General features: G+C 44.0%; 5 protein-coding genes, 1 non-coding gene and 1 pseudogene across 18 annotated transcripts in view; 4 read left to right on the top strand and 3 right to left on the bottom strand.

The window, feature by feature from the left end:
• The first annotated feature begins 91,809 nt into the window (after nt 1-91,809).
• On the top strand, nt 91,810-91,881 carry trnac-gca. The gene has a single exon. It is a non-coding gene; the product is annotated as a tRNA-Cys (tRNA).
• Nucleotides 91,882-167,811: 75,930 nt separating this feature from the next.
• On the top strand, nt 167,812-218,142 carry top2a (DNA topoisomerase II alpha). 2 transcript variants are annotated; one of them, XM_033035036.1, is made up of 38 exons: nt 167,839-168,016; nt 172,738-172,887; nt 173,684-173,774; nt 173,864-173,927; nt 174,387-174,532; nt 175,381-175,478; nt 176,696-176,908; nt 177,442-177,615; nt 178,112-178,213; nt 178,833-178,970; nt 179,328-179,466; nt 180,119-180,276; nt 181,847-181,972; nt 183,614-183,724; nt 183,851-183,956; nt 184,400-184,509; nt 184,595-184,687; nt 185,612-185,726; nt 186,086-186,207; nt 187,195-187,343; nt 188,872-189,103; nt 193,427-193,561; nt 195,368-195,568; nt 197,627-197,822; nt 198,919-199,010; nt 203,941-204,084; nt 204,465-204,548; nt 205,373-205,567; nt 207,602-207,707; nt 208,576-208,734; nt 209,285-209,417; nt 209,535-209,617; nt 212,197-212,460; nt 212,766-212,898; nt 213,016-213,098; nt 214,564-214,827; nt 215,826-216,049; nt 217,551-218,142. In XM_033035036.1, exons 1-38 carry the CDS (start codon nt 167,990-167,992, stop codon nt 217,695-217,697), a joined length of 5,307 nt encoding a protein of 1,768 aa, XP_032890927.1. In that variant the 5' UTR covers nt 167,839-167,989; the 3' UTR covers nt 217,698-218,142. The 2 variants fall into 2 exon arrangements, with proteins under 2 accessions (XP_032890928.1, XP_032890927.1); XM_033035037.1 differs by lacking the exon at nt 214,564-214,827 and having other exon boundaries at nt 167,812-168,016; nt 217,551-218,091.
• Nucleotides 218,143-219,472: 1,330 nt separating this feature from the next.
• Nucleotides 219,473-270,150, top strand: gjd3 (gap junction protein delta 3). 3 transcript variants are annotated; one of them, XM_033035040.1, is made up of 3 exons: nt 219,473-219,825; nt 223,009-223,112; nt 268,382-270,150. In XM_033035040.1, exon 3 carries the CDS (start codon nt 268,439-268,441, stop codon nt 269,297-269,299), a length of 861 nt encoding a protein of 286 aa, XP_032890931.1. In that variant the 5' UTR covers nt 219,473-219,825; nt 223,009-223,112; nt 268,382-268,438; the 3' UTR covers nt 269,300-270,150. The 3 variants fall into 3 exon arrangements, with proteins under 3 accessions (XP_032890931.1, XP_032890930.1, XP_032890932.1); XM_033035039.1 differs by lacking the exons at nt 219,473-219,825; nt 223,009-223,112 and adding an exon at nt 242,524-242,772; XM_033035041.1 differs by lacking the exons at nt 219,473-219,825; nt 223,009-223,112 and adding an exon at nt 261,920-262,106.
• A 21,943-nt stretch (nt 270,151-292,093) lies between these two features.
• On the bottom strand, nt 292,094-834,013 carry rara (retinoic acid receptor alpha). Of its 9 annotated transcripts, none has more exons than XM_033035043.1 (13): nt 833,901-834,013; nt 815,238-815,413; nt 812,598-812,654; nt 733,790-733,831; nt 597,197-597,257; nt 486,277-486,796; nt 368,536-368,684; nt 335,469-335,610; nt 313,089-313,249; nt 304,872-305,048; nt 303,827-304,031; nt 294,780-294,938; nt 292,094-293,350 (listed from the first exon to the last, which is right to left on the bottom strand). In XM_033035043.1, the coding sequence occupies exons 6-13, from the start codon at nt 486,449-486,451 to the stop codon at nt 293,151-293,153; spliced, it is 1,368 nt and encodes a 455-aa protein (XP_032890934.1). In that variant the 5' UTR covers nt 486,452-486,796; nt 597,197-597,257; nt 733,790-733,831; nt 812,598-812,654; nt 815,238-815,413; nt 833,901-834,013; the 3' UTR covers nt 292,094-293,150. The 9 variants fall into 9 exon arrangements, with proteins under 9 accessions (XP_032890934.1, XP_032890935.1, XP_032890936.1 ...); XM_033035044.1 differs by lacking the exon at nt 833,901-834,013 and adding an exon at nt 818,256-818,291; XM_033035045.1 differs by lacking the exon at nt 733,790-733,831.
• Nucleotides 834,014-842,838: 8,825 nt separating this feature from the next.
• cdc6 (cell division cycle 6) lies at nt 842,839-866,385 on the bottom strand. Of its 2 annotated transcripts, none has more exons than XM_033035052.1 (12): nt 866,187-866,385; nt 865,272-865,438; nt 862,282-862,542; nt 860,804-861,003; nt 859,535-859,707; nt 857,094-857,200; nt 853,137-853,276; nt 852,433-852,533; nt 851,158-851,210; nt 850,093-850,298; nt 846,237-846,377; nt 842,839-843,856 (listed from the first exon to the last, which is right to left on the bottom strand). In XM_033035052.1, exons 2-12 carry the CDS (start codon nt 865,411-865,413, stop codon nt 843,761-843,763), a joined length of 1,620 nt encoding a protein of 539 aa, XP_032890943.1. In that variant the 5' UTR covers nt 865,414-865,438; nt 866,187-866,385; the 3' UTR covers nt 842,839-843,760. The 2 variants fall into 2 exon arrangements, with proteins under 2 accessions (XP_032890943.1, XP_032890944.1); XM_033035053.1 differs by having other exon boundaries at nt 865,272-865,441; nt 866,201-866,354.
• A 180,968-nt stretch (nt 866,386-1,047,353) lies between these two features.
• LOC116982360 lies at nt 1,047,354-1,047,465 on the bottom strand (annotated as a pseudogene).
• Nucleotides 1,047,466-1,103,608: 56,143 nt separating this feature from the next.
• The window catches only part of thra (thyroid hormone receptor alpha), a 403,335-nt gene continuing 353,510 nt past the window's right edge, over nt 1,103,609-1,153,433 (top strand). The window contains exon 1 of the mRNA XM_033035055.1: nt 1,103,609-1,103,811. The gene's annotated coding sequence lies outside the window, so the exon portion shown is untranslated. The remainder of the gene's footprint in view (nt 1,103,812-1,153,433) is intronic.

Consider the following 1,153,433-nt stretch of genomic DNA (forward strand, 5'->3'; position numbering starts at 1 on the left):
AGAGAAGATAAGCCACAGTGCTAAAACAAACGACAATGGCAGAGGAAATGAAACATTTCTGCAACTGATAACATTCTGAGACATGTGGCATTGCATATTGTATTTAAGTCCTACAATTCATTTATGTGTGACAGACTGGCACAGTTAGTAGTGTCGCTGGCTCACGGCACCGGACATCGGGTGTTGTCTGTGCGGAGTTAGCACTTATTCCCAGGGACGTGGTGGGTTTCCTCCGGGTGCTCCGGTTTCCTCCCAGCTTCTAAAGAAGTACAGGTTTGTAAGTTAATTGGCTACGGTAATAAAGTGTAAATTGTCCCTAGTGTGTAGGATAGTGCTAGTGTACGGGGAATCATGGGTCGGCGCGGACTCGGTGGGCCGAAGGGCCTGTTTCCGAGCTGTATCTCAAAACTAAATAAACTAAACATGCTAGTTGGGAGATCACTGTACTTACAGAGATAGAATTAAAAGACGTTCTTTAGGAAGGAGATGAGGAGAAATTTCTTTAGTCACAGGGTGGTGAATCTGTGGAATTCATTGCCACAGATGGCTGTGGAGGCCAAGTCAGTGGATATTTTTAAGGCAGAGATAGATAGATTCTTGATTAGTACGGGTGTCAAAGGTTATAGGGAGAAGGCAGGAGAATGGGCTTGAGGGGGAGAGATAGATCAGCCATGATTGAATGGCAGAGTTGGATGGGCCGAATGGCCTAATTCTGCTCCTATCATTTATGAACATTAATAAGCCACTATAATTTTTCTTCAATGTGTAATTGCATGGCAGGGAGTTGGGAGGGAGTCAATGGGAATGTTGGGAGAATAAAATGGGTGTTTGATATTCGGTGTGGACTCAGTGGGCCGCAGCCTTTGTTTCAGCGCTGCCTGAATAAGAGTTTATGCCACCCGTTCATACTAGTTCCACTTTCTCATCCACTCCCTACACATTCGAGGCATTCTTTTTTCACAGAGGCTAATTAACCTACAAACCCGCACCACTTTGGAATGTGGAAGGAAACCGGAGCACGCATACAGTCATAGTGAGAACGTGCAAACTCCACACAAACTGCAGCCAGGGTCAGGGTCGAACCTAGGCCTCAGGCACTGGGAGGCAGCAGCTCTACCAGCTTAACCTTACATCCATTTCAGAACCGAGACTGCTACATTTTATTTTCAGGCGGACTATCGTTTATTGGTTATGTAGTTAAAACTGAGACCACCCTTGGACTCATTGGATAGCTTAGGAAGGAATTGCAGATGCTGGTTTAAACCAATGATGGACACAAAAAGCTGGAGTAACTCAGCGGGACAGGCAGCAGAGAGAAGGAACGGGTGACGTTTCGTGACGAGACACTTCTTTAGACCCAAAACGTCACCTATTCCTTCTCCCCAGGGACGCTGCCTGTCCCGCTGAGTTACCCAGCTTTTTGTGAGTATATCTCAGATTGGATAGTACCAGTTCTTGGGGCTGAATGGCCTACCACAGCTCCTGTGTCCCCATAAACATTCATTATGACCTCTGCCTTGATCTCCTGCTGCATTGTGGTGTTTCACCGGCCTTGCATGAAGCCGCACTCTGACATTCCAGCCTCGTGGTGACTCATCCACGCCACACCGTTAACTGTGAGATGACTGAAATGAGAATGAACTGTTTTCCTTCCTCGGGGCTGTGAGATTTATCCACATTAGCGCAACAGCTGCATTCTGGCACGAGAGATTTATCACCAGCTGTTCAATTAGTTTAGTGTTGTACACAACACCATCCCTCAGAAAAGGAATGGCGTGAAAATGTTGTTAGATTGAGTAGCAAGTGACGCAAAGTTCTGAGCAAAGTCGAGATATGGAAACATTATTCATCTTATTATATTACCATGTTTAGTTCATCCGCTCTGAAGCCGGTAACCTTTCTTTGAAAAATGGTTGAATTCTCCATAGTTTTGAGCACTATCTTTTTTTTTAAATATTGCTGCATAGGTTTCTTTCAACATGAGGGTGTAGATGTGAACTATGTAAAACTTCCCTGCATCCAGAACCCAGAACCATGCTGATTGATTGAAAAAAGGAGCATGGAAACAGGCCCGTTAGGGCCCACCGCCGATCACCCACTTACACTAGCTCGACTTTAAGCCACTTTCACATCCACTCCCAACATACCAGGGGCAATTTACAGAGTCCAGTGAGCCTACAAACCTGCATGTCTTTGGGAGCACCCGGAGAAAACCCACGTGGTCTCAGGAACTATATGTGTTAATTTATTGTGTATATATGGTCTATGGTCTATGGGGGGGAGATTGCAACCTTCACGTGGTCCGCCCTGTTCCCAAGACAATCCCAAGGGGTGGCATGGTGGCGCAGGGAGAGAGTTAGTTCTTCAGTCTGAAGAACGGTCTTGACCCAAAACGTCACCCATTCCTTCTCTCCAGAGATGCTGCCTGTCCCGCTGAGTTACTCCAGCATTTTGTGTCTATCCACAGGTTTAGAGCATAGGATCCAAGAAGAGTTGGGAGTTTATGGTCATGCAATTGGTCGTACCACATTTGGAGTATTACGTGCAAATCTAGTGACCACAACGTAGGAAGCTTGTGATAGTACTGGAGAGACTGCAGGGGCAAATTCACCAGCGTGGTTCTTGGATTAAAGAGGTTTATTTTGTTAGGAAGAGCATTTGGAAAGGCTGGGCTTGTTTACCCTGGCATGGAGGAGGCCGAGGGGCTTTAATATAGAGGTATATAAACTTATAAGGGGCACAGACAGGGTAGAAACTTTCCCACTGGTGGTTGGGCTATCAATAACAAGAGGGTAGAGGTTTAAGATGAGAGGAAGGAGTTTCAAAGGGGACTTTAGGAAGGATTTGACTGAGATCTAAAACTCACTTCCAGCAGAGTAAGTGGTGTCAGATACAATCACTACATTTTAAGAGATATTTAGACAGACAATTAAATAGACAAGGCACAGAAGATATAGAACTAATGTAGGCAAGTGTAGATAGTGTAGATAGGGAAAAAAGGATAACATGGACATAGTAAGCCGAAGGTCCCGTTTCTGTGCTATAAAACTCTTTGACAGAATAACTCAATAGACAATAGACAATAGACAATAGGTGCAGGAGTAGGCCATTTGGCCCTTCGAGCCAGCACCGCCATTCAATGTGATCATGGCTGATCATCCCCAATCAGAACCCCGTTCCTGCCTCCTCCTCATATCCCCTGACTCCGCTATTTTTAAGAGCCCTATCTAGTTCTCTCTTGAAAGCATCCAGAGAACCGGCCCCCACCGCCCTCTCGAAGAATTAATCAGTGATGTTGAGAGCAAAAAATAATCCAGATCCTCTAAATCTGAAATGAAATTGCATAAGTAAGATATGTTTTTAGTTCTTGTCAATGAGCTTTGATTGATGGAAAAATACTTAGTCAAATGGTGCCAACCATCAATATCATGGGAAGCACCAGCTCCTTTCTGTTTTTTTCAGTCTTTTTATATCACTTCTTTTTTTAAGTGTAGCATTTCAACGTGAAGCAGCAACACTTGTGTTTTCAGTGCCAAATATATCACCAAACTATGGAGCTGTAACCCCAGTATTTTTGCCTGATTTACTCCAGTACTTTGGGCTGTGGGTAATAATCAGGCTACAGTTGCTTTCTTTACTTTTCTTTAGTCACAGGCAAATCACAGTAGCGGGCAAAGATCATATAGTGAAGCAAGATAGACCACTCCTAAATGCAATGGGCTGACGTGTAGTACGCAACGGAGCCTTTTTTTCATCCATTTCAGTAACCCCACGCGACCTGACCCGACTCGCAGTCTAATCATCGTTGCGGGGGAACAGTTTGTGTTAATAAATTATAATTCTGAAAATGAGGAGAAGATTTTTACCAAAGAACTTTTATTTTTACGAGGATGTTTCCGTAACCGGCTTCCGTCTCCGCACTGGTATCTTTGCTCCGCTACGGGATCTTTGGTGCGGAGACGGAAGCCGGTTACGGAAATGGGGCCGAAAATTACCCATGAATCTGCCCATGACCGTACTACGTCTTTTTCGTCGAGTGATCTATCTTGCTCGCTATAGGATCTTTGGTAGCGGGTAACTCAGCACGTGTCCCCCAGGGGACTTTCTGCACGACACCAAATAAGTTCCCACTACAACAATTGCCAGTAGGAACCAAAATTAAGTTGGGACCAGACTGACTGACCAGCATCCCACATAATAATAATACCAATACCATTAGTTATATAACAATAACTATAGTCACAATAATACCAATATTACTGTACAATGAATAACAAAAATGCAATACAATAAACTATAATGCAATACAATAAATTACAAAACCATCAGGATTCACAATGCGGTTGTTCGGCCCATTGTGTTGATGCTGGCCCAAAATGGAGCTGTTTTGGTTACTGCCATTTCCCAGCTCTCAGCCCATAGAGTTAATGATTTATTTTTCCAGTGATGTCAACATCACAGGCAACGTCTATATTTATTGCTCATCCCTCATCGCCACTGAACAAAGAAAATTGTTATGATTTAATCACATTGGATCGTCTGGAGTCATGTGTCACATAGAAACATAGAAAATATAGAAAAATAGGTGCAGGAGTAGACCATTCGGCCCTTCGAGCCGTTCAATATGATCATTCGAGCCATTCAATATGATCATGGCAGATCATCTAAAATCTGCATCTTCCAGCATCTTAAATCAGTAACCCGTTACTGGTTTTTTCCCCATATCCCTTGATTCCGTTAGCCCGAAGAGCTAAATCTAACTCTCTCTTGAAAACATCCAGTGAATTGTCCTCCACTGCCTTCTGTGGCAGAGAATTCCACAGATTCACAACTCTCTGGTGATGAAACTCTCTCTAACAATGAAAAGAGATGGATTCATACTATAATTAAATAATTTCATGGTTAACCTTACCCTTTCCCTACATTTCAATTTATTAAATAACCTGAATTAAAATTTCCAGCTGAGGGTCAGGATCATAACTCATGTTTCCAGATCAGATTCTGATGATCCACTGGTCTGGCTGCCAGTAACTCATCCATTGTATCCACAACTAGGCATCTTGTAATTATGAAGAGGGTGGCACGGTGGCGCAGCGGTAGAGTTGCTGCCTTATAGTGCCAGAGACCCGGGTTCGAACCTGACTACGGATGCTGTCTGTACGGAGTTTGCACGTTCTCCCTGTGACCACGTGGGTTTTCTCCGGCTATGGGTGCGCCGGTTTCCTCTCACACTCCAAGGACGTGCAGCTTTGTAGTTTGATTGGCTTCTGTAAATTGTCATTAGTGCGTAGAGTGTGAAACTGGGACAACACAGAACTAGTGTTGGAACTAGTACAGAATGGATGATCGAGGTAGGTGCGGACTCGGTGGGCCGAAGGGCCTATTTTCATGCTGTATCCTTCAATCAATCAAGTGGATAGTATGAAGACAGAGGAAGTCTTCAGAGGGAATGGTGTTATGGCTGTTGGAATGTTGTCTACAAGACACCAGGGTGACAAGGAAAAGGTCAAGCCTCATGAACCGGTAGCTGCATTAGAAAAGACAATCCAAAATCTGCAGATGCTGTAAATCTGAAATGAAAACAGAGAACTAAACTAAAGTAAATGTCTGTCTTAGCAACCTTTCAGACAGTGGGTACAAAAATCACAGCAGTCACCTTGCCTCAGGACCAGAAGCTTTTCCAAGCTCACATGCATAACACTGCAGATACATTTTTTTTTTAAAGTCAGCTATTTGTGCAAAGTTTGCGTTTACTGAGTTAGTGAATGCACTCAGTGAAGTCCAGGAAGACAAAAGGACATGGGAATCATCCACAAATTAGACAAGGGGGTATGTTGAGCCATGACTGTAATGAATGTCAGGGCAAGCCTGAAGAACCTTTTCCTGCAAGTAGGTACTGCTCCTATTTCACACATTCTTACTCGTCCACATTTAAGATCAGCCCAAGTCATTTACTGTTTCCCAAATCTCTCATCCTTCTGCAGGTTTATGTCCTCAACTTATGTCCTTATTTCAGTCTTCCTCCAGATCACTAATGAAAATGATAACCGCGCAGAGACCAGCGAGGAAGTCTGGTTGTAAATGAATCCCGATCAGATAAATCCCATCAATAATCCTATTCTCCCTGAAATGTCGACCTGTAATCTCATAAACTCAGGCGAGCACTTCTTGTCTTCTTCAATAACCGCAGGCACGGTGCTTTGTTAACAATATTTTTGAGACATTATTTGGGCGCAGGGGTAGAGTTGCTGCCTTACAGCGCCAGAGACCCGGGTTCGATCCTGACTACAGGTGCTGTCTGTTCCCCCCGTGACCGCGTGGGTTTTCTCTGGGAGCTCCGGTTTCCTCCCACACTCCCAAGACGGACAGGTTTGTCGGCTGATTAGCTTGGTGAAATTGTAAATTGTCTCTCGTGTGTAAGATGGACACAAAACGCTGAGGTATCTCAGCGGGACAGGCAGCATCTCATGATGGAAGGAATGGGTGACATTTTCGGGGTCGAGACCTTCTTCAGACTGAGAGTCGGGGGAGAGGGAGACACAGAGATAGAGGCTTTTGCGGGACTCTCATCAGAAAGAGGAGGAGAACTTCTTCAAAGTAGACATGCCTTGAGGAGATTTTACAGTGGAGCAGACAAAATGTTGCAGGAAGGAACTATCTGCTTTTTCGAGGCAGCATGAAGTGTAGATGGAGGCAGTGGTGGGGAGTCGGGTCTGTGTGATGGACTGGGCTGCATCCACAACCCTCACACATTCACAATCACACATTACAGCTGGTTTGAGAATACAATTTGGGGAAAGTCCGACCTCCCCATTGTCTCCCAGCTGGTATCAGCCACTAAGTGCTGCAAAGGCCAAATTATTAAATGGTCGATTACCACTGATGTCTACATCCCAGGATATATCTCGGAAAATGGTGCACTCATCATAACTAAAGCCACATCTACAAAAGGTTTCTGAATTTGGCTGGAGATATCCATACTGGGACCACAATGGCACATGGTCTCATCTTCAGAAGTGACGCTTCATCTTCATTATCATATGTATCCTGACTAATCTCTCAGAGGAACACAAAGCCTTTCAAAGCTGTAAACAATACAGTAAATCCTTGCCAATGATTGAAGCTGCCCACTGTCTTATTCATGAAGCAGTTTTTTAGCACTGCCAATAAAGCTTTTAGTCATCCTCGGCAATTCATTTCTACCCATCCCTGTCCTGTTGACATTATGAGTTGTTTATTTTAAATCTTTATTTCCATACCAGCACTCTACTTGGCTAACTACTGGTTAGCTGAACTCTTTAGCTGCTGGGGACGGAGTAGGCTTTGCTGACCTTAAACATGCAATTAAAATTAATACATTTTTCTACAAAATGATAACCGCTTATTAGACACCGCTGCACTCCACTGCTTCCTAATCAGAGAAACTTAATTTTCCTATATTGAAATAGGATTGATTTAATAGTAGTACCAGTTTGCAATTAAAATCTAACAGTTCCGTAATAATTTTTGCAGTAAGCATCGCGTCGAAGAGATCTAGTGTTGTTTCTGGCTCACTCTCAGCCACTCTAAGTATAGAAAGTTTTTAACACACTGGGCTGCCAAATTAATCTTCACACATTCTTTACACAATCTTTAGATGGTGGGAGTGTCTAGGACTTGAGGTCCTAGACAGGTCATAGCCTCAGAATTAAACGACGTTCCTTTAGGAAGGAGATGAGGAGGAATTTCTTTACATAGAAACATAGAAAATAGGTGCAGAAGTAGGCCATTCGGCCCTTCGAGCCTGCACCGCCATTCAATATGATCATGGCTGATCATCCAACTCAGTAACCTGTACCTGCTTTCTCTCCATACCCCCTGATCCCTTTAGCCACAAGGGCCACATCTAACTCCCTCTTAAATATAGCCAATGACATGGCCTCAACTACATTCTATGGCAGAGAATTCCAGAGATTCACCACTCTCTGTGTAAAAAATGTTTTTCTCATTTCAGTTCTAAAAGATTTCCCCTTTATCCGTAAATTGTGACCCCTTGTTCTGGACTTCCCCAACATCGGGAACAATCTTCCTGCATCTAGCCTATCCAACCCCTTAAGAATTTTGTAAGTTTCTATAAAATCCCCCCTCAATCTTCTAAATTCTAGCGAGTACAAGCCAAGTTTATCCAGTCTTTCTTCATATGAAAGCCCTGACATCCCAGGAATCAGTCTGGTGAACCTTCCCTGTATTCCCTCTATGGCAAGAATGTCCTTCCTCAGATTAGTCAGAGGGCGGTGAATCTGCGGAATTCTTTGGCAGTGGAGGCCAAGTCGATGAATGTTTTTAAGGCAGAGATAGATAGATTCTTGATTAATATGGGTGTCAGGGGTTATGGGGAGAAGGCACGAGAATTGGGTTAAGCGGGAGAGACATATCCGCCATTATTGAATGGTGGAGTAGACTTGACGGGCCGAATGGCCTAATTCTGCTCCTATCACATGAACATGAACTAATGAGCATTCTGCATCCTGACAGCTCAATATCACAACCCTTGATAGAAATATAAAAATAATAATAATAATAATAATAATAACACAGTATTATTTTGCACTATCATATCATTTTCTATTCTCGTCAACAATTGTCCCAGAGGTCAGTGGCATGTGTTAAGGTTTAGGTTCTGAACAACCCTAAGATCTAATGGCATAAATGTTCTATTAGTCTCTCCCTGTTCTCAATTATTCTCCTCCTCGACTGCATTTGCAGTATCCTACATACTGTGGATAAAGCTTTCTTTGGAACCTAAGATAGGCACAAAATGCCGTAGTAACTCAGCGGGACAGGCAGCATCTCTGGAGAGAAGGAACGGGTGATGTTTCGGGTCGAGACCCTTCTTCAGACTGATGTCTGGAAGTGTATAGATAAGGAAGTATAAGGTGTGAAAACAGGACAACGGGAATGGGGATCGAGGAAAATGTAGAACAGATCATTGTTAGCTGGGAGAGGGTAACGACAGTTCTTTGTAACCGGACATTCATTGACGGAATAAAGTAGCAATTGTCAGCTGTACCTTTGACCCGTTCAGCACAGAGAACACAGAAGACCACAGCCTGGGAACAGACACTTTGGCCCACAATGTCTGTGCCGAACATGATGCCAAGATCAATGAATTTCCTCAGCCTGCCCATAATATCAGAAATACCAATTACTTTGTAAATCTCGGAGGAAGTAGATGTCTTTTTGGCTGGCATACTATTTACTTTTTTCTACGTTAGTAGAAAATAATTCCCTTCCTGTCTTATGTAAGTTCACCTTACATAAACATAGAAACATAGAAACATAGAAAATAGGTGCAGGAGTAGGCCATTCAGCCCTTCGAGCCTGCACCGCCATTCAATATGATCGTGGCTGATCATCCAACTCAGTATCCTGTACCTGCCTTCTCTCCATACCCCCTGATCCCTTTAGCCACAAGAGCCACATCTAACTCCCTCTTAAATATAGCCAATGAACTGGCCTCAACTACCTTCTGTGGCAGAGAATTCCAGAGATTCACCACTCTCTGTGTGAAAAATGTTTTTCTCATCTCGGTCCTAAAAGATTCCCCTTATCCTTAAACTGTGACCCCTTGTTCTGGACTTCCCCAACATTGGGAACAATCTTCCTGCATCTAGCCTGTCCAACCCCTTAAGAATTTTGTAAGTTTCTATAAGATCCCCCCTCAATCTTCTAAATTCTAGCGAGTACAAGCCGAGTCTATCCAGTCTTTCTTCATATGAAAGTCCTGACATCCCAACTTGATTTCTCTAAAATAAATTAAGTTGTTACTTTCCTGTAGACACAAAATGCTGGAGAAACTCAGCAGGTGAGGCAGAATCTATGGAGCAAAGGAAATAGGCAACGTTTCAGGTCTGAAGAAGGGTCTCGACCCGAAACGTTGCCTATTTCCTTCGCTCCATAGATGCTGCCTCACCTGCTGAGTTTCTCCAGCATTTTTGTCTACCTTCGATTTTCCAGCATCTGCAGTTCCTTCTTAAGCAATTTAGCTAATTGTTTTATTTTTCCTTTGATAAAGTCTGTCTGCCAACTTTGGCACAAAATATTTAATACTTTAAAATGATAACTATATTTTCACTTTATCCCCGGGTAACTAATTTAAATATGGAATTCAAAATACAATTAGAACCACAGTTACGGTAATTGGTCCCTGAACAGTCGTCAAATTGCAGCAATTTATCTCTGTTCTTCAAAATTTAAACGTGAATCCAATGATTTGATGCTTTGCCAAATACACGATTTAATAGGAGGTTTAAAAACCATAATTTGGTATAAAGTCAAACTAGCTATTTATAACCAGAGCAAAAAAAAAACCTACTTTGAAGAAAATAGACACAAAATGCTGGAGTAACTCAGCGGGACAGGCAGCATCTCTGCCTGTCCCGCTGAGTGATCAATAACAATGATCATCTCCGCTGATCATTGTTCGATGTGCTTCTATCAACTCAGTTTTCTCTCCTCCCTAGAAACCAGTTCCGGCCTTTCCAACCTCTCCCTGAACCTGTGGTCCATTGTCCCAGGAAATATTCCCCAAAATCATTTCTGGACGTCCCTTGTGTTATACCCTATGTCCAGAATTGTGTTTGCCTTCTGTACTGTTTTCACAATCAGCCCTGCTATTTTCACTGTTGTTTCCTGCCCCTTATCGCTTGTTCATCACCCCACCTCTTTATAATGGCTACTCCACTCTACACTTTCAGTCTAGATAGTTGGTTTCGATCGACTGTCCATTTCCCTCCACGGATGCTGCCCGACCCACCAAGTTCCCCAAGCAGCTCTCCTTTTCCAGAACTCAGTGCTTCAAGGAAGCACAATAAACAGTATGTTTAAAAGGAATGAGGGATTAAGGACCCCAGTGAGTTTAAAGGGTGTGGGAGTTTGGAGAAACAGCACGGAAACAGGCCCTTCGTCCCACCGAGTCTGTGCCAACCAGCAATCCTTGCACACTGGCATTATCTTACACACACCCGTAGCACAATTTACAATTACACCAAGCCAATTAACTTACAAGCCTGTACGGCTTCGGAGTGTGGGAGGAAACCGGAGGAATCTGAGAATTTATGATTTAGAACATCAAAAATATGTTTTTTGCTGACACGATTTTGCTGAAAATCTTTTAAAACCATTGATGATATTTAATAGCGGCAATTATTTAGATATTCACCCTTGGGTTTTTCATGTGGTGCTTTACGAAAGCAATCCATTCAATGATTCCAGCTTGTCTTTTCTATTACAATATTCCAATCAATTATACCAGGGGAAATACATTACCTCCCTCAGAGTTAAATTATATTTATTGGTTCATTAGAGTGATAAGTCTGCGTACCTGACTTAAATCACATCCACTGGTGAGTTATGAAGTAGGATCCATTGAACGGAATGTGAAAGCCTCTCACAAACAGGGTTTGTTGGTCATTAGCCCATGAAAAATGCTTCTTTCGAGCTGCAGTATAGTTTTCTGATGTGATCCAACCTTCGGTGTTTTGAGGATTAATTTACCATTGTATTCCTTTCCAGGATCTGCATCCTAGTTGTTCGTGAGTCTGGGATTTGTCCGTACACTGACACTATCGTTCACACTAGGGATCATTTCTAATTTTACCGAAGCCTGCAAACCTACAAACCTGTGCGTCTTTGGAGTGTGGGGAGAAACCGGAGCAAATGGAGAAAACTCACATGGTCACAGGGAGAATGTACAAACTCCATACAGACAGCACCCATAGTCAGGATTGAACCTGGGTCCCTGGCGCTGTAATGCCCCTGTCCCACTTAGGAAACCTGAACGGAAACCTCTGGAGACTTTGCGCCCCACCCAAGGTTCCCGTACGGTTCCCGGAGGTTGCAGGTGGTTGCCGGAGGTTGCAGGTAGTGGAAGCAGGTAGGGAGACTGACAAAAACCTCCGGGAACCGCACGGAAACCTTGGGTGGGTCGCAAAGTCTCCAGAGGTTTCCGTTCAGCTTTCCTAAGTGGAACAGGGCCATTAGGCAGCTACTCTACCGCAGCGCCACCATGCCACACTTTGTTGACCATCCCTGTCGCCTTTGAGAGGGTGGTACCTACTGCAGTCCTTCTAAAGAAGGTCCCCCCACAGTAGTATTGGATGCAGAGGTGCAGTATTTATATCATGTTGATTAAGGATTTTAATTTAGAATTTAGAGTTTAGAGATACAGCCTAGAAACAGGCTCTCGCCCCACTGAGTCCACGCTGACCAAAGATCACCCCACGCACTAACACCTTCGCGTTTGGGACAATTTACAATTTTACCAAAGCCAATTGACCTACAAACCTGTTCCTCTTTGGAGTGTGGGAGGAAACCGGAGCGCCCAGAGAAAACCCACGTGGTCACGGGGAGAACGTACAAACTCCGTACTGACAGCGCCCGTAGTCATGATCTATCGCTCGTCGCTGGCGCTGTGAAGCAACAACTATACTGGGGCTGTAAGGCAGCAACTACACTTGCGCTGTGCGGCAGATGCACTACCTGCTGCACCCCCTTCTGCCGCTATATCTGTTCTTTCCTGTGTTCCGGGCACTTGCACTAGCAGCAATAATTATTGAATAACCATTAAAAATGAGAACCTCATCCGATTTTACTCAAGGGTGAATGTGATGTAGTGCTTTGGAATTTGGGATTCAATCAGGAAGGCTGAGAAATCCAATTAGTAAATAGACATTCAACACAGTTTACAAGATTAAGCACAGTCTTAAATACGAGAGCCATTTTTCAGGCAAAGACAAATAAAATGAAAATGTATAATAGTCATTTGTAACCACTGCTGAAACAAAGAATATATCGCGGAGCACAATATTTTTGATCAATTCAGCAAAAAGCGCAAGGGAAATCACTCTAATTATCATTTTATCAGTCCCTGTTCACTTGTCCAGTGTAGATTTAATATTTAAAAACAGACCAGCCAAATTCAGAAACAGAAACATAGAAAATAGGTGCAGGAATAGGGCATTTGGTCCTTCGAGCCAACCAATGGCTGATCATCCAAAATCAGTACCCCGTTCCTGCTTTTTCCCCATATCCCTTGATTCCGTTAGCCCTAAGCGCTATATCTAACTCTCTCTTGAAAACATCCAGTGAATTGGCCTACACTAATTGGCAAGTAATCAATGGGAATTACATGTACTGGAGAGCCAAGCTTTCTTGCATGTAGACAAAAATGCTGGAGAAACTCAGCGGGTGAGGCGGCATCTATGGAGTGAAGGAATTCTTCTTCAGTCTGAAGAAGGGTCTCGACCCGAAACGTCACCCGCTGAGTTTCTCCAGCTTTTTGTCCACCTTCGATTTTTCCAGCGTCTGCAATTCTTTCTGGAGCTTTCTTGCATGGCAATTATACTCAAAAATGAAAAGATAGGCAAGCGGAGATAAAATCAAACTAAGCAAATGTATAAATTTGGATTCTCCAATTTCATGTAACTTCCTACTAACCCCACCAACCCCAGCTCTTCCTTTTCTCCCTCGTCCCCCCCCCCACTTTTCTTTCCCTTCCCCGCCCCGCCCCTCTCCTCCCCTGTGCCCCACCTAGACTCCCACCAAATCTCCCCCCCCCCCCCCCCCCCACTCATTTCCTCCCTCTAGCTTGGCAATTCGCAACTCTTTAGCCCTGTCTCACACCTTCTGCTCTTATCTCTGGGCCTTTGTTCCAACCATCTGCCAATCAACCATGTAGACCATGTAGGACCATGTAGAACCATCTTGACCTGAAACATCGCCCATTCATGTTCTCCAGGGATAGACACAAAGTGATGGAGTAACTCGGCAAGTCAGGCAGCATCTCTGGAGAAAAGGTATTAGTGACGTTTCGGGTCTAGACCCTTACTGCCAGACCTGCTGCTTTACTCCAGCACTATGTGTTCTTTTGTATAAGGTTTGAACATGTCCTATAGTTTCCACAATGTTTTTTAATGCCAGGTTTCCCTGTTTATTTCATGAAGGCACAGGCTTAGAAATTATTGATTGTCAATTTTTCAAAGTAGCATCCACCTACCCTCCTGATATCAGTTCATTGATGGAATGGAATACTTTATTGTCACATGCGACTAGGCACAGTGAGATTCTTTGCTTGCTTACCCAATGTATACAAAGAGCTGCCACCTACTGCGCTGACAATGTTACCAAGCACGCGGGCTGCTCCTTTTGTTCTCCCCCCCCCCCCCCCAGCGGTTCCCCCACGCCGGGTCCCCATTGTCCTATATTCTCCCCCCACTCCCCAATTGTCCATTGCTCTCCCCCCTCCCCCTCACAGCAGTCCCCTCATGGGGGTCCTCCACGCTCTCATCGACCGTCGACCCGCGAGGCTTCACCACCGCCGAGGCTCCTTCCCCGCCGAGGCTCCTTCGCCGCCGAGGCTCCTTCGCCACCGAGACCACATTGCTGTTGACGCCCCCACTTCACGCCTCCGTGGAGTCGAGCCGACCCCCAGCCACCTCCGTCGGCCACTCCGCCGACCCGGACTCCGACCTGCGAGGCCCCGGCCTGGCCCCCGATCCGGGCTTCTACACGGCGATCCGGGATGCACCGAGACCGCGGCGCCTCGATAAAGGCCTCTGGCCCCATTCCCAGTCCACAGCCGCGACCCGTCGGGAAGCTTTTGAGAGGTCCAGTAAAGAGCAGAGGGTCTTCAGAGAAGTGAATCTGGTTGGGAATGGGAAAGGAGGGAATATGAGGTACTTTGAAATTATGGATATAGAAGCACAAATATTGTCAGCCAGGAGATCATTGACTTCAGCTTTGTCAGCAAATTATTGGAATGCTGCTCATGGGCTTCAATCCCCATCTGCCCAATGCATATTTCCAGGTCTAATGTAAAGAACCAGGTACTGCTTTTAATCATAATAATCATAATCATACTTTATTAGCCAGAATACGAGGAATTTGATTTGCCGTACAGTCATACCAATAAAAAGCAACAAAACACACAGAATACATTTTAACATGAACATCCACCACAGTGACTCCTCCACATTCCTCACTGTGATGGAAGGAGAAAAAATGTTCAATCTCTTCCCTTCTTTGTCCTCCAGAGGTCGGGGGCCTCGAGTCTTCCGTTGATGGGACGATCTTGACTCCCGTAGCCGTGGGTCGGGCCCTCACATCAAGGCAATCAAGCTCCCGCATCGGGGGGGGGGGGGGGTTCTCAGCTCCCCCGTGCCGGGCAATCGGACCCCGGGTCGGGGCTGATCAAAACCTTCTGTGTGGTTTGGAGCTCCTGACATGGGACTTCGCTGTCTGGGACTTCAATTTCACTGAATTGGTATTCAATTTCTTGCCCCAATCTTCACAAAGGCCAATTTAAATGAGGAAATGGAGGAGGACCGCTGGAAGAAATTGGCAAAGAATTAAGATGGGGTTGGAGAGGAGAGTGCAATTTTGTGATTGGAAACTGCAAGGAAGAGAATGGATCACAATTCAAGCCATTATCTTCCTTTACTTTTGGACTTTAGAGATACAGCGTGGAAACAGGCCCTTCGGCCCACCGAGTCCCCGCTGACCAGCGATCACCCCATGCACTAACACTATCCTACACATTAGGGAAACATTTTAAATGTTACCGAAAGTTGTAGGTCTTTGTAGTGTGGGATGAAGTCGGAGCACTCGGAGAAAACCCGTGCGGTCACAGAGAGAACGTACAAACTCCATACAGACAGCGCCTCATAGTTAGGATGGAACCTGGGTCTCTGGCGCTGTAAGGCCGCAACTCTACCGCTGCACCACCGTGCTGCCCTACTGACCTTACCCACAGAAGCTGCCAGACTGTAAACTCCTATCTCACCAGGGACTAACTTTACGGGACCACTCTACTGCTTTTTTTTGTTAATCGCTGTTTTTTTCCATTTTTCCTTCCGCCCACAATATTTAATATGTGATTCTGTTCCATTCTGTTTGTTTGTTTGTTTGACTTTTTGCACAAAGTCCACGAGCATTGCCACTTTTCATTTCACTGCACATCTCGTATGTGTATGTGACGAATAGACTTGAGAGAGAAGAGAGAGATCTACAGAAACTCGTACGCACGGAACTAGAATCCTGTTTCCTGGCATAATGAAGAAGTGGGAAAAAGTTTCCTGTGGTTTAAAATGAATGTTCATTTCATCTCACTTGGTCAGTTCCATATTGTGATGGAACCTTGATCACAATATGACCCTTACTACAGATCCAGAACCTTGATATCAAGGTGGCCAAGAAATGTGTATTCTCCATGTCATGATAGAAAAAATTGATTACGGTTAGCTGGAGCAAGAATAAAACCATGTTAACCCAGCGTGGAATACCATAGGAACGTTTATTTTTTGCAGATTGTAAGATTTGCACTGCCTGGCATGTTTACAGTGCTCTCACGTTGTTTATAGAATACTCCGTAACCACTTGGACAGAATAAAGGCCTGAACAAGTCACACATCCTTACCAACCACACGTTCTAAATGTATTAAATTGGACTGGACGGAAAAAAATAACAACATTTAAGGGCAAACAGAAAGAAAAAGACAGGACGGAGCTGGATGGAGGAATCAAAATAAGTTAAACCTTTTCCCTTTTCATAGTACTATAGTCAGTCATACAGTGTGGAAACAGGCCCTTCAGCCCAACCTGCCAACACCAACCAACGTGTCCCATCCACACCTGCGTTTGGCCCATATCCCATAAACTTATCCCATCCATGTACCTGTCTAAATGTTTCGTAAACGTTGAGATAGTACCAGCCTCAACTACCTCCTCCAGCAGCTCATTCCATACACCCACCACCCGTTGTGTAAAAACGTTATATCCCTCGGGTTCCTATTAAATCTTTCCCCCCTCACCTTGACCTCGGTCCTCTGGTTCCCGATCCCGCCAGTCTGAGCAAAAGCCTGTGCATTTACTCCATCTATTCCTCTCATGATTTTGTGCACCTCTATACGACCATCCCTCAGCCTCCTACACTCCAAGGAGTATTAGCCTGCTCAACTTCTTCTACTTCTTCTTGCATATGGCGTGCACAACCTACAGTTGTAGGACAACTCGTTCTATTTGATCTTATTTGATCGTGCACACCAGGTTGATTGCATTCGTCGGATCAGGGAGAACCATGTGAAGGTTGCAATCTCCCACCCCAGCCTGCTCAACATCTATCTCCCTGTAGCTCAGGCCCTCGAGCTCTGGCAACATCCGCGTAAATCTTCTCTGTGCCCTTTCCACCATTCCATTTGTGTAGGAAGGAACTGCAGATGCTGGTTTATACCGAAGATAGACGCAAAGTGCTGGAGAAACTCACTTGGCAGCATTTCTGGAGAAAAGGAACAGGTGACGTTTCCAGTCTGAACCCTTCTTCAGACACCTTTCCTTTCATTGTGTTGATAAAGGCTCATTGTGTAACATTTTATAAACTTCCTCAAGAATACCTTTCCATGGCAAATTTCACCCTGGATATGTTTTTCCCCATTTCCCTGCTTGGATATCAGCGGCAACTGCTTCTCCTCCTCCATTCCACATGGAAGTAGCAATTTAGAAGGATGAGAGGCGACCTTACAGAAACATATAAAATTCTTAAGGGATTGGACAGGGTAGACGCAGGAAAAATGTTCTCGATGTTGGGGGAGTCCTGAACCAGGGATCACAGTGTAAGAATAAGGGGTAGGCCACTTAGGACTGAGATGAGGAAAAACATTTTTCACCCAGAGAGTTGAGAATCTGCGGATTTTGCTGCCACAGAAGGCAGTGGAGGCCAATTCGCTGGATGTGTTCAAGAGAGAGTCGGATTTAGCTCTTAGGGCTAATGGAATCGAGGGATATGGGGAGAAAGCAGGAACGGGGTACTGATTGGAGATGATCAGCCATGATTATATTTAATGGCGGTGCTGGGTTGAAGGGCAGAATGGCCGACTCCTGCACCTATTTTCTATGTTTCTAAGTATGTTTCCTGTACAAATGTTGCTTCCAACCTTAAACACAAAGTCATTCCTGATTTTAGTTTTGAGCAGCAGCTGTCTCTCAGCTTCCTTTCTGCAGTCTCACCAAACATTTTCTTTTATTTAGCTGAAGAAGATTCAGTGGCATTTCTTATTTCCACATCGGCCTTTCCCCGACTTGGATTCAGCATGTGAAGCCCAGTTCCTCTTCTTATCTGTCACGCCATTTACCGCATGAATTGTTATCGTGAAATGAATGAGAACGAAGAAACCTCCAGCGAAATAATTATTAACTGTTCCGTTAGGAAAAAAACGTTGCTAAGAGACAATAAAGCGCCACATTTGTTCAAGTTCAAGTTCAAGTGAGTTTATTGCCATGTGTCCCTGATAGGACAATGAAATTCTTGCTTTGCTTCAGTTGGGACTGCTGTGTGTGATCTGTATTCAGTTCCATCAACCCATTGGCTCCAAATAACTGGCAGGTGACAGGGAAGTCAGACAAAGCAATCCCACCTACAGCACACGCTTGCAGAAGATAAGTCTCTGTTCCTGTGAACCATTAGTGAGACAGGATTGAATGAACTCAACACATTCGCTTCAATTATTGTGAAAACAACAGTAAATTTTACTTTGGAGTCACGTGAGTGACTACGTGAAGAGCCCGCTCAGCACGCATGCGCGGCAATGCGTTCACAGCGGCCGCATCGGGAGTCAGGCGCTCCCGCTACAGGGTGAAAGAACGGACCGTTAGGTAAGTACACTGAGGTCGGTTTTCTTTCACAGGAGAGCCTTCTGCTTTGTTTCACAGGCAGAGAACACAGGCTCTTGAACAAACCTGTCCCCCACTCGACACCAACGGAGGAGCGTTCCATCTGGGGGGGCAGCAACAGGCGGTAGGACCGCTTACCGGGCGCTCCGCTATCCCCGACACCGTGCCGAGCCCAGTCCCGCTAGCGCCTGAGTAGCGGGCTGGATGTAAATCTACCGAAGAAGCGTCCAGCCGGTGGCTTCCGACTTGTCGGACGGGGACGTCTCTCCACCCGCACGGGGGAGAGACAGCCGCCTGAGCCGCATGGAGCGGCTCCTGGAGCAGGTGCTCCAGCGAGACGCGCTGCGTGAGGGGCGCTCTCGCAGGGGGAGTTCAGGCACTCCCTCCACAGTGCCTTGTGCACTGGCCATCGCTTCCTCCTTACCCGATGGTAGCTTTGGTGACCATGACTGGGCTGGTCAGGAAGAGGGGACGCTGGCTGAAGAAATCGGGAGTATGCAAGGGGTGCAGGACCAGGAAGAGCTGCTGGGTGTGGTGGACCGCTACGTGGCAACCCCACGTGCAGGAAGGCCATTAGAGCCTAAACTAGCGGCCAGCATCAACCACCTCTCCAACAGGCCCCTACCGGAGCAGGTGGTTAATGAGGCCTTAAAAATGTACACAGCTCCAGGAAATTGTGAGTCCCTCAAAGTGCCGGCTGTCAACAGCCAAATATGGGGGCACGTCGGGACAAATATTCAGAACCAGGAGCTGATACTGCAGCGGATCCTCAGGCTCCTGACGTCAGCCATCACATCATTGCTCGTTCTGTGGACAATACGGAGATGACCACAAACCAACAAGACACTCTCGCACTTTTGTACAAACACAAAGTTCGAGATAAATAACCTCCGTAAATAAATCATAAGACCTGCCCTAAATCCAAAATTCGCGGGGTTGTGCAAAACCCCAGCCACTGAGCCAGACATACTGTTCTTTGGCAAAAACCTCACGAAAAAAGTCAAAAATATGGAAGATGCCTCTAAAACTTTTGGTCTCATGAGGGCAGGCCCCGGGACGAGCAAACCCAAAACAACAATACCCAAGCGGCAGCACCCCATCGCATCCACCAGTCGACGTCTACCATATGGGACTGGTGAAAGCTCGGGGTCCGCATTTTATCACCCGAAGTCTTTTTTAGACCAAGGCCCAGAGCGGACCCCATGGAAAATGCGCCACCCCCCAACATCACCGACACGTGAGACAACGCGCAAGACTCGCTGGTCTGGGAAGAGACAGAAGAAACACCCATAACCATGGAGGTAGGTGGGTCTGGTACCTGCCAGCATATAGAAAATAGGGGCACAATACTAACAGGGGGGAAGTTACACCTGTTTAAGGAACCATGGGAGTCTATCACGAGTGACAAGTATATACTCAATAGCATTAGTGAATACAAAATACAATTTATACTAGAAAAATTGCCACCAGTTCAACGATCACCCCAGAGGGTCTTTTCCCTCTCAGTTAAAGAGAAACAAGAGGGACAAGCTGAACTGGTGAGACTAATCACTAAGGGTATCATGGGAAAAAATAAAACATGAACCCTTGGAATTTGTGTCAAATATATTCACTAAAACTAAAAAAGATGGTGGGTGTCGCATCATCATTGACTTAACTTCACTAAATATGTTTTGTTAAGTATGTACACTTCAAAATGGAAACGTTTGTTACTGCCAAACAACTGATTTCCAAAGGATACTTCATGGCAAGCATTGACCTCAAAGATGCTTACTATTCAGTACCCATTCACAAGGATCATCGCAGATACCTGAAATTTACCTGGATGGGGCAGCAATGGCAGTTTAAAGTATTACCCGATGGGTTAACATCAGCCCCAAGATTATTCACCAAGATACTAAAACCAGCCCTGGCAATATTAATAAGACGAAAACATATGGTCATGGCATATCTTGATGATATCTTAATAGTAGGCAAGACCATGGAATTGGCATGTCAGCTGTGTCAGCTACCAAACAGTTGTTCGAAACCTTGTGATTTGTCTTACATCCAGATAAATCTAACTTGAAGCCATCCACAACCATGGACTACTTGGGCTTCACAATTAACTTAGCCCACATGTCTGTGACTTTGCCAAATGACAAAACAACTGAATTGGCACAATCATGCAACAATTTAATGGTCAACGAGCGACCAACTATTCGACAAGTAGCAAGAGTAATTGGGGAAATGGTAGCAGCATTTCCGGCTACACAATTTGGACCTTTGCACTATCAAAACTTACAAAGAGCAAAGGTAAAACGACATGCAGGTCATGACCGGATCATGAAATTACCCACTGAAGCAATATCAGAACTACAGTGGTGGGCAGAAAACGTTTGGCATAGTTTCAGCCCTATCATCATCATTAACCCTACTTTAGCTATCCAAACAGATGCCAGTACTCAAGGCTGGGGAGCGACTAACTCCATATCCAGCACAGGTGGTAGATGGACTAACCCAGAATCATCATCACTACTTACACTGGGCATTAACTATCTCGAGATGTTGGGTGCCTTTTATGGTTTTAAAAGCATATGCATCGAATATGCATCACTTGCATGTACGGTTACAAATAGACAATACTACGGTGGTGGCCTACATTAACCATATGGGTGGCATAAAATCGATATCATGCAACAAATTGGTCAACACAATTTGGCAATGGTGTGTCGAAAGACATATTTGGCTATCAGCAACTTACCTGCCAGGTAAGCTAAATACAGTGGCAGACACCAGGTCACGCAAATTTAATGACAACACCGAATGGATGTTAAACCCCAAAGTGTTTGCAAAGATTAATAAAAAAATTAAAATAAAAATGGCACGCCAGATATCAACTTATTTGCATTAAGGCTAAATCACCAGGTACCTATGTATGTCGCTTGGGAACCAGACCCTGAGGCAGCAGCGGTAGATGCGTTCGCGCTGGATTGGGGAAATTTCTTCTTCTATGCATTTCTTCCCTTCTGCCTCATCAGCCGTGTACTACGCACAATACAAATGGACTCTGCTTCAGGTATTTTGATAGTACCCGACTGGTCTACACAGCCATGGTTCCCAATGCTCCACGACATCCCTCCGAACATCCACAAGAAAACAGTACTTGTCCAGCATCAAAAAATGGGAGAAGTACTGCTTGGATACAGGGACCACCTACTCAACCGCTACAATTACCAACGTACTGGAATTCCTGGCGAACCTTCACCACGATGAAGGACTCAGCTACAGTGCCATCAACACAGCTAGAAGTGCCCTGTCTGTCTATTTAAAACAAGCTCCAGGACAACAGACCATGGGGTCCCACCCACTGGTGGTCAAACTAATGAAGGGTATTTACCACTCTAACCCTCTAGACCAAGGTACACCCATATATGGGATGTCAGTGTGGTCCTGACATACCTCAGGGGATGGCCACCAGCCAGATCCCTCAACCTGGAACAATCTATGCTCAAAACACTCATGTTGATGGCACTTGTATCTGCACAGAGGGTCCAGTCACTACACCTATTGCGACTGGACAGCATGCTCACAGCTCCAGACCAGATCTCTGTCATTATCCAGGGACTGATCAAATAGAACAGACAAGGAACACCTAATCCAGTCGTGGAATTCCGGGCTTACCCGCCAGAACCACGGTTATGTGCCATGACCCACCTACTGTCCTACATAGACACAACCAAAAATATTCGAGGGAGTGAAAAAGCCTTATGGGTCAGTCATAAAAAACCTTATGGTCGGGTGACGAGCCAAACCATTTCGAGATGGCTCAAGCAGGTGCTAAAAGCTGCTGGGATAAACACGAACATGTACAAATCTCACTCCACCAGGGCAGCATCCACGTCGACGGCCAAAAGAATGGACGTGCCTATAGACCACATCCTGGCTACAGCAGGATGGTCGGGGGAAAGAACGTTCAGAACTTTTTATAATAAGCCGTTGGCAAAACCTGCTTTATTTGCAGAAATTTTTTTACAGACTGCAAATATTTAATTTAAGCCCAGGGGAGCAATTTAATTTCTTTGTTGTTATTGTTAAAAAATACCATTGTGTTTTTCTACAAACAGATTCATTGGTTGATTACGATAACACACTTCCTCCCTCAAGGACTTCGGCAGTGAGTGAAGTAATAACTGTTACACGGTTTGAAATCACAGAGCTTTAAAATCTTCACGTAGTCACTCACGTGACTCCGAAGTAAAATAGTAATATTAAACGAGAACTTACCAGTTTGAAGTTTGATCTGTATTTTATGAGGAGTTACGATGAGGGATTACGTGCCCTCCGCTCCCACCATCAATAATATGGGTCAAACTGATAACTGATGTCTCCTTTTCTTTACTATGGTTATTTCAATAACTGTGTCTATCTGTGATTCCACACCGCTGCTTTGAAGTATGCCGCGCGTGCGTGCTGAGCGGGCTCTTCACGTAATCCCTCATCGTAACTCCTCATAAAATACAGATCAAACTTCAAACTGGTAAGTTCTCGTTTAATCTTACTATCATTTGTCACAAAAAGCTGGATTAACTCAGCGGGACAGGCAGCATCTCCGGATAGAAGGAATGGGAGACATTTCGGGTCGACACCCTCCTTCAGGCTGAAGGCAGGGAGAGGGAGATACAGCGATAAGGAAGCGCAAGGTGTGAAAAAGAGACAATGGGGATGGAGAGTTACTGCCTTACAGCGCCAGAGGCCCGGGTTCAATCCTGATCACTGGTGCTGTCTGTACAGAGTTTGTGCGTTCTCCCCGTGACCTGCGTGTTTTATCTCCGGGTGCTCCTGTTTCCTCCCACACTCAAAAGATGTCCAGACATAAAGATGTAAAAATCAAATCCTTTGCTTCTGGATTATTGAATTGGCACCTTGTGAAAGGATACGAAAAGATGCTCGCCACAAGAAGAGTTTACTGCTTTTAGAAATCTTAATTATTCGGAAACTGTAATGCAAGAATGTTTTGTGCTCCAAGATGTAGGCTTCCCCCATTTGACAACACTTATTGGAGACTATCATTTACAATCGTCAGCCCCCACTACAGCTGCTGCTTGTAACGTTGGAACATTGCACGCAGGGATGATCTATTTAGACTGACAAATGCAGGTTCTCTGCATCCAGTTCCAAATCTTTACTCTTGCCAAAGTCAAGGGGGGGGAGTCAGTGAGCACTAGGGAAATGTTGTACTGTACCGAAAGCTCAGCGTTGCAGCCGGCGCTGGATGTTTAGTTCAGTTTAGAGATACAACGCAGACACAGGCCCTTCGGCCCACCAAGACCGGACCGACCAGTGATCCCCGCATATTAACGCTACCCTACACACACCAGGGACAATGTACATTTATACCAAGACAATTAATCTACAAACCTGTATGTCTTCGGAGTGTGGGAGGAAACTGAAGATCTCGGGGGAAAATCCACGCAGGTCAGGGGGGAGAACGTACAAATTCCGTACAGACAGCGCCCGTAGTCAGGATGGAACCCGGGTCTCTGGCGCAGTAAGTGCTGTAAGGCAGCAACTCAGCCATCTGTGTCGTACTGCAGGTACTGATGGCCCATCATCTCAGATGAAATGGCTATAGGTGTCAACAGTTAGAGGAATAATTGCTGGAGTCATTTTGCAAGATCTGTCGCAATCTTACATTCTGAAAGAATATGAATCAAATGTACTTTCCTCAGTCTTTTGCATTCCGACCATCAGTCATTCCATGACATACCATCTACCACACCGGAGACCCTCGGACTATCTTGTATAAGGCTTTACTGGGCTTTATCCTGCACTAAACCTTATCCTGGATCTGTACACTATGGACGGCTTGAGGTGCCCAAGAAGAGTAAGGTGACGTGCCTCAATGACTATCGACCAGTGGCACTAACGCCGGTGGTGATGAAGTGCTTTGAGAGGTTGATCATGGAGCAAATCAACTCCTACATCGACAAAAACCTGGACCCACTGCAGTTCGCGTACCGCCACAACAGATCAACGGTGGATGCGATCTCGCTGGCCCTCCACTCCGCACTGGACCACTTGGACAACAAAAACTCATATGTCAGGCTGTTATTCATTGATTACAGCTCGGCATTTAACACAATCATCCCCTCCAAACTGGTTACCAAACTCGCAGAACTGGGTCTCTGCGCATCCCTCTGCAACTGGATCCTTGACTTCCTCGTCCACAGACCACAGTCTGTTCGTATTGGTGGAAATGTGTCAGCCTCAATAACAATCAGCACGGGAGCACCTCAAGGCTGCGTGCTCAGCCCCCTGCTGTACTCACTCTATACCCATGACTGCGTAGCGAACCACAGTACGAACTCCATCATCAAGTTCGCTGACGACACCACTATTGTGGGGCGTATCACTGATGGGGATGAGTCAGAGTACAGAAGAGAGATCGAGCAACTGTCCATATGGTGCCAGCGCAATAACCTGGCCCTCAACATCAGCAAAACCAAGGAACTGATTGTGGACTTTGGAAGGAGTAGGAGGGGGACCCACATCCCCATTTATATCAACGGGTCGATGGTTGAAAGGGTCAAGAGCTTAAAATTCCTGGGCGTGCACATCTCTGAAGATCTTTCCTGGTCCGAGAACACTAATGCAATCATCAAAAAAGCACATCAGCGCCTCTACTTCCTGAGAAGATTACGGAGAGTCGGATTGTCAAGGAAGACTCTCTCTAACTTCTACAGGTGCACAGTCGAGAGCATGCTGACCGGTTGCATCGTGGCTTGGTTTGGCAATTTGAGCGCCCTGGAAAGGAAAGGACTACAAAAAGTAGTAAACACTGCCCAGTCCATCATCGGCTCTGACCTTCCTTCCATCGAGGGGATTTATTGCAGTCGCTGCCTCAAAAAGGCTGGCAGTATCATCAAAGACCCACACCATCCTGGCCACACACTCATCTCCCTGCTACCTTCAGGTAGAAGGTACAGGAGCCTGAAGACTGCAACAACCAGGTTCAGGAATAGTTACTTCCCCTCAGCCATCAGGCTATTAAACCTGGTTCGGACAAAACTCTGATTATTACCAACCACTTTCTGTTATTTGCACTATCAGTTTATTTATTCATGTGTGTATATATTTATATCATGGTATGTGGACACATTTATCTGTTTTGTAGTAAATGCCTACTATTTTCTGTGTGCTTAAGCAAAGCAAGAATTTCATTGTCCTATACAGGGACACATGACAATAAACTCACTTGAACTTGAACTTGAACTTGAACTTGATTGTAATCATGCATAGTCTTTTTTGTAGCACACAACAAAAAAGCTTCTCACTGTACCTCGGTACACGTGGCAATAAACTAAACTCAAAACAAACTAAACTAAACTTATATGATAGCAATATCTTACATATTATAGGTTGACAATAACAACAATATCCTACATGTGATATGATAACAATAAAAACTTTATTTATAGAATAACAATATGAGATAAGAATTAATCTCAGATTGGAAATTTGTTCTTCATCGGGCATGTGCCAGTTACTACACATTTCATTAAGCCTTCAGTCTACATTGGCACCTGAAGTGGCATAAACTCCACATGACTTTTCTCATTGTGATTCTGCGGATGAGAATATTTGATCCTTGACGTATTATGCTCCAATTATAAAATGTTTTTTCAGAGAAGCGACGATGCTCTTGGGCTCTTTTTCAAAAATAACCTTAATGTTTTACCCATCTTTCCATAAGCTAGGGTACTGTTCGATTCAAGTCAGGAGTCAATAGTCAAGAGTGTTTTATTGTTATACTAGACCAAGTGCAGACCCGTTGGGTCTGTTCCCCCAACGTGCGGTTGTGGGGGGGGAGGTGGCATGCAGCATCACACACCAACTACCCCCCTCCCCCTCCCGCACTCACGCTAATGGAGGGGAGGAGGGGGGGAGAGAGAGAGAGAGAGAGAGGGGTGGGAGGAGAGAGGGGGGAGGAGAGAGGGGGGAGGAGAGGGAGGGGGGGAGGAGGGGGAGGGGGGGAGGAGAGGGGGGAGGCGGGGGGGATTGGAGGAGAGGGGGGATTGGAGGAGGGGAGGGGAGGAGGAGGGGGAGGGGGGAGAGGAGGGGATGGGGGGGAGAGGAGGGGATGGGGGGAGAGGAGAGGGGGAGAGGAGAGGGGAGAGGAGAGGGGGAGAGGAGAGGGGGGAGAGGAGAGGGGGAGAGGAGAATGGGGGGACAGGAGGGGGGCGAATAGGAGAGGGGAAGAGGAGAGGAGGGTGAGAGGGGGGAGAGGAGAGGGGGGAGATGAGAGGGGGGGCGATGAGGGGGGGAGAGGAGAGGGGGGGGAGAGGAGAGGAGGAGAGGGGGGGGAGAGGAGAGGGGAGGAGAGGGGGGGGGAGGGGGGGGGAGGGGGGGGAGAGGAGAGGGAGGAGGGGAGAGGAGAGGGAGGGGGGTTGGGGGGGGGGGAGAGGAGATGGAGGGGGGGGGAGGAGAGGAGAGGGAGTAGAGAGAGTGCCTGTTTACTTTAACCCAAACCCAAACAACCATTTGCAGGCAGTGCTTTTTTACCTCTAACCATATTTTCATTTTCAAACCAAATTAAGGGTACTCACAGTGCTGTAGACATTTGTCAGTGTCATTCAAAGCTCTGATTGAGGCACACCACTTGCGGAGACTGATTGAGGCACACCACTTGCAGAGACTGATCGAGGCACACCACTTCCTGGTTTTATAGTCCCTCCCCCTCCCTCCAGCAGAGGCAGCAGAGAGAATGGGGAATGTTGTAAAAACATTAATATCTCCGTCAATTTTCATCGACGGGAAAAATCCTCGGCACACATGCGGCGGAGGGGGGCTCTGAGCGAGGTGGCCAAAAATGACGGCCTTAGGTGGCGGCGTACTCTCCGAAACCGCAGCACAGAAAGCCAAAACCGGTCAAGAACAGAGTTTTAGTAATATAGATGTCGCAAGATGGAACAGTTAAATTTGTACTTCCAACAGCACGACAGATACGGAAGCAAAGTACTCTGTAAACAGCATAATAAACAACAAAATAGTTCCGTTCTTTCACCTCTACCCCATTGAGGTAATTGGACTGTCTTAGGAACTGACGCATTACAGTGCGTTACAATGCTGAGAAGTGTATCATGCACTATGCATCTTTCCCTTTGATCTACCTATTGTACTCGAGTTTGAACTGATTGAACTATATGCCTGATATATATCTGATCTGTTTGGATAACATGCAAAACAAAGCTTTTCACTGAACTTCAGTACATGTGGCAATAATAATTACCCCAGCCCTTAACTTAAACCCGAGCGTTCCTTCTCTGCTTCGGAAGCCGCAGTCTCCGGTAGCTAGCGTCCGTTTCGGAACTCCAAGCCGCTGAAGAGCGTTCTTCCGACGCCGGAGTTCCATAATTCCGGCGAGAGGGCCTGAAACATCGGGCCGCTGTAGCGGCGACTGCGGAGGCCTCAATAGGCCCTGACCACAGGTGAACATAGAGGAAGTGGAATGAACTTTGCTGCCTTCCCTCACAGTGGGAACCATCGTGGGGAGATGTTTTTATGTCTAATGTTAAATTCTTTAATGTTGTGTTTATTTTATTGGTGTGCTGCAAATGGCAACTCAAATTTAACTGCACCAATTAGTGTAAGTGACAATAAATGTCCTTTGTCCTTTGTCCTTTGCTACTGGAACCTAATTTCTTTCCTTTGCAATTCATATCAAGATACTCGGACCAAAAACTAACTCTGTTTCACTTTCCACAGATGCGGGCTGATCAGCGAAGTGTTTTGGGCAATATTTTGTTTTTTAGTACCGAGGGAGAGCTGCATTGCCATAAATGTCATCTTCCAAACGAGACATTAAATCAAGGTCTGAAGAAGGGTCTCAACCCGAAACGTCACCCATTCCTTCTCTCCAGAGATGCTGCCTGAGCCGCTGAGTTACTCCAGCTTTTTGTGTCTATCTTCAGTTTAAACCAGCATCTGCAGTTCCTTCTTACACTTACTGGGTGGACACAAATGACACCACGCTGCCATTTCAAATCGATGTGGAGTTAAACTGGTGTCCTTGTGAGGACTGGTCTTTTTGTCAATGTCACAAAGGATGTGGCTATTAGTATTCTGCTGCTGTGGGCCGGTGCTACTCACAGATTTCTGCTGCTACTTACAATGCCGTGTGTGGATACCATCACCTGCACCACATACTGAGGTGACAGGAAGCCCCGCATAAATCAACCACGTCCCTCTCTTAAAATAGCCCAGGTCATTTGTTGGCAGTCTAAAAAAAGAATATATTGAAAAGGGGTTAAAAGCTGTGGGCTATAGATAACAAGGCTGAAGAAAAGGAACGGCAAAGGAGAACAAGAATAACATAAATCTCAAGATAGAATTGTGTCTCACTGCATGACACTCATTCTATCACATAATCAGTTATTGTTCATGCAACAGGGGAAGAAACTTTACATCCGAGGGTTTAAGATTATCTCAATTTTTTTTTTTTAAATCAGAGTTTTAAGGATTTTTAATTGGAATCGCAAAAGGTTTGCAATTACATTTAATCCTGACCTTGGGAGAGCTTTACTTCCACCATGTTTCGTGCAATGTTTTACACACTGGGTTTCAATTCAGAAAAATAAGCCCAGTCGCATGCAATTCTTTGGATCCGTTTACAGTTTAAAAGGTTAAGAATAAAAAAGATAAGAATGATCCGAAAGCATGCCTGAAGGAAGCAAATCCATCTTGTTAAATTGAATTTAATCCAGAGAAAAACTGACTACATTGTTGTGATTAGATTTTACAGGTTATGTATTGGTAAAAGGCTAAGAATAGGAATAATAAAACAGGCCAAATCAGCTTATTATGAATGTATTAATTATCCAGCCAGTCTGTATGCAATCAAAGCAAGCCTGACAGGAGAATGAATGAAATATTATAGTATTCTGTAATGTGCGTAATAATCGGAGCCATTCATGCTAACTTGCTGTTTTGGGATATGAATTAATTTCCTGTGATCTCAGTCGCAGTTAGTTGGAGGAGAAAGTGTGAGTTTTTATCTTTGTGGTAATAAATGCAGGAATTATTTACTGTTTTGTGGTGCAGCTGCCCTTCGACCCACCACAAATCAGCGGTCCACGCACACTTACACTATCCTACACACACTAGGGACAATTTTTTACATTTACACCAAGCCAATTAAACTACAAACATGTACCTCTTTGGAATGTGGGAGGGAACCGAAGATCCCAGAAAAAAACCCACGCGGTCACGGAGAGAAGGTACAAACTCGGTGCAGACAGCACCCGTAGTCGGGATCGAACCAGGGTCTCTGGCGCTGCAGTCCCTCTAGGGCAGCACCTCTACCGCTGCGCCACTGTGCCGCCCATAGTTGAAGAGCCATCATCATTCCTATATTACCCATGGATTTTCATGGATTATAAGGATTGACTTGAGCACATCATGAGTAAACGGGTCATAATTGGATCACAGCAAAAAAACTACTGATGCTGGACCATTTGAAATAAAAGCAGAATATATTGTAAATCCCCAGTAGGTCAGGTAACATCAGGGGGAGTGAGAAACAATGTTAATGTTTCACATGGTTGACCTCTTTGTGACAGAATATCTACAGGTTCGATATTTGTCTCAACATAATAATACAGAATTATTCATAATACAAAACATAGGATATAGATCAGTACAGCACAGGAATGGCCCCTTTGTTACACAATATTTGAGCCAAACATTGTGCCAAGTTAAACTGATCTCATTTGCTAATATGATCCATATCCCTCTATTCCCTGCACTTCCTGGACTATGAGTCTATCTCAAAGCCTCTTAAAAGTCACTATTCTACCTGCCTCCACCAACGCGTCCAGGCTACAACCACTCTCTGCGTTAAAACACTTGCCCCACACATCTCCATCAAACTTTCTCTTATAGCTAAGTGTTGGACATTTCCACCCTTACCATGAACCTTATCTATGCCTCCGATACTTTATATATTTTTATATACTTCTATCCCTCAACCTCTGACATTCCAGAGAAAACAATCCAAGTCTATCAAACTGTCCCTGTAGCTGGGACCTTTCTGGTAGCAGGCAGCATTCTGGTAAACCTCCTCTGCACCCTCTCCAAAGCCTCCACATCTTTGCTGAAATGGGGCGACCAGATCTGCACGCAATACTTCAAATGTGGTCTGACCAACGTCCTATAGAGTTGCATCATGACTTCCTGACATCATCTGCTCACCCCCCTCCATGACACACTGGATAACCTGAGGAGCACCTTCAGCAACAGACTGGTTCCACCAAGATGCAGTACAGAACGCCACAGGAGATCCTTTTTCCCTGTGGCTATCAAACTGTACAACTTCTCCCCCCTCTGTCGTGGGATGGGCTGACTCCCACCCGCCCCCCCTTCCCCAATCCTTGCACCCCCCAAACTTTTCCACATCACTTTAATTTCATGTTCCATGTATCTTGTTGTGTTTTATGACTGTTGGTAGACCAATTTTCCTCCTGGGTTACATAATGGTCTTTCGTATCGTATCGTAAACTCAATGCCCCAGGCTAAATTAACTGGAAATCACAAAGTTGCTGTCAGTTTCACATCGAATGATATTTAACACTGGTAATTTCGCCGCCATTTCTACCACAGAAGTCCAGGCAAAGCACTATTCAACTTATCGGAGAACAATATAATGCAATTGCAACACCAATATCACATTATAATCTATCGAATGGTGAAGCAGTCTTATGTGGCCAAGAGAATGCGTCTGAAGCCATTTCTTATAGTCTAAGTGCACTTTTCAATGTTATGAATCAGATGAAAGTAGTCTATCATATTTATATTATTTTTGAAGCATTTTATAACATACAATAAAATTGATGAACTGCTCTCACAGATAAGTCAGGAGTTCTGTTAATTTAACAGTGTCATCCGTGGCTAAGATAGGATAGTGTAAACATTTTACGTGGTGCCTATAATGGCTTCAGAGAAATGGCTTCATTAGGTGAGAATATTTCATTGACTAATGGATAGGCCTGTAAATTGGTGTGCTCGGGTTATCCACCAACATCCTTCACAAGAAGGGTCTCGACCCGAAACGTCACCCATTCCTTCTCTCCAGAGATGCTGCCTGTACTGCTGAGTTACTCCAGCATTTTGTGTCTCTCTTCATTTTAAACCAGCATCTGTATTTCTTTCCTAAATATCCATCACAATGTAGAAAATGCAGATGCTGGATTATACCAAAGAAAAACACAAAGTGCTGGAGTAACTCAGTGGGTCAGGCCCAGTATCTCTGAAGATAAATGATGAGTGATGTTTCGGGTCGGGATCCTTCTTCAGGCTGAAGAAGGGTCTCGACCCGAAACGTCACCCATATTTGTTCACCAGAGATGCTGCCTGACTCCAGCACTTTGTGTCCATCTTTGAACATCCTTCACAAATATCCTGGATAAAGTTAAAGTGGAGGAGATGTTTCCACTAGTGGGAGAGTCTAGGACTAGAGGCCACAGCTTCAGAATAAAAGGACGTACCTTTAAGGGGCTGTCCCACTTGGGCGACCTAATTGGTGAGTTTAGAAGAGTTTGAAAAAATAACATGTTGAAGACCTCCTTCGACTATGTTGAAGACCAGCTTCGACTAGCTACGACTAACTTCGGGAGAATTGGACACCGAATAGTGGAGAGTGAAGACGACCTCCTTCGACCTCCCTTCGACTGCGATGAAGACTATCTATGACTACCCTCGACTATCCTCGATTACCTACGACTAACATGCCGACCTACTACGACCTACTATGACTAATCCTACGAGTAAAAAAAAGTATTGATTTTTTCCATGGCGACCTTTTTTTACTCGCGGGCATTTTTTAACATATTGAAAAAAACGCCGCGACCTAACTGAGGCCTCGAGTACGCGGAGACCACTCCCGAGCATGAAGGAGAGTTACAAAGACCTCCTATGACCTTGGGTCGACCATGCTGCGAGTATGAGTCGAGGGCAAACTCGCCAGAACTCGCGGATTAGGTCGCCCAAATGGGACAGCCCCTTTAGAAAGGAGATGAGGGGGAATTTCTTTAGTCAGAGGGTGATGAATCTGTGGAATTCATTGCCACAGAAGGCTGTGGAGGCCAAGTCAAATGGATTTTTTTAAGGTAGAGATTGACAAATTCCCGATTAAAACTGGTGTCAGGGGTTATGCAGGATAGGAGGCAGGATAATGGGATTGAGAGGGATAGATAGATCAGCCATGATTGAATAGCGTAGACTTGATGGGCCGAATGGCCTAATCCTGCTCCTAGAATTTATGCATTTATGAAATTGACCTCAGCATTGAATGGTTGAGTTTCATCTTTTAAATACTTTCTACATTTTGAATTGACAGATAAAGCAATTTTGCATTTAGGAGACATGTAAAAATGTGTTTATTTCAGAATAAATAGGAACAGACAGAAATAAATATATCTGAAATGCCAAAACTTTAGACAGGGTGAAAAATGAGGCTAATTCGCCAGTGCCATCTCTCTATGGTGAATGATCACATGGCTTGACATTTTCAAATTCAGTCACTGGAATTAACATCTGTACCAGAACAGTTTTTGCTGTTGTATGTTTAACAAAATGAAGTCAGCCTTCAAAATATAGATCCGAAGCATGATAAAGGAATGAAGAAAATGCATGTGACGGCTGAGATGAGCAATGAGATATGGAGATAGGACAAAAATAGCTGCATTACAGAGTTTCTGACTGGATGAGTTTTGGACGGTGAAAGATGGCTGAAAAATGTGCGAAATGGGCTTTGAAAGAAAGAGTTATGGGCTGCACATTTGCGTAGCGGCAAAACTGCAGCCTTACAACCTTACCATCTTGACTACGGGTGCTGTCTGTGTGGAGTTTGTACGTTCTCCCTGTGACCTGCGTGGGTTTTCTCCGAGATCTTCGGTTTCCTCTCACACTCCGGAGACGTTCAGCTTTGTAGGTTAATTGGATTGGTGTCAAAAATCATAAAACTATCCCTAGTGTGCGTAGCATAGTGTTAATGCGCGGGGATCGCTGGTCGGTGGGCCAAAGGGTCTGTTTCTGCGCTGTATCTCAAAACTAAACTAAATATGCAGCCTATAAAATTCTAAAGTAGAGTAGGCAGCAAAGCAAGTAGACCCCCAGTATACAGTATAGTGAAAAACATAAATACAGGCAGTACTGTCGTTCGAATATCACAAAGCCATTTATATGTCAAGCCCTGAGCTGAGTGGCCAAGTGGATTTGTCATTCCTAGTTTACTATGTAATCTCTCACTTATCTTTCTAGTGCATTGTCTGCATCTGACAGGATGTTTCTAAACCTTCAATCAGCTGACCCTAGTAATCTCTTGCTCATGTGTGTTTGTAACTTTACACTAATCTCCCCGAGCCTGGATCTGGTCAGAATCAATTGCAAACCGACCAGTAGTTTATTATCAAACTCCATGAGCACATACCTACATTTCCATTATCATCTTCATTGATCTAAATCTTGTATTTTATTTCAGCCTGGGATCTTCTTATTGCGTATGACGTGCGCAGCCTAAAGTTGTAGGACAACTTGTTCTATTTGATCTTATTTGATTGTGCACGCCGGGTTGATTGCATTCGTTGGAACAGGGCGGACCACGTGAAGGTTGCAATCTCCCACCCCAGCCTGGGATGAGACGGTTCAATTGTTCTTGCTTGTTTTCTAACCAGGATTTTATACTGATGAAAATCAAAAAAAAAAGTGCAGATGTTGGAAATCTGAAATAAAAACAGAAAATGGCGGAAATACACAGCACGTCTGGTTGCATCTTTACTTGACTTTATTTTAGACTTTCGGGATACAACGCGGAAACATGCCCTTCGTCCAACCGAGCCCGCGCCGACCAGCGATCACCCCCCGTACACTAGCACTATCCTGCACACTAGGGACAATTTACAGTTTTACCAATGCCAATTAACCTACAAACCTGTCCGCTTTTGAAGTGTGTGGGGGGAAACCAGAGCACCCGGAGAAAACCCACACGGTCACAGGGAGAATGTACAAACTCCATACAGGCAGCACCCGTAGTTTAGATCAAACTTGGGTCAATGGCACTGTAAGGCAGCAACTTTATCGCTGCACCATATGTACTTATGGTTTATGTGGAATAAATAAAAGGTATAAGTGATGCAACAGGGCAATATTTCCCCTTAGAGTCTGAAGAAGGATCTCAATCCGAAACGTCACCTATTAAATTTCTCTAGAGGTGCTGCCTGACCCAGCAGAGTTACTCCAGTATTCTGTGTCTATCTTTGGTGTAAACCAGCATCTGCAGTTCCTCCCTACACAATATTTCACCTCCGACTGTGGGCAAGTCTCTATTTATTGGCTCTGATCTTACGGAATTACTGCCCTTTCACAAACCCAGAATCTCCAACTCCTCACAGTATGCCTGCTTTGAAGAGGTTCTGTGTAGGAAGGGACTGCAGGTGCTGGTTTAAAGCGAAGATGAGACACAAATGCTGGAGTAACTCAGCGGGACAGGCAGCATCTCTGGAGAGAAGGAATGGGTGACGTTTCGGAGTCTGAAGAAGGGTCTCGGTCCGACACGTCTCTGCAGAGATGCTGCCTATCCCGCTGAATTACTCCAGCATTTTGTGCCTATCCTGATTTGAAGAGGTTCTCCTCTCTCTGTCGGGAGTTCAGTGAGACCCTCTTCACAGCTCCCTGTCTGTGATTCCTGCCCCTCTCCTGCTCTCCGCCCATGTTCTGACAGCGCGTTGCGTTTTGCTCTGGCCCTGACTACATACTGCTTTTGACACAGTGGATCATGAAATATTGATCTCACGTTTGAAGCAGTGGGTGGGTATCAGGGGCATAGCATTAGAGTGGTTCAGGTCGTACCTGGCTGATCGAACTATCTGTGTCAGCCTTGGGGACTCTGTATCATCCTCTGCTCCTCTCTCGTGTGGGGTCCCACAGGGCTCAGTCCTTGGCCCTCTCCTCTTTTCTCTCTATTTGCTCCCACTTGGTTCCATACTTAGGAAGCACGGAATTTCATTCCACTTTTATGCAGACGACAGTCAGATTTATGTGCCTCTTAAAAAGAAGGATGAACACTCTGTCGGACTGTTACTTGAGTGTCTCAACGACATAAAGGCCTGGATGGCTCTGAACTTTTTAAAATTTAATGATAAAAAGACGGAAGTAATGGTTTTTGGTGGCACCACTGGGGCCCCCCCTGTAGATCTGGGCTCCCTGGCCCAGTATATCAAACCAAGCATCACAAACCTAGGGGTTAAAGCGGACCCTGAGCTTAAATTTGACAGTCAGATCAAGGCTGTTGTTAAATCATGCTTTTTCCATTTGAGGCAGCTGGCCAAAATAAAGCCTATTCTGTCAAGGCAGCACTTTAAGATGGTATTCCACGCCTTTGTTACCACTCGGCTGGATTACTGCAATGCACTGTATGTGGGGGTTAGTGGGTCCTCCATCGCCCGTCTCCAGATGGTACAGAATGCAGCTGTACGTCTTTTAACTGGCACACGTAAACATGAGCACATTTCGCACATTTTAGCCTCACTCCACTGGTTGCCTATTCAGTTTAGGATCCATTTTAAAATTATTTTATTTGCTTTTAAATCCCTGAATGGTCTTGCCCCGCCCTACCTATCTGAGCTTCTACACCCTTATACACCCGCCCGCTCTCTCAGGTCAGATAATCAGCTGCTCCTGAGTGGGCCTAAAACTAAGTGGAAGCTCAGAGGGGACCGTGCCTTTGCTATGTCGGCACCCAAATTATGGAACGATCTGCCTCTCCACATTAAACAGGCCTCTTCTCTGTCTGTTTTTAAATCACTTCTTAAAACCCCTCTTCTCCGTGGCCTTTGATACCCAGTAAGATGTCGACTTTATTTACTTGATTTAATTTCTTATTTTGATTGCTTTTATTGCGTGGCTATTATTTTTACTCATGTTTTATGTCTTTTAATTTATTGTTGTATTTCATATGTAATTTTTGCGCCTCATGTGAGCTGTTATGTTATGTTCTGTTATGTTGTCTGTTTATGATGTCTTGTTTATTCTTCTGTACAGCACTTTGGTCAACATTGGTTGTTTTAAAGTGTTTAACAAATAAAGTTGGATTGGATACCAACCTCAGAAGGCACTCTCCATACTCAGGGGGATTATCTGGCACTGGGCAGCCTTCATCTCCATAGTAACTGGAGCCAGAGAAGTACTGATGCAAGCCGACTATTTAACCCTGGCTGCGATCATACGAATAGAGTACGTGAGCATAAAATTAATAAGCCGAGTCCAGCTAGAGATGAAGTTCTCTTTTTTTCTCCCCTGCAGGACAGCAAAGGCTTGGAATAGAATTAATTCTGGCTGTGGGGAGCCATTGTCGATTAAATCCTTCAAAGAAGAAGCAGAATCAATAAATTGTTAAGTGCAAGATTGAAAGTTGTAAAAATCCTGAACAGTCAAAGATTTACTGTTGGAAACGTTGGTTTCTGGAGCTGCTGGGGCTGGGAAACCTGTCAGCTCCAACTCAATGACCAAGTAAATAAATGTTCCACTGCGAAAATGTGCGGCTCTCCTGGGAGTGTTTCACATAGACCAGCGGCAACTGCACGAATGCTCCAGTGTGGCGTGCGGCCCATTCTGCCCACACCCCGCCATGCTGTTATTCTGGGTCTTGCAATACTGCACAGAATTACAGCTAATGGCAACAAAGGTGGCACAGTGGCGCAGCGGTAGAATTGCTGCCTGACAGCTACTGCCCAGGGTGGAGGAATTCACAATGATACCAAGCCAATTACCCCACAAACCTTTACGACTGTGGAGCGTGGAGGGAATCAGGAGATCTCGGTGAAAACCCACACAGGTCACAGGGAGAATGTACAATGTCCATTACAGACAGCACCCGTGGTCAGGATCCAACCCTGGTCTCTGGCACTGTGATTGGTATCAACTTTACCACTGTGCCGAATGAGGGGAGACGATTTATTTGTATACCCAATAGAGGAGGTTAGGCAAAATGGATATCACATCACATAGACAAGAATCCCTTTGCATGGTCATCTCATGCATCAAAATTATCTTCAGGAAATTTGAGTCCCAGAGGGATAGTCATACGTCCTGGACATCGAACACACTGCCGGGTAATTAGATAAACTCTATAAGTTTGCTAAATATAGTTTTTATAGAACTGACATTTTTATTTTGGTGAAATTGGATTTGGCTATATCTATAGTTAGTTTTAGTTTAGAGATACAGTGGGGTGGGAGATTGCAACCTTCATGTGGTCCGCCCTGTTTCAACGAATGCAATCAACCTGGCGTGCACAATCAAATAAGATCAAATAGAACAAGTTGTCCTACAACTTTAGGCTGTGCACGACATAATAATAATAATAATAATAATGGATGGGATTTATATAGCGCCTTTCTAATACTCAAGGCGCTTTACATCGCATTATTCATTCACTCCTCAGTCACACTCGGTGGTGGTAAGCTACTTCTGTAGCCACAGCTGCCCTGGGGCAGACTGCCATTCTGCGCCTACTGCCCCTCCGACCACCACCAATCACTCACACACATTCACACACAGGCAAAGGTGGGTGAAGTGTCTTGCCCAAGGACACAACGACAGTATGCACTCCAAGCGGGATTCGAACCGGCTACCTTCCGGTCGCCAGCCGATTGCACCATCTGTCGTCCCATACACAAGAAGAAGAAGAGATACAGCTCTAGAAGCAAGCCCTTCGGCCCATCGAGTCCACGCCAATCATTGATTCCCCCCCGTTCACACAAGTTCTATGTTATCCCATTTTTGCATCCACCACCTACACACAAGGAACAATTTACAGAGGCCAATTAACCTACAAACCCGGCACATCCTTGGGATGTGAGAGGAAACTGAAGCACCCGGATGAAACCCACGTGGTCACAGGGAGAACGTGCAAACTCCACACAGACAGGATCGAACTCAGCACCATGAGGCAAAATGATAAATAAACAAAATCAAGGGATATGGGGGAAAAGGAACAGGCCACTGATTTTGGATGATCATATTGAATGGCGGTGCTGGCTCGAAGGGCCGAATGGCCTACTCATGAACCTCTTTTCTACGTTTCTATATTTTAATATGATTGTGCAGGCGCGTTTGCAGGAGTGGCGCATAGCAAACAAAAAAAATCATGTGTCCTTTGGTTATTAGTGATCATGAATGTGGCTCCAGTCACATAATCATGAGTACCATCGCAATAACGTTTATCGAAGAAAAGAAAGAAAACATATAAAAATTCATACTGAATTGTGGGTTTTAATGCTAGATATTATATTAATGATGAGCTGAAGCTGGTTAAAAAAAAACAAGGGGGGAGTTAAAAATATATGGGTAATAACTGAATAGGCAAGATTTGCAGCACAGGCTGGAGACCCCATTGCTACACAGAGGGCAGACTTTGCAGGACAGGACATGCCAAACATCCTGACTCTTACAAAGGCAAAAGATGACCGGGGACATAGGTTTAAGGTGAGGGAGGAAAGTTTTAAAAGGAGCCTGAGGGGTAACTTTTTTACCCCAAATGGTGGTAGGCAAATGGAACGAGCTGCCAGAGGAGTTAGTTGAGGCCAGTACTAACACAACATTTTAAAAACATTTGGACTGGTATATGGATAGGATAGATCTGGAGGGATATGGGCCAAACACAAGCAGGCGGGACTAGTGTAAATGGGGCATATTGGTTGGCGAGGGATAGTGGGCCGAAGGGCCTGTTTCCACGCTGGCCAGCATCCAAGGCAAATGCGCCCAAGGTTTGCCTGTGCTCTTTGGATAATGATCAGTGTGGACGATCGATGAATGGGGCTACCTAACATCAGCCCAAATGTAGGGTGCCTCATGCTCTCAGGGCAAGACAAGGAAATCATCTCCTATTTTCCACCCTATAATGTTGTATCTTTGGCCAACATTATCTGTGAGGAGGCGAGGGAGGGTGGAATCAATAATGAAGAACAGGGAAGTATTGGCAATTGCTCAATCCCACTTGTTGTTCACTTGCTGCCTTCTGACACTCAGGATAATTCTCTGTGTGTTTCATGAACTTTAATTTATTCCTTTGATTTCATTATATCAGGAGCAGGTGGCAACTTCTTCGCTTTCCCCACCATTTCCATATTTATTGGTTGTAAACTGCTGCTCTTATACAGAAAGCCAGCAGTTTAGCGCGCACTGCACTCCCCCCCCCAAATCTAGTTAGAAATGACTGCTGACAATATCTGACACCAAATCCATTAAAATGGTCAGAAGAAGAGTGGTTTGCAAACTGTTGACCATTACACTGCCAATGGATAACTATCCAACCTTACATGACCAAGACGTCCAAGGAAGGCGATGGCTGGAGGCCCACAGCAGCCTGGGGCTCGCCCGGATCGGGCGACGTTCATAACAGGCGGCCACGGTGGCACAGCGGTAGAGTCGCTGCCTTACAGCGCCGAAGACCGGGGTTCAATCCCGACTACAGGTTCTGCCTGTACGGAGTTTGTACGTTCTCCCCGTGACCCACGTGGGTTTTCTCCAAGATCTTCAGTTTCCTCCCACACTCCGAAGACGTACAGGTATGTAGGCTAATTGGCTTGGTGTATGTGTAAATTGTCCCTAGTGCGTGCAGGATAGTGTTAATGTGCAGGGCTCGCTGGTCGGTGCAGACTCGGTGGGCCGAAGGGCCTGTTTCCGTGCTGTATCTCTAAAGCTAAAACTAAAAATCTAAAACAAACGAGAGTGCAGACTGGACTTCGATAATGGTGCAAAAACATAGCACCTCTTGTGTGCAGGTTCAGTGGATTATTTCTGTCCTTTTGCTGATCGGGATTGCTTGCATATGACAATACTCTGCTGGACTGTTTGTAAGAAAAGAATTTCACTGTGCGTTTGCACTTCGCACTTCGCACTTCGCACATGTGACAATAAATGCATCATTGAAGCCTCCAGTTATTAAGTAAGTGTTTCCACTACAAAATATTCATCAAGGAAATATGTTCTTCATACCCATAGCTCACAGGAGAAGTTCATCAGGATTAGACCCAATGGTTGTACCACGCTTGACCTTGGCTTGGTCATCTCTCTTGACCAGTCAATAGATTGTGAGTTCAAGCCGCATATTAGGCACGTTTTGTGTGGTAATAGACATTGCTGCACACTCAATGTAGACAGCACCCGAGGTCAGGATCGAACCCGGTCTCTGGCACTATGAGGCAGCAACTCTACCAGATTCACCACTGTTCCGCGCCAAGGTGCCAAGGCAATTAGCGATTGTGGTAAAACAAAGTGCTGGTGCATCTGAGGGAGTGAAGCAGCATCTGTGGAGGGAATAGATAGGCAATGTTTCAGGTCAGGACCCTTCTTCAGAATCTTACCCGCCGAGTTACTCCAGCACTTTGTGTTTTAATCAAGTAAGTAGAATGAATGTCCTGAATATAGCTGTCATGATGTGGAACTGTTATACATGGTATAAAGGTTGAATTGACCACATATGAAGTCTATTCTGGATAGTCTGTCATTTTGAGGGCTGTCCAGTTTAATTTAACACACGTTTTTCCCATCTTACTTTAACAATCAGTTCTCTTCAAGAACATATAGAGTCATAGAGTGATACAGCGTAGAAATAGGCCCTTCGGCCCAACTTGCCCACACCGGCCAACGTGTCCCAGCTACACTAGTCCCACCTGCCAGCATTTGGTCCATATCCCTCCAAACCTGTCTTATCCATGTGTCTGTCTAACTGCTTCTTAAATGTTGGGATAGTCGCTGCCTCAACTACCTCCTCTGGCAGCTCGTTCCATACACCCACCACCGTCCACATCTCCAATTGTCTTTTGAAAGATCCAGTGGAAACAACATCCCCCACACTTTCAGATGCTGGGTTCTAGATCTTAACAAACCTTTACATGATAAAACAAAAAGATCTTCCTCAATGCCCTTAGAATATTTTTTAACACATTATATTAAAACTGTAATCTTTCATTATCCCACTTTCCATGGAAAACGGATCCCACTACCGAAGATGGACACAAAATGCTGGAGTAACTCAGCGGGCCAGGCAGCATCTCTGGAGAGAAGGAATGGGTGACGCTTTGGGTCGAGACCTTTATGTTTCTTGACTTTTGGGTGATGTTTTGGGTCGATACCCTCGACCCGAAACGTCACTCATTCCTTCTCTCCAGAGATGCTGCCTGCCCCGCTGAGTTACTCCAGCATTTTGTGTCCATCTTCGGTTTAAACCAGCATCTGCAGTTCCTTCCTACAGATCCCACTATCTGTTCCATCACTTTCCTTTATATATTTTTAAGTATGTTTTTATCCCTATTATTACAACTCTGTATTTCTTAAATGACTAATAGAGGAACTTTGAAATCTACTGGGTATAAGATTCTTGGCACCACCCGAAAGTCTGCCTTGAAATAACTAATAGGAAGGCACATATGCGTATTATATTATTCCTTAATGTTTCTTGACTTTTTTTGTATTCCAAGAATCTCTGAAGACCTTTCTTTAAAGCACTTTGAGAATAATAAAAATATTTTCAGAAGAACTAATTAATGTTTTAATGGCACAGTATAATGTTTGTGTTCCAGAAGCCAATAAATAAGAGCTCATTTTGGAAAGTGTTGCCAGAACTATTTGATCTCATAAAGCAGCTGGTGATAGGACATCTAGTTCATTAGGTGCCACCACACTTGGCTTGATGTTGTGTTGTATGAAAATTGCAATGAAGACCAAACTAAATCCATCTCTATATCCAAAGAATCACTGGTGCTATCAACTTTTCATCTACTTTATTTATCAAAGTCGCTGAGCAATGACACTAAGTGCTCCAGTACTGAATGTGCATATGATGTACAGGTCCACCACCGATTTTCCGGCAACTGGTGGTCCTGGTGGTCCGCACCTCTTTGAATCTGGACAACATCATGAGAGCACACTTGAAATCTGCCCCCGGACGCTCTGCGGAGAATGTGGCACCCAGGCCGGGTGAGGCGGCTGATCTCAACCTCATCGGGACTTCCGAGGCCGATCGGCGAGTCGAGTGTTCCCCTTGCGGCTGGGGCCCTGGTTCCACATTTCTTCTTTGGCACTTCCTTTCTCCGCAGAAGTTGGCTGACCTGACATAATCTGTCCAGGATTTCATGTTTCTGATCTGTGCCTATGATGATCCATCTGTGACTATGATGTGTCCACCATTTGCAGTATTTTGCTTATGGACCATTGCATTTACAGATGTTGGCAGCAAGCGATCAGATTGGTTGAGAACAGCCTGACAAAGCTAGGATTGAAGAAGAAGAAGTAGAAGAATAGCATGTGGATTTGGTAAAGGACTAGAGCATTCAAGAGAGAGTTAGATTTAGCTCTTAGGGCTAAAGGAATCAAGGGATATGGGGAAAAAGCTGAAACGGGGTACTGATTTTAGATGATCATCCATGATCACATTGAATGGCGGTGCTGGCTCGAAGGGCCGAATGGCCTAGTCCTGCACATATTTTTCTATGCTTCTATGTTTCTCTGTTTCTGCTTGTCTAACAAAGGCTGGTACTCCAGAGAGTAGTACAAAGGGATACAATTATGGACATTTTAATTCCTGAACTAACTGAATCCTTTTGTTTGCACAGTGACTGGGAGATTTAATGAGCGTTAAATGAGATTTGATTTACACTTCTTGATTCTGCTGAGGGGAAGCATTAGACACTAGAGTTTCAGAATTACAGGTTTTTGTTCTTATTGCAGTGAATCACATCAGACCTCGGTACTTATTTAACCAAAATTTTAATGATTTAATTAAATGGTTCCTGAATCCATCATTTGCTTTCCCTTTTCAACTGCAGGTAGGAATTTCATTGTTCCTTTGCAGTACCAATGACAATTAAACACTCTTGACTTTACTTTGCTCTGGGGATACAATGAGGCCCTTTGACCCACCGAGTCTACGGCAACCAGTGATTTCCCCTGTACATTAACACCATTCTACACACTTGCAACAATACTGAAGCCAACTGAACTCCAGACCTGAAGGTTTTTGGAGTGTTGGGAGCACCCGGAGAAAACCCTCACGGTCACAGGGAGAACGTACAGACAGCCCCCGTCTCCGGCGCTGTAAGGCAGCAACTCTGCCACTGCACCATCAGTCCTGCCCTCTTATTGTGATGCCACTGAAGGTATCAATCTTTTTCAATTCTGAAAAGAATCACGCAAGGCTGGTGCTGTTGATGTACTGGCATGAACGTCACCTATAAAAGCAGAAGGATAGAGCAGATTTTTCACTTTGCTATCTTCTTTATTGTCAAGGGGGTCTCTGATCCATGTAAGCAGCCCTATAATTAATTTTCCACATCAGCGCACGACCAACAGAAGCTCCACATTGTAATTCAGTAGCTTTTTGTCAACATGCTTTGAGTCACTTCTGCGTTGAGAACCGTTACATTATTAAGCTCTGGTGCTTTAATAAAAGTCCTCATACAGCATTGCTGAAGAACATCTCCGCATCCCGTTGCTGCTCTTTAACATAATGTATTAGAAACACAAGCTTCAGGCTTTTCATTTAATTTCGTAACTTTTACTCTGAGCATCCACGCAAAGCCTTGACATTTTTATGAACCGCAGTTTCTGCCGTCTGTTATTAATGACTTATTGCAATGTTTATGGAAATTGTCTGAATGGTTCCTTTGGCTCCTGACGTTTGTCAGATGGCTTGGAATGAAAAGCAAACATTCCCCCCAAGCAACCCATGTGATTCATTAATTAAGGCCCTGTCTCATCTTTGTTTCTATATTTTAGTTTACCGCTAGGTTTTCTGCTTGTGAAGAATGCATCACGCCAATGCCTTTGCAATGTAAAGCTCAGTTCTTGAGTTTTTTTACGAGGAAGGGGAATGGAAGGATACGGATCATATGCAAGCAGACGGGATTGGTTCCGCTTGGCATTGTGTTTGGCATGGACATTGTGGGCTGAAGGGCTGAACTGTTCTATGTTCTATGAAGTAGGTTATTGCATTTGTACTGTAAATCGGCCCGTCAAGTCTATGCCAGTTCACAAAAGCAACAATCCTCCTTACCACTAAACTTCCCTGTCACCTTTGGGATTCTACCACTCACACACACACTCTAGAGGCAATTTACAGAGGTCAATTAACCTACTAACCCGCATGCCTTTGGGATGTGGGATGGAAACCTGAGCACCCGGAGGAAAACCACTCGATCACAGGGAAAACCTACAATCTCCAAACAGACAGCACCCGAGGTCAGAATTGAACCTCCGTCACTGAAGCTGTGAAGCAGCAGCTCTTTTAGATGTGTCCACTAACTGAACATTTGTACCGTGATAATAGCTTCCCAAGCCTGCCTACTTTCTCCAGTCTCACTTCTCAACAGGTACTTGCATTTAGTCACCATTCCTCATTTCCTATTGCCCTTTAATAATCCCCTATGCTTGCATAAAGGAACCTGAGGCATTCAACTTATTGCGTGGAAATTGTTATCTTGATTAAAAATGCTGCAAACAGTTTGTTTCATTTTATGAAAACGATCAGGAGACTTCTGCTGAACAAAGCTGCCTCTCGACTTCACGGCGTCTCCCTAAGGTCTAACTCATCCCAGTCACGACGACAGAACCATTATTAGGCACGAGTTTCAATCTACCTTAATTGGCGCATGTGACAATAAACTGAACCTTTGAACCTTTTGAGCCTTTGAAAACGTATTCATTGTAGAAATCGGACAGGCTGTTGGGAAAAGCAGCAAATGGATATTGCTCTGAGGTGATGCAACGACATAATGCCTCAGCTCACACAGCGGCTGTTTCTGACAGGTTTTGTCCGAGATCCCAGTACAAAATCTTCCAGATTCAGGAAACAAACAAAGCATTTCACACGTGTGTTATTCAATTAAGAAATCAAAACCAAAAATAGGTTGTAGAGAGAAATAAAGTTAACGTTTCAAGTTGGAGACACAAGGAATTGCTGTTGTCAGGCAACTAAATCATCCTATCATCAACTAGAAAGTGGTCCTGACCTACCATCTATCTCCTTTGCACTAAACGTTATTCCCTTATCATGTATCTATACACTGTGGATGGCTCGATTGTAATCATGTATTGTCTTTCCGCCGACTGGTTAGCACGCAACAAAAGCTTTTCACTGTACCTCAGTGCACGTGACAATAAACTAAACTGTATAAACTAAACAGTATATAACTGTACTCTATGGGAGATGATCGGACTGTCTTTAATTGGACTGTATTGGATTTATCTTGCACTATTTCCTTTATCCTGTATTTGTACAGCATGCTAGCTTGCTAATAATCGTGTACAGTCTTTCCACTGACTGGATAGCACGCAACAACAACAAAATGTCACTTGGCATCCATCTTATCTCAATCCGGGGCATTGCTTGCTAAATCTCAATGCATTAGGATATCACAGGAGACATTTTACCTGCACTTCTCGGAGCAGAGGTCACATGGAATATTCCCATTCAGATAGTTGACAAAGCAACTTTTAGTTTTGTTTAGTCTTACAGCGTGGAAACAGGCCCCTTCGGCCCATCGAGTCCAGGCCGACCATCGTTCTATGTGTAGGAAGGAACTGCGGATGCTGGTTTAAACCGAAAATAGACACAAAAAGCTGGAGTAACTCAGCGGGACAGGCAGCATCTCTGGAGAGAATGAATGGGAGATGTTTCAGATCGAGATCCTTCTGTGTCTACACACAAGTCCTATGTTATCCTACTTTCTCATCCACTCCCTACACACTAGAGGCAATTTTAACAAATTAACCTACAAATTTACAAACTTTGATTGTGTTCTCTGCAACACCGGAAGTTGATGGGAGAACTGGTCGAAGTAAATAAATCTATGTAAATTGAAGTATATAGAGTCCCGGGATGGCGGGATTGTCATATGAGGAAAGATTGGAAAGACTGGGCTTGTATTCACTGGAATTTAGAAGGATGAGAGGTTATCGTATAGAAACATATAAAATTATAAAAGGACTGGACAAGCTTGATGCAGGAAAAATGTTCCCAATGTTGGGGGAGTCCAGAACCAGGGGCCACAATCTAAGAATAAAAGGGAGGCTATTTAAAACTGAGATGAGAAAAAACTTTTTCACCCAGAGTGTTGTGAATTTGTGGAATTATCTGCCACAGAAGGCAGCAGAGGCCAATTCACTGGATGAATTTAAAAGAGAGTTAGATGGAGCTCTAGGGGCTAATGGAATCCAGGGGTATTGGGAGAAGGCAGGCACGGGTTCCTGATTGTGGATGATCAGCCATGATCACAATGAATGGCGCTGCAGGCTCAAAGGGCCAAATGGCCTCCTCCTGCACCTAATTTCTATGATAGGCATTGATAGGGAAGACAGTCTGAAGCTTTTTCCCAGGGTAGAAATATCAAATACTGGTATATTAAATTCCTCTACACTATCCTACACACAAGGGACAATTTACAATCTTTACTGAAGCCAATTAACCAGAAAACCTGTACGTCTTTGAAGTGTGGGAGGAAACTGGAGCACCTGGGGAAAACCCACGCAGTCATGGGGAGAACGTACAAACTCCATACTGACAACACCCATAGTCAGCATCAAACCCGGGTCTCTGGCGCTGTACGGTAGCAACTCTACCGCAGCGCCACCGTGCCGCCTCTGTTAAGAGTTTGTTATGAGTTATTAGATGTTTATAGCCATTTGAATTGTGATTACATTAAAACCTGCAAAAAAAGCCCCTGTCCCACTTCAGAAACCTGAACGGAAACCTCTGGCGCCCCACCCAAGGTTTCCGTGCGGTTCCTGGAGTTTGCAGGTGGTTGCCGGAGGTTGCAGGTAGTGGAAGCAGGTAGGGAGACTGACAAAAACCTCCGGGAACTGAACGGAAACCTTGGGTGGGGCGCAAAGTCTCCAGAGGTTTCCGTTCAGGTTTCCTAAGTGGGACAGGGGCATAATTAGACATTCCCAAATTATACCAAGTGGATATTTTAAATATAGGGTTAATGAAGCATGGTTGAATTGGATTTTTTTTTTAATTGTCTCTGGCACAATTTCAGCGAGAGATTTGTCCTAAAACGCTAGTGGCGGCGCGGCTCTGGCTGCAGCGGCTCTCCGGCAGTCCTGTTTGTTTTGTGTTTTTTGGTTGTTTATTTTCGTTTTGGTTAGTCTAGTTTTTGGTTTTTAGTTTGTGTTTTGGGGGGGGGGGGGGGGGGTTGAAACGGGGCTTGCTGTCTCTCCCTGCGGGGGAATGCGACTTTTATGTCGTATTCCCCTTCTCTGCCTCCGTCTGCGCTGAGGCCTAATGGCGGAGCTGGCGACCTCGAGGCTCAGGAGGCAGAGCCCGCCGGGACTCGCACTGAGCTCGCTCCCGTGAGGACGGCCCGGCTCGGGGCTGGAACAGTGCTTCCGTGAGGGGCTGTGACGGCCGGCCCGAGGAAGGAACGGTGCTCCCGTCGGAGTAGCCGAGCTCGGGGAGGTACGGCGTTCCCAGCCTGAGGGAGGAGCGGCGCCCGGTCGGGGCGGCCTGGCGCGAGGAAGGAGCGGCGCCCGGTCGGGGCGGCCCAGCCCGAGGGAGGAGCGGCGGCCTGGCGCGAGGCTGAGACGGTGGCAGTACTCACGTGAGGGCGATCCGGCTCGGGGCTGGAACGATGCTCCGGGGGCTGGGACGGCAGTTCTGGTGGCGGTGGCCTGAGACCGGGGGTTCGGCCGCGGGCCAGCGGCTGCGTCAGCAGGTCTGGTGAGCGGCAGCTTCGACTACCCCGGGCCGCGGTGTTTGAGCCGCGAGGACAGGTTTTAACATCGCCCGGGGGGTATCGCCTCAGCGCAGAAGGAGAAGAGGAGGGAAGAGACTGCAGCCCTAAGACTTTTGCCTCCATCACAGTGAGGAGATGTTGGGTGGACTCACTGTGGTGGATGTTAATATGTGTTTATTGTTGTTTTTTATTGTATTGTATTATATTATATGTATGACTGCTTAAATTTCGTTCAGACTTCGGTCTGGATGACAATAAAAGGCTATTCTATTCTATATTCTATTCTATTCTATTCTAAAACGCATCTGCAGCTGTCCTAAGTGAGCAGAAATCAGGTTAGGATTCTGGATAAAGCACGAGACGTGAACACATCACAGACAGCCGAGTCTGCCGAGCAACAGACGACTGGGGATTTAAACACCCAGCCAGACAGCAAATATGATTGTTATTAAAATTGATCTGTCACTGAATTAACAAGATGGATGGCAGTAATTCTAAACTCGCTACAAAGCAGGGAAATAGCGGTTTCACTCCGGTCTAAGGAAGTCAGGGTTTTTATTTGTGAGTCAGGAAGGAAGACAAGAATTTGCCAAAATACGCAATGGAATATGTCAGCAATTAAACTTACTTTGGATAAAAATAGTAACTACAATATTTGGAGGAGGATTTCAGACTGAACCACATACCCAAATTAATGGGAGTAATGTCTGAGCAGGCTGTGTGAACCCCTCACTCCTGTCCCTGTACCTCCTCCCTCGACTCCATCCAAGGACCCCGATAATCCTTTCAGGTGAGGCAGATGTTCACTTCTTGCACCTCCTCCAACCTCATCTACTGTATCCGATGTTCTCAGAGTGGATTCCTATATATCGGTGAGACAGAGCGGAGACTGAACACCTCCGCTCAGTCCACCTTGGCCTACGCGATCTCCCAGTCGCCAAACACTTTAACTCCCCCACACTGACCTTTCTGTCCCGGGCCTCCTCCACTGTCAGGGTGAAGCCACACGCAAATTGGAGAAACAGCGCCTCATATTCCGCTTGTGCAGCTTACACCCCAGCGGTATGAATATTGATTTCTCTAACTTCAAGCAATCCTTGCATTCCCTCTCTCTCCATCCCTCCCCCACCCTAGACCTCGTGCTAATTTCACCGCTCGGATTCCTTCATTATCACCTCGTCCCTAGCCAACAATTGACCATTGTGGGCTCTATCTTTCCTGAACCTTCGGTGCCGGCTCCGCTTTGTTCTGTACCTTCCCGTACCTCCAGTGTTCTCCTCCCTGACTCTCAGTCTGAAGAAGGGTCTCGCCCCAAAACGTCACCTATTATTTTTCTCCTGAGATACAATACAATACAATTTATTTGTCATTTGAACCCCAATGAGGTTCAAACGAAATGTTGTTTCTGCAGTCATACACACAAGAAAGAACCAAGACACAACACAATTTACACAAACATCCATCACAGCGCATCTCCTCCTCGCTGTGATGGAAGGCAAAGACTTATCTCTCCCCTGCACTCTCCATTCCCCTCCCGATGTCAGAGTCAAAGTCAAAGCCCCCGGCGGGCGATGGTAATTGTCCCGCGGCCATTTACGCCGCGCCGGGTGATGCAAGGCCACGCTCCGGGTCTTGTTGTTGGAGCCCCCAGCGGGCTCTAGCAAAGTCCCGCAGCCATTCCAAGCCACGCGGTGCGATGATGTAAGGCCCCGCTCCAGGTACTCTTCAACCCCGCAACTCGGGCGGGTGAAGTCGCCGTTGCGGAAGCCCCGAAAAGCGGTCTCCCAGCAGGGACCCGCGGGCTCCCGATGTTCCTGTCTGCCAGACCTGCGGTTGGAGCCTCCGAATCCCCGGGGTCGGGTCGCAGCAGCGCGCCACCACCGCTCCTCCTGCTCCGAACTCGGCCAGCTCCGCGATGGTGAGTAGGTCCGCAGCTCCGTGACTGGAGCCCCAGGTCGCTCCTGCTGGAGGCCGCTCCACGGTGCTAGGCCCCAACGACAACGGAGACCCGACAGAGAAAAGGTCAGGTTCTCCGTGCAGGGGATAGATTTTTAAAAGTTTCCCCCACCCCCCGCCCCCCACACACATACCCACACCCATACACAAAAAAAAGAATAAAAACTACATTCAAACGAGACAAAAATAATAAAACGACAGACGGACTGCAGAGGCCGCTGCGACGTGAGTCGCGCCGCACACCGGAATACTGCCTGTGCCACTGAGTTGCTCCAGCATTTTGTTTCTATCCACGTTGCATAAGTTTTAGTGGTGGCTAGTAGGAAGGACCTGTGTGGCCTTAAAAGCTATTACTTTATCACCTAGTGCCATAATCATTCTGTATCCTGCTGCTGTAATGTACTCCCAGCAACTCCATGTCTGTTTATGGATTTTCAGCATAGATTTTTAGTCCGTTTCAGGTTCCTGTTGGGGCACAGTTTCATGGAATCAATCAATTGTTACAGCATAAATGAAGCGGTCCCAACTCTTCAAGCCTATGGCATCAAGTAAGGCAATTCCACCTCTCCTATTCCCCACTCTTTCTCCACAACCTGGCAAATTTTCCTTTCTCAGGTGTCACCGTAATTCCCAATAATCACCAATTGGATCAGTTTAGTTTAGTTCAGAGCTACAACATGGAAACAGGCCTTTCAGCCCATCGAGACCACACTGACTATCAATTACTCGTTCACATCAGTGCTATTTTATCCCACTTTCTCATCCACTCCCTACACAATACGTGGCAATTTCACAGAAGGCAACTAACCTACAAACCCACATGTCTTCGGGATGTGGGAGGAAACCGGAGCGCCCCGAGATCCCGTGATCGCTTGCATTTTCCCAGGGTTCTCCTGCCATATCCCAAAGACGTACAGGTTTGCAGGTTAATTGATTTTTGTAAAATTGTCCCTAGCGTGCATGATAGAACTAGTATACGGGGATCATTGGTCAGCGTGAACTCGCTGGGCCGAAGGGCCTGTTTCCACGCTGGGACCAATTGGGCATGGGCATGTCTTTCAAAAAGATAGTGTAGGAAGGAACTGCAGGTGCTGGTTTACACTGAAAAATACACAAAATACTGGAGTAACTCAGTATAACTGGCAGTATCTCTGGAGAGAAGGAATGGGTGATGTTTTGGGTCGAGACCCTTCTTCAGACTTCTCCAGACCTTTCTAAAAGATAGTACTGGCATGGGGGCTAAATGGCCTTCCTCTGCTCGGTATGATTCCAAGTAGAATTTTAGTACAAGTAGCTGTATTAAGACTTTAACTGTTGGCTCTCTTTAAAATTTCAAATCCATTTAATTATTGATACTGCTTTTACATTGCGCTTCCTTCAATGAAGGATGATACTGTAAGTATCACTTATTCAGCTGGAAGCCGCTTGCTTTCCCAATGGACTAAACACAGGCTCTAATGTTCAAAATCTCCAAGAAGTATCAGGGACCATTCCTCCCTCTTTCAGTAATTCATCTTCCTCAAGGACTATCTAAATATGACCACGTGACACAACCTCATGTTTCTTAAATGCACCCAACAGCAAAGACCGCCTGGCATTTAATTTAATTTTTGTAATTTAAGGCATGGTTGTAGAATAAGGTTACACCTGGCATCACAGCTGGTAACTGTCATGCTGTCTGCCTGACTGACAATGTCTGAGGTGCACTGGGTTTAAGTTGCACAGTACAATATAGATAACAAATGCAAATATGAGTTTGTGATTCCTCTGTGGTGTTAACAGATCATTTAGCTTAGCGAAGGTAGACAGAAATGCTGGGGAAACTCAGCGGGTGAGGCAGCATCAATGGAGCGAAGGAAATAGGCAACGTTTCGGGTCGAGACCCTTCTTCAGACTTCTCGACACGAAACGTTGCCTATTTCCTTTGCTCCATAGATGCTGCCTCACCCGCTGAGTTTATCCAGCATTTTTGTCTATGTTCGATTTTCCAGCAACTGCAGTTCCTTCTTAAACATTTAGTTTAGCGATACAACGCGGAAACAGGCCCTTCAGCCTACCGAGCCCGCCCCAACCAGCGATCCCCGCACACTAACACTATTCTACACACAACATGGACAATTTACACTTATACCAAGCCAATTAACCTACAAACCTGTATGTCTTTGTTATGTGGGAGGAAACCGAAGATTTTGGAGAAAATCCACGCAGGTCACGGGGAGAACGTACAAACTCCACACAGACAGCACCCTACACATGACTAAACGGTCTGAGCTATAGGGAGAGGTTGAGTAGGCTTGGACTATTCCCTGGAGTGCAGGAGGATGAGGGGTGATCTTATAGAGGTGTATAAAATCATGAGAGGAATGGATCGGGCAGATGCACAGAGTCTCTTGCCCAGTGTAGGTGAATCGAGGATCAGGGGACATAGGTTTAAGGTGAAGGGGAAAAGATTTAATAGGAATCTGAGGGTTCCCTTTTTCACACAAAGGGTGTAAGGCTCAAGCTGCCAGCATTTAAGAAACAGTTAGACAAGTACATGGATAGGACAGGTTTAGAGGGATATGGACCAAACGCAGGCAGCTAGGACAAGTATAGCTGGGACATGTTGGCCGATGTGGGCAAGGTGGGCCTGTTTCCACACTGTATCACTCTATGACTCTATGACACACATCCTTGGGACAATTTACACTTATACCAAGCCAATTAACCTACAAACCTGTACATTTTTGGAGTGATCGAGGAAACCAGAGCTCCCGGAGAAAATCCACGCAGGTCAGAATAGAACCCGGGTCTCTGACGCTGTAAGGCAGCTACTCTACCGCTGCGCCACCATGCCACCGTGTTAAAACTAATTTTGTTCCATTAGTGAGCAAATTAGTTTAATAAAATGCAATCAATATGCTTTGTAAAAATTATTAAAATTCATGATGCGATACAGATGAATCTACTTGTAGTTCATGATGGATGCAATCGACTTGATGTTCCTAGGTGGCGATGTAGTGCAACATCAGGCTCTTGTGACAAATTCCTAATTTCTGCAGAGTGATGGGAAGATGATTGTGGTCAGAAACCAGGGATTCCCAATAGTTCACAACCACTAAAATTGCAATGTGAAAGCAAAAGATGCACCAGAAAAAGCATCTTATCGGGATGCATCCCAGCATGGCTTGCGAACAGCTCTGTCCACAAGAAATTGCAGAGAATTGTCGACGCAGCCCAGACCATCACACAGGCCAACCTCCCTTCCATTGGCTCCATTAACACCTCAAGCTGCCTCGGCAAGGCCACCAACATATTCAAGGACGAGTCGCACCCTGGCCACTCCCTCTTCTCCCCTCTCCCATCGGGCAAAAGGTATAGAAGTGTGAAAGCGCACACCTCCAGATTCAGGAGGTAAAAGTCTGAAGAAGGGTCACGACCCGAAAAGTCACCCATTCCTTCTCTCCAGAGATGCTGCCTGTCCCGCTGAGATACACCAGCATTTTGTGTCTACCTCCAGATTCAGGGACAGTTTCAGGCAACTGAACCATCCTGCAAACAACTAGAGAGCAGTCCTGAACTACAATCTGTCTCATTGGAGACACTGAGACTATCTTTGATCAGGCTTTGCTGGCCTTATGTTGTACTTATTCACGTTATTCCTTTTATCATGTACCTGTACACTGCGAATGATCGATTGTAATCATGTATGGTCTTTCTGTTGACTGGTTAGCACACTACAAATGCTTTTCTCTGTATCTCGGTACACTTGGCGATAAACTAAACTGCAACTCAAAAGAATATGGGCTATTGCAAGATTAATTGTCACAATTTCCAATGCATTTATTGGAATGTGTAGGAAGGAATTATAGATGCTGGGTTAAACTGAAGATGGACACAAAAAGCTGGAGTAACTCAGTGAATCAGACAGCATCCCTGGAGAAAAGGAATAGGTGACGTTTCAGGTCGGGACATTTGTATCCATCATTAACTGATGTTAGTGCTGAACATTGAGTTCTTTATGCATTCTAAAATCCTGTTCATTTAATTTCTCCAGCACTACCCAAAGACATACTACTCCAGAGTATATTTAAACTCACTGGTACAACGACACATTGGAAAAGAACTTGAATTAAATCCAAAGCAAACAGCAATGCAGAAATTAGGAGCAGGAGTAGGCCATTCAGCCCTTGACCCTGTGCTACCACCCAACATGAACATGGCTGATGGTCCAAATGCAGAATTTTGCATCTGTTTTGTTTCTTGATCCCTTTATCCATCAGAATTATATCTAACTTCTATAATACACTTATGATATGGCCTTCCCTATCTTCTGTGGGTGAGAATTCCACAGGTTTGCCATTCTCTGGGTGAAAAAATATCTCCTCATTTTGATTCAACATGGCCTACCCAATATCCCAAGGTTGTGATCTCTGGTTCTGGACTTCCCATCATCACGAATATCTTTGCTGCTTCTGATTTATCTCGTCCGATGAGAATTTAATATCATTAACTAGACCAAGTGGGCCCCATTCCCCTAACGTAATATTCCACCACTCACCCGTTCCCCCAACGCAACCCGTTCCCCCAACGCAATATTCCACCACTCACCCATAGCCCCCAACTGCGCCGGCGCGTCTCATATCCCCTCAGCACTCCCACCCCCTCCTCCCTCTTCTTTTCCCTCTCCTCCTCCCCTCCCCCACTCCCTCCCTCACCTCTACCTCCCTCTCCTTTCCCCTACCCTCCCTCCCTAACCCCTCTCCCCCCCCCACCCCAAGTGGGACCCAAATCATTCTTTTAAAATTCAACAAATGAAAGCCTAATTGTCCCAATCTCTCTTCATATGTCAATCCTGCCAATCCAGGAATCATCTGGTGAACCTTCGCTGCATTCCCTGCAAGGCTAGGACATTGCAGAATTCATTGCCACAGACGGCAGTGGAGGCCAAGTCTTTGGGTATTTTTAAAGTGGAAATTGACAGGTACGTAATTAGTAAAGATGTCAAAGGTTACGGGGAGAAGCAGAAGATATGGGTTGAGAGGAAAAGATAGATCAGCCATGAATGAATGGCGGAGTAGACCCGATGGGCTGAATGACTTAATTCTGCTCCTATTAAGAACATTCTTCTCAGATATAGAGAGTAAAACTGCACACAGAACATAAGATGTAGTCAGTGAGAGGAGTAAGGCCCCATATAATTGCAGTAAATATCCTTTCTTTCTTCGCACTCTGAAGCTCAACATATAATTTTCCTTGTAGAAAGAAAGAACTGCAGATGCTGGTGTACAATCAAAAGTCACAAAGTTCTGGAGTAACTCAGCAGGTCAGGCAGCATCCCTGGAGAACATGGACACATCCACCCATTCCTTCTATCCAGAGATGCTGCCTGTCCCGCTGAGTTACTGCAGCATTTTGTATCTATCTTTGCTGTTACAGACAATAGACAATAGGTGTAGCAGTAGGAGTAGGCCATTCGGCCCTTCGAGCCAGCACCGCCATTCAATATGATCATGGCTGTTAAGGGGTTAGACAGGCTAGATGCAGGAAGATTGTTCCCGATGTTGGGGAAGTCCAGAACAAGGGGTCACAGTTTAAGGATAAGGGGGAAATCTTTTAGGACCGAGATGAGAAAAACATTTTTCACACAGAGAGTGGTGGATCTCTGGAATTCTCTGCCACAGAAGGTAGTTGAGGCCAGTTCATTGGCTATATTTAAGAGGGAGTTAGATGTGGCCCTTGTGGCTAAAGGGATCAGGGGGTATGGAGAGAAGGCAGGTACAGGATACTGAGTTGGATGATCAGCCATGATCATATTGAATGGCGGCGCAGGCTCGAAGGGCCGAATGGCCTACTCCTGCACCTATTTTCTATGTTTCTATGTTCATCCCCAATCAGTACCCCGTTCCTGCCTTCTCCCCATATCCCCTGACTCCGCTATTTTTAAGAGCCCTATCTAGCTCATAATACTGTTCCTAATACTTATTGTGCAGTCTTCTGAGAAAACAGATCAATCCACCATCTCAAGAGCAATTAGGGATTGGCAATGAAAGTTGCCCTTTCTGGTACTGCCCACAACCCTTAATGATTAAACCACAGGTTCCTGTGCAGTGTGGTGCAAGCACGGTTGAGATATTTGAGTCTAAGAAGAGGTTTGTGAAAAATAGACTATGTGGAGACCAGCATAGATAATGTCAGCAGCAACTCATTAACTCTGAGGAATCATGAAGCTAATGGAACATGCCACTCTTGTATTCATACTTTATAAATAAATCTATTCCAGCAGCTTGCATTAGTATTGATTCCATATATAGGACCTGCAAAAAGAGATATCTATTCAGGACAGGCAGTGTCACGTTGAACGAGTAATGAGCAATGTTGGAGTCCTGTCATCATTTCAGAGTTCATTCAATGTGGTGGTGAACCCACTTTATGAATATAGAGTCACATTTCAGTGTAAAAAATATGAACTATCAGTGTCTCTAACCCTAAACACCAACATCTGTCTACCTGTGTTTGCAACACGACAGAATTATTGAGGGCCTGGTACAAGGGCAGTTATTAAACATGGAAGATCAATTACTTTTCCTGATGCAGTAAAATAATAATGGGCAGCACGGTGGCTCAGCAGTAGAGTTGCCGCCTTGCCATGCCAAAGACCCAGGTTCAATCCTGACTATGGGCACTATCTGTGTGGAGTTTGTACGTTCTCTCCGTGGCCTGCATGGGTTTTCTCCGGGCGCTCCAGTTTCCTCCCCCACTCCAAAGTTGTAGAGGTTTGTAGGCTACTTGGCTTGGTAAAATTGTAAATTGTCCCTAAGATAGTGTTAGTGTGTAGGGATCGCTGGTCGAGGCAGAATCGGTGGGCTGAAGGGCCTGTTTCTGTGCTGTATCTCTAAACTGAATTAAACTAATAAGCAGGGCACACAAAGCTTCTTCCTCATCCAATGTTTTTCCAAATGATCCTGGTTTCTCACCAAATAGCACAAAGAGCTGGAGGAACTCAACGGGTCAGGCCACATCTCTGGAGAACATCGAGAGGTGACATTTAGGGTCGGGAGTCTTCTTCAGACTAATTGTAGGATTGAAGAAAGCTAGAAGAGAGGAGGACCAGACAAAACATGGCAGGTAATAGGTGTACTCAGCGGTGAGAGTTTTTGATAGGCAGATGGTTGGACAAAGGCCATAGATTATAAAAGAGGTGTGGGACATAATGATTGAGGAGTTGCGAACTGTGAAGCCAGAGAAAGGTAAATTGTGAGGAAACGGGAGGGGATAAATAGAAACATAGAAAATAGGTGCAGGAGTAGGCCATTCAGCCCTTCCGGCCAGCACTGCCATTCAATATGATCATGGCTGATCATCCTAAATCAGTACCCCGTTCCTGCTTTCTCCCCACATCCTTTGATTTCGTTAGCCCTAAGAACTAAATAGGTGCAAGTCTAGGGAGGGCAGCTGGTAGAAAAGGAGGTGTGGGGGAGATAGGGGAGGTTGCCTGACCTGCTGAGTTACTCCAGCTCTCTGTGTCTTTTCATTGTAAACTTGCAGTTCCTTGTTCCTACATTTTGGCTTCCCACTACATGGATAGGAAAGGTTTAGAGAGATATGGGCCAAACACGGGCCGGATGGGACTAGTGTAGATGGTGCATCTTGGGCTGCACGGGCAAGCTGGGCCGAAGGGCCTGTTTCCGTACTGTATGACACTATGACTGTGATATCATCCTGGCCGGGTAATTTCTTGTGTGTTCAACCACCTGCTCCAGCAAAAGTCAGAACATCAGGGATATTAGTCTGAAGAGCACAAGAGACCAGGATATGCAGTGAGCTCTGCTTTAAATTTTAAGAACAGCGAGAGAGAAAATTGTCTCAAATAATCCTTTCAATTCAAACACTCAGGCATCATATCAGTACTAGGAATAATAACACAGCATAAACTGTTTTGACTTCCATAATGCAAACCTATATTATCCAAAAGCCTCCTTTCCCTCAAACAAACCTATGATCTTCAAGTCGTATCGACTCAAAGGAAATTAGGCCTTGGTATCGGCTAGAGAAATGGTTGCCGTGGTGACCACCTTCCTATCAATGGAGTCTCCGTACTTCTGACGGCCTCTCCACTGTTGCTACTGCTACCACCAGAATCCTCTGCCCTTCTCGAGATGTGCCAGGAGCCCCACAAAGGGAAGAGTTCGACCAATAAAGAAACTGTACAACCATTTGTTAATTACTTAGGTCGCAGGGCACCAGCGAGGTGAGCTTTCCAACAGGAATTAATTTAGTTTAGTTTAGTTTAGAGATACAGCCAGGAAACAGGCCCTTCGGCCCACCGAGTCTGCACCGACCAGGGGTCACAGTTTAAGGATAAAGGGGAAATCTTTTAGGACTGAGATGAGAAAGAAAAAATTTACACAGAGAGTGGTGAATCTCTGGAATTCTCTGCCACAGAATGTAGTTGAGGCCAGTTCATTGGCTATATTTAAGAGGGAGTTAGATGTGGCCCTTGTGACTAAAGGGATCAGGGGGTATGGAGAGAAGGCAGGTACAGGATACTGAGTTGGATGGTCAGCCATGATCATATTGAATGGTGGTGCAGGCTCGAAGGGCCGAATGGCCTACTCCTGCACCTATTTTCTATGTTTCTATGATTCCTGCACTGCTTGCTATCCTACACACACTAAGGACAATTCACACATGCACCAAGTTAACTTACCTGCAAATCTGTACGTCTTTGGAGTGTGGGAGGAAACCGAAGATCTCGGAGAAAACCCACGCAGGTCACGGAGAGAATGTACAAACTCCGTACAGGCAGCACCCGTAGTCGGGATCGAACCCGGGACTCCGGCGCTGCAGGCGCAGTAAGGCAGCAACCGAAGATACTAGAGGAGCTATTTTTGGCAGCAACTCTGTGCCACTGTGCCGCCATGAAAAAACTGGCAACTGCAAAAAAAAAGAGATTCCGGGTTTAATGCCGTTAAGATTTCTGCCTGGAATTACAAACTAAAACTCTCCGATGCTTCAATGCTTTTTTGGCTAAATTTAAGCATACGATATAACTACCTCAGACAAATGATTAAAGTATTAATAATGGATAAGCCAATTTCTTGCCAATAAATTGCTGTGACAGTCGGAGAGGAAATGCACCTTCCCTCATTACAAATATCAGGAATAAACTATTTTTTTTCTCCATTGTCTTCTTCTACGAGAAGAAACACAGCTGAAATGCTTTGAAAGAGATTCAGCTCAACTTGTCAATTATGCTCTATGTTAGAACATGCATCCCTCAATTGTGTTTGAATGTTTCTCTGGAAGGAACTGAAATGTGGAATAGCTACCAGAATATTGTCATGCAACATCAAGCAAAATAAAATGTGAGGCAAATACTGAGCTTGTATATTTTCTGGCAAAAGACTCACCTTCTAACTGCCTGAAGCTTTTCCACTATAACCTCCAAGCACAAGGATATGCAGGCAATATGAGTTGTATGGATCACGTGCATGCAGGCAGAGGAGATCAGATTAACTTGGCATCATGTTCAGCATGGGCATAGAGTCATACAACAGGAAAGCAGGGCCTTCTGCCCAACCCACACATGCCGACCTAGATGCCCCATCTACGTTAGTCCCACTTGTCCTCAATAGCCCAGATCCCTCCAAACCTTTCCTATCCATGTACCTGTCCAAATGTCTTTGAAATGTTGTTATAGTACCTGCCTCAACTATCTCTTCTGGCTGGTACACAAAAAAGCTGGAGAAACTCAGCGGGTGCAGCAGCATCTATGGAGCGAAGGAAATGGGCAACGTTTCGGGCCGAAACCCTTCTTCTATCTCTTCTGGCTGATCATTGCAAATACCCACCACCCTCTGTGTGTAAAACTTTCCCCTCAGGTCCTATTAAAAATTTCCCTCTCACCTTAAACCCCTTATTCTTGATTCCCCCACGCTGGGTAAAAAATATATTCCTCCCAAGAGTAAAAGAGTGTTTTATTGTCATATGTCCCAAACAGATCAATGAAATTCTTACTTGCAGCAGCACAACAGAATATGTAAATATAGTACTCTGTAAACAATAGAATAAATTATTAAAAAGGTTATATATGTGTGTGTGTGTGTGTGTGTGTGTGTGTGTGTGTGTGTGTGTGTGTGTGTGTGTGTGTGTGTGTGTGTGTGTGTGTGTGTGTGTGTGTGTGTGTGTGTGTGTGTGTCTGCTTGTGCGTGTGTGTGTGTATATGTATATGTGTGTGTGTGCGTGTACGTGTGCGTGTGCATGTGTGTTTGTGTGTGTGTGTTTGTATGTCTGTATATATATATATATGTGTGTGTGTGTGTGTATGTGTGTATATATACAGTATGTGTGTGTGTGTGTGTGTGTATGTGTGTGTGTGTATGTGTGTGTATAAATATATATGTGTGTGTGTGTATAATTATAATCAGTGTATACTGTATATATTGAAGATTTACATGGAGATTGCAAAGGAATAGGACACAGAGGAGCCTCTGGTTTTTATTCAATAGTTCTTATTCTTATTCAATATATATAGATAGCAACTATATATATATAATCAGCATACACACATTGATTTTATATATAAAATCAGTGTGTGTATACTGATTATATATATATATAGTTGCTATCTTGCTTTACAAAACGACGATAACTTCATAGTTTATGGTAACTATCCTACTGGACTTTCCAGGAGCTTCCACCCTGTTTTCACTTGGAGACTACACTGTAGTTTGTTTCTTCTGCTTTTTAAGTAGCTTCAAAATCCAAGCAGATTGATTTTGTTTGTACAATAGACTACTGCGAGATATACACCAACTCACCTTCAAATAATTGGTTAGCTGTTTGGGCATTGCAATAAGGAGTACTGCACTTTAAAAGTTATATTCTGAGCCTTTATGGCATTTGTGTTCACCAATGTGGAACTCCATTACAGTCAAAGAGTCACACAGCATGGAAACTTGCCCTTTGGCCCAACGCATCCATGCCGACCAAGACACCCCATCTAAGCCAGCCTCATTTGCCCGCATTTGGTCCCTATCCTTCTAAATCTTTCCTATCCATGTACCAGTCCAAGTGGCATGTTGGCACAGTGGTATTGCTGCCTTACAGTGTTGCAGCTCCGGAGACCCGGGTTCGATCCCGACTACAGGTGATGTCTGTACGGAGTTTGTACATTCTCCCCGTGATCGCGTGTGGGATTTTCTCCGAGATCTTCGGTTTCCTCCCACACTCCAAAGACATACAAGTTTGTAGGTTAATTGGCTTGGCATATGTGTAAATAGTCCCTAGTGCGTGTAGCATAGCGTTAATGTGCAGGGATCACTGGTCGGTCTGGACTCGGTGGGACGAAGGGCCTGTTTCCGCGCTGTGTCTCTAAACTAAACTAAACTTCCTTAGCCTGCGTCTGCAGAATTTTACAAGATGATAGCTGTCTGTCTTTTACCCACTGTTATTTTCTAGCGAGTCAAAACCGTGTGGAAGGGGCAGTCCATATATCATTATCCACTTAAATTTGGAAATTGCAGCTCAGAAATTGGCCCACCTTCCATTTTAATATTTAACCATCATGTAAGAAGCAGACCTAATCTCAAGTGTCCATTTTGTTTCCATATCACTTAATCCTTCTCATTTCCAACCACCCATCTGACTTATTATTGATGTTGACGTGTTCTCTGCTTTAGCCATTAATTCCAGTAATGCACTCAAATACATGGCAATTCACTGCATTAAAAAACATGTTTCTCCTATTCTGCATACACATATTTAATTTTGTATTTATTTAAAGATGTTCCAGACAAGCACAATCACTAGAGACACTTCATTTCCCTCCATTGCTTTCTGAGCTCATATAATTTTAAACATCTCCAGCAAATCACCTCATTATCATCCGTCTTTCCATCAGTTTTTTTTTTTAAGACATCTTGCTCTATCCATAAGATGATACCAGTCAGAAGCTGTGCGCTGTATCTTTTCTATGGCCTGCCTATTCCAAGTTTTAAATAGGTTGCCATTTTCAATACCAAAAGCTATTTTTTCCTTGCTTTCAAAATGGATGTGACAGCCAGAATGAATGAAAATATAACGTTTTTATACCTCTATTAGGGAAAATAAATGACAGGAGAAATGAGAGATTAGTGGAAATCATATAGCCATCAACTTGATCCCATTCCCTTGTCGTTTCCACATATCCCATTGCATTCACATTTAAAACCCTTTCAAATTTTATTAAGGCTCTAAAGCTGCTTATAACAAGGCACCATTGGATAATTTATTTTAATGCCACTTCTTATTTTTATAAGAATGGTTCCAAATCTACTGGCCTTTGCGGGGACAACAGATATTTACAGCACAAAAAAAACGGTGTGATGCTCTGATGCTGTGCCAACTCTTGTTGAGGCGGTCCAGAACTAACTGCTCTCTGGAGAGACCTCAGTGTTTGGCACTGCAACAAGCATCCTTTTTAATTTCAAAAAGATAGCGGTAATCTCTACTCCATGTTTCAGTCTGCTATCGCACTCGGCACTCCGACAATTCCGTGCAGGAAGATGATCCTCCTAATTTAGCTCAAGTTTAGTTTGGGGATACGGCGCGGAAAAAGGCCCTTCGGCCCACCGAGTCCGCGCCGACCAGTGATCCCCCATCTGCCGGCACTATCCTACGCACACCAGGAAAAATGAACACATTTTACCCAAGCCAAATTAACCGAAAAACCTGTACGTCATTGGAGTGCGGGAGTGTAGGAGGAAACCGGAGCGCCCGGAGGAAACCCATGTGGTCACAGGGCAGGCTTCAATACTCTGGTTAAGGTCCACTACAGTGTATGAGGCCAGCGTATCTTTTGGGCAGCCCAAAATGAGGAGGATTATTTGTCATTTGACCTTACTGTGCTAATTTAATAGCCTCTGTGATTATGCATGCATGTATGTACAATGGAGGACTGCATCTGATTTATGGTGTGTCACAAGCATACAGAGTACCCAGTCACATTTAGCAATGGGAGTCATTTTAAAAATAACTTCATGCAATGTGCAATGCAGTCACTGGCTCTGAATACTTTGATCGCGATAAATTAATCCAAAGAGCAAGTCCAAATTTACACGTCAAGATCGTCAGTCCCAATCCACAAATAATCCCTGTAAGAAAAACAAAATAAATTGCTTTTCCCACTAGCAAAGTGATGTCTTCCACCAGACTGTTGAATAAGAACCTGAGGCTCCTCTGTGTCCCGTTCCTTTGAAATCTGCAGTGGATAGTTATGGCCACGTAAATCTTCAATTTAGAAACATAGAAACGTAGAAACATAGAAAATAGGTGCAGGAGGAGGCCATTCGGCCCTTCCAGCCAGCACCGCCATTCATTGTGATCATGGCTGATCGTCCCCTATCAATAACCCGTGCCTGCCTTCTCCCCATATCCCTTGATTCCACTAGCCCCTAGAGCTCTATCTAACTCTCTCTTAAATCCATCCAGTGACTTGGCCTCCACTGCCCTCTGTGGCAGGGAATTCCACAAATTCACAACTCTCTGGGTGAAAAAGTTTTTTCTCACCTCAGTCTTAAATGGCCTCCCCTTTATTCTAAGACTGTGGCCCCTGGTTCTGGACTCGCCCAACATTGGGAACATTTTTCCTGCATCTAGCTTGTCCAGTCCTTTTATAATTTTATATGTTTCGATAATTCACATACCTTAGTGGGTTATCAGCAATGGACCACTGAATGTACAGGTTGTAAACCCCAGTCAGGAAGGACATTGCGTTTAATATTGTCACCACATAGATCGACATAATGATCAGTGGCAACACCTCAAGGATTATATTACCTTTAATCAAACTTCACTGGAATTTATCTTGCACTAAATGCTATTCCCTTTACCACGTATCTGTACACTGTGGATGGCTCGATGGCAATCATGTATAGTCTTTCCGCTGACTGGTTAGCACACAACAAAAAACTATACCTATAATTATAACCTAGATTTTGCTTTAGATTTACTACTTTTTGAAACAGTGATCCCTTTCCATGATGGGTTTCCAATCGACGTGTTCATGCCCAGATGGATATATATGAAGAAATATCAATATTGATCCTCCGGAGACCACAGTGGCAGAGTATATCCCTTAAAGCCCTGTCCCACGGTACGAGTTCATTCCAAGAGTTCTCCCGAGTTTGCCCTGATTCGAACTCGGAGATTTACGGTAATGGCCACTCGTCGGTACTCGGGGCTCTCGTGGACATTTTTCATCATGTTGAAAAATCTTCAGGAGTCTTCCCGTACTTACCTGCCGTTAGCGAGTCTTCCCGAGTACCTGCCGTTAGCGCTAAGAGACGTCCCTGAGCTCCGACGTACCCGCTACGTTCATTCTCCGTGCTTACCACGAGATTTAGTTTTTTTAAACTCGGGAGAGCTCTTGGAATGAACTCGCACCGTGAGACAGGGCTTTTACAGCTCCAAAAGAATTGTTTATGAATAGTTTATTCAAGCTAAAAGAAGGAATATTTCCTATTGTGGAGATTTGAATACAACTTGCTGAAGAATTACCCTGATACTGCAAAAGACTATATTATTATTGCACAATATTAGTTATTTATTGAACTTTTTCTTTTTTCCTCTTCCCCCGATGTACTATATTTACATATTCCATTGTGCTGCAGCAAGTAATGGGGCTGTCCCACTGTACGAGTTAATTCAAGAGTTCTCCCGAGTTTCCCCTGATTCGAACTCGGAGAATTACGGTAATGTCCGCTCGTAGGTACTCGGGGCTCTCGTGGACATTTTTCAACATGTTGAAAAATCTTCACGAGTCTTCCCGAGCTTACCGCGTTTCCCCAGTACCTGCCGTTAGCGTTACGAGCAGCTAAGAGACGTCCCAAGCTCCGACGTACCCGCTACATAATTCTACGTGCTTCCACGACTTTGATTTTTTTTTTAACTCGGGAGAGCTCTTGGGTGAACCCGTACAATGGGACAGCCCCATAAGAATTTTATTGGCCCATCCGGGACATATGATAATAAAACACTCTTGACTTGACTCTTGACTTGATAGGTTCTCCTGACCAGAGAAGATTGATCCATGGGGCCATAACCACCAGGATATAGAGGAACAGATGTGTAGGCATGGATAGTAGACACAAAATGCTGGAGTAACTCAGTGGGTGAGGCAGCATCTCTGGAGAGAAGGAATGGGCGATGTTTCAGGTCTGATGTCAGGAGAGGGGGCGGAACAGAGGTAGAATGTAATCGGAGACAATAAAACTAGTGGGAGAACTGGGAAGGGGAAGGGGATGGAGAGAGAGGGAAACCAAGGGCTATCTAAAGTTAGAGAAGTCAATGTTCATACAGCTGGGGTGTAAACTACCCAAGCGAAATATGAGGTGCTGTTCTTACAATTTGCGCTGGGCCTCAATCTGACAATGGAGGAGGCCCAGGACAGAAAGGTTAGATTGGGAATGGGAGGGGGAGTTGAAGTGCTGAGCCACCGGGAGATCAGGTCGGTTAAGTCGGACTGAGCGGAGGCGTTCAATGAAATGATCGCCGGGCCTGCGCTTGTCCAATTTGCGCTGGGCCTTACTCTGACAATGGATGCAAAACCAACAGGGTTGCCATAGTGGGTGACTTTAAATTCCCACACATTGAACTGAAACTTCCTTATGAGCCTGTCCCACTTAGGCGACTTTTTAGGCAACTACAGGCGACTAGTTTGTCGCCACATGTTCACCGGTGGTCGCCGGGAGTCGTCTCCTCAGTCGCACAGAAAGTCGTAGCGTCTTTCTGGTCGCCGCTAAATTTTCAACATGTTGAAAATTTTTCGGCAACAGTGGGTTTGACGCCAATGAGCGTAGCTTGACGTCTCCTGACGTAGGTGCTGTCGTAGGTTTGTCGCCAGGATGACGTAGGTTGTCGCCGTTTTTTCGACGACCTGCTACGACTACGACTACGACAGTCGCCGACAGTGGCCTAAAAAAACTGCCAAGTAGGATAGGCCCATTAGTGCAAGGGGCGTAATGGTATTGATGTACAAATGGATCTTGAGGTCCAAGTCCATAGCACCCTGAACGTAGCAACGCAGGTCAATAAAGTGGTAAACAAGGTGTATGGTATGCTTGTCTTCATTAGCCAAGGCATTGAGTACAAAAAAGTCAGGACACAATTTTACAGCTTTATAAAACTTTGGTTTGACCAAGTCAAGTCAGGAACTGCAGATGCTGGTTTAAACCGAAGATAGGCACAAAATGCTGGAGTGTCTCAGCAGGACAGGCAGCATCTCTGGAGAGAAGGAATGGGTGACGTTTCGGGACGAGACCCTTCTTTTCTCTCTCTCTCTCGCAAAACAGTTAAAACGTGGGGAAACGTACACAGCCAAACACGTTGACACCATTGGATGAAGATGGATTGAGGATGTAATCAAATCTTTAAGATGATTACTGGGACGGATAATAAAGACACAAAGAAGATTGTTAACTCATAACCTTGGAGCACCAGGATGTGAATATAAAATAAATGGTTGGGAATCAGAAGAATATTTCCTTCCTGCGGAGACGTAGACATGGAGCTTCATCTTGTGAAACGTAGTTAGTGCTGAGTTGATGAGTTGGGTTCTAAAGAATAGCTGAACGTTATGTGAATTATCATAGACAGATGATCAATACTCCATAAAACTATGTAGCTCCAGTCCTGATGTGAACTCTGTTCACATAAAATACAGGCCAACTGGTTTACACTGCGTTGCATACACTGTTCAACCATAGATCTTTTAAGCTGCGACCTCTCTATTTGTTTATTTCCATTGCTGTGCAAGCAGTTCTGAAGCTGGATATGAGTCTAGGATAGAGTGAATGGGAAGAGGATGTTTCCACTAGTGGGAGAGTCTAGGACCAGAGGGCACAGCCTCAGGATAAAAGGACGCACCTTAAGAAAGGAGATAAGGAGGAATTTCTTTGGTCAGAGGGTGGTGAATCTGTGGACGTTATTGCCAGAGAAGGCTGTGGAGGACGTCAATGGATATTTTTAAGGCAGGGATAGGCCGATTCTGAAGAAGGTTCTCGACCTGAAACGTCGCCCATCCTTCTCTCCAAAGATGCTGCCTCACCCACTGAGTTACTCCAGCATTTGTGTCTACCTAGACATGGAGCTTCATGTTATGAATTGTAGTTAGTGCTGAGTTGATGAGGTGTGTTTTAAAGAGTAGCTTGAACGCTTATGTGAAATTAGTCATAGGACAGATGATCATATTCCATAAAATAGTGTAGTTCCAGTCCTATTTGTGACATTGAAGTAGCAAGTAAATACATGCTAACTGGTTTAAACTGTGTTGCACAGTCACTGTTCAACCATAGATCTTTTAATCGCCAACCTCTCAATTTGTTTATTTCCAGTGGGGCTGTAACAATACAAACAATACAATACCATACAATTTATTGTCATTTAAGCCCAGTGAGCTCAAACTAAAATTCTGTTCCACGCCATAAAACAAAGACAATTCCTAGACATACACACAATTTAATTCACACAAACATCCATCACAGTGAACCCCTGTGATGGGAAGGCAAAGGTCTTTTCTCTCCCCTGTTACCATGTCTCTCCCACGATGTCGAAGCCCCAGGGGCGATGCTAAAGTCCCACGTCCATTTTAGGCCGTGCCGGGTGATTTACGGCCCCAGCTCCGCGGTCTGAGTCACAAAGTTGGGCCCCGCGGGCGCTGGAATGTCCACGACATGAAGCCGTGATGGGCGATGGTACGTCACCGCTCCGGGTCGTTCCAACCCCGCGACACAGGCTGGAGAATCGCTTGCGGGAGCTCCGGGAGGTCTCTCTCTCCCCCCGGACCTGGCGAGCTACCCGATGTCCCAGTCCACCGACCTGCGGGCTGCGTTGCTGGCGCCTCCGAGCCCCAGGAGTCGAGTCCGCAGCACGAGTCACCACAGCTCACCACGCTCCGATGCGGCCACCCCACGATTGGTGGTATTCCTCAGCTCCGCAGGTCAGCAGTCTCCCCGAGCCCCCCGTGTCTTTCAGGTTGGAGGCCGATCCACGGTGCTTAAGGCCCCAACGACAACGGATACCCGCAGGGAAAAGGTCGGTTCTCCCGACAGGAAGAGATTTTAAATAGTTTCACTCCTCCCCTCCCCCCTCCGCACCCCCCATATACACATTTTAAAACAAGTATTAAAAAACCCAAACACTCAATTAACTAGAGCAAAAAATAAAAAAAAGACGACAGGCTGTGGCCGCTGCAACGGGTAGTCCCGCAGCAGTTTGAAGCTGGAATCTGAGGCTTGGATGAAATTATGGCCTGTCCCACTATGCAACTTTTTCAGTGACAGCCGCACCCGTCATAGGGCGTGAAGTCGCCGAAATTCAACATGTTAAAATCCAGGCTTGGATGAAATTATGGGCCTGTCCCACTTATGCAACTTTTTCAGTGACAGCCTGCACCCGTCATAGGTCGTGAAAAGTCGCCGAAAAATGTCAACATGTTGAAAATCCAGCGGCGACCAGAACAAGGTACGACTCTTTGGGCGGCTACTCACGACCATACAGGCTTCACCCTGCGACATGTTGCCATGGTATCGCCTGTATGATCGTGAGTCGTCGCCCAAAGAGTCGTAGTGTCTTTCTGGTCGCCACTGAATTTTCAACGTGTTGAAAAGTTTCGGCGACCTGCGATGGGTGCCGGCAGTCGCCGAAAAAGTCGCGTAAGTGGGACAGGCCCTAGAATGGGGAGAGAATGTTTCCACTAGTGGGAGAGTCTAGGACCAGAGACCATAGCCTCGGAATAAAAGGATATACCTTTAGAAAGGAGATTAGGAGGAATTTCTTTGGTCAGAGGGTGGCGAATCTGTGGAATTTATTGCCACAGAAGGCTGTGGAGGACGTCAATGGATATTTTTAAGGCAGAGATAGACAGATTCTGAAGAAGGGTCTCGACCCGAAACGTCACCCATTCCTTCTCTCCAGAGATGCTGCCTGGTCCGCTGAGTTACTCCAGCTTTTTGTGTCTATCTTCGATTTAAAACAGCATCTACAGTTCTTTATGAAACATGGGCAGATTCTTAATTAGTAGGGTAGTCAGGGGTTGTGGGGAGAAGGCAGGGGAATGGGGTTGAGATGGATAGATCAGCCATGATTGAATGGCAGAGTCAACGATGGGTCGAATGGCCTAATTGTACTCCTAGAACACATGAACTGTGTTGTCATTATATCACTGTTTCCCAGAATAAGTAACACTATTTTTTGGGAGTCAGGGAGATGATGAGTGGGAGACCTTTGCAGAGTTTATGGGTGGAGACCCTGGAACAATGTACATGCCTAGAAAACTATCAAAGCCGCTATTTAAACTTACCTGCCAACCTTTCATTTTTTGCTGCTAATTTTGTTGCACCATATCTAGTTGTTAAGGAAGTGTTGGTGAAGAGAAGATAATTGTTAGACCTAGATATACCTTGTTGCCTATTCTCTAACTGTGGAGAGGAGAGGAGATATTGGTGCGAAATCCACGTGCATAGGAGCGGCCACTTACAGGGTAAAGTCTTTGTCTGAAGAAGGGTCTCGACCCTAAACGTCACCAGTTCCTTCTCTCCAGAGATGCTGCCTGTCCCGCTGAGTTACTCCAGCTTTCCATGTCTATCGTCAGGGTTAATACTGATGCTTTCAAAGCACAACTCCAGTAGACCCTGTAAAACTTTTTACGTACTCTACAAACTACTGAGCCATTTTGGTTTTGGGCATGTTTGGGTACCGAGACTGAATATTTCGCAAAACACAAAGTATTGGTGGAACTCAGCGGATCAGGCAACATCTGCGGAGGGAATGGACAGGGGACATTTCAGATCGGGACCCTTCTTCAGTCTGAAACGTCGCCTGTTCATTCCCTCCACGAATGCTGCCTGACCTGCTGAGTTCACCCGACATTTTGTGTTGTGCTCAAGATTCCAGCATCTACAGTTTCTCGCGCCTGGAATATTTCCAGTACGCATCGCTACAGTGCAGCAGGTGGGTCGGAAAGAGAAGTGTCAGCAAAGTGTAACATCAGCGAGATGAGTGAGGTTATATTACAGGACAAATGACAATGACAGTGGCTTCCTACACTCCAGGGGTTAATCAGGTGTGTCAGAAAAGGGGGTGTAAACAAGACACTTGAAAATGAGCAGATGGGTGGAATGGATCAGAGGAAGAATTATGTGACTTTCAATATGATTGTGTTTCCCTTTTGATGACATGAAAGGCAGCACATCCTTCAGTTTCCCATACCGAATCGAGCCATGCCATTTGATATACAATTCCAGTAAATAATTCAGACTGCAGAGATCTTAGTGATATAACCTTTAATTACAGCTACAGGCTGTCAACCTTGACATAGCAGTGGAAGTAAAATATTCTGTCATTACTCATGGCATCCCCATTGAGAAGAACACATCTGAATATAGTCACCGGCTGGGCAAACCGTTCCTTATTTAAAAATAAGTTGTGTCTATCTCACTACCACCATCAGGCATCGAGTCATGATCACAGAGTCATACGGCATGTAAACAGGCCCTTCAGCCCATCTCCTCTCTGCTGACCAAGATACCCAATCTTAGATTGTTTCATCCCATTTGCCCACATTCGGCCCATATCTCTCTAAACCTTTCCTATCCTTGTGCCGATCCAAATATCTTTTAAATGTTATTATAGTAGCTGCCTCAGCTACCTCCTCTGGCAAATCATTCCACATACAAAATTCTTAAGGGGTTGGACAGGCTAGATGCAGGAAGATTGTTCCCGATGTTGGGGAAGTCCAGAACAAGGGGTCACAGTTTAAGGATAAGGGGGAAGTCTTTTAGGACCGAGATAAGAAAAACATTTTTCACACAGAGAGTTGGATGATCAGCCATGATCATATTGAATGGCGGTGCAGGCTCGAAGGGCCGAATGGCCTACTCCTGCACCTATTTTCTATGTTTCTATGTTTCTATACCCACCATCCTCTGAGTGAAAAAGTTGTCCCTCAGGTTCCTAATAAATCTTGCCCCTCTCATTAAAACGATGTAATCGTTCTTGATTCCCCTACCCTGGGTGAAAGGCTCTGCGCATTCACCCTATCTATTCCCCTCGTGATATTAATAAGATTATCCCCCATTTCCTGTGCTCCAAGGAATAGAACAATAGCCTGCCCAGACTTTCCCTATCGCTCAGGCCACCGATGCCTAGCAACTGAAGATAGACACAAAAAGCTGGAGTAACTCAGCGGGTCAGACAGCATCTCTGGAGAAAAGGAATAGGTGACGTTTCGGGTCGAGACCCTTCTTCAGACTGAGAGCCAGGTGAAAGGGGAGGGAGATATATAGGAGGGAGATGTATAGGATATAGGAGGATGATCCTAGCAACATCCTCATAAATCTTCTGTGCACTCTTTCCAACTTGAATTATTCAAAGATCAAATGTTAGTTTGTTCATGAGGATAATGGTATAGCTTTGGCTCAAGGAGACACCAAAGGAATTCGTCTTCCTCTGAGCCCTGCAAGTTTTCCACAGGTGCCTGCACAACTCTGGAGATGAGCCTGATATCTAATTTTAAAATTTCTACACTGAAATGTGTCAAAAGTTACACCACCTGTCCCTTCTGATAATTGGGTGGATAACATATCCGAAATTCATGGAGAAGTGATTTGTGATTAAGCTGTCATTAAAAACCTGAAGTGCTCGAATATTAATAAGGTAACAGGGCCAGGTGGAATCTATCCAAGAATATTTAATGAAAGAGATAAAGCTACGACATATATTTTATGCAGCTCGTTAAGAATAGCACAAATTAATTACCAAATAGCTGATTATGTTTAGTTTAGTTTAGTTTAGTTTAGAGATACAGCGCAGAAACAGGCACTTCGGCCCATCGGGTCCGTGCCGACCAGCGATCCCCGCACATTAACACTACCCTGTACATACTAGGGACAATTTTACATTTATACCAAGCCAATTAACCTACAAACCTGTACGTCTTTGGAGTGTGGGAGGAAACCGATGATCTCGGAGAAAACCCACGTGGGTCACGGGGAGAAGGTACAAACTCCACACAGACAGCACCCGTAGTTGGGATCGAGCCCGGGTCTCCGGTGCTGCATTCACTGTAAGGCAGCAACTCTACTGCTGCGACACAGTGCCACCATTTAAAATGAATGAGGAACCTGAGACAAATTAGGTATTAGCCGAGAATAAATATTCTGTAAGGGGAGCATCAGACATTGAGCAGAATTTTCACAAGTTGGCATCGAGAAATTGGACTGAAAAAGAGTTCTGCTGATCAAAAAAATATATTGTCTTATTATTATTGGGCAGTCTTTTATTTCAACACTTGCACTACCCTTTGTTTCCACATAGGGCAGCACGGTGGCGCAGCGCTAGAGTTGCCGCCTTACAGCGATTACAGCGCCAGATTGCCAGGTTCAATCCCGACTACAGGTGCTGTCTGTACGGAGTTCGAAACATAGAAACATAGAAACATAGAAAACAGGTGCAGGAGTAGGCCATTCGGCCCTTCGAGCCTGCACCGCCATTCAATATGATCATGGCTGATCATCCAACTCAGTATCCTGTACCTGCCTTCTCTCCATATCCCCTGATCCCTTTAGCCACAAGGGCCACATCTAACTCCCTCTTAAATATAGCCAATGAACTGGCCTCAACTACCTTCTGTGGCAGAGAATTCCAGAGATTCACCACTCTCTGTGTGAAAAATGTTTTCCTCATCTCGGTCCTAAAAGATTTCCCCTTTATCCTTAAACTGTGACCCTTTGTTCTGGACTTCCCCAACATCGGGAACAATCTTCCTGCATCTAGCCTGACCAACCCCTTAAGAATTTTGTAAGTTTCTATAAGATCCCCCCTCAATCTTCTAAGTTCTAGCGAGTACAAGCCGAGTCTATCCAGTCTTTCTTCATACGTTCATGAACGTTCTCCCCGTGACCGCGTGGGTTTTTCTCCGAGATCTTCGGTGTCCTCCCACACTCCAATTAGGTTAACTGGCGTGATATAAATGTAAAAATTGTCCCAAGCGTGTGTGTGGGAGGGTGTTAATGTACGGGGATCGATGTCGGTGCGGACTTGGTGGGCTGAAGGGCCTGTTTCCGTGCTGCATCTCTAAACCAAACTAAATCATAGTGTCCCTTCCATATTTGAGAGTAACTGGAATCAAAGCAGAAACAAGATGCTGGAGTAACTCAGCGGGTCAGGGCAGCATCTCTGGAGAAAAGGAATAGGTGACGTTTGGGGTCGGAACCTTCTTCCGACTGAAAGATAAAAAAGGAAAGAACAAAACATGACCGGCAAACAGATGACCTCAGGGAGGATGGAGTCCATAATGGCCCATTATTTGCTGGGGAATAGACAATCGCTTAGACAATAGACAATAGACAACAGGTGCAGGAGTAGGCCATTCGGCCCTTCGAGCCAGCACCGCCATTCAATGTGATCATGGCTGATCATCCCCAATCAGTACCCCATTCCTGCCTTCTCCCCATATCCCCTGACTCGGCTATCTTTAAGAGCCCTATCTAGCTCTCTCTTGAAAATATCCAGAGAACCGGCCTCCACCGCCCTCTGAGGCAGAGAATTTTACAGACTCACAACTCTCTGTGTGAAAAAGTGTTTCCTCATCTCCGTTCTAAATGGCTTACCCCTTATTCTTAAACTGTGGCTCCAGGTTCTGGACTCCCCCAACATTGGGGAACATGTTTCCTGCCTCTAGCATGTCAAAACCCTTAATAATCTTATATGTTTCAATAAGATTCCCTCTCATCTTTCTAAATTCCAGAGTGTACAAGCCCAGCCGCTCCATTCTCTCAGCATATGACAGTTATGCGTTAAGGCTAGAATCGTTATGGGAAGATGAGTTACAGCCAGAATCAAAGCAGGTTGAACGGAGCTATGGCCCATCAAATAACAAGTACAAAGCATGTTTTACAGGTAAATGGAAACTTGGGATGTAAGTTGGAGCAGCCCACATGACATATTGAGAGTTACAAATGTGACCCATGAATAGGTTGAGACCTTGTGGCGTTGGGCTATAGGAATTCCTCACATCTATTTCAAAAAAAAAAAACTTTCAGTAATCGCAAAGTTGAAATAAATAATTATTTATTTCACATCCCCAGAATTACTGCTGCACCAGCTCTAAAGCATACAATCTGGCGAAAAGCTATTGATCTAAAAAGTTTAAGAAAGAACTGCAGATGCTGGAAAAATCGAAGGTAGACAAAAAATGCTGGAGAAACTCGAATGATGCTGCCTCACCCGCTGAGTTTCTCCAGCATTTTTTGTCTACCTAGTGATCTAAAATGTTGACTGATTCTGCATTCTGTTGAACATGACGCAACCTGAAAAACCTGGATGACTTTATTTCCCTTTCCACACAGATGCTGCCTGACCTGTTGAGTATTTCTGGAATTTTCCGTCTCCATTACACTTACTCTTGCCTGCTGTCCAAAAGAAAATGGGTGTCATGGTTAAGATGACAAGTTGACAAGCCGTTGGTAAGGTCAGAGACCAGTAAAATGTCCAGTAGGAGGTAAGGTTCTGATTCTCATCCGTGACTGGAACAGTGAGGTCAAATGGGGAGGTCAAGTTAGCGGAGCAGGCCACTGGAGATTTCGAGTATTGTGAGCAGAAATAGTCAGAAGAACAATCACAGTCGTAAGTTCATAAGATCATAAGTGATAGGAGCAGAATTAGGCCATTCGGCCCATCATGTCTACTCCTCCATTCAATCATGGCTGATCTACCTCTCCCTCTCAACCCCATTCTCCTGCCTTCTCCCCATAACCCCTGACACTAGAGTCATAGAGACACAAGGCACGGAATCAGCCCAGCTTATCCATTCTCAATGAAAATGTCTCATCTCTGCCTGTCCCACCTGCCCACATTGAGGCCATATTCCGCTAAACCTTTCCTATCCATGTAAGCTACTCTGTGCATTTATTCACCCATCTGCATTTGCTTTTCCTGATGCTTCATGGTTGGAAATGGTAGAAATGGTTCTCTCACCGAAGGTGTATTGGGGGGGGGGGGGGGGGGGGGGGGGCCTGCATAGTGCACGAAAGGAGCTGAAAGTTCTGCCTGGCTATTGCAAATTGTTTTGTTTGCTTAGCTCTGCATTGTAGACTTTACTCAAGGCTTTGTAGGTCACCTTTTCATCTGTCAAGTTGCATGGACTTCAAATAGGTTGCTCATGGCAAGGTAAAACTATCAATAAAATTATCAGTAAAATTATCAGTACTTGCTTGTCAATCCATGGTGTGAGGATGTTGGTGTGATTTACCTCATACTGAGACATGTTATAGAGAGAGGAGTAAGTGATGTCAAGGTAAACCTTTTTCATGTTTTCATTAATAAGTTATAACCTCCAGTGCTATTGATATGTGACTTTGGGTGAAGGGTATAATTAGACAGTGAATAGGAATTAGATATTGATTATGATAATTATATCTAATCTCCAAGTCCAAAGTAGGCTAATTAAAAAAATGGACTTCCATTATAACTGAAACAGGAAGGCAATTAATATATCATAATTCCATTAGGGATAATGTATTTGGACAAGCCATGAAACATGCCTGACCTCAGCCACCAAAGTTAAAGGGACTTTAACTCAGAGTTTAACATTTTTGCTGGATTTATGAACCTTTTGAGGCAAAGGTAAACTTTAGGGATTATTCTCTCTCTCAGGTCTAACACATTGAGATATATTCCACAGAGTTCAAATTGCTGGGTGAGATTATATGTTCCCATTAATCTTGTGACTAAGCCCGAAATTCTACCTTTCTGATGCCTAAACTACATTAGAGTTGATGAAGTTTGGATCACCTGCTCACGGGGTTAAATTTAACACACATAATTTCAGAATACTGTTTGACAGCCAACCTTTATATTTATATTTAATGGTAACGTATGATGAGCGTTGGACAGCTCTGGACCTGTACCCTCTGGAGTTTAGAAGGATGAGGAGGGGGACCTCATTGAAATTTACCGAATAGTGAAAGGCCTGGATAGAGTGGATGTGTTTCCACTAGTGGGAGAGTCTAGGACCAGAGGGCACAGCCTCAGAATAAAGGGACGTACCTTTGGAAAGGACATAAGGATGAATTTCTTTAGTCAGAGGGTGGCGAATCGTGGGAATCATTGCCACAGACACCAGGGGAAGTCAAGCCAATGGATATTTTTAAGGTGGAGATTGATTAGTTCTTGATTAGTGCGGGTGCCGGGGGTTACGGGGAGAAGGCAGGAGATTGGGGTTGAGAGAGAAAGATAGATCAGCCATGATTGAATGACGGAGTAGACTTGATGGGTCGAATGGCCTCATTCTGCTCCTAGAACTTATGAATTTATGAGGGAAAGATAGATCAGCCATGAATGAATGGCCGAGCAGATTTAATGGTCTGAATGACATAATTCTGCTCCTGTGACTTTCTTATGAACTTATTCCTTACAACCCAGAGGAGGCCGTTTGGCCCATCGAGTCTCTGACAGCTCTTGGAGCTCTTCCATCAATCTTATTTGCCCCCCTATTTCCCTGAAATCAACTTTCTCACCTCCGGTTCTCCTGCCATCGAGGCAGATTTGGGGTTGTTTAACAAAAGCCAACTCACCCACCGACCAGCATGGTTAAAGTCAGCGGGGGGGAACCGGAGTGCCTGGCGGAAGCCCACATGATCAATGGGGAAATGTGCAAACTCCACACCGACAGTACCATAGTCAAGATCAAACTTAGGGCACTGGGACTGCAGGATAACTACACCACCCGCAACATTACCCCACCTCCCGTTAGACATCCCCAACACACTTGTGCAAAATGTTGACCCCAACTGACACATTTATAGGGTTAAAGTTACCCCAAATGTTTCAATGGCTTTGAATTCTGATGAAAGCTCATCAGTCTGAAACACTGGCTGTGATTCCCTCTCCACGTTTGCTGCCCGACCTGATGTGCTTTCCCAGCACGGTGCAACCATCTCTCTTCCATAATTTTGAAAGAAGGCGTGAACCTTTTCCTTTTCCAGCAGGGAAAAAAATTGCATAATTAAATAATCTCATAGGGGGCCTCTGGCAGCAGCCATGTCATGCAGCTCGTCAGTTTTTCAACTTTTTTTGTTTTTTTAGTATGTTTTAAAGTCTGTATTTGATGTTTCTTTGTGTGTTTTGTGTGGGGGGGGTGAGGGGGAACCGCTTCGGTCGCCTCCTCCACGGAGAGGCCAGTTTTTCCAGGTCGCCTCCCCCGTGGCCTAACATCAAGGATCGACGCGGCCTTTCCCGGAGACGCGCCCGGGGCTTCAGCGGCGGGCGCAGCGTGGACTCTCGGCGTGGAGCGGGTGAGCCCTCGCTGGAGGGGAGCGCTCCGTTTCGCTGGCCCGCAGCAGCCGGCAGCCTGAAGTCGCAGCCTGAAGCCGTGGTCTGCAGAGCTCCAGCTGGTGCGGCGTCTACAGCCTGGGATCTCACGTTGGGGACCCGGGGGAAGAAGAAACCATCACTGCCGGCCCGCGGCCGACTTCTACCGTGGGTCCGGCATGGACTTACCATCACCCCTGGAGGGGAGCTTCGACCGCCGGCCCTGCAGTCTACGGTGCTTCTGGCTGCGGCGGGGACTTTAAATCTTGACCGCCGGCCTGCGGCCTACAACAACTTAAAGCCGCGGTCTCCGGTGAGGAAGAGCCGATCCTGGACTGACTCTGGACTCTGGTCCTGACCACGGGGGGGAAATGGAGGAGGACTGGCCAAATGTTGTGCCAGTGATGAATGCTGTGGTGGATGTTTGTGTTACAGTTTTATTGTGGTTGTGTGTTCTGTATTATTGTATCGCTGCAGACAACCCAAATTTCCACCAACCTGGCTGTGTGGCAATAAATTATATCTAATCTAATCTAATCTAATCTAATCAATCAGTCAATCAATTGATTGATTGATTGATGAGCACTTTATTTTATTGATCCATGTGACAAGTCACAGGGAAATCCTGGAAGCCGAGCAGACGTTTTCTATCCATATCCCTGCAAAATGTTTTCTAAATGTTGTTTTGTTTAGTTTAGAGATACAGTGCGGAAACAGGCCCTTCGGCCCATCAATGCCGATCAGCAATCCCCGCACGCTAACTCTATCCGACACACACTAGGAACAGTGTATAATTATACCGTCAATTAACCCAAAAAACTTTGAAGTGTGGGAGGAAACAGGAGTTCCTGGAGAAAACCCATGCAGGTCATGGGGAGAAGGTACAAACTCAACACAGACAAGCACCGGTAGTCAGGATCGAACTCGGGTATCTAGCATTGTAATGCAGCAAATCTACTGCTGCGCCATCATCCACAGTTGTTATTAAACCTGCCTCGACCTCTTCCTCTGGCAGCTCGTTCCATGTACATATGACACACTGTGTGAAAACGTCGCATCTCAGGTTCCTATTAGATCTTTCCCCTCTCACCTTTAACCTAAGCCCTCCAGTTCTTGATTGCCCAACACTGGTACAGTATTCCCCCCCTAGCAATTCCAAAGTCTACCGAGTGTGTGGGAATTTGAGTCACAAGAATTGCAAAACGCAACCATCGTTAGAGTAGATTAGTACGGGTGTCAAGGGTCAAGGCTTGATGGGCCGAATGGCCTAATTCTGATCCTATCACTTATGACCTAAGACCTTATGGGATTGTTTCCACTGTTCAGTTTACTTCAGTACAGATGTGTCTTCCATCCAGTGCTGCAGTTCTGTTGGGATCAGTCACCGAGCACATCTAATTCGCACTGCTTCCATTTGTAAACGTGTTGTGATCTCATGTTGCTTCAAGCAGAGGGCGGTAAACAATTACACAGTCCCCTGCTGTTGGCTGTCGAATAGTAAATGAGAGATCGCTGCATCTTGGCAACATCGTACGACTCTGAACTAGAACTTGCATCAATCAAGTAACACGGGAATATGAGGGCAGAATCACCTTGCAGAGAGTACAGTGCTGCTGAGAAGTATGAAGGGCAACTCATTAATCCAAGCTGGGTCAACTCACCCCTACCATGGTGAAGAAAGTATAGGAGTCTGAAAAACCATGACCACCAGGTTCAAGAATAGCTTCTTCCCAACAACGATCAAGCTCTTGAACACTCTCTGATATTTATCTCAACTATGAACTTCTATGGACTGTCTCAGATTGCACTTTATGTCATTGGACTTTAGACTTTTAGAATTTAGAGATACAAGTGGAAACAAGCCATTCGGCCCATCGGGTCCATGCCGACCAGCATGAGCACTGACACTGGCACTATCCTACACGCAAGGGGCAATTTACAATTTTGCCGATGCCAATCAACCAGCAAACCTGTGGAGTGTAGGGGGAAAGCGGAGGACCCGGAGAAAACCCACGCGGTCACAGGGAGAACATACCAACTCCATACAGAGAGCATTCCTAGTCAGGATCCAACCCAGGTCTCTGGAGCTGTAAAACCCCTGTCCCACTGTACGAGTTCATTCCAAGAGCTCTCCCGAGTTTGCCCTGATTCGAACTCGGAGATTTACGGTAATGGCCACTCGTCGGTACTCGGGGCTCTCGTGGACATCTTTCATCATGTTGAAAAATCTTCACGAGTCTTCCCGTGCTTACCTGCCATTAGCGAGTCTTTCCGAGTACCTGCCGTTAGAGTTACAAGGCGCTAAGAAACGTCCCCGAGCTCCGACGTACCGGCTACGTTCATTCTCCGTGCTTACCACGAGTTTGATTTTTTTTTTAACTCGGGAGAGCTCTTGGAATGAACTCTTACCGTGGGACAGGGCTATAAAGCAGCAACTCTACCACTGAGCCAATACACCGCCCCTTTTTAATGGCTGGGTTCGAGTGGTTGGGTTCCTTTTCAATTGTATTGTGGTGACTAATTTATTGAATTTCTATTCATTATATATTATTGCATTCACAAGCCTGTTATGCTGCCGCAAGGAAGAATTTCATTGTTCCATTATCGGTGTGAATGACAATGAAGCACTCTTCATTCTTAACTTGACGTAAGCTGGGGCATGTTTGGTAATAATCACATCTGTGAATCCGAAGGCTATGAAGTCTCGGTTGTCCTGTAGAGGCTTGAAGATAATAGTCTAGGCTGACAATGCAGTACAGTGTATAGACATAGGAAACATAGAAAAAAGGTGCAGGAGGATGCCATTTGGCCCTTCGAGCCAGCACCGCCATTCATCGTGATCTTGGCTCATCATCCACGATCAGTAACCCGTGCCTGCCTTCTCCCCGTATCCCTTGATTCCGCTAGCCCCTAGAGCTCTATCTAACTCTCTTTTAAATCCATCCAGTGAATTGGCCTCCACTGCCTTCTGTGGCAGAGAATTCAACAAATTCAAGAGTCAAGAGAATCAAGTCAAGAGTGTTTTATTGTCATTTGTCCCAGGTAGAACAATGACATTCTTACTTGCTGCAGCACAACAGAATATGTAAACATATGATAAACGAGAGAGAGAATAGAAAACTTCAGTGTGTCGCTGGTTTCTGCAGTTTCATTTATACAGGTTAACTGAGAGCTACTATATTTGATGATTTTCTGTTGTGCTGACAACATGTCACCACAGACCGGTGAAAAATGTTTTTTTCTCATCTCAGTTTTAAATGGCCTCCCCTTTATTCTTAGACTGTGGCCCCTGGTTCTGGACTCCCCCAGCATTGGGAACATTTTTCCTGCATCTAGCTTGTCCAGTCCTTTTATACTGAGACAGTGTTGATACTGAGGCACTGCTGAAAATGTCATTATATACGAAAAATGATTAGACAAAGGGTAGTCTGGTCTCCTGTAGTTGTAAAAGACTGTGTGGCACTCCTTTGGAGAGGCGCAGTGAGCAATTATCCCTTGTACGTGTCTCTTATGCCAATATGTATCCTTCATTCCCATTGCCAAAACATTATTGCATTGAAGGTACACAAAATTGCTGGGGAAACTCAGCGGGTGCAGCAGCATCTATGGAGCGAAGGAAATAGGCGACGTTTCGGCATTGCATTGATGTTTGCAGAAGTTTACTGTCTGCACAATGGCCACATCATTTTCCAGTTCATAACTGTGAACATGGTATTTTGTGACCTATAAACTTTCCTGTACATCCTGAAATTGTAAAAAGCATTTTATAAATGATAGTTTTTTTTAGCTGTAGGCATATAAATGGAATCAAAAAGCAAAATGCTGAAGGAACTCAGCAGGTCAGAACGGTTTGCAGAGTCTTTCAGAAGGGTCCCGACCCGAATCGCTGTCTGTCCAATCCCTCCACAGATGCTATCCAATCCACTGAGTCCCTTTAGCATAGAGTCCTAGAGTCATACAGCATGGAAACAGGCCCTTCAGCACAACATGTCCCAGCTACACTAGTCCCACAACATGTCCCAGCTACACTGTCTGCATCTGGTCCATATCCCTCCAAACCTGTCCTATCCATGTACCTGTCTAAACGTTGTGATAGTCCCTGCCTCAACTACCTCCTCCGGCAGCTCGTTCCATACGCCACCACCCTTTGTGTGAACTTTGTATTGTATTCATGCTTCCAGTGTCTCCAATATACATCTCCAATGTCTCCAATATATGTTTTTCTTTGCGGGACAAATAGAGGAGAATATACAGAAATAAACATACTAAGTGCTGACAATATTAGATATTGATTATATAATGACTACAGATTTGGGAAATAGCATTGAGAATGATACAAGGAATTATAGCCCCTCTTAACATAGAATGAAATATACAAATATATAGATACATATATATATATACATAAATATATTAAATATATATATATACAATTCCAAATTGACAGACCTTTGAAAGCACTGCATCATTCTAACTCGTCTCCTGTGCATTCCCAGAATCTTCCCCCCACCCCCCCCCCCCCCCCCCCCCCCCCCCACACACACACACTATTTCAGCAAACTAGACCTTGCCTGAGATTCCTTCCCAATATCTGTCCAAACTTCAGATCTCCCACAAGGTTCCTGTTACCATTCTAAGTATTCCCTTTGTTTCAATATTGATCTTGTCTCAATAGACTCCTCATGCAGAAACCTTTGATGCTCTATGTAAAATGCACCTTGCTTATGTTGTGTAGTATGCACAAACATGATGGGCCTTCAGCACTGCGTCTATCTAAAATAACAGTTTGCATTTAATAAACAGCTTTGAGATGGTAAATCGGATTCACACATACCTGGTGCCAAAGAATATTGGGCAAATGGACCAAACACGCTTTGCATATTAATCAGGATTTCTAAAGGAAATTATTTGTTGGATTCATTTTTAGCACAGAATGTTGCCTTCTTATGCAACGCTGGACTAACCCTCAGAGATAGAGAGAAATAAAGTTAAATTCTGCAGTTCCAAATATTTACTTTCTGCCTATTAGTTTTGATTTCATGCACAGTAGTTGCCGTCTCTTCAAATAATTCTCTTTGGCCTAAATCCAAAACGAAACAATTAATTTTAATAACTATCTGTCGCTATTTACTGAAAGTGATCTCGTTGTACCTCTGCCCAGCAAACCTTACCGCTTACAGTTTCAGGTTGTTGCAGGGGGTTCTTAATATCCCACCAATTTAGGGGTTGGGGTCTTTGGACACTTACTCGTAATCGAGAATTCAATTTAAAGCAAGCACTTCAATTTCCATACACGGTGCGCGGATTATAGAGGCCAATCAGTGGGTTGGGTAAACAAAAATCTGAAAGCAATTTGTTTTGTGGAAATTTTGAATCACCGTGCAATGATTAGCACAGTAAAACTGTCACTGTCAAGTTTATTTATAGGGACTGAAAGAGCTGAATCTAAACCAGCAATGAGTTTTAGTTTAGGCTACGGTGGCAATTTATGCCTGTCCTTTGCCCTATTTTCTGCATGAATTGACAGACGGGAATTGTCCTGAAGGCTTTTGCAGAAGAACTTCAATAACCTGGCATGCGTGATTTTGGAGGTTTTCTGGACTATTTTGGCTGATACTTTTACAAACACCTAAACACTCTTTTAATTCAGAGGACGTGTCATGGAAACAGGCCCTTCAGCCCATCTCATCCATGCTGATTCATCCAATTCATCTAAAATGCCCGTCTAAGCTCATCCCATTTGCCCAGGGTGGCAGAGCTGCTGCCTTACAGCGCCAGAGACCCAGGGTCATTCCTGACTATGGATGCCTGTCTCTCCAGAGTTTGTACGTTCTCCCCGTGACCTGCGTGGGTTTTCTCCGAGATCTTCGGTTTCCTCCCACACTCCAAATCTTTACAGGTCTGCAGGTTAATTGGCTTCGATAAAAATGTATAAATGTAAAACTCTAGCGTGTGTAGGTTAGTGTTAATGTGTGAGGATCGCTGGTCAGAGCAGACTGTGTAGGCCGAAGGGCCTGTTTCCGCGCAGTACCTCTAGGCTAAACTAAACTAATTTGACCCATACCATTCTATACCTTTTCTATCCATGTATCTTAGTCCAATTTTTTTTTTAATGTTGTCATTGTAGCTGCTCTGGTTTCAACACACTAGGAACACGGAGAACCAGCTGGGAACAGACTTTGCGACCTACTCAATTCACTGTTGCACTGAACACCACAGCCCCACCCGGCTCCGATCTGCCCCGCAAGGAGTGGGTCGCCCTGAGCCGGTTCCGTACAGGGGTCGGCTGGTTCAACGCCAACATGCATCGCTGGGGGCTGCGTTCATCAGCAGCCTGCGTGTGTGGAGCAGACCAGCAAACAGTGCAGCAGCACTTCATTTTCGAGTGTGCTGTCCTCCGCCCCTCTGGTGGGGGGGTAGACACGACACGGCCCTCGACAACAGCACCTTGAGCTGGCTACAACGCCTGGAGGGCGTTACATAACCTCTGCTGTCTCAAGCGCAAGAAGAAGAAGATTGTTTAAGAAGGAACTGCAGATGCTGGAAAATCGAAGGTGGACAAAAATGCTGGAGAAACTCAGCGGGTGAGGCAGCATCGATGGAGCGAAGGAAATAATAATAATAATGGATGGGATTTATATAGCGCCTTTCTAATACTCAAGGCGCTTTACATCGCATTATTCATTCACTCCTCAGTCACACTCGGTGGTGGTAAGCTACTTCTGTAGCCACAGCTGCCCTGCGGCAGACTGACGGAAGCGTGGCTGCCAATCTGCGCCTACGGCCCCTCCGACCACCACCAATCACTCACACACATTCACACACAGGCAAAGGTGGGTGAAGTGTCTTGCCCAAGGACACAACGACAGTATGCACTCCAAGCGGGATTCGAACCGGCTACCTTCCAGTTGCCAGCCGAACACTTAGCCCATGCAATGTTTTGGGCCGAAACCCTTCTTCAGACTGATGTGAGGGTGGAGGAGGGGGGGCGGGAAGAAGAAATGAAGAGGAGGAGCCAGTTGACTGAGGGAGAGCTGAGAAGGGGAGGAGAAAATAAGGACTACCTGAAATTAGAAAAGTCAATGTTCATACTGCTGAGAATTAGAAATTCCTTAATTTCAGGTAGTCCTTACTTTCTCCTCCCCTTCTCAGCTCTCCCTCAGCCCACTGGCTCCTCCTCTTCCTTTCTCCTTCCCCCTCCCCACCCTCACATCAGTCTGAAGAAGAAGAAGATTGTACCTGCTTCAACGCTCTATCTGACAGCTTGTTCCATATATGCACCACCCTCTGTGTGAAAACATTGCCCATCAGGTTCCCTGTTAAATCTTTTCCCTCTTACATTAAACCTATTCCCTCTAGTTCTTGTTTCCTCTACACTGGGGATAGGACTGCGAGCATTCACCCTATCTGTGCCCTTCATAATTTTATACATTTCCATAAATTGTGAGGGATTATTGCCCTAAATCAGAGGCAAGAGGCCAAGCAACACATCAAATCCAGTTCTGGCTTTTGATAAACATTGCTGGGGTCTGACACCATGCCAGAGAAATGTTGTGCTGTTTCATCTTTCCCGTCCTCTCTCTCTACTTCTCTTTCATGTTCCTTCTCCTATCCTTCCTCCTCACTCTCTATCTCTCTTAGGGTTGACTGCTTTCTCACTCCCAAATAATGGTCAAAAGGGCAAAATACGGGACAAATTCCTGACGGCAATTCGTTGACCGACTCGGCCGTGGCTGGGTGAATGATGAGTTGGCCCCGGGTGCTGGACTGCACGCGAAGCCCAGCCGGCGGGCCAGCTGAGGAGTTTTAGCCCGGGCCGCGCAAAGTCCGGCGCCCCGTCCAACTCATGAACCGATGATCAGCCATGAGAAGGAGGGGTGGTGGTGGTGTCGGCGGTCAGCGAAGGTCGGACAGCTGGCCGGGCTGCCAACCAACGGGCGAGGCTCTGCTGCTGCACTCCATGGGCTGCACTACGTCGGTATGGGTGAGGCGGGGCTCACCCATCCTTGTTAACAGACATTATCCATTGATCATTGAGAACGACAACCCAAGCACATTGACATCAATTAAAGGGAACATTTTGAGGTCAATTAGAAAGCATTTTCTGTTGCTGGTGATGGTTTTTCTTCAAACTAATATAAAATTAATTGCCTTTCATTACGAAGTGCGAGGCTGAGATTTGCATCTGTGACAAATGATGTGGGATTGCTGTTTCTGGCATTGTGTGGCAGCTCGGTCTGCCTTGCCTGAGGAGTCACACTTTTCCATTGCACCTTTATTAATGCAATTTTACAGTGTCACATTTGCACTTAATTAGCACTAATGTCATGTTCCTCAGACAGAATGATAACTGGGAGAGCCAGGGAACTGATCAAACGCAAGGAAAGAGGACAAATTAAATTCCAAATTCTAATGGAGAAAAATATGAAATAAACATGTACGATGCAAGTTAGAGAAATCCACAGAGCAAAATTCAACTTCTTTACTTGCTCCCTTCAATTGTAAGTCATGTTTGTGCCATAACCCGGCATTGTGGCATATAGAATCATAATTCCCGAGGTTGGGGAAGTCCAGAACAAGAGGTCACAGTTTAAGGATAAAGGGGAAATCTTTTAGGACTGAGATGAGGAAAACATTTTTTACACAGGGAGTGGTGAATCTCTGGAATTCTCTGCCACAGAATGTAGTTGAGGCCAGTTCATTGACTATATTTAAGAGGGAGTTAGATGTGGCCCTTGTGGCTAAAGGGATCAGGGAGTATGGAGAGAAAGCAGGTGCTGGATACTGAGTTGGATGATCAGCCATGATCATATTTAATTTTGCAGGCTCGAAGGGCCGAATGACCTACTCCTGCACCTATTTTCTACGTTTCTATAAACATTCTGCAGACATACGACCCAAGGTCAATGAACAAGCGAGAAGATAGACACAAAAAAGCTGGAGTAACTCAGCAGGACAGGCAGCATCTCTGGAGAGAAGGAATGGGTGACGTTTCGGGTCGAGACCCTTCTTCAGCAATGAACAAGCACCTTGTTCCTGAGTTCAGCTTCGTATCCATGTATTAGAATCTGTAGTTTGCAAAACTCCTCCATGTAAATGCATCGCAATTACTCCTAGATTTCTTGGTGGAGTCATAGAGTCATAGAGCACGTAAACGGGGCCCTTATCCTGCCGACCAATGTGTTCCATCGACGCTAATCCCACCTGCCCGCATTTAACCCATATCCCTCTAAACCTTTCCTATCCATGTACCTCTCCAAATATCTTGTTATAGTAGGTACACAAAATTGCTGGGGAAACTCAGCGGGTGCAGCAGCATCTATGGAGCGAAGGAAATAGGCGACGTTTCGGGCCGAAACATCGCCTATTTCCTTTGCTCCATAGATGCTGCTGCACCCGCTGAGTTTCCCCAGCAATTTTGTGTACCTTCGATATTCCAGCATCTGCAGTTCCTTTTTGAACATCTTGTTATAGTACCTGCCTGAACTATCTGCTTTGGCAGCTCATTCCATATGTGTGAAAAAGTTGCCCCTCAGGTCCCTATTAAATCTTTTCCCTCTCAACTTAAACTTATGTGCTCTGGTTCTTGACTCCCCAACTCTGGGTAAAAGACTGTGCATTTGCCCTATATATTCCCCTCATGATTTTATACACCTCCATAAGATCATCCCTCAGCCTACTGCGCTTCAAGAAAAAAATTCCTCGCCTGCCCCAACCTCTCCCTATAGCTCAGGTGCTCAAGTCCTGGCAACACCCTGTTCTGCAAATCTATGTTAGTTGATGGCTCCTCACAATACGCCCATTCTCTTAGGCTTCAGTACTGTTCCCACACCCCAGTAACAAATTCCACCATCAATTTCCCCCCTGGGATAAAGAAAGTTCTGTCATATCGTATCGTATCGTATCGTACGGGAGTATTTGTGCGGATCATCCACATGGATAGCCATGATCAAATTATTTGTAATATCAAAGCAAACATCCAGGAGGTTTGTGTTTAAGAAGGAACTGCAGATGCTGGAAAATCGAAGGTAGACAAAAGTGCTGGAGAAACTCAGCGGGTGCAGCAGCATCTATGGAGCGAAGGAAATAGGCAACGTTTCGTCCCGAAACGTTGCCTATTTCCTTCGCCCCATAGATGCTGCTGCACCCGCTAAGTTTCTCCAGCACTTTTGTCTACATACAGGAGAATTGCACATGTCTCTGCTTGGAACCACTCCGTTGATTCGGATATGGAGGGTATTTTTGGAGGGCAACATTTTTTGGAGGGTAAACTACTTTCCAAGCATAATATAATGCTAAAGAATATCCAATAAAAGATGGTAATGGCAGGTCTGCCCTTATGGTTAAACTTAATCTCAAGCGAGACAGAAAAATGTTATAATCCATTGAATGTGTTGATCCATTTGTCCACCAGTTGTTAGAATAATATTAATTTATCCAACAATTACAGAATCAGTTTAGACAAGCAGATCTTGAAGATTAGTTCATGCTCCATGGTTAATATATCGTAGATGTACACAGCCAACAACTTGAAACAGATCTCTCATTTCAATTGCGTACAAGATCATGAGAGGAAATCACGAGTTAGATAGAGCTCTAGGGGCTAGTGGAATCAAGGGATATGGGGAGAAGGCAGGCACAGGTTATTGATTGGGGACGATCAGCCATGATCACAATGAATGGCGGTGCTGGCTCGAAGGGCCGAATGGCCTCCTCCTGCACTTATTTTCTATGTTTCTATGTTTCTATGAATATATAGGGTAAAATCACAGAATCTTTTACCCAGAGTAGGGGAATCATGAACCAGTGGACGTGGACTTAAGGTGAGAGGTAGAAACATAGTAGTACGTAGTAAATAGGTGCAGGAGGAGGCCCTTCGGCCCTTCGAGCCAGCACCGCCATTCAATGTGATCATGGCTGAAAGATTTAATAGGAACCTGATGGACAGCCTTTTTTACATACAAAGGGTGGTAGGTGTATGGGATGAGCTGCCGGATGAGGTGGTTGGCAGGTACTATCACAATGTTTAAGAAACATTTAGACCGGTACATGGATAGGATAGGTTTAAAGGGATATGGGTCAAACACAGGTAGGTGGGATTAGTGTTGATGGGGCTTGTTGGTCGGCATGGCGTAGTTGAGCCAAAGGGCATGTTTCCATGCTGTAGATTGGAGAAATCATTAGATTGGAGAAATCCAAAGCAGGCTGGACAATTAGAGTCACCGACAAAATTGTCAGAATACTGAGAAATATAAGATAAAAGGCTGATTCTTGAAAAAGCCATCGCATGTTTTTTTGTAGTTTACTAAATTTCACATTTCTCATGTTTTCTGACACTAACATTGCTTTACCAGTACGATATCAGATCTCAGGGTTTATACAAGGGGACATGACTTGAGAATTAAGGGACAGAAGTTTAGGGGTAACATGAGGGGGAACTTCTTTACTCAGAGAGTGGTGGCTGTGTGGAATGAGCTTCCAGTGAAGGTGGTGGAGTCAGGTTTGTTTTTATCATTTAAAAATAAATTGGATAGTTATATGGACGAGAAAGGAATGGAGGGTTATGGTCTGAGCGCAGGTATATGGGACTAGGGGAGAATACGTGTTCGGCACGGACTAGAAGGGTCGAGATGGCCTGTTTCCGTGCTATAATTGTTATATGGTTATATGGTTATATCTATCAAGAAAATCTTAATAGATTGATGCTCTTTATAAAAGTCGGTGACCTAAATAAGGTCGTTCAAAAATAATCTAGCAGGATAACTAGAGAAGATGCTTGCTGTCTGAGACAAGATAGCAACTAGGGACCTTAAATAAATGATGGCCACTAAAAAATCCAACAAGGACTTGAGGAATTTATTTCACAGACAGTGGTTAAAAGCTGGAACAAATATTTGGTTAAAACAAATAGTATCAATGCCTTTAAAAGGAAGCTGAACAACGGTGGCGCAGCGGTAGAGTTGCTGCCTACAAGCCCTGTCCCACTGTACGAGTTCATTCCAAGAGCTCTCCCGAGTCTAAAAAAAATCAAACTCGTGGTAAGCACGGAGAATGAACGTAGCGGGTACGTCGGAGCTCAGGGACGTCTCTTAGCGGCTTAGTGGCTTAATGCTAACGGCAGGTACTCGGGAAGACTCACTAATGGCAGGTAAGCACGGCTTGTGAATGCAATACACATAGATAATATATAATGAACAGAAATTCAATAAATTAGTCACCACAATACAATTGAAAAGGAACCCAACCACTCGAACCCAGCCATTAAAAAGGGGCGGTGTATTGGCTCAGTGGTAGAGTTGCTGCTTTAAAGCCCTGTCCCATGGTAAGAGTTCATTCCAAGAGCTCTCCCGAGTTTAAAAAAAAATCAAACTCGTGGTAAGCACGGAGAATTAACGTAGCGGGTACGTCGGAGCTCGGGGACGTTTCTTAGCGCCTTGTAACTCTAACGGCAGGTACTCGGGAAGACTCGCTAATGGCAGGTAAGCACGGGAAGACTCGTGAAGATTTTTCAACATGATGAAAAATGTCCACGAGAGCCCTGAGTACCGACGAGTGACCATTACCATAAATCTCCGAGTTCGAATCAGGGCAAACTTGGGAGACCTCTTGGAATTAACTTGTACCATGGGGCAGGCTTTTACAGCGCTGCCAGTGCGGGAGACACGGGTTCGATCCCGACTACGGGTGCTGTCCGTCCGGAGTTTGGACATTCTCCCTGTGACCTGCGTGGGTTTTCTCCAAGAACTTCAGTTTCCTCCCACACTCCAAAGACGTACAGGTTTGTTGGTTAATTGGGTTGGTATAAATGTGAAAATTACCCCTAGTGTGTGTAGGATAGTGTTAATGTGCAGGGGTTCGCTGGTCGGTACAGACCCGGTGGGCTGAAGGGCCTGTATCTCTAAACTAAACTATACTATGTAAGACAGGCACGAATAGAAGGCTATGTCAATAGAATTAGATGAACAGGAGTGAGAAATGTAGCTATGTAGAGCAAAGACATTGGCATTGGACTGAATAGCCTTTTTCTGCATTATAAATATGTTTCAATACTTTGATTGGAACCAATCCACAGAGAAACCAGCAAGCACATTTTTAACCCAAATTTGGTGAAAAGCTGGCTAATTTCAAACATGTGCAGGAATTAAAACAGATGTATTGCAAATGGATCATTATCATTTCATTTCATTTCAACATTATCATTATAGTGAATGATAAGCGAAAACATCCTTAAGAGATAATTCTAGACAGTAAGGACAAATAAATAAAGTTAAAAATGTGACCTTAACATGGGGTAAAAAGCAAATGAAAAACCTAGTCCAAATCTTACAAGGAAAAGGAATGGATGTAACATTACTCAGAAAGATATCAATAGATTTATTAGAATGATAAAGAGATATGGAGAAAAGTATAAATCAGAGTCAAAAGGTAGAATGGAAATAAATTGTTATGATGGAATGCAGTAAAGCATTCCAATTCTTCACTATTACTGCCTTGTTGCCTGGTTTCTTCCAGACTCTGTGCTACAGGTCTCTGAGATCCCTATGCTCCTTCACCTCTGACCTCATGCACTCTTCCAGAGGCTGGAGGCAGGAAACATGTTCCCGATGTTGGGGGAGTCCAGAACCAGGGGCCACAGTTTAAGAAGATGGGGTAAGGCATTTAGAACGGAGATGAGGAAACACTTTTTCCACAAAGAGGGTTGTGAGCCTGTGAAATTCTCTGCCTCAGAGGGCGGTGGAGGCCGGTTCTCTGGATATTTTCCAAGAGCGAGCTAGATAGGGCTCTTAAAGATAGTAGAGTCAGGGGATATGGGGAGAAGGCAGGAATGGGGTACTGATTGTGGATGATCAGCCATGATCACATTGAATGGCGGCGCTGGCTCGAAGGGCCGAATGGCCTACTCGTGCACCTATTGTCGATTGTCTATTCTGAATTTAGTTGTCCCACCGTTGGCATCTGTGTTCCCAAAATCTGGAATTTCTTTCCGAAATCTTTACAGATATCTGGCTCTCCCTCATTCAGTCACATCTGTTTACAAAGTTTGTGGTCATCTGGGGGTATAGCTCAGTGGTAGAGCATTTGACTGCAGATCAAGAGGTCCCTGGTTCAAATGCGGGTGCCCCCTTCAAAATTGATTTGATTAGTACGGGTGCAAGGGTTATGGGGAGAAGGTGGGAGAATAGGGTTAGGAGAAAGATTCCCATGATTGAATGGCGGAGTAGACTTGATGGGCCGAATGGCCCAATTCTGCTCTTATCACTTATGGCCTTCAGTTTTAATACCTCCTTCCAATGATTTACTGTTAATTTTATTTTGATCTAACTGCTATCATGCACCATTGGATACAAAAGGGGTAGATATAAAGTGCTGGAGTATCCCAGCGGGTCAGGCAGCAACTGTGGAGAAAAAGGATGGGTGATGTTTCTGGTTGGTATAGAAAAGGGGTAATATGAATCAGGTTAGTAGTTTAGAATGCCATATATGAAGTGCAGGATCTTAAAATGTAATTGTTGCCTTAAAGCTGCTATCATAAGGTCATAAGGAATAGGAGTAGAATTAGACCATTCGGCCCATCGTCTCCTGCTTTCTCCCCATAACCTCTAAGAATCTATCTATCTCTGCTTTAAATATATCCACTGACTTGGCCTCCACAGACTTCTGTGGCAAAGAATTCCATAGATGCATCACCCCCTGACTAAAGAAATTTCTCCTCATCTCCTTCCTAAAAGAATGTCCTTTAATTCTATCTTTGTAAGTACAGTGTCTGTTAGCAGTCTGAATGGCAAACTCTTTGCAAAGGCTTCTTGAATCCAGCTGGAGGACAAATTGTAATAAATAGTCACCTTCATCAAAGGTCCTGAGCTATGGTGAGCTTCCTTGGTACTATAGTCAAACATCGAGCCCTCTCAGCTACAGCTTGAGATCTGCACAGCAACAAGCTCCTGTCTACTCATCCATAAGAAGGATCCTCAGCTTTCACAGGGGACCTTCTCGGTGTATCAAACACCTATTAATTTCTCGTATCTTGGAGCCGACTGAGTTACATTGGAAAGTAAGGTCAAACTAGTGGCAGGTTTGTTCCCCGAAGCTCAGATCTTGTCTGACAGATTCTCTTCATCAGAGAACCTGTCGGCCGGGATCCAGCTTCGGGGAACCCCAGACAGGAATGCCCGACAATATTTCCTTTCCAGTTTTTCCAAAACAGAAAAACATTTTCCACAAAAAGTTGACAGTGTATTTTTATTAACGTGGTGCTCTAGAAGGAACTAGAGCTTCCCATTTAAAATATGGCTGGGAAATTGAAACACTTAAATAGGGAAGATATTCCACAATTACAAAGAAGTAGAGAATACGAGATTGTTTTCTCTGGTGGTAAATTGTTAATAAGGGAGCAAGATGCGTACCTAGAAGAATGAGTGGAGAGGTTCAAGATTTTTCCTCCTCACATACACTAATTAGAAGGGAGATTGCACTATTCCATCGTTTTTGAAGCAAGAATCATAACAGCATTGATACAGAAAGTAGACAAGGCCTAAAAGTGTTCTGAAGTATTCAGGTACATGGTGTAGATCAGTGCATGCTCCTTTAACATAGTGACCTCACCACTACTAACCACTCCCTATTATCTTCAGTATAACTGTAGCCTCCCCACGTCCCTCTCGCTCTCTAGCTCCAGTGACAGACCATGGACAGCTAGGGCACGGTGTGTGTTTTATACCAGTGTCTATAATAAAACATGTAGTGAAGACCACGCGTGTTTGGAAGTCATTACACATGGGACTCCCTTCAGTTTAGTTTATGGTCACGTGTATCAAGGTACATTGAAAAACGTTTGTTGCGTACTAAGCAGTCAGCAGAAAGACAATACATTATTACAATCAATGAATTTACAGTGTACAGATACATGACAAGGGAACAACGTTTAATGCAAGGTAGCCAGCCATGTCCGATCAAGGATAGTCCAAGGGTCATCAACGAGGTAGATAGTAGTTCAGCGCTGCTCTCTGGTTGTGGTAGGATGATTCAGTTGCCTGCTAACAGCTGGGAAGAAACTGTCCCTGAATCTGGAGGTGTCCGTTTTCACACTTCTATACCTTTTGCCTGATGGGAGAGGGGAGAAGAGGGAGTTGCCTTGATGTGACTCATCCTTGATTATGCTGCTGGCCTTGCCGAGGCAGCGTGAGGTATAAATGGAATCAATTGAAGCCTGAAGAAGGGTCTCGACCCGAAACGTCACCCATTCCTTCTCTCCAGAGATGCTGCCTGTCCCGCTGAGTTACTCCAGCTTTCTGTGTCTATCAATAGGTTGGTTAGTGTGATGGCCTGTGCTGCATCCACAATTCGCTGCAATTTCTTGCGGCCCTGGATGGGGTTGTTCCCAATCCAAGCTGTGATACATCCTGATAAAATGCTTTCTGTGCACCATGGAACAATGGTATGACTCCAGTCCAGTCGCTTAGTGGACTGTAGGCTCCTTCAGCAGGTTCCTAGAACTGTCAATCCGCGAGGACACCAGATATTTGTCTGGATTTTCCCTGACAGTTGTATGTTGCCATCTAGTGACGTCCCTCCATATTGCTGAACCTTTATATGTTCAGTGGAACTTTATTGACACATGTACCGAGGTACAGTGGAATTCTTTTTTGCATAGAGTTCAGTACAAGTATTACTATGCATAAGCACATCTTAAGTATAGTACAAGTGTATAGAAATAGTACAGTGAGGCAGTATACAAGAGTCATCAGGTTTGACGCCATTTCCAGTTGATGTTTAGAACAGAGACGAGGAAACACCTTTTTTCACAGAGAGTGGTGAGTCTGTAGAATTCTCTGCCTCAGAGGGCGGTGGAGGCAGGTTCTCTGGATGCTTTCAAGAGAGAGCTAGAGAGGGCTCTTAAAAATAGCAGGGTCAGGGGATATGGGGAGAAGGCAGGAACGGGGTACCGATTGGGGATGATCAGCCATGATCATATTGAATGGCGGTGCTGGCTCGAAGGGCCGAATGGCCTACTCCTGCACCTATTGTCTATTGTCTATTGTCTGTTGATGTGAGTGCAGAGTTCTTAACCTCACCATAAAGGCCCATTGTCCGGGTAGCGTGGCAGGGTCGGCGTGGCCAAAGGTGGCCGTTGGTGTCCTTCACTGCTGCTCCACCGCTCCATGCAGCTGCAGGTCATGCGCTCAGTCTCTTGGAGCGGCACCCAGTCCAGCCGAGCCCACCCGCTGCAGAGCCTCCGGCGGCCCGCCGCACCATCGAGGTGTACCGCACAACCTCCTGCGGGCTCTGCCTCATGGGGCACCGTCCAAACCAGCTGAGCCCCAGGCCGTAGCGGCCCACTCCGCTGCCGGGGTGGACCACGCTACATGTTTGGAGTTGTTCTGTTTTCCTGGCTCTCAGCCAGATGTAGAGTCTTGTCAAATCAAGCCAAGATTCTCGATTTATTGAGTGTAAGCGTTAATTATTGAGAACTTCTCCTGGAGGGACGAGGGACTGCAGATGCTGATATCCTGAGCAAAAAACAGACTGCGAAAGAAACTCAATAATAATAATAATAATGGATGGGATTTATATAGCGCCTTTCTAATACTCAAGGTGCTTTACATCGCATTATTCATTCACTCAGTGTAAGCTACTTCTGTAGCCACAGCTGCCCTGGGGCAGACTGACGGAAGCGTGGCTGCCAATCTGCGCCTACGGCCCCTCCGACCACCACCAATCACTCACACACATTCACACACATTCTCACACAGGCAAAGGTGGGTGAAGTGTCTTGCCCAAGGACACAACGACAGTATGCACTCCAAGCGGGATTCGAACCGGCTACCTTCCGGTTGCCAGCCGAACACTTAGCCCATTGTGCCATCTGTCGTCCCAATAGGTCAGGCGTTAATTATAGAGGGAAAGGGATGAATGACATTTTGGGTTTGGACCCTTCTTCAGATTGTTTTAATTTCCATCTTATGGACTTTCCCATTCCATTGGTATGCAACTGATTTACCCAAGGCCCAGGTATTTTAGTTGCAGGTTGCGCGTGCAGGTTTGAAGTATCTCAAACCTAACCATCTAAAATCATGGCATCTTCCCTCTTCCGAAACAACAACAGTGATATCTTTCAGGGCATTCAATGCAGGGTTACACAATGCAAAAGGACATTTCCCTAAATACCAAATTGGCTTACTGGCTGATGTGGGGTGAACTGGCCAAGCTTGCAATGGGCTTGCAACATTGTCACACAAGGCCAATTTGATTCTGGTTGTGTTGGAAAAGTCAGTTTTAGAGTCAACAATGGATATTTCCCCATGAGGAGAACCAGAAAGCATCCGCACTTCTAGAATTTGGAAAAGCAGGAAACTCCTGCTGAATGATATGGTGAGCCGAACAATCGGTGTAAGACATGCAGTTTCACCACACTCCAGATCACCTTTGAACTGCTCTACAAGATGATAATGTGAAAGTCCTACATCCATGAGTACAACTCTCTGATTTTAGCAACTGTGCTCCGTTGACCTCCGTTAATAGCAAGTTCAAGGAAAATATGTCATCTTCTTGGTTCAAGTTCATACGTTTTAGGAGCAGAATTAGGCCATTCGGCCCATCAAGTCTACCCTGCCATTCATGGCTGATCTATCTTTCCCTCACAACTCCATTCTCCTGCCTTCTCCCCATACCCCTGATGCCCGTACTAATCAAGAATCTGTCAATCTCTACCTTAAAGAAATAGAAACATAGAAATTAGGTGCAGGAGTAGGCCATTCGGCCCTTCGAGCCTGCACCGCCATTCAATATGATCATGGCTGATCATCCAACTCAGTATCCCGTACCTGCCTTCTCTCCATACCCTCTGATCCCCTTAGCCACAAGGGCCACATCTAACTCCCTCTTAAATATAGCCAATGAACTGGCCTCAACTACCCTCTGTGGCAGAGAGTTCCAGAGATTCACCACTCTCTGTGTGAAAAAAGTTTTTCTCATCTCGGTTTTAAAGGATTTCCCCCTTATCCTTAAGCTATGACCCCTTGTCCTGGACTTCCCCAACATCGGGAACAATCTTCCTGCATCTAACCTGTCCAACCCCTTAAGAATTATGTAAGTTTCTATAAGATCCCCTCTCACTCTCCTAAATTCTAGAGAGTATAAACCAAGTCTATCCAGTCTTTCTTCATAAGACAGTCCTGACATCCCAGGAATCAGTCTGGTGAACCTTCTCTGCACTCCCTCTATGGCAATAATGTCCTTCCTCAAATTTGGAGACCAAAACTGTACGCAATACTCCAGGTGTGGTCTCACCAAGACCCTGTACAACTGCAGTAGAGCCTCCCTGCTCCTATACTCAAATCCTTTTGCTATGAAAGCTAACATACCATTCGCTTTCTTCACTGCCTGCTGCACCTGCATGCCTACTTTCAATGACTGGTGTACCATGACACCCAGGTCTTGCTGCATCTCCCCTTTTCCTAATCGGCCACCATTTAGATAATAGTCTGCTTTCCTGTTTTTGCCACCAAAATGGATAACCTCACATTTATCCACATTATACTGCATCTGCCAAACATTTGCCCACTCACCCAGCCTATCCAAGTCACCTTGCAGTCTCCTAGCATCCTCCTCACAGCTAACACTGCCCCCCAGCTTAGTGTCATCCGCAAACTTGGAGATATTGCCTTCAATTCCATCATCCAGATCATTAATATATATTGTAAATAGCTGGGGTCCCAGCACTGAGCCTTGCGGTACCCCACCAGTCACTGCCTGCCATTGTGAAAAGGACCCGTTTACTCCTACTCTTTGCTTCCTGTTTGCCAACCAGTTCTCTATCCACATCAATACTGAACCCCCAATGCCGTGTGCTTTAAGTTTGTATACTAATCTCTTATGTGGGACCTTGTCGAAAGCCTTCTGGAAGTCTAGATACACCACATCCACTGGTTCTCCCCTATCCATGCTACTAGTTACATCCTCGAAAACTTCTATAAGATTCGTCAGACATGATTTACCTTTCGTAAATCCATGCTGACTTTGTCCAATTATTTCACCACTTTCCAAATGTGCTGCTATCCCATCTTTAATAACTGACTCTAGCAGTTTCCCCACTACCGATGTTAGACTAACTGGTCTGTAATTCCCCGTTTTCTCTCTCCCTCCCTTCTTAAAAAGTGGGGTTACGTTTGCTTCCCGCCAATCCTCAGGAACTACTCCAGAATCTAAAGAGTTTTGAAAGATTATTACTAATGCATCCACTATTTCTGGAGCTACTTCCTTAAGTACTCTGGGATGCAGCCTATCTGGCCCTGGGGATTTATCGGCCTTTAATCCATTCAATTTACCCAACACCACTTCCCGACTAACCTGGATTTCACTCAATTCCTCCAACTCCTTTGACCCGCGGTCCCCTGCTATTTCCGGCAGATTATTTATGTCTTCCTTAGTGAAGATGGAACCAAAGTAGTTATTCAATTGGTCCACCATATCCTTGTTCCCCATGATCAACTCACCTGTTTCTGACTGCAAGGGACCTACATTTGTTTTCACATATCTATAAAAACTTTTGCAGTCAGTTTTTATGTTCCCTGCCAGTTTTCTTTCATAATCTATTTTTCCTTTCCTAATTAAGCCCTTTGTCCTCCTCTGCTGGTCTCTGAATTTCTCCCAGTCCTCTGGTATGCTGCTTTTTCTGGCTAATTTGTACGCATCATCCTTCGCTTTGATACTATCCCTGATTTCCCTTGTTATCCACGGATGCACTACATTCCCTGATTTATTCTTTTGCCAAACTGGGATGAACAATTTTTGTAGTTCATCCATGCAGTCTTTAAATGTCTTCCATTGCATATCCATCGTCAACCCTTTTAGAATTAATTGCCAGTCAATCTTGGCCAATTCACGTCTCATACCCTCAAAGTTACCTTTCTTTAAGTTCAGAACCATTGTTTCTGAATTAACAATGTCACTCTCCATCCTAATTAAGAACTCAACCATATTATGGTCACTCTTGCCTAAGGGGGCACGTACAACAAGACTGCTAACTAACCCTTCCTCATTACTCAATACCCAGTCTAAAATAGCCTGCTCTCTCGTTGGTTCCTCTACATGTTGATTTAGATAACTATCCCGCATACATTCCAAAAAATCCTCTTCCTCAGCACCCCTGCCAATTTGATTCACCCAATCTATATGTAGATTGAAGTCACCCATTATAACTGTTTTGCCTTTGTCGCACGCATTTCTAATTTCCTGTTTGATACCATCTCCAACTTCACTACTACTGTTAGGTGGCCTGTATACAACACCCACCAGCGTTTTCTGCCCCTTAGTGTTTCGAAGCTCTACCCATACCGATTCCACATCCTCCAAACTAATGTCCTTCCTTTCCATTGCGTTAATCTCCTCTCTTACCAGCAACGCTACCCCACCTCCTTTTCCTTTCTCTCTATCCCTCCTGAATATTGAATATCCCTGGATGTTCAGCTCCCAGCCTTGGTCACCCTGGAGCCATGTCTCCGTGATCCCAACTATATCATAATCATTAATGGCTATCTGCACATTCAACTCATCCACCTTATTACGAATGCTCCTTGCATTGAGACACAAAGCCTTCAGGCTTGTTTTTACAACGCTCTTACCCCTTATACAATTATGTTGAAAAGTGGCCCTTTTTGATTTTTGCCCTGGTTTTGTCTGCCTGCCACTTTTACTTTTCACCTTGCTTCCTATTGCTTCTACCCTCATTTTACACCCCTCTGTCTCTCTGCTCTTGTACCCATCCCCCTGCCACATTAGTTTAAATCCTCCCCGACAGCACTAGCAAACACTCCCCCAAGGACATTGGTTCCATTCCAGCCCAGGTGCAGACCGTCCTGTTTGTACTGGTCCCACCTCCCCCAGAACTGGTTCCAATGCCCTAAAAATGTGAATCCCTCCCCCTTGCACCATTTTTCAAGCCACGTATTCATCTGCAATATCCTCCTATTTCTACTCTGACTGGCCCGTGGCACTGGTAGTAATCCAGAGATTATTACCTTTGAGGTCCTACTTTGAAGTTTATCTCCTAGCTCCCTAAATTCATCTTGTAGGGCTCATCCCTTTTTTTACCTATATCGTTGGTGCCAATATGCACCACGACAACTGGCTGTTCACCCTCCACCTCCAGAATGTTCTGCAGCCGTTCAGTGACATCCCTGACCCTTGCACCAGGGAGGCAACATACCATCCTGGAGTCTCGTTTGCGGCCGCAGAAACGCCTATTTATTCCCCTGACAATTGAATCCCCTATTACTATTGCCCTTCCACTCTTTTTCCCCCCCCTCATGTGCCGCAGAGCCACCCATGGTGCCATGAACATGAAATCCATTGACTTTGCAGCCTTCTGTGGCAATGAATTCCAAAGACTCACCACCCTTTCACGAAAGAAATTCCTCCTTGTCTCCTTTCCAAGGTACGTAGTTCTATTCTGAGGCTATGGTCTCTGGTCCTAGACCCTCCCACTCGTGGAAACATCCTCTCCGCATTCACTCAATCGAGGGCTTTCACTATTCAATCGGTTCCATTGTAGTCCCCCCTCATCCTTCTAAACCACCGAGTACAAGCCCAGTGCCTTCAAATGCACATCATATGTTCATGTCCATTGTCCTTTTATTTGCTCTCACCCAATCCTTGATACTGAGCTAATCTACCACTAACACTCAAATGGGGTTCCTTAACTTGGTGGTTACATTCCTGGACTTGTAATCCAAAAGTCTCCCAATCCCACCAAGACAGATGTGGAATGTAAATTTAATTAAGTAAAACTGGAATAAAATAGCAATCCCTAGATTAGATTGGATCCATTTAGATGCTCAATGGTATTGCTGTCTTCAGGTTCCCACCAAAAGAAAATCACCAAAATGGACAAAGAGCTCTTTGAACATGCTATTGTAGTTTCTGCCTCATCAGGAGTGATTCATCTCGAGTGGCACGTTCCCTGACAGGAATCGCATGAGAAGATCGTGATTATCCTGTCATTACCATGGTAAATGTTTGAGATGGGCATCAAACCTTAAAGTACCAATCACCATGGCAGCCTGAGTCTTGGGCATCTTGGGCATGGACTTTGTGGGCCAAAGGCTTTGTTCCTGTGCTGTATTGTTCCATGTTCTATGTTCTAAATTACTTATGCTTCACCACTATCCGCACGTTTCAATTGTTCTTTAGTGCTACAGTAGTTACATCACTCTCTCGGAATCAGAAGATTGTGAATACAAGTCCCATTCGTTAAAAAAAAGAGAGACACGAGGAGCTGGAGTGCCTTGCGTTCCCATTTGTTGAACTTGGTGCCATGTTTGGCATGGATACTGTGGGATAACGGGCCTGTTCCTGTTCTGTACTCTTCTGTGTTCCCCAGTGTGAGCTTTTTGTCACTTCAGACCCACATTAATTTCACCGCCCTCAGGAATGCCTGGCAAGTACAATGGCACTTAACCATTGATAGTAACTGCTGGCCTTACCAATACCTCAACATCACTGGAAACTGCACCTCTCTCACTGAAGAACTGTTATCTTACCATCAAAAAATGACCCACAGAAGCTCAACAATCAAACATGAATTAATGACCCACAATACCTCAACTCTGGTCAAGAAGGCTCACCAGCGTCTCTTCTTCCTGAGGAGACTGAAGAAGGTCCATCTGTCTCCTCAGATCCTGGTGAACGTCTACCGCTGCACCATCGAGAGCATCCTTACCAACTGTATCACAGTATGGTATGGCAACTGCTCTGTCTCCGACCGGAAAACACTGCAGAGGGTGGTGAAAATTGCCCAACGCATCACCGGCTCCTCACTCCCCTCCATTGAGTGTCCAAAGCAAGCGATGTCTGCGAAGGGCGCTCAGCATCGCCAAGGACTGCTCTCACCCCAGCCACAGACTGTTTACCCTCCTACCATCCGGGAGGCGCTACAGGTCTCTCCGTTGCCGGACCAGCAGGTCCAGGAACAGCTTCTTCCCTGCGACTGTTACATTACTCAACACTACCTCGGTGATTGCCAATCACCCCTCCCCCACCGGACACTCCATCCAGCAGGAAAAATTGCACTACGATGACTGTATGTACGTAAATATATTTATTGCTCATATTCTATGTTCGCTCTTCTGGGGAGATGCTAATTGCATTTTGTTGTCTCTGTACTGTACGCTGCACAATGACAATAAAGTTTGAATCTGAATCTGAATTTGAATGAGCTTTCTTTCTGACTTTAGACTTTAGACTTTAGAGAAACAGCCCAGAAACAGGCCCTTTGGCCCACTGAGTCCGCGTCGACCAGCAACCATCCCATACACTAGCACGATCCTACACACTAGGAACAATTTACAATCGTTTAACCAAATAGAATTAACCTACAAACCTGCATGTCTTTGGAGTGTGGGTGGAAACCGGAGCACCCGGAGAACGTACAAACTCTATACAGACAGCGCCCATAGTCAGGATCGAACCTGCAGCTCCAGCACTGTAAGGCAGTAACTCTACCGCTGTGCACCACCGTCACTGCCCACTGGCATCTATCTATTCTGCGAAACATCTGCCAGGATCATTTTGCAATGCTTGCGATAAATTGTCACGCTTCAAAATAATTCATATCTCTGACAAATCTAACCGGGAACTTTGTCTCATGAGGCTTGGTCCCTCTTTCAGTTAGACTTCAGGCTGCCTTCTGCTTCCACAGATGTTCTCCCTGTCACAAGATTAACTCACCATTTGGTTCCTAATCTCACAGTGGACCGATGGAAACCCATCTCTGCAAAATGCGTCAGTCATCCATAATCAGAATATATTTATTTGGAATTGGTGCAAGCATTTGATCTGACTTTAAATCCCTTTTTAATCAAAATCCTCCTGTTTGATCTAGTGTATTAGACACATACAACATTCAGCAAGTTATTTTTATTTTGTGTGTCAAGATAAAATATTGCCATTCTAAAATAAAAAAAATTCAAACCAAAGACCAAGTGAGATATCGTAAACAAATTTTGATTGCAAATTATCATAGCTGAATAGGCTTAGTAAATTACAAATAAATAATCATTTCAAAATTACCCAAGATGGCACTTCTCTTATCGAACCTTGTGGAGCATTCAACAAATGTTAGAACTACTCCATATGGAACCTATTAAAGTCTATGTGACAAGGGGCTGGATAGATTCCTTTGGGACCATCTTTACAGGCACATCATGAAAAGCAAAGTGGAAGATGGACCTGGTCTTTATATTTTAATTTTATGCTCATTTTTTCTTAATGAGAATCTGTCATATTTAATAAATGTCCAATGCCCTGACAACTCCTGCAGTACTCCATCTGACTAATGAATTCATAGCTGTACCGACACACATATTCCTCCTGATTTTAGTTCCATTCTGGCTGATAATGAAAGAACACTTTATCCCGAAGGACATGATCACTTGATACACAATCAGTCCTCACTGGGGAATGAAAGATCGATGGTTCCAATGCACCATTTTGTTCAGATTGATGGGTAACGAATCCTTCATTGTGCATTAGTGCTCTGTTCTGTTCTTCAGATCAAAATAGTTGATCAAACTAGGTTCGTAATGGAGAAAATTAAGTCTAACGCTTGCATGCTTTTTCTTCTTGACTTTAACAATTCCTCTTAGCTGCCATCAAGAAAAGGACATGCTCCTCCTCCAGACACTCCGAGCAACTTTGGACATCCACTTGGCCCATACTACGTGATACAATAGGAACCTCATGCAAAAGTTCCCATCAAAATTGCCAGGCTTTCACTTCAAGTGAAAAGGATGGCCCCCTTTGGACAGGGTCATCTCTGGTCAAAGTTGATGTGGTCATCTAATGTACCCCTGGAAAGTTAAAGGTACCTATTGCCTATAACAACATTGTCCACTTCTACGAAGAGGAGAATAGACAAAGAAACCTCAGGGATGTCATATTCAAGATATCCAGGAAAGGACAAAAAATAGTCAGCGTGGATTCTGTCTATCTATACACACAAGGGATGTGATCTTCACATTGTGGCAACACAAATAAGAATACAGGGACCAATACTGCCTACTATGGCCTCTTTCACACTCAGTAAAGCCTTTGACTCCATGAATCAGGAGGACCCTGGAACCATCCCCATCCTTACACCTCCCAAATTCATCTACACACTGAAATTCACTGTAATTTTATGTGTGTTTCATGATGGCATGAAGGCCATGATCCTAAACAATGGACCTGCAACAATGTCAAGACCAATGTCGAACTAGGCTGCACAGGTCATTGTCCCAGCACTTCCCCACAATCTTTCTCACTGTGATTTTGCACCTTATTTCGAATGGCTTTTCCACTGGACTGTAGCTAATCTTCAGATAGAGCCAGGCCCAGCACTCCGGAGCTCCAACACTGGCGTTCCCCGGCAAGGGATTGCCATGGTAATTCCGCGCTGTGCCTGCTGCTGAAGCTCTGGGCCAGTCTCCGGTAGGAAAGGCTACGCTAATCCAGTTGCTAATCCGGGGTAGGGGAGGGGGGAGGGGGCGAAGATGCGACATTGAGAAAAGACCGTCCAGGTAAGTGACTGAAAAACGGTTTCCCCCTATTCCCTGCCACCACCACACACATAAAACATACTAAGAAACATTAAAACATACATTTAGACACACTAAAAATAACATAAAGGGTGAAAGGACGAATGAGCTGCAGTCAGCATTATTAACTTTTTTTAGAAAATAGAGCAGAGTGCTCATTAATGTGAAGTTTAGTGAAGATCATGGAAGCAGGCTTTAAAATCCACACTTCTTGAGGATATGATTTCATTGCACAGCACCAATAAAGAAAGCAATCAATGTCCCTTCACATCCCTCAGGCGCAACGCAACTGGGATAAAAGTTGGAATGTTCTTCAGAGTGGCTGAAAATTCAAGACGCGAAAAGGGACGAAAATACAGGACGTGAAAAGTGATGAGAATTCAGGACGCAAAAAGCAATCAAGACGCGAAAAGCGACGAAAAATCAAGACGCTAAAGGCGACGAAAATTCAAGATGCAAACTTTCTCAATCTCAATCAAAGAAAGCGGTTGAATGCCAGTTTGATTTATCCTGAAATCACTCTCTGTCTGTACAGCATGGTAGCCCTCAGGGTTGCAGGACTTTGATGGATTTATTTTTGCACCTGCTCACTCACAAACATAACAGCACAATAAGACAATAAAACATACAAACAGAATTAGGCCATTCAGCCTTTCGAGTCAACTACGCCATTCAATCACGGGTAATCTATTGTTCCCTCTGAACCCCATTCTCCTGACCTCCCCGTAACCTTTATCCCCCTTCCTATTCTGACACAGGAGCCGTATGACTAAGTATAAGGAATTCTCAGAAGTTTCTTTGTCCCATGATGACAAACCTCTTCTCTTCTCATCACCCTTTGCCCAATGGTCCAGGTGAAGCTGCCATTTTCTCCAGGTGCACAGCAATTTGTTCACCCTTCCTGCTGGTCTTGCGTTTCGCAGTCAGGCTTCACAATTTGGTCTCTTTTATACTGGGGAAGTTGCAAAGCATCTGCATTTAGCCTGCGGGAGAATCCGATACGTGCCCAGTCTTACGTGGATAAATGCAATGATTAATCCCGTGTGGAACTTCAAGCAAACTCCAGTGAACACCCGGGGCAATGTTTTGATGCAGTTACTGTAGTAGGCCTAACCCAACCAAAATATCCTTTCCTCACACTTTCTCCTTTGAGGGCCTTTGAGAGAATTGTATTGGGAGCTTACTAAGGATCAATGAGAGAAAATTAAGCTATTAATATCTAATAATAGCTATTAATATGTTGAGATTTGTGAGATAAATGCTAACCTTCAGCGCCACTCTGCTAATCTATGGCTGATCACAGTCATGGTTTGTTACCTAACCTCACAGACCAGTGGTGTAATGATATGACAGTAGCTACATACACAGAGAACAGTGACAATGAGGAATTAATCTGTGCCCTGGAATCTTGGCTGCAGTTTCATAAGACTTCTTCACATCATCTGGAGTCAACAGATGTGCAGATGGATTAAACAGATTGAGCCTGGGATGTGAAATGTGTTTTTTTAATATATGGTGATGGATTGTGGCTTGTGTGTTACACTGGGCCAAAAATAGAGGCTTCCCACCTCAGCTGTATCAACTTCCCCTGCTGCAGAAAAACATGCTACCAAACAGGAAATAAGAAGCAACCTCTGAGTGCCAATTAACACTTCTATTCTAAACATTTTACACAGATGAGGCTTGAGCTGTGTGAGGGAAATCTGTGGCGGAATCCCAGTGAGTGGAAGACTATGAACAAGAGGCATTAGATGATGAAGCTGATTGTGAATGGCAATAGCTGGCACAGTGCACTAGATGGACAAGGAGGTGAATAGTGAAGGGTCTTCCATCGGAAACATTCACTGAATGTCCTTCCACAGATGCTGCCTGACCTGATGAGCTTTTCCAGAATTTCTGATTTTGTTTCAGATTTTCCATGTCTGCAATTTTGATTATTTTCATAAAATTATATTGACATTTGCAGAGTAAAGGTGGTTCATGATTCTTGTTTATGCAGAGATGGAGCGAGGAGATAGCCATCCGGAAAACCTTTACATCCATCGACTTTTTCTATCTATCTGTCTGAAGCTTTTCTGTCTGAAAACATCACCCATTCTTTCTCTCCAGAGATGCTGCCTGTCCCGCTGAGTTACTACAGCATTTTGTGTCTATCTTCAGTTTAAACCAGCATCTGCAGTTTCGTCCTACATCCATTCATTCATCTATCTATCTATCTATCTATCTATCTATCTATCTATCTATCTATCTATCTATCTATCTATCTATCTATCTATCTATCTATCTATCTATCTATCTACCTATCTATCTATCTATCTATCTATCTATCTATCTATCTATCTATTCATCTATCCATCTATCCATCTATCTATTCATCTATCCATCTATCCATCTATCCATCTATCCATCTATCCATCCATCCATCCATCCATCCATCCATCCATCCATCCATCCATCTATCCATCCATCCATCTATCTATCAAAATGCTGCAGTAACTCAGCAGGACAGACAGCATCTCTGGAGGGAAGGAATGGGTGACGTTTCGGGTCGATTCCCTTCTTTAGTTTGGTTTAGTTTATTGTCACGCAAACCAAGGTACAGTGAAAAGCTTTCCATCAGAACTTTGTCAGTTAACTCTGACCTGAAACGTTAACCTTGTTTCTCTTTCCACAGATGATGCCTGACTTGCTGAGTCTTTCCTGCATTTCCTGATTTTACTACAAATGATGGTGTGAGTTGGGCTGACATTTTTATTTCTCGGCTTAACTTCTTTCTACACTCATTGGCAAGTTGCTACCTTGCTCGTGACCCAGATCCCAGTCAATATTTCAAAATCTTGGATATCCCCAAAGAACAAATTAAGGACTTTTCACACAAAGTCACTCCATTGTAACATTGATGTAACACCCATTCAGTGTAAACTATACAAGGAGCTATTGCTTTCATCTCTTCTACCAACCCCGGCTTTATTCAAATCAGTAACAAAGCTAATTGTAGATGTAAGAGGATATTTGGCCCAATGGCACCACATAGTCCAACATCAAATAATCCACTGTGCTTCAGATGATCTAACGTTTCATCATTCACTGTGCATTTTAAAGAATGACATTAGTAAAAGCCTGAGAGGAGCTTACCTTTCACTGGTTACTATCCCCGGTCTAATGAACTCTTCAGGAGTGAGGTGCTGGACACCGCAGATAGACCTGGAAACGAGCTGAGAAGAATTGATCATTTGGTACAAAAGATCAATATTTTCTCTGCCGCTGGAGAGGGTAGCACGTCAACATGGCGAGTTATAGAGTGATGCAGCGTGGAAACAGACCCTTCGGCCCAACTTGCCCACACCAGCCAACATGTCCCAGTTACATTAGTCCCACCTGCCCGTGTTTGGTCCATATCCCTCCAAACCTGTCCTATCCATGTGCCTGAAGAAGGGTTTCGGCCCGAAACGTCGCCTATTTCCTTCGCTCCATAGATGCTGCTGCACCCGCTGAGTTTCCCCAGCAATTTTGTGTACCTATCCATGTGCCTCTCTGGCTGTTTCTTAAATGTTGGGATAGTCCCTGCCTCAACTGCCTCCTCTGGCAGCTCGTTCCATACACCCACCACCCTTTGTGTGAAAAAGTTACCCCTTAGATTACTATTAAATCTTTTCACCTTCACCTTAAACCTATGTCCTCTGGTCCTCAATATGCCTACTCTGGGCAAAAGTCATGAAGGTAAAGGCGGAGCTGTGCCAACAAGTTGTCCAGCCACACGTAGCATAAGACTAGGCACATTTTCCCAAGCTGAGCCTTTTGTAGTCTTAATCACGTTTGCTCGAGTAAACTGATGCAAAGTAGCAGTTGGTCAACTGATGCAAGTGAAAATCCATGCAGCTCCATCATCAATCCATCAGGTTCATGTGATTTTGGTGTGTTTCATCATTGTTAACTGGGTGAGGTCAGCCTAAATAGGAACGACCTAAACTTCCCTTCTGGGCTGTACACATTTGCTCACTTTAGACTTTAGAGATACAGCGCGGAAACAGGCCCTTTGGACCACTGAGACCGCCACGACCACTGATCATCCCATACACTAGCACTATCCTACACACTAAGGATATTTTACATTTTTACAGAAGCCAATTAACCAACAAACCTGTACGTCTTTGGACTGTGGGAAGAAACTGGAGCAGCCGGAGATTACTCACACGGTCACAGGGAGAACGTGCAAACTCCGTACAGACAGCGGCAGTAGTCAGGATGGAACCTAGGTCTCTGGCGCTGTGCGGCAGCAACTCTACCGCTATGCCACTGTGCTGCCCTCCTCTTGAAGAGCAGTATCGTTCTTCTGAATCCCACAGAGAAAGATAGATTTTGCCTTGAAGTAAACTTATGGAATCTTCTGGTCTTGAGTCCTTTTCCCCCACTGTGACCCGACACTATTTAACTGCAACTGGACTCATGCAGTGAAGAAGTGGTTTTCTGATTTGTAGCATGAGTCTCTGGCTTGTGTGAAGACCAGTTTAAAAGTGGAATTTGCAAGAAAAGAGTAGGACTTCAGTGAATGAGAGGAAGAAGAAATGAATGACTGTGTGGCCTCCCCAATCCAAGCTTAGACCGAGAAAGTAAGAGACAATAAAATACAATACAACACAATACAATAATACTTTATTAGCCAAGTATGTTTTGCAACATACCAGGAGTTTTATTTGCCAAGTCAGTCATACAAATAAAAAGCAACAGAACACACAAGATACATTTTAACGTAAACACCCACCACAGTGACTCCTCCACATTCCTCACTGTGATGGAAGGCAAAATAAAATGTTCAATCTCTTCCCTTCTTTGTCTTCCCGTAGTCGAGGGCCTCGAGCCTTCCGTTCACGGGACGATCTTGACTCCCATAGCCGGCGGCGGGCACTCCGCGTCGGGGCGATCAGCTCCCGCATCGGGGGGGATGTCAGCTCCACCGCGCCGGGCGACCGACCCCGAGTCGGGGCTTGTCGAACCTCTGCGTCGTTGGAGCCTCCCGACTCAGCCTCTACCGAGACTGCGAGCTCTCAATGTAAATTCCGCAGGCCGCAGGTCGAAGCGATCCTAGGCAAGGGATCGGCTCCGATGTAAGTCCACGCCCCGCGGTGGGGCTCAAAGTCAGTCCGAGGAGCGGCCGGAGATGCAACCCAAAAATTAATCTCCCCCGACCTCCTCCCCCTCCCCCCGCATAAAACAAGCCAGAGAACATTTACACAGACTTTTAAAATGCACTAAAAATAACAAAAAAAGTTTTAAAAACAGACAGACTGTTGGCAGCGCTGCCAATCGTGCGGCGCCCCTAGTGGTTAAATGTGTCAGTAAAATGAAGCGCGGGATCTTGAAGAACCAGTTACATGATTAGGATGGGAAAAACATGGGCAAGTTGGCAGAAAGAAGAGAAATAAATGTATTAAGCGGGTAATGAAAATACAAGTTAATTAATACTGAGAGAAAATATCCAGAGCCCAGAAAAGTTCCTAAACTGCTGAATGGAAAAATGGGAACAGACCTTCTGAGGCTGATGAAGCACAATGAAAAAGCAACCTGGTAACCTTGATGGAAAGGTTCATTTGCTTAGAAATATAGAGACAAATCCTGAACAATAACAGAACATGATGAAAATACTCAGCAGGTCAGGCTGCATCTATGGGAAAAGAAACCTTTCAGTGGTTTCAAAGGCGGCCAAGGTTATCATAGATGATCCACAGAATTATTCAAGGTTACAGTTCCAGAGACGTATAACAGGGAAAGTCTTACATTTTTATTGTGAACTGAGACCAAATCTTTGAGCTAATGGTAAAAGCTGGTTTACAAGACTTTAGTAGATGCTGATGTAAAATCAAAATGCCATTTAATAGTAAGATTAAACGAGAACTTACCAGTTCGAAGTTTGATCATTATTTTATGAGGAGTACGTTGAGGGAATACGTGAAGAACCCCACTAGGACGCATGCGTGTCATTCTTCAAAGCAGCGGTGTGAAATCACAGATAACTGTAATGACTAAACATAGTAAGATTTAGAGAAGAAATACCAGTTGAGTATATGATCATGGGTGGGAGCGGAGGGCACGTATTCCCTCAAAGTACTCCTCATAAAATAACGATCAAACTTCGAACTGGTAAGTTCTCGTTTAATCTTACTATTTTACTTCGGAGTCACGTGAGTGACTACGTGAAGACTTCAAAGCTCTGTGATTTCATGCCGTGGAAACGAGTCCATGCATCACAACTGCCTTAGTGACTGTAGGAGGAATTGTGTCAACATAATTTAGACATGAATCCGACATTGAAATCCATGAATTTGATCAACACAAAATTATAGCCCCTATTTATGGGGTAAATTAAATTACAGAACTTAAAATTGTTTCTGCAAATGTTCCAGGTTTAATGAATGGTTTATGAAAAACAAAAATAGTTGGAATGTTTTCCCCCCCCCTGACCATCCTGCTGTCTTGAGGATTTGGTCCATTGGTACATCCAACTGCATAGCTGCCGATGTAGCTGCAGCCCTGGTGGAATGAGATTTAAATATTAGTATCCACCCCAGCCTGTATTAGCACCTGTTTCAGCCATCTTGAGATGGTCTGGACCGTCACTCTTTTGTGTGGTTGCTTATGGCTGACTAAAAGTGCCTTCTCATAGCCTCTGATGATTTTTGTGTTCTCCATGTATAACAACAAATGTCTTACTATACAGAGACGTTCATCTGTTGGGTAAGACCTAAATTCTATATTGAGGCCTGCTGATCCCTGTCTGTTCTGCTTGACTAATTCATAATTATGAAACGTAATATTTCCAGATGAAGAAGTCATGTTGTCCAGTCTTAATTTATGAAATGACTGTACCCTTTGTGCCATGACCAAAGCCATTAGCATGACTGTTATTAATGTCAGTCTATGTAGGGACAGAGCTGTTGCTGGAGACCAATTCCTGAGCATCTTCAGGACAATGCTCACATCCCATATTTGGGAGTACCTGGTTCTTGGGGGATTGGTATTAAAATTCCCCTCATAAGTTTTGTTACCAGTGGGTGAGTCCCAACAGAGTGACGCTCTGTTCCTTACAATTGATAAGTTGATAGGGCACTTCTGGCGCAGTTGATGGCACTATTACTGAGCCCCTCATCATAATGGAGGCCTGCCAGGTATTCCAGAACAGACGGGATGTTCATATCTCTGTAGGTGATGCTGTTTTTGTGACAATACATCTCCCACTTCCTGATATAGACCAGATACTGTTTCTTGGTGGACTGTCTGTGGCCCGCCGAATCATGTTCACTGTTCGGTCCGTCAGTCCCAGCTGTAGTAGTGGTATTTTTGAACTCTACAAATTAATAAATTCAAATAGTTATGGCATGTGTGGCTATCCCTTGTTACGGGATGAACCAATAAGTCTGGTCTATTCGGGATGGTGATACATGGTTCTAATACCATGTTCAGTATCACTGGGAACCATGGTTGAGTAGGCCAATCAGGTACTACCAAAATACCAGACGCAGAGTCTTGCTGTATTTTCCTTAATACCCAACTGATGAGGCAGAAAGGAGGGAATGCATGAATAAACAATTCCCCCCCCCCCCCCCCCCCCCCCCCCCCCCCCCCCCCCCCCCCCCCCCCCCCCCAATGCAGTGAAATGCATCTGTCTCCGCTGCCCCAGGGTCTGGTTCCCACGAAACATAGTTTGATAACTGGTGATTAATCCTGGATGCGAATAGATCGATATCTGGTGTTCCATACCGTGCTGTAATATCAGCAAATACTATTTTATTCAACATCCATTCGGTGTTTTCATTAATTTTTATGTGACCTGGTGTCTGCCACTAAATTTAGTTTACCTGGTAGGTAAGTAGCTGATATTCAAATATCTTTCTGGATACACCACTGCCAAATTGTATTAGCCAGATTGTCACATGATGTCGATTTGTTTCCACCCATGTGGTTGATATATGCTACCACGGTGGTATTGTCAATCTGTAGTCAAACATGCTGGTGATATGACCCAGTACAATATGACTTAAGGCCATAGAATGCACCCAACATTTCCAGTTAGTTTATGCCCAGTGTTAGTAATAATGATGCCTCCTGAGCAGTCCATCTACCTCCACAGCTGGAGATGGAACTGGTGGCACCCCAACCAAGTGCACTGGCATCAGTTTGTAGCACCATAGAAGGGTTGCTGATAATGATTGGATTGAAAAGCCAAATGTTATCTATCCACCATTTTAGTTCCATTATAGCTTTGATTGGTAGCTTCATTGGTCTGTCAAAATAACCAGCATTGATTTTGAGTGCTTGTATTTTTGCTCTCTGTAAATTTTTTTTTTTTTTTTTTTTTTTTTTTTTGGTAATGTAAAGGTCCAAATTGTGTGGCTGGAAAAGCAGCCACCATGCCAATTACTTTTGCTACCAATCTGATGGACGGTTACTGATGTCAATGAGGTTATTGCAAGCCTCTATTAAGTCTATAGCCTTTCCCTTTGGCAAAGTCACCGACATGTGAACTGAGTCAATGGTGAACCCCAAATAGTCCATAGTAGTGGAAGGCGTTAATTTAGACTTAACTGGATGGATAATAAGCCCCAGTTTTTTAAATAACTGTTTTGTGGCTGTTACAGTTTGCTTGGCCAATTCCAAAGTTTACCCACAATAAGTATGTGTTTTCGTTTCCGTAGAAACGCTAGGGCTGGTTTCAAAATTTTGGTGAACAGCCTGGGGCTGATGTTAACCCATTTGGCAGCGCTCTATACTGCCAGGGCTGTCCCATCCAGTTGAATTTTAAGTAACATCTGTGGTCACCTCGTATAGGCACTGAATAGTAAGCATTTTTTAATCGATGCTAGCCATGAAGTAACCTTTGGAAATCAATTGTTTAGCAGTAACAAAGGTTTCCATTTTAAAATGAATATATTGTACAAATGTATTCAATTTGGTCAGATCTATGATGATGCGACAACCACCATCTTTTTTGTTTTTGGTAAAGATATTGGACAGGAGTTGCAACAGACTTATGGACTTCGAGGAAATGATTATTTCAGATATCTTCAACTTAGAGATTATGTAAAATCGAACTCTCAAAATTTTCGAATTAGAAATTCAGAAATTCTTGATGAATGTTGGAACAAACATCCTAATACAGAAAAATTAATATCTTATATATATAATATCTTATTAGACAGTGACATTCCTTCGACGGACTTACACAGACAAACATGGGAAAAAGAATTAAATCAAGTAATAACGAAAGATACTTGGGAAGAAAGTTTGCAACACATACATCAGTGTTCACTAAACGCCAGACATTCTCTAATACAATTTAAAGTAATACATAGGTTACATTATTCAAAAACAAAACTACATAAAATTTTTCAACATATCTCACCTATATGTGATAAATGTCAACATTTAGAAGCTACATTATCTCATATGTTTGCAAACTGTATAAAAATCAAAAAATTCTGGGTAAATATTTTCAGTATAATATCTAAAGTAACCAACACACAATTGGACCCAGATCCAAAATTAATAATACTCGGAATATTAGAATTAAATCAAACATTTAGAACAACACAAAGAAACTTTATTGATTATAGTTTAATAACAGGAAAAAAATTAATTCTAAAATTTTGGAAAGGCCACAATCAAAATGTGGATTATAGAAATGACGGAGACCTTAAACGTGGAAAGAATCAGATTTTCCCTGTTGGACAAACAGGAATTATTCGTTGGAACATGGTCTCCTTTTATTGATGACTTAAAGGGTCAGAATAGTTCAGCACAGGAACCTGACTAGCACTCGGGCTAAAGAATGGATGAAATGCTATACTCTGAAATGTACGAATATATCTCGAATGAAGTTTTTTATTTTAATAAATTTTTCCATTCTTCTTTAACTATCTCTTTCCTTTTTTTTTTTTTTTTTTTTTTATTTCTTTCTTTACTTCATCTATTTCTTTAGTTCTATCTAGTTTAAAAAAAAAAAAGGAAGAAAAAGGCAAACGGTATTGGAGACAATGTAATAATAATTGACAATATTATCAATTTAAAAATGTAAGACTGTAATGATGTAAATAGGTTATGTACCTATCTCCAATAAAAAATATTTTCAAAAAAAAAAAAAAAAAAAGATATTGGACACGAATTCTAGCGGTTCGTGTTGGGTTTTTCCAATTACCCCTTTTGTGTAACGCCGCTCCAGTACAGCATGCGCTTCTGATTTCTTTACCGGAAAGTATGAACATTCGGTTCGGTATATGTTGAACTGGAGGGCTGTACTTGTGTATAAATTTTATAGTATATCCCTGGATACTGCTTGAAATATAAGTATCGGTGGTTAACATACTCCATGCATCCAGAAAGGAGTGTAATCTCCCCCCCAACCTCCATGCTCCCTGCAATTTGTAGGGAACCAGACCCACCTACCTCCATAGTTACCAGTGGCAGGTTTACTTCTTTTTGTAAATCCTTCGTTGATATGAGGCGTCGGTGTCTGGGTTTGTGGTTTGGTTGATGTTGGAGGTTTGCGTATCTTCCAAGAAGGCCGGTCTGGGCCATGGCCTAAGAAAGACTCATGTTTGGTGTACCGGACCTTCGAGCTTTCACCAGTCGGTCTTGTTCTACTGGTGGGTGCGTAAGGGTGCTGTCTATGGTCGTGTGTTGCAAAGCAGTGCCAGTGCATCCTGTTGGTCCTGCGACATGTCCTTCTCATCCACTGTGCGGGTAAATGCTGTTATCCCCGCTGTTAGGAGTTTTGATACCTTTTGGAGTTTGATATCCATCCTCTAACTCCTACTCCAATATGTTTCCATATACAATTATTTATTACAGGAACATTCAGGGATATACAGTTACCCTGTGTCAGGTGTCCTCCAGGTTTTGGCCAGTCTGGTCTGGCTGTATGAAGTTGGACACCATGTCCAGTAGATTTTCACGTTCCTGCACCCCCTGCACACTTGATTTCTGTTCTGCAAACCCCTCTTCAGGATCAGCCCAGAACTGACCCCTCTGATGAGGGAGATGCACTGTGCAGCCCTACAAGAAGTGCTGCTGTGGGTTTTACATAGAGCCCACAGTGACTCGACTCCATCTCCCAGAGCCTGTCACGTTGAAGCAAATGCTCCACACACCCCTCCATCCGGCTCCAGCGCTCACGATCGCTGGCCGCCCGCGGCTGCTTAAAGTCGGACTCATCTGAGTCCACGACTTTGATGGTTTTTTGTGTTGCCTTACCGCCCGGCCGCGGAGTGGATCTGGCTGGTGCGGAGGCGAGATCGGGCACAGCTGATCCCATTATAGGTGATTCAAGTGCCGCTGGCTGCTGCTGTCCCACCAGCTTTGTCGCAGCCCTCGTTTGATTCGAATTTTCCATGCTCCTGTAATTAGCATGGGAAACACAAAAAGACCGCAGTACTCTCACCTGCAGGTCCTGGTTTGAATAGTCGCTACGGGGGAACGTCTTTCCACCCCGCCTCCTGACGTTTTCGACTTGTCAAAAGTCGGCGGCCCCATTCTGATAGTCTCCCGCCCGGCCGTGGTGTTCTGGCCGGCGCGGGACCAAAAGTCGGCACAGCTGATCCCACTTACGGGGCTTGAGCCTTCAGCTGCAGCTGGCTCCCGCAACTTTGCGGTCCTCCCCACTCGCAGCATTTGTGGACACTATTTTGTCCAGCTTCCCCCCTGTGAAAAAACAGCGCGGGGAACAAAACTACCGCAGAGTAAATTTCTTACCTGCAGGTCGCAGTTTCAAACTTACCGCTGCGGGGGAACGCTCCACCCCGCCTGTTGTTTCGCAAGCGTGAAATCGATATGACACGCATGCGTCCTAGCGGGGTTCTTCACGTAGTCACTCACGTGACTCCGAAGTAAAATCTTTTATAAAATGCCACAGTCTAAAATTATAGGATATAGGTTTAAGAGTGGAATTATTTAAAAGGGACCTAAGGGGTAACGTTTTCACACAGACGATGATATGTATATGGAACGAGTACATGAAAATTGGGGAGCTTAACGGTAAAAATCGGGAGTTTTAAATGAGCAAAGAAAAAAGTTCAAGGGCAAGTAAGAAAAACACTATTAGTCTTCAGCTCGAGAAAGTATTGGGTACTCTGCAAACGACAGAAGAAGGCTCAGAAGAAGAAGAATCTTACAGCCAAGGGTCTCTGCTTGAAACGGCTACAAAAGGAGACAAGAAGGAGAAGGAGGTAAAGCAAATGCTTTTAGATATGACTGCTACAATCAATATTACACTGGAAAAGATGCAGAGTATGGAGTCTCATATGGAGAGTAATAAGCAGAGTATGGAGACTAATATGGAGAGAATTTCTCAAAAAATTGATAATACTTGCAGTGAGTTAAAAGAACTGAAGAAGGAATTTGATTTAAAAAAAAACTAAAGTCAGAGTGTGTTAGAATCGAAAATGACTATAACAAGAAATTTAAAGATGTGAAGGATGATATCGGAAAACTGGATGAAATAATGGAAGAGATGGAGAATGAGATAAAAGAGATGGTCACGGAAATAATGAGTTTGAAAAAATCACAGAAAACTGAAGAGGAAAAACTTGGAAGAATGACTGACAAATGTCTGGACTTAGAGGCAAGATCTCGAAGACAAAATCTGAGGATTCTTGGAGTGGAAGAAGGACGAGAGGGACATGAATCTCAAGCATGTACTTTCGTTACTGATTTACTCAAAGATGTCTTTGAACTGTCGGAAGAACCAAGAATAGACGTCGCTCACCGAGTTGGGCGTGTTGCAAGAGGAACAAATTATTCAAGACAGATAATTGTGAAATTCCGTGATATCTCTTCAGTGGAATTTATATTGAGAAAGATTACCCATGGGAAGAAGCTGACATACCGTGGGGATAATATTCGAATTTTCCGTGATTACCCACCTCAGGTCGTCCGGAGAATGAAATTGTTCACACCGGCAAGACACACTCTGAAGGATGTCCCCGGAGATAGATATGGGGTCGTTTTTCCTGGGAGAATGAAGGTGTCTTATAACAGCACTGAACGCTCATTTACAGATCCCGGAAAAGCTTTTAAGTATGCAGAGGATATCGTAAAGAAAACATCGGAGGAAGCTGTCGACAAGGAAGAAGATTGAACTTTTTAATTCTTATGATAGAGTTTTGAACTGGTTAAAATGGCGGAGCTTTCCAGACAATTACAAAGCTTATCTCTCTGGAATGTGTTTTTGAGAGTGCTGGCCATATTTAACCTTGAACGAAAAGCTCAAAGTTTAACCCCTTGGTACCTGCTTGTATGGTAGTTAACCCTTTAGAGCTCTAACATACCCGCTACATACATTCTATGTGCTTACCACGAGTTTGATTTTTTTTTTTAACTCGGGAGAGCTCTTGGGTGAACTCGTACAGTGGGACAGCCCCATTAGGCAATTTGGTTGGACTGAAGGGCCTATTTCATGCAGTATGGATCTTTGACTTTGCAACTTTAGTTGCACCCCAGGTTTGGGCCTGACGCAAAGCAAAATACAGTAATTAAACTAATCGTGCTGCAATGTCCAGGTGGGATAGGAAATGTACTCCTTTAGAGCAGTGGCAACAATAAAGGAATTCATAATTTGATGGTGAGGTCCAAGTTTAAACAAGGCCACAAAATGCAATTGCTACAATTAGGATTTTATGAATGTGGCATCCAATGTAAAATATTTAGATGTTTCTGGTCCCAAGTCAGAAGAAACCAGAGAAGATGACTGCTTTTCTTTCTTACTGATTCTGGTCTGAAAATTATATTTGTGCACATTTACAAGCATATAATCTCAACATCCAAACAGTTAACTTAATCTGTAATGTTAAATTGAAACACGGTATTGAATTGAATACCTTTATTGTCATTCAGACCTTACGGTCTGAACGAAAACGGTAGTTTAGTTTACCGCACGGAAACAGGCCCTTCGGCCCACCAAGTCCGCGCCGACCAGTGGTCACCGCACACTAACAGTAACCTACACACACTAGGGACAATTTACATTTTTACCGAAGCCAATTAACATACAAACCTGCATGTCTTTGGAGTGTGGGAGGAAACCGGAGCACCCAGAGAAAACCCATGCAGGTCAGGGGAAAACGTACAAACTCCTTACTGACAAGCACCTGTGGTCAGGATCGAACCTGGGTCTCTGGTGACTCGACTGCTGTGCCCCATGGTAGGTTTCTGTTATTCAGTCTGTAATGCCATTTACCCTCCTCTCTCTGAAGATGTCTGAAATATTCTCTGGAGATATTGGACGTGTGGCTTCTTCTGTTAATAACTTTATATGACTGATATTTTAACTTGATCCAATTATAAATCACTTATTTCAAATTATGTAATGCAGAGGAGTAAACTGAGTCACCATGGATTATCACCTTATTTGCGAATTATAGAATTGTGATCAAAATGCTGTATTTATACCACAATAATACCACCCAGATCGCGGTGAATCTGTGGAATTCATTGCCACAGACAGCTGTGGAGGCCGTCATTGAGTATTTTTAAGGCAGAAGTTGACAGATTCTTGATTAATGCAGGTGTCAAGGGTTATAGGGAGAAGGCAGGAGAATGGGGTTGAGTTGGAGAGTTAGATCAGGAAATGGATTATTAAACTGAGCAGTAAGTCTTTTTTTCAGACCAGTTTTGGGGAGGCACAGTGGCGCAGCAGTACAGTTGCTGCCTTACAGCACCAGAGGCCAAGATTCTGTGGGTTGAATGGAAGACAGGTGAAATCTTCAAAGGTTCAAAGGTTCTTTATTAGTCACATACACCAATTGGTGTAGTGAAATGCTTATTGCCAATGCAGCACATAAAAATAAAATAATAAATAAAAATTAAAAAAATCTTCTCCTGCTTACGGGCTTGGGGTGAGCTCAGTAATGAATGAATAAGTTTATTGGCCAAGTATGTACACATACAAGGAATTTGCCTCGGTGCTCCGCTCGCAAGTAACAACACGACGTACAGTAAACAATTAAGAATAAAACATAAAACATTAAGAATAAAAATGAAATAAAATACCAGAGCAAAAGGAGGCAACAGACTTTTGGTTATTGAGTAGAGCTACTGCTCGTGGAAAAACATTGTTGTTATGTCTGGCTGTGGCGGCTTTAACAGTCCGGAGTCGCCTTCCAGAGGGAAGTGCTCCGTAATGCATTAACGGTGTTCTTTAAATGCCATGAGGTGTGATAGAAATCAGCAGCAGCCTGGAATGATGAAGTTGGCAAGCTGGCTGATACTGTGACTCCACAAACAAAGTGGTCCAAAGCACATGCGTTAGAATGCGTTTAAAGTCTGAGAGGGGTACAGATCTCATCATGGGCTAACAAGTGTTGGTCCTTTCAGTAATATAGTTTCAAAGGAAATGGATTATTAAACTGAGCAATGTCTTTTTTTTAGAGACCAGTTTTGGAGCGGCACGGTGGCGCAGCAGTAGAGTTGCTGCCTTGCAGCGCCAGAGACCCAGATTCAATCCTGACTGCGGGTGCTGTCTGCACGGAGTTTGTACATTCTCCCGTTGTCTTCCGGTGCTCCAGTTTCCTCCCACACTCCAAAGATATACAGATTCGTAGGTGAAATCTACAAAATTGTAGAAAATTGTAAAATATAGTCAATTGTCCCTAGTGTGTAGGATAGTGAGAATGGACGTTGGCGCTGGTTGGCGCGGAAACGGTGGGATGAAGAGCCTGTTTCTGCGCTGAAGCCCGAAGAAGGGTCTCGACTGCAGTCTGTAGAAGGGTCTCGACCCGAAACGTCACCCATCCCTTCTCTCCAGAGATGCCGACTCACCCGCTGAGTTACTCCAGCATTTTGTGTCTACCTTTGATTTAAACCAGCATCTGCAGTTCTTTCTTACACACTGATTCTGTGCTGCATCTTCTTCTTCTTGCGTCTGTCGTCCACAGCCTAAAGTTGCAGCACAACTTGTTCTATTTGATCTTATTTGATTGTGCACGCCGGGTTGATCGAAACAGGGTGGACCACGTGAAGGTTGCAATCTTCCACCCCCGCTGTATCTCTAAAGTATAAAGTAAAGTGAGTCTGTGCAATTTTTTAAGTACAGTGGAGTTATCCCTGGTGTCGTGGCTAATATTTATCCAGATCACAGAAACAGAGATCTTTTTTTTAAAATATTTTTATTTAGTAGAAGAAAATGTACAAGAGTAGAACAAACGGCATATAAAATTATACAGTTATTGTACAGCTTCAATTTTGACTTTTTAGTTTTGTAGAAGAAAAGAAAAGAAAAAGAACAAGAAAGAGAAAAGTGAGATGTGCAAAGATAGGACCCGTAGACCACCAAAGTAGTGTAGCCAAAGGTACACAAAAATGCTGGAGAAACTCAGCGGGTGCAGCAGCATCTATGGAGCGAAGGAAATAGGCAACGTTTCGGGCCGAAACCCTTCTTCAGACTGACTGTAGACTGAGACCCTTCTTCAGGCTGTAGCCAAAGAGTGGGTAAAAGAAAGAGAGAAGAGAGAAATAGAAAAAAAAAAGAACAAAAAGAAAAAGAGAGAGAAAAGTGGTGATATACCTGCCTCTCGTCCCTCCCCACCCACCTCACCCAACCCATAATTGGATTTAAGTCCAAAGTTGTGTCGCGCCATGTAAGAAATCAGTAAAGGGTGTCCATGTCTTGGAAAAATGATCTGGTTTTTCTGCCATGACAAGTCTAATATTTTCAAGATGTAGTGTCTTGGACATGTTTGTAATCCACATCTTAAGAGACAGAAATCTGTCCTCACTTCGTTTATTGGCGGTAAAACAATGTTGCGGTGGAGTCTAAAGCTGTCTGTGAAAACCACATCAAGAACAAGAAGCAAATCTCTGGGTTTATGGAAGACCATTTCCCACTGCATCATGTGAGCAAATAGGCAGCAGCACATCATTTTATTGTCTCCTGTGTAAAAGATCACAAGTGCTTCTGCATTACTGCATTTCAAAAGACCAACATGTTTTAATTTGTTGTTTATGTTTGTTGAATGCCAAACGCCTGGGTTTATTTTCTTAATCTTGAGTGGTCTGTTTCAGCTTGGGGACTGAACCATTCACCGGGGATGTTAATTAGCTCAAGTCTGCTGCTTGGCAATCATTGGTAATTGTTTTAAGAGTCGTTCATTCAATTCTAAAACGAAAACTATTCAGGATTAATGAGTATGCCCACAATATGCTCCGGTTTTAATGACCTCTTCATTGAAATATTCATTTGCCACAGATTTAAGAATGGCTTCACCATCCCAAACCACATGAAGACACAAAAAGAGCTGGAATGTACCGCAGACTGCTGTAAATTATTATTATTGTTAAAGCTTTATTTCAGACACAGGTCCATATAACACATCATACAGTATAAGGAGATACAAAAATACATTAAAAATTGCATATTAGCCTAAAAGATATACAAGCTATTGCACCAATGCTGTCTTAGCCTAGAAGTGAATCTATAGCAGCTTTTCAGAGGGCTGACTAGGGCTTCAATTATGTGGTTCTCTGACTTGTCCAGGCGACACATAAAACTAAACATCAGCTGTCTTAAGAGTGCCTCACAGGTTGGCACTCTAGTGGACACAAACAATTGACTGGCACTATGCCACCTAGGGACACGAAGCAGCAACCTCATTGCATCATTGTATGCTACCTTGAGCCTCTGCATACTCTTTTTCTTATAGTTAGACCACAATTGAGCAGTATATAACGGTGTGATGTAGGTTCTGAACAGGGAACACTTCACAGAGTCAGAGCACATAGAAAACTTCCGATCTCCTTGTGTAGAAGTCTCCGATCTCCTTGTGTAGGAAGAAACTGCAGATGCTGGTTTGAATCAAAGATAGACACAAAATGCTGGAGTAACTCAGCGGGACAGGCAGCATCTCTGGAGAGAAGGAATGGGTGACGTTTGAAGCGCCGCCCATTCCTTCTCTCCAGATATGCTGCCTGTCCCGCTGAGTTACTCCAGCATTTTGTGTGTCTCTCTCTGATCTCCTTGCTCAGCTTCCCAACATTCTTCAGCCAGAGGGTCAGCCAGACACGTCCCGACCTCCCACGTCTACCCTCAAGAATGGAGGACAAGAACTTAAACCTTGGATGCAGTTGAATTTTGATGCAGAGGGGAAACAATTAATATTTACTCTCTCCGTTTGCACACGCCTAGTTACATGCATGGTTTAGGGGTGCAATCAAACTTCCACACATGGATGTGTAAAAGCCCTGAAGTTCTATTTGTGGAATAAAGATGTCAAACATCACTAATTTTACCAACAATCTTGCCAAAAACTGAAAGAGCCAAGATAGTTTAGTTTAGTTTTTTATTGTTACGTGTACCGAAGTTCAGCGAAAAGCTTTTTTGCTGCGGGCTATCCAGCCAGCGAAAAGACTGTCTATAACTACAACCAAGCTGATACAGGATAAAGGGAATAACATTTAGTGCAAGATAAGGTCCAGTAAAGTCAGTTGAAAGATGGTTCAAAAGTCTCCAATGAGGTAGATGGGAGATCAAGACTGCTCTCCAGTTTGTAATAGGATGACAACCGTTTAATCCTGGCTGATCTACCTCTCCAACTCAACCCCATTCTCCCGTCTTCTCCCCATAACCCTTGACACCCATACTAATCAAGAACCTGCCAATCTCCGCCTTAAAATACTCAATGACTTGAGCCTCCACAGCTGTCTGTGGCAATGTATTCCATAGATTCACCAGCCTATAACTAAATAAATTCCTCCTCATCTCCTTTCTGTAGATACGCCCTTTTATTCCGAGGCTGTGCCCTCTAGTCCTAGACTCTCCCACTAATGAAATAAGCCTCTCCACATCCGCTCTATCTAGATCTTTCATTATTCTGTTAGTTTTAATGAGGTCCCCCCCTTACCCTTGTAAACTCCAGTGAGTAAAGGCACAGTGCCATTAAACGTTCATCCTACATTAACCCAATCTTCCCTGGGATAATTCTCCTAAACCTCTCTGGACCCTCTCAAACTGCTCACAATACTCCAAAAGATTTGAGGAAGGCCATTCTGGCTATTGAACGAATGCAACGTAGGCTCACCAGGTTAATTCCCGTGATAGCGGGATCGACTGGGCTTATAATCAGTGGAATTTAGAAGGATGAGAGAGGATCTTATAGAAACATATAAAATTGTTAAGGGATTGGGCAGGAAAGATGCAGGAAAAATGTTTCCGGTGTTGGGGGTGTCCAGAACCAGGGGGTCACAGATTAAGAATAAGGGATAGGTTATTTAAAATTGAGATCAGGGAAAACTTTTTTACCCAGAGAGTTGTGAATCTGTGGAATCAGAAGGCAGTGGAGGCCAATTCACTGGATGTATTCAAGAGAGAGTTAGAGATAGCTCTTTGGGCTAACAGAATCAAGAGTAGGAACGGGGTACTGATTTTGGATGATCAGCCATGTTCATATTGAATGGCGGTGCTGGCTCGAAGGGCTGAATGGCCTACTCCTGCACCTATTTTCTATGTTTCTAAATGCAGTCTCTTGGTCTGATTAGGTCTTAACACTGTCCATGCCTATATATTCTAGTCCTTTCAAAATAAATGCTAACATTGCTATCCTTACTACCGATTCAACTTGCAAATGAACGTTTTGGGAATCCTGCACCAGCACTCCCAAGTTCCTTTGAACCGCCGATTTCTGAATCCTCTCCCCAAATAGTCTACATCTTTATTCCTACAACCAAAGTGCCTGACTGCACACTTTGCTACACTATATTCCATCTGCCAACATTCCTATGACTGCAAGAGTGTTACTTTTGTCATTATATATCCATTTAAGACATAGCTGAAAAAGTCACACTTGCTGCGCGTTAAGAATTGCGAGAATATACACCCCATTAATAGGGAATAATGTTCTGTGAATCTTGCAATTGAGTTTATTGCACTTTAGGTGACTTTTACAAACAGCAAAAGGGCCCTCATACAACACTCTTCCACTGCCAAAAAATGATGAGGATCAAATGTTGTATTTGTGACCTTGATAAATATCAGGCACAGCGGTAGAGTTGCTGCCTTACAGCATTTGCAGCGCTGGACACCTGGGTTCGATCCCGACTACCGGTGTTGTCTGTACGGAATTTGTACGTTCCCCCCGTGATCGCGTGGGTTTTCTCCGAGATTTTCGGTTTCCTCCCACACTCCAAAGACGACAGGTTTGTAGGTTAATTGGCTTTGTAAAAATGTAAAAATTGTCCCTGGTGTGTGTAGGGTAGTGTTAAAGGTCAAAGGTTATTTATTAGTCACATACACCTAGGTGTAGTGAAATGCTTCTTGCCAGTGCAGCACATAAAGAAAGAATACAGACATAACATTAATAAGAGATTAAACATAAAGAACATCCCCCCACAATGGCTCCCACCATGAGGGAAGGCACAAAGTCCAGTCCCCAACCCCAGTTCACCCATAGTCGGGCCCATTGAGGCCTCCACAGTTGCCTCTACGGAGGCCCGATGTTCCTGGCCGTTCTCGCCGGGTGATGGTGCTCCGGCGTCGGGAGAATCCTCGCAGCGGCTTGGGACACCTGGAACGGCCGCTTCCGTACTGGAGGCCGCGGCTTCCGAAGCCAACAAGGCCGCGCCGGTTGGAGCTCCACAACTGGCGATCTCATCTAGAGATCCCAGGCTCCCGATGTAAAGTTCGGCGCCGCCGCCCGCAGCTGGCCGCTCCTCAAACCCGCAGCTCGCGATGTTTTCCTCAGCGGTCTTCAGCTCACCGGAGCTCCAGCGCGGCGACCCAGGCAAGGCATCGCCCGCTCCACGATAGCGCTCCAGCATTAATGTGCAGGGATCGCTGGTCGGCACAGACCCGGTGGGCCGAAGGGCCTGTTTCCACGCTGTATCTCTAAACTAAACTAAACTAAATCTGCCCCACTACTATGTCACCTTGCATTAGGTTGTGTTACCTACAAGGAGAGGATAGACAAACTTCAATTGTTTTCTCTGGAACACCGAAGGTTGAGAGGGGAGACCTGATAGAAGCATATCAAGTGATGAGAGGGAGAGGTATGGATAGGGTCCTCAGTTGAATCATCTTCCCAGGGTGGAAACGTCAAAGACTAGAGGACATAGCTTTAAGGTGATAGGGGCAGAGTTTAAGGAGATGTGCTGGGGAAGTTTTTTTACATGGATGGTGGTGGATGCGTGGAACGTGCTGCCAGGAATGGTGGTGGAGACAGATACAATAGGAGCGCATAAGAGGTTTTTAGATAGGCACCATTAACATGCAGCGAATGGAGGGACATGGAACAAGTGCAGGCAGAAGTTTATCTTGGTATCGTGAACAGCATGGACATTGTGGGCTGAAGGGCCTGGTTCTGTGCTCCTTTCAAAAACAGTGGGGTCTCCTTCGCCTCAGTGAGGTTGAAATACTCACTGCAGACAAATGTTGCTCATCACATCATCTGTAGAATCATTTAGGAGAGCTTTAACACAGGATGAAAATTTCCACCAAGCATTGTCAACAGGAACGTGAACAATATTGCTGTACTCCTGCATAAGCTAATTTTCAACAGCAAGGTATCAAAATATTTTAGTTCTATTTAATAAATAATTTTCTGGCCTGTGGTGACAAACACCCTACTGTATATGGGATTCTGGTGTGGACAATATGGCCACATTGCAACAGTGACTTTCGCCATTAGATGCTATTAGAGGCCATCTTAGGCCATTTGAGAATGAGAGTTAATTTGTTCTTATTCCTGAATTAATCTTACCTTGGCCCTCTGCAAAATGGTTTGGCAAATGCTTTGGCTTTATGTATTTTTTATGTATGGGATTTGTCCTGAAGTTCAGGCTCAAGGATCTGAGGGAATTGATAGCTACCCTACTATTTCTTTCACAAGCTCAGTTGGCCCAAAGAGGATGACTGAATATACTGCTCCCAAACTCATGTGAGGGGATTGTGTGCTTAGGCTGTTCAGTCTGGACTGTTCTTAGAGTTCTGCGCCTTTGAATAGAAAATGTGTGGGAATTAGAATTAGAAAGATGAATAGATGAAAAAAAATAACAGATTGAAAAAGAGAGAGAGAAAAGAGACAAAAATGAAAAGCAGATAAAACAGACATTTTTTAAAACTCTAAAATAATCAATTATCTGTAGGAAAGAATAAATTTGTATGAATTGTTCCCTTTTTGGATCAGAGATATTGAATCTTAATGCTGGAATATAAATCTTACTGTTAGGGCACAGTAAAGCACAAGCATTCATTTCTTACGACACAGGAAGCCATTTGCTCCATCTTGTCCATGCTGGCTCTGAAATCATGTCCGTCATTCCCATACCCTTTTTCCCCTCAGAGTTTTCCTGCATCTTATCGAGCTTATTGTCACATGCACAAGAATGGTGAGGTACAGGTACAATGAATCCTTACCTTACCTACACAGTTCCCGCTGCATCAAAAAATCCCGGAGTATTATAAAGGACATTTCCCACCCCGGACACTCCCTGTTTGAACTGTTACCGTCAGGCAGACGGTACAGATCTACAAGGACAAGGACAAACAGACTAAAAAACAGTTTTTACCCCACTGCTATAAAGGCACTAAATGTAGCCGCCAAGGAACGCAGGAGCGATACATACTAAGAGACTGTGAAATCGACAGAAGGATGTAGGGCTGGGTGTTTATGCGTGCTATTTTTATGATATTTATTTTAGTTGTTTATCTTTTTTAAATATTTTACCTTGTATGTATCGTTAGCTTTTAGAAATGTTTGAATGGTGCACTGACTGGCTGACATTTTACAATTTCGTTGTACATGGTTCATGTTACAATGACAATAAAGAAACTATTCTATTCTAAACTATTCTATTCTATTCTAAAATCTTGCTTGCAGAAGTTTCCTCATTTATTTCCCTGCAACCTATTCTTTCTCTAATGCAAAGTTGGACACAAGATGCTGGAGTAACTCAGCGGGACAGGTAGCATCTCTGGAGAGAAGGAATGGGTGACGTATTGGGTTGAGACCCTTCTTCTTTCTCTTATGTCCTGTTTTTCTGTCACCCATCTACACGATAAACCATTTTGCAATAGGCAATTAACATCTTTGAGACGATGAACTCGAGTTTACCTCAAATACCTGGAAAGAAACATCACTCAGTTGAGGGTGCTCATGGTTGACAAGTGCACAAGATGACTGACATTTTCTTCGCCAATAGAAGGGTTTCGGCCCGAAACGTTGCCTATTTCCTTCGCTCCATAGATGCTGCTGCACCCGCTGAGTTTCCCCAGCAATTTTGTGTACCTGCCATTATTCACATTGCTTTACCAAAAAAATAGTTAGTGATGAAAATAAATGTAACTCAAAATACTCTGGTGGGTTTTATAAAATGTTTTACTGAAAATATGCTAATAAAACCTGACTAATTAAATTGCATTGAATTTGGTCGCTAAGTGACCAACAGCTAATGCATGGCAGCAGCTTTGAGAAATTAGAATAGCTGGTTGATTTGAGGTAACATTAATCACTTGTGAAATGAATGAAGCCAGCTCATATTGTTCGCTGTCTCCTTCACAAATGGATCAGGTGTTCCATTTAAAACCAGGATTTTTTTTTTTAATGTAAGCCTGATTATAACTCACCTATTTTTGGAGCCAATCTCATCTATATAAAACTGATGTTTCAATAATGAGAAGTCTTGTAAAGTGCTTTCTGATGACTTCATCATAGGATGAACAGATCACAATGTAGCAGAGACTGATGTCAACGGGGAAGGGATAGAAAGAGACCAATTGCGCCATGTGATGTCCAGACTTTGAACTGTTGACCCAAGTCCGAATAAATATTCTAAATGAGAATGTCATATTTATACTGTAATACAGGAATATCCTTGATATCAACTTCCATGGCGTCTTCTCACTACTCACGGTCGCGGTGGCGCAGCGGTAGAGTTGCTGCCTTACAGCGAATGCAGCGCCGGGAACCCGGGTTCGATCCCGACTACGGGTGCTGTTTGTACGGAGTTTGGACCTTCTCCCCGTGACCTGCGTGGGTTTTCTCCGAGATCTTCGGTTTCTCTCCCACACTCCACAGACGTGCAGGTTTGTAGGTTAATTGGCTTGGTGTCCCTAGTGGGTGTAGGATAGTGTTAATGTTCGGGGATCGCTGGTCGGCTTGGAACCGGTGGGTCGAAGGGACTGTTTCCGCGCTGTATCTCTAAACTAAACTAAACTAAACTACCATTAGACAGGAGGTAGAGAAGCCTGAAGTCCCACACCATCTAGTTCAGGGACAGCTATTTTCCTACAACTAGGGTGGCATGGTGGCGCAGTGGTAGAGTTGCTGCCTTACGGCACAGAGACCCGGGTTTGATCCTGACTACAGGTGATGTCTGAACTGAGTTTATATGTTCTCCCAGTGACTACATGGGTTGTCCCCAGGTGCTCCGGTTTCCTCCCATATTCCAAAGACGTGCAGGTTTGTAGGTTAAGTGGGTTCCATAAATTGTCCCTGGCGTGTAGGATAGAACTAGTCTATGGATGATCATTGGTCAGGCGAACTCGTGGGCAGAAGGGCATATTGCTATTCTGTATCTCTAAACTAATCTAAACTGGTGACGACCCTGGTAGAAAAATCATTCTGAAGATTTGACTCGCTTATTAAAATGTTGCCCATGTGTTTTCCAATGGCAGCTATCTCAGTACTCCTACATTAATTGCCGAGAACAAATCAGGTCCTAAAAACTCTTCAAGGCGGCCATGAGAGCAAAGTAAAGGCGGCAGGGATACACGTTGTCCTGAAATATGTGTGTCCGGACAACATCACCCCCAAACCAATCCTTGCCTCACTGCAGCAAACCCACGCAGGTCACGGGGAGAATGTACAAACTCCGTACCGACAACACCCATAGTCAGGATCGAACCCGGGTCCCTGGCGTTGTGAGGCAGGCAGCAGCACCAACGTGCCACCCACTTAACATTGGTGCTACGGTGACTTCCTGAATGCAGCAGTGGGCAGCAAATTGTGGGATGTGGTAGAGAACAGCAACAACAGCCTGGAACTACACTGTTACCTTAGTAACCAGGAGTAACCATGACCCTGAACTGCAGAGACAAGGGAGTCCAGGCACACTTGTGAGGTTGTATTTGAGGTCTTAGGAGATCACGGATCTGACTGAAAATAAAGAATAGAGATAGAGCATTGACTGTTTAAGTTTCAGGAAGAATGGGTCTGGTTAAAGCTGGGTGTTATTGTTGTTGGGCCCTGTCATCACAGGGTGTTTATATAAACAAGGGTACTGTCTAATTCACCTCCACCCCATTGCGAACGTTGGACTATATCTATGTTCGGGCGGCACAGAGGTAGAGTTGCTGTCTTACTGCGCCAGAGAGCCGGGTTCGATCCCGACTATGGATGCTGTCTACACGGAGTTTGTACGTTCTCCCTGTGACCGCAAGGGTTTTCTCCGGATTCTCCAGATTCCTCCCACACTCCAAAGAAGTAAAGGTTTGTAAGTTAAGTGACTTTAATAAAATTGTAAATTGTCCCCATTGCGTGGGATAGTGTTGGTGCACAGGGTGCTCACTGGTCAACACAAACTCAGTACAATGAAGGGCCTGTTTCCACACTGTGTTTCTAGGCTCTTAGGTAAAGTGTTATAAGTAATAACTAGAGCCAGGATGTTTAGGCGCTAAAAATCTCTGAGATAGGCAGGCAAATAGGCAAAATAAAATTACAAAAAAGGCACGAAAAAGGCATTTATTGCCAAAAAAGGCATAAAAAGGCATGTATTTCCACCACCAAAATATGGTTAAAAATGATCATTATTAAGGTATACTACATTATTGCCTGGTTGCTCATAACTACTAGCATTTTTTTTTCAAATTATCTGGTGTTAAACTATGCTGGCTGTCAGACAGAATATGCTTCAGTTGTGGAAAAACGTATTTCTACCCCAGCTGAGGTCACTGATGCATACCTGAAACAAGCTACAAACTCTGCATTCATGTTGATATCTTGTGCATTACAACTACCTTTGAGAAATTTAGCTATGTTTTGCACTTCTTCAAGATCTTTGTTAGCTAAAATCCCCCTCTCACATTTTCCTTGTATGTCTTTACCTACATCACCAGGAACTTTAAGTACAAAGTACAGCAAGTGAAGATGTAAACAACTGAGCAATAGTTGTGCTTTTTGACTTCTCCAATACTTCCAATGTCAAGAAATACTCCTTTGATGGTTGACCTGCCCCCAGTTTACCTATGACAACATTGGCAACATATCTCCCCACAGCATTGGTTGTCTTGTCTATTGAGATCCATATTATGATGCATGCAACTTCATCTCTAATTTTCAGCACAACAATGTTGAAGTTGCTGTCAACATATTTTTTTTATAATGATGACTCGCTTGGTATAGGTTCCTTGTGTATTTCCTTAAAAAAAACACTGAGAGATTTGTTTTCCAATTTCCACAGTGAAATTCCAGCATCAATGAATGCTTTGCACAAATCACTCAAACTCAGATTTGCGACTGGAGCCAGCAGTAAATGTTGTGAGGAGACATGCTTGCGTATTTCCTACCTTCAGTTTCTCTGTCGTCGACTTGTGTTTAGCTGTCTGTACATGCTGGGAGACTAAATATTTCTTCTCATGATTCATTGCTTTCTCACATGCTTTGCAAAACTACACACAGTTGGCTGTAGAGAATATATCACTCCCGTACACTCTCAGCAAATCGTTCAGTTTTTTACAAGGCGTTGACTTGACTTTAGGCATTTTGACGCTTGCAGCTGTAGATCCTACAGGAGCAGGGATGCAGACCTCTACAGGCAGGCCAAGTACAAGTTGAGAAGAGGAATCAGAGCTGCCAAGGAAAGGTACTCTGAGAAGTTGAGGAGCAAGTTCTCAGCAAATTACTTCTTCAGTGTGGAAGGGCTTGCAAGAAATCACAAGCTACAAGAGGAAAATCCCCGCTCCTTGGGCAATCGTCAGCTGACCAATGACCTGAACGAGTTCTAACTGCAAGTTCGATAAACAGAAACTTAACCGTGGTACCCCACACCCCATCCCCAATCACCACTTCACACCTACTCACAGCTTGACTCCCACTCGCTGTTTGAAAAGACTAGATCCTTCTCCACCTACTCCCCAATCACCATTTCACACCTACTTAAAGCAGCTTGCAAAGGCTGGACCCTTTCCCACGCACCCCTCTCCAATCACCACAACACCCATTTACAGCCAGGTTTCGCCTGGTGCTGTTAGTTTTCTTGTAAATTACATTAAAATGGCAAAAAAAAAGGCTGATTTAGGCACTCAATCGTGAAGAAAGGCATTATCTTCCTGAATTCATCAAAAAAAACATGAAAAGGCAAAATCCGGGCTCTAGTAATAACTATCCAAATACCAGAGAGGTTGAAAAGCTCATAGCAGGTAAATGTTGTTGGTTTTACTACCCATTACACACTTTAGAGCAAAGATTACAATGGACAAAAAGTACAACAGCAAACAAAAGGAAGGAGATAAATTTCCCAATAGGTGCTAAGAGCACATAAAGATGTGTAAAGTTCAACTGTTCCTGTTTAACCCTGCTCTCGACTGCAGAACACTCTTGGTTTGGAGATGTTTTCCTGACTTTTAGCCTGTAATCTGGAGTACTGCAATGCAGTACCGTGAGAATGCTGCACAGATGGTGATTCCTTCTTTCACTGTGTTATCTTGGACAGATGCAAATTATCCACGCTACTGTTCAGAGTGGGGAAATCTGCCAGGACTTGGGCAAATATGTATTCCTCAAGTGACAAACCCAGCAGAATAACAATGCTGATGTCTGAAGAAGGATCCCAACCCGGAACCGTCAGCTTTCCATGTTCTGCAGAGATGCTGCCTGGCTCGCTGAGTTACTCCAACACTTTGTGCCTTTAATGAGATTATAATCCTGCTGCCAAGTACTGCAAATAGACACATAGTACTGGAGTAACTCAATGCTGCCTGATCTGCTGAGTTACTCCAGCACTTTGTCTCTATCTTCAGTATAAACCAGCATCGGCAGTTCCTTTCTACACATTTTGCCAAGTACTGCAACCTGGCGACCAGGAGTCAATAGACGTGCAGACAAGGTTCCTGACACCATCCATCTTTTCCTGTGCGCCTGAATAAAATCCAAACCTGCCAGTTTAAACTGGAACTGGGAGTTGATTCCTAAAAAGGCACAGGAACTGTGGTCATGGTTATTTGGGCCATTCGGGTGCTTCAGAAGGAGACGCAGGACACATTTGAGTTCAAATAAATGCCCGAGATTGGTTTATCAACAAAGTCATCTTTCACCAAAAACTAGTTACAAAGAATACTGTTCCTTAGTGTCTCTTTTTTTGCCATCAGTTCAGTGATCCAATATCTCTGTGTTCCTCACCTGCTCTTTGACTGTGAACCTGGAGAATGGGTGTGAATGGGTTAATTTCTAGTGAGAGAGTGTGTTTATCATTGAATTTAATCATCTCTTCAATCAACGTTCTCCAATTTTTGCTCCCTAATTACTACCCCTAATTAACGTTTGGTCAACCTCGATACTGCGTACTCTTTCCCATATACAGTAATGACCCTCTCACCTATCCTCACTGATCTACAATGCATTTAGTGTTAACATGTTTATCTTTGTCTTTCGATTTCTCCATATCCCTCATCCCTCCTCAGCTCCATTGCTGTATTCCATCTCTTTGAACCCTCCCTTCTTCATGTCCCTGACTCACCCCAACCTTCAATGCCATGTCAGTAACTGTACTAACAAGATCCAAAACTCCAAAGCTCCCTCAGTCTGGCTACCTTCCTCTCCATCCTACCCACATCTTGGACCAAACAATTATCATTTCCCTCCTACTTTGACCATAGGTTTACTGAACTGCTGCATCGATTCGAGGGTATTAGCTATAAGAGTTGGATTGTTTTCTCTGGAGTGGCGTAGGCTGAGGAGATACCTGATAAAGGTATATGAGAGACATATAGTCAGAACCTTTTCCCAGGGATATGGGCAACACGGTGGCGCAGCGGTAAAGTTGCTGCCTTGCAGCGAATGCAGCGCCGGAGACCCGGGTTCGATCCCGATTACAAGTGCTGTCTGTATGGAGTTTGTACGTTCTCCCCATGACCTGCATGGGTTTTCTCCGAGATCTTCGGTTTCCTCCCACACTTCAAAGACATACAGGTATGTAGGTTAATTGGCTTGGTAAATGTAAAAATTGTCTCTAGTGGGTATAGGATAATGTTAATGTGCATGGATCACTGGTCAATGTGGACCGAGTGGGCCGAATGGACCTGTTTCCATGCTGTATCTCTAAACTAAACTAAACAGGGTGGAAATGTCAAAGACAAGAGAGCATAGCTTTAAGGTGAGAGGGGCAAAGTCTAATGGAGATGTGCAAAGTAGGTTTCTTACAGACAGTGTGGTGAGTACCTAAGATGCGCTGCCAGGGATGGTGGTGGAGGGAGACACTATCGCAGCACAAGATCGTTTTTGGATAAGCACATGGATATGGAATGAATGGAAGGATACGGATAACTTGCAGACAGAGGAGATGAGTTCAACTTGGCATTGTGTCTGCCATAGTCATTGGGGGCGGTGAGCCTGTTCCTGTGCTGTTCTCTTTTATGAAAAACATTGACCCACTGTTCATTTTTTTCTCACCTCTGGAAAGTGCCTGTAAACACCTTTCCACATGTTACATGGCATATAAATACAAGTAATCCCACAACTGGTGTTCTCTATGACGTCATGCAGAGTGGTAAATTCTGGACAGCACTGTGGCAGGGCAGAGTTGCTGCCTTACAACGACAGAAACCCGGGTTTGATCCTGACCTAGGATGATGTCTTTACGGAGTTTGTACGTTCTCCCCGGGACTGTGCTGGTTTTCCCCGGGTGCTCTGGTTTCCTCCCACACGCCAAAGACGTACAAATTTGTAGGTTAATTGGCTTTGGTAAAGACTGTAAAATGTCCCTAGTGGGCAGGGTAGTGTTAGTGTAAGTGGATCGCTGGTCGACTCGGACTCTGTGGGCCAAAGGCCAGTTTCCTAGCTGTATTGTATCTCTGTGAACTAAAATTAAACTGAACTACTACTACCGAAGGGGCAAAATCATGGCAGTTCTCTAAAAGATCAACTATTACAATAATGAGAACAACTTCAAATCTCAGAGTTCAACAAAACACAAAATTGTAAGAAATGTTAGAAACCTATTCGAATCAACAGTTTAGTAGATTGTGGCTATTTATGAATTAGCAGAATATAAAGAAAAGCTTCAATGATCTGATAATGCATTTATTTCATCACAAGGCAAAGTGCACTAAGTCCTTGCTTGTTTTTATTACAATGTTGAGATCAGATTTAATGGTTTGTTCCAAAGATAGCCCAAAATACCATAAGAACCAGAACAAATCCTTGAAAAATCCATTGTAATGAAATCAGAATGTATTTAATCTGTTGCTACAAGCAAATCGAGTCACGAATTGACAAAACAAGTAAACACAATCCCCAAAACTACAGTAAAATCCAGGAGATCTCAACAAATTTATTTATTTTTATTTTTTTTAATTCTTTATTTCGAACAGAATAAAAGAATAAAAAGCAAGTGTGAAACAGCATACAAAAAATAAAACAAGAATATTTATAAAGTGTCATAAACAATATCTATAAATAAATGAAATCGTATGTGTCTATAAAGTAGCAATGTTACAAAATTTTGAGATTTTAAAAATCAAGTCTGCAATTTATCCCATCAGATAAAGCATAAAAATAAGTTTAATTTGACACCTAATTCACTTTCATATCTCAAGTATTTAAAAAGTTATGGCCATTTTCATACTGGGAAATGAGCATCTTGTTCCCTATTGATTTTCTATGGACATAACAAAAAAGCTGTGATCGTGAACAGTCAAAAACCCATAACTTTCTTAAAAATTAAGAGAACTGAATGAAATTTTCAGTTATCATAGATTGAAGCATTCTGAAACAAATATAAAATAATCTTACTTGGATGACCTGAAATTAAAGCATATAATTAGTTAGTTACCTAATTGTAGCTAATTTCAGACTTCAATTACTAGATCTAAACATCTATCCATTTCTTAATAAATGATTAACATTTTTAAATAACCTAAATGTCCAAATAATATTCACAAATAATTCACAATAAAACATGATTTTTAAATCTCATTTACATTAATTTATAGACCAAATGGAAGGAATTTAGTGTTCAATTGCTGTAAATAAATGCCCATTTTAAATCAGCTTTCCAGTGGGTTCCTGTGAACGCGCTGGTTTAGAACGTTCACATTGCGGTAGATTTGTGCCCCAAATGCCGAGAAAAATACTGCGGGATATAATGGGGCCCAAAATGAGCTACTCGCAATATTAAACTTTGTATAAAGGGATCTTTAGAAGCCCTTTTTAATGTAAAAATATACAGCATACCTTCTATTATTTGCTTTATGAGACCCTGCGGTTGCTGGTGGTCGCGGGTTTAGAGATTGATTTTTAAACTACTATAACTATTATACGAGGCCTTTAAAACTAATAATAGCTTTTGCGACGGGGTCTTTCAGCGATTTTTCGTTAATAATTAACTAGGCTGAACATCTTCGATTTGAACAGCCTAGAGAAAATCGCGTTTTAAACCCGCCCCCTCTAAACGGCGCCAAAATCGTGCACACCCGCAGCGACAGATTTTCAGCGACGCTTCAGGTAGGCTTTGCAACATACCTATGTAAAGGAGCAGGAAGAAGCCAAAGCTTATTAATTCCCACCCCTTATTCAACTGCTTATAATTATCTTATACAAATTTAGCAGCTATATGTACACCATATGTACACCAGCAGCTATATGTACACCAAATTATTTACATTTATACACTAACCAAATATTTACAAAGCCATACAAAAAAAGAGAGAAAAAAAGAAAAGAAAAAACCCTCATATACTATACAGTATCTCTTAGTCATATATACAACCCGTCACCCTATAATCACCCTTCCTAGCAATGTTACAAAATTTTGAGATTTAAAAATCAAGTCGGCAATGATAAAGCATAAAAAGAAGTTTAATTTGACACAGAATTCACTTTCATATCTTCAGTATTAAAAAAGTTATGGCCATTTTCATACTCGGAAATTAGCATCTTGTTCCCTATTGCATTTCCATTGACTTAACACAAAAGCTGTGATCAAGGACAGTCAAAAGCCCTTAACTTTCTTAAAAATTAAGAGAACTGATTGAAATTTTCAGTTATTATAGATTGAAGCATTCTGAAACAATAATGAAACAATCTTACTTGGATGACCTGAAATTAAAGCATATAATTAGTTTAATTAGTTACCTAATTGTAGCTAATTACAAAAGTCAATTACTAGATCTAAACATCTATTAATTTCTTAAGAAAAGATTTTAAATAGCCTAAGTGTCCAAATAACATTCACACACTAATTCACAATATAACATGATTTTTAAATCTCATTGTCATGAATTTATAGGCCAAATGGAAGGAATTTAGTGTTTAATTCCCGTAAATTAATGATCATTTAAATCATCTTGCGAGTGGGTTTTTGTGGAACGCGATCATTTGGAACGTTGCGGTTGCAGTGAATTTGAATCCCATATCAGCAGGAAAAATACTGCCGGTTTGGATGGGTCCCAAGTCACCTTCTCGCAACGTGAAATTTTGATTAAAGGCATCTTAAGAAGCACTTTTTTATGTAAAAATAAACAGCGTACCTTGCCTTGTCCCGTACGTGAGATCCGTCCCATTGTCGGCGTTCACGGCTTTAGAAGGTGATTTTTAATTTACTCTAGCAATTAAATTATCCAGTGCAGTTTAAAAATAACTCCAGAGAACGAATGTTGGAGCGATTTTTCTTGAGCAACTAAACAGGCTGACCAACATCGATTTGAACAGCCTGGAGAAAACAGCATTTTAAACCCGCCCCCCTCTCAAAGGCACCAAAGCCGCGCACACGGGCAGTGATAGAACTGCAGCGCCGCTGAAGGTAAGTTTTGTAACGTACCTATCCTTCCTAATACAATCAGTATAACAAATATCCCACTCACAATCATATATCCTCATCCCAATATCCTTTTAAAAAAGTGTTTTTGTACATCTTTTTAAACTGAATTATGTTTGTGCTAAGTTTTATCTCCTGTTCCAGACCATTCCACAAATTCACCCCACAGATTGCTATGCACATACTTTTAAGAGTTGTTCTGACATTGAGTTTTATAAAAGAGTAAAAAATTAAAACAGAATTTGAGAAATCAGTTTGTTGCTGTTCCAGTTTCTCAAATATAAAATAATCTGAATTCAATACTTTAACTCCTGCCTTATCGACTTTAATTGTACTAGTTAATAGGCAACAGAATATATTTATTTCTCCTTGCTGGAGACCCGGGTTCGATCCTGACCTGTCTGTGTGGAGTTTGCACATTCTCCCTGTGACCATGTAAATTTCCTTCGAATGCTCCGGTTTCCTCCCATCTCCCAAAGACGTGCAGGTTTGTAGAGTGGATGAGTAAGTGGGGTAACGTGGAACTAATGTGAACAGATGATTGGCATGGACTCAGTGGGCCTAAGGGCCTGTTTCACTGATGAATCTCGAAAGATCATGAGACATAGGAGCAGAATTAGGCCATTTGGCCCATCGAGTCTGTTCCTCCATTCAATCATGGCTGATTTATTTTTCCCTCTCAATCCCATTCTCCTGCCTTCTCCCTGTAACCCTTACTACTCAAAAACCCTTAAGGGCCAGTCCCACTTTGGCGACCTAATCCGCGAGTTCTGCCGAGCTTGCCCTCGACTCATACTCGCGGTATGGTCGACACGAGGTCGTAGGTCTTCGTAACTCTCCTTCACGCTCGAGAGTGGTCTCCGCGTACTCGAGGCCTCAGCTAGGTCGCGGCGTCTTTTTCAATATGTTAAAAAAATGCCCGTGAGTAAAAAAAGGTCACCATGGAAAAAAAAATCGATACTTTTTTTACTCGTAGGTTTAATCGTAGTAGGTCGGCATGTTAGTCGTAGATAATCGAGGGTAGTCGAAGGTAGTTGAAGATAGTCTTCATCATAGTCGAAGGGAGGTCGAAGGGAGGTCGAAGGAGATCGAAGGAGGTCGTCTTCACTCTCCATTATTCGGTGTCCAATTTTCCTGAAGTTAGTCGTAGCTAGTCGAATCTGGTCTTGAACATAGTCGAAGGAGGTCGAATCTGGTCTTCAACATAGTCGAACGAGGTCTTCAACATGTAATTTTTTCAAAGTCTTCTAAACTCGCCAATTAGGGCAGACCCTTTACTAATCAATCTCTGTTTTTAAAAATATCCAATGACCTGGCCTCCACAACCGTCGGTAGCCAACTCTAAACTAATTTACAACATTTAATCTGAACTATTAAACAGTGGATTTGTGTTTTATTCGAACAGTAGTTTTGCCACCATAAATCTGGCTTTGACTTTATTATTTTGTCTCATATACAGCATCTGTAATATGTTATTCAGACTCTAAGTTGGACTCTTACATGATTTAATCTTTTGCAGACATTTAAAATAAATTGTTTTTGGAAGAATGGGCGTGTTGTAAGCTGTCACACATGAAGATGGTTTGTAAATTACTTGAACCTGACATACTTGTGAATTTAATCATTTGTAAAACATCCTGAAATTATTGAGTCTCATGAATCGAAGACAAAAATAATGTCCCTTGGGATTGATGGAGAGACTGACTCACCAAGGAAGTTGTGAATGTTGGAATTATGAGGTCCTTTTAATTACATGTAAAATCATTCTCCTGTCTCCTTGGGGTCACCTTGACTAGATAATCCAGACAATGTATCTGAAAGTAATTACTGATACAGTAACAATCACTGCTCTCTATCTGCTTTCTCTAATGGAAAATGTACCCTGTGGTCACCTTCAGGATTTAGTTCTTAAAGGATAAATCTTAATAAGAATTTATTTTAAAGGAATTGATTTCCTGAAGCACTTTATACACAGGGTAAGTGAGTAAAGCAGATGATTCCTTTGATCGTGTCTGTAAATTTATACTGCTTTTGTAAAGCTAAAAGAATTTACTGGGAATTTTCATGTCATTAAAATGGCTCACTGATTCAAACTGTAATCAGCAGATCCCTAGAACCCAAACAACTCTGCAGAAGAATATTCCTCACCTAGACTGACTGCATTGAATCAAGGGGAAGATTCATCTCTATATTCTGATGAGCAATGGGAGATAAGTAATCGCAGTTGGCCTCGCTGGTACCATCCCAGCAATAATTTAACCTGGAAGATTAGACCAAATCCCTGTTATATTATGTGAAGGAAGGAAATCACTAAACAAGATAGGCACAAAAAGCTGGAGTAACTCAGTGGGACAGGCAGCATCTCTGGAGCGAAGGAATGGGTGACATTTCGGGTCGAGATCCTTCTTCAGATTGGTATAAGGGATAAGGGAAATGAGAGATGTAGATGATGATGTGGAGAGATAAAGAACAATGAATAAAAGATATGCAAAAAAGAAATGATGTATATCTTTTATCCATTGTTTGAGTCTTCTTTTTGCAGAGAGCTGTGCAGTACTCTCCTTATGACCACAGGGTAAATGTGTCTGACCCTTTAAACATAGCATTCAGTTCTAGCATTCAGCATTATTACCGTCTGGATTTCTGTGAGAATAAATTATTTCCAGTCAATATTGAGACCAAAATCTCAGCATAAACAAAGTCAAGGGCGTTACACCGTTACTAACATAATTTGGGCTATACGTATAGCACATAAACATTGCAAAGGCACACAAAAGTCTACCACCAAAATGTCAGCGAGTTACATGCAACATAGAATGGTACAGCACAGGAACAAGTCCTTCAGCCCACAATGTTTCTGATGAACATGATGCAGAGTTAAACTGATCTCATCTGCCTGTACAAGATCCATATCCCGCTATTCCCTGCACATCCACGTGCCTTTCTAAGAGCCTCATAAACACCACTATCATATCGCCTCCACCACCACCTCTGGCAGTGTGTTAATGATTTGGAAGAGGGAATTAGGAGCAACACTAGCAAGTTTGCGGATAACACAAAGCTGGGTGGCAGTGTGAACTGTGAAGAGGATGTTAGGAGGTTGCAGGGTGACTTGGACAGGTTGAGTGAGTGGGCAGATGCGTGGTCCATGCAGTATACTATAGATCAATGTGAGGTTATCCACTTTAGTGGCAAAAACAAGGGGGCGGATTATTATCTCAATGGGGTTAGGTTAGGTAAGGGGGAAGTACAGAGAGATCTGGGTGTCCTTGTACACCGGTCACTGAAAGTTGGCGTGCAGGTACAGCAGGCAGTGAAGAAAGCTAATAGAATGTTGGCTTTCATAACAAGAGGATTTCAGTATAGGAGTAGAGAGGTTCTTCTGCAGTTGTATAGGGCTCTGGTAAGTACACATCTGGAGTATTGTGTACAGTTTTGGTCTCCTAATTTGTGGAAGGAGATCCTTGTGATTGAGGCAGTGCAGCGAAGGTTCACAAGATTGATCCCTGGGATGGCGGGACTGTCATATGAGGAAAGATTGCAATGACTAGGCTTGTATTCACTGGGGTTTAGAAGGATGAGGGGATATCTTATAGAAACATATAAAATTATAAAAAGACCGGACAAGCTAGATGCAGGAAAAATGTTCCCAATGTTGGGCGAGTCCAGAACCAGGGGCCACAGTCTTAGAATAGATGGGAGGCCATTTAAGACTGAGGTGAGAAAAAACTTTTTCACCCAGAGAGTTGTGAATTTGTGGAATTCCCTGCCACAGAGGGCAGTGGAGGCCAAATCACTGGATGAATTTAAGAAAGAGTTAGATAGAGCTCTAGGGGCTAGTGGAATCAAGGGATATGGGGAGAAGGCAGGCACGGGTTATTGATTGGGGACGATCAGCCATGATCACAATGAATGGCGGTGCTGGCTCGAAGGGCCGAATGGCCTCCTCCTGCATCTATTTTCTATGTTTCTATGTTCCAGGCCCCCACTCCTCTCTGTGTAAACAACTTGCCCAACATATTTCGAGTAAACTTTCCCTCTCTCACTTTAGAGCTATTCCCTCTAGTGTTGGAAAAGGTCCTTTTTTTCTACAGTGTCTGTATTTCTAGCATCACACAGAATAATTCCAGGGCTCAATTATCCCTCTGTGTATCTCTTCACACAGATGGTTCAATGGTTTCTTTATTATCACGTACAGCAAGGTACAGTGAAATACTTTTCTTGCATACAGCTCAGCAAGACAATCAGCATACATATGCACAATATCCTGGTTAATACAGAATGCACAGAACAGCCCACTGAGTGTATATGTAAGAGGCCCCATTTTACAGTCCCAGGTGCAGCTGGCCACAAAGGCCTGTTGCAATCGCAGGGCTGCCAACTCTCACGCTTTGAGCGTGAGAATCACGCCCTCAGGCAAACTCTCACGCCCTCACGCTGATCAGACATTTCTCACGCTCTGTGGTGAGAAATTCTGTGATCAACAAAAATGTCAAAACTCGGATGAATCGTCACCTCCATTCCAGTCGTCCCGCGAACCACCGTCCCACTCCTTGCACAGCCCGTGTCAATGAGTTAACACTCACATCGGTACAGTTAAACAAAACAGTCGGTTTTGCTTACGTTTTGGTGCAATCTTTAATCAGGCATTTTGTGTGTAGAACATTAAAAAGACAAGTGGCTCCATTACAAAGTGTAATTCAGCAATGTGCATTCCAGATTTCCAAAGGCACAAGAGACACTTCCCTCTGCTTTGCAAGATTGGCTCTTATGCTAATTAAGTTAAAATAAAAAAAAGCCTGATGCGGTTTTGCAATTTTGCTTATCAACACTTTAGCTGTGAGGCGATTAACCAGACTATTAAATAAGTCCTGACATCTCAGTAATCAGTCCTCGTCATTCTGAAGTTTATATTTGTTCAATAACTTCCTGGGTTATGAATAGAGTTCATTAATGAGCCTCTTATGTGCAAGGGGTCAATTAATTAACGGACACAGCTCACTGAAGGTGAACAAGTACAGTCAGAACAAGTTACAAACTAATGACGGAAAGGAATTATGCCGCTGAAAAATATCATAAATGAAGCATGTTTTGACATTAGGAAAACAGAAGGATATAAATCTCTGACATAATTCTCTTTAATACAGCAAAGATTGCAGAAAGATATCTGGAATAAAACTGAAATATCAATACAGAGTAGGACAGCGAGTTTCTTTCCTTAAACGACATTAGTGAATCAATGGGTTTTTTATGACAATCTGACAACTTCCAGGTCACTAGATGTAAGATACAGCTTTACACTGAAGATAGTCACAAAAACGCTGGAGTAACTCAGGCAGATCGGGTAGCATCTCTGGAGAAAAGGAATAGGTGATGTTTCGGGTCTAGACCCTTCATCACTCATTGAGTCTCGACCCAAAACATTACCGATTCCTTTTCTCCTGAGATGCTGCCTGACCCGCTGAGTTACTTCAGCAATTTGTGTCTATCTTCCAAGCTAAAATCAAAAATGTCAAATAGCCCTAGCAGGATATGGCTTCGATGTTTATCCAGTTAAAATATCATCCGTACCACCATGCCACGCTTCCAAATTTTATTGTAAATTTCTTTGCCTTTTCTCAAGAGCATTTCTCACCTTCATTCTGGAGACACAAGAGACTGCAGATGCTGGAATTCGGAGGAACAAACATTCAGTCGTGATACAGCATTTTGACTCCAGACATCGACAATTCCTTTTCCCCAACTAGGCACACAGAGTTCCTCCAACAGTCTTACTCTCTTCATACTATCTGTTTGGTTTTAAGTGTAACCCAGGCATCTCTTAGTAGTGTTCATTTCTTCTCAAATGGACTCTGACTGGCACTGGCTCAGTGCTTTATAACTTAGTTCTTCATTTCTTCCTTTCTTTTATGGAACATTATTTGCGGCTGATAGCTAAAGCCAAGTAGAACTGTGGGGTTCCTTTCTGATGACTGCTATCCGCAACTCTGGATCCTGGAGATTTTTCTTTTCACCTTTAAATCACCAATTAATAATTTTAATCTCCAGTTGTTCAGCTGCTCACTGTTTAATAATTTATACAAAGTGACAGCAATGGGCTCCAATGTGGTAAAAATCAATCAGGTTCCTTGGACACTTCCAGTCGTAAAAGACTCATTCATTTGCCCGAACGAGGTTTGGCATTGCACACTGGAAATAAATTGACATGAATATATATCCACTGTAGAGAAGTGGACAATGCCTTGTCTTGCAGCTATCAATGTGAATTCATTGGAGTATTTGCTCAATCTGTCATGTATCATTCTCTGTCCAAGTACTGACATGAAGGCTTTTCATAGGCAATCACTGTCTCATCTTGTGTTTCCTTTTGCATTGGCAGCCTTGAGTAAAATTCTCATTCCAATTCAGGCTGTTCATTCAAATCTCCCATTAGGCTCTTAAATGCATCGTCATGAATCATCATCATGGGTTACTCAGCAAAGTTTACTTTCGCTTTTGGGCCTTGGTTTAAACCGAACAGAACAAAAACAGAGATAATGGCCTTCTTTCTCGGATGGATCTCTCAGGTACCATAAATGTGGGTTTCCCCGTTTCTTTTGCCAGTGGAAAGATTTCATCCTTCCATAAAAACATCACACGTACCTGGCCTAACAGTGGAAGTAGCTGGGAATATTAACAGGCTGATAATATCCTAGTTAATAATTAACTATTTTATGATTAGAATGGGTTAAGTAAAATATTAGCTTAAGTCTAACCCAGCTTTTTCTGGGTGCTGAAATAAGCTGAAGTTTGCAGAAATGTGGGAATCGGGAAATTGGAGGCCAGCTTTCAAACTGCCGTTCAAGCTGGTTCCTGTTATGTGCCAAGTAGAACAACATTCACAATGGTGAGAGCGGATATACTTCCTGAGAAGGTTCAGGCTTCTGTAAACAGGATGAGCTTCTTGAGAGAGGATGAGCTTCAGTACAGGATACTGAGTTGGATGATCAGCCATGATCATATTGAATGGCGGTGCAGGCTCGAAGGGCCGAATGGCCTACTCCTGCACCTATTTTCTATGTTTGAGAAATTGGTATTCTCTGCTAACATGAATTTCTGTGGGTAGCTGACATTCAGAGAATGTATTGTTAAGACAGAATTGTAATAGTTGTGTTTCCTGATTAACTTCCTGCTTTCGAATGATTGGGTTCAACAGTATTATTATTGATAGAAGCACAGGATGGTAAGACTATTGTATCAGTGACAAGCATTCTTTGAATGGGTAGAGCTGTGATTGGTTTGTATTAAACATCATTGCTGCCATTCTGTATGAACATGTGACTATGTTTCCAAAATAGTATAAAAATGCTGTATGTCTTCATTCATTAGAGTGTTAGCCCAGGGAAAGCCAAGTATCGGCTGTATACTTGGCTTTGTATCTCCTAACACTTTAGCCGGCTCAATCATCAGTAAAGCTTGTTGGTTTTACCTAACTTATTGTGAGTTGTCTGTTTTAAGAAATGAACTTTAACAAGGCCTAATATTTTGCTTACTGTCTGCCTTCCCTCAACCTGTATATTGTAATTGTATTGGTATAGGTGACTGATGAAGACATTTTCAATCCCATCTTGGGATGGGATTATACTTTGGAGTCTGCAAGTTTAATTTCTTATTCACTCTAGTTCAGCTATTTTAGGTAGACTGCTGCCATCAGTGTGTAAAAGAACTGCCCATCAATTCTTGCTGTGTTTGGGTAGATGACAGGGGGTGTTGTTTGATTAAAGGATGGAAGCACCATTGTTGTGGTGCTTTGAAGGGCCCCAAATCACCACATAGTCACAGGAAGAATGTGTACGCTGTTCTGGTGGGTGGCCAAAGAGTTGTCAATATCTTCTCTAACAGTATTCAGCTCACTCTTCTCTCATGTAATAACTGTGCTTCTTTAACATTTCAACAAAGCACTTTCAACAAGATAGATGCGATCTTGGATATCAGAAACTGTACATCTCTGGGTTAAATTAGTAATGGCCCTGTCCCACGGTACGAGCTCATTCCAAGAGCTCTCCCGAGTTTGCCCTGATTCGAACTCGGAGATTTACGGTAATGGCCACTCGCCGGTACTCTGGGCTTACCACGAGTTTGATTTTTTTTAAACTCGGGAGAGCTCTTGGAATTGACTCGTACCGTGGGACAGGGCCATAACTTAGTATCAAGAGCGGGAGTAGGAATTCACAAACCCATTCTTTACATCCAATCTGAACAGTGCAGATTGCAATAAATGCCAATGCCAATTGAAACCAAATTCCAACATGTTTTTCCTTCCAAATATTGGCAGCCATCTTTAAACATCATAAAATTTGCACTGTATGGATTCCGTCTACAACAGTTTTGCTGCTACTACCCCGAAATATAATGGTTTAAGAATTTTTTTTAAACAACAAGGTGGGCCGAAGGGCCTGTTTCTGTGCCTTATAGTTTTATGACTATAACAATATACAAATGAGGGCTTTATCTCCCTGTAACATCCTCCTGCCCAACAACCCTGAATATCTCTGCATGATCTCCAATTCTACTCTGTTGTGCCATTTAATTGCTTCATCCTGCAGCACTAAGTGTAAGCCTCTCTTGGCCTCCTTCCTACTGGTGTTCTCAATCGAAAGTAAATATTCCTATCAAAATACCGGCCAAAAGTCAACATCACCCACCGCTCACACGGGATGCAGGGAGACACACTGCACAATCAATTGTAAGTGTCATGGTCACAAATCTTTACAATGGAATTAAGATGAATTTTATTTCAGCAAAACAACTTCAGGTCCTTTTCACAAGAACTGGACCTGGCTTAAATCACCCTTAAACAAAATTATGTTGCGCAAGTCTTTACTGCTGCAAAATGCTTGGGAATGGCAAGACTGTGGTATAAAACTAAGTAGAATTAGAAAGATGGGTGCAGTCATGGTTAAAACAAGGTAATTCAAGAGAATGGGACTTTATAGCTGAACGATATGAGGGGAGAAGAAATGCATGATATGTTTGTGCTGAAACAACAGAGGATGCAAGAATGGAAGAGACTGCAGGAAGGTGCTGGTAAAGACCTGAATTATATTAGTTTTCATTTTGAAGTAATTGATATGCATAAAATAAATTCCCTACAGAACCATGGTATATTGACAATCCTATAATGGTGGTCCATCTTATTTATTATAATCTCTCTCTCCACTTTTGTGCCATATGATAGGATTCCATATCTGCAAACTGTAATCTTCCTTTGAATTCTTCTCAATCTCATGTTTTTACATGAAAACATTTAAAAACTAGAATACTTGTTATTGGAGATGTTTGTCGAGGAGATGTTGGGCATCCTGAGACGTATGAAGGTAAATGAATCTCCAGGCCTGATCAGATATATCCAAGGAAGTGAATGGAGAAATTGTAGTAGTCCTTGCTGAGACATAGAAATCAACATTAGACACAGTGTGGTGCCAGAACACAGGGGGGTGACTAATATTGCACCTCTGTTTAAGAAGTATGGGGAAAGACGGGGATTGTCAGCATGATTTTGTGTTTAGGAGCTCATGTCTCATGAATTTGATTTGAGTTTGTTGTAGAAGTAACCATGAAGAATGAGGTCAGGACTATAGATGTGATCTATATGGACTTCAGCAAGGCCTTGATACGGTTCCACAAGATAGATTGTTCTGGAAGATTGGATGGTATAGGATTCAGGGAGAGCTAGCTAACTGGACACATGGTAGGAAGCAGAGGGTATTGGTAGAAGCTTGTTTTTCAGACTGGAAAAACTTATGGTATACAGTATCACCTGAAGACCACAGTTTGGTCTGATTTAGAACAAGGACCAGAAATTGTTACACTTCCAAACCATGCATCAAGCCTTTCTTCTTTTTACAGTTATTTTCTGACTTGCAGCATTTCCAATTTGTTGTCAATATTTAAGACTAAATCAGTGTCTACAGTGTGTATGGCTGCAGTGTACACTGAAATTCACCTAGGTTTTCTTCAACATATAGTCCAAACAAGTGCTCCAATCTAGAACAAGGACAAAGGTGCATATAATCACTTAAAATCATTTGGCACCCTTTCAGAATATGTATTGCCATTCCTTTGTTGCCACCAATGCTAGAACACTGCAGAGAGCACCTTTACCACATGGACTATACAGATCAAGGTGTTCACTATCACATTTCCTTTTGCAACTAGAGATGGTCACTAATTCCTATCCCTGCTGAAAACACCCCTAGCCCAAGAATTAAATATATTTCTGAATCTTTTTAACCATTATATGTATGTCACTTATCACTCTAACCTGGTAGTATGCCGACCTCTAGTGGATACCACTGGAATTATTCTCAACAGTTCCAAAGCACACCTGTCCAGGGTTACTGATCCATGGTTGAGCTCTCCCATGGAACTCGCTACAGGCCGATTGCCTTTCATCCTTTACCTGTCCCAATCGATGTTGAAAACAAGAATATGTCCCAATGGTATGTCACAGCTTCAAGTGATTCAATGCTAACTCTGACTGTAACCGTCTCATCATTGCAGAGTGATTAGAAAAGGGTTAAAAAAGTATTGAAACATCATTCTCTTTAAGGTTTTGATCACATTAATGCAATTAATTTGCACAACAGGTACAATAACAGGAAAATAATGATTTGTAATTAATGTTATCTTAAGTTAACGATTGTCCAATATAAATTAATGCAATGGTTTGTTTGGCCGTACCGCAAATCAAATCAGTTTTGTATGCAATCAAAAATCAAGGCAGTTCAAAGATTTCCAACACCAATGGATTCCACCAAGCATATTTTTTAATTGGGTACTTATTTTCAACTACCTCATGATTTACCCTCAAGGGTTTTTAAATTTAAAGAGAGAGGTTTGGATTTGAGTTCCAATTAACCTTATTGTGCATGTTAGATTGCAATCCAAAAAATGCCCCAAATAATATATCCAGCAAGTGTTGACTCTAATCAAATGGAATTGAAAGAGTAATTATTCAGAGAAGGGGCAGGATAAAACCTGACGAGTGTTAGGTGGATGCAGGTGAGGTGGTGTTGGCAGGCTGGTTAAAGGCCAGAGAAGCAAAGACAAAAGGTGTGAGATAAGGGTGGAAGAAGTAGTTTGTGGAAAAGGAGAGAGATTTTGACTTGTTCTTTTTTTAAATTTTATGGTAGATTACAAAAAAAAAGTTTTTCTTTCAAAAATGGATGGAAAACACCTGGATACAAGAGGTAAAAGCAACGTTTGTGAAATAAAGGCTGGGAAGTAAAACTATCAGTTGGTGGGCAGCAGTGGAGTTGCTGCCTAACAATGCCAGAGACCTGGGTTTGATCCTGACTACGGGTGCTGTCTGTACTGAGTTTATATATTCTCCCTGTGAACTGTGTGGGTTTCCTCTGGGATCTCTTGTGGATCGTCCCACTCTCTGAAAACGTACAGATTTGTAGCTTAATTAGCTTTGGTAAAATTGTAAATTGTTCCAAGTGCGTAGGGTAATGCTCATGTACGGGGTGATCGTTGGTTGGTGTGGACACGGTAGGCCAAAGGCCACGCTGTAAGTCTAAACTAAAAAAAAAAACAAGCTTCCTTCCTAATAATTGTTTGCAGCATTTTCCATTCTAATTTAAGCTCTGGGTGTTAGAATGGAATACATAAAGAAAGACCGAGGGGCAGTGGAATAAAAGTACATAAAAACTAATTCATGGTTTCACTAAACAATCACACTGGATAAATGACACTAATATTGTTAGTTCTCATTTGGAATACAGTGCATTGTTATCTTCCTTCAAAAGATATATGGATCCTGGAGAAATTCCAGTCACAGTCCAGTAATCAATGAGATAATGGCTTCCGACGCCAATGTATCTCAATTATATGTCTTGGAGATAAAGAGGCTACTGTAAATCAAAATTAGATTCTGTTTAAAATACTTAAACAAATTGACAGAGGAAAATGATGATAGGAAATAAAGTCTCACTAAATTTGTCTTTGAAAAAAATCTACGATGAGCCTGCAAAAATCAAATCCAGGCACAACTGGTGTTTTTCACATTGGAACAATGGTGAATCCAAATAGCTGAAATGCAAAATTAATTAACATTTAAAAAGGGATGGGTTTTAAAGTGAAAGGAAGGTTCCTTTCACAAAAGGGATGGGTTTTAAAGTGAAAGGAAGAAAAGGGGAAAGGAATGAGATTAAACATTAAACAAAAGATAGACCAAAAAAAAAAGCTGGAGTAATTCAGTGGGTCAGGCAGTATCTCTGGAGAAAAGGAACAGGTGATGTTTCAGGTTGAGACCGTTCTTCAGATACTAAATAGAATTGTTGTGGAATTGACCCAATTGGTTTCTTGCTCCATATGAAGCATGTGAAACCACAGAAAGAAAACTTAGGGTTAATTAGTATGGATGGATGTGGACATGGAAGATGGAAGTGACAACAGCAGAGAATGTAGAGTAATGACCCTGTCCCACTTAGGAAACCTGAACGGAAACCTCTGGAGACATTGCGCCCCACCCAAGGTTTCCGTGCAGTTCCCGGAGGTTGCAGGTGGTTGCCGGAGGTTGCAGGCAGTGGAAGCAGGTAGGGAGACTGACAAAAACCTCCAGGAACTGCATAGAAACCTTGGGTGGGGCGCAAAGGATGGTCTGCCCCAACAGCTGCTGACAACGTTCTACCGCTGCACCACAGAGAGCATACTAACGTATGGCATCTCTGTGTAGTATCTCAGCTGCACGGAGGCGGAGAGGAGAGCTCTTCAGCGCGTCGTCAACAGATTGCAGCGAATCATCGGGACAGAGCTACCAGCCTTGGAGGGCAACTACCACACGCGGTGCCTCAGGAAGGCCCTCAGCATCCATAAGGACTCATCACATCCCTGCCACGGTCTGTTTCAACTACTTCCCTCCGGCAGACGTTATAAGGCCTTCTACGCCCGAACCTCCAGACTCAGGAACAGTTTTATCCCAAGAGCTATAGCGGCTCTGAACCGGCTCTAATGAGTGCCCCCCCCACCCACCCCCTTTGGACAGTCTCCCTCAGATGGTCACGTTAATCAATTCAGCTTGCTTATTTATGTATTGTATTTATTTACCTTTCTTGTACATCAGTGGAGCTGCACACTAAATCTCGTTGCACTGACGTGCAATGACAATAAAAGATATTATTATTATTATTATTATTATTATTAAAGTCTCCCGAGGTTTCCGTTCAGGGACAGGGGCATAATACAGCTTCAAAATATGTGACAGAAAGGGCTAGAAAGTTTCTCCCTGAGTATTAACACCTGAGGGCACATTAGTACTGATACTGAACTTTTCTATCATCACATTTGATATTATTCTCTTGTACTAATAGCAAGAGAAAGAAAATAGGACTCGTTGTTCATCTGGTATAATACCAAGTTTACTACACATATGATTCCTAGGTAAACAGAAGCAATTCAGGGAAAGAGTTTCATGCTATTCTCTTCAACCTCATCTGTAATTATTTTACTGATAAGAGTTACCTTCTAGTTCAATTAATGCAGAATAATTTATTCCTCAAATTTATTTCAAAATAAGATGAATTTTATCCTGAGAAACACTCACAAATTTTGATTTACACTGGAGTCGTGTGAAATTTCACCCCATCTGGGTTTTCTATTCTGATGAGAGGTCTGTAATATTAACATTGTTTCTCTATCACACATCCTGACAATAGGTGCAGGAGTAGACCATTCGGCCCGTCGAGCCAGCACCGCCATTCAATGTGATCATGGCTGATCATCCCCAATCAGTATCCCGTTCCTGCCTTCTCCCCATATCCCCTGACTCTGCTATTTTTAAGAGCCCTATCTAGCTCTCTCTTGAAAGCATCCAGAGAACCCGCCTCCACCTCCCTCTGAGGCAGAGAATGCCACAGACTCACCACTCTCTGTGAGAAAAAGTGTTTCCTCGTCTCTGTTCTAATTGGCTTACTCCTTATTCTTAAACTGTGGCCCCTGGTTCTGGACTCCCCCAACATCAGGAACATGTTTCCTGCCTCCAGCGTGTCCAAACCCTTAACAATCTTATATGTTTCCATGAGATCCCCTCTCATCCTTCTAAACTCCAGAGTGTACAAGCCCAGCTGCTCCATTCTCTCAGCATATGACAGTCCCGCCATCCCGCGAATTAACCTTGTAAACCTACGCTGCACTCCCTCAATAGCAAGAATGGCCTTCCTCAAATTAGGGGACCAAAACTGCACACAATACTCCAGATGTGGTCTCACTAGGGCTCTGTACAACTGCAGAAGGAACTCTTTGCTCCTATATTCGATTCCTCTTGTTATAAAGGCCAACATGCCATTCGCTTTCTTCACTGCCTGCTGTACCTGCATGCTTACTTTCATAGACAGATGTACAATGACCCCCCCCCCCCCCGATCCCGTTGTACTTCCTCTTTTCCCAACTTGACGCAATTTAGATAGTAATCTGCCTTCCTGTTTTTCTACCAAAGTGGATAACCTCACATTTATCCGCATTAAACTACATCTGCCATGCATCTGCCCACTCCCCCAACCTGTCCAAGTCACCCTGCATTCTCATAGCATCCTCCTCACAGTTCACACTGCCACTCAGCTTTGTGTCATCTGCAAATTTGCTAATGTTACTTTGAATCCCTTCATCCAAATCATTGATGTATGTTGTAAATAGCTGCGGTCCCAGCACCGAGCCTTGCGGTACCCCACTAGTCACTGCCTGCCATTCTGAAAGGGACCCGTTAATCCCTACTCTTTGTTTCCTGTCTGCCAACCACTTCTCTATCCATGTCAGCACTCTACCTCCAAATTTTTGCCGACTAATCTCCTATGTGGGACCTTATCAAATGCTTTCTGAAAGTCCAGGTACACAACATCCACTGGCTCTCCCTTGTCCATTTTCCTAGTTATATCTTCAAAAAATTCCAGAAGATTAGTCAAGCATTTCGTAAATCCATGCTGACTCGGACCGATCCTGTTACTGCTATCCAAATGTTCGGCTATCTCATCTTTTATAATTGACTCCAGCATCTTCCCCACCACCGACGTCAGGATAACTGGTCTATAATTCCCTGTTTTCTCTCTCCTCCTTTCTTAAAAAGTGGGATATCATTAGCTACCCTCCAATCCACAGGAACTGATCCTGCGTCTATAGAACATTGGAAAATTATCACCAGCTGTGTATTTTCAGCATTTTGAAATTTAACTTTGCAGCCTATAGTTTGTAAAAGTCGAAATGATCTCCATAAACATCAGTCCAAAATGTTGCAGACGATCCTCTGAAACCCAAAATCTTTGATGGGAAAGATGGAAAATCTAATTAATCTATGATTAATAATTAACTTTGTTATGGCATTTGTTAGATCGGCTGCTTCATTGGACAAGGTTCAATGCGAGAAAGCATGACAGAAATTAATGTGAAAGGAAATCACTTGTGGACCAGACATCTATCAGAAGGTTACACCTTACACTGCCAGATATTGATCCCTCGAGTAACTCTAGTTTCCTTCCTATACTAATTGGTTGTTTGGTTGTATTCAATAATAAAAACCAAATCTATTTATAAATTGCAAATAAGTACATCTATTCTAAGAATGATCTGAGAGACTATATCGATGAGCAATACCAATTTGTAATGCAGCACACTTGCAGCTTGAGCAAAGCACAAAGTGCTGGAAGAACTCAGCAGGTCAGGCTGCATCTGGGGAAGGAATGGACAGATGTTTTGGGACAGGACCCTTCTTCAGACTGATTGAATCTTGTACCTTTGGTTCTCTTCAGACAATCTCAAGTTATTGCCACTTCAATTCATCAAGATCTAGGTTCGATCTCCCGATGTCCTCTTCCCAACTTACTTTCCTGCCTCTCCTTGTGTAATTTTTAAATTTAATAACAATTGTATCTTGGTGCCTTCAACCAAGTTCTTTAATCAACTGTGTTAGTAATGTCAACAATGATTATTAACAAAGTATAATTTTGTTTGTATTCCATTTGTTTTCATGATTTTTGTTACCCTCTCAAATAAGGTCCCAGGACAGCCAGGGGAATTTTGTGCTTCTTGAGTAAATTGCTTCCTGTTTTTCCCTTCTTATTTCCTACTTACAAATGTTAGCCAAATTCAGAAAAATGCTGTTTTTACACCCAATTCCCTGTCATTCTGACATGGACTCTTACTCTTTATTCTACCTTATACCTCTTTATTCTACACTAGATGCAGGAAGATTAGCTAGATGCAGGAAGATTATTCCCGATGTTGGGGAAGTCTAGAACTAGGGGTCACAGATTAAGGATAAGGGGGAAATCTTTTAGGACCGAGATGAGAAAATCATTTTTTACACAGAGAGTGGTGAATCTCTGGAATTCTCTGCCACAGAAGGTAGTTGAGGCCAGTTCATTGGCTATATTTAAGAGGGAGTTAGATGTGGCCCTTGTGGCTAAAGGGATCGGGGGGGTATGGAGAGAAGGCAGGGATGGGATACTGAGTTGGATGATCAGCCATGATCATATCGAATAGCGGTGCAGGCTCGAAGGGCCGAATGGCTTACTCCTGCACCTATTTTCTATGTTTCTATGTTTCTTATTCAGCTATTCCATTATTGTACTCCAATATTAATTTGCAATACTTTTAGTTTGCAGTACAATCTTGCGCCATTCTGCTGCTTTGCACTCTAAATAGTATTTATTGCAGTCATCATTACTGTATGTGCTGTTTACTCCGAGCTTCTAGTGAACAAGGAATTTCATTGCACCTTGGTTGCTAAGGAATATTCAGGAGTTATAGATTTATGTGGATAGATATGTATTAAAATAAGAACTAATCTTGAAAACAGCAAAGCAACGTATTCACAATTTAACTTGCAAGGATACTTTTAAGGCTATCAAAACGAGTCATTGGATGTAGCATTCTGATCAGAATCATTTAGAACAATAGATGAAGTCATATTAATTGGCCCTCATTGAAACCTCTGATGAGAACAGGAAAAGTCAAGAGTGTTTTATTGTCCCAGATAGAACAATGAAATTCTTACTTGCAGCAGCACTACAGAATATGTAAACATAGTACACTGTAAATAATATAATTAAAGGAGAAAAAGTTCAGTGTGTGTACTCACTCACACAATCGTACAATAATAGACTATGTAGGTCCAAGCTTATTAGGAGGTTGCAGTGTTTAATAGTCTGATGGCTGTAGGGAAGTAGCTGTTCCTGAACCTGGACGTTAGCTTTCAGGGTCCTGGACGTTCTTCCCGATGGCAGGGGTGAAATGAGTGTGTGGCCAGGGTGGTATAGGTCTCGGTGGCATGATGGAAATACGGTAAGTGGCCATCTCGTGTATTAGCATATAGTTAACGACATATCCCTGCCACTCATTGCACCACCCATCTGCCAATGACCCCCTCACCTGTATCTACCTGTCACTGGCCAGGCTTTGTCTTGCCCCCACCTCTCTTCCAACTTCCTTCCTCCTACTGCAAACAATCTGATAAAGAGAGAAACGAGGAGCTGCAGATGCTGGTTTACAACAAAAAAAGACAGTGCTGGAATAACTCAGTGGGTCAGGCATCATCTCTGGAGAACATGGTTTTGGGTTGGGAACCTTTTTTAGTCTGAAGAAGGGTCCCAATTCCAAAACACCTATCCATGTTTTCCAGAGATGCAGAGTTATTCCAGCAATTTGGATTTTTCACTCATTGCACAGTGGGTCTTGTCACTTAAATTTCTGCTGAAAATTAAGACCCATCCCTCATCACAGTAACAAGAGGCATATTTTGGGTGTCTGGTTTGTCCTCGAAAGCTTCTATTCTATCCATTAAGTTGTCCCAGCGAAGGTCTTTAAACATTCAGAAGTGTCGTAGCACTAACAGTGTACTCCCCTAGTAAATTTGCAAGGTTATCTTTCCATGCTCAAAATATATATAAGACATTGGTGAGACTGCATTTAGAATATTGTATTCAGTTCTGGGCACCATGTTATAGGAAAGATGTTTCTCAAGCTTGAAAAGGTTCAGAGAAGATTTACGAGGATGGTGCCAGGACTAGAGGGTGTGAGCTTTAGGGAGAGGTTGAATAGGCAGATTCTCTATTCCTTGGAGCGCAGGAGGATGAGAGGTGTTCTTGTAGAGGTGTATAGAAAATAGGTGCAGGAGTAGGCCATTCGGCCCTTCGAGCCTGCACCGCCATTCAATATGATCATGGCTGATCATCCAACTCGGTATCCTGTACCTGCCTTCTCTCCATACCCCCTGATCCCTTTAGCCACAAGGGCCACATCTAACTCCCTCTTAAATATAGCCAATGAACTGGCCTCAACTACCTTCTGTGGCAGAGAATTCCAGAGATTCACCACTCTCTGTGTGAAAAATGTTTTTCTCATCTCGGTCCTAAAAGATTTCCCCCTTATCCTTAAACTGTGACCCCTTGTTCTGGACTTCCCCAACATCGGGAACAATCTTCCTGCATCTAGCCTGTCCAACCCCTTAAGAATTTTGTAAGTTTCTATAAGATCCCCCTCAATCTTCTAAATTCTAGCAAGTACAAACCGAGTCTATCCAGTCTTTCAGGATAGACTCGGCTTGTCCTGACATCCCAAGAATCAGCCTGGTGAACCTTCTCTGTACCCCCTCTATGGCAAGAATGTCTTTCCTCCGATTAGGAGACCAAAACTGTACGCAATACTCCAGGTGTGGTCTCACCAAGACCCTGTACAACTGCAGTAGAACCTCCCTGCTCCTATACTCAAATCCTTTTGCTATGAATGCTAACATACCATTCGCTTTCTTCACTGCCTGCTGCACCTGCATGCCTACTTGGTGTATGACTGGTGTACCATGACACCCAGGTCTCGCTGCATCTCCCCCTTTCCTATCGGCCACCATTCAGATAATAGTCTACTTTCCTGTTTTTGCCACCAAAGTGGATAACCTCACATTTATCTACATTATACTGCATCTGCCATGCATTTGCCCACTCACCCAGCCTATCCAAGTCGCCTTTCAGCCTCCTAGCATCCTCCTCACAGCTAACACTGCCCCCCAGCTTCGTGCCATCCGCAAACTTGGAGATGTTGCATTCAATTCCCTCGTCCAAATCATTAATACATATTGTAAGTAGCTGGGGTCCCAGCACTGAGCCTTGCGGTACCCCACTAGTCACTGCCTGCCATTCTGAAAAGGACCCGTTTACTCCTACTCTTTGCTTCCTGTCTGCCAGCCAGTTCTCTATCCACATCAATACTGAACCCCCAATACCGTGTGTTTTAAGTTTGTATATTAATCTCTTATGTGGGACCTTGTCGAAAGCCTTCTGAAAGTCCAGATATAACACATCCACTGGTTCTCCCTTATCCACTTTACTAGTAACATCCTCGAAAAATTCTATAAGATTCGTCAGACATGATTTACCTTTCATAAATCCATGCTGACTTTGTCCAATGATTTCACCACTTTCCAAATGTGCTGCTATCCCATCTTTAATAATTGACTCTAGCAGTTTCCCCACTACCGATGTTAGACTAACTGGTCTGTAATTCCCCGTTTTCTCTCTCCCTCACTTTTTTTAAAGTGGGGTTACATTAGTTACCCTCCAATCCTCAGGAACTACTCCAGAATCTAAAGAGTTTTGAAAAATTATCACTAATGCATCCACAATTTCTGCAGCTACTTCCTTAAGTACTCTGGGATGCAGCCTATCTGGCCCTGGGGATTTATCATCCTTTAATCCATTCAATTTACCTAACACAACTTTCCGGCTAACCTGGATTTCACTCAGTTCCTCCATCTCATTCGACCCCCGGTCCCTTGCTATTTCCGGCAGATTATTTATGTCTTCCTTAGTGAAGACAGAACCAAAGTAGTTCTTCAATTAGTCTGCCATGTCTTTGTTCCCCATGATCAATTCACCTGTTTCTGACTGCAAGGGACCTACATTTGTTTATAACAAATCTTTTTCATGAGAGGAATAGATCGGGTATATGCAGAGTCTCTTGCCCAGAGTAGGGGAATCGAGGACCACAGAGGACATGGGTTCAAGGTGAAGTGGAAAAGATGTAATATGAATTCGAGGGGGAACTTTTTCACACACAGGGTGGTGGGTGTATGGACCAAGCTGCCAGATGAGATAGTTGAGGCTGGGACTATCCCAATGTTTAAGAAACAGTTAGACAGGTACATGGATAGGACAGGTTTGGAGGGATATGGATCAAGCACAGGCAGGTGGGACTAGTGTAGCTGGGACATGTTGGCCAGTGTGGGAAAGTTGGGCTGAAGAGCCTGTTTCCACACTGTATCACTCTAACTATGACTAAGCTGGTAATTATGGCCCTTGAAACAGTAGTTAATCGTTATTTGTTGTTTTAAAAATAGAAAAGCTCGATGTACTTTAAGATTTCATTGAGGAATGATGGGTCAAGATGGCTTCCAAGAGAATGTCCACTTCCCCTGATGATAAAGACTTTCATATGAACTAGAGTTGACTTGGTTCACGCTGAAGTGTATTCAATCCTTATGTGTTTTAGTGATGCTTCCAAAGCCTTTGACTGTGTTAATCACAGAAACCTGTTTGGTAAAATGAGTCAAAGAGGGGTGCCTAAACACATTGTGAGAATTCTGGCCTACTGGTATGCCCACCAGACTATGCAAATAAAATGGGGCAATAGGGTCTCAGCCCCATTTGGGGTTAGCAATGGTGTTAGACAAGGGGGGATTTTGTCACCAGTCCTTTTTAATTTATATATTGATGATCTGTCCAAACAATTGAAAGCCTGTAATACTGGGTGCGTGATCGGTAATATTTTAGTGAACCATATTATGTATGCAGATGATCTTGTGGTCTTTAGTCCATCTAGCACTGGTCTCCAGCAACTCCTTACTATATGTTCTGTGTATGGTGTGGAACATATTAAATATAATGCTAGTAAGAGTGCTGTTATGATCTGTAGAACCAAAGAGGATAAATGTCTAAAATTTCCTAATTTTAAATTGTCTGACAATAATCTTAGTGTCTGTAATAAGGTCAAATATCTAGGGCATTTTATTACAGAACAAATGACAGATGATGAGGATATTTATAGGCAACGATGCATGCTGTATATACAGGCGAAAATTCTCTTGCGTAAATTTGGTGCGTGTGCAGATGTAGTGAAGATGTCGCTGTTTAGAGCATACTGCACACCACTCTACACTGCGCACCTGTGGTCGAACTATGGAAAGACAAGTATGCAGAGACTAAAGGTGGCATATAACGATGCCATGAGAACACTGCTAAGGAAACCTAGATGGTGTAGTGCCAGTAATATGTTTGTAGCTGCAGGAGTCAGTACTTTAGAAGCTATCCTAAGAAATCACATGTATAAATTCATTTGCAGGATAAATGACTCTAAAAATGTAATTATTGTGGCCTTGTCAAACATAAGGGTTAGCACTACACGCTACGAATCCCAGCTGTGGAGACACTGGTATCGTTGTCTCGTTGTAGGACATTGATCATTCTTTTAATCTGGATTTTTAACTCGTGTATTGTGTTTTTTTAAATATATTTTATGATGCTTTTATAAGTGATATACTAAGATTTTATATGTACTTTATGATATTTCTTTAATATGCAATGCATTTTTAATGTAATGTTGCCCCTTGTCTGGACCTCGAGTCCATAATAAAGTTTATTATAACTATTATAGCAACAAACTAATCTGAATCGGAATAAATGACTTTACCCAGAGAATGGTTAGAAAGTGGAGCACGCTCCCATGAAGAGGTGAGGCAGAAATGTAATAAAGTTGAATGACAAAAGTACCGTAGGTGGTGGAGAAAGGGATAGGTGAATGTATTGATGTGGTTAACGGTGAGAAGAGCCTCAAATGGAACAAAAACACCAAGATGGCTCATTCGGTCTGAATGGCATTTATTCCTTAATGAAGCTAACTGTGTTACTCGTGTGGTTCAGGGATCACTGTTAGTCGGAGACACAAGGTGTGTTCTGATCATTATTACTTTTTTTCCCCAAAAATCTAAATGTAAATCTCAGCCATTCCTTCAAATAACAATTAGACTGCAGTGCATTGGGGAAACTCTTACACCGCAAAGCTGCCAGGTTGCACATATTCCTTGCTGTCTGGAAAAACTCCCACACAAGCTGTCTTGGTTACTTTCGTGAAACACAAAAAACAGAATTTCTGATGTTCCATCAGACCAAGCTTCCCAACGTCAACAGGAAAAAAATGAGTGCAGTTTAATTGAGTTTACTTTCATAAGGCATGCATTACAATTTATTACTCATTACACAGTTGCTAACAGGGAACCAATTTGCCCCAGGCTTTAGGTATTCGGCAAATCCTAAAATGAGAAGCAGAGATTTAAAAACTATACTGCAGATATATTTGGGGCAGCTTGCTCGTATAACTAAAGGGGGAAAAAAATCTAATGATCATAACAGAAGCCTGAGAGGCTCCTACCCAATTAATTAAAACAACAATTTGAACGTATCTTCTATTTAAGTCAGAAATGAAGACTTTTTAACATGTTCACAGAAGGCACCTATCACTGGCAAGTCTGGCATTTATTGTCAGTCCCGGGTGCTGAGGAGGCAGTTAGATGCTAGTCATCTTCATGGGTCTGGACCCAATAAAAATTAGATCAGGGAAGAATGGGAAATTTCCTTCCCCGGGGGCCATGAGTAAAGCAGATGATTATTATTTTGCAGTCATCTAGTAACACCCCAGTTGCTGCGATAGGATTTGAATTCAGCACTTTCGATTTTGAGCAATTAGCAGGAAAGCTAATGTCAAGAAAGTATGCAAAACCAGTGGAGATGTCAGTTGACTGAAGGGAAAAAAAGATATCTTTCATAGCTTTAAAATTGTAAAATTTACTAGCCAGGTCCTGCTTTCATTATGTTTTATTGCTCCTACTGCCTTTATTATTTATTATTTAAGTTTCTATATTGCAGAGGTTTTGTTGTGAAAGACCTGATAAATCAACCGGATAACAGGATGCATGGAGTTGAGCAGTAGAACAGTAAATTAATTGATTTATCAGTCCTCATTTCCTTCATCAATGCAATCAAGCGTGTACGCTGTTTCCAATCACTCATCCTATGCCAAGTTAGTAAAATATAACCCAACACATCATCAAATATTGCCAATTACACTAGTGTGTCAGCCATGAATTACTTGCTGGCAATCTCCTATCATTGATTCGGGCTCAATATCCTGCTCCAGGGTCAAAATCTAATAATACCACTGGAGTGCTATGCTACTGGAGATTCTGGCTTTCAGAAGGGATGTCATATTGAGGCCCTGACTGCTTTTTCAGGTGAACATAATAAATCATATGGTTCCACTTTGAGGAATGATGGGAATATTCTCTTTTGCACTCTGATCAATATAAACAAATTCAATCAACAGTACTAAAGAAACAAAAGATCTGCTTTGTATTACTTTGGAGAGTTTCTGTATACAAATTGGGCACAGAATGATCTGCCTTTTAACAGGGACTACACATCCAAACCTTTCATTGAAGTAGAGTGCTAATGTAATGTCCTATGGTTGTGTAAAATACCACACAACTGCCACATTTTCTTTAGAACCCAAACTTAATTGATGCTGAATACCAAATGTTTTATACGCTGAAAAACAAATTTCCTACCAACAAATGTGAATGGAGCATCTAGAATTAGAAATATGCTGTTTTTGCATCCCATTCCCAGAGGTGCTGCCATGTACTCTTACCTCATTCCGTTATTCCATTATTGTACTGTACTTCAATATTAATTGGCACTACTTGGATTTTGTTGTTTTGTGCTCATCATTTATATTTATCATTATTGCATAAATTCCACTTACTCTGAACTTCAAGTGGACCAGGAATTTCAAGTGGGTTAGAAATGTTTATTAAAATAAGAACCAAATTTCTAATTGGCAAAGCAACCTGTGCACCACTTAATTTAAGATACTTTAAAGCTATTGATACCAGTCATCTGGTGTGGCATTCTTATCAGTATCGATGGGGAGAATAGATGAATCTTTTGTGATGACCAGAAAGCTAAGTATCAAGGTCCTCTTAATATCATACCCGGGGGGGGGGGGGGGGGGAGAAATGGGTGCCTTTTTATTCCAGGGTGATCATGAGATCACGAAGATCAGATTGAGTCTGAAGAAGGATCTCGACCCAAAACGTCACCTATTTCCTTCGCTCCATAGATGCTGCCTCACCCGCTGAGTTTCTCCAGCATTCTTGCATACCTTTGATTTTCCCAGCATATGCAGTTCTTTCTTAAACATGAGAGAAAACCTTGTGCTTCTGTATCTCCTACCCTCTTTCCACTATTACTGTTGAGCAGAAAGCACAGAAGCCTATAGTCCCACATCACCAGATTCAGGAACAACTATTTTCTTACGGCTATTAAGGCAGTGCAGTGACGCACCTAGTAGAACCACCATCTCACAGTGTCAGGATATCCAGGTTCAATCCTGACCATGGGTTCTGTCTGTGTGGTGTTTGCACATTCTTTCTGTGAACACGTGGGTTTCCTCTGGATGCTCCAGTTTCCTCCCACATCCCAAAGACGTGCAGGTTTGTAGGTTTATTTGCTGTTCTAGCATGTAGGGAGTGGATGCGATAACATTGAACTAATGTGACTGGGTGATCGACAGTCGGCATGGTGGGCCAAAGGGCCCATTTCACTGCTATTTCTATCAATCAGTCAATCTGTCAACATAAGTTTCTTAGACCAACCTGCAAAACCCTAATGCTACTTCGGCAAGAAAACGCAATGGACTACCTCTTGCCCTACCAATGCTTTCCAATTGTGTATTTTTTGTATTACTGTCTTGTTTTCTTTCACCACAGTATTTTTCATTTCACGGACTTGTAGAATTTGTGTATTTTTATTTTATGTTGCCTTAACGCTGCTTAATGTCTGCAATGCTGCTGCAAGCAATATTTTACCTGTACCTAACCACACTTGTGCATGTGAAATAAACTCTACTTAAATTGCCCCTTTTTAAACTGTACATGATTATTTGCAAGCAAACAGTGCCCTCTACTGGTCATCTCTGCATTAATGGAAAGCCAACATCGCTTTTAATGCAGACAGAGATGAAATATCAATGACCTGAAATATTAATTGTTGAGTATTTCCTGCATTTTCTGGGGTGGGAGGACTTCATTTTCTCCCTTAGGTGCATAGGTGCAGGATCCAGCCCTTCGAACCAGCACTGCCATTCAATGTGATCATGGCTGATCATCCACAATCAGTACCCCATTCCTACCTTCTCCCCATATCCCCTGACTCTGCTATCTTTAAGAGCCCTATCTAGCTCTCTTGAAAGTATCCAGAGAACCGGCCTCCACTGCCCTCTGAGGCAGAGAATTCCACAGACTTACCAAAGGGCCCATTTCACTGCTATTTCTATCAATCAGTGTGAAAGTGTTTCCTCATCTCTGTTCTAAATGGCTTACCCTTTATTCTTAAACTGTGGCCCCTGGTTCTGGACTCTCCCAACATCGGGAACATGTTTCCTGCCTCTAGTGTGTCAAAAGACTTAATCTTACATGTTTCAATAAGAATCCCTCTCATCCTTCTAAATTCTAGAAGGATGAGAATCTTTCTCAACCGCCCAACCGCTCCATTCTCTCAGCATATAACTACAAAAAGACTACAAAAAGTAGTAAACACTGCCCAGTCCATCATCGGCTCTGACCTCCCTTCCATTGAGGGGATTTATCGCAGTCGCTGCCTCAAAAAGGCTGGCAGTATCATCAAAGACCCACACCATCCTGGCCACACACTCATCTCCCTGCTACCTTCAGGTAGAAGGTACAGGAGCCTGAAGACTGCAACAACCAGGTTCAGGAATAGCTACTTCCCCTCAGCCATCAGGCTATTAAACCTGGCTCGGACAAAACTCTGATTATTAGCAACCACTTTCTGCTATTTGAACTACCAGTTTATTTATTCATGTGTGTATATATTTATATCATGGTATATGGACACATTTATCTGTTTTGTAGTAAATGCCTACTATTTTCTGTGTGCTTAAGCAAAGCAAGAATTTCATTGTCCTATACAGGGACACATGACAATAAACTCACTTGAACTTGACTTGATATAACAGTCCCGCCATCCTGGGAATTAACCTTGTGAACCTACGGTGCACTCCCTCAATAGCAAGAATGTCCTTCCTCAAATTATGGGACCAAAATTGCACACAATATTCCAGGTATGGTCTCACTAGGGCCCTGTACAACTGCAGAAGTACCTATTAATCCTATACTCAACTCTTCTTGTTATCAAGGCCAATAGGCCATTCGCTTTCTTCACTGCCTGCTGTACCTGCATGCTTACTTTCATTGACTGATGAACAAGGACCCCCAGATCCCGTTGTGCTTCCCCTTTTCCCAATTTGACACCATTTGGATAATAATCTGCCTTCCTGTTTTTGCTACCAAAGTGGATAACCTCACATTTATCGACATTATACTGCATCTGCCATGCATCCGCCCACTCACCTGACCTGTCCAAGTCACCCTGCATTCTCATAGCATCCTCCTCACAGTCCACACTGCCACCCAGCTTTGCATTATCTGCAAATTTGCTAATATTACTTTGAATCCCTTCTTCTAAATCATTGATGTATATTGTAAATTGCTGCAGTCCCAGCACCGAGCATTGCGGTACTCCACTAGCCATTGCCTGCCATTCTGAAAGAGACCCGTTAATCCCTACTCTGTTTCTGTCTGCCAACCAATTTTCTATCCATGTCAGAACTCTACCTCCAATACCATGTTCCCTAACAGACTAAAAAAAAAACAAAAGTAGAAAGGAATGAGACATACTGTTGGCAAGGCTGCCATTGTATGGTGCCACCCGGTCCAATGAAAGCTTCCTGGACAGGACCAACAGTCAGTTTGTCACTCCAAGAGTGCAGGAGGTGCGATGGGTAGAGATGGAAAAGAAGGGGATGAAGCGAGTGCAGGAGACCTCTGTGGAAGTACCTCTTGTGAGCTGTCGGGGCAGATGATGCTTCCAATCCGAACGGCCGACAGGTCTGTAGCTCTAATTTCAATGCTGAGACTCGACCGGTGACATAGTGGTGGGTGACTCCATTGTCCGAGGTGCAGACAGGAGATTCTGTGGCGACAGGCGAGACTCGAGGATGGTGTGTTGTCTCCATGGGGCCTGGGTCCAAGATGTCTCAGACCGACTTCAGAACATCCTTGTGAGGAAAGTTGAGCAGCCGGAAGTAGTTGGGCACGTAGGAACAAATGACGTGGGTAAGAAGAGGATGGAGGTTCTGCAACGCGAGTACAGAGAACTAGGTAGAAGGCTGAAAAGCAGGACTTCTAGAATGGTTATCACTGGGTTGCTTCCAGTACCTCGTGCTAATGAGGATAAGGACAGGGAGATAGAGGATCTGAATGCGTGGCTGAGGAGTTGGTGCAGGGAACAGGGATTTAGATTTCTAGATCACTGGAATCACTTCTGGGGCAGGGGTGACCTGTACAAAAGGGACGGGTTGCACCTTAATTATGAGAGGACCGACATTCCTTGAGGTTGGGGATAGCTTCAAGCAGGAATTTAGGGATGTGTGTAGCAAAGGTACAGCGATTATCATGGGCGACTAATCTACATATAGATTGGGCCAACCAAATTGGTAGCAATGCTGAGGAGGAGGATTTCCTGGAATGTATACGGGATAGGTTGAAGATAGGCAGGAATTGGCTAGGATAGGTTTTTAAACCAATCTGTAGAGGAACGGACTAGAGGGCAGGACATCCTGGACTGGGTATTGTGTATTGAGGGATTAGTTAGTGGTCTTGTTGTGCAAGGCCCATTGAGGCCACAGTGACCATAATATGGTGGAATTCTGCATTTAAATGGAGAGTAACACAGTTAATTCAGAGACTAGGGTCCTGAGCTTGAATAGGGGAGACCTTGAAGATATGAGGCAGGAATTGGCTAGGATGGACGGGCAAATTATACTTAACAGGTTGACGATGGAGATGCAATGGCGAAGATTTAATGACCGCATGGATGAACTCCAGAAATTGTTCATCCCTGTCTGGAGAAAAAATAAAAGGCGGCTCAACTGTAGCTGACGAGGCAAACTCCACTTTTTAAGAAAAGGAGAGAGAAAACGAGGAATTATAGACCAGTTAACCTTATATTGGTAGTGGGGAAGCTGTTGGAGTGGATTATTAAAGATGTTATAGCAGCACATTTGGAAAGCAGTGATGGGATCGGTCAAAGCCAGCATGGATTTATGAAGGGGAATTTGTACTTGACTAATCTTTTGGAATTTTTTGAGGATGTAACAAGTAGAATGGATAAGGGAGAGCCAGTGGATGTGGTGTATCTGGACTTTCAAAAAGCCTTTGACAAGGTCCCACACAAGATTAGTGTGCACAAAATTAGAACACATGGTATTGGGGTATTGACATGGATGGAGAACTGGTTGGCAGACAGGAAGCAAAGAGTAGTAATTAACGGGTCCTTTTCAGAAGAGCAGGCAGTGACAAGTGGGGGGGGGGGGGGGTTATTTAGGACTGAGATGAGGAAAAACTTTTTCACCCAGAGAATTGTGAATCTGTGGAAATCTCTGCGACAGAAGGCAGTGGAAGCCAATTCATTGGATGTTTTCAAGAGAGTTAGATTTAGCTCTATTGGCTAACGGAATCGAGGGATATGGGAAGAAAGCACGAACTGTGTACCGGTTTTTGATGATCAGCCATGATCATATTGAATGGTGGTGCTGGTTCGAAGGGCCAAATGGCCTACTCCTGCACTTATTTTCTATGTTTCTATGCAGTTCTTTATTTGCACTTGTGTTTTTCCTTGGTAGACAAAAATGCTGGAGAAACTCAGCGGGTGCAGCAGCATCTATGGAGCGAAGGAAATAGGCAACGTTTCGGGCTGAAACCCTTCTTCAGACTGATGCATTTCCTTGCTTTGTCAGTTTAGTTTAGTTCCACTTCCAACTAAATCAAAAGTAGATCTGTTATTGTCGAAATTCTGTCTTTACTTTAGGCATGCAGCGTGGAAACGGGCCCTTCGGCCCTCCGAGTCCGTGCCAACCAGCAACCCCAGCACACCACCACTAACCTACACAGTAAAGTATGTATGTTGCAAAACTTACCTGCAGCAGCGCTGCAGATCTGTCGCAGCCCGTGTGCGCGATTTTGGCGCCTTTGAGGGGGGGGGGCGAGTTTAAAATGCAATTTTCTCTAGGCTATTGAAATCGAGGTTGTTCAGCCTACTTAGTTGCTGACGAAAAATCGCTGCAGCTATTTTTAAACTAAATTGGTTTATTTAATTGTTATAGTAGGTTAAAAATCATCCTCTAAACCCGCGACCGGGTTTAGCCAGCGGGACGGATCTCATGTAGGGGACAACGCAAGGTTGGCTGTTTATATTTACATTAAAAAGCGCTTTATACAAAATTTTATGTTGCGAGTAGCTGATTTGAGGGCCCATTAAATCCTGCAGTATTTTTCTGGGCATATGGGGTACAAATTCACCGCAATGGGAACGTTGCAAACCATCGCGTACCACAGGATCCCACTCGAAAGCTGATTCAAATGGCCATTAATTTACAGCAATTGAACACTAAATTCCTTCCATTTGGCCTATAAATGAATGAAAATGAGATTTAAAAATCATGTTTTATTGTGAATTATTGTGTGAATGTTTTTTGGACACTTGGGCTATTAAAAAATGTTAATCTTTCTTAAGAAATGGATAGATGTTTAGATGTAGTAATTGAAGTTTGGAATTAGCTACAATTGTGTAACTAACTAATTATATGCTTTAATTTCAGGTCATCCAAGTAAGATTGTTTAATATTTGTTTCAGAATGCTTCAATCTATATAACTGAATTTCTTTCAGTTCTCTTAATTTTTAATAAAGTTATGGCCATTTCACTGTCCTTGATCACAGCTTTTGTGTTAAGTCAATGGAAAATCAATAGGGAACAAGATGCTAATTTCCGAGTATGAAAATGGCCATAACTTTTTTTAATACTGAAGATATGAAAGTGAATTATGTGTCAAATTAAACTTATTGTTGTGCTTTATCTGATGGGATAAATTGCAGACTTGACTTTTAAAATGTCAAAATTTTGTAACATTGCTAAATAAAGGGTACAATTTATAATTTTACCGAAGCTAATTCGCCAACAAATCTGCACGCCTTTGGACTGTGGGAGGAAACCGGAGATCCCGGAGGAAGTCCACGCAGGTCAAGGGGTGAAGGTACAAACACCGTACAAGACAAGCGCCCGGGGCTAGGATCGAACCCGGGACCCCTGGCGCTGCGAGGCAGCTCAGCGACCCCACCGCCGCGCCTCCCAAGTTGCGTGAGGATAGGAGGACTACATCTCCCATCACCCACCTCGCATCCGCGGCCGCGGCGACCAATCAGATTCGAAGTCTGCGCCGTTGACAGCTCGTGGTGGGGGGGGAGGGGAGTGTAAGCGGTCCTGTGATTGGCTCCAGTTTTGGCGGGCTGGAGCTGGCGGCGCGACGATCGGCCGCTTTGAATTTTCATTGAGCGTTTGGGCGCGAGCGCGGATCGTTGGGGTTTGGAACCGTCCGCTGCGGCCGCACACACCTCGCGCACCGAATAAACACCCTCCAGCAGCTTTATTAAGCACTCTCCACTGCGACTATGGATCTGGCATCGAGCCCCCTGCGAGTAAGCGTGACTTCTTTTGTTTTAATGTATTGTATTGTCTTCAGATCGTCTTTGTTGAGATTACGGCCGGTAGCCTGTGTGGAAATCGGGGGGTTTTTTTTTTCCCGTGCGTCGATTGTAAAATGCAAAATGTGCGATTTTTTTCTCTTCCCCCCCCACCCAGTCAAAAATAAACTTCGTTTGCTGGATCAACGAACTATCTGCGGGAGGAACCCAGCGGGTCGAGTAGCGGCTGGAGCAGGGGGGGGGAGGGGAGAGCAAACCCTGCATCAACATTTGTTTTATTGCAAAACAAAAAATACGGATTAGAAAACGTTTTTTTTCTGAAGAGATCGGCGTTTAAATAAACGAATGCACACTTCTCTTTTTTTTTTTTTTGCATGGTTTTAAAACATTTATGTCTCTCCTGTTTCCGTTTGCTTCTTTGTCTGAAGAGGTAAACGGAAACTGAAGATCATGCCATAAACAACTTGACTTGACAGGATTCAAATGGTTTATTCCTTAACAATTACATCGGATTTTAGCTCGGGGTGGCACAAATTTGATAAGTGCACGCAAGTATCAATGCCAGTTGAGCATCGAAAGTGCTACAGTGCAAATGCTCTCATCACATTTGAATTCCACTTACCTGGAGTTGCCATGTTTTGGCTCTCTATGAGTGAAGTAAAATCAATGATTACAGATGAGAAAGAGAATCCGGCGGGATCACTATGGAACAAACAAGCAAGGAATTGGAGGAAGGAGTACAGGACGCAGAGGAAATTGAATGATGTGGAATAGCAATGATGTGAGGTTTACATTGCTCTTGCCCAGATCAAAGAGATAATAGAACTGTATAGCACAGAACAGGAATTGCAGTCCACAATGTCTGCCAAACATGATGCCAAGATAAACGAATCTCCTCTGCCTGCAGTGATCAATATCCCTCCGTTTCCTGCCTATTCATATGTCTATCTGAATAATTAATTAACACAATTATTCAGGTTTGACAATCAGCCATCAGAATTGGAATGTTTTGAACACAAGGGGATGAGAGAACAGGAGAAGGTCTGAGAAGATGGAAGGGAGTGAAATAAAAAATGAAAAGGAGCTGATGATAGGAAAGAGTGGGTAATTCTTGAGAAATATCTGAAATTAACAATGGAAAATGATATGCAAACTGCAGATCTGAAATTAAAATGGTAGCACTGGTGATTTCTTGAATGGAGTAGAAACTAAATTGCATAATTCTGCCTTTGTATTACATTTGAAAATAAACTTACTGTGCACAAAGAAAATCAAGGATTGCCTTCTCTAAGGAACACATTCAACCATTTCCTTACCTCCAAGACCTCTGTTAGAAAGAATGTGTGGCATTTTCAAACATCCTGATGCCTGCCACACAAACCATGTACCCTTGATCTTTTTCAACCTGCTGTCGGCCTATGTATCTGTTCTTTTTAAAGAAAGACATTTTTTTTTGTTAGCCTGGTCTGGATAAATGAACATGACATGCACAATTAAGAACAGACTGAATCAGTGCAGTTCTAGTTCATGTCTAGTCTATTTCACCCTGCCAACCTCCACATTCAAGACATAATCCTCAACTTTGCACCAGCTCCAATATGATCCTGCCACAAGTTATATCTCCTTCCCACCCTGCTGCTTTAGCCACTCTCTCTATGATTGCCCATTCTGCTCATCCCTCGATATTCACTTCTCCCTAACTATTGGTACTTCACCCAAAACGAAAGGTGTCCGCTGTCCTTTCACTCAGGAATTTAAACAGTTTAGCATTCAAAATGATTACCCCCTCCAAACACATCATTTAACTGAGAAAATGGGTTCTGCTCATCTCTATGTAACTGGATCCTCGACTTCCTCATCGGCAGACCACAATCAATATGAATTGATCAATGAATAAATGAAAAACTGATGTTTTACATTGTCCAACCAAACTCAAACCCTGCTTGGCATCAACGCATGTCATGACCTGGGGCTGGTTTATTTCGGGCGTGTTGTCCACAAACTCTGCCTAACAGAGGAACCAACACAGCAGATGCTATCCCAGTACCTGTTCGATGACAAACTTGGCAATCTACCCACGATATACAAGATCACTGTGGATCATGCAGTCACACCAATAGTTCGTGCACCCCACCGCGTTCCCCATGGCATGCAGAAGAAAATACACACCAAGCTTAAACGCATGGTCTCCATTGGAGTCATTGCGAAGGCCAGTGAACCCTCTGACTGGGTCTCCATGGTCATGACCACCAAGAAAAACAAGGAAGAGTTGCGAGCCTGCATCAACCCCAACGATTTAAACACAGCAATCAAACGCCCACACTACCCGATGAGAACCACCGAAGATGTAGCTGCGCAAATCGGAAATGCATCGGTCCTGGACGCCAAAAGCTGGCAAATACCACTGGACCAGGCATCGTCTGCCCTGACAACTTTTTCCACGCCATTTGGCCGCTACAGATTTTTAAGGATGCCTTTTGGCATAAACTTCCAGCGCGCAATGGAACAACTGTTCGCGGAACATCCATGTGCCATCATTGTTGACGACATCTTAGTCTACGGCCGTGATGTGGCCGAACATGATGCCAACCTAAAGAAGATACTAAAACATGCCAGAGACATTAACCTGAAACTCAACCCTCTGAAATGCAAATTACGGGTTTCGGAAGTCACCTACTTTAGGTTGGCATCATGTATTCACCAGCAACGGATTAAAATCTGATCTGTTAAAGACTGCAGCCATCAATGAGCTGCCAGTCCCAACCAACGTCACCAGCTTGCAACGGTTCCTCGGCATGGTTAACTACCTGGGTAAATTCATTCCCAACCTTAGCGAACTTTCTGCTCCTCTGCGACAACTGACCCACAAGGACAATGCATGGTCTTGGTACCCGCAGCACCAGAGAGCCTTCGAGACATTAAAGCTACAGCTAGCCAGCGCACCTACTCTGGCATACTTCAACCTTAACCTGCCAATTACCGTCACCTGTGATGCATCAACTACCGACGGCGATGTGATGCCCGTCTCTTATGCATCACACACCTTGACAGACACTGAACAACGTGAAGCACTCCGTTTGAAATACGACCCTTCTTCCTGGTCCGTGACGAGCTAGTGCTACAGGACGGAATAATTGTCAAAGGCCACAAAGTTGTCATCCCTCCACTCTGCGGAGTGGATACTACGAAGACGTCCAAGGAGGCCACCCCGGTACAGAGGCCACTCTAAAATGAGCCCAGAACATGATCTACTGGCCCGGGATGACCAGGTACAAACGCGATAAGACACGAATCATGTGCCATCTGCAACAGTTTAACACCACACCAACAGAAGCAGCCACTCTTGCCACAGCCAGCACCCTCCCTTCTGTGGTCGTCACTGGCCGCCGACATCTTTGAATGGGTTGGGAAGCACTACCTCGTCCTGGTTTGAAATCGACCTACTGCCCACGATAATCTCTGAAACCGTGATCCAGAAACTTTCAATCCATCTGTCCATGCATGGTGCCCCCGTTCGCCTTCAAACTGATAGCGGAACCCAATTCACCAGCCAAAAAGTTCAAGAACTTTGCCAAACGATGGAACTTTCAACATGTCACTAGCAGCCCTGAGTACCCACAGTCCAACGGACTTGCTGATCGCGCTGTTCGCAGTGCTAAACAACTCATGGAACGCTCCTTCCTAACGAAATCCGACGTCTACCTGGACTTGCTAAACTTACGGAACATTTCAAGAGACAACATTCTTGGCTGCCCCGCCCAACGACTAATGTCCCGCCAGACATTGTTGCCTGTCTCCCAGCAACAGATGCAGCCGCAAGTCCGCTCTCCCACTGTGATACAAAAACGAGTGCAGTTTAAATGCGACACACCGAAGCGTTTCTATGACAAGACCAGCAAACCACTTATACAAGGACAAGTGGTACGCCTACAAACTGACAAAGGACATACCAAATTGGGACATATTCATGGCCCATCGAAGGAACCACGCTCCTACCTGATCGAAGTCAAGGGTGTCCTCTACAGACGCAACCGCCAACACCTTCCCGTGAAGGAACGTCGTCCGGCGCCCCAGGGTCCTGATGCCCCACCGCTTGTGTTCAAACCAACGCCTGTTGCAGCCGTTCCATCACCTGTCGCTTCCAAGTCCGCCCACTCCCCGCGTCGGTCTGCTCCAGCGTCTCCTGTTGTAACCGGTATCCCGAGCACCCTGTGTCGGTCCACAACTGGTTCCCCCGCGGCGGTCTCTCCCCACAGTCCCATTGGGTCTCCCGTGGTATTACCAGCCCCCGTCTTTTCGGAAGGAAAGGGTGATGAGGCAGCCCCCTACCGCACGAGGACCGGGCGGGTCAGTGGGCCACCCAATGGATATGGCGATTTTGTTTAACCCTACTATTCCCTCAGCTTACCGTTTAACGTGCCCTAGTTGCTTTTTCATTTCTACAAGAAGAGATGTAGATTGGCTATTGCATATTAGCCACTAAGAATGCTTAGTAATTATAACTCCGTCTAACGCATGCTTTATAGTGTACGAACTCGCCTACTGTCTTCAGTAGCTGCAGTAGACTGAATGTATGATGTATTGCTTATATGAGGATGACCTGAACATTAAAGATGCTTATACCCCAACCAGTGAGAGTGAGGTACTTACACCATGTGTATAATTTTAATGTATATTTTGTCAATGTGTCTAATTTTATTTTCATCTTCATACAGCCTTTGTTTCCCAATCAACTCACTAAGGTGAAGAAAGGAGCTAATGATCCAAAATTGTCGGTCGAAAGAGTATACCAGAAGAAGACACAGTTGGAGCATATTTTGCTCCGTCCTGACAGTTATATTGGCTCTGTGGAACCTGTTACACAGGTAGAGATTATTATTTTTGCACAATAAATTTAAATACTGATGTAATATTTTTATATAGTATGAAACATACAAACACGTACTATATTTTGTTTATTTTTCACAAGATCGTTAATGCACCAAAATGAATTGGGTTACTTTAAAAGAATAATTCCAATTGTGATTTGGAACTATTTTGAATATCTTATTATTTTTTCTATTGCAAAAATCATGTTAGTATCAATAATTTGTTTTAGTTAGCATCACAACCTTGTAAATATAATTTAAGGGAGAATTGAGATTAAGTGGGGTATATGTGCAGGATTGTAAGAATAGCAAGTAATAGTGTTGACCTATCTCCTACTTTGTAGTCAACTAAAAATATTTGATTTTAGTGTATAATTTATTTTGTAAGCGTTTAAATTCTAAACACTTTAAAATGAGCACTATTTATTACTTCGTGGCCCTGGAATTTGTTTCCATGAGTTTGAGACTCGGTATGTGTACCTTTTTTAAATATCAAGATGGTGCAGTATGCTTTGCTGCCAGGTCCACTTGTCCATTGATGTAATGTCCACTTATACAAATTTTCTAATGCTGCACAGCGATAATAACAAGCAACAGGAATTTGCCTTTTTTTCCCACACTGGTTTGCCCCTAATCTAGCTTGCAATACATGTCAATTTTGAGACGCTTTTCTTCTAAGACACCAGCTTTTAATTCTCCTGAAATTTATTGAATATCTTTGAAAGTATAAATGAGAAAGAAACAATTTGGTTGAACAGTAATAAATTAAAATGATATTTAACTTCCTTTACAGCAAATGTGGGTGTACGATGAAGAAATTGGATTAAATTGCAGAGATGTAGCTTTTGTTCCTGGTTTGTACAAGATATTTGATGAAATTCTAGGTATGTAGGGTAAAGCTTTGTTATCTTTCTAAATTTTGAATTGTGCAGAAAAAGAATAATGCGAAATTAACCTAACTTATTTTAAATAGTGAATGCGGCTGATAACAAGCAGAGAGATAAAAACATGTCCTGCATCAAAGTCAACATTGACCCGTAAGTGCTTTAAAATTTATTTTTATTTTAGTCACGTTCAAAATAAAGTGTAATTGCATAACCATTAATCCTGAAACTTTGTTTCTTTACACAGCAACTTGCACTATTTACAGACAGTACTATGTAGTAGGTTTATTGCAGGAACATTGTGGAGGCATGTCCAATGAATAGGTTACCTGTCATAAATCATACATGCATAATAGAATGCTGCTGATATGTTAGGTTGACTATTTTCTCAAACATTAGAGTGAATTCTATTTAGCTTATTATCAATTCTCAATTATTTTTATGTCCTATAGTACTTGTGATGTGCAGGGGAAAAAACTGCTCCATCCTCTTGTACTTCAGTGATTTCCATTAAGCATTTTGCTGTTGATTACTGTACAAATATTCTTGAAAATAGTACTGTAGAACAGAATGGTCTGAAGCACACAAATAATTATGTTTTTCCATTCACAGTGAAAACAACACAATTACTGTATGGAATAATGGAAAGGGGATTCCTGTTGTGGAGCATAAAGTGGAGAAGGTTTTTGTTCCTCATCTCATTTTTGGGCAGCTGCTGACCTCCAGCAACTATAATGATGAACAGAAGAAAGTTACCGGTGAGTTTGTGCTTTTCACTGAGGGGGCTCTGATAGAAGTTTATAAATTCTGAGTGTCTTAGATTGGGTACATAATCTTTTTCCAACTGTAAAAATGTCAAGCACAAGAGATCTTAGCTGAGAGGTCAAAGTTCAAAAGAGACATGCAGGGAAAGTTTGCACTAGTAAATGCTTGGAGTGCACTGTTAGATAGAAGCAGACATGCTATATTGATGTTTTAGATAGGCACCTGAACATTTGGGCAATGGAGGGTTACATGTCACATACAGGCAGGTGGGATTAGTTTAAATTGGCACTGTAGTCAGCAGAGACATGGATCCCAGTTCCTATTCTATATTCACCATTACTTGGGAGTTTGCCTAATTTGAAATCTGATCTAGAAATTGTATCGATTCCAAAGGCAAAATATTTTGCTTTTAATTTTAAGGAAGAGCTAGTATGACCATAGTACCTAATAATTAAAAGTTAATCACTAGTCAGTGGATACATTACTATATGCTATGCAATCCAAGAGGGAAAATTCCTACTACGTTCTGTGATGCTTTGTTATTTAAGATACATGAGCCTGCAAGGTAGACATTGAGAACAGTTAATTTGGGATGAAAATCCATCACTAAATTGTAGCATGGTTCTGTGAGATAGAAATGTACAAACGTTGTGATTCATACTGATGTGATGATTTGTTTACACTTTGTACTTGGATCTCATGCTTACTGACATGGGGTATATGCAATTGTCCAAATAACATTTTTTAAAAAAAAATAATTTTGTAAGTTACTACTTTGACATCATCAACTTTCGCCTTTTTGAATAAACAAAATGAGAGAATACTTTTTTTTTTCTTTCAGGTGGTCGAAATGGATATGGTGCAAAACTGTGCAACATTTTCAGTTCAAAGTTTACTGTGGAAACAGCTTGTAGGGAATATAAGAAATGTTTCAAACAGGTAAATTAACCTCTTGATCATTTTAAATGAAATTGATTCCTTTTGGTTAAACTTTAATATTAGTTATGCTCAATACAATAATGTAGCGTTTGCAGCCATGAAGGTTCGTTGAGAACACACTATAAAAGTTTTCTCAATAGGGTGATTTCACGAAAGGTCACTGGATCATAGATCCTCACCCACGTGACCGCAAAATCCAACTGGGGTACAAACGTCACTTCCAGTACATGTTATTGATGCTGAAAATAAAGATCGTGCAGATATAAAGATCGAAAATATCGGGAATTATCGCGTTTGCTCACTGCATTTCATCAAAACATCAATAATGCCTTAGTTTTGATGAAATGCAGTGAGCAAACGCGATAAAATCTCGATATTTTCTATCTTTATATCTGCACGGCCAACAACTTCCGCTGTTATTTTCCCTTCAGCGCTCTCTTGTCTTTACCTTCGTTTTTCTTTATCTTCTGGACTCTAAAGTAAGATAGCTGTGTCTCACGGTCACCCCGACTGGCACAGTTATTTACAGCTCAAAAACGGGCCGTTTTCGCGGTTTTTAACAGGTTTGAAAGTTGGCGTTTTCAGCATCAATAACATGCACTGGAAGTGACGTTTGTACCCCAGTTGGATTTTGCGGTCACGTGGGTGAGGATCTATGATCCAGTGACCTTTTGTGAAATCACCCTATAGCACGACCATTTGAATTATGTTTGCTGTGGTATACAGAAAACATTAAAGAGTGAGTTATGATAAAACTGGAGGAAAGGTGGTTCAGATGGCCATCTAATCTGTTATGATCACGTAGCGGAGTCATTGCGCAACCTAAAATCCATCAAATTTCCTTAGCACTTGAAAATAAGATCCCTCTAGCACATTATGTAATTCTGTAAGATTATATCTTATCTGGGGTCCAAAGATCTAAAAACTTCTGTTTTAAATGTATTCAACAAATGAGCTCTTTATTAAAGAACTTTACTGATTCATAACATGTAAATAAATTTCTCCTTATCTCAGTTTAAAATAGTTGAGCTGTTGTCCTGAAAATATGACCCTAGTTCTGCACATTTGAAACAGTCTTTCACTGTCTACCTTTTTACTGAACATATTACATTTTAATTAGTCATATATTCTTCAGTTCATTACATTTTTATTTAAAACTATTATGTTATTCAATCAAGGGTTGAACTCTTCTAATTGTATTTTGCTTACCTCTGTAGACCTGGAAGGACAATATGGGAGATGCACAAGAAGCTAAAATCAAATACTTTGATGGTGATGACTACACTTGTATCACTTTTCAACCTGATCTCCCAAAATTCAAAATGCAATCTCTTGATAAGGACATTGTGGCAATTATGTCAAGAAGAGCATATGATATTGCTGGCACATGCAAAGGAGTGAAAGTTTTTCTAAATGGCAAGAAGTTACCTGTACGTTTCACATAATATAGCTGGGTGTTTCATCTGCAGTGTATTGATGCATCTATTTGATCAATTATCTTTTTTGAAGCCATATTGAGAGGATTTTAAGTGTTTATCTGTTTCCTAGTTAAATAATTTTGTAGGTTTTGTAATTCTTATGTTGATCTGCTCTAATTTTAATATTGGACATAAAGATAATTACTCGCATGAACTATCATTTACACTCTGTATGGCACACAAAAAAGAATGCATTTTTAATCGTTAATGCATTTTTGCTTGTTTAAAAAATTCATGTTTTCAGGACAGGTTAGTTTACGTACTTAGTTTCATTATTTTTTAACGTATCATTTATTGGATAAGAAGGAAAGTGGATAGTGTAAATATTAAGAACTTGGTTATATAGCATTCCCCTTTCTGCTCTAGAATTTCAGTGAGAGAATAAAAATCCTTTTGTAACATTTAAAATATTTAATTACATTATACAAAATTATCCCCAAATAGACAATAACTGAAATGGCAATATCCTGTTTTTCAACTTGTAGGTTTCTGGATTCCGTAGTTATGTGGATCTTTACTTGAGTGGCAAAGTGGATGAAACAGGTAGCCCACTCAAGATAATCCATGAAGTTGCTAACAATCGGTGGGAAATCTGTGTGACGATGAGTGAGAAAGGCTTCCAGCAGATAAGCTTTGCAAATAGCATTGCTACCACAAAGGTAAACTATAATTTAGTGCAATTGTCAAATAGAAAATATGACTTTAAGCGATTCTCCTGTTGGCTTAATGGGTTTAGTCAAAGAGGGGCTGAACAACACAGACCTTAGAAGTCTAAGGTTTTGGCTTCTATATTCAGTTAATTGACCTCATGCAGGCAGTAGTTTGAATAGGAGACTATCAATAGGCTCTTACTCAACAATTACAGTAACTTATTTATTACCTATGTTAAATGGGTGACGTTTCGGGTCAAGACCCTTCTTCAGTCTGAAGCAGGATCTCATCGCCCATTCCTTCTCTCCAGAGATTCTGCCTGTCCCGCTGAGTTACTCCAGCATGTTGTGTCTACTAGTACTTGCCTTTGTTATCCAGCTAAACTGGATAACATCTTCAAGATTTCAGTTGCATAATTTAGCAAAATGAATTTCAGAATTTGGTGCCAAATGATTGAGAACATTTCTGCCAAAGGTGAACTATTTGACTGTTTTGATTTTGCAGGGTGGTCGGCATGTTGACTATATTACTGACCAACTGGTTCACAAGTTAATTGAGGTTGTCAAGAAAAAAAACAAAGGAGGCGTGGCTATAAAACCATTTCAGGTAAGAATCGCCTAAAAGTGCTGAATAGCAATATCTTAGTCTTGAAATTAATTGCATCTTTTGGGCGTAACCAACAAAATGCTCTGATTTCCAATTGTCTGAGGGTAACCATAGGATTGATTCTCCACTAACACTTCACTCTGACAATCTTATAAATTTGCAATGTCCTTAAGCCCCCCATTTTAGAAATAATATACTAGTCTGCCAACTAAACTTTAGAAAATAGTGCTATCTTAGAACTAGCCGTGATACTTCTTGGCTAGGTTCCCAATCTCATCTGAATACCTTTTTTACAAAATATCTTTGGAATTGTTTATTACAGTAGGCAGTTTGTGATCTCTTTAGTAAGGCTTGACAGTATTCTATTTGATTTGCTTATTATATCCGTCTTATTCTAATTATATTAATGTACCTACGATAGACACAAAAAGCTGGAGTCTCGACCCAAAACATCACTCATTCCTTCTCTCCAGAGATGCTGTCTGTCCCGCTGAGTTACTCCAGCTTTTTGTGTCTATATCTTTGGTTTAAACATCTGCAGTTCCTTCTTATGTATTAATGTACCTGTTTTTTTATATTAAAGGGATTTTTTAAAGCTGTGAATTTGATTTTGTGACAGGTGAAGAATCATCTTTGGGTCTTTGTGAATAGTTCGATCGAAAACCCAACATTTGACTCCCAGACTAAAGAGAACATGACCCTTCAAGCAAAGAGTTTTGGCTCAACATGTGTGTTGACTGAGAAGTTCATCAAAGCGGTATGTTCAACTTTTGACTACATACAATTTCAAATTTAATACATACATTTTCAGAGATTTGATTGAAAAGTGTATAATATCTGAGTAATGTACATTAGCTTCATATTATTATAGAGGCTATAGCAAAAGGGACCCATTTACATCATTGCAACTGCGAATATTAGTCTCAATATTTGGCTCATTCACTGTACATCCATTTCCCTAAACCTGCTTGAACCTTACTGAAGCTGTATCGTCATTTAGAATATTTGTGCTTAATGGGAAATCAAGTTATTCTATCTTAATTGCTTGGATGAGAAGTATTAAAGCTACTGTCCTCGTATTGTGATTTCACCTAACAGAATAATTTTGTTGTAGGCATTGAACTGTGGTGTCATTGAAAGCATCATGAATTGGGTTCGGTTTAAGGCCCAGAATATGCTAAATAAGAAATGCTCAGGAGCGAAACAAACCAAGATCAAGGGTATTCCCAAGTTGGATGATGCTAACGATGCTGGTATAATATTTCATCTTATTCTGAGCATTTGGCATGATAAGTTTAATATTTAACCTGTTTAAAATTGTTGTATAAGTAACAAATTATTTAACGTGTGGAAGTAAATTTGTCTGAGAGCTTTTAACTGAGTTATGGTAACTTAAGATAGACACAAAATGCTAGAGTAACTCTGGTTTCGGGTCGAGACCCTTCTTCAGATGGTAACTTAATACGGATGTTTCTGAATTTAAATTCTAAATTCTAAAGTATCATTAGATGCTTGATTTGTTACCAAGATGTATAAACTTAATTTTATTAAATTCAACCGATTGCTCATGTGTCAGTGGAGATTTGAAGTGATTATGGTATTAGATTTCAGTTAATGTTTCAGCTGGCAGGACAGGACCAAGATACACAATTTTTGACCCTCTTCCCTTCAGGAAATTTGGGTGTTTGGTGGTGTAAAGCTGGAAGCTAGTGAGACCACCTGAACTAAATGTTACAATAATGCAAAAACACTTGATTAATAGAATATAACTACAAAATAGAAATGTTGATGCTTATTCCGTTGGAGGTGTATTGTATTTTTAGTTCCCCGTCATTCAATAAATTAAATTAATGTTTAGACGCAAGTCATTTTGTGATTGTAAAGATTAAATTTCCTTTTTCACAGGAACTAAGCATTCTCATGGTTGTACTCTCATCCTAACTGAGGGTGATTCAGCCAAGACCTTGGCTGTGTCTGGTCTGGGAGTGATTGGACGAGATAGATATGGCGTGTTTCCTCTTCGAGGAAAACTTCTCAATGTACGAGAAGCAACTCACAAACAGGTGGGTTTATAGACTTGCATTAAAAAGTCACAACAAATTTAATTAAGGCAAAAATGAAATTATGCAGCATCAGCTTTGTCACATTCATTTCCTGTTTGCTCTTTATCACTTACAGATAATTTTTTTTTTTTAAATCTCAATATCTGTTTAGTGGAAAGAATAATCAGCAGCTCGGCAGATGTTTAGGTGCTTTTGAGCTACAGGTGGTTGTTCATGATGTTGAATTTGGTGGTGACTAGTTGATGCATTGACTAGAATATATTGCAATATGTTTTTGAATACTGCTAATTTTAGAAAAAAACTTGTCATACAACCTTAATTTCCCACGATTGATTTTAGTTTAATTCTATATTTTCTGCAAAGTCGTTGAAAATGTGTTACCTGCTGTGAAGCTACAGTGGTTCTTCGTTAATTATCCATTTCAGGATTGTCCAATTCCTAATTAATTTATTTTAGCAGAGAACGAGGTTATCGTATTTACCTTTACTGTGGCTTCCAATGGCTATTAAAGGACCTATTATTCAGAAACATAGAAAATAGGTGCAGGAGTAGGCCATTCGGACATTTGAGCCTGAACCGCCATTCAATATGATCATGGCTGATCATCCAACTCAGTATCCTGTACCTGCCTTCTCTCCATACCCCCTGATCCTTTTAGCCACAAGGGCCACATCTAACTCCCTCTTAAATATAGCGAATGAACTGGCCTCAACTACCTTCTGTGGCAGAGAGTTCCAGAGACTCACCGCTCTGTGTGAAAAATGTTTTTCTCATCTCTCCTAAAGGATTTCCCCTTTATCCTTAAACTGTGACCCCCTTGTCCTGGACTTCCCCAACATCGGGAACAATCTTCCTGCATCTAGCCTGTCCAACCGCCTGAGAATTTTGTAAGTTTCTATAAGATCCCCCCTCAATCTTCTAAATTCTAGCGAGAAAGATGGACTAGCATTTTAATATTGTCTTTTCTGGCCTGTTCAAAATATCTCAAAGCACTTTGCTATTCAGACATTTTTTTTAAAGTAGCAACCCATTTGCGCATCTCAATCTACCTTTTTCTAATCATGTTGGTTAAGGGATAAACGTTGATGGGAATACCGGGGATATCTCCCCTGTTCAGTAAGAAAGAACGGCAGATGCTGGTTAAATCGGAAGGTGGACACAAAATTCTGAAGTAACTCAGCGGGACAGGCAGCATCTCTGGAGAGACGGAATGGGTGACGTTTCGGGTCTGAAGAAGGGTCTCGACCCGAAACGTCACCCATTCCTTCTCTCCAGAGATGCTGCCTGTCCCACTGAGTTACTCCAGCATTTTGTGTCTACCTCCCCTGCTCATATTTAGAATGATGTAACAGGGTCATAAAAGTCCCTCCCAAGACAACAAATGGGACCTTTGTTCACCTCACAACAATGATGCTTCCATCACTTAAGCACTGCACTGCAATGTTGCATAGATTCAAGACTGTGGAGTGGTCTTAATCCTGAAATGTTTCAGTGCAGCTGAACCACAGTTTATACTTCGGTTATATATCAGAAATAGTTGGGTGACAATTATTATATGTCTGCTTTCCAGATAATGGAAAACGTAGAGATCAACAACATGATAAAGATTCTTGGTCTGCAATACAAGAAGAACTATGATGATCAGGAATCTCTGAAGACTCTCCGTTATGGAAAATTAATGATTATGACGGATCAGGTATTTTAACTAAATTATGTCTTTGAAATGATTGTTCATTTTAACAGTGTGTAAAAGCTCAGCATGTATAAATATCAAAATACATTTGCCATACATTAGCCGCTACACCACAGCTATCTTTTCTCACAGAATCCCTGGTTTTGATCTAGAAAGTGAATCAAGTAGGATATTGTAGGCCAAAACAGGGATTACATTTTTATTGTGCTTTTAGAGGTATTTATTAAAATCTTGTCCCTGCTATCTCTGGTAGCTTTACAATACAATATAATACCATTTATTTGTCATTTGAACCTCATATGAGGTTCAAACGAAATTTGGTTTCTGCAGTCATGCAAGAAAAGAACCAAGACACACACCTACACAATTTACACAAACATCCATCACAGTGAATCTCCTCACTGTGATGGAAGGCAAAGTCTTGTCTCTCCCCTGCTCTCCATTCTTCTCCCGATGTCAAAGTCAAAGCCCCCGGCCATTTAAAGCCGCGCCGGGCGATGTAAGGCCCCGCTCCAGGTCACTTTCAACCCCGCAATTCGGGTGGGAGAAGCCGCCGTTGTCGGTGCCCCGCAAAGCAGTCTCCCACCGGGGACCCGCGAGCTCCCGGTGTCACCATCCACTGGAGTCAGGTCGCAGCCGCGCGCCACCGCAGCTCTCGACGCTCCGAAGCTGGCCAGCTCCACGATGGTAGCTCCGCAGGCTCCGTGACTTGAGCCCCCAGGTCGTTCCGGATGGAGGCCGCTCCACGGTGCTAGGCCCCAACGACTACGGAGACACGACAGGGAAAAGGTTGGGTCCCGTGCAGGGAAGAGATTTAAAAGTCCCCCCCCCCCCCACACACATACACATTTAAAAGCCCACTACAAACTATACCCTCAACGGGACAAAAAAAAAAAAGACAGACAGACAGACTGCAGAGGCCGCTGCGACGTCGGTCTCGCCGCCCACCCGAGACTGCTGCAAGTTAATGCTGGTAAAAACATAAGTAGCAACTATGAGAATAGTGCATGCTAAAGATAACTCAATAATTTGGCGTGGCACTTATTGCCAAATCAAATGCTGGAAGAATTGTTTGCTATAGTTACATCTCGAACTATTTTAATACTATGTCCATTGCATTGGAGCAGTTACAAAATCAAATTAATATTATGGTGAACCACATCTGTAGTTATGCAGATCTAGAGCAGGACCACACTGTTTCTATTGCAATTATTTTAGTGAATAAAACTTAATGATTGGAAGTCACATCTGTGACTTCTGTTGAATTTTTGCATAAGGTCTGGAATTTCAGTAAATCAACTTTTAAATTTGCAACCTACATATAATTAAGACGAAGTTATCAATTTATAGTTACGGTGTTTCCAAAAAAAAAATTTGAAAAGTTACCACAAATTGCAAGGGTAGTAGAGAGGCTGGTGAATCCAAGTGGAAGTAATTCTCATATTGTTCACATTACTTCCATTAAAAATGTTTTAAAACGTTTCTATAGTTCCTTATCATTTACTAGACCAGACCTGGAGGAGAGATCTGGGATCTTTTTATAATATTCTTCTTTCTTGGTGCATTACCATTTTGTAGCTTTGTGGGATAATGTCTTACACTGCCTTTTAACATGAATCTTAAATCTACTCAATTCATTTGCAGGATCAAGATGGTTCACATATCAAGGGCTTGTTGATCAATTTCATCCATCACAACTGGCCATCACTGCTCAGACATAAGTTTTTAGAGGAGTTTATTACACCAATTGTGAAGGTTTGTTCATATCTTTTCCGAAAAGTGTCAATTGAAGTACCAGTCCTTTGTTATAGATTATTAATGTGATTTAACTCAAAATTATTTCTGCTCCCATTGGGCTAATGCAACATTGTTTTTCTCCAGGTATCCAAAAACAAGCAGGAAATTGCATTTTACAGTCTCCCTGAATTTGATGAATGGAAACAGAACACTGACAATAACAAGACTTGGAAAACAAAGTACTACAAAGGTTTGTTATAAAAGCCCTGTGTGGTGGTATTCTCAACCATGTAAGAACCTATGGTTGACACAAAATGCTGGAGTAATTCTCTGGAGAGAAGGAATGGGTGGCGTTACGGGTCGAGACCCTTGTTCAGACCCGACCCGGTCACCATTGCTCTATTGGGACATTGTGGTTGTCCTGGGCTTGGCAAGTGAGAATTGGGAACAATGTTATCCATGTTCCACTGCAGTGCTCTCGTAATGCTTCCCAAGTGTGGAAATGGTCCTTATCGTGTATTACTTTCTGGTGGGAGTAATAAAACGTTCCAATCGTGCAACGCTGTGGAGAGTAAAATTGTACACTTGGGTTTCTTGTAATATTTTGTTAAAATGGGCATCAAATATAGCTAATCTAGAAGATCTATACTTGTGGGCCTGGTTAAATATTACTACCGATTCTAAATCATCCAGGTTTGGGTACGAGTACTGCCAAGGAAGCAAAGGAATACTTCACTGATATGGAGAAGCATCGTATCCCCTTTAAATATAATGGACCAGACGATGATGCTGCAATTACCTTGGTGAGGTCTAGTTCCTGCAGTACATCACCATAAGACACTGTTTTGGCGCTTTAATTCTTCATTAACTAATATCTTCGTTCTTCAGGCATTTAGCAGGAAAAAAATTGATGAACGTAAAGAATGGCTGACTAACTTCATGGTTAACAGACGACAGCGAAAATTACATGGATTGCCAGAGGTATTGACTTAAAATCATTTTAGCTGGAGATCACAGCAAATTTTTCAAAGCATATATGGTAAAACTAGAATCCCAAATGTGCATTTTAAATTGATATTTTTTCTTATTATGAAAGACAAACTCCCAGTTGGTGTAAAGTTCTGCAGTAATTAGTGTGCCACATTGGATTAGTTCTGGGCCTAAGTGTTTTACTATTTATCTTAATGCCTTGGAAAAAGAGAATGAAGTTATGGGTCTAAATTTGCTAATTAGGAAAATAAGGGCACCAACTTGTGAATAGTGAGTGGTTTGGTATTCTGTTTAAAACAGTGCTTCTTAAACTGGTGAATGGTTCACCCAAGGATGAATGAAATTATTTTGGGGTGAATGTCAATTTATATTTTTTGCTCATGTGACAAAATAAATTATATAAAATTATACACAATGGAGAATAAGATGAAAAACATAAGAAAATTTAGACAAGGGCAAATTACATTTTGTGATAAAGACTGGGGTGAATGACACTGAAATAGTTTTTAAAAGCACTGGTTTAAAAGTTAAATTCACAACAAAGGCTTATTGTCGCACCAGAATTGTTTAATGTTGCCCAGGTGCTTGCCTAATTTTCCAAAAACATGTTGCAACTTTATTTCTGCAGAGAGAAAAGAAGAATGTAAAACGTTTTTGGAAGTTCCTTCCTCAAAAGGGGATAGAGGCAGTCTTCAAATATTTTTTTAAGAAAGATTTTTAATAAGTATTAGGGATATGCAAGAAAGGTGTGTTAAGATTGAAATCATATTATCGAAGATCTTATTTAAATGACTGGAGGGGCATTGTGGCCTATTCATACTATTCAACAATGTATATAGGAGCCAAAGAAATGGTCATCTCTTTTCAGTACTGTTGGAATTGTATTCATCAACTGACTTTACTTTTTTTCTGCAGCAATACTTGTATGGAAAAGAAACAAAACATTTGACATACAATGAGTTCATAAATAAGGAGCTGGTGCTCTTCTCAAACGCTGACAATGAGCGATCAATTCCATCACTTGTGGATGGTGAGTCTTTTTTCTGTTTTAGTAAGAACAATTTATAACCAAAATTTAATTTCCCAACAGCATTGTTTAGCAATTAAAGTTGTCCAGGAGCTGGTAAATTATTACTATTCTTTGTTAATATTGACTGGCATTGTTATTTGTTATAGACATTGAAAGTATACATCTATTTTATTATAAATCTATATCTAAAAAAATATTTTTCAAATGGATCTTGGTAAAATACGGTATAGGGTTTTGGTAAAGTAAGTTATGGGATGTTAGAAGAAAGGAATAAATGATAAAGCAAGGAATGTTACTTTTGGAAAGCATATTAGTTTAAAAGTATTTGATTTTTTTCAATCATTTCTCTGTTAATCAAGGCCTGAAACCTGGTCAGCGCAAAGTTTTATTTACCTGCTTCAAGCGAAACGACAAACGTGAAGTCAAGGTTGCTCAGCTAGCTGGTTCTGTCGCTGAGATTTCAGCCTATCATCATGGTGAGGTAAGTCGTTATTGGTTTTCTGGTATGAACCTTTTTTTGTTTTTCTGTTCTTTGTAACAATTCAGACATGATTTGAAAAATCACATTTGAAGACTGAAAATGAATTACTTAAAAAAATATTCTGAGAGTTCCATTATTATAGCAGCTGCAACAATCATATAAGAAACTCCCATGGCAAACTGAGTGAATAATAAACATTATATGGTAGGTTTATGGGGCTGCTGGAAGCAAATAAATAGCTTTCTGATTTAAACACTCATTAACAAATAGTAAATTGTTGGTCCTTGAGGGAATGCTACAATTTCATAGTCAACATTTGTAAATCCCAAACTTGCCCAAAATCTAACTTTCAGAAATAAACATCTTTTCAACACTATGACAAATTGAATCTATTTTTCTTTTTTGTAAAATGAGGGACATGGTAGTCTGTTCTCAAGTCATTCTGATGCACAATTGCACACTGGGGAATTGTACAAAGTGCATGCTCAAATCAAACTAATGTGGCAAGATGTTGCAATGTTGTCAAATTTAAGTGAACCTCAGACCCCCAAGTGGTAGATGCTGAGTAGTGAAATCTTTAAGATTTAAAAAAAAAAATGAGTGTGTATTTGATATTTTTTTTATTTCATTTTTAATTTAAAAAATATATATATATAGGCAACAATGGTGAAAACAAGATAACTCCAAAGGGCATTTTGAGTACATTCAATTAGACTGACATTGCTTTGCAACCGCAGAAAAATGTATAGTTTCTGTGACTTCTAAAATATAGGTTTTATTAAAGTATCCTCTAGAGCTACTGTTCATAATGAAATTTAGTTACTGGATCCAATGTTAAGAATCATATCTTGTACAATTTGTGGTATGATTGTATCCTTCACTGGCAGCATTGACAAATTCATGATTTCATGTCGATTAATCAACATTTAACCAAGTCATTTGTTATGTTGAATTTTTGTTAATTAATGATTTGATTGATGTTTCCAGGTATCCCTCATGATGACAATTATTGGATTAGCTCAGAACTTCATAGGCAGCAATAATATCAATCTTCTGCAGCCAATTGGTCAGTTTGGTACACGACTTAACGGTGGCAAAGATGCTGCAAGCCCCCGATATATTTTCACAATGCTCAGGTTTGTACCATTACAATATTTTAGTTAGAATTCATTACAACTAGAAATTACTTTGGTTTTCATAAAGATATATCATACAGCAAGTTGTTCTTTTATTAAGCAAGATTTTATTTGGTATGGTTAAGTAGCAATAAACTTGCTTGAAACAGAGTACATTTTTGGAATAATCAGACGTTTTTTTAAAAGACAACTCCGGACCACTGGCTAAGGAGTTGAATCAAAATACCAAGGATATCTTACAGGAATGTGTCCCAAGGAATTTATAGAAGGGAAAAAGTAAATTGTAAGGCCCCAGTATCCTTAAAATGTATCATTTGAACCAAAAAAAGCTAATAAAGCTTGTTTTTTGGTAGGAAACACAGAAGCAAGAGTGTGGATGCCAGCCATCACAAAAGGTAGACACAAAATGCTGGAGTAACTCAGCGAGTGAGGCAGCAACTCTGGAGAGAAGGAATGGGCGACGTTTCGGGCCAAGACCCTTCTTCAGACCTGTCGCTTGAAGAAGGGTCTCGACCCGAAACGTCGCCCGTTCCTTCTCTCCTGAGATGCTGCCTCATCAGCTGAGTTACTCCAGCATTTTGTGCCTACCTTCGATTTAAAGCAGCATCTGCAGTTCTTTCTTACACCGCCATCACAAAATATGCGATTGTCTGACACTACGAGGCTAGATCCTAATTGTGTGCCACAGTGAAAAGAAGGTGAGGCCAGACAGAGTAAAGTGAGCATAGTTGGTGCGGAGATGTAAAGAACATAGTGGAATAAAGGTTAATGGCCTAGAACAGGGGTCGGCAACCTACGGGCCCCAGGGCCGAAAGCGACCCGAAATCATCCAGCCCACAGGCATTTTTTTATTTTTTTCCGTAGTCGTCCAGCCCACAGAGTTCCTTCATCTCAGGCACAGCACCACAAGGAGGCCTGCGCTGGCAGCCGCAATTGCGGACCGTGCGAGCTCTGGCTGTACCGCATCCTGCGCAGAGCCGTCAGCACGGTCGCGCACGCACCTTCTGTGTCAGGGCTTCACTGCCGGCATCGGGGTTGTCAATAGGCCAGGAACAAGTGAATTTCAGTATTTAAGCCTGCACAGCCTTCAGGACAGAGCCCAGGCAATGGACTGTAGGTACGCCATGTTCATGATCACCCTTAACTAGAGGCCAGTGCTCCGGGTGGGGTCCTCGAATGGGCGGGATCTATGTGAACACGTGATTTGATGCCTGCCATCCGGAGTGGGATCTATGTGAACACGTGATAGATGTGGCCCGCTATCCGCTCACAGACATGCGTCCTGGCCCCTATGCAGAACAAGGCTCCCGACCCCTGGCCTTGAAATTCATAGACCTGTCGCATGAAAATTCAGAAGCACCCACGACTCGAACCGCACATCTTTTTTTATCTTGTGCAAATTATTTTACGGGCTCAATTAAAGTTGCCATTTCATGGATTTCAGAGCGTATCGTTTAAAATTACATTTGCATTATTTTCATATTAGTTTTAATGGATTCTAGTTGTAATTATAAATTGTCTTCTTTAGCACTTTGTCCCGGCTATTGTACCCAGCAATGGATGATAATGTGCTGAAATATATCTATGATGACAACCAACGAGTCGAGCCAGAGTGGTACATTCCTATTATTCCTATGGTGCTGGTGAATGGTGCAGATGGTATTGGCACAGGATGGGCTTGCAAAATCCCCAACTATGATACAAGAGAAATTGTTAATAATATTAGGCGTTTGCTGGATGGTGATGATCCTGTACCTATGGTGGGTGAATACATTTTATTAACTTTGATTCTTCAAGGTCCACCAATTTCTATGTATGTGCATAGTTAAGCTATTTTTTTGACAACATTTTGCAATGGCTTTGTTTTAAACCTTCACAAATTAAATTAATGGATTTGTAGTATTGTAGAGGCACAAACGTCGTGAATAAATGGGTTCTTTATTCAGGCATTGTAGGTTGGAGATACATGGACGTTTAATAATAATAATATCTTTTATTATCATTGCACATAAGCGCAACAAGACTTGGTATGCAGCTTCCAACCGATGTCATAACATAAATCTATATTACTAAAAGTCTGTTCTTGACCTGTTTTGGCCATCTGTGCTGCGATTTCCGAGAGAACGCCGCCACCTACGGCCGTCATTTTTGGCCACCTTGCTCAGAGCCCCCCTCCGCCGCATGCGTGCCGAGGATTTTTCCCGTCGATTAAAAATGACAGATATTAATGTTTTTACAAAATTCCCCATTCTCTCTGCTGACCCGCTGGCGGCAGGGGGGAGGGACTATAAAACCAGGAAGTGGTGTGCCACACAGTCTCTTCAAGATGGAGGAAGGCAGAGGGTCACGTTTCTCTGAGCTGTGAATAACATTGAACACATGTCTACTCAAATGTAAGTGCCCTTAGTGGTTCTAAAATGCTTGCAGAATGTCTATTGGTTCTAAAGCTTGCAAAAAAAAGTGTATTGGTTCTAAAGCTTGCAAAAAAAGTGTCTATTGGTTCTAAAGCTTGCAAAAAAATGTCTATTGGCTCTAAAATGGTTCATACTAGCGCTCCAGAAAGCCCCTCCTCCCTTCCACCCCCTCCCTCCTCCCTTCCCCCCCCCCCTCCCTCCTCCCTCCCTTCCCCCCTCCTCCCCTGGTTGGCTTGGCTTGGGTGTGTCTTGAAATTGAAAGGCACTACTTACTGCAAATGGTGGCATGAAGTTGAAAGGCACTGCTTACTGCAAATGGGGGCTTGGGAGCTTTGGCTTGAAGTTGAAAGGCACTATTACTGCAAATGGTGGCTTGGTTGCTTTGGCTTGAAGTTGAAAGGCACTACTTACTGCAAATGGTGGCTTGGTTGCTTTGGCTTGAAGTTGAAAGGCACTACTTACTGCAAATGGTGGCTTGGGTGTGGCTTGAAGTTGAAACACCACTTACTGCAAATGGCATGAAGTTGAAAGGCACTACTTATAATAATAAACTTTATTACGGACTCAAGGTCCAGACAAGGGGCAACATTACATTAAAAATGCATTGCATATCAAATATCATAAATATATATAAAATCATGGTATATCACATAAAAACATCATAATTTATATTTAACAAAAACCCACAATACTTAAGTTAAAAATCCAGATTAAAAGATGATCAATGTCCTACAGCTATACCAGTGTCTGCACAACTGGGATTCGTAGCGTGTAGTGCTAACCCTTATGTTTGTCAAGGCCACAATAAGCACATTTACTACAAATGGTCGCTTGGTAGCTTTGGCTTGCAGTTGAAAGGCAGTACTTACTGCAAATGGTGGCTTGGGTGCAATGGCTTGAAGTTGAAAGGCATTACTTACTGCAAATGGTGGCATGGAGTTGAAAGGCACTACTTACTGCAAATGGTGGCTTGGGTGCTTTGGCTTGAAGTTGAAAGCACTACTTACTGCAAATGGTGGCTTGGGAGCTTTGGTTTGAAGTTGAAAGGCACTATTACTGCAAATGGTGGCTTGGTTGCTTTGGCTTGAAGTTGAAAGGCACTACTTACTGCAAATGGTGGCTTGGGTGTGGCTTGAAGTTGAAAGACACCACTTACTGCAAATGATGGCTTGGGTGTGGCTTGAAGTTGAAAGACACCACTTATTGCAAATGATGGCTTGGGTGTGGCTTGAAGTTGAAAGACACCACTTACTGCAAATGGTGGCATGAAGTTGAAAGGCACTACTTACTGCAAATGGTGGCTTGGGAGCTTTGGCTTGAAGTTGAAAGGCACTATTACTGCGAATAGTATAGTATATCTTTATTGTCATTTTCCTGAGTACTCACATACCCAGAGGAAACAAAAAAAACGTTGCTCAACCAGTGTCCATTCAGTGTGTAGTAAAAAATAAATAGAAATAAAAATACATATATCATGAACAAATTAAACACTCTACTCTCTACTAAACATCAACGGGCGTTCCGGTCGGCGGTTGGTGCGCGATACTTTGGCAGGGGGCAAAGTCCGTTTATCAGTCTTATAGCCTGCGGGAAGAAGCTGAGGAGCATCCTGCTGGTTTTGCAGCTAATGCTCCTGTACCTCTTCCCAGATGGCAGGATGGTGAATATGTGATGCGATGGGTGGTAGGGGTCTTTGATGATGGAGATGGCTCTGCTGATACATCTCTTCCTGTATGTGTCCAGCAGGAAAGGGAGTGGAGCACCAATAATCCTGCTGGCAGTCTTTACAATCCTGTCTAGTTGGTGCCGTTCGTACGCCTTGCAGCTCATGAACCAGGAAGTGATGCCGTAGGTTAATGTGCTCTCGATTGTCCCCCTATAAAAAGTTCGTAGGTGTGTAGTGGGGAGACCTGCTTTCCGTAGTATTCGGAGAGGGTGTAGTCGCTGCTGGGCTCTCTTGACCAGTGCTGTGGTGTTGGTCGTGGACGTCAGGTCATCTGACAGGTGGAGTCCTAGGAACTTCACGCTGCTGACCCTTTCCACATCAGCTCCATCGATGTGCAGAGGTGTATAGTGTTGTTTTCCCGCCCTCCTGAAGTCAACCACCATCTCCTTCGTTTTTCCCACGTTGAGAATGAGGTTGTGGGATTTGCACCATCCTGTGAGCAGCTCCACCTCCATCCTGTACGCCGACTCATCATTGTCACTGATGAGACCCACCACTATTGTGTCATCAGCGAACTTGTTGATGAAGTTGTTGTTGAGTCTAGCAGTACAGTCGTGTGTAAGCAGACTAAACAGCAGGGGGCTTAGGACACAGCCTTGGGGCGAGCCAGTGCTCACGGCTGTGGTTTTTGATGTCCTACTGCCCACCCTGACTGTCTGCTGCCGTTGCGATAGAAAGTTCAGTTCAGTTACATGTGCCAGCATCAACCCCCAATAGCTCCAACTTCTCCACCAGCTGCTGCGGAATGATTGTGTTAAAACAGAGCTGAAGTCTATGAAGAGGATCCTGGCATAAGTATATTTCCGATCAAGGTGTGATAGTACGAGGTTCAGTGTTGTTGAGACTGCGTCCTCTGTGGATCGGTTGGCTCTAGGCGAACTGCAGTGGGTCTAGGTCGGCAGGTAGACTATTTTTGTTATGCTGCATAACCAGTCGCTCAAAACACTTCATTACTATGGGTGTTAGAGCCACTGGTCGAAAGTCATTATGGCAGGCTGGGTTTGGTTTCTTCGGGACAGGGACGATGGTGGCACTCTTGAGACAGTTGGGCACTACTGCCTGGCTGAGTGAGGTGTTAAAAATGTCTGTGAAGACATCTTTCAGTTGCTCGGCGCAGTCTCTTAAAACGCATCCAGGAATGTTGTCCGGCCCTGCAGCTTTGCGTGGATTGATGCTGGCAAAGGCCTTTTTAACTCCGGCTGCGGACAGCCTGAGCGACTGGTCACTGGGAGATGGCAGTAGTGCACGTGTCTGGGTGCTGTTTTTAACCTCAAACCGTGCATAGAACTCGTTCAGTTCATCTGGTAGAGAGGGGTCGTTTTGGCATATCCGCAGCGGGGGGGGGGGGGGGGGGGGGGCTTGTAGTCAGTGATGGTATGAAATCCCTGCCACAAGCGACCAGGCATAGGCGGCAGGGCCCAAGGTGGCGTCCGGCTGCCATGCAGTGTTAATGGCTGCATACATAGCATTAATTACCACTGGGCTGTCGGCTGCAGACATCAGGTCACCACCAATTTGGAATCGAAAATATCTGTTTTGGAACGTCGGGTCACCAATGTAGAGGCACAAACGTCGTGAATAAATTGATTCTTTATTCAGGCATTGGAGGTTGGAAATACATGCACGTTTAGCACTCTAACACATTAGTCGTTGTTGAGAGGCGGTTGCCTCGTGAGCTCGGTTTAGCTCTTGCTGAGGTGGCAGGACACTCCTGAAATGAGAGGAAGCGGAAGAGCGAGAGAGGGAAGGTCAGGACTTGTATGGGGGTGCCCTAGTATATATATATCTCGTGACTCCTTCCCATGGCTGCCGAGGATTCGCATAGCAAGAAAGGCTGAACCACTAGGTGCCGCTACAGTATATTAAAGTTAAACCATAACATTCACTCTGCAGAGCCTCTGAATTATTTTTTCTAATGACTATATTGAATTGTTTCTCACTAGCTTCCTAATTACAAGAACTTCAAAGGAACAATTTTTGAGTTGGGTACCAATCAATATATAATTAATGGTGAAATCTCAGTGCTGAATGCCACCACGGTAGAAATTTCAGAGCTACCCATCAAGACCTGGACTCAGGTAACCATTTTGGTACTTTATTTGTTAAACAACAGCACGAGAGACATTAAACGAGCTTTGTGGTCTAATGTCTTTACTTTCTTCATCTGGGAAACAATTTTTTGTCACTGCCTTTGTACACAAGTAATACTTGAGATTCATAACCTATTTTGGCTTGTGAGAAAATATTAATACTTTGTCCACAATTACTATCGCCAGAGACTTGACCTCATCAACTTGTCTTTGAGACCCGATTTTCTGGTGAACTGAGATGTATACCACTTAACCCAAGGTTGATAAAGTAATAATAAATAATCTGACCCAGGAATCTCAATGGACCACTTCTTATTTTCTTGTTCCACTTACAGTGCCCTCCATATGTTTGGGACGAAGAACCGTCATTTATTTATTTGCCTCTGTGCTCCACAATTTCAGATTTGTAATAAAAAGAATCACATGTGGTTAAAGTGCACATTGTCAGATTTTAATACTTTTATACTTTTTGGTTTCACCATATAGAAATTACTGCAGTGTTTATACATAGTCCACTCATTTCAAGGCACCATAATGTTTGGGACACATCAATCTCATGTAAATAAAAGTTGCCGTGTTTAGTATTTTGTTGCATAGCCTTTGCATGCAATGACTGCTTGAGGTCTGCGATTCATGGACATCACCAGTTGCTGGGTGTCTTCTCTGGTGATGCTCTGCCAGGCCTGTATTGCAGCCATCTTTAGCTTATGCTTGTTTTGGGGGCTAATCCCCTTCAGTTTTCTCTTCAGCATATGAAAGCCATGCTCAATTGGGTTCAGATTGGGCGATTGACTTGGCCATTCAAGAATTTACTATTTTTTAGCTTTGAAAAACTCCTTTGTTGCATTAGCAGTATGTTTGGGATCATTGTCTTGCTGTAGAATGAACTGCCGGCCAATGAGCTTTGAGGCATTTGTTTGAACTTGAGCAGATAGGATGTGTCTATACACTTCAGAATTCATTATGCTACTACCATCAGCAGTTGTATCATCAATGAAGATAAGTGAGCCAGTACATGCCTAAGTCATAACACCCCCACCACCATGTTTCACAATAAGGTGGTATGCTTTGGATCTTGGGCAGTTCCTTCTTTCCTCCATACTTTGCTCTTGCCATCAATCTGATATAAGTTAATCTTCGTCTCATCTGTCCACAAGACCTTTTTCCAGAACTGTGGTTGCTCTTTTAAGTACTTCTTGGCAAACTGGAACCTGGCCATCCTATTTTTTGCAGCTAACCAGTGGTTTGCATCTTGCAGCGTAGCCTCTGTATTTCTGTTCATGAAGTCTTCTGCGGACAGTGGTCATTGACAAATCCTCCTGACTGCTGAAGAGTATTTCTGATCCGTCGGACTGGTGTTTGAGGATTTTTGTTTATTATAGAGATAATTCTTCTGTCGTCAGCTGTGGAGGTTTTCCTCGGCCTGCCAGTCCCTTTGCGATTAGTAAGCTCACCAGTGCTGAGAGCTCTCATATTCCTGCATGAAGAAGGCAATTAAACATACCTGAGCAATTACAAACACCTGTGAAGCCAAGTGTCCCAAACATTATGGTGCGTTGAAATGAGGGGACTATGTATAACCACAGCTCTAATTTCTACATGGTGATAACAAAATGTATGAAAATCCCCTATAATAAAATCTGACTGCATTTTAACCACATGTGATTTTTTTTTTTCTATTATGAATCTCAAATTGTGGAGTACAGAGGCAAATAAATAAATGATGGGTCTTTGTCCAAAACATGGAGGGCACTGTATTTCGCATTTAATGGTGGGTTTCTTTTGTGTCTGCAGGCATACAAAGAACAGGTACTGGAACCAATGATGAATGGAACCGAGAAGACTCCGCCACTGATCACCGATTATAAAGAGTATCACACCGATACCACTGTGCGCTTCACAGTAACACTGACTGAACAAAAACTGGCTGAAGCAGAAGCAGCAGGACTGCATAAAGTCTTCAAATTATATGTCCCTCTTACATGCAACTCAATGGTAGAGTATTTTACAATTTACAAATCTTCTATCTTTTTTATAATATATATATATATATATTACTAAAACTCTCATCTTGTTTGTTTCTCTGTCTGTCCGTGTGATCATGAAATTACGCCAAAACGGTACACAATAGCGCTACAATTTTTGACCCACCTTACTCAACATTTTCCAGTGGTGTGTTGTATCGCGTTTCGTTCAGATTTATGGTGTATTTTACAAGTTATTCACATTTTAAGCTTTAAAAATGTTGCAGTTGGGGCGGGTTGCTATGACTCGCGTCACAACAGGGATCTGGCCTCACAACGGGAACCCGTCAGCTGCGCCTGCGAAGCTGGGGGCTATGAGTGAATGGTGGAATATTGCATTGGGGGATGGGGACCAACGGGTGCGCACTTGGTCTAGTCAATTTATAAAGTTATGTTTGGTTACTATCGCACTACTTGTACCACTAGATGGAGTTTCAAAATCAACATGGCTTTGCACCTATAACTGATGCAGTACTTTTTCAACATGTCAGGTTTCTACAGGCATTCGCAATCTTCCTGCTGGATAACAATTATGTTTGAATAAATGGTTTTCAAAAGTTTTCATTCATAGATTCGCTTTGACTGTTTCTAGTTAAGTCATTTGAGTTTATTGCCATGTACAAGTACGGGTAGAAAGAAATTCTTGCAGCGGCATCATGGGCACAGACTTGACAAACACAGCAACAAATCATATAGAAATTATACATTACACATAAAATTTCTCAGAATAAAGTGCAAAGAAACAAGTCATTAGTACAACATAATTAGGAAAATAAGGCGACTTTAGCTGAGGATTATAATGCGGGTTATTTTTATCACAATGTTTCACCTTCAGGCGCACACATTTATAATTAGATGAATTCCAGAATCTGACAGCACACATCTACAGATTTACTGAGCAAAATTTGCTTTGTTCAAAATTCATGTGGGCGGTTCCACGATGTCCTGCTTAGTTACGAGCCCCTGATCTGGATAATTTGCACTTTTGGGTATGTGTATTAATACTGTTAATAGCAATAAACCTATTTCAGTGGATAGACCCAAAATGCTGGAGTAGCTCAGCAGGACATCAGCATCTCTGGAGAGAAGGAATGGGTGATGTTTCAGGTCAGGACCTTTCTTCATGGTCTGAAGTAGGGTCTCTACCCGAAACGTCACCCATTCCTTCTTTCCAGAGATGCTGCATGTCTCACTGAGTTACTCCAGCATTTTGGGTCTATCTTCAGTTTAAACTAGCATCTGCAGTTCCTTCATACACGTTATTTCAGTAAATCTTTCAAACATCAGAATAAACTTCAGGTTTTGTTACCACATCCTAAACAGTTCACTTCTGCTTGCTTTATTCCTAAATGATCATGATTTCATTTTTTAACTTTATTTTTGTTGTTCCTATCTCATATTTTACTTAACCCTCTCGTGGACATGAAAATACTGTTTCATGTTTTGTTTCTATTTTGATAGCTCCAGTCGAAATTGCTCCTCTGATCTCAGTGCCTCACGTGCTTCTTGAGCTTCCTTACGACACAAACATTTTGCAAGATCCATCTAATATAATTTGGGAGTTTCTATCAAAGCCAGTTAATACATTAACCATGTTGAGAATCAAATAGTTTTACTCATTTGTGTATATATCAATCTTGTAAAAACAAGTTGGAGATGCATATTAAAGAAGATCTAGCAGTTAATAGCATTTGGGCCTTTAGCTTCCCAACTTCGTTGGCTGCACTACCTTTGTGGGAAGTGTATATGATTATATAATTCTTCCCCTCAAATCGGAAGGACAACAAGCTGAGGGACAATATCCACAACATCATTAATGTTTATTGGGAAATGACCCTTGTTATGAAGTTAATAGAATATTCAGCTGGAAAGGAGGATTGCTGCACTAAATCAGAGGATGGGACATTTTTATTAAATCTAGGTATATTTCTAACTACAAAATAGATGATCCAGCAACTCAAAGCTGGTTTGCGTTCATTGTGTTTGCCAGTCATTTAAATTTGGTTTTCTGAATGCTTGTGTTTTGCAGGTGTTGTTTGATCATGTTGGCTGCCTGAAAAAGTATGATACTGTGCAAGAAATACTGAAAGATTTCTTCGAATTAAGATTGAAATATTATGCTTTAAGAAAGGATTGGCTTGAGGGATTTCTGGGAGCAGAATATGGAAAACTAAGCAATCAGGCTCGCTTCATCTTGGAGAAGATTGAAGGCACACTGGTCATTGGTATGTTTTAAAGTGTCCAAGCCTTTAATTTTAAGTTATTTTCCAAGATATTTGCAGGCAACTTTTATTTTCATTGTGTATGTGTTTAAATTGTGCTTAACTGAATACTTAAAACTTGGTGGATTTTAGTTTAAGTTCAAGAATATTCAATAAAGATCAGATACATTTATTTAGGAATCAATAACTTACTAACAGCATGTCATTATAGTATTGGTTATGCACTAGGACAGTGTTTCCATTGGCATCAAATTTGAAATTATGGCCATTGTTGAATTCATTAAATGCATTGACGTTATTCACAAATATTGAAATTATATGTGAATTCAGCATGGAAATTTATTCATTTGTCACATAATTTATGCATCTGAGAAGGATATACATCAGCCATGCATGTACAAATTCAGCTGCAAACATTATTTTCCTGACATTTGAGTACATCTCAAGATCATATAAACAAGTTGGAGGGAAAGTGAGTTCTCAGCTGGGAGGCATTTCTCCAGCCCTGCAATAATAATCATTTGCATTAGTCGGCATGACCGTTTCAGCATTCTAAGGCACTTAGCTAAAGCAGAGCCATATAAATATATTGAGTCCGAGCAAGGATAAATAGCTAAACTTTTGGTCAAAGATGTAAGCTTCATAGAGCATATGGAAGATGGAAAGAAGTTAATGGGTAGACTTTAGATATTAATTTAACCTGGGTGACAGCAAACCTTTGGGCAAAGATAATGCATGCAATTGGACAAGAATGGATTGTTTAAGGGAATTCTATATTTAAGCAATTTAATAGGTATTGATAAGGAGAATCAGTGATGGAAATGCAGTTGATTTGTTTACAGATTTTCAAAAGGCATCCTATAATGTGCTGGTAATAGATTTTTCATTGAGACTGAAAATATGGAATAAAATAAACAATCAAAAGGGAATTAGAAAAGTACTTGGGAGGAAAAATTCCAGGCCTCTAATATTTCCCTGTGGGAAAGAAGCTGGTTGGATTGATGTTGCATGGAAACAGTGGACTGAATGCCCCTCCATGCTGCAAACTTCCTCTGCTAGTCTTTTCCTTGAATATCCAATTTTATTTTTGCTTCTGCAGAAAACAAACCAAAACGGGAGCTGATACAATTATTGTTCGATCGAGGTTACGATTCAGATCCTGTGAAATGTTGGAAAGAATCTCAGGGAAAGGTAAATAAAACAGTGACAGGTTTGAACAGTTCAAATGTTGGTGATTTTATTGTTTGATAACGGTTTTTCTAATTTGAGGTATTTACAATAACTATAAAAACTTATTTTTACATATTGGTCTCATTTGACATAGAATATTGGAGAGAAACATAGAAAGCAGGTGCAGGAGTAGGAGTAGGCCATTCGGCCCTTCGAGCCTGCACCGCCATTCAATATGATCATGGCTGATCATCCAACTCAGTATCCTGTACCTGCCTTCTCTCCATACCCCCTGATCCCCTTAGCCACAAGGGCCACATCTAACTCCCTCTTAAATATAGCCAATGAACTGGCCTCAACTACATTCTGTGGCAGAGAATTCCAGAGATTCACCACTCTAAAAAATGTTTTTCTCTTCTCGGTCCTAAAAGATTTCCCCTTTATCCTTAAACTGTGACCCCTTGTTCTGGACTTCCCCAACATCGGGAACAATCTTCTTGCATCTAGCCTGTCCAACCCCTTAAGAATGTTGTAAGTTTCTATGAGATCCCCCCTCAATCTGCGATGTAAAGCGCCTTGAGTATTAGAAAGGCGCTATATAAATCCCATCCATTATTATTATTATTAATCTTCTAAATTCTAGCGAGTACATATAACCATATAACAATTACAGCACGGAAACAGGCCATCTCGGCCCTACAAGTCCGTGCCGAACAACTTTTTTCCCTTAGTCCCACCTGCCTGCACTCATACCATAACCCTCCATTCCCTTCTCATCCATATGCCTATCCAATTTATTTTTAAATTATACCAACGAACCTGCCGCTACCACTTCCACTGGAAGCTCATTCCACACCGCTACCACTCTCTGAGTAAAGAAGTTCCCCCTCATGTTACCCCTAAACTTCTGTCCCTTAATTCTGAAGTCATGTCCTCTTGTTTGAATCTTCCCTATTCTCAAACGGAAAAGCTTGATCACATCAACTCTGTCTATCCCTCTCATCATTTTAAAGACCTCTATCAAGTCCCCCCTTAACCTTCTGCGCTCCAGAGAATAAAGACCTAACTTATTCAACCTCTCTCTGTAACTTAGTTGTTGAAACCCAGGCAACATTCTAGTAAATCTCCTCTGTATTCTCTCTATTTTGTTGACATCCTTCCTATAATTGGGCGACCAAAATTGTACACCATACTCCAGATTTGGTCTCACCAATGCCTTGTACAATTTTAACATTACGTCCCAGCTTCTATACTCAATGCTCTGATTTATAAAGGCTAGCATACCAAAAGCTTTCTTTACCACCCTATCTATATGAGATTCCACCTTCAAGGAACTATGCACGGTTATTCCCAGATCCCTCTGTTCAACTGTATTCTTCAATTCCCTACCATTTATCATGTACGTCCTATTTTGATTTGTCCTGCCAAGGTGTAACACCTCACATTTATCAGCATTAAACTCCATCTGCCATCTTTCAGCCCATTTTTCCAAATGGCCTAAATCACTCTAGACTTTGGAAATCCTCTTCATTATCCACAACACCCCCTATCTTGGTATCATCTGCATACTTACTAATCCAATTTACCACCCCTTCATCCAGATCATTGATGTACATGACAAACAACAAAGGACCCAACACAGATCCCTGAGGCACCCCACTAGTCACCTGCCTCCAACCCGACAAACAGCCATCCACCATTACCCTCTGGCTTCTCCCATTCAGCCACTGCTGAATCCATCTTGCTATTCCTGCATTTATACCCAACAGTTTAACCTTCTTAACCAACCTTCCATGAGGAACCTTGTCAAAGGCCTTACTAAAGTCCATATAGACAACATTCACTGCTTTACCCTCGTCAATTTCCCTAGTAACCTCTTCAAAAAATTCAAGAAGATTAGTCAAACATGACCTTCCAGGCACAAATCCATGTTGACTGTTCCTAATCAGACCCTGTTTATCCAGATGCTTATATATATTATCTCTAAGTATCTTTTCCATTAATTTGCCCACCACTGAAGTCAAACTAACAGGTCTATAATTGCTAGGTTTACTCTTAGAACCCTTTTTAAACAATGGAACAACATGCGCAGTACGCCGATCCTCGGGGACTATTCCCGTTTCTAATGACATTTGAAATATTTCTGCCATAGCCCCGGCTATTTCTACACTAACTTCCCTCAATGTCCTAGGGAATATCCTGTCGACCTGGAGACTTATCCCCTTTTATATTTTTCAAAAGTGTCAGTACAAAATGTCCCAGTCCACTCCTTTTAAATCATCTCGCATCTCATCAAAGTTAGCCTTTCTCCAATCAAAAATCTCAACCCTAGGTCCAGTTCTGACCCTCTCCATAATTATATTGAAACTAATGGTATTGTGACCCGAAGTGCTCCCCAACGCATACCTCCACCACCTGTCCCGTCTCATTTCCTAACAGGAGGTCCAGCACTGCCCCTCCTCTAGTAGGTACCTCTATGTATTGCTGCAAAAAACTATCCTGCACACATTTTACAAACTCCAAACCATCCAGCCCATTTACAGAATGTGTTTCCCAGTCTATGTGTGGAAAGTTGAAATCTCCCACAATCACTACCTTGTGCTTACTACTAATATCTGCTATCTCCTTACATATTTGCTCTTCCAATTCTCGTTCCCCATTTGGCGGTCTATAATACACCCCTATAAGTGTTGCTACACCTTTCCCACTTCTCAGTTCCACCCAAATAGCCTCCCTAGATGAGCCCTCCAATCTATCCTGCCAAAGCACTGCTGTAATATCTTCCCTGACTAGCAATGCAACACCTCCACCTCTTGCCCCTCCAATTCTATCACACCTGAAGCAACGAAATCCTGGAATATTTAGTTTCCAATCACAGCCCTCCTGCAACCATGTTTCACTGATCGCCACAACATCATACTTCCAGGTGTCTATCCAGACTCTAAGTTCATCCACCTTTCTTACAATGCTCCTAGCATTAAAATATGCACATTTAAGAAATGTTTATTTCCTTTTTTTTCTTTCTCCTCTTGTGTCCGAGTGCTTCCCTTTTCTGCTTCCTGCCTCCCATTCTGTCTACTAGCTTTCTCTATTTGAGTCCCTCGCCCCAACCATTCTAGTTTAAAGTCTCCCCAGTGACCTTTGCAAATTTCCCCGCCAGGATATTGGTCCCCCTCGGGTTCAAGTGCAACCCATCCTTTCTGTACAGGTCCCACCTTCCCCAAAAGAAGTCCCAATGATCCAGAAACTTGAATCCCTGCCCTCTGCACCAGTCTTTCAGCCACGCATTTATCCTCCACCTCGCTCCATTCCTACTCTCACTGTCGCGTGGTACAGGCAGTAATCCTGAGATTGTTACCTTTTTGGTCCTATTCCTTAACTCTCCTCCCAACTCCCTAAATCCTCCCTTCAGGACCTCTTTCCAGCCGAGTCTATCCAGTCTCTCTTCATATGAAAGTCCTGACATCCCAGAAATCAGTCTTGTGAACCTTCTCTGTACTCTCTCTATGGCAAGAATGTACTTCCTCAGATTAGGAGACCAAAACTGCACGCAATACTCCAGGTGTGGTCTCAAGGGAAAGCATGATGTGTTTTTTAATGAACATTTTAACGGGTAAGGGTGAGATGGGGAAATTATGAAAGGGAGTCCAAAGATTGAAGCATGTGTATCAGTAGTAAAGTGATAAAATTCAAGGATGCTCAAGACGCGAGGACAGGCTGCAGGATATTATAGGGATGGAGTGTGAATTGAATGGAGTGTTTTAAATATAAGCCAGTGAACAAGGTCCAAGGGTAAAATTGGTCCGTGCAAATTGGGATCGAGGAAGCAGGTATTTGAATGATCTGGAGGTTATAAGCATTGCAAGGTGTGGGAGGCTGATCGGATTAGTATTAAAACCGTTGAACTGGAGATGAGATGAGTTGCTGAAAACTTTGGTGGCATGACCCGTGACGAGAATTGAGGTGATAGAATCATAGAGTGATACCGTGTGGAAATAGGCCCAACTTGCCCATACCGGCCATCATATCTCAAATCCTGTCATATCCATGTACCTGTCTTAACTGTTTCTTAAATGTTGCGATAGTTCCTGACTCCTCTGACACCCACCACCCTTGGTGTGGAAAACATTACCCTCAAATATCTATATAACTAAAAGACTTTGTCTTGTTATTGCCCACGATGTGTGTGTGTGTGGTCGTCTCTGTGTGTCAATCTGGTTAATTCCTATCTTCCAAACGCTCGATCACCGCCTTCCCATTTTCACACATCCTACTCACATTTTCCCCGTGGTGGCGATAAGCATCTTCCCGTCGCATTTCCACCTATATTTCCGGTTATTAATTGTTGAAATTCTTTTTTAAACTGCCCGATTTCTCCCATCTCTCTCCCTCAACCAGTCCCATCCCCCCCACCATGTCATGGGGTGACGCCTGTATGGTCGTGAGTAGTTGCCCTTATGGGCCTGTCCCACTTATTATGCCGGAACCCGTCATAGAGGCAGCAGGTCGCTGGAAATTTTCAAAATGATGAAAATCCAGCGGTGACCAGAAAAACGCTACAACTCTTTGGGCGACTGAGGAGACTACTACTCATGACCATACAGGCGCCACCGAAAAAGTCGCGTATGTGGGATAGGCTCATAAGAGTCGGACCTGTTTCTGGTCACCGCTGGATTTTCAACATTTTGAAAATTTCCGGCGACCTGCTGCCTCTATGACGGATGCCAGCAAGTCGCCGCAAGTGGGACAGGGCCTTAAAGAAATTGTCAGGAGATCGAATGCATTTGCAATGCTGTACAGGTTTGATTTTGAAAACGCAACCATCATCTATCTAAAGTAGCAGTTTATACTTCATCAAGACTTGAGGGGAAATCTTTTGCATATTAAACAAAGATAACTAGAATTGTTTTGTTTATTTCTGGAATAATGAATTTTAATTGTTTTGTAATAGGATCCAGAACCTGAGCTGGGGGATACTGAGGAAGAAGAAGCAACTGTGTCTTCTGGATCAGATTTCAACTATCTTTTGAATATGCCCATGTGGTACCTGACCAAAGAAAAGAAAGATGACCTGCTTAAGCAGAGAGATGTTAAAGTACGTTTCTCTAGGTTAAAAGTGAATTGGTGATAATTATTAAGATAGTGATTTTGTACTTGGAAATTATATTCTGTCTCAAAGTGGTATTTGCAACCTTCCAGTTTTTATTAGACTTTTACATTACATTTGTTTCTGATTTTCAATCATTCTAAATAATTATATCATTTGTGAAATAATTGATCCTAAATTAGCGGCAAGCATGATTCCATTTCCAGCCATTTTGAGTAAAGGTACATTAGAATGTGTTAAACGTTTTGTCTGCTGACCTCTAACAAGGAGAGCTTCCATTTAGGGAGTTCTGATCACTGATACTGCATCAGTTTGGGAAGGGAGAAAATGCAATTTCTTGGTCTGAAATTTCAATTTCTTTGCTTTAGGAAATTGAATTAAAAAACGTAACAAAGAAAACCACTTCAGACTTGTGGAAGGAAGACTTGGCAGCTTTTATTGAGGAGCTTGAGGTAATATTTCTGGTGAATTGGCAATGTATATTTTATTTTGGCTATTGGCCTGGTGCAACAATTTTCTCAATCCTGCTTTTTTGAGACCTACAAATGCAAACATGGTTTTACACGCACTCGCTCTACTGACCATCTGCCCACTGATCCTGATCGCAGCCTGATCTGATCAGTTCTCTACAACACAAAACTCTTACCTGTTTTCTTTCATGTGCTTTGCCCATGTGCAGCTGATTCTTCTCATAGTTGCCTGTTATACATTCCCAGCAAAATGATTTGCCTGTTCCTTTTCTAAAGTTTCTACCTTGATGGCATCATATGAATAGCTTTTCAGATCACCTTTCGATTCTGCCATAATGAACTCTGTCAACAATATTGCAATGCCATGTCCTCTTTTACATTCTCCATTGTGCCTAAAGATTCTTTAGCCTCGAATGTTGACATGCCAGACTACTCTTACATTTGTGTCTCTGTGATAAGAACAATATCATATTCTCATATGCTGATAAATGCTATAACTTCTTGTACTTGACAGTCAGACTCTTTGAATGAAAATAGATGCAATTTAGCAATCCAGTCCCCCCATCTGCATTTTCCTGCCCATGTCTACTGGAATGGCTTCCTTCGATATTCCCTCTCTCCCTTCCAAACAGTACATCTCTGTGTCCTCATCCTCGGCCAAATTAGTTTAAACTCAGACTGCTATGTTCTTAGACCATCTGTGAGATGAACCGAATAACCCACTTTTTACTGAATCAATTCACATGACATTATTTATCTGTCCGCCCACTTTTAAGTTAACTTTTTTTTTTCATGTTCCCATTCAGCGTGTGGAAATGGAAGAAAAAGAAAATGAGGTGGCTCACATTGGTAAGGCTCTTAAAGGAAAAGCTGGTAAGGGTAAAGCAAAGAGGCTGCATTTAGAAACCATGCCTACCCCCCAGGGCAGAAGGATTGTTCCCAGAGTTACTACTGCCATGAAGCTAGATGCCGGCAAAAAAATTATCAAGAAAAAAGGAAAGGTGAGCATATCTGTTTCTAGTGCAAATGTTAAGGCAAACTTAAACATTTAATCCAACTTTTAAAATCACGCAAATGAGAGCCGTAATTATCTATCTATACATAACTAAAACGTTTTTTTTTCTATTTGCGCAAAGACGGTACGCAATGGCGCTGTGATTTTTCACCACTTTACTCACCATTCTCCTGTGCAACGTTTTGTTCCCGATCGACGGTATATTTTATTATGGTTTAAAAATCTTTAAAAATGCGCATGCGCAGATTGGGTCTCCTCTCCTGTCAGTCGCCGGGACGGCAACGACTCTTCCTGCACCATTGCCGCACTGATTGGCTGGGTCCGCTGTCAGCCATGGGCTGTGCCCGGCGAGAAGAATATAAAGCTGAAGGAACAGAGTGAGCATCACTAATACTCCGCCGGCTGGAGCTGCATCTGCGAGCGCCTCTGGTGCCGAGCCCATTTCACTACCTCCATGGTGCGCAGCTGCGGGCGCCGTTGGCCGCTTCATCCAACCCGGGCTTCTACCCTCAGGGCCCCGGCTGGAGTTCCACGCTGCGATCCAGGATGCATTGAGACCACGGCGGTGAGGCAGTGCCGAATTTCAAAGTCCGTGGAGATATCTGTCTTCCTCTTTTTCCTTTTTTTTGTCTCATGTCTAGTGGGGGAGGGGGGGATAGAGGAAGGTAGGGAGTGGGGAATAGAGGGAGAGGAGGGCAGTGGGGGGGATAGAGGGATAGGAGGGGGGTAGGGAGGGGAGAGCAGTTATGGAGAAAGTGACTCGAGGTAGGGGAAAGGAGAGGGATTGAGGGAGGAGAGGGGAAAGATCCTGGGGAGATGAGGGATAGTGGGGGGGATTGAGGGAGAGGGGGGCAGTGGCAGGTGAGGAGATATAGTGGGGGAGAGGAGTTAGGGTTGGAAGGAGTGACTGAGGGTAGGGGAAAGAAGAAGGGAGGGGGAGGGAGTGCTGGGGGATTAGGGGAAATGAGCTGCACCTGCGCAGTTGGGGGTTATGCGTGCATGGTGGAATATTGCATTGGGGGAACGGGTGAGTGGTGGAATATTGCCTAACGTGTGCACTTAGTCTCGTTACTATTATAAATGGATCCTGGTCCTGAAAATGGTGTACCAAAAAATCATTAAATTTATGCGAAACAGAATAATTTTACAGTAATAGCAGTCAATAGACAATAGGTGCAGGAGTGGGCCATTTGGCCCTTCGAGCCATTCAATGTGATCATGGTTGATCATCCACAGTCAGTAGCCCGTTCCTGCCTTCTCCCCATATCCCCTGACTGAGCTATCTTTAAGAGCTCTCTCTTGAAAGTATCCAGAGAACCGGCTTCCATCGCCCTCTTAGGCAGAGAATTCCACAGACTCGTAACTCTGTTCCTCATCTCCGTTCTAAATGGCTTACCCCTTATTCTTAAATATTCCTTGCCTCCTATTTGTCCTCCTCCGTTTCCCAAAGCATGGTATCTGTCCCCTCCTTTCTGATCCCCAGAGAAAGGTGTCAGGTTCTAGTGACTGAATTTGCTATCTTAAATTTCAGTATTTATTCTCTTCCATACTCTTGACAATGTACTAATGCTGTTCTAATGATTTAGGTTAGCCTTCAGTACAAAAAAAATCAGCGTGATCGGCAAAGGGAAAATGATGTACAAAATGTTATGGAGTAAATGGGGTACAATTATTTTAACCTCCACATAGGATGTGCTTTTTAAATGCCATTCTCGTGTATTTTAAAATGAAAATTCTGAAGAGGAAACTGGATGCAAATTCAGAAATTTCCAGATGAGCCATAAGAGGTGTTCACACTTGTATTTCATAAACCATCTTGTTTTGAATGTGTGTTAAATATCTTGTTTGTTAGTTTGCTTATTGTTAAACAGACCTTGCAAACCAGATGGTGGTTAATGGGGGAAATGATCCCACATTCCATTTGCATTAGATCCATTATTTTATGGAACACTACTTCGATTGTTTAGTAACTTTTTTAATCAGTTTTATTGCAAATTTCATTTTAAACTTTGCTTCTTAGGATGACACAGATTCTCTTGTTGTTAAGATGGAATTTGATAATAAAGAGGAAAATTCTCTCGAACACGTAAGCCTTGCAGAACGACTCACCAAAAAAGCAGAACCAGGTAGGTGGCTAATTTGACCAAAATTGCTCAAATGTACTTAAACAAGAACTGCTATAGGGATACTATATACACAGGGATTCAAGTTTAATATCTCGGGGTCTGCAAAATGCTACATTGCAGCTCCTAATCAGAAATGGGAGAAAGAGATGATTGTGCACAATTTAAAAAGTTGTACAGCTTTTATATGTTGTAGTAGAGATAAATTGAGTAAATGGATAGTTTATCTTCCATCTCATTTTTAATTGTTGAACCAAGTAAAATTTATCGTAACTAACCAAAACATGTTTTTTTTTTCAATTTATTTTATGGGTATGTACATCCGTGACAATAGAAATATCCCTATTTGCCCTGCCTGCTGCTTTAGTGGCTATGAAATCACATAGGCTATATCGTGTTTCCTTCCCTGAAGAACATGAGTAAAACTAGATGGGTTGTTAATAACAGTCCAATAGTTTTGTGTTTGTTATTGATACTTTTAATTTAAGCTTTACAATTATTTAATAATTTGAATTTATGCTGCGGTGGGATTTGAATTTGTATCCTGATTAATGATTCAGAAGTCTGGCTGTTGGTACGGTAACTTAATCTCTACGCTATCATGGGATTTTTATGGACACAACCAATTCACGTTGCATTTTAGTTTGCAAATGAATGGTGGCCCTAATGTTTGGTACTTCCTTCCACACTTCTTTATTCTTTTTATGTTTTTCTTAAACATTGAGATGTTCTCCACCTCAGTCAGCGGCTTTTGTGGTGCTTTGCCAGAGATTCTGTATATTGTATATGTGGGGAATGTTGCTCTCTCAGATTGCATTAAAAATATTTTAATCCTGATGTGATTTCACTGAATAGTCTCCTCCTTATTTAGGGCACAAGACTAACAAAGCGTCACAGAAACAGACTACACTTCAGTTTAAACCTCTTGACAAAAAGAAAAGGAACCCTTGGTCTGACTCCGAATCAGAATCGGGCAGTGATGTGGAAGTTGTTGATCTTCCTCCCAGAGATAAACCACAAAGGACAACAGGTAGAGTTTTAAAATTTGCACTCGTGCCAGATATTTCAAATTGAGGAGCAGGCAATATTTTAAAAGATTTGCATTGGAGGATTTTAAACACAGGCCATGTCTTAAATGTCATGGATTGCTTGAATAGGTCAGCAAAATGAAAAGATAATTAGTCCGTAAGACATTTCCTGATGTGGAAGTGACAAGATGCGGGACAGGCAGCATCTCTGGATAGAATGAATGGGTGACGTTTCGGGTCAAGACCTTTCTTCAGTCTGAGAGTCAGGGTTGAGTTACTCCAGCATTTTGTGTTGAAGTGACAGATTGTGGAAAGTGATGCTGAGCTGTGTTTTTCTAGCAAATTGCTATTCAGTGATGATTGCTACATAATGCAGTTGCTGGAACAGATTTGAAATTTGATTTTCAAAGCTTGCATCACTGATGGATGGGTGCTCATTTCTTTGATCTTTTCAGTTCTTCCCAAATTTGTAACATTTTTGTCAATGTCATCTATCCAAAGATAGAAAATAGGGATAATTTTCTGTTATGTCCTTTTTCTACATTGTAACAGTTTCAAAGGCCAAATATGTGCTCTCGTCCTCTGAAGATGATGATGGTGGAATAAGTTCTGAGAGCGATGATGAATTTCATATTTCTGACAGTGATTCTGAGTTTTCGGCTCCAAAGGCAAAGCCTCCTGCAAAGTAAGTGTCAAGTATAAATTTCAGAAACTTCAATTTTGGAAATTGATGGATTTCATACTTAGAGACGATAATTTCTTTAAATTATTTAGTGGTGATTATAACTTGTATTGTACACAGGAAAGTTCAGTCAAAAGCCTCAGCGAAAACTGTACGCTCTGCAAGTGAAGTTTTACAATCTACAAAGTCATCTTCCAAACCATGTAAGTAAATTTCACTTAAAACATTTATCATTTTCATTTGAAGCATTATTACTGCCTCAGTGCTTATATTTTCAGGTGAGTTAATAAATTATATATAACATTGAACGTTGATCTTAAAACTGATATGTACCTTGGCAGATAAATACAATATTGACCTCTCCGTCCAGTGAATCACATGTTTGAATTATCTACATGAGTGAGATATGACAAGAAGAGAAAGCCATTCTGCGCCATGCATACTCTGCATTCATTATCATAGCTGATCTTTTATGTCAGTGCCACTTTCCTTGATTATCACAATATCTAAAATTCTTGCCAATTATTTTAAATATAATCGACTACTGAGGATGCACAGCTCTCTTGAATGGGGAATTTCAAAGAGTCGCCATGTTTGAGTGAAGAGATTTGCTCATCTCTCTTGTATTTCCAACCCTCATTTATCTCTCATGTTTGTTAAGCGATATAGCATGATGTAAAATATATTTATTAATAAATTGGGCTCTGCTACAATTTTCCTGTGCTAAAATAGCAATGAGATTTGGAACATGGTCAATACTGACTAAAACTGTTGGAAGTGCCACTGCAACAATGAAAGTGACGAAGAGTAGAAAATGAGATCCTCAGAAACATTTGCTTAATGCAGCTATTGCATTGTATAGAATGTCTGCCTTTCAAAAAAAGCAAGTTCAAACATTACAACAGAGAATGCTACGGTAAGGTAGCATCTGTGGGGGGGAAAAGACAAAGTTAACGTGAAGCAGTTTGTGATGTACATGTATTATGCCACGGGAATTGTTTGATTTTCAATTAAAATATAGCTGCAAACTTGGAATGTGAATATCAGTACTATCAGTGCTTGTATTTGTTGTTACTGATGTTTTTACAGATGTCATGCTTAAACCATTGTACAGCAGGCTGATTGATAATGGCTCCTTCATTCTTTGCATTGGCGTTCTTTAGTCAGGTTCACCATGGGCCTAATCATTTCATCTGCTCCCAGGCATACAATACAATACAATACAATATTGACCTACTGACTAGTCAAAGACCACTCAGAGTTTCATAGAATAAGCAGAGCCAAAAGATTTTTAAGTGTGTAATGAACCAAGGTTATCTTCAAACTAATTTTTAATGTGATGTAGAATATTGATTTGATATGCTAATCCTTGATTTGTAATAGTATGCACTGCATTCCTGAAACACTCACAGTGCTGCCCATTTGCCTTGTTAAATGTGACTGCAAAGATCAGTCCACCACATCATATCCACATGTGATGTGATACTGAAGAATTATTATTTTAAATGTATAAATATTCAAAAATGATTGAAGCATTTTTTTATGTTCATTTTGTTTTGAAGAAAATATTTGATATACTTATTTATTTCAGTATTGATGTGGATAGAGAACTGGCTGGAAGACAGGAAGCAAAGAGTAGGAGTAAACGGGTCCTTTTCAGAATGGCAGGCAGTGACTAGTGAGGTACCGCAAGGCTCAGTGCTCGGACCCCAGCTATTTACAACCTATATTAATGATCTGGATGAGGGAATTGAATGCAACATCTCCAAGTTTGCGGATGACACGAAGCTGGGGGGCAGTGTTAGCTGTGAGGAGGATGCTAGGAGGCTGCAAGGTGACTTGGATAGGTTGGGTGAGTGGGCAAATGCATGGCAGATGCAGTATAATGTGGATAAATGTGAGGTTATCCACTTTGGTGGCAAAAACAGGAAAGTAGACAATTATCTGAATAGAGGCCGATTAGGAAAAGGGGAGATGCAACGAGACCTGGGTGTCATGGTACACCAGTCATTGAAAGTAGGCATGCAGGTGCAGCAGGCAGTTAAGAAAGTGAATGGTATGTTAGCATTCATAGCAAAAGGATTTGAGTATAAGAGCAGGGAGGTTCTACTGCAGTTGTACAGGGTCTTGATGAGACCACACCTGGAGTATTGCGTACAGTTTTGGTCTAATCTGAGGAAAGACATTCTTGCCATAGAGGGAGTACAGAGAAGGTTCACCAGACTGATTCCTGAGATGGCCGGACTTTCATATGAAGAAAGACTGGATAGACTCGGCTTGTACTCGCTAGAATTTAGAAGATTGAGGGGGGATCTTATAGAAACTTACAAAATTCTTAAGGGGTTGGACAGGCTAGATGCAGGAAGATTGTTCCCGATGTTGGGGAAGTCCAGAACAAGGGGTCACAGTTTAAGGATAAGGGGGAATTCTTTTAGGACCGAGATGAGAAAAACATTTTTCACACAGAGAGTGGTGAATCTGTGGAATTCCCTGCCACAGAAGGTAGTTGAGGCCAGTTCATTGGCTATATTTAAGAGGGAGTTAGATGTGGCCCTTGTGGCTAAAGGGATCAGGGGGTGTGGAGAGAAGGCAGGTACAGGATACTGAGTTGGATGATCAGCCATGATCATATTGAATTGCGGTGCAGGCTCCAAGGGCCGAATGGCCTACTCCTGCACCTATTTTCTATGTTAGACAAATCGTTATTATATTGCATGTGATTTTTAAGATTCAAGACCTTTCTGCTAAAGTAAAGGTTAAAAACATACGATCTTTGTCATAGCTGGCGAAAGCATTCAGAACGATTCACTTCAAACAGTTGATGATTTGCAATCTTCTGGTTCTTTTAATGAACCTGCTGCAGTGATACCTCCGCAGAATGATTTAGCAGGTGAAAATGAAGTGGAAGGTGAACCTGAACCTTGCGAAAGCCAGTCCAACATCACCAAACCAGCAGCCAAGAAACAAGTAGCGAAACCACTTGGAGAAAAACCTGCACCAAAAAAACGTGCCCTTGGTAAAAAGCCCACTGCCGCTTCAAAAAAAGGCAAGTAACTCAAACCAGTAAATACCTGGTATAGCTTACAACTGCATTGTTGCTTAATCCCTGATACTAAATCTGCCCCGCATTTACAATCAATATCAAAAATTTGATGATTATTGCTACAAAATGCATTTGCTGGAACAGATTTGAAATTTGATTTTCAAAGCTCGCATCACTGATGGATGGGTGCTCATTTCTTTGATCTTTTCAGTTCTTCCCAAATTTGTAACATTGTTGCCAATGTCATCTATCCAAAGATAGAAAATAGAGATAATTTTCTGTTATGTCCTTTTTCTACATTGTAACAGTTTCAAAGGCCAAATATGTGCTCTCGTCCTCTGAAGATGATGATGGTGGAATAAGTTCTGAGAGCGATGATGAATTTCATATTTCTGACAGTGATTCTGAGTTTTTGGCTCCAAAGGCAAAGCCTCCTGCAAAGTAAGTGTCAAGTATAAATTTCAGAAACTTCAATTTTGGAAATTGATGGATTTCATACTTAGAGACGATAATTTCTTTAAATTATTTAGTGGTAATTATAACTTGTATTGTACACAGGAAAGTTCAGTCAAAAGCCACAGTGAAAACTGTACGCTCTGCAAGGGAAGTTTTACAATCTACAAAGTCATCTTCCAAACCATGTAAGTAAATTTCACTTAAAACATTTATCATTTTCATTTGAAGCATTATTACTGCCTCAGTGCTTATATTTTCAGGTGAGTTAATAAATTATATATAACATTGAACGTTGATCTTAAAACTGATATGTACCTTGGCAGATAAATACAATATTGACCTCTCCGTCCAGTGAATTACATGTTTGAATTATCTACATAAGAGTGAGATATGACGAGAAGAGAAAGCCATTCTGCGCCTCATGCTTACTCTGCATTCATTATCATAGCTGATCTTTTATGTCAGTACCACTTTCCTTGATTCTCACACTATCTAAAATTCTTGCCAATTATTTTTAAATATCATCGACTACTGAGGATGCACAGCTCTCTTGAATGGGGAATTTCAAAGAGTTACCCTGTTTGAGTGAAGAGATTTGCTCAGCTCTCTTGTATTTCCAATCCTCATTTATCTGTTTGTTAAGCGATATTGCATGATGTAAAATACATTTATTAATAAATTGGGCTCTGCTACAATTTCCCTATGCTAAAATAGCAATGAGATTTGGAACATGGTCAATACTGACTAAAACTGTTGGAAGTGCCACTGCAACAATGAAAGTGACGAAGAGTAGAAAATGGGATCCTCAGAAACATTTGCTTAATGCAGCTATTGCATTGTATAGAATGTCTGCCTTTCAAAAAAAGCAAGTTCAAACATTACAACAGAGAATGCTAAACACACACAGCAAGTAAGGTAGCATCTGTGGGGGAAAAAAGACAAAGTTAACCTGAAGCAGGTTTTGATGTACATGTATTATGCCTCGAGAATTGTTTGCTTTTCAATTAAATTATAGCTGCAAACTTGGAATGTGAATATCAGTATCATGTGCTTGTATTTGTTGCTACTGATGTTTTTACAGATGTCATACTTAAACCATTGTACAGCAGGCTGATTGATAAATGGCTCCTTCATTCTTTGCATTGGCTTTCTTTAGTCAGGTTCACCATGGGCCTAATCTGCTCCCAGGCATGGCCTACTGACTAGTCAAAGAGAACTCAGAGTTTCATAGAATAAGTAGAGCCAAAAGATTTTTAAGTGTAATGAATCAAGGTTATCTTCAAAATAATTTTTAATGTGAAGTATATTGATTTGATATGCTAATCTTTGATTTGTATTTTCTAATAGTAAGCACTGCATTCCTGAAACACTCACAATGCTGCCCATTTGCCTTGTTAAATGTCTTTGCAAAGATCAGTCCACATCATATCCACATGTGATGTGATACTGAAGAATTATTATTTTAAATGTATAAATATTCAAAAATGATCTAATGATTGAAGCATTTTTTTTTAGTGTTCTTTTTGGTTTGAAGAAAATATTTGCTATATTTAGACGAATAGTCAATATTGCCTGTGATTTTTAAGATTCAAGAGTTTTCTGCTAAAGTAAATGTGTCTTTTTAAAAAAAACATACAATCTTTGTCGTAGCTGGAGAAAGCATTCAGAACGGTTCACTTCAAACAGTTGATGAATTGCAGTCTTCTGGTTCTGTTAATGAACCTGCTGCAGTGATACCTCAGCAGAATGATTTAACAGGTGAAAATGAAGTGGAAGATGAACCTGAAGCTTGCGTAAGCCAGTCCAACATCACCAACCCAATAGCCAAGAAACAAGTGGCAAAACCACTTGGAGAAAAACCTGCACCAAAAAAACGTGCTCTTGGCAAAAAGCCCACTGCCGCTTCAAAAAAAGGCAAGTGACTCAAACCAGTAAATACCTGCATAGCTTACAACTGCATTGCTGCTTAATCCCTGATACTAAATCTGCCCCGCATTTACAATAAATATCAAAAATTTTGCCAATTATATCTTTTTAAATAAGTTTGACTGGGCAATACTTATTGCAAATCACATGTGCATTTGAGGCTTTTTTTGCATTAGGTGCACATAATTACTTCATTTCCCATACAATGCTCATTTCTTATTGAGGTCAAGTGGTCCATGGTGTCAAAGCACACCCATCATCTGACATTCTTTGCAATACGGTTTTATTAGTTCCACTTGTTCTGCAATAGCTAAAGAAATTTGAGCAAACTGGTAGATTTGCTTTAATTTATTTATTTCTCTTTTATCCCTTAGTACCCCACCTCTCAGTAGTTTTCCCTGTGGTACAGACTACAATGTCGATCCATTCCAAGCACACACCCTGTCAATTCCCACCTACCTCACAACCTGATGGCAGAATATGGCCTCAGCAGCCAACCAATGTGCCTTGTGTAGACACTATCACAGAGACTGGCAGCAGGCTCTTGCCTTAATGAACTCCATAGCCCATCTCCCCCAGTTCTGAATCTAACCTGTATTCTTTGGCAGAACCTTCACCATGCATAGGAAGCAACTTGCTCTTAAATCTAATTTGATTGACTTCATCCTCTTGATTCATCTGCTACTTAGTTCGTAAGCAACATGTTCAGGATCACAATGTCTTAATTACAGACAGGTGTCGGTGAATTTTCTGGCCTTTACTTTTCCTCCTCCAATAGTTGGGACAGGGAAAACAAAGTTTTCCTTTTAATCTGTTGCAAGCATTACCCGTCTGAACAGATCTTTCGGGGGAAATGGGACTTGCCCCAATTTGCAATCTAACTGCAAGTACTGTTCAAATTTCATGACAACATTGCCACAGTGTATTAACAGAGAGTAATAATAGGCTAAGAATTGGTCTATAACAAAATATAATTATATTTCTAGATGAGAAACAGCCTTCCATCTTTGATGCTCTTACCAAAAAAACAAATGCTCCAAAAACTTCTAAGTTGCCTGTCAGTAAAAAAATCACCGTATCCTCCGATGAAGACTGTCTTCCGAAGAAAGCTGCAACTGCTAAGGCTAAAATATCTAAAAGGAAGAAGGTCCTTGACTCGGATTCCGAAGATGACTTTGGAACCATACCTGTAAAATCCACTGCCGTCAAAGTGAGTGTTGATAAGTCAGACAATTTTTGTACTATCGTTGTTTAAAATTTTAGTTCTGGATCATGTCTTTTGATTATTACTTTTTTGAGTAGTATAAATTTCCTTCAATTCCTGTTTAATCCGTCGTGAACCAATAGAATTCAGGAACTCCAATAGTGTTTGGTAAAACAGTTGCCTGGTCTACACTTGGTCATGCTTATGTAAAGCAGACCAGATTGAGTGCCATCTGTCCTTTCATCGTTTTGGCTGGGTTCAAGGTCGTCAATGTGAAATTATTTTTTTTCTGCATATAAAAGTGTTGAATCTGCTGAACTTGATGGGTCTTCCTTGATTGGTAGATTGCAACCTTTGCTTTCCTTGTGGTTGATTATCAACGTCCAAATCTAATTGGGTAATGGGGCGAGGGAGAGGGGGGCTTTACATTTCGAGGGTATTTGTATAATGATTTGATCAACGAGGCCTGCAGGGATTGACATAGTTGTTTCATTTAGGTACCATTTTATTTATTTTCTCTGGTCAGTATTGTCCACTAGAAACTACTGACTGATCATGGGTATGGCTGAGGGGACATTTTAGGCACCTGCAGTAATTGTAATAGAAATTAGTGTGCAAACAAATTAATTTAAATCTACTTGATGTATATTTACTTAATGTTATCATTCAGCATTAAAGTTTGAATCTTGGAATGCTGATGTTAATTTATCAGGAAAAAGTTTTTGTCTGTCATTGCTGTGTTTTAATTTATAATTGATTGGAATAGCTATAGAAACATAGAAAATAGGTGCAGGAGTAGGCCATTCGGCCCTTCGAGCCTGCACCGCCATTCAATATGATCATGGCTGATCATCCAACTCAGTTATGTTACAATCAACAAGCAGAGAACATGATATAATAAAATCATGTACAGCTTTATCTTTTTTCATCAAATTCACAAAGGTTTTAGGTCATTTACACGCCATTTGGATGTAAATACCGAGATTATTTTCTCAGTCATTGATTATTTCAGAAGAAAAGCAATTCTATTGTAAGCACAACTTGAGGATTATGATCTACTTTTAGCTGGGTTGGCTTAGTTCAACTAAAACAGTATCAAGATCCCGTAATTAATTTAAATGCTCCAGATTAAAGAGCTCAAAATTACTCTGGATTCCTGGTCCTCATAATCAATCTAGCAATACCTGGAGCAAATGTATACATGTAAACATTGTGAAGAACCTGGGGTTCAGTGATTATTGTGCAATCATTCCATCTTATTGTGATGTCGTTGGTACTTTCATAATGGCCTTTTGATTGTAATATTAGTAGATAATGAGTATAGATATTTCACTTACATAATTAATGTATTTTCTGTTCAATTTGGAAAATGCATGTTGATTGCTGATTTTAAATTTACTTTTCATTTTTGCATGCTTGATCAATGAGTAATGCAAAAGCAACGTATTCATTTGATAAAACTTATCCAAGGTCTTATTATTTATTTTTAATCTTTATTTTACTTTAGAAATCCAAGATACAGGACGATGACAGTTTCCATATTGATAATGCTGAAGACTCCAACTTCACCGATTTGCACATTGCACCCAGAGCAGGCCGTGCAAAAAAGCCTGTCCAGTACCTGGAAGACTCTGATGATGATGATATGTTTTAAAATATCTGGATTTAATATATCTAGACACTGCTAACTTAATTCCAAACTTTGTAAAACATGAAGCTCAGATTCAGTACTGTCACAATATTACTATGTCACCAATGTCTTGGTTGGTGGTGGGTGGGCAAAATCACCTACTCTTGATCACTGCTGAAGGGGAAAGTGCGTGTGGTAAAGTTTGGATGTTTTTAAATGACTGATAGACTGAAAATAAGCATGAAATCATATCAACATTAGTTGCCCCCTTCAGAAGAATGGGGCTAACCATTGTTGAGAGGTTATTGGGTAATTTTAATTTGTCTGTTGTAAATATTTGCTGATTGCTTACTCTTACACTCTAACCTGTCTTCTGGCACTTTTTAAAAAGTTTCCTAAATAAAATTTGAAAAATGTTGTTCGTTCTTTCAGTAGAAATGTACTTTTAGCACAAATAAACACAATTCTCATAATTTGTTCTGTTTATTGTGCATTGTATTACTTTATGTGCACTTCCCAATGGAATATACTAAGAGTACTTAACAAATCTATTACTTGAGAATTCAACATCATCATCAACATAAAGTACTTGAGGGAATAAGTGAAGATGAAATAACCAGGCTAATTCGGAATTTAACCTGAGTATAATTTTAAATTGGAACTTTGTTGTTTACGGAACATGCTCTATCCTGTTGAAATAGGAAGATAAATTGAAAAACAGCAGAATGTTTGGCTAAGGAATATTGACGGATAAGGGACCAGGATTGGGAAATTATTTATGTTTATGCTCAGCTGTGATCCAACTAAATGATGGAAAGTCTCTGGGGAACTTTGCTAGAAAGGATGAATAAAAGTTTAGAATTATGTCTGCAACATTGATCCACTATTACAAAATTTTGACTAGATCCAAAAGACAGTGCTGGAATAACTCAGCAGATCAACCATCTCTGGAGAAAAAGACTGAAAACTGAATGCCAAAGACAGGCAGCATCCATGGGGAACAGGATAGAAGGGTTTCGGCCCGAAACGTCGCCTATTTCCTTCGCTCCATAGATGCTGCTGCACCCGCTGAGTTTCCCCAGCAATTTTGTGTACCTAGGATTTGTGACCTTTTAGGTTAGGGTGCTTTTTCAGACCAGGCATCTGCCTTGTTTCGCCATCTGGAAAAACATGAATAGGTGATATTTTGGGCCCGACACTTCTAGATCAGCATCTATGATTCCTTGTGTCTGCATTAACACTAAATTGAGATTCCCTTCATTTGTCCTGTCATTGCTGCATGTGACTTGAAGCTCTGGAATATTTAATTCGACCCTTCTACCGAGCCTTAAATCACACATTTCGTTGTAGGAAGGAAGATAGACACAAAATGCTGGAGTAACTAGCGGGGCAGGCAGCATTTCTGGAGAGAAGGAATGGGTGATGTTTCGGGTCGAGACCCTTCTTCAGTTTTCAGACATTTCGTTATTTGCCAGGGTGTACTTCAGGTCTTTCACCAACACTAAAGGCCACATGCAATTGCAATTTATAAACGGCCGATTTCGATATCAATACACTCCCGAAAAATAAAACCACTCATCTTGCCGACTGCTTATCAATTTACTTAGAAATATTTTTGGAGGGGCTGATTAGGAAGCGTTACTGAGCCCAAGGGAAAATGGCAGGGTATAAGCAAGCATGGCTTGCTGATATCGTCATTCGACTTAGTAATGCAGCTATCGCACACAGGACTTGGTATTCTTAAAAGACCCCCCCGCGCTATCTGCACTCCTTCCAAATTAGATGAGATGGTTTGACTCTAACGTAATCATGACTACATTTTCGTTAGAGATTACTTCGGTGGAAAATTTAGCACCGTCTGATGTTTCTCTCTTAAGGGTTTACCAAAAGAAAATATTTTGAAACGAAGGCATTTGTACCGCACTTGACATCTGCAAAAAAAAAAATGTGTTGACTTTTGCGGCAAGGGAAGTGAATGTTGCGAGATTCACTGACGGACGAGAGGCACTTTCCGAACTTGGCTCTGGAGTTTTCGGAATCGTCCATTACCCTCAACGGCAGTCGGATTGAGAACATGTAGGGGGATAGATAGAGGGGAAAAAAGGAAGCGTGATCCTACAAGCAGCCAGAAGGAGTGTCAAGACATTACAAGGTGGGTTCCGCGATGGAAAGTTTTGCCTTGCATTCAAAACCGAAGCCAGTTTCTCCTTCACTTTCTCTGCCTCTTTTGCTTCGTGTCTCCACTGAGCATTTCAATGCATGCGGTAATCACCGAGAAGGCACAGACTCTAATTGACACATTATAACTTCGTTCGATGTATCAAATTTTATTTTGGATGTACCTTGGCACGCCTCCGAAATGTAAACTTGTAACAAGACGAGCTGGCTAGAGTCTTGCTTGGCGTTGCTGGGAAAAAAACATCCAGAAACTTTAAAGTTTAATTTAACGGAGAAAACCCAACGCCAAAGTTAAAGTGAAAAATGTTCTGCTTACTACCTGCCGGCGGGAGAGGACAAATAAAATTAGTTTTGCACATCGTATCGATATAGCTTTTCACTGTACACATGGCAATAGACTAATGCTAAACTAACTTTAGAAAATCGCAAGTTTTCTGTAGTACTCAACAAGTCTAATACGCAGCAACGGATTCGAGGGATATGGGGAGAAAGCAGAAACGTGGTACTGATTTTGGATGATCAGCCGTGATCATATTGAATGACGGTGCTGGCTCGAAGGGCCGAATGGCCTACTCCCACAACTATTTTCTATGTTTTTTTACCTAGTGTGTTGCTAATAATTAAACTTGGCAGCTCATTAACACCTCTTAAAGTGACCACGCCGCGTGATACGTTCTGTTTGGACACAAGGAACTGCAGATGCTGGTCTCTGGTACAGTGCTGGAGCAACTCAACGGGTCAAGCAAGTAGCACCTTCTGGGGGAATAGGCAGATAACGTTATGTTCTTTATGGGTGCTAGTTCATGGGGTAAGGGAATTTGTTTGGATTGCATGAATATGATAAGATGGGGACCTACAGTGATCCCAAATTAACCAATATTAAAATAGCTACTATCTCCTTTCCCAGATGCTGGGCATCCTTAGTCTTCAAAGTGGTCAGTCAGTGTTTGTGCTTGTTCATAGACACATCCATTTAGTGGGAGTTGTTAGAATGAGAGTAAATGCATTTCTACTTTAAATGGAGCCACAAGCAACTGCAGAGGCTGGAATATTGAGCAAAGCACAAAGTGCTGCAGTAATTCAGCCAAGTAGCCAGCATCTATGGAGGATGCAGGTTGAAACTCCAGCACTTTGTGTTATTATCACACCTTTAAACTTGTCTTCGGCCAAAGGTACATTAATAATATCAAAAAAAGAGGCTGAAATTCTCTCAGATTATCTGCAGAGGGCACTGAAGGGGAATAACTATAGTGATCGCTAATGTTGGGTGCCTCAGTATGAAATCCAGGGTTTTTGTTGTTTACAGGTTCAACTTGATAGCCAATATAGGTGAGCCATACAGACAAGGTACAAAATGCTGGAGTAACTCAGCAGGTCAGGAATCATCTCTGGTGAACATGGATAGACACGTTTCAGGTCGAAACCCTTATTCAGACTCTAGTGTGAAGAAGGATCCCAGCCCAAAATGTCGTTCATCCATGTTCTCCAGACCTGACCTGCTGAGTTACTCCAGCACTTTGTGTGCAGGAAATTGACAGTCAAAAGGGGAATTTACTTACAAATAAATCAAAAGGCAGGCTTTTAATGTTGAAATTCTATCTTTACTTTAGACTTTAACGATACAGCATAGAAACAGGCCCTTTGGCCCACAGAGTTCATGCTGACCAGCGATCGCTCCGTACACAAACACTATCCTACACACTAGGGACAATTTACACACGCGGTCACAGGGAGAATACGTGATAGGGGTAGAATTAGGCCATTTGACCCATCAAGTCTACTCCACCAATCAATCATGGCTGATCTATCTCTCCCTTCTAACCCCATTCTCATGCCTTCTCCCCATAACCCCTGACACCCGTACTAACCAAGAATCTATCTATCTGTACCTTATTAATATCCATTGATGTCCTCCACAGCATTCTGTGGAGAATGTACTAACTCCATGCAGACAGCACCCATAGTCGGGATCAAACTCTGATCCCTGGCGCTGTAAGGCAGCACCTCTACTGTTAGATGTCTGTGCAACCATTAAATCTGGAAAACAGTTGAAACTTTCCAAGTCCCTATCTCTGCAGGTCATGCCTCTTTAAATATACTCGTAAGCACTTTTAAAATGTGATGAAGGCTTTGCCCCTCGACCACCTTTTTTCAAGGTAGTTACCGCCCTCTGGATAAAACACATTTTCCAAAGCTCTAATCCTTCTGCAAATTACTTTAGATGTGTGTTGCCTGATTTAGGATGCCTCTGCTAAGGGAAGTAATTTTCTAAAATGTATACTTAAATGTCCATTTAAATGTCCTCTTAGTCACCTCCGCACCAAGGAAAGTATCTCCCAGCCTGCTCAATCTTTTTGTATTAAAATCAGGATAGAAAAAGCCTGGCCCAGTTAGTCTGATAGCTTCTTCCCTTTTGAATAGCTAGCCATTGTTGACATTAACAGAAAAGATATTAATTCAACCCTCATATATAATCTCTTCACTCATCAACTGTCCAAAGATCTGATGATTGCTTTCCCGATCCAAGGAAAAGAATGCAGTGGAATCTCATTTGTAGACCACAAGTCCCAATGAATCCCAAGGTCTCAATGTTGCTCCACACCTATTGATATCTTCCCATTTATTGGATATTGCACATCCTTGTCACATATCAAATTTATTACTTCAACCATCTCTGGATTGGAATCCACTTTCCACTTTTTTCCTAAATGGCCAGGTGATCTACATCCAGCAGTCTAAAACTTTTCCCTTCATCGCATGGATTTGCATCATCTCCGGAAATCCTTTCAATGCCTTCTATGCCAAAATCACGTATGTACATCACAGAAACCTTCGTGTGCTTTGGAATGCTACTGTTTCCTATTGAATTGACGTTGGAATTCAACTGTCATGACAACTGAATCTGACGGTTCTTCTGACTCTTTCCTTAATCAAATAACATTGAGGTCAATTGTAATCCTGCACGTACTGTCCAAGATAACATCAGCTGAGGTTGCACCAAGCTGTAAAATTGATCTGAGAATTCCAACGCATTATCATTGAGTGTCAGAGCCAAATAGTTTATTGAACTCTGGAAGGAAAATAAGACCAGTAGAATAACTTAATTGAGAAGAGGTCACTGATACAGAGAGATATTGATCTCTTCTTTATGTTACAGGTATGAGCTGAAAGTAATGGAGTAGAGGCTTTGATAATCTGTTTGTGGGTTTGGCAAGTGATATCCAACAGATTAATTGCTGCAACAGGTCGACATTTAATAAGGTGAGTTAATAAGACAATATTCTCATTGTTTAACGAACAAGGGCTTGTTTTGTGCATTTGTTTTTTTTTATTCCTGTAATGGTGTGCACTTGAATTGCCATGAGAAGGAAGGGGCTACTTTAGTAGAATGTTATCTGATTTGCGTAATGAATAGAATAGAATATAGCAGTTTTAAGACCTGTACGTTGTCTGTGAAAGGTTTGGAGTGTATTGGTTCAAACCACACTCTAGAGAAAAGTACGTATCGCAGAGGAATGCTGCTATGTCAAGGCTGTGCTATATTCATGAGATGTTAAGTCAAAGCACCAATGACCAAGGAAGCTCTATTTAAAGTGCAAGAGTGTTGCCAGCAATGTCCTGATCATTAGTTTTCTTCCAAACAATATTATCAAAACAGATAATCCACAAATTGCTGGTCCTGACACCAAACTCTTTAATAATATGTCACAATTATCTCATGAAGTGATACAGCATGGAAACAGGCCCTTTGGCCCACCTTGCCCACACCGGCGAACATGTCCCAACTACACTGGTCCCACCTGCCCGCATTTGGTCCCTATCTCTCCAAACCTGTCCTATCCATGTACCTGTCTGACTATTTCTTAAACATTGGGATAGTCCCAGCCTCAGCAACCTCCTCTGGCAGCTTGTTCCATACACCCACCACCCTTTGCGTGAAAAAGTTACCCCTCAGATTCCTATTAAATCTTTTCCCCTTCACCTTAAACCTATGTCCTCTGATCCTCAATTCACCTACTCTGGGTAAGAGACTTTGTGCATCTACCCGATCTATTCCTCACATGAGTTGTGAAGTTGATGAGTTATGAGAATGGGCAAAGATCTGGGAAATGGAGTATAATATGGGAAAACATGAAAATGTTTATGTAGGCAGTAGATATAATACAAAGAAGCATATTATCTAAGCAGTAGGTGTTTGCAGAGCTCCAAGATGCATGGAAAATGATTTCCAAATGGCTAGTATGCAAGTAAACCAGAAATTGGGGAAGGTAATTGTAGAAGGTATGTGATGAGAATGAGAATGAGTGAGAATGAATAAGTTTATTGGCCAAGTATTCACATACAAGGAATTTGCCTTGGTGCTCCGCTCGCAAGAAACAACACAACATACGATGACAGTTAGGAATGAGACATAATACATTAAACATTAACAATAAAACATTATCAATTAAACATGTGAATTAAATAAAATACCAGAGCAAAAGGAGGCTACAGATTTTTGGTGATTGAGTAGAGCTACTACTCGTGGAAAAAAACAGTTTTTATGTCTGTCTGTGGCAGCTTTGACAGTCTCCGCGGAGTCGCCTGGAGGGGAATGATTCAAAGGGTTTGTGGCCATGGTGAGAGGGGTCAGAGATGATCTTGCCCGCTCGCTTCCTGGCCCTTGCAGTGTACAGTTATTGTACATCACCACGGTAAATGATCACAAAAGTAGGGAGGATGTGTTTTCGGGGATAGGGAGGGCTTTCGTGAGACCACGAGGGAATGTTTTCTTTTGTGGAATAATCTAGAAGCGAAGTTCACTGTTTTCATGTCAGCCGCTCTCGATTTAAGGTAGGACTGAAATTAACTTTATTCTCCGAGGGCTTTCAAAGTATTTCTTCAAAGGTCGATGAATATTTCTAAAGCAAGGTTGATAGATTCTTGACAAGGATGGGGGATGTAAGGTTATCGCAGGTGAGGTTACATCAGTCACCATCTTATCTAATGACATGGTGGGACCTCAGGACCTCCTCCTGCTCCTAACTTGCATTCACGTACTCCGTGGTTATTCAGCATGAACTAATTAAGTTCATAAGTTCGTAATCTATCATTTAAATATCCATTGACTTGGCCTCCGCAGTCTACTGTGGCGATGAATTCCACATTTTCATCACCCTCTGACTAAAGAAATGTATCTGTTGAGCAATGTTGGGCAAATGTAATATATGGGGTGCCAATTTTCATTGTAAGAGGGACTTTGAATCAGAACCAAGGGTTCTAGCACTGTTTTTATATTGCTAAGCTACAATTTCTGTGATTTATTGTGTTTACTGAACAAGAGTAGACCACAAGAATGAAGCCAGTCTGGCTTATGCTTGTCAGCAGAATGCTGGGACTTAGTAGTGTGAGGTAACTTATTAAATTAAATCTACCATTCTTCAGTCATTTTTCCAACAGCATTTACCCTCTTCTCTCCAGAATGTAACAATACTAACATTGCATGAACTTATTCAAAGTCACCCTTGTGGGGTTTTTGGTATTGATCCTGGTTATGATGGTGATTGTGTAGGAGGGAACTGCAAATGCTAGTTTACATCAAATATAGACACAAAATGCTGGAGTAACTCAGCGGGACAGGCAGCATCGCACACAGAGAGTTCTGAGTCTGTGGAATTCTCTGCCTCAGAGGGCGGTGGAGTATCCTGTTCTCTGGATACTTTCAAGAGAGAGCTAGAGAGGGCTCTTAAAGATAGCGGAGTCAGGGGATATGGGGAGAAGGCAGGAACGGGGTACTGATTGGGGATGATCAGCCATGATCACATTGAATGGCGGTGCTGGCTCGAATGGCCTACTCCTGCGCCTATTGTCTATTGTCTATTGTCATCCCTGGATAGAAGGAATGGGCAACGTTTCGGGTCGAGACCCTTCTTCAGACTCGGGGGAGAGGGAGGCACAGAGATGTGGAATGGTAAGGTGTGTAAATGAGAGATCACAGGGGATGAAGATCAAGGAAAATATAGAATCGATCACTGTTAGTGAGGGGAAGTTGACAATGAGGCAAACAAAGATAAAATTTAATCAGGAGGACAGTCAGACTAGTCAGAGAAGTAGGATGGGGGAGGGATGGAGACAGAGGGTAAGCAAGGGTTAGGTCATAAGGTCATAAGTGATAGGAGTAGAATTTGGTCATTCTGCCCATCAAGTCTACTCTGCTATCATGGCTGATCTATCTCTCCTTCCTAACCCCATTCTCCTGCCTTTTCCCCATAACCTCTGACACCTGTACTAATCAAAAATCTATCTATCTCTGCCTTAAAAATATCCGCTGACTTGGCCTCTACAGTCTTCTGTTACTTACTGAAGTTAGAGAAGTCAATGTTCATACCGATGGGTTGTAAGCTGCCCGAACGAAATATGAGGTGAAGCAGGTTTGATCTTCGCACACTGCTTGAGGTGTCCATGGTAGCAGTCAACTATTTGGTACAGTGATGATTGATCACTCTGCATGTATTGAGTCTCATTAAATTCATTGTTCTGCCTACATTTCTGAACCAAGAATAAATGTGATACTGCTGATGTATTTTGGAGCCATATCTGGAGATTCTCAAGATAGACACAAAATTCTGGAGTAATTCAGCGGGTCAGGCAGCACCGTTGGAGAGAAGGAATAGGTGACGTTTCGGGTTGGAACCCTTCTTCAGACTGGAGATTCTGAATTGTGTTATCTTAGTTGTGGGATAGAGAGTTAATTGTGAAGTTTGCAATTATAGCCAACCACAGCAAACAGGGAAACGTATCCCTATGCAGGGAAGGAGGTGCATGGAACTGCAGATGCTGGTTTGCAACAAAAAAAAAGACACAAAGTGCTGGAGTAACTCAGCAGGCCAGGCAGCATCTCTGGAGAAAGTGGATGAGTAATGTTTTGGATTGGGACCCTTCATTAGATTGAAGGGTCTGGATCCTTCTGACCCAAAACATCCCCAATCCATGTTCTCCAGCGATGCTGCGTGATCTACTGAGTTACTCCAGCGTTTTGTGTCTTTTTTTTCCGCAATGGAGGAAATCCTATTGGCCGAGTGAACTGTGTCAATAATTTTGCCTTGAGCAGATTGTCAACAGAAAGGAGATGGAATGACTTTTTCCTTCCTACTCTTGTAACTTTTGTCATGTATGTGTGCAGCTGAAGATCAAAGGCGGTTGCTTCTTGGTCAGTGTGCCTTATTAACCACATCTGTGGTTCTAACCAACGCTGCTATGGCACTGGTAGATCTGTCACTGGCCGTCCGTTTTTTCTATTGTTCAGCACTGGGACAAATAAGATTAGAGTGAGATCAGGGTCTATATGACTTGGATGAATGAGTAAGAATGCAGATGACACAAAATTTGATGGAGTCATCGAAAATGAAGAAGGTTGTTTAAAGGTTGTTTTAAAGGTTGTTTAAAGATACGGTGGGACATTGATCAGCCAGAACTTTGGGTGGAGCAGTGGAAGATGGAATTTAATCTAGATATGTCTGAAATTATGCACTTTGGAAGGTCATATAGAGATAAATGACAAGGACCTGAGGAATGTTGATAAACAGGATGCAAGCATCTATGTCCTCATATTTTCTTTCAACCTCTCAGTTCACCCCTGAGCCTCTTACACTCTGGGGAAACACATTTCCAGCCTATCCTGTGCAGGAAGGAACTGCAGATGCTGGTTTAAACCGAAGAAAGACACAAAATGCTGGAGTAACTCAGCGGGACAGGCAGCATCTCTGGAGAGAAGGGATAGGCGACGGGTCCCGAAACATCAGCCTTCCCTTCCCTCCAGAGATGCTGCCCCTCCCGCTGAGTTACACCGGCATCTTGTGTCTATCTCCAGCCTACCCTGTCTCTCCTCATAACGCAAGTCACAGCAACATTCCTTGTGAATCTTTTCTTCCCCTCCTCTTCCATATTGTATGGCGACCCAAACTACACACAACATTCTCAGCAACATCCTACACTGCCTTAACAGGAGGAGAGAGGCTGGCATGCATCTATGTCACACCTGAACAACATCGGAGCTTAGTAATTTGAAAATGAATAATCCCATAAATCTATTAATTTAAGGTACGTAAACCGATTTAATTCTTGTCTTTCACCATTAACATATTATGAATCTTTTGCCCTCTCCTTATCGTTGAGATAAAGATTCCTTTCATATCTGCAAAGCACTGTTACTCAGGAAATTTGCCAGGGCGTTACAGGGGTTGAGTAGTTATGTCTATTTCGATCTCCCCTTGTAATTGTTTCTTCCAGGGACCAAATGTTTCCAGGCAGTCAGCCATCCGGCAATAAAAGGCTAAAAATAAAATCAACTGATTGCTGGAGAAGTCTTCACCATGTTCTTCATGAACCCTGATTAACTTAAAGGGATGTTCTCCAGGGGAGAGTGGCTTTGCCCGACTATAGACAATAGACAATAGGTGCAGGAGTAGGCCATTCGGCCCTTTCAGCCAGCACCGCCATTCAATGTGATCATGGCCGATAATTGCACTCCTGTCTCCGAGGCAGAAACTGAAGGGTTAACATCGCACTACAGCCAATGGTTGGAGATCAGATTATGGCTTCCCAAATATTCCGATGTCATCCAGGGGGAGACTTGGATCTGGATGGAAGCTGTATCACCTTGGTGGTAGCCATTCTACCTTCTGGACAGAAGATATGAAATTGGGCTCTAACATTCTCGCCAGAGCTCTCAATATTAGTTTGTTGGCCAGTGGAGCTACATGAATCTTAGTTTAGTTTAGACCAGATCCTCGCACATTAACACTATCCTACACACACTGGGGACAATTTACATTTACTCCAAGCCAATTAACCTGCAAACCTGTGCATCTTTGGAGTGTGGGAGGAAACCGAAGATATCGGAGGTAACCTACGCAGGTCACGGGGAGAGCGTACAATCTCCGTACAGACAGCACACGTAGTCAGGATCGAACCCGGGTCTCCGGCGCTGTAAGGCAGCCACTCTACCGCTGCGCCACCGTGCTGCCAGAGTTAGTTCTGCTAGGTAGTTAAAAGACACAGGGACAGGTGCGTGGATAGGACAGGTTTTATGGGAGATGGGGCTAGCGTAGATGGAGCATCTTGGTTGGCATGAACACATTGGGCCAAAGGACATGTTTCTCTGCTGTATGACTCTATGGTCCTGATGGTCCATAATTTAGACCCAGGGATGATCTCGGAGTAGCAATGATGTCTGACCTGGAGATGAACCTGTACTTCCCACGTGCCTCATGTTTATGTCTTCCTCAGTCTCAATGGTGAGAGAAGCTGGAGCAGGAGCCTTTTTTGGTCAGTTGCTTTGCTGCAGAGACTACTGACTTGCCAGAAATCAAGGAATTATGATATTTTGCCAAGTCAGAAGATTTTATGACTTGGAACGGAAGTTGGGTTTTTGAAGTTTTGTTTTGGAGCTCTCCCTTATCATTTCTAACCATCCACTGAAATAACGTCAGGCAGTGGAATGGCCCCTGTGCCGAGAGTTCTTCATGCCAGCGTGTGGAGGAGATCTGGCACTCCCTGGGCTGTGTGCTAGACAGGTGGGGTTTCTGGACTATTGGAAGTTACTCCTATTAATACCCCACACACGTTTAAAGTTTTTTTTTGCATGGTAGCTAGCAATATCAAAAACTTGTTCAAGAAGGAACTGCAGATGCTGGAGAATCAAAGGTAGACAAAATTGCTGGAGAAACTCAGCGGGTGCAACTGCATCTATGGAGCGAGGGGAATAGGCAACGTTTCAGGCCGAAACCCTTCTTTGGAAACTTTTAGAAACTATCAAAAACTTTCCAGTTTAGAGGGAGTGCAGCAAACTGCGTCTCCATAACTGTAGAGGGGGCAGGGAAACAGGGTCTCTGTGAGTTTAGAGAGGGGCAGGGAAACAGCACCAAGCGCCAAACCATCAGGGTTTACTAACATGGAAACACAAGGAACTACAGATGATGGAATCCTGCGTGAAACACAAAGTGCAGGAATAACAACGGATCAGGCAGCATCTCTGGAGGACATGGTTAGGCGAAGTTTCAGGTCAGAGCCCTTCTTCAGATTGGCGAAGGGTCCCGACCCGAATCAACTCGTATCCATGTCCTCCAGCGATGCTGCCTGACCGGTTACTCCAGCACCTTGTGTTCCACACATGATTTACTAACAGCTGGAGAGTGAATGATGTAGAGTTTTATACTAGTTTGATGGTAATGTAGCAATTAGCAGGGCAAGTTACCAAGGTGTACTGAGCTGCGAGAGTGGATCCAACCTGCCTTGGAGTATTTATAAGACAGAGCCTTGGAGTATTGTAGTAAGGCAGAGCTTCCAGTTCCATGTAGCATCTTAAGGACGTGCTACAGGGATGACATGGTAGATTCTGTACGTATGCTGTGAGGTTGTAAGCATGCCGTATGCATGTGACAATAAATGTAATTGAACTTGAACTTGTTATGCAAGGGCCGTGTGGAATCAGTTTATATGCAACGTTTCATGACAGGTAATTTGAGATATGATATCTTCTTGGTAGATTGCTTCATTTGTATCAGCATAAAGGTGCAGCAAGTAGTGCTATTGCCTCATAGCTCTAACGAACCAGGTTCAATTCTGACTTTGGATGTTGTGATAAGTAAGGTGAATCTTACAGTACAAGGTTCCATAAATGATGCCATTGTCGTTTCTACACAGTAATGACATGGGCCACTATCTGATGCTTACTATCTATAATCTGCAAAACAAAAATCAAACGACTGGAGGAGCTCAGTGGGTCAGGCAGCATTGTGGAGGAAATGGACATTTCTGGTTAGGACACTTGGGGTTGTTGGGAGAAATCTGGAAAAAAAGAGTTGGATGGATCACTTTCATAGCTTTGCCCCTCCACGTCTCTCTTTTCCAGCTTTATTACCCCTCCCCCCCCCCACTCCACCAATCTGAGGAAGTGTCCTGATCCGAAAGGACGTCTGCCCATTCCCTCCACAGATGCGCTGACCCTCTGAGTTCCTTTTGTGTTTTCCTCAAGATTCCAGCATCTGCACTTCCTGTTGTATTGCTAATCTGGAAAGTACGTAAAGACAACAGCACACCTCTGTAGGCAGAGGCAGGGGGATGTACCATCCGTCAGGCAGGGCTAAACCACTGTGTAGGAAGGAACTGCAGATGGTGGTTTAAACGTTTCGGGTCAAGATCCTCCAGAGATGCTGCCTGACCCACTGAGTTCCTCCAGCATTTTGAGTCTATCCAGGGCTGTACCATTGTTTGACTCCATCATTTGCCTGCTGATTTAGTGTTGGCCCTTTGCAATGGATTTCCCATCATCTAGCTCTTTATCTTTCCAGACCTGTACCACATGTTAGTCTAATGGCCCTGTCCCACTTACGCGACTTTTTCAGTGACTGCCGGCACCCGTCAGAGGTCGTTGCAGGTCGCAGAAAATTTTCAACATGTTGAAAATCCAGCGGCAACCAGAACAAAGTACGACTCTTTGGGTGACTACTCACGACCATACAGGCGTCACCAGAGTCGTGAGTAGTCTCCTCTGTCACCCAAAGAGTCGTAGCGTCTTTCTGGTTGCCGCTGGAGTTTCAACATGTTGAAAATTTCCGGTGACCTGCAACGGCCTATGGCGGGTGCCAGCAGTCGCCGAAAAAGTTGCGTAAGTGGGACAGGCCCATAACATCAATGGCAGGGAATATGCTAAGAATTTGTAATGATAAATGTAGCAACAGAACACCTAGAAAAGAATAACAGGATTGGGGACAAACGCTGAACGGCCTGTCCCACTTACGCAATTTTTTTTTGGTGACTTGCCGGCATCCGTCATAGTCGCAGCAGGTGGCTGAAAATTCTCAACATGTTAAAAATACAGCGGCGATCAGAAAAGTCGCCGACAAAATCGCTTAAGTGGGACAGGCCCTTAAGGATTTATGAAAGAGAAATCATGCTTATTTAATCGCTAATCAACTAGTGGGTATCTAAAATAAAATAGAAATGCTGGAAATACTCAGTGGTCAGGCTGCATCTGTGTGAGTTAATGATTCAGATCAAAGACAAAGATCTGTGTTATCGGTATTTTCTGTGTTTGGTCATGTTTGTCGAATTTACTGGAGATTAATTGAGGCGGTGACGTGTGGAGTAGATTAGAAGGAATTAGCAAATACGTGCTATCAACTTTATTATTATAAGTATATGTACATTGGGGTGCAGGTACAATTAAAATCTTGCTTTCAGCAACATCACAGGCTCAAAGTTACAGACAGGACACTAAAACATAAATGATAAGGTCATAAGCAATAGGAGTAGAATTAGACCATTCGGCCCATCAAGTCTACTCCACCAGTCAATCATGACTGATCTATCTCTTCCTCCAAACCCCATTCTCCTGCCTTCTCCCCATAACCTCTGACACCCGCACTAATCAAGAATCTGTCTATCTCTGCCTTAGAAATATCCACAGACTTCTGTGGCAAAGCGTTCCACAGATTCACCCACCCCCTGACGAAAGAAATTCTTCCTCATCTCCGTCCTACAGGAACGCCTTTTAATTCTGAGCCTAATCATACACAAATTACTCAAATTTTCAAAAAGACTTTAAACAAAAAAGACAATTAGAAAAAAGTTCATGACAGAGCACAAGGAGTTCTGTTTCCACGATAGGATTAGGGTTGTGCGTGTTGTTTCATGATGATCCTGATAATTGTAGTAAAGTAGTTGTTCCTCAGTTTGATAGTGTGGGACTTCAGGCTTCTGTACCTGTGGCCTGATAGTGATCCCACACAGGAGGTAGATCAACGTGAATATGGATTAAACACAGGCAAATGAGACTAGCGTAGTTGGGCATCTTGGTCGGCATGGACAAGTTGGGCCAAAGGTCCTGTTTCCGTGTTGTATGATTGTATGACTGTAACAATGTTAGAGCACAAACCATTGGAATAATACAATGAAGATAGACACAAAATGCTGGAGTAACTCAGCGGGACAGGCAGCATCTCTGGAGAGAAGGAAGGGGTGACTTTCCGAGATCTGAGTCTAGTCTGGGGAAAGGGAAATGAGAGACATAGACGATGATGTAATGGTACAGATTAAGAATTGATCAATAGACAGGAAAAGCAAAGTAGGAATGTGGGTCTCTCCAGTTGCCTGGCTGCAAAACCGCAAAGGTATGATGCTTATCCCTCAGCTATTCTTAATTTGTGCCAACATCTTTGGCTAAGGGACCATTGATCACTTTTCTAAGTTAGCTGACGGTACAAAGGTAAGTGGAGATTGTGAGTTGGGAGGAAGTTGGGGAAAAAAAGCTTCAAGGGTTAAGGAGTTTTATTTATTGGTTTATTGTAGCGTGGGATGAGATACAGTAAAACTTTGTTCAGCAAGCTATCCAGGTACAAAACCCTCGTACACGATTACAATCAAAATGCAAGTGAGTACCACAGGTCGTGCAAAGAGCGAGGAAACCGAGTGCAGAATATAGTGCTACAGCAGCAGAGAAAGTGCAGATTAAAAAAAAGTACAAAGGCCACAACGAGATAGATTGATCAGTCAGAGGTCCGTTCAAGAGTCCGATAACAGCGGGAAAGAAGCTGTCCTTCAATCTGCTGGTACGTACATGCTTTCGAGTCAAGCCAAGTCAAGTCAAGTTTATTTGTCACATACGAGATGTGTAGTGAAATGACAAAGTGGCAATGCTCGCGGACTTTGTGCAAAATGACAAACAAACAAACAACCAAACAAACAAAGCTTTCAAACATTTGTATCTTCTGCCTGACGGGAGAGGTGAGAAGAGGGAGTGAGTCGTCCTTGGTTATGTTGGTTGCTTTTCATCAAGGCTGCCATTGAAGTGTGGATGGACCTGATAGGGTGGAGGTGGAAAGGGTAAGGAAACTGGTGTGTGTGATGTGCTTGGTTGCGTCCCAGATTCTCTTCAATTTGTTGCGGTCTTGTGTGGAGCTGAGGCCAGACCAAGCTGCGATGCACCCTGAAAGGATGGTTTCTGCGGTGTATCTGTAGAGATTGGCAAGAGTCATTTGAGACATAGTTTAGTTTAGAGATACAATACGGAAACAGGCCCTTCGGACCACCGACTACGCGCCGACCAGCGATCCCCGTACGCTAGCAATATCCGACACACTATGGACAATTGCTTTCCATTTTATGTCAGTATCACCATTGGAAGATGAACAGCCTAAACATTGGGTCGGAAAACAGTGGTCATCACAGCGGCACAGAGGTAGAGCCGCTGCCTTACAGCGCCAGAGATCCTGGATCATTCCTGACAACGGGTGCTGCCTGCAGGGAGTTTGTACGTTCTCCCTGTGACCCTATCCGGTTTTCTCCCACATTCCAAAGACGTGCAGGTTTGTAGGCTAATTGACTTCTGTAAATTGTCCCTAGTGCGTAGGATAGAACTAGTGTACGGGTGATTGTTGGTTGGCCTGGACTTGGTGGGCCAAAGTGCCAGTTTCCACGCTGTGTCTCTGAAACTATAGGGCCTGTCCCACGAACATGCGACTGCATACGGCAAGCGCGACCTAACGTGGTCGCTTGAGTCGTACAGCCTCGCGGGGCCGGTCCCACTTCGATCGCCGGAGCCGTATGGAATTGTGCGGAGCTGGTCCCAACATTGCGCGGGGCTCCGAAAAACTGACACTGTTCAAAAATTACGCGCGGCAACGGCCTGCCGGCCCGCAGCCGCATTGAGGCCGTATGCACCGTCTCAACGCCGTACGTACCGTCTCGACACCGTACGCAACGTCTTGACGGCGTATGCCTAGCGCGAACTTCCCGCGGACTTCGCTCGAAGTTCACGACAACTCGTACGGGATCACTCGACCTCCGCGCGGCCCCCGCTTCCGGTTTGGTCGCGCTCGCCGCATGCTGGTGGGACAGGCCTTTAACAGGCATTGTATCAGCCATGATCGCCCCCCATTCAGTTGCCCAGAGGTCAGATGTCCCTTTGTAGTTCAGGCACACAGATAACATCTAGTGTCAAGAGTTAAATATATGCATTGGATGAGAGACGAGTGTTGCAGCTTTACCGGCACAATTAGGATGTTCCAGTTCCAGTGTGATCTAGTACCATAACCAGAATGGAAAATGCAAGGAGGATTGAAAGGAGAAACGTGCCAAGTTCAGCTGGATGTCAGGCACATTTCCCCACAAATATTTGAATTATTTCAAGTATTTCATTAGATCGAGAGCATGCGACAAGGAAACTTATCGGACAATGTCAAGAATATTGATAAGATACTTTGTGAGTATTTCATGTTGGCTTTTTACCAATGCATCTGCAGATGACCAGGTCACATTTTGTGTCATGGCATTCATTTATCAGTCTTTAAGATCCTAATCGATTGAAATGTCTGCCTTTGGAGCGGGCCTTTAGCTTACCCAAGGTCAAGTTTAAATGGCGTTTGTATCGTGTCCAAAATGGACAGGAAGTTATAGAGTTATAGAATCTTATAGCGTGGAAACAGGCCCTTCAGCCCAACTTACCCATACTTGCCAACATGTCCCATCTACACTAGTCCCACCTGCCTGCATTTGGCCCATATCCCTCTAAACGTGTCCTATCTATGTACCTGTCTAAACGTTTCTTAAATGTTGCGATAGTACCTGCCTCAACTAGCCTCCTCCAGCTGCTCGTTCCATACACCTACCACGGTTTGCGTGAAAAGTTACCCCTCAGGTTCCTATTAAATCTTTCCCCCTTCGCCTTAGAGGCTCTGTGTGTCTACCTGATCTATTCCGCTCATGATTTTGTACACCTCTATAAGATCGCCCCTCACCCTCCTGGGTTCCAAGTAATAGAGTCCTTGCCTGCTCAACCTCTCCCCATAGCTCAGGCCCTATAGCCCTGGCAACATCCTCGTAAATCTTCTCTGTACCCTTTCCAGTTTGAAATTTGCTGAAGGCTTCTTGGATTGGGCTGGTACAGAATATTATTGATGTTAAAACAATAGGGTACAGCAGAGTGAGGAACTAATTGCTTCTGATGCTTCAATTGGCGACCCCATGCTTCATGTGATCTGATAACCACCCTCATCAATGAGGCTTTTCTCCTAACCTAGACCTCTAGTTATTTGTTGTCACCACAGAAACATAGAAAATAGGTGCAGGAGTAGGCCATTCGGCCCTTCGAGCCAGCACCGCCATTCAATATGATCATGGCTGATCATCCAAAATCTGTATCCCGTTCCTGCTTTTCTCCTTGATTCCTTTAGCCCTAAGAGCTAAATCTAACTCTCTCTTGAAAACATCCAGTGAATTGGCCTCCACTTCCTTCTGTGGCGGAGAATTCCACAGATTCACAACTCTCTGGGTGAAAACGTTTTTCCTCATCTCAGTCCTAAATGGCCTACCCCTTATTCTTAAACGGTGACCCCTGGTTCTGGACTCCCCCAACACCGGGAACATTTTTCCTTAAGAATTTAATATTTTTATAAGTGGCGCAGCGGCTGAGAGGTACGGATGGCAATTACCAAGCACAATAAGATGCTTGACTTGGAGATAGTCAGTCAACAATGAGTCATTGCTTGTGGAATTCCTGCCCGGGCTAACGGTATATATAGTAGATTGATAAATAGACCTCAAACATCGCATGGAAGTTGAGGATTTGGTGAGTGTGTGGCCATTTTGGTGAACAGGGTGCTGCTAAAAGGAAAAAGGTGACATTAAAAATAGATAGAAGTTTGTAATTCCAGTTAAGGTGACGGCTACAATGGGCCTTTGTGGGCAGCTGCAGCTCGGACTGTGGAAATGGCGCCAAAACTCTGGCGATTTGCATACGGACTCAGTGGTGTGTTCCTGTGCAAGATGTACTTAATCGGGGAATGTACTTATGTATGGTAATAATCTTACTGGACCGTATGCAAACAAATTATTGGTAGCGAGCGGGGTCGAGAGAAACACTTCTGCCAAAGACGAGATGGGACCTCAAGCAACTCTTGATGGAGACAGAAATGGAAAGGACTCTCGGAAGGATAGACACAAAATGCTGGAGTAATTCAGCGGGACAGGCAGCATCTCAGTGAGAGAAGGAATGGGTGACGTTTCGGGTTGAGATCCTTCTTCAGTCTGAAGAAATCAGGGTCTGAAGAAGGGTCTCGACCCATTCCTTCTCTCCTGAGATGCTGCCTGCCCCGCTGAGTTACTCCAGCATTTTGTGTCTATCTTCGGTTTAAACCAGCCTCTGCAGTTCCTTCCTGCACAGGCCCTCAGAAGGTACCTGTATAGGCCCTTGAAGGATGTAGTTTGAGACCCAAGATGACTCTGTGACTCTAAATGGGATTAACCTGAAATCCACATTTGGCTGGCATCGATTTGATGGGCTGAAGGGCCTCCTGTGCAGCCAGTTTTGTAGCTAATAAGAACTGTAAGGCTGTGGGGTGGGTAGTGTCTGCCTTCTGGGTATTCAGACAACTGATTTTCTAAGTTTGGGACTGGGTAACCCTGTTGATTATAGTGCTGAGCAACTGTGTGGGTGATTGGGGTGTTTATCATTCTAGTTCGACTGGTCTGAAGACCCACATTTGTGTTTCGGTCCCTCCTCAGGTTTTTTTTTTCTGCGAGGAGGTTCATAAATCTCATAAAGAGAGGAATATAAACGCGCAGGTTCAAAGGTATTCTGGGTCATTAGCCTTTCAATAGTTTTCATTTGGAAAGATTACGGAGCCGTAAATTTCAGACAACCGGCGTTAGAAAACCATAAAGAAACATTCCACACATCCTACTAAACTTTTACAGCCTGACTAAACAAAGTAAATCTTGCAAGTGATTGCAATCTGTGTCTCTAACTCACAGGACAGACCAGAAGGGGAAATTATTCACTGTGAAAAAAATCTATATTTCCCTGCGTTCAAGAAGGAACTGCAGATGCTGGAAAATCGAAGGTACACAAAAATGCTGGAGAAACTCAGCGGGTGCAGCAGCATCTATGGAGCGAAGGAAATAGGTGAAGTTTCGGGCCGAAACCCTTCTTCAGACTGATAGGGGGTGGGGGGGGGAGAAGGAATGAAAAGGGGGAGGAGGAGGAGCCCGAGGGCGGGGGGATGGGAGGAGACAGCTCGAGGGTTAAGGAAGGGGAGGAGACAGCAAGGGCTAGCAAAATTGGGAGAATTCAATGTTCATGCCCGCCGGCCGCAGGCTACCCAGGCGGAATATGAGATGCTGTTCCTCCAATTTCCGGTGTTGCTCACTCTGGCAATGGAGGAGACCCAGGACAGAGAGGTCGGATTGGGAATGGGAGGGGGAGTTGAAGTGCTGAGCCACCGGGAGTTCAGGTAGGTTCTTGCGGACTGAGCGGAGGTGTTCGGCGAAACGATCGCCCAACCTCCGCTTAGTCTCACCGATGTAAATCACCAATTTCACCCCACCAGCCGGCAAATACAACAAATCATCCTCCGCCATTTTCGCCACCTCCAACGTGACCCCACCACTCGCCACATCTTCCCATCTCCCCCCATGTCTGCCTTCCGCAAAGACCGCTCCTTCGGCAACTCCCTTGTCAATTCTTCCCTTCCCTCCCGTACCACCCCCTACCCGGGCACTTTCCGTTGCAACCGCAAGAAATGCAACACCTGTCCCTTTACCTCCCCCCTCGACTCCATTCAAGGACCCAAGCAGTCGTTCCAGGTGCGACAAAGGTTCACCTGTATCTCCTCCAACCTCATCTACTGCATCCGCTGCTCTAGATGCCAGCTGATTTACATCGGTGAGACTAAGCGGAGGTTGGGCGATCGTTTCGCCGAACACCTCCGCTCAGTCCGCAAGAACCTACCTGAACTCCCGGTGGCTCAGCACTTCAACTCCCCCTCCCATTCCCAATCCGACCTCTCTGTCCTGGGTCTCCTCCATTGCCAGAGTGAACAACACCGGAAATTGGAGGAACAGCACCTCATATTCCGCCTGGGTAGGCTGCGGCCAGCGGGCATGAACATTGAATTCTCCCAGTTTTGCTAGCCCTTGCTGTCTCCTCCCCTTCCTTAACCCTCGAGCTGTCTCCTCCCATCCCCCCGCCCTCGGGCTCCTCCTCCTCCCCCTTTTCATTCCTTCTCCCCCCCACCCCCTATCAGTCTGAAGAAGGGTTTCGGCCCGAAACGTCACCTATTTCCTTCGCTCCATAGATGCTGCTGCACCCGCTGAGTTTCTCCAGCATTTTTTTGTGTACCTTATATTTCCCTGCGTCTCTCAGCGTCCATGGATCTGTGTTCCAGAGACATACGACATAGCACTTAGAACGGTGCAGAACAGGAGTAGTCCCTTCGGCCCACCATGTCCATACTGAACGTGATGCCATCTCCTTTAGACTTGCACGCGATCCATGTCCCTCCGTTCCTGTATATCTGTGTGTCTATGTACAAGCGATTTATAGAAACATAGAAACATAGAAAATAGGTGCAGGAGTAGGCCATTAGGCCCTTCGAGCCTGCACCGCCATTCAATATGATCATGGCTGATCATCCAACTCAGTATCCCGTACCTGCCTTCTCTCCATACCCCCTGATCCCTTTAGCCACAAGTTCCACATCTAACTCCCTCTTAAATATAGCCAATGAACTGGCCTCAACTACCTTCTGTGGCAGAGAATTCCAGAGATTCACCACTCTCTGTGTGAAAAAAGTTTTTCTCATCTCGGTCCTAAAGGATTTCCCCTCTATCCTTAAGCTGTGACCCCTTGTCCTGGACTTCCCCAACATCGGGAACAATCTTCCTGCATCTAGCCTGTCCAACCCCTTAAGAATTTTGTAAGTTTCTATAAGATCCCCCCTCAATCTCCTAAATTCTAGCGAGTACAAGCCGAGTCTATCCAGTCTTTCTTCATATGAAAGTCCTGACATCCCAGGAATCAGTCTGGTGAACCTTCTCTGCACTCCCTCTATGGCAATAATGTCCTTCCTCAGATTTGGAGACCAAAACTGTACGCAATACTCCAGGTGTGGTCTCACCAAGACCCTGTACAACTGCAGTAGAACCTCCCTGTTCCTATACTCAAATCCTTTTGCTATGAATGCTAACATACCATTCGCTTTCTTCACTGCCTGCTGCACCTGCATGCCTACTTTCAATGACTGGTGTACCATGACACCCAGGTCTCGTTGCATCTCCCCTTTTCCTAATCGGCCACCATTTAGATAATAGTCTGCTTTCCTGTTTTGCCACCAAAGTGGATAACCTCACATTTATACACATTATACTGCATCTGCCATGCATTTGCCCACTCACCCAGCCTATCCAAGTCACCTTGCAGCCTCCTAGCATCCTCCTCACAGCTAACACTGCCCCCCAGCTTAGTGTCATCCGCAAACTTGGAGATGTTGCATTCAATACCCTCGTCCAAATCATTAATATATATTGTAAATAGCTGGGGTCCCAGCACTGAGCCTTGCGGTACCCCACTAGTCATTGCCTGCCATTCTGAAAAGGACCCGTTTACGCCTACTCTTTGCTTCCTGTTTTCCAGCCAGTTCTCTATCCACATCAATACTGAACCCCCAATACCATGTGCTTTAAGTTTGTATACTAATCTCTTATGTGGGACCTTGTCGAAAGCCTTCTGAAAGTCCAGATATAACACATCTACTGGTTCACCCCTATCCACTCTACTAGTTACATCCTCGAAAAATTCTATAAGATTCGTCAGACATGATTTACCTTTCGTAAATCCATGCTGACTTTGTCCAATGATTTCACCACTTTTCAAATGTGCTGCTATCCCATCTTTAATAACTGACTCTAGCAGTTTCCCCACTACCGATGTTAGACTAACTGGTCTGTAATTCCCCGTTTTCTCTCTCCCTCCCTTTTTAAAAAGTGAGGTTACATTAGCTACCCTCCAATCCTCAGGAACTACTCCAGAATCTAAAGAGTTTTGAAAAATTATCACTAATGCATCCACTATTTCTGGAGCTACTTCCTTAAGTACTCTGGGATGCAGCCTATCTGGCCCTGGGGATTTATCGGCCTTTAATCCATTCAATTTACCTAACACCACTTCCCGGCTAACCTGGATTTCACTCAGTTCCTCCATTTCCTTTGACCCGCGGTCCCCTGCTATTTCCGGCAGATTATTTATGTCTTCCTTAGTGAAGACGGAACCAAAGTAATTATTAAATTGGACCGCCATGTCCTTGTTCCCCATGATCAATTCACCTGTTTCTGACTGCAAGGGACCTACATTTGTTTTAACTAATCTCTTTCTCTTCACATATCTATAAAAACTTTTGCAGTCAGTTTTAATGTTCCCTGCCAGTTTTCTTTCATAATCTATTTTCCCTTTCCTAATTAAGCCCTTTGTCCTCCTCTGCTGGCCTCTGAATTTCTCCCAGTCCTCTGGTAGGCTGCTTTTTCTGGCTAATTTGTACGCCTCATCTTTTGCTTTGATACTATCCCTGATTTCCCTTGTTATCCACGGATGCACTACCTTCCCTGATTTATTCTTTTGCCAAACTGGGATGAACAATTTTTATAGTTCATCCATGCAGTCATTAAATGCCTTCCATTGCATATCCACCGTCAACCCTTTAAGAATCAATTGCCAGTCAATCTTGGCCAATTCACGTCTCATTCCATTGTCATAACTGCCTCCACCACACCTGGCTGATCTATCTTTCCCTCTCAACTCCATTCTCCTGCCCTCGCCCCATAACCCCTGACACCCTTACTAATCAAGAATCTGTCAATCTCCGTCTTATAACTAGCCATTGACTTTGTCCCCACAGCCGTCTGTTGCAATGTGCCCACGATCCACTTCCCTCCACTTCCATGTACCTCACTAAAAGCCTTTTAAACAGCACTGTTGTATCTGCCTGCAGCACCAGCCCTGGCAATGTGTTTCAGCCTCCCCCATGACTTTCTCCAGGGTGTTAGGGAGGATTCCCTATATGGAGGACGCCGGTGCGTGACTTTGTTTAACGTGGGGAGACTGGTGCAGAGACAGCCATCACACGGTTCTTGACAGATCTGGGTCAAGATCATGTGGCATGGAGTCCAAGACGACTGGAGACTCTTTTCTGCTGCAGCCTTCATCCGCCTTCCCAGCCATTGTGACGCTCCACTAAGGTCAGCCATCATCCTCGGCCTGTTCCACCGTTGAGGTCTTGGTTGGATTGTTCTTTGTCAGAGACCTCCCCCTCGACCTTACCGCCATGGGTGGCCCTACCAGGAGCACAGCTCCAGACGGCATCGCTCTCAGGATCTCAGATCCACACAAGGTCTGCACCACGACAAGGTGACAATCCACGGACAATCCACTCGCTCCACACACCGTCATTAAACTTACCCCCTCTCGCCTAATAGCTACGCCCTCTAGTGTTGGGCGTTTCCAGCCTGGGGAAAACGGGTCAGTCTGAAGAAGGGTCTCGACCTGAAACATCACACATTCCTTCCCTCCAGAGATGCTGGCTGTCCCGCTGAGTTACTCCAGCATTTCTATGGGAAGGAACTGCAGGTGCTGGTTTACACCGAAGATAGTTCTGGCTGTCTACCCTGTTGTGGTTAGAGAGAGGAAATTAGGTTGCATTAAAGAGTGAATTTGCGGTGGCATTAGCGGCTTTGACATTTTTCTATTTGGATGGATGTTTTATATCTTGCCTGCGTGTGTGTGTGTGTGTGCTGTTGGCAGCTTGGAAACATACTGTTATGTACTGGTTGAACAGGACTGACAACCCAGAATCATGCGTAGAAATCTTCCAAGGGTTAATCAGGTGTTGAATTGCTGTGTGCTCCACACCTGCGATTCCAGTCTTACAGTCCATGGCAGACGATCAGATTTACCATCAGGTCCCACGGGACCACCTTCCACGGGCAACTGTGGGTGGCATGGGCAGTAAATCCAGAACATATTTGAAGACTTGTGTAAAGGAGGAGGAATTTTCCAGGTCGATATTTCTAAAACCGCATTGACAGGCTGTACAGTCTGTGCTTGGATATTTGGGTAAGTGGTGTTAAGATCAAAGGTGGACAAAAATGCTGGGGAAACTCAGCGGGTGAGGCAGCATCTATGGAGCGAAGGAATAGGTAACGTTTCGGGTCGAGACCCTTCTTCAGACTGATGTGGAGTTGGGGGGGTGGGGTGGGCGGGAAGAAGAAAGGAAGAGACGGAGAGCTGGGAAGGGGCTGTGGGATAGCTGGGGAGGGGAAGGAGGGAGAAAGAAGGGGAAAGCAAGATCAAGATGAGTAATGACCAAAGTCAATGGCAGTGTGTAGGAAGGAACAGCAGATGCTGGTCTAAACCGAAGACAAACACAAAAAGGTGGAGTAACTCAGCGATTTAAGCAACATCTCTGGAGAAAAGGAATTGGTGACATTTCGGGTCAGACGGTCTGAAGAAGGGTGGGTCTCGGCCCAAAACGTCACCTATTGCTTTTCTCCAGAGATGCTGCCTGACACTCTGAGTTACTCCAGCGTTTTGTGTCCATCTTCAAATTAAATGATAGAACAGACTCAATGGACTGAATGGCTGACCACTTGTTGTTAAAACCATGTAGCAATGCTGCACCTATTTAGTGGAGAAGTTTTCTTGACCAATTCTCTACCGTGTGTTTGTACAATGTTTCTTGTGAAATGGTGCTTTTGACAAGCAACAGCTCCGCATTTAAAACCTGCACAAAGGAATTTGATTGGAATGGGTGTGATTCTAAAGCAGGTTCCCCCACTTTTCATTCCACTCTTCTGCAGTGTGAATGGGAGGTGCTGAGTGTCCAAGGAGTTCCTCTCCATGTATCAGTTCGGTTGCAGGTGACGGAAATCTTGTTTAGAATCTCACGTACCTTTGCTGCAGAATGAAAAGTACAATCAATTATCTTGTGTAGACTGAGTTTTGTTTGACGGTTGTTAAGGTTTTTTTTTTTCCCCACCCAGTATGAATGGACTTTGGATAACTTTCTCCAAAGACTCTGCATTAGATTTCTCGTGTATTTATCTGATGAACAGAAAGACTTGCATGATACGCACCACTAACTCTTCTCCTGCCAACGCACTGTCAGAGAATACAAAAATATTTATCGGACTTTAATCAAATCATTAGCAGGAATAATTGTGGTGGCAGGAAAGATACGGTCACGAAAGGTGGACGCTTTCTTCTAATGTATACCCATTTCTCCCTCCCGTAGCACACGCCTGACGTTCGCTTAGTATCAAAGGTCATGGGGAGAAGGCAGGAGAATGGGGTTGAGGGGGAAAAGATCGGTCGTGATTGAATGGCGGAGTAAACACGTTGGGCTGAAGGTCCTAATTCTGCCTCTGGAAGTTATGAACTTATGAACCAATGTGGCAACTTTCCGGGGCATCTACATGTATCTCTTCAATGCTACTGCAGCAATATCATTCCACAACAAAGGTTAGGGCAATGGACGTGCTGAGTCCGATCAAGGGCAACGGAGGGGACTGGGAGATAGACACAAAATGCTGGAGTAACTCAGCGGGACAGGCAGCATCTCTGGAGAGAAGGAATGGGTGACGTTTCAGGTTGAAATTCTTCTTCAGGAGCCCTATCCTGTAGAACGAACACACGGTAATCCGGACTTTATGAATGGGTGCCAAATATGGCAGAGCTGGCATTATATGCTAAATGCACTTCACTGTGTAATTTAATTGCATATGTGGCAATAAATATATATTGAGCCATTGGAAACACCAGAACCTGCAGGTTCCCCTCTGACTTGCATACGATCCTGAATTGGAAAAATGTTCCATCATTGATCTAAATCAAGGTACAGTTGGAGCTTTTTTTCTTTGGAACTAGTAGAAATGTAGGAAAACATAATAATAGACAATAAATAATAGGTGCAGGAGTAGAGGCCATTCGGCCCTTTGAGCCAGCACCGCCATTCACTGTGATCATGGCTGATCATCCCCAATCAGTACCCCGTTCCTGCCTTCTCCCCATATCCCCTGACTCCGCTATCTTTCAGAGCCCTATCTTGCTCTCTCTTGAAAGTATCCAGAGAACCGGCCTCCACCGCCCTCTGAGGGGTAGGCCATTTAGGACTAAGGTGAGGAAAAACCTTTTTCAAAACAGAGAGTTGTGAATCTGTGGAATTCTCTGTCACAGAAGGCAGTGGAGACCAATTCACTGGATGTATTCAAGAGAGAGTTGGATAGAGCTCTTAGGGCTAACGGAATCAAGTGATATGGGGAGAAAGCAGGAACGGGGTACTGATTCTGGATGATCAGCCATGATCATATTGAATGGCGGTGCTGGCTCCAAGGGCCGAATGGCCTCCTCCCGCACCTATTGTCTATATTTCTATGTTTCTCTAACGTAGTTGAGGCAATGGCTGAGCAATGTAATGAAAGAAAAACGTTGGAAAAGATGTGTTTAGTCTTCCATGGAAAATGCAGCACCAGATTTATGTAGTTTGTATTTAATCTAAGCTCGGACAGCAGATACCTCAAATATTTGTGTGTTGAGGGTGGTATAATTCTGATCAAGGGTGCTCTGAAGCCTTGCAAGATGATTTAGAAGAAAAGCCAGTGGAATTTTCCATTGGAAGTACCTCAACCAAAAGTACAGTGTACTGCAATAATGATGGATGAAGGTACATCATGTTAGGGTTGTCGTAAATCCTGGTCCATGACATGGCCAAATATGAATTGCCACTTATGAATATGTGAAGACTTAATAATCCTTTTATTGATAACTGCCTGTCGTTTGATCTTTTGGGTGGCTCAGTGGCCAAGAAAATGTACCGGCTTAGCCAAATTGAGGTGAGGCCAACTCTGACGATACCAGACAGGAACTTGCAAAAGTTGTTTGGAATAGGTTGTTTGAGGGCAAAGGGAGATGCGGAATGTGAGATGCTTCTACAAGTGTGATGGTGAGAGGTCAAGGTATGTGTACTCCTGTTGGAGTGAAGGGCAAGGCAGGTCGGAGTAAAAGAAACCTGGATGACAAGGCTCTGGTCAGGAAAAAGGAGGGATGGGTCAGGTTTCGGCAGCTGGTATCAAGCATATCCCAGGAGGAATATAGGGGATTGAGGAGCATACTTAACATGGAAATCAGGAGGACAAAGAGGGGGCATAATTTAACTCTGGCAGATAAGATGAAGAAAAATCCCAAGCGATTTTATTAATATGTTAAGGGTAAATAAGGTAACTAAAGAGAGAATAGTGTCCCTCAGAAACCAAAGTGGTCATCTATGTGTGGAGCTGCAGGTGAAGGCATGATCCTCGATGCCTTCTTATGTTTTTAACGTGGAGAAAGACTTGAAGAGTAGGGAATTTGGGAAAGTTAAGTTTAGTTTTTAGTTTAGAAATACAGCGGGGAAACAGGCCCTTCGGCCCACCGGGTCCGCGCCGACCAGCGATCCCCGCACATTAACACTATCCCACACCCACTAGGGACAATTTTTACATTTACCAAGTCAATTAACTTACAATTAAATTAAATATAGAAAATTGTCCAGCCTAATAATTTAAATAAAATAGGCATTGTGCTTTAGATTACAGTAATGTACCAAAGATTTTGACTTCCACTGATTATTTTTTTTATGCGCCATAACATACTGTAAATAAAAAAATGTTTGGAGTGTCGGTGGAAACCAAAGATCTCAGAGAAAACCCACGCAGGTCACGGGGAGAACGTACAAACTCCGTACAGACAGCACCCGTAGTCGTGTCTCCGGCGCTGCATTCGCTGTAAGGCAGCAACTCTACCGCTGCGCCACCGTAATGGAGATGTCTGGAGAATAGTCTGTGTTACAGTCGAGGAGTTGCTGTGTGTCCAAGACCAATGAAGGTAGATAAATCTCCTGGGCCTGATCAGATTATATCCATGGACACTGTGGGAAGCTGGAGAAGAATTTGCAGGAGTCCTGACTGAGATGTACGAATCATAGTTAGGCACTGGTGAGACGCTGGAAGTCAGGATGGTGATTAATGTGCCTCTATTTAAGAAAGGCTGCAAAGAAAAGCCTGGGAACTATAGACTAGTAAGCCTAACATCTGTAGTAGGAAAGTTGAAGGGTGAATGCACTGCGTCTTCTTCCAAGGGGCAGGGGTTGGGGAATCAAAGATCATGAGAGGAATAGATCGGGTGGACGCACAGAGTTTCTTGCCAAGAGTGGGGGAGTTGAGAACCGGAGGGCATAGGTTTAAGTGGAAGGGGGAAAGATTTTATAGGAATCTGAGAGGTAACCTTTTCACGCAAAGGTGTTGGGTGTGTGGAACGAGCTGCCGGAAGAGGATGTTGCAGTTCGCACCGTTTAAGAAGCAATCAGACAGGTACATGGATAGGACAGGTTTAGAGGGATATGGGCCAAAGGCAGATAAGTGGGACTAGTGTGGGTGGGACATGTTGGGCAGTGTGGGCAAGTTGGGCTGAAAGGCCTGTTTCCACACTGCATGTCCCTAAGACTCTAACTAGAGGGCATATGTTTAAGGAAAGAGGGGGGTTGGGAGGGGGGGCGAGGGGGCGTGTGCGGGGGTCAAGAGTCGAGAGTGTTTTGCTGTCATATGTCCCAGATAGGACAATTCAATTCTTGCTTGCTTGGCTGTGGGGAAGCGGCTGTTCCTGAACCTGGACGTTACAGTTTTCAGGCTCCTGTACCTTCTTCCCGATGGCAGTGGTGAAATGAGTGTGTGGCCTGGATGGTGTGGGTCTTTGAAGATGTTGGCTGCCTTTTTGAGGCAGCGGGAGGTGTGAATAACCCGGGGGGGGGGGGGGGGGGGGGGGGAATGTGGCACTCGGCAGCTTAAGTGCCCATTGTGATTGGTGCATTGAGAGTGGCATTGTGACACCATCATCGGAATCTGCTGGAAAAAGGCTGTCTGTGAGAAGCGGTTTTTGGCTTTTTAAACTTTAATCGTGAATAACGTGAAATATAGCACGAAATGTGAATGGAATCTGTTTATTGCGATGGCCGGGTTAATGTGAGTAATACGCTGGCAACAATTCAACTGTAGCACGTAGCGTTTTGATGAAGGTAGTAAAACACTTACGGAAACAGGCACACACACACACACACGTACACACACGTACAAGATGAGACTTTTATAAGTGTATAGATGAATCAAACATGAGCAAATGGGATTAGCTTACTTGGGGCATCTTGCTCAGCAAGGACGAGCTGGTCAAAAGAGCCTGTTTCCATGCTGTATTGCTATGATTCTATAAAGGAGAATATCTCAGGTGGAATTACTGAGATTGCAGAAGGCACTGAATACCAATCGATTGAGAGAGTGAAAACTGGCTGTTTACTAAAGTTAGAATCGGTCCACCGACTTTTGTATCGTTCCGGTTCTTATTGTTTGCACAGGCCCTTCCAATGAAGGGCCTTTTTATGATGATTTACATTGCTGAGGTCTGCAATGAATCATCATTGCACACCTGGTAAACATTTTTGATCACCTCAATTAGGAAGGGTGTCCAGTTACTCGAAGGGGCAGAAAAGATGACAGTTTTTTAGTTTAGTTTAGTTTAAAGATACAGCGTGGAAATAGGCCCAGCGGCCCACCAAGTCCACGCCGACCAGCGATCCCCCGCATACTATCACGGGTCCTACGCACCAGGGATAATTCGCAATTTTACCAAACCAATTAACCTACCGTCTTCGGAGGGCGGGACGGAACCGGCACTCCCAGTGAAAACCCACGCAGGTCACGGGGAGAACGGACAAACTCCACACAGACAGCAGCCGCAATCAGGATTGAACCCGGGTCCCTGGGGCTGTAAGGCAGCAACTTTCCCACTATACCACCCAAAATGTAACCATTTAAAAAAAAAAATGTGAATAGGAAGAGTCCGGTGCAGTTGGTCTGATAGGTTCTTCCCTTTTCAGGGAATAGCTATTGCTGACCAGAAAGATGTTAAAGATGGTCGCTATCATAAAGCTCACCACCATCTGTATCCTGAGCATTCACATTGACCAGAAACTCAAAGGTACACAAAAATGCTGGAGAAACTCAGCAGGGTGCAGCAGCATCTATGGAGTGAAGGAAATAGGCAACGTTTCGGAACGAAACGTTGCCTATTTCCTTCGCTCCATAGATGCTGCTGCACCCTGCTGAGTTTCTCCAGCATTTTTGTGCACCTTCGATTTTCCAGCATCTGCAGTTCCTTCTTAAACACTTTGACCAGAAACTCAACTGAACAAGCCACATAAATACCGTGATGCAGGAACGGTTCATAGATGCACCGCAATTACTTGTCCAGGCTACTCCAACAGCTATTCCCAGTCCCATGACTTCTGTTACCAAGAAGGCCAAAGGTTTTGGGTTCATGGGAAAGTTCCTCTCTTTGTCATCCACCATGCTGGTTTGGAATTATACCACTAGTCCGTCATTATGATGAAGCCAAACTCCTGGTGCTACTTCCACGATGGGCAGTGTGGGACTGCTTCACCAGAAAGACTGTAGTGGTTCAAGGCAGAAGTTTAGTTTAGAGATACTGCCTTGACGCAGGCCCTTTGGCCCACCGAGTTCACGCCCGTTCACATAAGTTCTGTATTATGCCCCTGTCCCACTTAGGAAACCTGAACGGAAACCTCTGGCGACTTTGTGCCCCACCCAAGGTTTCTGTGCGGTTCCCGGAGGTTCCCGGAGATTTTTGTCAGTCTCCCTACCTGCTTCCACTACCTGCAACCTCCGGCAACCACCTTCAACCTCCGGGAACCGCACGGAAACCTTGGGTGGGGCGCAAAGTCTCCAGAGGTTTCCGTTCAGGTTTCCTAAGTGGGACAGGGGCATAATTAAGTCTTACCTTCCACTACCTGCAACCTCCGGCAACCACCTGCAACCTCCGGCAACCACCTTCAACTGACATCGCAACCGGCTTCGACTAAAAAATTACCGATTTTTAAAACGGCAACCTATTTTTAGTCGCGGCCGCTGAATTTTTTGAAATAATTGAGGGAACATAGAAGAAGCGGAAACCACTTTCGACCATTAGGGAGACTGACAAGAACCTCCGGGAACCGCACAGAAACCTTGGGTGGGGCGCAAAGTCTCCAGAGGTTTCCGTTCAGGTTTCCTAAGTGGGACCAGGGGCATTATCTAACTATCTAATCCACTCCCTACATACCAGAGATAGTCACAAAATCCTGGAGTAACTCAGCAGGACAGACAGCATCTCTGGAGAGAAGAAATGCAAAACGTTTTGGGTTGAGACTCTTCTTCAGGCTGAGAGTCAAGGGAGAGGGAGACTAGAGATATGGATGGTTAAGGTGTCTAAAATAATAGATCAAAGCAGACGATGCTAAGAAACTGTAGAATGGTTCCTACTGCTCGGTTGTAAGCTCTGTGTCTATCTTTGGTGTGAACCAGCATCTGCAGTTTCTTTCTACATGTCAAGGCAATTTCACAGAAGCCTATTAACCTACAAATCCCCACGTCTTTGAGATGTGGGAGGAAATCCATGGGGAAATCACAGGGGGCACGTGCAAACTCCACACCCAGGTCTCTGGCACTGCGAGGCAGCAGCACTACCAGCTGTGCCACTGTGCTGCCCCACAGCTCACCACGGTTCCTCTTTTCACGGGCAATTGCAGATGGGTAACGAGTGCTGTTCTTGGTGGCAGTGCCCTTGAACAAAGAGGGAGACTAGAGATATGGGAGGTTAAGGTGTCTAAGGTTAAGGTGAATAAATACAGAAACACTTGGGCTAAGTTTTAGTTTGCCTAGCTTTTACTGTGGGCTTTTCTGATATTAGGCCATTCGGCCCATCAAGTGTACTCCGCCATTCAATCATGATTTGATCTCCCCCTCCTAACCCCATTCTCCTGCCTTCTCTGACACCCATATGAATCAAGACACTGAACTGTAGTTTCGATGGAAAATGAAATGTCCAGCTACATGTCCTGCTGGTGACCTCTGTCAACACTCTCTCCCACTGGCAGACTAAAGTACGTGAGCGAGAGGGCTCGCAGTGACAGTCTGCATACACAGCTTCCTCTGTAAAGCCACAACTGAAATGTAGCAACCATTCTGTCAGAGGTAGTGATCATAAACGGCCCTACAATGCTGCCCCATTCTTAATTACCCTCTCTGACACGCTGTCCCTTCCCCCCCTGATTCCAAACCCCTTCCCTCGGCCCTGCTCCAATGTTTAGTTTTAGACAATAGACAATAGGTGCAGGAGTAGGCCATTCGGCCCTTCGAGCCAGCACCGACATTTAATGTGATCATGGCTGATCATTCAACAAATTAGTATCCCGTTCCTGACTTCTCACCATATCCCCTGACTCCGCTATCTTTAAGAGCTCTATCTAGCTCTCGCTTGAAAGCATCCAGAGAATTGGCCTCCACTGCATTTCTGAGGCAGAGAATTCCACCGATTCACAAGCCCCTGGGTGAAAATGTTTTTCCTCATCTCCGTTCTAAATGGCCTACCCCTTACTCTTAAGGTTTTGTGGGAATAAAAACACGAATTCACAGAACATTTAGCTGTCTGGAACTTGCTCTCATGTGACTGGAATGCATTTGTTTTCATTTCGAAGTTGAGTAAATAACTTTTGCTAAATAAGGGAGAAAAAAAAATTTCTCTTGAAAGCTGCTCGCAACTGATGCATGTGAACCAGATTCTGCTCAACTGATATGTTGTGAGTTCTCCTAAAGTTATGCTCAGGGATACATCTCTGGGGAATTTGACTGCAAGTCAAAACAACTCATGCTAACATTATACAGGCCGGTGGTGAAGCAACTCATAAAAGGCTAGTGGAGGAGGAGCAGGGCCGATTAGCTGGGATAACGTCACAACTTGCGGGGAGCTTTGGGGGAGAAGAGACTTGTGGTTTAGTTCAGTTTAGAGATACAGCTCGGAAACTGCCCTTTCGGCCCACCGAGTCCACACCGACCAGCGGTCCCCGCGCATTAACACTACCCTACACACACCAGGGACAATTCACATTTATGCCAAGGCAATTAACCTACAAACCTATGCGTCTTTGGAGTGTGGGAGGAAACCAAAGATCTCGGAGAAAATCCACGCAGGTGGTCACAGGGAGAACGTAGAAACTCCGTACAGACAGCACATGTGTTCGGGATCGAACTAGGGTCTTTGGCACTGTGGCGCAGCGGTAGAGTTGCTGCCTTATGCCCCTGTCCCACTTAGGAAACCTGAACGGAAACTTCTGGAGACTTTGCGCCCCACCCAAGGTTTCCGTGCGGTTCCCGGAGGTTTTTGTCAGTCTTCCGCTACCACTACCTGCAACCTCCGGCAACCACCTGCAACCTCCGGGAACTGCACGGAAACCTTGGGTGGGGCGCAAAGTCTCCAGAGGTTTCCGTTCAGGTTTCCTAAGTGGGACAGGGGCATAAGGCAGCAACTCTACCGCTGCGCCACCGTGCCGCCCTTAAAGATCCTGACCTAGGGGCGCCGCATTGATGGCGATGGCTGCCTACAGTCTGTCTGTTTTCCATCTTTTTTATTTTTAGTCAGTTTTTAAAGTATGTTTTGGAGGTTTCTTTAGTTTTTCTATGTGGGGGAGGGGGGTAGGTTAAGGGGGAAACCGTTTCCCAGTCACTTCCTGGCGAGGATGGGACTATTCCCCGAGTCACGTCCTCGCCCCACCTCCTCGCGGCCTACCAACTGGATTGACGCGGCCTTTCCTGCCGGGGACCGTCCAAAGCTTCAGCGGCGGCGCAGCACTGGATTCACCGCGGAGCGGGCGATGCCTTACCTGGATCGCCGTTTGAAGCTCCGGAGTGTTGGGCCTGCTGCTTCAACATGGCGGAGCTCTGGTTCGTAGAGCTTCCAGCGCGGGCGGCGCTGACCAACATCGCGGAGTCCTGGGACCTTTTGCCGAGGGCCGCCAGCGTGAATCTCCGCATGTGGACTTCGGGAGCCGCGGACTCCGGTAGGAAGTGGCCGATTCGGAAGTCCAAGCCGCTGAGGTTGTTCTCCCGTTCCGACGTCGGAGTTCCATCATCCCGGCGAGCGGGCCTGAATGATGGAAGCGTAGCGGCGACAACGAGGGGTTCGGGAGCCCCCCGACCACGGGTGAACAACGGAGGACAACGGAGGAGGAGGACTGAACTTTGGTGCCTTCCCTCACAGTGGGAAACTTTGATTCCGCTGTGTGGGGATGTCTGTGTTAAAGACTATCGTGTTCTGTGCTCGTTTATTATTCGTATGGCTGTATGGCGACCACACAATCCACTGTAACAATTGGTACATGTGACAAATAAATGTCTCGTGCCTTGTCCCTTGTCCTGACAACATGACAACTTCCTTTCACTGGTGAAACTATGACTCAGATTTAAGGGATTGAAGAAAATGAAGAGTAGCTGTTGAGAAAGTTAATGTATTTTTGTCTTGTTTCACGTTTAACTTTTACTCTGGGGAACTGTGTGCACACATGTAGACTGGCATTCCACCGTCAAGGGTAGACACAACATGCTGGAGTCAAAACGTCCCCGAGCCTGACACGCTGAGTTACTCCAGCACTTGTGTCTATCTTTGGCATAAACCAGCATCAACAGTTCATCTTTATTACCACTGTCAAGGGTTTTGCCCTATCTGATCTCTCAGGCAGATTTAAGTAACAAATTACCCCATGCACCCATTTGAAGAAGAACAAGCGAAGAAGGACCCTGTGTCTTGGCTAATATTTGTCATTCATTACAAACTAAAAACAGATTATTTCATCATTGTGACTGTTTTTTGTGGGGACTTGCTGTGTTCAAATTGGCTGCTGGTACTGCACTTAAAACTATAACATTATTTCAGCTGTAAAGCCCAATGGAATATTTTGGGAAGGATATGAAAGTTGCTATATTAATGCAGATATTTACAGGTTGGAACCTGAAAGAACCATGTAAGAAGTGCCCAACACTTTGGGTGGTGTCAATGTGTGGGGATCTCTGGTCGGCACAGACTCTGTGGGCTGAAGGGTCTGTTTCCGCGCTGTATCTCTAAACTAAACTAAGATACTGTACCTACACACGTCCACCTATCCCCTGCTCCCTGTCAAAGCAGGCAAGGCAAACACAGTGCACATTGGACAGGAGCAGACAAACTACTCCAACTAATCATTCCTGCCTTTGTTTATACTTTCAAGTGCTGAATCCTATTCTTAAATTAACCATTTTCCAACACACCCTATTGGAGTTACCTAGTAACAGAACTACTTCTGCTCAAAGGCTGAACTCCAGAATGAGCTCATGTCTAATATTCCCAGCTAGCTCCCCGGTGCCTCCAAGTACCGATCATGTCACAGTCACGTCCAACGTCACGGCTGTGTTGATTAGCGGAGGGAGAGGGGGGGGGGGGAAGGGTGTCTATTTCCAGTCAGCCACTTGATTAGTCGAATATGCACAGACCCGCTGAAAGTGACACACAGACTGGAGCAGCATGCAATCCGACTTTCACCAACCCATCAAACAACAGAGTCCCACCCTGCCGGGTGTCATGGTGTTACATGAAACATAGAACAGTACAGCGCAGTAAGACAACAGGCCGTTCGGCCCTCAACGCCTGTGCTGACCGCGAAACCAAATTAAACTAAGGCGGTCACGGTGGCGGAGCGGTAGAGTTGCTGCCTTATAGCGAATACAGCGCCGGGTTCGATCCCGACTATGGGTGCTGTCTGTACAGAGTTAGTACCTTCTCTCTGTGACTTGCGTGGGTTTTCTCTGAGATCTTCGGTTTCCTCCCACACTCCAAAGACGTACAGGTTTGTAGGTTAATTGACTTGGTATAAGTGTAAAAATTGTCCCTAGTGGGTGTAGGATAGTGTTAATGTGCGGGGATCGCTGGTCGGCGCGGACCTGATGGGCCGAAGGGCCTGTTTCCGCACTGTATTTCTACACTGAACAATTTGCCTACACATGATCCATATCCTTGCATTCCCTGCCTGTTCGTGCGCCTGTCTAAATGACTCTTTAATTTCACTATCGTATCTGCTTCCACCACTTCCCCTGGCAGCGCGTTCAAGGCACCCGCCATTCTGTGCGTAAAGAGAAAGAGCTCCTCACCTAAGTCTCCTTTAAATTCTGTGGAATTGTCTGCCACAGAAGGCAGTGGTGGCCGATTCACTGGATGTTTTCATGAGAGAGTTAAGCCCCTGTCCCACTTAGGAAACCTGAACGGAAACCTCTGGAGACTTTGCGCCCCACCCAAGGTTTCCGTGCGGTTCCCGGAGGTTGCAGGTGGTTGCCGGAGGTTGCAGGTAGTGGAAGCAGGTAGGGAGACTGACAAAAACCTCCGGGAACCGCACGGAAACCTTGGGTGGGGCGCAAAGTCTCCAGAGGTTTCCGTTCAGGTTTCCTAAGTGAGACAGGGGCATTTAGATTTAGCTCTTTGGGCTAACGGAATCAAGGCATTTGGGGGGAAAAACAAGAACGCTGTACTGATTTTGGACGATGAGCCACGATCACATTGAATGGCGGTGCTGGCTCGAAGGGCCGAATGGCCTACTCCTGCACTATTTTCAATGTTTCTAAACCTATTCCCTGTTGTATTTAGATGCGAACTGGAGGATTGTACATCCGTATGATGATAGTCTTCCTGAGCTGTGTGTAAAATAAAGTGTAACACTGTACCTGGGTGCTTGTGATAATAAAGAAACTATTGACCATTGATGCCTTCTGGGAGTTAGATAGGGCGAACGCATGCAGTCATTTCCCCAGCGATGGGGAATCGAGAACGAAAGGGCACAGGTTTAATTATGAGGGGAAAGATTTAATAAATACCTGAGGGGCAACATTTTTACATTGGGTGGTTGGGAGATGGAACGAGCTACCTGACAAGGCACTATAACAAAGTTTGAAAGGTGTTTGGACTCTTTAGTCAGAGGGTGGTCTCTGGAGACCTATCAGAAGTCCCAATATTAGGTTTTAAAATTGTACCCAATCTTAGCTAACATGATCACTTACACTTTTGTTTAATTCCAAACCCCTCCTTCGTAAAAAGCTGGAGTTTAGAAAGAAATTGGATGAAAGATACAGCATGGAAAGAGGCCCTTCGGCCCGCCGAGACCACGCTGACCATCGATCACCTGTTCACACTAATTCTATGTTATCCCACTTTCACATCCACTCCTTACACTAGACGGGCAATGTGCAGAAGTCAATGAACCAACAAAGCTGCACGTCTTTGGGATGTGGCAGGAAGCTGGAGTACCTAGAGCAAACCCACATGGTCACAGGGAGAACGTGCAAATTCCGCACAGGCCGCATCTGAGGTTAGGACCAAACATGTCTCTGTCTCTCTCTCTCTCCCCATCTCCCCTCCCCCCTCTCCCTCTCCCACACACACACTACTGTGACTCCAGGCACTGAGCTGCAACTTGGTGCCCTGCTTCTGTCTGGATGAATTCCACATAAACGTTGCTTTTACTTGCCGTCTTCTCACAATTACTTTGATTTCTTTTGAATATTTCCAGAAAAACAATAGATATGAGCTTTCAAAGTCCAGGAGCCAGAACAATCATCTCTACCTGAACTGACACTTGGGTTAATGGAAAAATAAAAGTTTGAATGATGAAACCAATCCACTTTTCAGAGCAGGAAAGGAATTCAGTGGGAGGAAGCAATGAAGCAAAACCACCCTTTAGAATTTGTGACAATAGAGCTGCTCATTTATTTTACTCTAATAAAGTGAGTGCTGATGGTGAAATAGTCCTTTCCTGCTACAACTGGTGAGTTGCTAACTAATTACAGTTTGTCAGTGGCTGGTTGAAATCATGGTGCTTCAGCTACAATAGGAGGGAGAATTATTTTAGCACAATTTCACCCGCCATGTTTACAGATCCACTGAAGCAATGCCCAGGACTCAGAGTGAATGGGGCGGCACAGTGGCGCAGCGGTAGAGTTGCTGCCTTACATCGCCAGAGACCCGAGTTTGATCCTGACTATGGGCGCTGTCCGTACGGAATTTGTTCGTTCTCCCCATGACCTGCGTGGGTTTTCTCCAAGATCTTCGGTCTCCTCCCACACTCCAACGACGTGCAGGTTTGTAGGTTAATTGGCTCGGTACAAATGTAAAATTTTCCCTCGTGTGTCAATGTGCGGGGATCGCTGGTCGGCACGGACTCGGTGGGAAGGATAATTAGTAGGATAAAGCAGAAGGATAATGGGTCAGTCAGAGAAGTGGATGAAAAGTAGAGGGCACAGGACTTAACCAGAAAAATACTGGCAAAACTCAGCAAGTCAGAGAGCATCTGCGGAAAGGGAAACAGAGTTAACGTTTCAGGTGAGAGAAAAGTGTGATGAAGGGTCCTCACCTTGAAATGATAACTAATTCTTGTTTAGTTTAGAGACACAACGTGGAAACAGGCCCTTCGGCCCAATGAGTTCCCACACTAATACTATCCTACACACACTAGGGACAATTTACACTTATACCAAGCCAATTAACCAACAAACCTGTATGTCTTTGGAGTGTGGATGGAAACTGGAGATCCCGGAGAAAACCCACGCGGTCACGGGGAGAACGTACAAACTCCGTACAGACAGCACCCGTAGTTGGGATCGAACCCGGGCCTCCGGCGCTATTAGGCAGTAACTCTACCGGTGCACCACAGTTTCTCTTGTTTTACTTGTTTCACTTTCCACAGAAGTTACCTGACCAACATTTCCAGCAGTATTTCCAGCATCTCGTGTTCGGCATCTGCATTTTGTTTAACATTTTTCACGCTGTTTCTTTACCATTCTGGCCTGGTGCTGTTGCTCACCATTTTACGAATTTGACAGCTGATCCATGTCAAGTGTCTCGTTTTTCAGAAAAAGACACAAGTGCTGGAGTAACTCAGCAGGACGGGCAGCATATCTGGAGAATGTGGATAGGTGACGTTTCGGGTCGGGACCTTTCCTCAGTCTGAAGAAGGTGCCCTTCTTGGGTGGGGATGTCGGTACTTCAGGGGTGGGGAGGAACAGTCGGTTTGGAAGTGAGAAGGCAAGTGCGGGAACTAGCGCGAGCGATGTCCCCCAGTCCCTGGCCTGCGATTTATGTACCTGAGAACAGTGTGGGCCAATTTCACACGAAACACTCTGGAGGACACGACAGAAACATGTCCATTTATCTTGTGCTCTTAGTCTCAAGCACGTTCCTCCATCACAGAGTAAGCAACGCAAGAATCTGCATTTGACAGGATCAGAGTAATGATGCTCAGATTAAAGATTAGAGTAATGATGCTCAGATTACTACAAAAAGTAGTAAACACTGCCCAGTCCATCATCAGCTCTGACCTCCCTGCCATCGAGGGGATCTATCGCAGTCGCTGCCTCAAAAAGGCTGGCAGTATCATCAAGGACCCACACCATCCTGGCCACACACTCGTCTCCCCGCTACCTTCAGGTAGAAGGTACAGGAGCCTGAAGACTGCAACGACCAGGTTCAGGAATAGCTACTTCCCCACAGCCATCAGGCTATTAAACTTGGCTCGGACAAAACTCTGAACATGAATAGCCCATTATCTGTTTATTTGCACTTTATCAGTTTATTTATTCATGTGTGTATATATTTATATAATGGTATATGGACACACTAATCTGTTCTGTAGTCATGCCTACTATGTTCTGTTGTGCTGAAGCAAAGCAAGAATTTCATTGTCCTATCAGGGACACATGACAAAAAACTCTCTTGAATCTTGAAAGATACCACCATAATCCTCTTCACACACGAGTGGCCTTTGCTCCGTGAAACGTACAGAATAGTGAAAGGCTTGGATAGAGTGGATGTGGAGAGAATGTTTCCACTAGTGGAACAGCCTAGGACTAAAGGTCATAGCCTCAGAATTAAAGGACATTCTTTTAGGAAGGAGGTGAGGGGGAAATTCTTTAGTCAGAGGGTGGTGAATCTGTGGAACTCATTGCCGCAGAGGGCAGTGGAGACCAAGTCAGTGGATATTTTTGAGGAAGAGATAGACAAATTATTGATTAGAACGGGTGTCAAGGGTTATGGGGAGAAGGCAGGAAAATGGGATTCCGAGGCACAGATCAGCCGGGATTGTATGGCGGAGGGCCGAATGGCCTAATTCGATGGGCCGAATGGCCTAATTCTACTCCCATAACTTGTGAACTTGTGAACTCCAAATTCTATTTCTCCATTAGCCTGGGGTCAGAATCAGAAGCAGATTTTCTTCGCTGCCACTTTTTACAAGTTTCTGAAGTTAATCATTCATTGCACGAACCAGTTACGAGTGGTGATTATCACTCAACTAAATCAGTTGGAAGTAAGTCAAGCAGTAGTAATGAGGTTGGTCAGGAGAAGTGAAAAAGAGCCTTGGGCAAAACTAAGGAAGTAAGTCTTATTTTAAGATGCGGAATCTTATTAAAGAAAGATGAATCAGAGCTAAACCCTGACACAGGTGAGGCGCTGTGTAGGTAAAAAGGATGTTCAAGAAGGAACTGCAGATGCTGGAAAATCGAAGGTAGACAAAAATGCTGGAGAAACTCAGCGGGCGCGGCAGCATCTATGGAGCGAAGGAAATAGGCAGCGTTTCGGAACGAAACTTTGCCTATTTCCTTCGCTCCATAGATGCTGCCGCACCCGCTGAGTTTCTCCAGCATTTTCGTCTACCTTAGGTTAAAAGGAGCTGGCTACCAAGGAATATAAAGGTGGTACAGTGCCGCAGCTGGTAGAGCTGTTGCCTCTCTCTTCCAAGGGTTCGATCCTGACCTCGAGTGCTGCTTGTGTGGAGTTTGCACGCTGTCCCCGTGACCGCACGGCTTTCCTCCCACTTTTGAATGATGTGCAGGTTTGTAAGCCAAGTGGTCTCTGTAAAGTGGGATAACATAGAGACAGGTGATCGGTGGTCAGCATGGATTCAATGGGGCAAAGGCTCTATTTCCATGCTGTATTTCTCTGGAGTAAGTTAATGATGCCAGGACTAGAGGTTCTGATAATATCGGCAGAGGTTGAGTAGGCTGTGATTCTATTCCTTGGAGCGCAGGAGGATAAGGTGTATAAGTTCATGAGAGGAATAGATCAGGTAGACGCACGGAGTCTCTTGCCCAGAGTAGGTGAATCGAGGACCAGAGGACATCGGTCGGTTTAAGGTGAAGGGGAAAAAATTTAATAGGAATCTGAGGGGTAACTATTTCACACCAAGGGTGGGGGTTGTGTGGAACAAGCTGCCAGAGGAGGTAGTTGAGGCTGGGACTATGCCAACGTTTAAGAAACAGATAGACATGTACATGGATAGGACAGGTTTGGAGGGATATGGGGCAAACGCAGGCAGGTGGGACCAGTGTAGCTGGGACATGTTGGCCGGTGTGGGCAAGTTGGGCCGAAGGGCCTGTTTCCATGATGTATCACTCTATGACTCTCAATATACAAGGCAAGTGGAGTCACCGATTGTAGCCAGGTACTTGGCAGAGATTGTGGGCGGGCAGGCAGAGGTGAACTCCTTTGTAGCATTCAAAGAATTGTAACTTTCCACTGATTTAGTTTATGGAAATAAACTTTTTTTAGTTAAAAACTGTAGATAAACTTTTTATTTTAGATCCTTAATAGTTGCCATAAAATTCTTCAAGTAATGAGTGACCCATAGTCATGAAGCATGAAAATGGGCCCCTCAGCCCAACTTGCCCATGCTGAGAGTTAGATAGAGCTCTCAAAGGTAGCGGAGTCAGGGGATATGTGGAGAAAGCAGGAACGGGGTACTGATTGTGGATGATCAGCCATGATCACAGTGAATGGTGGTGCTGGCTCGAAGGGCCATTTCCTGCACCTATTGTCTATTGACCAAGAAGTCCCATCTAAGCTAAGCCCATTTGCTCCCATTTGGCCCATATCCCTCCAAACCATTCTTATTCATGTACCTGTCCAAGTGTCACTTAAATGTTGTTATAGCACCTGTCTCAATTACCTTCTCTAGTAGCTCGCTCCATATACCCACCACCCTATTTGTAGAAAAGTTGCCCCTCAGTATCTATTGCCCCAACCACCTTCAAACGATGTTCTCTGGTTCATGATTCCCCTGCTCTGGGTAAAAGACTGTGCATTTACTCTGTCTATTCCTCCTATGGTGTTTTAAACCTCTATAAGATCACCCTATCTATTCCCCACATCATTTATACACCTCTTAATTTGGAAAGTTAAGACAGTGGCCAGATCTCTGAGTGTACCTTACCTCCCCTTTTCTTCCCCAAACACCCAATCCTCCCTCCCTCCCCCCTCCCCGCCCCTCCTCCACTCCCTACCCTCACTACCCCATCCCCACCCCTCCCTCCTCCCCTCCCCCTCCTTCCTCACCCCTCTCCACTCTCTCCGCACCCCTCCCCCTCTCCCCTCCCCACCCATCCCATCCCATGCCCACCCCTCCCTTCCTCCTTCCTCACCCCTCTCCACTCTCTCCGCACCCCTCCCCACTCCCCTCCCCTCCCCACCCCTCCCCCACACCTGGACGTCACCTGTTCTCTGGGGATGCTGCCTGACCCACTGAGTTACTCCAGCATTTTATGTCCTCCATACCTCCGTGTGATTTACACGATCAAGAAACTAATCTCTTCTGTTCCTTACGTACACAAGTTAACTCTCTGGTGAAAATTTACGACCTGCACCAGAGGAATTCTGTTGGCTCCGATGATTCCTCCTTCGCTTATCCAGTTGTGGTCGAGCAGCTGTTGCTGCCAAAGTAACTGGAATGCCTCGCTGCTTAATCCAGCCACCAGCTGCTCGAAGGACCAAGGTCTAAAATCAGAGCACAGGGTGTGTCACCAGCTTCACTTACACTTGGTGACTGAACATCACAACTGAATGGAAATCAACCTGCATTCCGTCCTTGCTCCCTTACCCCTTCCCACCACCTCCCTGTGCCCTGAAGGCGGGTTTAATTAAGGACTGCTGTACTTCCCGTTAGATGGATTGAACATATTCCAGGGCCATGTAAGGATTTGCTCCCCACCACAGAAGTTCATTTAAACAACTCGCACCAGCTTGTAGGTAATAAATAGTTTGCAAAACAGGGAAAAGGGCACAGCCAGTAAAGCTGATAGGAAGATGCTTTCACCCAAAGGGGGTAGTGTTGGGAGGAGGACGTACTATTCAGATTACTAGGATTCTTGCCCATCCCCGTCACAACACAGAGACCCAACTGGTTGCAGCATTGACAGGTTTAAACCGCAGCACTTACGTTTGTATCGAGCCATTAAATTTCCAAAATGGAAAGTGATCTTGGCGACTGTGGAAACTGGATCCAGCGGGTGTGTATGTGTTGATGTGTTGCAGAGGGAGAGGAGGAGAGGCGGGTGTTCGGTTGGTGTCTGGTGATGCTTTTGACCAGTGGCATCAGAATGCCAATCTCTTCATTCCTTTGTTTCGGACGCCTCACGCTTTGGACAAGAAGGGAAACCAGGAACCACCGCAGCTCAAGGGGAGAGGAAAAGGTTGGTTCAAAGAAAAGGAGGTTTACAAAAAAGAGTTAGAATTACAGTTCAGTTTATTGTCAAGTGTACCGAGGTACAGTGAAAAGCTTTTGTTGCGTGCTATTTGGTCAGTGGAAAGACAATACATGATTACAATCGAGCCATTTGCAGCATATAGGTACATGATAAGGGAATAACGTTTAGTGCAAGGTAGAGCCAGCAGAGTTCGATCAAGGACAGTCCAAGGGTCAACAACGAGGTAGATAGTAGTTCAGGGCTGCTCTCTGGTTGTGAGAGATGGTGAGTAGAAACTTAGTAATTCCAAGTTCAATGTTGGCGGGTGGACGCTACCAAGATGAGAGGTACGTGTAGGAAGGAACTGCAGATGCTGATTTAAATCGAAGATAGACACAAAATGCTGGGGTAACCCAGCGGGTCAGGCAGCATCTCTGGAGAAAAGAAATAGGTGACGTTTCGTGTTGGAACCCTTGTACAGACTGAAGTTAGAGGTATGCGTAGGAAGGAACTGCAGATGCTGGTTTAAACCAATGATAGACACAAAAAGCTGGAGTAACTCAGCGTGAGAGGCAGCATCTCAACCTGAAACGTCACCTATTCCTCTCTAGAAATGCTGCCTGTCCCGCTGAGCTACTCCAGCTTTTTGTGTCTATCTTCGAAGTCAGAGGTATGTCAGATTAAGGGGTGAGATATGGATATTATGTTATGGATATAGATATTACCGGATAGAGAGGCGTGGAGAGAATCCAACAAGGAACAATTTTTTTTTTTTAATTCCTTTGTAGGAATTAAACCACCTTGACTGGTTTGGATCAGGTGGTTTGGGTAATACTGTTCCCATTAGGGTTGCCACCCGTCCTGTATTAGCCGGGACATCCCGTATATTGGATAATTGGTTTGTCCCATACGGGATCGCCTTTGTCCCGTATTTGACTGCTACTACTCGGGTGGAGGGGACTGTCGGGTCGGAGCGCCCCGTCCCGACGTAGTGCAGCCCATGGAGTGCAGCAGCAGCAGCAGCAGCTCCTCGCCCATGGCCCCGGGCAGCTGTCCGACCTTCGGACCTTCGCTTACCGCCGACACCACCACCCATCCTTCTCATGGCCGATCATCGGTTCAGGGGTTGGATGGGGTGCTGGACTTTGCGCGCGACGTCTCGCGGCCCGGGCCAAAACTCCTCAGCTGGCCCGCCGGCTGGGCTTTGTGTGCAGTCCAGCACCCGGGCCAACTCATCATTCTCCCAGCCACGGCCGAGTTGGTCAACAAATTTCCATTGGGAATTTGTCCCGTATTTTGACCTTTTGTCCCTTATTTGGGAGTGAGAAAGTTGGAAACTCTAGTTCCCATCAGCAGATGATTTGAGGAACCTGGGCCACTTGACTGGTGGGATGTAAAATGTTTTTATGTTCTGCAGTACATGATGGTCTGGAACTCAATACCTGCAATAGTGGTGGCATAATACAATAGTGGTGACAAAGTGTCAGGCTTTTCGCAAGGGCAATGCATCGGTACACAAGGGGAAATTATCTACCACACTAAAGGGAAGTAGATCCAAAGATATTGGGTGTGCAGAGAGCTGCCACAGATTAGATGGGATGAATGGCCTCCATCTGTACAGAGTCAAGAGAGTTTTATTGTCATATGTCCCAGACAGAACACTGAAATTCTTATTTGCAGCAGCACAACAGAATATGTAAACAAATTACTCTGTAAACAATACAATAAACAAAAAAATGTTCTATGTATACAATAATAGTGTTTAGTTTAGAGACTAAACTAAGTGGGACCCTTTGGATCCCAGCATCACACGGGAGGGTTGGTCACCAACGCAATATTCCACCTCTCCACCAATTCCAATATTGCTCGCCAGTGGGGGGGCTGTCTGTTGCGCTAGTATGGGTTTTGTGGGCCGAAGGTACTGATTTCCAGAGGGCTAGTATAGACATTGTGGGCCGAATGACTTCTTGGGCTGGCATCCAACTGATGCAACGATTTTAAAAGCCAAGCCAAGGCAAACAATTGGGCTGCAGCCACCTGGCAACCAAACTTCATTTTGTGAACACAAACATTTTAAAAAGGCGAGGCAAACAATTGGGCTGCAGCCACCTGACAACCAAAATTCATTTTGTGAACACAAATTTGTTAAAAAGGTGAGGCAACCAATTGGGCTGCAGCCACCTGACAATCAAAATTCATTTTGTGAAAACAAATTTAAAAAAAGGCGAGGCAAACAATTGGGCTGCAGCCACTTTACAGCCGCATCGAGGGGACTCACCGTGGAGTAGACGTGCGTTCTGTGTTATTCGCAGATCAGAGAGCTGTGACCCTCTCGCTTCCTGGGTCTGGCAGAGACTGAGTGAGGGACAACACTTCCGGGTTTTATAGTCCCTCCCCCTGCCGCCAGCGGGGGCAGCAGAGAGAATGGGGGATTTTTTAAAGACATTAATATCTCTCTGATTTTTCATCGATGGGAAAAATCCTCTGGTCCAGGAAGGCGGAGGGGGTCTCTGGGCGAGGTGGCCAAAAATGCCGGCCGTAGGTGGCGGCGTTCTCTCGGATATCGCACCAGTGGGCCAAAAGCAGTCAAGATCAGACTTTTAGTAATATAGATACAGCACGGAAACAGGCCATTTGGCCCACCGGGTCCGCGTCGACCAGCGATCCCCGCACACGAACACTACCTACACACACTAGGGACAATTTAAAATTATACCAAGCCAATTAACCTATAGACCCGTACGTTTTTGGAATGTGATTGGAAACCGGATATCCCGGGGAAAACCCACGCAAGTCACGGGGAGAACGTGCAAACTCCGTACAGCCAAGCACTCGTAGCCAGGATTGAACCCGGGTCTCTGGTGCTGTAAGGCAGCAACTCTGCAAGTTTTATTTTAGGCACTTTCACCTAATGGTGTGTTCAGAGGTCCTCTCAGGTGTGACTCAGCCCTACCCCAGTGGCAATCACCACACCTTCTGAATGCTGTTGGATCTGTTCTAAACACAATAAAAGTAGATTGGTATCCAGAGTTCAAGACTATTGAGTCGTCAGATGTACCAGGACCAGAACTATTACATTATTCTTACTCCAGCTTTACAGGCCCATTAAATTCACCGATTATTCTAGATAAATTCCAGCATGATAGTACACGTATGCAGTGCCACCTTGGTAGTGGAAAGTCCATAGTATTTTACTGAGATACTTGGGGTTAGGGCTGCACAGGGTAGTTCAAGAAACACCCTCTGAAGAAGGGTCCTGACCCGAAACATCACATAGTCATGTCCTCCAGAGATGCTTCCCAACCTGCTGAGTTGCTCCAGCACTTTATCCCCTTTTTCTTGCCAACCAGCGTCTGCAGTTCCTCGTGTCTCCGGCTCCAGAACCTGATGGTTGATGGGAAGAAGCTAGTCTTGAAGCTGAAGATAACGATACGCGGGTCCCTGCACCTTCTTCCCGGTGGTAGCAGGGAGGTGAGGCGACCAACATGCTCCCATCCACACTAGTTCCACCTGCCCACGTTTGGCCCGTGTCCCTCTCAACCTATCCAAGCCACGTGCAAAGTGAACGAGGCAAATTCCACAAAGACGGTACTTGACAGTACAGTGGGGTCACGGTGGCGCAGCGGTAGAGTTGCTGCCATACGGAGCCAGAGACGCAGGTTCGATCCGGACACAGGGAGTTTGTGCGTTCTCCCTGTGACCACGTGGGTTTTCCCTGAGTGCTCTGGTTTCCTCCCACACTCCAAAGACATACAGGTTTGTAAGTTAATTGGCTTTGGTAAAAAAGTTGTCAATTGTGACTCGTGTGTGGGATCGCTGGTTGGTACGAACTCAGTAGTGGAACCTCCGTCACTGGAAATATGATGCAAGAAAACTACTTGAGTCAGCATCTTTAGGGGGGGTGTGGACAGTCAGTCTAACTAATATGCCGCTGACAAGAACCATTCAACATAATGTCATTCATCCAGACTCATAATGATAGAGATGAGAAGTTTAACTGCATTCCTGTCCACTGCTTTCTTATGCTTATTTTGTACATACCTATTATCTTGGTTTCTCCAATGGCAGGCTTAAGTTAACCTGTTATAGAGGTTATTTTGTTTGTTTGACAGGACTGGTATTGGCATTCCTTAGCAACAGTTCGGAAGCTATTTGAAAGACTCATTGAACTAAACTCCGTGTCTCGCAGTTTCAATGATCCTGTTGGTAGAAAGTTAACAAAAGTTTCCTGGCAACTTTATCCCTCCCGCTCTCCCCACAGGAACCACCTCCATCACACGACATTTGGTGCAGTTTTGGTCGAAGTGTAGGAGTGACTGGGGCTGCATTTGCAGGAAGGAACTGCAGATGCTGGTTTAAACCGAAGATGGACACAAAAAACTGGAGTAACTCAGCGGGTCAGGGCAGCATCTCTGGAGAAGAGGAATAGGTGACGTTTCGGGTCGAGACCCTTCTTCAGACTGAGACTCAGGGGAAGACTACTGCACACGAGAGTCTGGTGTATCGTGCTTTCACTGACAGCTGTCTGAATCCTGTCTGGACAGCCACAATGGACCCCCTTATGCTGGTAATTTCAGCATAGGTTTCATCAAGGTCCTTGCATAAGGTCCAACATATTCATTCTGTGTTGATGGGGTTGGAGATGGTCTTTAGTAACTGCAATTCCCTCAGGCAAAACCACAATTTTGTTCTCTGGTCCAGTGAATGAGACTTGGAATTGAGTTTTTGTTGATTTAGTTCCAAATTGTTTTAAATGTATCTGTTCACAGGATTTAAATATTGCCGAAGAGAGCACTGTGGTAGCGGTATAGTTGCTGCCCTACAGCGCCAGGGACACGGGTTCAATCCTGACCTCAGGAGTTTGTACCTTCTCCCAGTGACCGCTAGGGTTTTCTCCGGGTGCTCCAGTTTCCTCCCACATTCTAAAGGTGTGCCGGTTTGTAGGTTAATTGGCTTTGGTTATTGTAAATTGTAAATTATCCCCAGTGTGTAGGATAGTGCTAGTGTACGGAGTGATCATTGGTCAGCGCGGACTGAGTTGGCCAAAGGTCTTGCTTCCTGTTTCCGCGCTGTATCTTTGAACTAAACTAAACAGTGTTCTGAATCACTGCAATAGTGAGGGTGGTTGAAGTCAAACAGGTTGGGGAGTTGTAGAGGAAGAATGGAACAGTTCCTTCCCTGAAGGTTGTTGGTGAACTAGGTGGGTATTTGAAGCAATCCAGAAAGTCTGTGTTGAAAGACCTGCAGTGGTTTGAGCTTGCACTTCCAGTCCGCAGCCCATTAACTTGTCTTCTCTTTTTCGCAGTTCTGATAAAAAGGTCTTCAACCTGAAACTTTTAACTTTCTGCGAGAGTCAGGAGTGTGATTAATTGATGTCTATACCGACATCAGATCAATGGAAATCTCACTTGTATTTTCCACAGATGCTACCTGACCTGCTCAGTGTTTCCAACATTTCCCATTTTAATTTCAGATTTCCAGCACCTGCAATTTTTGATTTTCACTCATCCTGTCATCCTCAGTTTTTAATGTGTCTCAAGCAGTAATTATCAGCAAGTATAATAATGCTCTTCAGATTTGTTCAAAGGGCGAAACGTTGGCGCAGCGGTAGAGTTGCTGCCCCACAGCGCCAGAGACCCGGGTTCAATCCCGACTACGGGTGCTGTCTGTATTGAGTCTGTACCTTCTCCCTGTGACTGCGTGGGTTTTCTCCAGGATCTCCGGTTTTCTCCCACGCTCCTGACGTACAGGTTTGTAGGCTAATTGGCTTGGTATAATTGTAAATTGTCCCTAGTGCGTATATAGAATACTGTTATGCCGCTGTCCCACTTAGGAAACCTGAACGGAAACCGCTGGAGACTTTGCGCCCCACCCAAGGTTTCCGTGCGGTTCCCGGAGGTTTTTGTCAGTCTCCCTACCTGCTTCCACTACCTGCAACCTCCGGCAACCACCTGCAACCTCCGGGAACCGCACGGAAACCTTGGGTGGGGCGCAAAGTCTCCAGAGGTTTCCGTTCAGGTTTCCTAAGTGGGACAGGGGCATTTACTGTGCAGGGATCGCTGGTCAGCACGGACTCGGTGGGCCGAAGGGCCTGTTTCCTTGCTGTATCTCTAACCTCAACTAATATACATGACGAGTGACTCCAGATTCTCACGAGGGTTCTTTGCCCTGAATCGTTACCTCTGTTTCCCTTTCCGCAGATGCTGCCCGACCTGCTAAGTGTTTCCAAGATTTTCTGTTTTTCCTTCAACGTTTTTTTTTCTCTTCATATTTTTCCGCAGATCGTGAAGAAATAGCATCGCCAAAAAGGAGGAGGCGGCGCGGGCGGCAGAGGTACGATGGGAGAATGGAGTTTCCTGAGCGACTGGCTGGACTCGATCAAGACGCACGCCCCCATGCTGGGGCGTGTGTGGCTGCTTCTCATGATGATATTCCGCATTCTTGTCCTGGCCACGGTGGGGAGCGACATCTTCGAAGACGAGCAGGAAGAGTTTGCCTGCAACACACTCCAGCCAGGTTGCAAGCAGGTCTGCTACAACAAGGCCTTTCCCATCTCGCCCTACAGGTTCTGGGTCTTCCACATAGTCTTTCTCTCAGTGCCGTCCTTGCTGTTTGTCGTCTACGCCGTCCACCTGTCCACGAAGGACGAGGAGACGCAAGAGAAGATTGGCATCATCCAAAGGAAGGAACCATTGGCCGGCGACGGAGTGCCAAGGATACAGCAGTGCTATATTGTCCACGTTATCCTTCGGCTTCTGGCTGAAGTTGGGCTGGTTGTGTCCCAGTATTTGATATTTGGCTTCACAATCGAGCCGCAGTTTATCTGCACGGGTTTCCCCTGCCCGCATACCGTGGACTGTTTCGTCTCCCGCCCAATGGAGAAGACGGTGTTTTTGATGTTTTATTTTGTGGTCAGCATCCTCTCCGCCCTGATCAGCTTCGTGGAGTTGGTGCACATATTTAAGAAGATATTCAGCCAACGGCAACTAAACCCGTTTGAGAAGCAGAACCGGTCAAACAGTGACTATGAGAAGGGTCGAGAACCACACACGGTCCAGTTACTGGACAAGATGGTCATGGTGAACCTTAACTCCAACCACTCTGACATCGATTCTACTCACAAGACCAAGTCCTTGGGCAGTAGTAACAGTCGAAGATCTTCCCAATCGAGTGCAAAGAAACCTCCTCTCTACATCTAAGAACTGCAACAGAACTGTGATGCAGCAATGACAAGGAACTGCAAACATTTCAGGTGCAAAAAGTCACGTACAAATCCTTATGCATATTGAGTCCAAATCAGAATCGATTGTCATTCATCCATTTCCAATTTCATTGAGCTTGTATATTTGGTTAATTGTTTACCCGTTATTTGACTGCTCGTTATCAAACAATGGAAGTTGGTAAGATGTTCTGGAAACTGACCTGATCACTTATTAATTGGAGATTAGGGTCAACAGGGTGATGCAGCTAGTGAAGCTGCCACATCAAGGCTCCTACGCCCTCTGGTGGTGTGGAGTTGGCATGCTCTCCCTGTGCCCGCAAAGGGGTTTCTCCTCCAGGTGCCCGGGTTTCCTTCCACATGCCCAAGACGTACGTGCGGGTTGATGGGCTAGTTGGCCACGGTAAATCGGCCCCTGTTGTGTGGGGCCGAGTGGTGGAGTCTGGGAAGGGTTTGTGAGAATAGATTAGTGATCAGTGCGGGAATAGTGCGCTTGTTGGCTGGCGTGGCCTCAGAGGGGCCAAAGGGCTTGTTTCTATGCTGCATGTATTTGATGGAGAACGGGCCTTGCTGATGGTGGGAGGTGTGGGTTCAGTGGGCTTCCGGGGGGTCCGTGACAGAGCAGAATTTGCAGGCCAAGTATCTGCCTGAAACAGTGGGCACAACCCATTCAGTCCCTCATGGGAGTGGAAGGTGAGTTATGAAACCATCTGGAAACGTTCCATTTTGTTCATGTTGACCTTTTCCTTCTAATTGTCCTTCACTTCAGTCTAGTTTATTCTCACGTACACCGAGGCACAGTGAAAAGCTTTTGTTGCGTTCTACCCAGTCAGCGGAAAGACAATACGTGATTACAATCGAGCCGTTTCACAGTGTACAGATACATGATAGGGGAATAACGTTTAGTGCAAGGTAAAGCCAGTAAAGTCCGATCAAAGATAGCCCGAGGGTCCCCAATGAGGTAGACGGTAGTTCAGGACTGCTCTCTAGTTGTGGTAGGATGATTCAGTTGCCTGACAACAGCTGGGAAGAAACTGCCCCTGAATCTGTTTATTTATTTATTCATTCATTTATTTATTTGTTGACAAGATGAGGATCGCACTGTCAATGCCTATCCCCAATTACCCATGAGTCAGAGGACCAAGTTAAGAACCATAGTTAACATCCAGTTTTGGTCTGGCCCTTTCTCACCTTGTGTGTCCCCCCCCCCCCCCCCCCCCCATCTTTCAATATGAAGAGGGTTCCCACCCGAAACGTCACCTATTCCTTTTCTCCAGAGATGCTGCCTGACCCGCTGAGTCACTCCATCACCCCAGTATAAGAATCGTTAAGAATCGACCACATTAGATTGGACAATTTGCTAATCAGGGATGTGCTTCGGTAAGGCAATACTGTAGCGGAGTGGTTGTGAGGAAAGAATTTCACTGCGGGCTTGCACTTTGCACACGCGACATTAAAAAGCATAATTGAAACAATGGTTTGTTTAACTAGAGATACAAGGAATTACAGGTGCTGGAGTCTTGAGACAAACACAAAGCGCCGGAGTAACGCAGCAGGTCAGGCAGCATCTGCGGCGGCGGCGTTTCGACACCAGTCTGAAGAAGTGAAGAAGACCAGGGAATATCACCTCGCCAGTGGAGGCCAAATCACTGGATGGATTCAAGAGCGAGTAATGCCCCTGTCCCACTTAGGAAACCTGAACGGAAACCTCTGGAGACTTTGTGCCCCACCCAAGGTTTCCGTGCGGTTCCCGGAGGTTGCAGGTGGTTCCCGGAGGTTGCAGTCAGTGGAAGCAGGTAGGGAGACTGACAAAAACCTCCGGGAACCGCACGGAAACCTTAGGTGGGGGGGCGCAAAGTCTCCAGAGGTTTCCGTTCAGGTTTCCTAAGTGGGACAGGGGCATTAGATAGAGCTCTAGGGGCTAGTGGAATCAAGGGATATGGGGAGAAGGCAGGCACGGGTTATTGATTGGGGACAATCAGCCATGATCACAATGAATGGCGGTGCAGGCTCGAAGGGCCGAATGTCCTCCTCTTGCACCTATTTTCTATGTTTCTATGTTTCTATCCCCTCCACAAATGCTGCTTGGCCCACTGAGTTGCTCCAGCACTTGGTGGTTTGTTTGCATAGATGGGCTGGTAAGCTGAATGTTGACCAGGTACTTGGGACAGGAACTAGGAAGGATCAACCGCATGTATAGAGGAGACAATTTAAAGCAATCATTGCTTTGGCGACCAGGGCAATCGGTTGCAATAACGTTTATTAATATATATCTATAAGACTGGCTGGTACCAGACTTGCACTAGAATGACATTACTGTATAAGAATTACAATCAGTATTTGTTGTGGATTTTCTTACTACTGTATATGGAGCTTTTGAATTTACACTCTTTGATTAAAATGAGTTTTTAAATTGAAGTGGTGGTACAGCATTTCTGAACTTCAAGTTGTGTCACAAAGACTTGAAGGGCCACGCATACACATTTCCCTCACACCATGCGTTAGTTCACTCCTGTGCTTTGGGGGCAAGTGTTTTTGAGGGGAACTCAGAGAGAAAGAACTACAAGAGATTACATGGTTACTCAAAGAACTTACCGAATAGTCAAGAGTGGATGTGGAGGGGATGTTTCCACCAGTGGGAGAGTCCAGGACCAGAGGCCACAGGCTCAGAATTAAAGGACGCGCCTTTAGGAAGGAGATGGGGAGGAATTTCTTTAGTCAGAGGGTGGTGAATCTGTGCAATCCATTGCCACAGAAGGCTGTGGAGGCCAAGTCAATGGCTATTTTTAAGGCAGAGATGGATAGATTCTTGATTAGTGCAGGTGTCAGGGGTAATCGGGAGAAGGCAGGAGAATGGGGTTAAGAAGGAGAGATAGATCAGCCACGATTGAATGGCGGAGGAGACTTGATGGGCCGAATGGCATAATTCTGCTCCTATCACTTATGAGAACAACCCCCTTCCCAAACCCTGTGACCTTTGCCATTCATTGGCCATTGGGAGTGACCCCATTTGAAGTATCCTCTCTGAGGCACACACCTTCCTGAGATAGCTGGAGATTCCTCATATGACCCTATGACTTGGTTTCTTACCCATCAGCCCTCTGGAAGAATCTTTGTCAACAAGACCACAGGAGAGATGTTCGCCACCTTCTCAGGGTCGGTTGGAGATGGTCAACAAACGCCGGCCTTTATCCAATAAAAAGGGGTCCACGGATTCACTTGTTTATGAAATCCTCTGGCTGGTTCTGTGAATATTGGGACAGAATTAAGAGGTCGTTTCACCAAGAAAGTACGTACTTCCCTCGTTTCAGAAACTAAATATTTACAACTATTCCTGCAATAACACAGCACTTAGACAGCGTATATCTTAGTTGATGGTGGAGTTTTAAACTCATTCCTCATTTTAATGTCCATAGACAGAAGATAAACAGAACTAACCCCGCACTATGACTAGAAGTGCAAGTCAGACTGGTATTTCAGGTAGAGTCCTTCACTGTGCGAAGGTACCTTGGAGCTTAAGTGTGTTTGTTCATTTACCCATTTGCTTTCACTGTTAACTGATTCAATTCAGAGCAATCTAATATCTGCCCGTTACCTTTACCTACTGGAGAATGTTTTCAATATAAAAACCACTGTTTGTTTCTTGAAAGAAAAGATAGAAAAATAAGTCTTATTTTGTAAGTTATTCCAGCACTTAGTGTCTTTTCTTGCACTCTGGAGATGCTGCCTGACCTGTTGAGTAAAGGGCCTGTCCCACGAGCATGCGACTGCATGCAGCGAGCGCGACCAAACCGGAAGCGGGGGCCGCGCGGAGGTCGAGTGATCCCGTACAAGTTGACGTGAAGTTCGAGTGAAGGCGTCCGGCGTCGAGACGCTGTGCACGCCACGCCTCAATGCGGCTGCGGGGCGGCAGGCCGTTGCCGCGCGTAATTTTTAAACACGGTCAGTTTGTCGGAGCCCCGTGCGATGTCGGGACCAGCCCCACACAACTCCATACAGCTCCGGCGATCGAAGTGGAACCGGCCCCGCGAGGCCGTACGGCTCAAGCGACCACGTTAGGTCGCGCTTGCCGCATGCAGTCGCATGCTCATCGGACAGGCCCTTTACTCCAGAACTTTGTGTCTATTTTTTGTAAACCAACATCTGCAGTTCTTTGTTTCGTCATTTGTTCCTTGCATGTGACCAACTGCAGTCCAATTGCAACCTTGATCTTAATATATAACGATATATTTTTTATCGAGCTAGCGGTTTAGATATTTGTTCCGTTGTGAGGGATTGCCTACACTCTAGGACCATCCTGGAGTCTTCAAGATTCGAAGCTCTCACACACTCTTGTGAGGTCGAGGACCAAAATCAGAAGGTATTAAAAAACTTGTTCCTACAAGATCACTTCAAACACTTTCTGCCTCAGTCATTATTGGGCAAAATAGGAAATAAAAATACAAAACCTCCAAGAATTAGAATTGGCAACTCTAGTTGTTGACATTGCCTGTTTTGCAATAACAAATTGGCTCCACTTTCTCCTCTGCCACCTCTATGACCTACAGTTGCTCCTGGTCTACGTTCCAATGGCACATTAACCTTCTTGAAAATCAATTGCCTCAATTTAAATTAAATAAAAACGTTGCCTTCGTGTTGAATTCCAATTGACACTCATTTCTCTCTTTGAGGGAGTAACAGAGTGAAAACTACTTGCTGGACACACAATGCTGGAGTAACTCAGCGGGACAGGCAGCATCTCTGGAGAGAAGGAATGGGTGACGTTTCGGGTCGAGACCCTTCTTCAGTCTGAGAGTCAGGAGAGAGGGAGATAGATAGATAAGGAAGTGTGAAGGTGTGAAAACAGGGAAAAGGGGATGAAGATCAAGGAAAATGTAGAACAGATCATTGTTAGCTGGGAGAAGGTAACAACAAAGCAAACAGGGATAAAATATAGTCAGAGACAGTAAGACAGGTCGGAGAACTGAGTAGGGGGAGGAATGGAGAGAGAGGGAAAGCAAGGGTTACTTAAAGTTAGAGAAGTCAATGTTCATACTGCTGGGGTGGAAGCATTCCATTTGCCCTATTTTCACACCTTCACACTTATATCCCCCCTCCCCCCAATGTCAGTCTGAAGAAGGGTCTCGATCCGAAACATCACCCGTTCCTTCTCTCCAGAGATGCAGCCTGTCCCGCTGAGTTACTCCAGCATTTTGTGTCTCTCTTTGGTTTAAACCAGCATCTGCAGTTCCTTCCTGCCCAAACTATTTGCTCCAGTTTTAGAAGAAAGCCATTTTCTAATCTGGGGAAGAATGCTATGACTCAGCAATCTCTGAGGGATTCACGGGAAGTTACTGCAAACGTTCAAATATGGAAAGGACTTGCATGTGAAATAGGGAAAGACTTAGTTGTTCCCTTAAAAGTTCAATGCGTCAGCCTTGCTTCAGGTTGGCGAAAGACCTTCATCAATTTCAGGATTAAGCACTGCGCAACTGGAAAATCTCCACTTTGTATTCAGATGTTAACAGAGTGATGTAATGTTCTCCCAGGAAACGGACTATTGTTTCGTGATATTGATCTGCCCTTGATTTATCTCGCTCTGATGAAAAGGAACCAGTTGAATCAAGAGCCCGGTCCCTTGTATCTGGATTTCAGCATTTTCCATTGTGTGAAGGGATAATGAAACAGTATTTCTCCCCGACATTTCAGCTCACATCCCCCCCCCGTCTCTTCCTCGGCCACTCAACTACCTGCACTGCCCCTGGAATATAAAAAAGCAAAACAGAACTGTAGATGTACATCTGAATAAAATTATTTAAAGTTTCTTAAATTGAAACATGAACTCTGTCCCTCCTTGAACGCTGCCCGGCCTGTTGAATATTTCCAATATCTTCTGCCTTTAATTCTTATTTTTCTACTCTTTTTACTTCAGCGAAGTATAAGGGATCTCATTTTGGTTATTCTCCAAGTGCATAATAGTCCTACGGCAGTACAGAGGTGCAGCGGTAGAGTTGCTACCCGACTGCGCCAGAGATATGGGTTCAATCCTGACCATGGGTGCTGTATGTATAGAGATTATACGTTCTCCCTGTGACGGCGTGGGTTTTGTCTGGGTGCTCTGGTTTCCTGCCACACTCAAAAGACGTACAGGTTTGTAGGTTAATTGGCTTCTGTAGATTGTCCCTAGCATGTAGGATAGAACTAGTGTACGGGTGATCGCTGGCCCGGGTGAACTCGGTGGGCCGAAGAGCCTCTTTCTCTAAAAAACAAACAAAAAGTTAGTTTGAGATCTTCTTTCCCTTAGGCAACTCAGTCAGTGTGATGAACACGCCCAGTGTTCAAACCTAGCTTTTGGGTTCGGTCACAAGTGTTGCCCTCAGGATCTGCTTCTTGCAAATTGTCCCTTGTGTGTAGCGAGTGGCTGAGAAAATATAGAAGCAGTGTGAACGGGTGATCAATGGTTGGCATGGACTCAGTGGGCTGAGGGGCCTGTTTCAATGTTGTATCTCTAAACTAAACGTTTCACGTCCAATCCCAGGGCACTGACTGTAACTGCGACACTGAATTAAACCTTTATTAATGCCCATGATATAGAAGCAGAATTAAATCATTCTGCTCATCGAGTCTGCTCTGCCATTCAATCACGTCTGATCTATCTTTCCCTCTCAACTCCATTCTCCTGCCTTCTCCCCGTAAACTTTGACATCCTTACTATTCAAGAACCTATCAATCTCCACTTTAAAAATACCGAATGACTTGGCCTCCACGGCTGTCTGTGGCAATGAATTCCACAGATTCGCCACACTCTGGCGAAAGGAATTCTTCCTCATCTCCATTCTAAAAGTATGTCCTATTATTCTGAAACTGTGTCCATAATCATAGAAACATAGAAATTAGGTGCAGGAGTAGGCCATTCGGCCCTTCGAGCCCGCACCGCCATTCAATATGATCACGGCTGATCATCCAACTCAGTATCCTGTACCTGCCTTCTCTCCATACCCCCTGATCCCTTTAGCCACAAGGGCCACATCTAACTCCCTCTTAAATATAGCTCCCTCTTAAATAATCACTATACCTGTTTCAACTTCCCAACATCACTTTGTGTCTGTAATGGTGATGTATATTTTAATGGTTTTATACGTTATATGTATTTTTATACAGAGAGTAATGTTTATATCAATTCCTTACACTAAAGTTGTCTGCCTTTAAAATTAAACTGATATTTGATAAATGATAGTTCTGTCATTGAGGTTAACGACCTGACACTTTAAAAAAAATATTTAAACAAATTGAATATAGTTCCAATATTACCAGAAATTCATTACTGAAAGATAAATAATTTAAAGGAAACAATATTCAAAGTAATTAGGATAATTTGCCATCAACATTTCCATTTCCACCAGTTCTACCTTCCCACAGTCTTGAGAACATCAGGGGCCAAGAGTTATCAATGATCTACTGGTTAAGAGTTTAAGAAGGGACTGCAGATGCTGGAAAATTGAAGGTAGACAAAAATGCTGGAGAAACTCAGCGGGTGAGGCAGCATCTATGGAGGGAAGGAAATAGACGACGTTTCGGGTCATATCCCTCTAAACATGTCCTATCCATGTCTGTCCAAATGTTATTTTAAGCGTTGTTCATAAGTTCCTACGTTATAGGAGCAGAATTAGACCATTCGGCCCATCGAAGCTTCTCCGCCGTTCTCCTGCCTTCTCCCCGTAACCCGACACCCGTACTAATCAAGAATCTGTCAAATTGCGCCTTAAAAATACCCAATGACTTGGCCTCCACAGCCGTCTGTGGCAATGAATTCCACACATTCACCACCCTCTGACTAATGAAAAGTTCTTCCTTTCTAAATTTCATTGTGATCGTGCCTGCCTCAACTACCTCCTCTGGTCCCTCGTTCAATATACCCATCACCCTTCGTGTAAAAAAACCAGAGGTTCCTTAAACCTCTGGTTCTTGTTTCCCCTACTCTGGGTAAAAGACTGTGCATTTACGCTATCTGTTCCTCTCATGATCTTGTGCACATTATACTCATTACTTTGCTGCTGTTGTGGGGGCTGACAGATTCCCGAGTCAGTCACTCTATTTTGGGGCTCCGTTACGTGAGGGGATTACCATGCAGAGAGACAGGGGAAGATTCAAGGGTATCCTCAAAACCTCCTTGAGGAAATTCAATACCTCCATTTACTCTGGGAATCTCTGGCTCATGACCTTTCACTTACTGACTTGCTCGTACGTGGAAGGAGACCAGTTGGTTCATCCCGACCTTTCTGTCTCTCAGCTGAACTATTTATTCCATTAGCCCCATCCGCCCTTTACCCATTTTCTTCTTGATTGATTATGAATTTTTGATTCTATTAGTGATCAACTATTTGAGAAAAGTTATCAACTTTTTGAGAAAAGTTATCAACTTTTGATTCTTTTTGTCATGAACCGAAACTAAGCAGCAATTTATAGGACATAGAACAGTCCAGCACAGGAACAGGCCCTTCGGCCCACAATGTCCGTGCCAAACAAGATATCAAGATAAACGAATCTCATCTGCCTGCATATGGTCCATATGCCACCATTGCCTGTATATCCATGTGCCTATCCAAAAGGTCTTGTAAAAGCCACTATCACACCTGTTTTTTTTCATTCCTGACTGCATGTTCCAAGTGCCTTCCATACTCAGTATTTTTTTTAAATTTGCCCCTTTGGTCTTCTTTATACCTTGCCCCATTCACCTTAAAGCTGTGCCCTCTAGTCCACGACATTTCCACCATGGGAATAAGGTTCTGACTGTCTTTCCTATCTACGCCTCTCAGAATTTTATCTATCAGGGACCAGATAACCTGCCTCACATCGCAAGAGCTGTGAACATAAACTCTAGCACCCGAAGAAAAGCCTCACATGGTCAGGAGGAGAACATGAGGGGAGAAGGCAGGAGAATGGAGTCGTGAGGGAAAGATAGATCAGCCATGATTGAATGGCGGAGTAGACTCGATGGGCCAAATGGCCTAATTCTGCTCCTATGACATGAACTTATTCCAACCCCAACAGCCAGCACTGAAGGTCAAGGTCAAAGCTATAACTCCTGCCTAACTAGCTCATAGCACAGGTATCAAAACAGAGAGAGTCTCTACTGCCGCCCTTCATAAATTCTCTTTGCAGGACATCAGCACTCTTCCTTCATCATTGCTACCAGTATAGACCATGACCACTGTCAGCTCACCCCGCCATCTCAGAATATCCTGTGCCATCTCAGAGACACTGTGGCCACAGAAGCATCCCCTTGGCCGTACCCCTGACTATGGAGTCCCCTATTACACTCACCTACCTAGAATGAGTTCTACCCTGTTGTTCAACAATACGGGCATGCTGTTACTGTTCTGGCTGCTGCTGTTAGTTGTTCGTGGGAAGCAATCTCCACCAACATTATCCAAATGGATTGTTTAATTTAGAGATATAATGCGGAAACATCCCCTCCAGCCCACCAGGCCCTCACCGACCAGCGATTCCCGCACATTAACACTATCTGACACACACTAGGGACAATTGACATTTTTTTTACCAATCCAATTAGCCTACAAACCTGCACGTCTTTGGAGTGTGGTAGGAAACCATAGATCTCAGAGATAATCCACGTGGTCACGGGGAGAACGTACAAACTCCGTACAGACAGCACCCGTAGTCGGGATTGAACCCGGGTGCCTGGCGCTGCGAGCACTGTAAGGCAGCAACTCTATTGCTGAGCCACTGTGGCTGACAACTCAGGGGGAAACTACCTGTACCACCTCTCCTGGTGGTCACCTGTCCACCCGGTTGAATCTTTGGTGCGGCCACACCACTCTGAAACCGCTCAACGGCCCTCTCTGCCTCTGTGTGTCCAGCTGCTGTTCAGATGTATTCAAGAGACAGTTAGATTTAGCTCTTCGGACTAACTAAATCACGGGATATGGGGAGAAAGCAGGAACGGGGTACTGATTCTGGATGATCAGCCATGATCATAATGAATGGCGGCGCTGGCTCAAAGGGCTAAATGGCCTACTCCTGAACCTATTGTCTATGTTTCTGACCGATCCATGCGGTCTGGGAGGAGCTGTGGCTTGACTCATTTCCCACACAGATGGTTCGTAGGGACTCTAGGCTGCTCCCTGATCTCCCACATCAGACAGGAGGACACCACTCCACCGACCGCCATAACGGCCCCTTCAATACTCAAAATAAATCTAGCGGACACAAGGAGATATCAATCTTAACCACCTTACGTTGCCCTTAACTTGATTCTTTCTACGCACCCTCCTCACCGAAGCTTAGTTATTCACCAAAGCCCACACTTTGTCCGGCCAGCAGTGCTTCCACCTCGAAATAGGCCCTCTCAAAATGGCCGCTCCAACGTAGCTGCTCCAACTTGACCTCAACAACATGGCTTCTCCAACATGACCTCTCCAATGTGGCCATGCCAATATGACCTTTCCAACATGGCTTCTCCAACATGACCTCTCCAATGTGGCCATGCCAACATGACCTTTCCAACATGGCCAGCGTACCAACATGACAGCTCTCTTTAACTTGCCACTGAGGCAGTCGGTCCTGAAAAGCAACAAGTCCTTACCTGTGCACAAACTTTTAAACTGCTCTGGTGGCTCTTCGCTGCTTCTAAGATGGTCAGGCCTGAAAAACCCATACAATGTTAACCTATCAATTGAAGGTTAAGGCCTGTAGCTAAAATAGTACTGACTAAAATTTGAAAGATGACAGTTAAAGATGAAATACCATATTCTGGTAGAAACAAGGAACTGCAGATGTGTGTTCAAGAAGGAACTGCAGATGCTGGAAGATCGAAGGTACACAAAAATGCTGGAGAAACTCAGTGGGTGCAGCAGCATCTATGGAGCGAAGGAAATAGGTGACGTTTCGGGCCGAAACCCTTCTTCAGACTGATGCTGCAGATGCTAGTTTACAAAATAGGACACAAAATAGTAACTCAGTATATCAGGCAGCATCAGGCAGACTGAAGAACCGTTACCTATCCATGTTCTCTAGAGAAGCTGCCTGACCTGCTGAGTTACTGCAGCACGAAGTGATATATATTTCTGTACGTTTATCACCTGATTCCAGGCACAAACTAATACTTGAGTCACTGCTGCTCCCTACTGTAGGAGAGAAGGGATTACAATTTTCATTGCGGAAAACAGTGAATGGCAGTGGGCACCCAAACGATGTTATTGAACTTAAAACCGCATGTCTTTCTACACAAGAGACCGCAGAGGCTGGTGCTGAAGTCAAAAAGGTGCAGAAACTCAGTGGGTCAAACAGCATTTCAGTTTAGTAAAAACAAATAACTGCAAATGTTGGTTTATACCAAAGACAGACGTCAATGGAAACATAGAAACATAGAAAATAGGTGCAGGAGTAGGCCATTCGGCCCTTCGAGCCAGCACCGCCATTCAATATGATCATGGCTGATCATCCACAATCAGTATCCTGTACCTGCCTTCTCTCCATACCACCTGATCCCTTTAGCCACAAGGGCCACATCTAACTCCCTCTTAAATATAGCCAATGAACTGGCCTCAACTACCTTCTGTGGCAGAGAATTCCACTGATTCACCACTCTCTGTGTGAAAAATGATTTTCTCATCTCAGTCCTAAAAGACTTCCCCCTTATCCTTGTAATTTGTAATTTATTTATTTAGGGACAGTGCATATTAATAAACATTTACATGTAATCCTTAAACTGTGACGCCTTGTTCTGGACTTCCCCAACATCGGGAATAATCTTCCTGCATCTAGCCTGTCCAACCCCTTAAGAATTTTGTAAGTTTCTATAAGATCCCCCCTCAATCTTCTAAATTCTAGCGAGTACAAACCGAGTCTATCCAGTCTTTCTTCATATGAAAGTCCTGCCATCCCAGGAATCAGTCAGGTGAACCTTCTCTGTACTCCCTCTATGGCAAGAATGTCTTTCCTCAGATTAGGAGACCAAAACTGTACGCAATACTCCAGGTGTGGTCTCACCAAGACCCTGTACAACTGCAGTAGAACCTCCCTGCTCTTATACTCAAATCCTTTTGGTATGAATGCTAACATACCATTCGCTTTCTTCACTGCCTGCTGCACCTGCATGCCTACCTTCAATGACTGGTGTACCATGACACCCAGGTCTCGTTACATCTCCCCTTTTCCTAATCGGCCACCATGGAGGTCAGAGTCAAACCGCTGGCGCTGTGGGGCAGCAGCTCCACCCGCTGCACCACTGCAAAGAGAAAGCCAATCTTTCGGGTCATAATCTGCATCAGGACGTCTTTGATATCGTTCATCATTCTGCAGAATGTTAAGTCTACATCAGCAAGCCTGCCGACAATGTTGAGTATGAGATGAGTTCATTGTCACGTGTAGCGAGGTACAATGAAAAGACACAAGGAACTGCAGATGCTGTAATCTTGAGCAAAACATGAAGTGCAGAAGGAACTCAGTGGATCAGTCAGCATCCGCGGTGGGAATAGACGCCAACATTTTGGATAGCATTGTAATCCCTCCAGCCAGTATGTCTTGTTTAAGACAATAAGGTGTCGGAAAGCACGGTTAATACATACGTGTCATGTGGCCTGGAAACAAAATATTCACGTTTAACTCTTACGCTGTACTGGTGCGTATTAGCGGTGGCACGGTGGCGCAGCAGTAGAGTCGCTACCTTACAGCGCTAGAGACCCAGGTTCGATCCTGACTATTGGGTAAGGAGTTTGTACGTTCTCCCACGTGACCTGTGTGGGTTTTCTCTGGGTGCTCCGGTTTCCTCCCACACTCCAAAGATGTGCAGGTTTGTAGGTTAATTGGTAAACTTGGACAAGGGTCCAATTGGTCCAGGACAAGGGTCACAGCTTAAGGATAAGGGGGAAATCCTTTAAAACCGAGATGAGAAGAACTTTTTTCACACAGAGAGTGGTGAATCACTGGAACTCCCTGCCACAGAGGGTAGTCGAGGCCAGTACATTGGCTATATTTAAGAGGGAGTTAGATGTGGCCCTTGTAGCTAAAGGGATCAGGGGGTATGGAGAGAAGGCAGGTACGGGATACTGAGTTGGATGATCAGCCATGATCATATTGAATGGCGGTGCAGGCTCGAAGGGCCGAATGGCCTACTCCTGCACCTAATTTCTATGTTTCTATGTTTCTAACTCCGATAAAGTTGTAACTTGTCCCTAGTGTGTAGGATAGTGCTAGTGTAGGGGGTGATCGCTGGTCAGCACGGACTCGGTGGGCGAAGAGCCTGGTTCTACGCTGCATCTTTAAAGTCTAAGTAAAATACCATCACAAAAAAATGCACTCTCTTCAGTCAAGCTTTAAAATCTGCTCTGAAAACTGGAAAACACAATTGATCGGGGTGAATATAAAATAGAAAAAGCAAGCTAACGTTTCTCACTCATTTTTGATGAAGAGTCCCAGTCAGGCACGAAGCAACTTGGGAGAGTATTAACAAAGATGGAGGCAGGGACTGGTGCTGAGCCTGTAGTAAGTGTACAAGAGGCAATCACTGCCTTCATTCACAGCCATTTTACTGTGTTAACAATGTGAATGAGGGGAAGGTGAACGCCCAAGATCAGAAAAATACACAAGGATTTTTGTTTTAATTTGCATCCAGAGTAAGGTCAAATGTAATGGGATAATATACAATTTATGACACGATACTGGACAACATTGACAGCAGAGGGATCTTGGAGTTTAAGTCCGTAGCTCCCTGAAAGTGGCCACACAAGTAGATAGAGTGGTAAGGAAGTCATATTTTTTAGTCCAGTTTAGTTTAGAGATACAGCACGGAAACAGGCCCTTCGGCCCACCGGGTCCGCGCCGACCAGCGATCCCCGCACACTAGGGACAAATTTTACATTGACCAAGCCAATTAACCTACAAACCTATACGCATACGTTACGCTTGCCTTCATAGGTCGGGGCAATGGGTACAAGAGTCAGGATGTCATGATGCAACGTTACAGGGCTTTGGTTACGCCACATTTGTAATATTACGTGCAGTTCTGGTCGCCCCATTACAGGAAGGATGTGGAGGCATTGGAGAGGGTGCAGAGGAGGTTTAGCAGAATGATGCCTGGATTATGTGGCATTAGCTACAGGGAAAAATTGGACAGAATTTGGACAGAATTGTTTTCTCTGGAACGCTGGAAGTTGATAGATGTATATACAAATATGAGAGGCATGGATCGAGTAGATAGTCAGTACCTTTGTCCAAGGATGGAAAAATCAAATACTAGAGGGCACAGCTTTAAGGTGAGAGAAGCAAAGTTTAAAGGAGATGTGCGGGGCAAGTTTTCTTTACACAGAGGGTGGTGAGTGTCTGGAACATGCTGCCAGGAGGTGGTGGTTGAGACAGATACAATAGTGGATAAGCACATGGGTATGCAGGGAATGGATGGATATGGATTACGCACAGGTAGATAAGGGATGGACACAAAATGCTGGAGTAACAGCGGGACAGGCAGCATCTCTGGAGAGAAGGAATGGGTGGCGTTTCGGGTCGAGACTCGAGACCCTTCTTCAGACTGATGTCTGATTCAGATTAGAGATGGACTTGGCATCACGTTCGGTACAAAGTGTGGGCCAAAGGGCCGGTTCTTGTGCTGCAATGTTCATAGAGTGATACAGCATTTTAAACAGGCACTTCGACCCAACTTGCCCATGCCGACCAACATGCCCCATCTACACTAGTTCCACCTGCCTGCGTTTGGGCCCTATCCTTCTACACCTATTGCTATCCATGTATCTGTCTAAATGTTTCTTGAACATTGTGGTAGCACCTGCCACAACTACCTCCTCCGGAAGCTCGTTCCATACGCCCACTGTTCTATGTTAATCCCCCAGCCAGTATGTGGGAGGACATCTAGACATGGCAGACAAGGTAAAGGAAAATCCAAAGAGATTGTTCAGGTAATTTAATAGTAATAGGTGGCTAATGAAAGAAAAGGTCCCCTTAAAGGTCCCCTGCCACAGAGGGTAGTTGAGGCCAGTTCATTGGCTATATTTAAGAGGGAGTTAGATGTGGCCCTTGTGGCTAAGGGGATCAGAGGGTATGGAGAGAAGGCAGGTACGGGATACTGAGTTGGATGATCAGCCATGATCATATTGAATGGCGGTGCAGGCTCGAAGGGCCGAATGGCCTACTCCTGCACCTAATTTCTATGTTTAAAGATCAGCACGGCTGTAGTTGTGTACAGCCACAAAAGATGGGAGAAATATTCATTTAATATCTCTCTTTTCACTGTAGGTCAAAGAAGTTATAAAAATTGAAGCAAATCGTTGAATGGGCTCGCCCCGCCTTACCTCTCTGAGCTGCTCCACCTATATGCTCCTGCCCGGTGCCTCAGGTCAGCTGATCAGCTGCTCCTTGAGGTACCAAGGTCTAAGCGGAAGCTCAGAGGGGATAGAGCCTTTTCTGTTGCTGCTCCGGCACTCTGGAACACCTTGCTGCTGCACATCAGACAGGCCCCCTCACTGTCCATCTTCAAATCCTCCCTAAAAACTCATTTTTATTCTCTGGCTTTCGACACTGGCTGAGACATTGCTCCTGTTCTTAGTGCTTTTAATGTCTTTTAATTTTTACTGTTTTTTAGTCCTTCGTTTTACGGTTTTTAATGGTTTGTAATAACTTTTTGTCCTTGAGTTCTCATGTACAGCACTTTGTGGCAACTGCGGTTGTTTAAAGTGCTTTATAAATAAAGTTATTATTATTATTATTATATGATACCCAGATCATATACAAATGACCAAAGAGGAGTTATTTGTGATTTTACAATTAAGGTGGAGGGATATTGGCCAAATACGAGAGAATGGGACTAGCCCAGAATGCCAACTTTGTGAGCATGGACAAGGTGGGCAAAAAGGGTCTGATTCCATGCTGTATTAGTCTCTGACTCTGTGACAACTAGGTGGTTATCATTATGGGGCCTTCTTCAGACCCTGACCCAAAGTGTCACCCATTCCTTCTTCTCCAGAGATGCTGCCTGACCCACTGAGTTACTCCAGAACTTTGCGTTCATCTAAAACCACACTATGTATAGCCTGTTGGCCAGTGACTCGTACAATAGCAACATGAATGTGATTACTTACCGTTCAAACCAAGGGTCACGATCGTTAATTCAGCAATGTGAACAATTTTTGACAACCCATTTTGCCGTTTTCCTGGTGTATTGTTCTTGATGGAATGTGACTGAGTGTATTGTCAGCAGTCTTCTCACCTGTCCTTTCCCAAGTACCTACTCATGTAGGTCAGCGGAGGAGAACACACTCCTGATCCCACTCAACTCAACTCCCAGTGGCCGGCCTGGAAGGAAAGCACTTTTCCCAACTTCTTGATCCATGGTAGACAAAAAATGCTGGAGAAACTCAGCGGGTGAGGCAGCATCTATGGAGCGAAGGTTTCCTTCGCTTCATAGATGCTGCCTCCCCCGCTGAGTTTCTCCAGCATTTTTGTCTACCTTCGATTTTCCAGGATCTGCAGTTCCTTCTTAAACTTCTTGATCCATGGATTTGCTTTGCAGTTGGCCCTCTCATCCAGGCTAGGCAACTAAAAGCAATACTTGGTGCTAAGAACCACACCTGGAAGCCCAGTAAGCTGGAAAAGGTGCAGAAAAGATCAACGAGAAAGTTACCGGGATTGGAGGGCTTGTGTTTATACAGGGAGCTTAGATAAGACTGGGACATTTTCCCCTGGAGCTTAGGAGGTTGAGAGGACACTTTTTTAAAGCGATATATAAAATCACGAGGAGCGTAGATATGCGTAGGTACAGCAGGCAGTGAAGAAAGCTAATGGAATGTTGGCCTTCATAACAAGAGGATTTCAGTATAGGAGTAGAGAGGTTCTTCTGCAGTTGTATAGGGCTCTGGTGAGACCACATCTGGAGTATTGTGCACAGTTTTGGTCTCCTAATTTGAGGAAGGACATCCTTGTGATTGAGGCAGTGCAGCGTAGGTTCACGAGATTGATCCCTGGGATGGCGGGACTGTCACATGAGGAAAGATTGAAAAGACTAGGCTTGTATTCACTGGAGTTTAGAAGGATGAGGGGGATCTTATAGAAACATATAAAATTATAAGGTGGATAGTCAGAGTTATTTTCTCCAGGGAGGGGAGTCTAAAACTAGAGGGTATTTTGGGCTGGTGAGGGGAAAGATTTAGAGGAATGAGGGGCAGGTTTTTCACACATGGGTTGGTGGGTAAATAGAACAAGCTGCCAGAGGAAGTGGTGTAGGCAAGTACAATTCTAACGTTTTAAAAACGTTCGGGTAGATATATGGAGAGAACGGAACATGGGCCAAACGCAAATTGGACTAACTTTTTCGACATCTAGGCCGGCATAGACGAGTTGGGCCGAAGGGCCTCGTGAAGCGACCAGGAGATTTGGATCATATCTGTGGGGACCGCTGGTCGGCACGGACCCGGTGGGCCGAAGGGCCAGTTACCACGCTGTATCTCTATGGTGCTTATATTATTGGTACGGGAGGGGAGATTGTGGGCTCCTGGTGAGTGGGAAGGAGTTAAAGGAAGTTTCCATCACACACTCCTGTGTCACTCCTACACCGGAGGGCCAGCCTCTTCGTCCAAACCAATTTATCATCCTTGAATTCACTGCAGTAGAAAACGAACATGCAATTTCAGGAAAATAAGATGCACGCACTGTCTCAGAAAAGACTATGCATAATTGTAGAATAAATATAACTTTATTCTTTTGCCAGTAGACTTCATGAAAAGTTTAACAGTAACATCTGCACAGGTAAAGCCTTGTTATAGGAGGTTTTACTGTACAGTCTCTCCCAGTACACTAACACATCCATGAACAGAACAAGAACTCATCGTTAACAGTGGAAGTGTCAGGGTAATGATTTTTGTTTTTTAACAAAACGTGTAACTGTACCTTTTAATTTGTGGCTGTTTCACGATAGAAAAGGATTGTGTAAAATAGGACACTGAATTTCATCCACATTGCTACTCACAGAGACAGGGATGGCCTGTCACTGGGCTGGGAAAAAGATGGCGGAAGGGGAAGGGTTTGCTAGGAGAAGTTCACTCACAAAAGAGAGCAGGATGATACATCTGTGAAGAGATGGGGAGGGGGGGTAAATACACTGCACCCCGAAGAGGAAAAGATTTGCATCATGACCTATAACTCACAACGACCCAAACACTTGTGCCCTATCAGCTCTGGATCACAAACGAGAATACAACGTCTCTCTCCTCTTATGCTCTTCAATGGCTGCAACTAGGCACCACCACCACCACTACCTTCCAAGTGGGCCTGTTTCAAGCAGTTGAAGGTGTTTTGTCCATTCCAGCCACGCTTTGAAAATTAACCTGTAGTAATAATAATGACCAGCGGGCGGCAGCATCTGCTCATTCTTGTCCCGGCCGTGTACTCTGCACAGCGTTTCAGACGGTGGGCAAAAAAATGGACTGCATCAGTCAAATTGACAGCTAAAATTCAAATAAATACTATATATATATATATTAAAAAATTATAATTTGCTGCAAATTCTCCTTTCATGAAAACTGGGGCAATGAGGGGGAGAATTTGCTCAAAGTTTAAAAAAAAAATATTTGCTGAGACTTTTAAACTGCTAAAGAGTTATTTATCCATGAACTTCCTTGAAAATAGCTTCCCAGAAAAGGCACAAAACTGGAAGGATCGATGGCCAGTTTGACCTGCTGCTGCTGCTGTGTTTCCCAGAGGTTATAGAATGTGTGAACTGTGGAATCGGTGTCGATTGAAGGTAGTTTTGAAGGTATCTTCACTGGGAAGCTGCAAGTAAGATTGTCCAAGTGATCGGGTCTAATGTGCATCAACATCAGGTTGTCATTCCTTTATTAACCTCTCCAAAGCCCATGGGTGGCACCAAGGCGTACCTCAACAGCAATGTGCTGGCCTTCATTGTAGCACGTGTAAGTATGGATTGAGCTGCATTTCAGGAGTTTAGAGGGACACAAGAGATCCAGCAGGGATATCAGGATTCCTGATTTGTACGGGCGTCAGGGATTAATGGGAGAAGGCAGGAGAATAGGATTGAGGGGGAAAGATAGATCAGCCATGATTGAATGGCGGAATAGACTTGGCTTGACGGGCCGAATGGCCTAATTCTACTCCTATCACTTATGAACTTATCTCTGGGATCCTGCCGTTTTGGACAGATCAGGCTGGGCTGTGTTGATCAGGGATGGCGAGAGTCTCACACGCACCACGAGGGAAGGTGTCTGATCCAAACAAATCTATCTGCTTGCTTCTCCCTGGGATGGTGGTCCCCAAAGAAAAGTGGTCTGAGGTGGAGGCTGGGACAGACTCGGACAACAGCGACCCAGGCTACAAGGGTACAAAACCAATCTAGTATCGAGCCAAAGCTGGTGGTATCTGTTGCTTCTGCCTCAGAAAGTTGTCCATCTGAAATGTTCCAAAAGTCTGAATCTGGGGTCGCATTCTTCCCCGTTTGGAAACATCGAAGACTAGAGGGCTTTAAGGCAAGAGGGGCAACGTTTAAAGGAGGTGTGTGGGGCAGGTTTTTATTGAATACAGAGTGGCGGGTGCTTGGGTCCTGCTACCAGTGGTGGTGGTGGAGGCAGATGCGACTGTGGCGTTTAAGAGGCATTTAGATAGTACGTGGAAGTGCAGGGAATGGAGGGGTGTGGATCACGTGTTGGCAGATGAGGGTAGTTTACATTATGTGCGGCACGGACATTGTGGGCCGAAGGGCCTGTTCCTGTGATGTACCTTTCTATGTTGTGCTTCAATGGCACTCAGGGTAGCTCAGGGGGCAGCTGCTCGCTGGCTACACAGATCTCAAGACCTCCCGTCGGATCAACTGCCTTTAGGGAACAGCATCTTCTGCAGGCTGGCAGATCCCTGGCCAAGTTACACCATTCCTGTGTAGGAACGGAACTGCAGATGCTGGTTTACACTGAAGATAAGCCACAAAACGCTGGAGTAGCTCGGCGTGAGGTCAGGCAGCATTCCTGGAGAAAAGGAATCGGCGACATTTCGGGTCGGGTCTGGAGAAGGGTCTCGATCTGAAACGTCACCCATTCCTTTTCTCCGGGGATGCTGCCAGACCCGCCAGAGATGCCCCGGGAATTTTGTGTCCATCTTGGGCAGACGCAGCTTTGTTCTGAAGCGTGCGCGACCTTTCGCGTCACCTCGGAGGTCATGGTCCAGCTAAACCTCAACCCAAACCGTGAGAGAATCCCGACAGCTATGGTCACCTTCACTTGCTGACAGGCGAAACCACCCCGGCTCCTCGCAGGCTTTCACTGTCAAGGTGATTTACATGCAGCCGACAAACAAGAACAACACCCGGTCAATAGCCGCTGAATGAAAGGCCTGTGATGCCGATGGAGCAGTGTGCAGGGTCTCGGAGTGGATTTCTAATTTTGACACGGGTTGAAGGTCAAAGTCATTGCCTCAAAGCTGATGTTATAAAAGCTATCAATAACATCCCCCCCCCCCCACCTCCCCCCAGTCCAATCTTCGCAGAGGAACCCAGATCGATTGAAAACCATTGCAGTTTGTCCTTTCCTTTCAATGTCACGCCTGCTTGAATCCTTGCCGGAATCGTTATTGATAATTTGCTTTTTAGAGTCGCATCAATTCTGCCCTTTTTGATTCAAACCTGAGGCCCGATTGTTCCTGTCACTCGACTGGTCTGGGAATTTGAACTCACCTTGTGGAATATAGAGTGGAAACGAACTGTTGGTGCCAATGAATGACTTTGTCAGGCCGCCGTGAAACCCAAGTTGGTTCATTCTGGGACGTAGAGCGTCTAGACCTTGCCTGGGTCATGGTTCTAATCCAACCCCCCCCCCCCCTCTGTTCTCTGGGCGTGTGGACAGCACAGTGGTACGACCAGCAGAGTCGTTGCCTCACAGGACCAGAGACCCAGGTTCAATCCTGACTCCTGGCACTGTCTGTGTGGAGTTTGCACATTTCCCCCCCCCCCCCCCCCCATACGGGATCTTATGCATTTCCTCTGCTTTCCTCACACATCCTGAAGGCATGTCGGTCGGTAAGTCCACGGGCCTCTGCAACTCGTCCCTTAGCGAAGGAAGTCGATGAGAATAAAAGGGGAAAACAAAAATGGGGAATAGTGTAAGGCTGGGGTGTGGGACTGATGGCTGGCATGGACTTGGTGGGCCGAAGGGCCTGTTTCTGTGCTGTGTTTTTCTATGACTCGCCGCCCACACAGTTGCATCAAACTGCTCGTTCCAGGGCATCGATCCCCTCACAGAGCCCTTATGGGTGATTAGTACGGGTGTCAGGGGTTATGGGGTGAAGGGAGAAGTAGACTTGATGGGTCGAAGAATGAGGGGAGGGACCTCATTGAAACTTACTGTACAGTGTAAAGCCTGGCTAGAGAGGATGATTCCACTAGTGGGAGAATCTAGGACCAGAGGCCATAGCCTCAAAATAAAAGGAATTACCTTTAGAAAAGAGATGAGGAGGGATTTCTTTAGTCAGAGGTTGGTGAATCTGTGGAATTCATTGCCACAGATGGCCGTGGAGGCCAAGCCGATGGATATTTTTAAGGTGGAGATTGACAGATTCTTGATTAGTACGGGTGTCGGGGGAGAAGGCAGGAGAACGGGGTTGAGAGGGAAAGATAGATCAGCCATGATTGAATGGCGGAGTAGACTTGATGGGATGGATGGTCTAATTCTGCTCCTATACTTTATGAACATGGTCAACAAAATGCCTTCCTTGCTGTGAGACGCACCTCCCCAGAATGGATATCAAGGGGTCCAGGTCTGGGCCTTCTAGGACGAGTGGCTCACCTTGCTTCAGCCGAGATTTGGCAGGGAGAGTGTAGGAAACAGAGTGTAGCGGAGTGATACAGAGCCCAGCCTGTGGCAGCACGCAAACCCCGTTATGCCGGCTTCACTCTCAGAAATGTGCGCAACATCAAACTCGGCAGTCTTAAAATATCCAAAAAAAAAAAAAAAACTCCAATGCAGTTTAAAGCTTTAACTATAACGATTTAACCGAGAGCCAAACCAGCGGAGGTGGAAAGGCGATTGACCGACCGACTGACCGCTGCTTTTGAACGAGCAGTCGGAGCATCCTGAGTACTGTGCAGGTCCACGTTCCACAGCTCACCCGGGTCACATCCCCGCCCACGCTCAAACCCTTTACAGAAACAAAATGCTGGCGTAACTCAGCTGGACAGGCGGCGGCATCTCTGGAGGGAGGGAATGGGCGACGTTTCGGGTCGAGACCCTTCTTCAGACCCTTTCGGAAAAAGCCTCAAAACCCTTTCCTCGTGTTTCTGCCAAGGACGCCACTCATGACCCACCCCGCCCCCCCCTTCCTGCGGTCACATTTAATCCGCTGATCGCTACCGAGGCTGGTACGCGGGGGGGGGAGGGGGGGGGGGGTGCGGGGGAGGGCTGCTTCGGCGAAGATTTCTACAAGGTTGGTTTAAAAATAAAACATAACTCCACCCTCCGGCTGACAAATGGTTAGCAACGGACAAGTTAATGATAGTCCTGGCTGGCACAAGAACTGGTCGCCCAGCCAAATAAGACTCGCGGATAGGGGGGTCTTTATACTGGACAGTGAGCATTGCAGACCCCCGACTAGGGACCGGCCACCAAACTGGGACCAGGGGCATGAGGTGCGGCTCTGCCTATGTGCCTTCGCTGCCTTCCCTTGTGGCACGGTGGCCTGCCTGGGACATTAGGGACCTACACAGTACTTCAGAACCATGCCCTCTCACGGAATAAATGTGCTTAAAATGAACATCCCACCAACAAAGGCATAAAAGAACTTCTTGTGAGTACATTAAACTGAACAGCATATTTACAGTCATCCCTAGTGTAACCTAGCTACCTTCATTATCGTCCAGTTTGTTTGCAACTCTTCTCAAAAATGTAGCAACTTCATCGTGTTTTTGCTTCTTCCTCCTCTGGTAAGTCCAATTTTTAAAACAGTTCCAACAAAAATAATCCATTAAATGTTTCATTTCATATAAACTTCTCTTTTGTTCAAATTCCTCATGTTTGGACACTACTTTGGATTTTGGGCTGGGGAATCCAGTCTATCAACTAGTATTATATCAGATTATGAAAGATAAACAAAAGGAGAGGAAAAATATTTTTAAAAAAAATAAACGCAATGGTCTTCATCGTTTCTCTCCTAGCAGTAAGTCATTCTAAACCCAGAAGCTGAAGGCTTACAACAGGAGGTGCAGTTTCGTTTGACAACTGCCGATTCCTATTTTGGATGGTGGGTATTTTTCTGTGTATGTGTGGCATGCACACGTCTTGTGGGTGCGTGCGTGCGCGGCACACGCACGTTTGTGTGCATGTGTGGCATGTGCATGTCGTGTGCGTGTCATCTTCACACTCTCCTAGTGTGTCTGTGTTTAGGTGTGTGTTGCTTGTGCACGTGTGTGCGTGTTTGGTTGTGTGTGTGTGCGTGTCACATGCGCACATCTTACGTGTCTGTTTAGCCGTGTGTTCCACGCGTATGCATTGTGTATGTCTGCGTTTAGGCGCGTGTTGTGCGTGCACACATGCATGCGTGCGTCTGTGTTTAGGTTCGCGTGCGTGAGTGCCGGTGTGTGCGTGCGTGTGCACACCGTATCTGGTGCCCAGCACAACCCTGAATTCGATGTCCACCATAGTTAAGCACGTGACTTCCAGCCCGGCTGAGGCGCAAGTTACGACCCAGTCTGGACGGCCTTCCACAAGCTGCAGAGTGCGTGGCAAACAATACTGTGGCCCATCCCGTGAACACTTCGTCTTTTTGCAAACACTTCAAACGTCCCCGTGAGCGGGAGTCCGGCCCGCTTGTTCCTCTGTGGCCTCGGGAAGCTACGATGACTGGGTGTTGGGACTGCTGCTGCTGGCTGAGCTGGGAGACAGGCTGGGGCTGCTGCAGGGCCGGGCAGCACTGCTCTTACTGCAGGGTGAGGAGGAAGGGTCAATGCCATCAGAATTCTCCAGCATCTCCTGAATGAGGGGCGGCATCGATCCGGGAATCTCCATCTTGAGGGTGATCACCCGCTCAGCTCCTGGAAACAAAAGGGACACGCACGTGGCCGTGAGAATCACGAGAACCGCTTTGATTCATGCTCAGATACTGAAGCCTGCAGCTAATCACTCCAGACAAATACACATTTACAGTTGTACAAGGCCTTGGTGAAGTACTGTGTTCAGTTTTGGTCAACCCTGCTGTACAAAGGATAAGCTGGGAAGGATGTCGAGGGTGGCGCAGCGGTAGAGTTGCTGCCTTACCGAGCCAGAGACCCGGGTTCGATCCTGACCGCGGGTGCTGTCTGCACAGAGTTTGCATGTTCTCCCCGTGACCTGCGTGGGTTTTCACCGGGATCCCCGGTTCCCTCCCACATTCCAAAGACATATACGGGTTTGTAGGCTAATTGGCTTCTGTAAATTGTAAATTGTCCCTAGTGTGTGTAGTAGAATGGCGGTTTTTGTGTGGGGATCGCTGGTCAGCGCAGACTCCGGTGGGCCGAAGGGCCTGTTTCCGCACTGCATCTCTGAACAGAATGATTTACGAGGATGTTTACAAAGAGCAGGAGTAATTCAGCGGGTCAGGCAGTGTCTCGAGAGAACATGGATAGGCATCGTTTCGGGTCAGGACCCTTCCCCGTTCTGACCCGCTGAGTTATTTCAGCACTTTGTGTCTTCTTTTAAGCCATGATCGAATGGCGGAACAGACACGATGGGCCGAACGTTGGGCCTCAAATCTGAGGAGGGATGTGTTGGCTTTGCAAAGGATCCAGAGAAGGTTTTGGAGAATGATCCCGGGGACGACTGGGTTAATGTAGGGTGTCATGTTTGGCGAGTCTGGGCCTGTACTCGCTGGAGTTTAGAAGGACGTGGGGGAACCTCAATGAAACTTACAAAACAGTGAATGGCCTGGTTAGAGTGGATGTGGAGATAATGTCTCCACTAGTGGGAGATCCACGGACCAGAGGGCACAAGCTCAGAATAAAAGGGCGTACCTCTGGAAAGGAGATGAGAAAGAATTTCTTTGGGTTGGTGAATCAATCTGTGGAATTCACTGCCACAGACGACTGTGGAGGCCAAGTTGTTGGGTATTTTTAAAGCAGAGATCAACAGGTACTTGATTAGTAAGGGTGTTAGGGGCATGGGGAATGGGGTTGAGGGGGAAAGATAGGATTAAATGGCAGAGTAGACTTGATGGGCCAAATGGCCTAATTCTGCTCCTATAACGTATGAACTTCTGAATGGCCTCATTTTTCTCCTATGTCTTAAGGTCTTTCTATTGAATGATTGGAAAGTATTCAGCTAAAGTCCATGAGTAAAATCTAAACTCATACGATTCCTCATCTGGAGATCAGCCATGATGTGAGCGGGGAGCTTGGTCGGTTACCATGTTTCAATGACCAGGACATGAGGAGATGTTACGGTGCTCTAGCCCCAGGCCTTGGCCGTGGTGGCCAGCCGCACACTCACCTTTGGCACTGATGCTGCGCAGATCTGTGATCTTCATCAGCATTTTGGGGAACATGTGTGGTTTGTTTGGCCGCCGCTTCCTCACGTAGATCTTCAGAGCTTCCAACAGCGGCTCCTGCAGCTTATCCACTTTCTCCGGCTCCTCCAAGTCCTGCCGGTCTGCAAAACAAAGAGTTTCATCACTTGCTTTCCTCCATTATTCCTGTGTGGCATACATACGTTGTGTGAGTGTGTGTGTGTGTATGTGTGTGTGTGTCATTGTGATTGTCTGTGTGTGTATGTGTGTGCCTCATTGTGTGTGTGTGTGTGTATGCGTATCGGTGTGTGTGTGTGGATGTGTGTGTGCGTTGATCTCTGCGTGTGCGCGCGTGTGCATCGGTCGGTGTGTGTGTGTGCGTGTGTGTGGATGTGTGTGTGCGTTGATCTCTGCGTGTGCGTCTGTGTGCGTCGGTCTGTGTGTGTGTGTGTGTTTGTGTATGTGCATGTGTGTGTCGGTGTGTGTGTCTGTACGCACGTGCGTGCAGGAACTGATATGCCATTCCATATAACCATATAACAATTACAGCATGGAAACAGGCCATATCGACCCTTCTAGTCCGTGCCGAACACGTATTCTCCCCTAGTCCCATATACCTGCGCTCAGACCATAACCCTCCATTCCTTTCCCGTCCATATAACTATCCAATTTATTTTTAAATGATAAAAACGAACCTGCCTCCACCACCTTTCCTGGAAGCTCATTCCACACAGCCACCACTCTCTGAGTAAAGAAGTTCCCCCTCATGTTACTCCTAAACCTCTGTCCCTTAATTCTCAAGTCATGTCCCCTTGTTTGAATCTTCCCTACTCTCAGTGGGAAAAGCTTATCCACGTCAACTCTGTCTATCCCTCTCATCATTTTAAAGACCTCTATCAAGTCCCCCCTTAACCTTCTGCGCTCCAAAGAATAAAGCCCTAACTTGTTCAACCTTTCTCTGTAACTTAGTTGCTGAAACCCAGGCAACATTCTAGTAAATCTCCTCTGTACTCTCTCTATTTTGTTGACATCCTTCCTATAATTAGGCGACCAAAATTGTGCCCCATACTCCAGAATTGGCCTCACCAATGCCTTGTACAATTTTAACATTACATCCCAACTTCTATACTCAATGCTCTGATTTATAAAGGCCAGCACACCAAAAGCTTTCTTTACCACCCTATCTACATGAGATTCCACTTTCAGGGAACTGTGCACAGCTATTCCCAGATCCCTCTGTTCACCTGCATTCTTCAATTCCCTACATGAACAGTGCATGTGTGTGTTTGTGTGCATCGGTCTGTGTGTGCGTGTGTGTGCATGTGTGTGTCGGTGTGTGTGTCTGTACGCACATGCGTGCAGGAACTGATATGCCATTCCCCAACATGAACAGTGCATGTGTGGGACTGACAGCCATTTAAACAGGCACAAGTCAGTGAGATCTCTGAAACATTGATGTAGCAATACTAATGCTCACAAATAGCAGCCGGTGACAATGCCCTTGCGGTGTCTGTGGCGAGGTCAGTCTCTGATGAAGAGACATGCCCACTGGGAATTGAATGGAGAATGTGCTGAAGCTCATTTCACTTATGACCCTAAATAGTCATCAGTCAGAAAGGACACCTTCCCCACATCCATCTGGAGGAAGTGAAGCCCAAATCCCAGGAGTTGAAAGGAGAGTGTTTAAAGCCTACGCTTCAGCAAATCCTCACCACAGGACTCAAAACCGCGCACAAGATAACTCAATTTACCCGACAATAATTAAATCCATGTAAGTTTGCATGCAGCAGAGGGAGGTGATAATCAAGTTCTGTACAAGTCTTACAATTAGGCGCAAGAGGAAGATTAAGATACACCTTCAATCTTCATGTGAGTATAACAGAGAGATCCAAACAAAAACTTGCACACCACACAATGGGCATCTTGAACCAAGATCCATTCCAACACAACAATCAAATTAACATTTAATTTGATTTTTTTCCATCCTCTATCTTTCTACTTTTCTTCCTTTCTGCATGGACCGGTGCTAGGGGGTGACTAACCTGTTTTTGACAAGATATGTTGAGGAGAGATTTTCTCAAGGCACTAGGATAAATCCTTTAAGAAAGAACTGCAGATGCTGGAAAAATCGAAGGTGGACAAAAATGCTGGAGAAACTCAGCGGGTGAGGCAGCATCTATCGAGCGAAGGAATAGGTGACGTTTCGGGTCGAGACCCTTTCGGGTTGCCTCATCCGCTGAGTTTCTCCAGCATTTTTGTCTCCCCAGGATAAATCCTGGTCTGTTCTTTAATTATATCTCTGGAATCCGTGAATCCAGATTAGTCACATAGGGAAGTCCTGACAGGAGTCACTTCCACTAATGTAGTAATCTCGGAAAATGTCAGGGAGGAACTGCAAGCGCTGGTTTAAACCGAAGATAGACACAAAAAGCTGGGGTAACTCAGCGGGACAGGCAGCATGTTTCATGATGTTTCACCCATTCCTTCTCTCCAGAGATGCTGCCTGTCCCGCTGAGTTACCCTAACTTTTTGTGTCTATCTTCGGGAAAGGTCACCTTAGATTACGTCCTGGGATCGTGGGCAGGATCTTGAACCCACACCGTTCTGTGAGAATGCAGGTTAAACCATCAGCACGGCAAGTGAGAGGAACAGATCCATGTGTGCCATTTAGTGCATTATTATTTCATCTGCCATTTGCTATGTACCACAGATTCTTGAAATTTCCAATCTAAAACAGTTCACATTATGAGAGCCTTGACAGGAAACACTAATTTGTGTTCTATCCAAGCAGAGGTCAGTTTAGTTTAGTTTAGAGATACAGCGTGGAAACAGGCCCATCGACTTACCGAGTCCACGCTGACCAGCGATCCCCGCACACTAAGGCCATCTACACCCACTAAGGACAATTTACAGGTACCGACCCAATTAGCTTACAAACCTGAAGGTACACAAAATTGCTGGGGAAACTCAGCGGGTGCAGCAGCATCTATGGAGCGAAGGAAATAGGCGACGTTTCGGGCCGAAACCCTTCTTCAGACTGATGGGGGGTGGGGAAAGAAAGAAGGAAAAAGGGAGGAGGAGGAGGAGCCCGAGGGCGGGCGGATGGGAGGGTGGGAGGAGACAGCTAGAGGGTTAAGGAAGGGGAGGAGACAGCACGGGCTAGCCAAATTGGGAGAATTCAATGTTGATGCCATAAGGACGCAAGGACCCCAGACGGAATATGAGGTGCTGTTCCTCCAATTTCCGCTGTTGCTCACTCTGGCAATGGAGGAGACCCAGGACAGAGAGGTCGGATTGGGAATGGGAGGGGGAGTTGAAGTGCTGAGCCACCGGGAGGTCAGGTAGGTTATTGCGGACTGAGCGGAGGTGTTCGGCGAAACGATCGCCCAACCTACGCTTGGTCTCACCGATGTAAATCATAGCTTACAAACCTGTATGTCTTTGGAGTGTGGGAGGAAACCGAGATCCCGGAGAAAATCCACGCGGGTCACGGGGAGAACGTACAAACTCCGTACAGACAGCGCCCGTAGTCGGGATCGAACCTGGGTCCCTGGTGCTGTAAGGCAGCAACTCTACTGCTGCGCCACTGAGCACATAGATGTACTGCAGATGAACACCAGAGGGTGCTATCAGCACATTATAACAACGAGAGGCACAACAAGCTGGAGTAACTCAACAGGAGGCAGCATATCTGGAGAGGCTCCGTCTGAAGAAGGGGTCTCGCCCTAAAACATCACCCATTCCTTCTCTCCAGAGATGCTGCCCGTCCCGCTGAGTTACTCCAGCTTTGTGTGCCTATCTTCAGTCGAAACCAGCATCTGCTGTTCCTTCCTACACGTTATTATACAACATTATAGCCTGGGTTTTCACAAGTAAATGTCCAAGATATTAGCCCACGTTACCACACCATCAAATAATGGATTCAAATGACCCGTGGCATCTTCTCATTGCTGACCACAAACAGGCCCAAACTGGGCAAAGAATAAGAATTAGCTGGCAGACCTTCCCTTTAACCAGGACATTCAAAATGCACTTTGGCAGTACTGTCTGTCGTGGTTGCTTCAGAAAGCAATTCAGGTGTAGTGAAGCAAATTTAACACAAAGCCCCAGGGATCAAATGAAAAACCAAGTCTGTTTTATTTTCATCAATGAAGTAGTTTTGCCAGTGACAGCAACGTACCATCTAACTCTGCCTTCCATAGAAACATAGGTGCAGGAGTAGGCCATTTGGCCCTTCGAGCCTGCACCGCCATTCAATATGATCATGGCTGATCGTCCAAAATCAGTACCCCGTTCCTGATTTCGCCCCATATCCTGTGATTCCGTTAGCCCAAAGAGCCTGTCTTAAGTACATCCTGCAGTGGTTGGTCTCTGCAAAGTGTTTGTACCTGATCTCCCAGTTGCCAAACACTAACTCCCCTAGCCATTCCCACGCTGACCTTTCTGTCCTGGGCCTCCTCCATTGCCAGAGCTAGGCCAAACGCAAATTGGAGGAACAGCATCTCGTATTTCGCTTGGACAGCTTACACCCCAGTGGTTGGGGTGGAAGATTGCAACCTTCACGTGGTCCACCCTGTTTCGACGAATGCAATCAACCCGGCGTGCACAATTAAATAAGATCAAATAGAACAAGTTATCCTACAACTGTGCACGCTATACGCAAGAAGAAGACCCCAGTGGTACCAATATTGATTTCTCTAACTTCAAGTAACTCATGCATCCCCTCTCTCCGTCCCTCCCCCACCCAAGTCGATCTACTAGTTTCACTGTTATCCCCTTGGGTTTCATTGTCTGTGTAACTCATTATCATCTGGCCCCACAGCCTTGATGGGTCGAATGGCCTAATTCTACTCCTATCACATGACCTTATGACTAATGAATATCTGGAGAAAGCAGTAGGTCTAAGTCCAAGTCAATGAGCATCCTGTGTCATCTGCTATTCACAACACTCGTCTTAACCTTAGTAAGGTTTGCCCAGTGATGGAATAAGAGCAAAGATTGAGACAAAAAGCTGAAGTAACTCAGCAGGTCACACAGGTCTTCAGAACCCTGTAGAAGGGTCTCGAACCAAAACGTCGCCTATTCCATTTCTCCAGGGATGCTGTCTGACCCGCTGAGTTACTCCAGCTTTTTTGTGTCTATCTTCAGTTTAAACCAGCATCTGCAGTTCCTTCCTACACATGGAGTAAGAGCAACTGGATGTGTGGGTGTTAATGGACTTGCAGTCAACAACAGCCTGTGGTTTTAACATGAAGGACTCTAGAGTTCAGAGATGCAGCATCAATTTCAGCCGGCTAACACTTTATTGGGAGTGCCTGCTGTAAACCACTGCTTAATATTGAACACAGGTGAAGCACTCAGCAACAAACCAAACACAGGTGAAGCACTCAGCGACAAACCAAACAGCCTAAAGGGCCTGGCCCACTTGGGCGTTATTTGCGCGTCATTTATGCGACATCATTTTTGCGTCACGACGCACGCACGGCGTGCATTACGCCCGCATGGCGCTTGGTGAGACGTGGTGGCGCAGGCAGTGACGCGCAGTAGCGCCCCAGGATTTTGGGACTCTCAAAATCCTCGCGCGCCACCTGCGTGACACGCAAATGACTTCCAAGTGGGACAGACATTGCTTTACTGGCATTGCTACAATTGTTAGGATGCCTGCTTGCTCTTTCTCAGGTACTATGAAAGGTCCCAGACCTGAAAGGTTAATGCAAAACGCAAAGTGCTGGTGGAACTCAACGGGTCAGGCAGCACCTGTGGAGGCCTGTGGGCAGCACAGCGGTAGAGTTGCTGCTGCACAGCGCCAGAGACCCGGGTTCGATCCCAACTATGGCTGCTGCCTGTACGGAGTTTGCATGTTCTCCCTGTGACCGCGTAGGTTTTCTCCGGGTGCTCCGGTTTCTTCCCCCCACTCCAAAGACGGACAGGTTGTAGGTTAATTGGCTTGATAAAACTGTCCCTGGTGTGTGTAGGATACTGTTAAGTGTGCGGGTATCGTTGGTCGGCGCGGACTCAGTGGGCTGAAGGACCTGTTTCCACGCTGTTTCTCTAAACTAAACTTAAGTTCACAGTAATAATAATAATAATAATGGATGGGATTTATATAGCGCCTTTCTAATACTCAAGGCGCTTTACATCGCATTATTCATTCACTCCTCAGTCACACTCGGTGGTGGTAAGCTACTTCTGTAGCCACAGCTGCCCTGGGGCAGACTGACGGAAGCGTGGCTGCCAATCTGCGCCTACGGCCCCTCCGACCACCACCAATCACTCACACACATTCACACACAGGCAAAGGTGGGTGAAGTGTCTTGCCCAAGGACACAACGACAGTATGCACTCCAAGCGGGATTCGAACCGGCTACCTTCCGGTGGCCAGCCGAACACTTAGCCCATTGTGCCATCTGGGCCAAAACAAACCAACATCACTGTCACAGCAGCTAAAAATGAGAACAACTGGTACAGCATGCATGGTGACAAACGCATTAATTAAATAAATATAACTGAAGTCAAATAAATATGACAAATTAAAATATTTAATCTCAAGATTAATTCTAATTATTTTTTAACTAGTTGAGCAATCCTAATTCTATGCGATCTTTCCAAACCTCCAGATGACTCAGTACAACACAGTGTTAGCTCTGTTGGCAAAATACTGATGAACTGTAACTACTATATTGAAGTTTAATTTCTTGAATGAAGGGAGATGACAAAACATTCCCTTTCTCGTCAGTGAAATGTTCAGCTAATTTTAATCCTGTCAGAGATGAGTATCTATAATGGGTTACGAGTTCAACAGCAACTTTCTATCATCTTATTCAAGTGAATAAATGGCGCAGAAGCAAAATGTTTAAATTTGGGGCGTACGGTGGCGCAGAGGTAGAGTTGCTGCCTCACAGTGTCAGAGGCCCGGGTTCGATCCTGACCATGGGTGCTGTCTGAACGGATTTTGTACACTCTCCCTGTGACCGCGGTGGGTTTTCCCCGCCCGGGTGCTCAGCTTTCCTCCCACACTACAAAGACGTACAGGTTAATCAGCTTTGGTAGAGATTATAAATTGTCCCTGGTGGGTAGGATAGTGTTACGTGTACGCGGCTCGCTGGTCGACGCGGACTCGATGCGTCAACATTACTGACTCAGACAGTAGAACATTTCTAGCTACTTTTCTTAGTGTCTAGCAAACCCAGTGAAAGATCTCAACATCAGTCACCCGCAGTAGAGTAAAAAAACAAAGTGCTGCAGTTACTCAGCAGGTCAGGCAGCATCTGTAGAGGGAATGGACAGATAACATTTTGCATTGGGACTATTCATCAGGCTTGGGGCGGGTGGAAGGAAGCTGAATGAGAGAAGTGGCGGTGGGTTAGAGTTTACACCTACAGTTTCATTGCACTCAATCTGCTGTAGCTACTCGGTCATTCAATGAAAGCTGGGGAATATGTCCCAAATTTCAGTATGGAATAATCCTTGGCACAGAAATTATAGTCCAGAGCAAAAAGTAGTTAGGAGAGGCACAGAATTCTGGAGTTACTCAGCGGGTCAGGCAAGATCTCCGGAGAAAAGGAATAGGTGACGTTTTGGGTCGAGACCCTTCTTCAGACTGCTGCTCCAGTCTGTATTGAATTGAATTGAATTGAATCCCTTTATTGTCATTCAGACCTTACAGTCTGAACGAAATTTCGTGCCTGCAGTCATACATACATCATACAATAATAAACAACAGTAAACACAAATTAACATCCACCACAGTGTATCCTCCAAGCACCTCCTCACTGTGGTGGAGGCAAAAAATCTTAGGGTTACTGTCTCTTCCCTCCTCTTCTCCCTCTGCGCTGAGGCGATTCCCCACCGGGCGATGGCACAAACAGTCCCGCGGCTCACCGAACCCCGCGAACGGGCCGGCTCAAACACCGCGGCCCGGGGGTGGTCGAAGCTGCCGCCCTCCAGTCCAGCATACGCAGCCGCTGGCCCGCGGCTGAAACCAGGACTCAGGTCGCCGCCGCCAGAACGCCGTCCCAGCCACCGGAGCACCGTTCCAGCCCCGAGCCGGATCGCCCTCACGTGAGTACCGTTCCACCTCGAGCTGGGCCGCTCCGACGGGAGTGCCGTTCTCCCTTGGGCTGGGCCACTCAGACGGGAGTGCCGTTCCTCCCTCGAGCTGGGCCACTCCGACGGGAGTGCCACAGCCCCTCACGGGAGAGTCTCGGCCCCTCGCCAGGCCGTCCTCACGGGAGCGCAGTTCCAGCCCCGAGCTGGGCCGCCCTCACGGGAGCGAGCCCAGGGCAAGTCCTGACAGGCTGCCTCCGGAGTCCCGAGGTCGCCAGCTCCGCCATTAGGCCTCAGCGCAGACGGAGGCCGAGAGGGGGGATACGACAAAAAAGTCGTATTCCCCCCAAGGGAGAGACAGCAAACCCCGTTTCAACCCCCCACCCACATAAACACAACCTAAAAACCAAAAACGCAGCTACACAAAACGAAAAAAAACAACACAAAAAAGTAAAGACAAACGGACTGCAGGTGAGCCGCAGCCGTTCCCAGCGCCGCCACTTCCGGTTGTAGAAGGGACTTGACCCAAAACATCACCCATTCCTTTTTATCCAGAGATGCTGCCTGACCCGCTGTGTTACTCCAGCATTTTGTGTCTATCTTCGGTGCAAACCAGCATCCGCAGTTCCTTCCTACGCCATAGTAGTCAACATTTATATAGAGCAATCCGAATCCTTGTCAATGGTATCAATAATCAATTAGGTGTGGAGTCTGGGGAGTTTTTTTTCCATTTCTATTCGGAAAACCTGCTACTGCTTTTAGTTGATAAAAGGTAAAGTATGTCCCTCATCTATTTTCCATGAACCCATTGGACAAGACAAGATGATCAGATCTTTCAACAAAAAAAACTTAGTGCAAACATCTTTTTTCTGTTCTACTCAGACCATTAGCTGTTCCTGTCCCTCGTGTGTCTAAATGACAGGGAAAGTTGTAACTCCATTCTCAAAGGTACCTGGGTAAAATGGCAGGCTTTCCCTTTGCTTACCTCCACAAATGAGGCAGATAGCGCTCAGGAGCCCAGTCTCCGCGTCATCCATCTCCAGTGGCAGCAATTGATTGGCAAATGCAAAAACCAGATCAGTAAGGGGACCAAAGCCTGCATTATGCATCTGTGTCCTGTTCAAGGTAAGGCCATCCGAAAACGTCATGGTGTCCTGATCCTGTGTGTATCTGGTACAGATTCGCAGAATCTGAGAAAACAAAGAAGCAATGTGAAAAGTTCTCTTCGGTATTACGACCAAGGCATACATTTGGTTTGCTTGGGGTCTCTCTTTCTCTCACACACACACACACTTGATCATGGGGGCTGTCTGCACGGAGATTGTACCCCCTCCGGGTGCTCCGGTTTCCTCCCACATGCCAAAGACATACGGGTTTGTAGGCTAATTGGCTTCAGTAAAATTGCAAAGTGCCCCGAGTGTGTGCGTGGGATAGTATTAGTGTTAGTGTGTGGGGATCACTGATCGCACAAATTGGTGGGCGGAAAGGGTCTGTTTCCGTGCTGCATGTCAAAGCTAAACTAAAAAACACACAAACACACACACACACACACACACACAGTACAAATAGCCAATTAATTTACTGGATAAACGTCTTAAACTATATTGACACTTAGTGAGGGAGTGACGGCTATGTTGATGCTAATATTCTCACTTCCTTTCCTAAAGATAGAAACAAGGATGCTGGTCTACAAAAGACACTGCACTGGAGAAGCTCAGCGGGTCAGGAACCTGGATGGGTAACGTTTTAAGTGGGGACATTTTCGGGACTGACGAAGGGTCTCGACACGAAACGTCGCCCATCCACGTTCTCCTGAGATGCTGCCTGACCCGCTCAGCTGCTCCACAACTCTGTGGCTTCTCTCCTTGCTAAAGATGTTGTCTCCTGAGAGAAAGAAGCATTGTTGAGGAGGAGCTATGTGTCCGTCTGGTTCCCTGCCCAAGTCTAGACCGTAGCAGTATCCGTGGCAGAGGAAAAGAAGAATACATTTGGAGGAAATAAATGATATGAAACAAAAATACAGCACTTACCAAGATGTCTAGACAGGCAGCTTTGAGGAGGGTGATTTGGTCAGCAATGGTTAGAGTGGTAAATCCAGGAAGATGTTTGGCAAACTCGACGGTCTTGATAATGCATTTAGTCGAGAGTTCGCTAAATTTGTCCCAGAGGTCGATGTCTAATGTTACTCGCTTCTCCGCGCTGTTATTCTGGAAAAGGAACAGTTTACATTAGAACAGGAAAGGTGGACAGTCCAAAAATAATTATTTCCAAAAATCACTTTTGTTTCATGTTCTGCACGGCAAAGTGATATAACCCGATTTTGAAATATGACATTGCCTGTTGGTGCTCGAGTGGATGCAGCGCTCCACTCATCTCACCTTCTCCCCCTTTGAATTATGCCGTGAGGCTCCAAATTATGCAGTGCCGGAGACCCGGGTTCGATATCGACTACGGGTTCCGTCTGTACGGCGTTTGTACGTTCTCCCCGTGACCTGTGTGGGTTTTCTCCGAGATCTTCGGTTTCCACCCACACTCCAAAGACGTACAGGTCTGTAGGTTAATTGACTTGGTAAATGTAAAAATTGTCCCTAGTGGGTATAGGATAGCGTTAATGTGCGGGGATCGCTGGTCGGCACGGACCCGGTGGGTCGAAAGGGCCTGTTTCCGCGCTGTATCTCTAAACTAAACTAAACTGGATACGGAAATCCATTTGCACACTGCTATTGTGCTATGCTCATTCCCACTGCCTCAGTTTATGCTGATACCTTTTCCTGTTTACTCAACAAAAAACAATGCGGTAGAGATTTCCCATCTACTTTCCTGGTGCTTTCCACACTTGGACTACGAAACAGCCAACTTTATGGGTGTAAATAATCGCCAGTTTCATGGTAATGGCTTAGTTATCTTCTTCTCTAAAGACAGACACAAAATGCTGGAGTAACTCAGCGGGACAGACTGTTCAGTCCGAAGTAGGGTCTCGACCCAAAACGTCACCCGTTCCTTCTCTCCAGAGATGCTGCTGGTTCTGCTGAGTAACTCCAGCTTTTTGTGCCTATCTTCGGTTTAAACCAGCACCTGCAGTTCCTTCCTACACATGTCTGGTCAAAGATAGTCCGAGGGTCCCGGAGGAGGTAGATAGGTAGTTGAGGAATGCGCTCTGGTTGAGGTAGGATGGTTCAGTTGCTTGATAACAGCTGGGAAGAAACTGTCCCAGAAGCAAACAGAGCTAATGCGGTGCAGGCTCGAAGGGCCGAATGGCCTACTCCTGCACCTAATTTCTATGTTAATATTAAATGACAGCTTTTCTGACAAGCAGTCCAGGAAACAGTCAATGGTACCGGTGACAATGACAACGGTGGGAATGGCAATGGCAGTCACTTTCCTTTAAAACCACTCACAGTTGACGAAAGCTTACAGCACATTGCTTTGCCAACAGCTCCCTCCATCACAGTTCGTTCTTCTTCCTCTAAAAACCCTTTGCTGTCACTTCTGCCCTTGTACATGCAATCAAGGACAGAAGAACCTAATAGTTGCCACATCGTTTAAGGATCAGGTTTAATGGAATGCTCCTGTCTGCTTGGTTTGGCCGTAACAGCGTGTGCGAGCAAGGGAATAAAGTGCTTCAAGCAGTTTCTCCCATGCGTAAGGCACGCTGACCTTCGCCAGGGATGACAGTCCAGGACAGGAGAATGGCAGGAGGAGTTGAAAGCTAAAGATTGCAGCATACGCTCACTTGACACAAAAGATTAAGAAATAAAAATAAATGGGCACAGCTGCTGCTAAAGCACAATGTAATAATTAAGGTTGAAGCACAGAAGATTACTCTGAATTAACCCGCCTCGTACACACACTAGACCATCTAGTGCATGGTCTTCCTTCCTTCCTTCCTTTTTAATTTTAGTTTAGAGATACAGCGCGGAAACAGGCCCTTCGGCCCACCGGGTCCGCGCCGACCAGCGATCCCCGCACATTAACACTATCCTACACCCACTAGGGACAATTTTTTTTTAACATTTACCAAGCCTATTAACCTACAAACCCGTAGGTCTTTGGAGTGTGGGAGGAAACCGAAGATCTCGGAGAAAACCCAATGCAGGTCATGGGGAGAGCGTACAAACTCCGTACAGACAGCACCCGCAGTCGGGATCGAACCCGGGTTTCCGGCGCTGCATTCGTGGTAAGGCAGCAACTCTATACCACTGCGCCACCTGACTGCCCAATTGCTTCTATTGATGAAAAAATACAGCATGGAAACAGGCCCTTCAGCCCACGGAGTCCATGTTGACTGGTCAGAGATTGTGCTGATGGCCTTGCCGAGGCAGCGTGAAGTACAGATAGGTGCCTCAACTATCTCCTCGGGCAGCTAGTTCCAAATACCCATCAGCCTCTGTGTGGAAAAAGGTTCCCCTCAGGTACCTTTTAAATCTTTCCCTTCTCACCTTAAACCTATGTCTTCTGTTTCTTGATTCCCCAACTCTGGATAAACATCAGTGTGTGTTCACCCTATTCCCCTCGTGATCTTTTTACACCACTATAAGATCACCCCTCAGCCTCTTGCACTGCAAGGAATAGAGTCCTAGCCTGCTCAATCTCTCCCTCTTAGCTTAGGCCATCAAGTCCTGGCAACATCATCGTAAGTCTTCTCTGCATTCTATCTAGCTTAACAACATCCTTCCCATAGCAGGGTGACCACAACTGTGCAGAATACATCAAATGTGGCCTCACTGTCTTGTACAGCTGTAATTTAACATCCCAACTTCTATACTTTATATGTGTAGGAAAGAACTGCAGATGCTGGTCTAAATCGAAGATAGACACAAAATGTGGAGTTACTCAGCGGGACAGGCAGCATCTTTGGGGAAAAGGAGTGGGTGACGTTTCAGGCCGAGACCCTTTTTCAGACTGGTGTTTATAACCTGACTGAAGAAGGCAATTTACCAAAAGCCTTTTTGACCACACTATCTACCTATGACGCCACTTGCAAGGAATTATGTACCTGCGCTCCAAGATCCCTCTGTTCCTCAATACTCCAGAGCCCTCCTATTCACAGTGAAGGTCCTGCCCTGGTTCAGCACCTCACACTTATCTGCATTAAACTCCATCAACCATTCCACAGCCCACTTGCCTGACTGATGGAGATCTTGGTGTCGTTTTTGATAACGATCTCTGCTATCTATGATACCACCCAGTTTACTGTCATCTGCAAATGTACTCATCATGCCTTCTGCATTCCCATCCAAATGGTTGATATAAACCACAAACAGCAATGGACCCAGCAACAACCCCAGAGGCACACCACTGATCACAGGCCTCCAGTCCGAAAATCAATCTTCCACCGTCACCCTCTGCTTCCTTCCAAGAAGCTAATTCTCTGTCCTAACAGTTGAAGCGGATCAATGGAGTTGTTGGATATTTTTAAGGCAGAGACAAACAGATTCCCGATTAGTACGGGTGTCTGGGGTTATGGGGAGAAGGCAGGAGAATGGGGTTGAGAGGGAGAGATAGATCAGTCATGTTTGAATGGCGGAGTAGACTTGATGGGCCGAATGGCCTAATTCTGCTCCTATCCCTTATGAACGTATCCCTGCCTGTGCTTGGAATCTCTACCCAGGTAAGTTGGTAAAGCTTAGAGCCGTCACCCCTCAAGCAAAACATCACACCCAAGATATGACAACTCATTACAATTAACAATATTTCGTCTAAATTTATACTGTCACGACTGCATCATAATATTTCGAACAATTGACAATTTAATAAAACTCCAATAATTACCAGTGTTTAAAATTAATTTGAGCTGCCACAATTCCCCATTAACATTCTGAGCGAAAATGGCCTTTGAGATTCTACCACAGGCCCTTTGTGGATGAATAATTAACATGCGGCTGATTCACAATTTCTCCAGAAGTAATTTCATTTCATTCAAATTTCCTTGGAATGGTGTAAATTCGCTAAAACAATTGGCGAGATAAATTTCAGATGACTGATTACATGGTGGAACATTGTATTCCAAGCCACAATTTTGGGGTGGATTTAAGAGAAAGTGCATCTTGCTGAAGCCTCCCAAAACTGGCACATTCAACGGGATCCTTCATTTATTGCAGAACACGGTGTACATTTTACGGCAAGCAAAATAGAGCATCAGTTTTAATCATAGGATCACACGACATAGGAGAAGAATTAGGCCATTCGGGCCATCGACTCTGCTCCGCCATTCCATCATGGCTGATCTATTTCTCCTCGCTCAACCCCATTCACCTGCCCTCTGCCCATAACCTTTCACGACCTTACTGAACAAGAACCCATCAATCTCTACTTTAAAAACACACAATGATTTGGCCCCCGCAGCCATCTGTGGCAATGAATTCCACAGATTCACCGCCCTCTGGCTAAAGAAATTCCTCCTCATCTCCATTCTAAAGGCACGTCCTTTTATTCTGAACTGTGCCCTTTGGTCCTACAGTCTCCTACTACTGGAAACATCCACTCCACATCCGCTCTCTCCAGGTCTTTCATGATTTGCTAAGTTTCAATGAGGTACCCCTTCATCCTTCTAATCTCCAGCAAGTACAGGCCCAGAGCCATCAAACGCTCCTCAGAAATTAACCTAATCATCCCTGGGATCATTCTAGTAAACTTCCTCTGGATCCTCACCAACGGCAGCGAATGCTTCCTCAGATATGGGGCCAATAATGGTATGTCTAGAGCAAAAAGTAAACTGCTGGAGAAATCTTTGAAGTTGTGGAACTGGACTGTAAGTGAAGATCAACTCGTTACCAAACTCGCAGAATTGGTTCTCTGCGCATCCCTCTGCAATTGGATCCTCATTCACAGTCTGTTCGTATTGGTGGAAATGTGTCAGCCTCCATAACAATCAGCACAGGAGCACCTCAAGGCTGCTTGCTCAGCTCCCTGCTGTACTCACTCTATACTCATGACTGCGTAGCCGGTCACAATGCGAACTCCATCATCAAGTTCGCTGACGACACCACTGTTGTGGGACGTATCGCTGATGGGGATGAGTCGGAGTATAGAAGAGAGATCGAGCAACTGTCCATATGGTGCCAGCGCAATAACCTGGCCCTCAACACCAGCAAAACCAAGGAACTGATTGTGGACTTTGGAAGGAGTAAGATGGGGACCCACAGCCCCGTTTATATCAAATGGTTGAAAGGGTCAAGAGCTTCAAATTCCTGGGAGTGCACATCTCTGAAGATCTTTCCTGGTCCGAGAACACTAATGCAATTATCAAGAAAGCTCATCAGCGCCTCTACTTCCTGAGAAGATTACGGAGAGTCAGTTTGTCAAGGAGGACTCTGTCTAACTTCTACAGGTGCACAGTAGAGAGCATGCTGACCGGTTGCATCGTGGCTTGGTTCGTCAACTTGAGCGCCCTGGAGAGGAAAAGACTACAAAACGTAGTAAACACTGCCCAGTCCATCATCGACTCCGACCTTCCTTCCATCGAGGGGATTTATCGCAGTCGCTGCCTCAAAAAGGCTGGCAGTATCATCAAAGACCCACACCATCCTGGCCACACACTCATCTCCCTGCTACCTTCAGGTAGAAGGTACAGGAGCCTGAAGACTGCAACAACCAGGTTCAGGAATAGCTACTTCCCCACAGCCATCAGGCTATTAAACCTGGCTCGGACAAAACTCTGATTATTAATAACCCATTATCTGTTATTTGCACTTTATCAGTTTATTTATTCATGTGTGTATATATTTATTTTATGGTATATGGACACACTGATCTGTTTTGTAGTAATGCCTACTATGTTCAGTGTGTGTGATGCAAAGCAAGAATTTCATTGTCCTATCAGGGACACATGACAATAAACTCACTTGAAGTTGAACTTGTACTTCACAAAGATCGCTCAAAGGACTCAGTTCCTGGCAGATTTAACTGTAAAATGTGCCGAATAAATTGATATCTAAAACAAAGTCCTCACATGAGCTTCTTCTGTTAAACTGCCTACTTGTTCTTTGTATGACCACACCTTTGTCTGTCTATTGCAATAGTTGCATTACAAGCCCATGGTTGGCAGATTGATCACAGCCTGCAATTTGTGTTTGCACAGGTGACTTTCTCATCTATACCTGCTGTCTTAAGTGCCTGTCCCATTTACGCATCACGCAGGTGAATCCCAAAATCCTGGGGTGCGTCATTGCCTACGCCACCACGCCTCGCCACGTGCGCGTCGTGACGCGTAAATGATGTCGCGTAAATGACACGCAAATGGGACAGGCCGTTCAGTTTCGTTTAGACATACAGCGTGGAAACAAGCCCTTTGTCCCTCCGAGTCCACGCCGACCAGTGCTCGCCGCACACTAACACTATCCTACACACACGAGGGACAATTTACAATTATACCCAAGCCAATTAACCTACAAACCTGCACGGCTTTGGAGTGCGGGAGGAAAGCGGAGATCTCGTAAAAAACTCACGCAGGTCACGGGGAGAATGTACAATCTCCGTACAGACAGCACCCGTAGTCAGGATCGAACCTGGCTCTCTGGTGCTGTAAAGCAGCAACTCTATCTCAACGCCGTCCATACATCGTCCAAATCAAACAGAAAACACTCACGGTAGTTACTTAATCCCCCATTCTAGAACTAATTCATTAGATTCTGATGTCTAATGTAGCGTGGATGGGCTGAGTTCTTATTAATTCGGCAGAACATTTTTTTTTGTGCTGTTCTTTTCATTAACCTCTTCTGCACCTGGCCACACAAAGGGGGGGCATCCAACAACGACAGAGTTGTTTTTTTCAGTTCAATACTGCCTCTGCATCTGCTGTGAATGGAACTCTATCAGGTGGAACAGCTGGAGATGGCCGCACTTCTTACTCACCTTCACCTTCACCTGCCGAGTCCCCCTCCCCTCTTCCAGGCAACGAACATAACGCTGTGTCTCTTCATGCCAAACCATCGTCTGTGCCGTGCACAGAGCATCCACTGTTCTCATGTGAATATGACACTGGGTGGCGGTACGCTCGGCTGAAAACCCACTGGGACCGTCTGCTTCAGATCACGGTCTCATTGGTCATAACATTGTGAAATTATTTAACTAATGCACTTGCTTTGCGCACACACACCATTATACCAACACAGGCACCCTCGCCACACGTTACCATTCGGGGATGGAGGGTGGAGAAGAGTTGCATTCATAGAAAATAATTCCTAAATGCGAAGCAACAAGCAGCAAGAAACGCAAGTTGAAGAAAAAAGACCCCATATTTATTTGCTTATTTTCACATAAATTCCACGAGGATTTTTTAAAATTCTGTATCTGACTTTTTGGTAGTTGCTTGTGAATTCTGTAAGGGCAGATTTTTGTACCCCATACTGCCATTATGCAGGAGACTGCCATTTATCTTGAAAGCAGAAGTTGTGCCTCTTTAAAGGGCCTGTCCCACTTGGGCCGTCATTTACGCAACAGGCCGGTAGTGACGGTCGCGCGCGTCCTCATGCGCCCGCACAGCCGCCTGGAGCATGTGACGACATTTGAAGATGGACACAAAATGCAGGAGTAACTCAGCGGGACCGGCAGCATCTCTGGAGAGAAGCAATGGATGATGTTTCGTGTCGAGACTCTTCTTCAGTCTGAAGAAGGGTCTTGACCCGAAACGTCACCCATTGCTTCTCTCCAGAGATGCTGCCGGTCCCACTGAGTTACTCCTGCATTTTGTGTCTATCTCCAATCGTCTTGGCCTCGCTCTGGGAGTAGGAGTGGGGGCGGATCCGGATCGGCAACGTTCATGAGCCCCAGGCCGAGTTCGGCGATCGTTTGCCCCGGCTTCTGCTGCTGTTGGAGGTGAGACGTTGCGTCGCGCCAGGGTCTTGGGCCTGTCCCACTTTGGCCGTCAGTTACGCGACAGGCCGGTGGCGCGCAAAGATTTAGTTCAGGACGAAGTCCACACTCCTCCACGCCACTCCATGTGCCCGTCCCGCGCTACCCACACGCTAGCAGGTCGCATAAATGGCGCGCGAATGGGACAGGCCCTTTAGTGACAATAATGCAGCATATTGTTGCACCACATTTGCGACTAAATCTAGTGTATACATCATCAATTGAACTAACATTCTATTGAAACTATGGCTAGTCATGCTTACAGTGAGAGCAGTACTGCTGCCCGACATAGCATGCTTAATATCGGTCCTTAGGTCACGGAAGTAAATAAAATCCGTTTAACGTTGATGCTCAGGTTAACGAGTTGGTGCTGTATGGTCAACACCAATACTTACAGTAGTGTATTTGCCAAGCTGACACAGCGCGGGGAAGGTTTCCTGATGGGCTTTGCGGACTTTCTCTATTAGATCCTCCGTCTCGGGTGTGATTGTGTAGCTTTCCGAACACTCTTGCTTGGGCGTCTCCTTCTTCTTCTTGTTCCTGTCGTTTCGCACAGCTGAAAAGTGACAGAAAGACAAATAGCTTGTTGGTTAAGGAGCCAAGATATCCTTGTTCAGGATTTTTCATTTCAAGTTGAGAAAGCCATACATTTTTACAGCGTGGAAACAGGCCCGTCGGCCCAACGTGCCCGCATCGCCCAACATGTCCCATCTACACTAGTCCCACCTGCCTGCATTTGGCCCATATATCCCTCTAAACCTGTCCGATCCATGTATCTGTCTAAACGTTTCTTAAACATTGCGATAGTACCTGCCTCAACTACCTCCTCCGGCAGCTCGTTCCATACACCTACCACCTTTTGTGTGAAAAAGTTACTCCTCGGGTTCCTATTCAATCTTTCCCCCTCATCTTAAACCTATGTCCTCTGGTTCTCGATTCCCCCACTCGATCTATTCCTCTCGTTATTTTGTTCACCTCTCATGAGTTAAAATGTGTAGGAAGGAACTGCAGATGCTGGTTTATACCGAATATAGACACGATCTACCTCGGCACCAAATCCCCCCACAACCCCCCCCCTCTCCCATATCAACTCCTGTTTGTCAGCTATAAAAACCTGGATGCAACATAATTTCCTCAAACTCAACAGCGATAAGACAGAATCCCTCCTCATAGGCTCTAAAGCCACACTCAGCAAAATCAATAACCCCACTCTCACCATCGACGGCACCACTGTCTCCCCATCTCCCCAGGCCCGCAACCTTGGCGTGCTCTTTGATTCCACCCTCTCCCTTGAGCCTCACATCCGCCATTTCATTAAAACCTCCTTCTTCCATCTCCGCAACATCGCCAAACTCAGACCCTCTCTCACACCTCCCGCTGCTGAAAGACTCATCCATGCCTTCATCTCCTCCCGACTGGACTACTGCAACTCACTTCTCCTTGGCATCAGCTCCACCTACATCAACCGACTCCAACTGGTCCAGAACGCAGCCGCCCGACTCATCACCCACACCAAATCCTGGCATCACATCACTCCAGTCCTCAAACAACTTCACTGGCTTCCCATCTCCCACCGGATCAACTACAAAATCCTGATCCTCACCTACAATGCCCTCCACCATCTGGTCCCCCCATATCTCATTGACCTCCTCTCCCCCTACCAACCCTCACGGTCCGTCAGATCCACATCAGCCGGTCTCCTCTCCATCCACAAGTCCAACCTCTGCAGTTTTGGGGACAGAGCCTTCTCCAGGGCAGCTCCCAGGCTCTGGAACTCCCTCCCCCAACTGATCCGCAATTCCGTGTCCCTCACCATCTTCCAGTCCCGCCTCAAGACCCATCTCTTCACCTCTGCCTATCCTTAGCCCCACGTCCCCCTCCCTTTTCATATGTGCATTAATTGCCTCATATTGTGTTTTGTTTTGAATTCTGTCTTTACTTTGTGTACTAGTCATGTCTCTACTATTTATTTCATTCCCCTTGCATGTTTTTCCTCTACCTGCTAAATTTTTGTAAGGTGTCGAGACTCTTGAAAGGCGCCCATAAATAAAATTTATTATTATTATTATTACAAAATGCTGGAGTATCTCAGCGGGTCAGGCAGCATCTCTGGAGAAAGGATGCCACCTATTCTTTTTCTCCAGAGATGCTGCCTGACCCGCTGAGTTACTCAGCATTTTGTGCCTATCTTTGATGCGTTAAAATGCTGGTTCCAGTTTTGTGAGACTCGCCATTAATTCAGATCTGAACATATCCTAGGCGTTGTAACATCCAAGGCTAATGAGAGCCGTGATGTGAGCCTAGAATTAGGTCACTCACCCGCCTCTTGCAAACGGAAAACTTATAGCTTAGAGATACAGCGTGGAAGCAGGCCCTTCGGCCTCCAAGTCCACGCCGACCATCGATCACCGGTACACTTGTTCTATGCCCCACACACCAGGGGCAATTTACAGAAGCCAATTAACCTACAAACCTGCACGTCTTTGGAATGTGGGAGGAAACCGGAGCACCCGACAAAAACCAAAGCGGTCACCGGGAGAATGTACAAGCTCTGTACAGGCAGCACCCGTGGTCAGAATCGAACCTGGGTCTCTGGTGTTGTGAGGCAGCAACTCTACCGCTGCACCACTGTGCAAGTGTATGATGGGACTCCAGGAAAAGGTGCAGGAGAGAGTGAAGAAATATTACGATTTAAAATATTTAATCAAGCTGGAAGCCACGCTGAATGCTGAATACAAAACGTGGTTTGAACACGTCAAAGTGAAGCACATTAGTTTGAAGGGCACAAGACAGCATTCATTGAGAGCCTTGGAGAAAGGCACAGGAAAATGGACAAGCACATAGAATTTAATTCCAAACTTACCAGAGGGAATTCTAATTAATAAAACCCAACTGACTTAGTTGTAAAACAGCGCCGCTGCCAAAGAACTGGGAGTACCCCTTTTTTTGGACGCTTGCCATCACAGGCTTATTGTAGACTTCAGCTGTGCATAGACCCCTGACTTACACTGACCTGGGACCCACAAAACGTTGAGTTCCGGCTGCCAAAGGCAGGCAGGGAGCTCGATTCCCCCACGGCTAAATATGCCTTTGGTGGCAGGAGCATCACCAGGAAGCCGCTGAGAAAATGGGGCTCAAGTGAAAGGACAATTAATCTCGAAGGGCGGTCAATGGGAGGTCCGGGAATGGGAAAACACAATGGAACGGGGAGGCAAACCTGCTGTAATGTCTCCGACATCTAATTATTATTGTAACTGAAAAACGACAGCCAGTACCCAAAGCTGTGCAGCGTGATTCACAAAGGAATGAGCTCATTACTAATCTATTAGACTGTGCGTATAATCACTCATGTCTGCTGTGTGAATTCAATAACAGGGTAGGGAAAGGGGGAAAAAAAAAAAATAGAACGGAAAATTTAGGAAGAGAAAATTGCAGCTGTACCATGTCGTCAATCATCGCAAAGATCAAATTAAATTGACCGATAATGAGCAGAGCCCGATCTTATATCTTTAAGGGTAAAACTCTACAGAGAGATCTATCATCTTGTACTAATACAGTAATTCCTCTTAAGCAAATAACCTTTTTGCCATTTCATTTTTTTTTAATATTCCGCAGAGGCTGAGTGTCAGTTGGTTTAAATTGTTACAGGCTTGTGGGGAGCTGAAGCCGGCTAGCCAAACGTCTCTGCTGTCTTGAGGAAGACACCGGAGGTTGTTAAGCCTGGATAAAAGGTCGGCCTGTAACGAAGTACATGCCAGACACCAGGTTATTGCTATTTCACTAATTTGGCAACTTGGAGGAATTAAATGGCAGAGGACATCGATCAAAAAGCAATATCCCTTTACTATCGGGAGGACTCATTTCACACTGGAAAAGAAAGCCATAAAGTGGCACCATCCTTTTTGCATAAAAATTATCCCGTTGAGCTACGATGCAGGCTGTGCCCAACATAATGTGAAAAAAAACCCCGCCGCGCTCCATGCCACTAATTCCCCCGACAATGAGGCACATCTTGTGTCGGGGCACTGTGAAGCTGCTGCATTTCCATCAGTCGTGCAGCCATTACTTCTCGTGCAGCACATAGACCAGCTTTTAAGCAGCAATACATCAGCTATAAACTATGCCAAGGGACACAAAGTGCTGGTTAACTCAGCGGGCCAGGCAGCATCCCTGGAGAACGTGGGTAGGTGACGTTTCCAGTCGGGACCCTTCTTCAGACTGGGGTAGGGACCCTTCTTCACCCTTCTTCAGAGGTGCTGTCTGCCCCGCTGAGTTGCCCCAGCACTTTGTGTCCTTTTGTATAAAAAACTTTTTCACCCAGAGAGTTGTGAATCTGTGGAATTCTCTGCCACAGAAGGCAGCGGAGGCCAATTCACTGGATGTTTTCAAGAGAGTTAGATATCGCTCCCAGGGCTAAAGGAATCAAGGGATATGGGGGAAAAGCCAGATCTGGGTACTAATTTTGGATGATCAGCCATGATCATTTTGAATGGTGGTGCTGACTCGAAGGGCCGAATGGCCTACTCCTGCACCTATTTTTCTCTGTTTCTATGTGTAAACCTACATCGGCAATTCCTTGTTGTGGCAAGTATTTTTGTTTCACATCCCAAAAGCTAGAGGCTGAGTTCAGGGCATGGTCAGGTTGTAGATTTGCGTTGAAGAAATTCTCGTAACCTGGATCAGTTGAGAGCTACCCTATCGGTTCGCTGGGAGAATGAAGGAATGTCTATTGTTAGGGAGTTAATACCTGACTTGGGAATTTAGCTTCAAGATTTGACTCAGTTGTATCGAAGGCTCAGGTTCCTTGTGCTTTTCACCAAAGAAGACAATGGAAGCAAGTCCACATTTCTGAAGGAGGGACATCCTGGCAGTTGTGAGAAGCAGTACATTTTGTCCTGGACCTGTTTGGTTTATGACCAGTTGTGCAAAACAGTTCCCTCCCCCTCCACCTTTTGTCTGAAGAAGGGTCCCTCCCCGAAACATCGCCCATTCCTTCTTTCCAGAGATGCTGAGTATCTCCAGCATTTTGCGTCTATCTAAAGTAGCTCTGATGTTTTTTGTGTCCTCTTGCTTCATTGAAATAGTGTAGTTGTACTTGTCCAATCCAGCAAACATTATATTCTGGTCCGATAGTGTCACCATGTCAGGATAGACTACTTGGTACCAAATACAAACACAGCGGGAACGCATAGATTAGAAGCAATATGACTAGAGTCGACAATGGATTGTTTACTCCAATGTTATAGTGAAGGTATTAACTGGCACCTACACCGTATTATTCAAATGAAAGTGCTTGTTCGTCAAAACTGCAAGAGTCATGTTGCAAGTTTAGGCGCTTATGGAATTATATACAACTAGTTAGTTTAATAATCGTCAACTTAGATCATAGGTGTTGCGTACGGTGATGTATTTATTCACTTCACGACCACATAAATATAGAACTAAGTGCCAATGTGTTTGATTCTGCACAAGGCTCCAGGCCAATTCTTGCACAGAAAGATATAGACCAGCTTTCATCCGCACTGCTCCAAAAGCACTCCAGTGTGAAAGCAGCTTGTTGCTCTTTGGTCAAAGGTCAATTAAGACTGACCCATATTCACAGGAGTTGAGGAAAAATGTGTGGGATATCTACGAGATGTGGATGATATGAGAGAGAAAGAGAACGAGAGAGAGAGAGGGGGAGAGAGGAGGAGAGAATAATAATAATAATAATGGATGGGATTTATATAGCGCCTTTCTAATACTCAAGGCGCTTTACATCGCATTATTCATTCACTCCTCAGTCACACTCGGTGGTGGTAAGCTACTTCTGTAGCCACAGCTGCCCTGGGGCAGACTGACGGAAGCGTGGCTGCCAATCTGCGCCTACGGCCCCTCCGACCACCACCAATCACTCACACACATTCACACACATTCACACACAGGCAAAGGTGGGTGAAGTGTCTTGCCCAAGGACACAACGACAGTATGCACTCCAAGCGGGATTCGAACCGGCTACCTTCCGGTTGCCAGCCGAACACTTAGCCCATTGCGCTATCTGTCGTCCCAAAGAGAAGGGATGAGAGAAGATGAGAGAGGGAGAGGGGGAGGGGGGAGAGAGAGAGATACACACACACACACAGGGCAGATATTGTGGTATGTTTTGGATCTTGGGCAGTTCCTTCTCTCCTCCATACTTTGTTCTTGCTATCAATTTGATAAGTTAATCTTCGTCTCATCTGTCCACAAGACCTTTTTCCAGAACTGTGGTTGCTCTTTTAAGTACTTCATGGCAAAATGTAACCGGGCCATCCTATTTTTGCGGCTAACCAGTGGTTTGCATCTTGCAGTGTGGCCTCCGTATTTCTGTTCATGAAGTCTTCTGCAGACAGTGGTCATTGACAAATCCACACCCGACTCCTGAAGAGTGTTTCTGATCTGTCGGACAGGTGTTTGGGGATTTTTCTTTATTATAGAGAGAATTCTTCCATCATCAGCTGTGGGGGTCTTCCTTGGCCTGCCAGTCCCTTTGCGATTAGTAAGCTCGCCAGTCCTCTCTTTCTTCTCAATGATGTTTCAAACAGTTGATTTTGGTAAGCCAAATTACAAATCTCGAATTGTGGTGTACAGAGGGAAATAATTAAATGATGTGTCTTTGCCCCAAACATTATGGAGGGCACTGTACATAGAAGCAAGTGTTAACAGGGAAATAAAACATTTTCACAGACAATTACCTCCCAAGTGCTGAGATACAGCAACACCCCGATTGTAATTCTGTGCAGGCTAAAAAGGGTCACTATGTTTAATGGAGTGAGCACTAACAATCAGTAATTAGATGTAAAATTAGAATTATTTATGTCATTAATTGCGAATACTGAGCAATAATAAAAATCATGCCACAGCTCTAACATGATACATGGTATTGACGGGTTATTGGAGTACGGCGTCTCTCAAACCATAATTTATTCATATAGATAAAGTTTAAGTATTTAAAGGTTGTGGAATTTGTTACTAAACCACCTCACTTAACTTATTACAAGTCCGCTGCTTAACCTGTTCAACAAACCTTAGGTGTAGGGTACATTTGGCGTCAGCTTTCAGTGTTCAAAGTTCATAAGTTACAGGAGCAAAATTAGGCCATTTGGCCCATCGGGTCTACTCCGCCATCCAATCAGGCCTGATCTATCTTTCCCTCTCAACCCCATTCTCCTGCCTTCGCCCTATAATCCCCGACACCCGTACTCATTAAGGCAATTTCTGCCTTAAAAATATCTGCCGACTTGGACTCCACAGCCGTCTGTGGCAACGATTTCCATTGATCCCACTCACTGAGATAGTGTTGGGAGTAATATTGAGCTTGCCTTTAATGTCATTGCCAAAATAATTTCCAACAGGGTACCGAACACGCAGGAAATTATTGTCAAGTTCAACTTTGCCTTCATACTGAAGCACACTCACACAATACCAATAGCTCGCAGAGCTGCTGCCTCACAGCCCCAGACACCCGAGTTCAATTCTGACTTTGAGTGCTGTCTGTGTGGAGTTTGCACGTTCTCCCTGTGGCCGCATGGGTTATCTCCGGTTCCCTCTGGTTTCCTCCCACACTCTGAGGTTTATTGTCCTCAGTAAATTGCCCCTGGTGTGTACAGAGGGGATGTGGAAGTGGGGATAACATAAAACTAGTGTGTAGGAAGGAACTGCAGATGCTGGTTTGCACTGAAGATACACATAAAATGCTGGAGTAATTCAGCGGGACAGGCAGCATCTTTGGAGAGAAGTGACGTTTCAGGTCGAGACCGTTGTTCAGACTGAGAGTCAGGGGAGAGGGAAATGAGAGATATGAAAAGGTACAAAGACCAAATGCATGAAAGGTATGAAAAAACAAATCAAAGCCTGCAGAGATGATCAAGGATAAGTGGAGCCCACAATGGTCCATTGTTGGCTGTGGAGAAGGTGACAATGAGTGGATATAAACAGCGAAACTAAGCAGGACGACAGTGAAACTAGTAGGATGATGAGAGTGGGGGAGGCACGGCGAGAGAGGGAATGTCAAGGGTCGACTAGTGTGAATGGAAGATCGGTGGTCGATGGACTCACTAGGCCGAAGGGTCTTTTTCTTCGCTGTACCTTTCAATAACAAATACTAGATCAGGAGCAGGAACACAACCTGCAGTCTTTCTACCTTGGCCCTGGTCTGGTGCTGTACTGTTATGCATCTCCTTTCCTATCCAAGTCGTCAGGGTAGTTAAAGGCTTGCTGCTGGACCAATTCTCATGAAGCACAGCTCTCACAGGCAGCTGCTTACAGGCATCAGTTAATCTCACTGGGGTACAGTAAAATCATTTCAGTTGACAAAATCCACTAACAAAAAATGTATTATATTGAAAAAGGAAATGAGGAGGTGACTATTGTGTATACTGGTAGCCAAATATCATAACTTCCCTTCATATTTTCCAGCTGTGCCGAATCTTAATGCCGGGCCAATATCCAACAGATTTTATAGTTTTCATGCTCCAAATTCCATTGTCATTTGCCAAGCAATTCATGTTTTTACGCACTTTTACCATTTTCTATGTTCGCATAAATGAACCATCAGCTTATGCGGAATTTCAAAATAGTTTTCTTTGCTCATAATATGTCTTTGATATTTTTATTATTCACACTGAATTGAGTGCCCACTGTTTCGGCTTCCACAGTCCACTGAGCCTTCAAAAATGAGAATAAAAGAGGTGACCCAAACACAAAAACTGCCGTAGGAAGGAACTGCAGTTGCTGATTTAACCCGAGGATAGACACAAAAGTCTGACCAAGGGTCTCGACCCGAAACTTCACCCATTCCTTCGCTCCAGAGATGCTGCCTGTCCCGCTGAGTTAGAATTAGATTCCTTTATTGTCATTCAGACCTTTCGGTCTGAATGAAATTATGTTGCCTGCAGTCATACACAGAACCAATAAAAACAAAACATACAATAAACACAAATTAAACATCCACCACAGTGAGTTCACCAAGCACATCCTCACTGCGATGGAGGCAAAGTCTTAGTCTCCGTCTCTTCCCTCCTTGTTCTCCCTCTGCGCTGAGGCGATCGATCCAGGCCGGAGATGCCGCCCTCCAGTCCAGCGGACCTCCGTGTTGATGTCGCCGCCGCCGAAAGCCAGAACGCCGTCTCCGCTCCGAGACAGCCCGCCACAGCATCAGCTCCGGGCAGCCGCCCCAGCTCCAGGCCGCCGCCCCAGCTCCGGGTCCCGCAGTCTCCGCTCCGGGCCGCTGCCCCAGCTCCGGGTCCCGCAGTCTCCGCTCCGGGCCGCCGCCCCAGCTCCGGGTCCCGCAGTCTCCGCTCCGGGCAGCCGCCCCAGCTCCAGGCCGCCGCCCCAGCTCCGGGTCCCGCAGTCTCCGCTCCGGGCCGCTGCCCCAGCTCCAGCTTTTTGTGTCTACCTTCGATTTAAACCAGCATCTGCAGTTCTTTCCTACACAAAAGAATGGAGTAACTCTGCGGGTCACACAGCGTCTCTGGAGGAAAGGAATAGGTTGACGTTTCAGTCTGAAGAAGGGTCTCGATCCGAAATGTCACCTATTGCTTTTCTCCCGAGATGCTGCCTGGCCCGCTGAGTTACTCCAGGTGTGTGTCTGTCTTCTAGCATGCTGTCTAAATAGCTGACTTCATCCAGCAGTTTGCTTTTTGCTCCAGATTGCTGCATCTGCAATCCCTTGTATCTCCATCTTAAACTGTCTGCATCACAACTTCACTACCCACTTTTAGTTTAGTTTAGAGATACAGCGCGAAAACAGGCCCTTCGGCCCACAGGGTCCGCGCCGACCAGCGATCACCCCGCACATTTACACCATCCTACACCCACTAGGGACAATTTTTACATTTACCAAGCCAATTTAGAATGTGGGAGGAAACCGAAGATCTCGGAGAAAACCCACGTAGGTCACAGGGAGAACGTACAAACTCCGTACAAACTGCACCCGTAGTCGGGATCGAACCCGGGTCTCCGGCTCTGCATTCGCTGTAAGCCAGCAACTCTACCGCTGCGCCACCGTGACTTCTAAAGCTTATCCACCTCTGTCCAGCTGGGTGAGAATGCACCCAGCTACTTCCACTCTTAGTCATAGAGTCATACAGCATGGAGACAGGCCCCTCAGCCCAACCTGCCCATGCCTGACCAAGAAGCCCCATCCATGCTAGCTCCACCCGGCTGCATTTAGCCCATCTCCCTCTCTAAACCTATACTGCCCATGTACCTTTCCAAATGTCTTTTAAATGTTGTAATAGGACCTGCCTCAACTACCTCCTCTGACAGCTTGTTCCATACGCCCACCACCCTCTGATTACCCCTGTTCCTATTAGACGTTCCCCCTCTCACCTTAAACCTATGTCCTCTGGTTCTTGACTCCCCTACTCGGGGTAAAAGACTTTGTGCACCTACCCTATCTATTCCCCTTGTCCATCCAGAGGTAGCAAAATAATATAGCATTCCGATAACTTATCCATTGTCCTGAGCAACATCATCTGAAATACAGCGACAGTTTCCAAACATCAGCTGAAACCACAGAGGTCTGCCATGCATCCATCCCCTTTGAAACCTCTATCGTGTCCAAGTTACCAGATGGGTTATTGGACATCCCAGACTAGATGAGCAAAAACTCCCTCGAACCATTGGGAAGCAAGAAGCTGGGAGTTCAGGAGGACCTAATGCATTTTTTTGCCAGATGACTTCAATATGTTCTATTTTCATAAAATGAATTTACCATCTCCACTTCCATCTCTTCCCGGTCCATCATTCGATTCCAGTCTCATTACCACTCATTTTTGCCCCGGACAGTCTTCTCTTTTGCTCGTCACTTTTATCTTGCACCCTGCCCTCCCTTCCTCAATTTCGCTGTATCTTAAAACTTGCTTTATCTCCAATATTTTCCAGTTTGGATGTTAATTTGTTGATCTGAAAAGTTAACTCTTTTCTCTCCTCACAGATGGTCCCTGGTCTACTGAGTATCTTGAATATCTGGTGCTTTTATTTCAGCTTTCCAGCCATTCGCAGTATTTTGCTATTTTTATTTTATCGCCAGCCTCGATGTTGATACTGACATTGCTTGAAAACACTTGGCTAGGTTCGGCCGCTTGCATGCTGCAGAGACGTTTAGATGTTAGACATACAGTGTGGAAACAGGCCTTTCGGCCCACTGAGTCCGCGCCGACCAGCGATCGCTCCGTGCACGAGCACTATCCTACACACACTAGGGACAATTATCCAACTTACCGAAGCCAATTAACTGACAAACCTGTATGTCTTTGGAATGTGGGAGGAAACCGGAGCACACGAGGAAAACTCACGCAGTCACGAGGAGAACATACAAACTCCGGACAGACAGCATCCGTAGTCAAGATTGTACCCGGATCTCTGGCGCTGTAAGTCAGCAACTCCAGCGCTGCGCCACTGTGCCACCCCGGCAAAATCTGCCAGCAGTTTGCAGCCCACATTAGAGATCGATGAGAGCAACAGTCTTTTCACTTTCAGGTCAGTCGGGCCCTTAATATTGTATTAAACTTGAAGACAATTGTACAGTCTATCCAAGCAGATACTTGCCTTCTCTGTGATCGCACCACTTCTTTATCAACCTCAGCATCATATCAAGTTAAACGATTATTTAACCACATTCCATTTAATGTGGCTGAGATTTCCCAATGATCAATATGTTGCTTCCCAAGAACAGGTTGATACATTGCTTTGGTCATCTCAATATAACAGCCGCACAATACTACTGCTAGAAACGGAATCATCTTATGCATCAGCTAAAAGAAAGGCCCCGAACCAAAACATTGTCTGTCCATTTCCCCCTACAGATGCTGCTGGACCTGCTGAGTTACTCCAGCACTTTGTGTTTCCCTCTATCCATCAGATGATGGTTTTGCTTTGAAAGAAAAGAGAGCTGGTCCAGTACCCCATACCCTGCATCAGAAACACAAGGAGCTGCAGACGCTGGGATCTTGAGCAAAAGATAAGGTGCTGGAGTAACTCAGTAAGCCAAGCAGCATCTGTGGAGGGAATGGATCTGTGATGTATCGGGTCTGGACCCTTCTTCAAACTCAGACCCGAAACGTTGCCAATCCATTCCTTCTACAGATGCTGCCCGACCTGCTGAGTTACTCCAGCACATGGTGCTCTGGAACATATTCAGAACGGACTGGAACTTTTCTGGGAAAATACACTTGTTGCACACAGTACTGCAAAGACTCCTACATCACTGGAGTAACAAAAACCTGATGTGAAGAAGGTGTATAATGCCAGTAAGTTGCTAAGTATTTCTGTATCTTAGTGACCTAATTTTCACAGTCTATTTATAATCAACTCCAATGCGATTAGAATACACAACTGAGCCTTATCAAAGACAGAAAGAAGTTGCGGAGTCTGCATACATCCTCAACTAATTTTCTGAGCATTCGATATTTATATGGCTAATGCGATTTAAGGGCCTGTCCCACTTACGCGATTTTTTCGGCAACTTGCCGGCACCCGTCATAGTCGCAGCAGGTCGCTGAAACTTTTCAAAATGTTGAAAATCCAGCGGCGACCAGAAAAAGGTACAACTCTTTGGGCGACATACAGGAGTCACCCCACGACAATTGACAATATAGTACCATTGAACAGTAAAGAACCATTGAACAATGTCAAATTGATTTTAATTGACTGCAAATGGCAAAACATACACCAACATAAAAAATGCTGTACATTCCAACTGTCCACAAATATGTGCAACATTGTATTGTAGAGTCCTGAAAATTACCCAAGGTCCTAAAATAGGTACATGTTCATAAATGATAGGAGTAAAATTAGGCCATTCGGCCCATCATGTCTACTCCACCGTTCAATCATGGCTGATCCATTTCTCCCTCCTAACCCCATTCTCCTGCCTTCTCCCCATAACCCCTGACATCAAAGGTGTGTCTAAACACATACAGCATTACTTCAAACGCCAACTGTAAAGCACTCAACCTCTTCTCTGAGTTTGAAGACATCAGAGAAATCTCTTGGACTGCGAACAACATACAGCTTTTGTCGCTTGCATTTCTGTACATATTGAGTAAATGCTGGTAGTTATATCATCTCACCAGAAGTCTATGCATTCTGCTTTCTGCTTCAGATTGGGTTACCAACCATCTGAAGCAAATAAAAACAGCACCAATTTACCTGAAAAGCTGGTGCAGGCAAGAATTTTGCCTCAACTATTGTTCACTTGGGGGAACTTAAATAGGCCGCTCAAAGGGTAAAGTATTTAACTTCTATTGCATTGCAAATGATTCGCTAATTAGTTAGATAGAAAATGTCATCTTGCTGTATGCAAACAAATGACAGGCTAATTAGTTACATGAATGTCATCTGCTGAAGGCAAACAAAGGTTGAGGCTTTCATCCCCAAGCAAACAGTGCTGCTTCCATTTTTAGCTGAACAACACCTGGGAGGAGAATTGTCTTGGCTGGACTTAAATGCCATTTCATTCACACTCCGCATTTGCTTGGCAAATTCCAGACAAAGAATGTTGCCGTAACATGCTGGGCTAAAGATAAATCGATGATAACAAATAGCCAGGAATATGCTACCAATGATTTCTTTCTTCATGATCAATTGGGTGGCTGACACCAGCAAAAAGTGCAGGAAGGAACTGCAGATGCTGGTTTCGACCGAAGATAGGCACAAAAAAACTGGAGTAACTCAGCAGGACAGGCAGCATCTCTGGAGAGAAAGAGTGGATGACGATTCGGGTCAGGTCTGAAGAAGGGCCTCGACCCGAAACGTCACCCATTCCTTCTCTCCAGAGATGCTGCCTGTCCCGCTGAGTTACTCCAGCATTTGGTGTCCATCCCTTATCTACCTGTGCGTAATCCATATCCATCCATCACCAGCATAAAAGTGCATCAGCTTATTTAAGACACTCCAAGCCAAGTTGCTCGGAATTAACAAGACAAGACACAAGATGCTGGAGTAGCTCAGCATGTCAGGCAGCATCTATGGACAAAAAGAATAGGTGACGTTTCGGGTCGGGACCCATCTTTAGCCTGAAAAAGGTTTCCGACCCAAAACATCACCTATTCCTTTTCTCCAGATATGCTGCCTGACCCGCAGAATGACTCCAGTATTTTGTCTCAGTCTTCAGTATAAACTAGCATCTGCTTTTCCCCCCCCGACAAATTGAATTTCTCTACGTAAAAATTCAACTATGGAATAGCCTAAAATAAAAGACAGAACCAACTGATGGAAGTTCAGAGCTGGTGTTTGTGGCTGAAGTCTTCAAGGGATAGTATTGAAGCTTACCCAGCTGAACTCTATGCAACTCATTAGAAACACACGCTGGTATGCCCTTATTTATCTGTCAAATCCCATTCTGCTCTTTGGGGCATTCAGTTTAGAATTACCAGAGCTGAAGGAGAACAATTTTTTCTCCTCAGTTCCAGGTTCCAGCAATGGTCTGGATTATTGCACACAAGTCTGGTTCCACAACTAAATGACTAAGTTTGTCACAGAGTTCCCTCGCTTCCATCCTTGCGTCACCAAGTCTACCACTCCGATTTAACTCTAAAGATATTCCAAATATCTTGGTAGAGACAAGAACAAACGCAAGGTTTTTGAGTAAGCTGAATGTCAGAAGCATGTAGTCAATTGATCGAATAGGGTGTTCGGAAATAGATTGACCTAAGAATCTGCACTTCCACAATAACTTTCTCCTCTGTTGTTCAGAAGAATGGAGCTTATTAACTTGTACCTGAAGCTGGATATAAAAGTAATTATGTGCATATGTGAGCATGAATGAGTTACAGCTCATGCATGAACCCTGCAGAAGAAAAGCAGCCTGTTTTGCTTCATAACAAAATCAGTGGGCTATCGGGCTTGTTTACATGCTGTATGACAAGATGGAGCATCTTGATTAGCATGGACAAGTTGGGCCAAAGGGCCTGTTTACATGTTATATGTCTCTAGGCATAGATGGGTCAGCATGAGCAAGTTGGGCCAAAAGGCCTGATTCTGTGCTGTGTGGCTCCACAATTAGTTATTTGGCATTAATTTAAGGTCACTTGTCCTGAGATGCAGTGAAAAGTTTTTGTTGCTTTATGGAAATGCGGAATACATTGCAAAATATTTATTTTCTGAGAATGAAGTTCAATTATTGAAGATGGAGGAAAGGAAACACAGGCAATCGTGGCACATCAACCCTGAAGATCTTTTAAATGATTAACAAGCCACAACATGACGTTGTACTCCAGGACGTTTATTAACGCACCCACACGAGTGAATAATATGTGTGATAAATGATCCCCCCAGAAATTGAGACAACCCCCAATTACCCCAAATGCTCAGTACATCCAGGCACATTTGCCATCTTACAAAATGGAGGTCATGAGAGATGCTGATCATTCCTTGATGATGAATAATACAACTCTCCCCACAGACCCACTGCGGAATGTACTTATTTCATTTTAATTTTAACAGCAGACTTGAAAATGATCTTGACGGGGAAAAGCTACCAAATGACTGCAATATTGCTTGAGATTATTATAAGGCAGCGTTGTCGTTCTGGTTTGTTGTATGGTGTCTTGATAAATGTACGTATTGCAAATGCGCTTTTGGGGGTGGCAGTCCTTGAGGGTAAATCTCATGGTGAGGGGAGCACAATGGGAATTCAGAGGAGAGGTCAACATGCCTTGCAGGATTTTCTGTCCGTTAAAATTAATGGACGGAAAATCTCTTCGGGAGTACTGACCTTTGCACCCTAGTTCCTGGTATGTGCTTCCAGCACGCGTGGCTCCCAGTCGGAAGCAGAAATCCTTGAACTATATTTGAAGAATTGCCACTGAATAAATATTTTGCTTTACAGTCCACTGCCATTTGTAAAAAATCTAATTTTATAGATCAGACAGAAATTTCAATCACTATTCACAATGCTGCTGGAAAGCTAGAGTGATGCAGAGATTTTAAAATAATGATAATAATGTTTTAAAATAATATATCAATTACTCTTGCGAGGATTAGCTGCTTTCCTCTATCAACTCTTTTTTCTTATTACTCTCTTTAACATATTTTACATTTCCATTCAGGTTATTTATTCCTTCCATTTTAATTTCCTTTGTGCTGGCTCCCCATTTCTATGTAGAGCCTTTGTTTTCATTGGCAATGGAAATAATCAAAGTCTGACCAGATTGGAGTATGTATCCCCGAGATACCTCAGGACAAAAATAAAGAGTTAATTTTTTAATTTATGAAAAAAAATGTATACTCTCATTGTGGCATAAGTTCAATGAACATCTAATAAGATGTCTGAAGATGGGTCTCGACCCGAAACGTCATCTATTCCTTCGCTCCATAGATGCTGCCTCACCCGCTGAGTTTCTCCAGCTTTTTTGTCTACTATCTAATAAGATGAGCTCTGTTAAATGAAAATGTACATTGAGCTCAGAGGGCTAACCATTCTGTTTGTAATGAATCTGAACTCAAGTGCTCAATGGTATATTTGTTAACTTCAAGGCTTTTGGGTCTGTTGCTGCTTTTATCCGCTTGCCTTGATTTTTGATGGTTTGTGAGCTAATTTTCAGTTACTTTCATCCTTGTCTTAAACTTAGAAATTGCTCTGCACCTCAAAAAAACTCATGAAATTGCAGGGATGTTTGGGATTGGGATGGGCAAGGGGAAATTCCCACCAGCTTTACCAGCCCCAAACATTCAACTTGAAACGTTAAACTTTCCCTCTCTCACCTCATAGCTATGCCCTCTAGTATTGGGCATTTCCACTCTGGGTAGAAAGCTCTGACTGTCGACCCTAACAATGCCTCTCATAATGTTATACACTTCTATCAAGTCTCCCCTCAACCTCCGACGTTCCAGAGAAAACCATCCAAGTCCATCCAACCTACGAAGTCAAGCATGTCTTTCATCTTCTTTATCACCCTATCTACTTGTGCAGCAAACTTTAGTTGAGCTACGAATGTGGACTCCAAGATCCCTTTGCACGTAAACGCTGTTAAGGGTCTTGCCATTGACTATATAAAGCTAGCTTTCTCCCCAGTAGAATAAAGCCGCTAACTTCAAAGGAGTGCATTTGATAAACATAGCTCACTTTCTGCCGAATAACGCTAACTTCACACCACTTATTGAAATTGTAGATGGCGACTGCTCACGTCAACTCAAGCCACTCAAACGTCCTGTTCCTTCAACACTCCACGTCCACCAGCATCAGACACAACCCCGTTCAAATAGCAGTCTACATTTGTCTTGGAAATACTCGTGTCTGCAGCAGGTATTTGCTTTGGCATTCTCAGGAAGCACCACCTACTGTCAGACATTCCCAGCTGAGGCACAAGTATGTCAGCAATGGTCAATGAAGCCGGGTGAGAAATGAACCGTTTAACGGAATGGGAAATCTATTAAGAGCAGGGCAGCACAAAGTTCAAGGTGATTTTGTTAATGAGACCGACAAACCTGCACGCCTTTGGAATGTGGGAGGAAAACCCACGCAGTCACAGAGAACGTACAAACTCTGCACAGGCAGCACCTGTAGTCAGGATTGAACTCGGGGCTCTGGCTCAGAAAGGCAGCAGCTCTACCGCTGCGCCACCGTGCTGCCCAATAGCTCCCGGAAGGTCTCTGGGCAAGTGGTAATCGAATGAATGCCTGCACTGTTATCCCTTGCCTGTGTCCCAGAAATCTAATACACATAATCTCCGACATTTAGGATCCATTCCAGTTAAAAGGGTGATAGTGTCAATCTGTCACAAGAAGGAATTGTGTGACTGCATGAACAGATTCATGTTACACAGCTTAGTTCTTGTAGCTGTGTTCAGGAAGCTCAATGGACAGAGTTACAGTTGTGTGTGCGCTCCTTGCAGTGCCTGGCTGCCTGGTGATGTGAGCCGCTGCTACCCAACAGAGCCTCCTGCGAGCCATCTGGTTTGACATCCAAGTGCTCTCTGACCCGCCTGGAGCGAGGCAGGAGGCAGGGGAACAGAAACGTGTTTGTTCCCAACAGCACCGACTTTTGTGAAAGGAACCATTCTCCTTCTCCTTGCTAATCACCAGCAGTCAGAAGCTGGACCAACATGGAGGGCTAAATCTCTCAACGCTATCAGTTCGGACACCCAACTCCAAAATCATTTAAGAACTTGCTGCACACGAAGAAATCTACACCACACTGTCCACCCACATACACACTGCAGCAGAAAACATGTCAGCCAGAATGCTAAAATATGCCGTAACATGATCTATAATAATTCTCTCCACAATCATTTCAATTCTTCCGTATCAAACGTGGGTACTTGTCCAAAATATCCCTTCACGCATCAGGTTTCAAACATTTCTGGCATCAATCAGAGGTAAACCATTTATTTACACACATTCCTCCGAGGTTCCAGGGTAGGGGTCAGGAGAAGGGACAATTGTTGATTTTCCTTCTCCTCCTTAACTCAGGAATGCCAAAGATGACAATCACACCCACACCACCTGGCCTCAGATCAGATTAATTCAGCACAAACCACATGTAAACCCAATCTGGAGCTAAGAGATAGATAAGAGCTTTCATTTAAAGTGGTGCGAGAAGATAGATTAGATGTTATGATGCTGGCAGTGCCTTGGAAAACATTAAAATATAACCAGTATGTAGGAAGGAACTGCAGATGCTGGTTTATACCGAAGACTTCAGTCTGAAGAAGGGTCTCTATCTGAAACGTCACTCATTCCTCCTCTCCAGAGATGCTGCCTGTCCCGCTGAGTTACTCCAGCATTTGGTGTCTATCTTCGAAATATAACCAAGCACCCGAATAGCCCCTCCCAGGTGAGAACATGGGTTACATGTGCTTCCTCCAACCTCACCTATTGCATTCGATGCTCTTAATATGGCCTCCGCGACGTCTACAAGGCCAAGCGTAAACTAGGCGACTGTTTCGCCAGATATTGGTGCTATGTCCACCGAGACCACATGGAGCTCCCAGTTGCTTGCAATTTTAATTCCCTTTCCCATAACAATCTTTCCGCCCTTGCCTCCTCCATCGCCGGAGCGAAGACACATGCAAACGAGAAGAGCACCTTGGATAGCCTATAACCCAGTGGCATGAACATTGAACTCTCCAATTCAGCTTACCCAACCGCCCTCCGCCCCCCCCCCCCCCCCCCCCCCCCCGTCTCATCCGTGCAGTTCTTCCCCCCCAAACACAGCACCATCGTTATTAGATCAAGAAATTGGGGGAATTGGGACACATAACGATACAGAGAGGGTGAATTCCCATAAAATATCATGTTACATATAGATACATAGAAAATAGGTGCAGGAGTAGGCCATTCGGCCCTTCGAGCCTGCACCGCCATTCAATATGATCATGGCTGATCATCCAACTCAGTATCCCGTACCTGCCTTCTCTCCATACCCCCTGATCCCTTTAGCCACATCTAACCCCCTCTTAGATATAGCCATTGAACTGGCCTCAACTGCCCTCTGTGGCAGAGAGTTCCAGAGATTCACCACTCTGTGTGAAAAATGTTTTTCTCATCTCGGTCCTAAAGGATTTCCCCCTTATCCTTAAGCTGTGAACCCTTGTCCTGGACTTCCCCAACATCGGGAACAATCTTCCTGCATCTAGCCTGTCCAACTCCTTAAGAATTTTGTAAGTTTCTATAAGATCCCCCCTCAATCTCCTAAATTCTAGCGAATATAAGCCGAGTCTATCCAGTCCTGACATCCCAGGAATCAGTCTGGTGAACCTTCTCTGCACTCCCTCTATGGCAATAATGTCCTTCCTCAGATTTGGAGACCAAAACTGTACGCAATACTCCAGGTGTGGTCTCACCAAGACCCTGTACAACTGCAGTAGAACCTCCCTGCTCCTATACTCAAATCCTTTTGCTATGAAAATGTTTGTATAGTTTTAGGAGCAAAATTAGGCCATTCGGCCCATCAAGTCAATCATAACCTGCCAAAACCAGCTAGTTTGCGGGGTCTCTAATGCAAAGCCTGAAAAAGCCTTGGATCTGCACCCCCGCCAGGTTACAGAACTTGAGTTCAGGGAGGAAGAAAGAACAACTTATAAAACATCTTCCACATCTGCCAGAAAAAAAAATTAAAATGTTCCAGTGCGCCAATTTTCTCCCACATCCCAAAGACGGCAGATTTGTAGGATAATTGGCCTCTGTAAATTGCCTTCAGTGTGTAGGGAATGAATACAAAAATTAGGTGACTTAAAACCAGTGTGAATGGGTGAAGGATGGTCAGAGTGGACATTTCCATGCTCTAGAATATCCAAATGATTTTGAAATGCTATTTGTTGTAATAGGTGCTATGTAAATATATCTAATAAAACATTAATAAATGCATTGTATATATAATATGGGATGTGGCAGTCCATGGAAAACAAATGATGACTTTTGAAGGCTTGTGATCCATTTTAGGAATTTGATTTTGTGAACATTCTGATTTTCAGTGTAATCAGAATGTGGATACATCACAGATTTCAGACTGTAAATTATCAGCCCGTTGCGCAAATTGGCCTCTTCCAAGAAAATTTAAATAACTTATGATGGACGAAGCTGACAAATTGGCTTCTTTACATTCTGACAAATGCTAAGTACTTGTAACGAAAGCTCAATATGTACAAGATCATTTTGGGCTTCTTTAGGCAGAACTCATTTAATTTCCGTCATGCTTCAGTTAAGCAAGAATCTGTCTGGAAGCCGCTTTTCAAAATGCCCAAAACTATCAGGATTTCACTCAGCAACACGTTGCAACCTGTCACAAATTAGTGTTCTACCAAGAAGGAATGGCCGTGGACAGACATTGGGAATGCTAGCACTGCTGAGGATGGATCATTCTGGTCCCCTGACAAGATCTCTACAGTTCATAATAAGAATAAATTCCCGTCAAAATTAGCTCCATAATTTCAACTTCATTACAGCACTTTTGTGTAACGTGGCCGTTTTGGTTCAGCAAGTAGAGCTGCTGTCTCAATGATGCACTGACCTGAGTTCAGTCTTAACCTCCAGTGCTTCCCAGTGTGGATTCTGCACGGTGGCGCAGCAGTAGAGTTGCTGCCTTACAGCACCGGAGACCCGGGTTCGATCCTGACTACGGGTGCCGTCTGTGCGGAGTTTGTACGTTCTCCCTGTGACCGCGTGGGTTTTCTCTGCATGCTCCACTTTCCTCCCACACCCCAAAGACGTACAGGTTTGTAGGTTAATTGGCTTGGTCTAATACAGAGATTCCCAACCTGGGGCCTTATGGCAATTTTCAGGAGGGCCACAGAAAAATTGGGGGATTTAGGGGGCCACTGGTTCAATGAAGGGGGGCACTTTTTTCCCGCTAATAATGTCATGGGGGCGGGGGGGGGCACAGAAAAATTGGAGAGCCCAAGGGGGCCATGAACTAAAAAAGGTTGGGAACCACTGGTCTTGAATATTAGAAAGGCGCTATATAAATCCCATCCATTATTATTATTATTAATACATTGTCCCTAGTGTATGTAGGGTTGTGTTAATGTGTGAGGATCGCTGATCTGCCCGGACTCGGTGGGCCGAAGGGCCTGTTTCCGTGCTGTATCTCTAAATTAAACTAAACTGAACGACATGTGAACACACAAGTTTTCCTCTACCACCCAGAGACATGTAGGATGGCAGGTTAATTAGCCGCTGCCAACAGCCACTAGTATGTGAGTGAGCAGTAGGATCTGTGGGGAACTGATGGATTGAAAATTGAGGTCAAATTCAAATACGATAAGACAAATGATAGTTTGACTCTGGTGGGGTGCATGATGGAATTTGTAACAGGGACAATATTGGTGACACATGAGGTTGCAGATGCTGCAATGTGGAACAACAAATAATCTGATGGAAGAACTCAGCAGGTCAGGCAGCATCTGTGGTGGGCGCAAAGGATTGGTCAATCATTCGGGTGGAAACTCTGCACTTTTCACACTATGGCCCCCGGTTCATGATTCCTCATCTTAGTTTTTGTTTAGTTTAGAGATACAGCGCGGAAACAGGCCCTTCGGCCCACCAGGTCTGCATCAACCAGTGATCCCCGCACATTAACACAACCCTACACACATCAGGGACAATGTCTTACATTTAGACCAAGTCAATTAACCTACAAAACTGTAAGTCTTTGGAGTTTGGAAGGAAACCGTAGATCTCGGACAAAACCCATGCAGGCTATTCCCGGGATGGCGGGACTGTCATATGCTTATAGAATGGAGCGGCTGGGCTTGTATACTCTGGAATTTAGAAGGATGAGAGGATATCCTATTGAAACATATACGACTGTTAAGGGTTTGGACACGCCAGAGGCAGGAAACATGTTGCTGATGTTGGGGGAATCCAGAACCAGGGGCCACAGTTTAAGAATAAGGGGTAAGCCATTTAGAATGGAGATGAGGAAAAACATTTTCACACAGTTGTGAGTCTGTGGAATTCTCTGCCTCAAAAGGCGGTGGAGGCCAGTTCTCTGGATGCTTTCAAGAGAGAGTTAGATAGAGCTCTTAAAGATAGCAGAGTTAGGGGATATGGGGAGAAGGCAGGAATGGGGCCCTGATTGTGGGGAATGTGGCCCTGATACTTCTCTAAGCTCCATAGAAAACTTGGTTAAAAAAGCATGATAGTACACTTCACAAAATGCCCACAGCTTGGTAGACACCTGATAATTGAAAGTCCTGTTAGTTCACTCTGCACTCCACCTCCTTGGTATGATAGCAGAAACAAATGATCAAAGGAAAGCTTGCGGTCGGTCGTGTGACATGCATTAGGCCGGACGGAGCATTGAGACTTACATTCCTTGGACATGCCAACTTCTAGGCACTTCTGTAGTCGGCAATACTGACACCGATTGCGGGTGACTTTGTTGATGATGCAGTTCTTATCTCTGTGGCAGGTGTAGACCATGTTCTTTTGGATACTTCTTCGGAAAAAACCCTGCACATAAACACAGAAAGAGAAAAATATGCGACTGGTCTTGACTGCAGGTATTCCAAAAATAAAACGCTGGACAACAATAAATATGCATTGTACGGTAAGAAAAGATTCCCTCCAATGGTTCAACTAAAAAAGATAGCAAAAACAATGATTCATGTGGAGCTAGACGGAAAAGGCTGGAGTAACTCAGCGGGTCAGGCAGCATCTCTGGAGAAAATGGATAGGTGACGATTTGGGTTGGGACCCTTCTTCAAACCCGACCCAAAACGTCACCAATGTATTTTCTCTGGTGATGCTGCCCGTCCCGCTGAGTGACTTTCCTTGGACAATGATTTTAGATGGTCAGCCATGATCGTATTGAATGGTGGTGCTGGCCATAAGAAATACTGGTGTCTTGCCCAGAGGAGGGGAATCGACAACCAGGGGATTTAAGGTGAGGGGGGGGGGGAAAGATTTAATAAGAACCAGAGGGGTATCTTTTTCACACAATGGGTGGTGGGTGTATAGAACGAGCTGCAGGAGGAGGTAGTTGAGGCAGGTAGTATCACAGCGTTTGAGAAACATTTAGATAGGTACATGGATAGGACAGGTTTAGAGGGAAACTGACCAAAGGCATGTAGTTGGGACTATTGTAGACGGACACAAAATGCTGGAGTAACTCAGCAGGGCAGGCAGCATATCTGGGGAGAAGGAATGAGTGATGTTTTGGGTCTCGACCTGAAATGTTGCCATTCCTTCTCAGCATGTAGTTGTGGGCAGGTTGGGCCAAAGGACCCCTTTCCACGCTGTAAGACTATCTTTCTATTCTACAACCAGTGGCATGAACCTGAGACAATGAGACTGATTGGCAGAGCCTGTGTGGCCAGCATTCTTTGCCAGCGGGCTGCAGACACTTGGCATTTGTGGTCACTCTACCCAATGTGTGCCACTGGCTGCCAATAATTCCAACCAGCAACATGAACTCGGAAAATTGGCTCCAATGTCTGTGCATTCCTGCCTCCACTTCCCAAGTATGCTGATCCCATTGCAGACAGCTGTACCTGTCCAATTTAGTGGACTGCCAACAATACCAGATCCTTGTAAATCTGTTGGAACAGCTGATAGTACTTCATATTTCCTTTAAAAAATGTACTGAACATGGTCACCGATGATTTACATTCCCAACTTATCCGTGTATGTAAAAATCAAGCTTCTGACAATTACACACCTGATCCAAATTAATTCCCATTTAAGCAAATATTCCCCTGCAGCAAACAACTTTCAACTCCCATGCCCATATCATAATCCAAAATCGACATAGTCATAGAGTCCTACAGCCTGGAAACAAGCCTTTCGGCCGAACTTGCCCACACCGGTCAACATGTCCCATCTACACTTGTTCTACCTGCCTGCGTTTGGCCCATATCCCTCTAATCCATGTACCTGTTTAAATGTTTCTTAAACATTGCGATCGTACCTGCTTTAACGACCTCGTTCCATACACCCACCACCCATTGCGTGATAATGTTACTCCTTGGTTCCTATTAAATCATTCCCCCCTCACCTGAAACCTATGTCCTCTGCTTCTTGATTCCCCTACTCTGGGCAAGAGACTCTGTGCGTCTACCCGATCTATTCTTCTCATGATTTTCAAGATTCAAGATTCAAGAGAGTTTATTGTCATGTGTCCCTGATAGTACAATGAAATTCTTGCTTTGCTTCAGCACAACAGAACATAGTAGGCATGACTACAGAATACCATATACCATTATATAAATATGTACACACATGAATAAATAAACTGATAAAGTGCAAATAAACAGATAATGGGCTATTAATGTTCAGCGTTTTGTCCGAGCCGAGTTTAATAGCCTGATGGATATGGGGAAGTAGCTATTACTGAACCTGGACGTTGAAGTCTTCAGGCTCCTGTACCTTCTACCTGAAGGTAGCGGGGAGGTGAGTGTGGGGCCAGGATGGTGTTATACGCCTCTATATGATCGACACTCATCCTCCTGCGCTCCAAGGAATAGAGACTCAGCCTACTCAACCTCTCAGACATCTGGACAGACATTAGATGTTGCCAAGAGTGTTAATTTTTCAACTGTGCAGTACATTATAGATGGTTTGAACAGCTCACTGTCAAATATCCCCTACACACTGCATCATACTTCTCAGATACATTGCCAATCCTCAGGGAGTTTTCCAACTGACGGTTCAAAACAACATCTGCTGCCGCCCATCATTTGTAACATAATTTTATGTTGCAGGTGTGTTGTCCTTTTCAGTCTCCAACCTGTTCCAAAACCACAAACATTTTCCCATGATAAATGTCCACAGGTGACAGTGGTAAAATATTGTCTTAAGTTTGTAGAGTGAATTTCCAATAAGCTAATTGACAGCAGATGTTATTGCAGCCAAAATTGGTCCCGAGCATGATCTTGAGAGGAATAGATCGGGTAGATGCACAGGGTCTCTTGCCCAGAGTAGGTGAATCGAGGACCAGCGGACATAGGTTGAAGGTTAAGGGGGATTTTAAGGGTAACTATTTCACAAAAAGGGTGGTGGGTGTATGGAACAACCTGCCAGATGATGTAGTTGAGGCTGGGACTATCCCAACATTTAAGAAGCAGTCAGACAGGTACATGGATAGGACATGTTTGGAGGGATATGGACCAAGCGCAGGCAGGTGGGGCTAGTGTAGCTGGGACAGGTTGGCCGGGCTGGGCAAGTTGGGCCGAGGGGCCTCTTTCCACACTGTATCACTCTATGACTCCATGAACATCCAAACCCAGGCTTTCTCGCACTGCTGGTGGTCAAATCAAAACCGAATAGTGAAAGGCCTGGATAGAGTGGTTGTGGACAGGATGTTTCCACTAGTGGGAGAGTCTAGCACCAGAGGGCACAGCCTCAGAATAAAAGGACGTACCTTTAGAAAGGAGATGAGGAGAAATGTATTTAGTCAGAGGGTGGTGAATCTGTGGAATTCATTGCCGCAGACGGCTATGGAGGCCAAGTCTTTGGGTATTTTTAAGGCAGAGAGTCAGTGAACTTAAACAAGGGATGAATGCCCTAGGCTTCGTCCGTCTACCTTTGATAGATGCATCTGACCTTGATAACATTGACAGGACTGACCACTGCACTGTCATGGAGGACATGAGGCCCCATCTTCACAACACCATACCCTGAAGCAACACAATCATGTCAATGGTAGAACAGATTTAGCAGCTCACAACTGGGCGGCCATGAGGTGCTGTAGACCAATGGAGTCAGGAGAAAGGTACACTACCACTGTCTGTAGCCCCACGGCTCAGCATATCCCTCACTGCACCATTGCTATGCGAACACTAAAAAAGACTGCATATGCTAAAGTCCAATCTAGAAGTACAAACAGAAACCCTAGAGCAGAAATAGACAAAGCTGTTTCTCAGTGGGTCGGGATGTATCTGTGGGAAGGGAAACAGAGTCAATGTTTCAGGTCAAAGACACGGAAACACTGACACAAAGATACAGGGCGGTCACGGTGGCGCAGCGGTAGAGTTGCTGCCTTACAGCGAATGCAGCTCAGGAGACCCGGGTTCGATCCCGACTACGGGTGCTGTCTGTGCGGAGTTTGTACGTGCTCCCCGTGACCTGTGTGGGTTTTTCTCCGAGATCTTCGGTTTCCTCCCTCACTCCAAAGACGTTCAGGGTTTGTAGGTTAATCGGCTTGGTAAATGTAATAATCGTCCCTGGTGGGTGTAGGATGGTGTTAATGTGCGGGGATCGCTGGTCGGCAAGGACCCGGTGGGCCGAATGTCCTGTTTCCGCGCTGTATCTCTAAACTAAACTAAACTAAACACTTTGCCAGAACTGGAAAGGAAGCGGAAAAGGCTTGTTAAATTACAGGAAGGGTGGAGGAGGGATTGTCTCAGAGAGGGGGGAAGCCCAGGGTGACCTGAGGAATAAGCTAGTGCTACTATCATGTCTGAAGTATGAAGAAGGGTCTCGCCTATTCCTTTTCTCCATGATGCTGTCTGACCCGCTGAGTTACTCCAGCTTTTTGTGTCTGTCTTTAGTTTAAACCGGCATCTGCAGTTCCTTCCTCCACACCACTATTATGTTTTGACTGCTCCTTTCCCCTCTCCCACACAGCTTTTCTTTGTTACATGGCCGAGAGGTAAGCTCGCTGCCAGTAAGCCATGGCTGACACATTCGGCTCTGCGACACTTTGTGCAATGATTTCACCATCAGGGGAAACGTGGCAGTGAAATCTGGATGATGGCTTCATGGAGATGGAAAACCTTCTGGTCTTTTAGCAGGAAATGCCAAATGCACAGCAGTCTGAATCAAAATGTCGACAAGTAAAGAAATAAAAAGTTTATTTTGTGTAATGCTATTTCTTTTGCTGAGCATTTCTGATAAAGGTAAACAACCCCAAGCCCCTATAATCTTCTCGAATAGCCGTGCAGAAGTTATTTCCCAAAGTAATCTCCCTGCATATAAAAACTAAAGCCATGGGGCTCAGATCGGATTCAGTCATCGGTACTGGCCTAACACAAAGCAATGAAACGAGGCTATGTATTGCTGAAGAGAGCAGCCAGGTTGCAAGCTTTATGGACGATTCATTTTAGCTAGAACATCTGTTTCAGCATGAAATGTCCACAAAGTGCAAACATTGCGTTTCCCATACTTTCGTCAGAAAGTAGTTATTTAAGATCAGTCGCTGCACAATATGGTTGCTGCAAATATTTGGAACAACGTTGAAGATATTTTTGACCCCCTCTACCTACCCCCCCACCCCCCCCCCCCCCCCCAAGGTTCTTTGTTTCTCTCGTGCTCGTATTACAGATCTATATGTAACTACCTTTGTTACATTCAATATAGGAAATCTTATGCACCGGTGATTAGTGGAGTATACTGAATGACAATTAGTCAATAAGGGGCTGCACGGTAGAGTTGCTGCTTTACAGCGCCAGACACCCAGGTTCGATCCTGACTACAGGTGCTGTCTGAATGGAGTTTGCACGTTCTCCCGTGACCGCTTGGGTTCCTCCCACACTCAAAAGACGTGCAGATCTGTAGGTTAATTGGCTTTGGTAAAGATTGTAACTTGTCCCTAGTGTGCAGGGTAGCGTTAGTGTACGGGGTGATCGCTGGTTGACGTGGACTCAGTGGGCCGAAGGGCCTACGTCCGTGCTGTGTCTATAAAGTCTAAAGAAATAACCTGCTTCGGTAAATTTTGATTTCACAGAACCCCAAAATCAAACCTTAAACTGAGGTTTTATAATGAGTTAAGGGCCTGTCCCACCAGCATGCGATTGCATGCGTCTAGCGCGACCAAACGTGGTGGCTTGAGGCGTACGGCCTCGCGGGGCCGGTCCCAATTCCAACCTCGGAGCCGTCTGGAGTTGTATGGGGCTGGTCCCGACATCATACTCACCAATCAGCTGGGCAGGAGGCGGGCCGACTGAATTTAGACGTCGCACGGCGACGGGCAGTTACGTCATCACGCAACGGCAAGCCGGGCGGTGACGTCATCGCGCCACGCCATGCGCTAGGCGACGCTGCGTACGACGTCGAGGCGCTGCGTACGGCCTCAAGCGGCTGCGGGCCGACAGGCCGTTGTCGCGCGGAATTTTTGAACAGTGTCAGTTTTTTGGAGCCCCGTGCGATGTCGGGACCAGCCCCGCACAACTCCATACGGCTCCTGCGATCAAAGTGGGACCGGCCCCGCGAGGCCGTACGGGTCAAGCGACCACATTAGGTCGCGCTCGCCGCATGCAGTCGCATGCTGGTGGGACCGGCCCTTTACTAATTGAAGCAAGAACAGTGAATAAGCTGGATGTGACTGCCCAAGCTCACTAAATGGACAGACTAAAAATGCGAGTGTTGTTTGTACCTATGAACATAGAACTTAGTAACGGTAGTCCACGGCCTCTCAGAACTCCTCCGTTAATTAATAGGAATGTAGCCGAACTGATTTAAAACTCAATTTCATGTTATCCCACCAGCAACCTTTCAGCCTCTTTCTTATCAAGAATCTATCTAATCCTGACCTGAAACATCGCCCGTCCATTCCCACCCCAGGTGCTGTCTGACTGACTGAGTTCCTCCAGCACTTTGAGTTTTTACTCAAGATTCCAGCATCTGCAGTTCCCTGTGTCTCCATTCAGCCAGCTCGTGCGTTTCCAGTTGCCGTGACAACCTAGCTCGTAAGCAGGAAGCAACTTCCAAAGTGCGCTGAAGTTTACCTGGGGCCATTACTATATTTATCTTTTCAGGCCATTTTTGATTCCTCGTCAGCTTCAGGGCTAGAGTTGGACTTCTCACCCTCACGTCAAGGTCAACCATTTGACAGGTGATCGTTTTTACAAGACTCGTCCCATTAGCTTTTCCCTCGCTGTCAGAGTGCAGCACTCACTCCATTGCTGGCTTCGGTTTCCTCCCACACTCCAAAGACGTGCAGGTTTGTGGGTTAATTGACTTGGTATAAATGTAAATTGTCCCGCGTGTGTGTCGGACAGTGTTCGTGTGCGGGAATCGCTGGTCAGTGCGGACTCGGTCGGCCGAAGGGCTTGTTCTGGCGCTGAATCTCTAAACTAAACTAATAATCACTGCCGACTATTGACATGGGCCTGAAGAATAAACATTTTGAGCACTACAGGCTGACCAATACCAACTGGCAAACAAAGGTCACTTTGCCTTAATTGGTTTAGCAGCCTACAGCCGATCTGTATAAATATAACCAAGGAGCTTAATTTACAGTGCTTCAGGATCTTCTGGTTTATAATTTATCAACACACTGTATTAAGATTGACAATGAAAAAGCCGATACATAAATATTCAGCAGGCTGCCGAGTGTAATATCAGAGGTAGACCGGTCAAATATTTGGTAAAGGTCCAGTTACAGCCGCAAAAGAGAAAGGTCACCCTGGTCTTGCCCCAATAATGCAAACTTCAAGTGCTTCAATTGACTTAGGAACATTAGCTTTGTTCCTCCAGCATGGTTAAGCTGCCATACGGTTACTAAATATACACAGCTTAAGCCCGTGACACATTTGACCCGTGGCACAGAATGGTCCAAAAGCCAATTACTCCGCATTTTCCATTCAAAGTACAAACACGTTTTTAAACAGATTGCGGATCTTATGACGGAGTTAATTATAAACCACTCTCTGGAATCTCCACCTTCCGCTCTTCCTTCTAATTCCCTGATCTAAACATAAGAACATAAACAGAAGCAGGCGTAGGTGTTTTGGCCCCCTGGGCCAGCACTGCTGCTCAAGAGATCAGGGCCAATCTTCCACCAGTCCACCTTCCTGAAGTATCCCCATAAGCTTCGATTCGCTCAATATCAAAAGTTCTTCTCTATCCTTGACTGGAGTACGTCAATGACTGAGTATCTGTAGTGGCCGTGGTTTAGATTTTTAAACATTCATAGCAACAGGAGCAAAGCCTCAGCTCAAGCCAAAATGGCCACCACTCTCATCAAGCTTTTGTCATCCCTGCAAATCCTCCCGTAGTCAGGATCGAACCCAAGTCTCTGGCGCGATGAGGCAGCAACTCTACTGCTGTGCCACTCCGCCGCCCCAATGTGGGCCAAGGGGCGGGAAAATCAAAGGGAAGAAAATGACTGATTTAATATGTAGACTGCAGATCTTGGGCAATTCTCGGCAATCAAGAGTAATACTCAATATAAATTAAAATAACTTTGCAATAACATCCATACATTGTGACTTGGAAATTGCATTAAGAATGCTTAGGAACAGCTTCAAAAGACAGCATTTCTGAAGGATCTTAATGTCGCTCACTACAATCACCCAATTATAACACCACAAAAACACACAAAGTTTAGAACCAAGTATGTTGGGTTCAAGATGGATCTATCATCAAATGTGTAAAAAGTCTCACTCTAGGCACTAAAATATTCACTTAACTTGTCACCTAAAGTCAAGGGTTAAGAACTACAAAAGACTTGCGGACATTAGCCTTTGTATCTCTGGCAGTTCATGAACAGAACTCCATTAACAGTTGCTTGTTTGGATCTTAATGTCTTGCACAACACAAACAGACTGGGGTTGACTCAAGGTAAACACATCTGCACTTTAAGCCATCAATTTCCAGCGCAGCGTACCACTTCCATTCTCTTCCGCTACACAACACAAAGTATTTTTAACAGGACTGCTTCCCAGTGATCCAGGATGTCTCACGAGATTCCTTGTTTAGTTGTATACAAACCAGACGGTTTTGTTTCTCCCTGACGCTGCTCCTTGCCACATGGTATGCTGGGGCAGGGATCAATTTGATTTCAATTTTAGCTTGGATAGAGAGGCAGAAAGCTGGAGTAACTCAGCGGTTCAGACAGCGTCTCTGGAGAAAAGGAATAGATGACGTTTTTGGTCGAGAGTTTTATCACATTGGACATGAGCGAAACACGGATTTTGTTCATTTTTAAGATGCAACTTAATTAATTTTGAGGCAGCAGAGTAGAGCAGCAGTAGAGTTGCTGCTGTACAGCGCCAGAGCCCCGGGTTCGATCCTCACTATGGGTGCTGTCTGTACGGAGTTTGTATGTTCTCCCCGTGACCAAGTGGGTTTTCTCCGGGTGCATCGGTTTATTCTTGTACTCCAAAGACGTACAGGTGTGTAGGTTATTTGGCTTCAGTAAAATTTTAAATTGCTCTCAGTGTAGTGCTGGTGCACAGGGATTGCTGGTCGGCACGTACTCAGTTGGCCAAAGGGCCTGTTTATGTGCTGGATCTCTAAACTTCTTTACTTAAAGAATCGATTTCGAAAAAGGGAAAAGACACATAACACTGTGGAGTTCGATTTCAATTAATTTTGATTTTGAAGCATTCTGTTTTTCATTACATGAAATTCGTTCTCAATGCTGCTTTAATGCCCCAGTTTAAGCTGTTGCTTAAAAAGGCTTAGATTTCTTCAATATATTGATTCATGTGATGCAAAAACACACACGCTTAGGCCCATATGTCACGGTTTAATCCATCACAATGCTAAGATACTCCATTTTTTTTAGCTCTCTCTCCCCTTCCCTCACAGTCAGCATTCCTTCATCGGTTCACAAGTATCAGTAGTTTCACTAACACCAGCAGTGAAATCTGTAATTGAATTGAATTGAATGATACAGCCTGTCAAAGGGTCCTTCAGCCCATCGTTCATGCCGACCATTGATCATCCATTTACACTAGGCACAAAATGCTGGTGTACCTCAGCGGGAGAGACAGCATCTCTGGAGAGAAGGAATGGGTGACGTTTCGGGTTCGAGACCCTACTCCACAGTGGACTGGAGTCTGAAGAAGGGTCTTGACCCAAAATGTCACCCATTCCTTCTCTCCAGAGATGCTGCTTGTCCCGCTGAGTTACTCCAGCTTTTTTGTCTATCTTCGATTTAAACCAGCATCTGCAGTTCCTTCCTACATATCCAATCACGCTTGGTCTATGTCCGTTCTAGTTCCAAAAATTCCACTTTAAGCATCCACTCCCTACAAACTAGCAATTTACAGAGGTCAATTAACCTACAAACCCCGCACGTCTTTAGGATGTGGGAGGAAACCAGAGTATCCAGAAGAAACTCATGCAGACACAGGGAGAAGGTGCAAACTCCACACAGACAGCATTTGAGGTCAGTATCGAACCTAGGGCTCTGGCGCTGTCTGGCCAGAAATGGTATTCGCTATGCCACACAGCACTACAAATAGTATTTCTATTCTACATATCTCTGTTATAGACACAGAACCAACCCAGGTATTTGGGTTTCAATGGTTTGGCCATCATCACAGTGAGAAATGTCCTACATTAAACATCTTCATCTTCAGTCATTTATTCTAATCATCTGGCATTTCCAACAAGCACCAAATGATAGAAAAGATAGATACAAAGTGCTGGAGTAACTCAGCGGGTATGGTAGCATCTCTGGAGAAAAAGGGTGGGTGACGTTTCGGGTCAGGACCCTTCTTCAGACCAAGTGATACATCATGCCTGTACAACGTCACTGAACTGACCATTTCACCATTTTGTTTCATCTCTTCAGGGCTGACGTTGGAAGATTTAACTTGACGGGTAATGTTTTCCTGGTCTAAAGAGATACTTCTTCATGCAAGAGTCAAAACCAAATGCAGACAGGCGAACTGCAGGGAACATCAAAGCCAAATTTCAGCCGAGAAATTGACAATTTTGAGCAGGAATCACACAATGATGATCAAGACTGGGCAATGTTTACATGGATAGGACAAGTTTGGAGGGATATGGACCAGGCGCAGGCAGGTGGGACTAGTGTAGCTGGGACATGTTGGGCAGTGTGGGCCGAAGGGCCTGTTTCCACACTGTATCACTCTATAAGTCTATTGTTAATTTGTCTTTCTTCCTTTCACTCACAGTTCTGAGCATCCTTTGAAAACCCTGACTTCAGATCGATTCGATCAACTAATTTAATCTATCAAACCTGGAATATTCCTCATCCTGCCTGGCAAGGAACAACCTGCTGCACTATTGAAGGAGATTATTAAGGGATTGGACAGGCTAGAGGCAGGAAACATGTTCCCGATGTTGGGGGAGTCCAGAAACAGGCGCCACAGTTCAAGAATAAGGGGTTGGCCATTTAGAACGGAGATGAGGAAATACTTTTTCACCCAGAGAGTGGTGAGTCTGTGGAATTCTCTGCTTCAGAAGGTAGTGGAGACCAATTCTCTGGATGCTTTCAAGAGAGAGTTAGATAGAGCTCTTAAAGATAGCGGAGTCAAGGGATATGGGGAGAAGGCAGGAACGCGGTACTGATTGCGGACGATCAGCCATGATCACAGTGAATGGTGGTGCTGGCTCAAAGGGTCGAATGGCCTACTCCTGCACCTAATGCCTATTGTATTGAGTGCTGTCAGTCCCCAAATGGCAGCTTGTTGAGACTGCTACTCTTAGCATTGACTTTGTGGTAGCAGTCCCAAGGACCAGAGATGGAAAAGACGACAGGATTAGGATACATCTATCTGCTGTGTCTGAAACTTTCAACTGCACAAGTACTGGCAGCAGAAGGAACTTCTCTTAAAAAAGCACCCTGTGTGTGGGAATTGAGCTAACTGAAAGGCAAATTGCTTATGAAGGGAGGTAGGAGAGGGACAAGGCAACCACACGCCTGTTTGTTGCAAAAGTATTAGAATCCATACTTGGCTTGGGTTCCCATTAGTGTTGAAGGCTGAAGGGTGGTTCATTCACAGTGTTTAACTTAGGGAGTTCGTCAGTGGGAAGCTCAAAGGCAAGCAGCTTTGCATTAAAATTAGAGCAAAACCCACCAGGAGTAAATCAGAATGCAGTTTTTAATACAAAGAGGGAAATCAAAATCTGGAATTCTCCCACTGAAGGATTATGGAACTCCAGGATAATCTGTTCTTTGGCCAGATAGTTTTTTTTGGCGGTGTGGATAACAAGGGATAATTTTCTATTCACAATATAAATCAATGGAGAATAAAGCAGCATCTGTAATTCCTCGTATCTCCTTTTTTAACTCTTTGCATTGCAAAATACAACCCATTAAATTTCTGCAGGGTACTGAACCACGAGGGACATTTATATCACTGGGCAACATCCATGCATGCAGAGGCTACTGGGGAGTAAATACTGGGGAGTAACGAATGGGGAAAACGTGATTTACTCTCTTTCCTTCTCTCTCCAGGGGTGGATCCAGACTTCTAGTCGCAAGACCCAACCATTATCCTGGTTGCAATCAACCTTCAAGTTTGTATGTGTAGGAGGAAACTGCAGATGCTGTAAGTTCGCTGATGACACAACAGTGGTGGGTCTCATCAGTGACAATGATGAGTCGGCGTACAGGATGGAGGTGGAGCTGCTCACAGGATGGTGCAAATCCCACAACCTCATTCTCAACGTGGGAAAAACTAAGGAGATGGTGGTTGACTTCAGGAGGGCGGGAAAACAACACCATACACCTCTGCACATCGATGGAGCTGATGTGGAAAGGGTCAGCAGCGTGAAGTTCCTAGGACTCCACCTGTCAGATGACCTGACGTCCACGACCAACACCACAGCACTGGTCAAGAGAGCCCAGCAGCGACTACACCCTCTCCGAATACTACGGAAAGCAGGTCTCCCCACTACACACCTACGAACTTTTTATAGGGGGACAATCGAGAGCACATTAACCTACGGCATCACTTCCTGGTTCGGGAGCTGCAAGGCGTACGAACGGCACCAACTAGACAGGATTGTGAAGACCGCCAGCAGGATTATTGGTGCTCCACTCCCTTTCCTGCTGGACACATACAGGAAGAGATGTATCAGCAGAGCCATCTCCATCATCAAAGACCCCTACCACCCATCGCATCACATATTCTCCATCCTGCCATCTGGGAAGAGGTACAGGAGCATTAGCTGCAAAACCAGCAGGATGCTCCTCAGCTTCTTCCCGCAGGCTATAAGACTGATAAACGGACTTTGCCCCCTGCCAAAGTATCGCGCACCAACCACCAACCTGGACACACTGCAGCAGAGCCACTGTCGTGTCGCTGCCGACCGAAACGCCTGTTGATGTTTAGCAGAGAGTAGAGTGTTTAATTTGTTCATGATATATGTATTTTTATTTCTATTTATTTTTTACTGCACACTGAATGGACACTGGTTGAGCAACGTTTTTTTGTTTCCTCTGGGTATGTGAGTACTCAGGAAAATGACAATAAAGATATACTATACTATACACCGAACATAGGCACAAAATGCTGGAGTAAATCAGCGGGACAGGCAGCATCTCTGGAGAGAAGGAATGGGTGACGTTTCGGGTCAGTCAGTCTGCGGAAGGGCCTCAACCCGAAACGTCACCCATTCCTTCTACCCAGAGATGCTGCCTGTCCCGCTGAGTTACTCCAGCATTTTGTGTCCATCTTCAGGTTTGTATGGCTTCGTACACAAACACAACCGCTGAGGTTGCAAAAAAAAACAAGGATTTGTCACGATAAGACGTCTCAAATTTAAACAAAGGAGCCAGGACACAATGTTAGATACTGCAGGAACACAATGTAAAATGCACACTGATAAGCTACAACCTCAAGGACAGGCGCATGAGCAGATTGTAGAATATCTTGCAACATCACATATTTCCCTTATTAGGGAATAACGAAAGCCATCCGAAAAGGTATAAAAAGGCGAATGACTGTGGAACGAGCAGGAATCCACAAGAAGCATTTAAAGAGTGTGTAAGCATGTTGTTCTATATTATTTTGTGTGTGTATGTGATGCTTGGCAACACTGAGCCCTTCATTTTGAAGCTGAACTAAATGAAGAGCAACTGGTGCAAAATGCCCCGAGTTAACAGACAGATCAAATTCTTTAATTGTGAATATTGGCTCTCTGTGGCTGGCGACTGTGAACAACTAATAATCTAATTATATGAACAGCCTCTCGTTTGAGATTTGGGTCTGTATTGTTAAACATTGGCAATTGATTCATAATTGAAAATTAATAATTTAAGCTTTCAGACTATGTAAACAGTGAAATGATGATATAAATCGGGTGACAGGAGTTATTATATTTAGTTTTGGAGAACTTGGTTGCAGTGGAAATCTAAGAAAGCTGAGGTAAACGTAAGGCCAATTTAAGATTATGCCCTCTTACGCTTGATAGATTTAGCTGTTGCACTTTGACTCCTACATTTTGACTCCTTTTAAAGAAATTGGATGAGTTCACTTAATTTGAATGTTATCGGATTAGTTGGTAATAAATCTTTGGAGTTTTGTGATTGGACGGCTAAAAAGTATCTGGAAGTCCCAGGGACCTTCTGCCATCTAACGCAGGCTGCGGAAAACGTTGCGTGCTGGTGTCAGACGGACTGCACCCAACAAGAGATTTATTTTAATGATTTTGCCAAAGGATTAATGAAAAAAAGTGGTGTTTTAGAAAGAACTGCAGATGCTGGTAAAATCGAAGGTAGACACAAAATGCTGGAGAATCTCAGCGGGTGAGACAGCATCTCTGGAGAGAAGGAATTGGCAATGTTTCGGGTCGAGACCCTTCTTCAGACTGATGTCAGGGGAGGGGGAAGGACAAAGAAAGAAAGTGGGCAGAGACAATGGGAGGACTGGGAAAGGTGAAGGGAAGGAGAGAGATAGAGAGAGAGCAAGGACTACCCAAAGTTGGAGAAAAAAGGGGTTCTGGACTGCTCTGATCAAGGACCAACAATTTGCTGCAATGTGAAGATCAAACTTAACTTCAACAACAAACTAAACTGAACAAATTATGGATGTTTTCTTGTGCGTACAAGAAGTATGGTTAGAATTTAGTTGTTTTTAAGTTTAATTTTAGAAATACACCCCTTTGGCCCACAAGTCCGCACCAAATACCGACGATCACCTGTGTACTAGTTCTATCCTACACAATAGGGGCAATTTACAGAAGCCAACTAACCTACCAGCCTGCACGTCTTTGTAATGTGGGAGGAAATCGGAGCACCTGGAGAAAACCCACGCGGTCACAGGGAGAACGTGCAAACTCCGTGCAGACAGCACTCCGTAGTTAGGATGGAACCTGGGTCTCTGGTGCTATAAGGCAGCAGCTTTACTGCTGCGCCAACATGCCGAATACCTTCTAACAATTGGTATAAACTAATATTCAGTCTTCCCCAACAAAATATGATTTCACAATTGTGCAGGTTAAAAGTATTGAAGTTAACAATCAGTTAATGGTTTCCAGAGCGTTGATATTTGCATTTCCTAAGAATTATTGCGGTTATAAAGTGTGACTGTGGCATTGCTGGTGAAAGGTCCGATAGCAAAGACTGGGGGAAAACCTTCCTGTTTGCCCAGATAACATGCGAAGAATGATAATCCTTTTAGGCTGGAAAATATTTGTAATAACATTCATGTGCATTTGATTAAACAAATCACATGGTTTAAATGTATCGTGATACATGTTTTAGGTTAAATTGTTGTTAAAAGTCTGACGATATCATTGTACTACTTTTAAATACAGAAGGAGATATAAGTTAAAGAGAGGTGCAAGAAGCAACTGCAGATGATGGTTTACATCATCACAAGTTATAGGAATAAAATTAGGCCATTTGGCTCATCGAGTCTGCTCCGCCGTTCAGTCATGGCTGATCCCTGCCACCTAATTCCATTTTCCTGCCTTCTCCCCATAATCCTTGACACACGTTCTAATCAAGAACTTGTCTATCTCTGCCTTAAAAAATATCCACTGACTTAGCCTCCACAGCCCACTGTGGCAATGAGTTCCACAGATTAACTACCCTCTGACTAAAGAAGTTCCTCCTCACCTCCTTTTTAAAATAGCGCCCTTTAATTCTGAGCTATGACCTCTGGTCCTAGACTCTCCCACCAGTGGAAACATCCTTTCCACATGCACTCTATCTATGCCTTTCATTAGATAATGCCCCTGTCCCACTTAGGAAACCTGAACGGAAACCTCTGGAGACTTTGCGCCCCACCCAAGGTTTCCGTGCGGTTCCCGGAGGTTTTTGTCAGTCTCCCTAGCTGCTTCCACTACCTGCAACCTCCGGCAACCACCTGCAACCTCCGGGAACCGCACGGAAACCTTGGATGGGGCGCAAAGTCTCCAGAGGTTTCCGTTCAGGTTTCCTAAGTGGGACGGGGGCATAAAAGGCATTACACCTTAGATGGAGATGCTGAAGAAGGGCCTCGACCTGAAACATCACCCATTCCTTCTATTCAGAGATGCTGCCTGTGATGCTGAGTTACTCCAGCATTTTGTGTCTATCTTCAAAGTTAAAGAGATATTTGGCAGCCCAGCAAGAGGCCGATGCCTTGGTGTGAATCCATTCGCACTTCTTTAAATCACTGCTTCCTTGTTTGCATCAAGCAAACACAAAGAGGATGTTCTGGTGATTGACTTCATCTTCCTACTCCCAAAGGTCTTCAAAGTTTGTTTTGCCAAGAAATAATCAATTCCTAACTTCTCCCAAGGTTTGCCTGAATAACTATACATCAATATTTTTGCCCGGGTGCAATGTTGAACGTGAAGGCGTCATGATGCGTTCTTTTTTTAATTGAAGTGTCAGATGTTAATTTGGGCATTTATTTAATGTTATAAATAAATACCAGAATTAAGATCGGACACATTAATGAGAAAAGACAGCAGCGAGATGATGGTAGGTGGAGTTATCAAAAGATTGTTGGGAAAATTAATCTATTCTAGGATTCTTTCGAAAAGTTAGAAAGCCTTTATTGAAGTCAGTTTGTTTGCTGAGATATGGTTCAGGTGAAACGTGGGTTTGTTTGTGAAAGAGGCAAATCAACTGAGAATAAGCTCAAAGCGTATCAATCAGTTGAGGATCTGTGATAAAAATTATAACGCAACCACTATTTGAAACATTGGAATCATCTAGTGGCTGATAATCAAGCGCCTGCAAGCATGGAACATAGGAGAGTACAGCACAGGCCCTTCGGCCCACAATGATGCCAAGGCCATGATGTCAAGTTCAACAAATCTACTTTACTGCGCATGTTCCTTATCCATTCACATACATGTGCCCATCCGAAAGACTCTTAAATGCACTATCATATCTGCCTCCACCACCACCCTTGATAACTCGTCCCAGGCACCCATCCCTTCCTGTGTAAACAAACATGCCCCGCATATCTCCTTTAAACTTTGCCCCTCTCATCTTACAGTTATGTCCTCCAATCATTGACATTTCCATCCTGGGAAAAAGGTTCTGACTGCCAACCTTTTCTATTCCTCTCATAAATGCACAAACTTCTATGAGGTTTCCACTCAATCTCTGACACCCCCAGAGAAAACAATCCAACCTCTCCTTATAATTAATCCCCTCTAATGTGGGGAGTATTCTGCTAAACCTCTTCTGCACACCCTAAAAGCCTCCACACTCCTTTGATGTGTTAACCAGCTACCTTGCAATCTCTTGAATCGCTGGTCACATGTGGTATTTTCTTGAGGTACCATTGTGTTTGCAGATGTGATTTGTTCATGAACACACAATGAAGATCGATTTAAGAGCGAGTCTCGGGTATGAAATGGTTAATGAGGCTGAAGAGATAAAGAACAGGAGATAAACACCACATGCTGGAGTAACTCAGCGTATCAGGCAGCATCTGTGGAGAAAAGGAACAGATGACGTTTTGGGTCAAGACCCTTCTTCACACTTCACTTATTCCTTTTCTCCACAGATGCTGCCTGACCCGCAGAGTTACTCCAGCATTTTGTGCCTATCTTCAGTGTAAACCAGCATCTGCAGCTCCTTCCTACGCAAGATTAAGAACAGTCTGTGTCTCAGGCTGAAAGAGTTGAATAAATGTGTCGGAAGGAACTGCGGATACTGGTTTAAACCGAAGATAGACACAAAAAGCTGGAGTAACTCAGAGGGACAGGCAGCATCCCTGGAGAGAAGGAATAGGTGACGTTTCGTGTCTGGTTAGGGATAAGGGAAACGAGAGGTACAGACGATCATGTGGAGAGACAAAGAACAATGAATAAAAGATATGCAATAAAGTAAAGATGATAAAAGAAACAGGCCATTGTTAGCTGTTTGTAGGGTGAAAACGAGAAGCTGGTGCGACTTGGGTGGGGGAGGGATAGAGAGAGAGGGAATGCCAGAGCTACCTGAAGGGAGAGAAATGAATAAACGTTCCTCCTCTTGCAATATTTGTGTCTGATTTTGTCAGTTATCTGAGTAAAGGCACCGTGACATCCATCTAAAAGTGTGCTGAAAACATCAGTCTAGAATCATCTTTGCTTGAATAGTAGGCCTTTGTTAAGACTATCTGCGTGCAGAACCTGAGCGGAAACAACCTTTGGCTGCAGCATGTACTAAACACATGGTGCCATTTTCTAAATAATAGAACATTATGTGGTGCTTCTGATCTTATCTAAATGCAGAATATGCAACCAGCCAACGATTTTGGATCTAAATATTATTAAAAAAAAAAAAAAAAATAATAACATTGCCTGCAACTGTTATGTGAACAGAGTCACAGGCGGCTGTAAGGAAGGCAGATGTCTCGATGAATGCTCACTGAGGTAGCAAGGGCCAAGTTACTGAATCCCCATTCCCTGATCCGTGCTGCAGTCAACTGGGAGAAACCATTTCCATTGCTGGACAAATCACATAGATCAGTACAGAATAGGAATAGGCTCTTTGGCCCACATCGTCCTGCTGAACACCATGCCAAATTAAAACTATCTCCTCTGCCTGCATGTGATCGATACCTCTCCGTTCCCTGCATGTCCATGTGGCCATCTAAAAGCCTCTTAAATGCCCTATTATAGCTGCCTCCACCACCACATCCCATGCACCCAGCACTCTCTGTGTAAAGAAACTCACTGCACATTTCCTTTAAACCCAGTCCCTCTCATCTTAAATCTATGCCCACTAGCTTCTGACAATTCCACCCAAGGAAAAAAGTTCTGTTTACTCTATCAATGCCACTCAGATAGGAACCGTCGATCTAGATTAATGAAGAGGAGAGTAGGCAGCTTTTTTTTTTAAAGGAAGAAAATATTAGAATGTTTTCCAAGTAGTGGGGTAAAAGGGATCGAGATGCATCTTTGAAAAGGAAGACAATGTCGCAACACAAGAACAGAACATGGAAATAGTAATGGAACACGTAGGTAATTTTACTTCGGAGTCACGTGAGTGACTACGTGAAGAGCCCGCTCAGCACGCATGCGCGGCATTGCGTTCAGCAGTGCAACAGCGGCCACATCGGGAGTCAGGCGCTCCCGCTACAGGGTGAAAGAACGGACCGTTAGGTAAGTACCCTGAGGTCGGGTTTTCTTTCACAGGGAGCCTTCTGCTTTATTTCAGGCAGAGAACAAAGGCTCTTGGACAAACCTGTCCCCCGCTCGACTCCAGGGAGGAACGTTCCATCTGGGGGGGGGGGGGGCAGCAACAAGGCGGTAGGACCGCTTACCGGGCGCTCCGCTATCCCCGACACCGTGCCGAGCCCAGTCCCGCTAGCGCCTGAGCAGCGGGCTGGAAGTAAAGCTACCGAAGAAGCGTCCGGCCGGTGGTTTCCGACTTGTCGGACGGGGACGTCTCTCCACCCGCACGGGGGAAAGACAGCCGCCTGAGCCTCATCGAGCGGCTCCTGGAGCAGGAGCTCCAGCGAGACGCGCTTCGTGAGGGGCGCTCTCGCAGAAGGAGTTCAGGCACTCCCTCCACAGTGTCTTGTGCACTGTCCATTGCTTCCTCCTTACCCGAGGGTAGCTTTGGTGACCAGGACTGGGCTGGTCAAGAAGAGGGGACACTGGCTGAAGATGTCGGGAGTATGCAAGGGGAAGAGCTGCTGGGTGTGGTGGACCGCTACGTGGCAGCCCTACGTGCAGGAGGCCGTTAAAGGCCAAACCAGCGGCCAGCATTAACCACCTCTCCAACAGGCCCCTACAGGAGCAGGTGGTCAATGAGGCCTTAGAAACGTATACAGCTCCAGAGAACTGTGAGTCCCTTAAAGTGCCGGCTGTAAACAGCCAAAACTGGGGGCACGTTGGGGCAAACATTCGGAACCAGGAGCTAAAACTGCAGCGGATCCTCAGGCTCCTGACGTCAGCCATCACATCGTTTGCTCGTTTCCGTGGACAAATACGGAGATGACCACAACCTTCGTAAACAAATCATAAGACCTGCCATAAAATCCTAAATTTGCGGGGTTGTGCAAAACCCCAGCCACTGAGCCAGACCCACTGCTCTTTGGCAAAATCCTCACAAAGCATATGAAGGATATGGAAGAGGCCTTAAAAAACTTTCGGTCTCATGAGGGCAGGCCCCGGGACGAGCAAACCAAAAACAATAATTCCCAAGTAGCAGCACCCCATCGCGTCCACCAGTCGACGTCTACCATATGGGACTGGTGAAAGCTCGGGGTCCGCATTCTATCACCGGAAGTCTTCTTTAGACCAGGCCCCATGGAAAATGCGCCACCCCCCAACATCACCGCCACGTCAGACAACGTGCAAGACTCGTTGGATCGGCAGGAAACAGAAGAAATACCCATAACCATGGAGGTAGGTGGGTCTGGTTCCTACCAGCGTATAGAAAATAGGGGCTTAATACTAACAGGGGGGAGATGACACCTGTTTAAAGAAGCACGGGAATCTATCACGAGTGATCAGTATATACTCAATGGCATTAGTGGATACAAAATACAATTCATACTAGAAAAATTGCCACCAGTTCAACATTCACCCCAGAGGGTATTTTCCCTCTCAGTTAAAGAAAAACGAGAGGGACAAGCTGAACTGGTGAGACTAATTACAAAGGGTATCATTGGAAAAACAAAACATGAACCCTTGGAATTCGTATCAAATATATTCACTAAACCCAAAAAAGATGGTGGATGTCGCATCATCATTGACTTAACTTCACTAAATATGTTTGTTAAGTATATACATTTCAAAATGAAAACGTTTGTTACTGCCAAACAACTAATTTCCAAAGGATACTTCATGGCAAGCATTGATCTTAAAGATGTTTACTATTCAGTACCATTCACAAGGATCATCGCAGATACCTGAAATTTACCTGGATGGGGCAGCTATGGCAGTTTAAAGCGTTACCCAATGGTTTAACATCAGCCCAAGATTATTCACCAAGATACTAAAACCAGCTCTGGCAATATTAAGGAGACAAAAACATATTGTCATGGCATATCTTGATGATATCTTAATAGCAGGCAAGATCATGGAATTGACTATGTCAGCTGTATCAGCTACCAAACAGTTGTTCGAAACCCTGGGATTGTCTTACATCCAGATAAATCTAAGTTGAAGCCATCCACAATCATGGACTACTTGGGCTTCACAATTAATTCAGTCTACGTGACTGTAACATTGCCAAGAGACAAAACAGTTGAATTGGCACAATCATGCAACAATTTAATGGTCAACGAACGACCAACTATTCGACAAGTAGCAGAGTAATTGGGAAAATGGTAGCAGCATTTCCGGCTACACAATTCGGACCTTTGCACTATCAAAACTTACAAAGAGCAAAGGTACAGGCACCAAAACGACATGCAGGTCATTATGATCGTGTCATGAAGTTACCCACTGAAGCAATATAAGAACTACAGTGGTGGGCAAAAAACGTTTGGCATAGTTTCAGCCCTATTATCATCACTAACCCTACGTTAGTTATCCAAACAGATGGCAGTGCTCAAGGCTGGGGAGCAACTAACTCCATATCCAGCACAGGTGGTAGATGGACTAACCCAGAGTCATCATTACCACTTACACTGGGCATTAATTATCTAGAGATGTTGGGTGACTTTTATGGTTTAAAAGCATATACATCAAATATGCATCACTTGCATGTACGGTTACAAATAGATAATACTACGGTGGTGGCCTACATTAACCATATGGGCGGCATAAAATCGTTATCATGCGACAAGTTGGTCAACACAATTTGGCAATGGTGTGTCGAAAGACATATTTGGCTATCAGCAACTTACCTGCCAGGTAAGCTAAATACAGTGGCAGAAACCAGGTCACGTAAATTTAATGACAACATCGAATGGATGTTAAACCCCCAAAAATTTGCAAAAGTTATCAAGCAATATGGCATGCCAGATATCGATTTATTTGCATCAAGGCTAAATCACCAGGTACCTATGTATGTCGCTTGGGAACCAGACCCTGAGGCAGCAGCGGTAGATGCGTTCGCGCTGGATTGGGGAAATTCTTCTTCTATGCATTTCCTCCCTTCTGCCTCATCAGTCGGGTACTACGCACAATACAAATGGACTCTGCTTCAGGTATTTTGATAGTACCCGACTGGCCTACCCATGGTTCCCAATACTCCATGACATGGTTGTTGAAACTCCGATAGTATTCCCCAGTGACCCAGAGTTATTAACACCCAGTGTCGGGCATAAGCCACCCGTGCCATGAAAAAATCAAACTCCTGGGTTGCAGATTCTGCACAAACCACTTCTGGGACTGGGATTATCAGAACAAACCGTCGACACCATGTCAGCATCCCTCCGAACATCCACTAAAAAACAGCACTTGGCCAGCATCAAAAAATGGGAGAAGTACTGCTTGGATACAGGGACCACCTACTCAACCGCTACAGTTACCAACGTACTGGAATTCCTGGCGAACCTTCACCACGATGAAGGACTCAGCTACAGAGCCATCAACACAACTAGAAGTGCACTGTCTGTCTATTTAAAACAAGCTCCAGGACAACAGGCCATGGGGTCCCACCTGCTGGTGGTCAAACTAATGATGGGTATTTACAACTCTAACCCCCTAGACCAAGGTACACCCATATATGGGATGTCAGTGTGGTCCTGACATACCTCAGGGGATGGCCACCAGCCAGATCCCTCAACCTGGAACAATCTATGCTCAAAACACTCATGTTGATGGCACTTGTATCTGCACAGAGGGTCCAGTCACTACACCTATTGCGACTGGACAGCATGCTCACAGCTCCAGACCAGATCTCTGTCATTATCCAGGGACTGATCAAACAGAGCAGACCAGGAACACCTAATCCAGTCGTGGAATTCCGGGCTTACCCGCCAGAACCTCGGTTATGTGCCATGACCCACCTACATAGACACAACCAAAAATATTCAAGGGAGAGGAAAAGCCTTGTGGGTCAGTCATGAAAAACCTTATGGTCGGGTGACGAGCCAAACCATTTCGAGATGGCTCAAGCAGGTGCTAAAAGCTGCTGGGATAAACACTAACATGTACAAATCTCACTCCACCAAGACAGCATCCACGTCGACGGCCAAAAAAATGGACGCGCCTATAGACCACATCCTGGCTACAGCAGGATGGTCGGGGGAAAGACCGTTCAGAAATTTTATAATAAGCCATTGGCAAAACCTGCTTTATTTGCAGAAAAATGTTTACAGACTGCAAATATTTAATTTAAGCCCAGGGGAGCAATTTAATTTCTTTGTTGTTATTGTTAAAAAATGCCATTGTGGTTTTCTACAAACAGATTCATTGGTTGATTACGATAACACACTTCCTCCCTCAAGGACTTCGGCAGTGAGTGAAGTAATAACTGTTACACGGTTTGAAATCACAGAGCTTTGAAATCTTCACGTAGTCACTCACATGACTCCGAAGTAAAATAGTAAGATTAAATGAGAACTTACCAGTTTGAAGTTTGATCTGTATTTTATGAGGAGTTACGATGAGGGATTACGTGCCCTCCGCTCCCACCCTCAATAATATGGGTCAAACTGATAACTGATGTCTCCTTTTCTTTACTATGTTTATTTCAATAACTATGTCTATCTGTGATTCCACACCGCTGCTTTGAAGTATGCCGCGCATGCGTGCTGAGCGGGCTCTTCCCATAATCCCTCATCCTAACTCCTCATAAAATACAGATCAAACTTCAAACTGGTAAGTTCTCGTTTAATCTTACTATTTTAAAGACCAACACGAGCAAAGATAGGCTGAAAAAATGGCCATCCCCTAAGACATTATTCCTGTTTCTTTCAAAATTATCGCTGTTTTTGGTTTGGATGAATGAGGCAAAGGTGCTGATCAAATCATGATATTGGAAGCATAGGGTGCGAGGAGTTAAGGTCATAAGATCATGTGATAGGTGCAGAATTAGGCCATTCGGCCCATCAAGTCTACTCCGCCATTCAATCATGGTTGATCTATCTCTCCCTCCTAACCCCATTCTTCTCCCTTCACCCCATAACCCCTGACTCGCACTAATCAAGAATCTATCTACCTCTGCCTTAAATATACCAACCGACTTTGCCTCCACAGCCTTCTGTGGCAGAGAATTCGACAGATTCACCACCATCTGACTAAAGAAATTTCTCCTCATCTCCTTCCTAAAAGAAGGTCCTTTGATTCTGAGGCTATAACCTCTGGTCCTGGACTCTCCCACTAGTGGAAACATCCTCTCCACATCCACGCTATCCAAGCCTGCTATCTATATAAAGCAGATGAAACATGAGAAAACAGTCAATTCCAAGATGTAAGGAATGACCTCCTAACTCCAATGTCCGAAAAATACCTGGCCCAAGCTTCAATTAACGTAGTCACGAGATGATGACGAGTTAACTCGCTTTCAAGATGAGCATCTGGTTTCTATTTGGTATCTTGCCTGGTGGTCTAGATGAGGATTCGCTGCCTGGAGGTAAACACTGATCCGACTCTTTGGGAAAAAGGACGTGGGGAAAGTTTTTTTAATAGGCTGAGAATAGTTATGACTTGCAACTCATGCCTGTAACGACGTTGTAAACCGACTCACTTAACTGTTATCAAGAGAGAACTTGATAGACACGCCAGGGAAAATATTTTGCAGGGCTGCAGGGAAAGACTGGTGAACAGGACTGATACATTTGCTTATGAAGGAGCCGTTTAGGTCTCACTGAGCCACTTGGTCTCCTTCGCTGCAGTTCAATTTTCAGTTATCAGTCGCTGTTGCTTAATGGAGGTAGACTATACATACAAAATGAGTTCTTGAGAAGTTTGCAAGTCACCATTCTTGAGCATAACTGCTGAGAATCACAGCATTGGCTTTCACCTGCAGACTGTGCATAAGGACAAGATGTCAGCGGGAGAGCGGGAATGTCGGGGATTCAGACTTTCAGTTTGAAGAAGGGTCTCGACCCGAAACGTCACCCATTCCTTCTCTCCAGCGATGCCGCCTGTCCCACTGAGTTACTCCAGCTTTTTGTGTCTATCTTCGGTTTAAATCAGCGCCTGCAGTCCCTTCGTACATCAAATATGCAGGTTGGGAACTAGGCACTGGGTTTGCTATCAGGTATAGAAAATAAATTGTCTAGCTTTATATCATTTCCAGAAGGGTCCGTTTTAATTATTTGGTTCGGGCCTGGGTACGGGTGATCAGAAGGAAGCCACATTTCATTGACATGAAGTTAGACACAAAAAGCTGGAGTAACTCAGCGGGACAGGCAGCATCTCTGGAGAGAAGGAACGGGTGACATTTCGGGTCGAGACCCTTCTTCAGACATGAAATTGGATGTCAAACAGGAAGGATGCTGGTGTGTTTCCTGACCATTAGTTTGGACGTGCTCTGCGGGAGCAGTTACCCCCCCAGGACAGTGTGTGGAGAAGTCATCATTCACATGAGCAGGGAAGAATAGTGTCCTTGCGGTACTAAAAGGCAAGAAGCGCCTTCCTGCAATCATAGAACCTTGATTAAAGTGTTTGGAAAATCTGTACTGGAGAAAACGCAGCAAAGATTCGCCTGATTACATTTTCCTGGAACGGACGATTTGTTGTGTGAGGAGACCCGAAGCAGGCTGGTTTAGCACAAAAAGACACAAAGTGCTGGAGTGACCAAGGCAGCATCTCCTCTGCGCCCCGTGGCTCCACGCTCGCTCTCCCTACCTCCCAGATGGAACAAATATACAGCTCCCCTGCTCTTTACCTTTCACCCCACCAGCCTCCGTATCCAACATAACATCCGCCGACATTTCTGCCACCTTTAATATGATCTCACTACCAGTTACATCTTCCCATACCTTCTACCCCAGCCAGCCCCCCCCCCCCCCCCCCACTTTTCCACCTCTCTTTCCTGTGCCCCACCTGGATGTGTACCATTTCTCCCTTTCCCCATCTTTCTCCTCCCTATATTCCTTTCTCTGGCTTCACATATCTTTCGCTCCTTATCTCACACTTCTTGTCTGTTCATCTCAGGTCTTAGTCCAACCATTTGGCAATCAAAAAAAAAACCTCGCCTGCATTCATCTATTACTTTGTTCCCCCTCCCCCCCACCCCCACCACAATCAGGCTGAACAAAGGCCATGACCCAAAACGCCCCCGATCCATGTTCTCCAGAGATGCTGCCTGATCCGCTGAGTTTACTCCAGCAAGTTGTGTCTTTTATGGGCCTATGCTTTCTTTAGTTTGGAAGTGTGAGCAACCCTAGTGAAATAGGACCTTCCCTAAACCATCGGGGGAACGCAAAGCTGCTAGACGTAACTGATGGCTTGTGAGGCAAATTCAGAAGGCAGTCAAGACTCAGCTCCAATGGTGGGTCTAGAGTCACATGACTGGGTAACATTAGTGTACCAGAGTTAACAAAACGCTGAATATAATAGAATCCTAACATATAACCATTGGAAGTTTGGCACAATTTGTACCATAAACCAGTTCAGGTTACACACCATTAAGTTAATAACTGAATGTGGATTTTGTTACAAACTAACCAAACATTTTTCATTGTTAAAAAGCATTAGTTTGTCCCAATTACAGAAGTCTCTAACAGTTTTCATTGCATAACTTTTGCTGAAGCGTTTTGGCAGCATAGTTTGAGAATTGTGCCAGCACTGAAACGCAGAGACATTAGACTCTGAAGTCATGCCAGATAATCGAGGAAAATACAAATAACTTTTTCACGTTCTTGTTTTAAAGTCTTTGCAGTTACACGTTTGCCTCCACTCCTTAAGTAACTGCACCATTTAGCACATTTGAGATCAAAAATTCAAAACATCACTTTTGAATGTTTAATATTTTGAAAAAAGCCTTTGCTCCTCCACTCAACCCACATGGTTGCGGAGGTGCTTGCCAAGAACCTTTAGCGTTTGTAAATCCGCCAATTGCAGCTTTAAAAGCAATTTTGCCCCAAAGAAAATCACTGAAAGACACTGTAAGCCAAAGGAATGTCTCCCTTTCAGCTCCACAAGAGATTAAGTCACTGAAAAGAATCTTATTTTTTACTTTTTCATTCAGCAAAACATGCTGCTGCAGTTTTGTGAACCCACCAAAACAATCCTTCTGCAGGCTGATTAAAACGATCATGTTTCTTTTCTCAAGTCTTCTGTGAAAGAACTTTACTTTCTCCACTTTCGTCTTGGCGCAGACGACAAGAGGAATGAATGTATTCATCTTTTATCCCAAAGGGAAGGGGCTGAGTGAGAGCTTCTCCTGGCAAATAAATCTTGACAGAAAAAGAAGTTTTCTTATCAAATGTCACAAAACAACAGAGCTTGATGTTGCGTGCTCGACATTGAACCTCAACTTTGTCACATACAAGTAATTACTGAGGCAGGTTATTATTGCTTCATAGGCATATATGGCAGACATTTTGCATGGTGAATTACCACAAATAGTAAAACCTAATATATTTACAGCTGCGGAAAGAATGTCGGGCAGAATAACAATCCGGCCGTCTTTAAATATTAGTATTTGCATAGCTTAATTGGGAGATACAATGTGGAAACAGACCCTTTGGCACTCCACGCCGACCTACGATCATCCGTACACTAGCTGTATCCTACACACAGGGCATAATTTACAGAAGTCAATTAACCTACATACCCGCGTGCCTTTGGAATGTGGGAGGGAACGAGAAAATCCACGGTCAAACAGCACCCGTGGTCAGGATCGAACCTGGGTCTCTGGTGATATCAGGCAGCAACTCTTCTGCTGCGCCACTGTGCCGCCTCTTGTTCATCAGTATCCACCTGCAAAGACGGGCAAGGCAACCCCCGTGTCCCAGGGTTGATTTCGCCAACAACATCGCTCTCGCTCACTTCTGCACTACCATCAGACTGCCCTGCTAGAATGGGATTTGAACGCAGAACCTTCGATTCAGAAGTAAGAGCACTATTTACAGAGCCAACTAGAGCCAACCATTGGCATCTACATAAGAATAACATATCCCTCTTGAAGTGTTATTCATATCGAAATAGTTAGTAGAGACACATGTGGTTAGAAGAGGGCAGTCACGGTGGCGCAGCGGTAGAGTTGCTGCCTTACAGCAAAATGCAGCGCCAGAGACCCGGGTTCGATCCCGACTACGGGCGCTGTCTGTATGGAGTTTGTACCTTCTCCCCGTGATCGGCATGGGTTTTCTCCGAGATCTTCGGTTTCCTCCCACACTCCAAAGAGGTACAGGTTTGTAGGTTAATTGGCCTGATTAATTGGCTTGATAAAAATGTTAAATTGACCAAGTTGGCGATATACAGAGTACTGCCCTGCCGACTACAACATTCAGACGGTTCACACTAACTGATGGAGTAACTCAGCGCATCAGGCAGCATCTCTGGAGAAAAGGTTCCAGTCTGAAGAAGGGTTCCGACTCGAAACATCACCAATCCGCCTGACCTGCTGATTTACTCCAGAATTTTGTGTCTACCTTTGGTGTAAACCGGCATCTGCAGTTCCTTCCTACACTGAAATAGTTAGACTCTGCTCCCAGAATTGGTCTTTTACATTTACAAGTAGCAGTCTCATTATTTTCAGTGGATTAGCCATGTTCAAAATATTTGTAGAAAACAATTCATACATGATATCACTTGAAATGCAATCAGCCTTTTGCTGTGAACCAAAATGAGCTTCACCAACAGATAAAGATTTGATATGATGCAATCAGAGGTGTAGAACTTAGAGCGCATGCCTCTAAGAGCTTTAGGGCAGCACGGTGGAACAGCGGTAGAGTTGCTGCCTTACAGCGCTTGCAGCGCCGGAGACCCCGGTTCGATCCTGACTACAGGTGCTGTCTGTGCGGAGTTTGTACGTTCTCCCCGTGACCTGCGTGGGTTTTCTCCGAGATCTTCGGTTTCCTCCCACACTCCAAAGATGTACAGGTATGTAGGTTAAATGGCTTGGTAAATGTAAAAATTGTCCCAAGTGTGTGTGGGATGGTGTTAGTGTGCGGGGATCGCAGGTCGGTGCGGCCGAAGGGCCCGTTTCCGTGCTGTATAACTAAACTAAAAGCAGAAGCAGGGCAAGGGTTATTCCAAAGCGTTTGGCTACTCACACACAATATGTCACTGACTGATGCAGATGATCTTGTTCTTCTTCACCAAAACTGTGCATTTTTGTTTCACGATCTTTATGATTTTGGACTATTAGTTTGGTTTAGTTTAGTTTAGACAGCGCAGAAACAGGCCATTTGTGTTTCTCAGCCTTTATCGCATTGAAAGTAATTGGAATCTCACTCGATGCTTGGCTGGAATTGTAGCTTTGCTGCTAGATCCGTTCGCTGAAAGCAATTTTGTGTTTTCTGAGCCGTTCTGTGTAACGCTGTGACAGCCAGATAACAATCGCTCCGGCAAAAGTCGATTGTGTATGTCAAGCTGCTGAAACTCCATCTTAGTCAACGATGTCTATGTGTCATGGACTGTGGTTCCCAAGGTTGCAATTTTGACTATTGAGCTTCTCTGCCTTTTACCCCCAACATATTTTTAGATTTTGGAGAACATCCCCTTTGGCCCGAGTCCGCGCCGACCACCACATACATTAGCACTACCCTACAGACTAGAGATAATTTACAATTTTTACCAAAGCCAATTAGCCTATAAGCCTACACAGCACCTGTTGTCAGGATCGAACCTGGGTCTCTGGCGCAGTCAGGCAGCAACTCTATCACTGTGTCACTGGGTGGCCCTTTTGAAATGGCTGATTTGACCTGGATGACGTTCTTGAGTGTTGTTGGAAATGCACTCATCTTGGCAAATGCACAGGATTCCATTCCTTGTCGACAGTGGAACAGGATCAAGGTGTCAAAAGGTGAGCACTCATCGTCGGATATACAGTCCTTGAACTGCTCTTGCGGCCATAGTGCTTTAGTAGAGTGTTCGTCAAAGGCGAATCCCCAAAATGCCGACGGTGGGTCTCTGACATAGTAATATTATTGAATATCAAGCGCGTGTGGTTCGAGCGTCATTTATTGGAAGCCGTCCAAAAGACATCTGTGGCACAAATGTTACTCACTACTAACCAACCCTGTGGTGAGATGTTGTTTTTGGCTTGGGGTTTCATTCAATTTCTGGCTACTTCATTTGCTGCGAGGCTGAAAGTAGAATCGAACCGTGCGTAATCATCAGGAAACAGCCCCACTTCTGACGCAAGGGAGACCATCAGTGATGCAGCTGAATATGTGTGGGATTAAGGTTCTGCCCAATTATGTCCAGCAGCAGAACCCTGGGACTGGGTTGAACTTCACAGCTATTTTCTTTGCCGTATTACTGCAAGTAGTGGAATGCTTCCACTTTTATGGAATGCTTCTGTTTTAGTTCGGCTCCTTGATGCTACACTGTTGAATATTGCTTGAATGCCAAAGACCATGTTTGGACCAGGGCTGTGGCGAGTACGTAGACACAAACTGCTGGAGTAACTCATCGGGAGAGGCAGCATCTCTGGAGAGAAGGAATGAATGGGTGATGTTTTGGGTCGAGACCCTTCTTCACACTGTGGTACAGCAGACATTCTGGTAAAACCAAAACGTTGGGACTGTGAACAGGTTCTAGGTAAGTGCCACTTGAAAGCACGGTTGGTGACATTGTCCTCCACTTGGTAGATTCATTGCGTGGTAATTAGACATACCTGGGCAATTTACCCCGGTCAGGTAAATGCCATTGCTGCCATCTTGCAGGAGAGGCTTGACTGAAGGCCTGGCTCGGCAGGGATGTTCACTCATCCCATGGATTTGCAAGTTCCAAAGCTCAGCGTTCCAACGTCGCGCGGAATGAATTAAATTAACTGATGGATGACTTGTGTAATGATGGGACGTTCAAGGGGAAGCCAAGATGGATCGCCCACACATCATCTGCTGGCTGAACACGTTTACAAATGCTTCCACCTCTTGCATGCCAGTCCCCACATTGTTGAAAATGGGGATGTTCTTGGAACTTCTCCCTTTAATGAGCTGTTTAAATGCCATTCACAATTTACAGTTAAGTACGGCAGGACCACAGATCTTTGATCTGGTGCATGGGTTGTTGGAACACTTTTGCTCTGTGTATTGCATGCATGCATTTATTATTGCAGATTTGGCCGTTTGGTACCCTATCTTGGTACCCTATCTCCTGGGATGGCTGGTGCCCCCCCCCCCCAAGCTGGTCCTTCTACCCTCGTCATTGTAACGGAGTTGATCTACCGACGTGAATGGAATCAGAATGCAGGGATGGTTAGGTCATGAAGTCCCAGATTGTGGGGGTTCACTATTTTTGCTGCTACTGATGATCCATGGCACCTCGAGGATGGCCATTATAGAAGTACCAGATGCATTCGGAGTCTATTCTACCTAGTATGGTGGTAACGCCACACAATACAATGGGGATGCCCTTGGCATAAAGACAGAACTTTGTATCCACTAAGAATTGTATTTATGGTCAATGGCCATATCAATGCCTTCATGGACAGGTGTTCCTGCAACAGGGTGACTGGTGGGTATGACATCAATTAGGTTCATTCACCATCTGCCAGACCCAGTCTGGTGGCCATGCCCATCAGAACTCCACCAGAACTTGGTCCATGGTGGTACAGCCATGCTAGTCCTGGTGATGGACATTACAGTCTTCCACCCAATTATGTGCCCTTGCTACACCCAGTGTTTCTCAATATGGAGGAACACCTTGTAAATGGTTTGATAGTTAGCAATCAGGAAGATCGTTACTTTTCCTTATATAACTTGATGTTATGAATATCTATGTCTTGAACAATGTTGAGGGCTCCCATCAGTGATATGACTGTCCTGATTGTGGGCAGAACAAGTCCAGAGATTGTGAAGGAGGAGTTTTGCGCATTGTCTATCTGCGGGATAGACAAGCACCTTGTCTTGTCTACGGGACAGCTCTCCAGGATGTTCATGAATGACTTTGTATGGTCAAGCAGACCCAGAGCCATGTTGCTGAATCTGAGTTTAGTGCCTAGGTCAATGCTTCGTGATCTCAGGTTTCTGTGCTTAATAGAGCAGATATAATACAACTGATTGGCTAGTTTGGCCATTTCACGGGACCAACAAGAGCTAACTACATTGCTGGGAATCTGGAATCACACAGGCAAGTCTGAATAAGGTGGCAGATTTCCTCTAAAGGATGATGGTGAACCTGGTATTTTTTTTATAACAATCTAGAAACATTATGGCCATCACTAATGAGTCATGGTTTTTCAAAATTACAAATTCCTTTTTAACTGTGGCGCAGCGGTAGAGTAGCTGCACCAGAGACCCGGGTTCGATCCTGACTACGGGTGCTGTCTGTACAGAGTTTGTACATTCTTCCTGTGACCACGTGGGTTTTCCATGGGTGCTCCAATGACCTCCCACACTTCAAAGACGTGCGGGTGTGTAGGCTACTTGACTTTGTTAAAGATTGCAAATTGTCCCTCGTGTGTGTGGGATAGTGCTAGTGTTCGGGGATCGCTGGTCACTGCAGACTCAGTGGGCCGAAGGGACTGTTTCCGCGCTGTATCTCTAAACGAAACTAAACTGAATTTAAATTCAACATCTACCCAGCTGGGATATGAAGTTGCAGCACTTATTATTAACTCATGCCTCTAGTTACTAGTCTGGTAATTACAGTTAAGAATCCTTTATAAAGTGGGGTGGTGAATTTTATGCTTCTGTCAGGTATGTGTTCGATTCTTGGAGCAGTGGCACAGTGAGTGCTATTTACATGCTGTGATAGTATTCTCTAGACTTTAGAGATATAGTGCGGAAACAGGCCCTTCGGCCTATCAAGTCAACGCCAAGCAGTGATCACCCCGTACACTAGCACTTTCTTACACACTAGGGACAATTTACACTTTCTTTACCAATGCCAGTTCACCTGTACATCTTTGGAGCGTGGGAGGAAACCGGAGCACCCGGAGAAAACTCATGCAATCACAGGGAGAGCGAACAAACTCTGTACGGACAGCACCCATAGTCAGGATTGAACTCGGGACTCTGAGGCCACTGGGCCACAACACCACCCCTATTCATTGAAAGAAGGCTTCAGGATGAAAACATAACGTTTTTGTAACAGGCACCCGTTATTCTCTGGGTTTGCTCCTGCCTGTTCTGGTTGCAGTTACGGAAATATATAGCATGGGAATATATAGCATGGAAACAGGCCCTTCGGCCCACCTTTGGCCTTCGTGGAAATGGCACAGGTTGGGAAAATAAACAGAGAGTTACAGGAGCAAGGGGCACCATATTTATTTAGCACCTCTCCCTTGAAGCTGGCATAGCAAAGTAAAAATATCTTAAGTCTATCTCATACCTTGCATCCTTCACAAGCGCTGACTCCATAGTGGTAACCTGATGACTTGTCTTGGCAGACGAAGCAGGGTTTGTATACACGTGGAGGAGGGGGCGGGGAAGGTGGACTAGGCACAATCTCCTCTGAGCTAGTACTCTGCGTTTCTATGGCTGAAATACAAAAAAAAAATCTTTTTTTAAAAAATCAGTCTGACTTTAAAGTGAAAAAAGAGGTATTCAATAACATTCAAAGTTTACACTGCACTCAATTCATATGAACTTCAACGACTGTAGAACAGGGAAACAGAAGTCAGAGGCTGTCTTTTTTGACTCTGTGATCGATAGAACAATGATATGTGGAGGGCAGATACAAGGAACTGCAGATGCAGGTTTACAAAAAAAAGAGACAGGGTGCTAGAGTAACTCAGCCGGTCGCGCAGCACGCCTGGAGGAGATGCAAAGGCTTAGTTTTGGGTCAGGAATCTTCTTCAGACTGATTGGAGCAGAAGGGGAGGAAATTCGATGCGGGGTAGCGGTGGGAATAAGCCTGGCAAGTGATAAGAGGATACAGTTGAAGGGGTTTGAGAGGCAGATGGGTGGACAATAATGAAAAGTAGACAGAAGGCTGTGAGATAAGGACAGAAGCAGCGTGGAATGTAAAACCAGAAGAAGGGATAGAGGTAGAAAGGGAGGGGGTGGGGGATAGTGGTTGGACAAAAAATGCTGGAGAAACTCAGCGGGTGAGGCAGCATCTATGGAGCGAAGGAAATAGGCGATGCTTCGGGTCGAGACCCTTCTTCAGAGGAATAGTGGTGATCGTTAGACACAGATTTGACATAATTTGGTATATTTATTCTGGAACTCCTTGCACAGAGCTGTACTCAAATGGGGAATGGGATTTGAAATTGGATTTAACATTGTTAATGTTCCCCAATCCTCATTCAATTTCCATCTTGAAAATGTTAACTAAATATTAATAAACGTATGTGGATCATCAAGTCATCATGTTCTTTGCAACTTAACTTGACTCTCTCTGCTATTTCAATTGTATCTTGATTTTCACACCAGAAAAGAAAGAATGTGCATGCCACTTTATGTTCAATACATTGTGCACTTTTTCTTTACATCTGTTACAGTAGCGCAACACATACATTTTTTTATTGCAGGTCACAACTTAAGATTTTATTCCTCTACTTATTTAGAGCATTTCAGTAATTACAGTACCATCAAATAGGACAATTCTTCTGCAAGCAACTTAATCAATAATTCACTCATCACTGCCCCAGATGCTCTTGCCCCTCGTTTCTTATCTTGGTTGGAAATAAGACCTCCATTTTGACTTGAATATCTATTGTGCACAGCTAGTTCAGTTATTCATTGTCAGATTGGCTGAATGTCAGAGTCCTGCTCTCCGCCAAAACTAATCGTAATTTTCTTTAAATCTTTCAGAATTTAAATCGAAAGACCATTTCCAATTTCATGCTGCTTCATTTCCGCACTAACAAGGTCTCCTAAACCCCTCTCTGTTACTCTCCCTCTTCTCCCCTCTCCCATCAGGCAAGAAGTGTGAAAAGACACAGCTCCAAATTCAGAGACATCTTCCCAGATGTTAACAAGCAGCTGAACCATCCTATAACCATCTAGAGAGCAGTCCTGAGTTCGCATCTACCTCGTTGGAGACTCTCAGACGATCGTTAATCGGACTTTACTGGAGTTGCACTAAATGTTATTCCATTATCCTGTATCTGTACGCTGTGGATGGCTCGATCTCTGATCCCTCCCACCCAGCTCACCACATCTTCCACCTGCTGCCATCAGGAAGGCGCTACAGCTCACTGCCCGCCAAGACATCTCGATTTAAAAACAGTTCTTACCCACACGCAATCCGAATTCTGAACACACTATGACAACAGCACATATCCTCCCCATGCATGTACTGTATATTGTATGATGTTGTGTTTTATGTTATGTTTGACGGGAATCAGCCTACCTTGTAACATCCTGTACTGAACCTGAATTCCACCAGCTTGACTGTGTGGTCATTAAATAATCTAATCTAATCTAATCTAATGTATAGTCTTTCCGCTGACTGGATGGTACGCAACACTATAGCTCGGTACACGTGGCAATAAGCTAAATTAAAACCCTCACAGCTCGACGACACATGTAAGGAGTTCACACAATTGAGATGATCCATTTAACGCCCACAGCCTTCCCCAACCTTGCGCTCCAAACCAAGCAACCATGGGTCGGATCCATTTACTGAATGTTCTGTAATGTTCTCTCTTGCACTACTGGGACAATAAGGACCATCTCCTCATCTGGAGGATGCAACCGTGCCAGCAGAGGGTGAAGGCCAACCTATCATTCTATCTTATGTAGAAGCAGTGCTGGAGTTTTGGAAAGTTAAACATTTTATCAACTGTTTAAAGATTGAAGGAGAAGTATAAACCCAGTAACTACTGTCTGCACAGTAGACGGTCCACCAATCCTCTCTTGCTCTAATCCTTCCATGATCTCAGCACCTCATTTCTGCAAGCCCTTTCTGTCTTCCAACGTTTCTTCTCTCAAAGGTTAAAAAAAAAGGTTCAAAGGTTATTTATTGGTCACATACACTTAGGTGTAGTGAAATGCTTCTTGCCAATGCAGCACATAAAGAAAGAATACAGACATAACATTAATAAGAGATTTAAACATAAAGAACATCCCCCCACAATGGCTCCCACCATGAAGGAAGGCACAAAGTCCAGTCCCCAACCCCAGTTCACCCATAGTCGAGCCAATTGAGGCCTCCACAGTTGCCTCTACGGAGGCCCGATGTTCCTGGCCGTTCTTGCCGGGTGATGGTGCTCCGGCGTCGGGAGAATCCTCACAGCGGCTTGGGACACCTGGAACGGCCGCTTCCGTACTGGAGGCCGCGGCTTCCAAAGCCAACAAGGCCGCGCCGGTTGGAGCTCCACTACTGGCGATCTCATCTAGAGATCCCAGGCTCCCGGTGTACAGTTCAGCGCCGCCGCCCGCAGCTGGCCGCTCCTCAGACCCGCAGCTCCGCGATGTTGTTCCCGGCGGTCTTCAGCTCACCGGAGTTCCAGCGCGGCGACCCGGGCAAGGCATCGCCCGCTCCGCGATAGCGCTCCAGCGCTGTGCCGCTGCCGAAGCCGTGGTTCTGGGCGGTCCCCGACAGGAAATGCCGCTCCAGGCCCGCTGGTAGGCCGCGAGGACGGGTCGAAACTACAGCCCGGAGAAAAGCTGCCTCTCCGACCAGGTAGGGACCCTGAAAGGTAGTTTCCCCCCCCCCCCCCCACCCCCCACATAAAAAAGTCTAGACCTCCAGAAACAAAAACACTTTAACTAACTAAAAATAAAAAAAAGATGAAAAGATGGACAGCTGCTGGCTGGGCAGCCGCGCACAGGTCAGCGCCCCCTCTCCCGCTGAGTTACTCCAGCATTGTGCGTCTATCTTCAGTGTAAACCAGCACCTGCAGTTCCTTCCTACGCGTACTAAATGGTAAGGGGCATTTTAAAGAAAAACTTCAAAAAACTTGTGTAAAATGTGATATGGAGATGAAAATGTACATTATCTGCACATCTTTGAATCAATTCTGTAAATACCTGCACCGCAGGCTGTGATTAATATCTTGTAACTCTCATTATTAGTCAACATAACCATTTTAAAATCTCCAGCCTCAATCGTTTGATTATAGTCTTTAAAACAATCAGTAGACTGCGGAATCACAGGAAACTCTAGTCATCCAAAATTACCGTGGGAGGAAAGGCAAGAGCTGTTATTAAACGTTTTATCTAAAATCCTGCTAACGATACGGGAAGAAACAGTAGAAAAACCGCACATGGGGTCATTTACAAGCATTTTGCAATCCCACGGCTTTGTTTAGTTTAGTTTACTTCAGAGATACAGCACGGAAACAGGCCCCTCGACACACCGAGTCCGCGCCGACCAGCGATCCCCGCACATTAACAATACTCTACACACACTGGGGACAATTTCACATTTCCACCAAGCCAATTAGCCTACAAAGCCGTACGTCTTTATAGAGTGTGGGAGGAAACCGGAGCAAACCCACGCAGGTCACGGGCAGAACGTACAAACTCCGTACTGACAAGCACCCGCAGATGTAAGGCTCTACCGCTGCGCCACAGTGCCCGCCACCCCTATCGTTTAATTGAGACTAAAAAGAAAGTGAGAAATGCTGCAGCAACATCCACCAAGAACTGCTGCGGTCCTGTTATCGGAAGCCGATCAGCCAAAGAGAAACACCGAACAAAATAATATGGAGAGAGTAAAAACCTGCAGATGCTGGTTAATACCAAAGATAGACTCAAAGTGCTGAACCTACTCAGCAGGCTAGGCAGAAGAAGAATGCCGAACCGAAACGCGAGTCTGAAGAAGCGTCCCGACCTGAAACATCACCTAGAGATGCTGCCTGAACCGCCGAGTTACTCCATTACTTTGTGTCCATAACTGGGAGTATATTGCCTCTATTTAATCTTTGTCGGGCAACCACGCCAAGATCACAAAGGTCATATATACAATCTTCCGTCATTGGCACAAAAAAAAATGAATGCTCCACATTCACATTTTGTGTCAGACTTGGTCGACTGATAGGGATCTGGACCAATGAGTCAGAAAGCTACGCTTGTCTCTTCCCAACAACTATTTGGACACTTGTTTGATCACAACAACAGTGCAAAAGCAGCCCAGGAATGTCTGGTGGACATGCATCATTATAATATTACATTAAACTGACCTGTAAACGGTTTTGGTGACGAGTATTAAAAGGAGAGCTGTGCAATATATATTTTTTAAATGATCAACTTTATTCTCAGCGTCACAACCGGCTACCATGTGTCCCTAGGTACCCTTTATTAATACATATTATTGTATTATAATATTGTAGTACCCTATATTAAAATACACACTCCAAAAATAACTTCACCAGCTGCAAAGTGCTCTGGGCTGCCTGAAGTTGCAAAAAACGATGACACAAAATCAAATTTGTGCAGGAAATGTGTACTCCAGCATTGGTCATTCGTTGAATTCAGTTCTGGATCCACAGTGAAACCTATTTTGTGGGGGTGAGCAGGGGCGGAAAACCCGGGGGGGCCAGAGGGGACGTCCCCCCCATGTTTTGAGAGGTGGGGGACATCCCCCCCAAATTTTTGTGATCCCGATTTTAAAATCTCCGCTTTTAGCGCTGGATTGAGCCTCCGTGTGTGTGTGTGTGTGTGTGTGTGAGCGCATGCGCGCGTGGCCGCCAAAAAATTGTGTCCCCTGTCCGCTCCATGTTTTGATAGCGAGTTCCGCTCTTGTGGGGTGAGTATATTTAGCAGCTGATATTTACGCTTGCACTTAGTACAAAGTCCTTTTTAAAAAAAAATATACTTAAGGTCTAGCTCTCTGAAGGGCCTTGGTGTTGTAAGAAGAGGGTGCAATTATACAAGTATTTTTTATTCACTGTTCAGAATTTTTGAGCAGAAGGATGGGCAGAGAACGGGGGGGGGGGGGGAGAGTTGATTGGGGGGGGGGGAGGGGGACAGAGGAATACTACTTTCTGTGTAGAGTGGCGCAGCAGGAGAGCTGCTGCCTTACAGCGCTGGAGGCCTGAGCTCGATCCTGACTACGGGCACTGTCTGTACGGAGTTTGCACGTTCTCCCCGTGACCGCGTGGGTTTTCTCCGGGCGCTCTGGTTTCCTCCCACACTCCAAAGACGTACAGATTTGTAGCTTAATTGACTATTGTAAATGATCCCGTGTGTAGGATAGTGCTGGTGTATAGGGTGATCGCTGATGGGCGCGGACACGGTGGACCGAAGGGCCCATTTCCGCACCGTTCTTTACAATCTAAAAAGATGTCGAGTGTAAAAGGCTGAGAAGCTCTATAGTCAAAATTGCAACCTTGGGAACCACAGTCCATGACACATAGACATCGTTGACTAAGAAGGAGTTTCAGCAGCTTGACATTCACAATCGACTTTTGCCGGAGCGATTGTTATCTGGCTGTCACAGCGTTACACAGAACTGCTTAGAAAACACAAAATTGCTTGCAGCGAACGGATCTACCAGCAAAACTACAATTCCAGCCACGCATCGAGTGAGATTCCAATTCCGTTTCAATGCGATAAAGAAACACAGATTGGTTTAAAACCGCCATAGTTTCTTCCAATGTTTAGTTTTCCTCTGTCTCTCATTCATTTTGCCCCGTACAGTACATTTGCCATTTGGTTAATTTTCACATGTAAGTTAGCGAAGTGAAATTCCACTGGCTTTTTGCCTCTTTAGCAGCCGAGGCAGTTCCGATTGTTATCCAACGCTTTCATTGAGATCACTGGACAGTGTAACTGTGTCGCTGCTGAAGCTGACTTTTACCGTTCCGAGCCCAGCGCTGCTGAGGCAAGATAGCATTTCAAGATAACATCACCCAAAACGGAGCCAAGCTATAATAAATAACTCAACGTTGACTGGGTATCATTACTGATACACATGGCTTGGAGCTTCCGAGTTGCAATTCTTTTACAAGGTAAGAAAACCGTGTTAAGTTTAAAAAATTCACTTCTCTAAACCGTCAATGTGACTGGACTGAAAGAAAAACCCAAATTGAACCTGGAATCTGAAGAAAAAATAGAATTTCTGGAAATTCTCAATGTCAGGTATAATCAGCAAACAATATATAATAACTTAAATAACTACTGAAGAAACCCTTCGTCAGTTCAGCTGAAATGGGTCACTCAATATTTTTTTTTTTTTAGTCTGCAATATTTTTGAATGCTTGGGGAAATATCTGAAGTTATCTACCAGAGCAAAGAAGCCAGAGGACATAACATTTCTATGAACAGTAGCTTCAGAAATTCTCAGGCAAACAAACGTAAACAGAAACCAAAAAGAACTCACCAACTGAAGCTTGATTAGAATCTGCTTTGACTTTCATTATTAAATTGAGGTTACTCTTGTTTAGCAAGGCGAAGTGAGTGAACAGATTCTTCAATCGTGCAGAGTGCGTTGTAAATGTTGCTTTTCATCGAGCAACAAGCCTCCAAGAGCTTGATTGTAAAGTATTTGACTAACGAAGCTTATCACTCACATATGAGGATACCGAAGATTGGCTTAGGTATTTGAAAACGCAGAACATGGACTCCTTGATGGCTCAATTACTTTATCCAGCATGGAGCTAAGCCACCAGCGATGGTCAAGATTTAACCTTGAATCTCAGTTGTTACCAGAGCTAAGCTATTCAACCTATCTAACCACACTAGTTCCATGGTGTCACAACCCAACTAGTGGGACAGCCCCACTAGTTTCTTTCTATAGCCCTGCTCGTTTTTTGTTTGATTCTCAACTACTTATCCACGGCCTTTTTCAAAACCACAATCAAATCAGAGACGGCACTGTGGCACAGCGGTAGAGTTGCTGCCTTGCAGCGCCACTGACCCGGGATCGATTAAAATGTTTAAAAATGAGTCTTGCATATCAATGTTTTTAATATATATTCAGAAAAACAGCAGTCTTAGTACGGATTTCCGGTACATTCCACTGCATACTTCCCTACGCAAATCAATAAGCTTTCACTACTAAATGACTTTTTTTTTTTTAAAGTACTGCAGATGTTGGAAATCTGAAAATAAAAATAGAAACTACCAAAGACTTTGGAGAACATAAAACCGTGTGTGGAAAGAGAAACAGTTAAGGGCCTGTCCCACTTACGCAATTTTTTTCAGCGACTGTCGGCACCCGTCATAGTCGCAGCAGGTGGCCGACAATTTTCAACATGTTGAAAATCCAGCGGCGACCAGAGCAAGGTACAACTCTTTGGGCGACTACTCACGACCAAACAGATGTCACGTGTCAACATGTCGCGGGGTGAAGCCTGTATGGTCGTGATTAGTCGCCCAAAGAGTCGTACCTTTTTCGTCCACTTGCTGCGACTAAGACGGGTGCCGGCAAGTCGCCTAAAAAATCGCGTAAGTAGGACAGGCCCTTTAATGTTTCAGGTTCAGGACCCTTCACCTGAAACTACTATTCTGTTTCTCATCACTTGGTTTCTTGGTCCTCCAAAATATTCCAAATGGAATTTAAACTGGAGGTGGTGGAGGGAGGACTTAAGCCAGACAGGGTTATTGGTTACTGATCCAACTGAGTTTGCGCAGTTAAACACAAAGTGCTGGAGTAACTCATTGGGACTGGCAGCATCTCTGGATAGAAGTGGTTGACGTTTTGGGTCGAGAGCTTTCTTCAGACTCCTTGGAGGAGTTGATCTGCACATGACATCTCTGCTACAGCCACAGTCACTCAAGGTGTTCCCCAAGGCTCCGTACTCGGCCCCCTCCTCTTCATCATCTACATCCTCCCCCTTGGTCAGATACTCCGCCACTTCAACCTGGACTTCCACTGTTACGCTGACGACACCCAGATCTACCTCGGCACCAAATCCCCCCACAACCCCCCCCCCTCACCCATATCAACTCCTGTTTGTCAGCTATAAAAACCTGGATGCAACATAATTTCCTCAAACTCAACAGCGATAAGACAGAATTCCTCCTCATAGGCTCCAAAGCCACACTCAGCAAAATCAATAACCCCACTCTCACCATCGACGGCACCACTGTCTCCCCATCTCCCCAGGCCCGCAACCTTGGCGTGATCTTTGATTCCACCCTCTCCCTTGAGCCTCACATCCGCCATGCCATTAAAACCTCCTTCTTCCATCTCCACAACATCGCCAAACTCAGACCCTCTCTCACACCTCCCGCTGCTGAAAGACTCATCCATGCCTTCATCTCCTCCTGACTGGACTACTGCAACTCACTTCTCCTTGGCATCAGCTCCACCTACATCAACCGACTCCAACTGGTCCAGAACGCAGCCGCCCGACTCATCACCCACACTAAATCCTGGCATCACATCACTCCAGTCCTCAAACAACTTCACTGGCTTCCCGTCTCCCACCGGATCGACTACAAAATCCTGATCCTCACCTACAAAGCCCTCCACCATCTGGCCCCCCCATATCTCACTGACCTCCTCTCCCCCTACCGACCCTCACGGTCCCTCAGATCCACATCAGCCGGTCTCCTCTCCATCCACAAGTCCAACCTCCGCAGTTTTGGGGACAGAGCCTTCTCCAGGGCAGCTCCCAGGCTCTGGAACTCCCTCCCCCAACTGATCCGCAATTCCGTGTCCCTCACCATCTTCCAGTCCCGCCTCAAGACCCATCTCTTCACCTCTGCCTATCCTTAGCCCCACGTCCCCCTCCCTTTTCATCTGTGCATTAATTGCCTCATATTGTGTTTTGTATTGAATTCTGTCTTTACTTTGTGAACTAGTCATGTCTCTACTATTTATTTAATTCCCCTTACATGTTTTTCCTCTACCTGCTAAATGTTTGTAAGGTGTCCTTGAGACTCTTGAAAGGCGCCCATAAATAAAATTTATTATTATTATTATTATTATTATTATTATTTCAGGGGAATCAAGTATGTGTGGGTCCAGAACATATGAAATGGAAGCAGCAGTAGACCATTCGGTCCATAATACCCGTTCTATCATTCAATACGATCATGGGTGATCCATTTCAATACCATTTTCGTTCAACATATCCCTTGATTCTCTTAAAATGTAAAATCAATTGGTTTTTATCCTGAAAATACTAAATGACTGAGCTTCGACAGCCCTCTCAGGAAGGGAATTTCAAAGATTCATTACCCTCAGGGTCAAGACACTTCCTCTCATTTCATTCAAGTCTGATCTCTTTCTTTCATGACCACTGGTTCCAGCCAGGGGCAACATCAACTCCACATTCTAATATCCTGTCAAAAATTATGTACATTTTAATAAGATCACTTATCGTTCTTTTTGAGAGCGATTAATCCCAAACTGTGTAATCTCTCCCCATACAAGGACAAACCTGCTCACAAATCTGTGCGTGTGCCTTCCAAATGACAAGATAGAAATCAGCAATGCTGCCTGCACTGGATCATTATTCACGGACAATTGTTGGTCGTCTACAGGGGCGGCTATAGATTAAGCCAGGACTAACCTGAGCAGCACTCCGCCCTACAGCACAGTTAAGGAACCGACTGGCACTTAATGTCAAGATTCATCCCGGAATAGAAACCACTGGGATTACGAAAGCCATAACTCGGCAAAATTCCAGTCATTGGCAGAGAATATTTTACAAAATGGACAGTGAGGAGCAAAGTGCGGTGGATACAGCATGAAAGGCAGCAGGAATATTCACCCATGGCAGGCTGCAATGCACCTCAAGAAAAATCGTCCATTCTGATGCAATAATTTTTATTTAAAAAATATGTTTTTAATAGCAGGGAACGCGGACTTTTCCAGCTGGATGTAGAGCTTACATATTTTGGCCAAGTCTGGGGCAGTGTGAGATCTTGTCAATCAGATGTCACCTTTGGGAGTTGCTGGTTTCAACCGAAGATAGACACAAAAAGCTGGAGTAACTCAGTGGGGCAGGCAGCTTCTCTGGAGAGGAATGGGTGACGTTTCGGGTCGAGACCCTTCTTCAGACTGGTTAGGGATAAGGGAAACAAGAGATGTGTTTAAGAAGGAACTGCAGTTGCTGGAAAACCGAAGGTTTACAAAAATGCTGGAGAAACTCAGCGGGTGCAGCAGCATCAAAAGGGTTTCGGCCCGAAACGTTGCCTATCTCCTTCGCTCCATAGATGCTGCTGCACCCGCTGAGTTGCTCCAGCATTTTTGTGTACCTAGGGAAACAAGAGATAGAGGCGATGATATAGAGAGATAAAGAACAATGAATGAAAGATATGCAAAAAAGTAATGATGATAAAGGGAATAGGCCATTGTTAGCTGTTTGTCAGGTGTTATAGGTACACAAAATTGCTGGGGAAACTCAGCGGGTGCAGCAGCATCTATGGAGCGAAGGAAATAGGCGACGTTTCGGGCCGAAACCCTTCTTCAGACCCTTCTTCTGTCAGGTGTTATAGTTAGGTTCACGGAGGAGTTGTGTGTGTGTGTGAATAGCTCCCAGACCAAATTCGTGTAGCATTGCAAAGAATTAATGCCTGGATGCTGTTATTGCTAAACTATCAAATTGCATGTCTTAGGTTTGCACAGGAAGTTGAATGCACAAAAAAAAAATTAATGCAGCTTTCAACATCATTCCAAAGTTATGGTTCGCATCATAAAATTGGCGATGTATGTGTCATGATGCCAAGTGGGAGAGTCTAGGGCCAGAGGCCAGTGCCTCAGATGTGCCTTTGAGAAGAAGGTGAGAAGGAATTTATTTACTCAGAAGGTGGTGAATCGGTGGAGTTCATTGCCACAGACGGCTGTGGAGGCCGTCAATAGATATTTCTATGGCAGAGATTGACGGATTCTTGATTGGTACGGGTGTCAGGGAGTATGGGGTGAAAGCAGGAGAATGTGGTTGAGAGGGAAAGATAGAATGGCGGGGGAAGACATGATGGGCCGAATGGCCTAATTCTGCTCCTGGAACGTATGAAATGATCTGTGTCCATTTGAAAATTGTAACGATTCCCGGCCGTGCATTAAGTTGCAACTTTCTCAAAGCAGACGACTGAAGTTCAGTGGAATAATCATTCGTGTTCTTTTGCATCAGTTTGCAAACACTATGTTCAAAGTTTGTACGTCAGATTCAAAACAACAGCACAATCAAACGCAGCTAAGCATTTCATAACGTAATGGAAGGCTGCGGAAATGCGCACTGACACATTCAAAAGGCCGTGACCAAATATTGTATGGGTTTCACGTGTGGGCTAGTAAATACATTTTAAACAAAAAACATTTGGAATTTTTGTTTTCACACTGGAACTGCGTCATGTAGTACAAAGCTACCCTGGAGCTCGACAATGCCCATTGAAGCTATTTTTATTCTGCCAACATATTAAAATGTAAAAATGTGTGGCAAAGGGAATCTTTCAGATTTCATCTGTGTTCAACGCAAACTTTTCATACTGCCCCAAGCTGGAGAGAGATGAGAATATAGTTAGCAAGACTGCTATGTGGTCGCTGACACATAAGCTGTCCTGCAAATGTCCTTGCATGGACAAATGTTGACAGCCAGATAAGGCCAAATTGTTATCTTGATCGGTCAAAAGACTTCCTCTCTCAGGGCTTAATAATGGGAGGTGGTTGAGGGGCAGGCTTTTTGTTTCAGTTTAATTTATTGTCATGTGTACCGAGGTACAGTGAAAAGCTTTTGTTGCATGCCAACCATTCATCGGAAAAACAAAACGTGATCACAATCAAGCCGTTTGCCCTTCGGCCAACCAGGTCCGCACCGACCAGCGATCCCCCCCCGCACATTAACACTATCCCACACACACGAGGGACAATTTACATTTATATCAAGCCAATTAACCTGCAAATCTGTACGTCTTTGGAGTGTGGGAGAAAAATGAAAATCTCAGAGAAAACCCACGCAGGTCATGGGGAGAACGTACAAACTCCGAACAGACAGCACCCGTAGTCGAGATCGAACCCGGGTCTCCGGCGCTGCGAGCGCTGTATGGCAACAACTCTACCGCTGCACCACCGCTGCCCCCTTTTTATTTTTGTCCTGCAATGTCATTATCCTGTGTAAAATTGATGGCTAACATTCAAAGTTACTGATGACCTTGAAACACATGACGTCATAAACATCCATCAGTTAGTTTACCACTGGTTCGCTGCTCTTGCATTACTGTCAGGTTTTTGAATATGCTCTTGAGAAGTTGTCCCAGGAGGAAAGCCCGTTCACTTAGTGAGGGTACAGGTCAGGCATTAATAATCGGTCTAAATTTGTTAGCAGGATTCTGGCTCCAGCTGCTGTGGTCTTCCCGTGGGGAGTAAGAGCGACGTGACCTGTGCGTGATGGCTGGTGAATATCAGCGTGTAACAGATGAGGGAAGGGCGGTGATGAATTCTGGGGCAGAGCTGTCGACTTCTCTTCTGAATGCTTATCATTGCAGAAAGCTGGAGAGCGTGCATCAGTAAAAACAAAATCTACACCCGTCCAAAACCGGCAGTGAAAAATTGTGCTTTCATCAACTCCTTACTGGCTTCAAGGAATTTGCACATTTCAAAGAGATGCCCTCCGTCAGAAGCAATTTGACTTTCTGAACATTAGTATTAATATTTTCCCTGCCTCTCAATTCTAAACATTCCACCAAGACGACTTGCTTTGCTTTATTTCCCCGCTAGGACTGTGTGTAGTACGGGTGCGTCAGCCATCAACGATATACTTATCATAAGAGTGTGTGAACCAAGCAGCACATATTGTCTTGGTTATTAGTTCTTCTCCTGGTGTTTAGACAGTTTTGTTTTAAATGGGTAAATTGGAAGATCTTATCCAAAGATGCCAAGGTGGAAATGATCAAGGAGAGTTGATCACTAAATAAATGCAGCACCCGTAGTTGCAAGTCAGCATGGTGGTGTAGCGGTAGAGTTGCTGCCTTACAGTGCCAGAGACCCACCCGGGTTTGATCCCGACTATGGATGCTGTCTGTACGGAGTTTGCACGTTCTCCCCCGCGACCGGGTGGGTTTTCCCCAGGTGCTCTGGTTTCCTCCCACACTCCAGTCGTACAGGTATGTCGGTTAATTGGCTTCAGTAAAAACTGTCACTTGTCCCTCGTGTGTAGAATAGTGTTAGTGTATGGAGATCGGATCATAGGGCCTGTTTCCGCGCTGTATCTCTAAATTAAACTATATTAAAAAAAATTACAAGCAGGTAACCTCAAGGATTAACCCATGACATGCACTGAGCTCACCCGGGTTGATTGTAAGTAACATCTACCCCCCTGGGTTTGAATGGGGAGAACTTCTACAGCTCAATTTCTACACCTCACTGTCGTGAGTTACACATGCTTTGGCATGAGGCAATAAGGAGATTAGGTTCAAATGTGATGTAGCCACAGCTAAACACTGTCTCGACAGTCTGTCCCAAAACTAAATGCAAACCTATTGAGAGAAGTAGTGGAGGGCTGTCAGCACTAATGGGAGGATGATTTCAATGCATTGGCAGACTGGTTGGATGAAAGGCCTACCTTTGTTCCTATAATTCTACAACCTATCCATGGTGTGGCATGGTACCAATGAACCAGTTCTGCAATAACATGTCTAACTTAGCCCCAAGGTAGACACAAAATGCTGGAGTAACTCAGTGGGTGAGGCAGCATCTATGGAGGGAACGAATGGGTCGACCCGCAACGTCACACATTCCTTCTCTCCATAGATGCTGCATCACCCGCTGAGTTACTCCAGCATTTTGTGCCTACCTTTGATTTTACCAGCATCTGCAGTTCTTTCTTAACCCTTAGCCCCAACATAGGAGGATATTTAGAACCATAAACATTCACCAGGTTTGCAAATGTAAACAGAGGTTAATGCACATAAAATGTGTTAAAACGTGACTCATTGAAATCCAAATGGTTTGATATCATACCATTCACTGTATTCAGGGGAGACCTTTAAACCAAGTGCATCTCATTCCGCAGTGTAAAAAGGTCCACGGCAGAAGAACAAGTGAGTTCTTTCCAATGCTTTTGGTCAACATTACTTCAATATAACTAATCCCGTTGTACTGTTCATGGGGTATTTAGCCAGAATTAGGCCAACGTTTGTGGGGGGGCTTGCTGTGCAAAAACAGGCTTTCATCATTACTTCAAGAGTGCTGCACAGGCTGTGTAACATTGTGGGCCTTACCACGGACATTAAACAAACTAGTGCAAGTTCTTTAAAAGTGCAGCTTACAACCCAGCGGTATGAATTTCTCTAACTTCAAGTAATCCTTGTTTTCCCTCTCGCTCCATCCCTGCCCATCCTAGTTCACCGACCAGTCTGACTGACCCCCTGATTAAATTTAATCTTTGTATTCTTCGTTGTCACCTTCCCCCAGCTACCAATGATCTATTTTACATCATCCTTGAACTTTGTCCCCTTTGATATCTCATTTTCACACCTTACCCGTCCAAATCTCTGTGCCTCCCTCTCCCCCGACCCTCAGTCCGAAGAAGTGTCTCGACCCGTAACGTCACCCATTCCTTCTCTCCAGAGATGCTGCCTGGCCTGCTGAGTAACTCCAGCATTTTGTGTCTATCTTTGGTGTAAACCAGCATCTGCATTTCCTTCCAGTGCGAGTCCTTTCATCTTTTTGACCATCATGGCCACATACAAATGAACCCATTATAATGCCATTCTTCAAACTTCTTGCTTTCTCCGTTTGTGCAGTAACTGTACTCAAAGAAGGACTGCAGACAGTACATGGGTTTAGATGTGACTTTTAGCCTGGCATTAACTGGCAGTACTAGAATCCGAAAAGCCGCTCCATGGATGACAGCACGCAACAAATTTCCAGTCCATTAAAGTTACGTAAGAAGTCATTGGATCAATGAAATGAGTATTAACTGCAGGCAATGGGGTCCACAATCCTGGAGGGATTTTATTATAGTAGTAAAAGAAACAAGAGAGGGAAAATAAATTAATTTTGTGAAAGAAAGTCTTTGTGACTAAATGCCCTCGACCTGAATAAAGTATCCCAAATGATGCAATAAAATAGCATAACCAAAGGTTTCTATCGAACATTGGTTAAAATAACTCAAGGTTGTAATAAAATGTTTTATTGACCTGCTTCACAGGCCACTGTCACTGTGTACTGTAACAATAGACTGGATGGAGAATATGAAAACACACGGTGAAATATTGAACACACATTTGCCATGGCAGATTAAAGAGCCAACTGCCATGGGGCTTGAATTGTATAAGCGGTTGTAATGAAACAACAGCTGCACGTACAATCTCTTCAGTGGAACGTTTCTTTTATTAAAGAGATCTGCTCAAAAAGCAGGCAGCAAGATGCTCTGACTACATCTGGCGCCTGGGAATCTAAGCAACCGGGATCATCATTTTCCAGGGTTCGGAAGATTTCTACTAAAAACGGGCCCTCTCGCCAGTTGAGCCTGCAATTACCTCGCAAGACGCTGCAGATAAGGCATAAAAGGCTGGAGTAACTCAGCGGGGCAGGCAGCATCTCTGGAGAGAAGGAATGGGTGACCTTTTGGGTCGCGACCCTTCTTCAGACTGGTTAGGGATAAGGGAAACGAGAGACACAGACGGTGATGTGCAGAGATACAGAACAATGAATAAAAGATATACAAAAAAGTAACGATGATATAGGAAAGAGGCCATAGTTAGCTGTTTGTTGGGTGAAAACGGGAAGCTGGTGCAACTTGGGTGGGGGAGGGATAGAGAGCGAGGGAATGCCGGGGCTACCTGGCGTGAGAGAAATCAAGACACTGCAGCATATTGGTGAATGGAGAAAGGCCAGGGCAGCGCCTAGCCTTATTCAGTCCCAACTGGAGCCCCTATCACCCAAGACCCAAGGGCAGCACGGTGGCACAGTGGTAGAGTTGGTGCCTTACAGCGCCAGAGATCCGGGTTCGATTCTGACTATAGGTACTGTCTGTACGGAGTTTGTACATTCACCCCGTGACCTGCGTGGATTTTCTCCGGGTGCTCCGGTTTCCTCCCACACTCCAAAGATGTACAAGTTTGTAGGTTAAATGCGTAGGAAGGAACTGCAGATGCTGGTTTAAACAGAAGATAGACACAAAAAGCTGGAGTAACTCAGTCTGGAGAAGGGTCTCGAGTGGAAACGTCACCCATTCCTTCTCTCCAGAGATGCTGCCTGTCCCACTGTTACTCCAGCTTTTTGTGTCTATCTTAGGTTTGTAGGCTAATTGGCATGGTAAAATTGTAAATTGTCCCTGGTGTGTGTAGGATAATGTTGGTGTGCAGGGATCGCTGGTCGGCGTGGACTCGGTGGGCCAAAGGGCCTGTTTCCACGCTGTATCTCCGAACTAAACCTGGAAAGGATGTGGAGAAGATTTACGAGGGTGTTGCCAGCTCTCGAGGGCCTGAGCTACAGGGAGAGGTTGAGCAGGCTAGGACTTTATTCCGTGGAGCGCAGGGGAATGAGGGGTGATCTTATAGAGGTGTATCAGATCATGAGAGGAATACAGAGGGTAAATGCACAGTCTTTTACCCAGAGTGGGGGAATCAAGAACGAGAGGATATAGGTTTAAGGTGAGAAGGGGAAGAGTTACGAGGAACCCGAGGGGCAACATTTTTACACACAGGATGGTAAGTATATGGAACGAGTTGCCAGAGGGGGTAGTTGAGACAGGCACTATCACAAAGTTTAAAACATGGACAGGGTAGGTTTAGTGGGATATGGGATATGGGCCAAATGCAGAAAGGTGGGACTAGCATAGATGGGGCATGTTGGTCGGCGTTGGCAAGGCGAGCTGGAGGTCCTGTTTCCACACTGTTTGACTCTGTGATCTTTGCCAGAGTAAATAGAAAACAAGAAGGGTCCCAGCCCGAGATGTCACCCATCCACTCATTTCGCAGGTTCTGCCTGACCCGAGGAGTTACTCCAACATTATAGTGTTTTACACAAGATTCCTGCATGTGCGGTTCCTCGTGTCTCCATACTGTACGTGAATGATTCAGAGTAGGAAGAGTCTTTCATGCATTTTAAATAGTATCTTATTTGGGAAATTGAGTAATAACTCACAGTCAATCAAAGCAGAAAAGATATTTAGAAGATGGTGAAATTGGAAATTCAATGCAAGTGAGTATGCGGTTGTGCTTTGGTGAACAAAAGTAATCATTTTGGGGCAGGTTGCTTCATATGAAAAGCACATATATTTGGAGTTGTGTTTGCATACATTAAAACCTCAAGTAAATAAGGTCACAAAGATCAAATTATGAGCAGAGAAAATAAATATTGAGATGCAGAGCAGAATCAACATGAAACCCAAAGATAAGATCAGATGCAATACTGTCTGCAACACTGGTTTCCATATTATTGTTGAATTATTATTATTATTATCGGGCTCTGTATTAGCATCAAAGCGAGAAGAAGGGCTCCAGCATAAAGTTATTAGGAGGCTGCAGAGAAAGAGATTTCATGTAGCCTGGATAGTGTGCAACAAAAAAGCTTTTCACTGTACAGCAGCACACTTGCCAATGAACTAAACTAGAATGTGGATATAAAGAAGCTTATTTTTACTTAATGATAGCAAACTATGGAATGTACTACTGGTTAGTGATTGAACAGACCAAGCTAATTTGAAGGTACACAAAATTGCTGGAGGAACTCAGCGGGTGCAGCAGCATCTATGGAGCGAAGGAAATAGGCGACGTTTCGGGCCGAAACCCTTCTTCAGACTCTGGACAAGCTAATTTGAAGAACAGGTAAGATGTAGTGTAAAAAGAACTGAGAGATAGATGCAAAGTGCTGGGTTAACTCAACGGGTCAGGCAGCATCTCTGGAGAAAAAGGATGGGTGATGTTTCAGGACGGAAAGCTTCTTCAAACTTGAGATCTTCAGATATGAGACTGTTCCTCGTATAACCAAACCCATCACCCCAGGAATACCTGCAACGGACCCCAACTATATTTCATCCAACGGCAGAGCCACGCCTACCCGTTACCCCAGGAATAAATCTGATGAAAGTTTGCAGTGTTCCTTCAGTAATAACTTTAACCTTCCTTCAGCAAAGAGACTGTGCACACAGCCTTTCAGATATAGCCTCCTCCAGGTCAAGCAAAACACCTCTATTGTTAAAGATAGACACAAAGTGCTGGAGTAACTCAGCGGGTCAGGCAGCATCTCTGGAGAACTAGGGTGGGTGACGTTTTAGGTCAGTACCCTTCTTCAGACTGGAAATTAACTTTCAGTCGATTTCTGTAAAAGGAAGCCCAGATTTTTTCTGAACTGCAACATCTTTGAAAATCCACCATTTAAAACATAATTGCAGATACAATGAACTGCAAATACTGGAATCTTGAGCAAAACACAAAGTGCTGGAGTAACTCAGTGGGTCAGGCGGCACTTATGAAAGGAATGGATAGGCAGCGTTTCGGGTTGAAACTGATCTTCATTATTGGACCAAGCAACCTGATTTCTTATGATAATTGATACCTTGCGGCACGGTGGCGCAGTGGTAGAGTTGCTGCCTTACAGCACCACAGATCTGGGTTCGATCCTGACTATGGGTGCTGTCTGTACGGACTCTATATGTTCTCCCCCTGACTGCGTGGATTTTCTCCGAGATCTTTGGTTTCCTCCCACTCCCCAAAGACACACAGGTTTGTATAACTGTGCATTGCCCCCAGTGTGTGTAGGATAGTGTTAATGTGCGGGAATCACCGTTCAGTGCAGACTCGGTGGGCCGAAGGGCCTGTTTCCGTCCTGTATCTCTAAATTCAGATTCAGATTCAGATTCAGATTCAACTTTAATTGTCATTGTCAGTGTACAGTACAGAGACAACGAAATGCAGTTAGCATCTCCCTGGAAGAGCGACATAGAATATGATTTCAATAAATAAATCTATTTACATGCATACAGTCATAGTGTTTTTCCTGTGGGGGGAGTGTCCGGGGGGGGGGGGGTGATTGGCAGTCACCGAGGTACAGTGTTGAGTAGTGTGACAGCCACAGGGAAGAAGCTGTTCCTGGACCTGCTGGTCCGGCAACAGAGAGACCTGTAGCGCCTCCCGGATGGTAGGAGGGTAAACAGTCCATGGTTGGGGTGAGAGCAGTCCTTGGCGATGCTGAGCGCCCTCCGCAGACAACGTTTGCTTTGGACAGACTCAATGAAGGGGAGTGAGGAACCGGTGATGCGTTGGGCAATTTTCACCACCCTCTGCAGTGCTTTCCGGTCGGAGACAGAGCAGTTGCCATACCATACTGTGATACAGTTGGTAAGGATGCTTACCAACTGTATCACTAAATTAAAACTAAACTAAATTAAAAGCACATTCTATTTGAAAAAAAAAATGAAGACTCGACCTCTTAATTCACAGTGCCCACAGGTGAAAAATGAAAAGGACTTCTTGCAGATTAATTTCTATTGATGTCATAGGGACTGTTGCTGTAGGAACAGCTGGAATATTATTTCCAGAACTATAGTTGTCATCATCAGATTTAAATCTATCATTCTCAACAGCAGAGAACACGCAGGCAGGTTTTTCCAAGTGGAAGTTATATGAAATGTACATCCTGTGATTGTTATGTAACCAAATAATCAGATTAGGTTGTTTTGATTTCACGATTTTTAACAGGCTTCATGCATCCAAGTGCTTTTAACTATTCTGACCTATTTATAATATGGAAAGCCTAAATAGATTAAAATAACAGTAAATAAAAGCAGAAACAAAGAACCAACGATGCTGCTTAATACATGAAAGGACACAAAGTGCTGGAGTAATTTAGTGCTTCTGGCAGATTCTCTGGAGAACATAGATGGGCTACATCTTGGGTCGAGACTTTTCTTCAGGGCAAAGAAGGGTTTTGATCTGAGACGTTGCCTATCCAGTTCAGTTTAGTTTAGTTTAATATCACGTGTACCGAGGTACAGTGAAAAGCGTTTGTTACGCGCTAACCAGTTGGCGGAAAGACAATACATGATTACAATCGAGCCATTTACAGTGTGTAGATAAGTTGATAAGGGAAGAAAGTTTAGTGCAAGGCAAAGCCAGTAAAGCCTGATCAAAAATAGTCCGAGGGTCACGAATGAGGTAGATAGTAGTTCAGGACTGTTGCCTGGTAACAGCCAGGAAGAAACTGTCCCTGATCTGGAGGTGTGCGTTTTCATGTGTGTATCCATGTTCTCCAGAGGTGCTGCCTGACCTGCTGAGTGATTCCAGCACTTTGTGTCCTTTTAGCAAATAAAAGTACCTAGGTTCTGGTTCTGCATCAAACAAAACTGTTCAACCAATATAGATGTTTGCTCGTAGCCCATTTATGTTAAAACTATTTGACAGTAGACAGAATTAAATTCAAAATCCCACCACATAAAGCATACTGGCTCAGCCACAAAAGGATTCCAAAATTGTACACATTATTTCATGTGGGTATTAACTTTTTTTAATTTTTGGGTTTCGTTTATAATACAATTTCCTGAAAAAACAGCACTTATAAAGTGTGTAGGAGGTAACTGCAGATGCTTGTTTAAATCAAAGACAGATACAAAATGCTGGAGTAACTCAGCGGGACAGGCAGCATCTCTGGAGAAAAGGAATAGGTGACGTTTTGGGTCGAGACCCGTCATCAGAGATGCTGTCTGACCTGCTATTCAAGCTTTTTGTGTCTATAGAACATATAAAAGCAATTGAAGTAACAGTAAGGTGTACATGTGCCGTAGCCAAAGTTAATTCATTGGTCTTGTGCTTCTAGTTTGGAGGCCAGGTTTTATACACAAAGTTAATCGTCTTTAAATCGACTGGGCTCTGCTTGCTGTGAGCAAATTTGGGCCCCATATCTGAGGACAGATGTGCTGGCTCTGGGGAGGGTCCAGAGGAGGTTTACAAGAATGATTCCAGGAATGAGCATGTTAGCATATGATGAGCATTTGACAACGCTGGGCCTCTACCCGCTGGAGTATAGAAGGTTGAGGGGGGACCTCATTGAAACTTACAGAATAATTAAAGGCATAGAATGGATGTGGAAAGGATGTTTCCACTGGTGAGGAGTCTAGGACCAGAGGTCAAAGCCACAGAATTAAAGGGCGCTGTGTTAAAATGGCGAAGAGGAACTTCTTTAGTCAGAGGGCAGTTAATCTGTGGAACTGGAGGCCAAGTCAGTGGATATTTTTAAGGAAGAGCTAGACAAGTTATTGATTAGTAGGAAAGACCAGATGCTGGTTTATATCGAAAGTAGATACAAAATGCTGGAGTAACTCAGCGGGACAGGCAGCATCTCTGGAGAGCCATTCCTTCTCTTTTTGTATCTCTCTTGATTAGAACGGGTGTCAAGGGTTATGGGGAGAAGGCAGGGAAATGAGATTAGGTGGCAGAGATTAGCCATGATTGAACGGCAGAGTAGACTCGATGGGCTGAATGGCCCAATTCTACTCCTATAACATGAACTTGCTGTGGCATCCAATTACTGCTGTCTAATTTATTTTCCCACGATAGGCAATAGGCTATGAACACAAGCCATTAACAAGTGTCTCGATGATTCAAGAATTCAGAACAATGCATTAAGAATCCTGACATAGTTGATGGAGGAATGGGAATAGATTTAATTTTTTGATCCTTAGAAACATGCATATTTTTTGGAAAACTGGAGAAGATGCTACTTTATTGGCAAGCATATTTTGGTTTCCAATTTCAGGTCCATATTTATGTACACCTTACATTTAGTTCAAGATAGACTCAAAAAGATGGATTAAATCAGCAGATCAGGCAGCATCTCTGGAGAAAAGGAATAGGTGACGTTTCGGGTCAATACCCTTCTTCAGACTTCAATCGCTTTTATATATTCTACGATTTTTAGCTAATTGTATTGTAAAATAGACATAAAATTAAACAAAAATCAGTTAATAGGAAATATAACTAGCTTGCTGTAAAATGTAGATGACTCTTTTTGTATCTAAGCTCTTGATTAGAACGGGTGTCAAGGGTTATGGCACCCGTTACCTCTTCCTAACAGCATTCTGACACAAGTTCCAAGAGTTTTGAAATGAACAATCAGAAAGAAAATTGACAACATCTAGGATAAAAAAAACAGCAAATCCTATTTAGAACAATGGCCAGGGCTCAATTTACCTAGATAAGCAGCAAGATAAGATAACACGAATGCAAGCAGCTCTTATTTATGTGCTCAAGAGAATTAGTTGGATTGCTCGAGGCACGTTGACACTGATAGAACGCCATTCACAGTTAATGCGTGGCTTCTCCTGTCATCAAAGGGTAAAGATGCTGGTGATAAAGTCCATTATTATTGCGATTAAAACAAAATGATCTAGTTATTCCTGGACCTAACAGGATCTGAGCACAAATGCAGTAACATGTCGAATATCTACTCTCACCCAATATCAGGCTGGATGAGCTGCTGCTTCACAGCAACTGAGACATGGGTTCGATCCTGACCTAGGGTGCTGGCTGCCTGTGTGGAGTTTGCACATTCTCCCTATGAACTAGTGCGTTTTCTCTGGGTGCTCTGGTTTCCTCTCACATCCCAAAGACGTGCCGATTCTTGGTTAATTGACCCCTGTAAAGTGCCCTGAGCGGGTGGGGGATGGGTGCTAAAGTGGGATATGGTGGAACTGGTGTGGGCGGGTGGTCGATGATTGAAGTGGACTCAGTAGGCCATAGGGCCCAGTTCTCTGCTGTATCTCCGATGAGAGATTACTTAAAGAGAAAAGGGACCTTCAAGGGTAGCAGGGTATCCTCGACGATACTTCCAGCCTGGCCTATTATAGTATAGTGTTTCAATAGAAGGATGAGAGGGCATCTTATAGAAACATATAATATTCTTAAGGGATTGGACAGGCTAGATGCAGGAAAAATGTTCCCGATGTTGGGGGAGTCCAGAACCAGGGGTCACAGTTTAAAAATAAGGGGTAGGTCATTTAGGAAATGATGGAAAACCTATTCACCCAGAGAGTTGTGAATCTGTGGAATTCTGTGCCACAGAAGGCAGTAGAGGCCAATTCACTGGATGCTTTCAAGAGAGCGTTAGATATAGCTCTTAGGACTAACGAAATCAGGGGATATGGGGAGAAAGCAGGAACGGGATACTGATTTAGGATGATCAACCATGATCATATTGAATGGCTGTGCTGGCTCGAAGGGCCGAATGGCTTATTCCTGCACCTATTTTCTAATATATCAATTGATACACAACATAAACAGATCAATGAATCAGCCGGTTCTGGTCTAGCTGGTGTAAAGCCTGCCGTGGTGCACATTGGAGATTTCGGAGATATAGCCAGGGTTTTTAAAAGGAGCTTTCATTATTTGCCGACTGTATCTCTGCAGCATCTCTTTCCTTCCAGATTAAAACCTCCAGCAAACACAGCTGCTGTCAACACATATCATTACCCAAGGGATTGAGATCTCTCTTCAACTCAGTTTGACAATGCTTAAAAAGATCCTGAGATTTCGTTAAGTCTTCCGAGTGGACTCTATGGAGTTAAAGATTGATATTGGATAGCTGCATGTCCTTTTGAAATAGCAAATTGCAGAAAATCAGCAGTGTTTTGCAGTCAGGATCGGTAGTTTATCACCCCAGCATATCGTAAGATTGGTTCCAGGCCCATTTTCAGTTCTTTTTAGTCCATCTTTAGTTGTATTTCATGCTGCCAGATTTTTATCATTGGTCAAATGGTGTGCAGAAAGATGTAGGTGAATCACAGGAGCTCCAGGTGGGTTACCTCCTGGACTATGGCAAGCAAAACCAAAATTCCATTCCCGGCCATGGGAGAAGTAAAACTCCCGATGCTAGACACAAAAAGCTGGAGTAACTCAGCGGGACAGGCAGGATCTCCGGAGAGAAGGAATGGGTGACGTTTTGGAAGAAGGGTCTCGGCCAGACACTTCTCCCGTTCCCTTCTCTCTAGAGATGCTGCCTGTCCCATTGAGTTACTCCAGCTTTTTGTGTCTACCTCAGACAATCCCCTGATTAGAATGGGGTTAATAAAAGTTGTGGATTTGGGATCGAATGAGAAAGAATTACATTTTCCGGATCAAATGGAATAGGATGATATTTTAGAGATGAAATGGGAACCGTTTACATTTAAGGATCAAATTAATCAAAGATTCAAATTTAAGCATCAAATTTAAGCATTACGTTTGAACAATTAATTTCCTTTAGTGCCATGTTTTTAAATTAGCTGTTGTTTTCTGGTTAACATTTTTCATTTCCTAACGGTCACTTTTATTTAATAATTTAATTCAATTTGAATCATTTTCAGAGATATTGGAAAACATTAGACTAGCAGGCAATGTTTACAATCAGCGCTCCGGGGGGGGTGGGGCAAAGCTTTTCCTGCTGTCGGAGATGGAGCTGCCCTCACAGCATCGCTGGAGGTTCCAACAGTACTCATGCCATGCATCTGGAGGGTAGGTCGCTACAACCAGTGTCTGGAGACGGGTCTCGACTTGAAACGTCACCCATTCCTTTTCTCCAGAGATGCTGCCTGTCCCACTGAGTTACTCCAGGATTTTGTGCCCAACTTGAGTGTAAATCGGCATCTGCAGTTCCTTCCTGCACAGCCAGTCAAAGTGGCTCGCCACATCTGGATCAGATAACTGTGGGTGTGTTGGGGAAGGGAGTGGGGGTCTGTACAGCAACTTCAGGCAGTGGGATGGGGGTATAAACATGGCCCAATGACATCCACATCTGTCTGATCTAGAATCAAGAAAAATTCCCAAGCGCTATCATTGTGAGCATTCATGGGTGCCCTGCATCAAAGGTTGCCAGACATTCTCAGCTCTGCAAAAAACCAAAAGCCCAGCCTCAGAGCATTTGTGTAGTTAGTTTACACAAATACTCTGCAATGCGGGCTCGAGGGATTAACAATTGGCAAACAATAAATGTGGACCTGCGTGTGAATCAGAGCATACTCCCAAGAGCAAGTATTTCCTTGTGGATTCTTTTCTGTCATACAGAGTAAAGTAATTAAACACCAGATTATAATATTAATACAGGCGTGGGTTTACCTTTCACCTCTCAAATTGGTACAAGACGATTTGCATTGTACTATGATCAGAATGCAATTTCTTCATAAAACTGTCCACATTCCGTTAAATTTATATAAAACACTGTTAAATCCTCAACTTCCTGTGTAATTTCCTGTTTAAATACAAACACATTCTATGATCAACCATGACAAATGAAAGGACCATTGAGAGAACACATCTCCTCATCCTGCTAAAATCGTTACTTTTACAAAGCAAAATGTTCCGACTTCTATGAGAAGTAGACGGACGCTGAAAACAATCTTGTCTGGTACTCTTGTGTAGGGAGGAACTGCAGATGCTGGTTTAAACAGAAGATAGACGCAAAAATGCTGGAGTAACTCAGCGGGACAGGCAGCATCTCTGGAGAGAAGGAATGGGTGACGTTTCGAGACGAGACCCTTCTTCAGTCTGAAGAAACGTCACTCATTCCTTCTCTCCAGAGTTGCTGCCTGTCCCGCTGAGTTACTCCAGCGTTTGGTGTCCATCTTTTGTCTGGTACTCTGTTTGTCTGTTCACTGACGATGCTGCTTACGTGTCAGCAATAATATTCAGTTTACTTGTGTTTAGGCCTGGCGGCCGGAAGATGTTCAAGATGTAAATGAGTGCCTCAGGGATGGTGGTAAGCCTGATTTCAGAATAAAATGACAAGCCTACTCTTCTCATCAAACATACGCCTTCAGCACGCTTGCGACTGTTCTAAGATATACCGAGTTTGGACAGCCAGACGTCCAAAGTTCTCAGAACCTTTTAACCACAGCGGTCAATTATCAAGTGAGTAGATGCATCTTATCCCCGGATTAGCTGATTGAATTTTAGATAATTTCAGTATTGCGGGCAGAGCACCAAGGCAAATTCCTTGCATGTGAGTACTTGGCCAAAAAGCGTATTCATTCATTTATGATTACATAAATTATTGAGGAACCCGAACTGGAGGAGCAGCACCTCGTATTCCGTCCGCATAGTTTAGTTTGGTTTATTACTGCCATGTTACAATGAAAAGCTTTTGCTTGCGTGCTATCCAGTCAAAGAATAGACGAGACACGAGCACAATCAAGACGTCCAATGTGCACAGATGAAGGATAACACTCACGAAATTTGGTGCAAGATGTAGTGTAAGAAATGCTGCTGAGGAAATGAAGGTTTAAACGAGTGGAGCGATTGCAATGGATGACAGCGGATCGTCTTCTGGGACCAGCATGCAAAGCGTTGCCATGGCTCCATCTTGGATCCAGTTGCCTGGGCAGGTTACAACTCAATGGTATGAACACTGAATTCTTCAATGTCAAGTCATATTCCCCGAACCCCTCTCTCTTTTCCTTGCCTGACCCCGGTGCACAGAAATTTCTCCCACTATCTCTCACCCTCCAGTCGCCCTGGACCTTTCCCCTCTTCATACACTCATTCCCCTTTTATCTGCCCTCCTTCCCCTCCCCAACAGTCCACCTCCCCTTGCATCCATGCCTCTGGCTTCACATTTCACTCCTCATCTCTCCTTATCAGACAACTTTTTGTCTCCTTTGTCCCTTACTCCATCCATCTGTAAATCAAACACCCCATCGCCTGTATCCACATATCACTTGCCAGGCTTTGTCCTGTCCCAGCTTACTCTCCCCACCTACTACAATCAGTTGGAAGAAGGGGACCTCCCAAAATCGCCTACCCATTCCTTCCAAAGATACTGCCTAACGCAAAATGCTGGAGTAACTCAGCGGGACAGGCAGCATCTCTGGATAGAAGGAATGGGCGACACCCATTCCTTCTATCCAGAGATGCTGCCTGTCCCGCTGAGTTACTCCAGCATTTTGCGTTTATCATCGGTGTAAACCAGCATGGGCTGCTCCTTCTTACACACAGTGCCTGGTCCTCTGTGCTGCTCCAGAACTTCGGTTTTTGCTCAAGATTCTAGCATCGGCAGTTCCTTGTGCCTCTCTTGCTTGTTGAACGATATTTTTTGCAAGTTCATTTACAAACATAAAAAAACGCTTCACTCCCAACACACCCCTGGTTTCCATTTCAGTGACTATTTAGTAACGCCCTTGAGGTGTTACAGCAAGGCAAAATAAAAGTTTTATTAATAGACAATAGGTGCAGGAGTAGGCCATTCGGCCCTTCGAGCCAACACCGCCATTCAATGTGATCATGGCTATTCATCCCCAATCAGTACCCCGTTCCTGCCTTCTCCGCATATCGCCTGGTTCCGCTATTGTTAAGAGCCCGATCGAGCTCTCTCATGAAAGTATCCAGAGAACCGGCCTCCACCGACCGCTCTTTGAAGCAGAGAATTCCACAGACTCGCAACTCTCTGGGTGAAAAAGTGTTTCCTTGTCTCCGTTCTAAATGGCCTACCCCTTATTCTTAAACTGTGGCCCCTGGTTCTGGACGCCCCCATCCTCTGGAACATGTTTCCTGCCTCTAGCGTGTCCAAAACTAAGCAATGCGCATAAGTTGTTTGCTGGCATTCTCAGCAAATGGGAAGTTAAACAGATTATTCACGAGAAATGCATCTAAAAGGATTTAAAATCAAAGGTCAACTTTTCACCATTTTTAAATGAAAACAAGGTATATTAAGGGATTAGAGGATGCACCTGGCTTCCTAAGGGAATGAGCATCTCGACAGTAAGTGTAAAATACTGCAAGATCTTAATTAGCAATTGAAGAGAATCTATCGGTGGTGCGTTGCAGAGCTCTGAAAGCCATGTGCATACCTCATTTACTTTACAGTGGTTGTTGCTTTTGACTTCAAGAATTTGGCTGGAAGCAACTCTGCAAAGCAAACAAAGCAACAAAGTGCCATTTGTATCACCAGGACTTCCTATGGGACCACGGCTTTTCTCCTGCTGCCAGGCGGAGCAGCCAACATAAACAGAGGTTGCATCGCTCCGTTTGCCAAGTTTGATCTGGCTGCAGCCTGGTCCCACCAGCGCATGCAAGTAATGCGGTCTGATCATCTCTGGACTAGAGCGTGCAGCAACATTGGCAGTGTCAACACATTTTTAAATACACCTTTGGGCAGTCTGTACCCATGCACATAACGGTCACAACCAAGGCTCGTGAGGTGGCTCAGATGATGTCCATTAAACTGGAGGTGCGGTGGGAGTTGCGTGGAGGGGGAGGGGGAGGGTCAAAATTCCCCACAGGATGAATTTCTTATATTTTTCCATTGGTAGCCCACACAAGTTAGATAGTGATTGTGGGACTAGTGTAGATAGACACGAAATATTGGAGTAATAGCCCTGTCCCACGGTACGAGTTCATTCCAAGAGCTCTCCCGAGTTTAAAAAAAAAATCAAACTCGTGGTAAGCACGGAGAATGAACGTAGCGGGTACGTCGGAGCTCGGGGACGTCTCTTAGCGCTAACGGCAGGTACTCGGGAAGACTCGCTAACAACGGCAGGTAAGCACGGGAAGACTCGTGAAGATTTTTCAACATGATCAAAAATGTCCACGAGAGCCCCGAGTACCGACGAGTGGCCATTACCGTAAATCTCCGAGTTCGAATCAGGGCAAACTCGGGAGAACTCTTGGAATGAACTCGTACCATGGGACAGGGGTTTAACTCAGCAGGAGAGAAGGAATGAAGTTTTGGGTCAAGGCCTTCACCTGAAGCAGGTTTCCGACCCAAAAAGTCATCTATACTTTTTCTCCAGAGATGCTGCCAGACCCGCTGAGTGACTGCAGCATTTTTAGTCTATCTTTGGAATAAACCAGCATCTGCAGTTAATTCCGACACACAAGATTATTCTACGTGGTTTATAAAAACAAATCAGCTTGGTGAAGGTAGCTGGTGTCTTTGTCTCCGAATGAGTTTGAATATACATATGGACATAAGACACAGAAGCACGAGCTGTCCATTTGGCCTCGCGTGCCTTCTCTGTCATTAAATAACGATCATGGCTCACTGTCTACCTCAGGTCCACTTTCCTGCACTTTTACTCCCCCCCCATCCGTTGCTTCCTACATATCCATAAATCTCTCACATTCATCGGAAGAATGCCGGAAAAAGTAGGAGGGCTGGTTTTGAGGCCTCGGCTGCAGGAGAGGTGTGCAAGCATAAAACTAATGAAACCAGTACTTTCCTTCCTGGAGTAATTCCGCTTTGATCAATACAGTTGACATCAGTTAACAGCTTTATGATTAACTTCAGATGGCTTTTGTCAGGGAAATCATTGAAATAAAAAACAATTTTGCAAATAATTTAAATCAGTATGGGGGGGGGGCTGTGGTTCTGAGGGAGAGAATGTTTGCATTAAAGTCTCTCAACCTAGTTTAAACTCTTTCAGCACAAGGGGTTAAAATGGCGAGGGGGAAATAAAGATACCAACAATGTTGAGGGACTGAAAGCAATGTTTTGATAGTTCTTCCCTACAGGAAACCCAAACGGAAGTCACTGTTTTAATGTCTAGGTGTTGAGGGCTGGTTTTATTCTTTAATATCCTGTGGTAGCAGCTCCACTTTGATTTTAATTTCTTAAAACATTTAAATGCTCCGCCCATCAAAGAGATTACCAGGCCCTAGCTGGAAATTAAAGTGGTCTGTTTTATATGAAGACATTTCCTGGGCAGTGGCACTGCAGTATAAACAGTGCTCTGTGCAACCCCCTCCTCCCCCCTCCCCCCCTGTGACACAAACTCATTTAATCCAATTAAACTGTACTGGACAGATGTTAGCTACAACAGTATCTCATTTATGTTGGCAGAAGCTACGAGACCAAAAAAAAAGCAATTTCCAATTTTTCACTGAGGCGCAAGAGAGAACATGTTTCCGGAGCTGGGGAGAAAGGAAGCAAGAACAGGAAAACATGAGGATAGACAAACATTCAGACAGGCCTGGTGATATGAATGCACAAAGCTGGCCAAGTAGCATGATTTTTCTGGTCATGTGAAAGCAGAGCACAGAAAACAAGTTTGATTTTCAATTTGTCCACTGACTTTATTCCTGCCACCAGACTTGGCCTCTGCCCATGAACGAGCAAAGAGGAATTAACAAATCGCTGTTTGTTTTTTTATTTGCAATTGTAGCCGATTCCCACTGGGAAATAAACATCAGAAGGTGGCCCGTCTGATTAAAAGGTTTGTTCACACTCCAACGGTAGGGCCACAGATACCAGTGGTGAACATGCAAGCACAAACTTGGAGGGCGGGCAGCGCTAACAGAACTGGCCCACGATTCCGGTTCCCACCTTCAGAATTGGGGAGGACAAGAGCGGAAGAAACCAGATTTATCCGACACCCTTTTGTCTCCTTTTTATCTCTCACCTTTGTCAATTGCACCAACCATCTGACGATCAATTCCCCCCCCCACCCCACCTGTATCCACCTATCACTTGCCAGGCTTTGTCCCTGCCTACCTCTTTTCCAGCTTTCTCCCCCACCCCCACTACAATGTCTGAAGTAAGGTCCCTGCACGCTGCAAGGCAACAATTCCATCGCCACCATGTCGCCCTTTGTCCAATACCTGGGAGTATTGCATTCAGCTTTGAATGTCACTATTGCTCCTGCCTCATCTGCTTGCTCTGGCAGCTTATTCTGCATATCACCACCCTCGGTGTGAAAAAGGTTGCCCCTCAGGTTCCTATTAAATCATTCCCCTCTCATATTAAATCTATGCGCTCTGGTTCTGGATTCCGAGCAATACGAAAGATGCCACTGAACTGGAAAGAGTGCAGAGAGAAAAAAAAAACACGGTTGTTGTCAGGAATCAAGGACCTGAGCTACAGCAGAATGTTGGGCAGGCTAGGACTTTATTGCTTGGAACGCAGGAGGCTGAGAGGCGATCTTACAGAGGTGTATAAAATCTTCAGGGTCGAGGAATCCAGAACCAGAGCGCATAGATTTAATATGAGAGGGGAATGATTTAATAGGAACCCGAGGGGCAACCTTTTTCACACCGAGGGTGGTGATATGCAGAATGAGCTGCCAGAGCAAGCAGATGAGGCAGCAGCAATAGTGACATTTAAAAGATATTTGGGCAGATGCATGGATAGAATGGTTTCGAGGGATATGGGGTAAGTCAGGCAAATTGGATTAGTTTAGATGGGGCATCTTGGTTGTCATGGACAAGTTGTGCCAAAAGGCCTGTTTCTGTGCTGTGTAACTCTAAGACTATAATATGGGACACATGTGAAGTGATATGCAGGGAAGATGATGTTGTCATAGTCCATTTATTCCCATCCAAAATGCAGGGGCTCAATGTCCGTTTCTGGAATCTTTACTATTCCCACAGATCCAACGAAGCGTTAACTGAAGATCCACAATCTGATTTTTGTTTTCACTTTACATCTCTGCCCAAGTTCATAAGTGACAGGAGCAGAATTAGGCCATTCGGCCCATCGTCTACTCTGCCATTCAATCATGGCTGACCTATCGTTCCTTCTCAACCCCATTCTTTTGCCTTCTACCCATAACCCGACACCTGTAAGTAAGTAAGAATTTCATTATCCCGTCCGGGACATATGACAATAAAACACTCTTGACTTGACCCATGACTTTGTACTAATCAAGAATCTATCAATCTCAGCCTTAAAAATATCTATTGACGGCCTCCCCAGCCTTCTGTGGCAATGAATTCCACAGATTTGCCACCCTCTGACTAAAGAAATTCCTCCTCATCTCCTTCCTAAAGGAACGTACTTTTATTCTGAGGCTATGACCTCTGGTCCAAGACTCTCCCACTAGTGGAAACTCTCACAGTCTCCATATCCACTCTATCAAGGGCCTCTTGACTAATGTGCTTCAATTTTCCTACAATTACCATTTTGATTTCAGACTTACATTCGCATTTCTGTGGGTTTTTTTGATAAGTCACTCTTACAGCTGCCTCTGGGGATCCCGATAGTTCAGCATGACCCAGAAATCAAAACCGAGGCCCTAATTATAGGCACCATTCTGTGATTGAGCAAATTTATTGAGTCAAAAGGATGAGCCAATATTACTCTGCTTGAAAGTTGATGTTCAGCTGCAATTTCAGATTGATTTCCCAAGATTCCTCTCGGGAAGACGAGTGTAATTTTGGCCGCAAAGCAAAATAATAAAGGGCAAAAAAGCATATTTCATGAAGCTCATCCCAATGTCTACTGTGCATTCAGCTCTGTTCCTATCTGAATGATTACATGCTATCAATAAATCATCTGAATCCTTAGTCTCATATTAAGCACACTGAGATGGGACATCAATAATTGATTTCGTGTCACAATTAATGCATGACTGGACAAATGTATAAAAATGTGGTATTGCGCACTTACTCACTTTGAATTCCCTGCCCGAATTACTTAATCATGTCAGGCAATCTATTGACACAAAAAATAGTTTTTTCCTTTCACAGTCTGACCCCTGTGCTGCTCAGGGTTGTTCCATGGAAGGAGGTCCCAAGATCCACATTAACAGGAAGCAAGAGCAAATTATTTAGACAAATAATTGGAATCAACTGTGGTCAAGTTAGTTGACATCGGCAGGCATCACTTGATCTTCGCGGAAGAAAAGGATTTGTTTGAGATGACACAGCATCTCACTTTGATCCCTGTGTTTCGACTGCGGGTGTTGGTTCGTTATCAGGGGTAACTCCTTCTCTTCTTCCCATTTGGAGTGCCCCACCTCACACCTGCCATCTTTTCATCTCTGGCCTCTTGTCCAACTATCCGCTTGGCCAAATCCTCCGCTCACCTGCCAGGCTTTGTCCTGCCCTTCCTCTCTTCCAGCTTTCTTCACTCCCTCCCCTACAATCACCTCTCCATGTTCTCCAGGCATGGTGCTTGACCTGCTGAGTTACTCCAGGTGTCCCTTGTTCCTCCAGAGATGCTGCCTGCCCCACTGAGTTACTTCAGCCCTTTGTGTTCCAGTGAAATAAATCTGACTAACTTCTCAATCACAACAGCCAAGGATGGATAAACTGGTCAATCGCCTCAATTTACCATGTACAAACTGGGTGCATCTATTTTGCCTGTACAACAATAGTGATCATACACTTCAAAGTCAAGCTTTACCTTTGAAGCTCTTTGAGATGTCCCGAGGACCTAAATAGCAGTGCTTTGTAAATTCAAATTCTTCTTGTTCCTCTTTCCATTCAAATTGATTTATTTTTAATTAACTTGAAATTCTTAAAAAGCCAAAAGCCTGAATAACTTAATGGAAATTTGTCAAATCAGTAGAACAATGACAATGCTTCAGGCGGTTAACAAGAAAAGATTTTGTGAAGTTTAACAATCATTCCCCAAAATAGTGAATCTTTAATATTTGTCCTGTTTATAGAGGGTGTCTGCCTCAGAGGGCGGTGGAGGCAGGTTCTCTGGATGGTTTCAAGAGAGAGCTAGATAGGGCTCTTAAAAATAGCGGTCAGGAGATATGGGGCGAAGGCAGGAACGGGGTACTGATTGGGGATGATCAGCCATGATCACATCGAATGGCGGTGCTGGCTCGAAAGGCCGAATGGCCTACTCAATAGACAATAGGTGCAGGAGTAGGTCATTTGGCCCTTTGCTCCTGCACCTATTGTCTATTGTTTACAAAGTGCTAGATTTTCCAAACCCTTTCAAGATAGATTTTCCAAATTTTTGGTTTTAGAGATACAGCGCGGAAACAGGTCCTTCGGCCCACCGAGTCCGCATTGACCAGCGATCCCCGCATATTAACACTGCTGTACAAACATTAGGGACAATTTACGTTTATACCAAGCCAATTAACCTACAAACCTGTACGTCTTTGGAGTGTGGGAGGAAACTGAAGTTCTTGGAGAAAACCCATGCGGTCACGTGGAGAACGTACGTATAAACCCCGTACAGACAGAACCCAGTCGGGATCGAACCCGGGTCTCTGGTGCTGAATGCGCTGTGTGGCAGCAACTCTACCGCTGCGCCAAAGTGCCGTTCTTACCTAATATAAGGAAGTGTGCGGAATGCTTTGAATTAGGAAAGCTATGTTCTGACATAAAACAAAAGAACATCTCTGGAATAATGTGCTTGGAATATCCTATTCAAATAACCAGCCATTTTCACGCACAATACCACGTGACACATCAGTATTTTTCATTATAACTATTACCATTTCTTCCTCTTTGTACTCCTGATCCACAGTCCTTTCGCTTTTTTGGAACTAAACCAGTTATAGAGTCATAGAGTGATACAGTGTGGAAACAGGCCCTTCGGCCCAACTTGCCCGCATCGACCAACATGTCCCAGCTACACTAGTCCCACCTGCCAGCGCTTGGTCTTTATCCCTCCAAACCTGTCTAACTGTTTCTTAAACTATGGGATAGTCCGAGCCTCAACTACCTCATCTGGCAGCTTGTTCCAATCACCCACCACCCTTTGTGTGAAAAACAAGATTCCTATTAAATCTTTTCCCCTTCACCTTGAGCTTTATGTCCACTGGTCCTCAATTCCCCCACTCTGGGCAAGAGACTCTGTGCATCTACCCGATCTATTCCTCTCATGATTTTGTACACCTCTATAAGATCACCCCTTATCCTCCTGCGCTCCATAGAATAGAGACCCAGCTTACTTAATCTCTCCCTATAGCTCACACCCTCTAGTCCTGGCAACATCCTCGTAAATCTTCTCTGAACCCCTTCAAGCTTGACAACATCTTTCCTAAAACATGGTGCCCAGAACGAAACACAATACTGATGACACCGAACCCTGAGGCACACCAGTAGTCACAGGCCTCCAGTCCGAGAAGCAACCTTCCACCATCACCCTCTGCTTCCTTCCATGGACCCAATTTGCAATCCATCCGGCTATCTCTCCTTGGATCCCATGCGATTTAACCTTCCAGAGCAGCCTACCATGTGGAACCTTGTCAAATGAGTTATGGTGATTTGTATTCATGAACATCCATAAGTGGGGGGGGGGGGGGTGGGGGATAGGAATTAATTTAGTTGTGATTCTAGTCATAAGTTCCAAATTTTAAATCCTATTCCAAAGATTCCAGCATCTGCAGTTCCTTGTGTCTCCGATGTTCTCTTCATTCCACCTTCATCTCCCAACCATTGCCAATCCATATGACAAGAGTGCCTGTAATTATATTTGAACGGTCCAGCTTTGATTTGACTTTGTTGTGTAATGCTTTGCATAGGTCCAAGTAGAAGCATTCATAAACATTCTCCTGTCTAGCACATTAATGACATCCTGGTGACATCTCTATTAGTCAGGGAGGAACCACCTTTTCTAAATCCATATAGATTATCTCTGATCAGCTCAGACTTGTCGCAGTGCTTACTCATTGTCCATGACGATCGACCTCAGTAACCTCCCCATGTTAAACTGACAGGTCACTGAATCACTGGCTTCTCCCACTCCCTCAATCCCCCTCAAAATGTGATATTTACACTTTGCAATGACCTCTTGCAGTGAGGTACTATTGGTCATTCTACTGTGCTAGGTTAAAGCAATCTTGTCCATAATAGATGGGAGAGATATATAAGAATCAAGCGGTGATAAGCAGACTCGTGGATCAAACAAAAGCAGCGAGATTTACTTCCCCTTAGGACAGGTTTCTGCAGTCTGAAAGTGAACCGAATGGATAGAGACAGCATTGCAGGTCAAATGTGAAGGAAAGAACTGCAGATGCTGGTTTAAACCAAAGATAGACACAAAAAGCTGGAGCAACTCTAGCGGGTCAGTCTGAAGAAGGGTCTTGACCAGAAACATCACCCATTCCTTCTCTCCAGAGATGCTGCCTGTCCCACTGAGTTACTCCAGCTTTTTGTGTCTATCCTCGGGTTTAGCAGCATCTCTGGAGAAAAGGAATAGGTGATGTTTCGTGTCGAAACCCTTCTTCAGACTCCAGTTACTCCAGCTTTTTGTGTCTATCTTTGCCTTGCAGATCAAATGAGAGTTAAGAAAGAATCCTGAAAATGGTATTTGGTCTTGTATAAAGAGCTGGACTAATTTCTGTTTCGACAGCCCCTCAGTATTGAGGAGGTCTTTGGCCACGGGGAGGATAGGGTGAGGAGGACGGATGCAATGCGCCCGTGGTGGACAGTGGACCCGAGAGCTGCTGTGATCGCGACCATCTTTAACAAGGGAGCCAAATCTGGTCTGCCTGTTAACATCAACATTTTGCAAATCTCTAGCAAAGGCAAATGCAGAAAGTGCAGTAGCAAATACACCACTAAACAGAAAACCCAACACGATGCTGCAAGCGCTGGCTAGTGTAATTAGGATGTGCAAACGGATAAAAAGAAAAAGAAAAACAACCGCTACTTTGTGAGATCAAAAAGGCACAATGGAAGCAGCCAGCCACACAAATGAGACAAACGTATACCACGTTAATCACGCACAGGGCCGGACTATAAAACCTGAACCGATGTTGCTCAAATCAAAGACAACAGATCAAAAAGAAAGCAGAGAACTTGTTCACAAAGAGGCTTTGTTACATTGACTCTTCAGGGCTACCGGAGGGGAATGGGAATATCGGACGAGACACTGAATAAAAAGGGGTGCAATCTGCATGGCGGGCCAAGTTAAGCCAATTCCGTCATAACGGATGGAAAGAGTATCTGGAAACTTCAGGAATTCTGCCACACTAACGCTACATGTTTTTCCAGAGTTATCGGAAGATACATAAAGTTAGACGCTAGAAGGCATTTTAATAAAATGCCTGATTCCACAATATACAATGCATTTATATTCTTTACTGAACTAGATGTTGCCCCAGTGTGCTCCTGTTGTTAAAGGCCAGTGGACAAGGGTCCAGTGTTCTGCTTTCAATACTGGAGGCAACAAATATTTATTTTTGATCCCGGCTTTGCGGATGTGCTCACATTGATTTTTCCAATGCTTTTCATTTCCCACACTCGGAAGTGTGGTTCTCACTAAAGAAGGAAGCTGTCGACGGCAGAACGATTTAAAAGGACTGGTTACGTGAATGCAAAAAAGAAACAATTGGAACTCAATCCATAGAAATGGAAGGTCATGCATTTGAGAGAGCAAATAAAAAGAGTCAAACAAATCTCTATTAGCTGAGGCACTGGGTCACTTAAATAAAGTGTTGGCGCTGTGCAGTAGCAAAGCTAATCGAGCTGCTACCACACAGCTCCAAGGACATTCAATCCTGACCTCAGGTACTGCCTGTGTGGAATTTGTATGTTCTCCCTGTGACCACGTGGATTTCCTCTCACATTCCAAAAATGTGCAGATTGGTAGGTTAATTGGCCATTGTAAATTGCTCCTTGTATCAAGAGTCAAGTCAAGAGAGTTTATTGTCATGTGTCCCAGATAGGACGATGAAATTCTTGCATTGCTGCAGCACAACAGGATATTGTAGTCATAAATACAGAACAGATCAGTGTGTCCATATTCCATAGAATATATATACACACACACATCAGATAAAGTAAACAGATAAAGTCCAATAGGTTGTTATAGTTCATAGTTTGTTTGAAGTTGTGTTTAATAGTCTGATGGCTGAGGGGAAGAAGCTGTTCCTGAACCTGGATGTTGCAGATTTCAGGCTCCTGTTCCTTCTACCTGATGGCAGCGGAGAGATGAGTGTGTGGCCAGGATGGTGTGGGTCCTTGATGATGCTGGCAGCCTTTTTGAGGCAGCAACTGCGATAGATCCCCTCGATGGGTAGGGAGGTCAGAACCGATGATGGACTGGGCAGTGGTTAGTGGTTGAATAGTAGAATCTGGGGGAAGTTGAGGAGAATGTGAGGCATGGGATTAACAATGAGATTAGTGGAAGAGGGTGGCCAAAGGGCCTGTTTCTGTGCAGTATGACAGTGGTTTGCTACGATTCTATGAATTGACAACAAATAATGGGATGGTAAGTATTACACAGAAACAGAGGGAGATCAGAATGCATGCCCTGAAAATAGCTGGTAAATAAGGCAATACATTTGCTTCATCAGATGAGGCACGAACAACACGGCAAGGAACATTATGCTAGAACTGAACCGAATATCGAATGTTGCTGGAGATACCCTTTACAACTAAAAGACATAAAAAGACCTTGTAAAAGACATTTGTTTAATTCAGAGATACAGCATGGAAACAGGCCCTTTGGACTACCAGGACATCACCGACCATCGATATCTCGTTCACACTAATTCTATGTTCGCGTCCACTCCCTACACACCACGGGCAGTTTTACAGAGGCCAATTAACCCACCGACTCGCACGTCTTTTGGGATGTGCAAGGAAAGAAACAGAAGAATCCCATGCGGTCACAGGGAGAACGTGCAAACTCAACACGGACAGCACTCGAGGTTATAATCGAACACTAGTCTCTGGTGCTGTGAGGCAGTAGCTTCTAGGGCGGCACGGCCTTAGTGCCAGAGACCCAGGTTCGATCCAGTCTACAGATGCTGTCTGTGCGGAGTTTGTACCTTCTCCCCGTGACTGCGTGGGTTTTCTCCGAGATCTCCGGCTTCCTCCCACACTGCAAAGACGTACAGGTTTGTTGGTTAATTGGCTTGGTATAAGTGTAAATTGTCCCTAGTGTGTGTAGGATAGTGTTAATGTGCAGGGATCGTTGGTCGGCACGGACAGGGTAGGCTGAAGGGCCTGTTTCCGCGCTGTATCTCTAAACTAAACGAAACTAAGCAAGATGGAGAGAGGCAGAGACAGTTCTACTTATTCCTCCTCTATCATGGATTCTTGCATCTGAACAATCTGTGGAGAAAAATGCCACTCCAGAGCCAATGTACATTCTTTCAACATGAGGGAGAATTTATTAAAGGTTTGCCAAATTTTTGTTGAATAAAGATCTTTCAATGTTTCAATCCGAGATATTCTGGCCGGGTGAAAAATAACCCAGAAAATGAATACTTTAAAAATAAACTGCAAATGCTGGAAATCAAAAATAAAACAGAAAATGCCACGTATAATCGAGAGCTCCCATTCACTCACTGATCGGATATCCTCGTTTAAGGCTTATCCCCACGGTCACCCCAGTTTTAACTTATCAGAGACATCCTTTTCTCTCCAAAAGGACACAAAGTGCTGGAAGAACTCAACAGGTCAGGCAACATCTCTGGAGCAGATGGATAGGTGACCCAGTCTGAAGAATGGTCTCGAACCGAAAGAGTCTAAAGAAGGGTCTCGACCCCGAAACATCACCTATCCATATTCTCCAGAGATACTGCCTGGCCCGTTGAATTACTCCAGCACTTTGTGTCCTTTTGTGTGTTAACCAGCATCTGCAGTTCTTTGTTGCTCCTTTTCTCTCCACCATCCCTGCTGCTTGATGGGCTTTTCCCCCTCTGATGACGGATTTCTGGCCCGAAACACGAGCTCTTGTTTCGCTTCTCACAGAGGCAGCCTGACCTACTGAATGTTTCCACCACTTTCTGTTTATAAACTAAGACATCGATTTGAAGCGGCCAGCTAAGAAATAAGCTGGAAAGTCTAGGGTCAGGCTGATTAATTAACATCATGAAGTAAGCTTTCGGCATCAAGGATGCATTTCCCCAGCATTGGAAATACAGCAGTGAATAGATTAGATTAGATTAGATATAATTTATTGCCACACAGCCAGGCTGGTGGAAATTTGGGTTGTCTGCAGCGATACAATAATAAAGAACACACAACCACAATAAAACTGTAACACAAACATAAAACTTGGCATTGCCTACCTTTGAGTTTGCATACAATCCCTGTGTCTTTTAAGGCCAAAATGAGTTTGAATGGGAAGCAGTGTTGGCTTTCTATTGCTAGTTACTGGGAATTCTGAATATTTTAATTCAATATTTGCTTTGTTGGCTTGTTTTTAATTTTCTTAACATTCGTTTTGTTAAGTGAAAAGAATCATTGCAGTACAGCCTTTTGAATCTTGAAAGTTAACTCCTCAATATTGAGTAAACATTGACACAAGAGACTGCAGATGCTGGAATCCAGAGCAAAAAACAAACTGCTGGGGGGGGGGACTCGATATCGTCCGTGGACGGGAATGGACAGATGAGTATATGTTGCCTGGTCCCTTCAAAGAGCCAAATTTCAAAACAAGTGGTGGGAATTGATTAACAAAACCTTGTCGAAATCTGAGAGTACCTCATACCAGAAAGGCTGTGGCTACCAAGACTCTAGGGCTGAATCATTTTTTTTTTAGGTAGGGGTAGCAAGATCAAAGAGTGGTAACAGGACCGACAATCATCTACAGCAGCTGAACAGCCGATGATCTGATTAGGATGGGCCAGCTGGCACAGCTGCAGCTCCACAGCTCCAGGTCCACTCCTAGCTTACAGCGCATGTTCCTCCCGTAACCATGTAGGCTTCTTCCTCATGCTCCAGTTTCATCGATAATCCCAAAGAAGTGAGAATTAATACGTTAATTGGTCATTGTAAATTTCCCCTGGAGTGTAGTGGAATCTGGAGGGAGCAGATGGGAATGTGGGAGAAGAAAATAGATTCAGAGTAGATGATCAGCACGGACTCAGCGGGTGGAAGGGCCTGTTTCCTTGCGATATTCCTCGATGAATGGCGCAGCAGGCTGCAGAGGGTGAATGGTCCACTCATGCTCTTAGAATCGAGGAACTGCAGATGCTGGTTTACAAAGAAGGACACAAAGCGCTGAAGTAACTCGGCGGGTCTGGTAGCATCCCTGGTGAACATGGATGACATCTCCGACCCAACAGAATCAGAATTGACCCAAGACCAAACAAAACATAAAGCACGGGTCAAGTCACAAACTAATATCACACGGGAGAGTATGTATCCCATCGTGCCTTTGCCCTGTCATAGGTGGTGTGTGCAGCATGTCCTACTCTGAAGATAGACACAAAAAGCTGGAGTAACTCAACGTGGCATGCAGCATCTATGAGAAGGAATGGGTGACGTTTCGGGTCGAGACCCTTCTTCCAACCCTGAAGTTTATTTTCTCAAGGTGCTGTAAACTCTCTTCTCTTCAAGCATTTACCAGTTCCATTTTGAATGTTGCTGCCAAACCTGCTATAATATGATGATGGGACCCAACCATAGAAGGGCAGTAATAAATTACAGCAGCTGCAATCACTTGGCTTGCACAGATATCAGTTTGAATTATGTAGGAAGGAACTGCTGGTTTAGACCAAAGATAGACACAAAAAGTTGGTAACTCAGCAGGTCCGACAACATCTCTGGAGAAAAAGAATAGGTGACATTTCGGGTCGAGACTGGTCTGAAGAAGGGTCTCGACCCGAATCGTCGCCTATTCCTTTTCGCCAGAGATACTGCCTGACCCGGTGAGTTGCTCCAACTTTTTGTGTCTATTATCAGTTTGAATTATATTTTTTGCAAAAGGGAGTCTATGAACAGAATTGAATTTCATTATCTTCTAAATCCATTGGCAAGGAACAAGAACAATTCTCAGGAGCAAAGAAAAGTAATCCTAAAGTGATTATAGATTGCTATGTTAATGTCTGCCACAAGTTTGATCACTAATTATCAGTGCTTTGCTTTGATCATTGCATTGTTCTGTTCAAGAGGCAGCCATTCAGTCCATCCAGTATCTCCTAGCTCCCTACAGAATAACTTATTCAGCAACACTCCCATACTCTTTCTTCACAGCCTGTAAATTATTTTTCCTTAAATGCCAATTCAACTCCCCTTTGAAAACACTGACGTATGTATTTGATGCTGGTGATCCCATGGTAGAGCAGAAGTGACAAAGAGGCCATTCTGAGTGTACTGAATACTTGTTCATATTTTAACATTGTGCAATTTTGGTTGATTCTAAAAACAGACTTCAAAAATTGTAACTGAAAATTGAACTGGCTTCACCCTACATTCAATAAACACGTGTAACTTTCTAAGTGACCGTATAAAAAATTTAAACAGGCACAACCAGTGGGAAGTCCCTGCTGAAAGTGCTAATTCCACTCGCCAGCATCTATTGTGTCCTTCAGTCCACATCTATGTCTTGGAGTTTGTGTCAAAATAAAGGGCCATTCAGTTCATGGTAAAATGCCACAATGTTTTCATTGAATTTTGACTGCAGTAATCTACTTATTCATGGAGCTTCTCCCGAGCCAGTACACAGAGATCACTGCCTGGGTCACTTGTGAATAGTGAAGCAAATGTAAGATTAAAAAGAAGGCTTTTGGAAATGGAAATAGTGGAGGCCGCGGGCATTCATTAAAATAAAAATAAAAAAACTACTGAGGGGGATCTATCAATTGTCCAATTGTTCGATTCCCAACGCCACGAGAGCACTACAGGTAAAAATTGGCAACCCGGCATCAATTCACCCCGACATCTCTCCCTTCAGACGACACTCTAATGAAGTGTGCACGTACGTGTGCACGCATGTTTGCGTGTTTAAGGAATTTATAAGAGAGTCATTCTTGAGCTGAACAAAGCCTAGGCTGTCAACGAGCTAACCATTAGGTCTTAATTTCCTCAACTTTGTTGTTGGATCCCGAGCGAGCGTTATTTAACTATTGTTTTGAAGCCACCTTTTCCAATTCTGATCATGGAAGTGTTTGTCCCGAAAAAAATGGGACAGTGTAGTCTCTTTTTATTCTCAATGACAAGCCTTCAGAAAAACCATGATTTCTCCAGCTACATTGCCAGAACAGCCTAGCATAGAGATGCATCCGAAGTGATGCGTACATCCGCACACGATGTACAGGATGCCACTGGTCATAAAACACTCTTCCTTTGAGCGTGTCAGCCAGATGTATCGAGAGAGTGGTTTTAAGACGGCAATTTAATCAAGTTCAGAAGGAGCATAAATTCTGCATGATCAAAGCACAGATGAGCAAAGCATGGTGCGTCACCAGAAACACAACTGACCCTATTCATAAACTGGAGATAGGCACAAAATGCTGGAGTAACACAGCGGGTCAGGCAGCACCTCAGGAGAAAAAGAATAGGTGATGTTTCGGGTTGGAACCCTTCTCAAACTGCTCCTTTATGAAATGAAAATCAACTGCTTTTATATAAAAAGCATTATTTTAAGAATGTCAGGGGAGACTGTATGCACTGAGAAGGCACCAAGATCAGAGGCAATGCAAGTTAAGTATTCAAATAGAGGAATCTGATGGCAGGCCATTGAATTACACCATCCAAAGAAGAATTCCATTCAAAACCACGATAGTCCTACAGGCATTTTAAGCATCAATAAGAATGAATAGCACAGTAGTAGACCTGGAATAGTGGTCGATATTAGTACACTGACTCCGTGAACCTAGACCCACCTTGACATAGTACAGAGACATAAAGAACAGGAAGTTTCCAGGTTTAATTCCCACACTATTCCAGATTAGCCAACATTAGTATTGGAAGGGTTGTACCTCGATCAGTCTCAATATCTCTGGGAACAGAGAGAAATGCGAAACAAATGGATAAATGGACAGATAAGGATGGATGCTGGATAGAAAAATGTTGAGCACAGACTTGATCACCTAATAGTTGAAGAATCTGTTAGAATTCAGGAGAAGGATCACACAAGAATTGCTAATTAACATGAACCTTTGAGGGAAAAGGAAAGATTGGAGTTAAAATAATTGTTCGCCATTTCATTGCAAATAACCACGTTTCACATAGAATCATGTGCTCTAAAACCTATTCAACATTTAAAAATCATTGCAAGAGCAGCACTTAATTACTTAGCCACAACCAGATGGTAACGTCAAAGTAGGGTTCCAACCCAAAGCATCACATATCCATGTTCTCCAGAGACACTGCCTGTCCCGCTGAGTTACTCCAGCATTATGTGTCTATCTTTGGCATTGTCAAACTGACCTGGGTGGTTCCGAGATGTGCTACACTGTTCTATGTTCTAACAAGAATATTTTGGCAGAGGATCATTTAGACCCGACCAAAACAAGATACACATGGATGATGGATGGGTCTCACTGGGCTCTGGGCTGGTAGGCAGGCTCTGGATCACTGTGGTGACTGTAGTCAATGCAATAGCCAACCAGCCAGCCTAGCGTCACCATCTAGAGCCCAGATGGTTACCAGCCCTGTGTTCAACAGGATCCATCCACGCCCACCAACTAGATCTGGTTGATGCCATGCCAAGGCAATCAGCTTCTCTGGCCTTCACCCAGGTCAGTTTGACTCAATGCCAGTGGGTGACGTCTATGTCATTTGTGCTGGATCCTGTTGAACATAGGGCTGGTAACCATCTGGGCTCTAGAAGGTGACGCTGGGCTATAACATTTCACTACATCTACTACAGTTCCTCGCACTAGCCTCAGGATGGACAAAGGACCTGACGTGGGTCAGCAAATTTAGTTTCAGGTGACGATTTTAAATTTGGCTCAGCAGTAGCAGTAGCATGTGGTACCCAAAGAGGAAGTGGTCAGGGAATATTGCCCAGAATCAGGGAGTAAGTACTCTTGTGAAGAAGGGTCTCTCCAGAGATGCTGCCTGTCCCGCTGAGTTACTCCAGCCTTTTGTTTCTATCAACACGATCTTTCTAATCTGTAAACCTCAGCTACTTTCTTTAAAATTCACTGGGGGGGGGGGAGTGCATGAGTGCTTACCATAATAAAACCCACAAGAGGTGAGAAAAATACCGAATCCATGATGCTTGAAGAAACGGCATTTACATACAATGTACACACACACACATTCAAATGCATCCAGGATTCAAAACAAATATACAGCCGGTTTTCACATAAGAATGGACAATGCAGCAAATGCAGTCTGATGACAGATTTGGCAGTGGGGAAAGTAATTTCCCTGATTGTGCAGGGTTGAGTGCTGCCTGCTTTGTTTCGACTGGCCTGTGATGCTGTCAGCAGACACTGTTGTGCAAGCCTAACTGCGGGCACAGAAATATGGGCAGGGTTTCCTCACTCAATGTGGTTTGATCCAGCAATAAAGCCCCAGCAGCAAAAGCCAGTATAAACAGGCACATCCTCACAATCATTTCCTGCCCGTCAGCACCTAGCTTCTCTTAAAGCTGTGTGCAGCTTGTCTCAAGAGTGGGCGTGAGACTTTTCCACTGCTTTGTCACATTTAGCTTGATGCACCAGGAGACCTTCTTGCTCTCAGTGTGGAGAAGGAAGCCAGCGGAAAGAGGCAGAGCTGTGCAGGGAAGATACTGCAGATGCAAGAGTGTTTTATGGGGGGGGGGGGGGGACTATGCATAAACACTGCTGTAATTTCTACATGGTGAAACCAAAATGTATAAAAATGGCTTTGATTAAAATCTGACAATGTGCACTTTAACCACATGTGATTTTTTTAATATTACAAATCTCAAACAGAGGCAAATAAATAAATGATGGGTCTTTGTCCCAAACATTATGGAGGGCACTGTATGCTGGATCATTTACTTGCCCAAAGGGCAGCTTCATCAAGTCACATTGCATTAGTGCAGATGCCTAATAGTTCCAGCTCTACAAGTTTGATCATGTGCTGTGCAGTGTGCAAGGAATCAGGATAGTTTTTCTGTAACCATGTGCCTTCAATTGCTCCATTTCTTCCCCCAATTCCAACGACGTGCTGTTGATAGGCTACTTGACCAATGTAAATGACATCTAGGGAAGGTGGGTGGTAGGACAATGGGGATGGGGAGTTATTGGGCATTTACAGAGAAAAGGTTACAGGTAATTAAAACTGGGGAATGCAATTGCTTTGAGAACCAGCATGGAGTCAATGGACAAATGGTCTCTTCTATTTGGACAGGTACATGGGTAGGTTTAGAGATATGGTCCAAACGACAGCAACGGGGACCAGCCCAGAATGTGGGTCAAAGTTTAAAGGAGATGTGTTGGGTTTTTTTTTTGCACAGAGGTGCCTGAAACTGCTGCTGAGGGGAGTGGTGGACACAGATACAACAGTGGAATTTAAAAGACTTTTGGATAGGCACATAAAGCGAATGGAGAAGCGTGGATTATGTGCAGGCAGATAAGAGATAGCCTTGGCATAAGATAGTCAAATTCCTCAACCTTAATTCCCTTCAAAAATAGAACTGCTTAATTCATATTCTTTACCACAAAATTATTATACAACTCTAATATGCTTCTGGCAAAATATTTCTGCTCAATTCCCAAACATTTCTCATTGCACCTTCTGATGCTGTGTTTAAAACAGAAGTTCCGAAGAGATACTTGTGCCATGAAGAAATCGAAAGCTAACAAATAGGACAATGGTTTGGCTCATTGCTTGAAGTTAATTGATAAACATCCGAATCTCCGTAACTGTCATGCAAGGCTCATAGAATATTTTGCTCCAAATTTCAGGGAAAGTACGTACTTCCAGAAACATTTCTGGGAACCAGCAGCAGGAAAGAAAACACGTTTCCATGGCAAAGTTATTAAAAAAGGAACAAAGAAAAAAAAACGTGCTTTGTTCAGATAGAAATCACAGTGGCTAAATACAGCCATATGCTGAAATTCCAAGTCCGCAGGGTCTGATCACCCACACACACTTTTCATCACAGCACCGTAAACAACAAATGGTTGTTTGGTGGGGGGGCGGGGGAGATAACAATCTGTAGTTTAGGTCAATGTTCGGAAAAGTAAACACACTTTTAACAATCACAAGTCTTTGGTCTTTGTAGAAATATTCTGAAGTCCATTAGCTTTCACCTGCTCATGAGAACAATTGAAAACAGGAGGCCATGTGTCATTTATATATTACACTAATGTGTACGGTTAACCTGCACGTTAGTTTTGTTTACTTCTCACCAACAGGGATGTGGGTTTTTATTGAGATGACACTTCATTCTTGAAAATTTAAATAGAACATCATTAGGTGGGGAAAATTGATTGAATAAAGTTACAATATATAATCTCGACAACAATTTTGGGAAAATATTTTTTTTGGCTGCCTCTACCATTTTCCCCCCCATTGTGTTTATGTTGACCTGTTCTGAAGTGATTAGCCGTGAGGCAAAGTGAAAATGGGACGGGATATACATCTTCAATCGGCAAAACCATCAGCACAGATGCACAAAGGAAATGAGGCAAGATTTGCATCTTGCACTGTTGTCCAATCTTGGGCAAGCATCCTTTTTTAAGAGTTACAAGGCTTGGGAGGTGGGATGAGGTGAGTGGAGATGGTGGGAAAATCCTCTTTTCTGCATCTGATCACGACCCAGATCAATCATCGCGGAGCAACAATTTACAAAGCAAACAGTAGAAAAAGGCAACTGATATAGTTAAAACGATATGGTCTGCATCCGAGGACAGTGCTTTCAAAGGTGCAGCTTCAAAACACAGCCCAGTTGATAAGCAAGAGACTCAGTTAGCTGCTGAAAAGAATTAACTCCTCTATAAGAGTCCTGGAAGTCATGCTGCAGCTTTATAGGACTTAGTCAGTCCACATTAGGAGTATTGCATGCAGGTCTGGTCGCCCCATTACAGGAAGGCTGTGGAAGGTTTGGAGAGGGGGCAGAGAGGCTTATTATAATGCTGCTTGGATTCGATGGTATTAGCTATAATGGCAGGTTGGCCAAACGTGGATTGTTTCCTCTGGAACGTCAGAGGTTATGGGTGATCTGATAGATGTATATACAATTTTGAGAGGCATAGATAGCATAGACTGTCAGGGACCTTTTTCCCCCAGAGTGGAAATGTCAAAGACTAGAAGGCATGGTTTAAAGGTGATATGGGCAAAGTTTACACAAAATTCTGGAGAAACTCAGCGGGACAGGCAGCATCTATGGAGAGAAGGAATGGGTGACTTTTCAGGTCGAGAACCTTCTTCAGACTGATGTCGAGATGGGGCGGGAAAGATATAGAAAGTGGGCGTAGGACGTAGGAGAACTGGGAAGGAGGAGGGGAAGGAGGGAGAAAGCAAGGACTATCTGAAATTAGAGAAGTCAATGTTCATACCGCTGGGGTGTAAACTACCCAAGCGAAATATGAGGTGCTGTTCAAGGTTTACAGTGGATATGTGGTGCAAGATTTTTTTTCACACATAAGAGTGGTGGGTGCCTAGAAAATGCTACCAGATTGTGATCATGTGGGCACATACAATTGTGGCATTTAAGAGGCTTGTAGAGAAGCACATGGATATGGAGGAACAGAGGGAAATGGATCATATGCAGGCAAATGAGATTAGTTTAATTTGCAATCATGTTCGGCACGGCATTGTGGGCCGAAGGGCCTGTTCCTTTGCTGTGCTGTTCTATATCTATGTTCCTGAAAGCAGTTCGATAGACAGCTACCCTGACTGTCTTCTCCCATCAGGGAGCTTTGAGTTAAGAGATAAGACTGGATCTACTTTTCCAGCTTGGAATCATATGTATGTTAGATATATAAAGGAAAAGTATGTACAGAAAAGATAGACTTCAAACACCTTAAAAAAAAACCTATAGATTACCAGGTCAGAAAGTTCAACTTACCATTTAAAAAGTTTTGATAAATTCAACTGATCTCTGGATGGATTAGAGGTGATGGAAGCTAAGCCATGTCAGAGATGAAAACACCCGAGATTGAAGGAGGAGAGTTCACAAGTTATAGGAGTAAAATGAGGCCATTCAGCCCATCTAGTTTACTCCGCCATTCAATCATGGCTGACCTCTGCCTCCGAGTCCCAATTTCCTGCCTTCACCCCATAACCCTTGACACCCGTTCTAATCAAGAATTTGTCTATCTCTGCCTTAAAAAAAAATCCACTGACTTGGCCTCCACAGCCCTCTGTGGCAATGAGTTCCACAGAATAACTACCCTCTGATTCTTGGAACATTGAGTCAATAGACCTGCCCTCATTTAATAAATGAAAGAAAATACATGAAAACATCATTCTGAGATAATTAGATTCTGCAAATTAGCTTCTCAGGAAACCAATAATTTTTCAAACCAATAATTGTGGTTTAGCCCACAGTTAAAAACTATCAAATCTCATATAACAACGCATAACATGGTGAGGATAATTTCCTGTGAGGCTGGTTCATAACTACTTTGAATTCTCATTAATTTGTTTTATTTCCCCTAATTTCAAAGAATGATGCCTCACCTATAACTGAACAGGCTTAACACAGTCTGCATTCTCTTGTTAAGATGTCCACTTAAAACCTGAATGTCCATTCTCCATAAGTATGCCTTTAATATTTATATCAGTAGAATGTTCCAGACAAAATCATGCTATGCATGATGATATTCCCACAATATTTGCAAAAGGGATTTTCCCTCATATAAATTAACTTTTTTTGTTATCCCATCTAGGCAGGAGTGACTATTTGGAGTCCAGCCAACTCAATGGAGATCAGAAGCAAAACTATTTTGATGCGAATAACTAAATATTTATTGAATGAAACATCTGCCTAGCAGAGGTTAATTTTCCAAATCTTCCAAAACAATGAGGAGTCAACTACAAAAGACACATTATTTTTCCGTGCCTGAATCATCATTGGGAGACATTTCATTCCAGAATTTTCACATGCAGTTTAAGATCCAATCTGAACCTTTGGTAACTTTAATGTGTTGCCTCAGTTCCGAATCTTCAATGGGTCTGTTCTCAGCCTGCTGATTGTTTCCAGCACTATCTTTCTCTGTATCAGATTGCTAACAGCTGCAGTTCTTTTTTGCACACATGGAATTCAGTGGGATGATGCCGTCACCGATTTTTAATGGGTTGACCAAGCATTAGAGCAGAGTCCCAAAGTAAACATTCAGATTTGCCAAGGGCCATTATACCTGGTGGTTCCAGCTGCTGACATGAACTAATCTGGAGTTTATTTTGGATATGCCGATGACTGGCCACACAGGCCCTGTGTATCGGGAGCCAGATTCTCCACAACGCCCAATGAAACCAAAACAATCGACATGGGAAGGTGGCAAGAAAGAGAAATGTTTTGTTCCCTATCTGCTCACTGGAAAAAAAAACATAGCAATGCTTGCCGCTAATATGCATAAAATGCATGGAATTGATTTGACCGATCAATCAGTTTGAGTCTGCCACTTTTAGCTAGAGCAACATTAGCGGTATGTGTGCATGAATTTATCTCCATTTCTCAAACACCAGTGCAGCAATGGCGGAACACGAGTCAGGCGGAAGTCACTATTGATCCCTAGCCCGAATCATTTGCAGTAAAGCATCATGAATGGACACTGGACGAGGCCAAGCTCGGAGGCAAGACCATGACGGTAAATCAGCACCCAGCTCACAGATGAAGATGTGCAAAATGGCGGTGGAACGTAACAACTCTCTAGTCCCAGAAGAGGATCTACTATCATCCGATACAACCATTATAGTTTTTAAAATCTCTACTCCAATTGCAAATCTAACAGGGTTTCTAACAGTATCATACGACATAGGGTACAGAATCAGGCCATTCAGCCCGTCCAGTCTGCTCCTCCTTTCAATCGCGGTGGATCTGTTTCCCCCTCTTAAGCCCATTCTCCTGACAATACATGCAGTTTGCCAGGAGGGAATAAAAATCCTATCTATCCTTTTAACTCTTTTCAATATGCTATCGAATCTTATACAAATTACTTATTTCCCTTCATATTTAGAAATAAAAGCATCGTCCAGGGCTGATGTCGATCAGCCAGGGCTTTGTACATTTGCCAGTGAAGCCTCTGATTTGGCGGCCTTTGGTGTGATAATTTACATCTGCCCAACCCAGCAGATGGGGCCTTGTCCGAAGAGCAGTGCGTCCAACAATGAAGCACTAGCTGTAGCCTGGCCTACACCTCATGGATTCGGATACATTTACAGCATACAAAGACCCATCATTTATTTATTTGCCTCTCCGTACTCCACAATTTGGGATTGTAATAGAAAAAAATCACATGTGGTTAAAGTGCACATTGTCAGATTTTATTAAAGGGCATTTTTTTAATACATTTTGGTTTCACCATGTAGAAATTACAACAGTGTTTATACATAGTCATCCGCTTTTCAGGGCACCATAATGTTTGGGACAGAGCAATGTCATGTCAATGAAAGTAGTTGTGTTTAGTATTTTGTTGCATATCCTTTGCATGCAATGACTGCTTGAGGTCTGCGATTCGTGGACATCACCAGTTGCTGGGTGTCTTCTCTGGTGATGCTCTGCCAGGCCTGTATTGCAGCCATCTTTAGCTTATGCTGGTTTGGGGGGCTAGTCCCCTTCAGTTTTATCTTCAGCATATAAAAGGCATGCTCAATTGGGTGCAGATCGGGTGATTGACTTGGCCACACAAGAATTGACCATTTTTTAAGCTTTGAAAAACTCCTTTGTAGCTTTAGCAGTATGTTTGGGATCATTGTCTTGCTGTAGCATGAACTGCTGGCCAATGAGTTTTGAGGCATTTGTTTGAACTTGAGCAGATAGAATGTGTCTACACAGAATTCATTATGCTACTACCATCAGCAGTTGTATCATCAATGAAGGTAAGTGAGCCAGTACCTTCAGCAGCCATACATGCCTGGGCCATAACACCCCCACCACCATGTTTCACAGATGAGGTGGTATGCTTTGGATCTTGAGCAGTTCCTTCTCTCCTCCATACGTTGCTTGCCATCACTCTGATATAAGTTAATCTTCATTTCATCTGTCCACAAGACCTTTTTCCAGAACTGTGGTTGATCTTTTAAGTACTTCTTGGCAAACTGTAGCCCGGCCACCCGATTTTTGTGGCAAACCAGTAGTTTGCATCTTGCAGTGTAGCCTCTGTATTTCTGTTCATGAAGCCTTCTGTGGATAGTGGTCATTGACATATCCACACCTGACTCCTGAAAAGTGTTTCTAATCTGTCGGAAAGGTGTTTGGGGATCTTTCTTTATTATACAGAGAATTCTTCTGTCATCAGCTGTGGAGGTCTTTCTTGGCCTGCCAGTCCCTTTGCAATTAGTAAGCTCACCAGTGCTCTCTTTCTTCTTAATGATGTTCCAAACAGTTGATTTTGGTAAGCCTAAGGTTTAGCTGATGTCTCTAACAGTTTTATTCTTGTTTCTGTCTCATAATGGCATCTTTGACTTTCATCAGCACAACTTTGGTCCTCATGTTGATAAACAGCAATAAAAGTTTCCAAAGGTGATGGAAAGACTGGAGGAAAGACTATGTGCTGAGAGGATACCTGCATTAAGGAGGCAATTAAACCTGAGCAATTACAAACGCCTGTGAAGCCATGTGTCCCAAACATTATGGTGCCCTGAAATGGGGGACACACGGACTATGTATAAACACAGCTGTAATTTCTACATGGTGAAACCAAAATGTATAAATGTATTAATAAAATCTGACAGTGTGCACTTTAATCACATGTGACAAATCTCAATTTGTGGAGTACAGAGGCAAATAAATAAATGACGGGTCTTTGTCCCAAACATTATGGAGGGCACTGCATTTACAACATAAAATTGACCGTTCAGTCCATATCGTTCAAGAGTGAACCATTTAGATTAATCCCATTTCTGAGAAAGGAATTTGAACCCTTGGTTTCTGGTGCACTTGCGTAGTAACCGAGCAAAGACGTAGTAGAATGAAACGTATTATCAACACGGAGTCTCCAATTATAAGCTAGGCCCTCGAGTATTGCTAAAAATGGTGTGGTGATTTTGAATAACATTCTCTGTAAAAGCTGATAGAATATTTAATTGAAAGCCTAACAGACCATTCTGTATTTATTCCAAGGAGCAGCATTTTGCGTGCTTTTGAGACTGCATTAAAAAAGATTATGGCGCAGTTAAAGTGATAAAAAGCATCAATAATCACACTTAAGAGACTTTCAAATGCCCAATTGTATCTGAAGGGAATGATTCAGGATTTTCCTTATACTGTAAATCGTTCCACTTTGCTCTTACTTTGTTCAAAAGGTCTCTTTCTACCATACCTCTGCCAACCAATTATTTTGTAACCCCTGACTGCTTTGAAGGCAAAATAGTATGGGAGATGTTTGGAAATTAAAAAACATGAAAATGAAAAAAATAGCAGAAATGTCTCTACTTCCACTCTACGCTCACCAACATTGCTCCATCAGTCCCCTTTTTACCTCTCTCCCGATCTGTCTCTTCCTATCACCACCACCCACCAACTCCCAATTTTACATCCCCCCATACACCTGGCTCAATCTGCCTATCATTCCTCTCCTCGCCTGGTTCCACCGGCCACCTTCCAGCCCCAGTTCTCACCCCTATTCCGCATCTCACTCTTTTATATTGGCCGTCTCTCCTCTACACTAATTTAGTCTCTCCCCGATCTCTTTGCCTCCACAGAGGCTGAGTTCCCCCAGCAGTTTGCTTTTTGCTCAAATAATGGCAATATTTTAAATTAGTAGGTAGACACAAAATGCTGGAATAACTCACCGGGACAGGCAGCATCTCTGGAGATGGAATGGTTGACGTTTCGGGTCGAGACCGTTCTCCAGACTGACTTTCAAATTAGTACCTCCACAAGGTGCTGGAGTAACAGCGGGTCAGGCAGCATCCCTGGAGAAGGGAACTTTCAGTCCAACTGAGTTACTCCAGCAATAGACAAGAGGTGCAGGAATAGGCCATTCGACCCCTCGAACCAGCACCGCCATTCACTGTGATCATGGCTGATCATCCACAATCAGTACCCCTTTCCTGCCTTCTCCCCATCTCAGCTATCTTTAAGAGCTCTATCTAACCCTCTTGAAAGCATCCAGAGAATTGGCCTCCACTGCCTTCTTCTGAGGCAGAGAATTCCACAGATTCACAACTCTCTGTGTCTTTGTGACTTTTTCTTTTGTAAACCAGTTCCTTGCTTCTACATTTCAAATTGGCGTAATCCTATTCCAATAAGCAAACCGTTTTTGGAACAACAGCAGTTTTAGTATAAGTGAAACATTTTCGATTATTAGCGGGCATATCCCAGATTTCAGATAAAGAACGCTTGTTGGCAATTTCAGCCGAGTAAGTTTCTGTAGATCGCATCTTGAGAGGGGCAGCGATATGCCAGCTCTACGTGTGTGTATACTGTTGCAATTCACTTCCTTTTGGTGACAGGGGAGAAGTGGATTTATGGTTCTCCTGTCAGAATAAGGAAGCTTGGATTTTTGGTAAAGAGTAAATCTGTGGAGCTGGAGCACAGAGCAAGCTTTCCCGCGTTTGCCTGTTACACAGAAACCGGGTAAGCAAGCAGAAGGAAGCAACTTCTAACAGCTCGCGTCATTTTAGTCATAATGTTTTGCAAGTAACCCAATGAGAGATTTATGACGTTGCAATGTTTCGACAACTAACAGAATTACAGTGTGTGTTTTAAAATGCAGTTTTAAATGAAAAAATGAAGTTTTTTTCAACAGGTTTACAACAGCTACAGTGTATTAAACGAGATAGCGTCTGTTGCAAGTAAACTAAAACACAGAAACATGAAACTAGAAAAAAAATGTTAAATGCACACATCGTTGCTGAGATGTCCGTTGGGCTATGCCCTCGGTTTAAAAACCTCAATTATCACACAAAAGCATCTTGCATTTGCATTGCCGCGAATAACAAAGAATCTCTTGGCGTGCATTTTCTATTCAAATTATTTATTCAAATGCACGGGAGGCGAGAATGAGGAGCATCAATGAACACCGCTGTTGGAAGCGGTTAGCATAACTGCACGAAACTCACAGGCAGGGGAAGCTAATGCAAGTACACCGATCACAAGCACACTGACTGGGGCAGGCAACATTGCATTCTAATCAGGAACACATGAAAGTTGTCCCAGTTCGTTGCGGCCAGAATACCCTCTTAAACAGGAGATCTAAGTTTATTACTCTGCCTGCAGTGCAGGAATGTGCAGGCTCGACGCTGAGCTGAAAGAAGCGGGGAGGGGGAAAAAGGGAGCTTGTATGTGTCTTTAATCCTGTCGCCGATCTCTTGTTTTAGTCAAGAATTCGTGCCTTCCACTGTATCGGTTTCCAGGACCGTGTTTGTTGCATATGCAAGGCCGGCAGTATGAATATTCCACCGACTCTTACAAAATCCATTACAAAACCCTGGTCACTTCTTTTGAAATTTAGCTTTCACGGCTTAGTATTAAAACTAGTTACATTGTTGACTCTGAATCACAGAACCAATTGTTTAGCCTCACATTTTTGTCCTCTCTCTCTCTCTCTCTCAAAATAAAACTTGTGCAGTTTGGTGACTTTTTCTTCAAAATGTTTTTTTCATCATTCTTCGCCAACGGGGTCATTAAACTAGTTTAAACAAAACTCTTATGATTCTCAATAACAGGAGAGTTTAAAATAGAGGATATCTGCTGCAACACACACACACACACCAAAAACTCCCATGAAAATGAACACAGCACCCTGGAAAATAAATGGATTAGTATGGATGAAATGGGTTTGTGGTACCTACACTGTGAGTTGGGTAGCCTCTGCCATTCTTTGTGTCTGATCCCAATGAAGCAGTGGGAACTCGATCCTTTTCCCTGCAGCATGCAGGAGGGACTTTGGGAGTAAAAATCCACCAGCTGTCCGGGATTTACTGTCAGCACGTCCATGCAGTCAAACATTGCGAAACGGAGCAGGAGTAAAACAAAATTGCAACACAAGAAAAAATGGCAACAATCCACCGTCCTCTTTCCTCTCTCTCTCTCTCTTCTTTGCTTCCGTCAAGCAGGGGTCGGGTAGATTGCAAATTAGCACCAGGCTCCTTCACACAGCAAGACCACTGAATGAGCAGAGGACAAGGTGGGCAGCAGCAGCAGAAGAAGAAACAGGGATCATGTTTGAGGTCTGTTTCTGTTGTTGTGACTGGGACCCAGAATCATGGTCAGTCCCAGCTGCTCAAGCCCGTGATCCTGTAATCAATCCAAATCGTTCATTTACTATTTAAATATCTCGACACCGCCAAGATCCCAAAAGGGAGGCAGGCGCAGCCCTGGTGGAGCAGAATAATATCACCAGTTCCACTGCTTCGCCTCTCTCCGAACAGCCCCACAGTCTCAATGCATCTTGCTCAAACGCCTCTTCAAATGCCCGCGTTGTCTTGATAGATGAAAACACTCGAGTTTAGACAGTATTTTTCTGTCGTGTCCCCTTCTGTGCGATCTTGAGCAAGATGTCTTGGTGCTCTCTGTGTATCTCTCCTCTCTCCCTCCCACCCTCCCTCTCTCTTTCTCTCTCTGTCACTGGGTTAAAAGGATTCATTTGCTTAATATATGCGCCTGAACTCTCCCTCAACCCTTTCCCTGGCAGCTAACCTTCAAATGACCCTTCACCATTCTGACATCACATTCAGCCCCTCTCAATCTTCTCTTTTTCTTCCCTCGGTGCTGCAAATATTCTTGTCAATCAGACCAGGGACAAGAGACGGACTCCTGCAGCCAGCAACTCGGGGAAGCACAGAAACAAGGATAACAAGAAGCTGATGGGTGCTTTACTCTCTGGACAATCCATACAAAAGATAATAAATAGCTTTTCTGATGGGTAATTTATAATTTTCACACAGCAGTTTGCAAAAAAAAATAAAAATTAACACAAGGTCTGGAAAGGAAACCCTGAGACTGGAGCTGCTTTGTTAATGTGGGAGCAAGAACTGTGCAGGTTTCAAAGTTATTGATATATTTCTTTTACGCAGAATATCTGATCTAAATCCCCTCAGCATTTCTAGATTCATTAGAATCCAAAATTTGCAGCAAAATAATTTGATATCATCAAAAATAGCTGCAATGAAAGGCAACAAATATTTTTTGCTGCTCATTGTGCTACTCTGGGGCTGCAAACACTCACAATATACAGTAGTGAATGAGGATGAAATAATGGGATATACCAGCGTTTTTCTGTGTCTATCTGTTTGAGGTTGACTAGTTCGGTCTGCTGGTGTCCTAATAATAGTGGTGGTAAGTGTACCATGAGTTGAGAGACTAAATTGAACGGCTATCATGATAATGGCTATGTTTGAATTCAATGATTCTTCTGGCAAAACGTATAACCCACGTTATAGTTACAGTTTTTTACAAAACACTGACGAACCTAAATAGAAAGCAAAAATCCAACAGCGATGGCAACATCAAGACAACATTAATCAGAGAGCAGAAATCAAGCAGAATGAACGACTATTATATTTTCCATTATTCACATGAAAGCTTTAAGATTTTAAGAGGACTGAATGATAGAGGTATGAAAAGAATGAAATGAGAGGGAGGGTGATGATCATACATTTAAGGCCTTTTACAGCTCCAGGGCATCGCCAGTGATGCAGTAGGTGTTGTAATGTATTCGATTTAAGTCTATAATTTGCTAAAGTTGCACGTAACAATGAGTCTACCAGATAACTTGGTTATAACGTAAACATAACAGAACATTGCAAACATCCATCCACTCTCCCTCACATTTTCCCCTGGGATATTTTACATGCACCTATCTCCATTTGCTGACGACCACACATACAATGCCGTGCACACCTACGTTATTTGTTATCAGGCAACTGAATCACGTTGTCACCAACTACAGAGCGGTCCTGACCTTCCATCTACCTCATTGGGATACAAGCAGAAGCCTCCACGTGGTGCATCCCGGGCAATGTTGACGACGGAAACTGTACCACGGTGACTGACTGAAGTAGCCAATTCTGCAACCAACGACCGCCAACCGTCACTGACCGACCGGAAAGACGTGATATGGAAGATGGCCGGACACGAGGAAGAAGAAACTACCTCATTGGAGGCCCTTTGATCGGACTTAACTGGGCTTTATCTTGCACCAAACATTATTCCCTTTATCCTGTACCAGTACATTGTGGATGGCCTGATAGTAATCATGTGTAGTCTTACCGATGGCAGGATAGCATGCAGCAGAAAAGCTTTTCTCTGTACCTCGATATATGTGACAATAAACTAAACTAAACTCATGGTAAACTTGAATGCACAATCTTCGATTATAAAATAAGTGTAACCATTATACAAAACTTGAGCATGTTGAATAATGCATCTGAATCTTGGGAGAAAATTCCCCAATGGATTGACTTGCAATAATTTTGTAAAATAATTATACTAATATTTAATGCAACTCTACATGGCTAGGTGGGATTACACCCAGAATACTACAAGTAAAAGTCAATACAGACTTCTGTACCGACTGTCTCGGAAGGAACTGCAGGTGCTGGTTTATACCGAAGATAGACACAATTTCCGGAGTAACTCAGCGGGACAGGCAGCATCTCTGGAGAGAAGGAATGAGTGATGTTTCGGATTGAGACAATTCTGAAGAAATACAGCCTGTCCCACTGAGTTACTCCAGCATTTTGTGTCTATTTTCTGTATCGATTTGTTCGTCTATGAGGTGAAGACTGTTTCAGAAAGAATATCCTGTCTGTACTTTTGGAAAAATAATCTCCACCCTATTTTTCTTGATAATTTGCAACAGACGAACATTTAATAAAGTCAGATTTACAGGACTATTCATTAATGCTCGAATGGAGACATAATCATTAAAAAAATACACACAAACACTGCATTGGATATTGGTCCAGGGAGACTCTGGTCACCACATCTAAAATAAAAACAGGCACATAAGTAAGACCAAGCCTGTAATTTTATTGCAGACATTCAGATAATAGCCACAAGATGTTTGTTGGTTTCCTTTTTAAAAGAGCATTGTAATTTAACCATCCTTGGGATATCTGTTCCTCAATTTACTAAGTACAAGTCTGAACTGTTTTGTTTCCCAAATAGAAACCTGAACAACATTTAAAAAAAAATTATTATAGCATTGTTTATCTTTGACTATTGCAGCCCATTCTATATTTGTGGATGTGTTGTGAACTTTCTTGAGATGCTTTTGCTATTTTACTAAATATAAATACGTTGATGTTATTGTGTGGTGTGAGCTGACTCGGAGAAAGAGAGCAGGATTGAGCTCCTGACTGCACCATATCCAATTGCATCATATCTGCCATGGGCTGCCATGGTGGAGGCAGGTTCTCTGGATGCTTTCAAGAGAGAGCTAGATAGGGCTCTTAAAGATAGCGGAGTCTGGGGATATAGGGAGAAGGCAGGAACGGGGTACTGATTGGGGATGATCAGCCATAATCACATTGAATGGCGGTGCTGGCTTAAAGGGCTGAATGGCCTACTCCTGCACCTATTGTCTATTGGAATTATTTTCATCACAGGCCTCGTCCCCCCAATTTTTATATCTCCCAGGAAATGACATACGTGGAGTCACGGGAAGCGTTTAGAATAGTCTGGTTATGCTGCTCCACCCAACACGCGCTTAAGGCAAAAGTACAAAGTGTTGGAGGAATTCAGTGGGTCAGGCAGCATCTGTGGAGATAATAAACAACAAAACCCAAAACGTTGTCTGTTCATTGTCTCTCAGTTTCTTCCAGCACTTTAGTTTAGTTTAGTTGGGAGACAGAGCACGGAAACAGGCCCTTCGACCCACCGACTCCACACCGAACAGCAATCACCCCGTACACCCGCACTATCCTACACACTAGGGACAATTTACAATTAACCTACAAACCTGTTCGTCTTTGGTGCGTGGGAGGAAACCAGAGCACCCTGGAAAACCCACATGGTCACGGGGAGAACATACAAATTCCGTACCGACAGCACCCGTAGTCAGGATCGAACCCGGGACTCTGGCGCTGTGAGGCAGCAGCTCTACCAGTGAGCCACCGTGCCGTCCCTGTGTGTTTTGCTCAAGATCCCAGTATGTCTAGTTTGCTGTGTTTCCATCATGACTTTGGGTCAGTCTCTAAAGGACAGCTGTTCTCTTCTCTCACAAATCTATTCATTTGCATCATCGATGGGGTTTTATGGTTCAATCAAATTTGTTGGCTGTTGAGTTGATTTTGTGTTACAAATGTGGCCAGTGGTCCTATTCAAAGTCAATTAAAAACTGGTGAGTTTATACAAAACAATACACACACGGATTTAAGTCAGCCACTTTGAAATAGCCTTCCTCACAATTAGTAATGAAAGAAATGGTGCCTTGAGTGAGATTTGGCATGTTTAACTGCCATTGAATCGGATTTCGTCCTCTCAATATTCCTACATAATCCTTCTGCTCTTGATGTGGGACACATATTATAGCCTGCATCCGTCTTCATTTTAAAGTTATCCCCCAATCAAAATGAGGTGTGATCATATAGTAGCTGTAAACTACAGTCAGAGTCATAGAGTCATCACACAGGGGGGAAACAGGGCCTTCTGCCTAACTTGCCCAAACCGGCCAACATGTCCCATCCACACTAGTCCAACATGCTTGCGTTCGGCTCACATCCCTCTAAACCTATCAGTTATGTAACAAGACCAGGACAATGGTGCTGCAATGAGTCTTTGGAACTCAATCAAGACAGTGAGAAATAATCCAGTAAATTTCAAGGGCATCCTAACAGAGACAGAAAGAAAACCAGACACCAGCTATGCTAGAACACAAAGCGAGTCTGGTTTGATGTGTAGCAATACTGCCAAAAGAACGTTTCCACCCCTTACATGGTCTCATATGTAGCTAATGGAAACTTGTGTTGCATTTCTGACAGTCTGCAGTTGGAAGGAGCCTTGTCTTCATTAGAAGCTTGGGAGCAGAAGAATTTACGATTCCCTTGGATGCCACTTGGCATATCTCAAATCAATGGTGCCTCACTCAGTTGCCACCAGCAAAAATACCACCGTCAGAAAGAAACAGTGGCAAAAGCTGCTATTTTTGGTTAAGGGTAGTTTGTGCTCCTACGCCATCAGTCCATATAGATTAGTAACGTGATATTTATACTGTTTTATCTGCATGGACTAATCGCACATTTCCGTGTTTGAAAGTTGAAGTGAGGATCAGTGTTGCAGCGACTTGCTTTGCAACTTCAGTCTTGGCAAAAATCGTCTGAATCAGACCTGCAATGCAGTCACGCCAATGGTCAGGTGTCCAACACAACAACACAGTAAACAAAGTTATGGCCGAAATAATATTCTCAGTATTAATGTGAGCATTGTACGAGAGGACAATGTAAGAAACTAATCATTGATTTACAGAGCTAAGGGCACAAACCTCCCACTGATATCAGAGGGATTGTCATGTTCACTGCTGAGAAGAGCGATCGGCATGTTTTCTGTTAAAAGGTGCTCGTCAGGAAGAAGCTGTGACTTTAAATTACCATTTGAACAGGATCCGCGGGGTTCCGAATGTATTTGCAAGTTAGGGGGAAAAGAAAATCTCCCACCGCTTGCCACAGTTTCATCAGAAATAGCTGGCCTTGTGAATGGGGGGCCTGCGATGGGTTACCGCCCTTTGGCTACTTTGCATACAACAATAGCAAACATCCAGAAGAAAAGGACTCTTTGAAGACCTTACCACGGAATTTGCGGACACCCAAAATTATTAGTGACATTGAAGAAGAATTATATTGGACTCAAGGCTGACAACATTATATCCCTTAGCTGTAAATGGAGGCTTTTAAAAAAAAACATTCGACAAACTATTCCCCAGCTGAAGGTGAATGGGGGAGTGGTTTAGATAAAGAAATCCCTAAGTCAGCCAGAACAAGTATGCTGAAAACAACATGTTATTTAGATTCAATTAAATTGGATTTAAAGATCAGTTTCCTCCCAAATTCAACATTCACGGTAGAAATTATAGGTTGGACACATTCCTGGCGGGAACAATGGTCGATCTCATGTTGTCTGGATATAGCAATATTCACTCGACTTTCTGCATCTTGCATAGATAGCAATTACGTGTATGAGTGAAAGATGACCATTGAGAATCGGTGGGGCGGGAGGTAGATAAGATACTCAGGATACATTGTGTGTGGTGGCGCTGATTAATTCTTTCAAGATTAATTTGGAAACAGCATTCGCAGCAGCCTGGACAATTCCCCGACATTCCCATCCACGCTGTTTTAAGGCCAAACCACGCAACATTCTCCAGTGCCATGGCTTCTTGGACTTTGTTTGGGGAAAAAAACAGATTTTAAACTAGATGCATTTCTAGACAGCAATAAGACTAGAAGCCAAACAATAACAGACTGAACACACTGTGTAGGAAGGAACTGCAGATGCTGGTTTACACCGAAGATACACACAAAATGCTGGAGTAACTCAGCGGGACAGGCAGCATCTCTGAGAGATGCTGCCTGTCCCGCTGAGTTACTCCAGCATTTTGTGTCTATCGTCGGACCGACCACACTGGACAGAACTCACTTCCTTTGCTCTTTCTTCCAAGCGTTGGAAGAGAACCACCAGTTAACGCAGCAGTAGCAGTAGGCATGATGTCCGTGATGGACAGGGATTCAACTATCAGTGATACACATTTGCGACAGGCCAGTGAGCAACTTAATGATATCTCAATTACGGCAAACAATACATTCTTCATTAAAAAAAAGACACAAAGTGCTGGAGTAACTCGTCGAGTCAGGCAGCATCCTTGGAGAACGTGGATAGGGTCGGGACCCTTCTTCAGATCTCGTGTCTCTTTTTTGTAAACCAGTATCTGCAGTTCCTTGTTCTACGTTAATACATTCCTGATGTACTGGAGGACTCCCACCGTGACAGCAATGCTGCCTGCCCTGCCTTCAGCATAAGTTCAACGAGATGATACAAGAATAAGTAACATTCATGACCACTAACAATCGATATATATATCAAATTTTAAGTGCTACAACCATTTTCAAAGCAGTTGCACTATTTAACATACGTACATGGAAAATTAAAGAGTGATAAGTTCATAGAGCCAAATGATACACCAAGCATTTAAAGTTCCCCAATGTATTCACAAATGAGCTGCAAATAATGTTTGAATCGGAGACACAGAAAAGAACAAGGTAATTAAAAGGTCTGAAGAAGGGTCTCGCCCCGAAACGTCACACATTCCTTCCCTCCACAGATGCTGTCTGTCCCGCTGAGTTACTCCAGCATTTTGTATCCACCTTCGATTTAAACCAGCATCTGCAGTTCTTTCCCACACAAGGTAATTAAAAGGTTTAGTACAGAAGACTGTGCTAAAAGTTTTGAAATAAATCACCACATTACGTAGAAGTTAGATATTTAAGGTATTTTATCAGAATTTTCCATTAATTTGTGAAGATGTTTATGTTGTTAAAATCAATCAATTAATTTACGAATGAATGAATGAAAAGGAAAAAAATGATTCATGATAAAGTATATGGATGCTGACATCAGCCATCTTGGTTAAAGTCTGAGCTTGCCATTCCCTGCGTTGTGAAGGTCGAATTACACGGGTGGTGGTGTCAATAAATGATGCTTCAGAGTGTTCGAGATCACCAATGGGGCTATTTCTCTGCTCATCAGCAAGACTGAGGAAAGCCTCAATGTTGTTTGTTATCAAAACCCACAGGAAAATGAGCGATCCTTCAGGGCACCATTACAGGCATAATGTGATCAGCAGAATTAGCCTACCGCTGCAGCTTTGCTCAGTTTCCCAGACAACAGTGGGTTCAGTATCAAGCTCAATAGGGTCACTGCAGTGTTTGGCAATGAGGTTGACCTAAGATTGCAGCACAGGCTTCCCCATCTATCGGGAAAAGCACAGCCAAGATGGTTTACACGCTGAGAGACCAACTCCATTTTTGTTAAATATAAAGAGAATCATTTGGAGCTAATTGCAAAGTCTTACATAGACACTGATTACAACACTCACCTCTTCATTAAACACAAACTAAAAACAAGAATTTAAAAAAAAATGTAATTGATTGCCGTTGACCAAATACTTTTGAGCAGGGAATCTCACTTATCCAAAGCCTTCTTTACCCCCTTCTCATTACTCATAAAGGCCCAACGCAAGGGACAGTGCAGTGACAACAATGAATAGTGGCCATTAATCATACAAAGAAAGACAAAAATAAAGCAAAACCAGTTTACCATTGATCATGGGGATGGGCAAAGGCACACAGACGATGACTTTTATCTTCAAACACATCCCAGATTTTTCATAAAATATAAAAGAGGGAAAAGAAAAGAATTTGAAGGGGAAAAGACTGAAATTCTTTGTTGGCTCAATGTTTTTTAAATCTTTCTTTTTAGCTTGAAATGTCCTGAATAATATTTAACTGGATTCTCTGTTCCGCTGCTTTCTCATCAATCTACCTATCACCTCTTCCTTTTATGTATTTCATACTATTGTAATGCACTATTCAATCAGCACCCCAATCAAATATTTAGGCTTTTGTGCTTCTCATTATCTGTGCCCTTTGGTTCAAAGGGTGTCATTAATCCAACTCATCGTGAACTATGCGAAGGAGTTTCGGAAGAAATATTCAACGTATCCAGGTCCCACCAGTAACAAAGGGAGAGAAACCAGTGGCCTCTGGTTGCCGTTCCGCTGCAGAGGAGTGATGGAGGCCAACGGGCTAGAGAGATAATGCCACTGGGTTAATCTTGCACTCTGTATAGGAAAGAACTGCAGGTGCTGGTTTAAATCGAAGATAGCCACAAAATGCTGGAGCAATTCAGCGGGACAGGCAGCAACTCTGGAGAGAAGGAAAGGGTGACGTTTCGGGTCGAGACCCTTCGTCTGAAGAAGAGATCTCCAGAGATGCTGCCTGTCCTGCTGAGTTACTCCAGCATTTTGTGTCTGTCTTTAATTTTGCACTCTGGTACAAATACATAATCACGGGGGTAAAGCATTTTCTTAGTCGCTTCTTATCGGTGCCTTGGCCAAACTATACGCACTAAAGCAAACGCAACTCACAAAATCCAGCCGTAACACCTCGCTGCAAATATAAAACAAAACAATAATCAATGATCAATTTCCCTCCTGGGATAAGGTTCTATCGTATCAAATCATATCGTAGCTATATCTGCATGTGTGTTTCACACTAAGGGCAGAAATGATTTATGAAAATTTCACTTATGGGTTTAATAGAAAGAAGAAACAAAGAACTGTACTGTTTTTCTTAAGCATTTCACAGGACTTTTTGAACTACCATTATCATTCTGATGTAGGCAGCCAATTTGTGTACAACAAGTCCAACAAAAGAAAAGTAATATAATCCTGTGTCTTAGGTGTCAGTTGAAGAATAAGGTTTATCTAGGAATTCATAAAAATAAAAACCCACTTCTCCTTTACTGCTGAGTGTTATCTTTAATGACTATCTTGGAGGCAGGCAGGGCCTTGGTTTAATGTAGAAATAAGGAACAGCAGATGCTGGTTTACCAAAAAAAAAGACACAAAGTGCTGGAGTAACTTAGAGGGTCAGGTGGCATGTCTGGAGAAAGACGCTAAATGCTAGAGTAACTCAGCGGGTTAGGCAGCATCTCTGGAGAAAAGGAACAGGTGATGTTTCGGGCTGGAACCCTTTTCAGACTGAAAGTTAGGGAAAGCCAGAATTAAACAGGACCAGGAACAGATCTCTGGAGAACATGGATAGGTGACGTTTTGGGTCGGGACCCCCCCTTCACTCATTCAAAAGGTCGCATCTCCGACAGAACAGCCCTTTCCTTAATACTGCACTTAGGGAAATGCCAGACTGGAATCTTCACTCAAATCGGTGAAATGACACTTAAACCAAGGAATGATTTTGGGGCAAGAGTGTTAACACCTAACACAAAGGTGGTAAATCACAGTGCAAACATTCTTGATCTTAAGGGGTGGCACCGTGGCGCAGCGGTAGAGTTGCTGCCTTACAGCGCCAGAGACCTGGGTTCGATCCAGACTACCGGTGCTGTCCGTACGGAGTTTTTTGTGTTCTCCCATGACCGCCTGGGTTTTCCCCCCACACTCCAAAGACGTACAGGTTTGTAGGTTAATTGGCTTCGGTAAAAATCGAGAATTGTCCCTGGTGTGATCGCTGGCTGCCGCGGGCTTGGTGGGCCGAAGGGCCCCTTTCTAAACTAAAGCGAAACTATCTGTACTGAAAAAGGATGAGCCCACAATATAACCAGCAGGATGACTCCCACAAGTGGATTTAAACTGAAGTATCAGTTAATATTTGCGCCTTCACACCATTTTAATTTTAAGTGCGTGAGACCCAGTAGCATAGCAGAGGATGTGTCCTATTGAATCTGTACCACCAAGAGTAATCCAGCTAAACCAGTTGCCCTGTACAGGCATTGATCCAAATCCGTTTTGAGTCTGCTTCCACCCACATGTTCGGCAGATCATAATATTAACGCAAGAAAATTTTACCTTCAAGTTGCGTCTAATTATTTTGCCAATCTCTGGTTATTAAATCTCTCAGCCATCGGAAGCAGTGTCTCTGGTTAACTCTTTATTAATTAAGACATTAAACATGTCAAACACGGGAGAAGAGCAACATTAATACAATGCGCAAGGTGCTACTGTGTATACAGTGTGACTTTGAAAAGCAAGTTCCCTATTTCCTGCACCTTAACAGCAGCCTTGGCAACATATGGGACGTTCTTTTCAGCCGCTCACAACAGAATAGTTGGTGCAATTTTTATCAAATCGCTTTCTATTAATATAAACCCATCAGTTGCCAGGCTGTTACCTTTTTCGTAAATCGCGTGGATAGATAGGGTTCACACGCCCAGGGTAAGTGCAGAAATAATTGAATAAGTTTTAAATAATCTCAATCATTCTTAATTATTTCACGACCTCTCCATCCAGTCCACTAACTTGCTGTCAGCTGTATGACATCCATTTAACAGCCTCAGTGGTAGCTTTCATTTACCAGAAATCCTCTGTGGTGTGACTGAAAATGGAATTATAATGTTGAGGCAAAGGGATATCTATCTGAGCATAGTAGCACTCTCCAGTTTAAGCACATGAATATAAACAGAATCCTGAATCTGGTTGGATCTTCAACGTGCCGCCATGAAACGCCAATGCAGCTTTTGCACTTATTTTGAAGGAAATTTTAAGCATTCAGGGTGACACAGTGACACAGGGGTAGAGTTGCTGCCTTACAGCGCCAGAGACCAAGGTTCGATCCTGACTACGGGTGTTGTCTGTACGGAGTCTGTACGTCCTCCCAATGGCCGCGTTGGTTTCCTCCAGGTGCTCCGGTTTCCTCCCACACTCCAAAGACGTTCAGGTTTGCAGCTTAATTGGTTTCTGCATGTTGTAAATTGTCCCCGGTGTGTAGGCTAGTGAATGTGGGGGTCGCTGGTCGGCGCGGATTTGGTGGGCCGAAGGGCCTGTTTCCGCGCTGTGTCTCTACAGTAAAGTCTAAAGTCAGAGGTGGACAGGGTTCTGCAGCCTGGGAGCGGAAGGGCCAGTCTCAGACAAAATTATGCGAGGCACTACTGGACAATTACAGCATCACCAGCTCGACGCAGGAATTGAAGCTGTACCATGAACTATTTTGTGCACCCGTATTTCTTTTCCTCCTGACTCATACTCAGGCACGGGTCAGTAACAGGCTTTAGTGTCTCACCTATGCGGTCAGGGCAAATGACCCCAGTGGCCCAGACTAGAGCTACAATTGATCGTTACCCATTACAAGACATGACCAAATGAGGACATGAGGTCAAATAACGCACAGCACTTAATATCCTTTTAGAGGAAGAATTAGTAAATTGCACTGGAAAGTAACATGTATCTGTATTCATAGAACAGAACTCTTGTAGCTTCTCAAATTTTTAATTTTAAGTAAGGTTTTTAAAAATGCAGGCAAATTCAGTGATGGCTAACAGTTTCTGAAATGACGCTATTTTCCTTGTTTTCCATTGCACCCAAACCTCACTGTATTGGGCATATTTAATTTAAGTTATTTTATTTTTAGCGGTTCAGCGCTGAAACAGGCCCTTCGACCCACCGAGTCCGCGCCGACCAGCGATCCCCACACATTAACACTATCCTACACACACTAGGGACAATTTACACATACACCAAGCCAATTAACCTACATACCTGTACGTCTTTGGAGTGTGGGAGGAAATGAAGATCTCGTAGAAAACCCGCGTGGTCACGGGGAGAAGGTACAAACTCCGTGCAGACAGCGCCCGTAGTAGGGGATCGAACCCGGGTCTCCGGCGCTGCAAGCGCTGTAAGGCAACGACTCTACCGCTGCGCCACCGTGGCCACCCTGACAATATGACCATACATACAATCATCTTGATTACTCTGCAGCTGAAATGAAGAACAGTGTCCACGTAAAGTGGAATTCTAGCTCAGTGCTGGATCTCATGGGTTCTGGGCCGGTCCAACGCTCACGATTCGAACATGTCATTTAGTCTGACACTTCAGCGCAGCATTGAGGAAAGCAACTGTCAGAGGTCCTGTCTTTTGGATGTTAAACTGAGGCCTGTATGCTCTCCTATGTTATTGCAAAGCAAGCCACAATACACTTCTGAAAAAAGAGCTCGGAAACTGCCACTGTCCTGGCCTGCCAATATTTCTCCATCAACCAACATCACTGAAGTAAATTACCTGCCTGTTTACCTTGCTGCACGTGGAAGTTTATTGTGTGTGTTTGCTGCCTCTTTTCACAAATGAATTGTTTTGCTACACCTTTGGGATGGTGAGAGGACTTGTTAAAATGTAAGATATTTTTCTTCACCCAAGGATGAACAAGGAAAGCACATTACTTTTTTTTTTTACACAGTGTTTGCTCCAATTGTATATAATTCAGTATTTGACCTATTCTCACTGCCCTGCAATTTCCCAAACACCTTTAGATTATCTGCCAGTTGCAATACACATATACACAGCAAATTGGGTTGACTATTATTGAGTGTTTGACCTCTGTCTTATTCACTTATCTCGCAACACTGAGAGGTTTGTTTCAGCTACTGCAGTAACGGTAATGTTCCAAGCCATCAAGAATTCCAAGGACGAGCACTAAAGCTGAATGAGAAACCTAGATTCCGTTTTATTTAATGATACGATGACACTAGAGAGGCAGCGAATGATGGAATTCACAATCAACTAGCTCTGCTCTCACTATTGGGGTCAAAAGGAGCCACGCAGTTGATGCTTCCTCTGATGGCAAATCAGAAATTCTGAGCCCATACACATTGTTAACATGGAATGATATCTCTCGCACATAACCCACGCACGCACGCGCGCACTCACGCGCAAACACATCCGTAAAAGAGCGCTCAGCAGACCCACCGTATCAATGCAATTCATGACAAACAAGGGCCCCATGGCCTGTAAATCACCTTTTGAAACTTTGGCAGAAGAGAGAAGTTAAAACCAAGGAGCAACAAAAAAAGATTCACGGGACAGAATAAATCTGTTTGAAACAGTGGTAGAGCTGTGTTCCACAGCGCCAGAGATCCGATTTCGACCCCTGTGCTCGGGTGCTATCTGTGTGGAGTTTGCATGTCCTTGCTGTGATGGCTCGGGTTTCCTCCCACGTCCCACTGACGTGCGGTTTTGTAGGTTAATTAGCCTCTGTAAATTGCCCCTCGTGTGTCTGGAGTGGATGCAAAAGTGGGATAACATTGAACACATGTAAACGGACGATGAATGGTCGGTGGGTGAAGGAAGGAGCTGCAGATGCTGGTTTAAGCCGAAGATAGACACAAAATGCTGGAGTATGTCAGCGGGACAGGCAGCATCTCTGGAGAGAAGGAATGGGTGACATTTCGGGTCGAGACCCTACTTCAGACCGATTAATTGTCAGGATGATTGATGGTGGGCCGAATGGCCCGTTTCCATGCTGTAGCTCTAAACTAAACTTCACGATGTTTGCCTGGTGACAATCTATTTAATGTTAACCTGCACACACACACACCCCTCCATTTCACCTCAATTATACTGCGAATGTCAGCAAATTAAAAGTAAATGGCTTGCAGTTTCAAACGCATCCGACTTGAGCCTGTATTTGACGTGTGGGTTAATTCTTCCAGATTTACATAGACAGACCACATGCGAGTGACAAACTATCGGTGCTGCGTGTATAGGCCACCACTTTCCCAGGAGACCTTGCCTCCAGCACACGTTCAGAGTGTACGCATCACATTGAAGCCACACACTCCTTCCCCACTGCAGGTTTGGCTTCTGGAAAAGAGAGCGTTGAGTTGTTTTTAATTATTCACTGTTTCCAATACCTCCCCCTGCCATTGATTCCTTCTCCACTCTTGATGACCGTCCTTAATGGCCTTTCAATCAACTCGAAGACATCACCCTCCCTCCAAGAAGAATAAATGAGCATCGTGGCATGGCGGAAGAATCTTGTGGAACTGAAGATGGATGCAAAATGCTGGAGTAACTCAGCGGGACAGGCAGCATCTCTGGAGAGAAGGAAGGGGTGACCTTTCGGGTCAAGACCTTTCTTCCAGGATATTTTCCAAGACCAAGAATTTCTGAGATCCGCTGCATTGAAAGAGACGGCGCCATTTCATGCTGAAAGCTGGGCATAGCTGGTAAAGCAGTGCCCATCACTAGCTGCCCTTGGTAAGGGGATGGTTATCTACCAGCTTGTTATCTTATGGAAAAGGTATTCCCATACTCCCGCGGAATTCCAGGATTTAGTCCAGTGACAAACAGAGTAGATATCCGAATGAGGTTCCCTCCCATTTTATCCCCCTCTTTTCATTGTACCCCACCTGGATGCACTTTAATTTCCCCCTTTCTCCTCCCCACCCCCCCTCCATCCCCCTCTCCCTTCCCTTCTCCCTCCGCCGATATTCCTTTCTCTGGCTTCACATTTCAAATCTCTTCTATTCTTATTTCACACTTGTTACATTTCCATCTCTGGCCTGGTCTTTGTCCATCTGCCCACCAACCGGCCCCCTGTATACTTCCACTATTTGCTAAGCTTTGTCGCGCCCCCACCTCTCTTCCAGCTTTCTCCCCCCCCCCCCCACTACAATCTTTCTGAAGAAGGGTCCAGACCCAAAATGTCGCCTAACCATGTTCTCCAGAGATGCTGTCTGACCCGCTGAGTTACTCCCAACACTTGTTGTCATTTTTTCCCCCCCGCTAAATCAGCGTCTGCATTTCCTTGTGCCGAAGGTTTTTGATTTGGCCGGGTACCGGAAGTAATCTTCTGGAAGTGGCGGCGCTGCCCAAGCAACTGCGACTCGCCTGCAGTCTGTCTGTCTTTCCTTTCATTGTTTTATTTTTGTCTTGTTAGATGTATGTTTTAGTCTATTTTTAGTTGTGTATATGTGGGGGGGGGGGGGAACTTTAAAAAAATCGCTTCCTTCAACGGGGATGCGACCTTTTCCTTATCGTATCGCCGTCTCCGTCTGCGCTGAGGCCTAATATCGTGAGGTTGGCGGGCCTCCAACTGGAATCGACCTTGGGGGCTCCGGTGGCAGAGCCCATGGACTCACCATCACAGAGCTGGCTGACTTTGGAGGCTGTGGTGGCGCTGTGGCTGCGACCCGATTTCAGAGGCTTCGGCCGCGGGCCCTGTCGACGGTAAGATCGGGAGCTTGCAGGTCCTTGGTTGGTGACCGATTTTCGGGAGCTCCCGTAACAGCAGCTTCGTCCGCCGGACTGGAGAGTAGCGGCTTCGTCCGCCCCGAGTCGCGGAGTTTGGATTGGCCCGTTCGCGGAGTTTAAAATCGGCCGCGGGATCTACCATCACCCGGCGGGGGCTTCAACATCGAGAGCCTCGATCGCCTCGACGCAGCGGGAGAACAAGCAAGGAAGCGATAAGACTTTTTGCCTTCCATCACAGTGAGGAGGTGCCTGGAGAGTCACTGTGATGGATGTTTGTGTTAATTGTGTGTTTTATTGCTTTTTTCTGTCATGACTGCAAGGTACACAATTTTGTTCAAACTTAAATTTTGAATGGCAATAAAGGAAATTCAATTCAATACTTGCAGGTGTTTCTGTACACCCACAGCCCCTATCCTTCTTGTTGGCAGAGGCTGTGGGTTTGGGAAGTGCTACTGGAGTAATCTAAGTGAGTGATTGTAGCGCATGTTGCAGCTACACAGCCACCATGTACCAGTCAGAGGGAGAGTGTATTTTAAGATGTCAATTTGAATTAAACAGGCTTTGTCCTTGATGCTGTCAAGCTATATAATGCCTTTTTTAAAAAAATATTTGAACCAAGAACAGTATGTGGACAGCCTGTTTGGTTGCGGCAGGCTTCATATTTAAACTTATACTGCTCTTGTTTGAGCAATCAGCATTGTCGAGGCTTTGAACGAATACCAACATTAATACACCTCCCTCTTCTACTGTCCCGGGGTACTGCTCTGCTTAAATTAAATATGGTATCTAGAAAATAACACACACTAAAGAAAAAAAATCAGAAAATTGTTTTTGACACTACTTGGCACTAAAAACTAAAAAAACTTTGGGACTTGCACAATTGCGTACGTTATCCTTAAAAACAAAATATTCATTAGCTTTCTTAAAAAGGGTGGCGTGGCCTGCAATTCCTTTTTTTCCCATTCCGAATCACTATTTAAAGCTTCGGGGTTTAAAAGCAACGAAAGAACCCAAGTGTAATAAATATTTCATTGGCGCTGGTTGAATTTAGAGACCCCCTGCCAACACGGCCACCTCAATCTGATCCTGGACTGTTGTGGGTCATGCATAAAATAACATATAAATATCCACACAGGGCTGGCCTGACCTCTCCTCTTTCTCCTCAAATTGCTGGCAATATTAAGGTCAGTTAAACCAATCATCGACCCCCTCAGCCGGTCCAACAAATTCTTTGTTTGGGGGAGAGGGGGGTGGGGGGAGAGAGAAACGGTCTTTGCATCGACAAGGTTCTTCAGCAAGATTGCTCATTTGCTCCTTTGAAGAATGGGGAATTTCCTATTGTGTGATGAGGCAGTGAAAGCAGACAATCCAGGCTCGCTAATGACTGCCTTCAATAAGCCTGACAAGTCTCATTACATCAATTACTGAATCCATCCTCAGCCCCGCGGCACCGAATGTTTGATTCTATTTCAACATTATCTCAGTTCCAGAGAGGAGAGGATAAAAATAAATGACGAGAATACTGAATCAGAGAACGAAGGCACCAGGAAGAAGGAAGGGTCACCTGCCATGTTGCATTAGGCATATTGGGCTCATTTCTTATTTACCCCAGCCACTGCAGCCACAGTACAGTCATTCAAAATATTTCATTCAAAAGGCGTTATGGACTTAGAATGGCTGCAGAATACCTTGCGTAGGAAGGAACTGCAGATGCCGGTTTACACCGAAGATAGACCCAAAATGCTGGAATAACTCAGCGGGTCAGGCAGCATCTCAGGAGAAAAGGAATGGGTGATGTTTCGGGTCGAGACCCTTCTTTATTATGTGCAATGTTACTGCGACAGATGTTAAAAAGAACCTTGTTAAAAAAAAAATACTTATCATTCCATGTCTTTTACTTTAACTTGGATATAATTCTCTTGGTATCTACAGAATGCTGTGGCATTTCTTAATGTCAGTTGTTTTACATCCATCCCTTCATTACTCAATCCTTCTGTCGGAAGGTAGGCAGGCAGGTTGTCAAGCCTGAGCAATCTCTACCACCCCTCTATGCTCACTGCCACTCCTCCATGCCCACTGCCACTCCTCCTTGCCCATTGCCACTCCTCCATGCCCCCTGCACCTTCAAATTGCTGATCAGCAGCCATGAAGCTGGGAAGAGTATTGAACACTGACCACTGGGAATGCAAGCCCATCTTCCGTATCATTGCGGAACGAGTGAGACAATATTACCAAGCTCAGATCTGATAACTCCCCAAATGCAAATAACCTGCCAATATTTACAGTCAATTGTCACTTGGGACAGCTCTGTGGCACAGCTTGTAAAGACGTTACCTCACAGCTCCCACGACACAGGTTCAGCCCCGACATCTGCGTGGAGATTGCACGTTCCCACACGGTTTTTCCTCCCACGTCCCAAAAATGCGGGATGGTGGATTACTTTGTCCACTCTAAACTGCCCCTAGTGTACAGGTGAGTGATATAATTTCAAGGGAGCTGATGGATATGAGGGGAGAATAAAATGTAATTAGTGAAGGAGAGGAGTGAGGGGTAAGCAATGCTCAGCACAGGCTCGATGGGTTGAAGGGACTATTTCCAAACTGTATGCATTTACAACTCAATGACCAAATCAACAGAGAATGAACTTTTATCCGGCCAAGAACCAACATTTCAGGAAGGAGAAAAATAGGGGGAAAAATTACCCCTGAAAAAAGAGGGGGAAAAAAGCACCAAAAAAAAGCTTTTTAATTATACTTTCAGTGGAATCAATTTAGCGAAATAAAAAACATAAACTAAAATAATTCTCAGCAATTATTGAATGCAGAGCTGTCCCTTCCTTGACCACTCCCCTCATAACACATTCATCAGCTAACAAGGTGCGGCTTGTAGGCAATATTCACTCAGGCATGGACAATTACACAACAGTTTTAATTAGCAATTCGGTTGTTGAGTCACAGAGTCATACAGCACAAAAACAGGCCCTTGGGCCCAACTAGTCCATGCCGACCAAGATGCCCCATCTCAGCTAGTCTCACCCCTCCATGCCCACTGCCACCCCTTGCCCACTGCCACCCATAAGCTTGGCCCATATCCTCATACCTGTCCAAATGTCTGTTTAAGAAAGAACTGCATGCAGATGCTGGAAAAATCGAAGGCAGACAAAAATGCTGGAGAAGCTCAGCGGGTGAGGCAGCATCTATGGAGCGGAGGAATAGGTGACGTTTCGGGTCGAAGAAATGTATTTTTAATGTTGTCGTATAATTCAGTTGCTGTCATGCTTTGTGCAAGTGCACAACACACTGATATGATGGGGTGGGGGGGGGGATTGGTTATAGACAAGTTAATCTATTCACAGAGATGTACAAAACTAACACTGTATACATGTTTTATAGCATAGTCTGTTAAAATAATTATTTATACCAGTCTATCTCTATATCAATGATCAGACACATTGGAAAGTTATTCCTTGTGCAGTTGTTGGCCTGCTTATTTTCCACTCTCTAATTCTCACTGTATTTCTCTATTTTTTTAAAACAATTTTTTTAACGTCTGACTGAAATATTTCCTGTCCAATTTTCCATGGGAACTTTTATTTTTGTACTTGAGCTTCATAGCGAAGTCTCACTCTCAAGATTGCCCCATTACCATTGTGGCAATTCCTCACGACCACACTAACTTGTCAACATAGAGTATGTGCCAAAGTGTCTGGATTGGGAATTTGGGCCGAAAACCGATGTCATTTCAGAGTGTTACCAACTGTTAGCATGCCGCTATTATTATGCAATGACTTCATAAAAGTATATATGTATATGTGCAAAAACCCAGTGAAATGTCAAGATTTACATTTTTGAAAATTCCAAAAAAAACATGTAGTTCAACAAATATTCAGTCTGTCAACTTGTGGCTAATGTGACTATGTTTATGCTTTTTGTGGGAAAGTGTAAACTACTATCGAGCAATTTTGATCTGGAGATGCCAAGATTACAAATCCAGAAGTATGGAGATTCTGAAGAAGGATCCCGACCGGAAATGTCACCCATCCCTTTTTTCCAGAGATGCTGCCTGGCCCACAGAGATACTCCAGCACATTGTGTCGAACTTTGGTATAAACCAGCATCTGCAGTTCTTTGTTTCTACAGTATGTAGTGGGATGCTATCCACAAAACATACAGAATAGGCTGCCACAGCGGCAGAGAGGTATGGCTTTCTAGAGATTCCCCAATTGTGATTGCATTTGGACAAACTGAACTAAACGTTGACACAAAATGCTGGAGTAACTCAGCCTGAAGAAGGGTCTCGACCCAAAACGTCACCCATTCCTTCTCCCAGACTTCAGCTATAGTTGTAATATCAGAAAATTCTGATTTTATGAACAGCAAGTTCCAACTAATGGTAATGTCCAAATAACCTGTGGAGATGTGGATGGAGATATAAAGATCGGGTGGGGCTTCACCGTTCTCCTGCAAATAATGTCCAAGAAATTTTCACATCCATTCAGTGGCACATGTATGATATGATGAATGTCTCAGTGTATAACCCTCTAACACTACTCCGCCTGTGTATCATAGTAGATTTTTGCCCTCATGTCTTTAGAATGGGACTTGACCCACAGTTATCTGAGTCAGATACATGAGGGCTATCATCTGGTGCCAGGCTCCGACACAAAGAACGGGGAAGTATATCTGGGATTAGATCATATGGCACTGGACAGGAACCTCAGAAGTAACTACATCTTCAAAGGTTGAGTGGAAGAATGGGGCAGCACGGAGGCACAGCGTAGAGTTGCTGCCTCACAGCGCCAGAGACCCGGGTTCGATTCTGACTATGGGTGCTGTCTGTATGGAGTTTGTACGTTCGCCCCGTGACCTGCGTGGGTTTTCTCCAGGATCTCAGGCTTCCTCCCACACTCCAAAGACGCACAGGTTTGCAGAGTAATTGGCTTGATAAAATTATAAATTGTCCCGAGTATGCGTAGGATAGTGTTAGTGTGCAGGGAAAGCTGGTTGGCATGGACCCAGTGGGCCGAAGGGCCTGTTTCCGCACTGTATCTCTAAACCAAACTAAAGGGTGAATTCCTTGATTAAATAATCCAGAAACAATATTTACTCCTGGAGGTCTGCCACTGCAGTTCATAAGGACTGAAGGGCAAAGTCACATCGTTATTTAATAATTCAGATCCTCTGAGAATTCTGGCTTTTGTTGAAAAATGACAGCTTCTGTATTAATCTAAGTAGATTGGAGAAAATATGATCTTCTGACACAGAGAAAAAAAATCACTAGCTCAGGAATTTTAATAGGACTGTTTAATTTTTAGAGATCCCCCCAGGCAAATGATTTGTTGAGCCTTTATGTTATAAACTAATGAGTGGATTTATCAACATGTTAAACTATGCCCCAGATTAGCTAACAGGGCATCTCACTGAAATGTTAACTGCTTAGGATGGACCATTGGCAACAGGGTCTGGGGAAAAAACCTATCACAATCCCCATAAACAAATAGTTCCTGACATTCTTGACTTGCTTTCCAGTTGTAGTGTTTGATTCTGCAAATCCCCTGGATTAACAGAAAAGACAAATGTAATCCAGTAACAAAGCCACCAATGTGGTTCTCCGGCAGTTGTAGTTTGTGAAGGATGTATGTTGTCAGTGTCCACCACAGTCTTGATAGCATCCCCTTTGCTTATTGTTATTTTAAACTAATAATTAAATATCTGGATTCTTACTTCAGTTCAGTTTAGTTTTGAGATACAGCACGGAAACAGGCCCTTCAGCCCGCCGAGTCCGCACCGACCGGAGATTCCTGCACTGTTAAAATAAAATCCAATGGGTAGTAAGTTCCCAATGGTAAAAAAAATAAATGCTTCATCATTAAGGTGTGTAGAGAATTAAATTGAACTATTTTGTAGTATCGTTGAGTATTCCTACTTCTCAAAAATCACCCAATTCAAATTTGTAAGTATTTAGTGGAAAAGATTATTGTCCATAAATTATGGAAGCAGAATTAGGCCATTCGGCCCATCAAGTCTACTCCGCCATTCAATCATGGCTGATCTATCTTTCCCTCTCAACCCCATTACCCCTGACAACTGCACTAATCAAAAATGTGGCAATCTCCACCTTAAAAATATCCATTGACTTGGCCTCCACAGCAGTCTGTGGCAATGAATTCCACAGATTCACCACCCTCTGACGACAGAAATTCCTCCTCATCTCCTTTCTAAAAGTACAACTTTTTATTCTGAGGCTATGGCCTCTGGTCCGAGACTCTCCCACTACTGGAAACAACCTCTCCACATCCTGGCCTTTCACTATTTGGTAAGTTTCAATGAGGTCCACCCTCATCCTAAACTCCAGAGAATGCAGGCCCAGTCCATCAAACTCTCATCGCACGTTAACCCAATCATTCCTGGGATCATTCTCGTAAACCTCCTCTGGGCCCTCTTGAATGCCAGCACAAACACCTACACAGTATATTGATGGCCGTTCATAAGCTCATAAGGAATGGGAGTAGAATTAGCCCATTCGGCCCATCAAATCAACTTTGCCATTCAATCATGGCGGATCAATCTCTCCCTCCTAACCCCATTCTCCTCCGGCACCTGTACTAATCAAAAATCTATCTAACTCTGCCTTAAAAATATCCACTAACTTGGCTTTCACAGTCTTCTGAGGCAAAGAATTCCACAAATTCACCACCCTTGTCTGTATAGTTGTCTGTATAGACTATCTGTATAACAGCAATTACTGCATTTAAAAAAAACATCCATTTTACAAAGCATTTTGTGATAGACGAACATAAACACAGGGGTTGTTCTCAACAGGAACCTTCTGTTACTGAAGAGTTTATAAACATTTATATCACTTAAAATTCTGAGCCCCTCAGAAAAATGCTTTAGCACCAGCTAATCGTTGGTTAAAAAAAACTATATATTGAGCATGTGTACACTAGAATTCACCAGTGATTTATGTTTCAAAATTATACGAATGAACTTGTTTTACAACAAATGGATCACAAAAGAAATCTCATAAAGTTTTAATCACAAATTATTTGAACTCCAAGATGTTCCCTAGCTCCTCTGAAGATGATGATTCATCTCAAATAACGGCTTCAGGGGAATCAAATAAAAATTCCATTGAGTAAAATTGGAACAACTTGGGATTTATGTGGTGGATACAAGCTCTCCAAAGCACAGGAATTTTCTGATAGGTTTTTACTAGTGAACATGGATTCCACAAAGAAATTGTATTTTCAATAGGAGAGTAATAGTTAGCAAAATTGTTATGTAATCCAAGGCTCAGTTGGATATTAAATATATTGGTCTTAAGCTTTCTTTAAGGTGGTTCAAAAATGGTCATTTGAAAGAATACAGTTTTCACCAATACAATACAATACAAATTTATTGTCATTTGAGCCTCAGTGAGACTCAAACGAAATTTCGTTTACACAGCCATACAAACAAAGACAATGTCCTACAGACATACACACAATTAAATTCACACAAACATCCATCACAGTGAACCCACTGTGATGGAAGGCAAAGTCTTTTCTCTCCCCTGCTCTCCATGTCTCTCCCGATGTCCAAGCCCCAGGCGGGTGATGATAAGTCCCACGGCCATTTTAGGCCGCGCGGGGCTATTTACGGCCCCGCTCCCGGTCTGAAAGTACAAGGTTGGAACCCCCACGGGCGATGGTGAGTCCCACGGCCATGAAGCCGCGCCAGGTGATGTACGGTCCCGGTCCGGGTCGTTCCAACCCCGCGACACGGGCTGGAGAAGTCGCGTTGCGGGAGCTCCGGGAAGCGGTCTCTCTCTCCTCCCAGACCCGTGAGCTCCCGATGTCCCAGTCCACCGAACCTGCAGCTGCATTGCTGGAGCCTCCGAGCCCCAGGAGTCGAGTCGCAGCAGCGAGTCACCACCGCTCCCCACGCTCCGAGGCCGGCCAGCCCCACGATGGTGAGTAGTCCGCAGCTCCGCAGTCTCCCGAGCCCCCGGGTCGTTCAGGTTCCATGCCCTAAATGCCACAACTAGATACTGTCGGAGTCAAGAATAGACACAAAATGCTGGAGTAACTCAGCGGGACAGGCAGCATTTCTGGAGAGAAGGAATAGGTGACGTTTCGGGTCGAGACCTTTCTTCTGAACGGTGAAGAAGGGTCTCGACCCGAAACGACACCCTTCCCTTCTCTCCAGAAATGCTGCCTATCCCGCTGAGTTACTCCAGCATTTTGTGTCTGTCATCGATTTAAACCAGCATCTGCCATCTATTTAAACCAGTTCCTTCTTACACAATAGACACAAAATGCTGGAGTTCCCATACCACATTGTTAGTGAATTATGTCTAGATTTGAATATTTGCAAACTGTCAAGAAAAATAACCAATTCAATTTAGTTTAGTTTAGCTTAGAAATACAGCGCGGAACCAGGCCCTTTGGCCCACCGACCAGCAATCTCCACACATTAACACTATCCTACACACACCAGGGACAATTTTACACTTGTACCAAGCTAATTAAACTATAAACCTATACGTCTTTGGAGTGTGGGCGGAAACCGAAGATCTCAAAGATAACCCACGCAGGTTACGTGGAGAATGTACAAACTCCGTACAGACAGCGCCCGTAGTCAGGATCAAACCCGGGTCTGTGCCGCTTTATTTTTTCCTGCAATATGAATCATTTAACAGAAGAAAACGAGGTGGGGAGATTGCAACCTTCATGTGGTCCACCCTGTTTCGACTAATGCAATCAACCCGACGTGCACAAACAAGATCAAATACAACAAGTTGACCTACAACTTTAGGCTGTGCACGCCATACGCAAGAAGAAGAACAGAAGGGAACAGGACGTGAATTTCTGGAGAGAAATTCTATTCAGTCCAGACAGCTTTGCATTCCTTCGAAGGTGCCCAAGTAGCAACAATATTTATACTGAGCCCCGATTCTGCTCTTACACGAGGCCATGCATTCTCCACTGAGGGCAGCTCCTTTCTATGAGCATCAGATCCCTGACCTGTGAGTGTGCCTGGAATACGCTGCCAGGCGATGTTGTGGAAGCAGATACGATAGCAACATTTAAGAGACATTTACAGGCACATGAACAAGCAGGGAATGGAGATGTATAGATGTGCAGGCAGATGGAATTAATTAAATTTGGTCGGCAGGTGCATCGCGGGCTGCAGGGCGTGTTCCTGTGCTATGTCCCAAGACATGTTCTAAGCGGGTGGCACGGCAGCACAGCGGTAGGGTTGCTGCCTTACAGCGCCGGAGACCCGGGTTCGATCCTGACTACGGGTGCGGTTTGTACGGAGTTTGTATGTTCTCCCCATGACCTGCATGGCTTTTCCCTGAGATCTTCGGATTCCTCCCACACTCCAAAGACGTACAGGTTTGCAGGTTAATTGGCTTAGCGTAAATGTAAAATTGTCCCTAGTGTTGGATAGTGTTAATGTGCGGGGATTGTTGGTTGGCGCAGCCTCAGTGGGCCGAAGGGCCTGTTTCTGTGCTGTACCTCTAAACGAAACCTAAACCAAGCATCTCTTCATGGATGTAGACAGGTGGATACAAAAATCTGGAGTAACTCAGCAGGTCAGGTAGCAACTCTAAACTTCACCTATTCCTTTTCTCCAGCGATGCTGCCTGACCCGCTCAGTCACTCCAGCTTTTTGTGTCTATCTTCGGTTTAAACCAGCATCTGCAGTTCCTTCCTACACATCTCTTCATGGAAGTAAACAGGTAATCAAACATCAGTGGGATTTTGCTCAGTTTTCCTACCACTGTTTGCGTACGGCGTAGTATATTATACAAGGTGCTGTTAATGGATGGTTGAGCCAAATTCCCACATTTGACATCCGTGTACACACACACACTTTCTAGCAGTAATCACAGTGATGAGTCTGGCTTAGTAGATTCTTACCCGAGGAAGAATGTTATGGTACCCACCAGATGCTTAAACCCTTAATCGATGCAAGGCAGAAGGACACAAAGTTCCAGCAGGTCAGGCAGCATCTCTGGAGAAGATGCGTAGGAGACGTTTCGGGTTGAGACCCTTCTTCAAAACTGAAGGTTAACACTGCAGTGTTGGAGCTGTTGCCGTTGGAAAACCAGGGGTGCTCTCCACAAATCTCCCGGTCACCATTTATTCCTGAAGCCAAGTACAAATCATTTGATCGTTGCCTCAAGTTGTCTACTGCGTTTGCTCGATTTTACAACAGCAAATAGACTTCAGAGGTACAGAGTTAATATTATAAAATGGACATAAAAGCTGTACATTCAACATAATTTGTAGTTTGACGGCACTGGGCCTCTACTTGCTGGAGTTTAGAAGAATGAGGGGGGGGGCCTCATTGAGACTTATCGCATAGTGAAAGGCCACGGATAGAGTGGATACAGAGATGATGTTTCTACTCGTGGGAGGGTCTAGGACCAGAGGTCATATCCTCAGAATTAAATCAGACGTTCCTTCACGAAGGAGATTAGGAGGAATTTCTTTAGTCAGTGGATGGTGAATCTGTGGAATTCATTGCTACAGAAGGCTATGGAGGCCAAGTCAATGGATATTTTTATGTCAGAGGTAGATAGGTTCTTGATTAGTACGGGTGTCAGGAGTTATGGGGAGAAGGCAGGAGAATGGGGTTAAGAGGGAAAGATAGATCAGCCATGATTGAATGGTGGAGTTGACTTGATGGGCTGAATGGCATAATTCTGCTCCTATCACTGATGAACGTATAAATTTAAATACAGTGTTTTGGAGACATTGAAAGACAGTAAAAGGCAAAATATGAAATATAAGCCTTTTTATTTTGGGTTGCGATGATCAGCAGGAACTCTTATCTAATTTACTTCTCTCGAGTCCAGGGACATTTTTAAATGAGAAAGCCACAATTGTTACGATTGCACCATCCATGCGCAGGATTCAAACCCATAATCCTCTGGACTGTACAAATTGCAGACTTGTAAGCTCATTCCCTGCCATCCATCTCGCCTGGAATTTTTTGCACCTGCTACAGCTAACAGACATCAATATTGAAAGCGAGCAGTCCCTCAGCAGCGGCTTCTGTTTTTATCTCGATGTAATAGTTCATTTGAATTCCATCAGTGAATCAATTCATTCCATCAATTGGCAGTCTGCCTCGGCATTGACAAACATTGATCAGTTCATCAAGCATCTCACTCTGGAGTAGCAGTAATGTTATTTTCGCAAATTACTCTTAAGACTCTCACATCTAGGTCATTTTCCTTGAAGACATGGTTTTAAGCACACAAAGGAATAGAAATTCCATCGCATCGTACAACATTTCATTGTCATGCATAATTGAATTTAATTTGAGAACGGAATTGGTAACGCCATGGAAAACTGACTTTGGTAACTCCATGCAAAACAGACCAAGCAGAGGAAAATTAGAACACAGACATCCAAGTCTTTGAGAGACACATTATCTATGAAGAATCATCTCGACCCACAAAATGTCACCTGTTCCCTTTTCTCCAGAGATGCTGCCGGCCTCGCTGAATGACTGCAGCATTTTGTGCCCATATTCAAGGTAAACCAGCATCTGCAGTTCCTTGAGTAGGAAGGAACTGCCGATGCTGGTTTCAACCAAAGACAGACACAGATAGATCTGAAGAAATGTTCAAGTAGGAACTGCAGATGCTGGAAAATCGAAGGTACACAAAAAAGCTGGAGAAACTCAGCGGGTGCAGCAGCATCTATGGAGCGAAGGAAATAGGCAGAGTTTCGGGCTGAAGAAGGGTTTCGGCCCGAAACGTTGCCTATTTCCTTCACTCCATAGATGCTGCTGCACCTGCTGAGTTTCTCCAGCTTTTTTATGTGCCTTAGATTTGAAGAAAGGTTGGGACTCGAATCGTCACCCATTCCTTCTCTCCGGAGATGCTGCCTGTCCTGCTGAGTTACTCCAGCATTTTGTGTCTATCTGCAGTTCCTTCCTACACACTAAACCAGCATTACTGCGTTTAAGTGTCATGGTAGATGTTTACGGATCTATAACCTTCAGAGGCGGAGGCAAGAAATGTCTCTAATGAGTCACAGCTGCCAGTGTAAGCGTCTATAGTAAAACGATCGTGATTTAGTTGTGCAAAAGCAGGCAACTAACTGGCTCATGGAAACCACTCTCCAGGAATCCAACAAAAACACTCAGAAGGCACTTGAGTCACCACTTTTTATTTGCGCTATTGACATTCTGGGTTGTTTCATTCTCCACCTCTTCAATAAAGTGATATCCTTTTGTGTTGGGTAGCAGACCAGACAGACAGTTAACAGGCCCCCATATCCTCCAGCCCAACCATAAAGCGATTGACAGGAATGTGCAGAATTGGGCCGAGATAAAGGAATTCACACACCACTCACAGCACCCTAGACAAAAGCTGCTCACAAAATCATTTACCAGTCCCTTATGACATTTGGTCATCAGTAAAACTGGTCAATGCAAAGCCCATTTACACCGCACATATGACTTGATCTCAAAGAGGGGCCAAAACCATTCATTATGTACAAAGCACATCTCCAGAATTGTACATTTACAGATGGCTCCTTACATTGCAAGTAACAATTCCTTTATTTTGTTAACGGTATATATGTCAATTAAACACTCACGACTCTGGTGTGTTCAACGTTCAGCACTGCTAAGCTATTTAATTCCATTTGCATTTCTGTATACAGACTCTCACCTTTTAACCCCCTGGGTTAGCGGAGGGTGAAAAGCAGGAGGTTTGGATCAAGCTCATACAAATAAATGTCTTGTGAAAATATCTGTTCATCGTCAGCAAAGATTACTACGATGGGCGTCCCATTTAAAATGACCGTCCGTCTGCAAACCTCTCCTTTGTGAGCTGGCTATCTGGGAAACTCTTCACATATTAACCATCAAAGAAAAGGACAAGAATGAGACTCAATATTGTACCAATATCTGTGGCATTTGCATCTGCACATTAATTAATTGACTGACGTTGCAAGACTACTTACAATTGTGTCGTCACTTCATCAATATCGCTCCAAAATGGAAACAATTGAGTTGCATTCTTTGAATGCCATTACACCAGTAAACAGTTCTGGCTTCTCAATGTAATTTCCTGAGCTGTGAAGCCACAAATCAGGGCTGGGCCCTGGAGTACTGATTGGGGACGAACGAGAAATGGTCCCTCAATGACCATTGCACATCAGTTTCAAACTTGTAGGCTACTTAGATGCTCCACTCATGTTATGGGATAGACAGAGATGCAAGAAGCTGCAGATGCTGGAATCCTGAGTAAAATACAAAGTGCTGGAGCAACTCAGCGTGTCAGGCAGCATCTGTGGACGTAAACTGGCATATGACATTTTGGTTCAGGACCCTTCATGCAACTTTTCAAATAATTCAAACGTCTAATGAATTTACTTCACAATTATTGAGCTGGCTCCATATCGAATATCAACTTTAGTTTAGGAAGGAACTGCAGATGCTGGTTTACACCATAGATGGACACAAAATGCTGGAGCAACTCAGCATCTCAGAAGATGCTGCCTGTCATCTTTAGTTTAGTTTGAGATACATCAGGGAAACAGTCCTTTCAGCTCTCCAAATCCACGCTGACCATTGATCACCCTGTCCTCACTAATTCGATGTTATCCCACTTCCTAATACATTCCCTACACACTGGGGAGAATTTAGAGGCCAAGTATCGTACAAACCCAAAGGTCTTTGGGATGTGGGGGGAAACCAGAGCACTCGGAGAAAACCCACACGCTCACAGGGAGAATGTGCAAACTCCACACAGACAGCACCCGAGGTCAGAATCGAACCGGGATCTCTGGCGCTCCAAGGCAGCAGCGCCACCAGCTGCGCCACTGTGTTGCCCCATCAATGAAGTTAGGTATCCATTATTCCATCAACACCTTCATATATGGATTTCATTTTCTTTAGATAGACACAAAAAGCTGGAGTAACTCAGCGGGACAGGCAGTATCTCTGGAGAGAAGGAATAGGTGACGTTTCGGGTCGACACCCTTCTTCGGACTGAATTCTTAGAATTCAGTTTGTGAGGAGGGTCTGAAGAAGGGTTTTGGCCCAAAACGTTGCCTATCTCCTTCGCTCCATAGATGTTGCTGCACCCGCTGAATTTCTCCAGCATTTTTGTGTACCTTCAGTTTGTGAATTCATTTCCCATCTCTGCCACGTCACTACCCTAATCTGCTTTTCAGAATTGCAAAAGATGTAACCTTGGGAACGCTACAGCTATTGTATACTTTCCAGGCTGTGAAGCTTTATTACACCAACATAATTTGTAAAGTGCCATTGCAAATGCCATTTAGATATTGACTTCACTTGAACTCTTATAGATTTTGTGGCAGTGTATGCAAAGAAAGAAAGTAGGAGGTGAAGCATTATAAATTATAAGATAAGGCACTGAATACTGTAACAAATATAATCTGTGAACAGAGAGCAGAGGAAATAAAAAATGCCTAGAAGATCAAAAAAGCATCTCTGGAAATACAAGAGTTCATGTTTCAAGTATCGTTAGAATTAGAAACAAAATTGATAATTAAAAAAAAAATTTCAACTGAAACTTGAAACATTACATTTTCTGTAAGTGAGAGATCTTGCGTCTCAGTTCCAGCCGGGGAAATGTGAGGCAAGAAAGATTAAACGTGCGGGTCTGTGGTGCAGCGGTAAAATCCAGGGATTAAACGACAATCGAGGCCATATGTTTTAGTTTGTGTAGGAAGGAACTGCAGATGCTGGTTTACACCAAAGATAGACACAAAAAGCTGGAGTAACTCAGCAGGACAGGCAGCATCTCTGGCGAGAAGGAATGGGTGACGTTTCGGGTCGAGACCATTCTGCAATCCTTCTCTCCAGAGATGCTGCCTGACCCGCTGAGTTACTCCAGCTTGTTTGAGTCAATATTTGGTTTAAACCTGCTTCTGCAGTTGCTTCTTACACAATATGTTAAAGTGTTTGTTAAAAGTGGGAAAAGAACAAAGAGTCTAACTGTAAATTTGCTGTTTGAACAAATGAAGACAAATGAAGCTGGAGTAACTCAGCGGGACAGGCAACATCTCTGGAGAGAAGGAATGGGTGACGTTTCAGGTCGAGACCCTTCTTCAGACTGAAAGTCACGGGAAAGAGAAACGAGAGATATGGACAATGATGTAGAGAGATAAAGAATAATGAATGAAAGATAAATGCAAAAAAGTCGCAGGGTCGGAGAGCAGGAGGGGGAGCAGCGAGAGAGGATGTTGCTGAACTCTAGTCGGAGAACTCCTTCAAAGTAGACACAAAATGCTGGAGTAACTCAGCGGGTGAGGCAACATCTCTGGAGAGAAGGACTTCAGACTGAAGAAGGGTCTCGACCCGAAACGTCGCCCATTCCTTCTCTCCAGAGATGCTGCCTCACCCGCTGAGTTACTCCAGCATTTTGTATCTACCTTCGATTTAAACCAGCACCTGCAGTTCTTTCCTGCACATTCTTCAAAATAGACACATCTTGAGGAGATGGAACAGAGGTGTGTGTTTCTGGCAAGTATCCATTTCCCACAATAAAGGGAAGGGTACTCTCTCTGGCTGGAGTCACTGCATAGTGACCGTTATCTTCTCTCCTCCCTCGTTTCTATGTCATGATTCAGAAATGTTTCCCCAGTCAGTTCAGTTTAGGTAACGTCCAAAGGGATGTTTAATTTAAAGTGAATTAAAAGTAAAATAGGTTAGATTTGGGCAGCTTCACAAGAAAGGAAGCTGCATTCTAAAGAAGGCTTCCATTAGTTGAAAAAAAACTGCAACGAAATACTTAGGAGCACAGCAATTTAAGAGATGTCAGAGGTGGACACGGAAAAGGAGGGGGAGCCACAACTCGAATCAGGGAGAACATCACAAGAGTACACAGAGAAGATATCCTGGAGTGCTTGTCCAGTGCAACATTTGGGTAGCATCTAGGAATGAGAGGGACGATTACTTTGTTTGCAATATAGCTCTCTCAGTTCAGTTCAGTTTAGTTTATTGTCACGTGTACCGAGGTACAGTGAAGATATTTTGTTGCGTCCTAACCAGTCAGCGGACAGACAATACCTGATTACAATCGAGCCATTTACAGTGTATAGGTATATGATAAGGGAATAACGTTTCGTGCAACGTAAAGCCCGTAAAGTCCAATCCAAGATAGTCCGAGGGTCACCAATGAGGTAGATAGTCGTTCAAGACTGCTCTCTAGTTCTGGTAGGATGGTTCAGTTGCCTGATATGAGCTGGGAAGAAAACCGTCTCTCAACAGCCAGTGGGAATTAGAATTAGAATAACAGATATGTAAGCAAATCGCAGAGAAACGTTAAGGCAATCAGGTTATAGTAGTGGGGATTTTAACTTTCCCAAAATCAACTTGGACAGCCTTGGTGCAAGGGGCTTAGATAGCATAGAATTGATCAGCACCTTCCAAGATAGTATGCAAGATATGCAAAAACGATAAAGGAAACTAATTTGCATTTCTTTCATTCATTTGTTCTACAGTATATCTCTCAACGTCACCATTTATATCTCTTGTTCCCTTCCCCCTTGACTCTGTTTGAAGAAGGATCTCGACCCGAAACGTCACCCATTCCTTTTCTCCAGAGATGCTGCCTGTCCCGCTGAGTTACTCCAGCTTTTTGTGTCTATCTTCGGTTTAAACCAGCATCTGCAGTTCCCTCCTAAAGATTTTCTTCTGCATCTCTGTTTGCCACAGCCAAATGTACCAGAGCAGGCTTCTCAAGCTTATAAACTGGAAGAAGTCAAGTTACCAATGCTGGAAAGAAAGCAACAAGCAACAGTCACTTTTTAAAAAAACACTCCTGTGAAGATTTTTCCATCATGTTTTTTCGTCTGTTGCCGCTCACACTTCTAACCAAACGTGACGGGTGTGCAATAACTACATAGAAATATGAATGTTTGCATGAATAAATGGAGAGAGAATGCAAATGTAAAAGTTGACTTCGAAAATATTAAATTGTGCTGTGGAATTTATCTATGGATGAAAGGGCAAGAGGAAGCCTCCATCAGAAAACCCTTTCAAACATTTGCACTGCAGAAACCTCCATGTGTTTGAAAGAGGAAATAATGTAATATTTTTGAATAATTCTCCTTCGGGGAAATGCTTTTTAAATAAACTGGTGCACATTATCCAGACTATTAAAATTTGACTGCGGGGAGTTTCAAATGTGCAGTTACACTGCTTGATAATTGCTTTCCATTTGAAAACATATTTGATAATGATACCTTTTACACACTACCAAAAATCCCTGCTGGTTTTTATGTAAAACAGCGCTGGTTCAATTAAGACCTTTCAGCGCTATAAACTTAATCGGAACGTTATCAATTACAAATTTCTACCGTTTCTAATGGTGTTATCAAATTAAGAGTTCCAGCACAATGTAGCTGGAAGAAATTTAAAAAATGGTTTTTAACTATATTTCAGAAATATTAAACTATCGGCTAAACTTCCTGTAGCTATTTTTTTAAAATGGGACAACAGCTGAAAATGAAAGAATTATGAATTGGGCAAGGCTAGAAGTGGTAGAAATTGAGAAACCTCCAATCTAGCCATTTATCCTCACCAAGTTTGCCCAACTGATGATGTTAGAGTGCCTATTTTTTGTGATAAGGTGACATGGAAAGAAGTGAATGGAATCACACAACTAGTCAATCTTGTATTTTTTCTAAAAAAAGAATTGAAAGTTTTATTATTTTCTTCTGAATATCCCAGTGGGAATGAGAGCTTTTGGAGTGGCATGTCCTGAGTCTTTGTCAGAGCAAATCCCTAATCTCATGAACAGACAAAGGGAAAACCTTGGTGGGATGACAATGGCTGTCAGTCGTTTTAAACGTGATTGTTGGTGTGCAGATTTTAGAGCAGTAATAAAACATGATGTGTAATTGATCCTTACGTCTGTTCTGCCCGAAAGTCATTGCGAATGCTATGAAACTAACAGTCCTCCAATCTTTATCACACAGATGGAGAGACGGGGGGAGAGAGACGGGGAGGAGAGACGGGGGAGAGAGACGGGGGGAGATGGAGAGGGAGGTGGGGGGAAGGGGGGGGGGGGGAGAGAGACGGGGGGAGAGAGACGGGGGAGAGAGACGGGGGAGAGAGAGATGGGGGGAGAGAGTCGGGGGGAGAGAGACGGGGGGGGGGAGACGGCAGCAACTTATAGAGAGTATGATTCCATGGCACCTAGTCATCAGTTCGCTTAAAAGCATTCTTCATAAATGTGAGATTCTTTTTGGCCTTTAAAAGCATAGGGCATGAGCTCATTCCACCCATCTTCAATAGATGAGCATGCGAAACATAGAAATTCCTTCCAAGACCTCCATCCCAACAGACCAGACATCAGCAGGAGTAACAATTTAACTCGACAACGTTTCAAGGAAACTTTTGGAGATCATAGATATGATATAAATAAAGGGATATGTGGGAGAGGGAGAAACTGCTAATCTAGATATAAAAAGCTGGAGTATCTCAGCGGGACAGGCAGCATCTCTGGAGAGAAGGAAAGGGTGACGTTTCAGGTCGAGACCCTTCTTCAGACGGTCTTCAGTCTGAAGAAGGTAGCAATGAGGAGTCAACTCCAAAAGACACATCATTTATCAGTCTGAAGAAGGGTCTCGACCCGAAACGTGGCCCATTCCTTCTCTCCAGAGATGCTGCCTGTCCTGCTGAGTTACTCCAGCATTTTGTGTCTTTCTTCAACTTAAACCAGTATCTGCAGTTCCTTCCTGCACACCTTGTAGTGTGATTGGGTATCAGCAGTCGGGGAGATTGTATCCATTCATTTTAATACAGGATAGCCTGAGCTTCATGTTACTTCTCCGGCTTTCAGCTCTTTGATTTAAACGTCCCATGTTTGATTTGCACATGCAATATTCACTAACTATCTTTTCATTCACATCAAATGATTGTTTTAGCAAATACATTGAAACGCAAGCTCACACATCAATGGAGGAAAATTGACAACATGTTCATTTTAATTTTCCTCCTGATGGTTTTTTCCCCCATTAAGGTTGGCAGAAATGGGATCTCAACCTCCAAATAATGAGTTTTCAACTGCAATTACCTCCAATACCCAAATGCAGATAAATCCAGTCTCTAAAAATTTAATTCAACTCAAGAGTTTCAATCTCACATCACAATGTATTTACCATTCAGATCACTCTCTCATCTGAAGGCTGGTTTTATTAAAATCTAATTCATCTTCTGCCTCAATGCCAGACTTTGAAACCCACAGATGGGACAGTTCGATATAACCCTTCACTACAAGAGGAATCGTGACCTCTGCATCCAGTGACCAGTGTGTGTGTGTGTGTGTGTGTGTGTGTGTGTGTGTGTGTGTGTGTGTGTGTGTGTGTGTGTGTGTGTGTGTGTGTGTGTGTGTGTGTGTGTGTGTGTGTGTGTGTGTGTGCGCGTGTGTGTGTGCGTGTATGTGTGTGCGCGTGTGTGTGTGTGTGTGTGTGGTGAGCGGGTGCGCGTGTGTCTCTCTCTCTCTGTGGGTACATGTTTGTGTGTATCTGTCTGAAGATACAGCCACAAAAAGCTGGAGTAACTCAGCAGGTCAGGCAGCATCTCTGCTGAAAAGGAATAGGTGACGTTTCGGGCAGAGACCCTTCATTTCCGTGTGCATCTGTCCGTCGGTGTTCACACCACAAGTACATGAATCAGAGAACATAACACTGCTATACTGCAGGTACTGACTTATTACACTGAAAGAGTTAAACTATTTCCAGCTGCAAGGCATTTCCTAGAATGCAAACTCCTAAGTAAAGGATGATCAACAGTGTTTAATATCCACCGGTGCTTATAAAACAATGTATGGACTTGTAATTTCCTGTAGGTTAGCTATAAGCAGCAATAATTTACAATATGTAGCGTTGGGTATTTACAGGAACACATTGTGATTTTATTGCGAAGAAGTAAAGGTGAAGTTTTATTTGAAGGCAAACCGGCATTCCCCTGACAGCTCCAATGTAAATTCACCATCTTTAATCTCTGGGAAGGTCACAGGTCTGATCTTTAACCTGTACATTGTCCACTGGCTACAGTCGGCCACAGGGAGAGAAAATTAAAAAACAACCCGAGTTGCCATCCTGCACACCATCCAACAACATACAAACTGGAGGAACAATGACGACTAACTACTGAACTACTATCTACTTCTTTCATGTCCCTCGGACTATCCTTGACCAGACTGTACTGTCCTTGGATTTCGCCACCTCCAACGGGATCCCACTACTGGCCACATCTTCCCATCTCCATCCCTTCCTGCTTTCCGCAGAGACCGTTCCCACCGCAACTCCCTGCTCAACTCGTCCCTTCCCACCCAAACCACCCCCTCCCCAGGTACTTTCCCCTACAACCGCAGGAGATGCAACACCTGTCCCTTTATCTCCCCCCTCGACTCCATCCACGGACCCCAACAGTCTTTCCAGGTGAGGCAGAGGTTCACTTGCACCTCCTCCAACTTTATCTAATGTATCTGCTGTTCCAGGTGTCAGCTTCTCTACATCGGCGAGACCAAGCGCAGGCTCGGCGATCGTTTCAATGAACACCTCCGCTCAGTCCGTCTTAACCTGATCTCTCGGTGGCTCTGCACTTCAACTCCCCCTCCCATTCCCAATCAGACCTTTCTCCTCCATTGTCAGAGTGAGGCCCAGCGCAAATTGGAGGAACAGCACCTCATATTTCACGGGTAGTTTACACCCCAGCGGTATGAACGTTGACTTATCTAACTTCAGATAGCCCTTGCTTTCACTCTCTCTCGATCCCCTTCCCCTTCCCAGTTCTCCCACTAGTCCCACTGTATCCGACTACATTCTATCTTTGTCCCACCCCTCTCCCCTGACATCAGTCTGAAGTAGGATCTCGACCCGAAACGCCACCCATTCCTTCTGTCCAGAGATGCTGCCTGTCCCGTTGAGTTACTCCAGCATTTGGTGTCTACCTTCGATTTAAACCAGCAGCTGCAGTTCCTTCTTACACCGAGCAATATGCCTGTTATTTGTTATAAAATTAGCAACTACTTTTATCATTAAAACATTTTTACTGCAAGCTGCCCACAAGTGAAAACTTCTGCTTGCAGACATCAGACCAGCTTACTCCTGCATATCCAGCCAAAGAAAATGGTGGCACAAAGCCTAAATATCCATAGCCTCCTCCCAACATCAGCGCAGCAGGCTTGAATTTTCACTCGAGCTGTGCCTCCTTTATTGCATATGAAAACAATATACAAAAAACTAGTGGAAATATGTATTTCTGCCCAGCCCCAAACCCTGCATAAACAGGCCGTGGTTTGAAAAAAAACACGGAGCTTGCATGCTTTAACTGCCTCCTTTGGGACAGCTCTGGTAATTAACTACTTTTAGCAGCATTCCAATTATGTTCTGGAATGTTCCCGCTGACCAGTAGCGGTTATGAAATAGTGCAACAGTGCTCCCTGAATATTTGGGAGCACGGTGGCGCAGCGGTAGAGTTGCTGCCTCACAGCACCAGAGACCCGGGATCGAACATGACTACAGGTGCTGTCTGTACGGAGTTTATTCGCTCGCCCCGTGACCGTGTGACTTTTCTCCGGGTGCTCCGGTTTCCTCCCGCACTCCAAGGTTGTCCAGGTTTGTAGGTTAATTTGTTTCGTTGAGTTGTTCCCAGTGTGTAGGATGGTATTAGTGCACGGGGTGATCGCTGGTCAGCGCGGACGCGGTGGGTCTGTTTCCACGCTGTACCTCTAAAGTCTAATGGCAAGTCTAAATAGAATGCCTTCCCTCGGTTTAGTTTAGTTTATTGTCACGTGCAGTGAAAAGCATTTGTTGCGTGCTATCCAGTCAGCGGAAAGACAACACATGTCCAGAACAAGGGGTCACAGTTTAAGGATAAGGGGGAAATCTTTTAGGACCGAGATGAGAAAAACATTTTTCACACAGAGAATGGTGAATCTGTGGAATTCTCTGCCACAGAATGTAGTTGAGGCCAGTTCATTGGCTATAGTTAAGAGGGAGTTAGATGTGGCCCTTGTGGCTAAAGGTATCAGGGGGTATGGAGAGAAAGCAGGTACAGGATACTGAGTTGGATGATCAGCCATGATCATATTGAATGGCGGTGCAGGCTCGAAGGGCCGAATGGCCTACTACTGCACCTATTTTCTATGTATCTATGTATCTATGTAGCTGGTGCGGTGAAAATACAAGGAGCTTTCAGGAAAAGGCTAAAAACAAACACACGTGCTTTTCCAAGCAAGCCACTGTCACTGTTATACAGGGACGGTGATACTGCAATTCCTGCTGCACTATATGGCTGATATCCACCAGATTTCCTACTGGCAGACAAACGTCTTCCAGCCACTCAGGCCAACAGGATGACTGCAAACATATCATTCAAGTAGTAACCCTTTTAGAAGTAACGTCACCCATTCTTTCTATCCAGGGATGCTGCCTGTCCAGTGAGATACTCCAGCATTTTGTGTCTATCTTCGGTGTAAACCAGCATCTGCAGTTCCTTCCTACACAGTGCAAGAATCTACATCAATAAAGCATACTGCTCGACAGTACAAATAAATTACTTCGGAATAGAATCGCAAAACTAGTGAAAATAGGAAAATAAACAGAAAATGCCATAAATATTCAAATACCCAGTTAGTACCCGTGGAGAGTGTATTAATGTTAACAAACAACTCTTGGTCTCCCTCTTCACAGATATATTCTTACTGATAGTGTCCAGCATATATTGTCATAAAGTGCTGGAGTATCACAGTGGGCCAGGCAGCATCGGTGGCGGGAAGGGATCGGCAACTATTTGGGTCGGGACCCTTCGGGACCTGAGTTTGGGATTGAACCCGGGTTTCTGGCACTGTAAGGCTCTACCAGCTGCGCCACCGTGCCAGTGCACAGTATGAAAAACTGCCACTTTCAGCACTTAATTGCACAATTCCAGATGCTTAATGTACGCTGATTACAACTTTTGTTCTTTTTCATTCGTGACAGCTTGCTTTTCCATGCAATTCAGTGCCATCTGCCAAGTAAGATAGTAAAACCCACCTGATTTTCTTATTTTGTCTTTTCTCCCATATCTTATCTGACTGCCAATGATAGCCTAATTCCAAATAACTGCCGATACACATATCAGTTGGCTGGCAAGACTATGATGAACTGCTTGTGGAGCTTCTACTCAGGTTTTCCTTATGGTCGGCACAGTGGCGCAGGGATAGATGTGCTGCCTCACAGCGCCAGATACCCAGGTTCGATCCTGACTACGGGTGCTGTCTGTATGGAGTTTGTACGTTCTGCCTGTGACCGTGTGGGTTTTCTCCGGGTGCTCCGGTTTACACCCACACTCTAAAGACGTGCAGGTTTGTAGGTCAATTGTCTTTTTTCAATTCAATTCAATTCAATTCAACTTTAATGTCATTGCACAAATACAAGTATGGGTACAACGAAATGCAGTTTAGCGTCAGTCCGTAGTAATAGTGCAATATAGAAATAAAAATACAGAATAATCAAACAATGTGGACAGAGAGACTGGAGAAACCTATCGGCGGGACTCCGAGTTCAGCAATGTGATGGTATTATTGTAGAAGCTGTTCCTCATCCTACTAGTACGAGACCTGAGGCTCCTGTACCGCCTCCCTGATGGGAGGAGGGCAAACAGTCCATGGTTGGGGTGGGAGGGATCTTTAATGATCTTCCCGGCCCGTCTCAAACACCGTTTTCGGTGGAGGGCATCCATGGCAGGGAGCGGGGCACCGATGATGTACTGCGCGGTTTTCACCACCCGTTGTAGTGCCTTCCTGTCCGCTACGGTGCAACTGCTGTACCATACCGTGAAGCAGGTGGTCAGGATGCTTTCGATGGTACAGCGGTAAAAGTTGGTCAGGATCTGGATGGGACAGGTGAGCTTTCTTGAGCCTCCTCAGGAAGTAAAGGCGCTGCTGAGCCTTTTTGATCAGCTTGGAGGTGTTGAGGGACCAGGACAGATCCTCCGAGATGTGTACCCCGAGGAATTTGTAGTTGGAGACGCGCTCCACCTCAGTCCCGTCAATTGTCTTCTTGTAAAATTGTAAATTGTCACTCGCATGCAGGATAGTGTTAGTGTATGGGGTGAGTGCTGGTCGGCGTGGACTCGGTGGGCCGAAGGGCCTGTTTCCACGCTGTATCTCTAAAGTCTTATGGTACCTTCATTTGCAATACAGACAAACCAGGGCCCACACCCAGGAGTGCTCTTGCCGCCCACACATTTAAACAGTTTTTACAGCAGTCTCACCAAATTGCCTTTAAGTAATACCAACAACAAGATCACAGATCCAGGCGCGCCCACTTCTCAATTTTATCATAATTAATGGTAATATTAGACCCTGGGGCCAATGCACTTCAAAGAAATTCGCTGTACATGAATCACTTTGAAACATTTCCTGAGACGCACAAGGCATACCCTGAAAATAAAAATAGATAGAGTTTCTAAAATCATATTGATTATCCCCTGACTGTACAGCAACAAGGAAATGAAAATTCCAACAAGATGGCATCACCAGCCTTAAGAAAAGGCAGCCATTGTTCTGTGAAATATTTAGACTATTTCCAGTAACAGATTAAAATATTTTCCCAGCTTCCTCAAATTAATCTTAGGCTAATTCGCTCCTACAATATGTACATTTTCCACATTGTTTCTCAGCTTGCCCTGCTTCCTTCCATCACTGTGCAGCCTGCAATGTATACTCTAATGCCAATACCCTTTGCCTTTCATTCACTGCTGTGTTTGATGATTGTTTTTTCTGCTATCTCGAATATTCACTTTTACGTTCATCTGTTCACCCTGTGAACTACCCACTCGACTCGGCCTCACTACTAGGCCTATTATGCTCAATCGGCCTTGCGTCTCTGTTACTCCCAGCCTCACACCCATGTGTTTTGCGGCTTCAGGGTCCAAACATCTCCAGGTCTCCCTGTGATAGCGATCTGCAAAAATGGTGTCAGGCCCAAGGTGGCAGATCCTGCCCTCGGGCTAAGGGTCGAGAGATACTGTCAGGAGGCCTTTTCAAATGCTTTAACTCTCTCCGACAATCAAAGTTTAGAGATTTAAATAATTAAATATTTCTTTATAAAATGACTTTGGTTTGTAACAAAGCTAGAGATTAAAAACATGAACAAGGGGTCACAGTTTAAGGATAAGGGGGAAATCTTTACCTCTAAAGTCTAATGGCAAGTCTAAATAGAATGCCTTCCCTCGGTTTAGTTTAGTTTATTGTCACGTGCAGTGAAAAGCATTTGTTGCATGCTATCCAGTCAGCGGAAAGACAACACATGTCCAGAACAAGGGGTCACAGTTTAAGGATAAGGGGGAAATCTTTTAGGACCGAGATGAGGAAAACTTTTTTCACACAGAGAGTGGTGAATCTCTGGAATTCTCTCCCGCAGAAGGTAGTTGAGGCCAGTTCATTGGCTATATTTAAGAGGGAGTTAGATGTGGCCCTTGTGGCTAAAGGGATCAGGGGGTATGGAGAGAAGGCAGGTACAGGATACTGAGTTGGATGATCAGCCATGATCATATTGAATGGCGGTGCAGGCTCGAAGGGCCGAATGGCCTACTCCTGCACCTATTTTCTATGTTTCTATGATGGTGTAGTGAAATAGAATCATAGAAAAATAGAAAATAGGTGCAGGAGTAGGCCATCTGGCCCTTCTAGCCAGCACCGCCATTCAATATGATCATGGCTGATCATCCAAAATCAGTACCCCGTTCCTGCTTTCTCCCCATATCCATTGATTCCTTTAGCCCTAAGAGCTAAATCTAACTCTCTCTTGAAAACATCCAGTGAATTGGCCTCCATTGCCTTCTGTGGCAGAGAATTCCACTGAGGGGGAATCCATTCCAGTGAATGCAGTGTGTGCTATCCTCACAACTAGTGTAAAGCTGAGATATTGAATATGGAGTCCATCCAGTCCCTCAACACAGGACATCCGAGCTCCTCAAGTGGATTCGAACATGAGTCCAGAGACAAGGAGATGGGGAGAAGGCAAGAGTTCAGTTCAGATTAGTTTATTTCCAGGTGCACCGAGGTACAGTGAAAAGCCTTTGCTGCGTGCTATCCAGTCAGCGGAAAGATGGGATTGAGAGGGAAAAATAATTCAGTCGTGATTGAATGGCGGAGTAGACTCGAAGGGCTGAATGGCCTAAATCTGCCCCCGTGGTTTTATGGTCTTAGGTGGCAGGAAGCTGCATGTATGACGGTTTTTTTTGGCCTTCCATCACAGCAATGTGATGGATGTTTATGTAAATTATGTTGTGTCTTGGGTCTATTTGTTTGTAATGTATGGCTGCAGAAACGGCATTTCGTTTGGACCTCAAGGGGTCCAAATGACAATAAATTGAATTGTATATTGTATTGTATTATCTGTGTCTAGGTGTATATCTGAATGACAATAAAGTTTTCATTCATTCATTCATTCATTCATTCATTCATTCATTCATTCATTATCTGACATCCAGATTGTCCTTCATTTGCACTTTGGAATGAGCAGGTGTGAGCTGACCTGAACAATAACTGGCGGCTCATTACATAACTATTACATTATGAGCACCATAATCTGTCTCATTATGGAAGGGAGCTAATTAGTCCAGAGTGTGCCTGCCTATATAGAGGCAATATCATTATGTGGTTGATTCTTAGAAACATAGAAAATAGGTGCAGAAGTAGGGCATTCGGCACTTCAAGCCAGCACCGCCATTCAATATGATCAAGGCTGATCATCGTAAATCAGTAACCCATTCCTGCTGTATCCCCATATCCTTTGTACTATCGCAACATTTAAGAACCACTTTGAGGGGGGGAAAAAAAAAAGAAAGAAAAAAAGCATGTATAAAATTTCTGACCCAAATAATGTGTTGGTGCTGTCTGGGCAGCGCTGCCATTTTGGCCATGAAGCTGAACAAGGTGTGCCGTTCTTGTGCCTCACCAACTTGTAGCCAGAAGCAAATTTCCCAGACCTGCTCCATGACAAAGTGCCAGATGTGATCGGCTTGTTACGGCATTTGTTACAGAGGAAGCAGAGAGGGATACGGGACCAGCTGGAATGAGGATCAATTTCCTAACTCTCTCAAGAAATGCACCCTTGGGAGTCGTGTGGGTACATTAAATAAAAATGAACAGAGGTTCTTCAAGCAAGTTGTAGCAATCACTTCAGCACAATGACAGTGGTGTATGTATTATTTGCCAACATTTTGCCTGGAAAGACTTCAAACCTCATCGCAGATTTCACAACACCTTTTAACCGCACAGCAGTTTAATCTGACTGCAAAAGGCTTGCAAGTTCACACCACTTACCCCTCTAAGCATAAACCCAGCTGCATGTGCAACAGTATACATTTCATATCTACAGACAGAAACATTACTGCAGATGACTTCCAATCAACATTTAGAAATCATACTATATATATTCTAATAAAACACGAAGCAAAGGGCTTCTATTTACAGACCTATCAATGCAAAACATTTACTGGATCAAACACCTTATCTCAGTCAGTTTCAATTCAGTTTAGTTTAGTTTATTGTCACGTGTACCGAGGTACAGCGAAAGGCTTTTGTTGCTTGCTATCCAGTCAGCGTAAAGACAATACATGATTACAATCGATCCATTTACAGTGTATACATACATGATAAAAGAATAACTTTTCGTGCAAGGAAAGTCTGAGGGTCACCAAAGAGGTAAATAGTACAGAGTAGTGGAATACACATTGTAACTTCAGTTTTTTTTAAATCAAATTATTTTAAAAGTTATTTCTCTGCATCTTTTAATCACAATATAACGACACGCTATCCACTGAGAGAGAGATAGGGAAATTTCTGTTTCACTACGCTCTGAAATTAGTTTGGTGATAGAGAGTGGAAATAGGGCCCTTGGTCCACCGAGTCCATGTCCGTGTGTGTCTGTGTCTACATGTGTCTCCAAGTGCGTGCCTGCGCGTCTCTGATACTGTGAACATCTCGAGGAGGTTTGAAACTATAAACTAGTTCTATGTTATCCTAGTTCAGCATCCTACACACTAACACACCAAACACAATGTACAGAAGCCAATTAACCTACAAACCTGCATGTCTTTGGAGTGTGGGAGGAAACCGGAGCACCCGGAGAAAACCCACGTGGTCACAGGGAGAACGTACAAACTCCGTACAGGCAGCACCCGTACTCAGGATCGACCCCGGGTCTCTGGCGCTGTAAGGCAGCAACTCTACCGCTGCATCACTGTGCCGCCCTGTGAGATCAAGAAGAAAGTTTCCTGACTAAGGGATCAATAATTAATAGTCTCATGGGTTTACACCCACAGATACACTGAATGGATACTTGTTGATCTCCCAAATGCTCGGGCATGTGTATGGGCTGCATGTACAGTCTGTGTGGATCAAGGCACACACGTCTCTGAGTGTCTGTGAGCATTTGTACGTACGTGTGTGTGTCTGTATGCGCAGAGTGCCTCTGTGTCTGTTGGGAGTGCATGCGTGTGTATGTGTGTCTGTGTGTGTCTCTACATGCATGTGTGTCTGATTGCGCCCGTGTGTATCTGTGTCTCCAAGTGCATGTCTGTGCATCTCTGACACTGTGAACATCTCGAGGAGGTTTGAAATTATAAGCCAGGTGGGATAATGTACAAAGTTGGGGATGAGAGAGAGATAGAGCGATGGAGAGAGGAAGAGAGAGAGAGGGAGAGAGGGGGAGAGGGGGAGAGAGGAAGCGAGAGGGAGAGAGGGAGAGTGGGAGAGAGGGGGAGAGAGAGAGAGAGAGTCTAATGTGTACTGTAAAAAAGTAAAATGACAGAACGGTTGAGTGGTTTGGGGATTGAGTTAAAAGGTTTAGAGGTTGGATAGTTGAAGACGTGGCCACCAATAGTGAAGCCATTAAAATCAATGATGTGCGAGAGGCCAAAAGCGAACATGAGGAGAGGTCATGGAGGGGTATAAATCTCATCAATGCTACGCAGGCATCGTGAAATAAGGCAATTAGGAAGATTTGAAAATAAAGGTGATTATTTTTTTAAAAAAGGCTTAGTAGCTGCAGAACAAATAAGCAGAGAAGATTGGGTGAACGGTACTTGGCACAAGTTAACGCAAAAATGGACATCAGAGATAACTAGATTCTATGCTCCCTGAAGCACTGACAGGTCTTTGAGGCAGAAACCTTGGCCGATTCTTCTCTCCCTTACCCAAGTGGCCTCCAATCCAATTGGTGTCTTAGCTAAAATCAATTCATGGATTTCATATCAGCTGGTTTATTTAATATCATCTAATAATACACGGCAACATTGATCTCTCAAGAGAGACAACTCTTCAAAATTCTAAGCATTCCTCTGCAGTCAATATCCACATTCCAGTTTCATCCGCCAGCTTAGAAAAATTGGTATAGAATTACTGGCCTGCCCGCTGAAGATTAATGCTGCCTGGATCCTGATATTATTCATTTCTTCCAGACACCGGTTTCCTCATATTGTTTATTCATAAATAACTTGTGACAAGGTGATGGATCAGTATTATAGCCTATTGCTAAAGATGTATGAACCTAGTTTGAAAATACTACAAGCTAAATAAAAAGAAAGTACATTTTTGCCAAGATTACGCAAAATCAAGAGAGTTTCTCCCGAATGGACAGGGTTGCCTAACTAAAATGTAATTAAGCATTAACATCAAGGGCAAAAGTGTTGAAATTGTTTGTTTATATTGTGGAGTTCTTCTGACATAAAAGTGCCGTGGAAACTCTCTGATTCAAAGCCCACATACACAACTCTAAAGTAACTGCACATGTGGAAATCTTCAGCTGTATGTAGTCACATTTATGCTTCCATCAATCTGTAGTCTGTCAAAATGACCCACACTTAGATCAATTGCGCAAATACCATCAACGTACTACATCAGAGATCCCCAACCAGTTACAATTGTGAAAAGCTTGGATAGAGTGGATGTGGAGAGGATGTTTCTACCAGTGGGAGAGTCTGTGACCAAAGGCCATAGCCGGAGAATTAAAGGACGCTCTTTCAGGAAGGAGATGAGGAGAAATTTATTTAGTCAGAGGATGGTGAATCTGTGGAATTCTTTGCCACAGAAAGCTGTGGAGGCCAAGTCAGTGGATATTTTTAAGGCAGAGATAGATAGCTTTTTGATTAGTACAGGTGTCAGAGGTCTTGGGGAGAAGGCAGGGAAATGAGGTTAGGAGGGAGAGATTGGTCATCCATGATTGAATGGTGAAGTAGACTTGATGGGCCAAATGGCCTAATTCTACACCTATCACTTATGACCTTATAAACCAAAACCCACTCAGAAGGCAACGTCTTGACATCTGAAGGCACCAAGTATAACTTCTCATGTAGCAGCTCCCGTCCAGTCCTAAAGGGATTATCAAAGGACCCTCTGTCAGTTCCAAGATGTTCAAGTGGACAGTAAAATCGCTGGCTGAAATGTGTGACTTTTTCCACCTGCGAAATTTTTACCTGAGCTGCAATCCTGTCTAAAGAAATATCTCTGCAAAGTAGTCAGATTTTGTCTTTAGCTTTCCTGGAGAGATATTCGACTGTTATGGTTTTCCATAGTTGAATTGTAAATACTAAAGTTCATATTTTTTTTATTCTGAGCATCACTCATCAGAGATTCTTAGTCCATTCGAACAATTCACATTGCCTAAGGTTGAAGGAAGGAACTGCAGATGCTGGTTTAAACCGTAGACACAAAATACTGGAGTAACTCAGCGGGACAGGCAGCATCTCCAGATAGAAGGAATGGGTGACGTTTCGGGTCGAGATCCTTCTTCAGATTCATGCTGTCTAATTGAATTGTCTAATTGAACTGATTTAATAATGCAAGATTTTTTTTCTCCCGAAATCCTTTGATTCCCATCGAGTTTAAATGTCTGTCAATCTCTGCATTGAATATACTCAGTGACTAATTCCATGGGCCTCTGGGATAAAGAATTCCAATGACTCGCAATCCTTGCAAAAATAAATACCTCACTCCCATCTGAAAAGAGCAACCCCTTAAACTAAAAATGTGTCCCCACTGTGGGGAAACATACTCTTCACATCGTTCCTGTTAATCCCCCTCTGAACCTATAAGATCATTGGTCTCCTGATCTACACTCCACTAGGTATCGCTCAAACCTCCACAACCTTTCTTCACTTGTCAATGCTATCAATCCAGAAATCAATCCAGAAATCAATTAATTGGGCAGTCACGGTGGCGCAGCGGTAGAGTTGCTGCCTTACCCGGGTTCGATCCCGATTACAGGTGCTGTCCGTACGGAGTTTGTACCTTCTCCCCGTGATCTGCGTGGATTTTCTCCGAGATCTTCGGTTTCCTCCCACGCTCCAAAGGCGTACAGGTTTGTAGGTTAATTGGCTTGGTAAATGTAAAAATTGGCCCTAGTGTGTGTAGGATAGTGTTAATGTGCGGGGATCGCTGGTTGGTATGGACCCGGTGGGCCGAAGGGCCTATTTCCGTGCTGTATCTCTAAAACTAAAACCAAATCCAGTAAACCCCAATGCAAGTAAACACTTCAACTATGGAGAACAAACTTGTATGCAGTATTCCACACAGAGTCTCAACAGTCTGTACCTTGTTTGCAAACTTTGAAGCATCAATACCCCACAGCTTTAATTGTCCACACCCCTAGTAACACAGCCAGATCTTCCATTCGCCACCCCAACTGTGCCTTAAACGAGAGGAAGAGTGTTATGGAGATGGAGAGGTGGGCAGCAAATTCCACAGATGAAGGCCTCAAAAGCCAAAAGTGTTGCTCATTCCAATTGTTTTTAATTGAACAGTTTAAATTGCTTTAACGTTGGATCAAGTGAGGAAGGGAGAGCACCGCATGTACTGTGTACGCCAGGGTTGATCTGCATTTGGCTTGGAAGTCACCATGCACATGACTTAGGCCCTTGCAGGCAGCTCGGGGACACTGGGGAAACCAGTAATGTTGAGCATCCTCATGTGCAAGTGCACTGGCAGAACGACATACAGTTCCAGCTACCCCATGTGAAGAAGGGTCTTGACCCGAAACGTCACCCATTCCTTCCCTGCAGAGATGCTGCCTGTCCCCGCTGAGTTACTCCAGCATTTTGTGTCCACTCCAAAAAGTTGGACGTGCAGAATGAAAAAATTAAATTCCACATCTCAGTCTGTCATACATACACGTTTAACTCTGATGAGATGCTGCCTGACCTGCTGAGCATTTTTCATATGTTTTTGTTTGATTTCAGTTTTGCAGCATCTGTAATGTTTGCATTCCTTTCCTTTCCATCCCACTCCCCTGTAAATATCTCTAAGCTAATTCAGCCCCCACCACTCCCACTGTCACCCCACTTTAGATTATAGAGCTACAGTGTGGAAAGAGGCCCTTTGGCCCTCGTTCACCCCGTACACGAACCTACACGCCGGGGACAATTTATAATTATACCGAACCCACAGACCTGTACGTCTTTGGAACGTGGGAGAAAAACACATGCGGTGACGGGGAGCGCGTACAAACTACGTACGGGCAGCACCCGTAGTCAGGATCGAAGCCAGGTTTCTGGCGCTGTGAGGCAGCAACTCTACCGCTGTGCCACCCTACTCTCGTAACCTCCTGCTAAATGAATTACAAAGTTATAAATCTAATGATACTTTTTGACTTTTGAAGGACTACTTGATTTGAGAATTAAGGGGCAGAAGTTTAGGGGCAACATGAGGGGGAACTTCTTTACTCAGAGAGTGGTAGCTGTGTGGAATGAGCTTCCAGTGGAAGTGGTGGAGGCAGGTTCGATTTTATCATTTAAAAATAAATTGGATAGGTATATGGACGGGAAAGGAATGGAGGACTATGGTCTGAGTGCAGGTAGATGGGACTAGGTGAGAATAAGTGATCGGCATAGACTAGAAGGGCCGAGATGGCCCGTTTCCGTGCTGTAATTGTTATATGGTTATATGGTTACTCGTGTATAAAAAAGAATGCAGGAATGTCTTGCCTATTCTTTCCACGTTAAAGGGACAAATTCGGAACATCAACAGTCTTATCAGTCCTGCTATAAGTGTATCATTACAGCTTTGGCCTTTGCACTCCTTTGCAATCTGAGGCTTGTCGTCTATTGCTGAGAAACTACTTTAAATGCCTGTGCAATGGAATGACATGAAGCCAAAAACAATAGCATTTGAAGCCTTCAATCCCATTGCAAATAGAGATAAGCATTAAATAAACAAACAGTTAAACGTGTGCACAGTTCATTTGCTGTGTATCTCTCCCTCTCCCTTCCTGCCCACCAAGCTAAAAAGCTGCAAGATATTTACAGAGCACAATCAGGAACAATGCTCCCCGGAGGATGGGTTGCCATGCCAGAAGATAAACACAATAATGACTCTGCACACCTTTCCGCTCTCTAGGACCAAGCAGATAAACAGGCCTGCACTGTTTTTTAATCCTTGGGGGTTTACCAAAGAGATTAGACGATTTAATACTAACAGAGCATTCCTGGGGAATTTACTCAAGTAGTTTCTACTCAACCATGTCAAACCTCTGCAGAAATCAAAAACACATCTTTCTTGTTCAAGGTTATGAAGATATTATGTCTCGAGTCCCATTCATTGCTTGCAGGAGGTGGGACACGAGAGCAGAGACACAGTTGGAAAGCCCTTCAACCTTTTCTAAATTGGAATTCTGTGGGCAAGAGCAAAGCCGTGCAGATCAACTGTGTAATTTCATAAATTGCAAAAGGTCGTTTGAGCCAAGAACTCTTTTCATGCTGAGCCTGTGACAGCACCATTAATTTTACTTTTCAAACAATGGCGGGGCTGGTCTGGACCTCTTTCAATGTTCTGAAACGGTTGTTGGTCTTTCACAGCTGGCAAGCTCTGGAATGGCAGAACCACCAGGCTAAATAGGCCATCGACCGCAACACTGCTGCAGCTCGATGCCAGAATACGTTGGGGAAATGTAATACGAGTACAGAAGCAGACATCACATTGCCAACCAATGAAGAACTTGGCACGGTGATGTCTTAAACATTCTCTTGAATTACATGATCTTAAGTTACAAATTACAAAATACAAATTAAAAAAAGAGCATTCCGTGACTCGTCCAAATTGCCCCTCTTTATTCTCAAGAGTAAAACACCGTGACTTAGTTATTAACCTCACCTGAAAGTGTTTTTATACAACATAATGAAGCACCTTTTCGTCCTTTTTGTTAGGCCTTTATCCTTAGCCTGGGGCTTCGGCAGCGGTGAAGCCTCGGCGGTGACTGGGCCTTGATTGTGGTGAAGCCTCATGGCGGCAACCAAAGATCCTGTAGAGGAGCAAGATAGACCACTCCTTCTAAATGCAATGGGCTGACGTGTAGTACGCAACGGAGCGGAACGTGGGCCTTTTTTTCATCCATTTCAGTAACCCAACCCAACCCGACCCGACTCGCAGTGTAATCAACGTTGCGGGGGAATAATTTGTGTTAATAAATTATAATTCTGAAAATGTGGAGAAGATTTTTACCAAAGAACTTTTATTTTTACGAGGATGTTTCCGTAACCGGCTTCCGTCTCTGCACTAGCTCCGCACTATGGGATCTTTGGCGCGGTGACGGAAGCCGGTTACGGAAATGGGGCCGAAAATTACCCATGAATCTGACCTTGACCGTACTACGTCTTTTTCGTCGAGTGATCTATCTTGCTCGCTATAGGATCTTTGGCGACAGCGAAGCTTTGCGGGTCGACCCGCGGTCGATGAGAGCGTGCGGGAACCACCGCGGGGGAGGGGTGGACGGGGAGGGGGAAAGAACAATGGAGGACACAGCGTGGGGGGACAGCTGTGAGGGAGGGAAATGAACAATGGAGAATGGAGGAACCGGCATGGGGGGGGTCTGCCATGAGGGAGGAGGAGTGGGAGAACAAAGGTGGGCCCGGTGTAGGGGAGAACAAAGGAGGAGCCGGCGTACTTTATAACATTGTCAGCGCCCTAGGTGCCACTATTTGTATACCTTGGGTACGCAAGCAAAGAATTTCACTGTGTGCCTTGTCACACGTGACAATAAAGTATTCCCTTCCATTTGCTGTTTGTTTTGATTAGTGCAAAAATAGTTAGGCTTTGTCATAATGCCACTAGAAGGCCCGTTTCTAGGCAAGTACCAGTGATGCCCTGTGAACAAATGTTCAAGAAGGAACTGCAGGTGCTGGAAAATCGAAGATAGACAAAAGTGCTGGAGAAACTCAGCGGGTGCAGCAGCATCTATGGAGCGAAGGAAATAGGCAACGTTTCGGGACGAAACCCTGAAGGAAATAGGCAACGTTTCGGCCCGAAACGTTGCCTATTTCCTTCGCTCCATAGATGCTGCTGCACCCGCTGAGTTTCTCTTTTCTCCAGCACTTTTGTCTACCTTATGCTCTGTGAACATCTCTTGGGACCTGGAACTACAACACCTGAAAATCACTCAGATCGCCTTCCCTCTGGCCAACACGTAGAACCTCCAAAGCAATCCAAGTCTTAATCCTTATTGCCTTAACACGTATCAGCATTACAGTCGCACGTGCCAATCACAACCTGAACTCTTGCAAATGTGGCCTTTAGTCCATTTGGCCTTGCATCAGTTTCAAACTTATTGTTCAGTACGTGACAATCCTCTTTCACAATCAAAATCAGTCGCAGCCAAAAATAAAACCATTTCATTGTGAGCCACCTACAGAATTTAAAATTCTCACACTTAATAGCAAATCCCTCCAAGACCTAACCCCTTCCCATCTCTGTTGCTTCCTCTGGCTTTAAAACCCTGTACAATGTCAGCCCCACACGCATCCATAATGCCCACAAACGACAGATGGCACAATGGGCTAAGTGTTCGGCTGGCAACCAGAAGGTAGCCGGTTGGAGTGCATACTGTCGTTGTGTCCTTGGGCAAGACACTTCACCCACCTTTGCCTGTGTGTGAATGTGTGTGAGTGATTGGTGGTGGTCGGAGGGGCCGTAGGCGCAGAATGGCAGCCACGCTTCCGTCAGTCTGCCCCAGGGCAGCTGTGGCTACAGAAGTAGCTTACCACCACCGAGTGTGACTGAGGAGTGAATGAATAATGCGATGTAAAGCGCCTTGAGTATTAGAAAGGCGCTATATAAATCCCATCCATTATTATTATTATTATTACCAACCATCACTTTAGCTAACTTTGCGTCTGCACTGGGAAGTCCTCGTTAAAACCCATATCTAAAAACCTTTTAGTCTTATCACAACAAATCAGACACGAGTTGAACTGCCTGATATCTTCTCTTTGGCTCACTGGGCAAAAGGTATTCTGGAAAAAAACCTTGGATCATAAACTAGTTAAGGGTGCTATAAAAACTTACAAAATTCTTAAGCGGTTGGACAGGCTAGATGCAGGAAGATTGTTCCCGGTGTTGGGGAAGTCCAGGACAAGGGGTCACAGCTTAAGGATAAGGGGGAAATCCTTTAAGACCGAGATGAGAAAAACATTTTTCACACACAGAGTGGTGAATCTCTGGAACTCTCTGCCACAGAGGGTAGTTGAGGCTAGTTCATTGGCTATATTTAAGAGGGAGTTAGATGTGGCCCTTGTGGCTAAAGGGATCAGGGGGTATGGAGAGAAGGCAGGTACAGGATACTGAGTTGGATGATCAGCCATGATCAGATTGAATGGCGGTGCAGGCTCGAAGGGCCGAATGGCCTACTCCTGCACCTATTTTCTATGTATCTATGGATCTATGTAGCTGGTGCGGTGAACATACAAGGAGCTTTCAGGAAAAGGCTAAAAACAAACAAACGTGCTTTTCCAAGCAAGCCACTGTCACTGTTATAAATACAGAAATGAGAGGGCTGGCGGTGTACCTTAATGGTGGCGAGAAGGCCAAGAAGATGTGGGAAATAGAACATCAAGGGCCTGCCAAAACAAAGTATCTTATTATGAAAACCTCCCTAAAGTGGAGACATCATTCTGCCAAATAACACACAGTGCTTGGATCACAGCAAAGCCCGCTGAAGAGTGCTGTAAGTCTGAGGAAACAGAATCCTTCTAGGCTGTGCATGTGGTGCTTACCCTCCATGGATTGAGTTCTCTTGGCAACATCCAGAACAGGCACATGTTTCCAGTCACATACACCCGCGTAGCAAACATAATTTTCTGCACACTGCAAAAGCGAAAAGATACATTTCACTTTTTCTGAAGATTAGAGAATAGGAACAGCTGGTCGCCGGATAGATTGATGGGCGTGCTGTTATATCCTGCACCGTGCTAGCTAAAAGGCGCCACATTCAATTGACACGAATGGGAGGACACATGACCAATGCATGCACACACAAACACGGCGGCACCGAGGTAGAGTTGCTGCCGTACAGCGCCACGGACCCGTGTTCGATCCTGACTACCGGTGCTGCCTGTACGGAGTTTGTAAGTTCTCCCCATGACCCACGATCTCCGGTTTCCGCCCACACTCCAAATAGTTACAGGTTTGTAGGCTAATTGGCTTGGTATAATTGTAAAATTGTCCCTAGTGTGTGTCGGATAGTGTTAGTGTGCGGGGATCGCTGGTCGGTGCGGACTCGGTGGGCCGAAGGGCTGGTTTACGCACTGTGTCTCGATACTAAACTGCACATCAATGACATAATTTTCAAGACTATTTTCCACACATCTTCATGAAAGCACATGTGGAAACAGTTCTTGGTTTTACTACTTGTATTATTTGCTCCTTATCTACGACTATTTAACATTTGTCCATTACAAAAAAACACTGACGGATTAAAAGTAGAACAGGTACTTTTTTAGCTTCTGAAATTTTATTTTAATTGGTGGCGTTTAGTTCAAGAAAAAAAAAGGTATAATGGGGAAGCACAAACCAGGGGACATAGGTTCAAGGTGAGAGGGAAAATATAGGAATAGGAACCTGAGGGGCAACTGTTTCTACTCAGAGGGTGGAGGGTAATGGAATGAGTTGCCAGAAGATGTACTTGAGGCAGTTACTATAACAACATTAAAAAAATACTTGGACAGGTAGTTGGACAGGAAAGGTTTAGAGGGATATGGGCCAAATGCGGGCAGGTAGGACTAGTGTAGATGGGCCATCTTGGTCGCCATGGATGAGTTGGGCCAATTGGCCTGTTCCTGCGCTCTATGGTTCTACGACTCTATAACAGTGTGGAACTTGAAAGCTTCACAAGAACAGGACGAACAACAATAAATATATTTCTCTAGTTCCAGAGCACATCGCAAAGAGTAATTCTCAGTTGGAGCATTAACGTGAGTTTTAGACGAGAAAAAAAAATGTTAAAAGCAGCTAACTAGTTCACGTCAAGAGCAGATCGGAACACATTGAAATAGGCAGAAATTGGATTTTCAAATATTGCCAAGGTCCCTCTTTGTCAGCTGAGTGAAAGCTATTTGCTTACAGTGGAGATTGTCCATTTGTTTTATAACAGTCAGCAGTGTCAAGAATAAAAGGCACGCACAGATCTTTTGAGTGTTCAGAACACATGGGAGGCCAACGACCTTCCCATTGCTCAGTCCGCTGCCAAATTTCGCCATTGTCTGGGCCCGGTGAAACCTATTGCAACCTACCCATAGAGGTCCTGGGCCGCCTCCATCGTCAGACTGAAGCCACACGCAAACTGGAGGACTAGCACCTCATATTTTGCTCGGTCAGCTTACAACCCAGTGTGTTATCACCCATTCCCCAGCCAACAATGGGCCATTATGGACTCCACCTTTCCTTGGTCATTTGTTTTCAGCCCTGATCTGTTCTGGCCTTTTCCTACCTCCAATTCCCCCCCCCCCCCCCCCCCCTTCTCTACTTTCAGTCTGAAGAAGGGTTCCGACCCAAAACGTCACCCATTCTTTTTCTCCGGAGATGCTGCCTAAGAATAAGGAGTAAGCCATTTAGAACGGAGACAAGGAAACACTTTTTCTCACAGAGAGTTGTGAGTCTGTGGAATTCTCTGCCTCAGAGGGCGGTGGGGGCAGGTTCTCTGGATGCTTTCAAGAGAGAGCTAGATAGGGCTCTTAAAAATAGCAGAGTCAGGGGATATGGGGAGAAGGCAGGAACGGGGTACTAATTGGGGATGATCAGCCATGATCACATTGAATGGCGGTGCTGGCTCGAAGGGCCGAATGGCCTACTCCTGCACCTATTGTCTGTTGTCTATGGTCTATTGACGGCTGGGTTACTCCAACACTTTGTCTGTCTGCAGTTGCTTCCTGCAGCATTAAGAGTGAATGTCAGGAAATGTTGGTACTCAGAGCTCGGTTGCATAACAGGGGACTGCACTGATTAAAGCGCAAGGCATCTGGAAGATCAGAGGCTTGGTGATCAGCATGAAATTCTGTTCATCTTGTCACCTCCGACAGGATTTGTCAGTAAATTCCGGCAGTGGATCACACAATCCCCAGCTCATTATGTCAACAGTTAAATACTTGCAAAGGAACACACCACGCTGGCGAAATAATTTGCATCGCAAGTTCTAAATGAGGCCAGCATAGAGGTATTTAACTGGACATTATGGAGAAATAAATAAGTGATAATGCTTAAAGGGCTGGAGCAGGATCATTTGTCCATCTCCTGACATTTGCTAACTGTGGACTTTATACAGAAATGTTTCCCTTTGGAACAATCCCATATTCTTGTCCGATTACTAGCAAATTACAATTAAAACACAAAGTGTGTGTGCTATAACACCAGGATAAGCGTTCAACCAAGAAAACCAAGCCCAAAGCACTATATAAACTGATCATACCAAGGACAATAACTAACTCCATATGCAATAATCAGCTATCTACAAACACATTAAGAATGAACAGGTCGTGTAGATGCAGGTATATCATTGGGGTTTTCAAGTGGGCACCTGCCTCCACTGGTGTCTCATTGAGTTAGACCCACGACACCTCGAGAAGACTCAACTGTAATATTACTGTAGATTTATACGGCAATCCAATAGAAAACTATGCAAATCAGGGTGCTCAAATCTTTATACAAGTCACTGTTTTACATCATAACAATGACTACACTTCAAAAATACTTCACCAGCTGTGAAGAGCATTAAGTGAGTCACTGTGAAATCTCCAGCCCCCTTGTAAATGTGCTCAGATAATGAAATCTTTATCAACATTTATCCCTCGACCAACATGTTTCGCCACATCTCTTATTGTCCGTGCTACTACGCTGTTGCACATATTCGCTGTTACATTTCCTTACGCAGCACCAATTACCCACTTCAAATGCATTCCACTTGCCTTCCCTGTCCTGTCTTACATGTTCATACACAAAAACACATTAACAGAGAATTACCGGGATAGCAATCAGGAGCAGGATTCCTGCCCATTGCTCCCCATTGTAAACTGGGAGTTAAACACAGTTGTTCTGCTTATCCACAACTCAGGCTAATCAGCAACTAAATATGGATTGAGGATATTTGAACCCGGAGGGTTTCTGGTCTGCTTGGGCCCGAGTGAATGGTTACACTATCAGGGGAAATCTACTTACTAACAAAATTTGTGCGTGGACTTAAAACTGAATTAATTACTGTCCAAACAACTCATTGTAAGTATTGGCACAATGTCGTGTTGATTACATTCTGATTTAATCAACAGATCTGATTCTCCTACAAACAGCTGACAGAATTGTGATGACATAACAAAGAGCAAAATGTGTTTCAGCTGTTCAGCTGTCACCTCAAATTGCATAATGGTTGAAAACAGATCCTCAAAATAATAGCGGGCTCACTCAAAATCGGTGAAAAGGTGACATTAGTGTTCAAAATTGCAATCAAGCCCTCAACCAACTGATCGTTTTTTGTGTTCCATTTCAGCAACATCCATAACAATTTATTCCACATTTATTTATTCCTCTGACTTTTTAATTAATCAGAATTATTTGTGCCCATGATAAAGGTACTACTGAGAAAACTTGCATTCAAATCGTTACACGCCATCCTTTTACATTTATACCAGCGACCACACTTCGAAAATGCTTCCAAAGCACTGAAGTGATTAGGGATGTTCTGAGGATGAAAAGGGTTCTTGATAAATGCATGCCCTTTTTCCCCCCCAAGTTTAGTTTAGTTTAGTTTAAAGATACAGCGCGCAAACAGGCCCTTCGGCCCACCGAGTCCACGCGGACCAGCGATCCCTATACACAAACACAATTTACAATTTTTACCAAACCAATTAACCAACAAACCTGTACGTCTTTGGAGTGTGGGAGGAAACCGGAGCACCCGGAGAAAACCCACACGTTCTCTGGGAGAACGCGCAAACTCCATGCAAACAGCACCCGTAGTCAGAATTGAACCTGGGTCTCTGACGCTGTAAGCCAGCAACTCTACTGCTGCGCCACCCCCAATTAATAGCCTTAACCCGCAGAACTGCAGCCTTGATGTTTAAACAGGCATGCCACAAGAAATGGTGGTCGGTTGGACACCTGTAGACTGCAAGTGGCTGTTCTTGTTATTCTGCCCCCAACTCGTTCCGTATCCAGCACCTCCTCACTGTTAATGGGAGGACTGGCATCGGTTTACCTGGAACTGAAAGAGTACTTCAGTCCAAAGTACTGCGTCCAGATGTAACCTATATTCAGAACGGCTGCGATTTACTTTTAAAAAAAAGTGAATTTCACATGCAAGCTATTTCAGAAATCTTGAATCGAAAACTGCCACCTTACCCCCTAGGAAGAGGTCAGAAATTGGAAAAATACAGGGGAACAGAAAATGAGAAGAGCACAGCAACAAGATAAATCCTTGAACAGTCAAGGCACATAAAGGAAAGCTTAGGGACACTGCCCTCCATATGCAGAGGTCATGCATCCTGTAGCTTTGCTGCCATTAACTAGATGGCCCGACTGTAAAAGCTAAACTGGTGAGAGCAGAGAGATTATTATTGTCAAGCTGGCCATTTCATTTAAAACAAGACAAATCTATAAACGTAGAGATTTGACAGAAATCTAAAATTAAAAGCACATTGCAAAATGCCAAGATAGTAAGGCTCTCAAACTCGGTCTGCAGGGAACTGTAAAGTACACGTCACCAGGAAAAGAGGAAGTCTTGTCCCTTGACCTTCAGGAATCACTGCTGCTCTGAGAGAGACATTAATGTCAGCGCGTTATGGGCCTGTCCCACTTACGCGATTTTTTTTCAGCGACTAGCCGGCACCCGTCATAGTCGCAGCAGGTCGCCGAAAATTTTCAACATGTTGAAAATCCAGCGGTGACCAGAAAAAGGTACGACTCTTTGGGCGACTACTCACCACCATACAGGCGTCGCCCCGCGATGTCGCGTAAGTGGGACAGGCCCATTAGCACTTCAGCCACAGTAGACTGCCACTCAGCAGCTCCTTAATGATACCTTGAATTTTCATCAGGACTGAAGAGGACAAGTGGGACTCTGGGGATGTCCCAGTTTCTAATGAGCTGCTTGTCATTTTACAATGGAACACCACATAGAACTGAACATTAAAGTTTTGACTGGCAACTTCATTTCTTTAAACTAATGTAATTAGGGGCGGCCCAGTAGCGCAGCGTTAGAGTTGCTGCCTTACAGCGCCAGAGACCCGGGATAGATCCTGACTACGGGAGCTGTCTGTACAGACTTTGTACGTTCTCACTTTAGCCTTATGGTGCTCTGGTTTCCAACCACACTCCAAAGACCTACAGGTTTGTAGGTTAATTGGTTTCTGCAAATTGTCCCTAGTGTGTAAGCTAGTACTAGTGTGCGGGGATCACTGGCTTTCGTGAATGGTGGGCCGAAGGGCCCGTTTCCATGCTGTATCTCTAAACTAAACCAAGGCACGAGGTTATACACACCAAAGAAAAACCCAAAGTAAACATTAAAAAAGATTTAGATTCAACTTCTTCAAATTCTCCAGAGTAATGAGAACTTGCTTTTAGGTCATATGAAATGGGGCTTTTATTCTCGACTTCTATATTCGAAGGAAAGAACTGCAGATGCCGGTTTAACCTGAAGATAGACAGAAAAAGCTGGAGTAGCTCAGCGGGACAGGCAGCATCTCTGGAGGGAAGGAATGGGCGACGTTTCTTCTGAAGAAGTCGAGAATAAAAGCCCCATTTCATGTGATATAAAAGCATGTTATCATTACCCTCAAGGATTTGAAAAAGAAGTTGAATCTAAATCTTTTTTAATGTTTACTTCTTCTGAAGAAGGGTCTCGACCCGTAACGTCACCCATTCCTTCTTTCTCGACTTCTACATGTTGTTCTGAAGTATGCTTCCCCTCCCTCAATCTAATATACGGTTCTGCCTTTGCCATGCACAATCCTACAGTTAGAATGTGTCATGTTAGCAGAGATAAGAAAGTTTCACTTTCCAAAGATGCTAAAATCTATTATGGCCCTGTTGGTAAAAATGCAGGCTGCACAATGTCAGATTGCAGTTTGGTTAACTTGTGAACCATGATGGGTTGCGTTCCTCTGGACGACTGAAGAATGGGCAACAGTTAACCGAAAATGATCAAAAGTTACTGTGGACACGAGGGTGGAAGTAACTTGAAATTCTCACCAGGATGATGAAGTCACTGGTTTAATCCATTTGTCCTATTATTGTACCAGCTACTTTCTTACTGGGACACCATTCCAGCCAGCACCAGATTACTTTTACGTCTCAGTACACATCAGTCTGAGTAACAGAATCGGATTTGGCAATTATATTCCCCCTTGACAGAAAGTCCACATATTTGGTTTTAAGTTTTATTATTATGTATATTTTGGGAAAACAGCGACGAAACTGTAACTAAATACAGGTTTCTGCAATTAAAGGTATTGATGGCACTGTAATAAATACAAGTTTCGACAATAAGGAAAAGCGAGTGCCAAAGAGAGGAAAATCAGAATCTGTCTGTGGATTTATGTTTGTCATTTGATAATCATTGGTTTGATGACGGGGCATTCACTGGGATTTTCCATGTTCATCCATTTTAAATGGCACATTTCTTTTTAGTTTAGTTTCGAGATACAGCACAGAAACAGGCCCTTTGGCCCACTGAGTCCGTGCCGACACTATCCCACACACACTAGGGATAATTTTACATTGACACCAAGCCAATTAATATACATACCTGTACGTCTGTGGTGTGTGGGAGGAAACCGAAGATCTTGAAGAAGCCCCATGTAGGTTACGGGGCAGAAGGTACAAACAAGCACCCGTAATCAGGATCGAACCCAGGTCTCTGGCGCTGTAAGGCAGTAGCTCTGCACCACCGTGCCACCCCGAGCATGCCCATTGTTTGGGCACTAGACCCAATTTCATCAACATGCATCTAGTGCCAGTAAGACAGTGTAGGAAGGAACTGCAGATGCTGGTGTACACCGAAGATAGACACAAAATGCTGGCGTAACTCAGTGGGACAGACAGCATCTCTGGAGGGTAGGAATGAAGAGGGGTCTCGACCTGAAAGTGGGTGTGGAGAGAGTGAGCAGCATGGTGGCGGGGTGAGTACCGGGCCCGCCCCTGGTGCACCGCGCGTGGTGTTGGGAGTTCTGCGGCTCCCCAGCCCGTGTAACGCGCTTGTTTAACCCCCCCCTCCCTCTCCCCCATGCCGTGATTCTACCGCGCCGACCTTGCGTTAAACTTTACCCCACTCACGCGGACAATCGGCAGAACGGTCACTGCGAGGGTTTACTCTCCTGATTTCGGCGATGCAAAGATCCACGCGGACAAGACGATTTTCTCCACTGAAGCAGACGGCAGCAATGTAAACACCACCGTTGAGTTTCCCGGCATGTAGACACGGACTTCCTACATTACCATACTGGCCACACATCAAAAGATGTCTCAATTGCTGTGTAGGACTTTGGGATATCCTGAAAACACTAAATAAATGCTCATTCTTTCTACCCGGAAACCCATCCAACAATTACCAGTGATGTTGTCTCTTATCTATCCTGCACAGACTGGCCCAGGGGATCAGGAGAACATTATTCAGCAATTCTGCCAGTCTAGGTCATTACATAACATTCTTCTTTCGTAAGTAACATGGTTCTGCTGTATACACGCAGTTCAAACAGCCTTCCAGCTTCCCTGCCTCTATTCTAGGTCCCTAGGGTAGAGGAGTGGTGCAGTCTCACCATGTTAACTGCGGGGCTGATGAAATATCTTGCAGATAAATAAACAAACAAAGTGCACGCTCCACTTCCTGTTGACATGGGCATGAAATAGGTCTGACTTGAAACAACTCGTGTCTGTTAGTGATCCAGGCTACAGCTTTAGCTCTCAAACTACTCAGATCAAAGACCGCGCGGTACGGTGGCGCAGCGGTAGAGTTGCTGTCTTACAGCGCCGGAGATCCAGGTTCGATCCTGACTACGGCTGCTGCCTGCACGTCCCGTCCCCCCCTTCCTGTGACCTGCGTGGGTTTACTCCAAGATCTTCGGTTTCCTCCCACACTCCAAAGACGTCCAGGTTTGTAGGTTAATTGGCTTGGTATAAATGTCAATTGTCCCTAGTGTGTGTAGGCTAGTGTTAATGTGTGGGAATCACTGGTCGGCGTGGACTCGATGGGCCGAAGGGCCCATTTCCGCGCTGCATCTCTAAACTCAACTAAACCAACACCATCAGCTTTATTATTTATAAACGTCACTCTCCTCCTTGATGTTTTGACAAATGAGCTGTAAGGGCGCAGCAATTGGGTAAAAATATCAACAATGTTTTGGAATAAAAGCAGTCAGTTTGTGGTTCTAATGTTTGAGCAACTAATGCACTAATCAACACACAACGACTTGATTTCACCTTCATTTTGCGCTGTGTTTATGTGTGAATAGCTGCGAATGTGTGGGCTTCAAAACCAGCAAAAAAATAAATTAATTAAAAAATGTTGGGTTGCCCTATCCACCAATTTTAGTTCCCATTGGAGCCCGAGTATTGGGAACTAGAGTAACACGACAATCGACAACACAACATATAACCTCGACAACTTAACAACAGTTTCAATGATTTCATTTGGAGCAGCTGATCAACTTTTCCACACCTTTCAGAACTTCGTTTCCGATGGCCCCCAATTTTGCAACCAAAAACCAAACCGTTTTGAATGAAAAATACATTTTAAAAAAACACATTGTACTGACAACTCACTAAGAACGAGGAACACAAATCATATACATCGTCACGGCGGCAAAATCTCTTCAGTCATAATCCAGGGACTGGAACGTTTGCACATTTGTTAAATAAAAAAAAAACAGAAGCAAACCATTTGCTCCAAAACATAGTGGAAAGACAAATGACGTCATGTTACTTACTTGCAGGTGAAGGAGTACTGTAGCCACTGACTGGAAGCTGGTGTTGCAGTCCGTTTATGGATGGCGGTGATAGACCTCCCAGGACCGGCGGGAAGAAGAATGGATAGTGGGGCACGGGATAACCATTTACATGTCCACTGCCCGGTGGAGTGCACGAACTTCTGTTGCTTGACATGATGAAGCAAGATGGTCTTTACATGTGCACCATGAATGGTCAGTACATCAAACTGGAGAAAGGCCAAGAGACACTCAAGGCAACGGCAGCCTTTCTCGCGCAAATCGTCTTCAGAAACACACGGCGTTCATACCAGAAGTTGCAGAAACAAGTTGCCCAAAAAGAAAAATGTTAAAAAGTCAGTCTTGTATTCCTTATGGATGGCAAGCCTGTTAGTCCGCAAACTCTATCCCAGTGCTATCTTAACGCACATCGCAGCTGAACTCTTGAGGGGGAAAATGGTCTTCAAGGCTTGGTTGAGGCCTTCTTCTCCACTAAATCCAGGCCAGACTGGGCGTGCCTACACTGGAAAAGAACACAACTGTAAGTCCAGAGGAAAACTTACTCAGAAACAGTGAATAACCAGAGTTTTCAAATTCATATCAAATGGTAGAATGGGCAGGCAGGCTCTATCCGAGGCCCAGTCCAGAAAACAGCAAGAGTTAGGGAGGAGAGTAAAGCTGCCCTTGTGTGTGTGTGTGTGTGGATGTGTGGGCCTTGCAAAGTTGCTGAACAGTGTTCAGAATAATTGCTCCTTTTGTTCTGTAGCATTTGGTTTTAAAACATTCCAGACCTACCACATGCAAATGAAACATATGCAGAAGTTGAACGAGGATGCTTGAAATAGTAGAAATTCATCCCAAGCATCCCATCCCCTCCCGAAACCAATTGCTGGGAAGAAACTCAAAGTCGGAATATCATTTTTCTGGGCACACCAAATGCTGAATTGTTTTCTCAATTAATTTAATGTCTGGAGATGAGAAATAATTTGCTCAAGATGTTTTTAAAATCTTTGTTTGCAATGTGCGGCCTATCTTGTTCAAAGTAGCACTTTCAAACACGGAACAGATTACAAAAGTACTCAGTTGGAACAACATCCTTGGCTGGTGATAAATATGAGCATAAACCCACACTGTTGACCACACAAACTTGGACCAATTTCAAACAGAAGAGCAAACCCGTATTTCCATGCGATAAAAATCCTCATCCATTAGTTGCCCACACGTGTTTATTAAAAGGACTTTCAGATGTATCTGTGGTTAAAAAAAATAAAGCTTTCTCACTGCTCATAATGATCAGTATTGATCGTAATTGAGGGGAAGTCCAGCAAAGGCTATCCGAGAATAGTGTTAATAGAATCTAAAGCAGCCTAAGGTAGCAAAAAAGGTAAAATACCACTGATATCGCCATCCTTGCACATTAACACTATCCAACACACTAGGGACAATTTACAATTTTACCAAAGCCAATTAACCTTCAAACTGTGAGGGCCTGCCCCACTTGGCGATTTTTTCCGCGACTGCCGGCGTCATATCAGTGTCGCCAAAAGATTTTGAACATTTCAAAATCCAACGGCGACAAGGGAAATGTTGCGACACTTGATAAAACACCGCGCGTCATACGTCATCACGCCGCAAATTTTTCAGTGACCTGATACGCCAGTCAATGATGCCGGCAGTCACTGAAAAAAATTGCCAAGTGGGACAGGACCTGTACGTCTTTGGAGTGTGGGAGGAAACCGGAGAACGCGGTAAAACCCGCGCAGGTCACAGGGAGAACGTACAAACACCACACAGCACCCGTAGTCAGGATCGAACCCGTGTCTCTGCCGCTGTAAGGCAGCAACTCTACTGCTGCGACCCCAAAATCTTAGTCTATCTGAGACTCTACATTCAAATGGTTCAGAAATTCGAAGCAGAACCTCATGCAGTTGGAACACAGACAGGCTCCCGTGCACAATCACATTCAGTTTAGGTCAAATTGATCCATTCTGATGGTAATTCCCCATTGTGCCCAGTGAAGGCAGCTTTCAGGCAGTTTGGGTGCCAGGAGATGTTAAATTACCTGCCAGATGTGTCTGCTGTGGCATTCCAATCTTAATCTACCAATTTAGATTTCTCCTAGCCAGTTGCAAACTCCAACAGATTTACAACTCAATAGAAACCGAGAGATAAGTCTTGAAATAGAAACATTTTGAGTTTTTATGTTGTTTACATTCCTACATTTATTCCTTAATACAAATGCTTAATTAAATGCAGAAACATTTCATATCTGATCACTAAATTCAGAATCAATGTGAAGTAACTTGCATGCCTGAAAGCAGGGATTTGATTCTTAGACTAAATCAAATGTTCATCTGCCGTGAACATTGATAAAGCAAATTCATTTGATCCATGCGAGTGAATTTCTAAACATTAACCCGACAAGGTTCATAAGTTCATGTGATAGGAGTAGAATTAGGCCATTCAGCCCATCACATCTACCTCGCCATTCAATCACGGCTGATCTATCTTTCCTTCTGAACCCCATTCTCCTCCCTTCTCCCCATAACCCCTAACACCCATACTAATCAAGAATCTATCTATCTCTGCCTAATAAATGTCCATTGATTTGGCCTCCACGGCCTTCTGTGGCAAAAAAATCAACAGATTCACCACCCTTTGACTAAAGATAAACAATGGCAGTTGATGGGAAGTTAAGGTAAACGAGAATGCTGGGAATATTTAGTAGATCACACAGCACAGGCTATTTTTTATATGAACAAAGAAAGGCAGGTTTATCTGAGGTTGAATTTAACACCGAGTCCTGAGGGCTGGAATGTGCGGAGTCGTAAAGGAGATATTGTTCCTCCAGTTTATATTGAAACGGCATGACATTGCAGAACAATGTAAGAGGCCAAAGCAACGACCTCTTAAAACTGAAAGCAGAATTAAAGTACCAAGCAACTGTAAACTCAGGGACTGAATGGAGGAATTCCAAAAAAAATGGTTAGCCAATTTGGCGTCTCTACTGTAAGAAAGCCACAGAGGTACACACCAACAGAGGTACACACCAACAGAGGTACACACCAACAGAGGTACACACCAACAGAGGTACACACCAACAGAGGTACACACCAACAGAGGTACACACCAACAGGGGTACACACCAACAGAGGTACACACCAACAGAGGTACACACCAACAGAGGTACACACCAACAGAGGTACACACCAACAGGGGTACACACCAACAGGGGTACACACCAACAGGGGTACACACCAACAGAGGTACACACCAACAGGGGTACACACCAACAGAGGTACACACCAACAGGGGTACACACCAACAGAGGTACACACCAACAGAGGTACACACCAACAGAGGTACACACCAACAGGGGTACACACCAACAGAGGTACACACCAACAGGGGTACACACCAACAGGGGTACACACCAACAGGGGTACACACCAACAGGGGTACACACCAACAGAGGTACACACCAACAGAGGTACACAAAAACAAGTGAATCGCTGTTTCAACTTGAAGGTGCGACTGGGTCCCACTTGAATTCTCCCTCCTTACACTCTGAGCTCTCTGTCTTTGGCCTCTCACATTGTTCCACTGAGGTTGCGCCATTTCAATATAAGGTCAGAGAATAATAGCTCATTTTATAGACTCGTCACATTCCATCTCAGGACTCAACGTTATATTAATTATTTTATTTCATCTTGTATTCTCTCTCTCTCTCTCTCTCTTTCTCTCTCTCTCGGAAAGGAAAAAAGCAAACAGACTGGTGAAGTCTCTCCTAAGGTTGAAAGGGACGATCTCATGAGAAGGGGAGCTGGGTGCCCATGATGATGATGAAGGAACCAGGGAGTTTAGAGCTGAATAGTTCCTTTTGGAATCTATAATTAGAGGAGAGGAGTTGAAAACACATCTGGCGAGAGGCTATGTTGCAGATGGCCAGAGGTATAGCGGATGACCCGTTGAATGTGGGACTGGAGGGGTGTAAACCCAAGCTTTGCTTTGGGTGAGAAGAGGTGAGAACAGGAGTGCAGGAAATGGAAATTATGTTTATTGGAGTCTGGACAATGATGGTGCAGCAGACATAGTCGAGGAAAAAGTTAGACAAGCCAGAAACACTGGAGTGCAAGGTGCCATCACTAGAATGCACTCTATATGGTATATGATATAGGGATTTCGAAGTGAGTTTTTAAAGGCAGGTCGGAAGGAGATGTGATCAAGATACTTGCGGCAATCTATGGGCATGTAATGGGTATCCGCTGATGAGACAGAAAAATCTAAGGGAATAGTTGAAGGAGGACCGACCATGTGAAAGAGATAGCAGGGGTCAGATGGGGGGGGGGGGGGATGGAATAGGCAGCAAAGGTGGTTAAATGGTGAAGTCTTGCATGCAGGCAGAAATTTGCACTGATATAGTCACGAGTACATTGGGAAAAATGTGATGGTAGGAGGCTGAGGGCAAATGAAACAATGATTTAGTTCCACATAGCCACAAAGAGATCGGCTTCGCACGTTCATTCAGTCTGTCATTGCAAGCTATGTTTATTTGTGCGGCCTGTCTCGCCTTGGAAGTACAAGGTACGGCAGAAACAAGAAAGGGAATGACAGAACAGCATCATTTTCTTGTCGTACCTTAAGGGTAACCAAAAATTGAAATCAAAAATCAAATCAGTATTACCAGGAATGAAACTAATAATTTAATTTAATTTTATTTGTAGTGACTCTTGTGTTGTTCTGCGTGAACATTTCAAGCATCAACGTGCTTGCTTCTCTCAAACTCTGTTAGGATTGCGTTTGCTACACATACAAAATAATAACCAGGTTGTCAAATGACATGTTACCATCTTCAGCATAATTATGCTGTACTCTTTAATCAAATATAGCAGCATTTGCAATTTTCAAATTGGGAAAATAAAAACTAGTCAACGGCTCACTTTCAAAACATTTTACCGAAGGGTACATTCCACTAAGACTAAGCTCTCTGTTTTCTGTCCTGAAACTATTTTGCCTCATTTGTTTGGAAAAATCATGGAACATGCTTAGCTATTCCTAAACAAAACGTAGTTTAAAAATGATGAACAGAAGTTTCTTTGGTTTCAACATGAACCACAGCAGGTCTCACGCTGAGGATTATATTTGCCATTCTTTTCATTCACAGCAACGAACTGTATCATCACTTTCGACTGTTGCTGATTTGTTTTGAACACTGCAGTTCTTTCTTGCTGATGTAGGCTGCATCGGACACAATTATAGGGATGTCGACTGAAGTGGTGGGTGATAGGAACATGCCTGTGTGACCACTTAGCTGCTTATTTAAGCTGGTTGCTAACGTCGGCGGGTCAACGTTGTACCTTTCATCTGCACCACTTTAATGTCATCCCAATATTAAATAGTACTGCTGAGGACAGCAGGACCAACTGTAAAAATAACATCTGAAAGCTCCACCCTGTTAGCTGTGTCTCTAATGGAGTCTTAAACGTGCTGGAGGTTGCTCTTATGTGAGTGGACAGACTGAATCATCTGGACGAAGGACCCAGGGGAAAGAGAAAAAAAAAAATCAGGTGGAGAAGACGTGCGATTAGGACAGAAAAATCACGCCACCTCCATTGCGAGTCTACATTCCTCTCCATTCAGGCATCCTTTGAAGTCTAATATACAAGGATCGAGTTCCCATGCAAGAAACTCTATCCTTGCACATCATATATTCACAAGCTGCTCAAAGATCACTATTGAATTTCAGCTTTTTAAAATATTTATACGATTAACAACTTTGAAAAACTGGACTTTCAGGCACGGTGGCGCAGTGGCAGAGCTGCTGCCTCACGGGGCCAGAGACCCGGGTTCCGATCCTAACTATGGGTGCTGTCTGTACGGAGTTTGCACGTTCACCCCTGTGACCACGTGCGTTTTCCCCCCGGAGCTCCGGATTCCTCCCACTTTCCAAAGACGTGCAGGTTTGCAGGTTAATTGGCACGTGTAAACCACAAAAAGTGTCGGGAGTGGGTGAGAAAGTGGGATAACATAGAACAAGTGTGAGCGGGAGATCGGGAGAACAGGAACGGGGGAGATCAATGGAGAGAAGGAATGGGTGACGTTTCGGGTCGAGACCCTTTTTCAGTCAGGATTTTGCCCAGGTCACTGGAGAGGAACAGAGATTGTGGTTGATTTGCTCTCCTTAATCCTGCCACACAAAGGTCACAGGGAGAACATGCAAGCTCCACACAGACAGCACCCAAGGTCCTGAGCAAACCCGGGAATCTGGCGCTATCAGCTGTGTTCAGCGGGGTCAGATATCTTGCTCTTTTGTATGTTCATACACTGTGAACGTGAAGCAAGCCTCCAAAAGATAAGATTAATCACACTTGCAAAATCTTACTCTAGAATAAGGTCATTGCCTTCAGGGGAGCACGAGAAGTGTGGGGGGGGGGGGGGAATGATAGAGTCAGGAAGTGGAAGAAAATGGCAGCATCACCTCCAGTGGAAGCATATAATAGCTGAGTGCTACGTCAGGTCTGAACCATAGACCAGTCATGCAGGACTGCCATCAGAGATGATATTACAGACTTCACTGTCAATGGCCAAACCAGATTCAGATCAATTTACTGTCATTTACCACAAGATGCAATGGAATTCCTTGTTCACACGAAGATCAGAGTAAACAATATACATAGTAATGATAGATATAGCAATAGATATAATGTGCAATACAGGAAAATAATATAAACGTTGCGATGCAATCTAAACTAACGCTAACAGATACTAAAGTAATGACGGAATAATCAAATGAGGCAAAGTACCCAGGAAAGAGATGATGGGTTCAGGAGTCCGATGATAGTGGGGGCTAAGCTGTTCTTGAGTTTGGATGACCGGACTTTCAAGCTCCTGTATCTTTTCCCAGTATGGAGAAGAGGGAAAAGGGAATTGCCAGGGTGGCAGGCAGCTTGACAATACTTCCAAGCCTTCTGATGCAACACACGGTGAAGATGGACTGGATGGAGGGAAGTGACAAGCCCGAGGTGGACTGGGCTGTGTCCACCATTCTCTGCAGGTTGGTCAGCTAAGGGCAAAGATGGCGGCATACCAGGCTGAGATGTTTACAGTGCATCTGCAGCTTCAGAGAATCCTCATGGATATGCCCAATCTTTTCAGCTGCCTAAAAAAGTACACATACGTTGATCCCACATCAGTGTGATGGGACCAGGTTAGGTTGCTGCTGGTATGGAACCTGAAGGTGATGACCATGTCTACAGCAGCTCCTGTTGAGGTGAGAAGGATCGAGTTCACCTCTCTTCCATCACCCATTTGCTTAGGTCAACAACCAATTATTTTGTCTTGCTGGCGTTAAGAGACTAATAATAATAATAATAATAATAATAAATTTATTTATTTTTAATTTTATTTTATTTCGGGCGCCTTTCAAATCTCAAGGTCACCTTACAAAGATTAACAGAACAGAAAAAAACATATAGTCGGAGAAAAATAAATAATAAGGACATCATCAATACACAAATTAAAAATAGAAATCGCTCCAAAGACACAAAATCAAAAAATCAAACAAACACAATATGAAGAGAGAGCAGCGGCAGCTAAAGCCCGCCAGCGTCCACTCTCTCTTCCGACAGCCATCTTGGACACAGACTAACAAAGAAACTTACACAGAAAAAAAATCATCCCCCCACAATGGTTACCACTGTGGGGGAAGGCACAAAGTCCAGTCCCCAACCCCAGTTCTCCCAAAAGACAGGCCTGTTAAGGTCACCGCTGTTGCCTCTAGGTCGTTGTTCTGACACCTTGACCCAAGGTTCCTGATCTCTTTCCTGCATTCCATCTCATTGGTGTTGTTCATCCTGCCAACAACAGTGGTATCAGTGGCAAACTTAAAAATCAATATGTGACACACAGTCACATATTGTACAGGGAATAGAGCGAGGGACTCGACACACAAATGAGCGGAGCACCAGTGTTGAGGGTCAGTGTGGAGGAAATGTTATGTCCACTTCTAATCAATGGAGGCCAACCAGTCAGGTAGTCCAGGAGCCAGCTGCAAATGGAGATCACAAGGTCAAGATCCAGGAGTTTATTTGGTAAAATGTTGTTTAAGGTCGAGCTGCAATCAATGAATAGCATAGGGTGGCACGGTGGCAGAGTTGCTGCCTGACGGCACCAGAGACTCGGGTTCGATCCTGACTATGGGTGCTGTCTGTAGGGAGTTTGTACGTTCTCCCTGTGACCACGTAGGGTGTCTCCAGTTTCCTCCCACACTCCAAAGACGTACGGATTTGTAGGTTAATTGGCTTCAGTAAAATTGTAAATTGTCGCTAGTGGGTGCGCGCAGGAAAGTGCGAATGTGCGGAGATCGCTGGTCGGCACAGACTCGGTGGGCCAAAGGGCCTGTTTCCGCACTGCATCTCTAAACTCTAATCTTTAAACTAAGCTTCCTGACATAGGCGTTCTTATTGTCAAGGTGATCAAGAGCTGAATGTAGTGCGAAGAGATGGCATCTTCTGTAGATATATTTTTCCTCTACCCCAATTGCAAGCTGTCTAGATTGCCCAGGAGACTGGCATTGATGTAGTCATTACCAATCTTCCAAGCACTTCAATATTGTCAATGTTAGAGCTATTGACTGGAAGTCATTGAGACAGGTCACTTGACTTTTCTATGAGTGCGGTTTAAAAAAAATCCTTACAAATAAGCACGTTAATATAGATTTTCAAGAAGTAACTGCAGATGCTGGAAAATCGAAGGTAGACAAAAGTGCTGGAGAAACTCAGCGGGTGAGGCAGCATCTATGGATGCTGCCTCACCCGCTGAGTTTCTCCAGCACTTTTGTCTACGTTAATATAGATGTCTTTCCTTTCCCAACTCTCTGCTCCCTCATAATTGAATCCGTTTCTTCACTTTTTTTTATTGATCATCTTTGATCAGTCCTAGGACAGCATTCTTTCCTATGAATTGATTTAACAGTTCAGCAGGTCCTGCGTAAAATGGTTGCGAAGCTTCTTCCACTGAAAAAAATGAGCTGACATTATGGAACTATACAACTATTTTTTAGTTTAGTTTAGGGATATAGCGCGGAAACAGGCCCTTCGGCCCACCGGGTCCGCGCCGACCAGCGATGCCCGCACATTAACACTATCCTACACCCACTAGGGACAAACTTTTGAAGTAAAAACCATTGACGTCCTCAAATCAAACCATGTTGTTGAGGTAATTAGAATGCGGTCCAAATCAACAAAACGACTTTGTTGCCTAAAAACAGAATATCATTAGGAAATATTTAAATTCTATCTATTCAGTTAAGTATAAAAGAGATAATACTGAGCAAGCAAAAAAGGAAAAACACCACTGATATCGTCATCCTTGCACACTAACACTATCCTGCACACTAACACTATCCTGCACACAAGGGACAACTTACAATTTTACCAAAGCCAATTAACCTTCAAACCTGTACGTCTTTGGAGTGTGGGAGGAAACCGAAGATCTCGGAGAAAACACGCGCAGGTCACGGGGAGAACGTACAAACTCCGTACAGACAGCACCCGTAGTCAGGAATCGAACCCGGGTCTCTGACGCTGCAAGCGCTGTAAGGCAGCAACTCTACCGCTGCGCCACCGTGCCGCCCTAGTTATTGCTAGTTCAATTACTTGCCTATTACAACGGTCAAAACTCCATTTAGAATCCACAGATTAATACTAACACAGGTTAACTGCTTTAGACTATTACCTCACTGCCGTGCAGACCAAATATACTGTTGCCACATACACAACAAGACATGCTAGACATAATTGCTGGAGTAACTCAGTAGGTCAGGCAGCATCTCTGGAGAAAAGGAATAGGTGACGTTTGGGGTCGGAACCCTTCATTAGACTGAAAATACTCCAGCAATTTGTGTCTATCTTCGATGTAAATCAGCATCTGCAGTTCCTTCCTACGAGGAAAGTTTGTTACGGTACATAGCTGACGGGCCCAGGTCTTTATATTTTTATTGGAAAAATTACAAGCTAAGTAGGTAGCAGGGGAAAAAATGGTAAAGAAATCCAATTAAAATAGACTGAATCTGAAACTCAGGAAACTCCTTCTAAAAACGCAGTCTAGGTAAGAGTGAGTGAGGGGGCCAGGTTCCTGACATCGTCCAAATTAAAAACAGTTGCTCTCGTTGTTCATCAGATTCCAAGCGATCCTTCTCCATGCACACATACACAAGCACACGATCTTTTTGGCATCATTCCGACACTGCAATTCTTCTGCAAGCCTACAGACCAAGCAGCACAATCATATTCACAGAGGCAGCAATGTTACTCCCAATATCCTGTTACTTGATCATCACATCCTTGCCCTTTACTCTCCTCCCTTTCCCTGCCTGGTCACGGTGGTGCAGCGATAGAGTAGCTGCCTTACAGCATCAGAGACGCGGGTTCGATCCTGACGACGGGTGCTTGTCTGTACGGTCTCCCCGTGGCCTGCATGGGTTTTCTCCGGGATCTCCGGTTTCCACCCACATACTAAAGACGTATAGGTTTGTAGGTTAATTGGTTTGGTCTAATTGTAAATTGTCCCTAATGTTGTAGGATAGATAGCATTAGTGTACGGGGATCGCTGGTCGGCGCAGACTCGGTGGGCCGAAGGGCCTGTTTCCGTGCTGTATCACTAAACTGTTCTTCTGGGCTACTACCTCTCCTCCCTCTTTCCTCCCCTGCTGCTCCCCTCGCAGGATGTAGGTCTTTAGACTGAACCATCAGAAGAATCACAGCAAAGGAAATCCTATCAATGTCACGCAACTGAGAATGTCTTTAGTGTGGGAGTTAAACTGTTAAGGGCCTTTCCCACTTTTTTTGGCGACTGCCGGCATCATTGACTGACGTATCAGCTCACCGAAAAATATGCGGCGTGATGCGGCAGTGACACGGCGTGATGACGCATGACGCGCGGTGATCTTCCAAGTGTCGCAACATTTTTTTTGTCGCCGCTGGATTTTGAAATGTTCAAAATCTTTTGGCTACACTGATATGACGCCAGCAGTCGCCGAAAAAAATCGCCAAGTGGGACAAGCCCTTTAAAGGATTGAAACAACTACAAAATGTCATCGTTAATAACCGTAAGCTATAACAGTGCACGATACTAAAATGAAAACTTCACAGTGCACGGTTCTGTTTTCAATCTTTCTCTCATGAGGACGCTAACTTTGCATGACAACCAATATCCATACTTCCACAGGAAAGTATAAACCTATGAGGATTAAATGAACAAAGGTTCGGTCTGGACTTAGAAATTCCACAGTTGGCTAACTGAGAGCATCGGGCATCTACCTAGCCTTGGCTGAGCATGCAATGCCTTAAAGACAGGATAACATAAACAGGAATGATAGTAAACAGAATTCTAGAAGATAGCGTGGAGGTAAAGGCACGGACTGACCCGATGAGACATTCCGCAAAGCACAACCAACAGCAGTCATCACAAAGACAAACAAAATGCTGGGGTAACTCAGTGGGTCAGGCAGCTTCTCTCGAGAAAAGGAATAGGTGACGTTCCGGGTTGAGACCCATCTTCAGACTGAGAGTCAGGGGTAAAGTGAACGGTACTTAGGAAAACACACGTGGCTGTGGTAGCGAGTTTGGGTTAAAATGTGGCCGTGGAGCTGGAGAGCAGGAAGAATCATAGAGGGGGAGCAGCAAGAGAGGGTGTTGCAGAACTCTCGTGGGAGAGAGGAGCAGAACTTCTTCAAAGTAGGCATACCTTGAGGAGATTTTGCGGACAAAACGTGCAGGGAGGAACTGCAGATGCAGACAGACACAACAAGCTGGAGTAACTCAGCGGGTCAGGCAGCATCTCCGGAGAAAAGGAACGGGTGATGTTTCGGGTTGAGACCCTTCTTCAGACTGAGTCATCACAATTGAAATATTCACAAATAATATGAAGGAGCATTTGAGTAACCAGATGAGAACTTCGACTGACACTGGTGGATTGCATTCTCCAATGGGTTAAGGATTTGTGTCACAGAGGATATTGTTCCTGTAAAAAAAATGTTAAACTTTACTCCCACGCAATAATGAGCTGATCCATGAGGCGGTAAGCAGGGAGATGCAATGTGGCTTGTTTGAGGATATCTTTCCTCCTCCTCCTCCTCCCCTGGGGACGTCGGCTCCAGCTGCAGTCTGTTTCCATAGAACTGGGTGTTTTCTTGAACCTCGTCCAAGAATTTATTCTTCATGAGTGAACCTGGACAACAAACATCCCATCCCTGCAGGTGTACCTTCCCAGAGGGGGTTGCTGGCTGGATGGCAAGCAGGAAGCATTCTTCTCCCTGGCCCAAGAGTCAGTTGCAACTCACACCCCTATCCACCCCAGTCAGACAGAGTTAATTCCTGCTGATATACATTTCCATAGGTACTCAATGTCTCTGGCACTTCAGTTCGCACCAGCAGGAGATGTAATTATATTAAATTACCACGTTTCCGAGATACAGCCAACAATTCACTCCATACAAAGAGCTATAATATGAAATACGAGCACCTTCAGATTTAAAGCTTCTTTCCGTCAAATCCACGGGCACGTTACCTGTTACTATTAATAATACCAGACATGCCCCAACAGTTCAGGAATTATTTTTCAACAGGTTCTGGTGTGTACTTACTGCAACAAAAGAATCCACAACTTGAGCAGAAGGTATATTTGAAATCTTATTTGTGAGCGGCATAGCAGTTGTAGTCGTTCAAGGATGGAGGCTTCCATTTACAACAGCATGCAATCAATGTTCATTTCTCATGTGCCTGGACAGCTTGTGCGTGAAGCCAGGCAGATTCGGCGAGCTTTTAATTCTCTTTTTTCTTTTCCAAGAATCCCTCCTTGCGTGGAGGGGGGAAATCTTAAGAGCCAGACGCCGTGGTTAAACTGCTACCTGTCGCAGCAGGCAGCGGTGTATTTCAAGGCAATAAGCCAGAAATGTCCCACAGCGCACAGGAGATGATAAGAGCTCATTTTGAAACAAATATCGCTGCTAAACTGACTGAGGCAGGAGTTTCTAATTACATCCATTACCAGGATGCATGGATACCGAGGGACAGCTACGAGGAACGATGCACTAACACTGTATCAGCTCCGATAGATTTTATATCGCAGATTGAAAAATTGAACAGTGCGATCTGAATGGGATCTATGAACCTTTCTAACTCAAGTGGACACATTTTAGCTCAGCACAAGCTTTCCCCGGCCTCTCCCTCCAGCCAGGAAATTAAAATCCTTCCACCGTGTGTTCTGGATTAAATGCATTATTTCATTAGAACATCGTAGATCATTGTCATAGCTATTGTAAAGAAAAGAAATGCACATGCCAAAATCCCTTCATGTGTGCCAATATGATTCTTAATTCATCATCTGAAGCTGCTCCCAGCATTTCTACACCAGTTACAGATCTGCAGCCAACAATGCTTCCACTGCCTCCAGTCACAACACAAGTCTGGAAGTCAAAATCTTACAAACTAATTGCATCGCTGAGTAGTTTTAGTTTAAGTGAACATGGTTAGACATCCATCAATACTTCTTAACATTCACACACACACACACACACACACACATACACACACACACACACACACACACAAACACATATATACACACACACACACACACACACATATATATACACACACACACACACATATATATATATACACACACACATATATATATTTATATATACACACACAGACACACACACACACAGACACACACACACACACAGACACACACATATATATATACACACATACACAATATATCATTGCTATGCTGTACAGAATTCCACGCAGTTCTATAGAAAAACAAAACTAAAAGAGACAAAAGCCACACTCCTAGTGCTAAACTACACATTTTCTGAATTATCCTTCCGAAGAAACCAAAAATCAATAACTTCATGTTTCTGTTGATTAAAGGGGTTAAGTCCGAACCCTTAATCAAATGTGACCTTTTTGAGTGGAGGAAGAGATTCATCAAACCCATCTGTTACAACAACAAAGTGAATGAGACGTGACAAGCAGTGCAAAGTAACAGAGAAGATAAATGGCTCGGACTGAAGAGACAAGAGACAATTGTAACTACAGACTCCTTTCATTAAAAGGAAAATTCTTAACCTTCTGAAACTAAATCGCTATTGGCATGTCCTTGAGCTAGTTACTACAACTCCAGACACTAAAGTAAAATCCTAATTTGTGAATTATATGTTGACACCTGCAAATAACTCCTCACCCTTCGAGGATACCTCCACCAAAATTGAGCCGGGCAGGCATAACCAAAGAATACCACCAGTTAGAAACTTCACTAATCTGGAGCCATTTGTGGGCAAGCTATTCCTTTGTTGACAAAGTTCAAGTAAACCATTTATTTTGTTGATCCCGTTCCAATAAAATGCAAAAATCCTTCTGGAGGCTTCCTTCCCCACAGTGCTTCCATAGCAACTCGTAGACGGTAATTATTACATCCAGTGCAGACCACCCCTGCCGTCTCCCAATCACCGACCCTACCCCCACCGCCAACACCCCACCACGACCCTGCTAACAGCACCAGAGACCCGACAATCCCATCCATTATCTCATCTCAATGCTGGTACCAAATTGCTTTGCCTGCTAAGTCAAACATTTAACTGAACAATCACAAAATGCATTTTCAGCTAAAATCCCTTGTACAGCCAACTAGGAGCACTGGTGGATTCTTTGTTAATGGTCCTAAAACAGATCTCTGACTCAGATTTTTGTGTTGTATTTGTTTAGCTGTTTGTTTTTCGACATCTATTAATACAATAGAAGATCTTCCGCTCGACTATCCTTCATCTGTAAACAACCAAAATGTCAAATGTTCGCATTTAGGGTTTCCACCAGTAGCCACTGTGTTGTTGTGGATTGCCAGAGCCCGTGTATATGGGTAGAATCAAATGCTTCAAATATTTTATCCTGCATTCAGGGCTTTGTATTACCTACAAATGACATTTGGATGTATAAAAATATCATTCCCAAAGATCGATGAATGAATAACATGAATAAATCCGTATTTTCAATGTTGCTTAGGTCCAAAGAATTCAGACAGGGACCTTCTGCAGTAAAACCCTTACATCTTCATTGTGATCTATACCGCTGACGTTCCCTTGTCCATTGCCTGTGTTGATGTTACATCGTAATTGTCTCTTTTGTCCAGCGATACTCTGAAATGTCCACAGCTTTTTAAAATACATTTGCATTTAAGTGGATTTCAAAGCACCCGCACTCTGTACAAAGGGTTGATCCTAAACTTCCTGTGGGCTACCACTTGAGTTAAGAATGTTTAATTGTATCAAAAACAGAACAATGAAAATCCTACTTGCCCCAGTAACAGGTCTGCAAACACAGCACTCACAGATAACAGGACATATGTTTAAGGCAAGAGGCATAACCAATTAAATTTAATATTACACTGGGGGGCAACTTTTTCCAGAGGGTGGTGGGTTTATGGAACAAGCTGCCCGAGGGGGTAGTTGAGGCAGGTACTATAACAGCGTTTTAAAGACACTTGGACAGGTACGTACATGGATAGGAAAGGTTTTGAAGGATGTCTGCCAAATGCAGGCAAATGGAACATCATGGTCGGCATGGACATTTTGCTACGTTATAGAGTCACAGAGAGTCACAAACAAAAAACAAAATCAATAAATGAAAAGCCCCAATGTTAGTGCAAATCCTCATTCCCACTTCTATAAACACCTGCCTTTCCGTGGCTTCTTCCGCCACTATCAAGAGGAACAAATTAAACTTGAACAACGACAATGTATCAAAGTTAGATGCTGGAATTTGGTGGAAATTTGTGAAATTTCGGATAACAAGCTTATTTCATACTGGAGAATCAAAGCAGAGTTTGTATCCCTTCATCATCACCTCTCCCACAGCCAACAACGGACCATTATGGGCCCCAAGGTCATCGCTGCCGGCTCTGATTAGTTCTGTACCTCTAGTTCCCCTCTCTGCTGACTCTCAATCTGATGAAAGAGTTTTCACCCGAAACGTCAACTACTCCTTTCTCCAGAGTTGCTGCTGGACCTGCTGAGTTACTCCAGCATATTGTGTCTATTTCATACCTATACTTGGCCAGTTTCAAGCAAGCACACTAAACACAATTACCTCAGATAACCCTATTTACATTGCAATATAGGAATTATATACAAGAAAACAGGCAGCTAGTAATATATTACAGGCTTGGTAATAAATAACCTGGATAACCCAGTGTCTGGACTCTTCTCAGATGTCTTGGTTCACACGAATGAAACACGTAAATGGTTCAAAGTTGAGGTCTGTTATAGTCACATAATTCAAGCCGCAGTGATAAAAATATTATCTGATTGGCTTGAAGAGTTTACCTTTGTAACGTATAAATTCTGTACTTGGAAAAAACGTTATTATTTAATCTTACCCCCCTTGTGTATCGAGTAGGTTGCACAAAAGTCAGATCTATTAATGCCCATTCTTTTTCCTTGTAGTACAATACCCAGGGAATTCAGAATGGTCTCCTGAATTTGCCGCTTCCCATCCTTGCTCTATTGAAATCAAAAGTATTACCATTTTCCGGCAACTTCCATTTCCTAACACTTTCAATTTCGGGAAATCTCCCAAGATAGCTTCTTTCCTGCCGTTTAGTTTGAGTTTAGTTTCGAGATACAGCGCGGAAACAGGCCCTTCGGCCCACCGAGTCTGCACCGACCAGCGATCGCCGCACTTTAACACTATCACACACACACACACACACACACGCACGCACGCACGCACGCACGCACGCACGCACGCACGCACACACACACACACACACACACACACACACACACACACACACGCACACACACACGCACACGCACACACACAGGACAATTTACACTTATACCAAGCCAATTAACCTACAAACTCGTGCAGCTTTGTGGAGTGTGGGAGGAAACCGAAGATCTCGGAGAAAACCCACGCAGTCGCAGGAAGAACATACATACAACGGACAGACTAGCACCCGGAGTCGGGATCGAACCCTGGTCTCTGGCGCTGTAAGGCAGTAACTCTACCGCTGCGCCACCATGCTGCTATCGTCAGACAACTGAACGGACCTCTCACATATTGAAAATGTAGTCTCTCTCTCTCAATCGACCTTGTTGCAGTCCTTTTTTTAATCTACATTTCCTCTGTAGTCGTAAACACTACATTCTGCAATCTGTTTCCTTTTTCTTTCTGCACTAACTGGTGTACTCATAGATGGTTAGATTGTACTCTTGCATTTTGTTTGATTTACCGGTATAGCACACTACACAACACTTCTCACTGCAACTCAGTACACAGGATTACAGTACATCAATACTACTACCAGCAGTGCTTCAAAGGCCTTTCTTGCCTCCACAACACCATCCCACCACAAAGCCAAAACGCTACTTTGAAATAGAAACCCTTAAAATAAAGTTGCCACCTTCCCCTCAACTAACAATGAATCATTTTACATTTCTTCATCAACTGCTTTGATCTGTCGTTTTCACACCTTACTCTTCCATATCTCTGGACTCCAAGGGTCTCGGCCCAAAACGTCTCCCATTCCTTCTCTCCAGAGATGCTGCTCGTGCCGCTGAGTTATTCCAGCATTTTGTGTCTTTCCTAAAATAAAGGCCCACCGGCTATTTAAAATGAAAGACTCATTGACACCAAAGCGATGGCCACCCACCAAAACACCAAGTGGTCAGGTTTCAGGAGGGTTGGGTTTTAATTTGAAACTTAAAAAAATGTTAACCTTCCATCTGATCCAGGTTTCATCCGAACAGAATATTAAATATTTTCAGCAGAGTATGCTGCAAAAGTCTTACTTTTACCCAGAGTATGGGGAATTGGGAACCAGAGGACACAGGTTTAAAGTGAGGGGAAAAGATTTGATAGGAACCTGAGGGGCAACTTTTCTTACACAAAGGGTGGTGGATATATGGAACAAGCTGCCGGAGGTGCTGGAAGAAGCGGGTACTATCACAAAGTTTAAGAAACATTTAGATAGGTACATGGATAGGACAGGTCTAGAAGTAATATGGGCCAAATGCAGGCAGGTGAGACTAGTGCGGTTGGGACATGTTGTTTGGTGTGGGCAAGTTGGGCCGAAGGGCCTAGTTCCACACTGTGTGACTCTGTGATCAGTCGCACAGATAATGATCCTTTTGATGAGATAGGTCGCCGAACATTCACTTTACTTAATACAGAGGAAATGAATCATTGCTATTACATATCTTTACTTGGAAAAGCAGCACTGACGTATAACGTGAGTTGCTCAACTATCGAGCAGTCTGCCAATCCAAAGTCTGTTATGGTAGATTATTAAATGTTGCAGGCTCAATGATAATTCAGTAGCCGTGAAATAATTTAATTGTTGTGAATACCTGCGGGGTACGAGACGCGATCTCCTCGTGATAGATTGGCACGGTCAGTGAAAGGAGAGGTTGCGGAGGTGGGTGCTTGCAAGCAGGAGGTGGAAATATATGATCGAGGGTGTGAAGCAAGAGAGATAAGCTTTTACACAATGTGAAACATTAGATAGGCAGAAAACAGGAAATACTCAGCATCCCCCAAGAAATAAGACTATTTGGTGTTGGTCACAAATGAGTTCCTAGAAACCATCTTGGTCAACCACAGGTGTTATATTCAAATTTATTTTTAAACAATGCTGCAATATTTATTTAAATCAGTAATATGAAGACTAGACTGTATGCTCTTCCATGCCTCTGGTTCATTCTTGTGCAATAGCAACAAAATATTGCCAAACAAGCTGGCATTCCTAATCTCCTTTCCATTCCCAAGTCGACCTTTCTGTCCTGGGTGTCCTCCATTGCCAGAGTGAGGCCACGCGCAAATTGGAGGAACAGCACCTCATATTACGCTTGGGCATCTTACAACCCAGCGGTCCGTTTAAACCACCCGAAACGTCACCAATTCCTTCTCATTAGGTCATAAGGAACAGGAATAGAATTTGGCCATTTGGCCCCATTAAGTCTACTCCGCCATTCAATCATGGCTGATCTATCTCTCCCTCCTAACCCCATTCATCTGCCTTTTGCTCCCTCTGACACTTCACTTCTCTCCAGAGATGCTGCCTGTCCGCTGAGTTACTCCATTATTTTGTCTATCATGTACGATCGTTGAAATCTCTAAATCTATGTAACTTCTACTATCACCCCCCTCCCCCCGCCCCTCCTGCTCCGTTCCTCCATCTCAGTCGTTTAACCAGTTCCCCAGTTCACCACACTGTATCTCACTTGAGATCACACCTTTCCTCGTCTCTCATTAATTACACGTTGCCCTTGGCAGGTCCAGGTTTTTTGTTTATATAGCTGCGGGGTTGCATTTCCGCCTTGCCAACGGTTCAGATTGCGAACAGTTCTCCACAACGGAACGCTGGCATAACCTCTACAGACTAATGGGCCTGTCCCACCAGCATGCGACTGCATGCGGCGAGCGCGACCTAACGTGGTCGTTTGAGCCGTATGGCCTCAGGGGGCCGGTCCCACTTCGATCGCCGGAGCCGTATGGAGTTGTGCGGGGCTGGTCCCGACATCGCGCGGGCTCCGAAAAACTGACACTGTCCAAAAATTTGGCGCGGCAACGGCCTGTCGGCCCGCAGCCGCATTGAGGCCGTACGCAGCGCATCGACGTCGTACGCAGCGCCTCGACACCGTACGCAGAGCGCGTGGTGTTGCGCGATGACGTCACCACCCGACGTGCCGTTGCGTGATGACGTAACCGCCCGACGCCGTGCGACGTCCAAATTCAGTTGCCCGCCTTCTGCCCAGCTGATAGGTGAGTATGATGTCGGGACCAGCCGCGCAAAACTCCAGACGGCTCCGCGGTTGGAAATGGGACCGTACACCTCAAGGTGTGGGACCGTACACGCGAGGCCGTACGCCTCAAGCCACCACATTTGGTCGCGCTAGACGCATGCAATCGCATGCTGGTGGGACAGGCCCTTAAGGCATCCAACTTTACAAGCAGACAGTTTACAAAACTAATTGCGCGCTAATCCGCACACTGCTACAATGACAAGGCAGACAAAAATAGTCCACCCAGGGTCTAACTGTTGCCACCGGCTTTTAGATGGCATCAATGTCCTATAAATGACTACATTTTCTGCTTTTACTCCATTCTATATTTCTCATGATAAATGTTTTGGATTCATCAATGAGAAAGCCCTGGAAGAGAGGACGATAATTATCAGCTTTACAGTCCTGAAAACAGTCACTCTCTCAGTTTGTGTGAGAACGAACTGCGGATGCTGGATAGAATCAAAAGTAGACACAAAATGTTGGGGTAAATCAGCGGGTGAGGCAGCATCTATGGAGAGAAGGAATGGGTGACGCTTCGGGTCGAGAGTCACCCATTCCTTCTCTCCATAGATGATGCCTCACCTGCTGAGTTATTAAGCCCCTGTCCCACTTAGGAGACCTAAACAACAACCTCTGGTGACCTTGTCCGCCACCCAAAAAAAAAATCAAGGTCGAGGTGACCTGCAACCTCCTACCACCTCCCACGCATATGTTGAAAACCTTCCTAGACTATGAAGAAAACCGGCTTCAACTAGACCTGCGACTAAAAAATGATCGATTTAAAAAACGGCAACCTATTTTTAGTCGAGGCCGGTTTTAATCATGATGAAAAAATAGCAGCAACCTAGATGAAGCCTCGACCACGCGGAAACCACTTTCGACCATTAGGGAGAGTGGCCAAAACCTCCGGTGACCTCATGGTGGGTGGCGGGCAAGGTCACCAGAGGTTGCTGTTTAGGTCCCTCCTAAGTGGGACAGGGGCTTTACTCCAGCATTTTGTGTCCACCTTAACTCTCTCAGTTGTTTTTTTGATGAAAAATCCATTCACAAGGAAGCCCTTCAGCTGATCGCTGACTTTGGATTTGTGCTTACACGTACGATTGGTCTATTATGCGTGTTGTTGATAATGAACGCTCCATTTATTCACCTCGGCGGAGATGGCAAAAATGCAACTCTAAAGCAAGTAAATTTATTGCCATCAAGTATAACTCGATGCAACTTGGAACTGAAGAAATCTGAATATTTTCATAATTTGAATCAGGAGCCAATTTTTCTTTAAACACGGTAGTTTTCACTATTTGCATGAAAGTTGTAAAAAACCGAAATAAATCTGAACCAATGACTCGGCTCATTCTGCCGAAACGCTCTACTAACTTCATTAAAACTTGGCACATTTCATTTTCACCTAATGTTGGCTGACGGGCTAAAATGATGCGTTCAAGACTGTCTATGCCTGAGCTTGTCAAAGAATAAGCTTCCTGCTTAAGTGTTTTGCAGTACAACAGCTGAAATATTCTAACTAGCAACTCTGATCTTATAGAAAGACACTTCCTTTATCTACCATTGTTCAACCACATCAAAGAAACATTCTGACTTTCAATGTTTAAGAAAGAACTGCAGATGCTGGAAAAATCGAAGGTAGACAAAAATGCTGGAGAAACTCAGCGGGTCTCTTTCAATGATCAGTCCAATGCTTAAACATGGGGAAGAACTCTACTATATATTTAGATATATTTTTAATTCCTTCCATCCAGAGATGCTGCCTGTCCCGTTGAGTTACTCCAGCAATGTGTCTATCTTCGTTGTAAACCAGCACCTGCAGTTCCTTCCCACACATTCCAATACATCTCACTCAAAGATAACACTGTTGACACTACAATAATCCCTCAGCTACGCAACGCAGTGTTAGCATCGATGATATGTTCAAATGTCTTGAATGAGGCACAAGCACAATATTTGGACTGGCAGGGAGGTGGTCGACTTCAGTGCTAACTGGGATACTTCATGATCTTTGAGCCCACATGGGCTTCCTTTACATTAAACCGTCAACTTACACACCATGGAAATCACTCCAAAGACCCATCCTTAGCTTATTCATGGAAACTTTCAACAAGAGCTGTTGGCTGTAAAATGTAAGCCTTGGAACTTGGTAATGGTCCTGACTCAAAACATCACCTATTCATTTCCTTCCACAGATTTTGCCTGGCCTGCTGAGGTCCTCTGGCACTTAGTTTTTTTGAGTCTGATTATTGCTGGTACAGGGTAGTTGTTCTAAACTTGATGACCTAAATTCATTAGGCATGGCGGTGCTTTCAGTGCCGCCCAGTCTGAAGTAAACCCATTTCATTAAAGATTAAGCTGCAGGCACTGCAATGTAAAAAGGTCACCAATTTCCTGCCAACTGGTTTATTTCTGTGCACCTTACCTCATTATAAACCAGCGCTGCTCATGCAGGTCAGTGTGTGATAATGTACCCTCATCTTCTGCCAAAGCACTATCAGTTTTGTGCAAAACTGCTTTATTCATAAGTTATCTCTGCCTTCAGGAACCAAAAGCTGTGGTATCGCTAAAGTTGCAGACTGTACTGTGAGCTCATGAACAAATAAATGTTAATCGGAAATTCATTTATTTTTATCGGAGACGGGGTAAATATTTCTGCCATGAGCCAAAGATGGCCGACAAGGTGGTGTACATACTACGCTGTTACTAGTCTTGACAGTGGATACTTGCAATTTTCCCTTAACATAAAAACGCCCTAATCACATCACTAATTGCACAACTTTTTAAGACTAGGGATACATATTGAGACAAATACTGAGTGCGATGGAACCTTAACTTAGCGAAAGGCGCACTTTGATCCACATGGACTTCTTGGCCTTCCCGTGCATCACGTCTACAAATGAATGCTGCTATAAAGAATTATTCAGGGATTGTAAAATTAGGTGGAAGTAAAAGCCATTCATTCAAAACAAGAACCCGTCTTCAGATTATCTATTCGAATGTACATTGAAAGCAGTAATCAGTTTGAAAATGAGAGGACAGCTTTGCACACAATCTGTCCACTCAAATGGCCATGACTTGTTCAGTGTAGCTTTTAACTACCTGCTGTTATCTTTGATCTTAAGAGTATAAAAACGTGATGTAGTTCGAGTTTGGAAGAGTTCGACCAAGAAGGTCTCCAAGAGAACGTCTGTTTCTTTTGACAAACCATCTGAAGAAGGGTTTCGGCCCGAAACGTTGCCTATTTACTTCGCTCCATAGATGCTGCTGCACCCGCTGAATTTCTCCAGCATTTTTGTGTACCTTCGATTTTCCAGCATCTGCAGTTCCTTCTTAAACATTAAGAACTTTTGACAACCATCTTCAATCGGACTTGCACTATACTTTATTCTCTTTATCCTGTATCCGTACACTGTGGACGGCTCGATCGCAATCGTGTATAGTCCTTCCACTGACTGGATAGCACGCAACAAAAAGCTTTCACGGAACCTCGGTACGCGTGACAATAAACAAAACCAATTTCAGTCTCCGAGAGATTGAGTTCAAAAGTCACAAGAGCGGCCAGCCGGCAGTATTCAAGGCTCAGGAGTCGGTATTAAGGGACACACAGAAGCTTGGTGCAGTTACCTCTCAGGCTCTCGAGGAAAATACCATGGTGTCTTGTCCAGCCACCACTAGACACTGAGCGACTGGACTAACATGTAAACAGCCTCTCAAACATTTCCCCGTTGCAACATCTGAGGATGACACATTGGTGAGGTTGCCACATTGTTGGTTAATAGATTGAATTGCTTGGCACAGTGAATGAAAATAATGCCATGTCCCAACTGTATTGGTCCATATGGGATGGCACAGCAGTAGTGTTGCTGCCTTACAGCGCCAGAGACCCGGGATCGATCCTCACTACAGGTGCTGTCTGTACGGAGTTTGCACATTCTCCCTGCGATCCGTGGGCTTTCTCCGGGAGCTCCAGTTTCCTTCCGTACTCCGAAGACGTTCAGGTTTGTAGGCTTCGGTAAAAATTTAAAATGTCCCTAGTGTTTATGATAGTGCTCGTGTCCAGGGCGATCGCTGGTCGGCGTGGACCCAGTGGGCCAAGGGGCCTGTTTCCGCGCTGTATCTCTATAGCCATATTTAATAAATAAAGTATAATTTTGGAAAAAAAGTCTGAAGAAGGATCCCAACTTGAAATCATACCCATCCGTTTCTCCCGAGATGCTGCCTAACCCGCTGAGTTATTCCAGCACTTTGTGTGTATCTTTGGTATAAACCAGCATCTGCAGTTCCTTGTTTCTCCAACAAGATCTTGTTGAAAGGTGTGCGTTGATGAGGAGGTTGAATGGCAAATTCTCGCTCCGATAACTTCCAATGACGTTCACGTTGTCTTATACAGTGCCTTCAGATTTACCTGAGATCGTAGATAGGAATCCCGAAAAATGTCTTACCCAAAAAGATACAATGCATATTAAAAATCCTTCTCAATAAAATGCTTGGAAAATCATCTTTTGTTTCACTGCAGATGGGGGTGGGGACACAAGGGTAAACCATGAGAGCAATCTACAATTTCCTTCATCATATTATTGTGCGTTTGGGCAAGATTATTATCATTTTTGAAGAACTGATTCACTTGAATCTAAACAATGCTGATCCAAGCGATCAGTGACATCTTCCTTTATATAGCACCCTTAGCAATGAGCTAAATAGCAAGTCGAAAGCAGCGCAAATATTTCTCTTATTACAAACGTCCCCGCAGGATACTACGACTACCCATTGCATTAAAGACAAATCATTCATAAAGTGTCCAGATGTAAATGTAGAAATACTTCCCAACTGAAAAATTATGCCACTGCATCATTATTTCAGTAACTGCCTAAAGCCATGCAGTTATAATAATATCTCCCGTAGTTGTCAACTGTGTGTGTGTGTGTGTGTGTGTGTGTGTGTGTGTGTGTGTGTGTGTGTGTGTGTGTGTGTGTGTGCGCGTGCGTGTGTGCGCGCGCGTGTGTGTGTGTGTGTGTGTGGTTACATTGTTACATATTCAACCCAGCCAGGAAAAGCGCATTCAGCGTTGAGATTTTTTTAATTGCATATTACACTTCATTTATCTGGCTTCCACTCTTGCAACCGGCTGCTTGCTCATTACTGCTTGTTATGTACAGAGGTATATTGCCTATATGATTTTCCCCTCTCGAGTCTGGAGTATGTCATCCATCTGATAAGACATCTTGGCAAGGCGTACCCTGGAGCTAGTTGACTCGATCACAGAATATTGCAAATCCAGCCTTGCTTTTTAAAGACTTCCAAATGTGCTTTCTTTATACCTCCCTCCATCATTGTCAGTTTTCAAATACAGCAGCATAATGAAACTCCTCAGCCTGCAGCCCCGAGCCCTGTTTACATGCTAAGGTTTAATTTGGGACGGAAGCTGGATTAACCTCTTCCCGTCTTTGAGATCACCCAAGATCTAAAAGATATCTTAAAGATAGCGGAGTCAGGGGATGTGGTGAGAAGGCAGGAACGGGGTACTGAATGTGGATGATCAACCATGATCACAGTGAATGGCGGTGCTGGCTCAAAGGGTTGAATGGCCTACTCCTGCACCTCAGATGCTCATTTGCAGACTGTTTCACAGTTCCAATATCTACAATGTTTATTGGCCCAGTTTTGTAGAGCACAGAGCAACTTCTCACCACACAATTGTGGTCAAATGAACAGGGGGAAATCTGAGCATTAAATTATACATGAAACTGTATACTAATTTGAAGTTCATAATGTAGGACATTAGTGTTATCTTAATGCTATTTTTATAATTCCAACCTGCACTGCAAAATCAAACTACCAACAGTAGGCCCAGTGATTTGTGATTCCCCCCGACATTCACCACAGGTTTTCTGAAATGGGACGCATAATCGTATGAATGAGTAACAGGATGAAGCCACTCATCTCCTCAAGTCTGTTCCACCATTTAGTCAGATCATGCATCATCTGACTGCAACCAAATCACTGCATCCCCATTTATCCACAATGATCCCCTTTGCTTAACCAAGAACCGATCAACCTCTCTCTTAAGATCCTGCTTCCATCTCCCTTTAGGAAAATAGTTCCAAAGACCCGTGGCCCTCTGAGAGAAAAGTAACAAGGGAAGAATTAACCGGAAGTAGATGGATTCCAAAGTGGGTCCCAATCTGCCAGGTACTGCTGTATAGGAAGGAACGACTGATGCTGGTTTACAGCGAAGATGGACACAATATGCTGGAGTAACTCAGCGGGTCAGGCAGCATCTCTGGAGAAAAGGAATAGGGGATGTTTCTGGGCGAGACCCTTCTTCAGAGCCGAACGTCATCTATTCCTTCTCGCGTGAACCGCTGAGTTACTCTGGCATTTTGTGTCTATCTTTGGTGCAAACCAGCATCTGCAATTCCTTTCTACACAATGCTGAGTGAATATTGCACGCTGTGTGATGGATGCATGCGCACACTAACTTTTGTGACCACTAGCACATCACACACAAAGGAATCCAAGCAAATTTCGGCCGTTGATTTTCTAAGGCTTAAAATATGGCCCTCGGCGCAAAAAAAAGAAAATTGTGCTTGGTCGAAACATACACTGTTTTTTTTTCTTTTATTGCCCCCAATGGGCCTTCAGTCCCAACTGGAGAACATTACCAAATCCCCCCTTCGTAGAATCCAAGACAGTTTGGGACTCTATAGAGTTTTCAGCTCCTTTACATTGATCATGATTTTGACTGATTACAATTGACATTGAAAATACTTCCCCAGGGATCATTGTAGCGTGGAATTCCTCCCGCCTCGACATTAATTTCAGGCTGACACAGGAGATCTGCGGTATTCAGCAACACAGATGTAATCAAACAGGCTGGGCCGAGTTAGTCAATTCTGCAAAACAGTTTACTGAGCACGAAATAAATATCAGGACCACGGAGGCTGAAAGAATGCAACATCTAGAATTATTGTAGATTCCCTTAAAGTAGGAAATATTTACGCTAAGGGTAATTAGACTCCACAAATAAAATTATTTTCTAAAGGCCAGAGTAGTGGTCAGCAGTGATCAAGACTAGGCACCATTCGCCAAACATGCCACTGTTGTTCTCAATCGCTTTAGAGCTGTGGTCCATGTTCTTGAAGTTACTGCAGCAAAGCCATTGAGAATTGTTTCAGCTGATACGCCAGGTTGTTAAATACAACGCATCAGCAGTATTGTTTATAGACACGAAATGCTGGAGTAACTCAGGCAGTATCTCTAGAGAGAAGGAATGGGTGACGTTTAGGGTCGAGACCCTGCTTCAGACTGAAGTCTGTCCCGCTGAGTAAATCCAGCATTTTTTGTCTATCTTCGGTTTAAACCAGCATCTGCAGTTCCTTCCCCCAGCAGTATTGTTTAGTTAAGTTAATTGTCACGTGTACCGAGGTACAGTAAAAAGCTTTTGTTGCGTGCTAACCAGTCAGCGGAAAGACGACATGATTACAATTGAGCAATCCACAGTGTACAGATGCATATTAAAGGGAGCAATATTGTACTGGGATCTAGCATTACATGCTAGGATGGCATAATGGCCATTGGGCTGGTACAGCAGCAGAGACCTGGGTTCGATCCTGACGACAGTCAAAAGTGCTGGAGAAACTCAGCGGCTGCAGCAGCATCTATGGAGTGATGGAAATAGGCAACGTTTCTAGTCGAAACCCTTCTTCAGACTCTTCGATCCTGACCTCGGGTGCTGACTGTGCGGAATCAGCACCGTGGGTTTATACCGGTTTCTCCGCTTTCCCACTACACCCCAAAGACATGCGGGTCTGTAGGTTAACTGGTCTCTGTAAATTCTCCCGAATAAGAAAGTAGAATATAGAATTTGTGCAAACGGGTGCTCAATGGTAGGCGTGGACTCGACGGGCTGAAGGGCCCGTTTCCATGCTGGAGCTTTAAAATTAAAATCTAAATACTGAACTAAATGCACATCAACTGCTTAACATTGACAAGAGATAATTCCATTGCTGAACTCCACAACATAGATTGTCAGATGTTGCATTTGCAATGAAGGCAAAACTGTCAGTGCCCACCGTTGTGAAACTGACTGCAGCTACTGGGCTCTACTAAGTTACTTCTGCCCTTGATGCTGAAGTTCTTGTTAATTCATTGATTTCAGAAAGGGTTCCATCTGCAAGCATTTCAACAGCCCACCCAGGGAAAAGCTCCTACCAACATCTGGTCTTCTATATTAGAGTACCCCAGTGTAGGTTTGAGAAGCTGTGGTCAGCTTTACCATGGTGAGTGCCCACAGTTTTGCCTTCATTATAAATCCTAAATCAAAGACAATCTGTGGAGGGTGGGAAGCGGGGGAGGTGGTCATCAAAGGAAGTATCTCTAAAGATAGACACAAAACGCTGGAGTAGCTCAGCAGGACAGGCAGTTTCTCCGGAGAGAAGGAATGGGTGACGTTTTGGGTCGAGACCCTTCCTCAGACACATTTAATGCTCGGCCCTAGCACAGTATTGCTATTGGGCTGGCACCTCAGCCGAACCAATTGTCGAAAACACCTTGAAGGCACGTGGTTAGAATCACAGATCTGCTGATTCCAGGCAAACGGGGCAATTTCCAAGCAGTTATTTTCGCCGAGAATATGCTCAGAGCCTTAATCTTCTTGGATAGACACCAGATTCCTTCCTCTATTATTGACAAACGGAAAGCACCATTTATCACCGCTCGCATTATTCTCCGAAGCAATGCCCGAGGTGAAGGCAGCAGGTGGGAGGGCGCCCGTTGTCCAGACAATCCTGACATTTAACTTATTAAGAAAGAAAAATTGATTTTATAAATCTGTGATAATATCTATGAATAAATCATGGTTATATTGACTGACACACATAAAACAAAATCACAGTGTGGTTCCCAAAACAGCTGAAGCCCCTAAATACTTAAGGAGGATTGGTTTCCCTATGTGACTTCAACTGCGGGTATAATTATTTCCCGATAGTTTCAGTGAGGGAACGCCGCGATTATTACTGATTACATTTAAAACTGGGAAACTGCTTCTTTAAAATTAAATAAAACAAAAATCTGCTTTGCTCTTTCCAATTCCTTTCTTCTTTTTAAAGTGAGGTCAGCTACGGAACCCGAAAGATCACCTTGACTGAAATCAGCTACTCTTTCGTACACAAGGGATTGGGCCTGGGAGACTGAAGAATCCAAAACGTCACCCATTCCTTCTCTCCAGAGATGCTGCCTGTCCCGCTGAGTTACTCCAGCATTTTCTGTCCATCTTCGGTTTAAACCAGCGTCTGCAGTTCCTTCCTACACAGTTTATAATTTATGTTGCCTAAGACAGGTGACGGATTTTATTTAAACTAAATTTTCCGTCCACTGTTTATCTTCCAAGATGCTGCCAAATTCAGAAAAAAAACCTCCTGGGTACCCAAGCTAAACCAGCCTCTATTTGTCAAGCAAATACAATTCAGGGCAGGCTTCACAAAGCTGCTAAAAAAAAAGCCCCAGCACTAGTATTGGGGGCTGTGACTGACTTCAAAAAGCCAAATGAGCAAGAAGAAAATTCACAGGGTGTCAAGGGTTATGGGGAGAAGGCAGGAGAATAGGGCTGAGAGGGAAAGGTAGATCAGCCATGATTGCATGGCAAGGTGGACCCGATGGGCCGAATGGCCTAATTCTGCTCCCATGACTCCTGAACCTCTCCCTACTGCATTTTAATAACAAACAAATCTTCTAGAAACATGTATCCATGAATTCCGAGCAAAGCAGTATTGGACACTCTCTACCAATGCTTATAGGGACAGCACATTACAACAACAAAAATGTAAACGAATAATGTGTCCATAACACCAAATTGCCCAAATACTCTTGGGGCATTGAAAAAAGTAACTGAATGCTTCTATATCGTGCCTCTGCAGCAGTTGAATTTTTGAAACTTGCCGAGGGCAAAAAATGCTGAGAAGTAAACAAATCCATGAAATTCAACCCACTTTTAAATTGTCCATCAGACAGAAGGGAGATGATTGAAGATTGACTTCAGATCACTATCTGAGGTGCTAATCTAAACTGGGTACAAGTACAGCAATTACTGATAGTTGTCTATGCAGAGCATGCACGATGTTATTTAACAAGAAAGAGTAGCATCAGCCAGGAATGTCCCCCCCCTCCTGATCACTATCGTTTGGCCACAATCGCGCTGGTTGAGAAAGTCAGAAAAAGACCAGATGTTGCTTGGATCGGAAATATGCTTCCCCAATCCAAAGAATTTCCACCTGCATATAGTACCCTGGAGGGCTGTTCAGAAGTAGCTCCTTCGTAAGGGGTGGCATGGTGGCGCAGCGGTAGAGTTGCTGCCTTACAGCGTCAGAGGCCCGGGTTCGATCCTGACCACGGGTGCTGCCTATATGGAGTTTGTACATTCTCCCTGTGACCGCGTGGGTTTTCTCCGGGTGCTACCTCCCATGCTTAGAGTATTTCCTCCCACACTCTAAAGACGTACAGGTTTGTAGGTTCATTGGCTTTGAAAAAAATGTAAATTGCCCCTAGTGTGTAGGATAGTGCTAGTGTATGGGGTGATTGCTGGATGTCATGGACTCAGTGGGCCGAAATGTCTGCTTCTGCGCTGAATCTTTAAAACTAAATCTAAGACTAAATGTCACAAAATAAAGCAGGGAAATCTTCTTCCTGATACAGATCAGAAAGGAGGATTTGCTTTCCCAGTTCCAAGCTGCATCCTATTAGGGCGGACCCCAAGTTCTAACTAGAATGCCCACGAGATCAAGCATTGCCAATGAGGCATGTCAGCAATCAGAATATTCTTTTCCGGCTGCAATGAGTACATAAATCCAGAAAAAGTGCGGTTTATTTCAGTTGGTGAATTGACACAGGTATATTTGTGTTTTGGACTGACACCACCCTGCATTCATGCTGAGACAATAATCACGCTGCAGATGGGGGTTTAACCTTTCATTTCTATTTATTTAATTTCTCTCTGAACAACATTAAACACTCGTTAAATGCCGGCTGCTTTCTCAAACTTGCCTTTGCCAGTTAATCTTTTTGAAAATGCTCCAATTATTGCTGGAATTGAAACTTAAACAATGGTATCAAGCCTCCCATTATAGAATTGGCAATATGTTAGTTGCAATTTATTGAATGTCTCGGACTTGGATTTGGATTATGTATCGATGGGATCAATGGATCGCGTGGTCAATGCCCGCACCTCACAAGTCTTAGACTTGCAAACCACACGTATTCAAACCTTCCTTTACTCCTGCACATATCATAGCTTCTTCAGTTTATTCACATCTTTCGTTGACTCCTTGACCCCATAGCAGAAGCGTCCACGTCGCAGGGCTGGAAACTGGAAGTGTCCTGAGCTAATTCTACCACCACCATCATCTATTGCATCAAGTGATGGCTCCCACTGATTGTCGCCGGAAGTTTGCGTCCTTTTCAGGACGGACGATGACAGCGATGTCAACATTTGTAACAAGATGGACTCAAAATGAAGTTGACTCCTTGTCTAAATTCATTGAATCTGGTCTAAGAATTAACCTTGGTACTGAAATAGGTCTCATCAGTCACTAATACCATCATATGTGACAAAGGTAATAGCTTAAAACTCCTAGGTAGGCAAAAATGCTGGAGAAACTCAGTGGGTGAGGCAGCATCTATGAAGCGAAGGAAATAGGCAACGTTTCGGGTCGAGACCCTTCTTCAATCTGAAGAAGGGTCTCAACCCGAAATGTCGCCTATTTCCTTCGCTCCATAGATGCTGTCTCACCCGCTGAGTTTCTCCAGCATTTTTGTCTACCTTCGATTTTCCAGCATCTGCAGTTCCTTCTTAAGTTTAAAACTCCTTATCCATCTTGACCGCCTTTGAATGGTTGAAAATATCACTTGCCTCTAATTCCTTTCTAAATAATCCAGCTGATTGGAACTCCACTCACCAGGTTTTATCCTTATCCATTTACTTTTTGCAGTAAAAAGTACTTATCGTTAATGGCTTCTCTTCTCACCCCTGCTGTTACCCTTCCCCCAAAGACCTATCCTTGGGTCCCATCTCAGAATCATCATCCAGAAACAATGCATCCGTTTCTGTATGTAATCTGGCGATACACAGCATGCCACCCCTATTTTGACTCTTCCACTGCCCCTATATCATGCCATCTAGTGTCAGATAAGGAGATCTTTAGCTGCATTAAATAATCCAAAACCGTGGCATCTCGGGCCATTGACTCAAATACCGTTCCTTGCCTTCTTCTCGCAACCTTGGTTTCGTCCCTGTCCTCAATTTGAACTATGGACCACATATTTGCTTTATGACTAAGAGGTCTCATGTACATCTTTGCCTTGGTCTTCTAATTCTTCCGCTCATCTGTTCCCATTCACGCCTTAATTACCTCTAAATTTGACTATATTAATGTAGTCCAGACAGCATCCCTCATTCTGACCTCCAAATCAGACTCTTAAACGGACCTCTCGGAAGCGAAGGATGTTTCCCCAACCTTCCACGCTACCTTTAGCATTTCTTACGCTTTTCTGTTGTATTTCCTCTGTAGCTGTGACACTATGTGCTGCGTTCTGTTCCCTTTCTCTTTTTGCATGACCTGTTATACTTATGTATGGTTTGATTGCCATCATTTCTGGTGTTATTTAACTGGGTAACACTCAAAATATAATTTTTCAATGTATCTACTCGCAGATGAAAAAGGATGGGTGATGGGACCGAAGTCTGAAGAAGGGTCCTGACCCAAAACATCCCTCATTCTTTTTCTCCAGAGATGCTGTCTGACCCACTAAGTTACTCCAGCACATTGTGTCTAGCTTATGTCTTTTCTTTAGTGATTGTTAATGTTCAATAATTAAGATTTTTTTTAAATTATTTTTTGGCTAGGTTTAGATGTTCCAAGCACTTTGATTTCTGGATGCCTCGGGACATGGTCATCCTGCATCTGAGGGCAGAACTTCTGATATACTGCTGGAAGGGACTGGACACCACATAGCCTCAGCTGTGAGGAGCCACTTCACAACTCAAGTTGCCAAAGCAGCTAAAAACATGCAAACAGTGCAACAAGCACAAGCTGCTCACCACTCCTGGATGGAGAGGATGTGGAGAGGATGTTTCCACCTGGACCAGAGGTCATGGCCTCCGAATTAATGGACGTTCTTTTAGGAAGGAGATGAGGAGTAATTTATTTAATCAGAGGGTGGTGAATCTGTGGAATTCATTGCCACTGACAGCTGTAGAGGCCAAGACAATGGATACATTTCAGGCAGAGATTTATATCCAGAAATCGAGGCATCCAGAAATCAAAGTGCTTGGAACACTTTGATTAGTACAGGTGTCATGGTTAAGGGGAGAAGCCAGGAGAATGGGGTTAGGAGGGAGGGAGGGATAGATCAGCCATGATTGAATGGCGGAGTAGACTTGATGGGCCAAATGGTCTAATTCTGCTCCTGTCACTTATGAACACTCACTGAGGTTAACTATGGTAATGTCCTGTTGGTTGAATCAGCCCTGCAAACCTGCTAACCCTCCATCACTGTTTAATACAAATTATATATTTGTAGTCTCTAATGCAATAAAACAAGTCTGCAAGTATACACCAAGTCTCCTTTTTTTTATAATGTTACCGTTTGTGCTCTTTACAAACTAAAATAAAATATAGCCATCATGCTATTTATTGTTTATCTTTAATGAAATATTAATTTATAACAAGACAAAGTATGGCTTTAAGCAGACAGTAATAGGTATTATACTCTGAATTCTTCCGATGGATTACGACCTTTTAATTCATTTAAAGATATCCACTACCTTCAATGTAATTATCCTGAGGATCTTATTAAATCTCATTCAATAAGATGCCGTCTGGATTGTGAAATTTGTCTGAACATTGAAGAAGGTGGGGCAGTGGATAGCGTCGACATGGACTTTAGTAAGACATTTGACAAGATATTTTACACAGAGAATGGTGGGTGCCTGGAACAGGTTGCCAGGGATACGATAGCGGCATTGAAGAGGCTTTTGGATAGGCATATGAACAGCAGGTCAGGCGGCATCTCTGGATCAAATGCAGGCGAAGGAGATTCGCTTAAAGGGCCTGTCCCATTTTCACAACCTAATTCACGACCTCTGCCGAGTTTGCCCTTGACTCGTACTCGCAGCATGGTCACTACGAGGTCGAAGGTAGGTCGTAGCAGGCCGTGATGCTTAGTCGTAGGTACTCGTGGCATCAAGTAGGTCGGGCGTTTTTCTAGCCTGATGAAAAATGTCCACGAGTAAAAAAGGTGGTGAATTAGGTTGTGAAAGTGGGACAGGCCCTTAACTTGGCCTCAACCACGCTTGGCACAGACATCACGGGTCAAGTGGCCCGTTCCTATGCAGTACTGTTCTATTCAACTTCAATCTTTTGGGGGATGTGGAATGAATGCTAAGTTTGATCGCACCTGAACACGAGCAAAGACTTGTATTTTCTTAAGATAAGACACAAAGTCCCGACCCTAAAGGTCACCTATCCTTTATCTCCAGAGATTATGCCTGGTCCCACTGAGTTACTCCAGCAATTTGTGTTGATCTTTGGTCAAAACCAGCATCTGCAGTTCTCAAGAGTCAAGAGTCATGAATCAGAGTGTTTTATTGTCATATGTCCCAGACGGGACAATGAAATTCTTTCTTGCTGCAGCACAACAGAATATGTGAATATGTCAACTTTGTATATAACGGGGAAAATAAAGAAAAAGTTCAATAAATAACAAATATAGTGCAAATAACAAATAATAATATAGTCTTTTGCAGTTCAGAGCTCACAGCTTATTCGTTGTGTTTAAAAGCCTGATGGCTGTGGGGAAGTAGCTGTTCCTGAACCTGGACATTACAGTCTTCAGGCTCCTGTACCTTCTTTCTGATGGCAGTGGTGAGATAGGTGTGTGGCCAGGATGGTGTGGGTCCTTGATGATTTTGTCTGCCTTTCTGTGTTTCTCCTTGTATTTTCTTTCTGTCACAGGACTTACTTCTTGTTGGGAATTTCTGCTCAAGATGGTACTGCAGGGTGACTAATTAAACAGGGCCTGAATATTATTTTGCTTATGTTGTTGGCACTGCATTCATCCAAATGTGTAAAGTATTCCTTCAGAGTACTTGCTCCTTGCAGAAGCTGGAAAAGCATTGGAGAATCATTTGGCAAACATTTTGCTGCAGAATATTCTATCTCTGAGCAAAACACAAATGCTGGAGTAACTCAGCGGGAAAGGCAGCAACTGTGCAGAGATGGAATGGTGACGATTCGGGTCGAGATCCTTCTTCAGACCAAAGATCTTAGAGCAGAGCAAGATGGGCTACTCCTGCGAAATACAATGGGCTGACGTGTAGTACGCTACTGAGGGGATCCTGGGCATTTTTCCCCGCCCATTTTAGTAACCGGAGCCTACCTGACCCGACCCGACTCGCAGTGTAATCCATGTTGCGGGGCAACAGTTTGTGTGTGTGATATAGGGTTAGATTCATAATTCTGTCAGTTCATAATTCTGTTAATTCTTGTTAAAGAATTAAATGTTTATAAACACATTTACATGAATGTGATATAAATGTATATAATCATATAACACACACAATTATATTTCTTCTGATCCAACGATGAACTTTATTTCAGACTAGACAAGGGACATTAAATAAGAAACATTGTAAACCTCCCCGCAACTTCACACACACTAGGCCTTATCCCCACCCCTCAACTCTACCCCCCCCCCCCACCCCCCCAGCACTCCCTCGCCTGCCCCCACACTACAATGTCTCCCCCCCCTCCTATGCCCCTCTCCCCGCTGCCCCGGGCCGCTCACTCCTTCTCCCCGGGCCCCACACTCCCTCTCCCCGCTGCCCCGGGCCGCACACCCCCTCTCCCCGCTGCCCCGGGCCGCTCACTCCTTCTCCCCGGGCCCCACACTCCCTCTCCCCGCTGCCCCGGGCCGCACACTCCCTCTCCCCGCTGCCCCGGGCAGCGCACTCCCTCTCTCCGGGCCGCGCACCCCCTCTCCCCGCTGCCCCGGGCCGCTCACTCCTTCTCCCCGGGCCCCACACTCCCTCTCCCCGCTGCCCCAGGCCACACACTCCCTCTCCCCAGGCCGCACACTCCCTCTCCCTGCTGCCCCGGGCCGCTCACTCCCTCTCCCCGCTGCGGAAACAAAGATCCGATCTTTGGCCGGAAGCAAGATGGCGGAACAAGATGGCGGAACAAGATGGCGGGGACTGGTTGCTAAAATGAGTCCTATAATCACCCATGAATCCGCCCATGAGCGTACTACACGTTTGCGTGAGAGTAACCCATCTTGCTCTGCTATAAGATCTTTGCTTCAGACTGATGTCAGGGGAGAGGGAGATACATAGATAAGGAAGTGTAAGGTGTGAAAATAGGACAAAGGGAGTGGAGATCAAGGAAAGTGTATAATGGATCGTTGTTAGCTGGAAGAAGGTGTCAACAAAGCAAACAGAGATAAAATGTAGTTGGAGACAGTAAGACTGGTGGGAGAACTGGAAAGGGGGGAGGGATGGAGAGAGAAGGAAAGCAAGGGTTACTTGAAGTTAGAGAAGGCAATGTTCATACCGCTGGGATGTAAGCTGCCCAAGCGAAATATGAGGTGCTGTTCCTCTAATTTACTCTGGGCCTCACTCTGACAGTAGAGGAGGCCCAGGACAGAAAAGTCAATGTGGGAATGGGAGGGGGGAGTTAAAGTGTTAGAACTCAGTGGGTCAGGCAGCTTCTCGGGAGAAAGTGGACATGCAACATTTTGCGTTGGGACCCTTCTTCAGAGAGGCCTGTCCATTCCCTATCTAGATGCTGCCTGACCCGCTGAGTTCCTCCTGCATTTGGTGTTTTGCTCAAGATTCCTGCATCTGCAGTTCCTTGTGGCTCCATATTCTGTCTCAGACTTGTTTTTATGACTGAATTATTGAAAGCCACATCTTTCCATAGCAGCTTTCACAAGCTCAGACTTTTCCAAAACAATTGACTATCAATTAAGTACTTGAGAATGACAGTAGACACAAGGAACTGCAAATGCTGGTTTACAAGAAAGACACGAAGTGCTGGAGTAACTCAGTGAAAGAAGGGTCTCAACCTGAAACGTCACCTATTCCCTTTCTCCAGTGATGCTGCCTGACCCGCTGAATCACTCCACCTTTTTGTGTCTATATTTAGTGTTTTGTCAAATGCCTATTTTAATAGGAGCAACATTGTATAATTGCCAGGAAATATCTGATATGGCAACTTTATGGGTTAAAGACACTAACAGTTTCAACTGCCTTGGTCCAACCATCTGCCAACCATCTGCCAACCCCCCCCCCCCCCCCCCCAAACACCATAAATTGTGTAGGAATGAACTGCAGATGCTGGTGTAAACCGAAGATAGACACAAAAAGCTGGAGTAACTCAACGAAACAGGCAGCATCTCTGGAGAGAAGGAATGGGTGACGTTTCGGGTCGAGACCCTTCTCACCAACGGATTGGCAGGCCTTGTCCTGCCCCCACATCTCTTCTAGGTTTCTCAACCCGCCCACCCCCCACCCCCACCCCCAACTCAATCCGTCTCAAGAAGGGTCCTGACCCGAAACGTCACCTGCCCATGTTCTCCAGGGATGTTGCCTGACCCGCCGAGTTAAGGGCCTGTCCCACTTACACGACCTAATTCCTGACCTCTGCCGAGTTTGCCCTTGACTCATACTCGCAGCATGGTCGTCACAAGGTCGTAGCAGGTCGTGATGCTAGTCGTAGGTATTTGTGGCATCAAGTAGGTCGGGGCGTTTTTTCAACATGATGAAAAATGTCGGTGAAAAGGTTGTGAATTAGGTCGTGAAAGTGGGACAGGCCCTTTACCAAGTGCTTTTTTTTGAGAAAGATTGTGATGTAGGAGACAAGGTGACCAACCTCTGCAGAACATGGTCCCACAAGTGGCAATGCAACGTAGCCAGTGAAGTGAGATTAGTCTGATCATTCTGCAAACCAGCGAGTTTGTAACCTTGCCCAACGCTGGACCAAAATGCTCCGTTGGACCAGTTTTCTATGCATGTGACTGTACAAAAACGTACTGCAACAATCAGGGGAGGCACACAGACCGGTGCTGTGGAAATTAGCCACGCGGGGTGAATCTCGGACAAGCCCACCGCACTGGGAACCACTTGTACATTACTCCGACAAGTCAATAAAAATAACCACCCATTGTCTGGTTACAGAGGAGGTTTGGTGGGTCATTGGGAATTTGTTCAAGGTTTGCTGCCAGTTTTGCAGTTGGTAAGAGGGTAAAATGACAGGCAGGTAACTGAGAATAAATGAACTGGGGGAAAAAACAAAACAAATCCAGACCTTCAACCATGCATGAATATAAATAATGCCTAAATACTTCCAAGAACATCAATAACCTTCTTTAAAGTATAAATTTGGGCTGAAATCTGTCAACAATACGTCCAGGAATGTAATCAGGAGATTGCCTGTGCACACATTCCCTCTAAGACCTGTTATTATCTCAAATATAACCCTCTCAAGATAATAGTCCTCACGCACAAACGGAACATATTTATAAACTTTGACTTCCACCTTCCGCTTGCAGCGGCATAATTAATTCAGGCAGGGGTGGAATAAGATGCCAAAACAACACACAAGCACAGGACATCAGGATCAACTTGGCAATTTTCTTAGGTACACAAAAATGCTGGAGAAACTCAGCGGGTGCAGCAGCATTTATGGAGCGAAGGAAATAGGCAACGTTTCGGGCCGAAACCCCCTGGGTTTCGGCCCGAAACGTTGCCTATTTCCTTCGCTCCATAGATGCGTGCACCAAGTGTGGTGCACCAAGATTCAGAACTTTCTTAAAGAAAAGGAAAGAAAATTGCCAAAGAGTTTAAGAAGGAACTGCAGATGCTGGAAAATCGAAGGTACACAAAAATGCTGGAGAAACTCAGCGGGTGCAGCAGCATTTATGGAGCGAAGGAAATAGGCAACGTTTCGGGCCGAAACCCCCTGGGTTTCGGCCCGAAACGTTGCCTATTTCCTTCGCTCCATAGATGCTGCTGCACCTGCTGAGTTTCTCCAGCATTTTTGTGTACCTTCGATTTTCCAGCATCTGCAGTTCCTTCTTAAACTCTTTGGCAATTTTCTTTCCTTTTCTTTAAGAAAGTTCTGAATCTTGGTGCACCACACTTGCAAGAGGCAGCAGTATTCTCCGTTCCCTCCCTCTCGTGAGAACTTTCTCCGCTCCAGTTTGGGATTGAATGAACACAGCAGCATTTTACTCACTTGCCTTGTGCTAGTCCTGAACAATAGTCCCAATTCTGTCCACCGCAAGCACTGAGCTGGTTGATATCAAAAACGAGTTTAAATTCCAGTGTCGGCAGACAAAAGAGGTCAACCAGGACGAAAGTAAGTTGTTCTTTAAAGCCAGCCCCGTCCGTACGTTCACAGGAACTCGCCACCCCTCTCAAGCAAAAAAGTGGAAATGGAGTGACTCACCGCACAGTCATCAGGCTTACTGTCCATGTGATAATTGAGAAGCGTTGTCAGCTTTAACGTCGACACCCACGATTTACATACACAAAGTCAGTTAACACTTAGTGTACCAACTGTTCACTCTGCCTCTTAAAAAAGAGGCATTTTCATTTAATATTTCAGAAAATAGTTGATTGTCATTTTTTTTCTCATGAGAACTAAAAAGGAGAGCAAAAATATAAGACATGCTCCAGGAATAATATTTCCCAACTTTCATCCAAATTTCAAGAGGTTGGTATGGGTGAACCAAATAAACATCCATCTGCCTACACATTCCTCTGCCTGTGCCAAGAATTAGGGTCATCCTGAAGAGCAAACATAACCTCAGGGTACTTCCACTTCAACCAAGAGCTTTTGTTCTGAAGTCTCCTTCCTTTATCCTCCGACCTCATTTCCATTAATTGCAAAAAAAACAAAACATACTTCATTATTAGTGTCAGGAGGAACTGCAGGCGCTGGTTTAAACCAAAGGCAGACACAAAAAGCTGGAGGAACTCAGCGGGTCAGGCAGGATCTCTGGAGACGCAGAATAGGTGCGTTTTGGGTCAAGACCCTTCTTCAGACTGCCTTAACGGGAAGTGGGTGTGGAAGGAGAAGTTGTTCAGAGTTGTTCAAGGCGGGAGAGAGTGTTAGCAGAATCTGAATTTGGTCGAGTCCGAAGAAGGGTCTCGACCCAGATCGTCACCTATTTCATGTCTCCAGAGACGCTGCCTGACCTGCTGAGTTACCCCAGCTTTTTGTGTCGCACTTCATTATTAACCTGTAGCAGGCAATTACGAATTGGTTCTGCTGTTCCAAATCTCCAAACAGCTTTCCAACACCAAACCCAAGCCACGACTTCCCTCAATGGCCCACTGGATCTCTCTAGTTCCTCATTTCGCCCATTTCCTATTCTTTTTTCTGCTTTCCTCACTGACCAAAAGACAAAGTGCTGGAGGAACTCAACAGGTCGAGCAGCATCTGTGGAGGGAATGGAAAGACCGAAGGAAGGTCTGGACGTGAAATGTCACTGCTCCATTCCCTTCAAGCTGATGCCTGACCTGCTGACTCCCTCCAACACTATGTGTTTTGATAAGATTCCCCTGCATCCGCAGTTTCTTGTGCCTCCTTCACTGAACCATCTAATTATGCTCTTAATTCTCAAGACAATTCACATTCTATTTAGACACAAAATGCTGGCAAACTCAGCAGGACAGGCCGCATCTCTGGAGAGAAGGAATGGGTGACGTTTCGGGTCTTTGAGATTTGTTCTTCATTCTATTTAGTTCCTTCTCTTCAAGGACTAAAGAAATATTCTCCCTTGCAAAGCCCTGCCTCCTCAACCTCCTCTTCGTTGCCAAAGGTAATCTTGTTAGCTCACACAAAAACCAGTGTTCATTTTGACCAACCTGCTCTTCGAATCACTTCCCGCACACACCACCTAAACAGCGACCAGAGAGAGAGAGAGAGAGAGAGAGAGAGAGCAAGGGAGAAAGAACGCAAGGGATTTAAAGCATGGGTCTCTGATGAGCTTTTAAGAACGCGAGAGACACACAAAATGCTGGAGTAACTCAGTGGGCCAGGCATCAACTCTGGATAGAAGGAATGGGTGACATTTCGGGTCGAACCTTTCTTCAGACTCGTGTGATACAGAATGTGATAAGTTAGGTGTCCATATTCTTCAGTTCGAAAGTTTGTAGTATTCATATTTTTGCAATGAAAAAAAAACCAAACTTTAAAATCTGGCCAGCAGTCCCGTGCAGGATACAATTCACGAGTGAAGCAAGCCTCAGCTTGGGGAAGTCAGGTAAGATTTTGCAAAATTACATAATTAATCAATTCCCGTCACTTGATATCATGCAATCATTTTTTTTGCAGTGACACCATCTCCTTCCCATCTTCACTCACACGAGGAGTAACAATGAACAAGCTGATTGTGACCACGTCTGCATTGTAACTTGTTCAACAAGTATTCTGCATTGTGTCGGAAAGAACGGCAGATGCTGGTTTAAACCGTAGAGACAAAACGCTGGTGTAAGTCAGCGGGACAGGCAGCACCTCTGGATGGAAGGAATGGGTGACGTTTTGGGCTGAGACACCCTCTGCATTGTAACCTGCCATTTATTTCACCGTGTGGTTCCGCTGCTAACACTCTCATCTTTGAGCCAGGAGATTTTTGGTTGCTGAAAATGAAGAGAAACTGGAAATCTAAAGCAGCAGAAAATGCTAGAAATACACAGGCCATTGAAACGCTAAGTCTGTTTCTCTTCCCACAGATACTGTATTTCCAGCATTTTATTTGGGGTTTTAGGTTCAAATCCCTAGCCAGAAATCTGAGCTGAAAAATCTAGCATGACACCCCAGTGCTGCCCTCCCTTATAGATGAAGCTTCTTACTTGGCGATCGTCATATTGTTGTTTGTGGGAGCCCAAATGTTGGGAGATTAACTGTCATGTTCGCTGTGCTCAACAAAGGCTTCAAAGGGCACGTCTCCGACGGTAAAGCGAACTTGAAATTAAAAGGGACGTGAATCACACACTATCCACGCAAAGTTTTCTGTCTTCTCTGAACAGTTAAAAAGTTAGGATAAGAAACCAGAATAAAATGCACCTGTCGTGTATACAAAATACGCTGGCGAGGAAAGTTAAAGTAGAAGGGTGCCAAGAATGAGAATTATAGAATTCTACTGGCTAACTTTATCAGCTATAACAATTGTAGTATTCTGCATCTGTTGCTCAAAACAGCAGTTGTCTGGGAATGCAATCCTGGCATCAGCACAGCTTCACGGCTTAGGTCATTATTCAAGTGAAAAGAATGTTGTTGTTAAAAATGATCACGGCTGCCATGTTGTGTTACCATGTAAAAACAATTCACATTTTATCTCAATTATCCAATATCATATACACATTGAAAATTGTTAGCTTCCAGTGTGCAAAATGAAGATATTTAAGGCAATTTTACAGTCACTTATATTTGCATCCTTTAGATCCATTCATCAACAAGTATATAAGCCAAACTTGAGCAAGTGTAATTTTAGCTGAAGTTACACAACAGACACAAAATGCTTGCGTAACTCAGTGGGACAGGCAGCATCTCTGGAGAGAAAGAATTGGTAACGTTTCGGGTCTAGACCCTTCTCCAGATGAAGAAGTGTCTCGACCTAAAACGTCACCCATTCCTTCTATTCATAGATGCTGCCTGTCCCACTCAGTTACTCCAACATTTTGTGTCCATCTTCGGTTTAAACCAGCATCTGCAGTTCCTTCCTACTGCTATTTTAGCTGAGTGTGTCGGAAGGAACTGCAGATGCTGGTGCACATCGAAGTTAGACACAAAATGCTGTGGAACTCAGCGGGACAGGCAGCATCTCTGGAGAGAAGGAATGAGTGGCGATTTGGGTCGAGACCCTTCTTCAGTCAGAAGAAGGCCTACCAGCGCTCCCAATCAGCCCTTTCGTGGAGAGATGAGGAGAACGTTTTATATGATTTTAAAGAAGAACTATGCAGGTGCTTGTGAAATATTCATGAACCCAGCCAGCTCAACAGTCTAAACCGATGGTGATAGATTAGTTTAGCAAGGCTTGACAACCAGTCAGTATAGATGGTTAATGGAGCAGGTCGCTGGTTCGCTCCTGGTCCAGTTAGTCACTAGTAAGCAGTTACCAGAGGAATGCTGCCAGCCAAGTTCTGTTTGGCAAAGTATGAAGAATTTAGCAAGTCCCACTGCAAAAGTTGTTACGGCTTTTGCATGGAGACACACTGCCAAAATATTTGTTTAACTGTAAAGCATTTGAAGAAAGCCTTAAAAGGTGTTATTAATGCAAATCTGCTTTTCTTCACACCTAAAGATTTTATTTGTAAATTTACCAATGCTATTTAAAGTTACTTTTCTAGATTATTAAACAGAGTTTCAGCTAAAATGAAGATAGATTCAAAATACTGGAGTAACTCCGCGGGACTGCTTAAGGGTCTCGACCCACAATGTCTCCTTCTCTACCTTTCCTTCTCTGCAGAGATTCTGCCTGTCCCACTGAGTTACTCCTTGGGTTAATGAATATTTCACTTTTTTAAAATCATTAAAACGTTCTCCTCATCTCTCCACGAAAGGACTGATTGTGGGCGCTGGCAGCCCTTCGGTCCCCTGCCATAGAGAAGGTCTTTGACGTGTTCGTTATCCTGGCCAGTGGACGTTAAACAAGCCAAGTGAGTGCAGGTAGTGTCACAAACTAAAGCCACTAATCCCTCATGCGCATACATTTCACCACCGAGCACTCGATAAGAAACACAAACAGGACCCCATGTTTACTTAGCTTTACTCCAGCACACTGCCAAGAAACATTGAGACATATTGCAGCTCCAGCATTGTTGCCTTGATTGAGTTAGGCCAACACAAAGCAGGCCAGAATCAAAGCAGAAACGTTCTGGCTCGTTCATGCATCAGTCTGAAGAAGGGTCTCGACCCGAAACGTCACCCGTTCCTTCTCTCCAGAGATGTCCCGCTGAGTTACTCCAGCATTTTGTGTATATCTTCGGTTTAAACCAGTGTATATGCAGTTCCGTGTTTAAGAAGGAACTGCAGATGCTGGAAAATCGAAGGTACACGAAAATGCTGGAGAAACTCAGCGGGTCTGGCAGCATCTATGGAGCGAAGGAAATAGGCAACGTTTCGGGCCGAAACCCTTCTTCAGATATTCAGATCAGTATATGCAGTTCCTTCATACACAGAAACTTTCTGGTCTTTGACTTAACATCAACAGTAATTCACATTTATTTAGCTGCTTTAACGTTATGGAATGATGAACGGTGCATTTACTCACTAAAGATACAACTTTAACTTCATTCACAGGGTTCACTGTTAAAATGGGGATCATGACAGAAGCATCCTCGTGGCGATCTCCGGAAACGACGACACGATGCACTCTGTGACGCGACGGGCGACCAATTCTGTCAACATGTTGGGCGACGACAGGAGCCAACAGCGAGCTATACGTCGTCTGACACACGAGCGAACGAACTGTCAGAATATCCGCGCGGTTATCAGTCTCTTCTGTCTCTGTTTTGCAGAGATTATAAACTGAACTTGCTTCTTTGAGCAGGCATGTGGCACAACCCTTGGCAAGCAGAGAATCAATGCAAATATGTCCATCGAGCTTCGATGATGTCATTCGGCCCTGTTTACATTTTTAACCCATTTCACCGAGGCTGCACAAGGAAAGATAAGGTTTGCTGTTCCCAGAGATATCACCAGTACCACCACCATCCGAGCCTCCACCTCTGACCAGGATACTTTCATCACCTTGCTCCTGACTGCTGGCGGCTGCTCTTACAGGTAATCACGGTCTGTTCAGTTTAGTTTATTGTCACCTGTACCGAGTTACAGTGAAAAGTTTTTGTTGCGTGCTATCCAGTCAGCGGAAAGACAATACATGATTACAATCGTCGAGCAATTTATAGTGTATAGATACATGATAAGTGAATAACGTTTAGTGCAAGGTAAAGCCAGCAAAGTCTGATCAAGGATAGCCCGAGGGTCAACAATGAGGTAGATAGTAGTCCTCAGGCAGGGCAAAATCCTGAACCGATCAGCCAGTTGGATTTTCCCACCAGCTTCGGGCAGGTTAGAGAATGGAAATCTCCTGAGCCTCCATGGCCGAGTTTAGAGTTTAGTGCTATACAGCATGGAAACAGTCCACTCCGACCATCGATCGCCCGTTCAGAATAGTTCTATTTTATTCTGCTTCCGCATCCACTCCCTACAAGCGAGGGACAATTTACAGTGGCCACTTAACCTACCAATCTGCACGCCTTTGGGATGTGGGAGGAAGCCGGAGCACCCGGAGGAAACACACGTGGTCACAGGGAGAACGTGCAAACTCCACAGACAGCCCCTGGTGTCAGGATCGACCCCAGGCCTCCGGTGCTGTGAGGCAGCAACTCCAACAGTTGTGCCTCCGTGCCACCAATGGGAGTTCATGCCATCCACCTCAAGCCCGACTCGAGTTAAGAATGGAAAAAGATGGATTCATACCTCTGTTTACATTTAAGGCCACTAGTGACTCTAGTGCCATCGAAACATTATTAACTACAGCACACTGTTAGGTAAGATCAGCCTGCAGCGAGGGTCCTACTGAAGGTTTGCCATAAGACAATGTAGGTTGCTTTTTAACACAGCCTAAACGTGATATGGGCAGGCAGAGACCTCTATTCAATACCACATGATATAAATCTGGGCTGAATTTACACTGGAAGAATTAAACACTTCAGCGGATTCTTTTCAAATCAGTAAAAAAAAATGGAGCTTTTGTTCTCTGATTTTACGCAAGATTTTAGGCCTGACGTTGGTGCTAGCAGCCGAGCTTAATGATCCAGAGTGGAAGTGTCAGTTTTACTTTACTGATGTTACAAACAGTGGCTGCAACTCCATATGGTTTCCGTGATTAATTGAGACTTGGGAAGTGTGTTACTGCCTGCCATTCCGAGCCACTTTAGCATGTGGTAACCTGTAATTGGGAGCTGGCGAGTAGGTAGCTGATCTGTCCGACCTTCGCTCATTTGTATCACAGGGGCGCTGTCATTTACGTCTGGGAGCATGATGAAGTACAACATGGTAATTACCCCCCAAAACAATAGGGTCAGAAGTGCTCGGAGAAGCAGGGAGCTGTGACAGAGTGAAAAATGTCAGGTATCTGTTACTGTCAGCCTCCAAAAAGACACTATTCATCACCGCTATTAGGCATCAAACAGGAACTAGTGATGTGTAAATTTAATTAGATAGACAAAAGTCACAGGAAGCCAGGGAAAGGTACTAGCAACAAAGCAAATGCTGGTAACAGGGGATTGCATGGGGCAGCGAGGTTTCTTTACAATTCAAAAGAGGCCAACAGTTTTAAAGGTTTTGCCGTTTAGGCTCCCTGAATTTTTGCGCTGAAAGGAACAGCTTGCGATTGCTACTTTAAATGTTTAGTTATCAACATTCGGTGGCATCTGGCTGGTTTTCAACTGTGACCAAAAATCAGCGTGCATGGTAACTATTCCGCAGTTTAAAATCTTACGTACCAGTTTGAAACACTGATTAAGCTGATTAAACGGCATGAGACTTCCATGTTATACTCAATAATCTTGTGAACAATTTTGGTGGCTGACATCGACTAACAGAGATGTGGTCTGCGATATACTCCGTTGCAATATGAAGCTAAAGGAAGAAAGGTATTGCACTCAAATTGTTGATCTACTTTTCCCCAGATTAATTGCACCCTATCCCTTTTCTCTTCAATGTCAATTTATATTTATAAAGCACCCTTAACTTAAGAAAACATCTCAAGGTACTTCGGGAGAAAGTAATCAAACAAGAAGTGACACAACCGAAGGAGGTGTTAGGATGAATGATGTAAGCTGGGCAAAGGGGCTGATTTTAAAGAGGATCTTAAAGGAGGAGAGGGAGGTGGGCGGCTGTCAAGATTTATGTGCTGAATCCACAGCTTATGATCCAGACAACTCGAGGAAAGCAATCATCAATGGGATGGGCCAAATAAAGTCAACAGTTGGAAGAAGACAGAAGTCATGGAAGACTGTCGTTTATTTTAATTTAGAGATACAGCGTGGAAAGAGGCCCTTCGGCCCACCAAGTCCACGCCGACCAGCGATCCCCACAATCTAACACCCTATCCTCCACACACTAGGGACAATTTGCAATTAGACCAAGCTAATTAACCTATAAACCTGTACGTCTTTGGAGCGTGGGAGGAAACCGGAAATCCCGGAGAAAACCCACGCAGATCACAGAGAGATGGTGCGGCCAGCACCTGTAGTTGGGATCGAACCTGGGTCTCTGACGCAGCAAGGCAGCAACTCTGCCGCCCAAAGTTCCAATATATAGTTCCAATAAGAGACCATAAGAATAGAGGACAGGAACAAGAATTTTCAATTCATGCCATCAGTGAACCATAAACAATCAAAAGGTTAGGGAGTACATTGTCGATGAGTTAAAGGCCTTGCTTGGTGAGAGTACAAGATCAGTGATTTGGCTAATTTCCTTAAATAGTTGGATGACTGATTTTTAGCAGAAGGCCACTTAGATTCTCCCATCAATGGTGAGTCCAAACATGCTTTCATTCACAGTAATAGGAATGCTGTGTAAAAGTGGCTTTAATCAGCAAGTCTTTTTATATTCTCGTCACCCTTCAATCACAGATTTGCATACGAACTGAAATGCCTAATGCAAAGAAAGAAACAAAATATGGTTCCGTAGTGGATTTGGAGAAACAGGACAAACCAGGTATGCAAATAGTGATAACCAAACATATGAGATTCATGCTCACAGGAGTATAGAACATTCACTGCAAAGGAGGAGGTCATTAAGTTCATGGCAGTCCAAAAATAACTAGGCAGCCTAGTACCACATTCCAGCATTTGGTAGCAATGTTACAAAATTTTGAGATTTTAAAAATCAAGTCTGTAATTTATCCCATCAGATAAAGCATAAAAATAAGTTTAATTTGACATCTAATTCACTTTCATATCTCAAGTATTTAAAAAGTTATGGCCATTTTCATACTCGGAAATTAGCATCTTGTTCCCTATTGATTTTCTATGGACATAACAAAAAAGTTGTGATCGTGAACAGTCAAAAGCCCATAACTTTCTTAAAATTAAGAAAACTGAATGAAATTTTCAGTTATCATAGATTGAAGCATTCTGAAACAAATATAAAATAATCTTACTTGGATGACCTGAAATTAAAGCATATAATTAGTTAGTTACCTAATTGTAGCTAATTTCAGACTTCAATTACTAGATCTAAACATCTATCCATTTCTTAATAAATGATTAACATTTTTAAATAGCCTAAATGTCCAAATAATATTCACAAATAATTCACAATAAAACATGATTTTTAAATCTCATTTACATTAATTTATAGGCCAAATGGAAGGAATTCAGTGTTCAATTGCTGTAAATAAAAGCCCATTTAAATCAGCTTTCTAGTGGGTCCCTGTGGAACGCGCTGGTTTAAAACGTTCACATTGCGGTAGATTTGTGCCTCAAATGCCCAGAAAAATACTGCGCGATATAATGGGCCCAAATTGAGCTACTCGCAATATTAAACTTTGTATAAAAGGATCTTTAGAAGCCCTTTTGAATGTAAAAATATACAACCTAACTTCTGCTATTTTCTTTATGAGACCCTGCGGTTGCTGGCGCTCGCGGGTTTAAAGATTGATTTTTAAACTACTATAACTATTATTCAAGGCCTTTAAACCTAATAATAGCTTTTGCGACGGGGTCTTCCAGCGATTTTTCGTTAATAATTAACTAGGCTGAACATCTTCGATTTGAACAGCTTAGAGAAAATCGCGTTTTAAACCCGCCCCCTCTAAACGGCGCCAAAATCGCGCACACCCTCAACGGCAGATATTCAAAGACGCTTCAGGTAGGCTTTGCAACATACCTACATTTGGTGTATAATCCCGACAGGTTAGTGTTCTCGTGTAGGAAGGAACTGCAGACGCTGGTTTAAACCGAAGATACGCACAAAAAGCTGGAGTAACTCAGCGGGACAGGCAGCATCTCAGGAGAGAAGGAATGGGTGACGTTTCGGGTCGACAAGTGTTTTTTACATCTGATGAGAATTACTGCCTCTACCATTCTGTCTCACGATGAGTTCCAACCCCTACTGACCTCTTCTTTCTCATTTCCCCTCTACTAATGACTCTATGTATATGCACCTTCCTTTTTAATTGCCCAGCTGAGAGATAGAGGACATTCTTATTTACTTCAAGTAAACAAACCAAACCAAATCAATACTTCTTCGCCACCACAATTTTCCACTTCTGGGCAACATCTTCGTTAATCCCGTCTGCAATCACATTTTTCCTGCAATATGGTGACCAGAACGGCACGTGGTGCTCTAGTTATGGCCTAACCTGGCCTGTTACAAGTTCCCCCTGTGTTTATAGTGCATGCGTTAACAAGTAACATTTCCATGTTACCATTATGGACACCTAGATTGATGTGTTCTTCCACACCTCTCAGTACACTCCCGTTGATTGCGCATTCACTTGCCTTGTTGATCCTTCACTAAATTCTCCAACTCATAATTCTCCAAATTGAGCACAAGACCGACAACTCTTCTAAGTCTGAAGAAGGGTCTCGAGCCGAAACATCGGTGGGCGGCGCGACTTTCGTCAGCAGCGGCCTCTGCAGTCCGTCTGCGTTTTTATTATTTTATGTCTTATGTTTTTATGTAGTTTTTGTTATTTTTGTTGGGGTATGTGTGTGGGGGGGTGGGGGTAACTTTTAAATCTCTCCCTGCACGGGAGACCCGACCTTTTCTTTGTCGGGTCTCCGTTGTCGTTGGGGCTGCAACGAGGAGCGGCCTCCAACAGGAAGACCGGGGGCTGTGGTGCCGACTACTCACCTCACCGTCGCGGAGCTGGCCGAGTCCAGAGCGGGTGGAGCTGTGGTGGACGCTGCTGCGACCCGACCCCCGGAGATTCGGTGGCTGCAACTGCGGGTTTGGCGGGCGGCACCGGGAGCCCGCGGGTCCCTGGAGGGAGACCGCTTTTCAGGGCTTCCGCAACGGCGACTTCTCCCGCCCGAGTTGCGGGGTTGAAGAGCTCCTGAGCGGGGCTTTACAGCACTGCCCCGCGCAGCTTGGAATGGCTGCGGGACTGCGAGCGCGCGCCGGGGGCTCTAACATCAAGACCCGGTGTGCGGCCTTGCATCACCCGGCGTGGCTTTAATGGCTGCGGGACAATTCGCCATCGCCCGCCGGGGGCTTTGACTTTGACTTTGACTCTGACATCGGGGGGGGAGAGTGCAGTGGAGAGATAAGTTTTTTTGGCCTTCCATCACAGCAATGTGATGGATGTTTATGTAAATTATGTTGTGTCTTGGGTCTATTTGTTTGTAATGTATGGCTGCAGAAACGACATTTCGTTTGGACCTCAAGGGGTCCAAATGACAATAAATTGAATTGTATTGTATTGTATTGTATTGTATTGTATCACCCATTCCTTCTCTCCAGAGAAGCTGCCTGTCCCGCTGAGTTACTCCAGCTTTTTGTGTCTATCTTCGGTTTAAACCAGCACCTGCAGTTCCTTCCTACACAACTCTTCTCAGTACCTGAACTATCCAATGATGTGTTCTTGCAATCCAGTTTTCTCCTTTGCTGTTGACTGCTGTCAATTTCTTTTGCATCATGTGCAAATGTTATGATCAATTCCTCTATAGTTTGAATCATTAATATATTTTACTAACAGCAAGGGACCAAATAGGAATCTCTGTGGAACCCTGTTTGAATAGCCTATCAGTTGTAAAACCACATGTTAGCATTATACTTTGCTTCCATCCATTAAATGACTTTTGAGTCAATTTTCCCAGTCTCTCTCGGGTCCCATAGGTTTACTACAAACTGCATAAAACCATCTCCCAATGCACTGCAGTATTTCTGCATTTTCTTTTCAGATTGTTTCCCAGTTAATATCAGGCTAATTGAAATCACCTATCGCTTGCACTTGGAATGTTCACATGTTATAGGAGTAGAATTAGGCCATTCGGCCCATCGAGCCTACACCACCATTCAATCATGGCTGATCTCTGCCTCCTAAACACATGGATTAAATTTGAAAATCTGATTTTCTATCACCTCTGGAATAGTTGGCATCTACAGCACACAATTGGCAGTTAGATTGCCACTCTTGTGTTCTTTAGTAGAAGCTGAGGAATATTTTTCTTAGCGGTTTGCCAGGTAAAACCACCCAAACCATTTGCAATCTGCCAAGTTAACTAAGCTACATTTTGCCCAAAAGAAATACAAATCGTTCACGCCAATCAAAGTAAATCTAGCTACAGTGAAGTCCACTTGCAATCTGCCTGTACAACATGACCAAGGAGCATTGCTCCAGCAGATTGAGGGAGATATCAGCAAAACTGTGACACAAATTACATCTAATGCATGCGCCCTCTGGTGGATTGTCAGTGTGCTATTTAATTATTACAGCAGCATCATCCAATCTATCAGACTGGTATCAAGCAAGGATGCTTCATTCCTCATCTCTTTTCTCAATCTTTTTTGCCATTCTGCTGCACCTCACTTCCAAACAGCTTCCCACTGAAGTGGGGCGGCTAATGTGCAGGAAACTGTCAAACTATATTCAAGAACCACAGTCACCTCATCTTAAGCCACCCAGATGTAGCACAAGGACCATGCTTGCTTATATGTACCATCAGAGGCCAGGTTTCAAGTCACTGTCAACTCATTCTCTAAAGCAAATGTGGCCCCTGACACGTGACATGCACAAAGCCAGATAAACACAAGTGGAGTAAATCAGCGGGTCAGGCAGCATCTCTGGAGAAAAAGGATGGGTGACGTTTCGGGTCAGGACCCTCCTTCAGACCACTCTTCAGCCAGTCTGAAACATCCTTTTTCTCCAGAGATGCTGCCTGACCCGCTGAGTTACTCCTGCACTTTGTGTCTATCTTTGGTATAAACCAGCACCTGCAGTTCCTCCATGCACAAAGCAAGGTTATCTACCAACTCTATGTCCAATGTGCACTACACCACTCCACAACTATAAATCTTTACGGGGGCACCATGGAAAACTTAGATCACGTCCCACAGTTTAGGAACTGTCTTTCAGCAAAGACAGACGTCAATGATGACATCCGCCAACACTTGCAACCAGCCAGCACCGTATTCAGCACGTGGTCTATCAGGCAGCCGGGAGGTTTGCCCTCCTCTATGCTTCTGTGTCACGGACTACTTGCAACAGACGGCTCAACGCACGGTGGGACATGAAAAAAACCACTCCGCAAAATCCTCCAAAAGCCACTGTCAAGATAAATTAACTAACGTTAGCATCCTCTTCCTGACAAACATCCCCAGCCTTAAGGCCTTCATTGCACTCAGTCAATATCGTGGACCTGGCGTACTGTTTGGAATTCCAATACCAGACCTCAAAGATAGACACTCTACTCCAAGAGATGATGAGGTAGAGATGATGAGGTAGACAGAGGAAAGATTCAAGAATGCTTTCAATGCCACTTTGGAAAAAGTGTCACTTTCCCAACCACTCCTGGGAATCCTAACCCATGAGCACTGAGAATGGAAAAGAAGCATTCTGGATGATATTGAGCACCCAGACTTCACACTCTGGGATCACGCAGAAACTCTGCGTAGATAGCTTAAGGAATACACGATCTCCAAAGCATCCAAGCGCCTCTCCCTTGGTAGTGCCTCTATGTCTCAGCCATCTCAGAACGGCCGTGAAAGCAAGTCATACTCTATCACAAGGGACTCTAGAAAATTCTTCAGAGAAAAAATAATAGACAAAGATTTAATAATGCACTTACAAACAAATCTTCATTCCAGTGGAAATTGAAATATGTCACATTATCTGTGCTCTGCAAGATTATTTCCTTCACTGAAACACATAAGATTGTTAAGGGTTTGGACAGGCTAGAGGCAGGAAACATGTTCCCGGTGTTGGGGGAGTCCAGAACCAGGGGCCACAGTTACACGCCCCTGTCCCACTTAGGAAACCTGAACGGAAACCTCTGGAGACTTTGCGCCCCACCCAAGGTTTCCGTGCGGTTCCCGGAGGTTGCAGGTGGTTTCCGGAGGTTGCAGGTAGTGGAAGCAGGTAGGGAGACTGACAAAAACCTCCGGGAACCGCACGGAAACCTTGGGTGGGGCGCAAATTCTCCAGAGGTTTCCGTTCAGGTTTCCTAAGTGATACAGGGGCATAAGAATAAAGAGTAAGCCATTCAGAACAGAGACGAGGAAACACTTTTTCTCACAGAGAGTGGTGAGTCTGTGGAATTCTCTGCCTCAGAGGGCGGTGGAGGCGGGTTCTCTGGATGCTTTCAAGAGAAAGCTAGATAGGGCTCTTAAAAATAGCGGTGTCTGGGGATATGGGGAGAAGGCAGGAACGGGGTACTGATTGGGGATGATCAGCCATGGAATGGCGGTGCTGGCTCGAAGGACCAAATGGCCTACTCCTGCACCTATTGTCTATTGTCTGTTATCTTCAACAATTTGAGTTCAAGTGAAAAACATGGTAGTCTGCAATTCGCTTGTAAGTTCGCACATTATGACTAAATGTGCTTGGCAGAAATGCTGCAATAATTTGTTTCGCCATATGGGTTTACTTATGAAAAGATAGAGTACATTGTCAGTATCTCAATTATCTGTAATGCATTGCTTTAATTTAAAGGAGATTCTTCTCTTCCTCTTCAAAATCTATTACTCAACCTTTTCTTGTTGAACTGCTGAGCAGGGCTGGCTAAATGTCACCTGCAGCTGATGTAGCACCAGACTGAGAGGCAGGTTGGAGGGAATGAAGATTTTAACCACTTCACATATCTGCTCTATTGGTTCACAACACAAATACAATCCCAACACAAAATCTGTGGCACACTCATTCCCAGACTATGTTCTGGGTCCGCCGCGAAGTAGAGCTTTTCATCCGTCGCTTCTGCTTCCGCGCCTTTTTCTATGGCAAAGAGTCCTCACCGTCCAGTGATGACCCCTTCTCCCACCTCCACCGGTCCCCCTCCTCTTGAATTTCCCTGGATGGCCAGTGACCCTCTTGGGCTCAGTCTGAAGAAGGGTCTCAACCCAAAACATCATCTATTTCTTAGAAACATAGAAAATAGGTGCAGGAGTAGGCCATTCGGCCCTTCGAGCCTGCACCGCCATTCAATATGATCATGGCTGATCTTCTCTCCAGAGATGTTGCCTGACCCGCTGAGTTACTCCAGCATTTTGTGTCTATCATCGGTGCACGCCAGCATCTGCAGTTCCTTCCTAAGCACCCCCCAATAACCCTGAAATGAGGCGGCAATTTAAAGTGAAGTACAGTGGTGGGTCTGGAGTCACAAAGACCAGACTGGGAAGATACAGCATGTGAAAAGCTGTGGGCCTGATGGTTAGTTTTAAGGTAATCGTGACTGTTGTGGTGTGTAAGAAGGAACTGTAGATGCTGGGTTAAACCAAAGATAGACACAAAAAGCTGGAGTAACTCAGCGGGACAGGCAGCATCTCTGGAGAGAAGGAATGGGTGACGTTTCGGGTCGAGACCCTTCTTCAGACTCATTACTGTTACAGTTACCGCACCCACAAAAATATTGTCTCCAGATAGAGCAAATGTTGTCGAGCCAGGTTGCCCCAAACCACTCAGTATTGCTTTCCAAGGTAGTGACTTAATAAGTAAGTGATACGCCAGTAAGCCAGAGAGGTTCTGATGTGATTGATGACGACGTCTTAACCTCTGACTACGACTGCTGTGTTGTAATGCATTAATGCTATCCATTGTCCTCTCCATATACCACACCAAAGGTCCAACTGCATCAAGCTTCCTGGTTTAACCTTGCAAACCAGTGCTCCATCTGCTTCAACATAAACACGTAACGCTTTAGATGAAGCTTGCGTTAAGCACCAGCTCCTATTTAACTGAAATGGCAAAATACCCAACGCACCAGATTTGACTTTTGAAGACACGATGAAAAAAGAAAAGCAGATACTGGCATTCATGCATTTTCTCTTTCATCTACCTATCACTCTACACTTTCATCCAACCTTTCCAAGGCAATACAAACCAGAAAAAATAGCTTCTGAAAAGACGTTACTATGGAGTTAAAGAACACTATAGCGTTTCTTAAATGTGTACTGATCTCAGTTCATCTATTCCCACAGTTTGCTGAGTTACTAGATACCTGCAGCATTTTTGTTTTTATTTCAAATTACCAGAATCATCTGTTTTTCTTATTTTAATAGCATTTGGTTGTTTGAAGCAAATCACTGAGTCTTCCAACCCATCTTTTAGAGCTGTGCAGAGCAAGAACATTTGATCAGTTGGAGCTGACAATTCAGAAAAATTGACAAACAGCATCTTGTCATTTGCCACACCTCCATCGAGCCCACAGAGAATCGTTCCCCTGTCTGGAATCAATCAAGACCGTGTACAGAAGTAAGATAATCAATCAATAGGCAGGCAGTCACTAAAAGTGGTGTAAACAACTCAACTAACCGTACCCAAGTTACATCTAACACGTATTTATAATGAACTGTTGCACATCACAAGTATGCGTTGACCAGCCAGGTTACATTTCATTACTGTTGATGCTCCTGCAAAGGCATTGCTGATGTGTATGAAGCGCAATGCATTTCACCTCCTTTAGGCTGACAGATTTCATTGCGTTTTAAGATTGCATGCACGCACTGATTTCATTTTTAGTTAAGCAGTATGTGTCTTCCCTCCTTTATCTGAACAAATTACTGCTATCAATTGTAACAACTTATATATTGATCTCCCGGTTTTGGGATAATGGTTATTGTACTATTATTGCTTCATGAATGTTGGTCTTCTGCCTTGGTAAGTAACATGGGGTATGTGGGGGGATTAGGGGCGAGGGGCAGGCTTTGGTCATTATCTTTAACTTCCATTGTTGCAATGCAATTTGAACACGACTGATATTTCCATTGGTGTAAAATATGGCCATATCATCTTTTTCCTGTTTCCATCCAGTTTAGGGCAGTGCATTTATTGTGCAGAAGGTGTAACTTGTGTGTACTGTTTCTGTAGATTAAATACTGGATTATTTGTTTGGGATGTTAGTTTTAATTTTATTGAGCCATTCATTATTCTTTGTTATTTAATTAAGTGCCATCGCTGGGGCCTCTCCCACGATGGCTTCATTGATTTAAGCTGCAATCTTGGCTTGTCTTTACCTCACAGTGGATCACGTGTGATGGGTTCATAGAGATGTTGGTAACAAAGTGGATGGTGCGGGCGGCACAGTGGCACAGCAGTAGAGCTGCTGCCTTACAGCGCCAGAGACCCAGGTTCAATCCTGACTACGGGTGCTGTCTGTACGGAGTTCCCACGTTCACCCTCTGATCGCGTGGGTTTCCTCCGGGTGCTCTGGTTTCCTCCCATATTCTAAAAGCGTGCAGGTTTGTAGGTTAATTGCCCTCTGTAAATTGTCGCTAGCATGTAGAATAGAACTAGTGTACGGGTGATCGCTGGTCGGCGCAGACTCGGTGGGCCGAAGGGCCTGTTTCCTTCACAAAGTGGGATAACTGCTGGCGGTCCCTAAAATTGATTTCCTACGTCAACAGCCCATGCGCTCAAACAACACACTTACTCAGTATACGGAGCAAACAATCTTCTGAAATGTGAAAGCGGACGCTACAGGAGAAGGGTTTTCAGGTCAGGAAATCAAACTAGCATTCCAAAGTTTACCATCAAAGTCTGTTTTTAATTAAAACAACCATAACTGCTTCATTGCAAGGAATTTGCGAGAATGCATCAGGAATGAGCCCTTTCAGTGATGTCAAACTGGGAACGTGGTGCTTTGAGCAGAGCAGATTTGAGCTTGGAGTTCAAAATCGCATCATATCTGAATATATTGAACCAAAATCACACCCGATTTTTCTGCAGATTCTGACCACATTTATGACTTCAGGATGAAGCCCACATCCTTTTGTAAAGAACATGCCTGCACTCTGACAGTACAGGTCTTCAAGCAGTGCAAAACCACACAAAGAATCTGACCAAGAGGCTTGTGTAAACAGGCTGATAAGAATATGGGGATTCAAGGCAGAAACTATAACAGAAATACCAAGTTTCTGTGTGTTCTGTTTGATCACTTGATAACTATATGTCCCCACAGGTCTTGGAAACGCTCACATCAAACTGCCATACAGGAAATTACCTGTGAGGGAAACAGACAGACATGTCCTCAGACACCATCACTTTACTGTTCGGCAGACAAAAACGTCAGTTGCATAAAATACATCTGGAGGCTAATTAAAAACACATTCATTCAGCCTTTCAGTGAACATCACATTACTCATCACTTCAATAAAACATCATCCCTTTAATAAAACTTACTAAGACCTTCACTGAAAGAATCAACACACAACAATATAAAGAGTGCAGAGACAACCCCCATATTATGGCCATTCGCCCTCACAATTATCACCCAAAAATGTGAAAAATCAAATACAATTCACTCTTGCAATTGTGCGAAAAAAGTAAATAAACACAAACTGTAATATTTTACAACCTCACGACACAGCTTCACGTTTTTTGGAAAATATCAGGATACAGACCATTTTCTCAGATCGTAACCCACATTATAACATTGAGGTTGCCTGTATTGTAATAACAACACTTTCGTACGAGTGTGCCTGAGGATACCGAAAGAATACAAGAGGTATCCAGTGTGAGAGACTGGACTTGATTCCAAATGATAAAGTTGTGGTAAAACCAACAAGGGATGAAGGGATGTAAAATTTGACGCTTCTAGCTTAATGAATATATCCCAAGACTAAAGCACCGTAATCTACAATTAATATTTAAAATAATTTCCCCTTCCCATTTATATCCACGGGGGGGGGGGGGGGGATGAGTCTTAAAATGGAAATTTATTTTTGTCCAGAGTAGTCAGCAGTTCTCAGTCCACCGTGAAAGGCTGAAGCCAGAGAACAAAATACATTGTTTTAAACAGTTTGTGCAGTAAGGTTTCAAATATTCCATAACAATGCCAAACATAATTTAAAAAGAAACTTTTCAGTTGTTAACAAGCTGTTCTCACATCAGATTCAGATTAGTTTGTTGTGGTGTTCACCAGGGTGCAATGAAATTCCTTGTTCGCATGAAGCTCAGGGTACACGGTAATAGATATCACAGCAGAATGGTGAATCATGTCGGATTGTATTACAAAAAAAAATACTAAAGATAATGATCAGAATAACCAGATGAGGTGCAGTTAGGAGTTAGAGTAGGTGGCAGCACCTCTGGGAACGGGGGTGTGAAAGAGGTGATTGGTTCAAGAGAGACACAAAGTGCTGGGGTAACTCAGCGGGTCAGGCAGCATCCCTGGTGATATGGAATAGGTGGCATTTTGGGCCGAGAGCCATCTCGAGACAGATTGGTTCAAGAGTCAGATCGCAATGGAGAAGAAGCTATTCTTAAATCGGGACATCCGGCTTCCAAACTCCTGTATCTCCTCCCAGAAAGTAGGAGAGAGCAAAGAGAACGGCTGGGCATCATGAGGATGGACTGGATGGAAGAAAGTGGCAAGCCTATAACACACTGGGCTGTGTTCACCACTCTCTGTAGGTTGAGATGGCCAAAAGCAAAGCAGTTGCCACACCAGGCTGAGATGCATCCTGTCAGGGTACTAACTATATCACATCTGTAGAAGTTCGAGAGAATACTTGTGGACATGCTGAATCTTCTCAGATGATTAAGAACGTAAATATGCCGGTGTGCTTTCTTGAATTCAGCATCAGAGTGAAGGGACCAGACCAAACGTAGACTGGGTGATCATTTTGCTGAACACCTTCACTCTGTCCGCCTGAACCTACCTGATCGCCCGGTTGCTAAACACTTTAATTCCCCTTCCCATTCCCACACTGACCTTTCTATCCTAGGTCTACAACATCATCGTCTATATCTCTCATTTCCCTTCCATTGAGGAAGGGTCTCAACCCGAAACATCACCCATTCGTTCTCTCCAGAGAGGCTGTCTGTGCCGCTGAGTTACTCCAGCTTTTTGTGTCTTTCTTTGGTTGATGGTGATATGGCTGGTGATAGGAACATGAAGTGGTTGACCACCTTCAAAGCAACTCTGTTGATGAGGACATCGATGTGTTCCTCCACTCAGCCCCCCCTCCCAGTCCTGTTTCCTAAGATCAACAACCAACTCTTTTGTCTTGACGTCAAGGATTAGGTTGTTGTGCTGACAATATGACGCCAGGTTCCTGATCTCTTTCCTGTACTCAGTCGCATCCATTGTTATTGATCCAGCTGACATCATCGGTGAACTTAAAGCTTGAGTTGGCGCTAAACTTGGACCCACAATCATGGGTGCACAAGGGGCTGAGCAGGGCCTTGAGGGCATAACCTTGAGGTGCACCAGTGTTGTGGGTCAGGGTGGAGAAAATGTTGTGACCAACTCCACCTCACAAACATCGGTGATGACTGAGCCTCATTCAGGATGGATGGAGTGGTCTTCACCATGTTCCAGTCCACTGACTCGGCAGTCTTGAAGTAGACCCTCAGCCTCCACAGGCCCGGTTTAAGGTGAAGGGGAAAAGATTTAATAGGAATCTGAGGGGTAACTTTTTGGATCTAACTGTAAGGAACCAGCTGCCAGAGGAGGTAGTTGCGGCAGCGACTATAGCAATGTTTAAGACGCAATTAGACAGGTACATTTAGAGCGATATGGGCCAAACGCAGGCAGGTTGGACTAGTGCAGATGGGACATGGTGGTCGGTGTGGGCAAGTTGGGCTGAAGGGCCTGTTTCCACGCTGTATGACTCTACGACGAGGCTATTGCTTTGTCTGTATTGGTGCCTCGTTCTTCAATCTCTGCCTGTAAGCAGCCACGAGCAGCACCAACAGCTGATCAGTCTGGCTGCAAAGGGCAAGGGATGGTGGTGTAATAATAGACAATAGACAACAGGTGCAGGAGTCGGCCATTTGGCCCTTCGAGCCAGCCAATGTGATCATGGCTGATCATCCTCAATCAGTACCCCGTTCCTGCCTTCTTCCCATATCCCCTGACTCCGCTAATTTTAAGAGGCCTATCTATCTCTCTCTTGAAAGCATCCAGAGAACCTGCCTCCACCGCCCTCTGAGGCAGAGAATTCCACAGACTCAGCACTCTCTGTGAGAAAAAGTGTTTCCTCGTCTCTGTTCTAAATGGCTTACTCCTTATTCTTAAACTGTGGCCCCTGGTTCTGGACTCCCCCAACATCGGGAACATGTTTCCTGCCTCTAGCGTGTCCAAGCCCTTAACAATCTTATATGTTTCAATGAGATACCCTCTCATCCTTCTAAACTCCAGAGTGTACAAGCCCAGCTGCTCCGTTCTCTCAGCATATGGCAGTCCCGCCATCCCGGGAATTAACCTTGTACCAGTGATCTAGAGTGTTCACACCCTGTATGGGATGGGACACATGCTGATGGTATTTGGGGTGTTAGCTCCTGAAGTTTGTTTGTTTGAATTGGCCGGCAATGATGAAAAGAATATGAAAGATTTGCTGCCTCAAGGGAGTTGACAACAGAATATAATTCTTCCATTTTACCAACTTGGCATTGGCTTAGGAATTACTCCAGCACTTTGCGTTTAAAAAAAAATAATTTAAACTACATAATCCTGGCACCAGCTACTTAATAACTATCATGCTACGGAAGGTTACAAATCAAGTTTAATCAAAAGTGAATTAAAAGAAACATCCCATTCAGATACAACTATTGCAGATCCAGTCTAGACAAGATGTAGGGGAGGGTTCAGGGCAGTCAATTAAACTCCAGATACTACTTACTTGGTGCCAAGTCACCCAGCAGTTTGAAATTAAATAATTCAGCTCAAGCTTTTGGAAGGGAGCGTGTGGCTAGACATCTTCAGAGATAATAGGTAAACAAAACAGACGCACATTGCATATGGTATTACAAACTGAAATTATGTAATTATAACCCAACAAAAGAGAAATTGATTCTGTCAAACTTAAAAAAGGAAAGTATTTTGATGTGAATCTTTCAGCCAATATGTTAAACCATCTTTTCTTTTCCCCATCCACGAACCTGTCCAAATGTTTCCTAATTGTGCCTGCTGCCATCGCACTGGGAGCTTGTTTCGGCATGCCACCCTTCATTTGAAAAAGTTGACCCTCAGTTCCCTCTTAAATATTTCCGCTGTCACCTTAAATCCATGCTCTCTAGTGTTAGACTCCCGTTCTCTGGGAAAGAGACCGTGGCCATCCAGCCTATTGACTCCCCTAGCCATTTTATATACCTCTCTCAGGTTTATATCTCACACCCTCTAGCCCTGGTACATTCTTGTGAATCTTTTCTGCACCCTTTCCAGCTTAATAACATCCTTTCTCCAGCTGGGCAACCAGAGTGCGGCACAGTACGCCAGGTGCAGTCTCACCAATCACTTGTACAGTTGCAATGTGATGTTTCAACTCCTGTAATCAATGGCCTGACCGATGAAGCCAAGTCGACCAAATTTGTTTTTCACCACCCTGCCCACCTGAGTTGCCACTTGGCAGGGAATGATGTGCCTGTACCCCTAGGTCCCTCTTCTCCAAGGTACTTTCATTTACTGTGCAAGTCCTGCCCTGGTTTCACTTACCAAAAGGCAACACCTTGCATTTTCCTAAGTTCCATCTACCATTCATTGGCCAATTCTCCAGTAGATCTAGATCCTGTTGTAACCTTCGTTCATCTTCTTCACTGTCCACTACGCCAACCATTTTGGTGTAATCTAAAAATTTAACTGTGTCAACAACATTGTCATCCACATCGTTAATACAGATGACAAACAACAGTGGAGTCAGCACTGATCCCTGCCACACACCGCTGGTTACAGGCCTCGAATCTAAACAACAATCCTCCACTATCAGCCTCTGTCTCCTACCTTGGATCCCATGTGATCTATCCGTATAGACTAGCCTACCATGCAGGTCCTTGTCAAATACCTTGCAAAAGTACATGTAGACAATGTAGAATTCTCTTTGTAAACACAAAATAAAACGCAATCAAGTTTTTGGGACACAATTTACCACACACAAAGCCATACCAACTATCCCTTATCAGTTCCCGCCTTTCCAAATGCTGGTAGACCCTTTCCCTCAGAATCTCCTCTGGTAATTTTCACACTATTGATGTTAGGCTCACTGACCAGCCCGTGGTTCCTTGGCTTGCACTTGTAGACCTTCCTAAATAAAGGCATGACATTAGCCACCCTCCAGTCTTCCAGGACCCTAGCCATTGCTAAAGATGGTGTCAATATATCTGCCAAGACCCCTGATATACATTTTAAAATGGAAAAATAAATTAGCCCATGAAGGAAAGGTGTAAAATTCATTGAATATCTCTAACAGTCAGCATAAACATGTTCGTTCTGCGCCGTATGATTCTAAAATACTGTTGAACAGCCAATTATTTTCAAATTATGACCACAACATTTTTAATTTCAGAGCTTCATCCAGATGCAAGCTAAAAAAGACAGCAACTAGACAGAGTCTGAAGAAGGATCTCGACCCCAAACTTCATCCTTCTCTCCCGAGACGCTGCCTGTCCCACTGAGTTACTCCAGCCCTTTGTGTCTATCTTCGGTTTAAACCAGCATTTGCAGTTCCTTCCTACATAATAAAACGTGACACAATGCAGTATCGTGAAAAAAAAACCCCACAAATGTCTGAAGATATCTCCAGACAGGTTGAATTACACAACCTCCTGGCAATAAAATAACAGTAAAACATTGGACCGCAAGAGACGGAACTGAAGGCAGTTCTGTAGAGGTCACAACATTACTAGCTTGAGTGTCCAAACTCGTGCTGTGCCATCAGGCTTAACACTAGGGCTAGAGTCCGTCATGTCTGTGCAGAGGGGGCTGCCACACTTTGCATCTCACCCTTCAATTTTACACTCCCCATGGTCGTTTTATTTAATGCAATCCTATTCATACCCTGAATGGGTATGTCAATGTAAATTGAATCCATGTTCAGCTCAGTGGACTGGTTTTAGTTGTTTTTTTTACATTTACTTATATTGGGTAAATGTGATTTTAAGTCAAATCTGTTTTTTTTTGAATAACTATATATTTTCAAAATGTTTTAAACCTGTTTCAACACTGTTAAATGTCTCCAATTGTGAAAAGGTTACTTGGGGTGGGCCCCTCAAGATTCATCACCTGAGGTTTAGTTGCCATACACAGAACAAACACTCTTCTTCATAGACCGCTGTGCCACAAGAGACTAAAGCTCAGCTTGGTCTGGTGAAGAATATTAGCTGAGCTTTGGTGCCAAGGTGGGTGGAGGAGGGAATGAGGGGGATGGGGGGCAGAGAATACACACTAGGCATAAACTGTGTGTTTAACCATACTTTATCCAGCCAACTCTCACACAATGGCACACTCCGCATTTCCAGCTAACTAACTGTTGCACAATAAATCCACACATTTCAGCACATTATTTAATTCCAGGCAATAGCAGAGAATAATTCCTGCATGATTGTCCTCTGCAGCAACGACACAAAAAGACAGTGTCATCAGTTATTCAACTGGCAGTGTATAAATGTACTCATTTGCACCAGCGAGACAAAACATTAAAAACATATTTTACCCTTAAATTTTAAACGCAACCACTTTTCTTTGCATGCTGGAGTAACTCAGCGGGACAGGCAGCATCTCTGGAGAGAAGGAATGGATGATGTCGGAAGTCTGAAGAAGGGCCTCGACCCGAAACATCACCCATTCCTTCTCTCCAGAGATGCCGCCTGTCCCGCTGAGTTACTCCAGTATTTTGTGTCTATCTTCGGTTTAAACCAACGTCTGCACTTCCTTCCTACGCATTTTTCATTGCAGTTCCTTTAATTTATGCAACCTATGCCAATGTGCATTTCGTTGTCTCTGTACTGTACACTGACAATGACAATTAAAATTGAATCTGAATCTGAATCGGGATGTGGGGATATGCAACAAACAAAAAGGCTTGTCCAAAGTACTGGAAACATTTTCATCTACAGTGGGAATCAACCTTTGACAAAAATATAAAATATCTATTCATGGAAGTGAAAGACAAAAATCTGGTTAACATTACAGGCACTGTGCATCCAAATTCATTATATCTTTTAGGTTCTGCGGTAAGTTACATATTTAACAGAGATTACCAGCAACATTAAGGATTTCCTGCCCCTTGCCTTATTATCCCCTTCCCGGGCGCCTTTCCTGTCGTGTGAAGGCATTCAAAGCCGTCTGCTGCTTGTCGCCCTTTACGCACGTTGCTCACTGAGCATGTTCCTGTTTGGTCGCTCAACCCCTCAACTTGCTTCCTATTTTACTCGTCTGACAAATATTTTGCCAGTTGCCAAGTGACTCCCTCCCTGGTCAGTGATTAATGACTGTGTACAAATCCACCCAAAATCCTTCGGTCGATTCCCCCAAGAATAGCTATACCGCTTTAACACGGGGCAAGATAGCTAGGAGGATGAGTTGTGGTGGGCTGCACCTTCTAACCCTTCCGGTTTGTTTTTCTTTTAACTTCAGACAAATCAGTAGGAACAAAGACCCTCTTTCCTGCTTTGTTTTGTGTAAAACAAGTACAGTTCTAGGTGCCGGTCGGTTGAATGCAGATACTTGCAGCAAGCTCTCTGTTGAGAGGAATAAGAGTAATAAAGTTGTCTCTGAGGGGCAGAATCAAACCTTTCTGCAAGAATACAAGTGTAAAATTCTACCTGCTTGCGACTTCACAGCAAAGTAGATACCACCATTTAACGTGAAAGGCAATGGCCAACTGGCAAACCCATTAACTGGGTCTTAACACCCTGGCCTACACATTGTGGAGGACGGAAAGACAGTGTCGCAGCGGTACAGTTGCTGCTTCATAGCGCCAGAGACTTGTGTTCGATCCTGACTGCGGGTGCTGTCCGTATGGAGTTTGTACGTTCTCCCTGTGACCGTGTGTTTTCTCCGTGTGCTCTAGCTTCCTCCCTCAAGCCAAAGACGTGTAGGTTTGTAGGTTAATTGGCTTCTGTAAATTGCCCCCAGTGTATAGGATGCAAAAATGGGATAACATTGAGCTTGTGTACAGGTAATCATTGGTTGGCGCCTACTCAGTGGGCAGAAGGGCCTGTTTCCCCAAAACTAAACTAAACAATATTACTAATTCCATAGGATGAGGCAAGAATGAATGTTTAGCAAAGGTGCACTCCTCATTGAGTTCAAGAAAGCTGTGAAGATCTCAAGGTCCACAGAAGATTAAAACATTCTGTGACATTCTTTAAACTTAAGGAGTGAGGTTTTCTTACGCCATTCTGACCCAGTAGTCATGGAGTCGTACAACATGGAAACAGGCCTTTCTGCCCAATTCGACCATGAGAATATGGACATTTGACCAAAGGTCAGAAAATCAATCTTGTGTTCCCAATAACCACTGGCTATGGTGATAACCAACAATTGTGAGCAAAAAAGCCTACTGGTCTACCTAGGGTTAGGGGTGATCAATTGGTCTCTGGATCTTCAGGTCAAGAATGTGAGAATCAATCTGGAATGAGATACGTGATCATCAGGGATGAATCTCAATGAAAATAAGTATATCTATGGGTGTTCCGATATATTTAAAGCTTATGTGCTCCATGGACCTCTATTACATCACTTTTGCCTTACCTTCTTAAATCCTGTCCTCACATTCTTAATGTCAGACTGCCTAAATTGGCGCCAAAACAGAATTGGCCATTTAGGGCGCAACGGTGGTGCAGCGGTAGAGTTTCTGCCTTACGGCGATTGCAGTGCCAGAGACCCAGGTTCGATCCTGACTACGGGCGCTGTCTGTACGGAGTTTGTACGTTCTCCCTGTGACTGCGTGGGTTTTCTATGAGATCTTTGGTTTCCTCACACACTCCAAAGACGTACAGGTTTGTAGGTTAATTAGCATGGGGTAAATGTTTTTTTTAAATTGTCCCTAGTGTGTGTAGGATAATGTTAATGTGCGGGGACCGCTGGCCGGCGCAGACCTAGCGGGCCGAAGGGCCTGTTTCCACGCTGTATCTCTAAAAAACTAAAAAATAATTTAAAAAATGCAGATACATAGGGGGATAATGAACACTGAGGGAACTGCATCTCTACAACACAATGAAAGGACAAAATGAAAGAACTAAGAGTGAAATCTGAAGATTTTTCTTTCAATTATTAAGTGTGCAACTTAACAATTGAACGAAAATTGCCAGTCATACAAAGCTCCATTTTGCAACATATAAACATTGCACAAAGGTTTCACTTATAATTGTGTTGCCAGTACCTAGTTGTAAATCACAGAGCGGCAAGTGAACTGAACCTAATCTATTCTGATAGCACTTCTTCGCAAAATCACTTCCCATCTCAAACACTTAATTTCAATTAGATTATCCAAGGGCAAGTGGGAAGAAAAACTACTGCCCACAGGACAAGTTATGGCAGAGGTCTGCACTTGAGTCACTTTCATGTCTCGTCAGATTGCGATGATACAAGAGGGCCTGAAATAGTGAGACATTCAAATTACTGGGGATAGGGAGTTGATGGAAAAGCAGAATCAGCTTCAAACCCTATACCATAGAAATTGAGCTTGAAACCCAATTCTATCTGATACACTTACTGGCTGACGTCAAGGGTTAGCAAAAACCATATGCAGTCCCCAATCAAATGAAAGCAACGAAGCCAAACGGCAGAGGCAATGAATCTTAGCAAAACAGTAACATTGCCAAACCTTCCACTGCCATAGGATGCTCAGTACGCCTACACAGCCGTACTTGGACGTAAACAATTTTATGAATTGTTCATTTCTGCCAAATGGAAATACACACATTTTCTTTTGGAAAATGTTAACCATTGAGATGGGCATACGGGGGTGGGGTGGGGAGCAGATTAAAGGGGCTCGAGCAGCTGAGTTTCATCTATGGAAACAATTAGCAATTGATTACAATTGCGAGTCCACAGACTGCAGAAACAGATGATGAAGGTGGGCTCCAGGGAGGGGGAGAAAGCATATCAGTCATTTTTATTTATTTTTATTCCAATGATAAATATTTCAAAAACAAAGGAACACATTGTGGCGCCATCTTGTGGTCAAGCCACTTGTCTCTCGAACCTTCGATGGTCGGGCTCGGGCTCGAACTCTCACTCTCACGTGGACCGGGCGTGATCTGGGCCGACCCCCAATTACGCGGTCAGGAGGGCGGGCCGTTAGGCGGTTGGAATTTGAAGGATTGGCAGTTGGAGTTGGAGTGGAACTTGGATGTGCTCACGAGCGACGGCACAGTAGTAATAGTAGTTAAAATATTAACTTGAAGGGGCTGTATCGGTTAATTATTAAACAGAGTGATTAAACAACGCTTGGGCCTCTACAACATGCTTATTAATAATCATTGCATCTTTTTAATTTTGATTTTGGGACGTTGTTTTGAAACACAACTGTGATAATTCGATATAACCATATAACAATTACAGCACGGAAACAGGCCATCTCGACCCTTCTAGTCCGTGCCGAACACGTATTCTCCCCTAGTCCCATATACCTGCGCTCAGGCCATAACCCTCCACCTGCGCTCAGACCATAACCGTCCATTCCTTTCCCGTCCATATAACTATCCAATTTATTTTTAAATGATAAAAACGAACCTGCCTCCACCACCTTCACTGGAAGCTCATTCCACACAGCCACCACTCTCTGAGTAAAGAAGTTCCCCCTCATGTTACCCCTAAACTTCTGTCCCTTAATTCTCAAGTCATGTCCCCTTGTTTGAATCTTCCCTACTCTCAGTGGGAAAAGCTTATCCACGTCAACTCTGTCTATCCCTCTCATCATTTTAAAGACCTCTATCAAGTCCCCCCTTAACCTTCTGCGCTCCAAAGAATAAAGCCCTAACTTGTTCAACCTTTCTCTGTAACTTAGTTGCTGAAACCCAGGCAACATCTAGTAAATCTCCTCTGTACTCTCTCTATTTTGTTGACATCCTTCCTATAATTAGGCGACCAAAATTGTACACCATACTCCAGAATTGGCCTCACCAATGCCTTGTACAATTTTAACATTACATCCCAACTTCTATACTCAATGCCCTGATTTATAAAGGCCAGCACACCGAAAGCTTTCTTTACCACCCTATCTACATGAGATTCCACTTTCAGGGAACTGTGCACAGTTATTCCCAGATCCCTCTGTTCACCTGCATTCTTCAATTCCCTACCATTTACCATCTGCCATCTTTCAGCCCACTATTTTGATTTGTCCTGCCAAGATGTAGCACCTCACACTTATCAGCATTAAACTCCATCTGCCATCTTTCAGCCCACTCTTCCAACTGGCATAAATCTCTCTGTAGACTTTGAAAATCTACTTCATTATCCACAACCCCACCTATCTTAGTATAATCTGCATACTTACTAATCCAATTTACCACACCATCATCCAGATCATTGATGTACATGACAAACAACAGTGGACCCAACACAGATCCCTGTGGCACCCCACTAGTCACTGGCCTCCAACCTGACAAACAACCATCCACCATAACTCTCTGGCATCTCCCATTCAGCCACTGTTGAATCCATCTTGCTACTCCACCATTAATACCCAACAATTGAACCTTCTTAACCAACCTTCCATGAAGAACCTTGTCAAAGGCCTTACTGAAGTCCATATATACAACATCCACTGCTTTACCCTCATCAATTTTCCGAGTAACCTCTTCAAAAAATTCAAGAAGATTAGTCAAACATGACCTTCCAGGCACAAATCCATGTTGACTGTTCCTAATCAGACCCTGTTTATCCAGATGCTTATATATATTATCTCTAAGTATCCTTTCCATTAATTTGCCCACCACTGACGTCAAACTAACAGGTTTATAATTGCTAGGTTTACTCTTAGACCCCTTTTTAAACAATGGAACAACATGCGCAGTACGCCAATCCTCCGGTACTATTCCCGTTTCTAATGACATTTGAAATATTTCTGTCATAGCCCCTGCTATTTCTACACTAACTTCCCTCAATGTCCTAGGGAATATCCTGTCCGGACCTGGAGACTTATCCACTTTTATATTTCTCAAAAGTGTCAGTACTTCCTCTTCTTTGAATCTCATAGTTTACATAGCTACTCTACTTGTTTCCCTTACCTCACATAATTCAATATCCTTCTCCTTGGTGAATACCGAAGAAAAGAAATTGTTCAATATCTCCCCCATCTCTTTTGGCTCTGCAGATAGCTGTCCACTCTGACTCTCTAATGGACCAATTTTATCCCTCGTTATCCTTTTGCTATTAATATAGCTGTAGAAACCCTTTGGATTTACTTTCACCTTACTTGCCAAAGCAACCTCGTATCTTCTTTTAGTTTTTCTAATTTCTTTTTTAAGATTCTTTTTACATTCTTTATACTCCTCAAGCACCTCATTTACTCCATGCTGCCTATAATTATTGTAGATCTCTCACTTTTTCCGAACCAAGTGTCCAATTTCCCTTGAGAACCATGGCTCTTTACAATTTTTACTATTTCCTTTCAACCGAACAGGGACATAAAGATTCTGTACTTAAAATTTCACCTTTAAATGTCCTCCATTTCTCTTCCACATCTTTCCCATAAAACAAACTGTCCCAATTTACTCCTTTTAAATCCTTTCGCATCTCCTCAAAGTTAGCCTTTCTCCAATCAAAAATCCAGTTCTGACCCTCTCCATAATTATATTGAAACTAATGCTATTGTGATCACTGGTCCCGAACTGTTCCCCAACGCATACCTCTGCCACCTGACCCGTCTCATTTCCTAATGTCCAGCACCGCCCCTTCTCTAGTAGGTACTTCTATGTAACTGCAAAAAACTATCCTGCACACATTTTACAAACTCCAACCCATCCAGCCCATTTACAGAATGTGTTTCCCAGTCTATGTGTGGAAAATTAAAATCTCCCACAATCACTACCTTGTGCTTACTACTAATATCTGCAATCTCCTTACATATTTGCTCTTCCAATTCTCGCTCCCCATTTGGCGGTCTATAATACACCCCTATAAGTGTTGCTACCCCTTTCCCATTTCTCAGTTCCACCCAAATAGCCTCCCTAGACGAGCCCTCTAATCTATCCTGCCAAAGCACTGCTGTAATATCTTCCTTGATAAGCAATGCAACACCTCCACCTCTTGCCCCTCCAATTCTATCACACCTGAAGCAACGAAATCCTGGAATATTTAGTTTCCAATCACAGCCCTCCTGCAACCATTTTTCACTGATCGCCACAACATCATACTTCCAGGTGTCAATCCAGGCTCTAAGTTCATCCACCTTCCTTACAATGCTCCTAGCATTAAAATATACACATTTAAGAAACCCACCCTCTCTTATTCTCTGTTTATTGTCTTTTTCTTCTCTCTCCCCTACATTTTGGGTCAGAGTGCTACCATTCTCTGCCTCACACACTGACTGCTTGCTTTCCCAATTTGAATCCCTCCCCCCAACCATACTAGTTTAAAGTCTCCCCAGTAGCCTTTGCAAATCTCCCCACCAGGATATTGGTCCCCCTCGAGTTCAAGTGCAACCCGTCCTTTCTGTACAGGTCGCACCTTCCCCAAAAGAGGTCCCAATGATCCAGAAACTTGAATCCATACCCACTGCACCAGTCCCTCATCCACTCATTTATCCTCCACCTCGCTCGATATATTCCCGAAATGTAGTTTTCAGGGCCAATGCACAAATTATACACAACTAATCTAAAATGGAAGTTTCACTGTAACTCTGTGACATTTTTGGCAATTGGTGAGTGCAGTTGGTGGGGTTGAGAATACAGTCCCCAAAAATACACCAGTAAGTAAGGAATGAATATGGTCAACAGCAAAGCCCTGAAGATTAGGGCTCGACAGAGTTAGACAGGTACATGGACAGGACCGGTTTGGAGGGATATGGACCAAATGCAGGCAGGTGGGACTAGTGTAGCTGGGACATGTTGGCCGGCATGGGCAAGTTGGGCTGAAGGGCCTGTTTCCACGCTGTATCACCACTCTCTGATTCCAAGATTAGTCCCGATCAGTAAACTTGATAGCATTTTAAGAGATCACCTTTTCTGCACTGAAATACAACATTTAACAATACCTGGGTACTACATACCTTATAAATCACTACAATTCATTTAACTGATTGATGCCTGGTGCTGCAGTTATCACTAGCCAATCCATTTCAAAACTGCCATTCAAATCTGCATTGTGTTTGCAACCTCAACCATGACCTGGTTAACACCTTGTAAATTAATACTGCAAGGAACGTCTAAGAGCTCACTCAAAAAGATCTTCCAACGTTAAATGGCCTTCTAGATTCAGTTAGCATTCTTAATAGGCTCAGTAACTCGGTCGGCCAGGCAACATCTCTGGAAAACATGGATAGGTGACGTTTCAGATCGGGAACCTTCTTCAGACCAAAGGGTCCCGACCTGAAACATCACCTCTCCATGTTCTCCAGAGACGCTGCCTGACCTGCTGAGTTATTCCAGCACTCTGTGGGGTTTTCTTGAACAAAAGTATCTGTAGTTCTTAATCGGTTACTGAATCCAATGATGGTAACAAGAGGAAAGTAGCAAAAAGAAAGATTAGGATGTTTCTAGCAGGGAACCCTGGATTGTGATGAACCTTGGCTTATTGTTGCTTTCCCTGCTGATATCTAATCCTTGGTCAGATCGAGTTAACTTATCTAATAAGGGACAATGGAATTAATTGTAATATTCAGTTCATGACTAGTTCATCTAACCTTACTTCTCAACATGCTTTGATATAGCTCATGTACAGGTGCATAGAGAGGAAAGGTTTAGTGGAATATGGAGCAAATGCACACAGGTGGGACGAGTGTGGATGGGGAATCTTGGTCGGGTTGGGCAAGTTGGGTCAAAGGGCTTGTTCTCTATCCTTTCTCTGTCAATAGGTTCATACATTGTTCCATCATTCATGCTATCTACATCCAAACGTAGTCACTGTGGTGGCCGATAGCAGATACAGGCAAATTTCTTGACGTTTCTTGATTATAACTTCATTAGCTTGTACTGACAAATTGCTGTTACTCAATTGTTTCAAACCAGGGTACAAATGGAATTATTTTTGCAAAATGTAATTTATATGGCAACATTTGCATTAAAATTGTTCATAAAATATTGAAAACCTTGTCACATTTTCTTGCTCCAAAACCGAATAATCCAAGCATCCTGCCACAGGTTCCAAACTCCTTCAATTTACCTTTCAAAAGTAATTTACAAAGTGTAAATTCTGCCTCGAACTATGTAATATTTTGATGTTAATGTTCCAAAAACAGTACATTGTTGAAGGAACAATTCAAACTTCTATCCAAGGATGGATAGGACCATAGATGGCAAGATTGAAATACTACAGTCCTAAATACCAATACTGTACAGATAGTAAATCCTCAACATTGTCTGGTGCTTTTTCTATGTGATTTAAACCTCTCCTGAGATAGCGAGTTACACAAATTTGCTTTCAAACTTGGAAAGCTCATGGGCTTTATAGGAAAGTGAACTACAGTTTCTTGCATTTCAATCTCTGTCATGACTGAAGCGTCCTATTATTTTGATAGTTCAATCTTGAAGGTGTCTTGCAATATGATTTCTGAATGACTGCTCTGCAGCATCAACCAGAAGGCTTTAACACATTTTGCGCAGGGGAAGAATGGATTATCCAACATATGAAATAGCAATCAAATCTAAAGAAAATTCACTAGATTGCTCCTGATGGTAACTTGTTCAAGGAAAAGTACAGCAGAGGTAGCAGATCAGTCACGATCTTCTTAAATGGTAGAAGATGGTAAATGGTCAAGTGGCTACAGGATCTACTCCCCCACCTATGTTCATTGATTTACATTCATGTCCAATACACAGCACCTTAACCTTGATAACACACTAACAAAGTCTTCTCTCCAGATATGCTGCCTGTCCCGATGAGTTACTCCAGCTTTTTGTGTCTATCTTCACCTCAACCTTGAAAGTTAAAACTAAACAAGCTTTTTTAATCCAAATATTTGCCTTTTCGTTTTGTGGTGTTTTTATTTATCACCACAATCACTTGTAGGGAGGGTTTTGTGTAAGCAGCAGTGGTATCAAAAAGGGTCTGAAGAAGGGCCTCGAGCCGAAACATTACCTATTCCTTTTCGCCAGAGATGCTGCCTGACCCGCTGAGTTACTCCAGCTTTTTTGTATCTAACTTTGGTCGTATCAAGAGCTCAGTTAAAGTGAAGCATCAGCCAAAGTTCCAATATTGGAAGAGTTCCAACATTGTATCGACAATACACTTCAGCTCCAAACTCAGTAACGCAACACACATTGCACATGGAGAAACACTAGATCAGATGTAGCCCAGGAGCTGACTTGGTTCACCGTGCTTGTGCCAGCTTTTTCATAGAGGTTTCCAATCCATCACACTCAGATGTTCGTTCCTCACATCAGGAATAGTCCAAAACAACCAAATGAAAGTCATTCCTGAATCTAATCCACCACTATCCGAGGCCGAGCATTCAATCACAGTTCAGCACATAAACATTATTCATTTGTCAACACTGGTTCTGCTCTCAATACCGTTACATTTATGTTCTTTAATCCTTTCTCCACCGAAAACTATTTATTTGGTTCCCAAGACAATATTATTCAGGCCACCGCATTCAATTGGGCTTTTTACCAATGGACAGTTTCTTTAATAGAGAACGCAGGTTTTTCCCCCTTTTCCAGGACTGTCAAACACTTTCATAGTTCTTATTTTCCCCGATTACAAGTAGGAAGTGAAAAGTATTTATGTACTTAACAGTGGAAGTGAAAATAGGTCTGTCAGTGATCCAACTGTGCTTCTTCTGTAAATTTATCAACTGGAGAAGTTCCTCCCTTGATCCATTCTTCCAGCTGCTTGCTTTTATTGAACAATTCACCTTAAACGCTATATTTTGTTATCTATCTTAAGGATTCAGCAAGCGTTCTGCAAACTGACCTGGTGACTCTGAATAGTACCACACAGACTTTGGTCTGCGCCCACAAACTATTCATAAAACGTGCTCTCAAACGAGTCAAGGATGCACTGAAGATAGACACAAAAAGCTGGAGTAACTCAGCGGGACAGGCAGCATCTCTGGAGAGAAGGAATGGATGACATTTCGGGTCGAGGCCCTTCTTCAGGTTGCACTGATCCTGGCCTTCCTACACAAAGACGAAGTGAAATTTTGTTGGCAAGTGGCATCTCTGGGAGATAAGCTAAGGAGAATGATAAAAGCTATGATGGATTAAAGCACGGGCACACTGAGGAGAGGCGTAATTTTTTTAATTATAATTTTATGCTATTTTCCTCTGAAGCTGCAGATGGAAAACTGATTAAAGACTTGAATGTGGTTTATTTTTAATTCGCCAATTAAAATTAAGGCCCAATAGTGTGGTCTGAATGATGATATCTTGACTAACAAAATAAGATGGTTTCAGTTAGAATCAGAATCAGAATCGCACTTTATTTGCCAAGTATGTTTTTGCAACATACGAGGAATAAAGAGCACAAATATAAAGGAATTGGGAACAGAGCAAGTGTTGACAAAGGAGAAAATGTTTACGTGGCAAGTTATGATTGAACGCTCAGCTGGGACTGTGGTGGAAACAGGTTTAGTTATAACTTTTCCAGCAGGCCAATATGCTGAAATGTACATTTTCTGAAAGTAATTACAATAATACAACTCTTTCGTCTGCAGCAATCCCTCAGGATTGAGAATGACTTGCTTCCACTCCAATTCTGTCAGCTGGTTGACAAGGCCAGTGTGGGACCTGCTGAATCTATCATGTTGTAGATGGAGCAGGAGGTGCCAGATGGAGAGGGGAGGGTGGCTAGTTTTGGACATGGTGCCAAACTTCTGCTTTTTACACTTGACTGCAACGTGCTGCTAACATATGGCCTTCTATACGTTCACCAGATATGAACTCAAGGTGCTCAGGTTGTGCCCAAAGCTCTCCCTCCATTTTGAGTGGGGCACGAGGCAGGGTTTGAGGAGAAGTTACATGTTTTCAGGAGGGTTCGAGAAATTTGTTCAGTTGTTTCTTCCGTCCACCTGGTAAACCATGATAGAGTTGAGAATAAAGAGCAAAAACAACGAAAAGAAACTGCAGATGTTGGAAATCTAGGTGAAGTGAAAAATGCAGAAAACACTCAGCAGAGTGTCTATTTTAGGGAGTTACTTTAGATTCTTAATTAAAGACAAGGCCTGCCCATCCGAGCTGACCAAAGGTAGCAAGGTGGCGCAGCTGTAGAGTTGCTGCCCTACAGCACAGGAGACCCATGTTCGTTCCTGACTATGGGTGCTATCTGTACGGAGTTTGTACGTTCTCCCTGTGACCGCGTGGGTTTTCCCTAAACTGTCCCTGGTGTATCGGATGCGAAAGTGAGATAACATGGAACCAGTGTGCGGGTGATCGATGGTCGGCATGGATTCGGTGGGCTGAAAGGCCTGTATCCATGCTGTATCTTTCAATCAATCGACACTGTCTGTATTGAGATTTTTCATATCGGAAAACCCTATTTCCCATTGAATCCCATGCTATAAAGGGAGATGTATTCCCATAAGATGCATTCCCTCAACCGGTAATAATAAGTACTACAGCTGCTGGTCCAAGGTGGGTAGACACAAAATGCTGGAGTAACTCAGCGGGACAGGCAGCGTCTCTGGAGAGAAGGAATGGGTGACTACATTTCACCCATTCTACATTTCACCCATTCCAGGTATGAGTCCAGCACACTGAAGATGATGGTGAATTTCATCATTGATGTCTGCATCCACTGAGATGTGGCTCCTGTGGTATGAGAGGTTACCCATGTTATGCACAGTCTCTTCATGTACGTTTATTGTAGCAGCACAGTTTCGTTCAGCAAGGCTGGCTGTTAAAGATCGTTGTTTTGCAGTTGTTTAGTGAAGGGCCCATTTGCTTGTATGCTTCCGAGAACAAGCCAGCGACGTCTTGGTACTAAGCTTCTGAACTTGCGCATATACAAGTGTCATCTGTGCACTCCAGCTTGATGACTGAAGTTGGGGCGACCTTGGTTCTGGAGTGGACGTGATGTAGGTTGGACTGTTTCCCATTTATCCACTTCAGTGAAATACTTGTCAGAGGAGAGGTGCAACAAGAAAGATTGATGGTAGTCATTCGAATCATAGCGCACCTATTGACCCAACTACCCATGCTAGCCACAATGCCCATCTTCGCTATTCCCATTCGACCCTGTCGTTCTAAACCTTCCTATCCAGTTATCCAAATGTCTTTTTTAAGTACTTGGACAAGTACTTGGACTCAAGTACTTGGACAAAATGTGAGGCAAAGTGCTACAAAGCTCAGGGCAACTGTGGAAGTGTGTAGGAAGGAACTGCAGATGCTGGTTTACACCGAAGATGGACACAAAATGCTGGAGGAACTCAGCGGGACAGGCTGCATCTCTGGAGAGAAGGAATGGGCGACGTTTTGGGTCGAGACCAAAAACATCACCCACTCTTTCTCTGCGCAGATGCTGCCAGTTCTGCTGAGTTACTCCCGCGTTTTGTGTCTATCTTCAGTGGAAGCGGGTAGGTGGAGAGAGCACTTTCTAAACCATGATCAAGATATTCATCTCTAACATGTCAAAAACTGCTAAAGATTTTCTGATGTGCATGTACTCCTCCCGACAGCCTTCCCCACCCGAGCAAGCACGTCCAAATCTCTGCAATTTTAAATGCCTGCACATGTTCCTGCTTCGACCCAAGAGCCCATTTACTCCTCTTGATGGTTACGAAGCTGGACACTGCTGATCATCGTTTACTGGAAACACCCACTCTCAGACAGCCCGAATAGCATTTGCAGAAATGACAGCCACGAAGCCAGATGGTTGCTAGTTTGGTTCTTAATTCCCAGAGAGTTTCGCAGGAATTCATCTGCCACGGGGTTACAGCAAAATAATGAAAACCCAATCAGTGATAAAAGGAACCATTTAAATCCACACTCCCAATTGTGTGTTGGGACTTTCCAATTTATGGAGAATTTAGTTGCTCCCCACACATCGGGGCAAAGGTTTTCTTTGATTAGCATAGCTGAAAGATAAACACAGAAGAAACTTGAGGGGAAAAAATACCGAGTGTGTTTAATGGGAATGCTGTCAGATGAAGAGAGATTAATGGGGAAACCGTTCTCAGAACTGTTAACAGTGCACAGTGGGAAACAAGCATGACCTACACCAGTGCAGGGGAGGATTCAGTCCATGAATATCAATCTGTTCTATTTGCTCCAGAACATCTTTAGCACAGAGGCTGCAGCAGCAAAATATTTTAACGTTATATTTATTGGATAAAACAACTGCAGTGACATTTACAAATCCAGATCATTATCCTTTTACATAGCAATTACCAAACATTATAAAACACCTGAGGTGAGAGGACCAAGAGCTCAACATAGAACACGATCACCAGAATGACGTGAGCAATTCTGATATGTTTCTACAATGAAATCAGTCAAATGTAACACTGCAGTAGACAATACAAACATTTTATGGCAAGAAATATATTTGCTCTTGAACCTGTCATTGTTTCAAATCCAGATGATGGCTGGTAAAGTATAGCAACACTGCTAGCAGTGTCAGGTCAGGGGGAGCTCCCCCCCGCCACAGGTACCATGTAATCCCGTGCTACCTGCTCCATGGTCGGATAGTCAAGGCGACTAAGCCGTCTCCCCAACCTGGTTTGCCAGGTGAGGAGAGGGCTGTGGACCCCCAGCAGGAACAAAAACAAGGCCTGTCAACGGGCGGATGAGCTTCTAGCGAGCCAACGGCCATCCACACTTCAGTAGAAGTTGCGATCACTGTCGTACATAGTATTTTACGGAACGATGATAAAGCACACACACCAAAATCCTATACTTCCAGCGGCGGAAGTCCGCAGGAACTGGAGGACAGAGATGTGTGGTGGTGCGTCCGTCACCGTTCCCGTTGGAAACCAGCACCACTGCGTCGCTAACGTTTTCAACGATGAATGAACTCTGCTAGAACGTGCACGCATGCAACTGATTAACAGCAGTGACGCTATTAGTTGTTATCACAGGTTACAGTTATGAAAATGCTTGTGGTTATTGCTATGGGGTTATATGCATTTTCAAACGTATCCAAAGTTCCCCCTGTACTTCAGGAAACAAATCCAGCATTGAACAGAGTTCAGTCAAAGTTAGGAACTTGTGCCACCTCGTTAAGGCACTAAAGTGACCCTGACTGGAACCATTCCAAAAGGTTAAATATAGAAAGGCAACAAGTACTGTAGAGTACAGTTGAGGGGCTTCCAGTAAACACTCTACTGACAGTCAACAACCTCCCATCCAACCTCCAGGGAGATTTGCTCTAAAAAAAATGTTTTATAGAATGTAGACACAAAAAACAGGAGTAACTCAGCGGGACAGGCGGCATCTCCGGAGAGAAGGAATGGGTGACGTTTCGGGTCGAGACCCTTCTTCAGACTTTTAGAACTTATAGAATGTGTTTTATGGGGTGGGGAGGGGTGGTGGAGGGAGATGTAAAGGCAAGAAAGATTTCAATGCACAACGTTTGTAAACAAAAATGCCAAATATATCCATTTAATCGCATTTTATTAAAAATGGTAAAAGCAGAGTTCTTCATCACCAAAACATTTCCGTTCATTTACTTGACGGTTAAAGAGGAAGATATAGGTTTATCGGTTTATGGTGAGATATCAACCCGTGGGGCGACTCTTTAACCTAGTGTTTATATGGAAAGAGCAGCCAGAGGAAGTAGTTGAGGCAGCTACATTAACAACATGTAAAAGGCACAAAGTGCTAGAATAGCCCAGCAGGTCCAAGAGCATCTTTGGAGAACATGGATAGGTGACGTTTCAGGTCAGGACCCTTATTCAGATCCTTTATCTTTGTTTCTCCTATAACATTTAAAATACACTAGGAGGTATCTTTGGAGGTATGTGGATAGGAACAGTTTATAGGGATATGGGCCAAATTGGGGCAAGTAGGATTATTTAGATGTGGCATCTTGGTCGGCATGGGGTGAAGGGTCTGTCTCCGTGTTGTACAACTACGATTTTATTTAGATTTTCAATATTTTCACCCCACTTTTATGGAAGCAAATCAACAGGTAAGAAGATAAGTGAACTATTCTCCAGATGATGAAATGTCAAACCTTATGTGATCAAGCTTTTCCCTTTGAGAATAGGGAAGATTCAAACAAGAGGACATGACTTCAGAATTAAGGGACAGAAGTTTAGGGGTAACATGAGGGGGAACTTCTTTACTCAGAGAGTGGTAGCGGTGTGGAATGAGCTTCCAGGGGAAGTGGTGGCGGCAGGTTCGTTGGTATCATTTAAAAATAAATTGGATAGGCATATGGATGAGAAGGGAATGGAGGGTTATGGTATGAGTGCAGGCAGGTGGGACTAAGGGAAAAAAGTTGTTCGGCACGGACTTGTAGGGCCGAGATGGCCTGTTTCCGTGCTGTAATTGTTATATGGTTATATGGTTATTTGGTGGCCAGGAATTTCCAAAGATAGGGTATCTTGTCTATTGACACCCGCTCTTTCCCTGTAAGAAATACTAGACTACAACTTTGAATGGCTATGCTGCAGAGCAGTAGAAAATAAAGTGCTTGGACACAGTTTCTGCTTTAAGAGGTAACTCTGAAAATGTATTCCTTGGCCCCAAAAGGATATTGCTCTTATTTTATGTTTTAACTCACTTACATTTAATTTAAGTATTGGAAGCAGTTAACACAGCGAGCAATTGTACCTGATCAAAGTCTTTTGATTGTTAAATAGCTCAATCTCATTGCCTTCTCATCAATGTATTCACAAAACAACTCCAATGTTTCAAGTCTCTTTTCATTCAAAACCATATCTCACGAGGGTATTTTCCTGACTTTCGTTTTAACACCGGATTGATTAAACTTTAAACCACTGCTTTTCTGCAAAAAGCTATAAATTCATGGTATCTTCACATTTGAAAGGCATAAACGGATTAGGGAAAGTAGCACTTAGTGATAAGAAAGCTTTAGTGCATTAAAGTAAGAGATTGGAAGAGGGCAGAGATTGAAGAGGTCATGGAAGTCCTCAGCTCGGAGGTAATTTAAAGGAAAAAGAAAACTAATGAGAAAAGAAAACACCATCACAAAGTTACGAAGAGGGAGAAATCTGGCCTGAAAACTGAAAACAGTCTGAAGAAGCGTCTCGACCAAAATATCACCTATTCCTTTTCTCCAGAGATGCTGTCTGACCAGCTTTTTGTGTCTATCTAGGGTTTATTATTATATTAACGCACTCCAGTTAAATAAATATTCCTGAACACCATGCAACCTAAAAACAATAGGTTGCAGCTAAGTGATATGGCCAGTTAAAGTGGGACACTCTAGAATATAGAATTTCTCTCGTAGACAAATTAGGTCAGACTTAAAATGCTGGAGTAACTCAGAGGGACAGGCAGCATCCCTGGAGAGAAGGAATGGGTCGATGCCCTTCTGAAGACCCGAAACATCACCCATTCCTTCTCTCCAGAGATGCTGCCTGCCCCGCCATGTTGCTCCAGCATTTTGTGTCTATCTTCGGTCTAAACCAGCATCTGCAGTTCCTTCCTACACACCTGGACAAACTTGTTACAGCTTTGACTAAGGAATGCAAGACCACTGATTTTCTATAATTTGTTAACATGGAACTGTAAAGTTTTGCAGCTACTGGCTTGAGTTTAAACCAAAATCATTATGCAAAATGGGATTGTGGTTAAAGTTACTTCTTCAGAAGTTTAGACCACAGCTTTTTTGCACTTCCTCTTTCCTAACCACTAACTTGTGTCCATCCAGTTTTGCTGTTTGCAAATCTTTTCTTCAATTATCCTGTTTAGTTAACGGCCAACATGCTTCCATTTACCTACAAATGTCCATACAAATGTCCAGATAAAAAATATGCAATGGTAAATGTTCACTCAGTCCTGAAGACAACTGATTTCCTCAGTCAGGTACATGGCATTGTACACTGGGATCTCATTTCAGATTACCTTCAGATATCCGTAAAACAATTATGAACAAGAAAGGCCACTCAGTCCGCCTACCTTCAGCCAATTCAATAAATTACCCAACGCCATCTAAATAACTCTTAAAAGTATTCAGCATTTTTACCTCTGCTACTACATCTCGAAGTCTATTTTGTTTGTCGATCATGCCTTCTTAAGAAAAAACAAATCACAAAAAAAAAATATTCACTGTACCTTGGCGCACAAGATAATAAAGGAACCATTGAATCATTGTCAGAAGAACTTGTTAATAATGTTTTATTAGTTTGAACCTGAATCTTGTCTCATAGCGGCTCGGTGGTGCAGCGGTAGAGACCTGGGTTCGCTCTTGGCTACGGGCGTTTGTTTGCACGGAGTTTGTACGTTCTCCGCGTGACCTGTGTGGGTTTCCTCCCACTCTCCAAAGACGGACAGGTTTGGAGGTTAATTGGCTTGGCATAAATGTAAAAATTGTTTCTGGTGTAGGATAGTATTAATGTGTGGGGATCGCTGGTCGGTGGGGACTCAGGTGGGCCGAAGGGCCTGCTTCCGCGATGTACCTCCAAGCTAAACTAAACTAATTCCGCATGTCCATTTGGCGTTTCATTAAATTTCCTGCTCATTAATTTAAGGGGACAGAGCATCCCACAGGTTGCATCACCGTGTGTTTAGCCCCACACGTCAATTTCTGATTCTCACTGAAGATGTCCGAGAATCCGAGAAGCACACAATCCAAATGTTCCCTCTCAAGTACGTCATTTATCATAATGCTTAAGGAAACCAATGTTTGGTTTAGGTCTGTGTGGTCCTTTCTAGTCCATAGATAAGTACTTGTAGTTGTACAATTATCCCAAGCCAGCTCTGGAGGGATTAACCTACTTTTTTCCCCCCATAAACACATCTGTAACCACAAATGTGATTCTTCTCTGATTTTGCAATAAGCTTAAAACGATTTCTCTTTCTACCTGGAATAGAATGAAATTCTACATGCTTGCTGAGGCCATTGTCTTTAAAAATAATGTAAACCGATCATTCTCGGAACCCAAAAGTATCTTTGGGTGTGGAAATACATTATTAAATCCATACAAATATTACACCAATTTAAATAAAAGACCAAAATACACGTTGTATGGATTCAATCAGCTAAATCAATGCTACAGACTAAACAGTGCGCTGGCAAATGCCATTTTTAACTTCATTGAAAAAATGCCAACTGTGCCAAGAATACTCTGCTCACCCAATTTCTTCAACCATACATGAAATTAAACAAACAAAACCTCTGGGCCAGATTCCAGATTCAGAGAACTGGAAGGTTCCCTCATTATTCCTGCCCAACCATAAATTAAACATTGAAAAAACACGTTATTTGATAGCACTATCAGTTATATGGCACTTGGAACAATCATTAGATGTCTAAAAGAACACGTGAATTCATCATTTAAACCGAGCCAGATTCTCACCATATATATCAAAATGGCATTCCTTAACACTGAATTATTCACACCTGCGAGTGAGAAGGGAGTGTTGCATTTGTGTAGTGCCTTTTACCATCGCACAATATCCCACAGCACTTAACAGCCAAAGCTATAACAACCATGGCACAGTGGCGCAGCAGTAGAGTTGCTGCCTTACAGCGCCGGAGACCTGGGTTCGATCCTGACTACGGGAGCTGTCTGTAAGAAGTTTGTACATTCTCCCCATAACCACATGGGGTATTCCCCGAGATCTTCGGTGTCCGCCCACACTCCAAAGACGTACAGTTTGCAGCTTAATTGGCTTGGTGTATGTGTAAATTGTCCCTAGTGTGTGTTTGTAGGATCGCTGGTCGGTGCGGACTCGGTGGGCCAAAGGGCCTGGTTTCCGCGCTGTATCTCTAAACTAAACTAAACTAAACCAAGGTTATGGGCGGCTCGATTGTAATCATGTATAGTCTTTCCGCTGACTGGATAGCATGCGATAGAAAGCTGAATTAAACTTTGAAATGACGCCACAGCCCGGCGACTCTTGCGTGGGGTCTCAGTGGGCTGTTTCTATACCTTCTGTACTTAATCTGGGATTGTAGTTATATTTGCCTATAATTTTACTGATCTGAATACAAATTTCACTGCACCTTGGTACATGATAAAGAACCATTGAAGTTTTAAAGTAGTCATTATTTATAAGTATCACAAAATTAATCTATGCAATATTTTACAGTACGATACATATAAAACAAAGTGTTGAACACCTTAGCTTCAAGTACTCGTCTAAATAAAATCTTAACTAATTTTTTAATACCAATGGCTGCAGCAGAATCCTCTTCTCTCTTACCAAAGTCCACCCGCACTCCATGCATAGTAACACCAAGACTAGACTGTCACAAAGGCTTCACTTCTGATGGCTAAATTTGTTATTCCGTCACTGTAACGTGAAACCACTGTAATAGACATGCAGAAATGTTGTTAATGTGAAATGCTCTCTAATGTGTACATTACAATGATACATGTGCTTTTAATTTTGAAAGCAGTCAGCTCTCAAACACTTCACATATTTTGTTGACACAGGCTGTCTTGTCAATCACTGCGATGTGTACTGAGTTATACCTTTCAATGCACAAAGGTCACTGAATACCTTTCCAACAGCGAAAAGAAACAGATGCGGCCAAGGTTAGCAATGACACAAAGCAGGTCCATCGGACGGTAGAATCACTTTTACACTGGTGTTCAAACACTCTTTCCATTTTAGCTCACACTTGTGTTGCTAGCTTCCGAAATGCCAGACTCATGACATAGAAGATACCCTCTAATAAACTAACTGCGGGAGGAACTTACCGGCCAGGCAGCATCTGCGGAGGGAAATAGTCAGTCAACGATTTCAGACTGAAGAAGGGTCTCGACCCGAAACGTCCCTCCACAAATGCTGCCTGACCCAGCGAGTTCCGTCAACTGTCCCGCTCAAGATTCCAACATCTGCATCCTCATGACAAGAAAGGTCTCAAAGAGAACCTTAAACAGGCTTGACCTAAAGTCTGAACTTTATACTAATGGAATGCATTCGTGTTTAGTGGGAATGTTGTCGAACAATACAAGTCTGCCAAGCTTACATCAACATTTCTCTTTAAATACCTGCCATAATACAGTTATAAGTGTTGTGAAGCATTGTTAATATCCTCTGGGCAACCAGGAACTCTAACATTTTACAATATCTTCACTTCAACTAGATTATTTATTGCCTAGGCAGAAAGACCCACAACAAATAAGATGAATATTCCCAACAAAGTGATAACTAAGCCACAGGCAGTTGAAACTATTTACAGTGAAAGAGCAAAAAGAGCTACAAATTCTGTTTTTCATATGCAGCCTGGTGCAGAATATTTTGACCTTCGTCCCCATCCAGCAGCAGGTAGAGGGCTGGATTTAAAGCCTTCACAATGAGACCACTGGACAACACATTGAGGAAATTCCAGTGTTCAACATGAACTGGACAATATCCATTTGGGTTAAGTTAAAACTATTATGCTGGAGCCGAGAATCCCCAAAACACGCCGTGCTCCAAGTGCAGACATTTGCCCCCCCCCCCACCGCTTCAATTAAAAATAGTTCACCCCTTCCTTTGAGACTACCACCCTTAGTTGCAGACCAGACTCCTCATCCAGAGTGAACATCTTCCTTGTTTACACTCCCTCTGTAGCCAATATTAAGTTTGGAGGCAACAATTGGATATAATATTCCACATGTTGTGTCAACATGGTGCTTATACAATTATAACAAGTCATCTTTACTCTTGGACTCAAATTCTCCCCGTGACCTGCAAGGGTTTTCTCCGGTTTCCTCCCACGCTCCAAAGATGTACAGGTTGTCGGCTAATTGGTATGGTACATTGTAAATTGTCCCTAGTGTGTGTAGGATAGTGTTAGTGTGCGGGGATTGCTGGTTGGCACAGATTCGGTGGGCCGAAGGGTCTTTTTCCGCGCTGTATCTATAAACTAACCTGTAGCAATTATTGAATAACTTTGTAACATCTCTACACCATCGCACGCATCAGTGCCATGTTCATCCGAATGCCACTGGCACTAAAAATAATCGGCAGTAGAATAGTTTCACTCGGACACTGCACAAAGGCCTGCATCTCATGCTACATTGAGATAACACCTTTTTGCCAGATGATTTATCTGGAAAGTGTGATTTATTTTCCTATGGAGGTCGAAACCTTCTATAAGATCATCTCCAGATGTCGCTCTTGCAATTTGCACCACTTGGCTATTGCCTTAATTTACTTGGAAATCTATAACAATAGTGGAGTAACCCAAAATATAGGACATGGAATTGTTTCCAACTTTATTTCCAGCAAGTGCACACGCAATTCAGAATGATGATCTTTTACCTTCTGAACCTTCTGAATTTTGTAGTCGGCAGGGCAGTACTCTGCATATCGCCAACTTGGACAATTTAAAAAAAAATTTTATCAAGCCAATTCATCCATCCAATTAACCTAGAAACCTGTACGTCTTTGGAGTGTGGGAGGAAAACGAAGATCTCTGAGAAAACCCACGCAGTTCACGGTGAGAACGTTGGGAGCGGAGAATCCCCAAAACACACCATGCTCCAAGTGCAGACATTTGCCAACCCCTTCCTTTGAGACTACGACCCCAAGTTGCAGACCAGGCTTCTCATCCAGAGTGAACATCTTCCTTGTTTACACTCCCTCTGTAGCCAATATTAAGTTTGGAGGCAACAATTGGATATAATATTCCACATGTTGTGTCAACATTGTGTTTATACAATTATAGCAAGTCATCTTTACTCTTGTACGCAAATACAGTCATTATAAGGCAGAAAAATGGCTAATAAAAGTATTATTTTCCCTAATAAAGCTTTAGTTTGTGACATTGTAGGATAACCTCCCAGCATTGAGTTCCAGCACCAATTTCTTAAGTGAAAGGAACGAAAGAGCGAACTTTTTCCCCCCCCCATTTATTATATTGTTTACAGTATACTATCTTTACATATTCTACTGTGCTGCTGCAAGTAAGAATTTCATTGTTCTATCTGGGACATATGACAATAATACACTCTTGACAAAGCCTTTCCTGGTCTTGGAATCTCCCATACTCCACCCGCATGGCTTTACGGCAAAGGGAATACTTTCAAAGTGTGGTACTGTCTAAAGTAGGAAATATGACCTGACCAGCTTGCAGCAAATGTCTGCATTCAACCAAGCCAATAAAGTCCCCGTTCCCCATCCAAATCAACATGCCTCATTGCAGTGCCAAAGTCATCTCCCGTAAAAAAATATCCATCAAATCTGGCATACTGAATGAGTCTGAAATAAATTCTTTACGGTTTAGTTAATGTTGCCGGTTGCAAAGTATATTTAGACATTTTAGAGGTACAGAACAGAGATAACTTCTCATTATTAGTGATCTCTGGGTAGGTTTTCCAGAAAGGGGAAAATAAGAGGAAGTTATGGTTGATTTTCTTTCTCCTGCTCAGACCAGAGGGATCCAAGACAAAACTGCAACATCCCAAATCACTGCCTCAGATGATGTCATCTAATTCAGTGCACATTGGAGATCAAGCCTGGGACCTCTTGATCTGTCTGACTCAACATTACACTGGAGCAATGTATCTGATCATTAAATTAGTAAAGCAGCTGAAGAAATGAAGATTTAGACTTTGGAGATTGTAAAATCGTCAATTTTCATTCATGCTGTGATTTCCACATGGAATCAATTAAAATGTTGCTTGGTCAAAATGCCACCATGAGAAGGTGATAACTATCTCAAATTCTAACATCGTTCGCCCCCACCCGTCGTGTTCACACTGCAGAAGAGCAAGTCGGACATTCGCACGAGCAATCAACTTGGCTGGCTATTCAGGACATTTTTGCAAAAATCTGCGCTTTGATGATCGGGAGAGCAAACAAACATTTGGTTTGTGGCTTCTGACATCGGCTTTGAGAACGACGAATGATCAAAACCATGTTGGCTTGCGGAAGTAAATAGTGGACACGGGCAGGGGCATTTATCACAGTTATTCAAGTGCTTCCTGTGTTTAAGGTGGATGGATCTCATGAATGAAATCACCTTATTGAATGCTGCAATCAAGGAAAGCTAACACAGCTGCCTCTGAACCAGTGCAAGGATGTGTTCTGACACAGAGGCAAGTAACGGATTAATGATGTGTTGATGTTTTTTTATCATCCATCAAGTTCTCATATCAACACGATGAATATGTCACCATGTATATGAGGGAAATTATTGTACAATTGATTGGCCCTCCATTTTACAGGTTGTCGTGACAAGTGGAGATCAGAGTTCGAGACACAGGTTTCCGTTCTCACTTAAAGGAAATTATGCAACATGTTGTGAAAATAACACGTGCCCCAACAGATAACAATTTGTATTCTTCATTTTCCACAATTCCTAATCCCCAGCATGGCAGCTGGGCAAGGTATGACCTCAAAGCTGGGAGATCCAGTTGGATAAACCACCTTAAATTACCCAGTAGAATGGGAAGCCATCAATAAAGACATCTGTTCCACAACCCAATCTCACCCAGAGAATGAAGCAAGCAGTCATAGTTAAACAACGTGGAAACACACCATCCAACATGTCCCAGCTACACTAGTCCCACTTGCCTGCATTTGACCTATAGCCCTCTAAACCTGTCCTATCCATGTACCTGTCTAATTGCCTCATAAACATAGTTATAGTCCCTGCCTCAACTACCTCCTCTGGCAGCTCGTTCCATACACCCACCACCCTTTGCGTGAAACAGTTACCCTCAGTCATGAGGGTCACCCATGAAATTTTCCCCCCTTCACTTTAAACCTATACCCTCTGGTTCTTGATTCCTCTATTCTGGGCAAGAGATTCTGTGCGTCCACCCGATCTATTCCTCTCTTGATTTTATACACCTCTATAAGATCACCCCTCATCCTCCAGCACTCCAGGGAATAGAATCCCAGCCTGCTCAACCCCTCCCTTTTGCTCAAACCTGTGAGTCCTGGCCAACATCCCTATAAATCTTTTCCAACTTAACAACATCTTTCCTATAATATGGTGCCCAGAACTGAACACAATACTCTACACTGCCTCACCAAAGTGTTATATAACTGCAACATGACCTCCCAACTTCTACATGCTGACTTCAGACTGATGAATGCCAATGTGCTAAAAGCCTTTGCCACAGGGAAACAATGAGGAAAGGAATTGGCGACTTTTCAGACCGAGACCCTTCTTCAGGCTCGTGTATGTCGTGGGAGTAAGTTTTATGAAAATTAACTGGTGCGTTTCTGCATCACAATAACGACTATAGCTCAAAGGGAATTATAGAAACAAGGAACTACCGATACTGGTTGACATAGAAGAACATTAAGTGCTAGAGTAACTCAGCAGGTCAGGCAGCATATCTGGAGAACATAGATAGATGATGTTTTGGGTTGGGATGCTTCTTCAGACTGATTGTGTCCCTTTCTTCAAAAGGGATTCATTGGCTATAAAGAATTTGCGGACTTCCTGACGTTGAGAATTGTACCTAATACCAGTTTTATACCAAGATGTTTCATCTCAGAGTTTGGTGCGAGCACACAGTACTTACTGTAATCCTAGTCTGAACTAGGGTTTCGGCCCGAAACGTTGCCTATTTCCTTCGCTCCATAGATGCTGCCTCACCCGCTGAGTTTCTCCAGCATTTTTGTCTACGTAAACCGAATAGTCCATTTGTTTTCATCTCACAAGGTAAACCAGAGCATATTTGCCCCCCCCCCCCCACCACCCTCTTTCCCCCATTGCCTGTCCCCTTCCATGCTCCCTCCACGCTCACCTCCCTCCAGCTTTACATTTCATTCCTCCTCACCTTTCCATATCTGACACCCGTTTGTCTCTTTTACACCTCCAGCCCTTATCACTTACTCCATCCATCTGCCAGTTACCCTACCCTCCACCTTTACCCAACGATCACTTGCCAGGTTTTGCCCTTCCCACACCACTCTTTTCCAACCTTCTCCCCGCTGACAGAAGGTTCCTGACCCACAGCATCGTCCATCCATTCCCTCCACGGATGCTGCCTGACCAGCTGAGTTCCTCTAGCAGTTTGTTTTATGCTTCAACTTGAGCCTTATACGGGCATACAATGGCAATGTGTACCGATACAAGATCACTGCTTAAGCCAAGCTCCGTAAATCCAGCCAAGTTCAATCCTGTCTTCAGCAATACCTAGCGATGCACTGGAGTTGCTCCAGAACTAGTGTAAATGCAATACATGATTTCTATCAAAATACATTTTTGGCAGTCCATAATGTCCCTTCTCCAAAGTAACTTCTATAACATGAATATAAATTCCAATCCCAAATTGATCCCAGGGAGAAGTGGCAACAAGCCAGAAGTAGGCTTTGCACTTCATTTTTTCAACTTTGGGCTGTATTTTGCTTGACATTTCCAACAGAAAGTACACGCATCATCTGGAGATTCTTTTTTTAATTTACAAAGCTTTGATATTTGATGTGCACAAGATGATGAGAAAACTAGATCACAAGCCTCCCCAAAAGATGCTAGAAAATATGCGCAACTTGAGATCAGGGCGTGTACATACTGAGTTCCCAACCAACATCAAAGATGTCTTGGTATTCATTAAAGATTTACAGTATTCAAATACAGACAACTCCTTGGTGCATAGATTTATATTGAGAAGTTAATGCTGCTGTTTATGTGGATGGTTATGGTGCAGAGGCTTTGTTCTGATGCATCAGATCATCTGACCTAGAGAATAGTCCAAACCTTACATCTTCCCGTTCAATATAACGCAGTCTCATCGCCACTACTGAAGTAGTATTGGAGAGATACACACAAAATAATGAGACCCGAAATGTCATCCATTCCTTCTCCCCAGAGATGCTGCCTGTCTTGCTTAGTTACTGCAGCATTTTGTATCTACCTTTGGTATAAACCAGCATCTGCAGTTCCTTCTTACACACCTAGTGTTGGAGACACATAGAACTATAAATGTTGCAATTTTAAGTGAAACACAATGTGCTGGAGTAACTCAGGGGGTCAGGCAGTATCTCTAGATGACATGGGTATGTGACGTTTCAGACTCCTGTGTCTGAAGAAGAGTACTATTGTTGCTGATTATATTTGTTTATCGTAAAATCTTTTTATTCTTTCTACAAACTTTATGCATTGTTATTACTATTCCTCTCCAAAACGTACATATTCACAGAAAATTTTACGACACAGAACAAGGCCATTACTTTCCCTTACTAGATGTAGGAGCTTGCAGGTCTTGGTTGATCAAGTGGACAGGTACATACTGCCTAAAATTGAGAAAAGTTCCTGCCTCCATGATCCTTTCAGAGAACAAGTTCCAGATCCACTAGCAAAAGAAAAACATCTCACATCCAATGCTTTTACCATTACTTCATAGTTATTCCCTCTGGTTTTTGACCTCTCTGCTTAGGGATTCTCCTATACAGTCCATCTAGTTAGCTTGTAAAACTCAATTATGTTTTCACTCAGAATCATCTGTTCCACAGAAAATAACCCCAACTTATCCAATCTTTCCTCATGGTGAGAGAATGTTTGCAGTGCTGGGAACATCCTCATAAATCTACTCTGCACCCTCTCGAGTACAATCACATATTTCCTGTAAAATGTGGTGATCAAATGTTTTCACAGCACTCAAGCTGTGACTGAGAATTTCATGCAGTTCTAGCATTATGCCCCTGCCCTTGCGTTCTATGCTGTGACTAACAAAGGAAAGCATCCATATTTCTTTCCAGCCACCCATTGATCCACCTGCTCCCTTTATAGATCCAAGGATGGATATTATTACTGCCGTGTCTTTTGTGTCTATCTTCCGTTTAAACCAGCATCTGCAGTTCCTCCCTACATATTATTATTGCCGTATAACTCAACTGAACTAATATACAGCATTGCACAATGCCTATTCAAACACATTTGCACACAAAAATTAATTTTCAACAGTAAGATTTAATCTTATGTGGCACCAAAGCAATTTTACTACTTGCACATCCCTGCGAGTATATTAAGTTACAACCTCAAAGGTTGGTACCTCAACTAATGATCCACATATTAATATACCAAGACTAAAACAATAAAGCAATAGCAAATCAATGTGTTGAGACTGTTAGGTAAATAATAGCCCTAATATGTCCCAGAGGCAAGTTTATTTTACTTATTCGATATAATGGTTAGAAAGCTTTTCCAAGGATCCCTCTGTTCAGCCCAGAATGTGCCTATTTCCTGGATTAAGATGTTGAAAGATAAGTCCTTGTGAATTCTCCAAGAGAAGACCCGAGGGCAGCATTATTAAAATATTTGGTCTGCTTCCATTTTTTTTTTTTGCATTTTGTTTGAAAGTAGAGTTGGCTTAGCTTTGCCCACATTAGTTCAATCAAAAAGATACAGACACAAAATGCTGGAATAACTCAGCGGGGCAGGCAGCATCTCTGGAGAAAAGGAATAGGTGACATTTCACGCTGAGACGCTTCTTCAAACTGACCCGAAAAGTCACCTGTTCCTTTTCTCAAGACGCTGCCTGATCTGATGAGTTACTCCAGCATCCTGTGTCGACCTTTGGTGTAAACCAGCATCTGCAGTTCCTTCCTAAACATTTAGTTCAAACAAAAGCAGGGTCTGGACTTAGTCTTATCCGCAGCTTTTGACAAAGCCAACTCAATGTCATTTGCACTCAATTACCCAGACATTCCTTCTTCCGAGCCACTATCACAGGATGAGCCTGTAATTTACTTAATTTTAAACAGAATTTCCTAAACTATTTCACCTCCGCCAGAAAGAGCAGCCACGAGACAATGTCCATTTGCACCTGAATCTCTTTGACATTTGAAGACATAACCATTCTCTTCCAGCAGATAGGAAAGTGAGGAATAATGTCCCATGATCATTGACTTTGAGTTTGCCTGTTTCTCTGCAAGGATTCAAACTTGATTGTTGGGATTGAGGTGTATGATTGCACGGGGCAACTTATTCATCTATTTAATGAAGACAAGGCAATTAAAGTATTGGATCATTTATCTTCTAAAATGTGGTTGCACTCTAGTGTAATTCATTCTTCACTCATTATAAATTTCAGCCCATCCAAAGCACGACGTGGGTTGTCTCAGGATACTGCGGCACATAGATCAACTGGTCATTTGGCGGCGGCAGGTGGAATTTAATCCAGACAAGTGTAAAGTAATACATTTTGGGAAGTCGACTTCTGGAAGGACATTTACAGTAAATGGCAGTGACCTTTGTAGCAACGATGTGGAGGGACCTTGGGGATGCCTGTCCACAGCTCGCTGGAAGTAGCGAGTCATGTAGATAGTGTAATGTGTTTGCCTTCACGGGTCAAGGCATTGAGTAGAACAGTTGGGACGTCATGTTGCAGTTGCACTAAAACATTAGCTGGACCATGCTTGGCGCGCTATGCACAGTTCCGGTAGCTACACTACATACGATACGGTAAACCTTTATTCATCCCCGGAGGGAAATTGTTGTCTGCCTACATGAAGGATCTGGTAGCATTGGCAAGAGTGCAGTGAAGATTCACCAGGATGCTGCCTGGGGTGAAGGGCTGTAGTCTTAAAGAGAAATAGGATAGGCTGGGTTTATTCTCACTGGAACGTGTTCTCACTGAGCAGGAGAATCTCGAACTAGAGGACACAGGTTTAAAGTGAAAGAGGAAATATTTAAAGGCGATCTGAGGGATGACAGTTTCTGCACGGTGTTATGGTTATCTGGAACAAGCTGCCAGAGGAGGTGGCGGAGACAGATATTAGTACAATGTTTAAGAGAAATTTGGACCGGTCTTTAGATAGGAAAGGAGTGGAGGGATATGGGCCTAATGCAGGTGAATGGACTTAGCACAGGTAGGCATAACAGTCAGCATGGACGAGGTGGGCCCATTTCTGTGCAGCTAGTTTCGACGATTCTAAGCATATTGGGCAGAAATTGAACTTGGAATGCCATTTCTTTTAATGTTTACTTTTTTGATATCAATTAAATCTGTAAAATCTACTTTAACATATTCCCACAAGGCAGATCTTCTGGCTGCTATGAACATACACAATGCTCACAACCACTTTGACTGGTGCTTAGCAGATACTAAGGAGCAATTGACAAAGCTATAACACTGTTAAAATAAAGTAGTCTAGTGTCGTGCGATATATTATTCCTTAATTTCAAACATCCAAAAGTTTCATCCTTTGGTAAATAATCAGGTAGCAATTCAGTGAATCAATCCTACTTCAACTTTTTTCAACTGACACACCATCGTATGGAGGGTCTCGACTCGACCCTACCATTCCTTCCCTTCAGAGATGCTGCCTGTCCCGCTGAGTTACTCCAGCATTTTGTGTCTATCTTCACCATAGCTTTTTTATATTTACATATATATATATAATATATATATATATTATATATATATATACACACACAAACACACAAAATACATATGTGTGTGTGTGTGTATTTATGTATGTGCGTATGCATGTATGTGTGTGTAAATATATGTGTACATATATGTGTATATGTATGCACATACATATACACACACTTATATACATACTCGTGTATATATACACATACGCATCTATAAACATGTACATACACAAACACACACTCTATTCCTATGCTACACAGAGAGGAAACCAATTGCCGCAGGCAGCACATTGAGGGACAAGCTGAAATTAATTTTTGGCTCGTGGCACGAATTTTAAGATCAATTAGTGCTATAGCTCATTTTCACATGCACTTGGCAAACCTGTGTGAGTGAAAAATATCCACCTTGGGAAAATGCAAAAACAATCCATGCCACACTGGTTGAATCATTTAAAAGATATATATTCTTAGGACTTCATTCTTTTCCCTAACTTGGATGTGAAAGGAAAAAAAAAAGACTTCCAGGCAAACCTTTCTTTTGAGAGGGGTGGGAGGAGGGGGTAATCAGTGATAGTCAGTTTACTAGGTATTTGCACACCCACGATAAAATCTTCCACAATGTCCTTGGTCCTTTTCCCCAAAGCAAGAGAAGCATCTCTCAAAGTCGCTCCCAGGAAACCCAATTGTGTGTTCACCACTCACCATGCTGAGTGCAAGGCAATATGAGGAGGAGATTAGGTAGGTTGACAAATGCTCTCTTGCATTTCTACATGTGTATGTTAGAGAGCATATTAACTGTTTACATCACGCCCTGGTTCGGCAACTCAAACCCAATGAACGACGGAGATTGCAAAGGGTGGTGCACACTGCCAAGTCTATCATCACAGGCACTGACCCAAGACAGACACAAAATGCTGGAGTAACTCAGCAGGTGAGGCAGCATCTCTGGAGAGAAGGAATAGGTGATGTTTCAGATCGAGACCCTTCTTCCGACGGAGAGTCAGGGGAGAGGGAAACTAGAGGTACTGACCTCCCCACCATTGAAGGGATCTATCGGAGGCACAGCCTCAAAAAGGCAGCCAGCATCATCAGGGACCCACACCACCCTGGCCACGCCTGCCATCAGGAAGCAGTTATTGGAGTCTGAAAACGGTTACTTCCCAGGTTCAGGAACATTTCATAGAGTCTTAGAGTTATACAGCGTGGAAACAGCCCCTTCAGCCCAACTTGTTCACACCAATCAACATATCCCATCTTCACTAGTCCCAGCTGCCTGTATTTGGCCCTTATCCTTCCAAACCTATCCTATCAATGTTTTTTAAATGTTGTGATAGTACCTACAGATAGTATCTTCCCTACAGCCATCGGGCTATTAAACACAACAACGAATAAGCTCTGAGCTCTGAACTGCAAAAGACTATATTATTATTGCACTATATTTGTTACTTATTGAACTTTTTCTCTTTTTTTTCTCTTCCTCCGTTATGTACTATGTTTACATATTCACATATTCTGTTGTGCTGCAGCAAGTAAGAATGTCATTGTCCCATCCGGGACATATGACAATAAAACTCTTGACTCTTGCCCCAACTTCCTCCTCTTGCAGCTCATTCCATATACTTATCTCCCATTGTGCAAAAAAAGTTGTCCCTCAGGCTCCTATTAAATTATTCCACCCCCCTAGCCTTAGAACTATGATCTGTTTCTTGATTCCCCTACTCTGGATAAAAGACCCTATCTATTCTCATTATCTTATACACCCCTATAAGATCATCCACCATCCTCCTCTTCCTCCTCCTGAGCTCCAGAGAATAAACTCCTCGCCTGCTCAATCTCTCCCTGTAGCTCAGGTCCTCGTTCTAGCAACATCCTTGTAAATCTTCTCTGCACCCTTTCCAGCTTAATAGCATCTTTCCTATAACTGGGAGATGAAAAATGAACACAATACTCTAAAATATGGCCTCACCAATGTCTTGTCCAATGGTCACATAAAGTCCCAACTTCTATATTCCAGACTGATGAAGGCCAATGTGCCAAAAGCCTTTTAGACCACTCTATTTATCTGACGCCACTTTCAATGTACTTGCATTCCTAATCCTTCTGCTCTCCAACACTCCCCAGAGCCCTGCCATTCACCGTGTTGGTCCTGCCCTGGTTAGCTTCTTCCCAACTTCCACAAACACCAACTAAACTATGAACTGTTTTAGTTGCATTTTGGCCTTTCATTGCTGTAACATTATTATTTTTTAAATTTAGTGATTATTGTCCCCTTTATTCTTTTATCGATGAGTACTAATGTTTACAGACTGGTTACGGTGTTGTAACAATAAATGTAATTGTTCCATTTTTCGGTACGTATGACATGAAGCATTCTTCATTCTTGAATGTCAGACTCACATGCACGCCTCCACTTCTTCTGTGGTCTGTCTGAGAGTCAGCTCCAGTCCTCTACTAGAGCACCAACAATGGCACAGAGGACTGTGGTGCTGCAGGTAGCAAGGCAATTTCACAGCCAACCATTCCATCATTCACCGTAACAACATATTGATCTCAGAATCAGAATGGTTCCAGCCTAGGAGGCTCCAGTTTGGAGATAGACACAAAATGCTGGAATAACCCAGCGGGCCAGGCAGCATCTCTGGAGAGAACGAATGGGTGACATTTCGGGTCAAGACCCTTCTTCAGTCTGAAGAAACGGCACCCATTCCTTCTCTCCAGAGATGCTGCCTGTCCCGCTGAGTTACTCCAGCTTTTTTGTGTCTATCTTCGGTTTAAACCAGCATCTGCAATTCCCTCCTACACAGGCTGGAATTTGGACTATCTAATCCATACCAAATCCAACTAAGCCTACTCCCTTGACCTCTCCCCATAGCCTTGCAAATTCTTTCCTTTCTGACACATGTCCAGTTTATTTTTCAACACAACAACTGAATCTGCCTCCACCACTTCCCAGATGACGAATTCCGCACTCTATCGACACAAAGGGTAAAATGTATTAATCTCATGTCACTTGCGATTCTTTCCCCATTCACCCTCATTCAACGATCTCTCCCGCTGAACAATAAAACTAAAATATACAACGTCTTCTTTTCGCAAACAAAAAAGGCCGAGGAGCAGAAAATGTACAAGATTTAGGCTTTACAAGCAATCTTTGGCATTAAAGGGTTAACAACTTCCACTAAAATCTGCCCTGTTTGAATGGGAAACATGCACTGCATTGTCTGAGGCACGAATAAAGTTCGATGTGAATTATAAATGTACCACAGCAGTGATAAATTCACTCTGGCTTGGATCTCCGAGTACAGTTCAAAGCCATTAAAAACAGTAAATACTTTTCTCTCTTAACATTATTCAAACCTGCCAGTCCAAAGAATCGGTCAAATCCAATTCATCACAGAGCATGTGGTAATCCTTTTGGAATACAGAAAATTACTTCCAGATGTGGACCCCAGTAATATTTTTTTAAAGTTTGCCCCTTCTTCTAAAATAAATCATAAATTACCCAAACATATCAAAGTTGAGCTTTCCTTTAAAAAAAAAAAATCACTCATAACCAACTACAAAGTTGTCTGCTGAACTCGAGTGAACTGATGTTTATTCTTTTTTTAAAAGCTGGCACTCGGTAATCCGAGTTTAATAGAATATTCTGTCAACATTCTGCTCAAAGCATAGGATTCATGCTCCAGCACTTTTTCAGGAAACAAGGAAACAGCCTTATCAGACATTGGAGAGAGACAGAGAGAAATAGAAATACTAAACTTGGAACCCTGACAAGACTTGTTGGCCATGGAACATTTCAAACAAAGGCCTCACATCCCATTTTTACAGGGAGTGCACAAATTAGGCCCTGGGATTTACAGAAGGTGGATGGCTGGCTTGTAGTTTTCTTGGACTTAGCATACATCCTAACCCAAATAATGTCTCAAAAAGTAAGGCTGAACTGTATTTTGATATTAGAACATTGCTAAAATGCTATGAAACACAATTCCAAAAATACAAGAACTGATTAAGAACAGAAACTAGAATAAATACCACAATAAGTTACTTTAGATTTCAGTTTTTGCAGATGGCCAACTGTAGCAGGGCTACAAATTAGTCTGGGTTAATGGTTCTGTGGCACCGGATATGTGATGTACCAGGACTGATGTTATTACAGTCCCCCGATTTATAACTGACTTGGATCATGAAGGTTAATTTAGCTCAAACAAAAGAGAGAGCAAGGGATGCTGCCTGACCCGCTGAGTTACTCCAGCACTTTGCTTTTTTTCCATAAACCAACATCTGCAGTTTCTTGTTCTACAAATGAAGAGATTGGAAGAACCTGGGCAATGTAAGGCCCTGCAATCAGGGGGTAATTTATCAACAAACACATTTCAATTACGGCTCAATTTATAGCCATCCGCAGAGTTAAGCAGCATTTGTAAGCAGCATTTCCTTGGCTTGTTTTGAAGGTTGCATAACCAGTGTTCAGAGATTGGGATGATACGATCGACACCAAATGCTGGAGTAACTCAGCGGGTCAGGCAGCATCTCTGGACAAAAAGAATAGGTGACGTTTCGGGTCAGAACCCTTCTCTTGGGATTAGATAATCCTCGGTAACAAGAATTTTAGCAACTCCACCACAAAATACATGCACTATTAATAATTAGCGCATGGGTGGGACGATCGCAATTCATCTGGATGTATTCAAGAGAGTTAGATATATCCTCGGGCTGACGGAATCAAGGGATATGGGGAGAAAGCAGGAACAGGGTACTGATTCTGGATGATCAGCCATGATCATATTAAATGGCAATGCTAGCTCGAAGGGCCGAATGGCCTACTCCTACACCTATTTTCCATGTTTCCATCTGACTCAGTCCACACGAAACCAGCAGGTCCTGGCCCTATCAGATTGCACGGTCCTAGGTGAATAAGCTGCTTTGCAATGAAATGCACATTTGTGTGTGTTTAAATTCTGTCAGTTCCCTTTGCACTTGGAGATTCCTCAGACACAGCTTATTCAATCACGTGTCCACGTTCTCATGACTTAAACGAGTGTTGACATGTACATAACCAAAATGTGTATTCTTTTAATAACTTATTTTAGTTTAAAAATTGAATAATGGTAAGATTCAAGATTCAAGAGAGTTTATTGCCATGTGTCCCAGATAGGACAATGGAATTCTTGCTTTGCTTCAGCACAACAGAATATAGTAGGCATGAATACAGAACAGATCAGTATGTCCATATACTCTACAGAGATGACAGATATAAACATAAAAAACGAATTATGAAATCAATGTAATTTAAACTATTTTCTCCATTAATAACATTGAGAAAATATGTGCAGAGTTTGGCCAACTTTTGATCTCACCACCATTTATTCACTTGCATTTTCCCCACTGTTTTATTTCTCACCGACTTTACCACTTTGTTCCTGAAATGTGTTGTGTTTCACAGGTGACATTCCCTCTGTGATACCTGACCAGTGGACTACCCTTTATTTGCAAGCCCATTGAATGAACTAATCACCGGACTGATTGCTCACAAAGAAACTCTCAGGCCTGGCCCTGGCCTTGCCCATAGTCGGGGGAGTTTGATCGGGCTAAATCATCTAACAAGCTTTCTTTCTTTTGGACGAGTTTTATCACTCCAGTTGAGAAGCGCTAAACGAGCAGAGCAATGTTCACGTTTATGACCTTTCTGGCTTTGATCTTATCCAACAATGTAAAGAACAATGAGATCATAAAACCTGTAGGACAGTTTGGACAGATTTGTGTAATATAACCAATGCAACAGAATCGCTATAGAATGGTCAAACATAGAAAGATGGTTTGCACAATACCTTATTCCATACATGAAAGAGCGAAAAAGGGAGACTTGCATGTTTAGAGCACAAATCAGAAACTTAAGGTATCCCTAAGTTGTTGTCAGCCAGACGGCTTCTGAAGTGTTGCCACTGTTGTCATGCAGGAAGTGTGAGAACTGAGTTGCACACTGCAAGCTCCCACAAATAGCCAGTGATAATGACCAGATAAGTGTTTTTTGTCATATTGACCCAAGGATAAATATTGCTCTGGACACTGGAATATCATCCTTCCTTTTCTTCAAAATGGTGTTATTTAATGCTCATTTTGGACCATATATGTAGGGCTTCACTTTAATACCTTCAAAGCTGTAGTTCTGCCTCTCCATTGGAGAAAGCCTAGATATGCGCTTGAGCGTCTAGTGCAGGGGTTCCCAACCTTTTCCGTCCCATTTACCCCAAGCAACTTTAATAGCACACAACAATGTTATTCCACTTATTTATGAACAACTAATGATGAACAGATATGTGCCTGAACTAGAACCAAACAGTCAGTCAATGAGAAAAAATATGTACAAATCCAGAATCAACAAATTTACCCCCTGGGTAGGTGAAATTGACCCCAGGTTGGGAATCCTTGCTCTGGTGAGACTCCACAATCTTCTGAGTCACAAAATCAACCCTCGCTGACACAGTCGACCCACGACAGAGTCTCTAACCGTTAGTTCAATGACTTCCAGATAAATATGTCTTGCAGACCAAAAACGTGAACATCCAACACATATTCCTTTACTTCTCCTCATGTAACGTTGTGAGTAACAATCTTGGGACAGGCCAGTGAATCAAGTCCTTGCAGAGCCAAAACATACATTCTGAACATCATCAAAACACAACCTACATTGCGTTTGTACGGGAATTAGATTATTGCTGTTTTCTTCCAGAATTATATATGTACGCAACCAGTTTCGCACCAAGCAGCAAGTCTTTCAACTGCAGATCAGCTTGCCATGTTTACCGAGACTGATTACAAGAAAACTGTTCTCTTCTATCTGTTCCCTGCATGGAGTCTTAACAAAGCCCAGGTTCTAATTTACACTTTTTTTTTAAACATACCATTACATCCACATATACTAGGACTGGGGCCAAACATGTGGGACAAGGGCTTCATTAACCATTAGTGTGGTGACCCTCAAATATCACATTTAAAGCAGCTTGAAAAGGGATCCATTAGTGAACCATCTCGGGCAAAACAATCTAACGAGCCTTCTATCATGCATACCTCAATTCAATCAAGTAAGGCACATTAAACTTCTCTGCTGCCCCACTTTTCCCACCATCCGGATACCCAATAAACATTCATTTTAATTTGCACGTTCCACACACATGTTGGATGTTTGGGAATTAAAACAATCCGAAGCAAGAGATGAGATCCTCGCTCGCTCCACGGCGTTACAACTCTCTCTCTCTCCTCTTACTCCCTCCCTCCCCAGCCTTTACATTTGTATTTGGCACAGCAGCTGGAAAAATATCAGCAAAACTCTTCGTCTTCTGACAGACCGGGGCCAAGAAGCAGCCTTCAGACACTGCTCCGATTCCCAGACTGATCGAAAACAGAACAGTCTCGGCACTCCGAGACTTGAAACGCGGCCAGTCAGTAAACATGCAGCCTGGAAACACACGTTATCTACATCTCCTTTCTCGGCAGCGTCACCGACCCCCCTCCCAATACTCTCACCCTGGTCTCCACTCCCCCCCCCCCTCAATCCTCCACCAGCCCCCTCTCTACCACCCCCCTGCACACACACACACACACACCTTTCTTTAGGTGCTCAGAACATCCTCAAGAAGGAAACCTTCGCGGTGGTAAAGTTTGCACCGACCTTGTGTTTGGGATCCTAGCGCTCACTGGCTGGTATCAAATCCATTGGACAGAGAGCGGAGTGTTGTGGAGGGGCAGGCAGGTTACCGTGTAAACTTTGGGAACAGGAAAAACAAAATTGTAACACGAGAACTCTGTCGATGTCATCAGCCCGTCCGGGAGGGAGGGAGGCTGTGAATGTTGCCTCCCAGCTCAACACACACACACACACACACAGTCGCTTCACCCACCTGTCGAGCGGTGCTAGGGATTTGCCAGCTTCTGTGATTTCCTGCCTGCCTGCCCGACCGGCGTTACAGTGTGTGTGTGTGTGTGTGTGTGTTAGCAGAGGGATTACAGTGAGCCAGCAACGTTGTGGAACGCCACAGATACTGCTCGGCGCTTCGGGAAGGAGGGGGGAGTGGAGTGGATTCGTTCAGCTCTCCTGATCGCTTTGGGGATTTAACCTGTCGTTGCCCGGGCCGCACAGAACCAGTGATTCCAGGTTCGGTCCTGGCTCCTGGACAGAGAGAGGCAGAGAGAGAGAGAGAGAGAGAGTGACAGAGGGAGACAGACAGACAGAGAGAGAGAGATAGAGGCAGAGAGAGAGATAGAGGCAGGGAGAGAGACAGAGGGAGAGATAGAGGCAGAGAGAGAGATAGAGGCAGGAGAGAAGACGAGGAGAAGAAAGAGACACACACCAACAAGTCGGGCGAGAGAGAGCGAGAGAGGCTCTCTGCAAAAAGTCTGTGCTTTTTCAGTTAGACAGAAGAGGGATCGTTGTGCTTTGAACAGGAGGTGTTGGACGTGAGTGGGTTGTTTGGGAGGGAGGGGGTAAGGGGGCTGTGTGTTGGGGTGGTTGGTTGGGAGGGAGGGGGGGAGGTTGTAGAGTGGGAGTGGGGGTGTGAGAGGGATGGTTGGATGAATGGGGAGGGTTAAGGATGTGGGGAAGAATAGGACACTGTGTTGCACCCACAGTAGAACAGCCCCTCTGACACGTAGTGAGACCACGGCTCACGGAGAAGGGTGACTGCATCTCCACACGTGTGACATGTGTCCCCAACAGGCAGAACAGTCGCAAAGGAAAACAAATGTCAGGCGAATCAGCTTAAAAACCCCATGCTTGCTCGAGACTCTTGTAGTTCCACACTAAAGCACGGCACTGTGGCTGAGGGGAGAGCAGAAGGTGGGATTTTTACCCACAGCAAACATCAGCCAGGCAGTGAGAAAACCACCTCAAGCGCCAGTTATAAATGATCCACGCTGTCACCAAAGCTGCCCTGCCCTGAAGATCAGCCCTTTTTTATTTCACCATCCAGAGAAAATCACACTATTTTCTCAATTCGTCTACCTTGGCATAAAAGTCAATTTTGTAATTCCTTTTCTTTCTCCAACAAGGGCCAAGACACCATTAATCCTCTCTTTGAGGCTAAAGGTGAACTTTACCTGGTGTGTTTTGGCTTCCAGGTTCTGTGGGTAGTTCTGTAGATAAACAATGCTCCTGGTTTTCAGAATATTTTTTTTTAAAAACGCAGCCTCCCGATTCAAAGCAAGCTGCCAGAGTGATTCTTGAAAGGAAGATCATCCTGAACAATCAGTCTGAGGAAGAATCTCGACCCGAAACGTCACCCATTCCTTTCCCCCAGAGATGCTGCCTGTCACGCTGAGGTACTCCAGCAGTTTGTATTTCACTTCATCTATTATCATTTGACTTCACAGGCAACTGAACCATCCTAGCAAGAACGAGAGAGCAGTCCTGAGCTACGAACTACTTCATTGGAGACCCTCAGATTATCTTTGATCGGCCGTTATCTTGCACTAAACGTTATCCATGTTATTCCCTTTATCATGTATCTGTACACTGTGGATGGCTCGATTGTAATCATGCATTGTCTTTCCGCTGACTGGTTAGCACACAACAAAAGCTTTTCACAATACCTCGGTACACGTGACAATAAACTCAACTCCAACCCAACTTTCCCCTCCCCTCCTGAAGTAATTGTAACTCCATAATACAAAGTATTACTGATTATTAATTTATTGTATTATTAGTTGTTGTATATTTATGTGTTATTGTGTTTAGTTTAGTTTAATAATAATAATAATAATGGATGGGATTTATATAGCGCCTTTCTAGATACTCAAGGCGCTTTACATTGCATTATTCATTCACTCCTCAGTCACACTCGGTGGTGGTGAGCTACTTCTGTAGCCACAGCTGCCCTGGGGCAGACTGACGGAAGCGTGGCTGCCAATCTGCGCCTACGGCCCCTCCGACCACCACCAATCACTCACACACATTCACACACAGGCAAAGGTGGGTGAAGTGTCTTGCCCAAGGACACAACGACAGTATGCACTCCAAGCGGGATTCGAACCGGCTACCTTACGGTTGCCAGCCGAACACTTAGCCCATTGTGCCATCTGTCGTCTAGAGTTTAGAGATACAGTGCGGAAACAGGCCCTTCTGCCCACCGGGTCCGCGCTAGAAAGGAGACGAGGAAACACTTTTTCTCACAGAGAGTGGTGAGTCTGTGGAATTCTCTGCCTCAGAGGACGGTGGAGGCAGGTTCTCTGGATGCTTTCAAGAGAGAGCTAGATAGGGCTCTTAAAAATAGCGGAGTCAGGGGATATGGGGAGAAGGCAGGAACGGGGTACTGATTGGGGATAATCAGCCATGATCACATTGAATGGCGGTGCTGGCTCGAAGGGCCAAATGGCCTAATCCTGCACCTATTGTCTATTGACTAGCGATCCCCACATATTAGTACTATCCTACGTACACAAGGGACAATTTTTTACATTTACCAAGCCAATTTACCTACATACCTGTAAGTCTTTCGAGTGTGGGAGGAAACCGAAGATCTCGGAGAAAACCCACGCCTAATGTTAATGGGCCTATTGAGCTACAGCTGGTTAAGTGTTCCATTGCTAGTACATATGGCAGTTAAACACTCTTGACACTATTAATTTATTTAGAAAGTATAGAATTATATAGCACAGGTGGGAGGCATTTAACCCACTGCCTCTGTTGGCTGGTTGGTAGTGGGCTCCACTGGATAACTCTTTCCCCACAGCACCTAGTAAATTTTCAAGTTTACATTTATTTCCCCTTTACACATTATTATTGCTTTCAGTACCGCTTTTAAAAGTGGATTCCTGGTTGTAATAACTATTTCTCATTGCATAATTTCCCGACCAGAATTTTGCCAATTTGCTGGAATCTAGATTCATCATTGACCGATCCTTGTCCAGTGGTTTCATCCAAAGCTCTGACGAGGATATGATTGCACTGGAGAAAGTGCAGAGGAGATTCACCTGGAATGGAGGACTTTAGGATTGACTAGATGTGTGGAAAGGAACTGCAGGTGCTGGTTTATACCGAAGATAGACACAAAAGGCTGGAGTAACTCAGCAGGACAGGCAGCATCTCTGGATAGAAGGAATGGGTGACGTTTCGGGTCGAGACCCTTCTTAGGGTCTCGATCTGAAACATCATCCATTCCTTCTATCCAGAGATGCTGCCTGTCCCGCTGAGTTACTCCAGCATTTTGTGTCCATCTTGGATAGACTGGACTTGTTTACCTTAGATGTAAGAGGCTGAGGGAGGGACCAGATAGAGGTACATGAGACTACGGAGGCATAGATGCGGGTAGCAGGTAGGTAGTCAAAATCCTTTTCCAATGGTAGAAATATTACAAAAAAGGGGGCAGAGACTTAATGTGACAGGAATGAGTTTTTAAATGGGGATGTCATCATGTCAGGGGTACTTTTCGTTTGCACAGAAAGTGCTTGATTTCTGCCACCGGAGCTGGTGGAATCAAATGTGATTACTATGTTTAAAGGCATTTAAACAGACACTTAAATACGCAGGTTATGGAAGTACAGATGGAATTAGAGTCAATGTGCAAAAAGGGTGGCATGGACATGGTGGGCTGAATGGCCTGCTTCTACACTGTACAACTCTATGAGATCTGAATGACATCCAACATATAGTGTTACTCAGTCCTATCTTACCTTATGCAAATGGAGAGGCATAATGATCCGATTCTAAGCTTACCATTTCATTTGTCCAGAGTCCATCATCCAAATCCTTTCTGACACAAATGAACTGCAGTGCGCACAAACTAGTGAAATTTTTAAATCTGCAGTTTCTGCGGCTTATAATAGTGCCTTCATTTCATTACCTAATGCATAAAAAATTTAACAAAGCGAAATTTTTGAAATATTTTATTGCTGATTGCAAAGATAAATACTTCAGAGAATTTTAACATCACGCTATATTTAGAGTGGAATAACAAAGTCTAATCCTGCTTGAAGTCTTATTGAAGGGTGCTCATGTGGTCCTGACTGATCCAAGTATGCAGTGCTTGGCAGCTGGAACATGGTATTACACTTCAACATGACCTGTCCATGGATCTGATCCTGAAAACTGAAAACAGCTGCCATCACCTGTGCACCATTAATTATTCCAGCACATGTTACGGCCTGAAAGATCGACCACAATCAGCTCGGCTTCCAGTGCAAGGCACTTTACACTGCTAGCGTAGTAGTACCCCAGCACTGACAATGCAACGTGGGATGGGGCAGCTAAGAATGCTGTTTCAGTTGGCATCCGGATGACCAAATATTCCTCAGCCCAACAGCACAGGGTTTGTTGCAAATTCCTGCCCCATTCCCCATCAAGATACGATGGCACACTGGCTTTTCTGGAGCCCAATCCCAGGGGCACCTGCATATCCCATTTCAATTTACTCTAATGCGTTGCAGTGAAATGATCCAAGCATGAAATTTCAACCTATTTTTGGCATTCCACAGAGTGCGTGGGGCTAACTCGCAAAAGTACATGTGCAGCATCGTTACTTTATTCAAGAAGTTCTCGGGAGAATCTGAGCGAAAAGTTTTATTAACCATGTGGTTATCGTCTGGAATTCATAATGGCACAGTATGAGGTGGTGTCAATTAAGGTTTTTATAAAAGAGTTGAATGAGCTACAAGGGAAGAAAGCATGGATTTCTCTACACGTAGGAAACACTGACTATTTGAATGTAGACACAAAATGCTGGAGTAACTCAGTGGGACAGGCAGCATCTCTGGAGAGAAGTAATGGGTGACGTTTCGGGTTGAGACCATTCTTCAAACTCCAGCATTTTGTGTCTACCTTCGATTTAAACAGCATCTGCAGTACTTTGGTAGACAAACGTGCTGGAGAAACTCAGCGGGTGCAGCAGCATCTATGGAGCGACAGAAATAGGCAACGTTTCGGGCCGAAACCCTTCTTCAGACTGAAGAACCAGTCTGAAGAAGGGTTTCGGCCCAAAACGTTGCCTATTTCCTTCGCTCCATAGATGCTGCTGCACCCGCTGAGTTTCTCCAGCACTTTTGTCTACCTTCGATTTTCCAGCATCTGCAGTTCCATCTTAAACCAGCATCTGCAGTTCTTTCCTACACTGGCTATTTGAATGGCCTGTTACATGTACATGGAACAGTGCAGCTCAGGAGAAGGCCCTTCGGCCCACAATATATGAGCCGCACATGATGCTGAATTAAACTAATCTCTAACGCCTGCAAGTGTTCCATTATTCCTGCATTTCCTGCACATTCATGTATCTATCTAAAAGTCTCTTGAAAGTCAGTATCACAACTGCTTCCACCACCACCCCTGGCAGCGTATCCCAGACACCTAACACTCCGTGTAAATATAAACTTGCCCCCACACATCTCCTTTAAGCTTTCACCCTTTGACTTACCTGTACCCTCCAGTATTTAACATATCCACCATGAGAAATAGGTTCTGACTATCCAAGTATGTCCAACCTCTTCTTATTGCTAATGCCCTCTAAGCCAGGCAGCATGCTGGTAAATATGTTCTGCACCCTCTGCAAAACCTTCACATCCTTCCTGTAATGAAGTTACCAGTCTGAAGAAGGGTCTCGACCCAAAACATCACCCATTCCTTCTCTCCAGAGATGCTGTCTGTCCCGCTGTGTTACTCCGGCACTTTGTGTCCATCTTCAAATGACGTCACGCGCTCCAGACGACTGTGCGGTCGAATGAAGTCGTGCGCGACCTTCGCGAGACCATTGAGGCTCAACGCGCGTAAAGGACACATAAGTGGGACAGGGGTTTACTCCAGCATTTTGTGTCTACCTAAGAATTGCATACAATACTTCAAATGCAGCCTAACCAAAGCTCCACGGCCAAAAACAATGGACATTAACATTTTTGCTCTTGCATGAGATAGTTTTAATCCTCTTTTACATTGAAAAGTGCCTTAAATAGATATTTAGTTGTACTTGCTGATCACTATCTAATGCCTACACCTTTCATGGAAAATGCCCATGCACGCAATCCAGATTAGATTCCACATAAATGCTTTCCACCGTAGAACTGCCAACTAAGAGTGTATGGTTTCATAACTAGAGAATAGCTTCCAAGCCTCCCTGGGACAACACTGCAGCAAGAGGCAGAATATTAAGAGAAGAACAATAATTACTCCCTCTCTTGCCTGACAACCACAAAAGCCCGCTGCACCACACATCAGAGACCCAGAACGAACAACCATTTTGTAATACAAACAGAAAGTGGGATTCAGATCACATTTCCCTGTGATCTCTGTGGGCAGGGCCAATCAGTTGAAGGGTGGGTGGTAACTCTACTTCAGAAACATTCTCAGCCACATTCAGCAACAATTTTCATTTTGGTTTTGATAGGATTAATCCTAACTTTGGCAAACTATCAAGTGGGGGAATATACAACCACTAAAAATAAAATTAAGCAAGACACTTATGCACTGTTTTATTTCGATATATGTTTCTTTGCTTGGAGAGGAAACAGTACAATCTGACCCCAAATGAAAATTTCCCAAAATACTCTTTCACTTTGATCTCATACATATATACATTCGGCAATATTCTAATCTTTGACTCAACATTGTTCCTTTTGGCAAGCCCATGACTTCAAACACAGCTTCCAAAGGCTTTTGTTTTTTTTAAATATGGAGGTAAAATTGGTAATCTGAACCAGTTGGAGCTGAACACAAGACAGACGCAGCGATTCATCACTCGCTGCTCCAAGGAGAGATGTGACAGTGGCCATTCAAATTTTTTTTTTAAGTCAAAGGAAGAATTTCCATTTAATTGCAGCGCCACAGCTTAAAATTAGTGTCAGGAACTGGAATCTGAAAGCTGGTGTTGATAGGGAGAGTTGCCAGGAATCGCAGAATCGGATGAGCAAAGCATCAGATGACGGGAGTGCACTTTGTTCCATCTGTGTTATGAAGTTCAATCCCATTGTTGATTCTACATTTTAGCACATGAACTTGAGCGGGATTTGTTCTGCTGACCTACCAGTCGACAAAACAGACAACCAATGCTACCTGCCTAGAACTAAACAGATCATTGCTCACCTGGTGATAATTCTCTAACGGTCTGCTGGAGGTCATCCCATCATTATTCAAGGTTGCTGTACATTTTACATACAGCACTTTGTAAACTCTTCAAGCTGTGCTGAAACACTACTCTTTCAAAGCTATCAGCCCAGAAGGAAGCCATTTGCCCCATCATACCTGTACGTTGCTCTGAAAGAAAGATGCAGTGTGATTCCCTTGTCTTTGCTATTCTGTGTCTTTTTACTGAATTTTGTTTTCACAGTCGTATACCTCTTGAAAGCTATTTAACCATAAGTTTAGTTTAGTTGAGTTTAGAGAAACAGCGTGGAAACAGGCCCTTCGGCCCACCGAGTCTGCGCTGACCAGTGATCCCCGCACATTAACACCATCCTACACACACACACACACGGGACAATTTACACTTATTCCAAGCCAATTCACCTACAAACCTGGTCGTCTTTGGACTGTGGAAGGAAACCGAAGGTCTCGGAGAAAACCTACGTGGTCATGGGGAGAACGTACAAACTTCATACAGACAGCACCCGTAGTCGGGATCGAACCAGGGTCTCCGGCACTGCAAGTGCATTAAGGCAGCAACTCGACGACCGCTGTGCCATCCTGCCGCCCTGAAGTATGTATGATGTTCATTCAAACAGCTACACAAAATATTCTAATGCAATGGATTCATAATCCAAAACGGTCAGTTTCTTCCCTGCGGTTATCAGGCAACTGAATCATCCTACCACAACCAGAGAGCTGTCCTGAACTACTATCTACCTCAGAGGAGACCCTTGTACTATCTTCGATCGGACTTTACTGGCTTTATCTTGCACCAAGCGTTATTCACGTTATACCTTCATCATGTATCTGTACACTGTGAACGGCTCGATTGTAATCATGTATTGTCTTTCTGCTGACTGGTTAGCACGCAACAAAAGCTTTTCACTGTACCTCAGTACACGTGATAATAAACTAAACTCAAACTTTTCTCTCTCCTTCTGGTGATCAATTGAAAAGATACACTCCTATTACTGCTGGCTATTTAAATAAAGTATCCTTTTAAACTAAATTCCTCTATTTCTCACATTTTTGCCTAATTATTAAGAAAAAATTTGCTATTCTGAAGAATATAAAACTTTCTAATCTCTGCCCAGTTAAAGCTTCTCATTCCCTTGTATCATTTTAGCAAATCTCTTCTATGTTTCCCATCTTTGCTGAAGTAGGACAACCTGCGGCATTATAGGCTGCTGTTGATCATTAATCCCACCCCTCCTACTGATCCCGCTTTTTTATCTTGCATTGTATCATTCATGATATCATCTGTGTGTTAACATTATCAGCTTCAACCTTTCCATGTGCAGCTCTGACGGGTGGAAATAAGTTCCCTTTATAAAAAACAATGAATGATTTGGGTGAACACATTTCAGTCTTTGGCAACCTTCTGCTGATGATGATAACTAATGCACAACAGAGTTGATGGAAAACAAAACAGTCCCATTCAGGGAAATTGGTTTGACATCAATACAATCACACTTTCTTAGCCAAGTATGTTTTGCAACATATGAGGATTTGATTTGCCATTTACAATCATACCAATAAAAAGCAACAGAACACACAAAATACATTTTAACATAAACATCCACCACAGTGACTCCTCCGCGTTCCTCACTGTGATGGACGGCGAAAAAAAGTTAAATCTCTTCCCTTCTTTGTTCTCCCGTGGTCGGGGGCCTCGAGCCTTCAGTTGACGGGCCGAATTTGGCTCCCGTAGCCGGTGGTCAGGGCCCTCCGCGTTGGGGCGATCAAGCTCCTGCATCGGGGGGGATCCCAGCTCCCCCGCGCCGAGCGATCGGACCCCGGGTCTCTTAGGGGCTGTCCCTCCATCCACTCCTTAACCATCCACTGTTTCCTTCACACATCTCAATCTATTGATGGTTTATGTAGACTATTGATGACTCTATAACACGTTTTCAAGCTTCTCTTCTATTTTAGCTTCCCTTGGGTATGAATGACGATTTACCACTGAAGAAGGGTCTCAACCCGAACCGTCATCCATTCCTTCTCTCCCGAGATGCTGCCTGTCCCGCTGAGTTACCCCAGCTTTTTGTGTCTATCTACCTTAAATACCTCGTCCACATACCAGGGAATTCCACAGTCCCCCTATTTAACTTACTGGGGCCTTGCAATGTTGAATCTTTGGCCTAGGTTTCTGATTTGCAGTTTACTCTCAGCAGATATGGGGAAATTGACAATGAAGTCGGTGAAAAGGAAATGCTGGACAATTGCATGTCTGGCAGTCAACCTGCTCCCTCCAACCCTCGGCCTCTGGTGAATGTAAAAATTGCTCGCAAAATGTTCAGCCCACAACATCCACCCACCGCAGGAAGGCTGACAACAAGGAAGAACAAACTGAAGGAAGATGTGCACTGGGAGCTCTGGTTAAGGAAAGAAAATATTTTGAGTTTCGCTCAGCAAAAGATATGATTGCAGTTACATCCCCACCCGAAAATTCAGTTCCACATTTCGTGATTTGTTTCATAAAGATATGAAGAAAAGACAAACTTACCATGTAGCTGAGAGATTTATTGCATTTTCTAAGAGTTCCGACGTTCAAGCAAACAGGAGTCCTACAAACATGAAATGTCAGTTAGTGTCCATTTCTTTAAGAAAACATTTCTTTAATAAACAAGTAAACACATTGATATGATTATCAATGTATTGGTAGGCATCGTGCTGCTCTGAATCATGCCTCCACCGTCTTGCAATGGGATTGATCGGTTGTATGCGTAGGAAGGAAGTGCAGATCCTGGTTTAAACCGAAGATAGACACAAAATGCCTCAGCGGGTCAGGCAGTATCTCTGGAGGGAAGGAAGGGGTGACGTTTCGGGTCGAGACTCGAGAGGGTTTAGACTGAAGAAGAGTCTCGACCCGAAACGTCACCCATTCCTTCTCTCCAGAGATGTTGCCTGTCCCGCTGAGTTACTCCAGCAATTTGTGTCTATCTCTGATCAGTTGTATATATATATGTATGCGAGCTACCTTATCCATGCAGCTTTTTGAGTACATTTATTGAGTACTGGCTGAAACAATCAGAATAACTTGGGTTTAAAACTTAGTAAGACTTTATTTTGGGAAATGTAACCAAATAAACCACTGGACTGCTATTATTGCCTTTAACACCTTTAGTTTAGGGAGATGAAACTTAGCTGGGATGAATATTCTGGTTACAGTTTACGTGCATCTGTTCGAAGAGCACATCTATAGATTTTCAGTCGTAAGATTAGCCTTGGTCGAGATGGTTTGCAACAATGAATGGCTTCCTGATATCAGGAAGCATCTTGCATGGCTGTTTTGGTGAAGGTTTGGGGAGACATGAATACTATGCATCTAACCATAAGGCGTTCATCTCTTCGAGAGGTGAGATGAGGAAATCGGAAAGATAAAAAACACGCCATGATCCTTTTCACAGTGATTTAAGGTGACCCGGATCCAACTAAGATTCCAAAAATAAAATGTGAAGATCCCGAAAAGGTGCATGACAGTCTTTAGAAACAGGCCCTTCAGCCCACCGCGTCCGTACTGACCACTGACCACACTGTACACGAGCACTATCCTACACACTGGGGACAATTGGCTTTTTAAACAAAGCCAATTAGCTAATTTTCCTCACAGTGAACACCGTCGCAACTCTCACGGTCTTGGGTTGATGTATGGGGGATACCCAATAAGAAAATAGCAACTACATGAATGTATCAAAAATAAACATACAATTGTTACTCGTCCAGGCACAATCTCAAGATGATCCTGCATTTTTTTTGTTCTCTTCCTACTCACTCCTAAATAGGCAAACTTGGGAGGCTGGAATATAGGCATATGGAGCCTTGAAGAGATTGCTTAAGTATTTCCCCCCCCTGCCCACACCCCATCTCCAACAGAACCATGCAGGAAACCTGCCATTACAATCTGGCATTCATGAGGGCACAGGGGATATTCATGGAGTAGGAAGGAACTGTAGATGCCGGTTTAAACCGAAGGTGGGCACAGAGAAGGGTGAAGAATCCTGAAGAAGGGTCTCGACCCGGAAAGTCACCCACTCCTTCTCTCCAGAGATGCTGTCTGACCCGCTGAGTTACTCCAGCTTTTTGTGCCTATCATCAGAGATATTCATGGTGTTTCCCCACAAATTCCATTCAAAAATGTAGTAAAAATGCACAGCAAAATGGCAAGCAAGTTTATCTCAATGCTGAATGTCATTACAAGACTTCACGTGTTCACTATTGCCATGACCTCATGGTATTTTCAGTGCCATCTATCAGCTGTTCAGATATGCATCATTTGATTAACATATAAGAGCAAACACAAGCACACATCGAAAGTCGTTGCAATAACTCAAAGAGTAGGTGTTTTGTAACATTCACTGCGAAACGTGGGCATAAAACAACATTCTTTAACTCCAAGGCATGGAACGCTGGAACCTGTTCCTGCCATCTCTTTTATTTTGTTTATCTTTTGGTCATCTGGATCATTGGCTGGCAGAGAGATTACTTCCTGCTTCCAAGTCCCTGCCAAAAGTGCTCTTGAGTCAGTGGTTAAGAAATGCAGACATCGGAAGGGGATGGATGACTCATTCTCCCGCTAACCTTTGCACCTTGTGGCAAAGTACTTGCCTTACATTTGGCAGTCAACTGTCAATTGGGGGTAGGCCATTTCGGACTGAGATGAGGAAAAACCTTTTCACCCAGAGAGTTGTGAATCTGTGGAATTCTCTGCCACATAAGGCAGTGGAGGCCAATTCACTGAATGCATTCAAGAGAGGGTTAGGGCTAATGGAATCAAGAGATATGGGGAAAAGGCAGGAACAGGGTACTGATTGTGGATGATCAGCCATGATTATATTCAATGGCGGTGCTGTTTCGAAGGGCCGAATGGCCTACTCCTGCACCTACTTTCTATGTTTCTATGTAGCTCACGGTAGGAACTGTAGACACAAGGAACTGCAGATGCTGGTTTAAAAAAAAAAAGACACAAAGCGCTGGATAATTCAGCAGGTCAGGCAGTATCTATGGAGAACATGGATAGGTGATGTTTCAATCCCATTCACCGGTATCCACCTATCACTCACCAGGTTTTGTCCTACCCCATATCTCTTCCACCTTTCTCCCTCCCCTTCCCACCACGATCAGTCTGATGAAGGGTCCCGACCCAAAACATCACCTATCAACGTTCCCCAGAGATGCTGCCTGACTCGCTGAGTTCCTCCAGCATTGTGTTGTTTATCAATGTAGAAATTACTAGATCGAGTCCAATTCAGTGCAATACTAAACAACTAAACAATGGTCACAAGGTCATGTGTATGAGAAGAATTAGGCCATTCGGCCCATCAAGTCTACTCAGCCATTCAATTATGTCTGATCTATCTCTCCCTACTAACCCCATTCTCCTGCCTTCTCCTCATAACCTCTGACATCTGATACCTCTTGGTCTATCAGAGGTGGATAGATCAAGAATCTATCTCTGCCTTAAAAATATCCATTGACTTGGCCTCCACAGCCTTATGTGGCAAAAAATTCCACAGATTCACCACCCTATGACTAAAGAAATTCCTCCTCATCTCCTTCCTAAAGGAACATCCTTTAATTCTGAGGCTATAACCTCTAGTCCTGGACTCTCCCACTTGTGGAAACATTCTCTCCACATCTACTCTATCCAAGCTTTTCACTGTTCGGTATGTTTCAATGAGGTCCCCCCTTATTCTTCTAAAATCCAGTGAGTACAGGCCCCGTGCCGTCAAACGCTCATCACATGTTAACCCACGCATTCCTGGATCATTCTTGTAAACCTCCTCTGGACCCGAGGCAGCACATCCTTGGGAATTGTTCCCAGTATCCTAGGAAATATCCCTCTTCGATTAACCTTCTTAAAATGTCTATCTGATTCGTACATCCGGTGTGCAAACTGTTATGTTTCCAATGTTATTTTACCAAGTACATTTCATTAGCTGCGAAATACTTTGAGGAGTTCTAAAAGAGGCAGGAAAGATGTCATATCAATACAACTTTTTTGTTTCTTGAAGTGTTGGTCTGCATGACTATTCATTTTCAACCTAGAATTATTTCATGCACATGTCTTCAAATGATTTTTAATTCACTTCACCAAAAATTGTAAGCGAGCCCTTTAGCTCTCAACTATTTTCTCAGGTGCGTTTGAATTGATATTTAATTAAATCCAGTTTGCTGCACTTCATATTTGAACTGCAGTAAAATACCATTAAATTATTTTCTCTTTACCTACACTTATTTTTATAATGATCTGCATTCCGAGTTTATTAAATAAAATCAGAAAGTTCTAGAAACATTCAGTGAGTCAGGATGCGTCCATGGAGAGAGAATAGAGTTAACCCTTCAGTTCAATGGCTCTTCACTCCTTCTGATGAAAGGTCATTGACCTGAAATGTTAACTCTGTTTCCCTCTCCCCACATCTGAGCACAGTGACAGAATGTGTGGGAAAGAACTGCAGATGCTGGTTTAAATCGAAGGGAGACACAAAATACTGGAGTAACTCAGCGGGACAGGCAGCATCTCTGGAGAGACTGAAGAAGGGTCTCGACCCGAAACGTCACCCATCCCTTCTCTCCAGAGATGCTGCCTGTCCCGCTGAGTTACTCCAGCATTTTGTGTCTACCACAGTGACAGAATGACAGTATTACTGCAATGCTAATCCAGAGGGCTGGAGTCATGATCCAAAGGTAAGTTCAAATCCTACCATGACGGCTGGGGAGTTGGAAATCAGTTAATTAACTAAATCTGGAATGAAAAAGTTAGCGTCGGGAACAGCAAACATGAAACTATTAGATTGACATAAAAACCATCTGGCTCACTCATGTCTGTCAGAGGAGGAAATTCACTGCCCTTACTCAGTGACTGTCGACCAACAACAATGTGATTGATTCTTAATTGCCTCATGAAATGGCCTTGGAAGCCACTCAGTTCAACCAATTAGGGATGGATAATAAATGCCAGCCCACATTCTGGGAAAGAATATTAAACAGAAATGCCGCCCAACATTTCCTCCGTTTCAGGCTTTACTTTCAGATTTTCAGTATCTGCAGTACTTTTTTTCATTTTTTATTCATTTACCTACGATTCCTTCATCCGAATGATACCGTGTGAGTGGCGTTCTCTGCTTCCTATCTCTGGCCAATGTTTAAAAACAAATCTTGCTTGATATTTTCACATCAAAAATCATGCCTTTGTCCAGTTCCTTCATCATCTCACTCATTCTCAGCTTGAAAGATGAAAGAATAGCTCACAATGTTCACTTATCGACTCCCTTTTCTTCACGTCAGGAAACTATTGGCCTCTGGCTGATGTCAGCCATTGTCGGCCTAGCCATGATCAGAAACAGCATGGAGAATGCAAGTCCTGAACTCTGACAAATCCCATTTATGGCCCTGTAGCCCTGAGGTCTGTGCCAACAATGATGGCAAATTAAACTAACCCCATCTGTCGGTACATGGCCCATATCTCTCCATTCCAAGTCAAGTCAAGTCAAGTTTATTCGTCACATACACATACGAGATGTGCATGTTCATGTACCCGTCTTTAAACATCACTATCATATCTGCTTCCACCTTTAGCAGCACGTTCCAGGCACCCATCACTCACTGTGTAAAAAAAAACCTGCCCTGCACATCTCCTTTAAACTTTTCCCTTCTCATCCTAACGCTAGTTAAGTATTCTCTCTAGTATTTGACATTTTACCCTGCAGAAAAAGTCACGTCTTTGCGATGCTGTCTGATCCAGGTAACATTCTGATAAACCTCTTCTGCACCCTCTCCAAAGCCTTCACATTCTTCCTGTCATGGGGCAACCAGAATGGAAAACTCCGAATGCAGCCAAACGGAAAGTTTTGAACAACTACAACATGACTTCCTGACTCTAATACTCAATGCCCTGACCAATGAAGGCACGCACATAGCTTCATAGTTAGACCAATTTATGTAAGAAAAGAATGCCTGCAAAAAAATACTGGTTGGGCTTATAGGACTTGATATTACAATCCCTACTATAATTGGCACCTTCTTACTATCTTGAGTGGGGGTAGGGGTAAAAACTTCATTGGGGTCATCAGGTGGGCACCCTCTTTCCTTGGTGTTTCGTTGATAGGCCCACGACACCGCCAGAGGGCTCAACAGCAACACTTGGTGTCCCAGGGGGGTTCCCCTCCATTTTACCCCTCTTGCTGGTCATTTTGTAGCCCAGTTGGGTATTAAATCAAAACAAATTCAATGAAAGCAGTTTAAACTGACAACAATTATCCACTTAGAATGAACAGACCAATGTGAATAGTGGCATCATAGATTGCAAACAGAACCATCATCTCTCCACATCCCCTTGTGTTAATCTAATAAGGTGTGACCCTAGAAGTTGCCTTCTCTTATGAGTGTGGCGGAGCTCCAAGGATGTGTTAACCACCAGTGTGAGTTTCTACCAATTACACTTGCTTCCAGGCATCCAGAACGCTCTTAAAATGCAAGCTGCCTCATTGTAAAAGAAGGCAGGAATTGACATGTTTTAAAAGCTTTTGTATGTATATTTATCGTCTTTATTGAAAGTCATTATATCAGTTTAAACTGGGTATCTAACAGGTGCTGGAATGACACGGAGATTAATAAACCTAAATCAAAGTCAAATTAACTAGAAATTATCAAGGAGTTAAAAAAGAAGTAATTATTCATGCTCAAATAGTTTGCATTGTGCTGGCACATGCACGGTAGTTTGTGACGTTTACACATGAAACCACACAGCTCAAGTTGCGTGCAATTTTGGACACAACCTGGGGTCACCAATTATGCCTCGAGCTGTAACTCTACCGTGACATCTTCATTAGTTCTCAAAATACAATAGAGGACACTGGCGGAATAGAAAGAAGAGCTCTGCACCACCACAATCCTAAGCGTCACACAATACCACATTGTATTAAGGTACGGTCTACACGAGGGATTAATGCCTGGTTACAAATTAATCATGTGGCCAGATTGTCGTTATCTTTAAAGCTCTCCGCATCAGAACTCATAGATGGGAATCCGACGACTTGGACTGAATACGTTGCCGCCTTTCACAAATCTGCTCCGTTCTGGCGTAGCAGCATCAGCCAGAACGTTACAGTGAACATCAGTAACATTTTCACATCACAAGCAGCCACCACAAAAGCTCTTTCTTCAGCCCTGGCTTGGTATGAAACTACTGATCGGGCACTTGCAACAAACTCGTACAGACACGTGAAAGTCACCATCAACTTCCTTTCCGAACAGCTTTCTCATTTCACTCTTTAATACTAATATAATGTTCAAACTCTGATCCATCTCATGGCTTTGAAGTTAATTTCAGTTCAACAGTAATACATGCAGGTCAGTGGATGTTGCAGCTGATAAATGTTACAGCCCTGCAAATATCTGCTTTTACTTTGATAAAATACAGCTGATTTTAATAGAATTCAGCCACAGCAAAAACATGCCAAAATGTTCATGTTTACTGTTAATTATTGCCAAATGTGAGGCTCCTTTTGTACTCTAAACTAACATCCACTAAACCTGTCTTGGAGCACTCTGATACTCCATTTATATTACAGACTTGCCTTTGAAGGTAGTTGTACATTATAAACAATGTGCCCTAAGTAGCTCTGGAGGCTCGGAGCGTTATTGTGCAAAGCGGTTTATCCTCTTCCTCCAGAGACAACGTGGGCGCAGCAAATTTCGGGCAAGTTTAAGTCAGGCTGGCAGTGGGCTGAGTATCTGTGCACGCACGAGTCTGTGAAATTGGACAAAGACAGAGTGGATTGGAGCCAGGTGTGAAGCTCTGCACTTTCAATCTGCTCGCTGACACTCGCTCGGTGAAGAGCGGTCATCGAATCGCCCACAGACTGCTTGCAGTGAATGCTGATTTGCTGAACTTCTTCCAGCCAGCATCAGGCTGAAGCCGAGATCAGTGCAGGTCAAACGGTTCGGTAACACAGCAGTTGTTACAGGGACGACCAGCCAGATTTGTGGACCAATGATCCAGACACGAGTTCAAATTTCATCAAGCCGAGGAGTTTAATTCAAGTCATTAAAGCTAGTTTTGTTAATGGAACCTGGAAACGACTGGATTGTTGAAAAGCTTCATTTGGTTCACTCATGTGATTTAAGGAAGGAAATCTGGTGTCTTTGGACATTAAAGGTACAGCTCAGAAACAGGCCCTTTGGTTGTCAACCAGCAATTACCCGTACACTGACACTATCCTACACACTAGGAATAATTTACCAATGTTTACCGCAACCAATTAACCTCCAAACCTGTTTGTCCTTCGTGTGTTGGCGGAAACCGGAGCACCCGGAGAAAAGTCATGTGGCCACGGTAAGAACGTGCAAACTTGGTGCAGAGAGCACCCGTAGGCAGGATCGAACCTGGGTCCCTGGTGCTGTAAGGCAACGACTTTACCACTGCGCCACTGTGCTGTCCTTGCGCCTGCCCATGCCCATTTAACTGAAGTCCAACTCCTGCCTCAACAATTTGCTTGACTCTAAACTGCAATACAGCAATAAATAGGGATGCACAACAAATCGTTGCACTATCAGTGGTATCCACATCCATCAATGAATAAATTAATAAATACATTGATCAGGGCCAGTGAGAACCGAGCTCTTTTATAACTTTTCCAGCTTTTTCTAAATCTGGTTTACTCCCTCACCAGGTTCAAGAGAGGTGATTTAATAGGCATTGCGATTGTGAGGACAGATTGGATGGATCTCTCTTCCCATCCAGTCCGTCATTATACATTGATACCAAAAGGGGTTGTGGATACTTGATATTATGACCTAAACTGGAATCAGCACTTTCAAAAGAAATTAATGCAGAGAAAATAGGACATAAAATGTGCTTAGCAGTCAAATGCCTTAATGATCTGGGGCTGATCAGCTCTAACTTGCCGTTTCAGAAAAAGAAAATCTTGCATATATGTAGCTCCTTTATGACATCAGGTGGTCCAGAGTACTTCATCATAAAATTAAATATTTTTGATATGCAGCGCTGGATGAAACTCTGCGGCCAGCTCACGATAAACTGGTACATGACACTGACCAGTATATCTGAAGAAGGGTCTCGACTGGAAACGTCACCCATTCCTTCTCTCCAGAGATGCTGCCTGTCCCGCTGAGTTACTTCACCACTTTGTGTCTATCTTTGGTTTAAACCAGCATCTGCAGTTCCTTCCTACACGATGTATATAGTCACGTGGATTTGAAGGTTAAATTTTAGTCTGTATATCTAGGTCAACTCCCTGGCTTTTTTTCAAAGTGGCTGAAGCGGGTCTCAGTTTAAATGTCTATTTGATAGGCTGGCTGGCTGGCATCTCCGACAGTACAGTAATCTCAAGTCCTGCGCTGGAGTGTCAGTTAGAGGCTTTCGTGCCACTGTCATGTGAGTGGAACTGACTCAGAGATGAGGATGCTGCAATCAAAAACCACTGCTGATACCACACATTAGCAGGAAATTAATCACTCAAATATCATAACCTCTTTGCCGCTTTGGAAACCCCATGCAGTTGAACCATCAGGATAACAATTGCATGTCGTGCAAGTGAGGTAACAAAGTCAATTGGCAACACATTATCTGGCAGCAGCCCATTCAAAATCTCCCACCATGCCAAACAATGAAATCTATCGCTTCTGTACACAGTACATCACTTCACAGATAACACCAGTGGGAAATTTTACATTCAAGGCCTAATTCAAACAACTTCATTTGTCAATGAATTTGAAATTGCGTTGTTGTAAGGGAAGGTAAAATGGTGTCGAGTCATTGCCTGAACCGGGCAATTTCAACCAGCTGTTTGGCTGAAATTAAAGCTTGCAGTTGCTGATCGGGCCACTGGAACAGGCACGGCATTCAATATCTCAAGTATACTCAGCGGCATTAGTTTAATCTCAGTCAAATCCACAGCTACAGGTCAACATTTGCCTCTTTCAATGTTTCAATGAAAAATCTTTTCTTCTTTTCAGACATCAAGGATTGCAGCTTCATCTTTAGTTCTCCATCTCATTCTCACTCTGACTTCTTCAGGCTCCTGTACTATTCCAGCGAAGCTGAACAAGTCAAGGAACAGCACTGCATCTGCCACTGGGCACACGAGAGTCCAGATTCAACCCTGAGTTCAACTATTCTAAATAATCAGTATTACCAGGATTCACTCAATGTCTTTAAGAAGGAACTGCAAATGCTGGAAAATCTAAGGTACACAAAAATGCTGGAGATAGGCAACGTTTCGGGCCGAAACCCTTCTTCAGACTCTGAAGAAGGGTTTCGGCCCAAAACGTTGCCTATCTCCTTCGCTCCATAGATGCTGCTGCACCCGCTGAGTTTCTCCAGCATTTTTGTCTACCTTCCACTCCATGTCTTCCTTTTGTAATTTAAGACAATGATTCTGCTCTTCCATTTATATCTTCATAGACCCATACTTTCCATTCCTAGAGATGGCAATAAAGCCTGGTGACACAGTGGTGAATCTGCAATCATTCATTACAATCGCTCCACACTTGTAAACCTCTACGCCAACAGATCAGGGATCATCTAGCACCAAATGTCATATTCTTTACCCTTTATCTGTACACTGTGAATGACCTGATTGGAATCATATATAGTCTTTCCGCTGACTGGAAGCACGCAACAAAAAAGCTCATTTACTTTCCTGTGCATTTATTGACTAATCTTCCCTCCTGTTCTTTTCCCACATTCCCTGATCTTTTCATTTTTCCAAGTTCGAATGGAAGGATTTTGGCTTCAAACGTTATTCGCTTCATTCCCCACTAATGAGTTTTTCCACAGATCTAGTTTTGTTTTACATTTTGGGTATCAATAATATTTTGCCTTTGTTTTAATCTATCCACGCACCTTGGTTTCTGAACATTTCTTACCCTTCATGAGCCACTGCAAGATAGTAGAACCCAGGAGGTTGAAATGCAAAGTGCTGAAGGAAGTCAATGGTCACATTTGCTGGAACGTTGCCTGGCCACCGTCTCACATAATAGCATTGCATAGTTGCTGGGAATCATCTGATCAAGAAGATTGCTATTTTATCCCATGGTTGAGAGCACCAAAACAACTTTGTTCAATTCTAGACACATGACCTCCACAAATCTTACATTACCAAAGTCATTCCAATCCTAGGATAGACACAAAATGTTTGCGTAACTCAGGCAGCATCTCTAGAGAAACGGAACAGGTGACATTTCGGGTCGACACCCTTCTTCAGACTTCCTGAATCCTCACCTTTTCCTTCTCTCCAGCGATGCTTCCTGACCCGCTGAGTTACTCCAACATATTGTGCCTATCTTCCAGTATGAACCAGCATCTGCAGTTCCTTCCTAACTAATTCCAATCCTTACTGGAGCACTCTCGAGTCAAAATGGAAAGCTGGAGAGAAAGGCCTCAACATAAAACCCTTCCTCCCCAATCAATCTCGAAGCAGCCAGAAATTGGGCCCTGGTGCAAACAGCAAGGCAGAATATACCTCCCTGGGATGTGTAAACAGCACTGGTCGCTTTGTGTGTTTGTCAATGACACACCATCAGTAATAAAAACGCCCAGAAGCATTCACACCAAGACTTTAATCTATCAATGTGAAATCCAATGAACCACCTGCTGAGTTTAGAAAGTGCAGTAACTGTAAATCCCCCGCTGTTTCTGAGCTGAGGAGAATAATCCTAATGCGAACAGTAATAGCAGAAGATGGCATTCTGCACGGCCAGCTGATCCAATAACACAGCTGCAAATTTTAATGAATACACAACCAACACTATTTCTCTTCTACCTGTGATTTTAATTGGTTGCAAGGAGAAAAAAGAGGATGAAATATTCATGAAAACTTTGAAGGAATCAATGAGCTTGAACATTCATGCTTGCTGCACCAACTGTTATAGGAAAAATGAATTCATGACATATAATTAACGTTAAATTATTCTCTGGGGTGCGATGACTAATGGGGCTTTGTAAACATCACGGTGACAAGCAAGGGTATACATTCACATGTTAGATCCTGTATATTCAGTCCAATAAACAATCTTCTGCAATCAAACGCTGCAAAATGCACAAAGCCAAGAATAAAACTAGAATGGTAGGGTTTAGAGATATAGCATGGAAACAGGCCCTTCGGCCCACCAAGCCAATCCGATCATCAGTATGCTATCCCATCCGACACACGAGGGGCAATTTACAGAAGTTAATTTACTGACAAACCTGCACGCACGTCTTTGGAATGTGGGAGGAAACCGAAGCACCTGGCAAAAACGCACATGATCACGGGGAGAACGTATAAACTCCACACGGACAGCACCTGGAGTCAGGATTAAACTTGGACATGCTAGAGGCAGGAAACATGTTCCCGATGTTGGGGGAGTCCAGAACCAGGGGCCACAGTTTAAGAATAAGGAGTAAGCCATTTAGAACGGAGACGAGGAAACACTTTTTCTCACAGAGAGTGGTGAGTCTGTGGAATTCTCTGCCTCAGAGGGCGGTGGAGGCCGGTTCTTTGGATGCTTTCAAGAGAGAGCTAGATAGGGCTCTTAAAAATAGCGGAGTCAGGGGATATGGGGAGAAGACAGGAACGGGGTACTGATTGGGGATGATCAGCCATGATCACTTTGAATGGCGGTGCTGGCTCGAAGGGCCAAATGGCCCACTCCTGCACCTATTGTCTATTGTCTATAAACCCGGGCCTCTGGCGCTGTAACGCAGCAACTGTACCGCTGCACTACTGTGCCGCCCGGATCAACTGGAGTAAACCCACGCAGTCACAGGTAGAACGTATAAACTCCCCACAGACAGCACCCGAGGTCAGGATCGAACCTGGATCTCTGGCGCTGTGAGGCAGAATCTCTACCTCTGTACCGCCGTGCTGTCCATTGTTTGAAGGAGTTGTACAAATAAAGAGATGGGAAAAAAAGTAATATTTAGTCAATAGCCATGGCCTCTGAAGCAGCAATGGCTATAATTTAATCATGGTCCATGCATGCACAGTATAAAAATGGCAGATTCCATACTACAGCTATCATATTAAGCCACAGTCAAAACTTAGTAAAGATACTTGGCTCATTGCTGAAGGATCCATAACTACTTGCTCTATTTAAGAACAAATACTACACATATAGATATGTCAGGAATTTATACAGAAAGATTCTCTTCGTGATTAGGTAACTGGATAAGCAGCTCGGAAATCATAGCAACTGAATTCAATAATATCTAGTCCGATGGTCCTATTTACAAATTAAGTTCTTCAGACCGATAAATTGTAATAAAGCGTGGGAAGTCGGGTGCACTTCAGCCCTATTGTTTCCCTCAGGCCTTATCTTTTTCTCCTTTTGCAGGATTTGGCTTCAGTTTCTCCCACTCACCCATAGTGTATTACCTATTTTTTCACAAATGCACACACATGGCCAATAGTGAAAAAAAAAACTTGGCAGTGAACATGTTAAACCTTTGAGGAAAATATCCCAGAATCCAAAGTCCACAAGTTATAGGAGTAGAATTCGGCCATTCGGCCCATCGAGTCTGCACCGCCAATCAATCATGGCTGATCCCATCTCCTAATCTCATTTTCTTGCCTTCTCCCGATAACTCTTGACACCCATTCTAATCAAGAATTTGTCTCTCTCTGCCTTAAAAATATCCACTGACTTGCCCTCCACAGCCCTCTGAGGCAATGAGTTCCACAGATTAACTACCCTCTGACTAAAGAAGTGTTAAAAGCCAAACTACTCGAAGTGAGGAAAGTATTAATCACAGGAGCTGGAAGAGACTGCCAAACCCTAGAGTATGCCTGTCTTTCAACTATACCTGAACTCTAGTCATCTTTGTTCCATCCCTCGACACACTTAGTGAACAACAATCCAAGTAGCAGTCTCAGAAAATCACAATTCACTTCCAGCGTCCACTGTCTTTGGACAAAGTTCCAGACTTCCCTTCACTGTTCAGCCAAGCATTTTTACCTCATAGAAAATATAACCCCCAATCACCGTGATAACACCCAATCTCAAACAGGGAACAATTCTTAAAAATAAAATATTGGTAAAAGAAAATGACTGACAATTCGATATCCTGCTTACTCTCGGAGGCACGTAAAAGCAATGAAATCAGAAATAGACAGACAACTGTCTTGATAGAATGAGGTTGTTAAATTGAAACAAACTTACGAACTTATGCTTCCAGGTGTGATGGCAGAGTGAGGATTTTTGAGGGACGTAATCAGCACATCCTGCTGAACAATCCCTCAACAAAAATAAATCAACAGAAAAATCACATGAGGAGGATTTGTCCGTGCAGCTGAATTTCCTATATAGACTTCTATCACCTAAAGCGGCTGCACAAATATAAAGTTTCTCATCTTATCTATATGATTACTAAAAGGTGCCACCCATGTATTTTTAAACTGCATGCAATGCAAATTCCTCATTATCACTCTCAAAAACCTGCTCAGCAAAATCAACATGCATCTTCATTGTCTGTGAATCTAAACTGTTATCGATCTAATTTCTTCATCTTTTCCAGTAATTGAACGCTGTAGCCCGGCACAAACTTGTTGAACAGCTTGAAAATGGGCCAAGATCAGAAACGGCAAAGGAACAACTAACATGGCAGCATTTTGCCCAGGCATATAGGCCTTTGCACCTTTATTTACAGAGGCAAGGATTCTTAAATTGAGGACCCCATATTAAGTATGACCATAAATGCTGGCATTGCCGGCAATGGTTACATCCCATAAATATTTTTTAAAAATCATGCTTCATGCTTTAGGGCAGCACAGTGACACAACGGTAGAGTTGCTTCATTACAGCACCAGAGACCCGGTTTCAATCATGGGTGACCATGGGTGCTACCTGTACAGAGATTTACGCTCTCCCTGCGACCATGTGGGTTTCCTCTGGGTGCTCCAGTTTCCTACCACACTCCAAAGACGTACAGGTTCGTAAGTTAATTGACTTTGGTAAATTTGTTAATTGTCCCTAGTATCCTAGTGTAGGATAGTACTGGTGTATGGGGTGATCGCTGGTTGGCGTGGGCTCGGTGGGCCGAAGGGCATGTTTCCACGCTGAATCTCTAAAGCTCACTGATCCGCAGAAGACCCAGCATGTGTGTGATACTCATAGCCCCGTCCCACGGTGCGAGTTCATTCCAAGAGCTCTCCCGAGTTTAAAAAAAATCAAACTCGTGGTAAGCACGGAGAATGAACGTAGCGGGTACGTCGGAGCTCGGGGACGTCTCTTAGCGCTAACGGCAGGTACTCGGGAAGACTCGCTAACGGCAGGTAAGCACGGGAAGACTCGTGAAGATTTTTCAACATGATGAAATATATCCACGAGAGCCCCGAGTACCGACGAGTGGCCATTACCGTAAATCTCCGAGTTCGAATCAGGGCAAACTCGGGAGAGCTCTTGGAATGAACTCGTACCGTGGGACAGGGGTTTCAGTCCTCTCAAAAGACACAAATGCTTCCCTACCCTGAAGCATGGACATCCCACTAACAGCGCTTTCTCACGGGGCGACTTGACGCAAGAGTTAACCAGAGTTTAACATCGTGGGAACCTCGTGCGATAACAGTACGGCATCCGTGGACCACCGTGGACCACCGTGGCGCTAACGGCAGGTAATCGTGTAACTTGGTGACTCGGGAGAAAATTCAAGCAAGCAAGCTTGAATTTCTCCAAGAGTGACTTGTACACTTGTGGTTGAGCATTGCAACATTATTTGAACGTAGTGGCCAGTGCGATATCCGTGCGATATCCGTAATAACTCTTGCGTTTACCGTGGGAACTCCTGCGAACGGTGAACCCGGAAGCTGGACAGAGGGGACAGAAGGTGAGTAAAAATTGTCTTCTGTGGGATTGAATTAAAAAAATAAAGATTTGCATCCGCATATCATCCGCATATCATTCCCCCCGAACCTAAACCTGTATCTGCTGGTTCTCGATATGGGACAATAATAACAAACCAAAGCGAGTTAGGACATCAACGGGGAGATCCTAGATAAACCCAAGGTAGACACAAAATGGAGGAACTCAGCGCAACAGGCAGCATCTCTGGGGAGAAGGAATGGGTGACATTTCGGGTCGAGACCCTTCTGATATGCTGCCTGTCCCGCTGAGCTACATGTTGTGTCTATCTTCGTTTTAATCCAGCATCTGCAGTTCCATCCTGGCCGAACCCGATTGAAAGATGAGAGGCTGGGCGATAGAGCACCGGGTGTGACAAGGGTCAGGCTTCAGTAAGCAAAGTAAAGAGAGGTGGCAACGTTATGGAAATGAAGCGGGTAATCCGAGTGATGGCGAGACGGTATCCTCTAATGTGTCGGAAAGAACTGTAGATGTTGGTTTGCGCCGATGATAGACACAGTAATACTGGAGACAGACATAAAATACTGGACGGGCAGCATCTCGATAAAAGGAATGGGTGACGTTTCGGGACGAGACTCTGAAGAAGGGTCTCGAACTGAAACGTCACACATTCCTTCTCTCCAGAGATGCTGCCCGTCCCGCTGTGTTACTCCAGCATTTCGTGTCTATCTTCCGTATGCTCTGTGATGGTCATCTCGGAGTCAAGTGGCAACTCTGGTCTGTAGACACGAGGAACTGCAGATGCAGGAATCACGAGCAAAACACAGAGCGTTGGACGAGCCTGACCCTTTGAGTTCCTCCATCACTTTGTGTTGAAGTCAGGTCTGGACATTGCTTGGCTCAGTCTCAGGCGCCGGTTAAATAGGAAGGTCGAGTCAAAGTCCAGCACTAACACTCAAGAAATAACGTTTGCGGCCTGATGTTTCCAATATTTAATTGAAATCATTAATAAAGTAAATAAATAGATACCGGTCTAATCAGTATCTACGGGATTGGACAGGCTAGATGTAGGAAGAATGTTCCCGATGTTGGGGGAGTCCAGAACCAGGGTCCCAGTTTTACAGTCTACCGTGGGAACTCTTTAACTCAGCGGGCAGGCAGCAGTTGATTGTTCCTCCCTTTAGTTTCCCAGGGGGTCGGGACGGGACTGGAGTTGGGAGGGAAAGGTGGGGGAGTCGAGAGAGAGGAGGGGGAGACAGATGGGGGTGTCTTCATTTACTGGCGGCGGGTGTCTGTCACTGAAACAGGCAGGTGAGATTTCACATCCACCTTGTGTGTGCCTCTCTCTCTCTCTCCCTCCCTCCCTCTTACACAGGCTGAGAGACTCTGCCTCTGTGAGTGTACATCTCTTTCTCCCCCTCTCCCACACACAGTAAGACCGAGGTACTGTGCTCAGTCCATCTGTGTCTCCCACATACACAGTAAAACTCTGCTTTGTGTGTGTATATACGTCTCCCCTCATTTCTCTCTCTCCCCCCCACCCCTCTCTATCTCCCCCTCCCCCACCTCTCTCTTTCTCCCCCTCCCCCACCTCTCTCTTTCTCCCCCTCCCCCACCTATCTCTTTCTCCCCCCACACACAATAAGACCGATGTATTCTGCTTAGTCTCTCTTCGCTCCCACACACACAGATAGACCAAGGTCATGTGCGCTATTTCTCTTCCGCCAGTCACCCCGAAGTACATCACACTGCCTCTGTGCCTCTCTCTCTGTCTCTCTCCCCCTCTCTCCTAAGTAATGTGGCATCTTCCTGCAGTAAAGTCACGGCATCAGTACAGGCATGTCTCCAAATGAGCCAATTCAACCAAGGGAGGATATTTATAGTGTGTGGAAAAAAAAGTGACATCATTTGTGCCACGTGATGATTTAACAACACTTTTACAGTTCACAATGTTCATTCAAGATTTAACGGGAAAGCTCGGGAAACGGACAAGTCACTCGCACAAATAACAGAAATGCCGAGTACCGTGGGAACTCTTTATCTACCCCCCGTTATATCGTGTGATATCGTGCTAGACCACGACCACTTCACTCTGGTTACATCTTGCGTCAATTCGCCCCGTGAGAAAGCGCTTTAAGGTCTGTTTTCAATGGAATACACAATTGGAGACAGGGATACTCCATCTGTAGGGCCTTGTTTATTCATTTTATAAAACTGCCCTCTTATTCTCACTCTCGCCCCATCAAACACCTCTTGCTTATCTGTGAAAGAGCCCACAGTTCCCACTGCACTAAATGCAAGTTCTGCTCAATTCTGAGGGGACGGCTTCAGAAGAAAATACTGTACGACCAAACTAAAGAGCAAACCTGCACAAAAGTCAAGCCTCCAGCATCAATTTAAACTTCGGACAAGTGTATTTGTTTCATTAAACGGCACCTAGTGGTATTTCATGCCCCAACCTGATTGCAGTCACAGTTTGCAAGAGTAATTACGATCATGTTCGAGAGTTACAAATTAAACCAGGTGTAGGTTCCATTTACTTACATTGCTAACCTGTCATTTTAATTCCAGTGGATGCAAGTCCTAATAAATTAAATTAGAAACCTATTAGTTTTAAGAAAGAACAAAAAGCAGCTGCTGAAGACAGATGGCTGGCTGTTTAATTAAAGCTGAGTGAAATGTTTGAAGAAGGCATGTCTCTTTGTGAACCATCACAGCGATGCAACTTATCAGAAATTATTTTCTTCAAGTTGTACCAGTATCTATGAAGCATCACAGTAACTGAAATGCCACCCTTCTATAGCATTATGCCACAATGCAGACTTTAAACCTTGTAATCGATTTGCCCGACATTTAAAATGGATCATTCATGCGCCTCATCAAGATCTTAAATGAAAAATGGGAAGGGAAAAGACACCTTGCGATGCTCCTAAGATAGACACAAAGTGCTGGAGTAACTCAGCGTGTCAGGCAGCATCTATGGAGAAAAAGGATGGGTGACGCTTCGGCTCGATACCCTTCTTCAGAGTCTGAAGAAGAGTCCCGACCTGAAAGGTCGCCCATGCTTTTTCTCCAGAGATACTACCTGTCCCGCTGAGTTACTCCAGCACTTTGTGTCTGTATTTGGTATAAACCAGCATCTGCAGTTCCCTTTCTATGCATAATGATGCTCTTAATACATTTAATGTAATACAGTAATTTACAATATCTTTTTTTTAAAAAGCATTTATACTCAACAGTCATAGAGCAGGGAAACAGGCCCTAAACCATCAAATCCAAGCCAAACATCATAGAAACCTAGAAACATAGAAAAATAGATGCAGGAGTAGGCCATTCGGCCCTTCGAGCCTGCACCGCCATTCAATATGATCATGGCTGATCATCCAACTCAGTATCCTGTACCTGCCTTCTCTCCATACCCTCTGATCCCTTTAGCCACAAGGGCCACATCTAACACCCATTTAAAGTCATTTACACCAACGGGATTTCGCTCTCTCACTATTATAACCTTTACACTAAGGGTAATTAACAGTGACCAGTTAACCTACTGGTACAAACTTTTTGGGGTGTGGGAGGAAACTGGAATACCCGGAGGAAACCCACAAGTCATTGAAAGAGTCTGTAAACCTTTACACAAGCAGCACCAGAGGTCAAAATGGAACCTGGGTTGCTGGAGCAGTGTTGCAGCAGCGTTATTTGCTGTGACACTATGCCACCCTGAAGCACCTCTCCATATATCAGCTCGCCCCAAAGTTTTATGCCAAGAACATGCACCCTGTGTGAAGACACATTTTCAATAAACCTGCAGAAACAAAGACCTAAAACAAAGCTGGTTTATATCAAAGATAGGCACAAGTGCTGGAGTAACTGAACGGGCCAGTCAACATCTCTGGAGAAAAAATATGGGTGACGTTTCGGGTCGGGAGTCTCAAGAAGGCCTTCTCCAGAGATGCTGCCTGACCCACTGAGTTGCTCAGCCACTTAGTATTCACCTTTTTCATAACCCTGCCTTGGCATTGAATGTCGATAGGATATTTAGTCACAGAATCTGAACATCCAGTTAAGTGAGATACTTAACAACAAACAAGGTCCTACCTTGTTTTGACATGATAATTACCAAACAATATGTTTTAATGAAAAGATAAAGCTGCAGATGCTGGAAATCTGAAACACAAACAGAAAATGTTAGAAACACTCAGCAAGTCAGGCAGCATCTGTGGAAAGAGAACCAGGTAACATTTCCGGTTTGGGACCTTTTGTCAGAAAACCCTAACAATGTTGGCTGAAGGTTAAATATTGACCAGGGCAACATTTCACAGTTGTTCTAAGAAATAGTGCAAAGAAAGTCAACATCTTGAATCAACGGCACATCTGAAAGATGGTATCGCTGACAGTGCCTCATTTCCTCACTGGGGCACTGGCACGTCAGCTTATGTTTATTCTTCGAGATTAATTTAGTTTAGAGACACAGCATGGAAACAGGCCACTCAGCCCACCGAGTCCGCTCCAACCATCAATCACCCTGTACACCAGTTCTACCCTACGCTCCAAGGCAATTTACAGATGCCAAATAACCTACACACCTGCACATCTTTGGAATGTGGGAGGAACCCGGAGAAAACCCACACGGTCACGGGGAGAACGTGCAAACTCCGTACCGACAGCACCCGTAGTCAGGATCAAACCTGAGTCTCTGGTGCTGTGAGGCAGCAGCTCTACCGCTGCGCCACCGTGCCGCCCACAAGTCTGGGGAGTGAATCTTGAACCTGTGACCCCCTGAGTTAGAGGTAAGATTACCGTCAACCTACACAGCTGGCAAACAGGAAGTAAATCTACACAACCGCACAAATGTTATATTGAAGGTGAGGTGAACATGCATAAATGTTATATATGCTGAGGTCAGCTGAAAGAAGAATACACCGGAATAATTATTTTAATTTTCATTTAAAAAATTGCAAGGATGTCTTTAATATTTATCTGAACAAACCATGTTTTGACATCTCATCCAAGACACGGTATTTACAGACAATGGAGCACTCCTAAAAGTAAGACTAAGACATGTTAAGATCGTGAAAAGTTCTACAGTGAGGCATACACCAGCGCACAACTCTCTGATACAGTCATGTGTTGCAACTAAACCGTTAAAGACAAAGTAAAATGAAAAAGAGATGGGAGAAAGAGAAAAATAATTTTAAAAGCCAAATTTCAAAATAAACAACTAAAAATGGTTTAGTTTAGTTTTGTTTATTGTCACGTGTACCGAGGTACAGTGAAAAGCTTTTGTTGTTGCGTGCTATCCAGTCAGCAGAATGACTATACATGATTACAATCAAGCCATCCACAGTGTATAGATCTAGGATAAAGGGAATAATAGACAATAGGTACAGGAGTAGGCCATTCGGCCCTTTGAGCCAGCATTGCCATTCACTGTTATCATGGCTGATCATCCACAATCAGTACCCCGTTCCTGCCTTCTCCCCATATCTCTTGACTCCGCTATCTTTAAGAGCTCTATCTAACTCTCTCTTTAAAACATTCAGAGAATCGGACTTCACTGCCTTTTGAGGCAGAGAATTCCACAGGTTCACAACTTTCTGGGTGAGCCCAGAAAAGATTTGTGAGATTCATTAACAGATTCACCAGGATGATGCCTGGACTGGAGTGGGACAGATCTGGATTGTTTTCTCGGTAGTTTCAGAGGCTGAAATAATGAAATAAAAGGTTATAAAATTATGAACAGCCCATCACCTGCATAAGTGGGGGATGACAGACAGCCCTGTATGCAACTGCGGACATCCAGACCAGACCATCCCACATATCGTCAATGACTGCTCACTGAGGTTTTTCCCTGTTGGCATCAAAGCCATCCACCCAGTAACTGATGCTGTCCTGGCCTGGATGTCTACCTTTGATCTACAACGTTAGGCTGTGCACGCCATGCGCAAGAAGAAGAAGGTTTAGATAGGCAGATACTTTTTTCATAGGTGGAAATGTCAATGCTGGAGGTTTAAATTGAGAGGAGGAAAGTCTAAAGGAGATGAGCGGGGATTTTTTATTTTACACAGAGTGTAAAATGCACTGCCGGGGAGGTGGTAGCAGTTAAGCTAGCAACATTTAGGAGGCATTTAGACTAATATTGAATAAATCAATGCAGACCTTGCTCAGGCAGATAGGTTTAGTTAGATTGTCAGCATGGTTGGTACAGACATAGTGAATCGAAGGGCCTTTGTACTGTTCTATATTCTGTAATTATGGCAGATTTGAACATGTTAGTTGTATTACAACATTGATATTAAGTTTAGTGTGAGAGTAAAACCTCCGAAAAACCAGCAGGAATATTTAGATTTAATTATTTGGCATCTAAGAGGTTAAAGTTTAGTAAAGTGGTTGAGAGTTAAATCATTTTCTTAGGTTACTGATGGAAACATGTTTTGTACTAGCTAATCACACATTAAGAAACCCTGAACTATTTTTTATTCTCTCTTCCAGCTTTGCCAATCCACAGCTAAAGCTGAATGCTCATTCTTGGCATACATTTCTTGAGATACTCAGTGTTTGCATTCCAATCTGTTGTGTGTTTTTTTTTCCTTTCTCAGCCTTCTGGCAACTGACATTTGTTTAAGGAAAGATTTTAATTTTAAAACCAGGCAGCTTGGTTTTAAAAGTCCATGTGTAGCTCAGACTGAAACGATTTATTATCTGCCTATATTATCCCATATTTTGGACCCAAGTACTCCAGTGTCTGGACGGATTACATGGACAATCAGACTCTACAATCTATGCGTAGGAAGGATCCGCATGCAGTTGCCGGTTTAAATCGAAGGTAGGCACAAAAAGCTGGCGTAACTCAGCGGGACAGGCAGCATCTCTGGAGAGAAGGAATGGGTGACGTTTCGGGTCGAGACCCTTCTTCAGACTTCAGAAGTCTGAAGAAGGGTCTCAACCGGAAACATCACCCATTCCGCATCAACCAGAAATGTCACCCATTCTTTCTCACCAGAGATGTTGCCTGTCCCACTGCGAGACTCTTCAAACTATATCAATGTTACTCTGTGAATGAAGTAAAATGAATTATGATCTGATGCTTGCATGATAGTGGCGTCACAGGTAGATAGGGTGGTTAGAGGCTTTAGGCTCTTTGGCCTTCATCAGTCAGAGTATTAAGTATTGAATGTTTAAGAAGGAACTGCAGAGGTACACAAAAATGCTGGAGAAGCTCAGCGGGTGCAGCAGCATCTATGGAGCGAAGGAAATAGGCAACGTTTCGGGCCGAAACGTTGCCTATTTCCTTCGCTCCATAGATGCTGCTGCACCCTATTAAGTATAGAAGTTGGGGGGGTCATTTTGCAGTTATACAAGAGGTTGGTGAGGCCACTTTTAGAGTATTGTGTTTAGTTTTGGGCACCATGTTATAGGAAAGATGTTGTCAAGCTGGAAAGGGTACAGAGAAGATTTACGAGGACGTTGCCAGAACTCAAGGGCCTGAACTATAGGGAGCGGTTGAGCAGGCTCGGGACTCTATTCCTTGGAACGCAGGAGGATGAGGGGTGATCTTATATAAGTGCCCAAAATTGTGAGAGGAATTAATCGGGTAAACACACAAAGAGTCCCTTGCCCAGAGTAGGGGAATCGAGAGGGGTGGTGAGGGGGGGGGGGGATAGATTTATTAAGAACCTGAGGGGTAACTTTTTTTTACACAGAGGGAGGTGGGTGTATGGAACGAGCTGCCGGAGGAGGTAGTTGAAGCAGGTACTATCGCATTGTTTAAGAAATATTTAGACAGGTATATTGATAGGGCAGATTTAGAGGGATATAGGCCCAATGCAGGCAGGTGAGACCAGTGTAGATGAGATATGTTGGTTGGTGGGGCAAGTTAGGTCGATGGGACTTTTTCCATGCTGTATGACGACTATCTAAAACTCATTTTGTTTCGCACTGCTTTCAGGCTGATGAATCTAACTGGAGAGCTCGAAAAAATATCGGTGTCTTATGATTCGGACTTTGATCGCTGAACCAGTGTGTTAGACCATCAAGCAACCACAAATATTTTGTTTTCTGACCTGCATATTGCGCAAGTCCATCAAATGGTTGAAAACTAGTCACACCCATGAAACAGGAAGCAAAACTGACCACAGCAAAATGTGCAGATCAATTCCTTCAGGGGTTTGCACATGACACTGCCTAGCCTCTCTCCACTTCCTGCCTACTTGCACACAACAGTAAAGAGGAAATTAATACTTAAGTGGTTATGTAAAGCTGTTGAAAAGATCACACTTAATTATATCAAACAATATCTCTCGATTCAATAAACTGCAAAACGACTCGCATTACAATCCGCAGCCAGCAATAATGTGTAGGAAGGAACTGCAGATGCTGGTTTAAACCGAAGATAGACACAAAAAGCTGGACTAAAACCCCTGTCCCACGGTACGAGTTCATTCCAAGAGTTCTCCCGAGTTTGCCCTGATTCGAACTCGGAGATTTACGGTAATGGCCACTCGTCGGTACTCGGGGCTCTCGTGGACATTTTTCAGCGTGTTGAAAAATCTTCATGAGTCTTCCCGAGCTTACCTGCCGTTAGCGAGTCTTCCCGAGTACCTGCCGTTAGCGCTAAGAGACGTCCTCGAGCTCCGACATACCCGCTACGTTCATTCTCCGTGCTTACCACGAGTTTGATTTTTTTTAAACTCAGAAGAGCTCTTGGAATGAACTCGCACCGTGGGACAGGGCTATAATTCAGTGGGTCAGACTAGCAGCTCTGGAGAACAGGAATAGGTGACGTTTCGGGTCGAGACCCTTCTTCAGACTGAAGAAGGATCTCGACCTGAAACGTCACCTATTCCTTTTTGCCAGTGATAATGTGACCTACCCAACTTAATTAGCACTGGAGAAAATGTACAGCTTGTGCTGCAGTAACTCTCTCTGTCCCCTCCCACAGCAGTGCCCAAATCCACAAACCTTATGCACAAAGTGGACAAACGCTAACGCTAAACTTAGAAGGGAACACCGTCGCCTGTTTCTTCCACTTCACGTCACAGGCCATCCCAATTTGAAAATATAATTGCTGCTCCTTCATTGTTTCTGAATCTAACTCCTGGCACTCCCTACACAACAGCACTGCGGAGCTACCCTCACAAGAGAGACTGCAGTGCTTCAAGGCACTACCTCACTCCACTTTCTCCAGGGCATCTGGGGATATGGTAATGAATATTGGCTTCAGCACCAATGTCCATATCACACTGCACAGATGAATTAAAAAAAAGATTCTTGCTATTTATTAGCTGAATCCCATGGGTAGGAATAAAATTACTGTTGAATTATTTTCATTTAATCTAATCCATACTAATCAGCACAATGTTAGGCGTTGTTTGTATTCACAATTTGCGGCTCAAGATAATGATGGACAGAGAGGTTTGATTTTCAACTTGCTGCCTGCTGCATTGTCGAGGAAACTACTTTTTTGCTGAGATGTTAAGATGAAGATAGCTCTTAAAGATAGCGGAGTCAGGGGATAGATATAGGGAGAAGGCAGGAACTGGCGTACTGATTGGGAATGATCAGCCATGATCACATTGAATGGCGGTGCTGGCTCGAAGGGCCGAATGGCCTACTCCTGCACCTATTGTCTATTGTCTAAGTCTACTCTGCTCTTGCAGCTGAGTGCAAATGATCCCTGTCCACTTTGAAGCAGGAAAGTTATCCTTTGTATCTTCGTCAGCATCTGTCATCTTCGTCAACTCAACATTACTAACAATATGGATTACCTGACCATTTTCACATTACTATACGTGGGAACTTTTTGTGGAAACATTCTTAATTTATAAGGAAATAAGATCATAAGTGATAGGAGCAGCATAATGCCATTCGGCCCATCAAGTCTACTCTGCCATTCAATCATGGCTGATCTATCTCTCCCTCCTAACCCCATTCTCCTGCCTTCTCCCCATAACCTCTGATACCTGTACTAATCATCTATCTCTGCCTTAAAAATATCCAATGACTTGGCCTCCACAGCCTTCTGTGGCAGAATTACACAGATTCACCACCCTCTGACTAATGACATTTCTCCTCATCTTCCTAAATGAGTGTCCCTTAATTCTGAGGCTATGGCCTCTAGTCCTAGACACTCCCACTAATGGAAACATCCTATCCACATCCACTCTATCCAAGCCCTTTGTTATTCTGTATGTTTCAATTCTTCTAAACTCCTGCGAGTACAGGCCCAGTGGCGACAAACGCTCATCATAGGTTAACTTACTCATTCCCAGATCACAACAATAGCTACACTTCAAAAACTCCTGCATTGTGCATTCAATGCTTTAGGATGTCCTAAATGGGATGCAGAAGGTATCTTTTACCAATTGAATAAAACTATTGGTATTCACGGAGCCAACAATGCAACGTAGCCTTCGACGGTGCTGCAGAAACTTGTGTGTCAATCCCGACCATATTTATTCCTACAACTAACTATGGGAGCTACGGAAGCAAAATTCCATCATGTGTTCATTTGCCTCTGCTGGTCATAGCTCAGTAAGCAATGAGGTTAAACTCTACGACAAGACTTAACCAAGGCCATCTCCTGTTGTAACGTTCCGATATAAAGCAGATCATTTCAGTCGAGAGAACAGAGCACCTGATGAAGATCAACTGCAGTTCCCAGTACCAGTGCACTAATCCACCATGACTCTACTTATTATTTATGCCAAATGCTTGGGAAAGATATTACTACATTAATACACGCAGACGCCAACTCGCGCACTTCATGAATTAACAAGCAGCAAGTAGCATTAGCACCAGTAAAACCTAACGTCAGTCTTTGAGACAGTTCCGTTTATTGCTCAGGGAAATGATCTTTACAAGTCTTGCCTGGAACCTCTGACCTTTGTGTTCACATCAAAAAGAGGCGCTTCAGTTCACTTTGAGCAGACGGTAAAGTTATATTGGCCAAAGAGAGCTGGCACATCCTGTTTGCTTCTATAAAATGGATTCAATATCATCACAAGTTGAGGGTCCTGTTGCCGAGCCCCCCTTTGAAGCTAACAGGAAGAGTGAATTACCAGCAACAGCACAGAAAAGATCTTTTTACTAAATTGTCTTGATGCCTGAATTATTTTGCCCGCACAATGTTTGCTGCCTGAGGCACCCGCAGTCGTCGGTCAGCTCAGCAATGAAACATACCTGAATACCTAGAAGACCTCTGCCTTGAAGCGTGTATAATAACATCAAGATAGTAGTACTCCTGCACTGCCAGGTTCGTCAGGCATCTGCTACAAGGATTGTAATAAAAGCCAAAGGGAATTATGAAGTCCCCAACATGTTGAATTACGATAAGAGAAATTACAAGCAAACAGGAACAGAGTTGGCCATGTTTGTTTTACTGCCGTAGCTACTAGGAAATATAATACTGGAATCATCAATTTTCTCTTCTGAAAGTGCTGATTCCAGCCAAGGTTCATTTCACAGGCAGACAGTTCCTTTGAGTACCTGTCCTAAGGAATCATTCTTCAAGTAACTGCCCAGACAGCATCCTCATCATGGTTTCGAACCAAAGCTCGGATTCAGTAATGGAACTCTTAACTGACGGAGAAAGTTCACCAGACATATCCACAATGAACAGGCTGGCATTATTCCGGTACAGGCATCAGAGTCCTTCAAAAGAAAACTTAACCTGAGAACCCCTCATCTTTCAAATAGATGTAAATAAAATCCCCTGGCACTATTTTAAAAGAGAATTCTCCCAGTGTCTCAACCAATATTCAGAATTCAACCAACGTTCCAAAAAACATTGATTCTCCATTCAAGTGTTGCATTGCTGTTTGTAATACAGGATCTTGTATACAAATTCCCTGCTGTGCCTTCTACATGGCAACAATGACTTCAAAGTTTGCTTTAAAGCTCTTTGGGACAGCTTGAAATTGTGAAAGGCACGACATGAATGTACTTTTTCAATTCCTTTGTTCTTGGCAGCATATCACAGGTGAACCCAATCTGTCCTGATCTGATGTTTATTCTTCAGCAGGAAATACCATGGGGCATTCGACAGCAGGGGACCTGCGGTGGGTTCTCCCCTTCCCACACTGCAGATATAAAGCTAAGCGCAGCAATCGAAGATTGCCTCCACAGAGGACAGCCGACTCAGCATCACAATCAGAAACCAAAGCTCTCCTCATCTGATCTCTACAATTCAAAGAAAAAAGTTCAAAAATCAACAAAAGTAAAAAGCCTAGCGAATCCTGATCAACTGCTTTTTGTTAATACTAGCGGCCGCACAGTGGCACAGCTGGAAGAGTTGCAGTCTCACAAGCGCCAGAGACCCACGTTCGATCCCGACCTCGGATGCTGTCTGTGTGGAGTTTGCACGTTCATCCTCTGATCACGTGAATTGCCACCTGGTGTTCCGGTTTCCTCCCACATCCCACAGTCGTGAGGGTTTGTCGGTTAATTGGCCTCTGTAAATTGCCCCAAATGTGTAGGGGGGACTGGATGAGAAAATGGGATAACATAGAACTAATGTGAAAAGGTGATTAGAAACATAGAAAATAGGTGCAGGAGTAGGCCATTCGGCCCTTCGAGCCTGCACCGCCATTCAATATGATCATGGCTGATCATCCAACTCAGTATCCTGTACCTGCCTTCTCTCCATATCCCCTGATCCCTTAAGCCACAAGGGCCACATCTAACTCCCTCTTAAATATAGCCAATGAACTGGCCTCAACTACCTTCTGTGGCAGAGAGTTCCAGAGATTCACCACTCTCTGTGTGAAAAATGTTTTTCTCATCTCGGTCCTAAAGGATTTCCCCTTTATCCTTAAACTGTGACCCCTTGTTCTGGACTTCCCCAACATCGGGAACAATCTTCCTGCATCTAGCCTGTCCAACCCCTTAAGAATTTTGTACGTTTCTATAAGATTGATTGATGGGCCAAATGTCCTGTTTCCATACTGTATCCCTGAACTAAACTGTACAAATCAGATAAGCCACGAGATGGAAATGTAACAGCGTACAACAACTTTGAAAATAAAATTTAAATAAATTTATGCTGCAGAGAAAGCATGGGAGTGAAAGGTAGAGAAGAAAACCGGGAGGTCACAGAGGGAAGAGTCACTATGCAATGCTGAGAAAGAAGGCAAAGACCTCTCTAGAAGTGGCATCATGTTCTGGTCTCCACCACAACCCATTCCTGTGGTATTTCCAAGTGACACTTGCCCTTTCACCCCCTTCCTTCCCAATCCAAGAATCCAAACGGAAATCACGAGGAATACTCGTTAGACCAGTTGGCATTCCTGAAGAGAGAAACAGAATTAACATTTGAGATCAAAGATGGCCTTTCATCAGAACTGTGAAAAGATGACAATGAGAAATGTTAAGTTGTGGAGAAAGGTGCAAATGTGAAGCCGCAATTTTCGTTCTAATTTAGCACAATGTATTTAGAGATCGTGATGTGGCCTCTTTAATTCCGTTTGCATGAGTGACCTCAGGTTTCCTGTTGTCATTCACTTTGACACATCACTCTATGTCCAAACTGACTTCTGCCTTTGGCCTCCTCCACTGTTCCAATGAAACCCAATTTAAGCTGAAGGAATGTGTAGGAAGGAACTGTAGATGCTTGCCTAAACCGAAGATAGACACAAAATGCTGGAGTAACTCAGCGGGGACAGGCAGCATCTCTGAAGGGAAGGTAGTGTCAGAGAGCAGGAGGAGGAGCAGCTAGAGAGGGTGATGCCGAACTCTCGTCGGAGACAAGAGGAGAATTCTTCACAGTAGACAGTCTGAAGAAGGGTCTCGACTTAAAAAGTCACCCATTCCTTCTCTCCAGAGATGCATCCTTCTCTCCAGAGATGAGTTACTCCAGCATTTTGTGTCTCTCTTAAGCTGAAGGAAGGCCATCTCATCTTCCAACTTGATATATTACAGTCTTCAGAGTTCAATGTCCAGCTCAACTATTTCAGATGATTAACCTGTTGAATCTTGTATCCCAGATTCCCAGCATTTGTTTTGTTTTCTCCTTCTCTCTCTTCTAGTATTTCAGATTTCATTTGCTCTTTCCCAGTATCACCAAATGAACATTGCTTTATCACTTTACGTTAGACTTTAGAGATACAGCGTGAAAACAAGCCCTTCGGCCCACCAAGTCCATGCCGACTGCCGAGCACCCCGTACACTAACACTATCCCACACACTAAGGACAATTTACAATTTTACCAAGCCAATTAACCTACAAATCTGTACATCTTTGGTGTGTGGGAGGAAACTGGAGCGCCCGGATAAAACCCACAAAGTCACTGGGAGAACGTAGAGACTCTGTACAGACAGCACCAGTAGACAGGATCAAACCCGGGTCTTTAGCGCTGTGAGGCATCAGCTCTACCGCTGTGCCACCTCTTTCAGATGGCTGCACCACTAGTCGTGTCATTCAATACTTCCTGATCGCTACATTTTCATTGAATGAATCTTAAATATTCACTCAGCTTCTCTTTTCATAGATGCTGCATGGGCTCCTGTCTCTTCCTGGCATCTTCTTATTTTTTAATTCTAGATTTCCATCATCTGTGATATTTCGTATTTGGGTTACTTTGGGTGCTGAATTGCTAAAATGGATAGAAATACTAACATTGGCAATCAGGCGGGCTGCCCGTATAAAACAGTGACTGTTCAGACCATGTCTGGAATGTGCTGTTTATGAATAACTGCTTGGGGAAAGTACTTCAGTGTGAGACCAGTTTCTTTTCTGATTAAATCTACTTCCCAGAGGTGGATTATAGCAGGTTCCCCTCCCCCCTCCACCCACAGCTCAGACTAACAGCTTCACTGTAAATGATTTTGTATTTCAATGCACCCTGTGACCCCATTATGAGGCGGCTTTTTTCCCCCAGCAGATTTCAGAAATTCTCAACTTTAGAAACAATTTTTGTCACTCACTCCAATTGATCCTGGGATTTTCTGTTGTTTTCTCATAAAAACTGAAAGCTGAAAATGTTCTCGGTGCTTGTATAGATGACAGGACTTTGGCAAACTAATCGACCTGTCTTTAGAATAAGTATATGTGGAATGGCTGGCAGTAAACTGGTCAATTTAGCATTTGGACTTTTTCCACCCATTTTCACCGCTCTTCTTCTCACGTCTTGCTGGTTATGGTTCCACCGACATTACCACATTCAGTTCAGTTCAGTTTGTGACTTGTACCGAGGTACAGTGAAAAGCTTTTTGTTGCGTGCGAACCAGTTAGTAGAAACACAATACATGAATACAATTGATCCATTTACATGTACAGGTACATGATACAGGAATAATGTTCAGTGCAAAGTAAAGCCAGCAAAGTCCGATCAAGGATAGTCTGAGGATCATCAAAGAAGTAGATAATAGTTCAGCACTGTTCTCTGGTTGTGGTAGGATGATTCAGTTGCCTGATAACAGCTGGGAAGAAACTGTCCCCGAATCTGGTGGTGTGCTTTTCCACACTTCTATACCTTTTGCCTGATTTCAGTATCTCAACACGTGTAAGCCAAGAAGATAAATGTTTGGCAGCAACACACTCATTAAAATCCAGATTTGTATCTATAGAAACAAGGATGTTGGTTTACACAAACAGATACAAAGTGCCGGAGTAGCTCAGCGGGTCACGGATCATCTCCAGAGAATGTGGATAGGTGATGTTTCAGGTTGGCAGCCTTTTTGAGACTTCCTCATGTTCTTCAGAGATGCTGCCTGACCTGCTGAGGCACTCCAGCACTTTGTACCCTTTTATGTAGAGAGAGTCAAGGACACATATTGCATTCATGTACCTTGGGTCATCCATGTCATCCTAGATACCCATCTACACTCGTCCCATATGTCTGTGTTTAACCCATATCCCTCTCACCTTTCATATCCACGTACACACAGAAGTTAGACACAAAATGCTGGAGTAAGTCAGCGGAACAGGCAGCACCTCTGGAGAGAAGGAATGGGTGACCCGGAAAGGTCTCGACCCGAAACGTCACCCATTCCTTCTCGCCAGAGATGCTGCCTGTCCCGCTGAGTTACTCCAGCATTTTGCATCTATCTTCATTTAAACCAGCATCCGCAGTTCCTCGAATTCCCCCAATTTGGCTAGCCTGTGCTGTCCCCTCCCCTTCCTTCACCCTCTAGCTGTCTCCTCCCACCCTCCCATCCGCCCGCCCTCGGGCTCCTCCCCCTCCCTTTTTCCTTCTTTCTTTCCCCACCCCCCATCAGTCTGAAGAAGGGTTTCGGCCCGAAACGTCGCCTATTTCCTTCGCTCCATAGATGCTGCTGCACCCGCTGAGTTCCTCCAGCAATTTTGTGTACCTCCGCAGTTCCTTCCTGGACAGTCATTAATCACCAAGTTGTGCTTACATTTTCCACCTCTCCTGGACCAGGTGCATTGAGTACCCAAACTGCAAGAAGCACATGGCCAGAAATGAATCACAGTGCATTGAGCCAATGTGGAAAAGCAGTCTAAAGAAGGGTCCCGACCCGAAATGTCACCTATCCATGGTCTCCAGAGATGCTGCCTGACCCGCTGAGTTACTCTAGTACTTTGTGTCAATTTTTGCAAACCAGCATCTGCAATTCCTTGTCTACATGGATAAGCACTAAACTGTGCAAGGGTATTTACTAGCTAACCAACAGTATGCTGGAATGACGAGTCTTTATTAGACTTAGTTTTTAAACAACTGAAATGCATGATAATTCAGTGGTGCACAATCAGGGAGCAGTTATTCTACTCCACTAACATTTAAATAGACAGATGAAAAGCTCAATTTACAAAATCAACAGTTAAACTGGCGCCAAACTAAAATATATGACAATCATCACATCGTATGAAATTCAATATGCAAGAGCCAGCTGTAAATGTAGCCAAAGCTCAGGAATTGAGTGCCTCTCCCCACTAACTGGTAAAAAAAAGTAAGTTCAATGAGTTTGTCCTTTATTCCTTTCTCCCAAAAACAGTAACACAACATTTGGAATAATTCAAGACGGAAAAATGGCATTCAACACTCAGTGAACTTAGCCTCAACAGTGAATATCATGAAGCTATTTTTTACTTGCTGGTCATAACAAGTGACTACAGAGGCTTAATCCCCTTGGCCTGCAACTGATTGTGCAGCATCCGTAAGCTTTTAGCATGCTGCTTGCAAAGGCAAATAACAGCGTTTTAACCATCAACAGAGTACCCTTTATTGAAGCCAGCAACTCTCTACCAATATCTGACACACAATGTATGAAATGTCATATCCCACAGAATATATACACTGCTTCCCAGTAAACTGATCCTAGCCATCAACCATTTACATAGCTTTTCATCAATGTGTTGCTAATTCAACAAATTATGAATTCACGATTTCTTAGTCTCATTTTTCATTGAATTACTGGCACTGAGTACAAGACTTGGAAGGTTTTGTTACAGCTGCACAAAAAGATGGTCAGACTACATTCAGATTATTGTGTGCAGTTCTGGTTACTAGGCAGTAGGAGGGATGTGATTAAGCTAGAGGATGCAGAAAAGATTCACAAGGATGGTGCCCGAATTGAGAGATTGCTTTAGTTAAGAGACTAGATTAGCTGTGTCTGTTTTCTCTGAAGTGAAGGAGGTTTGGATAGATACATGGATAGGAAAGGTTTAGAGGGATATGGGTCAAACGCAGGCAAATGGGATTAGCTTAGATCGGCGTCTTGATTAGTATGCACAAGTTAGCGTGAAAGGTCCATTTCTGTGCTCCATTTTAATAATGGTCAATCTAAAATGATAAAAACTAAAGATTCAGGTTGAAATAGTCCAATTATTTTGGGAGGCTAAGATGGAGCTTAAGTAAAAAAAGGTTTGTTCTTTATCAATGTACACAAAAATAATTCAAAAGCAATGAAACATCCTACTTTTGTGAAAATGCTTATGAAGATAAAGCACATTTCATCATGTCTACCTGATGCACTTGATTGTGAAACTGCTATTGTGTTACTGTGGTTATTGTTAGCTGTTCAAGCTGAGCAATGTTAAATTAATCCAAACACATAAAACTGCAATTACATGTCTTTCACATATTCAGACATTCCATTGAGTTGCAGAGCAAATTACCCATTTCTGAAATGTGCCTTGTGCTGTGGACAAACACAGTGGGGGGAAAAGAGAGCAAAAGTACTTCAATCCGCAGTGTTCATGACCTCTAGATGTCCCAGAATGCGGAGGCAAGTTTCGATCCATTGTCACTGTTGGAATGTAGAAAACTGCAGCCAAATTGAACCAAGCAAGTTCCCACAAATAGCAATGAAATAAATGACAAGCCCAGCTGCTTCATGTTGAGTGAGGGATAAATCTACATCGGAACAACAGGCTAATGCCCCACCTCTTTCTCAAATTCATTTAGTTCCTGGTTTAATATCTCATCTGAGAGGCAGCATCCCCGAAGTGCACCACTCACACAATATTGCACTGTCAGCATTGGTGAAGCACCTAGATATGGGACATCAAGCCGTTACCCAACAAAATGGTTGGCATTAGCTACTGCTCCATCATAGAGTGTAGAAAAGGGCCCTTTGATCCAATGTGTTCCTGCTGACCAGAAAACGTTCCCATTGTCAGTGCTAAGTTTGCCAGTTTAATGTGCTTATCTAAATACTTCTTAAATGTTGTGAGTTCACTGTGAATTCCGACTCCAAACATCCTCTGGGTGAAAACAATCTTCAAATCCCATCTTAAATCTTCTATTACTTACCATAAACCAATGCTTCTTCTTTATGGACATCTATGGAGAAAGGTTTCGGATTATTTATGCCCTTCAGTATTGTTCCTCAATAAACTCCCTCTTCAGTCTTCCCCACTCCAACGAAAACAAAATACAGCAAATCTCGTCTATCCTTCAAGCTAAAATACCTATTCCAGACAAAGTCCTAGTGATTCTCCTTAGCACTCCTTTCCAATGTATTCATGTTCTTCCAGTAGTGTGGTGCCAGTTCTGTGGCCTAAGTGTTGTTTCATACAGTTTTACCATTATCTACTAGCTCTCATAGTCTATTCCCCAGCTTATGAAGACACATATCCCATTGTGCCTTCCTAAAGGGGCTGTCCCACTTGGGCGACCTAATTGGCGAGTTTAGAAGAGTTTGAAAAAATGACATGTTGACAAGAAGAGTTTGACAAAAATGACTCCTTCGACTATGTAGAAGACCTCCTTCGACCTCCTTCGACTATGTTGAAGACCAGCTTCGACTAGCTACGACTATCTTCGGGAAAATTGGACACCGAATAGTGGAGAATGAAGATGACCTCCTTCGATCTCCTTCGACCTCCCTTCGACTATGATGAAGACTATCTACGACTACCTTCGATTACCTACGACAAAGATGCCGACCTACTACGACTAAAAAAAAGCATCGATTTTTTCCATGGCAACCTTTTTTTACCCGCGGGCATTTTTTAACATATTGAAAAAAACACCGTGACCTAGCTGAGGCCTCGAGTACGTGGAGAGCACTCCCGAGCATGAAGGAGAGTTACGAAGACCTCCTACGACCTTGTGTCGACCATGCTGCGAGTATGAGTCGAGGGCAAACTCGCCAGAACTCGCGGATTAGGTCGCCCTAGTGGGACAGACCCTTAACTATCTTTTCCATCTCTGCTGCTGCCTTTGAGATTCATTGAAGATTTACACCAAGGTCCCTCTGTTTGTCAGTACTTTCCAAGGCTTTACCATTCATTGTGGTTGATAGTTGGTACTTGCTGGGCCAAATGGCCTGTTTCTAAACTCTATCTATTTACTGTGATTTCTATGTGCAGTTGTATAATTTCTGTCATGATCTGTCCCAATTTATTTAATACCGAGTGAAGTAAATAGCCACAGATAAGCCTTACAAGTGGATAAAATCTTAAACACTTTTCACTCCTCTCAAATTTAACCAGATAGAAAATCTAGGTCATTGTTTTTAATCATTCAGCCGTGCTTGCATTCTGTATTTAACATTTCTACCATCCCAGCAAGATTGAAATCAGTGACAGGGAGCATTTGATCAACTCTGGATACTTTCATGCTGTTGCCAAGGTTCCAGAAATAAGCCATTCAAAATTAAATCTTGCAAATTTCCAATGCATTTCTCCACTTCAAACTTCCCAAGTGCCTCCAAAACACCATTGCGATAACAGAAAGAGGCAAAATTTGGCAGCAGAAACGATTTTGCCCAAAATACAATATTCAGTTGCTTTAAACAAGGTCAAAAGGCACTGCTTGCCTGCCTGCTCCAACAATATTTTTATCAAGCAAATGTGCCTTGCCTATTAAATTTCCCCTTATAATATTAAATTACATTCTTTTTAAAGCAATTGCTCAACACAACTTTAATTGCCCTAGATGGAAGTCTCTTCCAAATTCTTAGAAGAGGATAATCTTGGCATGTTTGAGGTTTATTCAATTTGTTCCTTTGCCTTCCAACACATTTCAAATTCAGAGGTCAACATATCCAACAGTTTAAAATTTTGGATGCTGTCCCAAATTAAATCAATTTTCAATGAAAAGCACTTATTTCGTAGGTTGTATATAACACCTCTCCGAACGATAAAGCTTTGATATGTCCCGAAGTGCAACGTTCAATTAATTACTTATGGAATAAGCTGAAACTGTTTGTGCCAAATCCCCTGAACCTATTGTTTGATTCAATACACCTCTTTGGCTCCTTCAACTCGAACCTGATAAGGCATATTCTTGAGTTCTATTCAAACCCATGCCCCACCCATAACTAAAATTTCAATTTCTAGCTTTTTCATCCATTTTGACTTTTGACATTTCTGGATTGATTCCTGAAAATTAGATCGTTCCAAATGCGCATGCGTTCGCATTTTTTTCCTCCCTAATTTAGTCCGTGTCTGTGAAACTGCCAGTTTGTTGCAAAAAAAGTCGACCTTGTTCACTGTAGAAACAAGGAACTGCAGATACTTGTTTATTTTTTTAAAAGCCCCAAAATGCTGGAGTAACTCAGCAGGTCAGGCAGCAGATATGGAGAATATTAATAGGTGACGTTTCAGGTCGGGACTCTTCTTCAGATGAAGGGTCCCGATCCGAAACCTCATCCATCCATCTTCTTCAGAGATGCTGCCTGACCCACTGAGTTTTTTCGTTACCTAGTTCTTTAATGTCTTTCAGGAAAGAAATGTTGTCATTCTTACCTGACCTCCATGTAGTTCCAGACACAACTAGATTCTTATCTGCCCTTGGAAATGGTCTAATGAGTCAATTAGCTCAGGGGCTAATTATGAATAGGTAACAAATGCTGACCTGCAAATATCCACAACCCGAGAATGAACAAAGGGTGAAATATTGCTAATGCTGTTTATTCCTTTCAGCCAAAATATTATTCATTTATTTAAGCTCACTGAATCCCAGGTTATCACTCTCCTGCTAAGAATTATGAATAAATCACAGCCGAGGCATCTAAGCTATATGTTATTTGAGTAGCCTTGGGAGAGTCCTGGCCAGATTCCCTCTCACTGAAACCAATTGTTTCACATCTGCCACATGAGGTCAGTTAACTGCAGAGAATGAAGCCACATCCCTCACCTTTTGTACATACATGCCCTTTTCCTGGAGCTGAGTTTTAGCTTTGAAATAATACTGCTGATTAATATTCACTCTCTATTCTCCTTGTTATCTCGTCTTGCTGTCGTATTATTTAAGAAAGGCAGCATAAATTCCATATTTCAGGTGCACAAGCTAATCAGTTTTCCACATTCTCTTGAATAGACGGGCTTTTGCATTCCAGTCACTATGGTGTGGTCACTGGACCAGCTCCAAACCTGATGGCATGAGACCTGATGACTCCAAGCTAAGAACTGGAGTTATGCCAAGTACTAAAATACACAAGACTTCTCTCCATGTAAACACAATACTACATTAGAGATATGCACAAACAAATGTGTTTACATGGGGTGTTGGTGACAAATGAAGGCATTCCTGACTCAATATTTCTCAATGATTTCATACACTTCCTCCGCTATTTATTTACATTGTGAATAAAATATTTCCCAGTTCCTGGACATGAGAACTTTCCTTTGGTCTCCAATGTAATTATGAAAATAAACCAGTCGCCATCATCGACAGAGATAGGTCATTGACCTTTCCTTCATTCCTTCATGAAAATTTGATTTCTTTGCAAAAGGAGTTCTTTTTCAGTTATTTTTTTCATGAGGGGCAGGTGTGAATATGGATTGAGATCAATGAAAAGTTAAATCCGAACGTATTCTTAGGCATGGTTATTGAAATCACTGCCATCGTGAATTAAGTTAAAATGTCTGGAACACAAAGTGCTGGAGTAACTCAGCGGGTCAGGCAGCATCCCTGGAGATCATGGAAAAGTGACATTTCGGATCGGGACCCTTCTTCAGACCAGTTCAATGCCAATACAGCTAATATTTGTTTAAAGTAAGCTGAACACACTGATCAGTAACAATTAAGGTAGACGAAAATGCTGGAGAAACTCAGCGGGTGAGGCAGCATCTATGAAGCGAAGGAATAGATGATGTTTCGGGTCAAGACCCTTCTTCAGACTGACAATTAAGTTACTGCAGACAATTAAAATGAATTGCAGAAGCACGTAACTATGTAAAGATTACGAGAAAGATTTTGTGTTAGCATACCCCAGCTTTATGTACATGGAAGGTTAGCTTTTATAACAACGGGATCAGATAATAGGAGAACGAAAACATCCAACTACAACTAAATACATCCTTGGTGAAGCCACATGCTAAATACTACATGCAGGTCTCGTACATATATTTGTGTGAGAATGAGGACCGATAAATCGATTTCTAAAATGAGTAGTTTGTCCTCTAAGGTTAGGTTAACTATGATGTAAAATGTAAAAGAATGATATGTGATCTCATTGAAACATGTGACATTAAATGCTTTGGGGACATTTCCAATAGCTTGACAGACTACAACAAAGGTCAGAGAGTCAAAGTAGGGATCCGTCATTTAAGATTATGTCAATTTTTCCTCACGGGAATCATATAAAATTCTTATGGGATTGGACAGGCTAGATGCAGGAAAAAATGTTCCAGACGTTGGGGAGTCCAGAACCAGAGGTTACAGTTTAAGAATAAGGGGTAGACCATTTAGGACTGAGATGAGGAAAAACCTTTTCACCCAGAGTTGTGATTCTGGGGAATTCTCTGCCACAAAAGGCAGTGGAGGCCAATTCACTGGATGTATTCAAGAGAGAGTTAGATTTAGCTCTTAGGGCTAACGGAATCAAGGGATATGGGAAGAAAGCAGGAACGGGATACTGATTTTGGATGATCAGCCATGATCATACTGAATGGCTGTGCTGGCTCGAAGGGCCGAATGGCCTACTCCTGCACCTATTTTCTATGTTTCTAAGTAAAATTTGTTGTTTATATACCAGAAATGCACACAAAAGAGATTAACAGAGATTAGGAAGGCTGTATAAAAGGAGAAATAAGTCATAATCATAATAATCATACTTTATTAGCCAAGAATGTTTTTGCAACATATGCAACATATGCATATGCAACATATGCAACATATGCAACATTTGATTTGCTATACAGTCATCATATCAATAAAAAAGCAACAAGACACACAAAATACATTTTAACATAAACATCCACCACAGTGACTCCTCCACATTCCTCACTGTGATGGAAGGGGAAAAAATGTAATCAATCAAGCAAAATTGGCCCTTTCTATTCACATCAACTGCGGGGGTTTCAGCATATATTCCAGGTTAATGCTGCAGAGCACATTTGAGGGAGAGTTGCACTATCAGAGTTCCTGACTATCGATACATCAGGGACAATCTTCTCTCTCATGCCCAACGTTGTTAACCTTGTTGAAGAGAAAATTACCAATTCTTGTAGCAGCAAATATTTCATTGGTGACAAAAAACTCTGGAATACCCTGATGCAGAATACAATGCTATGTAAATATTAATATTTTCCTTTAAATTCTTTAAAATCCATTGATTTCCTCCATGGTCTTTGAGAATAACATTTTAGCATATCATTTTTTAGTTTAAACAAAAATTATTCAATCATAATGATTTTTTTAAATAAATCTAATGTTATAAATAAGTCCACAGGTAAAGCTATAGTGAATAAACAGGAAAATATCAATACTATATCAGAACTGGGCCACAATGAATTACACTAGTTCTGTTATGGTAACCAAGGCGTATTTAACAACTTAACTTCCAGTAATGCACATAAGTCTGTTTCACATTAACTGAATGACATGGAAATCCAACTCCACGTCTTCATGTAACACAATAAGCCATCTTACATTGCTTTAATACATCAATCCTCAAATTAACTGATTTAACAAAGGGGATTGAAATTTTAGAGAAATTTGATCTATATTTGGATTTCTAAACATTTGATGAAGAAGAACCTTTGCACGAGATTTTCGGGGATTTAACTTGTTAGTCAGTCCTGCGGAAACCAATGTGTGACGCTGATGAGGGTAGATTCACCAGTTCCACTGAGCTGCAAGTATTCATGCTAAAATACAGAACTAAAGCAAGGAAGCCATGATCATCTAATCAACTTGAGGAGCACAGGGTGAATACTCATGTTCTGTTAAACACCACTGGGCAGAGTGAGCTGGAGAAATATTAAAAGATGGCCTGCATTGATAGAACAAACTAAAGTCCTACAACTTGTACTTCACCCAAGTGGGAAATACTGGCCTTGATCACTACAGAACCCCTTCTGATTTTTCCCTTCATATAAAATACTCTGAGTCTGTTGTACCTCTGTAGTTAAACTGACTGATGCCAGAACAGGGATCAAACTGTGTTAATTCTAGCCTGCGTGAGTCCCCCTGAATGGATAAAGTATTGAGCTACTGGGACAGTCCTGGTGGGGTTCTGTCATGGAATGATCTATCAAAATGTTATTTTAACCAAACCGCAGATTTGGCAGCATACGAAGAACACCCAGTGAGATGGTGATATCATTGCGTTCACTGAGTACCAGATTATTAGAGATTGGTTAAACCAATTGATTAATGATTTTCAGTTCTCAAAATAGACTGCTAGAAGTAAATACAATCATGGGACCCAGAGATAGAGTAGTCAGTCAGAACCCTATCCCAGGGCTAAGACCAGTGGGAGTAGCTTGATGGTAAGACAATAGACAACAGGTGCAGGAGTAGGCCATTCGGCCCTTCGAGCCAGCACCGCCATTCAATGTGATCATGGCTGATCATCCCCAATCAGTACCCCGTTCCTGCCTTCTCCCCATATCCCATGACTCAGCTATTTTTAAGAGCCCTATCTAGCTCTCTCTTGAAAGCATCCAGAGAACCGGCCTCCACCGCCCTCTGAGGCAGAGAATTCCAGAGCAAAGTTTAAAGGAGATGTACGTTTTTTAGTTAGAGTGTGATAGGTGCCTGGAACGTGCTGCCATGATGGTGGAAGCATTTAAGAGGCTTTATGATCGGTACGTGAACATGAGGGAATGCAGGATAGAGACTACATGGAGGATATGGATCACATACGGGCAGAGGAAATGAGTTTAACTTGGCACCATGCTTGACAGGGACACTGTATGCCGGAGGGCCTGGTCCTGTTCCATGTTGTATGGCATCATCCTAACAAAACAGTTGAATCACAAAACAAGCTTGTCTATTTTGGCAATTGGAGTCATAGAGTCTGACAGTGTGGAAACAGGCCCTTCGGCCCAACTTGCCCACACTGACCAACACGTCCCATCTACAATAGTCCCACCTGCCTGCGTTCGGCCCATTTCCCTCTAAAAACCTGTCCTATCCTTGTACCTGTTGAAATGTTTCTGAAAATGTTACAATAGTACCTGCCTCAACCACCTCCTCCAGCAGCTCGTTCCATACACCCACCACCCTTTGTGTGAAAACGTTACCCCACAGGTACCTAATAAATCTTCCCCCCCCCCCCCCCCACCTTAAACCTATGTCCAGTAATTCAGTAAGAACTCAGTAGCCTTCCCTGTTTTTTTCTTTAAAACGCACAGACAGTTAAAGAAATGACAAGACACAAAAAGCTGGATTAACTCTGCGGGGCAGACAGCATCTCTGGAGACAAGGAATGGGTGACGTTTCGGGTCGAGACTGAAGAAGGGTCTCGACCCAAAACGTCGCCCATTCCTTCTCTCCAGAGACGCTGCCTGTCCCGCTGAGGTACTCCAGCTTTTTGTGTCTTCCTTCGGTTTAAACCAGCATTTCCTATTTCCTTCGCTCCATAGATGCTGCTGCACCCGCTGAGTTTCTCCAGCTTTTTTGTGTATATGCAGTTCCTTCCTACACATACTAAAGAAATGACAAAACAGCTACTGGTGAAATCATATGGCACCAGCTGCACCTTCATTAAATGTTGTGGAGTGAGAATTTGCTGGGTGTAAACACCAGATTGAAAAGAGCTGAAAGATTTACACAGTACTTACGCTCTTGTTACACTCTTTCAAGTTGTAAAATGACAGTTTTGTGGTGCAGAATCGTCATTTTCAGCGGTAAATCACCGTGACTTTTGTACCCGGATTGTATGAACCCATAAAAGTACTACGAGCATGAATCTTGTTGCAAGATATACGTCTACCACAGAGCCGATTACAATCTTTTTTATAACTGTCGTCAAGCAGTAGATCAATGGCTTTTTCAGCTGTTGGGTCAGTCACTAGGACTGCCTGCAATGTCAGTGCTCCCATCTGAGAAACGTTGTAAAGGAAAACATATAAGGTTTCTTTACGTTACAGTGTAGTGCTGCAAAGCAAACAAGTTATCTCAGGCACCACCAATGAATTTCTGACCTGGGACATTTCTCTGTCAATCATCTTTGCATTTTTAAGAGCAACCGCCTCTCAACTTGTTTATACTAAACTTCAGTATAAAATAAGTGCAGACTGGAACAAATTAGCATTTCAGCTCATAGAACTACCTTCGGAGACTGAATCGACAAATCTCAAGCATTGCCTACTCATGCCTTGGGAAACTTGTACTTGGTGTTCACATGCTCCTCATCCACTTCTGCCAGAGCATAGCCCTTGACTGGAGAAACTCCAGTTTCACATTGGATCTGTTGAGCCACCCACCGAACAAGATCACTGAAGGTTTATAGCATGGAATGAAGTTATTCAGCCCATCAAGTGTGTACCAACTCTCTGCCAAGAATAATTCAGCTGGTCACACCTCTTCCCACAGCTCTGAAGATTCCTTTCTTTCAGATACTTGTTCAACTCCCTTTTTCCAATCAGTTCCAACTACAACCTGTGACAATGTATTCCAGACCCAAACCAATTGCTGTGCAAAATAACTGTGCGTCTTGTCTTTTTTTTTGGTTCTTTTCCCCATCGCCCTGATTCTAAATCCCCTGGATCTTGATCCTTGTACAAATGAAAACAAGCTCTCTCCATCTACTGCGTCCATGGCCTTCTTGAGAACATAAAAGTAGAGGCAGAAGTCGGACAATCAGCATTTTGAGTCTGCATTGCTATTCAATGAGATGATGGTGACCACCTCCACTTCAGTACCATTGATATAGACTGAGACACTGTGTGTTGCAAGGGGACATGGCGGCACGGCATTAGAGTTGCTGCCTTATGTCCCGTCCCACTTAGGAAACCTGAACGGAAACCTCTGGAGACTTTGCGCCCCACCCAAGGTTTCCGTGCGGTTCCCGGAGGTTGCAGGTGGTTGCAGGTAGTGGAAGCAGGTAGGGAGACTGACAAAAACCTCCGGGAACCTTGGGTAGGGCGCAAAGTCTCCAGAGGTTTCCGTTCAGGTTTCCTAAGTGGGACAGGGGCATTACAGCACCAGAGAGCTGGGTTCCATCCTCGACTGGAGTTTGTACCTTCTCCCCATGACCTGATTCTCTGGGAGCTCCGGTTTCCTTCCACACACCAAAGACGTACAGGTGTGTAGGCTAAATGGCTTGGTATTATTGTAAATTGTCCCTAGTGTATGTAGGATAGTGGTAGTGTGTGGGGATTGCCGGTCGGCATGGACTTGGTGGGCTGAAGGGCCCATTTCCGTGCTGTATCTCTAAACTAAACTACTCCACCCTGCTTCCTGAAATCAATGATCAGTTCCTTCATTTTGCTGACATTGAGGTTTGTCAGGCGCTGAGGCTATAAACAGCCTGGTTCAACCAGAAACACCAGGTGCATGGGGCAGAAAGTATGTTGCTTGCAGTGGTACTGAAGATGGTAGCTTCAGCTTTATCAATCTCAAGGTGGAGGAAATTGCAACTAATGCAATGCTTGATTTCAGGAAATCAGCTTGATAACAAAGCTAGTGCAGACGAGGGGGTAATGGAACTGGAAGCTAACATCCTATCAATTTCAATAATTTCTGTTTTAAAGTAAAGGGTTTTCCATTTAACATTGAAATGATGCGAGTTTTGTTTAGTTTAGAGATGGTGTAATTTAGTTCAGATACAGCATCAAACCAAGCCCTTTGGCCCACAGAGTCCACTCCAACCATCCATCACCCAATGGCTTTATCTTGTATACTAAACGTTATTCACCTTATTCCCTTTATCAAGTATTTGTACATTGCAAGTGCCTCGATTGTAATCATGTGTTGTCTTTCCGCTGACTGGTTAGCACACAACAAAAGCTTTTCACTGTACCTCAGTACACGTGGCAATAAACAATAAACATTCTTCAGTCTGTCGGACTGACGCAAAACTGCATTTCGTTGTACCCATACTCAGTATTTGTGCAATGACATTAAAGTTGAATTGAATTGAATTGAATTGAAGTCTGAAGAAGGGTCCTGACCCGAAAAGTCACTTATCCATGTTCTCCAGAGATGCTGCCTGAACTGCTGAATTACTCCAGCACTTTGTCTTTCTTTTGGTTTAATTTTGTACTAGTTTTGGTACTTCTCTACAATTAATACCACAATGCTTTTGTTGTGTTTCTTTTCGGAATCAAACCAACCAGGTTCAAGATCACCCTCAGTTCCCCAATGCAATTATTCCCAGAATACAACATGTTTCTACTTGCTTCATTCTTTTTAGAAATAGTGATAATTTGACTCGTATGTATGTTGAATGTAACAGCTGATTTTGAAAGAGGAAGTGATGGGTGTTAAAAACATAAAGGACATCACTGCTATGACATCAAGCACCCTGTTCCTGGAATCTGCACTTTCACCAGTTATTCAGTTCCTTAATGTGCAGTTCACACGTTCGTGTCATTTTTAGTCTCGTGGGCAAAGGAGAATTGAAATAATAGTTTTAATATTATAAATTATGAATCATGCAAGCTACTGCATGGCTCTTCCCATTTCACTTGTGGGCAAGACAATTTTCATGACGAGCAAAGATGAAATCAGAGAAAAAAAGTCACGAATTGCAGTTATGTGACTTCAGTTCATCAAATGGGCATTTTGCAACCTCTCTTAATAGACAATAGACAACAGGTGCAGGAGTAGGCCATTCGGCCCTTCGAGCCAGCACCGCCATTCACTGTGATCATGGCTGATCATCCACACTCAGTAGGTATGTTGCAAAGCCTACCTGAAGCGTCGTTGAAGATCTGCTGCTGAGGGTGTGCGCGATTTTGGCGCCGTTTAGAGGGGGCGGGTTTAAAACGCGATTTTCTCTAGGCTGTTCCAATCGAAAATGTTCAGCCTAGTTAATTATTAACGAAAAATCGCTGGAAGACCCCGTCGCAAAAGCTATTATTAGGTTTAAAGGCCTTGAATAATAGTTATAGTAGTTTAAAAATCAATCTCTAAACCCGCGACCGCCAGCAACCGCAGGGTCTCATAAAGCAAACAGCAGAAGTTAGGTTGTATATTTTTACATTAAAAAGGGCTTCTAAAGATCCCTTTATACTAAGTTTAATATTGCGAGTAGCTCAATTTGGGCCCATTATATCGCGCAGTATTTTTCTGGGCATTTGGGGCACAAATCTACCGCAATGTGAACGTTCTAAACCAGCGCGTTCCACAGGGACCCACTGGAAAGCTGATTTAAATGGGCATTTATTTACAGCAATTAAACACTAAATTCCTTCCATTTGGCCTATAAATTAATGTAAATGAGATTTAAAAATCATGTTTTATTGTGAATTATTTGTGAATATTATTTGGACATTTAGGCTATTTAAAAATGTTAATCATTTATTAAGAAATGGATAGATGTTTAGATCTAGTATTTGAAGTCTGAAATTAGCTACAATTAGGTAACTAACTAATTATATGCTTTAATTTCAGGTCATCCAAGTAAGATTATTTTATATTTGTTTCAGAATGCTTCAATCTATGATAACTGAAAATTTCATTCAGTTCTCTTAATTTTTAAGAAAGTTATGGGCTTTTGACTGTTCACGATCACTGCTTTTTTGTTATGTCCATAGAAAATCAATAGGGAACAAGATGCTCATTTCCCAGTATGAAAATGGCCATAACTTTTTAAATACTTGAGATATGAAAGTGAATTAGGTGTCAAATTAAACTTATTTTTATGCTTTATCTGATGGGATAAATTACAGACTTGATTTTTAAAATCTCAAAATTTTGTAACATTGCTACACTCAGCACCCCGTTCCTGCCTTCTCACCACATCCCCTGACTCCGCTAGCTTTAAGAGCTCCATCTAACTCTCTCTTGAAAGCATCCGGAGAATTGGCCTCCACTGCCTTCTGAAGCAGAGTATTCCACAGATTCACAGCTCTCTGGGTGAAAAAGTTTTTCCTCATCTTCGTTCTAAATGGTCTACCCCTTATTCTTAATCTGTGGCCCCTGGTTCTGGACTCCCCCAACATCGGGAACATGTTTCCTGCCTCGAGCGTGTCCAATCCCTTAATAATCTTATATGTTTCAATAAGAGTCCCTCTCATCCTTCTAAATTCCAGAGTATACATGCCCAGCCACTCCATTCTATCAACATATGACAGTCCCGCCACCCCGGGAATTAACATCGTAAACCTACGTTGCACTCCCTCAATAGCAAGAGTGTCCTTTCTCAAATTTTGAGACCATAACTGCACACAATACTCCAGGTGTGGTTTCACTAGGGCCCTGTACAACTGCAGAAGGACCTCTTTGCTCCTATACCCAACTCCTCTTGTTATGAGGGCCAACATGCCATTAGCTTTCTTCACTGCTTGCTGCACCTGCATGCTTATTTTCAGTGAGTGATGAACAAGGACCCCCAGATATCTTTGTACTTCCCCTTTTCCCAACCTGACACCATTCAGATAATAATCTGCCTTCATGATTTTGCCACCAAAGTGGATAACCTCACATTTATCCACATTAAACTGCATCTGTAATGCATCCGCTCACTCACCTAACCTGTCCAAGTCACCCTGCATCCTCGTAGCATCCTCCTCACAGTTCACACTGCCACCCAGCTTTGTGTCATCTGCAATTTTGCTTATGTTAATTTGAATCCCTTCATCTAAATCATTGATGTATATTGTACATAGCTGCAGTCCCTGCACCGATCCTTGCGGTACCCCACTAGTCACTGCCTGCCATTCTGAAAGGGACCCGTTAATCCCTACTCTTTGTTTCCTGTCTGTCAACCAATTTTCTATCCATGTCAGTACCCTACTCCCAATACCATGTGCTCTAATTTTTCCCACTAATCTCCTATGTGGGACCTTATCAAATGCTTTCTGAAAGTCTAGGTACACAACATCCATTGGCTCTCCCTTGTTCATTTTCGTGGTTACATCCTAAAAAAATTACAGATATTAGTCAAGCATGATTTCCCCTTCGTAAATCAATCCTGTTACTACTATCCAACTCAGGATTAAAGGATTTTTTAAATCAAAGATAGACACAAAGTGCTGGAGTAACTCAGCGGGTCGGGCAGCATCTCTGGAGAAACTAGGTAACTTTTCAGGTTGAGACCCTTCTTCAGACTGAGAGTCAGAGGAGAGGGAAACTAGAGGTATGAAACGGTACAGAATAAATTGATGTTACTAATGTCCAAGGAAATGTGGAGCCCACAATGGTGCATTGTTGGCCATGGAAGAGGTGATATGAACAGTGAAACTTGCAGGAATACATGGGTGGGGGAGGGCCGGAGAGAGAGGGAATCCAAAGGTTACTTGAATTTAAAGAAATCAACATTCCTACCGAAGACAGACACAAAATGCTGGAGTAACTCAGCAGGACAGGCAGCATCTCTGGAGAGAAGGAATGGGTGATGTTTCAGGTCGAGACCCTTCTTCCTACCGCTGGGTTTACTCTAGGTTTGAATGTTTAAACTATTAAACCAAACGTTTAGATGAATTAAGCAATTAAGCTGTATTTCAATCAAATGCGCCAATCTAATACGACACCCAAAAGGCACGGTATGCAATGTGTGTGGTCCCCGGAGTGTGGAATGTCACAGTGTGATCTCAATCAGCAGCATTTGCACTGGTCATGGCATTGTATTCCCACAGGTGCACCTTCAAAGTGTTCCCCTCACATCTACAGTGACACTGTCCTCCGCTGCCGTTCTCATCATTTCAACTTGTTGACATTTCTTCTGGTGCCAAAAATATATTAATAATCTACATTTCCTGCACTTCTTAAAGCAGTTCACAATGCATCAAACAATTGATTTATTTCTGGCAACTTCACCTCAAGGCGACGGATTAGGGGTAAATTTAGACATAGGATTTATTAATCCAGTCTAAGGTATCATATAAAAATAACAAACGGCATTGATGTGCTGTTTCCTTAATAAAGTGCATCCAATTCAATAAAAAATATACTAACCATTTATGTTACTAGAATGAGGAGAAAGCCCAGACTTAGCAGAGGCTATTTAGGTTTGGACTTGTTCACGTAAAAAATAAATGTCACCGCTATGAGATTTGGATCGGAGTCCGCCATTTCCATACCACCTGTCCACATAGCTAACATTACACTTCCTTAAAACTAACTTCTGCACCTGCTTACTTTTTTGTCTCCAACTCTTTCGGTCTCTTCCAAGCCCATTTTAGCTCTCTTGGTACTCCTCAATTCTTCTGTTAAAAATCTCAACCAGTTGCCAAATGCCTTGGCTCTTCAAGTACTGGTCTTGCTGCTACCTATCCCATCTTGTAGATCACAACAAACTGCTGGAGTAACTCAATAGATCAGGCAGCATCTCTGGGGTACATGGATAGGTGAGGTTTTGCTTTGCGATCCTTCAGACCCAAAGCATAGCCTATCCATGTTCTCCAGAGATGCTGCCTAACCCACTGAGTTACTCCAGCACTTTGTGTCTTGTTTTGTAAACCGGCATCTGCGGTTCCTTATTTCTCTCTCTCTCTCTCTCTCTCTCTCTCTCTCTCTCTCTCTCTCTCTCTCCCTTGTAAGTCTCAAGTCTGGGTTTTGACAATACATTGCAAATGTAAATGAAGCTATTCAAAAGATTTCACAGCAAATGTCAAAAAGTGCACAAGAGAATCAGTGAAGCAATTTAATGACAAAATTGCCGAGGATTTCTTCCTGATTTTCACCAAACAAAATTTAATTGCCAATTATGCACTTAAAAAGGTCAAAAATGGTAATGAAATTCATCCCCTCGCCTTCAAACTTAGAATGTTTTCATCTGTAAAGAGTAACAAAAATGAACTGAAGGTAGACACAAAAAGCTGAAGATATACACAAAGCTTGAAGGGTCTCGACCCGAAACGCCACTCATACCTTCTCTCCGGAGATGCTACCTGTCCCGCTGAGTTAAGGCCCTGTCTCACTGCGGCGACCTAATTGGTGACTTTAGAAGAGTTGGCCCTCGACTAATACTCGCAGCATGGTCGACACGAGGTCCTAGGAGGGCTTTGTAACTCTCCTTCATGCTCGAGAGTAGTCCCCATGTACTCGAGGCCTCAGCTAGGTCGCGACGTTTTTTATCAGCAAGCTGAAAAATGCCCGCGAGTAAAAAAGGGCGCCGTGGAAAAAATTGATCTTTTTTTACTCGTAGGTTTAGTCGAGGTAGGTTGTAATGCTATCGTAGGTAATCGAAGGTAGTCGAAGGTAAAGCTCGTTGAGAAAAAAAAGGTAAGTAAACCGACCGGTAATGTTAAATGCCCGCTAAACTTTATGAAAAGTTGTCTGGCTTCTTAAGTGTCTCCACTCCTTCTCCCACCTTCTCTCCCCCTCTCTCCCCCCTCTCTAAAGGACTTACCGCAACTGTGCCAGCCGTCTTTTACCTTCCTGTTCATAGCGAGTGTGAATTTCAGACAGCGCTCCCCCGCTTTCCCTGGCCCCCGCCTTTGCGGTGTGTGTGTGTGTGTGTGTGTGTGTGTGTGTGTGTGTGTGTGTGTGTGTGTGTGTGTGTGTGTGTGTGTGTGTGCGTGCAGACGGTCGATCCAGCTCGCGGTTTCATCGCTGACGGTCGATCCCGCTCGAGGTTTTTCAGGCGAGTGCTCTCGCGCTTGAAGGTCGAAGACAGTCGCTGAAAAGTCGCGTTAGTGGGACAGGCCCTTTACTCCAGCTTTTTGTGTCTATCGTCGGTTTAAACCAGCATCTGCAGTTCCTTCCTAAACAAATACGACTTGCTTTCTTTCCAGATACTGTGGATGGAGGACCCTTGCAAAATTTGATTGACAAAAGGAATGAGGATGCTGTCAATGCCACCATTCACCCAGCTGCCGAGAAAAATTGCAGACAATAAAAGGCATTCGGCTACAGGCTCACATTTCTGTTACATGAGAAAGTTCTCTGTTCTGCTGTCAGAACCTATCACAGTCGGTTTTGCATTACACGTACGTTTATCAAGAGGCTTGTGATGTGAGAATAAGAAATAAAAAGAGGCACATTGTTTATTAATTTAAAAAAGCAAGACTGAGCCTGACATAGTTACTTTTCTCATTTCCTCTATTACTTTCAACGCACATTTTACCAATTATGGATACATGGGGAAGACACGGCGACAATGTTGGACTTTGAACAAGTAGTTGAATGTTAGAATGCTTTTTGTTTTTAAATATACCTATAGCTTAATTACTTTTAAAGATACTTAACGCCATTTTCGGCTACGTTACACGCCCCCTATATCAATAGACAATGAGCAAGAACGTAGTGTCAACCTGTTCCAACATGAGCCATTGAAAGATTTGCAACGTTAACCAAAGATGATATCCCTCCTGGTTGAGAAATACCTAACCACTCACTGTTTCCCAAACAATGTAACTGAAATCAAGAATGCAATGTATTTTAATACTCTGCCTTCAGATTCCAAAGCCCTGAGCTCTAGAATTCCCTCCTTAAACCTCACTGATCTTTTTCCTCTCTGAGGAAAAAATGCTTCTCAAAACATACCGATGGTTCAATGGTACGTTGGTGTCACACGTACCGAGGTGCAGTGAAATTCATTTTTGCACACAGTTCATTACAAATATTACGATACATAAGCACATCTTAGATACAGTGCAAGTGTATCGAAATAGTACACGGAAAAACAGTATTCAAGAGATTCAAGATTCAAGAGGGTTTATTGTCACGTGTCCCAGATAGGACAATGAAATTCTTGCTTTGCTTCAGCATAACAGAATATAGAAGGCATGAATACAGAACAGATCAGTGTGTCCATTATATAAGTATATACCACTATATAAATATATACACACATGAATAAACAAAACAGATAAAGTGCAAATAAACAGATAATGGGCTATTAATGTTCCGAGTTTTGTTTGAGTTGAGTTTAATAGCCTGATGGCTAGTGGTGAAGAAGCTGTTTCTGAACCTGGACGTTGCAGTCTTCAGGCTCCTGTACCTTCTACCTGAAGATAGCGGGCAGATGAGTGTGTGGCCAGGGGTCGCCAGGTTTGGTGCCATTTTCAAGTCTAAGTTGTTGTAAGTGCAGAGTTTAACGTGACTATGAAGGCCCACTGTCCTGGGTTGCAGGGTGGGCGAGGCCAGGCAAAGCTGTTGTTGTCCTCCACTGCCCCGTGTTGCTGTCCGGTTGGTCCACGCGCTCGGCCTCTTGAAGGGGCGCACGTTCAGCCGTACCCCAGGCTGCTGCACTGCCTCTCGCGGCCATCAACCCACCTGCACAAGGTCCTGATCAAGATCCTGCTGCAATTTTTGACACGTCATCAATTTTTCAGAAGCAAATATTCTGTTCGAAAAATATTTAGTTTAGTTTAGTTTAGAGATACAGCGTGGAAACAGGCCCTTCAGCCCACCGAGTCTGTACTGACTAGCGATCTATGCACATTAAAACTATCCTACACATACTAGGGGCAACTTTGAAATTTCTACCAAGCCAATTAAGCTACAAACCTGTACTTTTTTGGAGTGTGGGAGGAAACCGAAGAATTTGGAGAAATCCCACACAAGTCACGGGGAGAACGTGCAAACTCCGTACAGACAGCACCCGTAGTCGGGATCAAACCCGGATCTCTGACGCTACAGCATAAGCGCGATAAGGCAGCAACTCTACCGCTGCGCCACCCTGCCGCCCAAACTGTGAAAGTTTAAAAATATATATCTCTCTATCTTAATACGGTTCATCAATTAGAAACAAACTAGAAACAGAAAATTCCTTTTTGTTGTAGTAATGCATCAAATATTTTTCAGAGTTAATATTGTTTTAAATGACAATGAAAAATCTCCTTCAGATCCAGTTCCTGAATTATCAGTAAGTTAGAATAAGTGTGAGATTTTGCTCAGAATATGCATCAGCGTTGTATTTGGCCAATTTCTAACAAATTTTAGCTGAATTTTTTTTTTCCTTTTTTCCTCTGCACAACTTTTCAATAAGTGATGGGCATCTTGTGACCTCCTGCAGGCAAAGCACAAACAATACTTTACAGTACTATTGCATGGATAGGACATGTTTAGAGGGATATGCACCAAGCGCAGGCAGGTGGGACTAGTGTAGCTGGGACATGTTGGCCGGTGTGGGCACGTTGGGCCTGTTATCACACTGTATCACTCTTGGACTCTATTACTCTGCGGAAAGCCATGGGGAGAAGAATACAAGTACTGTGTCAGTGACCTTCCTAACACTGTGGTCAAAAATAAGAGGCTGTATGAGAAAGCTAACAGAGGCTGAGCTGGATTACTTGATGAGAGGTGTTGTACACTTGGCAAAACAAGACTTTCATCACCCTTAAAATTCTGCAGTTGTTTCAGAAACAATGAAGCCTGAAACTAAATATTCCAAAGATTTGATCCAATTGTATCTGTTTCATGGTTGCTTGCTCGTTAAACTGCCGAAGATATGAAATTTGACTGATTGTACTTTTAAATTAACTCCACGTCAAGCCTCAATATAAGATAATGTTGCTCTTGTGACATTCAGAAGAAACCTTTGTACAGGATAATACCAGCAAACGAGCTTCTTAGTGTGAATATTACTTCTGCTATTAACCCGAGTACACTGCCTACTGTAAAGCACGCATGAAGTTTATACAAAGTGTTGCCACTCTCCCTTCACCTAAGTTGCTTTTATATTAATTTGTGACAGATATGGGAAACAGGTGTTCACATGACAGGAATTCACAGATGCTATATCGAGTACCCTTACCCTGTGAACACAATATTATGCACACTTATCTACTGCCTGAGGAAGAAATCTGTATGTTTCATTGTGCTGGACATCTAGTCAAGCGAGAAAAACAGTCCATCGACAATCCCAAAGTGGACTCCCTGGATTAGTCATCAGATTGAAACAGATTCAAACATAGAATCACCATTAGATCGCCCTCTGTGGTGTGATTTGGGTGGTAACAGGGATGGTAGTGGAGAGAGTTAACAGCGTCAAGTATCTGGGTGTGCATATCCCTGATGATCGGCCCAACACATTGATGCAATCTCCCAGAAAGCTCATAAACGCCTCCACTTCGGAGGAAGTTTCAAAAGAATTGGCTTGTCATTGAATACTACATCGAACCTCTACAGGTGTACAGCGGAGAGCATCCTGACTGGTTGCATCACAGCCTGGTTCAGTAAAGGGCCTGTTCCACTTTCACGACTTAATTCAAAACCTCTGCCGAGTTTAAAGGACCTAAAAAAAAAAATCAAGATCGTGGTAATCTACGAACTCCTACGACCTTCCACGAATATGTTCACGAACTCCTAACAGGAAGCAAAGAGTAGGAGTAAACGGGTCCTTTTCACAATGGCAGGCAGTGACTAGTGGGGTACCGCAAGGCTCAGTGCTGGGACCCCAGCTATTTACAATATATATTAATGATCTGGATGAGGGAATTGAAGGCAATATCTCCAAGTTTGCGGATGACACTAAGCTGGGGGGCAGTGTTAGCTGTGAGGAGGATGCTAGGAGACTGCAAGGTGACTTGGATAGGCTGGGTGAGTGGGCAAATGTTTGGCAGATGCAGTATAATGTGGATAAATGTGAGGTTATCCATTTTGGTGGCAAAAACAGGAAAGCAGACTATTATCTAAATGGTGGCCGACTAGGAAAAGGGGAGATGCAGCGAGACCTGGGTGTCATGGTACACCAGTCATTGAAAGTGGGCATGCAGGTGCAGCAGGCAGTGAAGAAAGCGAATGGTATGTTAGCTTTCATAGCAAAAGGATTTGAGTATAGGAGCAGGGAGGTTCTACTGCAGTTGTACAGGGTCTTGGTGAGACCACACCTGGAGTATTGCGTACAGTTTTGGTCTCCAAATCTGAGGAAGGACATTATTGCCATAGAGGGAGTGCAGAGAAGGTTCACCAGACTGATCCCTGGGATGTCAGGACTGTCTTATGAAGAAAGACTGGATAGACTTGGTTTATACTCTCTAGAATTTAGGAGATTGAGAGGGGATCTTATAGAAACTTACAAAATTCTTAAGGGGTTGGACAGGCTAGATGCAGGAAGATTGCTCCCGATGTTGGGGAAGTCCAGGACAAGGGGTCACAGCTTAAGGATAAGGGGGAAATCCTTTAAAACCGAGATGAGAAGAACTTTTTTCACACAGAGAGTGGTGAATCTCTGGAACTCCCTGCCACAGAGGGTAGTCGAGGCCAGTTCATTGGCTATATTTAAGAGGGAGTTAGATGTGGCCCTTGTGGCTAAGGGGATCAGAGGGTATGGAGAGAAGGCAGGTACGGGATACTGAGTTGGATGATCAGCCATGATCATATTGAATGGCGGTGCAGGCTCGAAGGGCCGAATGGCCTACTCCTGCACCTAATTTCTATGTTTCTATGTTTCCTACAAACTCCTACGAGTATGTCTACAAATTCCCATGACTGGATAGACTCGGCTTGTACTCGCTAGAATTTAGAAGATTGAGGGGGGATCTTATAGAAACGTACAAAATTCTTAAGGGGTTGGACAGGCTAGATGCAGGAAGATTATTCCCGATGTTGGGGAAGTCCAGAACTAGGGGTCACAGTTTAAGGATAAAGGTCTCTTTTAGGACCGAGATGAGAAAATAATTTTTTACACAGAGAGTGGTGAATCTGTGGAATTCCCTGCCACAGAAGGTAGCTGAGGCCAGTTCATTGGCTATATTTAAGAGGGAGTTAGATGTGGCCCTTGTGGCTAAAGGGATCAGGGGGTATGGAGAGAAGGTAGGTACAGGATACTGAGTTGGATGATCAGCCATGATCATATTGAATGGCGGTGCAGGCTCGAAGGGCCGAATGGCCTACTCCTGCATCTAATTTTTATGTTTCTATGTTTCTATTTCGATGCCCTCCTTACGAGTAAAAAGTTGCAATTTCTTTCATCCTGACCATTTGTTTACTCGTGGACATTTTTCATCGGGCTGGAAAAAACGTCCCGACTTACCCGATGCCACGAGTACCTACGGCTAGCATAACGAGCCGCGACGATATAGCTACAAACTCCCACGGCCTCCTACGGACTCGTTACGAACATTCTGCGAGTTTGAATCAAGGGGAAAATTCGGGAGAATTTGTGAATTACCTCGTGAAAGTGAGACAGACCCTTAACCTGAACACCCAGGTATGAAGGAACCAGGAGAAGGAGGTGGACACCGTCTATCATGGGCCTCCCCAACATCAAAGGGATCTACAGGAACCGCTGCGCCAAGATGCAAACTGATATTATCAAAGGCGCGCACCACCCTAGCCACGCCCTCATCTTGCTGCTACCATTGGGAAGAAGGTACAGGTGCTTGAGAACCATTCCCTCCAAGATCAAGAGGCTCCAATCATCAACAGTCAGGCTCTCGAACCACCCTGCAAAAACCTAAGCACAACTGTACCTCAGCACCAAACTACAATGGATTTTGTATAAGAGTACACGACACAGTCAGGAGCGTTTAATTGCTACCAGAACAGAAAACGGAACAAGGAAATTCTTACTTGCTGCAGATTAAACTCAAAAACGTGCGATATATTATTATACGATAATTAACAAATGCAATAAATGATTAACCGCGATGCCAGGTAACCATAATAGTGCAAAAACCAACGTCCACAGTGTAACCAGAGACACGGTCCATGGAAAGTCGTAGTTGCTGAGTTTAGTGTTGCGTAATGTTCAAGTGCCTGATGGTTGCTGGGAAGAAGCTATTCCTGAACTCGGTGATCACAGTTTTCAGGCACCTGTACTTCTTCCCAATGGTAGAAGCAAAATGAGAACGTGGTCCGAGGGGTGTGGGCCTTTGGCAATATTGGCTTGTCTATTTGAGGCAACGTTTCCTATGGATCCCTTCAATGGGGGGGATGTGATGAACTGGGCAGTGCCTATTATTCTCTATCATCCTCTCCTTCGTTCCTGGGCGTTCAAGTTGCCGAACCAGCCAATGGTGCAACCAAACAGCAGACTTTCTACAGTACAGATGCAGAGATTTACTAGAGTATTCGGCAGCATTCAGAATCGCCTTCACCTTTGAAGGAAGTAAAAGAGCTTTCTTGGGATTGCATCAATTGAATTGGACAGATCCTTCAGTGATACTCATGCTCAGGAACTCAAAGCTGTTAACTAATAAATGTGAGGTTATCCATTTTGGTGGCAAAAACAGGAAAGCAGACTATTATCTAAATGGTGGCCGACTAGGAAAAGGGGAGATGCAGCGAGACCTGGGTGTCATGGTACACCAGTCATTGAAAGTGGGCATGCAGGTGCAGCAGGCAGTGAAGAAAGCGAATGGTATGTTAGCTTTCATAGCAAAAGGATTTGAGTATAGGAGCAGGGAGGTTCTACTGCAGTTGTACAGGGTCTTGGTGAGACCACACCTGGAGTATTGCGTACAGTTTTGGTCTCCAAATCTGAGGAAGGACATTATTGCCATAGAGGGAGTGCAGAGAAGGTTCACCAGACTGATTCCTGGGATGTCAGGACTGTCTTATGAAGAAAGACTGGATAGACTTGGTTTATACTCTCTAGAATTTAGGAGATTGAGAGGGGATCTTATAGAAACTTACAAAATTCTTAAGGGGTTGGACAGGCTAGATGCAGGAAGATTGCTCCCGATGTTGGGGAAGTCCAGGACAAGGGGTCACAGCTTAAGGATAAGGGGGAAATCCTTTAAAATCGAGATGAGAAGAACTTTTTTCACACAGAGAGTGGTGAATCTCTGGAACTCCCTGCCACAGAGGGTAGTCGAGGCCAGTTCATTGGCTATATTTAAGAGGGAGTTAGATGTGGCCCTTGTGGCTAAGGGGATCAGAGGGTATGGAGAGAAGGCAGGTACGGGATACTGAGTTGGATGATCAGCCATGATCATATTGAATGGCGGTGCAGGCTCGAAGGGCCGAATGGCCTACTCCTGCACCTAATTTCTATGTTTCTATGTTTCTCTCCACTACAGCCCTGCCAATGAAGACAGGTTGGTAGTTCCCCTCCTGAAGTCGACAATCAGCTCCATGGTCTTGCTGACAAGAATGAATAACATTATTGTTCTGGCACACCTTCAATCTCCCTTCTATACTGACCCACCTTTACCTGTTATTTGTCCAACGGTGGTGGTATCCTCAGCGAATTTAAAGATGGCATCGGACTTGTGTCTGCCTGCAGAGTCATGGGTATAGAGAGGAAAGCAGGGGACTGAATACACTGCCTTGAGGTAGACAAAAGTGCTGGAGAAACTCAGCGGGTGCGGCAGCATCTATGGAGCGAAGGAAATAGGCAACGTTTCGGGCCGAAACCCTTCCGGGTTTCGTCTCGAAATGTTGCCTATTTCCTTCAGGGTTTCGTCCCGAAACGTTGCCTATTTCCTTCGCTCCATAGATGCTGCCCGCAACCCGCTGAGTTTCTCCAGCACTTTTGTCTACCTTCGATTTTCCAGCATCTGCAGTTCCTTCTTAAACACACTGTCTTGAGGTGTTCCTTTCTTGATGGTTATCAAGAAGGAAATGCTGTTGTCAATTGGTACATGCTGCTGGTGATGAGGAAGTCGAGGATCCAATTACAAAGGAATGAGCTGAGGGCAGGTTGTCTGAGGTGATAAGTTTGAAGATGATGATGGTGTTAAACAACCAAGTTGCAGTGGATGACCAACAGCTTGACATATGTGATCTCATTGTCCAAGTGGTTCAGTGCAGAATGGAGAGCAAGCAAGATGTTGATCTAAGGTGGGGGCAGGCAAACAGTAGTGGGGCCAAATCCTTACTAAGGCGGGAGCTGAAATGTGTCCTGATCAACATACATGAAGCACTTCATCGCCAAGGACGTTAGTGTCGCCGATCGGGAGTTATTGATGCATGTCAATAGACAATAGACAATAGGTGCAGGAGTAGGCCATTCGGCCCTTCGAGCCAGCACCTTACTCTTCTCGGGCACCGATGTCATTGCCGTCCTTTTACAGCAGGTCGGGTCCCAACCCGAAATGTCATCTATCCGTGTTCTCCAGAGAACACTGTCTGACCCACTGAGTTACTCCAGCAATTTGTGGGGTTTTTTTGGGGGGAACCTTGGATCTTAGTAATGAGAGGTTGAAGATATCCGCAAATACTCTAGCATGTTGGTTCCTGCAAGGTTTAAGAACGCGGCCAGGTACAATATCGGGACCAGAGACTTTCCAACAGTTGACCCTCATGAAAGATCTTCTGATATTGCTGGCTTTGGGTACTACAGGGACCAGCAAAAGTACACCAATGTTCTCCCTTTCGATGCAAGCAGAGAAAGCATCGAGCTCATCTGAGAGTGATGTCTCACTGTCTCTTCAGCTCCAACCTGATTTCTCCTTGTAGAAGTTCTACGTCAATCTCTGCCACAGCTGCCGAATTTCCATCTCACCCAACTTGTCCCTTTGCTTTTCCTATGGCTTTAGAGGTCGTACCTGGACTTCCTAACCATCACTGTGTCGCCATACTTGAAAGCCTGAGATCTGGCCCGCAGTACATTATGGACCTCCTGGATTCATCCAAGACTTCTAGTTAGAGAACACTCAGATGGTAAGAAAGAACTGCAGATGCTGGTTAAAATCGAAGGTAGGCACAAAATGCTGGAGTAACTCTGTGGGTGAGGCAGAATCTCTGGAGAGAAGGAACGGGTGAAGTTTTGGGTCGAGACCCTTCTTCAGACTGATGTGAGGGGAGTGGGCGGGACAAAGATAGAATGTAGGCAAAGACAGTAAGTGGTGAGCGAACTGGGAAGAGTGAGGGGATGGAGAGAGAAAGCAAGGGCCATCTGAAGTTAGAGAAGTCAATGTTTATACCGCTGGGGTGTAACTTAACTTAAGGGTAGGTTAACTTAACCTACCTGATCTCCCGGCTGCTCAGCACTTCAACCCCCCCTCCCATTCCCAATCTGACTTTTCTGTCCTGGGCCTCCTCCATTGTCAGAGTGAGGCCCAGCGCAAATTGGAGGAACAGCATCTCATATTTCGCTTGGGTAGTTTACACCCCAGCGGTATGAACATTGACTTCTCTAACTTCAGATAGCCCTTGCATTATCTCTCGATCACCTCCCCTTTCCCAGTTCTCCCACCAGTCTTACTATCTCCGCCTACATTCTGTCTTTGTCCCCCCCTGACATCAGTTTGAAGAAGGGTCTCGACCTGAAACGTCGCCCATTCCTTCTCTCCAGAGATGCTGCCTGTCCCGCTGAGTTACTCCAGCATTTGGTGTCAACACAGATGGTGCTGGTGGGAACGTAAATCTGGTTGCCTAGTCTAGCTGATAATTTACTTATTATTGTTAGTTATATATATATTTCTTGTGTCGGTGCCTCAATGTGTAAAATTTATTTTTCCGTTAGCAGTGCGTATGACAATTAAACACTCGTGACTCTTGCATCAATGATTTTGTATTGGTAATGGGTTGTTATCGTCACATCTACTGAGATACAGTAATGGGGGCTATTGTGTACTCTCTTAAGAAACAATATACTTGCTACAGAGGAAGTGCAGCAAAGATTCGCCAAATTGATTTGACGGCAGTTTGTGGAAAGTTTAAGTACACTGGGCCTATACTCTCAAGGAGTTTGGAAGAATTTGATCTCAATCAAATATATTAAATACTAAGCGCTTCAATGGGTAGTTCGAGAGTAATATTTCATTTTGTTACTCGACTCAAACTAAGGCATCAGTTTCAGCCATTCATGCCAGAGACCTCCCCACCGTTGAAGGGATCTATCATAGTCGCTGCCTCAATAAGGCAGCCAAAATCATCAAGGACCCGCACTATCCTGGCCACACACTCATCTCACCATTGAAGAAGGGTCTCGACCCGAAACGTTACCTATTCTTTCGCCCTGTAGATGCTGCCTCACCCGCTGAGTTTCTCCAGCATTTTTGTCTACCTTCAATTTTTCCAGCATCTGCAGTTCTTTCTTCAACATTGCTATCAGGAAGAAGGTACAGGAGCCTGAAAGCAGTAACGTCCAGGTTCAGGAACAGCTACTTCCCCACAGCCATCAGGCTATTAAACACAACAACGAACAAGCTCTGAGCTCTGAACTGCAAAAGACTATGTTATTATTGCACTACATTTGTTATTTATTGCATTTATTCTTTCTTTTCCCCTGGAAAAAATGTATACTATGTTTACGAATATGAGAATATGTTTACATATTCACATATCCTGTTGTGCTGCAGCAAGTAAGAATTTCATCGTCCCATCTGGGACATATGACAATAAAACACTCTTGACTCTTGAGATGAAATAAGAGCCAAGGTTTGAATCATCTTTGGAATGCAATACTGAAGAGGGCCAGGAGGCGTGGGCACTCAGTACATTTAAGACAGAAATAAATAGAGTTTTTAGAGACAGATTTGTCAGGGATAAATCGAGGAATCTAGGGTTAGTCACCGTGATCCTGGAATGGAGTGACTGAGTGGCCCACTGATTTCAATTTCTCATTTCCTAAAAGTTAGTTAACTAATCAAATGTCTCTTGAAATCCAGCATAATATCTCCGACTGTTTAAACGTAATTCTTACTAAAAAATGTTACAGAATAGAAATCCTCTACTAAAGACAGAGTGCGGCCAGATATTAGCAATGTATATCCCTGGATTCCACCAATTTGTTTCAAATCATCTGATCCAGTGTCATTTTATGAGGTGACTTGATTCTTATGGAAAACATAGTTCTTTAGATGAGTGGGGGGGGGGGGGGGGGGGGATTTCCCATCACGGCTGTGCTATTGGAACAGGAAAAAGGTTACTCTTAAAATTACAATCATTTCCATTCAGTTTGACATTAGACAGTGATCAGAGAACAGACTGTGGTGAAAAAGCAGGTGTTGGTTGGTACACCCACTTGACCAAATGCCAAATGCTAGTAACATTCTCCTATCCCCATGTGAAAAATAATGGTAACTCCACAAAGTGGCTCATTGTCTAATTAAAGTGGATCTGTACTAAAACATTAAGATTTGTTTTAATGTGGCGAAGAAAAGTCTTCGGCATGCTGTTGATAAGCTGCAGATGTGTGCTATGATCATGTGTGGATCTTCTCAGACTGTCCAGTTGACATGTAACTGAAAGCTTTTTGGAGCTTCTGCTTTTCTTTACAGGATGCAAGTTATGATGACTGCAGACTACCACGTTGCTTTATTGTTAGCTCTGCTGGGGGAAGAGTTACTGTCAACAAATACAACCGGTAATGTACTTCCACAAACAAAAATAACTATGAAATCAAACAAGACATTTAGCAGCAAGGAACTGCAGATGCTGGTTTAGTAAAAAAGAAACAAAGTGCTCCAGACTGAAGAAGGTTCCCAACCCGAAGCGTCACCTATCCATGTTCTCCAGAGATGCTCCTGACTCGCTGAGTTATTCCAGCATTTTATTTGTTTATTTGTCATTTAGCGTTTGATTTTTCGCAAAGCTAGACGAGCAATGAGATGGGTGGCAGAACATTCAGAAGCTTTCCTAATTGTTAAAGAAGCCAAGGTTCTTAGACCTGACTGACATTTAATCCGCTCTTACTCCCCCCATTCGTCCCCCTTGTCCTCACCTTGCACCCAATCAGCCGGCGCATACAGCATATAATCCTCCGACATTTTTGCCACCTCCAACAGGATCCCATTACTGGCCACATCTTCCCAACCCCACCCCTTTCTGCTTTCCGCAGAGACCGTTCCCTCCTTAACTCCCTGGTCAATCCGTCCCTTCCCACCCAAACTATCCCCTCCCTGAGTATTTTCCCCTGTGATGGCAGGAAATGCAACGCCTGTCCCTTTACCTCCCCCGTCGACTCCATCCAAGGACTCAATCAGTCTTTCCAGGTGAGGCAGAGGTTCACTTGCACCTCCTCCAACCTCATCTACTGTGTCCGCTGTGTTCCAGGTGTCAACTTCTCTACATCGGCGAGACCAAGCGCAGGCTTGGCAATCGTTTCGCTGAACCTCTCCGCTCAGTCCATCGTAACCTACCTGAACTCCCGGTTGCTCTGCACTTCAACTCTCCCTCGCATTCCCAATCTTACCTTTCTATCCTGGGCCTCCTACATTGTCAGAGTGAGGCCAGGCCCAAATTGGAGGAACAGCACCTCATATTTTGCTTGGGTAGTTTACACCCAGTGGTATGAATATTGACTTCTTTAATTTCAGATAGCCCTTGCTTTCTGCCTCCTTCCCCTCCCTATTCCCAGTTCTCCAACTAGTCCTACTGTCTCCGCCTACTTTCTATCTTTGTCCCGCCCCTCACCCCCGACATCGTCTGAAGAAGGATCTCCACCCGAAACGTCATCCATTCCTTCTCTCCTTAGATGCTGCCTCATCTGCTGAACTACTCCAGCATTTTGTGTCTACCTTTGACATTCAGTGAGTCCTGCTGAAAGTTCTCAACTCCAGACAACAAAGCAAAGTATAATGGATTTGAGTGTAATGGCCAACACGGTCAAGTGAGATGCAAAATGTCCCCATCTATTCATACCGCGTGGAAACAGGCTCTGCGGCCCAACTACGCTGAACAACATGTCTCATCTACACTCATCCCACCTGCCTGCGTTTGGCCCATATGCCTTTAAACCTGTCCTATCAACGTACGTGTCTAAATGCATCTTAAACATTGTGATAGTACCTGCCTCAAGTACCTCACACCTACCACCCGTTTGTAAAAATGTTGCCCCTCAGGTTCCTATTAAATCTTTCCCCCCCTCACCTTAAACCAATGTCCTCAGATTCACGATTCCCCATACTCTGGGTAAAAGATTCTGTGCATTCACCCTATCTATTACACCTCTATAAGATCACCTCTCATCCTCCTGCGCTCCAAGAAATAAAGTCCTAGCCTGCTCAACCTCTCCCTATACCCCAGGCCCTCAAGTCCTGGCAAAATTATCGTAAATGTTTTCTGCTCCCTTTCCATCGTAACATTATCTTTCCCGTAACAGGGTGACCAAAAACTAAACACGCTACTCTAAATGAAGCCTTACCCATCTCGCGTACAACTGTTCTCTCATTTTAACATGAGTCATGTAGGTAGTCAGAAATCAGGGTCAATGCGTCCCACAGAATAGTTTCATCGTGTTACTTTCAGGAAATGAGAACTACTGTAGTAAATGTGGAAGGAGACTGGCAAGAATAGGTCATTCATCCCTTCAAACCCGTCCACCACTTCAATAGTTGATATCTTAAATGCATTTGTCACATCCACTGATCCATAATCCTTGTTTACATTACATAATAAAGATCAAGATGCATCAAATGATTCCAAGTACTTTGCGTTCAGGCATTTTAAGGTATTGACAGTGGAAGGCTGCAAAATTAAATGAATCAAAACAAAGGATTCATCCTAACTATTCCGACAACAGGGTTGACCAAAGCAGCGGGTGTCATTTACATTGGGAAGTTTAAGTACAAGGTCCGCGCTCAGTTAAACAATCTCAGTCAGGGTAATAGAATTGACTGCGAAAGTGACCTCAGGCCCACCGCAAGTTAGAGATGGGATAATGAGCCGAGGTTTTGTGGAAAGAATACTAGTGAAAGTACTTTTAATCAATGCACATCAAAAATAAGCAGTTGGACAAGTTGGAGGGTTGCTCGGAATGTATTTGGTGCTAAAACACTAAAATGGTCAACATTTTCCAAAATACATATAGAAGAACGGAGTAATTGTAAAAGAAAATAACCACACATTTCAACTTTCTGCCAACTTCTTAGCTTGAAAGCTCGAAATAAAATGCACGCAACATTAAAAACCAAAGTCACAATTGACTCAACCACAGAAATACATTCATAAAGCTACACTGTGCACTTGCCTGGATTCAATCACACTTGCGAGCAATTGAAAGACAGCTAGTGCTTCATAAAACTGAGGGATGTTTTTTAAATAATTAAATTCAGACAAACCATTTATTCTTTTGAATTTATGATCTCAAGACTGCCTGATCTGAGGAGTGAAAGAGAAAATCAGATCCACAGAACCAAAAGCAACATTTTTAGTTCAAAGGAAAATATATAGTACACAACTATTTAAAATCATTCAAATAAATCACTCTTTGGAAAGTGTACCATCATCCCTTTGGGACCAGCCTACCGACTGCAAGAGTCCCTGGGGCCCCAATGTAACTTGGATGAGCCATCTCACTGAACAAGCCTAGTTAAACATTTTCAAAATGAAAATAAATCATCGCAGCTGTCATTGTTGGCAATCAGCCTCATAAGAAAGCTTTTCACTAATTCAAAACTACCTTAACTTACTTCAGGTTTAGGTTTATTATTGCCACATGTACCGAGGTACAATGAAATGCGTTGTTTTGCAAGCTTTCCAAAGATCAGATATACCATACATAGACACAATCACTTCAACCCCAAGCACAATACAGACAGCAAAGGGGAAGATAAAGAGTGCAGAATATAGTTCTCAGCATTGTAGAGCACCAGCTCCTTAGATAAAGTCCAATGGGAACTTTTAGTTTAGTTTATTTTAGTTTAGAGATAAATCGCGGCAACAGGCCCTTCGAGTCCACTCCAGCCCGCACACTAACGCTATCCTACACACACTAGGGACAGTTTACAATTATACCAAGCCAATTAACCTACAAACCTGTACGTCTTTGGAGTGTGGGAGGAAACCGGAGATCCCGGAGAAAACCAATGCTGGTCGGGGGGAGAACATATCCGAACTCCGTACAGACAAGCACCCGCAGTCGGGATCGAACACAAGTCTCTGGCGCCGTAAGGCAGCAACTCTACCGCTGCGCAACACCGTGCTGCCCCTTTTGCAAGACAGAACTTGTGGCTCACAAGGTGGAAATAATCCGAGAGGTTAATCTTGTTAAGAGAAGATTGCCAAATTTATTTTATAATAAAGTTTGAAATTGTTTGAGAAAATTAATATTCTTGAAGCAAAGCTATAGTACATTTTAACATCAGTATAGCACTGATGTGTATGGTGTCAGAAATTAAGTGTAATTTTATTTACTTCATCTCACTTCAAAACTTGCAAACATCAGTGTAAATTAAATACTCTTACATATCCAGAAGTGGTTTTGAAAGTATACAAGATGGTATTAACATAAAATATTTCAAAGAACGATAGAATTCAGTTTGAGGCTGTGAGTCATTGGAACAGAAGTAGGTCAGTGAGCTCTGGATTAAGTGAAGTACCCAAGACTGTCTTTTGATCCATTTCCCCTGACATGTTTGCATAACCCAGCTTTTACATTCTGAATTACCCGGGCATCCAAAGCCTTTTGCATGAGCATGTTCCAGGTTTCTATTCTCTGCTGTGTGCAAAAATGCCCTTGTTCTAGATTCCTCTCTCAGATTAAAAGGCTTCTCCTCAAACAGTTTTTGCATCTCAGTGGATGCCTGGAACATGTTTCCAGGGATAGTGGAGAGAAGCAGATATGATGGTGACATTTAAGAGGCGTTTAGATAGGTATGTAAACATGGGAGTCTGAAGGAGGCTCTCGATCCGAAACGTCACCTATTCCTTTTCTCCAGAGATGCTGCCTGGCCCGCTGAGTTACTCCGGCTTTTTGTGTCTATCTTCGGGAATGGATCACAGGGATTAGTTTAATTGTGTTCGACACGGGCATCACAGGGCCAAAGGGCCTGTTCCTGTGCTGTTATGTTCAATGTGAAGGAAGGAACAGCAAATGCTGGTTTATACCGAAGATAGACACAAAAAGCTGAAGTAACTCAGCAGGTCAGACAGCATCTACGGAGAAAAGGAATAGGTGACATTTCGGGTCAAGGGTCTGAAGAAGGGTCTCAGCCCGTAACATCAGCTATTCCTTTTCTCCAGAGATGCTGTTTGACCCGTTGAGTTGCTCCAGCTTTGTGTGACTATCTGTAATGTTCAATGTTCTATCAGATCACTCTCTGCTTCATTCTAAACCAAAAGGGAACCAAGCAAGCTTTATAGAACTAAAAAATGCTCACCAACCTCTTAAGGTCTTACTTAATCCTATCTTGTTTATCCTCCTAAAATCGCAACATGCACAAAACACTCTAATCTTGGGATTAGGTAGAGCAGCTCCAACCGACCTTTTCAGCGGTTCAGAGGCTTTTCTCCCTTCGAGGGCAACATACGTCATCATCATCATCATCGTTGAAAACATCAACGGGCACGGTGCCTTACAATGCCCTGTACGACTGTGATCACAACTTCTACTGAAGTGTGGATGGGGCCGTTGGCTTGCTAGGAGCTCATCCGCCCTTTGACAGGTCTTGTTTTTGGTCCTGCTGGGGGTCCACAGCCCTCTTCTCACCTGGCAAACCAGGTGGGGGAGACGGTTTAGTCGCCGGCTATCCGACCATGGAGCAGGTAGCACGGGATTACATGGTACCCGTGGCGGTGGGAACTCCCCCCGACCTGAGAAAACCATACGTGAACTCAAGAAAGATATTGCAAAGACGATACAAAATTCCCGATGAAAAACTAAAAACTATCAATTCTCCACTGAAACTTTAGCTGAAATTATTTGCTCGTAGCGGGTAAATTTTCTCCTTCATTTTTTCCAGTATTTTTCAGAAATTCAGTCCTCCATTACTCACCCTCCATGTCTCCAGGATATGTGTCCGAAACCATTTCTTAGTTATTATTTTCCACAACTGTGTTACCCTATTTTGAACTTTGGCACATTTCCAGATAATTACTAACAGCACCTATTTTCACCTGTCCAATATCGGTTGACCTCTGCTCCCATGTCACAAACCCACACGAGATCAACCAACTCACTAAAGGTTAGGAGTTTTTTGTTTTTTTAAGTATTTTATTGATGAAATCTCGTTTGAAAAGAAAACCAAACATTATTATAGGCAAAAGGATCTGCAGATGCCGGTTTACAACAAAAACACACAAAGTGCTGGAGTAACTCGACGAGTCAGGCAGCGTCTCTGTCGAACCGGGATAGCCGATGTTTCAGGTTTGGAAGAGGAGTCCCGACCCAAAACGTCGCCTATCCCTGATTTCCAGAGATGCTGCCTGACCCCACTAAATTACACTGGCACGTTATATCTTTTTAACATTACTGTGGTAGTTTCAGTGAAAAACGACATAAAGGAAATTAAGTGAATGCCAAATGTATTTGCTACAGGAAGGGACGAGAAAAAAAAAGTTGTGAAGAAAGAGTTAGCTAAAGTCTCATACTCAATCCCTTTTGCACTAAGCTAAAATCTAGCAAGTGAGGAGAAACACATTAACTGGACATTGATCTCTTCTATTTATGGAGCACTACTGTCTTCAAAATGGCCATCGGCTTTATCCACAAAATTACATTGATAAGTCACTCATTGATTTTGAAGAACCACTGGACATCCTAATGTACAAGCTAATGGCAAAGCCTTTGTTTTCGCTTCTTCTGAGTCTGAAACACAGCAAAATGGAATCCCCAGGTTACTGGGAATGTTTTAGCCTTGATCATCCGTTTATCAAAAAGGATAACTGAGAGTGCTGCTGTAAAAAGTCATAGATAAGTATGTACTCTAGGCTGGTACTAAGTAACAATCTCATCGTGGGAATAGACTACAACAGTGGAAGTTGAAACTGATCCATCCCTAACCCCTCTCCAATTTAGGAATAATTCCCCCTTTAGGCTCCCCTAACATCATGCACCATTCGTCATCACAGGGGTCATTCAAATGACCTACCCCCCCGACCTCTGCCAATCCCATGCTGGACATGACTGTTTGAAGCCCATGAAAAAATGACTCGAGGGATTCTACACTTTTTTTATATTCCCAAATGACTCGACACAACAAATTCTCCCGAGTGAAATGAAACAGCTAAAAACATTTATCCTAATGGTCTGTCACAGATACATCAACACATTACAGAATTTAACACCACGTCCCATTTGTAACTTGGAATCTGAAGAAAAATTAGATCCTTCTTTAGAGACATTATAAGTTTGGTATATGTGGGAAGGAACTGCAGATTCTGGTTTAAACCGAAGATAGACACAAAAAGCTGGAGTAACTCAGCGGTGCAGGCAGCATCTCTGGAGAGAAGGAACGGGTGATGTTTCGGGTCGAGACTGGTGATACGTTTGCTTATATTGCCCGTTACCAATATTTTATAAATGTTCTAATCCAAATGGCCTCATAGTACAACTGTTATCGGCGCTTATTCTAGATGAAGCAGAGCTGTTAAAACAAGAAAGGGAATCAAGGTTGCACTTCAGACATTCAGGGCGAGAGGCTCTCTCCCACAGGTACTGAGAGATCAACTACAGCAAAGAGTTAAAGTCCTAGCACCTCTGCTTTGGGCGGAATAAACTGCAGTAACACAACCACAGAGAGTGCAGAAAACTAGACAGAGGATTCCACTGTGTATATTAACTCCTCGTGATGGTTGTGCTGGAGTAAACGGGAAAGCAATAAAGCCGCCACGCAATGACCTTTGTACTTGTTGTGGAGTGGGGGTGGAGGAAGAAGGGGGTGGGAAGGACATGGTTTGGCCAATCAATTACAATGGTAATCGGTTAATCTTCCAGTTGGTTCAGTGTCTTGGGCAGAAATGTGTTCACGGCAAAGGAAAAGGACCAAGTGGTTTCATATTGCAGCCTTTCAGACAATATGCAAGCAAGTTGGTTAACAAGCAGAGGACACAGTAGGACAATGAACTGTAGTTTATTTTATTCCTTAACTTTCATCACAGAGGTAAACCATCAGTTGTGCACAAGTTGAGTATTTCTAACAGACTGCCCCATTGGCAATTTCACAAATTGATTATTGCTATTGGTTTGTCACAGCAGATTTATAATGAATTGGAATCATTTAATCAACGCCTCTCTGCAAAGGTGATGACATCTGCAAGCAAAACTACAGATGGGTTCTCTATTGCTGTCAACAGTATATTCCAAAAGACAATTCTACAGACAAAAGATTTGCTCGTTGCATTTGTCTCGGCATGCCTTTGAAGAACTGTCTGGAGCGATTTGGGGAAGAGTCGATTTGATTCGAAAATAGCAAGAGTGACCCCTTCATTCAAAAATGGACGATCAAATGGACTATTCCTGCACCTAGTTTGTACGTATGTCCATATTAAGAGGTGATTTATAGAAAATTGCATTGTCAGCAAAACCTATTTGTCCAATAAAATGTAATTGGAAAGAATTGAATCTAAAAAATATATTTCGACATCTATTGGTCAACATGTTATAGAAAAGATGTTGTCAAGCTGGAAAGGGGGCAGAGAAGATTTACGAGGATGTTGTCTGGACTCGAGTGCATGAGTTAGAGGCTAGGACTCTATGCCTTGGAGCGTAGGAGGATGAGGGGCGATCTTGTAGAGGTGTACAAAATCATAGGTGGAATAGATTGGGTAGACACACAGAGTCTCTTGCCCGAGTCCAGAGTAAGGGAAGCAAGAACCAGAGGACATAGGTTTAAGGTGCGGCGGGGGGGAGGGGGGGCAGATTAAATAGGAACCTGAGGGGTAACTTTTTCACAGGTGGGTGGATGGAACGAACTGCCAGAGGAAATAAATGAGGCAGGGACTATCACAACGTTTAAGAAACATTTACACAGATACATGGATAGGACAGGTTTAGATGGATATGGGCCAAACGTAGGCAGGTGGGACTAGTGTAGATGGGACGTGCTGGTCGGTGTGAGCAATTTGGGCCCTTGAAGGGCCTGTTCCACACTCTATGACTCTCGATTCCTAATGATCATGACTCTGTTGAAAACACTTTGGCGCGGTTCTTAATATACCAAGACGTTTCCAGTACCTCACTCAAGCATACATTCTTGCTAAAAAGGAAAGATGCATTCAAGTGGAGCATGACAATTAAACATAATTTATTCCAACTATTGTCACTGTGCAGATATTTAGCGACATCAAACAATATTTTCCTCTCCCAAATCCAAATGTAACAAACTGATTTACAACCTGCACTATTATCTCAATTGAGATTGTATTAATAACATTTTGGATTAAAGGTTTGAAACAGTGTTGGCTTTGCTATTTCTCCACTGCAGGAGATTTCCTTGTTGAATATCCAAGAAAGGTGGGCCTGCAGTTTGTTGTCCCCAGTACTTCTCATCATGTTTCTAACAGTGCTTCAGATACATGCTCAGTAAATTCACTGCAGCATAATTGCGATCCAATAGTTATATTTCATAGTTAGTAAGATACTCACTTTTAGAAAAGATTGCAGGTACGATCGCAACGTTTAGCAAGTACTATCGCAACGCTTAAGAAACATCTAGATAGGTACATGGACAATATGAGCCAAATGCAGGCAGGTGGGACTAGTGTAGATGGGACATAGGCACAAAAAGTTGGAGTAACTCAGTGGGACAGGCAGCATCTCCGGAGCAAAGGAATAGGTGACGTTTCAGGTCGAGATCAGAGTCTGAAGAAGGGTCTCGACCCAAAACGTCACCCATTCCTTCTCTCCAGAGATGCTGCCCGCCCCGTTGAGTTACTCCAGCTTTTTGTGTCTATCTTCGGTCTAAACCAGCTCCTTCCGACACATATGGATGGGACATGTTGGGCAAGTTGGGCCGAGAGGCCTGTTTCCACCCTGAAGGACTCCATGATTGATGAGTCGGGCAACATATTCTAATCAGAAATCATTATTATTTCAATTAATAATGAATATGTTTCATTCGCAAAGGCTTCGCCTCGCAGACGAACGTTTCAACGTACAGTTTACCGCTCAATAAAACAGAATTTGATGCTTCCCTGTGAATTGAGACGCAATTTCCTCCACTCAAAGTCCAGAAAACAAAAACCATGACCTGAAACAATGAATTACTACAACAACACAGAAAACATCTTTAAAAGTCTATTTGAAAAATGTAATAGTGGATGCACTATTTAATAAGATCGAGAGGTATTATTAGATGGGAAACTGTTTAAAAACCATTGATCACCTTGAGCGCATTTTTGCAACGTTCTATTAATTTGTAATCCAAATTTGTAAAATGCCCTCAGCAAGACAAGCACTCCCAATTGTACGCCAGTTCAAATTAAGTCTGAAAATAGCATGACGCTTCTGACCGTTAAAGAATGTTAAAAGTCAATCAATATTTAATTATCAATTAGCACAATTAGGATAGATTCTATTTATTTTAACTGTATGATTGTAAATTATGTTTGCGTAAGTTGCTTATGCTGCTGGTTCTTATAAACTTTTCCAATTCTCCTGTTGAATTTGATCATCAAAAGCTTTTAACGCTCATCCAGGTTTTCAGTAAATAATCTACATTGACAGCTCAGTGCAGTACTGGGGGAGATGCAACTCCTACTCATGAAAAATTGAAGTCAGATGTCCTCTACCATTAGAACTCCAATGATACTAGCTGTGGAAGCAGCAGATAATCCCAATGCTCAATAAGCCTCTCTCAACACCATTATACAAAGATCACACGAATTGGTAAAACAATTCACTGCTGATAATAGGATTTTTATGTGTTGAAATGCCATTTTAACTACCTAACTGCACTCCAAAGCAATTCATTTTATGTCAACTACTTGAGGTATTATTAAGATGGTTTCCTTCCATTTTGTTTTAAACCAGAGGGCAGTTCACTCCCATTTAACTATACATGTACATAATTTAAAATGGACAAGGCACCAAAGAGAATAAAAACTAACAGTCTTCAAGCAGAATGAGATAAATCGAACAGCCATTTAGAGGATATAAATAGTCCCTTAAGAGATTTTAGAGTATTCTTTCTATTTGTTGGCGGTTTCATGATCTGCATTCCTTTGTTAATTGTTCATTGCAGATTACATACAAGCTGCAGGTATAACTCAAAGGTGCCCAGTGAAGCAATCAATAGATGCTGATTATAGTGTCAGTGATTCCGCAGAGTGGAGTACAGGAATGGTTTATGGTGCAGATGGGACAACTGCTCATTTACTTCATTCACACACAAAGTGTGCGCCGTTACATTTTGAGAGAAATGGCAAATCTTCTTCCTTTATTAAATGCAAGCTCCCGTAAGCACAAGGTAGATGGAATCCTTGACTTTACGACGACTTAATTAGAACCTGATCCCACTTCCAGGAGATGACCCTTTCCCAGTGCATGCATTCCTCTCTTATTTTCCACCATTGTTTCCACATTACTTCAACAAACCAATTTCACACAACGTTTAATAGCAAAAAACCAACCAGATGCTGGAAAAGACAGGAGATACCCGACAACTCAGGTTGCATCTGCACAAAAAGAAACTAAGGAAAAGTATAAAAACTGCAGATGCAATGTCATTCACCCGAAATTTTAACTGCAGATTGTCTGACCAGCTGCGTATCCACAGTATTTTCTGTTTTCATATCATAATGTTTAACATTTTCTGACCAATATTTTGCTATTTTCCACATTTGCTACACTTTACAGATTCATTAAATTTCTCTTGACAAAATTCAAGTGCTGGAGCTGGAGCACTCGAGTTCTGATTCTTAGATTTAGGTTTACAATTGTAACGTGTACTGAGATACACTGAAAAGCTTTTGTTTGCATGGTATTCAATCAAATCAGATCATACCATACATGGATACCATCATGCCGAAACAAGTACAACAGGTAGAGCAAAGAAAAAAATACCAGTTACAGAATATAGTTTCTCCACTTTGTCCATGTGATGATTATACGCTAGAGATACAGCGTAGAATCAGGTCCTTCGGCTCACTGATTCCGCGCCGACCAGCGATCACCCTGAACACTAGCACTGTCCTACACACTAGGGACAATTTACAATTTACACAAGCCAATTAACCTACAAACCTATACATCTTTGGAGTGTGGGAGGAAACCGGAACACCCGGAGAAATCCAATGCAGTCACAGGCAGAACGTACAAACTCAAGAGTCAAGAGTGTTTTATTGTCATGTGTCCCAGATAGGACAATGAAATTCGTACTTGCTGCAGCACAACAGAATACGTTAACATAGTACATAACGAGAGAAGAAAAAAAAGTACAGTGAGTATACACGTACTCAATAAATAACAAATATAGTGCAATAATAATAATAGTCTGGTGCAGTTCAGAGCTTATTTGTTGTTGTGTTTAATAGCCTGATGGCTGTAGGGAAGAAGCTGTTCCTGAACCTGGATGTTACAGTTTTCAGGCTCCTGTACCTTCTTCCCGATGGCAATGGTGAAATGAAAGTGTGGGTCTTTGATGATGTTGGCAGCCTTTTTAAGGCAGCAACGTCGATAGATCCCTTCGATGGTGGGGAGGTCATAGCTGGTGATGGGCTGGACAAGTGTTTACAAGTTTTTGCAGTCTTTTCCGCTCCTGGATGTTCAAGTTTTACGAACCAGGCCACGATGCAACCAGTCAGTATGCTCTCTACCGTGCACCTGCAGAAGTTCAGGAGAATCCTCTTTGACATGCCAAATCCCCGTAATCTTCTCAGGTAGTAGAGTCGCTAACGTGCCTTCTTTATAATTGCATCAGTGTGCTGGGACCAGGAAGGATCTTCGGAAATATGCACGCCCAGGAATTTGAAGTTTTTGATCCTCTCCACCATCGTCCCATTGATGGAAACAGGATTGTGGGTCCTCATCCTTCCCCTACCAAAGTCCACAATCAGTTCCTTGCTTTTACTGATGTTGAGAGCCAGGTTGTTGGGCTGGCACCATTTGGTCAATCGGTCGATCTCACTTCTATACTCTGACTCTATACTCTAAGGGGCCTGTCCCACTGCGGCGACCTAATTTGCGAGTTTAGAAGAGTTTGCGCTCGCCACAAACTCGCAGCATGGTCGACACGTGGTTCTAGGGTGTCCTAGGAGCTCACTGGAACTCCACTTCATGCTCGAGGGAAGTTCCCGCATACTCGTGGCCTCAGTTTGGTCAAGGAAGAACTTTCAGCATGCTGAAAAATTTTCTGCGAGTAAAAATTGGTCGGCATGGTTCTTTTGAACTCGTAGTGTAGTGGTAGTGGGGTCGCCATGTAGTTATAGGCAGTCGAGGGTAGCCGTAGGCAATCTCCTTTGCTGACCAGGCATTTAAATTGGCTCATTGGAGATTTCAGAACCAAGGAAAACCGACCAGTAATGTTAAATGCCCGCTAAACTTTATTAAAAGTTGTCTGACATCTTAAAAGTGTCTCCACTCTTTCTCCTCCTCCCCTCCTTCTTTAAACTTCTCTCCTCGTCTCTCCCCCCTCACCCCCCTCCCCGCTCTCTAAAGGACTTACCATAAACTGTGCCAGCCGTCTTTTACCTTCCTGTTCAACGCGGGTGTGAATTTCATACAGCGCTCCCCCGCTTTCCCTGGCCCCTGACTTTGCGATGTGTTTGTGTGTGTGTGTGTGTGCTGACGGTCGATCCAGCTCGAGGATTTTCAGGCAAGTGCCCTCGAGCTTGAAGGTCGAAGACAGATGCTGAAAAGTCGCGTTAGTGGGACAGGCCCTTAACACCGTACAGGCAGCACCTGTAGTCTGGATCGCACCTGGGTCTGTGGCGCTGCAAGGCAGCAACTCTACCACTGCGCCACCGGGCCGCCCGCAGACAAGTGCAAGTGGAAGACAGTCTGATATCACACGCTCTCCATTAGGTTTTAGGATTGGTTATATTATTGACAAAAAAAAATATCAGGAAGCCAGAAAATCAGGTGGTCTGACCACTGCAACCAATTGCCTGAAGTGACCTTCTGTTTAGCAAGACGCCAACTCTGTGATTTAATACAATATACTATAAATTGGAGAGTTTAACCATGTTTTAAGGGGGCTCCAATCCTAACCTTATTTCCGAAATACCACCGACAAAAACTTAGATATAAATCAAAATTATTTTCTCTTTAAAAAAAACTATTAAACAAGTTAACATATTGGAAAACAGATGTCATTATGTTGAAACAGTTAATTAAATATACGAGAACATCAGAAATAGGTTTGGATCTTATATTTTGTTTGTCAGCCTACAACTCCTGCGACAGTCAAATGTAGCTGGCAACAACTCCACGGTTAACTTGCCAGATTTTGAAGTCGTGCAGCCAAGAAAATCAGGTTTTTAGTGGCCTCCTGATTATAGTGGGATCTGCCTGGACTCCGTAAACATGTAGTTCCATTAGCAGCATGTTGTGGTGGTTATGTTATACAACAGCGAAAAAATAATCACACATGCACAAAGACGTCCTCTGTAGTTCTTACTTAGCATGCTGCATGCAGACATGCCAAAACATTACAGTACATGCAGAACAGGGGTCAAGGAAAGCAGCCTGCGCCACTACAAGGGCAGGAAGAGAGCACGTGTAATTAACCCCCACAACATGCGAGCTGAAGTGTCAGAGTCGTCAAATTGCAAAATGTTCCCCACATGGAAGGAGGCCATTTGATCCATTATTTTAGTTTAGTTTTGAGATACAGCGCGGAAACAGGCCCTTCAGCCCCCCGAGTCTGCGCCGACCAGCGATCCCCGCACACTAACACCATCCTACTACACACACTAGGGACAATTTACAATTATACCAAGCCAATTAGCCCTACAAACCTGCGTGTCGTTGGATTGTGGGAGGAAACCATAGACCCCAGAGAAAACCCACAGGGTCACGGGGAAAACGTACAAACTCCGTACAGACAAGCATCCATAGTCTGGATCAAACCCGGGTCTCTGGCGTTGTAAGGCAGCGACTCTACAGGTGCACCACCGTGCCGCCCCTATGGAGGTCTATGGAGGTTGATAAAGAGCTACCCAACCCAATGCTATCTTCCAGCCCGAGGTCCATGTGCAGGTCACAACTCTCCAAATACAGTCTTTTCTAACATATACTCCCACTTCTGGCAACATCTTCACCAATCTCCCCTTCATCCTATCCAGTACAATCCTATCCTTTTGGTAATGAAGTGACCAGAACTGTGCTGGCCACCCAAGGCATGTTTAACTAATATAGCATAATCTATGGTACACAAAAATGCTGGAGAAACTCAGCGGGTGCAGCAGCATCTATGGAGCGAAGGAAATAGGCAACGTTTCGGGCCGAAACCCTTCTTCAGTCTGATAGGGGGTGGCGGGGAGAAGGAAGGAAAAAGGAGGAGGAGGAGCCCGAGGGCTGAGGGATGGGAGGAGACAGCCCGAGGGCTGAGGAAGGGGAGGAGACAGTAAGGGCTAACAAAATTGGGAGAATTCAATGTTCATGCCCGCAGGATGCAGACTACCCAAGCGGAATATGGGGTGCATAAATAGCATAATCTATTATAGCATTATATAGATAGTGCAACTTTCCTGCTTTCAATCTGCAAGCCTTGGCTAATAAAGAAAAGCGCTGCATTTATGTTTTTAACTACCGTTTCAACCCACCCTTAGATAACCCTTGTTAACTTCAAGTGCCTATGGACATACACACCATGGTCCTATTATTCATCTACCAGTACAAAACCTATCAGAGTATTGATAATAACAGTCTTGCAGTCACCAGGTTATTCATCAATCAATACCCTTTGCTTCCTGTCATTGGTTCGATGTTTGAACCAATCTGCCATTTTTCCTTAAATTGCATTGGGTTTTAACCAGCCTGCTACAAAACCTTGTTAAAAGCCTTGCTGATATCTAAATGTGCACCACCAAATACACCCTTCTTGTGTTCCCCTCAACAAAGTTCAATCTTTATACAAATACGGCCTTAATTTAACAAATCCGTGCTTACTGTGCCAAAATAATCTGCTTTTCTAAAGGAGGGTTACACTGCCTTTTAGAACTAATTCCAATACTTTGCCCTCCTGAGGGGGTCTTGACTGTCGACTGAGTGGGAGGTGGTCCTCTAAGGTGCAGGATTCAAGGACCTTACATCGCCCGGCGCGGCTTTAACGGCCGTGGGACTTACCGTCGACCGCCGGGGGCTCCAACATTAAGACCCGGAACGGGACCTTACATCGCCCGGCGCAGCTTTAACGGCCGCGGGACTTGCCATCTCCCGCCGGGGGCTTTAACATCCGCAGAAGAATGGAACACAGGGGAGAGACAAGACTGCCTTCCATCACAGTGAGGAGGAGATTCACTGTGATGGATGTTTGTGTAAATTGTGTTGGTTGTGTGCCTTGGTTCTTTTCTTGTTGTATGACTGCAGAAACCAAATTTCGTTTGAACTTCATTCGAGGTTCAAATGACAATAATCGTATAATAATCGAATAATTGTATAGTTGGAATCCAGAATGTACTGCCTTTAAGAGGCCTTTAAGAGGAAAACATGATGGTGACAGTTTTAAGGTCATAGAGAACGACTTGGTGTGTTGCTAGTGTAGATAGTTGGCAGAGACATGATGGACCAAATGGCTTCCTCCTGCAATGAACCTACAATTCTATATATAGCTGCACATCGTGTGTGAAGCCCGGCCGCGAGTGTTGATGAAATGATTAACTTCAAGGGGAAACATAGAAACATAGAACATAGAAATTAGGTGCAGGAGTAGGCCATTCGGCCCTTCGAGCCTGCACCGCCATTCAATATGATCATGGCTGATCATCCAACTCAGTATCCCGTACCTGCCTTCTCTCCATACCCTCTGATCCCCTTAGCCACCAGGGCCACATCTAACTCCCTCTTAAATATAGCCAATGAACTGGCCTCGACTACCCTCTGTGGCAGGGAGTTCCAGAGATTCACCACTCTCTGTGTGAAAAAAGTTCTTCTCATCTCGGTTTTAAAGGATTTCCCCCTTATCCTTAAGCTGTGACCCCTTGTCCTGGACTTCCCCAACATCGGGAGCAATCTTCCTGCATCTAGCCTGTCCAACCCCTTAAGAATTTTGTAAGTTTCTATAAGATCCCCTCTCAATCTCCTAAATTCTAGAGAGTATAAACCAAGTCTATCCAGTCTTTCTTCATAAGACAGTCCTGACATCCCAGGAATCAGTCTGGTGAACCTTCTCTGCACTCCCTCTATGGCAATAATGTCCTTCCTCAGATTTGGAGACCAAAACTGTACGCAATACTCCAGGTGTGGTCTCACCAAGACCCTGTACAACTGCAGTAGAACCTCCCTGCTCCTATACTCAAATCCTTTTGCTATGAAAGCTAACATACCATTCGCTTTCTTCACTGCCTGCTGCACCTGCATGCCCACTTTCAATGACTGGTATACCATGACACCCAGGTCTCGCTGCATCTCCCCTTTTCCTAGTCGGAATCCCGGCCTAGTCTGTACCCATCCTCACAAATATTCATTCAAATGCACTCCAGAAGGAATTTATTAAGGAGAATCATCATTTTTAAAGCACCTTCCACACACTTTGGCATCTCAAGTCATTTAACAGCCATGGGATTCCTTTCAAAGTGTATGCTTTTGTTTTGAATGCCACAAGCGGTAATCAGTTCGTACAGCAAAAGGCTCTACAACAAAACAATAAAGTAAACAACCCAGTTCTTCTGAAAAACAACTGGACAATTTTCTCCTCTCTAATTTAGGGATACTTAAATCTTTTGTCACGACACCATTGCTGCCTTAACTGACAACGGCCAACTTAGAAACCTGAAGGGTCTGAAAGAGGGTCTCAACCCAAAACGTCACCCATTCCTTCGCTCCAGAGATGCTGCCTGTCCCACTGAGTTACTCCAGCGTTTTGTGTCTATCTTCAGCAAACTCACGATAGACCAGTAAGAGATCCATAGAACTAATTCAGCTGCTTAATATTGGTCTAATTTACTTAGCAGAGCAAAGAATTAATAATCCGACAGTCCAGAGCAAATTACCATCCCTCAAGGTTGAGATATTATTTTACAAACTTAACAACAACACAAATCATTACAGGTTAAATTCACAAATACTACTGGACAGCAGTGCAGATTTGAAAAGTATTGCCTTATCTCCCAACTGATAAAAGACACAAAATGTTGAAGTCAGGCAGCATCTCTGTAGAAAAAGGATGGGTCAGAATCCTACTAATCTGTTTGAATTACATTTCCAGTGGATGTATGGTAAATTTATTTTGTGAACCGCTGATTGAAACACACAGTCATTCAATTTGCAATTAAAAACGTGGCATCCTAATGACTCCTCCCAACGTGATGAATTGTAAGTCTGAATTAAAACATCTTGTCGTTTGACGTCCACTAACATACACGTGCCACAGAAATACAGCACAATGTTTAGCTTATACATTTTCTTCAACAGCATTGTACAGATCCTAATCCATGACTAAAAGTACGGCACACTATTCACAGAGTTCATGGACTTTGACAGACAATAAAGTATTTCTCAACAAAGTTGAACATTCATTTACAAGAACTTCACAAATTAAATGCAACCTAGAAACTAAGCATCGTGACACACTCCCACAACACGGAGTGTAATAAGTATAACGTCTGATTTTCTTTCCTCCACGCAAGAGAAAAATTAATTTTCATCAGCCAACTACAGCAACCACAGAAAACACAGAAGTTAAAAGAGAACTGGGAGATAGCAGGGCCTACATTGTACAAGCTGATTAATGTAGCTCCACACACATTTGCAACCCCTCGCCTCACCCTCCCCACAGAACACACAACTACCCACATAGCTACATACCTTCACAGGCCTCAGAGACTTACTGAATAAATGTGTCCAAGCTGAAACATTCACATCTAAAATGACTATGTTTTAAAAAAGCCAAAGAAAAGTACAGCTGATAGACCAACACAGGCGGAGGAAGGAAATCTGCTTCACCAACTCTTCAGAATCTGCCATTAATCTGCACATCCTGTATTATGCTCCACCTCTGCTTCCTAAGGACAGCAGAAGTCATGAGACCCAGACCTGCAGTGCGCATGGGTGCCAGCAGCAGCAGAGTCTTGTCTGTGTGCCAGTGGTTCTAGTGTGGCGTGCATTCAGCCGTAAATCACAATGTCAGCTTGAGTCACAGTCACCCTGCTTAAGCGGATTTGACATTTACAGCATCGAGAGGGAGGGAGAGAGAGAGAGAGAGAGAGAGAGAGAGAGAGAGAGAGAGAGAGAGGGAGAGAGAGGCAGAGAGGGAGGGAGAGAGAAAGAAAGATAGAGGAGAGGAGAGAGAGAAAGAGAGAGAGAGAGAGAGAGAGAGAGAGAGAGAGAGAGAGAGAGAGAGAGAGAGAGAGAGAGAGAGAGAGAGAGATCCCGAGAGAGAGAATGAGAGAGAGACACACAGACAGAGAGATACAGTAAGACAGAGGGAGACAAGAGACAGAGAGAAAGAGAGACCGAGTGGGGCAGAGGGACAGAGAAAGAGAGAGTCTGAGAGACAGAATGAGACGGAGACATGTATACAGAGACAGCGAGACACAGGGACAGAGAGAGCGAGAGAGAGAGAGTCAGAGAGACAGAGTGTGAGAGAGAGACATAGAGAGAGCCCGAGAGAATGTTCTGAATACGACTGCTAATAGAAGTGGTTACTGCGTTTGCTTTTCAGACTTTTTCTCCTTCATTGACATAAATCGGTCACTGCCTGACATCTGTTCCTGGTATTTGTATCAACTTGCTCTGCTCTATTTCTGACCAAGTAACAACAAGGTGGTTATAATGAATATTATTAAAGTGCTGAACAGCACTGCTGATTAAACCTCAAGGTGCAGATGAAGTACTTGATTCGTCTCTCAAGGAGCCTACTCCAGCACAGCCTGGACACAACATTTATTACGATCGTTAGTAGATGTGGGGGAGGAGGAGGAGGGTTCATGGGGTGAAGTGAAGGGGGTAGGGAGCAAACAAAAGTCAAAAGAGATCATTTAACAACCCGCACACAGCCCCACCTCTGACCCCCACACTTGTTCCAGGTGTGCTATTTGTCCTAAACGGCTACATCTTTACAGTGATCAGACTTTCCATTCTGCTTCTGAAGATCAGCTTGCTGCATGAGCTGGTGTTTCCTGTTTCTTTTAAATATCTGTGGTGGAAACTCGCCACGGTGGGCAGGACCTTTGAAAGGGCGAGCGTTCGGAATAAGTTGCTCAAGTTTTACGTTGATAACCTTCGTAGCTTTAGCCCAGCAGCGTTTTGATATCACACATTTTTTGTCGACCTATTCGGAATATTAAAAGCTTCATAACACAAAGGAATGCAGCCAATGCAGACAGAGCACATGCTACCACGTTTGTTCTGCACAAATCTTGAGGCAGTCAATTCCTCCTGCTTCTGGTGACACCGAGAGCAATCAGGAAACTACTTTGAACAGTTATGGGTGAGCGAGGTGGGGTATGAGGCAAGGAACAAGGGCGGGCAGGCGGCTTTTATCATCACAGTTAACTCAATTTTGTGCCCGATTTTCTCAAAGCGATCAGCACTCTACGTGGTATTAAAATATCAAAATGTCAAATTGAAAGAAATTTGGGGATATTACTCCTTACAAGGGTCAACATATCCAATCACTGTAAAGGGGGCAATGATGAAACAAACACTATACTGACGTTTGACAACCGTGATTGAAGATGCAGCAAATCAGCAAACGTGTATCCACATGATCGTGTTTTGCATGCTTTCTTTAAGCCAATTCAAATTTCTTAAAGTAACAGTATGATGGGGAATTGCTACCCCCCCCCCCAACTAACAACTGTTCAAAAGAGTTTCACTGCTATCATTTGGTTTTGGCATGATTTATTTAATGTGACTTGTGCCTTACTTTGATCTTGCATGTGTGCGCTCTGTACTATTGCTGCGTAGAAGACTATATCACCAAGAACACCTACCTGAACTCCTTTGATGGGAAGAGTGGTTGCGTCAGTATTAAGAAGTATCCATTGGAGAAGACACCACCATAATTACCCCAAAATTCCCAAGTGTAAAGGAAATGTTCTCCGTTTCGGATGCTAGTTACAGTTATCCGTGTCACCGTCATTCAGGAACTTTTCCATTGTTGGGAGCCCAGAGACTGTGGAAAAGGAATGGTACGATGCATGTACAGTGTCAGAGAAGAGCTGTCCATACCCATGAGGCAGAAATCCTGGGGGGACAGGGGGAGGGGGGGGGACAGGGGGAGGGGGGGGGAACGGGGCATGTTCCCCCCCCCCCCCCCCACGATTTCCGCCCACGTCCATACCTAATCAACGTACTAAAAAGAGAAGACACAAAACGCTGGAGTAACTCAGCAGGTCAGGCAGCATCTCTGGAGAAAAAACAATAGGAGACGTTTCGGGTCGAGATCCTTCTTCAGACTGAGAGCATCTGCGCCCGAAGGTGAATCGCCACCTGTTCCTTTTCTCCAGAGATGCTGCCTGACCCGCTGAGCTACTCCAGCATTTTGTGCTTATCTTTAGTGCAAACCAGCATCTGCAGTTCCTTCCTATGTACTAACAAGGAAGCTGTTTAAAAAAGAATTGTGAACACTTGTCCACAGTGCCCAGATCACAACCATAGCCTGACCCACCAATTTTAAGTCAGTTCAAGTTTATTGTCATATACTGTTCAATGAAGTACAGGTGCAATGAAAAGTCTTGCTTACGGCCGCATCTCAAGACACACAGACTCAGACAAACGCACAAAAACTAATTATATGTAAAATTCCATATACCATTTTGAGAAGACGACTTCAAAACCTTAGCCATTTGTGCAAAACACAAATAGAAAATAAAATATGTCCATGGTAGTGCAAGGGGTGGGCCATAGTGTTCTGTGGTCAAGGTTGCTTTTTATATATATGACAGACTTGGCAAATGAAATTCCTCGTATGTTGCAAAACATACTTGGTTAATAAAGTATTATTGTGATTGTGATTGTCAGATTAGGATTGTGGGAGTCGGTTCAAGAACCTGATAACTGTCGGGGAAATAGCTGTTCCTGAACTAGGTGCGGTGGGACTTCAGGCTGCTGGACTACCTCCTGTCCAATGGTAGCAGTGAGCACGGCTGGATGGCAGGATCATTGATGATTCGATGCCACCCTGTTGTGGCAGCACCTCATGCAGGTGCTGTCAATGGGAGGGGAGGCCTGTGACCCAGATAAACCAGGTTGAGTTCAGCACTCTCTGCAGCCTCTTGCGTTCCTGTGTGCTGGAAATGCCATACCAGGCCATGATGCAACCAGTCAGGTTGCAACCTTCCACAGTACATCTGCAGATGGTTGAGAGAGTATACGGAGACATGCTGGGAATCTCTTTACAATTCTAAGAATGTGGAGGAGCTAATGGGGCCTTCTTTGTGATTATATCTCTGTGTCGGCCTGGGACAGGTTCTCCGTAAAGTTAAACTCCCAGAAATTTGAAGCTGCTAACAACAAAAACTGGCATGTGGTCTCTTGACTTCCCCTTTCTGAAGTCACGATCAGTTCCTTGGTCTTGATAAACGAGAATGTTGCGACACCACTCCACAAGGTGTTCTCTCTCTCTCTCTGTCTCTCTCTCTCTCTCTCTTGGCTCATCACCACCCATGATAAGGCCAACCACAATGGCGTCATCAGCAAATTTATAGTGTTGGCATTGGAGCTGTGCTGAGCTTTACAGTGTGGGTGTAAAACAAGCAGGGGAGGGCAGTGTGTAAACAGCCTTGAGATGCATCGGTGTTCATGGATTCACTATACTTTCACTCTTGATTACATCTGTCCAATTAAGAAATCTCCCAAAGATAGACACAAAAAGCTGGAGTAACTCAGCGGGTCTGACAGCTTCTCTGGGGAAAAGGAAAAGGGTCGAGAACCTCCCAGTTTTTGTTCTACAAAAAAAAAGAAAGGGAGCAACAGTTCTCTTTTACAGCAACAATTTAGTCTGGGTTAGGAAGAGATTCTGCTCAAGTTGCAGCAGTACACTGTACACTAAAGTACAAGAAAAAAACAAATATCCGGGGAGCTTTGGATCTGTCAACAATTAATCTTCTCGTCTTAGCCAAACTGATGCTGTTTTAATTTAATCTCGTAAAAGCAGAAATCAGCGATCAGCTATACAGTGTATGTAGCGAATGGCATCCTTAAGAACATGCTGTGCCATGTGATATGATTTTGATCTATTATTATGATAGTCTTGCTGTTTAGTTAAGAGAGTTTGTTGCCTTCAACAGGGGTGTTGCTTCAATAGGAGGTATATAAAAATGCTGGAGAAACTCAGTGGGTGCAGCAGCATCTAAGGAGCGAAGGAAATAGTTGTTTCAATAGCGTTACCAGTGTCATTTGCCTCCACATGCATCAGCAGAAGGTGTCTACAGAAACTAATAGACGAATAAATGTACGCAGTGAAGGGAAAGGAGGACACAGTGCATTCAGAAAGAATTCAGACCCTTCAGTTTTTCCACATTTTGTTACGTTACAGCCTTATTTTAAAATGGATTAAATTCATTGTTTTATCATCAATCTACACACAATACCCCAGAATGAAGAAGCGAAAACAGGTGTTTAGAAATTTTTGCAAAGTAATTAAAAAGAAATAACTGAAATATCACATTTACATAAGTATTCAGACCCTTTGCTATGACACTCAAAATTAAGCTTAGGTGCATCCTGTTTCTATTGATTATCCATGAGATGTTTCTACAACTTGATTGGAGTCCATCAGTGGTAAATTAAATTGATTGTACATGATTTGGAAAGGCACACACCTGTCTATATAAGGTCCCACAGTTGACAGTGCATGTCAGAGCAAAATCCAAGCCATGAAGATGAAGGAATTGTCTATAGACCTCCGAGACAGGATTGTGTCGAGACACAGATCTGGGGAAGGGTATAAAACAATTTCTGCAGCATTGCAGGTCCCGAAGAGCACAGGAGCCTCCGTCATTCTTAAATGGAATAACGTTGGAACCACCAGGACACTTCATAGAGCTGGCCGCCCAGCCAAACTGAGCAATCGGGGGAGAAGGGCCTTGGTCAGAGAGGTGACCAAGAACCCGATGGTCACTCTGACAGAGCTCCAGAGTTCCTTTGTGGAGTTGGGAGAACCTTCCAGAAGAAAAACAATACCTGCAGCACTCCACCAATCAGGCCTTTAGTAGTAGTAGTATATCAACCCAAATACCACCGACCTTGGTTGTGTGGCAATTAAATTATATCAATCAATCAATCTTTATTGTCATTTTCCTGAGTACTCACACACCCAGAGGAAACAAAAATACGTTGCTCAACCAGTGTCCATTCAGTGTGCAGTAAAAAATAAATAGAAATAAAAATACATATATCATGAACAAATTAAACACTCTACTCTCTACTAAACATCAACAGGCGTTCCGATCGGCAGCGGCACGACAGTGGCTCTGCTGCAGTGTGTCCAGGTTGGTGGTTGGTGCGCGATACTTTGGCAGGGGGCAAAGTCCGTTTATCAGTCTTATAGCCTGCGGGAAGGAGCTGTGGAGCATCCTGCTGGTTTTGCAGCTAATGCTCCTGTACCTCTTCCCAAATGGCAGGATGGAGAATATGTGATGCGATGGGTGGTAGGGGTCTTTGATGATGGAGATGGCTCTGCTGATACATCTCTTCCTGTATGTGTCCAGCAGGAAAGGGAGTGGAGCACCAATAATCCTGCTGGCGGTCTTCACAATCCTGTCTAGATGGATATAGTATTATAGTATTTATTTATAGTAGAGTGGCCAGACGGAAGCCACTCCTCAGTAAAAGGCACATGACAGCCCGCTTGGAGTTTGCCAAAAGGCACCTAAAGGACTCTCAGACCATGTGAAACAAGATTCTCTGGTCTGATGAAACCAAGACTTGAACCCGATCGAACATATCTGGAGGGACCTGAAAATAGATGTGCATTGACGCTCCCCATCCAACCTGACAGAGCTTGAGAGGATCTGCAGAGAAGAATGGGAGAAATTACCCAAATACAGGTGTGCCAAGCTTGTAGCATCATACCTATGAAGACTTGAGACTGTAATCGCTTTCAAAGGTGCCTCAACAAAGTACTGAGTAAAGGGTCTGAATACCTATGTAAATGTGATATTTCAGTTATTTCTTTTTAATTACTTTGCAAACATTTCTGAACACCTGTTTTCGCTTTTTTATTATGGGGTATTCTGTGTAGATTGACGATTAAAAAAAAAAAAGAATTGAATCCATTTTAGAATAAGGCTGTAACGTAACAAAAATGTGGAAAAACTGAAGGGGTCTGAATTCTCTCTGAATGCACTGAATAGCCATTTTTATTAAATGAGTCGATCAGCTGTAGAGCACAATTGCCACTCTTTTGTTTCTTCATTGTCTGATACAATAAAGAGGATCTCCGGCTTTCCAAAGACTAATGGATGGACCAGCACCATCGGAATAGATAACATCCAATCTGATGTGCTTCAGGCACAGCGTTGTATAGCTGCTGACAATGCTACCAAAGAGCCGTTGTCTGGTGAAGCAATTCTGAACAGCATAATGAACATCATTATTTAGTTTTCTGCAGGATAATTGTTTTGAATAAGACCGGAGAATAGAGACATAATTAACGAGGCCAGCACAGGTCATCATAAGGAGCAGGAAATACGGCTAGAAGCACAAGAGATGGAGGCAGATTCAAAATTATCTAGACCCAGTAGGGTGAGGCAAGAGAAAGTAAAAAGCTGATCGTTGCAGAAAACATGAATTGTATATCAGTGAGACATGAAATAACATTTCACTGAAAATTACTAATTACCACAAATTCAAGATAAGAAATATTTCCTCTTACTAATTTTGGAGACCAACATGAGAAAGTCAATAGAAATGATTGGGCCTAGACACCCACTTTACAGATAAATTGGTAAGTTATAGCCGTTATTTAAAGTGCATTTATTATCGGCATCTTTCTCAAATTAGGCTACCCACAGAAACGTGTCTCTGCTTTAGTACAAATCTATCACCGTCTTAACATATTCAATGGTTTGGCCTCCACAATCCTCCGAGGTAGACCATTCCACAGAGGCATTCTGAATGAAGATATTTCTTAAGACACAAGGGGCTGCATTTGCTTGAATCTTGAACTGAACACAGTGCTGTAGGAACTCAACAGGTCAGGTAGCATCTGTGGAGGGGAATGGACAGATGCGTTTTTAGCAAAGATAGACACAAAAAGCTGGAGTAACTCAGTGCATCAGGCAGCATTTCCGGAGTAAAGGAATAGGTGACGTTTCATGACCTTGTACACTCTAGTCCCATTATGTTTCAGATTTAGTGGACATCAAAAGGCTGTGGACGCCGAGTCACCAAATGTATTTACGAAAAAGCTAGACTTCAACACACAAAAGGTGTTAGTTCTCTCTTTTCCCCATTCTGTTACCAGACAAAATCTACTTCTCCTTGGACCACACATTCATCTCCTTGTTTCCATTCATCCTCAATTTGATTGTGACTCAGGTAATAATTCAGAGAATACAAACTTCTCCGTGGATTGTCACCTTGTCGTGGTGGAGAAGCTTGTGTTGTCCTGAGATCCTGAGAGCGATGTCGTCTGGAGCTATGCTCCTGGTAGGGCCATCCACAGCGGTATGCTCAAGGGGGAGGTCTCTGACAAAGAGCAATCCAACCAAGACCTCAACGGTGGAACAGGCCGAGGACGATGGCTGCCCTTAGTGGAGCATTACAACGGCTGGGAAGGCGGATGAAGGCTGCAGCAGAAAAGGGTCTCCGGTCGTCTTGGACTCCATGCCACTGGATCCTGACCCAGATCTGTCAAGAACCGTGGGATGGGCCTGTTCACCAGTCTCCCCACATTAAACAATGTCACGCACAGGCGTCCTCCATATAGAGAATAGTACCCTGGAGACACCCATGGTCAGCCATGACCGAACAAACTAATCGGATTGGGCGCAAAGGAGATTCACCAGGATGTTACCTGGGTTTGCGGGTTTCAGTTATAGGGATAGGTTGGATATGCCGGAACTTTTTGTCTTTGGAGCATCGGAGGATGAGGAGAGACCTTATTGAGGTGCACAAGATGGTGGTGGGCATGGATGAAGTGGACACGCAGTCTCTTTCCCAGGGTAGAGGATTAAAAAATCCAAGTATAATTAGTAGCGCTACTGCCTTACAGCGCCAGAGACCCGGGTTCGATCCTGACTACGGGCGTTATCTGTACGGAGTTTGTACGTTCTCCCCGTGACCTGCGCGCGTTTTCTCTGAGATCTTCAGTTTCCTCCCACACTCCAAAGACGTACAGGTTTGTAGGTTAATTGGCTTGGTATAAATGTATATTATCCCTAGTGTGTGTAGGATAGCGTTAGTGTACGGTGATCGCTGATCGGCGCAGACAGTGGGCCGAGGGACCAGCTTCCGCGCTGCATCTCTAAACGAAACTAGAACCAAACTAAAGAATCCAACGCTGGCGTTCTCAAGAAGGCCAACATCACCAATTTCAGCAACCACACTATAGAGTCAGTTCTAATGGGTAGGCAGGGACTCCCAAGTTCCTCATCTGCCATTCCAGACTCCCAGAACTTGAGAGGAAATAAGTGATTCTCAAGCCCAAGAGACTGCCCAAGAAGAAGATGATGACCAGTTACAAATCAATACATTTCTAAAATATGAAAATAAACCATGATATCATCTCAATTTTAGGATGCAAGCCTTATATTGCAAGCTGATCTCTGTGTCTTTTTTCCTGCCCAAAGCTTTATACTTCAATATATTTGGAAAACGCAGGACTTTGCACCCAAGTTAAACCTTCTGATGTCAGCTCCGGTTACATTAAACAAAGTTATATATTTTCCTTCTCCCACTTGGTTTATCTTGTGATCTTCTTGGCGCCGTATTCTCTGAATTGACACAAGTTGCTTCATGAGCTGTTTTGATTTTGTGCAGTTATTTATCCTCTGCATTCAGATCACTATCTCAATCTCTCTCTCTTCTCCAGCTTTTCCTCCTGCCCAGGCGCGCTTTGTCTCTCATGATGACTGCACTAAACAATTCAGTGTAAAAGATATGATTGCAATTCCCATTGTGCACAAACCATTTTCTGCATCCTTTGAATTTAATTCTACCACTGCTATGAATTATTCCATCTTAATCCCCAGGCATATTGAACCTACTAATCCAAAACCAGAATGTCAAATCCGCTGCAATCAACGGGACAACAAGAACTCCAATTTTTACAGATTATTAATAATGTTACCAATTGTTTTAGGTTCTCAAGAGTTTTAAAAGAATGGGACAAATCAAAACACAATTCGGACATCATCGCAACATCATCGGACTTTATTCCTTGGAGTGTGGGAGTCAAAGAACTAACAAAGTGTTCCAAAGCTGTCCAGGCAGTCTTTGGAAATGGAGACGGCACACCTTACCCAAGTACTTTAGTTTAGTTTAGTTTAGAGATACAGCCTGGGAACAGGCCATTCGGCCCTCCGAGTCCATGGTGACCAGCGATCACCCTATCATTAGCACTATCCTACACACATCGGGGACAATTTACAATCTTCACCGAAGCCAACTGACCTACAAACCTGTACTTTGGAGTGTGGGAGGAAACTGGAGCATCCGGAGAAAACCAACGCAGGTCACGGGGAGAACGTTCAAACTCCGTACAGACTGCACCCCTAGTCAGAACCTGGGTCCCTGGCACTATAAGGCAGCGGCTTTACCGCTTTGCCATCCTGTGGTCGCAATATTACAAGGATTGATTACCTCAGTCCCAGGATATTGTTACAAGAATTTCCCAGGACACTGATCCAGGTCCAATCACCTCAGCTGCTTCATCAAGGGTCTTCCCTACATCATCATTTCAGAATATATGATAAAGATATAGTCTTCAGTACCATTTGCCACGCCTTAAGTCCACAAATTCACAGCCATGTGTAGAAAGACAAAGACAATATTCAGCCTTGGACAGATTATTAGCAAATAACATACAACCCACGGGAGTGGGAGAGTCTGGGACCAGAAGTCATAACCTCAGAATAAAAGGATGTACCATTAGAAAGGAGCCTCAGATGGGTGTGGAAGTCAAGTCAATGGATATCTTTAAGGCAGAACTGAATAGAAGCTGCTGCACCCGCTGAGTTTCTCCAGCATTTTTGTGTACCTTCGATTTTCCAGCATCTGCAGTTCCTTCTTAAGCACTTTGTCTACTCCACTGCGAAATCTCCTCAAGGTATGCCTACTTTGAGGAAGTTCTCTTCCTCTCTCCGGAGACAGTTTCACAACCTCCTCTCTAACTGCCCCCTCTCTGTGATCCCCCTGCCCTCCAACTCTACGAGCCCTTGCTGTCTCCTCCCATCCCTCAGCCCTCGGGCTCCTCCTCCTCCTTTTTCCTTTCTTCTCCCCGCCACCCCCCATCAGTCTGAAGAAGGGTTTCGGCCCGAAACGTTGCCTATTTCCTTCGCTCCATAGCTGCTGCTGCACCCGCTGAGTTTCTCCAGCATTTATGTGTACCTTATCTTTAAGGCAGATATGGACAGATCCTTGATTAGTACGGGTGTCAGGGGTTATGGGGAAAAAGGCAGGAGAATGGGATTGAGAGGGAGAGATGAAGCAAATGACCACATACAACACCAGAGTCCAATTTGAGCTTTTCGGCACTCAACAGGATTACCATATCGCCCAATTTCATTACATTAAAAGTGGTAACCAGTAAGACTGGCACAAGCTTAGCGGCTCCCAAATTCATGGGTCCAAGCACAGCAGCAATATTAAAAAATCCATTGCTAGCCTCCTTAAAGAGGCTGAACGTGGCTCATGGCATGCACTTTGCAAAATATTGCGTTGAGTTTTGGTCATCCTGCTAAAGGAAAAATGCCATAAAGCTGGAAAAAGTGCAGAAATGATTCAGGACTTGAGTTATAACACAAGGTTGGACAGGCTCTGACTTTATTCCTTTGAGCGTGGGAGTCAGAAGTATATGGAAATGTCCCCCTTAAGGATAAGGGAGAAGTCTTTTAGGACCGAGATGAGGAAAACATTTTTCACACAGAGAGTGGTGAATCTCTGGAATTCTCTGCCACAGAAGGTAGTTGAGGCCAGTTCATTGGCTATATTTAAGAGTGAGTTAGATGTGGCCCTTGTGGCTAAAGGGATCAGGGGGTATGGAGAGAAGGCAGGTACGGGATACTGAGTTGGATGATCAGCCATGATCATATTGAATGGCGGTGCAGGCTCGAAGGGCCGAATGGCCTACTCCTGCACCTATTTTCTATGTTTCTATGTATTAAATAATGAGGAGCACAGAGACAGTGAATACATTGTATTTTTCCCTTGAGTTGGAAAATCAAGAACACGAGGGCATAGGTTTAAGGTGAGAGGGGAAAGATTTGGTAGGAACTTGCTGGGGAATTTTTTCACACAGAGAGTGGTACGCATATGAAACAAACTACCATACGAAGTTAGTGAGGAGGGTATACTAACAATATTTAGAAGACATTTGGACAGATACATGAATAGGAAAGGAATAGAGAGATAATGGTCAAAGGCAGGCATACGGGACTGGCTACAAGGGTACTTGATTCCTTCTGCAGTTGTACAGAGCCCTAGTGAGACCGCAACTGGAGTATTGTGTGCAGTTTTGGTCCCCTAATTTGAGGAAGGACATTCTTGCTATTGAGGGAGTGCAGCGTAAGTTTACAAGGTTCATTCCCGGGATGGCGGGACTGTCATATGCTGAGAGAATGGAGCAGCTGGGCTTGGAGTTTACACTCTGGAGTTTAGAAGGATAAGAGGGGATCTCATTGAAACATATAAGATTGTTCCGGGTTTGGACACGCTAGAGGCAGGAAACATGTTTCCGATGTTGGGGGAGTCCAGAACCAGGGGCCACAGTTTAAAAATAAGGAGTAAGCCATTTAGAACGGAGACGAGGAAACATTTTATTTCACAGAGAGTGGTGAGTCTGTGGAATTCTCTGCCTCAGTGGGCAGTGGAGGCAGGCTCTCTGGATGCTTTCAAGAGAGAGCTAGATAGGGCTCTTAAAACTAGCGGATCACATTGAATGGCGGTGCTGGCTCGAAGGGCCGAATGGCCTACTCCTGCACCTATTGTCTATTGATCGGCATGGGCGACTTGGGCCGATGAGCCTGTTTCCATACTGTATGACTCTAAGACTCAATGAGAGACTTAATATTGGTGCCACAGCTGATCATTGCTGACGTTTATCCCCATTAGAATACAAAGGTTGCATGTGTTTGTTGAAAGCTTCACCCTGTGGAGCATCCTGCTCCCTCTGTTGACACTGTCATCACTGTTTTCACTTGGCATTGTTATTTCTGACAGTAGGCAGCTCCATCAAGGAAGAACAAGCTTGAATAGTTGATGCTGCATTCAAAATGAAATGTGCTTTCTTGCCGTTTAAATTTAATTACAGATGTTAAGCATCACAGAACCATACGTGTGCTGTCATAACATTGACGAAAGAATATAAAAAAAGAATAGTCAAGCAAGAACTTAAGAAAGACCTTTCCTGATATTACAGGAGCCTGAAATCTGTTACATCCAGGTTCAGGAACAGCTTCTGCCCCACAGCCATCAGGCTATTAAACTCGCCAACAAACAGACTCTGAACTGTAACAGACATTGCATATATGTGTATATTGAACTGAACTGTTCTGTATTTATGCTTACAATATCCTGTTGTGCTGCAGCAAGCAAGAATTTCATTGTCCCTATCTGGGACACATGACAATAAACTCTCTTGACTTGACTTGACAAATCAGTTACAGCACGGGAGAAAGTCCGGTGACATTTCTGGTCGGGACCCTTCTTCAGACTGATAACGATAGTCGTGAGAAAGGTGAAAAAGAGAGTCTGTGTGGAACAAAGTGACAAATGATAGATGGATATCGGAGAAGAAAGTTTTTGATTTGCAGATGGGTAGCGTACGAGACAAGATTAGAGGTGAAAAGGAGACAAAAGGGTGTTAGTTAAAGAGAGAAGAGTCGGAATGAAATGCAAAACTGGAGGGACGGCTCTGGGGGAAAGGGAGAGGGGAGACCTGGGGATGGGAGATGATTGTAGAGGAATGGGGCTGGGTCGATGGTTGGGAGAAGTGGGCAATACAGCTCATCTCACTTTCCTGCCTTCCAACACATTTCTTCTTCAATAGTACAAATGCTAAATAATATCAGCAAGTTATCACACTTTTCACGTTTCCTAATTTTTCCTTTCCATTTCACCTGAAGGTTCCCTGCTTGCTTGTGCCTTTCACATCTATGAATCTCACAACCTGGCCGCCAAGCTATCTCCCATCTCCACACCTCCCCCCCCCCCCCCCCCCCCCCCCCCCCCCAAACTAAGTGTAACGGTCGCCAATTGGCCTAACCGCCAGACTGCTCAAACAGGCTAAGAGCTGTCTGCGGCCAGCAACTCGCTGGATGTGGAGGTTAAACCTACATGGTCATGTGGAGAACATACAAAGTCCATACAGACATCATCAAGGTTAGAATCAAACGCAGTCTGCTGGAGTTGTGAGACAGCTGCATCTCCCGCAACCCTGGCTGGCAAACACCTTTTCTCTCATTTATTATTTTTAATCTGCATTAGAGATGTCCTTGAAAGTGGGCCACCCCACCTCCGACCCAATAACTCAAGCCTTGCCTGTCATCGCCACCACCCATAGAATTAGTCATTAAAATTAGACTGCCAGTGTGCACCAGCGCAGCTCAATGCAACAGGATGGAAACCTTCTGAAGAAAGGTTTGAAGAAAGGTTCCGACCTGAAACGTCGCCTATTCCTTTCCTCCAGGATGCTGGCTGACCGGCTGTGTTACTCCAGCATTTTGTGTGTATCTTCGGGTTAAATCAGCATCTGCAGTTCCTTCCTACACAATGTGGAAACCTCCACTCAACGTTAAAATGAAAGGCTAGTGTTGAATTCATTTGACGTGCTCTTTTATCGTGGATGAACATGGAGTGTCGGCATGCAGCAGCAGGCAGTCGAATCTGCCTTGCCATTCGACTGGAAGAAGTCCTTCAATACAAACAGATTATAAAGGCAAGAAAAGCTATTTTTATGTAATATCATGCCTTGTACATTGACTATGCAACACAGTAAACTGTGAAGGCAGCACAGGCAAGCTCATATTGTCACAGATATTCAGCAGAGGAAATCTAAGATGATCAGTGCATTACAGTATAACGCCCTCTGAGTCTCAGATCTCTGCACTCCCCCGGTTCAGCCAACTTGTCATCGCCTGACCAAGGCCTTAGCGCGGGAAAATAATCCATTTATTGTTGCTTTGCCGAAAGTTATGTCACAGCTTTTAGGAATGCAAAGGCAATGTTAAGCAATGACCTGCTGTACTGGATTGCAAAAAAAAAGCTTCTTGCCCTCTTTCTCTAATTTATTCCTGGACATGGTTGTTTCCACAAGTTTGCTGAGTTGGGGAAAGGAACATAACGCAGGGCTCTGTCATTCAGCCTACATCTTTTTCGACAGATAGACTGTGGGCAAGATTCCAACTGATAATTCAATTATTTGTATAGATATTTAGAGATACAGCCTGGAAACAGGCCCTTCAGCCCATCGAGTCCGCACCAACCAGTGTTCACCTGTGCACTAGTTCTACCTCGGAACTATTTACAGAACCCAATTAACCTAAAACCTGCAGGTTTTGGGGATGCGGGGGGAAACGGGAGCATCCGGACAAAACCCCGCGGTCACAGGGAGAACGTACAAACTCCATACAGACAGCATCCGTAGTCAGTATCGAACCCAGTTCTCTGGTGCTGTGATGAAGCAACTCTACCACTGCGCCACTGTGCCGCACAATCTGCGGTACTAGATTGACACTAATCCTTTTTCTTGCCCTCTTTATCTAGTTTTGTCCTGGATTTCTCTGTTTCCACAAGTTTGCTGAATAGAAGATATCATGGCTCTGCCATTCTGCCTGTCTCTTTCTGGCAAAGAAACTGTGGGGGAGATTCCAGCAGATGATTGAAATATTTGTATGTCCAGTTTCTCAACAGTGTGGATAACTTAAACCAGTGGGAAAAAATTTAGACGGATCCAATTTCTCCCCAATCTTCAGCATTCTGTGCCCATGTATGAGGGACACACAGATGCCCTGCATAATCAGCAGGAGGAATGCATCACCTCACACACTACCCACCAGGCTGCCCTGGCAGGCCCTTCCTCTTTCACCTGTGAAAGAATCTGCAATTTGCAGAATAGTTTAATTTAGTTTAAAGCTACAGTACTGAAACAGGCCCTTTGGCCCACCGAGTCCGCACCGACCAGCGATTCCTGCACACTAATACTACCCTACATACACACTATGGACAATTTACAACGTCACCAAGCTAATTAGCCTACAAACCTGTACGTCTCTGGAGTGTGGGAGGAAACCTGAGCACCCGTAGAAAACCGACACAGGTAACAAACAACGTACAGACAGCACTACAGAACCAGGGTCTCGAGTGCTGTAAGGCAGCAACTCTACCGCTGCGCTATCGTGCCGCCCCACATAATCACAATAATTCTCCCAGAACCCATAAAAACAGAGCAGAAGCAAGTCAGCCTGAAACCCAAGGTATTTCCTAGGCAATACTAGTGAGTACACCACAATAAAAGCTCCTCTGACAGCCTTCGCCCAGCCTTGTGTAATGAGCTAGACAGATTAACACTGTTACAAATGCAAACATTGCACATCTATGCATTAAAGACTCAGCAATGATTGAAGATATTTCATGCTGCCAAATATACCTGGCAGTGGGAAAAAAGAACAAATTTATTAGCAGGGGAATATTGGCAGCTCCGCCTCTCCTGGAAGTCTGCAGTGTCAGACAGAATCCCCAAGTTCAGTACAGTTGGCATGCCTGAACACTTCTAAAATACAACACGGTATAAATACAACAAAATAACTACCATAATAGTTTGCTTGTCTCCTCTTCGACCCATCCTCTTGAAACCTAAGCAACTTCTACTGCTCCGTAGAGCGCCCAATAAATATTTTTGCCTCGTATTACTTTACGATTCACAGCACAATTGGTCCTTACACAAGTCCACACCACAATCACAATAAAGGCTCAGACACGATTCTTTTCTATTCATTCATAAAAAAACGTATATGTAGTTTACAAGATAAGATTGCCCCTTCATAAAGGGTTTTCAAATTTGAGCTTTTGCATTGAAGCAGGGCTCCGTTAAGTTGAGTACGTGCTTTGAGAACAATGGAAGTTAAACTGAAAAATGGCTCAGGCAAAAGGTTTATTAAAAATTGATATCACAGCATTACCAATATCCTGATTTATAGCAGGACCATGTTAAACCTATAATATTCCTATCATTTTTTTTCTCTGCAGCGATAATCGTAAACTAAAGGAATTAAGTTCCTGTCCCTCGGGCTAGCACTGTAATATGGAATTGCTTTCAACTGACATGGGCCATTACAATGATGATGAAACTGCTATGCCACAACAAAGACAGCTGTACCCCAGTTACAGGGCCACTCGTATATTACTGGGTCAATTGATCAATGATATATGGGTTAAAATGTTGGCCTAGTGAATGACTACTACACAAAAATATACCACTGATCGACTCCTGCTAAAAGTGGACGGAATTAGTTTGCAGCAGATGATTTCAGTGGGGCATTGCAGTGAGGTTTGAGTTTCCTGCATGAAGGATTTGAATAGGATCAATTCATAGACATCGAGTTATCCTTGCACGACTTATAAAGACCCACTCAAGTCTTTTAAATGAGATGCACAGCTGAATAGCCTGCCTACATATAAAGTCGTGCTCACAGAGAAAAATTACTGACTGGAATAAAGTGGAGTTACTTTAGCGATTGTGGACTTACGTTTGATAGCCAAATATTTGTAATGGAGATTGAAATTTGGGATGTGTGTGTCCTTGTGTGTGTGTCCTTGTGTATGTGTGTGTGTGCGTGTGTGCGCCTGTGTCCATGCGTGTGCAGGTGTATGTGTGTGTCCTTGTGTGTGTGCACGTGCGTGTGTGTGTGTGCCTGTGTCCATGCGTGTCCATGTGTAAGTGCCTGTGTGTATGTGTGTCCCTGTCTGTGTTTACATGTATGTGTGTCTGTGTGTGTCCCCCTACATGTGTGTGCACGTGTGTCCCCCATGTGTGTGTGTCCGTGTGCTTCTATGTAGGGGGACATCTACGGTGTAAGTGAAAATGAAGTAAAATGCACACAAACGTGACACAGTGTCTCACTGAAGTGTCCAATATGAAGATTTGATGTTACTTTCATACTCATGCTTCTCATAAAGGTCACCAGTGAGAAAACCGATAAGGGAGCATCTATTTTAATTCCCAGTCAGGTATGCCTTTTCCTGGACCAACCTGCAACACAAGGATATGTTTGCAGAACTACGATTAGCAAAGCAGCAAACCAGAAGAGAATGTTACAAATCATCAATTTTTCTCCTGCCCTTAATGCAATAATTTTGGACCTCTGCCACCAATCACTGCGTATAAAACAATGTTTCACCTGCCAACATTTTCATCTTGCACCTGCAGACCCACAAGCTGGGGAACAACTTATCAATCTAAACAAAGCTCATTTCAGTCCTGTCTTTTCTCCTTCTTAATCTACACCTCAGTGTAAAATTAGCCTGCCTCACCTCATTCAGCTTTGAAATTAACATCAATTATTAAACAGGTACATTAATGCAAACCATAAAAATTGATTACCTCTTAAAGATGTCAAGAGGCCTGCATTTAATTAACAAATGGCATGGGGAAGGTTGTGCTTAATGGAGGTCATGCATACTTAGATCATAAACAGTAAACGGCATGTTTAAATGAAGTGTAATTCCAAACGACAATTGGGGCTTTGCGTTAAACATCAATGTGCGACACAGTTAGAGCATTTAAGTCGGGTTAGAGCATTTTCCAACTTAGTCAAAGGTACCCTTTCCCAAGATGCTGTATCGGCAGTGGTACCACAATAATTAGTAGCAACATTTTCACAGCAAAATCTCAGAGTTAACTGATCAAAGTGCCAACATATCTCTAAGTAATGGATAGCAATGTTAGGATTTGCTCATGATTGTTTAGGTTCCTAAGTTAATGTCGGCTGTTTATGACCTTTTATATGTTTACGATCTGAGGTTGGGCTCTCTGGGGAATTCAGCAATAAGAGCGAAATTGCAGCAATTTCCTACCACTTATGCAGGAATTAGCCCAAACTATCTCTACCAGGTTAGACCATGTAGCATGAATGAAAGCAGCTCCATCTATAATGGCTAGAGGGTTAAACATAATGTTGAAGGAAGGAACTGCAGATGCTGGTTTACACCGAAGATTCACACAAGTTGCTGGAGTAACGCAGCAGGACAGGCAGCATCTCTGGAGAGAAGGAATGGGTGACGTTTCAGGTCGAGACCCTTCTTCTGAGTGAAAAATGAGTCTGAAGAAGGGGGTCGACCCGAAACGTCACCCATTCCTTCTTTCCAGAGATGCTGCCTGTCCTGGTGAGTTACTCCAGCATGTTGTGTGTATCTAGGGTTAAACATAACCTATGTGTAACCTATCCTATAACACTTTTAGAATAGTTAAATATTTTGATTTGATAGTAGGTATATTTGATATTTCAAAATCACTTTTTTAGAATTAATTTTAATTTTTATAAAAAAAACAATTTACATTTTAAAAATTTGTTTCATAATGTTTTTAATATCTTCAAAACATCAGAGATGGGGGAACTCAAAGCTTTTGACAGTGACTGTGCCAGGTCATAGTTTAGCCAGCAACCATAAATTCATAAATTCTAGGAGCATATATTAGGCCATTCGGCTCAACAAGGAACTCCTGCCTTCTCCCCATAACTCCTGACACCCTGACTAATCAAGAATCTGTCAATCTCCACCTTAAAAATATCCATTGACGACCTCCACAGCCGTCTGTGGCAATGAATTCCACAGATTCACCACCCTCTGAATATAGAAATTCCTCCCCATCTCCTGTCTAAAGGTAAGTCCTTTTATTCTGAGGCTATGCCCTCTGGTCCTAGACTCTCCCGCGAGAGGAAACATCCTCTCCACGTTCACTCTTTCAACCAAAGTTGTTGTCAGCAGCTTCATGAGTGCCGCCCCTCCTGTCACCCCCACCACAAGACAGTGTTCATCAAGCCCCTGTTGTGGACCTCCACGTTGAGGATCAGGCTGGCTTGGAAACAGAAAGTGCTGCTGAAGCATCCACCAAAGACAAGTGCAAGACTTTAGTGTGCAGATGCCGGTCTAAACCGAAGATAGATACAAACAGCTGGAGTAATACAGTGGATCAGGCAGCATCTGCATCTCTGGAGAGAAGGAATTGGTGACTTTTCGGGTTTATACCCATCTTCAGACTGAGAGTCAGGGGAAAGGGAAACGTTTTCTTCGTTTTCCTCGCCCCCGACTCTGTCTGAAGAAGGATGTCGACCTGAAACGTCACCCATTCCTTGTCTCCAGAGATGCTGCCTGACCCGCTGTATTACTCCAGCTGTTTGTGTCGATCTGCACGACTTCAGTGTTGGGGTGAGAAGCAAGTGTTGGGTGGCTGGCTATAATTTCATCGTCAATACCTACCCGACAGTTTACAATCACACAAATTCACTTTGTATTCTGGACATTTATTCACTGTAGGTTTTATCCCAAATTACCTCAAACACTGAACTAGAATTCTGTTGTGCTGCGCAAATAAAGCTTTGTATGAGATCTTGTACATATTCATTTATCTTCAGACCCTTCACTCTTCAAAGAGCCAAATCAAAGTAACTGGTAACCTTTATACCTAGACAGAAAATAAAACTGTCAATAAAACAAATGATTTTTTGATGAAAAAAATCTTTCAATCGAGCCGATGGATTAAATTAGGGACTTTCCCTCACTTACTGCAAAACCAACATTGAAAATATTTCATGGAAATTAATATAGTCCAGGCAGACGATTTGGCTGAATGATGCAGTAAAATGTCACTTTGTATTGGCTAGAAGTGATATTACTATCACACTTTTATAGAGTATCCATTTTCAACATTCACGGGATAGGATTTATTTCACACAAATGGGCTGAACTGGTAATTCATTTATAAGTTATGGTCTACACCTTGAGTAGAATAGAAATCGTCTATTACAGGCCTTCTGAACATCTTCTGTTTTGTAGAATGCATAAAAGATTCATCCGCTGTGCCCAGCTCAGTAGGTTTGTACAGAGAATTGCAGAGTAATAGACCTAATGGTTTCAATTCCCATCCTGTGCTGACCGATAAGTACCGGTGATAGGGGCATTATTATTTGTTTCAGTTCTCCTATCTTTTGACCACAGTTAGAACTGCATGTGAATGGTAGGCAAGAGCAAGGCTTAGTTCCATGTGCTCAAGCATTCATTTTCTACCCAAATTAAGAAAGGCTAGAAAAGCATCTTGGTGTGCACAGGCAATAGCACCTTATGGGCGACAGAGAATAAAGGAAAAAATAAAGCGTAAAGCATCTCATGGTTAATTACTTATCCCAGGAACACAAACTCATATCCCAAACTTTATTTTGGATTTTCTGTTAATATGTCCATGATGTCAATGCCACTGTCAAAATAACCCCAATAATCAAATTTCCCCTCACCTAACAGTCACAGGCACAGAAACAGGCCCTTTGGCCCAACTTGCTCATGCTGACCAAAATGCCTCATCTAAGTGAGTCGTGCTGCCCGTGTTTGGTCCATATCCCTCTAAACCTTTCCTATCCATGTACCTGTCCAAATGTCGTTTGAATATTGTCAGAGTACTTATCTCCGGGTACTCTGTTCTCTCCTCCCCAATTCTCCTACCACTCACCTACAATTGACAGTAGCCCATTATCCACCACATATCTCCTATGGGCATTCCTGCACCCAACGATTGGCCTTAAAGCACCCTTCATTCTGTCTGCCAATGGCTCCCAGATTTCTGTACTGACCAGCAATGTTTTACTATTTGCTAGGGCCTTTCCTACTCGCAAACTGACAACCCCACCAAAATGATCGATGGCCAAGCATGAAACAGAACTAAGTAATTTAATACAAAGGCTCCACGATAAGATTTAATCCAAACTCCCACGTTTCCAGGAACTGCAGGTCCGACTGTGACCAAGCCACAACACCAGCCAACCTGCCTTGTTTTATATTCCAGTGAAATGTTACAATTTCCTGTAACATTCTAAATGACTTGATTTCATCAAGTGTCAATGAAATATAAATGCAATCACAGAGCATTGTATAAGCTTAAATGATTTGTTATACTCGCTATTAATTAGCGAGTCTTGATAGACGTGGGAAGTGCACAAACAGTGGTTAGTTTATATCCTTCACGTGGTGTTAAATTTAAAGAAAGAACATAAAATAAAACAGACAAAAAAAACTCACATCTGTTGCAAATTCCTGCAGTTCAAAATAGCCATTAAATAGAGTTTATCCACGCATGTAGGGCGGCACGGTGGCGCAGGGGTTAGCGTTGCTGTCTTACAGCGCCAGAGATCCGGGTTTGATCCTGACTATGTGTGGTGTCTGTACGGAGTTTGTACGTTCTCCCCGTTACCTGTGTGGGTTTTCTCCGAGATCTTCGGTTTCCTCCCACACTCCAAAGACGTACAGGTTTGTAGGTTAATTGGGCTTGGTGTAAATGTAAAACTTGTCCCTTGTGTGTGTAGGTTAGTGTTAGTCGGTGCGGACTCGGTGGCCTTAAGGGGCCTGTTTCTGCCCTGTATCTCTAAACTAAACTAAACTAAATATGCAAATGATGCAGTTTTAGTCAAAAATTAATATTTCAAAACTCTAATCATTTTAAAAGAAGAAAACATAAATATTTGGTGCTTTTGCTTGACTAGATTGCATCGATCTTGAGATTAGCCTTCCATGCCAATGATCTTCAGCTGTCAGCTGGATTCCAAAGTGAATCATGCAATTTTGCTGAATGGTGAAAAACATTTCTAATCCTATTCTCCACTTATCCAAAACCAATTCAATTTGTCATCCTAAAACTGACCCTCATCATTTGATTTGACCTAATATTGTGAGTATATATGCCCATAATCAATTTTTCACCTCATCTATTTTTTGGAAAAGGCTATAGTAATGAAACACACATATTTGGGCCAGTTCTAACAGTTCTATTGGAAACACACCACTGAAGCAGACATTTTAAACGATGAGGGTACAGTTTTCCATAATAAAGATAGGAAAAAATTACTTGGAATTTACTGACTGGGATAACTGGGCCTGCACCTGTGACCAAATCCAAATCCATATACATTAACTACTAGACCTTTGCACCATTATGATTTAGTAATATGAAATTTTAATTTACAATGAAACAGAATACCCAATAATAAACAAATGCTTCCCTAATTGAGGCCAGTGAGACAATGTTAACAACTTTAATACACACAAATCAAACTGAAAAACGTGTACATTTACAATGAGATCTAGCAAATCAATGTGTAATTCATTCATCTGTAATTGAACTAGAAAAATAGAATGAAAAAAAGAAAAAAACGACTGGATAAATTGGTTAACAGAAAATGAACAGAGGAAAAGATAGAGAAGAAAACACATTTTTCCACAAAAAGAAATGTGAAGATCTTACAAAACGTATTTTAATTCTATTATATAAGGAACAAATAGGATGTTTCATAGAAGCAAAGATAATAAAATAATAATAATGTCTAGAATATGGAGGTTGGAATTTACAAGTAGTGACAAACAAATTAACTCTGCATTACAGTGTCAGAGACCTGGGTTCGATGCTGACTACTGGTGCTGTCTGTATGGAGTTTGTACGTTGTCACTGTGACTACGTGGGTTTTATCCAGGTGCTCCAGTTTCCTCCCACACTGCAAAGACATACAGGCAGGTAGGTTAATTGGCTTTACTGTAGCAATTGGTGCATGTGACAATAAATGTCTCTTGAACTTTGGTGAGTTGTTCAAATTGTCCCTAGTATGTCGGATAGTGTTAGTGTGCGTGGTGATCACTGGTCGCTGCGGACTTGGTGGGCCGAAAGGCCTGCTTCCACCCTTTATCACTAAAGTCTAAATTAGACTTCCAACTGTTTGTTTGAGTCAAATAGGGAACTATTCAGCTAGGAAGAGGAGCCTTGGATGACATTGGAACTTTAATAAGAATGAAGAAATGTGAGGCCAACTTTATTATTCATTAGAAACTGTGAGGAGTTTGTTGGGTTTGTTTGTTGGGGGCAAGTGCAGGGGGTGGGGAAAAGAAAGCAGGGAGACAAGCTAAAGGGCCTGTCCCACTTAGGAGACCTCCACCGCGACCTCTGGCGAGCTTAAAAAAAAATCAAGGTCGCGGTGACCTACGACCTCCTACGACCTTCCACGACTATATTTACGACCTCCTACGACTATGTTGAAGACCTCCCTCAACTATGAAGAAGACCTCCTTCGACCACCCTCGACTTTGTTGAAGACTGGCTTCGACCATGTACGTTTTACTTGAGGATGGTCTCTGGCAAATTGGTCCGTGAATGAGCACGACCCCCTTCCACCTCTGAGGACCACACCGAAAACCAACAATGACCAGTGACGAGCGTCTACAGCTCAAAAAGTCACCGGATAAAATGATGTCATGTCTGCATTTTTTTCTCACTAAAAAATGCCTCCCAGGTTTAAAAAAAAAATAATTCTGAATCATGCAAGCAAGGAAGGAACTAGTTTGGAGGATGTTAGTAAAAATACAACTACTGCTGTTTGCAGTAGTCCTTTTGCTTCAGCAGCCTTTTAAGGAAGGCAGAAGGGGAAGAGCAAGGGTGAAGAGGTCTCAATGGGTGAATGGAGATGATGTAATGGACCGTCCCAGTACACAAGATGACTGGAAGAGAGTGGCGCTGGGCTTTGACAAAAGATGGAACTTTAATCACACATGTGGGGCAGTGGATGGCAAGCATCACTTTCTTGTTCCTGTCCCTGTACCCCTCATTTCCCTTTTTGTACAGGATGGCATTCTGCTGGAACCATTCCTCAAGGTCCCCCTCCTGCTGCCTGGTGAAGGTGTAGGGCATAACCTTCCTCCAGCCCTCCCTCACCACCAATGGGGCATCTGCCTCTGATGCTGTGTCAGACACAGGAGAAAGGGCTGCTTTGCTGCCTTCAAATGAGGCAATGAAGGATGGGGTGGTGGTGGGGACATATACTACCACCCTGGTCTCCTTGTCCAGGGGTCTCTCATGCAGGGCTACCTCCTCCTCCACTATCACCTCCTGTGGCATCACCTCCTGCCACTCCTCCTCCTGGGTGGGCAACACCCGCATGGCAGGTTTTATTTAGGGTTGTGCCCTCCCCCTGCGCTGCTGCCTTTTTGGAGCCATCTCTAAAACACAAGTCTCCTCTCCAAAAAACTCTCCAGCTATGAATGAACATGCCCTGGAGTGACAAGAGGTGACGTTCTGCTGTTTAAATTACCTTGTTTTTCTACTGACCTTTTTTTTCACCCCGGAGCTATTACCTTCGACTACCTTCGACCACCTTTGACTACCTACGACTAGCATCACGGCCTACTACGACCGGCTTCGACTAGACCTACAACTAAAAAAATATTGATTTTTCCCACGGCGACCTATTTTTAGTTGCGGGCGATTTTTTATCATTTTGAAAAATACGCCTCAACCTAGCCGAAGCCTCGACTACGCGGAGACGACTCTCGACTATGAAGGAGAGTGACGAAGACTTCCTATGACCCCGCGGGCAAACTCGCCAGAGGTCGCGGTGGAGGTCGCCCAAGTGGGACAGGGTCTTTAGACTCTCCTAACATTGTAATTATTAAGCATAAGTCTGTATGTGTACATTGCATACTGCATGTGTACATTGCACCTACCAGGACGTGGTCACATTTAAGTTCCTGTGCAATCCTCTTGTTAAATAAAATTTCCACTCAAATAGATGCACAATTATTAATACAGTCTGTAATTTCCAGACACGCACATGCTAACAGCTGGGTCTTTCCAGTGAAGCACATATTCATAAACTTGCCTCCTTAAGGGGAAATTAAAAAGAAAAAGTAAAACTCTCCGAGGCAGAGTCAGTGCGGATGTGTGGGTGTTCAACTTGAGATAAGAGAACTGATCAAAGCCACACATGCGAACACATGAAAGATGAGAGAGGGAGACAAAGTGCTGATTAAGCTTTTAGGAAACAGGAAATGGTTTCTCAGAAAAAAGAAAGAGAAATAGAGAAGATTTAATCCTGGTAATCATTTCAGATCGACATATTTTAAAGAGGTGTGCCTTTGGGTAAAATGCAGGTATAGCAAGTTATTAGAAAGGTAAATTGAACATTAACCTTTATGTAAAATAATTGGCATCTAGAAGAAGTGATGGTATACTGTGCCTGTACAAGACATTGGAGGTACTACACCTGGAGCAAGGCATATTGTTTTGGTCTTCATTTAAGGAAGGATATATTTGAACTTGACTTTAGACTTTGGAGATACAGTGCGGAAACAGGCCCTTTAGCTCACGTCAACCAGCAATCAAACCGTACACTAACACCATCTTACACACTAGGCTTGTTTTACTGAAGCCAATCAACCTACAAACCTGTATATCTTTGGAGTGAAGGAGGAAACTGGAGCACCCGGAGTAAACCAATGCGGTCACAGGGATAGCGTACAGACTCTGTACAGACAGCACCCGTAGTGAAGGTCGAATCCGGAGCTCTAGCGCTGTAATGCAGCTCTTCTCCCTAGTGTGTAGGATAGTGCTAGTATACAGGGTGATCGCTGGTCGGCGCAGACTCAGTGGGCCGAAAGGCCTGTTTCCACGCTGTCTCTGTAAAGTCTAAAGAGCGGTGAGAGCCCAATCACTGAAAATGTCCAAAGCATGTGTAGACTAAATGCTGTCTACAGGGGAGTCAAGGCTGGCATGGAGTGGCCACCAATACAAGACCAACCACAATCATTGATTGCCCTGCTCCTATTCCTTAAAATACTTTTTAGTAGGTTTCATTTTAAGTATTAATTGTTTTGACAAATACAAAAATGCCCAAAGATGGCTTTCTGCTTAGAAAATAATTCTCCAGGGCACAGAAGATCAATTATTACCCACAAAATACTGTTGATGAATGAATAAGATCTGTTCATGACACCATTCCATAAACAATTAACCCAATTTGGTAAGGTTAAATCAATGGTCTAAATTTCTCATCCAAAGAGAATGATTCTATTCCACAAACCACAGCATCCCTCTCCTCATCAGAACTGCCCCTCCATCGACCCCTTTAAATTGAGGCTCAAAACCTATTTTTACTCCCTAGCATTTTTGAGGCCCTCTGAGGGGGCGCTGTAAACAGTTTATGTATGTATTGTTAGGTCTGTGAACCATTGTATGTAGCACATTAGTATCTGCACTGATGTACAGCACTTTGGTCAACGTGAGTTGTTTTTAAATAAAATTGATTGATTGATTGATTGAGTTACTCAATGCATAAGCCACAGAAAAATGGAAGGACGCCTTTTGCAATCAAAGAATAATTCTTAGCTCTTAACAACCCAATCTTTGAGGAATAGCATTAAAAGAGAAGTACAACACGGCAAATATATTCACCAAAACAGGTTCCATTCCTTGAACTGGTGGATTAATTTATAGTGCAACCCAGCTTTTTAAGTCCTTAATAACACTATGCTTTTTAAGCTGCTATACTCCTAAATAGCAGTTTAGTATGCCCGTTGGGATCTCATCTTACAAAAGTATGGAAGATTGATAATAACTTGGAAATTATTCACTCAAAAGATTACAGGCAATCAAGCTGCAGATCAGGAAATATGTGACAGGTTTAGACAAGAACACTTAACACACATAAAAACAATGACTTTCAACCCATATAAGAAACAATCAGATATCACAATGGGAGACTGCATTTGAATGTTTAAATTAAATGGTTCAAATGCACCCAATCACCTCATACTTAACTACTGTCAATCTTGCGCATTGCAAGGTAGATTTTTATGGTAGTCAGGTTGACTTCATACGTTCCTAGAGTTGAAACATACCATTCAAGAACACGCATGTCCTAATCACTCCCCAGTCAACTCTCTTCTCCCTTCTCCTGTCGGGCAAAAGATACAAAAGGTCGTCGAGCAAGGATATATTCCTGATTTCCCAATCTACCTCGTTATGGACCTTGCACTTTTTAGGCATCTGCACTTTCTTTGTGGCTGTAACACTTTATTCTCTTTTGCGCTCACTGATATCTTCATGTATGCTATGATTTGCTTCGATAGTATGCAAAACAAAGTTTTTTCACTGTATCTCGGTACGTGTAACATCAATAATATACCAACACCGAAATCAGCTCATGTCTTGCATGCATGACTAGGAAAAGCATCAATGGCCGAAGTGTGCCATTAAACTGGAATCTGAGTGGCGATTAGGACTGGAAATCCAAGTTCACGACTCCCCTCCATAATCCCAAGACAAGAATTATTTGCCAGCTAATATTCTGACTGCAGTCGACCAACTCGGTGGAGTCAAAAATGAAAACACGGGACTTTCTGCCGTACATTTGAATACTGGGATGGGCATGGAGTAAAGCCCATACTTTCACTATATTTTAGTTTAGAGATACAGTGAGGAAACCGGCCCTTCGACCCACCGGGTCTGCGCTGACCAGCGATCCCCGCAAATTAACACTATCCTACACCCACTAGGGTCAATTTTTTTAAAAACATTTTACCAAGCCAATTAACCTACAAACCTGTACGTCTGTTTATGTTTCTATGTCTTTGGAATGTGGGAGGAAACCGAAGATCTCGGAGAAAACCCACACAGATCACGGGGAGAAACGTACAAACTCCGTACAGGCGGCACCCGCAATCGGGATCGAACCCGGGTCTCCGGCGCTGCATTCGCTGTAAGGCAGCAACTCTACCGTTGCGCCACCGTGACTGACATTCTAACCATTAATTCCATCATCTTCTCTCTCCTTTTCCAAAGCTGGTATTTTGATTTCAGAGCCACATGCTTTGTTTCAGAGCGTTAAAAAAAAAGTGAAACCTTAAACATTTCAATACTCAAGAGCCTTAGTGACTCCATCAATACTCACTAGCTAATACCTAGGATACACTGTAATTTGAAAATTTGGACAGCTCTACAGCATGACAAAAATCAGTCTCCGATGTGTATTACAAGACCTGCAGCTTCATTCTGTGTTCGCCAGAACAAACAAGACCAACACAGTGAGCTTTTGTTGAGCTTCTGGCTGTGGGCACAATTACAAGCCTGTTTCAATGTAGGATTGTGCACCCCAAAATGCATCACACAATGACACAATTGGCATCATTCTGCTTTACAATGCTTTATGTTCTGAAACACTTTCCCTGAAGCCATTTCAACTGGATTCAATTAAAGAAAACCTTTGGTAAAACCAAGACTAAAGTAAAATTGTTCTCCTATCTGCCACTCAGAAGGCAATACTAACAAGCTGCAGAGAGATGAGTGTGCAGCAGAACCAGCATTTTGAAGCCACTGCATCGTCATACAGGCAAAGAATGTAACTTAAATTCTATCTATCAGAACTAAGTAACTGTTCATTACATGTCACTTGTTTAAAACGCTTAAATAGTCATGGCACTTGAGGAAATGGGTTAAAAAATTCCTCTACTCATAAATTACCTTCTAATGAAAGTTATCTTCAAATTAAAGTTAGTCAAATGAAAAGAGAATGGCAATGATTATTTGATTTCACGCCATGTGGGGTGACTGTATGAAAGTAGATTCTAAAAATAAGTCAATATTCCAAACGAAAAGCATCTCTCATTTTTTTTTAATTGATTAATGTTACTTAATTATTTATTGAATAAATGTTGTTATTCAGGCAATGTGCCGTGAAATTTTTTGCTAAGTTAAACATGTCATTGCATAAATTTAGTCTCTTTGGTTCCATAGAATTTTTTGCAATCCAAATAATTCACATCAAATTATACCTAATACCTGTGCTCAGCCCTACAATAAGCGCAAAATGGATGAATTTGCCGTCAATATGGTCTCCTCTGCATCTCACCCTCCGTCTGATGGAATTTCCAATGATGGAAAGTCACGATGGCACAGGGGTAGAGTTGCTGCCTTACAGCAAAATGCAGCGTTGGAGACCCGGTTCGATCCCGGCTGCAGGCGCTGTCTGTACGGAGTTTGTACGTTCTCCCTGTGACCTGCGTGGGTTTTCTCCGAGATCTTCGGTTTCCTCCCACACTCCAAAGACGTACAGGTTTGTAGGTTAATTGGCTTGGTTAATAGGCTTGATAAAAATGTTTTAAAAAATTGTCCAACTTCCTGGTGGTACAAGGTACAAGGAATTTCCAATGTACATTCAAATGATTGTAGCTTGAAACCTTGTGAAGTGTCTGAAGAAGGGTCGCGTACCGAAATGTCACCTATTCCTTTTCTCCAGAGATGCTGTCTGACCCGCTGAGTTACCCCAGCTTTAAGTGTCTTACCAGTTGGAATTCATACAGCCACTGAATGGGAATCACTTCAATTCTTGTAACAGCTGTTTCTGCTATTAGAAATTAAAATCCCTTCAATTTGAATTGTTTTTGGTTGGATAGCTGGTATTCCGCAGGTTATTCAGCAGGTTAGGCAGCATCTCTGAAGAAAAAAGGAAAAAGGATGGGTGACATTTCGGGTCAGAATCCTTCTTCAAACTCAAGGATCGCCCATCCTTTTCCCCCCGGAGATGCTGCCTGACCCGCTGAGTAACTCCAGCACTTTGTGTCTATTTTCAGTATAAACCAGCATTTGCAGTTCCTTCCTGCACATCCCTGTGAGTTATCCTGGTTTCAATTAATCAGATGGGAAGATTGTCAGTTAAAGGCATTAAAGGATGTGATGCATCTGCAAGAATTTAGCTTCCATTCTGTTGCAATTTATATATATTTTTAAATTACATTAAATGTGTTCACGTTTAATTTTTAATTATGTTTACTGCAGTTTAGAAAAGACTGCTTTCTAAAAAAAAAGCTGATGTTGTCTGTCTCAGATAGGATGCATCGATCACAATATTTTGACTGTAAATTAAACAGCAATCATAATGTTACACTTTGTTCCCATGGAATAGTGGTCTCAGCAAACCTCATTTCAATTAATGTTTAAGAAAGAACTGCAGATGCTGGTAAAATCGAAGGTAGACACAAAATGCTGGAGAAACTCAGTGGGTGAGGCAGCATCTATGGAGAGAAGGAATTGGCGACGTTTCGGGTCGAGACCTTCCTTCAGACTGAAGAAGGGTCTCGACCCGAAACATTGCCAATTCCTTCTCTCCACAGATGCTGCCTCACCCACTAAGTTTTTCCAGCATTTTGTGTCTACCCTCATTCCAATTAATCTATGTTGCTGTGCATCTATGGTATGGTGAAAGTTAATTATTTTTGTTTAATACATATTATAGTATATTCAACAAAGATTATTTTCTATTGCCCCTCACCAAATCATTCCTGGATTCATTAATCTCACTCCACCTCACCTAGCGACCAATCCCATTCCCCAATAAATGTATATTTTTACTTGGTCTCTGGTTTCTGGTCTTTCATGCTTGAGATTAATGGAGAATATGGATTTGCTTTAAATACTGAAAGTTCAAAACAGATGATTCGTTCTTGTTGTTCAAAACTTAATGAATTAAATCTTCTGCCTATAATCCCACATTTTGGCCCTTCAACTTCTGGAGATAATGAGCACAACATGGTGACTCGGCAGTTAGTTTTGCCATGTTACAGCTCCAGAAATCCCAGTTCAATCCTGACCTCGGGTAGAGAATTTGCATATTCTCTCCATGACCACATGGGTTTCCTCTGGATGGTATGGTTTCATATTCATATCAGTATTTCTGCATACGAGGGATGGGTGGCACAGAGTCATACAGCGTGGAAACAGGCCCTTCGTCCAAACTTATCCATGCCAATCAACATCTCCCATCTATACTTGTCCCACCTGCCAATCATTTGGCTTATACATCCTTCTAAATCTATCCTATCCATGTACCTGTCTAAATGTTTTTTAAACCTACCTCAATTACCTCCTCTGGCAGCTCATTCCATACACCTACCACCCTTTCTGTAAAAGTGTAGCCACTCAACTTCCTATTAAATCTTTCCCCTCTCACCTTATACCTATGTCCATTAGTTCTCGATTCCCCTACTCTGGGTAATTGTGCATTTACCCCCGCTCTTTTAAATGACGTACCGTACAATGTGCTAGTTGTCTTTAACCTTCCTGTTCATCGCGGATATCACCTTGGCTTTGCACCGTGTGAATTTCAGACAGCGCTCCCCAGCTTTCCCTGGCCCCCGCCTTTGCGATGTGTTTGTGTGTGTGTGTGTGTGTGTGTGTGTGTGTGTGTGTGTGTGTGTGTTCCACGCTGACGGTCGCGGTTTTTCCGGCGAGTGCCCCCGAGCTTGAAGGTCGCAGACAGTCCGCTGAAAAGTCGCGTAAGTGGGACAGCTCCTTTACTTTGGAAATTGACAAGCTGAAAAGGGTGTCTTGGGGAGGGAAAATCAGAATTGGAAGAAAAAGCTTACAAGTAACTTACCCAAAGTAATCAGATACAATTCTCTCTTAAGAAGAGTCTGTCAGTTTCACCACAGGAGGCCACTGAAATTAACACATGTAATGATACTCTATTAAACAGTATAACATAGAGCCTTAAAGGGCTTTCTCACGGTGCGACCTGACGCAAGACTTAACAAGAGTTTAACATCGTGGGAACCTCCTGCGATAACAGTACGGCATTCGTGGACGACCAAGGACCTCCGTGGCGCTAACGGCAGGTAGTCGTGTAACTTTGTAAGGTCGGTACCATAAGGATTGCTGATTTCAGTTCATGACGTGGATAGATCTACATCTCCGAATATAGATTTGAAAAATTCTCTTTTAAGGGGCCTTCTCTTCTATTTCTACTTTCCACCTTTTCTTTTTTATTTAATTTTTTTATTTTTATTTTTTATATACACACTTCACATTTTTCTACTTTCTACCATCTATTTTTCCACTCTTTCCCCTTTCTATTGTTTTCTTTTTCTTGGCTTGCTTACTTCCTTCTCATAACATAAAACTAGAGGTTGTACATAGAATGGATTACGGTATGACATAGTTGGCACCTAAAATTAGGTGCCACTGTATTGTTTTGTATTGTATTAACTTCTAATAAAATAAACAAATTTAAAAAAAAAAAAAAAAAAAAAAAAACTTTGTTAGGTCGGGAGAAAATTCAAACATTTTTGAATTTCTCCAAGAGTGAATTGAGCACTTTTTGGTGAGCGTTGCAACATTGTATGAACGCAGATGCCAGTGCGATATCCGTGCGATATCCGTAATGACTCTTGCGGGTACCGTGGGAACTCCTGCGAACGGTAAACCCGGAAGCTTGACAGAGGGGACATAAGGTGAGTAAAAAGGTGGTCTCAATATCGCCAATGGACCATGTGTCCATCGAGGACGTCCCACCTAATTGTCATTGTTTGATAATCTTTTTCACAGTAAGACTTGCAGAGATGCCTCTCAGAAAAGTGCAAAGAAAGGGGTCAAAGAAAGTCAGAAAGTTTTTAGCCATGCAGGTAAATGAGGAGGAGACTCAGCAAGAGAGACAGGTGGAGAGGCAAGAAGAGATGCCAGAGATGCAAATGTTGCGCTAATGCATACAGCGCGTCAATGAAAATAACAACCAGCCTGTACTCGAACCAACTTTGTATAGGCATGTCTGCAAATGAGCCAATTCTACGAACGGAGGATATTTATAAAGTGTGTGAAAAAAAGTGACATCATTTGTGCCACGTGATTAACTACACTACAGTCCACGATGTTCATTCACGATTAACGGGAAAGATCGGGAGACGGACAAGTCACTCGCACAAATGACAGAATTGCCGAGTACCGTGGGAACTCTTTATCTACCCCCCGTTATATCGTGCGGAACTCGTGCTGGACCACGACCACTTCACTCTGGTGACATCTTGCGTCAGGTCGCATCGTGAGAACCGGCCATGAGAGCTTGCAGTAACAAGACTAAACCTATGGCTATAAAGTCCCTGAAAAGCGCTATATAAATTCAATTTATTATTATTATTATTATTATTTAAAAAAACCTTTATTTCTGAAAATCCTGCAGGAAAAACAACTTTGTTATTACATGTCTCAAACGCTGTAGCCCCAAACCCCTCTTTTTGCCATTGACACTATTGTTTTCAATAACACAACTTCTCATAATGCAAAGGTTCCTTGGAAACCCAACTATCATATTATAGCTGAACTAATGCATGTATTGCATGTTGATTCAGGTACTGCATGTACTTGAATCCTCCAGATGGATTTGCAGATAATCCTCCGTAAACACTTTCTAAAGCAAGGCACCCAAATGCTGCACGTTCACGAATCAGCAATTATGTCTTTGCGTAATTTAAAAACTCATCATTACCTCGTGGCATTATTTTATATATCTCTTGCGGTAACACCAAGAATGACAGTGCTTTATATTTAAAGCAGCCCTATTTACTCACTCTGGTTTATGCAGTGAGCTTCTCACTCTCCAGTCGAAGGTTACCTCTCAACAGTATGTGGTTGCAGCTCCTGAGGATGTCGCCCAAGCAAATCATTCGCAAAGTGGACTTAAATCCTCATTATCTCATTTGGTAATGCCACTGCCATGTGGTTAAATTAAAATGTCTTGGAACACTAATTTTGTTATTCCTGTTCCAACCTACTGCAGCTTTCCTCTTCAATTTCCTATTCTCAATGCCCCAGCATTGTGCATCAAGCATTTTATTAAAAAATAATGAATACCGAACATATTTGTTTTTACTCCTTCCGAATCACCATCAATTATTTAATTATTCCTGCAGCAAGCAAGCCTTCCTTTATTAATATTTCCACTTCTTCCACTCTCACATTTTCTTTGTCCTCCTAAATATATTGGGCCCTGACGTGTTTACTTTCTATTCTTTTCTAGTTTGCAGTCAGATTTCTGTTAGTTCATTTCCCATTTTTATCGTGACGACGTGGTCTAGATTTCCCTGTACAGTAATTGGATCCAGTTCCTCTACTTAATTTCCCCACACCCCATTCATTGCCATTATAACATTTTAAACATTTTTGTTAATTTTCCGCATTTCCTTTGCCTTTTTTTGTTTAGGCTACATAACTTCCTTCACTTTAATTTGCTCCTTGTTTTTAATGAGTCTATTTGATTGCATTTGTCTACTAAAATCTCTCTGGATCATGTGTTTCTCCCTGCAAGACTTGCGGATTTAAGTTTTTTTTCCCCAATTGCCCTTCATTTCTTGGTATTTAATGAACAACTTGCAAGTTGGCATTCTTCTTCCTACAATTGAAACGTGTTGTAGCGGGTGTAAAGTGCTTTGGGAGGGGTTGAGGTCATGAATGGCACTATATAAACATAAATATTTCTTTCTTGTATTTCACACCTTCAGTTGTTTATTGATTTCCCCAGGCAGCTAGTCCTTCTGTATTACAGCATAGGGTAAGGGAAGTAAGAGCCAGTTTTACCGCTTATGAAATTAATTCCTTCCTTATTTTCTAATTCAAGCCTATCTTGCAGGATGGAGAGGACACAAGTGCTGGAGTAAGTCAGATGGTCAGGCAGCATCTCCCGAGAACATGGATAGGATGGAGACCCAAGACAATTGAGAAAGGAATTGGATGTTCAGCTGAGGAAGGATCCCGACCCGAAACGTCACACATCCTTTTTCTCCAGAGATGCTTCCTGACCTGCTGAGTAACAGTACTTTGTGTCTATCTTAGGAATATCGAATAGCTGGGCTCAAATGTTCAAGCAGCTTGATTATTATTATTGCATGTGCTGCACATTACATCTTGGGTTTGTCCCTCGGTGCACTCACTTCGTCCCCCATCCCAACTGCTTGCAGGTTAATAAGCCAACAAAGATTACCCTGAGTGTCTCCATCAGTGGTAAAACCTAGAGGAAACTTCTGGGGAAAAAGGGAGAATAAAAAATGGTTCAGATGCTCAATAGTCTAAATGGTTACTTGATGAATCATTCTGACCTGGTTGGCCAAAAGACGTTTCCACACTGCACGACTATAATGTACGCCACTCTCTCTTTGTTTTTTTGTTTCTTCCTGTAAAATGTAACTGGTAACGTTCCAATGCCTAACTCTGATAGAAAGCTAAACAAAAATATACCATGCAGCTATTCTTCAATTTATTTTTCTCTTAAGTAAAATGGTACTGGTTACGTAAAAGCTTTATTAGTATTTTGGAAGTGCATACCTTCAGGCAATGATTGACATGATTGCCATTATCATATGTTGAAGAGACCCATCCCACAGTCAAAGGTATTATAGTGAAAATACTTTTCGTGAAAATGTGTTTTTACTCCAAATTTTACACCTGCTTCCTACCTGCACCTTAACAAAACGCATTATTGTAACATATCCTGTAAGTTTTTTTGCCTCAGGGATATTTACACCACAATTTCTCTTACAGTACTGCATCACATTGTGGACCATGTATCCATTAAAATCCCCACTCCTCTTCTGCTGTTTAGGGTTCATGAATTTTTAAACAGGAATAAGCTATTATCAGGATAACTATTGATTTTGGTTTAGCTTAGTTTAGTTTATTGTGACGTATACCGAGGTACAGTGAAAAGCTTTTGTTGTGTGCCAACCAGTCAGCGGAAAGGCACTACATGATTACATTCGAGCCACCCACAGAGTACAGATTCATGATAAAATAAATAATGTTTAGTGCAAGATAAAGTCCAGTAAAGTCCGATTAAAGAGAGTCCGAGAGGCTCCAATGAGATAGATAGTAGCTCAGGACTGCTCTCTAGTTGTTGGCGGGATGGTTCAGTTGCCTGAATTATTAGAATTGTTTTTGTGAATGAAATAATGTTGCTGCTGCTTCAGGATGTTTCTGCAGTCAATGGATGTCTGCAGCTCACATTCTCCAGAACAATATGGAAGCTGAAGAGAGTCAACCCTAACCACTGGGGTCACAATGGCTGTTGCCTCACAGTGCCACAGTGCCAAAGACCCGAGTTACATGACCTCAGGTGGTGTCTGCGTGGAGTTTGCACGTTCTCCTGTGACTGCGCAGGTTTCCTCTGGATGCCCAATTTCCTTGCCAAATCCCTAAAGCATGTGGATTTGCAGTTTAATTGGCTTCTGTAAAATTGGCTCTGATGTGCAGGGTGTGGATGAGAAAGTGGGATAACATAGAACTAGTGTGAACTAGTTCAATGGTCAGTGTGAACATGGTGGGTGCAATGGCTTGTTTTAATGCTGCATCTCTAAACTGGGGGGGTCAAGGAAAGAGCGTTCACGTCACGCGTGGCGCTGTTTTCAACATTCTTTCCACCACCACGCACAAGAAGCGACAAGACAGGCACCATTGTATACAGATGTCGAGAAGTGTGTTCAGCTCTGGCTGAACAACTAATCTTGTGTGTGGATTCGATAAGAAGAAGTAGATCTCTAAACTAAACTCTTACCTGTAATTCAGACATCTGGTGTCATTAACATCTGAGAGGAAGAACCAATTAGTCCAAATTTCCTCAGATATTTGCCCAAGGCATGTTGAATTAAAAAAGAAACATTAACAATAAATCAGAATTATTTTACTGTCACGCTATCGTTCCTCACAACTCCTTTCTCAGTCTGCTGATCACCATATCGTATCATCCTCTCACTTGTAATGTTGCAATTAGAGTGTTTTGAATCTTTGGAATTCTTTAGCCCAGACAGTTGTGGAGGCCAACTCACTGAATATAATCGAGGTTGAGATTGGCAACTATTGGTCTGTAGAGAAGTCAAAGCATTTGGGGAACAAGCTTGGAAGTTAAATAACCAATTCTTGAAAATATAGATTAAATGTTCTTCAAGAGAGTGCAAAAATAAATGCTGAAGAAATCAATTCTGGTTCCTCCGTGATTCTTTGACGATCTATTTCAATGCTTTAACTCCGTCAAGTTATTTCTTACTCTACTATTAAGCATTTCCGTGCAATGCGTAACGTTCACTTTGACCATAGCTGTGAGGTCCAGTAAAATTTTCAAACAGTGCCACAACACTTTGGCAAGTGTTGGGAAGAGAAAAAAATACAGTTCATAAACCTCCAAACAATCGAGCTTCCTGAGATCAGCTTGCCCATACATTGACACTGTATACTGAGATAGCTTGCATGTACATTGACACTGTATACTGAGATTGCTTGCATGGACATTGACACTGTATACTGAGATAGCTTGCATGTACATTGACACTGTATACTGAGATTGCTTGCATGGACATTGACACTGTATACTGAGATAGCTTGCATGGACATTGACACTTTATAGTGAGACAGTTTGCCTGTATATTGACACTGTACACCAAGATAGTTTGCCTGTACATTGCTTGCAGCCAAAGACAGCTGCCAACTCAGAGCACCTATGATGGTTCAGTGGTGTCAATGCAATGTCCATGGTACCACAGGCATCTGCAATGAAATTTGTCATTGCCTTCAAGTTGTCACCACATGCTTGGGTTGACTGAAGAATAGGATCTTCGAAGATCAAGATCTCCAAAACCCCACTAAATGCATGGTCCATTTTCCAGCAATGGACTCAAAATGAACCAGGCCTTAACTCAAATCCGTGGTTGGGGACAAGGGGCAATAGGGGGTGGGGAGGGGTCAAATTTTGTAATGCTGTGGATTTTGTTTTGTACTAATCGGTGTAAATAACATAAAGATCGAAGAATGAAGCAGCATCTGTGGAAGCAAAAGGTGCTCGTTAAAGTTTCAGGTCAGGACTGATGCAACATCTCAACCCAACACACCAACGTACACATTTGGCCTAAAATGATGCTGCCTTATCCACTGAGTTCCTCCTGTGACTGTTCTTTGTTCCACAGTCCAGCATCTGCAGTTTATTTTTGTTTTAATAACTTCACGGCTCGCTGTTGTGCGAGGCTAACCAGATAGAAAAAATACCAAATCATTATCACGTTGACACAAGTCAGGTTGTCCGTGTTGTCAAAGATCAAGTCTATAACAATTGCAAACTATGCATCTGGACAAAAATAAGACAATAAAAATTGCAATACATCTCAAGAATTGCCAGTGCACTGTTCATTCATTCATTCATTCATTCATTCATTCATTCATTCATTCATTCATTCATTCATTCTGGTGTGAGCTAAACATCCTACTTTCAACCCGAGGACATGGGTTGAATATTGGTGTAAAATTCTTCAGATTTTCCAAATTGGTTTAAATCTAGCTTTTTCGGTGAACCATAACCCTGCACATTTATTTCAGCTGAAGAGAGACATCACGTTCTGGAGCAACACAGTGGGTCAGGCACCTGCTCCTTTTCTCCAGAGATGCTGCCTGACCTGCTGAGTTGCTCCAGAACGGAGTGTCTATCTTCCGTATAAACCAGCATCTGCAGTTCCTCCCGACACCTTTATTTCACCTTTTTGATTCACTTGATTCCTCTGTATTTTTTAAATTGCTGAGCCACTTTTCCCACACCGATTATCTTTCCCTATGTCAATACTGGACGACTTCTTTGCAACTTTTGTATTGGTGCTTTAAATGCAGTTAAAGAATACTCAAGTCATTTCGTAAAATTAAATTTAATAACATGTACTAAATGTTATGGAAATTAAACAGGATAATATAAGTACAGCTAACAATCATAAATAGATTGGGAACACCAAACCAGCAATCAAAAAAGTGTGAACAAATTTGTGGTTGCAATCTCTCTACGTACTGAACAATTAGTGCTAACAGTACCATTTTGAGCAGGTCCCGTCATCTCATTTTCATCCTACAGCATGTTTCCTTTATCATCATTACTTTTTTGCATATCTTTTATTCATTTTTCTTTATCTCTCCACATCATCGTCTATATCTCTAATTTCCCTTATCCCTAACCAGTCTGAAGAAGGGTCTCGACCAGAAACGTCACCCATTCCTTCTCTCCAGAGATGCTGCCTGCCCTGCTGAGCTACTCCAGCTTTTTTAGTCTATCTTCACAAGGTCCTGTTGGTTTTTGACTAAGTTCGGAAAGAAAGGTTATCTTTATTTGAGTAAATGCCACTGGACAGATAGGACAACAGGAAGAGAGGGAATGTACCCTCAGGGAAGGAAACATGAAGCAGCACAACAATATGTAGGTCAAAAATTGATTCAAAGTCAAAGCAGATTATTTTCCAAGTAGTATTTACACAAACATTTTTCAGAAAAACCAATGGCCTGGAATTTGCAACAAAAATAGCTCTGACAAGAAGGAAATGTCTGGAGTAAACACAAGCATAATAACACACTGAAATCTAAGTCGCAATTATGACTTTTTCGGATCTTGAATGTGTTATTCTAGCCTTCACTGCACAATCAGTCCAGAATCAGTGAATTCATAAATTGTTTTCCTCCTGTTATTATTTCTGAAGCATTCACCCTGTGAAAAGCACGAAAACGTACATCCACATGAATGTGATGTGCTTATTTTGTGGCGAGGGCACAAGTTTGGTTTTTGAGCAACCTTTCTGGATTTTAATAAGCAAACATGCATGTTAACTGAATGACAAATGTCTGTGTATTTAAGAGAATTAAAGCTAATTTATGATATTTGTATTTTCCACTTAAATATGTGTATACCCTAAACTTTATTTTGCTTCCTGTTAAATATTTAACAAGTTAGAAGTTGTTACGTTTACTTTTTAGGGGAGGCACAGTGGTGCAGCGGTAGAGTTGCTGCCTTACAGCGCCAGAGACCCGGATTCGATCCAGACCCCAGGTGCTGTTGTTGTGGAGTTTGTACGTTCCCCCTGTGATCGCGTGGGTTCTCTCTCCAGAAGCTCCGGCTTAACTCCCAGACCTCAAAGACGTGCAGATTTGTACGTTTATTGGCTTCTGTAAATTGCTGCTAAGTGTAGGATGCAAAAGTAGGATAACATCGAACTTAGTGAGTGGCTGATCGATGTTCGGCGTGGACTCAGTGGGCCGAAGGGCCTGTTTCCATGTTGCATCTCAAAAACTCAGTGGTTTATGGTTTTAGAATTCTTCCATCTAATTGTCTTATTTAGTTTAGTTTAGTTTATTGACACTTGTACTAAGGTACATAGAAAAGCCTTTGTTGCGTGCTAACCAGTTAGCGGAAAGACTATACAGGATTACGATCAAGTCATCCACAGAGTACAGATACATGATAAAGGGAATAAGGTTTAGTGCAAGGCTAGTTAGTCAGTTTAATTATATTGTCGTTGCTTGATGCCACAGGTCCGCCAAAGGTAGCTCCTGATTGCAACAGACATCCATAAAGGGGACATCCATCCTAGGATGTTTCTCTCTAGTCCGTGACAGGTGTTGTTGCTGGGCTAATACCTATTTGCTTTTACACCATAAAAATCTCAAATTTCCATCTTCTGTCATGAACACATGATAAAGAATATATTAACAGTCTTTACACCTTTACACACTGCAGATAATATCCCAGTTGCCCTTGAATGTTAAGAATTTCAGCGTTCACCTTTGCAAATGAGGTTGACAAATGGTCACCTATCATTTCTACCATAACGTGGATGAAGTGAAACAACTTATCTAGTCATCTACGGGCAGCACAGTGGTGCAGCGGTAGAGTTGCTGCCTTACAATGACAGAGACCCGGGTACAGTCTTGATTATGGATGCTGTCTGGCCGGAGTTTGTACGAAGTTTGTGTCTCCCTGGGACCACGTGGGTTTTTTCCGGATGCTCCCGTTTCCCCCCACATTCCAAAGGTTTGTAGGCTCTATAAATTGTTCCTAGAGTGTCGGATAGAGCTAGTGTATAGGGTGATTGTTGATCAGCGCAGACTCAGTGGGCCAAAGGGCCTGTTTCACCAAACTAATAACGTTGATTGTCTCCTGGGTGTTATTTGAAAATATTGTACACACATTTCAGATCAAATACTTTGAAGCAAATTATATTCTGGAGATGGAAACACAAAAGACTGCAAATGCTGGAACATTAAGCAAAAAACAAAACTGCTGGAGTAACTCAGTGGGTCAGGCAGTATCCGTGGATGGTAATGGATAGATGACATTTGGAATCAGAACCCTTCTTTGAGACTGGATCTTAAAGTGCATGGGAGATGCACTGGGAATACTTCCCTTCAGAAGAGAATTTAAGCTGAGACATCTGTAGAAGGGTCTCGATCCAAAACAACACCCATTCCTTCTATCCAGAGATGCTGCCTGACCCGCTGAGTCACTCCAGCATTTTGTGTCTGTCATCGATGTGAACCAGCATCTGCAGTTCCTTCCTACACACCTCATCTGCCCTTTCAGGTTGTTAGAAAAGATGACTATTTGAAGACTAAAGATGACAGAAACGACAGTTTCAGGGAAGAACAAAGCAATTCTCTTCCTGTGTTCTGGCCAGTGTTCATCACTCAATTGATTTTCTCTGAAGCAGATTGTCTCATTACTGTCAGTAGTAGCGTGCGGTTCACAAATGGGCTGCCATGTTGTAATATTACCACGATAACTGCACGATTAAAGCTCATTGGCCCACTCTGAGAATACGAAAGATACCATTTATTGCAAAACGCCTTTGTTTTCCTAATGAACAAGGGTTCACTTCCTTATGCTAATTCACAATGTGTTATCTTTATTGACACATTCTTGATAATGTCAAGAATGTTTGGTCCAAACAAGCTGCTGCACATCTCTCTGGAAACACTGAATAAACCTGAAAAACAAAACACTGCAATGCTGCCAACTTGATATTTTTTTTAATATCCCACTTTAGAAGTTGTTTTCAATCCCACTTCTTAAGCCAGCGACCCATGACAGCCAATTGACATTAAATTGCTCAGAGGGACTCAAAGGCCAGTGGAGAGTCACTCCACTGGCCTTTTCATCAAAATATACTGGCCAGCAACCTGGATTCACACACTGGTAGAGTGGTAGAGTTGCTGCTCTACAGCGCCAGAGACCCGGGTTCAATCTTGACTACGGGTGCCGTATCTGCGGAGTTTCCACATACTCCCCGTGACCTGTGTGTGGTTTTCTCCGGGATCTCCAGTTTCCTCCCACACTCCAGGCGTGCAGCTTTGTAGGTTAATTGGCTTGGTATAATTGTAAATTGTCCCTCGTGTGTTTAGGGTGGTGTTATGGTGCGGGGATCGTTTGTCGATGCAGACTTCCATGCTGTATCTCTCAACTAAAATAAACTGAACCTCTGGTCCAAGTGAAGAACCATAAACAGAAATCTAAATCTGTAGTTTTAACACAAACAAATTCAATTTTAAACAATAATAAGTAGACAATCATGCCTTGTTAATTAGGGTAATTTCAGAGCACTAGGAGCCAACGCATGCTGGAGAATGACTAAAGCCACTTAGCTGTACAAATTGTGTTTTATAAATTAGACAGCCTTAAGCAATGTCCATTATATCCAATACTCATGATGGTGGCAATGAATTACTATCTATCCAATAACAGTTTCTGTACAGGAAGGGCAGTTACAATCTGATTTCAGCAAAGCATATCATAAAACCTTTGATGCCCTCATTTATGAATTCAAAGCACAACCTTTCTCAGTGGAAAAGATTTCCTTGGCTGTACACATGCATCGAAAGTGATTCAATTAAAGTAACCATTTGCACGTCATTTATGAAAGTTGCAAAAAGTCACTTTATCAAACAATGTAATTGCTTCTTTAGATGACAGTATTTCACCAAAGTGACAAAGATTAGCCTTCAGCAGATTCCAAGTCTTTTCTAAATGACCAGCTTGGAGCACGGAGGAGAAAATATGTCAGTGTCTGCAGCCTCTGACTAAGGCTGTGTAAATCTTCCACACCACATTGACCAGACAATGGGAGCAGTTCTGATTAATGGGCCATTACTCTTAATTTAAAAGCTGGGAATGAGATCTATCTATACAGTTACTGATAGGTCTCATAAAAAGGAGACTGTCAGATCCCGATCTCTGGCAATGCCTCACTAAAGATAACAGGGAAAAACAAAAAAATACTGTGCCCTACAACTAGTCCATCCCAGCAACCTGTTCCACTAATTTCGAAGCAACATTCTCCCCGCCAAAAAAAGCTATACATCAACTGGCCTACTTGCACAATGTGAGCTGCAAGGCAAAGAGATGGTTTGAGAGCACAGATAATGGGATCAAACGAAACACAGTTTACAGCCACCATCAAATAAATCACAGTTGACAGGCTTTCTCATTAAGAGAATTAAGAAAAACAGTAATTTCACTGGACTTCATCCATCATCATGCTGTAATTTCAAGTGAAAGATAAGGTGCATACTTTCAGCTCAACTTCTCCCAGGGCATTTTCATTAGCAAATGTGAACAATTCCATCAAACAGCATACTTACATGGAAGAGGAAACAGAATGGAAAGGTGGGGGTGGGATGATAAAAGGATGATTACAAGTTACTCACGACTTAGCTAGTACAAAGATCTTTGTACATAATATATCTGAGTCCAATGACCATTAGTGGATCAAAGGAATACAATCAAGTCAAGTCAAGTCAAGTTTATTTGTCACATACACATACGAGATGTGCAGTGAAATGAAAAGTGGCAGTGCTCGCGAACTTTGTGCAAAAAGACAAACAAACAAACAACCAAACAAACTATAAACACAAAATAGCAAATAAAAAACCCAAAATAAATCTTGAGCATCAAAGGTACTTGGATTTAATTTAACAAACGGAAAATTCACTCTATTGTCAGGGGTTTCACCCCTACATAGTAAGTCACCAATAAATGCAATAAAGCTTAAGAATAAGTTTATTGGCCAAGTATTCACATACAAGGAATTTGCCTTGGTGCTCCACCCACAAGTGACAACATGAGATACAGTGACAGTTAGGAATAACACATAAAACATTAAACATTAATAATAAAATGTTTATTATTATAAAACTTGACTGACTAGCCACTATTACAAACTTGGAATTAAATAGTAAAATATGAAACATACTGTAAGGTTGTTGGAGGAGTGAGGGGAAATTGAGTACTAAGTTTGGATCGATTAAAATGAGCTTCCTGATCAATAATTATTTTGTGTTGGCGAGAGTGCTAGGATGGGCACAATCGAAGGTAGACCTGAAGAAAGGTCTCGACCCGAAACGTCACCCATTCCTTCTCTCCAGAGATGCTGCCTGTCCCGCTGAGTTACTCCAACATTTTGTGTCTACCTTCGATTTAAACCTGCATCTGTAGTTCCTTCCTACACAGGATGGGCACAATAGTTTGTAAAGGACTTTTCCCATCACAATGTACAGCCAGGTGGTAAAATGCACTCTAATGAAGTTACTTTAAACATTATATATTCATATTCAGACAAATGTTTAGCTCTGTAAAGGGCGGGGGGGGGGGGGGGGGGGGAATAATAATCAGGTGAGTTAACAAGAAAACTGTTGAAAAGAAGCAAGAAGAGAAATCAACTAGAACTACAGGGAGCAGAAAAGGGCAACAAAGACGACACCCCCACTGGAAAATAGATAAACTGCAACATGCATGAGTCTTTGCTGCCTTCACATTCCTTCACCAATCTTTCCTGCCTCCACTCTAATTCACCAAGTTCCATGCAGTTAACTCATCGATAAGCGCTGGTTCAAGTCTGATCAATGTGTCGATTGATAGTTGTTTTCCCTTACAATCATAAACATCGCCTCTCCCTCCCCATCACTGTCGGCTCTTCAAATCTTACAACTTTCCAATTTTCTGTAATTCTCCATTTCTAGCCTCTTGCAGATACTTAATTACAACTGCGATGCCACCAACAGCTGTACTCTCAGCTGCTTGGTCCCCAAGCACTGCAATTTCCTCCCTTAACCTCGTCATCTCCTCTCATTTATGAGGCTCATTAAATCCCTCTTCTTTGATCATCTGAACTAATATCTCCTTGTGTGGCTTAGTGTCAATTTTGTTATTCTAAACACTCCAATGAATCACATAGAAATGTTTTAGTAATTTTAAGACACCCTATGTAATAGAATTTGTTAAATTATTGAAATTAATATGACCACATGGATTCAAGCAGTCCATCCAAGTTTTAGGAATCTGGAGAAAAATGGTTACTCAGAGATATATTTTTGCCCAGAGTGAATAAAAAATTCATTCAGTGAGTAAAATACATCAAAATAAAAGAGATAAAGATACAGAAAGTGGAGGAAAGTAATTTGAGAAACTCAGCGGGTGCGGCAGCATTCATGGAGGGAAGGAAATAGGCAACGTTTCGGGCCGAAACTTTGCCTATTTCCTTCACTCCATAGATGCTGCCGCACCCGCTGAGTTTCTCCAGCACTTTTGTCTACCTTCCATTGTCCAGCATCTGCAGTTCCTTCTTGAGGAAAGTAATTTGTTGAATTGAGCCTTTATCAGTCAAAAGTCTAATTGGCTACCTATGTGGGACAGTACCATGGTGTGTTCAAAGTAAGGGGAAACATTGAATCAAATAGAACAAAATAAATGTTTCAAAGACTAAGTAAATCACAATGAAAACAATGACTTTAAAAATAAATATTGAACTTGTTAGGAAATGACATTGCTTGAAGCCAAATAAAGTTGTGTACAAGTCAAAGATCAACACAACTTGCTGGAGTAACTCAGCAGGTCAGGCAGCATCTCTGGAGAAAATGGATGGGTGACGTTTCGGGTCCTGACCCATCCTTTTTATCCAGAGATACTGCCTGACCTGCTGAGTTACTCCAGCAATTTGTGTGTATCTTTGTTATAAACCAGGGTCCACAGTTCTTTGTTTCTGTACAAGTCATTTTGGTAATGCCAATCATGCATTCTGACTTCCTTACAGAAGCCAGAAACGAACCCAAGCTAGATCCAATGAAGAAAAAGCAGCTTGCTAAAGGAAAACTGGCAATTGTTCACTGATAAAGTCAAACAAATTTATATTCTTAACTTTGAAATGCAAAATGAACTGGATTTTATATCAGACGTTAATAACCACACAGCTTATCACAGCACAACCAGTTCATACATTTACAATACAAATTAAACTCTTCTTAGGTTTTACTGCATCAGGCAGACGGAATTTAGTTTCGCACTGGCGTGGTAACTTCACACAATAGCTGATACTTGTCGCTATTATATGAACTGGAAAATCACCCACCGGAATGCTTATAGTAACTGGAGAAGAATTATTTCTTCTAACGCCAGGAAGGTTATGCAGTGTAACAGGATTATTCTGCTGCCTCGGTGGAACAATATTTAAGTAGTCTATTTCCAAGGAGAATAAAATCAAATTCATGCACAAAGGCACACGAATCCAGAGATACAGGGGCAATACAATATACTTGGCCTATTTTTTTTAAACAGCTTTTTGTTCCATTTTTATATTCATTCACAGTGTGAGGGCACCCCAAATTGCTCCTAAGCCACACGGCCATTGCACAGGGCAGTGAAGAGACACCTACTCGATGGGTCTGGAACGACACTTTGGTCAGTCAGAGTAACGATGGCTAATGCACCACTTGGGCTTTGCCGATAATCTAGTTGTTTCATGTTCACCTCTACAATGCTAGCTTTATCATTCCAGGATCACTTAACTCAATGCCACGAATTATCCAAAACCCCAGTTGTTGCAGTACGGATCGGAGCGCATTTCAGTTTTTTCCCAGCTGTTATCAGGCAACAGAACCACCCTATCAACAACTAGGGAGCAGTCCTGAGCTTATTGGAGACTCTCAGACTATCTTTAATCGGACTTTATCTTGCACTAAACGTTATTCTCTTTATCATGTACACTGTGTATGGATGGCTCAATTGTAATTATGTATTGTCTATTCACTGACTGGTTAGCACGCAAAATAAGCTTTTCACTGTAGCTCGGTACACGTGACAATAAACTTAACTATAACTAATTTCATCATCATTCGTCGGCCCCCTAGACACTGACCTGGTAACATTACCACCATGCAAGCATATAGTAATACAATCAATGCATAAAGTGTCATCTTCAATAATATCCTCAATAAGATACGATAACCACATGTCTGGAGAGAAAGAAATATTCTTTTCTCTCAGGGACAAGGCTGTGTGACAAAGAAACAAGTTCACAGAAATAGGGAATTGTTTAACTCAGACACACTTTCAGAACTCTCAAACTTTTAAGTATCACCAGCACCCCAGAGGGAAATGACAATTTAAAGAACCAAATAAACCATAATTCTCAAAGTATGAAAAAAAAATCAGTGTACAATAGATCAAATATCCAACTCCCAATGGACATTACATTGAGGAGAAGCGTGGTCCAAAAAATGAAAGGGAAAGTTGGAAATGATTGCGTCATGATCACCATGGATTTGCCTGGAGTGATAATTCTATTGTCAGATGTTGTCGAATGTAAGATAGTCACCTACAGCGAGTCCAGGAGAAACTTCTTGACCCAGCAGGTGGTTAGAATGTGAAATTCACTGCTACAAGGCGAGGCCAAGCCAAATACCAAAGATATACTGGAGGAAACCCAGAAAAGAACATAAATGAGATAGGAATAGAATATTAAACTGACAGAATTAGTTAAAGATGGGTGGGAGGGAATTCAAGTGGAGCATAAATGATGGAATAAGCTAATTAAATTATATAGCCTGTGTGCACACATTTCTTACACTGTTCCTTTCCCCTCATGCTTATCGCTGAGTATCTCATTTTCTTTCTCTCTCCCCCATCTTTCCCCTCCCTCCCATCCACTTCCCTCTCTCTGGCTTCACATTTCACCTCTTCTTTCCTAACTCCCTACCTTTTGTCCCCTTTTCAACATTGGCCTCTGTCACTATCTCAATGCATCTGCTAAACCTGTATCCATGTATCACATGTCAAGCCTTTTGAAAATTGAAGCAAGTGAATTAATCCAATGTAAACAATATTTTTTTTTAAATTTCACTGTAAAACTAAACGTTCCTGCAAATATTGGCATCTCTCCTCTTTGCTCCCTCTCAACCAACTTTTCCCTCTTGATAATATTTGAAAATTGTTTTCCTGTGAGAACTTACTGTGAACACATCTGAACGGTTTATGCCATATACATTTTATGTCATTTGAGAAATTTATGATCCGTGTTACTGTCTGAGGAAAAGCATGCATCACGTGATTGCAGAAAATCTATAAACTGGGAGATTCTACCGTGCATAAAACAGCACAACAATGGATTTATGGGCAAAAGTCTCTCTGTTATTTATCTTCATCTAGTAATTCAATTCCAAACAGATTTTTCAGAGATTAATGATGATATTCAGAGAGCAGAAGGTCATATTCTAATCCAGATTACCAAATAAATGACCTTTCTTGTGCTTAAAATACTAAACACTTAATTTTTAACATCCAAAACTAAGGGGAAAAATGTTAATTAAAAATAATTTTCATGAGGGTTTTCATTAGCTTTTATTCTTCCTGCTGTTTCGTTGGTGTATTTTTCCTTATAATAAAATCTTCATGTGTTTTTCTTTAATACCTGTCTACCATGAACCTTTAAAAGAATATATGGATTAAAAAAAACTTTTGGCTCACAAGGTGTACAATAACAGTTACCAAATGTCCTCCTTTTCTATGGCCCATAAATTATTATGAATAGATGTTAGGTAGACAAAAATGCTGGAGAAACTCAGCAGGTGAGGTAGCATTTATGGAGCGAAGGAAATAGGTGACGTTTCTCTTCAGTCCGAAGAAGGGTCTCGACCCGAAACGTCGCCTATTTCCTTCGCTCCATAGATGCTGCCTTACCCGTTGAGTTTCTCCAGCATTTTTGTCTACCTTCGATTTTCCAGCATCTACAGTTCCTTCTTAAACACGAATAGATGATATGTTGCTATAAAGTTGGGGGACACGCAACAGGAAACAGGCTCTCCTGCCCATCTTGCCACGTTGATCATCAACCACCTATTTAGACTGAGCGTGCATTAATCTCATTAGTTGTTCTCCCCACACTGTCAGGAACTCTCCTCAGCCTCTACCATTCAAATGGGGCAATTTACCATGGCCAATTAACTGAACAACTTGCACATCTTTGATGTATGTGAGAAAACCAGAGCACCCAGAGGAAACCCACGCCACAGCAAGAAGGTAGAAACTCCACACAGACAGCACCAGGTCAGGACTGAACCCCTGTCTCTGGCTCGGCAAGGCAATTGATCTATTGGTTGCACCATCAGTATTCTCTAAGGAATGTAGTCCAATGGCCTGGATTTTGTTGTTTTGTCCAGTACTTCCATAAGGTACTGCTAGCATTTATTCTCATAACGGTCGCCAAACCCATGATCATTCCTTCAAATACAGAAGCCTCACTCATCCCGCTGTAACATTGCCATTGACATTCAAGTTGAGCTCTACCACATCGCTCCCCACAAGATCAAACATTAGAGCACGAATCTGCTGGAATTCCCCAGAAATTACACAGGGAATCTGCTCTTGAATCCGGCAAAAGGTAATGCTTGTCACAGGATGCACAAGCCAATTCTTAACATTAAGGATTTTGTGGATGCAAGGAAGGAACGAAAGCATCAGTTTATTTTTTTTAAAATTATGTCTTTACTGTAATGCAGTTATTTAAAGAGCACAACTGGAGGCAGGACTTTGTCGCCAAAGTTCTTCTGAAGAGCTACAGAAGTGGGCTTTGCTCTGGCTTATCCACGTGATCCAATTCTATTGTTCAAGGCCCTGGCCCACTCTGCTCCAAAAAGATCTTGGCCAGCAAGGTCATCCTTCCAGATGCGGACAAGATGGATGCATACGATACATTGATGCATCTCAGCTGTGTGGAGGCTGGGGCCCCACCAAGTCAATCCTGGACTCTGCTGCAGGATTAAGATTGGATTGATTCTCCCAGGCCAATATTTAATTGTTATTAAATAAGGCAAAGTTCAGCTCAACCAAAGTAACTGTTCTGCTTTGTTAGAACATTCCTTTACTGGAGTCTGTATTTTGATTCAAGACTGCATGTCAGGAACAGCTAGCATGTGAAACAATTCTGCATTTGACACAAAGTATGGCACCTTTAAATCCAGCATCCACACTTCTCTCATATTTGCACGAGCACTAGCAAGACAATGGTTTCTGTGCGGGCTCTGTCATTTTCAAATACTGCATTTGTGATCCGTTTCATGTGTTCCTCAGCAGGGATTTGTAGCCATTTGGAAATCAGCAAACCTCAGTATTAGTTAGAAAATTCCCAGAGCAACAATTCTACAGATGTATAAAATGTGGCATATTGTTTGATTGTGCTTTACGATGCCCCTTATCAAAATATAAATGTCCTTGGTAACTAACATACTGGGTTCGAATACAATTCCTTTACTATGGAAGGTTGCCAATTTCCTGCGTTGTTCAAATAGGCAATCTTCATGTCTGTATCCAATAATGTAGCATTGGCAGGGATTCAGCAACACAAAACAGGCTCCTTATTCATGAAAACATCATTGCTGGAGTTTAATCAAACTAAGTTTGCATGAAATATTCACATGCATACACATTCCAGCAGATAATGATGGAAGTAGGCACCATTGTTTTTTTTTTGCTGTTTTCATTTGGTTGCTAAATAACCATATAACATATAACAATAACCATATAACAATTACAGCACGGAAACAGGCCATCTCGACCCTTCTAGTCCGTGCCGAACACATATTCTCCCCTAGTCCCATATACCTGCGCTCCAATTATTTTATCTCTGTAGTAAACAACTGAGAGATACCCAGGAACAAAACCGCAGTATGATTTGCCTGACCCTGCTCTGCACCAGCTTTAATGGTTAATGGTTATCTATCTGCCACCTGTGACTGAAGTTTCCTTGAACAAGAGTATTTCTGTAGCACTTAAATGGTTCCTTAATTCCATTACAAATGGACCAGTGCACTCTGACCAGTTTAATTGTTCAGAAGAAGGCAGATTATATTACAAACAAGTGATTAAGTACCACAGGTAATGTATCATTGGAAAATGAACAAACGAATCCTCTTGGAAACAGATTACATTGACAATTGTGCATTTTTCAACAGCAACAAAGGCAAGCCCTTTACCATATCCAGCTTCACTACTTCATCTATACCTCCAGATACTCTGACGCCTCCTCTCTGCTCGAGTCACTAAGGACACGGTGGCGCAGTGGCACAGCGGTAGAGTTGCTGCCTTATAGCGCCAGAGATGCCGGGTTCGATCCTGACTACAGGTGCTGTCTGTACGGAGTTTCTCTCCCCGTGACCTGTGTGGGCTTTCTCCGGGTTCTCCGGTTTACTCCCACACTCCCAAGACGTACATGTTTGAAGGTTAATTGGCTTGATATAATTGTTAATTGTCCCAGGTATGTGTGGAATAGCGTTAGTGCCCGAGGATCGCGCAGACTTGGTGAGTTGAAGGCCGTTTCCTCGCTGTACCACTGAACTAAACACAATAGAAAATGTTCTCATTGACACGGCGTGCTAACTGAAATACTTTTATTATGATACTGACTTCCAAATTAAGTTATGCTTAGGTTTATTTGTTTTACAAACGTCAGCCAAATAATTGTGATAAAATCTTCAGGGAATTGTATTTTCTTTAGTATAAACATCCTGCCAGAGGCACTCAAATTTATGCTGACCTCACAAAAAATTGGAAAGCACAGCTTGAATTTAACAATAACTGAAGTGAAGACAACCGCTCCTTGCTCACAGCAAGTACTAACATGCTGGACTGTGAGGGAAAAGGACAGAGCACCTTGCCTGAGAGTTACCTGGCAAAATTGTCATCAAATTTAAGCAAAGTAACCGAGGAACATCCTCTCCCTCTCAACTTCAGGCTCAACAGTTTCTGCACCTTAAATACACAGTCTTCACTTCTTTCAAACTTCTATTGCAATTAGCATTTCTGTCCTTGTGCATCTTTTCATCGTCTGAATCCCTAATCCCATCCGATGCTGAAAGCTCTCTCTGCATAAATGCTAGTTGCCTATCTCACTGGTTCATATGCTGAGAGAATGGAGCAGCTGGGCTTGTATACTCTGGAGTTTAGAAGGATGAGAGGGTATCTCATTGAAACATATAAGATTGTTAAGGGTTTGGACACGCTAGAGGCAGAAAACATGTTCCCGATGTTGGGGGAGTCTAGAACCAGGGGCCACAGTTTAAGAATAAGGAGTAAGCCAGTTAGAACAGAGACGAGGAAACATTTTTTCTCACAGAGAGTGGTGAGTCTGTGGAATTCTCTGTCTCAGAGGGCGGTGGAGGCAGGTTCTCTGGATGCTTTCAAGAGAGAGCTAGATAGGGCTCTTAAAGATAGAGGAGTCAGGGGATATGGGGAGAAGGCAGGAACGGGGTATTGATTGGGGATGATCAGCCATGATCACATTGAATGGCGGTGCTGGCTCGAAGGGCCGAATGGCCGACTCCTGCACCTACTGTCTATTGTTCCTGTGGTCCACTGCAGCATGGAGGCTTTTAAAGCAGAAATGACCTAGGACACAGGGGAATGAGAGGAATAGATCAGGTAGACACACAGAGTCTCTTGTCCAGAGTAGGGGAATAGAGAACCCGAGAACATAGGTTTACGGTGAGGGGGGGGGGGTGGAATTTAATAAGAACCTGAGGGGTAATTTATACACACAAAGGGTGGTAGGTGTATGGAACGAGCTGCCAGAGAGGCCAGTTGAGGTAGTTTAAGAAACATTTCGACAGGTACATGGGTAGGACAGGTTTAGAGGGATATGGGCAGCAGGCAGGTGAGACTAGTGTAGATGGGACATGTTGGCCGGTGCGGGAAAGTTGGGCCGAAGGGCCTGTTTCCACACTGTATCACTCTATGACAGGTGAATTAAACATACATCTGATTGCCTTCCCCATTCACAAGTAACGTTGCTTAGGGTGGTGGAGTTCCTTCAACCCTGGACGTTAAAGGGATAAAATAATATTTGAAGCAACAAAGACATTATGATTCAAAGTCCATGGGCAATAAGCCAGATAAAGTATTTTCTTATTTGCAATGGCCACAATAGTTAAATAATGTGTCAACATACTACGAGTTATTCCTCCGATTCAGATTAGTTTATTGTCATATACATTGTGGTGCAATGAAATTCTTTCTTCACATGAAGCTCACAGAGTAAACAATAAATAAGTACAACAATAAAGGCAATGTAAATGCAAAACAGCAGAATGGGGCTAAGATTGTAGTGCAATCTGAAGTAGTGCAAGGTGCAATAACTGAATACCTGAATGTGGGAGAGTTAAGCTTGAGATTAATGGGCCTGTCCCACAGACGATTTTTTGGGTGACTACAGGTGACATCTGCAAAATTTTCAACATGTTGAACATTTTTCGGCGACAGTGGCGACACTTTTGGCTGTCCTAAGTTGTCGTAGGTGAATTTCATTAAAACTCGTCCCTGGCAGTCGCCTAAAGAGTCGCCTAAGTGGGACAGGCCCTTAGCAGCAATACCTCCGGAAAGAGATTGCAAAAAAGGTGATCAAGTCAGTAGTGTGATAGCTGTGGGGAAGACTTGTTCTTAAGTCCGGGCTTTCAAGCTCCTGTCTCTTCTCCCAGAAGGTAGGAGAGAGAAAAGGGAAGGACCAGGGTAGCAAGAACCTTGATGATACTTCCAGTCTTTTTGATACAATGCATTGTGAAGATTGACTGGATGAATGGAAGTGACAAGCCTGTGATAGTCTAGGCTATGTTCACCACTCTCTGAAGGTTCAGGCGGCCAAGAGCAGAGCAGCTTCCATACCAGGCTGAGATGCATCCCATCAAAATACTTCATATAATCCCTCGGTGAAAGTTTAAGAAAATCCTCGTGGCCATGCTGAATATTCTCAGATGCTTAAGCAACCCGAAACGCCACTCATTCCTTCTCTCCCGAGATGCTGCCTGTCCCGCTGAGTTACTCCAGCTATTTGTGTCTATCTTCGGTTTAAACCAGCATCTGCAGTTACTTCCTACACATTTGATACAGATGGATCTGGATGTGCCTGGAGTAGCGGGGCAGATGGTTTGAGATGTGGTGCCCTTCTTCTGCTGCTTTCTCAGTGTGCATTCACTAACTGGTTCTCCCTACTATTCTCCATGCTCCTTTGCCACTTTGAGTGTCCATGGGCTAGATTCCCAGCAGCAAGTAGGGACAGTTCCAGGAATTATCGATGGCTGCTACAGGAACCTAAAGGCCTTCCTCCTGCACCATCCTTTCAGCCATACATTCATCTGCCCAATCCTTCTATTTATATACTCACTTTCATGTGGCTCTGGATTACAATCAGTGATCATTGAAGGAGATGTTGAATTTCAAGTATTTCATCCTCGATGCCTGCTTCTATGTTTTCCAGAATCTCGACGTGAATCATCATTGTTTTCGGGCACTAAGGTGCAGCAAGGCAGCATGGTTGATGATATTTATCTCATGAATGCGAAGTGTAAGGTCTATCTTCTTCTCGGCTTCAGTGAATAAGTTGATGCTGGCTTGGAGCTTGGCTTCAGATTGTGGCACACACAAGCATCCCCCACATACTGCATACGACTGAGTGTTGGATGATCTTCGTTCTGAAGTGTGGTCAAGCTGTACTCTAAACATACGCAGCAGTCCATTTGTGAATCGTCAAATCCCATTGTCAACAGAACAAAAAAACCTTGATCTAATTTTTAAACAAGCAGGAAATAGATATAAGAGCACAGGCAGACTGCAGGTTCAATAAATACGTCATATCTAGAAATAGATAAAAAACAATAACAATGCTTTACTTTGCACTCCTGTGGTTAAAAGGCTCCATTCTCAGTGGCAGCTGATGCTCCACGAGCTACTGTACTGCACATTAAGATTTGCTGTTTCACACCTCGACTGTAAAAGTGAAAACGACCTGTGAGGGAAAACCGAACACTTACTCAAAGGTCGGATGAAAAAAATGCTTCAGGCATAATTGAGTGCAAAATAGCTAACAAGTTACTGCTGTCCTATTCCAGGCAATTTTGGGCACATACTTCGAAACAATATTATGAAGGTTACCCTGAACATTAAGCAAATTTCACTGCTTGAAAATTGCACTAATTTTTCCAAACTTCATGAATAAGAAAAATATATTCTATGAAAGTTACTTATTATATTTACTTACGATTAGTTTAGTTTATTGTCATGTGTACCGAGGTACAGTGAACAGCTTTTTTGGTACTTGCTATCCAGGCAGCAGGAGGCCTATATATGATTACAGTCAAGCCGCCCACAGTGTACAGATACAGGATAAAGTGAATAATTGGATAATAAGTGAATAATAAGATAAAGTCCAGTAAAGTCCGATTAAAGATAGTCCAAGGGTCCCCAATGAGGTAGATGGTAGGTCAGGGCCACACTCTAGTTGGTGATAAGATGGTTCAGTAAAGCAGCTGCAGAATCAAACAAATGAAATGATACTTCACAACGTGCATGGTGCCGCACCTCACCCTCACCTGGAGGACTGGCTTGCTTGTCGCAGAGCCAGGAAGCCTGTTTTTGAGAAGGAAGCTGCCGAGCCCAGCCTCTGCTCATCTCGAGGACCAGAGAACCGGAGAGAAGGGTGGCGGGTAAAGGGACGATGGAGGAACTGGGTTCTTGCCTCCCGCACACTCAAGGTTGACTGCGAGAGGCGTCCTGGGGTACAAAGGCAGAACGGTGGCTGACCGGAAGAGGGAGGATGGTTCGCTGGCCGATCCGGACCAAGGCAATGGCTGGAGGCCCTGCATCAGCCTGGGGCTCAACTTGATCGGGCATCGCTCCAAGAGACCCAAGTGCGCAGTCCAGATGCAGCCTGCAGCGGCACCAACGTGGAGGACACCTACAACTTTGTTTGTCCTGGCCAACCCTGCAACGCCGGCAGGACAATGTCCTTTATGGCCAGCTGCACAAAGCAATTTGCACGGCAAACCTTGTATATTGTCTTAGTGGACTATTTTGAAACGCATTGTACTTAATCTAGGATTGTGCTTATAATAATACTTTGCTGAACTGTATGCAAAACAAATAATTTTATTGTACCTCGGTACATATGACAATAAAGAAACATTAAACCATTGATGAAGCGCTAACCTTCGAGAAACATACAACACGAAGAACAGAGAAAGCCACAAAGTGCTGGAATAACTGAGCAGGTCAAGCAGCATCTTTGGAAAACATGAATTGGTGACGTTTTGGTTTGGGACCCTTCTTGAACCTGATGAAAGATCATCCACTAAATCTCTCCCCATGGCTGCTGCCCGACCTGCTAAGTAGGTCCAGCATTGCGCATTTTAATAATATAAAAAGAAACGTTGGCGCTACAACCTAGCTCAAAATTCAAACCTTCCAATTTCCATTCCTTGTTAACAAAATGCAAGGTGACAAATGAAACCAATATCTTGTTTTGAATCCAATTAATTCTTCTTCTGTCCTGATGTACGGGCAGGAACGGCCCTTGATGAAAAGCTACATTAAAAACGCAGCCATTTCAAGAAAGGCAAGCCACACTGCTAACTTGCCATTCCATGTGACATTATCACATGACAAACGTATCACATGCTGTGTGCAGCACAAAAAACATGCCATTTAACAAGAGCGTTATGTGAAAACTGCAGTGAGAAACAAGACAAAAACAAAAGCACAACTATTGCTAAATCACTGACTTCATGGGAAACAAGGCATAAACAATACAATAAACAAAACTGTTGCTAAACTGAAAATCTTCCGAAGCTCTTGAGGCTTAAACCATGAACCGAACTTGGCTAAATGTTCAAAACAATTAACTAATTTGAGTGCATTTTGGAAAAGGTTATGAGCTGTGCTCCACTGACTTTGACATTTCCATCCTCTGTTGGCTGTTTATTACAGATTTTTATTTTACAGATGCTTCATTTGAGAATATTGTTAAAAAAAAAACCTGAAATTACAGACATGCCAAAACTGTTTTAGTTCCTCCAGGATTCATTGCCTTTTAAAATACATTTTATCCAATGAAAGGTTATACTTACCCAGTCTTATGATTCAATACTCTTCACAGAGTGCTTTGTTACCTGATAAAGGAAAATTTGCCAATTAAATCCATTAATACAGCAGATTATTCACTCTCTGAAGGGCATTATGTTGGAGTAGATACTAATTAAAAACCCACTAAATTATTATTATCCAGTTCCACAAATCTTTGTTTCTCTATCTTCAGCATTCATTTGAGGGAATAATTAAGGATATATCTTCCTTGGTTACAACTGCAACTTGTACAGGGAGAAAAATATATCTGCCAGGATGATTTAGATTTTAATCCTGCAACCAGGAGGTTTACTATAGGAATCAGAATTCATCGATTTTGCCTTTCCATTCATATCAACCCCATCAACAACTGTCAAACAAGTACACGAAGAGGCTTCTCTCATAGATCCTCGCTCTAGGGAAAGCAAGCATCAGAAAAGTGAGCGTTGAAAAACATATCTCTAAAGATACATTAATAGAAAAGATGGCAGTAAAATTATATTGTGCCCTGAGGATTCAGTGTGCCAGGGTGCCAATCTCTTTTGGAACACTGCTCAAGTTATGCTTCTTTGCAAGAGCCTAGACAATTAACAGTTCTACCTTCTACAGCTCTGAGAGTTATCACAATCAAATTCAATCTCCACCCTTATAACCTCCATCGAGAATCACCAGAAGCCTCCCCTTTGCCACAAAGCATACGTCATGGCAAATCCAGCTGGGATCAGCTAACTCCATAGAGGCGGCAAACACTAGCCAGGGCCTTTCTGTCATTGATAGCAGTTTAACCATGGGAAACTTACTTATATTTGCAACTCAGATAGAGGTATATGAGAACATTAGAGCAAAGGGGAGCTTTATCTCACAAATACAGCGGGATCTAATTTCTGGCACAGATCGATTTCCCTTCAACTTCGGGAACTACAACCGTGCCAAAAAAAATAAATGCTCTCGGTTACCATTGCAATGAAGGAAACTACTTTGCCCAATTTTGCAGGGAAATTATGTTACAGGCAGGATCAAAACAAAGGGTGTAACCAGTGTTTCAGGAACTCAACCGATTATAGTTAACCTACGATGGGTTCTATTTGGCTGCAATTTACAGTCTGCAGCCACCGACCAAATCCAAAAATAATAAAACTTTATTACGGGTAAATAGCTGGAGATTAGTTTTAACTATTTCAGGACCGTGGCACATTCACTAAAATCATAAACAATGAAAATAATATTCAGTGATTGTTTTTGACAAAATAATAAGAATGCATGAAATATCTATGCACGGTGGTGCAACGGTGGTGGCGACACGATGGAGCTACAGGAGAGTTGCTGCCTTGCAGCACGAGAGACCCGGGTTCGATCCTGACTACTCCTGCTGTCTCTATGTAGTTTGTATGTTCTCCCTGTGACCACGTGGGTTAGCTCTGAGTGCTCCGGTTTCCTCCCACACTCTAAAGACGGACAGGTTTGTCGGTTAATTGGCTTCGGCAAGTTGTAAAATTGTCCCTGGCTTGGGTAGGTTAGTGTACGGGGTGATCGCTGGTGGGCCGAAGAACCTGTTTCCGCGCTGTATTTCTGAAGTTCAGGCCTTAAAGTTCGGCCATAATCCCTCTCCTGATTGGTTTTCATACAGTCCAGTTTGTGTGTGCATGATCAAGAATGACTAACAAATTAGTGGTGTAATAAGGCCACTTACTAAGACATCAAAATGCTGCCCCTGTCTGTTCCAGTTCAGTTGCAACCACTCCAGTTTGCAAACACCTACTGCTACATCTCTGAGCAAACTCACATAAACAAGAGATCTTTACCGCTATGTTACACTGCATCGGTGAGACCGGGCATAGGAGAGGCAACCGCTTCACTGAACAGTTGCGCTGTGTTTTCAAGGGAGTGCAGTACATGTTACAGCCATGGAAAGTCCAGGAAATAAAAGTGCAAGGTCCGCGCTGTATCTCTAAAGTCTAAAGTAAAGTCTAAACAGTAGGAGCACAGCCTCATGGTCAGATTTTCCAAAATGTGGACGGGGATAGAAGTGTAGGCAGCTTTGCTGGTTGTGTCGCAGTAGCCTCAGGCATTTTGGCCTCCAATGCGACAAAAGACATGTCGATAGTATTTTCTAAAGGGTCTGTCCCACTTGGGCGTCATTTACGCGACAGGCCGGTAGTGACTGACGAGTGACTGTCACACAAAAATCGTCTAGCAGTACAACAGTCACGTGCCAAGTGCTCTTGAGGGTCTTGCTTCTTTTGGGAGCCATTTGCGATGTCGTACGTACTTAGCCCGATCTCCGTGGCAAGGATTTTCCCACTGAAAAATTTTCAAAACTACGCGTGCTTTATGCCCAGGTGGTCACGTGGTGCGGCGCTCTAATGACGCGCAAATGGCGCACCGACGGCGTACGGGCGGCGCATGGTTACAGACGTTGACGCAAGGTGAAGCATAATAAATTAGCATAGGCAACGTTCGTGCGTCACCGTGCGTAACCATGCGTCACCACGCGCTACACGTGTGCCGTCAGTACGTCAGCGTGCGCCATCAGTACGTCAGCGTGCGCAAGGGACACGTCTCGGAGGTGGCACGCGAGGATTTTGAGCATCCCAAAATCTTGGGGCGCCGCACGTTACCCCGCGTCACTGCATACGCCACCATGCCTCACCACGCGCCATGCACGCGTCACGACGCGCCAACCAAATTTTAGGATGCCGCGTAAATGACGCGCAAATGATGAAGAAGCAGACCCTCCACCTCTTGCCTTGCCTGAGGACGCTGCAAAGTCCATCCGGTGAATTGAGAAGGCCTCCTGTTGTATGGCACAGTCAGGTGAAGCCATGTCTCTGCAAAACAGAGCACACGCAGTTTCTCAGTTCCCTAAGCTAGGTCAGTCTTGCTTTAAGTTCACCCAGCTTGTTTAAGATTGCTTGGATTTTCAATATATTGGGATATTCAAACTAAGATAAGATCAGAAGAATGGCCAAGATGTAAAAGCAGAAAGACAATAATGAAAAAAGGAGGAAACGGTTTAATGAATTCTTATTTTTTTTGGATTTGTTGATCGCGACTACTTTTAAATATTAGCTATCTCCAGATTTTTAATTGCTGTGATGTGAAAGGTCGGTACATTTTTAAATACCCAACACCAGACAACTGATACAAAACATATTATTTCTCATATTAATTAGTTTGCTAGTTAAGATTCTTTAAAAAAGAATAACACAGATTAATATCATCAGTAAATCTTAGCATTGTTGCTCACTTATACCACATCGCCAGTTGGATCAATGCAAGCACTTCATCTCATAAAGGTTTGCGGTTTTCTCCATCATTAGGGCTCTAGAGCCTTCAGTTCAGTTCAGTTCAGTGCAGCAGTCTCAGCAATGGAAACTGCTGGATGCAGTATTAAACCCAGAACCTATTTTAAATATTACGCCACTCTTCAAAGAAGAGTCGGCGTTTACTTCTTAAACTAACATCACTAAAGCAGAGTGACTGGATAGATCACGAAGGGTCTCGATCCAAAATATCACCCATTCCTTCTCTCCAGGGATGCTACATGTACCGCTGAGTTACTCCAGCATTTTGTGCCCAGATCACATTTAATGTTCTTAGCTGTAAGTTTGTTGATGCCCCTACCATCATTCACAACATTGACTTCATTTCAGAATTTATTTCTTCAAAGCTTTAAAGATATTCTGAAACGTGCTATATTTCTACCCAGTCAGTTCTTTAAATATTAGTAAAAATTGAATATCACACTCCACATAGTTTGATTTTAGTATAACAAAATATTGCAGCTCACAGGCTGAAATATATATTAATACAGATAAACTTTGTCAAATATCCATAATGATCTTTGGAGTTGTGGCTAGATTGAGGTGAACCTACTGGTTTGTAAATGTTAAACAGAGAAAAAGAAAAAATCACTGAGCCTCGAGTCGATGTGAACAACACAAAATGACTTCCCCCAATTGCTGAAACAGGGATTCTGATCACTGAGGAACTGCTTTTGTAACCTTAAGGGCTCTTGTGCCGTAAACAGAATATGCTTGAATGTAATCATGGGCAAGGCATTGACCCCTCAATGACAGAAGTCACTGAGGAAGTGAAGAACAATGTTGCACAACCAAAATAAAGTGTGTTAACCCTCAAGCAAATAAACTGCTTCATTAAAAAAGGAGGAAGAGATATTATTTTTATCAAAAACAGAAGTCGTCCTATTTTCAAAACTGATAAATTTTCCAACTTGAAGAGACTATTCTGACCCAAAATCTACAGATATCTGTCTTAGTTGTTAACTTGCTAGAGATAAAAACGCAGCTGTACTAGGTTTAACAAAACTATTGATGCACTTATTATGGACACAATTATAATTTTGTCATTGACAATAGCCAAGTAGATGTTCTCCCACTGTGTTTCACTCTGTAATTAATTCATTCAGATCAATCGATGAGCAATAGTGAACTATCTATTTTCTTGGATGTTATCTTAATACACAACATAAAACTTGGAGGCATGGTGACCCGTGAATAGATATAAATAGGATGGTGCAAAGGGTAGATAGGTAGCAGGTGAAATTGAAAGCCAAGAAATGTGAAATGTTAATTTCTGGAAGTATGAAAATGGTACGATTTAATAAACAACACAGATGTGAGGGTATGTCTGAAAAGTTTGTTGGAAGTGGGAAGTTAAGGAAGTGCTTACAGCGGTACAGCTGCTGCCTTATAGCACCAGAGACCCAGGTTCCTGACTATGGGTGCTGTCTGCACGGAGTTTGTATCTTCTCCCTATAACCGCATGGGTTTCCACCAGGATCTCCGGTTTCCTCACACATTCCAAAGACGTGCAGGTTTGTATGTGGCTTCTATAAAGTGTCTCTAGCGTGTAGGATAGAACTAGTGTACGGGTGATCGCTGGTCGGCTCGCACTCGGTGGGCCAAAGGGCCTGTTTCCAAGCTGTATCTCCAAATTAAACAATGTTAACGACATTGTCATCCACATCCTTAGTGGAGATAACAAACAACAGTGGGCTCAGCATCGACCCCCGCAGTACTCCACTCTACGCTAGACTCCAATCAGAATAACAATTCTCCGCAACTACTCTTTGACTCCTTTCTCCCAGCCAACTTTGAATCCAACAGGCTAGCTCAGCTTAGATTACATGCCCTCTAACCTTCCCACTAGGCTACGATGCTGGACTTTGTCAAAGGCGTTACTAACGTTCATGCAGACAATGTTCAATGCCTTGCCCTCATTAATCCTCTTGGTGACCTCTTCAACAACTCTATCAGATTTGCGAGACAAGATTTCACACACACACAAAGGCACGCTGACCATCCCTAATCAGTCCGTGCCTATCCAAATACTGGTAGATCCTGCCCCAAAGAATTATTTCCAACAACGTTCCCACCACTAACGTTACGCTCAACAACCTGTAGGTCCCTGGATTGTCACGGCTGCCCTTCTTAAATAACAGTACAACATTGGTCACCCTCCAGTCTTCCAAAACGTAACCAAATGATAGCTAATGATGATGAAAATATCTCTAAAATGGACTCTCCAATTTCCTCCCAAGCTTCGCATAAGATCCGAAAAATGCACGGTCAGCTGCTAGGGATTTATCCACCTTAATGCATTTAAAAACGGCTGATACAGTGCAAAATGTGGAATTTTGGTCATTTAAATTACGGAATTACACAACAAATTGCATGGCCCTGTCGTGAGTTGTAACAGAGACCTCAGAGTACAGGTACATAATTCCTTGAATGCAGCAATTCACATAAACATGCTGGTGAAGCTGGCGTCTGGCAAACTTCCCTTTGTTACTCAGGCCATTGAATATTGGAGTTGGGGCCTCTGTGTAAGTTGTTGGTGAGGCTATACTTGGAGCATTGCATGCAGTATAGGTTGCCCAGCTATACAATGGATGTCATTAAACTGCAAAGAGATGCAGTAAAGAATCATATGGATGTTATGACTTATGAGATGATGATATGACTTATTATTCAATAAGATCAAGATCATTCTATTTTACCCACAATTCGTGTTACATGCTCGGGATCTTCACTTGACAAATCGGATCCTTAAAACCGGCTTTGTAAGTCTCCCTTCGTTAGGGCGCCTTCTCTTTATTTGTTACCTCAGTAGAACAATGCACGGACCATGTAGCTGCCCTAAATGTGACTGCAGAATAAAAACCAAGGTAATAGTGACCCCCATGGGTACCGTTAATACATTGCAGTCAAATGCCCATCGCAATAGTGGAATATCTCGGTGAGAACTTGTAGTGACATTCCATTTAAGCATCTCTCTTAAGAGGCATAGACAGCACATAAATAGGCCCTTTGGTCCACCATGTCAATGTTGACCATGGAGCACCTAACTATACTCATCCTATTTTCCAGAAACCGTTTAAGAAGCATATAGGCCAAATGCAGGCAAATAGGACCAAATCACGTAGGCAACTTGATTGGCATGGATGAGTTGGGCCAGAGAGCCGCATCTCCTTGCTGTGTAACTCTATGACTCTTGGACATTAGGCTCATAACCTTCCATGCCTTGGCATTTAGATACTTCTTCAATGTTGAAGGGTCTCTGCCTCAACCACCTCCTTGGGTGGTGCAATTAGATTCTAGAAGAAAAAAAATATCTTCCTCAGCTCCATTCCTAACCTCCTGTACCTCACCTTAAGAAGTATTCCCCCTCTGGTATTATACAGTTTTGCTGTTGGGAAAGGTTTCTTCTTATCTCCCCCAATTGCCTCCCCTTATTATTTTGCACACTTTGATCAGGTCTCCTTCACCGTCCTCTCCTGTAAGGTAAACAAACCCAGCCTTTCCAATCCCTTCTCATAACAAATACTCCATCCCAGGCAACACCCTGGGGTTTTCCAACATCCTGGTGGACTTCCTCTGCACATTCTCCAGCACAACTATTTTCTTCCTACTATAAATGTGACGTACAGAACTACACACAGTACTCCGGGTGTGCCTTATCCAAGGATAAACAGAGTTGTACCATGGTCTTTCCATTCTTATGATGTGTGCCCCAGATAAGAAAGGCTTCGACCTGCTCTGGCAGCTAAAGCCTCCATGCTCATTCAGCCCCAATCTACTCCATCACAAGCACTTGCATGGCAACTGCCCACATTTGGAAAATAATAGTATCTATGGATCACATTGTCAAGTTTCATGTTAGCCTGCCTGCACTTACATAAAATACTCACCTTTTACTTTAAGCTCAAACGTTGGAATATGCGTTTCTGCTTTTTGCCAACTATTAACTTCTAAAATTATTTATTAATAAGAGAAAATTGAGTGTTGTGGAAAGCAGGTCATGGTGGATAACATACTAGAATTAATGTGAAATAGATGTTGATAGTCACTGTGAAATCAGTGGGCTGAAGGAAGACACAAAATGCTGGAGTAACTCAGCGGGTCAGGCAGCATCTCTGGAGGAAAGGAATAGGTGACGTTTCGGGACGAGACCCTTCTTCTGACTGAAGGGTCTGCTTCCGTGCTGAGAGATTTTAAGCTATTTCAACCAACTGGAGCCATGTGTTGAAAATGGCAGAAACTAAACATCTAAAATGGCTCTGTATCAATTGTTGTTGTTTACCGGTCATTCCACTGTAGTTTGTGCACACTGCATGTGATATTTCACCAACATGGGAATGACGATTCCACATATTCTTCTCACAGGAATGGGGAAGTTAAAGCTTTTGCCAAGGATAATTAACAGAACAATTATATTACATATCTTAAGTAATAAATAGAGGCCACAAATTCAACATTCACCATAAAATATTATTCAAATCATGACAACTGATTAATAATAAATATATTGAGAATAATACTGAAGTAGTGAGTTGAAAGTCAGTGGGTTTGACGCAAGTAGTTAGAGAAAAATATTTTTTTTTCCTGAACACCACTGTACATGAATACTATTTCACAAGATATTGCTGGATAACATCTTGTTTAACTTGCCATCTTTAGTTGTGTCACTGTCAAATATGGTGAGTCAATGGGAACCATCTGAGCCACTTCCCTTCCAGCTGCCTCAGCACAGGAAGAGAAGCTGAATGTTTTGTCAGCAAAACCTATCTGTTTTTCAACACCCAATTTTCTCTTTAGAATGGATTCCAGAGTGCTAATGGCTCTCACCAAACGACCTAGTTGCTTGCAGCGTGCTGAGTGCCAAATTCTGCCCTTCCAGCATCCACTCCAAACAGATTCTATCATATCAGTAGGGATTGTAAACTTGGGTATTTCCCACTTGTCCATAAATAAAAATAATAATTGTCCCAGGTTAAACAGATTCATTGAAATTTCTGGGATCTGGTCATCACTGATAAGGCGACCATTTATTGTCCATCCCGAATTGTCCTCGAGGATAAGGTGTCAAGCCACAATCTCGAAACGCTGCAATCCTTCAGATGATGGCTGCACTGTAATTGTTTGTTTGTTTGTTCTTTTGTGTGTACGTATGTGCGCATGTATATATACAGTATATATATACACATGATCTATATACATATATGATCTATATCCATATGATATATATGATCTATATCTATATATCTGTGTGTATGTATTTGTTAGTATGTGTATATACACATACAGTGAACTTTATTTTCTCTCTCGTTTATTATATTGTTTAACGTGTACTATGTTGACATATTCTGTTGTGCTGCTGCAAGTAAGAATTTCACTGTTCTATCTGAGACACATGACAATAAAACACTCTTGACTCTTGGTAAGGCAATGTATTTGAAGATTACAATGACATGGAGGGAACCGAGTTCCCAATCAGTTGTTGCCTTGCCTTGCCTTGATTTTTTGGCGATAGAGGTCACCTGTTCAAGATGTGCAGTTGAAGTAGCTCATGTGGGTAACAGCAGTGAACTTTGTAGATGGTATACGCTATAGTCATTGAGCACCAGTGGCAGCACGCATGAACATTTAAGGTGTTTGATGGGGTGCCAATCATACTTTATCTTGAATTGTGTAAGTTAGTTAAGTAGCATTCATTGGGGCAAGTGAAGAGCACTGCACCATACCTCCGCCATGTTCCTTGTATCTGGTGGGAAGAAGGCTAGACACTCTTATGCAGCCTGTCTTAGTCACAAGCCATTTATGTAATACAATTATCCAATTGAGTTTCTGGTCAAAGGTAGCTTTATTATGGTGGAGGATTCAGTGATGGTAATATCATTGAATGTCATGAGGCAGCAATTAGACTGTCTCTAGATGGAAATGGTCATTGTCTTCCACTATTGAGGCATGAATGCTACCTGCCACTTTTCAGCCCATACCTTATTATTATCAAGTTCTGGCTACATGGATTGCCACAGACAGAACATTGCAATGATCAGCAAACATACCCATTTTTTGATCTAATGATAGGAGGAAGATCATTGAGGAAGCAGCTGCAGATTGTTGGGCCAAGCACTGCCTGGAGGAACTATCGCAGCTGGGATGATTGACCTCAAATAACCATTAATCATCTTGAACTGTGCAAGGTACAACGCTAACAAATGGAGTATTTTCGTTCTGATGCCCAATTGACCAGTTTTACCAGGGCTCTTTGATGTCAAAAGCAGAAATTCTCCCCTGGAATTCAACTCTTTGGTGACATTTGGTTCAAGGCTGTGCTGAGGTCTGCAGAGTGATCTGGTAAAGCCCAGGCTGGACAGGATATTGACAAGCAATGCCACTGGATAGCACTGAATATGACAGTTTCTATCAGTTCTCTGTTGAGTACAAAGCAACTGATGGGCAGTAGATAGTTGGATTAGATTTTTTCTGCTTTTTGTAAATTTGACGTACCCTGGACAATTCTTCCACATTATTAGTTAATTGCCAGCTGATCTTAAACTATACTTGAAAAATTGCTTGGGGAAAAACGATGGTTCGAGAGTGCACGTCTTCAGTACTACAGCAGAGATGTAGTCTAGTCCCATAGTCTATTCTGTATTCAGTGCTCACAGCCATTACTTGAAAGCACGTGTAGTAAATTGAACTGGTTGGAATCCGGTTTCTGTGTGGAGACTGGGTGATTTTATGAGAGATGGTTCCTTCATTCAGTGCTTCTGGATGAATATAATCGCAAATAGAGTCATACAGCCCTTTGGCCCACTCGACAATGTGTACCAAGATGCACCACCTTAAGCTCGTCCCATCTTCCCACGTTTGGCCCATATCCCCCTGAGCCTTTCCTTCCATGCACCAAATATCCAAATATCTTTTTACCTGTCTCAACTACTTCCTTTGGCACATCGTTCCATATATACACCTATGCAAATGCACATATTATTCTCTGCCTCGGTTAAAGACAGGGGATTAGAAGTGGCATGACTGAAGAGCATCCATCTGAGTCAATGGTTATATGGTTGATTAGCACTTTCCAATGCATTCCATGTCTCTGCATCACTAAGTTGGTATCACATCATCTTTAGTGCATGCCTGAAGCCACCTTAGCATGTTTTCACCACTTATTGAACTCGGCTCAATTCTATGGCTTAATGGCCATGTTGAAGAGAGGGAAATGGCAGGCCATTGGGTGACATTCTGTACTGGTGTACATTTCTACTGCTGCTGCAGATTAACTGCTGAATGTCATGTGCTTCTGGTGTTGAACGGCCAAAATACACCATAAATCTACAACAGTGAACCGGCATCCTTAATACCATCTCTACAACATTCTTCTTTCATGTTTCTGTTGTCACTCTTTACATGATTTCAATATAAAGCACGAGTCAGCCCTCTTCTGGAATTGCACAAGCATCGCTAAATGCCAGATTTGGCCACAATAAAGCGCACATTTGAAATCTAGCTTCTCAAGTGAAAAAAACCCAGTATATGTACATTTAAGGCAAGCATATCATCTTTCTGGCTTCGTATTCAAGACGATCTTCATCAGGACGATCTTTAGTCCAGTCCAATATTAGATGGTGAGTGATGGTTGCTAAACACTTTAACTCCACCTCCCATTTCCATACTGATCTTTCTGTCCTGGGCCTCCTCCACTGTCAGAGTAAGGCCCAACGTAAATTGGAGGAACAGCACCTCATATTTCGCTTGGGCAGCTTACAACAATATGAATATTGATTTCTCTAACTTCAAGTAACCCTTGCATTACCTCTCCCTTCGTCCCTCCTCCACCCTAATTCTCCGACGAGTTTCACTTTCCTTCCGATTAATTTTACTGATTGTACGCCTCCTTGTCCCTTCCGCTCAGCTAACCATTCTACATTTTCTTATCATCGTCAGCTTTGATCTGTCATTTTCACACCTTACCCTTCCACATATCTCTAGACTCCCTCTACCCTGACTCTCAGTTTGAAGAAGGGTCGTGACCCATCCTTTCCCTCCAGAGATACTGCCAGTTTCACGAAGTTGCTCCAGCACTTTGTGTCCATCTTTAATATTAGCTGGAGCAGATCAGCCTGCAGACGTAAAACATCAAAAACACGTACATAGTCACTGATGCTACATAGTACAGGTAGTAATATAGTGATTGAGCCAATAACTTCACATGGACATATCCAGGTACAAACCATGGGGAGGCCCACCCAATCAACATCCCTCACTATGACCACACTCAGAATTACAAACAAAAAGAACCACACTTTTTTTCTGGCATTTTCAACAATTATGGATCCTATAATACGATATGCTTGAAACAATTCTACAAAAGGGCGGCAGGGTGGGGCAGCGGAAGAGTTGCTGCCTTACAGCGCCAGAGACCTGGGTTCGATCCTGACTACGGGCGCTGTCTGTATGGAGTTTGTACGTCCTCCCCGTGACCTGCGTGGGTTTTCTCCGAGTGCTCTGGTTTCCTCCCACGCTCCAAAGACGTAAAGGTTTGTAGGTTAATTGGCTTCAGTAAAATTGTAAAGATTGTCCCTAGTGTGTGTGTGTGTGTATGTGTAGAATAGTGTTAGTGTGCGGGGGTCGCTGGTCGGCGCGGACTCGGTTGGCCAAAGGGCTGGTGTCCGTAAACTAAACTGTGAATCAAACCCTGAATCAACGTCCATGAGCTCAAAGGTTTTGGTGGCACTGAAAGGAAATCTAGTGAGGTTTAACATTGTAGGTAAATTCAAGGAGGGCCTCCACAATCTGAACAGCTTTGATGGAACAATGGTTTCCTGCTGGTGTTGTCAATGACTTGATTCAGTGTCATATGGTTTAGCCAGAGCCATATGTAGCAATATCAATATACTACTTTGTTTGAACTGAGGTCTTGGATGCATACTGCTGAAATTAGACGAAAACATTAAATTTTAGTATGTTGAGGTCAGCTCTGTATTCAATTGGCACTCTGTTACATGCAAGCAAAGGCAGGCTAAATCAACATAAGGCCTCACAACCAATCTCAATCCTTGCCTCAGTTCACATACAAATATTTTTGCAACAAAATATTTCCAGTTCTACTTTCCATGCTCACAGCATTCTGCGCTTCTATTCTATTCCATTCCACACAGGTGGTACGATTACAAACTGTACACTCGGAATATTTATGGAAAGTAGCAAACTAAATGGATTTATAACCCATAATCAGGAAGTACTCAAGCGCAGAATACATAATTGCTGCGCAATTCATATTTCCATAATTGTAGTTACTAAATTCAACCATAAAAGATAATAAAAATAATTGTTACAGATGTAAAAATAATTGAAATACTTTAACGATTAACAGCGCAATGAAAATTAGATAAATTGCTGCTTCAAATGCCTGCTTTAACTAGGCCTCAAAAAATTGATAAAGCTTGTTACTATTTTAGCAGTAAATTATATACAATTATTAAAGGTAAAAATGATAACAGAAAACATGTCATAACTTAGAATTATGTTTAAGAAGGGATTGCAGATGCTGGAAAATAAAAGGTAGACAAAAATGCTGGAGAAACTCAGCGGGTGAGGCAGCATCTATGGAGCGAAGTAAATAGGCACATTGCTGAAGAAGGGTCTCGACCCGAAACGTCGCCTATCACTTAGGTTAGTTTATTTTAGAGATACAGCCAGACAACAGGGCCTTCTGCCCACCGAATCCACACCAGCGAATGATCACTCGTACACTAGTTCTATCCAACATGAGGGACAATTTACAGAAGCAGATTAACCTACAAACCTGCACGTCTTTGGAAGGTGGGAGAACATACAAACTCTGTACAGACAGCATCTGTGGTCAGAATCAAACCCGGGTCACTGGCGTTATAAGGCAGCAACTCTACCACTGCGTCACTGTACCGACCTTGAATCTATGGCCAAAATGGAAAGGGAACTGTGGGCAAAATACTACAAAACTTGAATTCCTGCAAAATCTCAGTCGGAAGATTATGGTGTGCAGTTTCACATCCAAACAAAACTATCAGACACAATAGGCTAGTATTGTCCTTCTCCAGCGATTGCTGCAGATATCGATAAATTAACATCACATATGTACACAAAAGATACATGCAATTAATTTCATCCACAATTCACAGGAAAGTTAAACTGATTACTGGTCTCAAGCAGAATATTTTGAGGAGATCCTACTTAGAGAAGATTACTTTCAAATTAATCACTTGTACATTTAAAGCATATTAAGTTTGGTATTATTGCATGGATCAATCACATTGACCATGATTAAAAACAGACAGTGAAGTACCTGCAACCAGAGAAGAGCTATGACAGAATTACAAATAAGTACAGAAAATATCTAATCAGGCAGCATTAGTAGAATGAAAAATAAGAGCCAATGTTCCTGGTCAGTAAGTTTTCCATGATGACTCATTGAACCAAAATATTAACTGCTTCCCCTTCCACAGATGCTGCCTATCCAGCTGAATGCTTCTGGCATTTTCTGCTTATGTTGCAGATTTCCGGCATCTGTGGTTACTGTATCATGATTTCTGTTCAAGTAGCTTTACTTGTGCGATATATTTAACATTTCCTTGATTCAATGCACTCAGTTATATAGAATTACATCAAATGTACAGCACAGAAGCAGCACTGTGGTATTCTGCATCAAAACATCATGATTGTTTTAATATTACCTCTACCTGCCTTAGTGGTGAATCTGGATCCTAAAAGAAAGCCTGGTGGATGTGCAACAGTGGCGGACTGGGTCTAAAATATTGGTTGCCAGGAGAAAAAGGGGGCCCACTTCATCAGGGGCCCACTTGATATAGGGGGCCCACTTCATCAGGGGCCCACTTGCCATTGGGCAAGCTGACACCCTGGACAGTCCGCCACTGATGTGCAAGATTCGTACATAGAATCTAGTGCAAGACCCATACGTGAAATCTGATGCTATGAGCACTGGTACAGTTGCATTATTAAAACAGTTTTTCTTTTAAGTCCAGAAAAATGCATTTAATTTGTGTCAACAGCCGACACATACATGCACACTAAAAAATGACATGAACAAACATGAAGGAAAGGGAAGCAATTTTTTTGGCAGAGACCAGAACTTCCTTTTCCACTACAAAAATGAATCAGAATGAAACAGCAAGAACTTCAACAAGAGCAGAACAATAAACATACTGTTGCTAAGTATTGGGAATTTGTTGTGACATTTCAGTTCAGAGATCAGGTTTCCAGATTCTGTGGAATAAATGCTAATTACATTAACCCTTATATTGTATTTCACTAATCAAGGCATAAACAGCAGCAAGTTACATATTAAACTCCAGCTTCAAGATTATATGAAAAACATGGGGTCAAAATTCCAATATTCATTAATGATTGGAATGTGAAACTTGCTTCAAAAGAAACGGTTGAAATGAAGAGTAAAGATACGCACATATAAACAAGTGTTGGTTAGAGGAAAGCTTGCTCATGCTGATAGTAGTAGGTAGATGCTTTTGCAGATAACTCCTGCTGGTCCAATGTCCAGTTTCTGTGCTGTACATTTTATGTAATTCAATGCAAACTAGTGTATTGAAATGTTAAATTCAAGTTATATATCGCATAACTAAAGACACTAGTGAATAGAAAACTGGAATTGCAGATAGCTGGGGAAATTATTTATTCTGCTGGAATGCAGGAGGCAGCTTTGTGTATAATGTATATAGTGGTCGGCAGATTGGCACAGCTGGCAAAGCCACGGCCTCACCGCACCAGAGACCCATGTTTGATCCGGACTTTGGGTGCTGTTTATGTGCGGAGTTTGCACATTCTCCATGACAGCATTGATTTCCTCTGGGTGCTCTAGTTTCCTCCCACATCCCAAAGACATACGGGTGTGTAGGTTATTGGGCCTCTGTAAATTGCCTCGTGTGTAGAGATTAGATATTAGAGTGGGATTTCATAGAACTCGTGTAAACGGGTGATCGATTGTTGGCATGGACTCAGTGGATGCTGGATCTCTCAACTAAACACTGCCAAAATAGCAGGAAATTTGAATCTATTGCATAATAGCTGGACACATGAGATTGCAGATGTTTGATTCAGAAGCAAAATACAAATTGTTGAAGGAACTAGGTAAAAATTCTGTTCATGCCAGCATTGTCTCCACCTGATAAATGAATAAATATTTTTTTTAAACTGCTGAGATGAGATATTTCAACTTTTAATGCTAGCCCTTTAGGCTGATCGAATGTGGTTAGTTTTGCACAGTAAATGTGTGTGTTAAGAACAGATTCAGTCTACCTAGATTAATCTAACATCTGGCGTACGGTGAAGACTTTTTCTGATTTATGTGAAGCATATATGTGTGATATAACCTCCAGGAGGCTAAACTGATTTACATCATCACTTTCACTGGACCCAAACCTTGTGCCGGCAGCTCCAGAGTGAACGGTTGGCAAAGTCCTCCGAATGGCTCAGCTCACCTCTGCCTTCAGTGCCTACACAGAGCCGCACAGAAGTCAGAAATTAGCTGAGCTGATGCCAGCACATCTGATCTCCTGCTCTCCGTATAGACTCGGGGAGATTGGGGAAAAGCACAAATGTCGAGCTGGCTGGCTGAATATTTTCTGTATCCAATCCAGATATGGTTGGTGACTGAAACACAACCTGATGGAGGTTGACATTTTCGATTGGAAAGGAAAGTGCAGTTCAGCAGATTATTTATCATTTTAAATTTCATGTTTAAATTATTTTTAAATACATTTCTAGCACTTAAGGGTGCTCCTAAGCAATTTTTAGTTTTTAAATATGTTTCCCAAATTTTAATACATTTAAAAATAATGCAGTGGAGTGCTGTCCAATGCTCGCAGAACCATAAATCACCAATTGGAGATCTGATGTAAAGAACAGAAAACAATGGATTGATTTCCCTTTAAATAAAAGCTCTCATCAGCTTTACGCTGTTTTTCCGTTTTTATAGGCAACAGAACAGTTTGATTCTAAATTCTAAAAACTGTTCAGTGATTCCAATATATCAATTTCCAACAGCTTTTAGCCCTTAAGTTTGGATATTTTTATGGAAGCACACCATAACCTCTTAAGTTCCCTTCATTATTTTATTTTTGGGCAGTCCATATTAAAAACATGAATTTCTGGCTGGAAGAAATGGATCAACAACCAGATTGGCTAATGATGGAAAAGGAAGACTGTCTACCTTTTGAAATTGGACCGATCATATTTGCGCCCACAAAACTGCACAAAAAAACCTATAAAGAAAACTCCATAATACATAGTGGAATACGAATTTGGAAACAAATAAAAAAAGATTTAAAATTGAATAATATACCACTCTGCCTTCCCATTGTAAATAATCCTTTATTCAAATCATCCTTTATGGACAAAGGTTTCACACAATGGAAAAATTATGGAATCAAAAATATAGGACATCTTTATGGGAAAGGTACTTTTCTTTCATTTCAAGAGTTACAACAGAATTATGGACTGCACTCAAATAATTTCTTCAGATATCTACAAATTAGAGATTATGTTAAATCTAATACACAAGTCTACAGGAATAGGGAATCAGAAATTCTTGATGAATGTCTGAACAAGCATCCTAATACTGAAAAACTAATAGCTTATATTTATAACACCCTACTAAACAACGAGGTACCACCGACTGAACCATATAGATACAAATGGGAAAATGAAATAGGTCACCCTATCACGAAAGATATGTGGGACGAAAGTTTACAACAAATACATCAATGTTCATTAAATGCCAGACATACTTTAATACAATTCAAGGTCTTACATAGACTACACTACTCTAAAATAAAACTAAATAGAATCTTCCCACAAATCTCTCCTATTTGTGATAAATGTCTACATCTAGAGGCTAATTTAACACATACGTTTGCAAACTGTATAAAACTTAAACATTTCTGGACTGATATTTTTGAAATAACTTCAGAAGTTATTAATACAAAACTGGACCCAGACACAAAATTAATAATACTTGGAATATCAGAACAAAACTTAACACTCACAACAAACCAAAGAAATTTCCTCAACTACAGTATAATAACGGGGGAAAAAATAATATTAAAATTTTGGAAAGGCCCTACAACCCCCACAATTAAAATATGGATTACGGAAATGTCGGAGACCCTATACTTAGAAAGAATTAGACTTGTCTTAATGGACAAACAAGATCTTTTCCATAAAATTTGGGCTCCATTCATTAACTATCTGATGGGATAGATTGGCACAGCACGAGGACCCAACTGAAACTTGAACTCAGGAACAGATGAAAAGCTATACTTTATAACCTACGAACCTATCTCCATTGACGTATTACAGGTAACCCATTCCACCTCCCTTGTTTTTCTGTTGTTTTTTTTTTTTTTTTTTTCTTTTTTATTTGTAACTTTCTACCCTCTCTTTTTCCCTCTTTCTATAAAAAATAAAAACACTAGAAGCAGAAGTAATTGATAATGGAAAATTTTAATAATATATGACTGATGTATATGAAAAGTTTTTTTACTATAATATGTAACTACATTTTATAATATGTCTACTTCTAATAAATAAATAAATAAATAAATAACATAATGCAGTGGAGTGCTGTCCAATGCTCGCAGAACCATAAATCACCAATTGGAGATCTGATGTAAAGAACAGAAAACAATGGATTGATTTCCCTTTAAATAAAAGCTCTCATCAACTATACGCTGTTTTTCCGTTTTTATAGGCAACAGAACAGTTTGATTCTAAATTCTAAAAACTGTTCAGTGATTCCAATATATCAATTTCCAACAGCTTTTAGCCCTTAAGTTTGGATATTTTTATGGAAGCACACCATAACCTCTTAAGTTCCCTTCATTACGTACAGAAAAAGGCCACAGCCCTCCGCATTATTGCAGAAAGCAAAAAAAATAAAAATCACTCAAAGTATTCTTACGGTCTAATATAGTGGGAGCAAGATTATCATTTTTGAATAGAATGCAATTAGCTCCCAGAATCTTGTCGATTTCAAGCCATGCTCCATTGCTCTAAGGATAGCTTCCAATCTGGGAGAACAGAGCAGATAAACTAAAAAGGCTCATACAGCAAATATTAATGAGATGATATTGCAAGATGTGCTTATTGAAAAGGTAAAGTGCCACGTTTCCATTTGTACTCATAACATTTTACTGATAGAAATGATTTTGGGCACAGCTTATTGACGGTATTTTAGAAGTGGGAAAGTCAAAGATCATTTGACAGTTAGATTTTGTAGTAGTCCAGCATAGCTTTACACCATATTAGCAAATTCCCAGTTTTTCCATGCTGGGATAAAATAAATCCCTTAAATATAATGTTCACAGAGATTGATTCCAGTAGATTAACCCATGGTGTCCCGTTTAAAGTATAAAATAAGCAAATGAACTATAGTCATTGGAAAACCCAACAAATACCAGAGTCTGAAGAAGGGTTTCGGCTCGAAACGTCACCTATTTCCTTCGCTCCATAGATGCTGCTGCACCCGCTGAGTTTCTCCAGCATTTTTGTGTACTTTCGATCTTCCAGCATCTGCAGTTCCTTCTTGAACACAAATACCAGAGTGCACTTGTACAGGGATAGAATACAGAAACAGAGAAGGGATCTTATGTTTGTATTTAAAGGGCCATTCAGAATTCTAGTTTCCATAGAATATAGGGGCGCAGGAAGAGGATGGGTTCAAATCTAAGAGGTTACAGCCACAAAGCAGAGCTCTTTAGGAGAGACGATCTATTAGATGTCTTTAAAATAGTCACCAAAAAAATCCAGTAGCTCGAGTTTAGTTGTGTTTAGAGACACACCGTGGAAACAAGCCCTTCAGTCTACCTAGTCTGTGCCGACTATCAATCACCCCATACACTAGTTCTATCCAACACAACAGGGACAATTTGCAAAAGCCAATTAACCTACAAACCTGCACGTCTTTGGAAATTGAGAGGAAACCGCAGCACCCAGGGAAAACCCACGTGGTCTCAGGGTGAACGTGCGAACTCTGTACAGACAACACTCGTAGTCAGGTTCAAACCTGGGTCTCTGGCGCTGTAAGGCAGCAACTCTACTACTGTGCCACCGTGCCACTTTAGGAGAAACATACTTTACCCAGAGAACGTTGTCCACAAGGCGGCAAATAACATGGATATAATTTAGGGTATTCTGGATAAACACAAAAGAATAGGGTGTGTTGATATAATGATATGGAGGAGGGAGGGGTAGAGGAAGCTGGTGTTCTGCATAAACACTAGCAATGGTCACTTGAGCCAAATGGCCCATTCAGTTGCTGCAAACATTATCAAATGCACTCTACAGCTGGAACACAAGGACTGGTACAGACGTAACTGCATCTTCCAACTGTTTGTGCCAATAATTATTATAAGGAGCGCACTAATATCGATATGTTTAATTGATACATTTTTTTGACAGATCAAAAATAAATTAACTGCAGTACATACCTTTTTTTAAAATGCAATCATTCATTCTCGGAGAAATATTTTCAAAGGAATACAAGGAAAATGAACACTTAAATTCACATAGTGCCATACGTCCACACAACTCAAAGCATTAATCTTGAAACAAAATTAATGCAAACATTGCAAGTAATTTTTGCCTGAAGTTCAACAATCAAAATACAAGTTACATGATCTATTAGTGCACTTAAAAATGGTGAACAGAATGCCAGACAACCTGACGGGCATGGAACCCTTTGAATTGCATTGAATGCCAATTAAGCAAAGGAAAAGTCTGTTTACAATCTAATGAATCCTTTTCTGTTAAATTCTGTTTACAATCTGAAGAAGGGTTCCAACCCGAAATGCCACCTATCTATGTTTTCCAGAAATGCTGCCTGACCCGCTGAGTTATTCCAGCATTTTGTGTCTATCTTTTCTTTTCAAACCTGCTCTTTGTTGGGCCATTCGATGTACTTTACAACCAATTATTGTGAAATTATGATCGCTAGTTTTGCAGTCAAACGCTGCTGTCAAATTGGACCATACTCTCTATATGCAGAAGTGAGTTGAGAAATGAATATTGACTGGGGCCACAAGAGGAAGAACACAAGAGGCCATGCGGCCAATCGAGCTATCCAGTCATCCCTCTCCCCCTTTCTCACACAGCTCTCCAAATTCATCTTTCCTCATGCAGGTACCTTATGAAAGCCTATTTCCACAAGGTAGCACGTTGGCAGTGGTAGAGTTGCTGCCTGACCAGAGACCCAGGTTTGATCCTAACTACGGGTGCTATCTCTATGGAGTTTGCACGTTCTCCCGGTGACCTGCGTAGGTTTTCTCCGAGATCTTCGGTTTCCTCCCACACTCCAAAAGATGTCCTGGTTTGTAGGGTAATTGGCTTGGTATAAATGTAAATTGTCCTTAGTGTGTGGAGGATACTGTTAATGTGCAGGGATCAGTGGTCGGTGCGGACTCGGTGGGCCGATGGGTCTGTTTCCACGCTGTATGACTAAACTAAACAGAACAAAATAAAGAGTCTCACCACAGCAGAATGCAAAAGAATAGGGGTGACTGCAAATAGGGACATTATTACACATCACTGCAAACCACATTCTTAGATACTTGGCTCCAGCTGTACGTGCAAGTTATTTCTAACTTGAGACATAAGCTTCAATTGTAGGCAATTATCCTCTCTCTTGTTCAGAGAGAGCAACTAATCACAGAAAACCTATGGAAGAGTCACACAGGCTTGGAATAGGCACTAATGACCGTGAGACCAAGCATAACAAAGTAACAGGTCAGTATAAATAAAGCAAGCATGTAACTGATATATCCAAAACCCGATATCTGTGCCAATTTTTCCGAATGTGCTGCAAAATATCAAACCTTTTCACAGTTGTGTTGTGTGCATTCCCTTATAACCCACAGGCTATACTTGATTCCATATTGCCTAGAAAAAAATCCCCCCAAAATATGATATGCAAACAACTGTATTGTTATGCTATACTTTAAGGCATCATGTAAAATACCACATAGAATTACTTTTAATGGAGGGGATTGAGAGGTACAGTATGGAGCAACGTGTTAACCAGAATCCGCAAATAGACTGTGAAAGTTTAATGGAGGCTGTGATGAAACTACAGATCCAGTCATTTGGCTTAAGAATCTGAGTACAGCAAGAAGAAACAAATAAATAAAATGTTTTCAGGGCATATCAAGCAGATGGGTTTCATAAAGAGCTCTGAAGGAAACGAAGCAAGCCATACGCAAGCCCTTGTTCAGCATTGGTCGGCACACCTTAGTGGCGTTAAACATAAGAACACAGACACACACAATCAAGACATAAAAAGGTAGACCTGTAGAAAAATAGCGATTGATGTTTTAGTTCAAGACCAGATTATTCAACAGATTTAAAATAAAAGCAGAAACTGTAAACACTCAGCTGGTCAAGCAGCATCTGTGGAAAGGGAAGCAGAGTTAGCATTTTGTGTTGAAGATCCTTGGTCAGGTTTTCATTTTCATGTATTAAATGGCCTTTCTCTTTATCACTGTATCAGCAACCTATATCCACCTTTTTCTATTGTTATTTTAATCCATCAGCACGATAGAATGCCGCAGTGAATACCAGATATATTACATCAACATTATGGGTTGTGGGGAGAAGGCAGGAGAATGGGGTTAAGAGGGAAAGATAGATCAGCCATGATTAAATGGTAGAGTAGACTTTGTGGGCCAAATGGCCCAATTCTGCTCCTATAATTTATAGGCTTATGATATTATGAAAATAACCATTGGCAAAAAGAAATAGCCATCATTGGGTTCAAAAATTAATAAAGCCTGGTTTTCTGGGTATATTTTTCCTAATTTTATCACATTTGCTACTCCAGATTTAATTCATCCTACACTCAAAAAGAACAATGACGGGTCTACAAATGATTCACCTTCGCATGAGGATAAAGTGATGTTGAAAAGGTTATTGTGAAACCTCTTTTAAAGGACCTTAAGATTTCATTGAATTCTCTAAAGCTGCTTATTGTTTTTGATATTTTAACATCATACATAACTAGTAGCACCTTCAAAACCAGAGACCCTAACCATCATTAAAAATCAGATGGGATTTTTAAATGATACGAGTGGAAGGAGATCTCTAGTCCATTATTTCTGGCTGTAGAATAGATTCACAACATGCAAAGCTGCAGAATAAAGGGGTGGCAGTGGTGGAGTTGCTGCCTTACAGCGCCAGAGACTCAGGTTCGATCCTGACTACGGGTGATGTCTGTGTGGAGTTTCCACGTGCTCCCCGTGGGTTTTCTCCGAGTACTCTGGTTTCCTCCCACATTCCAAAGACGTGCGGGTTTGTAAGTTAATTGCCTTTGGTAAAATTGAAAATTGTCGCTCGTGTGCGTAGGATAGTGTTAGCGTGCGGGGAAGCTGGTCAGCGCAGACCTGGTGGGCCAAAATGCCTGTTTCTGTGCTATATTTCAAAACTAAAATAAAGGCTGTAGAGGCAGAAGCTGATTCAATAAAAACTTTCAAGTGGCAAAATCATAGAAATCAAATATTTGCTGGGGAAGTGGGAAATAGCAGGAATGTGGACTGTCCGACTATCTCTTCGAAAGATTCAGGACCCACTGATCTTTTTCTGAGCTGCAATTCAATCTCATGGCTGAACAGGCCAACAATAAATACACAGATCAAAATCCAACATATAAAATGAACAGAACTGTATTACTGACCACTCTTCCCATACCTTCATTTTATATGTATTTTTAATGGAATTTAGAGAAAGCATATAAATAGTCACGGGTTAGCTGAATTCTCAAATGGAAGCTGCCTTCAGGGTGACTCTGCCTAATAGTGTTTGACAGAATCTGTGCATGGTTTACTGACTATGGCTTTCAGCCAAGCTGAAACTCATGTTGTACCATCTCGGTAAAGATGAGAGCAAGTGGTTTTTCGAAAACATTCATTGTTTACTATTCATACTATTCACCATGTCGCTATAAAAGCTGTTCGTTAGTAAATCATAGTAAATCATAAAGAGAAAAAAAAAAGGTTTTGAAGTGGCCACAACAATTAAGTAAAATACCGTCTGTAAGGCAGCAAAATGATACACACACACAGCATAAACCATGGCTTTAGACATCGATGTACACCATACATCAGATTATTTCGCAATTGACCATAAAAACATTAGCTTAGCAGTATTTCTTAAAATAACCTGTCAGTTTTAACTAAAATCTCAGTTTGATATCTTGACAAGTTAAACACTAGTACTACTGTCACTTTTTTCACCACATAGTTGAGAGTATGACTTAAAAAAACAAAAATACATTTGGTTATTTTATATCTACAATGGAATTTCCCTCCCCGATCTTCTTCAAAATGGCAGCTCAGTGTAGATTAGGACAAATTAGATAGAGATGCAACTCAAGAAACTGCAGATGGTGGAATCTGGAATAAAACAAATGAACTGCTGGAGGAACTCAGCAGGCAACGCAGCATCTTTGAGGGTGGGGGGGGGTGGGGAAGGAATTGTCGGCATTTCAGGCCTGGACCTTGCATCAAGGTAATCAGGGGATTACATGTAACGACACATTTTAAAACAAACCTGACAGTACAGTCCAACAGAGTTCAATCCAGACCTGTACAGTCCTGCAGGTTCAATCCAGACCTCAATACTGTCTGTGAAGTTTACACATTCTCTCTGGCACCACGTGGGTTTCCTCTAGGTGCTGCAATTTCCCCCCACATCACAAAAACGTGCATGTTAGTCGGTTAATTGACTGCTGTAAATTACTTGTAAATTAATGTAGGATTAATGTAAATGACTGGTTGAAGGTCAGCGTGGACTCGGTGGGCTAAAGAGCCTGGTCCTATGCAGTATCTTCCTAACTCTAATTTCATTGTGGCCTCAGACTATTAAAAATAGATAGCGATTTCCACCACCTTGCCCACTATGATCAGCCATGATCACATTGAATGGCGGTGGTGGCTTGAAGGGTCGAATGGCCTACTCCTGCACCTATTGTCTTTCAACCAACTATCTCAGAAGTCCACCAAAAATATTAAGTCCTTCTCTTGCTGGTAACATGTAAATACAGAATGCTGGTTTTGACCAATTCCTCTTCCTCGAACTGTCCTCCGGGACAGCGGTGCAGATAGCTCCTGCAATAGACAGCAACTACCCCAAGTGACTTCAAGAACGGAAAAAATATAAATGGCTGCCGCCCTCTTCACAAGTCCATGAGCTCTGGACTAATTTAAAACATTCTTCCCGGAGAAGACTGAGGATTTAAGCAGTGGAATTCTATGGATCATTTTCTACAGCTGTTATCTGAAATATAGAGGATGTATTTTGAAACAAAGGAAAGTACCACAGTAATCAGAGGATTAGATGTCACAACACAGTTTAAAACAACTGATTTAATTGTGGCCTCAGCTTGTAAAAATTGATGCCTTGCACCACAGAGAACAAAAAAAAGTCTTCTCGCAGAACGAGATGAGAAGAACTTTTTTCACACAGAGAGTGGTGAATCTCTGGAACTCCCTGCCACAGAGGGTAGTCGATGCCAGTTCATTGGCTATATTTAAGAGGGAGTTAGATGTGGCCCTTGTGGCTAAGGGGATCAGAGGGTATGGAGAGAAGGCAGGTACGGGATACTGAGTTGGATGATCAGCCATGATCATATTGAATGGCGGTGCAGGCTCGAAGGGCCGAATGGCCTACTCCTGCACCTAATTTCTATGTTTCTATGTTTCTAACCCAAATTTCAATGTTCAGATATAATATTTTTGCTTCATAAAATATGATAGTGAGCAGTTCTTTCCTTAACAGCCCAGCAAAATATTGTCATTTGTACATAAGCATGTAACAGCTTTGGGACTGCATTGGGAATGCCACTTGGAGGCACCGAAGGCTGTAACTGCACAGAATGAAACTCTGGTGGGAGTCTTCAATGTCCTTCATCAAGGGTGGCCCAGCAGTACCGTAATAACCATGAGATTCAGAGTAGAATCAACTCAAATACAAAAACCTATTACCTGTCACCGATGGATACATTAAAAATTTGCAACGAGTGATCAGTAAACTGCCCATGTGGAGACAAAGAGGCAGCTTTATGTTGGAATACACGAACATTTCCTTATTGGAAGGTCAATGATGTGAAGCGTTAACTCTCTGATCTTTCTCCCCCCCCTCTCCTATGACTTTAGTTTGGGTGCTCCCACGTCCCAAAAGACGTGCAGGTGACCGATGCTCGATGTGAACACTGTGGGCCAACGGGCTTGTTTCCAAGCTGTATATCTACATTAAACTAACAGTACTGCATTCACATTAGCCATTAGAAGAGATATGGACACAGAATAGCTATCTAACAATGAGTGAAGGGTAATCACAAACCCCGATATTCATGTCATTATCATTGCTAAATTCCACAGAATGAGCACATTTTGGTTACCAATTGACCATAAATATAACTGCACCAGTTACATAAATTCTGAAGATAGGCACAAAGTGCTGAAGTAACTCAGCGGGTCAGGCAGCATCTCTGGAAACACAGGATGGGTGACGTTTCGGGTTGGGATCCTTCTTCAGACTAAAGAAGAGTCCCGACCTGAAACTTCACCTATCCTTTGTCTCCAGAGATGCTGCCTAACCCTCTGAGATACTCCAGCACCCTATCCTTGGTATAAACCAGCATCTACAGTTCCTTGTTGCTAAATGAATTCTGAGGATGAAACGGCAAGCCAGTGGTTGGTTAATTTGCAGTCAGTGACGTGTCCTTTGACTTCCTAAAACATTTCCACTATTAACAAGACACAAGTCAGGAGCACGATGGGAAACTCAGCACTTGAAAGAGTCAGTTCCAACATCACTGGAGAAGCCTGACACCATCCAAAACAAAACCGCCCTAAACATTCACTTATTTCACTGCTGGCACTAAATGCACCAATTCAACAATGCATCTGCAACATGGCTTCTCAAGCCTACAACCTCCTAGAAGATTAGAATTAGAATTAGAATTACCTTTATTGTCATTCAGACCTTACGGTCTGAACGAAATTTCGTGCCTGCAGTCATACATACAATAATACAATAATAAACAACAATAAACACAAATTAACATCCACCACAGTGAGTCCTCCAAGCACCTCCTCACTGTGGTGGAGGCAAAAATCTTAGGGCTGCAGTCTCTTCCCTCCTCTTCTCCCTCTGCGCTGAGGCGATACCCCACCGGGCGATGGTACAAACAGTCCCGCGGCTCACCGAAACCCGCAAACGGGCCGGCTCAAACACCGCGGCCCGGGGTGGTCGAAGCTGCCGCCCTCCAGTCCAGCGGACGCAGCTGAACCCCGGACTCAGGTCACCGCCGCCAGAACGCCGTCCCAGCCACCGGAGCACCGTCAACAAGATGAAAGTCAACAAGCATGTCAGCCCAAATATCAATGAGAAACATTATCACTTCTAGGTCAAAAAGTTTGGAATTTCCTTCCTCTAGTTGTGTGGGGTACATTTTGTTTATGGACAGCAGCAATTCAAGGTTGCAGTTTGTACCACCTTCATAAGGGCAAATAGTAATAGGTAATAAATGCAGTCAGGACCAGTGACACTCGCTTCCAAAAAATGTAAACGCAAAAATGTAAAAAGGAACGTGGGCAAAAAAGCAGGCAATTAAAAATGCAAATTATACTTGAATAAATGTACATGTTTACTTAAATCAGTACAAGTCAATGAAGTAAAAGGTTGAAGTCAATAGGCCCGACTCTGGGTGGACAAGAGGATGGGGACTGGACTTTGTGCCTGGATGTTTTTGTGTTTTGGTGTTGAATTTCTTGAATGCTATGTTGTATTTTTATTAGTGTGCTGCAAGGATATCTGAATTTTCCATGAATAAGGGGATTAATAAAGTAAATCTAATCTAATCTAAATCATACAGAAAGGCAAATTTTATATTATGCATACAGATCTTTCTCCTTAATGTTGTCGTTACATATTTAAAACATGGTGCAGTGCTGCAGTTCTTGCCACCAGCATTACATCTGGTCTGTCTCTTCAGCTCCATTCCACCTGACAAGCAGCTTAAATAATTTACATTCAAATGCATAACTTGGATTTCAGTCCGTCTCTCCATGCTGCTCCAAATAAATAAATCAAGCAACGAACCAGTGTCATGATTTCACTCCTCGGCAGCTCTTACAGTGTCCCACCATTTATTTATTTGCCTCTGTACTCCACAATTTGAGATTTGCAATAGAAAAAAAATCACATGCGGTTAAAGCACACATTCTTAGATTTTAATAAAGGCCATGTTTATACATTTTTGGTTTCACCATGTAGAAATTACAGCAGTGTTTATACATAGTCTCCCCATTTCAGTGCATCATGATGTTTGGGACAGAGCAATGTCATGTAAATTAAAGTCATGTTCAGTATTTTGTTGCATATCCCTTGCATGCAATGACTGCTTGAAGTCTGCAATTCATGGACATCACCAGTTGCTGGATGTCTTCTTTGGTGATGCTCTGCCAGGTATGTATTGCAGCCATCTTTAGCTTATGCTTGTTTTGGGGTCTAGTCTAGTTTTCTCTTCAGCATATAAAAGCCATGCTCAATTGGGTTCAGATCGGTGATTGACTTCGCCACTTAAGAATTTACCATTTTTTAGCTTTGAAAAACTCCTTTGTTGCTTTAGCAGTATGTTTGGGATCCTTGTCTTGCTGTAGAATGAACCGCTGGCCAATGAGTTTTGAGGCATTTGTTTGAACTTGAGCAGATAGGATGTGTCTATACACTTCAGAATTCATTATGCTACTACCATCAGCAGTTGCATCATCAATGAAGATAAGTGAGCCAGTACCTCCAGCAGCCATACATGCCTAGGGCATAACACCCCCACCACCTTCTCTCCTCCATACTTTGCTCTTGCATCTGGCAGTGTAGCCTCTGAATTTCTGTTCATGAAAGCAGTCTAAAGTAGTTTCTTGCTCTTTTTTCAAGAGAAACATTCCTCCCAGGGATGGCAGAAGGCCTAAACAGCAGACATCTTGCCTGTGGCAGACACAAAATGCTGGAGGAACTCAGCGGGACAGGCAGCATCTCTGGAGAGAAGGAATGGGTGACGTTTCGGGTCAAGATCCTTTTTCGAACTGATGTCAGGGGAGTGGGCGGGACAGAGATAGAATGTAGTTGGAGACAGTTAGAGTGGCGGGAGAACAGGGAAGGGGGAGTGGATGGGAAAAGAAGGAAAGCAAGGGCCATCTTGCCTGTGGCATCCTGCTCAGCAAGTTAGAAAAACAAAACGGCAGAAAATCTTTTTCTTTTAAATCGCCTCCATTTGCATTTCAGTTGGCAAAGCCGACTATGAACAGATCAAACATTAAAAAAAATACAAATGTTTCAAGACATATTTCTCCAATGTTCCCTAACCCATAAGAGGCAAAAGTCGAAATGAAGTATTAGATTGACAGACCAAAAGAAAAATAGAAATGCAAGCTCCAGAAAAAGAAACATTCTTGTTCTCAGTGTCAAGTGAAACATCAGCCTTTCAGTGTTACTGCAAATTGAGAGAGAAGTTTTGAATGACAAGCATTGCAGGCACTTCATCATTAGGAGCCAAGTATGCGATTTCTCAGCCACCATGTCTTCCCTCAAGTTGTTAAATTCCAGGGTCGGATAAAATAAAATTTATTCATACGAAAAAATGAACCAAAAAGACTCAAGTCTGTAACTTATTCTTCTAGATATTGGCCGTCGACTCTTCCAGAGTGATGGATGCATTTATTGATTCTCTCAGCCACTTCCCTATTTTTCCAATTGACAAGAGTGCCTGTTTATCTTTCAGCTGTCAATTCTCATGACAGATTACACACACAAACTGATTTTTTTTTTTCATTTAATGATATTGTCATACAATGGAACCAACTGCTTCTGCCATGGCAGCACGAAGATTCAGCATTAAATACTCAATACTCCAGCTCCATAACTACACAAACCCAGTGCCATTAGGAATTTTGTGAAGCGTTTATATAGGTATTATGATGTTATGCAAAGCACAGGATATCTAAATGACAAGTTGTGTTCAATTTCTAATATTACCCGACACTAAAAAGAATAGATTTAAGAAGGAACTGCAGATGCTGGAAAAATCGAAGGGAGACATAAAAATGCTGGGGAAACTCAGCGGGTGAGGCAGCATCTATGGAGAGAAGGAATAGGTGATGTTTAGGGTCGAGACCTTTCTTTAGACTGATGTCGGGGTCGGGAGGGAGAAAGGAAGTAGGAGACAGTAGGACTGTGGGAGAACTGAGAGGGGGGAGGGGAAGGAGGGAGAAAGCAAGGGCTATCTAAAATTAAAGGTCAATGTTCATACTGCTGAGGTGTAGACTACCCAAGCGAAATATGAGGTGCTGTTCCTCCAATTTGCGCTGGGCCTCACTCTGATAATGGAGGAGGCCCAGGACAGAAAGGTCAGATTGGGAATGGGAGGGGGAGTTGAAGTACTAGAAAGAATAAGCTGAAGTAGAATCACTGTTGTTATGTCGGTGTACTGCTGCTAAGTATCAAATGTGCTGGGTGTCTATTTTCCATGTTTGCTGGCTTGGAACAACTGTAAAAGGCACTCCTGCCAAACTGTTGTCAGTATAATTTTAAACTGCTGCTAAATGGCTGAATGCTCATTTTAAATAAATATAAGTATAAGCATTTGGATTGAAACAGGATAATTGTAAAACACAAAGTGAGTATAATTTATAAAATCCACTGCGGTTACGTGCTTGAGCTAATGCGACATCACTTCCAAACCTGTGATCAGTATCACCGTAAAGACAGAGCTAGTGGCTGTGTAGGAATGCCTCCACCTGCAGGTATCCCTCCAAGTTTCACATCATATTGATTTGGAAATTAATGTCCTTTCACGTTGCAGTGTCTAAATTCTGCAACTACCTCAAGGACGGCACAGTGGCGTAGCGGCAAATCTGCTGCCTTACAGCGCCAGAGAGCGGATTCGATCCTGACCTCAGATGCTGGCTGCGCAGAGTTTGCATGCTTTGACCATGTGGGTTTTCTCCAGTTTCCTCCCTCATTCCAAAGACGTTTCAGTTATTAGGTCAACTGGCATCTGTAAATTGTCCCTAATGTGTAGGATGCGAAAGTGGGAGAGCATAGAACTAACTGTTTCTAAGCTGTATCTCTAAAACTAAAATAAAATGGTGTCACACTAGATACGATGGTAAAGGAGACATTTGGCTCTTTCAATAATCATAGCTGCCCCAAGTTAAATTATGCCTCTCTAAAATGTTTTATTAACAGAATTTGAGACATGTTTTGAGTAATGAAGGATTACATTCAATTACACACATCTTAATAATCAATGAGAGCTGCTAGATGAACTCAGCGGCATTTTGAGACGTGAAATGCCAACAGTAGATTTCCCTCCATTGTTGCTGCCTGACCCGACCAGTTTCTCCAGCCGCTCATTTTTTGCCAAAATTCCAGCATCTGCAGTCTCTTGTGCCTGCCATTTTATTCATCAATACCCACAACATTATTGTAGGAAAACATATATCCTGTCACAAGAAAAGAAATGTAAGCCACAAAGTGGTTAAAACAGAAAGATGAAAGAATGGCCATTTAAAAAGGCAGGAAAAGTCTGCCGGTTAAAATATAGAGAAGTTATTCAGGCTTTACTGAGCAATTTCTACATTTGGGAAAGCAGAAGCAACGTTGTTAACAGAAGACAGCAAGAACTATCCTCTGTGTAGGAAGGAACCGCAGATGCTGATTTAAACCGAAGATAAACACAAAAAGCTAGGGTAACTCAGCGGGACAGGCAGTATATTTGGAGAGAAGGAATGGATGACGTTTCAGGGTCGAGAGCCTTCTTCAGACTGAAAGTCCCGGGCAAGAAGAACTATCGTCTATTTCCTCCCCAACAAAGTAATTTTGCGTGCATGACAGAGAAAAGAAAATCTACAAGAAACCTCATGAAGGCTTTTTGAGGCTCCACAATCAGGTGATATGAAAAAGACAGTTCAAAAGAGGCTGCATGCAGCAGACCTGCTGTTTTAGAGTATATAAACATTTCAGGTGAAGACAATGTTGTTGCTGAACATGGAATCTGGATCCAAAATATGACTCAGGGCTTTAAAGGAGGAGAAGTCACAGACAATATAATCATAGGCTCTCACGTGCTGTGTTAACTTTGCACATGTGTTTTGGTTTTCGTTTTTAGAGATACAGCGTGGAAACAAGCCCTTCGGCCCACCAGGTCTGTGCCAACCAGTGATCCCCGCTCATTAACACTACCCTACATCCACTAGGGACAATTTTTACATTTACCATGTCAATTAACCTACAAATCTATACATCTTTGGAGTGTGGTAGGAAACCGAAGATCTCGGAGAAAACCCACGCAGGTCACAGGGAGAATGTACAAACTCCGTACAGACAGCACCCGTAGTCGGGATCGAACCCGGGTCTCCGTGCTGCAAGCGCTGTAAGGCAGCAACTCTACCGCTTCGCCACCGTGACCGTGACATATGTTGTGCATATTTCTGCATTATTTAATCTCTAATCTACGCGAGGCCAAGCCAAGGCTCGGTGACCGTTTCGCTGAACGGTTGCGCTCGGTCTGCCAAGCCCTACTAGATTTCCTGGATGTTGAACCATTTCAACTCCCTTTCCCATCCCTATAGTGACCTTTCTGCTCTGGACCTCCATTGCTAGAGTGAGGCCACACGCAAAGATCACCTTTCCATTATCTCCAAAGATGTTGCCTGACCCGCTGAGTTTCTCCAGCATTTTGCGTCTATGTTGAAAATTCTCACAGTTTTAACAATTGAGACACTGTTAAAGTTAGGATTACCGAGAAGTTCAGACATGGATTGAATAAGAGTTTAAGAAAAAATATATACTTTTAAGTTTAAACAAAAAAACTATGGGTCAAGCAACACATATGGAGAGAAAAATTGACCAAACATTTGTCCAACTAAAGTTTGTGGTTCACTAAAACTATAAAATCTTAGAAAAAACACTAAGAAGGTGCTGGTGAAAGGCGATCAATTAGAATCCAATTTAAAACTCACACCACAAATGTACAAGAACTACCTGAGCAACATAGAATTGATACAAGTTCAATAAAATCATAATGGAATGTGTGCCTTGAAGATTAGTAATGGGAGAAATTCATGGAGCATTGACATTAATGTTGTGAAATAAAGGAAGCAGTCCCATTGGGGCAGACTTCACTTGAAACATGCTGAGACCAGTGAACTAGCAAATGAAATTAAAGCTGAAGAGAAAGGATAATGTGCTGGTGAAGTGTAGCAAAACGGACAACGGTAACGAAGTCTGTCAAGAAGGATCAAAGAATACTAACATATGAGTATACTTCCAATTAGAGTCAGAGTAGAGAGAAAAAAAATTAAAAAGTCAAAATCAAAGACACTCTATCGGAATGTGCACAGCATTCATAACAAGATAGAAGAATTAATAACATATTTAGAAATAAGTGGGCACAATTTAATTGGCATCACAGAAACATGTTGGCAATCTTATTTTTTAGAGGAGATCGGCAAGATAGACGAGGAAGGCTGCCCTTATAATAAAGGAAACGGAGAGAATAATCCTTTGCTTCAAATATCAACGTTGTTAATAAATTTAACTAATATTATTAATTAAAATTAATTTTGGAGAGCAAAAAACAAAAGAGGAATGGAAACAAAGAATATTGTGAGCAATTTTGGGCATCATATCTGAGGAAGGATGTGCTAGCTCTGGAGAGGGTCCAGAGGAGGTTTTCAAGAGTGATCCCAGGAATGAGGAGGTTAAAATATGATGAGCGTTTGACGGCACTGTGCCAAAACTCGCTGGAGTTTAGAAGAATGAGGGGGGACCTCATTGAAACGTACAGAATAGTGAAAGGCTTGGATAGAGTGGATGTGGAGAGGATGTTCCCACCAGTGGGAGAGTCTAGGACGAGAGGTCATAGCCTCAGAATTAAAGGACTTCTTTTAGGAAGGAGGAATTTCTATAGTTAGAGGGGGGTGAATTTGTGGAATTCTTTGCCACAGAAGGCTGTGGAGGCAGTCAGTGGAAATTTATTTAAGGCAGAGATAGATTCTTGATTAGTGCGGGTGTCAGAGGTTATGGGAAGAGGCAGGAGAATGGAGTGAGAAGGGAGAGATAGATCAGCCATGATTGAATGGCGGAGTAGACCTGATGGGCCGAATGGCCTAATTATGCTCCTCTCACTTATGATCTTATAAAAAGGGCAGAAACCTTTGTTGGGAGTCTAAAGTCGTGGTAATGTAGGGCAAAATACTAATTAGTCAACCAGACACTCACATCAAAGTAATACAACTATAATATGAGACTTTAATCCACTTACAAACCTAATTAGAAGTAACGTTGTTAAGAACTAATTCATGAGGAGTAAACAATAGTTTTCTAGATTAGTATTTTGAGGAAGCAAGGAACAGATCTTTTAGATCTAACTCTATCTTAATATACAATACTAATAATTTATATGTTAGCCCAGACACCTTAAGAGAAGAGTGATCATCAAAGGACAATATTTTATAAAGATTTGAAATGCCTGAGGTTTAAGAAACTAAGGAATAATGAAGCGGAAAGCAGAACAGAAGAATAATTTGACGGGAAGCCTAAAACAGACTATAAAAGCTTTTATAAATGAGTAAAAAGAAAAAGAATGGCAATGTTTAACAAGTCCTTTACAGACACTGGAGAAATTAGATTGAAAAATACAGAAACAACCAAAGAATTAGTCTGAAGAAGGGTCTCGACCCGAAAAGTCACCTATTCCTTAGCTCCATAGATGCTGCCTCACCCGCTGAGTTTCTCCAGCAATTTTTTCTACCAATGAATTAGTCAAATACTTTGTGTCTATCTTCAGAGAAGAGGACACACAAAACCTGAAAATAATAGAGAGCAAGTCCAGAAGGTCTGAGGAGATGAAATAAATTAGCACGAGTTATTGAATATGGGCGGCGTGGTGGCGCAGCGGTAGAGTTGCTGCCTTACAGCGCTTGCAGCACCTGAGACTCGGGTTCGATCCCGGCTAAGGGTGCTGTCTGTACAGAGTTTGTACGTCCTTCCCGTGACCTACGTGGATTTTCTCCGAGGTTGGTTTCCTCCCACACTCCAAAGACGTACAGGTTTGCAGGTCAATTGACTTGGTATTGTGTACAAATTGCCCCTAGTGTGTGTTGGATAGTGTTAATGTGTGGGGATCGCAGATCGGCATGGACTCGGTGGGCCGAAGGGCCTGCTTCCGCACTGTATCTCTAAACTTAACTAAACTAAATATAGTATTTGGGAAATTAATGGAATTGAACACTCAAACTGATGACTCGTACTCCAATTTTGTAAGAGGTGATTATGGACATAGCTGATGCACTGGGCGACATTCAATAGATTCTGGAAAGGTTCCAACAGATTAGAAAGCAACAATTTAACAAAGCACGAGAGAAAAAATAGAACAGTCATCCTGAGATCTATCGTACAAAATACACTACAATTTATTAAATGGTAACAGGACATTTAGAGAATAATAATATTGGGTAGATTTAACGAAAGGCCTTACCTTTGCACCACTACGCCCACACCTCAACATGCTCCGAGCCTGCCATGATGTTGAGCTCTTCTTCCATCACATCTCCCTCTGGGCCTATTTCTCTGGTACGGAGTCCTCGCCTCCCAGTGACGACCCCTTCTCCTGTCCCCAACATGCCTCCTCCTCGTGGAGTCCCCCTGCTGACCTTATACCCTCTTTGGTGCTTTTTGTTTCCAACTGTCCTCGACATCAACTGTCTGGACTTCACACTCCTCTTAACCACTCTGATCACAGCCCTTCTGAACACACAGCCATCCGCTAACAGCAACAATTATTATTAAACCTGCCGACAGGGGAGATGCCTTTTATAGTCTGGCAGGCTGGCCTCGACCATGCGCCAGCGCTCGGTCACACCCTCAGACCTACTCCTTGATCATGACCCCATAGATGAACACCAAACCATTACCTCCCAAAGATGGACAAAAAGTGCTGGAGTACCCCAGCGGGTCAAGCAGCATCTCTGGTGAAAAGGGAAGGGTGATATTTTGGGTCGGGACCCAAAGTCGATTTGAGTCAGTTTGTCAAGGAGGACTCTCTCTAACTTCTACAGGTGCATAGTAGAGAGCATGCTGACCGGTTGCATCGTGGCTTGGTTCGGCAACTTGAGCGCCCTGGAGAGGAAAAGACTACAAAAAGTAGTAAACACTGCCCAGTCCATCATCGGCTCTGACCTTCCTTCCATCGAGGGGATTTATCGCAGTCGCTGCCTCAAAAAGGCTGGCAGTATCATCAGAGACCCACACCATCCTGGCCACACACTCATCTCCCTGCTACCTTCAGGTAGAAGGTACAGGGGCCTGAAGACTGCAACAACCAGGTTCAGGAATAGCTACTTCCCCACAGCCATCAGGCTATTAAAACTGGCTCGGACAAAACTCTGATTATTGGTGGCCCATTATCTGCTATTTGCACTTTATCGGTTTATTTGTTTATGTGCGTATATATTTATATTATGGTATATGGACACACTGATCTGTTTTGTAGTAAATGCCTACTATGTTCTGTGTGCTAAGCAAAGCAAGAATTTCATTGTCCTATTAGGGACACATGACAATAAACTCACTTGAACTCACTTGAACTTGAACCTGAACTTCTTCATCTCCCAGACACTTTCCAATCTCATCACCCCTAGCGATCTCCCCTCAACAGCATCCAACCTTATCATTCCCCAGCTCTGCACTGCCCACTTTTATCTCTTTCCGTAAGGTATGCCTACTTTGAAGAAGTTCTCCTTGCTCCATAGATGCTGCTGCACCCGCTGAGTTTCTCCAGCATTTTTGTGTACCTTCGATTTTCCAGCATCTGCAGTTCCTTCTTGATAACTTACAAACCTATATGTTTTTAGAGTGTGGGAGGAAACCAGGGCACTCGGAGGGAACACACATGGTCACAGGGTGAACATACAAACTCCATACTGACAGCACCCATAATCAAGATTGAACCCGGGTGTCTGGCACTGTAAGGAAGCAGCTCTACCGCTTTGCCACCGTGCCGAAGAAACTTAAATGTGTCTGTTTTATCCTAGGGAAAGGGGACTTGTTAGAAGGAACGATTACTCTGTGCAAGAATGCTACAATGACTCGCCTAATCTTCTTCGGAATAGTGCAATGCATTACTTGACATTGACATCTGGGCCTCAGTTTACTGGAACACCTGAAAGATGAAACCTCCTATGGTGACGCACTCCCTCTGGAATGTCAGCCTGGATTTGTGTTTGGGTCTCTGGTGCGGAATTACGGGCGTCAGACTCAGAGCACTGTGTCCCACCGATGGAATCTCAGCTGACAATGAAGTAAGCTTGGTTACCCAGCCGAGTTGAAAACTCAAAAGTACAATCTTCATTTATATTGCCGTATCCCTTCCCCATGAGTGAACGTCTGCTTGAAACTACCTTTCAACATATTCATCAACAAATATAAAGTTTGCAATGTTATAACAAGGGAAATCTACAAATTAATTCATTCTTGCCCCTTGAGCACTCATTCCAGTTCCATTACGTGTTGCCGAGTGCAGACTCGCACAATAATATTTTCCTCGATGCATTAATTTTCCCTAATGTATTATCTGTTATTGCTTTTATGGATTCACCAATGGTGCGTACACTGGTTAATTTTCCTGCACTTCAATATGGAATGAAACATCATGATGATCTGGCCCAGATGAGATTGGCAACTGAGCTGTACAACTGGAAACAAGACATTTTTTTTTTTCTAAATGGACTTGCGTTTATTTTTCATTAGTTCTCAATTCGGAACACATGGTACCTAACATTGACTCTGCAGTTTTCATTCACGTTGGAGTGGTAGCTGAGACACCAGGAGTACCCAGCCGTTTGACTGTATGCAAGAGAGCATTGCATTGGTGGAAATATGCTGCATATAACAGCAGATGTACAGAATTATCATCCGGTTAACAAAAGGCTTCTTACAATTTCTATGCTAAAATGCATTCCTTTCCTATGGAAATAGCTAGCCTATATTCTGATACTAGCCAATTTTTAAAAAAAGAATGAATCATTCTAAATCAAGCTCCAACTGTTATTGCTAACAACTCCACAGTTACAGCTGGATAAGCCCACAAGTTGTTTGCCAATGCCATGACATTTTATGCTTCAATTAAGATATGCATGATAAGGGGGTAGAGTGTAATGTTGGATCACGTTTGGCCCAGGTAGGAAGGAGCCTACTCAATCTACTTATTCTGATCGAATGCAATAAAAACAAAGCATAAGCTAATGGCATTAAGCTCTTTTTCAAAAGATAATAACAACCCCAGCGATTATTTCCTCTGCAAATATATTTTGCATTCATTAATAAGACTTCCTGTTGCAATGGTGAAGGAAAATCTCAAAATGTGGTAACATCCAGCTGACAGATAATGAAAGCAGCAGCTGATAGAATGATCTTGTTTCTACAACCTCTATAACGAGCTGGAACAGCCAGGACCAGGATCGCTTACAAGGATTACTGCAAGCGAGCCTAGCAATCTTAATAAATCAAATTCTTTGGCAGTTTTGTGGTTTCAGCTTTACTGTTAAATGTTCGACCAACTCCCAACACATATTCCTTTCTCTCCCACAGCACCTTCTGTGGCGGCCCCACCAGAATCCCCACTCTCACTAAACAACAATCTGTCTATTAGCATCAGAAATGTACAGGCATCGTGCCAAAACCATCAAATGAGGTATGTCCATCAGCATGAGTGAGATTTTCTCCGGCATCACTGAATGGGTGATTTGACCACCACACACACACCTGTCTAATGCAGGCAAGACTGACAATTAACCCCATTATGGTAACTAGTTTGGAGAGGATGATGATCTTGAACGGCAAGCTGTTAATGAACAACAGCCAAGTGGTCCAGTGCAGAGTGGAGAGCCTCCGTTGATCTATTGTGGTGGTAGGCAAATTGTAGTGCATCCAGATTCTTGCGAAGATAGGAGTTGATACGCACCATAACCAACCTCTCAAAGCATTTCAATACCACAGACGTCAGTGACACCAGTCAGTAGTCATTGAGGCACATCACCTTACTCTTCTTGGGCAGTTGTCTAATGCTATCTGAGGGACAAAGTTTGGCCAAGATGATAGAAGGATATGATGACAGTTTCAGATAGGAAATACTCCTGAGATATGTGAACTTATACCCGTTGCTTCAAAACCATTTGCCTAATCAATATGATAATATTAATATGTAGATTAATAAACATTAGTAAAAATATCAAACAACATTGAATGTACACAGATGCAATGTTATATAAGATGGACTGAGAAAGCACCAATGAGCCTAACATAGTACAGGAACTTATTCAAGGCAAAACAAATGTGACATCTGGATTAAAAATGGGAGAGCATTTCAATGTTTCTATGCAGAGCAGACCAAGTTTTAGATTGCAACGCTATTGCAAATAAATAGAATATTAATGCTGTACAAGGGCATCCTTGTTTGAAATATTTTGTCCAAATGTAATTCCCACGCATGGTAAATAACAAGAAGGTTGCATGCAGGGAAAATAAATAATACTTAATAACAAATCTTTATGACCTTGGCTATTACCTGTAAGTTATGCTCCAAGAGTCAAGGTTATTTATTTTGAAGATATGGTTGATACTTCTCAAAATATGACACATTTGAACACAGTCATGGTTAGAAAGGATATTTAAAATGGGCATTAAACAGAAGTCCATGCATATAACTTTTATTCTTAGTTATTCATTTCTCGAGATTTGGGAATTGTTAGCAAGGTTTATTGCCCATCTCCAATTGCTCATGAGTTGGAGCTGAGCTATCTTCTTGAATGAAGGCAGTACTTCTGGTGAAGGTACATACAGTGAGCATTTCGATGGGGAATGCCAGGATTTAGACCCAGCAATAATGAAGAGCAGGTGACAATTTTCCAAATCAGCAAGATGTACAACTTGGAAGTTGATTCTGCAGTTGGTGGTATTTCCATAAGCCTGCTAGCCTCATCTTTTATTAATTTCAGTAAATAAATTTGGGAAGGGTAACTGCACTGCATCTATTTTAGATGTTACACACACTAACTACTGTGCACAAGTTAACCATATAACCATATAACAATTACAGCACGGAAACAGGCCATCTCGACCCTTCTAGTCCGTGCCGAACACATAATCTCCCCTAGTCCCATATACCTGCGCTCAGACCATAACCCTCCATTCCTTTCCCATCCATATAACTATCCAATTTATTTTTAAATGATAAAAACGAACCTGCCTCCACCACCTTCACTGGAAGCTCATTCCACACAGCTACCACTCTCTGAGTAAAGAAGTTCCCCCTCATGTTACCCCTAAACTTCAGTCCCTTAATTCTCAAGTCATATCCCCTTGCAGAGGGAATGAATGTTTCGGGTGGTCGATGGACTGTAATTTAAATGGGTGGATTTGTCAAAGAACAACATTGGTGAAAACTTTCTTGAGAATTGCTGGAGCTCCTCTCATCCATGCAAGTGGAGAGTATTCCATCACTCCATTAACCTGTGCCCTTTAGGTAGTGGAAGTGCTCGGTAGCGAGAAAGCGAGTCACTCACAGCAGGACCTCCAGCATCTTGTGGCCATTTTATGTGTGGAGCTGACCCAGTTGAGTTTCAGGTCAATGATGATGTGATGATATTGATAATGGGAAATTTGGTAATCCAGCTGAATATCAATGATAGGTAATTGGACTTTTTCTTGTTGGAGATGGTTATTTCCTGACACTTCGAAATACCACTTGCTCCATATCAACTAATGCCTGACAATTGAATAGATCTTGCTGCGTGCAGCTCTATGCTGCTTCATTTGCTGAGGTGTCATATGCTGCGTAAACATCAGAAAAGATCCTTCCTTCTGATCTTTTCATGGAAGGAAAGTCAATGATAAAACACTTGAAGATCGCTGCACCTGTGACATTCTGAGGCAATATCATGATGATGTTCTGGAACTGGGATGATTGACCTCCAATAACTACAACCATCTTTCTTTGCACCAGGTATAACTCTGACCATTGGATTGTTTTCCTCGATGCTCATGCACTTCAATTTAAGTAGACACCACGTTCAGTTAAATGCTCCCCAAGGACAGAAGCTCTCACTGTCCGTCCGAAATCTGGCTCTTACAATAAGCTGTGATGAGGTTCAGAACAGAGGTACTCTGTCAAAACCCTAACCAGGCATTGATAACCAAGAGCTACTAGCCAGCACTGTCAAAGACACCTACCATCATATTATCCAAGTGGCTAATTAATTGTACTGTGTACCACAGACAACCATAATCTCCTGGGTGGACAAATGCCTCAAGGAGTCTTCCCCAAATTATTCCCAAATTAACCACATCTCTTTTTGTTCCCCTTTCTTTCTTTAGCTGGCACTCTAGTTTAAGAGTGTGCTAGAAAGTGAATCAATGATGTAGCAAAGCTTCTGGACCAGTGGGGCGTTCACTTTTTGTATTGAACGTGTTGTATAACTGCACCTGTATGATTGTGCAGAAAGAGGGATATGGTTAACATTTAAGGGCAAAAACAAAAGGGTTTTAACTAAGGGTCTTCAACCCAATACATTAACACTGTTTCTCTTCACTAAAGATGCTGCCTGTCCTGCTGAACAATTCCAATAATTTACTATTTTCAACATTTTTTTTGGCTGATTTTTTTAATGTTTCGTTGCACCTACAGTAAATAAACACATTAATTTCTGCCTGCTTACCTGAGAGGTGTTCACACAAATTTGACATTACAAAGAAGCAATGATAAAGCAGTTGCCAACAGTATATTCTCAACCCTTGCCTCAAGTGAAATATATGCATCGAAATGCTGCAAAAAAAACCCAAATACAATTGAGCCAATGCAGACATCGCTCTCCACCCTAATAAAGCACATCCCGCCCCATCTGATTTGGAATAGTTTTTTGCTGTTTCGTTGCATTGAAAGAACATCTTGTCCAAAAATGAACCAAAGGTCTAAAATAAGTACTAAATCATTAAATGTGGAGGAAAGAACTGCAGATGCTGATTTAAATGAAATGTAGACATAAAATACTGGAGTATTTCAGACAGGCAGCATTCTGGAGAGAAGGAATGGGTGACGTTTCGAGTTGAGACCCTTCTTCAGACTAAATCAATGAAGATGAGTATGGGTGCCAGGGGTTATGGGGAGAAGGTAGGAGAATGGGGTTGAGAGGGCAAGATAGATAAATTAGCCATGATTGAATGTAGTAGTAGACTCAATGGGCTGAATGGCCTAATTCTGCTCCTATTTTATTTAGCGAATGCAAAGTCCTTTAGCCAAGCAGTTGCCTCTTGATCTGCTGTATGAAAGGTGCTCCTATAACCTATGAAGATACCAAGTAAAAGTGGTGGCTTCTAAAAACAGTGTTAATGACACAGAGGACACCGTGGCTGCAGGTTGCTCCACAAAACAAAGGACCCCAGATACATGGCCTCAACATCTGAAGTCAAATAATTAGTGGAATGAGTGGAGGTAGCCAGAAGTAAGCTATTCAGCTGCTTGTTCCTGCTCTGCCAATCAATACGTTTGTGGCTGAGTTCCCACCACAGCATCACGTTCCTGCAGCAGCCTCTAACCCCGGATTCTCCTCAGATCCAAAATTCCATCCTTGCTTGTTTAGTGTATACTTGGCACCGAAACATCAATGGCATCTCAGGGAGACTCACGGCTCTCTGGCTGAAGAAATTCCTTCCCATAACTGTACTGGAAGACCAATCTCATACTTTGTGACTGGCTCTAAACTTCCAATCCAAATATAACAATACCTCTGTATTTAGCCTATCAAGCCCACCAAAAATGTGTATATTTAAATGAGATCAGCACCCACAATTGTACACGAGATATAATACCTGTACTTGTGTATCTTAGCCAAGTGATGACACTATAAGTAGCTTTTGGGTCAGTTGACATTACTTGAGACTTACTAATATTGTATTATATAAAAGCCTTCCAAGACAAGGAGATGGGTAAAGAGATAAGATTCTAAAACTCATGGGGATTGAGGAGACAGCAGGGGAAGGAAGTGCAGCCCTAAAAGGGCCCCGTTAAGCTGCAAGGAGCAAGTATTTATTATTTAAAAAGTTTTACTGGTTCATTTTTGGGGAGGAAATTGGTAACAGTAGTGAGAACCACTGGTCTAAGTCAACGCATTCTTCATAGATTTAAAAAAAATGCTTTCACATATCTATAAAAATACACCTGTCCTAGTGAATATTTCAGTTAATCAATATATTCCTTATTTCCCCCCAGTGTAATTAAAACATGCTGCATGTAACAGGCAGGAAAATTAGCCCGTTTCCCTGGATCCTTTAGGTCTCACTGAGATGAACATTCAAATATAAAATGCTACATCATCACATTATATGTATTCCACTTTAACGCATAAGTACAAGCCATAAATGCATATTAAAATATATAGATGCACGTTAAGCTGGTGAGTGTATCCCAAATGTGCTGGGCCCCTCTCTGTCTGTTTGTTTTATTGTTTATGTTCCCTACAGATTCAACAGAGGAACAGTGTGTTTCTCCTAGACATTGTGAAATCAACTTCCAGGCCAAAATATACACAGTTCCTGCCAACTTAAAGCATGCCAGCACCGATCCACCAAGGAGTTCAACAACCCTTGAAAGTAACTTTAACTGAGTTCAAAGCTCTCACCGAACCCAGGTTCTGTATTACGAATCAACTGCACATGTCAGCCTGCACGTACAGTAGTCTACTAGCCTACCAACTAACTGTACATTTAAAAACAGGCTCCATAATACCTGTACTACAAACAGCAGCTGACATAAAGCTTGGGATATGTAGCAACAATTTATCAATAAAATAAAACCAGATCCATTATTATTAAAATAATACATATAATCACTGTACGTTCTATGCAAAAACACATGGGGTTGTTAAAAGAAAATCCCACACAAGATTTGGCATGTAAATCCACTGTAGGGGACTTAACAGCAGATCCAATCCTCTCCTTGCGTAGTTTACTCGTAAGACTTACTGGACAACTATCAGAAATGGGTCATCTGGCTAAAAAATCTTGGGCCAGAAAGAGAGAAAGACTCCTTTCTATTGTGGGGCAAATAAGATAATTCAACAAGGATCTGTACCTGGGAGGTACATTCAGCCTTGCTAGGTATAGTTCTGCAGTAACCACTCTATTTTTCAGTCCGGCATCAGGGGAGCTCGTGGTCTGATTTATTACTAATTTAATACCTCCCAACACGTTAAGCAATAAAGCTTTTAAATGAAAGGCTATACAGTTTTAATAGCTTATCAATGAACTGGCTTAACATTTCTTACTTTGTCTCGCTGACCCTATAAACATCGCAAATATAAAATAATATTTTAACTATGCTTGCATATTGACCTACCACAAATCTCTGGGAAAAGAAACACTATTTCCATTTCAGCCCTATCCCCGATTTCAGACTTGAAAATGTACGCATATAAATTTTACAGTGTCAAGAGTCATGAGCTAAGAATTTAAACTAGTCCCCTGACTATTTATTAAAATACATTTCTGTTTTTGCAGCTTTCTCTGCGGTAGTTCTGGGGACGGAGTGGAGTAAAGCTGGTCTCAGTTCCCGCAGCAGATTGAGCTTACTTGTCGGCATTCACTTTTGGAACCAATTTGTGGTAGAAACTGTAAAACTTACTTACATCTTCAAGTGAACTTTCAAAAGAAGAAAAAAGTCAGAGCTTTTACAAGAAATACTTAGCCTATTATCACTACAATATGGGAAAGGTAACGTTAAAGCAAATATATATAGCATACAATTAATGCACACAGCAGCTACTGTTGCAATAGAAACATTGAGACAGGTACACGGATGGGACAGGTTTAGAGGGATATGGGCCAAATGCAGGCAGGTGGGACTAGTGTAGATGGTACATGTTGGTCGGTATGGGCAAGTTGGGCCAAGCTGTATGAATCTATGACTCTATAATAGACCATGTTCAACAGGTCTAAATTCTTCCAATAACAGCAAACAGCAAAAATCGTTTTGGAATTTGTCCAAAAGTGACACATCTGACCAGTTTTCCTTTTTCCAAATGAAAAATATCAAAAATGATGTTGCAAGTACATTTCATTTACAGGTGACTCAATTACATTTATGTGCAACTGAAATCCTCCTTGAAAGTGGGGCTGATTTTCTACTGGTATTTCTGCCATCAATTCTACTGTAGGTTTGCAAGACAGCTAAATCGGTGGTTAACTTCTGCAAGACAAAGGTTCTCTACCGACTGTCGCCATTCTCTGACAATAAGGGACCCCACATAAATGTGGACTTCTCTCCTATCCCAGGAAACACCTCTCAGTGAAGAAAGACGTTGATGGTAAAATTTGCCATTGCTCTCTTTATACAAGCACAGCCTTTAATTGGTTGAGGATAAATTCTGGCAATATATAATATCAAAAGATGAATCTGGACAATACAAATACAGTGATCAGCTGATAATAAATGTATACATTTTTTTATGGGCCTGTTATTGGCTAAAGTAAAATGAGTTAAAATTGGACTTTAAAAAAAGTATGCTAACCTAATTGATTACGTCCAGTGGAGTAAAGGTTTGGTAAAATAAGATCAAAGCAGATTTTGTTGTTGTTTTGGGATTGATCTGTGAAACTGTGAATTGAGCCTTTCATTTAACTTTTTCTCTTGGTTCTGATTGGGATGTATGTGGTACTTTATATTAGTGTATGCATGCTTAATACTTTTTTTGATGCGAGGATACATCACAGAGAATTAAAATTGCATATGGTTTTCTTTGGTTATCTTTAGATTTAATAAAGAAGATAAATTGTGACTGTTTTTAATATTTGTCTAATTATTTCATTTTTTGAACCATTATATATGTTCATGAAAAATGGCAAAATACTTTGCTGGTCAGGCAGCGTCTTTGGAAGGAGAAATAGGCAATGTTTCAGGTCAATTTCAATTCATTAGACATATCATTCATAGTTCTGATGAAAGATATTATGTATTTGAGGTTGGATGGTGAATCAGGTTGGAAGTCTCAATGTTAAACTGTATGAGCCATAGAAGATAAGGAACATTGAAATAATGGTTTGTATTTTATTCTGAACTGACAGTGAGAGAGGTAGATGCCATCTTCTGCCTATATGACACATTTGTATACCATACAAAAATACAATCCAAAAGATCATTGACCTGAAATATTAACTGCTGCTACCTGACCTGAATATTTTCAAATATTGAAAAATAATTTAAGTTTCAATATTATATATATTTATTACATTTTATTTGAAGTGGATATTAGGATTTCCATAAAAATGGGTTTTATCCAGTGTGTGTTTGAGCTGTAAATAACATTTTGGCTGTACAATTATCAATTATTTGCCTCTATTGTTAGAAGGGACAGTAATCCCTGTGCAACACATAGATGAATGTCAAACTAACCAACCAGTGTTGAAAAAGTGGTCCATGTGTTGGGGGGAAATAGAGGATGTGAAATTGCTTGCATGAAATAAATGGTATAATATTGCAAAAAGTGTTCAAAATACATGGTTGATTTAAACACTTAAATGTTTAAACACTTAATTAAAATTATATTAGCACCATAACCAAGTAATTTAAAAAAAACTACATCACAAGTACGATGAAGGAAAAGGATTCCCTATAATGATTCATGACATGAATGACAGTGATGCCAGCTTTTCCAGGCATCTTTTCCAAAAGAGAAATTATAAAAGATATCTGTGGCAAATATTTAGTTTACAATGAAAAGTTTGAATAGTCTTTTGTCCAACTGTCTACATAAAACATGAATATACATTAAAAAAAAAAGTAATTAATTCAACATGCTAAACATGAGATGCAATATTTTCCCCAGCAGCTAAAATTACACATTTTACGATAATTGAAATAGAAACTTAAAGAAGATAGGACAGACCCATTTCTAAATGGAAAATTTCAATTTTATCTATGAAGCATTTATACCAAAAGTACAACAATTGATATTCCCTGTTAAATGCAATTAAACGTTTTAAACTGTTCATTTCATGTTCAAGGGCTTATTCCGTGGTATCAAGTCACTTCAATGCCTCACTGTTTTTTGCTGGGTGATTTTTTTATTCCCAACTATAGCTGGCACAACTCTCCCTACACGTATGCAGTCAGTCCCAACAGAAGGCTTCGCAAAAGATTGACGATTGTTAAACTGAGCAGTAATTCCGATTTTTTTTTTTTAATGGGAAAGGTAACGCTAAAGCAAATTCTGACTTTTAGGTTCTGGATTTCTGACTGTAATTCCAAATTGCAATCTTTAGGTAAGGAATGACTTTCTTTTCTAACCCATCAATAGGTAATCAGAGGTGGTCCACAAATAATTAAATCAGATTTAAGGGCTTCAATGAAAGAGGATCTGGCAGAAGCAATTCTGTTCCTAAGGACAAGTTATTAATACATTTTAGGTATGTTTAAGAAAGAACTGCAGATGCTGGAAAAACCGAAGGTAGACAAAAATGCTGGAGAAACTCAGCGGGTGAGGCAGCATCTATGGAGCGAAGGAATAGGTGACGTTGCGGGAGACCTGAAATGTCACCTATTCCTTCGCTCCATAGACATTGCCTCACCCTCTGAGATTCTCCAGCATTTTTGTCAATAAATTTTAGGTATGTACTTTTGTAGCAAACTTATCTACCTATGCATTTAGTTTTAATTTCTATTGCACTTGAGAATTTTTTTTGGCATAATTTATCCATTTAACTCATATCTGTGGCCTTAGTTTAATAAATTTTGAAGTAATGCTTTTATAATTTTTATTTAATTCATGGAATTTTGATTTTGTCATAGTTCTATATGTATTTTTGTTTCTATTAGCATAATGAATTATGTTTTTTTTTCAAGAATAAACAATAAAAAGGCCACAATAGCATAGCTACAACCATTAGACTCAAAACGTTAAGGACATGGGTTTAAAAGGTAGCCTGATGATTCATGTAGTTCTTATGAAATGCCACCTTGTGTAATGTCATCATAGCAGATTTAGAATTATTATACGTCGGAGTCGGGTCGGAGTCGGATGCACAAGAAATCAAGGAATCGGGTGTTTTGGGTTTTGACTTCACAGCCCTGCACAAAACCCTATTATTTTTGGACCTATTCAACTTGCTCTTTTCCATCCAGCAAAGAAAATGGCATTGCATTAGCCAAAGAGCAATGTAATGGGGAAGTAGCCCTGCTCCATGAAAATGGATAACCCAAAAAGAACCAACAAAGTTGACAAACTCTTGTACCTAAAATGCTGGCGTAGGCAAGTCCTTTAGTACTATAATTTCTAAATGTCCCAATGTATTTTGCCCAAATAACAAGCGGCAAAAGAGCCAGTATAAGTACCAAACCATTAGCAATACTCACCAACACAGCCAATGTCATTCCCACGGTGGGAAATAATTCACTGGAAGATGCCGGGGGCCAGCTCTCTATCTCACCTTTATTCTGCGGCTTCAAAATATATTCTTGGTGTGGCCATTCTGTTCTTGTAATGTCAGCAACTACTATCGATACTATCCTGCTGCTGAAAGACTCATCCATGCCTTCATCTCCTCCCGACTGGACTATTGCAACTCACTTCTCCTTGGCATCAGCTCCACCTACATCAACCGACTCCAACTGGTCCAGAACGCAGCCGCCCGACTCATCACCCACACCAAATCCTGGCATCACATCACTCCAGTCCTCAAAAAACTTCACTGGCTTCCCATCTCCCACCGGATCACCTACAAAATCCTGGTCCTCACCTACAAAGCCCTCCACCATCTGGCCCCCACATATCTCATTGACCTCCTCTCCCCCTACCAACCCTCACGGTCCCTCAGATCCACATCAGCCGGTCTCCTCTCCATCCACAAGTCCAACCTCCGCAGTTTTGGGGACAGAGCCTTCTCCAGGGCAGCTCCCAGGCTCTGGAACTCCCTCCCCCAACTGATCCGCAATTCCGTGTCCCTCCCCATCTTCCAGTCCCGCCTCAAGACCCATCTCTTCACCTCTGCCTATCCTTAGCCCCACGTCCCCGTCCCTTTTCATCTGTGCATTAATTGCCTCATGCTGTGTTTTGTATTGAATTCTGTCTTTACTTTGTGTACTAGTCATGACTCTACTATTTATTTCATTCCCCTTACATGTTTTTCCTATACATGCTCAATTTTTGTAAGGTGTCCTTGAGACTCTTGAAAGGCGCCCATAAATAAAATGTATTATTATTATTATTATCGAGGGTTATTTTTATGTGAAGCTGGACTTCACGCTGACCACTCTATTTTAGAGTAGCCCAGAGATAAACTCAATGTGTCTTCCTGACCCAGTGACAACAATTAGTGAGGATGGGCGACTAAACATCCTCCATGATCATTCTTAACACTGCTGCCCCACCAGTATCAGTTTTCAGACCTTTGCATATACTTCCTATAAACTCACAACTATGTGGCCAAATTCTGTTCCAACTCCATTTACAAGTTTGCAGATGACACTGTTGTAGGCAGCTGTACCTTGAACAATGACAAGACAGAGTATAGGAAGGAGATAGAGAACATAGTAATCTGGTGTTAAGACAACAAACTCTTCCTCCACGCCAGCAAGTTATTGACTGCAACAAACAGGGTGGAGTGCTGAAGTACAACTACAATAATAGGGTACATCGAGACCCTTCTTCAGACTAGTGGGAAAGGGAATACGAGAGATATAGACAGTGATGGAGAGAGATATAGAACAAATGAATGAAAGATATGCGGAAAAAGCAACGATGATAAAGGAAACAGGCCATTGTTAGCTGTTTGCTAGGTGAGAACGGGAACCTGCTGCGACTTGGGCGGGGGAGGGATGGAGAGAGAGGGATTGCAGAGGTTACTTGAAGTTAGAGAAATTAATATTCATATCACTGGGTTGTAAGCTGTGCTCGGTGAGAATGGGAACCTGGTACAACTTCTTCCCAGAGATGCTGCCTGTCCTGCTGAGTTACTCCAGCATTGTGTGTCTCTGTTCAAAGGTTACCCAGGATGGGTCATAGTCGCAAAGCATATCCAGATTAATTAAGAATTGTAGAACTACTGGAGGCATCCTGAAGGACAGAATGACCTCCCTTATTGAGACAGTTAATGAGACAGAATGGGAGGTCAATTTATAGTATTCTCACGAACATTATCTTTCCCTTTGCCATCTGCTTCTGAAGCCATCTTTGATTCTCTCCAGACTCTACTCCGGTTCTCCTGGCGAGCAATCAACCTTTCATGCTCCATAAACCCTTACCAAGTCCTATCCATTAATTATCTTTGTGGCTTCTGGAAAAATATTTTATGAATCGACCAACTCTTGGAATTCAATGTTCACAACTTTTTCACGAGTAATTGAGACTTGGAATTTTCCTTTGTTTTAAATGCATGATTTAAATACCTTTGTCAAATCACGTAAACTAACTTCATGTTTATGTCATAGGAGCAGAGGTAGGCCATTCGGCCCATCGAGTCTACTCTGCCATTCGAACATCACTGATCTATCTTTCCCTCTTAAGCCCATTCTCCTGCCTTCTCCTCATAACTCGACACCCGTGCTAATCAAGGATCTGTCAATCTCCGCCTTCAAAATACCTAATGACTTGGCCTCCACAGCTGTCTGGGGTAATAAATTCCACAGACTCACCACCCTCTGACTAAACTCAACTCAGTTCTCCTCGCAAGATCTTCTTGACATACATTTTTCAAATGTCTTATCTGACATATTCAATTTGACACACAATGAATTTATAATTACGATCATTAACGATAAATATGCACAGAACATTAAGATTACCGTTAGAGTTGTTTTTGTACAATACTTTTAAAGCAGCGATATTAAAGATCCTTCATCATAAAATACATTTATTTCATGTGATTAGAATTTAATTTCCTATAATATACAGGAACCTTCAACAGTAATGGCATCAGGAAGCATCATTATAGTTTCCCCAGTGGCTCTCCAATTATTTCTAATATGCAGCTTAGCCATAAAACAAAGCAGATCATGAAATGCTTCAATACATTCTGGTATATCCCTACTTCCAATTCTGTTATCAAAATAAGACCAAGAAAAGAAAAAAAAGAAAGGTAAACAAATAACTCACATTTTAATGCACTTTATAAAACAGGAAATATCCAGAAATATATTGGTTTAAAATTACAAGCATCAATATTACCCCCCAAAAAAGTTTTCATGTTATTAATTTTTGCTATTGAGCTTAAATAAAATTTTAAGCACATGCCTAATACTCAGATTCCTGTGCGTCTAATATTAACTGATGGCTTAATCTTCACAGTCAGGCGCCATTTATAAACTGACTGGGCTCTGCTGATAGTCATACAGTGTGGAAACAGGCCCTTCAGTCTAACTTGGCCACACCGACCAACATGTCCTCTCACACTAGTCCCACCTTCCTGCGTTTAGCCCATATCCCTTTAAACCTGTCCTATCCTGTCCAAATGTTTCTTCGAAGGTACACAAAAATGCTGGAAAAACTCAGCGGGTGCAGCAGCATCTATGGAGCGAAGGAAATAGGCAACGTTTCGGGTCGAAATGTTGCCTATTTCCTTCGCTCCATAGATGCTGCTGCACCCACTGAGTTTCTCCAGCATTTTTGAGTACCATCGATTTTCCAGCATCTGCAGTTCCTTCTTAAACAAATGTTTCTTCGACACTGCAATAGCACCTGGCTCAACCACTTCCTCCAGCAGCTTGTTCCATACACCCATCACCCTCTGTGTGAAAAAGTTACCCCTTAGGTTCGTATTAAATATTCCCCCCTCATCTTAAACCTATTTCCTCGGGTTCTCGATCCCCTACTCTGGGCAAGGGACGCTGTGCGTCTACCCGATCTATTCCTCTCATGATTTTGTACACTGTAAAGGTAAATTCAGGTGAAACCATGAGAGTTTAGAATTGTGATCATATCCTGAAATTTAAATGCCAATCATTTAATTGTAATTAGTCCTTACTGTTGATGTTAATAGGCATAACATACATTGACAGGTGAGAATTACCAAGTTGGCAATAAGTGACTCAAACATAACATCCCTACTGATTAGTGTTAAGTGAACATGGCTTTGTGTGTGGGAAATCAAGACTAACAAATGTAATTGAGTTATTTTCTAGAGGTGACAAAAGAGGATAAACTGGGGCAGTATGGTGGACATTGTCTACAAGGACTTTAGCAAGACATTTAACGATGTCTACAAGGACTTTAGCAACTTTTAACAAGGGTCCACAGAATCGACGGGTCTGGAAGACGAGTTCACATGGGATACAGAGTGAGCTAGTCAGTTGGATGCAAAATTGGCTTTGTGGAAAGAGTCAGAGGGTTGTAGTGAAAGAGTGTTTTTCAGTTTACAGCCTTGTGACAAGTAGTGGTATACTGCAGCATTTGGGGTTGGTCTATTATTTTTGTCATAAGTAGACTTGATATGGATGGGAATGTAAATGGCATGACTAGCAAGCAGAAACAAGGAACTGCAGGTGGTGGTTTACAAAAAAAGACACAAAGTGCCAGAGTAACTGAGCGGGTCAGGCAACATTTCTGGAGAGCGTGGATCGGTGGCATTTCATATGCATTAGCAAATATGCGGATGGCACCAAAATTGACGGTGTCATGGCCAGCGAAATTGGTTGTCTCAGGTTACAATAGGATCTAGATCAAATTGGATATTGGGCAAAGGAATAGCAGATGGAATTTAACTCAGACAAGTGCAAAGTTATTTATTTTGAGAGGTTAAATAAGGGTTTACATAATAGACAACAGGACTCTGGGGAGTGTTGTAAAAGAGAGAGACCCAGGGGGACAGGTACATAAAGTACACATCGAATGGTGGTGCTGGCTCGAAAGGCCAAATGGCCTGCTCCTGCACCTATTGTCTATTGTCTATAATTCCCTTAAAGCAGTGACACAGATAGACAAAGTGGTGAAGAAGACGTGTGCTAGGTTCGCCTCCATCAGATGGGTCACTGGATATAAGAATTCAAACATCATTACAGGTGATAAAAGGCGTGGTAAGACCTCCTCGGGCTTTGTTTTTTTAATTTATTGAACTTTTTTTTGTTTGTTTATTATGTTATCAGTTGAGTGCTGCGTTCACACATCTGTTGAGCGAACACAAGTAAGAATTCCATCGTTCCGTTTCAGTCCATATGACAATTAAACACTCTTGACTCTTAACTCTCTTGAAAAAAACTTTGGATGGCATGGCCAAGTTTTGCCTCGGGTGCGGCTTCCATGTTGTGTAACTTCAATATTAACACTGCTACAAGCTCCATAGAATAATGATTGTAACATTGAGATTCAGATGACAGTTATAAAGAGTGATCTGAACCCCAATTAGATTATTGCATTAGAATCACTTCCAGTTATTCTTAAAACTCTGCACACAATCATTCCTTGTTTCCATTATACAGTAAACATAGCAAATCATAGAAAACTAATAACTGACACAGAAAAGATCGAGACTAACAATTTTTTCCTGCCTCAATCGTAATTCAGTGCAAGAAACTGCAGCTGTGGTTTCTCCCTTTATGTTAATTTGGTTTCTTGTTCACATCAGCCAAATTCATCTCTGGGTAAACACAGTAATGTGGGCCTGGAGCAACGCATCGTGTGACAATGATTTGTTTCAAAATTGCAATCAAGAAAACAAAAGGCCGTTTCTCTTCACAGAAGAGTGGAGCAGCACTATTATTTAATGCAGCTTGGCATGTTCTTGTCTAATGAGGTCTTTAACTCCTTGATATGACAATGTCCCTCTGTGTGTCTGGTGTCTAAGCTGACAAACAGATGCTAAACCACTTCTAAGCATATAATGATTTCGGAGCTAAATACCATGTACATCTTACTTCCTAGTAACAGTTTATTACAAGTAGCTCAATAGACATTGCGTATCTGGACCTAGATATTTTGATACCAAACACAATGGATTTTACAGTCTTTACATTTTCAGTTTTAGAGGTTGCTACCTTAGCTCACAATAAATACTGACAGGACCAGTCCAGTGGGTGAAACCATAGAACTGTCGAGTTTAAATCCAGAAAGGGGATTTTGTGGAGGTGGAATCACATTTGATCCCTGGAAGCATAAACAAACCCAAATAAGATGGGAAAATAAAGAACTCTTGCCCTTAGGTAATAGCTGAAGTACACGGTGCTTTAACGTCCTAATTAACCAAACAACACATCACGATACATGTTTGGCTGGGATACAACACCCCGCCAATTTACAAGTAATAATAGCACATTATCTCTTCATCTTCAACCCTTCCTACCCTTCGCTTCCCTTGCACTTTGAATTATTTGTGACCAGCTGCAACGTTTTCCTTAGCCCAGGCTGCGCCAAGAGTATGCTCGATTCCTTTTCAGATTCATTTTCTCTGTTTAAATGACGAAATAATAGATTTTTGAAAACGAGAAAGTGAATGTTAATGATGGAGTTTTAAAAGAAAACTATTCAAATAACCAATTAGTAAGTACCTCAAATAATGTACTTAAACATCCACCCTGTGATTAACTGAGGAAACCAATTTCTTAACATACAAGGGAGAAAAATTGAATTATTGTTAGCCAGGCATAATTTCAACAATAAAGAAGAATATCTTTATTACCTTGGGGCAGATTAAAAGTCACTTCATTCCTCCAAATCATTTAACTAATTCACTTTATTAAATGCCCCGTCAGACATTAAACCGTTCAGTTAATATTATAACTTATGTTTTAGATTTTAGTGATATAGCGCAGAAACAGGCCCTTAAGCCCACAGGGTCTGCATCGACCAGCGATCACCCTGTACACTAGATCTATCCTGCACACTAGTGACAATATTTACATAAGCAGGGCTCTCACTTAACCTTTTTTCTCTGTTGTCAGCCGGGCAACCTTGGCAGCTTTTTAGGTTGCCAAATGACAGTTTTTCATTGTTCTAACTGGGACATGAGAGAATAAAACACTCTTGATTTACGTCGCTAATGTGTGGGATAGAACTAGTGTACGGGTGATCGGTGGTTAGCGTGGACTCGGTGGGCCGAAGGGCCTGTTTCCACGCTGTATCTTTAAATTAAACTAAAATCACTAAGACCAGAGGGAGTCTAAAGAAGGGTCTCTACCCGAAACATCACTCAATTTCTTCTATCCACAGAGGCTGGCTGCTCCATGAGTTCCCCCACACAATTAAAGCATAGAATAGTCTTTACCCTACCATAGTTACCCAACCAGACGCAACTAAATTTAAGGTAGCTCTTTCTCCCCCAAGAAACCTTTTTTGCTTAAGTCCAAATCAAGAGTCAAGAGAGTTTTATTGTCATATGTCCCAGAAAGAACAATGAAATTCTTGCTTGCTGCAGCACAACAGAATATGTAAACATAATACAGAACAGGAAATAAACGTTTAGTGTGTTTATATAACATAGACCATATATATACACAATAAATAAACAGATAAAGTGAAATAGGCTGTTATTTTTCAGAGTTTGGAGTTTGGTGATGGACACTTCACCACCTCCAGTTTAAATTCCATTTAGAATATTTTTGGAGGACCAGGAAACCAGAAGCAAGAGTTACTCCAGGGAGTTACTCCTGCTCCAGGGAGTGATTCTGCGTTGGTTTTCAGCGGTCGCGGTGAGGCAGCGATCGGACAGCAATGGCGGCCAGATCTCCCACAATGCAAAGGGAAGGTGAAAGTGCCTGGCGCTGACCAGTTGCCGTGGCAGTGCGCATCTGCAAGGCGGCCAATGTGCTGGCCGTGGTTGTGCGCATGTGCAAGGCGGCCGGCCATGCCGGCGGATGAGGAGAGCGGAGAGACGGCGGCCCGGACACAGATACGGATGGTGGGCAGATTCGGAGAGTGACAGAGAGAGAGAGAGATAGAGAGGGGGACCCCGTCCAGAGTTGAAGGGCAGGTGTCCCGGGTGCTTGCCAAGCTGAGCAAAATGACACAACGTTTAGGTTGCCCGGCGGGACGTTAGGTGGCCAATGGCACCCGGGCAACCGTTAATTTCGAGCCCTGATAAGCCAATTAACCTACAAACCCACACGCCTTTGGAATGCCGAAGTAAACTGGTGCACCTGGAGGAAACCCACGCGGTCACAGGGAGAACGTGCAAACTCCGTACAGACAGTACCCATAGTCAGGATCGAGCCCGGGTCTCTGGTGCCGTAAGGCAATAACTCTACCGCTGCGCACCGGGCTGCCCAACCTTTTTCATCCCAAACCCTGCCTTGGGATTTGTTCCAATTATACAAATATAGTATATTCTCTCAGCAAACAGTTATTCAAATTTTAACAAGTGATTGTACTGGAGGTTACAATTGTGCTCTTGTTGGAAATAATGGTGGCCAGTGTCCATGAACTAAATTGGATGAGTCACACAAATACTATAAACTAAGAATCTTGTTAGAGGCTTTCTTTTCATAAACCATTCGAGTGAGCTCATTTATTAAAGGATCATGGCTACATTTTCCCTTGGTAGTCACTTCAAAAACTCCCCATCTTCGTGGCACGGTGGGGCAGTGGTAGAGTCACTGGCTTTCAACGCCAAAGATCGGAGTTCGATCCTGACTATGGGTGCTGTCTGTATGGAGTTTGTACTGCTAGAATCAGTTATTAAAGATGGGATAGCAGCACATTTGGAAAGTGGTGAAATCATTGGACAAAGTCAGCATGGATTTATGAAAGGTAAATCATGTCTGACGAATCTTATAGAATTTTTCGAGGATGTAACTAGTGGAGTGGATAAGGGAGAACCAGTGGATGTGTTATATCTGGACTTTCAGAAGGCTTTCGACAAGGTCCCACATAAGAGATTAGTATACAAACTTAAAGCACACGGTATTGGGGGTTCAGTATTGATGTGGATAGAGAACTGGCTGGCAGACAGGAAGCAAAGAGCAGGAGTAAACGGGTCCTTTTCACAATGGCAGGCAGTGACTAGTGGGGTACCGCAAGGCTCAGTGCTGGGACCCCAGTTATTTACGATATATATTAATGATTTGGACGAGGGAATTGAATGCAACATCTCCAAATTTGCGGATGACACGAAGCTGGGGGGCAGTGTTAGCTGTGTGGAGGATGCTAGGAGGCTGCAAGGTGACTTGGATAGGCTGGGTGAGTGGGCAAATGCATGGCAGATGCAGTATAATGTGGATAAATGTGAGGTTATTCACTTTGGTGGTAAAAACAGGAAAGTAGACTATTATCTGAATGGTGGCCGATTAGGAAAGGGGGAGATGCAACGAGACCTGGGTGTCATGGTACACCAGTCACTAAAAGTAGGCATGCAGGTGCAGCAGGCAGTGAAGAAGGCGAATGGTATGTTAGCATTCATAGCAAAAGGATTTGAGTATAGGAGTAGGGAGGTTCTACTGCAGTTGTACAGGGTCTTGGTGAGACCACACCTGGAGTATTGCGTACAGTTTTGGTCTCCTAATCTGAGGAAGGACATTCTTGCCATAGAGGGAGTACAGAGAAGGTTCACCAGACTGATTCCTGGAATGTCTGGACTTTCATATGAAGAAAGACTGGATAGACTCGGTTTGTACTCGCTAGAATTTAGAAGATTGAGGGAGGATCTTAAAGTAACTTACAACATTCTTAAGGGGTTGGACAGGCTAGATGCAGGAAGATTGTTCCCGATGTTGGGAAGTCCAGAACAAGGGGTCACAGTTTAAGGATAAGGGGGAAATCTTTTAGGACCGAGATGAGGAAAACATCTTTCACACAGAGAGTGGTGAATCTCTGGAATTCTCTGCCACAGAAGATAGTTGAGGCCAGTTCATTGGCTATATTTAAGAGGGAGTTAGATGTGGCCCTTGTGGCTAAAGGGATCAGGGGGTATGGAGAGAAGGCAGTTACAGGATACTGAGTTGGATGATCAGCCATGATCATATTGAATGGCGGTGCAGGCTCGAAGGGCCGAATGGCCTACTCCTGCACCTATTTTCTATGTTTCTATGTTTCTACCAGTGACCGCGCGTTTTCTCTGGGTGCTCTGGCTTCCTCCCACACTCCAAAGACGTACAGGTCTGCAGGCTAATTGGCTTCGGTAAAAATTGTAAATTGTCCCTGGTGTGTAGGATAGTACTCGTGTATGGGATCACTAAACAGAATGAGGAGCAGGAAAGGAGAATGTCTTTTTTTGCCAAATAAATAAAAAAAACTAACAACTCAAAGTACAAATTTCTGTGCTTGGGATGAAGCTTATAAGGTAACGTTTTAAATCCTAGAAAAAAAAAAAGAGCAAAAAACAAGCACTAGTCCTCATAAATGGTCTGCTATCATAAAGGCAACATCTTTGTGAATTAGGCATTTCAATTACAGTAGAAAGAGGCAAGACAAGTGCCAAATATAGACAGTCTCCCCATGTACACTGAACAGCTGTGAGGTGGTGACTGGGATCTGTAGATTACCAAGCCCTTCTGTTGAAACCATCTAATGGCAGGTGTTTGCCACGGGGCATAGCCTTTACTTTCTCAGTATGCAATCAGCACCTTGGCAAACTGCAGTGCCTTCTACGAAGAAATGCCAACCAAAAATAACTGTACTTAAGAGCAGCTGAAGTGGGAGAACTCATTCATGTTAAACGTGACTGCACTGCACAGAGTGCATTCTCAAAAGTTGCAAGATAACATGCAAAATAAAGTATTTCATTGTACCTCAGTGGCACTTGACAATAATAAAACTAAATCTAAATCCAAGCTCAATTTCCACAGAACGCAGCTATTTTGAACAAGTGTTGCCCCACAATAACAGAATTCAAGCTTCTTGGCACCAAACTTTGATCACAGAACAACATAATTACTATCCCAAGGTGATTGACGTACAAGAAAACCACTCACCTGTGAAGAAACACCCTTATTTCTAAGCTTTGCAGCAAACATGGTTACATGGATCCTATCTGGCATCAATACTTTGCCTGCTATTGGACTCCTACATAATTCCTCATATTTTCTTGCAGTCTATTGAATTAGCACGGGAATATTGAACAGCACAGGAACAGGCCTTCGACCCATAATGTCCAAGCCGGATATGATGCCATGTTAAACTGATCTCCTCTGCCTGCACATGATCCATATCCATCCATTCTCTGCATATCAGGTGCCTAACCAAAAGCCTCTTAAATGCTAATGTCATATCTGCCTCCACAACCATCCCTGCTAATATGTTATAAGCACCCATCACTCTGCGTAAAGAAACTTGCCCAGCACATCTCCTTTGCACTTTGCCCCTTCACTTTAAAGTTATACTCTCGAGTCTTTGACCGTTGTGCTTTGGGAGACGTCTCAGAGATATTGGTGAGGAATGCCTCATCAAGGCAGAAACAACAAAGACGAAGAAACTGTGAGAATGGAATAAACTCCTTGAGTATAGTTGGGTGGGATAATAGACAATCGGTGCAGGAGTAAGCCATTCGGCCCTTCACCGCCATTCAATGTGATTATGGTTGATCATCCATAATCAGTCCCCCGTTCCTGCCTTCTCCCCATATCCCTTGACTCCACTATCTTTAAGACCTCTGTCTAGCTCTCTCTTGAAAGCATCTAGAGAACCAGCCTCCACCGCTCTCTGAGGCAGAGAATTCAACACACTCACAACTCTCTGTGTGAAAAAGTTTTTCCTCATCTCCGTTCTAAATGGCTTACCACTTATTCTTAAACTATGGCCCCTGGTTCTGGGCTCCACCAACATTGGGAACATGTTTCCTGCCTCTAGCGTGTCCAAACCCTTAATAATATTATTAAGGGTTTATTAAGGGATAATAATAACCCTTCAATAAGATCCCCTCTAATCCTTCTAAATTCCAGAGTATGCCAGCCCAGCCGCACCAATCTATCAACATATGACAGTCCCGCCATCCTGGGAATTAACCTTGTGAACCTACGCTGCACTCCCTCAATAGCAAGAATGTCCTTCCTCAAGTTTGGAGACCAAAACGATACTCTAGGTGTGGTCTCACTAGGGCCCTGTACAACTGCAGGAAGACCTCTCTGCTCCTATACTCAACTCCTCTTGTTATGAAGGCCAACATGCCATTCGCTTTCTTCACTGTCTGCTGTACCTGCATGCTTACTTTCAGTGACTGATAAACAAGGACCCCCAGATCCCATTGTTTAAATTCAGTGGGCTTATAGCGTATATTTGTCACTATATCTCGAGATGGAGATGGTCAAAGAATGGAAGAGTAGATATGCTCTCAGTTTCCATGGATCATAAGTAATAAAAGGTTTCAGTTCTACATCAAAGCACTAAGTCACCAATTCAACTCTGATACGCTTGTGATCAATGTGGCTCACCAATGTGCAATTAGCAGGTAAAATACAAATAGCGATGTAGACATTTTGATTTTATAAACTATGTTGTAACATGGAATCCCTACACAATGAATTTGTTGATATTCAGAATCATCCATAAAGTATAACATTGCGTAAATAGCTTGGAAAACATACTATTTCCACTATTGCCAAATTTTGCCCTAAATAAAGAGATCTTATTGGATATTGTTCCAGAAATTATCTGTAAACTAGCCGAAAGTCACTCTCGTTTTATGTGCTTATACGTCTGGCTTTTTAAACCATGGGGACGATCACAATTAAATCCAATCATGTTCTCAGCGATCACAAAAACAGTTGTACTTTTCAGCCAGATGTTGGCTTTGCCATTTGTCATTCAAACCCTCGAGCCCATTTCACTAATTAGTTTGATCATTGGTTAATGTGTACTTCAACTCCCCAAACTCAGATTTGTTCCACAACCAACAATCCAGAGACGAGAGACAAATCCTATTACAGCAGCTGGAGAACGGAAAGCTGGTGCTAATAACAGTGAGCATGGAACTACAGATATAGATTAGTTTTGTCGGATACACCAGGGTGCAATGACATTTATTTTTCACATGAAGCTCACAAACACAACACAGACAGTAATGATAAATACAACTATCAAATTATGGTACTATTGTAAAACAACAATCCTATGTGGTTCATCAATGTCCTTTGTAGAAGGAAATCTGTCATCCTTGACCAAACAGGCTTATACGTGTCTCAAGACCCACGACACTAGTGTTCAAGAGTAATTAGAGACGAGCAGTGTTAGTCTTGCCAACAACACAGACAGCTTGCAAATGAATTGTGTAAAAACAATTTAACAGATGCAAAAATATGGTTTCATACAGTGCCCTCCATAATGTTCAGGATAAAAAAACATCATTTATTTATTTGCCTCTGTATTCCACAATTTGTGATTTGTAATAGAAAAAAAAAATCACATGTGGTTAAAGTGCACATTATCAGATTTTATTAAAGGGTATTTTTATACATTTTGGTTTCACCGTGTAGAAATCACAGCTGTGTTTATACATAGTCCCCCCCCATTTCAGGGCACCAAAATGTTTGGGACACATGGCTTCACAGGTGTTTGTGGGGTGGGAGACTGCAACCTTCACGTGGTCCGCCCTGTTTCGACGAATGCAATCAACCTGGCGTGCACAATCAAATAAGATCAAACAGAACAAGTTGTACTACAACTTTAGGCTGTGCACGCCACACGCAAGAAGAAAACAGGTGTTTGTAATTGCTCAAGAAGGAACTGCAGATGCTGGAAAATCGAAGGTAGACAAAATGCTGCAGAAACTCAGCATCTATGAGGCAGCATCTATGGAGGGAAGGAAATAGGCGACGTTTCGGGTCTCGACACGAAACGTCGCCTATTTCCTTTGCTCCATAGATGCTGCCTCACCCGCTGAGTTTCTCCAGCATTTTTGTCTACCTTTGTAATTGAGGTGTGCTTAATTGCCTCTTTAATGCAGGTATAAGAGAGTTCTCAGCATCTAGTCTTTCTTCCAGTCTTTCCATTACCTTTGGAAACTTTTATTGCTGTTTATCAACATGAGGACCAAAGTTGTGCCAATGAAAGTCAAAGAAAGTTGTACTTTTGAGACCGAGGAAACAAGAATAAAACTGTTAGAGACATCAGCCAAACCTTAGGCTTACCAAAATCAACTGTTTGGAACATCATTAAGAAGAAAGAGAGCACTGGTGAGCTAACTAATCGCAAAGAGACTGGCAGGCCAAGGAAGACCTCCACAGCTGATGACAGAGGAATTCTCTCTATAATAAAGAAAAATCTCCAAACACCAGTCCGACAGATCAGAAACACTCTTCAGGAGTCAGGTGTGAATTTGTCAATGACCACTCTCCACAGAACACTTCATGAACAGAAATACAGAAGCAAAATTGCAAGATGCAAACCACTGGTTATCCGCAAAAATAGGATGGTCGGGTTACAGTTTGCCAAGAAGTACTTAAAAGAGCAACCACAGTTCTGGAAAAAGGTCGTGTGGGCAGATGCGACGCAGATTAACTTATATCAGAGTGATGGCAAGAGCAAAGTATGGAGGAGAGAAGGAACTACCCAAGATCCAAAGCATACCACCTCATCTGTGAAACACGGTGGTGGGGGTGTTATGGCCTGGGCATGTATGCCTGCTGAAGGTACTTGCTCACTTATCTTCATTGATGATACAACTGCTGATGGTAGTAGCATAATGAATTGTGAATGCATAGACACATCATATCCGCTCAAGTTCAAACTAATGCCTCAAAACGCATTGGCCGGCGGTTCATTCTACAGCAAGACAATGATCACAAATATACTGCTAAAGCAACAAAGGAGTTTTTCAAAGCTAAAAAATGGTAAATTCTTGAGTGGCCAAGTCAATCACCCGATCTGAACCCAATTGAGCATGCCTTTTATATGCTGAAGAGAAAACTGAAGGGGACTAGCCCCCAAAACAAGCATAAGCTAAAGATGGCTGCAATACAGGCCTGGCAGAACATCACCAGAGAAGACACCCAGCAACTGGCGATGTCCATGAATCGCAGACTTTAAGCAATCAATGCATGCAAAGGATATGCAACAAAGTACTAAACATGACTACTTTCATTTACATGACATTGCTGTGTCCCAAACATCATGGTGCCCTGAAATGGGGGGGGGGGGGGGGGGGGGGGGGGGGGGGACTGAGATGGAAAAAGGAGCAAGATTCTGCCTGACATCTTTCCACCCTTCCTAACTTATTGTGAATTTGTAATTGCAGCCCCAACTGGGATCAGCTAAATTGCCAGATACCAGGCATCTAATCCATGACTTTGAGCTAAATGTCTTGTGCTGCTCTCTGGCAACAAAAAAACAGAGAATAGAAAATAGATTTGTGATTTGATTTTGAAACGCTAAAGAATATTAGAATGGATCTCAAAACATTCCAGGAAATTTTCACTTCTCAGCAAGATTTACTAATCAATGCCAATATTATTTTGCACATTGAGATAAAATAGATGCAAAACAGCATGTCCTTGGTTTATTTTGTGAGAATGATCAGAAATGTCAATGGCTTAAAATTTCTATTTCACAAAAGTAACAAATCCAATATTATTCTGTAGAAGTGAAGGAACAATGTTTGAACAATGTGTTACAATTCACAACCAGAGCTAAGTGGCCCATAAAATAGGCAGACGAACTCAACCATGACAACCTCTCTGCTTTCATTCTCTTCTGGAACACCGTCCTAACAGATTGCTGAGTCTGACACATTTGAAAAGAAAATGCTGCCTGCACCCAAGGGTACAATGTACCTTATACAATCAACAACAATTTGCAGCACATGAATTCTGGGGTTGGAAAATCATAAACCCAGGCACATCCTTACCTCGAAATCATAACATCGTACAAGATTCAGGGAAGTTTTTTTTCAAGTGTGCCTTTGAACAATACTCAAAGGATGTTTTCATTACGTATATGGACAAAATTCAGTGAAAGAGCTGAGGCAGTGCGATAGATTCTAAGCCAAGCTTCAGAAGGAATACAAACCTAAATGATTCATGTGTTCTTCATGCTCACTGAGTTCCACAGAAGCCGTAAAATGCTACAGAATACGGTTGTAAAATGCCAATTGATCCAAAAACATATTTTCACATACGTCTTTGAGAAATAGCAGCAAAGGTAGATTGACGAATGCTTCAAAAAAGGTTTACTTTTTAAAAATTTGTAGTTGAATTGTACTGTGGGTGTATTATTTAAATTAAAAGGCAGTAGAGATAAGCAAAGATGGAAAGATTCTATTATCTACCTCATATATAAATTTGATGAATTGCACCATTAGTTTTGGGAAGAAAAGTCTAAAGGTAACTTGATGATACTAAAAGCTTGTTTTATTATATGTCATTCTTCAAATGCAGGATTTATGTCTTGAAACACAAAAGATTCTGAGAGGGAGTGGCAGGGTAGATACCTCAGGCTAGAGAAACTAAAAGCATGAAAGAGATAATTTAGGAATGAAATAATGAAATAATTTAGGAATACGACAAGTTGAAATCTCTTTAAGCTAACAGCTGCAAATATTTTTCAATTCTCTCGATTAGAGTTGTGGATGTTCAGGTTTTGAGCATATCCAGGCCTGAATCTGAAATTAGTGGACAAGACAATTAAATGCAAAGTGAATGAGGCACAGGATAAACCATGGTGGCAGAGCAGGCTGGAGGGTCCATTTAACTACTTCTGCTTCAATTTCTTCAAGTTCTTCAATTAGTAGGTGGCATGGTGGCGCAGTGGTAGAGTTGCTGCCTTACAACAACAGAGATCTGGGTTTGATCCTGACTGTGGGTGCTTGTCTGTACAGATTTCGTACATTCTCCCAGCGACCTGCGTTGGTTTCCTCCCACACTCCAAAGACGTACAGCTTTGCAGGTTAATTGGCATGGTATAATTGTAAATTGTCCTTCGTGTGTGTAAGATAGTGGTAAGGCCCTGTCCCACTTACGTGTCCTTGGCACGCAAAGTACGTGACCTCGTCGTCACGTTGAGGCGCACGGGCATCGTGTGGCCGCGCGGAGCCGGTCCCACTGAGAAGCGCGGGGTATGGAATTGTGCGCGATATCACGCGGCGCTCCGAAATTTTGTAGCGAACTAAATCTTCGCGCGCCAACGGCCTGTCGCGTAACTGACAGCCAAAGTGGGACAAGCCCAAGACCCTGGTGCGACGCAACGTCTCACCTCAACAGCAGCAGAAGCAGGTAAACGATCGCCGAGCTCGGCCGGGGCTCACGGCCGTTGCGGATTCGATCCGCCCCCACTGCTACTCCCAGTGCGGGGCCAAGAAAATTGAAGATAGACACAAATGTTGGAGTATCTCAGCGGGAGAGAAGCAATGGTTGACTCATCTCTGGAGAGAAGCAATGGATGACGTTTCGGGTCAAGACCCTTCTTCCAGACTGAAGAAGAGTCTCGACACTAAACATCACCCATTGCTTCTCTCCAGAGATGCTGCCAGTCCCGCTGAGTTACTCCAGCATTTTGTGTACATCTTCAAATGACGTCACGCGCTCCAGACGGCTGTGCGGGCGCATTAAGTCGTGCACGTCCTTCGCGGGACCGTCGCGCCTCAACGCAACCACGAGGTCGCGTAATTAGCGCGCCAAGGACAGGGGCTTTAGTGTGCAGGGATTGGGGTTGAAGCGGACTCGGTGTGCCAAAGGGTCTGATTCCGCACTATATCACTAAACTAAAATGAGACAATATGTACTGGCATTTGGAAGAAGCCAGAACCGCCAAGCAAAGATTAGTTCATTTAAGAATTACTGCCACCGACAATATTTTCCAAAAGTACACCAAGGGGGCCAAAACTTTTCATTTCCCCTGCATTTGTTTCCAATGTTCTCATGTAATGGAAACTGATATTGCCTAATAATGCAGTAACATGGAGTTTCTGAGTTGGTTTAGTAGATGCCAAAATTTGTCTGTCACTTTCTGTATTTCCTCTTCCAAGCCTAGTGGTGCAGTGGCCAGTTATAATTTTTAATATTACATTCGAACATTTGAACACGAAATCCATTGAAAGAAACACACTTCTCAAGTCATCCTTCATTACATCTGATGTGGAGTTCACTCTTAAGAAAATAACCCATCAATTCTCTCAGCTGGCGACACATTGGATATGCATTTTCACTCTTTATTGTAACTTGCAAATGGTTATCTTTTAGTGACCATTGAAACAAATGCAATTCAATTCAATTCAATTCAATTCAATTTATTGTCATTTGGACCCCTTGAGGTCCAAACGAAATGCCGTTTCTGCAGCCATACATTACAAACAAATAGACCCAAGACACAACATAATTTACATAAACATCCATCACATTGCTGTGATGGAAGGCCAAAAAAACTTCTCTCTCCACTGCACTCTCCCCCCCGATGTCAGAGTCAAAGTCAAAGCCCCCGGCGGGCGATGGCGATTGTCCCGTGGCCATTAGAGGCACGCCGGGTGATGCAAGGTCGTTCAAAAACATATAGTACAACTGGGGCAGCACAGAGGCGCAGCGGTAGAGTTCCTGCCTTATAGAGAGAGACCCGGGTTCAATCCTGACTACGGGTGCAGTCTGTACGAAGTTTATACGTTCTCCCTGTGACCATGTGGGTTTCCTTTGTGTGCTCTAGTTTCCTCCCACACTCCAAAGACCTACATGAATTGGCTTTGGAAAAAATTGAAATTTGTCCCAAAGTGTGTAGGATGGTGCTAGTGTTTGGGGCTGATCGCTGGTTGGTGTGGACTCCGTGGGCAGAAGAGCCCGTTTCGGCGATGTATGTCTAAAGTCTAACCAAAGCCAAGATAGACGAGGCTGAGCGATGCAAATAAACCAGGAGTGGAGAGAGCTCCACACACGTTCAGGGGATTTCAAACAACAATGACAAAGTTTAATCAATTCTATTAATTATTGCACTATAAAATTAATCTAGTTCTACAAGCCAAATGACCTTGATTCTGCGTCACTCCACCCCAATTAACCCCCACTATTGTGGTCACTAACCACCAGTGCATCAATAATTCAAAATTTACAACATTCAACTTTGTATTTAAATGTATTCATCTTTCTGACCTCTGTGACCTCCTCTAGCCCTACAATATTTTTTACTCCTGTCACACATACAGACCATTGTACCCTCCAATCCATCGTAGGAAACACGTCTTCAGCTGTCTGACACCTACCCTCTGAAGAAGGGTCTCGACCCGAAACATCACCCATTCCTTCTCTCCAGATATGCTGCCTGACTTGCTGAGTTACTCCAGCATTTTGTGTCCACCTACACTCTTCCCTCTTTTATCTCCTCGATTTACTTTTAGACATTATTTTGGCACCTTTTAAAGACAGTTCAAAGAATATGAAATTGGCATTGTACTACACAGTAAACAACATCCATAGTTAAGGAAGATAAACAAAACAGCTAACACAGTTCACACGCTCTGGCTTTTTCACTATCAACTATGGGAATTGCAAAAATGCTTCAAGTTGTAACTGTTCTGATTAAATGCTAAGACAAGCATTCTCTTAAGGATAAAGAAAATGTTACAGACATTGTACAACCAAAGAATATTTTGCAGTCCTGCCAGAGACCTTGTAAAAACTCGTCATGTAGTTTGATGTTTTTTTAAGAAAATCTTGGATTTAAACCAAAACTTAAAAAACATGTTTCAGGCAGAACTAGGGGAAGCAATTATGATGTTGAAGACATTAGGAGATGTTATATTTGAGAATGAAAGTCCTGTTATATAAACAAAATAATCAAGTTAATCACAAAACTCCAAATGTCAAGTTACTTTTTTGCTTCAGACTTTCAAGATTCAGTCTCAAAGGTATAAAATCTCAGGCTCCAGCTGCCCATCACATGCGATGCTTTACCACTGATAGGAATGGCAACTTGTGATGCCCAATGTCACCTTTATTTAGCCGTGCACTGATATGCAACACAATTCTCGTCTATCCTAACATTTATTTGACGAGAACATAGGTGGCATGGTTAGTATGTTTGAGGCTACACCAAAATTAGCGGTTTAGAGGACAGTGAAGGTTGTCTCAGGTTACAACAGGGTATAGATCAACTGGTAAAGTGGCCATGGGAAAGGCTGTTGGAATTTAATTCAGCCAAGTGTAAAGTGACACAATTTGCGAATTTAAACAGTGAACGGCAGGGGTCTGGGGAGTATTGTTGAACAGAGACCTTGAGGTTCAAGTACACAGTTTCCTGAAGGTGGTGATGCCGGTGGACAAGCTGGTGAAGAAAGCACAAGGTATGCCAGCCTTCATAGGATGGGGCATCAAGGTTTCAAGGTTCAAGGTCAGTTTATTGTCACATGTACCACGTTACAGCTACTGTGCCCTCCATAATGTTTGGGACAAAGGTCCATCATTTATTTATTTGCCTCTGTACTCCACAATTTGAGATATGTAATAGAATAAAAATCACATGTGGTTAAAGTGCACATTATCAGATTTGAATAAAGGCCATTTTTATACAATTTGGTTTCATCATGTAGAAATTACAGCTGTGTTTATACATAGTCCCCCCCATTTCAGGGCACCATAATGTTTGGGACACATGGCTTCAAATGTGTTTGTAATTGCTCAGGTGTGTTTAATTGCCTCCTTAATGCAGGTATAAGAGACCTCTCAGCACCTAGTCTTTCCTCCAGTCTTTCCATCACCTTTGGAAAGTTTTTATTGCTGTTTATGAACATGACGATCAAAAGGTTGTGCCAATGAAAGTCAAAGAAGCCATTATGAGACTGAGGAACAAGAATAAAACTGTTAGAGTCAAACATTAGGCTTACCAAAATCAACTGTTTGGAACATCATTAAGAAGAAAGAGAGCACTGGTGAGCTTACTAATCGCAAAGGGACTGGCAGGCCAAGGAAGACCTCCACAGCTGATGACAGAAGAATTCTCTCTATATAATAAAGAAAAATCCACAAACCTGTCTGACAGATCAGAAACACTCTTCATGAGTCAGGTGTGGATTTGTCAATGACCACTGTCCGCAGAAGACTTCATGAACAGAAATACAGAGGCTACACTGCAAGATGCAAACCACTGGTTAGCCGCAAAAATAGGATGGCCGGGCTACAGTTTGCCAAGAAGTACTTAAAAGAGCAACCACAGTTCTGGAAAATGTTCTTGTGGACAGAGGAGACGAAGATTAACTTATATCAGAGTGATGGCAAGAGCAAAGTATGGAGGAGAGAAGAAACTGCCCAAGATCCAAAGCATACCACCTCATCTGTGAAACACGGTGGTGGGGGTGTTATGGCCTGGGCATGTATGGCTGCTTAAGGTACTGGCTCACTTATCTTCATTGATGATACAACTGCTGATGGCAGTAACATAATGAATTCTGAAGTGTACGGATACATCCTATGTGCACGTTCAAACAAATGCCTCAAAACTTGGCCGGCGGTTCATTCTACAGCAAGACAATGATCCCAAAAGACTGCTAAAGCAACATCGGAGTTTTTCAAAGCTAAAAATTGGTAAATTCTTGAGTGGCCAAGTCAATCACCCAATCTGCACCCAATTGAGCATGCCTTTTATATGCTGAAGAGAAAACTAAAGGGGACTAGTCCCCAAAACAAGCATAAGCTAAAGATGGCTGCAATACAGGCTTGACAGAGCATCGCCAGAGAAGCCACCCAGCAACTGGTGATGTCCATGAATTGCAGACTTCAAGCAGTCATTGCATGCAAAGGATATGCAACAAAATACTGAACATGACTACTTTCATTTACATGACATTGCTATGTCCCAAACATCGTGGTGCCCTAAAATAGGGGTACTATGTATAAACACTGCTGTAATTTCTACATGGTGAAACCAAAATGTGTAAAAATGGCCTTTATTAAAATCTGACAATGTGCACTTTAACCACATGAGATTTTTTTCTATTACAACTCTCAAATTGTGTAGTACAGAGGCAAATAAATAAATGATGGGTCTTTGTCCCAAACATTATGGAGGGCATTGTATACTGGACATTGGCGAGATAACTGGAATATTGTGCACATCTTTGGTCACCATGCCATATGAAGGATGTAATTCAGCTAGTCATAGAAACATAGAAATTAGGTGCAGGAGTATGCCATTCGGCCCTTCGAGCCTGTACCGCCATTCAATATGATCATGGCTGATCATCCAACTCAGTATCCCGTACCTGCCTTCTCTCCATACCCTTTGATCCCCTTAGCCACAAGGGCCACATCTAACTCCCTCTTAAATATAGCCAATGAACTGGCCTCGACTACCCTCTGTGGCAGAGAGTTCCAGAGATTCACCACTCTCTGTGTGAAAAAAGTTCTTCTCATCTCGGTTTTAAAGGATTTCCCCCTTATCCTTAAGCTGTGACCCCTTGTCCTGGACTTCCCCAACATCGGGAGCAATCTTCCTGCATCTAGCCTGTCCAACCCCTTAAGAATTTTATAAGTTTCTATAAGATCCCCTCTCAATCTCCTAAATTCTAGAGAGTATAAACCAAGTCTATCCAGTCTTTCTTCATAAGACAGTCCTGACATCCCAGGAATCAATCTGGTGAACCTTCTCTGCACTCCCTCTAGGGCAATAATGTCCTTCCTCAGATTTGGAGACCAAAACTGTACGCAATACTCCAGATGTGGTCTCACCAAGACCCTGTACAACTGCAGTAGAACCTCCCTGCTCCTATACTCAAATCCTTTTGCTATGAAAGCTAACATACCATTCGCTTTCTTCACTGCCTGCTGCACCTGCATGCCTACTTTCAATGACTGGTGTACCATGACACCCAGGTCTCGCTGCATCTCCCCTTTTCCTAGTCGGCCACCATTTAGATAATAGTCTGCTTTCCTGTTTTTGCCACCAAAGTGGATAACCTCACATTTATCCACATTATACTGCATCTGCCAAACATTTGCCCACTCACCCAGCCTATCCAAGTCACCTTGCAGTCTCCTAGCATCCTCCTCACAGCTAACACTGCCCCCCAGCTTAGTGTCATCCGCAAACCTGGAGATATTGCCTTCAATTCCCTCATCCAGATCATTAATATATATTGTAAATAGCTGGGGTCCCAGCACTGAGCCTTGCGGTACCCCACTAGTCACTGCCTGCCATTGTGAAAAGGACCCGTTTACTCCTACTCTTTGCTTCCTGCTTGCCAGCCAGTTCTCTATCCACATCAATACTGAACCCCCAATGCCGTGTGCTTTAAGTTTGTATACTAATCTCTTATGTGGGACCTTGTAGAAAGCCTTCTGGAAGTCCAGATACACCACATCCACTGGTTCTCCCCTATCCACGCTACTAGTTACATCCTCGAAAAATTCTATAAGATTCGTCAGACATGATTTACCTTTTGTAAATCCATGCTGACTTTGTCCAATGATTTCACCACTTCCCAAATGTGCTGCTATCCCATCTTTAATAACTGACTCTAGTAGTTTCCCCACTACCGATGTTAGACTAACTGGTCTGTAATTCCCCATTTTCTCTCTCCCTCCCTTCTTAAAAAGTGGGGTTACGTTTGCTACTCGCCAATCCTCAGGAACTACTCCAGAATCTAAAGAGTTTTGAAAGATTATTACTAATGCATCCACTATTTCTGGAGCTACTTCCTTAAGTACTCTGGGATGCAGCCTATCTGGCCCTGGGGATTTATCGGCCTTTAATCCATTCAATTTACCCAACACCACTTCCCGGCTAACCTGGATTTCACTCAATTCCTCCAACTCCTTTGACCCGCGGTCCCCTGCTATTTCCGGCAGATTATTTATGTCTTCCTTAGTGAAGACGGAACCAAAGTAGTTATTCAATTGGTCCGCCATATCCTTGTTCCCCATGATCAACTCACCTGTTTCTGAGTCGGTGCAGAAAAGATTCACAAGGGCATCAGCGAGACTAGAGGGCTTGAGTTATGACTGAATTGGGTTGGGATTGTTTCTCCTTGAGTGCAGGAGGCTTAAGGGATGACCTTCTAAAGGCTGACAAAATCATGAGGGGCATCGATAAAATGGATAGTCACAGTCTTTCCCCCCCCCCCCCCCCCAGGTAGGAGTGTGTAAAACTAGAATGCACAGGTTCAAGGTGAGATTTAAATGGGACTTGAGCAAACGGTTTTTCTAAACAAAGAATAGTAGGATTCTGGAAGAAACGGCCAAAGGAGGTGGTGGAGGCAGGAACAACATATTTAAGAAGCACCTGGACAAGTATTTGAATGACCAAGACACAGAGCATTATGGAAATTAATGGAGATGGGCACGATGGTCAGAATAGATGCAGTGGGCCGAAGGGCCTGCTTCTTTGATACACAACTCTATTGCTCTATTTTTGAATGGTTACAACATGAAGATGTTTGGTTGCAATTCCATTTGATGGTGCAATTAGCATCATGGAGTTAGACCAAAACAGCACGGAAACAGGCCATTCAGCCCACCTTGTCTATGCTGACCAAGCTGGCATTCTGGGCTAGTCCCATTTGCCTGCATTTGGCCCATATCTCATTAGCTCTTTCCTATCCATACATCTGTCCAAATGTCTTTTCATAGTTGTATTTGTATCCTCTTCTACAATTTCCTCACGCAGCTTGCTCCACTTATGGATTGCCGTCTGAGTGAAAACATTGCCTCTGAGGTCTCCCTTAATTCTCTCCCCTATCAGATCAAGTCTATGGCTACAATTTATTGCGTTCTCTACCTGGGAAAAATCATGTTTACCTTATCCATGCCCCTCGTGATTTTGTACACCTCAATAAAGTTCATACATTGCTGGGGATGGTGGTTGAGGCAGATATGGTAGTGGCATTTAAGAGACATTTGGATAGGCATATGGATATGCAGCATATAGAGGGATATTGATTACGTGCAGGCGGATAAGAGGTGGTCTTCAGACTTTAGCTGAAGGGCCTGTTCTTGTGTTCCACTGTTCTATGAACATGTACCTTACCATACTTGTACAATAAGCTCTACATGACCAATGTCCAAGTCTGGGTGTAGAATCTGATCATTGTTGACCATGCAAAGATATTAAACAAGAATTGTTATGCACCATGTTCAAATATCCCAACACCAATTCCAATTAAAACACTTGGTGTCTTAGGAACAAGATGCAAGAAATCAGGAACGATGGATGGATAAGAACATTTTTACAGAATATAAAAAAATCTCTTGACAATTTTCAAAATCAATTAACTCCTAAGAAATGTCAAGCTCAGTCCCTGGTGAATTGATTCTTAATGCTGGTTCCATTTCACACTTTATAATTCACTGATATTGAAGAGTTAATACACTTATTCACCATCTTTAAATTTAAGGTAGTTTAAACCCTTATTCCGTTTTTTTCTCTTGCTCACCGCCTTTGCAAGGTGAAGGATCAGGCATCAGATAGACAGAAAAACGCAAAGCCATGCATTTAACTGGGACTATGGCTAAGTGAATGTGATGGGTATTGATCTGACTTCAATCACATAATTCCCCAACAAAACATTAAAAGTAAAACAAATCCAGTGAGAGCAACTTTAAGCAAATGCAGTTACACAAAAGTCCTCTGTTCATTTAAACACATTAAAGGAATGGATGCACTAAAGAACAAAAACAGGTCTACAGCAGTGCTTACATAAAAGTATTGAAGAGACCATTAGTTTGTCTCAGAATTAAACATGTTCACTCTAGTTCTCTCACTCATACACACTAATCTCATCCCAGAACCTCGCCACGGTTTATACTGGCCTAACCAGGAAAGCTGATATGCACAACATTACAGGCTCAAACTGCTCAAGGATGATAAATTTAATGTCATTTGCACCAAGTTTTCCTCGGAGCCAACACACCTCTTAAATGCTCTGCAATAACATAATTACCAACAGTATTGTAGTAATTTGGCCAAGTGCAAGTGGACCAAAAGCAAGGCAAACAGAGACACTGCAGTCACGCCAGGGCTGACCTCATTTAATGTCCACGTGTATTTTATAGAAGGAATCAGTGGGCAAACTGGCATTAATAAGCATGTTTCATTGCTAGCTCCAGCTAAAACAATTTTATAGCCTGGTGATACTGAACCTTCCTTGGATATAATGTCTTAGGACGCATTAACACATGTGGTGGCACTGTGGCGCAGCGGTAGAGTTGCTGCCTTACAGCAGTAGAGTTGCTGCCTTACAGCGCCAGAAATCCTGGTTCAATCATGACTAGGGGTGCTGGCTGTACGGAGTTTGTACGTTCTCCGTGACCGCATGGGTTTTCCCCGGGTGCTCTGGTTCCCCAAAACATTCCAAAGACGTACAGGTTTGTAGGTTAATTGGCCTCTGTAAATTGTCCCTGTTGCATAGAACAGTTCTAGTGTTCAGGGTGATCGCTGGTCAGTGTGGACTCGGTGGGTCATGGGGCCATTTTCTTCGATCTTTCTCTAAAGTCTAAAAACTTTAATATCTTTCTATGGAGATTGTTCTTCATATATAAGTCCAGATGTAGGTGCATTTGTCTATTGCATAATATACAACTTCATCACTGTCCACGTGCTCATACTTCACGGCACTGTCATTGCATAATAAACAAGAGTGGGAAACTTAGCAGATGTTTCTCTCTGGGTTAGTCCAGTACTGATATAAGCCGGGGCAAAATTAGTTAACACTGCTTCATTTTCAATAAATATGCAAACTGTGCTAATCACAACCACCAAACAACCAAATGATAGGATATGAGATTGCACAGTGCTCTCTTAGTACAAGGATTTTTTGGCCAAATTCTGAAAAAAGAAACAGCCAACCGGCTGAGCCCATCGTCTTCTGATTTCAAGCTCGACATCGATCACTGAATCAAAGCCAAAGCTCTAATATTAAAAATATCAGACATTATGCAGCTCCTGACTTTCCAACACATGCACCTATTGAACTAAACAGCTCCCAAGAGATCAAAAACTATGATGGTTTTTTAATCAACCCCACAAGTAGGGCAAACACCTTTTTAAACTTCAGAATAAAAAATGTTTTAGACCTATCAATCCTCGAAGGTACAAGGCCAAATTTGAGGCTTAGACAGCAACCATTTTTTTCAAAAAGTCTGGATATCTTAATTATAGGATTGAGATAAAAAAAACATTAAGATTATTCAGCACCTATCTGTACACGCTGAGAAAATGTTCAAATATACAGATGCATGCACCAAAACGGAAATATTAGATTAGACCATTAGACCGATATCATTGGACCACTGGATGCTTAGCAATGAATACAAACAAAGTCTGAAAAAGGGTCCAGATCCAAAACATCACATGTTCATGTCCTCCAGAGATGTTGCCTGACCTGCTGAGTTACTCCCGCACTTTGTATTTAACTTAAACACAGTTGCTACCTTAAAGTGATTATAAAAGTTTCATATCCCAAAGAAAATTGTCATCCAAATCCCAAAGTAAAATGCTAACATTTCTTTCTTGATTCCACAAATTGTCACTTACATTTCACGCTGGAGAATAAGCAAGTGAAAGGATTTGAACAACTCCACCACTAGCTAGAACATTATCTTACTTTATATTGACTGTTGTCATCAGTTTGAAGGTGCTCACATCTAATCCATAAATCTCAGCAATTACTCTCCTGACTCTAGAAAGCAAGGAAGTCTTCAAAATCAACAATTACTGTTAGCAAAAAGTGTTATTTTCTGCTAAATGGTGGCGCAGGAGCTTTTCCTGTCCCCATTCTCTCTTCAAACTGTCAAATTAAACTGAGTGCATCATCCCAAGTAGTAATAAAAGAATAGAGTAGAACAGTGTTAAGCTGTACTCCAACACTTATCAAACATGATGCTGACACAATAGCGAATACATTGAAAGCTGCATCAGTTTCTTTGAAAATATCAGAAAAAACTGCATTTACATTGTAGCTTTAATGCAATAATCCAAATATTGAGCTCGGAATTTACAGCTTTAAAAACACATATCTAATAGGTAATCTCAGAACCATACAAAATTCTGAGAGTGATTTACTGCCACATACCTAGGACATTCCTATTGCTATTGTCTGTTACTATTGTAAAGCGACTTTGAGTCTTAGAAAAGCGCTATAAAAATTAAATGTATTATTATTATTATTATTATTCCCTCTGGTTGAAGAATTTGGAACAAGGGATCTGAGGCTTAAGACAAGAGTTGACCCACTTATTGCACGATGCCACAGATTGTCAGTTGCATTTCATACTAGAGTGGCCAAGTGAAAGGATTTGTACAGTCTAGAAGAAAATTTCAATTTTGTGAATGCTTAAAATTCTCAAACCTGGAGGCCTGTGCATGTTCACTTATGGGTTAGATTAAGCTAGTGGTACTTTAACTGCACGCCATTCACTGACTATATTTTGTATCCAAAGAGGAAACCAAGAGATACATGAATCATGTTTAAGAAGGAACTGCAGATGCTGGAAAATCGAAGGTAGGCAAAAATACTGGAGAAGCTCAGCGGGTGAGGCAGCATCTATGGAGCAAAGGAAATAGGCAACGTTTCAGGCCAAAAACCTTCTTCAGACTGATGAGGTCAGACAGTCTGAAGAAGGGTTTTGGCCCGAAACGTTGCCTATTTCCTTTGCTCCAAAGATACATGAATCAGATGGAAATGTGGAGCAAGTTAGAGAGTCAACTATGAGCTTACCAAATGGCTCAGCAAACTCAAGGATTCATGAGGGCTATTCTTGTTTCCATTCCTTAATTCTTACAGCCAAGTGAAGCCCTTCAAGCAAGTTCTGGCATTCAAATAGATCACAGTTGACAATTCTTCTGCTGGTAGACATAAAGTGCTGGAGTAATTCAGCGGGTCAGGCAGCATATCTGGATATAGAGGATAGGTGACGTTCAGGTCAGGACCCTTGTCTAAGAGGGGTCCCAACCCAAAACATCACCTATCCTTTATCTCCGGAAATGCTGCCTATCCCGCTGAGTTACTCCAGCACTTTGTGTCTATCTTTGATATAAACCAGCATCTGCAATTCTTTGTTGCCTTTGTGTAATATGTTCCAAACTTTACTGTGCACCATGGACTTAATTGAGGGTAATGTAGAAATGCATGTCAGACACCACTGGGCCATATCCCTGCAGTTTACCCGACTGTGAATATACGATACGATAGAACTTCATTTATCCCAGGAGGGAAATTAATCTGCCAACAGTTATAAAACACAAAATACATGAAATTAAAGTGACGAGTGGAAAGGATCGGGGATGTGCAAAGAATGGGGAGGAGGGGTCTACACCATGACAGAAGGGGGAGGAGTTGTACAGTTTGATAGCCACAGGGAAGAAGGATCTCCAGTTGCATTCTGTACTGCATATACTGTAGATCAATAGATCATGATCCATTAGTGGTAAAAGAACAAAACAATGCTGTTTCTATACATTGTGAGATGATTAGCAATGAGGTACTCAACAAGGGACAAATGCCAGCACTTGCTTGAAAAAAAAGTACAACTCTGTTTACTATCAGATCCTCCCAAGTGGACTCATTCTGATTAATAAATGTTTCACGACCAAATAATTACAACAGAGAACCGTTTCTAAGAAATCAAAGCAATATATTTCAAGCCTCAATGTGCATACTTCTTCATTGCCCACAAATCCAGCAGGCCATCAAGTTAAACGAGTGTTGTGAATATAAGATAAGAGAAAAAATGCAAAAACTGAACAGATTGATTCCCATCTCCTGATTATTGCACTGATAAAAAAAGAAGACATGGGCACAATGGCCTCTTTCTGTGTTGGGTATAACAACAAAAACACTGCCTTATGCTGAATCTCCTAACCAGTTGAGATGCAACTAGTTGACTGCAGAACTACACAAAAAACAGACATAGGGCCGACCAGACTTACAAAATGTTGCTTCCAAGTTATGAAGAACTTAACTCCAAATTGTTTCATTGCTGTGTCCTGACATTTTGCAGAAAAGGACACTGGACTTGCATCAGTTTTGGCCTAATTTTAAAAAAAGATGTATGATAGTATCCCTTCTTAAATAGAGAGTGTTCAGATAAGAAATTTTATAATTAATGAAGTTACAGGCCAATGAACTTGCTTTTTTCTCTCTCTCTCGATTCCCAGAATCACTGGGTTTTCAGTCTATGACTATAAACAATAGACCTCATATATAAATAGACTGGACGATAGGATGCTCATTAAATGGGACTGCTTTTGAAAATAAACAGAGATTCAGACCCTGGAATGCAACACACCGGACACATGCATTGACAGAGGACTTTACATAGTAAAAGTCCTTCACAGTCAATGGGATACACTTGATTCAGCCTAAAATCTTAAATTATACCAGACATGAAAGTGCAATAGAACATAGAACAGCACAGGAACAGGCCATTCGCCTCACAAGGCTTGCGACGAACATGATGCCAAGTTAAATTAATTCCTTCTACTTGCACATGATCTATATCCTCCCATTCCCTGCATATCCATCTGTCTAAATTCCTCTTAAAATGCCATTATCGTATTTGCTTCTACCAACTCCCATGACTACATGCTTGAAGCACCCACCACAAAAGCCCCATACATCTTCTTTAAACCCTCCTCTCACCTTAAAGCTATGGACTGTATCCTTTGACATTTCCACCCTGGGAAAAAGATTCTGGCTGTCTGTCCTATCTGTGTCTCGCATGATTTTGATAATAATTAAGTACAAAATCCTACAAAATTCTGCTGTTATAATTGTAGAACCCTCTAACCAATATTAATTAGCTTTTTGTTGACTTTTGTATGCAACACTAGTATTGTTGGCTACCCAGACATTGAAAACCCAGTGATTGAAATTGACATAACTTAAATGGCCACATTCAGACCAGGTAAACACTGAGGGTTTTGTGGCGATAGAGCTCTCAGTACGGCTGTCAGGCAAGTTCAAAAATTCTGACCAGGCAACAGCAAAAGAATGGCGATAATTTTCCAAGTCAAAATGGTACGCGTAACTCAGAGGATAAATGGCAAGTGGTGGCACTCTTATGTTGTTTCTTCAAAGCAATTTTGTACGTGGGCCTGGCCATTTCAGTGGGCGGTTGAGAGTCAACCACTTTGTTCCAGCTCTGGTGGCATTTAACATCAGAACGGGTAGCATGGTGATGTAACAGTAGAGTTGCTGCCTCAACCAGACCCGGGTTGGATCCTGAGTTGTACGTTCTCCATGTGTCCGCGTGTGTAGGATAGTATTAGTGTGCGGGTTCGCTGGTGGGAGCGGATTCGGTGAGCCGAAGGGCCTGTTTTCACTCTGTATCTAAACTAAACAGGGAAAATAGGAAATTGTCTTCCAAAAATCCAATGGGTATGAATGACAATCAGTAGGTTCAGATTGACCATTATTAACCTTTTTGCCTCAGAATAAATAATCCAGTAATTTTCACACACCACAGTATTCATGTATTTCAGGCAGCATTGAGAAAAATAAAGGACTTCCAAGAAAGATCCATAAAATAAAAGTTTTCAATTAACCTTCAATTAGAAAAGTAAATACCAATACTTACACATGACTGAATCTGCCAGTGCCTTAACGGTATTATGCCATTTTCTACTGGTGCATTCTGTCAACAGTAACAATACATTAGTTTTACAAGTAGCATTTCAAACTTAAGCAAAATTACAGGATTGCAATTACAAGTGGACATGAAACAAGATCTCTGTAGCTAAAAGAAATACCTAATTCATAATGTTTTTTTGGCTTTGGTAAGTATTTGGTTTCATTGCTAGCTTTTAACTAGTATAGGTTAACAATAAGGTTGAAGTTCATCATAAAGCACACTAGCACCACCCAGGCACAGAACCTCAGCACTACATAAATTCCAGCAGAACCACGGTTCTTTTCCAGTTCTTATGTGACACGTCCAAACCGCACATTTTCTTCAGGTATTAAAGGCATTTCAGATCAATATATTGAAAACAAATTAAGAAATCTTAAAACCCACAAAATTAAGATCATTATTATGGAATTGAATAGAATTAAAATTGTGATAAAATTACATTCTATAAAGTAATTCTGATGTTCCACTTACTTCTCAGATTTAGAATCTTTTCATATTAATTGTATTAAATGATTCTTTCTGGTCATGTTAAAATAGCATTTTTGCAAATGACAGGAGTGCTTAATCAACGGGACGGCACAGTGGCTCAGCAGTAGAGTTGCTGCCTTACAACGCCAGAGTCCCGGGGTTAATCCTGACTACGGGTGCTGTCTGCACGGAGTTTCTACGTTCTCCCTGTGATCTGTGGGTGCTCAGGTTCCCTCCCACACTCTAAAGACGTACTGGTTTGTAAGTTAATTGGCTTCAGTAAAATTGTAAATTGTTCTTAGTGTAGGAGGATAGTGCTAGTGTAGGGGTGATCGCTGGTCAGCACAAACTCTGTGTGCCGAAGAGCCTGTTTCCACGCTGCATCTCTAAAGTCTAAATTGATTAAGTTATGTTCCTGTTGAGGTTTTCCTATTGACTCTCTGTTCATGGTTTAGAGCTGATACCAGTGTGTTGACATTTCTCTACCAAACCTAGTCTGAAAATTAACAAGAGGAGCAAACAGGACTAGCTTATATTTTATATGACAAATGATCTCACTGGCACTGAATTCCTCTCACAATTGCCTGTCCTGAACTGAAGATTTACCAGTCATCCAGATGGTTTTATTCTCAAACTAGCTGTTTTAGCATACTTAAGTTCTCAGTTAAACACTAGTGCAGTGCTTAGCACTGTTGCCTCACGACACCACAGATTCAGGCTTCATCCTGATCTTAGGAATTGTCTTGTGGACTTTGCATGTTCCTGTGTGATTGAATGCAACTCTGACACTATCTCGTCGTGCCATGGACCCAGATCACCTCCTCCATCAGGCTATCAGGAGAGAGCAGAGGCCACCCCGACTGAAGTCCCTTCACCCCTTTGCTCCACATGGAAAACAACTCCTAGCATCCATCCAGCCAACTGAGACAAAAGCACACTGGATAGCCACCAAGTGGTCACAGGAGTGGAAGGCAACCTCATCTCCAGTTCACAGCTACATCTCTTCACCAGTTAAAAGCTGTCCAGGGTCTGACCTCCCCAGAGGAGCATGGGTGAAGCTCAACAGACTTCGTACTGGAGTTGGGCGTTTCAATGCCAGCATGTGGAGATGGGGACTCCGCCAGAGCCCAGCCTGTGAATGCGGAGCAGAACAACAGACAGGCAACCATGTCATCTCTGGGTGCCCACTCTACCACCCACCAAATGGAGCTCAGGGCCTGGCAAACATTGACGCAGAGGCAACAACCTGGCTGCTCAACACCTGGCTTGAGATCTAACTATTCCTTTGGTTTATGTTTCATTCGCAAGAAGAAGAAGATTGAATGCTTTTCATCTGGGTGCTCTAGTTTCCTCCCACATGCCAAACAAATGACCACTGTAAATTGCACCTGGGGAAAGTGGGTGACAGAGGAATTAAAGTGGAAAGAAAAATAGTTGATTGGGATGCTAAGAAAAGAATGGGATTTGTAAAATGGTGTTTGATGGTCAGTGGAGATGCAGTCAACCAAAAGGTCTGCTTCTGCACCCTAGATTTAAGTAGAAATGTTTGACAATCTGATTATTCCTGGGTTCTTCTTCACTCATAAACATGAACTGAACCCTTAGTTGTACAGCAGAAATAATTATGACACAAGTTCATAAGTTATAGGAGCAGAATAAGGCCATTCGGCCCATTAAGTCTACTCGGCCATTCAATCATGGCTGATCTACCTTCCCTTCCATTCTCCTACCTTCCGACACCAGTACTAATCAATAATCTCTCTATCTCCACCTTAAAAATATCCATTGACGGCATTCACAGCCATCTGTGGCAATTAATTCCACATATTCACCACCCTCTAACTAAAGAAATTCCTCCTCATCTCCTTTCTAAAGGTACGCCCTTTTGTTCTGAGGCTTTGGCCTCTGGTCCTAGACTCTCCCACTAGTGGAAACATCCTCTCCACATCCACCCTATCCAGACCTTTCACTATTCGGTAAGTTTCAATGAGGTCCCTCTTCATCTTTTTAAACTTAAGACATTAAGAATTCAATTTCTAAATCACATAATGATATCTCTCTTAAAACAGTGGATATATCAGAATAATGCGCAACAGTGCTGCTATCAGTAACACATACCTTCATTCGTAGAATTTGAATAGGTGGTTTATTTATATTCCCCTGATGGTGTTCTAGATGCGAGGCGATTACAGAAATACGATTCAGACATCTGTGGCAGGCTGTGTTTACACTCGGATTTTGTTTGTGAGAGATACTTTTTGGCAATTGTGCTCTAAGCCATGAAGAGATGTTTCCTACCAAGTGGGGAAGAGAAAACAACAATGACAACTTAGTTAAATCTACCTTTGATTTTTCCAGTATCTGCAGTTTTCTTAAATATATCATACCAAACATTTCTTTAGTTTCTTAGTAATAATCCCTGGGATAATAGTCACTGCAAGGGGCGATACTACAGATAATAACGATAAAACAAAACCTAATGGCCCCAAGATGCACATTAAAAAAAACAGAGGAACGGCACCTCTGCTACTTAAGAGAACATCATTAAAATGGGAAATTGTTGGGAAACATAGTTACTACCACTGCTAATTACCTGGGCTACCCCAACAGCAGCTTTCAAACCAGTGATCTCTACCCCGAAGAAGTCACACTTGTCCATGGATTCTACACCACCTTCAGGTTCCTCTCCAAGTCACAACCATCCTGACTTAGAAATATTTTGCTAACCCTTCATTGTTTAAAAAAAATAAACCTGGTTACCTCTTGACTTCTGACCTGCAGAAATGCATCTTCACAAGATTGAATATGTATTACTGTTACTGTTGGAAAACACAAGCTTGTTCCTGTAGTAAATCCTGTTTCCTACGAGATGGATTGCATTTGATGCCTTGTGCTGGCAGGCTCGGAAATATTAGAGGTCAGTGTGCAGCCGGCCCAGGGTCAGAGTCAGGGTCAGGGTCAGGAACACTGGGGAGTACAGGTTCTGGAACAACCTATTCCCATCATCCGTGACTTCCAGGTTCAGAAATCATTAAGCTATTGAGCACGACAAACCCCAGCTACAAATTGTCTTGGGTTTAACTAGGGACTTTGGGCTTTGTTTTTTGCTTAGCACTATATTCATTTTTTTAAATTTATTGAACTTTTTCTATGGTTATTATGTTATCAATTGAGTTCTGTGTTTACAAAGCAGTTGAGCTGCTGCAAGTACAAATTTCATTGTTCCATTTTGATGCATATACCAATTAACGCTGCTTCGGCAATGCCACCAGCATAACTAAGGATGAGTCTTTGTAATTTGTGACTTTGTCAACACTCATTATGGGCGACTACTTTCATACCTTGCCAAGGTATGCAAGCAAAGAATTTCACTGTGACTTGTCACATGTGACAATAAAGTATTCTAATCTATTCTACAACTGAGCTACTCATTGATTATCTTAATATCTTTTATTCCCTTTATTCTGTATCTGTATATGTTATTCATTTTATTCTTTATCTGTGAACTGTGATGGCTATTGTATTCATGTAGTCTTTCTGCTGACTGGTTAGCACGCAACACAGTGCATCGGTACATGTGACAATAAACTAAACTAATAAACTAAACACTCGTGGCAGGTAAATTTGCAGCAGAACCTGGGGTCCAGAATGCATGTTTGTTTCAATACGCTTTGAGTTGAAACATACAAGCTGAAACTTGTCACATCTATGAAGAGAGACTTCAGATTTAATGGTAACCTTGGTTTTTCGCCATCCGTAGAATGTCCTTGCCCCAAACCGTTTGAGTAACGAGGAGTTAGAGCGCTCAACAGTACTATGGGAGCACCTTAGTAATTAGTAATTCAAAGTGGCAAGTCCTCTATAAGGTGAGGAATAAACAAAAAAATACTGGCCTTGTGTGTAATATCCACATTCTATTAATTAACAAATAAAGATCATTTCAAAAGGTGCACAAGTTTAGGAAGGAGCCCTAAGTTGAAAGGGTTAAACTACCTCTCTGGTTACATAACCTGATGACAACCACATGCAGTAAAACACCAAGTATTTCACAAGGCTAGCAAAAACAGCAGATGAAAAACTTCAGTGTGATTTATAGAGAAGAACGCCAAATGACCAGGGCCTAGTTGGAAAACAGGGCCCGGTGTTAACATGGCAGAGACTTGGTCAAGTTGAAGTCTAGGTAATGGAAAGTCAGCATGCCAAGTATTAAAAGCAGAAAATTGTGAAGGTAAAAGGGACCAGATCAATTTCTGGATGGGTCAGATGCCTTGTATGTAGACTGATCCATAAACCTGTCTCCAGCAACATACTTTATTTGCCTCTTTAAGTACAACAGTACACAAGTTTTAAAAAAAAAAGACGTATAGTGTTGGAGTAACTCATCGGGTCAGGCAGCATCCCTGGAGAACATAAATGAATGACGGTTAAGGTTAGGGCCCTTCTTGTGGGGGTGGGGGAGATAGATGGAAAAAAGGAGGGGCAGGACAAAGCATAGGTGAGATGAGGGGGGGTGGGGGGGGGGGGGGGGGGGGGTGTTGATGGTCTTTTGGTTGGACAAAGGCCAGAGATGAAAAAACAGGTGGCGTGAGACCAAAGGTTTGAAGAGTTGCTAATTGTGAAGCCAAGAGGAAGAAATGTAGAATAGAATAGAATGTGCCAGTTAGTTTTCTCACTGGTAGCACTTTCAATTCTGTGGGATCAACCACCAGTCCATGAGCACAAATCATTCCATTTATATCACAACAAAACTGTCTGCGATTCTTTGCCCTGTTCAAATTACTGCTATCAAAAAACTCATTTGCTGTGTCGCACTTTTGAATCTCCTGAGGGTTCCAGGTGCAAAATAAATATAAATCTGTTATTCTACTCTATCCTTTCAAATTACTGTTTTTAGTTTAGGTTGTCTATTGTCATGTGCAGTGTACTTTTCAAGTAGAGTGAAAAGCTTTTTTGTTGCGTGCTATCAAGTCAGCAGAAAGACTATACGTGATTACAATCAAGCTGTGCACAGATGCAGGACGAAGGGAATAACTTTCAGTGCAAGATAAAGTCCGATTAAAGATTGTCCGAGGGTCTCCAACGAGGCAGTTGGTTGTCAGGACCACTCTCTAGTTGCTGACAGGGTGGTTCAGTTACCTGATAACAGCTGGGAAGAAACTGTCCCTGACTCTGGAGGCATTTCTTTACACACTTTGGTACCTCGTGCCAGATTGGAGAGATGAGAAGAGGGAATATCCGGGGTGAGACTCGGTCAAAATTTGGTTTAAGAAACCAACTGAGGAGGTAATTGTGGTGAAGCATTAATGTACACGAAGCATGCTTTATTGATAGGGCAAGTTGGCTTTAATTTTAGAAAATGGTGTCATCTACACCATTCAAAGCTTGGATTCATTACTATACTGACAGGCTGTCCGTCTGGAGACCTTTGATCCCTACTAGAATGTCTAATTGAAATGTCCGTCATTCATTGACACTGACGTATGGCTCGATTTGTTTAAAAATCTGTTCACACTGGCAGGACTCTATCACTGCCTTTAGAGACAAAACAGAAAATGGAGCAGTTTATCGAGTTAAAACTGACATGAAGTCAAAGAACACATCAGAACCCTTTCGTCAATTCAGAAAGATCCAGTCTACCATCTGGGATTACTTTGGATAGGATTACCCAGAGAACAGCAACACCATTGTATGTAAATTAGTATTAACTGGCAAAGTTTTAACAAAAATTTATAACAATCTTTCCATATTGTATAAAAGTTTGTTCCTTTTGGATCCTGAGATTTAATTGGGCTATCACTGTTTTCCCAAACTAATACAAGTCTTTGGCACATATCTCTGTTTTTCTGGTCTTGAATATCTTTTCACTCAAGTAGGCACAGATACCTATCATCTCAAAGATAGACACAAAAAGATGGAGTAACTCAGCATCTACTTCAGAAGAAGGGTCTCTGCCCTAAACGTTACCTATTCCTTCTCTCCAGAGATGCTGCCTGTCCCGTTGAGTAACTCCAGCATTTTCTGTCTATCTTCGGTTTAAGCCAGCATCTTCAGTTCCTTCTTACACCTATCATCTCAATAATAGTGCAAAGTCAAAAATAATGCCCCCAAGTTTATATGGTTGGAATCTATTTGGAGGTAGTAGTGTTTAATAGCCTAACGTTTGTAGGGAAGAAGCTACTCCTGAACCTGGACGTTAGTTTTCTGGCTCCTATCCCCTCTTCCCGACAGCAGGAGTGAAATGAGAATGTGGCCAGGGTGGTGTGAGTCTATGAATATGTTAGCTGCTTTTTTTAAGGCAGCGACTCTGGCCGATCCCTTCGATGGTGGGGAATGTTCACCACTTTTTGTAATCTTCTTTGTTCCTGGGCGTTCGAGTTACCGATCCAGTTTGTAATGCAACAGTCAATTTGCTCTCTGCTGTACAGCTGTAGAAGTTCAAGAGAGTATCCGTTGACATACTGAATATTCTCAATCTTCTAGAGGCGTTGATGGGCTTTATTTATGATTTCTTCAATGTGCTGGGTCCAGGACAGATCTTCAGAGATACACAGGCCCAAGAATTTTAATCTTTTGACTCTCTCTACCACCATTTCATCGATGAAGACAGGTTTGTAGATCCTCATCCTTCCTCTTCCAAAGTCCACAATCAGTGCCGTGGTCTTATTGACGTTGAGAGCAAAGTTGTTGTTCAGGCACCATTTGATCAGTCTCATCATCATCTGTAATTCGTCCAATAGAATTATCAGAAAGACATAGTTCATACTGTGTCTAGCCACACAGTCATGAGTATAGAGTTTGTAGAGCATGCGGCTGAGCATGCACCCTTGAGGTGCTCCTTTGCTGATGGTTATCGAGGAGGAAGTGTTGCTGCCAATTCGTACAGATTGTTTAATATTTGTAAGCAAGCCAGACTGATAAGATCTCACTGTCTCAAAATAGATTTTTATTAAAAAACTGACAAAGCACATCACAAAAAAAACCTATGTGCCACTTGACATGAGGGAATCTATGGCATTCCAAGTTAATTTCAACGATATTTCAAATAAGATAAAAGTTCAACAGCCTGTAGCAGGTTACATCTGACATTTGCTACAACTGATCCTTAAGAATTGTGTGAGGGAGAGTGAGCGAAAAGAGGAATCATTTAGGTATGTAGGGAGGAACTGCGGATGCTGGTTTATACCGAAGACAGACACAAAAAGCTGGAGCAATTCAGTGGGTCAGCAGCATCTCTGGAGAAAAGGAATAGGTGACGTTTCGTGTCGAGACCCTTCTTCAGACTGAGAGTCAGGGGAAAGGGGAACAGGCGTTTTGTACTGCATACCAGATTTTTGTTGGAAAGTAGGCATTCGAGGACAATGATGGCTTGCTGACACACATTCTGTAGGTTCATGCATGATGATAGGTTAAGACAATATGTGCAGGAGTAGGCCATTCGGCCCTTCGAGCCAGCACCGCCATCCAATGTGATCATGGCTGATTATCCACAATCAGTCCCCCGTTCCTGCCTTCTCCCCATATCCCTTGATTCCACTATCTTTAAGACCTCTGTCTAGCTCTCTCTAGCATCCAGAGAACCAGCCTCTACCGCCCTCTGAGGCTGAGAATTCCACAGACTCACAACTGTGTGAAAATGTTTTTCCTCATCTCTGTTCTAAATGGTTTACCCCTTATTCTTAAACTGTGGCCCCTGGTTCTGGACTCCCCCAACATCGGGAACATGTTTCCTGAAGAAACATGTTTCCTGACTTAGCAAGAAACTGGGGAATACTGACAACATCCATGAATACATCGTCAAGGTTGAATCAGATGCATTAAAAGCATTGGAGACAACATTTGTGCAAATGTCAAAATTGTGCATTGAAAGGAAATGTTTAAATTTAAACCATTATTGACTGGCGTACCACAATTCTGTTCTCTCTCTATAGTAACATTTAAATGTGTACTGACTGTTGGGCATAATCGATTTTTTCACCGGGAATTAATAATGACCCTTGGTGGTTTTCTTGGCCTTTCTTCATTCTTGACGCCATAAATCAGAGACACAAGGAAAACAGTACCCCCCTTCACACAATATCCAAAGGAGAAATCAGATAGTTCTTTAAAAAATGCATAATATAGTGCATTTCACAATTTCAAGGTTATCGTTAAGTAGTGAACATCCCAAGTGTGGTCACCGTTGCATAGGAACGATAGCTGCTAATTTGCAGACAGTGTTTTGCCGCATACAGCAATGAAAGATAATCTATGTTAATACTCCTGATTGTGGGATAAATGCATGTATTTGTTTGTGGAGGGCACCAGCTCAAAAACTATCCACCCACCACATCAGGCATCTCCTGCCCCATGAGTGTTAGTGTCTGCTGGTCTCATATTGGCCTAATCAGTAACTCAGATTTGGAGTGTAAGTAAGTCATCCTCGATCTCTAGGGACTCAGAAGAGAAGAATGAGGGATAAATAGTGTCCTGTTCTTCTTCAAAATTGTGTAATTCTTTTTTTTACATTCACAGAGACAAAGGGCAGTTATGCACAAGAAACTGAAGGGTATGTATGCCAGGGAGAGATAAGGGACAGCACATGGGCACTAAATGGACACACATAGTATATGAGCCATGTGCAAACAGAGGGGTCTGCACTTACAAAAGAGAAAGACAGCATGCATGAAAGACACGCAGAAAGGGGCTACACTGACACTGCATCCTCTGCTCAAAATACACCTTAAGTTCATTATTATCTATTCCTTCAATATGCTTTTCCAACAAATGGAATTGACAAATGACATAGAAGCAAATACCTGACAGTTGGTTTTATTAGTTACATTTCTCAGAACGGTACTTAAATTCCGCAGTCTTTGTGCAAAGATCTCTGTGAAAAGAACACTGTAAAAGGACCCTGTACAAGACTAGAAAGAGAATAAAAAGATACATTGGAGCGTTACACACCAATGATTTTACAAGGCAATAATCTCAAACTGTTCCTGTGGTTTATAACCATCATCTAAGCCCCCAGCTGATCTCTGCAGCTGTTTTCTTTTATATTCTGGTATTGCTCATGGTGAGTGAGACAAAAGCGTGGCATCATCAAAGTGTGAAGGGAAGATATGTCAGGAAGCAAGTGTGACACATAAAAAGTACCTGTCAGAGACAAGAATATTTTTTTTATCAGCTCAGTTCCCATGGCATTGCTCACAACAGCAGATTGCAATGTTTTTCAACAAAAGAAGTGAAATTAAGAAAGTATGGAGTATTATAAAAAAAGTGCAGCCCCTTCAGGAAAGCAAAAAAACATTTATCCGAGGTCTAACATCTGTGAATGTGGAAAAAAAGTCAATTTACCATTTAATCCATCCAAACCGGTTACTGTGTATGGCCAAGTTATCACAAACCTCTCATTGCTAACCACTGTCCTCCAAAGCAGCAGCCCATCCCACATTTTCCCCCTCATTTAACCAGCTGTTGGCTACCGCAAACAACACAAGAGAGCAACAAAGAGAGGTCTCAAGCAAGTATCAGAAAAAAACTTTAAAATCAGGTGTCAAAAGAGATCAAGTGGTTCATATAAGAAGTCAGGATAAGACCTCGATAGGTCCATTAAAAAGACTAAAAGGGACTCTCGCTCTAAACTGGAGAAGGAGACGGACGCTCGGCAGCTGTGGCAGGGCTTGCATGCCATCACTCCACACAGGACGAAATCCAGTGCTAGCTCAAACGAGAATGAAGCATCACTCCCAGACAAGCTCAACGTATTTTATGCATGCTTCAATAGGAAGAATGCTGATGTACATGTGACAATTAAAAAAAATAAAAAAAATAAACTCACACTCAATTTACACAAGACTTGAGATTTCAGAAAATACTAACTTCCAAGATTTTACACCAAAAATAAATCTATGATATAGTCAACAATGATCCCTCGGAGAAATGGTTACAAAATACTTATTTCCCAAATATGAAAGCAGATTCTTCTCAGATCCTCTGCATCAACTTCCTGCCTTTCAATGATGTATGCGATCCACTTTCGCAAGCAAGGAGAATCAATCTAGAATTTATGAAAAAAAGCTCTCTCCTCTTTTAGTCTCACATGCATATTATTACACACCTGGGAACCTATTGAAATGATGGTTTTCCACCATCTGAGCAACCAATTCATCAAAGCAAATCTCAAAATCTTTATTTAATTCACAGTAAAAATCCAGCAACGGATGAAAAATAGCACAAATGTCCCAGATAATGTCCCAGGAAAATCCGTGTCAAAAGTAGCACAATTCCATCATCACAGATTACCATCATTAATTCGAGATTTTGAGATTTGCATCTTCTCCGTGGATTGTCACCTTGTTGTGGTGGAGAAGCTTGTGTGGACCTGAGATCCTGAGAGCGATGCCGTCTGGAGCTATGCTCCTGGTAGGGCCACCCATGGCTGTAAGGTGGAGGGGGAGGTCTCTGGCAAAGAGCAATCCAACCAAGACCTTAACGGTGGAACAGGTGGAGGACGATGGCTGACCTTAGTGGAGCGTCACAATGGCTGTGAAGGCGGATGAAGGCTGCAGCAGAAAAAGGTCTCCGGTCATCTTGGACTCCATGCCACCGGATCCTGACCCAGATCTGTCAAGGACCGTGGGGTGCCTGTCTGTGCACCAGTCTCCCCACGTTAAACAAAGTCACGCACAGGTGTCCTCCAGGCGTGCTCCATATAGCACCCGGGAGGGGTGAAGGAAAACACCAAATGTAAACCTACACTGCCTTGTGGCTATTACCTTATTCAGGAAAGGTGAAGACTGGATCCGGCGGAATACGCGGAGGAGACCACCATTTGGCGGTCCAACGGGTAGGTACCCAGCAAAGCGTCGCGGAGCGCAATTAGGGCACAATGTTCACGTAGAACACTGGTGGCCATCCACTGCATCCTGACCTACCGCCGGCCGTCTTGACTACGTCTTGCCACTGGATCCTGATAGACCGGGCCGAGAGAATGAGACTGCCGATTTGCGCAACTCTCCCTCACTTTAATCCAAGTCAAGCGCAAGTCATGACTTCAGGACACGTACCGCCCAACTGGGCGAAGCAGGATCACCACGAGAACGCGTGCAGCTGGGATGGGGCACACCGCAGTAGCTCACAGGAAACTCGCCGCGCGCGGGGCTTGGGCCACTTCAGCTTCTACCGCGGTGCCCACCCAGCTGTGTCCCATATGCTGGCGAGCCTTCCGAGCCCGGATCGGACTCACCAGTCACCTCCAGACGCACAAACAAAAACACTGAAGTCATGGTCTTCTTCGACTATGAAGGACAAACAACAACAACAACAACACCATCATTAAATTCACAAAACCAGCAATAACAAAATTCCAAAGAAATTTGAAGGGAATGTGTGTAAAAGTAGCATATCTTAAAAAGGGGAGCGAAAGACAAAGTGAGCTTTTCAGGTATTTAAATTTTGTCTGGAAAAGAACATAAAAATTGACAATAAATAATTTTAAAAACACCACCGCTGAATCAAAGATAGACACAAAATGCTGGCGTATCTCAACGGGTCAGACAGCATCTCTGGAGAAAAAGAATAGGTGGTGTTTCGGGTCGGAATCCTTTTTCAGACTGAAGATGGAGATGCTGCCTGGACATGCTGAGTTACTCCAGCATTTTGTGTCTATCTTCAGTATAAACCATCATCTGCAGTTGCCTCCTACACTACCATGGAATCATACTTGCTGAAACAGGGAGTACCTGGATGAGATGTTCTCCAGTGATTTTTTTGGCATTGAGTGTAATTTGATGCCATGTGTTCGATGTGCTGCCATAACATTCCCATGCTCAAATGTGCTTTCCTTAAAGAGACAGGTTGAATTCACTTAGCACTACAGCGATACTGAATAAAATGGCACTTAAGTCAATAGGCTTGACAAGATATACATGGTTCCTTCTATTCATCACCTTAACGTTCACACAGCATCGTCAATGGTAAAACTGAATGTCGTTTGTCCATTCCCTCCACAGATGCTGCCCGACCCGTTGAATTCATCAAACATACTAGATTCCAGCTTCTTGTGTCTCCAAAACTGAATACTTCCTCAGCTCAAAAATGATACAGCTCTTCCAGAAAATTCTGTATCTCAATTATTACAGTAATTTTTGTAGCCAACAAGTGCACTTTATTGAAATCTTATTTGAACACCAAACATAATATTATGCCCAAAATAAACTAATATTTTATAAAATCAACATTAACACAAATAACACGGTCGATTGAATGATTCAGTGCCCTTTCATTCCTCTTGAAGACTGGGTCAGACCAATAATAATGTTTTCTCCCTAAATTTCAGGCTCATTGGGTCACATCAATTCAGTTCTTAGGAGATGCAAGTCTGTGGTGTAAAACTGCCAAGGGCCTTATTAACTGGTAGATATTCAGTTCAAAGGACAAGCTTGTACAATAAAAAATGTGATTTGATTTTTGAGTATTATTGAAAATAAACACGCATGAATACCACAAATCTAGCAAAGGAAATCAATAAAGCTAAAATATTGTTTTTTCATAAAGAGATAAAAGACTTCCGTGGGTCCAAAACATGTTTATGACAAGGTGGAGAATCTGTGGAAGTCCGTGGAGGCCAAGTCATTGGGTATTTTTAAAGCTGAGATTGACAAACTTTGATCAGTAAAGGTGTCAAAGGTTATGGGGAGAAGGCAGGCGAATGGGGTTGCGAGGGATAGATCAGATATGACTGAATGACTCGATCATTGACTCTAATGGCATAGTTCTACTCCTACGACATGAACTTTATCAGGAAGATCCAAGGAACACTGAATGAGCTAATTCAAAGCAAAATAGTTAGCCACAAAAAGATCTTGCACTGTGCACGTAACCAGGAAAGTAACCAGCTTGGGATCCCTCTTTCTTAGTTTAATTTCTTCTTCAATTTCTCTGAAATGCCAGCCCTAATTCAAAGATTAAGCCATCAAGAGGTGGGACCTCTAAATCAGTGCAAAAGCGCTGTTACCATACTTGATACAGGGAAAAGCAAGAGATAAGTGAAGAAGTACATACTGATTTTGCATTAATGCTGTACCGAGACACCAGTTTCAGAAGCTGAAGAACTTTAACTGTATATATTGAAATTAGAGTTTTCTGCTGACCAATGTAAAATTCAGGAATCCTTTCACCACAGCCAAACTGTCTTAAGCTATCGGAGTAGTACGGGATGGAGTTCAGACAGAACTATTGACAGAGCACCCTCAACAAATGCATTTCTCCGGTCTTTGTTCTCAACTTTATATGAAAACATCCCTCCTGCTGTAACTGAGCACATTTTTAAACATCCCTTCACCTCCTCTGGTTAAAAACTAAATCTGAAATTCTCAGCCCTCTGATCTATAGCGAGGCGGTGAGTGATACAAGGCACAGCTGAAACAGACCAGAAACGTCTTGGGTTCAGTTTCTGTTACTGGAACGCGTGAAACAATTGATCTCAATATCCCTACAGTTAAATTGACAGAGTCTGGGATTCTACTTCTGACCATGGTCCAAATTCCCATTAGAAACACGACAAGCTTCAGATGAACAGCCATGGGCTCAAGATTAGATGAAACTTTGCCACGTAGTTTAGTTTAGAGTTACAGCACAAAAAAGGCCCTTTGGCACACCTGGTCCACGCTGACCAGCTATCACCCTGTACACTTGTACTATCCTGCACACTACAGACAATTTACAGTTTTACCGAAGCCAATTAACCTACAAACCTGTATGTCTTTGGAGTGTGGGAGGAAACCAGAGCACCTGGAGAAACCACACTTGGTCACGGGGAGAACGCATAATCTCCGTACAGACAGCACCCGTAGCCAGGGTCTCTGTTGCTGTAAGGCAGCTACTCTACCGCTGCGCTACCGTGCCTCCTCCTCCCCACTTGAAGCACTCTCATTCTGAATTGAAGTTCACACATTAAGATTGAAGAATCGAAATGAAGCGGCAACATTTTACACAACTTTGCTAGATTACTAACTCATTAATTACATTTACAAAACAAATGATGTTCCTTTCCATCGAGATATTTCCCCTCAGTGTGACCAAATTCCCGAGTCAGAAAGGGTTTGATTTCAATGAACAGATTTTTTTTTATGGTTTTCACGTCAAAATCTGTCAAAGATTATTTTGCAGCTATATTTGCAGACATCATCACCTTTCACACACACCAACAGCTGAGCCACCAGACAAATCTGAAATTAAATGATTTTGCAAATGCCGAACATAAATTTCACATTAGCCCATATATATTGTAGAAACAAAGAACTGCATATGCTGGTTAATAAAGTCTGCATGTTGTTCTATACTGGCCAGCTGCACATCATAACCCATTCTAATCAAAATCTATTCTGTTCAGTCCAAACTTGTAAGAAACAATGGATACACGCAGTAATCAAAGTAGTAGCTCAGCTTTGTTGCCAACAGTGACATCTGAACTCCTTAATGAGATTACTGCCTTGTAATCACTCTCAATTAGACACTACATAAGGCAGAGAATTAAAAATATTAATTTAATGTTGTCATTAAACTATGGAAATACTTACACTGAATTCCTGCAGTTTTGCTTATTTATTAGTTTCTTTGAAATTTAATCCATCCTTCTTTGCCTCAGAAAACATGGATATATGACTTTCCATCCGTGACCCTAGGCTTACAGCTAAATTGCACAAAGTCAGGTTCCACAAAAAGCACAAAGTTACAAAGGAACAATTAATTCAAATGGGGTTAGTTTGCTGAAAAACTTTGGCTTGGAACACAGAGGATCCTCAATTGCTACTCTTCAGGTTTCAAGAATCATGTGACATCCACCTAACAGGACCACAGTTTAAAGCCGCCTCCAAAAGACAAAAGAAATAATGCAAACTTCTCCCGGCGTTGCATTGAAATGGTACCCTAGCCTGTAACACTGCAAATGCTTCCAACCATAGATTAGATTAGATTTTTTTTTTTTATCGAACATTAAATATGATTTTAGGGCTTCAGCAAAACCTTTTAAAATATTTTTGAAAAAAAACTTTCCAAAAGCAAAATACTGCAGGTGAGGGAAACCTGAAACAGAAAATGACAATGTTCAGCAGGTCAAGCACATGTGTAGAGAGAAAGGAAAATTAATATTTCAGGTTAATGACCTTTCATCAGATCTGAGAAAAGTTAGGGTATTGAGATATAGTACAAAAGAGGAAGGAAAGGAGAGAAAGTACGGTCAGAGATAGGATGTAAAGCACAAAAGAGCAAATGGGAGCTCTGGTGATAATATAAGGTAAAATAATGTGGTAAAGGAATTGGTGAATACTTTAAAAAAAAGTATAATAACTTGTTATTTAATAACCATGTTTAATACTTCATGTTTAATGAAAAAATTGGAAGCAATTACAAAGCTGTCATTCAATCTCAGAGATTATTGTTATAAAGCAGATATAAAATACCTTTTAACATATTAATTCTCAGGAACTATGCAGAGTGCTTTCAGTTCAATTTGTTTTACATAACTATAAATAGGTAGTAGATAAGTTCAGCTGCCATTCTGTGCACAATATACCAGACAAATTCAATGATGACTTCAAGTTAGAATTTTAACCAATTTACCAGAATCCTTTAACCTGTGGATATAATATACAAGTTGAATTTTACAAAGACAGTTGTTTCTAGGTCCATTTCTCCATCAACTATAACAACATTTATAACTGATGCACACACATGTTCATTGAAGCTTAGATTGCCACAATGTTATTTGCTGCAAAAAAAGAATGATCGAGAAAATAATTCTGTTGTTGAGAAATTCTATCACAGATGCAATTCATGCAGAGAAGAATAGATTATCTACAACTCATTACGAGGCATTAAACTCTGCAGGGCTCAGATGCTGTTAGAAAATGGAACAGTAATGGCTTCAATTATTTTAAGAACAATTTACATACAATAAATTCAGGGGTTAATCTTCGACACGTTAGCACCAGGGACCTTTACCCCTCCAAACTTTTGTTAAGAGCTGTGCGGTCCAATATTTCACTCAGACTGGCATCCAACCTGCCAGTCCAAATAACAATCAGCAACAGGCTATTCAACCATGAAGGACATCAGATACAAACTGCTTGAATTCTCTGGTTTTAGGTCACCTCTAATTAAACCTCCCCCCCACCCCCCACCATATCCTGGATTCGCACCTATTTCTCCATTCTCCCTCGTCCTACATTCCTTCCTCTGGCTTCACAATTTGTAACTTTCCAATCCTTCTGTATTTGACCGTATGTTTTAATCTCTGAATTTTGTTCCAATCATCTGCCTATCAAACCACATTGCCTGTGTGCGCCTATTACCTGCCACTGAGGATATGCACGAAAAGCTGGAGTAACTCAGTGGGTCAGGCAGCACCCCTTGGAGAAAAGGGATAGGCGACGTTTCCGGTTGAGACCTTTCTTCAGACCCTGTCCTGCCTCTCCTCTCTCCCAGTTTTGTGCCCCCCCCCCCCGCCTCCCTCCCCTCCCCAGCATTTCTAGCAGGGGTCAATAGATTAAGATCAGTACCTCCTCTCCAACCCATCCATCGGCCACTACCACTCACATCCAGATAATTCAATGCACTACCATATAACCATATAACAATTACAGCACGGAAACAGGCCATCTCGACCCTTCCAGTCCGTGCTGAACACGTATTCTCCCCTAGTCCCATATACCTGCGCTCAGACCATAACCCTCCATTCCTTTCCCGTCCATATAACTATCCAATTTATTTTTAAATGATAAAAATGAACCTGCCTGCACCACCTTCACTGGAAGCTCATTCCACACAGCCACCACTCTCTGAGTAAAGAAGTTCCCCCTCATGTTACCCCTAAACTTCTGTCCCTTAATTCTCAAGTCATGTCCCCTTGTTTGAATCTTCCCTACTCTCAGTGGGAAAAGCTTATCCACGTCAACTCTGTCTATCCCTCTCATCATTTTAAAGACCTCTATCAAGTCCCCCCTTAACCTTCTGCGCTCCAAAGAATAAAGCCCTAACTTGTTCAACCTTTCTCTGTAACTTAGTTGCTGAAACCCAGGCAACATTCTAGTAAATCTCCTCTGTACTCTCTCTATTTTGTTGACATCCTTCCTATAATCAGGCGACCAAAATTGTACCCCATACTCCAGAATTGGCCTCACCAATGCCTTGTACAATTTTAACATTACATCCCAACTTCTATACTCAATGCTCTGATTTATGAAGGCCAGCACACCAAAAGCTTTCTTTACCACCCTATCTACATGAGATTCCACTTTCAGGGAACTGTGCACAGTTATTCCCAGATCCCTCTGTTCACCTGCATTCTTCAATTCCCTACCATTTACCATGTACGTCCTATTTTGATTTGTCCTGCCAAGATGTAGCACCTCACATTTATCAGCATTAAACTCCATCTGCCATCTTTCAGTCCACTCTTCCAACTGGCATAAATCTCTCTGTAGACTTTGAAAATCTACTTCATTATCCACAACCCCACCTATCTTAGTATCATCTGCATACTTACTAATCCAATTTACCACACCACCATCCAGATCATTGATGTACATGACAAACAACAGTGGACCCAACACAGATCCCTGTGGCACCCCACTAGTCACTGGCCTCCAACCTGACAAACAACCATCCACCAATACTCTCTGGCATCTCCCATTCAGCCACTGTTGAATCCATCTTGCTACTCCACCATTAATGCCCAACCATTGAACCGTCTTAACCAACCTTCCATGAGGAACCTTGTCAAAGGCCTTACTGAAGTCCATATATACAACATCCACTGCTTTACCCTCATCAATTTCCCGAGTAACCTCTTCAAAAAATTCAAGAAGATTAGTCAAACATGACCTTCCAGGCACAAATCCATGTTGACTGTTCCTAATCAGACCCTGTTTATCCAGATGCTTATATATATTATCTCTAAGTATCCTTTCCATTAATTTGCCCACCACTGACGTCAAACTAACAGGTCTATAATTGCTAGGTTTACTCTTAGACCCCTTTTTAAACAATGGAACAACATGCGCAGTACGCCAATCCTCCGGCACTATTTCCGTTTCTAATGACATTTGAGTCCGAGTTTCAAAGGACAAAGATGAAACCTTCGAGCTTCCACATGGCTTTTCCATGATCCGTGTTCTGCATGACACACTACTCAATGCTTTCTATGCTCAATAAACAGTGTTCACTGTTTAATGAACAGCAACATTCTAGGTGCTCATTGTTAAGGGCCTGTCCCACGAGCATGCGACCTGCATGCGGCAAGCACGACCTAAAGGGCCGGTCCCACCAGCATGCACCTGCATGAGGCAAGTGCGACCTAACGTGGTTGCTTGAGCCGTACAGCCTCGCGGGGCCGGTCCCACTTCGATCGCTGGAGCTGTATGGAGTTGTGCGGAGCTGGTCCCGACATCGCGCAGGGCTCAGAAAAACTGACCGTGTTTAAAAATTCCGCGCGGCAACGGCGAGTGACAGCCGCCTCAATGCCGTGTCACTCACTCGACCTCCGCGCGGCTCCCGCTTCTGGTTTGGTCGCGCTTGCCGCATGCCGTACGACTCAAGCGACCACGTTAGGTCGCACTTGCCGCATGCTGGTGGGACCGGCCCTTTAGGTCGCGCTTGCCGCATGTAGGTCGCATGCTCGTGGGACAGGCCCTTAAGTCAATGACATTCATGATAAAGAACTGGGAACACAATTGGGTTTGACTCCAAGATCTACAAATGAAACACTTTGGCGAAGCTCGGGAAAATGGGTACATCCATGGATAAATGAAAGAGTCATACAGCATGGAAACAAGCCTTTCTGCCCAAATCAATCAAATTGCCTCATCTACACTGGTACTACCTGCCCGCATTTGGCCCATATCACTCAAAACCTATTTTTTAAATGTTGTGATAGTACCTGCTTCAATTACCCCCTCTGGCAGTTCGTTCCATATGCCCACTACCCTCTGTGTGAAAAAGATGCTCCTCACGTTCCTATTAAATCTTTTCCCATCTCACCTAAAACCTGTCCTCTGGTTCTTGATTTCCTTATTCTCGGAAAAAGACTCTGTACATCGAGCCTATCTATTCTTCTCATGATCTTTACACCTCTCTAAGATCACCCCTCATCATGCTGAACTCAAAGGAATAAAGTCATAGCCTGCCCAACCACTCCCTATAGCTCAGGCCCTCAAGTCCTGGCAACATCCTCGTAAATCCTCTCTGCACTCTTTCCAACTTAACAAAATCTTCCCTATAGCAACCCTGGACTAAGTCTCCAACCTGGACAGCTAGAACTACATTTATGGAATGCCTTTCATTAGGTCAAAGTCATCAATGTCTTCAGTCCATCTAAACCCAGCCTCAGGTCTCGTACTAGTAGGATGAGGAACAGCTTCTACAATAATACCATCACATTGCTGAACTCGGAGTCCCGCCAATAGATTTCTCCAGTCCCTCCGTCCACATTGTTTGATTATTCTGTATTTTTATTTCTATATTGAACTACTACTACGGACTGACGCTAAACTGCATTTCGTTGTACCCATACTTGTATTTGTGCAATGACATTAAAGTTGAATTGAATTGAATTGAATTGAATTGAATAAATGTATAACGGCAGCCCAAATAATGACAATAACTTCTCTAGCCTTCTTCAAAATACAAACTTAGGTCCATGCCTGATCCATCATGGAACGAGGTTAAGGTGATCTCTATATATCCATGATTTTTACAAGTTTAGTTAAGTTTATTGTCACATTGCATACTATCATAAAACACCACAGAATGTTTGAATTTATCCAAACAAAAAACAAGTGAAATGCAATAGTTTTGATTATAGAAGCAAAATGCTGGAGTAACTCATCAGGTCAGGCAGCATCTCTGGAGAAAAGGAATAGGTGATGTATAGGGTAGAAACCAGATTATGCATTATTGATTATTATTGATTTTACCATTTTGTTGAGCCAACATCTCCACATTAGTATTTCCTGATCTAGGAGGTGTGAATATCTTCTAGATTTAGACCACCATTAAAGATTCTATTGTTTATCGTTTAAAGACACAAAAAGCTGGAGTAATTTAGCGGGACAGGCAGCATCTCTGGAGAGAAGGAATGGGGGTGACGTTTCGGGTCGAGACCCTTCAGGGTCAGTGTTTTGCATCTTTAGGAGTAACGATGCAGAAGGGTCAATGTTTTGCATCTTTAGGAGTAAAGGTGCAAAACGAAAAAAAAAACTTTCAAAACAAACCGAAACCACCAGTTCCAAAAACAATTGCGTTCAGCTCAAACTAGTTTAAGTGACTTCACGCAGAAGGATGACAATGTTTGGACTGCAACTGTAAATATTTGCACATGTTGATTAACTGTCAGGTAAACTGTGTAAATAATAAGAGTGTGAACTGAACACATCAAAGGGTATTTGATTATTTGATGCCAAGCGTGTCTGGTCAGCTTCCAGGGGGGGTGGGGTGAGGGGGGGTGGCCCGGGAGCAGCGTGGCCGGGCCGGGTCGGGTCGAGCGGGCAAACTCCCCCCCTCCCCTCCCCTCCCCTCGCCGCCGCCGCCTCACGGAGCCCCGAGGCCCCGCCTGATGCTCCCCGGCAGCCCCGCCTCTCCATTTGCCTTTTCCCTGCCTCCTTCTCTCGGCGGCGAGTCCCGTCCGCCCTCTCTGGCCTGGAGCAGGGCTGCGGCTGCCGAGGTTGAGGGGGGGGGGGGGTGAAGAGAGGAGCGGTCAAACGGCGCGGCTGGACGCGGGCCAGAGGCGTTGCTTTTACTCACTGTCGGGGAGATGCGGGCGGGCGGCGGTTGGTTCTGATTGCGACCGGGCGCGCGGGCTCCACACACACACACACACACTTCGCCACCACCGGCGCCAACGGCTCGCTGCGGGCGCCGCTGGGTCCTAACGCCCGGCCGCCGGGTTAGGAGCTGCCTCCTGACCCGCCCCAGCCCAGCCCAGCCAGGTGATGGTGCTGGCGCCGCCAGGAATACCACAGGCTGTCACACACAGAGAGTGGTGAATCTCTGGAACTCTCTGCCACAGAAGGTAGTTGAGGCCACAGTTCATTGGCTATATTTAAGAGGGAGTTAGATGTGGCCCTTGTGGCTAAAGGGATCAGGGGGTATGGAGAGAAGGCAGGTACAGGATACTGAGTTGGATGATCAGCCATGATCATATTGAATGGCGGTGCAGGCTCGAAGGGCTGAATGGCCTACTCCTGCACCTCAGATCAGATTCAACTTTAATTGTCATTGTCCGTGTACAGTACAGAGACAACAAAATGCATTTAGCATCTCCCTGGAAGAGCGACATAGCATATGATTTGAATAAATATTTACATTAGCATATATACAGACATAGTGCTTTTCCTGTGGGAGGAGTGTGGGGGGTGATTGGCAGTCACCGAGGTACATTGTTGAGTAGAGTGACAGCCGCCGGGAAGAAGCTGTTCCTGGACCTGCTGGTTCGGCAACGGAGAGACCTGTAGCGCCTCCCGGATGGTAGGAGGGTAAACAGTCCATGGTTGGGGTGAGAGCAGTCCTTGGCGATGCTGAGCGCCCTCCGCAGACAACGCTTGCTTTGAACAGACTCAATGGAGGGGAGCGAGGAACCGGTGATGCGTTGGGCAATTTTCACCACCACCTATTGTCCATGTTTCTATGTCTGTTTCTTTGTTTTCAGTGCCTGTCAGATTACCACAGGGTTGCAGTGTTTTGTACCTACCCCTAACTTGATTAACCCAGGCTGCAGGGTTCCAGTGCCCGTCAGATTACCACAGGGTGGGGTGGGAGATTGCAACCTTCACCTGTTTCGACTAATGCAATCAACAGCCCGACGTGCACAAACATATAGAACAAGTTGACCTACAATTTTAGGCTGTGCACGCCATACGCAATAAGACGACGACCACAGGGTTGCAGGGGTTTAGTACCCGGAAGATTACCACAAGATACAAGATTGTAGTGTCTGTAAAATTACCCCAGGCTGCAGGGTTTTATAATCCCCACTCTGGCCTGGAGCAGGGCTGGAAGCAGAACAGTACCTGTACCGGTATAAAAAAACTGTCTAACTTTCAGTAAAGTCCCTGGTGGGCTCTTCGGAAGGTACAAGGAAAGGTACAAACATTGTGGACCAAATGGCCATTCCTATGCTGTATAATGTGCCTACCCGATTTCCTTTTGAGATTATTAAATATATCCCCCTATACCCTTCTTGGAGAGTTCCACCATTACTGCCTCAAAAGCATGCAAAAGCTTCCTCTCCACAATCCACTTTCTCCCCCATTGCCTCCTGTCCAAAACCTTAAATTTGTGTTTTGAAACAATTGCATCAAGAGCCAACAGGAAGTGCTTTGTGGCATAACCAAATTTCCAGTCAATTTCTTTAACAGCAAGGAAAATGCATGTGTTTCCCAACCTGAATGTGTAGCTAAAATCCCTCATCTCTGAAACCATTCTGGAGAAACTTACTTGTACCTTCCAGTGGAACTGTACACTATTCCTACATCTCGGTGATAAGAACTGGGCGCAATATTCATTGGTTACGACCTAACTGGAGATTTATAAAGGTTAAGTACTCTGCATCTTTATTTACAAAGCCAATGATCTCTCATGTTATAATTAACTCCTCTCTCACCATGTCCCGCCAGGTGCAAAGAGTTCTGCACAGGAATCGCAGGTCCTTCATTCCTGCATGATCGAGACGTGCCAATGCATTGCAGGTCCCCTCATTCCTGCATGATCTCGAGACGCGCCAATGCATTTATGTTGCTTCCCCAACTGCTAAAAGAATCACAGCGCACTTCCCTGTAATAAATCAAGTCTGCCACATGTCTTCCCATTCCACTAATCTATCTATATCCAGTTATGGAAATATGGAACTGCAGATGCTGGTTTACAAAAAAGTGCTGGAGTAACTCAGCAGTTCAGCCAGCATCACTAGAACTGAATGGTCCTGATCTGAAGTGTCACCTATCCATGCCCTCTAGAGATGCTGTGTTTAAGGAGGAACTGCAGATGCCGGAAAATCAAGGGTAGACAAAAGTGCTGGAGAAACTCAGCGGGTGAGCAGCGCCTCGTATTCCGTTTGGGCAGTTTGCACCCTAGCGGCATAAACATTGACTTCTCCAATTTCCGGTAGCCCTAGCTGTCTCCTCCCCCCCTTTGCAGCTGTCCCTCAGCCCTCGTGCTCCTCCTCTTCCTTTCTTCCCTCTTTCTCCCCCCACCACCACATCAGTCTGAAAAAGGGTTTTGGCCCAAAACATTGCCCATTTCCTTCGCTCCATAGATGCTGCTGCACCTGCTGAGTTTCTCCAGCACTTCTGTCTACCTCTAGAGATGCTGCCTGACCCACCCAGTTATTCCAACACAGTGCCGCTAGGGTACTGGGACAGGGGGGATCTGTTCTGTAAGGACGGACTTCACCTGAACGGTGCTGGGACTGGGGTCCTGGCAAATCATATAACTAGGGCAGTAGAGAGGTCTTTAAACTAAGTAGCGGGGGGGAGGTATCAAGGGGGGTAATAACGGCAGGGGTAGAGGAAATAGAGCAGGGTATCAGTGGGGAAGCGGAAAGTCAAAATGTGACAGGAGACAGAATGTGTGAAGATAAAGCTCTAGATGTAAAAGGGGCAAAAACGGAAAGGAAGGGTAGTAAAAATCATCTGAAAGTGCTTTATCTAAATGCACGGAGTATTCGTAATAAGATAAATGAATTAACGGTGCAATTAAATATATATAGTTATGATATCGTGGCCATTACGGAGACATGGCTGCAAGGAGATCAGGACTGGGAGTTAAATATAGAGGGGTACTCGACAATTAGGAAAGATAGACAGGAAAGAAAGGGAGGAGGGGTGGCCCTTTTAATAAGGGAGGGAATAACGGCAATAGAGAGGAAGGATATTGCGTTGAAGGATCAGGATAGTGAAACAGCTTGGGTACAGATAGAGAATAATAAGGGGAAAAAAACACTAGTGGGTGTAATTTATAGACCTCCAAATAGCTGTGACGCTGTTAGTCAGAACATAAATCTGCAAATAGTTGACGCATGTAAAAAGGGAACTGCTGTAATCATGGGGGACTTCAATTTTCATATTAATTGGGCAAACCAAACTGGGCAGGGTAGACTAGAGGAAGAGTTTATAGAATGTATTAGAGACGGGTTCCTAGAACAGTATGTCACCGAACCGACAAGGGGGGAGGCAATCTTGGATCTGGTCCTGTGTAATGAAGCAGGATTAATTAAAAATGTCATAGTTAGGGACTCGTTGGGAACAAGTGACCACAATATGGTCGAATTCCATATTCAAATAGAAGGGGAGCAGGTTGAAACTCAGGCTAGGGTGATTAGTCTAAATAAGGGGGATTATGAAGGTATGAGGACTGAGCTGATCAAAGTTGACTGGGATAGCAGACTCAAGAATAAGACGGTACATGAGCAGTGGTGTACGTTTAAGGGTATACTGTATAACCTTCAAGAAAAATTTATTCCTATGAAGAAAAAAAGGGGTAAGGGTAAGAACAGTCAGCCATGGCTCAGTAAAACTATAAAGGATAGTATTCGGCTGAAGGCAAGGGCATATAAGGTAGCCAGAGATAGTGGGAGGGTAGAGGATTGGGAAGCATTTAAAGGTCAGCAAAAAATAACTAAAGAGATTAATTAAGACGGGGAAAATAGACTATGAAAGGAATTTAGCGAACAACATAAAAACTAATAGTAAGAGTTTTTATAGCTATATAAAAAGAAAAAGGGTGGCTAAGGTGAACGTTGGTCCATTGGAGGGTGAGACTGGAGAGTTGTTGGTGGGGAACATGGAAATGGCAAAGGCATTAAACGAGTATTTTGTATCAGTCTTCACCATAGAAGACACAAAAAATATTCCAACGCTGGATAAACAGGGGGCGGTAGGAATGGAGGAGCTAAATACTATTAAGATCACCAAGGAGGTGGTATTAGGGAAATTAATGAGACTGAAGGAGGATAAATCCCCTGGGCCTGATGGATTACATCCAAGGGTCTTGAGGGAGATAGCGGTGGGGATTGTGGATGCATTGGTGATAATTTTCCAAAACTCCCTGGAGGCAGGAACGGTCCCAGTGGATTGGAAAATGGCCAATGTAACACCTATATTTAAAAAAGGAAGTAAACAGAAGGCGGGTAACTATAGACCGGTTAGTCTAACATCGGTGGTGGGTAAAATGTTAGAGACAATTATTAAAGAAACACTAACGGGGCACTTGGATAAACATGACTTCATCGGACAGAACCAGCATGGTTTTGTGAAGGGGAAGTCCTGTTTAACGAATCTGCTCGAATTCTTTGAGGAAGTAACAACCCGGGTGGATAAAGGGGAACCGGTGGATGTGGTATACTTGGACTTCCAAAAGGCTTTTGACAAGGTGCCACATAAGAGACTATTGCTAAAAATAAAAAATTATGGGATTGGGGGTAATATATTAGCATGGGTAGAGGATTGGCTAACAAATAGGAAGCAGAGAGTGGGGATAAATGGTTCATACTCGGGATGGCAACCGGTAACTAGCGGGGTTCCGCAAGGGTCGGTGCTGGGACCCCAGTTGTTCACAATTTATATAAATGATTTGGAGGAGGGAACCAAGTGTAATATATCAAAATTTGCGGACGATACAAAAATGGGAGGAAAAGTAGGGGATGAGGAGGATAGGAAGAGTCTGCAAAAGGATATAGATAAGCTAGGTGAGTGGGCAACAACTTGGCAGATGAAATTTAATACTAATAAATGTGAAGTCATTCACTTTGGGAAAAAAAATGATAGGGCAAGTTATTTTCTAAATGAGGAGGAGCTGCGTTGTAATGCAACGCAAAGGGATCTAGGGGTATTAGTACATGAATCACTAAAAGTTAGTATGCAGGTGCAGCAAGCAATCAGGAAGGCCAATGGAGTTTTGGCCTTTATTGCTAGGGGGATTGAGTATAAAAACACGGAGGTCTTGCTGCAGCTGTACACAGTATTAGTGAGACCACATTTGGAATACTGTGTACAGTTCTGGGGTCCATACTTAAGAAAGGATGTACTAGCCCTGGAGGCAGTGCAGCGAAGGTTTACAAAATTAATTCCTGCAATGAGGGGATTGACATACGAGGAAAGGTTAAGTAGGCTGGAACTCTACTCTTTGGAGTTTAGAAGAATGAGAGGCGATCTCATTGAAACATATAAGATCGTGAGGGGCCTTGATCGGGTGGATGCACCGAGGATGTTCCCAATGATCGGGGAAACTAGAACTAGGGGACATAGTTGCAGAATAAGGGGGGGCTCTTTTAAAACTGAGATGAGGAAGAACTTCTTCACCCAGAGGGTGGTTAATTTATGGAATTCACTGCCCCAGGGAGCAGTGGAAGCAGAAACTTTAAATATATTTAAGACTAAAATAGATGGTTTTTTAGCTGCCAAGGGGATAAGGGGCTACGGGGAGAGGGCAGGGATATGGACCTAGGTATGGTTAGTATAGTAAGACCTGAGTGATCTCCTGGACAAGTGTCGATCGCCTGGATTGGGGTCGGAGAGGAATTTCCCGGATTTTTTTCCCGAATTGGACCTGGGTTTTTATCCGGTTTTTTGCCTCCCCCAGGAGATCACGAGGTTCTTGGGGTGGAGAGGGGTGATAGCGGTATAAAGGGGAGGGTAGTGTCTTGTGTTCTGTGTCTTGTGTCTACTGTTTGTGGGTAAGTGTGTCTGTTTAGTGTTCAGCCATGAGCGAATGGCGGTGCGGGCTCGACGGACCTGGTGGTCTACTCTCGCACCTACTTTCTATGTTTCTATGTTTCTATGCCCTTTTATATCTTGTTGTAATTTATTAGCAACAAGTTCACCATTTGACACCTCCATCTTTGATATCATTAACTTATTTTAAAATTAACTGCATTCCAATTTCCAATGACATTTATACATATTAAAATAAGTTGTGGCCCTATCCCTGACCCTTGGAAAGCATGACTGTCCACCATCCTCCAGTTGACATTAACTTTGTAAAACACCCATATACATGACACTTTAGGAAATGCTTTATTAAAAATCCATATTTACAACATTCACAGCATATCTTAATCATGTTGCTACAAAAAAACTCAATTAGTTAAATCCAATCTGCCCGTCACAAATCAATAGTAGTTCACCTTTAAAATTCTATAAGCTACAAGTTTTTTTGTTTTTTTTTACCGATTAGTGTTTCTAAATCTTTATCCACTAGGTATTTTAAGCTGACCACCCTGTACATACGAACACTCTTTCCTGAACACTACTTTCACATGTCATTTTCCAATTCTGTCAAGTCTGCCGTATCCGGGGAAGATTTTGACAAATTCATCTACTTTCATAAGCAATCCGAGTTGCAAGCTATTCATACCTATCGAATATCCTCTCTCGGCCTTTCCAGCACATTCATTACCATCTCCACGTCCACCAATACCTTAAACCTACCTGATCGCTCAGTCCACCTAAACCAATCTGATCTCCCGTTTGCTAAACACTTTAACTCCCCCTCCCATTCCCACACTGACCTTTCTGTCCTGGGCCTCCTCCATTGTCAGGGTGAGACCCAGCGCAAATTGGAGGAACAGCACCTCATATTTCGTTTTGGCAATTTACACCCCAGCAGTATGAACATTAACTTAAAGTAACCCTTGCTTTCCCTCTCTCCCTACCGTCCCATTTCTCTGACCAATCTTACTGTCTCCGACTACAATTTATCTGTTTGCTTTGTTGTTACTTTCTCCCAATTAACAATGATCTATTCTATATTTTCCTTGATCTCCATTCCCTTGGTCCTGTTTTCACACTTTACACTTCCTTATCTATACACTTCCTTATCTGTGAACCTCCCACTCCAGACATCAGTCTGAAGAAGGGTCTCGACCCGAAACATCACCCATTCCTTCTCTCTAGAGATGCTGCCTGTCCCACTGAGTTACTCCAGCATTTAGTGTCTACATTCAATTTAAACCAGTACCTGCAGTTCCTACTTACACATTTTATCAGCATCTTTTTTTGCCACAGTAAAGATATTAAATCACTCATTAAGTGATCTAGCCTTGCTATGCATCATCTTACGACCTACCATCTTGATAAGCAAAACCCCAAGAATGTGCAGCCCTCCCTCCAGAAATGCCTTGGGCTACAAATAGACTTCCTATTTTTAATTATCCTCAATGTGTGGCATTCCAGTGATAATCCAGGGATAATTACCTTCCTCCCTAGCTCCTGAAAGTCTGACAATGGAATTTCAATCCTCCACATATCGTTGGTACTGACAAACAGCACAACTTCCCGCTCATTCTCTTGCCTCTGCAGAATATTGTGATCCTTGACTCCCTGACTACCTCATTGAAGACCTTTGCATCATCTTTAATTAGACATTATCCTGCATTATATGTTGTGCCCTTTATCTTTCACTGTACACGTTTTGATTGTCCTCCATTGTCAGAGTGAGGCCCAGCGCAAATTGGAGGAACAGCACCTCATATTTCGCTTGGGTAGCTTACACCCCAGCTGTATGAACATTGACTTCTCTAACTTCAAATAGCCCTTGCTTTCCCTCTCTCCATCCCCTCCCCTTTCCAAGTTCTCACACCAGTCTTACTGCCTCAGATTACATTCTATCTCTGTCCTGCCCACTCCCCTGACATCAGTCTGAAGAAGGGTCTCGACCCGAAACGTCACCTATTCTTTTTCTCCACAGATGCTGCCTGTCCCGCTGAGTTACTCCAGCATTTTGTGTCAACCTATTGATTGCCATCGTGTATAGTCTTTTCTTTGACTGGATAGCACACAACGCAAAGCCTTTCACTGTACCGCAGCAAGCCTAATAAACCAGGCATCAAATGGGTACTGTTAATACACAACTTTTCTATTATTACATCCCTTTAAAGGAAACCTTACCACCTTGGCCCCTACAGTTTTTAGTGGTGACCTTTGTAGGTTTATTAACTTGAAGCAGTGGTTGTTTGAAATTAAATAGTGACCCTGACAGCATTTCACCGGTGTTCCCCTCTGAACATCCCGTGGAACTGAACAAGAATCCATTCCTATTTCTAGACAGCCATGTAAAACCTACTTAACTCTGAAGTGGAGCCCAGGGGCAGACCCAATAATCACAATCAAAATGTTTATCCCCTTAAGTGCCAGCTCCTTTCTGTCACACAAATCACCTTATACAGCTCAGGAGAAAAAAGTTTAGTCGATTCAGACACACCATTATGTTGACTGCCAGACAGTAACAAGTCAGGCAACACCAGCTGGGAATATTTCAGACAGCTTAACAACATGCTGGTATTTTACATGAGTTTTATCAAATATAATTCAGAACCAAGACAGTATCAGATGACCAGAATCCATTTCAAAAAGCTTTAATGGAGAGAGGGAGGGCGGCACGGTGGCTTAGCGGTGTCTTACAGCGTCAGAGACCCGGGTTCTATCCTGACTACAGGTGCTTGTCTGCACGGAGTTTGTACGTTCTCCCCGTGATCTGCGTGGGTTGTCTCCGAGATCTTCGGTTTCCTCCCACACTCCAAAAACGTACAAGTTTGTAATTAATTGGCCTGGTATAAATGTAAAACTGTCCGGTGTGTGCGTGTAGGGCAACGTTAATGTGCGGGAATAGCTGGACTCGGTGGGCTGAAGGGCCCGTTTTCGTGCTGTATCTTGAAACATAAGTAAATGTGGGAAAACTCAGAACAAACCACAGTAAGACAACTGAACTTTATTTTTAAAGTTTCAGCCACAGCAGACAAGGGCACAAACTTAAAATGATACACAAGAGATATTTACACTTAAACCTTCCTCATTTGTCCAAATATGATATTGATATCAAAATTTCAGGCCTTAATTCCATGCTGACATTTTTATCTTAACTGAAGTTGAAGCACCAAAGGCTTATGGAAAGTAACTGAACCATTTATCACCCTCTCCCTGGTCCCTTAAAACAAAGCAATAAACGACTGGATCACACTCTTGGTATCTTTGTATCTTAAAAATAAAATCAATCCAGAGATGAGTCTTAATTCAGTTAAAATCTCACCGGCTTGCAATAACAAGCTTTTATATATGTTTAAAACCTAAAGTGCTTTAAAAAATATTTTAAAAGTTGTTAGCAAAGGGATGTTATTAAGTATTATTACACAAGAAACTCATCTCATAAACCTTTCACAAGATAAAGACAATCAACACAAGGTCAATGTCATAGTTAATATACACCTACTTCACCATCTTCCAAAACGGTGCTGCTGCAAGTAGCAATTAAAACAAACCCCAGCTTTTGTTATGGTAAGCAATCCAGCTGGTCTTTTTCTCCCACACTGATGATTTCTGGCAGCACAGTAAGCTGGCCAAGGCCATAGTCAACAGTGCCATTCAGTCGATGGGCACTGGTATTCATCACTCCCCATGTACTGGAAATAAGTGTGCAGCACCCACGTGTGTATAAGATATGACTTAGCTCTGAATGTCAGCCAGCTCTAGAAGTGGCAGAGCCAAGGTTCATTTTGGAAACGAGAATTTATGGAATAGATGCAGCGAAGCATTTCTGAAGGGCCGTTTCGGTGACACTTTTATCGTACTTCTCTGACAGCAGCAAAAACAACGCAAATTATTAAAACAAATGGTCTAAAAACATTGCAGTCCCTTTTGTAAAATGCTCCCTGTCAGGGCTTGGTCATGAAGAGCATGTTCAACATCCTCCTCTTCAATCTTCAGGCCAACCTGCAGAGAGATGGAGGCGATTAGCACAAGGTGTCCAGCAGTTAATCAGCATCTTCACCACAACAACCACAGTTACCATCTATTGCTTCTCCTCCCCCGACAAACAGGATGTTACCCGTTGATGAAATCAGTTGTCCGGTCTCAACCCTTTGGAAAAATTGATAGATTAAGGGCCGATTGTTTTAGGAGCGCTGTGGCGAAGCAGTAGAATCGCTGCTTTACAGCGCTTGCAGCACCAGAGACCCGGGTTCGATCCTGACTACGGGCGCTGTCTGTACAGAGTTTGTACGTTCTCCCCGTGGGTTTTCGAGATCTTTGGCTTCCTCCCACACTCCAAAGACGTACAGGTGTGTAGGTTAATTGGCTTGGTATCAATGTAAACTGTCCCTGGTGTGTAGGGCAGTGTTAATGTGCGGTGAGCCGAAGGGCCTGTTTCTACACCCTATCTCTAAACTAAACTCAGTCATGTAACTGGTTTCGGGGCACACAGCAACACCTTCTCTTCCTGCTTCATGACACAGGTCAGCATCAGGAAGGAGTTTACCAGGTCCCGGACCTTTAGGCACCAGTACCTGCTCCATCTATGCAGTGAACGCCCTAATAAACTTGGAAACAACCCTGCGGTCAATCCAAGAGCATTCCCCACCCCAACCCACAAATGAAACTCAGGCTGAAGCAGCCGACAAATTCATACAGTACCAACTGACTGCAGCTCTCGCCTTGCGAGCCGTTAAAGCAGACGCGGCATGAACAACACGTGTAGAGAAAAGAGAGACAACATTTGTGGCAGGAGTCGAAACAAGGAACTGCAGATGTTGGTTTACACAAAAGGACACAGAGTGCTGGAGTAACTGCGGGTCAGGGAACATCTCTGGATAGATGGCACTGTTCGGGTCAGGTCTGAAGGAGGATCCTGACCCAAAACGTCACCTATTCATGTTCTCCAGAGATGCTGCCTGACCACAAGACATAGGAGCAGAATTAGACCATTTGGTCCATCATGTCTGCTCCACCATTGGATCATGGCCGAAGTATTTTTCCCTCTCAACCCCATTCTCCTGCTGTGGCCCCATAGCAACAATACAATACAATACGGTTTATTTGTCACATTGCACATAAAGTGCAAGTGAAATGAATATGTCAGCAGCGGTACAATGATAAAGAACACACACAAAAACACAATAAAAATTTAACATAAACATCCACCACAGCATTCATCACTGTGGTGGAAGGCACACAATTTGGCCAGTCCTCCTCCTTTGATGCCCACTGTGTTATTCCAGCACTCTGTGTTCTTTTGTGGCAAACGTTCTTAGGTCCATGCTCCAGTCCCAGTGGGAAGCTGACGAGAGTTAACTCAGATGCTTTTGTAAAAGTCCAGGCAAATTGCTGGAGGACAGGATCTCCGCCTGTACTTTGATTACATGACAGTTATCCAGGCAGATCCAGCCTCTGCAGCCCGACCAGAAGATAAGATCAGTCATGGTGAGGTACTGCCTCCACTCATGTGTAACAAGTGAAAGTTTCCTCAATGCAGGCAGAGCGAGCAGTTAGCTCATTCATACGGATCAGGAATCGCAGCCTGCAGGCGGATTTCTTCGCTGCTGAAGGGTTAAATCTCAAACATGGCATGGTTTTGGTGATGAACACTGAGGCTCCCATACCTCTGCCACTGGAATAAACAATAGCTCCAAAGCACCATCTAGTGGTAACATCCAGCTACAACCAGGATGTCACTGGCAATGCCAAAGTTCAAAAGCCACTTTAATATCGTTAAATGATATTATCACTTGCAGGACCCCAAATTAAATATTTGGATAGTGAACAAAGCCTTGGTCCAAGAGGCAGGTTTTAATGTCTTGCAGGGAGAGATTGAGTGATGCATGGAGTGAATTCCATTACTTGACAAAGCACCAGTTTCATAAATAACTTTGCAACAAGCCTCAAAAACCCTTCATTGTGTTGTGCCATTAAAGTAGATTAGTCGAGTTAATGCTTTCATCTTTGACCTTATTTAATAGTTCAATTAACTGAAATCAGTTTAAAACTAACCAACACTAGCTAACACCAAAGTTAGTGTGTGGGTAGTGCAGACTCACCCCAATGTTAGCGTGCATGGAGTGCATGTGCGCGCACACACACACACAACGCTGGCGTGTGGAGGTGCACACACTCGCACACAATATTAACGCACATGTGAAGAGCACAAACACACACACCAATGTTAGCGTGTGGGAAGTGCATGCACTAATAAACAGTTATAATTGTGTTATAAATTGTGCTTTTCTTCCCGTATCATTCTCTGAACAAGTGTTTCTTAATGGCATTTTGAAATTAATTACAAACTGAATAATATCAGGACTTCACAGATCACACTTACTTTGGTGAGCCGAGCTTCCTTCGATTGCTTGAGCCACACAATCCCCCTGGACTCCAAGAGACTGCAGAGCGACAGGCATTCGGACTGGTCAGCTCCCGACATCTGCTGGCTTCTGCAAACTTTGCTGTAGGCGTCGTGGAGCTGAAAGAGAGCCAGAGCACGGGTCAGCCACTACATCCCTTGCGCCTGCTTTACCACTCAATGAAATCAGAGCTGATCTGATCCACTGGCCTTCTCCACGTTGTCAAACAGCAGGCAGGAAAAGTTCAAAACAAAAACAATGCACTTAAATGACAACTCTCCAAGATATCAGGGGTTAGGGGAAGAAGGCAGGAGAATGGGGTTCGGAGGTAGAGGTAGGTCAGCCACGATTGAATGGCAGAGTAGACCTGATGGGTCGAATGGCCTAATTCTGCTCCAATCACTTAGAGTCCCAAAAACTCACAACTCACAATAAAATATTTATTCACAAAAACCAGCACCCGGGGCGAGAACATCTCGGCAGCATCAACCTTGTCAACTCCCCTCACAATTTTGTACGACTCAATAAGGCTGTTTGTTTTATCCAAACTCAAGAGATTCTATGCTTTTCTTCAAATACTTCATTCTATGAAACATACTCTGCAATGCCTCCAAGGCAAATTTGCCCTTCCTTAAATCATATGACCAAAAGCCCACACGTTATTTGAGATGTGGTCACACTAAAGTCTTCCCGTTGTGGTGACATCCTCAAATGTTATAGGCCATCGCTCTTGCAATAAAGGGCAATGTTCCATGACTGCGGAATCTCTCGCAGTATCTGCTTTGTACCCGTTTATTTGATAAGGAGAGCCCTGCAAATACGCTCCGCACAAACACACAAGAACACGTGCCCAGAGTAGGGGAAATAGAGAACCAGAGGACACTGGTTCAAGGTGAAGGGGAAAAGATTTAATAGGAATCGGAGCGGTAACTTTTTCCACACAAAGGGTGGTGGGTGTATGGAACAAGCTGCTGGAGGAGGTAGGCGAGGCTGGGACTATCCCAACGTTTAAGAAACAGTTAGACAGGTACATGGATAGGACAGGTTTGGAGGGATATGGATCTAGTGCAGGCAGGTTGGACAAGTGTAGCTGGGACATGTTGGTCAGTGTGGGTAAGTTGGGCCGAAGGGCCTGTTTACACACTGTACCACTATGATATGACTCAATAACTGGTTAAGTTCAAAAAAAGCACAAGGACTGTGGACCTGGAGTACAAAGAGGAAGAAATGGTAATAGTTATACTGAAAAATGCTGATGTGTCGCGTGGTATTGCATTAGTCAGGCCACGGGGATAGATACAGGGTTAATGTAGTAAACTGCAGCTGCAAAAGCAGAATGCAAAACACCGCTCTCAGTTGTCCCACCGTCTTAGTGGTTGCATTCCGTATCAGATTATCAGGCAAAGTCTGCATCCAGTTCCCTTCACACTGAGCAGGATTACGGTTTCAACAACACAGCAACAGGGCAAAACAAACTTGACCCACAGTCTAATCTCTGGTCACGTTTCCCATTAGCAGTCAAACAAGTCGAAAGCTTGTCAAATTCTACTTCACGATGAGGAAGAAAGCCGACAAAAACAAAAAGCAGTTGTAAATGTAAGGAGGAGCAGTCTGCTTTCCCATTCCTGCTTTACTTTTAATCTTTAATCTTCTGCTTTGGCAATGTTGCACACATTGATAAGGGGGACTGGTATTTGCATCAGTGTCTTCTCCACAGCCACCTTCTCCAAGCTTACTTCCTTATCTTTACTGGTACATATTTGATTAAATAGTCATCCTGTTAACTGAACAGCATCTCTACATCATAGGGTGAATGCGCAGTCTTTTACCCAGAGGAGGGGAATCAAGAACCAGGGGACATAGGTCTAAGGTGTGAGGGGAAATATTTAATAGGAACCAGAGGGGCAACTTTTTCCACACAGAGAGTGGTGGATGTATGGAACGAGCTGCAAAAGGAGGTGGTTGACGCTGGTTCTATAGCAAGATTGAAAATGGTACACAGATAGGAAAGGTTTAGAGAGAAATGGGGCAAAAACAGGCAGGTGAGATTAGTGGAGATGAGGCATCTTGGTCATCTTCTGTGATGTACGGCTGTACCAGTGGGCACTGTGCAAATGAGTTCCATATTCTAAGAACTCTGCCGGTCAAACTTCTCTCCCTCCGAGTCGAAATACAGAACAGATGACCCTCTGTTTATTAACTCGCACAAGTGGGGGAGATGGACACCTAACTGTGCATTTAGTGCAGAGATCAACATTAAATGGAGGCACAAGGAGTTGCAGATGCTGAAATGTTGAGCAAATCACTAAGTGTTGCAGTAACTCAGTGGGACGGGCAGCATCTGTGGAGGGAATGGGCAGGAAACATTTGTCTGTCCAATCCCTCGACTGATGCTGCCTGATGCTCCGAGCTACTCCACTTTGTGTTTTGCTGAAAAATAAGTATTGCTCAAGACTTTTGTTACGAAAACATTTTATATTAACACAACAATGGCTGTGGATTTTTGTTCAACAGGTTGCTGTGAAATCCTCATTCTCCCCTTGGAGTCCAGGCTGAATGAAATTCATTGTCCTATTTACCAAGATCTATGCCCTCGTATCAAACATTGCCATTTAGGAGACACCACCACAAAGTGTTCCACATCGCATGTTTCTGAGCTAACTTGGGCAGCACGGTGGCCCAACTGTAGAGTTGCTGCCTTACAGCACCCCAGACCCGGGTTCGATCCTGACTACGGGTGCTGTCCGTATGGAGTTTGTACGTTCTCCCCGTGACCTGCGTTGGTTTTCTCCGAGATCTTCGGTTTCCTCCCACACTCCAAAGACGTACAGGTTTGTAGGTTAATTGGCTTGGTAAAAATGTAAATTGTCCCTAGTGTCTGCAGTGTTAATGTGTGGGGATCGCTGGTCGGCACGGACTCGGTGGGCCGAAGGGCCCGTTTCCAGGTTGTATCTCCAAACTAAACTTGCATTTGCCACCTCTCTTTCCATTCAAACTGTATTCTCACTTTAAGATCAGCAAAATCAAATAATCAACTTTCCCTTTCCCCTATTAAAAACTGAAGGCCTGAAATTAATAGTGTTCACATTTGTGAGTTCTTTAAAATTATTATTAACTGCTGGACTTAAACTTGTGTTTCATGTAACACAACCTCAAGTCTTTGAACAGTACTATCTTGCCAATAAAATAATTTTGGTATGGTTACTTCTATAAAAATGGAGCCAACTTAAGTGAGGTCATAAATGATGGGAGTAGATTTAGGCCATTCAGCCCATCAAGTCTAGTCTGCCATTCAATCATGGCTGATCTATCTCTCCCTCCTAACCCCATTCTCCTGCCTCTCCCCTAACCTCCGACACCTAGGATAATCAAGAATCTATCTACCTTGCTTCCAACAATAGATAATGACCGGGTAATCCATGTAATCATGTTACGGATCAAAAGACAATAAACAAGAGACAATAGGTGCAGAAGTAGGCCATTCGGCCCTTCAAGCCAGCACCACCATTCAATGTGATCATGGCTGATCATCCCCAATCAGTACCCCTTTCCTGCCTTCTCCCCATATCCCCTGACTCTGCTATTTTTAAGAGCCCTATCTAGCTCTCTCTTGAAATAAATATTGGCTAGGTCAGAGTTCTGCTCTTCAAACTACCCAGCAGAAATTTTGAGTAACTGCTCGAAAAATTTGGGGACCTTTAAAGGTCTCAGTCAAAAGAGGAATGAAAATAGTTCCATTGATTAACACAGTTCTGTTCTTTGTAGGTGAAGGTTACAACAGTGTGGGCATACGTTTGGAGGTCGGGCGAACGAGAAAGCATTTGAGTTGTTTACCTTCCCAAGGGTGACTTCTTTCACTTTGGACGGCCTGAGCAGGAGAAGCAGGGAACAGACCAGTAGTTTCTGTTGGAGGGGAAAGCATTCTGATCCAGAGCGAGACGTCATCCGGTCACCGTATACTTCAGAGATGACCTGGGAAATGTGCGGCAACCCAACCTTCTTTAGGCCTGGCGAACACGGAGCCTTGACTGGAGACTTAGCTGCACAAACATTTTTAAAAAATCCAATAAACAATGGCACTTAAACATGGAATCCTCTGTAACCTCCACGACTCATTTTGTTCATTGCTTTTTATAATCCTTCCCTTTGAGAGTAGCTCACTAAATCATTTGAGGAGTAGTTAAGAATCGAACACGTTGCACGTTAGGTGTCACCCATGGGTCAGTCAGTGCACGCAAGGAGGGAGGTTTTCTTCCTTGAAGGGCGATGCACCTGCTGCCTCGCATCTCCAGAGACCTGGGCTCGATCCTGACCTCAGATGCTGTCCGTGTGTAATTTGCACATTTCCCCTGTGAACCCGTGGGTTTTCTCCTGGGTGCTCCAGTTCCATCCCACATCCCGAAGACGTGCGGGTTTGTGGGTTAATTGTCCTCTGTAAATTGCCGATAGCCCGCAGGGAGTGAATGGGGAAAGTGGGATAACATAGAGCTAACGTGAACAGGTGAGTGGTGGTCAGTGTCGACCACGTGGGCTTCTCCTGGGTGCTCCAGACGTGTGGGTTTGTGCGTTAATTGGCCTCTGTAAATTAGACCCGGTGTGTAGGGACCGGATGCTAAAGTGGGATGGTAGACGTGGACCCAGTGGCCGAAGGCTCTGTCTCCAACCAAGCTGCATCTTTCAATCACGATGAGTGTTAACAATAATGAATTGCAGGTCTCCTTTAAGAGGAGCTTTTTAAATTCCAACACTTAATTCTGCCGTGACATCTCCAACCAGCATGCTGAACAACTGCCAGCAAGTTACAAGTGCACGGCAGATGCTTTGCATACGATTGCTCTTTTCTATCATCGATCCTAGATCATCGATGAGACAAAGCAAAAACTTTCAAGGGTAACTTACACTTCACCATCGCCTGGCATCGAGCGTCCGATTCCACGATCTCAACAGCTCGCCTGCAAATTGTGCAACAGAATGAATCAAAACCATTAACAATCAGTCCACCACAGGCCCAAAAGCAAAAGTGTAAAAGTTACATTCGTTTTAGAGGTGTATGGGCCAATGATAGGTGGAACTAGTGTAGATGGGGCATCTTGGTCAGCTTGGGCCGAAGGGCCTGTTCCCATGCTGTATGATTCTATTATTTATTTTATGAAACCTACAAGCTTCAGAATGCCAAAGTCCATGACTACACTACAAGAAGATGGCAACAAAAGACCGGTCAAATCAGAAGATTCGCTTTGAAACACAAACAGCAATCCATAATAAACATAGGTCAGCACAAGAACAGGCCCTTCAGCCCACAATATCTGTGCCGACCATGACACCAAGTTAATCTCCTTGCTCAGGCAATGTGATCAAAAATGTTGCCTCTGTTTTAAAAAAGGTTGCGTTGGTCAAACGTTGAATCGTGGGTTAACTGGATTGTTTTTTTGATAATCCAGTAATTATTCTGAATCAAGTTTCTGCAAATTCCAAAGCTCCCACGGAGATTGGAACTCTGGTCTCTGGCTTGCTTTTCCAAGCACTCTGGATAACAGGACCACCACAACACCTCACATCAATGATCAGATTAGTTTAGTTCCTTGTCACGTGTAGCGAGGTACAGGGAAAAGCTTTTGTTGCGGGCTAACCCCAGTCAGCTGAAAGACATTACATGATTATGCGTGGACGGACACGGCGGCGCAGCGGTAGAGTTGCTGCCTTACAGCACCGGAGACCCAAGGTAGATCCCGACTACGGGTGCCGTCTGTACGGAGTTTGTATGTTCTCCCCATGACCTGCGTAGGTTTTCTCTGAGATCTTCGGTTTCCTCCCACACTCCAAAGACGTAGAGGTATGTAGGTTAATTGGCAGTGTGAGTATGTGTGTGAGCGTAAGTGTGTGTGTGAGTGAGCGTGGGGATGAGTGTGTGTGAGTGAGTGTGTGTTCGGTGGGCTAAAGGGTCAGTTTCTAAGCTGTATCTCTAAACTAAACTAGTCTAGACCCGAACGTCACCCATTCCTTCTCGCGAGATGCTGCCTGTCCCGCTGAGTTACTCCAGCATTTTGTGTCTACCTTCGATTTAAACCAGCATCTGCAGTTCTTTCCTAAACTACAATCGAGCCACGCAAGATGATCAAGACCCTCACCACCCACTTTGACCCAACGTATCGGTGGAGGGGCTCCAATTCCTACCTGCACACGTCCAAGGCTTTTCGAACGTCACCAGATACAGAGGAAACCTTGCGAGCACAGAACTGAACGGCAGCAGATTCCAACACGCTCTCCCCAGGAACCTTAATGTAAAAGAGGAGCACATGAGAAACCTCAAACACACAATTAACCGGGTATATAATATCATCAGGTAAGTGTGGAGCAGGGCAGGCTGGAAGAGAGGAACAGATAGTTGGCCTCATTCACACCCAACTGGCTCACAGACGATTTCCCCACCCACATGCGGCAATAGTTTAGTATATTATTGTCAGTTTGGTAGCTCGCCACAGGATGGTCCACAAGGCAGTGGCACAGCAGTAGAGTTTTTGTCTCACAGCGCCAGAGATCCGGGTTGAACTAGACTACGGGTGCTGTCTGAACGGAGTTTGCATGTTCTCCCTGACACTGTGTGGGTTTTCACCGGGTGCTCTGGTTTCTTCCCACACTCCAAAGACGTGCTGGTGTGTAGGTTAATTGGGTTCTGGAAATTATAACTTGTGCCTGGTGTGTAGGATAGTGCTAGTGTACAGGGTGATCGCTGGTCGTCAGACTCAGTGGACCAATGGGCATATTACCATGTTGTATCTCTAAAGTCTAAAAGCACGGTGAGGGTGCTTTACACTCGATCACTCCACTCTGCTATCATATAGAACGTGCATGCTTGGCCACCACCCACCACGTTGTACCTGGCTCAGACGGTCTTGTACAATGGCCACGATCTGGTCCCTCGTGTACGGGGCAAAGTCCAGGAGCTGAGGTTTGCACTTGGGCCGAGCTTGTAGTCGAGGCAGAATCCGATCGGTTAAATCCAGCAAATTTGCAATTCCTGAGAAGAGAATTTACAATAAGTTGACTTAGAACTAGAACGGACTGCACCGGAACTTGTTCTACCATTCAATGAGGTCAGGTCTGATCATGAGCACCGTTCTCCCACATTCGGTTTGTATTCGTTGGGTCAAGTTGTTTTATTTCAACACCGTGGGGTCAAAGCAGAAGCAGCCTTGATGTAGAATCACCGATTGCCTTCAACAGATTAGCTTCCCAGATCACAATAAAGTTGTGGATACAGACAACCGCACTCATTGCCAGTCTTGCAGTTTAGATGGATTGATCAAAAGATAGTGCGGAAGCAGGCCCTTCGGCCCATCGACAATCCATCATCCATTCACACTCGTTCAATGTTATCCCCTTTCACATCCACTCTAGGCAATTATCAAATGCAACTCGAGAATCGAGCAGCATTTGGTTTTACTACTGATCGTTATCCATTCATTTTCTGGAATTGGATGTCACGCACAAAGGCATTTATTTACTAGTCCTATCAGCCCGTGGGAATGTAACAGCAAGCCGTCTTCAACCACTGCGGTCCATTGGCCAACGATGGGCGTTTGACAGCAATGAGCCTACTTTCGTTGGGAGTTTAGAATGAGGGGGGGGGGGGGGGGGGGGGGGGGGGGAGGCCCTCATTGAAAGTTATAGAATAGTGAAAAGCCTGGATAGAGTGGATGTGGAGAGGATGTTTCCACTAGTGGGCGAGTCCAGGACTAGAGGTCATAGCCTCAGAATTAAAGGGCGTCCTTTTAGGAAGGAGATGAGGAGGAATTTCTTTTGTCAGAGGGTGGTGGTGAATCTGTGGAATCCTTTGCCACAGAAGGTTGTGGAGGCCTTCAGTTGATATATTTAGGGCAGAGATAGATTATTGATTAGTACAGGTGCAAGATATTATGGGGAGAAGGCAGGAAAATGGGGTTAGGAGGGAGAGATAGATCAGCCATGATTGAATGGCAGAATGGACTTGATAGGTGCAGACTCGGTGGGCCGAAGAGCCTGTTTCCGTGCTGAATCTCTAAGTTATAACTGAACTCCAAAATTATAGAATGATCAGTTTATTGACAAGAGCTGCTTGCTAGCATGGTTGATGATACCTCGCATCTTATTGTCAAGATTTAAAGAACAACTAGACTGGACTAAGTAGGCCCTGCTCGAGTCTCAGTAATTCTGCAGTGTGGATTGTCGGCAGTACAGCTGGGTGTTATCTGGTGCCTTAGCTTTTGCTGCATTCGATGCACTCGGCTGTTCCTCGACATTAACATGGAATGAACCAAATTGGCTAAAGATTGGCGAAGATTGGGAAGAAGCCAAGACTGACTATCCACTCAGATTTTTGACCGAGCACAGCTGTAAAAAGCTTCAGCCTTGCCACGGACAAGTCACAACAGACATGTACTACAGTAGTGAAGCAAGACAAGACCACACAAACATAACCGACTTTTGAGAAAACCTCATCGTTCCTCCAAACAAATGGATCGTATATAAACTAAGCACCAAATGAACATTAAACAAAGTCAAGAAAGTCGAAACATTTGGCAGGAGCTTGACTTTATGACTTAAAAACTCAGCCTTTTGAGCCCAGGCACGATTAAGAGATCGGGAGGGCTTGGTCACCACTCGTTTCCACCCTGCAAATTATCTCTCATAATTTTACACACTTCTATCAAATCTTCCCTCAGTTTCCAGCACTGCAGAGAACGCAATCCAAGTCTGTGCAACCTCTTCTGATAGTGAATCCACTCTAATCCAAGCAACCTGCTAAACCTGTACATCCAAAGCCTGCACATCCTTCATATCTCCCCAGACATGACAGCCTGCATATCTTCCCACCTGTTATCAGGCAACTGAACCTTCCTACCAACGACTAGAGAGCAGTCCTGAGCTACTATCCACCTCACTGGAGACCCTCAGATTATCTTTAATCAGACTTTACCTTGCACTAAACGTTATTTACACTATTCCCTTTATCGTGCATTATATCGTGGACGGCTCGCTTGTAATCATGCATTGTCTCTCCACTGGCTGGATAGCACACAAAAGCTTTTCACTGGACCACGGTCCATGTGACAATAAACTACTCAACCAATGGGCCGGCCAGAACTGCACACAAAGCTTCAAATGCAGCCAAATCCAAGCTTTATAAAGCCCCCCCGCACAACTTCCTGACTCTTCATGGCAGCTGGACTTGTAGAATTTTCTATAACACAAGCCTGAAGGCCCAGCCACTAAATATATTGTAGGAAAATTGTTTTCTAGACAAATTACATCAAAGGACAACAGGGAGAGAACAGGGATGTGGTATTGACATTGAGAGTCAACCAATCGTACTGAATGGTAGAGCATGCTCCAGGGGCTAAATGACCTACTCCCGCTCCGATTTTGATTCAAATGGCATTTAGTAGGTGACAGAAAGTTGTCACAAATTAGCGGTCACACATTTCCCTTGTGCCCAATATCATTTAATTCAAAGCCCGAAATGTTTATGAAGCCAGGACACGGCCATTCATGAACATTGCCAGCATTAATTTTTACCAATCCGGAACACATCAAAAATCAAGTCACTTTTATTTCTATAGCACATTTATAAAACAACTCTCGTTGGCCACAGTGCCTTACATTGGTGGAGGTACTAATGTTATACAACAGTGGTTCATATATTAAGTACATGCATACATATAACCCTCCTGCAGAGGACGTCAAGAAAGGCTTGAGAGTAAAGATGAGTTTTAAGTCTCGACTTAAGAGTCGATGGAGGGGACAGTTCTGATGGGAAGAGGGATGCTGTTCCACAGTCTAGGAGCTGCAACCGCAAAGGTGCGGTCGCCCCTGAGCTTATGCCTAGACCGCGGGATGTTCAGTAACCCCAAGTTGGCCGATATGGAAATCTGAAAAAGGATGCTCTTGGAACATACTAGGTGAACAGCACACAATCGGGCCCTTCAGCCCACCACGGACCAAACACAATGCCAAATTAAACTAATCTGCATCTGTCCAGGATCCATCTCTCTCTCCCTGTGTATCCATGCACCTAATTCAAAAGCCTCTTAAATATCTCCATCGTATCTGCCTCTAACAACAGGTGGACACAAAATGCTGGAGTAACTCAGCGGGTCAGACAGCATCGCTGGAGAGAAGGAATGGGCGACGTTTCGAGTCTCGACACGAAACGTCGCCCATTCCTTCTCTCAAGAGATGCTGCCTGACCCGCTGAGTTACCCAGCATTTTGTGTCCACCTTCGATTTAAACCAGCACCTACAGTTCTTTCTTACACATTTTGCCTCCATCAATACACTGGTGGCATGTTTTTGCGTGAAAAACTGTTTTACACATCTCACCTGAAAGCTTTGCCTTGTAGTCTTTTGACATTTCTGACCGTCTACCCATATACATGCCTCCCATATGTTTGTTACACAAACTTCTATTAACTCTCCCCTCAACCTCCGACACTACAGAGAAAACACTCCAAGGCTGTCCAAAGGAGTAGTCAGAGTCTAGGACTAGAGGGCACAGCCTCAGAAGAAAAGGACATAACTTCAGAACGGAGATGAGGAGGAATTTCTTTAGCCAGACGATGGCAATTCTGTGGAATTGACTACCACACCGACTGGTATTTTTAAAGCAAATATTGAAAGGATCTTGATAAGTAAGAGCACCAAGAGTAAGAGAGAAGGCAGGAGAATGGGATTGAGAGGGAAAAATAGATCAGTCATAATCAACTGGCAAAGCAGACTCAATGGGCCGAATGGCATAATTCTGCTCCTATATCTTATGCTCAATCTCTCTATAGCAAGTACCTTATTGCAAACCTTACCAATTAACACCAGTCGTGAATCGGTTAGATGTGGCCACTCAAATATTGTGTAGAGGACATCCTGCGCCTTGCTATCCAGCTGGTCCATTTCATCCAGCACCAGAAGGCTGCAAAGAAATTAGTTGTCATTATATTATAAAACATAAAAGCAGGCAGCACTTGAGCTTCAGAGCTACACCGAACCCTTCTGTCAAAATCCATTTGATATAGTTTAATTTAGAGATACAGCGCAGAAGCAGGCCTTTCGGCCCACTGACTCCGCGCCGACCAGCGATCCCCGCACATTAACACGATCTGCCACACATAGGGACAATTTACACATACGCCAAGCCAATTAACCCACAAACCTGTACGTCTTTGGAGTGTGGGAGGAAACCGAAGATCTCGGAGAAAACCCACGCAACCCAAAATTCTTAAGGGGTTGGACAGGCTAGATGCAGGAAGATTGCTCCCGATGTTGGGGAAGTCCAGGACAAGGGGTCACAGCTTAAGGATAAGGGGGAAATCCTTTAAAACCGAGATGAGAAGAACTTTTTTCACACAGAGTGGTGAATCTCTGGAACTCCCTGCCACAGAGGGTAGTCGAGGCCAGTTCATTGGCTATATTTAAGAGGGAGTTAGATGTGGCCCTTATGGCTAAGGGGATCAGAGGGTATGGAGAGAAGGCAGGTACGGGATACTGAGTTGGATGATCAGCCATGATCATATTGAATGGCGGTGCAGGCTCGAAGGGCCGAATGGCCTACTCCTGCACCTAATTTCTATGTTTCTATGTAACAAACGCCATGGGGACAGAACCCGTAGTCGGGATCGAACCCGGGTCTCCGGCTCTGCAAGGCAGCAATTCTATCATTGCGCCACCATGCCACCCAAAAATAATCTTCCAATGTTAATGCTCAATAGAAGCCACATGCATCGTTATGTAGCTCCCCTTTTAAGATGTTGATGCTTCCTTGACCTGTCCATGTAGTACAGATGCACCATTGATTTTCCGCACCCTTGGATCTTGGAAGGACATTGTCTGATTATCCATTTTGCCGGACCAACAGAGGTCACATAATAATAATAATAATTCAACAATACACACCTGACCCACTAATTACACCCCCTTCTGCATCTAAAGCGCTATGGCTTGCTGGAAACTTAAATAAAGAATCATTAATTGACAAAGTAAACAATTAACTCTTTCGCGATGGAGGCACTCGACCCGAAAGACCGTGCATCACACGCAATGCTCTCGTAATTTTGCCCGGATTAAAGGAGTAAAAGTTGCTGGAAAATCAGCGGTGTACCTGTAATAGATCTACAGGCAAGTACCCCACTGCTATAAAGGCACTAAATGTAGCCGCCAAGGAACGCAGGAGCGATACATACTAAGAGACTGTGAAATCGACAGAAGGATGTAGGGCTGGGTGTTTATGCGTGCTATTTTTATGATATTTATTTTAGTTGTTTATCTTTTTTAAATATTTTACCTTGTATGTATCGTTAGCTTTTAGAAATGTTTGAATGGTGCACTGACTGGCTGACATTTTACAATTTTGTTGTACATGGTTCATGTTACAATGACAATAAAGAAACTATTCTATTCTATTGGGGTGAGTGCAATGCTGAAGGAAGACACTTCATCGTTTCTTATTGGATTTATTGGCAACTATCTTTATGAACCATAGCTTTGGATTTCCAACCCTACACAGTTAGTAAACTTTTATACCTGGGCTCGGATTCAGCTCAGTGAATTATTATAATTTGCTTTATTCCTGGTGAGTAAAATCCCCTTATTGAAATATCCTCAGACAAGAAATAGATCAACTTTCAGCTCTTAATTAAATGTAACTAAATTAAAAATGTATAAACAAATATCATTCACGATCATCCTATTACTAAAATTTCCCACAACACTGACAGCCATATATAAATAGGATCAGTCAATGGTCTATAGCTGGAAGTTTCTAATATTCTGAAAGTAAAATGAATGATAAGTATAATTTTTGCAGATGGTATTGTAAAGCTTAATACCTGGCTATTGTGGTTAGTGGTTTTTCAAATAAGCCGAGAACGTTTTGGTTTATAGTTAAAAAATTATAGCACTATTCATGCATATTTTCAACCCTACCCACCTCACCCTCCAAAGAGTGCATATAGTTTTGAGCTGCTAACAGGATACAAATACATCAACATTTCACTTAAGTGCATGGTTTAATAAAACCGCAGCACCCGGGGAAATCCCACGCAGGTCACAGGGAGAACGTACAAACTCTGCACAGGCAAGCAACCATAGTCAGGATCGAACCCGGGTCACTGGTGCTGCAAGACAGCAACTCTACCGCTGTGCCACCGTGCTGCCCTTGTCGAAGTCTCTGCTGAATTGCCCCACACTCTCCCCTTTTACTCCCACAGGGAAAATAACATAATAGCCCAACTCAGGGGGCACAACTCACACCATCGGTCCCTGGCACGTTAACTTTTGTGCCAGCCTCTTGGCAAAATCCTTTCCCACGCATTTTAACTTTCTTTTTCCAAACAGCTCGTCTGCAATGGTGCGAAAAATTGTTTGCGAGTTTCTCAGCGACATGCAGTTAATGAAAATTGGTGCAGAGGCACCAAGTTTCTCCTGTAAGAAAAAAGCTAAAAATTAGTTTGCAGGGAATCAAACTAGGTTCTAATTTCATTTCTCCCAACAGGCTTCCTCCCATAATCTGACTGGTGCCTCATGTGCAACCTGCTAAACACTACAGCAAACTGCATGTAGTTCTACCATAGCCCGATAGCTGTGCTCCCAAGAAACCTTGTGTTATTAATTGGGTCATCGCGGACGTGTGTGTGGGTGTATAAGCTTGCGAACAGATCCTGCCTCTATAACCTCTCCTGATAAACTCTGTGAACACTGGCCTGGTGAGAAACAATAGACAATAGGTGCACGAGTAGGCCATTCGGCCCTTCGAGCCAGCACCGCCATTCAATGTGATCATGGCTGATCATCCCCAATCAGTACCCCGATACTTCCTCCCCCCCCCCCCCCCCCATATCCCCTGACTCCGCTATTTTTAAGAGCCCTATCTAGCTCTCTCTTGAAAGCATCCAGAGAACCTGCCTCCACCGCCCTCTGAGGCAGAGAATTCCACAGACTCACCACTCCCTGACGTAGAAAAGGTGTTTCCTCGTCTCCGTACTAAATGGCTTACTCCTTATTCTTAAACTGTGGCCCTTGGTTCTGGACTTCCCCAACATCAGGAACATGTTTCCTGCCTCTAGCATGTCCAAACCCTTAACAATCTTATATGTTTCAATGAGATACCCTCTCATCCTTCTAAACTCTAGAGTGTACAAGCCCAGCTGCTCCATTCTCTCAGCATATGACAGTCCCGCCATTCCGGGAATTAACCTTGTAAACCTACGCTGCACTCCCTCAAAAAAAGAATGTCCTTCCTCAAATTAGGGGACCAAAACTGCACACAATACTCCAGGTGTGGTCTCACTAGGGCTCTGTACAACTGCAGAAGGACCTCTTTGCTCCTATATTCGATTCCTCTTGTTATAAAGGCCAACATGCCATTCGTTTTCTTCGTTAGCAAAATGTAAACACTTCAGACTGGAAAAACCTTGAATAAATGGAGAATCACACTTTGACCCATTTACCGGAAATATCTTTATCTTTAAGGCATTAAGGAAACACAAACCAGCCACTCTCAGGATCCAGACAGTAATACCTTCAAATCCGTGAGGATCCGGTTCAGACAAGCAGTCTTTCCCGTCCCAGGTGCTCCAGAAATGTACAGACTGCCCGGCTTCTCCCCACACACGTGATTGAGCAAGAAATGGGTAACGGCTTTGGTCTCCACTTCACGAGCCAGGATACGGTCAGGAATGGCCGTATTTAATACTTGCTTGGTCTGCTGGTAGCACAAATCTGAAAAGAACAATTTAAAAAAAAAATTTTTTTTTAAACGATTAAATCCCCAACGTTCCCTTGTTCTCTGCTGAAACACCTTGGTGTTGTACACTGGTCCAATACACGATGGACAAATACGACTTGCACTCCAAGGCAGCTCATAAAATACGTATAAATTTGTCGCAATATTCTTAATACTTCCGGAGTGTGGCATACAAAATGTGCAGAAAGGAACTGCAGATGCTGGTTTGCACCAAAGACAGACATAAAGTGCTGGAGCAACTCAGCGGGTCAGGCAGCATCTTTGGAGAACAGGTGTAGTTGATGTTTCGGGCAGAGGCGCCTCTTCAGACTGAAACATCACCCATTTCTGCTTTCCAGTGATGCTGCCTGACCTGCTGAGTTACTCCAGCATTTTGTGTCTATCTCCAGCGTGTGGTGTCTCTCTGCTTGCTGGCCCAAGAGACGGATGTACTATCACCCGATACAATTGCTCAACTCTTTTAAATCACTTTAACACCTATAAATCTATTAGCATTTAGCTCAGTTTAGAGATACAGCATGGAAACAGGCCCTTGGCCCACAACGACCATTGATCACCTCTTCAGATTAATTCTATACTATCCCACTTCCGCATGCACTGTAAAGGCCAGGAGCAATTTTGCTGAGGCCAATTGACCTGGTGCGGCCTGTACTGAGTTTGTACATTCACCCAATGACCTTGTGCTCTGGTTTCCTCCCACACTCCAAAGACGTACAGGTTTGTGAGTTAATTGGCTTCGGGAAAAGATTGTAAAATATGCACAGGATAGTACTAGTGTACGGGGTGATCGCTGGTCGGCACGCTTGGTGGGCCGAAGGGCCTGTTTCCGCACTGCATCTCTAAACTAAACTCTCGTGTTACCCGATTTGATTGGATACCATACAAAGCAAATCACTGTACCTCGGTACACATGATAATAATGAACCCAATGCCAAAACCGATAGTTGTGGGTTCCGTCTCAACTTGGACCAAATAAAAGTTCAACAATCCAGTGTCACGCTGGGACTTGTGTCAGACATCTCACGACTTGACAATTTACTCAGGTACACTTAAACTGAATAGGAAAAACACAACAATTGCGGGCGGCATGGTTGCACAGCGATAAGAGTTGCTGCCTACCCGACCATGGGTACAGTCTGTACGGAGTTTGTACGTTCTCCCCGTGACCGTGTGGGTTTAGTGTACGAGGATCTGTTTCCGCGCAGCATCTCTAAAACTAAACACTGAACAACAACATTTTTCACCGAACATACCTTTCTTTTTGTGAAGCCCCACAGGCGGGCATCTCGCCGTTGAACGAGGCGTCTCGTCACCCTTGTGGACGGAGAACGGAGTCCGCTCTGGTGATTTGTCAGCGAGGATATCGAGCTCTACCGGAGAGCGTTTTAATGGACTAAGAACAAACTCCAACTTCCGACCCCGAGGCATTGAAGGAGTGACAGGTTGATTTTCCTTCTTCTGTTTGGAGGGGGAGCATTGCAGGTACTGGGTAATGTTACACAGGTTTTCACCACCTGATGTAGAAAGCACGTTGTTACAAAACAATATTCCTGTGGAGCCACACAAGACCTTAACACGACCTCACCAAATACACAGCAGAACAGCTAAAGGCCTGTCCCACTTACTCAGAGCTATTCACGAATTCTCCCGAGTTTTCCCCTTGATTCAAACTCACAGAATGTTCGTGACGGGTCCGTAGGAATATCGTAGCAGCTCGTTATGCCAGCCATAGGTACTCGGGGCATCCTCCCGACTAGTTTTTTTACTCGTGGACATTTTCTATCGGGCTGGAAAAAACATCCCGACTTACCTGATGCCCCGAGCACCCACGGCTGACATAACGTGTCGCTACGATATATCTACGGACCCGTTACGAACATTCTGCGAGTTTGAATCAAGGGGAAAACTCGGGAGAATTCGGTGAATAGCTCGGGAAAGTGGGACAGGCCCTTAACTCTTTCTTCACTACTTGTTTTTTATTTCTTCCCTTCCTGTAGCAAAAGCGTTTTGAATTTTATTGACTTCCTTCTTGCCGTTTGTGCATCAAAACAACCATAGTAATGTTTAAAAGCTACAAAGTGCTGGAGTAACTCAGCGGGTCAAGCAGCATCTCTGGACATCGAGAGGTGACGTTGCAGGTTGGAATCTTTCCTCAGGCTTTCTGTTTTCTCCACGCAGTGTAAATATGAATATTTTGATATACCAAACCCATTATTAAAACAGGTTGCAAAAATAAAATTATAATTCCCTTCCAGAGTCAAATATTTCAAAATGGCAAGTTGCAGAGATTAGTTGGGAACTCTCTATGGGAAAATAAGTATCACTGACCATTGTAAGTGGGCTTGGTTCTTGGTCCTCCAAAATATTCCAAATTGAATTTAAACTGGAGGTGGTGAAGGGAGGGCTTAAGCCAGAAAGGGGTATTGGGAAGAGAGAGCTACTTTAAATTTAGTTGCATCTGGTTGGGTAACTATAGTTGGGTGGAGATTATTCCATGCTTTAATTGTGCGGGGGAAGAACGAATTGCTGTAACACATCTGTCTTTGTAGCTGGGATCACAATGGGCTGCCGAAGGGCTGAGGTACCGGCCCACAAAGTCGTCTATGGGAACGGATCTGCCAGCTCTGGCCAGGCACGAGTTCCAGAGCACCGGCCACAGGGGGCAAATTCATCCCGATGAGGTCGCGATCGGCCACCTCATACAGCCTAGGCACCACATGTTCAGGAGGACTTCAAGTGTGCTCTTGAAATTTTGTCCGGATTAAAGGAGGTGCCAGACCACTAGTTGCTGGAAAATTCGGTGGTGGACCTGTACATGCAAAGCCTTGCAAATAATGAGCAACTCCGACCCTTCATACTCCATGCACCAAAGGAACATAGAATTTATCAGGCCTTAAAAGTTATAGGTGGCCCAGTTTAATCTACACCATGACCTTCTGCAGCGGAAAAATTATAGAAGATACAAACAGGAAATGTTGAAAACATTCAGTAAGTGAAAGGAACATTTTTCCTCTTTTCTTGATCAACTTGAAATGAAAACTCATTCCACAGATGCTGCCCGAGTTTTTCCAGCATTTTATTCTATTTCAGAATTCCAGCAACTGTAGATTATTTTTGCTCTTTTATTGTAAACTAAGGACTTTGCACGTTCCCCCTGTGGCTCTCCTGCAGGTGCTCCAGTTTCCTCCCACATCCCAAAGTCGTGCGGGCTTGTAGAGTAATTGGCCTCTGTAAATTACCCCTAGTCTGTAGGGAGCGGATGGGAGAGAGGGATAAAAGCCCTGTCCCACGGTACAAGTTCATTCCAAGAGCTCTCCTGAGCTTAAAAAAAAATCAAACTCTGGGTGAGCACGGAGAATGAACGTAGCGGGTACGTCGGAGCTCGGGGACGTCATTTACCGGCTCGTAACGCTAACGGCAGGTACTCGGGAAGACTCGCTAACGACAGGTAAGCACGGGAAGACTCGTGAAGATTTTTCAACATGTTGAAAAATGTCCACGAGAGCCCCGAGTACCGACGAGTGGCCATTACCGTAAATCTCCGAGTTCGAATCAGGGCAAACTCAGGAGAGCTCTTGGAATGAACTCGTACCGTGGGACAGGGCTTTTACATGGTACTGGTGCGAACATGCAAGCAATGGTTGGTGTGGGCTCGGTGGGCCAAAGGGCCTGTTTCCATGTTGTGTCTCTAAACTAGTGGAGTCTGTAGGGTTCCTTATCAATCATTAGCAGCATTCAGGCTGGCAGGCACACTACGTGCGTTAACTCTAATGAAAGCAACACTATTTTCTTTACTTGGAAACCAACTTTTTACAAAATTAATGTCAGTGAAAAAATATTACAACTGTCACAAATTATTTTATCAGAGTGTGGCAACTCTTTGCAGGCCTTATGTATGCAAAAAAAAGAATCTCACGGTGACATGTCACACGTGATAATAGTCATTCATTCATTCATTCATTCATTGAGATTATTCATGAAAGCCAGGGCAAGGACATTTGCTCAGCACCGTATGGAATAATTTGGAGAAGCTAATTCCCATTTTTGGCTGAAACTAAAGCATACCCCAAATGTTCAGGAAAGTTAGTCAGCGGGCAGAATTAAAACAATCATAAAGATCAAGCTAATGATTTAATGCTTATGTTTAAAAAAACGTGTGTAAAAACAGGTAAACAGAATCAGTTCTTCTCCCCCAAAAGTTTTGCATACAAAAGGTAGACTTTAGATAGACTTAAAATATTACCGAGGCGCTTGCGTGGGCTGAGAGGCGGCCCTTTGGGTGACGGTGAATCCTTGCTTATGGTTGGTGGCGCTTTGCAGCTCCTGTGCGATTTCTTTCTTGGGAAATCGATGGTGGCTTGAACACGGGCTTTGGTGTTAGGCATGTTGACGACGATTGCTGGCTACAACCTGCGAGAGAATTCAACAATCAACATTGAAAGTAAGTGCTGCCGTGGGCCATTTGGCCCCGAGATGCCAGCCTGCCTGCCCTGCTATTTAATACGAGCAAGTGCCAATAATGCATCAGAGTAATGGTTGAAGGAAGGATAATGAGTGTTAGGAGGGAGAGACAGATCAGCCATGATTAAATGGCGGAGTAGACTTGATGGGCCAAATGGCTTAATGCTACACCTATCACTTATGAACAGATCAGCTTCCTACCACACTCCAAAGACGTATAGGTTAAGTGGCTTCACAAAGATTGTAAATTGTCCCCAGTGGGTGTAGGATAGTGCTAGTGCACGGGGATCGTCGATCGGCATGGACTTGGTGAGCCGAAGGGCCTGTTTCCTCGCTGTAACTGTAAACTTAAGAATAAGGGGTCGCTATTTAGAACTGAGATGAGGAAAAACATTTTCGCACAGAGAGTTGTGAATTTGTGGAATTCTCTGTGTCCGAGGGCAGTGGAGGCCGATTCACTGGATGCTTTCAAAGAGAGTTAGATAGAGAGCTCTTCTGGTTAACGGAGGAAGCAGGAACGGGGCACTGATTGTGGATGATCAGCCATGATCACATTGAATCTTCCGAATCTTCTGAATTTGTAGTCGGCAGGGCAGTACTCTGCATATCGCCAACATTGAATGGCGGTGCTGGCTACTCCTGCACCTATTGTCTATGTATGTAACTAAACAGAGCGATAACGGTACTGGTCTCTTACCCTTATCCCGGCTCGCCAGTCACTCACTCGCCGCTCGGTAAAGCACACGGCGCTGTCTGACTGGCTTCACTTGTCGCTGGGCACCTCTCCTGTGTCTGAGCCGGTGGTGTAGTTGGTGGGCGAGTTGTGTCCCCCTCAGTGCCCAGTGTCACACAGACCGAGCCACACTCCGCCACCGAGCAAAGTTGCCGCGAAACTGCAACTTCACCTTTGGCGCCACTCGCGCTTCCGCATCATCCAGACCGTCCTGATTGGACGCCCAGTGTAGCCAATTCCCAGCCCCCGGCCTGTGATTGGTCCGCCTGAGCGGGAGCGATACATGCACGGAAAGTTGGCGGGAGTTCTCTGGATCACTGACTGAAAATACACAGACTATAAATACACTGTTATAGCGTCTGTAAATGTAACAAACATGTTCCAGATCCCTGGTCATTTTTTTGTCAGAGATTAAACCCAGTGCCTCTATGTTTAGAACACAGTGCGTCTATGTTTAGAACACAGTGCCAGATAAAGCTTAATTTAATAGCTTTATGTAAGTGTCTTACAGACGCAGACACGCATACACTGTATGTGTATATATATATAATATTTATATGCGTGTGTAAGAATTATCAGAAATCCAGATAAACTGAAAGTTTTTAGTTTTCTAGAGCAGTTTAAATGCCGTAATGTAGAAGACGGCAGTACAGCCCAGTATATACATTCTATATCTATGTAAAGTAATATATTATGAGAAAAAAAGGTGAATGTGTGTGTTCAATATATATATGTGTATTATATATATATATGTGTGTGTGTGTGTGTGTATGTATTTATATATTTACACACAACTCATTTATTATATCGTTTACAGAGTGTTATGTTTACATGTCCTGTTGTGCTGTTGCAAGTAAGAATTTCATTGTTCTATCTGGGACATAAGACAATAAAACATTCTTGTCTCTTGGGATAAAGTTTTGCCCATCTGTGTTCTCCAGAGATGCTTCCTGCCTGACCTGCTGAGTCACCACAGCACTTTGTGTTCTTTTAATTGGGGGACTCAGCTCTCAGAAGTCTAGATCAGCTGAAAGTTTACAATATTCTGGGGCAGTTTAAATGCCCTAGTGCGACACAGTATAGCCCTGCAACAGATCCTTTGGAGGCTAATTGGCTTTGGTAAAATTGTGAAAATTATCCCTAGTGTGTGTAGGATAGTGTTAGTGTGCGGGGATCGCTGATCGCTAGATACATTATGAATGTATCTAAAGGCAGCCTGATTTTTAATTAACCATTGATTTCATTTATCGGGACAGGCAGCATCTCTGGACGTTTTGGGTCGAGACCCTTCAGACTGATGTCAGGGTCATCGCCAGTTCTGACCTGACATCAGTCTGAAGAAAGGTCTCGACCCGAAATGTCACCCATTCCTTCTCTCCAGTGATGCTGCCTGTCCCACTGAGTTACTCCAACATTTTGTGTCTCCCTTCGATTTAAACCAGCATCTGCAGTTCTGTGTCCCACAGATTTCATTTATCCGTTGGATGGTGTATACATTGTGGCAAAGATAGCTGCAAAATGCTGGAATAACTCAGCAGGTTAGGCAGCATCTCTGGAGAAAATGGGTTGGTGACGTTTCACAACGGGATCCTTCTTCAGACTGATTGTAGGGGGAAGGAACTGTTTTTGCGCTGTATGTCTTAACTAACCGAAACAAATCTAAACTGCACTAAGTTTATTATCCATGAGCAATGTATTGTGACTGAAAAATACCTGTACTCTTTTTGCCAGGGAAGCAGACCAGGTTTGAACAAACTTTGCATTGAAGTAAGTGTTTGTCACTCAAAAGGGCACCAAGGGAGAAGCAAGATTTATTTTAGCATCAACAGAACATGTAGTAAATTGGTAGTGTCGGAGAGAGGAGGAGCGGGGGTAGAGTTCGGGGATGGGGCTAGTGTACGCCTGGAACAGGGATTGTTCAACGCACCCTACAAAGAGGCAGGCATACCTGGGGCCCATGCGAGTGCCCATGGCTACCAAATGGCTACAGCATTGATTTGGAGGCAGTGGGAGGAGTTGAAGGGGAAGTTGTTGAGAGTGAGGACCAGCCCCGCTGGGTGGAGGAAAGTGTTAGCAGACGGAAATTGGCTGGTTCTGTGGCCGAGGAAGAAACGGAGGCCCTCTTGGTGGGGGATGGAGGTGTAGAGTGTAGTAAATTGGGGCTGGCAAACAAGGACAAAAACATTAAATTGCCGTGGTACGAGTGTACATAATCGAAGCCCAAAGTTAACTCGGAACGTTTTCCTCTTGAGAAAGATATGGGGTGTTCAATATCAAACTTGTAACATTTTTGTAGGAAAGTATAAAAGTCAGCAGTATCATCTGTGGAGAGAAGTTCTGTAAATGGAAAACACTGAGCTAGGAAGAAATTCACTTTTTGGAATTATGTATTTATTGGCACTTTCAGAATTAAGGCTCAACGTACAGTACCTGGACAGGAACAGTAAGGCACTAGAAAAATGCAATCAAAAGATTGTGCGCAATCTGTTCTCTTGACACACATTTTAATTAATGTATAAGTAGCTGAACTAGAAATGCAACAGTAGTATTGAGTGGAGATTTTAAGCTTGGAAGCATAAGGAATAGGTTTCAGGGCGGGGAGAACGTCTCTGAGGAGGACATTCTTATAACAAATGTGCTATTCTTATAACAAATGTAAAGCACTTTGGCCAACGAGAGTTGTTTTTTAAATGTGCTATATAAATAAATGTGACTTGACTTGACTTGACTTGACAGAGGATCTGATTTAAATTGGCCTTGTGGATGGGGAGGTGTGCAGAATTACGGTATTTCTAATCTAAATTATGCTTGGAATAGTTTATTTTCGGAAATTATCCCAGCACTGGTCCATCACCAATTTTCTGGCACCTTTTGTTCCAGAGCATTTCTGGATTATCTGTTTTGCCGGACCAACAGAGGTCACGGCCTCCAAGAGGAGTCCAACGGTACTGGAACGGTCAGCCTAAGCCGCCGAGGGGTTGAGACACCAGCCCGCAAAGTCGGCCTCGGAAGTCGGCTATGGGAACGGATCTGCCGGCTCCGGCTGGGCCTGAGTTCCAGAGCTCTGGCCGCAGGGGGCAAATTTGAACCACTGATTGGCCACGGAAGTCCCAATGAGGTCGCGATCTGCCACATCACCTGGCCTTGGTACTATATTTCTGGGGGTAGAGGGGGTTTTAAATTCGCTCTCAGAATTTTGTCTGGATTAAAGGAGGTGCCGGAAAATCAGTGGTGGACCTGTACTCCAAATGAATGTACTTACCTATGGTAAATGAGTCTGTGTAATCATTATGATCTGTGAAATCATTTACAAATTCTCCCACTTTCTATTAAATACAACCAAAAGCATGAAATTAATTAGCTTTAATCTGTTCCTGAGATTGCGCTGAGTTTAAAGTGGACAAGCGTTATGGTAATTGTAGAGGGACATGCATATTTCCAGGGAATTATGAATGTATCTAAAGGCAGCCTGGTTTTTAATTAACCATTGATTTCATTTATCGGGACAGGCAGCATCTCTGGAGGGAAGGAATGGGTGACATTTCAGGTCGAGACCCTTCAGACTGATGTCAGGGTCATCGCAAGTTCTGACCTGACATCAGTCTGAAGAAGGGTCTCGACCCAAAACACCACCCATTTCTTCTCTGCAGAGATGCTGCCTGTCCCGCTGAGTTACTCCAACATTTTGTGTCTCCCTTCGATTTAAACCAGCAGTTCTTTCCCACAGATTTCATTTATCCGTTGGATGGTGTATTATCCATTGCAGCAAAGATAGCTGCAAAATGCTGGAATAACTCAGCGGGTTAGGCAGCATTGCTTGAGAAAACGGATAGGCAACGTTTTGCAGCGGGATCCTTCTTCAGATTGATTGTAGGGGGAAGGAACGAGAAGCAAGAAAAGACCTGGATAAATCAGATGACATCAGGCAGGATGGTTCCAACAGGCTGATTGTTGGCGAGGGGTGGAGTGATCCCAAGAGGGTTATATCATTGCGATATCTGTGGAACTGATTAACTGACTTTTAATGGAGGGAGGAAATAGTTTGTATATGTTCCTAAAATTAGAGAATTCATCATCCATGCCACTGGGTTGTAAGCTACCCAAGCGAAATACAAGGTGCTTTTCCACCAATTTGCATGTGGCCACATCCTGGCAATGGAGGAGGCCCAGGATAGAAAGGTCATTATGGGAAAACAGACACAAAAAGCTGGAGTAACTCAGCGGGTCAGGCAGCATCTCTGGAGGAAAGGAATTGGCGAAGTTTCGTGTTGAAGCCTTTCTTGTTTAGCAACCCAGAGATCCAGTAGACCAAAACGGCCGTCGAATCTACACTCGGTCTCGCCGATGTACAGGTGTCCACATCGGGAACACCAGATGCAGCAGATGAGGTTAGAGGAAGTGCATTTGAGGATATCCATTGTAGCATTGGTTGACAAGATGAATTCCAGCAGAAGTGTTGGCTGATGAATTCATCTTTCAGCTTATTCAAGTCAAGTCGTCAAGAGAGTTTATTGTCATGTGTCCCAGATATTCTTGCTTGCTGCAGCACAACAGAATATCGTAAGCATAAATACAGAACAGTTCAGTCCAATTCTACAAAGTAATGGTGTTCAGGGAATGAACCTTTTCAGAGACTACAATGATTGTTATTGAGGTTCAAATAGAATTTTTTGTTGAGACGCTTCCAGCCTCTGAATATTTCAGTTTGTTCCATCACATTAGCAATATCTTCACAGTGCAGTCACAGGCTTGTTCAGAAGCACTGGTGCTCATTGAGAATATCAGCATTACCTGTACTGACCATTTCACAGTTGTCCCAGAACTGAGTGCAGCACCCGGTGTTCAATCGAGGTACAGGTCCACCACCGATTTTCCGGCAACTGGTGATCTGGCGCCTCTTTTAATCCGGACAAAATTACGACAGCGCACTTGAAATCCCCTTACAGAAGTCCCCCCCCCCCCCCCCCCCCGAAAATGTGGCGCTAGGCCGGATAAGTTGGCCGATCTCAACCTCATCGGGATTTCCACGTCGTTCGGTGGGTCGGATTTGCCCGCTGCGGCCGGGGCTCTGAAGCTCCAGCCCGGCAGGAGCCAGCAGATCTGTTCCCATAGCCGACTTCCGCGGCCAACTTTGCGGGCCGGTGTCTCTCCCCCCCCTCCCCCACCCCAAGACCGTAAGCTTTGTTGGTCCAGCAAAACAGAGAAGAGGGTACGGCTCTGAAGCCAATGGTACCGGAAAATTGTTGGTGGGCCTGTATTGCTTTCAGGGAAGCCATCAATGTAACATGGTGCCTGGTCAGCTTGAATCGTGAGGGTTGGATAACAGTATTCATTGCCATTTTCCAGCGTTATTCACATTAATGAGTCTTGGTGCCCCATTCCCACACAGCACAGGGATAGACCCACCTTCGGTGACCATTGTTGAATTCAGAATGTTGGCTCCAATAAAACATCTGTTTCGAAATGAGACATGGATGCCACTGTATCAAATGAGCCACTTCAGTTCGGCAACAGCAGTATATAACAATTGTCTTCCTTTGATAGGATGTAGGTTGAGTTAGTGAATCTATAGCTTTTAAATTGGCCATAAAACTGTCCAGTCAAAGCTAAAGCTTATTTATGTGCATCGTTCAAAGAACCATTTGATGATTATCTACTGTATCTTCCCTGATCTGTGCAGCTTTGATATCACAAAAGTATTAATTTAAGAAGTTGGCTGCAGGGAAATTAGATACTTCAGATGGGGTTGCTAATAGAATAATGTATTAATGCAGTGTTATTTAACTCCAAATTTCGCAAGCTTTAACGGGATAATTAAAATTGCAACGATACCTACAAAAATTCAATGTGTTGTAAAGCTGATTACGTATAACTGAAGCCAATGGCAACATCCCTGCCTATAGCCGCAATGGGTGCATTTTGTCCCAGAATATACTAATATAGTCATAATATATTCATTAATAAATAATAATAAATGTAAAATTGTGAGCTGGCAATTTAATCATCATGTTTAATTCTGCTTTGTTTAGACCTAGCTCTTACATTAACATGTCAAAGGAAATCTCAGACTTTTGCATGAGGCATTTTGAGAAAGCTTTTTAGAACACGACACGACACTATCCTCAACTACGAACTTCCATGTTTAAGAAGGAACTGCAGATGCTGGAAAATCGAAGGTAGACAAAAATGCTGGAGAAACTCAGCGGGTGAGGCAGCATCTGTGGAGCGAAGGAAATAGGCGACGTTTCGGGCCGAAACCCTTCTTCAGGCTGATGTGATGGTGGGGGGGCGGGAAGAAGAAAGGATGAGGTGGAGCCAGTGGGCTGAGGGAGAGCTGAGAAGGGGAGGAGAAAGTAGGGACTACCTGAAATTAGAGAAGTCAATGTTTATGCCACTAGGGTGCAAACTGCTCAAGCGGAATATGAGGTGCTGCTCCTCCAATTTACGGTGGTCCTCACTCTGGCCATGGAGGAGGCCGAGGACAGAAAAGTCGGATTCGGAATGGGAGGGGAAGTTGAAGTGCTGAGACACTGGGAGATCAGGTTGGTTATTGCGAACTGAGCGGAGGTGATCGGCAAAGCGATCACCAAGCCTACGCTTGGTCTCACCGATGTAGAGCAGCTGACAATAGATGAGGTTGGAGTAGGTGCAGGTGAACCTCTGCCGCACCTGGAAAGACTGCTTGGGTCCTTGAATGGAGTCAAGGGGGGAGGTAAAGCATTGGTTATTGCGAACCGAGCGGAGGTGGACTTCCATGGACTGTTTTTGATTGTACCAAGGACCACAGGTTTTTTTGAGCTAGTATTGTGGTTATTTAGTTTAGTTTAGAGATACAGTATGGAAACAGGCCCTTTGTCCCACTGAGCTTGCGACGACCAGCGATCCCCGTACATTAACACTATCGTACACACAATGGGGACAATTTACATTTATACAAAGCCAATGAACCTACAAACCTGTACGTCTTTGGAGTATGGGAGGAAACTGAAGATCTTGGAGAATACCCACTGGGAGAACGTACAAACTCCGTACAGACAGCACCCGTAGTCGGGATCGAACCCTGAAAGCGGTATGGCAGCAACTCTACCACTGCACCTCTATGCGGCCTGGTTATGAGCCAATTATTAGATTGATTTTTTTAAATTTATTGTCTATTATCTGTGGGTATTGCATTTACAGCACTATTATTCTGTGTAAGTAAGAATTTTGTAATACATCTGACAATTAAACACTCTTGACTTTTGACTGCAGATGAGTGAAAAATTAGTTTAGTTTACTGGGTTTAGTTGTCACGTATTGTCACGTATACCGAGGTACAGTGAAAAGCTTTTGTGCAATTTCCATCCTGCGATGAGATTTCCAATGAAAAATCGCTCTATCCTTTCTTTACGTTCAACCCATGACTTGAATGAACAATTAAAATTATTTGAAGTGTCGCCCGTGGCCATCTTGTTCTGACGTTCCCACAACGCAACTAATCCTAGCCAAAGAAAACAACTTCAATGTGATTCGAGTTTAGTCTCAGCAAAACATGCAGCTTCACAGATGAAGAGAAAGAACTTCAAAAACCCTGTGATAGGGCAAACAATGCTGACTAGTGAAGACACTGCTTGTCACCAATTACCATAACAACCTCACTCAAAGTAGAATTGACATAAAAACACAGAAGTATCATTGTAAGATCAACCACCATTTTAGACAGCAGCTAATTTTACTAGCTGTCAGTCATCCACTAACAATGGGAACAAGAGGACCCCTCAGGTCCTAAGTGCCCTAAGGTTGTCACATTGGCATTGCCATGCATATCAGGCTGCCTCTGCAAGTTAAACACATGCAAGATCTTGAATGGGAATCAACGACTGACAAAGTAATTGAGTTTTCGCTAAAGGTCTATCACCGGCTTCGGGATGCATTTTATTCCAGAACGCCTGACTGATTGGAAGATAACTTCCCCTGATGCAATCCATGGGTCTTTGGAGAATTCACATCCAAATGTGGATCATTTTAACATCTCTCCATGTTGCTCTGATGAATAGGACAGACTAACAGGGTTTGTCAAAGATGATAGACTTTGGCAGAATCAGGTTTACAGACAGAACTTGAATCATTATCATCTCTAGTGTGCATTGCGGTACTTCCTCTTACGGAAAGGGACTGTAGATTTTAGACTGCAGTGTACACAAAATAACATTGCTTCTGGGGAGAAAACAAAGAAACACATGGAGCATAGCGGAGAGAAGCTGTAAATATTTGAAAGGGGAAACAAAGAAGGTGTAAAGACAAAATGTAGATGAAAGTGGAAGATTGTGCTGCGGTATTGCTTGATACCAGTCTTTACCTGTTTTAAAATAGTCATGATATAGTGTAAGATAGGGACACAGGACTGCAATGCTGGAATCTGGAGCCACAAGAAACCTGCTGGAGGAACTCAGTGGGTCAAGTAGCATCATTTGGGGTAAAAGGGAATGGTTGAAACCCTGCATTGGCATTGAGGTAAAATGTAAGTTTGTTAGATGTTCATTAAAAAAAACTGGCATAATTCAGCGGGTCAGGCAACATCTCTGGAGAAAAGGAATAGGTGATGTTTCGGGTTGAGACTTATCTTCAGACTGAGAGTCGGGGGAGAGGGGAAACAACAGATATAGATGGTGATGTGCAACAAATGAATACAAGTGATGCAAAAAAGTAAAGACGATTAAGGAAAGGTGGAGCCTACAATGGTCCATTGTTGGCTGTGGGATAGGTGATCACGAGTTATACAGATGGTGAAACTCAGCAGGACGACAGTGAAACTAGCACGGCGACTGTCAAACTAGCATGGCGACTAGGATGGGGGAGGAACGGAGAAAGAGGGGATACAAGGGTTACAAAGTTAGAGAAATCAATGTCACCAGGCTAGCAGGGAGAGTGCAATCAAGATGAGAAAGCAGCCAGGATTCAATAGTTCGATAATGCCTACAAGTTGGGAAATTAGTTGCCACTAAAATTCAGTGCAGATCAAGTTCAATTCCTGGAAGGAGAACAGGCTGTAGGCGTGAATCGCAAATATATGGTCGTGGGAACAACAGGAGACTGAGGCTAAAAAACGGCAGAATGAATGGGGAACATTCAACAAAATGAACAAAGAGGCAAGAGCGCCTCAGCTGGTAGTGCCACTGCCTCATAGCACCAGAGACCCAACTTTGATCCTGAGCTCGGGTACTGTCTATGTCCATGGAGTTTGCACATTCTTGGTTTGGGTTGCGAGAGGTTGGGAAATTCGACCTGGGAAAACTCAGAGGCTGTGATCACCTATCCCACAGCCAACAATGGACCATTGTAGGCTCCACCTTTCCTCCTTCCTACATCCCAAAGATGGGTGGGTCTGTAGGTGAAATGGCCTCTGTAAATTGCCTCTGGCGGGTGGGGAGTGGATGGGAAATTGGGATTACATAGAACTAGTGTGAATTGGTGATCGGGGGGTCTGTGTGGACTCGATGGGCCGAAGGACCTGTTTCCACGCTGCATCTCTAAACTAAACTAAAACTCAAAGTTGAAAGCCTTTTTTTTAGATAATCTAATCATGGTATTGACTGCTGCTGGCAAGGCCAACATTCAATGGCCATCCTTGATTTCTATTTGGAAAGTGGTGCTGAGCCACCTCCTTGAACTATTGCTGAGGATGCTTCCATGGTGCTCTTAGATAAGAAGTTTGAGGATATCAGACGGAACTTTGCAGAAAGATAAGAAAATACTTAATAGTTGAGCTCAGCATTTCCAAGTTGTGAAACATCCCAGAATACGAGTCACAAAATAAAAATGTGGGGAGGAAAATGTAAGACAAACTTTTCTTTTTTTAATTATGCCTTCAAGGGTTAGTAGCTTTTGTGGTTAAGTTACTGAACTAATATTCCAAGACCTGGACCATTGATCTGGGAATGAGTTCAATTGCACCATTGGAATTTAAAACCAAGTAATTAAATAAATGTAGAAACTTGAAGAGCAAGTGTCGGTAATGATGCCCATGAATATACTTTTTTTTCATTAAAAAATAGTAAGATTAAACGAGAACTTACCAGTTTGAAGTTTGATCTTTATTTTATGAGGAGTTACGATGAGGGATTACGTGAAGAACCCGCTCAGCGCGCATGCGCGGCATACTTCCAAGCAGCGGTGTGGAATCACAGATAGACACAGTTATTGAAGTAAACATAGTAAAGAAAAGGAGACATCAGTTATCAGTTTGACCTATATTATGAGGGTGGGAGCGGAGGGCACGTAATCCCTCATCGTAACTCCTCATAAAATACAGATCAAACTTCAAACTGGTAAGTTCTCGTTTAATCTTACTATTTTACTTCGGAGTCACGTGAGTGACTACGTGAAGACTTTAAAGCTCTGTGATTTCAAACCGTGTAACAGTTTTATTTCACTCACTGCGAAGTTCTTGAGGGAGGAAGTGTGTTATCGTAACCAACCAATTAATCTGTTTTTCGAGAAACAAAAATGGTATTTAGTAACCATAACAAATTAAATTGCTCCCCCGGGCTTAAATTAAATATTTGCAGTTTGTAAAATTTTTCTGCAAACAAGTCAGGTTTCGTCAACGGCTTATTGTAAAAATTTTTGAATGTCGTTTCCCTCGACCATTCTGCTGTCGTCAGAATATGGTCAACCGGTACATCCATTCTTTCGGCCGTTGATGTAGATGCTGCCCTGGTGGAATGGGATTTGAAAAAGTTAGTCTATTCCGGCAGCCTTTAGTACCTGCTTGAGCCATCTTGCAATGGTTTGGCTCATTACCCGGCCATGAGGTTTTTTGTGGCTGACCCATAAGGCTTTTTCACTCCCTCTGATGTTATAGGTTGTGTCTATATAATATAGTGGATAGGTCATGACACACAACCGCGGCTCTGGCGGGTAAGCCCGGAACACCACAACTGGATTGGCTATACCTGGCCTGCTCTGTTCTACCAGACCCTGGATGATGAACGAGATCTGGTCTGGGGTGGTCACCATGTTGTCCAGTCGCAATCGATGTAGTGACTGGACCCTCTGAGTGGATACAAGTGCCATCAACATGAGCGTTTTCAGGGTAGTTTGTTTGAGGCTGAGGGATCTGGCTGGTGGCCATCCCCTGAGGTACGTCAGGACCACACTGACATCCCATAAATGGGTATACCTTGGTCTAGGGGTTTGATGTTATAGATGCCCTTCATTAATTTGACCACCAGGGGTTGGGATCCCATCGGCTGTTGTCCTGGTGCTGGTTTCAAATAAGCAGACAGGGCACTCCTTGCTGTGTTGACGGCACAGTAGCTGATTCCTCTTTGTGGTGTAGGTAGGCCAGGAACTCCAGTGCGTTGGTGACTGTTGCTGTTGTGTACGTGGTCCTTGTTTCCTGGCAGTACTTCTCGCATTTCTTGATGCTGGTTAAGTACTGCTTCTTAGTGGATGTTCGAAAGGGATGCTGACATGGTGTTGATGGTTTGTTCTGACAATCCCAGTTCCAGATAAGGTCTGTTTAAAACCCTGCAACCCATGAGTTTGATTTTCTCATTGCATGGGTGGCTTATGCCTGATACCGGGTGAGTTAACAACTCTGGGTCACTGGGGAATACCATCGGTGTTTCAACAACATGTCATGCAGTACTGGGAACCATGGCTGTGTAGGCCAGTCGGGTACTATCAAACCCTGATGCAGAGTCCATCTGTATTTTTCGTAGTACCTGACTGATGAGGCAGAAGGGAGGGAAAACATAGAAGAAGGAATTTCCCCAATCCAGCGTGAAGGCATCTACTAACGCTGCTGCCTCTGGGTCTGGTTCCCAAGCGACATGCATAGGTATCTGGTGATTTAGTCTTGATGCAAATAAATCGATATCTGGCGTGCCATATAGCTTGATAATTTTTGCAAATACTTTGGGTTTTACATCCATTCGATGTTGTCATTGAATTTGCGTGACCTGGTGTCTGCCACTGTATTTAGCTTACCTGATAGGTAAGTTGCTGACAGCCAAATATGTATTTTTGACACACCATTGCCAAATTGTGTTGACCAATTTGTCGCATGATAACGATTTTATGCCTCCCATATGGTTAATGTAGGCCACCACCGTAGTATTATCCATTTGTAACCGTACATGCAGTGATGTATATGCTTTTAATCCATAAAAGGCACCCAACATCGCTAAATAATTAATGCCCCGTGTAAGTAGTAATGATAACTTTAGGTTAGTCCATCTACCACCTGTTAGATAATGATAGGGCTGAAACTATGCCAACTGATTTGATATAGTTTCAGTGGGTAATTTCATGACCCGATCATAATGACCTGCATGATATTTTAATGCCGGTACCTTTGCTCTTTGTAGATTTTATAATGCAATGGTCCGAATTGTGTAGCCAGGAATGCTGCTACCATTTTCCCAATTACTCTTGCTACTTGTCGAATAGTTGGTTGCTCGTTGACCATTAAATTGTGGCATAATTGTGCCAATTCAACCGTTTTGTCTTTTGGCAAAGTTACAGTCATATGGACTGAATTAATTGGTGAAGTCTAAGTAGTCCATGATAGTGGATGGCTTCAACTTTGATTTATCTGGATGTAAAACAAACCCCAGGGTTTCGAAAACTGTTTTGTAGCTGAAAAACAGCTGACATAGCCAATTCCATGGTCTTCTTATTAGTTTTGCCAGGGCTGGTTTTAGTATCTTGATGAATAACCTTGAGCTGACGTTACCCCATGGGGTAATGCTTTAACTGTCATAGTTGCCCCATCCAGGTAAATTTTAGGTATCTGCGTAGATCCTTTTGAATGGGTACTGAATAGTAAGCATATTTGAGGCCAATGCTTGCCATAAAGTATCCTTTGAAATTAGATTCCTTATTTTACATATTCTTGTAGGCACCAGACCCACCTACCTCCATGGATATGGGCATTTCTTCTGTCTCTTCCCAGACCAGCGAGTCTGACGCGTTGTCTGACGTGGCGGTGATGTTGGGGGGTGGCGCATTTTCCATGGGGTCCTGCTCTGGGCCATGGTCTAAAAGACTCCCGGGCATAAAAAAATGCGGTCCCCGAGCTTTCACCAGTCCCATATGGTAGACGTCGACTGGTGGACACGATGGGGTGTTGCCGCTTGGGTATTGTATTTTTGGGGTTTGCTCGTCCTGGGGCCTGCCCTCATGAGGCCGAAAGTTTTTATTCCCATGAGGTTTTTTGCCAAAGAGCTGTGAGGCTGACTCAGTGGCTGGGGTTTAGCACAACCCAAATTCGGGATTTAGGGCAGGTCTTATGATTTATATACGGAGGTAATTTATCTCGCTCTGCGTGTTGCACAACAGTGCGAGAGTGATTTGTTAGTTAGTGGTCATCTCCATATTGTCCACAGAAAACGAGCAAATGGTGTGATGGCTGACGTCAGGAGCCTGAGGATCCGCTGCAGTATCAGCTCCTGGTCCGAGTATTTGTCCCGACGTGCCCCCAGATTTGGCTGTTGAATGCCGGCACTTTGAAGGACTATAATTCATTGGAGCTGTAGGTGCCTGTCGGAGAGGTGGTCAACGCTGGCCGTTAGATTTTGGGCTCTAATGGCCTTCCTGCACGTGGGGTAGCCACGTAGCGGTCCACACACACCCAGCAGCTCTTCCTGTTCCTGCACCCCTGGCATACTCCCGAATTCTTCAGCCAGCGACCCCCTCTTCATGACCAGCCCAGCTCTGGTCACCCCAAAGCTAACCACACTAAGGAGGAAGCGATGGGCAGTGCCTAGGCACTGTGGAGGGTATGCCTGAACCCTCCAGCGAGACTGCCCCTCACGTAGCGTGTCTTGCAGGAGCTCCTGTTCCAGGAGCCGCTCCAGCGGCTCGGGCGGCTGTCTCTCTCCCATGCGGGTGGAGAGACGTCCCCTCCGACAAGTCGGAAGCCACCGGCCGGATGCCTCTTCGGATGGCTAAACAACCAGCCCGCAGCTCAGGCACTAACGGGACTGGGCTCGACGCGGTGATGGGATAGCGGAGCGCCCGGTAATTGTTCCTACCGCCTGTTGCTGCCCCCCCTGCAATGGAACGTTCCTCCGTTGGAGTCGAGCGGGGGACAGGTTCTTCTAGAGCTTTTGTGCCTTGTAGAAGCGAGAGCGCCCCTCAAGCAGCGCGTCTCGCAGGCACCTGCTCCAAGAGCCGCTCCAGCGGCTCAGGCGGCTCTCTCTCCCCCCGTGCGGGTGGAGAGATGCGGAACACCGGGTAAACGCTCCTACCGCCTGTTGCTGCCCCCCTCCCCGACGGAAAACGTTCCTCCTCGAACGGGGGACAGTTTTGTTCCAGAGCCTTTTTCTCTGCCTGTAAAACACAAGCAGAAAAAGGCTCCCCTGTAATAGAAACCCGACCTCAGGGTACTCACCTGACGGTCCGTTTCATTCTGTAGCGGGAGCGCCTAACTCCCGCTGCAGCCGCTGTTGTACTGCTGGCGTTAATGCCGCGCATGCGCGCTGAGCGGGTTCTTCACGTAGTCACTCACGTGACTCCGAAGTAAAATCATCTGTTTCACTCACATCCTTAAGGAAAGTGGTGCAAAGAGAGAATGGTAATCCTGTAATTCATAGGTGAATGGATCAAGACTACACTCTACCAGTTCAATGGTATTTTAAGATGCAGCACGGAAACAGGCCCTTCGGTCCACCGAGTCCCTGCCGGCCAACGATTCCCGTACACTAACATATCCCACACACACACACACACACACACTACGCATTCAAATCTTTTTTTTGCATATAGTTTACCACCAGCCCTACTATACTAATCCTATTAATCATACTAAGTACCTTGCAGGTATTATCGCAACATTTAAGAAATATTTTAGTTTAGTTTAGAGATACGGCGCAGAAGCAAGCCCTTCTGCTCACCGAGTCTGCGCTGACCAGCGATCCCCGCACATTAACACTATCCTACACACACCAGGGACAATTTATAATTTTACCAAGCCAATTAACCTGCAACCATGTATGTCTTTGGAGTGTGGAAGGAAACAACAACGGCGATCCCGGAGAAAACCCACGTACAGTGCCCTCCATAATGTTTGGGACAAAGACCCATCATTTATTTATTTGCCTCTGTACTCCACAATTTGAGATTTGTAATAGAAAAAAAATCACATGTGGTTAAAGTGCACATTGACAGATTTTATTAAAGGGTATTTTTATACATTTTGGTTTCACCGTGTAGAAATTACAGCTGTGTTTATACATAGTCCCCCCCATTTAAGGGCACCATAATGTTTGGGGTGACGCACAATGTTAGGGATGACGCTGGGTTCTGCAGTGATCATTAACACGATAGAGTGGATTCATGATATATTTTATTTGCAGTGAAAAGAAAGTCCAAGACCACATGGGGGCGCTGTCCCTCACCGTTAGGGTGCATGTGGGGTGGCGCTCGGGCTTGACCCAGAAGCTCAGTCCTTGTCTTCGAAGGAGGAGGCGTGGCATTCTCAGGCTTCTCCCTGCAGTTTACCCTTGCCCCGAGAGGAGGTGCTGGCGGGCTCAGATTTATCTTGGCGGCTCAGTCTTTGCCTCTGTGTGTGGGCACAGACCCTCGTTGACCATGGGCACCAAGAGGCTTTGGCGCCTCAGCCTTGCCCCGGCCACTCAGTCGTAGCCTCAGTGGAGGTCGCTAGCTGGCTGTCCACGGCCTCTTCCCGGCAGCCCAATTTTGACCACCCGTTGGTGTTGATGGCCTAGGGTTTGCTCCAGTGCCTCAGTCATCCTCTAAATTGCGACAAGGGAACACAGCTAGCAGGGAGGTTCCCCACTTTCTCACCATTTCTTCTCTCTCCCTTTCTTCTCCCATCCTCTCCCCTCTGGCTGGAATGTCTGGGTTTTATAGGGAGTAGACTGATGAGGTTTAGGCAGTCTAACCAATGGACCCAGCTAACCAATGATACTGGGGATTGACCTCTATAGACCAGTAACTCAGTGATAGGGATTAAGGCAGCATCCAAAGGAGGGGGATGCTGTCACATTGGGCACATATGACAATTAGATTGTTTGAAGAAGGGTCTCGACCTGAAACGTCACCCATTCCTTCTCTCCAGAGATGCTGCCTGCCCCACTGAGCTACTCCAGCTATTTGCGTCTATTTTCGGTCTAAACCAGCATCTGCAGTTCCTTCCCACACACTTGACAGTTAAACACTCTTGACCAGTGTTGGGGAACCTTTTCATGTTGGAATGCCGCATTAAATTAGCTGTAATCTAATAAAGTCGCATCCAAGAAACTTCAAGTAGATACAGGATTATTTTGTTGAATCTTCTTTTACTCTTTGGTATTTTAAATACGTTGATTTTAAGATAAAAATAAAAATAATGAAAGACGAACAAAAACATATTAATAAAAATAAAAGCATTTGTTCTACAAAATTTGGATTCGTTCAAAAGGCTGCACTTAATGGCCTAGAAGGTAGCATGCAGCCTAAAGGACGCAGGTTCCCCACCCCTGCTCTTGACTCTTGACTAATTGAGTGTTAATATTCTTGATCTTTGGCAGATTCCATTTTGGTAAATCCTTGTACGGGCTGAGATTGCAGGCAGTCGATGGGCTTGAAGGCAACAAATACAGGACAAAGCTCGCCCTCCCACTACATCGATTTCAAAGACAAAGGGAGACCGTTCTGGAGTCTGGCTCAAGTATTTATCCCTCATCCAACATCGAGCTTTGGAAGATCTGGTCATTATCACACAGCTGTTTGTGAGTCCTTGCGATGTGCAAAACAGTCGCTGCATTTCCTCCCTTACAGTAATGACTACACATCAAAAGGAAAGCATTTTGGAAGGCGGCGAAAGTCAGCCCGGAAACACAAATACATTCATTCCTTTGATGCTGCATTGCCTCTGTTTACATACTTTGCAAATCAAGTAAAAAGTCGTTCTATATTTAGGACCAAGAAAAGCTGCTATGATTCCTCTTCATCCTTCAGGGAAATATGTTCCTACGTTTACTTGCTATCTTATGCATTTTCAGGCTGACAAGACATTTCCACTTAATATTTTTTTCATGAAGATGATACATTTTTAACAGAACACCACATTTCCGATAAAGTATGCAGACCTGGGAACGTTATTTTCCGAGAACTGTATTTGACGTCAATGCACTGATGCAGCTATCAAAATTTAAAAGCATCGCATTGGTGTGCCATCCACTCATGCATCCCAAACTCTTGAACGCGCTTCTCATATGTTAGGTAAGTATTCTCGATCTTCCAGTATACCTTGTTGCGGTCCCTACACTTATTTTTATTTGCACTTTCTCTGTAGCTATAACATAATATTCTGCACTCTGTTTTCTCTTTTACACTACCTGTTGGACTAGCAAGTGGTTGGATCTGTTTGGATAGTATGCAAGTCAAAGTTTTTCACCGTTTCCTGGTTATATTTGACAATAGTAAACCAATACAAATACCAAGTGCTGAGGTGCAAATTTGGCATCAGTCATAGATGTTCAATGCATGCTGTAGTAATGTATGTCCATTCCACACCATTCCTGAAATGCAGTCCAATCCAAGTCCGTGCACGGTTACTTTATGCATTTAGCACACGCAACCTGGGCTGTAACTCTGCCTACATCTTTTCCATTGTACTTTAATCAACATCTTGCCCACCAAGTAGAAACTAAGAACTGCAGATTCTGGTTTATCCCAAAGATAGACACAAGGTGCTGGAGTAACTCGGCGGGCAGGCAGCATTTCTGGAGAAAAAGAATAGATGATATTTTGGGTTGAAACGTCAGCTGCCCATGTTCTCTAGGGTGCTGACTGACCCGCTGAGTTACTCCAGCACTTTGTGTCCATATTGCTTACTGTCCTAGATGGATGCAAGGAAAGACTCCACTGATGGAGTCTTTTTTTGTTGTTGTTTTCTTTGCAAAATGGCGGCAGGCACATCGCGGCGCCCCGTGTCTCCCAAGAATGGGAAAAATAGCGACAATTTCCCTACCTGTTTCAAGGCTGCTCACACGGAGCAGTCTTGTATCCATTTCGTACAGCCGACAGGAACTTCTGGACTTGTCCTGCGGCTGCAACAACTTTCTGGGCGATCTCCGTCTCGTTCCTGAGCTCGTCAGAGCACCGGAGCCGCGGGGCTGGAGACGGCCAGCGGAGCCGCGGGGCTGGAGACCGCGGGGCTGGAGACCGCCAGCGGAGCCACGGGGCTGGAGACCGCGGGGCTGGAGACCGCGGGGCTGGAGACCGCCAGCGGAACCGCGGAGCTGGAGACGGCGGGGCTGGAGACCGTTAGCGGATCCGCGGGGCTGGAGAAAGCCAGTGGAACCGCGGAGCTGGAGAACGCTAGCAGATCCGCAGGGCTGGAGAAAGCCAGCGGAACCGCGGAGCTGGAGAACGCTAGCAGATCCGCGGGGCTGGAGACCGCCAGCAGAGCCACGGGGCTGGAGACCGCTAGCAGATCCGCGGGGCTGGAGAAAGCCAGCGGAACCGCGGGGCAGGAGACCGCCACCGGAGCCACGGAGGCGCGGAGCAACGGAGCGGCGGAACACCAGCGCGCACCAAGCCAGCTCGGCCGGCCGGAAGCACCAACAGACGGCGACACGTACGAAAGCACCGCCGGGGACGCAGAGGTGGGTTGAAGGCCAGGTTAGAGCTAGCCCCACACAGGCTAGCGATTCCTAGCCTTTTCCTCGCCAACGTGCGCTCACTGGCAAACAAAATGGCCGAACTCCGGCTAAGGATCACCTCCCACAACTGGATCCAAGACTGCAACATCCTGATCTTCACGGAAACTTGGCTCAACATCGACGTTCCTGATAGCGCCATCCAGCTAACGGGGCATCATTTACTCCGAGCGGACAGGACATCAGACTCCGGTAAGACCAGAGGTCGTGGTCTGTGCATTTATGTAAATAAAGCATGGTGCACGGACTCCACCATCATCGAGAGTCACTGCTCAGCTAACCTTGAGTTCCTCTTGGTTAGATGCAAACCGTTCTATCTGCCCAGAGAGTTCACCTCCACTGTTGTGACTGCAGCCTATATCCCTCCTGATGCCAATGCCAAGCTTGCAATGAAAGAGCTGCATACTGCCATTAGCAAACAACAGACGCACAACCCCGAGGCAGCCTTCATTGTTGCGGGTGACTTCAATCACTCCAACCTGAAGACTGTACTCCCCAAATTCCACCAACATGTCTCCTTCCCCACTAGAGTAGACAAGACACTGGACAAAGTCTACACTAACATGGCTGAAGCTTACAAAGCCGTCCCCCTCCCCCACCATGGTCAGTCTGATCACCTCTCATTGTTCCTGCTCCCTAATTACTCCCCACTCATCAGAGGGGTTAAACCAACTGTGAGGACAATTAAAGTCTGGTCAGAGGAAGCGGACTTCACACTTCAGCAGTGTTTTGGAAACACTGACAGGAAGGCGTTTGCAGCCCAGGCCACTCTTGACTCCCACACAGACATTGATTCCTACACATCCTCTGTTCTGGACTTTATAAACTCCACCATCAATAGTGTCACCTCCCTCAAACGGGTGACCATATTCCCGAATCAGAAGCCATGGATGAACAGCGAGGTCAGGCTACTGCTGAAAGCACGGGACACCGCTTTCAGGTCAGGCGATGCTCGAGCCTACAGTTCATCCAGGGCTCACCTGAAGAGGGGCATCAAGAAGGCCAAGCACTGCCATAAGCTCAGGATTGAGGAGCACTTCAACAACAACTCCGACCCCCGACGCATGTGGCAAGGCATCCAGGCCATCACGGACTACAGACCCACCAACACCACCCCCACATCCAGCGACGCCTCCTTCCTTGAGGAGCTTAACCACTTCTATGGCCGCTTCGACAGGGACAATCTAGAGACAGCCATCAAGGCTGTGCTCCCTGCCGATCACCAACCCCTCACACTCACCCCCTACGACGTGTACGTGGCACTGAGTAGGACTAATGCACGTAAAGCTGCTGGCCCTGACGGCATCCCCGGGCGCGTGCTCAGGGCCTGTGCTGCGCAGCTGACAGACGTCTGGACTGACATCTTCAACCTGTCACTTGCCCAAGCAGTTGTCCCCACGTGCCTTAAAATCACCTCCATCGTGCCGGTGCCAAAACACTCCACTGCGGCAAGCCTCAACGACTTCCGCCCAGTTGCACTTACCCCCATCATCACCAAGTGCTTCGAGAGGCTGGTCCTGGCACACCTCAAAAGCTGCCTACCTCCCACACTGGATCCCTATCAGTTTGCCTACCGCAAGAACAGGAGTACAGAGGATGCCATCTCAACGGCACTTCACTCCGCCCTCTCCCACCTCGACAACAGAGTCACTTACGTAAGAATGCTGTTCATCGATTACAGCTCAGCATTCAACACCATTATACCCTCTAAACTGATCACCAAACTCGGTAACCTGGGCATCGACCCCTCCCTCTGCAACTGGATACTGGACTTTCTAACGAACAGATCCCAGTCTGTTAGGTTAGACAAGCACACCTCTTCAACCCTCACCCTGAACACCGGCGTTCCACAGGGCTGTGTGCTGAGCCCCCTCCTCTACTCCCTCTTCACCTATGACTGCACACCTGTACATGGTACTAACACCATCATCAAGTATGCAGATGATACAACGGTGATTGGCCTCATCAGCAACAACGATGAGTCGGCCTATAGGGAGGAGGTCCAGCACTTAGCAGCATGGTGCGCTGACAACAACCTGGCCCTTAACTCCAAGAAGACCAAGGAGCTCATTGTAGACTTCAGGAAGTTGAGGGACGGCACGCACACCCCCATCCACATTAACGGGACGGAGGTGGAACGTGTCTCCAGCATCAGGTTCCTGGGGGTCAACATCTCCGATGACCTCTCTTGGACCCACAATACCTCAACTCTGGTCAAGAAGGCTCACCAGCGTCTCTTCTTCCTGAGGAGACTGAAGAAGGTCCATCTGTCTCCTCAGATCCTGGTGAACTTCTACCGCTGCACCATCGAGAGCATCCTTACCAACTGTATCACAGTATGGTATGGCAACTGCTCTGTCTCCGACAGGAAAGCACTGCAGAGGGTGGTGAAAATTGCCCAACGCATCACCGGTTCCTCGCTCCCCTCCATTGAGTCTGTCCAAAGCAAGCGTTGTCTGCGGAGGGCGCTCAGCATCGCCAAGGACTGCTCTCACCCCAACCATGGACTGTTTACCCTCCTACCATCCGGGAGGCGCTACAGGTCTCTCCGTTGCCGGACCAGCAGGTCCAGGAGCAGCTTCTTCCCTGCGGCTGTCACACTACTCAACAATGTACCCCGGTGACTGCCAATCACCCCCCCCCCCACCCCCGGACACTCCTCCCACAAGAAAAACACTATGACTGTATGCATGTAAATAGATTTATTTATTGAAATCATATTCTATGTCGCTCTTCCAGGGAGATGCTAACTGCATTTCGTTGTCTACTGTACACTGACAATGACAATTAAGTTGAATCTGAATCTGATATGAATCAAGCAGCAAAATTATTCACCTGGTACCTATCTAGACTTATATTTAAGCTTCAATCACCATCTTTAAAAGCGAATGTAGACACAAAAAGCTTGACCTGAAATGTCACCTATTCCTTTTATCCAGTGATGCTGTCTGACCCGCTGAGTTACTCCAGCTTTTTATGTCTATCTTCTGTTTGAACCAGCATCTGCAATTCCTTCCTACACATCTTTGAAAAGCAAGTTACATGATTAATGATCTCCCTGTGGTTTGTGAGAGGATTTAGTTACTACCTTTCCCTTTTGTTACAACCATGCATTCAGTTGTTAAAAAAATCGAAAAGCAGTGGACTGACGAAGCGAAAGTTCAACGTGATTTATTTCTTAAATTTGCTCTTCCTTTCCACAAACCTTGCTTCTGCTCCTCGAGTGGATTTTATTTGTGAGAATTTATTCGCATGCCAGAAATGTTATTGAGCTGATTTAGGCTGCTGGGTAGATGTGACATTTCCTCGCTATGAAATCTTCTTCCAGGGATCACGGATAGGTAGCGGCAGAGATAATATCAACAAAAGATCAGGGCGGTAATTATGTGCAGAGACTTTTACTTGAGCATCAGATCTATGCGAGCAGCAATGTTTAATAAAAGACAACATTTGAGTCAACTGAGTTGAATGTGAATCCATATAGAACGACAGTGCCTCTAGGTTATTCCGGAGGGATAATATTGAAAATAAAGAGAAATAGAGTCTAAGAATGAACATGCACAGTCCTAGTACTATTTTGGAATATTCTACCGTTCAATATATCTCCTGAGATTCACTAATGGACTAGAAGGGCTGACATTCCCTTTCATTTTCTCATGTCTGTTTCATGCCCCGTCAGGGCTGTCTCTGCATTTTAGATCACTTTATTCAGCCCCGTTTCATCTCAGTTAATCCTCACAGGCTTCTTCAGCATACATTTCCTTTAATTTTTTATTATGTCTATAAATCCACTTCTGCAGCAGCTGTGCAATCAGTAACGGCAAATTCATCTGACTTTTAGCTCGGCGCTCTTGACAAATATCTCCCCGCACTTCTTCATTTCACTTAGCTTAGCTTAGGGACACAGCACGGTAACGGGGCCCTTCGGCCCCACCGAGGTTGCGTCGACCAGCGATCCCCGCAAACTTACACAATCTTGCACACACGAGAGGGATAGTTTACAATTTTACCGAAGCAACTACCCTAGACTACACACACTAGGGACAATTTACAAAATTTTCCAAGCCAATTAACCTACAATCCTGTATGTCTTTGGTTTTTGGAGAGAAAGCGGAGCACCCGGAGAAAACCCACGCAGGTCAGGGGGAGAACGTACAAACTCCGTACAGACAACACCCATGGTTGGGATCAAACCCGGGTCTCTGATGTTGTAAGGCAGCAATTCTACCGTTTTCCCTTTCAGGACTCGGTGGGCCGAAGGGCCTGTTTCTGTGCTCTAAGCTAAACAAAGTAAAGTGAAGAAGTGTCAGGAGAAGTTTGTCCAGAGCACTGAATGACAATTGCTGACAATAATCCAGTGAAACAAATTCAAAGTCCATCACTAGCAGCTGAGGAATTTAAAATTGATTCATGTAGTAAATTTGGCTTAAAAAATAGTATTGGTGCAGTTCGAGATACAGCGTGGAAATAGGCCTTTCGGACCACCAAGTCCACTTTTGGTGAACCTGTTATAGAAAGGGAAGAGCTGGAAATAGTGCAAATACAATTTACAGTATAAGAATGTTGCCAGAACCTGAGGGCCTGGGCTATACGGCTATATGGGCAGGCTAGGACTGTATTCCTTGGAGCTCAGGAGGCTGAGAGAGGATCTTATAGATGTGAATAAAATCATGAGGGGGAGAGACAGGGCGAGTCTTTTACCCAGAGTAGGGGAATCAAGAACCAGAGGACCTAAGAGGGGAAAGATTTAATAGGAACCTAAAGGGCATCTTTTTCACACAACGAGCTGCCAGGGGAAGTAGCTGAGGCAGGTATCACAACACATTTAATAGACATTTGGTCAGGTAAATGGATAAAAAAGGTTTATAGAGATATGGGCCAAAGGCGGGCAGGTGGACTAGCGTATATGTGGGACATCTTGGTCGTTAGGCCGAAGAGCCTGTTTCCATGCTATATGACTATATGACTATAAAGGAAGCACATGGAAGCTCCCGTGATAAATAAGGTGACAATAGTCAGATGGTTTATTTTTTAATAAGGTGAAGAATACAAATCAGCAAGGGTAAATAATGCTACAGGATATTTCACCTCTATCTGAGAAAAGACCAGGCCCAGGTTTAATGACTGGGAATGGTATCTTCAACAGTGCAGCAAACCCTCTGTACCCCACTGTATACTAGCTTCAGTATTTGTGCTCAAGTCTGCAGGTGCAATGTCGATGCAGTCTGAGCCTTATCAATTGTAATCCTAAACTACAGGCAGTAGTTAAAAAATATATAGATCCTCCTTAAAAAAAGTAGAAAATGGATTAACCTAAATCTTTAAATGTGGTACACAGTTGTTAACACATTGACCCAGAATCAGTTGATACTAGTGACAGCTTTGAACAGCATTGAGCTTTTATGGAGAAGTCACAAACTAACTCAGCTACAGTGAGTGCTGGCTGGGCATAATGCTCTGTCTGCTCCCTAACTCAATGGTTAACATAGAACATTACATGTGAGGAACAGGTCCTTTGGGCCACGATGTCCGTGCCGAAAATGATGGCAAATTAAACTAATCACCTCTGCCTGCAAGTGATCCATATCCCTCCATTCCCTGCATATCTGTGTGCCTACCTACAAGCCTCTTGAATGCCACTATTACATCTGCCTCCACCACCACCCCTGGCAGCGAGTTCCAAGCACCCAGCACACTCAGTGAGAAATAAAACTCTCCCTGCACATCTCCTTTAAGTTTATCCCGTCTGCACTTCAACCTGTGCTCTCTATATATTGCCATTGTTATTCTGGGAAAAGGTTCTCACAGTCTACTGTACCCATGCCTCTCATCTATATAACTAAAAGTCTCATCTTGACCACTCCCTGTCTGCGCTGTATATTGATTTTAGAAAAAACGCTACCATATATCGCTCACCATATACCATATATGGCCACCTTACTCACAGCCCTCCTCCGCTGAGGCAGCCCCGAGGACTTTTCCAATCAATGAAAAATAAAAAAGTCATGTTTAAAAAATCTTGAGATAGGGTGCTTGCTCCTTTCGCCTGCCAATCACCATGATGAAGGTAACGCCCCTTCTGGGGGGGGGGGGGGGGGGTGGGGACAGGACTATAAAACCCTGGATGCCTGGACGTCAGTCAGTCACTCTGGAAGATCGTGAGGGAGAGGCCACAACTCTGATTCTGCTGTGAGTCTACTGAACTGTGAGTCTACCCTTTATGTGGTTATGTGCTTTATGTGGTTAACCCTTCATGTGCTTGCAATAAATGATTTGTTAGCCAGCAATGTGCTCGCAATGAATGATGATTTGCTAACCCTTAATGTGCTTGCAATAAATGATTTGTTAGCCAGCAATGTGCTTGCAATGAATGATGATTTGCTAACCCTTCAAGTGCTTGCAATCAATGATTTGTTAGCCAGCAATGTGCTTGCAATGAATGATCATTTGTTAACCCTTAATGTGCTTGCAATAAATGATTTGTTAGCCAGCAATGTGCTTGTAATGAATGATGAGTTGTTAACCCTTAATGTGCTTGCAATAAATGATTTGTTAGCCCTTAATGAAATGAAATTAGTTGTTTGACCCGCCCTGTGCTTGAAATTGAAATGGAAATGGAAATGAAATGAGTTGTTTGGCTTGCCCTGTGCTTTTGCTTTTGCTTTGCCTTTGGTTTGCTTTGCTTGAGCTCACCTGAAATGAAAGCAAATGGATTGTATTGTTGGCTGGCCCCGCCTGCCCTGCGCTTGACTTGACTTGACTTGAAATGGATTGGCTTGACATGAAATAGCATGTTTAATAAATAAATACTGAAGCTAGTATACAGTGGGGACACAACACCCACACTAGCGCTCCAGAACCCCACCCTCCACTGGCCACCAATATTGGAATTGGTGGAGAGGTGGAATATTGCGTTAGAGGACCAGCCCTCCCGTATGAACCTGGGACCCAACAGGTCCCACTCTAGTATACTTCTAACATATTTCTCCTGAACACTGACACTCAAAACCCTCTGAACTTCCCCATCTCTCCCCACAGTGTCCAGCCTCATCTTGCTGAGATTCCTAAACACTTGGGGAATCTGGCTCACTGTCCCTGCAGCAGGTTCGACTTGGGGTATGATATTTGACTCAATTGACCCCATTAAGACTTGCTGGGAAGAAAGCAAAGAAGAAAGATTCTTTAAAAAAAAAATTTGGTTGAAAGAGCAATTCTGCCAATTATTCAATATAAACTCATTTTATATTTTAAAATATTTATTTAAAAACATATTTAGCTGGAATCAAGTGGAGACCTTGCAAGAACTCATGCCATACAGCTGGAGACTGCTGCACTTTGTGGCACTAATGCAGACCCACTGTATCCACATTAAATACAAGCATGAGGGTGTGGTGAATTATAAGGTCGCAAGTGATAGGAGAAGAATGAGGCCATTCGGCCCATCAAGTCTACTCTGCCATATAATCATGGCTGATCTATCCCTCCCACCTAAACCCATTCTCCGGCCCTCTCCCCAAAACCTCTGACACGTGTACTAATCCATAACCCCAAGTGTGGGACAGGGTACCCGGGCTAGCAGGCCCTGCGCCCTGAACTTGTGCTCTGCTTTCCCTTAATATTTCTATGCACATCTTACAGCTACACATTGATAATGTTCTTGCTTGCAATTTGGCAATCTAATACATTTTGGTTTGACTTTAATGATAAAATGTCAGTTCTGTTGCGTGCTGTCCGGCCAGCGGAAAGACAATACATGATTACAATCGAGCCATTTCCAGAGTATACGTACATGATAAGGGAATAACATTTAATGCAAGGTAAAGGCAGCAAAGTCCGATCAAAGATAGTCCGAGAGTCACCAAAGAGGTAGATAGTAGTTCAGCACTGCTCTTTGGTTGTGTGGGACAATTCAGTTGCCTGATAACAGCTAGGAAGAGCTAGCTGCAAGCAAGTCACACGCTAATAGGAGCTGCAGATGGCTTCACCATTCAATATCCCAGTTGTGTACTTCAAATCCACCGTCTTTCGTTTCCCACAGTAAACAGAAATCTATAGATATTACCTTTAAATGTGGCCTGTGACCTCGTATCCCCAGCATGGTGGGGCAGAGAAGATGGATGATCTTACTTCCTTCATGATCGTATCTGACCTTTGGACTTTACTTTTAGACATTAGAGGTACTGCATGGAAACATCGAATTCACGCCAACCCACAATCACCCAATACAATAGTTCTATCCTACACACCAGGGACAATTTCAATTTTACAGAAGCCAATTAACCTACAAACCTGCACATCTTTGGAGTGTGGGAGGAGACCGGAGCACCCGGAGAAAACTCATGTGGTCACAAGGAGAACGCACAAACTCCATACAGACAGCACAAGTAGTGAACCTGAGTCGCAGGCGCTGTAAGGCGGCAACTCTGCCGCTGCGCCACCATGCCGCTGCTCTATTGCAATATTTAAATTGGCCTGAAAATGCTACACGCCATCTTGTTGAAACCAACGCGCTGCCATTTCTCAATCAAACCTACGTCTGATTGCTCTTCTGTGTCAAGGCAAGTCAAGTCAAGTCGAGTTTCTTGTCATTATGCACAATCAGGGTGATGCACAGGTACCGTTAGAATCTTGCTTGAGGCACATAGACTCAGATAAATGAACACAAACATAAATTATCCATAAATTGCACATACATTCTTCAAGTCAGTGAAAAGAAAAAAACAGGCATTGGTGCAAACCACAATTGGGAAATGAGTCCATGGTGGTGCAAGACTTGGTCTGTGGTGTTCCACCGTTGTGCAGGCCAGAACTTGGTGCAGGAGACAACATCTGTCCTTTGCCAAATGTTGCCTCCCGCACATGTGAAAAACGTGAAACATCACAGTCAAAACTTTAAAGGGAGATCATATTTTCCCCCAGGGCTCAATTTTCCTTGCATTGTAAACAAAGAAGAAAATTATCCCAACTGTCTGAATTTTTTTCCTAATGTTTTCTTAAAACACATGAGCGCATTGGTTCGATCCTCACTACAGGTCACGTCTGTAGGGAGTTTGTACCTTCTCCCTGTGACTGTGTGGGTTTTCCCTGGGTGCTCCAGTTTCCTCCCACACTCTAACACGGGATTGTAGTTTCATTGGCTTTGGTAAAATTGTAAGTTGTCCCTCGTGTGTAGAATAGTGGTCGGCGTGGACTCGGTGGGCTGAAGGGCCTGTTTCCGCACTGCATCTCTAAAGACTTAAATCTAAAGTAAAGTCTAAAAAATGACGTTATGCTATATTGACTCGTTTTCAGAAATTTAACTTGCTCAGACTCATGTTCACTCAATTTCTGTTGCTGTCTTCAAAAGAAAGAGAAGAAAAGATTTACATTTCAAAGTGTCTTTCACAACCTCAGGATATGTCAAAGTGTTGACACCCAGTGACCTGGGATGTATTAATGAACTGACCAAATTATAAAAGACTAACATGTTAGAGCCAATTTGCACAATTATGCCGTTGGTGCTTGTTCAGGATAAATATTGGTCTGGACACAAATGTTGGTTCAATGTGAAGAAATGGGAAGTACGTTTATGTACCATTTCTGATGGCGATTAAACATTTTAGAAAAGTATGAAACTGGATGTTCCACCCCATCAGAACCATCTTGGAGAAGAACTCCACCAACTCCACTGTCACTAGCATCAACTGCCAACGGCCGCTCAAAATCGGGTGCTGCAAGCACGGGTGCGCGCACAAGACGGCTCTTTGTTTGTTCAAAAACAGTTTGACACACATCGGACCACTCAAAAACGACTTTCGGACTTAACAGATCCGTTAAAGGAGCAGCCACCACAGAGAAATTTGGACAGAACCCTCTATAGTACCCCACCATTGCCAGATAACGACGGAGCTCAGTCCTAGAGGTAGGAGCTGGAAACGCGACAATATGCTCTATCTTTGCCTGGAGAGTGCGAACCTGACCCCAGCCCACCACTTTACCAAGATACGTTACCGTGGCCTGGCCAAATTCACACTTTCCACGATTGATGGTCAAGTTTGCATGAGCGAGTCGTTTGAATACCTCTGTCAAGTGGTCGATCCACAACCTGGAGCACACAACCAAATCATCAAGGTATGCCTCACAACAAGACAGACCAGACAACACTACGTTTACCAACCGTTGAACAGTTGCCGGCGCGTTACGCATACCAAAAGCCATGACAGTATATTGAAAGAAATCATCAGGTGTAACAAATGCAGAGATTTCTTTCGCACGCTCAGTTAGAGGGACTTGCCAATATCCCTTCAATAAGTCCAATTTTGTGACAAAAGAGGCACTGCCGACACGATCCACGCAATCCTCCATACGTGGATCGTATAAGGCTCCCCAAAAACTGCCTTATGAGTGAGCACATATTCATCCGCCAATACAGCGGCCTTAGACACGTCTGAGACTTTCTGCTCATTGAGATATGTTGTCACTCTTTCAGGAAGACAGTTTTTAAAATCCTCCATTATCATCAAGGACCTTAACTGGGCAAAATCTTTTACCCCCTGAGAAGCACACCAGCGTTCAAACAGAGCCTCCTTTTCGCGAGCATATTCAACATACGTTTGGTTATCATATTTTCTGAAACGCTGGAATTTTTGGCGGTACGCTTCGGGAACCAACTCATACGCTCTGAGGACGGCAGATTTTACAATTTCATAGTCAAGGCTATTGTCTACAGACAATGACGAATATACCTCACGCGCTTTACCAACAAGGACGCATTGCAACAGCAATGTCCACACGCCCTTAGGCCATTTCAGTGATATAGCCACACGCTCAAACAAAGTGAAATATTTATCAACATCTTTTTCACTGAACGGTGGAACCAAACGAATATTTCTGCTCACATCAAACTCATGCTCTTTAGAAGAGAACCGGGAAATATCTAATTGTTTCTCCCGCAGATGAATTTCAGCCCTTTTGGTTTCCTCCTCAAGCTCAAGCCGTTTCATTTCAAGAACATGCATGAGCTCTTTCTCTTTTAAGGCCATTCTCTGTGACTCAAACTCCATCTCCTTCAGTTTAATGACGGCCTCCATGTTCTGAACTAGCTGTATAGGAGATTTAGGACTGTCAGGACCACTAGGCAACACCTCTTTGTCAACCAAAGCAGTCCATAACAACGTCTTAATTAACTGTTTGTTTGCTTGTTTATTAATAGAAACGCCATATGTATCTGCAAGCAACACTAAATCTTCCTTAGTACATCGATGAAACATCTCTAGGCTAGGAGCCTCAACAAACTCTTCCACCTTAAATTCCATTTTTAAGGAAAATCACTTATATGACAAACAGGAGTAAACATTAAACACATAGCCACCAAAATGGAGTACCAAACCAAAACCATTTTCCTGCTCACAAATGCTACCAAAATAGCCAAAACAACAGGTTACTAGAACCACAAAACAGAAAAAATGATTACACAAACTGACTACCCCTGCCACAAGAAGCCTATCAAAGTACACAAAACATCTAGGGTTTACTCAAAAGTTTGAACGAGCCCCCATAATTATGTTACGCCCACCAAAATCAAATACCTCAAAGGCCAATAACATAATACAAAACCAGGTTCAAATGCAAAAATTATTTATTTTTCACTAACAAAAAAAGAACTAAACCTGAATCAAACAAACAAAGAGGGGTCGGATGGGCTGGCAAACAAAAGTTAAAGGGTGCTCTGGCCAACCACTAAATGGGCCGTCGGACCAGAGACTCTAAACCTGCCTCAGGGTGAAAATAAACCTGAAACAAAACCACAAAAACAATAATGCCAGTCCCATCCTTCCCAAGCAAAATAAGTTAATACAGAATGAAGAATTACATGAAGAAAACTATGCAATGAATCAAACAACCCAAAATAACACCAGACTGCTGCCACCAGTCTGAGGGGGACGAGAGAGAGAGAGGCCGAGACTGCCAGTGCACAGCTCTCTTAAAGCTGAGGCTCATCATCAGGCTCACGTGATGCAGCTTGGGCCAGGAGCCTCCAATCAGGTACAGGAGCAACCAGGCAGCAAGAGGTACTAGTGGAAATCAGAGAAACAGGTTAGTACAAAATTAACACCAGCAGAGGGAGCGCATAACAGTTTAGAAGTAGAAACAAGGAACTGCAGATGCTGACTAATACACAAAAGGACACCATGTGGTGGAGTACCACAGCAGGTCGGGCAACATTCCTGGAGAACATGGATAGGTGATAGGAGAGAATTAGGCCATTTGGCCCATCAAGTATACTCTGCCATTCATCATGGCTGATCTATCTTTCCCTCTCAACCCCATTCTCCTGCTTTCTCCCCATGACCCCTGACACCCGTACTAATCATGTTTTGGGTTAAGATTCTTCTTCAGACTTCAGCTATGTAAACTTCAGCTATGTTTACCCTGGTTAACAGGAGACCTGTCTGAGATGACATCAACCAAAAACCAATTTCTATTACTCCACTCAAACCAATCGCTTTTGCTCAAACTAAAATGTCCAATAGCTCTCGGCTCTACAGGAGTTTTAAAAATATATGTTTTTTATTACTTTGCCATTTCAGAACCCTTCCCCCTCTGATTTTGAAGGTGAGAAATGATAGAGTATTATTGCGTCCTTAACTATACTTCATGTGCAAGTTTGCACTATATGCAGTGAAGGCATTTTTTATCTGGAAAATCAACATAACATTGCTCAGGGTGATCTCTATATCAAAGCCCCTTCACTGAAGGACTGCTACTGCAAGTGACTCTGTTGGATTTTCTAACCTTCCACTCCTACATAGGAGGAGCTATTAGCCAGCGTTGGTCCATTTGGCAGACTCAAGCTCCTGAAGAAAAAAACGTGGATTGCAATCCCGCACGATGAGTTGAATATAAAAAATACAGTGAGCTAGGCTGTCACAGTATACAGTGGGATATCAGTCAGCTACAGAAATATAGTCATAGAGTCATCGAGATCTACAGCTGGGAAACAGGCCCTTCGGCCCGACCTGCCCATGCCGACCAAGATGCCTCATCTTCGCAAGTCTCACCTACTTACATTTGGCCCATATCCCTCCAAACCTTTCCTAACCATGTACCTGCCCAAATGTCTTTTCATCATTGGTATAGTATGGAGAAGTAGATGGAGAAGGAGGCAGAGAAATGGCAGATGGAGTTTAATCCGAGCAAGTGTGAGGTGTTGCACTTAAGGAGGTCAAATGTAGGGGAAAAGTGGTCAGTTAATTGTAAGATCCTTAATGGCATTCATGTTCAAAGGGATCTTGGGGGTCCAAGTCCATAGCTCCCTGAAAGCGACAATACATGTAAGAAGAAGGGTCTACTGTCTGAAGAAGGGTCTCGACCCGAAACGTCGTCTATTCCCTTCACTCCGTAGATGCTGCCTCACCTGCTGAGTTTCTCCAGTTTTTTTGTCTACCTTTGATTTTTCCAGCATCTGCATTTCTTTCTTATACATGTAGATTGAATGATAAAGAAAGCACTTGGTATGCCAGCCTTCAATCAGACAGGGCATTGAGTATAAAGGCCATGTTGCAGCTTTATAGAACTTGGACTATTCTGCATTTGGAGTACTGCGTGCAGTTCTGATCCCCCATGACAGGAAGTGTGTGGAGGTTGGACAAACATGGATTATTTTCACTGGAACATTGGAAGCGGAGTGGAGTCCTGATAGAAATATATACGGTAGTTCTATGTTTACAGATCAGAACTGCTAGGTGCCCCCCCCCCCCCAGTTCCATCCGCACCACAGTTAACAAGCTGTGCTCCGTGAATTAACCGGCTTGCTGTCCATAACCTGGTCCGTCATTTCAATGCAAGCTGAATTACTGCAGATTTTGGACACCTGAAATAAAGCACATTACGAGAAACACTAAACAGATCAGGCAGCATCTGTGGAGAGAGAAACCGAATGAATGTTTCAGGTTAGTGCCCACATCTATATATATATATATATATATTGGTTGAATTGGCTAATTCAGGCCAGTAAACATTAGTTGTGCCATGAAGTGTTTACACATCCACGGTGGATTAAAAAAAAGATTTAATGCATTAACTTCCACAATGGGTTTTAATTCAGAGTGTCAACATCAATGTTAACAGTGACTATCCCAACATTTAAGTAAGAGTTAGCCGGGTACATGGATAGGACAAGTTTGGAGGGATATGGACCAAATGCGGGCAGGTGGGACTAGTGTATCTGGGACATGTTGGCCAGTGTGGGCAAGTTGGGCCGAAGGGCCTGTTTCCACACTGTATCACTCTATGACTCTATAACTACCTGGCATAAATTTTGTTGTAGTTAAATATCCGAAGCAGAGTTTAGTTTAGTTTACTTTGGAGATGCAGCATGCAAACAGGTGGTTTGGCCTGAGTCCGTACCAACCAGCGATCACCTGTACACTTGTTCTAACAATGTCGGTGCTGAACACGCTGGTCGGCACGGCATGGTGGGCCAAAGGGCCTGTTTCCGCGCTGTCCCTCTAAACTAGGCTAAACTAAAGATAGACACAAAATGCTGGAGTAATTCAGCGGGACAGGCAGCATTTCTAGAGAGAAGGAATGGGTGACATTTCGGGCCGAGACCCTTCTTCAGACTGACCCCCGTAACGTCACCCGTTCCTTCTCTGCAGAGCTGCTGCCTGTCCCGCTGAGTTACTCCAGCATTTTGTGTCTATCTTCGGTTTAAACCAGCATCTGCAGTTCCTTCCTAAACAAAATTAAATATTTCAAAGGCATCTTGCTTTCAGTGCAAGGCCACAAGAGGGCACCATCTCATGCAAGCTGGTGGGGACTGGCCGATTCTCTCAGCTTCAATGCTGAAAGCAGCAACATCACAAACTCTATCACAAATAAAAAGTGACAGCAAAAGTGACCTTCCAGTTCTCTTGTGTTAATTAGGGAGAACCTTTCTTGTAAAATCTTCTGTTTATTTTTTGCATAAGGAAATCCAAACTGGTTATTATTGTAGGAAGGAACTACAGATGCTGGTTTAAACCGAAGGTAGACACAAAATGCTGGAGAGAAGGAATGGGTGACGTTTCTGGCAGAGGGGGGGGAGGGGTCTCGACCCGAAAAGTCACCCATTCCTTCTCTCTCTCGATGCTGCCTGTCCCGCTGAGTTAGTCCAGCATTTTGTGTCTCTCTCTGGATATTACTTCCTATCCCCAATGCCTAATTGTTCTCGGAAACATCACCATTGCCCACTTTATGCCCTAGCTGTGGGGCACTCTAATTGGGTGAGCTGGCCATGTCGTTGCCAAGTAATAAACATGCCAGCATTGGTATTCTTAAATGTCGGTTATCTGACTTTTGTTGAAATTGCTCAGTTATCCAGAGTATGAGAGGCATCTGCTCTCTCCCATTATAACATGATCTTTGCATGCTCTGCTCACAGTTAATTTAATCTGTGTGGTCTCAAATAGGGCTGTTTAATGCTATGAATCAACAGCTTCGCTGGAAGCACAGACGTCAATCCTTACTCTAATTCCCACAGCACAGCAACGATTGTGTGCCCTAACCTCTCTCTCCATGGGTTTTACTTTTTTCAGAATTAATACTACAACCTGCTGGAAACGAGGACGAGTTTCACCCGGGTCTATCCCTCTTCTCCCCTCTCCCCTCTCCCTCTTCTCCCCTCTCCCTCTTCTCCCCTCTCCCTTCTCCTCTCTCCCCTCTCCCCTCTCCCCTCTCCCCTCTCCCCTCTCCCCTCTCCCATCAGGCAACAGGTTCACAAGTGTGCAAATGCTCACCTCCAGATTCAGAGACAGTTTCTTCCCAGCTGTTATCAGGCAACCGAACCATCCTACTAATGAGAGAGCGGTCCTGAGCTACTATCTACCTCATTGAAGACCCTCGGACTATCTTTAATCGGACTTTACTGGACTTCCTGTACACTGTGGACAACTTGAATGTAATCATGTAGTCTTTCCACTGACTGGTTGGTGGATGCAACAAAAAGCTTTTCACTGTATCTCGGTACATGTGACAATAAACTAAACTAAACTAAACATGCAGCAGTTTGGGAAGCATTAGCAGAGAAAAAAATATTTTTCATTCGGGAGCTACTACTGATTTTTTCCAACAGCAGATCATCTCAGATTTCTTGCTATTAGAATAAATAGTTTCCCCCCTGAGCTTTTTATTGCATACCTTCCAAAAGATAGAAATTGCAGAGAGTTGTAGATGTAGCCGAATCCTTTGCACGGACTCCATACCATTGACTCCATCTACACTACACGCTGCCTTGCAACAGCAGCCAGCATAAATAACCCAGGAACCTTTTCCATCCCGGTCATTCCTTCTTCTCCCCGCTCCCATCGGGCAGAAGAAACAAAAGCATGAAAGCGTGTACCACCGGACCTGGGAACAGCTTCTTCCCTTCTGTTATCAGACTTCTGAACAGTCCTTCCATAAGCTTGGGTACAGTCTCGATCTTCCAACCTACCTCATTGCGGACATCGGTCTTTTTCACTGGAACTGTTACACGAAAATGCTGCAAAACAATATTCTATGCATTTTTCTCGTCGCTCTACCTGTTGCATGGGTATTTGCCTTGATTGTATTCATACATAGTATGACCTGATTTGATTGGGTTGCGTACAATCACAAGCTTTCAAACTAAACCTACAGATGCCGCCTGACCTGCTGAGAATGGTTCCAGCGTTTCCGGTTCTGTTCATGGTTTCCAACAGCTGCGGTATTTTCATGAAATATTTTGAGGTTGCGATGGACTTTCTGAAGATTTGTGGTTAAACTGTTATCATTGTCTGGCTCATCATGTAAAGGTTTAGTGTCTTCAGAGTTCATTGCGTTAGAGGTTGAACTGAATGCCCTCTACAACATGTTTGTCATGCTGTGGTTGGCAAGGCAATCTGTCACAACATACACTCATGAAAAGGTAAGGTTGAGCAGGGGTTTCTTTTTGCATTTCTGGGGCAAATTCTGTGCTGGTCTGGTTATCAAACCACAGGAAGGAAATGAAACATTAGGAAGTGTGCAGAGGAGGTTTACGAGCACATTGTCTTGGCTGGAACATTATAATTCTGATCAAAGGTTAGCAACCTGAAACGTTAACTATTTCAATAGACAATAGACAATTGGTGCAGGAGTAGGCCATTCGGCCCTTCGAGCCAGCACCGCCATTCAATGTGACCATGGCTGATCATCCCCAATCAGTACCCCGTTCCTGCCTTCTCGCCATATCCCCTGACTCTGCTATCTTTAAGAGCCCTATCTAGCTCTCTCTTGAAAGTATCCAGAGAATGGGCCCTCACTGTTCTCTGAGGCAGTGAATTCCGCAGACTCACAACCTCTCTGTGAGGTTGTGTCTACCAACCTCGTCTCTGTTCTAAATGGCTTACCCCTTATTCTTACACTGTGGCCCCTGGTTCTGGACTCCCCCAACATCGGGAACATGTTTCCTGCCTCCAGCGTGTCCAAACCCTTAACAATCTTATATGTTTCAATAAGATCCCCTCTCAACCTTCTAAACTCCAGAGTGTACAAGCCCAGCTGCTCCATTCTCTCCGCATATGACAGTCCCGCCATCCCGGGAATTAACCTTGTAAACCTACGCTGCACTCCCTCAATAGCAAGAATGCACTTCCTCAAATTAGGAGACCAAAACTGCACACAATACTCCAGGTGTGGTCTCACTAGGGCTCTGTACAACTGCAGAAGGACCTCTTTGCTCCTATACTCGACTCCTCTTGTTATAAAGGCCAACATGCCATTCGCTTTCTTCACTGCCTGCTGTACCTGCATGCTTACATTCACTGACTGATGAACAAGGACTCCCAGATCCTGTTGTACTTCACCTTTTCCCAACTTGACTCCATTTAGATGGTAATCTGCCTTCCTGTTTTTGCTACCAAAGTGGATAACTTTCATTCTTCACAGATGCTGCCTGACCTTCTGGATATCTCTACGATTTTATGTTTTTGTCTTTCTGATTTCTGTTTTCAAGGGTATAGTACTGGATTTTAGGAGATAAAAATAAAAATAAAAGGCGGAGTAGTATAGATTTGATACAACACCGAGGGTGGCACGGTGGTCTAGCGGTAGAGTTGCTGACTTACAGCGCCGGAGACCCGGGTTCGAACCTGACTACGGGTGCTGTCTGTACATAGTTTATACGTTCTCCCCGTGACCACGTAGGTTCTCTCCGAGTTCTTCGGTTTCCTCCCACACTGCGAAAACGTACAGGTATCTAGGTAAATCGGCTTGGTGTAAGTGTAAATTGTCCCAAATGTGTGTAGGATATTGTTAATATGCGGGGGTTGCTTGTCGGCACGCACGCAGCAGGCCGAAGGGCCTGTTTCCACGTTGTATCTCTAAACTAAACTATAATATTAGTGAACCTGTTGCATTGTAATAATCACCTGGTATTTTGTGTTTATTCTTAATGATGTTGGCATTTCAAATTCCACTTTTTCTTAATCATTGGAATTTTAATTCCTCAGATGCCAAGGTGGAATTTGAATTCCTGTCTCTAGAATGCTAACTACTCTAACAATGCTATTTAGTGATGTTTTAAATAATTCTTCTTAGGCCCCCTTTGGTCATGGCTGACCATGGGTGTCTCCAGGGTGCTATTCCCTATATGGAGGACGCCTGTGTGTGACTTTGTTTAACGTAGGGAGACTGGTACACAGACAGCAGATTTAGAGATAACAGCATGAAAACAAGACTTTTGGCCCACCGAGTCCACGCCAACCATCCATCGGAAGAAGGGTCTCGACCTGAAACATCACCCATTCCTTCTCTCCAGAGATGCTGCCTGTCCCACTGAGTTACTACAGTTTTTTGTGCCTACCAACCATCGATCACCTGTTCACGTTAGTTCTATGTTATTCCACTTTCTCATCCACACACGGGGAGCAATTTGCAGTGGACAATAAACCTGCAAACCCACACAGCTTTGGGCAGGGAATGGCGGGAAACCGGAGCATCCGGAGAGAGGGTGCAAACTCCACACAGAAGGCATCCGAGGTCAAGATCCAACCTGGGTCTCTGGCGTCGTGAGGCAGCAACTCCACCAGCAGCTAGCTCCACAATGCCACCTACTTTCCCTTTCATTTTGAGCTTAGCTTCACTCCCACTGTTTTATTTGCCATATTTTGTAAATCTTGCAAGGTCTAGAGGAGGATTTTGCACATGTCTGAAGGCATTATGGTGAAGTCAGTGGTCTATTAATAGAAAGGAGCTCTGTGTGTAAGGTTGACGTTCTATCCTACAATGTATTTATTGACGTCTAATTCATTTGATAAAATGAAATCTCATGCAACTTCTTCTGATAAATAATTTATTTTGCTAATTCACTATTCCTATCTAACTATTTAAAAAAAAACATATTGGACAGTGTCCAATCCTAGTGACCTACATGTGTAACTAGAAAGATAATAGAAAAATCCTGTATAAAATAATGTCCTCGATTAATATTTTTATCAGATCAATGTGTCAAAAATTACTCAGAGGAATATCATACAAAATGTCAGGTGCGACCTCCATCAGATAGAGTAGGTTACAAAACATTACCATAAAACTGCAATAAAATTACCATGGCAGCAAATCTGCGGTTGAATGGAAAGAAAGGCAATAATTAAGTCCTAATTTTAATATTTATCGGTAAGATATAATATCCATTTACTATCTCCGTTAGAGTAGGCTTCTGAGATCCTCATTCTTCCTTTCAGTTTATCAATTTTTATGTACACCATCATCATCATCGGTGGTCACTCGAAACAAGTATGACTGTCCTCTCATGGAGGACGCCTGTGCGTGACTTTGTTTAACGTGGGGAGACTGGTGCACAGACACCCACCACACGGTCCTTGGGTCAGGATCTAGTGGCATGGAATCTAAGACGACCGGAGACCCTTTTCTGCTGCAGCCTTCACCAGCCTTCCCAGTCATTGTGACGCTCCACCAAAGTCAGCCATCATTCTCCGCCTGTTCCACCGTTGAGGCCTTGGTTGGATTGCTCTTTGTCAGAGACCTCCCCCTCGACCTTACCACCATAGGTGACCCTATCAGGAGCATAGCTCCAGACGGCATCGCTCTCAGAATCTTAGGACCACACAAGTTTATCCACCACGACAAGGTGACAATCCACGGAGAAGATACATCATAACCACATCGGTTAACCTTGGTTCCGTAATGCTAAATATCAATTTGTCATCTGCAATTGTCGGTGAGGAGATGTCCTTTTATGCAGTTCACTTACCAGTGAAGATTTGGACTTTTTTTTACCATCTTTTGCATCAGTTAAAGGCTGCAACTTGTGTAGGAAGGAACTGCAGATGCTGGTTTACAACAAAGATAGACACAAAATGCTGGAGTAACGCAGCGGGTCGGGCAGCATCTCTGGAGAAAAGGTATAGGTGACATTGCACATTGAAACTCTTCTTCAGGTTCAGAAGGCTGCCACTTACTATTTCCAATCTAAGTCTACTAACACACATTTGAAATATTTCTCATTAAAACAAACAGGACAGAATATTTACCGAGTAAGTTCAGAGATAGGTCTCTTATGATTGATTGAAGGATGTGACTTGGAACAAGATCTTCAGCCCAATGAGTCCACGATAACCATCGATCACCCACTCATACTAAAGATAGACACAAAAAGCTGGAGTAACTCAGTGGGTCAGACAACATCTCTGGAGAAAAGGAATAGGATCTATAATCATCGTCTATATCTCTCGTTTCCCTTTTCCCTCGAAGGGTCTCGACCCGAAACGTCACCTATTCCTTCACTCCAGAGATGTTGCCTGTCCCGCTGAGTTACTCCAGCTTTTTGTGTCTAGCGTTGGTTTAAACCAGCATCTGCAGTTTCTTCCTACACCCACACATACTACTTCTGTGTTATCATACTAGGGGTAATTTACTGCGGCCAATTAATCTACAAACTGGGATGTGAGAGGAAACTGCAGTAGCCGAAGAAAAACGGTCACAGTGTGAACGTGCAAACTCCACACAGATAGCACCTGAGGTCAGGATCGAACCCATGTCTCTGGCGCTGTGTGGCAGCAGCTCTACCAGGAATAACTTTTCAGAAAACTTTATAGCTGAGAAAAACATTCAAAAACTATTCAGGTGTTTCATCCTGCAGGTCAAGTTTACTGGATTTGGCAGAGATATCAGCTTGTGTTTATCTAGCATCTATTTTTCCCTTCAAAAGGTTTCAAAGCAGTTCACATATAATGAATTGTGAAATATGATCGCAGTTGCACCCTATTATGGGAAATATTAACATCTGACTAAAGCCAATTTGCCATCACAATACAGCTTTCCACTTAACAGGGAGTCGTGAATTCAATGTGGTAATCCAAGTTTAGGGTTCAAATGACATGCATAAACCAGCAATCATGAAGGGATCTAACTTTCATTAAAACCTATTGCAAAGATTAAACGCAATAGGAGGCACTATCAAGGGACAGCAGTAGTGTATCATCAGAAAAGGTCAATGAAAACCTAATGACTCGTAAAGACTTGTTCTGGAACCGTCTTGGACATGGCAACAGGCTCATGCATTTAAAGTGGCATTGGCATTGTTCCTTCATTTACCTGAGAACCAGGGGGCCTAGGTTCAAGGTGAGGGGGAAATGATTTAATAGGAACCTGAGGGGTAACCTTTCCACACAAATGGTGGTGGGTGTATGGAACGAGCTGCCGGAGGAGGTAGTTGAGCCAGGTACTATCGCAACGTTTAAGAAACATTTAGACAAGTACAAGGATAGGACAGGTTTAGAGGGATATGGGCCAAATGCAGGCAGGTGGGACTAGTGTAGATGGGACATCATGGTCGGTGTGGGCGAGTTGGGCCGAAGGGACTATGACAGCCCATTCGTACCAGGCAATAGAATGATAACATAGGAACTTAAAATTCTTAAAGGATTGGACAGGCTTGTTGCAGGAAAAATGTTCCCGATGTTGGGGGAGTCCAGAACCAGGGGTCACAGTTTAAGAATAAGGGACAGGCCATTTAGGACTGAGATGAGGGGGAAAAAAATTACCCAGAGAGTTGTGAATCCTTGGAATTCTCTACCACAGAAGGCAGTGGAGGCCAATTCACTGGATATTTTCAAGAGAGAGTTAGATTTAGCTCTTCGGGCTAAAGGAATCAGGGGATATGGGGAAAAAGCAGGAACGGGGTACTGATTTTGGATGATCAGCCATGATCATATTGAATGGCGGTGCTGGCTTGAAGGGCCGAATGGCCTACTCCTGCACCTTTTTCACTTTGTTTCTGTGAACTGTGGACACCTGCAAATGAGACAATTAAATGGCTGATTAAATAAATGTACCACTTATTAAATGTGTCCATTCTTACTGTGTAGATGGAGGGTAAAATATCATCAGAATAAGGAGACACACAAGCAGAGGGGAAGTTGATGACTACTTTACAGAACTCCTCCATTCACTCCACAAACGTGTCCCCAAAAATAACCCTGTCAATAGCATTACTTCTCTATCACCCTCCTCGTTTGAACTCCCTGTCTCTGGGCTCTTGCGCTGTTCCGATTGAACCCAATGTAAACTTAAGGACCAACACCTTGTCTTCCAAGTAGCCTTCTGGACTCAATACTGAGTTCCACAACATTTTTTTTCATTTCAGCCTTATCTTCAGGTAATTTCAAGTCATTATTCTATTTCTTCTTTTTCTACCTCCTGTTGCTATTCACAAAGTCCATTACTGTCATCCTCCACACCGATTGTTATTGTCCCACCTACCCTTCAGTCTCAGGTCTCGCCTTCCCCTTTCTAGTTTTGAATCTCTTTTTCCAATTCTCTATTGAGTCCAGATGCTTGCTGTGTTTATGTCTCAACAGTGGCTGCCTGACCTCTGCATATTTCCAGCATTTTCTTTTTTTATAACTTCAGAAAAGTTTGGGAGAAGAACTTTGTGGACTTAATAAGAGATGATAAGGAATGAATAATGAGTCTGGAAACAGACAGATCTCACACATATCATCGGATTCACCCGAGAGCATTGTAGGAAACTGACAAGGAAATTGAAGATCTATTTGTTGCACTTATCCAAAGCTTCCTAGAATTGACAATTATGCTCTTGGATCTGAAAATCGCTCATGTCTTTCCATTATTTAACACAGGAGAGAGTGAGAAATCTTCCTCGCGGGAACTATGGACTTGTTAGCTTAATATAAGTTATGGGAAGGTTATTGGAATCTATCATCTGGGACTACACTTCAGTGTAAGTTAGTGACTTAACAGCCAGAATTCTGGGCCATAAGATGAGTTGGAATCTCACCACTGAAGCGAAAACATGCGAAACACTGAAGAAAATAAAAAGCTCAACTTCTGATCTGCTCTATATGTGTCGAAAGAGGGGTCCTGACCTGAAACGCCACCTATTCCTTTTCTCCAGAGATGCTGCCTGACCCGCTGAGTTACCCCAGCACTTTGTGTCCATTTGTGTAAACCAGCATCTGCAGTTCCTTGTTTCGACAAAATAAGACGGTAGTTTTAGTACTCTTTTCATTAAAACGACTAGGTTGTGGTGGAAGCACATCTGCCTCACCACTGTACTTCTGGGGTGGAAACATCTCGTCTGGTCTATATAGAACCATTGAACCATATGGGACTCCACATTCATCAACCCTTAACTGGAGATGGGAGGGGAAATAAAGAGAAGAAAGGGAGAGGCATGTGGAGAAGGTGGTGAAGAGAGAAGAGGGGATTGTGCTGTTTCCATTATTCATGGGAAATTCAGAATGGACAATAAATGTAATATTGCCAGTGCTGTCCACATGCTGTGAATGGATACATAGAAAAGCAAGAATGGACTGATTAGGGTCATAGAGTCATACATCATGGAAACAGGTCCTTCGGCCCATGCTGATCAAGATGTCCCATCCACACTCTCAGTCTCTCAACCTCTCAGTCTGAAGAAGGGTCTTGACCCGAAACGTCAGCTATTCCTTTTCTCCAGAGATGCTGCCTGACCCGCTGAGTAGTTACTAATTCTTGCTACACTGTACCACAACTCTAAGATAAATGCAAGAGTACTATGTTTACATCTGAGTACATGTCCGTTGTGAGGCTGCATGTAAGAATTTCATTGTTCCGTTTCAGGGCATATGACAATAAAACACTCTTGAGTCTTGAAGTAGCATCAACCACTGTACACAGTATCCTTCACCCTGACCTAAACCCTTATCTTAGTCAACAGAAGGAGTTTGCAGAAAATCATTTTCATATCTAGGCTGTCCTCAGAAATGTGTTCTCTTTCCATGCCCACTACCTTCTGCAAGATCCCTGAAGATACAACACAGGTGGACAAGGAGGCAAATGTAGTACAGGCCCTCATTAGTTGGGGCACTGAATGCTGAATTAAGAAAGCTATGCTCGAACTTTGTAAAACCTTAGCTAGATTGCTGCATGCAGTTCTGATCACCACATGATAGGAAGGATATGAGAGTGCTGGAGAGGGTGCAGAGGAGATTCTTCGTTTTGCTTGGGATGAAACGGTCAGACTGACTCTGGAGGTTATGACAAAGGACATTTATTGTCACATACACCATTTCTGGTGTAGTGAAATTTGAGTTGCCGTTTGCAGCACACCAATAAAAGTAAGACGCCACATTAAAGAATTTAACATAAAACATAAAAACATCCCCCACAATGGTTCCCACTGTGAGGGAAGGCAACAAAGTCCAGTCCTCATCCTCTTGTTCACCCCGTGGTCGGGGCCTATTTGTGGCCTCTGCAGTCGCCGCGATGGCAGCCAGATGTTTCAGGCTCTCTCACCGGATGATGGAGCTCCGACGTCGGGAGAACACTCTTCAGCGGCTTGGAGTGTCTGGAACGGCCGCTTGCTGCCAGAGACCGTGGCTCCCGAAGTCCACCGACCGCGCTGGTCGGAGCTGCGACACTGGTGATCTCGGCGGGAGATCCCAGGCTCCTCGGTGTTTAAAAGTCAGCGCCGCCGCGGCTGGAAGCTCCTCAACGACAGCTCCGCGATGTTGGGAGTCGGCGGTCTCAGCACTCCGGAGCCCCGTGCAAGGCATCACCCGCTCCGCGATGGCGCCCCAGCTCTGCGCCGCCGCCGCTGAAGCCGAAGTTCTGGCCGGTCCCGACAGGAAACGCCGCTCCAGTCCCGTTGATAGGCCGCGAGGAAGGGGCGAAGATACGGCTCGGAGAAAAGCCGCATCTCTGACCAGTAGGGACTGAGAAATACCGTTTCCACCTCTCCCCCCCCCCCCCCCCCCCACCCCCCACCCCCCACATAAAAAAGATTAGACCTACAAACAAAACTTTTTAACATACTAAAAAAAATTTAAAGGGTGAAAGGACGGACATCTGCAGGCTGGGCAGCCATACTCAACAGCGAAATGATTGACAAGACTGTATGTTTCCTCAACCATCAATATAGTTACACAGTTTGAAAGATACCTTTCCCATATCCAAGGTAGATATAACTGGAGGACATAGATCTGGATAATGTAGAGTTTGGCCACTGGAGCTTGCCGCTAATGTATAAGGAATGGTTGAGAAAATGGGAGAACACAGAACTAATGTGAACAAGAGATGGATGGTCAGCGTGGACTCGGTGGGGGCGAAAGACTTGTTTCCATCCTGTATCTTTAATCTTCAGCCAAACTGAAATAACTGCACATTCAGGGGGAGCAGGGAGTGATGGTTTTGGACCGGAGACCAGGGTGGGGTACGGAATGAGATGTCGTTGGTTGCGGGAGAGGTGTTGCAGGTTGAAGTTTGTACGTATTTAAACCACGGCTGCCGTTTCGAATTATGGACCATCGATGCGACAATTTGTAAATGCATCATTCAAGTGATGTCAGTGGGTACACATAAGGACAACTGGAACTGGAGCAGACAAATCCCGAGAAATCACTCAGTCATTAAGAACAGGATGTGACATTGCCAACGTGACAATTCCCATTTACCATTTTCAAAAGAATTATAAAAGTTTAATTTTTATTTCAAAATATTGGTTACTTAATTGAGTGGCTTTCAATTTCCAGATGCCTCCTGACGGATCCTGAGGGAAATTATTTTTTAATTAATATTCTCTTATTTCTTTACTCATATTCCTTTGCATGTTGTACTGCCAAGAGATAAAACATGACAGACAGGCTCAACGCACATGTACGGAATGTATAAATCAATAACTTAGGATAAATAACAATGTTTTTTTTTAATGGTGGCAGTGATGAAGAGATTGTCGTCGAATATCTCAGCATACAGTTGCAACACCTAGTTCTTGTCCCCAAAGCAAAAACAGAACATTACCTGTTCCAGCGTAGTTTCAGCAAAAACAGGGATGTAATGCTGAGGCTCTGTTGGCTGTGGTCAGACCGCATTTGGAGTATTGAGAGCAGTTTTGGGCCCCATATCTGAGGAAGGATGCGCTGGCACTGGAGAGGGTCCAGAGCAGGTTTACGAGAATGATCCCAGGAATTAGTGGGTTAACATATGATGAGCGTTTGATGGACACTGGGCCTCTACTCGCTGGAGTTTAGAAGGATGAGGGGCTGAACCTCATTGAAACTTATCAAATAGTGAAAGGCTTGGATAGAGTGATGTGGAGAGGATGTTTCCATTCGTGGGAGAGTTTAGGACCAGAGGTCATAGCTTCAGAATTAAAGGACGTTCCTTTAGGAAGGAGATGAGGAGGAATTTATTTAGTCAGAGGGTGGTGAATCTGTGGAATTCATTGCCACAGATAGTTTCTTGATTAGTAGGGCTGTCAGGAGCTATGAGGAGAAGGCCATAGAATGGGGTTAAGAGGGGAAGATAGATCAGCCATGTTTGAATGGTGGAGTAGACTTGATGGGCCGAAGGACCTAATGCTGTTCCTATCACCTATAAACTTATGTTTGTTCAACTGAGACAGGATAGCAACACTTCTTCATATAACTAACCTCAGTATCCTTGAAGAAGGGGCAACAATTTGCTACAGATTAACCAATGATTCCGACTGAAAAATATAGACAGGGGGAGGGATCCATAAATTTGATTGCAGGGCACTCTTTATTTTGGCGCCATATGACTAACGGTATGAAAGGCACAACAGCGCCAGAGACTTGGGTTCGATCCCGACCTTGTGTGCTGTTTTTGTGCAGTTTGTACCTTCTCTCTGTGACTGCGTGGGTTTCCTCTGGGTGCTCCGGCTTCCTCCCATATCCCAAAGATGGATTTGTGCGGGTTTGTGGGTTAATTGGCCTCTGTAATTTGCCCCTTGTGTGTAGGGAGTGGATGAGGAAGTGGGATAACATAGAACTAGTGTGATTGATGACCTGTGCAGACTCGTTGGGCCGAAGGGCCTGTTTCCATGCTGTATCTCAAAACTAACCTAAACTAAAGGCAGTAGTGACCATTTCTGTATTGTTTTCGATCACTCTAGAAAGTAAAATGGGCATTTGCTCTCATGAGCTATGCCTGCATCTGATGTGCATCAACTAACATCGTTCGGTGCAGCTCTCCACCAGGGGGCGCCGTCAGTGATGGCAGCCTCGCCAACAGTCTGTCTGTCTTTTTTTTTCCCGTGTCGTATCTCCGGACGCTCTGCGGCCAACATCATGGAGCTGGCGGCCTTGTTCGAGACTGACTTTGAGCTCCATCGCGGGGCCGTGGACTTACCATCGGAGCCTGCGATCCTTTGCCTGGGATCGACGCTCCAACTGCGGCCTGTGGATTTCAATATCGAGGAGCTCGCAGTCCCGCTATTTCTCGCCTAATGCAAATTTCGTTCAGTTCCTCTGTCTCCCTAGATCCTCTGTCCTCTTGTACATCTGAGAGATTGCATGTGTCTTCCTTCATGATCTGGGTTTAGACCTGGTTTTTTGTGAAAAGCACTTTGGGTTGCATTCAATTGTATGAAAAGTGCTATAAAATAAAGTTATTATTATTATTATTATTATAGAGCTCTATGACTTCAGAGAAAATAGAGGAGACAGAAAGAGAGAGGGTGGAGAGATAGAGGTGTGTGAGGGAGAGAGAGACAGAGAGAGAAGGGATAGAGATAGAGAGGTCAGAAAGAGAAAGGGTAGAGATATAGAGGTGTGTGAGAGAGTGAGAGAGAGTGAGAGGAGAGAGACAGAGAGAGAAAAACAACTATTTCTAACCAAATCAGTGTTTTATTTATGTGAATTCCATAAACTTCTGACTGGACAGAAACTCGGTGAAAGGCTCTCTTTGGTCTGCCCGAGCTTTGTTGACATCCCAGCGGAGCGGGGGGGCCCTCGGGGAATGTTGCCGACTGGCCCGCTGCAGACTGCAGGAGTACGTGCTGAGGGACTTACTGAAGCTCGGTGCAGCCAACGCCAAGGCTTGGTGGAGGGGGGAACCACAGCCTAAGGTGCTTCCGCTGCTGGACATGGGGGGGGGGGGGGGGCAGGGTGTGGTGGAGACGCCCCTCAAAATATGGGAAGGGATTCCACGCCAGTGGGCCACGTGAGTGGCAAAGGTAGGGGTTAAATTTGTGCAATGTGTGTAAACAGTATTGAATGTTTGTATAGCCTCCGAAAATGTCGCATGAATTTTTTGCACGGTTCATGTATTGTATGTATTTATTACTGGAATAAAGTCTATTTTGAATTTTTTTTTTTAAAGCGAAGGAGGATTAAATATAATTAAGGTTCAGTTCAGTTGTCACAAGCACCAATTAACGAACAGTGAAATTTGAGTTGCCATACAGTACATACTAAGTGTGTAACAACACATCAAATAAAAGTTAACATAAACATCCACTCGTGCTTGTTGAACACACACATATTAATTCAACACATGGAGGCATTTGTGAAATATTTTCTGTTACTTTTCCGTGTTTAATCCCTGAACAGTGAAGGGGATGGGATTTTATTGATGCCCAATGAATGACTCATGCGGTTGCCATGACAACCTGCTTACCACATCTCACAGTTTTTATAAAAGAGAGAACAAACTGTTCCTGAGGCAAGTCTGTAAGGAAATCACGCAAATCATTTCAAAATAATAGTGGTAGATAAAACAACAAGCTGATTGCACCGACTGGAAAAGCATTTAAAGGGGATTAAAAAAAAAAAATCTCACAAAAGCCCACAGCGGCATTTTTTCCTCACCATTTTTTTCTTAACTTTTTCTGTCTCGGTGTTTTTCAATGTAACTATTTACTGATGATGTGTATTTGGGGATGTTCATGTCGACATGATGAGTGGCAGTCCAGGGAACTCTTAAAAACAAGGTGGAGACAGAAGAAACTGCAGATGCTGGAATCTTGAGCAGAATACAAAAGGCTGGAGTAACTCAGCGGGTCAGGCAGCATCTCTGGAGGGAAAAGACACAGAGTGCTGGAGTAACTCAGCGGGTCAGGCAGCATCTCTGGAGGGAAAAGACACAGAGTGCTGGAGTAACTCAGCGGGTCAGGCAGCATCTCTGGAGGGAAAAGACACAGAGTGCTGGAGTAACTCAGCGGGTCAGGCAGCATCTCTGGAGGGAAAAGACACAGAGTGCTGGAGTAACTCAGCGGGTCAGGCAGCATCTCTGGAGGGAAAAGACACAGAGTGCTGGAGTAACTCAGCGGGTCAGGCAGCATCTCTGGAGGGAAAAGACACAGAGTGCTGGAGTAACTCAGCGGGTCAGGCAGCATCTCTGGAGGGAAAAGACACAGAGTGCTGGAGTAACTCAGCGGGTCAGGCAGCATCTCTGGAGGGAAAAGACACAGAGTGCTGGAGTAACTCAGCGGGTCAGGCAGCATCTCTGGAGGGAAAAGACACAGAGTGCTGGAGTAACTCAGCGGGTCAGGCAGCATCCCTTAAGAACATGGATAGGTGATGTTTCAGACCAGACTGAAGAAGGATCACCTGTCTATGTTCTCAAGGGTTGCTGCCTGACCCACTGACTATTATCTGGTATTATCTGTCTTTCCTTGTTAAACCAGCATCTGCCGTTCCCTGCTTCTACATCTGTGGAGGGAATGGACAGACGACATTTTGAGTCGAGGCCTTTGTTCAGACTGATGGAGTAGGGGGGAGGAGGCAAGGTCTGCCAAGAGGTGGGTGGGTCAGGGTGAAGTCAAAGGCCAGAGGTGGAAAAAGAGGCAAAAGTGTGTCAGATAAAGAAAGTAGAGGAGGAGTGAAATCTAAAGCTAGAGAGAGGGATGTGGACCAAAGTGGAGAAAAGGGAAACATGAGATTCGGGATAGGAGCGTATGCTGCTGAAAGATGGCGGGAGAAGTATGTCCCTTTACCTCCTCTCTCATCTCCATCGAGGGGCCCCAGCAGCCTTCCCAGACGAGGCAGTGGTTCGCAGGCACTTCTTCCAACCTCGTGTATTGCATATGGTGCTCCCGTTGTGGCTGAACACTTGCGCTCTGTCTCGGTGCGACCGAGAATAATGAGGGACCCGGCATGGGTGGGCTGCCGAGAATAAAGAGCGACCATTGGGGACTTTAATGAACGATTTGTAATATGGTCGGCGCCCCTTATGTGGCGACTCTTTGCATACCGTGTGTAGGGTGTGCAAAACAAAGAATGTCACTGTTACATATCACATGTGATAATAAAGTATCAATCAACCCAGGCCTGCTTGGATGTGGTAGGATGTTTCCAATAGCGGGAGAGTTTAGGATGAGAGGTCCCAGCCTCAGAATTAAAGGACGTTCTTTTAGGAAGATGAGGAGAGATTTCTTTCGTCAGAGGGTGGCGAATCTGTGGAATTCTTTGCCACAGAAGGCTGTGGAGGCCAAGCCAGTTGATATTTTTTAAGGCAGAGATAGATAGATTCTTGATTAGTACAGGTGTCAGAGGTTGAAAGCAGGAGAATGGGGTTAAGAGAGAGAGATCGGAGGGAGTAGGCTTGATGGGCCGAAAGGCCTCATTCTACTCCTAGTCCTTATGAAATCACACGCAGGTCACGGGGAGAACGAACAAACTCCATACAGATAGCGCCCGTAGTCAGGATCATAGAAACATAGAAACATAGAAAATAGGTGCAGGAGTAGGCCATTCTGCCCTTCGAGCCTGCACCGCCATTCAATATGATCATGGCTGATCATCCAACTCAGTATCCTGTACCTGCCTTCTCTCCATGCCCCTTGATCCCTTTAGCCACAAGGGCCACATCTAACTCCCTCTTAAAAATAGCCAATGAACTGGCCTCAACTACCTTCTGTGGCAGAGAGTTCCAGAGATTTACTACTCTCTGTGTGAAAAATGTTTTTCTCATCTCGGTCCGAAAGGATTTCCCCTTTATCCTTAAACTGTGACCCCTTGTCCTGGACTTCCCCAACATCGGGAACAATCTTCCCGCATCTAGCCTGTCCAACCCTTTTCGAACCCGGGTCTCTGGCGCTGTAAGTCAGCAACTCTACCGCTGCACCACCGTGCCACCCACAGTGTTGCACCAAGCCTATTCAAGGCCGCCTCTAATTTTTATTTTTATATTCATCTCCTAAAATCCAGTACCATACTCTTGAAAACAGAAATCAGAAAGCCGAAAATTGCAGATACAGGTACTGCAAATCTGAAATTAAAAAACATAAAATCGTGGAGATATCCAGAAGGTCAGGCAGCATCTGAGAAGAATGAAATATTTAACGTTTCAGGTTGCTAACCTTTGATCAGAATTATAATGTTCCAGCTCGTAAACCTCCTCTGCACACTTCCTACTGTTTCATTTCCTTCCTGTGGTTTGGTAACCAGACCAGCACAGAATTTGCCCCAGAAATGAAAAAAAAAAAACCCTGCTCAACCTTACCTTTTCATGAGTGTATGTTGTGACAGATTGCCTTGCCAACCACAGCATGACAAACATGTTGTAGAGGGCATTCAGTTCAACCACTAACGCAATGAACTCTGAAGACACTAAACCTTTACATGATGAGCCAGACAATGATAACAGTTTAACCACAAATCTTCAGAAAGTCCATCGCAACCTCAAAATGTTTCATGAAAATACCGCAGCTGTTGGAAACCATGAACAGAACGAGAAACGCTGGAACCATTCTCAGCAGGTCAGGCGGCATCTTTAGGTTTAGTTTGAAAGCTTGTGATTGTACGCAATCCAATCAAATCAGGTCATACTATGTATGAATACAATCAAGGCAAATACCCGTGCAACAGGTAGAGCGACGAGAAAAATGTAGAATATAGTTTTGCAGCATATTTGTGTAACAGTTCCAGAGAAAAAGTCCAATGTCCGCAATGAGGTAGGTTGGAAGATCGAGACTGTACGATGAATGAATGAAAACTTTACTGTCATTCAGATATACACCTAGACACAGTGCACCTTGAACGAAATTTCGTTGCATTTGACTCTCCAATCAGGTAAATAGTAAAAGTAAAAGTGCTAGGTGCGTCCATAAAAATGCCTCATGTGCATGGTTCTGTAAAATAAATATATATAAAAAGTTTTTTAAAAAGTGTCGATATTTAAAAGGTTCTAGCCTCGGTTTTGTTGATTGTTCAGTAATCTTATGGCCTGGGGGATGAAGCTGTTGCAGAACCTGGTTGTCCCGCTCTTCATGCTGCGGTACCTCCTCCCAGAGTTAAGCAGTATAAACAGTCCGAATTGTGGGTGTGTGGGGGCTCTGGTAATGCCCTTAGCTCTAATCAGACAGCGCTTGTACCCCATGTCCATGATTGAAGGAAGAGAAGTCCCAATGATTTTTTCCGCTGTCCTCACCACTCTCTGAAGGCACTTCCAGTCCGCAGCTGTACAGCTGCCGCACCACGTAGAGATGCAGCTGGTCATGACCGACTCAATTGTGCTTCTGTAGAAAGTGGCGAGGATGGGAGGGTGGAGGTGTAAACTTCTCAACCTGCGGAGGAAGTACAACCGCTGCTGTGCCCGTTTTGCCAGAGATGTAATGTTTGTGGACCAGTTTAAGGTGTCCGTTATATGCACCCCCAGGAACTTGATCTTTTTCACCTGCTCCACTGCTGAGTTGTTGATGCAAAGTGGAGTGTGACTGGGCTGAATCTTCCTTCTGAAATCGACGACAATCTCCTTGGTTTTGTTCACATTTAGGAGAAGGTTGTTCCAGCTGCACCAGCTCACGAGCTGTTCCACCTCCTCTCTATATGCCTGGTCGTCGTTATTGCGGATGAGGCCCACTACTGTTGTGTCATCCGCGTATTTGATGATATGGTTAGTAGTGGACCTGGCGACACAGTCATGTGTCATCAATGTGAAGAGCAGCGGACTCAGGACACAGCCCTGAGGGGATCCGGTGCTCAGTGTGATGACCGAGGAGGTGTTCTTCCCCACCCGCACAGACTGGGGTCTTTCAGAAAGGAAATCCAGGATCCAGTTGCATAGTATGGTATTGAAACCTAGGGGTGCCAGTTTGCTCACCAGATGCTGGGGGATTATCGTGTTAAATGCTGAGCTGAAATCAACAAACAGCATCCGCTAGCTTATTGAAGGACTGTTCAGAAGTCTGATAACAGAAGGGAAGAAGCTGTTCCCAGGTCCGATGGTACACGCTTTCAAGCTTTTATACCTTCTGCCCGATGGGATTGGGGAGAAGAAGGAATGACCGGGATGGATATTGGCTGCTTTCGCGGTTACGGGGAGCACGTACAAACTCCGTACAGACAGCACCTGTAGTCGGGATTGAACCTGGGTCTCCGGCGATGCAAGTGCTGTAAGGCAACAACTCTACCGCTGCACCACCGTCCCGCCCCTTGTTTAATCCCTGGAATTCTCACCCTGAATATTTGCAGGGGTTGGATCACTGGAGATATCTAATGATAGTGGGGATGAATCTATGAAATGTCATGGAGTCGATGGCTGTGGAGACTTTGCACAGGAGAAGAGATGAGACCCAGGGCTTCATCAGCCATCATCGTACTGAATGACAGGACAGGCATGAGGGGCCGAGTGGCCCTTTCCTGTTCCTACCTTGCTTTTGGTGTTCTTAAATAGAGTCATACAGAATGGAAACAGGTCCTTTGGCCCAACTTGCCTATGCTGACCAACATGCCCCATCTATACTAGTCCCACCAGCCTGTGGCTGAACGTAAACCTCGACTTGGAAATAACCCAGCAACTCCAAAGATGTACAAGTTTGTAGGTGAATTGTTTTTTGTAAAAATGACACTTGTTTGTAGGGCAGTGTTAGTATATGCGGGTGAATCATTGGTCGACGCAGACTCGGTGGACTGAAGGACCTGTTTCCGCGCTGTATCACTCTAGTCCAGTGGTTCCCAACCTTTTTTTGGCCATGCCCCACCTAATCACCTCTAAAATCCTAATGCCCCCCCCCCCCCCCCCCCCCCCATGTGGTGATATATAATTCTTATCATTTAAAAAGTGAACTCCGTTTCAGCTGAAGAAACATAAACTACATATGTTTACCTGATGGAAAATCCAAAAAAATAAAAATCGAAAATTTGGACCCAGACCTCCTCAGTCGCGCTCAATTGCCCCCCTTAAAAATCAAATTGCCCCCCTGTGGGGCGTACGCCCCACGTTGGGAACCACTGCTCTAGTCTATTCGTATTGTTGTCGGTGAATGCTGTGAAGAATCAATAACATTATCATTTTCTTTGGCTATCATAGCTGATGAAACACAATGATCAATACATATCAATAATACATTAAATATTGAAATCAGTTCTGCTGTTAAGGCGTTAGGCATCTGCTCTGGGAAAACTGCACTGAGTCAGATCTGTGTGAAGAGAAGATTAAATTATGAATTATTCTGACAGCAATCTTTCTCATCACACTTGTATCAACCCGTAGCTTCTAGTTACTGATCAATGGTTTGACATTTCCTGCAGATTCTGCAGACGTTCCCAGACGCCCTTGCTGGTTTTCCAGTGGTTCTTTAGGAAGAGAAAACAAATCAAGATGTAAAACAGGACCGACCACTGTAGGAGTGAAATACAATGCTCCAAAACGCTTGGAGCTGTTCAATCCTTGAGTTTACATAAAGGCTGTAAAGACTAAGCAGTCTGATTGCATCTTTATTAAAAACTGAGACGAGAGCATAGTCATAGAGATATACAGCGTGGAAACAGGCCCTTCGGCCCAACTTGCCCTTGCCGACCAACATGCCCCATCTACGCTTGTCCCACTTGCTTGCATTTGACCCATAACCCTCTAAACCTGTCCTATCCATGTACCTGTCCAATGTCCCCTGACTCTCAATCTGAAGAAGGGTGTCGACCAAAAATGTCACCTGTTCCTTTTCTCCAAAGATGTTGCCAGTCCCGCTGAGTTACTCCAGCTTTTTGTGTCTATCTTTTCGGGTTAAACCGGCATCTGCAGTTCCTTCCTACACATAATGTTTTTTTAATGTTGTGATAGTACCTGCCTCAGCTATGTCCTCCGGCAACTCATACATCCACGACCCTTTGTGTAAAAATGTTGCCTCGTAGGTTCCTATTAAATCTTTCTCCCACCATCCTATCCCCTCGAGGGACTATTGACCTACAAACCTGGTTCATTGGCTTTGTTAAAATTGTGCCTTTAATTCGGACATAGCGTGAAAATGGGCCCTTGGTCCCTCAGGGTCCGCTCCGACCAACAATCAGCCTGTACACTAGCACGATCCAACACACCTGGGACCATTTACAGTGTTAGTGTACAGGTTGATCGCTGGTCGGCGCAGGTTCGGTTTGCCGACGGACCTGTTTCTGCATTGTATCTCTAAAATTTCATTTTTTTAAGGTTTAGAGTGGAAACAGATCCTTCGGCCTACTGGGTCCGCACCGACCAGCCATCCCCGCACACTAACACTATCCTGCACACACTAGGGACAATTCACACTTATACCAAGCCAATTAACCGACAAGCCTGTACGTCTTTGGAGTGTGGGAGGAAATCACGAAGACCTCGGAGAAAACCCACGCGGTCACGGGGAGAACGTACAAACTCCATACAGACAGCACCCCTAGTCGGGATCGAACCCGGGTCTCAGGAGCTTCAAGCGCTGTAAGCCAGCAACTTTAACACTGCACCACCGTGCCGCCCAAAGTCTGAAGTCTAAAGATGAACACAGATTAGGAAGCAGCACATTTATCAAATGAATGATGACTGCTCTAGAAGTGCAGGCATAAAATGATATTCAGTTGCAATTTCTGAAGTGCAGTTATGTAGGAAAGATCTTTATAAGCTGGTTGCGAAATGAAGTTGGGTGTTGGCAGTGAAGGATGGAAGGAAATGGTCCTGGATGGAATCATCAGTGGTCAGGACCAAGGAAGTGGAAGGGCTACTTTGTAGGAAGCCAGAGGGTAGAACGGTCCTTGGCTCTGATGGGTTACGCTGGCTTGAGAATGATGACCAATGTCCTCTGGTCACGTTGGTTGGAGTTGATGCCACATTTGGTCTGTGTATGGCCTGCAGCAATGAGGAGGCCGACAGTGATGAGTGTAGATTTCAGGGGAATGGACTGGAAATTAAATTTAAGACATTTTGTGGGTGCGTGCACTTACATGTCCTTAAGTTCAAAGAATATAGGAGTAGAATAAGGCCATTCAGCCCATCAAGGCTATTCCGCCATTCAATCTTTCCCTCTCAACTCCTTGCTGCCTTAAAGGTTCGATCCTGACTATGGGTGCTGTCAATACGGAGTTTATATGTTCTCCCCTTGACCTGCATAGGTTTTATCAGAGATCTTCGGTTTCATCCCACACCCCAGAGATGTACAGGGTTGTAGGTTAATTGGCTTGGTATAGATGTATAAATGAAAATAATTATCTCTAGTGCTAATACAATACAATACAATACAATACAATACAATACCTTTTATTTATCATTTGAACCTCACATGAGGTTCAAACGAAATTTGGTTTCTGCAGCCATACAAAAAAAAAAGAACCAAGACACACACCAACACAATTCAATTCACATAAACATCCATCACAGTGAGTCTCCTCCTCACTGTGATGGAAGGCAAAAACTTGTCTCTCCTCTGCTCTCCATTCCTCTCCCGAAGTCGAGGTCAAAGCCCCCGGCGGGCGCCAGCAATTCCGCGGCCACTCAAAGCCACGCCGAGCGATGTAGGGCCCTGCCCCGGGTCTTGATGTTGGAGCCCCCGGCGGGCGCTAGCAAGTCCGTGGCAATTTACAGCCGCGCCGGGCGTTGTAAGGCTCCCCTCCAGGTCACTCTCAACCCCGCAATTCGGGCGGGAGAAGTCGCCGTTGCCGGTGCCCCGCAAAACGGTCTCCCACCGGGGACCCGCGGGCTATTCCCACGTGAATGCAGTAACGCACGTATTATACTGAATATGTGCTGATGATAGTCCTTGTCTTCTAACCTGGCAAGGTTCATGTTGTCTGAGTTTATCTTGCATCAATGCTTTGATCTTTCGCAGATGATGTTTTGGTAGATTCCTCCAAAGGTTATGTCTGCGGATACGTACACTCAGCAAATTTGAAGGAAGTAAAACAGCTTCCCCAATGGATAAAGCACGGGCTCCTACTGTTTTTCATACGTTAAGAAGTTACAATGAGTGATACTGATTTGGTCTACCGGGCATTGTCAGACCAAGCTCGCTGTTCAGGAGTTAAATGTCCGAGTTCAGGAAGTGTCAGTGTCCAGAAGGACCAGCATCAAGGAGATGGAGCCCAAAGCCACAACCTGCAGGAAATTAGATGAAAACCATCTGAAAAACCTCAGCCAATGATGCTGATACTTGACGCCTCGTCACCATTGTCTCTTGCCCCATTGCTGGAGTGCATGGCCCCGAGCCTAGAATCACCACTGCATTTAGCAGAGGCTAAGTTCATGCCTTTTGAGATCAGCTTCAACTCTGCATGCCCACAGCAAACATAGTCTTCCCATTGAAATACACAAAGTGGCTGGAGTAACTCAACGGGTCAGGTAGCATCTCTGGAAAATAGACACACGAAATGCTGGAGTAACTCAGTGTGTCTCGAGAATAGGAATAGGGGGCTGTTTCGGAACGGGATCCTTCTTCAGGCTAATTATGGTAGGTGTCTTCCAAAATATGCTGCCTGGCCTGCCGAGTTACTCCAGCACTCCAGTGTCTTTTCTTGCAAAGCATTATCTGCAGTTCCTTGTATCTACATTGTCTTCCCATTGTTCATTTCCGTTGCTCCAGTGTGCCGCCCAAACATTCTGGTGTTGTCAAACTGTTTTGTCTTCTGCCCGATGGGAGAGGGGGGAAGAGGTAGAGACTGGGGAGTAGGTGGTCCATGATTACGTTGGCTGCTTTGCCAAGGTGGCGGGTGGTTTTGATGGAGTCGATGGTCGGGAGGAGGGAGTCTGGTCTGTGTGGTGGACTGGGCCACATCCACGACATCACGGCCAAGTAGGTTAGTGTGTTGGTTTTTATAACAACCTGGTGGTTCCATGACACAAGTTTCATTTTAAAAATAATCTTTGTTTGTTTAGTTACTTGAATTGAATTAAAAAAAACCCTGGCTTGTCGATGACTTGATAATTTGACCATGACACTAATGTGCGGTGGAACCCACAGCCACACAGTAGCTCCATTTCCGTCCAGTTATCCTGAAAAATACTTTGTAATCTTGACAATTAAATCAACTGAGCGCAATTATACGACGCGGTCTTTCCCAGAACCATGTGAAGCAACTGGACAAAACCAATGGCAATTGCACCTGGCCGTGGAAGCAGAACTCTCTCAGGCTGCAGAACTATAGTATGGAAAAGACACAGACATTTCTGCCGTTTTGCTGCAAATCTTTTTACTAATGTAATAAATGAGACTTACTAAATACAATGCAGTTGGTGACAATCCAACAGCATGCAAGAAAAACATTTACTTACAAATCACAGAGGCAAACGGCCAACGGTTTCTGGGAACTGATAAATAAGCTCTTTTCTCTGCTTGCTGACCCACATTGTTAGTAATCTTCTCATGTTTTCATTAACTCTGGAGTATACAAGGCCATCTCTAGAAGGAAAAGAAAATTGAGTCTTTTCCACAGTAATATGCTTTTCACATGTACATCGACATGATTCTATTCATTATTCAAAGACAAGTCAATAACAAACACAGTCCTAATTAACCAAAAGAGAGTGGTTTTTTTTTTAAGGCATCATATTACTTCCACGATAAAGCACGTGGCCTTGGGATTGAGCTGCACCTAAAAGGCAGCAGTGAGGTAGTTGCACGCTTTTTGAGGTGATTTGATTGTCACGTGTACCGAGGTACAATAAAAAGCTTCTGTTGCGTGCTAACCAGTCAGCGGAAAGACAATACATGATTACAATCATCTATCACAGTGCACAGATACAAGAGAGAGGGAATGACATGAATAATGTTTATTGCAGGATAAAGTCCAGTAAAGTCCAATCAAAGATAGTCCAAGGGTCTCCAATGAGGTAGGTAGTAGCTCAGGTCTGCTCTCTAGTTATTGATAGGATGGTTCGGTCCTACCAGTTTCCAACAATCATTTCAATAGAGTCTGAAACATAGAAACATAGAAATTAAGTGCAGGAGTAGAGGCCATTCGGCCCTTCGAGCCTGCACCGCCATTCAATATGATCATGGCTGATCATCCAACTCAGTATCCTGTACCTGCCTTCTCTCCATACCCCCTGATCCCTTTTTGCATAAGGGCCACATCCCACATCCCTCTTAAATATAGCCAATGAACTGGCCTCAACTACCTTCTGTGGCAGAGAATTCCAGAGATTCACCACTGTCTGTGTGAAAAATGTTTTTCTCATCTCGGTCCTAAAAGATTTCCCCCTTATCCTTAAACTGCGACCCCTTGTTCTGGTCTTCCCCAACATCGGAAACAATCTTCCTGCATCTAGCCTGTGCAACCCCTTAAGAATTTTGTAAGTTTCTATAAGATCCCCCCATGAAGATGGGTCCCAAGCCAAAATGATGACCCTCTACTCCCTCTACAGATGCTGCCTGACCCACTGAGTTCCTCCAGAACTTAAGAAGTGTTCGTTAGTGATAGGAGTAGAATAAGGCCATTCAGCCCATTGACTACTCTGCCAATCAATCATGGCTGAGCTATCTCTCCCTCCTACCCCCCCATTCCCCTGCCTTCGCCCCATAACCTCTGACACCTGTACTAATCAAGAATCTATCTCTACCTTAAAAATATCCATTGACCTAGCCGCCATAGCCTTCTGTGGCAAAGAATTCCACAGAATTCACACAATTCCTCACACTTCTGTTAGGGAATAAAGGTTATTTCCATGAGTGTAGTAATTAAAAAAAAGCTCCATGTGTCTCATTTCCGAAGCCAAGTTTGAAGACAAACAGGCATCATCTGTGGTATCTTGATGCCAAGCAGCATTTTGGAGTAATTGATGCCTTGTATTATATTCACTCTGAACAACTTGGCTTTATAATGCAAAGAATGCCAAGCCTCTCTGAAGGAATTTCATCAAATAACATTTGACACTGAGCCAGCTAAGGAGAAGGTTACAAAGTGCTGGAGTAACTCAGCAGGTCGGACAGCATCTCTGGAAAGGTGACGTTTCGGGTCAGGGTCCTTCTTCAGATGGCACCAGCCGACCTTGCCCTAGGGATACAGTAAGACCAAGAGTCTGGTCAAGAAGTCTGGTCAATATGTAAGGGTCTTAAAGGAGCATAGTCCGGTTGCCTCCCACATCCCAAATACATGTACATGGATAGGAAAAGTATAGGCAGGTGGGACTAGCGTAGATGGGGCATCTTGGTCGGCATGGGCTAGTTGGCCCGAAGGTCCTGTTTCCATTCTCTATGACTCTATGACAAATGGATTTGTGGGTTAATTGGCCTTTAGTTTAGTTTAGTGATACAGCGCGGAAGCAGGTCCTTTCGGCCCACCGGGTCCGCGCCGACCAGCGATCCCCGCACATTAACACCATCCTATCCTATAGGGGCAATTTTTACATTTACCTAGCCAATTAACCTACATACCTGTACGTCTTTGGAGTGTGGAAGGAAACCGAAGATCTCGGAGAAAACCCACGTAGGTCACGGAGAGAATGTACAGCACCCGTAGTCAGGGTCGAACCAGGGTCTCCGGCGCTGCATTCGCTGTAAGGCAGCAACTCTACCGCTGCGCCACCGTGCCGCCCTCTGTAAATTGTCCCTGCCGTGTAGCAGGCAGCACAGCGATAGAGTTGCTGCCTTATAGCTCCAGAGACCCGGGTTTGATCCTGACTACGAGTGCTGTCTGCACGGAGTTTGCACGTTCTCCGGGTGCTCAGGTTACATCCACAATCCAAAGACATGTGGGTTTGTAGGTTAATTGGCTTTGTAAAATTGTCCCTGATGTGGAGGACAGAACTAGTGTATGTATGCATGATAGTTGGGTTGGCGTGGACTCAGTGGGCTGAAGGTCTGTTTCCATGCTGTTTCTCTAAACTAAGGTGATGAGAAAGTGGGATAATGCGGAACGAGAATGGATGGGTGATCGATGGTCAGCGTGATGTCGGTGGGTCGAAGGGTCTGTCTCCACGCTGTGTCTCTAAACTAAACTAAACTAAACTGAACTAAACAAAACTAAAGGTACACAAAAATGCTGGAGAAACTCAGCGGGTGCAGCAGCATCTATGGAGCGAAGGAAATAGGCAACGTTTCGGGCCGAAACCCTTCTTCAGACTGATAGGGGGTGGCGGGGAGAAGGAAGGGAAAAGGAGGAGGAGGAGCCCGAGGGCTGGGGATGGGAGGAGACAGCAAGGGCTAACAAAATTGGGAGAATTCAATGTTCATGCCCGCAGGATGCAGACTCCCCAAGCGGAATATGAGGTGCTGTTCCTCCAATTTCCGGTGTTGCTCACTCTGGCAATGGAGGAGACCCAGGACAGAGAGGTCGGATTGGGAATGGGAGGGGGAGAGCTGAGCCACCGGGAGGTCAGGTAGGTTCTTGCGGACCGTCGGAGGTGTTCGGCGAAACGATCGCCCAACCTTCGCTTAGTCTCACCGATGTAGATCAGCTGACATCTAGAGCAGCGGATGCAGTAGATGAGGTTGGAGGAGATACAGGTGAACCTCTGTCGCACCTGGAACGACTGCTTGGGTCCTTGAATGGAGTCGAGGGGGGAGGTGAAGAGACAGGTGTTGCATTTCTTGCGGTTGCAACGGAAAGTGCCCGGGGAGGGGGTGGTACGGGAGGGAAGGGAAGAATTGACAAGGGAGTTGCGGAGGGAGCAGTCTTTGCAAACAAAACAAAAACTAAACATGGAGGAATGGACAGGAATATGGAGGAATAATCCAGAGTTTATAGTCTTGGATTAAATTACCATTGGTAATTAATTATTTTGGGATTATCACTCAGGCATCACAGTTATTTGCTCTGTAATTAATCTTCAACCTAACCTTTGTTTAGTTGCCTGACTCGCTCCGTACCAAGAGGAGACGGCCAATCAGTTCCTCACCACCACTTGCAAAAAGATAGGCGGACTGGGCTCAGAACAAAAAATTCTAAATTTTGGAACTGAACGCAACCTAAATGTATTGAACTGTTATACTGTGGCTGTTTGCTTTCATTTTCAAAGCTCTTCAATGTTTATTCACAGGCACTTGTCCCTGAGAAACGCTGGTAACTGAAAGCAGATGAGAGGAGATGGATCCAAGTGTTGACACAAGGAACTGCAAAAGCTGGTTTACAAAAAAAAAGACACAATGTGCTGGAGTAACTCAGCGGGTCAGGCAACAATTCTGGAGAACATGGATGGCAACGTTTTGGATCGGGACGTTTCTTCAGACTGATTGTAGAAAGGGGAAGGAATCTGGAAGAAAGGTGGGATCGGGACAGCACCTGGCATGTGATTGGTGGATCAGTGATTTTAAAAAAAAGATACAGGTTGGAAAAGGCCCATTTGGCTCACGGTCCACGCACACCACACTATGTTATCCCACTTTCTCATCCACTCCCTACAGACTCGGGGTAATTTGCAGAGGCCAATTATCCCACAAAACCGCACGTCTTTAGGGTGTGGGAGGAAACCAGAGCACCTGGAGGGAGACCCGTGCGGTCACAGGAAGAACGTGCAAACTCCACCTAGCCAACATCTGTGGTCAGGATCGATCTCTGGTCTCTGGCGCCGTGAGGCAGCAACACTACCTCTGCACCACTGTGTCGCTCTTGCCTGACCAAGTCATTGCTAAACTTGTTCCCAACTCCTTTCTGAGTATCAAGGACCATCGCCCACTTACCACTTTGCCTAGCATCCATACCGCATCCAACAACATTAAGTGGTCTATCATTGTAAACTGGTGTCATAATTGAAGCATGTTTCTGATGCATTTGTCCACGTGTATATATGAGTGTTCGCCCGTATCAGAGTTGCAGCATATCTAGAGTTAATCTGCTAAGTCAATTCATTCATCTTTACAAAGTGAAAACATATCTGAGTTCCACTCAGCCATTGTCAACATGATTAGTGCCCATATATTACCTGCACTAAAACAACCTCAACCAGGCTTATGTGAGCATATGTGAGCACAAGGGGTCACAGTTTAAGGATAAGGGGAAAATCTTTTAGGACCGAGATGAGAAAAACATTTTTCACACAGAGAGTGGTGAATCTCTGGAATTCTCTGCCACAGAAGGTAGCTGAGGCCAGTTCATTGGCTATATTTAAGAGGGGGTTAGATGTGGCCCTTGTGGCTAAAGGGATCAGGGGGTGTGGAGAGAAGGCAGGTACAGGATACTGAGTTGGATGATCAGCCATGATCATATTGAATGGCGGTGCAGGCTTGAAGGGCCGAATGGCCTACTCCTGCACCTATTTTCTATGTTTCTATGTGGCCACCATCAGAACAAGTGTGAATGGGTAGTCGATGATTGGACTTGGTGGGCTTAAGGGCCTGTTTCTATGCTGTATCTTTCAATCAATCCATCAAAACAAGATGGACGAGCCAGTACCTGCTCCTGGTCCTTGTAAATAAAGATAAAAGAAAAATCTCCTTAACGTCTTGGTCTTTTTTTTTCACAACTCACATGAAGCCACTGGGAATACATGCTGGCTAGTGCAGTTGGATTCATCTCAGTATTCTCGATTGCCTCCACTTTCATGTTTTACTCAGCTATTCTTTCAGAATGTTTTGGGCAGGTGTTGCTCTGTTCAAGAATAAGAGCCAAGGAAGCAATATCTGCTTTCTAAAATTGACCTTTCTCAGTATCCTGAAGACCTTAAACTCACTTTGTTGCAACTTGAGATACTTGATCCAAATCAACACAAGGGATAACGGGGAAAGATAAAAGCACAGGACAGTGGAAGTCTGGAGTCCACTATTTTGAAAGCCTGGAGATGCCAGGACAATAGAAAGGCAGGTGAATAGATATTTGCTTGAGCTCCGTCTTCAGTCCCCGTCGAACACCTCCTCTATTCTCTCTACAGCCAGGCACAGGTCCAATGCCATTTTCAAATTCATTGACAATACCACAGTTATTAGACAAATATTTGGTAACAATGAATCAGTACAGGAGGGAGACACAAAATGCTGGAGTAACTCAGCGGGACAGGCAACATCTCTGGAGAGTAGGAATGGGTGACGTTTCGGGTCGAGACCCTTCTTCAGACTGTGGTCCAGTTCAGTACAGGAGGGAGATCGATAATTTCATTTAAAGTCAAGAGTCAAGAGAGTTTTATTGTCATGTGTCCCAGATAGGACAATGAAATTCTTGCTTTGCTGCAGCACAACAGATGGTGCCAATACTACAGTCTTGTGCTCAAGATTAGCAAGACCACCAGCTGCTTGTTGACTTCAGGAGGGGAAAGACGAGGATCCACTTAGAAACATAGAAACATAGAAATTAGGTGCAGGAGTAGGCCATTCGGCCCTTCGAGCCTGCACTGCCATTCAATATGATCATGGCTGATCATCCAACTCAGTATCCCGTACCTGCCTTCTCTCCATACCCTCTGATCCCCTTAGCCACAAGGGCCACATCTAACTCCCTCTTAAATATAGCCAATGAACTGGCCTCAACTACCCTCTGTGGCCGGGAGTTCCAGAGATTCACCACTCTCTGTGTGAAAAAAGTTCTTCTCATCTCGGTTTTAAAGGATTTCCCCCTTATCCTTAAGCTGTGACCCCTTGTCCTGGACTTCCCCAACATCGGGAGCAATCTTCCTGCATCTAGCCTGTCCAACCCCTTAAGAATTTTGTAAGTTTCTATAAGATCCCCTCTCAATCTCCTAAATTCTAGAGAGTATAAACCAAGTCTATCCAGTCTTTCTTCATAAGACAGTCCCGACATCCCAGGAATCAGTCTGGTGAACCTTCTCTGCACTCCCTCTATGGCAATAATGTCCTTCCTCACTTACCTGTCTCATTCGTTGGGACAGTGGTGGAGAGAGTCAACAGCTTCAATTCCTGGGTGTGTACATCTTGGAAGATCTGCCCTCAGCCTGGCACAGTGATGCAATCACATAGACGCCTCTACTTCCTTAGAAGATCAGGGAGATGTGGAATGTCGCCGAATACTTCTACAGGTGTATGGGTAGGGAGCATACTGGCTGGTTGCATCACAACCTGGTTCGGCAACTCGAACACCCAGGAGCGAAGGAGACTGCAAAGAGTGCTAGACGCTGTTTGGACCATCACACGTATCGACTTCCCCATCATTGAAGGAATCTACAGGAGGCTCTGCCTCAAAAAGGCAGTCAGTATCATCAGTAAATCCCGCTTGGAGTGCATACTGTCGTTGTGTCCTTGGGCAAGACACTTCACCCACCTTTGCCTGTGTGTGAATGTGTGTGAATGTGTGTGAGTGATTGGTGGTGGTCGGAAGGGCCGTAGGCGCAGATTGGCAGCCACGCTTCCATCAGTCTGCCCCAGGGCAGCTGTGGCTACAGTAGTAGCTTACCACCACCGAGTGTGACTGAGGAGTGAATGAATAATGCGATGTAAAGCGCCTTGAGTATTAGAAAGGCGCTATATAAATCCCATCCATTATTATTATTATTATTGTCAAGGACCCACACCACCCTGGCCATGCTCTCATTTCACTCCTGCCATCGGGAAGGAGTTTCAGGAATCGTAAAACTGTAACCACCAGGTCCAAGAACAACGTCTTGCCTGTAACCACAACTTCTTGCCTTGAACACTGCACAACGCTCACCTCAGTAGCTAGGATTTTCTATGGACTATGTCTTTTACTGAACCACAGACTTTGGTTTGGGCACTAGTTAGGTTACCTAATATTACAGTCGCTAATTTATTGTATTTTTAATTGTTGTATGTTTATCTGTTTTTTTATTGCATTTATGGGCTATAAAAGTAAGTAAGTAAGTTTATTGGCCAAGTATTCACATACAAGGAATTTGCCTTGGTGCTCAGCCCACAAGTAACAACATGACATGCAGTGACAGTTACGAATGACTCAGAAAACACTAAACATTAATAATAATAAAACATTAATGATAAAACACCATTGAACAAGCATGTGAACCAACAAAAGCTGCAACAAGGAAGAATTTTATTGTTCTGTCGTCAGTACATATGATAATTAAACAGATGAAGAGTCTCGACCTGAATGATCAACTAGAGTCTGAAGAAGGGTCTCGACTAGAAATGTCACCTCGTCCTTTTCTCCAGAGATGCTGCCTGAGTAATTCCAGAATTTTGTGTCTATCGTCGGTGTAAACCAGTGTCTGCAGTTCCTTCTTGCACGCTCTTGACTCTCTGTTGATTCATAACTATATCCCCTTTGATATTCTCCCACACGGGGAAGCATCTCTACATCTACACCTGTTATGTATGTCCCTCGAGTTGTGATATGTCTCAAAGAGATCACTGCTCATTTTCCAAAATTCCAAGATTTTGAGCTCCTCGAGACCATGAAGGAGACTCACCAGAGACCACCAGCAAACATGTGGCGACCATGTGGCGATCATGAGGCGAGCGCAGAGTCTCCTGCACTCGCCTAAAAAGTCGCCTAACTGGGACAGGCCCTTTACAACGCCAGAGACCCGGGTTCGATCCTGCCTACGGGTGCTGAGTTGTCCGTACTTAGTTTGTACGTTCTCCCCGTGACCTGTGTGGCTTTTCTCCGAGATCTTCGGTTGCCTCCCACACTCCAAAGTCGTACAGGTTTGTAAGTTAATTGGCGTGGTATGAATGTATAAATGTAAAATTGTCCCTAGTGTGCTTAGGGTCGTGTTAAATTGCGGGATCGCTGGTCAGTGTGACTCGGTGGGCCGAGGGGCTTGTTTCCGCGCTGTGTCTCTAAACTAAACAAACTTTTTAATTTTATGGTTGGACAAGTTCCCGGGAATTAGCCGAGTGATTCTCTTCTGGATGATCTCCAGCCCAAGTATATCCTTTCTTAATTAAGCAGAGCAAAAGTGTACACATTGCTCCAGGTGTGGCCTTGCCAACATTCTTAATAATCGCAACAATAATTCTTTATTTTTAAACTCCAAACCCCCAAGCGCTAGTTAATCTTAATTGGATTGAATGACAGAACAGGTTTGAGGACCTCAGTGCTTTACGCCTGTTCTTGCAAGTCTGCTGGTGCTTTTACATTCTCAGTATCAAAGTTTAAGGCCAGCTAAGTATCTTAAACCTTGTTTGCTGTTTCTTTGTCAATAGATTTCCATGATGCCTTTCAAAATATGTCACTGGCCTTATTCAGACAACACAGCTTCAAAATATTCTGCAGAGCCAGTCCAAAGTTCATTAAACCCCATTCAATCATTTCTGTCTCCAATGCCTCTATAAAAATAAATCCGTCCCCCTGTTTCTGATTTTGGCTGGTTGCCCTGCTTGAGATTCTCCAGCCCATCAGATCTCGCTGATATCTGAATCGTCTTAGATTCCTAACACCGCTCTATAAACTTTGTAAACAACGAGTACTTACTTCATGGAGACACATGGAACTGCAGAAGCTGGTGTACAAAAAAAAGACACAAAGTGTTGGAGCAACTCAACTAGTCAGGCAGCATAGACACAAAATGCTGGAGTAACTCAGCTGGTCAGGCAGCATCTCTGGAGAAAAAGGATGGGTGACTTTTCATGTTGGGATCCTTCTTCGGAATTTTTAGTTTGATCTGTCCTCGCCTATCCCTGTTCTGCAGAGATGCTGCCTGACCCGTTGAGTTACTCCAGCATTTTGGTACATACTTCATGTTTTCCAAGAACTAGCTGCAGTAAATCTGTCAGGTTGCTGTTTTCTTCCGATCTGAATCATACATCAGGCATGCTCACCATTTTCCCCTAATCTAACTTTTTTTGTTTAGCTTAGACATACAGTGGGAAAACAGGCCCTTCGGCCCATCGAATCCCCGCCGACCAGCGATTAAGTCGTAAACTAGTACTATCCTACACACCAGGGACAATTTGCAATTTTTACTAAAGCCAATTAACTTACAAACTTGCACGACTTTGGAGTGTTGGATGATACCGGAGCACTCCGGGAAGCTCCGTGGTCACGGGGAGAACGTACAAACTCCGTACACGCAGCACCCGTAGTCAGGATCGAACTCGGGTCTCTGGCGCTGTAAGGCTGCGTCACTGTGCCACCCTTTATGCTTGTGACAGGACCATCCTTTCATTCTGGTGATTCACCGAGTGAGTCTCTTTTCCTTTATTTATTTTTTAATTTGGTTTAGCTTAGAGATACAGGCACATCGACCCACCAAGTCTGCGCCGACCAGCGATTCCCCTCAAACTAACACTATCCTACACACACACTGGGGGCAATTTAACAATTACACCAAGCCGATCAACCTACAAAGCTGTACGTCTTTGGAGTGTGGGGAGGACACCGGAAATCCGGGAGAAAACCCACGTGGTCACAGGGAGAACGTACAAACTCCGTACGGACAGCAGCCATGGTCAGGATCGAAGCCGGGTCTCCGGCGCTGTAAGGCAGTAACTCTACAGCTGTGCCACTGTGCTGCCCTACTGCACTGCCATGCCACTCTGAAATGGATGTTGACTACCAATGTAATACAAATAGCAGCATGTTGTAGAATTAAATTAGTTGTTGAATTAAAGATGCACAGAAGTGGTTGATAAGACATAAGAAAGAGAAGCTGTAAAGGTTTTTTACCCCTCTCGCCTGCTCTACTGAACATTAAATTCATCGATCAATCTTTTAGATATGTGAGCTCTCCTCATATGGCTCAAATCCCTTCACATCCAAGTTCCATTGATCGCTCTTGAATATATTGACTAACTGAGCCTCCACTGTTCTCCTTCATCAAGAATGTCAAAGACTACTGTGCCATACCACTGAAGAGGTTATTTTGACCTCATCGCTATCTTGAATTGCTGCTTCATTTATGGCTGTGTCCTACAGGCGTTAGAGTTCCCAGCCGAGACAAAATCATCCCTGCATCTATCTTGTCAAGCCTTGTGATCATTTAATACATTGCAATGTCATCAATAGACAATAGGTGCAGGCGTAGGCCATTCGGCCCTTCGAGTCATCATGGCTGATCATCCACAATCAGTACCGCCGTTCCTGCCTTCTCCCCAAAACCCTTGGCTCCGCTATCTTTGAGAGCTCTATCTAACTCTCTCTTGAAAGCATCCAGAGAATTCACCTCCACTTCCTTCTGAGGCAGAGAATTCCACAGATTCACAATTATAATTTAGCTCTTTGATACCGAGGTATAATGAGGTCTGGAGTCTGGTAGTCCCAATGAAAGCCAACCTGGGTATTAGTAAGTCGCTTCTTGGTAAGTGCTGCTTCATTGCTCCGAAAACGACATCTTCCATCACTTTCCTCACGACTGACAGACAACAGGTTGCTTGGGAAGAGATTACCTTGTCTTACTTTTTGTGACCAGGATATATCTGGGCACTTTTCGACCTTTAGTGATAGATGCATCCGTTGTGACTGGACTGAAGCCATTCGGTTTGAGGCGCACTTATGTTCTGGAATGTATGTCTTCAGAACCAATCCTGGGATGTTGCCAGGCTCCATTGCCTTTGCTGCATCCAATGTTCTCAACCTTTGCTGCATCCAACCTTGAGTACAATTAACTGGATGGTCAACCTTCTGTGATGGTGGGGAACAGTAAGATGAAATGGACCGGCTATTCAGCTCTTTTGGTTGGACACCTTTGTCTGTAGCACTCAGTTAGCAGGTTTCCCAATTTTGAGGGTGGGACGTTGATGGAACTTCCCTTCCCTTTGTTTGATCACCGTTCACAACTCGATGTGATAAGACTGCAAAGCTTTGTTATAAGCTATTGGTTATGAGGTCACTTACTCGATCTCTTACCAACTGCTTTCATTTATTTCTGAGCAGATGAGGACTTGCATTGCATCTTCTTTGGACTAGCACCTCATCATTTTTCCGTTTGCCTGGTTAATTCTCATCATATAATCACAGTAAGATGGATTGGTTTAGAAAACAGGGCGGCACAGTGGCGCAGCGGTAGAGTTTCTGCCTCACAGCGCCAGAGATCCGGTGTTCGATCCTGACCACGGGTGCTGTCTGTACGGAGTTTGCACGTTCGCCCCGTGACCGTATGGGTTTTCTCCGGGTGCTCCGGTTTCCTCCCACATTCCAAAGACATACAGGTTTGTTAATTGGCTTCAGTAACAATTGTAAATTGTTCCCAGTGTGTAGGATAATGCTAGTGAACGGGATCGCTGGTCGGTGCGGGCTCGGTGGGTCAAAACGTCTGTTCACGCGCTGTATCTCTAAACTAAGATGAGATGTAACTACTGTTGCATTCATCTTAAATTCTTGGATGCTGGGTTGAAAAATGAGTTTGCTTCTGTGCATTGAAATTTGCATTGGCAAATTGTATTTCAATTTCGGGAAAATGTCAAGTTGGATTTTACTTCGGAGTCACGTGAGTGACTACGTGAAGAACCCCGCCAGGACGCATGCGTGTCATATTGCTTTCACGCTTGCGAAACGACAGGCGGGGTGGAGCGTTCCCCCGCAGCGGTAAGTTTGAAACCGCGACCTGCAGGTAAGTGATTTACTCTGCGGTAGTTTTTGTCCCCGCGCTGGTTTTACACAGGGGGGGAGAAGCTGGACAAAATAGTGTCCACAAGTGCTGCGAGTAAAGCTGGCTGGGGAGGACCGCGAAGTTGCGGGAGCCAGCAGCAGCTGAAGGCACAAGCCCCGTAAGTGGGATCAGCTGTGCCGACTTTTGGTCCCGCGCCAGCCAGAACACCACGGCCGGGCGGGAGACTATTCAGAATGGGGCCGTCGACTTTGACAAGTCGAAAACGGCAGGAAACGGGGTGGAACGACGTTCCCTCATAGCGACAATTTAAACCAGGACCTGCAGGTAAGAGTACTCTGCTGTCTTTTTGTGTTTTCCCATGCTGATTACAAGTTCAAGTTCAAGTTCAAGTGAGTTTATTGTCATGTGTCCCTGTATAGGACAATGAAATTCTTGCTTTGCTTAAGCACACAGAAAATAGTAGGCATTTACTACAAAACAGATAAATGTGTCCATATACCATGATATAAATATATACACACATGAATAAATAAACTGGTAGTGCAAATAACAGAAAGTGGTTGCTAATAATCAGAGTTTTGTCCGAGCCAGGTTTAATAACCTGATGGCTGAGGGGAAGTAGCTATTCCTGAACCTGGTTGTTGCAGTCTTCAGGCTCCTGTACCTTCTACCTGAAGGTAGCAGATAGGGAGCATGGAAAAGTCGAAGAAACCAACGAGGGCTGCGACAAAGCTGGTGGGCCAGCAGCGGCCAGCGGCACTTGAATCACCTATAATGGGATCAGCTGTGCCCGATGTCGCCTCCGCACCGGCCAGATCCACTCCACGGCCGGGCGGTAAGGCAAAACAAAAAACCATCAAAGTCGTGGACTCAGATGAGTCCGACTTTGAGCAGCCGCGGGCGGCCAGCGACCGTGAGCGCTGGAGCCGGATGGAGCGGTGTGTGGAGCATTTGCTCCAATGTGACAGGCTCCGGGAGATGGAGTCGAGTCACTGTGGGCTCTATGTAAAACCCACAGCAGCACTTCTTGTAGGGCTGCACAGTGCTTCTCCCTCGTCAGAGGGGAGTACTGGGGGTCAGTTCTGGGCTGATCCTGAAGAGGGGTTTGCAGAACAGAAATCAAGTGTGCGGGGGGTGCAGGAACGTGAAAATCTACTGGACATGGTGTCCAACTTCATACAGCCAGACCAGACTGGCCAAAACCTGGAGGACACCTTACACCGGGTAACTGTATATCCCTGAATGTTCCTGTAGTAAATAATTGTATATGGAAACTCCTAAACAGCGGGGATAACAGCTTTCACCCGCACAATGGATGAGAATGACATGTCGCAGGACCAACAGGATGCACTGGCACTGCTTTGCAACACACGGCCATAGACAGCACCCTCACGCACCCACCAGTAGAACAAGACCGACTGGTGAAAGCTCGAAGGTCCGGTACACCAAACATGAGTCTTTCTTAGGCCATGGCCCAGACCGGCCTTCTTGGAAGATACGCAAACCTCCAACATCAACCAAACCACAAACCCAGACACCGACGCCTCAACATCAACGACGGATTTACAAAAAGAAGTAAACCTGCCACTGGTAACTATGGAGGTAGGTGGGTCTGGTTCCCTACAAATTGCAGGGAGCATGGAGGTTGGGGGGAGATTACTCTCCTTTCTGGATGCATGGAGTATGTTAACTACCGATACTTATATTTTAAGCAGTATCCAGGGATATACAATAGAATTATACACAAGTACAGCCCTCCAGTTCAACATATACCGAACCGAATGTTCGTACTTTCCGGTAAAGAAAAATCAGAAGCGCATGCTGAACTGGAGCGGCCTTACGCAAAAGGGGTAATTGAAAAATCCCAACACGAACCGCTAGAATTTGTGTCCAATATCTTTACCAAAAACAAAAAAGATGGTGGTTGTCGCATCATCATAGATCTGACCAAATTGAATACATTTGTACAATATATTCATTTAAAAATGGAAACCTTTGTTACTGCTAAACAATTGATTTCCAAAGGTTACTTCATGGCTAGCATCGATTAAAAAATGCTTACTATTCACTGCCTATACGAGGTGACCACAGATGTTACTTAAAATTCAACTGGATGGGACAGCATTGGCAGTATAGAGCGCTGCCAAATGGGTTAACATCAGCCCCCAGGCTGTTCACTAAAATTTTGAAACCAGCCCTAGCGTTTCTACGGAAACGAAAACACATGGTCATGGCATATCTAGATGACATACTTATTGTGGGCAAAACTTTGGAATTTGCCAAACAAACTGTAACAGCCACAAAACAGTTATTTGAAAAACTGGGGTTTATTATCCATCCAGTTAAATCTAAATTAACGCCTTTCACTACTATGGACTATTTGGGGTTCACCATTGACTCAGTTCACATGTCGGTGACTTTGCCAAAGGGAAAGGCTATAGACTTAATAGAGGCTTGCAATAACCTCATTGACATCAGTAACCGTCCATCAGATTGGTAGCAAAAGTAATTGGCAAAATGGTGGCTGCTTTTCCAGCCACACAATTTGGACCTTTACATTACCAAAATTTACAGAGAGTAAAAATACAAGCACTCAAAATCAATGCTGGTCATTTTGACAGACCAATGAAGCTGCCAATCAAAGCTATAATGGAACTAAAATGGTGGATAGATAACATTTGGCTTTGTTTCAATCCATTCATTGTCAGTAACCCTTCTATGGTGCTACAAACTGATGCCAGAGCACTTGGTTGGGGTGCCACCAATTCCATCTCCAGCTGTGGAGGTAGATGGACTGCTCAGGAGGCATCATTATTACTAACACTGGGCATAAACTACCTGGAAATGTTGGGTGCATTTTATGGCCTAAAGTCATATTGTACTGGGTCATATCACCAGCATGTTAGACTACAGATAGACAATACCACCGTGGTAGCATACATTAACCACATGGGTGGAAACAAATCGACATCATGTGACAATCTGGCTAATACAATTTGGCGGTGGTGTATCCAGAGAGATATTTGGATATCAGCTACTTACCTATTAGGTAAACTAAATTTAGTGGCAGACACCAGGTCACGCAAATTTAATGAAAACACCGAATGGATGTTGAATAAAAAGTATTTGCTGATATTACAGCACGATATGGAACACCAGATATCGATCTATTCGCATCCAGGCTTAATCACCAGTTATCAAACTATGTTTCGTGGGAACCTGACCCTGGGGCAGCGGCGACAGATGCATTTTCGCTGCATTGGGGGGGGGGGGGAATTGTTTATTTATGCATTCCCTCCTTTCTGCCTCATCAGTTCGGTATTAAGGAAAATACAGCAAGATTCTGCATCTGGTATTTTGGTAGTACCCGATTGGCCTACTCAACCATGGTTCCCAGTGATACTGAACATGGTATTAGAACCATGTATCACCATCCCGAATAGACCAGACTTATTGGTTCATCCCGTAACAAGTGATAGCCACCCATGCCATAACTATTTGAATTTATTAATTTGTAGAGTTTAAAAATACCACTACTACAGCTGGGACTGACGGACCGAACAGTGAACATGATTTCGGCGGGCCACAGACAGTCCACCAAAAAACAGTATCTGGTCTATATCAGGAAGTGGGAGATGTATTGTCACAAAAACAGCATCACCTACAGAGTTATGAACATCCCGTCTGTTCTGGAATACCTGGCAGGCCTCCATTATGATGAGGGGCTCAGTTATAGTTCCATCAACTGCGCCAGAAGTGCCCTATCAACTTATCTATGGCAAGGAACAGAGCGTCACTCTGCTGGGACTCACCCACTGGTAACAAAACTTATGAGGGGAATTTTTAATACCAATCCCCCAAGAACCAGGTACTCCCAAATATGGGATGTGAGTATTGTCCTGAAGATGCTCAGGAATTGGTCTCCAGCAACAGCTCTGTCCCTACATAGACTGACATTAAAAACAGTCATGCTAATGGCATTGGTCACGGCACAAAGGGTACAGTCATTACATAAATTAAGACTGGACACATGACTTCTTCATCTGGAAATATTACGTTTCATATTTATGAATTAGTAAAGCAGAACAGACCACAGCAGGCCTCAATATAGAATTTAGGTCTTACCCAACAGATGATCGTCTCTGTATAGTAAGACATTTGTCGTTATACATGGAGAACACGAAAATCATCAGCGGCAATGAGAAGGCACTTTTAGTCAGCCATAAGCAACCACACAAAAGAGTGACGGTCCAGATCATCTCAAGATGGCTGAAACAGGTTCTAATACAGGCTGGGATGGATACTAATATTTTTAAATCTCATTCCACCAGGGCTGCAGCTACATCTGCAGCTATGCAGTTGGATGTACCAATGGACCAAATCCTCAAGGCAGCAGGATGGTCAGGGGAAAAACATTCCAACTATTTTATCATAAACCAGTCATTAAACCTGGAACATTTGCAGAAATAATTTAAGTTCTGTAATTTAATTACCCCATAAATAGGGGCTATAATTTGTGTTAATCAATTCATGGATTTCAATGTCAGATTCATGTCTAAAATATGTTGACACAATTCCTCCTACAGTCATTAAGGCAGATGTGATGCATGGACTCATTTCCACGGCATGAAATCACAGAGCCTTGAAATCTTCACGTAGTCACTCACGTGACTCCGAAGTAAAATAGTAAGATTAAACGAGAACTTACCAGTTCGAAGTTTGATCGTTATTTTATGAGGAGTACGTTGAGGGAATACGTGCCCTCCGCTCCCACCCATGATCATATACTCAACTGGTATTTCTTCTCTAATCTTACTATGTTTAAGTCATTACAGTTATCTGTGATTTCACACCGCTGCTTTGAAGAATGACACGCATGCATCCTGGTGGGGTTCTTCACGTATTCCCTCAACGTACTCCTCATAAAATAACGATCAAACTTCGAACTGGTAAGTTCTCGTTTAATCTTACTATTTATCCTCAATATTATGCAACGTTTCTCAATTTGCAGCAAAGCCACAAGATGTCCCAAACAATCAAGCACATTTATTTTAGCTTGAAACCCAACACACATTGTCACTGTCAAAAATATTTATTTCATGGAAGCCATTTTTCATACTGTTCAGATTACGATGGTCTGACAGGCTGAATCTTTTTCATTCAACAAACAGCACTCCTTTTGTAGGGGCAACTTCATGACAAGTCAACGTGTGCGCTAATCTTGAGTCTAGCCTATTCTACTCTGCCCAGCGTAACTACCGCAACTACTCATGATGTGCACAATGTTGCTTGGTTGACACAGTGACACATTTCTTGAGGTAATAGCCAGTAATAGCCACTTCAGCAACCTTGAAATACCAGTTGCATATAACAATTAATGTCCCTAAGTACAACCTCACTACATCCTCCCTGTAAATGAATGTGTTCCAATTCCCCATGAGCTTCAGTCAGCAATGACCAGCATTGGAGCCCAAGTTAATGGATATTTTTAAGGCAGAGATAGATAAATTCTTGATTAGTATGGGTGTCAGAGGTTATGGGGGAGAAGGGAGGAGAATGGGGTTTTAGAGGGAGAGATAGATCAGCCATGATCAAATGGCGGCGTAGACTTAATGGGCCGAATGGCTTGATTCTACTATTCCTTATGACCTTGTGACCTTAAATGTGGCCCAATGCTTAAATATAAGGCTTAAGCGTTCAGGCATAGAGTCATCCAGCCAGAAAACTGCCCCCTCTGCCCAACTCCTCCATGCCTATCTAAGCTAGTATGTTTGACCCATATCCCTCCAAACCTTTCCTCTCCCTGAGCCTGTCCAAATGTGTGATAAATGTTCCTATATAGATAACTATGGCTGTTGGAGCATTGACAATGATTGGAAAGATGTCCTTATATAACGGAGCAGTCAGACGTGGAACTGCAGATGCCGGAATGTTGAGTAAAGCACAAAGAGCTGGAGAAACCCAGCAGGTCAGGCAGCATCTGTGGAAGGAATGGACAGGCATCTTCAAATTGGCGCCAGTGTTTGCACTCAAACTCTCTCTGAAAACAGAGCACAGATAATAATTCTGACGATAGGCCTTTGACATGAAAGTTTAACTCCGTCCATAGAGTCCTCTCTACCTTCTGTGCCTCTTTTCCATTTAGCATTATCCTTCACCTCATTTGTTATCTACAAATTGCTTCTCTTTCTCACACAACCCCTCCTTCGAATTATGTATAGGAAGGAACTGCAGATGCTGGTTTCAATCGAAGGTGGACACAAAATGCTGGAATAACACAGTGGGACAGTGTACACCCCAGCGGTATGAACATTGACTTCTCTAACTTCAGATAGCCCTTGCTTTCCCTCTCTATCCCCTCCCCCTTCCCAGTTCTCCCACTAGTAGGAACTCTATTAAGAACAGGGTACTGATTGGGGATGATCAGCCATGATCACATTGAATGGCGGTGCGGGCTCGAAGAGTGGAATGGCCTACTCCTGCACCTATTGTCTATTGTCTATTGCCTAGTCTTATTGTCTCTGACTCCATTTTATCTCTGCACCGCCCCCTTCCCTGACATCAGTCTGAAGAAGGGTCCCGACCCGAAACGTCACCCATTCCTTCTCTCCAGAGATGCTGCCTGTCCCGCTGAGTTACTCCAGCATTTTTGTGTCTACCCTCCTTCTAGTTGGTCGCTGTGGACTAGATGAGCCAAAGGACCTGTTTCCATGTGTATCTCTAATCAAAAGTGGAACTAATTTGGATCAAATCCAGTGGGTGCAGTGGACCATCTGAATATCTGCCGCTGTCCATTTAATGACCAGTCTCTCAGCTTATTTTGCCTGTCCACCTAACTTAATTGTCGATTAAGATCAAAATAAGGCTCTGCTTTATGAGAGGTCACATAGTGGGGGCCGATCGACCACTTGCCATTTATCCCCTCCTGCACAAGATTTCAACTGCATCTTCATCACTCTGATAAATTCTTTAATTAACAACACAACCCATTTTTATTTTCATCCTTTCATCACTGAGAAAGTATTTACATCCAACTAAATAGAGATTTATTTTCTCTCAGCTGGGAAGAATCTTAAAATATTTATTTTGTAATTACAACAACATGAATGAGTATCTTGTGCGATCTGGGCAATTAAAGTAATCTTCTTGTAGGAGAAGGGAATTAGAGAAATTGAGAGGTTTAGTTTAGTTTGGTTTAGAGATACAGCGCAGAAACAGGCCCTTTGGCCCACCGAGTCCGCACCGGGTTTGCGCATTCTCGTTGTTGCCGCAAGAGATCTCTCGGGGTGCTCCGCATTTCCCCCCCCATGTCCCAATGAAGTGCAGATTGGTGGGTTAATTGGGCCATTGCACATTGCCACCCCATGTGTAGGTGTGTGTTCGAACCTGGGGAGAGCTGGTGAGAGGGGGAGTTGTGGGGGAAATGAAAAACGGAACTAATGTAGGAATAGTTTAAATGGGTGGTTTATGGCTGGCATGGGACTGTTTCCCTGCTGTATCTCTCTATAAATCCAGAGGATATGAGAACGTTAGCTGTATTAAAGGTCAAAGAGGATACGATGGTTGTACGAATAAGGCTTTAGACCAGAAGTCAGAGAGGATGTGGGCAGAATAAGAAGCTGAACATAACGGTTCAAACTTCCCCAAGTTTAATAATTTACCGTTAAAAAAGTATGGAAGCCTTTAATGATGAACAGTACAAGGACTGATTGAAGTTTCTCCTGTATGATGTAGAACACCATACACATTCAGACTAGGCTATACCAGCCTATTTCACATGGAAATAATCTTTATACAAGCGCTCCCCTTTGATGTTTCTGGGAAGTTTGCCTGGGGCCAGTATTCTTCATCATAAAGAATCCCGAAGGAACCAATTTACTGGCCGATGTTGCAGGAAGCGAAGCACTGCGCTCAAAATGTACAATATCTTTCTTGGTGTTGTGGATCATCAGTTATTCCTACAACAGATGAGATGAATCAGATTACAGTTTGTTTCGTATACAATGCCAAAAACAAAATATGAAACTATTTTGTTTATTTTTTCATGTTTAGCTAGATCGAAGGCATGGATTTTTCTCTTCGCAAGATCCAAATTCTTCATGAAATTTTCACCAATGACTTTCCCCTCACTTGTCGCAACCTTCTCCTGTCCTTCCAAGAGGGATGAGCAATGCCATGGAAGGTCCAATGGTTCATTGAAGAGCAAGGGAGTGGTCCAGGGGTCAGGGAGTGTTCTCATTACTGCAGCTTTTCCAGTACAGAAACCATTTAATGTTTCGTATTGGACGGCACGGTGGAGCAAGGGTAGAGCAGCTGTCTGACAGTGCCAGAGTTCCGGGTTCGATTCTGACTACGGGTGCTGTCTGTACGGAGTTTGCACATTCTCCCTGTGACCATGTGGGCTTCCTCCGGGTGCTCCTGTTTCCTCCTACACTCCAAAGACGTACAGATTTTTTGGTTTAATTGGCGTTGGTAAAATTGTAAATTGTTCCCACTGTGTGTAGGATAGTGTAAGTGTGCGAGGATCGCTGGTCGGCGCGGGCTTAGTGGGGTGAAGGGCATGTAAGTCTTCTCTGCAACCCTTTCCAGCTTGAGGTCCTTGAAGTATTTATCCAATTCCTTCTCTTAGATCAGCCATGATCATGTTGCATGCTGAGCACTCTCGAGGGGCCGAATACATCGCTCCTGAAAATACTGCTGATGCCTGAAGGCTTATATTGAAATTAAACCAAGCATACTACTTCAAACTTGAACCTCTCTCAGAAGAACAATCATTCACCCAAGAACTGGATTGAGACAACTCAAGTAAGTTGCATACACCCAGGAGAGATGAAAAGCTTTTATCTGACTTGTAAGGGCTAGATCCAAATAGAAAAACAAGATCGAAAGTAATAGTTCTGAGATTAAAAAATACAAAAAAATGCTGGAAATACTCAATTGGTCAGGTAGCATCAATGGAGAAGTTTCTGATTGATGGCCGTTCATTAGAAGATTGATTGAATAAATCTTTGTAACTGTTATTCAGGTAAAAAGGACAAAAAGGCTTATTAATGGGGTTAGGTCACAAATGGGCTACTCCTGTTCCCACATTGCTGTCTCACTGTCTCACAGCTCATGGAAATGAATTCCAAAACTTCGCATCTCTTCTGAAATAAGTTTTTCTTTAATTCTGTTCTGTTTATTTTACTATTAAGCATCTGATCGTTGCTTCTGGACCACTTCCACAGATGGGTGCAGCTCAAGTAATGTCCAAGCAATTCAACAAAATTCAACAAAAACTCAACTCGCTGGAGTCTAGAAGGTTGAGGGGGGGACCTCATTGAAACTTACAGAATAATGAAAGGCATAGATAGAGTGGATGTGGAAAGGATGTTTCCACTGGTGGGAGAGTCGAGGACCAGAGGTCATAGCCCCATAATTAAAGGGTGTTCTTTTAGAAAGGAGGCAAGGAGGAACATTGCCACAGAGGGCTGTGGAGCCCAAGTCAGTGAAAATTTTAAGGTAGAGATGCACAGATTCTTGATTAGAACGGGTGTCAAGGGTTATGGGGAGAAGGCAGGATAATGGGATCAGGAGGCAGAGATCAACCATGATTGAATGGCGGAGTAAACTCGATGGGCCGAATGGCCTAATTCTACTGCTATAACTGAACTTGTGAAAATCAAGGACAAAATAGTTAATTGGATCAGCGGCCCAATCTGTTTTAACGTTTAGCAAGCGCCCCGCCCCGCCCCCTCCCTCTGATGCCGCTCCAATCCCCATCACCGACACACAGGCCAGGAGAGGCCACACATCAGCACCATCGAGCTGAGGCCACGGCCAATACGAAGCAGCTGTGTCCAGTTAGATGATATTGGTTCGGCACACCTGAACCTCGTCAGCCTGCTCCTCATAATCACTGGTGGCCCAGCGAGAGAGGGGAGAGGGGAGAGCGGGGAGAGGAGAGAGAGAAGAGAGAGAAAAGAGAGAGAGGAGAGAGAGAAGAGAAAAGAAGAAGAGAGAGAGAGAAGAGAGAAGATGAGAAGAGAAAGAGAGACGAGATCGAGGAGCTTAACGAGAGACATAGAGCTAGGAATTCCTACCTCTATCTTGTCGCGTATCCCTTCTCCCGTTGTCGCTATTTCTGCGAGTCTTTCGCTTTCGCCTCCTCCTTCTACTGCCGTTGAGCGTCTTCTTCGTTTTGCGAGGTTCGATCCACGGGTTCGCCTGTCGCTCTTTGTATGTCGAGCGTGAAGGGGAGATGGAGAGGAGGAGTAGGGAGGAGAGAGTGATGGGAGAAGGGGACTGGCCAACTGCCTTCTTCCCTGCCCACACACACACTGAGGGACTGCGCCCACACACAGAGGCAAAGACTGAGCCACCAAAAAAAAGCCGATCTCCAGGACAAGCCTGAGACTGCCAGCCCCTCCTTTCCAGTGAACTGCAGGTATAAACTTTTCTACCCTTTCAAAAGACTATATCATCTTGTGGTGTGGCCTAATATTTTACAGTGTATCATAATTTTTGCATAGACTCATTATTCTCTTGGATTTAATATTTCACACCAATGCAATAAAACCTAGACATCTACATTTTGAATTAAACGATGTTATTAATCAAAGCTCCTGGCTTTAATATCTCCTCAATTATTCTGTTTTTCCGCAAACTTCCATCCTGAATAGAAATACTGCTGTTTATTTTGTTCACAATATTTTGCCTCAAGGATTGAATTGCATCCATCACCGTAGATTTCATTCCTCCATTCTGGTGATAGGCATCTCCATGCATCTATATGCATGACTTTGTATCTTTCAATATATATATTGGGAATATTGTCCGGGAGGAATTCTTCTCTCAGATAATTGAGATTCGCTGCAATTCTCCGCCCGAGGATCATATATTCACTGCATTCTCTGGATGCTTTCAAGAGAGAGCTGGATAGGGCTCTTAAAAATAGTGGAGTCAGGGGATATGGGGAGAAGGCAGGAACGAGGTACTGATTGGGGATGATCAGCCATGATCACATTGAATGGCGGTGCTGGCTCGAAGGGCCGAATGGCCTACTCCTGCACCAATTGTCTATTGTCTATTGTCATTTGGGGTGAGATCGGCATGTGTTTGGGCAGTGAAAAAATACAGAATAGTTTTGGCAGGTGGCAAAGCGGAGTTGATCAGCCATGACTCCTACAACGTGGAGCGCGCAGGAAGGAACTGCAGATGCTGGTCTATACCGAAGACTAACGCAAAAAGCTGGAGTGATTCAGCAGGTCAGGCAGCTCCTATGGGAAAAAAAGAATAGGTGGCGGTTTGGGTCGGAACCCTTCTTGCAGTCTGAAGAAGGGTTCTGAGTCGAAACATCACCTGTTGTTTTATTCCAGAGATGCTGCCTGACCAGCTGAGTTACTCCAGCATTTTGCGTCTTTCTAAGAGCTGTATGATCTTTCCCAACTCTTAAGCGGGTCATAGTCAGAGTCATAGAGTGATACAGTGTGGAAACAGGCCCTTCGGCCCAACTTGCCCACACTGACCAACATGGCCCAGCTACACTAGTCCCATCCGCCTGCATTTGGACCATATCCCTCCAAACTTGTCCTATCCATGTACCTGTCTAACTGTTTCTTAAATGTTCTTCTTCTTTCTTCTTCTTCTTTTCGTGTCTTTGAAGCTGGTTGGTTATATGACAGTTTCCCATTCCTTTACACAGTCCTTTGCGTTTTTATTGAACACTGCAAGATCCTTTGAGCTGCACTGGTTGGGTAGTAGGGGGCAGACAAGGCAGTGCTGCATTGTATGGTCCTCTTCTCCACATTCACAGGTGGTTTGGCCAGTTTCATAGCCCCATCTGGCCATGGCAGCTTTTGATCGCCCTGTTCCTGTTCTCAGGCGGTTGAGCGTCTTCCACTGGACCCATGGTGCTTCTGAGCCCGGAGGGAGGGTTTCAGAAGGAGGGATACCCATGTCAGTAGGAGGGGGGTCGTCCTCAAGCTTTTTTGTCCATAGTTGGAGTCTGGTTTCTTCCCGTGATGCTATTAGGGGCTGGACATGGCTGAGAAAGCTTCTCCTGGACTTCAGCCGTTGGGCCGGGGGTACACGTCCGTAGAGGAGGTGGCGTTCATCACTGGTGGCCTTGGTCATCTCTACTCGGCTGGCGACTTCCCGTCTCACATCAGCTGGGGCAATGCCAGCGAGGAGGTGCAGGTTGTTTATGTTGGTGGGCTTCAAGCAGCCGATGATTGAGCAGCAGGTGTTATTCAACGCTGGGTCTAGTTTCTTGGCATGGGATGATCTCTCCCAAACAGGACACGCATACTCCGCAGAGGAGTAGCACAGGGCCAGAGCAGTAGATCTTAATGTGTGTGCTGTGGCTCCCCATTTGGAGTTGGTCAGCTTCCGGAGGATGTTATTTCGGGAGTTAACTTTCAATTTGGTGTTTTTGACGTGTTCCTTATAGGAGAGAGTGCGATCCAGTGTTACACCGAGGTAGGCAGGGTTGGTGCAGTGCTCAAGAGGTGTGTTGTGATGGTCCCAGACTCAACTACCTCCTCTGGCAGCTTGTTCCATACACCCACCACCCACTGTATGAAAAAGTTACCCCTCAGATTCCTATTAAATCTTTTCCCCATCACCTGTAACCTATGTCCTCTGGTCCTCCATTTCCCTACTCTATGCATCTACCCGATTTATTCCTCTCATGATTTTGTACACATCTATAAGATCACCCCTCATCCTCCTGTGCTCCAAGGAATAGAGACCCAGCTTACTCAACATCTCCCAATAGCTCACACCCTCTAGCTAGGTCAGGCAGCATCTGGAGAGGGTCTCAGGTTGGCTAGAAGGGTTCCAACCCCAAATATTGCCTGTCGGTTCACTCCGCTGATACTGCCTAACTCATTGAGTTCCTCCAACACTTGTATGTTTTGCTCAGGGTTCCATTAACACTTATTTGCTACTCACGGTGTCGCAGCGTTGCTGCCTTACAGCGCTTGCAGCGCCGGCCGGAGACCCACGGTTCGATCCCGACTACGGGTGTTGTCTGTACGGAGTCTGTACGTTCTCCCCGTGACCACGTGGGCTTGGTGTATGTGTAAATTGTCCCTAGTGTGTGTAGGATAGTGTTAATGTGCGGGGATCGCTGGTCAGCACGGACTCGGTGGGCCTAAGGGTCTGTTTCCGTGCTGTATCTCTAAACTAAACTCCAGTTTCAAAACAATTAGTCAAACGCGATATGTTAATATGTTTTTCAAACTTTGTTACAACTTCTTCATCTCTGCAGAACGGTAATTTACAAAACTGCATCTAAATTATGTCAAGTTGACTTTATTATCATTCTGCACAAAGTATAGAGACGTACAGATATAATGAATGATTTAACTGGCAGCAACGTCCCAAGCACATAGACTCAGACTGCCACAAATTATTTATAAATGACACATACAAGCTCTAAAAGAACGAAGACTGTGTTAAAAAACCCAAGACATTAGTGCAAAATCACAATTAGCAAAAATAAATCTTGCCATTGTTAGTGCAAGCGGTGGATTGCGCTGTTCCGTTATCAAGGTGGGATTAGAGTTACGTAGGTTGGTTCAAGAACAGCACGGTGGCGCAGCGGTAGAGTTGCCACCTTACAGCAAATGCAGCGCCTGAGACCCGGGTTCGATCCCGACTGCGGGTGCTGTCTGCACGGAGTTTGTACGCTCTCCCCGTGACCGGCGTGGGTTTTCTCCGAGATCTTCGGTTTCCTCACACACTCCAAAGACGTACAGGTATGTAGGTTAATGGGCTTGGTAAATGTAAAACTTGTCCCGTGTGTGTGTAGGATAGTGTTAGTGTGCGGGGAGCGCTGATCGGCACGGTCCCGGTGGGCCGAAGGGCCTGTTTCCGCTCTGTATCTCTGAACTAAACTAAACAAAGCAATTCCTGAACCTCGTGATGTGGGACTGGGCTTCTGTCCCTTCTCACCAATGCTAGCCGTGAGAAGGTCCATGGCCTGATGATAGATACTACCTTTGTGAGACAAAGCCTCATGCAGATGCTCTTGATGGAGGGGTGGGCCATGCCTGTGATGGACTGGGCTGAGTCCACATTCTCTGCAGCTTCCTGCATTCCTACAAGTTGGAATTGCTACGCGGGCCACAATGCTTTCTACGGTATATCTGTAAAAGTTTGTTAGCGTGTTCAGAGAGGTCATGGAGTGATAAAGTGAGGAAACTTGCCCACACCGGCCAACATGTCCCAGCTGTACTCGTCCCACCTGCCCGCGTTTTGCCCGTGTCCCTCCAAACCTGTCCTATCCATGTACCTGTCTTAACTGTTTCTTGAATGTTGGGATAGTCCCTGCCTCCACTACCTCTTCTGGCAGCTTGTTCCATACACCCACCACCCTTTGTGTGAAAATATTACCCCTCAGATTCCTATTAAATCTTTTCCCCTTCGCCTTAAACCTATGTCCTCTGGTCCTCGATTCGCCTACTCTGGGCAAGAGACTCTGTGCATCTAAGTGTTCTGTTCATCTCTGTGTTGAATCTCTTTAAACTTATTAAAAAAAGTAACAAACTGCCCTGGTGGAACCATTGTTTCTCCCTGATCTTCCCCCCACCGAACTTGTATCTTCAGACTCATCTGTGTGGCACTCCACTCACTCCACACCAATCCTGACCTCATCACCAAACCCACAGACAGTGGTCTTGTGGACCGACGTCTACTTTGCAAAGTCCAGGCAGCAGGTCTGGGCCCCTAGACCATGACGCTTCAATGAACACTACGTCATTGATGAAGGGTCTCAACCCGCAACGTCACCTATTCCTTTTCTCCAGAGATGCTGCCTGACCCACTACGTTACTCCAGAATTTTGAAGTCTATCTTTGATGTAAACCAGCATCTGCATACTACATCATTATCTCCTGGGCTGCCACAGATCTCTGCACATCAGGAGGTCTCTGAAGTCTGAAGAAGGGTTTCGGCCCGAAACGTTGCCTATTTCCTTCGCTCCATAGATGCTGCCTCACCCGCTGAGTTTCTCCAACACTTTTGTCTACCTTCGATTTTCCAGCATCTGCAGTTCCTTCTTGAGCAGGAGGTCTCTCCTCGACAGCCTCCTGATGGCATCCCAACCCCGCACGGCATGCTGCGGTCTCTTACCCAAGATCCACACACAAGACTGGCCCGTGAGATCTATTGTTTCTGCCCCATCGAACCTGCATCTTCATAAACCCAATTCCACCAGTCACCACCCAAGTACTGTCTTGGCCACCCCCCTTTCATCTTTACACTGGCTATCTTCCCTCCACACTCTCAATATTAATTCAGGGTCTCCACCCAAAACATTGACATCCTTTAGTCTCCATAGATGCTACCTGACCCAATGGGTTCTTCCAGCTGTTCGTTCCAGATGCCAGCACCTGCAGCCGTTCATGTTTTCTGTATCTTCTCATAGTGTCCACATCTGGTTGTGATTCTAAACTCATGCTTTGCTTAAGCACTGACTCAATAGGAATAAAGCCAAATTATTACTTCATGTCTCGGGCAAAGATTAATGGTATATAATCGTAACATGTTCCGATAGCTCTTGAGTCTGGCATTCCTTATAAGCTTTGCACCAAAATTGTCATAAACTTTCCTTTGTCCTTGGCCCTTAACTATCTCCCAGACCGTAGTTCATTAGTCATTAAAGGCAGAATTAGGCCATTCAGCCCTCGTGTCAACTCTGCCATTCAATTGTGGCTGATCAATCTTTCCCACTCATGCCCATTCTCCTGCCTTTCCCCCCCGTAAACTTACAAGGTTAATTCCCGGGATGGCGGGGCTGTCATATGCTGAGAGAATGGAGCGGCTGGGCTTGTACACTCTGGAGTTTAGAAGGATGAGAGGGTATTTCATGGAAACATGTAAGATTGTTAAGGGTTTGGACACGCTAGAGGCAGGAAACATGTTCCCGATGTTGGGGGAGACCATAACCAGGGGCCACAGTTTAAGAATAAGGAGTAAGCCATTTAGAACGGAGATGAGAAAACACTTTTTCTTACAGAGAGTGGTGAGTCTGTGGAATTCTCTGCCTCAGGGGCCGGTGGAGGTGGGTTCTCTGGATGCTTTCAAGAGAGAGTTAGACAGGGCTCTTAAAAATAGTGGAGTCAGGGGATATGGGAAGAAGGCAGGAACGGGATACTGATTGGGGATGATCAGTCATGATCACATTGAATGGTGGTGCTGGCTCGAAGGGCCGAATGGCCTACTCCTGCACCTATTGTCTATTGTCTAATGTAAACTTTGACACCCTTCAACTAATCAAGAACCTGCAGGTGAGAAACTTTCCCCACAGCATAAAATTCTTGGATGTTCAGGAAGGAACTGCACTTGCTGGTTTACACCGAAAATAGACACAAAAAGCCAGTTACTCAGTGGGTCAGGCAGCATCTGTGGAGAAAAGAAACAGATGACGTTTCAGGTCGAGACCCTTCTTCAGTCAAGGGTGAGGGAACTGAGAGATATGAAAAGGTGCATTGAACAATTTAATGAAAGATATGCACAAAGACAGACGCAAAGAAAGGCCAGCAATGATGATTTTGGATACGTATTTGAAGAGCCATTACCTATGTGACTGCAGACCCAGTGTTGAGAGTTTAAATTTGGCTGGGTGGCTGTGTTTGGACCAGCTCAGACACAACGGGCTGAATGGTTTTCTTCTGGGAGAAAATGTTCTGAAGTTCAAGCCCATATTCAGAAAGAGTGTTGAATGCACGACAACCTGGGCACAGAGCTGTTCGGATGAAGCAGATTAAATCTAAGTGAATGGTTGTACATATTCCAGAAGAACAAAGAACATGGAAAGGGTTAGCACAGGAATAGGCCCTTCGGCCCACAATGTCTGTGAGGAAAATAATGCTAAGATAAACTAATCTCATCTGTCCGCACATGATCGATCCATAGCCCTCCATTCCTTTCCTATCCTTGTGCCTATCTATAAGCCTCTTAAACACCTGCCTCCACCACCACCCCTGGCAACTTGACTTGCACGACTCCTTTAATCTTTGCTGCGCTCACACTAAAGTTATGCCCTCTCGTCTTTGACATTTCCACCCTGGAGGAAAAAGGTTCTGACTGTCTAGAAGTATATCGTATTAAAGATATTGACTTAACTACAATTTTCACCTCTATGATTTCACTTCATATTTATCATAAGTAAGCCTTCCGATAACTGCTTTAAATAACATGTTTTCCGTGTCTTTGCAACATTTGGCACGCGATATGATCTAATTCTGCAATTTTCTTTAGGTTTCACATTATCATGATCCATTAGAAAATATACTTCAGGTCATTCCAAACTTGTCAAACAGGTTAGGCAGCATAAGAGCAAGTGAATCTTTCAGTGACCTAGATCTAATGACACACGACAGTAATCTGTAAATATACTAAAACTGGAGCCTGAAGGCTGCAAGCAGCAAAGGATGTGGTGAATTATCAAATGTGTGTGGTAGCAACTGAGAAAATGAACCACTGGGTACACAATGTTCTTTTCGAAGCACGGTGTTTTTCCTGCAAGCCGCAGTTGCTAATTTATTTGTTTCAACTCTTTTCAGTGCAATCACGTTTTCCTTCGTTGTCAACTGTTTCCAAAGGTCTACTCCTTTCTCAGTTCCCTCTTCGCTGAGTGGCAAAAACGGATTTACTTTAAAAAGAAACATTCCCCCGCCATGGATGCTATTGCAGGGCTCACCTGGTAACCGAGGCTTCACCACCGACTGACCAGGACTGACCCGGTTGACAGATGACATGACATTTGCTTCTGATCGCCGCCTTGCCCAACTGCATACTTGGATTAGCAAGCGGGCGAACTTTCACAGAGCCCTAGTGAGACCACACCTGGAGTATTGTGTGCAGTTTTGGTCCCCTAATTTGAGGAAGGACATTCTTGCTATTGAGGGAGTGCAGAGTAGGTTTACAAGGTTAATTCCCGGGATGGCGGGACTGTCATATGCTGAGAGAGTGGAGCAGCTGGGCTTGTGCACTCTGGAGCTTAGAAGGATGAGAGGATATCTCATTGAAACATATAAGATTGTTAAGGGTTTGGACACGCTGGAGGCAGGAAACATGTTCCCGATGTTGGGGGAGTCCAGAACCAGGGGCCACAGTTTAAGAATAAGGAGTAAGCCATTTAGAACGGAGACGAGGAAACACTTTTTCACACAGAGAGTGGTGAGTCTGTGGAATTCTCTGCCTCAGAGGGTGGTGGAGGCAGGTTCTCTGGATGCTTTCAAGAGAGAGCTAGATAGGGCTCTTAAAACTAGCAGAGTCAGGGGATATGGGGAGAAGGCAGGAACGGGGTACTGATTGGGGATGATCAGCCATGATCACATTGAATGGCGGTGCTGGCTCGAAGGGCCGAATGGCCTACTCCTGCACCTATTGTCTATTGTCTATTGTCACTGTTATCAGTCAACTGGTTTGGGGAGGAATTGAATTGAATCCTTTATTTGTCATTCAGACCTTTCGGTCTGAACGAAATGTTCAGAAGGAATTGCAGATGCTGGTTTAAACCAAAGATAGCCACAAAAAGCTGGAGTAACTCAGCGGGACAGGCAGCATCTCTGGAGGGAAGGAATGGGTGATGTTTCGGGTCGAGACCATAAGGGTTCTTCTCTCCAGAGACGCTGCCTGTCCCGCTGAGTTACTCCAGCTTTTTGTGTTTATAACTGTGTTGGGAACGCTCTGCCCACTGAATCAACTGCCCACGACAACTGAATCATCCCACCACAACCGGAGAGCGGTGCCGAACTACTGTATACCTCTTTGGTGACCCTTGGACTACCCTTGATCGGACTTGGCTGGCTCTACCTTGTACTAAACGTTACTCCCTTATCATGTATCTGTACACTGTAAATGGTTCAATAGTAATCAGGTATTGTCTTTCTGCTGACTGGTTAGCACGCAACAAAAAAGCTTTTCACTTTACCTCGGTACAAGTGACAGTAAACTAAACTGAACTGTACATTCTGTTTGAACACACGGTAATCCGCTGATGATAATCTGTCAGTAATCTAAGATGTTCATCAGAACCTCAAAACCCCAGCAGAGGGTCATAACTTCTCCTGACTTGATCAATGTTCCCCGTTTGCCTACAAAAAAGCGGATTGAGTACTTGATCATTTTTCTTATGTAGGTTTAGGTTTATTATGGGCCTGTCCGACATACACAATTTCAACGTGTTGAAAATCCAGCAGCGACCAGAACAAGGATCGACTCTTTGGGCGACTACTCACGACCATACAGGCGTCACCCCGCGACTTGTCGGCAGGTTAGAAAATTGATGCAGGAGGAGGCCATTCGGCCCTTCGAGCCAGCACCGCCATTCATTGTGATCATGGCTGATCGTCCCCTATCAATAACCCGTGCCTGTCTTCTCCCCATATCCCTTGATTCCACGAGCCACTGGTGTTCTATCTAACTCTCTCTTAAATCCAACCAGTGATTTGGCCTCCACTGCCCTCTGTGGCAGGGAATTCCACAAATTCACAACTCTCTGTGTGAAAACGTTTTTTCTCACCTCAGTCTTAAATGGCCTCCCCTTTATTCTAAGACTGTGACCCTTGGTTCTGGACTCACCCAACATTGGGAACATTTTTCCTGCATCTAGCTTGTCCAGTCCTTTTATAATTGTGTATGTTTCTATAAGATACCCCCTCATCCTTCTAAACTCCAGTGAATACAAGCCTAGTCTTTTCAATCTTTCCTCATATGACAGTCCCGCCATCCCAGGGATCAATCTCGTGAACGTACGCTGCACTGCCTCAATCACAAGGATGCCCTTCCTCAAATCAGGGCGTATTTGTCGCCTGTATTGTCGTCTGTATTGTCGTGAGTCGTCTCCTCAGTCGTCCAAAGAGTAGTAGCGTCTTTCTGGTCGCCGCTGAATTTTCAACATGTTGAAAATTTTCGGCGACCTGCAACGACCTATGACGGGTGCCGGCAGTCGCCGAAAAAGTCGCATCAGTGGGACAGGCCCTTTATTGTCACATGTGCTGAGATACAGTGAAAAGCTCTGTGTTGCTTGCTACCCAAACGGATCAGATATACCATACATAAATACAATTGAGCCAAACTCAAGTACAATAAGTAGAGCAAAGGGGAAGATTCAGAGTGCAGATTATATTTCTGTGCGCCAGTTCCAGTGACAAAGTTCAATGACTGCATATGGGGATAGGGGTGAATCGGACAGCTTCCTAGCTTAAGGATCGTCCAGAAGCTCGATCACAGAGGGGAAGAAGCTGTTTCTGTGTCTGGTGGGGCGCGTTTTCAATCTTCTGTACCTTCTGCCTGACGGGAGCAGGGAGAAGAAACAATGACCGACTTAGTCGATGTTGGATACTTTTCCGAGGCAGTGTGAAGTATAGATGAAGTCAATGGTGGGGAGTCTGGTCTGTGTGATGGACTGGGCTACATCTACCACTCTCTGATAGACTGTATTCTCATTATCAACAATTCATTTCACAACTAGACATATTATCACTTTTTTTTTTTTTAAAGAGGTGAATATGATTTCAGTATTCAATTTTTTTTGTCACCCAGTTACTTCCAAAGCACTACGCGGGCAGTCTATTTGCAGCTTTCCAGTTTAAATATAACAGGAGCTGAAAATGAAACAGTCAGATCACCAATGAATGGCTATCTTTCAAATTAATGAATGAAGGGTTTTCTTTCCCTTTCCCATACTTCGTTTTACTCACTCACTTTCTCAGCTTATATCTTTGAGCAATGCCAAGATCCACCTTCTCTTTCTCCCCTGTCTCGGTCTGAAGTAGAGTCTTGACTAGAAACCTCTGCCATTCCTTCCCTCCAGAGATGCTGCCTGTCCCGCTGAGTTACTCCAACATGTTGTGTCTATCTTCTCGTCCTGGCTTGACACGTTAAGCAACCTGAATAGAAACATAGAAATTAGGTGCAGGAGTAGGCCATTCGGCCCTTCGAGCCTGCACCGCCATTCAATATGATCATGGCTGATCATCCAACTCAGTATCCCGTACCTGCCTTCTCTCCATACCCTCTGATCCCCTTAGCCACAAGGGCCACATCTAACTCCCTCTTAAATATAGCCAATGAACTGGCCTCGACTACCCTCTGTGGCAGAGAGTTCCAGAGATTCACCACTCTCTGTGTGAAAAAAGTTCTTCTCATCTCGGTTTTAAAGGATTTCCCCCTTATCCTTAAGCTGTGACCCCTTGTCCTGGACTTCCCCAACATCGGGAGCAATCTTCCTGCATCTAGCCTGTCCAACCCCTTAAGAATTTTGTAAGTATCTATAAGATCCCCTCTCAATCTCCTAAATTCTAGAGAGTATAAACCAAGTCTATCCAGTCTTTCTTCATAAGACAGTCCTGACATCCCAGGAATCAGTCTGGTGAACCTTCTCTGCACTCCCTCTATGGCAATAATGTCCTTCCTCAGATTTGGTGCCTCAGAATGCCTTGTAACCTTCCACCCCACACTCTGCTGCGAATGCCCTGCACATGAAATCAACAGAGATGTTGAAAACTTGGGATCCCCCTGACCAAGGATCCACACCGGCTCCCAACAGTTGGAAAATGTAGCCCCACCGATGACGTGATCGCTGCTCAAAGCATTAAACACTCGAGTAACTGAGCAGGTCACGTTTTGGGTCGGGATCCTTCTACGGACTGATTGCAGTGGGTGGGAGAAAACTGGAAAAGAGGTGGGAGCGGGATATTGCCTGGCAGGTGGTACACATAAACAAATGAGTGGGGTTTGATTGTTAGATGTGTGGACAATGAAACCTGCTACCTGCCCCCACTGCCCTTCTGAAGGATGTCGTTGCAATAGCTGGTCCCAGCATCCTCGCCATCATCAACATTTCTCTGGCCACTGGCACTGTTCCTACCTGCTTCAAGCATGCGGTGGTCCAGCCCCTCCTGAAAAAACCTAACCTCGACCCCACCTTGCCTAGCAACTACAGACCTATTTCCAAACTGCCTTTCCGTTCAAATGTCCTTGATAAGGTAATTTTAAATCAACTAATGCCTTACCTTCACCAAAATACCATCCTGGAAACTTTCTAATCAGGTTTCAGGGCCCACCACAGCATGGAGTCTGCCTTGTTGAAGGTACATAACGACCTACTTCTCACCGTTGACTCCGGCGACTGTGCAATCCTGCTCCTTCTTGACCTCAGCGCACTGAGATCGAGAAGGGGCACTGTCACTGTCGACCACTGTTTGACACTGTCGACCACACCATCCTAATTGACCATCTCCGGTACGGGGTTGGTATTGATGGCGCTGCCCTGAGCTGGTTCATCTCCTACCTCAAAGATAGGAGTTTCTCGACTAACATAGGCAACTCTTTCTCCTCCCCAGCTAATCTCTGCTGTGGGGTTCCACAAGGTTCCATCCTTGGCCCCGTTCTCTTCTCCCTGTATATGCTCCCCCTTAGGCCAAGTCATTCAAATTCAAAGAGGGAAGAGACAGAGACTTTAAGATTTTGCCTTCCACCACAGTGAGGAGGTGTTTGGTGAACTCACTGTGGTGGATGTTACATTTGTGTTGATTGTGTGTTTTTGTCATTTTTTAAATTATATGTATGACTGCAGGGAAACAACATTTCAACAATAAACGAATCTAATCTAATCTAATCTAATCTAATCAAAGGCACAGCATTTCCTTCCATTGCTACTCAAACGATACACAACTCTATCTCCCCCTGAAACCCAACAACCGATCAAATCTACTCAGCCTTATGCACTGCCTCGAGGATATAAAGTGTTGGATGGCCCAGAACGTCCTCCAACTAAACGAGAGCAAGTCTGAGGTCATCCTACTCGGCCCCTCGGACTCAATCAAAACGATAGAAGGTATCCTTGGAAGCCTTACCCCCTTACTCAAACCTCACGTCAAAAACCTTGGCGTGATATTTGACTCAGCATTGAAATTTGACAAACAATTCAATGCCGTGGTAAAAGCGAGCTTCTTCCAGCTTCAGACGATAGCTAAAATAAAACAATTCCTCCAGTTTGACGACCTCGAAAAGATAATCCACACATTTATCTCCTCCCGCCTAGATTACTGCAACTCCCTTTACACCGGCATCAGCCAATCTTCCCTGTCCCGCCTGCAATTGGTCCAAAAACGCCGCAGCGAGACTTCTGACGGGCACCCGAGAAAGGGACCACATCACCCCGATCCTGGCCACTCTCCACTGGCTCCCTGTGTGGTTCAGAATCAATTTCAAGCTCCTCCTTTATGTTTACAAAGCCCTTAACGGGCTTGCCCCCACCTGCATCAAAAGTCTGCTTACCCACCACACCACCTCCAGGTCCCTCAGGTCGGCCAACTTGGGGTTACTGACCATCCCGCGGTCTAGGCATAAGCTCAGGGACGACCGCGCCTTTGCGGTTGCAGCTCCTAGACTGTGGAACAGCATCCCTCTTCCCATCAGAACTGCCCCCTCCATCGACTCTTTTAAGTCTAGACTTAAAACTTATTTCTACTCACAAGCGTTTCTTGAGGTCCTCTGAGGGAGCGCTGTGTGTATGTATTTATGTATGTGTTGTTAGATCTATGTACCAATGTTTGTAGCATGTTAGTACCTGCACTGATCAACAAGTGTTGTTTTTTAAATGTGCTATAGAAATAACATTGAAAATTGATTGATGAAAAGGAGGACAAGAATGCTATCGGGTAAGGAGAGAAGCTAGGGGGAAGGATATAGCTGGAAGATGCTCAAGATTCCAATATCTGATTTTCCCTGTGAACATTGATGCCATTCAGTTTGTACCTTTGCCCTTGGGTTTTAAGATCTATGCTTGTTAGAAAGACTTGCATCTAGTCCATAGAAAAATATGGATGAAAGCACCAGCAGAGCTACCTCAGAATGCACTATGTTACTGCTATGTTTAACAAAATCACTGTTGCGAATATCCTAAATGTAAGACACCATCATGTATCAAGTACAGTGGATTAGTTGAGTTTATTATTGTCATGTTTTGGCACTTTGGCCTTCATCAGTCAGAGTATTGAGTATAGAAGTTGGGAGGTCATGTTGCAGTTGTATAAGACGTTGGTGAGACCGTATTTAGAATATTGTGTTCAGTTCTGGGCACCATGTTATAGGAAAGATATTGTCAAGCTTGAAAGGGTTCAGAAAAGATTTACGAGGATGTTGCCAGGAGGGAGGGTATGAGCTATAGAGAGAGGTTGAGTAGGCTGGGTCTCTATTCCATGGAGCGCAGGAGGATAAGAGGTGTATAAGATCATGAGAGGAATAGATCGGGTAGATGCACAGAGTCTCTCGCCCAGAGTAGGGGAATCGAGGACCAGAGGACATAGGTTCAAGGTGAAGGGGAAAAGATTTAACAGGAATCTGAGGGGTAACTTTTTCACACAGTGGGTGTATGGAACAAGCTGCCAGAGGAGGTAGTTGAGGCTGGGACTATCCCGTCATTTAAGAAACAGTTAGACAGGTACATGGGTATGACAGGTTTGGAGGGATATGGACTAAACGCAGGCAAATGGGACTAGTGTAACTGGGACATTTGTTGACCGGTGTGGGAGAGTTGGGCCGAAGGGCCTGTTTCCAGACTGTATCACTCTATGACTCTATAATAGGTGGATAGAGATGAGGGGGATTCGATTTGCAGATGGATGGAGTATGTGACAAAGACTAGAGATGAAAAGGAGACAAAAAGGTGCCAGATCTGGAGAGAATGGAAGTGAAAGGTAAATCCAGAGGGAAGGACACAGGTGAAATGGGAAGCGGAGTGGAGAAAGCCTGGGAATAAAAGGGAAATCAGGGACACTGGGATGGGAGATGACTGTACGATGGAGGGACAAGGAGCGGGGTGACATGGGTGGGGGATGGTGGCAGAAATGGGTGGGCACCAGGGTGGGGGAGGGAGCGCATGAAAGAGAGTTGGGGTGGGGGTGGGGGCGGGGGGGATGGAGTTACTTGAAACTGGAGAATTCAATGTTCATACCGTCGGGGTTGCAAGCTATCCAATATTTGAGTTCAGGCAAGATCCTTGTAAATCTTGGCTGACCGACTCCTGTGCAATCACTCGTATTACCCGAGAGATCACATTACAGGTGTCTAGCACTGTACGGCGTGCTGGAGCTATGCTCTAGCTGGTATTACATACAGTCCCAGCAGAGGCTCCCTGCTGTTTTACTTCATCCCTTTGCTAATTAAGGGAACCATCCCTCGGGTCTATTTAACCACTTTATTTATTCTCCGCAAGCCTGCTGAGTGAACAAGTCTGTAAACATAGCCCCTACTGAGATGTACTGGAGTGCCATCTGTCAATGATCAGTGACATAAGGAAAGCCCACAAAGGCACCATGACCCCCTGCTGGCTTGGAAGAAAATAAACATCAACAATATCATAGTCATCATAATCGTAATCATACTTTATTAGCCAAGTATGTTTTGCAATATACGATGAATTTAATTTTCCATACAGTCATACCAATAAAAAGCAACAGAACACACAAAATACATTTTAATATAAACATAGAAATATCAGCCATGATCACATTGAATGGCGGTGCTGGCTCGAAGGGCCGAATGGCCTACTCCTGCACCTATTGTCTATTGTCTAGTATCCACCACCGTGACTCCTCCGCATTTCTCACTGAGATGGAAGGCAAAGAAAAGTTCAATCTCTTCCCTTCTTTGTTCTCCTGTGGTCGGGACCTCGACCTTTCTGTTGACGGGAGAATCTTGACTCCCATAGCCGGTGGCGTTTGGGCCCTCGTGTCGGGGCGATCAAGCATCTGCATCGGGGGGGGGGGGGATCTCAGCTCCTCCGCACCGGGCGACCGAACCCGGGTCGGGGCTAGTCGAAACCTTCTGCTCACGACTCGGTCACTCCCGAGGCTGCGAGCTCCGCGTTGTTAAAGTCCGCAGGCCGCGGTTGGAGCGTCGGTATCGGCTCCGATGGTAAGTCCACGCCCCGCCGTGGGACTCAACGTCAGTCCCGAGCAAGGCCTCCAGCTCCATGTTGTTAGGCCGCAGAGCGACCGGAGATTCAACCTGGAAAACAATTGCATCTCCGGCAAGGTAAGAGATTGAAAAAATGATTCCCCTGACCCATCCCCCCCCCCCCCCCCACCACCTCATAAAACAACCCAGAGAACATTAACACAAACTTTTAAAACACAGTAAAAATAACAAAACAAAGATGAAAGGACAGACAGACTGTTGGCGAGGCTGCCATCGCGACGCCACCCGGTGGTATATGGATATCATATATAAAATCAGATCGTGTATTTACGAAATTCCCCGTCCTCTGACCACTCCCCTTCACATTTATTTAATAACACGAGAGGAATATCATGAGAGAAATAGATTCGGGTAGATGCACAGAGTCTCTTGCCCAGAGTAGGTGAATTGAGGTCCAGAGGACATAGGTTTAAGGTGAAGGGGAAAAGATTTAATAGGAATCTGAGGGGTAACATTTTCACACAAAGGGTGGTGGGTGTATGGAACAAGCTGCCAGAGGAGGTAGTTGAGCCTGGGACTATCCCAACATTTAAGAAACAGTTAGTAGACAGGTTCATGGATAGGACAGGTTTGGATGGATACGGGCCAAACGCGGGCAGGTGGGACTTGTGTAGCTAGGACATGTTGGCCGGTGTGGGTACGTTGGACCGAAGGGCCTGTTTCTACGCTGTATCATTTTATGAACACCGTTCAAGGTTTACATCAAAGATAGAAACAAAATGCTGGAGTAGTTCAGCGGGTCAGGCAGCATCTCTGGAGAGAAGCACGAGTGATGTTTCGGTTTGAGACCCTTCTTCAGATTCCTTAATGTATACTTTGTACCAGGGGATGCCCATTTTGTAGTTAAGGAGGATGTCAGTGATATATTGAATGGGATAAAATATGAAAAAGTGTAAAATAATTAAATAATAAAAGATCACCTTGCTGGAGATCTCCTCTCTCTGTGGTCGAGTACAGGGTCTTGGTGAGACCACACCTGGAGTATTGCGTACAGTTTTGGTCTCCTAATCTGAGGAAGGACATTCTTGCCATAGAGGGAATACAGAGAAGGTTCACCAGACTGATTCCTGGGATGTCAGGACTTTCATATGAAGAAAGACTGGATAGACTCGGCTTGTACTTGCTAGAATTTAGACGATTGAGGGGGGATCTTATAGAAATTTACAAAATTCTTAAGGGGTTGGACAGGCTAGATGCAGGAAGATTGTTCCCGATATTGGGGAAGTCCAGAACAAGGGGTCACAGTTTAAGGATAAAGGGGAAACCTTTTAGGACTGAGATGAGAAGAACATTTTTTACACTGAGAGTGGTGAATCTGTGGAATAGTGGCTAAAGGGATCAGGGGGTATGGAGAGAAGTACAGGATACTGAGTTGGATGATCAGCCATGATCATATTGAATGGTGGTGCAGGCTCGAAGGGCCGAATGGCCTACTCCTGCACCTATTTTCTATGTTTCTATGAGTATCTCACATCTAACAAAGGCAGGAGAGGTGGGTTCTCAGTCCCTTTGCTGCAGTGAAAACATCCTCTGACCCACTCATTTCCGTAAATGTCGTCTTCAGCCCTTCCTCAGGACCGTTTCTCTATGGTGTGCAATTAGTCAAAAGACCTGATCATGTTTTGTATTCTGTGGTAATTCACATGCCTTTGACTGTATTTGGCCTGCTTGGCCTATAAGGTGGATGACTTGTCCATTTCCCACATTGGTCATTAACGGTAATGGTCCTGTATTTTCCTCAACAACTTTGGTCCAAAACTCAAGTTATGAGGAAGTACTTATCTCCACCTATGAGTCTCATCAGTTTTGCACTTTATGTCTCAGTATTTTTTCACTCTGTTCTATATTTTTGGTTTTCAGGTTGAGAATGATGAGATTCAATGTTCATATCAATGTCCTTGCTATGAGTAACTCTGTGGGTAGTTGTCCAGTTGTGAGCACGTACAAAGATAGTTTGTTTTCAGTGCTGCCTCCTTGCTTTTCTTGATTCTTTACTTGCACATCTGAACGACTCTCCCTTCTTCATCTGATAGAGCAAGTGTCTTCTTTCACGAAATCTTCAAATTCTGCACTGATGAAGCAACTTGTGATGCTAAACATAGACACAAAGTGCTGGAGTAACTCAGCAGCGCAGGCAGCATCTCTGGAGAAATAGGATAGATGATGTTTCAGGTCGGGACCCTTCATCAAGTCGGGACGACAGATGGCACAATGGGCTAAGTATTCGGCTGGCAACCGGAAGGTAGCCGGTTCGAATCCCGCTTGGAGTGCACACTGTCGTTGTGTCCTTGGGCAAGACACTTCACCCAACTTTGCCTGTGTGTGAATGTGTGTGAATGTGTGTGAGTGATTGGTGGTGGTCGGAGGGGCTGTAGGCGCAGATTGGCAGCCACGCTTCCGTCAGTCTGCCCCAGGGCAGCTGTGGCTACAGAAGTAGCTTACCACCACCGAGTGTGACTGAGGAGTGAATGAATAATGCGATGTAAAGCGCCTTGAGTATTAGAAAGGCGCTATATAAATCCCATCCATTATTCATTATTATTATCAAAGTCAATGTCATCAATAACATCGATTCTGATGCTAACATGTGCAAGAACTCTGAAACTCAGTCCAAGCTATTCAACTGTAGCAATCAGCATTGAAGTCTTCAAGAAGGAACTGCAGATGCTGGAAAATTGAAGGTACACAAAAATGCTGGAGAAACTCAGCGGGTGCAGCAGCATCTATGGAGCAAAGGAAATAGGTTCGCTCCATAGATGCTGCTGCACCTGCTGAGTTTCTCCAGCATTTCTCCAGCATTGAAGTCTTAATTGGATACACATCTATCCACTTTGGACGAACATCAATAATTGGCAGGAATAATCTTCTCAAGAAAGGTGCAGCACAATCTATGGGGATCCATTCTAGGGAGGCTGGGCCCATTGTGCGGGAGTAGAAGCGGATACCTTCCTGCTTTCCTGACACTTTCGTGCAAGACCATACTTCTCGCTCAAGGTCAGAGTCCATTTGGGCCACTGTCCTATATATACAATCTGGCTAATCATTTCACCCTGGTCATTTCTTGCTGCAGTTGTTTCAGAAGCAACTGCCAGCCTTGTTGGGGATTAAATATCTCTCAGTTTTCCACATAGGCACGATGGTGCACCGGTAGAGTTGCTGCCTTACAGCGCTTGCAACTCCCAAGAACCGGGTTCGATCCTGACTATGGGTGCTGTCTGTACTGTCGCCCCGTGACATGCGTGGGATTTCTCCGAGATCTTCGATTTTCTCCCACACTCCAAAGACGTACAGGTTTGTGTAAATGGTCCCGTCCCTAATGTGCGTAGGATCGTGTTAATGTTCAGGGATCGCTTGTTGGTGCCACCTCGGTGTGGGCCGAAGGAGCTGTTTCCACACTGTATCTTTAACTGAATTTAACTAAACATAATGAATTCATCCTTTATCTCATCTCTAGGTTACAGCAGTGGGAAAGGCATTAACTGTGGCTTGGAGGAGACCAACTATCCACTATCCACTTGCTGTTATATATTCCAACATAAATTAAATTCATTACTAATTGTCTGGCACTATCCCTATAGTCAGACTCTCTGCAATTTCTATCCTATCTTCCTATCACAGCTCGGAATATATTTCATACAGACTGTGTGATTTCCAAAGATGCTCGTCTTTTAACACTTCCACTTTTATTACTTGATCCCAATCAATATATCACTGTCGTCCTCTTTAACTACAAAACTATGAAATATATCCCTCCCTCTTTTGTTAAAGCTGGAACAAAGTATTCATTAAGGAGTCTGAAAAAGGGTTTTGAGCCGAAACATCACCCATTCCTTCTCATCAGGTGATGCTGCCTGTCCCGCTGAGTTACTCCAGCATTTTGTGTCTATCTTTGGTGTAAACCAGCATCTGCAGTCTCTTCCTGACTTCTCATTGTACTGAATTCCTCCACTCATCTATATTCTGGGTTTCCTACTCTGTCCTGATAATACTCTGGAACTGAACTTCGTGACACTGACTTGATAATGCTGCTTATAGTTGTACAGCAATTAGTGTTTCAGTGCCGACAGTTTAAGCATTTCACAATTCAGTAATAATACTTTAACAATTCAATGTTGCATACCGTAAGTAAGTAATATATTCTATGGTATATTTCTTTATTACCCATCAGTTATTGAAATGTAGCTACATAGAAACATAGAAAATATGTGCAGGAGTAGACCTTCGAACCAGCACCGCCATTCAATATGACCAGGGCTGATCATTCAATATCAGTACCCCATTCCTGCTTTCTCCCCATATCCCTTGATTCCATCAGCCCTATGAGCTATATCTAACTCTCTCTTGAATACATGTATCCTAAAGCTCCTGTCCCACTTAGGAGGCCTAAACAGCAACCTCTGGTGACCTTGCCCACCACCCAAGGTTTCCATGAGGTCACCGGAGGTTTTGGTCACTCTCCCCAATGGTTGAATGTGGTTTCCGTGTGATCGAGGCTTCATCTAGGTTGCTGCTATTTTTTCATCATGATTAAAACCGCCCTCGACTAAAAATAGGTTGCCGTTTTAAAAATCGATATTTTTTTAGTCGCAGATCTAGTCGAAGCCGGTTTTCTTCATAGTCGAGGAAGGTTTTCAACATATGCGTGGGAGGTGGTAGGAGGTTGCAGGTCACCTCGACCTTGATTTTTTTTGGGTGGCGGGCAAGGTCACCAGAGGTTGCTGTTTAGGTCTCCTAAGTGGGACATGGGCTTAAGTCTACAACACCTATCTTTATCACACTACTAGTAACTTGATTAGTATGGGTTATGGGGAGAAGGCAGGGTTGAGTGGGAAGGATATATAAGCCATGATTGAATGGCGGAGTAGACTTGATGGGCCGAATGGCCTAATTCTGCTCCTACAATTTACAAACTTATTAGCTAGTCCCGTAGCTTCAATCATCATTCTAGCTCAGATAGATATCTTGGTCAGCACGGAGGAGTTGGGCTGAAGGGCCTACTTTCGTGCTGTATAACTCCATTCATTCCAAACACTATCTATATCAGCAACACCTTGGGGTCAAGGAAAGAGCGTTCATGTACGTGGCAGCCCTGTTTTCATCAACCTTTCCTCCACCACGCACAAGAAGCACAAGACAGACACCATTGTATGCAGATGTCGAGAAGTGTGTTCAGCTCTGGCTGAACAACTTCTAATCTTGTGTGTGGACTCGATAAGAAGGAGTAGCAACACCCTGAAGCAAGTAGCATAATCAAAGATGCTGACAGGCCCTTGTTCAAAGTAACACCTATCTAAACATCAAACTTACAAGCAAACTTTTCCACGTTAAACTTGAAACTATCCCTTTTGGTCAACAACATGTAGTCTTGAGAACAGAACATGATGGGAATCATTACCTCAGGCAGCAGGAGTAAATCTAGGCTCGGATTTTTTGATATAATGGTGCAGTCATTTTGTAATTTACTGTGGAATAATACCTCCTAATATCAGATAATGGATGTTCATTTTTCTGAGTCGTCTAAGCATGTATTATCGTTTATAGGATTGAAAAGCATAATGGACTTAGGATATCGAAATGTGTCCTTCATGCTTTACATGTGCAAGGGGAATTGAAGTACAATAAATCTGTTTCTAAAACTGAATCCATATGCTGAACTTTTAACAAGCTTTTATCAAGTTTAAAGGAGTTATTAAGACATTTGAAAGATGTTTATGGAAATGTAATTTTGTTTCTTGGATTGAACATTTGGCTCAGTTCGAACTATTCCACCACTAACGTGGAAGTCTCAAAGTCAAAGTGAAACTAAATGCCAGTCGAGGTGCTTAACACCAGGATTCAAAAATGGCACGGTGGCGCAGCGGTAGAGTTGCTGCCTTACAACGCTTGCAGTGCCAGAGACATGGGATCGATCCCGACTACGGGCGCTGTCTGTACAGAGGTTGTATGTTCTCACCGTGAGCGCGTAGGTTTTCTCCGTGATCTTCGGCTTCCTCCCACACTCCAAAGACGTGCAGGTTTATAAGTTAATTGGCTTAGTATAAGTGTACATTGTCCCTAGTGCGTGTAGGATAGTGTTAATGTGCAGGGATCGCTGGTCGGTGCGGACTTGGTGGGCCGAAAGGCCTGTTTCCGCGCTGTGTATCTAAAACTAAACACTAAAGAAACTAATAACGAATGTGAGTCTAAAGTGGGTCTTAATAAAATAATCTATGTTTTCACACTTAAATGAGGAAAATACTGATATTGCTCTCTGCAAGACTCTTAACGTGACTACATTTACTTGTAAATTACTGTTTGAGAAAGTAGTTTTGCTTTCCTGTTGCTTTAACATTTATTAATCTGCAGAAACCGGCTTTCTTAGCTTGTGAGTCGGTCATTTGTGAGTTTACTGCTCTGCCAGTTCTAACCACGTTTATCCTTCAGGTCATTGATCCATCCATTTACCAGGATGTTGCCAGAACTCGAGGGAATGAGCTGTAGGGAGAGGTTGAGCAGGCTAGGGCTTTATTCCTTAGAGCACAGGACGATGAGGGATGATCTAATAGGGAGGAGCAGATCAAGTAAATGCACAGACTTTTGCCCAGAGTATGAGAATCGAGAACCAGAGGACATAATAATAATAATAATAATAATAATGTTTTGTTTATAGGGACAGTGCATATTAATGAACATTTGCATGTAAATATGCGAGATTGTAGCCAATCAGTAGCTAATTTCCGTCTCTAGTCCCAGGCAAAGGTAGGTGAAGTGTCTTGCCCAAGGACACAACGACAGTACACACTCCAAGCAGGATTCGAACCGGCCACCTTCAGGTTGCCAGCCGAACACTTAGCCCATTATGCCATCTGTCGTCCTCGTACATAGGTAAAAGGTGAGGAGGATAAGATTTAATGGGAACCCGGGGGGTACGTTTTTTACACAAAAGGTGGTGGGTGTATGGAACGAGCTGCTGGAGGAGGTGGGTGAGACGTTTAAGAAACATTTAGACAGGTACATGGATGGGGGTAGGTTTAGAGGGATATGGTCCAAAAAGCAGGCAGGTGGGACTAGTGTAGATGGGGCATGTTGGTCGGCGTGTACAAGTCAGGTCAAAGGTCCTATTTCCATGTTGTATGGCTCTATGATAGCCAAGTATAGTACATAGAATTAATTCAATATACACTGCTAAAACACACCGTTTGGCCTGGTTTATGGGTAGTTTATATGGTACTCATATATTCTTCCACCCCTCAGGTCACCTGATAAGAAAGGTAAGATTTATGCTGTTGTAACATAACCTATACATTATATCATTTCTGTACACATCTAAATAATAATAGCAGAAATGGAACAGTCATAGTCATAGTGTAATACAACATGGAACCAGGCACTTCGGTCCCACTCGCCCATACTGATCAAGATATCCTTATACTGTAAGCTGGGTCCATGTCCTGCGAAGCCTTTTCTATCCGTGTAGCTGTCTAAATATCTTTTATATGGTTTTATTAGAGTCATAGAGTCATAGTGATACAGTGTGGAAACAGGCCCTTCGGCCCAACTCACCCACACCGGCCAACAATGTCCCAGCTACACTAGTCCCACTTTTCTGCGCTTGCTCCATAACCCTCCAAACCTGTCCTACCCATGTATCTGTCCAACTGTTGCTTAAACAATGGGATCGTCCCAGCCTCAACTACCTTCTCTGGCAGCTTGTTCCATACACCACCCTTTGTGTGAAAAAATTACCCCTCGGATTCCTATTAAATCTTTTCCCCTTCGCCTTGAAACTATGTCCTCCAGTCCTCAATTCCCCTACTCTGGGTAAAAGGATCTGTGCATCTACCCGATCTATTCCTCTCATGATTTTGTATACCTCTATAAGATCTCCCCTCATCCTCCTACGCACCATGGAATAGAGCCCCTGCCTACTTAACCTCTCCCGACAGCTCACACCCTCTAGTCCTGGCAACATCCTTGTAAATCTTTTCTGAACCCTTTCAAGCTTGACAATATCTTTCCTATAACATGGTGCCCAGAACTGAACACAATATTCTAAATGCGGTCTCACCAACTTCTTATACAACTGCAACATGACCTCCCAACTTCTATACTCAATACTCTGACTGATGAAGGCCAAAGTGCCAAAAGCCTTTTTGACCACCTTATCTACCTGCGACTCGACCTTCAAGGAACCAGGCACTTGTACTCCTGGATCCCTCTGCACTACAACACTACCCAGAGGACTACCATTTACTGTGTATGTCCTGCCCTTGTTCGACGTCCCAAAATGCAATACCTCACACTTCTCTGTATTAAATTCCATCAACCATTCCTCCGCCCACCTGGCCAAACGCTCCAGATCCTGCTGCAATCATTCACAACCTACCTGCCTCAACCACTAGGGGGGCATGGTGGCAGTTGTAGAGCTGCTGCCCTACAGCACCAGAGACCCGGGTTTGATGTTGACTGCAGGTTCTTTACGGACTTTATACGTTCTCCCCATGACCTGCGTGGGTTTTCTCTGGGAGCTCGGATTTCCTCCCACACTCCAAAGACGTCCAAATGTTTAGGTTGTATAATTGTAAATTGTCCCTTGTGTGTGTAGGATAGTGTCAGTGTGCAGGGATCACTTGTCGGTGGGCCGAAGGGCCTGTTTCCGCGCTGTATCTCTAAACTAAGCTAAAGCACTTCCTCTGGCAGCTCATTCCATAAGTGCATCAACACTCGGTGTGAAGAGGTTGCCTCTTTCCTTCCATCCGTGCTTTTGATTTTTAGTTTTTGATTCCTGTTCAATGGGAAAATAGGCCGCGTATATTCACCGTATCTATGCCCCTCATGATTTAGTACACCACTGGAACTTACTGGTACACCACAGACACTCCCGGAACTCAGGCCCTCGAGTCCTGGTAACATGGTTGTAAATCTTCTTTGCACTCTTTCCAGCTGAGACAAAGGAGTCACCAAGATAAATATCAGCGAGGAAAAGTATTCAGCAGCATGACTGCACCTTTTCAAAGAGATTTTCCTTCACGTTCTGATTATCTCATATTACTGTGCACTGCAAACTATCTTACATCAGATGATGGAATCATTGTACACCAAATGATTTGTTTTTTTACAATGGAAAGGGGTTTTAAAGGGAAAATTTAGTTAGCCAGAACGATAGACATAGTACAGAAGAAAAGTCATTCAGTTCATCAAGGCTGATTCTATGATAGTGTGACATAACTAGTCTCAAAATCCCATTTCGATCGCTTCAAAAGCTGCACACTGCTCTCTGAGAGTTCTCTGCTTCTAAATCCTTTTGATCGAGTATGTTCTAGACCATACCTGGGGTCACGGAAAGAGCGTTCACGTCGCGGCCCTGTGTCCACCAATCTTTCCACCAGCACGCACAAGAAGCACAAGAAGCGACAAGACAGACACCATTGTGCAGATGCCGAGAAGTGTGTTCAGCTCTGGCTGAGCAACAACTAATCTTGTGTGTGGTCTTGATAAAGAAGATGACCATACCTTTGGTTATATGTGTCTGAAGAAGGTTCCCATCGTGAAATAGGATACTGAGTTGGATGATCAGCCATGATCATATTGAATGGCGGTGCACACTCGAAGGGCCGAATGGCCTACTCCTGCACCTATTTTCTATGTTTCGATGTTTCTATGTGAAAAGGGTCCGAACCAAAATGTCGCCTTTCCATTCCCTTCAGAGATGCCGCCTGACCCGTTGAGTTACTCCAGTACTTTGTGTTTTGCTCTGCAGTACCTTGTGTCTCCATATAACTTGCTGGGAAAAAAAATATTTTCTTCTTGTCACCTCTGGTTCTTGATCCATCATCCTAAATATCTGTCCTTTCTATAGTCTCCTTTCACCAGTAGAATTACTTTCTCCATCTTAAAGAACAAATATTTTTAAAGCAATGATACCAAATAATACCAAAATCATCAAAATAAATAGATATTCTGGAAAATAAATGACTGGACGCTTCAGATCTAATTTCACCTCAGGTACCAAACAATGAAGATGTTCGCTGTCTGTTTAGATTTCTCGGTTACCTGACAATGATTTATCAATTAAATAAACACCATAAACCCCATTATGATGGCTGCATTTACTCTACATTATCCCAATGGCTTTTATTCAGCATAATAACATATGTAGTTCAACTGAAGATAACTACAGCACAACTTGAGGGGGGACCTCATTGAAACTTACCGAAGAGAGAAAGTCCTGGATACAATGACTGTGGAGAGGATGTTTCCACTAGAGGGAGAGTCTAGGACCAGAGGCTAAAGCCTCAGAATAAAAGAACATACCTTTAGAAAGGAGATGAGGAGGAATTTCTTTAGTCAGAGGGTGGTGAATCCTGTGGAATTTATTGCCACAGACGGCAGTGGAGGCCGTTAATGGATATTTGTATGGTAGAGATAGACAGATTCTGGATTAGTAATGGGGAGGAGAATGGGGTTGAGAGGGAAAGACCAATCAGCCATGACTGAATGGCAGAGTAGACTTGATGGGCTGGATGGCCTAATTCTGCTCCTGTAACTTATCAACATTTTACTAGGCTCGATTTTGAGACAGTGCTCTTCTGAGCCAGAATGGACATGATAGAAATTCTCCTATCAGTCAAGCCTGGTAATTGCACTATTGCAAGTACTCAAAATGTATTTCATTCACATAATTTAATTCATAGCTATTGAAGCTATTAAAGTCCATACTGCATTTTGGGGGGCAACATTTCTCTATTATTGGGAAAGCTTTGATGTAGTTCTATTACAATTTGTTTCCTCTGCTCATTAATAAATTGTATTTCCTATGCTCAAGTGAGACCCTCGGACGATCTTTAATTGGACTTTACTGGACTTTATCTTGCACTAAACTTTGTTCCCTTTATCCTGTCTCTGTATACTCAGGACAGCTTGAGTGTGTAGGCTTTCCGCTGACTGCATAGCATGTAACAAAAATGCTTTTCACTGTACCTTGGTACATATAACAACCAGTGAAACTATCTAATCGATGGGTTAGAAACATAGAAACATAGAAATTAGGTGCAGGAGTAGGCCATTCGGCCCTTCGAGCCTGCACCACCATTCAATATGATCATGGCTGATCATCCAACTCAGTATCCCGTACCTGCCTTCTCTCCATACCCTCTGATCCCCTTAGCCACAAGGGCCACATCTAACTCCCTCTTAAATATAGCCAATGAACTGGCCTCGACTACCCTCTGTGGCAGAGAGTTCCAGAGATTCACCACTCTCTGTGTGAAAAAAGTTCTTCTCATCTCGGTTTTAAAGGATTTCCCCCTTATCCTTAAGCTGTGACCCCTTGTCCTGGACTTCCCCAACATTGGGAGCAATCTTCCTGCATCTAGCCTGTCCAACCCCTTAAGAATTTTATAAGTTTCTATAAGATCCCCTCTCAATCTCCTAAATTCTAGAGAGTATAAACCAAGTCTATCCAGTCTTTCTTCATAAGACAGTCCTGACATCCCAGGAATCAGTCTGGTGAACCTTCTCTGCACTCCCTCTATGGCAATAATGTCCTTCCTCAGATTTGGAGACCAAAACTGTACGCAATACTCCAGGTGTGGTCTCACCAAGACCCTGTACAACTGCAGTAGAACCTCCCTGCTCCTATACTCAAATCCTTTTGCTATGAAAGCTAACATACCATTCACTTTCTTCACTGCCTGCTGCACCATTGTAGTCCAGTTGACTGGTTACGTTAAGTTCATACCATTAGATATCACAAGATTGTCAGCAGATATCCCGATGTTGCGGACATCACCCTTGTTATTTTAGTATGGAAATTGTTGATTTAAATTCAATTGAATTGAAAGATACAGCTTAGATCTGTTCATAAATATGTTATGAAGCTTTTTTTTCCCCCCCCCCTTTGGTTCATTCATGCATTTCATTTTGATTTGAGTGAATTTTATTTGTTGCAATGGTAGTTTAGAGATACAGCATGGAAACAGGCTCTTCAGCAAACACCGAGTCCACGCCGACTATCGATCGATCATCCGTTCACACTAGTTCTATGTTGTCCTACTTTCTCATCCACTCTGAAGCGTCCACACCAGGGGCAATTTACAGAGGCCATTTAACCTAAGAACCCGCACAACATTGGGAAAGGGAAGGAAATCGGAGCACCTGGAGGAAACACACCATCACGGGCAGAACGTGCAAACTCCAAGTAAACAGCATCTGAGGTCATGATTGAACCCGGATATTCAGTGATATGAGGCAGCATCTCTACCAGGTGCACCACTGTGCTGCCTCAGATTTATAGGTAAATCCTACACGTTTTTTAATGTTTGCGAAGAAACTTTAAAATATATTAAACAAAATAATTTCAGTAGGTTTGAATCTTGAGATAATTTAACAAATCCTACCTGTTCAATTTCTTTGAAATGTTATTCTGCTTATGCCTAACCATTTCACAGATCATATCAGCCCAGCTCGTTCTCTCTGTGGTTCTTCAGTGCATTTCATTTTGACCTGGGTGAATTTCATTAGTAATTGTTACAATAGTAATTGTGACCGGTTTTGCATGCTTACCCAACCATGACCGCGTTTTAATGCGCTTACTTTCAACTATGATTTACATTCCAGACACATTGGCAAAGTTGCTTGTAGTTCGTGCACAAGAATGAGTAATTCAGAAGCAATTCATTATAAACCGAAACAGTCCATGGCTATAACCTCACAGGCCTTATAAACAAGTTGAACTATTGACAACATTCAATAATGCATCAAAGCTGAACCTACTGCAGTGTACTAATAGTATGCTGACTATTATGAACTAGATTCATAGACTCATACAGTGGGGAAACCGACCCTTCGACCCAACTTGCCCACATTGACCAACGTGAGCCATCTACACTAGTCCCACCTGCCTGCATTTAGCCCATATCCCTCTAAACCTGTGTCCTATCCATGCGTCAATACTCGAAAAGACTACTAGTTTGAATTCATTTACTGTCACTCTATGGGATGGATCATGTCAGAAGCCTCCTCGTGGCGATCCCCAGAAACGACGACACGATGCACTTTGTGACGCGTCGGGCGACAAATTCTGTCAACATGTTGGACGACAGTGGGAGCCAACAGCGAGCTGTGTGTCGTCTGCCACACGAGTGAACGAACTCTATGGTTACCCTGCACTCTCCACCTGTATTTACATAAGAGTAACCCCCTGTACACTTAACTGCACTTTTCTCTTCAGTTTTAAGAAAAATATTTTATCCAAGCCTCACCCCCCAGGATAAACTAGTTTACGCAAGTGGGTGTGTTAGAATAACATGGCGGGAGGGTGGTGATGGCCATTTGGATGTGTATTCCCACACTGCGTTGTACAGATGTGCCCACGATGACGGAATCTATGGTCATGGTTGAAAGTTTGGGGAGGAATGACGCAGGGAAGGGACAAAGATCTGGAAGAATGGAGCACCCGGAGGAAACCCATGTGCTCACAGGGAGAACATGCAAACTCCTCACAGATAGCACCCGAGGTCAGGATTGAACACGGGTCTCTGGAGCCCTACCAGCTGAGCCATTGTACCACCCTCTGAGCTGCGCAGGTATGGAGGTCACAGATTAGGAAAGAGAAGGAGGTAGTTTTATAACGGACAAAAAGCATAAACAATGGCTAGCAAAAGAAAGATAGAAATGGGTGGTTCATAAATTCATAATTGATAGGAGCAGAAGTAGGCCATCAAGTCCACTCCGCCATTCAATCACAGCTGATCTATCTATCCCTCTCAACCCCATTCTCCTGCCTTCTCCCCCATAACCCCTGACACCCATACTAATCAAGAATCTATCTATCTCTGCCTTAAAAATATCCATTAACTTGGCCTCCAATGCTGGTCATTGCTGACTGAAGCTCATGGGGAATTGGAACACATTCATTTACAGGGAGTACGTAGTGAGGTTGTACTTAGGGACATTAATTGTTATATGCAACTGGTATTTCAAGGTTGCTGAAGTGGCTATTACTGGCTATTACCTCAAGAAATGTGTCACTGTGTTAAACACACAACATTGTGCACATCATGACTTAGAACAGTTGATTGCTACAAAGACAGATGTTCTTGGTGGTGCTGTTCTGAGTGAGTTATGTAATACTCCACAATAGGAAGAGAAGAAAAACCTAAAGCACTGCAGGGAAAGAGAAGGACAGAAAATAACACAATTCAATATAGGGATAAAATAGAAGCAGGCAAATCCGACAACTGATTCTTCAGCAGAGGTCCCAAATTATTCTTTAACTCATTAAAGAGCTCGGGTGAAATTCTGACAAAGTTTTTGAATGCACTTTTATCCTCTTCGCACAGCACATTAAGCAGTTGCTCATATTGTCCAAATTGAGCTCTCCATTGAAAGATGGGCTTCACCCAGTGAGACTTCCTCTTAATTCTCTTTTTAATTAATCTCTCCCTTCTGCCTTCAAGCAAGCGTTTTCGATGCACATAGTGGGCAGCTGCATGCAGCGCGTCAATGAAAAAAACCACCATCCTGTACTCGAAATTACTTAGTATAGGCATGTCTCCAAATGAGCCGATTCAACCAAGGGAGGATATATATAGTGTGTGAAAAAAAAAGTTACATCATTTGTGTCACGTGTAGTTCACAATGTTCATTCAAGATTTAACGCGAAAGCTCGGGAGACGGACAAGTCACTCGCACAAATAACAGAAATGCCGAGTACCGTGGGAACTCTTTATCTACCCCCGTTATATCGTGCGAGACTCGTGCTGGACCACGACCACTTCACTCTGGTGACATCTTGCGTCAACTCGCCCCGTGAAAAAGCCCCATTACCCTTTGTCAAGAGTCAAGAGCGTGTAAATGTTGTATGGACCGACAATCGAACAATGAAATTCTTACACGCAGCAGCATAACAGGCCTGCAAGCACAATGCACATAATGCGCAGGAAGGAACTGCAGGTGGTGGTTTTCATCGAAGTACCTTCAGCACAATGCACATAGTTTATTTTAGTTTAGAGACACAGCGCTGGAAACAGGCTCCGTGGCCCACCGAATCCGCGCCGACCAGCGATCTCCACACACACTAACGCTATCCATCACACACTAGGGACAATTTCCATGTAGACCCAGCCAATTAGCCTACAAATCAGTACGTCCTTGGAGTGTGGGAGGAAAACAGAGCTTCCCGGAGAAACCCACGCAGGTTATGGGTAGAGCGTATAAACGCCGTACAGACAAGCACCCGTAGTCAGGATCGGACTCGGGTCTCTGGCGCTGTAAGGCAGCAACTCTACATCTGCGCCACTGTGACACCCATAGATAATATACACTAAATAAAACTCAATAAAATAATAACACCAATACCAGTGCGAAAAATCAATACCCAAAGTCTTTAGTGCAACCATAATTCATGCTCATGTTTGCGGTTAGTGTTGTGTCGTGTTCCAGAACTTGGTAAGAAGCTATTCTTGAAGCAGGTGGTCATAGTTTTCAGACTTCTACACCTTCATCTTGATGGTAGGAGTGAAAGGAGAGCATGGCCAGGTTGGTATGGGACTTTGGTGATACTGGCTGCCTTTTTGAGGTAACACCCCCTATAAATCCCTTCAATGGTTTTCTATATACTAGACACGGAATGTTGAGAAGAAGTTGGTCCTGAGCCTGGTTGTTACAGTATTGTGCAACATCCATCAGTATCTATGATGGACCGGGCAATGTCTACCGCTCTGTAATCTCCACTGTTCTTGGGCATTTGAATTGCCAATCCAGTCAAGCCGTCCCTGTGCTCCCTACTATTCACCTGCAGAAGTTCAAGAAAGTATTTGTCAACAAATTGAATCTCTATCATGTTCTAAGGAGGTAGAGATGTTGATGGGCTTTCTTTACCACCGACCTTGGTTGTGTGGCAATAAAATTATTTCTATTATTTCTATTTCTATTCTATTCTTATGTTAGGGCCCAAACAGAGTTGAATTCTATATCTGCTCCTTTCTTTCTGGCCCTTACAGTCAGAACCTCATCTGTTTCAATAGAGCGGCACGGTGGCGCAGCGGTAGAGCGTGCTGCCTTACAGCGCCAGAGACCCGAGTCGATCCTGACTACGGGTGGCACGGAGTTTTACGTTCTCCCTGTGACCGCGTGGGTTTTCTCCGGGATCTCCGGCTTCTCTCCCACACTCCAAAGACGCACAGGTTTGTCGGTTAATTGGCTTCGGTAAAAATTGTATATTGTCCCAAATGTGTAGGCAAGTGTTAGTGTGCGGGGATCGCTGGTCAGCGCGGACACGGTGGGCCAAAGGGCATATTTCTGCGCTGTATCTCCAAACTAAACTAAACTAAACTAAACTAAAGTGTTTCGACCTGAAAGGTCACCTTTTCTCCAGAGATGCTGTCTCACCTGCTGAGTTACTCCAGCTTTTTGTGGAGTAAAATGTTTTGTAGCTTTAAGGCCAACCAACAGTTAACATTTATATAATCTCTTTAATACTATGGTGCTTTCAAGATGTGCTTCCCATTAAAATGTGGCTTGTTCCATCAGGAAATATAATTCTAAGAGCATGGACAAGCAAAGAATAAGAGTATCGTGTGCCTGTGAAAAATTGTGTGAGGGATAATTGCATCTGCAATGTCCCTCCTCACATACACTGAACACCGAGCTAAAAGAACATCTTATGTTATTGAAGAAAGAGGCAGGAACAATGAAGGTTGAATCTTTTGTGGGAGTTGCAGCACAATTCAATTTGCTGTACAACTTAATTTAAAAGAAGATGACTCAGAAAAGTACTTTCTCTGGTATTGTAACCCTTCCCTCTCAATGTGTATTAAAAAGATCTGTAGCCAACACTAAGTATAAGGTTCAGGGAACACCAGGTGCAGGAAGGAATCTCTTGCCCACCTCTATTTGCTGCAAGCCGGCGCCCTGTCAGCAGCGTGTCCGTTTTCCCCCAACTTTTTTTGTTTTTTTAGTATGTTTTAAAGTATGTTTTAAATGGTTCTTTGTGTGTCTTGTGTAGGGGGTGGTGTGGAGGGGTGAGGGGGAAACCGTTTCGGTCGCCTCCTCCACGGAGAGGCGACTTTTTCCAGGTCGCCTCCCCCGTGGCCTAACAACGAGGATCGGGCGGCCTTTCCCGGAGACGCGCCCGGGGCTACAGCGGCGGGCGCAGCGTGGACTCTCGGCGTGGAGCGGGCGAGCCTTCGCTGGGGCTCGCTGGAGGGGAGCGCTCCGTTTCGCTGGCCCGCGGTAGCCGGCAGCCTGAAGCTCCAGCTGGCACGGCGTCTACAGCCCGGGATCCCTCATGGGGGACCCGGGAGAAGAAGGAGCTTCCACCGCCGGCCCGCGGCCAACTTCTACCGCAGGCCCGGCGTGGACTTACCATCACCCCTGGAGGGGAGCTTCGACCGCCGGCCCTGCGGTCTGCGGTGCTTCTGGCTGCGGCGCGGCGGGGACTTTAAATCTTCGACCGCCGGCCTGCGGCCTACACCATCCTGAAGCCACGGTCTCCGGCGGGGAAGAGCCGACTATGGACTGGACTCTGGTCCCAACCACGGGGGGAAATGGAGGAGGACTGGCCAATGTTTGTGTTAAATTTTTATTGTGTATTGTGTGTTCTTTCTCATTGTATCGCTGCTGACATATTCATTTCACTTGCACTTTATGTGCAATGTGACGAATAAACCCGTATTGCATTGTATTGTATTGTATTGTATTTCCCATCTAGTGAATCACACCGATCGATAGAAACCATTAAACTCAGCAATAGCTTCTTCCCACCAAACTTGTTGGTAATAATGACAACATTTAAACAACATTTGGACAGGTACATGGATAGGAAATGTTTAGAAGGATATTGGCCAGCCTCTGTGTTTATAAGCCTCCCCCTTAGGTGCCTATTAATTATTTCCGCACTCATCTTAACCTTATGTCCCCTGGTTCGTGATTCGCCTACTCCGGGTTAAAGACTGTGCATTTACCCTATCTATTCATCTCATGATCTTAGACATCACAATAAGATCTATAGTGCTGTATTAATAATTCTAAAGAAGCTTAGTGCTATCCAAGAGAAGCATGTTTAATTGGTAGCCCAGTGACCATCCTAAGGAATTATCCCCTCCACCACAAGCACACAATGGCTAAAGTGTGTATCATTTAAACATGCACTGTAGTTATTCACCCAGGCTATTTTGTTTTAGTTTAGAGATACAGCATGGAAACTGGCCGTCCAGCCCACTGAGTCCACACCAACCAGCGAACCCTGCACACTAACACTACCCCACACACACTAGGGACAAATTACATTTTTATACCAGGCCAATTAAATTGGAGTGTGGTAAACAGTCCCTACAGTGAAGATGTGGATCACAGATATGTACGAGACACTAGATTTGGAAAACATTAGACTTGCCTTGGCGAAAAAACCAGAACAATTTCTCAAGACATGGACACCCTTCACCGGATTCTTACAAGAATAGCATGGCGCAACACAAATTTAAATTTAAATCCGATCCCAGGCTGGGTGAGGTGGGCGGGGGACGACGAGGGGCAGGTATATCTCCACCTTTGTTTTTCTCTTTTCTTGTCTTTATATTTTTCGACCACACTGGTAGTTTAGGGGTCTCTCCTTTGTTCTTTTTCGAGCTATCTTTTCACTTCTCGCTTTCTCCCTTTCTTGCTCTCTTTTTCATTTTCAGGTTATAAGGTTAAACATGAAGCTGTACAATAATTGTATAATCTTAGATGCCGAATGTTTTATTTTTGTACAATTGCTTCTAATTTAAAAAAAAAAAAAAAAAAAAAAAAAATGAGAGTGTGGGAAGAAACCAGAAGATCTCGGAGAAAACCCATGCAGGTCACGGGGAGAACGTACAAACTCCTTGCAGACAGCACTTGTAGTCAGGATCGAACCCGGGTCTCTGGCGTTGTGAGGCAGCAACTCAGCCACTGCGCCACCGTGCTGCCCCTTCTATTCTGACAGCTCCTCCCAAACCCAAACAAGCTCCGCAGTTCTTCAAACTTGGCCACTGTTCCCAGAACTCTCTGGCCAAAACAAACCTCTCGGACTATCCTTTCCAGCGCACTGCATCAGCCGAAAGTGATAGGTCACCACCGCTTTGGCAAGGGCAGTTTGGATGGCAACAAATGCTGGCCTTGCCATTGACGCAGAAATCCTGACAGATGAAGAAGAGAAATGTTAGCGTTGAAATAGCCTGACATTTTCAATGTAAGATGAAGAATTAACATGTTCCTAACATTGACAGGTGCTTGAGGCCACAAATCAAAAGAGCCATGACACCTTTAATCAGCAGAAAAGTAACCTACATATTATTCAGTCCCAATTAACTGACTGTCCAGTCTCGCAAGCTGAGAAATAGAAATGTCAATTCTTTATGAAAGATTAAGTGGAGGAGGTGACCTTCTGTGGATCCGTCTTCTGTAGCCTTTAGGGAAGGTTTCAGATTTCTATACCTTTTTGTTCCACCAGCTATTACTGAGGAGAACTAGGTTGGGAAAGGAGGGCATTAGTTACACCTGGTTGACCAGCCCTCCTCAATGCACGGACATTGTGGGCCGAAGGGCCTATTCTTATGCTGAAGATAGACACAAAAAGCTGGAGCAACTCAGCGGGTCAGGCAGCATCTCTGGAGAAAAAGAATAGGTGACGTTTAGGGTCGAGACCCTTCTTCAGACTATAGAAACATAGAAAATAGGTGCAGGAGGAGGCCATTTGGCCCTTTGAGCCAGCACCGCCATTCATTGTGATCATGGCTGATCGTCCCCCAATCAATAACCCGTGCCTGCCTTCTCCCCATATCCCTTGATTCCACTAGCCCCTAGGGCTCTATATAGCTCTCTCTTGAATCCATCCAGTGATTTGGCCTCCACTGCCCTCTGTGATTGAGGCAGTGCAGCGTAGGTTCACGAGATCATGAACCTACGCTGCACTGCCTCAATCACAAGGATGTCCTTCCTCAAATTAGGAGACCAGTATTCTTATGCTGTCCTGTTGTGTTCTATTCTAAACCTAGATTCTGAAAAATGAATAAATACAAAGAAATATCAATTGGCATTCGCCAGAGGTGGCTTAATGGGGAGTCCTCTTGTCTCTGAGTCATAAGATACAAGGTTTAATGTCTAACTCAAGGAGTGTGTTAATGAACAGCAAGGCCTTGGAGTACATAGTTCCCTGAAAGTGGCGAGGCAGGTAGGTAGACAGAGTGCTGAAGAAAGGGTCTTGTACTCGCTAGAATTTAGAAGATTGAGGGTGGGATCTTATAGAAACTTACAAAATTCTTAAGGGGTTGGACAGGCTAGATGCAGGAAGATTGTCCCCAATGTTGGGGAAGTCCAGAACAAGGGGTCACAGTTTAAGGATACGGGGGAAATCTTTTAGGGCCGAGATGAGAAAAACATTTTTCACACAGAGAGTGGTGAATCTCTGGAACTCTCTGCCACAGAAGGTAGTTGAGGCCAGTTCATTGGCTATATTTAAGAGGGAGTTAGATGTGGCCCTTGTGGCTAAAGGGATCAGGGGGTATGGAGAGAAGGCAGGTACAGGATACTGAGTTGGATGATCAGCCATGATCATATTGAATGGCGGTGCAGGCTCGAAGGGCCGAATGGCCTCTACTCCTGCACCTATGTTTCTATGTTTCTATGGTATGCATGTGTTAATCAGCTGAGACACTGAGTAGAGAGGTCAGGACACCATGTTACAGTTGTACTAATAATTAGTTTGGTCACACTTGGAACACTGTGTGCAGTTGTGGGCATCAATCAATAGGAAGGACGTGATGATATGATTAAGTTAGAAACGGTGCAGAAAAGATTCACAGCAATGCAGCCTTGACAGGATGCCTCCAGTTATTATAAAGAGAGGTTGGATAAAGATTGAGACTCTTTTCCCTGGAGCAAGGAAGGTTGAGGGCTGACCTTCTGGACAGAGGGTTATAAACTTATCACAAGCACAGACTGGGTGGATAGTCATAGTCCTTTTCCCAGGATAAAGGAGTCTTTTTTTTTTTCACTTAAGTTTTTATTGATTTTTCACAGAGATATATACAAAACAGTGCAACACCATCACCATAAATAAAATAAAATAAGAAAAGCAACAACTAATAAATAAATAGGAAAAAAGAAATCCAAGATTTAAAGCTAATGCTCGAGACCATACTTTAAATCTTGGAAGCTCATAAACTCGCCATTTTCTGAAACTGTATACATTGCCGTTATGCCTTTTTGTGCCCATTCTTTGAATCTTGAATCATGCACTCCTGGCTTAAACTTTGAGTCATATGCGAACCACTTCAATGCGTGAACCCCTCTTTTTAATTTGTATTGTTTCAATATAACATTCCATATTTCTAACGTAAATGCTACTATTGGATCCATAGCATGTCTCAAAGCCCCTCCCAGATATTTGTCTCCCACCAAAATCTGGGTCTGGTAACCCTGTATCTCCCTTTCCATTTCTTCCCATGGAGACTCATAATCAGGTCTACACCAACAAGCCAGAGGTCTGAGTTGAGCTGCATAAAAATATTCCCTCAGGTTTGGTAAAGCCATTTCAGCAGTTGGAGTGTTGTTAGTTTTATTCCTGTTTTTTTGCTACTCCAAATGAATATAGAGATCATCTTATCCCAGGCTATGAATTTGTCTCGGGGAACATTAATTGGGAGAGATTGGAATAAATATAGTAGTTTAGGTAGGATATTCATTTTAACCATTTGTATTCTGGCACTGAAGTCTAGAGGAAGGGTAGACCACCTTTCAACATCCTTTTTAATGTTTTCTTCAATTTTGTTATAATTAGTTTCAAACATAGAAACATAGATAGAAACATAGAAAATAGGTGCAGGAGGAGGCCATTCGGCCCTTCGTGCCAGCACCGCCATTCATTGTGATCATGGCTGATTGTCCCCAATCAATAATCCTTGCCTGCCTTCTCCCCATATCCCTTGATTACACTAGCCCCTAGAGCTCTATCTAATTCTCAAATGTCGAGTGTAAGAAACTAGCAGCTTCTGTAGGTCTTTTATAATCTTTTTCACAAGTTAACTTGTCAATGTTCAACCTGTTGAAACGTGAGAATTCAGGAAATAACCGCAATAACCCTTGATAACAAAATCCATCATCACATTTGTGACCCCGACGTGATTCGAACATGCAACCTTCTGATCTGGAGTCAGAAAGAGGGGGCGCTGTCCTGTGCATGGCTGCCCAGCCAGCAGCTGTCCGTCTTTTCATCTCTTTTTTAATTTATTTTTAGTTAGTTAAAGTGTTTTTGTTCTGGAGGTCTAGACTTTTTTATGTGGGGGGTGGGGGGGGGGGGGGGGAAGGGGGAAACTATCTTTCAGGGTCCCTACCTGGTCGGAGAGGCAGCTTTTCTCCGGGCTGCAGTTTCGACCCGTCCTCGCGGCCTACCAGCGGGCCTGGAGCGGTGTTTCCTGTCGGGGACCGCCCAGAACCTCGGCTTCGGTGGTGGCACAGCGCTGGAGCGCTATCGTGGAGCGGAGCGGGTGATGCCTTGCCCGGGTCGCCGCGCTGGAGCTCCGGTGAGCTGAAGACCGCCGAGATAAACATCGCGGAGCTGCGGGTCTTTGGAGCGGCCAGCTGCGGGCGGCGGCGCTGAACTTAAACATCGGGAGCCTGGGATCTCTCGATGAGATCGCCAGTGGTGGAGCTCCAACCGGCGCGGCCTTGTTGGCTTCGGAAGCCGCGGTCTCTCCGGTGAGGGAAGCGGCCGTTCCAGGGTTCCCATGCCGCCGAGAGGATTCTCCCGACGCCGGAGTACAATCATCCGGCGAGAACGGCCTGGAACATCGGGCCTCCTTAAAGGCAACTGTGGAGGCCTCAATAGGCCCGACTATGGGTGAACATGGGATGGGGACTGGACATTGTGCCTTCCCTCATAATGGGAATCATTGTGGGGGGATGATTTTATGTTTAAATTTCTTTATTATTGTTATGTCTGTATTCTTTCTTTATGTGCTGCATGGCAAGAAGCATTTCACTACACCTAGGTGTATGTGACCAATAAAATGATTCTATTCTATTCTATTCTAGAAGCGCTACAGTTGTTCCACGAGGGCGGCCTCGTGGCGCTATGGTTGGAAAGTGTTTCGTTTATAGTTAGATACTGCATCGGTTTAGAATTTCATTTCAGATTATATGCATCTCTGATTTGTTGGGATGGAGAATAATTAAATGAAAGAATTTGTGTTTTTGTTATATTCAGTTTATACCCTGAGTAGTATCCTTATGTTTCAAGTAGGTTCATTAGATTTGGGAAACATATATCTGGTCCTTCAAGAAAAATAATGACATCATTATTTGTGGTAAGGGAGTCTAAAACAAGAGGGCACAGGTTTAAGATCAGTGCATTTATTATTATTGAGTTTAATTTATTGTCACGTGTACCGAGGTACAGTGAAAAGCGTTTGTTGCGTGCTAACCAGTCAGCGGAAAGACAATACAGGTACATGATTACAATCGAGTCGTCCACAGTGTACAGATACATGATAAAGGGAATAAGATGAATAAAGTTTAGTGCAAGATAAAGTCTGATCAAAGATAGTCTAAGGGTCTCCAATGAGGGAGAAAGTAGCTCAGGACTGCTCTCTAATCATTGCTAGGATGGTTCAGTTGCCTGATAACAGCTGGGAAGAAACTGTTCCTGAATCTGGAGCTGGGATCGCCTCCGATGTTAAGTTCACGCCCCGCGGTGGGGCTCAAAGTCAGTCCCAAGCAAGGCCTCCAGCTCCATCATGTTAGGCCGCAGAGTGACCGGAGATACGAACCGGAAAACAATCGCATCTCCGGCAGGGTAAGTGATTGAAAAAAAAGATTCCCCCGACCCTCTCCCCCACCCCCCACATAAAACAAACCGGAGAGCATTTACACAAACTTTTTAAACACACTAAAAATAACAAAAAACGACGAAGAAACAGACAGACTGTTGACGGGGCTGCCAATCGTGCGGCGCCCCTGGTGATATGATCCACCTCCACATCAGCAGAGAATCCTATCCACAGCCTGAGGGTATAAAGAAAGCCAGACCACCCTGAGAACACAGCCTTTGGCCAATTCTTTCACAGGTTGGTTGTGAAGAATAATTAATACAACTGACCTTGGCCAGGAGATAAGAGGTGCCAGCAAGCATTGGCTCAACAAAGATCTCCCTGTGGCAGGATTCGACAGCTTGTCAGGACCAAACAGGCTTCAGTGCTGTTAAACTGGAAAAGGTGCAGAGAAGATTTATGAGGATGTTGCCAGGACTTGAAACATAGAGACATAGAACATAGAAAATAGGTGCAGGAGTAGGCCATTCGGCCCTTCGAGCCTGCACCGCCATTCAATATGATCATGGCTGATCATCCAACTCAGTATCCTGTACCTGCCTTCTCTCCATACCCCCTGATCCCTTTAGCCACAAGGGCTTGAGGGCTTGAGCGACAGGAATAGGTTGGGCAGGCTAGGACTTTATTGCCCCTCCTTAAAAATTTCCCCCTTCTCATCTTAAACCTATGCCGTCTAGTTTTAGACTCCTCTACAATGGGGAAAAGTCTATAACTATCCATGCTTTCTGTTTCCCTTCTTAATCTTATTGGCCCTCTGCTAGGTCACCGCGTAACTTCCCAAGCTCCATGAGAACAAACCCAACCTACCCATTCACAACTTGTAACTAAAACCTTGGGGATCATGATGGAAGCCTCCACATGGCGATCCCCGGAAACGACGACACGACGCGCTCAGTGACGCGCCGGGCGACCAATTCTGTCAACGTGTTGGACGATGACAGAAGCCAACAGCGAGCTACGCGTTCTCTGACACACGAGCGAGCGAACTAAAACCTTACATTTCGCGAAACATCCCGGCGATTTCTCTTCTCCCTTCTCGCTCTTGTACTTCCTTTCTGTAATATAGAAACATAGAAAAATAGGCCCAGGAGTAGGCCATTCGGCCCTTCGAGCCTGCACCGCCATTCAATATGATCATGGTTGATCATCTAAAATCAGTACCCCATTCCTGCTTTTTCCCCATATCCCTTGATTCCTTCAGCCCCAAGAGCTAAATCTAACTCTGTTGAAAACATCCAGTGAATTGGCCTCCACTGCTTTCTGTGGCAGGGAATTCTACAGATTCACAACTCTCTGGGTGAAAATGATTTTCCTCGTATGACTTCAAGAACTGTGCACAGTCCTCTGTATACAGTTTCTTTGCAGCTGTGATCAGGCAACTGAATGAACCCGAGAACGACTACAACCAGAGAGCAGTGCTGAACTACTATCCACCTACCTCATTGGTGACCCTTGGACTATCCTTGATCAGACTTTGCTGGCTTTACCTTGCACTAAATGGTATTCCCTTATCATGTACCTGTGCACTGTAATGCCCCTGTCCCACTTAGGAAACCTGAACGGAAACCTCTGGAGACGTTGCGCCCCACCCAAGGTTTCCGTGCGGTTCCCGGAGGTTGCAGGTGGTTGCCGGAGGTTGCAGGTAGTGGAAGCAGGTAGGGAGACTGACAAAAACCTCCGGGAACCGCACGGAAACCTTGGTTGGGGTGCAAAGTCTCCAGAGGTTTCCGTTCAGGTTTTCTAAGTGGGACAGGCGCAAATGGCTCGGTTGTAATCATGTATTGTCTTTCCGCTGACTGGTTAGCACGCAACAAAAAGCTTTTCACTGTACCTTGGTACACGTGACAGTAAACAAAACTGAACTGAAGTGAACTCACCAATGAACACAGCTACAATACGACATCCCAATTCTTGTAATCAAAGCCACCGTCTAGGAAGCCAACCTCTGCCAAGCACCTTCTGCACCACTTTATCCACATGAGGCCATCTTCAGGGAATGTGAACTTGCACTCCAATGTCTCTCTATCTATCAACACTTCTAAAGTCCCTGCTTACTGTGTATGCCCACCCACTGTTTTATATTTCAAACTGCACAACTCATTGGACTCACGACCCAAAACATTGTCTGTCAACTTCCCCCACAGATGCTGCCTGACCCTCTGAGTCCCCCCAGCAGTTTGCTGAATACATTTGTCCATTTGGTTAATAAATGATAACCTTTAAAAAATAAAAGTAAATCAAATTATAGTTATAATTCAAATTATAATATAGAAACATAGAAACATAGAAAATAGGTGCAGGAGGAGGCCATTCGGCCCTTCGAGCCAGCATCGTCGTTCATTGTGATCATGGCTGATCGTCCCCAATCAATAACCCGTGCATGCCTTCTCCCCGTATCCTTTGATTCCACCAGCCCCTAGAGCTCTATCTAACTCTCTCTTAAACCCATCCAGTGACTTGGCCTCCACTGCCCTCTGTGGCAGGGAATTCCACAAATTCACAACTGTGGCCCCAGGTTCTGGACTCGCCCAACATTGGGAACATTTTCCCTGCATCTAGCTTGTCCAGTCCTTTTATAATTGTATATGTTTCTATAAGAAGACAACTTCATCCTTCTAAACTCCAGTGAATACAAGCCTAGTCTTTTCAATCTTTCCTCATATGACAGTCCCGCCATCCCAGGGATCAATCTTGTGAACCTGCGCTGCGCTGCCTCACTCTTGTGAACAGCACTGACTTTGGTGCCTTCCCACACAGTGGGAAAACTCTGATTCTGCTGTGTGGGGATGTTTTATGTCAAACTCCATAGTGTGTTGTGTCCCTTACTTTTATTGTATGGCTGTATGGGAATTTCATTTCACTGTGCCATCTTGTGTCTTGTATCTTGTGTCTTGTATCTCGTATCACCAGGATGTCCTTCCTCAAATTAGGAGACCAAAACTGGACATAATACTCCAGATGTGGTTTCAAATTATAATTTGAATTATAACTATCATTTGTTTTACTTTTAATGAAAGTAAAAAGCAATGGAATTAAATGTCAGAACTATTGAGTTCAGTTGGAATATTTAAAAAAGTTGGTTATTTAGCCCCTGAGATCGTAGCCTAGTTGTGTCCCAACAGCCTTCTCCCAGTTACCTGGAAAAATCCACCGGTCTCGGACTGGAAATTAACTATTGATCCAGCAGTACTAGCATTTGCTGACGAGAATTCCAAGTGTCTACCAGACATGTTGTGATCTGACTTGACTCAAAGTAGGGGAATCAAGAACCAGAGGACATAGGTTTAAGGTGAGAGGGGATTGATTAAATAGCTACCCGAGGGGCAACTTTTTCACATGAAGGGTGGGTGGTGGGTGTAGGGAACTAGTTATAAGATGAGGCAATTGCTCCTATAACCTATGCACGTATGAACTTGACTTGTGTTGAAATGCTTTCTAACTCCACCTCTGCTATTGGAACAGAGAACAGTACAGCGTGGGAACAGGCCCTTCGGCCCACAATATCTGTGCTGAACAAGATGCCAAGATAAACTAATCTCGCCTGCTAGCACATGATCCATTTCCCTCCGTTCCCTGCCTCTCCGTGCCTATGTAAAAGCCTCTTAAACACCACTATTGTACTGAATGAATAAATACTTTATTGTCACTTGTGACAAGTCACAGTGAAATTCTTTGCTTGCAAACCCGAGGTATGCCAATAGGCGCCCATAAAGGGCGTTTACAAAGTTACAAAGTGCCCCCATGCCAAGACCCCCTTTGTTCTCCGCTCCCCCCCTCCCCCTCTCTCACGGCGGTCCCCCCATGCCGGGTCCACCACTGTCCATGTGTCTGCCTCTACCACCACCCCTGGTTCCTGACACCTCCCACCCCTTTACCTTGTATTCGTCATTGCATGTACACCCCTCAATTTTTTAATTTTATAAACCCACTATCTGTGCGATTAGATTTTTTTTGAAAGAGAAAGGAAAAATGAATTCCACTTAGTAAAGGGCAAGAAGTGTGCGAAATGTGGAGAGGTTCCAGGCGCTATCTGAATAAAGATGTTTGAACCGGGTGACATTCAGATCAGAGTGGTGGCTGCTACGGTTCACTTAACGAGATTATTTTTTTTGCTCTTATCTCCTTTCAATCCTTCTTCATCTGCTGTGTTAGCACGGGGGCTTTGCACTGAGCAGCTGTTTGGGTCTAAAGCCAGCTGTCTCAAGTTCCTTCCGCAGTCAGGATTACCTTCTTCAAAACAAGTGCAAAGCAATCTATCGAGGGCAGCAGGAGCAATACGCAACACTGTAGCAGCAATAAACCTTAAGGCCCTGTCCCACTTACGTGTCCTTGGCATGCAAATTACGCGACCTCGTCGTCGCGTTGAGGCGCATGGGCATCGCGCGGTGCTCCGAAATTTTGTAACGAACGAAATCTTTGCACGCCACCGGCCTGTCGCGTAACTGACGGCCAAAGTAGGACAGGCCTAAGACCCTGGCACGGTGCAACATCTCACCTCCAACAGCAGCAGAAGCAGGCAAACGATCGCCAAGCTCGGCCGTTGAGGATCCGGTCCGCCCCCACATCTACTCCCAGAGCGGGGCCAAGAAAATTGAAGATAGACACAAAATGCTGGAGTAACTCAGCGGGACTGGCAGCATCTCTGGAGAGAACCAATGGATGATGTTTCGGGTCAAGACCCTTCTTTCTGACTGAAGAAGGGTCTCTCCCGCTGAGTTGCTCCAGCTTTTTGTGTCCATCTTCAAATGACGTCACGCGCTCCAGACGGCTGTGCGGACGAACGATGACGCGCGCGACCTTCGCGGCACAATCGCACCTCAACGCGACCACGAGGTCGCGTAATTAGCGTGCCAAGGACACGTAAGTGGGACAGGGGCTTTAGTTAGACTTTAAAAATGGACACAAAATCACAAAATCAAAGAATCGACACTAGGGGGCGCCGCATTGATGGCAGCCTCTGCCGACAGCCTGTCTGTTTTTCTGTCTTGTTTAAAATTTTTAGTCAGTTTTAAAAGTTTGTTTTGGAGATTTCTTTAGCTTTTCTATGTGGGGGAGGGGGGGAGGGTAAGGGGGAAACCGTTTCCCAGTTACTTCCTGGCGAGGATGCGACTATTCCCCGAGTCGCATCCTCGACCCCCTCCTCGCGGCCTACCACCTAGATTGGCGCGGCCTTTCCTGCCGGGGCCCCGGACCAGAGCTTCAGCAGCGGCGGCGCAGGCGATTGCTTACCTGGATCGCTGTTTGAAGCTCCGGAGTGTTGGGCCTGCTGCTTCAACATCAGAACTGTGGTTCGTAGAGCTTCCAGCGGGGGGCGGCGCTGACCAACATCGTGGAGTCCTGGGATCCCTTTGCCGAGGACCGCCAGCGTTGAATCTCCACCCAGCGCGGCCTGTGGCCTTCGGGAGCCGCGGACTCCGGTAAGAGGTGGCCGATTCGGATGTCCAAGCCACTGAAGATGTCCTCCAGTTCCGACGTCGGACTTCCATCACCCTGGCGAGCGGGCCTGAACATCGGGTCGCCCGTAGCGGCGACAGGGGGGGGGGGTTCGGGAGCCCCCCGACCACGGGAGGACAACAGAGGAGGAGCACTGAATTTTGGAGCCTTCCCTCACAGTGGGAAACGTTGATCCCGCTGTGTGGGGATGTCTGTGTTAAAGACTATCGTGTTCTGTGCTCTCTACCACACAACAGAAGGAAGATAGGTTTGATAGCCACAGGGAGGAAGGATCTTCTGTGGTGTTCTGTCCTGTACCTTGGTGGAACCAGTCTGTTGCTGAAGGTGCTCCTCAAGTTGACCATTGTGTCAAGGGGACTCTTCTTTAGACTTCACCATATACAAGAGCCTCTTCATTTCTTGTCTGAAGAAGGGTCTCAAGCCGAAACGTCACCCAATCCTTCTCTCCAGAGATGCTGCCTGTCCCGCTGAGTTACTCCAGCATTTTGTGTCGACCTTCGATTTAAACCAGCATCTGCAGTTCTTTCTTACACTCTTCATTTCTTTGCTCTGTTGACAATTGTTCTTAACTTTATCTATCATCCAGCTTCCCCAAACCATTTTTTTAATCAAGGTATTCGTTGATCATTTTTGCTAACAGCCCCAGTCTCTCTTACAGCTTGGCAACTGGTTTCTTGTGGGTCAGTGTGTGTTAATCGGAGGAAAATGAGTTAGGAACATAGAAACATAGAAACTAGATGCAGGAGTAGGCCATTCGGCCCTTCGAGCCTGCACCGCCATTCAATATGATCATGGCTGATCATCCAACTCAGTGTCCTGTACCTGCCTTCTCTCCATACCCCCCCGATACCTTTAGCCACAAGGGCCACATCTAACTCCATCTTAAATATAGCCAATGAACTGGCCTCAACTACCCTCTGTGGCAGAGAATACCAGAGATTCACCACTCTCTGTGTGAAAAATGTTGTTGTATTAACTACTAAAAATAGCCTCAGGCAGAAGATATCACATTGTAAAAACCATAAACCTACATATTTTACAAATATATTCCTTTTGATGCAACACGTGTGACGATTCTCTTCTTTTCAGTTTTGTTTAACTTGGTTCTATTTGGCTTCATGCCTTACATGGATTTGAGCTTTTCATCTCAGCTCTATACGGAAAAAGTTAGAATCTAATACTTGCAAAGTGATTATGTTTCTGTCACCGTAAATCCTTATCCCCCTCTCCCCCATTCTCTCAATATCTTTCCTCCCAATTCTCCTGTTAAATATTTGCTCTTATTCCACCTCACTCTTTTTCAGTTCGCTTTTCTGTCACATATTTTCCCCTTCTCTCATTTTCTCTTTTGCTCTCTCTGTCTGGCTCTCTGCCATTCCCTCTCAAACTCTCTCACACACCCTGTTTCACCGTGAGTCTGTGCCTCCCTCGTAAGCACCATTTGTGGCTAGTTACCACGACCACACTGTTCTCTGTCTCTCTCCCTCGCTCTCCCCACTCTCCTGTGCTCTCCTCCTCCCCTTCTCTCTCTCCTTATTTCACCCTTGTACATGTGTGTGTGTAGGTGCATGCATGCATGCGTGATTGTATGCATTCTTATGAAGCTGCGCAAGTGCATGCATGCACGTGCCTGTGTTGCTGTCTGAATTTCTGTATGTCTGATAATCTGCATATATGTATTTTTTTCTCTCGCTCCCATCTCTTCCTCACTCTGCTGGTGATTCTCCCTTCAGTGTCTGAGGGTTGTGTGTGGACCCTTCCTCTGCATGCCTTTTTCTTTTTCTCCATGTCTTTCTCCCTTCTCCATATCCGTTTAGAATCATAATGTCATACAGGCTTTTCAGTCCAACGCATTTGATTGTATCCTTTTCTTCTTATGCTTGCCCTATGCCATTTTCTTTCATCGTTTATTAAGACAAAGAAAAAGGCCGTTCAGCCCATTGAGTCTGTGGTGACTTTCAGAAAATCTCTCATCAAATCAATTGTGCTTCACGTTTCCTTGTAATCATGTTTCTGTCCCCAGAAATATTCCTGTGATCTGCATACACCAGTGGTAATTTGCAGATGTTAATTAACCAGTGTTTCTTTGGAATGTGGGAGTTGATAATTGTATCCCTGGGAAACCTATGTAAATAATGGGTGATCATGCAAACTCCACACAGGCAGCACCTAGGTCAGGATTGAGCCAGGGTTACCATGGCCATACATCAGCAACACCAATTGTTATATCTCTTTCGATGGCTTTTGTTTTCTCTTTCTTCCTCCTCGTTGTTTTTCCCTTTCTATCTATCGCGCACTTCTTCACCAGAAAGATCTTCCCTGGTCCCTTTGCTTCGAGGTTCATTTCTGTCCTTATTTTGCTTCTCCCGCTTCATCTCACTCTCTGTTTCTCTCTCTCATGTCTTCCTCCCTCTATATTTTGCACCTGATAACATTGGCAAAATGTAGACTCAATAAACAAGATGCAAAGTGCTGGAGTAACTCAGCGACTCAGGCAGCATCCCTGGAGAACATGGATAGGTGATGTTTCGGGTTGGGACCCTCCTTCAGTCCATAGGAAGGATCCCGACCATGTTCTCCCGGGATGCTGCCTGACCCATTGAGTTACTCCAGCACTTTGTGCCTTGGTTTGCAAATTAACACCTGCAGTTCTTTGTTTCCATATTCACACCCACTATTTGTAATGAGCACAGATTATTTGGAGTTAAGTGCAGTCGTGATTAAATAAATGTGAAAGGTAGACAGAAGAGAGACGTTGATAATATTGGCCAAAAAAGCAATAATCTTAGAGGACTGGGAGGATTTGTCCAAGGAATTGGTGGAGAGAGAACATAAAACTTGAGAGGCCAGATGTAGACAGATTGTAAACATTTCAAGAGGTATGTAAAATGTGGAGGTTAGTGAGTGCAAGTGTAGGTCCCTGCAGACATCAGTATTAGAATGGAAACAAAAAATTCAATGCAAGCTTTGTATCCGCTATCACAGCAAAAGACAAGAAAATATTTTGGATAAGGTGCGGATTTATTCAGAGTGGGAATTTGTTTTAAATTAGGGTTCGTAAGGCATTAATAAAATATGGAATGACATTAATAGTCAATAGCTCTATTGGACCAAGTCACACATCCTGTGAATTCAAATAGATTTTGACAGAGACGTTGATTCCATTGGTTTGAAACTTCCATGGAGTATTGAGTACATTTGAAAGTTGATAAATGCCTTCCTGTCCTTCAAGAAGATTGGAAATGGAACTGCGTATCACTCAGCCTGCCTTCAGTGCGAGAGAAAATGGTGAGATCTATTTGGAAGGCACCAAGACACTTAGAAAATCAGGACATGATTGATAAGGATCAGAATGGGCTTAAGGAAGGGAAATTGCATTGGACAAATTAGGCGGAAAATATTGAGGCTGGGAAGATAGACGTGGCTCTGTCTGCCTGCCTCGCCACTTTCAGGGAACTATTTACTCCAAGGATGTGCTGTTCATTAACACTCACCTTGAGCTAGGCGTTGAACCTTGTACCTTATGACTCAGAGACAAGAAGACTCCCCATTGAGTCACGACAGGCAAATGACAATTGATGTGTAGGAAGGAACTGCAGATGCTGGTTTAAACCGAAGATAGACACAAAATGCTGGAGTAACTCAGCGGGACAGGCAGCATCTCTGGTGAGAAGGAATGGGCGACGTTTCGGGTCGGGACCCTTCTTCAGACTTAAACGTGGCAGTGAATAAAGGAAAGATACTTGGCTGTGGAAGTAAGTTTTGCTCAATGCCACGATAGCCAAGCCACAGAGAGTGAACAAGGCAAGAGAGACAGATTGAAATCCAGACAGAGAGCAGGGACTCAGTGTAGGTATTACCGGTAGGTAAAAGTGGGCCAGCTGATTTACAGGAGGAATTGGTTAAGATGCCATCCAAGTGGTTAGAGTCATTGAGGTATACACGTGTGAAAATGCACACCTCCCGATTCAGGGACAGTTTCTTCCCAGCTATTATCAGGCGGCTGAATCATCCCACCACAACCAGAGAGCAGTGCTGAACTACCTCTTTGGTGACCCTCGGACTATCCTTCATCGGACTTTGCTGGTTTTACCTTGCACTAAACGTTATTGTAAAGTTAAACATGTGAATAACTTGTAAAATGTAACATCAATCAGAACGAAACTTGATACACCACACCACCGGACAATTGTGAGTAAAGTGGTCCAAATATTGTAGCGCTATCGTGTACGTTTTGTCGTGGTTCCGGGATCACATAGTCACAGGCATATACACACATAGAAACAAACAAGATGAGAGTTTTCGTAATATATAGATGGGTCAAACGCAAGCAAATGGGATTAAAAAAGATAGGTATCTTGGTCAGCATGGGCCAAATGTCCTGATTCTGTGCTGTATAACTCCATGAATCACTACAAATTTATGTTCTTATTGCAATGCAGAAGTTGGACAATCCTTCAGTGCTGGGCGTATTGGGTGTATTGTGCTTCAAGTGAGAGGTCAAGCCTGAAGAAGGAGCAATGTGCTGCAAATGGGTTAAAGAGGTGAATGTGGAAGTTGTTGTTAGTTGAACCTAGACTAATTATCACAATGCATTTTGTTGGTGGTACACGCTCCAGTTTACTGGTGCTGGTGGGAATGAATGCCTAAGATAATGGGTGGGATAACCTTTCCCAACCTCCCATCTTCCTCCAACTCCTGATCGCATCTGGTAACCCCTTGACGAGCACTCCAATGCCAACTCTGACCGGATAGATACATCCAGCAGGCTTTCTTTTAGGCTGCTTTGTCGTGGATTGTAAAATGCTCCTTGGAATGTTGTTTCAGCTGTACTCATCCCAGGGAAACAGAGCTTTCCTTCCTGTTCCTGGCTAACAGTTTGTTGATGGTGGAAACACTTTCGAGCGTCAGGAGGTGAGTCACTAACAGCAGAGTGCCTAATCTCAGACCTGCTCTTGTTCGTAAATTCAGATTCAGATTCAGATTCAGATTCAATCTTTATTGTCATTGTGCAGTGTACAGTACAGAGACAACGAAATGCAGTTAGCATCTCACCCAGAAGAGCAAACATAGAATAATGGAACAGTTAAATATATATATGTACATACAGTAGCAGTAGTGCGATTTTTCTGGGGGAAGGAGTGTCTGGGGCGGGGGGGGGGGGGGGGGGGGGGGGTGACTGGCAATCACCAAGATGCAGAATTAAGTTATGTAACAGCCGCAGGGAAGAAGCTGTTCCTGAACCTGCTGGTCCTGCAACGGAGAGACCTGTAGCGCCACCCGGATGGGAGGATGGTAAACAGTCTGTGGCCGGGGTGAGAGCAGTCCTTGATGATGCTGCGCGCCCTTCGCAGACATTCATAAGTTCTAGGAGCAGAATTTGGCCATTCGGCCCATCAAGTCTACGCCGCCATTCAAATCATGGCTGATCTATCTTACCCTCTTAACCCCATTCTACTTCTCCCCATAACTAACACCCATGCTAATCAAGAATCCATCTCTGCCTTAAAAATATCCATTGACTTAGCCTCCACAGCCTTCTGTGGCCTATTATTTCTGTGGCTGGTCAAATTGCTGAGCCCTGGGATGTTGCCAGTGGTGGATTTGTCAATGGTAATGTCATTGAATGGATGGTTATATTAATTTTTTGTTGGGGAATAGCCAAACATAAGTGCGTGGAAAAATACAGCCTAACATCATCATATGTTGTGAGACACTGACTGAGAGATGATGGCTCATTTTAGGGCATTAAATAAGTCTCCATTTAGGGCTTTATTCCTTGGAACGTAGGAGGATGAGGGGTAATCTTTTAAAGGTGTACAAAATCACGAGAGGAATAGGTTGGGTAAATGCATGGAGTCTTTTGCACAGAGAAGGGGGAATTAAGAGAGGACATGGGTTTAAGGTGATGGGGGGGGGGGGGGGGGGGGAGGATGATTTAATAGGAACCTGAGGGGTAATTGCTTTACATAAAGAGTAATGGGTGTATGGAAACGAGCTGCCGGAGGAGGTAGTTGAGGCAGGTACTATCGAAACCTTTAAGAAACATTTAGGCAAGTACATGGATAGGAGATGTTTAGAGGGACATGGGCCAAACACAAGCAGATGGGACTAGTGTAGATGGGGCATGTTGGTCAGAGGAGGCCAAAGGGATTGTTTCCACGTTATATAACTGTAGATTGGTTATTTCCCACTAGCCAATTGTAATGCTTGTTGGTAGTTACTTCGCCCAATATGCGTTTTATTAGTTGTTTTGCGTTTCGGAAGGCAAGTCCGTCGGACTGTGGGAACTCAGGGCTGCTGGTAATATGTCGGAAGTCCCATCGTTTTGCAACGTTTTTGACAGACTGGCTGGTGAACTGTCTGCCGTTGTCGGACAGAAGACGTGCAGGGGAGCCGTGCACGGAGAAGTGACGCTGCATACGTGACAAAACTGATGTCTGCGCCGTCTGCAAAAGCGTGACGCCACATCAGCAGAAGCAGCCCCATATGAGTTATTAGCGTTCCGCTACCCATATTGCTTAGCCACCATCTTCCTAAGTACAGGGCCTTGGTGAGACCACACCTGCAGTATTGCGTACAGTTCTGGTCTCCTAATCTGAGGAAAGACATTCTTGCCATAGAGTGAGTACAGAGAAGGTTCACCAGACTGATTCCTGGGATGGCAAGACTTTCATATGAAGAAAGACTGGATAGACTCGGCTTGTACACGCATGAATTTAGAAGATTGAGGGGGGATCTTATTGAAACTTCCAAAATTCTTAAGGGGTTGGACAGGCTAGATGCAGGAAGATTGTTCCCGATGTTGGGGATGTCCAGAACAAGGGGTCACAGTTTAAGGATAAGGGGGAAGACTTTTAGGACCGAGATGAGAAAAACATTTTTCACACAGAGAGTGGTGAATCTGTGGAATTCTCTGCCACAGAAGGTAGCTGAGGCCAGTTCATTGGCTATATTTAAGAGGGAGTTGGATGTGGCCCTTGTGGAAAAAGGGATCAGGGGGTATGGAGAGAAGGCAGGTACAGGATACTGAGTTGGATGATCAGCCATGATCATATTGAATGGCGGTGCAGGCTCGAAAGGCTGAATGGCCTACTCCTGCACCTGTTTTCTATGTTTCTATGTTCCTATGTACCGATGCTTTATTTTTGTTTCCACAAGGAAAGATGTAGGGACTGTTATGTCCTGCAGACTGATTCTGTAAGTACATTTACTAAACATGTGTCATACCCTGATATGTGTTTGACTCGACTCATTACAATAACTCTATGACTCTAAGTACAAACACCCTCCCTTGCAGAAGGATACATAACGTGGGGGCAGGATGCATTTATGAAAATATATGACTGATAACGGATTCTTCAAGGGACGCAATCAATAACAAGTCCGGAGGCTGCAAACTCAATCCACAAAGCACTGCAGCTGCATCTCTTACCATCCCTATGGATGTGACCACAAGCTCAACTCTACTAGACACACCCTTCATTCTGACTGTCACTACATTTCATCCTGATCGAAGATAGACACAAAGTGCTGGAGTAACTTAGTATTAATGTTTAAGAAAGAACTGCAGATGCTGGAAAAATCGAAGGTAGACAATAAGCTGGAGAAACTCAACGGGTGAGGCAGCATCTATGGAGTGAAGGAATGGGTGATGTTTCGGGTCAAGACCCTTCTTCAGGCTAACTTAGTAGGTCAGGCAGCATCTCTGGAGAAAGAGAATAAGTAAGTAAGTAGGTCTATTGGCCAAGTATTCATATACAAGGAATTTGCCTTGGTGCTCCGCCCACATGTAACAACATGACATACAGTGACAGTTACGAATGATTCAGAAAACACTAAACATTAATAATAATAAAACATTAATGATAAAACACCATTGATCAAGCATCTTAACACTCTGGGTAAATAAGTTTTTCCTCATCTCCGTTCTAAATGGCCTGCCCTTATTCTGTGGCCCTTGGTTCTCAGCGTGAGCCAGGCAGCATCTCCAGAGAACGTGGATGGGTGACGTTCCGGGTTGGGACCCATCTTCCTTATAACACGATCGGTTACGAGATGCAACGGGGAGATTAAACTAAGCTGTCCAGCGTTTCCTTTTGTGCTGGCAGAGGTGATTGAACGGGCTGAGGGGAAATCTCATTGTCAAGTTCTTTTCCCATTTGTCAATAGTAGAGCTAATAGGACTTGATGTTTCAATCCCTGTAATAGGTAAGTCGGCACTCTTGTTATTTGCAGTGGGATTGGAGTGGTGAAAGGTAGGGTAGGTACGTCATCGGGGCCATCAGGTGGGCACCCTCCTTCTTTGACGTTTTATTGATAAGCCCACAGCCCACAACAACTCCAGAGAATAGATGAAGAAGGGTTTCGGCCCGAAACGTCGCCTATTTCCTTCGCTCCATAGATGCTGCTGCACCCGCTGAGTTTCCCCAGCAATTTTGTGTACCAGAGAATAGATGATGTTTTGGGTTGGAAGCCTTCTTCAGACGGTTAGATAGAGGTGCGGGTGGGGTCGGGAGGGGTCGGGGAAGGGAGGTGGGGGGGGGGGGGGGGGGGGTGGAAATGGAGGCAAGAAAATGCCAGAACAATACAGGGCCAGCATCAGAAGATCTCGGGAAGGGTGCTCCATAATGGCCCAAATGTCACCCATTCTTTGTCTCCAGAGATGCTGCCCGACTCGCTGAGTTCCTCCAGCATTTTCTGTCTGTCTTCGGTGCAAACCCACATCTGCAGTTCCTTCCTACTCATCCTGAACAGTCCTCTCCCAACCCCTCACCTTCACCATGTAGGAATGAACTGCAGATGCTGGTTTAAACCAAAGGCAGACACAAAATGCTGGAACATCTCTGGTCTCGACTTGAAACGTCACCCATTCCTTCTCTCCAGAGATGCTGCCTGTCCCGCTGGGTTACTCCAGCATTTTGTGTCTCCCTCACCCTCATCCCTCGCCCCAGTTGCATCCAGTAACTCCTTCCCTAGATTTTCCAAGGAGCAAAATCTGGTCCCAATGCTTTTAAAATATGTATTACTGAGCAAGCTTTCAATTAATTAAATGGTGCGACTTTGTGTAATATGATGAGTTCTTGTGCCTGTCAATACATTAAACGATGAAGCAAACAGCAGAGCAGTTTGGTATTTCACGCATTAGTCGACCTTCTTGGTCGCCATGGGTTACCATGGTTGTTTGGCCCTGCAACATAATTCTCTGTTTTTATATTTTCTGGTATTGTTTATGAACTGTTGATCGGCAAGCGTGCCTAGTTCCTCTTCATGTTGCTCTGGCAACTGACTCGCAGGAGTGGAAGGTTCCGCAGCGCCCAGTGCCAAGGTGTGAGGCAACTACTTATTGGATTTGTTGCTACATCTATGACCAGGCTATTAAAGAAAATGGGGGTGAGGGGTCGCTCCCTCCAACAAGCAATCAAGTCGTTATCAAATTCTGCAGAAAAAAGCAGCAAATGGGTTTGGATCAAAAGGGGAGGCAACAATTGGGCTGCAAGATGAAGACAGGAGGGGGGTGTACCGGGGACGGCAGGTATCACCGTTTAGCCCTCTGGAGATGTTGTGGGCTTATCAATGAAACGTCAACGAAGGAGGGTGCCCACCTGATGGCCCCGATGACGTACCTACCCTACCTTTCACCACTCCAATCCCACTGCAAATAGCAAGAGTGACGACTTATTACAGGGATTGAAACATCAAGTCCTATTAGCTCTACTATTGACAAATGGGAAAAGAACTTGACAATGAGATTTCCCCTCAGCCCGTTCAATCGCCTCTGCCAGCACAAAAGGAAACGCTGGATAGCTTAGTTTAATCTCCCCGCTACATCTCGTAACCAACCGATCGATCGTGTTATAAGGAAGAAGGGTCGTCACCGGAACATCACCCATCCACGTTCTCCGGAAATGTTGCCTGACTCACGCTGAGAACCAGGGGGCCACAGTTTAAGAATAAGGGATAGGTCATTTAGAACGGACATGAGGTAAAACTTATTTACCCAGAGGGTTGTGAATCTGTGGAATTCTCTGCCTCAGGAGGCAAGGGAGGCCAATTCTCCGGATGCTTTCAAGAGCTCTTAAAGAAAGCGGAGTCAAAGGATATGGTGAGAAGGCAGGAACGGGGTAGTGAGTGTGGATGATCAGCTATGATCACAGTGAATGGCAGTGCTGGCTAGAAGGGCCGAATGGCATACTCCTGCACCCATTGTCCATTGTCTATTGTCTAATGAGTTACTCCAGCACTTTGTGTCCATTTTTGTAAACCAGCATCTGCAGTTCTTGGATTCTTCATTATAATTTCCTATTCTTATCATTGGCAGTCAGTCCTACTAATAAATAAACAATAAGGCTTGGTTGGGTTGAATGCCTTCCCCAGGCTGATTCCACTGTATTGATGTTGATCAGTGAATGACTTACATATTTAGTCGAAAATTATTAGTAGGCTGATATGAGTAACTAGTAGAAAGGACCCACACAGTGCATGGAAGGGCTCTGGGGAGTGTTGTAGAGCAGAGGGATCTAGGAGTACAAGTGCATGGTTCCTTGAAGGTGTAGTCACAGGTAGATAGGGTGGTCAAAAAGGCTTTTAGCACATTGGCCTTCATCAGTTAGAGTATTGAGTGTAGATGTTGCAGTTGTATAAGACGTTGGGGAGGCCACATTTAGACTATTGTGTTCAGTTCTGGGCACCGTGTTATAGGAAAGATGTTGTCAAGTTGGAAAGGGTACAGAGAAGATTTACGAGGATGTTGCCAGGACTTGAGGGTCTGAGCTATAGGGAGAGGTTGAGTAGGCTGGGACTCCATTCTTTGGAGCACAGGAGAATGAAGGGTGATCTAATAGAGGTGTGTAAAATCATGAGAGGAATAGATTGGGTAGGTGCACAGAGAAAATGTGGCCTCTTGCCCAGAGTAGGGGAATCGAGGACCAGAGGATATGGGTTTAAGGTGAAGGGGAGAAGATTTAATCGGAATCTGGGGGGTAAGTTTTTCCCCAAAAAAGTGGTGGGTGTATGGAACAAGTTGCCAGAGGAGGTAGTTGAGGCAGGGACTATCCCAATGTTTAAGAAACAGAGAGACAGGTACATGGAAAGGACATGTTTGGAGGGATATGGACCAAACGCAGGCAGGTGGGACTGGTGTAGCTGGGGCATGCATGTTGGCTGGCATGGCCAAGTTGGGCCGAAGGGCCTGTTTCTACGCTCAATGACTCTATGACTTAGTTTAATCTCCCCGTTGCATCTCATAACCGATCATGTTATAAGGAAGAAGGGTCCCAACCCGGAATGTCACCCATCCACGTTCTCCAGAGATGCTGCCTGACACGCTGAGTTACTCCAGCGCTTTGTGTCCATTTTTGTAAACCAGCATCTGCAGTTCTTTGATTCTACATTATAATTTCCTTCTGTTATTATTGGCGGTCAGACCTATGAATAAAGAAACAATAAGGCTTAGATGGACTGAATGCCTTCCCCTGCCTGAATCTATTGTGTTGTTGATCAGTAAATTACTTATATATTCAGTCAAAATTATTAATAGGGTGATATGATTAACATAGTCCAACAACTTGTGGAACAGATGCACTACAAGTTGTGAATTACCCCATATTGTCAAATACTTTGTGATGTTCCATCAGGTCATAAGGTCACAAGTGATAGGAGTAGAATTCGGCCTATCAAGTCTACTCTGCCATTCAATCATGGCTGATCTATCTCTCCCTCCTAACCCCATTCTCCTGCCTTCTCCCCATAACCTCTGACACCCGTACTAATCCCACAGGCCCAGGCAGGCAGTTGGTACTAGCTTATCTAAGTCTGTGGAATTCTCTGCCTCAGAGGGCGGTGGAGGCAGGTTCTTTGGATGCTTTCAAGAGAGAGCTAGATAGGGCTCTTAAAAATAGCGGAGTCAGGGGATATGGGGAGGAGGCAGGAACGAGGTGCTGATTGGGAATGATCAGCTATGATCACATTGAATGGCGGTGCTGGCTCAAAGGGCCAAATGGCCTACTCCTACTCCTACGGGCCAGGGCATTGAGTATTAGAGTCAGGAAGTCATGCTGCAGCTTTATAGGACTTTGATTGGGATACAGTTGGAGTATTACATGCAATTCTCAGCCTCCAATATTACATGCTGGAATCGAGGGTATTAACTACAAGGAGAGCTTGGCGGACTTGGATTGCTTTCCCTGGGGTGAAGGAGGCTGTGGGAGAACGTGATAAAAGTATATAAAAATTATGAGAGGTTTGGATGGACAGAGAGGATGGAAATGTCAAAGTGGAGAGGGAAGAGCTTTGAAGAGAGGGAGGCATTCCTTAAAGAGATGTGCGGGCCAAGTTTTTTTTACACAGTGTAGTGACTTCCTGGAATGCACTGCCAGGGGCAGTGGTGGAGGCAGATGAAACAATGGGGATTAAGAGGCTATTAGATAGGTCCATGGATAAGCAGGGAATGGACATATATGGACCACACGCAGGTAACGTTTAACTTGGCATCATGTTCGGCACAGACATTGTGGGCCGAAGGGCCTGTTCTTGCGCTGCACTGTTCAACGTTCTATGGGCAACATTTCTCACGTCTTTCCAGGTTGAAATCCTCGAACCCAACAGTGTTTGTGGTCGATGAGAGGAAGATTTTCCTTATCCACGATGGCTCGTTCCAACACCAAGTAAGTCAGGCGAGATGTTCTTAGCGTTTTGAATGAGTACCACCAACAAAAACCCTGCTAATGAATTTGAAGTATAGAGGAATGTGGTGTTACTTCCTGTTGGCACACAGAGATTCATGCTGCACACAGGACCAATATATTTCGCAGAGACAAATCTATTGTTTTCCCAGTGTATAGGTTTAAAAAACAAAGGTTTGCTCTGAGGATGACTTAATGCTGTTACAAAGTGATAAACGTCAACAGATCGTTGTACAACTAAAAACATATGTGGAGCTGCTGGTGATATATCGTGCACAGAAATTGCAAGCTGCAAGTCAGGAATTTTTCTTTCTGAGATCAGAGGAGGGCATGTTTTGGCATCTTTCTATTTCTCTCATTCCTTCACTGTGGCGAGGATCCCAGTAGTCTGGCTTCGGACGTGTCAGTGTAGAGTCTGCGGGAAAAAAAAAAAAAAAAAAAAAAAAAGAAAAAATCAGAGCATTCAGAACACTTTCGGACATTATTTTACAATCAGATAATTGGGAAAATGGTAGCATCGCCACCATCCCCTTCCCTTCCCTCCCCTCCCCTAACTCGGATCAAACCTCAGAACCGAATCTCAGGTCGATTCATGGTGAAATAAGGGACATTTAAAATAGTCGTCTGCAGTGTACAGACGTGAGGGGGGGAAATAGCAGCACGACTACAACTTGGATTTCTCAACTACGCTGCAGCACATGACTTGGCACAAGCACCTGTTTTATGTAAGTGCAAACATTTTGCCAGCTTGCTCGATCAGTAAAGTTTCCCTTCAGCGGAGCCTAAAGATCTGTGATGTGTTTTATCTGTCGGGTGGATAAGCAGAGAGAGGGCTGCCGTTTGACAGCTAACACGATTTTGTTTTTAGGTCAAAGCTAAGGGGGAGACTGTAGACAAAAGTGCTGGAGAAACTCAGCGGGTGCAGCAGCATCTATGGAGCGAAGGAAATAGGCGACGTTTCGGGCCCGAAACGTTGCCTATTTCCTTCGCTCCATAGATGCTGCTGCACCCGCTGAGTTTCTCCAGCACTTTTGTCTACCTTCGATTTTCCAGCATCTGCAGTTCCTTCTTAAACAGGGAGACTGTACATATGTCTCTAACTGACTCAGAGCCAGCCAGAAAACTGTTTCCGATGTGAACTAATCATTATTTTCCAGCAACCCACTCGACCCACCGGTTTCCTTTTGTAACAACTCTGCCCCCCCGCCCTTTGAAGCCCCTTAATTTCCTTCGCAGGATTTTTCTTCTCACCAAAGGGGGAGAGATGTTATAATTTTCAGAAAAAGCAGACAACTTTCTTTCCTCACAATCACTTGATCAGCCATGATCACATTGAATGGTGGTGCTGGCTCGAAGGGCCGAATGGCCTACCCCTGCACCTATTGTCTATTGTCCATTGTCTATTTATCACTTATGGAATGAAAGGAAAGGATCTTAATTGATGCTTGAGTCAAACACAAAATGCTGGAGTAGTGGCTCAGCGGGTCAGGCAGCTTCTGAGGAAGACGTGGATGTTGTGGGTCAGGCCCTTTCTTCAGTCTGAAAGGACACCTGTCCATCTCCTCCAGAAGTGCTACCTAACCTGCTGAGTTACTCCAGCACTTTGTGCTTTACTCAAGATTCCAGCACGGGCAGTTCCTTGTATCTCTGTCTTAATTGATGTTTCATTAGTAGGCTGAACATTTTGATAAGGAATTTCAGAAGTTAAGCAGGAAGCTGGGAGAAATTATAAATGCAATCGACCCACCGCATTCTGATGGATTGAGACAGCCAAAATTGCTACAGTCGGCGACTGTCACGGTTGTAGCAGGTCGCCGAACAACCGGCGACTGGACCCCCCCTTCGACATAAAATTTGAAAGAGAATCATTACTTTAACAACAGAGAAAACCCGAAGTCACCACTGGCGACAACCTACGTTAACCTGGCGACAACTACGACAGCACCTACGTCAGGAGAAGTCAAGCTACGCTCATTGGCGTCAAAGCCGCTGTCGCCGACTGTCTCCGAAAATGTTTCAACATGTTGAAAATCCAGCGGCGACCAGAAAGACCCTATGACTCTTTGGGCGACTGAGGAGACCACTCACGACCATACAGGCGACACCCCAGCGACCATGTGGCGACAGCCTAGTCGCCTGCAGTTGCCTGAAAAATACCCTAAGTGGGACAGGCCCTTGACATTTTCAGCATAAACGTAGCAGTACCTCCGAGTGAAGGAATATTTAAAAGTAGGCTGATGGACTTTGCAGAAGGTCTTCGATTCAATTGTTTCCAGGTGATTTATCAATGATCTTCCTTCCAACGCAAGGCTGATGTGGATATTTGCTGATGTTGTATGAAGGCCAATCCCATTTGCAGCTCGACAGAATAAAAAGCCCCATTCCTTCCCTCCCCATGACAGCCTGTAGCAAGACATGGTCAATATACAGGGCTTGGCAAATATTATTCATGCTGCACAAGTGTCAGGCAATGTCCACCTCTAGAAAAAAAGAGCATTTCAATTAACCGCAGGAATGAATAAAGCACCAGAGTAATCATCTGGAAAGAAATTAACTCCAAGAATTGAGTCTGAAGAAGGGTCTCGCCCCGAAACGTCACCCATTCCTTCTCTCCAGAGATGCTGCCTGTCCCGCTGAGTTACTCCAGCATTTTGTGTCTATCTTCGATTTAGACCAGCATCTGCAGTTCCTTCCTACACATTAACTCGAAGAGTGGTGGGTTCATGAAAAGCCTCTGGCAATTTGTCAGCAACATTGGAATGAAAATTGGTTCAGGAGTGTGTTGAGTTGGTGAAATTAAAGCATGCATTACTTGGTCTCAACGCACCACAGCACTGCCTTTGAGCTCCTATAAGCCCACCTGAATTGTATACACTTTATTTTCCTATTTTGCAACTCAAGGGGGGGGGGGGGGGTTCAGAGGCGAGGGGACCAAGGAAACCTTCTGTAGTTGGAGGTCCATTCAGGGGGGCAGAGATAATGGATGGGATTTATATAGCGCCTTTCTAATACTCAAGGCGCTTTACATCGCATTATTCATTCACTCCTCAGTCACACTCGGTGGTGGTAAGCTACTTCTGTAGCCACAGCTGCCCTGGGGCAGACTGACGGAAGCGTGGCTGCCAATCTGCGCCTACGGCCCCTCCGACCACCACCAATCACTCACACACATTCACACACAGAGATGTGACAGATTTTGGTTGAACCCATAACAGGAACTGGAGAAGTGACAATTAAGTTGAGACAATGAAAGATCAGGGCTTCTGTGGGAAACCGTACTATAGGAGGACTGAAGAAGGGTCTCGACTCGAAACGTCACCCGTCCCTTCTCTCCAGAGATGCTGCCTGTCGCGCTGAGCTATCCCTGCTATTTGTGTCTATCTTTTGTTTAAACTAGCATCTGCCGTTCCTTCCTATGCATAGGACTAGTGTTTCATAACGGGTGGAATGGAGGCTAGGATATCCACTGGGAGATTGGAGGATAGAGACCAGGTAATAGGGTTGTAAGGGCCAAGTGTGGCCAGGGACAGAGGCATCTGGAGGACGTTTTAAGGCAGAGATGGATACTTTCTTGATTTGTACGGGTGTCAGATTTATGGGGGGAAGGCAGGAGAATAGGGTTAGGAGGGAGAGATAGATCAGCCATGATTGAATGGCGGAGTAGACTTGATGGGCCGAATGGTCTAATTCTGCTCCTATCACATGACCTTATGACTCTGGTGTGGGGAGGAAACAAGGATTGAAGAAATCAATGGCATTTAACTTAATTATAACCTTGTCTGGTCCAAAGTCAGTAGAATGACCAGCAGTAATTGTTCCGTGAGTCATCGATAATAGTTGCTCCATGGAACAAAGTGTCTAACTTCCCCGGCAGTGCTGAAGGAAAGATAAACGTGACGCACGCCAGGAAGTAAATGGTTTATTCTCCAAATGGCCATGAAATGAGCCAGAAATGATCATCATCCCAGTTCAGTCGGGGAAAATGCGACAAGTAAACAACACAATGTGATTACATTTCGATATCCTGATGTATTTTTGGATGGGCGCAAAGTATTTCTACGGTGTTCTTAACTGTTCTCTCCGAGTGAGCACCAGAAAGTGATTTTCTTGATGTACGTTAATGATGTGTTCAGGACATCAATCCAAAATTGTCAGTTCACACAAAAAACTGGAAGTGCAGTTCGTGAGGAAGAGAATAGGGATGGTCTTCAAGTGAGCAGAGTCAAATGGAGAAATGATTGGAAACATAGCAAATACAAATACAGATGTGCACTACAGATGTGCAGGTAGGAGCGGCAATATAATCTGAAGGTTACAATTCCGCAGGTGGTACAGGAATAGAGAGGTTAGCTTTTAAATCTGTGTAGAGGCTGAACATGTGGCGGAGAAATATAGATCCAGGATTCTTTCAATTCTTTCATTTGGGGTTTTTCCGGGGGTCATGATGGGGTCATGAATAACAGATCATTTTGTTGAGCCCATTTTTAGGTGCCTAACAAAGGTACATACCACACACAGTATTTTGTTCGCGTAGACAATAGACAATAGACAATAGGTGCAGGAGTAGGCCATTTGGCCCTTCGAGCCAGCACCGCCATTCAATGTGATCATGGCTGATCATCCCCAATCAGTACCCCGTTCCTGCCTTCTCCCCATATCCCCTGACTCTGCTATTTTTACGAGCCCTATCTAGCTCTCTCTTGAAAGTATCCAGAGAACCGGCCTCCACCGCACGTATGCGTGTACGTATTCTACACGCTTATTCGCACACGAACTGTGTGTGGCCTGGATCATGTGCGATCGAGGCTCATGCTTGTCAACTGCCGTGTGTTAACGTTTGTGCATGGCCAAACTGTGAGTAGGCCTTACTTTTCCCCATTTTCACAATCATTTCATAATGGCACTTCAGTTTAGGTCACATAGAACAAATTTGTGTAATATTGATCGATAATTCTCACAAATCACAGTCGTTTTGAGGCCACGAGTGTGAGCTACGTTTATAGTATAACTAATCATACTGAGTGTAAAAGCAAGAAGGTGATGGTGAACCTCTGGAAAACACCGGTTTGGGCACAAAGAGAGAATTGCCTCAATTTCTGAGCACCACACTTTAAGAAGGATGTGTAAACCCGAGAGAGGTTGCAGAGTATGTCTACCAGAACAGTTCCAGAGGTGAAGTACTTCAGCTTTAATGGTTCAATGGCCCTTTATTGTCACGTGTACCATAACGTACAGTGAAATTTGATTTACCGTACAGTCATACCAGAAAAAAGCACCAAGACACACAACAACATAAAAGTTAGCATAAACATCCACCACAGTGGCTCCACATTCCTCACTGTGATGGAAGGCAATAAAGTCTTATCTTCTTTCCTCGTTATTCTCCCGTGGACGGGGCGATGGAACCATCCGCAGTTGGGGCGATCGTAGCTCCCGTAGCCGGCGATCGAAGCCTAATTGATGGGTTAGATGCTTAATTATATGTCTGAGAGCTGAGAAGGGAATCAATATACAATATACAATATACAAATTTATTGTCATTTGAGCCCCAGTGAGACTCAAACGAAATTTTGTTTCCACAGCCATACAAACAAAAACAATGTCCTACAGACATACACACAATTAAGTTCACACAAACATCCATCACAGTGAACCCACTGTGATGGAAGGCAAAAGTCTTTTCTCTCCCCTGCTCTCCATGTCTCTCCCGATATCCAAGCCCCAGGCGGGCGATGATAAGTCCCACTGCCATTTTAGGCCGTGCCGGGCGATTTACGGCCCCGCTCCCGGTCTAGAAGTCTCGAAGTTGGAGCCCCCGGCGGGCGCTGTAATGTCCCACGGCCACGAAGCCGTGCCGGGTGATGTACTTCCCCGCTCCGGGTCGTTCCAAACCCTGCGACACGGGCTGGAGAAGTCGCGTTGCGGGAGCTCCGGGAAGCGGTCTCTCTCTCCCCCCGGACCCGCGAGCTCCCGATGTCCCAGTACACCGGACCTGCGGCTGCGTTGCTGGAGCCTCCGAGCCCCAGGAGTCGAGTCGCAGCAGCGAGTCACCACCGCTCCCCACGTTCCGAGGCCGGCCAGCCCCACGATGGTGAGTAGTCCGCAGCGCAGTCTCCCGAGCCCCCGGGTCGTTCAGGTTGGAGGCCGCTCCACAGGTGCTAGGCCCCAACGACAACGGAGACCCGACAGGGAAAAGGTCGGGTCTCCCGGACAGGGAAGAGATTTTAAAACGGTTTCCCCCTCCCCCCCCCCCCCCGCCCCTCACATATACACATTTAAAAACCAGTATTTAAAAAACACCAAACACTACATTTAACTAGACAAAAAATAAAAAAAGACAGACAGGCTGTAAGAGCCGCTGCAACGAGTCGCGCCGCCACCAGGAATGTATCCAGATCAGGTTTGATAGAGATGTCCAATGTCATTAAGGATCTAGTTTAGTTTAGTTCAGTGTAGCTTAATGTAGAGATACACCGTGGAAACAGGCCCTTCGGCCCATCAAGTCCACGCCAACCAGCGATCCCCCACACACTAACACTATCCCACACGCTCGGGCCAATTTTACAATTTTAACAAGCCAATTTGCCTACAAACCTGTATGTCTTTGGAGTGTGGGAGGAAAAGATACTTATAATACCACCTAATGTTAAACCTCACAATATGTTATAGAGTCATAGAGTTTTACAGCATGGAAACAGGCCCTTTGGTCCAATGTCCACACAGGCCAACATGTCCCACCTGTCTGCATTTGGCCCATATCCCTCGAAACCTGTCCTATCCATGTGCCTGTCTAAATGTTTCTTAAACGTTGCGATAGAACCTGCCTTAACTATCTTCTCCAGCAGCTCGTCCCATACATCCATCACCCCTTGCGTGAAAAAAAATCACGCCTCAAGTTCCTATTAAGTCTCCCCCCCCCCCCCCCCCCCCCCCCCCCCTCTCACCTTAAACCTATGTTCTCTGGTTCTCCATCCCCCCACTCTGGGCAAGAGACTCTGTGCGTCCTCCTGATCTATTCCTCTCAAGGTTGGTAGAGAGGCAAGCCCAGTAAGTCCATCAGCTTGACAGCATTTGTTCTATTCACCCTTTCTCTAAGCATGAAAATGGAGAACAAAATGAACTACTGGCAGACGACATCTAGTTGTGAATTAAGAAGGGTGTCCGTGCCAAGTTTCTGATTTACTGTGGTGGAATATTAGTTCGTTTTACCACATCTTGAGTAAATATAAAACCCAACCAAGACACATATCAGCATGGATTTGGGAAGTAAATTGTCAAATCTGGAATCAATATCTTCCATGTTTCAGTAATGGAATTCCACTGGAATAAATCCGTACATATTGTTATGGCTTTGTAGCTTATAACAGATCTTGAATGGCTCTCGTGTGGATTGCTCTACAGTTGGCTGCTGATGCCCATTTCGAGTCATGAACCACACTCACAGGGCAGGGGCTTCAGCATCTAAGCGCTAGTCTGTAACTTGGAGCAAAGCTGACACGAAAAACTAGGGCTGAATATCAGTGCTGACTAGGAGAGCTGAAGAAGGGTCTCTTTTCATGAGAGAGTTGGAGTTAGATTTAGATAGAGTTTGATTTGGCTCTTAGGGCTAACGGAATCAAGGGATATGGGGAAAAGCAGGTACACGGTACTGATTTTCGATGATCAGCCATGATCATATTGAATGGCAGTGCCAGTTTGAAGGGACGAATGGCCTACTCCTGCACATATTTTCTATGTTTCTATGACCCGAAACGTCGCCTATTCCTTCTCTCCAGAGATGTTGTGTGCTAACCAGTCAGCGGAAGGACTGTACGTGACTACAATTGAGCCATCCACAGTTTACATGATAAAGGAAATAACGTTCACTGCAAGAAAAAGTCCAGGATATTGAATACTTTTGTATCTTTGTCGGTGCCCTATTCGTGGCCACCCTTTGCATACTTTGTGTATGGTGTGCAAAACAAAGAACTTCACCGTGACATGTCACTTTTGATAATACAGTATCGATCGACCGATCGATCAATACAATACAATACAATACAATACCATTTATTGTCATTGTATTGATCGATCGGTCGATCGATACTGTATTATCAAAAGTGACATGTCACTATTCAGCCGACCAACCGATAGATAGATAGATAGATAGATAGATAGATAGATAGATAGATAGATAGATAGATAGATAGATAGATAGATAGATAGATAGATAGATAGATAGATAGATAGATAGATAGATAGATAGATAGATAGATAGATAAATAGATAGATAGATAGATAGATAGATAGATAGATAAAAGTGCTGGAGAAACTCAGCTGGTGCGGCAGCATCTATGGAGCAAAGGAAATAGGCAACGTTTCGGGCCGAAACCCTTCATGGTCCGAAACGTTGCCTATTTCATTCGCTCCATAGATACTGCCGCACCCGCTGAGTTTCTCCAGCACTTTTGTCTACCTTCGATTTTCCAGCATCTGCAGTTCCTTCAGATAGATAGATAGATAGACAGACAGACAGACAGACAGACAGACAGACAGACAGACAGACAGACAGACAGACAGACAGACAGATAGACAGATAGACAGATAGACAGATAGACAGATAGACAGATAGACAGATAGACAGATAGATAGATAGATAGATAGATAGATAGATAGATAGATAGATAGATAGATAGATAGATTAGGATAGATAGATAGATCAATCAATCAATCCTATTTGAAGTGCATTTGCTCTCGGCAGTGAGATAACCATCTGTCTCTTCTGCCGTGTCCATGGTGTCTTTGATCAGGTATCTCACTTCTAATCCAACATTCTGAGACAGATTTTTTTCTTCTCTGCTGGCAGATTTTCACCATCTCCTATTTATCTCTTCTTCACAGCTACCTTTCTTATTAACTGATGTCGTTAAGACGATCTCTGACCCAGCTCCGTCATTCCCCTGGTCCCATTAATTGTTCTTGCTTTCCACATAATAGAGCAGATGATTTATCTACCTTCAATGCAGCTAGACTTTCCAGAAGTGCACAAAGGAACTGCAGGTACTGGTTTACCACGAAGATAGACACAAAATGTTGGAGTAACTCAGCGGGCCAGGCAGCATCTCTGGAGAAAATAATTGGTAATGTTTCGGGTTGAGACCCTTCCTGAGATCCTGTCTGTACGGAGTTTGTACATTCTCCCTGCCACCAAGTGAGGTTTTTCCAGGTGATCGGTTTCCTCCCACACTCTAAAGTCGGACTGGTTTGTAGGTTAATTGGCTTAGTAAAATTGTAAATTGTCCCTAGTGTGTCTAGGACAGTGCTGGTGTGCGGGGATCGCTGGTCAGTGCAGATTTGGTGGGCTGAATGGCCTGTGTAAGCGTTGTATCCCTGAATTAAACTAAACCCTTCCAACCCTCTTCCATATTTTGTTATCACAGAGGAAAGTTATTTTTAATAATTTGGCGGAGTGTCAAGTCACGGAGTCCGAGATGAAACTAAACTGAAGGAGATTAGATTTTCTAATGTTATTTTGGTGATAAAGAGCGTGTTTTGAATGTGAGATCTCACAGAGCCCAGCTTTATGTGTTTGGAATGCATTTTACAGCAATTTATCAGCAGAAATGATCATAGCCCAGCAAAATGTCCATCAATTAATTTTACAGGATTGAAATTGGTATGTGCCACACTGACCTTTGTAGTCCTGAGGTCTGACACTACCCTGTTCTGATCATATTGATTCATTACAAACTATCCTTTTATTTGATTGCAACATGTGAACAATTTAAACATAAAAAGAAAATAGTATGTGTAGGAAACAACTGCAGATGCTGGGTTAACCCGATGATAGACACAAATAGCTGGAGTAACTCAGCGGGACAGAAGGAATGGGTGATGTTTCGGGTCGAGACCCTTCATCAGACGGAGAGCCTGGGGAAAGGGAAACGAGAGATATAGAGGGTGGAGTAGAGAGATATAGAACCACTGAAAGGAACCTGCTCCCTTATACATCAAAGGAGACATGGTGGAGAGAGTCAACGACTTTAGGTTCCTGGGAATAAACATCTCCCAGGACCTCAAATGGCAAATGAACACCGTCACTCTCTTGAAGAAGTCTCATCAGCGGCTGTATTTCCTGAGGTCTCTACGGAGAGCTAACGTCTCACAGCCGCTGCTGCTTGTCCTTCTATCGATGCGCCGTGGAAAGTATCCTCACCTACGGAATCCTGATGTGGTTTGCCAGCTGTACTGTGGCTGAGAGGAGGGCGCTGCAGGGAATTATAAAAACTGCGCAGCGCATTACAAACGCTAACCTGCCCTCCTTGGATGACATATACAAGGCCCGATGCTTGCGCAGGGCCATAAATATCAAGAAGGACACATCCCACCCTGCCAACCACCTTTTTACTCTGCTACCCTCAGGGAGGCGACTCAGGTCTCTGCAGGCTCGCACCGGTAGACTAAAAAATAGTTTCTACCCATGTGCGGTAAAAGAGCTTAACTCCAATAATGAACACTGGGAAGCAAGAAGTAACTTCGAGGAATACCGCTAAATTCTTTTAAACTCTTTTAAAAATGTATCTATTATTTTACTATTAACTGTACATATGTGTATTGGTTGTTGTGTTGTATTTCTTTTAACGGAGGAGAAGCAAATGGAATTTCGTTGCTCAGTTTTGTGCAATGACAATAAACATATTCTATTCTATTCTATCTATTCTATATGCAAAAAGGTACCAATGATAAAGGTAGAAGGCCATGGTTAGCTGTTTGCTCGAATGGAAAAGAAAATAGTTCTTTATAAGATTTTACAGCCTGTGGATAACATCATATTCCGATCATTCAGCAATATTGTGCATTTGGTGAATTGATATCGTTGTCACCAATATAACGAAAGAGGTCTTTGAATTTATATGGCAATTTTACACCTCACAATACTACCTAGTTAATTCTCAGCCAGTAAAAACAGGAGCAAATTCCCAGTCTAAATTCTTTAGGACAGAGCAATTTTAATTTGTGTGTTTGTGTTACTAATATAAGTTGTGAATGTTATTTGTATTATTTACAAGTTGTGAATCTATATAAAACATTCAAAAACATTAATTTAATAACATTTGTATTTCTTGGGCAAGCACGTACTTCATGAATAATATACTTTATGTTTTTGAAGTGCGTACATCCAGATTGGACATCTGTTTTTATGGAGTGGGTCATGGCTGTAATGCCAGCAATTTTTCATTTTGGGCACAACATTGTACTAAATCTAGCAATGTGATAATCAGAAGATCAGTTAAATTGAGGTTGGTTTGAGAACTAACTAACCAACTAAATGGTGGGGTGATAAGTAATATTGTCTGGAAAAATTAAGTCCACAGATCCATTCTACTAGATGTTTCTTTAATATCTTTAGACTTTAGAGGCACAGCGCAGAAACGGGCTCTTCGGCCCACCGAGCCCGCGCCGACCAACGGTCACGCTGTACGCTAGCACTATCCTCTACACCAGTGACAATTTACAATTTTACCAAAGTCAATTAACCTACAAACCTGTACTTTTTTGGAGTGTGGGAGGAAACCGGAGCACCCAGAGAAAACCCATGTGGTCACAGGGAGAACGTACAAACTCTGTACAGACAGCACCCGTAGTCAGGATCGAACCCGGGTATCTGGCGCTGTAAGGCAGCAACTCTACCACTGCCCCACCGTGTTGCCCCATCGCTCATCAATGCTTATCTAACTATTTAAGAACATAAGAAATAGAAGCAGGGCAAGACCATTTGGCCTATTATGCTGCTATCTCAATCAATAAGGCTATAGCTGTTCTTTTAACTCAGAATCATTTTCCTGTTATGAACTCCAAATACCTTGACATTTATCAAGATCTTGAATATACTCAGCAACAGAGTACTACCCCTTTGGGCAGAAATTTCAGATGCGCTACCCTCAGGGTGAAGAAATTCCAACGCTTCTGTGCCATGAATTACCTAACCTAATTTGAGATGTTATTCCTGGTTCCTGACACCCAAGGCATAAGAAATATCTGCCCTGTCCCACCATGTGAGAATATAGTTTGTTCATGAAAGCAGAGTGAGAAATCACTGGTGCAAGGGTTAATCTAAGAGCTTTAATTTCACCACTGTCAGAAATTCCATGGTTGGAAGGTATAGATTAGCCTTCAAATTCAGATCGATGCATTCAGAAACTTTGATGTCATCATATTCCCGTTTAAGTTGTTCTTGCTGCAGGCTCTTGGGGATTTTCTTTGAAATTTACTTTTGTGGTGAACTTTCATTTGGCTGGCTTTGAAGTTGGCACAGAGGCTCTGAAGAATATGTAAGATCATCTCTCATCCTTCTAAGCTCCAATGACCATAGGCCCATCCTGCTCAACCTCAAGGGACTTACTAATTGAACTTTCTCCTGCCTTGCCCCTTTTCAATAGAGGCTACCATTCCACTTACTTTCCCAACCACTCGCCTGATGTACCTGAAAACCACCTCTCTGTGCCTCCCATATCTCAGAAATTGCCGAGGGCCGCCAGCATTGAGTCTCCGCCCAGCTCGGCCTGTGGAATTCGGGAGCCGCGGTCTCCAGTAGGAAGTGGCCGATTCGAAAGTCCAAGCCGTTGAGAATGTTCTCCCATTCCGACGTCGGAGTTCCATCATCCGGCGAGCGGGCCTGAACATCGGGCAGCCCGTAGCGGCGACAGCGAGGGGTTTGGGAGACCCCCGACCACGGGTGAACAACAGAGGACAACAGAGGAGGAGGACTGAACTTTGGTGCCTTCCCTCACAGTGGGAAACTTTGATTCCGCTGTGTGGGGATGTTTGTGTTAAAGACTATCGTGTTCTGTGCTCTTTTTATTCGTATGGCTGTATGGTGACCACAAATTTTACTGTACCAATTGGTACATGTGACAATAAAAGTCTCTTGACTTGTCTTGTCTCTTGAACCACATCATTCTGTCGTATCTCCCTTTCTAAAAAATGTTCTGAGGGAACTTCTAATTTTTTTTCAGTTAGATTAGTTTAGTTTAATGTACCATTTGTAGATATGAGACTCGTCTTAGCAGTAAAATCAGAGCAATTTTTAAAGACATGGTCTCCTTCTATTGATTTATTACAGGTATAGTATGGTGCAACACAATTGGAAATAAACCAATTCACGAACCGGGTGATGGGTGTGGTGAGATGAAGCACAAGGGTCCCTTTTTTTCTCTTGTTTTCTGATTCTTTTCTCTTTTTTTTTTCTTCTTTCTTTTTTTAATAATTTTATATGTTTTTGTCTCTATTTTTCAACAGGCTATCAGTTGTTCACCCCTGGACTGCCCATCAGGTACTCTAGGGGTTTACACACCACACCTTTTTCTTGTTAAATTTAAAAGAGAAGTTGTACACAAAATGTATTTTGTCATATGCTGCGGTTTATACTATTTGTACATTGCTTCTAATAAAAATACAAATTAATTTTTTTTATTTTTAAATGTACCATTTGTTGCATGGTATCCAATCTGTGGAAGGACTATACATGATTACAATCAAGCCATCCACAGTGTACAGCTGCAGGATAAAGGGAATAATGTTTAGTACAAGATATGGTCAAGTAAAATCCAATTAAAGATAGTCTGGGCCTCAGGGTTTCTAATGAGGTAGATAGTAGGTCAGGACTGCTCTCTAGGTTTGGGATGTAGACTTCACTGGTGCGGCTGGTTTTCTCAATTGCCCCGGAGAGGTTGATGGGACTTTGAACCCCTGTAGTCTATGCAATGAAAATGTTGTCACTGGTTTATCAGGTCATGAGTACCATGAACGTTATTGGGACTTGCTTCTGAAGGAACGTGGCAGTGTTGGTGCTTCTGATCGTCATCAAGCGCCTTGAGTATTAGAAAGGCGCTATATAAATCCCATCCATTATTATTATTATTATCTCACAGCTATGCTATTTCTTTGATGAAGGGAATGGATTTATGGCTCACTGCTCAGGCTACTTTGACTTCACTTATGTTGAGTTTTTCAAATGTAATTATATTGAGGCAAGTGACTTTGGAATGCATTCCTGGAACACCAGTGGTCGAGGGGAGAGCGGGGAGAAGTATATCACATATAAACAATCGGAACCTGTTTTCCCAGGGTGGGAATGTCAAAGACTAGCGGGCATAGCTTTAGGGTGAGAGGGGCAAAGTTTAAAAGGGATGTATGGGGCAATTGTTTTACACAGATGGTATAAGTTTTCACACCCACTGGATAAGGTTGGTTGTTGGTGTGGAGTCAACAGTGGCATTTAAGAGTGTTTTACATAGGCACGTGGTCATGTAGGGAATGGAGGGATATGGATCACATGCAGGCAGAGGAGATTAGTTTAACATAGCATCCTGTTCAACATGGACATTGTGGACTGAAGGGCTTGTTTCTGTGCTGCCTTGTTCATACGTTCATAAGTTCTAGGAGCAGAATTAGGCCATTCGGCCCATCGTCTGCTCCACCATTCAATCATAGAAACATAGAAACATAGAAAATAGGTGCAGGAGTAGGCCATTCGGCCCTTTGAGCCTGCACCGCCATTCAATATGATCATGGCTGATCATCCAACTCAGTATCCTGTACCTGCCTTCTCTCCATACCCCCTGATCCCTTTAGCCACAAGGACCACATCTAACTCCCTCTTAAATATAGCCAATGAACTGGCCTCAACTACCTTCTGTGGCAGATAGTTCCAGAGATTCACCACTCTCTGTTTTTCTCATCCCCTTTATCCTTAAACAATCGTGGCTGATCTATCTTTCCCTCTCAACCCCATTCTCCTGCCTTCTCCCAATAATCCCTGACACCAAAAGGTGGCCCAAAGGGCATGTTCTATCTGCCCCCTTTGTCACTCACTCTCTTCCCCGAATGTCCCATTAAAGCTCTGGCTTCCACCACTTAGGGCCCTTATTTCCTGCTGCCAGTTCAGGGTGAGTGATCTCAATTCCTCGATTTACTAAAGGGAAGCATTTTGTTCAGCAAAAAGATCTGCAAATTAAGAAGGCTGTGTGAAATGCAGGATGGGCATTTCAGTTTATTTTATTCCTTTTCATTGCGAACAGTGAATTATGCATTATCACTAAAATAATTCAGAAATTGAAGACAACTACCTTCAGGCCCCTAGCGTGAAAATTAATAATCAGGAATTATTGTACATGAAGTCATCGAGTCATGGAGTTGTAGTATCATACAGTATGGAAACAGGCCCTTTGGCCCAACGTGCCCCATCTATACTAGACCCTCCTGCCCGTGTTTGGCTCATATCCCTCTCAACCCTTCCTATCCATGGGACGGCAGATGGCGCAATAGACTAAGTGTTCGGCTGGCGACCGGAAGGTGGCCGGTTCGAATCCTGCTTGGAGTGCATACTGTCGTTGTGTCCTTGGGCAAGACACTTCACCCACCTTTGCCTGTGTGTGAATGTGTGTGAGTGATTGGTGGTGGTCGGAGGGGCCGTAGGCGCAGAATGGCAGCCACGCTTCCGTCAGTCTGCCCCAGGGCAGCTGTGGCTACAGAAGTAGCTTATCACCACCGAGTGTGACTGAGGAGTGAATGAATAATGCGATGTAAAGCGCCTTGAGTATTAGAAAGGCGTTATATAAATCCCATCCATTATTATTATTATTATTACCTGTTCAGGGGTTTAGGAGGCACAGATCTCCCATTCAACCACTGACAAGACCAGCATTCCTCCGTCCCCACATGCCTCAAGACAGCCACAATCATCCCTGTGCCAAAACAATCAGCCATCAGGTCCCTCAATGACTATCGGCCAGTGGCGCTGACACCGGTGGTGATGAAGTGCTTCGAACGTCTGGTATTGGGACACTTGAAGAACAGCATCCCCCCCTCCTTAGACCACCACCAATTTGCCTATAGGGCAAACAGGTCGACGGAGGACGCAGTGTCACTGGCCCTCCACTCCACCCTGACACACCTTGACCAGCGGGACAGTTATGTGCGGATGCTATTCATAGATTATAGCTCCGCCTTTAACACCATCCACCCCCATAAACTAGTCACTAAGCTGGACCACCTGGGCCTCAACACACACCTGAGCAGCTGGGTCCTGGACTTTCTCACCGGCCGACCACAGACTGTGCGCATGGGGAGGCAGGTCTCCTCCAGCATCACCTTGAACATCGGTGCACCACAGGGCTGTGTGTTGAGCCCCTTCCTCTTCTCCCTCTACACTCTCGACTGCAAACCCACCCACGAGGCCAACACCATATTTAAGAGAACCTGGTGAGCTGGAGCCGTGAGAACAACCTGATCCTCAACGCAAAAAAAACAAAGGAGATGATCCTGGACTTCAGGAGGAGATCGAAGACCTTCGTCCATCAGCCCATCACCATTAACGGCGAGACAGTGGAGGCTGTGCAGAACATCAGGTACCTCGGGGTCAACATCAGCCACGACCTGACCTGGACCGTCAACACCACGGCGACGGCCAAGAAAGGACTTCAAAGGCTTCACTTCCTGAGGTGCTTGAAGAGAGCACGTCTCCCACAACAGCTGCTGGTGAGCTTCTACAGGTCAGCCATTGAGTCAGTTCTTACATACTGCATCACAGTATGGTACTCTGGCTGTACCGCAGAGAACAGGAAAGCTCTCCAACGCGTCATCAAGACTGCTGAGAGGATCACTGGCACCCAGCTCCCCAGTCTGGAGGACATCTACCGGACCCGCTGCATCCGGAGGGTCAAGGGCATCCTTAGAGACAGCACACACCCTGGACACTGTCTCTTCACCCTTCTGCCCTCAGGAAGACGATACAGGATACTGAGCGCCCGCACGACAAGACTGAAAAACAGCTTCTACCATAGAGCTGTGACACTACTGAACTCTATCCCCCTCCCACATTGATCCCCCCCCCCTCTCTCTCACACACCCGCCAATACTCCTGTATGTTTATGGTTATAGTTAAATTTTTTAATAGTTCTTTTTTTTTAAATTGTATTTTTATACTTATATTCCTGTGCAGCTGGAGGACTGCTCCAACAGAATTTTGTTGTCTTGTACAATGACAATAAAGATTATCTTATCTTATCTTATCTTATCCAACTGAGCTTCTGAAGTTAGAGTCAATACCAGCACATGTTTCTGTCGATTATTCATCTTTTAAGTTGTATTGGATGCACGGTGAATGCTAAGTGTATGGATCAAAGGTACGGAAACAGAGAAAGTGAAATATTAACGGCAGAATAATTATCCAGGAGACATATCACCTCAAACCCTCACTGGTTGGCACGCAACAACAGCTTTCTTCAGTACACATGGCAACACATAAACTAAATGAATAAACTAAATAAGACAAAACTAAGCCCATGACCCAAGTGACAAGAGAAAGCCACTGGGCTGAAGACTCACTTTAAAACAATTAGATGAATAACAGCCTTTTATCCAAGAGAGAAAGAAAGAGCTACAATATTTTCACACCTTCTCCAGCTTCAGGCTGTGCCAAAGCTTTTTACGGCCATTGAAATACTTTATCTGTGTCGTCACTGCTATAATGTAGGAAACATAGCAGACATTGTCAGCACCTTTCACAAAGCCAGAATATGTCAGACATGTTCATCTGTTGCAGTGTTGCTGATTTTGGGGTAAATGTTACTGGTGTTCCGTGGAGCACTCCCCTGCTCTTCCTGAATACAGAGCTGTGGGTTATTTTACTCCACTGGAGTGAGGAAACGGGGTCTAACCCCTCCTCTGATGTTTGCTGCACCCTCTTATGGGTCTGTCCCACTTAGGCGATTTTTGGGCGACTAACTACAGGCGACTGACCGCCACAAAACTTTCAACACGTTGAAAATTTTTCACCGACAGTGGTGACATTTTTTGCTGTTGTAGGTTGTCACCAGGTGTCGTAGGTAGGTTCCATTAAAACTAGTCCCTGGCAATCGCCCAAAGAGTCGCCTAAGTGGGAGAGGCCCATAATAGTCTCTTCTGTTTCCAATTAGAATGCAGGGACACCTGCAAACTGCACCTCAGACAGTTGGGAACTTCAAGCCCTTCCACCATTCCCGACAGCCTTTATTGTGTAATCAATGCCCCCGCAGAGTGCCAGGCTATAACTTCCTCTGACAAGAGAGTGTCTTATCCCCATCCATACCGTTTTGTGGTATTATCAATGCTGAGTCCCCCATTAATGTATCGGTGGAGGGGCAGGTCCTGTGTTCATCTACAATCCATCGAGTGTTTACATGGGACTTAGAAATGCCCTTGGTTTCACCCGAGGGGAGGAAGCTCGAATCCCGGGTTCGATCTCAACTCCGACGCACCCCTTTCCGAAGCAGGAAGAAACATAGAAACATAGAAAATAGGTGCAGGAGGAGGCCATTCGGCCCTTCGAGCCAGCACCGCCATTCATTGTGATCATGGCTGATCGTCCCTTATCAATAACCCGTGCCTGCCTTCTCCCTATATCCCTTGACTCCACTAGCCCCTAGATCTCTATCTAACTCTCTCTTAAATCCATCCAGTGACTGTGGCAGGGAATTTCATAAATTCACAACTCTCTGGGTGAAAACGTTTTAACGTCTTAAATGACCTCCCCTTTATTCTAAGAATGTGACCCCTGGTTCTGGACTCGCCCAACATTGGGAACATCATTCGTGCATCGTCCTTTTATAATTTTATATGTTTCTATAAGATACCCCCTCATCCTTCTAAACTCCAGTGAATACAAGCCTAGTCTTTTCAATCTTTCCTCATGTGACAGTCTCACCATCCCAGGGATCAATCTCGTGAACCTACGCTGCACTGCCTCAATCACAAGGATGTCCTTCCTCAAATTAGGAGACCAAAACTGTACACAATACTCCAGATGTGGACTCACCAGAGCCCTGTACAACTGCAGAAGAGGGAGAGACAGGGATCGATCTGGGATTTTTCCCAGCAAGAAAGCGGAAAAGAATCTCATCCGTCTGAGGTGGTTTCTCAATCTGTCTCCGAGATATCGTGGGACGAGAGGGGAGGGGAGGGGAGGGGAGGGGAGGGGAGGAGGGGAGGATGGGAGAGAGAGGGAGGAGAGAGCGGGTTAAGGTTTAGGCTTATTGTTGCCTCGTGTAGCGAGGTACAGTGAAAAGCTTTGTTCTGCATGCAAACAGATTAGATAATACTGTAGATAAACTGTGGCCCCCCTCCCCTGGGGCCCCTAGGGAGGAAGAATCATTTTTTAAGCCTTGTATATAAAAATAAAATTGTTTAAATAAAGAGGTATTCTCTGTATGTAATTCAAGGGGATGTATGGACCGGAGGGGAGGGTTGGGAGGGAGAGATAGATCAGCCGTGATTGAATGGCAGAGTAGACAAGATGGACCGAATGGCCTAATTCTGCTGCTAGATCCTGTGAATTAACCAATGCCCAGAAACTCGGACTGGACCAACGAATTAGAGTCTCACGAATCTGATCGAGTTTTTTTGAAAGTGGGACCACAAGGTTTCTGAGAGCAGAGCTGTAGACCTTTTTGTATAGGGATTTGACATGGTTCTACATGGTAGGCTGCTCTGGAAGGTTAGATCGCTTGGGATCCAAGGACAGCTGGCTGGATAGAACATTGGCTTCATGGAAGGAAGCAAAGGGTGATGGTGGAAGGTTGTTTCTGATGCGCTCTACCCGCTGCACTGCTGGGACGCCCAATATTGTCCTTCTTCTCCATCGAAAACTCAACAAACAACACCTTAGCTTCCAACTATACATATTGCAATGAATTCAGCAATTTCAGATAATTAGCTATTTTCTTTGTTCTCACGTTTCCAGCACTCAGCTATTAACTCTCTAATTTTCCACTACAGGTGCACAACCTTTTATCCGAAAGCCTTGGGACCAGACACTTTTCGTAATTCAGAATTTGTCGGTCTTCGGAATGGATTTTTTTTAGCGTAGATTTTAATGGCTGGCTCAGTGGTAGAGTGCTCGGCTCATATCCGCAAGGTCGCGAGTTTGCGCCTTGATCCCGGCAGTAAACTCGGTCGCGAGTTTGAGCCTTCAATGTCGGTTTTTCTTGCAGAATAAATGTTTGTATGAAATGCTGTGTAGGAGAAGTGTACTGACTGTGTGGGCAGAACTTTGGAAGTGATTGCCCACCAGTCTAAAAAGCCGCTGTGTCTCCCTGTCCCTGGGATAGCAGGGGGCGATCAAACAGCACAATACCCCCTCCCCCTCCAACTCCAGAGGAATCCGCTCCCCGATGGGTCGCTACGGCGACAAGTGGCAGTTTGCCCACAGCCCGAGCTGCGCCCCCTCATCCGCCACCCCAAGAACAAGACGTACCTTGCACACCATCAGCTTCTGCCCCTACGTGTTCCTCTGGAGTTGGAGCGGGGCTGGGCTGGAGTTGCTGCTGGCTGTGGGTCTCTGGGATCTCCGTGCTTGCAGTGGGCCCGGGGGTCGGTGTCCCGTTGGTCCTGACGTCTCCGGCCACCCCCCTGGACAGGAGCTGAGACTGGAAACTGTACCGCCCTTGCCCCCTCCCTCTGCAACTGCAAACAACCCCACTCTCCTGCAAGGGCGGTACAATTCCTGGAGGATGGCAGGTGGCCGGAGGCGTCAGGACCAACAGGAACCCGCTCCCCGATGGACCCCTACGACGCCCCGAGCTGCGCCCCGTCATCCGCAACCCAGGTCCCTCTGTAGTTGGAGCGGGGCTGGGCTGGGCTGCTGTTGGCTGTGGGTCTCTGGGATCTCCGTGCTTGCAGTGGGCCTGGGGGTCGGTGTCCCGATGAGGGGGCGCAGCTCGGGGAACGGCTTCTGGTGGTCCTGACGTCTCCGGCCAGTTTGCAGTTTTCCTCTGGAGTTGGAACGGGGCTGGGCTGCTGCTGGCTGTGGGTCTCTGGGATCTCCTTGCTTGCAGTGGGCCTGGGGATCGGTGTCCCGTTGGTCCTGACGTCTCCGGTGACTCACTGACCTGCTGCAATCGCCGACTTGAAGACAGTGCAAAGCCCCCGCGCCGGTGCAATGGGCGGGGAGCTGGAGAGGGGAGGGAAGGGGTCACACACATGGCCGGGAAGCAGAGGGGTGTAGGTGGGGTGAAACTGAAGCGAGCGACAATCTGCTGCTGCCTGCCCGCTGAGTTAAAAAGTTCCCACGCAAGACTCACGAAACATTGTGTATCGTGAGTCTACCGTGGGAACTTTTTAACTCAGCGGGCAGGCAGCAGCATATTGTCAATTATTAACCCTCCCGCGCAATATACCCTCGCCTTCTCTTTTATGAATGGGGATTTAGTTCCCCTTTCTTCGAGGACCGACCGGAGGTTCCGCTGTCACCTCTGCGGGCCGCCCTCGGTGAACGTTTTCAAGGACCTTTCTTCAAGGACCGAAAAAATGGCCGCTATTCGGAGGTTTTCGTTATTTGGATCTTCGGATAAAAGGTTGTGCACCTGTATTACAGATTTCATTCCTATCTGTCTATTTAGAGGGTCTTCAGAAATACCCTAATCACCCTATTTCAACTGGCACCAACACCACTTATGTCATTTACAGTCGTTTCCCCCGGTCGCCAACTCAATAACAGACCTGTTCACCTCCCCCCTCGACTCCATTCAAGGACCCAAGCAGTCGTTCCAGATGCGACAAAGGTTCACCTGTATCTCCTCCAACCTCATCTACTGCATCCGCTGCTCTAGATGTCAGCTGATTTACATCGGGGAGACTAAGCGGAGGTTGGGCGATCGTTTCGCCGAACACCTCCGCTCAGTCCGCAATAACCAACCTGACCTCCCGGTGGCTCAGCACTTCAACTCCCCCTCCCATTCCCAATCCGACCTCTCTGTCCTGGGTCTCCTCCATTGCCAGAGTAAGCAACAGCGGAAATTGGAGGAACAGCACCTCACCTTGCGTCCGGATGGCATTAACATTGAATTCTCCCAATTTTGCTAGCCCTTGCTGTCTCCTCCCCTTCCTTAACCCTCTAGCTGTCTCCTCCCACCCTCCCATCCGCCCGCCCTCGGGCTCCTCCTCCTCCCCCTTTTCCTTCCTTCTCCCCCCCACCCCCCATCAGTCTGAAGAAGTGTTTCGGCCCGAAACGTCGCCCATTTCCTTCGCTCCATAGATGCTGCTGCACCCGCTGAGTTTCTCCAGCAATTTTGTGTACCTTCGATCTTCCAGCATCTGCAGTTCCTTCTTGAACACAACAGACCTGTTCTGTTGTTCTCTGGGCACCCCACCTCCTCTCTCAGTATCTTACCATTTGTTAGATTTCTAAATGTTCCCAGTTCTGATGAAAGGTCATTGACCTGAAATGTTAACCCTTTCTCTCTTCACAGCTGTTGCCGGAGTATTTTCCACGTTTTCTGTTCTCATGTCAGATTTCCAGCGTCTAATGTAACGCCATTGGATTGCTTTCATTGGTACAGCTAGTGTTCAGTTAAATGTTAAAGTGAGAAGCTTTCTATTTACCCGCATGATCAGATTGAGAAGGGTTGGGTTGGACAGATCCCATGTTCAATATCTAGACTGTCTGTGCTATGTGTTGGTGGATGTAAATTAATTATATTGTACGCCTGGAGTTGGAAAGGAAAAATATATGTAATTGTAATCATTGGCACCTTTGAAACAATTTTGTTTGGCACAGAAATGAAGTTGCAACATTCCATACAATGCTCTAAACTCCAGAGGTCCAAAAGATTTTTCTGTGATGGATTTGTTGGTGTCCATGAGACACCTCTGGTCCATTGTGGCCCAGTAAACACACCCATGTGCCTTCCGGATCTTCTCTTCCACCACTGACGTGTTCCACAATTCCCTGGCTCCTTTGATAGCATCATAGAGTTATACAGCGTGCAATCAGGCCCATCGACCCAAATTGGTCACACCCACCAACATGTCCCATCTACACTAGTCCCAACTGGCCCATATCGCTCTAAACCTATCCTATCCATGTACTGTACCTGTCTAAATGTTTCTTAAACGTTGCGATTGTACCTGCCTCAGTTACCTCCTCCAGCAGCTCGTTCCATGCACCCACCACCCTTTGTGTAAAAACCGTTACCCCTTGGGTTCCTATTAAATCTTTCCCCATTGGTCGATTCCTACCAACCATACACTGAGCCAGATTCCCTGAAGGTGACTAAGATCTTGTGTGATTGCTCCCACCCCCTCCCTCTTTCCCATGCATCCCCCCCTCCCCCTCCCCCCCCACCCCCCCCCCCCCCCCCCCCATGCTAGAAAGCAGCCAGCGTCATCAAAGACCCACACCATCCTGGCCATGCTCTCATTTCACTCCTGCCATCAGGTAGAAGGCGTAGGAATCTGAAAACTGCAATGTCCAGATCCAGGAACAGCTACTTGCCGACAACCATCAGGCTATCAAACGCTACGAACTCCAACTAAACTCAAAACTACGAACTGCCTGGGTTGACCGAGGGACTTTGGGCTTTGTTTTGTTTTTTTTTTAACTTTATCTAACTTTTATTTTTGCATTTTATGATATTAGCTACTGAGAAGTGTGTTGACAAACCTATGGTGATGCTGCAGCAAGTAAGCATTTCATTGTTCCTTCTCAGGCCAAATGACAGTAAAACAGGGAAGGAACTGCAGATGCTGGTTTACACCGAAGATGGACTCAAAATGCTGGAGTAACTCAGCAGATCAGGCAGCATCTCTGGAGAAAAGGAATAGGTGACATTTCAGGTCGAGACCCTTCTTCAGACTGAGAGTCAGGGGAGAGGGAAACTAGAGGTACGAAAAGGCACAAAGAATAAATTAATTAAAGGTATGCAAAAGGACAAATCGAAGCCAGATCAATAAATCACTTTTGCCTTGCTTTGGAACCAATGTGCCATTGTAGCCATTTTCTCCATTTGCAGGGCCCGTTCAAATTTATGGTAAAGACCAAACTGTTTAATTATTTTAGTAATGATGATGTTGAACTCAGATAGAACGAAAAATATTTGAGAACATCTTTTTTTTTTCTCATTACTTAAACACAATGCAGCTGTTTCTACTTAAGTCGGGTTTTAATGGCATATATGATCTCGCTCGAAGTGCTCAGATAGTATCATCGTGGCTGAACCTGGCTGGTAGCCCAAGAAATACTTATAGTCTTAGGCCGAGAACTCTCTGCCAAAAACCCTTCGTGGGCCTCTTATATTTGGCCCATAAATGTATACCCACAATACTTCGCACGAACCACAGGTGTCCTGAATAGCCAAGGATCAGATTCACTGTGTAAAAAAAAACGTTAATACCATTACCTTTTAGTGCTTGCTTAAAAATGTAATAATGTCAGGGCTGGGCAGAGCAGTCGGTGGTTGAGTGCATGAGGCAAACATGCAATAAAGCTCAAGGTAGACACAAAAAGCTGGAGTAACTCAGCGGGTCAGACAGGCTCTCTGGGAGAAAAGGAATTGGTGACGTTTCGGGTCGAGACACTTCTTCCCACTGAAGAAGAGTCTCGGCCCGAAACGTCACCTGTTCCTTTTCTCCAGAGATGCTGTTTGACCCGCTGAGTTGCTCCAGCTTTTTTGTGTCTACCTTCGGCTTAAAGCCTGCATCTGCAGTTCCTTCCTGCACGTACAATAAATCTCCCTCGTCCTCAGCGCCACCTCCTCACAACTTCCAAAGCAGCACTCGCACAAGATTTAAATAATTCTCCACCCCCCTTCCCCTCTGTAGGTGTGATGTTTCTAAAAGGATAAAATCCAAGACCTCCCTTCATTTTGTTCATCTCATGTCTCACTGGGTGCCCCAAAGCGTTTTATTGGAGTAATTGGAGTATAGATGTTCTCACTGGTGTAATGCAAGTAATATGGCAAATAGCACGGACATACTAAGCTCCCTTGGGATAATGGCAATGTCATCTATTTTAGTAATATTGAGTGAGGAATAAGGATTGTCTGGGATTCCAGGGGTAATCTCCTGTACCGTTTCAAAATAGTGCTGTAAAATCTTTCACATTCTTTTGCAAGGGGGCCCCGGATTAGCCAAGAGTTGGCACTCCCAACACGCCAGCTGTTGGCAGTCTAGGCTCGTACTCCGCACTGCAGCGGAATCGCAGCCTACTTTTCGTGCTTAGGTTTCCAGAGCGGGGCATGAAACCAGAACGTTTAGTTTAGCTTACTGTCACATGTACCGAGGTACAGTGAAAAGCTTTTGTTGTGTGCTAACCAGTCAGCGGAGAGTCCGAAGAAGGGTCTCGACCCGAAACGTCACCCATTCCTTCTCTCCAGAGATGCTGCCCCATTCCCTGAGTTACTCCAGCATTTTGTGTCTACCAGCGGAAAGACAATCCATGATGACAATCGAGTCATTTACAGTGTACAGATACATGATAAAGGGTGCAACGTGAATGACATTTAGTGCAAGATGAAGTCCATTAATGTCCGATTAAAGATAGTCTGAGGGTCTCCAGTGAGGTAGATAGTAGCTCAGGACTGCTCTCTAGTTGTTGGTAGGATGATTCAGTTGCCTGATAACAGCTGGGAAGAAACTGGCCCTGAATCTGAAGGTGTGCATTTTCACACTTCTATATTTTACCTGATGGGAGATGGGAGAAGAGGGATTAAATGGAGGTGTAAATGGAGGCAGTGGAAGGGAGGTTGGTTTGTGTGATGATATGAGCTGTGTCCACAATTCTCTGCAATTTCTTGTGGCCTTGGATGGAGCTGTTCCCTAACCATGCGGCGATGCATCCCGATAAAATGCATTCTATGGCACTTCTGTAGAAATTGGTGAGAGTAGTTGGGGACATGCCCAACTTCCAAAGCCTTCTAAAGAAGTAGTCATTTGCACTGAAAGATAAGACCAACATAGAAGTAATGTGAATGAGTGATCGATGGTCGGCATGGACTCGGTGGACAAAGTGCCTCTTTGTACATACTGTTTCTTCAAATCTGGGAGAGGACTGCTCATCCGGCCAGCTTGCCCCTTGAGCAAAACTACAAAATGTAGATGTGACCACTCAACCACGGTTGGAATCAAAGCCACCTAATGTTGATGTGTTAAATCTTCAAATCAATTCAATCAATCACAATCCACAAGACTCTTCCATTCTGAAGGAATTCCTTTAGGAAGGAGATGAGGAGGAATTTCTTTAGTCAGAGGGTGGTGAATCTGTGGAATTCTTTGCCAACAGAAGGCTGTGGAGGCCATGTCCTTGGATTTTTTTTTTTTTAAAGCAGAGATAGATTCTTGATTAGTGCGGGTGTCAGGGGTTACGGGGAGAAGGCAGGAGAATGGGGGTTAGGAGGGAGCGATAGATTGTCCATGATTGAATGGCGGAGTCGAGTTGATGGCCCGAATGGCCTAATTCTTCCCCTATCATTTATGAACTTATGACTTATCACTGGACTATTTCTGTACAATTGCTAATCGGGGATGTGCTTGGGAATGGCAGTACTCTTCCGGAGTGTTTGTAAGAAAAGGATCTTTGCACGTGTGACAGTAAAAGCATCATTGAACCATTGAACTGACACAATGTCCAGGAAAGACCCCCCTCTCATGTAACGCCTCCTCCACAGTGCCTTATGACTCAGACAAGTGGCCCCCCAATTCCCATAGGAACGTATGAACTAATTATTATCACATTGGTGCTTGAGATTGCCAGTTGCAAATTGGATGCTGTGTTTTCTGATTTGGTGATTACATTTCAAACGGACCTAATTGACGGAGAAGTCCTGGCGACATGCATCGTACTTAATGTGCACAAACATTACGCACGATGCACTTCAAGATCTCCTGAATACAATTGATTGCCTAAGAAAGAAATGCACATAACATTTCGCAGAGCCGAGAGATTCAGTTAGCTCCAGAAAAAAAACCAGAAGCCCCACTCGAATAAAAATAGAAAATACTGGAAATACACAGCGGTAATTGTGGGGAGAGAAACGGGGTTTGAGCTGATACCTTAAAGGGGCCTGTCCCAATTTCACCACCTAATTCACAACCTTTTTTACTCGTGGACATTTTTTATCAGGCTAGAAAAACGCCCCGACCTACTTGATGCCACGAGTACCTACGACTAGCATCACAACCTCCTACGACCTACCTACGACCTCCTACGACCTTGTGACGACCATGCTGTGAGTATGAGTCAAGGGCAACGTGAATTAGGTTGTGAAAGTGGGACAGGCCCTTAACTCTGTCTCGACCCAAAAATGTTTCCATCCATTTATCCTCCACAGATGCTGTCTGACCCGCTGATTATTCCCAGCAATTCTTGTCTTTATCTCAGAATCCTAACATTTGCACTAATTTGCCTTAGAGAACCCCCCCCCCACCCCTCCCACCCCCCACCCCCAACTCTGTGCCTTTTGCAACTTGAACCACCCGTTAGGATGCCTTAGCAGCAGAGTATTCCAAGCATTCTAAAGCCAAGAATTGAGAGATGCACTGGAAAATGTTTTGCAGTGATCTTTAGTTTAGTTTAGTTTAGGCTGGTTTAGTGTAGTTTAGTTTAATAATAATAATGGATGGGATTTATATAGCGCCTTTCTAATACTCAAGGCGCTTTACATCGCATTATTCATTCACTCCTCAGTCACACTCGGTGGTGGTAAGCTACTCTGTAGCCACAGCTGCCCTGGGGCAGACTGATGGAAGCGTGGCTGCCAATCTGCGCCTACGGCCCGTCCGACCACCACCAATCACTCACACACATTCACACACATTCACACACAGGCAAAGGTGGGTGAAGTGTCTTGCCCAAGGGCACAACGACAGTATGCACTCCAAGCGGGATTCGAACCGGCTACCTTCCGGTTGCCAGCCGAACACTTAGCCCATTGTGCCATCTGTCGTCCCGCAAGTTTAGAGATACAGCATGGAACCAGGCCCTTAGGCCCACCAAGTCCGCGCCATCCAGCGATCCCCGTACACTGGCCCTATCCTTTACAATTTTTACAGAGGCCAATTAACCTACAAAGCTGTTCGTCTTTGGAGCCCCCAGGGAAAACTCATGCTTATGTTCACAGGGAGAACGTACAAACTCCATACGTACCACACCCCGTGGTCAGGATCGAACCCAGGTCTCTGGTGCTGTACGGCAGCAACTCTGCTGCTGCCCCACCATGCTGCTCTGTTCGATATTGCCTTTGTATTCATTATCTACATTTGAGATGTACAATCAAAAGTCTTAAAAAATAGGGTAACCTAACTAAATGCTTTATAAATCCATTCTGTGATCCCATTTGGAATGTGGTGCACATATCTGGTTGCCACAATTCAATATATATAATTTGATTGTGTCTGAAGAAGGGCCTCGGCCTGAAACGTCACCCATGCATGTTCTCCAGAGATGCTGCCTGACCTGTATTTTAACCCAGTCCAGAATAGCAGAACCAGGGAAAACCAGCCTGTGTTTGAAGTGGATAAATTCAAATATAAATCTGCAGAAAGCACCTGATGGGATAGTGGGAGTTTTGATATCCAAGGGCAATTTGGTTTGGTTGAAGGTGAGAGAATTAAATTTAGGAAACTAGCAAGCCTAAGGGCGGCACGGTGGCAGGGGAGTTGCTGCCTTACAGCGCCCGAGACCCGGGAGAGCCTAGAAACCATTATGTCTTTGGAGTGTGTGAGGAAACCGGAGCTCCCGGAGAAAATCCACACAGGTCACGGGAAGAACGTACAAATCTGTACAGGCAGCACCCGTGGTCAGAGTCGAACTAGGGTCTCTGGCGCTGTAAGGCAGCAACTCCACCCCTGCCGCCCAGTTCTTGGGTTTTAGGCAATTACACAGTGGAGTAGCCAGTTTCCCAGGGGACTGGAGGCAGGAGATGAATAACCTTTTCCAACACTTTTACCCAACACGATTACTATGAAATCACTGTTTTCTCAACATTAATAGTAGGTCCTCAATTTGTAATGAAGCTGTTTAATTCCCATGACGTGCATCATTAAAGATTGCTATTAGTAATTGCATCTTAGTTTGCACTTAAATGCATTTTATGTGGATTGGTGTGAATTCTGAAAGTCATTAAGGTTTTATAAATTCTCCAATCCTTTCCAAAGCCTCAGGAAATCTGGCAAGTGATGGAAGATGGGGGTTTTTGCATATTTGTGGGCCATTAAGAGCAGGAATGCTTTCTTCCAGACCTCAATGCATTGAACTTGTGAAACCACTCTGGTGTGGACCTCATACATTTTCTACAGCCATGGGCCAAGAGGAGTTGAGTGCTACTCCATGGCCTATGCAAGATAACCTTCCAACCTTCCCCTCTGTCTCCCACTCACAATCTCACCGAGCAATGATTTCTCTAACCCACAACCATGACCAGCCTCCTCATTAGAACAGGGTGGGATCCCACATACACACACTCAAATCACTTTGATCATGAACTTCTGCTCTGCACTCTCTCACACAGTTTGCTGTTGTCAAGCTGGGAAGTGCTTCACTGAGGCCATATTTGCATTCAGTTGTGGTCACTATCTTATAGGAAATATGTTGTCAAGCTGGAAAGGGTTCAAGGGTGTTGCCAGGACTCGAGGGCCTGAGCTATAGGGAGAGGTTGAGCAGGCTAGGACTTTATTTCTTGGAGTGCAGGAGGATGAGGGGTGACCTGAAAGAGGTGTACAAAATCAAGAGAGGAATAGATGCACAGAGTCTTTTGCCCAGAATAGGAGAATCAAGAACCAGAGGACATAGGTTTAAGGTGAGGAGTGAGATTTGATAGGAATCTGAGGGGTAACTTTTTCACACAAAAGGTGGTGGATGTATGGAACAAACTGCAGCGAAGGTAGTTGAGGCAGGGAATATCCCAACATTTAAGAAGCAGTTACGTACATGGATAGGGCAGGTTTGGAGGGATATGGACCAAATGCTGGCAGGTGGGACTAGTGTAGGTGGGACGTGTTGGCCGATGTGGGCAAGTTGGGCCGAAGGACCTGTTTCCACACTGTATCACTCTATGACTCCATGGCTCTAGGTACATGGATAGGAGAGGTTTAGAGGGATGTGGGCCAAATGAGGGCAATTGGGACTAGTGTAGATGAGGCATGTTGGTCGGCACGGGCAAGTTGGGCCGAGGGGCCTGTTTCCACGCTGTATGACTCTATGAGTAGCTGGCCAATGTTTAGATCTGCCAGGTGGATGAACAGGAATAGAGTGAAAACAAATGAACATTGGGGGTTGCCACCTCCCTGTGACCTTTGGGACTCCCAGCCGCAGACATGCATTTATCGGGCTCCTGTAAATATCAGGGCTGGTATTTTCATTGAATGTAGAGAGAGTAGAAGTAGTTGATATCCATTCCGATACAGATATTCTATTAGGAAGGAACTGCAGATGCTGGTTTAAACCAAAGATAGACCGCAAAATGCCGGTGTAATTCAGTGGGACAGGCAGCATCTCTGGAGAGAAGGAATGGGCAACATTTCTGGTCGAGACCCTTCTTCCGACTGATGTCAGTCATCCTAGTTTTTGAACATTATTACGGTGTTACAATGTAGGAGATCAAACAACAACCCCTGGAGTATAAAAATAGACATTAAGTCAGGGACACAAATCCAGAAACGGCTATTAAGGCTCTTAAGGCTTTTTATTCCTGTAGCTTTACAGTTCCGTTTTCAGGTTAGTTTATTGCCACGTGTACCGAGGTACAGTGAAAAACTTTCTCCAGATTCATCAGTAAATTGATGAACTTTTCTGACAAATGGCTCTGAAAATGTTATAGCTCATAGCATTTAATACATAATTCAAATAGAAAAACCAATTCAAATGTAACTCAGGGGATCAGGTAGCATCAGACTAAGGTCTGAAGATGGGGCCCGACCTAAAATGTCGTCTGTCCATTCGATCCACAGATACTGCCTGACCCGTTGAGTTCCTCCAGCACTTTGCTTTTTGCTCTGGATTCTAGGATCTGCAGTCTCTTGCAGGGAAAAAAATATTTCTCTCTTTTTTTAAAGTTTTCAAGCGAGAGTTAGATTTAGTTCTTAGGGCTAAGTGAATCAAGGGATATGGGGAAAAAGCAGGAACGGGGTACTGATTTTGGATGATCAGCCATCATCACATTGAATGGTGGTGCTGGCTCGAAGGGTTGAATGGCCTACTCCTGCACCTATTATCTATTTTTCTATGCAAATCTGAAAATGCCATGCCTCGTTGGATGCAGTATAAGTACATTTTTAGTTACAGGTATGTAATTTGCTAGTTTATTGCTGAATAACCTTTCCAGCTCTGAAAAAAAAAATTTTCAATGTGTAGCTTGTCTCATTCTCAAGTAATTAATTCAAAATTCCATGCTTTTTAAATGAATTAAAAATCTCGCAGTTTATTTTTTTAAGTTTGTTCACAATATTTCAGCCTCTACCTTACTCCTACTCTCTCATTCCCCTGTTTGAGTTTCACAATCAGTAAAATATTTTACAAGTTAATTAAAATGGTGGTTGCAGTATTTCTTCAGCCTGAATGCCAGCTTGACAACATCGCAACCACAGGTTTGTCCAGGGCCTTGGATCTGTCTGATACTACTTGTGTAAGAAGGAAGTGCAGATGCTGGTTTAAACCGAAGATGGACACAGAAAGCTGGAGTAACTCAGCGGGACAGGCACCATCTCTGGAGAGAAGGAATGGTTGACATTTCGGGTCGAGACCCTTCTTCAGGCTGTAGTCCAGTTCAGTACACAAGGGAGATCGATAATCTGATTTAAAATGGTGCCAGAACTGATAGGTACTGATATTGCCAGGATATGTTACACGGGCATTTGGATGGGCAAGGGCTGATTAGGAATAGGCAGCATGGTTTTGTACGTGGGAGGTCATGTTAAAAATCTGATTGAGTTTTTTGAAGACCTGACCAAAAAGGTCGATGAGGGCAGAGCTGTAGATGTTGTGTGCATGCATTTCAGTAAGGCGTTCAACAAGGTTCCGCATGGTAGGCTGCTCTGGAAGGTTAGATCGCATGGGATCCGAGGAGTGATAGCTGAATGGAAGGAAGCAGAGGGTGATGATGGAAGGTTGCTTCTCGGACTGGAGACCTGTGACTAGTGGTGTGCCTCAGAGTTTGGTGCTGGGCCCATTACTGTTTGTCATCTACATCAATGATTTGGATGAGAACATACAGGGCATGATTAGCAAGTTTGCTGATGATGCAAAAGTGAGTGGTTTTGCAGACAGTGAAGATGGTTGTGAAACATTGCAGCAGGATCTGGATCGATTGTCCAGGTGGGCGGAGGAATGGTTAATGGAATTTAATACAGAGAAGTTTGAGGTGTTGCATTTTGAGACGTCGAACAAGGGCAGGACATACACACTAAATGGCAGGCCTGGAAGTGTTGTAGAGCAGAGGGATCACCTTCAAGGTGCATGGTTCCTTGAAGGTCGAGTTGAAGGTGGATAAGGTGGTCAAAAAGGCTTTTGGCACTTTGGCCATCATCAGTCAGACTATTGAGTATAGAAGTTGGGAGGTCATGTTGCAGTTGTATAAGACGTTGATGAGACTGCATTTAGAATATTGTGTTCTGTTCTGGGCACCATGTTCCATGGAGCGCAGGAGGATGGGGTGATCTTATAGAGGTGTACAAAATCATGAGGGGAATAGATCGGGTAGATGCACAGTCCCTTGCCTAGAGTAGGGAAATCGAGGACATGGGGACATAGGTTCAAGGTGAAGGGGAAAAGATTTAATAGGAATCCGAGGGGTAACTTTTTCACATAAAGGGTGGTGGGTGAATGGAACAAGCTGCCCGAGGAGGTAGTTGAGGCTGGGACTATCTCTTCATTTAAGAAACAGTTAGACATGCACATGGATAGGACAGGTTTGGAGGGATATGGACCAAGTGCAGGCAGGTGGGACTAGTGTAGCTGGGACATTGTTGGCCAGTGTGGGCAAGTTGTGCCGAAGGGCCTGTTTCCACACTGTATCACTCTATGACTCTAAGTACAAGCAGCAGAAACAAAGAACTGCAGATGCTGGTTAATACCCAAAAAACACCAAGTGCTGGAGCAAATCAGCAGGTCAGGCAGCATCCCTGAAGAACAGGGATAGATCTTCTTCCTCGTGTCCGGCATCTTCTATATCACGTCTTCCCGGTCGGTCAGTGACGGTCGACGGTCGGTGGTTGCAGAATTGGCTACTTCAGTCAGTCACTGTGGTACAGTTTCTGTCGTCAGCATTGCCTGGGATGCACCACGTGGAGGGGTGCCCGGGATGCACCACGTGGAGGGGTGCCTGGGATGCACCATGTGGAGGGGTGCCTGGGATGCACCACGTGGAAGCTTCTGCTTGCATCCCACAGGGACAGGTGACATCTCAGGTCGAGACCGTTCTTCAGACTCTCGGTCTGGAACTGAGCCAGGAATTCAAATGAGTTGAGGCAAGGATCAGCGGAGTCGTTGGTCGTGGCCGCAGGTGACCAGAGTGCAGGTAAGGGTCAGAGGCGGTGATGGACCTTGCGGTGGTGGCAGTAGGCATGGCCTAGAAGGGGCTGGGTAGGCGGTGCAGGACTGTGGTGACGTCGGCAGCCCGGCCTGGCGGTGAGGATCGGTGGGTCCGTCCGCTATAACAAAAATCCATCATAATGAGGTCCCTTAATAATGGAGGTTTATGAATTCTATGAGAATGGGTGAGGGGAGAGAGTGCTTTGGCTTGAAAATCGGCCTCTACTGCCAGCACAGTTAGAAGTGAGGAGGGAGTTAGTTGTACTCACTTCTGAAATTTTACTTCAGAGTCACGTGAGTGACTACGTGAAGAACCCCGCCAGGATGCATGCGTGTCATATCGCTACACGCATTGCAACGAGTCACAGCAGGGGGAACGACGTTCCCCTAGCGGCAAAATTTGAAAACCAGGAACAGCAGGTAAGGAGAATCTGCGTTCCAGAATTTGAAAGTCGGGAACAGCAGGTAAGAAGACTCTGCGCTCCTTCCACTCACCTTTTAGGTGGAAACATGGACCGGATCCATGAAGGCTGCGGGAAAGCTGGCGGGGGAGAACCGCGGAGTCGCGGGCAACCGGCAGCAGCAGCCTAAGGCACGCTAAACTCCCGTAATGGGAACAGCTGTGCCCGACTTTCACTCCCGACTCGCTCCCGCACCGGGCCCGGCCGGGCGGGAGAGGGAAGCAAAAAACTAATGTTCCCCGCGCTGGGTTTTTTCCACAGGAGGGGAAGCTGGACAAAGTGGTGTCCACAAATGCTGCTAGTGAAGCTGGCTGGGGAGGACCGCGGATTCGCGGGCAGCCGGCAGCAGCAGCCAAAGGCACGTTAATCTCCCGTAATGGGAACTGTGCCGACTTTTGGTCCCGCGCCAGCCAGAACACCACGGCCGGGCGGGAGACTATTCAAATGGGGCCGTTGACTTTTGTCAAGTCAATAACGGCAGCAGACGGGGTGGAACGACGTTCACCCGTAGCAACAATTTTAACCTGGACCTGCAGGTAAGAGCTGCGGTCTTTTTTGTATTTACCATGCTGATTGCAGGAGCAGAAACCAACGGGCTGCGACAAAGCTGGTGGGCTAGATGGGATCAGCTGTGCCAGATGTCCTCCACACCGGCCATATCCACTCCACGGAAGGACAGTAAGGACAAAGCTGGAGAAGGAGGACCGCGGAGCAGCGGGCAGCCAGCAGCAGCCAGCGGCACTTGGATCACCCGTAGTGGGATCAGCTGTGCCCGATGTCGCCTCCGCACCGGCCAGATCCACGCGGCCGGGCGGAAAGGCTAGACACAAAACAAACAAGGTCGTGGACTCAGAGGAGTCCGACTTTGAACAACCGCGGGCGGCCAGCGCCCGAGAGCGCTGGAGCCGGAAGAAGCGGTGTATGGAGCTTTGCTCCAACGTGACAGACTCCGGGAGATGGAGTCGGGTCACTGTGGGCCCTATGATAAACCCACAGCAGTACCTCTTGAAGGGCTGCACAGTGCTTCTACCTCATCAGAGGGGAGCACTGCGGGTCAGTTCTGGGCTGACCTGGAAGAGGGGTCCGCAGAAGAAAAGACAAGTGTGCAGAAGGTGCAAGAACAAGAGAACCTACTGGAACCCACTACGGCCAACGACAGCACCCCCACGCACCCACCAGCAGAACTGGTGAAAGCTTGAAGGACCGATACCCAAAACATGAGTCTTTTTAGGCCATGGCCCAGGCCGGCCTTCTTGGAAGATGCGGGGACCTCCAACGCCAACCAAACCAAAAATCCAGACCCCAGCGCTACAACAGCAGCAAAGAACCTACAAAAAGTAAACCTGCCACTGGTAACTATGGAGGTAGGTGGGTCTGGTTCCCTACAATATACAGTGGGCACGGAGATTGGGTGGAGATTACACTCTTTTCTGAATGCATGGAGCATGATAACAACTGATACTTACATCTTAAGCAGTATCCAGGGATATACAACAGAGTTTATACACAAGTACAGCCCTCCAGTTCAACATATACTGAACTGAATGAATGAATGAATGAATGAATGAATGAATGAATGAATGAATGAATGAATGAATGAATGAATGAATGAATACGTTTATTGTCATTGCACAATACTGTGCAACGAAATTCCATTACATCTCCTCCGGTTAAAAACAATACAAACACGACAACCATTGACACATATGTACACTTATTAGTAAAAATAAATAGGTGTTTTAAAAGAATTTAAAAGAATTTAAAAGAATTTGGCGGCATTTCTTAGAATTACATTTTGCTTCCCCAGCATTCTCTGTTGGAATTTAGCTCTTTTATCGCACATGGGTAGAAACTATTCTTTAGTCTACCGGTGCGAGCCTTCAGAGTCCTGAATCGCCTCCCAGAGGGTAGCAGAGTAAAAAGGTGGTTGGCAGGGTGGGATGTGTCCTGCTTGATATTTGTGGCCCGGCGCAAGCATCGGGCCCTATATATGTCATCCAAGGAGGGCAGTTGGGCGTTTGTAATGTTCTGCGCAGTTTTTATAATTCCCTGCAACGCCCTCCTCTCAGCCACAGTACAGCTAGCAAACCACACCAGGATTCCATAGGAGAGGATACTCTCCACGGCGCATCGGTAGAAGGACAACAGCAGCGGCTGTGAGACGTTTGCTCTCCGCAGAGACCTCAGGAAATACAGCCGCTGATGTGACTTCTTCACGAGAGTGACGGTGTTCATTTGCCATTTAAGGTCCTGGGAGATGTTTATTCCCAGGAACTTAAAGCCAGTGACTCTCTCCACCATGTCTCCTTTGATGTATAAAGGAGCAGGTTCCTTGATGTATAAAGGAGCAGGAGCATGTTCGTGCCTTCTGATAAAGGAAAATCAAAAGCGCAAGCTGAACTGAAGCGGCTTCACATAAAAGGTGTAATTGAGAAAACTCAACACGAACCATTAGAATTCGTGCCCAATATATTTATCAAAAACAAAATAGATGATGGTCATCGCATCATCATAGATCTGACAAAATAGATACCTTTGTTACTGCTTAACAATTAATTTCCAAAGGTTACTTCAATGGCCAGCATCGATTTAAAAGATGCTTACTATTCAGTGCCTATACGAGGTGACCACAGATGTTACTTAAAATTCAACTGGATGGGACAACTCTGACAGTATAAAGCACTGCCAAATGGGTTATCATCAGCCCAGGCTGTTCACAAAAAAATTGAAACCAGCCCTAGCGTTTCTACGGAAACGTATACACATGGTCATGGCATATTTAGATGACATACTCATTATGGGCAAAACTTTGGAATTGGCCAAACAAACTGTAACAGCCACAAAAAAGTTATTTGGAAAACTGGGATTCATTTTTCATCCAGTTAAATCTAAACTAACGCCTTCCACTACCATGGACTACCTGGGGTTTCACCATTGACTCAGTTCACATGTCGGTGACACTGCCTAAGGGAAAGGCTAGAGATTTAATAGAGGCTTGCAATAACCTCACTGACATCAGCAAACCATCCATCACATTGGTAGCTAAAGTAATTGGCATAATGATGGCTGCCTTTCCAGCCACACAATTTGGACCTCTACATTACCAAAACATACAGAGAGCAAAATACAAGCACTCTAAATTATGCAGGTCACTTTGACAGATCTGTGAAACTACCAATCAAGCTAAAATGGAACTAAAATGGTGGATAGATAACATCTGGCCTTGTACCAATCCAATCATTGTCAGTAACCCTTCCATGGTACTACAAACTGATGCCAGTGCACTTGGGTGCGGAGCCACCAATACCATACCACCGTGGTAGCATACATTAACCACAGGGTGGAAACAAATCGACATCATGTGACAATCTGGCTAATACAAATTGGCAATGGTGTATCCAGAGAGATATTTGGATATCAGCCATTTACCTACCAGGAAGACTAAATTCAGTGGCAGACACCAGGTCACGCAAACTTAATGAAAACACCAAATGGATGTTGAATAAAATAGTATTTGCTGATATCACAGCAAATATGGAACACCAGATATCGATTTATTCGCATCCAGGACTTAACCACAAGTTGTCAAATTATGTTACATGGGAACCAGACCCTGGGGCAGCGGCGACAGGTGCATTTTCGCTGCATTGGGGGGGGGGGGGGGGATTGTTTATTTACGCATTCCCTCCTTTCCTGCCTCATCATTCGGGTATTAAGAAAATACAACAAGACTCTGCTTCTGGTATTGGTAGTACCCGATTGGCCTACACAACCATGGTTCCCAGTGGTATCAAACATGGTATCAGAGACATGAACATCCCGTCTGTTCTGGAATATCTGGCAGGCCTCCACTATGATGAGGGGCTCAGTTACAGTGCCATCAACTGCGCCAGAAGTGCCCTATCGACTTACCTATGGCAGGGGACAGACCATTACACTGTTGGGACTCACCCACTGGTACAAAACCTATGAGGGGAACCAGATACTCCCAAATATGGGATGTGAGAATAATCCTGAAGATGCTCAGGAATTGGTCTCCAGCAACAGTTCTGTCCCTACACAGACTGACATTAAAACAGTCATGCTAATGGTATTGGTCACGGCACAGAGGATACAGTCACTGCAAAAACTAGACTGGACAACATGACTTCCTCAACAGAAAATATTACGTTTCATATTTATGAGATAGTAAGCAGAACAGAAAAGGGATCAGCAGGCCTCAATATACAATTAGGTCATACCCAACAGATGACCGTCTGTGTATAATAAGACATCGTCGTTATACATGGAGAAAACGAATATCCTAAGAGGCAATGAAAAGGCACATTTTGGTCAGCCACTAGCAACCACACCAAGAGTGACGGTCCAGACCATCTCAAGATGGCTGAAACAGGTGCTAACACAGGCTGGGGTGGATACTAATTTTAAAAATCTCTTTCTACCAGGGCTGCAGCTACATCGGCAGCGATACAGTTGGATGTACCAATGGACCAAATCCTCAAGGCAGCAGGATGGTCTGGAGGGGAAAACATTCCAATTATTTTATAATAAACCAGTAATGAAACCTGGAAAGTTTGCAGAAACAATTTAAGTTCTGTAAATTAATTTAAACCCATAAAAAGGGGTTATAAATTTGTGTTAAAATTTTTTATGATTTCAATGTCGAATTTATGTCCAAATTATGTTAACACAATTCCTCCCAGTCAAGGCAGACGTGATGCATGGACTCGTTTCCACGGCATGAAATCACAGAGCTTTAAAATCTTCACGTAGTCACTCACGTGACTCCGAAGTAAAATAGTAAGATTAAACGAGAACTTACCAGTTTGAAGTTTGATCTGTATTTTATGAGGAGTTACGATGAGGGATTACGTGCCCTCCGCTCCCACCCTGATCATATACTTAACTGGTATCTCTTCTCTAATCTTACTATGTTTAGTCATTACAGTTATCTGTGATTTCACACCGCTGCTTTGAAGAATGACACGCATGCGTCCTGGCGGGGTTCTTCACGTAATCCCTCATCGTAACTCCTCATAAAATACAGATCAAACTTCAAACTGGTAAGTTCTCGTTTAATCTTACTATTAAATTCCATTGACATCAATCAAACCAAATACTGAGACTGGTGTACCACGCAGCTATGTTGTGTGTTTAGGGTTGATAATATAAGACAAAATCTCCACATCCCTGCTTTAAGCAGAATATTCCTGGTAGGATGTGTTGACTTTAGACTATTAATTCATCAAAGAGTTTCCCATTTCAGAGTCTGTTGTGGATTACATTTTTCAAGATTGATTCCACTGATAGTCAACAACTATAATTGTTGTCTGAAATTACCAGGAGGGTCTACAACAGAATGGATTAATGTTGATCCTCTATAATCTCAATTTGATGTTGCAAATCACTTGCAGCTGAGGAGCTGGGAATGGCAGGGGAAAAGGGAGGAATTGCTGCTGCAGTTTCCTGAGAGGTACACAACAGCGTTGGCTCAAGTTGCACAAGAGAGTCAGGAAAACATGAACACAAGATCGTAAGGAGAATTAATAGTAAGATTAAACGAGAACTTACCAGTTCGAAGTTTGATCTGTATTTTATGAGGAGTAACGTTGAGGGAATACATGAAGAACCCGCCACTACGCACGTGTGTCATTCTTCAAAGCAGCGGAGTGAATCACAGATACGTGTAATGACTTAAGCATAGTAAGATTAGAGAAATGATATCAGTTGTGTTTATGATCAAGGGTGGGAGCGGAGGGCATGTATTCCCTCAACGTTACTCCTCATAAAATACAGATCAAACTTCGAACTGGTAAGTTCTCGTTTAATCTTACTATTTTACTTCGGTGTCACGTGAGTGACTACATGAAGATTTCAAAGCTCTGTGATTCAAGCCGTGGAACGAGTCCATCATCACGTCTGCCTTGGTTTTGGGGAGAATAGTGATAACATATTAAACATCAATATGATATATATAAATAACCATAAAGTTAATAATAATTGATAGCCCCTGTTTTTTGGGGTAAATTATGGTACAGAAACTTAACAATGTTTCTGAAAAATTCCAGTTTCCATTACTGGTTAGTTATAATCCTTAGAATGTTCTTTCCGATGGCCATCCTGCAGTCCTGAGGATTTTATCCATAGGAACCTCCAATTTAAATGCTGCCGACGTTGCTGCAGCCTGGTGGAGTGAGATTTTAACCCAGTTAGTGTTTACACCAACTTATGTCAATACTATGTTAGCCATTTAGCTGGCCTGGCCTGTTATTCTTTAATGAGGCTGTCTGGGTTTGTTCCATGTATATTTGTAGATGTCTCACAACACAGTCAATCATCTGTAGGGTAGGCTCTAAAAAATGTTATTTTTAAGGCCTGCTGACCCCTGTCTGTTTAGTTCCCTAATTCCTGAATATAGAAGTGTAAGTTGCCAGGTGAACTGGTCAAGGTATCCAGCCTTAATTTGGTAGGGACTGAGTCCTTAGTGCCGTGACCTAAGCCATCAGAATGACAGTTTTGTAAAATGTCAAAAACTGTAATGACAGCGCTGTGGCTGGAGCCCAGTTCTTTAACAACGTTAAGACGATGCTGATGTCCCATATTTGGGAATACCTGGTCTTTGGGGAATTCCCATAAAAAGTGTCCCTCATAAGCTGTTGTTCCGTTCTCTTGCCATAGGTAAGTAGATGGGCCACTTCTGGCACAGTTGATGTCACTAATACTAGGTTAACAAAGCTTCCAAACAGGCTGGATGATGTATTATGGTTGCAACACATCTCCCATTAGTTTATGTATTTTAGACATTGTCTTTAGGTTGATTGTCTGTGGCCCGCTGTGATCATGTCCATTGCTCTGGCCGTCTGTTTTGGATGGTGCTGCATGGTTCTAATCTCATTCCCTAATACCACCTAGAACCATGGTTGGGTAGGTCAGTCGGGTACTGTTAAAAACACCAGACGCAGAGTCTCGTAGTATTTCCCTTAGTACCCCCCCCCACTGATGAGGTTGCCAAATTGTGTTGGCCAGATTGTTACATGATGTAGATTCCCTTTCACCCATGTGGTTGATATGTGCTACCACAGTAGTGTTGTTAATTTATAATCTAATAACCTGTTTAATATATTCCAGAGCAACATGACTTTAGGCCATGAAAAAACACCCAACATTTCCAGGTAGTTATGCCCAGTGTTAGTAATAATGATGCTTGCTGTGTATTCCATCTTCCTCCACAGCTGGAGATGGAATTGGTAACACACCGTCCTAGTGCATAGTATCCATATGTAGGACCATAGACTGGTTGCTGACAATGATAGGATTGGAGCAATGCCCAATGTTATCTTTCCACCATTTAGTTCCAATATGGCTTCTGTATGGCTTCATTATTCTATTGAAATGATCACCATTAATTTTAAGAGCTCATATTTTGGCCCTCTGTAAATCTTTATAATGTAAGGGTCTGAATTATGTGGCTGGAAACCATATGTTGCCAATATTCTTGCTACCAGTCTGATGGATGGTTTATCCTCATGTCAATGATTTTGCTGTATGCCTCTATTAAGGTTGTAACCTCTGTTGGCAAAGTTACTGACATGAGGAACTGAGTTAATGGTGAACCCCAAATAATCCCTTTAGTTTGAAGGCTTTCATTTTGATTTAATTGGATGGATAATGATCCTAGTTTCCAAATAATTGTTAAGTGGCTGTTACCGTTTGTTCAGCCCGTCCTCCATTAGCATTGTGTGGCTGGTTGTCATATTTTGTAAATAACCTAAGTACTAATGTAAACACATTAGGTAGTGCTCCGAGTGTTTCCCAATCAGAAACCTTGGATGAACTTTGAGATCCGCACTCTCCTGAAGTCCAGACACAGGGCATTCACATCCAACGATACAGTGGCCTACATGAAGACCAGATACGACCTTGGTAAGGCCATCAAAAAGGCCAAAAGGGACTTCTGCTCCAAACTGGAGGACGAGACAGATGTTCGGCAGCTGTGGCAGGGTCTGAATGTAATCACCTCCTACAAGGCAAAACCAGGAGGCAGCTCGAATGCCGGTGTAACATCACTCCCTGACGAGCTCAATGCGTTTACGCACGCTTTGACAGGGAGAATACTGATGTGCCTTCCCGATCCCCCATTCGCTGTGATGGCATTTCAGTCTCAGTCACAGAGGCCGATGTCAGGAAATCCTTCAGAGGGGTGAACCCCCGAAAAGCACCTGGACCTGATGGTATACCCGGCCGTGTTCTAAAAACCTGTGCGGACCAACTGGCGGGAGTTTTTACGGACATTTTCAACCTCTCACTTCTGAGGTCTGAGGTCCCCACCTGCTTTAAAAGGGCATATATTATACCGGTGCCCAAGAAGAGTAAGGTGACGTGCCTCAATGACTATCGACCAGTGGCACTAACGCCGGTGGTGATGAAGTGCTTTGAGAGGTTGATCATGGAACAAATCAACTCCTACGTCGACAAAAACCTGGACCCACTGCAGTTCGCGTACCGCCACAACAGATCAACGGTGGATGCGATCTCGCTGGCCCTCCACTCCGCACTGGACCACTTGGACAACAAAAACTCATATGTCAGGCTGTTATTCATTGATTACAGCTCGGCATTTAACACAATCATCCCCTCCAAACTGGTTACCAAACTCGCAGAACTGGGTCTCTGCGCATCCCTCTGCAACTGGATCCTCGACTTCCTCGTCCACAGACCACAGTCTGTTCGTATTGGTGGAAATGTGTCAGCCTCAATAACAATCAGCACGGGAGCACCTCAAGGCTGCATGCTCAGCCCCCTGCTGTACTCACTCTATACCCATGACTGCGTAGCGAACCACAGTGCGAACTCCATCATCAAGTTCGCTGACGTCACCACTATTGTGGGGCGTATTACTGATGGGGATGAGTCAGAGTACAGAAGAGAGATCGAGCAACTGTCCATATGGTGCCAGCGCAATAACCTGGCCCTCAACACCAGCAAAACCAGGGAACTGATTGTGGACTTTGGAAGGAGTAGGAGGGGGACCCACAGCCCCATTTATATCAACGGGTCGATGGTTGAAAGGGTCAAGAACTTCAAATTCCTGGGGGTGCACATCTCTGAAGATTTTTCCTGGTCCGAGAACACTAACGCAATTATCAAAAAAGCTCATCAGCGCCTCTACTTCCTGAGAAGATTACGGAGAGTCGGATTGTCAAGGAAGACTCTCTCTAACTTCTACAGGTGCACAGTCGAGAGCATGCTGACCGGTTGCATCGTGGCTTGGTTCGGAAATTTGAGCGCCCTGGAGAGGAAAAGACTACAAAAGGTAGTAAACACTGCCCAGTCCATCATCGGCTCTGATCTTCCTTCCATCGAGGGGATTTATCGCAGTCGCTGCCTCAAAAAGGCTGGCAGTATCATCAAAGACCCACACCATCCTGGCCACACACTCATCTCCCTGCTACCTTCAGGTAGAAGGTACAGGAGCCTGAAGACTGCAACAACCAGGTTCAGGAATAGCTACTTCCCCTCAGCCATCAGGCTATTAAACCTGGCTCGGACAAAACTCTGATTATTAGCAACCACTTTCTGTTATTTGCACTACCAGTTTATTTATTCATGTGTGTATATATTTATATCATGGTATATGGACACATTTATCTGTTTTGTAGTAAATGCCTACTATTTTCTGTGTGCTTAAGCAAAGCAAGAATTTCATTGTCCTATACAGGGACACATGACAATAAACTCACTTGAACTATACTGCTAGAGCTGAGCCATCCAATTAGATAAAAATAACGTCCGTGGTCACCTGTTATGGGTACTGAAATTGTAAGCATCCTTTGAATCAATGCTTGCCATTTTCGTTCTTAAAACGAATATACTTATCAATAGAAAAGGTTTCTGTTCTTAAAACGAATATATCGTCTTATTTATTTTTCGCTTTTCCATCTATTTATTTATTTATTTAATTTTATGATATATGGTCCCTAGATAAGGGACATATCAGACATTTAAACTGATAAGAACGATATTATACTTGATCTTAGCCAAAAAGCCGAGATCTGATCTATGATTGATGCGTCAAGCGCCATATCCTATTTTGTTAGGAAGGGAATGCGTAGATAATAATTCTTCCCTTGCAATGCAGCTAAAACCCCATCTGTTGCTGATGTCCAGTGTCTGTATCCCTTATGACATATTTGGTAATTGGTGATTATGTCTGGATACGAGTAGATCGGCAACTGGTGTTCCATATCGTGTAGAAACATCAGCAAATACTATAGCCCAACTTGGTGTTCTCCTCCAAATTCCTCTCTCGATATATCAGCTGGACTAGAAGATTATGTGTTGTAAAATTCTATTGTGTATCCCCGGATACTGTTTAAGATATGAGTGTCAAAAAGTTATTTATTCGATGTCTTCTCGCACCAACCTCCTTGCTTCCTTCTGGTTTTACTGTTTTCTTCTGGATCCCCAAGGCCGTGTGTTGTGGGTGTACACATCTTCCAGCATAGGGGCGATACCTTTGAGGATGATGTTTGGACATTTAGATGAGCTCCAGTTTGGCTTCATTGTCCAACTCTTTGACCTTCTAGATAGGTCACCCCCAAATAAAAAGATTTTGCTAGGAGGTTTCGGGTTTACACAGGCCCGCGTCAATCCCGGTTGGATGTAACCAGATGCATAAATTGATTAGTTTAGTACATTCAGGGATTTACAATCCCCAGTGGCAAGTGACAGCTATGGTGTCAGCTAATGTTTGCCCCTGCAGTAGATAGAAAACATATGGTCTATGCTGGCTTCTAACCTGGTTTGTAGATCTTTCCCAGTTAGCTTTACTCACAGCTGTACTGTTGTTCCCCCTGAAACATAGACAGACATTCCCGTGTGACTTCCCCGATGGGAATGGAATTTGTCAGTAAATTTTTGGACTGCTAAATCCTTCAGTCACAACATAAGTATTCCTGTATTTCTATCAGGAAAGGACCAATAATGCACTCTATGTACTTTGTGACTTAGAAAAGGCATCACCTCATTGTTACAGCTCTTACATCTGTTTACCTGTCCAGGGTTTGCCCTTGACTTGACCCCAGCACTCTTCTGACAGAAGAGTCTACTGGGGAGAGAGAAGCATGATTATAGCCCTATAGAAAAGGTGCTGCTTCCTTCTCCCTGAGTCTGTCTTTTCCTCAACCACTTCCCTGTAATAGTAGAAGTGAAATACAGCCCTGTATAAGGTGCTGCTATGGGACTTACCCACTGGAGGATTTCTTCTTGGACCTGCATCGCTGCAAAACGGTATGTTCTCGCAGGTGCAGGCCCCGCAGTGCCAATGCGGTGCAGTGTACACGGTCACTATGCCGCCGGTATCCCCGTTGGCCTGCGGTGCTCCAAAGCGCGGTGCAGTGCTCACAGCACTGAGCCGCCCGTACTGCCGTTAGCCTGCGGTGCTCCAACGCGGTTCAGTCCCTCGGGGAGCTGGCCGCTCGCAAATCGCAGGTATGGCAGTTTTAACTCGGTGCAGTGCTTCCCGCACTGTGCCGCTCCTTCTCCTTGTGCCTGCGGTGCTCCAACGCGGTCCAGTCCTCTCGGGGAACTGGCCGCTCGCGACCCAGGCCCAGCGGCTCCAACGCGTACTCAGTGCTCTCGGGCACTGACCGCTTGCCGCTATTTTTAGTGCTGTGGAAAAAACCCCAGCACCTTCCAGCCCCTCGGACCCATGTAGTATAGGTCCGTGGGGCTGTTGTCCGAGCCGTCGGAATGACGGCTCCAGAATGCTCCACCGCTGTCGACGTCCTGCTGGAGCTGAGGTCGGCTCCAGCTCCCGTTTAAGGGAGATAGTGGTGCCCCCGGCCGTTGCTGGCTGCCTGCAGTTCTGCAGACTCTCCCCAGCCAGTTTTCATCAGCCTGCCTGTAAAAAAGGTAAGTCAAGAAACTAAGTTCTCCTACCTTACTTGTTGCAGGTTCAACCCTGCCGTTTGGGAGGAACGTCCTCCCCTCGTAATGACTTGTTCACAATGCGTGTAGCGATAATGACACACGTGCGTAGTGGCGGGTTCTTCATGTAGTCACTCACGTGACTCCGAAGTAAAATTTTTAATAAATGACTGTGGTCCACAAATTGAATTGCTCTATTTTTCGTTTAGTTTCATTTGGAGATACAGCGTGGAAACAGGCCCTTCAGCCCACCCAGTCCGCGCCAACTAGCAATCCCCGCACATTAACACTATCCTACACCCACTAGGGACAATTTACACTTATACAAAGCCAATTAACCTACAAACATGCACGTCTTTGGAGTGTGGGAGGAAACCGGAGATCTCAGAGAAAACCCATGCGGTCACGGGAAGAACGTACAAATTTAATACAGACAGAACCCATAGTTGGGATCGAACCCGGGTCTTCGGTGCTGTAAGGCAACAGCTCTACCACTGTGCCACCGTGCTGACTGATGTCCCTCTGCCGCTGTAAGTGCAGTTATATTAATAAAGCTATTTTATGAATAGAATAATTCTCTGCCACAGAAGGCTGTGCAGGCCGTCAATGGATATTTTTATGGCAGAGATAGATAGATTATTGATTGGTATTGGGAGAAGGCAGGAGAATGGGGTTGGGAGGGAGAGATAGATCAGCCGTGACTGAATGGCGGAGTAGACTTGCTGGGCCGAATGGCCTCATTCTACTCCTATCACTTATGACCTTATGTCATAATAATGGCTCCTCACAGCCAGTAAGGATGGTATCTAACAAAGCTTGAATTACAAGTTATCGAGACCTTCAGTACGACTCAAGTTAGTATGCAAGAGAGTGGCTGCCCCGTCTAACTCTTTCAGTCAGAGACACCTAGGAACTAAATAATACAGTTTTGAAATGTTTCTTCATTATTCTTTGGAGGTGACAGAAAATATTCTTACTGTGAAGTTTAAATTTAGACATTGCTTTCATTCAATGATGTGTCGCATATTAAATTGCCTCCATTGAAATATCCTGAATGAGTTGTCCAGTTAGTAGTAATTATGGAGATTTTGCAAGTGGATAATTGCACATAACTACTATTTAAAAGTGTGTGCAATTGTCTTCTTTGCTTCCCCCCGTATGATTAACCGCTGAGCAAAATATAATAGTGCAATTTAAATGGCTCTTTATCTAAAAATTACCCACCCACCCCGTGGCTCATTTTCTTGTCTGGCAGAAACGGAATCATAAACAGTCATCACACCACCAATTGCCTTTGGCAGCGGTTGAGGGAGCTGGAGGCCGGGGTGAATCAGGAGGGGGTCATTATATCATTATGAAAGATATAATGATCTCCTCAAAGGAAAACTGTCGGAGGTTAAGCGCGGCACGGTGGCGCAGCGGTAAAGTTGTTGCCTTGCAGCGCCAGAGACCCGGCTTCGATCCTGACTACGGGCGCTGTCTGTACGGAGTTTGTACGGAGTTCTCCCCGTGACCGCGTGGGTTTTCTCCGAGATCTTCGGTTTCCTCCCACACTCCAAAGACGTGCAAGTTTGTCGGGACATTAGCTTGGTATGAGTGTAAATTGTCCCTTGTGTGTAGGGTAGTGTTCATGTCCGGGGATCGCTGGTCGGTGCGGCCTGGATCAACCTGGGTCAACCTGGATCAACCTGACCTGGGTCAGCATCAACTGCGATACACCATAAACCTCTTGCTGCAGTATTAACTTCCATTCTTCTAATTGGTTTATATGGATTTCTCCTTTCTATCTATATTACTAAAAGTCTGTTCTTGACCGGTTTTGGCGATCTGTGCTGCGATTTCCGAGAGAACGCCGCCACCTACGGCCGTCATTTTCGGCCACCTCGCTCAGAGCCCCCCTCTGCCGCAGGTGTGCCGAGTATTTTTCCAGTCGATGTAAAATGACAGAGATATTAATGATTTTACAAAATTCCCCATTCTCTCTGCTGCCCCCGCTGGCGGCCGGGGGGATGGACTATAAAACCAGGAAATAGTGTGCCTCAATTAGTCTGCAAGCTGGAGGAAGGCAGAGGGTCATGTTTCTCTGAGCTGTGAGTAACACTGAACACATGTCCACACAACTGTGAGTAAGTACCCTTAATGTGGTTTGAAAATGAAAATATGGTTAAAGTAAAAAAGCACTGCCTGCAAATGGTTGTTTGGGGGGTTTGGGTTGAAATAAAAAGGCACTCTCTCTCCCCCCCCCCTTCTCCTCTCCCCCCCCCCGCTCCCCCCTTCTCCACTCCCCCCCTCCCTCTCCTCTCCCCCCACCTCTCCTCTCCCCCCTCTCCTTCCCCCCCTCTCCTTTCCCCCCCTCTCCTCTTCCCCCCCTCTCCTCTTCCCCCCCTCTCCTCTTCCCCCCCTCTCCTCTTCCCCCCCTCTCCTCTTCCCCCCCTCTCCTCTTCCCCCCCTCTCCTCTTCCCCCCTCTCCTCTCCCCCCTCTCCTCTCCCCCCTCTCCTCTCCCCCCTCTTCTCTCCTCCCCCCCTCTCCTCTCCCCCCTCTCCTCTCCCCCCTCTACTCTCCCCCCTCTTCTCTCCTCCCCCCCCTCTCCTCCCCCCCTCTCCTCTCCCCCCCTCTCCTATCTCCCCCCCTCTCCTATCTCCCCCCCCTCTCCTCTCTCCCCCTCCTCTCCTCTCCCCCCCCTCTCCTCTCCCCCCTCTCCTCTCCTCTCCCCCTCTCCTCTCCCCCCCTCTCCTCTCCCCCCTCTCCTATCTCCCCCCCTCTCCTCTCCTCCCCCCCTCTCCTCTCCCCTCTCCTATCTCCCCCCCTCTCCTCTCTCCCCCTCCTCTCCTCGCCCCCTCTCCTCTTCCCCCCTCTCCTCTTCCCCCCTCACCTTTCCACCCCTCTCCTCTCTCCCCCCCATCTCCTCTCTCCCCCCCTCTCTCCTCTCTCCTCTCGTCTCCCCCTCCCCCCCTCTCCTCGCCCCCCCTCTCCTCTCCCCCTCCTCACCCCCTCCTCTCCCCCCCTCCTCCCACCCTCTCTCCCCCCCTCTCTCTGCCCCCTTCCTCTCCCCCTTCCTCTCCCCCCTTCCTCTCCCCCTCTTCCTCTCCACCCTTCCTCTTCCTCTCCACCCTTCCTCTCCCCCCTTCCTCTCCCCCCCTTCCTCTCCCCCCCTTCCTCTCCCCCCCCTCCTCTCCCCCCTTTCTCTCTTCTTTTTCTCCCACTCCTTCCCTCCATCCCCTCCCCCACCATCCCTCCCCTAAACCCCCCTCCCCTCCACACACCCCTACCCCCTTCCCTCCACCCTCCCTGCTCCCCACCTCTCCCCCTCCCCTACCATCAGCTCTCCCCCTCCCCTCACCTCTCCCCCTCACCTCTCCCCCCCTCTCTCCCCCTCACTCTCACCCTCTCCTCCACCCCACCTTTCCCCTCTCACCCACCCTCCCTCTTCTCCTCCTCGCCACCCCCATCTCCCTCTTGCCCCTTTGTGTCCCTGCCCCTTCTCTCTCTGCCCTCACTCTCGACCCCCCCTCCCCCCCTCTCTAGATGTGACTGAATCTATGCTATGCGTCAGTAGATAGGGTGGTTATGGGGTAAAAGGAGCAAATTAATAGTATCAATATATCAAGGGGGGTAATTAGCATGAGTGCGGGGGGGGGGAGCGGGATAGTTAGTGTGTGTGTGACGCTGCATGCCGCCTCCCCCACCACAACCGCACGTTGGGGGAACAGACCCAACGGGTCTGCACTTGGTCTAGTTATATATATATATATATCACACACACACATACATAGGTAGGATACAACTGCAGATGCTGGTTTCAATCAAAATAGACACAAAATTGCTGGAGTAACTCAGCGGGACAGGCAGCATCTCTGGAGAGGAGGGGTGGGTGACATTTCGGGTCTGAAGAAGGGTCTCGACCCGAATCGTCACCCATTCATTCTCTCCAGAGATACTGCCTGTCCCGCAGAGTTACTCCAGCATTTGTGTCTATCTACATACATACATACATGCAAACATACATATCTATATAACTAAAAGTCTCATCTTGACCCCTTCCTGTCTGCGCTGTATATTGATTTTAGTCATAACGCTACCATATATCGCTGTGCTTTTTGGCCATCTTACTCACAGTCCTCCTCCGCTGAGGCAGCCCCGAGGATTTTTTCGATCGATGAAAAATAAAAAATTTATGAATGTTTTAAAAAATCTTGAGATCAGCTGATTGTTCCTCTCGCCTGTCAATCACCGTGATGAAGGTTACATCCCCTCCGGGGGTGCAGGACTATAAAACACCGGATGCTTGGATATGAGTCTTGGATATTCTGGAAGATCGCGAGAGAGAGACCACAACTGTGATTCTGCTGTGAATCAACTGAACTGTGAGTCTGCAATGTACTTGCAATAAATGATTTGTTAGCCCTTAATGAAAATAAAATGAGTTGTTTGGCCTGCCCTGTGTTTGAAACTGAAATGGCAATGGAAATGAAATGAAATGAAAATTAGATTAGTTGTTTGGCCTGCACTGTGCTTGAAACTGAAATGGCAATGGAAATGAAATGAAATGAAAATGAGATGAGTTGTTTGGCCTGCCCTGTGCTTGAAACTGAAATGGCAATGGAAATAAAATGAGTTGTTTGGCCTGCCTGAAACCACTCATTTCGGACCACTAGCCCAGGAGGATTCCCTTCGGCCCATCAGTAAGTTCCCCCTGCAAGTATTAAACCTCACCCTAGTATTTTACTTCGGAGTCACGTGAGTGATTCCGTGAAGAACCCGTTCAGCACGCATGCGCAGCATTACGTCCAGCAGAGCAACAGCGGCTCAGCGGGAGTCGGGCTCTCCCGCTATGGAGGTGAAAGAACGGACCGTCAGGTAAGCTGACGTCGGTTTCCTTCACAGGGAGCCTTCTGCTGTCCGGCAGAGAAGAAAGGCTCTGCAACAAACCTGTCCCCCGCTCGACTCCACGGAGGAGCATTCCTTCAGGGGGGGCAGCAACGGAACAGACCTGTCCCCGCTCGACTCCACGGAGGAGTGTTTTCCATCTCGCGGGGGCAGCATCAAGGGGGTAGGACCGGTAACCCAGCGCTCCGCTATCCCGACACCGCGCCGAGCCCAGCACCCCTAGCGCCTCAGCAACGGGCTGGAAATAACGCCACGGAGGCGTCCGGCCGGTGGCTCCGACTTATCGGACGGGACGTCTTTCCACCCGCACGGGAGGAAAGACAGCCGCCTGCACAAACCTGCCCCACGCTCGACTCCACGGAGGAGCGTTTCATCTCGCGGGGACAGCAACAAGGCAGTAGGACCGCTTACCGGGCGGCCCGCTACCCCGACACCGCGTCCGAGCCCAGCCCCGCTAGCGCCTGAGCAGCGGGCTGGATGTACAAGCCAAGGAAGAGGTGTTCCGGCCGGTGGCTCCGACTTATCGGACGGGGACGTCTCTCCACCCAGGCGGGGGAGAGACAGCCGCCTGAGCTGCATGGAGCGGCTCTTGGAGCAGGAGCTCCAGCGAGGTGCACCCCAGGAGGGGCGCTCTCGCAGAGGGGGGTCAGGCACTCCCTCCACAGTGCCTTGTGCACTGTCCATTGCTTCCTCCTTTCCATAGGATAGCTTTGGTGACCAGGACTGGGCTGGTCAAGAACAGGGGCAATGGCTGAAGATCTCAGGAGTATGCAAGGGGTGCAGGAACAGGAAGAGCTGCTAGGTGTGGTGGACAGCTACGTGGCAACCCCACGTGCAGGAGGCCGTTAAAAGCCTGACGTCAGCCATCACATCGTTTTTTCTCCTCGTTCCATGGACAAATACGGAGATGACCACAACCTTCGTAAACAAGTCATAAGACCTGCCATAAAATCCTACATTGCGGGGTTGTGCATACCCCAGCCACTGAGCCAGACCCACTGCTCTTTGGGGAAAAAACCTCACAAAGCACATGAAGGGCATGCAATAGGTTTTACAAAACTTTCGGTTCATGAGGGCAGGGCCGGGACGAGTAACCAAAAACAGTAATTCCTACGCAGCAGCACCCCATCGCATCCATCAGTCAACGTCTACCATATCGGACTGATGAAAGCTCGGGGTCCGCATTCTATCACCGAAAGTCTTCTTTAGACCAGGGCCCAGAGCGGACCCCATGGAAAATGTGCCACCCCCCAACGTCACCGCCACGTCAGACGACGTGCAACACTCGTTGGACCGGCAGGAAACAGAAGAATACCTATAACCATGGAGGTACGTGGGTCTGGTTTTTACCAGTATATAGAGTAATACTAACACATGGGAGTCTATCACGAGTGATCAGTATATACTCAATGGCATTAGTGAATACAATTCATACTAGAAAAATTGCTACCAGGTCAACATTCACCCCAGAGGGTATTTTTCCCCTCTCCGTTAAAGAAATAAGAGGGATAAGCTGAACTGGTGAGAATAATTACAAAGGGTATCATGGGAAAACCTGAACCCTTGCAATTCGTATCAAATATATTCACTAAACCCAAAAAAGATAGTGGATGTCGCATCATCATTGACTTAACTTCACTAAATATGTTTGTTAAGTATTTACATTTCAAAATGGAACCGGTTGTTTCTGCCAAACAACTAAATTCCAAAGGATACTTCATGGCAAGCATTCATCTTAAAGATGTTTACTATTTAGTACCATTCACAAGGATCATCGCAGATACCTGAAATTTACCTGGATGGGGCAGCTATAGCAGTTTAAAGCGTTACCCAATGGGCTCACATCAGCCCAAGAGTGTCACCAAGACACTAAAACCAGCTCTGGCAATATTCAGAAGACAAAAACATATTGTCATGGCATATCTTGATGATATCCTAAATGGTAGGCAAGACCATGAATTTGACTATGTTAGCTGTTCAGCTACCAAACAGTTATTCGAAACCCTGGGGTTGTCTTACATCCAGATAAATCTAAGTTGAAGCCATCCTCTATCATGGACTACTTGGGCTTCACAATTAATTCAGTCTACGTGACTGTAACATTGCCAAGAGACAACATAGTTGAATTGGCACAATCATGCAACAATTTAATGGTCAACAAACTACCAACTACTCGACAAGTAACAGAGTAATTGGGAAAATGGTAGCAGCATTTCCGGCTACGTAATTCGGACCTTTGTACCAAAACCGACATACAGGTCATTATTGATCGTTTCATGAAGTTACCCACTGAAGTAATATCAGAACGACAGTGGTGGGCAAAAAACGTTTGACATAGTTTCAGCCTATTATTATCACTAACCCTACATCAGTTATCCAAACAGATGCCAGTACTCAAGACTAGCTCTATATCCAGCACAAGTAGTAGATGGACTAACCCAGAATCATCGTTACCACTTACACTGGGCATTAATTATCTAGAGATGTTGGGTGACTTTTATGGTTTAAAAGCATATGCATAAATATGCATCACTTGCATGTACGGTTATAAATAGATAATACTACGGTGGTGGCCTACATTAACCATATGGGCGGCATAAAATCGGTAGCATGCGACAAGCTGGTCAACACAATTTGGCAATGGTGTGTCCAAAGACATATTTGGCTATCAGTAACTTACCTGCCAGGTAAGCTAAATACAGTGGCAGACACCAGGTCACATAAATTTAATGACAACATCGAATAGATGTTAAAAACCCCCCCAAAAAATTCACAAAAGTTATCAAGCAATATAGCATGCCAGATATCGATTTATTTGCATCAAGGCTAAATCACCAGGTACCTATGTATGTCGCTTGGGAACCAGACCCTGAGGCAGCAGCGGTAGATGCGTTCGCGCTGGATTGGGGAAATTCTTCTTCTATGCATTTTCTCCCTTCTGCCTCATCAGTCAGGGACTACGCACAGTACAAATGGACTCTGCTTCAGGTATTTTGATAGTACCCGACTGGCCTACACAGCCATGGTTCCCAATACTTCATGACATGGTTGTTGAAACTCCGATGGTATTCCCCAGTGACCCAGAGTTATTAACACCCAGTGTCGGGCACAAGCCACCCGTGCCATGAAAAAATCAAACTCCTGGGTTGCAGATTCTGCACAAACCACTTCTGGGACTGGGATTATCATAACAAACCGTCGACACCATGTCAGCATCCCTCCGAACATCCACTGAAAAACAGCACTTGCCAGCATCAAGAAATGGGAGAAGTACTGCTTGGATACAGGGACCACCTACTCAACCGCTACAGTTACCAACGTACTGGAATTCCTGGCGAACCTTCACCACAATGAAGGACTTCAGCTACAGAGCCATCAACACAGCTAGAATTGCCCTGCCTGTCTATTTCAAAACCAGCTCCAGGACAACAGGCCATGGGGTCCCACCAGCTGGTGGTCAAACTAATGAAGGGTATTTACAACTCTAAACCCCTAGACCAAGGTACACCCATATATGGGATGTCAGTGTGGTCCTGACATACCTCAGGGGATGCCCACCAGCCAGATCCCTCAACCTGAAACCATCTATGCTCAAAACACACATGTTGATGGCACTTATAGCTGCACAGAGGGTCCAGTCACTACACCTATTGCGACTGGACAACATGCTCACAGCTCCAGACCAGATCTCTGTCGTTGTCCAGGGAATGGTCAAACAGAGCAGACCAGGAACACCTAATCCAGTCGTGGAATTCCGGGTTTACCCGCCAGAAACACGGTTATGTGCCATGACCCTATTATCCTACATAGACACAACCAAAATATTCGAGGGAGATGAAAAGCCTTGTGGGTCAGTCGTAGAAAACCTTATGGTCGGGTGACGAGCCATTTCGGGATGGCTCAAGCAGGTGCTAAAAGCTGTTGGGATCTTTCCAAAAGACGTGGTCTACGTTTATGGACCTATTACAAGCATGAGGTGCAATAGTAATTTTAAAAATAAATAAATAAATAAATGGTATCAGGACCTGGCATTGGGAGATAAAACAACAAAAACAGACTTGGTTGGTAGTCTTTCTGCGGAGTTTAATGTTATAATAGAGCGATTGTCCTTACTTTCTTTTTCTTTCTTTTCTAGGGTCTACTTTCTTACTTTACTTCCTTCTCTAACTTCTTTTCTAAGGGGCTTTCTTTTCCCAACACTCTCTTGCACTTCACAACTCTTGCGCACCTTCTTTACTTTCCTTACTTCTATCTTTTTCTTAAAGCTTTAAAAAAAAAAATGAAGCGGTACAAAAAATGTATTAAGATATATGTGTTGTGTGTTATTGTAATTTACCGTACTTCTAATAAAAAATAAAAAAAAAAATAAAAAAAAAAGCTGTTGGGATAAAAACTGACATGTACAAAGTTCATTCCACCAGGGCAGCATCCACGTCGACGGCTAAAGGAATGGACGTGCCTATAAACCACATCCTGGCTACAGCAGAATGGTGGGGGGAAAGACCGTTCAGAAATTTTATAATAAGCCATTGGCAAAACCTGTTTTATTTGCAGGAAAGATTTTCCAGACTGCAAATATTTAATTTAAGCCCAGGGGAGCAATTTAATTTCTTTGTTGTTATTGTTAAAAAATACCATTGTGTTTTTCTACAAACAGATTCATTGGTTGATTACGATAACACACTTCCTCCCTCAAAGACTTCGGCAGTGATGTAGTAATAACTGTTACACAATTTGAAATCACAGAGCTTTGAAATCTTCACGGAATCACTCACTTGACTCCGAAGTAAAATAGTAAGATTAAACGAGAACTTACCAGTTTGAAATTTGATCTGTATTTTATGAGGAGTTACGATGAGGGATTACGTGCCCTCCGCTCCCACCTTCAATAATATGGGTCAAATTCATAAACTGATGTCTCCTTATCTTTACTATGTTTACTTCAATAACTGTCTATCTGTGATTCCACACCGCTGCTTTGAAGTATGCCGCGCATGCGTGCTGAACGGGTTCTTCACGTAATCCCTCATCGTAACTCCTCATAAAATACAGATCAAACTTCAAACTGGTAAGTTCTCGTTTAATCTTACTACTTTTCTCCCTCCCTTCATTAGCTCCCTGTGAGATCCAGGCCAGGATAGACTTTCCTCTTTCATTGCTATGATCTGCAGAAATCGATGAAAAATGTCTAAAATTGATTCTCCACCCTCTCACCCTTCTCTCTCACACAGAGTCTCTCACCTGTTTTGGGCAGAATTTCTGGCAGTTTCTGAACTGCCAGTCCACCAGGCCTGAGTGACTGAGCTGCCAGCCCACCAGCCCTGAGTGACTGAGCAGCCAGCCCACCAGCCCTGAGTGACTGAGCAGCCAGCCCACCAGCCCTGAGTGACTGAGCAGCCAGCCCACCAGCCCTGAGTGACTGAGCTGCCAGCCCACCAGGCCTGAGTGACTGAGCTATATATATTTGTGTGTGTGTGTGTGTGTGTGTGTGTATGTGTGTGTGTGTGTGTGTGTGTGTGTGTGTGTGTGTGTGTGTGTGTGTGTGTGTGTGTGTGTGTGTGTGTCACTTGTTAGGGTGCATAATTAAATATATAAATATACACGCACGCACACGCGCACACACACACGCACCCTGACAAGTAACCACACTGTCTGCATACTGGTAAACCATAATTGTTATTTTAAAGAAACTCCTGTCAAATCACCCTTGTTAATGAGTGCTCAACGTGCTACCATGCATTCCTCTTTGATGTAATTTCAGTGCAGAAAATATTGTCTATCATTCCATCGTTGAAAATTAGTCATTCCCCAAGCCGGAACCCAGGACCATAGTTAATATAACTGGTTACTTTATTGTCTGCTGTCCAACATGTGGTCTCTCCAGAAACTCTCGAATCCTTCCTTATCATTCTTGCATTGAAGAGTACTCAATCAGTTGCCCTTTCCACAGATGTAACTTGACCATCTGAAAGCTCCCAGCAATTTCAGATTTGTTTCATTGTTCCAATGGCTTGTTGAATTATACATGGAAATGAGAGAAAAACCTGGAATTCTTTTGCAGTTAATAATTAATATTTCAGCTGGCGGTCTGCTACATGCTAGATTTTTATCTGACCCCTCTCGTTCAAGTAGAACGATACTTATCTTCAGGAGCCAGCTGGTAAAATTGGACGACAGCTCGTCTTGAATTATTTTGCATCGAGTGCTGTATCGCAAATGATCAGTGTTCTGTAAATTGATTGCCTTTGAGAATGTAAATCTGAGGTAAGAATTTACAGCATCTGTCAAATGACTGGAAAGAGATACATCTGGAATAGTGGTGCGGTTAGTGGAGCTACTATCTCACGGCACCAGAGACCTGAGTCGAGTTCTGATCTCAGGTGCTATCTGTGTGGAGTTTGCACGTTCTCCTTGAGATTGCGTGTCTTACCTCCAGCTGCTTCAGCATCCCAAATGCGTGCGGATTGGCAGGTTAATTGACCACTATAAATTGCAGCTGGTGTGTAGGTGAATGGTGGAATCTGGGGGAGTTGATGTGACTATGGGATTAGGGTGGAGTGCGTATATATGGGTGGCTGATGGGGTCAAGGAAAGAGTGTTCACGTCGCGGCCCTGTTTCCACCAATCTTTCCACCACCACGCACAAGAAGCACAAGAAGCGACAAGACAGACACCATTGTGTGCCGATGCCGACAAGTGTGTTCAGCTCTGGCTGAACAACATCTAGTCTTGTGTGTGGACTCAATAAGAAGAAAGTGGCTGATAGTGGGCGGGGGCTCAGTGGGCTGAATATCCGGTTTTTATGGTGATTCTCTCTATAACTACAATATATGAAAAGATTGGAAAAGATTAGGTTCATCTTGGAATGGGATCTGCAATAGACAAACACAATTGTGATGTTTATTTGCATCAAAAAATAACAGCGATCTTTACACTGATCATATTCTAGCAGCCACGTGTTTGAGAAGTAGTACCGGTAAATCGATAATATATTTAGGTACAATTGCATTTTAGGTTGATAACACCCTTGCTCTGAGTCGCAAGATTTTAAAGTTATTTTCCCTTGATCACACCACACCAGTTACTCTCTCACTTTGTGTTTAATAATAATAATAATAATAATAATAATAAATACTTTATTGATCCCCTCAGGGAAATTCAGATGTCCAGAAGCTCCCAACCAACAAACCCACAGATTCAAAACGAACGCAGACAGAAAATACATAGAATACAATGTGGACACTACCTGAGAGCAATAAATACTTAAAAAGACCAATAATTAACAGTTAAAAATTAATAATTGCAAAATGCATCCCCCTACAGCCTAGCGGTCCGAATTATAAAATCTAATGGCTGCAGGGGTGTAGGATCTCCTGAACCGCTCCGTTCTACAGGGCAGGGAGAGGAGCCGGTTGTTGTTCCGAGTGCTCTTTTGACTCTCCAGAATTACATGGAGGGGATGCCCGGGGTTTTTCAGGATGACCTGCACCTTGTGCCTCATACGCCTCTCAAGCACCTCCATCCCAGAGTCTACTCTCCCCTCCAGCACTGAGCTAGCTCGTTTAACCAGTTTGACCAGCTTCCTATTGTTTTTTGCACTAATGCTGTTGCCCCAGCAGACAACAGTGTAGAAAATAACGCTTGCAACCACTGTGTTGTAAAACATGTGCAGCATCTCATTACACACATTGAAGGATTTGAGCCTTCTGAGGAAAAAGAGTCTGCTCTGGCCTTTTTTGTAGAGGGAGTCAGAGTTGACAGACCAGTCCAGTTTGTTGTCAAGGTGCACTCCAAGGTATTTATATGTCTGCACCACCTCAATGTCAGCCCCTGCAGCGTTGACCGGCTGAAGGGGGAGCTTGGACCTGCCAAAGTTAACCACCATCTCTTTAGTCTTTGTTGTGTTCAGGGTGAGACAGTTCTCTTCACTCCAGGCACAAAAGGCACTGGTCAAGTTCCTGTATTCCTCCTCCTGCCCGTTCCTTACACATGCCACAATCGCTGTATCATCTGAGTATTTCTGTACGTGGCATGTGTCAGACTTATAGTTAAAGTCTGCTGTGTACAGGGTGAAGAGGAACGGGGCCAGAACCGTTCCCTGTGGGGCTCCAACATTGCACACCACTGTGCCAGAGACACTGTCCCCCAGCTTGACAAACTGTGGTCGACCCGTCAGGTAGTCGTATATCCAGGAGATAAATGTGGAATCCACCCCCATCTTCTTAAGCTTGTCATTCAGAATCAGGGGTTGGATGGTGTTGAACGCACTTGAAAAGTCGAAGAACATAATCCTCACATAGCCACCGGGTTTGTCCAAAAAGGAGTAGATCCGGTGCAGCATGTAGAGGACTGCGTCATCCACCCCAATGTTCTCCTGGTATGCAAACTGTAGTGGGTCGAGTGCGTGCTGGACTTGTGGTCTCAGGAGACGAATGAGTAGCCGCTCCATTGTTTTCATAATATGGGATGTAAGGGCCACCGGTCTGTAGTCGTTGATCTCGGTCGGCCGCCCTGCTTTGGGAACCGGCACGAGACATGATGTTTTCCACAGACCTGGTACCCTCCCTGACTGGAGGCTCAGGTTGAAAATGGTCTGGAGCGGCTCCGCCAGCTGAGCCGCACAGTCTTTTAGTAGCCTGGGACATACACCATCAGGGCCAGCTGCTTTACCAGGGCGCAACCTCCTCAGCTCAGCTCTCACCTCGTCCGCCGTGAAGAACAGTTGAGGAGATGCCGGCATAGGAGGTGCTGCAGCTGTGGTGTTGGGGGGGCTGCCTCGTGTTTTGCTTTCAAGATAGACTGTTCTCAAGATCTTGTTTTGCTTTCAAGATAGACTGTTGTATTCAGTCTGGCTGTTATGTCTGTGGGATTACAACAGCAGTTATACTTCAACTTAGTTGTATTGGATTTTGGACATCTCAAGGAGGATATGACTTTGGATGAGGTCATAAGGGATAGGAGTTGAATTAGGCCATTCGGCCCATCAAGTCTACGCCACCATTCAATCATGGCTGATTTGCCTCCTAACCCCATTCTCCTGCCTTCCCCCCCATAACCTCTGACACCTGTAACTCAAATTTCACTGTACCTTAATTGGTACAAGAGACAATAAACTGACCTTGAAGCCTTGAATCAAGAATCTATTTATCTTTTCTTTAAAAATATCCTTCAAACTTGGCCTCCACAGCCTTCCGTGGCAAAGAATTCCACAGATTCACCACCCTCTGGCTAAAGAAATTTCTCCTCATCGCCTTCCGAAAAGAACATCCTTTAATTCTGAGGCTATGACCTTTAGTCCTGGCCTCTCCCACTAGTGGAAACATCCTCTCCACATCCACTCTATCCAAGCCTTTTACTATTCTATATGTTTCAATGAGGTCCCTCCTCATTTTTATAAACTCCAGCGTGTACAGGCCCAGTGCCGACAAACGCTCATCATTGTATAACCTACTCATTCCTGGGATCACTCTTGTAAACCTCCTCTGGACCCTCTCCAGAGCCAGCACATCCTTCCTCAGATATGGTGCCCAAAATTGTTCACAATATTCCAAATGCGGCCTTACCAGCGCCTTATAGCGCCTCAGCATTACATCCCTGTTTTTGTATACAAGCCCTCTTGAAATAAATGCTAGAATTGAGCATAGACACCTCATTTTAATAACAAATTTGGTTCTATGTTAAGGTTAGCACAGGAGTTTTCAAAAATATGTAGTTTTGCCCACTTTAGATGTTTGTACCTCAGCAAACTTAGGGAAAGTTTCAAAGTTTTAGTTAAAAGATTATGCTTCTCTGAGAGTCAAAAATGAAAACTAGCCAAAGTTTCATCTCCAGTGACTATGTGGTGACCTGTGCCAGGAAGTGCATTTGAAGGACCGTTGGATGAGGAAGAATAGGCTTGGCAATGAATAACCTGCTGACATTCAATGTCAAGTCAGACACATGAAGAATTGGCTGCTTAATTGAGATGCTGGAGGGCAGCCAGTGTTCAGTGAACTTCAGCTACAGAAGAATTGAAGCCTCGAGAAGAATGGCCCAGGGTAAGTGGAGAACATTGTGGAAGCAAACTCACAAGTCGCCATTTGAACGAATGCTCAATCGCCATGGTTACAGAGGGCGCTGAAACGCTCAACTCTTGTCAGTCGACCTTCATTCCTTCAAGGCGACCAGGGTGTGAAGGTCGAGGACAATGCCGTGAGTATTCACTCCTAAACCCTCATTTGCAACCCAAAGTGAAATCTATGGACGTGGCCCAAATGAAAGAAGAAGAATTGTAACCTACCCAGTTAGAGCTTGTAGCCATGGATCAGACTCTCAAGGATGGCACCATTATTTTTGGGAGTACATGAATTAATTAATTCCTTTTATGAAACTTGAGGGGATGGGTGGTGGTGACAAAGGGCCTGCTTTGTTTACCCGAGAGCTGGTCTCAACAATCTCCATTGTTTGAATAGTCAGGAGCAGCTGCAGTAGAGTTGCTGCCTTACAGCGCCAAAGAACTGGGTTTGATCCAGACTATGGACACTTTTTATTTGTATGACTGACTTGGCAAATGAAATTCCTCGTATGTTGCAAAACATACTTGTCTAATAAAATATTATTGTGATTGTGTGATTGTGAAGTTTGTACGTTCTCCCTGTGACTGCATAGATTTTCTCCGGTCCCCCCCCCCCACACTCCAAAGATGTACAGGTTTGTAGGTTCATTGGCTTCGGTAAAATTGTAAATTGTCCCTCGTGTGCGTGGGATAGTGTTGGTGTTCGGGCTGATTGCTTGTCGACGCGGACTCGATGGGCCGAAGGGCCTGTTTCCACTCTGCATCACTAAAGTCTAAAGTCAGTCATCAGCCGGACGGTATCTGTAGTTGCTTCCTAAAGGCGTTGGCAGAACATATCATCACTGCCTAGATCACAGCGTAGATTGTGACCTTGTCTCTTTTTCTACCAATGTCATTGGTGCCAATAGGCACAATGATTTCTGACTGCTCGTCCTCACCCTTGACTATGTTCTGCAGCTGCTTAGAAACATCCTTGATCCTGGCAACAGGGAGGCAACACACCATCCTGGAGTACCCGTTTGTGGCCACAGAATCTCCTGTGAGTCCCCCTAACTAACAAATATCTTCTCTCTGGCAGATTAAAGCCTTTCACTGAAACACCTTTGCTAGAATATTCTCTAGTAACATTTAGTGAACAGAGAAGATTTACGAGGATGTTGCCAAGACTCAAGGTCCTAAGCTATAGTGAGCAGTCGAGCGGGCAGTGACTCTATTCCTTGGAACACAGGAGGATGAGGGGGTGATCTTAGAGAGGTGTACAAAACCATGAGTGGAATAGATCGGGTAGACGCACAGAGTCTCTTGCCCAGAGTAGGGGAATCGAGAACCAGAGGACATCGGTTTAAGGTGAGGGGGGAAAGATTTAATAGGAACCTGCGGGGTAACTTTTTTACACAAATTATGGTCGGTATATAGAATGAGCAGCCAGAGGAGGTAGTTGAGGCAGGTACTATCTAAGAATTTAAGAAACATTTAGACAGGTACATGGATAGGACAGGTTTAGAGGGATATGGGCTAAATGCAGGCAGGTGGGACTAGTGTAAATGAGACACGTTAGTTGCTGTGGGCAAGTTGGGTCGATGGGCCTGTTTCACACTGTATATAATATACTTTATTTTCATAGTTTTGCAAGGTTTTAGCTGCAATCTATTCTGTGATACATTTCGTTCACCTATCACTAAAGCCCTATCACTCGTCCTTGCTGTGCTTCGGAGCTGGGCTTGGTGCCATAGAACTGGCTGCTGCTGCTGTTTTCTCCAGCATGGCCACCCTCCCAACAGTATCCATGCACGTGTCCATATCGCCTTCAAAATATCCATTGACGGCTTCCACACCCGTTTGTGGCAATGAATTCCACATGTTCTCCACCCTCTTCATCTCCCTTCTAAAGGTATGTTCTTTTATTCTGATGGCCCCAAGCTCTCCCGCTTATGCAATGCTACATATTTGAAAGAAACGGGTAAGGGCAGTCAAATGGAATCAAATTAATTAACGAGGAGTCAATGGACGAACTGGTTCCTTATTATGTAATTAGATGTCAAGATTCAAAATGCAAAATGCATGTAGTAGCATCCACTATCTTATCGAGCAGGGGTTGGCAACCTTGTTCAGCATAGGGGCCAGGACCCATGTCTGTGAGCGGATGGCGGGCCACATCTAAAAAAATCAAATATTGTTATTACTGTAACAGTGTAACTAATGTTAGAATCATCATAAATCTATCAGCATTTTACCAGTCTTTGCTAAAGGTAATGTGAAAGTACAGTTGCCTCATAATATTCCTGGACTCGATCTATTGCCTTTTCATGCACTACCTAGCACTTCATTCACTGCCCCATATCTCGACTGTAAACCGCGCTGTGGTTAGCCGTTGAGTGGGAGGGAGGGTTTTGAGAGAGAGTCGCTATCCACCACAGCTAATCGTAGTTTTACCGCGGTCACTGTCTGCGCTTGTTCTAGGATTCTAGATGATGGAAGTCCTCAGAAAAAAGCGCCTGCGGGCTGAATTATTTTGGGTTACGGGCTGGATCCGGCCCAAGGGCCATAGTTTGCCGACCCCTGTTATAGTCATAAAGTGATACAGCATGGAAACTGGCCCTTCGCCCCAACTTACCCACACCGATGAAGATGCCCCATCTACACTAGTTCCACCAACCCCCATTTGGCCCGTACCCCTCTCAACCTTGTCTAAATGTCTCTAAAATGTTGTTATAGTACCGGCCTCGATTCCCTCCTCCGGCAGCTCGTTCCACATATCCGCAAATATGTCAGTAGAAAATCTAGCAGACATAGAGAGACAGCATTCAGTGCGTTTATGCATTCACTATGTATAAATAATGTTTTGAGTGTCGAAAAGTCACTTACATTTTGTGTGTGGGGTTTTTTGTCAACTAAATCAATGAAAACAGTAAATCTAGGAATATGTGTGGTAAGTAGAACTATGTAGAATTAGATTAAGTGCAAGAGCTTCAGAAATCATAAACACTTCCCTGTAAGTGAACACAATGTAGTACAGGCAAGACTGGAGCTAAAGCCTTGAAAAATGTTACAATGGAACATTAGAGTAAAGGTGTTTTGCGGAAGGGCTTTTCACTGCCAGTTTTAAATGCTGGCCAAAGGCCAAATAGAATTGCTGGGCTTACGTTCGCTCTCTCTGGGATATAATGGCTGTTAAATGCACTGAAATGGAGGATTAACACACAGCTGGGTAAGTGGAATATGCTGTATTGGATTAGTAATTTTATTTGCTCAATAAACAGTACGAACTAGTGCAGGTTTGTTACTGCTGAACCATGTGCAACAATGTAGGCAAGGTTAGAACGTGAAAAGCAAATATGGTCATCATCAATCAGAAACCTCAAGTGGGATGATTCATGTTGGCATAGTCCGATGATATCCCCCCCCCCCCCCCCCCCCCCCCCCTCCTCCTCCCTCACCCACCATCCCCCACCATCCCCTACCCTCAACTCCATCACAGCAGCCTGTCTTCAGCCATTTCAATTCCCTTAGCCTGGTATCAAGAATCAACCTGAAGCCTTTGGCTAGGATATTGGATTGCATCCAACCTGTATTGCTGTAGAAGTGTGCACCACAACATTTGCACCTCGAGTCTAGCTGTCCCATTATTAACAAAGGTGGACAAATCCAATCTGGCTAAATATCTCCCGACCATTAATTATCAGGAAAGGCTGGAAGGAGGTATCGAACAAACTAAGCTTCAGATTCCGTATCGATGAGAACTATGTCACGGAAAAGGGCATTGAAGAAGGTCATTTGTTTATATTCATTAATTATCAGAGAGCAACAAAGAAGACAGATCTATGCCTGTGGTTGTTTGTTTTTCACTTTCTAATAATCTGTTCTGGAATCAATTGGTCCCAGTTACTGGTTCCACCAAGATGTAGTACAGAACATCACAGGAGATATTTTTACCCTGTCAAAGTGTACAACCTCTCCCCCTTCAGTCGTGGGGTAGACTGACTCCCCCCCACCCCCCCCCCCCAATCTTTGCATATCCGCAATCCTTTCCACTCATCACTTTAATTTCATGTTTCATGTATCTCGTGTTTTATGACTGTTTTAAATCAATCTTCTTCCTGGAATAAATAAAGTTATATCGTGTCGTATCGTAGAAAACAGTACATGTTCTGTTCCAATCAATTGGTTCCAGAAGTCATTACAAGGAGAGGCAGCACGGAAACAGGCCCTTCGGCCCACCGAGTCTGTGCCGACCAGCAATCCATGCACGCAATGCTATCCTATACACACTAGGGGACAATTTACAATTATACCAAGCCAATTAACCTACAAATCCGTACGTCTTTGGAGTGTGGGAGGAAACCGGAGATCCCGGGGAAAACCCACGGGTGAACGTACAAACTCCGTACAGTCAAGCACCAGTAGTCAGGATCGAACCCGGGTCTCTGGCGCTGTAAGGCAGCAATTCTATCGCTGCGCCACCGTGCCGCCCTCTATTATGCTTCTATAACTTGTAAAACAAACAGCCATGTACTTGTTAACGTTGTTTTGAATGGCTCCTAAATTATTCCTAACGTTTCCAAAACACCATCTCTGCTGTCGATCACCAGGACACCGTTTTCATGGTTCATAAACCAAGAATTGAGCTCAAATTGCTTATAAGTTCATCTGAACTTCAAGGTAGTGTTATATAGCCTTGTTGCACCGCACAATCCAGTTGCTACTAACATATAACAAATGCGCTTTGCTACCTTTTGAGTATAATCCTTCCACCATCAGCAGGATTTAATTGATGTTGTAATATGTCATTGTCATGGCTTTGGTTGCACAATTACTCTTAATTTTAAGCTGACTCAGTGGGTGAAGTGTTGTGCAAACAGCAATGCAGTTATTTGTCCAGGATACTCGAACAACACCTCCTAAAACTGCAACTCCTGCCACCAGAAAGGTTAAAGGCTGTAAGCACATGCAATATTACCACCTCCAAGTCACACACCACCTCAGGTTGGAAATGTATTTGGAAATGCGAAAGGGTTTATATCCTGCACGCTCTGTGCATAGTAATACAGTGGAAGCACCTTCACCAAAATGTCTATACGTGTTGAAGAGAGTCTCTTACCGAATGAACCATAGATACTGGTCTTGCTTAAATTCACTTTCTCTCTCTGCAGATGTGAGCCAAACTGCTGGAAATATCCAGCTGTGAGGGCCACATCTGCAGAGAGCAAAACCGAGTTTAAGCTATTTCCAGCTCGTTTTGGGTCAAAACCCTTCTTCTCAATCCGAAACATCACCCGTTCTCCTTCACTCCAGAGATGCTGCCTGTCCCGCTGAGTTACTCCAGCATTTTGTGTCTATCTTCGGTGAAAACCAGCATCTGCAGTTCCTTCCGACGCAAAAAGAGACAGGACGTGGCTGAGACATGACTCTGACCTCACATAGACTCATTAGGTCAACTTAATATAGGTAGTTCTATTAGAATGCAATAGTTAGAGTCAGTACATTTTTTGAAGATGCAAAGCTGCCGGTCTGGTATCGTTCCTTGCAGTTGGCGTCTATAGCAGCTTGTCGCCATATAGATTGCTTAAGCTGTTTAAGTGCCTGACTGCTTCATTTAATTAATACATTCTATGTTTTGAACCAGTAATCTAGATCGAATATTCTCCCTGTGACCAAGTGGGTTTTCTCTGGGTGCTCTGGTTTTCCCCACACTCCAACAACGTACAGGTTTGTAGGCTAATTGGCTTAGGTAAAATTGTAAATTGTCCCTAGTGTGTGTAGGATAGTGTTAGTGTGCGGGGATCACTGGTCGGCACGGACTCGGTGGGCCAAAGGGCCTGTTTCCACTCTGTATCTCTAAACTAATCTAAAACTAATCGGCCTCATTCCCCTTTAATGGCACTTGCCCGGAATGAACATCCTGATTAAAATTTCAGTTGTGTGCCGATGACTATTTTGTTTTATTCTACAACTTTTTATATTGCCGTATAACGCTGCTAGCTGGAATATTGTTAATCTTCTGCCTTATCATTGAACAATAAGTGCAATGAACTTACCATACAGGAAAGCTATTTCTGCAAATGGCAGATCTTTATCTTTTATCCTTGTCTTTTGTCTCAGAGTATAATTGCTTGACCAAATGTAATTAATACCCTGGCAAAAGAAGTGCTGTAATCGAGCAGACACGGTTATTTTATTTGTGTAGCTGTCAGGGGTGTGGATGGCAAATTAAATGGTATGTTTTCTGGACGTATAGGTCAAACACATTAAGCGAGACCTATGAAGCAGAAAATATATTGGGGTTCAGAGTGCATGCATTCAGATTCATCTGTTAGTATTAACTCCAGCATGTCACCAATCAGTGGTAGATTCAGCTGCCCTTCTCTTAAAGGGCTACTACCATCATGGAAATACGTTTGGCAAATTATTTGTGAATTTTTTAAGTTTGTGATATGGTGACCTGAGTCATGATGAGATGCATAACCATATTGAGCCTAGAAATTCAATTGCAAGTTATATATTATGATTAAATTGAAATGTTTACTTTAGTTTAGTTTAGAGATACAGCGCGGAAACAGGTTCTTAGGCCCATCGAGTCCGCACCGACCAGCAATCACCCCATACACTACAGCTATTCTACACACACTAGGGACAATTCACAATTATACCATGGCAATTAACTTACAATTAACCTACGTTTTTGGAGTGTGGAGGAAACTGAAGATCTCGGAGAAAACCCACGCAGGTCACGGGGAGAAGGCACAAACTCCGTACAGGTAAGCACCCGTAGTCAGGATCGAACCTGGGTCTCTGGCGCTGTAAAGCAGCAACTCTACTGCTGCGCCACCATGCCGCCCAAAGTATGGAGGTTCTAGACATACTCAGTGTAGCAGGTCATATCCCTCTGGCGAGGCCAGTGCCAAGTTCTCAAAACACATTCTATTCATTCAACTTGCACATCTTTGAGATGTGGGAGGAAACCGGAGCACCCGAAGTAAACCCATGTGGGCACAGGGAGAACCTACAAACTCCGCACAGACAACACCCGGGGTCAGGATCGAACCCGGGTATCTGGTGCTGTGAGGCAACAGTGTATCACCTACCAGCCTCTATGTTTGGTATTGAGCGCTTTATTAATTTACAAAGATGGTAGCTATAGAAACAAGTGTAGAACATATTCCCATACTTTATTCCAAGTTCTGTCACACGACGAGATTACTACGTGGATAGAGGAAAAGATTAAAGGATGTTCGCCAAACCTGCTTAACCTACTGTTCATCACATCTTTGGGATGCGGGCGGAAACCAGAGCATCTTGGGGAAAATCCCCGTGATCACAGGTGGAACACTCTTGGGCCTGTCCCACTTTGGCCGTCAGTTACGCGACAGGCCGGTGGCGCGCGAAGATTTCGTGCAGAACGAAGACCACACTCCTCCACGCCACTCCATGCGCCCGTCCCACGCTACCCACACGCTACCCGCACGCTACCCACACGCTCACAGGTCACGTAAATAGCGCGCGAATGACGGCCAAGTGGGACAGGCCCTTTATATCCCATACGGCCGACCCTGGAGGTCAGTATCATTCCAGCATCACTGGAGCAATGAGATAGTACCTCCTACACTGCATAAACCATGTTATGGCTTGCACAGAGCTATTGGGATTAAGCAGAGTTAAAATGCAAAGCAAATTTCAACTATCAAGGGGAAATAGGCAGGGATGTGCACTATATCATATTTATATAATAGTATTCTAAATATAGACCTACCATCGACAGAGGTACTTAGAGAAGAGTGGGAATGGGAACTAATGATAAAAATTACGAAGGTTAAATGGGAAAAATACCTGATATATATTCACAAATGTTCAATTAATGTAAGACTTAATCTAATTCAATTTAAAATTGTACATAGATTATATTATTCAAATTGAACAAGATTGAACAAATTTTATCCAAATATATCCGCCACTTGTGATAAATGTCTAGCCCAAAAGGCAACTATAACACACTCCTTAGTTTCCTGCATAAAACTTTATAGATTTTGGAATGATATTTTTGAAATATTTACAAAATTATTCAAGACAAGAATGGAACCTAATACTGAAACGATTATATTTGGTGTAATGGAAGATGGGAATAAATTGAATACATCTCAAAATCTATTCCTTAACTATGGTTTAATAATAGCAAAAAAATTAATTCTTAAATTTTGGAAGGGTACATCAATACCAACGCTTAAAATGTGGATTGCAAGTATGTTGGACACCTCATCTTGAGGAAATGCGATTCCTCCTAATGGACAAATCAGACCAATTCATAACGAGTTGGTCTCCATTCGTCGTTTTTTTTGGAATCATATGGTGCAACACAATTGTAAAAAATAACTGTTTCAGGACTGGACGAGGGTTGGTCAAGATTATAAATAATGATCTCCTTTTCTTTTTTATTTTATTTTCTTTTCTCTATTTTCTCTCTCAACTTTCTTCATTTACTCGTTTTCTTTTTTCACACACTATATATTTCACATCTTTCTATCCTTTACTATCTAACTTATTTTTCTTACTCTAATCTTTTTTCAATGTAACAAAAAAAAAAAAAAAGAAGTTGTACATAAAATGTATTATGAAAATATATATTAGGCACTTTGGTGCCATATGACTGTACTTACTTCTAATAAAATAAAATATATTTAAAAAAAAAAAAATGCAAAGCAGTGTAGAAATCCATAAACTGCAGTTTATAGTCAACTCAATTCTTCGACGAACCTGAAACCCTGGTTCATTTTCACAGCAAAGTGATGTATCTGCTCTTTAATGTCTTTGATATCTAGTCTCTGATTGTGAAATCTATCGAGCAACTGGCCCAGTCCAGGGATCTTGACTCAACAGTTAAGGAGTTTGCTATCGATTCTATATGGGACCAATTACAGCTTATTCAACAGTATCGCCAACTTCCATTGACGTGGAAGTTGTGGACTGACTTCTTTGGCCTGCAGTCTTCTATACACCTACTGGTGAAGTCGATGAGAGCAGTGGCACACTTGTTTAGGTTGGCCACAGAGTCCTTGAATATGGACCAGTCCACCAACTCAAAGCAGTACCATAGGATCTCATCTTGGTTCAGACTGCTATTCAGACTAGCATTATACCACTTTCTATACCAGAACCTCATGCTTCAGTTTCTTACAGTGAGAGATTGAGAGCGCAGCTATAAGAACAGATGCAGGTGAGGGGAAGGATCGGTAAGCATCTGTGATGTAGCAATAGTTGAGTGTTTGGACTATGGTGGGACAGGAGATGGGTTGAGAGTAATTTGGTAGCTCTCCAAAGACGTACAGGTTTGTAGGCTAATTGACTTGACCTAATTGTAAAACTATCCCTAATGTGTGTAGGATAATGTTAGTGTGCGGAGATCGCTGGTCGGCGTGGACTTGGTGGGCTGAAGGGCCTGTTTCCGCTCCATATTTCTAAACTAAACTAAACTAAACATTCTTGAAACTAAAGATATTGGTGAGTTTCGTTGTCTGTGGACCACATTATCACCGAACCCACAGCCAACAATGCCCTTGATCATCCTTAATGATCCTTGATCTAATGCTCTTCATGGTCTGAAGAAGGGTCTGGACCCGAAAAGTCGCCTATTCCTTCTCTCCATAGATGCTGTCTCACTCGCTGGGTTCCTCCACCAATTTTGTCTACCTTGAATTCCTTGATCATCATTACTTTTTTTGCATATCTTTCATTCATTTGTTCTATATCTATATCACCATCTCTATCTCTCGCTTCCCTTTCCCCTGATTCAGTCTGAAGGAGGGTCTCGACCCGAAACGGAATAAAGAGGTCTTTCTGCAGTTATACAGGGCCCTGGTGAGACCATATCTGGAGTATTGTTTGCAGTTTTGATCTCCTAATTTGAGGAAGGACATCCTTGCTATTGAGGGAATGCAGCATAGGTTCACAAGGTTAGTCCCCGGGATGGCGGGACTGTCATATGAGGAAAGATTGGAAAGACTGGGCTTGTATTCACTGGAATTTAGAAGGATGAGAGGGGATCGTATAGAAACATATAAAATTATTAAAGGACTGGTCAAGCTAGATGCAGAAAAAATGTTCCCAATGTTGGGGGAGTCCAAAACCAGCGGCCACAGTCTAAGAATAAAGGGAAGGCCCTTTAAAACTGAGATGAGAAAAAACTTTTTCACCCAGAGAGTTGTGAATTTGTGGAATTCTCTGCCGCAGAAGGCAGTGGAGGCCAATTCACTGGATGAATTTGAAAGAGTTAGATAGAGCTCTAGGGGCTAGCGGAATCAAGGGGTATGGGGAGAAGGCAGGCACGGGTTACTGGTTGTGGATGATCAGCCATCATCGCAATGAATGGCGGTGCTGGCTCAAAGGGCCGAATGGCCTCCTCTTGCACCTATTTTCTATGTTTCGATCCCTCTGCTCTGTAACGTTACCCAGAGGCCTAACATTTACTGTCTAGGTCCTGCCCTTGTTCACCAGCTCAAAATGCAACACCTCACACTTCTCTGTATTAAATTCCATCAACCATTCCTCTGCCCAACTGGCCAATCGATCCAGGTCCTGCTGCAATTGTTCACAACCATCTTCGCTATCCGCAAAACCACTATCTTTTCCTTCCTAAACATTCTTGAAGTTGGTTTGCTTGAAGTCCCTGGCTATGATGAACAAGGCCTCAGGCTACTTCGTTTCTCGGCTATTGGAAGCTGTGTATAGTACATTCAGTGTGAGTTCATGTCCGCATGGGGTGGGATGTTATATAGCAGTACAAATACCCTGAGGCACTTCACAGAAGGTGTCTTCAAACTAGAGGCATAGATGCTGGAATTAAGAATTATTTGGATTTGTTACTTTTTAAAAACACTTAAAGGAAGAAATATAAGTGGAGGTGGAGAGTGTTAAAGAGGGATTTCCAAAGTTTTGATTCTTGGCAGCTGAAGTGGTGCCCAGCAATTATTGATTCAGATTCAGATTCAGATTCAGATTCAATTTTAATTGTCATTGTCAGTGTACAGTACAGAGACAACGAAATGCATTTAGCATCTCCCTGGAAGAGCGACATAGCAAATGATTTGAATAAATAATAATAAGTGTCCGGGAGGGGGGGGTGATTGGCAGTCACCGAGGTACGTTGTTGAGTAGAGTGACAGCCGCCGGGAAGAAGCTGTTCCTGGACCTGCTGGTTCGGCAACGGAGAGACCTGTAGCGCCTCCCGGATGGTAGGAGGGTAAACAGTCCATGGTTGGGGTGAGAGCAGTCCTTGGCGATGCTGAGCGCCCTCCGCAGACAACGCTTGCTTTGGACAGACTCAATGGAGGGGAGCGAGGAACCGGTGATGCGTTGGGCAATTTTCACCACCCTCTGCAATGCCTTCCGGTCGGAGACAGAGCAGTTGCCATACCATACTGTGATGCAGTTGGTAAGGATGCTCTCGATGGTGCAGCGGTAGAAGTTCACCAGGATCTGAGGAGACAGATGGACCTTCTTCAGTCTCCTCAGGAAGAAGAGACGCTGGTGAGCCTTCTTGATCAGAGTTGAGGTATTGTGGGTCCAAGAGAGGTCATCGGAGATGTTGACTCCCAGGAACCTGAAGCTAGAAACACGTTCCACCTCCGTCCCGTTAATGTGGATGGGGGTGTGCGTGCCGCCCCTGGACTTCCTGAAGTCTACAATGAGCTCCTTGGTCTTCTTGGAGTTAAGGGCCAGGTTGTTGTCAGCGCACCATGCTGCTAAGTGCTGGACCTCCTCCCTGTAGGCCGACTCATCGTTGTTGCTGGTGAGGCCAATCACCGTTGTATCATCTGCATACTTGATGATGGTGTTAGTACCATGTACAGGTGTGCAGTCATAGGTGAAGAGGGAGTAGAGGAGGGGGCTCAGCACACAGCCCTGTGGAACGCCGGTGTTCAGGGTGAGGGTTGAAGAGGTGTGCTTGTCTAACCTAACAGACTGGGGTCTGTTGGTTAGAAAGTCCAGTATCCAGTTGCAGAGGGAGGGGTCGATGCCCAGGTTACCGAGTTTGGTGATCAGTTTTGATGGTATAATGGTGTTGAATGCTGAGCTGTAATCGATGAACAGCATTCTTACGTAAGTGTCTCTGTTGTCGAGGTGGGAGAGGGCGGAGTGAAGTGCCGTTGAGATGGCATCCTCCGTACTCCTGTTCTTGCGGTAGGCAAACTGATAGGGATCCAGTGTGGGAGGTAGGCAGCTTTTGAGGTGTGCCAGGACCAGCCTCTCGAAGCACTTGGTGATGATGGGGGTAAGTGCAACTGGGCGGAAGTCGTTGAGGCTTGCCGCAGTGGAGTGTTTTGGCACTGGCACGATGGAGGTGGTTTTAAGGCACGTGGGGACAGCTGCTTGGGCAAGTGACAGGTTGAAGATGTCAGTCCAGACGTCTGTCAGCTGCGCAGCACAGGCCCTGAGGACGCGCCCGGGGATGCCGTCAGGGCCAGCAGCCTTACGTGCATTAGTCCTACTCAGTGCCACGTATACGTCATAGGGGGTGAGTGTGAGGGGTTGGTGATCAGCAGGGAGCACAGCCTTGATGGCTGTCTCTAGATTGTCCCTGTCGAAGCGGCCATAGAAGTGATTAAGCTCCTCAAGGAAGGAGGCGTCGCTGGATGTGGGGGTGGTGTTGGAGAGTCTGTAGTCCGTGATGGCCTGGATGCCTTGCCACATGCGTCGGGGGTCGGAGTTGTTGTTGAAGTGCTCCTCAATCCTGAGCTTATGGCAGTGCCTGGCCTTCTTGATGCCCCTCTTCAGGTTAGCCCTGGCTGAACTGTAGGCTCGAGCATCGCCTGACCTGAAAGCGGTGTCCCGTGCTTTCAGCAGTAGCCTGACCTCGCTGTTCATCCATGGCTTCTGATTCGGGAATATGGTCACCTGTTTGAGGGAGGTGACACTATTGATGGTGGAGTTCATAAAGTCCAGAACAGAGGATGTGTAGGAATCAATGTCCGTGTGGGAGTCAAGGGTGGCCTGGGCTGCAAACGCCTTCCAGTCAGTGTTTCCAAAACACTGCTGAAGTGTGAAGTCCGCTTCCTCTGACCAGACTTTAACTGTCCTCACAGTTGGTTTAACCCGTCTGATGAGTGGGGAGTACTTAGGGAGCAGGAACAATGAGACGTGATCAGACTGACCAAGGTAGTTTGTGTGGTGGACAGACTGCATCTATAACTGTGCAATTTCTTGTGGACTCGATAGAGTAGTTGCCACGTTATTTGTGTAGGAAGGAACTGCAGATGCTGGTTTACATCAAAGATAGACACAAAATACTGGAGTAACTCAGTGGGACAAGCAGCATCTCTGGTGATCAGACTGACCAAGGTGGGGGAGGGGGACGGCTTTGTAAGCTTCAGCCATGTTGGTGTAGACTTTGTCCAGTGTCTTGTCTACTCTAGTGGGGAAGGAGACATGTTGGTGGAATTTGGGGAGTACAGCCTTCTGGTTAGAGTGATTGAAGTCACCCGCAACAATGAGTTGGGGTTGTGCGTCTGTTGATTGCTAATGGCAGTATGCAGCTCTTTCATTGCAAGCTTGGCATTAGCATCAGGAGGGATATAGGCTGCAGTCACAACAGTGGAGGTGAACTCTCTGGGCAGATAGAACGGTCTGCATCTAACCAAGAGGAACTCAAGGTTAGCTGAGCAGTGACTCTCGATGATGGTGGAGTCCGTGCACCATGCTTTATTTACATAAATTATATTGAGTGATTAAATTGGTATTGGTTTGAGTGTTGGTTTATAATTGTAACATGACCATAGACACTGTGAAAAACCTATATTATGTGCTACCCAGGTAGTGCCAGGAGAATATAAACGGACTGCAAAATATAGTATAAAGTGCAGATAAGAAAAGTGCAAAGGCTACATTGAGATAGATTGGAGGATCAGGAATTCATCAATAGCATATGAAAGGTCTGTTCAGAAGTTTGATAACAGCAGGGAGAAGCTGTTTTTGAATTTGGTAGTATGTGGTTTCAAGCTTCATTATCTTCTGCCTGACAGGGAAGGGGAGAAGAGAGTATATTTGGGGTATGAATGGACTTTGGGTATGTTGGCTGCTTTGCTGAGGCAGCGTTAAGCATAGGTCAAGTCGATAGGTGGGAGGCTAGTTTGTGTGGTGGGCAGACTGCATCTACAACTGTGCAATTTCTTGTAGACTCGATAGAGTAGTTGCCACGTTATTTGTGTAGGAAGGAACTGCAGATGCTGGTTTACATCAAAGATAGACACAAAATACTGGAGTAACTCAGTGGGACAAGCAGCATCTCTGGATAGAAGGAATGGGTGACGTTTCGGGTCGAGACCTTTCTTCAGATCAAGGGCCTTCTGAAGAGGGGTCTCGACCCGAAACATCACCCGTTCCTTCTAACCAGAGTTGGTGGCTTGCTGGCGCAGCGGTAGAGTTGCTGTCTTGCATCGTTTGCGGCACCAGAGACCCGGGTTCGATCCCGACTACGGGTTTTGTCAGTACAGAGTTTGTACGTTCTCCCCGTGACTGCGTGGGTTTTCTCCGAGACCTTCAGTTCCCTCCCACACTACAAAGATGTGTAGGTTTGTAGGTTAATTGGCTTTGGTTTGTATACTTGGCATAAGTGTAAATTCTCCTTAGTGTGTGTAGGCTTGTGTTAATGTGCGGGGAACGCTGGTCGGTGAGCCGAAGGGCCTGTTTCCGTGCTGTATCTCTAAAATAAACCAAAGATGCTGCCTGTCCCGCTGAGTTACTCCAGCATTTTGTGTCTATCTTTAGTTGCCATTACTAAGCTGTGATGCATCCTGATAGGATGCTTTATTTTGTGCATCCGTAGAAATGAGTAAAGATCATTGGAGATGTCAAATTTCCTTATCGTCCTGAGAAAGTGGAGATATTGGTGTACTTTCGTGGCCATAGCTCCCATGTGGTTGGACAATCACAATATGGGGATATACAAGAATCCAGAATTGGAGGAGTACAGGTATCTCAGAAGGATGGAAGTAACCACAGAGATAACAAGAATAATTGAGGGATTTGGATCTGTGGAGTGTCTGGAATATTAATCTTCTTTCTTGTACCCAACTTCAACCTCCTCTCAGTAATTATGGCATTTTTAATGCAAAGAATCCTAGAAGTGTTTGGCTTTATTACTTGTGTATGTTTCAATTGTACTTACAGTAAGTATAGATCCAATTTAATTGTATATCGTGCAAACAAAATCTTTTCACAGTACCTTGGTGCAGGTGACAATAATAAACCAATAACCATATCAAGTAAGGCTGGTGAAATGAGGGACATTATTAGCGCACAAGTGTAGTATATTGTTGTTAAGGGCCTGTCCCACTTCACGACCTAATCCACGACCTTTTTTACTCGTGGACATTGAAAAAACGCCCCGGCCTACTTGATGCCACCAGTACCTACGTCTAGCATCACGACCTGCTAAGGCCTACCTAGGACCGCCTACGACCTACCTACAACCTCCTACGACCTTGTGACGACCATGCTGCGAGTATGAGTCAAGGGCAAACTCGGCAGAGATCGCGAATTAGGTTGTGAAAGTGGGACAGGCCCTTTATCACAGAGACTTGGTTGAAAGGAGGGTGAGGCTGACCTGTCAACATTCCCAGGTGCAGAATCTTCAGTCAGGGTAGGAAAAATGGCATTGATTTTCAAGCAAGGAGATGAAGAGGGAATAAAGTGGGAAGATACTCAAGGAGGTTCTTCACATAAAGCCTTGATGGAACTTAGAACAAAAGTGGGCAATTGCTTTGCTGGAGTCGTATAGCAGACTTCTGAATAATCAGAGGAGATGGAGGAGCAAATATGCAGGGAAATTACAGAGAAGTGTATAAATAATGGGGTAATAACAGTACCAAGTCAAGTTGAATATATTTGTCATATGCACAATCCCAGTGAGATACAGCTACAATAGAAATCTTGCTTACGGCTGTATCACAGGCACATAGACTTAGACAACACACAAAACCGTGAATTATATATACGTTATATAGGCCAGTGAATTGAAACATTACTGTCATGTTGTATTCTTTTTTTATGTGCTGCATGGCAAAAAGAATTTCACTACACCTAAAGGTGTATGTGACCAAATAAAATTTGAACTTGAACTTGAACTTGAAAAAGAAAAAGTGTGCAAAAAGGAGACATTGGTGCAAAACACAATTAGAAAACAAGTCCATGGTAGTGCAAGAGGTAGAAACAAGGAACTGCAGGTGCTGGTTTATAAAAATAAAAGGACACAATGTGCTGGAGTAACACAAGGGGTAAGTCAGCGTCCCGGGATAACATGGATAGATACCGTTTCGAGTCTGGACACTTCTTCAATGGTCCATCGTGTTCCATTGCTGGGTTAGAATTCGGGTTGTGGAGAACTGTTCAAGAACCTGATAGTTGTAGGAATGTGAGAATTGGGATCACTTTAGTATGAAAAGGTCAGTTAGCGCAGAATTTTTAAAGTGCTTCGCAGGTGACCTTTTCAGCCAGTCTACTGATAATCCGACCATGGAGGCCACAACATTGGCTCTACCTTTGAGAAGTGGGCGGCACGGTGGGGCAACGGTGGAGGTGCTGCCTAATGCCCCTGCCCCACTTAGGAAACCTGAACGGAAACCTCTGGAGACTTTGCGCCCCACCCAAGGTTTCCGTGCGGTTCCCGGAGGTTTTTGTCAGTCTCCCTACCTGCTTCCACTACCTGCAACCTCCGGCAACCACCTGGAACCTCCGGGAACCGCACGGAAACCTTGGGTGGGGCGCAAAGTCTCCAGAGGTTTCCGTTCAGGTTTCCTAAGTGGGACAGGGGCTTTACGCACCAGAGGCCTAGGTTCGATCCTGACTACGGGCGCTGTCTGTACGGAGTTTGTACGTTCTCCACGTGACCTGCGTGGGTTTTCTCCGGCTGCGGTATCCTCCCGCACTCCAAGGACGTATAAGTTTGCAAGCCAATTGGCGTGGTAAAATTGTAAGTGGTTCCTAGTGTGTGTAGGATGGTGTTAGTGTTGCTGGCCGGCGCGGACACGGTGAGCCGATGGGCCTGGTTCTGCGCTGTATCTCGAAACTAAACTAAAGTGGACGGAATGTCAGTGGGTGAACATTTCGAGGAGAATGACCATAATTCTTGAGTTTTAAGTTTGTAATGGAGAAGAATATAGGGGGATGGACTGAAAATTAAGGTCCCAAATTGACAAAAAGGCTGATTTTAATATGAGACAAAACTTTGTGAAAATGGACTGGGAGCTGCTACTCGCAGGTGAGTCTACAGCTGGGCAGTGAGAGACATTGAAGATTGAAATAGTGAGAGTTCAAGACCAGCATGGATCATTGTGGGATAAAGGGAAAAAAGTTGTTCAGCACGGACTTGTAGGGCCGAGATGGCCTGTTTCCGTGCTGTAATTGTTATATGGTTATATGGTTATAATGTTGTACGGCCAGGTCAACAAATCTACAGTAAAGAACTCTAAATGTAAAGGGAAATCGAGGGCTGGATAAATGAAAGTGGGCAGCTGATGGCAGACGGACAGAAATGGAAATGGGTCACAAATGCTCTTGAGCAGTATGGAATCTATAGGGGAGTACTTAAAAATAAATGAGGGTGAAGAGGGGACACAAAATGAAACTGGTGGGTAAGATTGAAGAAAATCACAGAACCTTTTGTAAGTACATCGAGAGCAAGAGGATAACCAGAGATAAACTAGGACCCATTAGGACTTAAGTGGAATTCGATGCGTGGAGCCAAGGGATGTGGGAGAAGTCTTAGGGAATATTTCTCGCTTGTTTTCATTGTGGAGAAGAACAGAATTCAGGAAGAGTTATAATGGATTTACAGAAATAAATAATTGAAAGCACGGTGCCTCACCAGGCATAAATCCTGGGAGACGCATGAAATATATTTGAGATTGCGATGAGAGGTAAAGAAGGAGATTGCCGGAGTTCAGACAGAAATATTCAAATCTTTTCTGGCCATAGAAGGGATGCCAGAAGACTGGAGGACAGTGAAGATGCTACTTTTATTCAAGAAATGCAGTAGAGTTGCTGCCTTACAGCGCCAGAGACCCAGGTTCATTCTCGACTACGGGTGCAGTCTGTTCGTTTTCCCTGTAACCTGCGTGGGTTTTCTCTGGGAGCTCCGGTTTCCTCCCACACTCCAAAGACGGACAGGTTTGTAGGTTAATTGGCTTGGTATCATTGTAAATAGTATGTGTAGGATAGCGTTCGTGTGGGGGGGATCGCTGGTCGACGGGGTCTCGGTGGGCCGAGAGGTCTGTTTCCACACTGTACCTCTAAACCTAAAACTAAAGGAAAACCAGGTAAATACAGGAGAGTGCGTCCAATATCAGCGCCAGGAGAATTTAGATTAGTTTAGAGATACAGCATGGAAACAAGCCCTTCAGCCCACTGAGTCAACACACCGACCATAGATCACCTGTTCACACTAGTTCTATGTTATCCCATCCGCTCCCGACACATTAGGGGCAATTAACCGACAATCCCACATGACTTTGGGATGTGGGAGGAAACCTGAGTATCTAATGGAAACCCACGTGGTCACAGGGAGAATGTGCAAACTCCACATAGACAGCACCTAAAGCCCCTGTCCCACTTTAACAACCTAATTGGCGACCTCTGCCGAGTTTGCCCTTGACTCATACTCGCAGCATGGTCGCCACAAGGTCGTAGGAGGTCTACATAACTCTTCATCATGCTCGTGAGTGGTCTCCGCGTACTCGTGGCCTCAAGTGGGTCGCGGCGTTTTTTCCAGCCTGATAAAAAATGTCCACGAGCAAAAAAAAGGTTGGCATGGAAAAAATTGATATTTTTTACTCGTAGGTAGGTTGTAGTAGGTTGTGATGGTAGTCGTAGATAGTCGTAGGTCAGTAACTGGCCCGAGAAAAAAAATGCAAACATGGCATCATTTTATCATGTGACCATTTTCCACTCGTAGCTAATCGTAGTTGGTCTTAGGTGTGGAAGACTGAGGTAAAGGGGGGGTCGTAGGAGGTCGTAGACATAGTCGTAGTAGGTGGTGACGGTAGTCTTAGGAGGTCTTTTACTTCGGCGAGCCAACACGACCTTGACATTTTTTTCAACTCGTCTAGGGTCTTCTAAACTCGTGGATTAGGTTGTCCAAGTGGGACAGGCCCTTAAGCAGGATTGAACCTGAGTCGCTGGCACTGTGAGAAAGCAGTTCTATCAGCTCCACCACTGTGGAGCTCCTCCATCTATTGAGTTTTCTTTCCTAACCTCTTGCTGTATTGCTCACAAGCAGTTCCTCCATCACGTTTGTTCTGACAATGCCACTTTCATATCCGCGCTTGCAATGTTACTTACTTTTGCCTCCAGAGAGGACTCTCTCCCATAAACCCCTCGGCTGTAAAGGGCCTGTCCCACTTACGTGTCCTTGGCACGCAAATTACGCGACCTCGTGGTCGCGTTGAGGCGTACGGGCATCATATGGCCGCGCGGGGCCGGTCCCACTTAGAAGCGCGGAGGGGTATGTAGTTGTGCGCGACATCGCGCGGGGCTCCGAAATTTTTGTAGTGAACGAAATCTTCGGGCGTCAGCGGCCTGTCGTGGAACTGACGGCCAAAGTGATACAGGCCCAAGACCCTGGCGCGACGCAACGTCTCACCTTCAACAGCAGCAGAAGCAGGCAAACGATCGCCGAGCTCGGCCTGGGGCTCACGGCCGTTGCGGTCCGGATCCGCCCCCCTTGAGACTCTGACCCCAACCGTCACCCATTCCTTCTCCCCAAAGATGGTGCCTGACCCGCTGAGTTACTTCAGCATTTTGTGTCTATCTTCGGTGTAAAGCAGCATCTGCAGTTCCGCAAAACCTTTTATTTTCCCCCTTTCCCCTTTCTGCATTGTGAAAGCATCATTTTTGCAGCAGCACTCTGATATACTCATCAACACCGGCCACTTCCCTCCCCGTCCCACAGCAGAAGATGTGTTACCTGTCTTTAGACTTTAGAGACAGCTTGGAAACAGGCCCTTCGGCCCATTGAGTCTGCACTGATTAGCGATAACATTAGCACACCTAAATTGTCCCTCGTGTGTAGGTGTGCTAGTGTTATCGCTAATCACACGAGGGACAATTTACAATTTTTACTAAAGGCAGTTAACCTACAAAGCTGTACGTCCTACTGGGCTGTGTGAGGAATGCCATCAGCCGGAAACAGTTCAGCATGCCCTAGTTGCATGTAGGAGATATGAGACAGAAAGAGGAGTTATGACCAGTGAAATGAAGAAAATTGGAGTGACAGAAATATCAGTAAAGAACATTCTAGAGTGTGGAGGGAAAGGAAAAGGAATAAAGTTGTTGTTTGATTTCTTGAGGGCCTCTGGCCTTATAAAAAGGATATAATGTAAAGACATGAGGACTGTGGAATGAAGCCAGAAGGTGGCAGCAATGCAACATTGCGGATGCCGGCTGCCGTAAAACTCCAAAGAAGAAGAAGAAGAAGAAGCTGTACGTCTTTGGAGTGTGGGAGGAAACCAGAAGGCCCAGGGAAAACACACACGGTCACGGGGAGAACGTAAAACCTCCGTACAGACAGCACCTGTAATCAGGGTCAAACCCGGGCCTCTGGTGTTGTAAGGCAGCAACTCTATTGCTGCCCCACCGTGCTGCACTGCCCTGTGCTGTGCTATTAGAACCATTTGTCGTAACAACTAGAGCCACACATCTGTTTTCTCAACATTCCTTTGGTTAATTTGTGTCTATATTCGGTGTACACCAGCATCTGCAGTTCCTTCTGTAGATTGGTTACTTCACTTACTAACCAATGTAGTGCATTATTATTAGAAGCTCCGCCTACTACACCTACTATACCGGCGCGGCCTTGTCAGCTTCGGCAGCCGCGGGCTCCAACCAGGAAGCGGCCGTTCCAGGTGGCCCAGCCGCCGAAAGGACTCTCCCGACGCCGGGGCAAGACCACCCGGTGAGAACGGCCAGGGACATCGGGCCTCCGTAGAGGCAATTGCGGTGGCCTCAATAGGCCTGACTTTGGGGTGAACATGGGGTGGGGACTGGACATTGTGCCTTCCCCCACAGTGCTATCCACAGTGGGGGGATTATTTTTTTGTCTAATTGTAGTCCTGTAGGTCTGTGTCCAAGATGGCTGCCGTGAAGAGAGAGTGGACGCTGGCGCGCTTTGGCTGCCGCTGCTCTCTCTTCACACTGTGTTTTTGATTTTCTGTTTTTGGATTGAATTCTGTTTTTAATTTGTGTCTCTGTGATGTCTTTTTTTACCTGTTCTATTCCGATTATATGTTTTTATTCCGATTACTATGTAAGGTGTCCTTGAGATGTCTGAAAGGCGCCCATTAAATAAAATTTATTATTATTATTATTACACCATCAGGAGCGGCACCGTGGCGCAGCGGTAGAGTTGCTGCCTTACAGTGCTTCCAGCGCCGGAGACCCGGGTTCGATCCCGACTACGGGCGCTGTCTGTACACAGTTTGTAAGCTCTCCCCGCGACCATGCGTTTTTTTCTCCGAGATCTCTGGTTTCCTCCCACACTCCAAGGACGTACAGGTATGTAGGTTAATTGGCTTGGTGTGTGTGTAAAACTGTCCCTAGTGTGTGTAGGATACTGTTAATGTGCGAGGATCGCCGGTTAGCACAGACTCGGTGGGCCGAATGGCCTGTTTCCGCGCTTGTATCTCTAAACTAAACTAATTAATCCCATCTACTTTCGATTCAATGACAGAACTTCTCTTCTGGACCACCTTATAACCCCCACTACCCCATCCACTTTCACCTCATCTTAGTACTTGTATCTCAGACGTTTTCCAATCAGCCAGTAGCCCATTGTTCATTCTGTTTCTTTCTCCACATTGGTGTTTGATCTGCTGCGTATTTCCATAATAATGTACATATTTCTTTTTGTATATATTGAATTTCAATTCCCCTCACATGAACATCCGAGATCAAGAACCAGAATAATTTAAAAACTGGAACTTAAATTCAACATATGGCAGTGCTTCAAAACAAATACTTCACCATCTGTAACAAATTCCAATTCCTATTGATGTGTTCATGTTAATGAAATATGCAATTATATATTATTTTCTAAGCTAAAATGTTCACTGGGTCAAAATATTCAGGTGGTCTTTGAACCTCCTACCCCTGCTCTACTTTTTACCGTCTACAGAATAAAAAAGTTATATAAAACTTTTCCTGAGGTGTGATGAAAAATTGAAACTCAAGTTTGCAGCATTAAAAATAGAGGCTTATTAAAGGGAATATTCTTTTTTAACTCTGCCTTTATGAACTTGAAATATAATAAGAAGTTAGATTCTTATTTTTTAGACCTACAGCACAGAAACAAGCCCTTCGGCCCACCAAATCCGTGCCGACCAGCGATCACCCCGTACTAGCACTATCCTGCACACTAGGAACAATTTATTCACCAAAGCAAATTAACCTACAAACCTGTGTAGGCAAGAACTGCATATGCTGGTTTAAATCGAAGGTGGACACAAAATGCTGGGGTAACTCAGCGGGACGGGCAGCATCTCTGGAGAGAAGGAATGGGTGACGTTCCGGGTCGAGACCTTTCTTCAGACTGACAAACCTGTGCGCCTTTGCAGTGCGGGAGGAAACCGGAGCCCTGAAGAAAACCCACGTGGTGACAGGGAGAACGTACAAGCTCCGTACAGACAGCACCCGTAGTCAGGATCGAACCCGGGTCTCCAGCGCTGTACGGCAGCAACTCTACCGCTGCGCCACTCATTCACGGTGATACAAGAAACTGCAGAATCACTCGGAAGAAGGATCCCGATCCAAAATGGTCCCTGTCCATTCCCTCCCCAGATGCTGCCTGACCTGCTGAGTTTCTCCAGCGCTTTGTATTTTGCAATTAGACTCATGGCAATCTTTTCAGAATGAGGTTTTGCTGTAGCCTGGGTTAGACGGGATATCTGAAAGGTGAAGAGTATGGACGGAAGGCAAATCGAGGGAATGTAAGAACGAATACCTTATCAACTCCTCAGGACATTAACGTTTATCTCATAACCACTGAATCACCTCTGGATTGTAACCATTTAATTTGCACACACACAGTATGGATCCATAAGCAGAAAATGGAATCATTGACTAGATAATTTTAATTTTAATTTTCAAAAGATGTTGGTTGAGAGATGAATATTGCGGCATAAGAAAGTGCGTTCCGGTGGCGCTATGGAGTAGGAGAGACTCGCGCCAACTAGCTCCGTGAAAAAAAACGAAAAAACGGGGGGGAAAGACAGATCCTACCTGCAGAAAACGGCACCGATTGTTTTGCAATAGGCCCGTGACGTCATCAGGCGCGCGACACCGGCAGTATGTCGACTCAGCATACTCCCCCCAAGACAAAAACCGGCAAGACTAAAGAGGTAGGCCCAACTGAAGCCTCGGCCTCAGGTTTAACAGCATCCCGAGAAGACATCTCAAAGAAGAAGAAAAAGACTGAGATGAAAGAATTAAAAACGTTTCTTAAGGAGGAACTTAAAAATCTTAGACAGGACTTTAAAGAGGAGCTGGCATCTTTTTAAAAATAAATTAAAGAACAAATCAAAGAAGATGTTACAGAGATTGTACACAAAGTCCTTGAAGACTGGAAATTAGACATGGAAAGAAATTTGACTCAAAATGTTGAAGAAGTAAATGAAAAACTGAATATGATGGAATCCAGATTTGATTCTAAACTTGAACCTATCTTCCAGACATTAAACCAACACCACAAGATTGTAAAAGAACTTGAGGAATTTGCTGAGACAAGCACCGCAACTACAAAACAACTCATCACTGAGAACCAACGCCTATCAAAGTTATTGCGTCAAATAACCGAAACATGTACAGACTTGGAGGGACGACAGAGGCGTCAGAACTTAAGAATCGTGGGCATCCAGGAAGGCAGAGAGGGGACTCGTGACCCCCGTGAATTTGCTGCAGATGTACTGAAAACTATTTTGAACCTGGACCAGGCGCCATTACTTGCCCGAGCGCACAGAGTGCCGAGACGTCCCCCAAAGGTGGGCGACCGACCAAGAATAATGATAGTAAAGGTCCAATATGACCATGTATTTGATGACATGATGAGGAAAATTGTCAAAAGCAGAAATCTTGTATATGAAGGAGACAAGATTAGCGTATTCAGAGATTATCCTGTGGAAGTTGCTAAGAAAAGAGCATTGTTCACAGAAACAAGAAGAATACTGAAGAACATAAAGAATTTGAGATATGGACTGTTATACCCCGCAACACTAAGAGTTAGTTACGAAAATAAGGAACACTTCTTCATCAAACACACAGAAGCATTTGAATTTGCCAAGAACATCGAGGACAAGATCGAAGATTGAAAAATATTCAACACTCAACACCTACCTGGATACTGCTATCTCGCAGAGAAGATATGGAACTCTAAACTCTAAACTTTAAACCATTATATTTAAGAGTTGCCTAAAATTCGCAATAAGATTTGGGTAAATATCCTGCAATGGATATATAATACTTGCATTTTAGTACTAACTTCTAACAACTTCTAACAACTATTAATAATCATGAATACTAACTAACACTAATTATTGATAATTAGATTATTTAGATTATTTAAGAATTAACTAAAAGTATGAAACATAAGTAAAGTGTGATTCAGATATTTTACAATGAAAAATGTATGGTGGCTCTCTCTCTGATGTTTTTGTTTTTGATTATTCTTTTATAAATGTTTATATTATACAAAACTAACATTTCAATTTGAGACTACTAATTATATCATTAATGGAATATAATCATTATTTCTTTCCCCCCCACAAATTGTTTGCATCGAATTGGAAACTTTCCTTTCAAGGAAAGTACGGAGCTAGTATTTTTATTAACCAAAAGCTACGGAAGTCCATAGATGCTTAGCCACATTAGGGTGGCTATCACTAACTGCACTAATTGTAGTTGTAGTTGCTTTTTCTTTTTACTTTCCACACTTTACTAATCCAATTTGCTATTACTTTTTTTATTTTATATCATATTATATTTTGTATTTGGAATGGAATTGCATATTTTACTTAAGGAGATATGTTCGGATGGAAAACAGACGTGACCTAAAATTCATCTACCTGATGTTCAAGTATAAGGTAGGGTTGAGTGTGCTGAATCATCTGCTCTACCACTTAATCACAAGATGCAAGACATGAATATAAAAATTGGGGGTGAGGGAATTAAATTCTGTAATTGGAATGTTAAGGGAATTAATGAACCTATCAAGAGAGGCAAAGTGTTAGCCCATTTAAAATCATTGAAAACAGATATAATATTTCTCCAGGAGACACATCTTAAAAAGGAAGCACAACACAGATTGAAAGCAAAATGGATTGCTAAAGCGTACCACTCTTCATTCTCACATAAATCTAGAGGTGTTGCAATATTAATTCGTAAAGGTATACTCTTTAAACATATATCAACGATAGAAGACACTGAAGGCAGATATATTGTAATAATAGGGGAGTTATACTTTAAAAAGGTGACTCTCCTCAATGTGTATGGACCAAATTTTGATAGCCCACTGTTTTTTAAGAGAATTCTTAACAATATCCCAGAATGTACACAACAAAACTTAATAATCGGTGGAGATTTAAATTGTACATTGGATGCCTGTTTGGATAGATCATCAACTCAAAGAAAACTAAAATCTCGATCAAGTGAATTTTTAAACTCATACATTAATACTACTAATATTAAGGACGTTTGGAGAATTCAAAATCCATCGGGCCGAGAATATTCATTTTACTCACCAGTACATAAAACTTACTCAAGGATAGACTATTTTTTAGTAGATTCAAAACTTATCCCATTTACCTATAACTCGCAATATCATAACATCATAATCTCAGACCACGCTCCACTAACATTTATGATCAAACTAAATGGAATGGTAGAGACACAGTCACAATGGAGATTTAATCCCCAAATCGTAAAAGATAAGTTGTGTAATGAATACCTAATAAAACAGATTAAAATGTTTTTTGAGGCTAACGACAGCCCTGAAATCTCTGCTTCCCTTCTTTGGGAAACATTTAAAGCATTTGTACATGGAGCATTAATTTCTTCCCAATCATTTTTTAATAAAGAGAATAGGGCCAAACAACAGAAACTGGAAATGGAAATAAAGCAATTAGACACAGAAAATGCAGCAGCACCATCCATAATAAAACACAATAAAATTGCAGTACTGAAATATAAATTAAACAAGATATATTCAGACCAAGTTATAAAACTTTATCAACATACAAAACAATTAAATTTTGAATTTGGTGATAAACCACAAAAACTACTAGCGCGTCAACTTCGTAAATTGGATGGGGAAAAAACAATATACAAAATTAGAACAGACAAGGGAGAAACATTAACACTGCCTAAAGATATTAATGATAGATTTCTACAATACTGCCAAAAATTGTATTCATCTAAAATAACAGAACAACCAACGGGAATGGAAACATTTTTACAGAATTGTAAGTTTGCGGGTCTAGATCAGAAAGAGAGAGAATTACTAGGGGCTGAAATTACGATAAAAGACATCGAAGAGTCAATCAAATCTTTAAAAAACGGAAAGGCTGCAGGTCTAAATTCTGAATTTTATTTAAAAAATTATGATTTGCTTTCCCCACGCCTACAGACAATGTACAAATACGCCTACACTCAACAGAAACTCCCAGAAACTCTAAATGAATCTACAATCATACTCATACCAAAAACGGACAAGGATCTTGAAGACCCAGGTTCATACAGAGCTATAGCCCTCTTAAATACTGATCAGAAAATATTAACTAAAATATTATCTAATAGATTGAGCTTAGTGATCAGTAAATTAATACATCCCGACCAAACAGGGTTTATCCCAAAACGTTATTCATTTTATAATCTGAGAAGATTATTTAATATTATATACTCCAATAGAATTCCTAATGCAGATCTAGCAATTATTTCGTTAGATGCTGAAAAAGCATTTGACCAGGTAGAATGGCCATATTTATTTTCGGTGATGGAAAAATTTCAACTAGGAGAGAAGTACTGTACATGGGTTAAATTGTTATATTCTAATCCAACAGCCAGAATATTAACAAACAAAATGTTATCAACTAAATTTAATCTCTCTAGAGGCTGTAGACAAGGATGTTCACTATCCCCACTATTATTTGCTCTTGCAATCGAACCCCTAGCAGAAAGCATTAGAAACCATCCAGGAATATATGGATATAATACTAGAGACACAAGGAATAAAATTTCCTTATATGCAGATGATGTACTAATATATATTACAAAGTTAGAAACTAGTTTTCCAAACTTATTAAATCTAATAACTCAATTTGGTCCGTTTTCAGGATATAGAATTAATTGGAATAAAAGTGAAATCATGCCAATAACTAAATTCAATTTACATACAATACAACAATCCCCTTTTAAAATAGTTAAAGATAAATTTAAATACTTAGGAATCTATGTAACTAAGACATATACCTCTTTATTTAAACTAAATTTCCCACCCTTAATGAATAAACTACATAAGAATATTCAATACTGGAAAACACTCCCCATTTCTATGCTTGGGAGAATTAATGCTATAAAAATGATTTTTTTACCGCAACTGCTGTACCTATTTCAATTAATTCCGATATATATTCCAAAAACATTTTTCAAAAAAGTCGACTCCATTGTTACAAGTTTTGTCTGGGATTATAAGAATCATAGAATAAGTAAAAAACATTTATGTAAGTCAAAGATAAATGGAGGTTTGGCTTTGCCAAATTTCTTATTTTATTTTTGGGCAGTCCATATTAAAAACATGGATTTCTGGCTGGAAGAAATGGATCAACAACCAGATTGGCTAATGATGGAAAAGGAAGACTGTCTACCTTTTGAAATTGGACCGATCATATTTGCCCCCACAAAACTGCACAAAAAAACCTATAAAGAAAACCCCATAATACATAGTGGAATACGAATTTGGAAACAAATAAAAAAAGATTTAAAATTGAATAATATACCACTATGCCTTCCCATTGTAAATAATCCTTCATTCAAATCATCCTTTATGGACAAAGGTTTCACACAATGGAAAAATTATGGAATCAAAAATATTGGACATCTTTATGGGAAAGGCACTTTTCTTTCATTTCAAGAGTTACAACAGAATTATGGACTGCACTCAAATACTTTCTTCAGATATCTACAAATTAGAGATTATGTTAAATCTAATACACAAGTCTACAGGAGTAGGGAATCAGAAATTCTTGATGAATGTTTGAACAAGCATCCTAATACTGAAAAACTAATAGCTTATATTTATAACACCCTACTAAACAACGAGGTACCACCGACCGAACCATATAGATACAAATGGGAAAATGAAATAGGTCACCCTATAACGAAAGATATGTGGGACGAAAGTTTACAACAAATACATCAATGTTCATTAAATGCCAGACATACTTTAATACAATTCAAGGTCTTACATAGACTACACTACTCTAAAATAAAACTAAATAGAATCTTCCCACAAATCTCTCCTATTTGTGATAAATGTCTACATCTAGAGGCTAATTTAACACATACGTTTGCAAACTGTATAAAACTTAAACATTTCTGGACTGATATTTTTGAAATAATTTCAGAAGTGATTAATACAAAACTGGACCCAAACACAAAATTAATAATCCTTGGAATATCAGAACAAAGTTTAACACTCACAACAAACCAAAGAAATTTCCTCGACTACAGTATAATAATCGGGAAAAAATTAATATTAAAATTTTGGAAAGGCCCTACAACCCCCACAATTAATATGTGGATTACGGAAATGTCGGAGACCCTATACTTAGAAAGAATTAGACTTGTCTTAATGGACAAACAAGATATTTTCGATAAAATCTGGGCTCCATTCATTAACTATCTGAAGGGATAGATTGGCACAGCACGAGGACCCAACTGAAACTTGAACTCAGGATCAGATGAAAAGCTATACTTTATAATCTACGAACCTATCTCCATTGACGTATTACAGGTAACCCATTCCACCTCCTCTGTTTTTCTGGTTTTTTTAAATTTGTAACTTTCTACCCTCTCTTTCTCTCTCTTTCTATAAAAAATAAAAACACTAGAAGCAGAAGTAATTGACAATTGAAAATTTTAATAATGTATGACTGATGTATATGAAAAGTATTTTTACTATAATATGTAACTATACTTTATAATATGTCTACTTCTAATAAAAATATTAGAAAAAAAAAAAAAAAGAAAGTGCGTTTGCTCTTTAAGTGGTACCACTTTAATTTCCAAACATGCTCATACAAGTCTGCATCTCCGACATTGCAATAGTCCCTCGATATTACACCAAAATGTTGGACTTGGCACATAGATTACAAACTAAGAGGCTGTAATCTATCCCAACGGCATAAAATATAAATCTGAGGGTGGGTCCCAACCAGAAAAGTCACGTTCTCCAGAGATGCTGCCTGACCCATCCAGCATTTGGTGTTTTTTGCTTAGTAAACCAGCATCTGCAGTTCCTTGTTGCAACATAAAAAATATGACATATTTGGCTCCCCTTTCTCCATGTACTTTGGTTTTGATTTCTTCAACTGCATCACCCTTCACTTCCTTTTATTTCAGTTCTGTATTGAGAGCTCAGGCTGGAAGTGAATTCTCGAAATCATGCATATCCTTAACTTAACAAGCCTCTGGCGGTCAAACAACTGCCTTCGACGGCACAAGAGGTGTTTTTAGGCTAAACGTTTCTTACTTGAATAGCGACGAGTAACTGGTGATCATTTTGCTAAGATTAATCGTAGGTTATCCAAATTAAACTCTCCATGGAAACCAACCGTAGGACAAAAGGAATAGAGTGTTACTGTTATCTGGTCTGTAATGCTGAGAAATGTAACCTTGCTCCATTGTTAATGCAGCATAGATTCCCATTAGTAATTGAAGATTACACGTAGGCTTTACCTAAGTGTTTGTGTGACACGATGGCAAAAGACAATGAAGGTTTCAAGACAAATGAAGAAATATTTATTTTGGAAACATATGTATGCACTTATCTGTAATTATCCACAGAATATAGCAACACTGCAATACGTGCATATTGGTTTAAGTGGAGAAAGCATATTTTGACTACTGATTTTGGCTTATCCCTGCTACCCATCTTGAATGAGGATATATCGTTGTTCAGTGATCTAGTATTTCATCTGTGGTCAGCAAGGATTTAATCATTGCTGGCAAAGGCACATGGATATGCAGGGAATGGGAGGATATTTTTGTTTAGTTCAGTTTAGTTTAGAGATACAGTGCGGAAACAAGCCCTTCGGCCCACCGATGCCGCAAAGACCAGCCACCCCCGCACATTAACACTTTCCTACACACACTCGGGACAATTTAGATTTATACCCAGGCAATTAACCTACGAACCTCGACATCTTTGGACTGTGTAAGGAACCCAAAGTTCTCAGAGAAAACCCACGCAGGTCACAGGGAGAACGTGCACACACCGTACAGCCAAGCACCCATAGCCAGGATCGAACCTGGGTCTCTGGTACTGTAAGAGATGTAAGACAGCAACACTACCGCTGGGCGCCACCGTACCGCCCATTAGCCGTCATGGATAATGCGTCTTTTAGATAGGCACATGGATATGCAGGGAATGGAGGGATATAATAATAATAATAATAATAATAATAATAATAATAATAATAATAATAATAATAATAATAATAATAATAATAATAATAATAATAATAATAATAATAATAATATCTTTTATTGTCATTGCACGTCAGTGCAACGAGATTTAGTGTGCAGCTCCACTGATGTACAAGAAAGGTAAATAAATACAATACATAAATAAGCAAGCTGAATTGATTGACGTGACCATCTGAGGGAGACTGTCCAAAGGGAGTGGGTGGGGGGGCACTCATTAGGGCCGGTTCAGAGCCGCTATAGCTCTTGGGATAAAACTGTTCATGAGTCTAGAGGTTCGGGCGTAGAAGGCCTTGTAACGTCTGCCGGAGGGAAGTAGTTGAAACAGACCGTGGCAGGGGTGTGATGAGTCCTTATGGATGCTGAGGGCCTTCCTGAGGCACCGCGTGTGGTAGATGCCCTCCAAGGCTGGTAGCTCTGTCCCGATGATCCGCTGCGCTCTGTTGACGACGCGCTGAAGAGCTCTCCTCTGCGCCTCCGTGCAGCTGAGATACCACACAGAGATGCCACACAGTATGTTCTCTGTGGTGCAGCGGTAGAACGTTGTCAGCAGCTGTTGGGGCAGACCAGTCTTTTTTAATGTCCTCAGGAAGAACAGTCGTTGCTGTGCCTTCTTGACCAGCGCGGCGGTGTTTGTGGACCATGTGAGGTCTTCTGAAATGTGAGTGCCCAGAAACTTAAAGCTGGACACTCTCTCCACACTTTCCCCGTAAATGGAGATTGGGGCGTATTCTCCAGAATGGGACCTCCTGAAGTCAATAATCAGCTCCTTGGTCTTGGAGGTGTTTAGTGCCAAGTTGTTATTGGCGCACCAGTCCGCCAGGTTCTGCACCTCCGCTCTGTAATTTGTTTCATCATCGTTGGTGATCAGCCCAATCACTGTTGTGTCGTCTGCAAACTTCACGATGGTGTTGGTGTCGAATGCAGGGACACAGTCGTGAGTGAAGAGGGAGTAGAGCATGGGGCTTAGTACACAACCCTGTGGTGTGCCGGTGCTCAGGGTGATGGTGGAGGACAGGTGCGGGCCCAGTCTCACTGCCTGCGGTCGCTCCGTGAGAAAGTTCAGGATCCAAGCGCATATCGGTGAGCTGAGGCCTAGCTGGTGGAGTTTGGTGGTGAGCTTGGTGGGGATGACCGTATTGAATGGATCACGTATGGAACACGTACAGGCAGCGGAAATTAATTTAACTCGGCATCATGTTCAACACAGACATTATCAGCTGAAGGGCCGGTTCCTGCACTGTACTGATGTACGTTCTATGTTCTTTTTTGAGGGGAATGCGTTCAAGTTCATATTTAATTCATCTGCTGAAGAACAGAATATCATTTAAGAAGGAGGTTGGAAAATGAGGCGTAGCTAAATATTTGGTGAGATAGTTGACGATATGAAATGAACAAAAAAATGAAGATATATATCAGTTCAGACACTGATGCAGAAAGATAATCAGATATGGCAAGTATCTCGTGTAGAATGGAACTGCAGATGCTGGTTTAAACCAAAGATAGACACTAAATGCTGGAGGAACTCAGCAGGACAGGCAGCATCTCTTGAGAGAAGGAATGGGCGACGTTTCGGGTCAAGACCCCTCTACAGACTGATATCAGAGGAGTGGGCGATATAGAAATAAAATGTAGTCGGAGACAGTAAGACTGGTGGGAAAACTGGGAAGGGGAGGGGATGGAGAGAAAGGTAAAGCAAGGGCTTGTTGCGGTTGATATTTCGGGGAGAGACCCTTCTTCAGACAGGCATATTGTCAATTGTCAGGATGGAACACATCAAGTGCTAAGAAGTGCAACAGGGTCCCGATCCGAAGTCCGCCTTTCTATTACCCTCCACAGATATTCAATGGTACTTTATTACTGCCTGACCTGTTGAGTTCCTCCAGCACGCTGCTTTTTGCTAAAGGCAAATCGAGTTTATTGTCACATGTACAAGTACGTTCAGGAACAATGGAAATCTTGCTACCACCAGCATTACAGACACATAGAATCAGACAGCTCACAAAACAAATTATACATTAATTATACAAGACATGGGAAAGAACAGGGCTGTGCATAAAAAGACTTAAGAGCAGAAACACAATTAGAAAACAAGTCTATGGTAGTGCAAGAGGTGGTCCATAGTGTTCCGTTGTTGGGGTAGGGTTAGGATTGTGCAATAGGTCATAAGGAATAGGAGCTGAATTAGCTTGGGGTTGGGACCCATCTTCAGCTGGGAGCATCCAAACTCGAAATATCATCTGTCCATTCCCTCCACAGATGCTATCATAAGGTCATAATAGGAGTAGAATTAGGCTATTTGGCCCATGAAGTCTAACATCTTAAGTATTAGTAGTGGTGAAGAAGAAAAAATGCCCATGCAATGTGCAACCTGTACAACATTGCAAACAATTTTCCTTTCAAGAAGAATATATGGCACTCTTCTGGATTTGTCACTTCAACAGCAACAGGTGTGGCCAAAGCCACCTGCAGGAGAATAGTCTTTTACACAGGGTCGGGGAATCGAGAATCAGGGAACAGAGGTTTAAGGTGAGAGGGTCAATATTTAATAGGAATCTAAGAGGCAACTTTTTTCACTCAGAGGGCGGTGTGTATATGGAACAGGCTTCCAGAGTAGCTAGTTAAGGCAAGTACTTATAACAGCATTTAAAAGGCACTTGGACAGGTACATAGATAGGAAAGGTTTAGAGGTGATTTGGCCAAACACTGGCAAATGGGACTAATTTAGATGGGGCATCTTGGTCGTGTCTGGATGAGTTGGGCCAAAGGGCTCTTTTCTGACTATGACTAAATCTGCAAGTTATATTAAAGTTATATTAAATCTGCAAGTTATATTATATTATATATTCAAATTATATTAAACCAGCACATGCAGCAGTTCAAGGTTGGCCACCATCATCTGCTCACAGCAACTAGAGATAGGCAATAAAATACTTGACATCTGAGAATTTGTTTAAAGAAATAATTTCCTCATGAAGTGCTTCATAAGGAAAACACAGCGGTGCAGCGGTAGAGTTGCTGCCTTACAACGCCAGAGACCCGGGTTCGATCCTGACTACTGGTTACTGTCTGCATGGGGTTTGTACACCTTCCCGTGTTCTGCACAGGTGACCCTCCAGGTGCTCCGGATCCCTCCCACACTCCACTGACGTGCAGGTTTGAAGGTGAAATTGGCGTGATAAAATTGTAAATTTTCCCTAGTGTGTGTCGGATAGTGTTAGTGTGTGGTGAACGCTGGTCGGCCGAAGGGTCTGTTTCCACGCTGTATCTCTAAACTAAACTAAACTAAAGACTCTCAGTACAGCGTGTGGTCTCACAGTCGCCTAGTTTTATTTAATCATCTGCATGTTATCAGCTTCTCTGTCTAAGTAACCAGTTCAATACAACCAGTCTAATATAAACTAGTCAAAGACTGACTGTTGCCTATCATCACAGAATTAACTTTCTATTAATGTAAGGTTTGTGAACCGGCAGAGAACTCGCAGCATATTTCAAAGTAAAATCCAATTACATAGTTTATTGCGAAATGCAGAATTCCGGATGGAAATCCCACAAGAATTATTTAATGCAGGTTGACAAGTGAGAAGCTGAACCATGTTTTATTTACACACCTTTTCCATTAAGATGATGCATTTAAAAAAAATCCCCAAAAGAACTGGCAGCATTTAAATGGACAGATATCATTAGATTAAACAATATTGCCGAGATTACTTTATGATAATTGAGGAATAATCTGAATTCTGATGATTGACAGGAATGACACTGTTGGCACAGACCTTGGAATGGTTTAATTACTCTCAGTTCAATTATTGAGAAGTAATCTCAATAAGTGAGCAACAGTAATAAAAATGGAAACAATTTTAAAACATGAACTCATACATGAGTAAACCATTTAGCTTCCTGAGCTTGTTCCGCTATCCAATTATAGCCTGGATGATCTGTATCTCCACTTAAGACTTGATGGTTTAGCAACTTTTATCCTTCAGATCAGTTCAGAATTATCATTAATTCATCTCAGCATTGTTGTTAGCAACCATTCAATATCTCAGCAACTTTTCTTCTCAGTCTGAGTTCTGAGTCTGAAGAAGGGTCTCGACCCGAAATGTCACCCATCCCTTCCCTCCAGAGATGCTGCCTGTCCCGCTCAGTTACTCCAGCTTTTTGTGTCTATCTTCAGTGTAAACCAGCATTTGCAGTTCCTTCTGGAGGAACAGCATCTCATATTTCGCTGAGGTAGTTTACACCCCAGCGGTATGAACATTGACTTCACTAATTTCAGATAGTCCTTGCTTTCTCCCTCCTTCCCCTCCCCCTTCCCAGCTCTCTCTCGCCGACTGTCTCCGCCTCTTACTTTATTTTTCCCGCCTCCCCCCCGACATCAGTCTGAAGAAAGGTCTCGATTCCTTCTCTCCATAGATGCTGCCTCACCCGCTGAGTTCCTCCAGCATTTTTGTCTACCTTCGTACACATTAAGTCTGAAGAGGGTTCCCTGGCCCGATGTCTCGCCTGCCCATTCCCTCCAGAGATGTTGCCTGACCCGCTGAGGTATAGTATAGTATAGTATAGTATAGTATAGTATAGTATAGTATAGTATAGTATAGTATAGTATAGTATAGTATATCTTTATTGTCATTTTCCTGAGTGCTCACATACCCAGAGGAAACAAAAAAACATTGCTCAACCAGTATCCATTCAGTGTGCAGTAAAAAATAAATAGAAATAAAAATACATATATCATGAACAAATTAAACACTCTACTCTCTACTAAACATCAACAGGCGTTCCGATCGGCACCTCATGTTTTACTGAAGATTTCAGTATCTCCAGAGGCTCAAAGTTTCTACTATTTAATTGTACCTGGGTGTATTCTGAGTTGTGTAGGATAGAGTGAAGAAAAATAATTTGGCATCACTGTTGCACTTAATTCTATCCTGCTTCATTATCCATAGGCAAGTACATTTTTGCAAAACGTGATTGCACGCAGAAGAAGCCTTTGTATATACAGAGTACTACAGAGGTAAAATAAGCTGTATGTCTGGAATTATTTATATCATTCATTCACTTGTCAGTATCTGGACATGGCTGGTAAGGCCAAATCTTTTGCCGACCATTAAAAAGATGCTGTGAGCTGCCACTCGCACTGTGGTAGAGTTGCTGCCTTACAGCACCAGAGACCCGGGTTCGATCCCAACTCAGGGTGCTATGTGCACAGCCATGATCACATTGAATGGCGGTGCTGGCTCGAAGGGCTGAATGGCCTTCTCCTGCACCTATTGTCTATTGAGATAATACCATTGAATTTACAAGGACAGGTGGTTAAACTTTCTTTTGTTGGAGAGTCATTGTCTGAATACTGCTTCAATCAGTTTCTGGATTGCTGTGAGTTTAGTTCAGCTTAGAGATACAGCACGGAAACAGGCCCTTCGGCCCACCGAGTTTGCGCCAACCAGCGATCCCCACATGCTCACACTATCCTACACACACTAGGGACAATTTACAATTCTACAAGACAATTAGCCCACAGACCTGTAGGTCTTTGGAGTGTGGGAGGAAACCAGAGCACTAAGGAAAAACACACGCAGTTATAGGGAGCATGTTCAAACTCTGTACAGACAGCATCCATAGTCAGGATTGACCACGGGTCTCTGGCGCTGTAAGCAGCAACCCCACCCTGCCGCCCAGCAGTGACCGGAATAGAGCACAGTTTCATCATCAGCAGTCATAATGAAAGGATGAAGCTGAAGGGGTTTGGGCCTAGATACTGCAGTAACCCCCTGGTGTTAGAATGATTGGCCTCTGATAAACACAAACATCTTCCTCTGAGTGAGCTTTGGTTCCAACCACTGGAGCATCTGCCTTTTGATGATCGCAGGCTTCAGTTTTACCGCATTGCTTGGTGCTACACTTAATTAAATGACGCCTTGATGCCAAGGGAATTCACTCTGAAGTTAACTCTGCAATTCAGCTCCTTGATCCATACTTGGACCAAGGTAGTAATGAGGTCTGGAGCACTATACTGTTGGAGAAAGGCTTAGAGGAACAGGTATTGACGTGAAAGTATAATGGATGACAGCTTCCATCACTTTACTAAAGGGTTGACAGTACATTGATCGGATTGTAATCAACCAATTTAGACTTGTCTTTGCTTTTTACGAACAGGTACCTGGGCTATTTTCCACTTTGTCGAGCGAATGCCCATGTGGCAACTCGATTGGATCAGTGTGGCTGGAGGCCGAGCCTATTCTGAAGTGCAGGTCCATATTGTTACAGATAGAATGCTTCCTGGTCCCAAAGCCGTTATCCTTACTGTTTCAATACAAGTTCTTTGTCAGTGGCAATTCTTTCAAGTGTAGTCATGTAGTCGTAAGGATAAACATAACATAATCTCATGCTCTCAGCCAATTTATTAATCTCAGGTGGAGTGAAACAAATTGAAGAAGTCTGAAGAAGTCTCAGTCCGAAACGTCACCCATTCCTTCTCTCCAGAGATGCTGCCTGTCCCGCTGAGTTACTCCAGTATTTTGTGTCCATCTTCGGTGTAAACCAACATCCGCAGTTCCTTCCTACACTAATCAATATTGACTGTTGCCTGTGTTAACTGTGCTGTGGCTTCACAAGGCTGACACGTTATCATTTAAGATGCTCTCAGCCTGACTAACAGTCCCATTAGAACATAGAACAGTCCAGAACAGGCCCTTTGGCCCGCAAGTCTGGGCTGAACACGATAAAGTAATCTCATCTGCCTGCACATGAACCGTCCATTCCCTGCCTATCCATGTACCTATCTAAAAGCCTCTTAAATGCCACTATCATAGCAGCCTCCACCAGTGCTCCACTACTCCATCTAGTCTTTGACATTTCCACCCAGGGAAAAACACTGCCATTCTACAATGTTGCCTTCTGATAATTAAAGTCCACAACAAAACCCTGGATAACTCATAGCCCACATCTCAAGACTCATTCATGATGAAATTCACCTTCACTCCCAAACCACCAGCTGGGTGAGGGACCTCTCCTGGATTTAACACCCCCCTGCAATGAGGCCCAAATGACATTCAGTCAATGGCGGCACGGTAGAGTTGCTGCCTCACGGCGCCAGAGACCCGGGTTTGATCCTGACTACGGGTGCTCTCTGTATGGAGTTTGTACGTTCTCCCCGTGACCGTGTAGGTTTTCTCCGGGTGATCTGGTTTCATCCCGCACTCCAAAGACATCGAGGTTTGTAGGTTAATTGGCTTCGGTAAAATTGTAAAATGTCCCTCGTGCTAGTGAACGGGCTGATCACTGGTTGGTGTGGACTTAGTAGGCCAAAGGGCAAGTTTCCATGCTTCATGTCTAATCTACTGTATGTAGCTGCAGTCTACAACTGTAGGTGCTGGTTTGCATTGAAGATAGACACAAAACGCTGGAGTAAGTCTGCGGGTGTTAGATTAATCAGAATAGATCATTGTTAGCAAGAAGGTGACTGATTTATTCTACATGTTCCTTTGTTCTCCACTTTGATTCCTGGTATTCACACCTTTCCCTTCTATATCTCTAGACTCCCTCTCTCCAGAAGGGTCTCGACCCGAAACGTCACCCATTCCTTCTATTCTGCGACGCTGCCTGTTTTGTGAGCATTTCTTTGGTGTGCAATCTTCAAGCACAACATTAAGGAGCAATTGGAATCGTATCAATGAACTGATGAATTGTAACACAGGAGATGGACACAAAATGCTGGAGGAACCCGCTGCAAGCTCGGCTTTGATTTGTACCTCTCCGCTCCCTGACTCTCAGTCTGACGAGGGGTCTCGACCCGAAACGTAACCTATTCCTTCCATCCAGAGCCAGTCCCGCTGAGTTTGTGTCTATCTTCTGTAGGAAGGAGGACATCATCTCCCAACCTACTCATCAGAACTTCGGTCCAGCAACACCCACCCCCAGCCCATGGGTCAAACCTCAGTGGAAGCGCAAATCATCCTCAATCCCGCGCGTTTAAGATTCACAGCAGCACGTTTTTATTTTGTTTCAACTGCCCGCGCGTATTTTGGCATGCGTAATATTACAGCGGTGGAATGAAAATTGGCATTATTGGCATATTTGCATCTTCAAATATTTGCATCTTCAAATATAGGTAACATTTCTTGCGGGATGAAATTTGTTTGCAAAGGAAAGCAATGACTATAGCATTATTTCCGACCCAGAGATTTGTACAGGAGTTCTGACTTCCACGGATTTTTTCGTCTGTGCGGCAACTCGGCCTTGCGGTGGCGACTTGGCCAGCAGAGGGCAGCTACTGCCTTGTTTCTGGACCGAGAAAGCAAGAGCCCAGGTGTTAAAATACTCAATAGTATTCCTTCAACAGCTCGGAGCACGCTGAGCCCATACATCTATTCCACATTTAATCACATCGTGGGGGGAAAAACGCCGTTTAAATGCTAGTATGTGTGTTTTTTTTGTTAAATAAAAGACTCATTGATTCTAGTGATGGGTGCGTGTGTGTATGCGTGAGAGAGAGGGAGAGGGGGGGGGGGGGGGGGGGGGGGAGAGCGAGAGAGAGAGTGAGAGAGAGGGGAAGGCGGAGTCTGGAACCTACTTTCGCTTTGACAGCGAGCAGAGAGGGAGAGAGAGGGTGGGAGAGAGATCGGGACAAACAGAAATCGGAGATGAGAAGAGGAGGGGGAGGGGGGGTGGGGTAGGGGGTGAGTAAAGAAATAGCTACAATCCGCGGCGTGAAATACCGAATGAAATTAACCGCCGCCTCTGGACTCTGAGACCTGCCAAGTTCAGGAGAAACGGGCGAGTCGAGGGAAGCAGAAGAAACTGCGGTAAGACCAGAAACATCAACTAAACCCCAGCTTTGATCTGAACTTGTTGCAAGGATTTAAAATGATCTTCAAATAGAATTGCTTAAATTGTCAGCTGAAATGTATCCCCCGGAGACATTGGAACTCGATGCATTTTATGAGCGTGTTTGCTACATTGTACAATTTCCTGCACGGATACTTTTTTCTCTCCCCCCCCCCCTCCCCTCCCCTGAGTTTGGAGGGTGGGTTGGGACACTGTGCCGACGACGTCTGTTTGGGATCGGTGTGTTTTCCGTGCTCTTAACTTCAATATTAATGGAATGTTTTCCAACTGCTGGGACGTTTGGCGCCGCGCTGATTTTTTTTTTAATGTAGCAAGCGCGCAACTTTGTAAACAATATATATATATATATATATATATATAGCGGCTCGCGTGTGTACATTCACGAAGGCCAATGTCACCGGAGGAACACGTGCCAAAAAGACTGGGGAAAGTCTTCGGTGAATACTAGATGTTGACACTTCGGAGGTTGCGCGCCTCTTCCCGAATTCAAAGCCAAGACGTCGCTGCAGAAATGCAGTTGGTCGTTGCGCCGCGGAACCCAGAGACAACAAGTCTGACAGAGAGACTGTTGGCAAGAAATAGCTCAGGCCAACGCATCCTCCCCAAATCAGACACAGACATCTCTGCCTTTCGCATGCTGATAGACGACGTCTTTAATTATTCGTAGCATTTGCTCTTTTATATATATGTTTTTTAAAGTGAACTCACTAATCTCCTGTGGCATTGCTCGTAGTGAGTTGGAGGAAGCACTGTGTTGCAGAGAGAGACAGTGAGAGAGAGAGAGAGAGAGACATCGTTTCATCAGATGCAGAGAGTTTTCTGTTGTTACTCTTGTTAAGGAATATGGACGTGGTAACCTTGTATAATTACTGTACCAGCATGAGAACAATCAGAAACAACTTGCACATAAGCCGATTTTTAAGGTCAATGGGAGTTCAGCAGAAAGTAATTGGGGTTTTTTTTTGTACTTAAAAATTCATGTTTGGTTCACCCCCCAGCATGCCCCGATAGATGAACCATGATTAGCCATGTGTCAAGATTGTTAAGATATATTACTTGCATGGAGCTGCATGTTGCAGAAGCATTTCACTAGTTTGAAAGGCACTTGGACAGGTACATGGATAGGAAAGATTTAGAGGGATGTGGGACAAATGGGGGCAGGTGGGCCAAGTGCAGATGGGGCATTGTAGTCGGCAGGGCATAATGTTGGTAAGTTCTAGGAGTAGAATTAGGCCATTCGGCCCATCGTGTCTACTCCGCCATTCAATTATGGATAATCTATCTTTCCCTCCCAACCCCATCCTCCGACCTTCCCCCCCATAACCCCGAACACTTTTACTAATCAAGAATCTGCAAATCTCCGCCTCAAATATATCTATTGACTTGGCCTCCACCGCTGTCTGTGGCAATTAAATTCCACCTTCTGACTAAATAAATTCCTCCTCATCTCCTTTCTCAGGCTACGTCCTCTTATTCTGAGGCTGTGCCCTCTGGTCCTAGACTCTGCCACTGGAGAAAACGCCAGTGGCAAGTTGGGCCGAAGGTCCCGTTTCTGAGGTGACTCTAAAAAAGTGGAAGAGCAGGCAACGTGATTATTGGTGGAGAACGTTGTGTCAGTTATGGCCAGCCTAAATGTAGTATGCAGTGCCGTTTTCTGAGCTTGGGAAGCCACATCCAAAATGCCCCAGAGGTCTGGGGGAGAGCCAGGGAACTCCATGCACTTTGGGAGGAAGTCACCTCTTACAGAGGTGTATAAACCAGCAAAACGTCAATTGTAATTACAACATAGAGCGCTGTGAATCTCGCTGCCAACACACTGACAATTAACTTAGCACTTTTTGAACAAACAGAACACCTCAGGGCAGCTGGCAAGAATATGAGCAAATAAAATAATGATAAGCAGTCCAAATAATATAACAAGGGTGGAATTGATTCGGAACAGTAAACAAAAGCCGAAGAAGAGCAGCGATCTGAAAATGATTCCAGAAAATGCTGGAGATACTCAACAGTTTAACATGATATGCTGAGGGTGAAATAGTAACAATCAATGTGAAGGAAGGTCTCCACCCGAAAGGTCACCCATCCATGTTTTCCAGGTGCTGCCTGACCCGCTGCATTACTCCAGGATTTTGTGCCTTTCTTTGGAAAAAAAACTGCATCTGCACTGACAATTAACTTAGCACTTTTTGAACAAACCGAACACCTCAGGGCAGCTGGCAAGAATATGAGCAAATAAAATAATTTCTTCATCTGCAGAATATGACTAGCATTGTCAATTTCGATTCCTCGAAAGTGGTGTCTTTTCTTGAAAGTGGTGTCACGGTTAGATGGGGTGGTCAAAAAGGCTTTCGGCACATTGGCCTTTATCAGTATTGAGCGCATTTCATTTCATTTCTTCATCTGCAGAATATGACTAGCATTGTCAATTTCGATTCCTCGAAAGTGGTGTCTTTTCTTGAAAGTGGTGTCACGGTTAGATGGGGTGGTCAAAAAGGCTTTCGGCACATTGGCCTTTATCAGTATTGAGAGTATTGAGTGTAGCAGTTGGGAGGTCATGTTGCGGCTATATAAGTGTTTGCTGAGGCCACATTTAGAGTATTGTGTTCAGTTTTGGGCACCATGTCAAGCTGAAAAGAGTGCAGAGAAGATTTACGAGGATGTTGCCAGGACTCGAGGGCCTGAGCTACGGGGAAAGGTTGAGCAGGCTGGGACTCTAAGCCGTGGAGCGCAGGAGGTTGAGGGGTGATCTTATAGAGGTGTACAAAATCATGAGAGGAATAGATCGGGTAGACACATGGAGCCTCTTGCCCAGAGTAGCGGAATCGAGAACTAGAGGACGTAGGTTTAAGCTGAGATTGTGATGGAAAGACATCTTGGGTGGATGAATGGCCTTAATTGAACATAGAACAGTACAGTGCAGGACCAGATCCTTTGGCCCACAAGGTCTGAACTGAACATGTTGCCAAGTTAAACTAATCTCCTCTACCTACACATTAGCAATATCCCTCCATTCCAAGTCCATATTTAAAAGCATCTTCAATGCCACTATTGCATCTGCCTCTACCACCACCCATGGCAGCTCGCTCCAAGGTTCTGGTATACTGGTATCTGTTCATCATTAGTTGTTCATAAATAAGTGAAATAACATTGTGATGTGCTATTAAAGTTGCCAGGGGTTAACGGGACGAAAAAGGTTGGGAACCCCTGATCTACCCCACCTGTGCCTCTGATAATTTGATAAACTCATGCCAACTCCCCTTAGCCTCTGGCACTTGAGACTAAACAATCCATTCAGAATGCTTACTTAAAATAATTCACAAAAGATACGGATTAAGTTCTCTATTATCGCTGGTCACATGGTCCGCCTTGTCGCTTCGATTAACAGCTTTAATCGTAATATAATAGCTAAATAGCGATAACAGAGAACTTTTAATCCGTATCTTTTCTGAATTATTTTCACAATTCACAATTATTTTCTTCGGTCTGAAGAAGGGTCTCGACCCGAAACGACACCCATTCCTTCTCTCCACAGAATTGCTGCCTGTCCCACTGAGTTACTCCAACATTTTGTGTCTTATCTTTGGTGTAAACACTCATCTGCAGTTCCTTCCTACACTTGGATTTAAGATGCATAAGTACAAAATAATTCCCACGAGGAGTGCAACATTCACGGTGCAGGAAATGTACGGTCAGTTATTTGTTTCTAGTTTGGCACAATCATTCTTGTAGCATGAATGGATGCAGCATCACCGCGCCAAAGACCCGGACTCGATCCTCATCTCAGATGCTGCCTGCGTGGAGTTTGCATGTACTGCCTGTGACTCCGCATGTTTCCTCCGGGTGCCATCCAGATCCCAAAGATGTGCGGGTTTGTAGGGTAGTTGGCCTCGGTAAATTGCCACTTGCGTATAGGGAGTGGAAGGGAAGGTGGGAATAGCGTAGAACTAGTGTGCAGGAAGGAACCAGGGGCAGATGCTGGTTTAAACCGAAGATCGGCACAAAAAGCTGGAGTAACTCAGCGGGACAGACCGTGTCTCTCTGGAGAAAAGGGCCGTGACCCTTCTTTGGACTGGATGGGTGAACGAGTGTGAATGGGTGATCGATGGTTGGCCTGGACTTGGTGGGCCTGTTTCCATGCTCTATAAGTGCAGCTTCTCAGGAAAACATTGTAAGCAGCTACAGCATAGGGACAGTGTTTTTGTAATGGGTTGCATTTGATAATCTCTGGTCAAACTGCACTTGTAATTCAGTTGGAGCAAAAAAAAAAATACAGATGCTGGAAATACAAAATAGTCAGAAAATGCAGGAAGCACACTGCAAGACAAGCAGGGTTGATGTTTCCACACTGCTCCACACTGCCTACACACTCCTGGTCAGAACATGGATTATTTTTTTCTTCTCCGATGTGAGATTTTAATTCAAATTTCTATTCATCCCAATTTGTGTAACATTTATTGTGGGAGATTCTAGATATTTTACAGATTTTATTACAGTTTAAAAAAAAAACTGATTATTGTACTTAAAGATAAACACAAAATGCTAGAGTAACTCAGCGGGACAGCCGGCATCTCTGGAGAGAACGAATGGGTGACGCACTCGGGTCGAGACCCATCTTTGTTACTTACTTGCATTTAAAATATACTCTCTGATGTACATAAAAGAAGAAAACTGAGTGCTTTTACTAATGAGATTTTCAAGAAAATAAGAAAAATGTGCTTTTTACAAATCAGTAGAAAATAATTTGAAATTGTAGATTGGACATTAACCAGTTTCATTATTGATTTAGAAGTATGTAACCTCGGTGCCGACTAATTTAATATTTTCAATACTTCAAATATTTTACACAGTGCCCTGTAATGCCTTCACATTGAAAGCAAAATTTGATTTGAAGTGATATGGGCCATAAAGACACACAATCAGTGTGGGGAGGGGGGATGGTATGGGAGGGGGGGGGGGATGGTATGGGGGGGGGGGAGATGGTATAGGGGGAGGGGATGATATGGGGGGGAGGGGATGGTATAGGGGGGTGGGGGGGGGGGGGAGGATGTGTGTTGCATTTTTGTGAGCTGGATTAACATCCAGTGCCCAGTTTTATTAACCAGCGGGTAAGTAGATCTGTCGAATTCTAGTGACTACAAGTAAGATTATCTGCTTCAATGATTCAGTGATACTTTATTGTCACGTGCACCTAAAAGTACAGTGAAATTCTTTGTCTTTGCATACAAACCGGTAAAATCATCCAGCAGAATTCACTGAGGCAGTACTCAAAGTGTCGCCACATTTCTGGTGCCGACTAAGTTTCAAAAGTTCTTACTTCAGTCTTATCTTCTCGCAGTGATGAACCAGGCCTGCCACTCAACGTGGGCCCTTCTTTGTTCTCTGCGCCGCCCCCCCCCCCCGCTTGGCCCCTCTTAGTTCTTCACCCCCCCCCCCGCTTGGCCCCTCTTAGTTCTTCGCCCCCCCCCCCGGATCTGCCCCCAGTGGGTGTAGGATAGTGTTAATGTGCAGGGATCGCTGGTCGGCGCGGACTTGGTGGGCCGAAGGGCCTGTTTCCACGCTGTATCTCTAACCTAAGCTAAACTAAAAGATAAGTAGATTCAGCTTATGTTTGCGTTGATTTATTTTAGACAGGCATTGAATTCTTTAACGTGCCACACCAGGAAGCAATAGTTAGTAAATGTTGAGCAGGAATGTTATTGAATGCGGTTCACTGTAGAAATATGTGCTTATATCTAATCATATGACTGATTTCACAGGACACATCACAGAAATCTTAAAACCATGTAGCTGGTTACTTTATGCAAACCAATAGCTGATAACTCGCTATTTTACTCACACTTCTGACTTACAGCAGGCGGTTATAATAAATATCATAATGGATGCATGTACTTGGACAGGAACACCTAGAGTTTAAGGTTTGTAAGGTTTGTATCATCCTACATACGTAGAACTGTACAGAACAGGAACTGGCTCTTTGGCCTACAATGTCTGTGATGAACACGATGCCAAGGTAAACTAATATCCACGTGCTTATCCAAAAGCCACTTAAATGCCACTATTGTATCTGCCTCCTCCGCCACCCCTGGTTGTATGTTCCAGGCATCTACCACTCACTACGTAACAAAAGTTGTCCCTTAAGGGCCTGTCTTTCGCGCGCCATTTACGCGACCTGCTAGTGTGTGGGTAGCACGTGGTTAGCGCATGGTTAGCGCGGGGACGGGCGCATGGAGTGGCGTGGAGGAGTGTGGACTTCGTCCTGCACTAAATCTTCGCGCGCCACCGGCCTGTCACGTAACTGACGGCCAAAGTGGGACAGGCCCAAGACCCTGGCGCGACGCAATGTCTCACCTCCAACAGCAGCAGAAGCAGGCAAACGATCGTCTAACTCAGCCTGGAGCTCACGGCCATTGCGGATCCGGATCCGCCCCCACTCCTATTCCCAGAGCGGGGCCAAGAAGATTGGAGACAGACACTAAATGCAAGAGTAACTCAGCGGGACCGGTAGCATCTCTGCGGAGAAGGAATGGGTGACGTTTCGGGTCAAGACCCTTCTTTCACACTGAAGAAGTCTCGACCCGAAACATCATCCATTCCTTCTCTCCAGAGATGCTGCCGGTCCCGCTGAGTTACTCCAGCATTTTGTGTCCATCTTCAAATGGCGTCACACGCTCCAGACGGATGTGCGGGCACTTAATGACGTGCGCGACTCTCGCGAGACCTTCGCGTGACCGTCACTCCCGGCCTGTCGCGTGAGTGATGGCCTAAGTGGGACAGACCCTTTACTTCTCTTTTAAACTTTCCTTCTCTGACCTTAAAGCTATGCCGTCTAGCCTTTAACATTTCCATCCTGGGAAACGGTTTTAACTGTTTATAACTCTCATAGTTTTATATACTTCTATCAGACCACCCCTCAATTTCCGTGCTCCAGAGAAAACAATCGAAGTTTGTCCAACCTCTCCTTACAGTTAGTACCTTCTAATCAAGGCAGCACTGTGGCGAACCTCTTCTGCACCCTCTCCAAAGTCTCCACGTGTAATGGGGTGACCCAAACTGCACACAATACTCCAAAGAGCTAACAAAACTTTTATAAAGCTACAACATGACTTCCTGACTCTTGCACTCGATGTCTCGTCCATTGAAGGCAAGCACACTCCTTGATTTCCACTTTGAGGGAGCTATGGGCTTGCAGCCCCAAATCCCTCCATGTCAATGTTGGTTAGGGTCTTGTCGTTAACTATACACTTTACCTTCACATTTGACCTCTCAAAGTGCAACACCTCATACTTGCTCAGATTAAACTCCATCTGCCATTTCTCTACCCGTATCTGAAACCAGTCTATATCCTGTTATATCCTTTGAATGCCTTCCTCGTCATCTGCAACACCACCAATGTCGGTGTCATCTGCAAACCTACCCGACCAACCCATCTGCATTTATGTCCAAGTTATTTATATATATCACAAAGAACAGAGATCCTTGTGGAACTCCACTGGCCAGACCTCCAGCCAGAATATTACGACTGAGAAAAAGCTGGAAGATTTTCAATTCCCCTTTGCCAACAAGTAACTGCTGTTAAAAAGTTTGCCTACATTCTCAGATAGCTCAGTCCTGATGCTGGGTCTCAACCTGAAACGTTGACTACCCCTTTGCCTCTGCAGATGCTGCCTGACTCTCTGTGACTTCCACCAGCGGTGTTTGTTTTTGCTTTAATTTCTCTACCCTATAGCTCAACTCCTTGTCTTGGTCCGTAAAGAATAGTCATTTGGGTTAGATTAAGGAAGTGTTCGAATCTATGAAGCTGAGCCTCAGTGGGAAAGGGAACAGAATGTTGCAACCACAAATCCCTTTACAAATTCAATCTGAATTTCAAAGCATCATAATAATCCTACATTCAGTCCTGATAAAGATTTTGTTTATCAGAGGTTTGATCTTAGTTTTCACTGTGTATAACATCATCTCAAGCCTTTGGTAGTTCCTGCTTGACGGCACACTCTTACATCCTTGGTATCTCTTACAGAATTATCCACTTTTTTACACAGGATACTAGTGTGGGAAAAAATTGCTTTGTCTCAGATATACCGTTGAGTTACAAGAGCTGCCAGCATAAAGCATTTGTGTAACATCTGTCTCATTTCACTGGTATCATTAATATCTCTGTTGAAAAGGAACTGCATAATGTTTCATCTTAACTTCTTTAGTCACTACAGAGGCAATCTTGAGGTTTTTGTGGTTATCTGCTTTATATGTTGTAATATGGCACTGTGGTCACAAATGTCTTAAATAATAAAACAAGGGCAGATTTTACTCATGAGAATATCTTTTTCCAACGTGTTTCTGATTGATACGTTACTTTATTATCACATGTGATATGTCACAGTGAAATTATTTTGAGTACCAGACACAAGGTATGCAAAGAGTCGCTAGGTATAGGACGCCGACAATGTTTACAAAGTGTTCATTGGAGTCCCCAATGATTCCTCTTTGTTTTCTCGGCGAGCCCCCCCCCCCCGTCTCGGGGGGGCCCCTCTTTGTTCTCGTTGACCCACCCCCCCCCCCCAAACCAGATCCCTCTTTTTCTTGGCCCCGCGTCCTCAATCGACCTCCGGCCTACTTTTTCCTTATGTTCCTTGCAACTAAGGACTAATTCTGCAGGCAGCTGCCGTCTCCTGGTACCCTGCTTGAAGCAGCAATTCTTCCTGCGGAAATAAATGAACTAAGGTGGAAACAAGCCAGATCCTCTCCTTGCTCAACATGGACAGACATGGAACTGAATTTAGTGCGGGCCATTAAGACTACTTGCATTTAAATGGACCTAATGATACAGCAAGGCAACAGGCCCTTCGGCCCACTGAGTCCATGCTGACCGACGATCTTCCATTCATAATAAATCTATATTATCCCACTTTTGCATTCACTCCCTAAGCATTTAAGGCAATTAACCCACACAACCCGCATGTTTTTGGAATGTGGGAGGAAATCAGAGCGCCCTGAGGAATCCCACAGGATCACAGAGAGAACATGTAAACTCCACACGGACAGCACCTGAGGTCAGGATCAAACCCAGGTCTCGGGCGATGTGAGGCAGCAGCTCGCCACCATTCTTGCATTAGCCGAGGAACAGTGGTATGGCCAAGAAACTGGAACAGTGGGGTATGGCCAAGAAACAAAGGGCGTCACGGTGGCGCAGCGGTAGAGTCACTGCCTTACAGCAAATGCAGCGCCGGAGACTCGGGTTCGATCCCAACTACGGGTGCTGCCTGTACGGAGTTTGTGCGTTCTCCCCGTGACCTGCATGGGTTTTCTCCGAGATCTTCGGTTTCCTCCCGCACTCCAAAGACGTACAGGTTTGTAGGTTCATTGGCTAGGTAAATGTAAAAAAATGTCCCTAGTAGTGTAGGATAGTGTTAATATGCAGGGATTGCTGGTCGGCCCGGATCCGGTGGGCCGAAGGGCCCGTTTCTGCGCTGTATCTCCAAACTAAACTAGCCTAGTAATTTGACGTCTGGAATATTGATTGAAGGATAAATATTGAACTCAACATTACAGAGGCTGGGAATTCATATCTCTTCATTAAGTCAGGAATGGAAGGCATAAAACTGCTGGGTTGTTGTAAAACCTTTCTGGTTCCGCTAATACTCTTTCTCGTGGACATTGGCCATCCTTACTTGGTCTGCCCCGTTTGTGTACTCCAGACTTGGCAATGCGGTTGACTGTCGAGTGCCCTGTGAAATCACTTGGGGCATTGATCCAGTCAGTGGCAATAAAGGGATGGATAATAATAATAATAATGGATGGGATTTATATAGCGCCTTTCTAATACTCAAGGCGCTTTACATCGCATTATTCATTCACTCCTCAGTCACACTCGGTGGTGGTAAGCTACTTCTATAGCCACAGCTGCCCTGGGGCAGACTGATGGAAGTTTGGCTGCCAATCTGCGCCTACGGCCCCTCCGACCACCACCAACCACTCACACACATTCACACACATTCACACACAGGCAAAGGTGGGTGAAGTGTTGCCCAAGGACACAACGACAGTATGCACTCCAAGCGGGATTCGAACCGGCTACCTTCCGGTTGCCAGCCGAACACTTAGCCCATTGTGCCATCTATTGTCCCGATGTTAAATCCCAAATTAAATTCAACACAATCACAGCTGGTATCGACCATCTATTCGGGTATATTTGTGGACACTTCACCACGAGGTGGACTTATAAACAGAGTCATGTCGTGCTCTTGTATTTTTCTCCATTGAAGAACATAGTGCTTGCGGACTATTCTAACCATAACTGAAAATCCACACTCACCAGGATTGACTTGGTTTAGTTAAATTGAATGCTTTAAGCTAGTAGTCACTTTGTGAGTGATATCGGGACATTTATCTCTCTGTCTACGGTACTTTATGAGTTCTTGAATTGCAAAGGCAGCTGATCTCAAAGTAGAGGCTTATTCTTGCTGTAGATAGACACAAAATGCTGGAGTAACTCAGCGGGCCAGGCAGCATCTCTGGAGAGAAGGAATGGGTGACGTTTCAGGTCGAGACCCTTCTTCAGACTCAGTCTAAATGTCTATCATTGGTTTAAACCAGCATCTGCAGTTCCTTCACACACTTTTTCTTGCTGTGTTAGTTATTAACCATATAACCATATAACAATTACAGCACGGAAACAGGCCATCTCGGCCCTACAAGTCCGTGCCGAACAACTTTTTTCCTTAGTCCCACCTGCCTGCACTCATACCATAACCCTCCATTCCCTTCTCATCCATATGCCTATCCAATTTATTTTTAAATGATACCAACGAACCTGCCGCCACCACTTCCACTGGAAGCTCATTCCACACCGCTACCACTCTCTGAGTAAAGAAGTTCCCCCTCATGTTACCCCTAAACTTCTGTCCCTTAATTCTGAAGTCATGTCCTCTTGTTTGAATCTTCCCTATTCTCAAAGGGAAAAGCTTATCCACATCAACTCTGTCTATCCCTCTCATCATTTTAAAGACCTCTATCAAGTCCCCCCTTAACCTTCTGCGCGCCAGAGAATAAAGACCTAACTTATTCAACCTATCTCTGTAACTTAGTTGTTGAAACCCAGGCAACATTCTAGTAAATCTCCTCTGTACTCTCTCTATTTTGTTGACATCCTTCCTATAATTGGGCGACCAAAATTGTACACCATACTCCAGATTTGGTCTATTCAATGCCTTGTACAATTTTAACATTACATCCCAGCTTCTATACTTCTATTCTTATCCCACAAGGACAAAATGAAAGTCTTCCTGATCGTGCTGCATTATTTAAAATCCCAACTCTTCCTCTCTTTCAAGTTCACATAACCATTTCATCTCCATTTCATCTCCTCAGTTTTCCTTCAAGTCTACAACCCAACTGATCTCAAGAAAACAAGTTAGTTTTATAAATGTGGCGAAGGGGTGGAGGGGATGGATCAGACAAGGATAATGTTTCTGAAAGGGTTTAAGAAGGAACTGCAGATGCTGGTTTACACTGAAATAGACACAGAATGAAAGGGTGCTGTTGTGAGAAGATGCTGGTGAAGTCATCTGGTTGATCGATTCTTGAGTGACGTTAGAAACAGGGAACATGAACAAACTGACATGAAACCACTGTGAAACACACAGGTCTAGGAAATACCCAAGAGGATAGTGGAAAGAGATGAATGGAGTCAAAATTACAGATAGATGCCAAACAGCAGAACCGTCCATTTCTCCAATAAACAAAGAAAGTGAGTTATCTGTGGAATTCTCTGCCACAGAAGGCAGTGGAGGCCAATTCACTGGATGTTTTCAAGAGAGAGTTAGATTTAGCTCTTAGGGCTAAAGGAATCAAGGTATATTGGGAAAAAGCAGGAACGGGGTACTGATTTTGGATGATCAGCCATGATCATACTGAATGGCGGTGCTGGCTCGAAGGGGCCGAATGGCCTACTCCTGCACCTGATTTTCTATTTTTCTCAATTTGATATTGAGTCTAAAAAGCCACCATGAGTCCAGATGGGAAATGAGGTGTTGTTCAAGGACTGTACTTATTGTCCATTACGTTTTGGCCTCGAGGAGCTGGGAAGATGCCTCTTCCTTGAACTGCCTGAAAGAGAGTTTGGCTTGAGTGGCTTTCTCAGCCACTTAGTCGTAGGCTCGGAGTGATACACAGATAACGCCTGGCAGAGACAGATCTTGAACCATTGGGGAAACAGATGGGGTTTTACAGCATTTTATCATCTCGTTCGATGATAATTGCTTTTTGCAATTTTCAGAGTTATTTAATTCAATTCTTCAAATACCTTTGTGGGATTTGAACCAAGTGTCCAGATCATAACTCCAGGTTTATTAGTCCATTACAGTCCGTAAGTGGACAAATTGCTCCTATGCAGTAAACCAAACCCCAAAAGGGATAATTATTTCTGATCTGCTCATTTCCCTGGAATATTCATCAGTTGGCCATCTGGCTCAGATGAGAAACAAAGGTAGACAAAAATGCTGGAGAAACTCAGCGGGTGAGGCAGCATCTATGGAGCGAAGGAATAGGCAACGTTTCGAGCCAAAACCTTTCTTCAGACTGATGGGGGGGGGGGGGGGGGGGGGGTCAGGAAGCAGAAAGGGAGAGGAGGAGCCAGAGGGCTGAGGGAGAGCTGAGGAGGGGAGGAGACAGCATTGACTTCTCCAATTTCCGGTAGCCCTTGCTGTTTCCTCCCCTTCTCAGATCTCCCTCAGCCCTCTGGCTCCTCCTCTTCCTTTCTTCTCCCCCCCCCCCCCCCCACCTCCCCACCATACATCAGTCTGAAGAAGGGTTTTGACCCGAAACGTTGCTTATTTCCTTCGCTCCATAGATGCTGCCTCACCCGCTGAGTTTCTCCAGCATTTTTGTCTACCTTCGATTTTCCAGCATCTGCAGTTCCTTCTTGATCACATGAGAAACAAACATCTTCCAATCATGGAACAATGGAAGGGAAAGATTTTTCATTTGGCTTGTGCTTCATTGATGTTTGACTTATGGAAATATTTTGTAAGGAAAAAAGGCTTAAGGATTTTCTGTATGAAGAGTACTCCGACACTTTGCGGCTCGTGTAAGTCTCAGAAAGTGGTTTTGGCACTTCACGAAACTGGTAAGTCCCAGTTTAAGTCTCAGTTCAGCTCTTGTTTTCAACCAAGTCATATTCTTGAATGGGTCTGTTTACACATTTCCTAGACCACAACTTAGTGTTTGCACTTCTCTTTCAACAATACTTTCACTTCCCCATTTCAATAGCCCAAAGCAAACTGATTCGAGGCATGGCATTGAATGCAATCTGTGCCAGTGCCAGGACTCAAGTAGAAACAATATCCAGCAGATCCAAAAACAAATAAAAAGCCAGGTCACATTAACAGCTTGAAAACCAAAACGCAAACATCTTAAATAGATTTGAGATTGACACAATATTCACCACAAGCTTTGCCCGTGACAGAACATAACTTTTAATTAAGCGGAAAATGCACTATTCCCTCAAGCAGATGGGGCACTAATAAGCCACCCCATCCTCTGAGGCTGCTGTTTTTTTAATGCACAGGAGAAGCCTGAATGACTTCATTCCGATAAATTAATATTCAATGTAACTAGGAAAATTTTTTTAAAGCGTTGGCTCAAATCAATTTTAATTTCTGTGAATTCAACATTTTGGTGGTAAACTGTTACCATGTGGATCAGTTTAATTTACTTTAGAGATACAGTGTCTCGCACATTAACACAAGCCCTCACACACTAAGGACAATTTACACTTCTTATACCAAGTATACAAACCCAAGCCAATTAACCTACAAACCTGTATGTCTTTAGAGTGTGGGAGGAAACCTAGGATCTCAGAGAAAACCCACGCAGACACGGGGAGAACGTACAAACTCTGCACATACTGCACCAATAGTCGGGATCGAGTCTGGGTCTCGGGCTAAGGCAGCAACTCTACCGCTGCGCCACAGTGCCGACAATTCATTTTCATGGCAATTGTACCAATGCATTGGATCGTGGGTGAAAGGACTCAGGCGAAATATTGGATTGGGATCAGGCGATCTCAAGGTTGGTAAGCACAGTGCTGGAGTAACTCGGCAGATTTGGCAGCATCGCTGGAGAAAATGGATGGGTTGGGACCCTGCTTCTGAGGGTCGGTGGACGATCAGTGGGCAAAACTGTGGGTTGAGAGGAATCACCCCGGCAAATAAACAGTTGAGTTAAAGAGGACCTCCTGGAGTCAGCTTCCTGTTTAAGGGCAACCATCTGCTCAGGAAGACCTCCTTTAAATTATCCTGTGGCAGATAACTTCATCATCGTTGAAAACGTTAGCGACGCAGTGCTGGTTTCCGACGGGAACGGTGATGGACGCACCACACATCTCTGTCCTCCAGTTCCTGCGGACTTCCGCCGCTGGAAGTACAGGATTTTGGTATCATCATTCCTTACAATGCTATGTACGACAGTGATCGCAACTTCTACTGAAGTGTGGATGGCCTTTGGCTCGCTGGAAGCTCATCCGCCCTTTGACAGGCCTTGTTTTTGGTCCTGCTGGGGGTCCACAGCCCCCTCCTCACCTGGCAAACCAGGTGGGGGAGACGGTTTATTCGCCGACCATCCGACCATGGAGCAGGTAGCACGGGATTACATGGTACCCGTGGCGGGGGGAACTCCCCCCTGACCTGACCATGCAGTTAGCTACAGAGGAATATTGCATAAAGACATCGAGTCACTGATCATGAAAACAGGCCCTTTGACCCAACTTGTCCCATGCCGACCAAAATGCCCCATCTCTGAGGAGAAGGAATGGGTGACATTTCGGGTCGAGACCCCTCTTCAGACTTACAAGCCTGTTTTTATGCTGCATCTGCAAACCAAATTAAACTACACCAAACCACTCTCAAGTCAAGTCAAGTCACATTTATTTATATAGCACATTTAAAAAACAACTCTCGTTGGCCAAAGTGCTTTACATTGGTTAGAAGAATAGTATAAACAAACAAACTACATACATATATACATACAGCCCTCGCTCAGTGGACGTCAGGAAAGGCTTGGGATATAGATAAGATTTTAGTCTTGACTTAAAGGAGTCGATGGAGGGGGCAGTTCTGATGGGAAAGGGGATGCTGTTCCACAGTCTAGGAGCTGCAACCGCAAAGGGGCGGTTGCCCCTAAGCTTATGCCTAGACCGCGGGATATTCAGCAGCCCCAAGTCGGCCGATCTGACCTACAAAAGACTCTGACTAAAGAGATTCTTCCTCATCTCCATTCTGAAGCTACGTCCTTTTATTCTAAGACTGTGCTCTCTGGTCCTGGACTCTCCCACTACTGGACACATCCTCTCCACATCCACTCGATCTAGTTTGATCAGTCAGTGTGAACCGCATTTGGTCCTGACAAGTAGAATGAAACAGGTAACACCAGAGATTGATCTGTTCAGATAGACTTAAGTATCTGTCCATCTACCATATGGATTTTTTTTGTTAAACAGAATGTTCAATCTTGCAGGAAAATGTCAGAATTCTGAACAAATACAATGAGTTTGTCTTCAGAATAGCAAGAGATGAAAGCACAAATTAACACAGTGGGGGAAGCTAAAAACTACAAACTGATGCTGTAAATCACGCAACTGATGGTCAACTCCTACCTCGACAAAAACCTGGACCCACTGCAGTTTGCGTACCGCCACAACAGATCAACGGTGGATGCGATCTCGCTGGCCCTCCACTCCGCACTGGACCACTTGGACAACAAAAACTCATATGTCAGGCTGTTATTCATTGATTACAGCTCGGCATTTAACACAATCATCCCCTCCAAACTGGTTACCAAACTCGCAGAACTGGGTCTCTGCGCATCCCTCTGCAACTGGATCCTCGACTTCCTCGTCCACAGACCACAGTCTGTTCGTATTGGTGGAAATGTGTCAGCCTCGATAACAATCAGCACGGGAGCACCTCAAGGCTGCATGCTCAGCCCCCTGCTGTACTCACTCTATACCCATGACTGCGTAGCGAACCACAGTGCGAACTCCATCATCAAGTTCGCTGACGACACCACTATTGTGGGGCGTATCACTGATGGGGATGAGTCAGAGTACAGAAGAGAGATCGAGCAACTGTCCATATGGTGCCAGCGCAATAACCTGGCCCTCAACACCAGCAAAACCAAGGAACTGATTGTGGACTTTGGAAGGAGTAGGAGGGGGACCCACAGCCCCATTTATATCAACGGGTCGATGGTTGAAAGGGTCAAGAACTTCAAATTCCTGGGCGTGCACATCTCTGAAGATCTTTCCTGGTCCGAGAACACTAACGCAATTATCAAAAAAGCTCATCAGCGCCTCTACTTCCTGAGAAGATTACGGAGAGTCGGATTGTCAAGGAAGACTCTCTCTAACTTCTACAGGTGCACAGTCGAGAGCATGCTGACCGGTTGCATCGTGGCTTGGTTCGGCAATTTGAGCGCCCTGGAGAGGAAAAGACTACAAAAAGTAGTAAACACTGCCCAGTCCATCATCGGCTCTGACCTTCCTTCCATCGAGGGGATTTATCGCAGTAGCTGCCTCAAAAAGGCTGGCAATATCATCAAAGACCCACACCATCCTGGCCACACACTCATCTCCCTGCTACCTTCAGGTAGAAGGTACAGGAGCCTGAAGACTGCAACAACCAGGTTCAGGAATAGTTACTTCCCCTCAGCCATCAGGCTATTAAACCTGGCTCGGACAAAACTCTGATTATTAACAACCACTTTCTGTTATTTGCACTTTATCAGTTTATTCATGTGTGTATATATTTATATCATGGTATATGGACACATTTATCTGTTTTGTAGTAAATGCCTACTATTTTCTGTGTGCTTAAGCAAAGCAAGAATTTCATTGTCCTATACAGGGACACATGACAATAAACTCACTTGAACTTGAACTGATGGAAGATTGCGGACCTGAATTTGCATTGGATGGTGGTGGAAACTCCCACAGAGGTGTAATTATGTCTGTAGTGGGGTCTTGACTGTTTCTGGTGCCTTCCTTTCTTTGAGTCCTTGGCATTCTGCATCAAGGATTCACAGCGATCATTTTGCTGAACACCTCCACTCAGTTTGCCTAAACTTACCTGATCTCCCGGTTGCTAAACACTTTAACTCCCCCTCCCATTCCCACACTGTTCTTTCTGTCCTGGGCCTCTTCCAGTGGGGCCCAGCGCAAATTGGAGGAACAGCACCTCATATCTCGCTTGGGCAGCTTACAACCCAGCGGTATGCAGTTTGAGTGTACGAAAGAACTGCAGATGCTGGTTTAAATCGAAGGTAGACACAAAATGCTGGAGTAACTCAGCGGATGAGGCAGCATCTCTGGAGGGAAGGAATGGGCGACATTTTGGGTCGAGACCCTTCTTCAGTCTGAATAAGGGTCACCCATTCCTTCTCTCCAGAGATGCTGCCTCACCCGCTGAGTTACTCCAGCATTTTGTATCTATCTTTGGTATGAATATTGAGTTCTCTAACTTCATGTAACCCTTGCTTTCCCTTTCTCTCCATCCCTCCCCCTTGCCAATTCTCCGACCAGTCTGACAGCCCTTCTGATTACATTGTTTCTCTGTCTGTTTTGTTGTCACCTTCTCCTGGCTAACACTGGTCTGCTCTACATTTTCTTGTTCTGCATCTCTCACACTTCCTCATCTCTGTAACTCCCTCTCCTCTGACGCTCAGTCAGAAGAAGGGTCTCGAGCCGAAACCTTACCCATTCCTTCTGTCCAGAGATGCTGCCTGTCCCGCTGAGTTACTCCAGCATTTTGTGTCTATCTTCTGACATTAATCTGTTCAGACAAGGACAAAACATTCTCAGACAGCATACTAGAAAGCAAGAAAGACAGAGGTGGGGTCCTGGGATGTGGTGGAGGCAGTTACGATAGTGACTTTTCAGAGGCTTTCAGATTGACACCATGTAAGTGCAGGGAATAGAGGATGTATAGTAGATCATGTACAGGCAGATGAGATCAGTTTCACTTGACATCATGTTCGGCACAGACATTGTTGGTCAAAGGTCGCCTTCCTGTGCTATGTTCTACGTTTTTAAAAGTGTTATATTCAAATTCACTTTTACAGTATTAAATAGCGATTGGGGCATAAACACATAATTAATGTAGAAGCTAAAATAGCATGAATAAACAAAAGTAAAAATAAAATAATTTATACTTTGAAATATCTGTGTTTGGAAAGTACAATATAGGTACGTTACGTTTAGTTTAGTTTAGTTTAGAGATACAGCGCAGAAACAGGCCCTTCGGCCCACCAAGTCCACACCGACCAGCGATCCCCGCACACTAACGCTACCCTACACACACGAGGGACAATTTACATTTATACCAAGCCAATTAACCTGCAAACCTGTATGTCTTTGGAGTGGGGGATAAACTGAAGATCTGGGAGAAAACCCACGCGGTCACGGGGAGAACGTACAAACTCCGTACAGACAGCTCCCCTGTAGTCGGGATCGAACCCAGGTCTCCGGCGCCCGCAAGCGCTGTAAGGCAGCAACTTTACCGTTGCGCCACCGTGCCGCCCCTCGTTCTGATGAAAGTCGTCAACCTGGAAGGTTAGGTTTAATTCTCTTGGTTTCTTGGTCATCCAAAATATTCCACATCTTTCAAATATCTACAAATATCTACAAACGCTGCCTGACCTACAAATCATTTCCTACAGTTCTTGATTTATTTTAAAATCAGATATTTTGCACCTGTCCACGTCAAGTCATTTCCTAAACAGTAATAATGACATCACTCAGATCATGCATCAAAGCTTAAGATTTTAGTATTTTACTCTGGGGCTAGTTCATAAGTAACTTACACTTTTAAGTGTTTTTCCTATATGGGCAGCACAGTGGCGCAGCGGTAGAGTTGCTGCCTCACAGCGCCTGAGACCCGGGTTCGATCCTGTAATTCTGTAAACTGTCCCTACTGTGTTGGATAGAACTAGTGTGAGAGTGATCACTGGTTGACGCTGACTCGGTGGGCTGAGTGTATCTCTAAACTAAACTAAACATGTTTGTGTAGGAAGCTACAAGTGATGCATCCCCTGCAGAATGTATGCCTTTGTTCCAATTGATACTTCGTGACCTGTTTCCTTTAAAAACAATTAATAATTGAGCTTTTCACTCTCTGGTAGGATTGGCAGGACGTTAGTTTTCCCCGGTGTTGCAAGTCTTGCACAAGGTGACCAGGTTACACTCTGGGTATAGTTTAGTTTAGAGCAACAGGCCCTTCGGCCCACAGAGACCGGTGATCCCCGCACACTAACACTGTGCTGTGCAATTGGGACAATTTACATGTACACCAAGCCAAATAACTTACAAACCTGTACGTCTTTGGAGTGTGGGAGGAAACCGGAGCTCTTTTAGAAAACCCACATGGTCACGGGGACAATGTACAAAGTCCGTACAGACAGCACCTGCAGTCGGTATCGAACCCAGATCTCTGGCGCTGTAAGCACTGTAAGGCAGCAACTCTGCTGCTATGCCACTGTGCTGCCCGCAATTGCATCTCTAAAATGTGCAGGAAAACCACAGAGTAAGGTGCATCCTTTTTATGTATTGATGCGTGCTCAGCTATCTTTAGTTTTGCTATGTAAGGGAATACGGGTTTAGTAAAGCATTTAAAGGGAGTGTAGAGTGAAAAGAATAGATAAGGAGCAGCAGAGATGGTGAAAATAGGCAAAGCAATATAGTCGATAATGTATAAAATCATGAGAGGAACATATCGGGTTGATGTAGTCTTGCCAAGTGTAGGTGAATCAAGGACCAGACGACATGGGTTTAAGGTGAAGGGGAAGAGATTTAATAGGAATCTGAGGTAACTTTTTCTCTAAACTAAACTAAAAGACTTCAAAGTCTCCACGAGAACAGATAAGCAGACTGTTTGGGCGAATGCATTAGTAGTTGTTGACAAAAGGAATAGAAAATTGGAAGTTTTTGCATTTCAGAAAACCAGAGCCCCCTGTGAATTCTGTGTAAATGACAACATGATTTATGGATACAAAATATTTTGTTGAGCTAATGCATATGAGGTTTCCTGGCAAATGGATTAGAATAAAGCAGGTTCCCAGTTGCCTTTATTCCACAAACCTTGTGGGAGATAGTGATCTTTACTGTTTGATATTGCACATTATGTGTACATCTATACAATAATTATAGCCTTGGGACTTCCCACAACACTTAGAGCACAGGAACATGCCCTTCATCCCACAATGTCCATGCTGAAGATAATGCCACGTTAAACTACCTCGTCTGCCTGCACGTGATCAACATCCCTCCATACCCATATATAACATGGAACAATTCTGCACTATAATAGTTTTAGTTTAGTTTAGTTTAGTTTAGAGATACAGCGATGAAACAGGCCCTTCAGCCCTCAGCACCAACCAGCGATCCCCTCACATTAATACTATCCTACACACACTAGGGACAAATTTACATTTACACAAAGCCAGTTAACCTACAAACTTGTTCGTCTTTGGAGTGTGGGAGGAAACCGAAGATCTCGGAGAAAACCCACGCAGGTCACGGGGAGAAACGTACAAACTCCGTACTGGCAAAGGGATCGCGAACTCCGTGATGGTAAGTCCTGCAGGCTCCGCCGTGGGGCTCCCGGTCGATCTCCAGCAAAGGCCGCCAACTCCTCGATGTTAGGCCGCAGTGCCAACGGAGATACGATACGGGAAAAAAATCACATCTCCTTCGAGGTAAGCGATTAGAAAAAGTTTTCCCCAACTGCCTCCCCCCCCCCCCCCCCAACATATAAAACAAGCTAAAAAACTCTAAAAACATACATTTAACACATACAATTTAAACACAAAGAAGGAAAGGACAGACAGACTGTTGGCGAGGGAGCCATTGCTGGCGCCACCCGGTGGTCTTTGAGCAGTTACATGCCAGAGATTCCCGAGAACCAGGAAATCCAAAGACGTGCAGGTTTGTTGATTTATTGGTTTGGTATAAATGTAAAATAAATTGTCCCTAGTGTGTGTTGGGTGGTGTTACTGTGCGGGGATCGCTGGCTGGTGAGGACTCGGTGGGACGAAGGGCCTGTTTCCACTCTGTATCTGTAAACTAAACTAAACCGATGGGAATGTGGTAATTCTCCAAGTAGGCTTTGAGCACATTGTTGAATCTTTTTCCAGAAACTTGCCTGGCAAATCTCTTCCTATGCTGGAGCTTCGAATAGAGTGTCTATTTCAGGAGCAGGCTGTTCGGCCTTTTAAATGGGGCGTCCTGTCCAATTTAGTGCAATTTAGTGCAACCGAGGTTTGTTGACTATGGAGAGGATAATGTACATTTGGTGAATTTGGAGGATTATATGGAGACAGCATTTGTGATATTTTTCCAACGTCTTGCGATGACTGCTGTAGATGTCACGGAAGCATGGAGGTCGGTATATCAGATCTGTTTTAGATTGTATTGTTACGTGCAATGAGGTACAAAGAAAACCATTTTGTTGCATGATATCCAGTCAAAGAAAAGACTATTCATGATTACGATCAAGCCGTACGCAGTGTACAGATAAAGTATAACGGGTGCAACATTTTGTTCATGGCTGGTGCTTCTTGTTACACCGTGGTCTGAAGTCTTGATCTCCAAATGGCCTTTTTGTCTCGGTTGATCAAAGGCGCTGCTGGTGAAAATGACAGCGACGTTTCGGATCGAGACCCTTCTTCAGATGAGATGCTGCCTGTCCCGTTGAGTTACTCCAGCTTTTTGAGTCCATCTTCGGTTTAAACCAGCTTCTGCTGTTCTTTGCTGCACACTTGTTGAGTTGAATTGAGTTCAGTTTATTGTCACATGTACCGAGTTACAGTGTTAAAGAAGGAACTGCAGATGCTGGAATGTCGAAGGTACACAAAAATGCTGGAGAAACTCAGCGGGTGCAGCAGCATCTATGGAGTGAAGGAGATAGGCAACGTTTCGGGCCGAAACCCTTCTTCAGACTGAAGAAGGGTTTTGGCCCGAAACGTTGCCTATCTCCTTCGCTCCATAGATGCTGCTGCACCCGCTGAGTTTCTCCAGCATTTTTGTGTACCTACCGAGTTACAGTGTTTTGCGTGCTAACCAGTCAGCGGAAAGACAATACATGATTGTAATCGAGGGGCTCCAATGAGGTAGATAGTAATTCAGGACTGCTCTCTTGTTGTTGGTGGGATGGTTCTGTCACATGATAACAGCTGGGACGAATCTGTCCCTGAATCTGTGTGTTTTCACACTTCTATACCTCTTGCCTGATGGGATAGGGGAGAAGAGGGAGTGGCCAGGGTGTGACTCGTCCTTGATTATGCTGCTGGCCTTGCAGAGGCAGCGTGAGGGGACATTGGATGGGAGGTTGGTTTGTGTGATGGGCTGGGGTGTCCAATTTTCCCGAAGTTTGTCGTAGCTAGTCAAAGCTGGTCTTCTACATAGTCGAAGGAGATCTTCAACATGACATTTTTTTCAAACTCTACTAAATTCTTCTAAACTCGCCAATTAGGTCGCCCAAGTGAGACAGCCCCTTTAGGTTCGATCTCGACCACGGATGCTGTCTGTGCAGAATTTGGACGTCTCCCTGGGACCATGTGGGTTTTCGCCGGGTGCTGTGGTTTCCTCCCACATTCCAGGTTTTCACATTCCTGGTGTGTAGGATTCGAAAGTGGGATAACGTAGAACTAGTGTCCGGGTGACCAATGGCCAGTGCAGACTCGGTGGGCCGAAGGCACTGTTTCCACGCCGTATCTCCACGCCAAACCCAACCATATCCTATAAAAACAAAGGTACACAAAATTGCTGGGGAAACTCAGCGGGTGCAGCAGCATCTATGGAGCGAAGGAAATAGGCGACGTTTCGGGCCGAAACCCTTCTTCAGACTGATGGGGGGTGGGGGGGAGAAAGAAGGAAAAGGGGAGGAGGGGGAGGAGCCCGAGGGCGGGCGGATGGGAGGGTGGGAGGAGACAGCTAGAGGGTTAAGGAAGGGGAGGAGACAGCAGGGGCTAGCAAAATTGGGAGAATTCAATGTTAATGCCATAAGGACGCAAGGTCCCCAGACGGAATATGAGGTGCTGTTCCTCCAATTTCCGCTGTTGCTCATTCTGGCAATGGAGGAGACCCAGGACAGAGAGGTCGGATTGGGAATGGGAGGGGGAGTTGAAGTGCTGAGCCACCGGGAGTTCAGGTAGGTTTTTGCGGACTGAGCGGAGGTGTTCGGCGAAACGATCGCCCAACCTACGCTTGGTCTCCCCGATGTAAATCAGCTGACATCTAGAGCAGCGGATGCAGTAGATGAGGTTGGAGGAGATACAGGTGAACCTTTGTCGCACCTGGAACGACTGCTTGGGTCCTTGAATGGAGTCGAGGGGGGAGGTGAAGGGACAGGTGTTGCATTTCTTGCGGTTGCAACGGAAAAACAAATACTTTTTCTGCAGATTTACTGACTGGTACAGTTTTTGTATTTACAATCATGTTTTGAAGAACAGGAGAGTTATCCTGAGGATCCTGATCAATAATATTTTTCTTATTCAACAGCACTAAACTATCTGGTGATCACTACATTAGGGGAATATGCTGTGGAATATTCATCCCGCATTTTCCACATTGTAACAGTGATTATACGCAACAAATATTCCGTTAGCTCTAACGTACTTGTTAATGTTGTGTGAAGTCAGTTAATAAATCACGTCTGTCTTTTCTTTAATGTTCACTGACTGTTTATCTGTCAGACACGACAGGCATAGATGGATGAGCAACGACTAACAAACCGTGATAAGACAATCAGGCTCAAAGCCTCGACTACAAAGTGGTAACTTCCCGTTTTGGGAAAATTGCAGAATGATGATGTACTGCTTGAAAACCAAGGGATGGGAGGTGAATAATTTGAAGGGGTCAAACCCGTGAGCAGCATCATAAATAAATAATTATCTGCATTGGAAAACGTGCGTTTCTTGTCCCTTTCAGAGGGTCATAAAGCACTTAACAACCAATAAAGTACTTCTGAAGTGATGTAATACTGGAAACATGACAGCTAATTTGGTCACATCAAGTTCCCATGAATGGCAATGAGCTCAGGGCCTGTTAATCTGCCCTGGTGATGATAAATGAGAGATAAATATTGGCCAAAATCCCCTATTGTTGTGAAAAAACAGTGGCAAGCAATTATTTGATCTCACCTGAGATTAGATAACACCTCAATTTAAGCTCTCACTCAAAAGGAGGATCTAGAGTTCTGAATAAGAGACGGGGTTTTTTTCCAGTCATGGTAAGATGCAGAAATGACGCACAAATTCATGATGTTTAGACATATATAAACTGATTACCATCGACAAGGAAAGAAAAATACTCCTAAATTCTTGGAAAGTAAAAGGGCCGTTACAGCGTTAGAGAGATTGCTCTTCAAGAACTAAATTGCACTTAGAATTTGAATTGAATTTAAATGGAAACAGTCTCGTCAGTCCAGCGAGTCTATGTAGACCACAAATCACCCGTTCACACTAGTTCTACATTATCGCACTTTCACAACCACAACCTGGACACAGCAGATATTTCACAAAAGCCAATCAACCTACAAACTTACGCGTCTTTAGAATGTAGGAGGAAATTGAGCGGTAGAGCTGCTGCCTTACAGCGCCAGAGACCCGAGTTCGATCCTGACTACGGGTGCTGTCTGTACGGAGTTTGTATGTTCTATGTCCGTGACCTGTGTGGGGTTTTCTCCGAGGTCTTCGGTTTTCTCCCACACCCCACTTGTAGGTTCATTGGTTGGCTATAAATATAAATTGTCCTTAGTGAGTGTAGGATAGGGTTAGTGTGCGGGGATCGCTGGTCAGCGTGGACTAGGTGGGCCAAAGGGCCTGTGTACACGCTGTATCGCTAAACTAAACTAAACTGAAGTAGCCGGAGGAAACCCATGTGGTCACAGGGAGAACGTGCAAACTCCACATAGAAACTCCACATCAAACCTCACTCTCTGGCACTGAGGCAGCTCTGTATATTAAAAAAGGTTACAGGAATCGATGGAATAGAGGAGGGAAGGTAAATATTACAGTGGAACGGAGGGAAAGAATAGTACAAAAGCTGTGGGTGCACAAACTGGGTCTTGAGCAGAGAAATGTGAAAGGGAGGCAGTGGAATTTTGTGCATGAGCATCGAACGTCATGTTTGCTTAAAATGTCAACCAATCTTAACAAGTGGAACCACTGAAGCCATATCCGTTCATCACAGAACAAGCAAGTAATTTCACGGAGATTTGAAAGAAATCGCAGTGCAAAGACCAGCCGATGGTTACTGATCGCCACGCGGCATTGTAATGCCGTGTGTTTCCCCCCCCGGCTCTAATGTATAGAGGCAGGAGAAAACCAGTGATGAATGGCACAAAAACTATTTCCGCAGATGACACAAGACATGATGAAGTACCTTAATGACAAATGACCGTCGTGCAAACACCCTGGTTCAGAGCGTTCATGGAAGAGCAGGATTTCATTTACTCATCCTCAACCACAAATTGCAAATCTAATCGACTTCTGCAGCTGCCATGCGTTCTGTTGGGAATTTTATGTTGAATGGCGTAAATGAAGTGTTGACAGTCCACTATTTAGCACGGTGCAGCAGTGTAGAATGAAGGAGAAGCAACACGACCACTCAGGGAAAGGTGGACAAGCAATCCATCTACCTGAATCTCAAATATATTGCACAACATGAGCACTCAGATGGATGCAGGTGGCAAATTAGCTACCTGAACTAATGAGTTTAGTTTAGACATACAGCATGGAGACAATGTGTAGGACGGAGCTGCCGATGCTGGTTTAAACCCAAGGGAGACACAGAAAGCCGGAGTAACTCAGCGGGACAGGCAGCATCTCTGAAGAGAAGGAATGGGTGACGTTTTCGGTCGAGACCATTCTCCAGACTAGTTAGGAAACAAGCTCTTCTGCCCACCGAGGCCAAGCCAACCATCCACCACTCGTTCACACCCACTTGCTCATCCACTCCCTACCCACTAGGGGCAATTTACAGAGGCCAATTAATCTACAAGCCTGCACGTCTTTGAGATGTGGGAGGAAACCAGAGCACTCGGAGGAAGCCCACGGGGTCACAGGGAGAACGTGCAAACTCCACACATATAGCACCCGAGGTCAGGATCGATCTCTGGTCTCTGACGATGTGAGCCCGCGGGTTACCGTCTGTGCCTGCCCTCTACAATTGTTTTATTAGTTTGGAAATAAAGGGAGTAGGAGAGTGTTGCAGAACAGAGAGAGACCTGGGAGTAGAGGTGCATGGTTCCCTGAATGTCATGGTTCCCTGCGAACGAGGTGAACAGGGTGGTAAAGATTTTGCCTTCATTGGGAAAGGTATTGAGTACGTAAGTTGGGATGCATACGCACAGGTCGATGAGACCAGACTTGGCATATTATGTGCAGTTCTGGTCACCCAGCTGCAGGAAGGATGTTACCTGGACTTGCCGGCTTGAGCTATAGGGAGAGGTTGAACAGGTGGGGCCTTTTTATTTGTAGTGCAGGAGGCCGAGGATTAACCTTATTGAGGTCACGAGGATCAGGGGGGGGGGCACAGCTAAAGTGAACCCTCAGTCTGTATCCCAGGGTAGAGCGTTCTATAACTGGAGAGGATAGGCTACAGGTGAGAGCGTTGAGATTTTGAGAGGGATCTGAGTCAGAGTGGCTTGGTGAAAATCCACTCTGTGGATGTAAAGCTTTTCACTGTTCCTTGTTACACGTGACAATAAACGAAACGAAACTAAAGGGCATGTCCCACTTGGCCGTCATTTGCGCGTAAATTACGCGACATCATTTACGACGCACGACGCGCTCGTCGTGACACGCACATGATGCGCGCATGGTGCTCGATGACATTGGCAGTGATGGGCGGCTGCGTGCAGCATCGCAGAATTTTGTGGTGTACAAAATCTTGACGCGCAAATGACAGCCAAGTGGGACAGGCCCTTAAGCTTATTATCAAGCAACTGCACCATCCTATCACCAACTAGAGAATGTTCCTGAACTGGCATCTACCTCATTGGAGGCCCTCGGACTATCTTTAATCGGACTTTACTGGACTAAACTTGCACTAAACATTATTACCTTTTACCTTTATACACCTTGGACGGCTCGATTGTAATCATGTATAGTCTTTCCGCTGATTGGATAGCATGCAAAACAAATATTTTCACTCTACCTCAGTACACGTGTCAATAAATTAAACTAAAATAAACTAAACTAAATTAGCTGCTCCAGGATAGTTAACTAACTGAATTTTAATTCTCCACCGGTTGCAGTGGGATTTGAACTTGTGTCTGCGGACCATTATTTAGGGCCCAGAATACTGTAATGGTAACATAACCACTTTGATCCAACTCCTGTCATGAGCTGTGTTTCTTCTCATGTGCCGTTCATCTCTTTTGCCATTTAAGGTGAAGGGGGAAAAATCTAATAGGAATCTGATGGGGTTCCTTTTTCACACAAAGGGTGGAGGATGTGTGGAACGAGCTGCCAGAGGAGGCAGTTGAGGCAGGGACTATTGCAACGTTTAAGAAACAATTAGACAGCTACATGGATAAGACAGGTTTGCAGGGATATGGACCAAACGTGGGTAAGTGGGACTGGTGTGGATGGGACATGTCGGTCGGTGTGGGTAAGTTGGGCCGAAAAGCTTGTTTCCGCGCTGTATGACTGACTACTACATGGAAGTAGTGGGCCATTTACCATTTATTTTAAATATAACAACTGGAAGAAGAAGGAATTTTCTGGTCTTAACCTCACCAATCCATAGAGTCCCGCCACAGTGTAAACCTGTAAAGCAATTCTCCAGAGGGAGAGCTCAACAATTTATCAACTTTTATTAAACGCTCCACAAATTGCTAACAGTCCCAGATCCCTCTCCAATTTACTCTGAAGGATTGCAGTTCCATTTATCACCTGCCTCTGATGCAAATCACTTAATCCTATACATAACATTTTGCCCCGGCTAGTACTAAATTATCTTCCGACTACTTGAGCGTTTCCATAAATAATTCCTCGCCTGCTTTCAAAGTTCCCCTAAATACAACTTGTTGACTCTTGCTGCTTTTTCACGCAATCCAATAATATGACTTGTTGAGGTGAAGCATGCGATGATCAAAATCTGACCTTAACTACAATAAAACCACAATAAAAACCTCTCCCGTTTATCGCCCCATTTTCTTGCTGTCAACCAAATTCCCCGACAAATCCGATCTTCCAATTTAATTTCCCACTCATTTTATATTCCTGATGGCTATTACAAATCCTTTGTGATTTACTTGCTGTTCCTAATTGGCTTCAAGAAGCTGATAGTGGGCCATTGGATTGAACTGGTGAAGGATAGGGGGTGGGGAGTTCCAGGATTTAGACCTTGCAATGTAAAAATAAAATTATAAATTCCCAAATCAGAGTAGCTTGGTGAAAATCCACTCTGCGCGTGAAAAGCTTTCCACTGTACCTCGCTAGACTAGACAATAAATTTAACTAAACTAAATTAAAGTAAACTAAACGTGTGTAGAAAGGAACTGTGGATACTGGTTTATACCGAAGATACCGATAGTGCTGGAGTAACTAAGTGGGTCAGGCAACATCTCTGGAGAAAAAGGATGGGTGATGTTTCGGGTTGGTTCCGAAGAAAGAGGACGGTGTTACATTACGGGTCAGGACCCTTCTTCTGGACAAGGGTGCCGACCCGAAACGTCACCCGTCCTTTTTCTCCAGAGATGCTGCCTGACCCGCTGCGTTACTCCTGCACTTTGTGTCTATCTTAAACTAAGGTTGTGATTTTTTTTTAATTATTTTTTTTAATTGATTTTATTAGGGACAGTAAACATTTGCATGTAATATGCAAGATTGTAGCCAGTAGCTAATTTCCATCTTTAGTCCCACACAAGGTAAACACATCCCAAACAAGGTAAAAACAAAAACAAAACAAACAATATGGTTTAGCCTGCAGTCATAACATAGAATAAATAACAAACACTCAACACAGTTTAAAGTCCCAAAGTCATTGTCTCTTCCCTCCTTGCTTTCCCTCTGCGCTGAGGCAATACAAGCCTCCGATGTTATGACCCCGCCGGGTGATGGTAGGTAAGTCCCGCAGGCTGAATCCGAGCTCCGCAAACGGGCCGGTTCAAACTCCGCGGCCCGGGGCGGTCGAAGCTGCCGAAGCTGCCGTCCTCCAGTCCAGCTGTAGTTGCGGGAGCTCCGGAAAACAGAACTCGAGCTCCCGATGATGTCATCCACTGGCCCACTGGCCCGCGGCCGAGCCTCCGAGGCTCCAAAGTCGGGTCGGATGTTGTGCCGCACCGCAACCGCAACCACAGCCCCGAAGTCGGCCAGGCTCGCGTTGGTAAGTCCTGGCTCTGCTCCACAGCCTCGAGGTCGGTCGCAGTTGGAGGCCGCCAGCTCCGCGATAGGCCTCAGCGCAGACGGACACGGAGACGGGGATACAGCAGGAAAAGTCGCATCCCCCCGAAGGAAGAGCCAAAAAACACACCACACCCACCCCCCCACACACACACAGCAAAACAAACCGAAACAAACCGCAAAAACAGGACAAAACAAAACAAAAAACAGAAAAGACAAACGGACTGCAGGCGAGCCGCAGCTGCAAGGCAGCGCAGCCACTCCCATCTTGGATAGGCACCCAGAGTTGGCTGCATTCCCAATTGCCTGCTTCCGATGTCCTTCTTTGTGGCAGAGTTTTGGGGGATGCTGCCGACATATAGTAGGTTATTGCAGTGACACTGTAGATCATGCACATGGCTGCCCCAGTCTAGCAGTGGTGGAGATATTTTAATCTTTAGGGTGGTTGATGGGGTGTAAATCAAAAGGGTTGTTCTGTTCTGAATGACATTGTGCTTCTTGAATTCTCAGGCAGAGAATAAAATGTGCCTTGCAGATGGTGGAAATGATACTCAGCCTAGTAAAAGTTCCTCTTGTAGTCACATATTCACGTGTGTTTGGACAAGTACAGGACTGCATTTTCCTATTGGTGGCCAGGGCAGGGCAGGGCAAGCAAGTCGGGCACCTTTCATGTTGTGTGGACCTTCGGGGTCTCGGGTGGAGGTGAGGAACTGATTCCAAGAAGGTTGACCACACTTCCATCAGCAACTCTAGCCACTCAACACTTGGTGGAGAAACAAGGAGCTGCAGAAGCTGGTTTACAAAAAAAAATAAAAATAGTTCCATTTGTAATTGTTCCAGAAATAAGAAGCAATTTTGAATTGTTCTGGCTCTGTCAATGTTTGTGGGGTCCTCTCATTTGCCCTGCCATTTCCCAATATTTGCTTCACAGACAGTAAACCACAAAACTCTAAACACGGGCACATTTGCTAGCTTCAGGGTCGCACTCTTCCCTAATGGAAAATTGCTTCTGTGGCTGCATTGCGGTCCATACATAGAAACAAGGAACTGCTGGTTTACAATGAAGGGATGCAAAGTGCTGGAGTAACTCAATGGGTTAGGCAACATCGCTGGAGAACAGGACAGGCAGGGCCGGATTTACGTATGAGCTTCATAGGCTCATGGCCCTGCCCCACTGTACGAGTTCATTCAAGTGCTCTCCCGAGTTTAAAAATAAATCAAACTCGTGGTAAAGCACGTAGAATGAACGCAGCGGGTACGTCGGATCTCGGGGACGTCTCTTAGCGGCTCGTAACGCTAACGGCAGGCACTCGGGAAAGCTCGGGAAGACGCGTGAAGAATTTTCAACATGTTGAAAAATGTCTCTTGACCACAAAGACTGTAGCAGTTCAAAGAGGCTGACCTTAGCGAACAATGGCCACATGACAAGAACGAATGAAGACTATACCACAATATACAAATAGAAACTACTGTATGTTGGTGTGAAACCTTCCCTTCAGTAAAACTTTACTGAAACAAAGCACATTCATAAGACCTGGATATCAATCATTTATTGCTTGTCTTTGAACCGCTCACTGCACTGAACAGCGATGTTCAATAATTTCAAAGTGATTTCGGAGTCAGGTTGATGTGTATGGAACCATATGTGTAGGAAGGAACGGCAGATGCTGGTTTAAACCGAAGATAGACACAAATAACTGGAGAAACTCAGCCGGTTAGACAGCATCTCTGGAGAGATGGAGTAGGTGATGTTTTGACCTGAGATGCCTTTTCTCAGGTCACCAATTCCTTTTTTTCAGCGAAGCTCAAGTTCAAGTGAGTTTATTGTCATGTGTCCCTGATAGGACAATGAAATTCTTGCTTTGCTTCAGCACAACAGAACATAGTAGGCACTGACTACAAAACACATGAATAAATAAACTGATGAAGTGCAAATAACAGATAATGGGTTATTAATGTTCAGAGTTTTGTCCGAGCCAGGTTTAATAGCCTGATGGCTGTGGGGAAGTAGCTATTCCTGAACCTGGTCGTTGCAGTCTTCAGGCTCCTGTACCTTCTACCTGAAGGTAGCAGGGAGATGAGTGTGTGGCCAGGATGGTGTGGGTCTTTGATGATACTGCCAGCCTTTTTGAGGCAGCGACTGCGATAAATCCCCTCGATGGAAGGAAGGTCAGAGCCGATGATGGACGGGCAGTGTTTACTACTTTTTGTAGTCTCTTCCTCTCTAGGGCGCTCAAATTGCCGAACCAAGCCACGATGCAACCGGTGCTATCTGACCGGTTGAGCTAGGTCAGCCTTTTGTGTCTATCTTTGAGTATGGAACCATAATCTGGTTAAGGATAGGAAACTTTCTTTCCTTTAGCATTTTGATAAGCATAGAAACATATAAAATAGTGCAGGAGTAGGCCATTCGGCCCTTTGAGCCAGCACCACCATTCAATGTGATCATGGCTGATCATCCTAAATCAATACCCCCTTCCAGCTTTCTCCCCATATCTCTTGATTCCGTTAGCCCTAAGAGCTAAATCTAACTCTCTTTTGAAAACATCCAGTGAATTGGCCTCCACTGCCTTCTGTGGCAGAGAATTCCACAGATTCACAACTCTCCCGGTGAAAATGTTTTCCTCATCTCAGTCCTAAAAAATAATAAAATCAGAGAGATTTTATGATTTCAATGTTTACCTACAATGTTTCACAGTTCAAGGTTTATTAACATTTTTGTTCCTGATTTACATAATTATTTGAATTTTAATTCCCTAAACTAATAACCCAGAACAACGTTATTCTTCTCCCTTGCAAAGGTCTGCGACCAGTTATCAGCTGCATCTTCCGGTTTGCCCACTATCAACATTGTAACATAGTCTGACTCTGGCAGAGTCGACACTATTGTACAGTAGATACTACTGATACTACATAGTACATACCACTGATACTGCCTTAGTACATTAGTGGTTGAAACCCACTAGACCAGGCAGAAAATGTAGACATTAGCGTTAGGAGAGAACCTACTCAGTTGTAATAATGGCCCTCTGTCCAAATCTGAAAGGTTTACTGTTCGATTTATTTCCAAATAATATACTAATGACCCACCAGAGCATTCTGACAGTGATTTGCATTCCCTCCGAAAGCTTTATTAATAGCCGAACCAACTGCCCAACTTACACTGTCTTGCATGAATTTTCATACAGCTATGTAGACAGAGTAAACTATGAATTTTCATACATTTATGTTGTCACAGTCTGCCCTCTCCTCATTCTCATCCACTTCACCTCCCAGTACTTTTCCACCAGTCCCTCCTTCTCCTCACCTGCCTGCCTGCCACTCCCCTCTCATCAGCCCAACTCTCCTCACCTGTTGCACTCAGTTGCCTCTGATCACCAATTAACCTGGTATATAGACTCTCCTCACCGTTCACACAGTGCCAGATTGTTCTCAGCATTCATGCAAGACTCTCCAGCGATTTCCCGACTTCCTGCCTGGCTTCGACTCTCCTTTCGTCTGTCCCTCGCTGGTTTGTTTGCATCGTGTGTTTGGATCTCCTGGTTACCGGACCTTCCGCTACCCCGACTACGTCTCCTGCCTGCCCCTCTTCGGAACCCTCGCTCAATCCTGAGCCTCTGTGTGAGTACGGTGTACCCATTCCTGTGTTACTACTCTGTGTTACAGTATCGTAATAAAGTTAGTTACCAACTATACCTGCCTGATTCTGTGCTGCTATTGGGTCCAAGCTATACCCGTTACAGTACAAACTGGCCAACAATGGACTCAGCGCACACAACGTCTCCGTCAAACCGCTTCGAGAGGATTGAGCACACGCTCCTGCAGCACGAAGCTATGCTCACTGCCTCCAACTCCGAGGTTCGACAGGCTGTGTCAAACCAGGAGCAAGCATTGGTTGCACTAGCCACCCAGGTCCAACAGCTGACGACCACCCTCGCCTAGGCTACACCCCATGCTTCGCCTCCGGCTCCGACAGCACCAGCTCCCGGTCCGCCAGGACCATCACCTGAGCCCCGGGTGGGAACCCCGGAGCGCTACGCTGGATACCTGGAGGGCTGCAACCCATTCATCACGAACTGTTCCATTCTCTTCGCCCTACAGCCCTACACCTTCGCCCAGGAAGCGGCGAGAGTGGCGTTTACCATTAATCACCTGACTGGCAGAGCTCGGCTGTGGGGAACGGCTGAATGGGAGCGACGCACGCCGGCTTGCTCCTCTTTCCAGGCCTTCGCCTCGGAGCTTCGCAAGGTGTTCGGTGAGGTTTCGATGGGTCTGGATGCTGCGGGAAGTCTGCTGGGGTTGAGCCAGGGGAACCAGAACGTCGCTGACTTCGCCATCGACTTTCGCACCAGGGCCCGTCAGAGTGATTGGAACGCCCCGGCCCAGTGTGACGCTTTCTTGCTGGGCTTGAATGACTATATCAAGGATGAGTTGGTGTCCCACGACCTTCCTTCTTCTCTGGATGGGCTTATTGAGCTAACGACCCGTCTGGACCGACGCATCCTGGCGAGACGTCGGGAGAGGCGACAGGGACAGGCGGACCGCCAGCTATCCACCCAAGCTCGTTTCCCTCCGGAGACTGGACTACCCTCGTCGGGGCAACCGTCGAGGCAACCCGAACCCATGCAGGTGGGTCGCACCAGTCTCGCCCCCGAGGAACGGGAACGTCGGCGTCGGGGGAACCTCTGTCTCTACTGTGGCCTGGCGGGTCATTACATCTCCAAGTGTCCAGTAAAAGGCCAGACTCACCAGTAGCGGAGGAATTACTGGTGAGTCGAACCTCTGAACTTTCCTCTGCCCGACGCCCTCTTTGTCATGCCCGTCTGCTGCTGTCTGATGGTTCTCACACCCTCGCCACCTTCATAGACTCTGGTTGTGACATTAATCTTATGGACAAGGAACTAGCCCGCCAGCTTGGCATCAGTTGTGTTCCCCTGCCTGAACCTGTTCCCGCCAACGCCCTCGACGGCCATCTCCTGGGGACTGTTTCTCACCAGACGGTCCCACTGCGCCTGCTCCTGTCTGGTAATCACCATGAGACCATCCAGTTCCACATCCTGCAGTCTCCCCGTCTTCCCCTCATCCTGGGTTACCCCTGGCTTCGGCGACACAACCCCAACATCGACTGGAGGACGGGGGTCATCTTGGGTTGGAGCCCTTCCTGCCACCAAGTGTGCCTGAAGCAAGCCTCAGCTCCTCAACCGGCCACCTGCTCCAGTTCTGCTCCAGATCTGACGGGGGTCCCAGCCGAGTACCATGACTTTGGGGAGGTTTTTAGCAAGTCTAGGGCCACCTCCCTTCCTCCTCATCGGCCCTATGACTGCGCCATAGACCTCCTGCCTGGTTCCGCTCCTCCTAGGGGTCGCCTTTACTCCCTGTCCGCCCCTGAGAGAGGCGCCATGGAGAAATACATAAACGACTCCTTGGCTGCTGGTCTTATCCGTCCCTCCTCGTCTCCTGCTGGGGCTGGGTTCTTCTTCGTGGAGAAGAAGGACAAATCTCTGCGTCCCTGCATAGATTACCGGGGGCTCAACGGCATCATGGTGAAGAATCGCTACCCTCTCCCACTCATCTCCTCTGCTTTCGAGCTCCTGGAGGGGGCCACCATCTTTCAAAGTTGGATCTACGCAACGCCTACCACTTGGTCCGCATCAAAGAGGGAGATGAGTGGAAGACCGCCTTCAACACTCCCACGGGACATTATGAATACCTGGTGATGCCCTTTGGCCTCACCAACGCCCCGGCCGTCTTCCAGGCTTTGGTCAATGACGTTCTCAGAGGCATGTTGAACAAGTACGTGTTCGTCTATCTTGATGACATCCTCATCTTTTCACGGACCAAGGAGGAACACGTACACCACGTCCAGGCAGTTCTACATCGGCTCCTGGAGAACTCGCTCTTCGTTAAAGCTGAGAAGTGCGAGTTTCACTCCCCGTCAGTCTCCTTCCTAGGATACATCGTTGGCCAAGGGAACATCAAGATGAACCCTGCCAAGGTCTCTGCTGTCACCACCTGGCCTGTTCCTGACTCCCGCAAGCAGCTCCAAAGGTTCCTGGGGTTCGCCAATTTTTACCGACGGTTCATCCGTGGCTACAGTACTGTGGCCGCACCCCTCACGGCACTCACCTCCTCCAAGGTTCTGTTCCGGTGGTCTGCCGCGGCCGACGAAGCTTTTCAGACACTCAAGACACGGTTTACATCGGCCCCCATCCTCCTAGTTCCGGACTCAGAGAGACAGTTCGTGGTGGAGGTGGACGCCTCCGACGTGGGGGTGGGAGCTGTTCTGTCTCAGCGGGCTGCCGGGGACCAGAAGCTCCATCCATGCGCCTTCTTCTCCCGACGCCTGGCCCCTGCTGAGAGGAATTATGACATTGGCAACCGAGAACTGTTGGCGGTTAAGTTGGCGTTGGAGGAATGGCGTCACTGGCTGGAGGGAACCGAGCAGCCTTTCTTGGTTTGAACTGACCACAAGAACCTTGAATACCTCCAGTCAGCCAAGAGGCTCAACTCTCGTCAGGCCCGCTGGTCTCTCTTCCTCACCCGCTTCAACTTCTCCCTCTCCTACCGACCGGGGTCCCACAACGTGAAGCCCGATGCCCTCTCTCGACAGTTCTTGGCGAAGGAGGAGCCTGCCTCTGGCCCCAACACCATCCTCCCGTCCTCGCACAGGGTTGCCTCCCTCACCTGGGAAGTGGAGGAGAAGGTCAAGGCGGCGTTGGAGAACCAGCCGGGACCCAGCGCATGCCCTCCTGATCGCCTGTTTGTGGTTTCTGCCCTGCGGTCCGACGTACTTCAGTGGGCCCACAGCTCTCGACTCGCCTGTCATCCAGCGGACCAAGGAGATGGTGCTACGGAGGTTCTGGTGGGCATCGCTGGAGAAGGACAGTCGGGAGTTTGTCAACGCCTGTCCCGTTTGCAACCAGCACAAGGTCTCACACCAAGCTCCTGCGGGTCATCTGCTTCCACTGCCTGTACCCCATCGACCATGGTCCCACATCTCCCTGGACTTCGTTACCGGCCTGCCCCCATCCAGTGGTCACACCACCATCCTGACCGTGGTCGATAGATTTAGCAAGATGGCTCACTTCGTGCCCCTGCCCAAGCTTCCGTCAGCCAAGGAGACTGCAGAGCTCATGTTACTCCACGTCTTCGAGCTCCATGGTCTCCCCGTCGATGTGGTCTCCGACCGGGGACCCCAGTTTGCCTCTGTTCTGGAGGGAGTTCTGCACGCTTGCGGGGGCCACCGTGAGTCTGACGTCCGGATTTCATCCCCAGTCCAACGGCCAAACTGAAAGGAAGAATCAGGAGATGGAGACGGCGCTGCGGTGTATGGTGTCCAAGCATCCCTCCTCCTGGTCCCAGCAGTTGTTGTGGGTGGAGTACGCCCACAACACCCTGACAAGCTCGGCCACTGGGCTCTCCCCTTTCCAGTGTGCCTACGGGTTCCAGCCTCCACTGTTCCCGGCGCTGGAGAAAGAGGTTTCCTGCCCGTCCGTCCAGGCCTTCATTCGTCGCTGCCGCAGGACGTGGACCCAAGCCAGGGCGGCTCTTCTCCGCTACGTGGACCGTTACGCCACGGCTGCCAACCATCACCGCACCCAGGCCCCCACCTACCTCGCGGGCCAGAAGGTGTGGTTGTCGACCCGGGACCTTCCCTTGAGGGTGGAGTCCAAGAAGTTGGCACCCAAGTTCATCGGTCCCTTTGAGATCCAGAAGGTCATCAACCCAGCGGCCGTGAGGCTCAAGTTGCCTCGTTCCATGCGGGTCCATCCTATGTTCCACGTGTCCAGAGTAAAGCCAGTCCGGGAGAGCTCCCTGGTCCCCGCAGTCCCTCCTCCCCCACCTCCTCGTCTCATCGACGGAGGCCCCGCCTTTACGGTGCACCGCCTCCTGCGCTCCCGCCGTCGCAGGAGGGGTTTCCAATACCTGGTCGATTGGGAGGGTTACGGTCCAGAGGAGAGGTCCTGGGTTCCTGCTCAACACATCCTGGACGCCTCCCTCATCAGGGAGTTTCACCGGCGTCATCCCGACCAGCCGTCCAAGTCCGCCACTCCTAGAGGGGTCGCCGCCCCTGAGACTCTGTCCCCTCTTCCGTCTGAGGTGCCCAGTGACGACGAGACGGAGCTTTCCTCTGATGCCATGGAGGAGGATGCGGACATGGATGTCTCGGACGAATATTAGCCCTCCTCCGGTCCCCCTCCTCCCACCCAACTCTGCGTGGGATTGGGTTTATTTTTCTTTATTGTTTTTTTTTGTTTTGGGACGTCAGGAGCCGTCCCTTGAGGGGGGGGGGGGGTTCTGTCACAGTCTGCCCTCTCCTCATTCTCATCCCCTTCACCTCCCAGTACTTTTCCACCGGTCCCTCCTTCTCCTCACCTGCCTGCCTGCCACTCCCCTCTCATCAGCCCAACTCTCCTCACCTGTTGCACTCAGTTGCCTCTGATCACCAATTAACCCGGTATATAGACTCTCCTCACCGTTCACACAGTGCCAGATTGTTCTCAGCATTCATGCAAGACTCTCCAGCGACTTCCCGACTGCCTGCCTGGCTTCGACTCTCCTTTCGTCTGTCCCTCGTTGGTTTGTTTGCATCGTGTGTTGGATCTCCTGGTTACCGGACCTTCCGCTACCCCGACTACGTCTCCTGCCTGCCCCTCTTCGGAACCCTGGCTCAATCCTGAGCCTCTGTGTGAGTACGGTGTACCCATTCCTGTGTTACTACTCTGTGTTACAGTATCGTAATAAAGTTCGTTACCAACTATACCTGCCTGATTCTGTGCTGCTATTGGGTCCAAGCTATACCCGTTACATATGTAGACAGAATAAACTATGAATTTTCATATAACTCTGTAAACAAACCAGTCTCACCCCAGGCACTCCCTTTTCTCTCTTCTCCCATCAAGCAAGAGGTACAGAAGTTTGGAAACGCACACCTCCAGATTCAGGAACAGTTTCATCCCAGTTGTTATCATAAGGTCATAAGGAATAGGAGTAGAATCTGGCCATTCGGCCCATCAAGTCTGCTCCACCATTCAATCATGGCTGATCTATGTCTCCCTCCCAAACCCATTCACCTGCCTTTTCCCCATAAACTCTGACACCTGTATGAATCAAGAATCTATCTATCTCTGCCTTATAAATATCCACTAACGTCCTCCACAGCCTTCTGTTGCAAAGAATTCCACAGATTCACCACCCTCATCTCCTTCCTAAAAGAACGTCCTTTAATTCTGAGGCTATGACCTCTCGTCCTAGACTCCCACTAGTGGAAACATCCTCTCCACATCCACTCTATCCAAGTCTTTCACTATATGTTTCTGTATGTTTCAATGAAGTTCCACCACATTTTTCTAAACTCCAGCGAGTACAGGCCCAGTGCCGACAAACGCTCATCATCGGTTAACCTACTCATTCCTGGGATCATTCTTGTAAACCTCCTCTGTACCCTCTCCAGAGCCAGCACTCCATATCCTTCCTCAGATATGGAGCCCTGAATTGCTCACAATATTCCAAATAGATAGAAACAAAATGCTGGAATACCCCAGCGGGACAGGCACCATCTTTGGAGAGAAGGAATGGGTGATATTTTGGGTCGAGACCCTTCCTCAGTCTGTTCGCTGACTGGATAGCATGCAACAAATAAGCATTTCACTGTACCTTATGTGATATGTGACAATAATAATTAAAACTAAACCTGTTTATCGTGGTATAATATGATGCGGATTCATCAGTAATCCCATGTCGTTGCGATAATCTAGGGTCTGGAATTGGCACTTTAAATATCCCCTGTAGGTTCCACCAACATTACAAGAGTTGAAGAAAATTAACAGGATACGAAGACCGAATAATAAAAATAAACAGAATAATTATTGAAATGTTGTGACTAATTGTAACTCGTTTTTCTTTGTTCTAGAGACCAGTCATTTTAGGGAAGAGATAATAAGATTTCAAATTATAATACACATTTTCCTTCATTGCTGGTCTGTTCATTTATGTTGTTCATTTATTGTGATTTTTGTGGGATGAAAACAGAAGTTGACTGTTGGATTTTCAGATGGATAGTGACTGCTTATCTCCCCGTGGTCGAATAGCCTGGGGTAAGAGTGTGGAAGTACAATGTCGTTGTTATGTAGTATGGTTGCACAGGATATCAGGCAGTTGCTGCAATGCCCTTCAGTGTTCAAGGCCATTGGAGTATAAAGGCAGGCATCGTGCTTCAGCATATTATTAGACAATATCTGGAAAATCTCAGTGTATTTGGAGCTCTGCCTCCACAGCAGGCACTCCACTGGGAGCAAGATTTTCTTCTCCCCCTGGGACTGATCGTCTTTGCTTTCCTCTTGGTTGGAAAATCGGCATCTGTGGCTTTGAAGCCTCCTGCTGGACGTTGCAGCAATTGGTTGTGCAAAGGTACACAAAAATGCTGGAGAAACTCAGAGGGTGCAGCAGCATCTATGGAGCGAAGGAAATGGGCAACGTTTCGGGCCAAAACCCTTCATCAGACTGATAGTGGGTAGGAGGAGGCGGGGAGGAGAAAGGAAAAAGGAGGAGGAGGAGGAGCCCGAGGGCTGAGGTAGGAAGGGGAGGAGACAGCAAGGGTTAACAGAATGGTGAGAAATCTGAAGAAGGGTTTCGGCCCGAAACGTCGTCTATTTCCTTCGCTCCATAGATGCTGCTGCACCCGCTGAGTTTCTCCAGCATTTTTGTGTACCTGTGAGAAATCAATGTTCATGCCACCAGGATGCAGACTCACAATTCTGTTAACCCTTGCTGTCTTCTCCCCTTCCTACCTCAGCCTTTGGGCTCCTCCTCCTTTTTCCTTTCTTCTCCTCCCCCCCCCCACCCCCTATCAGTCTGAAGAAGGGTTTCGGCCCGAAACGTTGCCTATCTCCTTCGCTCCATAGATGCTGCTGCACCCGCTGAGTTTCTCCAGCATTTTTGTGTACCTTCGATTTTCCAGCACCTGCAGTTCCTTCTTAAACAATAGGTTGTGCAAAATGGCTCGAGTGATTAGTTCGGTGGTCCCTGATCACAGCCTGGGATACAAGAGCGACTGGCGTGCCTTGATCTCGCACCTCTTCTCCCCTCTCCCATCCACCAAAAGGTACAGACGTGTGAAAACGCACACCTCCAGATTCAGGGACACTTTCTTCCCAGCTGTTATCAGGCAACTGAACCATCCTACCAACAACTACAGAGCAGTCCTGAACTACTATCTACCTCATTGGTGACCCATGGACTATCTTTGATCAGACTTTATTTTGCATCAAACGATATTCCCTTTATCATGCACACATGAATGACTCGATTGTAATCATGTATTGTCTTTCCCCTGACTGGGTTAGCATGGGCAGCGGTAGATTTGCTGCCTTACAGTGCTTACAGCCCCAGTACAATCCTGACTGCGGGTGCTGTCTGTACGAAGGTTGTACGTTCTCCCCGCGAACGCGTGGGTTTTCTCCGAGATCTTCGGTTTCCTCTCACACTCCAAAGACGTACAGGTTTGAAGGTTAATTAGCTAAGTATAAATGTAAATTGTCCCTAGTGTGCGTAGGATAGCGTTAATGTGCGGGGATCGCTGATAGGTCAAGGTCAACGGTCAAAGGTCAAAAACTTTATTTGCCATTTGTGCTTACACACATAGGAACTCTTGTGCGGTTGTTCAGAGAGTCAAGTCAAGTCAAATTAAAAAGACACACAGAAAGACACATAATCTATAAAAACATATGCTTCTCTAGAAAGTGCCTAAAACCCTATATAAAGGGGAAAGTGAGAGCATTGTAACTTGCACAAACCCTATATAAAAGTGTCGATTGCATTGTAAATTGCACAGGCCCAGGAGACAATATAATATGATATGCTATGAGGTAGGTCAGGACATCAGTTCATTTTGTTTTGGCCAAGAGTCTCACTGTGGCAGGGAAGAAGCTCTTAAAAAAAGTGTGTTCTGTTTGTGGCGATGCTGTCCGCTCGTCTGTGCCTGAGGTTGTATGTGCAGTTTTTGTGTTTGAGCAGGGAGTGAGCTGGATGTAGTGTGTCTCTGATGATTCTCTCTGCTCTTTTTTGACAGCGCTGTGTGTAGATTGTGTCCATGGAGGGGAGTTCTGTTCTGATAATCCTCTCTGCAGTCTTTATGACTCTTTGCAGAGCCTTCCTCTCTGTCTGTGTGGTGTTTCCATGCCACACCGTGATGCCTGTGGTGAGGATGCTCTCTATCAGTCCTTTGTAGACCTGGGTGAGAGGGCGACAGTGCAGACCAGCTTTTCTGAGCAGCCTGATGAAGTACAGTCTCTGCTGGGCTTTTTTCACTGTGGCTGCAGTGTTCAAAGTCCAGTTCAGATCTGATGTTACTTGTAATCCCAGGTATCTGTAACTGTCAGCCCTCTCCACCACAGCCCCCTTGATGATGAGGGGCTGCAGGGGGGGTGGATTTTTTCTGAAGTCCATTATTATTTCTCTTGTCTTGTCTGTGTTGAGGCTTAGGTCGTTCACCTCACCATAGGCAAGAATGTCGTTCACCAGACTCCTGTAGCCCGACTCGTCCCCCCCCCTTGATGAGGCCCAGGATGGTGGTAGCATCCGCATACTTAATAATGATGGTATTTTCCTGGGTGGAGACACAGTCGTGTGTGTACAGGGTGAAAAGTTTGGGACTGAGACAGCAGCCTTGTGGTGATCCTGTGCTGACGGTGAGCTCTGCAGACACCCTCCTTCCCATCCTCACCACCTGTGGTCTTTCAGTCAGGAAATCCAAGATCCAGTTGCAGGTGGGAGTCGGGACGCCGAGGTCTGTCAGCTTCTCAGTCAGCCTGCCCGGGCGAATGGTGTTAAAAGCCGAGCTGTAATCCAGGAACAGCGTTCTGACGTATGTTCCTCTGCTGTTCAGGTGTTGCAGGATGTGGTGTAGAGCAATGGCCACTGCTTCGTCCACTGAGCGGTTGGGGCGGTAGGCGAACTGGAGGGGGTCGATCGTGCCCGGGACCATGTGATTGATATGTGTGAGAACCAGTTTTTCTAGGCACTTCATGGCAACTGGCGTGAGTGCCACTGGCCTGAAGTCATTCAGGGTGGATGGGTTTGGTTTTTTTGGAACTGGTACAATGGTGGAAAATTTAAAAATACGGGGGACCACTGCTTGGTTTAAAGACAGATTGAAGATGTCTACATACACTCCCGTGAGTTGTTCTGCACAGGCCTTCAGAACTTTAGGAGGGACGCCATCTGGTCCCACAGCCTTGTGGGGGTTCACCTGCCTCAGAGCTTTCAGGACCTGTGTGGGTGTCACCTGAAAAACAGTGTCCGTGGGGTTGCAGGGGGCTTTTGAGGGGGTGTCTGTGTTCAGTCTGTCAAACCTGGTGTAGAAGGTATTAAGGCTGTCTGGGAGGGTGACATCCTGGGGGTCTGTGGTTGGTACTGTTTTCTTGTAGTTTGTGACTGCTTGGATTCCCTGCCACATACTGCATGTGTTGTTACTTAGGTAAAAGCTTTCCAGTTTTTGGGAATAAGCCCTCTTTGCAGCTCTGATGGACTTCTGTAGCTCGTACCGGGCTTTCTTGTACTCCCTTTGATCTCCTGACTTAAAAGCTTCCTGCCTTTTCCTGATCTTCTGTTTTATGTTTCCATTGAACCAAGGTTTCTGGTTTGGAAACACACGCACAGTTCTGGGAGGGGCACATATAGATGTGCACCAGCTGATGTTGTCACTCACAGCCTCTGTGTATTCATGAATGTCATCTGTGGCCACCTTAAAGATGTTCCAGTCTGTAGCCTCTAAACATCCCTGCAGGCTAGCCTGTGCACTGTCCGTCCAGGTGTTAACAGTTCTAACTGTGACTGGCTGTGCCTTAAGCCTCTTGGTGTAGGTGCGGACAAGGTGGGCCGAAGGGCCTGTTTCCACGCTGTATCTCAACAAACTAAACACAAACTAAAACAACAAAAGCTTTTCACTGACTAACTGCAAAACACTTTGCAGTTCTTTTCAAAATATCTTGCTGTCAATGCGATATTTTTGCAATTTAATGACTGGTGTAATGCAAACAAATCCAGCAGCCACATTGTGCTTGTTGATCTCCCACAAGCAGCAATATGACTGATGAATTTATACCTGGAAACATACCCCTAGTAGGTACTGCAACATAGCAGTGTTTGCGCAATGCATTGTCTTCACCATTTATCCCACTAACGTTCGGAAGCAGAGCTTGACGAGCTGATGCCGTTGTATTTGATCAATTACTTGTGGTCCGCTGGAGCTGAAGTTTGTTTTGAAGTGGTTGATGAGGCCAATGATGTAATGAGGTAATTAGTGACAGGGTGGGTGGGGTGGAAACTGATCCATCCGTCCACCATTTTGGCCGGGCCACTGTTTACCCATGAGGCTCTCAGCACTCAATTTTGAGTGGTCGCGGGCCAGAGATGTCTTTGAATTGCTACGTTCCTTACACTTTCTCCAGGAGATTTAGAGGAAGAAGTTCCTTGAAATGTCTCCCCATCTTTCCAGTAATCGCTCTAGAGTCGAGTTTCTGCTTTGTGAGTTGGTGTTTGGCGAGCATAAAACCATGAGAGGAATGGAACGGGAAGACGCACAGAGTCTCTTGCCGAGAGCAGGGGGATTGAGAACCAGAGGGCAGAGGTTCAAGGTGAAGGGGGAAAGATTTTATGGGAATCTTTTTCACATAAAGTGTGGTGGGTGTATGGAACGAGCTGCCGGAGGAGGTAGTTGAGGCAGGGACTATTGCAACGTTTAAGAAACAATTGGAAGGTTACAAGGTTCAGAGGGATATGGGCCAAATGCAGGCAAATGGGACTGGTGTAGATGGGACATGTTGTGGGCAGATTGGGCTGAAGGGCCTGTTTCCACGCTGTAAAACTCTTATGACTCTCTATGGCTCTATAAGTAAATGATGTAGCTTGTCCATGCAAACTAAGTGTAATGAAGCCCTCAGTGTTGGTAATGTTGGTTTGGGGGAGAACACTAATGTCGATCTATTTATCTATGGAGGATTGGGATGATTTTGCAGAGGCTATGTTGGGGAGATCTCACCAGTATTTTGAGGTGTTATTTGAGACTGAGTCAGACAACACGGAAACAGATCCTTCAGTCCAACAGGTCCATGCCGACCAAGATTCTTCAAACCTAGTCACACTAGACCCATTTGGCCCGTATCCCTCTAAACCTTTCCTATCCATGTGCCTGTCCAAGAAACTTGGACCAATGCATTTTGTAGACGGTACACACTGTACACTGAGGAAAAGACAGCATAAGTCTAGAGAGGAAATCATGCTATTTTTTTTTTTTAACTCATGGCTTTGTGCCCAAATAAGGAGTCAACAGGTTCAGTTTCACTTTGAGGCCTCACGTTCGGCTTCACTTCCAACTTGGATGAACAACGCCACTCCCTTGCCCAGTGCTGCATTCCTCTTTGTCTGCTATCTTACCCAGCCCATAATATCCTGGAGCACAGGGAAGCAGTGTTGAACGGAGTCCACACAGTTTTCTTAAAGTGCCACAATAATAACAGCACAAGTAGTGTTGCCAGATTACAAATGGATTTGCCTGTAATAAATTCACTCACCTTTACTTATGTCAGAATCTCCCCTTGACTGGAGTGCAGGAAAATAATCGGGATATTTTAGACGTGTTCTATTATTCATTCAAAGTGATTCGCTTTGAACTTGGAAGTGGATAATTAACTAAAGGGTGAATAACACATTTAATATGATAAGTGAGAAGGGCTTGTTTCACACAAATGAAACAATCTTGCTCAGAGTGGCTGAGATTTGATTCCAGGCTCGCCCATCTGTTTGTAGAAACAAGCAACTGCAGACTCTGGTTTACAATAAAAAGACACAAAGTGCAGGAGTAACTCAGCAGGTCAGGCAGGACACTTGGAGAACAGGCTGAAGAAGGGTCCTGACGTCACCCATTCCTTCTCTCCAGAGATCCTGCCTGCCCCGCTGAGTTACTCCAGCATTTTGTGTCTATCTTCATGTTAACCCAGCATCTGCAGTTCCTTCCTACACCTACCCACACTGCTGCCTCACCTGCTGAGTTACTCCTGCACTTTGTGTCTTTTTTTCCACCCTTCTGCTTGCCTGTTCACTGTGCTCTGAAATGGTGTTGGAATAGATGGTAAATGCTGCACCTTTCAATGACGTGTTTGTCATGTGAACAAGTAAATTAATACATTTGGTTCACTTCAGCAGCTCTAGCCTATCTGTGACCCCATGTCCACAACATACTATTGCCTTTTAACAGCCTATTGATTGAATGCAAGATACAGTCCACCTTTGTGATTATGGACATGTTTATAACAGATCTTGGTTATACTGGACAAAATTGGTTGTAGCCAAGGTGTCTGTTCGTATCGGGAACAAAGAACCGAGTTTGTTGTTTCACTGCTCGATGTTTAGCTTAGTTTAGAGATGCAGCACGGAAACGGGCCCTTCGGCCCACTGAGTCGGCGCCAACCAGCGTTCCCCATGCTCCAGCACTATCCTACACACTAGGGACAGTTTACATTTTATTGAAGCCAAATAACCTACACACCTGTATGTCTTTGGAGTGCGGAGCTCCCAGAGAAAACCGACGCAGGTCACGGGGAGAACGTACAAACTCTGCACAAACCGCACCCGTAGTCAGGATCGAACCCTGGTCTGTGGCGTTGTAAGGCAGCAACGGTGGTTGAAACAAATCTTTCAATGTTTAAAGTATTATGTATTTTGTGTCCATTCCTGTTTATAGTGTGTTAAAAAAAACTGGAATTAAATGTAGGATTAGTGTAAATGGGTGGGAGTCCATGCCAACCACCCATTTACACTAATCCTACATTCAATTCCAGTTTTTTTTAAATCTCCCAACATTCTCAGGCAGTCACAGGGAGAACGTGCAAACTCCACACAGACAGCAGCCAAAGTCAAGATTGCGCCTGGGTCACTGGTTCTATGAGGCAATGACTCAAGCAACTTGGCTGCCATACTAACTATTGAAGTGGCTTAGCAAACAATTTTATTCAGGTATAATTAAGGATAGCAATTCAGACAATTAAGTCTTAGCCGATGATGCCTACATTTCTGTAAACCATGCAAAGCATTTTTAACTGGTTTAAAGGGAAGAAAATTTGGAGTTGCTGCCTCGCACTGCCAGAGACCCAGGTTCGATCCTGACCACGGGTGCTTGTCTGTATGGAGTTTGTACATTCTCCCTGTGACGTGCGTGGGTTTTCTCCGGGAGCTCTGGTTTTCTCCCACACTCCAAAGATGTACAGGTTTGCAGGTTAATTGGCTTGGTATAATTGTACATTTTTCCTCGTGCATGTTGGATGGCGTTAATGTGCGGTGATCGCTGGTCGGTGCGGACTCGGTGGGCCGAAGGGCCTGTTTCCACGCTAAACCAAAAATAAACTAAAATGCAATCGGGAGTTTAAAGAAGGATCGTTAGTCCCCGACATTTTGTGAAACCATTTCCAAGAGGGTGTTGAACGTTGAGGTAAACCTGTGTGAACATTTGCACCCAATGATCTGATGTTTCTTCGCAAATTCCACCGTTGTCATCACTGAAGATATTTGGGGTGAAATTGGTCAACATCTGTGGCCCGGCCAGTGCCTAGTCTGCTTTACATTGCACGCTGTTTTCTTTCCCGTTGAAGCCTGAGAAAGAAAAGAAAGTGTGGTGTGAAATTGGCTGGTAGTGTGCCAACAGACTCCAGCTTCCCAAGGCACATGGACACCAGTTGCTTGCCAGTCCCTTACCCTGCAGGCCAATGTTGATGTTCTTGGAGCCCGGATGGTGACTCTCTGCCAGGCCCTTGAACTGGAGAGGACACGTTTCGTAAGTTGAGCGTTTATACGAGTGTGCGAGATCCTTAACCCAGGAACAATGAAGTCAGTTAGAAATACATGTCACTAACTGGCAGAGATACGTTAACTTGACACCAAGTGGCAACTGACCAGAGATGGCTTTGATTTGCACAGTCCCACCTATTCAGTAGATAAGCTCAACAAACTGCCGGTAATTTCTTCTTTAAGAAGTGCTTCAGCTAACATTTCCACTCAATGGGAGAACGAAATGGAATTCATGATTATAGCGGGTTTAGTACAACGTCGAAGACCATTTGTACTAGTTCCAGGACTTGCAAATGGCTTTCCATGGAACAGTTCAGCTCAGGAACACACCCTTTGGCCCACAATGTCCGTGTCAAACATGAAGCCAAGTTAAACTGACCTGCACGTGATCCATAGCCTACCATTCCCTGCAATATGCACATGCCTATCCAAAAGCCTATTACTCGGTGCTATCGTACCTCTCTCCATACCATACCTGACCAGGCACCCACCATCACTTCGTGCAAAAAGTAAACTTGACCTGCCTGCACAGCTCCTTTACACTTTGCCTCTCTCTCTTTTAAGCTGTGTCCTCTAGTCTTTGATATTTGGAATATTGTGTAGTTTTGAACCTCAGATCTGAGGGAGTATGTGCTTGCATGGGAGAGGGAGCAGAGGAGGTTTACGAGAATGATTGGGTGAACATATGATGCATGTTTGACATAATTGGTCTGTACTCGCTGGAGTTTAGAAGGATGAGGGGAATCCTCATTGAAACTTACTGAATGGTGAAAGGCCTGGATAAAGTGGATGTGGAGATTGTGTTTCTACAAGTGGGAGAGCCTAGGACCAGAGGCCATAGCCTCAGAATAAAAGGACGTACCTTTCGAAATAAGATGAGGGTGAATTTCTTTGGTCAGAGGGTGGTGAATCTGTGGACTTCTGTGGAGGCCAAGTCGATGGATATTTTATATTGTATTAAGTCAATGGATAGATGGTTAAAATCCATTAAGAGCTTCCTAACCAGCGTCACCCCATTGGAAACAACATCAACTGAAGCTCACCTCCATATCTGGAAGAACAAACTAGCCACTGTCCCTATTTCCACCAAGATGGGCACATACCAGCAGCAGAGCGCTTACCACCCGGTGCTGATGATGAACACTGGCTGAACTGGAGATGTCTCAACCGACTGCAAACCGGGGTCGGGCAGTCAAGGGTGACAATGCACAAATAGGGCTACATCGAGGGTACAACAACCTGTGACTGTGGCACACAGACCCAGACAATGCAACACCTACTGCAATGCCCATTGCTGGATAATCCATGCACTACTGCAGACCTTGCACTCAGCACTCCAATAGCACAACGATGTGTGTAGCAATGGCAAGCCACTATATAGCACAAGGACACGAAAGAAGAAGAAATTTATGTTTTTAAGGCCGAGATTGATAGATTCTTGATTTGTACGGGTGTCAGAGGTTATGGGGAGAAGTCAGGAGATCGGGGTTGAGAGGGAAAGATAGATCAGCCATGATTAAATGGGCAGAGTAGACTAGATGTGCCGAATGACCTAATTCTGCTCCTGTATGTTATGAGCATGATTAATTCCACCATTGCCAAAAAGATCCTATTGAAGTACTGATGCTGTTGCCCTTTGATGGTATAATAGTGGCCACCAGAAGTATGGCGGCCACTATTTACATAGTAACAATAACATTGACATGATAATTTGGATTTCAAATTGTCGATTGTAAATTTTGTCTTGGGCACTGGAGATGGCATCGTTGTCGCAAAATAAAACTGCATTGCCTATTCCATCCAGCTTTGAAGGCTAACAGAGCATTGCATTAACATCCCGATGAAAACCATCCACCTCTGAGAGTGCAGTGCAGTGCAGTCCTGACCCAAAGCATTGGCCTTGATTTCTGTGCTCAAGTGCCCAGAGAAGGACTAGAATCCACGACATTCAATCCTGAAGGCAAGCCTATTATCTACTGAGGCGTAGCTCCATTGCATTTAGCTTGTTTTTGTTCAGGTCAGTGCTCCTCATTAGATAACATTGATCTGGGTTTGAGTAGTCATCCGAGGATTGTGGGGCGAGTCGTACCTACCGAGGCACGTTCCGCCGGTGGCGCGTTTGTTCGGCGGGTGGATTGGGCCTGCGCGCTCGCTGGGACACTCCTTTTTACCCTGATTTTTGAACAACATATTTTAAATGGCAACCGTGCCATGCCCAAAAGGTTCAGTGTTTATTTATTCTTCCACGCTACTCATATTATTGGCATTGAAATAGGATGCAACAAGCCAGGGATATGTTCTCTATGTAAATAGAATCTTGGAAGAGATTAAAATAGCATGTTCA

The sequence above is a fragment of the Amblyraja radiata genome, chromosome 16, assembly GCF_010909765.2.
Source record: "Amblyraja radiata isolate CabotCenter1 chromosome 16, sAmbRad1.1.pri, whole genome shotgun sequence".
In the NCBI taxonomy this organism is placed as follows: Eukaryota; Metazoa; Chordata; class Chondrichthyes; order Rajiformes; family Rajidae; genus Amblyraja; species Amblyraja radiata.

Excerpts from the sequence above, each read along its gene's own strand:
- top2a (XM_033035036.1), top strand. The coding sequence starts at position 167,990 with ATGGATCTGGCATCGAGCCCCCTGCGA. Across the intron at positions 199,011-203,940 it reads GGAAAGAATCTCAGGGAAAG|GATCCAGAACCTGAGCTGGG; the intron begins GTAAATAAAACA and ends GTTTTGTAATAG. Across the intron at positions 213,099-214,563 it reads AAAGTCATCTTCCAAACCAT|CTGGAGAAAGCATTCAGAAC; the intron begins GTAAGTAAATTT and ends TCTTTGTCGTAG.
- gjd3 (XM_033035040.1), top strand. The coding sequence starts at position 268,439 with ATGGGAGAATGGAGTTTCCTGAGCGACTGGCTGGACTCGATCAAGACG.
- rara (XM_033035045.1), bottom strand. The coding sequence starts at position 486,451 with ATGTCAAGCAACAGAAGTTCGTGCACTCCACCGGGCAGTGGACATGTA. Across the intron at positions 335,611-368,535 it reads GCGCTTGTGAAGGATGCAAG|GGTTTTTTCCGAAGAAGTAT; the intron begins GTATGAGATAGA and ends GTTTATGTGCAG. Across the intron at positions 304,032-304,871 it reads CTGCCTGTCTAGACATCTTG|ATTCTGCGAATCTGTACCAG; the intron begins GTAAGTGCTGTA and ends TTGTTTTCTCAG.
- cdc6 (XM_033035052.1), bottom strand. The coding sequence starts at position 865,413 with ATGCCTAACACCAAAGCCCGTGTTCAAGCCACCATCGATTTCCCAAGA. Across the intron at positions 853,277-857,093 it reads TTCACGACTGGTGTTAATTG|GAATTGCAAATTTGCTGGAT; the intron begins GTAAGGTTTGCA and ends TTCTCTTCTCAG. Across the intron at positions 851,211-852,432 it reads AAAGCCTTGGACGTGTGCAG|GCGAGCTGTTGAGATCGTGG; the intron begins GTAGGAATTGGA and ends CACAATTTGCAG.